Source organism: Pleurodeles waltl, chromosome 1_2 (assembly GCF_031143425.1).
Source record: "Pleurodeles waltl isolate 20211129_DDA chromosome 1_2, aPleWal1.hap1.20221129, whole genome shotgun sequence".
Taxonomy (NCBI): Eukaryota; Metazoa; Chordata; class Amphibia; order Caudata; family Salamandridae; genus Pleurodeles; species Pleurodeles waltl.
In genome coordinates, this window is record NC_090437.1 from 26,438,626 (window position 1) to 27,592,058 (window position 1,153,433).

A 1,153,433-nucleotide genomic window follows, 5' to 3' on the forward strand; every position below is an offset into this window, starting at 1 on the left:
CTTTTTGACGCACAACTGCGCCAACGCAGTTGTGCGTCAAAAATTTTACCGCCGGCTAAAGCCATTCCAACGCGCCATGTGGGCGGCTTATTTATGGAATGATGTTAGCCGGCGCTGCGGACTAGTGTGCGTCAAAAAAAATGACTCACACCAGGCAGCGCCGGTGTATGGGAAAATGGGGGTTGTGCGTCAAAAAATGGGGCAAGTCAGGTCTGAGGCAAAATTCAGGCCTCAAACCGGATTTGCGCCATTTTTTTTGACGCCCAACCTCCATTGACATGACTCCTGTCTTAGCAAAGACAGGAGTCATGCCCCCTTGCCCAATGGCCATGCCCAGGGGACTTATGTCCCCTGGGCATGGTCATTGGGCATAGTGGCATGTAGGGGGGCCCAAATCTGGCCCCCCTATGACACTTAAAAAAAACGAAAAAAATACTTACCCCAACTTACCTTAACTTTCCTGGGATGGGTCCCTCCATCCTTGGGTGTCCTCCGGGGGTGGGCAAGGGTGGCAGGGGGTGTCCCTGGGGGCAGGGGAGGGCACCTCTGGGCTCCTTCCGAGCCCACAGGTCCCTTAACGCTTGCCCTGACCCAGGCGTTAAAAAACGGCGCCCATCAGGCTGTGCGCTGTTTTTTAAGGCCCACCCCCTCCTGTGCGTCAAAATGACGTCAGAGTATAAATATGGGGCACAGGCCTTAAAGTCATTTTTTGGAAGGGAACGCCTACCTTGCATATAATTAACGCAAGGCTGGTTCCCACTTCCAAAAAATGACGCACATGGTGGAATTTTGACGCCCGCGGGGTCGGACGTCAAAGTATAAATATGGGGCAGGGTTTGCGCCGATTGTGCGTCAACAGTTTTGGCGCACATTCGGCGCAAACAGAGTATAAATATGCCCCTAAATGTTTTGAGTTTTACCAGTTTTACCAGTTTGATTCAATCAAGATGGCTTCAGGGGTGCCACACTCTTGTCTTTAGTAGGACTGCTAGCGCTCTATTTGTTATTTAGAACACTCTGGGAGGCTGCAGTAGAACTCATGGGAATCATCTGACATGTTGCTCCGTTGGAAGTCGAACAGGAAGATATTTTAGAAATCTCTTAAAACCTGTCCTAATATTTTTTTCTACAGCACTAACCATTATTTCTATGACAAAATGAACCCCTGATTTTGGGCCACATGTATAAAGCTCTTTTAACGGTCGCAAACAGCCCATCTGGTAAAAGGATTTTTTCTATGTACCATGCCTATTTTGCAAGTCTGCAACCTGTTACCGACTTGCTATTAGGAGGGGGCATTTCAAGGGCATCCCTACCTACTAGCAACTCGCAGGCCCATGTATGGTTGTTTTGTCACCATGAATACAGTCGCAAAACAATTGCAGTTATCATTAATTTCAAATTGGTGGTAACCCATTCGCAAATAATAAGGAGTCCCCAAGGGACCCCTTCCCCTTTGTGAATGGGGGGCACCAATTTCTTTTCAGAGTAGGACCACTGCCTACTCTGAGAAAATTAAACTGAAGTGTTTTATTTTTATTTTTGAAATGTATACTGTTTTCCTTCAAGGAAAACGGGCTGCATTTAAAAAAAATGATTTTTTTTCAAAAGCAGTCACAGATATTGTGGTCTGCTGACCACAGCAGACCACCATCCTTGTGAGTATGGCCAGTTCCAAATGGGCCCCAAATTGTGACCTGCCTCATGAATATTAATGAGGCAGCTCTCTTGGGACCCAGTTGGGAATTGCAAACAGTGTTAAACATACTGTTGTACATAGCAGTTTGTGATTAATCTAAAAGCGAATCCGAAACAATTTGCTATTAGGAAATCAAAAACCTTAAGCTACATATAGCTGGCCATGTGTTCCTTTCTAAATTAAATTTTTTAAGTTTTACTATTTTGATTCAATCAAGATGGCTTCACGTGTGCCACACTTTTGTCACAAGTAAAGGCTGTTAGTATTCTCATTGCTCTTTAAAGACTCTGGGAGGCTGCAGTAGAACACAGAATAATCAAGTGAAAGGCTGCTCATGTTGGACGTTCATGTTTTACTGAGAATGTCAGACTTCATTCTCATATGGCTAAGAAAGATAGTGTGAATTTACAGAAAATATGCTCTCGTTTTCATCTCTGGAGCACCTTCCATAACCTCTATGAGAAAATCATGAGAAAAGAGTTCTCTCTCAAACATGATTCATGACATCCCAGCAGGGTACAATCACCTTAGAACACACCACAATTCCTAAAATGAGTATGGCGCCATCAACAAATTATTTATATTATAACTAAAATTTGTTAGCACTCTTTGTATGTTCTTTTCTGTGACCGTCAAAACCTGCCATTCACTACAATGCATTTCAATGGGGTGATATCATGTATTTTGGTCCCAAGATGGCAGCCATCACTTTCTGGTTGAAGTGCCAATCAGATCTCACCATGAGATCTGTGCCTAGGCTCCACCCAGATATAAACATTTATTTTCCCTTTAATATTTCAAAAACTACTGAATGAATAAAACCAAATAACAAAAAGTACAATCTATGGAACTCTAGCTTTCTGCCAAATTTGATGTAATTCCACCAGTGGTTTGGGCTGTGGTTGTGTTCAAATCTGCTATGGGAAATGCACTTTTTTTGCCCCCCCCCTTTTTTTTTGGCCCCCGCTTGATAGATCACCCCAAAACTTTCCATGCATAACAAGTATCACGGGCACACTTTTTTGGAAAATTTTGTGACGATTCATCAAACGACGTCAATGATCAAAAATGCTTTTTCTATGGAAACAAGATCCTATTCATAGCTACCTACTGGTGACTGACAATAGGTAACATATATATATATATATAATGCTGGGTAGTTTCCAAGTTTAGGTGGAGAGCCGCTCCTGTTTAGAGCACCTTACAGCACCAGCGACACTCTGAATCTGCTCACCTCAAATATCTGGTTTCTAACAAAGATTTTTAAGCATAGGATTAGCACAGTGCCACCCAAGCTGAGCTACAAAGGGACAAAGTAATTTGCCATTTGTACACCAACATCTTTGAGTATCGAATTAGCACACTGCCATCCACGCCGAGATCTAAGTGACAAAAGCCTTTTACCACTCTAGTCACAGTAGTATGGCTTTGGATTACAATAGTCCATCCAAGCCAACCTGGAGTTAATAAAAGCAATCCCTGACACATGTTTCACAATCATTATAGGCCTTCAGAGAGGTTTAGCTTTGCCCAGACACTGGGGAGCACCCAGTAGAAGTCAAAACAATACCCTTTCAGGCTTAGAATGCCGCATAAATTCTTCTTCAATAATCACCTTTGGAGATCCTGAACAACTTGAGAACTGTCTGGGACAATGCATTCGAAGTATTGGGATGCTTACTTTCAATGGTTTAAAAGATGTATGAAAATAGATTTTAGATAGAAGCATGCACATAGAAGCAGTGCAGTGCATGGAGCCTTAAATATCTATACGTTTAACCATGTTCCTGGTGAAGCAGTTTGAGAAACAAGCAAGTTGCAACGATTGTTTTGATCATCAAGTCCCATTTGTTGTCTGTTCTTGTGGTAAAGGAGTACATCTGAACTGGGGCATTGGCAGTTTTTTACTTAATTTGATATCCCTTCTCTATAGCTGAAAGTACCCAGTGGTCTGAAATTTTCTGTGACCATTGAGAACAATTTTTTTGAGTCTTCCTCCCACTGCCATGTAGTCATTTCTACTGGTCTAAAGATTGAGAGGCTGTATTCTGGGTTTTCCTCTGAACAACCCCCCTCGACCATGGCCCCAGCTAGGAAAGGGACATCTAGCCTTTGTTGGGCTCTGTAGAATCTTTTTCTATATACAAGGGGGCATATTTATCATGGCTTTGCGCTGCCCTTGCAAAGGGGTGCAAGAGTGATGCAAAACCTAAGTCAGATTTATTAAGTCACACAAGGCCACCTTGATAAACCTGGAATAATGCAAGACAGTGCAAATTGCAGCCTTGCGTTACTCTGCCCTAGGGAGGCGTTCCATGGGTGGAGCGTGGGTGTTCCCACATATCCACACATTGATTTCGGTGCATTCCCAGATTAACCAACACTGATAAACCTGGGATGCATCAAAATGCTACGCTTTCCCTGGGAAGATGCAACGAGGATAAATATTTCTCCACGTTTCCTCTTTCTAAGTGTGCTGCATTCTGCAGAAAGTAGAAAGTGCCTATGAGGATAGGTTTTCTGTGCAGGAAGGTGCACCTTCCTGCACATAAACAATCCTGCCTGCCATGGTGCAAGGGTGCCTGCGTTGTCATAAGGCAGGACATTGGGTGCCAGCACAAGGAAAGGCCAGGACTGTGTGCAACATGGTAAATATGATGGATTCTTCGACGCAGCGCAGTAAGGTGGCCTTCGGCACTGCATGAAATATTGATACTTCTTACTCAAGATTTTTTGTCAGGAATGAACTTGAATGTTTTAAGTATCTTTTTCTTTTTCACAGATTTTTGTACCATGTTGTTCAATTCATCCCCAAAGAAATTTGAACCTGGCAAAGTCAGGCATATTTTGAACTAAAGACCTCTGGGTGACAACTTCACTCCCTGGTCTCATCCAAAAAAGTATTCTCCCTTGAATAGCAGCTCCTGCCACTGTAGCCGCAGACTACAATGATAAAAACGTAACTCTCGGTAAGAATTGGACTATAAGCTCCATGATTGCCAAGACCGGAACATAGTCTAGCTCCACTTATAAATAGCCATATAGTCCGATAGTCCTTGAGAAGAGCTTGCGTTGCACATGATGTGTATGTGTTGACTTGTAGAGAAAAATGGAATGCAACATGCCCTCTCTTTACTGCACCCTTGACTTTTCTATCTATGATTTCAGGTAGAGTAGCATTCTCTGGAGCCAGAGAGGGAGACGATGCCATGGAAGATTTTATAGCATTGATATGAGGCACTTGAGAAAAGATCACACCAAAACTCTCAATAGGATACTTCTTTGCCATAACGAGGTATAGCAGCTTTATCTATATGTTTCCAATCTTTGTTGATTAGGGATTTAATAACATCATGCAGGGCAAGGAATCAGATGTAGGAGCAATATACTGTGTATAAAATTCATCATCTTTCTGTGGAGCTTGTTCAAAGCTCAATGGGTCCTTTATATGTGAGAAACGTATGTGGGGACTATATACATACAGTATTTGTACAGACTGCTGCCTGTCACCTGAACCAGCTCTTGCCATTTTTGCATGAGGTCGATTCAGGGCAGTGTCCACTTGTTTAATGAGCTCCTGCAGGTCACCCCTGGGCATTTGGACAACTTCCTCCTCTTCAGAAGGATCCATATACTTGTGTTTCATCAATGCTTTGAGTTGCTCCATATTTACACACACCAGCTGTGTCCAAGAGGTGTTTTCCTCTTTCTATGAGTGCTGCAGAATATAGCACATATAGAAAAAGGAAACAAATGGGGAGAAATTAAGATTAAGATATTTCTCCCCTTTGCATCATTCTTACGCCACCCCTGAGGTGGCGTAGAAATTTGATGCATTCCCAGACTTGTAAATCTGAGAATGCGCCAGATTCCTTAGGTTCCATGGGTGTTGCATGGGAACACCCCAAGCAACACCCATGGAATGCCCCTTTCACACAGTGTTATGCATGAAAGGGGGCCATTTTTGCAAAGCCATGAAAAGCCATGCAAGGTGGCTTTGCGTGGCCTTGTACATATGGGCTGGCACACTGCTCCACCGGAGCGTAAAATAAATTATGCTTCTGTGGCACATGTGCCACTAGGGCTTTGTAAATGAGGACCTCTGTATCTTCTCAAAGCAAGTTGAGTCCCCCAGCTGTGAGCAATAGAGAACTGCACTCGACCAACGTCAAAGCGCCTCTCCGCTCCTAGCATGAAAGGTGCTCCCCGTCCCAGTTTTGCACAACAGCAGGGAGCACGTTGGGATGTGGTGCTTGGATAGGAAAACTGCCTGCACAGCATGACAGCATTAAAATAGATAAACAGACACATATCTGACAAGAAATAAAACAGGAGGAAGAGAGGGGAAAGGGAGGTATCATTCTATTGTAAAGTGAGAGAAGTACGAAGAGGACTAACCTTCTTCTATGTTATCTTGTAATATGGCTAATGAGTGAGACACATCTCCTCAACGTAGGGAGGACTGGGATGAGAAGGACAGGTGATGGGTAAGGGAGGGATGTCACTACTTGAATATAAGGGTATTTCTATCTAGTGTATTAGGCAGAGACTTTCAGCGCCACAGCTTTTCATAAAGAGCCTTTTATCCACTAAGCTTACCACACCATGTACAGTGCTATGTACCTGTTACTAAATCAATAAACTTTTTCCTCTAAGAAAACAGATTTGAAGTTTTAGTCGAAACTGCGAGTTATTAATTTGTCTGGTCATTATTTTTCAAGGTAAGATATTTATCAGTGCCATTCACCATCTTCAACACAAGAGTTTCTTGATTTTCAGACTCTTTTAAGGCTTTTTCTCTTAATGGTAATTGCCACCTTTTGCTTGTCACAAATTCTAACTTATTTCCAAATGCCAGCATTTTCAGACTGGTCCTGAGCACTCCGGAATTAAAAATCTTTTATGTGGCTTCGATTAAGCTGTTCATGAAGTAGCCTTGATTTGCATTTATAAAGCCAATAGAAACAGCCATTTCATAGGAGAATATTTCAAAAGTTTTGCATTGTTCACAGATTTGTGGATATTTTTCAGATATTTTAAATCGGTGTTTTAGTGTCACCATAAATCTTTGAATGATTTGAAAACAAAGTATATAATACCATTTTCATCTGGTATGAATATTTTGAGACGTTCCATTTCGGCGAATGTGAAATAAAATGAAATGATGTGATAGAAGCATTTAAAATAATGCCATTGTCCAAACATTCAGGCCTCTCATCAGAACAGGCAGATGCAAAAAATAGAATCACAGTGAATTTGGTGGTAACAATCTTAGTGAAAGACAGCTTAGCTGCAGTGTTCAAGTTAATTGAACTCTTGTGTAAAGGCCATTAAGCGAACAGTATGAACAACAAGCATTTCCAATGCAACCGGTCTCGTGTCTGCTTGAGCTAGAGCAATTAGCATTGTAAACTCCTAACCGGACTTTTCTTGCCACATAAATTGAAAATGAAAATAAAACAGTTCCACATAACTAACTGGCCTTTTCTTGCCATATAAACTGAAAAGTAAAAGTTTCACATAAGCAAGCTGACAGCCCCCATGAGTGCAAAACAGACACACAAAGGGAAATAAAAGTTCAAACGTAGTGAAACCTATCGGCAAAAGTGCAATTATCCGTGTAACCGGCAAAAGTGCAATTACCTACTTAACTGGCAAAAGTGCAACTAACTATGTCAAGTGTGTTTGATAGGCATACATGCATTTGTTAATGTGTGGGAGTCTGCTTCCTTTAACAATGAACATCTACAGAATGTTATGTATTTGGCTGATGATTTTCTATAAAAATCGCTGTTTCTAAGTCTATGTGTAAAGCGAATCATATCAATCCTACACATTACATATTTTAGCCCAATGGGCAGCACCCATGCTTTGTTTACATTAAAAAGAAACATCGGGCATCAGGTGTGCTCTGCCGCTAAACTGGCGTCCCAGTATTGTTGGCATATTAACTATTGACACCTGTTTTAGCATTCCTCATATGCTTTTCAGACCATTTGAGCCCCTTCATGGTAATAAAGCACTATAAGACCGATTCATGAAGCTCTTTCCGCATATATACTTAAATAGTCACTTTTGCATTTCACAAGCCATGGTTTTACGCTCGAGGAAAAGATTTAGAAACTGTGAAATTGTTTGCAGTTACACATTTTTAGATTCTCAAAATCACAGGCTCCAGGACTGCAACTCTAAAAACACGTTGCAAGTCAGAAAAATGTTTTCGATTCGTACAATAACTGTTGTGTCTCCTATCGCAGAGTGGAGGGGGCGTCAAAGGCATGCTGTCTTATTTTTGGTAATCACAACAAATGAATTAATTAGTTGAAACTACAATTGCGGTTGTAAACCATGGAAAGTTACTGACTCCCAAGCCGGACAGTGGCGTAACCCAGATTGAAAGATTCCCCTCCTCCTGTTTAATGGTATCTGAAAATGGGCCCGCTCCTCCTTTGGGAATCAAGTCTTGGTTCTCAGGGGAAGCAGGAAGTAGCCTAGAGGACCACCGCCTGCTCCTCCTCATTTCTTTCTCAAATAGGAAGCTTCTATTTGTAAAGCAGCAGCACCTGGCCATAGATTGCTTTTATGAATAAACATGCCAAAGACATGGCAATGATCTTGGCAAGCTGCATTTTTATTTTGTTAATAAACATATTCAATTTTCAATACAAATATATAACAACTCTATATAAAAAGACTGATCCTGCAGCCCAGGCACACTAGCCCTGGCTTTGAAATGCACTCTTTCTCAGGTGTCTCTGTACATGTCATTAGGGTAAACTGGCATCACTTAGAATGTAAGAAAGTCAATGGCGGAAGTGGGCTGACCCACTGCACCATACTGTATGATGTGGTGAGTAGAAGCCAAATCTAAATGACATCATAACAGACCGATGGTTGGAGGGGGGCTGACCGAAAGCCCCTGTGTGTACATGTATATGTGTATGTTTTTATTAGGATGTTTTGGAAAACATGAAACTGGTGAGAAAGCTGTCTCTGGGCTAGGACTAAAAATGTTTCCACTTTAGAAATGCAAATCCAGAGACAGTGGTCTTTTGCCCCAGTCAGATCACCATCTCTGCATCCTCAGTCAATCATAGAGGGTTAGAAATTGCAACATGCTTAATTAATATTCATTGGACAGGTTGTACATAGCAGATAGGCTTCATTGCAAATTGCACAATTATTTGCAAACCGATCAGTGTGCAAATTGCACATACTGGTTTGCGAATGGTCTTCAAACATCAGGTCATTAGTCACAGGTAATATTAATCCAGTATAGTGTGAAATTACCTTGTGGGAGATCTTCACTCAGGAGTTTGGAGTAGTGCTCTAGAGCTGGGAAGGTTTGCGCACAAACACAAACACGTGAGTTTGTGCAATTCACAAACGTTTTCTCAGCCCCTTCCCACCCAGAAAATTCTCAATGAGAAAGGGACAATAAATCCCTTTCAAGATTGGGAGTGGGCAGTGAACACTTTAGACCTTTGTGAGGGTGTGGGGACTTCATGATAGGAAAACATATTTTCTTCCTGGAGAAATATAAAGAAAACAGGCATTTGCAATGCAATGAATCTCACGTTTGCTTGACTTAGAGCTATTAGTGTTGTAAATTCCTATGTGGACTTTTCTTGCCATATAACCTGAAAATGAAAAGTAAAACAGTTGACATAAGCGAGCCGATTCAATGCGCCATGACCGACATGAACGTGAGCATGAAGGCGAAACTCAAAAGGATAAATAAGTTTGCTCATAGTCAAACGTTTCGGCAAACATGCAATTATCCATATAACAGGGTCGATGACCAAGGCAGTAACAAAACTGCTCTAAGGAGGGACAAACGTAAAGCACTTGCCAATGGTAACAAAGGATTTTTGAAAGGCAAGCCCATGAATGAGTGATAGCGATGGGCTTGCAGTGGGCGTGGTTAAAAGCCCAAAGATAGATTACAATAGGCCAAAGCGCTTGTGTGCTCGACCTAAAAAGAAAGGTGCAATTACACTAATGCAGGCACGTTTTCATGAGTGCTAATTGACACGAGGTACAATGATCCCTGTGAAACTGCCTTCATAGTTCAATGGAGTAGGGAATTCACAAAGGTTTGCCTGTAACCAGTTTCAAGGAGTACTCCTGGGATCCTTTGTGAATTCTAAAACTTTAAATCCACAATTGAAAAATTGGACCCTATGTCTGCTTGTATATAGGAAGGTAGATGTGTGACTTTTTAGAATGTCAATCTCGTTGAGAGCAACAGAATTCGGTACGAAACAGTTAGGAGTTATTATGTTCAAAATGCCTGGCAGCAGACAGAGGGTGCATTTCAACTGCATGGTTCCAAGTTGGAATGAGGAGCAGGAAAACCCACATTGATGATGAAGGAGACATCCATTGAGTGTGCACTTCTTTTCTGAATTTTAAGAGTGAAGGTGAAAGCTTCCTTAGTGGATTGTCCATCAATGCAATCTGGCCATTTCCTGATGGTCTGGTGTTAATGTTTATTGCAGTATTAACAAGCATTGACAAATTCAATCTCTAAAGATCAAACTATTGGCTTCGAAAAATCTATTTGCACTGGCATTAACTATTGCCAAAATGGCTGCCAGTGAGTCACAACCCATGCACATGCATGTGGATGCATAGGTTTCTGTCTTGGAATGGGTTTTTAGTAGTTCAGTTGAAACATTTTTATTCGAGTGTCAGGGTACACTCATGGAAGTGCATATAAAACACAAACAATCACACAAAAATAACAGCTATAATAATATATTAATAATATAAACATTTTATAAAAGTTAAAAAGGCATTGAATTGCTACAATGTACAGCTAATTTTAGAAATGATCCCATCCTCAATCTTACCTCCTCATCATTTAACAATTGTAAGAAACTTTGGGTTACTCTGCAGTCAGTAAATTTGTGTTTTTTAGGAAAAGACATTGAAAATTAAATTGTTTAGTAAAAACTGAATAGCATTTCGAAAAAGATAAAACGCAAGATAGACTGGTCAGAGACGCTGCAACACTGACAAACACAGACATTAGAGTTACTGTATTGTCCTGAAGGAAAACGAAGGAGTTATCTAAGCATGCCAGCTCTGAATCTAAATAATAGAACCCTCGCATAATGGTCTTGTAATTTGATCAAATAGGAGCCTAGCGTTGTAGGTTTAAAGCAGCAAATTACTTCACTGCAGGTGTATTGAACTCTTAAGCTTCCACTGATTTATCTTTTTCTTTTTAGTGACAAACGTTTAACTAGTATTTTCCTTCTTTGTGGACATTGAAGGGATCGTCAAAAAGAGAAGTTTCCATATCCTAGCAAAGTTTTGTTTGCCATATATGAGCCACACGACTTTCAGCCCCCAGTTACCTGACAGACGATCTTTAATTATCTGACAGTTTAACCTTGCATGAAGAAATTAAAGCTAAATTGATAACTACAGAGATATTTGAACAAACAGCATGATTTTCTAAGTAAGGGAGCCCAAGATCCTCATTTTAAATAGAGTGCCATGAGTAGGGAGAAACAGAGAAGAGCCATCTACAAAAAGATTTTTCCTGCCTCAATGCCGGGCAATTGGCATAGCCCCACACCACTGCATCATATACTGCCATGGGTATGTACTGACATTTATAGATTTCAAGAAGTGGTAAAATAGATTGTCCCCTAATGACTGTGATAAATTAAAAAGGGCACTATGGGGGTCATTCTGACCTTGGCGGTCCATGACCGCCATGGCGGAGTGCGGCGGAAGCACCGCCAACAGGCTGGCGGTGCTTCCTGGGCGATTCTGACCGCGGCGGTAAAGCCACGGTCGGAAAAGGGGAGCCGGCGGTTTCCCGCCAGTTTCCCGCTGGCCCAGGGAACCCGCCATGGCGGCGCTGCTTGCAGCACCGCCATGGGGATTCCAAGCGCCTTCCCGCCAGCCTGTTTCTGGCGGTGTCCACTGCCAGAACCAGGATGGCGGGAACGGGTGCCGTGGGGCCCCTGGGGGCCCCTGCACTGCCCATGCCACTGGCATGGGCAGTGCAGGGGCCCCCTAACAGGGCCCCACAAAGATTTTTACTGTCTGTTGTGCAGACAGTGAAAATCGCGACGGGTGCCACTGCACCCGTCGCACCCCTTCAACTCCGCCGGCTCCATTCCGAGCCGGCTTCATTGTTGAAGGGGCTGTCCCGCTGGGCCGTCCGGCGGTCTTCTGGCGGTCGCCCGCCGGCCCAGCGGGAAAGCTGGAATGGCCGCCGCAGTCTTTTGACCGCGGAGAGGTCTTTCGGCGGGAACCGCTTGACGGGCGGCGACCGCCGACCGCCGCGGTCAGAATGACCGCCTATGTTACTGAACGTTTTGTTACAATAAGAAATATTAGTAGCCTAGGTCTCCGAAGAATAGCCTGAGGCAAGTGAAATTGGTGACCCTTTTCAATGTGTTATTACTTATGTTGAGAGAACGCGCACTCAGATATTGAGGGTTGTAGGCCCTGGTGTGGGATCTTGTAAATTTAGTAACTAAGGGCTGCATTTGGAGTTTGGCGGTCCCACTGTGGGAGTGTTAACCTCATGGGGAGGACTCCACCGCCATGGCGGTGGCACGAGTCCCACCCTATTATAATGTTCTCACCGGTCTGACCGGCGGGAACATTGTAATAGAGTGTTCCCGACGGTAAAACTGGCAGGAACAGTGCTACGAGATAGCTCTCGGCTCCCTGCTGTCTTGCAGCACAGAAGGTGATGACCAGCACCCTCAGAATGCACACTGTTTACAAAGCAGTGAACATTCTGATGGTGCTGGGCAGGGTGGCCCCTCTACTGCCCGTGCTTTGGGCATGGGCAGAGCACGGGCCTCCCTGTGGCCCCAGAACAACCTCACCACCAGCCTTTCTATGGTGGTCCCACCATCATGGAACGGCTGGCGGTAAGTGGCGTTGTAATCAGCCAAGCAGTACTGAGTTCAGTGCCGCCTTGGCTGAGTACAACTCTGACCACCGTCATGCCATCATGAACCATGTTCCCAGGAGGGAGGCTGTCCCCTGGGCGGTCCGCCCACCAAGGTTGTAATTGAGTGGTCAGACCCCTGTCCTCAGACCGCCACACTCATAATGAGATTCTAAGTCTAGCTCAGTGAGGAATTGTGTAAAGGCAGTGACTGAACATCACAGTGCCTTTGGGGTGCAGGCGAAAAGGACCACATCATCTGCATACAAAGGGCAGGGGTGGGAATCATATTAATCATGGGTACATCTAAGCAGGAATTGTTTAAATGAAAGTCTATTATTATTATTTCAAATACGTAAGAAGAATATGAAGATGCAGCCTTGGCACAACCCCTGTTGTGAATGGAGCATGTCAGATAACCCCACAAGGACCAAAACCTACCCAGGCAGAGAGGTGTTTGTGAAGAACAAATATGAAATGTACCAGTACTATATGAAATGTACCAGTACTGCTTCTAGTCTCAGTTCAAGCAAAAATAGCCACAATTTAGTTTGGTTAACATTGTCAAAGGCAGAAGATAAATCCATAAAGGCTAGAAATAATTGGTAGTGCTTAGCTATGCTGCATTTAGCCATAAGATGGAAATGTAAGCACTGCTCCCTTGTACCCAGCTGCTTCCGGAAGCCATGTTGACAGTGATTTCAGATGTTGTTGTCCATGCCCTACTGTCACGTTCTATTATAATTTGCTCTTCCTTCAATTTCAACTGAGGAATCAATAAGTGAGATGGGGCTATCACAGTGGTTCTGAACCTGTGGTATGGGGACCCCTGGGAGTCCCCGAAGCCTCCCCAGGGGGTCCGCAACTGCTTAGAAAATTAAATAATATTAACATATTAAGATACTGTATATAAATAATGTGTCTAAATGTACAAGTGAACATTTTAAAACCACCTGTAAATGTCAAGGAATTTGAAATTGGAGGCTAAAAAATCAAATTAGTATCTTCAAATCTATTTGTGGGAGCAGTGCAGGTGCATCAAACAGAATACAGTATGGATGATGCCACTTGCTTCAATTGAATTTAGAAAACTCCAACCTTCCTATTAAACTTTTTTAATTTTTTTTATTTTTCATTTTGGTCCAAAATGAAGTAAACTGTGTTATCATGTGTTTATGTATTTGAAGAATGTTTCTTCTATTTTTTGTGTATTGTTTTGCAGTTCAAATCATCAACAATGTTTAAACCGTGGACCCCGGCTTCCAGTAATAATAAAGTGGAGGGTTCCCCGGATTCCAGTAATGGTTCAGTGAGGGTCCCCAGGTTCCAGTAATGATAAAGTGGGATTTCACAGAAGTTAAATGTTTGGGAACCACTGGCCTATAACATCTAGGAACTGTTCTATTTTGTTTTAGAAATTCAGGAAAATTTTAAGTGTTTTTTAGTTTTGTGTCATAGATAGGCCAACCAATTTTTTACAATTTAGAAAACAGCCTTTATATAGTAGATCCTTACATGGTTTCATACATGGAACTGAACAGAGTGAACTGTAAAAATAAGAAAATTGGAAAGCTACGAGGAGTCAGGCTTGAGGTCGGCAGCTTTGCTTTCACTTGAAGAAACATTGGACATCTTATTTGGTCAAGCTCAATAGCATTGTTGAAGAGCCTTTGGCCTTGCCTTGAGTGCTCTTGTTTAATTGTTTGGTAACTTAATATAAACCATTACTTTACAGGAAGGTGCTATGTTACATTTATATTGGACCAAACCTCTCAAGGAGAAAGTATTAAAAACATGCATAAGTTTAATTTTGATACTGGGGTTTGCTCCTTCATCTGGATGTTGCCTGTGCAAAATTGACAATGTTGCAGCCAGACATCTGATGCCAAGCTGGGAGGCTTGTGGTTACTCTCTTTCTATGAATCAGGGACAGTTACCACCCGTATCCTATACAGCCTTAATTCTTTGTTATCTGGTGTTGAACCCCTGTGATTGTTAGTGAGTTGGTGCTTTGGGGTCTGGCTCAACCCTTATCTAGGCTCCAGGAGTCCATCAAATGGACATGTGAGATAAGCAGCAGAATGGGGGTCGCTTTGGTTCCGCATTAAGGAAGGACTGTGAATTAATGAGCAAGTAGCAGAAGTGTGAAGTAGAATCAATGACCAAGGAATTCATTTGAAGGAATAAGTGAAATAGCATTTCTAAAGTCCACAGCTACCCAAATGTGGTCAAGTGCTAAAACCCAATAGTAACCAAAGAAGTCCACTGTAGAAGAAAGGTAGTTATTGTGGGAAAATCCATATCTTCAGCTGTTTCCAAAATGAAAGATGATTGTTATTTCATCTAAGAGCAAGTCAAAGTGTGTTACAAAGAGATAACCTAATACAGGAGAATGATCTGGCACCTTGTCTGGTGAACTTTATTTTAAGTAAAACTGCTAGGCATTTATTAGTAGAACCTAGGCATCTCCTGAGAATATACTTTTGAATTTTACCACTGAGATAACTTGAACCTGAATTAATAAGCTTGAGGGGTGAACCATAGCGTCTTGATCCATATTCTTTCCTTTACTGGATGCCATTTAAGTGCTTTCAAGTGAGTAGATAAATCTTGTCCAACCTAGGATAATTCTTGCAGCTGCATTTTGAAAAATCTGGAGGCTATGCAAAAGATACTGAAATGGAGAGACGCCGAGATGAAAGCCTCTGCTGTATTCCAATCTGGAAACAATTATAGCCTTCCTCAACGTAACAGGCAGCAAAAACTATTTTTGTAACATTTGCAGAATACAAAACAGATGGAGACTACTTTGTAAGCTGTCTACTGAGAGATAGCTAACTGTGGAAAAATATCCTCAGGTTTCTGATGAAAGCTACTGGTGTTGAAGGTTCACTCAACTCTTCAGGCCATCAGACTGGGGACCAAGCTGGTGTCTCCTTGCTGAACAGCAAAACCTTATTTTATTCCACAGTTAAGTTTGAGATAGTTTCACTGCATCCAGTCAGCTAATTCGATCATACAGGCAATTAACTTATTCCTGAACCCATCAGCGTTCTGGAAAATCAAATTCATAATTTGGGTGCCATCTACACAGGACATCAAACTCAGCACATGAGCTCTAACCATCTTTGCCAATGGTGCCATATAGATATTTTAAATAGGGTAGGACTGAGTGATGAGCCTTGCAGCACCCCACAGCAGCTGGCAAACGTGGGGATTCAAAAGGAGTGCATGCTACACATTGAGTTGTGCATTTCAAGCAAAGATTGAAACCAGTGAGGCAGTGACCGTCATGCCAGATTCCTAAAGTCTGTACAACATTATAGAGTGAAAGACCGTATCAAAGAGTGCAGAGAGGTCCAACAACACCATGGTGACCATCCTATTCTGATCTAGGATCCCTCTGAGCTTGTAGGTTACTGCCAGTAAGGTCGATTCAGTGCTATGATGAACTCTGAAGGGTAACTGTGTGGCGTCAAGCAAGTGATTATCTTCCAAATATTTAGTGATCTAAGTATTAACTTGTTTCTCCATTATTTGCCTGGCAATGGCAATAATGAGATAAGAGGATAATTTTCTAGCTGAAAATGATCCTAGTTTGGCCTACTTAAAACGTTTAATCCAGCTTTTTTCAAATTCGAAGGAGCAGTCCCCTCAGAAAGAGAAATGTTGCTTTTCTTTCAGCATCTAATATGAAATAAGCTGGTGGGCAGGAATCCGAGGGACAACCGGTTTGCATTTCTGTGAGACCCTTCCCAACTTGTGATCTGGTTAACAGCACAAATTCACTTGAAGACATAATTCGAGAGTTACCTGCATAATGGCCCTGGAGCTCAACCATTGAAGGAGGTCATAACTTTTTGTTTATAGCTAGTTGCTGCTACCATGTTCCTGGACATCTTCCACCTCCCATGTAGGGAGGCTGCAAAAAATGGCGCAGTGAAATCTACAAGATTTCACTGCACCATTTTTTCCATCATTTTTAATGCCTGCTCAGGGCAGGTGTTAAAGTGACGGGCCCATAATAACGTATGGACTACCCTAGTGCTTTGCTGTACTATTGCCATAATTTATGGCTCTAATGTAGCAAAGAGTCACAATAGCGTCATAAATTATGATGCTATTGTGGAAACTATCGCCATGGTGTCCCGTATTATACATACGGCACAACCATGGTGTCGTTAGGTGGGGAAGGGCAAGAAAAGTGACACATCGGGACTGATGTGCTACTTTCTTGTAGATCTGACCCACGATGTGAAAGAAAGAGGTATGAGGTGGGATCATGGCTCAGCAGTCTTGGTATTCGGCCTAGTCCACTTTCTGCAGCTGTCGCGGATGGCGCCTAAGAAAAACTTCAGTCTCTGCACTTATGATTTTTTTGTGCAAATTAAACCGTGAGTGTTTTTTTTAAAGCCAGATAGACTCCAGTATTTTAGTAGAACTTTCAAAACAGTGACTACTGTCAGTTTTAGAATTCTAAAAATGGATATAACAGGAATTGCAAATGCACACTTCAGAAATGAAGGGAACTGCTGCAGACAAAAGCCACCAATAATTATTTTTTTTAAGAAGTCCATATAACACACCACCAGAAAACATCACTGCTGATTAGTGTTGTGTATCGTTGAAAAAACCTGCGCCATCCACCTATATTTACCCTCACAAGTACTACATGGGAGCGCCTGCCCTCTCGATACCTTCTACTACACCCAGCCTCGAGGCTACATTTGAGGCTAGCTATGAAGACACTTCTGGCTATTGAAAGGTCTAAAGGAGGGAGAGCAGAACAAGCTCACGGCCTTGCACATGGTATATGCTTAGGGGTTCATGGAGAAGGTGAAGGTAAAGTATGAGACTGTAAAATGGCCAAATAGGGATGATGCAACGCAGCATCAGTCCGGACCTTGTCCATTTCCTGTTTGACACTGCTGTGCCCTATCTAAAGCAGTGGTTTACACCTTACTATCCCACATGTCCACAAAGTTCTACAGGGGCACAGCGTTTGACCTTTTTTATCCTTGCCTTCTCCCCTTGTCAATCTTTTTCGTCTTTCTTGTCCTCCACCTTGTGTTTTTATCTCTCTTGCTGTAGGTCATAGCCTGAGAATGACAAGTAAGACTCGGTCTCCGAAAAAAAGGGGTCACTGTGGGCCCACCTACACTCACTGCCTCAGATTGCATATTTATTGATATTATGTTTTTGTTACGTAGCCCGTGACAGAGATATGGACAGTACATATAGAGCATGGCAAGGACACGACACAAGGAAATTTACACAGAAGCAGTATTAGAGAGCGATAGAATATCAGGCCCTTCATTAGAGGCAATCAAGTGATAGATGCCCAGGAATGATCAGTAAAACCCACTGGAGTGGGCTACAGTGCTATTTTAGACCACTTGGATATTGGAAGCTCCATTGACGACAATGGAATGGTGCAGCTTGTGCTCCATGCTAGTCGTTGTATCACCCCTTTTTTAGAATATTCCACCCTCAGTGGGTAGAATATTCCACCCTCAGTGGGTAGAATGTTCAAGTACCTTTATTATTATGACTATTCCAGACATTAGAGGCCCTCGCCGTATTGCTTCTCCTAGGGCTTTGTACCACTAAGATTGTCCTTGGCCATATGCTGAGCTGTATTACATACTTACAGTTAAACCTGAAATGTTACAATTGCTCTTTAATCAATGTATTCACTTTGTAATATTGGCGCACTGCTAACGTTAAAATTGATGCTTGAAATTATAAAAGAATACTGCATTAATATTTGTATTATTGTGCTTGGATTTGTTAATCTCCTCATGTCCTTACTCCGTACCCTGTGATTTAATTACCAGAAATCGCACGGTTCGTATTTTATGATAGTGAATCATGAGTCTATTAACACTACTTGGTACACGAAGCACAGTAAAGTAGACGAGGGTTCAATAAAAAAGTTTATTAAATGTATTAAATAAATAAAAGCAGCCACAGCAGTCTTGAAAGACTAGAGAAAAATATTAATTTTCAACTTGGCATCCCAAATGCTGGGATCTAAGCAAATACGTTGTAGGTTATGAGAAACAAGTTGCACCAAAATATATTTTAGCATTTGTGTTCTATATTCATTCTCTACATTTTATTAGACCTCATTCATGTTCTCTTATCAATAATGTTTCAGAAGCAAAAGCTCAGATAGAAGCATAGATTACATCCATACTGAGGTAAACTTACTCTGACATTTTCACCACCTGGCTGATTCAAAGACTCTTGCTCAGACATTTGAAACCATATATTTTTAATACAAGTCAGTCATTGTTAATGTTGGTAGGAAAGTGATAACGATGTTGCATGATTGTCCTTGCACCGGTGCAAAATGCCTGGATTATTACTGATAATCTTCATTACTCTGATTCTTCCTTACTCGCCTCATTACATACTAATTTGAGTAGTGTGCCAGCATTATTGACACTTGCTCACCCAGTTGAAAAGCATTCTTCACTTTCCATAGTCCAAAAGGTGTTTTCTCCTATTATACCCTAATAGCACTTCCTCACTTTCTGTTTTGTAACAATCCCTCCATCACAGGCTGATGAGGAAGTAGGGAGAGAGGAAAGGTTGTTATTGGGATGAGTAAGGAAGATTCGAAGTAATGAAGATTACAAAGAGTAATAGAGGCATTACCTCATTATTACGGTACTCAAAGTCTCCTGTTACTTATCAGTTTCTTGATTTCTTCTCATAAAAGGCAGAAAAAACAAGTTAAAAACGCTAAAGGTATTTATTTAATGAAAAAATGACAAACCCCACTCAGCACTGAATTAGAACTACAGGAGGGTATATAATAACAGTCTGTTAATAGTTCTTCCCATTTTGTGCTGCTTCTAGCAGTCAGTTAAATGCCTCTCCTTTTTCAATCACCCCTTAGACATTGCTATATTGACTTATCAATCCACTATTTCTATGCTTGTTTTAGTAGTAGAATAAAGCTTTAATTTCCTTATAGTCCTGTTTAATGTTTAATTATATCTAATCTTCTCAGAAACACACTTGTATTTCTTCATTCACCTCAAGCATTTGGCTGGCTTTCTACTGATGCAACACCTTGTCTCCTCAGAGAACACATTTGCATTGCAGAGGTTGACTCGCTCGAGGATTTGCTCACTTCGTACCCATGGGCATAGTTACAAGCCCCTTCTGCTGCTGGTGCATCATTTTTTGACTCTCCAGCTGCGCAGAGTTCAGACGCATATCTACAACTTTGTGTGGTTTTCATGGCCTCATAGATATGGTGTAAGGCAACGCAGCACAAGTCACTGCATTGCCTTACACTGGGTTGGGCGGGGTGTTCCATGGGCATTGCAGTGTGTTTCCAACGTGACACCCATGGGTTGTGATGCATTCCCAGATTTACAAGGCTCTGTAAACCTGGGAATGAGTCAAAAGCATACGCGTCCCCAGAGGAGGCCTAACAGGGAGAATAATATCCATTTATTCTAGTTTTTTCCTCTTTTCTGCAGTACACATAGAAAGAGGAAAATGCCTCCATGGCTTATTTTTGTGCAGGAAGGTGTCCTTTCCTTCACAAAAACAACCCTGCATGCAACGCACGCACCCTTGCATTATGGTGCAAGGGTGCCTGCGTAGGTGCTACGCAGCCAAAAGGGCACCAGCACAGGGGAAGCGGACAGCAATGTGCCATATGTTGTAAATATGGTGCATTTCCGCACTTTTCCTGTGTCACTTCATTGTAAATATGCCCCCTTATTTCTTGAGTGCAAATATAATCAAGGCATCGCGTTTTGTCTCTAGTTGTACCTCACATTACAGTTTCATTTTGCAGATGCCAACGTGGTCAGAGCATTACTTTAATCTTCAGAGTGAGACACAGTGCAAATAGAAGGCAGACCTTTGGTGACACCACCTCTCTCCTTTAATTACCAACTCAACCCTGATTTAGAAGACAGTTCCTTGGGAGTTGTTTGTACTATTATCAAAGAACTTTATTTATAATGCAAATACTCCTGTGAATTAACCACAGTGTATACAATATTTAATAATGAGTGCCCACATGCAGAGTATAGAAACAGTGGATAAAGATATGAACATGGATATCTCAGGAGAGTTTTTAAAGGGGAATTTAAGAAACATTATTAATGACTAGGTACAGGATGCTGTACATTTTTTAATGAGAAGAATTGTAAAAAAAAGAATGGGAAAAATGTAAGAGAAATTGTGTAGGCCCAGACTCGGCATGATGATGATAGCTGACTTTCCTCTCATATTTATAAGGCTAATACCAATAATAATGAGGAGAATGAGGACAGTTGTTCACTTTCCCATCAGGGTCGGCTTTAGTGTTGATGGCATCAGTGCATTAATCTCTGTTGACTCTACCCACCCCAATTACCTCAGTAGATGCCCCCTCATCTCTCAATAGACCCACTTTCATTTTAATTCTTTTACCACACTACACATTCCAGGGTATGGTGTCAGAGTGATTTATATCACACGCACATGTTGTACAGGAAAAAATGACTCTTGCATGTGTATAAATCAATGTATATGAATTAGTACATAAGACAATGAGGGCTACAAAGTGTAGGAGTCGCCTATTATCCATACTAGTAAGCATTGCATGTCAACAGTGGTAGATTTGGCTAGGCAGCTTAATTCAGGGCCAGTGCGGGGGGAAACGCAGGGGTGCACCGTATTCCTCTAAATATGGTGCACCTCTGCGTTTCTAAAGTGGCTCAGCACGGCACTGCTATTTTTGGTCCAGCACCACGCTGCGCCACTTTAACATAAATCTGGGCCTAAGTTCTAAACCTAGCACTGTGCATGCAGCTCTTTGATGCCGACTCATAGCTCACTGTACTATATTAGAAGGATTGGAACTTATGAACCGCAATTAACAAAAGGATACCTGTGACAAAATAAATAACCCACTGAACTATCTACATAAAATATAAATCTGTGATCTGCATGTTACACTTTGTGCTTTGCAGCAGGTACATTAACCCTCTGTGCTAGTTTATAACGAGTCAAAACAATGACTAGACAAAACACAGATCTCTCCAGCAAGAATGTCAATCACCAGGGTTATCTTGACATTAATATTATACCCTGAAAATTGCTGAGCACAATAAATTATTCTGCACAAAGGATCTCTGCAATAGGTTCCTTTATCTCAGTAGGATATTGTAAAATGCAGTGCTCTCCCCTCAAACTTTGCACCCGCTGTGGCAGCACCGACTGCACTGAGCTAAAGCTGCCACTGATACCCACTAATTATCTGCAGACACAACCATTCAAAAAAGCTTGCAAAATGAAATATCTTGATCCTGCAGGACCGCCTGGTACATTAATTTCTAACTCTATCGGGATAAAAAATGGAGGTGCCCCACAATATCGGCTGTCAGCCTGATACCTGACCCTCTAGAGGTAGATGTCCCAGCCACTGAAAGACATCAGGTCATAATTTCACATGATTTTTCTGATAATAACTCATGTTTATTTATTTCTTCCCAAGCTTCAGGTTCTGAAAGGTACGATTTGACTGTTCTCAATTGGTTTGGCACAGACAGGCAAAAAATCAAATGCTTATCCAAATTCATGAATGAAAAATCTGATTTTCAGTCTTTCTCTGATATTTTACATGCTCTTGTGGATCCTTTATTCTATCCCACCTTATTATTCCATTCAAATTCAACAGAATTGACCACTCTTCCAAATGTGGCTGACTGTATATTAGTGCAAACTAGACCACCACTAGAAAAACTAGTCAGAAGCAAATTAAGATCCGTGTGCCGTTTTCCAGTTCTAACTGACCCAATCCTGGGAAGTCTAGCTATTGACCCCAAGCTTTTATCATTCTTAATCAAATACAGAAAAGCCCTCAAAATCGAATTAGAGCACATGGTTATCTTGTCAGGACAAGCTACTAGATACAATAGGTCCACTGACCCAAACATTGAGATGACTGAACAGGCTAAAGAAGGCAAAGGATGTTTTGATCCCACTGCTCTTTCTAATTGCATTCAAAGAATCATTTGCCTCAATGGAAATGCAAATTTTCTATCTCATTTGAGAGGTGCAAAAGCTTGTTACTGAAAATAAATCCCAACCTAACAGAATTACCCACTCTCTGAACCAGGTCCTTCTGCCCAATGACTCCTATTCCAGCATCACTCTATAAAGGAAACTTCAAAATATGTGGCTAACAATACAATTAGTGTCATATTTCCTCAGACTCTTGGGTTCTTCATACTGTCAGATGTTTTCAAATGAAATTTTCCAGTCCATTGATTCAAACATTATTTCCAAAGTATTTTCATCTCTTTGAAACAGATTTGCCATAGATAATCAAGAAGTCCAAGAGCTATCAACGGAAGTGCCAATATAGAGAACTTTACTAGATTCCCACAATTTTTTAAGCAGCATCTTATAGGTAAAGGAAAAACAAGAAACTGCAAGCCACCATAGTCTTCGTCATTCCAATTCTTTCATATTGTATCATCATTCCAAGATAGAGATATTTCATCACCTCAAGGATTGCATTCCACCAGGGGACTTGTTGGTATGCCTAGACCTCAATGACTATTACCTTTCAGTTCCTACTCATCTTCTTCATAGGAAGATTCTGTATTTTCATATGGAGACATATGGTACATCAGTTACCACACTTCCAATCTGTCTTTCTTTGGCTCTTGTTTGTTTCACCATCCTTCTACAATCCATAATGTGTTATCCAGAAAAAACAAAAGTGTGATTACTTAGACAATATTTTAATAATGACTCAAGTCAGGTTAACCGTTCTATCACATCTCCGAGTCCGGCCTAACACTGCTCTGCTGGAGAATCATAGAATTGTAATAGGCGCAAACATCTATTTTAGACCCAGTTCCATCAATAGAATATCTGGGTTTCATAGTGAATTCTTCTTCCTATACTCTTCTAGTACCCTCCATGACCCCTTCACTACCAAGTCAGAGATGAAAATTATGACATCTCAGAAAGGTCTCAGTTACTATAATCTAATTGTTTTGGATTTAGAGTAATCTGTCACGGGTCAAAACATTTCAGGGCTTGGAATAGGGGACCAATTTTTAAATTCTGCCTCAGATATTCTACTAGAGTCAATAGCAAGTTTGTCCTGATAGGGACTCATTTCGACCAGTTCTCGACTGGCAGCACCTCGTCTATGAAAGTGTGTTCTATGCACATCAATTGTTTAGACATTCTGGCAGGCTCCTTTACATTTCAGGTATTCACAAAAAATGATGTCCACTGTTCATTAATACTTCAAATGGACAGCCTAACTGCAGTCTATAAATCAATCACCTAACATACACTTTTTAAAAAAATGTAGCCTCTCTGACCAAACATGACAGGGAATATTGCCCTCTTTACCATATTTCAGTAAAGGAAGAATGCACTCTCGTTCATCTCAACAAGGTCCCAAAGTGAAATTTCCACCATTTAAAATATTACAGCAGATGAAAAGTTCATCCTCCATTCAGCCAACACATTCACTCTCTTTGGAGACCTTTTTAATAGACCTATTTGTGTTAAGGTCTACAACCAACTACCTCCATTTTATCTGGGGTTGTGGAAGGTGGCGACATACTATGGAGGAAGGGTAGTAATGACATATATGTTTCTAACTATAGAAGAGCTCCTCAGGAAAAGTCCAAACTAAGACCTGCATTGGAAAAAGAGGTTCTAATAACCCTTCAAGCAGTAAAGTGTGTTATTGAGTTTATAAGGCACTTTTTCAAAGGCAGCCACTTCATACATATCCTCTAACCAAGTCTGTAAGCTTGATATCTTCTGAGTTGTCCAAAAGGGCAGGAATTCTACCTTAGCCATACCATTAGCCTTCGAGAGTCATCTGTTTTCCAGCTGAGTGAGGCCCAGTAGGGGCAGGATGTCATGTAAGAGTGCTATCCTAGCCTTCAAGGGAACCACTATTGGTAGGTCTTATGTCATGAGATTCCAAATTAGCCACCAGTAAGTACCCAGCGAGGGATACTCCCACAGAATGTGCACTATGTTGCTGTTCTGTTTATCAGACCACCAACACTTTTAAAATGATGCATAGCCTTGCTTGAAACATCTTCACCGGTGACCTGTTCCACAGTTGTGAGATCTTGAAAAAACTATGTTGAATCACAAATATATAATTGGCAACTTGTTGATGAACACTCTATTATCTGCAGACTACTTCATAGAATGAGGATGTGCACTCCTCTTGTGCCCTAGTTCTTCTTTTTGTGGAATGTTGCTGTTGTTTTATTTTTTTGTGAACAACAGCCTTATTATCACACATTATTGTTAAAATATCTCTCAGCTAAGCTTTTGATAATATCATGTTTAATTTCTTTTAAAGTAGTATCAGATGTTGGAACTTTTGATCTAGCAGCTAGGCGCATTCCCCCAATGGGATTTTCTTTTCCATTAATTGAAGACCAAAATTATTAAATTCAAGTTTGCAGTAACCTTCCTTTCTGCAACATCCAAAGCTTTTTGTGTTGTTGTTTGTTTGCAAGAATATGAGGTCATCACATCTTCTAACAGATCATTCTAAAGTTCTAAAGCCCTTCAAAAACCTTTATGCCTGTGACTACTCCTCAACTTTAGCTAGAAGGTTCAAGGGGCTTATATTAAATGCTGGAGCTGATGTACCCTTCTGTAGGGCTCATTACTCCCAGCATGCCATGTCTTCCAAGGCCTTCCAGCCTGAGCTAAACTGAAACACAGGAGATTTTTCGATTGGTCTTTGTCTTCTACAGTTAAATACTTTTCAGTATGGCATGCATCTTTTTCAGTTGTCAATACATTAATAATTGCAGCCTTTAGTCTTGACATAAAATGTGGATTTTCTGAGATTCAAAAATGGTAAGACATAGAAGTGTTTTTTATCCTACTGCAATATTGTTATAACAATGTGTATTTCTAAAATGTTATGGCATATGTTTTTCTTCCTACTGTTAATTATCTATATTTTGTTATTTACAGTGATGGTATCATTGCTGTTATCACTGTTGTAACTGTTGAGATTATTATTATTATTATTATTATTATCACTATTATTTTCTCTGATTTTTCTGGTCGCCAAGCCTACAGTACCTCACAATAAATCATAGTTCTTTAGAAAACACGGATTGGATTGTTTTTTTGCTTTTGTTAGTTGTGTTCTTAAAATAAGTTTTTTCTGATTTTGACCAAGCTAACTGACCTTTGTATCAAGAAAGAAGAAGGACTATTAGCAGACTACCAATATATACCCTCTTAATAGAACACTGATGTCTTGTTGTTCTAACTCAGAATCTGCTGGACGTTTTAGTTTTTTCATTTAATATATGTTCATTGTTTTATATTCACTTATGTTTTCTGTCTGCAGTGACAAGCAAGAAAGTGACACATATTTCTCACCTACTTTTCTTAATAAAATTTGAATCTTCCTTCATTAAATTTTAGAAACAACACTTTTTAGACTACAAACCTTTATGCTGTTCCACGTAAGTAGACATAGTTATGTTAACCAGCAAACTGAGAATTATCTGGGTCCATTTAAAGAAACCTTCCGGTTCAATACTGTGACAGTGATTGGTTTGTTCAACCAGACCAAAGATCTTTGTAAGAGGTGTAACATTATCTATCAGCTCATCATTCCATGCTGACAAAACCCTTGCTATTTCTTTTTGGGGTCTCTTTCATACTTTTGAAATGCAGCAAATGATCTTAATCTATGGTAGGGATCAAGGAAACATTATCAAGAAAAGTGCAATTTTATTTTATTGTGCACAGTTTTGTTCAATGGTCCACAAATCCTACTACAGACATTCTTCAAAACATAGCTTATCAGTGATCATGCAGAAGAATTTGGGTGTTCTAGTAATAGCAGATCATATAAGGGATCACCCCAACCACCTTACCTTATATGAGTCCCTTATTCATACTAAGCTTGTTCAGATTAGAGAACGATGCTAGTTGTTTCTCTTCGGACTACACAAGTTGTGTGTCTATGCCAAAGAAAGGAGCCACACACAGTTTGAATTTTTCTTAACCTAGTAATACTTTCCTCTGCATGAAAGGCATTATAAGAGGAAGAGACTATGGGCCTGATTACAACTTTGGGGGAGGGGGTTAATCCATCCCAAATGTGACAGATATCCCGCCCGCCTTATTACGAGTCCATTATATCCTATGGAACTTGTAATACGGTGGGCGGATATCCGTCATATTTGCAAGAAAGCCACTTGGAATTAGGCTGATTTTTTGTTGGGAGTAGCTGTAATAGTTGGGCTCAGGCTCATCTGTAAACTAGGGAAACTGGCTAACCCCAGATATTGCTGAAAAATATTATATGGGGGAATACACCATGATATGGCCTGCAGGAATGTCACCACTTTTCATAACCAGAATGCCCTGCAAACGCCCAACTTACATTTTTTTAAAAAAGTGAATTTCCTCATATTCTGTGACAGAACGTTCCAGAAATTCTGGAGAACAGCAAATGTCCTACCTCTCAGTGTTTCCACACTTCTACTGATAAAACGAGTAACTCACATGCGCCAACAATAATTGCAGAAGAACAGGTCAAAATTGGGACTGTCTGAAGTCAATGTAACACCAATATGGTTAAATGATGGGCCTACTCCTTTGACATAGAATAACCATAGATATTTCTTATTCTTTTTAATTTAAAAACGTTTTATATAGAGAAAACATGACCCCTGGGGGTATCAGAGAGCTTTACACAGGATCATGAGAAGAAGCATGTAGCTTAAAAAACAAAGTAATCGCCAACGTCACATGATACATGATGTAATAATGCTAAATCAAGAGATCAGAAACACAGAGAAAAGTTTAGCAATAGACATGGGTGTAGATAACGTGTCAGGTGGGTCCGGGGACAGGAGCTCCTGTGTTCTAGGGCAGAAATTTGTTAATCAAGAGCATTTTAACTTCCTTTTTGAATGATGCCGTTGAGGGGTTCAGTCTGATTACAGGGGGCGGGGAGTTCCAAATTCTGGGGACAATGCCCGAGAGGGCTCAGTTTTAAGGGCTTCATTTACAGGGCCTGTGAGCACCATTTCTTTTTGTTCTACACTGTTCCAGATTCACAAACTGACACATTGGGCCCAATGTGCGAGTCTGTAAATCCTTATGTCACATTGTGCCAGGTGCAATGTATGCATGGTGCGCATTCCCATGGGAAAAGCAACGCAGAACTGAGGCGGTAAAATTTACAACATTTCACTGTGTCATTCTGTGACATCACTGTGTCAGAATTTTGCCACCTGCTCAGAGCGGGCGTAAAATTGACACAGGGCTTTTCTGTTTGGGGACCTCCTCGCATTGCTGGAGTAGCGTCTTTTTTTGACACTATTCCAGCAATGCATACGTTTTGTGCCAACAGATGCTTCAGAATTTCTGATGCATCTGTGAAAACGTGTGCCATGGAGCTCTGTATTGTAAATACAGGGCATCCATGGTGTCGTTAGGTGTTTGTAGGGCAATGCAAGAATTCTGAAGCATCAGGGCCAATGAGTTAGATTCTTGTAAATCAGGCCCTAAGTTTTCTTTTTATGGAATTTCTGTGGTCTGAAAGGCAAGGAGCTGGAGGATCTGAAGCCACCAGATAGCTCTAGTTGTTGTGCGAGGTATATAGTGGTGATGAAGTGTACAGCTTTGTGAGTCAGACAGTTTAGAGATTTCAGATTGGGAGTAATGTTTTTTTTTAAATCCTGTGATGAGCCTTGCAACAGAGTTAAGAGAAGCCCTTAGTGGAATGATCATGGGTCTCGGTAGGCTGCAGAAGGGTTGCACTTCAATAGGCCAACTTGAAAATGACTAGGGATTGCGCAGCAGACTTGAAGTCATTGAGCGGGACCAAGGGTTTTATTTTCCTTAGGAAGTTTATATGGAAGTTTGCTCTTTTGGTGGCAGCACTGATGTGCTTCTATATGTTCAAGTTCTTGTCTAGCGTTTTTCCTAGTGATCTCATGGAATCTATAATGTGTGTTTCACAGTTAAGAACTGTTAGTTGCTTCATTCATTTTTCAATACCTGGTGACTGTTTGTGACCGGCAATTAGGAGGAATTCCATTTTAAGTGTGTTTAATTTGAGGTGGCTGTAGGTGGTTGTAGGTCAGCCAGTTTTGAGTTTTTTAGGGTAATGTTGAGGTGCTTGATGTCCTCGGGGGAGGAGACGTTCAGGGAGAGTTGGGTGTCATCTGCATATATGTGATAGTGGATGTTGGATAATTCAGAATTTCCATAAGTAAGTTGAACAGAGTGGGTGAGAGCATGGGCCTCTGTGGTGCCCCTAAGGAGACCAGTGTGAAATTGAACAGGGACAAATTAACCTCAAATCTTTGAGTTCTGTTGTGGAGAAACAAGGCAAACCAATTTAAAACAGGCCCTGAAAGGCCCATCCTATGCTCCAATATATCAAGGAGGCTGTCATGTTTAACTGTATCTAAAGCTGATGATAGGTCGAGGAGGTTTGGAAGGCAAGATTTGTTTTGATCCAACATTTTTAACAAGTCATCCACAATGTGCGTAAGACACTAATGGGAGACAGGTCTAACAGTCGGAATTATTCTATGTGGTTACATAGTTGGATGTAGATACGTTTTTCCAGGAGCTTCTCCAGAGTCGGAATGTTGGTGATTGGGCGGAAGTTGTTTAAGTCCACAGGGTCAGCAGTTGATTTCTTCTGAATAGGGGTAACCTGCCCAGACTTTAGGCAGTCAGAGATAGAGCCTTGAAGGAGTGAAACATTAGCTATCTTGGTCCAGAGTGAAAGTCAAGAGGATTTGATCTTAATGGCAGAGGGTCACTGAAGTGGTTAGAGGGTTTCAGTGCTGCAAGAAATCTGAGAATGTCACTTTCATCAAAGGATTTGAGTACATTCCATGAAGCCTTGTTTTCGGGTGTGTGCACAGGGAGGCATGGGAGTATAGAGCATAAAGATCTGGGGAGGAGGGAGGCTGGTAAGAGGCATGATCGGAAGGTGCTCAAATGCAGTCCACAAATGATATTTAGGGGCATATTTATACTCCGTTTGCGCCGAATTTGCGTCGTTTTTTTCGACGCAAATTCGACGCAAAACTAACTCCATATTTATACTTTGGCGTTAGACGTGTCTAGCGCCAAAGTTCCTGGAATTAGCATCATTTTTTTGCGTGAACACCTTCCTTGCGTTAATGATATGCAAGGTAGGCGTTCCCGTCTTAAAAAATGACTTTCGATGCTATTGCGTCGGATTTATACTCCCGGGCAAAAATGACGCCCGGGAGTGGGCGGGTCTAAAAAACCCGCATTTGCGCCGGATTTTAGCGCCTGGGTCAGGGTAGGCGTTAAGGGACCTGTGGGCTCAGAATGAGCCCAGAGGTGCCCTCCCCTGCCCCCAGGGGCACCCCCTGCCACCCTTGCACACCCAAGGATGGAGGGACCCACCCCAGGGACATTATCTGGTAAGTATTTTTTTATATTTTTTTTGTGGCATAGGGGGGCCTGATTTGTGCCCCCCTACATGCCACTATGCCCAATGACCATGCCCAGGGGACATAAGTCCCCTGGGCATGTCCATTGGGCAAGGGGGCATGACTCCTGTCTTTGCTAAGACAGGAGTCATTTCAATGGGGGATGGGCGTCGTTAAAAAATGGCGCAAATGGGGTTAAGACGTTTTTTTTGCCTCAGCCTGACTTGCCCCATTTTTAGACGCCCAAACGCCATTTTTCCCTACGCCGGCGCTGCCTGGTGTACGTGTTTTTTTTTCACGCACACCAGGCAGCGCCGGTCGGCTAACGCCGGCTAACGCCATTCAATAAATACGGCGCCCGCATGGCGCTTCAGAATGGCGTTAGCCGGCGCTAATTTTTTGGGCGCAAAACTGCGTTAGCGCAGTTTTGCGTCAAAAAGTATAAATATGGCCCTTAGTCTTTTTGTGGAAGAAGGTGGCAAAATCCCTGCAGTTTGTCTAAATAGTATATCCAGCTGGGAAAGAGTTTGGTTAGTTATTAGAATTAGGTTTGTTGAGTAAAACAATATTTTTGGTTGTTTCTTAGCTTGGTCAAGCTGCCACATGTAAGCTCTGTATTATGAGATAGTAATGTTTTCAAGTATTTTCTAGATACAGTTCCATTTATCAAATTCTGCACCAAGGCTCAGCACCATTAAGAAAGGGAGAAGGGGCATGAGGTAAAGCTCTATTTTGAACAACAAGATGATTGCAATGCATGAAAAGTCTTAGGGCTAAAGGTATTTTTAGTCATGTTTTCTAGAAACCAAAGGGTGCACCATTCATTCTAGTGAAGCCTGATTGGGTCCTGGTTTATGGATCATCCCTTCATCCCTTTGGGCCAGACATGACTTCTTAAGTCTGTTTGTCTTATTGAGAAGATGGGAAATTATGTTGCATTCATTTAATTCGGAAAGGAAGAACCCTGAAACCAAATGGCTAAGGCCAGAAAATACCATCTTTCTTAAAGTGACATTTTCGAAATTGCAATTTAAAATCAAGCTTCACCATAAGAAAGGATTTTATATTGTGATTCCAGAGACACCACACTTGCAGAAATGATCTCTTCCATTCAGAAATTACACTTATAAAATGAAATGAGGCTACTCCAATGTTATCCCATGGGAGAGACAGACCTTGCTGCAAAACAAACTGAAGAGTTTTTCACTACCTGGACATGTAAAGCTTAAAAGTACGTCATAGTTTTTAGATACATTGCACCTGTCCTCTGGGCTATCTTAGGCGTGGCTTATTTGGATTAAAAAGAAAGGTTTAGGCCTGGCAAAACGTTTATATGTGCCAGGTCATAATGGCAGTTACAAACTGCACACACAGGCTCTGAAATGGGAAACCTGAGACATGTTTAAAGTGCAACTTGAGTAGGTGGCACAACCAGTGGTGCAGACCCACTAGCAGCACTCAATTTACAGACCCTGGGCACATGTAGCACACTTTACTAGGGACTTATAAGTAAATTAAATATGGCAATTGGGATAACCCAATATTACAATATTTAGAGGAGAAAGCACAAGCACTTTAGTATTGGTTAGTAGTGCATACAGAGTCCTAATACCAGCACAAATTAGGTCAGGGAAATGGAGGACGACAACATTTTGGGGAACGACCACCCTAGGGCTGAAAGGCCTAACACAAAGAGACACTCCTTTTATTAGCTTGATCATCAGATGTCTCATCAAAGCCATATAATAAACATTAAATTCCAGCAGCATCCAATCCTTTTATTTTAAATTGAGTTTCAGAAATCAAAGTGCCCACAAGGGCTTCCTATAATTCCAGATAAAATGTGAAATTGTTTAATGTAATTGTTTAAAACATTAATGTAGAACATGTAAGAGGATTGGTAACCAGTATTTTTGTAATATTGCATAACTCCATCATTGAGAAAAACAAAGTATTCCTTAGTTTCACTACCATGACACATTGCCTCAAAAGAGGATGATGATGAGCACAAAGTATCTGGCTGACATAAACTTTGTAAAATCTCCTGTGGTGGACTGCCTTTTATACTCTGCCAGGTATATTTGTTGTGATCTGCTTTTTACCTACAATCTGCCTCTTATGTATGAGCTGGTAACCAGAAATAGGACCAAAAACAATGGCTCCCTAAACAGTAAGTCAAGAACTATAGCCTGACATAAATTGACTCAATCTGTATATGCTGTTATCTTTATCTCATTATTATTAATACTAACTGAAGAGGTATCGACATGTTTCTTGATTCAAGCAATATGCAGTTTAGGGCCAGCTTTAATGGACAATGACGGTGCACGGCGCTGCACCAAATTTGAGAGCGACTTGCACCGTCATTTTCAAAATGCAGGGATGTGCCGTATTTACTAGAATACAGTGCACCCCTGTGTTTCCCCTTGCGCTGGTGCTAAATTTGTTGCAGTGCGCCAACACAGCCACCCTTGCTGCATTGAGGTGGAGATTGTTTTTGTGCAGAAAGGAACACCTTCCTGCACAAAAACAATCTTAAATGGTGATTTACTCTTCTATGTGAAAGAGCAAAAAACGAGGAGAAATGAAAGCATTTCTCCTCATTGTGCCACTCTAACGCCACCCCTAGGGTAGTGTTAGATTTTGGTGCTGCCTCAGGTTTATGAAAACTCGTAAATCTGAGGCAGCGTCAAAATGCATTGAGTGTTGCTATGGCATGCCCACAGCATCACCCATTGCATGCCCCTTCCATGCACAGAGCTGCTTGTGAAGGGGTCTTATTTACAAGGTGGTGTTAAGCCACAAAAAGTGGCTTAACGCCACCCTGTAAATACAGAGCAGGGCATAGCGTGACCGATCATCATGAAAAGTGAAGCTCCGGTGGCGCTTGCGGCTATTAAATATGCCCCTTAAAGTGTCCCTTGGATGTCTTAGCAAATTCCACACTGGATGGTATTTTGTGTACAATGAGTGCCCATGGAGAATAATGGGTGACTGGATTTACATAAAGTGATTGTGTCAGGTGCAGCAAAGACCAAGGCATGCTGAGTTTAGTGCCCATTGAAATGTCTAAGATGCCCCATCAAAGCATTTTACTGCATCTATCAATATCATAGTGCAATCAAGGGTAGTACCCACAGCAGGAATTAAAAGAACCGCCATCTCAAACTGGAACAAATGTAAGCTGCAAGCTAAACAGCAGTCAGAGCATAAAATCTGAAAGCCAAGTGTCTGGGTGTATTTTGGAATTGACATTTAACAAGGGCATGAGCCGATAGGATGCACAAGACATACAGACATCGTTTTTGAATGGCAGTGTAGCAAATCTGCTTTTTCTGCATAGTCTCCCTGGATTGTTTTCCTTTTTTAACTCTATTATTGCTGGCTTTTGAGCTTTATGTACTTTACCACATTGTAGATCCATTGTAAATGGTACCATAAATAGGCCATTGGCACGAAAAGGTGAATGTCATATGTGGGATGCATTGTGTATTTACACCAGCCACATATATGAGAAAAATACGTTTCTACTAGGATCACCACTGTGCTACGCTGCAGGTTAAATGCACTACACATGGCAGGGAGAACTGCCTTTGCAATATTGAAAAAGAAAGTCTATTTTTATACATTCATAAGTTACCCCAAAAGTCTGGATGTAATTTCTACCCCATTATCTGTGAGCATTTAACTTGGAATTACCTTCTCGAGCAAACACTTCTGAAAGAAAACTGATCACAGATTTAGTAGGGATCTCAATCACTACAGCTACTTCAAGCCATCTAGACAACATATCCATGGCTACTAATATATGCTGATTGAATAAACAAATGGGACCAACCAGATCCAAAGCTATCTCCTCCCAGACCTCTCTGGGAGTATCACTTCACACCATTGGAGATCTAACTTTCAAAGTTTTGTCACACAGACAACACTCACCACAATCTCTCATGACTAGCTCAATCATGATATTCATGGCAGGCCACCAGTACCTGCTCCTAAGTCTTTCTTTAGTTTTGGTTATACCTTGATGCCCAAGAAGAGATAATTGTACCAGTTGTTGTCTCACTCGCCTAAGTGGAATCAGTCTTGTCCCTCTCACAACAATACCATCCATAATCGATCACTCATTCTCAAATTTAGCAAAGTTTTAAACTTCTCATCTTTTAGCCATTTTTTATCATTGTCCTTAATAAATTGTGCTATTGCACTCATCTTATCATTTTCTTGTTTTTCAATCAATTTACCACAATCTTGCATCACCTCACATACCTTCACATTGTCCTTCATCGACCAGGTCTGTGACTCATTTTCAGACTTTCCTGTATCTACTGTCAACCTGGACAAACAGTCTGCCACTTTGTTCTGTATTCCTGAAATATACTTGACTTGAAATTAAAAAGCTTGTAAACCAACCAACTATTTACAAATGTGAGATGAAATGTTGTCCAGCCCTTTTTTCTTGAATATTTATTGAAAAGGTTTGTGGTCAATGTGTATACAAAACTTAATGGCCCACAGAAATTCTTTAAACTTTTTGATGGCCCAAAATACTGGTAATGCTTCTTTTTCTATTGTTTAATGTCTTCGGTGCCCCTCAATGCCCTGTACGCAAAAGCTACAGTCACTTCACTTCCATCCTGGTCTTGTTTTATGACTGCCTCCAAACCTTACTCACTAGCATCAGTAACAATCACACAGGGACTACCTGGCATAAAGCCACCCAAACTTTGGGCAGATAAGAGAGCATCCTTAATGTCTACAAATTCCTCTTTAAGTTGTTCTGTCCAAACAAAATGAGCATTTTTGTTAAGCAGTGCTTTTTTTGCCTGAGTGTGACTGACAAAATTTTAAACAAATTTTGAATAATATTCTGCCATTCCTAAAAAGGACTGCACTTCCTTTTTACTATCAGATGGCAGTTTCACCAGTGTTCTAATCAACTCCTCTGTGGGTTTCACCCCTTTCTCATTCAATACATGACCAAGATAGATTCTGAGAGGCAAAAATGACATAAGTTAATTTTAAGTGTCATACCCTTATCTTGACATTTTTTTAAAACATCTCTACTCTTTTCTAAGTGTTCTTCAAAAGGATTACTGTATATCCAAACATCATCCTAAAAACACTTTACTTGTTTTAGACCTTTAGACCTTTGCTAGTAGCAATTGATTTACAGGCCCTGGGCACTTCTAGTGCACTTTACTAAGGACTTACTAGTAAATCAAATATGCCAATCATGGACAGCCAATTACATACACATTTCGTATAGGAGCACTTGCACTTTAGCACTGGTTAGCAGTGGTAAAGTGCCCAGAGTAACAAAAACAGCAAAAACAGAGTCCAGCACACATCAACAACCTGGGAAACAGAGGCAAAATGTTAAGGGAGACCACGCCAAGGATGAAAAGTCTAACGACATGCACTTTACGTCATTCACAATTTGTTAATATGAAATTTTCTTGTTCACATTCTGTGCAAACTGGCTAATGAATCCATTCTATTATTTCTTCAGGCCTGACTTCATCCTGTGAAACTCAATGCTGAACAGGCCTGAAAAGCATATGCAAAAGGTTGGATGACCTTTACTAAATTAACCCTGACATACAGTTTGTAATGCAAGGCTTGCTTCAAGGAGACAGCTCACGCAACAAACATTGCTTCATTCACCCAGCAACAGACGACATCTGAATGTCCACATAGGTCTGAGGAAAGATTGTGAAGAAAATGGTTTGGTGACTCTGGGGCTGTCCCAACCGTCTGAGAAATGTGCAGGTCACTCGTGTGATCATCTTGTATCACGTTGCCATCATGAAATGTTGTTCTACTGTGATTGGATAGATGCCTAATATATGTATAACACCATGCATCACCTGATCAACATCACATCATGTACTTGATGAAGAAATTACCTCTCTGTTGTTCTGATTGGATGATTTATTTTCACATTTTTGTGGTCTTCATGCATAAAAGATTGTTTTGAAGTTCCGCAATTTGGACTGCTTGGACTTGGCCTCTCCAGCCATCAGTTCCCGTGCACGTATTAAATTGTCTTTCTTTATACCTTAAGACTGGCTGGTCTCTGGTTTTGTTCCTGCTCTGAAGGAGGCTTCAAACACCTTTCTAACTTGAACTTGAGGATCCATACTGGGGTCTAAAAGGTTTCCAAGATGTTTTTGATGTGGCCAACTAAGAATTGAATCACCTTTGACTGGAACATAACCTTTTCCACATAATACCCTCTCAGATCTATAGGTTTGCCGCCATAACTGTACGGTCTTACATCACGTTCATGGAGATTAACTTTCCCTTCAAATTTCTCCACAAAATCTTTAGCAAAGACTAGCATATGTTTTTCACCTATATCCATTATCACGTGTACATCTGTACCATTAATGCCAAACACATCAGGGGATTGATCACACTTTACACTGTACATGCACTTTACATCATTCACAATTTGTAATACAACATTTTCTTGTTCACATTCAATCTCGTGAACTTCTTCTTTAGCAGACACAAACTTACAGCATTTGGCAAAATTTCCCTTTTCACCACAGGAGTTTCTTTCTTCATTATTATTCCCAAAATTACACATATTTTGTAACTTCCTCAAAGCAGTTACAGAATCCTCCACTGACTCACCCTCCTCTTGTTTCCTTTTCCCAAAATAATAGCATTGCAATATAATGGAAACCTTAGGAAGATAATGCATGTTCAGTTTCTTAATTGCAGTTTCAATTTCATTCATCATGTCTCCATCTTCTTCAACATTCAAATCAGGTAAGTTTTCATAATTTTTTTGTCGTCCCTCCACGCCTAAACAATGCACCAGCAATGGATGTTTCTTTTTCTGAAGACATGTTTGGCCCACACATATAATTCATTAACACTCTTTTCCATTTTGACCACAGCAGGGGTGGATCACCTGGTAAAGAAAGAAAAAACAGAGGAGGTACCAAAAGATATAAAATGAAGACTATAAATTAGTCTAAATATTAAGTGATGAACTCTGGCACACAAACTAGTGCCCGATCTCCTCCTGTAACGAAAATGAAGTTAAGACCAACAAAAAATAAAAAATAAACATAGTAAAGATTTATAGTTGTACTGATAAACTAGAGTAGTCTTTTTTCAGTCTCAGTGTTTCAAAGTTGTCTGTAGTCCGTCTTCACTGTTAGCTGAAAAAGGAAGAATAGTAGGTGAAGTTTAAGAGCATCTGGTTGAATTTCCTTTTGATATCCTGTTATCAGCAGAAGGGGATTCTATAGCATGACCGGAGGCTTGGATTATACTGCTTCTTCATCATTTATTGCCTTCTGCATGGCGAGGTCAAGCTTGGGATTCCCCCCCATTGCCCTCTTACAAGAGTTCCTTCATAAACTGTTCTGTACTCCGGCGACCATGAGCGAGCAACAGACGTGAGAAGATGCAGTTTTCCTTAACGAACAGGAGGATTTACTCCTCGCTGAGGATACTGTTCAGGCCCTGGACGCTTAAGTTGCGCAATCTTTGAACCGGGCCCTGGCAGTTGCACTTCAGCCTATAGCCAGGCAGCTTAAGCCCTATGCCTTGACTGCTCCCCCCTATGGTAACCCCATGCCCATTGCCTCCAATAGTCAGGAGAAGGCCCCCCCCCCAACCAGGACCTGAATTGCTCCACGCAGTGTACATGGCCCGGCTCTCCCAATGTCAGTCACCCTGCGACCACCAATATTCGGTGCAACCATCCACCAGCACCCTGGCCCTTTCCTACCTCTCCCCAGACGATGCTTCTGATGACTCCTCATCCCAGTCAGATTCCGACAGTGAGTCAATTCCCCACATGCGACGCATACACTCTTTTGACAGACAGTACGGCCCAGCTCCCTCTGAAGTTTCAGGCCCTTCGTCTGCCCTCAGTTTTAATCCTGATGACATCATTCACCCCAGGTTATCAGACTGGGTTACCCTCCCTGCAGTGATGGATTATGCCCATGCCCGCTTAAGGAAAGCCCTAGACAAGAACGTCCAGAGTCGCCTCCGGTCCGAATGTCCACGTCCTGACATCCCCGATAAAGTGGCTATGACACCAGAGCTGGACCCAAATTTAGCTAGATTCCTAAGGCACTCCATAAAGGACCCCAAAAAAGGCATTGATAGGTCCTGGAAGTCCTACCAGGACAAAGTCCTGGATCTCTCTGGTCTATTATGTAAGATCTTGGACTTAGCGGTGGCAGCAAAAGAGTGCAGCTCGCAGATAGACCCTGACACTCTGGCCGGATGGGCGCAGCTTGCGGTCTGCCTATTGGGCAATGCCAACTTCACTATCTCCATAAAACGGAGGAAATCCATCCTACTTTGAATAGATCCGAAGTTAGCAGATCTCGCAAGCGTGGAACCGGGACCCCTTGCTGATGGCCTCTTATTCAGCAACAAATTTGTAAAAGATTTGGGCAAGTTTATCCATACATTTACTGCGCTGGATAAGGCCCAGACCTTGATGAACAAGGTCTTTCGGAATTGAGTTTTTGCCAGGGCGGGCAGACTTCGAGGGCGCCTGTCCAGCCGTGCTGCCTCCAATAGCCCTCAGTCCTCCTACAACACGACAGGCAAGGGATTCTCAGCTTCCCAGGACACCTTTTACCCGGCCAGAGCCTGAGCAGGCCGTGCCCGCTTCATCAGAGGTGGCTTCAAGGACAACTACAGCTCCAGCTCCACCACTCAAGGTAAGCTTGATTTCTTCTGCTCAGGTAACACTAGAGGGGAGGACCAGGTTTTTTCTAAACAACTGGTTGACACTAACATCAGAGCAATGGGTTCTAGAGATGGTTGCAGGTTTCCACCTAGAATTCTTTGGGGTACATCAACAGAGGTCCTTGCCACCTCCTGTCCATTATTCTCAACTAGATGTCACTTTTATTCGGCAATAGGTCCAACAGTTGTTCCTCAAAGACCCAATTGCTCAGTGTCAGCCGGATCTTTCAGGCTACTGCAGCAATACAGTAAACAAGAGAGGTGGAGGGTCATGCCTCGTGATCAATTGGAAGGAGTTCAATACCTGGGTTCTATATGGACACTTCAAGGTGGAAGGGATCCATCTGCTCAGGGACATTCTCAGGGAGGGGGACTGATTGGTACGCCTCGATCTGAAAGATGCTTATCTCACAATCCCAATATTTCCCCCTCACAGGAAATATCTGCAGTTCCAGTGGGACAACCAATGCTTCCACTTCAAAGTTCTCCCGTTTGGCCTTTCTTCTGCTCCATGGTGTTTCACCAAAATTATGCGTCCCATAGCGGAGAGTCTTCGAGCCAAAGTGGCCTGGATGATCGTCTATCTCGACAATATGCTGCTGATGGTACAAGATGCTCATCTCCTCATGCAACATTTAAATTGGATCATTCACTTGCTTCAAGAACTGGGATTCCTGATCAATGTGAAGAAATCCGCTCTGACGCCATCTTGTCAGATGGAATTTCTAGGTTTCCAGATCAACTCTATTTGTTCCCTCCTATCTCTTCCAGCCCAGAAGTTACAATCAATCCGGAAGGAGATCAGGTCCACTCTCAATAAAGACAAGATATCCCTAAGAGTTCTAGCCAGGATAGTGGGGCTTTTGGCATCTTCTATACAACCCATACTTCCAGCACCCCTACATTACAGGGCGCTACAGCGGCTCAAAATTCATCATCTTCAAAAGGGTCTTTCGTACACGGGACTCATCACTCTCACTCCAGAGACCTGGTGCGAGCTTTAATGGTGGCTCGACCAAATGGCAGCATGGAACGGGAGGGCAATCTTTGGTACGTGCCCAGATATCATGGTGGAATCCGACGCCAACAAGTGGGGTTGAGGTGCAAGATGCGAGTCACAGTTACACATAAATTGCTTGGAGCTCTTGGCAGGTTCTTTTGCCATAGAAACTCTGGCCCCTCGCTCCAATTGTTGTGTTCTGCTGTGCATGGATAGCGTCTCAACAGTACGATATGTCAACAAGCTATGCGGGACGAGGTCTCGGGTCCTAGCAGAGATAGCAAAGGCGTTTTGGCACTATTGTCCTCAGAACCAGATCTCAGTAACAGCAGAGTACCTGCCTGGTCAGTTCAATGCGGTGGCGGACTGGAACTCCAGATTCCTCAGGGATTCCAGTGAGTAAAAAACTCCATCCCATGGTCTTTCGAACCCTCCAAAGCAGGTGGGTACAATGTCACATAGACCTCTTTGCATCCCACCTCTCCCACCAGCTGCAACGGTTCTATTCGTGGAGACCAGATCCCCTTGCAATGCCCACAGATGCCTTTCTCCAACAGGGGACAGGGACACTCCTGTATGCCTTTCCCCCCTTTGTGATGATACCCATGGAGGCATCTCAGTTGATCAAGCAGAAAGCATAATTGATTCTGATCACTCCTTTTTGACGAGCTCAGCTTTGGTTTCCGGTTCTTCTGGAAATGTTTAGGGATTGTCCAGTCCAAATTCCCCCAATCCTGGAATTATTGTTGGATCCAGCGGGGCAGACACACCCTCTTTTGATCCAAGACAAATTACATCTCATGGCTTGGTGAATTTCAGGCAACGTTGGCGCCTGCCAGGCCTTTCGGAACAATCTACTTCTTTCTTATCAGCGTCTTGGTCAGACTACTCCCATAGACGTTATGCCTCGGCATGGCGCCAATGGGTGGTTGTTACTGTAGTCAATTTTTTGGCAGAACTAACACCAGAAGGACTACGTTTCTGCACAGTAAATGATTATAGATCCACTACCTTAGCGGGTCATGTATTCCTAGAGGGGAAGCCAGTAGGGGAGCAGTCATGAAAGGTATTCGTTTGGCTAACCTTCCTCAACTGAAGTACACGCACCTGTGGGATGTAAATATCATCCTCAATTTTTTGTGATACTGGCATTGTAATGCGGATTTATCCAGAAAACAGTTATTAGCTAAATTGACAATCTTATTTTGTTTGGTATCATGCAGACAAGTGTCTGATGTGAGAGCTTTAGATATTTCAGGTTGTGTGCTCCCAAATGGAGTAATTTTTCGATTTCCAGGAGAACGAAGACTGGTTCAAGGCAAGTAACCTAGCTATCCAGATGATTCGAAACTCTGTGGGGTAGTGTTTAAAAGAGTATGAGGACCGTATTAGGGAGTTTCGTCAATCTCCTGGGGCCCAATTGTTAATTGCACTTCAGAAACCCTTTCATCCAGTATCCTCTGTGACCTTAGCCGGCCGGGTGAGATGGATTCTTCCTGAGGCAGGAACAGATACTTCTGTCTTTGCAGTCCACTCGGTGAGGGGTGCCATGGCATCAAAACCTTTTTCTCTCAGCTCTCAGTTACAGGAGATAATGAGGGCTGCAGACTGGTCATCCGATTCTACCTTCAAGACGTTTAATCATAAACCAGTTTTGGATGTAGCGTCGGTTGTTTTCCAACAGCTTTAACAAGCAGAATCCGAGCTTCGGGTCCTGCTATAGAATGAAAAAGTTTCAAGCATACGCAATAAGAACTTTCAATTCTTTTAAGGACATGGAGGCTAGGATTATCCCACCCAATGGATATACCTTACCTCCCAATTATGTTATATCAGCTTAGTGTTCAGTATTTTGTTCATGTGATTCAATGCAATTTTGATATCATGGTCTTGTAACTCTCACTTTATTTGCTGCAACGTACATTTTTTTTCTAAGATTGCATGGTGTATTGCATGTATTCACACAAAATACAACTGTGTATTATGTACACACTTTGGGTCAGATGTATCAAAGGGTTTTACCCATGCTGTGTCTATGGGAAAATGTGTTTGTACATACAGCCCTTTGTTCTTCTATTCCAGCATCCGACCAGAAGCCTTTGTGATGCAATTAATGAAGAATGCCTCTTGTTTCCACTATGTCGCTCTGATGTTTTGAGGAATCAGCCTGATTCGTCGTTGGATCCAGTGCCAAGTTTTTCATTAAGACTGTTTGTTTATCACTTTGAGACTTTATTCTTCACTACAAAGAAAGAGGAGGAAGTATGGCAGTTAGAGCAGATATGTGGCAGTATGGATGTCCATTGGTAGTTAGGATTGTCGTCAGGTTTATGGGAGTTGTAGTTTTTTGTAAAAGTTAAATTTGATTGGCTGCTGTGATTTGCAAATTAATAAACAGCAAAGAAGGAGAAGCCAATCAAATACAACTTTTAATGACGGTCTACTGGTGCACACTGCACAGCCATATATACAAGGCCATGTAAAGCCACTATGCGTTGTGTTTCACGGCCTTGTAGCTATTGAGTGAGGCAACGCAGTGAAAGTCGATAGGGAAGCATACCATGGGAATTATGTTGGGTGTTCCCACGTAACACCCATGGCATTTGACGTATTCACAAATTTACAACAATGCTGTAAACCTGTGAATGTGTCAAAAGCCTACGCCTCTCCAGGGGAGGAGTAAGGGAGGCGCAACAAGGAGAAATAACATTATTTTTTCTTGTTTTTAATCCTTTCTATGTGTGCTGTGTTCTGCAGCACTCATAGTAAGAGGGAATCACCTCCATTTATTGTTTTGGCGAAGGAAGGTGTCCCTTCCTGCACAACAACAATCATCTCTACAATGCTGACACCCTTGCACAGTGGTGCAAGAGCGTCTGCAGTGCCAGATGGCAGCCAATTGTGTGGCAGTGCTGTGCAAGAGAACAGGTATGAGCTATATCTTATAGATATGGCACAGTCCTGCCCTTTTTGATTGACACAGGGCAGCGCTGCAAGAAGGCTTGTGGCGCTGCCCTGCACCAAAACATTGTAAATGAGGCCCTTAGTCTCCCACACTCTGCCACTCTGCTATCTAAAACATGCAGTCCAATTACCATAGTAGGAACCACATAACAAAGCATAATCGCTACACAATGAAAAATCATTATAAACTACAGCTCACTCATTGGCTCTGGGTGTCACATGCTTTTTGACAACCAATGAACAGTGAGTTCATGCACCACAAGCCTCCTTTAAAATCTTCAGTGGTTACATCTAAACACAAATTATGGGTACCAAATTTTCCTATACAAAAACCCTTTTTTTAAAACTAAGCCTTAGCACCCCCAATACCTGTTGGGCCATCACCAAACTACCATCCATGTGCCCAAACACCACGTCTTGCCCTATGCCTCGCATTGTGTTCCATGTTGTCCATGCCTGCACTGCCCATGTCATATTCCCTGTCCTTGCTTGCACATAAACCTTGCAACCCTTTTTGATTCCTCTTGCTCCACAAAAAGTCTTTGCCCTCATCCCTGTGCCTTTCCATTGCCCTTCTCCAAAACACTGTGATCCCACCAACTCCGACACTCTGAATGCCCCAAAGAACATCAGTATAAATACCACCCTAAACAGGCAGAATTCCCTAGAGGATGTGCATGCAGCTCTCACCTCCCCCACCACACACTCTAGTATGTCCACTGTAAACTGTGTTTCCTCCAAATTTCACGCTCTCTCCCGCCTTCTGGATCATCCTTTCAATATCCTCTTTATCAGCTTTCCTTTCACCAGCTCATATTCCCAAAAGCATTTCCCATAAAAAGCTACACCTGCAATATTACCTGCAATTGCGACTGGGTAATTTTTCTTTTCAATTAACCCTATCAAATAGGTCACTACTCTGCATGCTCTGCATGCCCTTGTGTCCCCTTCCTCTCTTATATAAACTCTGTCCAGGCAGACTAATAGCATGTCCTCATAGAATCATCCAAGTACTGTTCAATCAGCACTTTTGCTTTTATCTAGTGTACCACATATCGGGGGTACCTCCATTGCTCTTTGCTCCAACTATATGTCCAAACCACAGCCCATCCTCCAGTGTGTTCAAGACAGAGCATCATCCCCTTCATTATTCGCCCCTGGAATATGCTTAGCCCTGAACATTATATTCCAGCGGCAACACAACTGCAGAAATGATCGTAATAAGTTCAACATGCACTGGTCTCTCGTGTCCTGACTGTTCATGACAAGTACAATGCCTGAATGTCACTTTTCTGTCTTTCAGGGTATGTCCCCATAAACACAAGGTGACTGCTACTTCAAAAATTTAAAGAATGCTATCTATTACTATGACGCTGCCCATTCCTTCAAGCACCACTTACCTTACCAGTTCAAACCAAACTCCCCTTTACTGGAAGCATGTAAAAGATCTCTGTCATTCACTTGATAGGGTTGTTTCCTTGCCAAAACATCACCTTGTAGTAAGTAGCCAAAAATGACTGCCATACCTCTAAGTCTTTCTTTGCCCTGGTCATTAACCTTATGTGGTGGTAGGGTTCTGACAGTTTACGCAAAGCAAACACGAACTATATTCTGAATTCTCTTCTGGGGATATTACCTTGCCTGCAAAATTGAGATGCCACAGTAATTGTTGGATAAAGGCACCTCACACTTGCTTTTGGTCACGGCTGTGCTCAGCATGCTTTGCTACATTCTCACTTTGTTTGGGGACAGGTGGCACTCCATTCTCACTGAGTCTAACTCACTTCCTGAAAACGTCAAGCATGTTGCAGGTCTTCAATTTTTTCTTCCACTAAGATAATTCCCAAATGTTCTCACACTTTTTCAAATATTTTCAACAGTCTAGCACATTCACCTTCCCTTCCACTCACTCCTACCATCAAGACGTCATTGGGGTAGTGCAGTAAATGCCAGGATGCACCGCTACTCAAACTGCCCTCTCCACAAATCTGCCAAATCTCTGAAAGGCCACACAGGCTTCTGCACAGCCCATTGGCATAGTATAAATCCTTTCTTCAAATTAAAGACCAAGTAGTGCCATGTCCTGGGGTGGACCAGCAATAATTAAGCTGCTGATTGTATGCCTGCTCTGCCAAATTCTCCCCAGTTCCACACTTCCTCACCATTTGCACTATCTATGCTCATGTATATCATTGGACCAGGCCCTTTTGGCAGGTTCATCCCCTGACTTTTTGCCTCCTTCCTCCTATTTTTTCTGACCTCTTGCTGTTGGCTCTAGGACTCTGAGCACTTTATCACTGCTGATCAGTGCTAAAGTGCAGGTGCTCTCTCTTCTAAAGGTGGTATGATTTGCTTATACCTAATTGGCATATTTCATTTGCCTGTAAGTTCCATGTACAGTGGTATCTCTATATCCAGGGCCTGTAAATTAAATGCCACTAGTGGGCCTGCAGTGCTGCATGTGCCAACCACTGAAGTAGCTTTTCAAACCTCTCTCAGGCCTGCTAGCGCAGGGCCTGCATGTTCAGTTTTCTTCCATGGGGACCTGGCATGTAAATTTACTTGCCAGGCCCAGAACTCCCCTTTTGCTACATGTAAGGCACCCCTAAAGTCGACCCTATCTAGCCCTATGGGCAGGGTGCTTTGTACGTAGAAGGCAGGACATGTGCCTGGTTGTGTGGCCTGTCCTGGTAATGACAGACTATTTGGTTTCTCACTGCTGTGAGTGCTGCCTTCTCATAGGATTGCATTGGAAATGCCATGCCTTATGTCTAGGGGTTATTGTCTGATTTATGAGGGGTTTCGTAGGCATGTTTGGTATGGTTCTAATGGTAGTAAGAAATGCTGCTTATTGGTGTAAGTGGATTGTGTATTACTGTTACAGGAATGCCATTTCTAGAAAGTGAGCATTTCTCTGTGCTTATGACTCTGGTATTTTGCAGCTTGACTCCAATCCACGTCTGGGCAGAGTGACAGTTGGGCTTTGTGCATACTTTCAGACAACCTATACACATGGAGGGTGGAGGTGTCACAGAGGTGCATCTGCAAACTGAACTTTCTTCCTGGGCTGAGAGAAGGGAGAGGCAGGGCATACCTGCATTTGTAAAGGCTGTGTCCTGGCCTCACACAAAAGGGTTGTTTACCCCCAACTGATGTTTGGAGCCTGTGCTGGAGGAGAGAGGGGGCAGTTCCAGAACCAGTTGTAACACTGTTGTGAGACACTGCTAAAACTGAATATAAGTACAGGAGAATTTTCCCCACAATTGAGTGACATTTTGGAACTGGACTCAATGCTGCTGGAGGGACTCACCAGGAATCCGCATGGACTGCTGCTGTTGTGCTGACCTGTGACCTTCTTGGTCATGTGGAGGAACTGCCAACTGCCTGAATTCACCTTGCGCTGGCCTGCTGCTGGGCCCTGCCGCCCTGTGCTCCTTTTAGTTACTGGTATCCCCAGGAGCTGGGGGCTATGGCCCCTGACCCCTGCCATCATCAGGTAGAGCACCTAGAAAGTGCTTCTGTTCATGCCCTAGCGCTGAGAGCACTCTGTTTAATACTATTCCAGAGCTTGAGAGCGCTTTCCTGCTGCCAGAACCACAGCAGCGACCTAGCCTTATTAAAGGGTCCTCTGAAGCATGTTGTTCATGGGCAGGATTCACCAGTGCGACCGGGGCTGTTTTCTGTGAAGCGTGAGTGACGTGCAGTCTCTGAGACCCAGATTCGGTTTCGATTCTCTGGGTTTGATTGGAGAAACGGAGCGAACGCACTCCTATTGTGCCTAGGGGCGAAGCGGGCTCTGGGAAGCGCCCCAGGGCACAAGCCAGCACCTGCTTTGGTGCTGATTCTCTGTAGCGGCCCGGGCAGGCTCGGTGGTGGTGAGGAAGGAAGCCTCATCGGACGCTCCCCCTGCCACGAAAGCCCTTGTTTATGTGCAGGACGGGCAGGGGGAAGGAAGCCTCATCAGAGGCTCCCCTAGGCCCCAACGGAGCTCTGATTGCCCTCCGTAGAGATCGCGAATGGGGCGAAAGCCTCACCGGAGGCGAGGCCCCCGCACCCTGCAGGTCTCCATTGGGGCCCCTGTTGTATGTGTTGTGCGCTTTGCCCCACCCCCTCTGGAGGGCCAGTTGCAGCCCGGGAGGGACCCCCCTGAGATCACAGGCCCCAAGGAGGGGCCTGTTATGAAAACAGAGGGGGTGCGTGCCACCTTCCTCCTCCCCCAATCATCGGAGTGGCCCCCCCAGGATGAGCACACAGAGCACCAGGGGCCCCTTTTTGTACATCGTGGCACTGGAGGTGTCTCCCCCATAGAAGGACAGGTACTTTATGGTCTTTTTCAGGTGGATACATTCCTGAAGGTTGACCATATAAATTTCGAATGTTCCTTCTCTGGGCATGCTGGGAATACTATGCTTACTTGGTTCTTTTATGATATGCTACGTATATGTGCTGATGTTTCTTTTATGGGCATGACATGCTGATATGTTTTCTTGAATTGCCATATGTTTTTATAATGTTCCTGATGTGGTAATTTATGATATTTCTATGACAAGTGAATTTATCTTGTAATGTGATTCCTGACTACTGCTTATGTTGCAGAATAATAAGTAACCTGTGTGTTTCAGCAGAGTAACAGTATTATGTAACGCTCTGACAACTGCTTGTGTAGCAGGATATTATTGACATATTGGCGGTCACCGCCGCCCGCCAGGCGGGAACCGCCATTTGGCCGCTATGCGGCCAAAAGACCGCTGCCGGCATTCCAACCTTCCCGCTGGGCCGGCGGGCGCTAACTATGTTAGCGCCCGCCGGCCCAGCGGGAAGGAGGCCTGCAACACAGAAGCCGGCTCCGAATGGAGCCGGCGGTGTTGCGGCCGTGCGACGGGTGCAGTTGCACCCGTCGCGCTTTTCACTGTCTGCTAGGCCGACAGTGAAAAGCCGGCCGGGGCCCTGTTCGGGGCATGGTCAGTGCAGGGGCCCCAGGGGCCCCAAGACACCCGTTACCGCCAGCCTCTTCGTGGCTTCCTGGCTTGCAGCGCTGCCATGGCGGATTCGCCCAGCCGGGGCAAAAACGGCGGGAAACTGCCGGCCCCGGTTTTCTGACCGCGGCTTTAACGGCGCGGTCAGAATGGGCTATGAAGCACCGCCAGCCTGTTGGCGGTGCTTCCGTCATCCGCGACCCTGGCGGTCATAGACCGCCAGGGTCAGGATGACCCCCATTGTGTTTGTTCTAATAATTGCGTTGTGTACAATACAGTATATTGTCATATAACTTTGTGTTTTGTTTCCTTAGTGGTGGGGATAGTGCGTCACATGTGTTGCGAGTGTTGTGCAAACGTTTTACACATTCCCTACGGGATAGGCCTGATTGCTTGTGCTAAGCTACCAAGGGGGAGAGCAGCGGTTATCTTGAACGTGTAACTCATTTGCCCTGACTAGAGTGGGTGGGTTCTGCCTGGCTTAGGTGCATACCCTAGCCAACCAGAAACCCTATTTCTAACATACACCATGAGCATTCACTTTGGTTGATGCGGTCATTGACTGATAGCTCTTGTGGCCATTATAAATGGTGAGTGAGCCATACTCACCCTTTGCCTTATTAGCTACCAGGCCTATTGGTAAAATTATCAAACCTACTACTAAAGGGGTTGGTGAGTGGACCAGCGGTCCTTCCCTTTCAATTTCATTTGTTATTTTGTCAAGGACCACTTGATCCAATTCCAGACATGATTTTATATTGTTTGCCCACCTATCAATCAATCAATCAATCAAATTATTTGTTGAGCGCGCTACTCACCTGGAAGGGTCTCAAGGCACTGGGGGGTACTACTGCTCAAAGAGCCAGGTCTTTAGGTGCCTCCTGAAGGTCAGGAGGTCTTGGGTCTTAAGTAGGTTGGCGGGGAGGGAGTTCCAGATTTTGGCTGCTAGGAGAGAGAAGGATCTGCCGCCGGTTGTGGTACAGTGAATGCGAGGGACTGTTGCAAGGGCGAGGTTGGCGGAGCGGAGCTGGCGTGTCGGGATGTGGAAGTTGAGGTAGGCCAGTCCGGGGTCGTGGAGAGCTTTGTGAGCGTGGATTAGGATTTTGAAGACGATCCTTTTGTCGATGGGTAGCCAGTGGAGGTCCTTGAGGTGGGCAGAGATGTGTTTGTGGAGAGGGAGATTGAGGATGAGACGTGTTGTGGCGTTCTGGATGCGCTGGAGTTTTTTCTGGAACTTGCCCGTTGTTCCCTCGTAGAGGGTGTTGCCATAGTCCAGTCTGCTGCTAACGAGGGCGTGTGTGACCGTTCTTCTGGTTTCTATGGGAATCCACCTGAAGGTCTTGCAGAGCATTCGAAGGGTTTTGAAGTATGAGGAAGAGATGGCGTTGATTTGCTGGGTCATGGAGAGTGAAGAGTCTAGTATGAAGCCGAGGTTGCGTACGTGGGTGGTGGGTGTTGGGGGAGACCCCAGGGTGGCTGGCCACCAGGAGTCGGCCCATGCTTTCTTGTTGGGGCCGAAGATGATGATCTTGTTTTTTTCTGAGTTCAGCTTGAAGTGGCTTGCTGTCATCCATTTGGCAATAGTGAGGAGTCCAGTGTAGAGGTTGTTCTTGGTGGTTGCGGGGTTCCTTGTGAGGGAGAGGATGAGCTGGGTGTCGTCAGCATTGGAAATTATATTGAGGCCGTGGGATCGGACGATGTTGGTGAGCAGAGCCATATAGATATTGAAGAGGGTGAGGCTGAGTGAGGATCCCTGGGGGACTCTGCAGATGGTTTTGGTGGCCTTTGACCGGAATGGGGGGAGGCAAACTCTTTGTGTTCTCTCAGAGAGGAAGGAGGTGAGCCAGTCCAGGGCTCTGTGGCGAATTCCGGCGTCGAAGAGGCATGTGCAGAGGGTTTGGTGACATACGGTGTTGAAGGCTGCAGAGACCGAGGAGGATGAGGGCATTGGTTTCACTTAGCTATTCTCAGACCATTGTATGGTATTCTGAATCCCTCATTGAAGTCCTGATCCAAGTAATCTGACACTTTAGGGTCTTATAAAGCATCAGTAACCAATGTAGTGCGCCACTCTTAATTGACATAATTACTTTTCCTGCCATTCCCCTTCTCTGCCCTTTGCTGCATCCCTCTGCCATGCAAGATCAGGTGTCTGGTGCTACACTTCTGACATTTGTGAATAATTTTACACAGAGACCTATAACAGGCTCCTTTGTTATAGTTCCAGTATGTGCAAATCGTTCCTGGACTGCCCAGGATGTCTCATCCTGAGACATGGGGAAAGCCCTGGGGTGGGACATTTTGGAAAATGCTGGAGGGGGAGTAGCAGTCTGCTTTCTGTGTGCAGTGTGGGAGGTGTCTTATGGTTGTCATCAATTACGAGTATGGAACATTTTCCAATTTCCTCCATGTTTTGTCAGGTTCAGGCTCCTCCTCGACCGAGAGTCCTTGACATACCTCAACCATGCCATGCCTGAAATCGTTTCTGTCTGTCCTAGTCACATTCATGTACTTCCACAACCCCACACTCACCTCTGGCCTCTTTTCATATTTAATGCTAGTGTATATGGTGAATGCAGTGGTCAACATATCAATGTTTGTTTGAACTCACAGGCACTTTGCCAGCTGTAGCTCGCCCGCCTTGGACCCCTCTGTATGTAGCCACTTTAACAAGTCTATATACTCGTTTGCCCATATTTTCTCTTTTGTACTCACTTAAAGGCAGCTACCTGAATGATTCTCTACTACCAGGTGTGGTAACTTCTACCTATCTCCATCCTTTGTCTTTCCCTTGTTGTCATTATCTTTCTCTTCCCCTCCTTGCATTGCCTGATTCTCACCATCTCTTTCTGTTCCTTAATTGGTCCCTGTCTCCAGTACCTCAATATCCTTTATGCACTTACCTCTGCCTCCTCCATTTTGGTTTCTTTTTTGACCTTCTGTGGCCCTGCTCTGGACTCCGTCATCCTTCCTGTCTATGCTTCCACCTTCTCTTTCAGGTAGTCTTCCAGGACTCAACTAAGGCTCTCTGGAATCCGGATGAGCCCGCTGGTCCTTGTGAGTGATCCCTTATGATCTCTCTCCCTTTCTTCCTATTTTAAAACTCTAGCCAGTGTCCTCACTCCCTCCCACCACCCATCCTCATATTCACTTTTCACGTAGGGGTGGGTGAAGCGCTGGCAGACCTCGCAGAGGTTTGCCCACTCTGCATTATTCTTGGAGTGCAGAGTTCCTGCACAACTCCGCAACCATCACATAGTGAAAAAAAATTCTCACACATGGTTTGCCAGCATTTAGTTGGCAAGTGCATTTGAGAATCTGCGTCCCATAGTGCAATTTTCAGTGTTAGAACACCGCCTTGCGAATGGGTGTGCGCAGGAGGTCTCAACCATTCACGCTGAGAAAGCTGCCACTCCAGTAGAAAAGCTACTCCAGTGGCAGAAAGAAGCAGCACCTTCTGGTGTGCTGCATGGTGCCATTCACACTGATTTAACAGCACAGAAGAATCTCAGTCTGCTAAAAATCAGCACAGGCAGTGCAACATGCCCATTTTATGCCCTCTTAAGGAACGCCGGGGAATCTCGTTGAGTTTTTATGTAACTCCACGGAATTCCATTGAGTGAAACTCCTCGAGTTTCACCCTTATTTTCAAGGAGTCTACCTGTCTCTTTTGTGGGTGAGCTCTCCAGATGCGTTTCCAACAACTCCATTGACTTCCCTCTGCATTACCCCTTGCCATCTGCTATTTCGCACTCACTGCTGTTCTGACCTGTCATTGTGGGCTGCTCCCCACGCTTCTCTCATGGGCTTGCATCCTTCTCGTTCTGTCTGCAGCACCTACAACGTGGAAGATAGGAGAAGGCCGAGGCAAGGAATGAGGTCTAATTTTCTGCCCCTCCTCCATCTGTCTGCCTCCACGAAGCCGTGCTAGTTGCGGTCAGATTTTCGAGTGTGCCGGCATAAAAGCCACACCCAGGAACCCATTGGGCCTGCAACTGTATTTATACACATACGTAATTTGAATCCTCAATGCCCTTACCTCTACTGACTTTCTCCTAGTCCGGTAACGCTGCTGACTAGTCCTGCTACCCTTGGAGGGTTTTCCTTGTTGTCTTTGTCACCTGCTCCTGTGATGTTGCCTGGCACTGGTGTCTTAGCTGTTTGAGAAGGTTGTTTTGGTTCTCCACACACCTGTGAGGGCAAGAAACCAAGGAACAAAAGCATTTACCAAGTGCTGACTGATCTTTTAATTTAGTAAGACGCACGCATACAAATAATTTGGGATATTACTCTCTGTCCTGCATTTGAATCCCACAACCTTTACGGATGTACACATTTTGCATTCTGCAATAGGTGACATGCATTCAGCAAAATAAGAAAAGACTGTTAAAGCATATTTTGTCCTACTGAATATCGAAATTAAGAGTTAAAGTTTAATATTGCTGAATACTTTTGCTTGGAGCTATTTTTCTTTTTTCGAGGGACATCAGATGAATGAAGTAATTCTGGTCCTATGTCGCTCCCTTAAAGATCCCTTTATGTACACACTGAGGTATTATTGAGCTTTATTGGGGGGTCGCAGAATAAGAATATTGAGTATTTGTTTAGTATTCTGTATTAGTTTCTTTCTTAGGATTACATTGCAATTATTGGGTTCCTGCTACTAAAACACAAGAGGGGAAGTGGGAGGTTTTAAGTAAGAAACACAAGCTATCAGTCATTAAACTGTTCAGAGGTATTCATGCATTAGAGGTGAAGGCCTTAGACATCTGTTAGACTTTTACGTTTTCAGACAAATGACGAAACTAGAACACTGAAGGAACCTCTAGGGTCATGAAATGAAGCAGTTACCTTGAAGGGATAGTAGAAGGCCAACTTTGTCTTTCCTCCACTTCCACTTTTCACGTAGAAGTTTTTTCCCAATTCTCTGGTGGTTGCAGGGCTCTAGGGCGTCTGGAGTTAGCATATTATTACTCCCATAAGATCTGCGCAGCCGGTTTTAGCATTGGTTGTGCTCAGACATTACAGCCTCCTCCTATTCACCAGCTGCACTGTGCCGGTCACTGGTGGTCTTTATGCTAAAGGAACTTGCTCTGGATATTCAGGACTGGAATCCTCGACTTTCGGGCTGGAAGGGGACTTTCAACAACCTGGGCCTGTAGCTTGCCATTAAGTGTACTCCTGCCGCTCTCCGCAACAGCTGTGGCTCTCAGGTAAACCTCTTGGAGGAGGCTACTGTCTCTCCTCGTCAGAGTGTGTCATGCTGTTCCCCACCCCCTCTTTAAGGGGCCAAAGTGGAGCTTACTCCTCGCACTCATTCTCCTTCCCTACTGCTTCTCGCCAGTCATCACTCTGGTGCAACCTCCCCCTTCCCCATATCTTCGTTCTCCCTATCAGAGGAGGCCTCTCACCTGGTCGAGTGGGTGGAGTAGTTCTACCCAGCTTAAGAAGGGGAGACCCCCCTCACTTGGGCTTTGTGATCATGTCTTCACTCTCCTGAGAGCCCCTGGCACCCTCACCTTTCTAGCAGGCCCTGCACGGTGGGCCTGCACTGCTCCTGGCGCTCGTCAACAGTGGAGGATTGAGGAATCCTAATAAGACCACCACAACAATTCTGCCTCTTCTAGGAAGTATGGTACATGTCATTGATGTCATGGTAGCCCTCAGGGTACTGTCTGACCACCTGCTCCCTTTTGGGGGATTGGGCACATCATCCCTCTCAGCTTTTCCAACCTCACCAGTGTGAGAGAGGTCTCAATCTCCTGCTGGAAGGTCTCCATTGTGCACATGGTGTCACTGGAGCTGCACCTCACACATCCATCCTCCTTCGTTTACTCGTAGTAGCTGATCTGACCTGAGAGTTTTACGTGATGACGCATCACGGCACCCATGCTCTCTCCCTCCCAAATCTCTCAAGGTGGAGAGGGTGGTACTCTTTCGCGCGCCCAGAGCTCAGCTGGTGCTCACCGCTACTAATGGGCAATTGCATTGCCACAAGAAAAAATAAGTAGAAAAATGAGTGTATGGTTTTTAAATTTCCTGATTCAAAACGTGGCATTGCGTGCCATCTTGAAGTTCACAATGACTTTTGAATTGTTAGCCTGCCATTGAGGTGATTGCTAAATGGCTGAGACTCCCTTCTTTTGTGAGTATCACTACATGGCTGCTACTGTCCATCCTTAATGATGTGTCGGTGCAAGGAAGTAGCCTGTAAAATAAAAATACCCCCACTTTGAACTAGGTCCAGAGTGGCACTGATTAAGGCTGAGTATGGAGGTGAGCAAGCCAGGCACTCATTCAGCTTAGCCCCTCTGAAAACAATACGGCTCAATAGTCAATCAGGTTCCTTATCTCATTCGTCCATCCTTCTCTTCATCCATCCACCCTTTTCTCCTTTCATCTAAACATTGTTCTCTACATCCATGCTTCTTTTCTCAGTCCATCTAAGGGCCTGATTAAAGAAAAGTGGTGCTGCACCCAGTGCAGTACCGCTTTTCTTGCGCCCCATAAAGCCCCCCCCTAACGCCATCATGTGTGCACCGTATCTAAGATAAGGCACTCCAAGGTGGTAGTTCGGGAACTAGCATCAGTATTTTTGATGCTAGTTAGGAGCTTTGATGGATTAGCGTCAAAATGCTTTACGCTACTCCTGAAAAGCCCATTGAGGCCCATTGTAAACAATGGTGTGCCTCCTATTAATGCATGCTCTGAGCAGGAGTTAAAAGTGCAGAAAAAAATGACGCAAAGAAATCTCTTAGATTTGTTTGGGCCAGTTGTTCGACCCCCCTAACGGTGGAACACCTCCTTTGCATACATTATGCCTGCTGCAAGCATAAAGTAGTGCAAAGATTTACAAAGTGGTGCAATGCACGCATTGCACCACTTTGTAAATTTGTTGGGATGATTTTTGCCTCATTGGGCCACATTAGCATAAAAAAATGACGCTAATGTGGCGCAAGGAGGCGCTAGGGGCTCTTAAGTCTGCCCCTAAGTCTTTCTTAACTTTGGCACTCATTTTTAGATTTTCTTCTGTTTTCTGGTATGTCCAGGACTTAACAAGTTCCACAGTAAATTGTGATTTGACGTGCAGATATGCACTACTGTTTGGAGGATTTGAACATATGAAATACTACTTTCTATAATTTACAGTTGGGGGTGACTATGAGGATGGGGTCTGAGAAGCGATTCTGGTCGTCTTCTTCCATGATTTTGATGCGAGGTACGGGAGATGTCTGTTAATTTCATCATATCAATTGAATCCAATACTATGTGGATATGAAAGGGATCTACAAGCTGTGCGTTTATTGCATACAATGCTTTTTTCTTTGTTTTTTAAACGCATAATGGACTTATTGAGGCAAATTTGTACATTTTTTTAGCACCGCATTTGCGTCATTTTTGGATGCAAAAGCGGCGCTAACTTACGAAATACAATTGTATTTTGTAAGTTTGCGTGGCTTTTGCATCAAAAAGCGGCGCAAATGCGGAGCTAAAAAAGTATAAATATGGGCCTAAGTTTCAAACTGAGACCTTCGACCAGTGGTCCATGCAAGGATTTGACATAGATGTGAGGATTCCCTATGAACATATGGACTGCACTGGTTAAGTATGTTTGGTAAAAGTGACCTGGTATGTCTCCGATGATTTTGTGTCTAATTATTTTACTTTGGTACTGGCAGCTTTTGACTAACTGTCCTTGACATATAACGTTGAGGCTTGCTACTGTAACAAATCTATGGACTAAAATCTATCTATTGAATCCCAGGCCAAGTACTTTGGTTTACGATGGGCATGGGGCGTTAAGGATTGGAGAGGTCATCAAATATGATCAAGTGAGGATGGACGAGGCAAGTGAGGATGGATGAGGAGATTATACTGTGTGTTGTAGCTCTTCATAGAAACAAAACAGGTTGGTGGATGTTTTGATTTCTAAAAAGATGCAGAGAAATTAGGGATGATTTGGCCTTTATTTGCTACTGTAAAGAGATATCTCTGGATAGAGATTGGGTGATGAATTAGTTTAAAGATATAGATATGGGAAGATGCGACTATTCATAAGATCATCCTCTGTTTCTTTTTTGCCTCCCAAAATGTCCCCTTCCCCATTTTTATGGACTACCAGGGGTGAGTATTTTTTGACATAGGCGTAACTGTTGGATAGGTTTGGCTTACATTTGATATGAATTTCTGGAGAGAGCATCCTGAAATTTGAAGATCTGTCTCTGTGTTTGGGGAGTAGGGTTTCATGGTGGTGTTTCTCCTCTTGGATTTTCATCAATGATTGTGTTTGATTATAGACTTTTTCTGTTTGTGTAGATGTTTGACTATGGCAGATTTGCAATTAATTCAATCCTGCCATTGACAAGGGACACGTTCTTCAAGTATTCCTCTTTGTTACCAGTGCACAGTACTATTCTGCAGAGATTATATTACTATGTTTCAATGTTGGAATCTTCTCTCTTCTGGAGTTCTTTGATATTAATCTTTTAATGATTGTTTTTGCGGTTTGGTGTAATGACACAGGAGTGGTGGCTGTGCTGTTGACTGGCACTGCACGGACATGTATATTTTTTATTCACAGTTTTAATCTATTTTCTATCACGGTTGCAGTTGTTATATCACTTTGAAGTGTTGGTATATTTCATAGGTTTTAATATTTTATATTTTGTATATATGTGGGAATGCCATTCCCATACCATTTGTTTTTAATTTCACAATGGTGAGCACTGTTTGGTGATGGGTAGCACACATGGATTAGGACATATATGAATGCTATTGACTGACTTGTGAATTGTGTTTCTCTTTATTTTATGTTATCATCATGGCATATACCAGCCTTGAGAAAGTCCAGTTTTGGATGAAACACGTGTCAGCTTGGTCATCTGTATTCGTCATGACAATAAAAGACACTGCACCTACCGTTTCTGTTATGTTTTAGATTACATTTTAAAGGAAGAAAAAATAAGGACTTTTGCATGTTGCCAGCTGGCAAAAAGGTTAGCTTGGCCATAACATGATACATTCTAACATGGACACGAGTGCTCTGATATGATTATGTTCAATTGGATTGATGCCATATCTGTTGTACTACCCTGCCTATTGACATTGTGGCTTTGGATGTATAATATCGTTTGAGCACCGATACTCGATCAAGAAAGAATGTATTACACATGAGGGGATGTGCAACAGTAATACCACAATTGCCTAGACTTGTGTATAGTTTCTATGTAGTCAGCCAGCCTGTCAGTCCATCCATCTATTCTTTAACCCATCAACCCATCTCTCCATCTATCTGTCCCACAACTCATCCCATTCCCTCTATTCATCCAACATCTACCCATCCATTGCATAAACTCAGCCCATCCATTCATCCACCTGCCTAATCCGACCATCCATTGTAGGAAAGTACCATCTTGACTGGCATGTTACCCCCATTTTTACTGTATGTATGTTTGTTTTGCCTGTGTCACTGAGATCCTGCTAGCCAGGACCCCAGTGCTCATAAAGTATGCCCTGTATGTGTTTCCTGTGTGGTGCCTAACTGTATCACTGACGCTCTGCTAATCAGAACCTCAGTGTTTATGCTCTCTCTGCTTTTAAAATTGTCACTGCAGGCTAGTGACTAATGTTACCAATTCTCATTGGCACACTGGAACACCCTTATAAATCCCTAGTATATGGTACCTAGGTACCCAGGGTATTGGGGTTCCAGGAGATCCCTATGGGCTGCAGCATTTCTTTTGCCACCCATAGGGAGCTCAGACAATTCTTACACATGACTGCCACTGCAGCCTGAGTGCAATAACGTCCATGTTTTTTCACAGCCGTTTTACACTGCACTTAAGTAACTTATAAGTCACCTATATGTCTAACCCTCACTTGGTGAAGATTAAGTGCAAAGTTACTTAGTGTGTGGGCACCCTGGCACTAGCCAAGGTGCCCCCACATTGTTCAGGGCAAATTCCCCAGACTTTGTGAGTACGGGGACACCATTACATGCGTGCACTACATATAGGTCAACACCTATATGTAGCGTCACAATAGTAACTCCGAACATGGCCATGAAACATGTCTAAGATCATGGAATTGTCCCCCCAATACCATTCTGGTGTATTGGGGGGACAATTCCATGCATCCCTGGGTCTCCAGCCTAGAGCCCGGGTACCACCAAGCTAACTTTCTGGGGTTTTCTGCCCCCCTGGGGCCTGGGCAGCCCAGTCGCAGGAAGGCAGAACAAAGGATTTCCTCTGAGAGAGGGTGTTACACCCTCTCCCTTTGGAAAGAGGTATGAAGGGCCTGGGAGGAATAGCCTCTCCTGGCCTCTGGAAATGCTTTGAAGGACACAGATGGTGCCCTCCATGCATAAGCCAGTCTACACCAGTTCAGGGATCCCCCCAGCCCTGCTCTGGCACAAAAACTGGACAAAGGAAAGGGGAGTGACCACTCCCCTGACCAGCCCCTCCTAAGGGAGGTGCCCAGAGCTCCTCCAGTGTGTCCCAGACCTCTGCCATCTTGCATGCAGAGGTGTGAGGGCACAATGGACAGCTCTGAGTGGCCAGTGCCAGCAGGTGACGTCAGAGACCCCTCCTGATAGGTGCTTACCTTTCTCTGTAGCCAATCTTCCCTTGAGGGCTATTTAGGGTCTCTCCTATGGGTATCTCACCAGATAACGAATGCAAGAGCTCACCAGAGTTCCTCTGCACTTCCCTCTTCGACTTCTGCCAAGGATCGACCGCAGACTGCTCCAGGACGCCTGAAAAACCACAACAAAGTAGCAAGAAGACTACCAGCAACATTTAAGCGCCTCATCCTGCCGGATTTCTTGACTGTTTCCTGGTGGTGAATGCTCTGAGGGCTGTCTGCCTTCACCCTGCACTGGGAGCCAAGAAGAAATCTCCAGTGGGTCGACGGAATCTTCCCCCTGCCAACGCAGGCACCAAACTTCTGCATCACCGGTCCTCTGGGTCCCCTCTCATCCTGACGAGCGTGGTCCCTGGAACACAGGAGCTGGGTCCAAGTGTCTTCCACAGTCCAGTGGCCCTTCTGTCCAAATTTGGTGGAGTTAAGTCCTTGCCTCCCCACGCCAGACAGTAATCCTGTGTACTGCGTGAACTGCAGCTGCTCGGGATTCTGTGCACTCTTGCAAGACTTCCTTCGTGCACAGCCTAGCTCAGGTCCCCAGCACTCCTTCCTGCATTGCCCAACTCGCTGAGTTGGACTCCGACTTCGTGGGACTCCCTTTTGTTGTGCTGAGTTGACTGCCATCCTCAGATCTTCTAAGCACTTGTTCAGGTGCTTCTGCATGGGTTCTCTGTGTTGCTGAGCACCCCCTCTGTCTCCTCCTCCGAGGGGCGATGTCTCGGTCCTTCCTGGGCCCTGGCACGCCCAAAATCCTCAACCGCGACTCTTGCAGCTAGCAAGGCTTGTTTGCAGTCTTTCTGTGTGGAAACTACCCTGCATCCTCCAGAACGCCGTGGGACATCTTCTGACCAAAGGAGAAGTTCCTGGCACCTTCCGTTGTTGCAGAATCTTTGGCTTCTTCCACCCGGAGGCAGCCCTTTTGCACCTACATCCGGGGCTCCTGCCCCCCCTGGACACTTGCATGACTTTTGGACTTGGTCCCCTTCCTTTACAGGTCCTGAGGTCCAGGAATCCGTCTTCAGTGCTTTGCAGTCAGTTGTTGTCCTTGCAGATTCCCCTTTCTCGACTTTACTGTCTTTCTTGGGTAGTAGGGTAACTTTACTCCTACTTTTCAGGGTCTTGGGATGGGGGATCTTGGACACCCTTAGTGTTTTCTAACACTCCCAGCAACCCTCTACACACTACACTAGGCCTTGGGTCCATTCGTGGTTCGCATTCCACTTTTGGAGTATATGGTTTGTGTTGCCCTTAGGCCTATTTCTCCCTATTGCATTTTATTGTGTTCTACAGTGTTTGCACTACTTTTCTAACTGTTTACTTAACTGATTTGGTTTGTGTCTGTATATTTTGTGTATATTACTTACCCCCTAAGGGAGTATATCCTCTGAGATACTTTTGGCATATTGTCACTAAAATAAAGTACCTCTATGTTTAGTAACTCTGAGTATTGTGTTTTCATGTGATATAGTGCTAAGTGGTATAAGTGGTATAGTAGGAGCTTTGCATGTCTCCTAGTTCAGCCTAAGCTGCTCTGCTATAGCTACCTCTATCAGCCTAAGCTGCTAGAACACCTCTAATCTACTAATAAGGGATAACTGGACCTGGCACAAGGTGTAAGTACCACAAGGTACCCACTATAAGCCAGGCCAGCCTCCTACACCCATCCATCCCTTTCATGCTCCTTTGTGTCATTTGTCTCAAAATCCCCACGTCTACATCACAGTATTTTATTGCTGTTGCACTGGAGACCACTATCTCCGATCAATGTCAAAGGAGCCAGAAACAAAATTTTAAAGGTTTTGGGGCAGATGTACGTCCATTTCATTTTGCGAGTCTCTAATTGCGATTCACTGCGAATTGCAATTAGAGACTCGCAAAAATGAAATGTGCAAATGTGTCTCAGACACAATTAGCGATTCCCAATGGGGGTCGCAAATCACCTACTTTATTAATATTTATGAGGTAGGTCGCAATTTGCCATCCCATTGGGAATGGCAGCACTCAGAGGATGGTGGCCTGCAGGGCTCAGAAGACCACCATGTCTGTTTCATCTTTTCAATAAAGCATTTTTTTTTTAATGCAGCCCGTTTTCCTTAAAGGATGCATTAAAAAAAAACAAAAGTGAAAAGTTTTCCTTTCATTTTTACAGAGTAGGCAGTAGTCTGTAGGAGCAATGCCTGCTCTGAAAAAATATTTTCGCATTCATTCACAAAGGGGAAGAGGTACCGTGGGGACCCCTTCCCATATGCGAATGGGATAACACCAATTTGGAATTGGAGTTAACCCCTTGGGTGCGGGCGTCGGCCACCGGCCGACGCCGCACTACCTCCCTGGTGCGGGTCACGACCAGTGGCCGACACCAGGGAGGGGGTTAATAAATCCTCGGGGGCGTCGCACCCGAGGATTTAATTTTATTTTTTTTATAACCCAGGGAGACACGGAAGCTTCCATGACTCCCCCCCCCCCACCTGCCCCCGCGCTGACGTAACAAAGTTGATTTCCCCATCGGAGCAGGAAGCAGCCTTGCGGCCGCTTCCTGCTCCAATGGGGAAAACGGCCTTCCCCACGTTTAGGAAGGCCTCGTAAGAAAGGGGAGAGTCTCCCCTTTCTTACGAGGCCTTCTGAAACTGTTTCCTGGCCCCCGATCGCAGCTGGGGGCCAGGAAACAGTTTCAGAAGGCCTCGTAAGAAAGGGGAGAGTCTCCCCTTTCTTGCGAGAACTTCTGAAAGTGTTTCCTAGCCCCCGATCGCAGCTGTGCTGCGATCCGGGGCCAGGAAACACGACTAGACACCAGGGATTTCACTTGGGGGGGTCGGCCCCAGGGGCATATTTTTTTTTTTTTAAAGGTAGGTGCCCCCTGGGGAGGGGGGGGGGGGGGTGCGACCGCCCCCCCACCCCCCACCCCCCAGGGGAAACTTTTTTTTTTTTTTAAATAAAAATAAAAATAAATGGACAGGGGGTTGCCCGGGGCAGGGCGACCCCCTGTCGGGGCAATATTTTTTTTAGATGTTGTAGGATTTCCCTGGGGGCCATTTTGGCCCCCAAGGAAACCATACAACAACTAAAAAAAATAGATCTAAATATATATATATATATATATATATATATATATATAGATAGATATATCTATGTAGATATATCTATGTACATGGATATATCTATAGATATATCTATGTAGATAGATATATACATAGAGATAGATCTATATATATATCAATCAATCAATCAAAGAGATTTATAAAGCGCGCTACTCACCCGTGAGGGTCTCAAGGCGCTGGGGGAGGGACGGGGGGAAAAAGGGGCTAGGAGGATCACTGTTCGAAAAGCCAGGTTTTGAGGCCCTTCCTGAAAAGAAGTAGGTTTTGGGTCTTGCGAAGGTGGGTTGGGAGGGCGTTCCAGGTTTTGGGTGCAAGGTAGGAGAAGGATCTGCCCCCGGTGGTGGTGTGTTTGATGCGGTGGACAGAGGCGAGAGAGAGGTCAGCTGAGCGGAGGTTTCGTGTGGGGGTGTGGAAGGTGACTCTCGTTGAGGTATGCAGGTCCTGTGTTGTGGAGTGATTTGTGTGCGAGGATGAGGATCTTGAAGGTGATCCTTTTGTCAATGGGGAGCCAGTGGAGGGATTTGAGGTGTGGACAGATGTGTTCGTGTCTGGGGAGGTCGAGGATGAGTCGTGCTGCTGAGTTCTGGATGCGCTGTAGTTTGCGCTTGAGTTTTAGAGTGGTGTCGGCGTAGAGGGCGCTTCCGTAATCAAGTCTGCTGCTGATGAGTGCGTGAGTGACAGTTTTTCTGGTCTCTGTGGGGATCCATTTGAATGTTTTTTTCAGTATACAGAGTGTGTTGAAGCATGAGGAGGTGAGAGCGTTGATTTGTTGGGTCATAAAGAGGGAGGAGTCTAGGATGATGCTGAGGTTGCGTGCTTGGTTGGCGGGGGTGGGTGCAGGGCCTAGCGTGGTGGGCCACCATGAGGGGTCCCAGGTGTTTTTGTGTGGGCCAAAGAGGATTATTTTGGTTTTGCTTCATTTGAGTTTCAGCTGGTTGGCTGTCATATATATATATCACTTTTGTCAATATGTGTGTGGTTTCCCTGGGGGGAAAAGGGTCAGACTTGTCTAGTGGCAGTTTTAGTGCCATAAAGAAGCGCAGGTTTATATGCCTACTGCAAAGAGCAAATCTGTATTTTATGTAAATAGCTGAGTACATTAGTAAAGTCAGCCATTACCTGCGCTATAATACCAATGAAATGTATGTGCGGGGTGGAGGGTGGCTATGGAGAGATGAAGGGCACTTTTGCTGGGTGGTAATGACGGAATCCGAGGAGGAGGGAGTGGGAGCACCAATAATGATTGTTGGACTGGGCGCAGGAGGTGCTAAAGACTGACGAATGGTATGTGACAAGGTGTTTTTTGAGTGTCTTGAAAGAACGTGCTGATTGAGGGAAGAAGCGCAGGTAAGGTGGCCTCTACTGTTGCACGTATCTCACACACACCATCGATTTTGTGACTGTCTTCGTAGGCTAGTGTTTTAGAGCAACAGTTTAGCCAATAGCAGAGATGGCATCTTGATGGATGACTGCTGCCGGCACTCGAGTTATAGAGGACAGCTCTGACATAGGATCAGAGACTGAGACATCAGATACTGAGACAGCATCTGAGGGATAGGACAATGGCGCAGATTCTGGGAGTGATTTTTCAGTCGGAGGAGTCCCATTCGATAACTCCTCTTCCAGTACATTATGAGGGAGGTGATGAGGACAGTCCTGCTGTCCCTTCGCAAGCTGTTTGTGCAACTGGGTAATAGTGGGTTAGCCCAACCCAGAGAGCAGGTGAATGCGGCGGCAAGCAGAGAGAGAGAGAGTGCTCTCTTGGGAGCTCCCCAATTTAGTTCAGCCCCAAATTCCACCACCCAAATCGTATTGTGGAGACATCAAAATTATCTATGGCAAAACAAACTGGTTTTGTAGGGCAGGCACCTGTGTTTTTGGTCCTGGGTTCGGCGGCCATGTAGAGAAACACACTAAACCCAAACATTTCTGGAAACTAGACATTCGGGGGAGTCCACAGAGGTGTGACTTTTGTGGATTCCCGAAAGTTTTCTTACCCAGAATACCCTGCAAAGCTGAAATGTTGAATAAAAACTCTATTTTTCTCGCATTTCTGTCACACACCCTACAGGAATATGCTGGGATCCACAAAATTCCTACCACCCAGTGACTCCTCACCTGTCCTGATAAAAACACTACCCCACTTGAGTGCCTACACTTAGTGCCTGCGTCAGGAATGGATCACCCCAGGGTCAACAGCTGCCTCATGTAACGACCAACATTGACCTTTGTGTGATCTATTCCTGTCGCGGGCACCAGGCCTACCCACACAAGTGAGGTATCATTTTTATTGGGAGACTTGGGGGAACGCTGGGTGGAAGGAAATTTGTGGCTCCTCTCAGATTCCAGAACTTTCTGTCACCGAAATGTGAGGAAAATGTGTTTTTTTAGCCACAGTTTGAGGTTTGCAAAGGATTCTGGGTAACAGAACCTGGTCAGAGCCCCACAAGTCACCCCATCTTGGATTCCCCTAGGTCTCTAGTTTTCAAAAATGCAAAGGTTTGGTTGGTTTCCCTATGTGCCGGCTGAGCTAGAGGCCAAAATCTACAGGTAGGCACTTTGCAAAAAACAGCTCTGTTTTCTGTCAAAAAATGGGATGTGTCCACGTTGTGTTTTGGGGCATTTCCTGTCGCGGGCGCTAGGCCTACCCACACAAGTGAGGTATCATTTTTACCGGGAGTTGGGGGAACGCTGGGTGGAAGGAAATTTGTGGCTCCTCTCAGATTCCAGAACTTTCTGTCACCGAAATGTGAGGAAAACGTGTTATTTTAGCCATGTTTTGAGGTTTGCAAAGGATTCTGGGTAACAGAACCTGGTCAGAGCCCCGCAAGTCACCCCATCTTGGATTCCCCTAGGTCTCTAGTTTTCAAAAATGCACAGGTTTGGTAGGTTTCCCTAGGTGTCGGCTGAGCTAGAGGCCAAAATCTACAGGTAGGCACTTTGCAAAAAACAGCTCTGTTTTCTGTCAAAAAATGGGATGTGTCCACGTTGTGTTTTGGGGCATTTTCTGTCGTGGGCGCTAGGCCTACCCACACAAGTGAGGTATCATTTTTATCGGGAGACTTGGGGGAACGCTGGGTGGAAGGAAATTTGTGGCTCCTCTCAGATTCCAGAACATTCTGTCACCGAAATGTGATGAAAACGTGTTTTTTTAACGACGTTTTGAGGTTTGCAAAGGATTCTGGGTAACAGAACCTGGTCAGAGCCCCACAAGTCACCCCATCTTGGATTCCCCTAGGTCTTTAGTTTTCAAAAATGCACAGGTTTGGTAGGTTTCCCTATGTGCCAGCTGAGCTAGAGGCCAAAATCTACAGGTAGGCACTTTGCAAAAAACAGCTCTGTATTCTGTCAAAAAATGTGATGTGTCCACGTTGTGTTTTGGGGCATTTCCTGTCGTGGGCGCTAGGCCTACCCACACAAGTGAGGTATCATTTTTATCGGGAGACTTGGCGGAACGCTGGGTGGAAGGAAATTTGTGGCTCCTCTCAGATTCTAGAACTTTCTGTCACCGAAATGAGAGGAAAACGTGTTTTTTTAGCCAAATTTTGAGGTTTGCAAAGGATTCTGGGTAACAGAACCTGGTCAGAGCCCCACAAGTCACCTCATCTTGGATTCCCCTAGGTCTCTAGTTTTCAAAAATGCACAGGGTTGGTAGGTTTCCCTAGGTGCCGGCTGAGCTAGAGGCCAAAATCCACAGCTAGGCACTTTGCAAAAAACAACTCTGTTTTCTGTCAAAAAAATGGGATGTGTCCACGTTGCGTTTTGGGGCATTTCCTGTCGCGGGCGCTGAGTCTACCCACACAAGTGAGGTATCATTTTTATCGGGAGACTTGGGGGAACATAGAATAGCAAAACAAGTGTTATTGCCCCTTATCTTTCTCTACATTTTTTCCTTCCAAATATAAGAGAGTGTGCAAAAAAGACGTCTATTTGAGAAATGCCCTACAATTCACATGCTAGTATGGGCACCCCGGAATTCAGAGATGTGCAAATAACCACTGCTCCTCAAAACCTTATCTTGAGCCCATTTTGGAAATGCAAAGGTTTTCTTGATACCTATTTTTCACTCTTCATATTTCAGCAAATGAATTGCTGTATACCCAGTATAGAATGAAAAACAACTGCAGGGTGCAGCTCATTTATTGGCTCTGGGTACCTAGGGTTCTTGATGAACCTACAAGCCCTTTATATCCCCGCAACCAGAAGAGTCCAGCAGACAAAACGGTATATTGCTTTCAGAAATCTGACATTGCAGGAAAAAGTTACAGAGTAAAACATAAAGAAAAATGACTGTTGTTTTCAGCTCAATTGCAATATTTTTTTTATTCCAGCTGTTATTTTCTGTAGGAAAACCTAGTAGGATCTACACAAATGACCCCTTGCTGAATTTAGAATTTTGTCTAGTTTTCAGAAATGTTTAGCTTTCCGGGATCCAGCATTGGTTTCACACCCATTCCTGTCACTAACTGGAAGGAGGCTGAAAGCACCAAAAATAGTAAAAATGGGGTATGTCCCAGTAAAATGCCAAATTTGTGTTGAAAAATGTGGTTTTATGATTCAAGTCTGCCCGTTCCTGAAAGGTGGGAAGATGGTGATTTCAGCACCAGAAACCCTTTGTTGATGGCATTTTTAGGGAAAAAACCAGAAGCCTTCTTCAGCAGCCCTTTCTTCCCATTTTTTTTGAAAAAACTAAATTTTCACTGTATTTTGGCAAATTTCTTGGTCTCCTCCAGGGGAAACCACAAACTCTGGGTACCATTAGAATCCCTAGGATGTTGGGAAAAAAGTACGCAAATTTGTCGTGGATAGCTTATGTGCACAAAAAGTTATAAAGGCCTAAGCGCAAACTACCCCAAATAGCCAAAAAAGGGCTCAGCACTGGGGGAGGAAACGGCCCAGCAGCTAAGGGGTTAACTGCGATTGTTTTGCGACCGCATTCATGGTCACAAAAAATCATAAATACCACTGCGACTCGCAATTAGGAAGAGACACCCTCAGGATGCCCCTTCCTATTTGCGAGTTGCAATCCCTATTTTGCGAGACAGTAATTGCGTACCGACTCTCAAAATCAGGATGGTACATCTCACCTGACCTTTTTGCGGTTACAAAAGGCAATTTTCACATTTTGGAATCCCAAAAAGGTGGTGTACACTGGGCCTTTTATGCTGTACACAATGCCCATAGGCAGCCACCCTCCCCAAAAGCTGCTTAAGTGGGGTATTCATGACATCTCTGGTTCTCTGTTTGACTAATGGCTGCAGGGAGACCAAAACCCTGAAGATCATTATGGACACTTTGTACTGTCCTGGACTTTTTTTGATAACCTAAAAAAGCCTGGATGTTTTCGTTTTAATTGACATCTATTAAACTAATTAGACTAACTCACCTGAAATAGTGACTTGTAGGTGAAAAGTTCAAGACTGGAGCTGTTGTCCACTATGACTTGGACTGAGGTGGTCACCATAAATGGCTCTAACATTGTGTTGTCTGCAGAGACAGGTCTGTTGGTTGAGGGGAATGAACAGGACATTGTCTTGCCCGGGGCAGGAAATTAACTTCAATTCACCAAAATTAATTGATGGAAAAGGTTGTGCTTTATTTGAGAAAATCTAACAGTTTGTATCTTACACTACAAAAACATGCACTGTACACAACTAAAATAATCAAAATACATTAAATCACAAATGAAAGACATACATCCGTACTAAGCTTTCAAATACATTTTAGGGCCTGATTACGAGGCTGGCGATTAAAGGACCGCCAGACTCATGGTGACAGTCCGACTGCCACAACTGTGGCGGTCCGACCATCACATTGCTACTGCCGTCCCCACCAGGAACATGGTTCCTGACGTGGTGACGGCGGCCGAATTTGTAACCAACCAGGGTGGTGCTAAACTCAGCTCCACCTGGCTGATTACAACTCATCTTTTTGCCAGCCTTTCCATGGTGGGTACCCCGCCCTGGGAAAGCTGGTAGAAAGCCTGTGCCAGGGGCCACAGGGGGCCCCTGCACTACCCAGGTGGCCCCCTGCCAAGCACCATCAGAATGATTGGCGGACAGTGAGCATTTTGATGGTGCAGTCGTGCTACGGTATTTGCATCTGCTCCCTTAAAGGAGCCGTGTCCAATATCATAGCACTGTTCCTGCCGGTCAGCCCAGCGGGAACATTGTAATATGCTTGGGTGGGACATTACCGGTATGACAGTGGCATTCTCCCCATGGCATTGGCGGTCCGCTTTTAAGACTGCCAAAGTCGTAATGAGGCCCTTAGATACTAGTTGTTGGCTGCTCCTCCTTTGACACTTTAAAGCGAGAGCACACCAGCCACGCAAGACAAAATTACAAGAATCGTACATTACATAATTAGCCCCAAAAGTCCCATTATTCAAAGCAAAAACTTGGCCTGGAAAAGCACATCACGCATGTACCAGAGAAACTAACCTAGCATATGTCTTGCTTGTTGCATAAGAAGTATAATTTCTGTATTCAAGAAATAAGTTGCATTTTAATGTACAGTAGTTTAAATATTAACATTTTGTTGTGCCAGAAATACAGTTCTACACCTTCTAGTTACCACGAAATACTACACATGATATTTGTTTATTCCGGTTTTCAATTTGGTCTGAAAGAACAATGTGGCTGCCATTTTAAGCCTGGATTATGTATAACGAACACAGTGGTATGGGTTGACCAGTGTCTGTGTACTACTTCTGAACTCAGCACGATGCAGCCGAGGAATGCTTGCAAAAGTCAACAGAGTGGAAGAAACATTTGATCATGTAAAAAGACCACTGTTAGAAGCCAGCTCTGGTGATTTTTTTAATGCAGTTAAAGCAACCAATGTTCCTGTAAGTGTGATTCGGGCGATCTGCCAGTTTTAAAACCTGTCAGCCTGTAAAAAATGTGGTCGTTTTTATTCCAGAAAATGTTTCCTTTTACGTGCCTCCTGGCAGTAAATGTAAAGTTATTTTGTTCGCAACAATGAGATGACGGGAGTCCTGTTCCACGCCAGAACTCCAAGCTTCCTCCATAGTAGGATTCTTTCGGAGGTAGTGAAAGTTGAGGCAGGAAATGAAACAACCACGAGAGTATTTTGAGTTGAATAGAGGTATGAAACAGCAGGGTGTTTATTTAAATGTATACTGGGTGCAGCATAACACGAATTACATGTAATACTAGTCCTTCCCTATTTATATTTGGAAAAAAACAAAATAAAAAAACAATATTGCACATCCTGACTGCGGTAGCGTTATAAATGCATCACAGGGACTGAACCAAGCACCAAATTTTGAAGGCGTTCCTTGAAATAAAAACGCAGTTGCTTGTTTCAATAGCAAAGGTAATTTTTTAAAATGAAGAATACAGTGTAAGTTTGTGGCATAAACGTTGTTTACCGAATTGAACAGTTTTCTCTAAACTTTCACTCAGAAAATATTCTCAGGACTGAAATGCAGAACATCCTTTGATATTTCCTTACATTTTTTCAGGACATCGAGCTCGAAATATGATACACATTTGACTAGTGTGAAAGGCCTTTAGTAGAACAGGATTGCTAATTATAACATGACATTAACATAATCTGGAAATTCAATTTATCAACTTTTCAACACCACCCTTTGAAAACTCCCCCCGTCTTTCATTTTCATTTCATTCCCCCAGTTTTGCCTCCTTTCACCCAGCCTCCACTTCCAATCACCCACACATCCCCCTTCTCTTTTCATCCCCTGCCTGATTCAGACATCCCCCATGCTGTCATTCTTCACCTCCTTCTTCTTCCCCCTTGGAAGGGTGGCCAGTCCCTCATGTGACTCTCCACCCTCCCCCTTCTACTGCCCACACCTCGTAACCTGCCCTAAAACTGGCATACACCCCTCCACCCACTTACTCTGCCCAAATACCCCTTTTTAAATTAACCGTCCCATTTCATTTTTTCCTTGTAGGGTGGGTGGGCGGCCAACTTCCATACAGCATGACAGGCTGGTGCGGAAGAGGCTGATCCTTCCCCTAACTCCCTATTATATAGCCCCACCCCTAACACCCTCCCCAGCTTATCCCCCCACTAATCCCTGTCCTACCTGTCCTCTTCCAGTCCTGAATACTCCTGTGGAGAGACTAGGCTGCATCTGCTCTCCACGGGGCCCTTAATTGTCAACGCAACTGCTCAAGATAGTGATCACTTGTGCATGGCGTGGATGTTGTGTTCCTTAGTGCAAAAACTAATTACGAGCAGACAGACACTAGGGAAGTGTGCCTGTTGTTTTGAGACAGGGGAGAAAGTGATTCTGTGGGTCTTTTATTGAGCCATCATGTTCTCCTTATTAACTGGAAGTCAAAGTCTTATCAATAGATTCTACCACTGTGGGCCTCACCATGAGGGGTACAGGCCTCATAATGATTGCGAGATCCACTATAACTCAGCAGATTGTTTTTTTATCACTCTGTGACTTTGCCTGTTAAAAGCGATTGAATCAAGCATTTTCAATGCAATCGGTCTCGCATTTGCTCCACTTAGAGCTATTGACGTTTTCAATTCCTAACTGGACTTTGCTTGCCAAATAAATTGAAAATGAAAAGTAAAACATTAGTTCACAAAAACGAACTGATTCAAAGCGCCATAGCCACCATGAGCTCAAAGGAGAGTCACAAAAGGAAAAAGAAGTTCGTCCACAGTCAAACATATCAGCAATCGTGCAATTATCCATGTCACAGGGTTGGTCTGCAAGGTGAAAACAAAACCTCCCCATGAAGGGACAAAGGTAAAGCATTTACCAATGATTACAAATGATTTTTAAAAGGCAAGCCCACAAACGAGTGAAAGTGATAGGCGTGAGGTGGCTGTGGTTAAGAGCCCACAATACTTACAGGTCAAAGCGCTTGAGCGCTCAACCTAAAAATGGAGAAAGACTTCAGCAACAAGGGTATAGGGGACAGAAAAGGACAGACAGAGAAAGGAGCAGAGAGAAATGCACAGAGACACAAAAAGAATAGGCTAATTATAAGGAGAGAGGAAAAGAGCAACAAAAGAGACATGCTGGGAAAACAGGTGAGGTGCAGCAGAGAAAAAAAAGTAACTGTTTAAGAAGGGTAAAGGGTGGAGAAAAGCTGTAGGGGTGATCCAGACAGGAAAGGTTTGGTAAAAAAGCAGTGGTTAATTTGTAAATAAATATATGCCGGTGCCCAAAGCCCTCCTCTTAAACACGTGGCTGCTGCATTTAAATGTGCGAGCACAGAATACTGAGGCAGCCTAATCCTGAAGCCATCTTGGGCCTCTTTAATCCATTTAAAGCCACTCCCTGCCCCTTCAGCTCACTCTGGCAGCCTTCTGCTTTCTACCTTTGTGACACTTTTCCGTTTTTCTCTTCCTCCATCTTTCCCATGTGTCTTTTGCTCGCAGCAAATGCTTGAGCTAAGAGAATAAGCGCCAGCCCTCAAAAATAAGAGCCGGTGCTCAGCACCGGAAACAATAAGCACAAATTAAGCACTGGAGAAAAGGATGGGGAACTATTGGTATTGGTTATTCAGTATGAGAAAGGAAAATGAAAGAACCGTGGGAGGCGAGTGAGAGTGGTGTGGAGGCTAAAAAAACAGAGTTGGTTCAGTTTAGGGTCTCCAAAGCAGGTAGTCCATCTACCCAGGGTCTAAGAATCTAAGAGCATGTTACAGGTCTCTGCTTGATACATAACATCCATAACTTTTCCACAATGTAAGTACAGTGAGAGAGCCTATCACATACAGTGTATGAGTGTCTGCCCACATGTTATAAACAGTGCAATCTCTCCTGTCTGCTACACTATGCAGAAGGTAAAAACATCAGTCTCCTATAGATGCCAATCAAACGCACCCAGCACAGTGAACTATCTTCTACTAGTGTGCCTGTCTGACTATGCCCATGGTGCAACCTGTGCACTGCCTCCTTCATTCCATTATATCTGCAGATAACAGCTCTGTGCACACAGTGCAGTGTCTTCTCACTGTGTGTCTGTCTGACTAAGCCCATGGTGTAACCTGTGCACTGCCTCCTTCGGTCCATTTTACCTGCCAATTTCAATAATAACATCCGCCCATGTGCCTGTCCACACTAAGCAATATGGTGCAAGCTGTGCAGCCTATGCTGCTTTTCATTGCGCCTGTCCACCTTAAGGACATGGTGCAAACAATGCAGTGCCTCGTCGTTTCTGCGTGTCTGCCTGACCTAAGCACACGATACAAGCAGGGAAGAGCTTGTGGTCAGTGGTTTTACCCTTTTGTGTTTTCTCAGTGTTTACAGTCTTTGTCTGCCTACACTAAGCACCATACTATAGTCCAGCGTCCCTGCCTGTGATGTGGCATCCCGCACTAAACACACTGTACAAACAGGCAGCATTTCCACTTGTGCTTTCTTGCATCACTAAGCATGAGACAGACAGAGCACTATTTACAACCTGCTTGACTACACTAAGCACATGAAACATATGCAGTGTTTACAGTTTTAGCTGGCCAATCAAATGTGAATAACTTAATGACACATAACAAACACACATTGTTTTCAGTCTGGCAACTCTAAAAGGCACACAGAAGGAAAAATGAAAAGTAAAACAGTTGACATAAGCGAGCTGATTTAAAGCGCCATTGCCGCCATGAGCATGTTCATGAAGGAGACACACAAAAGGAAAAAGAAGTTTGCTCACAGTCAAACATATCGGCAAATGTGCAATTATCCATGTAACAGGGTCAGTCCTAAAAGCGGTAACAAAACCGCCCCATGGAGGAAGAAACATAAAGCATTTACTAACGATAACAAAGGATGTTTGAAAGGCAAGCCCATTAACGAGTGATATTGATGGGAGTGAGGTGGGCATGGTTAAAAGCCCACCTTCATACCAAGGCGTCAGAAAAGCAGGGCTTGCGCGCTGCTGTGCTCAACCTAATAAAGGAGTGAAACTCTAGGGGGAAATTGCTGCAGCAATTGGATACAGTCTTCCTGTTTACCAGTGAAATTTCACATTTCTGAGAATCACCAATGGCCTTGGCATCGCTAATTGTGGGTTAGGAACATACCAAGGCTGTACCATGCATTCAAAATGAGGCCTTCTGTGGTAGTTTCAATAGCATAGGCACTGACTGGCACTTTATGTAGGTTTAAGTGGAAAAGTGCTAAACTGGTCTGCTAGTTCTAAAAAATTATGTCAATTTTGTGGAATTCCCCTTGGGAATTGCAAATTATTGAGATCAAAAGGCTGAGGTATTTTGAAGTGGAGTAGATTGGAGTAGGGCAGATTGGCTTTCTATTTGTTGGCTGTTTGAAATGGCCTTTCTGCAGGGTCACCCCCAAACCTTTTGCCTTCCTCCTTCGCTTTTCCTGACCTCATTTTGCTGGCTTCACGACTCAGTGCTAAAGTGCATATGCTCTCTCCCGTAAAACATGGTGACATTGGCTCATACCCAATTGCCTTATTTAATATATTTATAGGTTCCTAGTAAAGTGCACTACATGTGCCCAGGGCCTGTACATTAAATACTACTAGTGGGCTTGCAGCACTGGTTGAGCTCCCCCCATAAGTAACCCCTAAACCACGTCTCAGGCCTGCCATTTCAGGGCCTGTGTGTGCAGTTTCACTGCCACTTCGACTTGGCATTTAAAAGCAATTGCCAAGCCTTAAACTCCCCTTTTTCTACATATAAGTCACCCCTAAGGTAGGCCTTAGGTAGCCTATAGGACAGGGTACTTTGTAGGTAAAAGGCAGGACATGAACATGTGTGTTCTATGTGGCCCGGTAGTGTAAAGCTCCTAAATTCGTTTTACACTGCTGTGAGGCCTGTTCATTTCACAGGATAGCATTAGGGCTAACCTCATATACTGTTTGAGTGGTAGGTTCTGATCTGAAAGGAGTAGCCAGGTCATATTTAGTATGACCAGAATGGTAATAGGAAATCCTGCTTATTGGTGAAGTTGGATTTAATATTACTATTTTAGAAATGCCACCTTTAGAAAGTGAGCATCTCTCTGCACTTAAATCCTTCTGTGCCTTACAATCCACATCTGGCTGGGTTTGTTAACAGCTCCCTTGTGCATTTCACTCAGACAACCCAAAACACAGGATGCTCGGTCACACCTGCACACATGTGCATACTGATGGGTGTTCCTGGGCTGGGAGGGTTGAGGGCCTGACACTTACATGTCAAAGGACAGTGGCCTGCCCTCACACAATGGACTGCCAAACCCCCTACTGGGACCCTGGCAGACAGGATTTAACTGAAAGGGGACCTTGTGCACTTCTAAGCCACTCTTTGAAGTCTCCCCCACTTCAAAGGCACATTTGGGTATTTAAACAGGGCCTCTGACCCTACTAACTTAGACTCTTCTACAGACACTTCTGGACCTGAACCTGTAATCTGTCAAGAGGAACTGCCTGCCTGCCCAAAGGACTCATCTGGACTGCTTTGTTGTGAAGGACTGCTGCGCTGCTGTTGCCCTGCTGCCCTGCTGCACTGCTGCCCTCTGACTCTGTAGAGAAGGGCTTGGATTGAGCTTGCCTCCTGTTTTCTGAAGTCTCAGGGCCAAAAAGGCTTCATTTCTGCAAATAACTCAATGTGTGGCGAAATTTCGATGCACAACCTGCCAGAATCGAGGCACAGCCTGCATCACAGTGAGGAAATCACAACACGCCGAACTGGAATGATGCAGCCCGGCTCCATGAGTGGAGATCGGCACAGCACCAACGTTGCGACCGGAACCTCGATGCACGCCCCACTGGATCGATGCAGTGCACAGCTGGAATGAAGCAGCCCAGCTTCCTGCAAAGAGGAATCGACACAGCGCCTGCCGTGCGACAGAAATTTCCCCGCATCACCCACTGGATCGACACAGCTCCTGGGGCATCCAAATACCCTGCAACCTAAAAAGGATCCAAGTCCGTGTGCCGGAAATTGACGCAAGGCCCTTACTGCGTGGAAAATATCGACGCATTGTCTGTTTGCGCCTGGAGAAACCGACGCACACCTCCCAGTTTTTCACACATCTCCTCATCTGCAGTCCCTTGCAGATAATTTAGATGCAAACCAGGAAGTTTGTGCTTGCAAGAGACACTTGTTGCTTTTAAGAACTTAAGACCTTTTTTTAAATCATTTTCTAAAGTGATATTTCAACCTGTGTGGTGTATTTCGTGGTGTATTTACTGTGTTATAGCATGATTTATTGCACAAATACTTTACACATTGCCTTCTAAGGTAAGCCTGACTGCTCAGTGGCAACCTACCAGAGGGTGGGCACAGGATTATTTGGATTATTTGGATTGTGTGTGACTTACCCTGACTAGAGTGAGGGTCCTTGCTTGGACAGGGGGTAACCTGACTGCCAACCAAAGACCCCATTTCTACCACTGGCTTTATTGGCTTAGGCTGTTCAGCTTGAGTTCTTCCCTTCTGTTTCTTCCACAAACTTGCATTTGTAAAAAGACCTTTAAATATTGTTCTTGTGTTGTCACATTTGCTGTGTATTCACAGTCAGAGGTCAAATGTCAGGATCTGTCTTCAGAGGGAGCTTGAGGTTTACTTTTCCTTCGCTATGTTCAAAGTGAGAGAATTTGTGTGAAAAACTTGCTGAGTACCCATGTGAGAAGAGAGGCTGTAGGATTTATTTTCTGGCACACAAACAAAAAATATGATCGAAAACACATCTAAAACACTAGGTAATGAAATTTGCACACATTATCGTTTGTGCATAATAAAATCATATTTCAGTGCAAATGTAATGGTCATTTCAGTTGAAAAAGTGTTGTCTGTAATGGCACTGCACAACCACATCATGCGTTCTCCACACTACAAAATTCCACTGCATTTTATGCCCATCCAATCTATGCTCTTCCACTCCATTCTATGACACTCTACTCTATGACACTCCACTCCACTCTACAACATGCCACTCTATTGTATGACACTCAATCCATGACACAACATGGTACTTCACAACCTCTACACCACCCACTCCACACCACTTACTCCACTTCAGTCTACCTCACTTCACTGCAATCTGTCCCATCCCACTCCACTCCCACTCTTGGATTCTGTCATCCGGCTAACACCCTGTTACATTCTCTTTCCCAACACCCAGCAATTGCAGCAGGATATCAAACAAGAATTATATGTCATTGCAGGGTTCCCACATGTGCTGGGTACCATGGACTGCACACATGTGCAACTCATTCCCCCTGCTGAAACTTTCAATCTCTACCGTAACAGGAAACACACACACGCCATCAATGCCCAGGCCATTGTTGACCATCATGGTTTGATCACTAATATGCTATCAAAGTACCCTGGTAGTGTGCATGATGCATACATATCCCAGCACTCGATCATCAATTAATGATTCCAGGATGGACAATATGAGAATGGCCTACTTGTAGGTATGCAAACAGCAAGTACCTAACAGACACATTAACAAATAGAAATGGGAGGGCACAATACACAGCTCACTGTCTGCCTACACAGATAGGGACTTCAGAGTGAGTGATGTTCCACATACAAGCACCATGCTTCATGTTACATATGCAATGCAAATCATCCTGCCATACATGTGAATGCACTGCAAGCCAGTTTTGTAGAGATTGCACGATGTAAAGGCACACAGCAATGCATGGCAGGCAAAATATCTGGCTAACATCCCTGTGTGAAAGGGAGGTGTACAATGTCCACAAGGGGGGGGTGTTCCCATGCAACACGTGGTCCATCAGCCATGTCATGACTCCCACATCAAGAACTAGGTGCAAAGTAACAAACCATGGCTCATGAGCAGGTGACGTTCCACTGTACAAATGTGTAACAATCATCAAAATAACTCCCATGTCACATGTGTGATAGGTAATGCTACACACATTCATCACTCACCATGCTTCTGAGGTAGCCGTCTTTGCTGGAAGGTGTACCTGCACATACAAATACAATTCTGCAAGCATTGAGGAACCCCTACAGCCCCTCATACAAGTGTGAATGTGTACTTGCTAGGCAACGTGTGTGCACTTTTAGTTGGAAGGAATTATAAAGTACAGGAGGCACAAAATGTTGTGTACCAATTCCCCTTCGTAGACAAGTTGTACAGTGCAGGAGTTGTGTAGCTGGACTGCAGAGGACCACTCCGAAGTCTTCGGGATCCCTGTGCTGTTTACACAAATTAGGCTCAATGCTGTCACACAGGTACGCAATGTTCCCCTAGTGTGACATACAACCATGGATCGGGGAATGACAGTTGTGACACCATGTAATTCAGTTGGTATGTGTGAGTGCATACTGTGTGGACGGCATTATGCCAACTGCCCTGGACAATACTGTATACTCACTTGCCTGTGCCAATGTAATGTAGGTTAACACTAACATCTGGGGCTGACCATGGACCCATGCATGTGTCTGTGTCAGTCATATCTGTTATGTTAAGAACTACCTAGGGAGGATCTACAAAAAAAATCATATTCACATTCTGTCTCTCCACACTTGTAATGTGAACACGTAACATTGAGTGGACTAAAGCGATGGGAAATAGCCACCACCAAATTCTGCAGCAGAAATATGACAGTCAGGATTTTGAATTGTATGATGTATCTGCACATGCACTGCATTTGACATCACATAAATTGATTGAACAGGCCTTTGTAAACCTCACGACATCATGTGATCATTACAGGGACAAGTGCATGACAACAGCACTCCACTTAACACAAATGGGCAATACGTTAGCCAATGCAGTCACCCTAAACACTGACACTGTCTCTTTTTTACATTTCAGAAGACCAAGGATATGGGAAACAGTAGTGTGTAATGACCCCATATGCAAACCCACAGACGGAGCCAGAGAAGGCATTCAATAAGGCCCACATCTGGACACACAATGTTGTGGTACAGACCGTTGGCCTGCTGAAGGCCCGATTCCACTGCCTGGACGTTTCTGGGGTTAGAGTGTTATATGGAACAATCATGTTGTACTGCAAACACACATATCAGCCAAATATGTGTTGGTAAAAAAATTAAAACAGGCAGATCTGAGTTCTACATGATGCATTAGGCCCAAACTTGACGCTAATGTAGGAAAATAGTAGTCATAAACTGAGACAATAGATCAGTGTGAGGGATGTGACTACTCAATGGCCAAATGACTCTACTGGTGACAACTCATCACATTCACGGCATTTGCACTAACATGTATGACAAATCGTGAGTGTATCACAAAGGACAGTACACTTGTATGTGTAGCACAGTGTCAGTCAAATCAGTAATCATATTGCATGTATGCCAAACAATGTAATAGCACATCTCATACTGTTGGCAAAGTGTATGAGTCAATCAGGATACAGAACAATTTGTATATGGCTGTTGAGTGCTAGAAATGGGGTCTCTAGTTGGCAGTGGTTTGCACCCTGTCCAAGTAGGGACCCTCAATCTAATCAACCTAATCATGGTAAGGGAGTCACATAGCTAAGATATCCCCTGCTCACCCCCCTTGGTAGCTTGGCAGGCTTATCTCAGAGGCAATGTGTAAAGTATTTGTACACACACACAGTAGCACAGTGAAAACACCTCGGCGTCCTGGGCCTTTGATTGACACCATGCTCTTTTAGCACGTAATCTTATAAGAGATAAATACATGGAAATGCAATCTATAGGTACTGCATACGGCCCAGTTGGGGTGAGAAACCACTCTGTTGTTTATATTGGTATAGCTTCTACATCTTTGAAGGGGCAATGGAAGTGGAAATGAGGAAAAATGTAGCTCCCCTTCAGCTAAAATGTTGCAATGGGTGAACCATTGATCACAAGATTCTCATTCAGACATTTTCATAATTTATTTTATGATTTTGCTTTGCGTAGAGATGTCAGCTAAGAACATAAGACAGTTTAAGGTTTTTCACCATCTCTAAATGTGCTCCTCTCCAATGGTTGTTTCAACAGAAGATAGAACACAGAATCTGGTTTCTCAAGAACTCAGTGTGAAGGTATGACGTGATATTAATGAGAAACATCGCTATACAAATCTCTGTTAACATAACATAGTTGTAGAAGCTAAGGGTGATGAGGGCGGGGGCGGCTCCTCCGCAATGGCGGAGGAGCATCGCCCCACTGGCTAAGAGCCAGCAGCAGAAAAATTAAACGATACTTGAATATCGATTTATTTTTCTGCTGCCAGCACAGCCAGCATGTGAAGGGGTGGCGGGCTGGGCCATGGGAGGTGGGATGAGGAATTGTGTTCACTAAGGGCCTGATTTATACTTTGTTTTGCACCGCATTAGCATCATTTTTTGACGCAAAGTGGCACAAACTTACAAAATACAATTGTATTTTGTACGTTTGCACCGCTTTTGCGTCAGAAAATGACCCTTATGAGGCGCAAAAAAAGTATAAATCAGGGCCTACATGTGCCTGTGTGTCTGGACGGCCTAAGATGGACGTCCAAACACACATGGGTACTTAGGTTTCTCCAGCCCGGCTGTGTACACAGCAGACTGGAGAAACTGCAAGGCCCCAGGGTTGTGTCTGAGCAGCAGTCTGAGCCGTACACACCAATCCTAATGCTGCTTTCATGCTAGCTTCAGCATGAAAGCAGCACCAGTATTGCTGGGGAGCTTGTTCTGGTGTCCCAGCGAATGCTGGGACACCAAAACAGGCAGGAAGACGAGCGAGGCGACAAGAGAGGACAGTGGCGGCAACAAGCGGTAGGTCTTTTTTTTTTTTAGATGTATCCCTCCCCCTCCCCTTGATATTTGCGGCAGCCGCCACTGGATAAGAAAGATGTTCATGTGATGGGAAAACTGCTCCTCAACGGTGGGATTTCTAAGCCACATATCTGTTAGGACAGTGAATCTCCCAAAACATTTGAATGTTTTGTTAATGTGGTCACACTCACTCGTCCCAGTAGGACGACCGAGCTCACTCATGGAGAAAAGGCACCTATGCTAATCAAAAGGTGAAAACAAACTTCTCATTTACAAAGAAATCCAAAATATTTCACACCACAGAAAGTGCACAAAATATTGAAAAACTTTTTTTACGATGTGGTAAGCATTCCCATAAACTGCATTGTGTGACATAAATACTGAAACGGGACCTCAGCAAATGTAGCACGCATAAACATACAACATAACAAAAATTATCAAGATGACAATATTTTTCCCGCATCCTGCTTACATTGCTAAGGCCCTTGTTAAGAGTGGACATTTCAGCCAACGTAATGATTAGGAAGCAATTGCATATTTGAGGGTTGGTCGGAGACTGGTAGGCCCAGTGAAAGAATTTGATTGCACTATTTAAAGTGATATATTGCCCCACACATTAACAAGCACATTATTTTTGGGAGTAATCTTGCTTCACCTGCTAAAGCCGCTCCTCCAGCAAGCCTTCTCTTGTCCTAAAACTGATGCTGGACATTGCTGAAAACACAAAAATAATTGGCCTAAGTGATACGTACAAAAAAGATACTGTGGAAGAATAAATTGCATTTAATGTGTGACATAACAAAAAGTATTTAGGCCCATATTTATACTTTTTGACGCTAAACTGCGCTAACGCAGTTTAGCGTCAAAAAGTTTTGCGCCGGCTAACGCCATTCTGAAGCGCCATGCGGGCGCCGTATTTATTGAATGGCGTTAGCCGGCGCAAGCAGACCGGCGCTGCCTGGTGTGCGCGAGAAAAACCACGTACACCAGACAGCGCCGGCGTAGGGGGAAAATGGCGCATGGGCGTCTTAAAATGGGGCAAGTCAGGTTACGTCGAAAAAATCATCGTAACCCGACTTGCGCCATTTATTTTCGACGCCCATCCCCCATCAACATGACTCCTATCATTGTAAAGATAGGAGTCATGCCCCCTTGCCCAATGGCCATGCCCAGGGGACTTCTGTCCCCTGGGCATGGTCATTGGGCATAGTGGCATGTAGGGGGGCACAAATCAGGCCCCCCTATGCCACAAAAAATTATTTAAAAAAAATAAAAAAATACTTACCTGAACTTACCTGAATGTCCCTGGGGTGGGTCCCTCCAGCCTTGGGTGTCCTCCTGGGGTGGGCAAGGGTGGCAGGGGGGGTCCCTGGGGGCAGGGGAGGGCACTCTGGGCTCATTTTGAGCCCACTTGCCCCTTAACGCCATGCCTGACCCAGGCGTTAAAAAGCGGCGCAAATGCGCCATTTTTAGCCACGCCCACTCCCGGGCGTCTCTTTTGCCCGGGAGTATAAATACCACGTAAAGGCCTGGGAGTCATTTTTTAGACGGGAACGCCTCCCTTGCATATCATTAACGCAAGGAAGGGGTTCACGCTAAAAAATGACGCACATTCCGGGAACTTTGGCGCTATTCGCCTCTAACGCCATAGTATAAATATGGCGTTAGTTGGCGTTAGTTTAGCGTCGAATTTGCGTCGAAAAAAACGACGCAAATTCGGCGCAAACGGGGTATAAATACGGCCCTTAGAGCCCTTGACCTGTCACAAAATGCCTATGTACCCGGAGAGAAACATTCACTCGCGTAGTTAAACTGCATAGGCAGTGTATTCAGAACGCCTCATCTCAAAATATAAAAAGTGGCGTTCTTCAAATATGTGACAACAAAAGTACAAAAAATGAACAACTACCAATATTTTTAGTGTAATTCCTTAGTTTTAAAGGGATGGTCTCCAGGGCATCTCCGACTGTTTCTTAGGTCTCTATCTTTGCGTCTTCATTTTAAGCTGGATAAGGACCATTGTGCCTCCTTCAAACATTATGTAATGATATTTCTTTTGGATTGGCTCGGCCATATACATCTTTTCAAATGCCACATAGTATTAGTTTTATTATGCCGTTAATCAAGAGATACAATCTGAACACATGTCAAGCTGTGTGGGAGCTGCAAAAAGATTTGCAGAATTAGTTTACTTCTTTTAAAGTTTGTAACTTTTTATTTTTGTTTTTCCTGTTTCCAACTAAAAGGAATTCATGAGTACATTCGTGATGTCATGTACTGTGATGAATCGCATTAAGGTAGGCTACTTTTTAGTTTGTTTTTATTATGTTGATTGTACATCTCAGTTGATATCATTAACAACGTATATAAACTAACTACCTCAAACTAATCAGGAAAACGTACTATATTTAATTTAATGATAGGAAACAAGCGTGGATATTAGCACATTTGTAAGTTGTAACCTATGTGTAGGTACCTTAAAACAAAATGAATTAATCAGTATGTTTAGGAGTAATGTAGGACTGAACGCTTTGCAGCAAAACCAGAATTGGATGGGTAGAATCCTTGTAAGTTCCTTCCTGCCCCTTGTTTGGAGTGTCTGCTGCACATTGTTCATGTTATTTCTCCATCTGGTGACCCACACAACAGTCGTGTGCTATGCAGGCTTTTTCCAGGGGTATTACTGTTCTGTGGTGTAATAGCCATATCTTTGAGTCATTAAGATTAACTGAAAAGAGCAAAATTAATTTTAGGCCTGGTCCTCCAGAAAGCAAGTTGGCAAAATGGCAGAGTGCCAAAGCATTATGCATGTCTGTGCAGCTGAACTAGAGGGGTGCTTTTCCTATCACTGTAGTTTATGAATACACAATATCCGGACAGGGCCAATGTGTTGCTTTGTGGACCATGTTGTGATTTGTTATTGTTGTGTTTATAGAATGCTAATCAGGTGCTCTGGTGTATAAGGCTAGGCCCGGAGGATTACTCAAAAGCCAGGTTTTCAGCTTCTTGTAAAAGTCAAGAAGAGAGGAGGAGGCTCTGATGTGTTTCAGGAGGTTGTTCCTAGCTTTTGTGGGCAGGTATGAGAAGACGAGGCCCTGTGCTCTGTTTTTTGTATGTGTGTAGTGTGTGCTAGTGAGAGAACAGCAGAGCAGAGGGGTCAGAAAAGTTGGTGGAAGTGAATGCAGCTGTTCAGTGAGGCACGCCATGCAGTTTACAACATTTATTTTTTATGGACCAATAAAAACTGAGTCAGGAGTCAGTCAGGGGCCAGTGGACTTCACTCTCCTCAGATGTGTACTTGGAGAAAGGCACAACCAATTAATAGCAGAAAACATTGAGTATCAATGAAGGCAAAACTACAGAGAGAGTGAAAAGGAATCTTCACAAAATAACAGAGTACACTAGGTCAGACCTGCTGCAAAAGGAACACCAGTTATAGTGCTTGTGAAATGAGATAGGCACTAAATAATCCAACTGACATTGCAAGTGGTTTCATGGCAGGGATCCAGTGCTGGGTGTCCCAGCAGTGTACGTGGAAGTGGATCAATGATTAAGGAACTGTATTCAAAATGGAATTTGCAATGTCAGAAGAAACAGAGGATGACAATTTGACAAACTACTGCTCGTGTCCACCCTACTGGGCTGGCTGTTTTTGTTGTAGCTTCTGTCAGGCCTTCTGGCTGTTTTGTACATTTGTGCTTGATCCCATCCTGCTTACACCTGATGAGGCTAGATCCAGTGGTGAAAGGATGCTTCCAGAGAACATACATTATTCCACACTGTAGGTGCACTATTTCCATTGGAACAACATTTGACACCTGGGATATCACCATATTTCCACCACTACCCATACGACAAGGAAGGCCAGATTTAAAAGAAGTAGCGCAGTGCGGCTGCTGCATAAAAATTGTCAGCACTGAGTTGCATCACTTCTATAACTCAGGGATGCACCCTATTTACTATAATACGGCGCACCCTTGTGTTTCCCCCTGCGCCGTTGCTGAAGTTACTGCAGAGCGCCAATGCAGCCACCCTTGTGCCATAGTGTAAGGATAGCTTCATTGAGGGGGAGATTCTTTTTGTGCAGGAAGAGATACCTTCCTGCACAAAAACAATTTTCTATGGCAATTTTCCCTATGTGTGCAACAGAATGCAGCACACATAGAAAGAGCAAAAACGTGGAAAAATTAAAGCATTTCTCCTAGTTGAGCCATGGTAATGCCACCCCTAGGGTGGCATTAGATTTTGGTGCTGCCTCAGATTTACAATCTCTTGTAAATTTGGGGCAGCGTCAAAATGCAGTTTTGTGTTTATGTGGAACGCCCACAACAACACCCTTTGCATGCCCCTTCCAAGCAAAGTGCTGAGTGTGAAGAAGTCATATTTACAAGGTGGCTTTAAGCTACAAAAAACTGGCTTAATGCCACCTTGTAAATACGGTGCACTGCCCAGTGCCACTGGAGCATCACAGAAAAGTGACACTCCAGCAACGCTAGGGTCTTGTAAATCTGGCCCAAAGTCTCATGCTTTTATACAGGCCACCTGGTGTCAAGTATAAAATATCTTCAATAAGAATAAGCACAGCGATAACCAGGCTTGTGAATAAAGGCCCATATTTATACTTTTCGACGCTAAACTGCGCTAACGCAGTTTAGCGTCAAAAAGTTTTGCGCCGTCTAACGCCATTCTGAAGCGCCAAGCGGGCGCCGTATTTATGGAATGGCGTTAGACGGCGCAATCAGACCGGCGCTGCCTGGTTTGCGTGGGAAAAAACCACGTAGACCAGACAGCGCCGGCGTAGGGGGAAAATGGCGCATGGGCGTCTTAAAATGGGGCAAGTCAGGTTACGTCGAAAAAATCGTCTTAACCCGACTTGCGCCATTTTTTAACGACGCCCATCCCCCATCAACATGACTCCTATCATTGTAAAGATAGGAGTCATGCCCCCTTGCCCAATGGCCATGCCCAGGGGACTTCTGTCCCCTGGGCATGGTCATTGGGCATAGTGGCATGTAGGGGGGCACAAATAAGGCCCCCCTATGCCACCAAAAAAAAATATAAAAAATAAAAAATTATACTTACCTGAACTTACCTGAATGTCCCTGGGGTGGGTCCCTCCATCCTTGGGGGTCCTCCTGGGGTGGGCAAGGGTGGCAGGGGGGGTCCCTGGGGGCATGGGAGGGCACCTGTGGGCTCATTTTGAGCCCACAGGCCCCTTAACGCCTGCCCTGAGCAGGCGTTAAAAAGTGGCGCAAATGCGCCGTTTTTAGCCACGCCAACTCCCGGGCGTCTCTTTTGCCCGGGAGTATAAATACCACGTAAAGTCCTGGGAGTCATTTTTTAGACGGGAACGCCTCCCTTGCATATCATTAACGCAAGGAAGGGGTTCACGCTAAAAAATGACGCACATTCCGGGAACTTTGGCGCTATTCGCCTCTAACGCCATAGTATAAATATGGCGTTAGTTGGCGTTAGTTTTGCGTCGAAATTGCGTCAAAAAAAACGACGCAATTTCGGCGCAAACGGAGTATAAATATGGCCCAAAGTGTGCAGTGACCTTACAACAGGGCAAATCTTTGGTTAATAACGAGGCTGATATAGCTCCTTATGTCAGACAAGCACAGGCCTGCTTATTACCGGGGAAGCCAATTCTGACAACATTAAGCGTAATTTCTTAATGGGCATTAGTGGAAACTAGTCAAAATTATAATAGTTGTTTATGCAGGTAAGTAGCACAGAAATGGTTATGTCACATTTAGAACTTATGTAAACCACTTCTTGGAAACTCCCATGCTCCATTCTTTGTAGGAAACTGATGCTCTCAGTAGATGCATAGTCTCTACTATGGCCACTATGGCCACAGACACAGGCTTATTCATGAAATACGTCTTTTGTCTGTAGGAAAGAGATGCTCTCGGTAGGATCATACTCTCTACTATGGCAACTATGGCCACAGACACTGACACAGAAGACTTTTTGGTGAAATATGTCTTTGTCTCTAGGAAACTTATGCTCTCAGTAGATGCATAGTCTTTACTATGGCCACAGACACGGGCCTATTCATATTGCCTCAAAAAAGCAATATGTTTATCATCAACAGGGTGGTAACTCGTGTTATCATTCATAGATTTCATCACTTAGCCAATAAACCAGAGAAATGACTTACAGCAGAAAGCGTAAAACTTTTTCCAATTTAGAACAAAACAAAATTGAAGTTTAACTCTTGCTTTCAAACTCCCTTAAATATTATTTTTGTACGTGAATGAAATTCTTTGCGGGCTTCCTTCACTAACAACATAACAGTTTTGAAAAAAGCCTTTTCTTCCAATTGTGGACAAGATTTCAGTAGTCACAATCGCTATACGATTATGTACCACCAGCCCAAAGCTTTGGATCCAAGGCTTATCCGGGCGAGGAGGCAACGTAGGGCCAGGTGATCAAAGCTATTTAGCGATCACAAACAGTTCAATTCACAGAATCGGCTAAAAAGCTGTCTGGCATGTTATAAATGCAAAATTGTGATTAAGGGCTACATGTACGAAAGAATTGTTTTGCGACTCACAAATTGCGAGTCAGAGCGACTCGCAATTTGTGAGTCGCAAAACCTTATGTTGAACAGTATCAATGTTTGCGATTCGCAAGGGGGTTGCAAATGCCCTTCCTCATGAATATTCATGAGGTAGGTCGCAATTTGTGACCCCGTTGGGAATGGCCGCCCTCACAGGGATGGTGGCCTGTTGGAGACAGCAGACCACCATGTCTGTGACGGCTTTTAAATAAAGCAGTTTTTTTTAAAATGCACCCGTTTTCCTTAAAGGAAAACGAGATGCATTTAAAAAACAAAACATTTAGGGCTGTATTTATACTTTTTTAGCGCCGCATTTGCGTTGTTTTTTGACGCAAAAACGGCGCAAACTTGCAAAATACCATTGTATTTTGTAGGTTTGCGCCGTTTTGCGTCAAATGGCGGCGCAAATGCGGCGCTAAAAAAAGTATAAATACGGGCCTTAACGTTTTCGTTTCATTTTTTCAGAGCAGGCAGTGGTCCGTAGGACTACTACCTGCTCTGAAAAAAATGTTTTTACTGCCATTCACAAAGGGGACCCCTTCCCGTTTGCGAATAGGTTAACACCAGTGTGACACTGGTGCTAACTGCAATTGTTTTGCGACCGCATTTGCGGTCACAAAGCAATCTTACATGGGATTGCGGCTCGCAATTAGGAAGGGAACACCCCTTTTCGTGATTCGGTAAATAGTTTACTGAATCACAAAAATGTGTTTCAACATACGAAAGTGCATTTTGCATGTCGCAAACGGCCTGAGCAAAATGGTACGTACATGTAACCCTTAGTAACCTGTTACCGAATCGTAATTTGGCCTTGCGATTCTGTATGAGGAAGTGGCATACGGTTGCAAAACATTTGCAGGTTACCACCAACTTTAAGAAGACCCCTTCTCCTTTGCGAATGTCTGTAAAAGCAACGGACAACTGCAGGCTCCTAAAAAACAAAAGGAAAACTTTTCATTTTCTTTTTTTAAACACATCCTGTTTTTGTTTAAGGAAAACGGGTTGCATTAAAAAAAAGATTGCTTTATTTAAAAGCAATCACAGACATGGTGATCTGCTGACCCCAGCAGGCCACCATCCCTGTGATGTTTTGCGATTTCCAGTGGGTCACAAAGCAAGACCTGCTACATGAATATTAATGAGGTAGGTATATTTGCAACCCACTCAGCATCGCAAATGTAACTTAGTAGAGTTTTGAACATTTGGAATTGCGATTTACTAATTGTGATTCACATTGAATTGCAATTAGGAGATCGCAATTCCAAACCTACGATCATCGATCATCTGGCCCCTAGATCGCTATCATAAAAGAATGCCACATTGCTCCAACACAAAGCATTGTTTCTTGGAATATAGACACAAAGGGCCATATTTATACTTTTTGACGCAAAACTGCGCTAACGCAGTTTTGCGTCAAACAAATTAGCACCGGCTAACGCCATTCTGAAGCGGCATGCGGGCGCCGTATTTATTCAATGACGTTAGCCGGCGTTAGCCGCTGGCGCTGCCTGGTGTGCGTGAAAAAAAACGACGTACACCAGGCAGCGCCGGCGTAGGGGGATATGGAGCTTGGGCGCCAAAAAGTGGAGCAAGTCAGGCTGAGGCAAATTTTTCGCCTCAACCCGATTTGCGCCATTTTTTTCGACTCCCAACCCCCATTGAAATGACTCCTGTCTTAGCAAAGACAGGAGTCATGCCCCCTTGCCCAATGGCCATGCCCAGGGGACTTATATCCCCTGGGCATGGTCATTGGGCATAGTGGCATTTAGGGGGGCACAAATCAGGCCCCCCTATGCCACAAAAAAAATTAAAAAAAATACTTACCTGAACTTACCTTAATGTCCCTGGGATGGGTCCCTCCAGCCTTGGGTGTCCTCCTGGGGTGGGCAAGGGTGGCAGGGGGTGTCCCTGGGGGCTTGGGAGGGCACCTCTGGGCTCCTTCCGAGCCCACAGATCCCTTAACGCCTGCCCTGACCAGGTGCTAAAAAATGGCGCAAAAGTGGCCGTACGTCATTTTTTGGGACCCGCCCACTCCCGGGCGTGAATTTTGCCCGGGAGTGTAAATACGGCGCACATGCCTTGGAGTAAATTTTTTAGACGGGAACGCCTACCTTGCATATCATTAACTCAAAGTAGGTGTCCACGCTAAAAAATGATGCAAACTCCATGGACTTTGGCACTAGACGCGTCTAACGCCAAAGTATAAATATGGAGTTAGTTTTGCGTCGGAATTGCGTCAAAAAAAATGACGCAATTCCAGCGCAAACAGAGTATAAATATGCCCCAAAATGTCATGTTGCTTAAGTGTGGCAAAGTTCTTTGCATCAATCCTGCCAGATCCCCGGTCATGAGCAAGGACAAACATTTACAAATTAACATTTCTTTCTACAGATAGCATTTGAAAAAATGTGTAAAATAGTTTTGTGTCTTTGAGCAGATGACTGTTGTTCAAATGTATTTTCTTCACCAACGATCGACTCCTCGAGAAAATAATTTAGAGGTGGGAACAATTTCTGAAAGAAGGTGCTTTGTGTGGACTTACTAAGCTGTAAGCTTCAAGCAACAGCAGCACTACTTCGCTTGCATGCCACAAAAACCCACTACTCTAACTGTATCTAGTATTTCTCAGGTTTAGGGAGAGTCAACGCTGACCTAAGAGTGAACCTTAATTAAAATGACTTGTGCAAAGGAAAAGGAGTAAGTGATAGCACCGCACATCAGCTTCGGCCGTCAACTTCGGCCGTTGGACTTCACAAAAATTAGCTGCAGTCAATTTAAGAGAACAACTGTGAAAGAAGGACCATCTAAAATTTTAGAGCCAGCTCGGTGTTGGTAAAAATATTAATCAGAATAGATCATTTTATTTGAGGTATCTGCAACTTTGGCACAAGGCTAAGAAAGAATAAAACCATTACAACTGTTTTTGCCGTTTCAAGTACCAGGCATAACTTGTACATGTGCTGGAGGTAGCTATAGCAGCTTACAGTCGTGGCCCGATTTGCTCAAAAGGAGAGTGCTTTCAGTGCGGTCCCGCGCCGTTCCTCCATCCTCGAGTGCAAGCACAGGCTCCCAGCCTGCCCTACGGCCAATCCTGATGCTGCACAATTCAGTGTCAGGATTGGCTGGGAGCACCCAGCCAGGGCGCTCCCAAGCAGACTGGGAGCATGTGCAGGTTCTCTCCAGCCCAGCAACTGTGTTGGCGGGCTGGAGAGAGCCTACCGCGCATGTGTCTTTGGCCGGCCTGTGCCGGCCGGCCAAAAATAGATGCGCTGTGAGGGGGAATGTTGAGCACTCCCCCTCACAGCTCCAAACCCCAGATGCCCCGCCCTTTTCACAACGGGGGGGATAATAAACATAGTTTATTATCCCCTATGTTTATTATCACCTCATGGTGAAAGTTTTGCAGCTTCTGGTGCTGGCATAGGGGAGGGGGGGGTCACACTCCTCTGCCCTAACGGAGGAGCTGCCTCTGGTAGCTTATGAAATTTCACACAAAAATACAAGAATGCCACCAAATGTGGCTGCCTGGTGCCTCATGTGATATTGTCGCCAATCGAACAGGCATTTTCTACTCAAGATAGCCTCCTGCAAGCAAAACATGATGGAAAGGTGCACAATGTGAAATACTGCGAATTTTACTAACATTTTAAGAGGCTTAATAACCTTATGATAACAGAGATGGAGTGTCCTCAGCCCTTTCAGAGGACAAAAGATTGGTAAATGACTAATATGTTGACATTTGGCTCCAGGATGCTAAGATTTTAAGTAATCTACATCTAAGACGTTTTGTTACTCAGTAAATGAAATGCTTATGTACCATTTATTTCTCTGACAATGCCCACTGACACTGTGCTATGATTAGGTCAAGCATGCAAGCGCTCTGATGTGTAGTAATCTATCTGTGGGCTTTTAACTTTACCCATTCCCACTGCATGCCCATCACTATAATTTGTTCATGGGCTTGCCTTTTAAAAATCCTTTGTTATCATTGGTAAATGCATTATGTTTGGCCCTCCTTGGGCAGTTTGACCCTGTGACATGGATAATTGCATGATTGCCAATACATTTGACTGCGAGCGTGCTTCTTTTTCCTTTTGAATCTCTCTTTCATGCTCACGCTCATAGCAGCCATGGTGCTTTGAATTGACTTGCATATGTCAATTGTTTTACTTTTCAATTTCAATTTATGTGACAAGAAAAGTCCAGTGAGGAATTTACAACGCCAATAGCGCTAACTCAAGCAAACGTGAGACCCATTGCATTGCAAATGCTTGCTCCCATTGCGAGAAGGACATCTGATTGTAAATTCTGTCAATAGTAAATCCATTGTTACATTCATGCAATTGTTTCATGTAGGTGGCAAACATGGAATCCGCACGTTAAACTTGTTCAATCTTCTAGAAAGCATAAAATTCCCATACTTGAGTCTCAACCATTTAGAGAAGGGTCCTGTGATGCTATGTTTGTCAGTGTAGTAAGTTAACAAAAGCTGCAGAGGAGGGTGTTGAAGGGTAAACCTCACACTTCCATTAAAGGATTTTATTTTTTTTAATTGAGTGCATAGGTATGTTTTTCAATTATGTGCATTAGTTAACATGCCCTCCCCAGTCAATTCACTTACAACATCTTTGCCAGAGTAAATTAATTAAAATGTTCACGAATACAGAAAAATCCACTGATGAAATCCTTCAAACTGAATGAAACTACCTGGAAAGTGATATTAAATATATTCTGCAATCAAAATGCACATTTGTAATAACTACGACTTATTACTCTAGCATTTTGTTAGATAATTTTGGTACTATAGATTCCATGCTTCACGGGAACCATCTGTTCGCTATATTAGTTCAACCGCTTAAATGATTTTGACACTATAAGAAAGACATGTTGCTCAAGCACAGTAAACTAAAAGTATAATCTCCATTATGCAAACTTTGAACACAAACCAGCAAAGACTAGTGTCCATTTTTTTGCCGCCCACTGCACCCGCTACCGCCACTGTGTGTGTGCTGTATTTAACGTACGGCACACCATGGCACAAGTTAGGGACAATAGCTGCATAATTTTTTATGCTGTTGTACTTTGCAGGATTAGCACCCAAAATATTGGCGCTAATCCAGCCACGTACATAGACGCCCATTATAAATAACAGTGTGCCTCCTTTTAACGCCTACTCTGTGCAGGCATTAAAAATTCTGCTAAAAATGATGCAGTGGAATCTCATAGATTCCACTGCACCAGTTTTGCAGGCCCCCTAAAGGGGGAATATCCCCCTTACATAAATTATACCTGGCACAGGCTAATGTGGTGCAAGGGTTTATAAAGTGGCGCAATGCACCCACTGCGCCACTTTGTAAATATGGTGACGTGTTTTTGCCACACTATCGCCACATTAGTGTCAAAAATAATGACTCTAATTTGGCAATAGTTGGTGCTAGGCCCTCTAAATTTGGGCCTAGCTATGAGTACCAGACAATCATTGCACATTTCAACAGAATTATCAAAATCATACTGAAATGTGTTCAATTATATGCAATAGAACTCAGTATGGAAAATGTTGAAGGTTTTTTTCCATATCAAATAGATTAAGTTAGTTTCCAGGGCTTGATGCTTTTGGCAAATTCACTATTGTGCAGTTATATTTAATAAACCAGTGACCCTTTAGAAACGAATGTTGAATCCACTTTAGTACTTGGCATTTTGTTACTTGCATACTGCAGTTAATTTTCATAAGGTAAAAAGCCAATGTATTTAGTTAAACATTGCAATAAGTGATCTATTTACTAACTTTGCACATGTAGCATACTCTCTCCTCAGATACCGAGTAGTTGCACCTCATGTGGTGGGAATGTCTAATTTGTCCAGAGTATTACCTGGACAATATGAGATTATTGCTATTGCCTGTCCAGACTGCTCAGTCTACACAATATCAGAGTAAACAGTACCTTCACCTACGACAGCTCTTGTGGTTGTATCCCCCGCCCCTTATTGACCCTCAGCCCCTGGCCCAATCCTCAGCTCACCAAATTCCATGTATGGTGGTTGGGAAGCAGTAGACCTACAGATAATGAGGTGGCATGTTTTACATAGCTGCCACCACCTCAGTGCTGGTTATGCAGCATCTTCTACCCCATCCCCTGCTGCCCTCAGAAACATGGATCTGTATTCCAGGCGTGTGTCTCATACGCAGGTCCACATGTCCACGTTGACTATTACCCAGCCAGCACTGCCAGTATTGGCTGCCTCTTCCAGCACTGTAAGGCATTCCCACAGGAAAGCCTGGCTATGCCCATGAAGCCAATTAGCAGTAGCCCTACCAATTGGAGGATCTTCAACTGCTAAGATGCCTCGGATGCTCCTAAAATACTGATCGAGTGCAACTACTGGCCTAGCAACCAGTAGGCAGTAAAGTCTCCCACGAGCATTCTTGAATTTTGCTAAGGGTCAATATCTTCGTATCAAATGTTCAATTTTTCACTTCCTTTTCAATCTACACTTCTCACTAAATTTGACATGGCCAGATGCAAAATGCCCTACTTTCTATTTCAAAATGATCTTCCATTCATGTTTTAAGGTGGCACATGAGCGCTGACGCTGCCTGCTTTTCAGTACTAGGACCCTATCTTAAATTCAACTTGACACAGACTCTAGTTGGCCCAGATTTACTATGATTTTGTGTTGGGATTGTGTCACTTTCGTGGTACGTTCCCAATGCAAAATCATTTTTGCCATTTACTAAGCCAGGCAAAGCCACTTAATGTGGCTTTGCCTGGCTTAGTAAATACAAAGTAATGCAAGGTAGCACATAGTTGTGGCTTGTGCTACTTTGAGTTGGGTAGGCGTTACATAGGTGGCACATGGGCGTTCCCATTTATCCACATATGTATTTTGATGGAAACCTAGCTTTACGAAGACTTGTATACCTGGGTTTATACTGAAATGGTGCGCCTACTCGACAGAGCAGTAATGAGGAGAAATATCTTTATTTAGCCTCGTTGCTTCCTCTTTTCATGTGTTTTGTATTGTATTCTGCAGCACACATAGATAGAGGAATATGCCTCAAAAGATAGTTTTTATGCACAAAAACAATTCTGCCCATAAGACAGGCATTCTTGCCTTTTCTCACTCTTTACTCTTCTCAAAAGACTTTACCAGACATGAAGGGCCATATTTATACTCCGTTTGCGCCGAAATTGCGTCGTTTTTTTTGACGCAATTTCGACGCAAAACTAACGCCAACTAACGCCATATTTATACTATGGCGTTAGAGGCGAATAGCGCCAAAGTTCCCGGAATGTGCGTCATTTTTTAGCGTGAACCCCTTCCTTGCGTTAATGATATGCAAGGGAGGCGTTCCCGTCTAAAAAATGACTCCCAGGCCTTTACGTGGTATTTATACTCCCGGGCAAAAGAGACGCCCGGGAGTTGGCGTGGCAAAAAACGGCGCATTTGCGCCACTTTTTAACGCCTGCTCAGGGCAGGCGTTAAGGGGCCTGTGGGCTCAAAATGAGCCCACAGGTGCCCTCCCATGCCCCCAGGGACCCCCCCTGCCACCCTTGCCCACCCCAGGAGGACCCCCAAGGATGGAGGGACCCACCCCAGGGACATTCAGGTAAGTTCAGGTAAGTATAATTTTTTATTTTTTATATTTTTTTTTGGTGGCATAGGGGGGCCTTATTTGTGCCCCCCTACATGCCACTATGCCCAATGACCATGCCCAGGGGACAGAAGTCCCCTGGGCATGGCCATTGGGCAAGGGGGCATGACTCCTATCTTTACAATGATAGGAGTCATGTTGATGGGGGATGGGCGTCGTTAAAAAATGGCGCAAGTCGGGTTAAGACGATTTTTTCGACGTAACCTGACTTGCCCCATTTTAAGACGCCCATGCGCCATTTTCCCCCTACGCCGGCGCTGTCTGGTCTACGTGGTTTTTTCCCACGCAAACCAGGCAGCGCCGGTCTGATTGCGCCGTCTAACGCCATTCCATAAATACGGCGCCCGCATGGCGCTTCAGAATGGCGTTAGACGGCGCAAAACTTTTTGACGCTAAACTGCGTTGGCGCAGTTTAGCGTCAAAAAGTATAAATATGGGCCGAAGAGTTTCCATCAGAGCAACACACACTATTATTTTTTCAGTTATAACAATCTATACAATGAAAGCCTGCCAACCCTGAAAAGAATTTCACATTGTGAGAGGAGAGCAAGATCTTGTACCCTATAGTGCCTGATTAGCCCAAGTTATGGGGGGCTTCAGAGGGGCCAGTGTCATGGGAGGAAGATGTGGCGTTGTGCTGAGCACTGCCTAAGTGCCACTTATTACTCCCACTAACAGTAAGCCTGTTATCAGTTATGGCCTTACAATGCTCCCTGTGGACACCAGCTGAACAACACCCCAACAAAGGAGCTCGATACCCAGTCTCTGCAGGGGTTTTCAACTGATCTTTTGTTTCTCCGTATGACATCGGGTCTTCACTGGGTTACTGCTTGAAGGGAACTGATATAGTGTGACAAATGCTACCACTGCGTGCCTTGGCTGATCTGCCTATGTTCGATCTGCACACCTTTTCCAATACAGATGGCCTAAAAGCAGCTCTGAGGCTAACACTATGTAGTTTTTAGCACGTTACAGAAACTCCAAACAAGAGAAGAATTACAATAAATAATTGAGGTCATGTTGCAATTCATGGTCTGTGAGCAAGCAAAGAAAATATGATGCACATATGGAATCCACACTTTTTGTAGAAACCTGCACCTATTCATTTAGGGAAAAATTATTAAATTGAATAGAAGAATACTAAGAAATCAATTGAAAATATAAATGCTTTGATTTGTTCAGGTATTCAGTGGTGAGAATACAAAAAGATTAGAGCTGCAAATAATAAGTGCCTTTTACCCTTGAAGGCAACATATTTTTCCTGAAAGTGCACTAAGGGATTTTGTGGCTCGGACCAATATCACTGTTAGGATTAGATGTTTTGTTCATCTGTGCTGTGCAATTTAACCACCAGGGCAACAAAAAGCAAACAAAAAAACACCAGGCAGCATTTCCACTGTGCTAATCCGAGAGGGTGTCACATGCATTTGGCAAAAGTAGTTTTATTTTCAATTACATTTTTTCTTTTGATTTTTCCCCTCAAACTGGGCACCCCTTTTAGCTTGCCCTCCTCATGCCACCAAGTTCAAAGGAAAAAAAATGTAAATGAAAAAAATGAAAAAAGGATTGGAGTATCGATTATATGATTTACTATAGTACGAGCTGCGGATAGCTACACATTGCAGTTCATGCTTACTGCTGACCAGTACATTAATTTTAGCCTATTATTATTTAACAGATGGATTCAAAGGAGAAAATGTAACAATTTCAGTTGTTGTTATGGCACAGGCGCCGAATAATAGTAGCACTAACACGGATTGACCCTTAGACCGATTAAGAATGCGATTCCAGTAGGGGGAGGTAAGCGTCCTGGAAAAGCAACCGTGGTTTGTGTTGCGGTAGATTTTTCCAAGCCTCAATTAAATTGGAAGAAATTCCACCCACAACCGCATTTTGAGACAGCACTTGCCTAAGATAAGGAGACAGAATTTTAATGATTGTGTGATCCTTTTTGTGGTCACATGTTGAATATATTTTAATCTGAAACCACTGGGTTTTGCATCCGTTCTAATCCATACGGATTTGTGTTCGAGAGGAGTTGGACTACAGTGTTGGTAATGTAGAGGATGTCTTTCAGTGTATAGTACCATTGATCAAACGTTTTGTGTGGTGGTTTTTGTGAAGAAGTGGAAGGAGTATTAGGAAATCCTATAGTTGGAATCATGCTGCTTTCACTGCCTCTGGCATGTTATTTCGTGATTGGAAATGACTCCCAGATTATGTATTGTTTCCACCAGCTCAGAAAGGGACTCGAAAGATGGATACCTGGAGTTCCATGGAAAAGGCTGGTAAGTTAACTAGAAGTTTTCTTGACTTACTTTCATTATGGCAAAACCAATTTCTTTCTATTCGGGTTCTGGCCTCGGTATTCTGTAATTTCCCACTCATATTTCTAAATGTAGAGAAGTTGTAGTGCGATTGAGTGTTGTCTGGATGCCACAGACATTCTGGACAAAGATCTGCATTCATCTTGACCGAGTTGCCATATACATGAGAGCAAGATGAGGTAGTGGATTTTGGAGCCAAACCGAGTTCTAAACTCTCAAAATCAAATTGCCTATATTGAAGATATCCAAGGAAGTGTGTGCCCTCAACACTTGTGTCTTATTCCAAACGTTCAAGAAGATGGTCTATAAATTGCTTGCCAGACAGAGAAGTTAGGTAAGATTCAAAATCCCAAAGAAAATAGAGTAAAAATTTGTAATTTATATAGTGCTGTCACCATATTGCATTACATGGGGTATTTCATATACAATTATTATTAACCATTTAAAAGGGTACTCATATTATTAATCTCAGAGGAATAAATGGCTGAGTGAAACTTGGCAGGATTTTAAACAGTAACCTGCAGCTCTCACACAGATCTCAAACGTGAGAGCTCGATTCGCTGAGCTATTCTGTCTCGTACACGTTACATCTGGCCAGGTGGAAAGGTTCAATCCAGTCACATAAAGCAGAGACAGAGAAATGTCCTTTTATTGAAAAAGTTCTTTAGTTTCTTGTCACGTGTTTAAAATCTCTTTGTATGTTGTTAGGGCCGAACAACAACAAAAATACAAGCCAAAGGGGTAGCACAAAACCTGTACCTGGGTGTGTAGTAAACTGTACATTATTTACATATCAATGAGTTACAGCATATGCATCGATTTTCACAAAAGAGCAAACTAATAGCAACCGTATAACACAAAAAATAAATATATTGTATTTGCAATTGACCAAGCAACGATTTTTTTTACACTAGTCTCTAGTATTCTGTACTGTGTAACAGCACTTTTAATTTACAAAACAAGTTATCAACAAATGATCTAATCATATTGCTCTTTAATACACTGTTGTAGACAGACAGGACTTCAAGAAGACGTCAGTAAACTGCAGCTTTTGCAAGCCGGAAGTAGCTCCAAAACTCTTTTCCATTTCAAGTAAGTCCCTGGAAGCTTCGAAGTATTAACATGTGCTGCTGTAATTCGGTATATCAAGGTGCTATATACATTTAATGTACAGACAAAAGTGTGGTGGGAACTCTCACTGCAGAAGCATCAGAAAACGGGCAACAGCAAGGAGGGCCTGTCCGTTTTCATCTTCCATGCATAATACATTTACTTCATGAAAATGAACACACATAAATGAAGAACAGGATGGTTCTCTTAGAAAACACTGATTAGAAATATAGTGGCTGAGGCTAGGTAGGTCCGTTTGTCGTGGTAACTCTGTTTTCCATATTCATCTCCCCAGTCCCCACCCTCCCTCCGCCCCTCCCCTGAAATACAAATCTCAGGGTTGTTTAACAAAGTGCAGGTTTGCTTGCTTCAGGAAGTGGCGCTTGGCAATGGTTACAATGGCACCATCCCATTCACCAGCTGGACCCTCATCTCTTGAATGCTGCTCAAAATTTTCTTCTGGTGCCCAACGAGGGTCACGCCGAACCGTCTTAAATCCCTGTGAAGCAGAAGAAGTTAAAGATGGCTTCCATTAATCTACAGTGCGCATTAATTAGTACTGAATGTACCCCACAACGTTATCACATATGCAGAAGTAGCTGTGGGGGCATGCGTTCAGACAAACAAATTACACAGATGTTAATTGATTTTTGACCGTTTGTAAGGGCACTTAAATTAAGTGAACATTACAAATTTAATAAAGTTAAAATATGCAGGCTGTTATTTGTAAATTTTTGCGCTGTCATTCTTGCACTATATAACACTATGCAAACTATAGCATCAATTTACTTACCATTGTAAAGACCGGGATCCACGACACTAAATTGCGTTGCTTTGCAGGAGCACCTGAGCAATCTTTTGTAAATGTGGGATACAGTGAAGAATGGCTATTTTGCTTAAGGACAGGGAGCTGTGTTTGAGGAAAAGCAAAAGACGTTGGGGGGGGCAATGGTGTAACAAAGGTTCCGCAGTGCGGGGGCCAGATCTCCAGGGGCCCACTGCAGCACAGTACTCTGGCCTGAGAGCTCCTGCGTGATTCCAGGGTGGGGTGCAGGGCTCTGTGTACTGTGCGGGGGGGGGGCAAGTTTCGTTACGCCACTGGGTGGGGAGTGTGGTTTTAATTTGTTCCCTAGCATCTTTGTGCTTGCTTTGGCCTCCTGTGTGTAAATCTGACTCCTTCATTGTTTTTTAGATTAACAGAACTGTGCACAATGCCATTCTAGCAGACTCGCAATTGTGTCTTCAGTGTGTGAACGACCGAAGCTGTTCACTGGGATAAGTGTTTTAAAGCAAATGCTCAGCTACAAAAATATTTAGACTTGATTTTTTTTTTTATTTGTCAGAATGAATGTATTTTTTTTATATTGTCCGTTGAAAATTAGATGCTATTATTCCAGTTAAAAATTGATTTTCAGAGGCCTGGCAGCTCACAACCATTTTTTATCCTGTGCTTGCTTCTCTTCTATGATGTTCTCCGTCTCGCAATCATGGATGATTGGTTTCTCTCTCATATATATTTTCTTCTCATTCGAAGGACTTAGGTCCAGGTTTAAGTATTAAAAAAGTTACATTGTCTATTGTTGTAGCACACAACAGAAGCTTGGAACTCATGGCAACAAGAACAAACCATTTTAAGTGCAGCTTACATTAATTTGGTAAAATCGACTCTCCACAATGTGTGATGTCAAATCTCTGCAGAGGAGAGAAGGCAGTTGCCTACTAAACTGAAATTTTGACTAGCTTGTACGTTTTGACGCCATAGAGCAAGCTCACAACTGATTTAGGTCTGGAAGTGGGTTTAAAGGGCCTAAGCAGTCGGAATTTTTAAATCGTCAATTTGCCCCTATGCTGAACAAACTTATCCCAAAACAAATCCTCTGGAAGCATAGTTCGTCCATGGCCTAAAATGTTTCAAGGATTCATTGACAAGTTGCAATGTTTTAGCAAGGGAGTTAAACACATTGTTACGTTTTTTAATACATATTGATTTTGCAATATACACTGCTCTCCGTATATACAAATAGTTTGATCATAATTTTATTTTTAGGCCCACAACCTATACTTTATTGGAAGTGCTGACTGTCACAAAGTCCGTCTTCTAAGGCGATTGTCTGCCGAGTAAAGATATTTGAAAGAACAGGCCACCTGTCAGATTTGTAAAAAAAAATTATTGCAGGGAGAGACTTGCACACATGCTGGTGAATTATCATAATATTTTGGATTGATTGTGGGGTGCGTTAACCGGTATTTTAGGACTGGCGACGTGGAAGATTCACCTCGGATGCATTTTTAGAGCTACTTGGGATTGCCTCATCGAAAGGACAGCTTCGTTTTTCCATTGACAACTGTTGTTTCATCAAGTGAAGTTATTATTTTTTCAACACTTAATTGAAAAATGGAAACCATCTTTGGAATCTAGAAAATATTTCATCTTTGTCAATTATTAGATGCAAAACTGTGACATGCAGCACTCCCGGTTCGATGATCCAAGGTGCATTTTCCGTCAAAAAGAACCTACCTCTTACTTCGTCCACGTTTTTTTGGATTCTGTTAATGTCATTTGTTCATGAAGTGTCCATTTTGTTTTTATTTGCCTTCTGCTCTTGGAGTACATAAGGCCTCAGGGCTTCAGGACTTGGAAAGTGTTCTTTTGTTGCCAGTTTAGAGTGTGTGAAGTGACTAAGGTTGGTCCATTGTCCCTGATGCCTACCTGCCAACCCCACAGATAATGTCAATGAAGACCCTTGTCATGGTGGAAAGAACACCTCTCTAAGATGACAACATGCTTTCTTCCCTGCACTCCTTAGTAAAGGTTACTTTCTGCACGTTATCTTTCTACCATTTTGTTAGCACTGAAATACGAGGTAATTACACTACACATTTAACATTGCTACCAGACCATCCACTGACACTTTTAGTTAATGTTGTTGGTAATATTGTCAACCACCACTAAATACCAAACTCTCTCCTTCTCCACTATTGAAAACCATGCTTTGCCTCTTAGTTTTGAGTATTCTCAAGATTGCATTCTGAAAGACCTGGGATGTCTGTTTGAGTGTCAGGATTTGTTAGAGCCTTTTCATGTGGATCCATGGTACTTGTATGTATTTGAAACCACTGTACATTGTAGAGTGCTCACACCATCTGCATGGGGCAATTCCCAAATGTTGATGCAAAGAACCATTTAGGGAATGTTCTTTCCGACCTACTTACTCTCCTGGAATAGCCTCTAAGTTTATGGAATGTTCTATTGTAGTAAATTAAGCATAAGGAGATGGTATAGTGAGTGTTTCCAGGGGAATGGCAACTGTAAATGCTAGAAAGTAGTAACTTTGTCAACATCATTAATATATATATATTTTTCTTGTATTCCCACCCTATGTGCATCTGTAACCTAATCCTAAAAATGCAGTAATGTTCTACAGCCAAGGTGGGAAAATTTCACCAACTCCTCTACATTTTCAGGAGGTGCCTGATCAGTCACCTTCACAAAAAGACACTAGTCTCTTTTAAAAGCTATCAAACTGAATTACGCAAATTCACATTTTACTAATCTGTCAATTTACATGATTATGTTTAGGAGTGAAGGACTATGCCTGAAAACCTAAGATAGAAGTCGAATTTCAACAAAAAGAATAGCCTTTGGGATTTTGTGAATGGAATGGAGGAAAATGAAGAATATATACGCAAATCATAGACAGGAATACAATCTGCACAGATTTCCCCCTTTTTAGTTATTTTTTACTACTACACCAGAACAGAAGAAGAGTATCTCAAATGTGAATGTTTGGAAAGCTAATCTGGGTAAGCCGCAATTCTGCGTCATGTGACACACCTCATTTAAAAGATACTTTAAGGGTATGTAGAATGTATGTATTTTTAGGAGCAGAACATTATAGTATGTTTCCACTAAGTCTTATTTTGCGTTTGTTAAAATAAACGAGGACATATTTACACCAGCGATATTAGAACCTCGTCATATATCTTTGTTCTTAACTGGGATTTTGTTGCCTATGTACACAAGTAATCCATTGAAGCCACAATTGATAGAAGGGTTAAAAATGATCATTTTGAACACATGGCAGGAGGGTGGTTTATGGCAGCAAATTAGGGTTACTTAAAGGCAGTTAAACTCTGCAATTTACTAAAGTGGCCAATAAGTGGGGCCAGTGCAAAGGTTAAGCATCATTTAATTTAGCATTCATTCATCTGCATTTATCTTAACAAAGTTGTACAAAATAACCCACAAATACAATCAAGCATCGATTTATAATCAAAGTGTCAAACACCACACACAGAAACGTGGGAATGAGAGTAGAAAAGGGGCAAATGAAGATAAAAAAGACTAACTTAAACAGAGTCGGGAAGATAAAAAGGAGAACATGTTGTGACAAGATGGTCTGGGATGACTAACTGGAGATGCAAATGCATAAGTTGAATGTACTGTGGTGAACTGTTTTTTCCTGAGCATGACTATCTATGTAACCATATTTTCAGTGACACAGGTACAGGTTTGAAAAATACCGGTATGATCTCGTTAAACAATATGCAGCAATGAGTGAACTGCACTAAAACAGGAAAAGCTAAAAATGGAAACCATTCACATTGTGAGACCTGAGGAATTAGAACATGTATTACTGCTGTTACTGTTGTTTCAACCTTGAAAAGACACAAAACAGAGTGAAGCGTGCCTGCTGAGAGTAAATGTTTTGAAGAACTATAAAAATATAAATAGTGAACCTGAACTATAATTAGCAGTGGCTACATGCAGAAAACATTTAGTTGGTGATGCTTGAACATTCTAGTCAGGAGGCCATCAGGTATCTGTAGCACGCTATTCTCAACTATACATTTCTTGATGCTTTTATTACACATATGATAATGACTGCACAAGAAGATTGAATAACATTTCATTAAAACATCAAAAATGTAATTTGTTAAAATGAGAGCTAATCTCTGGAGCTGTTTCTTTTGTCACTTTGTCGTATAATGTGCAACCGTTTACTTTTCAAGCGCATAAAGGAGCTGTGCTTTGGGATTTTAAAGAAATAACATAAAACCTCTAGGGACATTCACTTAATGCCATGTTTCTACCAACTTAGAAATATAAAAAATTAACAATGTGTAGAGGTAACACATAAGGCGAAACAACAAAATGAGCCACAAAAGAGAAAAAAAGTTAGTAAACTGACTAGCGTGGAAAGTAAAAATGAAATACATGGGCAAATGCCTAGAATCCTACATTTGAACAGGTGTAAAATCCTCTCCCATTGTCAGTGGAAAAATAAGAGCTGGATTGGGTGAAATCAGTTTAGGGTAGGTAGGTTCTGTGAACAGACGACTATTCACATGAAGAAGGAATTGCCATAGAGTAAACACATCAATCTAAAGGAAACTGATGGCAGCAGGAAGTCTGAGGCCCATATATATAATTTTTTAGCACCACATTTGCGCTGCTTTTTGACGCAAAAATGACGCAAACATGCAAAATATTTATACTTTTTTAGCGCCGTATTTGCGCCGCTTTTTGACGCAAAAGCAGCGCAAACTTACAAAATACAATTATATTTTGCAAGTTTGAGCTGCTTTTGCGTCAAAAAGCGGTGCAAATGCGGTGCTAAAAAAGTATAAATATTGGCCTGAATGTCTAAGTCGCTGACTTCTCTATGATACCTTGACGTGTGCATGGCAGCCACAAATAAATCTGGGTCTCAACCTTTGGACATAGAACTCCTTCATAAGTCCTTAGTGGCCCTGTTGGAAAATGATCACATCTCATGGCACCTACAACATATGAATGTAATGTTTTTTAAATTTAATGTGAAGGTTTCGGTGCAGATAAAATCTGGTTTTGCTTGCATATAGGAGACTTACCTCCCAAATCTGCAGCACCTACAGGTCAGATTTTAAGAATGGCATGCAACTTTGTAGCTTATAACGCGAACAAGCCGACCAAAGGCTTGTGCATACTAGAAATAAAAGCAGAATTTCAAAGGAACAAAGGAATGTGCACAACTGATTCACCTTAAGCAACTTGCAGATGAACTGATGCTATCCAACCAAGTTGGAAAGGATACTTACTCCAAGGTCACCTGAGTCACTGCATCCATTGAGCCGTATCCATTTTCCAGAAACGTTTCTGTATACCTTCCCATTTTAATGGCCTCCAACCAATCACCAACTGATCTGTACGGACTGATTCCTAGGGGATTATGTTCCCCTAATAAATTGGATACTCTGAAAGAAAAAACACAAAAGACAATAGTGACGCCAGCGGTTCATGACCGAGCTAGGATACATAATTTGCCACCTCTGAGCCATGCACTTAACACTACAAACAAGGGGGCTTCATCTTGCTCAGATCTCCCTTTCCAGTAAACATGTGTATGGCTTTAAATGTTAATAGCACAGAACCATCCATTTATTAAAATATAAGTCACAATTTATTTACTAATGGAAAAAGGGTCATCTTGAAGCTGCTATTTGTCCACGTCAAGGTGTTGTGTTGAGAGCTTAACCACGAAGGTAAATTACTACTCAAAACATTTTTGCATATTTGTTCAGAGAAAATATGCGAAACAAAAGCAAAAGGAATTGTTGGTTCACAAATGTGATGGTCTACAAACCCTGGCCGAATTGCGCAGTACTTGCACAAATCTCCTCTAGCAGGAGTCTGATCTGAAAAGGCATTTTCTGGGCTGTTGTCAAGGTTAGGTGTACCTGTAAGCTGCTCATACAGACCCACAATGCACTATATACCCAGGTCCAATATACCTCACCAGTCTGATTTTACCACTCACCACCCAAAGGACTCTTTGTACTTCATTGCGGAATTGTAATGTTCGTATTCAATTTGCCCATTGAGGGAGGCAGAATATTTACTGTGCATGGTGCCTTTCTCTGAAAGGTATTACTTAAGTTATAGATAGTCAAAACTTCATCATCTTCTGGGAAGACATGGAGGCGTGGTGGATCTGTAAAATGTTTGCTTACAAGACCTTCAATTCCTCTTTGTAGTGAATGAATTCTCCCATATGTCCTCAAGCCTCTTCCACACTTATTGATGAGGGAGCTCTAAGAGTAGCCTGCAAATGCTCAAAAAATGGTCTGCAAGAACCCTCTGCTTATTTCCTTTAGAGTGATTTCTTAGCTGACAATGATCTCAGAATTTTTGGAGAAAGACTAGATCAAAAGACTAGGCAGAACCAATTTCTTCATCCCATGCAGGATTTTTAAGCTAATATTCATTTTGTAATTGTAATTTATTTCATTGCGGCATGTCTATTGCTAATAACATTGAAAAGAAAAATCAACCAACCACATGCTATTTTTGTTTTATTAATCCAATTGATAGAGTAAAAAAGAATATAAATTTACATGATATCTCATTTTGAAAGCCAGCCTCATAAAACTGTATATCTAAAAGTGTTTTTTAAGTTAAGATGTCTTTTACAGCAAATGTCCTGACATAAAGTTCCTTGGTTTTAAAGGAAAAGGAAACTAGCTCTGATAATCAAATTTAGTGTATATGTCCAAAGATACACGCACCTTTAGGCAGTACCACTAAATGCATTATTTTTTTACTGCACTGAAATATGTAAAATGTGATTCTATTACTGAATATTGACCCCCAGAATAATGCGCTACAAGAATACTGAGAACAAAATATCAAAAGATATATGCATAAAGGGAAGTATCGATTTATTATTCCTAACTCCACATCTACGTGCCTTGAAAATATATGCACCGCATAGATATATATATGTGGCGTTAGCTACAGAAAATTTAGACTGACCTGTCAATATTTTTTTTCAATATGTTGTCCTCGATATTGTGTCCCATCGATATTCTTGGGCGATAGTCAGGGTGCACATTGTAAAATTTACAAACATATGTTGCATAATGTGGTCGGGGTCTGTCGTTTCTTCACTCCGCAGGAGAGCGATGCGTCGATCCGGTCAGCACTCTCGGGTCCGGGCTTGCCTTGCGTTGTTTTTCCACGCACAGCAGTACTTGAGTCGGAAATACAGCCGCACGATGATCCGAAAACCCCACAGCACGGGTTGTGATCTCCCAGCCTCCATCAGCGATGCTGCGATTCGTTTCTCCTGCCCCGTGCGTCGATTCCTCGGTCGCGTTTCCTGCGAGTGTCATTTCTCAGCTGCGGAGCAGGTGGCGCGTCGTTTCTTCAGCCTCAGACCGGAGTTGCGTCGATCTTTTCCCCGCACAGCGCTCTGTGCGTGGATTTCCTTGTCTTTAGGCTGCCAGCTTCTCCTTTCAGGGTCCCAGGAACTGGATGGGCACCACAGAGCAGAGTAGGAGTCTCTCCAGAGACTCCAGGTGCTGGCAGAGAGAAGTCTTTGCTGTCCCTGAGACTTCAAACAACAGGAGGCAAGCTCTAAATCTAGCCCTTGGAGATTTCTTCTCAAGATGGAAGGCACACAAAGTCCAGTCTTTGCCTTCTTACTCTGGCAGAAGCAGAAACTGCAGGATAGCTCCACAAAGCACAGTCACAGGCAGGGCAGCTCTTCTTCCTCAGCTCTTCAGCTCTTCTCCAGGCAGAGGTTCCTCTTGTTTCCAGAAGGGTTTCTGAAGTCTGTGGTTTTGGGTGCTCTTCGTATACCCAATTTCTCCTTTGAAGTAGGCCTACTTCAAAGTAAAGTCTCTTTTGAATGTGAAGTCCTGCCTTGCCCAGGCCATGTCCCAGACACTCACCAGGGGGTTGGAGACTGCACTGTGTGAGGGCAGGCACATCCCTTTCAGGTGTGAGTGACCACTCCTCCCCTACTTCCTAGCACAGATGGCTCATCAGCATATGCAGGCTACACCCCAGCTCCCTTTGTGTCACTGTCTAGTGTGAGGTGCAACCAAGCCAATTGTCAAACTGACCCAGACAGGGAATCCACAAACAGGCAGAGTCACCGAAATGGTATAAGCACCTAAAAGTGGCATTTTCAAACACACAATCTTAAAATCAACTTTACTCAAAGATGTATTTTTAAATTGTGAGCTCAGAGACCTCAAACTCCACATGTCCCTCCGCTCCCAAAGGGAATCTACATTTTAATCAGATTTAAAGGTAGCCCCCATGTTAGCCTATGAGAGGGACAGGTCTTGCAACAGTGAAAAAACGAATTTAGCAATATTTCACTGTCAGGACATATAAAACACATTACTATATGTGCTACCTTAACCTTACACTGCACCCTGCCCTTGGGGCTACCTAGGGCCTACCTTAGGGGTGCCTTACATGTAGGAAAAGGGAAGGTTTAGGCCTGGCAAGTGGGTACACAGTTAAAACTGCACACACAGACACTGCAGTGGCAGGTCTGAGAGATGCTTACAGAGCTACTTATGTGGGTGGCACAACCAGTGCTGCAGGCCCACTAGTAGCATATGATTTACAGGCCGTGGCACCTCTAGTGCACCTTACTAGGGATTACTAGTAAATCAAATATGCCAATCATAGACAAACCAACCATACAATTTACATAGAGAGCATATGCACTTTAGCACTGGTTAGCAGTGGTAAAGTGCTCAGAGCTCAAAAGCCAACAGCAACAGGTCAGAAAAAAACAGGAGGCAGGAGGCAAAAAGATGGGGGTGACCCTGCATAAGCAAAAAAAAATCCAACAGCCAATTTGAGCAGTACCAATTGAACCTGGAATAGACCTTGCTGGTCGCTTCTGTTGGAGTGAGTCCTGGCCCCTAAGTGCTGTCCATGAGGTGCTGGAAGACTTAAAAGTGATCCAAAGGGACTGGTTGAGAAATCGTGAAATATTGGGACTTAAAGTTTTGGACATCGAAGATCCCCAGAGCTGTCCATGGGACCTTGAGGCAAAGGTGTCTGATTTCAATGCACCTTCCTCAGATACACCGTACAGCGTCAGGCTTGCCGGCTGGAGGATTTTGAGCTCTACTAAAAAAGACTATGGGGGTCATTCTGACCCTGGCGGTCATGGACCGCCAGGGCCGGGGACGGAGGAAGCACCGCCAACAGGCTGGCGGTGCTTCAGGGGCATTCTGACCGCGGCGGTACAGCTGCGGTCAGAAACGGAAAACCGGCGGTGTCCCGCCGGTTTCCCGCTGCCCTAGGGAATCCTCCATGGCGGCGCTGCAGGCAACGCTGCCATGGGGATTCCGACCCCCTTACCGCCAGCCTGGTTCTGCCGGTTTTGACCGCCAGAACCTGGCTGGCGGTAACGGGTGTCGTGGGGCCCCTGGGGGCCCCTGCAGTGCCCATGCCAATGGCATGGGCACAGCAGGGGCCCCCTAATAGGGCCCCACCAAGATTTTCAGTGTCTGCCAAGCAGACACTGAAAATCGCGACGGGTGCAACTGCACCCGTCGCACCCCTTCCACTCCGCCGGCTCCATTCGGAGCCGGCATCCTCATGGAAGGGGGTTTCCCGCTGGGCTGGCGGGCGGCCTTCTGGCGGTCTCCCGCCAGCCCAGCGGGAAACTCAGAATTACTGCGGCGGTCTTTTGACCGCGCAGCGGTATTCTGACGGCGGGACTTTGGCGGGCGGCCTCCGCCGCCCGCCAAAGTCAGAATGACCCCCTATGTCTGAAGGTAACCCATGACGTGTAACTGACCCATACTCAATCACAGTGAGCCTGAAATCATGCATAGGTCTTGGTGTACTGATTAGACAAACTATCGTAGGTAATTAGTGCTTTTTGACGCTATTTTGAAATACAATTTAAAAAACTCATATTTTCCTGTTTCCCTTATTGAACGTTTGTTGCTTTGGTGTTATTTTGTTAATTAAAGTTTGCTCTACCTTTCTAATTCTGTTTGGGATTCGAATTCTTTGGTGCTTTTATTTTATTACTGTTTTTGAACTGCCTAACACATTGCCCCAAGGTAAGCCATTCTGCTGGGTGTCATTGTTACCAAGGGGTTGAGCTAAGATTAAATTAGTAACTTTGGAATTCATCATGATAAGTTAGTGTCATTATTCCTTGAAGTCGGCAACCATACACCCCAAATAATAATCTACTTTCTTACACATATTATTGAGGCATTGATGGTGTCTGGAAATTGAAACCCTTAAAAAGGCGAGAAACTTTTCACTCCACTACTACATATACATAAACAACTTTATATCTATAGTCTGAGGATCATTACCATCAAACTATAAACACATTATCTTTTACAACCATTTCTTGATCACCACTGTCCTTTGTTCTTACTTTTAGTCTACCTGTTTCTTCACTATGGCGTAAAGAGAAAAAATTGAAACAATGAATCAGGAATCTAGGCTGCACACAAGTTACTGTCTCCTCATCAACCTTCCCTTTTGTTAGTCGCCACCTTCCTTCTATCACTTATCTGATTCTAAGAGCAAACTACAGAGGGCTTCTGAAACCAAGTGCCTTGGTATCACTTTCAAGCCATGGCAAATCAAATAATGGAGAAGACAGCCACTGTACACCCCATAAAGACAGACAGCATGCTGCGGAAGAAAAGTGAGGAATTGTAAGAAATATGCAGCAGGATTCATGGCCTTAGATTCAGTAGGAAGTTAACTCTTGAGGTGTTTTCTTTTCATTAGGTTAGTCCTTTCACTGTGAAACTGAAGCTAATTGCCAAAATGACAACATAAGTATGATGTCAAAGACAATAAAGTCTTAAACAAGAGGGCTACCTATTAGAAATAGTTTTTTAGTAGGCTAGGGTAGGCACCTCAGTCTGGCAAAAACCACCACTCTAGTCAGAGCGAGTCAGTTACACCCCAAAGATAACCTGTGCTCACCCCTGTTAGCCTGGCACAGAGCAGTCAGGCTTATCCTCAGAGGTCATGTGTAAAGCATTTGCACAACACACCAGTGACACAGTAAATACACCACAAAATGGACTCCACACAGAGCTAGATAAAAATAAGTCGAAGATTGTAAATATAGTTCATGGGCCAAGAACAATGTAGGTCTCAGGGAGGAGCACCAGCACTGGAAGTTCCCTAAAACGGAGATGGGGCTGCCACCCACGTCCTCTAGCCAAGCGGTGCGACGTCCCTACACAGTACCTTCTCCCCACCATCACAGCCCGAGACAGGGCCTCAGCTGCAGTCCCAGTTAACAGCGCATGGCCCACGCCAACTCCACCGGCCCCCCTCAGCACGCAGAAGGAGTAGGGTTACGCTGGGAGCTGGAGTCCTCACGGTGCAGCAGCGTTTTACTGGGAGATGCACTCCGGTCTGGATGATAGGGTTCCTTACAGGAGGGTTCTCCAAGTGCGGCAGTCACTTCGCTTGGAGCAGCGCTCTGGGCAGCATAACAGGGCCCCCCTTGAGGGGGGTTCTTAAAATGCTGCAGTGCCACAGTCCCGCGACAAAGACTGCATCAGTATTCCGTCTGCTTGCACTGCAGGATGCGCTCACCAAGGCGAAAAGTACAATGTGTTCCCACCCGCACTATTCACAGGAGGCTCAGGTACCAAAATAAAGCACTCCCCAGGGTTAAGGCTTCATGACTAGGGAAAGCAAATAAACAGTAGAAATGCTATGCTGGCCCCTGGGAGAACACTTGGGGGGCATACAGGACTAAAAAGGCAGGCTTGCATACAACACAATGTTCAGGTGGCAGTTCCACCTTGCAGGATCACAGTATCCTGGAAGTCCAGAGTCAGGGAACAGATTGGCAGCAGGGCAATATGCAGAAAATCAATCCAGATGATTTGCCACCCAGCAGACACCAGGCAGCAGGGCAGCAAAAGAAGCGCAGTCCAGCTAAGTGCTTTGTGCGGTCCAGAAGTCCCTCTGGCAGAGGTTCAGTCCCAGTTCCAAAAGTGCTGCAAAAATCAGGGGGCTACAGCCCCTCTACTTATATTCCAAATGCCCAGGTTCTAGAAGGTGGGAGAAGGTTCCGGCCAGCTCTGACCAGTTCCAGGAGTGCCCCTTCTGCTTTGCCCTGGCTCCAGACTTCAGTATGGGGTAAAGGAGCCCTTTGTGTGAGTGCAGGACATAGCCTATTCAGGTGTAATGTGCGCTCGCTTCTCTCTCTCCCAGCCCGGGAAGACTATCAGAATGCAGATGCCTCTTCTCTCACACCCAGCCCGTCCTGTGTGAAGGCTGTCTGGAAAGTATGCACTAAGTGGAGCTGTCACTCTGCCCCAGATGTGGATTAGAGTAAGGCTTCAAAGCACTAAGCACAGGGAAATGCCCACTTTCTAAAAGTGGCATTTCTAATCAAGTCATATCAAATCCACCTACACCAGTAAGCAGGATTTTTACTACTATTTCAAGCATATCAAACATGCCCACGCCACTGCTTATGGATCAGAAATTACCACTTAGACATATAGAACGGAATTCCTAATGCAGGCCTATGAGAGGAGCAGCATTCACAGTAGTGAGAAACTAAACATGCTGTTTGTCACTACTAGGACGTATAACACCTAAAAGTATATGTCCTACCTTTTACATATGCAGCACCCTGCCACTAGGGCTATCTAGGGCGTACCGTAGGGGTGACGTAGGTGTTGCGAAAAAGGGAGTTTAGGCCTTTACAAGTAGTTTGACTTGCCATGGTGGTGTGGCAGGCTGGCACGCAGGGCCTTCAGTGGCAGACCTGAGACATGTTTAAAGGGCTACTTCTGTGGATGATGCAATCTGTGCTGCAGGCCCAAAAGTAGCATTTAATTAACAGGCCCTGGGTATATGGTATGTCTCCTTCCAAGGGACTTACAGGTAAATTAAATGAGCCACACAGGTGTAAGCCAATCATACCACGTTTTAGGGGAGAGAGCTCATGCACGTTTGCACTGATTAGCAGTGGTAAAGTACCCAGAGTCATAAACCCAACAAACAGAGGGTTAGAGAAATAGGAGGAGAAAGGCAAAAAGTTTGGGGATAACCCTGCAGAAAGGGCCTTTTTCAACAGTACAACTGTGAGTAAGCAGGCAAACCTATTTTAATGGGTTTCTGTGTGATTTCAGACATTCAATTAAAAACATGCTTGAGTTTAGTAAGAAGTCATGCCTTTGAATCTTAGATTATTCTCACTGACAATATTTTTCATCTGCATGTTGCATCATATACACATTACCATTCAGTCCTGAAAATCAAGGCTACCAATGCAAATTTATGTCAATTTGTATAACTATTTAGATTAATAAAATGCAAATGTGCTCTTGATTATCTCTGTTGAACTCTGCATGTGATATGTATTTACATTTTTGTAAACCTTTCCCTGTTGAGTCTCTCAAAATATCACAGATTTACATGAAGCAATATGCTGCTATGATATGGTCTTTCACAAAACAGTAACAGAAACACTCTTGTATCCAAGCATTAAAAGGGATTCTCACCTTTTGCTTGACCACGGTTTACTGTCCAGGATAGATTTTAGTTTAACAGAAACGGAAAAGCGCATCAACTTTGGACGTTTTGAGGAGTTTTATTCAGCAACTGGCGTCACACCACTACATCTGATGCCCATACTCTACTGCATTAGGGACGTGCAGACGTGCAGTATACATTGCAACCGAGGGCACATTTGGCACCAAATAATCTCACTCACTCTTCTAGTTTGGGCAATTTCCACAGTCAAAGCTGTCGCTTTCCAGGACAGAAACTATAAGGCCCTCACTTTGAGTTCTGTGGTAATCTCATGTGCTAAACTCAAATCATGCGCCAGGTAGAGTTTGCACCTTAGTCATGCTCAAGCTCACATAGCTGGTGATTTTTTGCTGCAAACATTTTGCTAAGTAAAACCTTTCAAATTCTATGTGGAGAGAAACACTACAATCAGAGTTTTGCAGCTCAATAAGGGAAACATGGCCGCATTATCACATTATTCACCAATCCATCTTGCATAACTTGTAATGACGTGACATCACCACACCCATGAAAGACCAAATTCCAAGGTATAGGTAATTCTCTGAACGACACTACGGCAGAATGTTGTTGGAGCTCTTCAAATGAATGCCCCAGACACAGGCATACATGCCGCCTCCGAATGCCCCATTAGTTCGAGATACTATTGTAAGAACAAGGCACTTTCCCAACAGGATACTTTAATCCCTTTAAATCCTTGTTTTTTTTTTGAAGCCATAAGCACTGGGCATTGAGTTTGCATTAATATCTAAGGCAAATTCAATGTCTACAGCAGAAATGCTACTTGCAGCTGGCTGTAGCATACCATTGTGAACACGTTACATAGTAACTGCTTTGATGTAAAGTAATTTATCAACATTTTGGAATAGGGGGCATTACTTCACATACACAGGAGTAGCCACAGAGTGCATCTAGTGTCTGATCAATGCTTTCGCGGGGGGGCACCAATTCAATGTCCCCACACAAGCCTCCAGAGTGCATACATGCAGGAACATACAGTGTGTGAAATCAGCAACAAACTAAACACTAATAAACATGCTTGGAAAGAGGTTCCAACCCTCAGTCAGTTATGTTCATAGACCACTTTTGGGATGGTTATTCTCCTTCTTGACAAAGGATGTCTACCCCACCCCGAGTAACCTAAACTGAAGTGAATCTGGTATGCTGACTTTATTTTTTCCTCATTACACACAAAGGGCCAGATGTAGGTAGAAATGGTTTTGCGACTAGCAATTTGCGAGTCGCAAAGCCATATGCAGAATGGTTCCCTGACACCATCTGCGAATTGCAAGGGGGTTGCAAAAACCCACCTCATTAATATTAATGAGGTGGGTCGCAATTTGCGACCCCCTTGCGATTCCCTGCACTAACAGGGATGGGGGCCTGCTGGAGACAGCAGACCAGCATGTCTGTGACTGCTTTTTTAATAAAGCAGTTTGTTTTTTTTTTTTTGTATTGCAGCCCGTTTTCCTTAAAGGAAAACGAGTTGCAATACACTCGGGAAAATGAAACCATTTGGTTTAATTTTTTCAGAGTAGGCAGTGGTCCATTGAACCACTGCCTGCTCTGAAAAAATATTTTTGACGTCATTCACAAAGGGGAAGGGGTCCTATGGGACCCCTTCCCTTTTGCGAATGAGTTAGCACCCACTTCACATGGATGCTAACTGCGAATTGCTTTGCGATCGCGTTCCCGGTCTCAACGCAATTCTGCATCGCGGTGCGAATCGCAAATAAGAACGGGAACACCCCTTCCTATTTGCGAGTCGCATTTCCATTTTGCGAGTCGGTACCGACTCGCGAAATGGGAATGTGCATCGCGATGCGCGTTTTGCATGACGCAAACTGCGAATTTTGCAGTTTGTGCCATGCAAAACGCGTTGTACATCTGGTTCAAAATCCTGTGTGTGCCCCAAAGATCTCTATGAGGTCCAGATCCTGGGTGTGGGTCAAAGGTCATGTAGGGACATTACAGACATACCCTGGACTGGACACAAGACTATCACTTGTGTTCATGGCTACATACGGTGAGTGATGATGACAGCATATCATGGTTTTAGTGATGAGCAGCTGAACAGGACTTTGTACTTGTTCACGTATAGAACAAGATGCCTACTGGCCCATTCAAGTAACTTTTCACTCACATGTCATGATCAAACAGTGCACTGATATCCTTTTGTGAATGTTGAATGCATGTGCACAGAGGGTATATGATAGCAGGACTCCATATTGTTTGTGAGTGTGTTTGCAGTTATCAGTGAGATTCATTTTGGATTGCTCCTGGTCTGACATGCAACAAAATAGAGGTTGTAAAACAGCCCCCAGTCAGTGGAAGTGTACAATGGGCATTCCTGAAAAGGAGGGTTTCACTATAGAGACAGAAGTGTTAGGGAAATGAGACATGACTCAGTTTAGACATTTTATGTGACCTTTCTAGCATGGGTTTGCTGATTGATCATTAGAGACAGCTGGTAATGAAAGACAAGTCCTTTTGGAGAGTCTAGACCCTTTTCCCCTTTGAGTGGGCCATCCCATCAGGTTGACAAGAGCCAGGCATACAGCTTCACACTTATTACACTTAGGCTTGGGGAGTCCTTTTTGGAGTCAGACTGCCACCATCTGCTGTCACCTTGCACAAACAACATGTCTGTGCTGCAGATGAAAATGAGTCATTAAAAGAAAATATGCCAAATGGTTTCTCAATTCAGATAGTGGAGCCACATCCCCAGTCTGAAAATACCATAAAATAGCAGGTCCCAAACGACCCATTATTGTTCCATGCCTAGCTGCCTCGCTACTGAAGCTGAAGAGCTGCTCTGTTTCATGCATGGAATTGATGAGAGTCAGTCTCCTGAAAGTGAGGTGACATTATTTGGTTTCTGCAAGTATTCCTGTAATAAGCTGTGGGTCTCCCAGTGACTGTGGGAGCTGTTTGCTGGCTTAGAATGGAGAGCAGAGAGTCTTGTTCTTCAGGAGCCTGCCTACCAATGTGAGAGCACACAGCTGTCGAGATTAGAGTGAGGAGCAGCCCAGAGGCCACAAAGGAAACATGAGAGAGTGCGGATAAGATACTTGAAGTTCCCAGTGTCCCCTGGCCTCCTTTCCCAACTGCTGAGTCAAGGGTGACGGAGGTGAGGCTGTGTACAACTTGCTCGTGTCAATTTAAGAAGTAAAGTCTTTTTGATTCAGAGACCACCACAGAAATAGACGCAGCCCTCCTGTGCTGATTCCTCCTTTGTTGCACCCCAGTGATTACACCAGTGCTGAGATCAAAATAAGAAGATCCTTCCACTCCGATCACTGAAGCAGACTGCTGGAGATGTCATTGTGCAGTTGTTGCTGTACCAGCTGACTGGTTGCAACCATCCGGAAGTGGGTTACTGGAACAAATTCAAGTGAACGTGACAGCTTACTGCGTGCTCTGTCCAATAACACACCTGCACTTGGTAAACCTGAGTGTGCATCACATGAGTTAATTCCTTATACCTGAAAGACACTGCCTGTCAACTTTTGGCTAATAGAGTTTGAAGGGCCAGTTTACTGAAAATTGATATCCACACACAAGAATGACCTACGGGTTAAAACATGGAAGGACGTAGCTCTGCTGCAACATGATGCACCTGAGCTTTATTTGTGATTACTTCCATGTTTTTCTCTGTAGAGAACCTTGTAGTGCACTCTGTAGCTTTGTTTCATCTGTGTGTGCCATATTAAGTCCTGTTTCCATTAAAATGCTTATCGTTTTCTAGAAAGACAAGGATTCAGCTAGAAAATACATGATTGCACCTATTGTGTGAATGTTTGATTTATGAGTGTCTTGCCACTCATAGTGCATTCCTGCCAGATCTTGGACTGCTCACTACTCTGAGAGTCTATGTGGAAAGGGTGTATCTGGCCCAGTTTGCCGAACTATAGTGGAATAGTCTCCTGAACAAAAGTGGCAACAACCCTCAATCACGACGAACAGGGCCCAGTAGCATCTGTCTGCCCAGTGCTTCCTGCCATGTACCCTGAGAAAGGTCTCACATCAATTACAGCCCGAACCACGTGGTGGCTCTATGATGAAAAATGACTGAGAAAAATATCAGCTACAGAAATATTGGCACAAAAAGAGAGGACACGAGTATCAAGTTTACATGCTTTATATTTAAAGCCACAAATACTCAAAACAACAAAAATAGAAGACCACATTATCCTAATGAAATAGCTAGGTGCATTGAATTTCAGCTAATATGTATTCTATAACCTTTAATATTAATTTTAAAAATAAAATGATATTTTCAAAAAATATACATATAACATATGTATATATATATATATATATATATATATATATATATATATATATATGTACAACTTACAAAATAAAACTTTCAAACAATCTAAAAAATAAACATAGTAAAAATAAATATAAAATGATTTAAACATAAAGATGAGATAGTCAAAAATAAAACATAACATACAAGAGTAATAAAAAACTATTATTAAAAATAATAATACTACAAAATACAATAAGAAGGGAAAATGTGTTGATTCCAGTTAACCCGCTTCAAGTGAATGTAGTGAGTCAGTTTGACCGTCTCCAGAACGATCTGGGGGGAGGAAAATTAAATACATGTCTACAAAAAAACTGTGTACTTCCCTCAGGCATGCTCCCCAGGATTGGATATAGTATGAGCCCTATGCCCATTCACCACTAAAAGGAGCCCCAAGGTCCACACTGTCTCGCGTGCTTTCCCAATGTCCCATAAGGCCAGTTCATCCTTGATTACAATAAAATTCTTTGTTTTCTCCTGACTGAAATGTGGAACTTCAAAAGGTTATGGGACACAGGAAATCTACACCCTAGACAGATAACCTCAGCATCTTTACAGTTAAATTTTGAAGATGTGCTGCAAAAACACTGGGATCTAGGATTTGGACTGTTCTCCTTTTCCCTGATTAAATACCCAGATTAGAATCTTTGAAACACTGCATTTGTTTAGACAACGAAATAAAATGTCTTCTCGTAGTTGGAGTAGTTGGAACAAACCTGCCTTAAGATGGAAGGCTATCTAGGCATTTATGGTAGAGTCTGGGAAAAACAGGGGCACCAAGGTCTGAGCTGTTACAGTATCTCTCAAGTGGCAATAAGTGGGTACAATGGGCCCAAATGTTTTTTCCACATTTTGTATATTTATTTAGTGTAGCAGTGTATATGTGGAGCAGTTTAACATATTTAACAAATATGTCTTGGATTAAACCAAGCAACTGTAATTCACATCAATTAACCAATCACAAAGCAGAAGAAAAATGTATTCATATGGATTTGTGTTAATCTGATTGTGGAAGTCTATAATTCCTTTGAACAGATTGCTGAGGGTGGGGGTTGTGCCTACTAGTCAGGTTCTTCCTTCTTCAGTCTCTTGTAGTATTTGGTCATTGATTAAACCGTGTGCACATAGTCGGGTCTGTTTTTGCTCCAAGGCTCTGGGTTATTCATGTTGCCTCTTTGTTGCCCCAATAGATTTTAGAGGTATTCATTGACACACTTAGCGCATATAAATGAACTGAACCAACACCTCCGAATTGAACAAAGATAAGCAGGGGGTCAAGCTCGAGTGCATATTGGCATGGGTCTGCATGGTATAAAACATGACGGCGGCTGTCAAGTATGTCCGTGCCCTTTCCCATAGATTGCAAAATGTGTGAAGGCCTCAAAGACCACTCAATGTCAACTCTACCGCAAAAGAACATCGCCTCCTATTAAAAGGCTCAAACCTCTTTCTGTTAAATATGATCTAGGATCCCCACTTAGCCGAACACAACATCCCACCAAGCATGCAAATCTGCAAAACATTACATGAAAGATCCTATTTTGCGGGGTATTTTATGTTTCCTTTTAATTTAAAATGTTTTAAATTAAAAAATGAAAACAAAGTTCAAAGCCTATGGCTCACTGTGAGCAATCACATAGTAAGAGAAGTGACTGCCAGAAAGAATGCGCTCGTAGGTTACATGGCCATGATCTGCCCCTGTGTCCTAGTTGTAAGTACCATTCAGACACCAAGGGCCAATCAGACTGCAAGGATTTCACTTTCAAGTTTTTAAAAAGTGCTCCAGACATTTTTGAGGGGAATTCCTGAAGATTTATTGGGGCAGATATTGGAAGATAGAATTGAGTGGCCTGGCAACAATGGCACCGCCTTCTGAAATGAAAAGACTTGGCCTGGCGCAGAAGACCGAGATGTCATGTTTGCCAACTTTTTGATCATCATTTCACCTGAAAGGTTTAAAAATGAATTTCATTTGAATTTTTAAAATGCTCACCATCATTCGTGCATACTAAGAAGAGCCAAGAATGCGACGTTACACAATGCTTTTGGGAGATATGATAAGGGTATAATTTTAAGGATTAGTTAGAGACACCCTCTAGAATCGCCATCTGCATCAATTTCTGCCTTCAAATTATGCAATGCCTGCTGATAGACGAGAAGACTGTAACTGCTAGATGCCAACCTCTCGGGTGCAATCAGCTCCATGGGATCAACCAGACAGCTGTCACTCAGGAAACACGTTTGCCTCGCACTGCCCTGACAGCCCTTGGAATCAACAAATCCCATTAAAATGCTAATAAAATGGCCGTCAGATTGGGCAAACGGTTTATTGAATCATCTCATTTTTTCTCGGCATATTCTCGTGTTGTAGAGGGCCCGAGGATTGGCGGGACGGACAGTGCGCATTAGCAAACTGAAATTGCCTGTTTGCTCTGTACAACAATGAGGAGCGGTGCACGAGGCTTGCCTCGCGCTCAGTTGTATTTGCCTGCAATGACATTTAGGCTAATTGTTAACACTATCTGTGCACCGGTATTGATTTAGGAAGCTAATGACGCCTGTAGAGGGGATGGAGATTCACGCCGACTGTGTGCTAGAAATGCCATCTACCTCAGTAAACATGAGTGGGCTTTTAGCCCTGGCATAACCTTTTCCAGGCGCGCCAGCTTCTTCCTAGAGCGAGGCGTAAGTGCTGTCATGTAACAGTTGGTGCGATTTCCTTCCCGCTAGGAAAACTCTGCTCTGTAGACGGGCTATTTATTTTCAGAGCTCAATAACGCTTCTCTAACATTTCAAGTATGCTTCTCTCACCTCCTGTGGCCTCATGATTTTTTTTTTTACTCAATATTGCAAAAGTAGCGTTTCTGGTGCATGAACACAGAAAAAGAAAAAATTCTTGAGAATGACTGGATCCGCCCATCTACACGAATCGCAATGTAAAGCACATGTTCTCATTTGGAATTTCATGCTATGTTAATATTTGATTTAACGTATAATGTGAACGTGAACAAAGCTTTATTCCTTACATAAATCTCTGGTCACAGAAAAACTCGTAGTATGACCCTACCATGCAAAGGACACGTATGATTGACGCTAATTCCACATATTCCCTACCACCTGCACATGCCTCGATACACAAAGTATACTACACAAATTCTCAAGTACCTACCAACTCTTCAATGTATGAAAATACAATGCACCTTAGGGTGCAGATCATATATAATATATTGATGATATATGTGAAATAATATATATATATATATATATATATACATAGAAAAAAACAAAGGTGACAGGGAGGTTATAGTTTGTTTTTGAATTTACTCATACAAAACCATAGAAATTCAGCAGTTATAGTTAGAGTTCTTTCAAGTAACTAAAACTTGTGCCCTAAGGTAACTATAACTCGTGCACTCCTGTGCACAGTTGTCTCATCAATAACTTTTTCTAAATGTTGCGGAGTATGAAAGATGGCATAGAATATGTCATCAATGATATAATAATTGGTGGAATAATTAGCTGTGCATGGCGGATGTGCAACTTATAGTTATTACCTTAGGGCACGAATTTTAGTTACTTGAAAGAACTCTAATTATAACTTCTGAATTTCTATGGTTTTGTACGAGTAAATGCAGAACCTAACTATAACGTCCCTGTAACCTTTGTTTTTTTTTTCAATTAATTTCTATGTTTTTTTTAACGTGTAGTAATTTTAATTTTTATACGTGAATCCAACCTGGCCTATGGCCTGGCTCTGAGGCCAACACCCAATAAGCACCCAACCCTATGTTGTGCATGGCCCTTTGCGCATGCATGGTGGAAGTTAGCCACGGCCTCTGTGGATGTGAAAATAGGTGTGAGAGCCTGTATCTGGGGGTAAGAGTGCCTGTCAGAGTGTCTGTCTGGTTGTGAGAGTGCGTACATCAGTGTTTTAGTGGGTGCACAGGTCTGTGGGTGAGGGTGCCTCAGGGTGTCATTTGGTGCGTGAGTGGGTGTAGGATGGTCTGAATGGGTGTGTGAGTGACTGTGTAACTGTCTGAGTGGGTCTGAGTGGGTGCATGAGGGTCTGACTGCAGCTGTGAGTGAGTGCATTAGAGTCTGAGTAGGACAGTGAGTGGCTATGTGAGTTTTTGAGAGGGTCTGTGAGTGGGTGTGTGAGTGTCTGGCTGTCTGAGTGAGTCTGTGAGTGGGTGTGTGAGTGTCTAGGTGTCTGAGTGGGTCTGTGAGTGGGTGCGTAAGAGTCTGAATGGATGTGTGAGTGGGAGAATGGATTGAAAGAGAGACAGAGAGAAAGAAAGAAAGAAAAAGAGAGAAAGATAGAGTTTTTTTTAGGCTTTGATGTCTCATATAATATATATATATTTTTTAAATTAAATAAATGGAAATGAGTCCCGGTGGACTTGAACCCCCATAGCTCAGTGTGAGTCTGCGACCTTCACACTGAGCTATGAGGATTTCCTTAAAAAAAAAAAAAGAATTGTAGCCCATTAGGGTCTTTCATATTATTTCTTTAAAATAAAAATAAAAAAAAATAATCAAAAGCCCTTTATGGGCTATCTGTGGGGGTGGGTTTTATAATGCGTCCGGGACCTGGCCCACCAGGGGGCCTATTAAAAAAAACAAGCACGGGAGTCTGCGCTTGGTTTTTAAAATAAATGTTTCGTCACAAATTCACGAATCTCGCAAACTTGCAGCAAAACAATAATTTTAAAACATTTTTTTTTGCTTTGGGGCCCCCTCTGGGACCCTCCCCACCAGTACTAAGGGGTGAGGGCTTCCCTACCATGGCCACTTTAATTTTCTTTTTTCTTTTTTGGGGGGCTCAGCTTCCTGGTTTGAAGTATTGGCAGCCAATCAGAGCTGTGCATTTCCCTGCATGAGCTCATCTTTGGGAATACTTCACGGCCAGAAATATACAAATTTGAATTTTCCTAAATTTCTCAAAAACTACTGAACGGATTTACTCCAATTAGGCAAAAGGGTAATCTGCATACCAACAGCTAGCTTTCTGCCAAATTGGTGTAATTCTGTCCAGTGGTTTGGCCTGTAGTTGTATCTAAAGAATCCTACGAAAATTAACATGGGAAATGCAATGTCTTTTGAGCCCCCTTTTTCTCTGCCCCCACTTGACACATCACTCTGAAACTTTTCATGCGCAACAAGAATCACCGCAATTATTTTTTGGGAAAATTCTGTGAAGATTCGTTAAACAGTGTTGTTAATATAGGCAGGTCAAAAAAAGCTTTTCTTATGGAAACATAGCCCTAAATATTTATTTTATTTTATTTTATTTAATGCGTTTTTATATAGCGCGGACTTTACCCGAAGGTGTCAGAGCGCTTCACAATAGGCAAAGTAAAGATACAAGAGGAGAGGAATTACAAGTGAGCCTGTTACAAACACAAACGTTACATTACATGAGGCAATACGAAAGGAGAAAGTGACGTGTGCAGGTTACAAATATCACTGCCTGTACAGTAGGTAATGTATATACATGGTGATGAGTTCAAGAATTCCTTCCCCCCCTCAGAATCTTCTTCAAGCTTCACCTCTTACCACACCCAACAGTATTCTAACACTACACCACACTAAACAGAACAACTGATCCATATCCTGGGTCTGTAAGAAAATTGCAATGATGTGGCACCCTCTGGACCGCCTACAATATGAAAAAAAGACATTGAAACAAGCTCAGGTGGCAGCACCCAGAATGGGAGCATTGAGGCATGGTTCGGTCATGCAGACCATTCTGCTATAAAAGCAGCCCCCTAGCCTGCAGCATGCCAGGGAGATGCCAGAATAGCAGATATGCCAATCTATCCTGGTCACAGAGAGGTTTAGGTATAGGCAAAAGGGTGAGCTGCACATGGCCCCATCTTCCAAGAGCTCCATGGTAATATTACTGGGACAATCAGAAGGCTCTCTACATCTCAATATGTGGCTCTACAGCTAACTAGGTATCTCTACCTAACCCTACCTGAAAACTCAACACATTTCATTCTACCCCTCTTTCATTACCTTGCAATCCTTTGTATCTCTTGCTACCTGACTTTTTACCCCTCTTTTCCTCACTATCTACTTACCTGTATACTTCCTTCTAACTTACTATGAGCTGCCTGTGTTTATCTTTCCTCTCCCTTCTTGCTGCTTCATTTTTCCCAAGTTCATCTCTCTCCCTACATCTATATTTTATTTTATCTTGTTTCTATGTACCTCACTAATCATAAACTCTGTCTTTCTGTTCACACCCCTTCACTATTTACCAGTCTTTCTATCACTGTCATCTCTCTCTGCCACACTCTACCACTTTATCTCTGTCTGACATTAATTTCAGTCTTTTGTTTCTCTTCTTACTTCAACTTACCTTTTCCATCTCAACTCTCTCTCTTTACTCCGTCTCTCTTCCTATTGCAACATCTCTATAAACCTAATCCATCTTTATCCCTACTAATCCCCCTCACCTTTATATAGCTCACCTCTCTTTGAGTACGCTTTCTTCAACCACAGCTCACTTTATATTCCACATGACTTCATCTCTCTCTCTCCCACTCTCTGTACTTCCTCTACATCTGCACATATCTACTGCCTGTCTCTATCCCACTTCTCTCTACTTAACCCCCATCTCTGCACCTCACTGCTCTGCTTCTCTCTCACCTTCATGTATCTCTCCCCATGTGCTCCACCTCTTTCTCAACCTCACCTCTCTTTACAGCAACCCTCTAGCTCTCTCTCCATCTTTACATACCTCACCTCTTTCTACCTCTTTCGCAACCATCTTTGATTGCCTCACTACTCTTTCCTCAACATCACTCACTAAGTCATTTCTCTCTCTTCATCCTTGTGACGACCTCATTTCTGTTTACCCCATATAGTTAATTCTTTCCTTTTGCCTAATCTCCCAAATCACCTCATCTTTTATTTGCTACCTTACTTCTCAACATTTTTACTTCTGTTCCCAGTACTTCAGCTCTTTCACCACCTGATGCTTTTATCACAACCTTCCTTTCCCTGAAAATTCCTCTTTATCTTCACCTTGCATGACCTGCTATTGGTCTTGTGTTGTATCTCACCTCTCCGTACCTCCTTTTCTATTTCAACTCATCCTCAATCACTTCATTCTTGTTCTACCTGTCTTTCTTTGTACATCTCTCTGTCACCTTTCTGTATTTACCTTTCTGTACCTCATCACTCTTTCTCTCTCCCCTACCGAGTCTTTCAACCACTGTTTCAACCTCATCATCCTTTCCTTACCTGACCTGTCTCTCTACTTGACTTCTTTTCTATTTATGCTTCATCTCTCTTTGTACTCTGCACCTGCTATGTCATCCCTGCCTCTCTTGTTACTTCCCTAACTCACCTCTCTAGCTGTCTAATCTATCTCTCGCTAAGCCATTTCACGTGCTATCTCACCTTTCCCTCAACTCCAACACCATAACTCTAGGTGTACACCACCTCTATTCCTCTCTCTACATTTCCTCCTCCCTACCTCTAGCCCTTTATACCTTTGTACACGCTCTAAAACATTGTCTGTCATTCCAGTTCTTTTCTTAAAGCCATTACTTCCTCTTTCTATCACTCTGTACCTTTTTTGGTTTAATCCATTTTTCTCTCTTCACCTCAAGTCACTCTTCCTACCTCACCTATCACTCTACCTCATCTCCATCATTATCAGGTTTCAGCTGATGGATATGTGATAATCTTGGGATAAGTGCTTTCACTTTCACTGTTGCAGTGAGAATATCTGTTGTGGAGGGAGAATTATTCATGATTATGAATGCCCAGCAATTATATCTACAATTTCAGGTGCCATGTCCATATGTCTTATGTTAATATTATGCACCCCCCACTGCATATCCAGCAAGCCACCCTTACTGTATCTTTGCGTATTAGCTGGGTCAGGCTTTTTAGCTAAACAACAAAAAATCTAGATCCGGGCTCACAAAGAAATGGCTTTATCAATGGTTGTTAGAGATTTCTGTTGGCACTGTTTGGCTAACCAACACCTAGAAGCTTAAGAATTTGTATGTTTTGATGTGCCCTGTTTCTCAAGTGTAACATGTAATTCAGTAGTCACCACGAGGGCCTGAATTAGCTCCAAACGTGCAGTAGACTCAGTAGTTGTTTAAAAAGGGGCCTCCAAAATATGCCTTCTGCAGACACCCGAAATGCAGTAGGTAGCCCTGCCTGGTCTTTGTAAGATCATGGATCCCAAAGAAGACTTGTGATACCCAAGGTATTTTATTCATTATAACATATGATATCCTGCCCACCTTGCTTCCTCCTGGATCAAAAACATACGGTGGTGTGTTATGGATTTGAATTAGTGCATAGAACACTGATACTGGATGAACTAAGATATGGAAAACTGTGCTACAGGTCTAGAACATGATAACACTGTCAAATTGAGCCTTTTATGTAGGTTTTGTATTCTTCCACCCTTTATTACATACATTAAATGCTTACATGTTTTATAACGCTCTGCCTGAGAGAAAATCTTGCTTCTACGCACCATACTTACAGAAGTTACCTTAACTAGCAGTAGTTTACTGAGCGCCTGACAGACAAATGGCTGAATGTAACCAAAAGGTATCACCACATGTTACTTGCAGGTTTAGAAAGATAATCATGCTGCTGTTGCTGCCTTAAGCTTCAGTCTTCTTGTACCAAATATTCAAAGTCCAGTACAGGGTGGTTCAGTTTCAGAGAACAGACTAGCTCGGAAAAGAGTTTTCGAAGCAGTGAAAATGTGGAGCGTTCCGGCAGCGTTTCAAGGGCAGAACATATGTACAAAAGGATGCAGTGATGGATATTTCTGTTGCAGAGTAGAAAGGCTAGGGTCCAGATTTAAGAGGGCCTAGCGTCACTTTAGCACCGCCTTAGCATCATTTACTTCACGCTAAGGCGGCGCTAATGTGGCGGTAAGGTGGTCTTTTCCCCGTGCCATATTTGCAGAATGGCGCAATGCATGCATTGCGTCACTTTGTAACCCTTTGCACTACATTATGCCTGTGCCAGGCATGATGTATGCAAAGAGGGAATTCCCTCATTAGGGGGGCTGAAAAAATGGCACAAAGAAATCTAAGAGATTTTTTGCGTCATTTTTTCCCCGCACTTTTAACGCCTGCTCAGAGCAGGCATTAAAAGGAGGCACACCATTGTTTACAATGGGTCTTAACAGGCTTTGCAGGATCAGCGTCAACAGTTTTTATGCTGATCCTGCACTGCTCCGAACTAGCATCAAAAATTATGACGTTAGTTCCTTAACTACCACCATGGTGCGCCGTATCTTACGGGGGGCGCAAGAAAAGTGGCGCTGCACCCAGTGCAGCGCCAAGTTTCTTAAATCTGGCCCTAAATGTGCCTGCAGACTATTTCACCTGCTGCATCCTCGCAGGCTGCCTTCTTTGAAGAAAAGTGCATGATATGCAGAGGACATATTTCTTGATTCACCCTTTCGCTTCTCAGTTTCTAGGTCCAATGGCGCTAAACCAGGTACTAAGGAGTAATGGCTTGATATTTTTGACTATGCAGCCTACAATACAAAATGTACAACCTAATAATAAAAATCGAGTTGTACACCATAAAAATTAATCTTTTGTGCACTGGAAGATTTAATTGTCTAAGTTTAAAGACAGCCTTGACTTTTACTGCTCTCTGCTTCGCATGGTTTTGGTACCCGGCCAAGAGAACATTTTAACAGAAATGGCAGACTTGTTTAGAAACTGACAGCGGCATTATGGAATAGAGAGCTATTTTTGAACAATGCTGACAAGATGACAACTAGATGAACACATTGTGGTGTTGATTCCAGATTCTTCTGAAAAGAAAGTACCGGAAACTAAACAAATACATCATTACTCGAAATATGTCATTGCCTCCGGGACTAAGGGACAGAAGGCTTTAAGGCTCAAATTCTGTGCCGTGCTTGAGGACGCTAAGTTTGTGCACAGTTTGTTGACACACGAGTTCATCATATGTTTAAAGCACAATGCTCAACGCGACCTGCTTAATTGTGTCACCGCATAGTGACCATAATTGCCCAGAGACTTAGGACCGACTACAAAAGTTTGATTCAGATAAAACGACACAACGAAAATATTAAGAATTAAGCCCAAAACTGAACTAGTATTAGAATGTAGCATTACAGCCTGTTGCCTGCAGAGGGCTATGCCAGGGGATAGTGGAATTATGCGGCAGGGGAGGACCAAATTACGTGGCAGAGCTGACTACACAATGGGGCAAGACAAGGGAAATGATGGGGTATAATGCGGCATATTGTGTGATAACGATTTCAACATTTTTATTCATGTTAGCACTACCTGGGCAAAGATTTCACTTCATTACTACCAACTCGACATCCAAATACAGCAATAACCAAAGAAAGGTCAACAATCAACTTTTGCAAAGGGCGCTGACCTGTGCATTTTTAGAAACTTGTGGTCCATTTGAGCTAGAAACGATTTTTTTTTATTCTTAAGATAATGCAACAGATTGTGTATTAAGTGGCAAATGCAGCAAATACATAATTATGCAGAAAGCCGGGAAGTTCCACTGGCCCTAGCCATCCTGCTTTTTGAAGGCAGTGCATCTGAGTTTATGAGCGAGAGGGCCTTTGTCAACCGGTGGCCGGAAGCAGAGGGGTTCTAATGCTGTTAGGGCATTCATTGCATTGGAGGTAGAAAGGTTTAAGTTAAATGGGTGGAAAGAGAAACACAAACAGAGGTTCTATATCAGCAATATAGCCCGCCGCCACCTACTATTCTGGTGGTCACTGAAGGATCTCTAACTGAATGATAGACCCAAGCTGCTTGTGAAGGTCTGAAGTGAAGGAGAGGGCACTTAACAACTGATCGAGCATGAGGCAGAAGGGTTATCATTCATTTATAACATTCCGGGCACAGGGAGTAGAATGTTCTAAATTAAACAGAGAAACAGAAAGACAAACTTTCTAATTCACGAAGGTCCACAGCAGCCATTATTGGCTCTCTGCCACTCGGCTGTCTTTATTGGAATTCCCACCCTTCCATCAATGGATGCAATTTCAGTGAACAGACTGTGAATAAAATAGACATAACATCTCTGTGTTACAGCCATCTGGAATGCATCTGGCTAATGCCTCCATGACAAAAAATGTTAATGGATCATATGGCTTCATGACTATGGCGGGAGATGTTGCCACAACGCAGGCCAATTTTTTTTAGATGTAAAATAAGTAGGGAGCACAAAATGGCCGGAAGTTCATACTACCTGGTAGTAGTAAAGCTGAGTGGGAGAGTAATCTGCCTTCGAATAAGAAAAACAGGTGCACAGCAGCCTCAGATTAAATGGAGAAACAGTAAATCATAACCAAAAATGGAAACAAAGAGTTATTTTACACATTTTTTGTTCAGTTTCCATTCTTTTCGGCTCCTACAAACATGCCGGAAAAATGCAACCCAAAGAATGCTAAGTATAAATTATCACAAGAATAATAGGATATACATTCTAGATATTTATGCAATGAAAAAAAGCATTTAATTTCTTATGAAGAAACCGAATATGTGGTGGAACGGCTATTTCAACATATACTAAGACTACAGTACTGAAGTGCATAAGATGTGCACTTAAATCCTTCCACAATATCTAAAAGTATGGCACTTTGCAAGTCATATGAACAGTGACATTTCAAAAGGTCAGTGATCAATGAGCTGCACTAAAATGCCTGCTAACTGAACGAAAAACACCAGCACGTAATTTTTGCAGACTGACTGGTAAAAATTCAAAAACATAAAATAAGACTCCGTAGAAAAGAACACCATTTAAGCCCTCATTAAAGTTGGGTTGGCAATCATAATTGGGGCACAAAAGAGAGTTTGCTCCCGAACTGTGATGAAAAGTTGTGCAAATATTGCACACTTATTCACTCCACACATTTTGCCAGGTAGACCCTGGCTGCATTTGTTCTGGGAAATACTGCAACCTTTGCGTTCCCCGGCTTCTTACAGGGGTCAATATGTCCTCATGCCAAGTTATTGCCCCATTCCCACTGTTAAAACTCAGTAAAAGGAGGTACCTCATAAATTTCGCACCCTCCAGGATCAGTGTCTTCCTAGTGTGGTATTAACCTCCCAAAAAACATGGCCCCCACAACAAACTGACATTACTTTTCAACCAGCTGGATATATTTTCTACATATTCTCAGAAAACATGTGGCTAAATTGAAAATTTGGTTGCACTCACTGAATAGCTTATCACGTATGTCAGAGCCATCTGTGCAAGGCAGATTTGAGAATGTGTTTTGTGAAACACTGAAGCAGTGCTGGGTGAACAAACACTAACTAAACAGCCCAGATGTGGAGGATCACAGCATCAATCATAATTAAACGTGGTGTGAGAAATTGTTTCACGAGGAGAGAGGTACCTGTTCGATGAATTAACCAATATCTTCAAGCTGCTGGGGTTCCTGATGAGCTTGTCCAGCATGCTAACAATTTCCTCGAACTTGGGCCTGCTGTTTCTGTCTTTCTGCCAGCAATCCAACATGAGCTGGTAAAGAGCAGCGGGGCAGTCCATGGGACTTGGCAAGCGGTACCCTTCCTCAACAGCTTTAATCACCTAATGGAGACAAAGTAGAGGAAATAGCTTATACCACAAACATGTAGGGTGGATGAGAACCCCGAGCTATTAATAAGTAAAGTGTTTTAAACTTCAACTCAGTTCAATATTCAGACAGATCCTTTTGCCATACTAATGATGGAGTGAGAAAAGACAATGATAATTGCTTCTAAAACAAGATTATGAAGCAAGCTTTACATTTAGACACTTGCACACCAACACACACACATCCACACACACACACTTTATTTGTCTTTATGAATTCAAAATAATTCAAATCAATTTAATTCAGTATGGTTATATCGAGGGACTCTGGAATTATGTGATTCTTCAGCCCTGGCATTTTCGCCATAATTAGGAATTTGTCACATTTGAGACATCACACTGTCTACTGCATAATTTATGGATTTTATAAAAAATAAAATAGTTTCTAGCTCAAATGTATCAAACGTTACTAAAAAATGCAGTGACAGGTGTTGCAGTACAGTGGAAGACCTTTCACAAAAGTTGACTTGTCACCTTTCAAATGCCTATTGCTGTATTTATGTGTCAAACCATCTCTAAGGAGGTGAAACCGCTATCTAAACAGTATTAACACGTGTAACAAAATACAAAATAATGCAGTAATACTGTCAAAAATGTACACCACATAATTTGTGTTTCTTGTCACATAATTTAGTCGTGTGTGCTGCATAATTTGGCTCCCCTTTGTAGCCTTATTCCAGAATCCCTGCTTGTATGTTTACAAGTGTTTGCAAATCTCTTGGTAGTTTTGGGTACAGCAGTTGTTTTAATTGAGAATTTTGGTGTTTTGATGGTGTAACATGTTGATAAGTATTCCACTGCCTTGTTTATCCACTATGGATCGTATCCCAACAAAATGTGGATATTGTTCTTACCTGCAAATGAGTGAATGAACTTGTAACCGCATCTCCATCCGAAAGTATAAAGGCACTGAGACTGCAAGTTACAACTCACCTTTCTTTCCTATTATTTGTTGACTTTAAGCTTGCCTTTGACCATGTTTTGCACTGTGAGGCCTATTAGCCAGGTGTGCGTTATAGAAATACCAGATACATACATATATGCATACATCAGCGGTGTTAGTGGGCTTCCGACACATAATAAAACTTGCATAGTTTGAAAACAGGTCTGATAGCTATGCTCTGAATACACGCAGTTCCCAAGAGCAACCCAAGATAAAACAGGTTTTTGCTACCCAGTCTGGGGAGGATCACTGCTCCCTCTGCAGGAGCCTGGAAATTATGTTGCACAAATGAGTTCTGAGTTCCTTCATATTTTTAAGTTGTGAGAACACCGCCTCACAAACACCTACCGCTGATGACGCAGAAATGAAGGTTTTACATTTATTAGCGCATAAACGTAGTGCCGCAATAATCAAGTGTGACTTTAACCGAACTAATAAAGATTGTACGGGGACAAATGTGCCCTCAGAGTAGTTCGCCAACATTTATAAGCGTGGTTTATATAACGTGATGTATTAGAATTGTACTAATCTGACATAACCGCAAACGTGTGCCATGATTTGCTTGTTTGAAATGTTTTAACTTAGCATAACTTTAGTGGAGGCTTCGGCCTAGTTGCCTTGTCTCACGGTTTAGATGCTCGTGTTTTTCTAATGTGCTAATAAAACGTGTATTCCTGCTTGAAGCTGTACTTTTCCAGTGAGATCGGTTCACATGCTTATCTTTAAGGTTTCGTGCCAGCCTGGCATCTTCTTCTTTGCTCCAAGGTCAATCTGCAGGTGCAGACAATGGAAGCTCTGAAAGTGAGTTAATTGGTAAAATATGTTGCAACTTACGTTCCCGACTCCAAGGATAATGTATGCCTAGGTAGAAGCTTGTAAATTGTTGTTTTTGATTGGACAATTTGAAGCCAACCTATGAACCCTCCAATGGAAGACCCTACTGGATTTGAACTGTTGTTTATTTAAACCTGGTGCACAAGAAGAAAGCGGCCATTACCCACTGCACCCATGGAGGACATTATTGCCATTTTAGCCATCAGCCATTAGCCATTACCCGCCATTTGCAGGACATTGCAGCCATTATGGCCCATCTTGCCGACCTCGTCATTTTGCCATCTTCTACGATGCCAATTGATGTTCGACGCCATTTTGAATGAGACTTTGATGCTTTCTCTAATCGAGAGAAAGAGACTTTAAGTAATTCTCGCCCTAGAGACTTTAACTTTGATCTGCCCCTTTGCATAAAGTAGTAGTTTTGTCCTTTTATCTTGCCGCTGTGAGGCAATTGCCCCGTCCACCCTGCCCCCTTTGCCCCGTCCCATGCTGATCGAAATCGGTACCTGTGAGACGAAGACTTCCTTGAATGCTGATTGAATTTGGTAAATATGAAAGGAAAATGTACAATTGCATTGTGTTTCTTTTTAGGTAACCAACTGCTGATTTTTGATAAGAGCCCTAGTTAGGAGTTTTCCAAATCTATGTTGCTAAATTGTTTTTGCATGAAGTCCCACATGCAGATGATAATTTGAGGTTAGATGAGGATTCATTTGTTGCACGATGCAATTTGAGACCTTGTTGTGCTGACTAATGTATGCAATTAGCTCATTACAGATTATAGTTTTAGTGGTTTGCGTTGCTATTATCGAATGCATTGTTATTCAAATGCTGCATAGATTGCATCTTTTTCGCCGTTATGGACAGCTATTAATGTGCATTTACATATATCATTTGGTGTTGAGACACATTTATATCGTGCTAGCTTTGTTAATATAGGGAAATAAATTCATTAACTTTGAATGAACTGGTGTGGTTATTCATGGCCGAAAGGTCATGGTTCGCCGAAATGCTTTCTGGATTAATTGTGAAGTGTTATGTTGATCAGGGCATTGCTTATGTTCGTTATTGATTATTGATTTGATTAAAATTGACTAATCTCGGGTGAAGAGAGCCCCACTTGGTCAAAAGATTCATCGACCCAAGAGCATCCAAATACAGGTAATTTATTAGTACGGAACGCTCTATCAGTAGATGGTAGCAGAGGACGGTTTTGCCCTTTGGGACCCCACTCGAGAGGTAATGGTTACGACTTTTGGGACCCCGCTCGAGAGGTGACGGTTTCGCCCTTTGAGACCCCACTCGAGAGGTATATGGTGTTGAATTAGATTTTTCTTGGGTAAAACAGATTGAGAGAATGATGATGCCCTAAGTCCCCCGCGACTTTCCCGGGATCTCGGAGCTTGCGAATGGAGAGAATGGAGGTGTGAAATCGGCGTTGGCGGTACTAGTGACGGTATGAGTGAAGTCAGGGTTTTGCGCTTGCACAGCTTATTGCCGCAGATTGTTTGAAAAGGTTGCGAGGATTTTAGAGAATAGCGGAGGTGCGACTCCGAGTGTGAGAGTTTGGAAGTCGTCGAACTTCATGTGCATGTGGCGCTTTGTGCAGAAAAAGGTCCACGTGGTTGTTGTTGTTGAGACGGGCCCTGCGAGGTCAAGAGACTCCGGAGTATGTTGAAAAGTGTATGAGACACTTGTTTTATGTTGTGGTCTGGTCGGTTTAATAGGTTGACCGGGCGTGGTCAACGAGTCGGTACGTGTGTTAAGGGAGTGAAAGAAAACTTCGACTTCGGGCTTTGACAAATTCTAAGTGCACTAGAATAGATCATTGACAAGTTGAGAGCAGAATCTGCGGGTCAGGATTTGCTTGCGAAAGTGGGGACCGAGAAAGATGGAATAACTGCAGAGGCTAGTGAAAAATCCCTAAGGTCCTGAAGCGATTGTGTTACCCTTCCTGTAGTAAACCGACAGATCTGTTTTATTATTATTTGGTTGCTCGCGATACATGCCAGAAGTTGTTACGAGAGGAGCGGAGTGAAGGAGGACAAGCCGCGAGGCTTTGTCAGCCGCAGTGTGTGTGAGTGTGATGTCACTAGGAGCCGCGCTGGGATAGGTTGGTTGCAAAGAAGGGCCGCGCACGGATTGGACGCAGTCCGTGGGGCTCGATTGGAAGGGGAAAGGCAAGCGAAGAGTATTCCGGGAATTAAAGTCACTTATTGATTACAAACTTTGTGAAATAAAAGACGAGAAAATGAAATTTTTTAAAGCATTAAAGAGTGCGATGAAGGGGGAGTCTTACATTAAAGCGAGCGTAGGAGAGGAGACGCCACCCGAAGGTACACCAGCTTACATTGTAATGGAGGAAAAGGGGGTAGCTCCGTGCCTTTGGCTAAAGCAATGGCACAAGCTGACAGAGAGACATGGGAGTGTAGCGTTCCCGATCCAAGGGACGTTCAATATAAGGATCCTAGAGAATTTGAGATTCGCGATGTACGACATGAAGGTACCTCCAAGGCCAGCACAGTTTGAGGCTCTAGCGATTTGGGAACTAATGGCTAGACAGCAACAGCAAAAGAAGTTCGAGGCCAAGATAAGGAAGGTAGAAAAGACACTAGCGGACGCTAGGTGGGATAATGCACAGAAGGTGTGGAGGTCAGATATATTGCAGGGGATAAAAATGTTTCCCGCAATTGCTAAGGAAGAAGAGGCGACAGGCAAGAAAGCTACCTGTAAGACAACCAGGAGGTGTTCCAAAGATAGAGAGGACGAGGAAAAGTTAAGGAGAGAAGAGGAGTTAGAGGATGAGGAGTTAATCATGCAATTGCTGAACGACCGTCCACCACCTTATGCAGAGAGTGGACAAGGTCCAAGTACCAGTTCTGCCCCTCCGGCACCGGTACAGAATAATGAAACTCCGAGTTCAGAAACGCCATCGGGATCTAAGGACCCGAGTTTACTGTTCACCCCGCAGATACCGCAGGTTAGGAGAATATATCCAGATGTGCCTATATTGAAAACAGCAGAAAATTATCAGCCGCAGGTCCCAAGGTACTACAGCAGTGACAACAGTACGGGAATGATTCTAGATCCAACCGTAATGGGAGTACAGAATGGTCGCAACCCAACATTGGCACAAGCTGAATCAACCCAGTTTTTGATGCCTCAAAAGCAGATGCAGGGGGGGACCGCACATGCTCAGATGACGGGGAGTCAGACGGGCATGCCGGCAATGATGACCCATAGTGTGGGAATGAACATGCCTCAGAACATGGGGAATGGACAGAACCCAGATGCGATATCCCTACCCATTACTGTAGGTCCACCGGTACCTTTGTACATTCAGCCTAACTCAGGTATGAGCGGTCAAGGATCAATGGTGCAGAGTGGGACGGAAAGGAGGTGCATACAAAACACTCCAGAGGCAACTCCGATAGCGGCTCTGCCAACTGGATCTGGGTCCTTGATGGAGTTTAGTCCCATATGTGCTCAGTCAACAGTGGTGAGGTCGAGTCCCCCACTGATGATACCGCTATCATCGAACACTGAAAAGTTGCCGCAACCATCAATGGCAGTCGATGTGAATGCTACACTGATGGGGTTGAATGCGCAACAGCTGACACAGTGGTTCAACAGTCTGAATTCCACACAAAGCTCAGCCAGTGGGAAGGGAGAAGACTATCTGAATAAGGTCAGGTTGAACATGGAAGCAGAAGAATTGGTGGAAGGGACTATGGGTTTGAATAGGTTAGAGTCCTACTCAGAAGAAGAGCTGAGGTAGCTATGTCCTAGGATTACGAGAGAAGTGAACAAGGTACATAGAAGGTTGCAAGAAATAGCTGACAAAAACGGGGTTGAGATAGACAAGACAAAACACTTGAGCAGGAGCTATAGATTGGATTTCGGGACCACAGACTTTGAACACATGAGGTCAGCAGGCATGAAAACGCACCTTAGAGAATTGCTGCAGAGTGCACAAGTGTGGAGGTGCTTAGACAAATGGGAAAGCAGATGGGCAAAGAAAAAGGAAAAGAGGAAAAACAGTGTCCCAGAGCACAACGAGAAAAGACCGCAGAGTAGTGATGCAATAACCATGTTACCAATGAGGGAGAAGGCAGGGGGAAAATTAATACATGTACCGTGGCACAGAAGCGACATTCAGTCTTTTACGGATGATTTTCCCAAACTGAGAGAGAAACCGATTGAATGGTATCAACAGACTGATAGGTTTGTGAAGCTTGCAAAATGTCTTTGGGAAGACCTGAACACCCTCTTTGAGATTGTGGTTCCGGCAGATTTGTGGGAGGATTGCAAAAGGGCTGTAGGTTGGCCGACAAGTGAACCAGAGAGAGACAGGGATACGGGTGCACCATCACCTATGGTAATGAGCTTGTACTATAAGGTGATTGAGCATTTGAAGACGAAGGTTGCCGCGAAAAATGTGGATTGGCAGAAGATTGATCGAACTGCCCAAGAGGCTAAAGAGTCGATTCATAGTTACTATGAGAGGTTGTTAAAGGCGTTCAAGAACTACAGTGGCACGGAAACAATAGAGGCGAAGGACATGCTTCATTTTGTGTTTAGATTTGTGGAAGGGCTGAGACCAGAGATAAGTCAGATGATAAAGACGCATTTGATTTGTTGGCAGTCGAAACCTATTGATGAGGTGTTGAATTATGCGAAATACTGTAGCGACGAAATTGAAGTGAAACAGAAAAGGTTGAAAGAGAAAGTGATGGTGATGCAACTTAAAGCAGCTCAGACAGGTCTGCAAGGGTTAAGCAAAACACAAACGCTGTGGGATAGCGTTCCAACAGCAGATACCGCAGCCGCAGGGAAATATGGTGTTTCAGCCACAGGCGAGAGGCAGAGGCAGAGGAGGCTTTGGGAGTAATGGTCCGGATTTGAACACTGTTGCAATTCCGAATGGTGTGCAGGCAATGAAAAGGGTGATGCCGTGTCACGTGTGCGGAATCGTCGGTCATTGGAAACGCGAGTGCCCGATGGTGTTGCAGGAAGGTGCAGGTGTTGGTCAGCAAAACAATGATGTCAATGCATTCCAGACAATGAGGGGACCGAAAATGAGAGGTCCAAACCCAAATTTTCAGACCATAAATCAGCTGCAGGGATTACAGCCCATGCAGCCGCAGCAGATGCAGACGCCCCGTATGCAGATGACGCAAATGCAGCCAATGCAACAGCAGTTTCCCATGGTACCTAATCAGCAAATGCAAATACCTTGGCACCAGTGAGTCAGCAGCAAGTGATGGTTCCTCCACAGGTCTCGGGTCAGGTGATGAATACAAATGGCACCGTACAACAGTTCCCATTACACAGTGAGAGTGGAATAAACAATGTATGGGAGAGTGAAAGTTCAGATGAGGAGGAAAATTGTGTGCTTGCAGCATCCTTGGAAGTTGATCAAAAGGGTCCATATGTGGAGGGAAGAGTTATGGGTCATAGTGTTTCATTCTTGGTTGACACAGGAGCCACACGTTCAACTGTTAGGAGCATTGAAGTACCAAATTTGCCACTCTCAGGGAGAACAGTTCAAGTAGTGGGAGTAGCAAACAGGCACCTGACGAACCCAATCACAGATCCAGTACCAGTCAGAATTGGTAACTATCAAGGGTCACATAAATTTGTGGTATGTGACTCAAGCCTGATAGCACTGTTAGGGAGAGACCTATTGTGCAAATTGGGATGTTCTATTATGTGTTCGAACGATGGAATTAGAATTCAGACGAGCAGTGATGGGGAAGAAGAGGACAGTGTAGAAGGGGATGAGATGGAAACTGTCGATGAAGAATATCCTCTGATTAACCTTTTTCCGATGATAACTGAAGAAGATATTCCAGCTGAATTACGGGAAACAGTCGGAAAGGAAGTGTGGGATATGACAGGAAAAGAGGTGGGATTGGTGAAAGGAGTGGAACCAGTGAAAGTGACCGTAAAACCCAATGTAACCTTTCCCCAGACCCCACAATACCACATGGCACAAGACACCCTCATGAAAGTCGCCCAACTCATTGACGAGTTTGTAAAACAGGGAGTACTGAAAGAAGTGTTAAGCAGTCCATGTAATTCACCAATCATGGGACTAATAAAGCCGAGTGGAAAGGTCCGAATCGTGCAGGATTTGAGGAAAATAAATGACATCATAATTAAATGCTGCCCTGTAGTACCGAATCCAGCTGTGATAATGTTTCAAGTCCCTTGCGATGCCGAGTGGTTCTCAGTCATTGACTTGTCACAAGCATTCTTTTCGGTGCCTCTTCATGAGGACAGCCAATTTCTCTTTTGTTTCAAATTCTTAGACAGAGTTTACAGTTGGTGTCGAATTCCTCAAGGGTTTTCGGAGTCACCGTCAATTTTCAATCAGATTCTAAAGAAAGACTTGGAAGCGTTAGAATTGCCATTCGAGTCAACCCTAGTACAGTACATCGATGACTTACTGATTGCATCTAAGACAGAAAGTGGCTGCACAGCCGACACCATTGCTCTACTGAACCATTTGGGAAGGAATGGACACAAGGTGTCTCCTTCAAAGTTGCAGTTCTGTCAGAAGAAAGTAAAATACTTGGGTCATCAAATAGAGAAAGGGTCACGGAGAATAATGAAGGAAAGAATAACAAGTGTACTTCAAATGAGTCCACCAAAGACGAGGAGGGAGGTGAGGAAGTTTTTGGGGATGGTGAGCTACTGTCGCCAGTGGATTCCCAACTTTTCAACTCTAGCAAAGCCTTTACTGAAACTGACCCAGAAGGATGCCTTGGATGAAATTGAGCTGAAAGGAGATGAGATGGATGCTTTTATTGAATTGAAAGAATGCATGTGCAGGGCTCCAGCTTTAGGTATGCCTAATTACACAAAGCCTTTCACATTGTTTTGTCATGAACGTGATGCATGTTCTTTGTCTGTCTTGACCCAAGCCCAAGGTGGCATAAACAGACCAGTAGCGTATTTTTTCAGCTACTTTGGATCCGGTCGCAGCAGCACTTCCAGGGTGTTTGCGCGCCGTAGCAGCAGTTGGTATCAGCCTCACTCAGAGTGAAGGAATAGTGATGGGACACCCATTAACAGTCATGGTCCCTCACTCAGTTGAGATACTTTTGACCCGCTCCCGAATGCAACATATGACTGGAGCAAGACTCACAAGGTATGAAACAATAATTCTGGGCTCACCGAATGTGCAGCTGAAAAGGTGCACTACGTTGAATCCAGCAACCTTGCTTCCCGGTGAAAATGCTGAAATTGAGAACGCTGAAGACGTCGAGCACGACTGCCTTCAGGTGACGGAATTTTGCACAAAACCCTGACCTGATATTAGGGATACTAAGCTTGATGAAAATGACCATATTATTTTTGTTGATGGTTCATGTCTAAGAGATGGGATGGGAATTTTGAAAGCAGGATATGCTGTATGTACTGTAACAGGTGTCTTGGAAGCATCCTGGCTTCGAGGAGTCTATTCCGCACAAGTAGCAGAGCTTGTAGCCCTTACCAGAGCATGCCAACTGTCTACATTGATGAAGGTTACCATTTACACTGACAGTCAGTACGGGTTTGGAATTGTGCACGACTTTGGGCAACTATGGTCACAGAGAGGTTTCCTGACCTCTTCAGGGTCCCCAGTGAAAAACGGGGAGAGAATAAGGGAATTGTTACACGCCATTCAGATGCCAGCCGAAATTGCAGTGGTAAAGTGTAGTGCTCATACAAAAGGACAGGACTATGTTTCTCTGGGAAATGCATATGCGGATCAAGTCGCAAGATTTTGTGCCTTGAACTGTATATTGCTCAGGGATGAATGGAATTTGATAAGTGAACCAGAACTCGAACCAGCTGAAGCATTTGCCTTGAAGGTCGTGGATACAATGGATGAACTAAAAGCATTACAGAATAGCGTCAGGGAGGATGAAAGAGTTTCCTGGATTAAGTCACAATGCACAAGGAGACCAGATGAGTTATGGGTTTCAAATGAGGGAAAATTTGTTTTACCAAATAGTCTCTTATCGCAGCTAGCGCGGTTCTATCATGGGCAGGCTCACCTAGGGAGAGATGCCATGATAAGATTGTTCAAAACTGATTGGTTTAACCCCAGATTCCGTCAAGTTGCAGAAGCAGTTTGCCATCGTTGTGTCATTTGTCAGCAGATGAACCCAGGAAAGGGAACGGTTGTGAACGTGAGCCACATTGGTAGGGCGGGTGGCCCGTTCAGCAGAATGCAGATGGACTTTATTGTCCTGTGCATGGAGGTCTGAAGTATGTGTTGGTGATTGTGTGCATTTTTAGTCACTGGATTGAAGCATACCCCACACGTAGAAATGACAGCCTTACAGTTGCAAAACTATTGTTGAGGGAGTTGATACCACGTTTCGGATTCCCGATCTCTTTAGAATCAGATAGAGGAAGTCACTTCAATAACGAGGTGATAAAGTTACTTTGCGCAGCGCTGAACATTGAGCAAAAACTGCATTGTAGCTATCGCCCTGAAGCCTCAGGACTGGTGGAACAGATGAATGGTACACTGAAATCAAGAATGGCGAAAATATGTGCATCGACAAATTTGAAATGGCCTGACGCATTGCCTTTGGTGTTAATGTCAATGAGAAACACCCCTGACAGAAAGACTGGATTGTCCCCGCACGAAATTCTCATGGGCAGGGCCATGAGACTTCCTGCAGTTCCCGCAAACGCGCTTTTGAACAGATGATATGGTGTTAGACTACTGCAAAGGTCTGGCTGACGTGGTTCGCTCTTTCTCTCACCAGGTGGAAGCAACCACCTTGTCACCGATCCAAGGTCCAGGACACACACTGAAAGCAGGTGACTGGGTCGTGATAAAGAAGCACGTGAGGAAGTCGTGTCTGGAACCCCGTTGGAAAGGCCCTTTCCAAGTGATCCTGACGACCACTACCGCTGTGAAGTGTGCGGGAGTTCCCAACTGGATTCACGCCAGTCACACAAAGAAGGTGTTGTGTCCCACAGATGAGGAAGTTGAAGCGCTGAAACTGCCAGTACCTGATAACAAAGTGCCGAGCGCTGAGACAGAGCAAAACAGAACTAGAAGCGAACAGGCAGAAATAAAAGAGAGAGAAATATTCTCTGAGGACGAAACAACCGATTCACTTGGGGAAGACCAAGGAGAAACCTCAGACAGCGACGAAGCAGCTGAAGGTGACAAAGAGCCTGAAGCAGCTGAGGGTAACAAAGAGCCTGAAGCAGCTGAAGGTAACAAAGAGCCTGAAGCAGCTGAAGGTAACAAAGAGCCTGAAGCAGCTGAAGGTAACAAAGAGCCTGAAGAGAGTAACGGTGACAAAGGGCTCGAAAGAGGTGAAGAAGCAGGAGAGCCTGATCAGAGGAGGGCTTTCCCAGAAGCAGACGGTACAGAAAAAGAAAAAGAGAACCTGATTGACTCCCCAGAAGGAGGGGACAAGGCAGAACAGAACGAAACTGTTCAAACTTCCTCAGAAGAGATCGCAGGTCCATCAAGTGGACACAGTGCAAAGAGAAGACCAAGTATATCACCAGTAAAACTAAGAACTAGAGAAACGTTGAACGACAGTGAAGGGCCAAGAGTGAAAGAGAAAAGAAAGGAAGTGTCTGTCGTGGTACCAACATCAAGTGAAGAAAATGACTTGGCCAAAGAGCAAAGTACCAGTGAGGCAGAATCGAAGAGAGATGCAAAATTGAAAAGGAAAAGGATACCAAACAGGAGATATTCTGGTCCAGAATGGGCATATGTAGTCAATGACGATTGGACCGAAGAATTTGTATCTCTTAGCCTCGAGAACGAAGAAGAAGAGATACCAATAGAAAAGAAAAGTTTTATGGACACTATTGATTGAAAGGGTGATAAATGACATTGCTTGCTATAATCTAACGTGATACAACCAGCTGAGACATTGCTAAACCGGATGAGACATTTGCTAACTTGATAAGACTTTGATAACCTGATTGACTCTTAAACCCGATTTGAGACAACGTTGCTAACTGATAAAAGACTGAGTTATTGCCGAATTGAGACAAATGCTGCTAACCGATAAGTGACTGGGCTCCTGAAGAAAACTGTGTGAACATTGCGCTCGTTCAGCTTTGTAACTAATTGCTAAATAGTTTCTTTATAGGTGCTTCTAGCTCTCTGATTCTATACAGATCATGACTAAGTACGCTACACAAAACAGTAGAGTGAAATATTGTAAATATGCGTGTATAGGCTTGATAACTGCATGTGTACTAATAATAATGGCAATAGTGCTTGCAACGCGTGGTAAGGGTGAGAATGAGAAAATTGATGCTTCTACTTCTGCTCCTGTTACTGTCACTGAACTAACCGCATTGAAAAGACTAGAATTAGATGAGAGACACTTGCATGATAAGAAGGAACTTTCGTATAATGTTTTCTATCGCCTACTAACAGAATATGTTGAGACTATGGATGCGAAAGATTGTTATGTGTGTACACAGATACCGACATCGGTAACGGAAGGGGTGACTTATCACCACATACCTCTTACATATGGGATTACATGTAGTTTAGTAACTTCTAGATTTTATGGTCAAACTAACATACAGTATTTTTTATTCAAATTATGATGTTACCTTTGCATATGTTCCTATAATAAAGCAACTAAGCCAGATTGCTAAAGATTGGGATGCTAAAATAATGAGGGAATTTTTCGAGCCAATGCAACCTTTTGAAACAGCTCACGCTCATAGGGAAAACTTTACCTGCTCGCTCTCTGCAGTAGAAATAAGCTTTTTAGATCACACAGATGATAGAAGGGCACAAATGAATGAGAAATTAGAAAAAGAGCTAAGTAAGAGGACTTCAGTAGATAATTATGCTTTTGCCGCAATAAAAACAGAAGGAAAAATAGCTTTAGACGCTTGGCATGTAGGGAAATTTTTTATATATCGTGGTGAATCTTATTATGATAACATTTTCGTGGGAGCGAGTGAATGTAAACATACGTTTATCTTTAAGGCCAAATGGACATTCATGCTGAACGGACTTGACCCTGTCATACCTGGTGTATATTACATTTGTGGGCATAATGCCTATTATCGTCTTCCAAAGGGATGGTGGGGGAGATGTTATTTGGGTATAGTGTTCCCAAAGGTTTATCAACTGGATGACCTATCGGTGATTCCAAAGACGTCTGGATCTCATCGTATCCAGAAAAGAGAGACCGCAGCTGCTGTGGTAGGAGATATATTTGGAGCCATGATCCCTTCATTGGGAGTTGTGTTGAATTCCATCAAAATAAGAAAGTTGTCTACTATAGTGGATAACATGTTGACAAAGTTTTCAGGTGCTATAATCCTGATGGATGCTGAACTTGCAGCAGAAAGAGCTATGACTCTTCAAAACAGGCTTGCCCTAGACATTCTTTTAGCAAAGGATGGCGGCGTTTGCAAAATGCTTGGTGCGCGTCACTGTTGCACGTATATACCAGACAACAGTGTGAAGATTAAAACAATGCTTGCAAATCTAACAAAAGAGAGTGCAGACTTGAAGGAATTGAAAGAACCAGGAGTTTGGGAGAAGGTTGGAAAGGGAGTTGCTTCAGTGGGAAATTGGCTTGGTGGCATTTGGAATGGAATATTACTAAAAATAATACAGGGAATACTAATAGTACTAATTTGCATCTTTGGGATTTGGGGAATAAAGAAGGGAATACTAATGATCATGGCAAGAATTAAGAGAAGGAAGGAAGAGAAAATGATGAAAAGAATGGCAGAAGAATACAAGGCAAGAACAAGGGGAACTAAAAGGCAAAGAGAACTGACAGAATTTTAATGGAATAACATTTGTGGGAATAGTTTTGTGTGATGACAAATAGTCATCAGAGGAGGGATTGATGACGCAGAAATGAAGGTTTTACATTTATTAGCGCATAAACGTAGTGCCGCAATAATCAAGTGTGACTTTAACCGAACTAATAAAGATTGTACGGGGACAAATGTGCCCTCAGAGTAGTTCGCCAACATTTATAAGCATGCTTTATATAACGTGATGTATTAGAATTGTACTAATCTGACATAACCGCAAACGTGTGCCATGATTTGCTTGTTTGAAATGTTTTAACTTAGCATAACTTTAGTGGAGGCTTCGGCCTAGTTGCCTTGTCTCACGGTTTAGATGCTCGTGTTTTTCTAATGTGCTAATAAAACGTGTATTCCTGCTTGAAGCTGTACTTTTCCAGTGAGATCGGTTCACATGCTTATCTTTAAGGTTTCGTGCCAGCCTGGCATCTTCTTCTTTGCTCCAAGGTCAATCTGCAGGTGCAGACAATGGAAGCTCTGAAAGTGAGTTAATTGGTAAAATATGTTGCAACTTACGTTCCCGACTCCAAGGATAATGTATGCCTAGGTAGAAGCTTGTAAATTGTTGTTTTTGATTGGACAATTTGAAGCCAACCTATGAACCCTCCAATGGAAGACCCTACTGGATTTGAACTGTTGTTTATTTAAACCTGGTGCACAAGAAGAAAGCGGCCATTACCCACTGCACCCATGGAGGACATTATTGCCATTTTAGCCATCAGCCATTAGCCATTACCCGCCATTTGCAGGACATTGCAGCCATTATGGCCCATCTTTCCGACCTCGTCATTTTGCCATCTTCTACGATGCCAATTGATGTTCGACGCCATTTTGAATGAGACTTTGATGCTTTCTCTAATCGAGAGAAAGAGACTTTAAGTAATTCTCGCCCTAGAGACTTTAACTTTGATCTGCCCCTTTGCATAAAGTAGTAGTTTTGTCCTTTTATCTTGCCGCTGTGAGGCAATTGCCCCGTCCACCCTGCCCCCTTTGCCCCGTCCCATGCTGATCGAAATCGGTACCTGTGAGACGAAGACTTCCTTGAATGCTGATTGAATTTGGTAAATATGAAAGGAAAATGTACAATTGCATTGTGTTTCTTTTTAGGTAACCAACTGCTGATTTTTGATAAGAGCCCTAGTTAGGAGTTTTCCAAATCTGTGTTGCTAAATTGTTTTTGCATGAAGTCCCACATACAGATGCTAATTTGAGGTTAGATGAGGATTCATTTGTTGCACGATGCAATTTGAGACCTTGTTGTGCTGACTAATGTATGCAATTAGCTCATTACAGATTATAGTTTTAGTGGTTTGCGTTGCTATTATCGAATGCATTGTTATTCAAATGCTGCATAGATTGCATCTTTTTCGCCGTTATGGACAGCTATTAATGTGCATTTACATATATCATTTGGTGTTGAGACACATTTATATTGTGCTAGCTTTGTTAATATAGGGAAATAAATTCATTAACTTTGAATGAACTGGTGTGGTTATTCATGGCCGAAAGGTCATGGTTCGCCGAAATGCTTTCTGGATTAATTGTGAAGTGTTATGTTGATCAGGGCATTGCTTATGTTCGTTATTGATTATTGATTTGATTAAAATTGACTAATCTCGGGTGAAGAGAGCCCCACTTGGTCAAAAGATTCATCGACCCAAGAGCGTCCAAATACAGGTTTTTTATTAGTACGGAACGCTCTATCACCGCTTTGGGGACCTGAAGTCCCCAAAGCAGTAGTTCATCCATCTTCATTCTTATGACAGGGTATGCTTTTTTATGACGTCCAGATCACCGCATTGCTGACAGATCCTGTCTTACATTCCAGGTCTATCTGTGCTGCTCTTCTCTTGCCTCGGATCTGTGATCACTGATACAGTAGTTTGTCATTAGTTGCCTGTGTTCTTGGACCCTTCAATGTGGGCATATTTTCTGCGAGGGGATAGTCCTTCATTTATTAGGACATGACTACTCATTTTTTGTGGTGTCTGCATTTGAATTTTCCACTAGAGTATCTTAGTTTAGCTTTATCCGATAATGTATTCTTCTTGGATCACATTCTCTCTTTCCCTCTCGCTCTGACTCTCTTTCTATTCTTATTTTTCCAACCACACTATTCTAAACCTTAAAGCATAAGGCAAACTTGGGTCCATTGTCACACAAGTCATGGAAAAATAAGGGTGGATGGGGGAAATTACAGAAAAGGATACTTCTACATGAATGTTTAAACAATATGGGCAGTGTTGCATCCAAGTACTATGGGCACACGCCTGCCACCTTCATCCCTGCCTGCTGTCATGCTTCTGTGATGACAAGAGGGAGTGATACACAGATGGTCAGTCTGCCACTGTGCAGTTCGTCAGACAGAACATCAATATGACTTAAGCATCCACCAGAATTGTGTTGTATCTCTCTTAATGATCCATGGATAGAGTTTATTATGTATTTTATGTTTTCCCTGCTACTGCATGAGCATGTGTAACATTTCCATGACCTAATGTGAGGCAGTGTTAAGATTTTCATCACAGTTCAACACATCACCGGACATCAGTGTTTTTCTTAAGTTAAACACTCATCTGCTAGTTTCTTGACTGTAGGGACTTTGATATAGAACTGGTTTGAGTCAGACCATGGTGACCTTCAGTGGACTCAAGGCCAATAGACTGGGTTTGACTAAGGTGCATTCAGATACTAGATGCAGAACTCGAACATCAACCTAGCTGGATCCATTTAATTGCGTTATTTGTTTATGTTTATTGAGTTCTCCAGGTATCATTCACTCATTATTCACAATAATACAATTTGTTAACTTCTAAAGCAAGAATGAAACGAAACCTTTAACTAGTGGTCACAGTATAACAAAGATGCACTGGAAGAGTAAACAGGAGTTTATCAGTGGGAAAAGGGAGATGCTCAGAGGTGGAGGAGGAGTGGAACCAAGTACAGTTTAAATATGTCTAAGCTAATCTGGAGCACAAAAGAAACAATTAGCATCAAATAGAGTACCAGACACAGTAGTAAAACAAGTTGTATGCTTCATAGGAAAGCAGAAAAACAAGTGGATTTCTAAAAAGGGTTACGTAAAACTAATTAACTGTAAAAGTAGCATGTGGAACTCAGTTCCTGCTAGTTCCCACTGACTTTGGCATCTGCGTTTAAAACAGTATGGTCTGTATACTGTAGTTTTCAGGAGTACACATAGTGCAATATAATTTGGCTGCTTTTTGGCTTGTAAAATCTAATCCAAATACATAAGTTGCCATTGTGATTTACAGCATCCACTGCCAATGGCAAAGTCTGTTCTTTGATAGAAAATGGAGATTTTGGTAGAGGTTGATGAGCATTCAGTGGTCAGTGCTAGCCTAGAACAGGTAACTATAATTTTGAAGCGTGAAGAAGTGAGTGATGAACTACTTCAGGATTGCATGGCGTGGGGGCTTGGATAGGAGTTAAGATCTGTTTGTCTCCAGACTGTGCCTTATAATGTGCAGAAGTACATTGTGGGCCCTGTGCCCTTGATGCAAATAGTTTTGTAAGCATTTATAATAATCTCACGATCTAACTTGAAAAATAACTTTTAAGAGCACAACACTGTGGGTTGTTAGTACAAGCAACACTTCCCTGGGTGCAAACAGGATATGAGTGTTTATAAGGTATGGTTGACTTTTTTTTGTTTTTTTGTCTAGGCTTTGTAAACTGTTTGTTATTTATGTGAATGTGTTGGTTCTAAAAAAATTATTTGCTTTTTGTATTGATAACACGTATGAACTACTTGCAGGTATATGGGATATACTTTTTTTACAGTAAGTGTCAGTATGAATAAAGCGTTTGTATTTTTTAAAGTTTAAGTTCAATATTCAAGAATTTATTGGTCTGATCTTGCTTGTTTTAGGTGTATTAAGATGGCACTGGTCTATATAAAAGGTTACTGTTACCTAGCATAGCATCACCCGCTGTCTACTATGCTACCATCATTCGGAGCATCTTTTGCAGCTCATTGGGATTCATCCTCTGATCTGGTTTGTGCCACACTTCCTTACACACTGCCAGCTCAGTCTGAAAGAATAGAAATCAATGACAATGAAGTTACCCCTGGACTGTGCAAAGACATTGCTTTCCCATTGATTGTACAACCTTTTTTCAGACCTGATTTTTGCCATACTTAATACTTTCACTTTTATACAAAAAATAGGTCTCTTCCACAAATGGTCATTCAAATTTAGCCAATGTCAGTAAAACATTTAAGCCATTAATACATAAAGATCTTTTGGCATCTTAGGTGATGTCAATATGTAGGAGATAATTATACCATTATTGCAAATGGTTCTGTTAGAACAACCTACTATATGCACTGTGCATTATGTGTCATACCAGCTCCTGCTATCACAGGATCGGTCGCATAGTCCTATCTGAGAAATAGAATACAATGCCACTCGAAGTACATCGGCAAATTTTTGAGGAGGTGTTCTCATGCAGGGCATCTGCCCTGCAAATGAAGACATAACCAGTATTAAAGCTACATGTCCTTCCACGGTGGTGGATTTACTCTTTCACAAAGCACACTCTATACATATGTACTGATGCAGTAAAATTCACTTCAGTGTGTCACATGAAACAGTCTCGACTGCATTTAACAATGTATGGGGGTAAATTGTTGCCTAATGTAAGCCCTATTCGGACCAATTAACAAACTAATTTTATTTTATGGTTGAAAATGATTCGAATTAAGCCTGTCAAGAATTTAAAGAATGTTTACTGACAGGCGTAAATGGCTCCACTACTGTGTAATTCTTTGCCTGTGCATGGAGTTAGGGAGAAGTAGACCACACACAAAGGGTGGGGAGTGGACAGGTTAAGGCATGGTTTCCTTTGAAAGGTTGGGAAACACCACAAACTAGAGAGGTTTAGAGCATTCGCAAACTTCGATCACACCCTTTCCCACTTTGAATTCAATCAGAGTTTTACTGCATCAAACGGCTGGTGTAACCATGTTTCAAGATGGGAAAGGGGTGGTTCTACACCAGTGGGAGTCTAGGAAATGGGCTTCCTAGTGGCGAAAAATTTCTTGTCCATTCGGAAAAAAAAAGAATAGAAAAAATGTGAATAGGCTCAATGTGGAATTGTACACAGCACCCAAGTATGAACTGTGGAATTAAGAACCTAGGGAATATGTCACATGACATTTCCAAAAGTGTGCCAGAAGAACTGTGACAGGCACAGGATTCCAAGTGGGAAACTAGAAATGATTAAGACTTTCCAAAAGTCATACATTAACACGTGTTCAGTAGTGCCTAGAAGTGTCAGAGCAGGTTCAGACTGGGACAAAAAATAGACCGGCACAGAAATGTAAAAGTGGTCTCCAGTGATGAATCACAAAGCTAAAAAAAGTGGCCCACATTTGCAAATTGGGCAGTTTTGAGCTTATAAAAAACACTATTCATAGGTGTTTTAAAAGGAAGGGGAATCACATACATTTATGATTGCTGCAGGCGACATTTGTGGTAATACCAGGGAAACGAACAGTGAAAACAACAGACCATAAAGGAGGGCCACAAGTAGCCAAAAACCCAGCCTACACAATGACATGTCAGACCAGCCCTTCTGGCCCTGCTAGATTGCCCTTTAGGCCAGTCATACACTGATTGAAAAACTTTGATAGTCAAGAAAAATAATGGTATTTGCGGCTCCACTTGCTCCAGAGTCTTAAGATGGTTTCAGCACCAGAGTTATTGTGAAATATAGGAGCGACAGAGGGGACCTTGCTGACGCTTAAGTAAGAACACTACTGCTGAAAACTCAGAAGGGACACAACACTTGAATGCCTACACGTTTCGAATATCATCTGTGGTCTAGGCCAAGGCATTAGGGCTGCCTGGTGTGCCGGTACACGCTGAGCGGTTGCTTACCTTATGCAGCAAGAATGTAGGTTTCTGCCAAGAATAAAAAAAAGGCTGCCTGTCTACTCAATCTGATTCGTCACGCCGACCACTGAAGCTTTAGATTTACAGTAAAACAGAATATGTGGTGAAAACTACACAGTTGTTTTCTGGACACAAATGTAAATCACTTTAAAATTGTCACTAAATGCAGTCTACTGGCCTGCTTGAAATATAAAATAGGTGGTTGAAACACTTCAAGTGGGAAGGCTAGGTGTGGAAGTGCCAATATGCACCACGATTTCAATGGCAACATTTTGCACTTAAATAACCTTTTTTACCATAAGAATTCTAATAGGCTGTAGAGTAGTGGTTCTTAACCTTTTGACTACTATGGACTCCCACTTCACAATTACAGGAACTTGGGGACCCGCACAAATGTTTATTGACATCCGGGGACCCCTCACTGAGTAAATGCTGGAAGCTCGGGACACCTAACTATGCATTTATGATAATATGAACTACAAACAATACCTAAAGAATACAGAAAAAATATTTAGTCAAACAAATATACAAATTATGGATTCAATTCACAAACAAATATAAAAAGGCATGCTTTAAGTTTAACTAGATGGTTGGAGCTTTTCTAAATTCAGTTGAGACCACTCATTGTTGATTCTGTATTCTGTTTGATGCACTTGCACTGATCCCATGAATCAATCTGAGGATACTAAGTTAATTTTTAGTCTCCAATTTAAAATGTATTCACATTTACAGAATGTTTACATTTTCAATAGTACATTTTGTTTCTTTGTTTATATACTCTTTATTAATCTGTTAATATTAGTCTGAGTAGGCTTCTTGGGCCCTCAGAGGATCTCAAGACAACAGGTTGGGAACCACTCATGTAGAGGGTTAAAGACATCGAAACCAGTCTGTAGTTGCTTGCGTTTCCTTTTGGAGGGGTCACCCGGCAGTTAAGGATGGACTATTCCCATCAGCAGCAGTACAAATGTGTCTTGTGCAAGAAGAATGTGGTTTTGTTAAGAGTGTGCAAAGAGAGAAAGCTGTAAATACAGTATCTGGGGTGCACTCAGATGGTTTTGTTACTTGTTGTTTACTTTGGTTTTCTTCAGCACCTTTCAGAGAGCAGTAAGAAGGCACAGCGTGAGTGCTGCTCCACAAACCATACCTTTATACTTTAGAAAGAATTTAAAATAACAATTATAAATCGTAGAAAATACCAAGGAACAAGCTCTTTAGGACCTATTCTCAGAATTTTGATCTTCGCCTCAATCAACGGTGGACAGAGGTCCACCCCATGCTTCTGTCCTTGCCCAGAACACGTGCCAATGGAAACTCCCTAACCAGGCACCCACCATGCTCTTGAACAGTCATAAGGGGCTCAGTTGTGAGGCTGACCACTCTAATATATTCAGGGGTCCTTCAAGAAGTCAGGGACTTCAACATCGTGGTTAAACCATTCACTGAGGATTGTGTTTTGCATTGCACCAACAGGATAGTATAAGCGCTGCAGAAGCCAGAATTTCTTGCTTGCTATATTGCTTGTCTACCAAACGGGAATTATCTTTGCACAATGCTCAGAGGATTCCCAATATAAATCACTCTATGTGCACAATTAAGTCACTACAGGATGGATGGAAGAGGACATGGATTTGGTGTTAGACTAAGACCAATAATCATTGTCAAACCAGCTAACTACATATTTTTGCAGAAACATATTAAACATACTCAAAGCTATTTCAGAGAATACAGGAAAATAAAAGGAACTGTTCTGAAACAACTAAAGAGAAACTAATGCACCTTTCTGTGGGGTTTGATATGGGGTTTATAGAACCCATCAGGGAAATGGAAGAAGGAAAGTTCTTATCTTCTAAGAAATTAGGAGAATGTTTCGAAGCATAATGATAATCGATTTACCTCTGATAGAGCATCATTTGGCTGTGCCATTATGCTTTGTCGGAAGAAGGGTAATGAAGCATCTAATCTCATATATATCTCAAGTAAATTATGTTCACGTAAATGTGGCACATTAAAAGACCACAACCATCATGGTCCTTTTACGAGTAAAGATACAAGATGTTATATGCAAACCGCCTTTATGATATGTCAACCAAATGCATTTATATTTTAGCACTGTAAAGAATGATATATTTTATAGTCGCTCTTCATTTATTGTGTGTAAGAGACCCACATTTGTAGGTGTATAACTAAGTCATACATTTCTTCTTCGCAGTTTGGACTGGAGTTAAGGCCTACACGCTTCCAGTGTTTAATTTCCACATGAAGCTTGTTTTCATTGTATGTTATTTTCTTTCCTCTGCGGGTGATAGATAAGGAAGCATGAGCTGGGTTGCCAAGGACGGAAATTGGTAGCAAGGAGCCATAAGAACCAACTCCCCTTCTAAATTCCTGAGCGTAGATCTAATCCAAGGTCAAGCAGGTGTGTTCAAAAGAGGATAAAGTTAATTGGACATAATTCACAATGGTGTCTTGTTAGTGGAATGAGATGTCAGCTACTGGAAGGTTCTGGAGTCGATTAAAGTGTTGTGTAGTTATACAGTGCTTCAGATTCCCTCAGCCCCTTGACCAGAGAAGACCCTTAGGGAAAGATAGATCTTCTTTCTTTATTGGGTTAATTGGCATTATGCTATTCACATCGCTCAATAGGACTTCTACTGAAGTTTCCTGTGATGCTGATGCTTTCCTCTGTATTCCTCTTTAGATTATTAGAATAGTTCTGAATTTAGATTCAGTTGTTGGGAAGAAAAATTTGAGTCTGAATTCAAAGCACCATATGCTTTTTCTTCGGCATTGTCGCCATTGAATTATCTGTCTTTTGTATGTTATTGAAATTTAAAATTGTGTGATGTTTTAATTCTTCTTTGGTAATCATATACATATATACAATGTTTTTGAGACTCATTTATGTAAGTTTGGCTTTGTATCTATAATGAATCCCTTTCTTTAATGTGCAACCTAATTTGTTGCACTGTCATTAACATGTTGTGAGTGAAGGTGTTTCTCCTAGCCCCTCGGGACTCCTACAAAGATTCATCAACCTAGAAGGAGAAGGAAAGGACAACACTGGATCACCTCCTTTGAAATCTGACAGACTTAAACAGAATATCACATCAATTCCCGTATGCAGCAAATGAAATGCCTAAGTGAAAAAATCCAGGTCTGCAATATTTCTGTGGATATGTTGTGGCATCCTTGGAACTACCAAGGCACTAATAAGACAGCCTTATAGAATAACGCATGCACAGCGACAGCAAAACATGAGAATTCATCAACACCCTTAGAGGTCAGGGCTTATTTCGTGAAGTGAAATTTGTCTAAAATATTGTAGGGTCACACAAAGAGGTCTCATCTTTTTGAGAAATTCAGCACTATAAACCTGTGCCATACGTTTGAGGGAACATGCATGCATGTCAGTGGTTCACAGGACACCTCAGTGACACAAACCATGTGATTACGCTGGAAGCTTGACAACGTCCACCATCAATGGTTCCACAAGCAAAGCTGGCCAAATGTATGCAATGTCTTAGGAAATGTCTAATTGTGGTATTTCTCTGTGGCCAGATGATGGAATCACATCCAAGATTCACCTAGATCCTTAATTGTCTGTGGCGCAACAGACATCGTTCGTTCAAACCAGAGAATTTTAAGGACCTTCTGTAAATGTGTGGCAGTGCTTGCCATTCCACAGTTGTACGCATAGTTTATTCAGTTCAATATCAAACTATGAGTGAAACAACATTCTAACTATTGTGTCATTACTTTCCACAACAGTGTTATCCTGGGCTTGGGTGGGGTATCTCTCTCCCATCATCCACAATCCTTCTGCCTTTATTTCTTAAGAGGATCTTCCCCTGTAATGTCTTCTCTCCTACCTTCCTATTCTCCAGATTCTCCAAACTCTCTCTATTACTAAAATCAAATCACTTTTGGCATCCGCTCATTTGAGTACATCTTGCTCTATTTCCCATAAATCCCACTTACATCTGCAGTTTAGTATGAACAACACATTGTGTGCTTCTCCTGCCAGATCAGCAAATATTTTCTCTTTTTTTTTTCCACATGTTAAACCTTTATCCAGGTAAAGTGATCAATGCTGTGTCAGGCAATATGTTTCCATAGGTGACATGTTGATTGTTCAGTTTGCTCTACATGCTGAGAACAAGGAATGACACCATGTGAAATCACAGAACTGTCCCGCTCTAAGGGCCTTGTGATGAGTACCCTTCTAAGGGCCTTGTGATGTGTACCAGAGTAGCCCCCAGGTGAAACAAGTAGGACTCTAAGGGTTCCCTACCATATGAGGAATTACTTGGGGAACTGATAATTCTGGGTCCAGTTCCACCAGAAATTCCTCATTTTGCCCTAGAGATTGACCTTGTGATTTTGAGTACTTTAAGCCAAATTCTGTAGGATGAAACAAAAGGGACCTACAGTGTTTATTTATTTATGCATTTTTATATAGCACAAACATTACCTACATGTTTGAGAGCCCTTTACAGTACAGTGGTCATATGATGGTACATGGATAGTTATAGAGGGCTCAAGAATATCAAACAAATGTTAGATAAAAACTAGAATTACAGTGGTAAAGCATGATAAGAGCAGGGAAACATGTTACACATTCGGTATATATAGCAGTGAAAACTTTGTAAGTACCTGATGAAGTGGAGGTGGTGTAGCTCTGTGCCAGGAGTGAGACCAGAATGCGAGTTAACATGCTCTCAGCAGAAAGAATAAGCTGCAATGACTTAGCTAAAATATGGTTAAAGGGAGAGGGCTTTCAGTTTTGTTTTGAAGGTTGCCAGTGAGGTGGTAGCAAAGGTCTGGCGTAGTGAGAGCCAGATTCTGATAGGAGATAGAAGGGTTGTGCCAGGAGTTGTTACTTTTTAAATGTCAGGGGTTATAAAAGCAATGCTCTGCTGTTTCGCAATAGTCTAGAACCTCCTGAAAGCTGGAGTTTGTCCACCATAATGATGAGTGAATCAGTGGAGGGCCTATGGGTGTTATAAGCAGTCTTGTATACAGCCCTAGGTTCAATGGGCAACCAGCAGAGAAACACTAGCATCGATGTGATGTGGTCACTCCTTTTGGCCTTGTAGGCAAAGCATACTTCCAAGTGTTGAACCAATCAGAGGGGGTGAGATGGGTTTTGGGGAAAACCAGTCAAGAGAGTGACAAAAATTGATTCCGGAGGGAACCATGTATGAACAAGAGATTTCAGATCAGGTTCTGGAAGGTGGAGGTGGATTCTCCAGAGAAGACACAGTTGATAGAACACATTGTTAGCCACGATGCTGCTTTCAGTCTGCAATTAAGCTTCTTTTCTAGGATAACTCCTCTAGGATAACTCCTCTGGATTTGGAACTGTCTACAACAGTGGGTTCACTAAGGACGTTGAGCATATCTATCCAGGATTGTAATGAAAAGTTTTAATTATGAAGGAGAGATGAAAAGGAATTCAGTTTTGGAAGGATTCAATTTAAGGTGTTGAAAAGTCATTATTTTTTAACAGATTTTAGGTTAATGGAGAGGTGAGAGATGTTTGGAGAGGAAAGCTTTAGGTACAGTTGTGTGTCATCAACATATCAATGAAAGAACATCCCTGATTCCTTAAGGATGGACTCCAAGTGGCTAAATGTACAGGTTGAATAGAGTTGGGCACAAATAGACAATTGGGGGACCCCTTGCTCAAACGCAACGTTGTTGAGAGACAGTCGTCAATTTTAATCCTCTGTGAGCTATCCCAGAGAAATGATTTGAACCATTCAAGGTCCAGGACATCAAGGCCTATTCGACATTTGAGCATGTCTAGGAGTGTGTGGTGGTTAACAGTGTCAAAAACTGAAAACAGGTCAAGAAAAATCAAGAGGCAGGAGTTCCTTAGGTCTAGGATACAAAGTCCATCATCAGCCGCTTGTGGTAAAGCTGTTTCTGTGCTGTAGCCCTGATTGAAACCGGATTGATATTCATCTAGGTGGTTGTTATCTTTGAGTTGGTGGGTAAACTGCTCTGCTACACTCCTTGCAATGATTTTTGCAAGGAAAGGGGGGTGGTGACCAGGCAATAGTTGCTGAGGTCATTAGTGTTCATTAGTGTCTTTGGAGCGTTTTTTGATGAGAGGGGTGATTTTTACAGTTTTGAGGCATTCAGGAAAGGTTGCTTGGCTGAGGGAGAGATTTACCAAGTTTATCCAGGGAGGGGCATGTGCGTATAAAGGTCTTTGGCAATGTTACCTGGGATTGGGTTCACAAAGTTGTATGTGCATTTGGTTTCCAAGATGACTTTGAGTGAGTCTTCCTCCGTAATGATGTTAAAAAGTGGGAGGAGGGTGGACGTCTTGACATGGAAGAAAGTTTACTTAGGAGAACTGTAGAAACCCTTCATTGGGATGGGCCCTATAATTCCACTTAACAGCTCAATCAGAATTAAGAGGTCACTCTTAATGATGGCCTACATGTCTGGTTGGGTTTACATTGAAGTGCTCTTTTGCTTCAATATTGTTGAAATTGTTCTTAAATATTGAAGGGTCCAATGAAACACTTAAGCTGAATGCTAGGTATTGTCGGCAGCCTGTGTGACCTTTACCATGTAGCATGGATTTGTGTCATTCTGGGGGTTTTTACCACAGTTATGGGAGCAGAGATCCTAAATGCATACAGGAGTGAGAAGCTGGTGAAGCACATCATAACAAATTAATGGCCAGATGTAGCAAAGGGTTTTACCCATTCTGTGTCTATGGGAAAATGTGTTCGTACATATGGCCCTAAATCACTTAATGTTGTTTACTTACTGAAGAAGAAAGCATCTCATGGTTGAGATCAGGTACGTTTTTGAAATGCATCGACAGAATCATTTTGCCCTGGTTGGGATGTTCATAAAGAACACTTTCCACAGAAGGGAGTATTTGTATTCAAGATTTAAACCCTGTTCTCGTGACAGCAGAATGTTTTCATAATTATATGGAGGTGCTCTTGGGGATGAAGTTTCAGGCAATGTCTGGGTAGAATTCTATGTTTTGGATTAGTTCTAGGTGGGAAAATGAAGGCTGTTAATTGGGAACTTCATTTTATCAAGCAGGGTCTTGAGCCATTGTTGATGAAAAATTGCTGGATATTGTGGATACAAAGAAAGGAAACAAAAAATGATTTTAGGGGATGCAATAAGTAGGGTTAAACGGATGAAACTGTTTCCAAGTTCTGTGATATTTATTGTGCTTCACAGTTTCATGTTACTGATCATTATCGGACCAGTCTTGTCATTTAAGTATTGTTTAACTTTATGTGAAGTGCCCCATTACCTCGCAGTCTAGGTGGATTGTATAATGACACTAAATAAGTAAATTAAATAAAAAGCCAGTTTTAAGTGAAAAGGGCATAACTTATATGGAAATATTAATGACAGCTATTTGCAAAATACAAAGAACGAGAGTGTAACTTGTAGCCTGTGAGCTAGGGAGGACAGAAGCATTATAGACTTAAGCATTCACTTGCATTACATATCCACCAGTCAGTCTCAGTTTCAGTCTCAGACTCTCTCTCTCTCTCTCTCTCCACAAAGACACTTTTAAGGTGAGATAAACTGTGGTTGACAAATTATATGTTGCAAAATATGGCGCTGCTGCATTGCTCACAAGACACAAGAAAAATGGGACAAAATCAGAACAAGAAAATGGCTAAGGGGAAAAAGGTGCAGGTCTAATGGAAGGTGAAGAAGTATTAGAGTAGGAGTAGAGCATTTATGGTGTCGATGGGGGTAGAGGTACTGCTGTGTAGTGTATGGTAGATGTAGGTTTAAAGTTACTATGGTTCAGAGACAATGCTAGTGTATAGATGGGTATATGTACCAGGTTTTCGTTTGGAAAAGAGGTACTTTTATATTGGGGATGGAGGAACTAGGATATTAGTAGACATACTAGTGTATTGGTAGGTGGGTAGGTACTTGGGTGTGGGTATGGGTGGTAGGGCATATGTACAGGTACTAGGATATAGGCAGTAATGGAGGCATTATGGTATGGGCAGAGGAACTATGGTACAGGCAGGAGAAGAGGTCCTACTGTATAGTAAGTAAAAGTACAAAAAAAAGTAACAAAGATGTATAAAGGGAGGCACAGATAATGGGAAAGAGGGGACGATTGTGTGGTGGATTCGACATAAAACAACAAGAGAGTTGAGAGAAAGAAAGAAGAATGATGGCAAGGGGAGCAAAAAAAAGGAAATCTTTGGAAATAAGGACTTGGCATCCTGGGGGTGGCATGTGAGGAAAAATGTCTGTGCAGACAGTTTCTCCAGAATGGATTTACTTAGGTATGTTTTTCTCCACACTCACAAATAACTGGACTAACGTCCAAAGGACAGTTGTGGCACTTTAGAACCGCAATGCTGTTAGCCTGATAAGTCATTCAGAAAAGAACTGCACCTGGTGAATGAGGGGATAGAAAATCATTGCTCTTGCATTACAAATTCATGAAAATACCTCAGAATTTGTATTTGTGTTAGGGATCAGAAGATGCTGGAGACATTGAAGGACTGATCAACAAGCACAAGAAATAATTGTGATCAGCATGCACAAGAAATAATGCATGCTTACTAGTTTTAAGCAAATTATAAACCTCTAAGGGAAGGCCGTATCTGAAACTCATAAGGCAGTCGGCAGACATCTTCATTTTACAATATTCCATGCTCCAATACATTCTGAGATGCATTAAATGCATTTGTGTATGCTGAACAACGGAGCTGGGTCGTCAAGCCTAACATAAGAAAAGTTTGAAAAAAATATAACCCTTCTTTGAGTGCCTACAGTGATACAACATGTAAGTGTTTACTCTGATCAATATTATTATCCTTCAGGCCAACCTTTGTTGAATATATGAAAACTACAAAAAAGTCACAAGCTGCAGGAAAATGAAAGTGTTTTCTGCAGTGCTTTTTATCCTCAATTAATTTTCTTACTGAGAATCTAGCCTAGATTTGGTCTTTGCCTCTTGAATGCACAGAAGGTCTGTCAACCTTTATCTTTTAGAAAATACTTACATCTTGATTGGTCATCTCCCAGTAGGGCCGCTCGCCGTAAGACATCACCTCCCACATTACTATTCCATAGCTCCATACGTCGCTGGCTGACGTGAACTTGCGGAACGCAATTGCTTCAGGCGCTGTCCATCGGATGGGAATCTTTCCTCCCTGGAAGACATGAAAAAAATCTCTAAAAGTGTCTAGGGATGCTTCCTCTTTTGAAAGAGTTTAGATTTTCAAGTAAGTGGGTTTGACAGCATGTGCCCTGTTTCCACACATGCCAACACATAAGCACTCAAACAGTTACTAATCGGCTGCCTGAAGGTTTCTCTTCTAAATGCAGTCAGGAAACTAGAGCAGAAGGAGCCTCAACACCTCAGTTATCCTTCTCTTGTTGATGAAGGCACTGGTTAAGTAATCAATCAGACAGTCTCTTCTGGATGCTGACGGCAAACACAGGGAAACAAATACATGCAGAGAGCATGCTCGTGCCCATAGGCCTGGCGCAGCCGAACAGTCTTGAACATTCCAAAAGCATACTTTCTCTTGGACCTAGCCTAGCTGGGCACAATTTCATATGTATGGAGACAAAGATTTTATTTTATTTTATATCTTATAAGAAAGTAAATACAACAAAATCATCTGGCTTGTTTTTCCATCTACTTATACTTTCTATCCTAAGTCTCACGTTGGGTGATAGAATATCACAACATTCTGGTTTCCATTAATCATTAATTTACCCTTTCCATGTTTGCTATAATTTCAGTTTAAAATCAATTGGCATTTAGTTTGTTCACATCCCAACTAAAACTAATAAATATCTTGCTGTGACTAAAACAGTTTCACCTAAAGAATTTAGTCAATCTTTGGGGAAATGAAAATCCAGACTTTATAGTATGACAAACAGAAACGGAGTTACTATTCTGTAACTGCATTTTCCAGGGTTGCTCCCAATTATAGATTCACAAGCTTTAATGCAAATAGAGGACACTTGTTATAGTGCCTTGTCTTAAAATGCTTTGACAGCCCTGCAGTCACAGGACTGCAGAACTGGAATCAATATCTTATATCAGATTTTCAACAACCTGCTTCAAGCCCCTCCCCTAGGAAGCTATCCCTGTAGGTAAACTCTTGGAAAGTGAGACACATTTTTCTTAACATCAAATCAGATTGTTTCCAAATTGTAAAAAATGAACGCCTATTTACGACTTTGGCAGTCAGAATGATCTGACTGCCTAAGCCATGGGGAGGAGGCTGACGTCATACCAGCGGCCTACCGACCGGTTGTATTCCGATGCTTCCACAGGGCTGACTGGCAGAAACATCATATTACAACATTTCTGCCAGTCACACCAGTGGAAAAAGTGTCCTAGCATTGGCCTCGAGGCCATTGCAATGGCAAAACAGCACCCTTCTAATGCGCACTTTCTGGAGAGAGGGTGCATTCCGAGGGTGCTGGCAGGGGGGGCCTGCACTGCCTATGACATGGAAAGTGCTGGGGTTGCCCTTGGCCCCCAGCACTGACTTTCCACCAGCCGTTTCATGGCAGGGATCCCGCCATGAAAAGGCTGGCAGAAAGAGGACTCATGATCAGCACGGCGGCGCTGAACCCAGCGCCGCCGTGGTTGACCACAACGCCGACTGCTGTCACCCCGCCTGGATCCATCATCCTGGCAGTGGTCCCCTGGCCATCTGATTGCCAGGGTTGTAATCTGGCAGTTGGACCGCCAGGAGTGTGGCGGGCCGACTGCCACTGCAGGTTAGGCGAAACAGCACCATCGGAATGCGCACTCTCTGCAAACAGGGTGCATTCCGAGGGTGCTGGCAGGGAGGTGCCTGCACTGCCGATTCCAATGGCATCGGCAGTGCAGGGGCCTCCCTTGGACCCCAGCACTGGCTTTCCACCAGCCTTTTCATGGCAGGGACCCCGCCATGAAAAGGCTGGCTGAAAGAGGACTCATGATCAGCACGGAGGTGCTGAACTCAGCGCCACCCCGGTTGACCACAACTCCGACTGCTGTCACCCCACCTGGATCCATACGATTGCCAGGGTTGTGATCTGGTAGTTGGACCACCAGGAGTGTGGTGGGCCGACAGCCACCGCAGGTTAGGCGGTCCTCGGATTGCCAAACGTGCAATTTTGCCCTAACTTCTGCATTCCTATCTCACCAAATGCACATCATGACTTTCATGTTGATTAGATGTCATAAATGGTACATATCTACCATGTCGCCTCACAGTCTTCCCTTTCAACGAATAAAAATGATTATAGCTTTGAGTATTTCTATTTATGTTCAACCTATCATATTAATTTCACTGATCTTACATTCAACTAAATGAAAACGCGTACAGTGGTAAATGGACATATATTTAGGGAAAGACAATATTCAATGAACCAACCTAAACAGTTTGATAATACAAGTGAAGGCACAGTGCAAGTTAACAATGACAGAATGATAATTGCAAAAGGATCAGGAAATGGATACTCCAGCTATAGGAATACTGATTTGTAGCAGAGAAGCATTCAAGATTTGACCATCTGGCAGAATACCTGTCAGGAAGGTTTGGCTACCATCTTAGCCAAACCAATGGGCACACAACTTGGTACAGGATCAGATTCAGAAGGGCTAGAGCTAGTCTTCAGCCAATTAAAGCCAGCACTGACAGAGGAGGCAGCACTTTACAAAGTGAACAATGGAACAGCATCTAAAATCCAGAAGAAGACTGTAACAACTGTTCTTTGAATTAAGAGTCTCGCTAGTGGCTGAATGTAACCTGAAAGCATGTGATGAAATGGAAGAAACCGAAAGGAATCTGTTTTCTACCTTACAACAATTGCAGCAGTTTTAATGGGTCATTTCCTTCAGAAGAATATGTGCAGAAGTAAGTTTAGCAAATGGTCCTGTCTTGATGTATGATATCATGCTAAAAGGAAAGAGGGCACTGATCTCAGATTCGATAACACTGAAGTGATAAAAGGCCAGATGTGCTGAGCTTCATTTTTGAGATTTCCGAATTGCGAATCTTTGTGATTCACAATTAGGAAATCACAAACAGCTATGTACTACATTGTGTTTTACACTGTTTGCGATTCCCACTGGTTCGCAATTGACCTACCTCATTAATATTCATGAGGTAGGTTGCATAATGCGACCCACTGGGAATCATTAAAAACATAGGGATGGTGGCCTGCTGGGGACAGCAGACCACCATGTCTGTGTTTGCTTTTAAATAAAGCAGCATTTTAAAGGAAAATGGGATGTGTTTCAAAAACAAAAATGAAATATTTCAGTTTCATTTTTTAAGAGTAGGCAGTGGTCTGTGGGACAACTGCCTTCCCTGAAAAAACATTTTTGCGTTTATGTATACGCAAAGGGGAAGAGGGCCCTTAGGGACCCCTACTCGTTTGCGAATGGGTTACCACCAGATTGAATATGGTGGTAAAAAGCTAAAGTTTTGAGACTGAAATTTAGTCATCAAACATTCATACATACAACTGTAACTCGCTAATAGGAAGAGACTCCCTGACACTCCCCTTCCTAAAAACAAATCGCTAACTGTTTTGTGCTTCGGTAATAGGATACCGAATCACAAAATAGGGTTTAGTACAATTCTGTGAATCAGGCCATTTGAGACCTGAAAAAAAAGATTAATACATCTGTCCCAAAATATCTAAATTATACTACAGATTTTAATCCATTGATACAGTAATCAATCCTTATTCTTAAAATAACAAAGGTGATCTTTGCGACTGTGTGCATATTTTTCAGGGAGGATGATGTAGTGTGCTTTGTGTAAACTGATAGGTGGGAAGTTAAAGTTGCTTGGATTCTTTGAATAGACTTCACCACAAAGCAGGAAATGTATTTTTAGGAGGTCCTTGATATGGCATTTTGTTGTGACTTGTACAGTGTGCATCCATACTTCTCAGACTGGTGCATTGCCAACGAGGTACACTGTTAGCTAAACATTAGACATTAATTTTTGTTTGTCTTCGTATGATACATGAGTGAGTCACGGAGGATGACTTGTACTTCATGCATGCATTTGAAAGCTTCGGCCATGTGAAGGGAAACAACGGTTATTTTGATTTTCAGTCAGCAGGATTCTTACATCTCAATTTTAGAAACGACATACAACGTTAGACAACTCATGCAAAAAATATAAAATACACATAAACCAAGTATCTTACATTCCTGGAGAGAGTTGGCACATCTATCTGTAAAGAGAATAGGTAAATTGAACACCTAGCAAATTTGAACAACACGTTTAAGGATGTAGTAATTGAATGTTTGCCTATTTGGAGGTTATTCTTGTGTTAAATCCCGCCTGTGGTTTATATGGTCAATGGCTGCCCTGTCTCTTACTAACCCTCGCCACAAGAAAGTGTGTCGTAGGCAGGACATTCCGAGAGCGTCAAATAACCTTTCCTTTACTTATCAATCTGAAATACAACTCACTCTGGTCGTATAAGCTGCTTCAGGGTCATCTTCCAGCACTCTTGACAGCCCGAAGTCCGACACCTTGCACACCAGGTTGCTGTTGATCAGGATATTCCGGGCAGCCAGGTCTCGGTGGACGTAACCCATGTCGGAAAGGTACTTCATGCCAGACGCGATTCCACGCAGCATCCCTACCAGCTGGATTACCGTAAACTGACCATCATTTTTCTGAGGAAAATAATGAACAATTTACTTAAATCTCAGTCAGTTTCGTAGAACTTGAAAAGTTCATTTTGGATCAAACAACAATGAACAGTTTTATAAACACATTTTTAGCTTCCTTTGGATACTATGAGCTCTGACATCTATTGGACGGGTATTTAACACAGCCTTCCTATCACCTTCATAAGAAGAAACATCATATTATCTTTGACTTTGAAAAAAGACACACAGATTGTTAGCAACGTTCTTCCATAATCCATGTGAATTTAAATTACACAAAAAGGTAACTTTGGAGAAGGTATGGAGGCAAGTATTGGTCTTTACATTGTGTGAATCTCACTGTGGGGAAATGGTGTGCTGCAGATTATAGTAAGTGAGCGATTAGGGCCACTAATATCCAGTATTGGAGGAGCAAATTGTGCTGGGAAGTTAGATAATTACATGGCAAGAAACGGTAAATAATTAAGCAGAATATGGCACATTTTATGACAGTAATACTTCACTATTTTGTAATTTTTACAATGTTAATATAATCTGGGCAGAGGTTGCACCACATTAGTATCAATTTAATACATAAGTGTGACAATCACTTAAAGACAGGTAACGTCTCACTATGTGGCAAAGGGTCTGCAACTGTGCAGCAACATGTTTGACATCATTTCAGTAACTTTTAATCAGTTTGAGCTAGAACCATTTTTTTGTTTTTAGATTTTGTATTATCTGTAAATTATGCAGATGATGTGTCAAGTGTGGCAAATCCTCAATTATGCAGAAAAAGCCACAGCACAGCATAATTCCAGTGGCCCCACAAAAAATACACAGTAATACAATTTAAAAACACGCTTTCAATTAGAGTTTCACATGGAATCCTAATTAAACTAGCATTGGCAAAGCCAAATGTCTGACTTTGGATGCCAGTCTGTTGGCTTTACATTAAAGTGTTCAAAAAGTGTTGAATGGAATGCTTGAATAAATCTCAGCCACTGGTAACTACTCCGGGCTGGATCCCAGTCCATTGTTTTGCCATGCTTTTTGCTAATCTTTACTGTTGGGAGGGCTGCTAGATACTCTTCAGTCTAACAAAATGGGTAAGAGCAAAAAAATGTTTAGTCACACATTGCCAATGTAGCCCCTGGCATATAAAGGAACGATTTTGTGAGTGGATGTGATCATTGTGAAAGGGCAGAGTGCTATCAGTCACAGTGAAATTATCCAATGGCTGAAGTGGGCTGACCAAATGACCTATGTATATGGTGCAGTGGGCGGAAACAATGTGAATGACACAATAACAGGGCAACAGAGGAACAGAGCTGATTGAAGGCTCAATTAAGCATATAACACATACACTTTTAGTAAAGTCAACAGGTCACAACTAATGACAAGCCTAAAAATAAAATGCTAAGCTGAGAGCACACATATTTGAAACAATGAAGTTGGTGTGCTTTGGCATACATTATTCGCAGCAGAGGTTAGGAATTGCAAAAGCACAATACCTTCAAAAACGTATCCAGAGACCCATTCTCCATGTATTCTGTCACAATCATTACTGGTTTACCTAAAAAAAGAACGAAGCTTTGATTAAGTTGTTATTTCACAAAAGGAAAGAAAGGATACTGTTTCATTCTGCTTCTTCGTGCTCATCTGATTTGTTGGTTAAATTACACTTAAATGCACCACACGCCTCCCTGTATGTGATTCACTAGGTGCACATATAAGAAGGACACAGGTAAGTACACAATTGGCCTCAAAACCAATCCATCCTAGCTGTACATAGCAACTCTGCACAGGATTTGCCAACACTGGGGGCATCAGTAATTCGGGGGCTAGAACTGAGTTAATGAGTATTAAATTTGGGACCCTAAGGATCCAATGAGCAATGAGGAATTACCTGGGGAATTAGTATCACTCACCACTGCCCTGGTCATTCCTCAATCCTTCCCAAAATTTTATCCAGAAACTCAACGTATTTTTAACAGGCATCATCTCCAGTAGAAAGACCCTAGACCAGCAAATGTAAGTTGTTTCTCCTGATTTTAAAAGGGGCCTGTGATGACACCTTTTTCATAATGAACTGTTTTACTTTAATATCAATATTAACATACACATTGAAATGTATTACTTTGTATTATTCAAGCTTGCGTAAACCATAATCTATTTAGGCATCATTTTAAGATGGCTAATGTTTTATGCCATTTCTTCCTTGTGATCTACATCTCTGAACCAGCAATTTCAAACAAAGTATACGCTATTTTCTGTACTTATGAGAATTTTTACTGTTTTGCAATCTTTGTAGCATGCATTAAGGAGCACCTATGGAGAACAACTTAGACCAAATGTATCTCGTTATGTTGCATATCACTATTAGTCTGAAAGGCTTTTGGCGTGAGTTCATTGTTTCTCAGCTTGATGAACTAATGAATTTGCTGTCTGTTTGCACGTTAACCTTGTTGATTCTCTTCATGGGAATCATGTAGGTGTATCGAAATGCTAGAAAATGAGTGATTTAAGCTAATGCAATTTAGACACAGATTTAAATACCCCTTCTCACTGGCTTGCAGGAACTTCTTTGCCTGCAAAATTCACCTTTTCCATTTCCTCTGAGCACATGGCTGCTATTGCCTTTCAGGGGTTTTCTGACAGAATTGTTTTTATCCTGACGCATTCCTAATGTATCCCCGATTGTCCCCTAGCTTAGCAGTGTAGGGTTCTGTCTTTATGGGAGAATTTAATTGCTCAGTTATATTCAAGACAACTTTATGACAGTTTGTATTTGCTCATTTGAGTTTGAACATGGTCGAATATATTGAGCAATGCATTCATGTATTGGATATTGAATTACAGTTAATGCTCATGATTTGAGTTGTAGTTTTGCAAATATTTTAATAAACCTTTATGGTTTTTAACGTAAACACAAACTGTCTTCCTTGTAGGGCCAAATTTGCTTCACATTATAGAAATGTATCACATTTGATGTCTGACTCAGTCAAAACTAGAAATGAATCAAAGGGTGCTTATTGAACCAGAAATGTGCTCAAGAATTTTCATGGACAAAGTGCCCTATCACCAGTAAGTCATGTTATCAGTCCATTAAGAATTACACTAGACTTCATAATGGGACTGAGTATATAGGTCAAAGCAAATAAAGTTTGAAAACCATCCCTGTCATTCTGGGCTATAATAAATTCTGATGTGTAGTACAAACATTGAGTACAGCACACACTATCACAGAAACGTTGTACTAGTCCATAAACAGTGTGAATTCACTTTTACCAGGTTTGCTGCAATTGTACTATGGAGTTAAGCAAACAGATTTTCCTGCATCACATATCTTTGAAAGATGTTTGGAATGTGTACAATAGTAATACATGGTGTAGATAACACAGTGAACCCATATTTAACACATTTATTGCTAATAGGTTTTACTACATCCATATCAATGAACGCACCTTTTAAAAATGGAAACAACCAGGCTACTTATATGGTTATAAAGGAGACATTCCAATTTGGCTTAAACACAGAACCCTTACTACAGATTTGGCATGGTGCAAATACCATTTACAAACCAGCAACATTGCTCAAAATGATTTGCAGTTTTGGTTTGCACCAGCATAGAGTTTCTGTCATATGACCCTGTGTAATATAAAGAATGTCTACACCATATGCATATTATAGCCATGGGTATTGGAGTTATGGGTATAGTAAGACCAATTTATCTGACAAGATTGCCTCATTTGTACGTCAAGCAAAGGCAAAAATTATAAGAGATTGAGCAGTACATTTCCTTGCAGTTATATTTTTCTAATTTGTCATCTGTACACCGATTATCATTGTCTGTGCAAAGGTATAGTTTAACATCTGAATACAACAATCAACAAATTATATGTGCATACCAAACCTTTGCAAAGGGCCTACCACTGTACAGCATCACTTGTGGAACTTTACCTTTCTTTGTAACTTTTCATTAGTTTGAGCTACACACATTTGGTCAGCACCTTATCAATTGGGGTTCTTGATCTATCAAGAGTCATCAGTAGCTTCACTAGTAGATGGGGCAAGTCTGGTAGTTTTAAACTAAAAAGGGGTATTTGACAGGGATACCCCCACCCCTCTTCTCGTTGTCTAAATAGAGCTCCTTGCAGCTTCTTTTTGACAGTGCCTGGACTCAGCAGAACCTTGCATTGGTGTTGATCAACATACCATCAGGTATGGCCCTTTAGATGGCTGTCTGCATCTATCCTCTATCTGGCTATCATTATTACTAACTCACTAACCACATGATTTTAGGAGTACAGGTTGAAATGCTTAAAAAGTATATGCTCCTGTTGGCATGAATGGGAATAGTTGTAGATGTAGTTTGAGGAGTGTGGATTATTTTTCATTATTACATTTTGACCCAGAGTAATAAAGTGAGAGGCAGAAAAGGAGAAAACAAAGGAGGAAAAGAAAGATAGGAAAGAGCAATAGAGAGGGCACAGTTTAAAAACAATGTACCTGAATAAGGTAAAGAGACAAGAAGTGGGGGGTAGTGGACACAATTTCTCCAAAAGGGACCCAAACTTGAATTGTTTAACCCAGCATTTTGCTAACCAGCTTGGAAACAAGGTTTATGCGTTGTGGTTCTTAATGGATAATGACTTTAGAGCAGGGTGCAACTGTGCAGGAAGAATACCAGTAGATTGCTCTATGGAACACCTGGTTATGGACGATGATATCAATGTGCATTTCCAAAGATGTTATAGAAAGATGAGTAGTTAGAAAGACGCAGCTTAATCATGTGTCTTCTCACTGTAACATAAGTGCTCATGAGTGATCACATGGTTGGAGTCTTGTTCAAAAATGTGCATGCAGTTCATCTTCACTTTTCTGGGAAGCCAGGTATGCCGCTATGTTCTATTTCACCCATGTCCCTTCTAAGGCTACCGGATGTTAAGCTTATCAGACCAGGACGAGCCATAAAGCCCATAATTCTTGCTCAGTCCAGGTTTTATTAGGGTGTATCTTTACCCTGATAACAGCAGCCTTCTCCCCAATTCTATCTCAAAATAACCATCTTAAGTGAACACTTTCCTTAGGTTACTCTTATAAACAGGCCATGAACATAAAAACACAAAACTTATTTTGGGATTAGAGCACCCTCTAAAATGGTAAGGATGTACTGGTATGTGCAGAGTCAGAGAAGGAGTGAAAAAGGACACTACTAAGTAATTGGAAATTAATTTCTTAGTCTTACTTCTGTTCCCAATATGTATTCATGAGAATATACCCAAAGAGAAAAAATAAAAATATAAGACACAACAAAATAATGCCACATCAGTGACTTTATTTCAAATTAGAAAATTTGATCAGGAAAATGTTGATGGGACATCCTTCAAAACCACATTAGTGGTCAGTAGAATGGATTCTACAAAACGCCTACAGACCTATAAACGACATAAGGTTTGAGAGTCAAAGAATCACTGAGACCCTCTAAAAATATAAACTCAAAATAAAACTAACTGCATTTCAATTTTAAAAAAAACGTTTGAACAGTACCACTAGACAATATGCAGGAGTATAAAAAAATAGGAGCTTTGGATCAAAAGTAAATGTGAAATGGCCTACCCATTTTTTTGCACAACTAACTTCTCGAAGTAGGGCCTGTGGTGTCTCCCAGTGTGCGTTCATACTCTGATGCAGATTTTTCATTACTTCACGCTGCACAGCAAGGCATCTTGCTGTGGTGCATGACAAGTAAATGACTGGTTGCAGGTAGGATTGTTTTTGGTGCAGGAAGGGGCACCTTTCTGCACAGACAAAATCCTCTGGACATTTTCCCCTTTTTAAGTGTGTTGCAGAAGAGATAGTTCTCCTTGTTGCACCTTCCCTGGGAAGGCATATCATTCTGACTCATTCCGAGGTTTCCAGTTTTGGTAAATCTGGAAATACTGTAAAATCCATTGGTGGATGCATGGAAACACCTATGTTCCACCCATGGAACATTGCCCCGGGGTAGAGCAATGCAAGGCAACGATTTGCACTGCCTTGCGTTACTCCAGATTTATCAAGCCACTCAGGACCATGCAAGGTTGCCTTTCATGGCTTGATAAATCTGACTTAGGTTTTGAGTTGTCTTTGTGTGGCACAAAGGTGATATAGATGCCCCTTTATGTGGCAGAAGAATGGCTGTCTCCTGAAAAGAGCTGGAAAGCTATCCTTCACCAAGTCCTGAACCATGGTGTGTAGAGAGAAATGGCTTGAGAAGGAATGGATATGAGGAGTGCAGCAGCCCAAATACCCTAGTGAGAGTGCTAAAGCACTTCCTCTCAAGTACAGCAAGAACTTTTCCAAACCCTTGGTGGAGCCAAGAGCCTGTCTCTGTTGCAACAGCCTATACTAATCCCATCAAGCCACAGCCAATGAGATGCACCAGGTTTATTATTGACCAGGATCCACCCAAAATGAGAACACATGAATTTTAACAGCTAGGCTGTTTCTAATCTGTGTCAGTAATTATAAGTAGTGGGCATGGCGACGGATTTTTGGGGAGCAGGACTTATTTTTCTTAATCAGACTTTGACGCACAGCAAGTAAAAGGCAGAAAAGTGACTAAGAATAAAGAAGAGAAACATAGGAAAACAGTGTCAAAGGGAGAAAACAGGGGCAGAACAGAAATCTACAGGGTTGAGATAAAATACAGGAACTGTATGCTGGTGGAAGAAAGACCCATAGCTAGAATGAAGACACAGCATATTTGGGCCCAAATTTACCTATAAAAACAAACCTGGAAATGCATTAAAGTGCTATTTCTTCACAGTGGTGGTGCCCCTTCCCGCACAAAAATAACCTTACTTGCAACACAGGCACCCTTTAACCATGGTGCAGGGATGCTTGCGTTGGCTCTTGGCAGCCACTAGTTCCTATTGCAAAGTTAGAGAGAGAGAAGGAATGTGCCATATCTTAGTAGAGATTGTGCATTCCTGCCCTCTCCATTCAACGCAGTGCATTAAGTTGTCTTTTTAAATTGTGCTGGGTCAAATGCAATGGTGAAGGAGTGTCGCTCCACTGGCTGAGCCAGCAGCTGAAAAATACAACAATATTTTACTATTGTTTTATTTTTCAGCTGCTGGCTCAGCCAGCATGTGCAGGGAGGGGCAGGGCTGGGCCATGGGAGGGGGGAGGAGGAGTAGAGAGAGAGGGCACTAAGTGCACATGTCAGTTTGTCCGGCTGTCTTAGGTTGTCCAAACTGACATGCGCACTTAGGTTTCTCCAACCCGGCTGTGTGGTACAGCCAGGTTGGAGAAACAGCACAGAGTACTATTCACTATCTGAGTGGCAGACCAAGCCACCAATTCTGATGCTCCTCTCATGCTAGATATAGCATTGGACCAGGGTCAGGGTTGCGTGGGGAGCCTGTGCTGGTGTCCTAGGGACTTCTGGCACATCAACACCATTGACAGAAGAGAAGCGAGGCAGTGGAAGCAGCAAAGGTAAGTTTTTTAAAATTATTTTATTGCCATTCCATTCCCCTCCAACCCCTGTCCCCTGCCCGCCCCTCCCCCTGAGATTTGCAGTGGCCACTGCTGGTCAAATATTAATAAGTCTGCCCCTTGTTTTTCATCAACCCTGGCATTCAGCAGAGTTTATGGAAGGCTTCTCAGACAAACTATGCACTGCACCTACAATTCCCAACACAGGCTTGGCCAGAATGTCGACATAAGTGTGCGTCTCCCAAGCGGGAACAAAATATCAATATATGTTCATGCTCAGGCTTCGTTTCTTTAGAGGAACTCACAGTTTGAAATCTCTTGAGAAATTATTTTAGGTAGGCATTGGAGTGCCGTTCTCTGTGTGATTTCACGCCTGATGAATTAAGCATTCAGAAGAGATGAGGAAATTATGATCACTGGAAAGAGTGTCATTTCTTTGCAAGTTTCCTAAGGACAAAAATCTTCAGCAGGAAGTTGTAAGTAAACTTGAAAAGTACCAGGTTTTCTTTGAATGTTTTTAATGGAGTTGGCTCTATTCAATTCATGTTTTAGTGCATCACACAAAAACTCAGTTCTTCACTCATTCACTAACTCATTCGCTCGTTAAGAGGCTCACATGTTCAATCGCTCATATTCATCTTGATGTGTAACTGTGTAAAGTGAAAATATTTTCTGTACTCTGTCTGACCTGTATTGAAACCTACATTTCGAAACCTTTCTGACACTAAAGCACTGGAGAATTAAAAAACAAATCCTTTTGGCATACATAAGAGATTTACATAAAGAAAAAATGCACTCAGTATGAATAAAAATAACAAATACTGAATTCATCGAAGAGATATTAGATTCTCCCTTTCAAGCATCTCCAACAAAAAGTAAAAACATCTTCCTAAGCCCATCAACATAACGTTTCCCTGGCAGATAAATCACGCAAAGGTATTGCTTTCTGCTGTTGACAAGAATAATAATGTTCTTTAAATCCAATCTGATTACTTTTTATGCCCGAGTCATTTTAAAAGCAATTAAATATAGTTTTCCTTCCCCTTTTTATACCTCGTTTCTCTGCAGTCTGCAGCGATGACATAACTAAAATTAATGGGACTTACTTTTGCATTTGTAATTGCAGTGAAACCTCCCAGGAGCATGGATCAATTTCTGTTTGCTCACAAGAGGTACAGAAAAATTGAAAATAAAAACTGCCAATCATTTTGGAGAGGATACCGCCTGCGCATGTAAAGTAGAAAGAATAGCTAGGAGAGAGCAGTAGGGATACAACAAGATGAAAATCGAAATGTAAAATGCCCGGTCCCGCTTGTCAAAATTGGTTGCTTTAGGGTCACACATAGTAGATGTTAAAAAGGTGACAGAGACCTCCAAAAGCCCTGTTTCTGTTTACTACCACCAGATCTGACCTACATGACTCCATATCTGCTTACTTTGAAAAAATCTTGAACATCTACCACTCACTGCTCTTACATTGACAATTTCAGGTGGAGATGTCAACTGTGATAGTGCTATACCTACTCTTTTGCAATTATAAAGTGATTTGTAGGATCAGGTTAGGCTTCCCTACCAACTCTTGAGGTGCGCACATTTGCCACACATCATGTGACACAAAAGCACCATAGCTTCTTTCCTTCTGTAAAGCCTTGTTTGGAATGCCGTTTGTCCCAGTTTTAGAAAGAAAGAAAGTAATAGTTGTCCCTCTCTTAAATAAACCTACAGTTGATCTTTCACTTCTGATCAATAACTGACTAATTTCGTCTCACCCTTTCCCTTATAAGATTCTGGGAAGAGAAGTTAACATTTAACTCTCCTTTAATTTAGAGTGTAATATTATTCTTGATGCTTCTCAGGTGGAGTTTCTTCCCTTATATGGAGCTGGAGTAGCTCATCTACCAGTACCACACGGCTCCTCATTAAGAGCCTGATTTAGATCTTAGTGTATGGAATACTCCATCACAAGCGTGATGGATATCCTGTCCGCCGTATTATGATCCCCATAGGATATAATGGGAAGGTAATATGGCAGGAGGCATAGCCATCACTTTTGTGACAGAGTATTCCCTTCTCCCAAGATCTAAATCAGGCCCTAAGTCTCACACTCTTCAACATTTTCCTTATGCCATTAGCCTATTGAATTTTCTGTTTTGGATTTTCTCTGATGTCTTATGTAGAAAACACACAGTTTGTTGTCTCATTGCGGACAGGTCGTTTGCCTTTGTGAATAAATTCTGTTTAATGGCATTGGCATTTTGGATGAAAAGTCACTCTCTTAAATTGAATGAAAAGACCGAACTTTTGTTTTTTTAAGATTGGCCTCACAACCTAGCTTCCCTCGGGGTGCCCACCTGAACTGGGCATTGCCCCGATACTAAATGAACTGACTAAAAATCTAGGGACAGTTATGGATGTGTAACTTTCATTCACAAAACTCATTTCGTCTTGTAGCTACTTTTTCCGGATGCTACTGCAAATATTTCTGTTTCCTTTGGACTCCTGCTGCATAGTAGTGTGAGCTCTCATTCTGTCTCGCATTGACTACTGTAATGTCTTATACTTGGCACTCATTAAAAATCTATATAACAACTACAACTAATCTAAAACCTTGAGGCAAGGGAATTGCTCGGTCTGCCACCACAAAAGCTCCATTTTGTCTCATGTTAAGGATCTACACTGCTTGCCCATGCAGCAACACTTCTCTTTAAAACGCTGCATTAGTCATAGGGCATTTCACAAACAAGGCCCTTCATTCATTTAATCAAGAGTCCACTGTCACTTCCCTTACAGGAAACTACGTTCTGGCGAAGTGCTATTACCTTGAAATCGATAAGGGGAGAGCTGTCTCCTACGTGTGACTTAAGCTGTGGAACGACCTGCCTTTTCGTCTTCAGTCAGAAACGGCCTTGAAAACCTGCCCTTTCTGTTAAATATGATTCTACCAAAACGCTCGGCACCAAGACACCCTGGTTTGGTTACCATTCAGCCTTTATGAGTATTTGTCATCTTCACCAGTATCATCATCATCATAGACAGTATAGATTGGCTGTAATATGGTGTTAATTATTGCCAATATTAGAAAATAAAACTTCCATATTATTCATCCATGTCTTCTATTTAAACCTGTGTGGCACCTAACTATTGGTGACACTTCCAGATGAGACTTGCAGTGGTACCTACAACCGTGGATTGAGTAACCGCGCACTTGGGAGGCACAGGGGATTGGAGGATCGTGAAAGGAGGTAATGTTAAATATATCTATGTTATTGATTACTGAAAAAGATGTTCAAAGTTTTTCGTGACCATGCCACTAGCAATACAGGGAAAAAACATAAAGACCGCAATTACTTAAAATATGGCCACATTCAGTAATATACATCAACTTTACAAGCATCACTACAGAATGTGTTGATAAGAACTTGGCAACTGCTATCTGGCACTTACTTTTAGTGACAACGCCCTCCAGGTGAATGATGTTGGGATGATCGAACTGTCCCATGATGCTGGCTTCCCCAAGAAACTCTCTACGTTGTTTTTCCGTATAGCCAACTTTGAGAGTTTTAATGGCTACTGGGCACTCTCGTTTCCCGGGCAGTTTGGAACGCCCACTGCAAACTTCTCCAAACTCACCTAGAGGCAAGTAAAGTAAAGCTTTTGCATAAATAAAATCATGAACTATTCATAGTTGTTATGACTTGAGGATTTAGCAGTGAGGAACATTTCTGAATCCTCACAATTCATCAAGCCATTAAGCACTTTTGCTTTAAATATAGTCTCCTTGTAAAGGCATTACTTTGACAAGAGATTATGTTGAGTTTTCTTTTACAAAGACAGTTTTGGGTTCTCTTTTTTAAGTTAATAGAGTTGGACTGGGAGCTAAAAACATAAATTGAAAAAAATGCAATACAAACCCATATTGTTTCCGCATTGTGACTCAATCCCACCTTCCTGGGAGTTTGGGACCATCGCCCTGAAAGAGTTCTCTTTAAAGAACTGATATAAACAATTTGCTCTACAGCTCCGTTATTCACATCGTTTAAAATGAAATTGCAGGCCCTAATGGCAAGTCTAAAAAGAACATTAAGAAATGTTCCAAAACTTTAGGGTCTAGTCCAGTGCATAGGAGCATTATTTCACTTCAGCAGCAAGTGTGCCTGTAAAAGAATGGTGTGTGTTATTCCCTCAGACGTCTCTCAGAGGTGAAAGGGTTGTCTATTCATCAAGCCCTTACAACAGCCTGCTGTTTGCCAGCCTACTGGCAGGGATGGCCAGTCGTATCTTGACTGGCAGCTGAGATGCTAAACAGAACCCAATGCGAATGTTTGCAAGAGGCATTCTCAACTGAGGAATTCTTTAAGCTATGCAAACTGTCCAAGACTGCAAATCCTCGTTCAATCGTGAGAAGATGCTGAAATCACAGATCAGTTCTGAAGATATTCAAAAATAAAGACCCTGTTTCCATTCCTAGAAATATCTAATGGTGTGTAGCTGACATTAAACGTTTAGTTTGTAATCAGAGAGAAACTGTTAGATCTGCACCATCTGTTCACTGATGAATACAATCCTGTAGGCCAGACAAAGGTTCCTGATTTCAAGTTTGGCAGATGGATTACTCCGTCACAAACCTGATGGATAACCTATCTGCCTTACTTCAGGTGCCACCAAACACAATGTCACAGAATACAACACACTTGTAATAAGGTGGACAGAATATCTGCTACTTTTGTGACAGAGTAACCCTTCCATCAAACTTGAAGGCCCTGATTTAGAGTTTGGGAGATAGGTTACTCAGTCACAAACGTGACGAATAGCCAGGATGCTATATTACAAGTGCTTTATATCCAATGGCATTTGTAATATTATAGACACGATATCCGTCATGTTTGTGACTGAGTAACCAGTCTGCTGAACTCTAAATCTGGCACAAAATTAATAATAGACAAACACACAAATGGTAGGCCTACGACTTGTCTTCTGCGGGGTTTGTGCCCGCAGCCCCTAAAGATTCTGTCTGTTTGAGAAATGTCAATGCTATTTGAAGTCCTAAGACTATTCTCTTCTAAATCAAGCCCTATCTCTTTTAACATTAAAACATGTATAACTGATAAAGATACTTGCAAAAGTTGCAATATTCAAGCGCAGTATACCAACATACCAGCTCCAATAACTCGCTCAATCGATATACATGATGCATCTATTTCCTTGGCAAATTCATGGACAGCTTGATTAGGGTCCTCATATGTATGCGGGTCAATATACGTCTTAACTCCAGGCAGTTTTACTGTAAAAATATATGAAGTAAATGTCACATGTTCAATTAAACAGACATACTTATTAAACTTGCTGACGTTACTAGTCTACTATTCTTAATAATTTACTTAAGGACTTTAATGAATTAGCATTAGAGAAACATTGGACGGATGAACAGATGTAAAAGTGGACATGCAAAAAGAACAGTTGAGTGGACGGATGATTCATAAATGGGCTAATGAATGGATGGAGCAATTGATCAAGGGATGACGGATGGATGGATGGAGGTATTCATATATGGACAATTAAGCAGGTGGGTGCATAGATGAATGGATGGGCTGCATTTATTCAATGGATGTGTAGATGCTTGGATAAATATAAGGGGTGGGGTGAGTTATGGGATGATAGATTGACAGATGGATGGGTTAGAGTATTGATGGGTGGATGGTTGGATGGGTGGGTGGATGGATAGAGAATGGATAGAGGGATGGATGGATGAATAGGGTAGGTTTAGGATGTGTGGGCAGAAAAATGGATGGATGATTTGGGTGGTTTGGGGGTGGGTGCACCAACTAATTAATGGCTAGGTAGATAAGTAAATGAAGTATAGGTAGGTGGGCGGATGCATGGAAGGATGGATGTACGGATAGATGGTTGGACAGACAAATATAAGCGTGTCCAGGGTGGCACAGAGGTAAGAAGAAATAGACAGCTGGATGTACCTAGCAGGAAGCCATATTTACAATAGAATGCATTTTATTTTTCTAGTGCTGCACATTAAAATAATGAACTTTGTCGCATTGTACTAAGACTATTTGGAAAATGTGAATAGAGAGGATGCTCATACACCTTTGAATCAGTAACTTGCTCAAACATTTCATATATTTTCATAGATTTTACATGGGCAGTTTTTAAATATATATTTCGCTTATAAAAATCGATAGCTCAGTCTCGGAAAAATAAAGAGCACACACGGTCCGAACATGAACATTTTACTGACCTTTTGGCAGATCTAATCTAAATATCTAAGCAATTTTAAGTTTTGCAGAGCCTGTCCTTCTAATGGGGTATGGCTAGAACAGGTCACGCTGTGTTACATGAATAAGAACGCCTACACTGAAAACACATGATGAATGTGCTTTTGGCTGCACAGTTGAGAGCTGTAAAAGCTTCTTAATAGGCTGCCATGCATGCATCCATGTGCCTTTTCGTTCACAGTCCTTCCTCACTGTGTATCTGTGACACATTGACACTACATCTGGAGGATGTCCTAGACAAGCGTTGGCAAAGCCAATAGGCCTCGCCTATGCAAGAGCTATTGGCTTTGCCAATGTGTTTTAGCCATGTTGTACACCAGCATGGCTGCTGTTAGCATGGCTAAAAGTTAGTGGTGTAGATGAGAGTAGCGTGGAGTGTTATAGAGTGGAGCGGGGAAGTGTGGGGTAGAGTGATTGTAGAGGGAGGTGGCAGAGACTGTCTTGTATTGGATTGGCATAGTGTGATGTTGCGTAGGGTTTCATACCCTGGAGTGGCATAGAGTGTAGTGGACTGGTGTACAGTGCATTGGCATAGAATGTTGAAAAATATAGTGGAGTAGAGTGCAATGGCATTGAATTCAGAAGTGTACAATACAACATTGTAGAATGCAGTGGTGTAGATTAGAGTGGTGCATAGTAGAGTGTAGTAGTGTAGAGTGCAGTGGTGCACAGTGGAGTGGTGCAGAGTGCAGGGGTACACAGTGGAGTGATGCAGAGTGAAGTGGCACAGGGATCAGTGATGCAGAATACAGTTGTGCAGAGTAGAGAAGAACAGAATGGTGTAGAGTGTGGTGGCGTAGAGTGGTGTAGAATGGCGCAAAGTGGAGTGGTGTAGAGTTGAGTGATGCAGATCACAGTTGCACAAAGTAGGGTCAAGTGGCATAAAGTGAAGTGGAGTGGAGTGCAGAGTAGAGTCTAGTGGCATAGAGTGTGGTGCCATAGAGTGCGGAGGCATAGAGTGGATTAGTGCAGATTAGAGTGACATAGAGTTCAGTGGGGGAGAGTGCAATGTTGCAGAGAAAAGTGTCAGAGTGCAGTGGAGTAGAATGGTATAGAATGGCACAGAGAGCAGTGGTGCAGAGTATAATGATGCAGAGTAGAGTGCAGTGGTGTAGAGGGCACTGGCACAGAGTGCAGTGGTTATGAGTAGAGTGGCATAGAGTGCAGTGAATAGAGTAGATTTTTTTTAGAGTAGAGCGATGTGGCATAGAGAGGAGGGGTGCAGGATAGAGTGTAGTTCCGTAGAGTGGCGTAGAGTAAAGTGGTGTAGAGGGTAGTGGCGTAGAGTATAGTGGTACAGAGTAAATTACAGTGACATACAGTGAATTGGCATAGAGTGCAGGGGCGTAGAGTTGTGTTACAGTGTAAAGTGCATTAGATAGCATGTATTGTCACAGAGTGCAGTGATATAGACTTCAGTGTTGCAGAATGTAGTAAAGTACCATGTAGAGTGCATTGGCAAAGAGTGCAGAGGTGTAGATTAGAGTGGCAAAGAGTGCACTGGCATAGAGTAGAGTGGTACGGGTTAGAGTAGAGAGGCGTAGCATGAAGTGGCATAGAGTGCAGGGGCACAGAGTGGAATGGTGCTGAGTGCAATGGCATGGAGTGGTATGAAGTGGAATGGTGCAGAGTAGAGGGCAATGGTGTGGAGTGGTGCAGAGAAGAGTGGAGTGGCGTAGAGTGGAGTATTCATAATGTGGTAGCATACTGCCATTAAAGACAACACATTTTCTATTTAAATGACCATTACATTTCAAAAGACATACAGTTTTAACTAATAAAACTATACAGTTCAAAGACATAAAAGAGTGGAAGTTGCATCACGTAGTGTAATGATTTGTTTTGATCATATTAAAGTGTTTGTTTCCAGCACATTACAGAAATACTAAAAAAATGTGCTTCATTTGTGTACCTAATTCCTAGGTATTCTGAAATACACAGTCCATTAAAATGTTACCATGTTCTGGAAAAATCTCCTTTCTACCCCCAGTAGCCAGCAAGATTGATGCAACATAAAAGGATAATGGACGGAGTGCTGAACCTTTTCAAACACTCACCCCCAGTCACAGATCTGTATTTAATCCATTGTTATTTTGCTCACCATGCCACCCCAGTTTGGACCTAGCCATACGCAAATCAGTCTTGACCCGGTTCCCCATGGGAACAGTCCAGCCTGAACTGCCAGGCCAGGTCCTCCCTGGACTGGAAACAAGAGTCCTGGGCCCAGTTTCCAGGTATCACCTCTCATCAGCCAGGCCAGCTTGAATCCAGTGGCACAGTGAGCAAGGGACCCACTTAGGGCAATTTTAGCAACACAAAAGGATAATGGACGGAGTGCTGAAAGTCAGAGAAAGAGAAGTAAAGAAGCACCCTTGGAAGACAGCAGCTGACATTTGACCTCAGTTTCTGAATGCTCATAAAATGTGACAAGAACAGAACAAGATTTACAGACTTGTGTGCAGAAAGGGAGCACTGAGAAGGATACTGAAAATAAGGTATGGGCGAGGGAAGCCAGCAAATGAAAAGCAAGAAAATGTGAGTTACAAACCACAAAGCCAGTGGCAAGCAGCGAGCAGAATGCATTCTTAGGTCAACTTTGAGAATGTCCCCAAAATGTCTTTAGCAAACTAGACAGCTGCAATGCCTGTTAAGTTGCGACCTAAAAACGCAACTTTTTTGAGGCTCTAAACATCCCGATCACAAGAGTCACTACAACACTCCTGCCTGATTTATCAATTTGTGAGTAGAGGGCCCGACTTTCAAAAACTTTATATGCCAAAGTCTGACCTACAAATGTAAAAGGTCATAACTCATGGATGTTTATCCAACAAAAGATGGACAAAGGATGACAAGGCTAGAATACACATGTGGAGAAGTCATCTATATTAAAGAATTCCCTGACAGTATGCAGAACACTTGTATTTGTCAGTGACACCAAGATGTGTGTAAGTAGGTACCACAATAACAGTAACAGGGATGAGGTCAGATAAGTGCAGTGTACATTTGACAAGAATTCACAAACATTTGTAATAAACTAAGCACAAGTAGTACAGAATGTGATAGAAAGGAGACAATTATTTCTCTTTTTTGCAACAGAAGGGTAGCAAAAAAAGTTCATACATGAAAAAAAATTACCCCCTACTAAAAAACATAAAATGTGTTTTAATTTTCTTTTAATTTCACTATTCCCATAACCTTAAGCATGTACATTTATGTACATTTTGTGCAAGGTGGATGCTCCACACATGATATTGGGGAACTAGACGTATGCCAGGTAAGGTATATAAAAAGACACTCACAAATGCCTGGAAGCTTTTTATACTGGGTGTCCGGGCTTAAATCTATAGAAAACGTAGGCGTCTAAGATTCATCCTTTGATTTGCATCTATTTTACTACCTGAAAGTTACACTCTAATAACTTACACATTACATGAGTGATTACTAGAGGAAGTTACAAGCACTGGGCTTTTTGGGTAAATTTAACTTGAAACAGTTTAATTTGTTCTTCCTTGGTTTCTTTTAGTTTAGCCAGATGTGGAGGAGTACCAAAAATGGGAAAGTTAGAAATCAATGAGTGTGGAAACTTTATTATGCGAGTACTGAGTCTTGGGGAAACATGTGACAGCTGGGGACAGTATAATTCAATGCAGAAATGTATTGTTACTTTGAAATACATGAGAACTTAAGAATGGCAGCCTGTAATATACAGAAAGAACTGACAAGCCATATTTGTCAAGTGCATATATCTGTGCTTCTATAGGAACTGGGTAGAATCCAAAAAAGTCACCTCAGCGAGTAACACTGAAGGAATCACCTGATGGATTCCTCACTTGGGAATCCTTTTTTAGATGGTTTTGGACGTGAAGTAGGCTTAGAAAGTCCATTTCCTTCAGCGGTTGAGAAAGTCTTTTTACCAATTTATTTTATGCAACCTTTATCTAAAAGACCACTGTGCTAACCAGTACATCTGAAGTTTGTCTAAAAAAAAAGTTAGATGTTTTGAAAGAGTGAGTACTTGGAACTATGAAAATATTTTTGAGTGTTTCTAAGTGTTTGTGTTTTGCTATAAGTCATCACCTCATGTTGCTCTAGAAGTGCTTGCTTTTCTCAAGTCATCTTAAGCATAATAAAAACGATTTTATACCCCACACCGTGGCAGATTAAAACAAAAAAATGCACAAAATGGCTGACAGGATAACAAAGAAAAAACATTGAGTGAATGCCAACAACAAATCAACCAGGCCATTTTGCACACAGAATGCCTTTAAGGTTATAGTTATTGCTCAGGAGCTGCAGTCAATGTTTTTCTGAACTGGAAATTAACTTTTCAAACCATTATGTATGGCTCTTACTGTGGCCGTTGTGGAAGTGCATCTTTTCTTCCTCTGGGTCTTGCTTCGCTTTGCTGTACCCACAGCGCCTGGAACAAAATTTGAGGCATTAGTCATTAAGCAGATCTAATTTTGTGATTCATCCAAAAAGCTGTGGGGAGAAGATATGCCTCATAAAACTAAGGAGAAAATCACTGGCTTCACAGAACACTTTGAGGGGCATCAGATTGTCAATAAGTAGAGCAAGTGGCCAACATCCACCCTGGCCATAATGGAAAATTCATGTGTGTTATATACATGGAGCCAAAACTAAGCATATCAGATGTAGTCTCAAAAGCACTCACAACAAATAATCATTAGTTCTTCTGGAGTGCAGCTCTACTGGGACATATACACATTTCATGCACTGTGGCTGTTGTTCACTAACCACTTGCATCATCAAAGGTTGCAGTAACCCATGAATCTAATTGTTCAAAAGTATGTTGTTAAATAATTTACAAATGTGATTTATTTGGGTTTGAAGGACAATGTTAAAGGGGCCATCTAGTGCATGTTGCAATAGGTCTCAATCCTCACAATGATGTCATCAGAAAATGAACATTCTGGGAGGCCTACAGATGGGGATTGTTACCAATCTCAGATATAGAGATTTCTTTCCTCTACAATGGATTTGACTCTACACTATTCTACCATGTAATATTTGGTGGACCACTCTGATAAAAACTAATTTCATTTGGGAATCCAGAGACATCACAGTAAATCTTGGAAGAATCAGCTGCAGAAACATTATCTTATGTTGATCTTTATCTGTTGAAAAGTCCTTTTTGTTGTGCATGCAGTAATATGGAATCATCTCACCTCCTTTTTCATAAAAATAATGGATCAGGGCAGTAGAAACAGGAATAATACATGTTGCTCAGATCATAGGGTTAAGAAGAAAGAATTCAAACCCTATAAACGTTCTAACTCTCTGCTATGCCCCCTAACCGAATTCTACCAAACTTGTAACACACCCTACTTGACCATCAGCAGTCAGTTGTCGTTTTGGCCTGTGACCATCTCTTATCTTTTTTTACTGCTTCGACTTAACTTTTGACTTTGATTTAAATCCTTCATTTGATTTGCTTGATTTATACACTTCTGGGAACTCTTACAAACTTCTAAGAAACCACCTCCATTCTTTTTTCATCTATGTACACTGCTTATTGCCATGTTTAGATATTGTATGTCAGCACAGTTATTTTTTAAAAACAACCCTTAGATTTTTGCTTAATAAAAATAGTAGTTACTTACTGGACCATCCCAAATGTATTTTGAGAAAACGCTATATGATTCTAATATAAAACAATAAAGTATGTGAGAGCTATGTGTACTCATATGTATAATAGATTTGCATTAATTCACTCCATAGTGAAACAAATGTAAAAAAAAAAAAAAAAAAAGTACAAGTTAATAAATATAAACATCAATAAATATGTGTTATTTATGAGCTGCTAAGTAACCATTGAATTAGTTTTCCCTTTGCAGTCAAGGGTATCAAAAGGAAAAACCTTATGAACGACATATTAAAATAATGCTTTAAACTTCATTCTTTACACAATGCACATCACTCGCCATATGGTCACCTTTTCCAAAGGCACATTTTATTGAACTTACAAAGATGAGAGGCTGTGCAAGCCTACTGAGATTCTGGTAGTGTGACTTTCAAGTAGCATAACGATGCTGCTACCAGCAGGTGCTTATCATGGCAATCAACTCAAAATGTACTTCGTAGAAACGTTAGGCAATTGTTGTCTAAGCTAATAATTGAGAAACGATTTTTCTAACTTCTGAAGTATTTACTCATTTACAGCACCATGGATGTGTGCTTTGAAGCAGCATTTGGGTGGCAGTCATTGGAAAACCAGCATGGTTTATTTGCTATTTGTGGTAGACCTTGTTTAATGATAGGTCTGCTTACAACACTGGACCTTGACATGCAACACTGAGGACGAGACAAAGTTTAGTGGGAGCATCTGTTCAACTTATCACTTGACTCCACAATTGTCGCGCTTAGTGTGGAAGATTGTATCAATTGTAGACTTTCTGGTATAAAGAGTCCAAAAACCATGATGTTATGTTTTGCTGAGAATCAGCCATTCTGACAATATGACCTGGAATACAATTTCTCACTGATGTACTGAAGTTTTTCTGAGTACAATTAATATTTATCATTTGTTCGAGGAAACAGAAACCTAACTCAGGAATGGATTTCATTGAAACAGGGGAGAAAACAGTTACGATAACAGGGCCAAAATCGCATCAAGAAAGCTGTCTCTGTCTAACTCTGGATGATTTATGAGGAGTGAAACTCGGTTTACAATTAAATTGTCTTCATTTTTCTATTACATAGTTTTCTCTCACTCATCTAAATTCCCATCCATACAACTTTTAAGCAATTTAAAATACACCACTGTTACAGGATACTTCACGTTCCCACCATCTTTGGGATATCTGTATACCATCAACAGATGATGGGTAGGACATAAGAAAACTGCAAGAAACAAAGTTATAAACTGTTGAAAAATGTAATCTGGAAATGCACAATGCGCAAACCAGTGCATACAGTGGTTCATCGAAATATCCATCAATTGTGGAATTCAAGATCAGTCCTTCGTATCATTCTACTGTCCAGTGTAAAACTTATAAAAAAGGCAACCTGGCTCTCAATAGAATTCACCTGAATATTGAGACTACAGAAAGACTGCCACACTGTCATGGTATCAGCATTTGTATAGTGATTTCTACCACTGGTATGCCATGGTTACGCTATTTGAATCTGGGTGTACTGTTCTGGAGTTGTCATTCTCAGCTGTGTGTGGTTCTTAGGATTAGTAGTGATTTGTGAAGCGTATAGTTTAGTAAGGGTTCATACTAGTCACTGTAGAAGTAATTGAGATTGATCATCTGTTGTGTGCTATGCGTATGTGTGGGTTCACCAAGAACTTTGACATTTTTAATTGAGCTAAATGGTCAGGTGCCCACAGCCGACCTACTCAGACTGTTTTCTACATCACCAACATGCCCAGAAACACTAATACAATTTAGAATAATTGACTAGGAACGGGCATGGATGCATCTACCATAAAGAGAACAAGATAAAAACCCTATAACATAGGCCCATATTTGAAGCTAGACTATGTAGTAGCCAATAAACATATTGTCAGAACAGTAGACAGAAAAGATGATGACTACGTATCCAGTTATTCCAAGGGCTACTATACCTTTACAGAAAACTCGCAACAAAATAGGCTCATAATGGGAAAACAGTGGACGTAGGGCTAGAATTACACCATTGTTCTGGATACTACACCACTTTATTAAAAGGCTGTCAACGTATATTGGCCACTGTTGTACAGTAAATAACAATTTCCTTGTGCAATGTATTCAATTGAGGGTCACTTAGATACAGTATAGATTCTTCACTTCCACAAAGCGACAAATTGTGGCATTTGTCAATTAACTGTTTTGGCCAGCCAAGGTATATGAAGATCATGCAGTAGCAGCCAGGGCCCTAGCTCTGATAACCCCCATTTTGCCCAAAAACTTTGCAACTGCACAAGCGTAAATCACATTGGAATCTAATCTTAGACTTCTCAAAGCAACTGGACGATTTTAACCAAATAGCCTGCAGATTGCTTAAACCCAAGTCTGGCATATGCTGGCATAACCAGTGCGTGGAAACAGGGCGTGACCAATTGTTTCGGGCAGGATATTACATGTAGGGCACAATGTGTTGTTGCTGGGAGCCCAGATGATGGTAAACATTTTAAGGGGCAATGTGCCAACTCTGGATTGAAGATGCAATTTCCTATCTCAGGGTGCCACAATACCATTCCAGTAGGATGTTAGGGGGCTGGTGCACTTAAAACCAAAGAAATATCCAATCAGGTATAACTTGTTATTGTGCACTTGATGGTTTGGTACTTTTAGGCTAACTTTATCTGAACTGGTGTAGCGTGCAGGGAATGTTGTTGAGTTGACAGCACTTTGCTAACTTTATTGCTGTTGTGGCCATGAGAGTGGCAGGTGGTCTATGTGATTTGTGGCTTAATTTCAAGATGTTTCTGTAACAAATATAATTATATTTTATAGTTTTCAAGCGAGCAAAGCTGTGATAACAGCAAAAAGCATCTGCCTCCCAAAGCGCCAAAAAACATAATTTACCTATTCAAAACAAACATACTTCTCTGTCTCAATATTCCATCAACGCCAGCCCTGCTCCTTAATGTTATCTTTGCTCTTTGATTCGCTTGTGAAGAATTGAAAAAAGTCGCAGATCTTCCGCTATATGCAAATAAAATGTTAAAAAAGCCTTATAAACAGTGATCAAAGTGTACCTCTGTGCAATGCAGTTCACGTTTTATTACCTGGGGTGGGTTTCAAAAGAGCAATGCAAAGGAGTTATTTTTTACTGTGGGCATCTGGGGAGCGCCACATTACATCGAGCAGCATGTCCCATTAGCATATTAAATTAAGTTCCCAAACCCACCAAAGCGCGCCAAAAGCGCGCCGCTAAGAGAGGACGTCGAGCAAAACTCTGTGCACGTGACTGACAAAGCATGGCGGACGGCTGTTCATTAAACACTATCGACTGTAGCCCCTCTAGCTGCAATAATTTAGCCAACCAGATCTGACGCAATCTATATGTGCCAATCTAGGCATGAATTATGTGATTTTACCATTTTGGATACATACATTTTTACCTAAATAAGAAAAAGCTTTCTGAAAGGAGCTGAGATGTGTATGGGATGCACCGTGGATAGCAACTAACTGTACAGTGTTTGCTAAAAGCAAAATACAATCCTTTTCTATTTTCCTTTTTAAAGAGTCACATATGTTATTGCTTTCATAACTTAAACTCCTTGCCCTTCAGTTTTACAATGTTTAAAATATGGGCAGAAAATTATACTGCAGTTCATCTGTTTGGGTGTGTACCTTTGTAGGTTTTGTCCCAATGGCAACTCTCAGCGACCCTTTGAGGTGTATTTCAATGTCCTTATCGCTGCGGAAGAGTCCTTCGGCACGCTGTCATACGTCGTTGCTGGGGAAAATGAAGTTGCCATGCAAAACAAAACGAACGTTTTCCCAGAACTGCTAGGTAAGCAAGAAACACTTACTAGCAAGGGGAGGAAATAATATGCCAAAAACGAATCCATCTAACAGAAGGGAAGCTGTCATTAAAGCCAGAAGTTTGCCCACTGCCGGTAATTACTGACCACGCCTTTTGTCACTGCCCATAAAGTACGTATACCACATACGTGGGTGATTTTATTGAACAAAATACAGTCGTATAAAGCCCTCATTTCAGAGGGAGCCGTGAAATATGGACAGTATGTTCCTGAGGTGAAGGTAGGCAAGAGTGCCAGGTAGTTGCAGTGCTGGAAGGGCAGGGTGCCACCAATAAGACACGGGGACAGAATGCCAGATAAGCGATTATTTTCAGCGGCGTGAGGGACAGATGTAAAAAATGTGTGGATTTCGTAAACAAGGTCAGAGTGACAGGTGTGCATTTTATTTGCCACGCTTCTCTATTAAATTGACTGGCTCGCCTATTTTTTTTCCCCAGTCCATATGCAAAGTCCCTTTTTATTTTAAGTTTCAGTGATCTGGGTTTCCGTTTGAATGATTTCTTCTTACACTCAAACTAGTGACATTATTCACCCCAATACCCAACATACAAAAAGCTCAGGTGTGGAGAGAGAGACCCCTGTGAACAATAAAGCTATAAAAGAATGTCCAGACTGTATTTCTAGTGTCCCACTGGCACGAAGTTTTGTAACCCCTTGGTATGTGTGCTGCAAAAAGTAGGGAGCAAACAAAAATGCTTCAAAGATGCTACATAAAATGACAGTGTGTGCTGCACAATGTCCTTTTTATAGTGGAAAATATTTCAGTCAATTACACAATATACTAGGCGGTCTCTTATGCCTCAGGGATATAAATATAGAGAAGTTGTTGGAGGAAGTCCCGCAGAGGTCTTTACGCGGGTTCAGCAAAGGAAACTTTTTTTGCGCGGAGAAGCAGAATAACCCGAGAACATTCTTTTTTACATAAATGACGAGTATTGTCTTATAAACAATCAGACACACAAAAAGGTAAGTAGACATAGGTCCTGACTATTTTTTACCTTATGTAGATTTCTATGGATCTAAGAAATGAGAAAGAATGCATACAATGATAAATAGATTTTTTCTAAAATAGGTCTATAATTTCTGTTAGGAAAGTGGTTCAATGTACTATATATATATATATATATATATATATATATATATATATATATATATATATATATATATACACACACACATATATATATATATATAGATAGAGATATATATATATATATATATATATAAACACACACATACATATATATATGTATATATATATAGATAGATATAGATATATATCTATATATACACATATAGATAAATATACATATATGTGTGTGTGTGTATATATATATATATATATATATATATATATATATATATATACACATATATACATACATATGGAAATGTCACTTACCCAGTTTACATCTTTTGGTGGCATGAGACGCTGCAGATTCACATGCTGTGCACATCCCGCCATCTAGTGTTGGGCTCGGAGTGTTACAAGTTGTTTTTCTTCGAAGAAGTCTTTTCGAGTCACGAGATCGAGGGACTCCTCCCCTTTCGGCTCCATTGCGCATGGGCGTCGAATCCATCTTAGATTGTTTTCCCCGCAGAGGGTGAGGTAGGAGTTGTGTATATAGTAATAGTGCCCATGCAATGGAGTAAGTATGTATGTACATAATGTGACTAAAAGTGATATATTTACAAATGTACAAGTTTAATTTTTTGTCAACTTCTAACGGCTACAGGCTCCCGGGGAGGTGGGAGGGCGCATGTGAATCTGCAGCGTCTCATGCCACGAACAGATGTACACTGGGTAAGTGACATTTTCCGTTCAATGGCATGTGTAGCTGCAGATACAAATGCTGTGCATAGACTAGTAAGCAGCTATCTCCCCAAAAGCGGTGGATTAGCCTGTAGGGGTTGAAGTTGTTTGAAATAATGTTCTTACAGGGAGTGCAGAATTATTAGGCAAATGAGTATGTTGACCACATCATCCTCTTTATGCATGTTGTCTTACTCCAAGCTGTATAGGCTCGAAAGCCTACTACCAATTAAGCATATTAGGTGATGTGCATCTCTGTAATGAGAAGGGGTGTGGTCTAATGACATCACCACCCTATATCAGGTGTGCATAATTATTAGGCAACTTCCTTTCCTTTGGCAAAATGGGTCAAAAGAAGGACTTGACAGGCTCAGAAAAGTCAAAAATAGTGAGATATCTTGCAGAGGGATGCAGCACTCTTAAAATTGCAAAGCTTCTGAAGCGTGATCATCGAACAATCAAGCGTTTCATTCAAAATAGTCAACAGGGTCGCAAGAAGCGTGTGGAAAAACCAAGGCGCAAAATAACTGCCCATGAACTGAGAAAAGTCAAGCGTGCAGCTGCCACGATGCCACTTGCCACCAGTTTGGCCATATTTCAGAGCTGCAACATCACTGGAGTGCCCAAAAGCACAAGGTGTGCAATACTCAGAGACATGGCCAAGGTAAGAAAGGCTGAAAGACGACCACCACTGAACAAGACACACAAGCTGAAACATCAAGACTGGGCCAAGAAATATCTCAAGACTGATTTTCTAAGGTTTTATGGACTGATGAAATGAGAGTGAGTCTTGATGGGCCAGATGGATGGGCCCGTGGCTTGATTGGTAAAGGGCAGAGAGCTCCAGTCCGACTCAGACGCCAGCAAGGTGGAGGTGGAGTACTGGTTTGGGCTGGTATCATCAAAGATGAGCTTGTGGGGCCTTTTCGGGTTGAGGATGGAGTCAAGCTCAACTCCCAGTCCTACTGCCAGTTCCTGGTAGACACCTTCATCAAGCAGTGGTACAGGAAGAAGTCTGCATCCTTCAAGAAAAACATGATTTTCATGCAGGACAATGCTCCATCACACGCGTCCAAGTACTCCACAGCGTGGCTGGCAAGAAAGGGTATAAAAGAAGGAAATCTAATGACATGGCCTCCTTGTTCACCTGATCTGAACCCCATTGAGAACCTGTGGTCCATCATCAAATGTGAGATTTACAAGGAGGGAAAACAGTACACCTCTCTGAACAGTGTCTGGGAGGCTGTGGTTGCTGCTGCACGCAATGTTAATGGTGAACAGATCAAAACACTGACAGAATCCATGGATGGCAGGCTTTTGAGTGTCCTTGCAAAGAAAGGTGGCTATATTGGTCCCTGATTTGTTTTTGTTTTGTTTTTGAATGTCAGACATGTATATTTGTGAATGTTGAGATGTTATATTGGTTTCACTGGTAATAATTAATAATTGAAATGGGTATATATTTGTTTTTTGTTAAGTTGCCTAATAATTATGCACAGTAATAGTCACCTGCACACACAGATATCCCCCTAACATAGCTAAAACTAAAAACAAACTAAAAACTACTTCCAAAAATATTCAGCTTTGATATTAATGAGTTTTTTGGGTTCATTGAGAACATGGTTGTTGTTCAATAATAAAATTAATCCTCAAAAATACAACTTGCCTAATAATTCTGCACTCCCTGTAATACTGCTTGTCCTACTGTGGCTTGTTGTGTTGTTAACACATCCACGCAGTAATGCTTGGTAAATGTATGAGGCGTAGACCATGTGGCTGCCTTACAGATTTCAGTCATTGGTATGTTTCCTAGAAAAGCCATGGTGGCACCTTTCTTTCTAGTGGAGTGTGCCTTTGGTGTAATAGGCAGTTCTCTTTTTGCTTTTATATAACAGGTTTGAATACATTTAACTATCCATCTGGCAATTCCTTGTTTGGATATTGGATTCCCTGTATGAGGTTTTTGGAAAGCAACAAACAATTGTTTTGTTTTGCGAATTTGTTTGGTTCTATCAATGTAGTACATTAGTGCCGTTTTGATGTCTAATGTATGTAATGCTCTTTCAGCTACAGAATCTGGTTCTGGAAAGAACACTGGGAGTTCCACTGTTTGATTTAAGTGGAACAACGAAATGACTTTAGGCAAGAATTTTGGATTTGTGCGTATAACAACTTTATGTTTGTGTATTTGTATAAAGGGTTCTTATATGGTTAATGCCTGTATTTCACTTACTCTTCTGAGAGATGTGATAGCTATTAGAAAGGCTACTTTCCGTGTTAAGTACTGTATTTCACATGAGTGCATGGGTTCAAATGGTGGACCCATGAGTCGTGTTAATACGATGTTGAGGTTCCACGAAGGAACTGGTGGTGTTCTTGGTGGGATAATCCTTTTCAGACCCTCCATAAATGCTTTTATGACTGGGATTCTGAATAATGAAGTTGAGTGCGTAATTTGCAGATAAGCCGAAATTGCAGTCAGATGTATTTTAATGGATGAAAAAGCTGACTTGGACTTTTGTAAGTGTAGTAGGTAGCTTACGATGTTTTTAGCAGATGCGTGTAATGGTTGAAATTGATTATTATGGCAGTAATGAACAAATCTTTTCCACTTATTTGCGTAGCAATGTCTGGTGGTTGGTTTCCTAGCTTGTTTTATGACCTCCATGCATTCTTGTGTAAGGTCTAGGTGTCCGAATTCTAAGATTTCAGGAGCCAAATTGCTAGATTGAGCGATGCTGGATTCGGGTGTCTGATCTGCTGTTTGTGTTGAGTTAACAGATCTGGTCTGTTTGGCAGTTTGATATGAGGCACTACTGACAGGTCTAGTAGTGTTGTGTACCAAGGTTGTCGTGCCCAAGTTGGTGCTATCAGTATGAGTTTGAGTTTGTTTTGACTCAATTTGTTTACTAGATACGGAAGGAGTGGGAGAGGGGGAAAAGCGTATGCAAATATCCCTGACCAACTCATCCATAACGCATTGCCTTGAGAGTGAGCCTGTGGGTACCTGGATGCGAAGTTTTGGCATTTTGAGTTTTCTTTTGTTGCAAATAGGTCTATTTGCGGTGTTCCCCATCTTTGGAAGTACGTTTTTAGTATTTGGGGATGAATTTCCCATTCGTGGATCTGTTGGTGATCCCGAGAGAGATAGTCGGCTTACTGATTTTGAATTCCTGGTATGAGCTGCGCTATTAGGCGAATGTGGTTGTGAATCGCCCAATGTCATATCTTTTGAGCTAAGAGACACAATTGTGTTGAGTGTGTCCCTCCCTGTTTGTTCAGATAATACATTGTTGTCATGTTGTCTGTTTTGACAAGAATGTGTTTGTGGGTTATTAGAGGTTGAAATGCTTTCAACGCTAGAAATACTGCTAGTAGTTCTAAGTGATTTATATGAAGCTGTTTCTGCCGAGTGTCCCATTGTCCTTGTATGCTGTGTTGGTTGAGGTGTGCTCCCCACCCTACCATGGAAGCATCCGTTGTGATTACGTATTGAGGCACTGGGTCTTGGAAAGGCCGCCCTTTGTTTAAATTTATAGTATTCTACCATTGAAGCGAGGTGTATGTTAGGCGGTCTATCAACACCAGATCTTGAAGTTGACCCTGTGCTTGTGACCATTATCAGGCTCTGCTGTAAGGGCCGCATGTGTAATCTTGCGTTTGGGACAATGGCTATGCATGAGGACATCATGCCTAGTAGTTTCATTAAAAATTTTACCTGGAACCTTTGGTTTGGGTGCATGGTCTGTATTACGTTTTGGAATGCTTGTACCCTTTGTGGACTTGGAGTGGCAATCCCTTTTTTTGTGTTGATTGTTGCTCCTAAGTACTGTTGTATTTGACACGGCTGTAGGTGTGATTTGTTGTAGTTGAGTGAGAACCCTAGCTTGTGAAGGGTTTCTATAAAGTACTTTGTGTGTTGTGAACACCGTTCTTGCATATTGGTTTTGATTAACTAATCGTCTAGATACGGGAACACATGTATTTGCTGTCTTCTGATATGGGCTACCACCACGGCAAGGCATTTTGTAAAAACTCTTGGCGCTGTTGTTATTCCGAACGGCAACACTTTGAACTGGTAATGTACTCCTTGGATTACAAACCTTAAGTACTTTCTGTGGGAAGGATGTATGGGTATATGGAAATACGCATCCTTGAGGTCTAGTGTTGTCATGTAGTCTTGTTGTTTGAGCAATGGGATCACGTCTTGCAGTGTCACCATATGAAAGTGATCTGATTTGATGTAAATGTTTAATGTTCTGAGATCCAGGATGGGTCTTAGAGTTTTGTCTTTTTTGGGTATGAGAAAGTACAGGGAGTAAACACTTGTTCCTTTCTGATGAATTGGTACTAGTTCTATTGCGTCTTTTTGCAACAACGCTTGGACCTCCAGTTGTAATAGATCCATGTGTTGTTTGGACATGTTGTGTGTTTTTGGTGGGACATTTGGAGGGAATTGTAGGAACTCTATGCAATAACCATGTTGGATAATGTCTAGGACCCACGTGTCTGTTGTTATTTCCTCCCAGTTTTGGTAAAAATGTGTTAGTCTCCCCCCCACTGGTGTTATGTGATGGGGATTTGTGACACTGGAGTCACTGTTTATTTTGCGGTGTCTTGGGACTTTGGAACTTCCCTCTAGTTTTAGGGAACTGTCCCCCTCTGTATTGTCCCCGAAAATTTCCCGTCTGATACTGGCTCTGGTATGAGGGCCTTGTTTGTGAGGTTGAGGGTTCTGTGCGCTGTCCTCGAAACCCCCCTCTAAACTGTGTTTTGCGAAATGTGCCTCTGCTCTGTGGGGAGTAGAGTGCGCCCATGGCCTTGGCCGTATCTGTGTCCTTTTTAAGTTTCTCAGTAGCAGTGTCCACTTCCGGCCCAAACAACTGCTGTCCGTTAAAAGGCATATTCAGCACCGCCTGTTGAATTTCTGGCTTGAATCCTGAGGTGCGTAGCCATGCGTGTCTCCATATGGTGACCGCTGTATTTACAGTTCTTGCCGCTGTGTCTGCTGCGTCCATTGCCGACCGTATCTGGTTATTAGAGATACTCTGGCCTTCTTCCACCACTTGTTGCGCACGCTTTTGGAACTCTTTGGGTAAATGCTCGATGAAGTGTTGCATTTCGTCCCAATGAGCTCTATCGTATCTTGATAGCAAGGCCTGTGAATTGGCAATGCGCCATTGGTTGGCTGCCTGTGCCGCAACTCTTTTCCCCGCTGCGTCGAACTTGCGACTTTCCTTGTCGGGTGGTGGTGCATCCCCCGATGTGTGTGAGTTCGCCCTTTTGCGAGCTGCACCTACTACCACTGAGTCCGGTGTTAATTGCTGCGTGATGTACACAGGGTCTGTCGGTGGTGGTTTGTACTTTTTTTCCACCCTCGGAGTGATGGCCCTGCCTTTCACAGGCTCTTGAAAGACTTGTTTGGAGTGTTTCAACATTCCCGGTAACATAGGGAGACTCTGGTACTGACTATGTGTGGACGACAGAGATTTAAACAAAAAGTCATCTTCAATTGGTTCTGCGTGCAGGGTGACATTGTGAAATGTGGCTGCTCTGGACACCACCTGTGTGTAAGCAGTACTGTCCTCAGGTGGTGATGGCCTCGCTGGGTAGCAGTCGGGACTGTTATCTGATACGGGCGCATCAAAAAGATCCCATGCGTCAGGGTCATCTTGGCTCATCCCTGTATGCGTTGGGGACTGCATCATTTGTGGAGTGGCCATTGGTGATGGTTGAGGTGAGCGATGTGGTGATGGTGGCAGAGTTACTTGTCTTGCCACCTTTGCTTGTGGCTGTTTGTCTTTCTCTTGGAAAGCAAGTTTCCTTTTCATTCGGATTGGAGGGAGAGTTCTTATTCTCCCTGTTTCTTTTTGAATGTGGAGCCTTCTTTGCGTGTAATCTGGCTACCCAGCTTCTAACTCTTGGCCAAATTTGTGTCCTTGCAATTGTGAGGACAGTCCCTGCTCCTCAGTGTAGGAACTTGGTTTCGGCTCCGAAGCCGGATGTTTCGGTATCGAAACTTTTTCAACCGTCTTTTTCAGCTCCGAAGACACTTTTTTGGCTTTCGGTGTTCCGATTTCTCGGTGCCGATCTTTTTCGGTGCTGGTTTCTCGATGTCGAGATTGCTCTGACCCGGTGTCTCAGGGTCGAGCCTGTTCTGTGCCGGTATCTCGACTGGAGTCGGAAGACTTCGACACGTGCGTGCCCTTTTTCGGAGCCGATGGCCGGTCACCTAATTTTCGGGTTAAGCCATGGCCTGCTGGCGGTGGCGTCCCCTGGGCTTTTATGTATTTTCCGTGAGTTTTGGCCAGGGGTGTTCTACTCACAGTTTTCGGCGTCTGTTCGGTTTCGGCCTCGTCCAAGTCCGAATCCGCGATGGAGAAGGTTTCCTCTTCTTCCAAGTGTTGGTGTCCTGCCGGCGCCAATGCCATTTGAAGTCTTCTTGCTCTCCGGTCTCTTAGCGTTTTCCTCGACCAAAACGCTCGACAGGCCTCGCAGGTATCCTCTTTGTGTTCGGGAGACAAACACAAATTACAGACCAGATGCTGATCTGTGTAAGGATACTTGTTGTGGCATTCGGGGCAGAAGCGGAATGGGGTCCGTTCCATTAGCTTTGAAGACGCACGAGGTCGGGCCGACCAGGCCCCGCCGGGTAATCGAAACCCCGAAGGGCCACCGGAGCTCTTCAAAATTCGGTGTTGATCTGTTTTAACTAACCCGATCCCGAACGCAAACAATACCGTTGAATTTTCCGAGATGAACATGTCCGAACCCGATGGCAGAAAGAAAACAATCTAAGATGGAGTCGACGCCCAGGCGCAATGGAGCCGAAAGGGGAGGAGTCCCTCGATCTCGTGACTCGAAAAGACTTCTTCGAAGAAAAACAACTTGTAACACTCCGAGCCCAACACTAGATGGCGGGATGTGCACAGCCTGTGTATCTGCAGCTACACATGCCATTGAACATATATATATACTATATATATCAGATCAGCATGAATGGCAGTAGCTAAATTACGGTTTTAGACTTTTCTGTAATAATGGCAAATAATTTTGTCACTTTCTAGCTCAGGGTGGGTGTATAGCACAGTACTAATCCTATGCCTAAAAACGTTGCTACAAAAGCAGAAAATTCAGATGAGCAGATTTAGACTATCGCTGGTGTTGTAGGATGCTGTATATAGTACCTGCTGTCCACCTAAAGTTGGGGACTACTCAGAGTTCCTTGCTTCCTTTTTTGCATAATTTATGAGGCACTATAAGTTTGAAAGTGTATTGTTTTGACTTGTACAAGATGCTTCCTTATGTCTGGACAAAGCTATACCTCTCCGAAGAGCCCATAACAGTAACAAAACATGTGTCAGTGGTGCTGTTATTCCTTATGGGTTGGCTTGGATGGTATTTTACCAATCCAAAGCTGTACTTCTGTGCCTGGAGTGGTAAAAGGCTTTTGTAATTTTTCAGCTCAGCATGGATGGCACTAGTGAATCCTGTGCTTGTAGACTTTGCTGTAAAAACAGCAAAATATATTGTCACTTTCCAGCTTGGCATGGATGCCTCTTCACTAATCCTATGCCTAACATATTTTCTAGTAGAACAGAAATTTGAGATGATGAGATTTAGAGTGTTACTGGTGTTGTAAGGTGCTCTTTATAGGAGCTACTCTCCACCTAAACTTGAAAACTACCCAGAGATTTTTGCTTCCTTTTTTTGCATACTTTAGACAACACTCTAAGGCCCATATTTATACTTTATTAGTGCCGCATTTGCGTCATTTTTTGATGCAAAAGTGGCGCAAACTTACAAAATACAACTGTATTTTGTAAGTTTGCACCGCTTTTGCGGCAAAAAGCGGCGCAAATGCTGTGCTAAAAATGTATAAATATGGGCCTAAGTCTGAAAGAGTATTGTTTTGAGATATATAAATATATATATTTTCTTCTAAAAACGTTTTCTGCCCTAATCTCAATGTTGGTATACCTTGGAGTTTGGACACCTGGATATGCTGAAGATATAACATGCAAAAAGCCCAAAGTAGTACTTGGGAGATGAGAAGAAAATGTACAATGTGCATTGGTAGCAGCTAACCAAACTGAATGTTGGCATATTGTGAATTCAAATATGCTTAACTAACAATCTCTAAGGGTGTTATTGCTGCTGAGGACACAAAGACTTGGCAGCTGCAACTTGTAAATTGATTCTGGGAGGAGGAGATTTGCCTGGTTATGGAGATTTTGGGGGACAAAGCTGAAATAATGCTTTGTATACATTTGCATCATAATGCAACAATGTAATTCTCTCCATAATAAAGAGCTCCGTAGAGGAGCTAAATCACACTTAGCACATTTTGGTGCATGGTCTGACTGAGATTTTGGTGACAGGGATGATGGAAATAGAATTGATTCTTTAATACGTCTGTGTCTGAGCCACAGCTTCGAGTTTGGTAATCCGGGATAAAATGAGGGGCTTTCACTGGTCATCGCTATTCATTTATTATATCCCTTATCGCTAGTCTCGGCTGCCTCTGAAGTGCAAATGTTAAAATGACACTAATGTGGCTCAGATATTCCGTAACAGTTATTGTGTTGAAGTAATGATCCTGAAGGCTTAATTGACAGATAAGGACACTTAATCCAAAGGCCTGACAGCCACACAATCATAGGCAGTCTCATTATTCCCGAACACGTGTCTCTTCTGCCCAGCCGCAGAAGAACAAAACAGATCTTGAAAGATAAATTCAGAAAACACTATTTTGAAAAAAACAAATCATGTCCATGTGATAGCAGATCTAACCATAGGGAAATTGGAAACATCCTGAAGTGAACATTATTTTCCACAAAAATCCTATGGTGAGCCTTAGAGGGCTCTGGGCATATATTCAGCTACTTGTCTCATACCGTAGGCTTTTGTGGTTGGAAATGATACTGACATGTGGAAGTGGGGTGGGTAAATGTGCAGCTTAGGTTTGCACATATCTGTATGCTAACACACAGGTGGTGTAGGTAAGGCTCATCAAAAGTCAGTGACTTGAAGTGGTTCCTTTTTGTGATATAAGTGACATAAGCTGATGACCTTACTTCAGTTCCATTTGTCTGGTGTGCGCTGTAATCCATCATCACAGTTAGCAACTGGTGCCATTCTGTAAACACTCTTAGACAGCAGCCATTGTAGGATTGTGTTTATCATCTGAACACCCATTTGAAAACATGTGCAGCAGTGCTGAGAGTTGTTGTTTTATAGCTTGTCGCAGCTGATGTTGTCATACAGGATTTTAGATCCCTGTGATCTCTTTTTCACACTTCCAGTACACCAAATCCATGCTCTACAGATGGAACCACAGTACATTTAAGCAGTTAATCCCGAATTTCCTGAATTGTAATTTTTTATGCACTACTCTGTGATATTCTGTTTCAGTGTACACTGAAAGATCCCTGTGTATATCAAGTTTTGCTGCCCATCATTGGAGGACCATTGTGCCTCACTTCTGGGAGTAGCTCACACATTTACAGGGAAAAGGCACACAGGTACAGCACGGTGCATGCTTGTAGAACCAACTTGTGATGCTATAAACTGAGTTTCAGTAGCTTTCCTCTCATCAGTTTCATTGTTAGTGTATCAAGGAGTCAGCCTCTCTTTCTAATGAAAGAAATCAGTCCACAAAGCATCAATCCACCATGCACTACTCTGGCTTCTGTGTGTCATAATGAATCCCTTTCGAAATATTATAATGTTTTTAAACAGCATTTTGGGTTATTGTCAAAAAAGACTATTGAACCTGACTCATGCATAGACTCATAGTCATCAGTGGCAAAATAATCTATGCAAAAACATCGTCTAACATAAATATTGTGTCCTAAATATAATTTAAAAAATATATCGTCACACTGGGCGTAGATTTTCTATTATTTACTCCAAAGGTACAATATTGTTGTAAATGATACCAAGACATAAATATTTGTGTCAGAGAATGTTCTGACAACAGTATTTTGGTTCCACACCCTGGCCATCAACTTAGTTCTAACAAAGCAAATGCTGATTACCCAATCCAGATTCAACGAGGCGAGAAAAAGAGCTAAACATATGATGGGCTCACAACTTTAGAACTCCTTGGGCCCAGACAGGCGGAATCAACTAATTCCACCAGTCTTCCAAAGAATACTCACAACATGCCTTCAGAGGAGGCTTTTACAACACAGTTTGACATCACTGGATCACCCTTTCATGAGGGGGGTAAGTCACATATAAGCAGATTCAGGGTCAAACGTTGCCTTTTGCCATAAGAAGTTCAACCTGCATGGACTACCATAACCATTCAAGAGGGGTCCAGGCTGATATGTGGGCATATTCAGCCCCCTCTGCACCCTTAGGACTAAGGAAAAGACCGGAGTTATTGCCAACATCTGCATTCCCACAGTTCTAGTTCCCCATTTGAGGGATTTAAAGATGGTCAGATTTCTGGGTTCCTTCAGAGGAATGCAAAGCCTGAAAGTGACAAACTAGTGCTTTATAAAACAAACAAGCAACCAAAAACTAAACAATAAATACATGTATGGTTGCAAAATTACACCAGTGTGTATAGTTGCACTTATCTCTGTCACACAAAATGCCAGTTATAACAAAGTATGGCACTTCTAAAATGCATTTAGAGAACGTTCCTGATGCTCATTGATGATGGAAGCACAGAACTTCATGTGCATAAATTATTTGTCATTGGTTTAGACGCATTAGGCGTCTGATGATTTAAGCACTATCTCTCAGAAAGAGGTATGTTGTGTGCCTAGAGTTCCTGAAATAAGCTCGCTATGTATTGCTCATGGTGAGAAAATAATCCACGGTGATTTATTTCATGTTATCATCCCAAATCCTGAGCTGCAGGTTATTATTATGAGACATGAGACATAGAGTTATTCACCAGGAAAAAAAAATCAATGATCAAGAAAGACAGCATTGAACGCACAAAGCGGTGACAACGCTATAAAAAATATCACCACATTGTGGTTACATTTTATTGTGCCCTGAAAAACCAAGAGTATGAATACTTAATATTTTAAAATGCAATATGCTTTACCTTAAATTTGTAATTGTTTTGTTATTAATGGTAAACAATTAGGTGTCAGAGAGTGTTATGCTGCTCATTCAATCACCTATATGTTAATACAGCATAACCGTGCTCATCCTCTTGCCTTTAGCGTAAGTGTCATAGAAATGCCCTTGTTAGCTCTGAATATAAAGACAGGGTTTTTTTGCACCAAATTTCAGCTTATATATGCTAAATAACCTTTGTGATTCTAAATTCTCATTTCTGATTCACAGAACAGATAGAGTGGACTTTTTCTGCAGCACATAGAATTTGCAAGTATGGAGGGTTTGCCAGTATTGAGGAATTTCTACAAATGCAAGTACCTTTCCGGTGTGTTTGTAGGCATTTCTGGGTGAGTTAGCCTGTAATGACGGAGAACACCCTCAGGTATACTTCAACAAATTCCAGGTAGCTTCCCACTTCAGAAACGTATGCTAATATAATAAGGGTGGGTCCTGGGTGGTTATGGGGGAACACGCCCAATTTTTCAGAAGGGCGCTGCTGAAAGGTTTAGCAACACCGAAAAATATTCTAATTGTAGAGGAACAAAAAACAAATATAATTTGCTAATCCATATTTACTCTGCATTGCTACCTGTGAAATAGTATACCTACTTACAAGTCTGAATGTAGAAAAGGTTATGTATTTAAGTACAACGGTGGTAGTTTTCAGGATTACTCCTCGGATTCTTTGTTAAGTCCATACAAGTTTGATTTGTTTTCGAAATGTAGGTCAAGGATACAGAAGCAAAGTTCTGACTTTCTCCTCAATCTTGTGTGACTCATACCTTATGTTTTGAAGGGATATTTTAGGTAATTAATTCTGAAAGTGCTTCCTACTGAGCTTCCGATGACTGATGTTAGGTCTTCATAACAACACAGTTGTCTGCAAGACCTATTCTTGGCAATATTTTGAAGCATACAGAAAGAGGACCAGTTCATTCTCATCTCACAGGCCTGGTTTTTAGGGTATTATTCCTCCTCCTGTGGAGAGCTAGAATTCCAATGAACAAAGGATTATTTACATCACAAAAATATTCTGAATCCTCACACATTACATTTTTTATATCATAGGTGCACTGTTTACATAAAACTATCTTCTTACTGAAGTGGATTTTTAAAAATATTTTAGGCAGGACACAAAATACTGCCCAGGACTTGTGGCTTTACCGATGCTATTTCTTTTTTTTATTGTTTTAACAACGAGTTGTGTTCTTCATGGACTCACTTGCATAGACAGCTACTACTTTTCTGGGAAAGCTGAGATCAACTACCCATGAGAATGCACCAGACCATCATCAATGCACGCCCCCGGTGTTACTCCACCCTAGAAATGATAACGCCACCAGAATGCCACTCCTTAAAGTCAGCAGGAGTTCAGAAATGCATTATTACATCAATAGAACTGCGAGGCTTTTCACAATTGCAAATTTGTCGGTTAACATAAGTTTACGACCAGGTTTGTCTCAGTTAGGTCGGCCAGGAATTCACAAAGTGATTCCTGTCCGATGTAAGCTCTATTACGCGTGAAGGTCTCTGCCATAAGTACGGAGTTCCCCGTACCATCAAACTCACCCAAGAGGTGGGACTGTGGGTGTTCCTTGGCGTTCTAAGATGTGGTTAACTTTGGAAGCTTACAAAGGCTCACAAACAGGAAATTGTCACTTCTCTTTTCAGCCTGGACTGGGTACTATTCGGACAAAAGTGTAAATTCCCTTTACAGGTTGGAAAAGGGAATAGATCTCCCCAAAATCTGTAGAAGAAGGGGTTTCTCTACAGTAGACATTATTTTCCTTGTGGGGGAAAAAGAAACTCAGGGGAATTCATTCACCACCCGAAGCCACTGAAAACTCCATATAGCGGGAAAGCATTTCTAACAGGGAACTCGTGATATCTCAAGGATCCACATGGAACCTGTGCCAGTTGCGGTTTTGCTTGCAGATTCCTAAACGAGTTTGTGAATTATAAAGTATGAAATCTACACCCGAATGTAAATGTAAATATCACAGTGCAGATTTCCTACATTTTTGGGAACACGCTACTCAGTGTTTTACAGACATTATGCTAGATAACAGTGAAAAACACATCAATAAATAGAAAAAATAACTATTCAGCATGGATGAGCTCTTTCGAGATAGAAAACCCGAATGCTGTGGCCCTTTAACTGTGAATGCACAAATTTGATATTTTGTTCCTGGGTAGGCTGATGTGTAAGATTTTAATCAATCTTCCCTCTGCCCCGAGAAGCGGGAGCTAGAAAAAGAGCGGAGCTAGTGTCTAATCTGCTGATTCGAAAAAGTAATAAAGTTTACCAGTCCTGAGGGGGTTGGTTGTCCAAGCTCCGAACCAATGAAATACTCATCATTAGGCCAGCGATGGCTTGTGGCTAAATGTAGACTGCTTTCCTCTGCAGCCAGGCACAGCCGGGAGAGTGTAGCAATGAATTTCACACAAAACACGACAGAAACCGGAGAAAAACCTATATTTTCTTTTCTCATAAAAGTGACTTCTTATTTTCCTTCGCTCTTTTCCCTCAACGGTAAATGAAAAATGTAGGCATTCATTTTGCTGGTGCCTCAATCCACTCCCTCTCCCACCACCGCCCCCACATCCATGATTTGGCTGCTCCAGACATGTCAGTAAGGCCACCCTGACAATAAACCCACGAATATATAAAATTATAATTCACACTTTTTTCTCAGATTCGAAGCTCTGATTGCATAAAATGCAGGGAGCTATATTGGATCCAAGCAATGTTTTCCCCATTTTTTGGCCTCATTTACAAGTGGCCTGCTCCACAGTGTATTATTTTTTGTGAAGCACTGGAGGTACAGGCTGCAGGGCCATATCTACAAGGCCACTCAAAGGCACTTTGCGTGGCTTTTCATGGCCTTGTAGATATGGAGTAATGCAATGCAGCGTTGTTGCTGCATTGCCTTACTTTGTGTCAGGGAGGTGTTCCATGGGTGTTGCAGTGGGTGTTCACATGCAACACCAAAGGATTTTGAAGCAGTCCCAGATTTACAAGGTTTTGTGGCAGTGGGAATGTGTCAAAAGCTTATGCATCCATAGGGTAGCATAAGGGTGGGGCAACACGGAGAAATAACCTTATGTCCTGTTTTTCCTTCTTTCTATGTGTGCTGCATTTTGCAGCACACATGGAAAGAGGAAAACAACTCTTGTGACTGTTTTTGTGCTGGAAGGTGTCCCTTACTACAAAAAGACAATCATCCATGTAATGCGGGCACCCTTGCACCATGACTCAAGGGTGCCTGCATTAGCTCACGGTAGCAGTTTGTGTGCCAGCGCATGGGTCAAGGACAGGAATGTTTTGCATCTTGTAGATACACCACATACGTGCCCTTTTTTTTCACGCAGGGCAGCACAGTGAGAAGGCTTGTGGTGCTGCTTTGTGCCAAAATTTTGTAAATGAGACCCTTTGTGTCTTTTTCAACATATGTCTTTTTGACACAAACAACTGTCTAGATCATGTTTACTGAATCTAATATCACTGACATACAAGTCTGTTTACACCAGGTTGGGTTGTTATTCTCATAAAGACATAACACATGTAGGCAAAGAAAATAAAATAAGAATTAAAAAAGTATTACACAAGCCTTCGAAAAATGAAAGACGCAATATACATTTCAGCAGAAAATTATGAAATCAAAAGCAGATCCACTCAGGAGAACTGAAAGAGGCAGCACCCAAGCAATTTAAGACACTTTCCTTTTTCTTTGAGATGCAGGTAAACAATGTTATGGTGATAGCCAGCTGTCCTCTTGGTGTTAATTTGAGGGATGTGTTTTCACCGCAGGCATCCAGACATGCATGCAAAGCTTAGAATAGCCGCAGCTGGGCAATATATTTTCAAGTATGTGTTAACAAGCATTGGCAAAGCCTCTAGGTCTTACTTTTAAAAAGTATGAGTTAGCAAGCATTGGCAACGCCTGTTAGTCTAACTTTTTAAGGCAGCAGTGGCAAAGCCAAAACATCTGGATTTTTGTTATGGGAATGGCCTTGTAATAATTAGGAGACTTTGTGATAGTTGCTTCCAGCTGTCCTAGAAAGGAAATACCACAATAAAGGAAGCTCTTGGACTACAAGAAAATGTAGGAGTAAAATCACTCTGTTGAACACAGCCAGGCTCCTCCACTAGGACGAAGGAGCGTCGCCCCCTGCCAGCAGCAGAAGCTGAAAACCTTTCATAACAAAGAGATAATGAACTATGTTTACTATCCCTTCATTGTGAAAGGGGTGGGGAATCTCGGATAACAAGCACTGAGGAGAGTGGACTGTGCACTCCCCTTAGTGCGCATGTGTGTTTGGCCGGCCATCTCGGGGCGGCCAAACATACCTGCTCAGTAAGCTCTCTCCAGCCCGGAAACACTGTTGCTGGGCTGGAGAGAGCTGGCACAGGCTCTCAGTCTGCCCGGGAGCACCCTGGCTGGGCGATCCCAGCCAATCCTTATGCTGCTCTGAGCAGCGTCAGGATTGGCCACAGAGCAGGCTGGGAGCCTGTGCCTGCACTGCAAGACAGAGGAGCGGCATGGCAAGGAGCGAGGTAAGTTTATTCTCCCCCTCGCACGCCGCCTTGGCCTCTGTAACCCCAGCGAGCCGCTACTGGTTGAACAGCAAACGAACGAACAAGGATGATTAGTGAATTGCCTTAGCCTGCCATAGTGACAAATACAACACCCTTCCCAAACAATAAAGTAATAATGCAGCAATTAAAATGTCATCATATCCGTAAAGTAGATACATCAAAGAACACATATTGACCCTGAATTCCAAGCTATGCTTCATATGGCATCAGCAGTTCAACAAAAGGACAACTTTAATGACACAATGCAACCAACCATGAAATGCCAACCAAGGGAATGGCAAACCAGTGACTAAACGGGGCTTCGTCAAAGTCCACTCTCTCTGTGTTACTTCTTATGTGGGCTGTTTTACTACAGTAATGGTACCCTGAGAGGGTAAAGCTTGCTGTAATGGGACTTAAAAGTGCAGGTGCACAAAAAAATATAATTTTTCAAAGCCTTGCCATGGACAGCCTTTCTTGCTTTAACCTATTACCCACATGATTTAGGTAATAAGATATTGAAGAGGAATTACCCTTGTGATGCATTCCCTATCTGCAGCAGACATTTCAGGACTGCATCAGGGGAAATAAGTCTTGCTACTTCATGTACAGTTTCCCTAATTAGTTAATGTAATGACTGCAAGGAATAATACTAAGGCTCTAATCATAGTCCGGTTAATTATGTTTTTCCAAATTTACTTTCATGCAAGTCAACCTGCTAAATTTGACAGAGCTGAAGGACCTAGATATCGACTGGAGGCCAAGCACCAGGGATTGCAACTTCCATCGCGAGCCTTATTTTACACCAGTAATGGAAAAACAATTTCAATTACAAGAACAATTAATTGAAGATTTCAGTGCCCTCTCACTCACTAAAAGAGGCCAGTTTTAAGAGCTAAAGAAATAACGTTGGTTTTGATTATTCGGCTCCAGGAAGATAAATTGGCTTGTCTGTGGTCACAAAGTAAGCTAAATAGGAAAATGAAACCGAAACATAAGAGCCACTGACTTCTGACCCCGAGACAGAGGACAAGACCTCCATATAACATGTAATACATTTTCAAAAGTAGAGATAGCTGGGATAAATACAGAGGGGTATTTACATTCTTACAGCCATCTCCACTGAATAGTGGTTTATAGTGGACTCTACTTTTAGGTCTGGCCTTTAAGCATCTTTAGCACCCATGAGCTGCCTCGCATATATTTATATATATTTACACAAAACACTCATAAATTAAAACATGCATTTATTTATACATCAAAGAGGGCATTTGCTTGAGCCCCCTTCTTTGAGTGCCATGTTTACTTGTCATTCACATTTTGCTTCTGCTCACCATATCAGATAAGCTTCAGACAAACGTTCAGTCTACTTCAGCCATTTTGAACTGAGTGACACATTTTTCCTGTTTACGTGTGAACATCTGTTTAAAAAGAAGTGCACTTCAGTGCCACGGTTGATGGGCCAGTACTTTACTTTGTGTAATTTTTTTCTTTTCAGATCTATACGCTTTTTGTTTTTCGAGTCATCCTTGTGTGTTCATACTGTGTTTTTTAGCTTACAGTAATCCAAAGCTAAATGTTCTTTTACAGTACTCCAATAAGAATCAAACTTTCCGATGATGAAAGTTAAAATTAAAAAAGGTTTCTATCCCTGCTCAAATACAACTGTCTGTTGAGAAGCACCAGTTTTGTTCTACTAAAATTATATGTGATTGTTATTTTTTTTAATTTATCATTTTTGAGAGTTAAACTTGTAATGTATCAGGTCCTGATTTAGATCTTGGCGATATTGGCATCAATCCGCCACAACACCAAACCCAAAAACACCATAAAGTTGATGGTATTCTGCCCGCAGTATTTAGGTGTATTGCGGCTGAGCCACAGATTGTCACGATGGAGAGCTCTTCCTAGCTGTCAAGCTAGCAGGTTCACACTGACAATGCAGGTGGTGTACTGGCGGCTGTTTGCTGACGGAGTGAGCCCATCGGGGAACCCAGTGGACAGAGTACAATGGCAATGATAATGGAATAGAGGTAAGCCACACTGTACTGTAGCCATATCTGTCCCCCTGCACTACACACTCCACAACACAACGCACCACATATACACAATAACCCATTGCCATTCCAACACCACACAACTCGTACATGCCAAAAACATACATTGCCATACATCCATGATACAACACACACATACTTTATTGACACTGCACCAGCACACGACACAAACCACAACAATTGATACAACTACACACTGAGCTACATAAAACACACTCACACATGCACAACTACACACATCACAGCAACAACCACCACACAACAACACTCACCTGAATGTGACACACAGCACCATACACCCCCCCAAACATACACATCAACATCAAACGAACATGCACGTGGCACACATACAGACACAACCACATCACCCACTCCCGCTCCCTCCACCTTGACCAGCCATTCCAATCTCACATACACATACACACACACGTACTGACTCACATACACAACTGGGCTCACAATATCACAGGTACAGATTCACTTGCAATGTGCACACACAGATATGGTGACAAGTTAGATGCCACTGTTATTGTGATGCCAGTTTTCATTTGGCAATATATACTGAAACCACAATAACAATTATGTGTAAGTGTGATATGTGTCCTGTACCAGTGTGTCCCCATCAATCTCTGACACAAATGTGTTCCCAAAATATGCATGTCAGAGGTATATAAAAAAAATGTCTGTGGCATGTATATTTCTGCAGAGGTCCTAAGCTCATGTGCAGTGCCCACAGTTCATGTACACAGTACATGTAGTAGCCCTACAATCGAGTCCAGTGATAGCAGGGTCATGTGTCCTCTGTGGTGCAGTGACAGCAGCAATGGCAGGTGATGTCCAGTCGGGTCCAGTCCGAAATGTAAGCGGAAACGTGGAAAAAGCTAATTTCTGATGACCTAAACACTGTTTCTGGATGGTTTATCTGCTAATCACTTTCCTACTACTTTTATCACGCAATAAATCCTTTGGATGAAGCCAAAAAGACAAATCCTGGCTTTGGGACACCAAACAGCTTAAGCTTAATATTGTGGTGGTATTTGCGTCTAACAACCGGCTGCCTATTTATTAGTCCTCATGATAACTCTAACATCTACACTTACAAACAGACCTAATGAATATGTGTCGAAATATTTAGATGACCTAGCTCCACTTAACAACAAAGTGGAAAGACTCAAAACCTCTGCTCCTTGGTTCACCAAAGACCTCTTGGAGGAAAGGAAATATTTTGGGGCACTCAAAAGCAAATTGTGGCAATCACCTTCTTCTTCCATCCTAGATCTCCTCCATATTGAGAGAAGACTGTATAAAAAACATTTTCAGTACCAAAGGTTTCCATTTATCAATTCTACCAGTAATCGCCCAAAACATTTATTCCAAGTTGTCAGGATGGCAAACAATTTGGCTTCCTTCCTTAGCTCTGACTATTCTGCTGCTAAATCTGAAGAGCTTTCTACATTCTTTGACCATAAAGTTCTATCTATGGAACAATTGTTGTCCCTTCTTCCAGAATCCAGGAACAACAGACCTCTGAACTGTAAAACCAAGGCAAACAGAATCCTCTTTGGTCAGGTCTCCATACGCGACCACCTGAAAACCACTGCTAAGGTTAAACACAATTGTTTTGAAAATTAACAGATTTTTTAAGAATATAGTTACATTGTAAAAAGCAGAGGACTCTTTTCTTGCAGAGGTGTGCTCACTGTGGAGCTAGCAAAAAGAATAATCAGTTTGCTTCTGTTCCTTTCCCATTTTCTACCACCATATTGATGCAAATGCAACGGAAGCCCTGCAAAAATGTTAATTTCAAGGGAGTATTTTTGCACTTGGTTTACCAAAATGGTGAGGTCTAAGTGACACTATGATGGTGTGTTGAAAATATTTTTTAAAGACTCTGTTTTACATCTTTACTTCAAAAACTTCATAGCCCTCTCCCATCCATATAAAGACCAAGTTTTTTAAAAAAATGCTAGATGCAAAATTATCAGCAGCAATAGCTAGATCTTTCTGCTTACCTAATAGAATATGGTAACACTATGATGGTAACACTATGAAAGTAGACACATGAAGTTTGGTTCAGATAGCTCAGTTAAGGTGAGGAGCTATGAAAAGTATTGTGGTTGTCATACAGTAATAAACACTGATAAATGCTCTGTGACACATGCCAAACAGCTGAACCAGAGATCAGCTGTAAGCATCATGAGGAATAAGAATCAGTGAGTGAGTGACTGGATGATATACGAAGAGGATTGTTAGGAAGAAATGTTGCTTGTCACTTAGGGCCTCATTTACAAGGCCCTAGCGGCACACTGCGCACCAGAGCATAATTTTTTTACGCTTCGGTGGCACAGTATGCCAGCCCATATTTACAAGGCCACGCAAAGCCACGCAAAGCCACCCTTCGTGGCTTTTTAAGGCCTTGCAAATATAGCCCCCTTTTATGTTTAACTCTGTGTGAAAAGGGGGTTACATGGGTGTTGCTGTGAGAGTTCCCACGCAACAACCCATGGACCCCGATGGAATCTGATGCATTTACAAAGCTGGGAATGCATCCGATTCCTATGCCACCTCAGAGGTATCATTAAAGTGGCACAGTGTGGAGAAATAACATTATTTCTCCCTGTTTTAAATCTTTCCATGTGCGTTGCATTCTGCAGCACACATAGAAAAAGGAAATGGCCATCAATGATTGTTTATGTGCAGGAAGGTGTCCCTTCCTTCACATAAACAATCATCCCTACAACGCAGGCACCCTTACACCATAGTGCAAGGGTGCCTGCGTTGGCACTAGGCAGCATTTTGTGCGCCAGCACTGAGGAAAGTACATGAATGTGTCATATTTCTGTAAATACGATGCATCCCTGCTCTTTCAAAATGACACAACATGGCACAGCAAGCTGGCTTGCAATGCCAGGCTGCGTCATTTCTTCGTAAATGAGCCCCCTAGAATGTAAAGTTCATAGTTTTCACTAATGTGTACATAAAAACAGAGAGAGAGAAAATTATCTGTTCTCTGTCTAAAGTTTTTTTTTTTTTTTTTTTAAACGAAAATAGCATATATTAGGACTTCATTTTAAGTCTCTCTTTAAGTTTTCAGACAGGGCTACCAGGCAACAGCAGTGTCTATTGACAGCATACAGAGGTAATTACAAAAGTGTGCAATTTCTTAATGAAGCCTAAATTCCTGCAGATCTAAACATGTAGTAATAGTACAAATTCAATGTTGTAGGTTGTGTAAGGATACACAGTCCACAAAACCACCAAAACAACACATTGTACATTTGTCAATGAAATAAAAGGGGAAAAATACTAGCTGCAACTTATTTGTTCACCTAATATAAATAAATATGAATAAAATAAGGAAAAATAAGTTCGGAAAATAGAAATGTAAATGTAAAAAAACAAATAAAATCCATAAAAACGGGTGCCCTAACTATAAGCTTCACCTCAACCTGTACTCAGGTGCGGCTTTTGCTCCCTCCCGGCTGTTTCTGCTGGCGCTGATGTTCATACTTTTGCCGGCCCAGCCACAGTGGTGCGGTCAGAAGGCCCTGCATTGAAGACGGGGTCAGACGCAGGATGGAGACAGCGTGCCTTCCGAACGCGACCCACTTGGAGAGGGGAAACATCTGGAATTGCAATAATCCGATTGCCATTTTTCATAGTGACTGCCTGACATTGTCCTGAGAATATATCATTTTCTTGAGCAGGTACCAAATGGTAAATCCGTCTGTGAAGCTCACAGAAAATAAGAACCAGCCTGCAGAATGTGACTTGTGTCTAAATTATGGTAAATATTGCATCCAAAACCGTAATGGAGTTCCTGCCTTGACCCTTTCGAACAGCTAACAATAAATTGGCCCATGCCATCCATTAAGGGAGAACGCAACGAAACATAACTAAATATTTATGCATATTTAGCTATCAAGGCATATAACGTTTCTGAACGGAAATGTAGCAACATTTTGGTGATGTCTAAAGAAAACAAGCATTTGCAGTGCAATTGGTCTCACATTTGTTCGAGCTAGAGCTATTAGCGTTGTAAATTCCTAACAGTACTTTTCTAGCCACATAAATTGAAAATTAAAAGTAAAACAGTTGACATAAGCAAGCCAATTCAAAGAGACGTGGCAGCCATGAGCATGAGCACAAAAGCGGGACAAAAAAGGAAAAAGAAGTTTGCTTGCAAACACATAGGCAAACGTACAATTATCCCTGTAACAGGGTCGATGGCTAACGCAGTAACAGAACTGCCCCAAGAAGAGACAAACGTAAAGCATTTACCAATGATAACAAAGGATTTTTGAAAGGCAATCCCATCAATGAGTGATGCTAATGGGCATGCAGTGGGCGTTGTTAAAAGCCCACAGAGAGATTACAACATGTCAGAGCGCTTGCGCGCGCAATCTAAAAAGAATATAGTAACATATGCGAAGCAACATAACCTACACAATTAAAACAAAAGGGGGTACAGCAAAACAAATCACTTAGAACAGAGCACAATACAATAGCCACTGTACAACACTACACCTGGAGCTGCATTAATGCATCACAAAAACACACTAGCACAAAAAAAAATACAGAACACATCATCACCAAACAAAATTTCACATAAGAAATTTGCACAAACATTCCTGTCACACATGACCACCTCAAAAGCCTAATTTCATATAATGTGGTATGGTAAAAGGTGTTTTCACAAAGCAATGCCTTAACTTCAACCAAGGACATGAAACAGAGCCAGTTAAAAATGCCTTGTGATCCGGCCCCTCAAGCTTTAACTGTGGCACCATGCTCAAATTAAATTTCCAAGGCCCGTACATATTCATTACTACTAGGGACATGTACTTGTGGAAGATATGTACTATGGTATGACTACTAAGGTAATGGAATGTCAACATGACACATTCCACCCTTATGTTTTTGCTGACTTCATTTTTGCTGGCTTTAGGGCTCTGCGCACATTACCACTGCTAACCAGTGCTAAGATGCTTGTGCTCTCTTTTTAAACAGGGTACAGTTGGCTTAGACCCAATTGGCACATTTAATTTACTTTTGTAAGTCCCTAGCAAAGTGATACTGCATGTACCCAGACCCTGTAAATAAAATGCTACCACTGGGCCTGCAACACTGATTGTGCCCGACACTTAAGTAGACCTTTAAACATGTCTCATTCCTGCCATTGCAGCTTGTGTGAGCAGTTTTAAACTGCAATTTCATCCTGGCAAAATAAACCTTTTTGCCAGGCCTAGTCACTCCTTTTACTACACATAAGTCACTCCTAAGGTTGGTCCTAAGCAGCCCGTAGTGCAGGGTGTGGTGTATTTAAAAAGTTGGACATGTACTTTTAACTTTTACCTGTCCTGGTAGTGAACAATTCTTGAATTAGTTTTCCACTACTGCAAGGCCTATCTCTCCCACAAGATAACATTGGGTTTCCTTATTACATTTAATGAATGATAACTTCCAGTTGGGAACTAGTAAAATGTCGAGTTTGCTGTCTAAATAATTACAGTTTTAAAACTTCTTTAATAGTAAACTCAAACTTAAGTCACAATTCGGAAATGCCACTTCAAAGAGGTTCTCATTTTCTTGCCTGCACCATTTGGTGCCTGCAGCCTGTATACTGGTCACATGACTAGGTGCAGCTGGCAGTTGGTCTTTGAGTACTGCTCTCAGACAACGAGACAAAGGAGGAATATGTGTTGGCAAGATAGGCCACATCTGACTGGATGTGAGGGAAAAGCTGTCTCCTACAACACTTGCACATTACATAGGCTCTGCATGAGCACACTCACAAAGAGTTTGACACTAGTCCTTTGTGACCCCGACAAGCTGGGACCAAGCAGGGAGGCACAACATTCCAAGCACCTTTGTGAGTGCAAGCCTCTAGAAACTTCTCTGACTTCAAGGTGGGCACAAGGTATAAATTATGGACCCTCAGACCCACCAGACCTCTGGAGCTGTGAAGGACTCAATAGGACTGCTGTGCTGATCTGCGAGAAGGACTGCTACTCTGTTGTCCTGCTGCCAGAGTGAGAACGGTTAGCCCTGCATCTTGAACCCAGGACCACCAGTGTGACTCCAAGGGCTTGTTGGCTGGCCTCCTGACCAGAGCCTGAGGGACAGAAAAGGCCCCAACCAACTTGAGCCCAGCATCTGGACTCTCCCTACTGTGAGCCCTACCCCCCAATTGGTGCCAGCTCAGTCCTGGACCCTTGAAAGTGAGTCTGAAGGTGCCCTGCCAATCCAGCTGTGGATCTGTGAGCAAAACTGATGCAGCGGGACACATGTCCTCGCAGCCGCACTGAAACCATCGCTGAGCAACACATCCCCAATACAGGACTGTGTATCACTGCCCACAGTTTTCCCTGACCTGCAGCTGTGTGGCGCATCCTTGATGCAGGCTTTTGCATAGCAAGCCCCTCATTGACAGCATCCTCGGTGATAACACAAGACTTCTCACATTGGTCTTGCAGCTTCCTTGGTACCACTTGTGCAGGATGCATCCTCAATGCAGGTCTTTACATCACAACCTCTTCATCAACAGCATCTTCAATGATGACATAGGACTCCACATCACACCACCACATCTTCCCTGAAACAACCGCTGGGTGACTCATCCTCAATGTGGGATCACACAGCATTCTGCAATCAGGATTTAAGGAACTTTGTTCAGAATGCTCAACTTGGTCCCTGTATCCAGCCCATGCATCATTGCGGTCAGCCTGAGGTTGTGACTTTGTCCCGATCTCGAGCGATCAGATAAACACAGTTGGCACTTTGAGCTTGTAGGCACCATTTTCACTTAAATCTTTAAAATTGCCTATCTACGGTTCTACTGACTGAATTTGTAGTTTTGGATTCAATTTATTAGATTTTACTCTATTTTTCTAAATTGGTGTGGGCTTTTTGGTATTATGTTTTCATTTTACTACTGTTTGAAGTGCCACATAAATACCTTACACATTGCCTCTAAGTTAAGCCTTACTGTTTTTGTGCCAAGATACCAGAGGTTTAAGCACAGGCTAATTAAAGATTTGCCTGTGTTTCACTCTGACAAAGATTGAGATTGCTGCTTAAGTAAGGTTTCTCCTCTGTTAACCAGTAACTCGATTTCCTACAGTAATAATACTAGTATATGATCTGATATAACCCTAGCCAATCACCCATCCTACCCCAGCAGACTTTTCCCACATACTGTGTGCCACAACAGAATAACCAATTACAAAATAAGTTTGCTCTACTTAAATTCTCTGTCTATGTAAACTCACTTTAAATAAATATTTTGAAAATCCGGTGTGGCTCGGGTTCCCCATGGCCAATATTTGACACCTTTGCCTCAATGGGGCATTCCAAATGAACAGGAAGAGTTCAGCTGAGCAAGCAAGGCAGGCAAGCACTGTGAGGGTCTCTTACCACAACATACATATTATCATTCAGGACAATGCCTACAACCTAACCAAAGCCAGAAATGGCTTTAACATAATGCATACACAAAATGTTATATTTTATGAGCAATAGTGTGGATATTGGGCAGTACAATTAACGTAACAGATTGACCATGAGGAATACAATTTCTTAGAAGACACCCGAGGAAGGTCGTATGCATCCCACACTTTTATGGGATTTTTGCCCCCTTTAGCAGTCCCTATGCACTTTTGAATTACATCTTGACATCACTGACTCACAGGCTCAAGTACTGCATGTTGGTGAAGAAGAGAGATACTTTTGAGAAGATCGTATATAGGTTCGGGAAGTCAGGCATGATTTAAGGACGTCATCCAGAGTCGTTTTCTGCACTGTATTTTTAAAATTTTCCGAGGAGCACAGAAGTCCATCACTTGCATGCTCTTTTTCAAGACTCTGAACACAAACAAAGTATTTTCCTAGAATTCAATAAATTTCTAATTACATTCCCAAATTAACAAAAGATGTGAGAAAGTCTGATCCATAGCCCTATCAACTCTGGCAACTCTGTTAGCTAAAGTCCTCAGTACGTCAGCAAAGAGGTTCATCCTCAGACCTCTTCATAACTCCCAAAATGGTTTTTGTTCCTGGGCGTTCCTCCATGGATATTCATCGTTAATTTTTTGCATATTTATAGGAAGGTTGGATTAAAATATTCCGCACCTAGGTCCCACAATTGTAAACTGGCTGAAAACACCTATGTTGTGTGTGTGCGATTCTTGTTGGATATACTTCAAATACATTGCGGCAATAGGCAAGGAACGTCCATATATATATGCTTACATACCAGCCAGCGAAGCCAAACATATAACCGTACCTGTCGCTACTGGCTAAACAAGGAACGGGGTAGTTCGCGCCTCAAATGCTTCTTGTCCCTTGTCTATGCAGGGGACTTTTCAGTAAAAACTATAATTGCAAAAAAGAAGTTAACAATTAGCTAAGTCAGACATAATTTTACAATATTGTAGGCCACCTAAAACAAATGGCTGGTCACAAGCCAGCACAAATACTGCGTGCTGGCTTGTGGGCTTGCTGGCACTCTTGATTACAATGGCAGGCATAAAGGATTTAACTTATATCACTATTTTTAGGAGGCCCCTTGAGTAACAATAGAGGCTGCTCTGAAGAAATGTTCCGGATATCAATGTTGCAGTTGCAGTGAATTTTGTTTCACCTTTGCCAATAAGCAGTTACGTTAAAAGAATGTTTACAGTACAATGACTAAGATGGCGAAGAAATTGCCTTGAGATGAGAGTAATAAGGGCAGCAAAGCGTTTTCCTGTGAGCATTTTACCAACTTTGAACAAATTAATTTCAGGTCTGCATCCTTCTTTTAGGGTTTCCTCCATGTTTTTTCAGTTCTGATTTGCTCTGGTGTCTCAGGTGGCTCTTGCGGTTTATTGCCTTGCATGTATAGAGTTTTACTGCTGTCCCATTGTCACAAAATCTACATGTGAATCCTATTTTCTTAATTGCGCTCCCTGCTGGTCAGAGTTTCACCTAGTTAGATGCAGACCCTAATGAGGCGCAGGTGTTCCGTGTGTTTACCCTCCCCGACTGTATATACTCTTCAGTCTTCGGCAGTGGTGCTGGAACCATTTTCAGAGTGGGTGCTGCCATCAGTGTTACATCATTAATGTTATAGGTTTTGTAGAAAATTCAAGCCTCATACTAAGAAAAGGTGTATGAAATGATGAGCCACGCCGATTCAGGAGGAGAATGGCAAGCAAGTGGTATATTTGTATTGTGATCATATTGTTTGGGGCTAGTGTTGTGTCCGATTGGTAATATGGGGTTTTTAAACTTTGTATGTGTCATGAAGTGGGTGTCTTTTGTTTATTTCAACTGATTGATATTGGTTTTAATTTGTAATGGATTTTAATATCTGTACAATAAATTATTTTCTGTTTCTTCATTTAAAAAAAAGAAGTGGTATAAAGCTGGTGGTGCTTGTCGGAGCATCCCATCACACAGTAGCACACACACAGTAATTTACAGTCATCATAGTTTCCACTGAAATTGCCACTAAATTTGCACAGGAATGCAGTTTTACTGGTAAACTGTACTTCCCACCAATGATCATGTGAGGAAATTGGGTTTTACGAATATTCATCATCTGTGCATCCCTAACTAAAGCAACTTGAATTGTTTTAATTATATTAACATCTACATTTCCATCAAACATCATAATTACATAAACGTGCTTCATTTGTGCTTTCCCAACTGCAGACATATTTTTTATAATTTGTACAGTTCATTTACAAGTATTTAAATTGTGTTGTGTGTTAGAATTTACATCTTAGAGCCTTTTCTTTCACATTCCAGCTGCAGCACCCCAACTCCTCCACCCCCCCGCTTTCCAAGACCCATACTTCCAGTGCCCATGGTCTTCAGTGTGCATGTGAAAGCATTTCATACATATGTACTGACTCTCAGGTATTTTCCCTCTCCATATTTGCCAAAAGTACAAACAGGGCTTTAGTGGGGTTGGTCCCTCTAGGTCACAGACCTGCTGGTAATTCATTACAGGGCGTTATTAGGCTCTGTATTCGTATAATTAACTTTACAGATAAGTACACTGATTGATTTCTAAACAATGACTGTAAAAACCATTAAGGTAACTATACATCAGGGATGTAGTTTCTTTTTCATGTTTTACTTCATCTTATATTCTTTATAAGTGTTTTTTTCTATAGGTTTTTTTCAGGCAGAATATTATTCTTGTATCGTGGGTACGGTGAACTTAGCCATTTTTACACATCTTTGTGTGTTCTGGTTGTGGTGTGTGTGTGTGTATAAAAGCCATGATTAGGAGCTCCAGAAATGAGGTTGTACCAGCTTATCAAAGTGCCCGCCAGCAAGACACAAAGGTGTTCAGAATACATAGTCATCTAATCTTTGGCCTTTCTGCAGATCTCAGAGAGAAATATCCACATGTGCTAGTTGTGATTCTTGTGAAAGTGTTAGAAGGAGGTACACAACTGTCAACATATTAACAGGAAAATAGTGTGAGAAAATGCAATGCTTAAAGGTGAATGGATGTGCAGTGTGTGTGGGAGGAGGTGTTGAAGGGAAGGAGTTGCCAGGAAGAACATGCAGGATAGTGAATAGAGGGCGATGAAGAGGAAAGAGATAAAGAAAGAGATAGGTAGATTAAGGATTTCAGGAAGATGCGTGAAAAAAGGGTGTACGTGTCTAACAGAGAGGCAATAGAGCAAAGTGGTGTGAAGGGAAGAACAGAAGTGGTTAAGACATCTGAAGAATACTACCCCTTCTACTGATCTTAGTAATGTTTCATTCATAGACTCATGTTTTCTGAATGAAAACACTTTCAATTCTAATTATACACAACAAAATCATTGGTATTCTCATGTATCTGATACTGCTAACAAGACCTGGCAAAAGGTTTTAGGTGCATGTCCAGTATTGTGGATATACCTGAATGCATTAGCAGAAACATCACAGCAAGTCATCAAAATACTGTTGGCACACTTTGGGAAGCACAGGATTTTAGTTTACATATGTTAAGGAACACTCTAAATTGCATATGTCATGTGTCTTGAAAAGGGATAGTAGTTATGCTTCTTAGGCCACGTCCCTTTCAGAGATCCTTGTGTTAAAATCCCACTTAAAGACCTGGGTAGGGCACTGCTCACAAACACTTTGCCTAAATATTTGAGGACTGGAATTAGAGTAGTACTTCATTATCTCCTAGTCCATTTAGCAAAATCCCCTATAACTTGTCACTGAAGCATAGAAATATAGACACTCCACAGGCTCTCCATTTATCATCATAGATCCATGTATATTTTTTAACGAATCTTTAACTCTCACCTTCAACTGCACTTTAAACCCTCACTCATTCTCTGCAGTATCATTGATTGCTAAAGATTGCAATTGCTGTCTTTACATTGCTGATTTTAACCTATCCCATTATTGATCTCTCACAAGGATGACTATAGATTTAGCTAGTTTTAATTGTTGATTATCTGTTGTGCGTCACTATTTACGAACAGAGGTAAAACCGGTTGTTAGCACAGGTGAACTGGGCCCAGGCCTAGAGTTCAGTCCTTCAAAGGACCTGATGGCGCTGCCCGCATGCAGATCAAGACAGCATCCACCCAGGCAGGGAAGGCTTCAGTAGGAAGCGGAAGACCCACTATAATTCCAAATGCTAATTGCTTTCTAAAAATGAAAAACTTTCATTTTTGGTGACATGTTAGCAAATGTGAAATTACTGCATTACTGTTCAAGTACAATATAAAGTTCTATGGTTTCTCTTTGCATTCTAATAATTGCAGTTTTGTTTCTCTTCACCCTAAATGCAGGACTACAAGTACCAGGGTGCAAAGGAAATAGATAAGTGTCAAGGTATTGAAGTTAATGGCTTGCCCTTTTTAGGTCGAGCATGCAATCTCTCTGATCTGTTGTGATATATCTGTGGGCTTTTAATCCCACCCACCGCACGCCCATCACTATGACTCGGTCACAGGCTTGCCTTTCAAAAATCCTTTGTTATCACTGGTAAATCCTTTATGTTTGTCCCTCCTTGGGGCAGTTTTGTTACTGCCTTGACCATCGAACTTGTTACATGGATAATTGCATGTTTGCCAAAACTTCAAGCAAACATTTTTTTTTCTGTTGTGCCTCTCCTTCGCTCTCATGCTCATGGGGGCCTTGGTGCTTTGAATCGGCTTGCTTATGTCAACTGTTTTACTTTTCATTTTCATTTTATGTGGCAAGAATTCTAGTTAGGAATTTACAATGCTAATAACTCCAACTCAAGCAAACGCAAGTCCCATTGCATTGCAAATGCTTGTTATAAGTTATAGGAGAAAGATAGGACAAAATGTGAGTGAGAAGGGGCACCAAATTGGGTACAGCCGAGGGTATGGTCTGTGCGAAGGCCGGCCCTGAAAAGAGATGTGCAAATTTGCATAATTTTTTCATGCAATTCCACAAAATTAGGTGTTAAGTTTGAAATATGTTTTGCCGGTGTCTTGTGTGATATATTTTAAGAGCGTTTGCACCATGTGTTGAAAGAAAGTCTCGTGAGATACTGGCAGGTGATTGGTTTGAGCAGAAAATATCCGTTGGCAAGATATTTTTTGTGTGAATGAGTCTGTTGCTGGTATGCGGCTATAATTCTTTTGTGAGCATGCTTGTTTAAAAAGTGTTATGCAGAGTCGCTTAATTTGACATCTAAAGCAATTTTGTAAACTTCGGCAACACCTATTTCAGGAATTTAGAGAATGTTGCTGGAAAAATTAAAATTTCAACCGGTCTAACTTATGAACATGCTGCAGCCTTCGGCTTTAATTATTTTAAATTTATTTTAAAAAAAAAAAAGTACCATGAACACCTCATCAGGCGCAAACATTGACTCATATCCGTTCCTGAGACATCATCAGTTTAGATGGCTCAAAAGGTGTATTTTGTGACTTCTGCTACCCCTACAATTTTGGTGAATTTATACCACAACTGATTTCAAGAATATATGAAATTCTCTCTAAAAAGCATTCTATTCCCTTTGCTTACCTGTCTTTATTCTGAGCGCGTTTTATTGAGTATGTCAGACTGTTATAATATCACAAGCTATAATGTGCAGAGACAAGCCACAAGTTAGATCTGTACTCCTCCATGCTGGTTTACTACAGTTTATGATACTATATATCAAATCATATAAACTCATTTGAACAGAAGCACTTTGAAACTGCGAGTACATTTGTTCACACTATGATAACACAGAAAGGAGCCGCGCCGCCCTGCGCCTCAAATAATCAAAAGCAGCAGCACGTGGCAAGTGCTAAATGGAAATGAAACAAGCGGGCAAGACATCCTAATACTTTCTAACAGAGAACATGCAGATCATGACATGGCGCTGATTTAATTGTCCCGCAGCATGACTGCAACACCGCGATTAATCCTGAAATCCCAACCAGGAGGACGCAGCATGATCCAAGCCTTTCTGTGCCTGACTTTTCAATCCTCTACGCAACACCGTGTCTTTGTTGTTTTATTCAAGCCTTGGCTGGATCTAAATCGAGTTGGCCCCCAGAAGAATGTGTCTGCCTGGGAAATTAGACTTCTGTTATTACCCGGCGCTGGGCCTACCACTTATGTCCTCCAGTGTTGAAGCAAGGGTGCTAATGCCGGGGCAGCTCCTCTGTTAGGGCAGAGGAGCGTCCCCCCCATCCCTCCTGCCAGCAGCAGAAGCTGCAAAACCTTTGAAGGTTATCCCTTCATTGTGAAAAGGGCGGGGCCATGGGGGTGATGAGCAGTGAGGGTAGAGCATTGTGCATTCCCCTCAGTGTGCATGTATGTTTGGACAGCTGTCTCGGGCCGGCCAAACACACTTGCGCAGTAGGCTCTCTCAGGCTGGAGAGAGCCTGCACAGGCTCCTAGGATGCCTGGGAGCGCCCTGGCTGAGTGCTTCCAGTCAATCCTGACGCTGCTCTGAGCAGTGTCACGATTGGCCGCAAGGCAGGCTAGAAGCCTGTGCCTGCAGCGAGACAGAGGAGTGGCGCGGCGAGGAGTGAGGTAAGTTTTTATTCATTTTTAGACCTGCTCCCACCCTCATATCCCCCTCAACCTGGGGCTGCCCCTACTCTGCTCCTTATGAGCGAAGTAAGCTGCGACTGGTTAATGCCCTAATGAAACCAGAAAATGCCCCTTCTGCCTCCTGGCTGGAAGCACTGCACTGGCTCCACGTGTCAGCTGTGGCAACTCCGTGAGCCATTGCTTCCACTGCAGGAAGCAGTTGGCACTCACGTCCACAGATTCAAATTTTGGTGTCCCCACTCAAACGTTCATCCTTCCAAGGTCGATAAAATGAGTGATGTTGAGTAGGAAGATACGTCTATCATCCAGCACCAAGATGCCCTTTAGAGTGACCCAGTGCTTTACAAATCGTCATGATAATGACAGCTAAACCTGGTGTCTCTGATCCCTGCAAGTTGTAAAGTCGAAATAAAGTTGGGAGCAACAAGGGCGACTCCTGCAACACAAAGTCCATTTCACACTGAAGATCTAGTAACAGATTTCTATGTTCCTAACTGCCCTTGTGACTAAAGCTTCTGCACGTGTAGTAGTTTACTGATCACAGAGATACAAAGTAGCATTATTTTTCACTTGTGAAGTAAGAAAGATCTACTGAAAACAAACAGCCTTGTTCGATTCAGTGACTTGTGCCACATCAAACTTCAGATTACTTGGTTAAACTATCCTCATTACCTCAACCTCTCAATAGATAAATAAATAAATCAATTAATAATGAATCCCCCTCTTGTAGGTTCTTTTTCATCCTGCTGTCTCCGTTGTCACTATTTTCCTATCTTTCTTTTTCTATTGTTTCCCTTTGTGCTGTTCTCCTCCTTGCCCTGGGGCAAACTCTGATGAGGAAAAATAGGCTGCTGTCTCCAAAAATGATTGCCGGTGCCGCAAGACCTGAAAACATGGATACAAATTAAGCACTGTTGTGACTGTCAAAACAAAGGTCTCTAAAACCATGTGGTCCATTTTCTCACTCCGAAAGCAAAAAGAGGCAGCAAATCAGCACAATTTTCAAAAGGTAGCTCAGGTGGCCTTTCCTCTACAGCACCTGTACACAGTGGGGCCCCCATCTGGCGCTGTACAATAATGCTCACTCACCATCAGTGCTATAGGCAACAAAACTCCAGAGTGCAAAATATGTAACAATCACACCTGACTATGAATATACCAAAGGCCGCTGAAATTATGCGATTTTTCAGGTTTTGAATTTTTCTGTAAAATTATGGATTTGTGTCATTTGCCACATAATTGATCATCTGCTTCATAATCGGCAGACTGCATGAACAGGACAATCACTTCTTACCTGATCTGATCTCCCCTTATACTTCTCCCAGGTCTCTTGAATCCGTCTCTTTATCATGGCCTTGTAGCCCACTGATGAGGGCTATACAAGTTGTTAAAGGCCCTGAACCCGAGTTATCGGCCCAGGCCTCAGGAGAGGCCCTATAACGAGGGAGAGGGCCTTTTGAACTGGTATAGCTTAGGGCAGAAAGGCTATGGGACTATTAGAGCATTCCACCTACTATGGGTAGAATGTTCTACATATAAAAAATGGAGAAAGAGAAAGACGAGCATTGGAATGTTGGAACTCCGGGCTTATACCAGTCATTATAAGCGCAGAGATACTCCATTGTCTTCACTGGAGCTCTGAACTTTCAAATGTTCTAATCAGGATTAAAAGTGCCATGTGCTGAAAGATGCCACACTAGGGCTCAAAAATCCCAGCAAACATCATGAACAAACAAGCCCTCCAGAATGCATATTGTTGAGAATTGTTATTATTGGATTACTGAGGAAAGAGAACTGTTCTCCATCTCTACACTTGATCTCCTTTTAATTATCTAATTTAATAAAGCCCGCTATGGAGGGAAAGCCTTAAGGGTTCACAGCCCCAAACCAAGGAATGCTCTCTCTCTCTCATCAGTTGCATCATAATTCTGATTAATGCTGTTTCAGGGACACCTATAAAAGATACTTTTGCTGTTGCTCTCCAGGGTCAGATGGCCTGGAGGAAATCAGGCAGGGCCGATGGGCTGGTCTCACAGATCAATGCGCAGGCCTGGTATTTGGTTGTTTGTGGGCCCGTTTTATAGTCTGCTGTGCCGGTTTCACTGTTAATTTCACTGATATTACCACAAACAATGCCTTGCAGCAAACTGAAACCAAGCAGTCTTCCAGACTTTGCAAAATACTTACACAGTGTGCCTTTACAAATTCAAAACTGCCCCAATTTGCAAACATGGGCCACTTTTTTAGTTATCTAATTCACTAATACTGGGCACTTTTATTTTGGTGTCTTGGCCGATTTTCTGTCTCAGTCCACAATTTTGCTCTCCATCCGTGTGGGCCTATTTTAAGTGTTGCCTGTGAGCGTGTGGTTGTCCTAGTGCAAAGAGGCTTTTGGATGGTAACACTGGCTATACAAATATGGAAATATTTTTTTTTAAATGATATGATTGTAATGGTATATATATTCAAGTGCCTAATGATGAGCTCTCTCCCAGCTCTTTCTAGCCAGCAGAAAATTGTAAAAGTGTTGCTTTAGATTCTGTAAGTTGACTTCATATATAATAAATAAGGTTATGTCTCGGCATGCAGTCTGCCTCCATGTTTATCTCTAACTTTTTGTATGTGAGGTGGTGATTCGAGTTTTCTAAAATTGAAAACATATTTTGAAGCTCTGGTTGCAAATAAGATTGGTCTGTGAACCAAAATTGCTAAGGAGCATTTTGATTTGACACACAGTGTATGCAAATGCATGGGAAAATGTTCAGTGTGTATTTATTTCTTGTGGTCGCGTTGCTTGGTTTTTAATTTAGGTTGACAATCTCAGTTTTTGAAGTGTCAGGGTGGTTTTGTGTGATACGTATTTTCTTCTAATGCATACTCTAAATTACAAGATCATGGAATTGGGTTTGTTGCTGTGTTCTGGAAACCATTAAACACAGGGAAAGTGCTCAACTTGAGATTGATCTCTTCTTAACAACGCAGAACACACTATACCCTTGTAGCCTCTGCCGAGTGCTTTAGCGGTTCTTAAAGTCCCTGTGGCTCGGGCCTCAGGTTCAGGGCCTTTAACAACTGGCATAGCCCGGCAATTACAACATTCCACTGACTAAGGGTAGAATGTTCTGAATTAAAACTGGAGAAACCCAAATACAAATATTGGAATGTTGGCACTCCGAGCTTATTCCATCCATTTTGCATCCAGAGCTACCTCATTGCCTTCAATGGAGCTCTCAACATTCCATTTTTCTAATAAGGGGTACATTGTTGTTGCAGAAACTTGACTGAATTTTTTTTTGTTTTCTTATGTATGTCAGGTCATACTTTAAAAACAGAAATCACACTTTTGATTGTATACGTATTTGGTACATTGCTGTCATTAGCTGACTCCATGGCTTGCAAGCAATTCGACTTGTCAGAGAAAACTTGCAAAGACACGTTTTATGTCTGCGTATTCTCATTATTATAACGTCAGCTAGTTTTTACAAAATGTCTGCTGCCTTAGATTCTGCTGGTTTGAAGTATTTTAGCGACCTCAGAAGAATTAAAAACGGAGATGTCCCAAAAGCAATTCAAACCTCTGATCTGGCTTCATAAGTACATGTAAGTGGCCCCTTCAGAGGGTGTATCCTACTTTTTAACTGTTAAGGTTGTTAAAGTCAGGAATTATTATCCTCTCAAGGTGCTTGCTAACCTCACATTCAGGAAGCACCAACCCTTTAGACATTCTATAATAGGTGAATATCAATGACATGTTCATTGGAGGCCTAGACATGCATGGAAGTACAATGCTGATCTGTCACCTTACCTTCCGCTGAGCAGAAAACCCACGACAACAGCTAGCAGGATAACTCCCACGGTGACGGACACGGCAATTATCGGGATCTGGCTCTGATCACGTGATGCAGCGACTGCTGAGAAGAAATACAGAGTTGACTTGCACATTCCCTCTCTCTATAAATAGCTCAAACTTTGCCAAAGTATCTGTAAGAGTTAGAAACAGTGGGTCAGATTAACCCATTTGATAACCAAAAGGAAATCTGGATTACTCCTGAAAATTCAGAAGTAAGCCACAACTAAATTGGAAGTCAATTACACTTACTTATAGAAACACATTTGTGCATCGACCCAGATTGAATGGTATTTTGAGTTCTACTTTTCAAAACGCTTCTAAGTTCATAACAAAACAGCAGTTAGTGCGCCATTAAAGCAGAAAGCAGAAGTGTCCAATTTAGGACCGCATTTAGGCCAGAATTTCAAGATAAGGATTGAGTATAGAAATTAGTCCAGTTTATATTTTTTGTGTGTAAATATATCTTACCGGAGCATATTCAAAATCTTGCATGGGTCTGGCCAGTGTGGACTTTTGTTGGGCATTCACCAAATGTGCCTTTGCATTCAGGGTTTCAATTTTATATTTAAAATCTGTCAGAACTGTGATGCTGGGTGCAATGCAAACGTTACCCCTCCCAATTCTTCACAGATTGCTTCATGCAAAGTTTCACATTTGATATCACAAGTGACAATATGGAAGACTGCTTAGACTTGTCCTCAAGATCATGACACCATAATATAGTTGATCAAATAGGAATAATTTAGTACATGTGCAAATGTGTGTGCTGTTTGGTGTCAACGATATTAGTTACAGTGTTTTTTAATCTTCATATAGTGTGTCATTTGTGTCACTTATCAGTGTTAGCACATTAATAGCATTCTCTCAATATCCTTGTTTAAAAAATCGGAATTTCATTATTTTCTGTATATGTGCCTATCAATCAGTCTTTCGTCTTGAATAAAGGAGAGTTCGGAAACTCAAACCTCACAGGAATTATTATCCCTCCACTTTCAACGGCTGCATTCCATGTTTTAACTAGCATTATCTCTGGGGGTCAACATTTTGATCATATCACCCCTGTTCTTATCACACTCCAGTGGCTACAGACAAAGTTAAGTGCATCTGAAACAAGCTTTGGCAAAGCCAGTAGGTCTTGCCTATGCAAAAGCTATTGGCATTGCCAATTTGTTGTAGCTATGTTGTACACCAGTGTGGCTGCTGTTTACATATGAGCATCTAATGATGCAAGAGCATCACCACCTCTAACCCTTCAATGCACAATGCTTTTATTGTAGCAGTCAGTATTCTGCTGAGATCTCAAATTGCTTCTTTGTTTTTAAAGAGGTGAAAAGTAGGGCTGGAAGAAACACCGATTTCGCCTTTTTTACAATGTACCCTGTATCCATACACATAAGGCAGTACATGAAATGCTTTTGTGTGGCAGGTAGCATGCTACAGCATACATTTTGAATCATAAGTGAAATCTCGTTGTCATGTTGCTATAAGATCGTTTCTGAGTGAACTCATGGGAACATGCACCCTTTTGAGCACAACATTTACTAAGACACATTTCTTCCCTTTATTGTGTTCTGCGTGATCGAGGCTTATGCCAGCACTAAACATATCAGCCAATTTGTTAAAAGGATATAATATTTCATCAAAAGAAACATGGTGTGGAGCAAAAGTTGCGAACCAATCAGAGGGAGTTTTGTTGAGAGACTAGTTTGTAATGTTCCACTCAGATGTGGAAATGCTGCCAGAATCCAGTACTCTCCTTTTCAAAATGGAGCGGCTCAGAGTCATTCAATAACTAATAGCCATACAATGACTGATATAAAGAAACTACTACATGGCACATTGCTGAAGTAAAAATGTAATTCACAAAGTTTTTTTTTTCCGTGACTCACTTTTGTAGTCCTGGATTACACCTGATTTCCAGAAGTAAATATGAAGTAAACCATGAGCACACCTGGCTTGATTTTGTAATTAATGACAAATTAGGAGTATTACAAGAGTAAGTCAAACATATTCATAGCAAAACCTTACTGAATTGGGCCCTTTTGATTTATGCTTACTGAAGCATGTTCACCTTTAGTTATCAATCAATATCTGCAGTGATTTTCGGTTGTGTGATCTTCAGCAACATCATGGATGCTTTCCATCGGTGAGAGGTTGTGATGGATGGATGAACATGCATTTTGACAGGCAGGCAGATGGATGGTCCGAAAGGATGGATGGAGGAACAGAAATGATTTTGGTTGATAGAAATGTTCACTTTAGCTACTGATTTGGCATTATGTAATCAGTATTGTGAAACTGGTGAAATTAATTCCCGGGTAGTACTTTGTGCACATCTCTTAGCAATGCAGGCTTATTGTGGAATTTAGGTGTTTAGATAGATTCTCCCCACTGCTGGCCCATAAGATTAAGACCTTGTTGGCTGGAACAACTTCTGGCTCCCCAGATTACCCCTGTCCTCCTAGGGTCATGCAGCTGGCCCTGGACCTTATGACCAAGGCTTTAGAGAAGATCTTTGCAGAGACCCTAGAGACTGAGGTGTACCCACAGGGCTGGAAGAAGGCAGTGGTCATCCAAGTGAAGGAGTAGCCAGATGGGGATCCCAACAATTTGAAAAATCTTCACCCCATTTCTTTGCTGCTGAACCATGCTAAGATTCTAGAGAAGCACATCAATAAGGAACTGTCTGAATATCTTTATGATTTTGATCTCCTGGACACACCACAGAATAGGTTCCGGAAGTGCATAGTACTGAATCAGCACTCATTTCTACCACAGATTTTATTCGAAAGCAGGTTGATCAGGGTGAGGTGGGCATATTGGTCCTGTTAGACTTGTCATCAGTATTCAACACCAATTCTCCATCCATGCTGGTGCGGAGACTGTGGTAGGCTAGACTGAAAGACGTGGCCCTTAAACTGCTGGAGACATTTTTAGTTGACAGTCCTTTACAGTTAGCTGAGAGATTTCAAAGCAGCACACTTTCAGGTTCCGTGTGTGGTCCCACAATGGCCATCTCTAAGACCCACCCTATTCAATTTGTATGTTGCCCCTGGGGCGAAATTGGTGCCGTCCTTTGGTTTCCAGGTTTCATCCTATGCGGATAATACCCAAATTATGATGTCCTTCCCGTATGACTGGAAAGGGGTAGCAGACAGGTTTAGGATGTGTATTGGAGAGGTTAGCAGATGGATGAGGGAGAGCTCATTGAAAATGAATGGGGAGAAAACGGTGACTATGCAGCTCAGTGTGGACAGCTCTATTTGGAACAAACGCTGGTGGCCAGACTACTGTGGTATGCTTCCTGTCCCTGTTAGGATGGCAAAAAACCTGGGTATGATGTTTGAGAACACCTTCTCTTTTGACTCCCAGATAAGCAGAACAGTGAGTTTGTGTTTCTGGATGATTGGAATTTTGAAGAAAATATTGTTTTTCTTCCCAAAGAGCTCAGGGTGGCAGTGGTCATTGCTCTTATCACCTCATGTTTAGATTACTGCAACACCATGCATCCTAATTTGAATCAACTTTCATTAAATAAGCTTTAAATCATCCAGAATATGGTGGCCAACCTGGGACTTACCAGACATTTCCTGGCTAGGGATGTCTTGAGATCCCTGCATTGGCTGTCTGTAAAGAAGCAGGTTCTCTTTAAAACACTTTGAGGCTGATTTAAGAGCCCCTAGCGCCTCCTTGCGCCACATTAGTGTCCGTTTTTTTTATGATAATGTGGCCCAAAGAGGCCAAAAGCACTGTGTCAAATTTACAAAGTGGCCCAATGCGCCCATTGGCCCACTTTGTAACCCTTTGTGCTACATTATGCCTGTGCCAGGCACACTGTATGTAAAGGGGGGCGTTCCTCCGTTAGGTGGGCCAATGAAATGGTGCAAAAAAATCTTAGAGATTTCGGGCCAGATGTAGGAAAGGGTTTTTCCCATTCTGTGTCAATGGGAAAATGTGTTCGTACATATGGCCCTTCTTTGCTTAATTTTTTTTAGGGCAGTTTTAATGCGTGCTTGGAACAGGCGTTAAAAGGAGGCACATCATTGTTTACACTGGGGTTTGCAGGATTAACGTCAACATTTTTATGCTAATCCTGCAAAGCTCCGAACTAGCGTCGGAAATTCTGAAGCTGTTTCCCTAACTACCGCCATGGTGCGCCGTATCTTAGATACGGTGCACACATAGTGGCGTTAGGGGGGATGCAAAATGGCACAAGAAAAGTGGCGCTGCCCTGGGTGCAGCGACACTTTCCTTAAATCAGGCCCTTTGTTTGAAGCATAAAGCTCCATATGCGCCCGGGTCACAATATCTTAAGATGGCCCTGAACTGGTACTCACCCACGAGGACTTTGAGATCAGCTGGACAATTTAAGGTGATGGTGCCATGATGTAGGAAAGCAAGATGGGGTGAACGTGCCTTCACGGTAGCGGCAGCAAGGTTATGGAACTCCCTTCCTGTTTATATTAGGTGTCTGAGTATGCACCTGCCTTTTCGCAAACAAGTTAAAACGTGGCTCTTTATGAAATAGTCTCTGCCAGGGGCTTATCTTTTTTTTGTTGACTGATTTTGGTACAGACGGTGAGTTTGCTTATTTGCAGTGCTTTGATGCCTTTCAGGTCTAATACGCTCTATAACTACCAAATACAAATGCATAATAATACAAATTTAAGTTCCACAGGTTTCTGTGTTGGTGCAGGTGCGCCTGCAAAAGCCAGTGCAAGTATAGCTAGGGCCCAGCGTACTGGTTTCCGGAACATGGTGGATGCGTAGGGCCAGAATAGAAAAATACTGTTAGGTGATGCCTTTGGCACGTGTACCATGCATCACACTGCTGCAACAATCTTGAGAGGACAATGATAGCAAAGACAGTCGCTAAATGTTTACAGGCCTCTAAAATGAGATTTTTATATTAGGGCCAAAACTGCTTTGATTACAAAATGGTAGGGGTATGACAGGCTTTCATAAATTCACCAAACGGCAAATTAGACTGCCATTAAAAAGATCAATAATGTTAGCAACATTTTTTTGGTCACAAAAGGCATGGCAATGTGATTGAATAGGCTGATTGTACAACATTTGGCCAAAGTCCTGTAGCCAAGTGTTTTTATTTATTCCACTAAAGCAGATTAAGTTCAGAAACCATAAAAACTGAGCCATTGACAAAGCCAATTGGTCTGGGTTGGCTGCCAGCCCTTTGACTTTGCCAATGTTAGTTTTGTTTTGCCAAGGTTTTTATAAAGCATTTTATGTGGGAGCTGCCAAGTCCTCCTCAATATATAAACAGACTTGAAAATAGCAAAAATGGCTTTCTGTTCCAAAAAGCACACATTGCCATAGTCGTCCCTGGCAATGAAGAGGACTACTTTGTGTGGATGTGCTCCTTGTGGATAGCATTATTGCCGCCACACACTAACATTAGCCAATAGCTGAAGTGGCCTAATACAAATGCAGATTGTAAAACAAAAAACTCCAAAAGAGACCTCGAGTTCATGTGAAATACTTCAATGTTTTTCTCAGCCTCTAAATTCGAATTGAAATCTCTGAATGGCCACTTTATTTTGATGATGATTTTTAAAACGGTGAGTGTAAAAATCTGGATACTGATGCTTTGTTGTCTGCATGTATGAGGACTGGGCAGAAAATTCTCCCTACCTGAGAGCCTCAATTTCTGAACATATTTCAATAAATGGATCATGCTGGACCTGAGCTCTCTTGCAGTCGGCTGACTGCTCCGTTGTTGGATATTCCCTTTGTTCCTGAAGAACACTGTGTTCAATTTCGTATCATCCTCGCAGAGAATCGCAGTAATGATAGCCTTAAATTGGCCCACATCAACATGGCGCTGGAGTGGATTGTGCGGTGGCTTTGAATGCTTTCTTGTCGTGGAAACCAATGCAAATGTCCTGGAGAGGCTTCATTTGGTCACCCCTTGGCCAGTCGGCTCGGGATGAAATCAAAGGTGGCAATTGCGATAATGACGGGGAATCATTTGGAGACCTTTGAAGGTAATTGGAGGACAGCAAGAGCGTGAATTCCATACTGAGCTCATCCACTCGAAAATTAACGAAGAGTGCATTACTGAGAACGATACCTCTGTGGGACATCAGACATGCTTGGAAACAAATGCACTGTAAATAGCACAACAATAATGCATCCCTCTCAGTTTAGAAATAAATTAGCTTATTAGCTGCCTGGTGATAAAGAGGGTGGGTTGTAGCAAAACTGAGCAGATAACACCAGAAAATAAACAATATCAGAAGGAGGAGGGGTGTGGGCACAGGTTGCCATAGACCATGTCAGCAGCTCTACAGCTCCTGATGAACTCACATTGCTCGAATAGTTTGGGAAGGTCATTCACTCTAACTGAAAAGGAAAGAATCTGTGCTCCCCAGTCAAACGGAATCCGTGGGGCACACTTATTACAAAAGTTGGAAACTCCGCTTCAACATAGGTGAAAATCTGTGACTTGCCACCTTAAAAACTGTGGATATTGGACTTCATACATGCAGACAACAAAGCATCTGCATCCAGATTTTTATACCCACCGTTTGAAATATCATCATCAAAATAAAGTGGCCATTCAGAGATTTCGATTCGAATTTAGTGGCTGAGAAAAAAAAATTAAGTATTTCACCTGAACTCGAGATTTCTTTTGGAGTTTTTTCTTATAAAATATGTATTGTTTTACAATCTGTATTCGTATGTGCTCTGTTTCAGTATCCAAACCCCAAGTTCTGAAAATGCGTAGCTATGGATAAGGCATAGGTGGCATGTATGCTTAACTGTGAAATATTGTATATTAATTTCCATATTCTTGTCTTTGTATCCTGCTGGCAACTCCCCCTGATTTCAAAGTAACAGGAGGTGATTGTGCAGAAATGGTGACAATAGTCTCAGTAAATTGTGCATTTACTTTTTAACTTGTATTTACGCAGTAGTGTAAACAAGAGGCAAGTGAAGTTGGCCATGTGGCCGTTCTGCAGCTCTCGCAACTAGAAAAGACATGTTTTTGGAAAGCCATAGAAAGTGCACGTGGTCTAATATAATTTGAGTTGTCCCCTCAGGAAGAGAATTTACACTCACCGCAGGTGCTGCAGGGGCCTGTGTTACGCCGCTGGTTACATGCATATTTCATAAACCTTCAAGGGAGATACAATATAGTTGGAAAAGCAGACCTTAGTCCTTGCATGGACCAAGTTCTTAATCTGTACAATGATAACTGCTGGACTCCATTTTTTTCCGGAGGAGGTGGTGCAAGCCATTCAGGCAGGCTTTCCTACACCTACAGTGGCACTGCTGCCTGGAAACGCCTAAAACCTCTGTCAGCTGCCCACCTGTCAGATACACAGTCACCCCGCCTGGCTGGCAAGCCGCACGCACACCATCTCGAAGGTATGCAAGACTCCTTGTTTTATTTCCATTGTTTATAGAAATAGAAGGACTACCAATACACTAAAAAAATGAAGACTCAATATATTGGCTGTGCTATTTCCAATGGCTCAAGGTGGAAACAGAACGAGGGATCTTCTGCCTCCGAGCGCTCTGTGTCTTACAGCAGTTCAAATCAGAATCAGGACTGTGCATGAAGTGGCAAAGAGGCCTGGTCTTGATAAATAAGTGATGGTGGTGCCTACAGGGGGCACCACTGCTACAAATAAAGCCCTGCCTGTATCATATGATTTATGAAGTTGATGCTTGATCACCTGTGTCTCTCCCAGATCCTTATGAATACCCTCTGGTAAAAAGTACTACGAGGCACTGATCTTGTAAAATGTGATGGTGCCTTGGGGGAGTGTACATTGGCATTATGTGCTGGGCCAAGGTGACCAGAGGTAGAAAACATTCACGATTCAAGAAAAAACATTTGAAGCTGCATATGCTTGCAATATTACCTTACATTGAATGTTTTATTCATAATTTCTAGATGTAATCAACACCATGGATTTGCAAAGCAGATTCCAACTGCCCGATGAGTAGAAGGATAGGGAAAACATGGTGGATATCAACCGCAAGAAGACTAATATCACATTTGGGGAGGCAATGCTGAATGTGCCTCTTGCAGGTGAAGAATATGAGAATGGAATTACCATAAACTTGCAATAAATGTCACAACAGCATTAAGTCATTCATAAGAGAAGCAGATAAATAACTAAACATGGATCAAGATGCCATTGCCTGAGGAGGGGCCTAGTTTGATTCTAGACCCTCCCTCACTCAACCAAGCAAATGACTTACTCAAGTGCGGGTTTCACGTGGGTCATCTATAACAAACAATTCTTTAAAAACAACAGCATGACTACCAAAACATCACTAATATTCTTTTGTTATCTTTTAAATGTACTAGAACTGATCACAGTCCTACATTAAAAAACAGCACACAATAGTATTTTGCTAATAGTATGAGCTGGTTAAGGAGGAGATGACATTCATTTTTAGGCCTGGTCAAATTTTAATTACGCTGGAGTAATTGGAGTAATTTTGGTAATTTCAAGTAACAGAACTTATGTGAAATTGCAGAGACCATTGTACATTGCATAATTTTGGGGGGAAATTTTAACACAACATGTACCGTTTGGCTACTTTTTGAATGCAAGTTGTGTTTTTCAGGTAGTTTTTTTTCACTTGAGGGAAAGGTTCGGTATTTTCTCAGCATGGAACTGCAAATTTGAGCATAAAAAGAAGTGTTTTGAATATGAGCAGCAGTTCCTTTATCGTGGGTGGTCAACAAACATTTCAGATAGATTTTTTACCCAGGTAGACTATTCGGATAATTGTTTAGCTCCGGACTAAAAATCCAAATGTGAGCAGTAGTGTTCTGAATGTGGAGCAACCAGAAATCAACTCAAGATTACATTTTTTAGTTCAATTGTTCCCTGAACAAACCGTTCAGATAACGTTTTCACTGCAAGATGCATTCCACATAACTATGTGTAATTTCGCAGAATTTTGCAGACATTTTGCATGATCACTATACAAGGAATTATGTGAGTCACGCCCACCGTATAAACATTTTTTTGGCACAACACTCAGGTCCAGGCTTCCATTTCCATTCTACCCATAAACAAACATTAAAAAAAAAACAGCACAGGTCCCACAACCACTGGAGGGACGTATTGTTCTTTATGTAATACCTGGAAATGATTTACACAGGATTCCAAGTGAAAGACTCCGCCTACCACCACCGGGCAGGATCTGTTAGTAAATCAGAGTGCCCTCCCATGACTCAGATACAAATGTGCCACTAGCAACTGCTGATGTTCAAGTGGCCTTAAATAGTTGGTTGTGATGGGACAGGCACAGCTCCTGAATAGACCAGCTGTTTGCTTGGTATTTAAGCGCGTGGTGTACAGTAGGCATGGAGCATCTCGCTGAGACTTGCTGGCTGTGAGAAGGAAGAGGTGCAGTCCTACTATCCATGGAAGGCCACAGAGATGTCCTCAGCATTGAGGCCACAACATGCCTACCCTTCGTCTAGGACACATTCTTGCATTTGCGTCCAATGCCTGCAGATTGAAAATTAAGGCATGTGGGGAAGTTAAACTCGTTGTTTAACACCTCTTCCTAAAAATGGGTAGAAAGTGAAATTTTGCGTAATCTGTTCAGTCTTCTTTAGGAGCTATTTACCACATATTAAGGCAGATTTAATTCGTTCTAGTACAGGCTACATCACAGGAGCATCATATGGTGCTCGGATATTGTACTTGCCAGTGCTTGAAGTCGAAAATTAAAAGTGCGGGTACCTTATATCTGAATTCCTACTTGCTTCTCAGAAGAGTCGGAACTCTCCAATTAAAAGCAGTGCACCTCTTCTGAGAAAGGCAGGTACCCTCCCTTTCAAAATAAAGAAGTGCAGGTACTCACTAACTGACTGTGCTGGAATTTGCATTTTACAAGCATCACAGTCTTATAATGAAACACGTGCTTCTTGGTTTTAGAAATGTGAAGCATCATACACGCATTTCATGTTTTTCAGACTGTTACAATGCAATAGAGAAAGAGTTTTCTTTTATCTATGTTATACATATTTTCCATACCATGTTTAAGTGAGCACGCTAACCCACTTCGACTAGAACAAAGGGGCTCACGACTCGGGAAAGAGGGACATAAACTATCCCGTTTAAACTCTGTGTCCGTACCCCTGCATGTGTGTACCGGAGCTCCGAGAGTGCATATTGCTCAGACGCACATATGCACTTGTTCGTAAACTGAAGACTGAGTCGGCACGCACACGGGCCTTTCAACTGAGCCAGACAGAAACATGCGCGGCTCAAGCCAACATGGCTACCCCTCCCTCCATCGGATATTAATAGTGTGTTCTTTTTGAATTGGCCGTCCTCTCGAAAATGATTTCTGAACTGTCGATGCGGTAATGGTAATAACATGCGAAAGACCCCCTTGAGGTAACCAGGTGATCTGCTGGGCTTTTCCGAGACAGTGAGCTACGAGCTTTTCCTTCAGCATATGTCTTCGTTCCTCGTGATTTATCTCTCCGGCGTTCTGCAGGAAATCCCAGGACTGGAGGCAGCTCTGCGTGGAGGGCAACATCAAACAACGTGCTTCTCCCAGTGAACAGGCTCTAATTCTTACTCTAAACTTGAAGAAACACGTCTTCTGGCCAAAGTACAACTGTGAAACGGTTGAACATTCGCACTTTACACCCCACTACTTGCTGAATGAGGCAGTTTATAAAGGAATGGAAAGTGTGCCTCCTGCGTGAATACAGGTGGTCGAGCCATCAATTTCACAGGGAGAGCAGAACACGGACCAGTTAAGGGTCGACTCTGGCGCTAAGAACCCGTGCACGAGCGGAGTCCTGAAAACAGTTGGCAGAGAATCATGTTAGGGTGACTTCAGAATTCAAGGGAGTGTATTTCTATAGCACACTGAAGCGTTTCACCCCAGTACATAGATTATTTGAAAAGTATTTATTAAAATTGGGAGGTTTTTTAACATGACCTGAGAAACATTCCTGGTCCTACCCCATGACAATGTTACTGATTTATGAGGCACCGCAGATGTATACAGTATATGAGGGATACATATTTTTTTTTTATAGCTGGAGAAGCTTTTAAATCAGACACGAGGCAGAGTTTCTGTACAGCACACAACATGATCTCAAGTATATGAAGGTGCTCTTGTATGTGACCGTGACAAAAAAAGATGCTTGGGGAACTAAAGTACTTATCTAGTATCACACAATTTGGTCAAGCGGGGGACGCTGGGATTAATCCCAAAATGTCCAGTTTTAAACTGTGCATTCCAGACACTAGGCTGGTATCTTTTTCTGCCATCAAAAGTTAATACTTCCTGGTACCTCTTTCTGCCATCAAAAGTTTAGTCTTGGATGAAGAGATTAGAGTTTGGGTGACAGGCAGAATCCACATTTTATTTTGGCCAGTTATATATAGTGCGAACCTTGTCGAAGGGCATGCAAGTGCTTCACAATAGACACAGATGACTTTCATGTTTTATTTTTCAGCACAGGGCGATTTATCAGGATTCATAAGAAGCAGGACCAGGACCAGGACCAGATTCAAACTCTGGTCTCGATGATACATGGTTCACAACTGTAATCACCAGGCCACAACCCCAGCTGTGAAAGACTGCCTTGTTTTGGGCTCGAATTTTACAGAGAAACTCGAGCTAAGCCAGCGCCAGGCAATTGGCTCATGCATGGCTTGGGCTTTCAGTGGCGCGCCCACCTCTATGCATGGCAAGTTAAGGAATGTCTTAGTCGTATCTTCACTGCTGCAAGAACACAGCACAAATATTTCCGCCTTTTATGTTAGATGGAAATCAAAAGAGGCTTTTCTCAAAATGAATTTGGTCACGTAAAGTTCATTTTGAGGGCACCGAATGAAAGCTGCTGATTGAGTGTGAGGGGATGCAGTCAGCAGTAATTAGAAGTTTTAGACTTTTCTGTCACTTGGAGGATATTGCACACATCAATATACTTTGCTCCAGGCCAAATTTGCTCTGTCATCAGTGAAAACACTGGGCATAGATAGCAATTCATTGATATGTCAATGGAAGCGGAAGTGACATAACGCACCTTTAACCTCCAGTGGCGTCACAAGATTGGTCTTGTCCCAGACAGCCCTTCAATAGTCTGCTATTTACAGTGTAGTAGTTCAAAATAGCTCATATTACTCTGCTTGCTTTCTGCTCCTGGCGCTGTCTTTATGACCCATTCACAAAGCATTTTTGAGATTATTAGGCACATATTTATACTTTTTGGCGCATAACTGCACTAACACAGATTTGCACCAAACTGTTTTGCACCGCCTTGCACCATTCTTGAGCGCCAGCTGGGCACCATATTCATTGAATGGTGCAAGCCGGAGCAAAGGGTAGGTTAACGTAAAAAAAAAATGATGTTAGCCGGGTGGGGGTGGAGGTATGGGAGAAGAGGGGTTTGCACCAAAAAATGACGTTAAGCAGGTTAGAGTAAAACAAAATGACTCTAACTAGCCTAGCATCATTTTCTGACGCAAAACCATACATACCACATTACTCCTGTCTTAAAAAAGGAGTCATGCCCACCACCCCAATGGCCTGCACAGGGGACCAGGGTCCCCGGTGCATGGCCACTGCACCCAGTGCCATGTCAGGGGGCCCATTTCCGGGCCCCCAATGGCACTTGAAAAAAAAAAGAAAAAACGTATCTGTACTTACCTATACTTGCTTGGGATGGGGTCCTCCATCCTCGGCTGTCCCTCTGGTGTGGTTGGGGGTGTCCCTGGGGCCTGGAGAGGGCACCTGTGGGCTTATTCCATGGTGTTCCACCATGGAAATAGGCCCACAGGTCCCCTAAAGCCTGCCCTGACCCAGGCATTAAATAATGGTGCAAAGCAAGCTTTGCACCATTATTTGACCCCTCCTCCCCCGTGCATGATTTTAGCACAGAGGGATAACTATGGCGCTAAGGCCATAGAGTCATTTTTTGTATGGGAACACCTACCTTGCATCTCATTGACACAAGGTAGGTTTCCACGCCCCAAAAATGACTTTAACTCCATAGCTTTAGTGCTAGACGGGACTAGAGCCAAAGTATAAATATGGAGTTCGTTTTGCAACAAATTTGCATCAAAAAGTGATGCAAATTTGGCACAAAACAAGTATAAATATGCCCCTTAGTGCTTTATACCATACTTGGGTGTGACTTACTCACACCCCCTAAGTAAGCAGCACGTTGTTAATATGAAGTGCCTTACAAGAGGCATCTTGTATTGTTTTTCTAAACTGCTCCAGTGTGATCATAATGACTATTCACTTTCCCAATGCTTATTATAATTAAGGAGCCCATACATATTTTCATTGGTAGGTTGGATCAAGTAACATTGTGGCTCATTGGTATTTTATTGTCTGAGCAAGACAGCAAACACCCTTATACTAGTGGTTACATAATTACTTTGACTCACAGTTCGTACCTGTTTGATTCATTACAACTTAATGATTCAATCGCAAAACTTGAGTAAAAAACAAGCATTGTCAAAACTAAACAGTATGGTATGTATTACTCAGATGCAGAGTTATTAGCTTTGCTAATGGTTCTTTGCCTTAGCATCACTTATAGTTTATTATTAATTTAACATTTAAAAATGACCAATGGCCATCGTAGAATGGCAAATTGATAAAAACGTGTATTAAGAAAATTAAAAAGGTCCTCCAGTGCATCTGAATGTATTCGTATGAATGCAAACAGATGTCCAGAAATATTGGATTGCTTGCAGTTTTACTTTATGACAAGACCATACCAAGTGGCCTGCCCATCCATCTTGGAATAAGAACAATAAAAAAAAACATTCCATGATGGCGACTTGTGTATGCATGCGTACTGGTGCTGATGCACCAGAAGCTATATTTATTTTTTTGTACTTAATTATTAATTTACCTTTTAAGATGGCAGGCACCATTTTGAAATAGTATATTAAGTAATAAAGTATATTTGAGATGCAGCATAAATATATAGAAGAGAGTGGCCCGGTGATGGCAGTGAGGGATTCCTGGCCTTCTCAAAAATAATTGAAAAAAAAGAGCAGGGACAGGGGGCGGGGAAAAGAAGGTGGGAAAGCATTGGACAAGTGGGGATAGAATGGAGGAAGAGAAAGATAGCTGGGGTGAGGAGGGGGAAAGACAAAAAGAGCTAGAAAATTGATGTGCTGCCATGCAGTGCTAAAAGTGAAATGTAATGGGAACTTGAGAAATAAAGCAATCATTTCTTCACATCAGCAATGGAATGATACTACTCACCCACTCAGAAATAATGGTAAACCAGAAGAACTACAATTTGAAGGAGACAAATGGATTGAGAAGACCTTATCATCATCTGGAAGGTAATCCATGTAATATACCAGACAAGACACTGATTTATTTGTCAGTGTGTTAAAAAATCTATATGGTTATGATTGCTGGAACATCTGAACGGGCTCAACCTTCCTTTACAGTGCTATCAGGAAAATAGAACCCGTCCATCTGTACCATAATTCTGAATTTGGTACTAAATGATGAAACATGCCATGAACAATTTGTGGGTGGGAGATCACAAAAAAACCCTAGAGGGGTGTTTTTGCAGGGCAACCACAGCCATGTAGGTTTTTTTTATCATACTGCCCCAAAATCAGTGGGTCTTATCCAACATGATACCTCTATAAAAGAAAAGCTATTGAATAAGGAACAAAGAACTGAGATAGACAAGAACGCCGTCCAATAATGTGTAAGGGGATAACAAAAGCCTAACTTTAAGTATGGAATACAATGCTCCCTGTGGCAAGCAGCTGGTGCCACCTATAGCGAGACTACAAAGACTACGTGCACCTGTATGCATATATTTACACTTGGAAGATGTAAAGAAATGGCTCCCTGTTGCAGTTACCCCCCACTTTTTGCCTGATACTGATGCTGACTTGACTGAGAAGTGTGCTGGGACCCTGCTAACCAGGCCCCAGCACCAGTGTTCCTTCACCTAAAATGTACCATTGTATCCACAATTGGCACACCCTGGCATTCAGATAAGTCCCTTGTAACTGGTACTTCTAGTACCAAGGGCCCTGATGCCAAGAAAGGTCTCTAAGGGCTGCAGCATGTCTTATGCCACCCTAGAGACCCCTCACTCAGCACAGACACACTGCTTACAAGCCTGTGTGTGCTAGTGAGAACAAAATGAGTAAGTCGACATGGCACTCCCCTCAGGGTGCCATGCCAGCCTCTCACTGCCTATGCAGTATAGGTAAGACACCCCTCTAGCAGGCCTTACAGCCCTAAGGCAGGGTGCACTATACCATAGGTGAGGGTACCAGTGCATGAGCACTGTGCCCCTACAGTGTCTACACAAAACCTTAGACATTGTAAGTGCAGGGTAGCCATAAGAGTATATGGTCTGGGAGTCTGTTTTACACGAACTCCACAGCACCATAATGGCTACACTGAAAACTGGGAAGTTTGGTATCAAACTTCTCAGCACAATAAATGCACACTGATGCCAGTGTACATTTTATTGTAAAATACACCACAGAGGGCACCTTAGAGGTGCCCCCTGAAACTTAACCAACTATCTGTGTAGGCTGACTGGTTCCAGCAGCCTGCCACACTAGAGACATGTTGCTGGCCCCATGGGGAGAGTGCCTTTGTCACTCTGAGGCCAGTAACAAAGCCTGCACTGGGTGGAGATGCTAACACCTCCCCCAGGCAGGAGCTGTGACACCTGGCGGTGAGCCTCAAAGGCTCACCCCTTTGTCACAGCCCAGCAGGGCACTCCAGCTTAGTGGAGTTGCCCGCCCCCTCCGGCCACGGCCCCCACTTTTGGCGGCAAGGCTGGAGGGAACAAAGAAAGCAACAAGGAGGAGTCACTGGCCAGTCAGGACAGCCCCTAGGGTGTCCTGAGCTGAAGTGACTCCAACTTTTAGAAATCCTCCATCTTGCAGATGGAGGATTCCCCCAATAGGGTTAGGATTGTGATCCCCTCCCCTTGGGAGGAGGCACAAAGAGGGTGTACCCACCCTCAGGGCTAGTAGCCATTGGCTACTAACCCCCCAGACCTAAACACACCCTTAAATTTAGTATTTAAGGGCTACCCTGAACCCTAGAAAATTAGATTCCTGCAACTACAAGAAGAAGGACTGCCTAGCTGAAAACCCCTGCAGCGGAAGACCAGAAGACGACAACTGCCTTGGCTCCAGAAACTCACCGGCCTGTCTCCTGCCTTCCAAAGATCCTGCTCCAGCGACGCCTTCCAAAGGGACCAGCGACCTCGACATCCTCTGAGGACTGCCCCTGCTTCGAAAAGACAAGAAACTCCCGAGGACAGCGGACCTGCTCCAAGAAAAGCTGCAACTTTGTTTCCAGCAGCTTTAAAGAACCCTGCAAGCTCCCCGCAAGAAGCGTGAGACTTGCAACACTGCACCCGGCGACCCCGACTCGGCTGGTGGCGATCCAACACCTCAGGAGGGACCCCAGGACTACTCTGATACTGTGAGTACCAAAACCTGTCCCCCCTGAGCCCCCACAGCGCCGCCTGCAGAGGGAATCCCGAGGCTTCCCCTGACCGCGACTCTTTGAACCTAAAGTCCCGACGCCTGGGAGAGACCCTGCACCCGCAGCCCCCAGGACCTGAAGGACCGGACTTTCACTGGAGAAGTGACCCCCAGGAGTCCCTCTCCCTTGCCCAAGTGGAGGTTTCCCCGAGGAATCCCCCCCTTGCCTGCCTGCAGCGCTGAAGAGATCCCGAGATCTCTCATAGACTAACATTGAAAACCCGACGCTTGTTTCTACACTGCACCCGGCCGCCCCCGCGCCGCTGAGGGTGAAATTTCTGCGTGGACTTGTGTCCCCCCCGGTGCCCTACAAAACCCCCCTGGTCTGCCCTCCGAAGACGCGGGTACTTACCTGCAAGCAGACCGGAACCGGGGCACCCCCTTCTCTCCATTCTAGCCTATGTGTTTTGGGCGCCACTTTGAACTCTGCACCTGACCGGCCCTGAGCTGCTGGGGTGGTGACTTTGGGGTTGCTCTGAACCCCCAACGGTGGGCTACCTTGGACCAAGAACTGAACCCTGTAAGTGTCTTACTTACCTGGTAAAACTAACAAAAAACTTACCTCCCCAGGAACTGTGAAAATTGCACTGTGTCCACTTTTAAAACAGCTATTTGTCAATAACTTGTAAAGTATACATGCAATTTTTATGATTTGAAGTTCCTAAAGTACTTACCTGCAATACCTTTCGAATGAGATATTACATGTAGAATTTGAACCTGTGGTTCTTAAAATAAACTAAGAAAAGATATTTTTCTATAACAAAACCTATTGGCTGGATTTGTCTCTGAGTGTGTGTACCTCATTTATTGTCTATGTGTATGTACAACAAATGCTTAACACTACTCCTTGGATAAGCCTACTGCTCGACCACACTACCACAAAATAGAGCATTAGTATTATCTATTTTTACCACTATTTTACCTCTAAGGGGAACCCTTGGACTCTGTGCATACTATTCCTTACTTTGAAATAGCACATACAGAGCCAACTTCCTACATTGGTGGATCAGCGGTGGGGTACAAGACTTTGCATTTGCTGGACTACTCAGCCAATACCTGATCACACGACAAATTCCAAAATTGTCATTAGAAATTCATTTTTGCAATTTGAAAGTTTTCTAAATTCTTAAAAGTCCTGCTAGGGCCTTGTGTGTTAAGTCCCTGTTTAGCATTGTCTTTTTAGAGTTTAAAAGTTTGTTAAAAGTTTGAATTAGATTCTAGAAACAGTTTTAGATTCTTAAAAAAAGTATTCCAACTCTTAGCAGAATAATGTCTGATACAGAGATGCAGGTGGTGGAACTCGACACCACACCTTACCTCCATCTTAAGATGAGGGAGCTAAGGTCTCTCTGTAATATCAAAAAAATAACCATTGGCTCCAGACCTACCAAAATTCAGCTCCAGGAGCTGTTGGCAGAGTTTGAAAAAGCCAACCCCTCTGAGGATGACTTCACAGAGGAAGAAATTAGTGACTTGGAGGGCAATTCCCCCCTTCCAGTCCTAAATAGGGAGACCAGGGCCTCTCAAGCCCTGTCTCCAAAAATGATAGTCAGAAATGTTGCTTCCCTCACAGGAGGGTCCAGCATTTCTGAAATCACTGAGGATGCTCTCAGTGAAGATGACCCCCTGTTAGCCAGGATGGTCAAAAGATTGGCTTTGGAAAAGCAGCTCCTAGCCATAGAAAGGGAAAGAAAAGAGATGGGCCTAGGTCCCATTGATGGTGGCAGCAACTTAAATAGGGTCAGAGATTCTCCTGACATCCTAAAAATCCCCAAAGGGATTGTAACAAAATATGAAGATGGTGATGACATCACCAAATGGTTCACAGCTTTTGAGAGGGCTTGTGTAACCAGAAAAGTGAACAGATCTCACTGGGGTGCTCTCCTTTGGGAAATGTTCACTGGAAAGTGTAGGGATAGACTCCTCACACTCTCTGGAAAAGATGCAGAATCTTATGACCTCATGAAGGGTACCCTGATTGAGGGCTTTGGATTCTCCACTGAGGAGTATAGAATTAGATTCAGGGGGGCTCAAAAATCCTCGAGCCAGACCTGGGTTGATTTTGTAGACTACTCAGTAAAAACACTGGATGGTTGGTTAACTGGAAATGAAGTGTGTGACTATGTTGGGCTTTATAATTTGTTTATGAAAGAACACATTTTAAGTAACTGCTTCAATGAAAAGTTGCATCAGTATCTGGTAGACCTAGGTCCAATTTCTCCCCAAGAATTGGGAAAGAAGGCAGACCACTGGGTCAAGACTAGGGTAACCAAAACTTCCACTGGGGGTGACCAAAAGAAAGGGGTTACAAAAACTCCCCAGGAGAAAGTGGGTGACACTAGAAACAAAGAAAAAGAGTCCTCTGTAGGCCCCCAAAAACCAGAACAGGTGGGTGGGCCCCAAGACACAACCCAAAACAAAGGTGGGTACCAGGGTAAGAACTGGGATGCCACTAAGGCATGGTGCCACAACTGTAAACAGTCTGGGCACCACACCAAGGACACTTCTTGTCCCAAAAACAAACCCCAGAACAAAATTCCAGGGGTAACCAGTGTAGCCATGGGAGATGACTCCTCAGATGAGGAGGTCTTCCTAGCCTTCAACTGGAAACAGGGCCCAACAGGTGAGTTGGAGATTCCAGAGGGAAGTAGACACTTCCACCACCTACTGGTGAATGGAATCCCAACCACTGCCCTGAGAGACACTTGTGCCAGTCACACTATTGTGCATGACAGGCTGGTGCTCTCAAACCAGTACATCCCAGGTGAGACTGCCAGGGTAAGAGTTAGCCTAGACAGGGTCACTAAGAGGCCTGTGGCTTTAGTGCCCATAGAAGTGGGTGGCACTCTTAGCTGGAGAAGGGTAGTAGTCAGTACAGACCTCCCCCTTGATTGTCTCCTTGGAAATGACTACCCAGAGGTTAGTCAGAGCCCAAGAGAGAACCTGGTCCAGTGCCAGTCCTCTCCCAAGGATTCTGGAAGTCCTGCCTCTGCAGTAAATGCAAGCAGGCCCCAGAAGAAGAAGAAAAGAAAACAGAGTAGGAAGGGTGGACAACCTTTAGCCAAGGTTACAGCAAGCCAAGGAGATTCTGCTCCAGTAGGGGAGAACTCCAAAAATGGCCCTGATAAAGTCCAACCTGACCCACAAGAAGTCCTGGCTAGTCAGGCAACTGTTAAACCTGAGTGGGTGGCTCCTCAGCTAACAGAAGAAAGAGTGGAAGAAGGGTGTTTACTACAAGATGTGGTAACCCCCCACTCCAATACAGCAGACAGGCAACCTGAACCCAAAGAAGCCTGTAACTTAGCCCCTTCCCTTTTAGGTGAAGAGCTAAAGGTGTGGTTCTGGGCACTGACAGCTGTCAGTGGCCTCTGCTGGGTGTTAGCCTTTATGGCTGCACTATCCTTAGCATGGTGGTCTGACCCCATGCCAAATGGCAAGTTAGGCCCCCTGACCCTATTGGTCATGGTGGGGTTACTCCAGCTCTGGGTAACCTCTCTGGGTAAGCTAGGGGTGACCCTGGCCAAGATAAGGTTAGCAGAGGTGGACACCTCTAAGACCAAAATAGAAAGAATGGGTGGAGACATTGAAGAGGCAGACAAGAGGCAATTCAGACTAGGTCCTATCACTGTGGAAGTGGGTCAGTTCCCCAAAGGGAATGACCTGAACAGAAGGATGTAAGGCAGAGTAGGCCCTGCAACTAACCAGCCTATTTCTCCTACTCTTCCTCGCCTGACAGACTAGGAAGACTCTCCCAGCTTGGGCTGAGTCTCCTGGCCTGTAGGCTGGGGGGGGCTTGTGTAAAGAAATGGCTCCCTGTTGCAGTTACCCCCCACTTTTTGCCTGATACTGATGCTGACTTGACTGAGAAGTGTGCTGGGACCCTGCTAACCAGGCCCCAGCACCAGTGTTCCTTCACCTAAAATGTACCATTGTATCCACAATTGGCACACCCTGGCATTCAGATAAGTCCCTTGTAACTGGTACTTCTAGTACCAAGGGCCCTGATGCCAAGAAAGGTCTCTAAGGGCTGCAGCATGTCTTATGCCACCCTAGAGACCCCTCACTCAGCACAGACACACTGCTTACAAGCCTGTGTGTGCTAGTGAGAACAAAATGAGTAAGTCGACATGGCACTCCCCTCAGGGTGCCATGCCAGCCTCTCACTGCCTATGCAGTATAGGTAAGACACCCCTCTAGCAGGCCTTACAGCCCTAAGGCAGGGTGCACTATACCATAGGTGAGGGTACCAGTGCATGAGCACTGTGCCCCTACAGTGTCTACACAAAACCTTAGACATTGTAAGTGCAGGGTAGCCATAAGAGTATATGGTCTGGGAGTCTGTTTTACACGAACTCCACAGCACCATAATGGCTACACTGAAAACTGGGAAGTTTGGTATCAAACTTCTCAGCACAATAAATGCACACTGATGCCAGTGTACATTTTATTGTAAAATACACCACAGAGGGCACCTTAGAGGTGCCCCCTGAAACTTAACCAACTATCTGTGTAGGCTGACTGGTTCCAGCAGCCTGCCACACTAGAGACATGTTGCTGGCCCCATGGGGAGAGTGCCTTTGTCACTCTGAGGCCAGTAACAAAGCCTGCACTGGGTGGAGATGCTAACACCTCCCCCAGGCAGGAGCTGTGACACCTGGCGGTGAGCCTCAAAGGCTCACCCCTTTGTCACAGCCCAGCAGGGCACTCCAGCTTAGTGGAGTTGCCCGCCCCCTCCGGCCACGGCCCCCACTTTTGGCGGCAAGGCTGGAGGGAACAAAGAAAGCAACAAGGAGGAGTCACTGGCCAGTCAGGACAGCCCCTAGGGTGTCCTGAGCTGAAGTGACTCCAACTTTTAGAAATCCTCCATCTTGCAGATGGAGGATTCCCCCAATAGGGTTAGGATTGTGATCCCCTCCCCTTGGGAGGAGGCACAAAGAGGGTGTACCCACCCTCAGGGCTAGTAGCCATTGGCTACTAACCCCCCAGACCTAAACACGCCCTTAAATTTAGTATTTAAGGGCTACCCTGAACCCTAGAAAATTAGATTCCTGCAACTACAAGAAGAAGGACTGCCTAGCTGAAAACCCCTGCAGCGGAAGACCAGAAGACGACAACTGCCTTGGCTCCAGAAACTCACCGGCCTGTCTCCTGCCTTCCAAAGATCCTGCTCCAGCGACGCCTTCCAAAGGGACCAGCGACCTCGACATCCTCTGAGGACTGCCCCTGCTTCGAAAAGACAAGAAACTCCCGAGGACAGCGGACCTGCTCCAAGAAAAGCTGCAACTTTGTTTCCAGCAGCTTTAAAGAACCCTGCAAGCTCCCCGCAAGAAGCGTGAGACTTGCAACACTGCACCCGGCGACCCCGACTCGGCTGGTGGCGATCCAACACCTCAGGAGGGACCCCAGGACTACTCTGATACTGTGAGTACCAAAACCTGTCCCCCCTGAGCCCCCACAGCGCCGCCTGCAGAGGGAATCCCGAGGCTTCCCCTGACCGCGACTCTTTGAACCTAAAGTCCCGACGCCTGGGAGAGACCCTGCACCCGCAGCCCCCAGGACCTGAAGGACCGGACTTTCACTGGAGAAGTGACCCCCAGGAGTCCCTCTCCCTTGCCCAAGTGGAGGTTTCCCCGAGGAATCCCCCCCTTGCCTGCCTGCAGCGCTGAAGAGATCCCGAGATCTCTCATAGACTAACATTGAAAACCCGACGCTTGTTTCTACACTGCACCCGGCCGCCCCCGCGCCGCTGAGGGTGAAATTTCTGCGTGGACTTGTGTCCCCCCCGGTGCCCTACAAAACCCCCCTGGTCTGCCCTCCGAAGACGCGGGTACTTACCTGCAAGCAGACCGGAACCGGGGCACCCCCTTCTCTCCATTCTAGCCTATGTGTTTTGGGCGCCACTTTGAACTCTGCACCTGACCGGCCCTGAGCTGCTGGGGTGGTGACTTTGGGGTTGCTCTGAACCCCCAACGGTGGGCTACCTTGGACCAAGAACTGAACCCTGTAAGTGTCTTACTTACCTGGTAAAACTAACAAAAAACTTACCTCCCCAGGAACTGTGAAAATTGCACTGTGTCCACTTTTAAAACAGCTATTTGTCAATAACTTGTAAAGTATACATGCAATTTTTATGATTTGAAGTTCCTAAAGTACTTACCTGCAATACCTTTCGAATGAGATATTACATGTAGAATTTGAACCTGTGGTTCTTAAAATAAACTAAGAAAAGATATTTTTCTATAACAAAACCTATTGGCTGGATTTGTCTCTGAGTGTGTGTACCTCATTTATTGTCTATGTGTATGTACAACAAATGCTTAACACTACTCCTTGGATAAGCCTACTGCTCGACCACACTACCACAAAATAGAGCATTAGTATTATCTATTTTTACCACTATTTTACCTCTAAGGGGAACCCTTGGACTCTGTGCATACTATTCCTTACTTTGAAATAGCACATACAGAGCCAACTTCCTACAGAAGACATTTATGACTTTTTAAAACCTCTAAAAGAGTGATGGTAGGAGTCCCTACAGTTGCAGAATCCCAGGTGTACCAAAATGTTCACCCTTTTCTTCAAACTGAAATGCAACATATTTACCTTTCTACATGCAGAAATGTGACACCAAAGTGTGGTTTTACTTTAAATATTTTTTTCTTATTTCTGCATTGCACTAATAAGTTATTTTTTAAGAAACCATATCTCTAACACCTTCATTCGGGGGATGTTGCCTTCTCATTCCCACCATGAAAATGCAATTACTCCTGCCCTCGAGAGGAGTACATTTGCAAACATTTTCCAAATGGGACTCTACTTGCAACATATTGATATTTACTAGCGGTGGTTCCTCCGTGGGAACGAAGGAGCATCGCCGCCCCACACTGCTGTGCAGTTGGGCGACAATTACTATTTTAATTTTTATGCTCTCTGCCAGCAAATAGAGTGCGAGGGCATGGCAGGGCCAGTGCATCACTGCTGCCAATGGCTGGCAGCAGAGATGAGTGGCTACTTCAGCTTGAAGTGCGCATGTAGGTTTGGTTGGCTACCTTGCTACGGCCAAACCGACATGCGCAATTCAAACCTCTCCAACCCGGCTGCCTTGGACTGCTGGGTTGGAGAGCAGGCACAGGCATACAGTGCCTTTTGGAGCAAGAATCCAGCCTGCTCCAGCTAATCAAGATGCTTTTTTCATGCTGCTCAACAGCATGAAAAAAGCATCTTGATTGGATGAGGGAGTTGGCTCTAGCTTCGCGTTCAGAATACGTGCTGCTGAAGAATAGGGACGTGCTGCAGAACATTGAGTAAGGTAAAGTGTTTTTTTTATACTTATATTGGGGTGTATGTTATGTGTGTAGTTATATGTGTGTGTTTTGAGCCCCTCCAATTTAATTTGCTACCAGCCTTCACCTCTATTTACTGTCTTACAAGTGAGTCAAGTGTTTATAAGCTTTTTAGGGTGCCCTCACTCACTCACCCAGATGTGCTTTAAAAGTCATTTTGGAGCACAGTTTTTCACACATAAATGTACACATGCAGGAGGAATTTCCATTTGATCGAATCTAATTTTTAAGGAGAATATCCCATAATTTAACATTCAGAGAGGTTAGATTGGGGCCTTGTCGATTTAAATGCAGGTATACGTTCATTAGCTTCAGAAATACGGTCCTAATTGAAAATATACAGCACAAGTGTAGATATGTTCCTACAATGAATGGGGAAATCCGGAGTTCATTAATTGTAATCCATTTTCTTTACAACATTGTACAATGTAATGGAAGCCAAGTAATAAACCTGCCATCTGATTTATTCATTTAAAATGTTATGTCGATTTCTTAATTGGTTAGATTAATTGCACTCTGCACCTCATGCAGTGCTCATGATTATTTAAGAGTTGCCTCCTGTACATCCCGGTGTATTAATTCGCCCCTTAGGAAAGAGCATTCCAAAGGCACAAATGGTGGCAGGGGCTGCCGGTAACCATGCTATAAATCATATTTAAAATTAGATTTGTGAATTAAATTATACTCATTTTCAAGATTTTACTTTCAGAGTTGTTTGTAATATGCGGTGCCTTCTTTAATTTTACACCAATTGTTTCATGAAAATAGCCCACATGGAGCCAGCCAAAGCATTGGTCTTCTTCACTAGAGCCTCCAAAAAAAGAGGTGGTTAGTGAGATGGACATAAAAGGCAGCAAACTGGTTTGGGCAGAAAATGTCTCCCAGTAAGACATTTTTTGCTTGTACCAGTCTCCCCTGAGCAAAAATGTGACTCAAAGTTGCATAATGTGAAATTTTGTAAATGTATTTTCGTAACATGAAATTCTCAGACTTTGCTGGCATAATTGACATTTCACACAGTCCTATTCCTGAGGCAACCGAAGGCCTGGTTTAGAGTTTGGCGAATGGGATACTCCATTACGAATGTGAAGGATATACTGTCCACTGTATTACAAGTGCATTATATCCTATTGCACTTATAAGACGGTGGACAGGATATCCGTCAAGCTTGCGGTGGAGTATCCAATACGCCAAAGTGTAAGTCAGCTCTTTAGTATTTTGGAGTGGCATCACTTGGCTGGATGCTTTTTCTGATTTCGTACGTGCACTTTAAAGGGCACCGAATGTCAGTGTGCTCATGAGTAGAGCCCATTTTGTGTTGTGGATCCTTCATATTGAAGAACATTTGAACGAATGGTTTCTTATATTGAATAGATATGGAGTCATTTTTGCCCACTGCCTTTGTAACTAAAAAGTGCAAAATGCTACAAATATGTCAGTATAGTTTGTAAAAAAACGTTTAAGGCTTAGCTTATTTTCCTGTAACCTAGTTATCTGAGTTTTGTAAAGCTCTAAGTAAGTAATCACCTGAATGTTGCTAAACATTTTGTGAACTTTAAAAGCGACTGTAGTGGTTGGCTAGCGAGACTCAAGTGTTCTAACTGCAGACACAGAATGGTATTTTGTTATGGTATTTGTTTCCTTACTACCTTGTATTTTTTAATGCTTCCTGGCTATTGCCCCTGCACATGTATGTCATAACATGTTTCTTCATGCCATAAACGCAGCACTGGTGCATGTAGAAGAGCAGTGTTGTTTGCACCCCTGATCTTCATGTATCTCTTTGGTGGCTCAGCCGCCAATCACATGCTGCCTGAGGACTAAAATAAAACACAAAGCAATGCTCCAGCCACAATCTTGCCAGGTGCCTGCCTGCTTCCTTAGGGCCACACCTTCCAACCACAGCCTTTATTATTTCAGCTGTCTAGTTATTTCCCAAGAGGTTCACTATCACAATCACCTCCATCCTCCCTCCCACTTTTTGAGAGACACACATCACCACACCAGTCATACTGATCTACTTGGAAGATTTGCTAGAAGCAGGGACATGGCCTTGTCTCCTTTGTCCTCCTTTTTACTTCTGAAATTCCCTGGGAGGAAGGGTTTGATAATGTTGGGCGTGTTTCTTATTTAAAGTTGTGCTGAAGATAACTTTAGCTCTGCAGACAATTGCTTGTCATTAAATTGTTTAAAAAATACAAAAGGAAGAAGTGTAGAGATGGAGTTGACTTTGGGTCAGCTACCTTCAGCAATTAGCTTTCATGTGTTTTTATGGTTTGCCATTGTTTGGGTTAGATGTCCATCAAAACCAAGGCATTTTGTGCAATGGCTGTATTGTGTCATTATCTTTACTTTACGGTGCTAGTCATGAGCATTAAAGTAGTTCCTTATAGTGCATTTTTCTCCAGTCTGATGTGTAAAAAATAAATAAAAAAAATGATTGATGGAATGCTTGATTAATTTCAGCCATTTATAATTATTCCGGGTTGTATCCCAGTCCATTGTTATTGTATACACCATGCCACCTGATGCCTTAGCCTCACGCATCAAATCAAGCTCCAACAACTGAAAAGAACTCTTCAAAATTGTCAAAGGATTTTCCAATCCCTCAGCTGCAACAAACAACATCACCCCTCATAGGATCTCTTCAACAACCTTGCAAACGTCTTCTACAACAAGATGCCAACATCTACAGAAACCTCAAATCCCAGCCCAAGGTCACTGACTTCTTCGAGCAACACAACAAACCCACTACCACCACAGACATCCAACTAACTGAATCGAGCCAGCTCACCCAACAGGACACAGCCTCCATCATGAATTCGATCCACTTAGGGGCTCCAACTGACCCATGCCCTGACCACATCTTCAACCTATGCGAAGCCAGAATCTGCCACATATTCACCATCTTGTTCAACACCTGAATTGCCATGGCCTCCTTCAACAAGGATTGGAAACACCAAGAAGTCAATGCCCTACCAAAGAAACCATCAGCAGATTTTAGCGAACTCAACAACGACCCACCTATTTCCCTGCTCCTGATCCCGGCTAAAGTATTAGAAAAAGTCAACAACCGACAACTTTCCACACATCTGGAATGGAACCTCCTACTCAACTCCTCCCAATCCAGATTCTGCAGCAACCACAGAACCAAGGCAGCCCTCATCACAACTACCAATAACATCCAAGCCCTACTCGACCAAGGATAGACTGCAGTTCTGATCCTCCGAGAACTCTCTGCAGCCTTCAAAATCATCTCCCACCACACACTCATCACAAGGCTGCACAACGTAGGCATCCAAGGAGCTGCCCTCAAATGGATCGTCTATTTCCTCACACGAAGAATGCAAAAAGTCCACCTTCCCCCCTTCACCTCCGAACCCAAGGAAATTATCTGTGGTGTACCGCAAGGATCCTCACTCAACCGCATTCTCTTGAACACTTAAATGATACCTCCGGCCAGCATCACCAAAACCCATAGAATCAACATCATATCCTATTCTGATGACACACAACTCACCCTCTCTGTTCCTGAAGACAACACTAAGATGAACTTCCACAACTGCATGACAGATGTCACCAACTAAATGAGGACACCTGCCTGAAGCTTGACATGGACAAGACAGAGATACTGATTTTATGGAAACAAAAGCTCCACAGGGGACACATTCTGGTGGCCCTCAGAACTCGGATCTACTCCTACCACCACTGACCATGCTAGGAACCTAGATATCATTCTGGACAACAAGCTAACCATGATGACTCAGGTCAAATCTGTCTCCTCCTCCTGCTTTTTCATCCTCTGCATGTTTTGTAAGATATTCAAAAGCTACCCCAAAGCTGCAGTCGCACCATCACCCAGGCCTTCAACTCCAATCGACTGGACTATGGCAACGCTCTCTATGCAGGGATCACAGCTCACCTCCTTTGACATCTATGGATCATGCTGAAGGCTGTAGCCAGGCTCATCCTAGATCTCCCTAGATGAACCCACATCACCCCCTACCTCATGGATCTCCACTGACTCTCTGTACAGAAAAGATGCCAGTTCAAGCTCCTGACCCACGCATACAAGGCCCTACACAACTGCAGACCAACCTACTTGAACCACTGCCGGAGCTTCCATCAGCCCACCAGACATCTCCATTCCACATCCCTTCCTCTAACTCTCACTCCCTACATTCAACATAGCAGGTGTAGAGATGACTCCTTCTCCTACCTAGCAGTAAAGACGTGGAACGAGCTACCGTCTCATCTACAGACCACCTCATCACTTCCAGAGTATCGAAAGTCCATGAAGACCTGGCTATTTGGCTATTTAATTGGACCCTACCAGCGCCTGGATACCCTCATGGGTGACAAGTAGCGCTCTACAAACCTACTGATTAATTGATTGTCCTCGGTTTGGACCCAGCCATATACAAAATTCTTCTCCAATCTGGCATTCTTCACCATGTCAGAGTTACTGATGTGGGCTGTCATGCTCCCTCTGTTGGTCTTCTGTTCCTCACTCCTCTTCATGGACCGCTCTACAATAGTTGGTCACTATCATGTTACTCTTTTTGCTCCTTCTTTCTCCCCCTGGGCTACTCTCCACTATCAGCCTGTGCCTGACAGAACCTGTCATGATCACCCTTCTGCTCCTTTCTCTGCCCAAAGAGACACCCATCACCATCGGTGAACATTCAGTTAGATCTATCATTCTGTCCCTGTGGCTCCTTTCTATCTCTGGCTAGTGTGGTAAACAGTCTTGATTTTTTCAAATCTGTCCTGCATTCATGAATTGTGTCCCATATCCTGCATTGAGCTAATGCAGAATACTAAATGTCCCATGTTTTTGGTCCAGGATTCTACCAACCCCTAAGAGCACGTCCAAGTAACTGATTGTGATCAGCCTGGGGCTCAGACTAGGATGAGGTCACATCATCATAAAAGTGCAGAGGATTCTCTTTACTTTAAAGATGGCATATATCTGAAGAAAGTCAAATAAGCCTGCCTACTGCTGCCCATTACCTGGAAAAGTGCCATTAGTGTGAGCTTTGCCTCACTAACCTGCAGGAGACTGGTGCCTCCTAGCCTACTCCGATGCCACCCACTTTCCACACACATTTGACAGGTTTTGCTTCATACAGACCCTATAGAGCTGCTGCACTGTTCCCGCTTCTTGTAGCTGACTGTCAATGTCTGACATGTCTATGTGTCTCCAAAGGTCCCTTTACATCTTGTCACTTATATTCATCTACAATCCACCAGCAGCCCCTCTATGTAAAGCACCCTGTAGTGTTCGGCAAGGTGGTCAAGCATCATAGCCTTGGCAAGTATGCATACATGCACATTAAAATAGCAGAGAAAGGGAAATGCCTTGCTGGCATTTTGAAAAAATAATTTTTTTTGGCATTTTTCTCTCGTACCGCATGTCATACTGAAAGTAGTCGCCTTGTCAAACCACTTCTAAATTGGATGACTTTAAAGAAAATACTTCAGTGTTGAACCCAGTCATGAACTGATATCGAGGGCACCTGATACTTGTGTTATTAGGTTGCTACAAGTGGTGAGCAGGTGAAGGTTGTTGCCCCCTGTTCTGTAATGTGTGTTGACTCTCATAAACATCCTACTTTCTGGGGGAGGGACCAAGGTGCCTGCCTGAGCGGGCGCACCCTCTTGTCACTCCTACCACATAAATCTCACAGACCCTCCCTCAGTCCCTGCTTGGCCACATATGCAGTGCACAGGAGTAGGGGGAAGTGGGTACCCCCCATCAACACTCGCTTGGTGGACTTTGAGTAGCTCCGGGCTGCAGGCAGTGATTGGTGGCTGCGGATTGCACGATAAATCACAGCTGAGGGGATCGACGCCGGCGGCTCTCTCCCTGCACCCTGTCAGTGCCCAGCCCTGACTGAGCATTGGTGAGCTGAAGGGGCGTGGCTGCTGGGACACCCTTGGACATGGGCAGTGCAACAGGAGAGCAGTGGCTGAGCCATGCTGTGCTCAAAAGAGGACCAGGGCCCATCAGACATTAGTGGCATGAAACCGGTCCTCGGCAGTGTGTGAGCAGATCATGAGGGCCACATTCTAGGAGCGACGCGGCAGCTGGTAGAAATGCAGAGTCCTGAGATGGCCCAATGGTATGTGGCCAGGGTCACAACTTGATTTTGGCCCCTGTGCTGGGAGAGCCACTGCAGGGGGTGACCTGTCCTACCAGCCTGGGGGCAAACCTATTATTGAGCCCTTTTTTTGCAGGGCTCTAATTAGGGCCACAATCAATGGGGACACTAATAGCACGTTCTGTGGCCCACAGGGGCATGAATACTACTCTGGATGCACCCCAGGCCAAAGGGCGGTTTGGGGGCCATCTCAAAATAACGACACACAATAAAGAAAGGGATTGCGAAGATGGTACAGAGTGAGATGCCCAATGAAGGGCCCCCAACTAGGGACACAAATCCGCCCTCAACACTGTAACTGAAACAACTAATCCTGTGAGGCAACAGGGCAATTATGAAAAAGATTGATGGGGTGGCAATTAATGTGGCATTGCTGTGTCAAGACATGGACAAAATGAGGGACAGAGTGAAGGAGTTGGGCACCAGAGCAGATGATACCATGGGGAGACTGGGAGCACACTCCCACCAGTTGGTGGGCCAGGAGCGGTGAATACAGTGGCAGGAAGATTAATAGGCAGACTGGAATACAGGTCAAGATGCAATAATGTCCACATGTTGGGTTTACTGAAAGGGACAGAACCCTGCCCAATGGAACAATTTTTGGAGAACTGGTTGCCCTCCATCTTGCTGCACTTGGAGGGATCGGAAGGAGTACAAGTTGACAGAGCCCACAGGACACTGGGCAGTAAGTCAGCTCCAGGAGCACAGCTGCGGATGATTGTGGCCAAAATGTTGTGATATAAGACCAAACTGAAAACGTTGAGAGTTGCCCAACAGACTGGGTCAATTGAGTACAATGGAAATAAAAGCTCTTCCTATCCTGATTAAGGTCCTCTAGGTCTCTGATAGATGGCAGGGGGGCTTTGAACCTAGTGGAGTGCTGGAGAACCCAATATGGTCAGACATGTGGGTACACTTTCTACTTGCCGCCACATGCCACGTTTTCTAGGATAAATTTTGCATTTACCCACCCAGAGCAGGTGGAGGACTCTGGGGCGGTCCAATATTTGGTCCACACATTATCTGATCATGCACCGCTGCTGATGGAACTGCTGAGATGTGCATTTGTTGCATCGCTACCACAGTGTCGCCTTCAAACCCAAGCACTATATGATCAAGTGTTTAGAAAATACATTTGAGAGGCAATCAGGGAGTACGGCTGGAACAAGTTGGTAAGCATTCAAGGTGACCATATGGGTCAAATGTATGAGCAGGATCATTGGGGTTGGGAAGTACTTGGAAAGCACGATAGCTGGATTGAAAAAACATATGTCAGAAATAGATAGCCAGGCTCAGCATACAGCTGACACGTGAGAACCAAGAGAGCACTCCCTACAGGAGGAACTGGATGAGGAAAGGGAAACACCTGGAAAACATGACTATAGGACTTACACTGATTGATGCGTGAGCACTGGGATAAAGATAGGCACCTATTAGCAGAACTTGTAAGTAAGGAGGTGGCAGTAACATAGTTGTGCACCTCAAAGATGCGGAGAAGGTCCTCGCAGTTTAGGGTGACATCCTATAACAGTTTGTGGAGTTCTACTTTGTGCTCTATTCAACCGACGGACGGGCAGATGAGGCAGGTATCGCAGATCTGATGGAGGAGGAGGATCTACCCAGGGTTGATGAGAACATGCGCACCATATTGAACGCTTAATTGATGAGGTGGTTATTAAGTGAGCGATCAAAAATATGGGCATGGGAAAGGCAACCAGATATTATGGGTTCCCAATAGAATTTACCAAACATATGTGGAACTTCTAGGTACGCTCTTGCTAGCCATGTACCAGTAAGAGATGGAGATGGGGATCTTCCCAGCCTCGCTGCCGGGAGCTTGTATAATGGTACTGCCTAAGCCGGGGAGGGATCCCTTAGATTGTAAATCGTATAGGCTGCTATTTATGATTAACGTTGATGCCAAGATCCTGGGAAAGATTCTGGATGGCCGCTTAGTGAAAGAGGTGGAAGCAATTGTACACATAGATCAGGCTGGATTTGTGAGAGGCCATACAACCTCCTCCAATATCCAGAAGGCATTACTTATAGTACAGCAGGCCACAGAGGAAGGTGAACAAAGAGCACGTTCTAGCTTGGATGTCCTCAAGGTGTTTGACACAGTAGACTGGACATTCATGAGACACACACTGCAGCACTATGGTGTGAGATTGTACTTCCTGAGATGGGTGGATCTCCTGGACACCAGCAGCAGGACAAGAGTGAAAGTTGGCAGCAGATTATTGGATAGTTGGGCAATGGAGAGAGGAATGAGACAGTGTGCCCCCGTCTCAACGGATATTCGGTCTGATAATGGAACTGCTGGTGCATGTGACAGCCCTCGACATGGGGACGATGGCATACTGGTGGGCGGCAGGGCCGGGATCATCTCTTTATAAGCAGATATTTCAATGACCATTAGAAATCCATGTGCCGCATGGTCAGGTTTCTGGCTGAATGTTGACAAATCAGTTCTAAACCCTATCAATGTAGACCTTGTGCACAAAGAAGACCTTCCCAATATATAGGTTCAGATGACGCCAGTTAAGTCCTTGGGCATATATTTGAGCTCCAACACCACATAATGTTTTGGTTACAATTAGGGGTGGGCAGAACTTGTAGAGTTTTACTTGCCGTAATTCTGTGGAGTAGCATAAAAACTGTGAGATTTTGTTGAGTTCCGCTCACCCCTGAAGAAGGGCTAATGTTAGCTGTATTTTTGCCCTTTAGCTTCCATGCAATATATAAGCTGCATCGTTCATGGGTTCATACGGATTAATGTCTCTGGTAAAGTAAGTAGATTCAAAATTAAATTGCGCTGTGAGCACTAACAGCGAGTGCATTTATAAAATTGTACATCTACTATATAAATACACATCAAATAATGAATATTTGATCAAACACAAGCATAGAGACAAACACTGTTATGTTTCCACAGAGCAATATTACTAAAAGCAAATGCCAAATTCTCTGTAATAATATGGTTCCTCGCACAAACTTAGATCAAAATGATTCGACCTGCGAATTCAAGATCGAGGAGGAGATGGTGCGCCCTGACTGGGATCCCAACTGCAGCCAGCACACCTCCACGTGCCCTGACTCATGGGGCAATGCATTAAAGCCACGGCTATTAAGTGGTATGAAGCCCAGCAACAAGTACCAAGCAGCACAAGAGAAATAAATAAATCCCTTCTGATTGCACACTGAGGATTACTCTGTGTCAGAGTTCTGCTTAATTATCAAGGATGGAAGAAAGCACTGCAGCATAGGATCATGCTGTTGGATCATCCTTGCATTTCATTGGATAGCATAAAAAGCTTGGAAAGTTTTACTACCAGTCATCTTTCACTTTGTTTATCAACTAAGCCTTGGCCAACCACTTAAGAACACGAACAGCTGTCAGATTTAGAGCAACTCGTATTACCCGAAACAAAACATAAAATGTCAAGGTTTACAATACATGTCATGGTTTAACTGAGTGATATAGTTCAATACAAGAATACTAATATTAATGTTACTGAAACAAGAAGGATGAAAGGTTGTGCCATATCTGAGAACACAAGTCCATGACACGTGACCTATCGAGTTTATAAATGACTGTAGCAGGAGCTGAATGTACGGAACTATCCCACCAGCTCAGAGGTCACATATAATGGTAGATGGAGCTATCAAACTTCACTCTGTAGCTTAATGGCTCCCTCTTCTGCTAAGACTCAGCAGATGCTCAGGAACACCAAGAGGTTACAGCCATACACATACATGCATGCTGTTCCTTACCTGCTGGGCTGCTGTGTACTTGCCTGGTGAAGGGAGGGTCACATTTGTGTCTTTCTTCTCTCTATTCCTGCAGACTGCTGATAGCTGGTGCGCTGGTCTCACTTTTCATGTGTGTGTGCAAACTAAGAGGGGCGCCATCCTGCAATCCTGGGCATATCACTTTATAATCTCCCCATGCCTAAATATGCAAAGCATTTTCCGAGTGTCTCTAAAGAATGGCCCATCCCTAAAAGGATGACCCAGACTTTCCTGAAGAAACCATGGTCCTGCCTTTCCCGAAGAGACCGTCCCACTGCTCAGAACTGGTCGTCTGACCCAGAAGTGATACCTCAGTTGCATGTTGATCAGTTTTCTTTGGTCTAGTGTGCATTGGAGAGCTGACAGTTCACTGAAAAATAAGGTGTCATGTTACTGCTAGGAGTGGGCGTCCGTAAACTCTGCCAGAAGGTGCTTGGTGGATTTTTTGCTGAATTCCAAGCAGAGTTTACCGCCCACCCCTAATTACATAGTGGGTGTGTGCCTGACTGTGGTAGGGTGTGCAGATGGTTAAGGCTCCCATGTCACTGATGGTGCGCATAACCATAAGTAAAAGATCATGCTACCCAGGGCCCTGCTTGTGTTGCAACATATGACGATGCACATACCAGATAAATGCTTCTGCAGTTTGGATGGCCTGCTCAGATTGCTTACTGGGGATCTGGGAGGGCCAGGATAAGTCTTGATGTTCTGAAGCTTCCGTGGGATGGTGGAGAATGTTTGCACCCACTGTTAGGGTGTATTACCAGGCAACCTAGCCTCAGAATGTAATTATCTGGTTCAAGAAGGGGGTGCGGACCCGGTGGTTCACATACTGAGATGAATATCTAGTCCAGTGAAGCTACTGGCACTCCCGAGGTCTCCCGCAAGAAAAGGTCTGTATTACCATTGCAATTACAGATGGTTTTAGAAGTTTGAAATCGAGCATCCAGGAAGGAAGGGTTGTGTATATATAACCGTCACAATTGGTTCCTTGGAACACAGGGATTTGCCCTGCAGTGCTGACCTTCTTGAAGCATAGGGGCAGAGCGATATTCCTCAATATTTGGGAGACTTATATGAGGTTGACAGATTGATTGGGTATTTAGCCTTCTGTGACAGAAGGGATGTAGCCAGTAGCTGCTTTCACGCATATGCTGGGCTGGCGGCAGCACTGCAGGATGCTTGGCCAGGATTTCCACAGGAGTCAGCAACGTAAATACTGAATACGATGCTCCCTGACATGTATGGGAGCGGCAAGTTAATTTAATGGCTATACAGGTTATTGGTCCCACATACTGTTGGTTGTGAGGCTACTCTAAAACCTAATGGCAAAAGAAAATAGGAGGGGAACTGGGGGAGCGTGAATTGGGGAACATCCTTAGCAGCTGTAGACAGGTCATCAGTAATGCGAGGTTGAAACTGATCCATTATAAATGTGTACATAGAACCTATGTGACACCGCAGTGGTTACACAAAATGGATCTGTCCAATACAGATACTTGTCCCATATGCAAGGTAGCAGTGGGTAAATAAATGCACATGGGGTGGTCCTGTCAGGGGGTACAAGATTTCTGGGGAGAAGTGGTCTCCACACTAGGTGACCTGAATGGAATGGTGTTCCAGCCGAGGGTGCAATTATGTCTATTGGGCTCAATACCCTGCTCGAAACACAATAACACTCTGAGTAAGGTGATGGAGCTAGGAGTGTGTTGGCTAAAAAAGTTATTACATTGAAATAGATAACTAGTACAATGCCAACCAAAGGGTGATGGACTAGTCCATAGGCAACCCACACACTGGGTACGAGCCAAACGTGGCAAAAACTAAGCATCATGCCTGGCTCATGGTAATGTGGTGGCTACAAAGTACTACACACTGTAGGTGCTATTCATCACCACAGATTTATAAGAGGGCAATGCTCTTGTAGATGAGCCTACTGCATAGCTGACTTAAAAGCCCGAGCATCTTTTTGTTTCTCAAACGTCCTCCACACAGGATGTTAGATGGTGTCAGGATCATTTGGTCCTGCATGCTGGCCTAGAACTTTGTGTGACTTACACAAATTGTTCTCCTTCCTTTATACAGCATTAACATTAAGGTAAAAAAGTGGCAACCCAATACACCGTTCTTTCTACCTCACTACACATACTATGAACATTTTCTGAGGAGCTTAGCAAAGAAACAAAAGTTGTCCTCAAGGAAGTGCGAAGCAAATTAATCGTATGTCAAATATCTCATGTTGCATTGCATGGGCTGTTTCAAGAATCCTCACCCACATATAAGCTTAGAAGATCGGGCCTTGTGGATAGAGCTGCTGGCTGTGGAGCTGTGGAACCAGGTTAGAAATCTGGCCGTGGCTCAACGCCCTGTGATTGTGGGCAAACATACTTAATCTCTCTGTGTCCAAAAATGGGTAACATAGTCTGGTGCTCATTTAGAGTGTCCTATTGCCCTTGGGCTAGGTTTGCTTTACAAGAAAACTAAAAAACATCATTAGAGGTGCATGATATTCTACCATTAAATAGTTGGAGCATGCTATTGTTGCTGTTGCTCTCTGAAATGAAAACAAAGTACTCCGAGTCTTTGTACTTAACATCAGTAAATGACAAGTGCATTCAGTTTTCGGTGAATGTTATGTGACCGTAGTACCTGCTGAAGCAAATTTTAGGGTGGAGTACTGAGCCCACAGTTTTGTGTGCCACCCATCATCTCACTTCATTTTTCCTGTTGTTTATTGAGATGTCGCAGATTCTATGTCAAAACATCGAGCTCACCATAATTCCAACTCCCAACATATAATTAAAATTAATGTTGATTTAATATTATGGCCTTGATATATCTATAGGCCAATAGTTTGACCACAGTAATATGGTACAACATCATGACTCAAACTACATCCTCACTGGTACAGTAAAAATACTCCAAGTGTAACTTTATCTTAAGATATGCGGGCCCCCAGATCACAGTATTGTCAGTGGTGTTATATGACAGGTGAATTATGGTGGACTTTTCGCTTTAAAAGTTCCCCACTAACTGCCGCATGAGAAAGAACGGACGATTCTCTACAGAGGTCAAATAAATTCTGATAGTGTACAAGTAAGAACCACGTCGTATGGCAGCTAGCCTGCCAAAGGCGCCTAGTCTCTGGGGAACTGATGTAAGCACAGAAGCCTCAAAGAGACTGCCGTGAACTGTATGCAGCTGCAGTAAAACAACCAGTAATTTAAGTAACAGCAAATCAATAGGAGCATGCAAGCCATAAGCAGAATTCCAAAATGGTGAGCGCTCGCGAATGTCTCCACTCTAACCAAAACACCCGGATGTTTCCACTGCTGCTGGACGAAGTGAAGTGACAAGGAGGGGCGGATGTGTTAACCTGTCAACCTTGTGACAGGTGCAAGGCTTCTTAGCTCGAGGGATCCGGCTTGGGAGGCAGAGCGCGGGAGTCCGACGGACAGGGAGCCCTGAAAGGGTATCGATCCGCTGCTAACCGTTACAAGGACATGAGCTGACAGTAATTAAAATCACTTACACACTGGGCTCGTTTCGAACTCAAAACGCCGGCTGAAGCTGCCGTAGCCTGCCGCTGTGCGAGCCCGGATTTGGAAAACATACACCGAAGCTGGTTTCAGCCCATCGGCCGTCATCTCGGTCTCTCTGGACTTGATAATCGTGTAGCTGGTTTCGTGGTCCTTGTGCCCCAGAGAGATAGAAAAGAAAAATAAAGACAAGTTATTGAGATGTACATAACTGTGAAGTTGAAAAGTTGCATTATTTCAACAGAAGCATTTAAGGCTCTTAATACAGAATTTCTAATTTTTTATTCTGCTAATGAATATAAATTGCTATTAACATGCAATTCTCATGATACGTTTAGTAAGAAACTGTGAGAGTAAAGTATACAGCAGTAGAGGAATGTAAAATCTAAACCACCCATTTTCTTTTGGTATTAGCTGGTTAGCTGTTTTGCAAGAGATATATGTGTGTATACTTATGTATTACTTACTGGTGATAGCCAGTAGGTAGTTAAAGTTAGGATCTACTTTTCTCACAGACAAAGCATTTTTTGTTTTGCTAATAACTTTGGCGCAGTCTGATGAATCTTCAATTTTCTAAACTTGTATACCTGTTACTTCAACTGCTGCCTGGAAAGTTTTGGGGTGTTTCGTCAAGCGGGGGCTGAGAAAAAGGGGGGGGGGGGGGTCCCAAAACCCTTTTTCCCCAATCTCTGTCTGGGGAATTTTACAGTTCTTAGACACAACTACAGTCCGATCAGCTGAACAGAACTACAACAAATTTTGCAGAAAGGCAGATTTTGGTCTAGAAAGAGCCTTTTTTGTAATTTGGTGATAATCTGTTCAGTAGTGTCAGAGTTATTGTAGGAAACAAAAAATATAGATATCTTGAGATGTAGATTATTTGAGGATCCGTAGATACCCTGCGAAAAGCAAAGCTGTGATTGACTGGGAGCAATCTGAAAGGAAAGTTGTGGACAACATTTTGTTTCTTGCCTGGGGCTTGAGGAGAAAACACAAATAAAAACACACATGAGGGGTCAGGAAAGAGGTATCCTGACCCTATAGGACACATGAAGGAGTCTCTAAGGGACCCTCTTATGGTCACAAATTTGCCTGTTATAATTTTGGCCGAGCCAGAGATACACTGCGGGGGACACTGCGACCCCCAGTGTAAATCTGCAATGGATTCAAAGCCCAATGGAAAAAAGCCTCACCCACTCACACACTATGCCCTTTCTGCGCACGGGGGTGAAAGCCGTACGTAGCGTAGGGTTGAATGTATGGCAGGGTTGGCCGCAGGGCCTGGTGGTTGTATTAATGTATGGTAATTATATTTTCCTTTACATTAAAAAAACATAAAAATACACTGAAAACAACAACGGTTCAGGGACATTATAGTTAGGTTGACATTTTACCTACACAAAACCCTAGAAATTCAGCAGTTGCAGTTATACTTATAGCTATACTTTTCTGAAGAAACTATAACTCGTGCTGTTAAGTAACTTTAGGCCAAGAGTTATAGTTTCTTAACATAAGTATAACAACAACTATGGGTTTGTGTGGGTAAAACGTCAACCTAACTATAATGACCCTGTAACATTAGTTTTTTTTCAGTGAATAGTGAGTGGCCTGAGAAATGACATAGAGTCTCATCAACAGGATTTAAAACAGTAAATTATTGCTTCGCTAAAATGCATGAATCCTATATTGCAATGGATATCAGATTGAGATTGCATGCTTTTCTTGAATCCATGGCTTAGTTCAGCAACAAAACATAAAAGTTATCCGAAAGAACTTCTGCTGTTAGTCATATCCCACAAGCAGTCGACCAACCACAGCCAATATAGCACTGGGTATACACAAGACACTTCATACAATACAATCCACAAAGAACCATAAATAAATGTTTAAAAAAGAAATATGTAAATTCCAATACTGTGTCAGACTAGACATCCAGGGCACATTGTATGGTAGACTTAATTAAGAACTTGGCACACACATACAGACCAGTTGGAGGTGAAGCATATAGTAACACACATGGTAAGGATGAGCCCATCAAAATCCACACACTTTGTGGGAAATTTAAAAACAATTCCCATTCAATCCTTCCTGAAAATTCTACCACTATATCTACTAATAACTATGTCCTCCTATTACCCCATCACATTAGAGATAACTGGAATTAAGTGCTGTGCAACACGCCTGCAAACAGCTATAACCCAACAGTTTGTGCAATAATGGCCCAATGACTGTAATGCATAATGCAACAATCTTCAAAAATTAGATGTCCCCATCCAAATGAGAACAATGGCAACTCAGGAGGGTCACATGCCATGACGCTGTGCACATACAGGAGTCAACATCTGACCTCAAGAATAAGGAACTTTATCACCTGTTTACTGAGACACAATGGTAGTAAACACAGATATATGATGGAATACCAAATGACATTAGCATGAATGGCTTTATAACACAAGCATTGTAATGAAAATGCCTTTACAATGAAAGACTTTTACAACAATATTTTTTACAGTGAATATGCCTTTAAAACAAACCTTTACAATGAAATGAAAGTATTTAACAGGTAAGTATAAACCTATATATAATTCTATATTATATATATATATATATATATATATATATATATATATATATATATATATATATATAATAATAATAATAATAATGGGTTTATTTTTCCTTATAAAATGCTTACATTTTGTTGTGGAAAAGCATCCGTTTTATTTATTTATTTATTTATATATAAATAAATATATATATATATAGATAGAAAGATAAATAAATATAGATATATATTTATCTCTCTCTCTCTCTCGCTCTATATATATATATATATATATATATATATACATATATTCAACAAAATAAATACATATTTATATAAATACGCATGTATATACATATATATGTTGAGAGACACATCTTCTAACCAATAACCCCGGAACCCTAAAATACTTTTCCCACCCCAGAATTCCCTTACTACCCACAAAAACCCATAACCACCCTAAAACCTAAAAAAACCCTTACCACTCAAAAAACCATACCCACCCCAAACCCTAAAAAGTCTATTACCATCCAAAAACTAAACCCACCCTAAAATCTAAAACTCCCTATATCACTCAAAAACTATACCCACCCAAAACTCTAAAAATCCCTTTATCACCCACAAACCTATACCCACCCTAAACTCTAGAAATTCCCTTACCACCCAAAAACCCATAACCACCCTAAAACCTAAAAGTTCCCTTATCACCCAGAAACTCCTACCCACCCTAAACCCTAAAACTTCCCTTAGTACACAAAAACCCATACCCACTCTAATCCCTACAATTTCCCTTACCACCCAAAAACCCATATCCAACCTATTGCCTAAAAATAATATAAACATATATCTATATATATTTATATACATATATGTGTATATATGTATATATATTGTAAAACATTATGCACACATATATATATATATATATATATATATATATATATATATATATATATATATATATACATACACATAGATATATTTAAAAGCTGTCTACCTACCTGCAATATGCTTACATTTCCCTTGATTTTTGTTGTAAATGCATAATCGTTGTAAAAAATGTTGTTCTAAAAGCCTTTGGCTTCTCATTCTTTAACCTTCATGATAAAGACTGTTTCCCAACACACACACACACACACACACCCCAAAACAGGAAAATCACTAGCTGCTATTCAACAACCACCCCAGGATGCACCATTGATACCGGAGAGTTGGCAGAAGTACTCAGATGAAAACACCACCAGCGACTGAAGACTTCCAGCACTGACAGTGAAGCCAAGAGCTGCTCCACACATCCCAAGACCTAACTCTATGAATGTTGCCTCCCAGTGCTGCACAAAATACTAAGTTATTGCTTTCTACCATAGAAGCCTCAGCAGAGCAACAGAATAGGTGATCTTAATTACCATCAACGGCGCCAGATCCACAGACATTGCCCACCACACAAGTGCATCCACAAAGGTCAGGACAGATGGGAGCTAGCAAGATGCTGACTTCAACAAATTTGAAACTTTCAAGTCCTTTTGTTTGAGACGTGTCAATAAGTTGCGTTGGTTCACCTCTACACTAGACCCAGTAGCTTTTACTGTAAACAGCCTTTTTGCAGGAATTGAGCGGACACTACAGCTTATTTTACATATAATTCTCATTCTTTTGCTGTCTATTAAACTTTACTGTTTGCCTTTTCTTGCTTAGAGTTGTGTACATTACTTGTATTGATGTTCTGTACCCGTTTTTATGTGTATTTGTTAGTGTTGCTTTTGACTGATTATGTTTGACTACTCATGTTCTTGCAGGAAGACTACATTTAGATTTTGTTAAGCCAGACAGAAAACGCGTTTATTGTCAAAAAGACAGATTTTTTTATTGTACCTCGGGCAACAAACATATCTTTCTTGTATTTTTACTGCAAGGAATAATTATCAGAGACTTTAACCTTCTTTTAAATAAGTCCACGAGGCCATTTTTTAGTGGTGTCATAAAATACCATTCAAAAAGAAAAGAGTTGTTTTCTTGCCCACTGCGTTATATCCTCAGTAACTACGCCTTATGTAAAATTTAGCTCACAAAAAGAGCACAAGTTGTATTTTATAGAAGGTCTGTAGACAGCTGTTTGTGCTTTTGTAAAATACGAATATGTTCTCCTTATAAATTTATACATTTTCAGTTTGCATAAAACAGGGCATTCTTGCTCATCCTAATAAAGTATTTATTGGACAAACATAAAAGAGCTAATAACATGTGCCATCAAATGTTCCCTGCATTTGATCTCTTTTTTTTTGCTTTTACAGCAGTCAGCGAGGGAAACACTTGGAGAACATTCAAATTAAAATAAAGTTGAAAACTATAGGACAGCAATCTAAAACAACATTAGAAGCTAAAAATAACAGATGAGGGAGTCATGGCCTTGATATTTTCTCAGCAGCATCTTATTTATATCAGGGCCTATTTCCTTTCCCCGGAGCTACTATCCAGAAAACAAGATTTACCATACACTTAAAGAAAATTTCCACTCACATAGCCTATACACTGAACAAGTTATAAGCTGGGCACAGCTAAATTACCAATGGAGACGGGGCGATGGGTCAGTGAGATAAACATTGTTGAATTCTTCTATTAGTTGCAGGTTGTAAGCTAAAATAATTTGCAAGGCCTACTCAACGATATAGCTTTACCAGGTAGGAAGTACAATCAAGTTGGGCACTAGTAATCCCACTATGTACAGCACTGAGATGGCAGAAGTGTGTTATCAAGCACTATAGAAAATACATTATTATGACAAGCTTTTTTTTATTTTTACATCAAGCCTACCAGAGAGGATGACTGATTGCGAAAGACCAGTTGTCAGCTTACTACAAACTTTAATTGAGTATAAAGTCTGCCCACTGCTTACCATTGACTTTATTGTAATTCTCAATTGTTTGCTTCTTGTCCAAATGTTTGGCTTGTCCATCATGTGTGTATGCCTCCCCTTGCATGTAGCTTCTTTTTATGAGTGCTTCCCTTGCTCATTTCTAGGTAACTACTTTTTTCTTTTCTCTTAATTAGTCTATAACAGTGAATGTGTTTGAATTGTCTTCCTAATGTGCTTCCAAACCATTCTCCACGTTGTTCTCTCTCGCCAGGGTGCTTCTATCCTACTTCCACACTCCATTTTGCTCTTGCTCACTTATGTGCTTCTCCCGCATCCTCCATTTTTGTCTCCCATTCATGCTGTTTTTAAACATTTTTTATAGTTAAAAACACTTTAACATTACTTCTTTTTAAAATTATTAACCAATCCATTTCAGATCAGTAAATAAGAAAAGAGGCACTTGCATCATTTTGAAAGTGTGCATGCATGTGTTAGACCTGGTATCATTAGGGTGGTCTGATGTCAGACTTTTTGCCATTTTACCTCCAGTTTTTTTGCTGTATCTTCTTAGTGGCCTTAGGACTTTGAGTACTTTAACACTGCTAACCAGTGCTGAAGTGCATGTGCTTCTCCCCTAAACATGGTAACACTGGTGTATCCACAATTGGCATATTTAATCTACCTGTAAGTCCCTTGTAAAGTGGTATACCACATACCCAGGGCCTGTAAATTAAATGCTACTATTTGGCTTGCAGCACTGATTGTGCCACCCACTTAAGTAACTCTGTAAATATGTCTCAGGCCTGCCACTGCAGAGCTTATGTGTACAGTCTCACTGCCACCCGACTTGGCATCTAAAACCTCTTACCAAACCCACAAATACCCTCTTCTTACATATAAGTCACTCCTAAGGTAGGTCCCAGGTAGCCCAAAGGAGAGGGTGGCATTTAAGCAAACGGCAGGATATGTACCTTTAAGTTTTTCATGTCCTAGTAATGAAAAACTCTGAAAGTAATTTTTCATTACTGTGAGGCCTGACCCTCTCATAGGTCAGCATTGGGAATTCCTTATAATATCTTTAAGCTGTCATTTCTGGTCTGAGAGGAGTAGCTGCACCACGTTTTGTACCATTAGAATGGTAATAATACATCTTCTTTACTGGTAAAGTCAGATTTATTATTACTATATTAGAAATGCCACTTTTAGAAAGTGGACATTACTCTACACGTTCTGCCCCGTGTGCCTATCACCTATCTCCAAGGCACGTCTGGCTGGGGTTAGGTGACAGGTACATTTGTGCATTCCCTTCAGGCACCCACAACACAGGATACTCAGCTACATCTGCATTCACTGCATACCGATGGGTCTTCCTGGGGAGGAGGTTTGGAAGGACTCACACTTACATGTCAAAGGGTAGTGACCAGAGCCCACACAAAGGGGCTGATTACCCTCACTGATAGTCTGGAGCCAAGGCTGACCTGTAAGGGGGACCTGTGCACTTCACAGAAATCCTTTGCAGTCCTCTCTCACATCAAATACACTTTTTAGTACAAGTACTGGGCCTCTTGACCCACTAAGACAGTATACTACTGGACTAAGAAGAAACTCTGCTGGAGTCTGCAGAGTTACTCAAGGACTTGCTAGCTTGCACCTGCTCATCACTTGCTTGTTGGGACAGCAAAGACCTTGTAAGTGGCTTGGTGGCATCCTCCCCCATCGCATTAAGCCATCAGCATTCTGCCTTGTGAGAACGTTCTGGGTGAATGTGGGTGCTGCTAACTCTAAGCATTATAAATTCTTCCCTGGAGCCTTTTCCTGCTATTTCAACACCCCATTATCAACAAGTGCAACTCCATTGACTGGCATGAAGCACTGAGTACCTCTCTAGCCACAGCTGTCGTCTTTCAATGCCGCACCACAAACACCCCCTTAAGCACCCCCCCCCATTACTGCACCGATCTTGGAGGACTTGACTCTGCTTTCCCAATTCAGCCTAGGGTTTGGGGACCAACACCATGTTCCGGGGCCAGAGAACACCACTGACAGCATCAGCCAACATGGAGAGCCTCGGAGTCATCTCGTCATCTGCATCCAAAGGCCCTGCCTTGCCGCTTCACCTGGCCTATGCTTGTGGACCTGAGCGGGCCTAGGGGATTGTGTGATGTCCCTCACAGCACGAGGTAATTCTATGCTGCTTGCACCCCAGAATAGGACCAGAGTAGTCCCAATAGTGTTTTATGGCACTTCCGGCAGTCGCAAGGTACGGACTTACCGACATTTGCAAAAAACGCTCTAAAACAAGCCCCGCACATTTTGAGACACTGCTTAACCCATTTATCTCGGTACAACTACCCTTTAAATACTGAGTGGACTCAGCACTGAGTTGTATTTCGTGCCTTGGACTAATAATATTCTGACAAAATGTATTTTAACACCTAACTCCTAAACTATTTATTGGTTCTTTTCGTTTTGGTCTTATATTTTATACATAAAGAGTCACTATTTTTCTAACCTTGTGTGGAGCCTTTTTGCGGTGTTTTACTGTGTTGCTGTGAGTGTGTTGTACAAATACCTTCCACATTGCCTCTGATGATAAGCCTGCCTGCTCTGCGCCAAGCTACCAGAGGGTGAGCACAGGTTACCATTAAAGTGTAACTTTTTTAACCTGACTAGAGTGGTGGGTTCCTGCCTGGCTTAGGTGTATACCCTGGCCAACCGGAAACCCATTTTTAACACATGGACACAATGTTCTCTTGCGTAATGATGCATGTGAACACATACAAAATAACACAACTACTAGCAGCTGCATCACCACACCTTTTTTTCCTCCTCTTTGTCCTACTCTACAATGTACAGCATGAACAAACTCAAGACCTATTGGCTTTGTCAATGCTTGATTATCTTGAGGACAAATCTCTTTACATCTTTCTGACTTTTAAGCCTTTTCAGTAGTTCACATCAGTCATAAATAAAGCACTATTGCAATGTTTTTTCTAAATAAGCAGGAAGAACTTTTCAGGACGATTTATAGTTTGCTGACAGAATTTACCACTCGAAGTTTAATGGATGCATCTACATAATAACTGGGATGTGGTGTTTGTGTGGTGCAAAGTTACCCAAAAGGCAATAGAACGCTTTACAGAGTCTAATGCAAAGATGGAGTCATTGAGTGATTCGGGGAGTAGGAGGGTACTGAGAAAGTTGGTTGTTAATGCTAAACAATGAAGTAGTCTTTAAAGAAGTGTGTATCTTCAGCTCCTTTCTAAATTAAAGACGGAGTAGTGCAATCCGGATGGATTTGGGGATGTTGTTCCATTTTATGGTTGCAATGATGAAGATGGTCTGTTGCCTCGTTTTTTTCCTTTTCACACTTCTTCATCTCCAGCCTGATGGTGCCCAGGCTGTGATTGTCTCAAAAGCGACTGAAGGCGGTGAGCTTTTCAGTCATATAGGTGAGAGTGCTAGCCATGATGGCTTTGTAGATGATGCAGCTAATTCTGAAGATGATGCAAGCCAGCAGAGAAAGCCAGTGGAGTTCCTTCAGGGTGAGGTCTTATTAAAGTTCTTGATGAGGAGTGATCCAGCTTGTAGGGTGGTTTTATGGGGGGTCATTGTGGAGTCTGGAATGACATGGAGAAGGGTGTAGCCACCATCTGGATGCAAGAACATGAGGGACAGAACAGAAGTTCTAACGTTGCTTCCTCTGAGGTATGTTTTCACTTTCTTTAGTAGACAGAACTAGTATACTTCCGTGGCAATCTTTAACAGATTTGATCCTACCGGACCTGGTGTTTATTTTACCACCATTTGCAGAAACGTTAACATAGATGATCAATGGCAGAGATGATGATGTTTCCATTTGTAGTAATTGTCTTCAAATAGGGTTATCATTATTTGTTCCTCTGCAGTACTCTGAAGTCGACGGAAGCTGATGTAAAACTTCAAAATAAGAGTTACCATCATAGTTCCATTTTTCCCTTTCCCCTGCACCCTTTCCTATTAGCCTGCCAGCACTTTCCCTCACTTTTCCATCCTTCCCTTTCCTGTTCCCTCAGAACTCTTTGAAGCAGCCAAAAGGTGGCTTCACTGCTGTAGAAGCAACCGAAATGGCATGCCAAGATGTAATTGCTTTGGTGGGACTTTGTTCCACACCATACACCTAAACAACATACATGGGAAGCCAACTCACAAGCTAACTCGTGCTTTTATTCTCAAAAGGGACAGAGAAAACAGTTATTGCTAATGGGAGTTTCATTGGATCATCCAAGAAAGCCTTTCCACTTTCACTACTTGGGAAATACTATGCGTGTGATGCTAAAGACAACTGAATAAGGAACATATTGCCATTGCTACAGCCCTGCAGCACTAAAAGGAGTCCCGGTGCCTTCTGAACAAGGCTTTGTGGATTCCACTGTAGCGCATAGGTTGATTTGGCATGTGATCATATGTTATCAATAGTGTATTTGGGACTCTTCTGCCCTCTGGGCAGTGTGTGATTGTTATTGAGTCGTGGGTGCGCACTTGTACTGTTTGCTGGGTAATGGCTATACCAAATCAGTTATGTATCTTCTAGTTCAGTAGTTCAGTAGGAGTGCCCATTTCTCCTCACATGGCTATGTGTGTAGGTCCGCTGGTAGCAGCAAGTGCTGGGTGGTTTTTTATGGCCAGCTACTTACATATTTGGATAATGTGATAAGGATGCTAGGCATTCTTCCCAATATGTACTGCTGAAGGCTGTTGTTGGGTGTATTCTGCTGTTGTGAGCAGGATGATAGACAATGATATGGGATATTTGAGCAGCACTGAATGTATGAAAGGCTTCTGTCTAGAAAGCTGAATTTGTTTTCAACATTATACTCAGAGCCATTTGAAAATTCTGACAGAAGCTACTGTGACTTTTCAAGCTTCCAGCTAGCTTATGTTCTTGAATTTTCGTCACTCAGTCAAATCTTGTCACATTCAGCTTCCACTTCTCAATATTCTAGTCTTTCAAAATATAAAAAGGGTTTTGCATCAGGCTTCAAAGATTTTTGTAATTATCCAGTTACTTCATGAACGTCTTTGTCAATGATCTTGCTCATGTTATCCTTGTGATATTCTTTGTATTAAGTAAAGACTGTCAGTTAATTGTAAATCCCTGGTCTTGTTTAGGTTTATATCTCTATCACTCAAGTGTAACCTTGTGCAGACCTGTACCACAAGGAAGAACGTGATCTGAAACCTTTGTAAGATTTTAAGGAAAAGGATCGGGTCAGAAGTCCTCCCTAACTCCTGCCCACTGTTTCCTCCAACCGTGCTCTGAAGTGTGACACCAGCTTTTCAAATGTAATTCCCCACCCACAAGGTATGTATGTATAGGTATTTATATAGCGCAACCTGGCTGGGAAGTAATGGAGGGCTGTAAATGATGAGGGGTGTTGCAAGATGATACAAGATTGTGTACATCACGCGGAGATCTAAATCTTGCGATAACCCAACTGCATTGCATTTCATATACTTACATTTTTACAGGCTCTAGTAGATAAAGTGATTTGCCCAGAGTTATACACTTTTCAGTCAAGTGCAGTGATGAGACAATGAATACAGAAGTGCTCGCTGGCTATACCTCAGCGTTGAGTGCAGCAACGAGCTATCATACATTCATTGATTTCCTGTTCCTAAATCCACATCTAAATACCTTGAAGATATATAAATATATATTGTCAAGGTACATATATGTGGAATTATACATAGTATATTTTTGTTCTCTATATTCTTGACACAATATTTTGTCTGCACAATACTTTTGCTCTGATATTTTATCTAAACGCCATGGAGGCAGTGCTCAATGAAGTAAACTGTTTTCTTTTGGGGCGCTATCGTTTAAGAAGAGTGCCTCCTGATTTAACAAACCTGTGCCTGATTACTGATATAAACAACTTTCTTTTGGCGTACTAAGAATGTAACACATTTGTGCATGGCTAAAGATGTAAACAGCTTTCCTTTGAAGTTCTCTCTTTTCAGAAGACTCCATTTTAATGTGACATATGTGCATGATTACTGACATAAACATCTTTCTTTTGGCGTACTAAGAATGCCTTTCAATTTAACATATTTGTGAAGGATAACAAATGTACTAGCTTTCTTTTTGGCTAATCTCTTTTCAGAGGAATGTCTTTTAATTTAAAATATTTGATTTTGTTTTTACTTTTTGAAGTGAACATGTGCGTGTTTAGTTTGCATGCATGCTTTCCAGAAATTTCCACTTAGCTGTTTAACCACGGATGGCATGTCCTCAACACTACCTCTCATTTCCTAGTGGTGGAAGAAATTGAAATCTCTGGTGGACTGATACTCTACATTCTCTCTACCTGGGGCAGTAGCAAAATCCCTTTTTGCTACTTCCCCATGGTTTCCACCAGTAGACTGATGATGATTTCTGCAGCATCCCAGCATGCTGACATCAACAGTGTCGGCTGGAGCCAGCCTCTACAGGAAGGTGGGTGAGTAAGATAAGAGCAGAAGCAGGCTCAGGCAATATAGCACTGCTATCTGAGCACTTAACTAGATGGGAAAGACAACTTTGGACAGGGGAGTCTCTCCTTTTCATACTTTGTCTCTCTGGAAGGATTCCCGCCAAGGGAAAAAACTTCAACACAGTGATCTCCCAAGAGTCCTTCAGGGATGGAACAGTGTACAAATACAAAGGTGACCTTTCCCGATGCCTTCAGGCTTTACCCTTCTCTGAAGGACAATCGAGGTTTATTACTCAAATGGACTCGCTTTCAAGTAAGTAAAAAGGCTAAAAGTGGCAGGAAAAAGCCCTTCATTAGTAACCCTTTTCTGATTGTTGACTAGTTGGAGGAGAAGACCACCAGGCCCCAGGGTGGAGTATACCACCTAGATGGACTGACTACACCCAATTAGTAGCCTCCAACATCCTTTCACTGTCCTTGGGGTGTAGGTGTAGACATACAAATCAGGAAAAGTGAATAAGATGTTAGTTCCTCTGTTACAGAGCTCATCTCACCCATTACACCAGAAACGAACAGTCTTTTACCCTTTCTGAGGGTCAGATCAGGAGTAGGAATGTCCCATGGCACCAGGTATGCCACAATAGGGGAGAAAGGGTGCCACGTCACATGGCCCATCTTTCTCCTATCTAACACCCAACAACTACCCCCTTTGGAGGCACATCTGGAGGGAATAAACGTCATGTTCCCAACGAGGGAAGGGGCTAGCCCAAATAACATAGGACATTTGATTGGGGCATCATCCCATACCAGGTATGATGCCCCAAACGTCCTAGGCACAACCACCCTTTCCCAGTACTTGAGGGACAGAATAGAACTGTTCCCTCAGATTTGCCCCTCCCCACTGGGGTGATGAAAGTGCACATGTTTTTTCCTCCTTTTAGCACTAAGAAGGATTAAAAAGTGTGTGGTCCGGGCATCCAGGAGATGGAAGGGGCACAACTGTAAAGTGAAGAGTCCCCGCTCTTTAATGGTGCCCCTGCAAACAAACTCCTCCTCAGTGTCTGTGGAAGCACCATGATCACAAAGCAGAAACCTTTTCTGGAGAGGCACTGAAAATGAATTCTTTTCTGGATTTGTGATTCTGGTGCAGTCCCCGAGTAGGAATTATTTAGAAAGGGATACTGTTGGATTCGGTAGTTCATCCTTTCCAATATTATGCTTCTGTCTGTCTCAAGGACGGGGTGCTACCTTTCCAAGAACATCTGTTTTGATAAAGAAAGGTAGCAGAAATCCTTACTGCTTAATAGAAATTGCCCGATTTAAGGGAGGTAGAGCAAAGGGATAACGTCTCCAACTGAACCCAGAAGGGAGCGGAAAGGCTGTGACTGTGAGTTGGGGTGGAGTACACACTGTGGAATTGGAGCTGCATCCACTATGACAATTCTTAGTGAAGATGTTCTGCTCAGGGTTCTTGAACCTGTTGCAATAGAGTGAAGGAGTTTTAGGGGAAATTTGCTGCTGGAAATGGGAAAGCCTCCCATGCCTATCCTATCCATCTTGTTTGCCAAAGGTGCCATGTTTTTGGTCCTTTACTTTGGCATTAAAAGGCAGTGAAAGATTCCTCTCAGCTATGTGCTTTACTTTACTCATCCCTTTATGGCCGTGCTTGCAGTGCGTAACACAGGGCCCTGCACCCCATACATTGCAGGGGGCCCTGACTCCTGAACTTGGGAAGAGCATCAGCCACCTCTCATTTTCACTCTGAAATTCTGCTTTGTGGGGGAGGAGTCAGCCACAAACATTGCAGGTGGGTCCTCTCAGGTTTTGTTGTACGCTAAACCAGGTCAAGTGGATAATCTGTCAAGCTGTCCACCATGTGGTAGGGGAAATGATGGTTTTGATTAAGCAACAATAAAAACTATTCTTTCATTCATAATAATTGAAAAATGAAGTGGGCAGTCAGGTCACATAACACAAGCTCTCTCTCTTTGTCGGGCATCGACTCACCATTTACAATTCATGTTTCTTGCACAAATTACCAGTGTTTTATCTCTTAAACTGCACCACTCAGGTGGATTTTATGGACCACTCGGGTGGATTTTATGGGTCAGAGGGTACCTCTCACTGGACTCTTCTCACCATCTGAATTGTAGCTGCCAATGGGAACCAGACTAGGGATGTTTACTTTCCAATCTCCCACTTTTAGAGGGGCTGATATGTCCAATGAATTCCAGTTATCAATAAAATAACAGAAATGGAGTGGGGAACTCAGCATCATAGCACAATATGTGCCTCACTCTCAACCCTATCCACATCTGTATTTCAGCTCCTCTAGGCAGTTGTTAAGGACTCTACTTGTTGATATTTAAGAGTCCTCACTAATTCCTATTAAATGAGTTCTTCATGCAGTGGCTTAACTTAACCCCAACTAAAGGCGGTTAGAGGACATCACTCCTCCTGCACTGGCTCTCTCTTCCACAAAAATCAACAGCAAAGTTCGCTCCAGAACTACATGTGGACCCTATAAAAGGCCCCAAAATACTATTTAAAACAGAGTGGTATGCCAGCAGGTTTTGTTTCTCTGCTCAGTTAACACCCAGGGAAGCCCACCAAATCCATATATGTGCACTGACAAGAGAAGAGGCAAAACCAAAGTAGGTGTGACTGGCATGGATCATGCATGCCAGCCATACTCCTGATGTCCTGCAAACATCAGATATTGGAAAAAGCATAATTTCCTCCCATTTAATTGGCTATTGTCAGGCCAGTTTTCCAAAGTCCAAGGGACTTAGCAGCAGCTGGGCAAACGTTGCGACAAGTATTGCTGTTGTTCTAGAAACCACAGAGGCCAGGTAGTATTGTGAGTAGACTGAAGTGCCAACTAATAATGCTTTGGCTTTGACTTTCAGGTCGTAATGACATAAACTAACAAGATTTACTCTTCGATGGCAGTGTTCTGTGGAATGCCTTAGTTCAACTAGTACATAAATAAACACTCACAATAAACATACAACCAAGCAATATTATACATTTTGTTTAAATAGGAATCTATTTACAATAAAGAAACAGGATTAGTAACTTTAGTAAGCCTTGTGGCTCTATCATGGTTACTCTCTCAGTATGCCTGTGTCTCTCATGACTTTCGACCTTTAAACAAGGATGAATGTGCAAAGGGTCAAATTAATTCTGCAGTCAGCGTGCAGCTTTTGAATATTCTGGGTACCATCACAGAGTTAGGTACTCTACTCAGTTCTGTAGGTGGAACATGCTCACTACCCTTGCACCTTATGAGGCAGAATGCAGGACTGTCCTACCAGGGGACTGCCACTGACCCTGAAGTGGTCTGTATTTTCAGGAGCGGCTTGTGGCAAGCATAATGGGCAGGGCAGCGCACAGGGAAGGGGGCGGGGAGGTGGTTAAAAAAATAAAATAAATAATAACACAAAAGACCACTTACCTTAGCAGCTCAGCCCCTCGTCTCCTCGCTGCAGGCAAAGGCTCCCAGCCTGCCCTGTGGACAATCCTGATGCTGCTCAAATCAACTGTGTTGCTGTGCTGGAGAGAGCCTACTGCGCATGTGTGTTTGGCTGGCACAGTTTTTTATAATTTTTTGGTGAAAGGTTTGCAGCTGCCGCTGCTGGCGGGGAAAGGGGTGATGCTCCACCACCCTAATGGAGGAGCCGCCCCTGTCTATTTTCTTCCTTGAATGGTTGAGTAATAGAGGATGTGTTTCTGAAGAGTGGAGGTCTAAACTATGGTAGCAGCAGTATTTGAGGCAAACATGCTCTCACTCCAGGTGTCAGTACATAGAGTAGATGTGCAAGAAGGAAATTGGAGGCACATATGCTCTCACACCAGTGGCTGGAATGCTCACAGAGATCACTAGTGCAGTGATGAGTACAGAGCACATAGGCCCTTATGATGGGGGTTGATGTTGCTCATAAACATTCACGGAGCAGTCATGAGTGCCAAGGCACACAGACCATCATAATAAGGGTTTCTGTTGATCACAGATGCACACAGGATGTCACACAGGGTTGATATCAATTACAGAAGAATCACAGATCAGACAGTTGAGGGTGCCGCTCTTTCAGCCTCTGTCCTTCGGAACAGTATCACTGGACTCAGCCAGCTCTGGCCTAAAGACAGCCATATTTTATAAGCAGCAAGTAATTTATTTCCTGTACTTCCTTAGCATTGCAGACTTCTCATCATTCCTGGAGTATATTCTGCCCATCTCCGGGTAACATTCTGCCTCATATTCCAGCTTTCCTCTTCACAGCTTTGTAGAGCTCTTCTAAGTTTAAAGAGAACACTGGATCAGCAGCTTGTATTAAGTACAATAGCACTTGAGTCCCACCCTGAACTTGAACCTAAATGTTTGTAGGAGTAGGAAGCTAATCAGCTAAAAGTGCATTTGTTGCAGGGAGTGCCACAGTTCCCAGGCAATTAGCTATCTAGGGAACTGTTGCTATCAGGTTTTGGACAGGGATGCAGAGCTACTGATGGAATAAGCCTTGGCTTCTCCAGCAGAACATGGCACAAGATGTGGAAGGTGAGTGGCTACCCCATCTCTTTGTCTATGAAGGACAACTGTTGCCCATGCCTTACATTGTTTGTTCTTAATGTTTCTTTCTTCAGGCCACAAACTGGCCTGCTCTAGATGGCTTACTCCAGACTAGGGAAGCTGAACAAAACAGTTTTTTTTCTGCTCTGCTGTGGAGGTGATTTTGATTTAAGCACAAACACAACTTTATAGTGGTTTTCAGCAGGGAGAGAGGAACATAAATGTGCATCACGTGGAGAGGGTACGGAATAGGAGGCAGTGGCTTTGACTATCAGTAAACCTACTGAGTAGCCTGCAATGTTAGGCCTTCATAAAGACACAGAAACACACGGGACCCCAATCACAGTCACCTACCTCTTGTATAACTAAAGACTACTCATGCACACCACATACAATCAATAGGAATCAGCTGTCATACCAATTCATGCTGCACATATTTACACAGAAATACCCCAGTAGGCAGTCTCCCTTCAGGCAATGTAAATAGGCCTACATCGCACTACTGTTACTCAGCTGCCACCAGCCATTAACATCTTATGACTTGGTCACTGAGACAGTGGGCATGCATGATAAATGGAGTACCACTTTTGAGAGAACCTTTGGTTTTCTTTGGTTTACTCACAGTAAACTGATGCAGCCCTGCACAGCCCCTTCATTGATCCACATCCACATGAGGCCTATATTAGTAGAAGCCCCAGGTGTCTGAATAGGTGGACCAAACAACAGTTCCTAAAACTTTTGCATTTTTTCACTACAAACCCACACAGATGCTATGAACACTAATCTAACAGCACAGACAGCAGTGATAGGCAAGCACATACAGCAGTCTTTTTTTACACTGTGAAGATGAATAGCTTGGCCTGCAAGTTAAATAATGCCCATTTTTTGCTTTTAAATATAAATTGATTACAATGTAATAAAGGAGATTGTGCCTCTTTTCACAACTATTGTGAGCATATGCTTGAGGTATTCATTGTTGCACATTTGAAGCAGACTATATATATATATACATATATATATATAAAGCAAAAAAGTCGTTAGTCTATGGTAGCCACCTTCTGGCTCATTTGTTGTTGTTGTAGCCTCAAAATGAGCAAGAGGAAGGACCCTGAGCAGAGTCCCAACGAGGGCATCGCTGACTTTCTGACTGAATGCCTCATTATGGGTTGACTGTGAACTAGTACTTAATGGCTATTGAGGAAGGACACACCAGCCGTGAACAAGACTCTTCGGAGTTGAAATGGCGTTGGTGTTTGTTGACGTGGATTGAATACTGTTTTTGTTTTGGAGAAACAGGGTGCAGTGGTTTCTTTTTTTGGATTTATAATGTGAGGAGGATTGGTCTACCTCCTACCACTAGCACCAGCAGTCTGAGTGCACCGTGTCAGATTTATGACCTTTTGTTTAAATATATGTTACATTTTATATTATATATATATATATGTATGTATATTTTCACCTGTTACAGTTAGTTATCTCAAGCAACTATAATTCGTGCCATACGGTCCCCCCGTTCCTATCCACCTTCGCCATTCCATAGGGTGTTTTTTCTTATAATTGTGTAGCACTGGGGCAATTTTACTGCAGGGACACAGTAAAATTGCATGAGATGTGAATGTGCAGTAAAACCACCCTAGTACTGTGCAACTCCTAATTGGAGGCTTAGTGAACTAAAGCATTTTGGGTCTGACAAATAAGCTAAAACAGACAGCATGTTGCTAATGTACTTTCAGGGAGGAAGGAAGCGCGCAAATCAATTTGTATTCACATCGCAACTTGTCTGTTGTCTATGCTATAAACAGCCCACGGTTACACAAGCGGAGCTGATAAACCATCAAATATGAATAATTATCTCAAAAGACGGACGTTTCAGGCTCCTTTTTTAATATCTGAACTTCTTTCTGCAGGCTTTTTTACTAAGCTGTTGAGCTTGTAAACCCGTGGCACACAATTTATAAAACTAATGAAAAGTTCAGGCTTTTGTTTTCTCTGTGATATTGTCTCATCCTTCTTTTTCAGCCTCTAAATGGCATACCTTTAGTTTTGTCTTAAGGTTTGAGCCCCCGGGAACCCAATTCAGCAATTGCTGTTTAGTCTATACATTGTTTTTAACCACGGCACATGCTGCCATTTGCAGTTTTTTGAAATACAGTATATCTCAATCTAAAAATGAATCCTCAATTGGATAATTCAAAATTCGTCAGCTATTTTTCAGTGATACAGTGATAAGGTTACTGCAAATGGTGATTATGATATTACAGTGAATTTAACATTAAATGGGGAACTCTATACTTAATTCTGGAGGGCAAGGGGCTTGGTCGGAGAAAGGACCTCTGCTATTTTGAGGGATCTCAGCCTTAGATTGCACTGGGGAGCCAGGAAGTGAAATCTTCATGACAGTTATCTCCCTAAAAAATAAGGCAGACACCTTGATGCACTAAAAACAGCCTACTTGTGGTGGACAAGCTGTTGCCAATGACTGTACACTGGGGAACTGACTCAGCTAGCAGACGCATAATCAACGGTTCTCCCACCTCTAGAGGGGTGGGGGGACAATGAAATTGGCAGGGCAGGAAGCACACAAAACTATAACGGAGCAACAAAATGGTATTGCGCATCATTAATCATTCCATAGTGTAAAGTTAGAACCAGCTTTCTGCTGGTGTTGACCTCCAAGGATATTCAACCAATTTAAGTGGTATTACTGCATTTTTTAATGTAGCAGTTGCACATGACTTTGACATGCAAACATTGCTACGTATGTAGAACTTGACTTTTGCATATCTGATACATTTTTTCCATTTTACAACTTTCAGTAGATCCAACACCTGTTGGTACAGATATTTGTTACTGTTTTTAATTTCTGCATGCACTTTAAAAGAAAGAATGGACTACATTGTCTCATGCGTTAAAGAGAGCATGTTGATGATCTGGCTCACTCATGAGAGGCAACAGGAGATTAGCTGGTAAATTTAGGGAATTCTGTCCCTCAGGGTTCTGTTCCATTAAAGAATAAAGAAAAAGTGTCATAGGCCTCAAGGCTTCTGATGAGAGAGGAACTCCCTTTACAGACCACCTTGGCATGGGGTGCCAAGGATATTACACATCATTGGAGGGTTGCATCTCAGCACTACAAACAGCAGGCCAGGTGTGGTGCATGGTGTCTGCCCCTGAATCAACACCAGGAAACAACCGCCAAAGAGACAACAAGACCATCTCACTGCACACTGGGGGTAAGTCAACTTCCATGATGTATACAAGGATAAATGCAGATGTTTATAATGCAAAGGGGCACCCATCTCCCTAACAGCTGTCCCTACCCAATGTGTAACAGAGTGATGTGCATAATAACACACTGGGAGCTTTCATCATACTTTGTGACTAGCACATTATAATTAGGGCTCTCGTTTTCATGGCTTTTTTAAAATATATTTCTGCCTGTGTTTTCCATATTTTTTGTTCCTCATACCTGTTTGTATCCCTTCTGTGAAAAATAAAGTTGGAACTGGTTATTTTCACATTTATTTAACCGGTAGTAGTGCAGTCACACGTGAACAGCTGTAAGGTTTTAGTCATATGTGCAGTTTTCCATAGTCCAACTCACTCATATGGGAATATTAACATTGTACCAAAACATAAGTGAACATCTGTAGCTATTTAAGCAAATGTTCTACATTTAATGACACCCCGTCCTTCCAGTCTGAACAGATTTTGAGGTGATGGTCATGATCAATAGTGCAAAGAGTCACTCCAAAAAAATCTATTTTCAATTACTTTCCTTTTAAAAAACAAATAGAAACAGGAAAACACATTGATTTTCTTATTTATATGTAAAAACTCCATAAAAACGTAAAGCTGGGAGCCCTGATTATTACTCACAGCATAATTTTACACAGCACTGAGAATGTCAGTATATGTCTTAGACTACATAAACCAATGCTGAACTCCCAAAGAGTCCGAATATTTTCATCTGCTCAACGATTGCCCTTAGTTTGTTGCAAATTACATCTGCATGAGGAATGCCGTCGGTAACATTTTATTCTTTGATCAACAAAAATGATATCTCCAAGCAGCCCTCCCATCTCAACAAATGTAAAGTCCGTCTTGGTCGGTTTAATTTGGCAGATCTAAAGTACACTCTCCTTGAGTAAGAACACAATCTTACAATCTTCTCCATAAGCTCTCTGTGTAATAGTTTGAACAAATTCCTCTATTTGAGCAAGTTAAATAATAATGTTCATTCTTTCAAATAACTCTGGTATCTCTTAGCTTTGCTATATTAGCAGAATATTTTCACACTAATAAAATATCAAGAGGATTGAAAGTTTTAATGAAATTAATGATAGCAAAAGAGAGCCTTGAATCAGGCATGAAACAGAATCAGATAATGAATAAATATTAGTCTGATTTAATTTGACAGGTAGAATTGTTGAGATTGGATTGTGCTTGAGGAGAGAGTTATTCTAGATCCTTGCTTTGAGTGAGCCAAGGATGCTCTTGAGTACCATAGAGTGGAATACAAAATAAATGAAAATACCAACATAATAAAAACAAGCATAAATAAAAAGGGACTATTAAAATGTTCACTGAAGTAATAGCAGATCTAATAGATAAAACCGAGACATCTCTATGTAAAGTTATAAGTAAAACAGTTATACTTACTATAACACGTAAGCAAAATTCATGACATGTAGGATATGGCTTATGTTGTAATGTTAACCAAAGACTGCATACAACAATGTAAGCAGAATACTTTAAGTAAACGTGGAGCTGAATCTTGAGGAGGAGGTATCCCCATGAATACCATCTCCAAATTGGCAAAAGCCAATTTTAGGCATTCCCTTGCTGGGATTCCTGGTACTGGGTTTGAAAGAAAAGGTGGCTTTAGGGTCACGCAGAGGTGACAATACCCATGTGCTTCTCCGCAGGGAAGAGGTAGTCTCTATTGTTGATGCTGATACAGAAGGGTCCAGGCAGAAACTCAGGCGACTCACTCAGCCCCCGGCAGGGAATATTGTGGTCTACTAGGAGTTTAGGGATGGCCAGTCTCACCACCACCCCACTGCCATTCTGGCTTCCCCCAGCCGTATTACAATCCATCTACATGCACTGTCCCCATATTCTAAAAGTGCAGGAGTTTGACATGTTGCGTGGAGGCGGCAGTGTGAATTCTAACCTTCAGTGGGCAGTAATGTAACATCTGCCTATAAAGAGTGGGGGGGCAATCTACCTACATCTGTCTTCTGCCATCCTTTCTTAAAGTGCCGACACAGACAGTGTTCTGAACCACATCTGGCTTCCCAACCACAAAGACTATCAGACGGGCTTCACGCCACCATAAATACGATCACCTCAATTGAAGATCACCCACTAAATGTGTACAGTTAGCAGCTGCACAGTTCTCACTTGAACTGCACATATGTTAATAATGTATGGATAATGTAACAACAACTATGTACATAATAATGTACTAGACACATGATCATTTGTGTACAAATAAATAACTAAAAAAGGAACAGGTTACCTTCTGTGGCGGTAGTGCGCACTTGGTAGAGTACGTTTAAAATGCAGTCCATAGCCGTATTCAACACAAGACTTCAAATGTTCAAAGTTGTGGGCCTTGAAGTGTTCACTAAAGTTGTGCCATTTTTTGGAGGCAGTGGTTTCATTTTGTTACATTTGATGTTGTCTTGTTCCTCCCAGGAAATTTAAAGTAAACGGTAAGCTTCTTGCATGCAATACGTTTAACGTGGAGCACGACGTTTAAAGTGGAGCTGCACAACAAAGCCCTGATTAATGTGATTTTCACAAAAGTTTACTTTTTGCGTTGCCTCAACTCAGTTATCCGTAGGGTAACCACCTAGGGCCAGATGTAGCAAAGGATTTGCGCGTCGCAAACTGCGAAAATCGCCGTTTGCGAGGCGCAAATGCCTTTTTGCCATGCAGAAATGCATATTGCGAGTCGGGACCGACTCGCAATATGCATTTCAGAATCGCAAATAGGAAGGGGTGTTCCCTTCCTATTAGCGATTCGGAGTGGTATGCAATACCATTTGCAACCGCATATGCGGTCGCAAATGGTGTCGCAGTTACCATCCACTTCAAGTGGATGGTAACCCACTCGCAAATTGGAAGGGGTCACCATGGGACCCCTTCCACTTTGTGAATGGACCCAAAACATTTTTTTCAGGGCAGGTAGTGGTCCAAGGGACCACTGCCTGCCCTGAAAAAATACCGAAACTAAAGGTTTCGGTTTTTTTTTTAAGTGCAGCTCGTTTTCCTTAAAGGAAAACGGGCTACACTTAAAAAAAAAAACTGCTTTATTGAGAAAGCAGTCACGAACATGGAGGTCTGCTGACGACAGCAGGCCTCCATGTTTGCGGATGCCTAGACTCGCTATGGGGCCGCAATTTGCGACCCACCTCATTAATATTAATGAGGTGGGTCATTGCGACCCCATAGCGACTCGCAGACGGTGTCTGAGACACCATACTGCATACCAATTTGCGAGTTGCAAATTGCGAGTCGCATGGACTCGCAATTTGCAACTCGCAAATTTTCTTTTTGCTACATCTGGCCCCTAGTTCCATATTGGCTGGGCACAACGTTTTTAGTCCTGTGCTATTATTTTGCAGATCATTGAATTTTGGGAGTTGTAGTGTTGGAATTAATTTAAATAAAGATGGGTAAAAAGAAACCCAGGACAGGAAATTTGGTGCTTAGATGAGAAAGGAGCGAAGTGAAACCCTAGGTATGCGTCAAATTCTAGGTTACACAGAAGTCATTCCGTATTCTATATCTCAGATGCTGCTGTGAATTTATAACCCTTTATGAATCTCTACTTTTCACTGGGGTGAAATGGTGCAACACCAGCTGGCCTGCTCGAACCAGCACCAAATGATCAATACCAATCTGCTCAAAGCATCTCAAACTGAAATGTGTGCCTTGACCAACCCTGTTCCTTAGTGTTGGAAATATGCTTACAGCTGCATAGTTATTTTTGGAAATCTAAAGCAGGCGGCATGAAAAAGCCTACAGGAACACTTCTGAAGCCCTTGCCAGCTAAAGCATTATACACTGGAATCTCTTTATAGCTGTGTCATTTTTTTCTGTTTCGTGTTCATTCGTTTTGTTCCATGTAAGCCAAGCCAAAACAAAATCTTTGAAGTATTAAAAATGGCAGAGAAGCGGGAATTTTATCAGAGTTCACACTGGTAAAATTCCCACTTCTGTGCCACTGCTCTTAGAAGAAAAAGGAGTCTGATTTTTCTAGGAGTTCACATCTGTTTTTGCTGAAGCAGCAATCAATTAATAGTGAATATCAAATTTAATAAATCCCCATCCCCGACATTTCGAAAATGCGAAGTCCTGACAAAAGACAGTAAACACACAATCAAAAACAGTCATACCTTCTCAAAATATTTGATCTCATACTCCAGAATGATACCATTAGGGCGGTCGGGTTCTTGCCATGACAGAGAAATGCTGTTTTTGGCTATCTTGCCTTTCTTCACTAGGCTGATCGGGGATGGTGCTGGAAAAAAGACACAGTGTTCCTTAATAAATCAGTCAATTAGTGAAATTTATCTCTTTTATGCATAGTTCACAAATTTTGAATTCACAGTTTATTTCTATTCAAGACACTCACTGCCCTGCCTCGATCTCCGCCATTCTTGCATTTAATTTTACACTCCTTAGTATTCCCTGCTATCACACTATCGCTATGTGATTTCCTCTAGTGTCGAACAAAGAATGCCGCCTAAGTCCTTTATTTTGTTGCATAGGCATGGTGACTGTAGAAGGCCTGGGAGTTAAACTGATCTCCAACACAAAATAAAGCTGATTACTCAAGCAAGGTTCTATAACTATCGGAAGCTGCCTTTATTTTCATGAAAACTTAGAGCCGATTAAAGAGGCCCTAGCACCACCTTAGCACAGCCATAGCATAATTTCTTTGATGCTAATGCGGCGCTAAGGTGGCTTTTTCCCAACGCCATATTTACAAAGTGGAACAATGCATGCATTGCAGCACTTTGTAAACCCTTGCACCACATCATGCCTGCACCAGGCACAATGTATGCAAGGGGGGTGTTCCCCCGTTAAGGGGGGGGCTGAAAAAAATGCGCAAGGAAATCTAATAGATTTCCTTGCGCCATTTCTTTCTGCACTTTTAACACCTGATCAGAGCAGGCGTTAAAAGGGAGCATGCAATTGAATACAATGGGCCCCTATGTACTCTGCAGGCGTAGCACCAATATTTTGGTGCTACTCCTGCAAAGTACATCAAGAGCGTCAGGAATTCTGTTGCTATTGCCACCTAACCCGTGCCAAGGTGTGCCGCATTTTAAATATGGCAAACACATGGTGGCAGTAGGGGGGTCCTAAGGGGCGCAAGGAAAGTGGTGCTGCAATGAGTGCAGCTCTGCTTTTCTTAAAGTAACCCCTTATACCTATTTGTGTCTGGAATTCTTAGTAAAATCATGCAGAGGTGACACCGCTGTGCCAATTAAATTCAATATCCGACAAGGTAAAGAGGAATGTAGCTCAGCTTGAATACTTCAAAACCATATTCATAAAATAATTATTTAGCACTAAGACTTCGTCCGCCCTCAACAAACTCAAAGAGGTCTTCAGAAACATGCAAAGCTCTTTTAAGATCGCTTTCAACAAAGGACCCCAAACCATAAAATGTATACTACCACCTGCTCAATCTCTTCATATGCAAAATCAATTAAATGGAATTGATCATAGCAGCCAACGAAGGCACCTCAGCTTCAGGGACTGAGTTCACATTGTCATCATTTAACTCAAGTTACTGAAACTCTCCTCCCCCCTGCCCTCTCCATGCCTCCTTCGATGCTATTCCCAACCTCCCTGCCAAGAAGCCTGATCAAGCACTTATTCTTTTTAGGATTTATCCATATAACTTTTAAGTAACGCATCATCTCCCTCTCCTAAACAAAATGTTTATTTCCCCTGCCTCAATGGGACGCTATCAGCACGCTTTAACCTCTCTTGATTACGTAACCTTCTACAAAAATGTGGCAGTAGGCGAACTTCTTTGAGGACTACAACATCCCAAGCCTTTGTCAGTTTTATTGCTCTCTGAGACACAGCCATTAAAAGCACACCTTGTAAACAATTGGGAGTACACTCTAGCTTATGCCATCTGCCTAAGACTCCTCAGCATTGCTGCAAAGGATGCCGTGATTCATGGAACACTGTAGGCAAAAGCACACACAGCTATCTCTCAGTCTCTTCACTTCACATATAGGTATAAGCGCAGCTCCACATCCAAAGGGACATGCCTTCATTGGTACAAGGGGATTGACACCTCTGCAGCTGCAAACCTACAGAGACATATGATCAGCCTTAGGCAATCACATATGAAACCAAAACACTACCAAATAATCCACACTGCCTTTCTAGGCCATCCCAACCATATACATCTACCACTTTGAAACCTGAGCATCCTATATGCTAAGACACTGCAACATCTGACACTATAAGGGCAAAACGTTGGTCATAAACCATTAAATCGAAACACCTCACATACAGGATATATTACTGTGCAAAAGTCTGGAGCACAAGACAAATAATCACATTAAAGATAGTTCAAAATTAGATTTGTAAGTCACAGATTTCTTTACAATTTTCCTTTTTGATTTATAAATCAGCAATATAAAATAATATAAAACAGTGTCCATCTCGAAATTCCAGGTTGTAATTACACTATCAACATAATGTCCAAGCAGCTGCAAGACATTCAGATTTCAAACGTTCCAAGATGTTCTGTACACAATTACCACGATGTACAAACAGCCAACGTGTGTTTCGTCTTGTAAAAAAAGACTTCTTCAGGGCTTCAAGAACATGTAAAATCAGGTCAGTCTTCGGTAATCATCAAGCAAAGATCAGAGCCAACTATACTTTGAAAAGGAAGTCGCCTTAATGAGTCCGATGAGAGTCAATGTCCCATGCACCAAGGCAGTAGAGAATATATAAAATGTATGTAATAGATCATATTAGCCAAGCCAATAGGGCTGAGAACGAGAACCCCCTAATTAGTGTAATGTATGGTGCTAGGCCTTTTTATGCTAAAAGGAATCGCTCTTTGGAGTTTTTCTCATCCAGTCCCTCGGTGAGATGGCACTCCTCTAGGTTGTTAGCTCTTAAACCCTTTTGTGAAGGGAAAATTGTCAAGAAATCTATGACTTACAAATCTAATTTTGAACTATCATTAACTATTAGGTAGTCATTCTCATTGGCCCTGGAATTTTGCATCAGGCACAAAAAGATTGTGGTTCCCAAATCCACATTTAAAAGTTGTGCAAAATTACAACTCTTTTCAAGGGTACATTGCACTGGGAAACAATATGGTGAAATATGCATTCGAAATCTAGCTGGAAAGACGGCAAATCTGCTGTCATGGTAGTGCAGACTGTTATTATGCAGATAATCAGATCCAAGCTGGAAAGTTTGAAATGGGGAGGTAAAACCCCACTAGAGATATGCCACACAACACATCATTGATGTCTCAGCGTCTGTTTTATTCCACCAAAATACCTCACCACTCGTAAAGCTAGTTCCCCTTCCCTAGCAATTAGAGAAATTTGCCAGTGGAACCCACCCAAGCAATGTTGTAGTGCTCAAGCTTGCACCCTATGCACCCTATGGGGGCTGGTCTGACAAAATTTGCCAGGGCTGCTTTGGGTTTCCAGTCCAACCCTGCTGAAAGAGGATGGACAAAGAAAAACAATGCTGGAATGGGGAGCCTCAAAGCACATTTTATGTATGTTGTTGGCAGTAGCTAGTACAATCCAGCCCTAAAACCATGTAGCTCTGGCAATGCAGGGAAGAGGGGAGGCTTGGGATTTTTGCCTGTTATATTTCTAAAGAATACTGTGAGTATAGGCAGGAAGAAAGCACAGCAGATCTCCTCTCACCTACTTCAGTTACCAGATGGTGACAGGCCGCAGGGAGATGATCGGCCAGTCACAGATTTATGGCATCTAGTCCCAGCTGCTCTTAACCCTGCACTTCCTTCAGCAAACATCGGTTTCCTAGCGTCATAGGACGCTGGGGCAAAAACTATAAAACCTTGACTGACCAAGGCAGTCCCCAGCCACTCGAAGCCATATGCTAAGAGCTCTTTTCCAGTCCAAATCTTAATCATCCACCTTTATTGCAGACTGTAAAGTGCTTTGAATTGTTTGCCTGGAATTCAGCGTCAGGTTTCCACACGAGGTATATATGATGAAACGAATGCACTTCTGTAACATGCACTTTTATAGCACTGTGTGACATACTTTTGGCCCTTTTATGTGCTCGAAATAGCAAGTGTTACCGCTGATGAAAACACATATCAAGAAACTGTTCAAGACGTTGCTAACATCGGAAGGATCAAATAATCTGCCATTCCCCCATTTTCTAGTAGTTCAACGTTGGTCTTCATAACAAAAAAAGACGTGAGTTCGCTTTGACTTTTTTAGTTGAGCATAACACATACTAAATTTAAGAAATGTATCCTGTTTTCAGAATCTTGCAGTTTTTAAAAGAAATAAGGTTGAGTCATGTGTTTGAACCAAACCCCGGTAATGCTATGTGCTACAAACAGTTCTGTCCAATGCAACGTGAGTTGCTGCAGAGAGACATATTAGTTGAAAGCAGTGCTTACTTTTTGCTTGTTGTTTCCAGTGCGGAGCAACAGCACTTATTTCTGAGGGGCGACGCTTAGTTTTCTGCCTCAAGCATTTAATGCGAGCAAAAGACACGTGGGAAAGACAGAGGAAGAGTAAAACGAAAAAGCGTCAGTAAGGGGAAAACCAGAAAGTTGACAGAGTGAGCTGAAGGGGCAGGGAGTGGCTGTAAATGGACTGAAGAGGCCCGAGGTGGTTTCAAGATTACGCTGCCTCACTATTATGTGCTCCCACTTTTAATTACAGCAGCCGCATGTTTAAGAGGAGAGCTTTGAGCACCGGCACCTTTTTATTTACAAATTAAGCACTGGTTGAAAGTCATGTTTTGTCCTTTGGTGGAGGACATGGATAAACGGGAGAAGGGGCCAGGCCACTTGAGGACAGTAAAGGAGAGCAGGGCAAAGAGGGAACAGTGCTTAAATTTGAGCTGGTAGTTTCCGGTCCTCAGCACTGGCACTTGAGTATCAACACTGGCATTTATGACAGTCTGCCACATGGTGGCGCCGTTTGTCTTATTTAGAATGAGTTTAATAATAGTTGTTAACTAACTCAATATAGATTAAAATGACTAATCCCTACCACCTAAACTATTCCTTTTGCTTTAGGGTCCTGGAATAGTCTGAATTGTCACACCTGTAGGAGTGTGATGGAGAGTAGCTGTGTTGGTACTGTCACTGGCATTGCTGGCAGGGGCAAAATGTGTTGGAAGCTACAGATGCTTCCTGAGGAGGGACCTTGCATTTTTTTTTTTTGACAAATTAAGCACTGGGAGGGCTTTAATTAAAGTAAAGGGGATCCGGGAGGATGACAACTTTTACAGAGGCATGAATAATAGGAGGACCAAAAGAGGTATTTGGTTCTGGCTAGTTGTGGACAATGAAGGCAGTGGGGTTTGTGGATGGTGTTAAACAATGACAGAAAGTGCATTGTGGTTGGTGTTGGCAGAAGGTTGACTTGGAAAGGTAATTAAGGTGAAGAGGAATGTGTTGTGCTTAGGGAGGGTAACTGTATATTTCAAACATGCACAATATGCATATTTTTGACAAGAATTACTAATTTTAATCAAGTTTCTCATGGACTGACAGCTGCATAAAAAGGTGTGCAAGGTATGCCATTGCGTACACAAAGCATGCATAATATCAGCTCAATGTATTACCCTAACACTTTCTGAAGTCCTGCGCTCAATGTTGCTGAGTAGTGCATGCAGCTGAATTACACATCCAGGTTCACACTATCTATGAAACATTGTCTGCTTGAACAAAATCTTCTGCAATGAGAAGATTATGCGTTCACCATAGGCCTAAAGGAATTAGATATTAGGTATGATATACTTAGCCATATAAATGGGCATTTGACAAGAATAAACTCACCTACAAAAAATGGTACATGTCTGACTGAGTTGTTAAAGTGAAGGCAGTGGTTAGAGGCATGCTATTGAGACGTGGTTTTCTGTAAAAGAGGTAGGTCCACTCTGTGCCTCTGTAAGTAGGCCACTACCTTTCTCACCTTTCTGGTATCATGTAATCCTCTAACGTTCCATGTGACCATTCTCAAGATGTCCTAACCCTTGCCAGTGTCTTGTTCTGAAGTGGAGTTTGTCATTAGCTACATAATGTGTAAATCATGGTGCCTGCCTTATTGTGTGTGTGAGTCTGCAATTGCTTTACTAGGACAACCATCTTAACTGAAAACTCTGTGAATCCCCTCCCTCCCACCCACAACAGGCATTTACCTCAACTCGTCTGTCCACAATTACACATCCCGCCCCCCACCCGCCAATTAAACAAAAGTAACACCCCCTTGGTTCAATAAGTGTTCCACTCGCTAGGGTGGATGTTCGGCTGAGCTTTATCGTCCATGTGGTGCCAGCCACCTATCTTACTGTGATGCCAATATCTAGTTACTGTGTGTTATACATCGTAAGTCCCCCCTCTGTACCTTTTATGTCTTACTACGCTTTACCACTGCCTAAAGTTAGTGCACCATTAAAACACTCCAAGTCCTACCGTTATTTGTCCTGGTTGCTTTGTTATCAGCCCCATGCCCTCCTCATCCAGCATACGCAGGCACTTTCTTCCTCCTGCCACCTGCAGTCTCAAATATTCTAGTCACAGCCATCTAATGGGGGGGTGTCTACAATTTCTCATTCCCCCCTCGGGCCACCAGTTGCTTCATGAATTTGGTAAGGAGAATATGATCTGTGAAGAGGAGCAGCTTACCCTCCACCATCACCCGGAGCTTGGCCCGGTACAACATGCGGTATTCCAGTCATAGCTCTCGTAGCTGTCGCTTCCCTGGGATATATTGTCATCTTGCCTCTTGCACTTGTTGTGTAAAGTCTGGATAAAGCAAAATCGTAATCTTTTCATGTTGAAGGGTTTTGAGCTCTCTGGCTCGTCGCAATGCAGCACCACAGTCTCTGTAATTCAATCATTTGGCTATTTTAGGTCTTGGTGGGGCACCCGTGGGCAGCCGGGCCGCCAGCAAATGATGAACTCTATCGACCATAAATAGACTGGAAAACATCACAACCCAGCAGATGAACGTGCAGGCATTCTATGTAGCCTTCCATGCTGTCAATGTTAGTGGATTCCGCTACACCCACAATGTGGAGATTATTCCTGTGGGATCTAGCTTCTAAACCATCTACTTTTGTCTGTAGAGCCATCAGTGCTTTATTCATCTTGGCCCGACTAGTGGACATAGTTAACTGGCCGTCCTCTACGTCAGAAATGCGTCTCTCAGACTGGCCTCTCTGTCATCCTGTCCATTCTGAAGGAGAGAGAGTCAATCTTACTATCTATTTGGGCCAGACTTTGCCGCATTACGGCTAGTATCTGCCTCAGCTCCAGTTCTCCCCCCTGAGGCACTCTCTTTCAGGCACATCCGCCGCTGCTCGCTCCGCAGCAGTTTTCTGTGGTTTTCGCTGGTCAAAGTTCAATTTAGGCTGATTTTTATCAGTTTTGCCCATGGTTTACACTTTGGCTGATTCATAGGATGCACTCTCCCAACAGGCGCCACAGAAGGATGCCACTATTGCAGTGATGTATAATGGGATGGGCGTCTCGGGCCCCTATGTCTCTGCATTGATGAGGAGCAACTTTAGCCTTTGCTCAGTGGTATCTGTACCCTTAACAACTCCCACAAGAGCGGCCACAGCAGCTCATCACAGGGGGCAGGTGTCAGATTGCACTGCTCACCATCATGCCTGCACCTTCGTCGGCCCTCCGCAATCCGCCTTCAACACCTTTTCTGCCTCCATGAGGCGCTCTTCCACACAACAAAGCTCCAACGCCAATCTCACCATGCGCCCGCTTCTGCCGGGCCCCACACAGCCAATATTGGGCCACAGAAGCTCTCTAAGACCTCACAGCAAGGAGCGTGTAGAGTCGCGCCTGTCAGGGCCTCCGCTTGTCAGCTGGGGGACACCATGCCATCCCCACCTTGTCTTAAGCCGCGCAGGCCACCTCGAATGCTCCTTCAGCCTTGCTGCCTCACGTCTCTCCTGTGCCGATCCTCTGTCTTTGGCCCGACCTCACTTCCTCCCGTGTCAGGCCGAGCTATTTTGGGAGTCCCGTGGGCCACAGCACCCCACCTACCCAACTCTCCGCCCACATCCGGCCTCACCACAGGCCATGTAGTCCACCTCCAGGATCACCACTGCTCCACTGCCTCATTCCTCAACCCTCGCCCAACCTACGTCACTGGACCATCCTCGCCTCTGCCCGTGTCAGGCCGAGCATAGCGTATGGGATCTTGGGCAAGCTCTCTGCAGTCTCGCGGTGAGGAGCCCCACCGGACCGGGCCTCCCTCTGCACCGCATCAGCCTCCGATCCGTCCCAGACTCACTCCAGGCTGCGTGAGCCGCCACCAGGTCTGCGATGCGGTGTCGACTCCTCCGGCCTCCGTAGTCTCAAGAGCGCTTCAGGAATGCCAGTTTGCTGGTTTTGCAAGTCCCTGCATGGAGTGCAGCGGTATATGCGATAGGGGTCATATGTTCTGCAGCCACAGGATTTCATGGCGGATTGAAGTGGCCAGCAGAGCTCTGCTAACACGCGGCCATCTTGCAGCCAGGCAAGCTCCGCCCTCATTGAGATGTGGTGGTGATACTGATGGTGTGACTGCTGGGCCAACAGGAACACTCACTTCGGTCTGGTAAAAAGAACAATGATTGGCAGAGCCAATTGGTCTCACATTTAGGATCTACTGGATCTGAAACTGGTTCTAGCCATGGTGCACATCATCTATGATGCTGCGTTGCTTGGTTTATAAATAGGATGAGTGCACCAAGCATGCACATGCCTATAAAATGACGTAATCACTTTTTGCAAACAAAAACTGGTAACAGAGGTAGGTGATGGTAAAGAACACACAAATGGGAAACAACACAGAAGGTGGAAACTCCAGGCAGTAGGGAAGCAACAGGAGGGCAGGGGAGAGCAACAGAGAGGGCACGCAGAAGAAACTTGAAGGTGTGCAGGTGGAAGAACCACGGTGTGCATGGGTGGGAGAAGCAATATGAAGAACACAGGGAGGGAAGGGAATGGAAACAGAGCAATGTGGAATGGAGGAGAAAGTGAATCAACAAGAGATAGCACAACATAGAGTTAAAGCATATGGGAAAGCTGCTTAAAGGGTGAAGCTGTATAAAAGTGAACATTTACTTAAGAGCAGCTCAAAGGACAGAGTTGTGGAAAATAACGTTTTTATAATGTTATAAAAACAAATGTGCTGCAAAGAGTGGGGAAATACAAAGAATGGGGAAATACATGCACTCTCATAGAGTGATTTTAGAAAAAGGAAAAAGGATCCTGAAAAGCAGACACTTGCGGAAGGATAAAAGGAGGCAGTCAGAGAGATGGCAAATGGGCTATGCTCCACACAAGGGACAAAGACTAAATAGACAGACTAAAACCAGTATAACCATTGAACAGACAGCAGGAAAATAAGAGTGGCAAAAGAAAAAGACAATGAAAAGCAATGGGTGGCATTGCTTTCCAGGTCACCTATCACCACGTCTCCATTACGTCTTTTGCAATGAGACAGCTGTCCGGAAGGGTTTGACCTAAAAAGGGGACAGGATTAATTTGGCAAACATGCATGTGTTGGTTCAGTGACGAATGGGATACATCCTTTGAAACTGACCATGCTGAAGAAACCAAACCACAATGAGCAATGTATGCAGTGTTCCATGAGAGATGACACACGGTAAGGTGGACTGTGCCACTAAATAAAAAGTGGATACCCTTAGAGTAATTGTACTATAACTGATGTCTTAAATTCGAGGTGTAATTGTGTGTATCAAATGAGCTGAAATCAATGTCATTACCTCAGAAAATATTTGAATGGCCCTTGAATAGATGGCTTTCCCTATTATCCATCAGTACAGAAAGTTACATCACTGCATTTCCCATCACCCATCTGCACATGACATGCCATCACTGCATTTCCCATTACGCCTTAAGCATAGGAAGTAACATCACTGGTCTCCCATCAAAACCGTCCTTAACAGAAGAGGTCAAGAAAGAGGGCTCAGTTTCCCATCGTCCATCTTCATATCTCTCCCTGCGCTCTTTTACCGTGCAAGGACCTACTTTATAGCATCTGCAGTGCAGACACACAGCAGAATTGACAGCTGGAGTGCCAAAGGCAAGTCTGTTTGCGCCCGTTTGTGCCTGAACATCACTAGGCACAAGGAACCCTAGTCCTCCTGTTACCCCCGCTACCCTGCCACACTACTTCACACTCTCAAGCCGGCCATACCACATCACACAACATTGAGGGAGCATTCACATGCATATCCTGCATAGTTCTCATGTAGTCTCCCACGCTCTGCAACCACCACACCCAGATGAACAGCACCCCTTTGCTCACACTCACACAGACCAACCACATAACACGCCACATTCACATGCATGTTCCTCAACAACTGCTTACTCACCAAACACACCACTGAACTACGGGACCTGCTCCACAAACACATTCTAGACATGCTATTCTTCATGGAAACATGGCTAAACCCAACATCTGAATCCTCGGCTTCGCCTAGCACATTACTAAACCCACACCTCCAGACACCTATTGGACCCGATTTTCTCCTCAATGAACATCACAGTCGCCAAGCCAGCACTGTGAATTTTGCAGATTACACTCTTGTCAGTATCAGCATTCTACTCCACACCACCACAGACCTAACACCACCAGATCTGTCCACCACAGCTAGAAAAGCATCACAGAAGAGGACTGGGCTTCCACCCTCTCCAGGCATCGGCCCGCGCACACCAGCAGCTTGTCAAAAGCCATCAAGAACATCAGCAACTGGATCACTATATGTGCTGACACCCTGGCTCCCCTCCAGCATATCCCAATGGCAAGAGCATGAGCACAGGCCAGCTGGTAGACAGAGAACTCAGGCTGACGAAATGACACTGCAATCAACTGGAGTGCAAATGGAGAAGAAGTCAAGACACCACTGATAAAGGCATCCTCCACTCCTCCCTAACACGCGACCACCAGCAGATACACCACCAAGTGCACAGCCCTCACAGACTTTATTGACGCTGGCACAAACAGCAGCAAGTAATCAATGCCATTATAAAATTTTCACTGCACCTTCTGATGCCTCTAACAACATCACCCCCTCACAAGACCTTTGCATCAAGTCCTGGGAATTCTTCTGTACAAAAATCACCTACAATACGTCAACTTTCACCCTCAACTGGACTCTCTCACTGCTGCAACTGAAATTCCCATTATGACCAAAGAACAGATCCTGACCTTGTAGCCCACCATCAAAACCATTGAAACCTCAGGCACAGTGAAGACCATCCATTCAGGATCACCACCTGACCCTTGCCCTCACTACGACTTCAAGAAAGGACTCCCATCGACCTGCAAAGCACTAACACCAATCGTCATCACCTCCATTGATTAAGCAACATTCTTGGACACATAGAAACACGCTCCAGTCATACCCCAGGCTCACCCAGCCAAATGCTCCAAATTCAGACCCATTTCCCTCCTATCATATCTGACCAAGGTCTCAGAGAAACTAATCAACCAATCCCTCACCAACCACCTCAGCCACCACCAGCCCCTTGATGGCACGCTGTCTGGATTCAGGTAAACAATACAGAAACATCACTCACACACAGACATCATCCATGTGATCCTTGACAGAGTAAACACAGCAGTCCTCATTCTCCTGGACCTCTCTGCAGCATTTGACACCCCATCATCTTCAGGTGCCTGCACAAAAATGGCATCCAAAGATCCGCTCTCTGCCAGACCTTCTCCTTTTTAATGGCTAGAACACAAGGTGTCAGCTTGGCACCTTGCACCCTGAAGCCTGCAAACTCATCTGTGGAGTGCCACAGGGTACACTGCCTAGCCCCACTCTTTTTAATGCATGCATTACCCCTCTGACCAGTGTCATCTGCACATACAACATCAACATCCTTCCCTATGCCAACGGCACACAACTCATACTCTCCCTCTCAGAAAAGACCCCCAACACAAGTAACAGGTTCACTGACACTATTACCAAAGTTGCTAGTGGATCAAAGGCAACTATCTCAAGCTCAACATCAATAAGACAGAATTAATGATTTATAGCAAGAACATCTCAACATGGTACTCAACTGAAGATTGGTCGAACTCAGAATTACACTCTCACCCAGTACCCATGGCAGATGTTCACAATCATCATTGACAGCAAATTGAACATGACCCACAAGTTCTTCTTCCACATGCTGAAGATGCTGAGGAAAATCTTCAATGACCCTCAAGCCACACCAGAAAGTCTGTCACTCACCCCAGTCACCAGCAACTTGGACTACTGGAACACCCTCTATGCTGGGATCACAAAGCAACTCCCCGCAAGACTTCAAACCATTCAGAACTCAGCAGCCAAACATCCTCAAACTCCCACACAAAACTCACATCTCACTACGCCTCAGGTAGCTCAACTGGCTACAGATACACAAGCACACTGATTTAAAACTCCTTACAAATTCAATCAGGGTGCTAAGCAATTGAGTCCCCACCTACCAGAGGAGTCATCACTTCTTCCACCATCCCAAAAAACTCTGACCTGCAGGACTCCTACTCACACACATCTTGTCTGCATGCAGAACCAGATTGGGAGAATGGAAGTTCTTTTACATCACTCCTAAAGCATGGAACGATTTCTCACTCCAGATCAGAGCCTCCTCCTCCCTGCTTGAAACCCGCAAGAAGTTGACGGTCTGGCTTTTCAATTAGCCACCCTATCCTAGGCAGGAGTAGGCACACACACCTGCTGAGGTAAGGATACCCTCGGTGTGATGGTGTGCTCTACAAATGCACAAAACATAACTATTATGCAGCCCTCATGTTAGAGTTGCTGTGGACTCTCCCAGGAGGTTCTAACTCTCTTGACCCAAGCATATGTCATGAAGATCACTGTAGGACTGACTCACACCATGGGGCAAAGAGCCCACTGATAAAGCAGAATTACTAACGTCTGCAACCCTGCAAGAGGCCCAACATCCATGCCAGGGGGTTAAATGGCTCATGTACAGCATGGTAGTACAAGTGTAAATACACAGCAACACACAAGACTCAACGGTTGTGATTTTTACACACAATACAAACATCATTTACTTTTACCATCAATCTTTGCCTATCTCCATCCTACTCGCATTCTTTTGAAAAAAACTTCTATCTGTCCAAAAAACCCTCAAAAATACCCTCTAAGTCCACTGATCAAGTCACATGTGGCACACAATTTACAGCCACTACACTACATAAAGCCAATAGTTATATACAACCAACACACTCACAGAATCTACACAATTTCTCCATCCTTTCATCAGAATGTGCTCTCGTTCAAGCTTCACTAGTTCTTAAGATAACAGGGAATGCAAGCAGAAGGGACCCGCCTAATAAATTTGCATTAGCCTTGTCCGCCCTGCTTCCCTTCCAAACCACACACACACATTACTTGCTGCTTTTAGACTAGGATTACTTTCCCAGACCTCAGAAAAGAATGCCTTTTAGTCAAAAACTGAGAAGCTAATCTCGAGTAGGAATGTACAAACTAGATCCTGACACTGGTACACAGGTCACGAAACAAAGGAACTGACACTTGACACAGACTCGACCCCTGATGCCAGGACACACATATTCTCACAAATGCACCCCACGGAGAGATGCTTCATTAGAAAACAACAGAGCCACACCTTACATGTGGAGTAGCACCCACCATCCATGTAGAGGGAAGGGAAAGGCCTAGGCCTGACAATAAAGCTCAAACGCGGAGGAGGTCCTTTTAAGTGCTTGCATTCCTTCAATGGACTTAAATCTAATGTTACACTCATAAAATAGGTACAAATAAATGAATGACATCTGCTCTAACATACAGTCAAGTGGTAATCAATGTGCAAGGTATTCTTTTCAATTGCTCCAACAACAGCTTGAAGCCACAGAGGCCCAGGACCTGCCAACCTGAGAATTATTTCCACAGCGTGATGCTCTGCTGATTGGTGACAGCATGAGAAGAGACTTTGGAGGCGTTCGGGTTCTGAAAATGGTAATGGGTTCTGTGAACGTGGGCGGCTGTTTGGAGCAATTTCAGAGCCTGGGCACTTGAGCCACATCTACCCTCCCAAACACACAAACAAAGCTTCCGGAGTTCGTGTCCGAAACCAGGAGAGGTTGAAAAACATGGCTTGTGCTCTAAGAGACCCCACCCTAGCACATACGAGCTGAAAACAGGGTTTCAGGTTGCCCTCAGAATTCACTGTGTGGTGACGTCTCTTCACCAGGGGGCTGTGTGACCTGTGGAGATAGACACAGGGTAAAACCCGGCAGCACCTCGCGAGTTGCTAGATCTGTATTTTCTGTGGTGGTGGAATGTGTGTTTAAGAGATGTGCTGTCTCTGTGCAGACCGCCCATGCAGCCTTAGTAGCCAGGTTCACAAAAGTATTGGTGAGGCCCTGATCACATGACAAAATTAAAGAATTGTAAGAACTGAAGGTGGGGTGGGAGTGAAGTAGGCTTATCCACGAGTGAAAAGCATACAATTGTATCTGTTTTTATGTCTGGATAGCCATGTTTATTTCATTGTCATATCTCTGCCCTTACTTCCTCTGTACACACACTGCCTTCCATGCTCATACACAGCACCTCCCTCTCTCTGCCTTCTCTGCTCCTTCGGAGCACACACCGCCCCCTTTCTCCCCCCCCCCCCCCCCCCCCCCCCTCAACACACACTATCTTCTCTGCTTCCTGCTGGCATGGCCACAAAGTTTGCGCATCTTCAAAATTTCTGTGAGAAGGTATGAGCGCATAACTGAAGCAGTCAATCATCCACATTCAGTCACAAAAATGAACTACAAATGCAAAGACAAAATAACAATTGCATTTGACAATTTCAAAGTGATTGAGTCTAAACAGTTGTCTGTGTTGTAGCCAGTGCTTGGAATGGAAAATTATAGCCGCATGTACCCTATTCCAGGGCACCTGTTTGCTACTGAGAAGTGCTGGTACTCTCCAATTAAAAGTATTACACCTCTGCTGAGACCTGCTGGGACTCTCCATCTTAAAACAAAGAAGGGCAGGTACTCAATACCTGACAGCTCCAGCCCATTTAATGCACTGTTAGCAGCGTCTTTTAAAGTTTTAATTAAATACCAAGGCACGGTAACCACTTAATGTGCTTTAAAAAAAGACATGTTGCACAGACTCCATCTTCAAGCTACACAGTGGTAGCACTGTGTTTATAAAAAGCAATCACTGACAGACCGACTCATCTGCACAATAGGGAGTTGCCTCACAGTGAATCCGAGTGCTAATAGGCTGACACTTACACTGCTATAAAGCAGTGGGGGCTGACAAAAAACCTCACTGCGTATCACAGTGACAGTCCCATGGTGTGATGTCACATGGCACCCACACTCGTGCTGTGGTCATGGCAGCAGCTGAAGGCAAGGAGACAATAAAAGGTCTGTGCACTTTCAAGTGGCTCATCTTCAACTCTTGTTTGACATGCTGATGCACATGCTGCATGTGAGATCTGGCAGTGTTGCATCTTCAAGAGTGGAGCCCCTTGGTTGCACACCATTTTTTCAATGTGAGCTAAGAGTGGGGCATTGAAAAGGGTGGGGTATCATGCTCGAAAGTGCCTTAGAGTCACATGTGCCCCTGCTGCACCCCAAACATAAATCTTGCTGAGGCTGTTGCTAATGTCCTGGGTTGTTTTCTCGCCCCTTAATGGACCGGCAATCAAAGTCTCTGAAATGAGCTGGAAATCCACTTTTTACTGTGGTTTTCAGCTTGTTTTCCATGACACTGTGTAGGCTCCGCACAGTGTGAAGGGAGTTAGCAGGTCTGCAATTGAAATAATACTGAGGCCAGAACCCTTGTACCCCCGCAGAAGTTGGCAGTCGTGCAGGCAGGAACATCTTTTTTCTCTGAAAATGCACATGTGACACACGAATACACATTTGGGGGTGCACATCCACATGTGATTAGGGGAAAACGTCAATCACACATTTTGTAAATGTTTTAATTAAACCAGCATAAATGTGAAATTATCCTTGTGGTAGTTATTATATATTTGTTAGGACTCTAGTCCAAAATGGGATGGATAAAATACTAATATTTATACCATTGGGATGCTGGGTTTCACATAACTAATTCATTGAAGAATCAGACAAAGAATTTCAAAGTTCACTTCTCACTGTACACCATTCGTGAAACGCTTTGATTTTGTGGTTTACCATTGGTCCACAGCTGCAATGACAGCAATTGCTGCTGTCGCTGAACTCCCAGAGTGGAAATCTGTTCTATAAATGTCAGAGATACATTCACAAAATATACAAAAGTACATCATTTTTTCTAAACTACCACTAAATTAGTAATCAACTGGCTGAAATGAGAAACACTGACTGGGTAATCGTGCATAGTTTATGTCCCTCCATCATTATAATAGTAAATTGTTCCACAACACTTTATATGCCATAACTTGGCAAATTCTAAGCACATTATTTGGTACACAAGTCAACAAACACCATAGGATGAAATGTTGGGTTTGTCCGACAGCGATTTTAAATCAGCATCTACACATCACACCAGATATCAGCGGCAATCACTTCACTAAAAGGGCCCGCTTCAAACAGTTCAGGAGTTGAATGTTTCAATAAGAGAAAGGGTTATTCTCACAAAATGTTAATGTCAGCCTTCAATAACTAAAATACTTTCCCCCAGAGGTATTTTTCTTTTTGATTAGCTAATTAAAGTAGTGTGATACATGTGCTTTCAGGAAATTTTGAAATCAAATATTATGTTGCTTGGGAAATGAAAGGACCATGGATCAGAAGTTCATTTTTGGCAACTGGAAGCTGAGCGGGTTTAGTCCATCTGTTTGTTTCTCGCAAAATGCCTTTCTTGGCAGACGTTTGGCCCAATTCACAGTTTTCTTGAGTATTATATTACATAAGCAAATCCTGGCGAAAGCTTAGTTGCCTCTACAAGGACATTGTATGCATCTACCTTACACCATAAATAACCACAAGAGGGCGACAACCCGCAGTAAATAGCATTGAAAAGACTGTCAGCAGGGGAACGATGAACACCTGAACAGCGAAATCTAATTTTGCCGAGGTTCTGAATTGTTTTCCTTGTACCGTGGTGAGAGTAAGTCACACGCAACTTAAGTGAACAGTAAGACACAGCAGCAAATAGGAAATGCATAGTGTATAGTTCCGTTGAAGGGATTCCATGCCAACTGGACAAGGATGTTCCCAAAGTCGGATCAGTGGACGAAACACACAGTATGCACAGCTGAAGAGTTCCTCTCATACTTCGGGTTGTGACTCTCAAAAAGGCCTAGGTTTAGACCCTAGCCTGCCTTTGCCTTGTTCTCTTGTGCTCTCAAATACTTCCACGTGTGCACTGAACGTGCCTCAGAATGGCTCCAGGGATTCCTGTCAGAGAACGTTAAATATGGCCCCGGCGGCGGCCTCTCTATTCTCACCTCAGGATAATGAACGAGGCGCTTATGCCTCTGTAATCACGACCTGCCTCAACTTTAACTTATGGCATACTTTATGTTGTACCGCGAACATAATTATAGACATACTGTAGAACAGAACTATAAATTTAATTAAGCCATCTACTGCAATTGCGTTGTGAAGAGCAAGCTGTGAAAAACAAGAAATCAAGTACTCAGAGAGGTTGTGAGGAGCAGCCCCAGAGGTGATACTTTTGTCCAAAAGCGCTGTAATTAAAGCAGGCCTAAGAATAGAATGTATGCGGAAAATATTTTATGGCTATTGTAAATGCTCCAGGTTTTTTTTCCTTGCACACTGTAAGGGTTTCCACTGTGACGCGCATGCGTGCGAGCCATGCAATTACTTGTACAGAGTTAAGTATGCAATGTATCTCAGTACATGCTCGATAAATTATTTTTTTAAAGTATCAGTCGTACACAGTATCATCTGTGTTTTAATGAAAAGGATGTGGGTGAAGAAGTGGAGCTATGCACTCTCGAATGTATGAGAAGGGCATAATTCACCAAGATAAAATATTTCAAGTATAAACACTACTTGTTTTGTTTAAAAATGTATATATCTAACATTTTTCTTAGGAAGTAGTCACTGGCGGAGCTGCCGAATAACCAGGCGGCCTAGTTTTGTTTCCACCTAATATCTCTTTTCTTCCATGACCCTACACTACTGGGGCTCTTTTTTGATCTGTCCTTAGTCACAATCTTTTGCTTTAAAATAAAAAATTAAAAAGTATTAATACACTTCTTTAAAGGAGCTTTCAGCCAGGTATCTTTGTCCATTGGTCTGTTGGTGTGTCATTCACATTTTGATTCTGCCCACTACAACATGAGACAAGGGATCAGCCCACTTCAGCCACTGGGTAACTTCACTGTGAGTGACTGCATTTTACCCTTTCACAGGGTGCACATTGGCACACAAAGTAGCAAAGCAAATCAGTCTACCTATCTGTTCAAGCCTCTCTGCCTATCTATGCAAGCCTGTGTCTGTCTGTGCAAGCCTCTGTATGTCTATCTGTGCAAGTATATCTGTCTGCCAATGCAAACGTCTGTCGGTCTGTCTGTGCAAGCCTTTCAGTCTGAGACTCTCTGTGTGTGCAAACCTCTGTCTGTCTGAGCAGCTTGTCTGCCTGTGCAAGACTCTGGGGGTTATTCTAACTTTGGAGGAGTGTTAATCCGTCCCAAAAGTGACGGTAAAGTGACGGATATACCACCAGCCGTATTACGAGTTCCATAGGATATAATGGACTCGTAATACGGCTGGTGGTAAATCCGTCACTTTTCCGTCACTTTTGGGACGGATTAACACCTCCTCCAAAGTTAGAATAACCCCCTCTGTCTGCCTGCCATAAAAACTGCAAAAGAAAGATTGCAAAACACACAAAAAAACTGATCATTACCCCACCAGCATACTCGCATCTCACTAACAGAGACCCCTGGTGATCAGGCCTAGGAGCATGCATAGATCGCAGGCTAAGTCAAGTCTACAGCTTGCACTAGTTATGTTTTTTTATGGTAATAAATGAATTAGCAACAACAGAACTCCAACCCCACAGAGTGTGATATTCATTAATTCATAAATAATCTTCTTAAAGACAAACAAGGGCCAGGTGGGTAAAGGCTTCTGCAGAGTGAATAAGATAATATCATTGGAGGGTGAACTTCTTCAAGCAAAATTGAAATATGCAAAATAAAATTCAGTGACCAGTTACTATTTATGTACTTGTGTTAACTATTTTAACCCCTTGGGCGCAGATGACCTAACGGTTATTTTCTCAGCTGCACCACTCGGGTGCCAAGGACGTAACCATTACATCCTGGACCTTGCCAATTGGGGAAGCATTAGGGCTCCCCCCATGGGCCTCCCGCCCCCCCAGGCAGGGATGGAAGGGGAATCGCTTCCCCTTCCACCCCGAACCGCTAGAGTGACGTCTGATGACGTCAGCACACGAACGCGCTGACCTCATGAGAGGTCGCCTACATCGCAGATCGGAAGAGAAATGTTTGCATTTCTCTTCTGATTGGGGTGGGGGAGATCGGAGAGGCGTGAAAGGAAGGGAAAGGCTTTTCCTTTCCTTTCATGTCTCTCTGAGCATTTCTGCAGCACGAAGAAACACCCACTAGACACCAGGGAGTTTTTGTTTTTTGTACTTGGCTTGAGGGGAGCGGCCCATTGGGCAAGGGTCGCTCCCCAAGGGGGGTCTTTTTTTATAGGCCATTTCTGTCCCCCTTGTGGGGAGATCAGCCCATATTAATTAGGTCCATCTGCCCCCAAAGGGGGAAGAAACCTCTAGATGCCAGAGATTGTTTAAACATTTTTTTACAGGTGGGGAACGTCCCCTTAGGCAAGGGTTGCTCCCCTGGGGGCAAATTCATTTAAGGCCATTTCTGACCCCTTTGGGGGCAGATCGGCCTCCTTTTATTAGGCCGATCTGCCTCCAAGGGGGGCAGAAACCACTAGGCACCAGGGATTTTCTCCTTTTTTATTTTATACAAATGGGGAGTGTGAGAAAGTAGCCTCTTTCTAGCCTTGTTACCCCCACTTTTGGCCTGTTTGTGAGTGTCAGGGTGTTTTCACTGTCTCACTGGGATCCTGCTAGCCAGGGCCCAGTGCTCATAGTGAGAACCATATGTTTTCAGTATGTTTGTTATGTGTCACTGGGACCCTGCTAGTCAGGACCCCAGTGCTCATACGTTTGTGGCCTATATGTATGTGTTCCCTGTGTGGTGCCTAACTGTCTCACTGAGGCTCTGCTAACCAGAACCTCAGTGGTTATGCTCTCTCATTTCATTCAAATTGTCACTAAAAGGCTAGTGACCAATTTTACCAATTTACATTGGCTTACTGGAACACCCTTATAATTCCCTAGTATATGGTACTGAGGTACCCAGGGTATTGGGGTTCCAGGAGATCCCTATGGGCTGCAGCATTTCTTTTGCCACCCATAGGGAGCTCTGACAATTCTTACACAGGCCTGCCACTGCAGCCTGAGTGAAATAACGTCCACGTTATTTCACAGCCATTTTACACTGCACTTAAGTAACTTATAAGTCACCTATATGTCTAACCTTTACCTGGCAAAGGTTAGGTGCAAAGTTACTTAGTGTGAGGGCACCCTGGCACTAGCCAAGGTGCCCCCACATTGTTCAGGGCAAATTCCCTGACTTTGTGAGTGCTGGAGACACCATTACACGCGTGCACTACATATAGGTCATTACCTATATGTAGCTTCACAATGGTAACTCCGAATATGGCCATGTAACATGTCTATGATCATGGAATTGCCCCCTCTATGCCATCCTGGCATAGTTGGCACAATCCCATGATCCCAGTGGTCTGTAGCACAGACCCTGGTACTGCCAAACTGCCCTTCCTGGGGTTTCACTGCAGCTGCTGCTGCTGCCAACCCCTCAGACAGGCATCTGCCCTCCTGGGGTCCAGCCAGGCCTGGCCCAGGATGGCAGAACAAAGGACTTCCTCTGAGAGAGGGTGTTACACCCTCTCCCTTTGGAAAATGGTGTGAAGGCAGGGGAGGAGTAGCCTCCCCCAGCCTCTGGAAATGCTTTGTTGGGCACAGATGTGCCCAATTCTGCATAAGCCAGTCTACACTGGTTCAGGGGACCCCTTAGCCCTGCTCTGGCGCGAAACTGGACAAAGGAAAGGGGAGTGACCACTCCCCTGACCTGTACCTCCCCTGGGAGGTGCCCAGAGCTCCTCCAGTGTGCTCCAGACCTCTGCCATCTTGGAAACAGAGGTGCTGCTGGCACACTGGATTGCTCTGAGTGGCCAGTGCCACCAGGTGACGTCAGAGACTCCTTCTGATAGGCTCCTTCAGGTGTTAGTAGCCTATCCTCTCTCCTAAGTAGCCAAACCCTCTTTTCTGGCTATTTAGGGTCTCTGTCTCTGGGGAAACTTTAGATAACGAATGCAAGAGCTCAGCCGAGTTCCTCTGCATCTCTCTCTTCACCTTCTACCAAGGAATCGACTGCTGACCGCGCTGGAAGCCTGCAAAACTGCAACAAAGTAGCTAAGACGACTACTGCAACTCTGTAACGCTGATCCTGCCGCCTTCTCGACTGTTTTCCTGGTGGTGCATGCTGTGGGGGTAGTCTGCCTCCTCTCTGCACTAGAAGCTCCGAAGAAATCTCCCGTGGGTCGACGGAATCTTCCCCCTGCAACCGCAGGCACCAAAAAGCTGCATTACCGGTCCCTTGGGTCTCCTCTCAGCACGACGAGCGAGGTCCCTCGAATCCAGCAACTCTGTCCAAGTGGCCCCCACAGTCCAGTGACTCTTCAGTCCAAGTTTGGTGGAGGTAAGTCCTTGCCTCACCTCGCTAGACTGCATTGCTGGGAACCGCGACTTTTGCAGCTACTCCGGCCCCTGTGCACTTCCGGCGGAAATCCTTTGTGCACAGCCAAGCCTGGGTCCACGGCACTCTAACCTGCATTGCACGACTTTCTAAGTTGGTCTCCGGCGACGTGGGACTCCTTTGTGTAACTTCGGGTGAGCACCATTTCACGCATCCTTGTAGTGCCTGTTTCTGGCACTTCTCCGGGTGCTACCTGCTGCTGAGAGGACTCCTTGTCTTGCTCGACGTCCCCTCTACCTCCTGGTCCAATTTGCGACCTCCTGGTCCCTCCTGGCCCACAGCAGCATCCAAAAAAAAACGCTAACCATACGATTTGCAGCTAGCAAGGCTTGTTGGCGTTCTTTCGGCGGGAAAATACTTCTGCACAACTCTCCTCGGCGAGAGGGATCCGTCCACCAAAGGGGAAGTCTCTAGCCCTTTTCATTCCTGCAGAAACCTCAGCTTCTTCTGTCCAGTAGAAGCTTCTTTGCATCCACAGCTGGCATTTCCTGGGCATATGCCCATCTCCGACTTGCTTGTGACTTTTGGACTTGGTCCCCTTGTTCCACAGGTACCCTAGATTGGAAATCCACAGTTGTTGCATTGTTGGTTTGTGTCTTTCCTGCATTATTCCTCTAACACAACTTCTTTGTCCTTAGGGGAACTTTAGTGCACTTTGCACTCACTTTTCAGGGTCTTGGGGAGGGTTATTTTTCTAACTCTCACTATTTTCTAATAGTCCCAGCGACCCTCTACAAGGTCACATAGGTTTGGGGTCCATTCGTGGTTCGCATTCCACTTTTGGAGTATATGGTTTGTGTTGCCCCTATCCCTATGTTTCCCCATTGCATCCTATTGTAACTATACATTGTTTGCACTGTTTTATAAGACTATACTGCATATTTTTGCTATTGTGTATATATATCTTGTGTATATTTCCTATCCTCTCACTGAGGGTACATTCTAAGATACTTTGGCATATTGTCATAAAAAAAAAGTACCTTTATTTTTAGTATAACTGTGTATTGTGTTTTCTTATGATATTGTGCAAGTGACACTTGTGGTACTGTAGTAGCTTCACACGTCTCCTAGTTCAGCCTAAGCTGCTCTGCTAAACTACCATTATCTATCAGCCTAAGCTGCTAGACACCCTATACACTAATAAGGGATAACTGGGCCTGGTGCAAGGTGCAAGTACCCCTTGGTACTCACTACAAGCCAGTCCAGCCTCCTACAGGGAGCGACCCCTTAGGAAAGGGTCGCTCCCTTGGGGGGCAATTTTATTTCAGGCTATTTCTGCCCACCTTGGGGGCATATCAGCCTATTTTTATTAGGCCAATCTGCCCTCAAGGGGGGCAGAAACCACTAGACACTAGGGATTTTATTTTATTTTTAACAGATTACAAGCGACCACTTAGGCAAAGATCGCTCCCCGGGGGGGGGGGGAATTTATTTTAGGCGAGGGCAGAAACCACTTAGGCACCAGGGATTGGTTTGTGTGTGTGTTATGTTTGGGGGGGAAACCCCTTGGGCAAGGGTTGCTCCCCATGTGGGAACATTGCTGTTGGCCATTTCTGCCCCACTTGGGAGCAGATCAGCCTATTTTTGTAAGGCCCATCTGCCCCCAAGGGGGCAGAAAGCCCACTAGACACCAGGAGGTGGGGGTATGGCCATACTCCCACCCCAAATAAATGGGGACAAAGTTGTTCTGCCCACCAGTGGGCAGATGGGGCAATTACCCCTGATCCACTCCTGGGGGGGGGGAAGGGGGGCAGAAAGCCTACTAGATGCCAGGGAATTAAAAAAAAAAAATAGCACGGTGGTGGCTCACCCCAACTGAAGGGGGTACCAGTCTTTCAGCTCTTGCCCCTGCACACTAAAAGATCTTAGCCCAATGACAAGCAAGAGGATATTTAATTATTTTAGATTTTGGTTTTACATTTGGGTCATGAGAGCTTGACTAACTCTCAAAATTGTCCCACTTGTAATGGTAAGGGATGCAGTTTTTGGACTTTGGGACACTGCCATGTAGAAAAATCTACAAGACCTAGACACATCTGAAAGCTAAACATCTGTGTGAGTCCAGGGTGGTGTGCTTCACATGAACCTGCACCATTTCTTACCCACAATGCCCTGCAAACCTCCAACTTTGCTTGAAATCACACATTTTCTCCACATTTTTGTGATGGAAACTTCTGGAATCTGCAGGAATCCAGAAAATTCCTACCACCCAGCAGTGTCGCATCCATACCAATACAAATTCTGCCCCACCTGTCAGCCTAAAAACTTTTTTTTCAAACTGCCCTTTCGGACCGACTTTCATTCCCCCTCAACTTCTGCATGTTTTTGGCTCTTCCCTGTCACAGGCACTTGGCCCACCTACACAAGTGAGGTATCATTTTTATTGGGAGACTGAGAGGAACATTGGGTGGTAGGTAATTTTTGCTGGTGCGATGATCCCACACAGAAATGTGGGAAAATATGATTTTTAGGGTAAATTTGAGGTTTGCTGGGGATTCTAGGTAAGAAAACATAGGGGGATTCACGCAAGTCACACCTCCCTGGATTCCCTCTGGTGTCTAGTTTTCAGAAATGTCTGGGTTTGGTAGGTTTCCCTAGATGCCTGCTGAGCCCAGGACCAAAAACGCAGGTGCCCCCCACCCAGAAAAAACAGGTAGTTTTGTAATTGATCATTTGGATGTGTCCACGTAGTATTTTGGGGCATTTCCTGTCACGGGCACTAGGCCTACCCATACAAGTGAAGTACCATGTTTATCAGGAGATGTGGGGGAATGCTGGGTAGAAGGAACTTTGTGGCTCCCCTCAGGTTGTAGACTTTTTCTGCACCAAAATGTGAAGAAAAGGTGTTTTTTTGTCAAATTGTGAGGTTTGCTAAGGATTCTGGGTAACAGAACCTGGTGAGAGTGCACAAGGTATCCATTCTTGGGTTCCCCTAGGTGTCTAGTTTTAAAAAATGCACAAGTTTGCTAGGTTTACTTAGGTGCCGGCTGAGCTAGAGACCAAAATCCACAGCGAGGGACTTTCCAAAAAACATGTCAGTTTTCAATGTAAATATTTGATGTGTTCATGTTGCATTTACTGTTTCGCGCACTAGGCCTACCCACACAAGTGAGGTACCATTTTTATAGGGAGATTTGGGGAACACAGAATAGAAGAACAAGTGTTATTGCCCCTTGACTTGCTCTGTATTTTTTCCTTCCAAATGTAAAAATGTAAGACATGAGTAAAAAAGAAGTCTATTTGAGAAATGCCTTGTAATTCATATGCTAGTATGGGGACCCCAGAATTCAGAGATGTCAAATACCCACAGCTTCTCAACACCTTATCTAGTGCCCATTTTGGAAGGACAAAGGTTTCCTTGATACCTATTTTTTACTCTTTATATTTCACCAAATGAATTGCTGTATACCCGCTATACAATGAAAACCCATTGCAAGGTGCAACTCATTTATTGGCTCTGGGTACCTAGGGTTCTTGATGAACCTACAAGCCCTATATATCCCCGCAACCCGAAGAGTTCAGCAGACGTAATGGTATATTGCTTTAAAAAATCTTCCATAGCTGGAAAAAGTTATAGAAGAAAACATGGACAGAAATGTCTCTTTTTTTCACCTCAATTTCAATTTTTTTTTATTTTAGTTGTTACTTTTGGTAGGAAAACCTTGAAGGAACTTCACAAATGACCCATTGCTGAATTCAGCATTTTATACATTTCTAAGAAATGTTTAGCTATCCAGGACCCAGCATTGGTTTCACACTCATTTCTGTCACTTACAGAAAGGAGGCTGAAATCACAAAATATAGTAAAAATGTGGTATGTCCTGCCCCAGTAAAATGGCAAAATTGTGTTGAAAAATGTGGTTTTCTGATTCAAGGCTGCTTGTTCCCGAAAGCTGGGAAGATGGTAATTTTAGCACCTCAAGCCCTTTGTTGATGCCAATTTCAGGTGGGAAAACACATGCTTTCTTCTGCAGCACTTTTTTCCAAAATGTTTTTTTTTAAACTAAATTTTAACTATATTTTGGCTAATTTCTTCCAGGGGAACCCAAAAACTCTGGGTGCCTCTAGAATCCCTAGGATATTGGGGAAACCATGACGCAAATTGTGGATAGCTTATGTGGACAAAAAGGTATGAGGGCCTAAGCATGAATTACCCCACATAGCCAAAAAAAGGTTTGGCACCTGTGGGGGGGAAAGGCCTGGCAGCAAAGGGCTTAAATAGGCAGATTCACAAAATGCTGTACAAAACTGAAAGTGGCACAGAGGAATCACAATAGGCAGTCAACTAAACTTCTTAACCTACATTGCAGTTCACAGTAATGGCGTTAACACATTTTCCAGAAAGGTAGAGTGCATGAATTCGATTGATTTGTCCTAAACAATATAAAATAAACAAATGAGATACACAGAGAAATAAACCCACTCCAAGTGAATTTTTATTTAAAAATATATATTTTTGTTAACACATTTTGAACAGGTCCAACCGAAATATGGAATAGTGAAGACACAATAACAGGAAATCATGAAAAGGGAATGAAGCAGATGGAATCGTAGTGTTAACTTCTAAATTAGACCTAAATAAAGCATAGACATTGGTCTAAGGTTATGGTCGCCTCAGATCAGAGTTTTAACGTGCCTCACAGTATGCAATAACTGCCCACAGCTAACAACTCAGAAGGCCCACAGCAACAGTCTTGGAATGTGGTTGATTCTACTGCACAATCTTTGGCAGAATTTTCAGTCATTAGTCCCATTTTATAGTATCTGAAGTCCAAGTTATAATAACTTCTTTTTTAAAGCACTTTATAACGCACTTCTTTTGTTTGAAAGTCCTGTAAATAATAAGGATTAATGTTACCTAATTCCATTTATCCGATTCAATGTATTCATTTTTTTGATTTTCGAAGATGGAAAGATGTGTGTACCTTCTTGAAATTCAGACTAGAGGCCTGCAGAGCACAGGAAAATGCCAGCAGTAAGTGCTTAACTCACTGGGCTATTTGCTTGGCGTTTTTTCTTTTTTCTTTTCATAGTCTTTTTCCCTAAGTTTATTTTGGGAAAGGAAAGGACGACACATCAATGAAACTTTTTGGCAGCCTAAAGCTGAGGAGGCGCAGTCGATCTGTTTGACACTCACAATGTGCCTTCCTGGGCAGACTTTATGCCCAATTCACAATGATTTATTGTGTCTCTTACTCTGCAAATCCAGGAGTAAGCAGGCCTGGTGCAGGGGCACATCAGGCAGGTGCCTTCTAGTACCAACATAAATAGCCACAAGAGAGGGTAAATTGCAACAAATAGCCTTGAAAATACTTTGTTGGTAGGGGAAAGATGGGCAGATGAACATCTGAGTAGTAAAATGCAGTTCTACACTGAGTCCTGGAGTAAGTCACACATGAGAAGGTTGCATATTGGACATCTGAAGCGATTCCATTTAAACTGAGCAAGGGTATTTTAAAAAGCCAGGACCGTGGAACAAACACACAGCACAACAGGTGGAAAATAGTTCCAACTCATACTTTGGATATGAGCACAAGATAGACCAAAATCAGGATAATTTAAAAAAAAATGATCAACACTTTTTTTTTTAAAACAAAAGAGCTGAACTGCGATGCTTAGAAAATGTTGTGAAAAACTACAGCATCATGTTTTGATTGTGAAGCAGGTTAGGAAAACAAAACACCAGCACTTTAAATTCCAGAAACATGTTTTCAGTTTGAAATAAATTTCTCATACTGTGCATCCAGATCCACTGAAGTCTGATCTCTCTATAGAACCAACTCCTACCATCTCTTATACAAGATGGTTACTCAGTCCTACAGATGATCTGCTCTGAGCAACCTCTTGTAACTAACATATATTCTTAATCAAAGAATTCCTCTAATTTCATCGCTAACTAAAGGGTGTTGTACATTTCCTCTCTGCTTTTTCCCACTGGGAAAGGCAAAACGATCTCCTGATTTTCAGAAAAGGTTTAATTACTTCCGTGTTCCTTGACACAGTTACTCTGGACCAGTTGCAGACAACTCATATCCTAAATGACCCAAAGGGGCCATAGATTATGGACGTCACCCTGAAGAGGACAAGGAAAACTGGTTATTGGAATTTCTTTTTAATATTATTGCTATTTTGTAATATCTTGAATTGGATAGGTCTGTCTTAAGATGGAATGCTTGATAACTTCTGTCACTAAAGTATTAATGGCTATAAATTGGTGACATACTTTCACTTTCTATTTAATAATTTGCCTATGCATATATATTGATATCAACCAAAAATAAACACATTTTAAAATAAACTCTTGATTGCAAATATGCGTCCTGTCAGGAGTCAGCACTCTCCTGATTGTATCATTCACCCTTCCAACTCAAGTAACAACAATAGCTGACTACGCCAACAAGAGAATATCTTCCATGGAGTGATTTGTATGTAAACAGAAAAAAAAAATCCCTTATTTGCCTTCCCGAAGTTTAGAGCCTTGGAAATGGTGAAGGAAGGTAAGTTATATCCGATTGCTTCTTCAGTGACCAAAGGTCCCACTGAAGACAAATGTGGAATTTCCATCTCCTGGTTCCATTTGAGTCCCACACTATATTCATGGTAGGACATGACCCATATCCCTTTGAATGGTATCACTTTTAGCATTTGATAAGAGATGTCGGATTTGTCCCGTCTTCAATCTGCTCTGGCCTGCCCTCAGAGTTTAAACAGATTTGCTGTCTCTGATCCCACCCGCCCGCATGTATATAGAATATCAGTGGTGATTTTCTTTGAAAATTGAGTGGGAAACAACCTCACACTTCAGTGCGTGAACCCTGAACCCATGGGGAGAAATATAATTTCATTAAGTAGGGGTAAATAAAGATTGTGATACTGGAGGCGATGCTGATGTTTATTCACGCTACAGTTGGAAAGTGGCATTTCTCATGATAATTCCCACATCTCATCATCTATCTGCATCCCCCTCTTCAATACATAGCCCATTGAAGTTTACAGATTTTCACAGTTAAGAACACATTTTACTTCATTAGCGACAAGCATAGGATTAGAGCAATAATAACAAATGCTTTTTATGGCTCTACATAAAATCCTTCCTCCACTCAATATCACTCATTCTATCAAGAATGGAAGGAAGAAGTGCTCAATTAGCCCTGATGGATCCAACCATCTGACCTACAGGGTACAAACATTCACCTCAGTCAGGCACATGAAAAAGTGAGCCAAGTTTGTGGCCCTCAGTCTAAGAAATGGCTTATTTGAAGGTAAACAGATTTTGAAAGCGAAAAAGTGAGATATTCTGCAAACACAGATGAAGGACTTCAATTTTGCATCAACTAAGCAGTACTAATCAACTTAGTCAACTGCGCTTACCAACACGGCAAATACAAACAACGAAACACGAAGGTGAATTAAGTGTAATTTTTGCACAGTATCTGTGTTGGCTGAATTACTTTCTGGAAGGGGCTGCCATCTAATTCTGCACTGCAACACATGAAAACCTGTCACTTTGAGCCCCTACTATCCATTTTTCACCTCAGCTTCTCTTGTGTTCAGTCGACCCTCTTTGAAAAGTGGAACATGCGCTAAATTTAATGAAATGTTATGGGACGAACAGTAACCAACCAGGATTGTCATGGCAATTCTGGGAAATCTGGTCACCCCGCTGATTTACATATTTCAGACAGAAGGTTGATTCACAAACGGTATTGATTAAAAGTCAGATATCTATTCCGGTGTGATTACTCCTACATTTGGTGCTGATTCACGAGTTTTCACTCATTCGTATTGGCTTGTAGGATTAATCAAGTAAGGCTACATCTGCTGTAGATGTACTCAAACAAAATGTACACCATTAGGGAAAGTTTGATAGCGTAAATATAAAACAAAGAAAACCTTTTTTCTTCCATGGAGAAAATATTTCCCCTTTTGAGAAAACACTTTCCCTACACCCTGTAAAACATGGGAATATTCGATCCCAATTCCCGCATTGGAAAGGCTCTTACTCCTGCATTTGAAATGAATACATTTGATTGTGCTGTTGGGAGCAGACTCTTCCTCCAATGTATGTAAATGCACACATTATAGTGTGTGTTCACCTCTTTTGCAGCGTGTCCCACCGTGGAATGTACAACGTCCCATATCCAAATCGGCTACTATCCTGTCAGAATTACCAGCTTAGAAAGTACTACTAACGAACATAGATGTCCTCTATTCCTGACAATGGGAATCTGGTCTAGGATTTTACCTTTATATTGTGCTGTTTTGTAACCCGAAGTAAAACTCGGGTACACAAAAAATGTGTATCCAGCCGTCTCCATTTTCTCACTTTTTTACTCGGCCTAGCACGACACATTTGAATGTTATTGAAGACTTTCTGGACCTTCGATGTTATCCACATAACAATAACATGGCTCTAACGGGAGTAATTGTTAAACATTTTAAGAAACGTTATTGCACCTTCGCTAAAACGCTATATCAAGGAAAGCGCACCTTCGATTGTGACTATGTTCTCAGATACTGAATGATCTCCGAATGGTCTGACATGGGCTGAGAAAAATGACCCTCATAAAACGCGAACCCAATTATGAGACTCAGCAAAGTGTGAAAAACCTACCCCTTCAGTCAGCTATTTCTTCCCTTGACATTAATTCCACTGCTCTCCTCTATGTCCTTTTTGTGTCATTGAACAGGAACTAGAATTCACAACTGTATCTCCAAGAGACTGTTTAATATTTTCCTAACTGACATTTCAAATAGGTAAAGAAGGAGAAGACCAGCTGCCAGTGCTATTTCGTCGAAGGAAGTGTATGGTCGGGAAGTCTAAACGGGATACAAACTTTGTGCCCATTTTTACAGCAATGCTGTTATAGAACGCGTGCTCTAAATGCCAGATACTTCCGGGTCATACGATTCCAGGAAGCTGCACTAAATGCCAGACACTTCAGAGTCATACCTTTACAAGAGATATGGTCTTAATGCCAGACTTTCCGTGTCAAACTACTAATAAGTATACTTTAATGTCAGAAACATCCAGGCCATACTCATTACCGAAGTACACTCGACCTCCGAGACATTCCAGGCGCTAAGTAAATTCTAAGCGCCTGAGATTTCCAGGCCATACTATTAGAGGAAGTGTGCTCTTAATGCAGGACACCTCCATGTCATACTATTACAGGAGATATGCTCTAAATGCCAGAGATTCCCTTTTTAAAAGGATTAAATTCACACTTTACACAAGTGCATCATTGTCATGCTAGCGTTTATTGGATAATTCCTTTAAGTATGCAAAAAGAAATTTGTCAGCTCTTTCTGAGTACATGCCTCACAAGATCTATGGGGAGGTGGTGGACATCTTGAAGTACACATATATGTATGTTAGGATTGTCCGGCAGTTAAGAGACAAGTTTTAAGAGAGCAAGCACCAGTGGACGAGGGATTGTTAGTCAGCAGTGCCTTTTACTGTTTAGGCTATATTTTAATATGTGATTTTTTTAACGCTTGTGTGAAATAAGTTGTCACCAGGGTATGCAATATCTCCTACCCTTTTTCCACAAAATTTCATGAACATTATGCAAAATTAAACACATGGTTCCATCTGAGGACATACCTCGCATACAAATGTCACATGAGAAACCAGTCGACAAATATTTAAAGTAAAAAATATCTTGCAGCAAGACATTTTCTCCTTTTCTGGTCTCCAGCAAGTAAATAATAATGCATAAAGAAAATCTTTGGAAATGCTTCAAATTTTGTGCAACTTTCTATTCTCAAATTTCAGAAGCATATTTCAAAGTCTTCCCATGCTTTTATTGTCTTACTCACCAGTGCTCTTTTTCTGTACTCTTACAAGGGCAATACATTTTAAATTATTCGAATTCCTAAAGGAGAATTAGTTTATGTGTACTCACTTACTCACTCACTCATTCACTGAGCATCAGTAATTCCAAGTCTGAGACAGCAGCACAAAAATTTACTTTTTTCAGTTGAAGCCCAATGCAAACAAAGAGAGGCACGAAAGAAACAACCTAGTAGGAAGTTATCTCAGGATCTTTTGTGGAAAGTGTCCCAGACCTAAGTAATACATGATTTTACATTCCTATGAGGCCTGCTTGGAGTCTATTTAGTCCTTTATAAAAAAAAAAAAAAAAAAAAATCCCTTCTTTGGTGCTAAGTTATATTTTATTGAAGACCATGACCAGTCGAACTGCTGGAAGTTCTCCAGTTGCAAATAATGTGGATAATTTTCCTGCATCTCACCATTAAGAATACAGCTTGGTGCACAAAAGCGACCAGCACACTATGATTTTGTCGTTATCCCATACAGTATCCTTGTAACTGGTCAAGCTACTAACATATAAAGAGAGACACCTACTATGCCACACTATACCAACACTTTAGAAAAGACATTACAGATTTCTAGGGCTGATTGCTTCCTAATCTTAAAATAATATTTCAGTGGGATAAGTACCATATATCAACGCCATTTCCAATGCAATGGCTGCTGCAGCACCAATACCCCTACATGGAAGGGGGCAGAGATTGTGCCCGTATTTAAAAAGGGAAGCCCCAGTGACCCACCCAACTTCCACCCACTCAGCCTTCTGGATAATCTCCAAAAAGGTTTTTGCAAGCAAATTTTGGATCAGCTAGTGGAGTGGACTGAGAAAAAGAGTAGCATAATCTCAAACCTCCAAGCAGGATTCAGACCTTAAACTAGCTCCATCAAATAAATATCCAGATTTATGCAGACAAAGTGCAAGACTGTGGACCTTGGAGGCGGAGATCTATTTGTGGCGTTTGAAGATTTCCATGCAGCCTTGGACCTGGTTCCAAGAGGGAAGCTGTGGACTACCCTCCAGGAGAAGGGGGATCTCAATAGAATTACCAAGCATCATGGTACATTTACACAAAGGGAATTTTACTAGGATCCGCTATGGCACTAAGGGTGAGTTAACGGACCCGGTTACTGCTAATAAGGGGGTCCAACAGAGTTGTGTCCCAGCACCTACACTCTTTCTCCTGTAAATTAACTATTATATAGGTTATTTAACCAATTGTGTTAATGAGTCACCTTCATCAGCTGGGCAAAATCTTTCTGGCATGTTCAGTGCTGATGATACGTTTCTACTATCTAAAACATCTAGCTTCAGAAGTTAGTGAATAGTTTTCGTCCTTGTTGCGAAGACTTTGGTTTGGAAGTTAATGGTGTGAAAACCAAGCTGATGGTGTACACTAAAAAGAGGAGGCTGAATGGCGTAGACACATTGAACAATGAGAGACTAGAAAGGGTTACTGAATTGGACTATCCAGGTGTTAAGTTGGTGGAGTAAAGATCTTGGTTCCCTCAAATGACCAAAAGTCCACATGCTATAAGCCATAGAGGAGGGGCTGGTTTCAAGTCAGTCCTGTGGATGACTTTTATAAAATGCTGGTAAGGGGGGCACCCCTATACAGGACAGAACTTTAAAGGACAGTGCAATGTGAATGCTCTTGGTGTAAAGGAGAACAATTTCCTCACAGCCATCACAGGGGTGGGGAAGGAGACCCCCTTGTTGCCCCTTACATTAGACCTTGAAATCCATCCTGTAGCTGAGCTTGCTACCTTATGACTGCTGTTATATTGGGTCCGTATATGGTCCACTACTGAATTGCAAAGTTATAGGTCTGGTCTCAATAATGTTATGTGGTGCAAGCAAGCAGTGCAGAAGACTGAGTAGTTAAGGAATCTCAGGAGACTCTGAGTTGAGTTAGGACTAGCAGAATTCTGGGACAATCCAGTTTCATCCTGGTAAATTTTGCTCCAATGGTCAAGCAGAAATACTGGGAGAGGGGAACCTCTCAGATCGAACAGGCTAGCTGTAGAGGAACACTGACTAGAAGTTTTTTAATGCATAAAGCTGAACCTAAGGCCGAGGAGTTTTTGGATTACATCAGACCAACACGTGCCCCTACCCTGTTCCTGCAGTTTAAGTATGTCACTCTCCCTACTGCTGACTTCACTGCACTATGGGCTTTCTCTGTAGATGGTGCCAAAAGCTGTAAATTTTGTGCCACTGTTGACGAAAAAGATGAACACCTACTTTGCTTTTGCCCAAATACACCATTCCCAGATGTAGGTGGATTGCTTCCTTATGTAGGAGCTTGAGAATCACAGATTGAGTTAATGACCTAAGGATCTGTAAGAGCAAATCCTCCTCAGTGGAAGTGTTTGCAGTCTCTAAATTCCTCTTCACAGGTTTGGCCACCAGACAACAAAAATTACTGAAACCGCAAAAAAGCAGGCCAAGAGTTCCTGAGCACTACTGTAAAACATGTACCTTTAAGCCTTATTAAAATATCTGATTGTATACATATGGATAAACTAAACCTTTTAATTTATTAGCCATGTGTTATTTTTTAAAGTTTTTTAATATGTATTTAAATGTTGAAGTGAATGGGGCTATGTTTTTATTGCTGTATGGCAATGGAATATTTTATTTCGATTTGTCAATAAACTTTGAACTTTGAAAGTGGAAATAAAAGTTGAAGATTCATGAGTGTTTTTTCCCAAACTAGAAAAACTGCATCTGCCAAATCGTTCTGTCATTGACAGAGAAAAGCCCCCTGCTTAGTGCTCTTTCTTGGCCTCACACTCCCTGGGTGAGTCAAGACCTGGGACAGGTCTTGGACAGGGGAAGAAGACAAAGAGCAGTGAACACAGGACAGACTGCCTAAACAAAAATACCAATTTTTAGGCTCAGGAGGACATCCAGCGATATGCATCCCCATAGCTATGTGTCTGGATTGCAGGGGCATGCTGACATCAGTCCTGCCAACATCAGTGGTGCCACCAAGTTTCAAACTATACTGGCTCCATTCACAAGGTTATCACATGGTGATCCCATGGTGAGCTGGAAATGACTGCAAAAGTGAGCTTGTAGTTCATGCATGGAAGCTCTATGATGCTGATATCCATCAGGGCTTTGCAACGTCCCTGTTATCTAGGATGCTACAGTAGCTTTGAAAGGCCATTATAATGCTTTGGTTTTGGGGAGAGGATAAGAGTTTTCCTCAAGGTGAGCTGGGCTCCAAGTACCACCCACTTTCCTTGGTGCTGTCCTCTAAAAAAAACTTCCACAACTGCTAGAAAGGCACTGATTGGGTCAAAGCACTGCTCTGTCTCCAGAACCTGCTCATCCAAGGTTCATCCTCTTCTCTCACATAGTATTTTTTTTAAGTTGACAAGTGTACCACCCTTCCACGTCCGCCCGTCTCCCCCGCATACAAGTCCTGGTTTGAATTAGGACCTGAGTGAAAATCACGTTTGCTTAAACATTTGCACTTAGGCAAATGCTCATCATAAATGTGCGTGACATTTTTTATGAATCAGGCTCTTGCTGACATTTACAGAGCACCATCATTTAAGGGTCCATTTGTAGGTGTAATTAAAATATTTACTTCTTCAGCATAAATATAAGACTAATGAAGAGGCTACCAATTATATATCACCACATTTAGCTGACACCTATGAATACACAGATGTACATATTGGAAATTCTGCTGAAATCGACACATGCTTAGTAGACATAGAGGAGGGGTTTTCAAACCGGGGGCGGGACCCCTAGTGTGGCACCAGGCTCTGTTTAATAATTCGGATTTGTTTTAAGCTGAAATAAATGAGCAGCAGTATACCGCTCTGTAATGGCCCATGACTAAGATGTTTTCTCATTTATATCCAAGCTGAAGTATGTGTCAAAAGGGAAGGGACTCCAAATAATCTACAAAACCCCCACCCTCACTTCTAGTAATCATGCTCTGAATACTTTTACATGTAAGTAAGGTCTTTCTGGGATCGAGTATTTGACTTCATGTTTAAAACAGCAACAAAACTTAACTGCAATGTTGAAATCCCTGTAACATATATAAACATTGCCAATTTAATAGATTAATTATGAAACATTGTGAGGGGGCACAGCATCATAACGTTTGAAGACCACTGACATAGAGGGACATGTGCATGTGGACCTCCTGTATTTGATGATTTATGCTACTTCATGTACAAGACTCAAGGCAGTATACAAACCCTGATAAAGCTCATGAGTGTGTCTGCCACAGAGCAAAACATATGCAGGGCAAACTGTAGGACTCTGCTGGCAGAGCCCAAGTGTGCACACAAGCGGATATAGAAAGACTATTGCAACAGCTATATGAATACAATAAAAGTACAGAACATTAGCATGTTTACATGGTGTAGGAAAATATATTGAAACACATGGATCTTATTTTAGGAATGCTAAAGCCCCTCACTTTTGGGGACTGTGTAGGAAGGCTATTGCTAATAGGCTTCTCAGAGTTCTGTAAAAACGTGTTTTAACATCTTCCAGTTGTAGCTATGGTTGAACGCTGGACCAACCCTAATCCGCACTTTGGTCGTAGGATCCACAGAAAAAAAGCAAAGGTGTGTCACTAAGTACCTCAAATCTACTCCTGTCTCATGATATATATCAAATGCGGTATTATACTATGTCTACACAACTAACACGAAGAAGGCGATACACTATTTATGTTTTTTTTAAAACACGTCGAATGATACATTATCTGATCGTTTGGGACTATTAACGTATCTTTCACCTGATTAGCAGCGCGCCGGTATTTAGGTTGGTAATACCACAACCAGTATACACTGATACCACACGGGGTGGTATTTACCATGCGCAGGCTTACTCCGAAGAAATGGACGATAATTTACTCTCCGACCCATGCTCCTATAATGGTTCGAGTCTTATTCAGCAGCTCCTTTGAAAGAAACACGTCCCGCGTGCCTTTGGTTTCCCCGTCGGAAGAGACACAATCCGCCCTCCATTCATGGCGAACACAACTGCAACCATGCGATACGGATCGGATATATAAAGAGAAAAAAGATTAGGAAATGAGCAGCAAAACTCCCAGAGCCTACGACAATGGTTGTAACTGTAGCCCTCTTTTTAACGGTCTTTAATAGACGTGTTAAACTGTAACCGTGAGATAAAGAGCAATTAAGTGCACTCAATTGACCCCCGTGGAACCGCCATGATAGAGTCTGTGCATCTCGGACACATCTGCGTTAGAATGGTCTGCCCCGAAAGAGGGGAGGTAGAAGTATTTTAGCGTCTGCTTTGCCGCACAACCCGTAATTCGATCACCGCAGCCAGACAAAGCCGACAATCACTCCATCTTAAAAGCCTGCAACTAGACACTGTGCTATGTGGTCACAAAGAGATGGGAAAGAGCATTAAAACCTGACTCCAAAGGTCATCGTCTGCGCAATGCTATTATCCTTTTATTACACAACTAAAAATCTTTTTTTTTATTAATATGATGGTGCATTTTTTGAATGAGCATCGTGCAGCAAACCAATACCTACATTGTTTTTTTTATTTCATAAAGCCTTTTGTGTCCTCTTTGGACGGTTATTTCTTTGTATCTATCCTATGTTATTAAGCACCTCTGCTACTGCTGGAGGTGTTGAGGGCGGGTGAGCCGACAGCAAAAGATGGCAAGGAGAGGTGCTTGGTGGTTATTGCACGAAAGACTCCGTGCCACTGGTGGTACGATGATCCAGCCCTGGGCATTCATTTAAAAAAACGTAACTGGTATCCGGTACAACAGGGGCAAGGAAGTCGGGTCAGAAACCATGTAGCTGTGAGAAGGTGGGGCCACACACATTTTAAAGTAGTACGAGTGTGTGTGTGCCCGTGTGTGTGTACCTGCGTGTGTAGGTGTCTGTCTGTGTGCCCGTGTGTGTGCCCATGTGTGTTGGTGTCTGTCTGTGTGTGCCAGCGTGTGTCTGTGTGTGCCCGTGTGTGTGCGCCTGTGTGTGCCAGTGTGTGTGTGTGTGTGCCTGTGTGTGTGTGCCCGTGTGTGCCTGTGTGCTCGTGTGTGTGCCCGTGTGTGCCTGTGTGTATGTGTGTCAGTGGTAGCCGAGGATTTTTCAAACTAGAGATGAGGAAATAGCCAGAAATCAAGCAAAACAGCCATGCAGGGAAGCCTGCCTTGGAGTACGTACAGGGTATTATCCCCTAGTATATGTATATTTTTAATGCAACTCCACCGTTAATTTTGCAGCACAATATTCAGCAAGTTTGGCTAAAACATCATAGGTTGCATAGATAGTGATATGAGACGCTTTTGAAATATTCCGATACTTCATGCACTGCTAAGGAGTCTGATATTTTCCTACAGTGCCTGGAGTCATCCTATGGAAAAAGGAGCAAAAACGTGACTCTTACAGCACAGATTTTCCTGGGAACTGATTAAAATCAAGCATCGGAAATACCAATAGGTCTGGCTTTAAATGAATGTTTTATTGTAATGTGAAGCGTTACAAGCACATAGCATTGGAATAGGTATGTATTTGTGTAGAAGCAAATCATTGTAGAATAATATTGATGCAGGTTAAATTATGAAGTGACCAGCGCCTGTCAAGCCAGACCAAAAATTCACCCACTTTAATGACTGCCTTCCTCCTATCTGTGATGCTGCCAGAGACAACCCGCATAAATATTTTAGTCATCTAAGACATTATAATCGCATTCTAATGTCAAGGGTGTGGCACTGAAATTTCAAGATTAGAAAGCTTGATAAATAAACAAAATGTCCACAGCTCTGTGGAGGGCAAGTACTTTTTTTGCGGAGGCACACAACTTGTGTCCAGTCATACGATGTACCCCTGACTCCCTTCATGTGGACGGAGCCCAAACCCCTCTCAAATGATGCTCACATAATTGTCTGGCGATAGCAGCGAAGTCGAGCCAGACAATACTAAGTATGCAATCATATACGCCTCATTTTTTCTTACTCTTTTATTTCCTTTCCTGCTTACTTTGCCCTCTTTTCTTTCTCAGGAGGTCTTCGGTGTCAGGGCTGGATATTGGGCTTCGCCTCACACCTAACAAGCAGCAAAGCACAGCGGTAGCACAGTTTGCCTCAAAAGACCCTTGAAAGGTTTTGGTGGTCTGCTGAAGCTAGCTTAGTGAGTGTGACCGGAGACCACAGTCACCATGATGCAGTGGGCTGTTGTAAGAAAGGTCAGCGCTGGGCTCCGGTTTCATGGCATCATCTAATAACCGTAAACAACATCAATCATGTATGTGAGAAAGTGAACTGCACGCGATGAGGAAAAGGTGCTTTTCCTATTTTCAAAGAAGCAAATCCCACTGGCCTCTGAAACAAGAGTGAAGACGTGTCCTTGAAAGACAAAGTAGTACATGCTTCCATAACGTAAACACTTGACTCGCATACTGTATCCCTTTCTTTAATATATAGGCTTGTATTAGGTAAACTGATTTTGTGTCTGTCAGTTATGTGTTCTCTATTCCCTTTAACACCCTTTTAGTAGTCTGACATGGACCAGGCCACATAAACTGATTTGTGGCTGCGGTATTCGCGTTTGTTGATGGCAAACTGTTCATTTAAAACACAGAGGAGCCGAAAAGTAAAACGAACAATAGGGGTGCCTTCCACTCCAAAAATGCAACACAACATAAACCATTCTTTCATGCACCCTACTGTAATAGACACTAAGCCAGTGCCAAAGCCAATTTCAGTTTACTGCAAAGCTACTGACCAATCAATCTTTAGTTAAAAAGGTGCAATTTCTCCAATTAAAATTCAGAAAACAGTAGGTGTGATACAAAGGACAGAGAGATGCCTCACGTTAGCAAATCCAACCGGAAGGTCTGCTCATCCTTGGAGTACTCGCAGGTACTTATATCATTTACATCTATGAGGAGATTGACAGATAGATATTTTTCCACTGAAGAAATTGCACTTTAAGTTATGGTTTGGAATGATTATGACACCTTAACATATGTTTAAGAAACTCTGACATTCACTGAAAAGGCAAGAGCTAAAATTAAGTTATGGTTACAAAACAAAACCTAAAAATATTTTCATTTACCAGTTATGATTTGCTTCTCAATCCCGAATTCACACAACAGTTCCATTCTGTAGAATGGGCCCCTATGTACTCTGCAGGAGTAGCGCCAATATTATGGCGCTACTCCTGCAAAGTACATCAATAGTGTCACATTGAATGATGCTATTGCTCCCTACCGTGCCCCATGGTGTGCCGTATTTTAAAAACGGCGCACACATGGTGGAGGTGTGGGTGTGCTATGGGGCGCAGGGAAAGTGGCGCTGCACTTTAAATCTGCCCCTATATTTTAGCAAGAAATGATACAGAATGAAAAGCATATAGATCCTTTTTAAAAGAGAAATCGGCCTCTTTTTTCTGTGGAAGGATACTCCAATTTCAACCAATGAAACCTCTCCATTCATAAAAGATTTTAGGACTGTGGTTACATACACGAGGCATGTGGACTCAAGCCAGGAATTCCTGTATTTGCTGTTTGCACTTAAATGGGAGGGACTTCCTGTTGGGGTGTGCGTGTGCCACATATGGGTCTGCAAATGTTCACAAAGGGGTTGAAACAGCGAAACAGGTGCTGACCGGGGGATCCTGCACTGGGTTTGCAGACTAATAACATTTTTGGACCCTTGATTAACACCCTTTTAGAAGTCTGCAATCTGGTAAAGAGTCGGTAGATTGCAAAATGGGGTCTAATGAGAGTTTAAAAATGACACTGTTTGCACAGTCTGTACCAGGTCTGCAGAACTCTGTAAGCTGCCAAAGGGGATCAGCATTTATTTAGGTTTGCGGTCTCGGAGTAGAGTTTGCAAACTGTGCAACACAAACCGAGCTAAAAAAAAAAGTGTTAATCTTGTGGGTCCTTTAGTTGTTCCCCTGTCTATTCCCTGGATCTCCTTGTGTGCCCAGCCTGTCTATAGGGCATTTTGGGTTATTTTCTCCGGTTATGGAGCCAGTCAGTGGCGTAACATAGGCCCCCGCAGCCCACTCGGTAGGGGGGGGGGGGCAAGCTCCAGGGGGACCCGCAGCACAGCACCCTGGCCTGAGAACTTCTGATTGAGTCTGTAGGGCGGCCCTTCCATGTACCGTGCAGGAGGGCCCCTCAAGATTTGTTACACCACTGAAGATAGTGCTCCACATCCTATAAATGCATCTGTAGAAAGTAACCTTCTCTTGTGAAAAGCCAATCGCAGCCTTCAGATCAACAACCTAGAAAAGATTTTGGCTTCAAAATGGGCTGAAAAAAAGAAGCTCCTTCATAAATCAGGTTCAATTATTTTTTTTAATTATAATTTTTAATTCGGGTCTGACAAGTCAATGTTATATTACCTTCATTGTACGAGCTTGTATGTATATGAGTGTTTGTCTTTTATTCTACACACCAGTGCATGTTTATTCATATTGTACACAGCTCAGACAGACTCGTGGGCTTAGTTCATGCCCATTAGACATCATAATGAATTAAAAAATTATATGGAGGATTCTAGTTGCTACTTTTTGCTTATGAAGGCTTGGGGGAAATAGGTGGTTTGAGTTACTATTTTTAATCTCTGCACCCTGCTGCAAGAGGTACTTTTCAGCTCATTCCAGAATTTCAAGGAATCATTTTGCACCCTCAGTGGTGGGTCCAGTGTGCTCAAGCTCTCTGGAACTTATGCGTTTTTTTCCACTCCACAGAAAAACTCATATAAAACAGATAATTGTGAAATTCTGGAATTTAGATTGTAAAACAAAAAATCTAAATTTCAAAACAATTGTGCTGTCTGCTTTTTCCTCTATGCTTTTCTTGAACCTTTCAATCATGCTTCAGTGGCGTATACGCTAAACACACAGTATGTGCATGTCACAAAACATGCTCTTGTCAGCTATCAAAAATGTCAAACACTCATTTTTTTCTGCTGATACACTGTGAAGTTATGAGCTGTAAAGTATTCTGCCACTTTTCAGGCAAGAAGTAGTGAAGTGAAATATATATAAACAAAAAATTACAGATTAGGGGGCATATTTATACTCCGTTTGCGCCGGATTTGCGTCGTTTTTTTTTACGCAACTTCGACGCAAAACTAACTCCATATTTATACTCTGGCGTTAGACGCGTCTAGCGCCAAAGTCCACGGAGTTTGCGTCACTTTTTAGCGTGGACACCTACTTTGCGTTAATGATATGCAAGGTAGGCGTTCCCGTCTAAAAAATTGACTCCGAGGCATGTGCGCCGTATTTACACTCCCGGGCAAAAATCACGCCCGGGAGTGGGCGGGTCAAAAAAAATGACGTCCAGCCGCTTTTGCGTCGTTTTTTAGCGCCTGGTCAGGGCAGGCGTTAAGGGACCTGTGGGCTCGGAAGGAGCCCAGAGGTGCCCTCCCATGCCCCCAGGGACCCCCCCTGTCACCCTTGCCCACCCCAGGAGGACGCCTAAGGATGGAGGGACCCATCCCAGGGAACATAAGGTAAGTTCAGGTAAGTAATTTTTTTATTTTTTTTTGTGGCATAGGGGGCCCTGATTTGTGCCCCCCTACATGCCACTATGCCCAATGGCCATGCCCAGGGGACTGGGGGCAAGACTCCTGTCTTTGCTAAGACAGGAGTCATTTCAATGGGGGTTGGGAGTCGAAAAAAATGGCGCAAATCGGGTTGAGGCGATAATTTTGCCTCAGCCTGACTTGCCCCATTTTTTGGCGCCCAAGCTCCATATTCCCCTACGCCGGCGCTGCCTGGTGTAAGTCATTTTTTTTCACGCACACCAGGCAGCGCCGCCGGCTAACGCCGGCTAACGTCATTGTATAAATACGGCGCCCGCATGGTGCTTCAGAATGGCGTTAGTCGGCGTTAACTTTTTCGACGCACAACTGCGTTGGCGCAGTTGTGCGTCGAAAAGTATAAATATGGCCCTAAGTGATCGATTCACAATCATTCTGTGCAATCTGTTCGAGTGCAAACAGAAAACAAAGTGCAATTAGTGAATTTACTTATTCACAAAAGGAATCTGGGCATGACTTACCTAGAAGAGGGAAGGGTGGTGATCAATCTGAACTCTTTGCAGCTTTGCTTCTGGGTCGGGAAAGTGTATGGCTGGCCAGGATTATTCCACATCACTCATTCACAAAGGGATGTGTGAATATCAGGTCCCCTTTCCCTGAAGAAATCCTGACCTGCAACAGGAATCGTAGAAGGGAACGACCCAGGTGCCTGTGCAATATGGCCTTGTGCATCAAAGCTCATGCTAAGGATGAGCGTAGTGTGAAGGATTTAATTTCTTCCCCTATTCTGGGGGGAACCCTAATGTTCTGATGTGAGCAAGCCCTTTACAATCTATCCATGTGCTTTATTGGAGTCAACAAATGCCAAACCAGAAAGTGCATGGTTGAGTACACCTAGGAAGTACAGTGCTGCACTTCTGTTACCGACCAGTGAACTAGTACGTCATTGTGATGAAAATGCACTTGTGTGTTTGCAAGAAGTAAAATATACTTCATAGCTGTGTTTTTACTTGGTAGAAAATGGGTTTCTGGTTGGCAGAGATGTGCACCCTTTCTAATCAGGAACCACAATCCTAGTCAAAGTAAGTCACAAACACACCCTAGGTTAACCTGTGCTCTCCCTCTGGTAGCTTGGCACAGAGCAGTAAGTGTTAATTTAAGGGGCAATGTGTACAGTATTTGGGCAACAGTTCAAACAGTAAAACAGTGAAAATACTACACCAAAATATCACACCTGGTTAAAAAAATAGAGCTTAATTTAAAAAACAAGACCAAAACTAAAAAAATCCATAAGCAGAAGTCAAGATATGAATTTTTAAAGAATAAATGTAAAATAGAGATTAGAAGCAATATGCATTTACATGGATACTGCGTCTCGCTGGAACAGGACAAAACTCAAAAATTAAGGCTGACTGCGATGGAGAGCAGATTGGATACAGGGACCCACCTGGGCCCAGTGAAACAAAATGCCTTGATCCGGGATGCATCGTTGTCAACGAAGATGCGAGGTACAGCCAAAACAATGTGTCTGTGTCAAGCCACGCAGTGGACGGGATGTTTTGATTTGCTTCACACAACTGTGGTGATGTGACAGCAGCAAGTGCAACTCACTGGTTCTGAATGCAAAGTGAGGCTGCTGCTGTCGCGGTAAGTGATGCATTGAGTCCAAAGACAACAAGCTGGTTCTGAAGGCGATGTGCCTGGTCCACTCCATGCAATGAAGATGAGGTGCTGGTTCCGACTCACGCAAAGATGTGCCAGTTCCAATGAGGATGCGTGGGTTCTGGTTGAAGCAGTACTTTATACCCACTTCCAAAGGTCCAAGACTGGGCTGACTCACTTGGCAGGGCAACATTTGCAGCAAGCAAAGTTTAGGTGCTGTAGCAGGGTGAGTTGAAGTCTTTTGTGTCCCTGAGACTTCATAAAACAGGAGACCAGCCAGCTGACCCTTGTAGTCACGCTGGGTCCTGGGTTGTAGAGAAGGAGGTCCAGTCCTCCTTACTCCTGAGCAAGAGAATAGCAGGTAGCTGGTCAGCAAAGCAAAGAAGGAGTCCAGAAGAGTAGCAGCTCAGCAGAATGGCAGTGTTTGTAGCAGCACAGCAGTCCTTGCTCCTGACAGAGTATCTATAGGTCCAAAAGTTTACTGAGTTGGTGGTGTCAGGCTCCCAGTACTTATACCCAGTTGTGCCTTTGAATTAGGAGGGACTTCAAAGAAAGTTCTCTGAAGTGCATAGAGAACCTCCCTTCCTGTCCTGGCTCCAGGCTCACTTTAGAGGAGTATGTAGCCCTTTGTGTGGGGACAGGACACTGCCAATTCAGGTGTGTCAGCCCCTCCCTCCCAATCTGCTCAGGAAGGCCCATCAGTCACACCTAAGCTCTCTTTGTGTGCTGCCTGTCTAGGGGGAATGCACAAGCCCAGCTGTCACCCCTCTCCAGACATGTATTTGAGACAGGCAGCAGACACCAAAGAACTAGAGTAAGAAAATGCCAATTTTCGAAAAGTGGCACTTTCATGACTGCAATTTAAAATCTGACTTCACCATAAATTGTGATTTTACACTATGAGTCAGGAGACACCAAATTTGACAAATGTATCTGTTCTAGATTGTGGATTACACTGATAGCATGTAATAAGGTGATCCCCGTGCTATCCTATGGGAGAGATAAGCCTTGCTGTAGTTAAAAATGACTTTGGGAGTTTTTCACCACCAAGACATGTAAAACTTAAACGTACATGTCCTGCGTTTTAAATATATTGCACCCTGCCCTCGGGGTTTTCCAGGGCCTACCTCATAGGTGACTTGTATACATAAAAAGGAAGGTTTGGGCCTTGCTAAAGGGTTATTTTGTCAGTTCAGCATGGTAGTGTAAAAGTGCATACCCAGGCTCTGCAATGGCAGGCCTAAAACATAGTTAGGGGGTACTCAAGTGGGTAACTCGATCAGTGCTGCAAGCCCACTAGTAGCATTCCATTTGCAGGCCCTTGGCATATGGAGTATGTAGGAGGCTGGTCTGGTTTGTAGTGGTACCAAGGGGTACTTACACTCTGCACCAGGTCCAGTTATCCCTTATTAGTGTAGAAGAGGTGTCTAGCAGCTAAGGCTGATAGAAAAGGGTAGCTTAGCAGAGAAGCTTAGGCTGAACTAGGAGACGTGTGAAGCTCCTACTATACCACTGGTGTCATATGCACAATATCATTAGAAAACACAATACACAGATATACTAAAAATAAAGGTACTTTATTTTTATGACAATATGCCAAAAGTATCTCAGTGAGTACCCTCAGTATGAGGATAGCAAATATACACAAGATATATGTACACAATACCAAAAGTATGCAGTAATAGCAATAGAAAGCAATGCAAGCAATGTACAGTTACAATAGATTGCAATGAGAGCACATAGGTATAGGGGCAACACAAACCATATACTCCAAAAGTGGAATGCAAATAACGTATGGACCCCAAACCTATGTGAGCTTGTAGAGGGTCGCTGGGACTGTAAGAAAACAGTGAGGGTTAGAAAAATAGCCCACCCCAAGACCCTGAAAAGTGGGTGCAAAGTGCACCTAAGTTCCCCAGAGAGCACAGAAGTCGTGATAGGGGAATTCTGCAAGGAAGACCAACACCAGCAATGCAACAACGATGGATTTCCAGACGAGAGAACCTGTGGAACAAGGGGACCAAGTCCAAGAGTCACACTCAAGTCGTGAGTGGGCAGATGCCCAAGAAATGCCAGCTGAGGGTGCAAAGAAGCTGCCACCGGATGGTAGAAGCTGTGGATTCTGCAAGAACGAAGAGGACTAGGAACTTCCACTTTGAAGGATGGATGTCCCACGTCGTGAAGAAGCTTGCAGAGGTGTTTCCGTGCAGAAACACCGCAAACAAGCCTTGCTAGCTGCAAGGGTCGCGGTTAGGGTTTTTGGATGCTGCTGTGGCTCAGGAGGGACCAGGATGTCGCCAATTGCGTGAGGAGACAGAGGGGGCGCCCAGCAAAACAAGGAGCCCCCTCAGAAGCAAGCAGCTCCCGCAGAAGTGCCAGAACAGGCATTACGAAGAAGAGTGAACCGGAGCTCACCCAAAGTCACAAAGGAAGGTCCCACGACAACTCAGGAGGTTGTGCACTGCAGGTTAGAGTGTCGGGGACCCAGGCTTGGCTGTGCACAAAGGAAATCCTGGAAGAGTGCACAGGAGCCGGAGCAGCTGCAAATCATGCGGTACCCAGCAATGCAGTCTGGCGTGGGGAGGCAAGGACTTACCTCCACCAAACTTGGACTGAAGAGTCACTGGACTGTGAGAGTCACTTGGACAGAGTTGCTGAGTTCCAGGGACCACGCTCGTCGTGCTGAGAGGGGACCCAGAGGACCAGTGATGCAGTCTTTTGGTGCCTGCGGTTGCAGGGGGAAGTTCCATCGACCCACGGGAGATTTCTTCGGAGCTTCTGGTGCAGAGAGGAGGCAGACTACCCCCACAGCATGCACCACCAGGAAAGCAGTCGAGAAGGCGGCTGGATCAGCAATACAAGGTTGCAGTAGTCGTCTTTGCTACTTTGTTGCGGTTTTGCAGGCGTCCAAAGCAGTCAGCGGTCGATTCCTTGGCAGTAGGTGAAGAGAGAGATGCAGAGGAACTCTGATGAGCTCTTGCATTCGTTATCTAAAGAATTTCCCAAAGCAGAGACCCTAAATAGCCAGAAAAGGAGGTCTGGCTACTTAGGAAGGAGGATAGGCTAGCAACACAGGTAAGAGCCTATCAGAAGGAGTCTCTGATGTCACCTGCTGGCCCTGGCCACTCAGAGCAGTCCAGTGTGCCAGCATCACCTCTGTTTCCAAGATGGCAGAGTTCTGGAGCACACTGGAGGAGCTCTGGGCACCTCCCAGGGGAGGTGCAGGTCAGGGGAGTGGTCACTCCCCTTTCCTTTGTCCAGTTTCACGCCAGAGCAGGGCTGGGGGATCCCTGAACCGGTGTAGACTGGCTTATGCAGAGATGGGCACCATCTGTGCCCATCAAAGCATTTCCAGAGGCTGGGGGAGGCTACTCCTCCCCAGTCCTGACACCTTTTTCCAAAGGGAGAGGGTGTAACACCCTCTCTCTGAGGAAGTCCTTTGTTCTGCCTTCCTGGGCCAAGCCTGGCTGTAACCCAGGAGGGCAGAAACCTGTCTGAGGGGTTGGTAGCAGCAGCAGCTGCAGTGAAACCCCAGGAAAGGTAGTTTGGCAGTGCCCGGGTCTGTGCTAGAGACTCGGGGGATCATGGAATTGTCTCCCCAATGCCAGAATGGCATTGGGGTGACAATTCCATGATCTTAGACATGTTACATGGCCATGTTTGGAGTTACCATTGTGACGCTATACATATGTAGTGACATATGTATAGTGCACGCGTGTAATGGTGTCCCCGCACTCACAAATTCCGGGGAATTTGCCCTGAACAATGTGGGGGCATCTTGGCTAGTGCCAGGGTGCCCACACACTAAGTAACTTAGCACCCAAGGTGACTTATAAGTTACTTAAGTGCAGTGGTAAATGGCTGTGAAATAACGTGGACATTATTTCACTCAGGCTGCAATGGCAGGCCTGTGTAAGAATTGTCAGAGCTCCCTATGGGTGGCAAAAGAAATGCTGCAGCCCATAGGGATCTCCTGGAACCTCAATACCCTGGGTACCTTAGTACCATATACTAGGGAATTATAAGGGTGTTCCAGTATGCCAAAGTAAATTGGTGAAATTGGTCACAAGCCTGTTAGTGACAATTTGGAAAGAAATGAGAGAGCATAACCACTGAGGTTCTGGTTAGGAGAGCCTCAGTGAGACAGTTATGCATCACACAGGGAACACATACATATAGGTCACAAACTTATGAGCACTGGGGTACTGGCTAGCAGGGTCCCAGTGACACATAACAAACATACTGAAAACATAGGGTTTTCACTATGAGCACTGGGCCCTGGCTAGCAGGATCCCAGTGAGACAGTGAAAACACCCTGACATACACTCACAAACAGGCCAAAAGTGGGGGTAACAAGACTAGAAAGAGGCTACTTTCTCACAGAGTACACTTTACTAGGGATGTTTAAGTGAATTCAATATGCCAATTGGGGTTAAGCCAATGTTACTATGATTTAGGGGAGCGAGCATATGCACTTTAGCACTGGTTAGCAGTGGTAAAGTGCACAGAGTCATAATGCCTGCAAAAATGAAATCAGAAAAGTAAAGGAGGTAGGATAAAAGTTGGGGGAAGACCACCCAAGGGCTGTCAAGAGTAACATTACTTATTTGTGAATTGGGTCACTAGGGTGAAATACTAGGGATTTACTATGAAAGAGATGGAGTAGAGCAGATGATTTTGCAGTCTCTGGAATATTCTCGAAAGAAGGGCAGGACAACATATGCTGGCCATGGTTGAGAAGTGCTTTAGTTTCTCAATGCTAGTGCTTCATCATGCAGTAGATATTTTCTGTTAATAATACACAGATTGCAACGGAAAAGTCCAAAATTGTTTTTCCTTTCATTGACAATTTAATATTTGCAATGCACTGCACAAGTGGAAAATTATTCTTTAAAACAAGTATTTTCACAGGAACAGAGAGAAATAGAGTTTCTGAAGCAAAGGTAATTCATTTGGAGTCAAGACAGCAAATCCAATCTGTTTAACAATGTACTATTTTATTGTGAAAGCGTAATGTCATAAAATAAATAACTGAATAATAACAAATAAATATTACAAACAAGAAACAACTAGCATTTAATACATAGAAGTAAATATGTGTGGTACCGCACAGAAACCTATACTTTTGAGAGAATTATGGTCTATGCGTTTTAAAATTTTCACAAATTCCTCTTTGTTGTACAAAGAGCATGAATGCTGTGCATTTCTTAATCCTGGAAGTTTGACTACTCTGAAAAGCCCCGCAGGCTCTTCTTAGCTACCCTCACGAGTTCTGTTTGTAAACACGCTGTTCTGCTAGTTTTACAGTTTGAACATATTGGCATTTTCGCCTCACTTGTTCGCCAGACGCTGATTGGCAAATTGAATTTGAGGTGAAGTAAATTGAAACCAGGGATATGGGGGCACTAAAAATTGGCTACCTTAGTGGTAACCTGGAATAAATAAACCGAAAAACAGTTTGCCAATAAAACTGCCCAATAAAAGTCACTTCAGAAAGCAGATTACCTATTCCTCAGGTATGAATGCATGCAGCGACCTAGCAAGGGTGTTTCGAGCCTTTATGAAAGTATTGAAAATGAGTGACGCTGCTCCCCATTTTTATAGTAAAAAATACAATGATAATTGGGATGCAATAGGCTGCTTGCACCTTCAAGTATTGGTGCCACTGCGCTTTCATCAGTAATAAAAGCTGTGGACAATGATATTGTCCTCGTCATACAGTCAATTGTGTGTCTACTGGTGAAGACAGACGAGAACAAGGATCAGAACAGAAGACACATTGGCACTTGCCAAGATTCCAAGCAGGCCAGCATTATGTGTGCAGACTGGTAGTGTGACGGCCTGGGTGGTGATGACACCTACGGGTGCTCAGAAAGCTGCTGCAGATAACTGTCCATTAATCACTTCACTACAGAAACATGGTCAGCATTGTGGCCCGTGTCTCCTCTTAGGCACAGTTGGGTTACGTCTAGCTCTACGAATAATATAGTTAATACAATTCTATGAACATTAACTTGGATTGAGTCAATATTCTATACATTAAGATAACCAGCACATTTTTGTGTAGAGTACTGCTGATGATATGAACAAGCAGTTTGAAGCTGTGATTAGCTATGAAATATTGTGTTCCTTTACCTGAGAGTGAAACTGACTGTCTGGAACTAGTGTGATTGGCTACAGGGCCAAGAAACGTTCCCTAATCTAGGGTCACTTTGAGAGGGCACCGTTGAGCATAATCTCTACCAGGCCCTTTTAGTGTCAATTGTGAGTATGGTCGTACACCACTCATTTATTTATTTTTTTAACATATTTTATTGCAGTTTCAGGCATCCATTTAACATGTGGTCATAGTACAGTACAACATATAACAGTCTTGTGATCCAGTGCATGGGTTCTACCCAATCCATACAATCCTGATTCCTTGGATAGCTGAGACCCCAATAATTCCCCCAACATCCCTCCCTTTATCCACCCCAACTTCCCCTCCCCCCCTTGGTGAGCCCTTTGATATATTGCTATAACTCCAGTGAACTCGGTGCGTCGGGGTTGGGTACAACGTTTGTTGTACACCACTCATGACGCATATTATCCTAATTAGCTGACTAGTGGAACAGATTACAACATATTGCAAATGGTGTTCTAATACCTGGTCATCTGGCAGAACGGCATGGTATTGAATATTGACAAAATCTTGCAGCATAAGGCACAACATGTGCGTTCCTATGCCAAATGATTCCTCATATGCAAAGGGAAATCTGTATGTTGAACTTCAATAAATACAACGATTCATTGATTGTGAAGAATAATCATATACCTTTACAGATGGAATTATTGACCACCTATTTTACTAATAGAAAAAGCTTGGATACACAGTTTAAGAAAAAATCAATCCAGCAATAAGTCCTATTTTACAATATGGAATATAATCAAATATATCAGAGAGCTCATACGCCAATGATTAAGCAAGAAGGTACACGTTTCTCACAATTATATAATACAGACTATTCAGTTATATGTAATTTGGATTAAAGAACAAAGGCAACCATAGTACAGTAGACTTCTTGGTCTAAAATCCACTAGTCCATGAAATTAGTACCTATGTGTTCATGAAGATGAACATAGTGGGGCTCTCCGGTTCACAAGTGAAATAATGTCTCTGGGAAAATTCATTCATGTTGGTACTGTTTATATAGTGTGACTCAAAGGAGTAAACAACTGAACTGCATTTTGAAAACAGTTGTATGTTCTGGCACTTATTCATGACAAAAAGACCAAGAGCGGAACGAGAACTTGTTTTAAAAAGTTGTCCTTGCTGCTTCTTCAGAGATCTACTTTGTTAAGATCAAAAACTTAACTTGAGACACACTTTCAGATAATTGCAGAAAATAGTTTAGTTTTTTAGCATGTATAATTTTATATTCTAAGAATGTGGGGTTGTGTTTACCTGCTGCTTGAACTAAGAACAAATGAAAAAAAGAAATAAAATTGGAACCCATTTTCTTAGAGATTAAAGCAACTTTCACCATTAAAAGTAGTTCTAAACTGTCTGATTTTAGCCTGATAAAAGCTAAACTCTTACATTTTGTAAAATAAAAGGAGTCCTTCACTTTATCTGGGACGTCATTCACTAGTTTAAGCTATCCAAAGGGGCCATTAAAGGGTAAACAGTTCATGTTTTGTGTTGCAGTATGTATACATTGTGTGTATTGTTTCCTATCACTAATAAATGAATTTAACAGATACGTAGTTAAAGCATGTCAGGGAAATTATTAAAAGAAAAAAACAGCTTCACAGCAGCCATTGTTTTGCACTCTCTGATGGCACAGGGTGTGCTGAATGGAAATGAAATGTGAAGATCCTTTATTGGTTGGCAGGGGCCAGTGGATACCACTCTCTGACCAGGACCTGGGAGATCAGATCCTCAATAAGCCTAGTGGGAACTGGGAGGTCTGAGGAAATTGGATGGAGGGGGCATGGTCGCGTCAACTGAGAAGGGGACAACGGTCTAATTAGGCCTCACGTCTCCCAGAATAAATAACCTGATTCCAATAAATAATGTGATAAATAAGATTGTATATCAGAATATGGAGGTCAGAAACATTGATCTGCCCTAATATCGACTCCGCAGTAGCACTACCACTACGCCAGAGCCAATAAAAAAGGCCACTTGGCTGAATGCTGGCCTTTGCACCTGCAATCCACAGTTTCATGTCCTGAAAGGTTAATTCACACTTTCATCCTCCTCATATTGATACAACGAGGATCCTGAAATAAGGCGAGAGCATTATCCAGACCCCAGAGTAAAATTCAATTTTTGGTGCGTGCAATATAAAGAACAGTTATAATTTCACCAGCGAAAAACACATCGTATTGAAAAGCATTGGGCAAGGCACTTATGGTTTTCAAAAGGTATTTGTCATGTTTAGTTTTTTTTGTAGATGTATTAAAATATAATGTATGCATTACAACTCTTGTGAAACTAATATATAAATGCATGTCAATGATGTCACGAATGACTTCTAGCTCAGTGTCTGATGTTGGGCAGGAAGAAGACAAATGATTTGCTAAAATGTTACAACTATAAAATATATACTTTTCTGCATGATTTAATTAGTTCTTAAAGACTATCGCAATTCATACCCAGAATCTGAGAGGAAATCAGCTTCTTAATTATGGATTAGAGAACCTTTATTATATTGGACATTATCTTGTAACTAGCAATGCCACGTATCTGGTAAGCAAATAATCCATGCAATAAAAAACTACCAGAGCTGTGAATCCGAGCTCTTATTGTTGTTAGGTGGATTAAAAGATGCTATCAGATGAAATTAGTTAACTGGCACTTTGTTTCCAGGGACTTTGCTACTGTCAGTTTAGGGCATCCACCGTGGCTTTAAAAATAAAATTTAAAATTATTTGTTCGTTTTGTCTCTCAGAAAGTGAAGCGAACAATAAATTAGAGACTGCTGAATCTTCTATTTTTCTATTTTGTTTAGAACCAGTTGTTATGTTACTACTATGCACCGATTTTCAATGGATTAGTGAAAAAGATTCCCCACCATTGCACACCCTTTTATCCATTGCTTAAATGGTGCAATCACAATATTTTTGTCTAGTATGGTGCACCTAGAAACTCATGGATCTTTTAGTCTACTATTATTCCTCAAACACCCCTCCTCTTGATGGGTGCATGGCTGCACATATGTTAAAATCATTTCAGTATTTGTCAAAAATTAGTTGAACAAATATTTTTATACGATGCATGCGTGCATTACATTTACACTCAGGTTTTCTGTCAATGCTTCTCATATTAATTCGTCAAATGTTCAAAATGTTTTCATGCGTGTCTCCATCGCGAAGAATAATTTGAAAATTGTTGTTTCGCTCAGAGTTCATTGAATATATCTGCCAGGTAGAGGCCCAAATGCACAAAACATAGAAATAGCGATTCCTAATTAGCAAATGTCAGGGACTCGAAAATTATGAATTGTTATTTCTCCTATACAGCCACACGCTATTTACAAATAACTTTGTATTCGCAAAATACTGAAACATTACTAAGAATTGGTATGATTTCCAAATAGAGAATGTTTAACAGCCAGTGAACCATGACCTCACAAACAAGAAATGCACGATCACACATTCTATATATGCCAGGAGAGCAGAGAGTGGGAGGCCTTTTTGATATCTTACCCCGTCCTATATATTTCAAAGCCATCCACCCCAAAACACAACCCCAAAATAAAATAAAAACAGGATGCCAAGGGATCCTCTGGTGGTAGAAGGAGGGAACGTAAGTTCAGCGCTAAAGAGCTGAAAATACTTGCAAAGGAATGTGTGAAACACAATGATAAATTCTGTGGGATGTCTTCCCTGACTGTGCGTGAGTTGTGCAAGAGAACAAAATCTGTCTCAGTGTTCAATTAAGAGCTGGGGAGACGCATTGTACTACAGAAGAAATCCACAAAAGATGGTAAGATCTCGGCTACCGAAAGAAAAAGAAAGTAGCTAGTCATCTGAGGGAGGCATATGTCACAGGATGAGACCCCTTGCACAACCACCACCTGCCCCCTGTAGAGTGGATAGAATCAAAGTTTAGCCTGAAGCAACACTTGGAGTTCCAGACACCACACCACCATCAACTACAAGAGATCAGTGAGCAGCAAAACTGATAACTTATGTTAAGGCAGGCATCTAAATCATTGGATCTGTAATTGTGTTTTGTGAGTGTTAGCAAATACAGGCAGAGGGGACAGCCACTTGTATTCCACGTTTGCAATATTTTTAAAAGTGCATTCTAAGAACTGTAGTCACAGGGATATTAAGATCTTACATCTAGCTAAGCACACACATTCTTACATTTGCATTATCAGACACACCTGCAGTTTTATTGTTTTTGTTGATGTATTTTATTTTATTGTTGAGTTGTTTTGATTTTCAAAACAATGACTTCATATTCATTAAATAATAAACACATTACAATAGAAACACATTTGCCTTAACATTTGGTTAAGACATATGTGTTTTTCTATTGTAACACATTAATTAGAGAGGCAGAAGAACATGCAGCATGGACAACAATGGATCAGCCACCAGTCAGGCCTAGGTAGTAACACCGCATGCAGCCACACCTATTCCTGCTGAGTAAGGGGTCCCAGCACCAGGCAATTTCCATAGCTTAGAGTCATCCATGTTGATTACAACATAAAACACTGAAATGCCTAAACAAACCATTACTGGGCATTATGAAAGCTATAAAAGATCGATATCAGGAACTGTCTCATACAATAAATGAAGGGAACAGATCCTTTTGTGACAAACTAGAAATTATGATAGAGGCAGTAAGCAATCTTTGCTGTGTAATTCAGGAAAAAGCAACTATTCAGAGATGGAGGCAACATATGTACCTTTCCCCCCTCATTTCATTTGGTGGGTCTGTCAACCACCTATACATAATATTGAGATATTATCAAGCCATTCACCCAAACTACAAGTGGACATGGGTCATTATAGTGAACATATTGCTCAGGGCCTGTTAAAGGTTGGCTAACACCCCTGGAGATATGCAGACAATACAAATTGGGAAAGGTTGGGCAAAGACTAGCAAGAAACAGAAAGCAAAAAGACTCCAAGTCTCAGCAGTATTTCTGTCCACAAAGCAGTAAGTGGACAGGAGAGTGGGAACCCCATCACATGTGACGATCAGTCACAAGCTGCTGCTGGACCAACACCTGAATGGGCCACTGTAGGCCAATGGAAGAGAAAACACTGATTCACTTTAAAGTATTACATTAGTTTGTTATAATTTTTTTTTATTTACATTGTGCATCTTCTCTTCAAAGTATTAGTGGAAACATGTCAGGACTATCATACATACAGTTTATATTTTTGAGACAATCCTGAAGATAAAATAATTGTTTTAAAACCAGTTTCACTGAGTAGTTAACTTAATATAGCAATGTCAAACACTTAGGTTAAAAATGACTGGTATTTTGGTGTGATGTGCCCCTTCTTCTGCAACCTTTGTTTGGAAAAGAAAGGAGTTATTTGCCATCATCTGAATCAGCGTATTGAAGGCTAATCCTTCTCATGTCACAGAATGGTGCAACATAACATTGGGTGCTCTCCTAGTGCTCGAAAATCACGACGGGGATGCCAATTCTCACTCAAGCTCACCAACCTACCATTGGGAAGCCTTGCATAAGGAAAACTCAGCCCCGTGATGGTTGGTGGAATTTGGCCAGAACTGCACATTACAAGCATAAAGCCAACATTCTGCCAACTCCGCTTGTGGAACGGAATTTATCGCCCATTCCTAGCTATTATCTTGAATGATGTGGCAGGGCTGTAGTGCAGTGCACACCACACTACTGTTAGGTACTCAAACCTAATATTGACTCAATAATATTGTCCTACCAGATTATCATGGACAAAATATTGAGGAACAAAATATTGATAAGTTAAGTATGTATAGTATGCATAGACTTTCTTGGCATAACTAACTCCATATATATGGACCAAGATGTATATGCATTCAACATAAATACTTGTGGAGTTAAGAACAGGTAATTTATGCTTAACTATATGTACTTACCTTCTCAATATTTTGTTCCTCAATATTTTGGTCATGACATTTTTGTAGATGATATTTTGACATACAATCTACTTTTTTGGTGACATCAGAATCTTTTCTTCAAAGCGCAAAGGCACATTCAACTACAGGATGGGCTCTCTTGTCAGCATTGCTACATCTGGGCTGGCAATCATGTATGGAGTTAGTATCCATGACCAACAAAAATGTAAGATTTATATGTAATACATATATTTAAGGACATGAGTGTGTTTTTTTGATTTACCAAGTAAAAACCATCAGCACAGTCTTCTTTTGCTAAACATTTGTAAATTCCACTTTGCCTGAGCTTGTAGGAGTTGTGGGCATTTCAAAGAAAACATGCAATAATGTCTGTGACCAGACACCCTGCATCACAATCTACTTGAATGTTGAGAGAGTGCTGATTTTTCTGCTATAAAAAAATATTCATTTGTGGCTGGTGAACATATCAGTATAGGTGTTTCATAAATATACAGTATCACGGAGGGGTATCATGCAACTGTTGAGTATTCTAATGTTGTAATCTGTAAATTCATGAAGTGTTCGCAAATGCTATGTGATTGTTAATTTTAGCCACCACTGGATCTACAACATTTTAAAAAGATATAGGAAAGGCACAATTGAAATCTCCACCAGCTGTATCAATAGAACCCTTATAACTACCAGAGATTAGGACGTGCAGTGAGTACATTACCTGAAAAAGTATTGGCATGGGTGTAGCTTGTCAATCAGCTCCAAAAGTACCACATTACTGAATATAGATCTATTAAACATTGTCTCCTCTCTCTGGTCAGTGTAATCTTAACCCCAAAACAATCCTTTCTTGTCTCCTTCTCTTCCTTGGGTGTGCAGACAGTATCCCCATGGTCCTCACCATTGCATACAAAAGAGCCATTGTGGAAGAAGCTGTTGCGTTCTAGTGACACTTATAGTGGTGGCACCTAATTACCACTGCTTCAACTTGGTAGTAAACTGAATATGCAGAAAATCCCTTTTTACAAACATTTCATAATTGTGAATTCTGCACTACATCTACATAATTATTTCTTATTTGGAAATTGCAAATAAGGAATAGCTTTTCAAAATAGGAAAGTTAACAATTTAAGTTTGTTCGGTTCTTTAAAAATTCTGTACAAATGGACCTTTGTACATGGCAAATGGCCATTTTGTTGGTTACTATCCATTTCACAAATTGCAAAATTGTCATATATCTGAACCATAATCTGTCCTTTGCATTCCTTTCCAAGGAAAATCCAGATATTATGCCAAAATACCAAACAAGCTGCATTATCTCCAACATATAGTTGGATCTGTTTAAATCTTCTAGTCAATCCAAGTAGTAGAAAGAGTTTTGTCTCTGGACAACTTTTTCCGAAGCACCACCTAATTTTTTTAAAGTATGAATTTCCAGCAACTTACCTGTTTCAATGTAAGGCTTATGCTTATATTATTTGAACAATATTAATTTGCTCAATGGGAAATTTATTTTTTTATATTTATTTTCACAATCATTTATTTTTTAAATAAAAAAGAATTAGTTTTTCTTCAAAATGGCTGCACTCTCACAAAATGCAGTCTTGTTAGAGGTCTTTAAACCCACCTTGCTTTTCTGTATAATGTGTAGATACTAATTCTCGGAAACAATGCTAATAATTTGCCATAAGCAAACAAATGGGCTGAAAGACAAATGGATGATGAGAGAAAGGTGACTACATTGAACACACAGAGATTCAGATAGAGTCAGAAAATCTGACACACATTGAGTACTAATGTATTTTCTCCTAGCAATGAGTTGGATTGGCAGTTGGTAAAGAGATCTGTAAGTAAGTGTGTGATCTTAGATTCCAACCATGGCAAATACGACTCAGTTGTTCATCCTTTTTGTAGGTAAGGAAATGAGTATAATTGAGAAAAACTATTTTAGTACTTAAGAATATTCAATTGATGGTGTATGCTTTCCAAGTAGTCCAATATTTTGTTATTGATGTACTCAAGAGACACAGAAGAAGGATATGTGAACTGTGTTGCATCTTATTTGAAGATGAGGACTGTTAGATTGTGCTTTTGTATTCTTGCTGACTATAGCTGATAACTAAGCAGAGCCAAGTAGTGTAACCACCTCACTCCAGATTATTATGGACACTGCCTTTATTTCTGAAAATGTAATCTATATATCATTAATTTCAGGTGCTTTAGTCAGCTAGTTCAATGAAAGCAAAATTACACTACACCACTACAACACCCAGAATGCATTAGGTTACCTATAATAGAACATAACTAGAAACAGCATCTATAATGACCTGGAGGGAGGTGGTCACCATAGAGCTGAGAAAAGTCTAAGTATCCTCGACATCTAAGTTTGTGTTTTAATCTGGCACTCAAATCTGTTTAGTACAACTTTGAATTTAAATAGGTGTCTACATGGTGGTCCAGAATATAATTTTTTTAAAGGTTTGCATAAATCTTACTTGGCAAATATTCTACACATACGTTTTTCTTGTTTTGTTGATGGTCAGCCATTAACATGAAAGTGTCTGCAGATCCTCTATGTCATGGAGGAATAATTTTATTTCTTGTTTGTTTTTAGTGACCTGCTTCGTAAAGTGGAATACCAGATATGGCATCTTTACACTAAGCAGTAAGTAAAACATTGGCACAAAATGCATTGATTTCTGTTGTCTGTATGTTTGGCCTGTAATTTGACTCCCATTTGACCCACATAATTGTACTGAATAGCATAAGTTTAACAAGATGATAAAATCAAAGTATTTGTTTGTACTGAAAACTATTTAAGTGAATGTAGACTCGTATGATGGCAATGTTCCTGTAATATTATGATAAGAGTTCATAAATGAATTTCTGAAACTCAATAAGGTAAATTACAGTGTTTTGATAAATCAATGTATCTACTAACTCTTCAATAGCTTTTTTGCATTAGAATTTGGATGGGCAGTATACATATTTTTATTGACACCCTATTTTACCATTTTAGCTAAATATCCACATCTGTTTGGGCCCAGTGTGTTAGGACTAGTTGCAGCACTACCAGTCAGTTCAAATACATTTGACACTATGCCCATGTTTGAAGTTGATGCTTCAAATGCACTTTGATGCTCTTGGTATGAGCATAAGTGTCACACTCTGTAATGAAATACACGTGGCATTTTTCAGTTGTGAGCTTTATTAAACCACTGGAACATTGAGAGTGCCATTGAAGACAGTGGAGTGGATCAGGACCAATAATGGCGTAACAGAACTTCTGTCGCCAACATTCCAAAGTTTGTCTTTCACTTTCTCCCTTATTTATTTAGAACATTCTACCTCCCAGTAGGTGAATTGTTACATATGGGATAAAGTAGCCGCTGCAATACATTTTAAAGGTGTTCCATGACCATTTGTAGGAATGAGGCCTGCATGTACCAAAGGGGGGTTCTTTATTTCTTATAACAATGGCCTCTCTAGACGCCCACGGGCAATTGCGTGCTTTATAAATTTATTAACTTAACATAACTATCACCTTTCCCGCAAACTACCTAAATCCTTGGTGCGTTGCTCTTTCATATGAAAGAGATAGCGTGTTTGCAAACATGAATAATAAAAATGGAATCTGTAGTGCAAATTTAGATACATCCAAAAAGCTCTTAGATATTTTTTCAAAAAGATATTAGAAGCAGTTTAATGTAAGTTTTTCTTTTTTTAAATAGATGCAGTAGAAACATGCAGAGTCTAACAGATGCTTTAATTAAGCTCTGTGACCTAACCTGCCTTTCTCCTCAGCTCTTTGCTCTTGCAGCAGGGATTGTAAATTTAGAACTCAACTGTAATAGGTTTTTACAATAGAGTTCTGATGTCATTTCTTTATAATCGTGGAATAGGTCTGTCACAAGTCGTTGATTATAAAGAAATTAGAGACAGATTTTTATACAAGGATTGCAGAATCCCATAGATTATTAAAGTCTTACAGCCCTTTTGCCTCTGGCTGTACCGGTTTGTAAAGGGCCTTTCCCTTTTAAGAGGCCAACACCACACAACCCTGAACAGCAGGATGCATTGCTATAAAACATTACCCTGAAGGCAGCTCAGCAGCTTGGGTGCCTACTTCAGTTAAATAAGCTGGTTGTCTTTCTCTATCGCTGTCTCCAGTCTTGAGAGTTGTTCTTTGTATGCATACCTTACAGTATTTATTCACTCTGTTTGTCTATTTTTTATTTCTCTACCTCATAACTGTACAAACTGGCATATGGAATAAATTCTGAAACCTGTGTCCCTCCAAATATAAGATTAATTATGGTATTGGCAGGATTTACTGAATGAAAGTGTATGTTACTAATATTACATAATATATGGAAGGAATTCTTAAAACTGGTTTGGATGCTATAAAGTTTACAGCACCCAAATAACATTGGTTCGGCAGGTGGCACTATGGCACTATTGCTAACATTGCTTCACCAGACTCTTTGGAAATGTAGTAATATCTAGGATATTGAAAATATTACACATCTATATTATGGGAACATTATTGAAGGGTGCTAAAAGGTTTTCTTAGGATGTTTAATGAAAATGTTTTTCCTTCAGTTGATAACTTTTATCAAGTATTCTGAAGACTGCAATGGAGGTATGAAGATCAGGGATACAGAGTAAGCCTGGTCAACATTTTAATTTTCCAGGCAAACTCAATTTATTTTCAGAATTTAGCAGTAAGCAATTTTGTGTAATTATGCATGAGGGAGATACAGTCACACAAAAATAGTCTCATGGCTGATATTTTCTGCTTGCACCATTCTCCTGCCAGTATCTCATAGGTCTGTAATATATGATGTGCATGCTCTCACGAAAAAAATAGGGTGAAATATCTGCAAACCACTGTTTGCTTAAAAAGTGTATTTTCACAAATCTTTACTCAAAGCCATGAAATTTCACACACTCCTAAATTACTGAGCTGAGAGTGCTCAACTCCCCAACGTCAGATAATACAGATTTTTGCTAGCAGAATCCTGTCAGGAGCAACATCTACATATTTACAAGTCTTTCCTTAAATGCTTTAGTTAAGTCATTTTTGGTATCAAATCAGACCTTTTTGTTCATTTGATTCCCTCCCTTCTGCCTTCTTGATTGTAACCCCTTTCTTTATGACATTCACTTAAATAATAGATTATGTAATAATTCTAGACTTCCCTGTTCTCAGCGTTTATTTCTTGTGGCATGCAGTGGTGTTTTATCAGTGTTTTCCAAACATTTTGAAATCAGCACTTATCAGTGTTTTTTAGCTGCCTAACCCTTGAAATAGACAAAATCGATGTTTTACAGTGTATGTTGTTTTTTTGCAGTGAATGTGATAAAGCACATAATTAATTTAAAGGCGATGTACTGCAGGGTGTGCAGTCTCTTCCCACTGGTAGTATGTCCAATGCACGTAGGTGAGGCTGTTTTAAGCTTTGAAAGTCTGTGTATTGCACTCTCACTTACATTCCATTATCCTCTCTCATGTCTCACACTCACTGTGTCACAACCCTTCCTGGTTTGCAGGACTGTTAATGTATTCAGAAAGTAAAAGTGCTATATTCAAATATTTTTTTTTTTAAACAAACTCCTCCACACATTTGAGTCTCAGTTACCAACTCCTTACTGATTATGTTTTAAATTGTAGTGGCTATCAACAGTGCCTATGGTACAGAAACTTGTTCAGCTTTTAAAAGTTTGAATTACATTGATTAATTTGTAGCCCTGCATTCTAAGACACCTGAAAAGTGATGCTTTAAGCATGCTTGCCATTGCTTTTCCTCACTCTTTACTTGAAAACATTAAGGTGGTGTTGCTGTTATGTGGGTATTCATATCTTCCAAGCAAATGACAAATGTCTCACTTGAAGTCAGTCCTGACCTTTTAATAGACATCATGCTGTAACCTGGGACTTCAAATTTGGATGTTAGCTTTGTAACTAATGACTTAAGGACCTCAGCAGTGCTGTTGAGTAAAAGGCCAAGATTAGCTGAAGGTATCAGGCATAACTATGGGACACCCTGCAGCTATGAATTTTGTTGATATGTGAAAAGTTTTTTGTCATGTTGTCACCATTGTCCATGCGCATTGTGACAGCATTCTTTTTAAAGGTATGTGTCATTACAATGTGCATTGACTATCTAAAGTCTAGAGTATTTGGCAGTTGACCTGCTATCAATAGTGACTGGAGATAGGGGGCTGATGTATCAAATGATTTTACCAATTCTGTGTCTGTGGGTAAATGTGTTAGTATATATTGACCAAGATTCTTACAAGCAAGTCATTTTACTAATCAGTGAGAGAATCAAAAACTGTCAGAAGATTAAATATGATTTTAATATTCACAGGTTCTCTATAGTGTATACAACAATTAGAACAGACAAAAAGCAAGATTATAAACCCTGAACCTCCAAATAAAGCACACAAAACTGGATTAAGCAAAATGAAGAAGAAACAAAATTTTAGTGACATCTCTAAACAATAAATCTCAAGCAGAATAATCTTAAAGCAGTCTTTTTTTGCTGCTACCTTGATAAAGTTACATTGTGTTGGCCGCTTCAGGAAGGAATAGAACTTACTCATTCTCTTATCATTCCTTTCTGTGAGTGGCATTTTAATGGCATTTTAATTTGTGGTTGTGGAGGTTTGTAACAGTTAATATATGTTTACACTAATGAGAGCTATTTCCTTTTATCTGGGTTTTATAACTTACTATAGGGTTAACCTTAAAATGTGATAGCCTAAACAATTCTAAGTAATATTCCCCAAAGATCTTCTCTGTAAACCCACATGTAGCAATGTCATTTGAATTTTGAATTGACAAATAAAAAAATATGAATATGTTGTAGCATATTTTAACAACTGAGAAGAAGAGTCATTGTTAAAGGAAGTAACTGATGAGCCTGTCATTAATTAGCTATATGAACGAATTTGAGATGCTATATATGAAGACAACAGTTAACATTAAATTTAACAGGGGTAACATTAGAGTGTAAATGTTATATGATTTTATTGAGTTTGAAATTTGACATGAAGTCTATGATATATGCTTAACTTATTTGCTATCATTTGAAAGGTTTACTTTAGCCAAAACAAATTTAATAAAAACATAATTCCCAGTGTGACCTGTGTTTAGGCAAATCATGCCTAGATTTTAACACAATGAGTGCTGGATCAGCCTCCAACATGTTTGCTAAATAATTCTCAGCCATCATTGGTGAAAAGAGGTGCTGGAATCTGGTTCCAGACCCCAATCATGTGGGTCTACAAAACAAGGAACATTTATTCTGCCTTTAGACAGGGAAGCCACAAACACATTACATATCCTGGCAACCGTTCCTGACAGATTCTGCTAGAGTGTGGGAGATGGTTACAACATGTGTGCATTTCTAAACAATGTCTGATAAAGGCGTTGATATAGTTATTGTGGGCTAGTGGGCAGCAACAAACTTCAACATACAGTATCCTTTAATCCTGTGAGACCCATGTTAATTACACATATTTCAAGCACCTGGCTGATGATTTCCATGGGTTGGACCTGAAATAAGAAGTATAGAATGTCTTGATATCAGAGCAAAAATATTGGAAACCAAAATATTGAAAGGTGACAGCATGTAGGGAAGTATAAATTTACTAGTCCTAACTCCACATCTACATATCTCGAAGATACATATAAGTCTATAAATCCAATCCAATTTCTTAACTTGATAATAATAAGCGCAAGTACCCTAGATGTTCCTCAGGAGACAACTGCAACTTGCAACACCAAAACGCTCCACCAAAGTAGTGAATTATCTGTATTAGGAGCAATTACTAACCGTCACACTTCTATACACAGGTAACCTAAAGGAATAAGCATGGCCTGTTTATCCTGGTATTAATATTATTTGTAATGGTATATGGATTGCTAAATGCTTTTCTTCTACACACTTTTAAAAATAGACTAACAACACCACCAATTGGTGAGCTGTCATAACTGCCAGTGTTAAAAAATAAGTGCTGGTGCAGAGTACTGCCGAACACCGGCACAAAGTAAGCACTGTATATATCATCAAGGAGCATACAGGTGGAGTAAGTTATAGAAAATATGTGCATACGTGTTAATATTTTTTTCTTTGATATTTTGGCTATGATATCTGGGATAGCATATTCCGTGCCATTAATTATACAGATACTGCAAGGCACTGAGGTATTCCATGAGGTGTTCCATAACCATATAGAGGATCAAGGCTGAAGATCAAGTTCCTTTATAATATTGTTGTCAGAATATCATTCAACATAAATACTGTAACCTTAATATCATCTACAAAACTACCCCCCAGTGTAGTTTATAATAAAAAAATCTATAACCAATGGGAGTAATATTTTTTGCAATTGATATTAACAAGACAATATTCTGACACACAGCCTTTTTTATACATCTCAAATCTCTGTCTAGCAGGGAATAGAAACTGTAGCAATGTGTCCAGGAATCTACTCACTTGAAAATGAAGGAGCTGTGAGGAAACACTGAGAGCTAGTGAAAGCTAGCCAATTTGAACATTCTTTATGAGGTGCCCTTAGATCGAATATTCCTCTGATTAAATACCCTCATAATTGATAGTGCACACTGACGCACTTCATTATCAAGCTAAAGCTATTACTCCATTTGTGACTTTTTTAGGCTGCAAATATAACAGACTTATCATCAAGTGGAATATAAGCACTATTTTCATTTGTATCACGTAAAAATCAATGCTGTGTTTATTTTCCAAATTCACAATGATGGATTAGAAAAGTCAGAAATGTAGGGCCTGATGTACTATTCGCATTCACATACCAGGGATGTGCAATTTGCATATCAATTCATTTATGAATGGAAATGCGCTCTGTAGTAACAGATCGCATTGCAAATTGTATGTTCAAAGGAAGCCACAAAATGACCTACCTAATGAATATTACCTAGGGAGGTTGCAGTTTGCAACACTCTATGATTGACTACAAACACCAGGATGTTGGTCTCCAAGGAACAGTAGACCCTCATCTTTGTGATTGCATTTCCAAATGGGAATTTATTTTAAAAGCTATCTCTGCTCATTATTGTAACCATGCAGCATTTAATAAACAAATACAGTTTCCAATTTGGGAAAGCATCAGGGAGGATAGGCAGTCGCTTACTGGACCACTGTCTGGTCCCCTGACCCTGGTGACCTCTTCCTAAATGTTACATGGCACAATTCATAAAGAGGAAGAAGGGGACCTTACCCTTTGCAAATCAATTACCAGATCCTTTCAGGTGTCCATAAATGATCAATGGTTTGTGATCGCATTTGTTGTTGTAAACCATCAATGCATACCATTGCTTCTTGCAGTTAGGAGGGGACGCCCCTTTTACACCCCCTCCTATTTAGGATTTAGAATTGATTGCAAAATGAGTTTAGTACAATGCACGTTATATTTTGTGATTTTCTGAGTCAGAGTGTTTATAAATTAAAAAATGTTTACTAAACTGGGCCGCTACTACAGTAGGTTTTTCATACTTTTGGGTTACGTTTCCAATTTTGCTGAGATTCTCAAGGAGTGCCAGGAGAACTGCTGAAAATCTACCACGGTTGTAGAACTTAAATGGTAATTTCTTGCCACAAAAAACATTCAAAGATGAAAACATGGATGAGATAATGGAGCAGAAATCACAGATATATGCACAGGTACATATATAATATTTTTCTCCAAAGAGAAAATATTTTTAATTTGTGGAGAAATCTGAATCCCAATATCCTCTCTTTGGGAGCGGGGGTCCTTTCCTTTCAATCCCTGGGAAAACACTCCTGTTTCCTTTGAAAGTAAATTAGTTATTTTCCCAAGAAAGAGATTATTTAAAAATATTTGTGTATATCTCCACACATGCTTTGTGAATTTAGATTTAATTTTGCAGCTCCCCTACTGCCCTCTTGAAAATATGTGTTCTTACCCTACACCTGTATTTAAATGCCTGGAAAAATCTGTGTTGGAAAGTGGTTTATTGGTAGGTGCAGGTCAATACCTACAGCTAGTAATAATACAACAATCACAAATAAGGTCCAGTCAAAGTCTCAATAAACTAATCCTTGTTAGCTTGGCTGACAAGTAGTCAGGCTTGACATAGGCGACAGGTATGTAAAGATTTTAATATCAACAATACAGTAAATTAGTAAGACATAACACACAATAACAACCCTTTACTAACTTATAAAAATAGTGAATATTTTCATCTTTGAAATGACAAAAAATCCAATGTAGAGAATTGGAGATATTAATTTTAAAAGATTAAATGTAAAAGTGTGCCTTCTAGTCCTAAAAAGTGAAAAGTGCTAACCGTGGCCATCTGGTTGCACCTGACCGGGACAAAGTCAAAGTTTAAGGCTGACTGCGATGGAGAACGGGTCATCTACGATGAGTGGTAGGGTTCAGTCAAAATTTTACCTACGCACTTAGTCACATTTTTGGTTCTTTTCCTCTTCACGTTGAGCGAGTCTCCTCTGCAGGCTCGGGTGCAGTTCGACAAAGGTGACTTTCTTCAGCACAAGGCTTTGGTGATTGCTGGAGGTCTTCGTTCTCCTTGTTAATGGAGAAGAGCTTCAGCAGGGCAAACTTGAATTTCAGGCTGGGTGGTGGCTCGATGTTGCCGGCTTGACTCTTGACGATGGGTTGGTCAACTTATGGAGCTTTTTACCAAAAATTCTCCAAATTATTCCAAACTTTTGGACCTTCTTCCTGAAGCAATTCCTATAATGCACCTTGTCAAATTCTTAGACGTCCACTGAACGCTGTTCTTGGTAGAGTTGATGCAGGGGACTTCTTGAAGCTCTTTTATACCTGTTGCTTTCACTGAGTTCACTCCTTAAATTTTAAAGCAAGGTAAAGTCTTCTTTTGTGAAGCCCAGAGGGTGCAATAGGTGCAGTCCAAATAAGTTCAGTTCTCTTGTGGTGCAGACCAGGGGTTCAGAAGGGCAGTCCTCCTTCCCTTGATGCTTTCAGGCAGGGATCTGAGTTGCTGGGCAGCTCTCACATATGTATCCAGGTTTCTGGGCGGGGCAAGCAGGAGGGCACCCCTGACCATGTGGTACAGGATGCCACTCTCTGTAATGACAACTCCCTCAGAAATGTGGTATATTTTTGTCCCAGAAAGCATTGTTTCACAAACATCCAAAAAGGAAAAACTCTCTCCTGGAGGTTCAAGTCTGGCTAACCCAACCCACAGGTGTGGCTACCTTTTCCCTACGCTCCCCTTCCAGCATCTCTCTTAATCTAGTTACAGAGGCTCCCATCTGGTTGGGTTGCAGGAAGTGTGGGTGGGGCCTGGGTCCTGCCCTGTCCTTCTCCTTTTGAGACAAGTTTGGCTACCCTGCCCCCTTCCTGTCCTGGAGTCTGCAGCAGAAGATCTCCTTCCACCAGATGGTCCCTTTGTTTCGCCCCAGACCACTTCACACCTCATCAGAACAGCTTGGCTCCGCCTGTCAAAGGCTGACCAATCAGAAGAGGCTGCTCCAGGGCTGATCTTAGGTAACTTTAGGAAAGCAGTTCTAAAACTGCTTTCCTGCAATAGTTATAATAAATCTAACCTTTGCACGTTGTTGGATTTATTGTAACTATTATTGTGACATTTTGAATCACTGTTTTAGCTCATTCCTGTCAAAGGTTAGACTTTATTAAAGTTTAATGAAGGCTTCCCATGTTAACCTATAGAGCTAGCAGTGCTACAATGGGGAAAACGAAATTGGTGGTTTTCCCTCACCATGGCAGATGAAAACCTATTTTATAATGTCCCTGCTCATTATTACAATGCGCCATACACTTGAGACACCCAGAATACGCCTTAAGAGTGACATACAAAGTTTAAGACTTTGGAAGTACTTGTAATTCAAAAGTCAAATTTGGTCACAATTTTATATTAAACGCAGCCTGCAAGGCTGGCTGTTAAAATGACAGCAGGCAATACAGCAGTGCTCAATTATGTACATTAAAGACACTGGGCCTCTAAACTTACGTGACCTACCATCTACTAGGGACTTACATGTAGGTTGTCAGAACCAATTGTAATTATGCCTAATTACCATATACCTTTTCAAAAGAGCACTGGTCCAAGGCCTGGTTAGCAGAGCCCACTGCAGAATCAGAGTCAGAAAACACTAGTATCAGTAAAAAATGGGAGCAAAAAGTGGAGGGAGGGGGCCTTGCAAAAAGCCCTGTTTTCTCACAATCTGCCTTTGTCCCGGACCTTCCATTGTTGCTGCATCTGCGTACCTAAATACTTCTTAAAGTGCTATATATTCCAGTCCAGGCAGTATGGAATTCTTCAGCCCAGCTAACATTTGGCCACTGAGGTAAACAAAAATATTTGTGGATTTGGCTCTTCATGATTATCATTCACATACTATCTAAAGAGGCACTGGAAATAATATTTGATTTTTAATGTGCTTATTCAGAACAAGGCTATTAGAAGGTTCTGCTCCAACTTCTTACTATGAAAAACAATAGGCCACTTCTTTTTGATTGGATATTCAGGTAAAGGAAATACATTTCATAAAACTCTGTGAATGGGCCTGGGAGAAATCTTTTTGATTGGCAACACGTTTTCATATTTTATCACTGAGGGAGACTGTTTTGAGCAGAAAGTGATTTTCTTCTTAAGCTACATATCATGCTGGTATTTAACATTACCTTTTAAATTAAGGTATGCCTCACTTGCAAATTTCACCCAAGATCAAGAATAGTGAATTTTGCTAATTTTTTTTTAGAAATTACGATTTGGCACCCCCTTATAAATGCAACTAGTGACTTCTAAAACATATATCTGTCCCAACCGAGGCAACAGGGCAGGTGTGTCCAACACCATTTAGGAAGGTTCGGTTCATACCAGATTTACAGCTATTCATATAAACTAGATTTGCATACAATGAATACAAACAATACAAACAATTTACTTCAGCAGTGGTTCTGCTGAAACTGACTTGACTTCTATGACACCCTCCTATGCATTGCTGCAGAATGAAATTCATCTGTTCAACTGACATTGGGCATATTTTGTGGCTGTGGGACAAATCTAAGAAAAACTGTTTGCTAAATACTGGCCACAAATTGTGACCAGTAACTGACCTGTGCGCAGTAATAGATTGGTTCACAAAGTTTCGAATCATAGTAGGTTGCAATCCCACTTAGCTCATCAAAATTCATGAGGTAGGGCACAATTGTGACTCATTTTGATTGTTGGCCATGAAGGGGACAGATGCTTTAAATATTTTCTTTTATGCAGCCATTTTTCTTTTTAAAACTTTGAGGGTAGACAGTAATGCCTAGGACCACTGGCTATGCTCCAACAAACCTTTTTTTTAACATTTACAAATTGGAAGGGGTCCCAAATAGACTCCTTATCTTTTGCAAGTGGCTTACCACCCATGTTGGAAGTCAGTAACATTTGAATGTTTTATTACTGGATTCAGTCCCAAAACCTTGATACAACCCATAAGAAATCAGCATTTGGGAGGGATGCTTTAAACACATTTTTTGACATAGAGATTCATTACATCCTCCTAAACCCATTTTGTGACTCGTGACCTGTTTCCGAATTGCAAAATGGGTTAGTACATTCTAAAAAGCCATTTAGCAGCTACAAATCCAAATCCTATGATTTAGCAAATCTCAGGGTTTGCAACCACTTAAAGGCTTTGCACCCCTGGCCCTATCTTCCTTTACATCGGCTACTTTTCAAGGTTGCCGCCGGTTCAAGCTTTCCATGTACATCCAGGGAACAAGGCTAGCTGGATGACGCTGTATAAGGTTCCCCCACTAATTGTGGAGAGAGGATGGTGTCCCATCTAGCAAAGAGGCTGAGGAGTGCTCGGTGGTGTCCCTTTCATTGTTAACTAAACACTTGAGGTGTCACCTTGCTTCCAATAGTGTCATTGCACACACTTGCAATGTGCCCCGCACCAAGCAACCTAGTTTTTCTTGAAAAGGGGATGGGGGAGTTTATGAGGTGGGAATTGCCCAACGTGACCATTTCATCCCATCACGAAGCAGGAAAGTGTCCCTTTTATGCTCACCAAACACACCAGCAGGAACAGAGGTATGAACACAAAACAAATACACCAAGCACTTTACATTTACTCAGCGAAAGGTATCATTTTTAATGTAACCACGAAGCATTCTTTGATGCAGTTCTAAGTCTGCTTAGTAACACCTATACGTGTGGAAACCATACAGATGATTTACAAAAAGGAAATCTAATATAAAACGTTCCTTTTTATTAAACACGTGTCACAATATCTGTGTAAAGCGCTCATACAGTAACAAGGCCTCTTTAGAGCTCACAAATAACATAGCATGATCAAAATACTAATTGCAGTCACTTCTTAATGCTACCATAAATAATTCCCTTTAATTTCATGTGCTCGCTTTAATATCAATTTGATAGGTTAAGGCTATAAACGTCAAAGTATTCTCTACATTTCTTAATTTTTGCATGCTAGGTACTATGTTTCTTCATAGCTTCACAATAAACAAATGTTTTCATATTCTTATATTTGCACACGTTTGTGTACTGCCAAAAACATTCACTCTTTTGCATTTATGGACAAACAGAGGGCCGAGTGATTCATGTATGCATGTATACGATGTATACATAAATTTACGTGTGTGCATGTTGTGTAACCGACGTTGTATCTCAACACTGATTGTAACATTGGTCACCCCCTTAAAGTGAAGGATATGATAGGGCTGTAACATCTCTTCCTAAAAACGCCACTTCATATTTTATCATTGTTCACTGATCCTGAACATTACCTATGCTAATTAGTCCTCCGAAGATTTTTTCGGACAATTTCATAATATAAATATAGCTGGCACACTTTCACATAGCTTCTAATAATAATTGTGTATAGCATCATCTTAGCCTATACTTTAGCAGATAAATGACTGAAGTACAGGTGAAAGAAGTATGAAATGTGCTCAAGATCACATAATTGTATCAAGTGTGTAAGTTAACATGGCAACTTCTTTTCAAAGCGAATAACTTGATACATATAATTCTATAAAAACTGGGCAATGCTCACCAATATTAATAGGGAGGAAAGTGCTTAGAGGAGGGACTTTAGTTGTGCACCGATCAAACAATCTAGCTTGCAGTGTTCCTTCAAAAACTCTGACACCCCTTGTTTTAGAAGAAGGTCCATGTGTGGTCATGCTCTTGCACCAGTAACGCGCATTTGGATGCAAATAAAAAATTGAGCTCGAATCAGGCTAGCAACGTCTGTGAAAATATTGCACAGGCGCCAGTTAACGCCTGGTGACATTTGTGTGAGGAAAAACTGCAACAATGCGAGTTTTGCAGCCCGGAAAAGGTAAAAAAAAAAAAAAAAATCAGGCAGTGATTACTGTTTTCCCACTTCCGACCTGTGGATCTGTTGAGCTGCAATCATAACACACGGGAAAAAAGAACCTCAAACAACTCAACAAATCTAAGATCAGCTTATGTGTATTACTTCAAGCAGTCGAAGAATCTAAGCAGCGTGTTTCTCCTTTAACCTCTTTAAAGGAATGCCTTTTGAGGGGAACCAGGGAGTGTGCAACACCTCTACGTGGTACATAATCAGTGCACCTCTGGGCAGCCTCCTATATTCTGTGAGTGCATTTGTAACATGGTGTGTGTGCAGTAGCAAATTGTTTCCTCATTTACAAGAGACGACATTCCCATGCAAATTAGGGAACACCCCCTTGTGATGGCGCAATCCATAATAGAGAACCCAATGGGCAATCATCTGCAGCCCCTACTATACTGCCAACGTGCCCCGGGGTCACAACAATTAGACATAAATAAGCATTACCGTGACGGGGTCCTCGCCGAAGGCAAACGAGGGGCAGAGGGACAAAAATGAGAGGAAACATCTTTCTGCTCAGACATTCCATTCCATTCTGTTCTTTCTTTCTCTCTGTTTAATTTAGAACATCCACCCCTGTGGGTGAAATGTTCCAATAACGTCATAGCCATCCGCACGAGCGCTGTAGCGGTTGTTACCTGCCCTGTCCCTCGCCTTAGTGCCCGGTAACTCGCGTTTAGGGGTTTAATGACCAGTGTAACCCTCAGCAGTGGGCTATGATGCTTGAAATCTGAACTCCACAGTTTTGTGCGGGCACTTGGCCCACCCCAGACAAGTCTGCTTAACAGTTTTGAAGGGGACATGGCAGCGTGCTTACATTTTAACCCAGTATCCTTCAGAACAAAACATTAAATGTACCTTTTTTATCTGTGATAAGTAAAAGAAGCAGAGGAAACTCAGCTCCCCGCCCTCTTCCTTCCACTGCCTAAAATCCTCCAGAGGGAGGCACAGTGCCCGCCTCTCAGCTGGCAATATATCCAAACATTAATAAACACAAGAAGCGCATGGCCCTGTTTTTAAGGCTGTGTGGGAAATGGCCTTCTGTGCCAAGCCTGCCAGTCTACATGAAACAGTAATCAATGTTGTTGATGAATTTCTCGACCCTGGAGCCAACTTCCTAAACACAGAAAGCGCGGCATGAATATTTCATGCCGGGGATGATAGATAGCGCCTTTTTGTTCGGGGCAGAGGGGGATTTCCTGAAGCGATAGCGTGGCTGCATTTGGGGGGCAGAGATTGCAAATAGGTACCGTTGGCAGCGGTTTCCTCTGCCAGCTCTCCTTTCAGGTTGATGTGTGCAGCTATCAGGCATGTAGAGTGCAGCCAAGAAGGCGCATTTTGGACAATTAAAGTGAACTGAAGAGAAGTGCAGTCTGCATTTTCTTTCTTCCAAATTACGAAGGGCCATAGATCATAATTAACGAACAGTAGCAATTATTACTTCATGTTTCTTTTGCTACCCCTGTGCCATTACACAGGCTTAACGTGCCTACAGTAGTGTATTAAGTGATATTATATCCAGGGCTTCTGGAATTATGCAGCAAGAGAGGGCCACATTATGTGACAGGATTGAGTAAATTATGCGGCAAGAAAAGGCAAATTGTGCGGCATAATGCGACGCATTCTGCAGTAGTATTATGTCATAATGTAATAAATTTTAGGGTTGAGCTTGCATCGCATGCGTTTCACTTGCGAGGCGCTTTAGGAGTTAGAAAAGGGCTCGGAGCCCCGTCCATGTCACGTCAGTGTTTTTCATTGGTTTGTGGGCTTGCCTGTTAAAATCTGCTTGCTTTCATTAGCGGAAGGCACGCATACGTCATGCCTTTTCCAGTGGTTAGCCCTCATTGAGCGCAGCGACCAAGTACTGAAAACATGTAAGGATCACTGTTTCCCGTCAGGTTTGTGGACTACTTTTTATCTTTTGTTCGCAGCGCGACCTCGCTTGGCAGAAGTCGAGAGCTTTGCATAACATCGACCCTGTTACTTAGTTAATTGCACTTTTGCCGATTGGTTTCACTACGAGTGAACTGTAGCAGCGCGATTGCGCTGTTTTTTTCCATTTAATGTGGCAAGAACAATCCTGTTGGGAGTTTACACCTGCTAATAGCTGTAACTCGGAGAAATGCGAGACCCTATTGCATTGCAAAAGCTTGTTAAACTTAGTAACACTTTGTGGGCATTTGCACCTCTTTAGCACCAGTTTAACACCCAAATATATCTATATGCAATAGAAAGGTGACCTGCCCAACTTTGAAAAGGGACTTTCACTGCACGACAAACCCTGTTGCTGTCTTTTTAGTAACTTTTGAACCATTTGAGCTAGAAGCAAAAAACATATATTTTTAAAAAAATCTGCAGATTATGCGGCAGATGATGTATTATGTGGCAAAAGCCACAAATCTATAACTATGCAAAATTCACCGCAGCCGCACAATCACATGATTCCAGTGGTCCTGATTATATCCCGTTCAACACTGTTGCGAAACTTAGAATAACAAACAATTATTTTAAAACCTACAACGATTCAAATATATGAATTATAAATCCCATGCAGTTTTTTACTATGGATGCATACCTTACAGGGTTGTTTTGTCAGGACTGTACTTTGAGGTCTGAAGGCTATGCTACACTCTCTGCAACAAAAGCATTAACCCTTATCTTACATAATATATACATTTATTACCTCATTTTACATGTCATTTCTTGCAGCAGACACATTAAGCCCTGAGTCATTTTATGATCTTTTAAACCTATGACCAGAGACTATACATACTTCTTGCTTGCCAGTGCGTTGGACCACCTGGGTGTGTTTTATGCACCACTTCCAAATACCAAATCAATATTAGCCGTATCAATGTTTTGCAGCAGAAATCTGGTGTAGAAGTGCTTTCTATTGGCCTATGGGAAAAACACTAAGGGCCAGATGTAGAAAGCGTTTTGCATGGTGCAAACAGCGAATTTCGCTGTTTGCGGCATGCAAAACGCACATCGCGATGCTCATTCCCATTTTGCGAGTCGGTAACCTGGTTACCGACTCGCAAAATGGGAATGCGACTCGCAAATAGGAAGGGGTGTTCCCCTTCCTATTTGTGATTCGCATTGCGATGTAGAATTGCTTTGTGACCGTGAACGCGGTCGCAAAGCAATTCGCAGTTAGCACCCATTTCAAATGGATGCTAACCCATTCTCAAAAGGGAAGGGGTCCCCATGGGACACTTCCCCCTTTGTGAATGGCTCTGAAAAAATGAAACAAAAACGTTTCATTTTTTCGAGTGTATTACAACTCGTTTTCCTTTAAGGAAAACAGGCTGAAATAAAAAAAACTGCTTTATTAAAAAAGCAGTCACAGACATGGTGGTCTGCTGTCTCCAGCAGGCCACCATCCCTGTGAGTGCTGCGAATCGCAAGGGGGTCGCAAGTTGCGACCCACCTCATTAATATTACCATCCTGAAACCGATTTTGCGACTTGCGAATTGCGAGTCACTCAGACTCGCAATTTGCAAGTCGCAAAATTGGATTTTCCTACATCTGGCCCTAAGTGCCCGTTCCTGTCAGGAATGTCTGTGGGGGACTATATGCTAAATGGTTGGTGCAGTGACTTACCAGCGAACATCATCCTCCAACCCCAAGCCGTACTTTTGGTTCAAAGACAGTACCCAATGTCTCCTGAAGGATAAACTTCAGCCCTAGTTACTTGTTTTTGCGTGGAATAGCAAACAAAGGTAACAAATAATACATAAAATCAATCGATGAATTACACAAAATAAATTACAAGTGGCGTGTGATTCATTTGACAACAATAACTAATGGAATTCAGGGTCAACAACAGGTGCACTATCCCACTTTCAAACTTAGGTCACCAACAGATAGTAATAGCAGTGGTAGCTACCGCCAATCAAGGGTGGTGAGCGGGAGGTGTGTGTGTGTGTTGGAGGGAGGTTTCAGGTGGGGATATATATATATTTTTTAAACGTACCTGCCACTGTTGCTCCGTGCCACTGCTGCTCCCAGAGCTGCTGCCAGTCGCTCCCTCTCTTCCTGGCAGTCACCATAGGCTCCCAACTCAGATGCTGCTCACGTGCAGAAGCAAACATGAGGGCCACTCTGAGATTGACCTGAACGGGCTGCTTTGATGCTCACTCAGCCACAGGAAGCTTGTGCCATTTCTTCAACCCAGCTGTGTAACACAGCCAGGTTGGAAAAATGGATGTGTGCATGTTGGTTTGGCTGGACTAAAACAGCCAGCCAAACTGACATGCGCACTTTACAGTACCCACCACTCCTCCCTATGGCCCAGCTCCGCCGTGCCCTACATTCCAAGCTGTCAGAGAGACAGTAACAAATATATAATAGTAACATTGTTTTATTATCCTTTTATTTGTCACTGCCTGCCTGACTGACCAGGGGGGTGATGCTCCCCTGCTATTAGCGAGGAGCCAACCCGAGAAATAGCCCCAGAAGTGATCCTGTACCCGTCTGGGAATCATCCAACTTTTTTGCCCTCCTTGTAATAGGGCTTCCTTGAGGAGGGGCTTGTAAGTCCTTAAAGTTCATACTTATGGTGGTAAATTCTACTTGGGGTTCAGTGGTACACGAGGGAGTAACCAAGCAGCTACCCTAGCACAGGTGTCTGAAGGTAAATAACTCGTACGCCTCTCGATTGAATAGGCTCAACTGGACCTGGGTGCTGATGACATGGCACATGAACCTCAAAGTCTCAAACTATGAGCTTTTTGCCTAGTCTGAACCCCGGGAATCAAACCGTGCCCATGCATGAATGAAGACGCGTGCGGTGCTGAGATGTGCTGAGACGTTCTGAGACACCATACTTACACAGCAATCTGTGCTAAAGAGAGCAGCACAAAACCACATTCTTGACATTATCTTTCCCTCTCATCTTCAATGCATATTCAAGGCAGGCACCCAGCCTGATTAACTTACATAAAGACATCAACCTTTCACGCACCCACCCACACACTAGACTACAATTCTGAGCTCAAACCTCATCACAGACCTGAATACTTAGAATACAGCAGGACCTTTTTATGCCTCACTGTTAAATAGGCAGGCCTAATTATGCTGCTACGGCTTGGATAAAAATGGCAAAATGCAAATTATCATCTCACGGGCTTCAGAAAAGAAGAATTTGCTGCTCTATTTTAAGCAAATTGTAAGCAGGATGGTAAATCTAGTGTCTGGCTCTGGCCTTTTTATAAAAACAAATACACACCACTGTGGGCTCTCAGAATGTATCAACACACGCCTCATACCTTGCTTCTTTTTCTCGATTGCTGCTTAATGCATGCTTTTCTTGTGCATTTTTAGGAGTTGAACGACTAATGCAATCTTCCGAATTAAACCTGAGTCTAGAAAGGAAGCAGGAGAGTGTTTTTGATGGTTTTCACAAGAATCCCTTTTTGTGCCCACATTACCAACGTCAAGGAAAAATGATAAACTGGACCTGTCCCGTAGCAACGTGGTGTCAGCCTTTCAGTGAACATTGCGTGAGTGGCCAGTTTCAGGAGAGGGATAATTCACCACATGAAAAATACATTTTTTCGAGACATAACACATAAGCTTTATCAAACTTGAAATTCAACAAATGTTTCACAAATGATATACTAGTGAGCCGAGTGCTCAATCATCGACGGTACAAGAACATTTTATGTCTCGAAAACAAAATATTTTTCATCATCCATCAGCTGATACATTTTGAGTCATTTGTACACAACCTAGGTGTAAATTGAGCAAGTTGGGCTTTTCGTTTTGAAATATTACTTAATGATGGATCCATCCGCACATGCTATACAAGGACACATGCCCACTGGTTATATACTAACCTCTGGCTCAAGGCACCCAAATGGCTTCCATCAAGGGGTGCAAGTTAAAGGCACTATAAAGAGAATGAGATAATCCTCTAACCTTACTGTCCCTGGTGGTTTAGACTCCATTGCTCAAACATGGCTGCTATCCCAGAATTGTCTAATGGTCCAACAGAGAGGGTTCAAGCCAGGAGTGAAGAGGCTGAAAAAAGATCCGATCCCACTTTGGGCCCAGAGAGGATCACCTCTTTCTGCCACTTTGTCCAGACTCTGGTACAGAACCAAGAGAAAGGAAAAGAGTGGTACCCCGGAGCCCAATAGCCAATGTTCGGCCGAAAAGACAAGAGGAAAGGGGGAACATCAAGAGCAGCCCCATATAAGCTAAGTGGTCTAAGTGTGTTAAAAAAGGTATGGGAACTATGATCCAGTGCGCAGAGAGGTGAGTGAGTGTAGGCGCAGAGTCAGAGGCGTGATAAAAGAAACCGAAACTTTCTGTAACTTCCTTCGATCTTCCACCTTCTGGTAACTACATAAAATAAGGCACAGCTTAAATGAAAAATACATGCAACAATTTAATCAGTGGAAAATACTCTACTGTACTTTATGAACCCTCTATTAGTTAATGCACTGCAGAGGTCTGTGTCTGCAACCAGAGACCCATCCAAATACTTCCCGGGGCTTATTATTAAAATCAGATCTTTCCTTATGTGGATACTTTAGTATTAACCTAATAACAACACACGGAACTTCAATAACAACATTAACCAATTAGGCTCCAACCACAACATAGAGAATCTCATAAATATTCAATAAAATACACATAGAAAACTAGAAACATTTACTCATGTGATGTGTCACTAATTATACTAGATACATCAATAAAACCATTTAATCCAAAACATAAAACAACTATATACAATCAAGATACCAAAAAATGTTATTGTGTCAATGCAGCATTTCGTTGGCTTCTTGACCTGTACCCCACCTTCTTCTCGACCAGTAACTAGTTGAAACTGAGAGAGGACATAAAATATATCTCCTGAAGAATTGGTATTCACAAATATCTAAAGATATATGGTTGAGCAGGCACAGTTGTTCTTATTATTACTATTTTGTAAAAACCATGTACTAAAACACAACTACCTACAGAATATTGACAAAATAGTTATAAAAAGAATAACATTAGTGTTAAGTTTGTTGTGAGGCAAAAAAACTGATCTGATTTGCACCATCTTGGAGTCAGAACGGGCTTTCGGTGTGAATTTGAATGTCACTCATAATATTTCCTCGTAGAATCAGACACATACATAGACAGTGGGCTGAAGTGTTCTCCCCAGGACAAAACTGAGCTGTCTTATGACAGGACACGCTTCCTGTCGCTAATCAATATGTCAGTGGTCCTTTGCATAAGAGAATGCTCTGCTTAAAGGCAGGGCCTTAGAGAGATATGCATGTGATTGCTGTAAATGTACACTACATGGTTGTTGATGGTATGAGCTGCCTGAGGTTTTTCTATTTTTGAATACAATGCATGACTCTCAGCCATGACAGAGTGTGTATGCTGAGGCTGAAATTGGAGGCAGTGCACCTTCCCAAAGCCCCGACTGAGAAGGAACACAGTCTCACCCAGATCACTTGGAATGTGTGGGATTTTTAATTACAGTTAATTATGGCTTAGAGCTTTAGGGACCTGAGATGCAGGATAAAGGAGAGAGCAGCGAAGTATAGACCTGTGTGCATTAAGACATAGTTTCCAAATGGAGTATGTGTGCTTTACTTGGCACTGGTGGGCAGAGGTGTCACGCTTTAGCTCTTTGACCAGAATGTTAAGTTGTAAAGCTATTCTTTCTGGTACCAACATGTGCCCATTTAGTTACCCAGCACTGAACTGGGCTTTCTTTCTTTCTTTCTTTCTTTCTTTCTTTCTTTCTTTCTTTCTTTCTTTCTTTCTTTCTTTCTTTCTTTCTTTCTTTCTTTCTTTCCCCAGCATACTCTGCTCATCCTTTGCCCAGTGACCCGTCTACTCCCCTGTTCCTTTTCAGTTCAGCCCCCATGTCATTTTTCAAACCTCCCAGCTTCTTCACCTGCCCCTGCATACCCTCTTGTCTGTTTTCCCCCATTGCTACTTGTCCATGCCCCTTAGTTTTATCCACATGTCTTTGGTCTCTCCACATACATCTCCATGTTTCCTGTGTCTCCTCTATCTCTGATTAATCTCTTCTGTCTACAGTCAGACTTCTGTCTCTCCTTCGCTTATTATTTTTTGCCTCAGTCCCCTTTTCAATTCTGCCAATCAATCAATCAATCAATAATTTATAAAGCGCGCTATGTACCCGTTAGGGTTTCGAGGCGCTGGGGGGGGGGGGTGGTGCTGCTATCGTTCGAAGAGCCATGTCTTGAGGAGTCTCCTGAAGGTGAGGAGGTCCTGGGTCTGGCGTAGTGAGGTCGGGAGTGCGTTCCAGGTCTTGGCGGTGAGGTAGGAGAAGGATCTGCCGCCAGAGGTCTTGCGCTGGATTCGGGGGACGATGGCGAGGGCAAGGTTGGCAGAGCGTACTTGACGTGAGGGAACGTAGAAGTTGAGTCTGGTGTTCAGGTAGGCGGGTCCGGTGTCGTGTAGAGCCTTGTGTGCATGGGTGAGGAGTTTAAAGGTGATCCTCTTGTCCACGGGGAGCCAGTGGAGGTCCCTCAGGGGAGGGGAGATGTGACATCGGCGGGGTATGTCGAGGATCAGGCGGGCGGATGCGTTCTGGATGCGTTGGAGTCGTTTGATGTCTTTTGTTGGGATGCCTGTGTAGAGTGCGTTGCCGTAGTCGAGTCTGCTACTGACGAGGGCTTGGGTTACCGTCTTTCTGGTTCCTGTTGGAATCCACTTGAAGATCCTGCGGAGCATACGGAGGGTGTTAAAACAGGAGGATGAGACTGCGTTGACCTGTTTGGACATGGTGAGGGCGGAGTCGAGGATGAAGCCAAGATTTCGTGCGTGGTTGGCTGGGGTGGGTGGAGGGCCTAGGGCGGTGGGCCACCACGAGTCGTTCCAGGCCGATGGGGTGCGCCCGAGGATGAGGACTTCCATCTTGTCGGAGTTAAGTTTTAGGCGGCTGTTGCTCATCCATTCGGCGATGGATTTCAGTCCCTCGTGAAGGTTGGCTTTGGCGGTGAGAGGATCATTGGTCAGGGAGAGGACGAGCTGGGTGTCGTCGGCGTAGGAGATGATGCTGAGGTTGTGCTGGCGGGCCAGTTGTGCGAGGGGGGCCATGTAGACGTTGAATAGCGTTGGGCTTAGTGAGGAGCCTTGGGGGACGCCACAGACGAGGTTGGTGGCTTTGGAGTGGAAAGGTGAGAGTCGGACCCTCTGGGTTCTGCCGGAGAGAAAGGAGGAGATCCAGTTGAGGGCTTTGTCTTGGATGCCGGCTTCGTGTAGACGGGTTAGTAGGGTGCGGTGGCAGACTGTATCGAAGGCGGCTGATAGGTCTAAGAGGATCAGGGCTGAGGTTTCGCCGTTGTCCATTTGTAGTCTGATGTCATCTGTGGTGGCGAGGAGTGCAGTCTCTGTGCTGTGGTTTCGTCTGAACCCGGATTGGGAGGGGTATAGGATGGAGTTGTCTTCTAGGTAGTGGGCGAGCTGTGTGTTGACGATCTTCTCGATGACTTTCGCTGGAAAAAGGAGGAGGGAGATTGGTCGGAAGTTTTTGAGATCGTTGAGGTCAGCCTTAGGTTTCTTGAGGAGAGGTTGGATTTCTGCGTGCTTCCAGCTGTCCGGGAAGGTAGCGGTGTTGAAGGAAAGGTTGATGATCTTGCGGAGTATGGGGGCAATGGTGACGTCGGCTTTGTTGAAAACGTGATGTGGGCAGGGGTCAGAGGGAGATCCTGAGTGGATGGAGTTCATGGCTTTTAGGGTTTCGGCGTCGTCTACTTGGGTCCAGGTGGTGATGTGGTCGGCGTGGGAGGAGTTGTTGGGGGTGGGGTCTGGCGGAGGTGAGGTGTTGAAGCTGTCGTGGATGGCTGCGATTTTCTGGTAGAAGAAGGTGGACAGTACTTATATCAACCCAGCAAGGGTCTTATCGGCCCCATATAGCACTCTCCATCCACATCAGTCCTTGCTCAGCACCCTTCTTTGCAACTGATGGCACTATTCAGGCTAATTTGTTTGTCTTGGACCCTATCTATCTTTCCTCACCCACTGTGATTGCTAAGGAGAACATCTACCAGACTTCACACCCTTACCACTGCAATCTGTTGTCCCACAGCACACTGGGGGCCATATTTATTAAGGTTTTGTGTCGCCTTGTGCCACTTAAGGGGGTGCAAGGGCAATACAAAACCTACGTGAGATCTATCAAGCCATGCAAGGCCACCTGGCATGTCTGTGCAAGGCTTGATAAATCTGCAGTAACACAAGGTAGTGCAAATGGCTGTTCTTGTGTTACTCTGCCCTAGGGAGGTGTTCCATGGGTGGAGCGGGTGTTTCCACGCATCCATCAAAGGATTTTGGCGCATTCCCTGAATTACCATCAGTGGTCGACCTGGTAATGCGTCAAAACGCTAGGCCTTCCCAAGTGAGGCACACAGAAGAGAAATATCTTTATTTATCCTTTTTTCTCTTTCCCTGTGTGCCACATTCTGCAACACATATAGAAAGAGGAAAATGCCTCTCAGGATTGTTTCTGTGCAGGATGGTGCCCTTTCCGGCACACAAACAATCCTGCATGCAAAGCAGGCAACCTTGCACCATGACATAAGGATGCCTTCGTTGATGCTGGGCAGCACACAGTGTGCCAGGGCTTAATGGGGACAGGAATACACCATAAAATGTTAAATACACTGCATTCCTGCCCTTTTCCTTTCACGCAGCCCATCAAGGTAGCTAGCTGTGTTGCGCAGCATGAAAAAATTATAAATATGAGTTAGTGTCTTTAATGAATCCTCCCGCATGTCATTCCCATCTGTACCCTAACCCTTCTTAGTCTCCTAGCCTCTCTGTCTCTCCTCTACCTCTCTATCTATGCTGAGCCACCCTGTCTCCTAAGCAAACACTGCATCTCTGGGGCTGACCTTGCCTCCTCCTATCATCTGCCTCTGTCTCTCATCAACCATCTCTGCACAGTGTGACGCATAGCAAAGTTTATGATTCTGCTAGTCTTATTTCACACTTCTAATCAAAAACCTATAAAGGCTTCTTTTAGATCCCTCCACTAAATAGTGGTTAATGCCCTCAATGGCATAAGGTATACCATGAGTGTTACTGTCAAATTTAGAGGATTACTGAAAAAGAGGGAAACTCTGTTGGTTCTGCTTTCTGATGGAGTATGTTGCCGAAATGACACTGACTACCCAATTTTTGGAGATGTATCAGTAATGAACATATAGTAACAGTCTATGTACCCACACTATTTAGTCAAGTTTAAAACATTAACGGCCTATTGTCAAGGCCACTGGAATTATGCAGCAAGGGAGGATCAAATTATACAGAAAGAAAGTGCAAACTATGCAGCATAATGTGGCACATTATCTTGTAATTTGTCCACATGTTAAAACTGTCTAGACACCTTATTAGTGCTAGTTTAACACAAATACAGCTATAGCTCACTGAAAAAAAAATAGGCAACCTTTGCAAAGTGTCGTCAGCTGCACACCACCATGTGTTACTGCATTTTTAGAGACTTTTGGTCCTTTTGACCGAGAAGGATTTTTTGTTGCTAACATCTGCAAACTATGCAGCAGATGATTGATTATGTGGCAAGTGCGTCAAATCCATAACTTTGCAAAAAATGCCATGGCTGCTGAATCACATAATTGCAGTGCCCTTGCCTGTGGTTACGTTCATTGACATACAAAAACAACACCTCTCTCACCCTTTACATACTGGAGAGCAACTGTTAATGTCTATCTAAATAACATTAAACCATATTATACATCTCAGTACAATATTTTAACCATCCCATCTGCTTAAACGCATCTGAACACGTTTCTCGGATACTTAATGATGTGGTTCCTTTGCAAAGAATGACCTTCCCAGTCAAATATCCTATGCATGTCAATGTATTATACCTTATGGCGTGATACATAGTGCTTAATGTGTGCCTGTGGCTGCTCGAGCCAGCACACATTTATGGGCACATGACGTGTTTTTCATCATCACACTCTGTCCCAGAGCAAGAGGGAGAATTCAGATGTCGAGAAAGAAGGCACAAGCGAAAGAAAGGAAAAACGTGGTGACGGGGAAAGTAGAGATGAAAATGAACCTGCAAGACTGAGAAAAAGAGACAGAAGATGTGGGGGGTGGTGGTATAGAGATGCAAGAAAAAGCAAGAAAAATTAGAATTGGGCAACCGCGGCATTTGGCAGCACCAGCGGTGGCCTCCTATGAAAATATATGTCCCCTGCAGTTATTTAATTTAATATCATTTAATTTAAGAAATTAGCTCTGTTGATACTTAAGCTGTAAAGGTCGATGGGCCCATCTTCTATCCGTGAAATGACGAAGTGTAGATGGTTTGTTTTATTAAGCCCAGGATCATGAGTTCAGAGGTTGTTTGTTATTACTGTGAAGTCCCTCAGAATGGATTTCGTCCGTGTTCAGGAGAGTCGATTCGCAAAAGATCCAAGCTTTCTTAGCCCTTTTCCGAATCGAAGTCCGCTGTTATTTGCAGCCATCGTCCAAAAATCATGTTGTCAAAACGCAAGAAAGACATGCTGGAAATGTCAAATAAAATTTACATCCTTGCCGAATGCCAGCTAGATTTTCACAACTCACTTATGTGCGCATTTGAAGCTGCGATCCCCTTTGAATCCAAAAGTGGCATCTGAGCGCCTTTAGCTGCGGAGGCAAGGTAGGTTGCAGAACAGCTCTATTACTGTGCAGCGCCTTCAGCGACAGAGGCACCATGTCGTCTCTTTGTGCCAAAGATACACTGGAAGCACTTTCATCCTCTGCTACACATTATTTATGAGGCAGAAAACCAGCACCGATTTCCTCTTCCAACAGTCTCTGTTCGTGGACGACACCGGCCTCCTCAGAGAGATGAGGGCGACACTTAACTCCACTAATGATGCAAAACTGCTGTTAAAGGTCCCTGCACACCTCCTGGCCCGTCTTCCGTATCCCTTTCTACATTGTTATCAACTCTTCTCTCCTATTGTCACAGCAACCCCGGTTTACGCTTGATTTAACGTACTCATCATACGTGGAAGTCAGACATTCAGTCCAGTAGACCTTTATGTTAAAATCCCACTCTTGTAAACGCTCTTCATTAGCAAATGTCTGACAGTCAAAAGCCCTGACAACTCCCTGGACCACCCAAAGGGTGTATTCCGGAAGAGAGACATCGTAGCTGGTGGGGTAGCTCAGTGAGTCCACAACTTGCTGCTGACAGAGTGCAGCCTACAAGGCAAAGGTCAATGTCCTAGGAGAACGGAAGCAGCTTTTCGTCCTTCTGATGCTGACAACCGAATACTTTTTAACCCTGTAATAGTACTAATAAATTCAGCACGAAGAAACTGCAAAACTGTGGTAATAAGTTACTGTTATCTGTATTTCCCTTTCTTTCAGTTCTCAAATTGTTGTTGGAGTATTTCCTTATCTTCCAACCCCTTCCAGCTTTACTATGCATTTTCTGAAGTTTCTTGTGAAGAGCTCTAATGCCTTTTGGTGCACTATATACAAATGTTAAATACATTTTATTAAACACAGTTGAGAGCAGACACCCGGTCAGTCAAGATCTGTTGCAGTGTCTTTACATTGTAACCAAAAATTGGTCTGTAATCTTCATGCAACATGTAATTTTTTCTTAATTTCAAAGACCGAGATGAATAATAACTGTATAATAATATCATAGTTCCAGTCCGCTAGCACCTATTTGTTTCTCTTCTATTTCTATGACTAGTAACATGTATTGTTGATGTATTATTATCCGTGGAGAAAGAGGGTGGTAAGGTGGCATTGATAATGCTTTTCAAGCTGAACTGCAGACCTAGTTCAATTTTACATCCTTAAAAAGATTTTATTTCACGTGGTCAAAATTACTAACACAACACCACATCCACAATATTTACTACCACTATATCGTGAAGGTAGGTATATAGGGAAGTGTAACTTTCTTGTCTTGGGACAACCTCTAATCAAGTTCACAATGTTAGAGTAGTATGTTTTGTGGATACAATACTTCTGTAGTTTGATATTTCAAGCATGAGATAATCCCCTCTCCAGTGTGCAAAAGCCTCTGGAGGCAATGGAGGCTGGTGAAAAGTGTGGAAGCTCTTTCTTTTAAACTAGAACCATGAACATTTAGACCAAAATCAATTTTTTTTTCCAGAGAACAGACATAAGCTACTCCTCTGGATTTTGTAAATGTGGTGAGGGGTGGTGCAGCTTCTATGTGTTGCATGGTAAAGCTTGTTCAACTTTTTTCCTGTCTGCCAACATTGGGCTATCATCTAGTAGGAAAATGTCTGAATATAAACATCCTGGTTAGACTCTGCCCGATGCCTTTGACCCTCTTTTCCACCCCCTCTCCTGCCCCACATACAAATGAACAGATTAAGACCAGCAAAATGCTGGTAAAAACAGGGCAATTTCTACTTTGATTCTACAGGCACCATCATTTCAGTCTACGCTCTCACTGCTCATATCTGCTGGACACTGCATAATGGTCAGTAACTATGGTTACTGCCTGGTTGTAACATTCAAATCAATACAAACCAGTACCTTATATGTTCCAAAGGTCACTGAGTGACAGGCAATAAATTGAGTGGATCATGAGGGGCGTCCAATACCATAAATAAAGAAAATAAATTCGAAGAAACTATATATATAATGTTATAGTTATATTTTGAGGCACCGCAGAAAGGAGTGATGTCTAACCTACTGTTAAAACCCCTGGATTGTCTCTCATTAGCTTGAAGGTTAAAATCCTGCAGCATGTCTGTTTATTTACTAGTGTTTTGACTGTTAAACACTTGTTAAACATGGATTATTTGCATCTTTTTGCCATCAAAATCTTTGGGTTGAATGTCATAAGTATGTCTGGAAACTGCATAGCAAAGAGTCTCCTGCGGCCTAGTTGTTAAGGTCTCAGGCCCTCACCCTGATGGATGAAGGTTTCAGTCTAGGTGTGTCAGCAGTCAGATACCTGTTTTAATTACTTTTCAAATGCAAATATTTAAGATATATACCTCACTCTTTTCACTTGACAAATACATTTTTCTTATCAATTTGTCCTAAAATATTTCATTTTAAGTTTCTAAGTATATCTTTCATCAAAGTCTTGAAAAATTATCTGGGTGGTTAAAGGGGATTTGCCAGAAGGCCTGGCTGCAGGCCAGGCCCTGCGGACAACCTCTACCATGCACGGCCAAAGGGCGAGCATGGTGCGGGGTTGGGAGGTTACAGGGAGTTGGCCGCATGGCCTGGCTTGCGGCCTGGCCCTGCGGCCAACCTCCATGGTGGTGTGGTTATAGGGGGTTGGTTGCATGGCTTGGCCTGTGGTACTCCCTGGGGCCAACCCCCACTGTGCACAGCCATAGGCTGTGCCCAGAAATGTTTGGATTGATGTATAATAATTATTTTACATTAAAAAAACATAGACATTCACTGAAAACACAAAGTTTACAGGGACGTTATAGCTAGGAAATAACATTTTAAAAAACCCATAGAAATTCACTTTTAGAAGCAAAGGTTACAGGGACATTATAGTTAGGTTCTGATTCAGCAGTTATAGGTAGAGTTTTTTCAAGTAACTATAACTCACAGAACTGCTGATCCCCAGGTGGATAGGTGGTGATACAGCGGCATGAAATGTGCATAAAGTTTGAGCCTTTATTTCCTAAAAACTACCACTCCCCCATTAAATAATGGTGAGTACCAGAGGGTGGGGTCCCCTGGGCCGAAATCAGCCAGGGGTGGGGGCTACATTGCTCCTCTCCTGGACACTGGCCATTTACCCATTGGGGTAGCACTTAGTAACTAATCAGTAGAAAGTCCTTCTGTTGGGTAGACATTTTGTGCAAAATTATGGGCTCTTGTTGGATACACAGATGCAGTTCCTTTGTGGCTGAGTCACTCACGCAGCTACAGACACACCCACACAGACACTAACACACCCACTCAAATGCATTCAGAATCTCACTCAGACACTGATGAACCCATTCACAGACCTACTCAGTGACTCATGCACTCAAACACTGTGCCACTCAGACACTCACACACCCACTCTTAGACCTACTTAGACACTCATGTACTCACTCACTGGCCGACTCAGGCTCACACACCCACTTACTGACCCACTATGAGATTCATGCACTCACTCACAGACCCACTCAGAACCTCATGCACTCACTCACAGACACACTGAGAGGCTCAAGTACCCACTGACAGGCCAACTCGAATACTCACACACTTACTCACAGATCCACTTAGACACTCATGCACCCACTCAAAGACTTACTTAGAGACTGATGCACCAACTCACAGACCTGCTCAGACACTCACACACCCACTGACAGACCCACTTAGACACCAACAAACCCACTCACAGACCTACTCAGACACTTATTCACTCACTCACTCACTCACTCACTATCAATGGTTAGAGGTTACAGTTAGGAAATAACATTAAAAAAAAACCTAGAAATTCACTTAAAAAACCAAAGGTTACAGGAACGTTCTAGCTAGGCTGCCTGGTGATTTGCTCTACGTTGGGGACCCAGACAGGTTTCCCTCCACCATGGGAGCCGGGTGTGCTCCCCCCTTCCTTTGGGGCATATCTGTGAATAGGCGCATTAAGCTCCTGGAACTGCTGCCGGGATGTGGAGGAATCCTCATCGGAGGCCTGACCCTGCCATTTCTTTCGCACCAAAGCATTACTGCATGCCCTGCAGTAAAGGTGCAGGTGCACCACACCTATGTGTCCAGTAGGACCAAAGTGGTGATTGGTGTTCTACAGGGATTATGAGAAATCTATGTGTCTTCTTTCCCTCTGTGTTCTCACTACCATTCATGACCTGGTGTTGCAATATTTGTTGTACTTGTCTTGTTGGGGAGATGTGCATATTTTCAAGCTCTACTGGGGAGTGGAAGGGTGGGTTTTATGATGTGCAATATGGAAATGTTTCTTTTCAGTTGCACTCATAATGATGGTATAACAATTGCCTGTTTGGTGAGGTAATTGCTGATTTATGTTGTTTTGCCACGCACGTTTGCCAATGCATGACCAGATCATCTCAGGGCATGTCAAACCTTACCCAACTCTTCCCATACAGGTCATACAACAACCAATCACTTCCGGAAGCAAAACTGTAATTGCTTCTGACTGTTTGATGGTTAGGAGGCCACACTTGTGACAGTTGTTTGCTACACAGATGTCAGATAAAATAACATGTGGGCATTGTGTAGGTGATCTTCTAATTTAATTTGTTTAGCCATTCCTTCTTTTATCACAAATCTGACCCCTTTTATAACAGCCAACTCAATAAAGTACTGCAGAACAATAAAAGCAGTACATGTATGGATCTGGAGATGTAAAAATACGAAAGAGGTAAAAAATAATGCTTTGGTCTGTTGCCGTGTGTAAGGAAATGCCTCCTTGGCATGGTTGCCCCCTGACTTTTTGCCTTTGCTGATGCTATGTTTACAATTGAAAGTGCGCTGAGGCCTGCTAACCAGGCCCCAGCACCAGTGTTCTTTCCCTAACCTGTACTTTTGTATCCACAATTGGCAGACCCTGGCATCCAGATAAGTCCCTTGTAACTGGTACTTCTAGTACCAAGGGCCCTGATGCCAAGGAAGGTCTCTAAGGGCTGCAGCATGTCTTATGCCACCCTGGAGACCTCTCACTCAGCACAGACACACTGCTTGCCAGCTTGTGTGTGCTAGTGAGGACAAAACGAGTAAGTCGACATGACACTCCCCTCAGGGTGCCATGCCAGCCTCTCACTGCCTATGCAGTATAGGTAAGACACCCCTCTAGCAGGCCTTACAGCCCTAAGGCAGGGTGCACTATACCATAGGTGAGGGTACCAGTGCATGAGCATGGTACCCCTACAGTGTCTAAACAAAACCTTAGACATTGTAAGTACAGGGTAGCCATAAGAGTATATGGTCTGGGAGTCTGTCAAACACGAACTCCACAGCACCATAATGGCTACACTGAAAACTGGGAAGTTTGGTATCAAACTTCTCAGCACAATAAATGCACACTGATGCCAGTGTACATTTTATTGTAAAATACACCACAGAGGGCACCTTAGAGGTGCCCCCTGAAACTTAACCGACTATCTGTGTAGGCTGACTAGTTTTAGCAGCCTGCCACAAACCGAGACATGTTGCTGGCCCCATGGGGAGAGTGCCTTTGTCACTCTGAGGCCAGTAACAAAGCCTGCACTGGGTGGAGATGCTAACACCTCTCCCAGGCAGGAATTGTCACACCTGGCGGTGAGCCTCAAAGGCTCACCTCCTTTGTGCCAACCCAGCAGGACACTCCAGCTAGTGGAGTTGCCCGCCCCCTCCGGCCAGGCCCCACTTTTGGCGGCAAGGCCGGAGAAAATAATGAGAATAACAAGGAGGAGTCACTGGCCAGTCAGGACAGCCCCTAAGGTGTCCTGAGCTGAGGTGACTCTAACTTTTAGAAATCCTCCATCTTGCAGATGGAGGATTCCCCCAATAGGGTTAGGATTGTGACCCCCTCCCCTTGGGAGGAGGCACAAAGAGGGTGTACCCACCCTCAGGGCTAGTAGCCATTGGCTACTAACCCCCCAGACCTAAACACGCCCTTAAATTTAGTATTTAAGGGCTACCCTGAACCCTAGAAAATTAGATTCCTGCAACTACAAGAAGAAGGACTGCCCAGCTGAAAACCCCTGCAGCGGAAGACCAGAAGACGACAACTGCCTTGGCTCCAGAAACTCACCGGCCTGTCTCCTGCCTTCCAAAGATCCTGCTCCAGCGACGCCTTCCAAAGGGACCAGCGACCTCGACATCCTCTGAGGACTGCCCCTGCTTCGAAAAGACAAGAAACTCCCGAGGACAGCGGACCTGCTCCAAGAAAAGCTGCAACTTTGTTTCCAGCAGCTTTAAAGAACCCTGCAAGCTCCCCGCAAGAAGCGTGAGACTTGCAACACTGCACCCGGCGACCCCGACTCGGCTGGTGGCGATCCAACACCTCAGGAGGGACCCCAGGACTACTCTGATACTGTGAGTACCAAAACCTGTCCCCCCTGAGCCCCCACAGCGCCGCCTGCAGAGGGAATCCCGAGGCTTCCCCTGACCGCGACTCTTTGAACCTAAAGTCCCGACGCCTGGGAGAGACCCTGCACCCGCAGCCCCCAGGACCTGAAGGACCGGACTTTCACTGGAGGAGTGACCCCCAGGAGTCCCTCTCCCTTGCCCAAGTGGAGGTTTCCCCGAGGAATCCCCCCCTTGCCTGCCTGCAGCGCTGAAGAGATCCCGAGATCTCTCATAGACTAACATTGCGAACCCGACGCTTGTTTCTACACTGCACCCGGCCGCCCCCGCGCCGCTGAGGGTGAAATTTCTGTGTGGACTTGTGTCCCCCCCGGTGCCCTACAAAACCCCCCTGGTCTGCCCTCCGAAGACGCGGGTACTTACCTGCAAGCAGACCGGAACCGGGGCACCCCCTTCTCTCCATTCTAGCCTATGTGTTTTGGGCACCACTTTGAACTCTGCACCTGACCGGCCCTGAGCTGCTGGTGTGGTGACTTTGGGGTTGCTCTGAACCCCCAACGGTGGGCTACCTTGGACCAAGAACTGAACCCTGTAAGTGTCTTACTTACCTGGTAAAACTAACCAAAACTTACCTCCCCTAGGAACTGTGAAAATTGCACTAAGTGTCCACTTCCCAAACAGTTATTTGTCAATAACTTGAAAAGTATACATGCAATTTTGATGATTTGAAGTTCCTAAAGTACTTACCTGCAATACCTTTCGAATGAGATATTACATGTAGAATTTGAACCTGTGGTTCTTAAAATAAACTAAGAAAAGATATTTTTCTATACAAAAACCTATTGGCTGGATTTGTCTCTGAGTGTGTGTACCTCATTTATTGTCTATGTGTATGTACAACAAATGCTTAACACTACTCCTTGGATAAGCCTACTGCTCGACCACACTACCACAAAATAGAGCATTAGTATTATCTATTTTTACCACTATTTTTACCTCTAAGGGGAACCCTTGGACTCTGTGCATGCTATTCCTTACTTTGAAATAGCACATACAGAGCCAACTTCCTACATTGGTGGATCAGCGGTGGGGTACAAGACTTTGCATTTGCTGGACTACTCAGCCAATACCTGATCACACGACAAATTCCAAAATTGTCATTAGAAATTGATTTTTGCAATTTGAAAAGTTTTCTAAATTCTTAAAAGTCCTGCTAGGGCCTTGTGTTAGATCCTGTTTAGCATTTCTTTTAGAGTTTAAAAAGTTGTAAAAGTTTGAATTAGATTCTAGAACCAGTTGTAGATTCTTAAAAAGTATTCCAACTTTTAGAAGCATAATGTCTAGCACAGATGTGAATGTGGTGGAACTCGACACCACACCTTACCTCCATCTACAGATGAGAGAGCTAAGGTCACTCTGTAAACTAAAGAAAATAACAATGGGCCCCAAACCTACCAAAATACAGCTCCAGGAGCTTTTGGCAGAGTTTGAAAAGGCCAACCCCTCTGAGGGTGGCAACTCAGAGGAAGAGGATAGTGACTTGGAGGACAATTCCCCCCTACCAGTCCTATCTAGGGAGAACAGGGTCCCTCAAACCCTGACTCCTAAAATAATAGTCAGAGATGCTGGTTCCCTCACAGGAGAGACCAACACCTCTGAAATCACTGAGGATAGCCCCAGTGAAGAGGACATCCAGTTAGCCAGGATGGCCAAAAGATTGGCTTTGGAAAGACAGATCCTAGCCATAGAGAGGGAAAGACAAGAGATGGGCCTAGGACCCATCAATGGTGGCAGCAACATAAATAGGGTCAGAGATTCTCCTGACATGTTGAAAATCCCCAAAGGGATTGTAACTAAATATGAAGATGGTGATGACATCACCAAATGGTTCACAGCTTTTGAGAGGGCTTGTGTAACCAGAAAAGTGAACAGATCTCACTGGGGTGCTCTCCTTTGGGAAATGTTCACAGGAAAGTGTAGGGATAGACTCCTCACACTCTCTGGACAAGATGCAGAATCTTATGACCTCATGAAGGGTACCCTGATTGAGGGCTTTGGATTCTCCACTGAGGAGTACAGGATTAGGTTCAGGGGGGCTCAAAAATCCTCGAGCCAGACCTGGGTTGACTTTGTTGACTACTCAGTGAAAACACTAGATGGTTGGATTAAAGGCAGTGGTGTAAGTAATTATGATGGGCTGTACAATTTATTTGTGAAAGAACACCTGTTAAGTAATTGTTTCAATGATAAACTGCATCAGCATCTGGTAGACCTAGGACCAATTTCTCCCCAAGAATTGGGAAAGAAGGCGGACCATTGGGTCAAGACAAGGGTGTCCAAGACTTCAACAGGGGGTGACCAAAAGAAAGGGGTCACAAAGACTCCCCAGGGGAAGGGTGATGAGACAACCAAAACTAAAAATAGTCAAGAGTCTTCTACAGGCCCCCAAAAACCTGCACAGGAGGGTGGGCCCAGAGCCTCTTCACAAAACAATGGGTACAAGGGTAAAAACTTTGATCCCAAAAAGGCCTGGTGTCATAGCTGTAAACAGCATGGACACCAAACTGGAGACAAGGCCTGTCCCAAGAAAGGTTCCACTCCAAACTCCCATCCAGGTAACACTGGTATGGCTAGTCTCCAAGTGGGATCAACAGTGTGCCCAGAGCAAATCAGGGTCCACACTGAAGCTACTCTAGTTTCTGAGGGTGGGGTGGATTTAGCCACACTAGCTGTCTGGCCGCCTAACATGCAAAAATACAGACAGCAACTCTTAATTAATGGGACTAGAATAGAGGGCCTGAGGGATACAGGTGCCAGTGTCACCATGGTGACAGAGAAACTGGTTTCCCCTGGCCAATACCTGACTGGAAAAACTTACACAGTCACCAACGCTGACAATCAGAGAAAAGTACATCCCATGGCAATGGTTACTTTAGAATGGGGAGGGGTCAATGGCCTGAAACAGGTGGTGGTCTCCTCAAATATCCCAGTGGACTGTCTGCTTGGAAATGACCTGGAGTCCTCAGCATGGGCTGAGGTAGAACTAAAAACCCATGCAGCAATGCTGGGTATCCCTGAACTGGTGTGTGTGAAAACAAGAGCACAGTGCAAGGCACAGGGTGAACAAGTAGAGCTGGAGTCTGGAAGAATGGCCCAGCCTACCAAGAGAACAGGAAAGTCAGTTGGGAAACCAACTGCAACACAGCAAAAGAAAGGGAACATCTCTTCTCAGGAAGAAGTTCTGCCCTCTGAGGGAACTGAGCCTTTGGAGCTTGAACCTTATCAGGTTGAGCTCTTAGGCCCAGGGGGACCCTCAAGGGAGGAGCTGTGTAAGGGACAAGAAACCTGTCCCTCTCTTGAAGGCCTTAGGCAGCAAGCTGCTGAAGAGTCCAAAGGCAAGAAAAATGGAACGCATAGGGTCTATTGGGAAGATGGACTCCTGTACACTGAGGCCAGAGACCCCAAACCTGGTGCCACTAGGAGAGTGGTAGTGCCTCAGCTGTTCAGGAAGTTCATCCTAACATTGGCCCATGACATTCCCCTTGCTGGACATTTGGGACAAACCAAGACGTGGGAGAGGTTAGTCAACCACTTCTACTGGCCCAATATGTCCAACATGGTTAAGGAGTTTTGCCTCTCCTGCCCCACCTGTCAAGCCAGTGGTAAGACAGGTGGGCATCCAAAGGCCCCCCTCATTCCACTTCCAGTGGTGGGGGTTCCCTTTGAAAGAGTGGGTGTGGACATAGTTGGTCCCCTGGAACCTCCCACAGCCTCAGGAAATATGTATATCCTGGTAGTAGTGGATCATGCTACCAGGTATCCTGAAGCTATCCCCCTTAGGTCGACTACTGCCCCTGCAGTAGCCAAGGCCCTCATTGGTATCTTTACCAGAGTGGGTTTCCCTAAGGAGGTGGTGTCTGACAGAGGTACCAACTTCATGTCAGCATACCTAAAGCACATGTGGAATGAGTGTGGAGTGACTTATAAATTCACTACACCATACCATCCACAAACTAATGGCTTGGTTGAGAGATTCAACAAGACATTAAAAGGCATGATCATGGGGCTCCCAGAAAAGCTCAAAAGGAGATGGGATGTCCTCTTGCCATGTCTGCTTTTCGCCTACAGAGAGGTGCCACAGAAGGGAGTAGGATTCTCACCCTTTGAACTTCTGTTTGGTCATCCTGTAAGGGGACCACTTGCCCTTGTTAAAGAAGGCTGGGAGAGACCTCTCCATGAGCCTAAACAGGACATAGTGGACTATGTACTTGGCCTTCGCTCTAGAATGGCAGAGTACATGGAAAAGGCAACCAAAAACCTTGAGGCCAGCCAACAGCTCCAGAAGTTTTGGTATGACCAAAAGGCTGCACGGGTTGAGTTCCAACCAGGGCAGAAAGTCTGGGTTCTGGAGCCTGTGGCTCCCAGGGCACTCCAGGACAAATGGAGTGGCCCTTACCCAGTACTAGAGAGGAAGAGTCAGGTCACCTACTTGGTGGACCTGGGCACAAGCAGGAGCCCCAAGAGGGTGATCCATGTGAACCGCCTTAAGCTCTTCCATGACAGGGCTGATGTGAATCTGTTGATGGTAACAGATGAGGATCAGGAAGCAGAGAGTGAACCTCTCCCTGATCTTCTGTCATCAGACCCAAAAGATGGGACAGTAGATGGAGTGATCTACTCAGACACCCTCTCTGGCCAACAGCAAGCTGATTGTAGGAGAGTCCTACAACAGTTTCCTGAACTCTTCTCCTTAACCCCTGGTCAGACACACCTGTGTACCCATGATGTGGACACAGGAGACAGCATGCCTGTCAAGAACAAAATCTTTAGACAGTCGGACCATGTTAAGGAAAGCATCAAGGTGGAAGTCCACAAGATGCTGGAATTGGGAGTAATTGAGCGCTCTGACAGCCCCTGGGCTAGCCCAGTGGTCTTAGTCCCCAAACCTCACACCAAAGATGGAAAGAAAGAGATGAGGTTTTGTGTGGACTACAGAGGGCTCAATTCTGTCACCAAGACAGATGCCCATCCAATTCCAAGAGCTGATGAGCTCATTGATAAATTAGGTGCTGCCAAATTTCTAAGTACCTTTGACTTGACAGCAGGGTACTGGCAAATAAAAATGGCACCTGGAGCAAAAGAAAAGACAGCATTCTCCACACCTGATGGGCATTATCAGTTTACTGTTATGCCCTTTGGTTTAAAGAATGCCCCTGCCACCTTCCAAAGGTTGGTGAATCAAGTCCTTGCTGGCTTGGAGTCCTTTAGCACAGCTTATCTTGATGATATTGCTGTCTTTAGCTCCACCTGGCAGGATCACCTGGTCCACCTGAGGAAGGTTTTGAAGGCTCTGCAATCTGCAGGCCTCTCTATCAAGGCATTCAAATGCCAGATAGGGCAGGGAACTGTGGTTTACTTGGGACACCTTGTAGGTGGAGGCCAAGTTCAGCCACCCCAACCCAAGATCCAGACTATTCTGGACTGGGTAGCTCCAAAAACCCAGACTCAAGTCAGGGCATTCCTTGGCTTGACTGGGTATTACAGGAGGTTTGTGAAGGGATATGGATCCATTGTGACAGCCCTCACTGAACTCACCTCCAAGAAAATGCCCAAGAAAGTAAACTGGACTGTGGAATGCCAACAGGCCTTTGACACCCTGAAACAGGCAATGTGCTCAGCACCAGTTCTAAAAGCTCCAGATTATTCTAAGCAGTTCATTGTGCAGACTGATGCCTCTGAACATGGGATAGGGGCAGTTTTGTCCCAAACAAATGATGATGGCCTTGACCAGCCTGTTGCTTTCATTAGCAGGAGGTTACTCCCCAGGGAGCAGCGTTGGAGTGCCATTGAGAGGGAGGCCTTTGCTGTGGTTTGGTCCCTGAAGAAGCTGAGACCATACCTCTTTGGGACTCACTTCCTAGTTCAAACTGACCACAGACCTCTCAAATGGCTGATGCAAATGAAAGGTGAAAATCCTAAACTGTTGAGGTGGTCCATCTCCCTACAGGGAATGGACTTTATAGTGGAACACAGACCTGGGACTGCCCATGCCAATGCAGATGGCCTTTCCAGGTTCTTCCACTTAGAAAATGAAGACTCTCTTGGGAAAGGTTAGTCTCATCCTCTTTCGTTTGGGGGGGGGTTGTGTAAGGAAATGCCTCCTTGGCATGGTTGCCCCCTGACTTTTTGCCTTTGCTGATGCTATGTTTACAATTGAAAGTGCGCTGAGGCCTGCTAACCAGGCCCCAGCACCAGTGTTCTTTCCCTAACCTGTACTTTTGTATCCACAATTGGCAGACCCTGGCATCCAGATAAGTCCCTTGTAACTGGTACTTCTAGTACCAAGGGCCCTGATGCCAAGGAAGGTCTCTAAGGGCTGCAGCATGTCTTATGCCACCCTGGAGACCTCTCACTCAGCACAGACACACTGCTTGCCAGCTTGTGTGTGCTAGTGAGGACAAAACGAGTAAGTCGACATGACACTCCCCTCAGGGTGCCATGCCAGCCTCTCACTGCCTATGCAGTATAGGTAAGACACCCCTCTAGCAGGCCTTACAGCCCTAAGGCAGGGTGCACTATACCATAGGTGAGGGTACCAGTGCATGAGCATGGTACCCCTACAGTGTCTAAACAAAACCTTAGACATTGTAAGTACAGGGTAGCCATAAGAGTATATGGTCTGGGAGTCTGTCAAACACGAACTCCACAGCACCATAATGGCTACACTGAAAACTGGGAAGTTTGGTATCAAACTTCTCAGCACAATAAATGCACACTGATGCCAGTGTACATTTTATTGTAAAATACACCACAGAGGGCACCTTAGAGGTGCCCCCTGAAACTTAACCGACTATCTGTGTAGGCTGACTAGTTTTAGCAGCCTGCCACAAACCGAGACATGTTGCTGGCCCCATGGGGAGAGTGCCTTTGTCACTCTGAGGCCAGTAACAAAGCCTGCACTGGGTGGAGATGCTAACACCTCTCCCAGGCAGGAATTGTCACACCTGGCGGTGAGCCTCAAAGGCTCACCTCCTTTGTGCCAACCCAGCAGGACACTCCAGCTAGTGGAGTTGCCCGCCCCCTCCGGCCAGGCCCCACTTTTGGCGGCAAGGCCGGAGAAAATAATGAGAATAACAAGGAGGAGTCACTGGCCAGTCAGGACAGCCCCTAAGGTGTCCTGAGCTGAGGTGACTCTAACTTTTAGAAATCCTCCATCTTGCAGATGGAGGATTCCCCCAATAGGGTTAGGATTGTGACCCCCTCCCCTTGGGAGGAGGCACAAAGAGGGTGTACCCACCCTCAGGGCTAGTAGCCATTGGCTACTAACCCCCCAGACCTAAACACGCCCTTAAATTTAGTATTTAAGGGCTACCCTGAACCCTAGAAAATTAGATTCCTGCAACTACAAGAAAAAGGACTGCCCAGCTGAAAACCCCTGCAGCGGAAGACCAGAAGACGACAACTGCCTTGGCTCCAGAAACTCACCGGCCTGTCTCCTGCCTTCCAAAGATCCTGCTCCAGCGACGCCTTCCAAAGGGACCAGCGACCTCGACATCCTCTGAGGACTGCCCCTGCTTCGAAAAGACAAGAAACTCCCGAGGACAGCGGACCTGCTCCAAGAAAAGCTGCAACTTTGTTTCCAGCAGCTTTAAAGAACCCTGCAAGCTCCCCGCAAGAAGCGTGAGACTTGCAACACTGCACCCGGCGACCCCGACTCGGCTGGTGGCGATCCAACACCTCAGGAGGGACCCCAGGACTACTCTGATACTGTGAGTACCAAAACCTGTCCCCCCTGAGCCCCCACAGCGCCGCCTGCAGAGGGAATCCCGAGGCTTCCCCTGACCGCGACTCTTTGAACCTAAAGTCCCGACGCCTGGGAGAGACCCTGCACCCGCAGCCCCCAGGACCTGAAGGACCGGACTTTCACTGGAGGAGTGACCCCCAGGAGTCCCTCTCCCTTGCCCAAGTGGAGGTTTCCCCGAGGAATCCCCCCCTTGCCTGCCTGCAGCGCTGAAGAGATCCCGAGATCTCTCATAGACTAACATTGCGAACCCGACGCTTGTTTCTACACTGCACCCGGCCGCCCCCGCGCCGCTGAGGGTGAAATTTCTGTGTGGACTTGTGTCCCCCCCGGTGCCCTACAAAACCCCCCTGGTCTGCCCTCCGAAGACGCGGGTACTTACCTGCAAGCAGACCGGAACCGGGGCACCCCCTTCTCTCCATTCTAGCCTATGTGTTTTGGGCACCACTTTGAACTCTGCACCTGACCGGCCCTGAGCTGCTGGTGTGGTGACTTTGGGGTTGCTCTGAACCCCCAACGGTGGGCTACCTTGGACCAAGAACTGAACCCTGTAAGTGTCTTACTTACCTGGTAAAACTAACCAAAACTTACCTCCCCTAGGAACTGTGAAAATTGCACTAAGTGTCCACTTCCCAAACAGTTATTTGTCAATAACTTGAAAAGTATACATGCAATTTTGATGATTTGAAGTTCCTAAAGTACTTACCTGCAATACCTTTCGAATGAGATATTACATGTAGAATTTGAACCTGTGGTTCTTAAAATAAACTAAGAAAAGATATTTTTCTATACAAAAACCTATTGGCTGGATTTGTCTCTGAGTGTGTGTACCTCATTTATTATCTATGTGTATGTACAACAAATGCTTAACACTACTCCTTGGATAAGCCTACTGCTCGACCACACTACCACAAAATAGAGCATTAGTATTATCTATTTTTACCACTATTTTTACCTCTAAGGGGAACCCTTGGACTCTGTGCATGCTATTCCTTACTTTGAAATAGCACATACAGAGCCAACTTCCTACACCGTGTGACTTCAAACCAGGCTGGTATGAAGAGTTGGTGTTCTCTATAAGTCGACTCTCTTTTGAAAATCCCTGCCTTTCCACTTTTAGATATTTTCTTAAGAAGTCAAAGTTTTGTTCTTGGGTTTTCTTTTTTTATAAACAATGTTTTTTTTCTTTTAAAAAAGGAAGGGGGAAGGGAAAACAGGTGAGAAAAGAAAGCTCAAAACAGTTGCACAGGTAAGTACGATGAGGTCCAACTGCAAACTACATTGACATTAAACTAATCCAGGTGACAGACTTAAATCCATTTCCTAACATAACAATACGAGCTGCAACCACCCTGATGGCCTACAGCAGCAGACCTAGCCACACTCCCCATATCTTTTCATGTTTCCGGGGGCAACCCCTAGATTCATACACCAGTTTTTCTTGTTTTGCGCACCAGTCCACTGCCTGTCTCGATTTTCTGAGGGACGGGCCCCCCAATAGATAAGTTACAGGCAGCAGCAATGTCTTTCTTTGCAACCAGCAGGGCCCTACCCACAAAGGCGCGGCTCGCTTGTGAGCCCCCCATTTCTTCCATCACACCCAATAATAATAGTTTGGTGGACATCTGCTGCTTCCGCCCCGGAACCGTGTTCAGTTTGCGTATTACTGTACCCCAGTATATCTGCAATATCGGACAGGACCACACCATATGAAAAAATCAGCCGGTTCCCCTGCACATCGTGGACACTGACCCGTGGGGCAAAGCCCCGCCCGGCGCAACCTGTTAGGTGTTAGATATGCCCTATGTAGATAGTAAAATTGCACCACAAGAAGCCTCGCCGACAACAACAGCACCCTGGGCGCCATCAATTCCTCACTCCATTCAGTTTCCTCAAACCCCCCCACCCATGACTCCCACTTATTACAAGTCAAGTCCAAACTTCCCGGGGCATTGTTAACTAACATTTTATAAATCTGGGAAACGCACTTCCCTCCCAGTCATTCTTGTGTTTTTATGTCTAGATTGCTCTAAATAGTTTTAGGTCATTGTTGTTAGTAGAAAAAGAACAGAAGAAAAAAGGAAAGCAATAAAATTTGCCTACGCATGTGATACTTGTTTAGACTGTAACTGAAAAGGCTAGCAAATAGTGAGCGGTGATGATTTACCCTGGGATCCAGTGGCATTTAGAGTGATGGTGAGGCAAATATTGGAGGCTCCAATTACGAATATGGGGCACAGCTCTGATATCTATGGAAATTTCAGTTTGTGCAGGGACAAGATCAGACTTTTGAGCTCTACAGAGTGTGGAGTAATTACCAAGTGTAATAAATATTGCACTCCGCAATTTTCCCCAGGTCAATTTCAAAAAGTAAAATCTAAAATTTAACAAGGAAAAATGCCTTGCATTTACAACATATACACATTTTGTTGCATTAAACACCAAATTCTACATGTTTTCCCATTTTCGAGTGAAAATTCAAAATAAGCAGTATTTGTCTGACCAGGTACATAACTCACACTGCATTGATGATATTCATTGGATTTTTTTAAACAGCTCAGTCTTATCCCGGATGCTCACAATGGGGATTTTAGCAGAAGCCTAGGTACCATTGGTGCAACAGGTACAATGCCACCAGAGCCCAGGGTGCTGATGGGCCCATTATACAATCGCAATGCTGTACTTTACTACCCCAACAGCAGTCTAAGAGGGCCTGCATTGGGGGCAATCAGGGCCGGCTTTAGGGAGGTGAGAGTGGTGCAGCCATACCGGGTGCTGACCTGGACTGGGGGCGCTAACCTCAGGGGGGGCGCTGTGTTTAGCAATAACTCAGGAAACTTGTGACTTAAAAGCAACTGCTGAAAAGTTCCTTGTGCGTCCAGCCTTTAGGAAGCAATTAAAATGTCAAGGTACCTCTTGTGATTAATGTTCCTGCTGGGAGAGAGATGGGAGTATGTCTAGCGGCAGCTTTGACTCGCCATAAAGTAGTTTAGAGGGTTAATATTCCTGATGCAAAGAAGAGAATTATATTTTAGATGGCTAGCTGAGTGGATTAGTAAAGCCAGCCTTTACAAGCACTTTAAAACAAATGAATGTATATGAAAGGAGGCTATGGAGAGATGAGGGGCACATTTGCCAGGTGGTTGTGAGGGAATCTGAGGAGGTGGTCTTGTGGTGGAGGGGGCACCAAAAAAGACGGTCGCACAGGGCGCCACTAACCTGTTTTAGACTACAATTGACCCAAATGAGATTAAACAGGAGGTTACAGTTACTCTGTTAAACCAGCAAGAATGTGCATTCATTTTTAATTCAGTATGAAACATAAAAAAACAAATTCCACGTAAAATGTGTGCATTACATTTTATGGTATTTTAAATTTGTAGTAAATTTTTTTGTTATCAAAACCACTCGAACAATGACAAAGGAATGTGAATGTAATGCAGCGTATGTTTGCCTCGATATATCACATAGTATTACATGTAAAAATCAAAAGCTGCTGGTACATAGTACGATATACTCTATTCATAGTTCTGCAACACTTTTGGGACACTCCGAGGAACCTTAATGAAAGGTATTATTGCATTTTAGCCTTCGAGACAATTGGAACGATTTCAATGGGTACACATTTACCTTAGTACTAAAATAGGCCCCAAAGCATTATTCCCATCCCAAGGAACCGCAACCTCAGCGAGTCAGACATGGTTTGAAATAACCTTGGAGCGGCTGAGCAAAAACGAATCTCCCACCATCCTAATTTGTTGTGATATTAAAAAAACCTCTGACCAGGTTTTCTGAATTTATTGCTGAGTTTCTCCTATGGGCCAGCTTAATAACTTTATATGTGGGGGTCAGAGAGGTCTTGTCGCCAATAAACCTGCACAATTTTTACTTTTCTCAACGACAAGCCAATAATAACTACACTGGAAAGGAGTCAAGGAACACGATTTTAGAAAATGGAATCTAAAACATTATCACAAAATATAAATCCCATTGTAGCATTTTGGCAAGCACAGGCTTGCATATTATCTGTATGTTCACATGAAGACAGCAATTGACAACAGTGTTTTTTTAGTCAAGTACCAAAATTGAGTACATTTTATGTTCCTATGTTGCAGGAGAACACGTTGCTTAAATAATAACATAAATGATTGGTCTGCATCAGGGACAGAATCCCTAAAATGTATGCAACAAAATAGTCGCCCCCATCATTACCTCTCGAACTGTCAGCATTTGACAGAGGAAAAGGTGGCACAAGAAAACTACTATTTGGGGAAATCAGGTGTTAGCTTCACTCCAGAATGAAGGTGAGGTAGTAATGTCAACAGAAACACTGAACTGAAAACCACCACATCACCCAGCATATTGGTATAACCCCATTACAAGGCATATGTTGTGCCTTGAATGTCAAAAATATTGCCACAACTACATCGAACTAACCAGTGCATCGCAAGGTAAGTCTATGTAGGCAGGTATCGAAGTAGGAATAGTAATGATGTACCTAACTTGAATATAAATTGGTTGGAGATGCAGCGGATGTGATATTATTATAGGTCAATGTTATTAACCATGATGTAGATTCATACAACCCTCAGACATACTCAAAGACACTCAATCACTTTGATGAACTTCCCTCAAACAAAATGTGGGACATTGTGCAATGCCAGTAGCTAAGTGCTCCAGAACCCACAAAGGGGCAGTGTGTACTGTGCATATGCGACAATACAATAATCTGTCTCACATTCAAATAATGTTGTTTTTTCCACAATTTTACATCCTCAGGTTGCATGTTATCTCAAAAAACCTCCTTCCACTACATTCCTAAATCTCTGCATGAAAAATTGCCCTTGACTTAAAGCAATTGTTTTACTCTCCTTCATTTCTTTTGAAGAAGAGTCTCCTTATGTTCCATCCTCTGCATTCTTCCTCACCCTGAGTACTGTCTTCTTTAGGTCGCATGACTGTCTGCCTTGTTGTCTATGTTTGTGTTTCTGCAAATTGCTCAAGCCTTATTTCATAGGTCACAACGTCTCCTTTGAAACCATCTCCCTGCAACCTAACAATATTTAATCTCCTCTAGTTTATTGATTATTCAAAGAACCATCGGCATGAATGCACATACACCTGACTAATGATCACACTTGATTCCTGCTAACCTAATCTAACACAAACAATTGAGTAACTGCATAGAGACCTTTCCCTAAAGCACAAGGCTAATCCCAGTAACTAACAATAACCAATAGTCAGTGGTTTAACCACGTTCATTGAGTTGGTAGTAGAGTGCTACTTGCCACAAATTGCTTTAATGCTTTGGCAGGGGTTTAGGTGCTGCACATGCAGTTTCAATACAACACTGAAACCTCCCATAATCAGCTTACCTGCCACATCATATCAACAAAGGGGACAGTCATCCACAGAACACATTTGCAGCATTATAGGAATTAAAGTTTTAACGTGATCATGTGCATAGGTATTTATGTACAGCACACAGTTCATTGAATAGGTGAGGTATCCTATGTGCCACATACCATGTAGAATGTGTTAGTGTGTGGAATGTATGGTCATAGTGTAGAATGTTCCTATGCTTGGTTCCACCTGTTTCTGATGGAAGGGTTATCATTAGCCACAGCATTAGCTACTAGTGGGGTCACTGAGTATGTGAACCATTTAAGTAGCTTGTATCTGTAGCAAACCTGCTTACTATGGTGTATTTCAATCCATGACGAGGCCTTATTTTGTTAATATAACAGTAGAGAGAAGTGAATAAAATGATTAATACACAAGCAACAAAAAACTACAATTAAAGAAAAGGAAAAATAGTTGGACTTGGTTAAACACCACCAGCTACTGATCATGTTGCCACCTAGTAGGTTTGTAGAAGCAGTCTGTGTCCAACTTGGGTAAAGATATTAAGTCTTTAGGTTTCTGTGTGTTTGCTGTGTATACCAAGTCTAGATATTCTGAAGACTGTAGTGTGTAATGCTTCTGTAATGGAATGCTTGCTTTGCTGACCTAGGGAGATTCCACGTTCTATGACGTGAGTCTCCTGGAGTCAGTTGAGCTGGGCATATTCCCTGAACGGACCTGTTCTTATGTTATGTACTTACAATAAAGGTTGCTCCTTGTTTCACCTTCAACGCTCAGCTGATTACTAGAATTTGGCGACGAGGGAGCCGGCTTCTTCGAACCTTCGTTTGTTTTTGTTGTTCCAGTCCGGATCGTCTTTTTGTGTTTTTTTTTCACCGTGTAGTGCTGCCTGACTGCGACTGCCTCCGTGGAACATTCCGTAGGTGTATTTTTCCTGTTCAGTTCTTATATTTTTTTTGGTTCTTAAGCCTACGGCATTTTATTTTAATTTCTTAACACCGACCGTTGGTGTCAGGCGCTTACTAGGCGCGAGTTCAGCACGAGCGTCTGTTATCAACAGACGCTGCTCGTGCATTTCCATGTACTGACGCCGCTTCAGCTGTTCGTCTCCTTGGCAACCAACACGCTAAGGAGATCGACGCAGTGTTTACTAGCGTCTCCCTGGTGACGGAGACGCTAGCCTTTCAATTAAAAAAAAAAAAAGAAGAAGAAGAGGGATACGCGGAGCACGGTTACAGATTCCACATACTTTTTAGTAAGCATTTTGGGCCATGGGTAATTCTCCACCCATTAAGTGGCAAGAGTGGAAGGACTATTTTCTAAATTATTTAGAAGCTATCGACGTGGATAACAAGATGTCTGCAGAACAGAAAAAGAGAATTCTATTGCATTCTTTGGGTCCTATGGGCCTGAAAACATATAGTAAAATGTCTAAAAATCCTGTAAGTGGCGACATTTGTGTTTTTAATGCTGCGATGCTCGATCTCGACAAGTATTTTGCTCCAAAAGTCTGTATGGGAATCGTTCGTTATAAGTTTTTCCAAAGGAAACAAGAAAAAAATGAACAGGTGGATGATTATGTTGCAGACTTAAAGAAATTGGCCCTAGACTGTAAATTTGGGACAATTCATGATGAGCTTATTAGAGATCAAATCGTCATGCACTGCAGCAATCAATCTATTCAAGAAAGACTTTGGATAAATGGCGATTCTCCTCTGGAAGAAATTTTAGCCATAGTAAGGAAAGCAGAGATCTCTGAAAGATGCTTATCTGAATTAAAATCTACTGGAAAAAATGAGGATGGCGTTTATAATGTGACCAATCGGAAACCTGGAAAAACCTTACAGAGTGGGGAAACTGAAAGAAGGTGTTACAGATGTGATAACAAAGATCACTTAGCTCACTCCAAGTCATGTCCAGCGTTAAAAGTTAAGTGCAACAAATGTGGAGTGGTAGGCCATTTTGCAAAAGTCTGTAAATCTAAAAAGAAAATTGTCAAGTATTTATATGAAGGTGGAAACATTGTAAAATGTGACACAGTGGAAACGGATCCCAGAGGGATGGATGAGGATAAGAATTTCATCCTTAATATAATGGAGGTTAACACTAAGGAAAAACCCATATGTGACATGGAAATTGGTGGATTACCTGTTACAATGTATGCGGATTCCGGTTCTCCATTCACAATCGTGAATGAAGATGTGTGGAACAAATCTTTCGTGGAGAAAATTGGCAAGCAGCTTTCCCCACCTGACATTCAGCCGGAAAGGTATACAGGAGAAAAGATAAACTTGTTAGGTTTTAGATGGTTGGTATTCTCATTCAAGAATAGGAGTGCATGAGGTAAATTATATGTGGCAAAAAAAGGACCGTCTGTTCTAGGTTGGAAAGATCAAGGACAGTTACAGATGATTCTGAATCCAAATGGCAAAGACAAAGTTTTAATGGTGAACGACGAAGACTACTCTTTGAACTCCTTGATGGAAACCAAATTTTCAAAAGTATTTAATAAGTGCTTGGCGAAACTTACCGGTTTCGAACATAGAATCATACTAAAGAGAGAAGCTGTACCAAAAATTCATAAAGTCAGAACTGTACCAATTGTGATCAGAGAAGAAGTTTCCAAGGAGTTGGACAAATTAATGTCAATGGATGTGATCGAACCCATTGAGAGTTCAGAATGGATTTCGCCTGTAGTTATAGCTCGGCGTAGTAATGGAAAAATCCGTTTATGTGTGGACTTAAGGTATTAAAATAATAATATTCTGATTGATCGTTTTCCTCTACCCAAAATCACGGAAATGGTTTCTAGTCTGGAGGGTGCTAGTTGGTTTTCCACTATCGACTTGTCTTCTTCATATCATCAGATTTCCTTATCTGGGGACTCCAAAAGACTAACAACCTTCATCACACCCTTTGGATGCTTCCAGTACAAGAGGATGCCCTTCGGTCTTGCGTCTGCAGCAGCTGTTTTTCAACGCCTTATGCACAAACTTTTTGGGAAAATCAAAGGGGTTATGTGTTTCCAAGACGACATTTTAATTTTTGGAAAGGATAAGGGTATACATGATGAGCGGTTGGAACATGTGCTGGATGTGTTGGGTAATAAGGGGTTGACTGTTGAGTTGAGTAAGTGTAAATTTGCAAAGAGGAGTGTGGAATATTTGGGACATGAGATAAGTGGTGAGGGTGTTAGACCTAAAGCCTCTTTGGTGAATGCTATAATTGGGGTGTCTCCTCCTGTGTCTAAGGACGAAGTAAGATCTTTTTTGGGCATGGCGGAGTTTTGTGCCAAATTTATTCTGAACTTTGCCAGTAAGGTCTACAATTTAAGATCTTTGCTCAAGAAGAACTCTTCATTCATGTGGAATGATGCATGCAACCATGAGTTTGAGTGTGTAAAAAGGGAATTAAGCATGTTTAGGAAGTTTTGACCCTAAGTTGGATACTTTTGTTACCACGGATGCAAGTAATAAAGGCTTAGGTGCTGTGCTGTCTCAAAAAGATTGTAATGGTAAGGAAAGGATTATACTTTTTGCTTCCAGATCGTTGTCTCCTCCAGAAGTGAAATACTCAGTTATAGAGAAGGAGGCCTTGGCTTGTGCTTGGGCTTTGGAGCACTTCCGTGCATTCGTGTGGGGAAAAGACATAACCATTTGCTGTGACCACAAACCTTTGATTAAACTGCTTACAAGTGAAGGAAGTGTACTGGCTTCAGCTAGAATTTCAAGGTTGTCTATGCGTCTAAAGGATTATATTCATCGCATCGTGTATGTACCTGGCAAGAGTAATGTAATGGCTGATTGCCTTTCTAGATTACCTAATTTGTTGGAGAGGTGTGTTGATGACCCATGGTATGAATGGAATGTGGCTCTTATACATGATTCTGGTAATCCAGCACTTAACGAAGATAGTTGGAGGAAGGAAATGGAGGTGGACACCAATTTACAGTTGATTTTCAAATATGTGTTAGAGGGATGGCCTAAGAAGGATCTGTTACCTGAACAATGCAGAAGTTTTTGGGAGGTCAGAAATGAACTCACTGTTGTAAACAATGTTCTTTGGAGAGGTGATAGAATAATTCCTCCATCAGGTTTAAGAGAAGTAGTCTTAGATTTGTGTCATGAGGGACATTTTGGCATTGTTATAACTAAGTCGGTGGTTAAAGAGTTGTTTTGGTGGCCTGGAGTTGACAAGTCGGTGGAAAGATTTGTCAGAAGTTGTCATGTATGTTCCTCTGCTGACAAGAGTTTGTGTAACCTTAGACCACCTATGCAGCAAGCGTTTGTTCCCAGGCAACCATGGGAATATGTCGCCATCGATCTCTTAGGTCCAGTTGGTAGCTCTCAAGAGTTTGTAATAGTCCTTATTGATTTGTTCTCCAAATGGCCAGAAATTGGTATTTTAGAAAAAGCAGATACGGTAAGCGTACTGGAGTTTTTGGATAAGATTTTCCTCACAGAAGGCATTCCTTCTAAGTTGCTAAGTGATAACGGTGTGCAGTTTATGTCTGATGCTGCAAAGAAGTATTTTTGGAGGGTGGGAATTGAACATAAAACCACATCTTTGTATAATCCCAGTGGAAATGGCACTGTGGAAAGGTTCAATAGAGTCATTAAAGGAATAATTCAGAGTGCAATGAATGTGGGAGAGGATTGGCACATTGCCATTTTTAAAGCGGTGTGGGCGTATAGGATTACTGAGAATGTGACTACTGGTCTCAGCCCATTCGTTATTATGAGGGGAAGGAGTCCGAGAGGCAAACTTAACCCTGCTTGGTTGATTGAGAAAGGTATCCAACATTGGTCAGTGGAGAGTGTAAGGGATTGTTTGGACAGGTCTCTTGAGAAATCAAAGTCTTATTATGACAACCTCCATCATGTCAAGCCTGTGGAAATCAATGTTGGTGATTGGGTTAGAGTAAAAAAAACTTATAAAGTTAAGAAGGGAGAAAGTCCGAGAGGCAAACTTAACCCTGCTTGGTTGATTGAGACAGGTATCCAACATTGGTCAGTGGAGAGTGTAAGGGATTGTTTGGACAGGTCTCTTGAGAAATCAAAGTCTTATTATGACAAGCTCCATCATGTCAAGCCTGTGGAAATCAATGTTGGTGATTGGGTTAGAGTAAAAAAAACTTATAAAGTTAAGAAGGGAGAAAGCCAGTACTTTGAGCCTGAACGTGTTATGGAAGTTTTGCACAATGCCGTTAAACTAAGTGATGGTAAGGTGTGGAATCTTAAGCGCATTGTTTTACTTAGAAATATACAGGGACCTGGGTGGAATGAAGTCCACATCAACAGTAAGAGAGATGAGAAGGGAAGGCCTGTATGGGCTGAATGGTTGGAAGATGAGGTTACGTGTCATAATGCCGCCCCGTCTCCACAGATTCTTCAGGATAGTGTTTTGTGTGAGGAGGTGGGTGTGAGTGACTCGACTGCAGGGTCAGAGAATGTGAATGTGTCTGAGTGCGCACTTCAGTGTGACTCTGTAGAAAGGAAAAGGAAAGTGATGCCTCCTGGTTGGTTGAAGGATTACGTGTTAGGATACTTAGCTGACGTCTCTGATTTTCATGTTTAATTATTTTTCTCTTTTATTTTATATTTTATTTTCCTTGTTTTTTTCTTTCGCATTTTATTCTCTTGTTATTGGAAAAGAAGGGGGATGTGTAGTGTGTAATGCTTCAGTAATGGAATGCTTGCTTTGCTGACCTAGGGAGATTCCACGTTCTATGACGTGAGTCTCCTGGAGTCAGTTGAGCTGGGCATATTCCCTGAACGGACCTGTTCTTATGTTATGTACTTACAATAAAGGTTGCTCCTTGTTTCACCTTCAACGCTCAGCTGATTACTACAAAGACCCAAAGCCTATGCCTGAAGAGGAAAAGTTCTCTTGGCCAGTGAGGACAGAAACCTGTGTCCTCCACCGAGGTTGTTCTGATTCTATCTCTCTGCTTCATTTCTTTTGGGATTGTTAATGTGTAAAAAAATTTCTTGTGATCTCAGCATCTTGTGATGATTCCCTTTATGAAACACCTCATAATTATTAGATACATAAGCTACAAACACCCTATATTTATATAAACTAAAAAGGGTCTGGTGTGAATGTCTTATTATTTAGCTGCTGACTAGTTCCTGTCTACGAAGACCTTTTTGTTCTTTCCACTGAAAATGTATTTTTAGGGACCTTCATCACCGGTCTGTGTAACAGCCAGATATTAATATCAAGGCTCGTCATTTAAAAGATATTTGAAGCTGTGCAGGGACATCTTAAGGAATTTGGGGACCCTGGGCCAAACGTATTTTGTGGGCCCCTGCTCAGAACAGCTTTAAATGTATGATTCAGTTTCAGCTCTTTCATACCTTCTTTGGCCAAGTCACTGACACCACGCAGGCACGTCCAAATTCTATATGTGTTACATCTAATATTCAGGAATAGTAATGTCCTTTTAATATTGTAACACAGCACTAACTAATGTCACTGCAAATAACCTTTGTGACACCCTCAAATTTTTCATATGTGAGGTCACCTGTTTTGAACTAAAAGAAACTTTTTATGGATGTTGCACGAAACATAAACACAACATTTCTCTGCAAAATGTCTGTAATAGACTCCCACACATCACCCACATTAAAAATAAATTCAAGGAAAATTGTATTTTGGACAGCCTGTTTAAGAATTATTCAAGTTCATCAGGGCAAGATTCTCTGCAGAAGAAAGCAGGCTCTATTAGGGGCTCTCTGAAAGGCTGGGGGTCCTGGGCCGCAGCCCACTCTGCCTGTGCATTAAAACGTCTCTGAAACTATGCAATGCAAACTTCAATGGGGCGTCGCTGCGGTTGAGGAGGAACAATCGTCTGAGTTTGCCACTGGCCACAGTGTCTTCAGTTTAATTTTGCTGGTATGTTTGATTCTTTATGGTTTGTTTCAAAACTTGAATTATATTAAGATTAATAAAACAAATAGGCACTTTGTCATGTGTTTATAGTTTTAAAACGAGACTAAATATCTTAAAATTAGTGACAACTTTTGGAAGAGTATGTTGAGATTGCACATAAGCCTTTCAGCTCCACAGCATGTTTTTTTCAAATTAAATCTGACACATTTCTGCTCTTCTAATTGTTTGGTGAGGACAAATAACAAACTCAGAGATTGAAGCAATTGCCAACTAGGGACTTATAAATAAAACGATGAAATATTCATTGGATTCATAATTCATCCAGTAGCAGACATCTAGCCATCTGCTCAGGGATACACTCCCTCTGAGGATTAGTCTGTGCAACAAATTAGCCCAGGCGTTTTCTGACCACTGCAGTTGACCACATGTGATGTTTCATTTGACCTTCAGCACTCCAAAGTGTTATTCCACCGGCTATGAAGATATCTCTTTAGTTGACACAATGCACTTTTGTAGCCTCACTGCTCTTAAAGTATACAAGCTTCTTTCATGATTTTTAAAAAACGTTTTGCAGTTTTATCTAGCATGAACATTGCTCCAGAGCATTACAGAGCTTTATATGAGCAACATTTTAAACCATGGGGCGATTAAGAGATTTGTTCAGGATCACAGGATTTTGAACCGAGCCTGGTACTCGAAACTGGTTCCCCAGTTCCAAAATCAGAAGCTCTGATATTAGGAACATGTAAACTGTGGAACAGAGGAACTAAAAGCTGGTCAGCAGGACCCAAATAACAGATGCTAAGAAAAGACCCGCTAAAGTCCAACACACACATGATATACCAAGGTTGTTAAGGGACTTCACATGAGGAACGGGTTTAATTGTATTTTCCCAGTGTTAAGTGTCAGTGTTTTTTATGATACTTCACATAACATGGACATGCTTTAGACCTGGGTGTCCAAAGGAGGACCAGGTCCACACCAGATGTTGAGGATATGTGTACATAACATACACATGCACACAATTAATCTAAATAGATCCCATTTGCATAATTAGTGGTTATAACATAAATCTGTTATGGACTGGCTCTCCTGAACCTACCTTGGACACATTCTCTAGACTAACTGAACTGAGGTTATGTGTGTTTCTAAACTGCACTATCACCCATAAGGCTAACCTGGTTACAGATTGAATTCTTGGAATCAGAAGATTCATGTGGCCTTCCAAAAAGTATACAGAGAAAACGATGAATGCAAAAAAACATTCCGAGTACTGCATGCAAATCAAAAATGTCAAAGTGAGTAACATGCAGCCAGTATCTAAAGTTGTCAATTTTTGGTATGTTTGGACATGCATTCGGACTTGATTGGTATGAAGGACAGGTCATGACTGGTATACGAGGACAGGTCATGATTCATGAGAAGACAGGTTTACAATCCTACCAAGCACAGTTAGACAGGCTATGTAAGTACTGTGGATGGGCGGAGTACTCTGGACAATATTCTGCTTTCTTAATGTATTCAATGGTGCCAGTTTAAGTTTGAGAAGATACACTTCTAACAGAAATTTTGGGAAAATGACACCAAATTCCTTGTAGTGTATACCTCACATTTATGTTATTTGAGGTATGAGCAATGGCACTGGCTTAAAGATATAGGCCCATATGTATAGGAAAATGACGGCACGCTATCCTGTGTCAAAATTGGCAGCACTGCGCTCTGTCATTTTCACAACGCAGGCATGACCTGTATTAAATTGATTACGGTGCACTCCTGTGTTGCCCCCTCTGCTGCCGCTAAATTTAGCTGCTAGCGCCAACTCAGGCATCCTTGCACCATTGTGCAAGGATGTCTGTGTTGAGGGGTGTGATTGTTTATGTGCAGGTAGGTGTCTCTTCCTGTACATAAACAATCACTAATGATGATTTGACACTTCTGTGTGTGCTGCATTATGCAGCACACACAGAAGTGCCAAAGAGTAATTTTCAAATGATTGTTTATGCGCAGGAAGGGACACCTTCCCGCACATAAACAATTATGTCTGGCATTTTGTTCTTTCTATGCGTGCTGCAGAATGCAGCACACATAGGAAAAGCAAACAAAAGAGGAGAAATAAAAGTATTCCTCTTCGTTGCACCTTGCTAATGCCACCCTGGAGTGGTGTTAGATTTTGGCGCTGCCTCAGGTTTCTGAAAACTCGTAAATTTGAGGCAGAGGCGAAATGCAATGGGTGTTGCGGTAGCACGCCCACAGCAACAGCTATTGCACGCTCCCTCTACTCAAAGGGCTGCCTGTGAAGGGGTCGTATATACCAGAGGGCGTTAAGCCACAAAAAGTGGCTTAGCGCCACCTTGTAAATATGGTGCAGGACATAGCACCACAGGAGCACCACAAAATGTGACACTCCGGTGGCGCTAGGGGCTCATAAATATGCCCCAAAATGTCTTCTGCAAAACGTTTTCTGCTCAAACTAGTCTCCTGTGATTTATCATATAATTGCACTAGTCCTCCACTGCAAAACAGTGCATGAAATTTTAGACTTGCTTAATTTCTGAAATGATGCATATTCCTCACATCACAAAATTCACACATTATAGCAAGGTAAATTTTGCACAGCCCCAGTGGATCGTGTATCAACATTCTATAGGTTTACAATTATCCCAGGTAAATGTAGAGAGGCTTCTGTAGGCCTGATTTAGAGTTTGTCGATCGTCGCCTGCCCAGCTGTGGTATCTGTATTTTCAGAGAAACCATGGGTACCATGGTGGCTTTGAAGGTACCAAAAGTAAGATGGACAACCACAATCGGTTTTGACATTCATCAGCTAAACTATTTGTTTTTCAAAATCAAACACTTCCAAAGTGCAAGCTTATTTTTTTAGAAACAAGTAACAAATGACCCACACAACCTGGGAGCTTCTTCCCTCTGTGTGGGGTTAATTATTTCAATTTTCTGTTTTTCACCACCAGATTTTCCGTGGCAGTGATGGACTGAAAAAAGAACATTTCAGCAGCCACCCTAAATGAAGCGGGTGGTATGATACCCTTAGTGTGACGGCCAGCACTCAGGCCACTAGAGTAAGCATTTGGTCAACAGACCCAAAGGGGCAGCGCTGACAATAAGCTGATGGCCCTACCGACTTACAATAGGGTGGGTGGACAAAGGGTTTGGTGGACATGTGACAGAAGACTCTGTCCACTAATCTTTAAATTAGGCCCTAAGTCTTGTAGATAGGAGAAGTGCCCTGAACATGCATTTACCTTCCACTGGTTCACAAAACTGCCAGGTAAAGATACAGTAGCTACCTATATCCTGTGAATAGATGGAGTGCACCTTCTGTTCTACTGCTTTAAAACAATCTATATATAATACAGGGTGTCAGTTGTTACATACCTGGAACTAGTAAGTGAAGCTTTTATTAGGCTAGCGGCAGTGCCTAATTCATTAGAAAATGAGTCCAAAGGCCCAAAGTTAGCAAAGGAGCCTGATGCTGGCATTGCTGAATCATTTTGTTGCCAAATACCAAGGCTGCCTAATTGTGGTTCCACCTCACGGATCTTTCCTCCACCATCCTCTATTTCGGGTCTCTTTTTCTCATTCTTGATTTCTTCTTCTTTCTCCCCTTTCTTCTTTTCTATCTCTTGATCTGGCCCAAAGTCTGATAATGAAAAATATTTTTTTTGCTCTGAAACATATGTTACAGTGCCCTGAACCTTCAACGTCCGACACAAATGATGTAGGGGACCCAATGTTGAATTCATCACAAATACAGGAATTGATGAGGCAAGTGAATGGAACTGCTATAGATATTCAGTTGGTATGGATAGCACTTCCCAAGGATATTGTGGGAAGTATCACTGGGAGAAGGTGACGTCTTCAGGAGCTTAAAACATGGGAACAGTGAGCTCAAAATCAGAATATCAAACTATTTATCGGGCCTGGGAGTGTTAAGAAAAGCACTGAAAGGAATAACTTGATAGTGCTTCAATTTGTAAGATAAACACATTTATTAAATGGAGAAGGTTATTTTCTTTAAACGTGGCTAAATCGCTCAAGCCATAAGTATGAAAGACCCTAAAAAATGTTACTCAAATATATTATGTGATGAGAGAATTCAAGAAGTAGGTATAACAACAGTCGTACTATTTAAACACGGAGTATGTGGTATGTTCAGGTTGGTTGTCACTATATCAAAGTCAACAATATTGAACCTCAAAAATCACCATATTTACTAAACCTTCAAACTAATGTTATATTTACTATTCTTAATGTCAGGTTACTTACATTGACATCCTAGTTAGTGTCAATGTAGTGCATGCAATATTTTTGTCATATGGTATATCACATGCAATAGAGTGCAATAGAGTAACCCACACAGTAGGTGTACTTGATTAAAACTTATTAATGCTGAATTGTATGTTAACACTAGAGTGATAACGCATAAACTCAAAACGAGAAAAAAATAATTCAAATAGTGCACCTAAAGACTTACTGGAGCTATTTAAGATGTCTCAGAAAAACATCTAGATTCAAATAAACACGGCCAAATATGCCATCGGATAGTTTTCTAAATTATTACCGTGTTTCAGCTATAAAGGTGCTTCACTAAACGTATTAAACCCATCCTATTTGATTTTCAAAAGCCCATAGGTAGCTGTAACAATTTTGTGCCAATTTGGTAAATATTCTTAGCCTTATAAACCAACATGACATTTAAGAATCATTGCTGACTTGCTCGTAGAGATGTTTGAACTACAGAAAAAGAGTGTTAGTCGACAAAAAGATTCACAATATAAAAAATAACACGTAATCTAATGCCGCAAACGCAACATGGACAAAGAATTCTACTTGGCAAATGTCAGATGCCTGGATTTTCAATTTTTTTAATGCTACTGATTTATGTTGGAAACCACGTGAATTTGGGAGGGCATCTCATTATTACTTAAAATAATTTCAATAAAGTCATATTAAATGAAAATTTTAACATGTCATTTATTACTACCCTCAGTGATTTTTTATAATCAACAGTAATTCCTTCAAATTCAGAGTCCGTCAAATTTGGGGTCACTTGATTTTCGTGAGTATGACTGAAAAATTGCAACCACAGGGGAATGAGTCTGCTTGTACATAGCAGTGTATAGCCTGTTCTCATAAATCACCTATTTCTAGTCTGATGCAGTACCACGTGGTTACACTCTCTCTGGATAAATATAGCAAGAGGGCTATGTTTTACTTTTCAGCTATTAGTCCCTTTATCAATACAGTTAAAATTATTTCTGCTGTAAAGCAAGAGAGAGTCCTTAGATTATGGGGATCATTTTGAGTTTGGCGGATGGAAAAGGCCGTCCTCCAAACTCCTGGGGTCAGGTTGCCACCAATGCAGCCACCTTCTTGTGGGCCCCATTACGAGTTCTCTGCTGGGTCGGTGGCCCAGCGGGGAACAGCCTACAACATTGACCCCTGTTCATAATTGAGTCGGCAGCAATGTTGCGGTGCGTAGGGTGCACCAGCATCCATCGGGCAGTTCACTGTCTAACTGCACAACGGGGCTGGACATGGGGGCCCCCCAAACTGCCTATGCGAATGTCATGGGCAGTGCAGGGGTCCACCTGGGGCCTCCTGCACCCTGTCTCCACCAGCCTTTACATGGCGGTGCTACCACCATGTAAAAGTTGTCTTAATGTGGGGTGTAATCCACAGGGCGGCGCTGAATGCAGCGCTGCCCTGGCAGATTAGGACCACCAGCACCGCCCTCCTGTGGGGGAAAACTGGCGGGACTCGCGGCCCGACCATGGCACAACCACCACAGTTGTAATGTGGTGGTCAGACCTCCCCAAAGTGTTCGGACCACTGCTTTGGCAGCGGTCAGATGGCCACAGCAACCCTGGCGGTCTGAAGACCACCAGGGTTGTAATGAGCCCCTATGTTTATACTCTATAGTCATAACAGAGATGCCACCAGTATATTGGAGATGATAGTGCACTATTTACATTAGGACTGCATAGGTGTAGATTTATTAGAGGAACTATCTTGCTTAATGCCAAGGTAAGTATTTCTATTATGTTTATGTAATCATAAGCATAATAGAAAGACTATCTTTGGTAGTGCAAGTGATGGTCCTCCTATTATGCTTCAAAGATTGATATAGGAAGCAGGGTCGGCGGTGAAAACTATGTACAGTCTTGTGAACAGTGTGATCCCTCCACTTTCAGGGAATTTTAATGTGAAAAGCTGTATTGTGGTGGGGTCTGGCCTTCCACGCAAAACAATAAAAGAAACGACCTAGCGAATCTTGGAAAATGATATCAATGTCAGTCTTTGAACCCCCACATTCACCCAGAGAATTTAATTGTATTTCAGAAGAGCACAGCACATTTACACCTTATACTTGTGTCACAAAATTATCCCTTGGCTTTATTAGACCACAAAATCCAGATTTAGCACTGGATCATTCCAGATGTGGAACTGTCCTTTACCTTCTTTCCCCTAGACATAAAGTCTAATGAGAAACAATTTCAATAAGAGAGACAAGAAGCTAGCACAGTGAAGCATGCACATAACCTTTACTCACTGCAACCAATGGAAATGTTTTTGTGGTAGAAAACGTCATCAAAACACAGGAACCCCAATTTGTGTGTTGTTGATAGTCCTTGGAACTGACTGCCTTTTGAATACAGGAAAATGCTACCAGTGCCAATAGGACATTCTCTCCTGGCATTATGGCATCATGCTGCTGGCAGTCAGACCTTCATTTTTACCATTCTCTAACAAAATGAGATGGGCTGCTGAATGGTGGAGGATGAGTGCATGTCTTTCTCTCTGTAAATGGCAGATGGTAGTGAAGGCTGATGCTTTCCTGTTTACTAATTAGGAACTATTTTCATTTTACATGTCATGTACTTCATTAAAGCACTATAAATTAGATGTTTTTGATCATAGAAAACATTTTCCTTAGTTTAAGGTTTCCCTTTATTCTAAGCCATTACATGGGGCTATATTTGTAACCAGTGCTTAATTTGTGAATGAAAGAGTGATGGTTCCCAAAGCACTGGTTAGAAGCCAGTTACCACTGAAAATAAACATCGGCATGCCAAATACCATGGCTAGTATTCTTTTCACAACTACACACTCACTTCCTCTTTATCTGATTCTTGTAGGGTCCTTCTTTCTCCCTTTGTGAAGATTGTCGCTGTTTATTTTTCTGATCTATGTATTTTTGCCTTTCTTGCACTCATAATATCTGGTGCAGGAAAGTAAGTCCTGGTCCCCAAAAAATAAGTGCTGGTGGCCCCCACCAGCAACCACCGGCTCAAATTAAGCACTGTTTGGAAACTCAATGATCCATCTCACAGATAAGTCACAGTGTTTGATTTTTTTTTTTTTGCTCAGCACGCCAAATATAAATATGAAAACAGTGGTCGAAGTGCATAAAGAATAGCTTGGTAACTGTGGTCCTGGGTATGATGAGGGTGTGGTCAGCGAGTGTACGGAAGGGGTCAAAGTAGTGGTTAAAAAGTACAACCTACAGGTAAATACATACAAAATACAATGCACTCACTTTAAATAAAAAAATAAATGAACGTAAATTTATATGTGGGAAATGCATTTTTCTGGTAGGACAGCTCGGTTGGTGAATAGGATCACTTCAGATGTCAGTGGGTGTAAGAGGATGGTCACAGATTTGAATCCTGATCGGTGCACTGCAGAAATAGTGGGGTGTATTAATGCCAAGAGGTGAAAGCCTGTGACAGCAAGCATTGTGAATAAGTCATTAGTTTAAAGAATATTACACACAATGTAACTAAGCTGTCCCAAGATGTGCAAAACAGTTTTGTTTAAATATTTACAGTGCTTTCAAAAGTAATTTTTTAGTAATAACCTGAACGTACCTGGTGTAAACCTTATTTATATGTTTCAATTAAACGAACTAATTCCAGAGTCTATTGATTAAAGCCTATATTGGTTCCCAAGAGCCGTTTAGATTTGCCATTAACCAATTGCCCACATTTATATTTTTTCAGGAAGCAGACGTCCTGGTGAGGAGGCTTGTTTCTTTTTCAACCGCTACTTTTTTCTCACAACAGAGGAATCCCTTCTTCTCTCCTTTCAACCTGCCACATCCCAACCTTTCAGAAGCTGTTGTTTTTTAAACAAAAAGTTTAGGAACTGTTTTGATTAAATTAATAAAGCTTGGGAACATCGTTCCCCAATTCCCCTGCCCTCTTAGATCTCTGTATGAAACCCTCCACCCTAGGAATTCCATTTCAATGGACATACCATACTGTACATGGTTGATACCCAAGGTCTCATCGCTTTTGTGAAACAAAATTGCTGGTATATGTTTAATACCCATTAGAGAGCTATCCATGTCATGAAAAGCATGACCACAATTCATACCAATTGGTACTGAGCTGTAGAGCTCAGCAAAGAACCCAAGAACAGATTGGACATGAAACTGATCCACCCCGTCAGCTCCCAGAGGCGGCCCCCCTCCACGGCTGTTAGAGACACGCTGGCGGGGCCGCACGGGGAAGCTCAGAGGCAATGTCTGCACTGGGCGCCGCCTGTGGATAAACGAAAGATTTATTTCTGCTTCCAGCACTGTCAATCTGGCGTCTTTCACGTACACTAAATTCACAATTAACATATTAAATTAAGCATTTACAACTTGGACCATCCCGGCAGCTGATGTAATTCAGCAGTCATTCAGTCAGAGTAATTCAATGAATTTCCCAAGGTGCTTTTTAATTCTGCAGAAACATTTACCACATCAGTTTCATTCCCTTAAGAAACAAGTCTGCTATAAAATTCAGACAATGACCTTGTTAGAACTTAATATCTAATCAATGCTGTTTACATAACGGACTGTACATACTGCAGCTGCAGTCTGTTATGCAGAGCCTGTGCGCTGAAACAGCATCCCTTCTCCACACCACAATTTGTGCTGTGCATGGTGAAACTGCTATAGGTTTGCTGTTTACAACTCTTGTTTACCATCCTAAACAAAATGTTTGGCAAGTGGCATCACTCTTTCTGTACCCTGCTTCTGTGGGATCTGAAGGCAATGCATGTGGAAGAACCCTCGGCTGTTGCCTTACTTGGCCAAAGCTTCCACTAAGGTGGCCGTCATAAGCATTATCTCAATACAATGTTTGGATTATACAAAATGGTACAAATTCAGATTCAGAATGGGTTGCAATCACACCTAAGCCATTAATATTCATGAGATAGGTTGCAAAATGAGATTCACCCTGATTGGAACTATCACCGGAATGGCGGTCACTGGAATCAGCAGATCACCATGCCTGTGCTTCCTTTTAAATAAAGCAAACTTAAAAAAAAAAAAAATGCAGCCTGTTGTCCTTAAAAAGAACTGGACTGTGATTAGAAAATGTTTTCTTTTTTTTAAAGTTTGTTTAAAGGTGTGAAGAGGGCCACCAGACCACTGTCTACTCTTCAGGAAAGGATTTTTTTATATTCACAAAGTGGAAGGGTTTCCTAGCGGGGGTCCTTCTCTTTTGCAAGTGCTTTACTGTTTCCTTGGAGATGTCTGCATATTTTCATTGATTAATACATTGACTGATCCATGACAAGTCGAGTGAATACCAGACCAGAAGCGGAGGTGTAACATCTAATGGTGCAGCAGGTGCAGTGACACTAGGGTTTAGAGACCTAAGGGCCATTCTTGCACTAGGACCCATGACCCACAGACTACGCTACTGACCAGAACCAATATTACTAAATGCACAATACTTGTCTATATGTTATTCCTCTAACAGCTGTTGTATGTAACATCTACAATTTTGAGTGATCTTAGAAAAGGCACATACTCTCTACTGAAGGTAGCAATGCCTGGGAGGCAGATGGAGTAACGAAAATAAGTGAACATAAAAATAGATCATGGTCCTGATTCACACAGGTAAACTTACATTTTTGTGTACTCTTGTGACTGCAGAGACTCCGCATTCCCAGCTGAGAACTGTGCACATAAAAAGATGAGGCATGCCTATCTTTTTTGTGCTGAGTTCTCCAGTCCAACTGTGGGAGTCTCTGCAGTCTTAAAGTTACTATTAAATTGGTTGGTAATACGGAAAAGACCAAACTTACACAAAAGTGTAAGTTTACGTTTGTGAATGGGACCCAAAGTATTTAGCATCCCAGAGAAGACTTCTAGTCTTATGTCTAAATCACGGGAGTAAAGACAGTGCATCTGTATGCCATGAAAGACAGGGGAGCAAACTTTCTTCATATAGTGAAATAAAATAAAGCAATGGATTTCTGCAATTAACTTTCTGTACCTACAAGCACAGCTTGATAAATATATAAGTAAATTAGTTGTCAAACTCTAGCGCACAATATTTGTCGATTCACTACACATCAGTCAATTTCTCCAGGGCTGAAGCCACGAGTATATTTTTTGGGGGGGGCATAACCCCCATTAAGGATAAGGAATTGTTCAATGGAGATGGAGTAGGTTCAGTATGGTAGCTTTTGAAAAAGTACTAACAGTGATATTTTGAAGGTTGCAATTAGTTTTATTTTGAGGGGAAAGTGAGTAACAAATGATTTAATTTAAAGCTTGTTAGTCAAGACTGAACACAGTTCAAAGATAACCGTAGTTGAGCGGTATTAGATCTGTTAGAAATGGGGTCTTTGGTTGGCATTCAGGTTACCCCCTGCCCAAGCAAGGACCCTCACGTTAGACAATATTGGATATTTTCAGGTCAAAATGATCACAGATGCAATAAGTAAATGTAGAGATATCACTGAAAAGTGATATAAAGTATCAAGTCTTTTTAAAGCAGACAAAGTCTCTTTCAAGCACAAAGTACCTGGTTTGTGTGAAAAATCTCCAAAAAGGGCAGCAGAGGAGGAGAAGCGTGGAAACAAAGGGGTGTGCGTTGATTTCTCGGGCCGCACACGGCAATGCGTCGTTTAGTTTCCATGCAGGGATGTCTGTGTGTCGATTTCCAGTGCTCAGTCGTGGATCCTCTTCGGGTTGCGGGGTTTTCAGACGCTCCAGGGTCTGTGTGTGGAATCCTAGGCTGACGGAGTGAAGTCACAAGCGCTGCCTCGATCCGGTGGGCGTTGCGTGGAATTTTCTCCCGCATGGCAGGCGCTGCATCAATTTCCCCTCTGGAAGTCGGGCTGCGTCATCTCAGGTCGGTTGTGCGTAGATCCGGTGGGCCATGTGTCGAAGTTCTGGTCGCAACGTAGGTGCCACGTCGATCTTCTCCTTGCGAAGTCACGCTGCGTCGGTCCGGTTTGGCGTGCAGTGAATTTCTCACCGTGGGGCAGGCTGTGTGTCGGTGTTAGCAAGCTGTGCATCTAATTTTCGCCACACAAGGAGTCCAGTTGCAAGAGAGAAGTCTTTTTGATCCTGAGACTTCAGGGAACAGGAGGCAAACTCTATCCAAGCCCTTGGAGAGCACTTCTTCACCACAGCCAGAGAGCAGCAAGGCAGCAGGCCAACAGCAAGGCAGCAGTCCTTCACAGAAAGCAGTCAGGTGAGTCCTTTGGGCAGCCAGGAAGTTCGTCTTGGCAGGGTGCAGGTTCTGGTTCCAGTTATCTTCTCCAGGAAGTGTCTGTGAGGTAGAGTGTCTACCCCAAGAAGTATCTGAAGTCTGTGGGTTTGGGTGCTCTTCTTATACCCATTTTGGCCTTTAAAGTAGGCTTACTTCAAAGTAAAGTCTCACTTGATTGTGAAATCCTGCCTTGCCCAGGCAAGGCCTCAGACACACACCAGGGAGTTGGAGTCTGAATTGTGTGAGGGCAGGCACAGCCCTTTCATGTGCAAGTGACCACTCCCCCATCCCTCCTAGCACAGATGGCACATTGTAATATGCAGGCTACACCCCAGCCCCCTTTGTGTCACTGTCTGGAGAGAGGTGTAAACAACCCAACTGTCAAACTAACCTAGACAGAGAATCCACAAACAGGCATAGTCACAAAATGGTTCAAGCAAGAAAATGCTTACATTCTAAAAGTGGAATTTTCAAACACACAATCTCAAAACCAACTTTACTAAAAGATGTATTTTTAAATTGTGAGTTCAGAGGTCCCACATTCCACCAGCCTATCTGCTCCCAAAGGGAATTTATGCTTTAATCATGTTTAAAGGCAGCCCCCAGGTTAACCTATGAGAGATAGGCCTTGGAACAGTGAAAACCGAATTTGGCAGTTTTTGACTGTCAGGACATATAAAACACAATAGTATATGTCCTACCTTAACCATATACTGCACCCTGCCCATTGGGCTACCTTAGGGGTGTCTTATATGTAGGAAAAGGGAAGGGTTAGGCCTGGCAAGTGGTGACATTTGCCAAATCGAATTTACAGTTTAAATGTCACACACAGACACTGCAGTGGCAGGTCTGAGACATGATTACAATGCTACTTATGTGGGTGGCACAATCAGTGCTGCAGGCCCACTAGTAGCATTTGATTTACAGGCCCTGGGAACCTCTAGTGCACTTTACTAGGGACTTACTAGTAAATCAAATATGATAATCATGGATAAACCAATTAACAGCACAATTTACACAGAGATCATATGCCCTTTAGCACTGGTTAGCAGTGGTAAAGTGCTCGGAGTTCAAAAGCCAACAAAAACAGGTCAGGAAAAATAGGTGAGGACTTTACTTTCCAAAGTTGTGCACTCCCACATTTTGGGCAGTAATATTATTTAAAATATGATTACATTTACAGACAACTATACAAGAGGTTTGGGTGCTCTTCTTCAATTGACTTTTGTAATAAGTTGTAGCATTTGAAAACTCACAAAGCACATAAGATTTGGTAACATTAGCTAAATGGCATACAAATTAAATACAAACTTACTTGCAATTTGGTGATATCCCCCCTAACCTAATAATTGTTTGGAAAAATTAAGGGCAGTGACACATTTATAAGTGCAATCAGCCAGTAACATTAATGAAAACTGGATAGAATTAAAAGACAAGTTTATAGGACAAGAGTTACTACATTAAGGAATTCAAGAGTAAAATATATGTTGTAAAACAATTTTAGCCATAACCATCAGTGTACACTTGGTATGGTTCAATATCAATTCTGTTGATGACCTAACCATAATAGACAAAAATGTTTGGAATTGATACACATTAGTGCCTGCCCCTAACTGTGGGTTCCAGTGTAAGTGACAGAACCTGATAAATAGGTCTGTAAAAATCCCAAACTGACCAAACATTCAAAGTCCTGAACCAACTTTTCAATTCCATGCCAGTACCCTTTAGCAACGGCTATGATTATTCAGAAGAAATGTGACACCAATAAACAATTAATAAAATGGCATTCAATATATATATATATTTGGAAATGCAATAATCAGATCAGATTTTCGAAGAATGAGAATGCGCATATTTTGCTGTCATATGCAAGCTTTTATTTTTAGAAAAAAAAACCATAAAGTTATCAGTACAAAAATAATAATTGACATCCTTAAATACCACATATTTCACTTACAGTTAACATGTGTGTTTCGGTGTGACTTTCATCGAGCATGTTCAAGTAATAATACAACAAATAAATATATTGCACCTAACCTGTCCATTTATCACTATCTCATGCACAGGATAGTAATAATATGTCAGGGCCCGTGTTATATGATTGTCATGCCATGTGTGCTCATAATATGGCAAAAATTACCTTCACTATACTAGGGCCAGCTCTATACTAGAAAAGGGTGCCATCATGCCATAGAAGCTCTCATTAAGGACGCCAGTATGATAGGGCCAGCATAATAAAATGGGTAAGCATAATGATACCATGGATTCCCAAAATATGCCAAGAACCACCACCTATATTGTTGAGTTACCATTATAACAAGAGTGGAAAACCATTAGGTCATGAAGGGGTGGACAAATTACACAAACGTCTTCATGCATGTACACATATGTAAGCACAGATGCACACACATGCACTTTTTCACATACACAAGCACACACGCCAGCAGCATTCAACCTTTGTTATATACTCACTCTGCCACCATATCCCCCTGTAACTGCCATCTGGATACATTCCTCCACTTGTCTCACACTACCTGGCATGCCCTATGTCACAGTTATACTACAACTGACAGCTCATTGCCTGTAATTCAGCCTACTGCCACATGGCTTGAGTCACATAATTTCTGTTTTTTATAGGCTCTGCCTTGTCGGTCCCACTAATGTAGCACGAGCCCTGTCATTGACTTTGGAGTGCTGAGGAGAGAAGTGTGACATGTTTTCCAGAGTCTTATCTTTTACAGACCATTAGTGCCTTGATGTTCCAAAGAAAACTAATGGTTCAAGTGTGTCATTTCAAATTTGGACCACCATCCCATCCGATGTGCAGTTATTTTCAGTGTCACTCCGAGGACATGGACCTGCACAGAAGAGACCGTTCTGCACAATTTCATACATTTGGAGTGATAGGAGAAAAATAAAGCAAGGACAATATAAAAACAAATATTCACTGTGATACAGAAGGAGGCCCTGGTATCTTAACCCATCAGTAATGAAAACCAGGATGGGGCAGATAGAAACATTTAATAGAACCACATGTTTATTTTTAAAGCCCTTGATCACTGCCTGTGGTGTGCTGTATTGGCAATGATGGCAACTATGTATTATTACTCATCTCAATGGTGCTCCTTTTATCAACATTAGAAAGATAAATGGTTGGGTGGACCTTGAAATTTGAGTTTGTGAGTCAATGATTAAACATAAGTTCCTCTTGTGGATGTATCAGAGTAATGGGTTACCAGTCTGGCAAGCCCTTTTAGGGATGAACAAAGTTGAAAGACTTAGCAAGCATGGTAATAATACCTTACTTTTCCCATAGCTTCTAGTATCACAATTGTTTAATGCCTAATGATTGTAAATGACAGACATTATTACTATTCACATTAATGGTACTCAATCCATTCATCTAAGGAAGATAAAAGGCTGAGTTGGCTCAGCTAGGGATTCAAACTCATGAAAGATCATAGCAGACTCTCATTGGTTCTAGAAATACCTCTTTACATAAAATGTGGGAAAGTCTGAAGATTGCCTGCCTAAGGGCATTATCTGCTGAAATATAAAATAACTAACTACTACAATGTGACACAAACACTGTCCCTATTGACCAATGACCTAATGTTACTCTATACCTGCTTATTTGCATCTATCTCCCCTTCATTTGCTTCTCCCTATGATTCTCTCTCGTTGATGCCTAGCCTTCCTTCCCTTAAGTTCTGCAGCTCTCAAGCAGGTTTCAAGGTCTGGGTCACATCTTGTCCCATTAATTTGACTTACCTAGTTCCAATGTGCTTCTCACCAATTAGTTATAAAAATCAACTGCCCAGATTTACAGGTCAAAGAGACAGAGACTCTTATAATGCCATTCTAAGGCATGGAGGCTAAAACAGAGAAAAGCACAGAGGACACATCTCTGTCAGGTGACATTAAATGGACCCCACATTAAGAAGCATTTATCAGGTTTGCCTGACTTGCCTGATTTTGAGACACCCTCAGCTGATGATTCTTGTTAAATGGAGTTCCACCATGAAAAAGTGTTAATAAAAAAGAGTTAATAAATGGAGCTAAATGGTACATTTTCTAGCATTTTCCTTTCAAACTATGGTCGTTAGTGCTCCACAGCGGCATGGTGTGTACGGTAAGCAAAGCAAATGACAGTCCTACAAGTCCATGCTGATGCAGACCATGCACTACCCAAAATACATTTAACATAATCCATTATGCATGTCCCAATCAGGGAAATGATAACTCAAGAGAAACACTGAATTCAGTGTGAATCCCATGGGTTTTTAACTACTATCAAGCAATGTCTTATTCACTTTACTGCAATTCAAGAAGACATTATGGCTCGTGTTATTGCTTGCCCATAACAAAGCACTCAGTGGCTGGGAAGAGGTGGTGTTTGAGGAGCTTCTCTTTCGCATTACCTAGTCATGATTCAACCTCCTACCTCTTCCTCTACCATTGCACACTTTCTATCTCTTTATCTCATTGATGCAGATTCTTTGGCATTGCTGTCGTCTCCTTTTGCACTGTCATCTTATATTTATCTTCCGGCTTCAATCTCTCAAATCTCTCTTTCTCTTTCTTGATCTGGGTTAAGGTTCAATTCTGATGATGAATATTGTGCACCACCCTCCGAAAATGAGCATTAGTGCTACCAGAGTAAATAGTCAGTCCTGTATGACACATACAAACAATGCAATAATGGCTAGTTTGCAATGTTTATTAGCAGGTTAAATCAAAGGATGATTCAAGAGGTGCATTGGGTGAAGGATAATACTGATCATAACTGAACACAAACATAGAAGGAGTGGGAAACCTGTCAGACACTACTTCATAAGAATTTATTCTCACTCACCTCAGCTGATTGTGAGGAGCAGTTAATAGGTCATTTCACTCCTTATAAGGTGGCCCTTGATCTGATCCAGATATTTTGGTGACTGGTGTCCATTCAGCTTCAATCGAGGATGCACTTATTCAGCTGCAAGCAAGGCAGTCATGTTTTGGGAGTGGACATACCCTTGCCGTGAGGTCATGGTCAAGATTTGTGAGTTGCTTGACTGCAGATCCATGTGTATCTCTTGTTGTGCTGGTGGTCTTGACAGCTCACAGGCAGAGTAGGAAGGCTTTTGGTTGTCACTGGTATACTTGACTCTCTGCAGAAATGGAGCAGAGCACACAGGCTCTGCTCAGGGATGATGGCAGCTGTCAGCAACAGGGCCCAGATCACCCTGGTGACACTGGCTGGGTTGGCCTCTTTAGTATTCCTTGATGATATAGACTGCATAGTAAGAGTCAAGCATGAGCATGTTCGCACACACCCTTGCCTTGGCACTCAGTCTCAGCCTGTTCTTTGTTAGTCTTTTTCTAACTAAAAGTTATCAGCTCTGCAGGCAGGCCCCCGACTTAAATGGCACGCATAACATCATGCCTTGACAAGATAACAATGCAGCCTCCATCAGATGCAGGAATGGTGGTGCTGGGCACTAGAGGCAGGCCTGGTAAATATTCTTAAACAACCCCTACACTGCAGATGTAAGTGAGCTCTGCAAATTAACCATAGAGTTTCCAGTGCACTAGGAAAGTCACCTCCAAGTAATGGTGGCTAGTGATGGAATATAAATATTGACTCTGAATTGGATGGAGTGAACATAGGGAACAGGCCCAAAGTCCTGTAGAGCTTATGAGGATATTCCACCCACCCCTCGTTTTCAGAAAACATAAACAAATAGAGTTTTTGTATACCACTGTTCTTATGTAAATGTGGATCAAAGCTAGACTCCCACAATATCAATTTCAGGGTGACAGCAATTGGTGTGGCTGACCCACCTTAGTTGTGTTCGGGGACTACTCTACCCAAAAACGTGGGACACAGTGATACAGGTTTTAGCACAATTTTTCTTTTGTCTAAAATGGCATACATAATACTGCCAGTTTAAGAAATTGACTTTCACATGGCCAACCATTGTCTTAGCATCGTTCTTTACTTCTGCATTTTTACTTTCTGACTACTCCTCCTCGTCACATTTTATGACTCAAAATACCCTTTCAGGGTGTAAAGTAGAAAAATTAAAAATGCATAAATTTCTCGATCCAGAAAGAGTAGAATTGCAGACAGCTATAGTGATTATCAAACAAATAATGTTTTGATATTCATTTGTGTAACTGTCAATTTTTTCCCAGACATGTTTTTCAATTTATGAAACTACATAATTATTGTTACTTAATACAATCGTATAATTAACTTTAGAATTATAAATTCAATTCTGAAAATCACCAGGTGAATGCTTTCATAAACCAAATACAAATTATGTTCTGAAATACAAGCTTTTCATTATTATTAAACTGTACCACATTCACTACTGCCACACATGGGAAGATTCTTCTGCCTTCTGTCCATGTATCACCACTGCAGCCATAGACACACACAATATTCTAAAAATTACCAACACTAATTCATGGCCAATGGTATACACGTGGGGAGCAGTGTCAGTGAGCCTATAACCCTCTCATACATTTGCAACCTTTACTGGGGATATCTTCTTTTGACAGTAAAAAGCTTGTTTTTGCTAACAGCTATGTACTGCAATTTTGCCATCTCTAAATCTATACAGACCAGATGGCATGGTTGCCAAATAAACTGGGACTCAGTTTATCAACCTCAGGAGGATGGAACGCTGAGGTGGCATACCAAGATTGCAGTTTATGACTTGGAGGGCTCACAAATATATTAGGACTAGTGTATAACTCAATGAGCTATCTTTCCAGCATTACCACATGTAATGAAACTGCGGCCCAGATTTATGAAAAGCTGCGTTGCAACTAGTGCAGCACCATTTTTCTTGTGCCTCTTAGCGCTCCCTAACGCCACAATGTGTGCGTCATATTTAAAATACGGCACACTATGGCGATAGTCAGAGGAACTAGCGTCGTAATTTTTACGCTAGTCTGGCGCTTTGCAGGACTAGTGTCAAAAATGTTTAGCTAATCTTGCAAAGCACACAGAGGACAATTGAACACAATGGAAGCCTCTTTTTAATGCCTGCACTCAGCAGGCGTTAAAATTGCCAATAAAAATGGCACAAAGGAATCTCGTAGATTTCTTTGAGCCATTTTTACGGCCTCCCCTAGAGCTGGAACGCCCACCTAACATACATTATGCCTGTCGCAGGCACAATGTGGCGAAAGCTGTTACAAAGTTGTGCAATGCCAGAATTGTGTCACGCTGTAAATATGGTGCAGCGTTTTGCCCTTACAACGCCACATTAGCATAACAAAATGACTCAAATGTGGTGCTGTAATGGCGCTAGGCCACCACAAATCTGGGCCTGCATGTCTGATGCATGTTAACACTATTTTATAGATTGCTTTAATTGTGGGATTTTTCAGACCGTTAGCATTCTCTAGTTTCATGTCAGAAATTATGTAAGTGAAGTTACTTTAAAAAAAGCATTATGGGGAAAAGCAAATTGAGCTTCCTTTAAACAAACTTCAGCTACATACCATTTCTGTCATGAAAAGTAAAAATGTAAAAGCTTTCAAAATGTCTAGTGGTGATATACACAAAGAACACAGTTTGATTACAAATGGGGAAATGCTGGCAAATCAGAGCTCAGCAAAACACTGAGGCCCATATTTATACTTTTTGACGCAAACAAGGGCCGGTGCTGGTTTGCGTCAAAACATTTACCACCGGCTAACGCCATTCCTACGCGCCATTTAAGGATTGACGTTAGCCAGCGCTGCGGGCTGGTCAGAGTAAAAAAAAAATTACTCTAACCAGGCAGCGCCGGCGTAGGGAAAAATGGGGGTTGTGCGTCAAAATATGGTGCAAGTCAGGTTAGCGTCAAAAATCATGGCTCTGACCGGACTTGCGACATTTTTTGATGCACAACCCCCATTGAAATGACTCCTGTCTTAGCAAAGACAGACGTCATGCCCCCTTGCCCAATGGCCATGCCCAGGGACTTCTGTTCCCTGGGCATGGCCATTGTGCACAGTGGCATGTAGGGGGGCCCAAGTTAGGCCTCCCCATGCCACTTAAAAAAAAATAACAAAATTGTACTTACCGCTGCATACCTCTACTTACCTGGGATGGGTCCCCCCATCCATGGGTGTCCTCCCGGGGTGAGCGAGGGTGGCAGGGGGTGTCCCTGGGGGCAGGGAAGGGCACCTCTAGCCTGCTTCCATGGTCAGAGACCATGGAAGTGAGCCCACAGGCCCCTTAACACCTGCCCTCACCCAGGCGTTAAAAAACAGTGCACACCAGGCTGTGCGCCATTTTTTAAGGCCCACCCCCTCCTGTGCGTCAAAATGACGCGGGAGTATAAATAGGCCTTAAAGTCATTTTTTGGACGGGAACTCGTACCTTGCATGTCATTAACACAAGGCGGTTTCCCGCATCCAGAAAATGACGCACACAGAGGAATTTTGACATTTGCGGGGTCAGGCGTCATAGCATAAATAAGGTGTTAGGTTTGTGCTGAATTTGCGTCAAAAGTTTTGACGCAATTTCGGCACAAACAGAGTATAAATATGCCCCTGAGTTCTTCACGCAGCATCAACCGATGCAGAGCAGAGAAAAAATACCCATTAACAAGCACTGATTTTTGGGCTGTTTAAATATAGAAAACTGTTCGTGTTCAGGGACCATTCACCTCTACCCTCTGCAAGGCCGCTCTACCTCACTAAATTAACACAAAATGTAAACTAACTCACTGCATCACTTGTTGCTGCAGTTTGAGGAAATCTCTGCTGGGCCCACCAATATGCATAGCTCACGATCAAGGCAGGTGCAGCACACGGTGCCTTACAAAGCGTCTCTGTGTCCTAGCAAGCAGCTCTCCTCTTCGGTGTGGGTGGCCTTGTTCTGCTTGGTGAACAGCGTGCTTTCACGGGGCAGGCACTTGTTTAGATGACCAGGCTCGGACTGCTTACAGTACGCATGCTAGACATGCGCAGTTAAAGTCCCGGAGAAATGAGAAACAAATATGCATTTGAAATGTTGCAGCATCCAGCTATTGGTAAAAATTGAATGCAGCTGCAACATTTTAGTTGCTTGTATAAAATACCTTGTAGGTGAGGAGGGTTGAAACTGGAGTGCATTCCAGGCCAAGGATTTACTGGATCAAAAAGTGAGCAGCCCAGGCCTGTTATTAAGCAACAGGAAGGCTATCATTTTAGGGAGGGCACACTGAAATAAAGAGGGTACCATCCTGAGTTTCTCGTTGCACGTTCTTTTATTTTTCACCTTACTTTGTCTCTCCATAATCTTTTAATTTCTCTTTATTGGTCTCATTTAGTATCTCTGCTTGTCTGTTTCTCTAACATTGTGTGGTTTAGTTATAATATCTTATGTGCCGGTATACCTATTGAAAATTACATTTATCATCAGTTTTCGATCTTTCTACACACCAATATAGCTTTCAATTCATAAGCATGTCAGGATATCCATTACCCTATTTATTCTTCTACCTAGCTGTCAATCACACCAGTCCACGCCTCAAACTCCACATGATTCTCTCCATCCATCACTTAGTCACATCAGTCTGGTCATTAATCTAGCTATCACTCTGTCAGTCAATCTATCTATCTATCTATCTATCTATCTATCTATCTATCTATCTATCTATCTATCTATCTATCTATCTATCTATCTATCTATCTATCTATCTATCTATCTATCTATCTATCTATCTATCACTATGTCACAATCATCTGTAGCTATAGCCATTAAAATGTGCATTCATCAATCTAGCCATTTGTTTATCCACCATTAGGTGCACTAAATCCATCAATCCTCCCATCATGTTGTTTTGAAAGTAATGTGGTATCCTAGGATGGGGCAGGTAGTAATGTTCTGATGAAATGAGTGGAGGTGATGATCCAAAACCTCACAGAATTCTCATTTTGAACCTATGCCGAAAAGCCTTGTGGGAACCTTGACACAAATGGTATTGAGGCAGATAAGAGCAGTGAGTATGGCTTGGCACTCACCAATACTTAGCTCTTATGTCACACGTGGGAAAATGCCTAACCTACCCACTTCTCTTTTTTTTTTTTTGCAAAAAGAAACTCTGATGGTTCTCACTATCTTCAGGGCCTGTGTGCTCCTGAGAAGTGCAGGTATTCTCCCATTAAATGTGTTGCAGAAGTGCAGGTACTCTTCTGTTCAAATTAAAGAAGTGTGGTTACTCAGTAGATAGTATTTGTTCATTTAAAGCACTGGAATATGAGATACAGATGTGGCTGACGTCCCCTCCACCACATTGTAAGTGTATTATAGTCAATGGTATACAGACCGGACTGCAGCAGCATTTTAATGGAATACCATGCCCACCAAACTCTAAATGTGGCATTTAGTGATACCCTTCCAGATTTGTATATCTAAATGTGATCCACTACAATCTCTTTTGATGATAAGAAGAACATTGCTACATCCATAATTTTTTTATTTGTTACTGTTTTTACAACATTAAGATACGGACATTACCATTGATGAAGCGGAAAATGAAGGTTTTGATTTATTAACGCATGAACGTAGTGCTGACATAATCATGTGTGACATTAACCGAACTAATAAAGATTGTACGGGGACAAAATGTGCCCTCAGAGTAGTTTGCCATCATTTATACGCGTGCTTTATATAACGTGGTGAATTAGAATTGCACTAATCCGACATAATCATAAACGTGTGCTACGATTTGCTTATTTGAAATGCCTTAGCTTAGCATTACTTTAGCGGAGGCTTTGGCCTAGTTGCCTGGTCTCACGATTTAGATGTTCGTATTTTTTTTTACACTGTGCTAATAAACGTGTATTTTAGCTTGAAGCTGTACTTTTCCACAGAAACTGTTCACGTGCTTATCTTAAAGTTAGTGCCAGCCTGGCATATTTTCTCTTTAATTCAAGGTCGACTTGCAGGTGCGGACAATGGAGGCTCTGAGAGTAAGCTAATCGAGAAACAATGTTGCAACTTGCGTACCCATCTCCAAGGATAATGTATGCTTAAGCAAAAGCTTGAGAACTGTCGTTTTTGATTGGTCAATTTGAAGCTAACCTATGAACTCACCAATGGAGACCCTACTGGACTTGAACTGTTGTCTATAAAACCCAGGTGCACGAGAGGAAAGCTCTCTCTATCTTCGGACATCCCGTCATTTTGACTTCGTAGCTAATATGACCCATTTTGCTGCGACGCCATTTTGAGAGACTTTGATGCTTTCTCTAATCGAGAGAAAGAGACCTTAATGATTCTTGCCCTAGAGACTTTAACTTTGATTTGCCCCTTTGCATGAAGTAGTAATCTTATCTTGCCGCCGTGAGGCAATTGCCCCATTCACCTTTGCCCTTTTCGTCCCGGCCCTATGCTGATCGAGAAACGATACCTGTGAGACGAAGAATTCATTGATTGCTGATCGGAATTGGTAATTATGAAAGGAAATTGTAAAATTGCATTGTGTTTCTTTTAGGTAACCAACTGCTGATTTTGATAAGGACCTAGCTAGGAGTTTTCTAAATTGATGTTGCTAAATTGTTTTTGCATGAAGTCCCACATGCTGATGCCAATTTGAGGTTAGATGAGGATTCCATATGCCGCACGATGCAATTTGAGATCTTGTTATGCTGACTAAATGTACGCAATTAGCCCGTTGCAGATTATCGTATTAGTGCTTTGCATTGCCATTATCGAATGCCTTGTGATTCAGATGCTACATAGATTACACTTGTTTCGACGATATGGACAGCTATTAATGTTCATTTATGTTTATCATTTGGTGTTGAGACACATCTATATCGTGCTAGCTTTGTTAATATAGGGAAATAAATTCACTAACTTTGCAATAAACTGGTGTGGTTATTCCTGACTGAAAGGTCAGGGTTCGCCGAAATGTATTCTGGATTAATTGTTAAGTGTTATGTTGTTCAAGGTGTTGCTTATGTTCGTTATTGATTATCGATTTGATGAGATTGACCGATTAAGAGTACAGAGAGTTCCCACTTAGTCAAAAGATTCATCGACCTAAAGAGCATCCGAACGCAGGTAAATTGTTACCACGTTCCGCTCTATCAGTAGATGGTAGCAGAGGACGGTTACGTCTTTTGGGACCCTGTACCATTAGAGTACATGGTGTTGGATTAACGGTTACGCATTTTGAGGCCTCATTCGAGAAGTTGAATTAGATTTTCTTGGATGAAAATAATTGACAAGATGATGATGGGCTAGATCCACCGCGACTTTCCCGGGATCTCGGAGCTTGCGAATGGAGAGAACGGAGATGTGGAAACAGCGTCGGCGGTACTAGTGATGGTATGAGTGAAGTTAGGGTTTTGCGCTTGCACAGCTTATTGCCGCAGAGTGTGTGAAAAGGTTGTGAGGATTTTTTCTTTAAGGATAGCGGAGGCGCGACTCCGAGTGTAGAAGTAGAGAAGTCGTCGAACTTCATAGAAATAGCGGAGGTGCGGCTCCGAGTGTGAGAGTAGGGAAGTCGTCGAACTTCATGTGCGTCTGGCGCTTTGTGCATAAAAAGGTCCACGTGGTTGTTGTTGTTGAGACGGGCCCTGCGAGGTCAAGAGACTCCGGAGTATGTTGATCCATGTTGTGGTCTGGGCGGTTTAGTAGGTTGATCGGGCGTGGTCAACGAGTGGGTACGTGTGTTAGGGAGTGATAGGAACTTCGACTTCGGGCTTTGACAAGATTCTAAGTGCACTAGAACAGATCATTGACAAGTTGAGAGTAGGTCTGCGGGTCAGATTTGCTTGCGAATGTGGGGACTGAGAAAGACCGAATAGCGGCCGAGGCTGGTGAAAGAGATCGAATAGTGGCCGAGGTTAGTGAAAAGTCCCTAAGGTCCTGAAGCAATTATGTTACCCTTCCTGTAGTAAACCGACAGATCTGTTTTAGTTTTTGGTAGCTCGCGATACATGCAAAAAGTTGTTACGGGAGGAACTGAGTGAAGGAGGATTAGCCGCGAGGCTTTGTCAGCCGCAGTGTGTGTGAGTGTGACGTCACTAAGAGCCGCGCTGGGATAGGTTGGTTGGAGAGAAGGGTCGCGCACGGATTGGACGCAGTCCGTGGGACTCGATTGGAAGGGGAAAGGCAGGTGAAGAGTATTCCGGGAATTAAAGTCACCTATTGATTACAAATCTTGTGGAATAACAGTGATCTATTGATTATAAAATTTGTGAATTAAAAGACGAGAAAATGAAATTCCTTAAAGCATTCAGGAGCGCGATGAAGGGAGAGTCTTACATCAAAGCGAGCGTAGGAGAGGAGACGCCGCCCGAGGGCACACCAGCTTACATTGTAATGGAGGAAAAAGGGGTAGCTCCGTGTCTTTGGCTAAAGCAATGGCAAAAGTGGACAGAGAAACATGGTAGCGTAGCATTCCCGATACATGGGACATTCAATATAAGAGTCCTAGAGAATTTGAGATTCACGATGTATGACATGAAGGTACCTCCAAGGCCAGCACAGTTTGAGGCTCTAGCAATCTGGGAACTCATGGCTAGACAGCAACAGAAGAACAAGTTTGAAACAAGGATGAGGAAGGTAGAAAAGACACTAGCGGATGCTAGGTGGGATAATGCGCAGAAGGTGTGGAGGTCAGATGTATTGCAGGGAATAAAATTGTTCCCAGCAATCACTAAGGATGAAGAGGAGACAGGTAAGAAAGCTACCTGTAAGACAGACAGGAAATGTTCCAAGGATAGAGAGGACGAGGAAAAGCTGAGAAGAGAAGAGGAGTTAGAGGATGAGGAGTTGATAATGCAATTGCTGAACGACCGTCCACCACCCTATGCGGAGAATGGACAAGGTCCAAGTACTAGTTCTGCCCCTCCGGCATCGGTACAGAACAGTGAAACGCAGAATCCAGGAGCACCATCGGGATCTAAGGATCCGAGTTTACTGCTCACCCCACAGATACCGCAGGTTAGGAGAATGTATCCAGATGTGCCTGTGTTGAAACCAGCAGAAAATTATCAGCCGCAGATGCCAGGGTACTACAGCAGTGATAACAGTGGAGGAATGATTCTAGATCCGACCGTAAGGGGCGTACAGAATGGTTACAACCCAACAATGGCACAAGCTGAATCAACTCAGTTTATGATGCCTCAAAAGCAGATGCAGGGAGGAAACGCTCATGCTCAAATGACGGGGAGTCAGATGGGCATGTCGGCAATGATGGCCCATAATATGGGGATGAACATGCCTCAGAATATGGGAAATGGACAGAATCCAGATGCAATATCACTGCCCATTACCGTAGGTCCAGTGGTACCTTTGTATAGTCAGCCTAGCTTAGGTATGAGCAGTCAGGGACCAATGCTGCAGAATGGGACAGAAAGAAGGTGCATAGAAAACACTCCAGGGATAACTCCGATAGCGACTCAGCCAACTGGGTCTGGGTCCCTGATGGAGTTTAGTCCCATATGTGCTCAGTCTACACTGGTGAGGTCGAGCCCCCCACTGATAATACCATTAACATCGAACACTGAAAAGTTGCCGCAACCATCAATGGCAGTCGATGTGAATGCTACACTGATGGGGGTAAATGCGCAACAGCTGACACAGTGGTTCAACAGTCTAAATTCCACACAAAGTTCAGACAGTGGGAAAGGAGACGATTACTTGAGCAGGATGAGGCTGAACATGGAAGCACAAGAATTGGTGGAAGGAAATATGGGTGTGAACAGGTTGGAGTCCTACACGGAAGAGGAGTTGAGGTATCTATGTCCAAAGATCACGAGAGAAGTAAACAAGGTACATAAAAGTTTGCAGGAAGTAGCAGACAGGAACGGGATTGACATAGGCAAGACGAAACACTTGAGCAGGAGCTATAGGTTGGATTTTGGGACCACAGATTTTGAACACATGAGATCAGCAGGCATGAAGGCACACCTTAGAGAATTGTTGCAGAGTGCCCAAGTGTGGAGGTGCTTAGACAAGTGGGAAAGCAGATGGGTAAAGAGGAAGGATAAGAGGAGGGACAGTGCCACAGAGCACAATGAGAAAGGACCGCAGAGTAGTGATACAGTAACTATGTTACCAATGAGGGAGACAGCAGGGGGAAAATTAGTACATGTACCATGGCACAGGAGCGATATTCAGTCTTTTACGAATGATTTTCCCAAACTGAGGGAGAAGCCGATCGAATGGTATCAACAGACTGATAGGTTTGTGAAGCTTGCCAAATGTCTCTGGGAAGACCTGAACACTTTATTCGAGATTGTGGTTCCGGCAGATTTGTGGGAGGATTGCAAAAGAGCTGTAGGTTGGCCGACAAGTGAACCAGAGAGAGACAGAGAGACGGGTGCACCATCACCTATGGTGATGTGTCTGTACTATAAGGTGATTGAGCATTTGAAGACGAAAGTTGCCGCGAAAAATGTGGATTGGCAGAAAATTGATAGAACTGCCCAAGAGGCTAAGGAATCGATTCATAGTTACTATGAGAGGTTGTTGAAGGCGTTCAAGAATTACAGTGGCACGGAAGCAATCGAGGCGAAAGATATGCTTCATTTTGTGTTCAGATTTGTGGAAGGGCTGAGACCAGAGATAAGTCAGATGATAAAATCGCATTTGATCTGCTGGCAGTCGAAACCGATTGATGAAGTCTTGACTTATGCGAAATACTGTAGCGACGAAATTGAGGTGAAACAGAAAAAGCTGAAAGAGAAGGTGATGATGATGCAGCTTAAGGCGGCTCAGACAGGCTTGCAAGGTCTGCAAGGACTGCAAGGGTTGCCAGGGATGCAAGGGTTTCAACAACAGGTACCGCAACCACAGCCGCAGTTGCAGGGAAACATGGCGTTTCAGCAACAGCAGCCGCAGTTGCAAGGAAACATGGCGTTTCAGCCACAGGGCAGAGGCAGAGGCAGAGGAGGTTTTGTGAATAATGGTCCGGATTTGAACACTGTTGTGACAGGTGTGCAGGCAATGAAGAAGGTGATGCCGTGTCACCTGTGCGGAAACGTAGGTCATTGGAAACGCGAGTGCCCGATGGTAGTGCAGGAAGGTGCAGGTGCAGGTGTAGGTGTTGGTCAGCAAAACAATGATGTCAATGCATTTCAGACAATGAGAGGACCGAAAATGAGAGGTCCAAACCCAAATTTTCAGACCATAAATCAACTGCAGGGATTACAACCTATGCAGCCGCAGCAGATGCAGATGCCCCGTGTGCAGATGACGCAAATGCAGCCGATGCAACAGCAGTTACCTATGGTACCTAATCAGCAAATGCAAATACCTTTGGCACCAATGAGTCAGCAGCAAATGATGGTTCCTCCACAGGTAACGGGTCAGGTAATGAGCACAAACGGCACAGTACAACAGTTCCCATTACACAGTGAGAGTGGAATAAACAATGTATGGGAGAGTGAAAGCTCAGAAGAGGAAGGAGATTGTGTGCTTGCGGCATCTCTAGAAGTTGATCAAAGGGGTCCGTACGTAGAAGGAAGAGTAATGGGTCATCGTGTCTCATTCTTGGTTGACACGGGAGCCACACGTTCAACTGTTAAGAGCAGTGAAGTACCAAATTTGCCACTCTCAGGGAGGACAGTTCAAGTGGTGGGAGTAGCAAACAGGCATCTGACGAACCCAATAACAGATCCGATACCAGTCAACATTGGTAACTATCAAGGGGTACATCAGTTTGTGGTATGTGACTCAAGCCCGATAGCACTGTTAGGAAGAGACCTATTGTGTAAATTGGGTTGCTCGATCATGTGTTCAAACGAAGGAATAACAATAGAGACGAGCAATGATGGGGAAGACGAGGACAGTGTAGAGGGGGATGAGATAGAAACAGTCGACGAAGAGTATCCTCTGATTTGTCTTTTACCAATGATAACTGAAGAAGATATCCCAGCAGAATTACGGGAGACAGTCGGAAAGGAAGTGTGGGACATGACAGGGAAAGAGGTGGGATTGATGAAAGGAGTGGAACCAGTAAAAGTGATGGTAAAGCCCAATGCGATCTTTCCCCAGACCCCACAATACCACATGCCACAAGATACCCTCATGAAAGTTGCCCAAATTATTGACGAATTCGTAAAGCAGGGAGTACTGAAAGAAGTATTAAGCAGCCCATGTAATTCACCGATAAAGGGACTAATGAAGCCAAGTGGGAAAGTCCGACTTGTACAGGATTTGAGAAAAATAAATGACATCATAATCAAGTGCTGCCCTGTCGTACCGAATCCAGCTGTGATAATGTTTCAGATCCCTTGCGAAGCTGAGTGGTTCTCAGTCATCGATTTGTCACAAGCATTCTTTTCTGTGCCTCTTCATGAGGACAGCCAATTCCTCTTTTGTTTCAAATTCCTAGACAGAGTATACAGTTGGTGTCGAATTCCTCAAGGGTTCTCTGAGTCACCGTCGATATTCAATCAAGTCCTAAAGAAAGATTTGGAAGAGTTAGAATTGCCATTCGAGTCAACCCTAGTACAGTACATTGATGACTTACTGGTTGCATCAAAGACAGAAAGTGGCTGCACAGCCGATACCATTGCTCTGTTGAACCATTTGGGAGGGAATGGACACAAGGTGTCTCCTTCCAAACTGCAGTTCTGTCAGAAGAAAGTGAAATACTTGGGTCACCAGATAGAAAAAGGGTCACGGAGAATAATGAAGGAAAGAATTACAAGTGTACTTCAAATGAGTCCACCAAAGACAAGGAAGGAGGTGAGAACGTTTTTGGGAATGGTGGGATACTGTCGCCAGTGGATTCCCAACTTCTCGTCTCTAGCGAAGCCTTTGTTGAAATTGACCCAAAAGGATGCCTTGGATCAGATCGAACTGAAAGGGGATGAGATGGATGCTTTTGTTGAATTAAAGGAATGCATGTGCAGGGCTCCAGCTTTAGGCATGCCTGATTACACGAAGCCTTTCACATTGTTTTGTCATGAACGTGATGCATGTTCTTTGTCTGTCTTGACTCAAGCCCATGGTGGCGTAAACAGACCAGTAGCGTATTTTTCAGCTACTTTGGATCCGGTTGCAGCAGCACTCCCAGGGTGTTTGCGCGCCGTAGCAGCAGTTGGTATCAGCCTCACTCAGAGTGAAGGAATAGTGATGGGACACCCAGTAACAGTCATGGTCCCTCACTCAGTCGAGATACTTTTGACCTGCTCCCGAACGCAGCACATGACTGGAGCAAGACTCACAAGGTATGAAACGACTATTCTGGGCTCACCGAATGTGCAGCTGAAAAGGTGCACCACGTTGAATCCAGCTACCTTGCTTCCTGGAGAAAATGCTGAAATTGAGAACGCTGAAGACGTCGAGCATGACTGCCTTCAGGTGACTGAATTTTGCACAAAACCCCGACCGGACATCAAGGATACAAAACTTGATGAAAATGACCAAATTCTTTTTGTTGATGGTTCATGTCTAAGAGATGGGGTGGGAATTTTGAAAGCAGGATATGCTGTGTGTACTGTAACAGGGGTCTTGGAAGCAGGATGGCTCCAAGGAGTATATTCTGCACAAGTAGCAGAACTTGTAGCCCTTACTAGAGCATGTCAATTGTCTGCATTGATGAAAGTCACCATTTACACTGATAGCCAATACGGGTTTGGGATTGTGCATGACTTTGGACAATTATGGTCACAGAGAGGTTTCCTGACTTCTTCAGGATCCCCAGTGAAAAATGGGGAGAGAATAAGGGAGTTGTTACATGCCATTCAAGTGCCAGCTGAAGTTGCAGTGGTAAAGTACAGTGCTCACACGAAAGGACAGGACTATGTGTCTCTGGGAAATGCATATGCAGATCAAGTCGCAAGATTTTGCGCTTAGAACTGTATATTGCTAAGGGATGATTGGAATACAATAAGTGAACCAGAACTCGAACCAGCTGAAGCATTTGCTTTGAAGGTCGTAGATACAATAGAAGAACTAAAAGCACTACAGAATAATGTCAGGGAGGATGAAAGAGATTCCTGGATTAAATCACAATGTATAAAGAGACAAGACGAGCTATGGGTTTCACATGAGGGAAAATTTGTTCTGCCAAATGGTCTCTTATCACAGCTTGCGCGGTTCTATCATGGGCAAGCTCACCTAGGGAGAGATGCCATGATAAGATTGTTCAAAACTGATTGGTTTAACCCCAGATTTCGTCAAGCTGCAGAAGCAGTTTGCCATCGATGTGTCACTTGCCAGCAGATGAACCCAGGAAAGGGGACGGTTGTGAACGCGAGTCACATTGGTAGGGCAAGCGGTCCTTTTAGCCGTATGCAGATGGACTTCATTGAGATGCCTGTGCATGGAGGCTTAAGATATGTGTTGGTGATTGTGTGCATTTTTAGTCATTGGATTGAGGCATACCCCACACGTAGAAACGATAGCCTTACAGTTGCCAAGCTGTTATTGAGGGAGTTAATACCACGTTTCGGATTCCCGATCTCTTTAGAATCAGATAGGGGAAGTCACTTCAATAACGAGGTGATGAAGTTACTTTGCGAAGCACTGAACATTGAGCAAAAGCTGCACTGTAGCTATCGCCCTGAGGCATCAGGACTGGTGGAGCAGATGAATGGTACGCTGAAATCGAGAATGGCAAAAATATGTGCATCAACAAATTTGAAATGGCCTGACGCATTGCCCTTAGTGCTAATGTCAATGAGAAACACTCCGGATAGAAAAACTGGATTGTCTCCGCACGAAATTCTCATGGGCAGGGCTATGAGACTTCCTGCAGTTCCCGCAAACATGCTCTTGAATATTACAGATGATATGGTGTTAGACTACTGCAAAGGTCTGGCTGACGTGGTTCGCTCTTTCTCTCACCAGGTGGAAGCGACCACCTTGCCACCGATCCAAGTTCCAGGACACGCACTGAAAGCAGGTGACTGGGTCGTGATAAAGAAGCACGTGAGGAAGTCGTGTCTGGAACCCCGTTGGAAAGGCCCTTTCCAAGTGATCCTGACGACAACTACCGCTGTGAAGTGCGCGGGGGTTCCCAACTGGATTCACGCCAGTCATACAAAGAAGGTGTTGTGTCCCACAGATGAGGAAGTTGAAGCGCTGAAACTACCAGTGCCTGATAAAACGGTGCCGAGTGTTGAGACAGAACAAAAGCGAACTGAAAGCGAACAAGCAACAGCAGGAGAAAAAGAGATATTATTGGAGAACGAAGAGTCCGACTCACTTGGGGAAGACCAAGGAGAAAGTTCAGACAGCGACGACGAAGCTGCAGGTGACAAAGAGCCTGAAGCAGCTGAGGGTAGCAAAAACCCTGAAGCAGCTGAAGGTGACAAGGAACCTGAAGCAGCTGAAAGTGATACAGAGCCTGAAGAAAGTAACGGTGACGAAGGGCTCGAAGAGAGTGAGAAGGCAGGAGAGCCTGAGCAGAAGGGGGCTTTCCCAGAAACAGACGATACAGAAAAAGAAAAGGAAAACGTGACTGATTCCCCTGAAGGTGGGGACAAAGAAGAGCAGAACGAAAAAGCTCAAACCTCTACAGAAAAGATCGCAGGTCCATCAAATGGACACGGTGCAAAAAGAAGACTAAGTATCTCACCGATAAAAGAAAAGGGTAAAGAAGGTTTGAACGAAGGAGGAAGGCCGAAAGTGAAAGAGAAAAGAAAGGAAGAGACTGTCGTGGAACAATCGTCAAGTGAAGAAAAGGACTTGGCGAAGGAGGAGAGTGCCAGCGAAGCAGAATCAAAGAGAGAAGCAAAATTGAAAAGGAAAAGGATACCAAACAAGAGGTATTCCGGTCCTGAATGGGCATATGCGGTAAATGATGATTGGACTGATGAGTTTGTATCTCTAAGCATCGAGAACGAAGAAGAAGAAGAGATACCAATAGAAAAGAAAAGTTTCATAGACTCTGTTGATTGAAACGGTAGTAAATGGTATTGCTTGCTGCAATCTAACGTGAGACAAACAACCAGCTGAGACATTACTAAACAGAATTGAGACAAATGCTGCTAACCGATAAGTGACTGGCCTTTTGAAGAAGACGGTGTGAACATTGTGCTCGTTCAGCTTTGTAACTGAATTGCTAAGTAGTTTCATTTATAAGTGCTTCTAGCTCTCTGATTCTATACAGATCATGCCTGGGTACGCTATGCAGAATAATAGGAAGAAATATTGTAAATACGTGTGTATAGGCTTGGTACTAACATGTGTACTAATAATAATGGCAATTGTGTTTGGAATGCATGGAAAGGGTGAGAATGAGACTATTGCTGCTTCTACTATTGTTCCTGTTACTGCCACTGAACTAACACCTTTGAAAAGACTAGCAATGGATGAGAGGCTCTTGCATGATAAGAAAGAGCTTTCGTATAACGTTTTCTATCGCTTATTAACAGAGTATGTTGAGACTATGGATGCGAAAGATTGTTATGTGTGTACCCAGATACCAACATCAGTAAAGGAAGGGGTGACTTATCACCACATGCCTCTTACATATGGGATTACATGTAGTATAGTAATGTCTAGGTTTTATGGTCAAGCTAACATACAGTATTTTTTCTCAAATTATGATGTTACCTTTGCTTATGTTCCTATAATAGCGCAGCTAAGCGAGACTGCAAAATATTGGGATTACAAAATTATGAGGGACTTTTTCGAGCCAATGCAACCTTTTGAAACGGCTCATGCTCATAGGGAGAACCTTACTTGCTCCGTCTCTGCAGTAGAAATAAGCTTTTTAGATCGCACAGATGATAGAAGGGCTCAAATGAAGGCGAAATTAGAAAAAGAACTACATAAGAGGACTTCAGTAGATAACTATGACTTTGCTGCTATAAAGACACAAGGGAAAATTGCTTTAGATGCTTGGCATGTAGGGAAGTTTTGTATATATCGAGGTGAATCTTACTATGATAATATTTTTGTAGGAGCGAGTGAATGCAAACATACGTTTATCTTTAAGGCCAAATGGACATTCATGATGGACGGACTTGACCCTGTCATTCCAGGGGTGTATTACATTTGTGGGCATAATGCCTATTATCGTCTTCCAAAGGGATGGTGGGGAAGATGTTATTTGGGTATAGTGTTTCCAAAGGTTTATCAACTGGATGACATATCGATGATTGAAAAGACACCTGGATCCCATCGTATCCAGAAAAGAGAGACCGCAGCTGCTGTGGTAGGTGATATATTTGGAGCCATGATTCCTTCACTAGGAGTTGTGCTGAATTCCATCAAAATAAGAAAGTTGTCTACTATAGTGGATAACATGCTGACAAAGTTTTCAGGTGCTATAATCCTGATGGATGCTGAACTTGCAGCGGAAAGAGCTATGACTCTTCAAAATAGGCTTGCTTTAGACATTCTTTTAGCAAAGGATGGAGGCGTTTGCAAAATGATTGGTGCACGTCACTGCTGCACCTATATACCTGATAATAGTGTGAAGATTAAAACTATGCTTGCTAATCTAACCAAAGAAAGTACAGATTTGAAAGAACTGAAAGAACCAGGAGTGTGGGAGAAGGTTGGAAAGGGACTTGCTTCAGTGGGACATTGGATTGGGGGAATTTGGAATGGAATATTATTGAAAATAATAGAAGGGATATTAATAGTGATAATTTGTGTATTTGGAATTTGGGGAATAAAAAGGGGAATAATAATGATTATGGAGAAAATTAAAAGAAGAAAGGAGGAGAAAATAATGAAAAGAATGGCAGAAGAATACAAAGCGCAAACTAGGGGAACTAAAAGGAAAAGGGAGCTGACAGAATTTTAATGGGATAAAATTTGTGGGCTAAATTTGTGTGATGACAAGTAGTCATCAGAGGAGGGATTGATGAAGCGGAAAATGAAGGTTTTGATTTATTAACGCATGAACGTAGTGCTGACATAATCATGTGTGACATTAACCGAACTAATAAAGATTGTACGGGGACAAAATGTGCCCTCAGAGTAGTTTGCCATCATTTATACGCGTGCTTTATATAACGTGGTGAATTAGAATTGCACTAATCCGACATAATCATAAACGTGTGCTACGATTTGCTTATTTGAAATGCCTTAGCTTAGCATTACTTTAGCGGAGGCTTTGGCCTAGTTGCCTGGTCTCACGGTTTAGATGTTCGTATTTTTTTTTTCACTGTGCTAATAAACGTGTATTTTAGCTTGAAGCTGTACTTTTCCACAGAAACTGTTCACGTGCTTATCTTAAAGTTAGTGCCAGCCTGGCATATTTTCTCTTTAATTCAAGGTCGACTTGCAGGTGCGGACAATGGAGGCTCTGAGAGTAAGCTAATCGAGAAACAATGTTGCAACTTGCGTACCCATCTCCAAGGATAATGTATGCTTAAGCAAAAGCTTGAGAACTGTCGTTTTTGATTGGTCAATTTGAAGCTAACCTATGAACTCACCAATGGAGACCCTACTGGACTTGAACTGTTGTCTATAAAACCCAGGTGCACGAGAGGAAAGCTCTCTCTATCTTCGGACATCCCGTCATTTTGACTTCGTAGCTAATATGACCCATTTTGCTGCGACGCCATTTTGAGAGACTTTGATGCTTTCTCTAATCGAGAGAAAGAGACCTTAATGATTCTTGCCCTAGAGACTTTAACTTTGATTTGCCCCTTTGCATGAAGTAGTAATCTTATCTTGCCGCCGTGAGGCAATTGCCCCGTTCACCTTTGCCCTTTTCGTCCCGGCCCTATGCTGATCGAGAAACGATACCTGTGAGACGAAGAATTCATTGATTGCTGATCGGAATTGGTAATTATGAAAGGAAATTGTAAAATTGCATTGTGTTTCTTTTAGGTAACCAACTGCTGATTTTGATAAGGACCTAGCTAGGAGTTTTCTAAATTGATGTTGCTAAATTGTTTTTGCATGAAGTCCCACATGCTGATGCCAATTTGAGGTTAGATGAGGATTCCATATGCCGCACGATGCAATTTGAGATCTTGTTATGCTGACTAAATGTACGCAATTAGCCCATTGCAGATTATCGTATTAGTGCTTTGCATTGCCATTATCGAATGCCTTGTGATTCAGATGCTACATAGATTACACTTGTTTCGACGATATGGACAGCTATTAATGTTCATTTATGTTTATCATTTGGTGTTGAGACACATCATATCGTGCTAGCTTTGTTAATATAGGGAAATAAATTCACTAACTTTGCAATAAACTGGTGTGGTTATTCCTGACTGAAAGGTCAGGGTTCGCCGAAATGTATTCTGGATTAATTGTTAAGTGTTATGTTGTTCAAGGTGTTGCTTATGTTCGTTATTGATTATCGATTTGATGAGATTGACCGATTAAGAGTACAGAGAGTTCCCACTTAGTCAAAAGATTCATCGACCTAAAGAGCATCCGAACGCAGGTAAATTGTTACCACGTTCCGCTCTATCACCATCAATAGTTTCATCCCAAGATGCTTTATAACATTTTTCAGCTAACGACCATCTTTCAGAAATGTAGAAAAGCAGATCATTGAAAAGCATATATTGAAAGTTCAACTTACCAGCCTGATTGGTGGTCACATTTAGAGACACAAACTGCCTTCCCCCAGGGCTTAGTTCTGACACTCCATTTTCTGCCTCAATCTCAAAAGTGTAGTTTGTGTGGGCCAACAAATCAACCACCATCACAGAGGTGTTTTTCAAGTTGCTTTGCAGCGGCAGATACCGTACGTGACTGCCACACTCCTCGCACTGCCTTAAGTGAGCAGTGCACATTTTGCACACAATGTTGTAAGCCACGTCTTTCCTTCCACCGGTGTCAGCTGGGGGGATCCATTCCAGAAAGACACTGGTCTCATTAATATTGGAGATGGCATTCCGAGGAGCTGATGGGGGCCCTAGTTTACAGAGAGAAGTATATTTTTTAATTGTGCTATGATACAACAAATCACCACTCTCCCTCACTTCAAACAAAACACAAGTGCTAGGATCATAAAAGATACAATCATCCAACTCACAAGAACAAGAACCACTGTCGTGAAAACACCCTGCTGCCACAAATCTCAGGATACTCATTAATTAACAAAGTTACACAAATGAAATGATTGTCTAAATAACTTAAAATACATGAAAAAAGGTTCATGTATTTTGGGAAATTCAGCAGTTATAGTTCTTTCAAGTAACTTTTAACTTCTGCCCTAAGGTAACTATAACTCACACCCTCGCCATGCACTGCTAATTAACACAGATATTACAGCAGTCATGACAACCTCTATAACAACCTTCAAACTACAAATGATACATTAGCAGTCACATTTTTTCAGAAAAGCTGTGTATAGTAGGGCGCAAGATATAGTTACCTTAAGGCATGAGCTAGAGTTACATGAAAGAACTCTAAGTATAACTGCTGAATTTCTATTGTTTTGTACAAGTAAATTCAGAAGCAAACTGTAACGTCCCTGTAACCTTTGTTTTTTAGATAGATAGATAGATAGATCACTAAAATCATTTAAAAAATAATAATTAGGTTTCAGGGTGGGTAAGTTTCATGGGCAACAGAGGGTTCTTATTGTTAAGTATGAAAAGGGTAAAGGTTAGTTTTTATTAGATCTAAGGGATGGGTAAGAGTAGAGGGTGGTAAGTAATTTTAAGGTCTGAGGGGAGGATAGGAGCAGAAGAAGTAAGGAATTTTTAAGTTTAAGGGATATTTAAGAGTAAAATGTATAAATGTTTTTAAGATTCAGGGATAAATTGGGAAAAACATACTAAGGGGGTTTTCGGAGAATGAAATGGTAGGGCTAACAGGTTTACTTGATTGTAGGTTCTGTAGGTTCAAGGGAAGGGTTGTAATAGATTTTAGAGTTCAGGGGTGGGTAGGGTAAGCGGTAGTGGAGGGCTTTAAGTATTTAAGGGAGTGGTAGGAGTTAAGGCTGATAAGAGTTTTTTAGGGTTTAGGAATGGACCGGGTAAAAGGGGGTAGTAAAGGTTTTTTAAGCGGAAGGAATATGCGGGGGTGCTGGTTACTAAGGGGATTTTAATAGGTGACGAAAGGCTCACCACCCATGCCGGGTCAGGGCAGATGGACACCGCTCCATCAATAATCGAAAAGCATTCTGCCAACCAGAAAGAAGAGCTCGCAATCTAGGGTGATATCATGAGACAAGTTTATTCATTGTGACACATTTTGGCACTACAGTAGTTGAGAAGAGCACTGTAGAGCTGAAACACATCATTATGAATAAATGCATCTGAAGACAGCATCTTAAAGTGCAGTCTTTTCTTCCTGGTTGTAAGTGTGCTTCTGTGATATTTATATATATGTGTGTGTGTGTGTGGGTGGGTGGATTTGTGTGTGTGTGTGCGTATGTGTGTGAATATACACATATGTTATATATATACACACACACACATATACATTTTTCAACCATTAAACGTTTGAAAAATAAACACACGTGTGTATATACAAACATTTTTTTTGTGTAGCAGAGTATAACGTGGTAAAACAATGAATTGTAAAGGTACAACACATTGTAAAAACAGCGTTGTAAAATACCTTATGGTAATAGGATGGGTGGTAAAGTCTGATATTCATAGTATGACTACATGGCATACGTTGAAATTAAAAGGACGTCAAACTCTCACCCACAACATGTGGGCAGCTTTACCAATGGGTTGACTTATGTGGGAAATGGATTTCTAATTGATTTTTTTGTGATACAGAAAAGGAAGCCTTCTTAATCGAAATATCAGAAGAGGGTGTTTCAGTGAAAGGACTGAAAAATATCGCTTACTCTTCTGAATCAACCTTTTATTTTTCTGGGATCTTTAAAAGGAGCACTACATCTGCTTCCGAAAACTTTTTGTTACCAACTTTGCAGAGCACCTAGTCACTTCAAAATGGCAGCCCTGTGCTTCACATTGGTACGTTCATTTTTATTTTTAGTGGGGATTCAAACCATGATTAATGGGAACTCCCAAGTGCCTAAGAGGTCTCGGGTAAGGTTTTAATTTTTTACTGTTCCAAGCAAACGTTTGAATGTTTCTCGATTCCCCAAACTATAAACATAAATTTCGATGTAACCTATTCTCTGTTTTTGAAATCTAAAGCTGACACACCCACTGTAGGTGTATCTGCCATCCATTATTTTGTCTTTATAGCTGAGAGTAAACATCCTTGATTCGAGAACATTCCGGTATTCATTCAAGGCATAGATAACTCCCTTTTCAAAATCCTTTCCAGCCTTTGAATTTTTTTTTTCTGGAGCCCATTAAAATATCAACAATTTGCTATAACAGAGAATTGCAAACGTGGAGGATGGAAGACAGGAAATGTTAATAACTGGGCTTGGTTCCAAATGGGCATACTCTGAGGCCAAGAGTTAGACCTGCAGATGAATCCCATCCTGGCATATATAAAATAATGTATTATTTGCTTATTACTATTGACGTTTCTGTGACATCATGGCCTTCCAGCTGGAACTGAAAAGCTAGTGACTGGAGTGCTCGACCCCTTTCCAAGAAGTGAACCTATTCATACTTTGTAAGATTTTGAGAAAGTCAGCTCTTAACTTCCATTGAATTGCTTTTAACTGAAAAGTAATACGTTAAAGTACCTAGGTCAGTATTACCGACCTGCACATATAGAGACTCCTGCATGTCAGCTATTAACATAACGTCAAGGTAAGCATGCACAGGGAATCATAGCTTTACTATTCGTGTCTCTGCTTCTATTTATCTTGACTACTTGTTGGTAACCAGTATTGTAGCCTCGACGTAACTGCAGATGGACACCAAAAACTCGATATTTTGACAGAATGTAGAATATGGCAGATATTCGGTTGCATGAACTGCCCCAGTACTTACTTGTACAAGCCATCGAAGGCGGATCGGACTCCCTCCTAAAATAGTTCTCTTCGCAGAGGCAGGAGACAGATCCTTCCTCGTGAGTGTAACTGTGAGGTGGGCATTTGCTGCAGGTCGGGCTTTGAGCTGAGGCCTTGAAGAATCCAGGTTTGCAGACTGTGAAAAGACAATTAGAAAACCGGTTTAGCACTTCAGTTCTAATCTAGCAGCTACCAAAGCAATGCAACAATCAGCACATTGTACATTTCTTAAGCCTTACTTTTGAAATATTTTGCAATATGTTGGAATCAACAATATCAGCTAATATCAGCTAATTTCTTAAGGAAGAGCAGAAACCATTGCTTACAGAGTTCCATGAAAGAAATACAATTTATGAAAACAGGTTTGGGATCAAATATATTCTAAAAAAACAAGAAATATTACATTCTGCACATGGATGAAGGGACGATGGAAATCGCGGAAAGTAAGACCCAAAATACCATAATATCCAGGAAATGGAAGCATCTATGTTGGAACTGTGCAAAAAATAGGATATATACATGTTTCAAAAATTTCCAATAATAAGTAGGGAACTATATTAAACTAAGATATCCTGGAGGTCATGCCAAGGTTTGCTAACTGAGTGATCATACATATTGCTTGAAACGCTTTTAGAAGAGTATATAACTCCTTGAATTGCAGATTAGAGGTGACACTGCACATGCTGGAGTCTACTGCATACAGCAATGCCATTCATATCATACAGATAGACTGGATTTCAAAAGTTCAGGCCCTGATTATAAGTTAAGTGTAAGTCAATGTAGAGATTCCCAGCATCCATAAGTACCATTTCAAGTTAGTATCCTAGCATGGAATTTCACCTATTATGAGACGCTTCGGAATGGGGTCCATCTTTGCACACACAGAAGTACCACCTTCTCTGAGTACGTGGTAAACAGGAGCAGTGGCTCCCTGAGGGGTGGGCTGGAGGGAGGGGGGCTGGAATGGTAGTGAATAGAAAGGGAAGAACAGTTTTGGCATGGGGAGCAGGGTCTGACTCTTAATCAGTCCTTTAATGCATCTGGAGAGGGCATCAAACGATGGCCTGGAAAGTAGGATTTCACTATTATGTTCCGAGTTCATAATCTGCGTGTGTGAGTGCACTTGTGTGCATGCATGATGGGTGTGTGTGTAGATAACTATATATCAAATATTGTGAATTATGCATTTCATCATCACAGAGTCCCAGAGTACTCTGCATAGTTTGCCATTGGCAGGCCTACTAGGACTATGCAGCATGGGGGAACAAATAGGTGGCGAGTTTATCTAAGCTATACAGCAAGAGGGCAGATTTGTGTCGTACATTCACTGGCAACATCATTTATTCTCATTCATTTGAGTTAGAACAGATTTTATTTTGAAATCTGCAATTCATGCCAAATATGATGAAACCATCAATGTGCAGTAAGAGCTGTAGCCACAGAGCTGCATTATTACACTGGCCCTCACCATCGTTTACTATTTTATTAAGAATTTATTCATGAAAGATAAACACAACACACACATTCTAATTCCAACGAGTGCAGATTGATACCTGTACTTTGAATAAAACAGCTTTTCCAAGTTAACTATCCCAAATAAACATGTGATATAAAGACACATAGTGGGTAACATGAGTAATCTGGTCCTACATTGCCATCTCAGAGTTCTGGTTACATTTACAAACAATTCCACCTTCAAGCTTGTTTATGATTTTACGTGAATCCTTAAAAGCAACATACGACCATATTACACAGTTACTCGATATAATTATATGTAATATGTTTATATTCATATTTTATGACTTTCTGTGAAAGCGAGGATCCTAGATAGGAATTAGACATTGAAATACAAAACAATATTAATAAGGTGGAATATCTACGAAGTTATTATGAGTCTCCTTCTTCCAGCGCCATTCTCATTCCTGCTTCATTTCCTTCTCTCCTTCAGTTGCTCGTCTTGAACATGACCTATTAACTGTTTAGAGCCTTGGCCCTTGGGTAGCAACTGACCTTTATCTCTGTGCAAATATATGAAATAAATACCAAGAAACGTTGTCCAGGGAACAAAAGCGAAGTACAACAGTAAATATCACACTGAAAGAATGGAACTGAATCAATTGTGATGGCTTCATCAATTGAAATGCCAACAGGAACAAATAATAAATAATTCAAAAATCGAAAACGGTCACAATACAAACAGTACGGGATGATATTTTAAATCAGTGTGATAATATGACCAGCATAATCCTCGCTGCACGGTGGTAAGTAGTTAACCTTCTACGATGCAGTAATAATACGTCACATAAAGGGCACTGGGGGTGTCATAGGCTTTAAAGAATAAAGAATATAGATGCATAAGGCAAAATTATGGAGAAAAATAGCACTGCCTGCTTACGCCCTCATCATCACAAAGTAGCTGGCCATCTGTGAAAAGATTGAGAGCTACTGGTCGTATCCCACAAACAGATAAGTCTTATCTATATTTAAGTTGGTAACTGATGCTAGCGCCCACAGTCAGTGATAAATTACGCAGTACTGGAAGTTAGCACCATAATGCACATAACATGTGCCTTTCAGGGTGTGCTATGTAAATTTAGTAAATAATATTTTTTGCAAGAAATTAAAAGAGTCCTGGCAACTTTTACTGCTCATATATGCAAATATCCTAGATAAATACATTTTTATGTGAGATGGCTCAAGCTGCTGATAAATTTATTTGCTGCAGGAAATAAATTGGATTTGTGATGTGGCCCTATGTTTTCGGTAGGATTACTCTCGGAAACAGCAGTGTCAGGCCTTTCCCCTGGCTGCTAGTGCATGTACCCTACCCTCCAAACTCTAAATAATGCCCTAAATTTTATTCTGGTGATCCCCCTGGTAGGGCATACTGGGCACAGAAGCATGACATCATGTCTTCCACATGCAAACATCCTCCCCCTTCCCTACTTTGGCCCAACTCAGCCATTTAAAAACAAACATCACCACACCCATCCACTTCACAAATGCAGCAATACAACCTCATTCACATCAGCTCCCTCACACCCCAGATCACCCATGCTCATGAATGCTCACTCAGTGCTCTAATATTTGTGGTCTCCTATTTCACCACACTCTAGAAACCTTCATTATTCCTAAATTCTGGGTTAGGCCTAAATCCACGTCCACCTCCGATGACTGTGTCTAAGACTGTTTTCAGACTATCCACCAACACTGTCTAAACAAAACTGGAAGCGACCATACCATGGTAAACCCAACCACACACTCAAAATTTTGAACACCTCATCTTCTCAATCACTCACTCATTTTATGATTCCATTTAATGTTCTGCCTCTCCCAGGCTAGGAGATACACTTTCCTGTTGACTTCTCCAACCTCATCCTATCAACATCCATCCGGGCCTAAATTGGTGAAATTCATGACCCTGACTTACCCCTCACCCCATCAATTTACCAAGAGAATCCCTACTGGAAAGCTCCTCACTCAACCTCACGACCCATGCAGCCATTATGCATTCCGAACTTCATTTTCTCTGCTATGCACACCCCTTTTTACATAAAATCTTTCCTATTTGACTGGAGTGAGACCTTGCCTTAACCTGCCGAGGTTTGTGTAATGCACCTCAACAACCTTCAAAATTCTACCTTCTAGACCCCTCACTGAACCTTGTCTAATATATCCAAAAGCCAACAATGTTGACATGCTCCGCTACTATATTAAGTCCACCCCATGCCTTTGCTGTCTCCCAGTGCATGTCTGTTAAGCAAGATGTTTGAGCCATAAAGCCAGCACTCCAATCAACACAAAGGGCATCTGCAATACAAGAGCCTCATAAAAACAAGAGAGGCACGGTGCACCACACATTCCTCCCAAGACCACCTGCCTCTCAAAACTCTGTGGTCTCTGTGGCATTAAGATCATACTCTTACACTGAGAATACCTCAGATGGTACTAGTGAAAGAAAAGCATTGTTGAAGGCAGTAAAACACTGCGCACATTCAGTCTCAACCCCTGGCATCTAAAATTAAATTCAAAAGGTTATCCACAACCAATTATAAGATCTCTATCATATGCTACAGCATTAACATCGCAACTCCCAGAGCAACACACAGAGTATCTCTCAATGTTGTATCCTCAAAGAGGCACCTTCCAACTGCTCTCAGGGGCTCATCTCATTTTCTATACAATGGGCCAGAAAACATGAGGTTATTGTATATGCCATTACCAATTAAACAGGGAATGTAGGGCCTGATTTAGATCTTGGTGGAGGGCTTAATCCGTCACAATGATGGCAGATATCCCATCTGCCGAAATCTAAATACCATTGTTTTCTATGGTATTTAGATTTTGGCGAATGGGATATCCATCACCATTGCGACGGAGTAACCCCTCTGCCGAGATCCAAATCAAGCCCTGAGATAAGTTAATCTCAGTCTTCCTAAAACAAGAAAAAAATAATGCCATATTCAACGGGAGGTTATTTTCCTGCACAATAGCTACATTTTCGGATATTAACCTTCTGATGTTTAGAAAAATCGACTATGCGTTAGACTTCATAAAAAACTGAAAGGGTTCCTGTTCCCCATTCATTAATGATATGGGGGGTTATTACAACTTTGGAGGAGGTGTTAATCCGTCCCAAAAGTGACGGTAAAGTGACGGATATACCACCAGCCGTATTACGAGTTCCATAGGATATAATGGACTCGTAATATGGCTGGTGGTATATCCGTCACTTTACCGTCACTTTTGGGACGGATTAACACCTCCTCCAAAGTTGTAATAACCCCCATGATGTATTTCTTTTTCTTCTGCAGTCATCAGACTTCTACCAACAAGGAAACACTTGCTCCATCTCCTCCTCTGGAGAAAGCATCTGGTGGAGGGGAGAAACCTAGCTCGGTAGTCATTGGTGCTGAGAATCCTAACACGCTGTTTTGTCAGAGCTGTTCACACTAAAAAAGACAGTTTGACTGGAAGAAAAGAAAGGCATGGGGGAAATGACACCCTGATGCATGTAAGCACCTTACTTGTCATTAATAATTATTAGCGACTTGGTAATGTGCACTGTCACTCCGAGATCCATCATCAGAAATGCTGTAATATGGTTTGCACCAATCATTGGCGGGTAACCAGTGAAGCACAACCCCAGCCCTACGTCAAATTTTAGCTATTCAGCCACTGCCATTGCCACGCTTTTAGGAGTAAAGAAAAGCCATAGCTCTTTGATGGGCACAGATTTTCACTAATTCAGGACAACGTGGTGCAATTCATTGGTTAAAATACGTAGCCAGAGATGAGTGATGACATTTTACTCACACCCTCATAGTCATGTTTATTGGTCCCTGGTGGTTCATGACTAGTTGAAGGTGCAGCAGTCTGTCAGTGCGAGTTCAAAGATGATTTCATACGCGTCTGTAGCAACAGTGCCTCTTTGCCAGATAAAATGGAGAGAGTGGTGGTCATGGTTCATGCACCCGCAGCCGGAACGTACCATTCTGTTGCTATTTTAATAGGAAAGGCAACAGCCACCTGAACTAACATCTAATCAAGCGGTTTAGTTTTGGTGTCTAATTCATTTCCTTTGAGGTGACCTCAGCAAGGCAAATTTTCAGTAGATGATTAAATACTGGTTTGACATTTTCAGGTGGCTGCTTGGGATTCCACTGACAGGTGCTTTACATTAACTGTTGTCCTCAAAGTGATGCCCCATTAAGTGCAAGAGATTGCAAAACTGATTTTAAAATTATGCCAAATTTCACAAAAGTAAATTTCACGGTATCCTGCATGAAAATTCAATGCAAGGGCATGCTTTGTGTTCAAAGTTCACATGAGCTTTAAAAAAGGGAATTGGTTTAAGAGAAAACTTGTCCAGTGAGACATTTCCATGTTCATCTCAGTTTTCCACTACATAAAATTATATAAATTGTGTGGGATTTCATAGCTTCGAAATTCACAAACTATAGGCAAAAAAACTGTTTTTTAACTGCATGAGTCAATTTACAGATTTTTTTTTGTTTTTAATGAAGGCAGTGCGCTAAATGATATGTGCAGACTGTATGTACAGAAGGGTTTTTGTATGCTAGTTTTAATCTTTACAATGTGTGTGCAAACACGAAAGGAGACAGACTGCTGTTCATGACCTTGGGCTGTTGCTTTATTGAGATTTTCATTTTCAGCCTCACTATATTAACCCCCAAGGTCTTAAGGAGCATAAGGAGGGCTCATTTCAGGCCAAACAGTGATGTGCATTTGAAGAACATTATGAGTCTCGTTCTGCCTCCTCAGACCCCATCAAAAAGCCTCTTAATAATGCAGCACGCGCCGCATGCAGCAGCTTTCCAATATGCCTTAGAAATTAAACTAGTAACACCCAGGGTTACGGAAGACAGCCTTGAGTCACGGCGAGGAGACTTCCCACAGGAGAGTGCGGACTCTGACAGGCGCCCTGGGCCAGACACGCCCGCTGCACAGTACATTTCCTCTAGCGGTCATGTATATGTATGACGGCCCTGACAGGATTCAGCAGCGAGCTTCGCCTCACAGCTTGAACTCTTTTGTTGTGTTCAGCACAAAGGCCGGGGATCCTAAACCAAATGACGAGCGTCCTTCAAGCACGGCTCGAACTCCTGTCCACGCTGCCATTCAAGCGAGTTGTGCTAAGAGTGTCATTTCACACAAAATGTCTGCCACAATGCTAGGCCGAACAATCTTCTGTGACCTGTCAGAAAAAAGGGCGGCGTGAGAGAAATAATTAAGATGCTTTCAACCTCACCGGGCAAAAGCCCATCTCATTCAAGTTTGATTTAAAAGTGAATTACGGAACGTTAATAATAAGGATTACTTTAGAATTTGCATCACTATGATGCACACTGAGCAATGACAAATGGGCATGTGAGACTCATGGGATTTCAGTCTCTTACAAGTTAGGTGAAAAGAATGTCTAATTTTTAAATTCTCGCAAACATTGGCAAACCTTTGAAAAACGCAGAACCAAAGATTATGAAACTCGCCCGTGCAGCTATTGTCAGTTCCTGTTTCAAATGCATTTATTTTATTTTCAGTGTTTTATAAAGTGGTCACGTTGTACCTTTTAGTCACTTGCTGGTGCTTTGAGCAGTCAAGATAAACAGACGGGCATACAAACTGACTAGTGGACATTTTGGGTCTGACTCACAAACGTTGCTTCGTGAAGTCGGAAACATGCCCTGCTAGGCTTAAGGATACGTTTGGAGTATATTTCCAATTTTTATGGAATTCTCAAAGAGTAATCCTAGGAATCTTCAGATGTCACAGATTCCCAGGACTGTGTATCCGTTTATACGTTATGGGCCTGTTTCATAAAGACAACCTTATACTTTTGTGTAAATTTACCATTGCTTGCTTTTCACAAAGGTCCTTTATTAGTAGTATTTTTACGATTACGGAGTCTCCATCCATAAAAAAATAGGACAGTCCTATCTTCTTTATGTTCAGAGACTCGCAGTTCATAAAGACACTACTCCTAAGATAACTTTGTGAATGTTAAACAATCTTAACTGACAGATAAGTGCAAATTTACCTTTGTGAGTCAGGTCCTTTGAATGCACAAGTTTACATTTCTGCATATGGAAATGAATCCCAAAAACGGGCTGACTTTCCAGTGGAGAGATCCGTTAACCTACAGCCCAATAATGTAATGAATAATGTGAAAGTGACAGGAGGAAATGTATTAACTTGGCAGCTACCTGGAAAAATTCAGAGAATACCGACAAAGATGTGAGTTTGTGGGTGTTCATCAACATACAAAGTGGGCACAATCTGACACACCTACAAACTGTCACTACAAGCAGACTTCATCACATAGAAGTTTCGTATTAGAGCTGTACGTTAGACCAAAGTAAAATGCTAAAATGAATTCCCGATTTTGTGAATGGAATTTTACCTACCTATGCCTTTGTGAACAGGGCTCACCTAGGGGACCTCCCTCCATAGGGGATGAGATACCAGAGGCACAGGGATTTGGAGGAAATCACAGGAAATGAGGAGAAGGGACAAAGTGACAAGTGATATCTACATGGAAACAGGGGGAGCCAGGCACTCACCTGGAGGCATTGTTAGAAGGGGATGAGTTCAAAGTGGAAAACAGAAATAGAAGGACAAGCACAGAATCTAGAAGATATAAAAGAGGTGTAAAGGTGATTATTGTTTGTGGAGGTTTCGGTGTAGAGAGCAATGCAATAGCCATACAGATGGGGTAAGCACTTACAAAGAGGGCAGAAGCATGTGCGGAGCAAGGGGGTAGGGAGAGGTAATGTGAGATGGGGCACAAGAGGGACAGGACTATTCAACGAGCACAGAGGCTACTATATAGCAGGAAGACAAAAATACGTCAAGGGTGAGAGAAGGTCACCTTTTGTACACAGTGCAACCTGAAAGTATGCCTTCTGACCAAACTTTATCACTGAGGCCCTTTTATGATGTATCACACTTCCTCGCCTTATCTTTTAAATGTTGACAACTGCTCACCTTGTTGAAACTTGTTGAAAACAGATTTGTGTTCCAGGCACTTGTGGACTCTGCTGGAAACACCCGGTTCTGTTCCTGCCTGCACTCAGTCACAGTGGCAAGGCGTCCATTAATATCCTGGTTTACAGGGGAGATGAAACTCAATGCATCCTCTCAGCTCCTTAGTACTTCCTTGGGCGCCTTAGTACTTCCCAACATATTAACTCTTAACCTTCTATTGAATGCAGTGCTTTCAACTGTATCCTAAAAATGTTTGGTGGCGCTTACTGATTTATTATTGAATACTTGTCTTCCTTGGGAGGTTTTCTTTAAACTACTCCGATGCACAGTGAAGTAAAAGGTTTCAATTAAATTCAATTGAAGTCTATGATTCACCATTACACAAAAAGGATTTTGATACAACACCCTCTCCATCACACAATGATAAGATTCAGAAACCATGGCCCTCATTCTGACCTTGGCGGGCGGCGGAGGCCGCCAGCCAAAGTCCCGCCGTCAGGTTACCGTTCCGCGGTCGAAAGACCGCGGCGGTAATTCTGACATTCCCGCTGGGCTGGCGGGCGGCCGCCTTCAGGCCGCCCGCCAGCCCAGCGGGAAAGAGGCTTCCACGATGAAGCCGGCTCGGAATCGAGCCGGCGGAGTGGAAGCTGTGCGACGGGTGCAGTTGCACCCGTCGCGTATTTCACTGTCTGCGCAGCAGACAGTGAAATACATTTAGGGGCCCTCATACGGGGGCCCCTGCAGTGCCCATGCCAGTGGCATGGGCACTGCAGGGGCCCCCAGGGGCCCCGTGACCCCCCCTACCGCCATCCGGTTCCCGGCGGGCGGACCGCCGGGAACTGGATGGCGGTAGGGGGGGTCGGAATCCCCTCGGCGGCGCAGCTAGCTGCGCCACCTTGGAGGATTCCAATGGGCGGCGGTACACTGGCGGGAGACCGCCAGTGTTGCCGGTCCGACCGCGGCTTTACCGCCGCGGTCGGAATGCCCATTGGAGCACCGCCGGCCTGTCGGCGGTGCTCCCGCGGTCCTCCAACCCGGCGGTCATGGACCGCCAGGGTTGGAATGACCACCCATATCTGTGATGTCAAATGTAGATTTAGTAAGGCCAGATCCATTACAGAAGTTTGCTTTATCCATGTAAGAGAGATTCATTTGAATGAAGGTAAACTGTGCTCAAACACAAGGTCACTGATTATTCTGGATATCTCGCATGTAGCTGGTCCTCATAAATCTACAACGAAGGCCACTTCTCTGGCTTTATCAAAGGCACTTACTGACTGTTTTGTGGTTGTACTTATTCCTTTTCAACTAGCATCTGCAGAGCACAGGATGGATTTCCTGTCAGGTGGGCATCTTTACTTTGGATCTATCATCAAATCTTGAAGAACAGCATCATATCCCACATTACAATCCAGTAGAGCTTTCCATGATTCCACCTCACCAGGGACTCACATCCTTTATTGTACTGGAATCCAGTGATTGACTTCAAACCAATGTCAAAACAAAAGCCAGTACAATGCACTACTGTACATTTCCAAGTGTTACAGAGGATGACAGACTTCCATTACCAACTAGCCGTGCTATTTCCACCGAGATTGCAGAGAATACAGAATGCACAGGTGGCAGTACTATCTTTCACCAGCATTTGTGTATACTGACTGATGCAAATTATCATTTTTTCCACATGATAATTGAGTGGTGTACAGTTACTATGACATTAATGCAATCTATGTAATCTTGAAAAGTATTCCAGCAATAGTGCAATTAGTAGGATTTTGCTCCTGAGTTTCAGTGCTTATCCGTGGCAATGCCACTTTCCTGGAGAATGAAAAGAGGGACTTCAAAAATATATTCTGAGCTTCAAGTTCCGTTTACACAGTGACAGAACTCATGACTAAATGTAACACTGAGGGCTCCAGTACGAGTTGGATGGAGGAGCTGCTGAGGTGGGAGGGGGTGTTACAGGATCCTGGCGATTCTGAATGCCATGCACTTGAAATTACCAGGTTCTGGAAAACCAGGCCCATTTTTACCTGATGCAAAAATGCAGTTGGTAAAAATCACTGGGCCAGATAACAAAGGCTCATGCCATGCTATCCCAGCAGCCCTGGAGCTTTGCTTGCCTGCAACGCGCTCACCTCATTCCAGGGAACAAGACCTAAAAAAAAGAAGTGGGAGGACTACCCAAGTTAGGAAGTACGCCAGTGACATCATGGCGCATGACACTGCATGTGGCATCACAGGAAGTGGTGTCACAACCCTTTAACTCACAGGAAGGGACATCACGAGAAGTGGCATTAGATCTTAAGACCTCACACATATGTTTAGCGGGTCTATCATGAGCACATTTGAGCACTCTGCAATATTTAACAAATTAGATTTTGCATCAGGTTATGCCAAAAAAGTGACAGATGCCCGACACAAAATCTGGGCTCATCTTATACATTTATTTTTTAAAACCTTGCCACAAAAAATTAGCAACAAGGAGAAACATGGCGGTAACAGTTCAGCTTCATTGGTTGCAAAGTCTGCATTTTAAAATACCTTGTGGGGTTAAGGCACCTTCTGCAGCAATCTTTGCGTGCCAACTAAATCTCATTGAATAATAATAATGATAAGATAACTCTGGAAGTCACCATATTTACTGAAGAGATCTGTGTTTTGTCTAGTCCTAGTTTTGAATCAAAGTAACATAGAGTGTTAATATGTCTCCTGCAGAGCACATTGAATAACAATCAGAGGACAGATTTTCATTGTATGTAAATGGGTGAGTGGTTTACAGTTTTAACACAGAAATCCTTTTGTTACTTTCAGTTCATACATTTTTAATTCTTCTAATATAGCACAGTAAGCTATGAAGGACATGTGGCTCCTACATCTTGTAACACTAACTTTCTTATGTAGCACACCCTATATATTGATTTACACAAATATGATTTAATGTCAATGTATAATGTATATCTATAATGTAAAGCACAGTGACACCTTGCATTGAGATGAGTAGTGCTACAGTGCTATAAAAGAAAAAAAATAGAGGCATTTAAATTGTTATTTGTGTAAATACTGGGACATACTAACACACCTGAAATTCTTACAGAGCATGCATATCACTTATATACATGGACTGAACAAGGTCAAAAGTGTGTCTCTTTTAAATAACTATGAAGTGATAAGCTGTGTGCCTTTGTTCCCCCTCCATTGCATTTAGATGTGAGGCTCTCAGTAGCTACGAGCCAGGATACTCCAACAAAAGGAGGCCTAATTCCCCTCTACTTCAACCTTTGTTAAGGGCCCAGATGCTATTTGATAGCCCCCTCCCCACCTGCACATTGCTACTCTGAATAAAAGCAAATAATGAGTAGGCCTTGCTGAATGTGTCCCGATGTCTTAAAATTACACCGGAACAAGTTTAGCATATCTTTACGGGGCCCAGCCTCTTGGCATGGTAGACTGCGTCCATACTGTGAAAAGAATGGGTAGATGCTGTCTACCCACTTGTACCTTCAACTTGTGCTCTGTCCCCTTCACAACAATCCACTTTGGCCCCTATGACTAACATATCCCACTTGTTCAGAGCATGTGGTACATGTGAGAGGAACATTTCCAAGGCTCAGAGAAAACCTGCAGAAAAGGACCCAAAATTTCAGATGTATCAGTTTCTTCTGAATTCTGAAGGTCTTACCTCATAAGGGTGGGATCTGGGAGGCAAGAAATAAAAGCCATAATAATAAATTCCATTCTCTCTATATCTCTGGATCCTTAACTGAAAATGAGGGCCGCAGAATGTTACTAGCCCCCTCCACAATGGACCAGCCTCCTGTGGTCTGATATCTTATGTCAACGGATGTACTTTTTGGTAGGTCAAGCTTATGATTTCTTTTATTCTTTAGTATAATTCTTCTGTGGATTTAAAGCCACCCTCTGCTTTTCATTTGTTTGTTTCATTGTTCTTATAACTCCTTGCTTGCTAGTGGGCAGTCCTTCCTCTTTGTCCCTCCTTCTTCTCTTTCATTCCTCTCACAAAGTAGAGCCTAAGTGTAGGATATTTATGCACTGGTTCTTTATCTCTTAGTTCCAGGGACTATTTATTTTCTGCTTGTGTTACACTGTGGGTGCTCCAGGCTGTAGTTGCTTGAATTTTATTGCAACATTCATCCCTCTCACCTCCTCCTCCCAAGCCGGAAAAGACCAACTGTTGTGCTCTGATCGGAACTGTTGTGACAGGAATGCTCTGCAGCTCAATGAGTGCAGGTGCACTCTCTTGTCAAAGAGAGGATTTTGTTAGCTTATGATTAAAGAAGGCTCTACTTTCAAATGTTTCTCTGTTCCTCCACCCATCCCCATGCTCTCATAATTATTAGCTCTGAAAATTGTTGCCCAGTGCACCTAGATATAGCCTTCAAGTGCATTGTGAGTGCTTTGGATTTTGTGTATCTGGGAAGCTTGTGAATGTATAGGTAACTGGTGTTTCGTGTTTAATACCCAAACACATGAATTTCCATTTCTCACTGCGTTGTATATTGTTTCCTAGATATGTATTCATGCCGCTGCATTCATACGACTGCTACACCTGACTTGTGAAATGCTGCTGATCTACTTAAATGGTCTGATACTGGTGGGCCTCAGAGGCTCTGTACAAAGAATTAAATAAAGTGGTTATTAAAAGTTCTTTGCCCTGTCCATCAGGAGAGGATGTCCGCTAATGGGAGGGAGAGCCCTCGCCCTTCCTCCCAGACCCCTTCTCACTTCTAAGATAGAATATTAGACACCTCTGATCACAGATTATTCTACTCTAATGAATGTTCACTGTTGAGGGACACAGCAGGGTGGGTGATGGGTGAGAACCAGGGTACAGTGACATGATGAAGAACAGCACAGAAGAGTGGCACAGGGCTACAGTGTACTCCAATTAAAAACAGCTGCATTAATCAGGCTTGTAATAAACAATAAACCTTCACTAGGAATGCTGAGCAGTGGCAGTCGGCGCTATTTATATTTAACTTGATAGACTCTCATTCTGGACTGCCTGTTGTCTTGTTTTGTGCCAGGGAAGCACTTACCTCATACTGTTGATGGCCTCCGTGAAACACCACAGACTTTCAAGTAGTTTCAGAGTTCTCCTCTAGAGTGCTGGTGGGCCCGGAGCTCACCTGCACTCTCCCTTTGGAGCAGAAGCCAGTTCTCCCCTTGTACACGATTTCAGCCCCATGTAGGGCATTTTCACAAACTACTCCAGCACTGATACTTGTTATACTGATATTGATATACTCAATTCAAAAACTCATATTTACACTCCACAAAATAAATTCAACTTTGTGACATGCACATAATTTGACACCATATTACACTACTCCACACCATACAATATTTTTCCAACCCACACCATGCTGCATTATACCACTCCAAAGCATGCCACATATTTCCACACAACACCACACAATTCCACACAACACAATTCCACGCCACACAATTCTACACCACACAACATAATTACATACCACATAATATATCTCAATGACTGTTAAATCAACTCTACATAATTACACTCTACTCAATACCATATAAATCCACTCTATGCCACATAACAACATTCTACTAAAATACACTCCACACCATGCCACATAATTCCAATCAGCATAATTTCACTCAACTCCACACAGTTCTATGCTACAGAGCTCAACTCCACAGATGTCCATTCCACACCACATAATTCCACACCAAACCACATAATTAAACTCAACAACACAGCTCCACAACACCTCCTTACATCCATTCCATATCAAAGAAATCCACATCATGCTGCAACACTCAACCGCACACCACATAACTCAACACCACAACATGCAACTTCACAACACACAAGACCGTTACACATATTTACACTCCATGACTCACAATCCCAGTCCACATAATTCCACTACACTCAATACCATACAATTACTATCCACATAGTTCCACAGCACGCCATGGCACATAATTCCACTACTCAACTCCACTCCACATTACACAGTTCCACACCACAGAATTCCAGAACAAACTATTCCAATCCAACCCACATAATTCCACTCCACACCACATACATCCACTCCACAACATATGGCTAAAAGAGATTGTCATTTAGAACGCCAATATCTCTCGTTTTGCCAAGACCTAGCAGCTTTCTAAAACAGAAAAAAAAATCTTAAAAGCAAGACCTATTGTCTTTGCCAATGCTTGTTGGGCCTTTCCTGGCTCATCTGGCTGCCTTAATTGATGCGCTCTGCAGCAGCTGACAACGTTGCGAAATGGCTGCGAGCGCATTGATCTTTACCCACTTTATGCTTCTCAAAGGCATCAACAAATTTTACTAACAGGCTCAGAAAGGAGGGCAGAGAGGAAATGAAAGTGAATGCGCCGAATATGTCACACGCGCAGGAAAAATGAAGAATGTACAAAATGTAATTAGTCTTCAAAGGGGTTCTGAATTAATCTCATTAGGTGTCATCAAATAGGAGAGCACACCATAATGGACGAAGAGCTGCGCGTGAGTCTGCTTCGTGTAAAGAAGCTAGCTGGGGACACTGTACACCCGCGCGCCTGCCTCCCGGATAGAGCCCATTTGCTGATGTCTTTATAGTGCGTGTGCGGCTGTGCGCGTATGGAGTCTGCGACCCGTCACAGTTTCCCATGGCAATAATAACAACATTAGTGGTTTACCGAACGCTTTCCACCCACACACGATTCGAAAGCACTTAGTCCCGCATGTGCAGGGCGTATAGAATGAACAGGCCGCAGCTGCCTGAAAACAGTTTACTTCATAAAGATGGGTTCAGGGGAATGGGGGGGCGAAGGGAGAGGGGGACATACGGTGTAACTGTGTGTGCACTTTGTATTAGTTGCCTACCCATAAGTCCCCAAAATTGAGCGCCTGAATCCACCACAATTAAACATTGGCACAAATAACTGCTTAGGCCTGAACTTTAGTTTAATTTGCTCATGAAATTATAGAATTGTGCTGAAGGTCGGAAGCCATTCGCGTTCTTGTCTAACAACAAAGCGCCTCGAGGAGTGGGCTGGAAGGGATGAGCTGCAGCCAGAAATCACAGTGAGATGGGAAGGTAATCGAGAGGTGGTGGCGGAGAGGGATAGGGGGAGCTAGGAGACCCGTCTCACTTTAACCTCTGCCATTAAACTAGGCCACCTCCGTGTTCATACAATGCAATCAGTGGTGGCTGTTATGTCTACCTTAAACCTGCAAATTATACTTTGTTGTATTGACGCTCTGCAAAAACATATGGTACTTTAGGTGGAAAAGTATTCTTGGAATCTTGGGCTGCTATTTGTATTCAAGGACTATGACCTCTAGCAAAAGGAGAAGGTAATACAGACTCTCTGATTGCTCCTGGACAGAATGTAAGTAATGAAAACAATAAATCAATACGTGGCTATTGTGGAAACATAAAAACTTACAAACGATACCACTTTTGTTTTTTGAGCTGCAATAACATGCCATTAAGTAATATGGATGTTGGCATCACCTCTTACTGGTCATGTCCAGGTAGTTAATAACTGATGCTAGGAATGTGGAGGGTGGTTATGCATGTTTAGAGGCATGTGGAGGCTGATAATACATGCGTAAGGCAAGTAAAGACTGATAAACCATGCTGCCTGAGACGTGGGGGCTGATAATAAATGTTGAACGGCATGCATGGGCTGGATATATGGGTTGCTGGACAAGAGGAGACTTTCCATACTAGTTAACAGGGTTGTAGAAATGCGTGATACATGTTTCTGAGCATGGGGAGGTTTGCCTTCTCTGTTGATAGGCCCACTTGGTGTAACATACTACACTTTGACATGTTAAAGAAAGTTCCTCATTGGTGACCTATTGACTATCTTTTCTATATAATTCAAATTTATTTCTATAATGGCTGCTGTACATCACATTGCCTCTCAACACTCTCCGCTAAGGACATCTAACTGTTTATTACATATTTTTTATTTCCTCGTATTTTTACACTGGTGATTTTATATCCCTTTTCCTACATTGCTATGTATATATGTGCTGTGCTCTCCTCATGTGCACATATAATGTTTTGTTATGGCCAATTTCGCTTCTTAAAGATACACCTGCCCTGTACCTAACCTGAACCCATTATTCTAAAGTGTTCTGTCTCCCTCAGGGCTTCTCAGCACTATATCAAAACTGACACAGATATGAAAATATAACTATTTAGATCTTCATTGTCCTTATCCTAGTTGTTGATGGCATGTAGGCATGGTAATACCTCTTTCTTTTGGAGTCTGGCACTACCAGCTGCTTGGCAACTATATGTTAATTATATGTGTTGGTAAATTACATTGCTTTCAAATGAGCACATGTAATTTGACAAAATTGGCTTTGTCTTTAAAATCACATTAGGTTTTAATAGATTTTACTTGCCAGGGTGTTTTAAAATGCACAATTTCTAATAGTTTTCTGAAAATATCCTTGATTTAGAATTCAAAACACTGTGAAATTAGTTTTTTTAAACTCCGTATTTTTATTCTCTGTGTTACTGGTTGTAAGTTTCAAAAAGCATAATTTTAAACCAGTTTTATGAAAATAGTGGCAGATCGACAAAAGCTACTGATCCAATGCCCTTCAAAATGCCAAGCGTGGCATTGCTTATAAGAACAATTGGTTCAGCGAACACTTCAAACTCCTATGAAGAAGTCCTTCAATCTTTATCATATGTTACCAGAGTTACCAGTCAAAAGTGCTTATAAATGCATCATTTGGCACTACCCTTTCCAAGAATTCTTTGTGAAGAACACCAAGATCTCTCTGCAAGGTGTTTTTAACAAATTTTGTGTTTTTGGCAGATTTATAGGACTAACGCACTTTCGTTGACTTTCAAATCTGCCGACCACTACATTTAAGAACAACAAATTATGTATTGTGGAAACTACTGTCATTACAGTCAAGATCTTGAAGACTTCTATTTTTTCAACATCTTGATGTTATTAAAATTATATATATATATATATATATATACATATGTACAGGGAGTGCAGAATTATTAGGCAAATGAGTATTTTGACCACATCATCCTCTTCATGCATGTTGTCTTACTCCAAGCTGTATAGGCTCGAAAGCCTACTACCAATTAAGCATATTAGGTGATGTGCATCTCTGTAATGAGAAGGGGTGTGGTCTAATGACATCAACACCCTATATCAGGTGTGCATAATTATTAGGCAACTTCCTTTCCTTTGGCAAAATGGGTCAAAAGAAGGACTTGACAGGCTCAGAAAAGTCAGAAATAGAGAGATATCTTGCAGAGGGATGCAGCACTCTTAAAATTGCAAAGCTTCTGAAGCGTGATCATCAAACAATCAAGCGTTTCATTCAAAATAGTCAACAGGGTCGCAAGAAGCGTGTGGAAAAACCAAGGCGCAAAATAACTGCCCATGAACTGAGAAAAGTCAAGCGTGCAGCTGCCACAATGCCACTTGCCACCAGTTTGGCCATATTTCAGAGCTGCAACATCACTGGAGTGCCCAAAAGCACAAGGTGTGCAATACTCAGAGACATGGCCAAGGTAAGAAAGGCTGAAAGACGACCACCACTGAACAAGACACACAAGCTGAAACGTCAAGACTGGGCCAAGAAATATCTCAAGACTGATTTTTCTAAGGTTTTATGGACTGTTGAAATGAGAGTGAGTCTTGATGGGCCAGATGGATGGGCCCGTGGCTGGATTGGTAAAGAGCAGAGAGCTCCAGTCCGACTCAGACGCCAGCAAGGTGGAGGTGGAGTACTGGTTTGGGCTGGTATCATCAAAGATGAGCTTGTGGGGCCTTTTCGGGTTGAGGATGAAGTCAAGCTCAACTCCCAGTCCTACTGCCAGTTCCTGGAAGACACCTTCTTCAAGCAGTGGTACAGGAAGAAGTCTGCATCCTTCAAGAAAAACATGATTTTCATGCAGGACAATGCTCCATCACACGCGTCCAAGTACTCCACAGCGTGGCTGGCAAGAAAGGGTATAAAAGAAGGAAATCTAATGACATGGCCTCCTTGTACACCTGATCTGAACCCCATTGAGAACCTGTGGTCCATCATCAAATGTGAGATTTACAAGGAGGGAAAACAGTACACCTCTCTGAACAGTGTCTGGGAGGCTGTGGTTGCTGCTGCACGCAATGTTGATGGTGAACAGATCAAAACACTGACAGAATCCATGGATGGCAGGCTTTTGAGTGTCCTTGCAAAGAAAGGTGGCTATATTGGTCACTGATTTGTTTTTGTTTTGTTTTTGAATGTCAGAAATGTATATTTGTGAATGTTGAGATGTTATATTGGTTTCACTGGTAATAATAAATAATTGAAATTGGTATATATTTGTTTTTTGTTAAGTTGCCTAATAATTATGCACAGTATTAGTCACCTGCACACACAGATATCCCCCTAACATAGCTAAAACTAAAAACAAACTAAAAACTACTTCCAAAAATATTCAGCTTTGATATTTATGAGTTTTTTGGGTTCATTGAGAACATGGTTGTTGTTCAATAATAAAATGAATCCTCAAAAATACAACTTGCCTAATAATTCTGCACTCCCTGTATACCATACATGTGGGGCTTTCACTCATATCTAGTCCTCCACTGGTCTATTTTTGTGTCATTATCGCTTTTCTTCTGCTCACTACGGTATGGTGCCCACGTGAGCCATTGGCTAACTTCACTGTGGGTGACAGCATTTTACTCTTCCACTAGGAGCGCATCCACACACAAAATAACTCCTTTCAGGGCCACGGATGTGCGTTTTCAGAGACAAAAAATAATTTTGCCTTTCGCCAATGTTTTATTTATTTATTTATATTTGTAACTAGTGAGGGTCCAGCAGGTTGTTAAACAATAACGTTTTTCAAAAAGCAAGACAAAACAAAACACTTACAAATCCAAAAGCTCTGCAGCCAGTTCCACGCCTAATGGCCTCCTCAATTCTCTTTTATCAGTGCAGTAAGGCTGGGCAGTTATTAGGGGTCAATTATGCCCTCTAATAAACAACAAACAATGTTTTTGGTGGCAGCAAAAAAACCTTTGTGAGCACCCCTGAGCTAGTGCAATATTAGAGTCCACATATAGCATATAACCAGCAGAAAACTGAGAAACTGTGTCACCACACTATGTATCACAATACATTCTAGCCTGAATAATACAATACAACTCTGGAGACACAACTGCAAATGGGAAATGATAACTTACAGAGCTTCAAGAAGGCAAGACAGATCATGATCTATATCAAAAATGTTGTGAAAGGAAGAGTAATACAATGGAGGTGCTGCACATATTTCAGAGGAGGTGAGGATCTAGTTCAATGTGTTGTGTGGAGAACAGGTGTCATAGAACTTGCCTCTCATTAGGGCATAGAGTATCACATTCAGCACCTTAGGACCCTCACGGGTGAGTAGTGCGCTTTACAAATTCCTGATTGATTGATTCAGTTCAGGAAAACAAATTGTTAAACAATGGGGGACGAGGGGCCTCAGTCATGGTATGAACTGCAGCTGGGCTCCCTTAGAGTCAAACCCATCTGTTACCTAATGCGTAAATATGTTTATTTGATGAATCCTGGGCTTATCCTAGGTAGTTTTCCACAAACATCTAGGTCTTTCTCAGAAAATATTGCATGTTGTATAAATTGCAAATCTAAAGTAAAGTAACAGTCAAGAAATATCTTGATAGAATTTCAAAGCCAATTTAGTTAAGAAAAATAATAAGTAATATTTATATCACTCTAAAACAATTAAAAGAGTGTATAGCGATCAGAAGTTATTAAAATATATAAAACCGTCACATAGAAAAAAACAGCAGGCAAAATCCAATAAGAGGTTTCTCCACAATGTAAAAAAAAAAAAAATTATACCGTTGCAGAAAGGCAACGACTTCTGACAGTGCTGAATTACAGAATTCAACGTTAGGGAAATGGCAAACAAGAAAAAAAAAATTACAAAACATTCTCATGATTACACTGCCTGGAATCCTGCGATGGGAAATGTTTGTAAATTCTTCACCCTGTCATAATTCTTCACACCTGTGAGGCAGTGGCGGCTGCCACTCAATGGGTTAATGGGCGGGATGGGGGAAGGAGAATGGGGATGTTTAAAAAATGATTAAAAAATGTTTTAAAAAGGCTAACCTTCGGGGGAGACACATTCGTCTCCCCACCGTCGTAGTCCTCTTCCTCTTCCTGGCTGCTCACAGGCTCCCAGCCAATCACGACGCTGCTATCACCAGCATGACAGTGTGATTGGTCTGAGCAGCCTGCTTTGCCCCTCAGACTGGGAGTGGGAGCCTGGTCATGTTCTCCACTCGGCTGTGCAAAACAGCCAGGTAGAGAATATGCAAAGTGCGCATGACTGTTTGGCTGGCCCAACATGGCCAGCCAAGCAGACATGCGCTCTTTGCGCAGCAAAAACCCTCCTTCAGCCCACTCCTGCCCCTTACTCCCAGGAAAAATAAAATTATAATAACATCGCTTTATTATTATTTTATTTTTCGTTTCCCCACAATCCAATGGGACAATGCTCCTCCACCTTAGCGGAGGAGTCGCCCCTGCTGTGAGGCAGTCAACCTGCAGTAAACTTGCGAGTGCCCCTAATCCATGACAGAGGAACAGTTTATATTGAGAACATGATTTGCTCTGAGTATTATTTCCATTAAAATGTGATAAAAGCCTCTGTCAAGTTTTTGACTGTGGTGTGACACAAAATGAAGTGCCCCTGAGGTTTTCCAAATCACACACACATTCATTGGCCTTGAGCTGAATAGCCCCCTTCCACACCTTGCTGTAAGGGCTTTAGAACCATATGTTACGTCCCTGGTTTCTGACATTTGCCCTGCATCATACCAAAGCTTTCCATTGTTAAAGTTTGCGTGGGTACTTGTGTAATGCAACGCAATTTAGCGCTGAACACACATTTAAAATGGCGGGTCAACTGACGCTATTTTTTGCATCGTGCAGGTTCACAGGCGTAACTTTAGAAAATATGGGTTTAAAACTTTATAATATTAAAGGATATAGAACAATTTGAATGATTCCACACCATTTTCTGAAGAAGGACTGTGGTCGCTAACATGCTGAGGCCACGGCCTTCCTTTTTCATGAACTAATTACACAAACTCAGAGAACAACGCCTAATAATACAGTAACATCACTAGCTGCACAAGAATAAAGCACATAATTGCAAAATATGGAATGCCACTGCAACAAAGTGTGCCTTAGGCTACTTGTTCTTATTTAATCGAAATTTGGAAGCAAGCACACTCTTCAAGTGTGATGAAATGACAATAGTTTGTAAAAGTCTTCCTCTATTTTTTCAAATATTCGACACATCTAGCATTAACACCATTATTTGTTCTAGTTACCAGGCGAGACTGCCAACTTTCAAGACTTTAAAAACTGCCTTACAAAATGAGGGAATGGAAAAAGCAAATTTCAAAGAGTGGTGATCAAAGGCATAGTCACAGGGTTAATTGATGAAATCAGCAGTGATGGAAGCTGATGGTAAGCTCATTTGTCAAGAGCAATGGATCTATAAACGGACCCGGCATCGCACTGATTTTGACTAGAAGTGATCTATGCAACACATGCCGAAGCGATTTATGGCACATTAAGACTTGGCTGCGAAACCTTATTGAGGTTATGGTAATCAGTGAAGCAAGCAGCGACGACCCAGCTTTTTAAAATGCTTGCCGTGCTTTAAAATATTAATCACCACATCTCTGCGTCTGTGCAGGAATTTCTCAAATAAAGGTCATGCAAACAGGGTTTCCTCAGGCTCCTGTACTCCCCTGTCGTCTGTAGGATGTTGCCCATTCCATAAGTGTGTGGACATTTGGGATGGTCCAGACGTCTTTGCGCCTCATTGACTTTTTGCTCTGGAGTGGTAAGTTTCATCACCAGTGGGAATGGCAGATTGAAAACAATCTTTGTCCTCTCAGGAATATTTGTGAAAGCCACTGTGTGCAACAAAGGGCTGGAAGTGCACACTAGAAACCACAGCAGCACATCAAGGACTGGTGAGATGTGATCACAGTGAGCAGGCGTATCTTATAACACCACCAGCTGCATCAGCAACAGTGAATATAAGCCTTGTCGCAGACCATAGATGGAGATATCTTCATAGTACCTTGCTGATGTAGCGATCAGTCAACTGCCGCACCAAAAATGATGAGGGGACAAGCTGCAGACATGGCATGGAGATGAGCTCACTTTCCATTGCTAATGTAGAGAGCGGCCTCATTTTACAACACCTCCAGATGCATCAACAATATTAAATATAAGCCTAGATGCAGTACATTGATAGAGATGTGCTACACACAACATTGTCCTTTCTAGTGGTAGTGAGCAGTCACATCCTACAATATTTTTTAGCTATTCAGGGATGGTGATGATTGCCCAAAATACAGAGTCCCTTCTTGCTGTTGCGAAAAACCACGTCTTACAAGCCACACGGCTGCATCCACGACAATGAAAATAGGTCAGGATGGAGACTGTGAATGGAGATGTTCTCTGAACCTCTTGTTGATGTAGCTAGAAAACCCACCTAGCACATTAGCAGCTGTTGCACTCATAATGATGGTCAGGCAAGACACAGACATGTCATAGGGATGCCCTCGTTGTCCTGTGTTGCTGTATTGACCTACCTCATTCAACAACACCACCAGTTGCATCATCAGTAGTGAATATAAGACTAGATTCAGACTGTTGATGGAGACGTGCTCCACATAGTCCATTGTAGCTGTAACAAGCAGCTGCATCCTACAATAGCATTAGCTGCTGCGTGGCTGATAGTGATTGACCACAGTGTAGACAGTTGATGCAGATGCACTCATAATCTGTTCTTGCTGCTGCCAGCAGCCGCATCCTACAAACCATCCAGCTGCACCAGCGATAATGATAATGGGCCAAGCTGGAAGTAGCAGATGGAGATTTGCAGACAGTCCCTTGTTGCTATAGGGGGCAGCCACATTCCACAGCATCTTCAAGATAAATCAGCAGATGCGCCAAGATGAAGATCATTGACAGATTCACATTCATTGTGCCTTGTTGCTTTAGCAAGCAGCCACATTTTACAGCACTTCTGCCTTCTGCAGCTACGTTAGCGAGAATGTAGACAATCCAAAATACAGACCACAGACGGAGTGCTCATTGTCCCTAGTTGCTGAAACAAGCACATTCTACAACATCTCTAGAAGCTGCACATTGCTTAGTCAAGATGCAGTCAGATTATGAGGATGTGCTCATGTTCCATGATTGCAAGTTGTACAGAACAGGGTGGGGTATCTACCACAACCAGTAAATAGCATTCCTCTGACATGAAATATTTACCTGTTGGGGGAATACCTCTTACTTTAAGTTTTCAGACTGGAAATAAGCAAAACACGCAGGCCCAGATTTATACTTTTTGCCACAAACCTGCATTAGAGCAGGTTTGCGTCAAAAAGTATAGCGCCAGCAAGCGCCATTCCAGGACACCAGCTGGGCGCCATATTTAAGGAATGGCGCAAGCCGACGCTAAGGCCCAGTTAGCGTCAAAATAAATGACACTAACCGGGTAGGGGAGGCGTAGGGCAAACTGAAGGTTGTGCGGGAAAGAATGGTGCTAGTTAGGTTAGAGTAAAAAAAATGACTGTAACCTGATTAGCGTCATTCTTTTGACACACAACCCCCATGGACATGACTCCTGTCTTAGTAAAGACAGGAGTCATGCCTCCCAGCCCAAAGGCCATGCCCAGGGGACTTATGTCCTCTGGGCATGGCCACTGGGCACGGTGCCATGTAGGAGGGGCCCAAGTTAGACCCAACTATGGCGCTTTAAAACAAAATCAAAACTCTTACCTGGACTTACCTGGGATGGGTTCCCCCATCCTTAGGTGTCCTCCAGGTGTGGGTGAGGATGGGTGGGGGTGTCCCTGGGTGCAGGGAAGGGCACCTGTTGGCTGATGGAAAATGGCCCACAGGTCCCCTAACGCCTGCCCATACCCAAGCGTTAAATAATGGCGCTAAGCAGGCTTAGCGCCATTATTTAAGGCACTCCTCCTGACGTGCGTGATTTTTGCACAGGAGGATAAATAAGGCACAAGGGCCTTAGAGTCATTTTGTGCCCGGGAACGCCTTCCTTGCATCTCATTGATGCAAGGTAGTTTTCCGCAGGGAAAAAATTACACTAACTCCAATATTTTGATGCTAGATGGGTCTAGCGTCAAAATATAAATATGGGGTTAAGTTGGCGCCGGATTTGCGTAAAAAAATGACGCAAATCCGGTGCAAACAGTGTACAAATATGGGCCGCATATTTAAGACAATGAATTCTTATAAATTTGCGTTGGCACAGTGTGAACAAACTTTTTAATAAAAATGGAACACACAGAATTTGTAACACTGATAGTCAGCACAGGGCTTATCTTCCTAAATGCAGCATACAGCACAGCACTTCCCAATATCCTGTTAGTCAGTGTCCAAGCATGTTTTATTTTTATAAACTAATGGATAAAAATAGATTCTTCTCTCGAGGGATGAAACCTCCCGGAGCATGTTCTCCCCAGCTGACAGTCCTACATTGGCGGCATGGAGCTGGCTTTGTTCAAAATGTTACAAGCTTTTCACATTCTTTTCGTTTTCAGTGTGCTGACATCACCGGGCCGAGCTTCCACAAACCTGCAGCAATTCAAGGGCAGACATGGGTCTATTTTGATGGGTTTATATCAGTGGAAACATGAGGGGCTTGCATTAAGGCAGCCATTTTGCAAATGTAAGAATCTAAGCAAAGGACATTGTGCAGACCCGTTGCCACTGTTACTGCAGGTAACACGAAGACGTAGAAATAGCTATGGAAAATGAGAGGAACGCAGCAGTGCTTAATTTGTAAAGTTCATAAGCACAGGCACCCAACGTTTTCCATAGGAACCTGTCGCAGGTACGGCTGCATGCTAGAATTGCTGAATAACAAGGCTGTCTTGTTTCAACCTCATGTCTCTTTCTTCCACAACCCTACTACGTGTCTGTCTCTTTGTCTCACTCTTGCTGGTTCTTTTTCATATCAGTTTTTTCTTTGTCACTGCTTTCCTATTTTTCCTTTTCTCCTCCTTCCTCTTACTTCCATTCTCTCTCTTGATTTGGGTCATTAACTACATAATAAACAAGCAGTGGCAAATCCAAAAGGTTTCGCCGATGCCAAATCTGTTGGTTTTGTCAATGGTTTTTTACATGCTGTGCAGCGCAAGCAAATTTGGAGTGCAAACTGCTGTGTGACATGGTGTAAAGTTAAAAAAAAATAATAATAATTGAACAGCACTATGATGTGGACAGCATTGATCGCTACATAGCATATTTGTTTTTTTACTTTAAGTCATGTTGCACAGCAGCTGGAGGAGGGCTGGGGAGGGGACGCTAGGGGGAGGGTGGCAAACATGTAAAAAACACAGAGTGAGGGTCCAGCAACATGAGTGAGGGGGTTAGGAAAGACATTGGAGAGCAGAAACAGGTCAAAGGTGCGGGGTTTGGGTAAAATCACTAGTAGCAGGAGTAGAGCAGGGAGGAAGGTGTCACTATGGGTAGCGGAAGGATGACACTATGCAGAGCAGGAAGGAGAGCAGTAAGGAGGATGACATCATAGGCAGCGGGAGAAGGGAAAGGGTGAAGAAGAGGGAGTGCAGATGAATGCATTCGCTAAGAGTGTATGCCAAAAACTAAAAAAGCACGAGTCTGTGATCAGTGGAAGGACACTGGCCACAGGAAGCTGTGCTTGGTCAATCCAAGAAGACCAGGAGAAAGCTGAAAGCAAGGAGGAGAAGCTGACCAATAGGAAGCAAGGAAACAAGAGTGGTGTATGAGCTAACCAATGGTAAGTAAAGGTAAGCAATGGGTTGGCTCTAAGTCCTTTTAAGATTTTTTCTATACAAGAGATTTCACAAGCAGAGTGCAGGCTCTGTGCAGGCGAAACCTAAAAATATGTCCCAATACCCAAAAATGGGCGCTGGTGCCCACCGCCTGCAACCAAAAAGTAAGGGCAGTCTATGGCACTGGGACTTTCACGAGAAGAAGATGACTCATGTAAAGAACCAAAAATGCATGTATTGAGTCTGCTCCTCTTTAGCCTGAGATTTAGCCAAGATCTCAGAAAAGAAATGTAAAGGTATTTTTCTCATTTGTATGCACATGAGCCCTTCATATTTACAACTGTTTGACAGTAGTGTCTTGTCTGTACCTTTGAAGTACATTTTTGGTGAATTAACCAATGCTAGGACACAAAAGGCAAACCAGATACGGACATCAGGAACTAGGGTAAAATATACCAGTGGTAGAGAAACTGGTGGCCCTATTACAGAAAATACCCAGAGGGTAAATGGTTATTTGAATTTGATTCTTGTGTCGCTTTGGCACTTTGGTATGATAGAAGGGACTGCAAATGCTTGTGTAGCCACTTCCATATTATGTATCACACCAGCACACATTTTGCTCTGATGCAATCATAAGGGGGCACTCCCTCATTTCAATGGGGCTAAGGCCCATGCGAATGAGGGAATAACTTGCATTTGCACCTACACCATATTACAGATACCGGTGCAATGACAAAGAAGCCATAAGGAGGAGCACTGATTTGTACCCTCACATAAAGGTATTGCACAATTAGTGCATCTCAAGGCTTCATATGAGGGAGTCATGGTGGTCCTAGGGATCCTGCAGACATCCCCTGAAGGTGTGTGCATTAACGTACTGCACCTGCTTGCTGGAGAACCCTGATCCTCTTCCAAAGTGAGGTTGGTTTGTCTCCAGTAAAAACTGAGTTGACTTTCAAACCGTGGCTCTGTCTTTTACTATGATGGTCGATACAAGAATGTCACATGATGGTGCAGTAGAAGGTAAAGGAGAAGTATGAGGCACTGGGGAAGGGAAATACATATAATCCACCTCTTTTCAGGAAAAAACAGTGGTGGTGATGATGGTGTTGGTGGGGATAGGACAAGACAACCCAGCACATTCCCCTCACCAAAACGTTAAATAACCTAAATGTTGATGAAAAAACCTAATACACTTTACTTCACATCTTCCTGGATTGAGACTTCTGCATAGACCATACACACAATGTTCAAGCAATACATTTTCTATCTCTCTCTCCCTCTAACGTACTTCAGACCAGTTGCGACTCGCTGCGCTTTAAAGGGGGGGGGGTATTTAATTAAAAAATATATAAAAAATAAAGAAAATCTTATCTCCTCCTTTGCCACCGCTCCTCTGTCCCTCTTTGCTCCAGGCTGCAGGTACAGCCTCCCAGCCTGCCCTGCGGCCAATCCTGACGATGCTGAGAGCAGTGTCAGGATTGGCTGGGAGCTGTCCCAGGCTGACTTGGCGCCTGTACAGGCTCTCTCCAGACTGTCACTGTATTGCCGGGCTGGAGACAGCCTACTGTGCATGTATGTTTGGGTGGCCCGAGACGGTCTGCCAAACATACATGCGCACTGAGGGGAGTGCTTGGTGCACTCACCTCAGTGGTCGTCACCCCAAAGGCCCACCCCTTTACAAGAAAACAATAATAAAACAGTTTATTATTGTTTTCATGTAAAGGTTTTGCAGCTGTTGCTGCTAGAGGGGGCGGCGCTCTTCTGCCCTAATGCAGGAGCCGCCCTGCTTCAAACATCCTACGATGAGGCTACAATCACAGAGGGCTTAGCACCACATTAGAGGCCTCATTATGAACACCCTTTCCTTCCATAGGGCCCATAACAGCAGAAACCAGCCCCATTGAAATTTTGAGACCACAGGACCACTGTGGGAAGTTTTGTTTCACCCGCTTAAAGCAGAGGAAACCTTACAGTAATATTCCGGGGCAAATCAAGTACTTACTGAGAGGACTGGACCTAGGTTTACAGATTTCCTCAAGTAATTCCTCATTTATGAGGGGATATCCTGGTCCTGCTTATAATCGCCCAGTAGCTCTACCCCCAGACTTAATGATAACCTATATATTTTCAGATTCGTGGGGGTGGTGTTACTGGGAGGATTGCCAGGGCTTCATAGTGGGACTTCACATGCTTGAAAATATTGCCTTTTAGTGTGTGTTCATCCCCAGCTTCTACCTTCTCAATTCTAAGACAATTAGCAGGAGGTCAGTTTCCTAAATGGAACAAGCCAACACTGAACCAACAGAGAAACAAATGATCGGTACATCAAATGGTGAATTCAGAAAAGTGGTACAACCCATATTTTCAATATTTACTCTGTACCAAGGCGTGGTAAATAAGTTTGTAAAGTGCAAAAACAGTCTTTCGAAGTAAATGATAATTATAACATAGTTATATTCAGATTTTCTCTCCGCAAGTTCAGAACTATTAGTCTTATCAAGGGTAGTGAGATGCTCAAAACCATTAAAAGGCATAAACGCTGTTGTCGAATCTTTACTACCATAAGCAGGGAAAAGACCCAAAATGCTCCGGCCACACCCACCACCTCATCCAAAGATGCAAGAGACACTTTTCAAATGTTCATTCTTTTGCATTAGTCATATCTTTGTAGCGCTGAAATGCTTCACAAAGTGGAGAATGTCGTCATGATGCACAGAAATAAGACCATATTTTTTTCTAATAAAACCTTTTCTGTAGTTTTAAGACCGTATTTTTTAAAAACACATTGTTTGCTATAGTTTGGCAACACGTTTACACTATAAATACATGTTTTAGTATTATCTAATGTAATATAATGTAATCTAACATTTAATATCGTATCAGTTTAAAAGTTGATAAATTGGTTTGGCCCCGAAAAGATTCTGCAGCTGACGCACTGACCCAGCATGCACACCTTACTGGATTGGTGGCAGAATACTGTTCCCATAATATCATCTGACATTAATATTGCGTGCTAAATATCGTCCACAAAGATATCATCCCATTGCAAAAAACAATTGATAATCTACCGACTATAGACAATATTTTTGTAAATGATAGTTAAGACACAATATGTACCTTAGGTTTTATTTCTGTAGAAAAAAATCTGACACATGACCAGAACAGGATACTTCAGGGTTCTTTGTGTATGTTTTATTTTAAAAACTGCACAGGGGACATTTTTCAGAACTTTTTTTGTTGGTCATTTCACAGAAGATGATGGAAATTGTCCTTCATCAATTGGCTGCTTTGTTATTGGGCTTGGTACCTGATCCATGTTTTCCTCTATGAATTCTCTGAGGTATCCTCCCATTGTATTCTTGTTGATCTTACTGGTCTACAACCTCTGCTGGCACTCTTAAGTTTCTTTAATTCTTCACTGGTTGTTAGGCAATGGATGCTCTGGGACTAGGTTTCTATCACTTCACCTTCTTGCGGATCAATTTTTTTTTACTTTTCTCTCTTGGTGTGACATAGAGACTTTCTAGCAAGTCCTCGAGGTTTGGTGAACATGTTGGTTTAGTCTGTAGCATGATGTATTTTTTTGGGAAAGTCAGTGTTATTTACTTAAGATGTCTTACCAGAATGATGGATGGCTGTGTCATGTGATGGGATGAGACTAGTGAATGGCAGAGACGTAGCTGAGATTGTCCTATAGTACTGAGATATGATTCTGGCGCAAACCATTGATTGTTGATCTTTTAACTGGAGCACTAGAGCACTGATCAGAGTTAATGGTTCTGTTGCAGCAATAAGACAGCACAAGACCCTGAATTCTTCTTTCACTCTCAAGCTTCAGCTGAGCATCTTTACTGGATATGACTACTTATAGATTATAGTAGATTAAAAAGGCACAACTGTGATTCCTAACATCGAATTTCACCAATTTTGTCCTTTGAGAAGCACACCTAAATCACACCTATAGGTGCCAACAGGGAACTCTTGAAGGACTTCATTACATGTTCCATATTAAACCTGATGGGGCTAACTACTTGCCCACCCCAAAAGGATTTTACAATAAGTGGTAACTTCATAGTCCTGTAGCATAACACTAAATTATGGAGCTCCCCTGCAGAATGTGAGGAGGGGCCCCAGAGTCTCCCATATCTCACAGACATTCATTGACCGCAGACTCAAGGGTTTGGAGGCCCCCGAAGGGAAGCACTCTCCCTTATGTTGAAGGAGTCGCAGGGGCCTGAGTTACACCCCAGTGTTATTCTGGTGCTTTTGACCCAGGTACTTTGGACGTTATAAGTAAACCCTGGGGGCAAATAATGAATAACCTGGGGAATTGGTTGCTGTATTCGTGTTACAACCAGCAGTTCCTGTTTTCTTAAAGAAGCCTTGCTGTTCAACTTGCAACAGGGGTAATTTCAGCTCCAATAGAATTACCAACACCGATGGTACTGTTAACCACAGGAAACAGCAAATATTGAGCCATTTTCCAACCCACTTGTAATGAGATACTAGTTGTCTTTCTGCTTTCTACTAAACAAATAAGTACTGGATGGAATACTTGAATTAACCTAAGCCACTGCATGCCAGTGTTTTGTACACCATGGGGGTCATTCTGACCCTGGCGGTAATTACCGCCATGGCGGAGGTCGGCGGTAGCACCGCCAACAGGCTGGCGGTGCACCGCTGGGCATTCTGACCGCGGCGGTTCAGCCGCGGCCAGAAACGGAAAGTCGGCGGTGTCCCGCCGACTTTCCGCTGCCCTTGAGAATCCTCCATGGCGGCGGAGCGCGCTCCGCCGCCATGGGGATTCAGACACCCCCTACCGCCGGGAACAGGATGGCGGTAGGGGGTGCCGCGGGGCCCCTGGGGCCCCTGCAGTGCCCATGCCAATGGCATGGGCACTGCAGGGGCCCCCGTAAGAGGGCCCCAAAAAGAATTTCAGTGTCTGCCTAGCAGACACTGAAATTCGCGACGGGTGCAACTGCACCCGTCGCACCTTCCCACACCGCCGGCTCAATTCTGAGCCGGCGTCCTCGTGGGAAGGGTGTTTCCCGCTGGGCTGGCGGGCGGACTTTCGGCGTTCGCCCGCCAGCCCAGTGGGAAAGCCAGAATGACCGTCGCGGTCTTTTGACCGCGGAGCGGTCTTTCGGCGGGAACCGCGTGGCGGGCGGCGACCGCCGTCCGCCGCGGTCAGAATCACCCCCCATGTCTCCTCAGTTTGGACCTGGCTGTATGCAAATCACTTTTGACCCTGCTCCAATGGGAACAGCCCAGCCCGAACTGCAAGGCCAGGTACTTGATGAACTTGACCACAAGCAACCTAGGACTGGTTTCACCCTTGTTATGGGCTCATCTGCTGGGTATAGCTTAGCTGCAGTGACATAGGGGGTGATTCTAGGTCCGGCGGGCGGCGGAGGCCGCCCGCCAGACTTCCCCCACCAAAATACCGCTCTGCGGTCGAAAGACCGCTGAGGGTATTTTGGGATTTGCCCTGGGCTGGCGGGCGGCCGCCAAAAGGCCGCCCGCCAGCCCAGGGCAAATCAACCTTCCCACGAGGAGTGGGAAGGTGCGACGGGTGCAGTGGCACCCGTCGCGTATTTCAGTGTCTGCAAAGCAGACACTGAAATACTTTGTGGGGCCCTCTTACGGGGGCCCCTGCAGTGCCCATGCCATCGGCCCCCCCTACCGCCATCGCCATGGGGAGACCCGCCAGGAACAGGATGGCGGTAGGGGGTGTCAGAATCCCCATGGCGGCGGAGAGTGCTCCGCCGCCATGGAGGATTCTGCAGGGCAGCGGGAAACCGGCGGGAGACTGACGGTTTCCCGCACCTGACCGCGGCCGAACCGCCGCGGTCAGAATGCCCTGCGGGGCACCGCCGGTCTGTCGGCGGTGCTCCCGCCGACCCTGGCCCCGGCGGTCTCTGACCGCCGGGGTCAGAATGACCCCCATAGTGTGCACAGGACCTACATCTGGCTACACTGTTTCCACACAGGGGGGCACACAAAAGTATACAAAAAATTATAGATGGAATGCTTGGATTACTCTCACCAACTAATAATAATTCTGGGCCTCATCCCAGTCCATCACTGTTTAGCATACCATGTCACCTAAGTCTTAATCCAGCCAAATGTAAATCAGTCTTGACCCTGTTCCAATGGGAATAGTGCAGCCCAAACTGCCAGACCATGTCTTCCCTATATGGGAACACAAGCCACCCAGGACCAGTTTTGACCTTGTTATGGGCTCGTCAGCGGGACATAGTTTGGCTCCAGTGACAGAGTGTGCACAGGACCCACATCTGGACATAGTCTTGACCCTGTAATCATTGTTCAGACCCACTGATAGGTTCCACCACAGAAGCAAAACAGCGAAAGAAAATCCTACATTACCGCAAACACGAAGCATGAAGTGGAACTAAATGCAGAGAGGGGCTCGGGTAGTGCTTCAGGTCACAGAGTTTCCTCCCATGCTCGGACTCAGGAACTGGGCACCTTATTTATTATCAGATCGCAACTTGCAGAATGTCCCGGGTAATGGGAATACAGTACAAGAACAAGAATATTTATGTTTCGTTATTCCTCGGTAAACTTCTTTAATATTAATTTGACTGAACTGAACAAGCAATGGTATTTCGGGCTTTATTTGAGAAAGCGAATAAGACATGTTGATTAAAAACAAATGTGTTGAGATCACCATGTCTAATAAACAAAGCAACGTGAAACAGATGCCTCACTAGATTTTATCCACAAACAAAAAAATAAAACTAAACAGGAAAGACCAGCAATCGCATCAATTCATTTAGAAAGACTGACAATGACTTAGAAACTGACCCGGAACTTCCATTCAACTTCCCTTAACCTCACTGATCGCTGTAATAATGGTGGAAAACATAAATAACAAGTCCCTGCTCAGACTCCACTCACCGGATCATTTCAAGCAGCATTCAGTTCCGGATGCAAACTGTGCACCGAGTAAATGCTGATACTGTGCGGCAAGGTTTTTGCGGGTAAGCTCATTGCTCATCATTCACAGTTTCAGCGAGCACAATGGAGAAAAACTCACTAATATTTACCTTTTGTCCCTTCCAACATATGCAAACAGGAAAGCTGTTTTAGCGACTTGAACTATTTGCACCAGATTTACCAGGCAAAAATTCGAGCAAGTAAAATTTGGTAGAGTGTGCAAGTAGTGCCCGAGTTAGAATCCCAGTCCCGGCACAAACATGACTTTGCAATGAATCAATATTTATAGCTGTACGAGGATGAGGGCTAATATGAGCTAGGGATATTTTGAAGAGAACATCTATGCCTGTGCTGTCCTCTGGGAGCTTACTGAGGATGGGTCCTAGCTTAGTCATTTCACTTTTTGATGTGGCTTTATTCATGTATTTGAAGTGTAGTCCTGCATGACATGGACATATTAACTAATTTAGTCAAGCACTCCTCGTGAGTTCCAATCTATATGTCAATGATATCCTTAAGTTCGACTGATGTCAAATGTGGCTACCACATTAAAGCCAACATGGAGAATGCTGGTACTTCCTGTCACCCTTTCTTCTGTTGCATCATTTCCCGAGGTGGCAATGCTGGGTGGATTGCACGTGCCTCTCAGCGTTTTCTGACAGATCTTTGTGAACTTGACCAAACAGTGAACATCCAACACCAATTCTCTTCCACTGTGAGAACCAAGCTGTCCCTGAAATTCAGTCCTATACCTTGGCTTTTGACCCAGAACAGCACTTTGCTGACTTCTGACTAGGTTTGCACTACACATATACCACATACATACAAACATGCACCCAGATAGCAAGCGAGTCGTGTCACACGTTGTTGGTGGAGAGGTGGAAGTGGACAAGCCCTCGAATTGATTTACAAGGCCATATTCGTGGCCTTGATAACACCAACATTAAATTTAGTAGAGGCAAGTTGGTCCACATTTGGAACAAATGCACTTTCAGTGGCATATTGTTGGGTAACCAGGGAAGACAGAGTACTTTATTCAGGACTTAGACAAAAGTATGCAGACAGTTTTCAGTTTGGTATAACTCGGGTAGCGGGGGGTGATGGGGGTGGTTAAAGAAATACTGCACTAGTGGTGCAAAAGCATGTTATTGGAGGGTCCAGATTTTGTAGGTTGCCACTGTGATCTTGGCAGTGCAAAACTGAGGACGTGATTTAGAATTTGGCAGATGGAATGTTTCATCACAAACCTGATGGATGTCCTGTCTGCTGTTTCATTAGCGCAATATGTCCTATAGCAAATGTAATACAGCAGACGGGATATCTGTCATGTTTATCACAGAACATCTCTTTCTCCAAACACTAAACCAGTCCCTGAGTCTTCCATTGTCTTTGGTTAGGAGGAACGTTACCTTTGCCCATGACTCTGTGATAGTTGGTAGAGAATGCATATGACGGCTGGGCGAGTCACTGACAGATTTCCCACTTTCCTAAAGTATGTGTGACTAACTGGAGTTCATGTGCCCTTTCATGCACGTTTAACATACTCTGCCAGCATTGAGTAAATACATCAGTGTTTGTCACGTGCAACCCTACTTTCTGTATTCTAGACATGGTGCGCCGGAAATCAATCAGTTGCGAAAGAATCATGGGAACGTGACAAGCTGCCTAGAACCAGATGCTTGAGATTGCCCTGCTGCAGAAGAGGTGAACCCTGTGATCAGGACTGCCAAGAGAAACTGGCCTCGTGCCTGCGAGAAGTGAATGTCTCGCGAGTTATGCAGTGGTTCGGGAAATTGCAGTCAAGTGCGGTCACAGTATCTGACATTTGGAATGGCTGTTTTTGGTGATGGCTGCCATGTGTTGCTGCTTTACCCGGTCGACATTCTAAAAAAGAATACCCTTTTAGTAGTTCTTTATGGGAATACCGTTGTCATTCTTTGTTTTCATCCTTTTTACAACAGCACAAACAGCAAACCCTATTGTTAAGCATTTATTACCTAGTTCTAAGACGTAATGCAGCACTTTAGAGAGATAAATAGGTTGTCGCAGGAACAGCTCAAACACAAGACGACGTCCACAGAACTGTATTTTGTGTGGAGAGATCTGATTGAAATCACATTTCTTAATAGAAGATGCGATGGGTAAAGAGGACAGTACCTGGAAAGCACAAGACATTACAAGACACTGTATATTCTCCCTTAAATAAACAAAGGTTATAAACAAGTTTAGCTTTTAAGGAGGATTGGCTGCAGGGAACACCAGGATGGCTCTTCCTTGCAATATAAGTCGTTTCAGCCACTAAAATAGCTCAGCAGTTGAAGGTGTAGCGGGGGACTGCGTGCAGCCCTCAAGGTGCAGGTTTGAATTTAGGGTGGGACGAGTCGATTATTCTTCCTACCAAGGCTAATGAGATGGTTAAGGGGTGCGAAATTCACATAATTACATGAACGTTTGGTAAAATTATGTGAGATTATGCATTCACACTTCAATTTTTGGTGCGAGAACGCATTTAAACAAGAGCACCGCAAAAAAACAGGTGCTTGTGTTCTGTTGTTGCTAAGCTTTTGCGGCATATTTTTACTGTGAATTACCGCTGTTCCGCCATTTTCTCTATATTTTTACTGCATACGCCACATAATTTCTCAAAATAGCATAATGGTATTATTTCAGGAACTTCTCGTCAGAAGCATAATGCAGAATTACATTGTCATAATTTAAATTTCCCCCACGCCTAGATATGCTGCTATGACCTTCATTACATGTGGCCCATCAGATTTGTGAGTTCAGAGGAAACAGCAGATATGTTACAGCCTCAAGGAGGCGTAGCCTCCAGATGGCATACCAGGAAAAACACATGGAAATTGGCAAGGGAAGTCTGATTTCCGAGAGGTATGCCTCAGAAACTCATAGTCACCATTATTTCACCTCTCCAAAATCGCTGAACCCTCAGTAGCAGTAAATCTGGTGGGAATTGAAAGGGGTTATGATGATTTTTACCAGAGGCTCGTATCATAATAAGAGCCTATGATGGATCATTTTAAAATATGACATAAGAAATCAGAGAAATTTGTAAATGTATTTCTTTACCATTTTTTGTTATTGTTGTTGATATTCTTCTTATTATTATTTTAATTATTATTATTACTATAACTGTTATTACTATCATCATCAACATCATAATCATTCGAACGTATAGCAATTACTGGTAGGAAAGTCTTGCCTTCATTCTTTTATTCTAGCTAATTAGGCATGGACTCAAAATATTCAACGTGCATATTCTTTTTTTAGGTCAATATCATATCTTGTACATTTAAGCCTCGTGGATTCTACAGTCACACCGTCATTAAAACAATATTGAATAAGTAAGCACTGACTCCATACAGCTATTAACGCTTAATCATTAACTATAAACAAATAATAAAAGCACAATTTCGATCACATTAATTATTATCACAGCAACTGTCATTACTCTGTTCACTAGCAATTTCTCTGATCCCAGCACCTGATAATTCTTGGCTTCTATTATTTATATATTAGTTATTTGATGTGATTTGATTTTAAATTGTATTTCATTAATGTGTGACCGATCCATTTCCTGTCCTTATCACCATGTCCAGTGTATAGACCCTGCGATCTCTCTTAAGTGTATTAAAATGCTGCTGTGCCTCTTGATTGGTTTCTGCTAATACCTCATCAGATTTCATGTTAAAATATTGAGGTTTTCATGTCTTAACTTTGCATCTATGCATCTTCATTGTATACATGTCATCAAGGTATATGTCATGAAGTTAATACATCAATACTTAGTAATGTATACCGACCTTCAGAATAAAAATGCATTAATATATATATATGTATTCACAGAACAAAACAAAAGTTAAAGCAACGCTGTAGTTAGGTATTGAACAAATATAACAAATAATGTTTAAAAAACAAAAAATACTAACATTCACATGGTATACAGGGAGTGCAGAATTATTAGGCAAGTTGTATTTTTGAGGATTAATTTTATTATTGAACAACAACCATGTTCTCAATGAACCCAAAAAACTCATTAATATCAACGCTGAATATTTTTGGTAGTAGTTTTTAGTTTGTTTTTAGTTTTAGCTATGTTAGGGGGATATCTGTGTGTGCAGGTGACTATTACTGTGCATAATTATTAGGCAACTTAACAAAAAAATATATATACCCATTTCAATTATTTATTATTACCAGTGAAACCAATATAACATCTCAACATTCACAAATATACATTTCTGACATTCAAAAACAAAACAAAAACAAATCAGTGACCAATATAGCCACCTTTCTTTGCAAGGACACTCAAAAGCCTGCCACCCATGGATTCTGTCAGTGTTTTGATCTGTTCACCATCAACATTGCGTGCAGCAGCAACCACAGCCTCCCAGACACTGTTCAGAGAGGTGTAATGTTTTCCCTCCTTGTAAATCTCACATTTGATGATGGACCACAGGTCCTCAATGGGGTTCAGATCAGGTGAACAAGGAGGCCATGTCATTAGATTTCCTTCTTTTATACCCTTTCTTGCCAGCCACGCTGTGGAGTACTTGGACGCGTGTGATGGAGCATTGTCCTGCATGAAAATCATGTTTTTCTTGAAGGATGAAGACTTCTTCCTGTACCACTGCTTGAAGAAGGTGTCTTCCAGGAACTGGCAGTAGGACTGGGAGTTGAGCTTGACTCCATCCTCAACCCGAAAAGGCCCCACAAGCTCATCTTTGATGATACCAGCCCAAACCAGTACTCCACCTCCACTTTGCTGGCGTCTGAGTCGGACTGGAGCTCTCTGCCCTTTACCAATCCAGCCACGGGCCCATCCATCTGGCCCATCAAGACTCACTCTCATTTCATCAGTCCATAAAACCTTAGAAAAATCAGTCTTGAGATATTTCTTGGCCCAGTCTTGACGTTTCAGCTTGTGTGTCTTGTTCAGTGGTGGTCGTCTTTCAGCCTTTCTTACCTTGGCCATGTCTCTGAGTATTGCACACCTTGTGCTTTTGGGCACTCCAGTGATGTTGCAGCTCTGAAATATGGCCAAACTGGTGGCAAGTGGCATCGTGGCAGCTGCACGCTTGACTTTTCTCAGTTCATGGGCAGTTATTTTGCGCCTTGGTTTTTCCACACGCTTCTTGCGACCCTGTTGACTATTTTGAATGAAACGCTTGATTGTTCGATGATCACGCTTCAGAAGCTTTGCAATTTTAAGAGTGCTGCATCCCTCTGCAAGATATCTCACTATTTTTGACTTTTCTGAGCCTGTCAAGTCCTTCTTTTGACCCATTTTGCCAAAGGAAAGGAAGTTGCCTAATAATTATGCACACCTGATATAGGGTGTTGATGTCATTAGACCACACCCCTTCTCATTACAGAGATGCACATCACCTAATATGCTTAATTGGTAGTAGGCTTTCGAGCCTATACAGCTTGGAGTAAGACAACATGCATAAAGAGGATGATGTGGTCAAAATACTCATTTGCCTAATAATTCTGCACTCCCTGTAGTTTTACTGAGGTACCTGTAACTTGCACCCCCACATGCAGTGGTTATGACCTCACATATTACACCACTAATGACAAGTTAAATGACGTAATTGATAACATCAATGAATCCAATGAAATTCACCAAGTATGGCTACCCTGCTTTTTAGTACATGCCATAACTGGCTGTAAGCTAGAACCTGCAACCAGACCACCACAGGTCAATCCCTGCTGCAACCGGCTGTCTGTCAAGCGCAATGGCCGTTGGTTGATAGGCCTGCAGCACCCAACCCTCTCTGTGTGCACCAACCCTCGCCAGGCCCTGAACCTAACATGCCACGGTCATCCAACCGCTCCTGCATGTTGCCTCTGTCCTTGCACAGTAGCCGTTGACTGCAGGGTATGACCTGAAGCCTAGACCTGTGTCCACCCAGTGGCAGGTGGCCATTCCTCACTGAGCATGGCAATGCAGAGCAGGAGTTGACTTTTCCCGGCCCTGAGCCCAATCTCCCATGAAGCGGGGGCATGGTTGTATTCGTTTTTCATAGGAAGGATTGACCCCGTTTGGTCTGTGTGTGAATAATTCTGTATGAATCCAGCATTTATTTCACATCTGCAGTATAAAGCCAACCTGACATCCATTGGAGCAGGGCTGCTCAATCATAGGATTCATAGGATTTTTGTAGTAATCACAAATATAAGCACGTTCCTATTTAACTGAAGTATTTATTGCAGACAAGGATCAGCGTGACTCCCTCTTGCCAGCTCCTCATAACTGTCGTCCACGAGACCTCAACTCCCATGACAACAGAACACAGGAGCTGCCAAGAGCTCACTCACCCGCTAGACAAGTCATACCAATAACTCACATTACAACATATCCTACCCTTTTCATTACACAAAATAATATGAATAAGTAAATAGTTCACATTAGTATTTCCACTGGTCAATATGCAATTGTTTCCTTGAGACTCTACAGCGTTTCCTCTACTTCACATAATCACTCAAATATGCAGGTGCTTTCTTAAGCCTTTGTGGTCTCACCTTCATTACATTTTCCTTTTTTTCAATACTTTCTTTATCTCTTTCTCTATGTTCTAAATTATCACAATCACAATGACTTGCAAAAGCAGGCATATCACCTCTTTGTCTGGTGCTCAGTGAAGTACTGCTTAGCATACGACTTTCAGCATTTGCACCTAAAAGATTTCCCCCAGGCTCTTTGAACATAAACCCACTGCACTCATCACTTCTTACATTTTCTGTAATATTGTTTTCCTTGGAAACAACCTTAGCCACTCTCCTGAAGTTCCATCTTTCTCCCTAATTCAATAGAACATACCACCGATGGACCTCTTTGACCTGGAAAGGTCCTCTGAATTTATTAAGCCCTCTCACAATCCATCCTGATTTTACTCTTACCCATTCACCAGGTCTAATTTTGTTCTTTCCTCTTCCACCACCAGTAGAGACAGAATTCCCATTTTTCTCTTTTACCCTACATGCTGCAACATCGGCATCAACAAGTTCTCTCAACCAAAACGGACTTAATATAGAATTTTGTCTTCTGCCCCTCATCATAAAAAAAAGGTGAAGTACCCATGGCACTATTGACTGTGGTGCGATATGCCCACACCACATCTGCAACCATATCTTCCACACTCACACCACTAGCCAATGCTTGTTATATAGCACCCTTAACAACTCTGTTGGCTCTTTCCACCATTCCATTCGCCTGAGTATTATAAAGTGCAGTCCTTGAATGTTTCACACCACAAGATGAGAGAAACTCCTTCATTTCATATGAGGTGAGTTGAGTGCCATTGTCTGTCACCAAACACACAGGAAATCCTTCTTTCTTCTTCCTTAAATATTTCAGACAAAACTCTCACCATAGATGATGTGGTTATTTCTGACATACATTTTACTATTAGCCACTACAAATGAACATCAATCAACACTAATACAATTGTTAACAGGTGTTTAACTCCATGTATAGGACCAATGAAGTCCCTGTGAGAAAGTAGCCTCTTTCTAGCCTTGTTACCCCCACTTTTGGCCTGTTTGTGAGTGTATGTCAGGGTGTTTTCACTGTCTCACTGGGATCCTGCTAGCCAGGGCCCAGTGCTCATAGTGAAAACCCTATGTTTTCAGTATGTTTGTTATGTGTCACTGGGACCCTGCTAGTCAGGACCCCAGTGCTCATAAGTTGTGACCTATAGGTATGTGTTCCCTGTGTGATGCCTAACTGTCTCACTGAGGGTCTGCTATCCAGAACCTCAGTGGTTATGCTCTCTCATTTCTTTAAAATTGTCACTAACAGGCTAGTGACCAATTTTACCAATTTACATTGGCTTACTGGAACACCCTTATAATTCCCTAGTATATGGTACTGAGGTACCCAGGGTATTGGGGTTCCAGGAGATCCCTATGGGCTGCAGCATTTCTTTTGCCACCCACAGGGAGCTCTGACAATTCTTACACAGGCCTGCCACTGCAGCCTGAGTGAAATAACGTCCACGTTATTTCACAGCCATTTTACACTGCACTTAAGTAACTTATAAGTCACCTATATGTCTAACCTTTACCTGGTAAAGGTTGGGTGCTAAGTTACTTAGTGTGTGGGCACCCTGGCACTAGCCAAGGTGCCCCCACATTGTTCAGGGCCAATTCCCCAGACTTTGTGAGTGCGGGGACACCATTACACGCGTGCACTACATATAGGTCACTACCTATATGTAGCTCCACAATGGTAACTCCGAATATTGCCATGTAATATGTCTATGATCATGGAATTGCCCCCTCTATACCATCCTGGCATAGTTGGCACAATCCCATGATCCCAGTGGCCTGTAGCACAGACCCTGGTACTGCCAAACTGCCTTTCCCGGGGTTTCACTGCAGCTGCTGCCAATCCCTCAGACAGGCATCTGCCCTCCTGGGGTCCAGCCAGGCCTGGCCCAGGATGGCAGAACAAAGAACTTCCTCTGAGAGAGGGTGTTACACCCTCTCCCTTTGGAAAATGGTGTGAAGGCAGGGGAGGAGTAGCCTCCCCCAGCCTCTGGAAATGCTTTCATGGGCACTTTTGGTACCCATTTCTGCATAAGCCAGTCTACACCGGTTCAGGGACCCCTTAGCCCTGCTCTGGCGCGAAACTGGACAAAGGAAAGGGGAGTGACCACTCCCCTGACCTGTACCTCCCCTGGGAGGTGCCCAGAGCTCCTCCAGTGTGCTCCAGACCTCTGCCATCTTGGAAACAGAGGTGCTGCTGGCACACTGGACTGCTCTGAGTGGCCAGTGCCACCAGGTGACGTCAGAGACTCCTCCTGATAGGCTCCTTCAGGTGTTGCTAGCCTATTCTCTCTCCTAGATAGCCAAACCCTCCTTTCTGGCTATTTAGGGTCTCTGTCTCTTGGGATTCCTTAGATAATGAATGCAAGAGCTCATCCGAGTTCCTCTGCATCTCTCTCTTCACCTTCTGCCAAGGAATCGACTGCTGACCGCGCTGGAAGCCTGCAAAACTGCAACATAGTAGCAAAGACGACTACTGCATCTCTGTAACGCTGATCCTGCCGCCTTCTCGACTGTTTTCCTGGTGGCGCATGCTGTGGGGTTAGTCTGCCTCCTCTCTGCACTAGAAGCTCCAAAGAAATCTCCCGTGGGTCGACGGAATCTTCCCCCTGCAACCGCAGGCACCAAAAAGCTGCATTACCGGTCCCTTGGGTCTCCTCTCAGCACAACGAGCGAGGTCCCTCAAATCCAGCAACTCTGTCCAAGTGACTCCCACAGTCCAGTGACTCTTCAGTCCAAGTTTGGTGGAGGTAAGTCCTTGCCTCCCCACGCCAGACTGCATTACTGGGAACCGCGACTTTTGCAGCTACTCCGGCCTCTGTGCACTTTCAGCGGAAATCCTTTGTGCACAGTCCAGCCTGGGTCCACGGCACTCTAACCTGCATTGCACGACCTCCTAAGTTGTTCTCCGGCGACGTGGGACTTCTTTGTGCGACTTCGGGTGAGCACTGTTTCACACATCCTCGTAGTGCCTGTTTCTGGCACTTCTCCGGGTGCTACCTGCTTCTGAGAGGGCTTGTTGTCTTGCTCGACGTCCCCTCTCTCTTCTGACGCAATTTGCGACATCCTGGTCCTTCCTGGGCCACAGCAGCATCCAAAAACGCTTACCGCACGATTGGCAGCTAGCAAGGCTTGTTGGCGGTCTTTCGGCGGGAAAACACTTCTGCACGACTCTCCACGGCGTGAGGGATCCGTCCTCCAAAGGGGAAGTCTCTAGCCCTTGTCATTCCTGCAGAAACCTTAGCTTCTTCTGTCCAGTAGAAGCTTCTTTGCACCCACAGCTGGCATTTCCTGGGCATCTGCCCATCTCCGACTTGCTTGTGACTTTTGGACTTGGTCCCCTTGTTCCACAGGTACCCTCAACTGGAAATCCATCGTTGTTGCATTGCTGGTTTGTGTCTTTCCTGCAGTATTCCCCTATCACGACTTCTTTGTCCTTTGGGGAACTTTTGTGCACTTTGCACTCACTTTTCAGGGTCTTGGGGTGGGCTATTTTTCTAACCCTTACTATTTTCTAATAGTCCCAGCGACCCTCTACAAGGTCACATAGGTTTGGGGTCCATTTGTGGTTCGCATTCCACTTTTGGAGTATATGGTTTGTGTTGCCCCTATCCCTATGTGTCCCCATTGCATCCTATTGTAACTATACATTGTTTGCACTGTTTTCTAAGACTATTACTGCATATTTTGGTATTGTGTATATATATCTTGTGTATATTTCCTATCCTCTCACTGAGGGTACACTCTGAGATACTTTGGCATATAGTCATAAAAATAAAGTACCTTTATTTTTAGTATAACTGTGTATTGTGTTTTCTTATGATATTGTGCATATGACACTAAGTGGTACTGTAGGAGCTTCACTCGTCTCCTAGTTCAGCCTAAGCTGCTCTGCTAAGCTACCATTATCTATCAGCCTATGCTGCTAGACACCCTATACACTAATAAGGGATAACTGGGCCTGGTGCAAGGTGCAAGTACCCCTAGGTACTCACTACAAGCCAGTCCAGCCTCCTACAGTCCCCACACACAGTATGCCATATTTGTCCTGGATCCTTTATGTGACCCATTATAGATTGCTTGCCTACTTTCAGTCTCTTTTCACTATGTGCACACACGTTGCATCTCTCCACCCAGTGTACCACATCTTCATCCATACCTGGCCACCAGAAATTCTCTCTGAGTCTCCTCTTAGTCAATGTTTGCCCTAAGTGTCCCTCATGAGCAATATTGAAAATGTTTTTCCTCACTCCTAAAGAAGGTACAAATTTATCACCTTGTACCACAATACTATCTCCCACACAAGATAGTTCATCCAATACATTACCATATGTCCATAAGATTTTTGGCTGAGTGCTCTCTCTTCGTCTACCAGTCATTATCATCCTAATTAATTCTCTCATCACATCATCACAAAACATGGCCTGGCTCCACTCTTCTTTACTTATTGCTCCAGATGACCATTGCACCACATCACCAACACTTGCAACCACATCCTCACAATCTTTAATATTTGCAGACCCATCATCCACCAATTTCCAATCCTGCGATAGTCGTGAGAGACAGTCAGCTTGCACGTTTCTCCTTCCTGGTATATATTCCACTGTATAGTTGTACTCTTGAGACCTCGCTGCAAGCTTAGCTAGCCTGGATGAACTTTTCCCAGCTTCTCCCAGAGACAACATCTTTACTAGAGGTTTGTGATCAGTCCATAACTTGAACTTGTTTCCCCATATATACATTCTGAAATGTTCCATGCTCCATGTCACTGCCAAAGCCTCTTTCTCTATCACAGAATAATTGTGTTCAGTTGGTGTCAGAGAACGTGACGCAAATGCAACTGTTCTTTCTTTCGATCCATGGCATCTACTGCAATAATTGATTTCTTTTTTTTCATCAAAGGGTACTAGGATGCCAGCTTCACATATTTCTTTCTTGATCGACTCAAAACACTGTTCCTGTGCTGCACCCCACTCAAAGCTCACTCCTTTTCTCAATAAGTTTTTAATTGCTTCTGTTTTTGATGCAAATCTTTTTACAAATTTGGAATGATATTCCACCAATACCAAAAACGATTTCAACTGGTCTTTATTTTCAGGATTTGGTGCCAATTTGATAGTTTTCAACAAGTCTCTTTTTGGTTTCACCCCATCTTGTGACAATGTATGACCTAGATATTCTACTTCCCTAGCCAGAAATATACACTTTCTTTTCTCAGAGTTAAACCCGACTTCTAAATGTTATCTAGAACCAGCTTCAGCGTCAAATTGTGATTCTCTACTGTGTCTCCAAAAATGAATATATTGTCTTGAAAATATATGACATTCCAAATTCCTTTAAGTAAATCGCTCATTACCCTTTGAAAGACACTTGCAGCTGAACACAAACCAAATGGCATCCATATAATTTGAAACGTGCCTTCCATTGTGATGAATGTAGTCAAAGCTTTTGATTCGGGATGTAATTTTACCTGGTGGTAGGCATTCTTTAAGTCAAGTTTTTAAAAAAACTTTCCCCCTTTCAGCATTTCAGGAAAATTGTCCAATACTACATTCTGGTTTAAACTCCTCAAGTCAACACAAAATCTGAGTCTGCCATCAGCTTTTCTAGTTATCACAACTGGAGATACCCAATTTGATGCCTCCACTGATTCAATGACCCCACTATTTAACATTTAATCTATCAGTGTTTTGACTTGCTCTCTGGCTAATATCGGTACTCTCCCAACTTTATGCTGCACTGGAATCACACCATCTTTTACTTTAATCTTGTGAAAGTAGCCTTTCAACTGACACATTCCTTCACGGAAGACATCCTTTGCATCTCTGAGAATCTCTTGCAAGGTTACTTCACCCACAACTAATATTTGCGTGTCTGCTCGTGGTTTCACAAGTGTTATCATCTCCCTCTTCCTCCGAGAGTGTCACTATGCTCCTTTTACCTGAATTACAGCACATCCTAGCAAAGTGTCCTTTTAATCCATGCTTTCTACACTCCTTCCCTATTGCAAAACAAAAGTTTGCTTCAGACGTGTGGTTATAGCTTCCACACCTGGCGCATTTCTTGTTCTCCACTTCTTTTGCTGATTTATTATTGAAGTGCTGAGCTTAGATCGCAAAGGTATCCCGTCGCTTGCCTATAGCTGCTACTTTATCTTTTGTTTGTTTCTTTTCCATTGCTTTCATGCATTACTCAGACTCTTCTATAACTTTTGCTAATTCAATAACGTCCTTCAACGTAGGATTTTTTCCTACCCATAACCTCTCCTGCATTTTTCGGCTCCTACATTGAACAATTAATTGATCTCATATCATTCCATCTTCCATCTGCCCAAACTGGCATTTAACGGCCAATTCTCTCAGTCTTGAAATAACATTGGCACTACTGATTAAGTGCAAAGTCAGTTAGTATTTCTTCTAAATGTATTTCATGAGGCAGTGCTTCCTCACTTTCACCAGGCAAGGGACTTTCCTCTAATATTCAAATTAGCTCCTCCTTGATCCGACCTTAGTAACCAGCATTTTCTGTGCTGACCGATGAACGTGTAGCATCTACTCCCAAAGTAAGTGAATGTCCTTGAGTTGCTGCACTATCATTTCATTTTGTTTGGGATGTGATGCGTTATAATTATTAAAAGTTACGCTCTTCATTGTTATGCTCGTTTAAGACGCTCCGTTGTGACTGTCAAAGTCACGTATAATTTGGTTTACTGAAACTCATAAAATCTGTTCAGACCTGAAGGATTTCCTTAAAGAGATGCCATCAAATCTATACAGACAAACAATACTGATGTCTTCAAAGAGGGTCCATTTACGTCTGTAAACATGCGCGGCTCCGTCTAGCTGAGGCCTTGCCACAAAACACCAGGAACCGGCAACTCGTCGCCTTAAATTGTAGTAATGGCGAATATAAGCAAGTTCTTAATTAGCTGAAGAATTTATTGCAGACAAGGACCAGCGTGACTGCCTCTCACCAGCTCCTCGTAACTGTCGTCCACGGGACCTCCACTTCCATGACAACAGAACGTAGGAGCTGCCAAGAGAGTCTCTAACGCGCTAGAAAAGACATACCAATAACTCACATTACAACAATTTCCTAATACCCCCTCATCAATTTCTGGTTGCAGTTTGTCTATCAGTATTTTATGTTTGCCTGCTCCCCAAATTAGCCCTGTAAGTAATGCATTCTAGTCGTTAAGAAAAGGTCTGGTGAACCTTATTGATATGTTTGCCTGCTCCCCAAATTAGCCTTGTAAGTAATGCATTCTAGTCGTTAAGAAAAGGCCTGGTGAACCTTTTTGATATAATGTAGCATGCTTGGTAATAGAACACCTTTGTAGAGAACTACATTGTCACATTGTCACATGTGATACCTTCTTTCAGGAGACAGCAAGCATTTTACTTGGGGTCAGTGTTCTGCTATGGTTCTGAGATATTACAGCTGCTGATGCTCTGTACACTTGGATCCTGAGATATTTAAATGTGTGCTTTTTTGTGCTAATACACTCACATCTTTTCTGTTTAGATCGATTTTCTCACGTTCAGTGAGCAGGAGCAGAAAAGATTTAGGGAGAGATTTACAAGGCCCTAGCGCCACCTTGCGCCACAATAGTGTAATTTTGTAATGCTAATGTGGCTCAACGAGGCAAAAATTGCTATGCCACATTTACAAAGTGGTGCAATGCATTCACTTTGCAACCCCTTGCACCATATTATGCCTGCACCAGGCATAATGTATCCAAGGGTCCGTCCCAGCATTAGGAGGCCCGCAAAACTGGTGCAATTAAATCTACAAGATTTCATTGTACCATTTTTTAAGTCAAAGCAGGCATTAAAAGGATGCACCCATTGAAATCAATGGGCCTCCTTGCACTTTGCTGCACTAGCATCAACATTCTTGACACTGGTGAAACAAACCACCACAATAGCTTCAAAAATGTTGACGCTATTGGCCTAACATGCACCATGGTGCACCTTATTGTACATACGGTGCACCCATGGTGTTGTGGAGAGTCACACGAAATCTGGCGCATCGTTACTGATGCATCAGATTCTTGTAAAACTGGGCCTTAGTTTTATTGACTATAAGCCCACAGGTATTTCCAAAGTTTTCCAGTACTCGTAGAACCAATGGTCTCCACATCTTCACAAAATGCATATCAAAATGTATGTTACCTATGTAAAATGAGACAGTATGTGTGTAATCATTTATGGTTATACCAATATAGTTTAATCTATGGTTATTTCAAGACAGGTTAATTTTCTGTAAATCTTTGCTATTGGTAAACCTGCTCCACTAGATTTTCATAGGCACACAGAATGATGATGTGAGTTGGTTCAATTACTTTATTTATAAAACACCTTAACTTCCCAGATTTTTAGGATTTTAGTATCCCTTCCAATGTTCTTATTAACTGTCCCAATTAGTTCTTCTTGATCAGCTTCCAAGATACACCACCTTTCCTTTTTGACTTGTTAGGAAAACAAGTTTTTCCTATGCAGGGCCGGCTTTAGGGCTACATGTGCGCTGTAGCTGCACCGGGTGCTGACCTGGATTGGAGGGTCCTGACGTCAAGGGGGCCCTGTGTTTAGCAATGACTTTATAAACTTGCGATTTAAAAGCACCTGTTGAAAACTTCCTTGTGCGTCCAGCCTTTAGGAAGCAATTAAAACATCAACGTACCTCTTGTGATTAATATTCCTGCTAGAGAGGTGGGAGTTTTGTCTAGTGGCAGCTTTGACTTGCCATAAAGTAGCATATAGAGTTAATATGTCTGCTGTAAAGAACAAAACTATATTTTATGTGGATAGCTGAGTGGATTAGTAGAGCCAGCCTTTACAAGCGCTTTATTTCAAATTAATGTATTTGAAAGGGGAACTATGGAGAGATGAGGGGCACATTTTCCGGGTGGTAGTTAGGAAATCCGAGGAGGTGGTCATGGGGTGGGGATGCCAAAAAAGACTATTGCACAGGGCGCCACCAGCGCTAAAGCCGGCCCTGTTCCTATGGATATCCTTTGGTTGCTTCTACCACCTAGTAGATGTGGCTATTAGTGAAATTAGCAAGGGAAGCAGTAAAAGCTTTAGTAACGATCACACCACCACCAACAACGTTTTCTGCTTGCACAACCTAACTACCGCCTCCTTCCTAGCAAATCAGTCTCCCTCCTCCTGACTTCAACGTGTCATAAAGAGGTAGCCTGAAGCAGGCTGGCAGCATCTGTTCTGGTCGTCTCCATGTTGCTCAGATTTGGAGCTGTCAGCGCTTGATTTATGAAGGCTGGGTTCTGAAACTATTAGGTGGCATTACTTCTGCTCGGCCTAAATGCAACTGCATCTCAAAATAGAACACAGGGGTGGACTCTGTGAAAGTGAGCGGACTTCAGGTTTTTTTGGAACAGGCATTTCACCACCACATCTGCATTTCTTTTTAAAACGATGGAAGAAAGATGTTATGTTCTTAACTTTGATAAACGAACGACTTTGTCAAATGTGTGAAATTGTATATATTTTGCAAAAATGCTGAAGGAAAAAGATAAAATTAATATGTCTGGTTAATTTATAACGTTAGCATGTAGAATGTGACAAAGACAAGATGGGCTGAATGGTAAAGCTCTGCGTAAAACAAAGGGAAGGCAAATAATGACAAGGGTTCTGAAGCTCAAACGTGTAATGAGGCAATTCTTTCATAATTAAGATTTGCCCATGCCCCTTACGGCACCGAACCTCCTGTCTGTTACTCTTTTCCTATTGGCCCTACGAGTGACCCAGTAAATGGAGCGCATTTTCACCAGCCCTGGTGTTATCGATACCAGTAAAGTTGGGTGTGGATAAAATCTGGTCAGTTACTACTTGTACCCTCAGGAGCCACTAAGAAATGAGGCACAAACAGGAGAATTGGGAACTCTGGCTTCGACTCCCCAGTAATTCCTCATTTCCTCATACTTTTCCATGGAGATCTCGGCCGTTTTCAGCTGAAATCTCTGGGGGAGTAAAGCAATCCTCTGTGTTCCTGAGGATTGCATATTTCCGGTGAGGCCAGTACGCTATTTATGGAAGCCTGTAGTGTACCGTCTCACGGCTTTACATACTTTAAATATTGCAGTGACGTTCGTGCACCTATGGATAAGCTACTCCAATCTACCTCCAGGGCAGAGAGAGACCTCTATTCGGAAAGGTACTTCAACTATTACCTCAATGTTGACTAAGCTCTGACGTTTACGTGTATGTGATTAAAGAGTGAAGAGGGATCTTACAAATGGATAATTCACAAGCTGCAAACCAGCAGAAGACACAATACATGTACTATGGGCCGACATGAATGTTCATTGCATGTGAGTAATTTCACATCCACAATATGCTGGTTTTCTAATAACAATCACCTGCAGCTGTAGAAGGTGAGTCATAAAATGCACGCGAAAAAATGTCAGAAACAGAAGATAAATGCAAAGCGCTAATAGTCCAACCAATTACGTAGTGCAAACCCTCCAGTACTGCAGTGTTCAACAATCTTAGTAGTAGGCGTACCTTCTCAAATTACCTTCAACATGGCCCTATCTTCACAAACCTCATGTGGATGCCAAACTGGGGATTCAACCAAATGTGTGATAGTGTGAAAACAAACATTGAAGTCTCTCAAAAAAGATGGCAAAGTTATAGTCTAAAATCGAAAAAAATATATAACATTAAAAAAAATATATAGATAAGCTGCTGTGATGGATGCACAAGCCCAGAATCGCCTGCCTCTTTCCACCATAACAGACTTTTACTAACAGCGAGAGAATTATGGTGAAACATGCAACTTGACTTCATCAATTTGTGAAACAGTTAAAAGTCCTGTATCTCTTCTCCAAACACAGGTTTTTTTTTTCTCCGTTTTCTACAGTTTTTCTTCTGAATATTCTTGAGATTAAGGAGAGATATCTTTTGCAGTCAAATCATTTTAAATGCCTTTTCGGAAGAAACATTGTAATGATGGAGATAGTCGTATGTGGAAATTCCACTTCAATTGAGGATGAAACTTCAAAAATTGCAGAATATAATCACTCAAATTATGAGGCTCCTTGTAGATTATTTGCATGATCAGCCATGGGCGAAAGCATTTTTGTGTGCTAATATTGATACACAATACACTATAATTATTTTTTGTTTAATCTGTAGAACCATTTGGCTCCTTTAGCAGATAGTTCATGGGATTGACAAGGTAACTGACACTTTTCGCACTACGTGCACTCCAACAGGCATTGGAATGACAGACATTCTTAATGGAAGTATCAAAATTTCAAACCAGGTCTCGCCGAATGTTGAGTGAACCGCAAGACTCTAACCATTCCAAGGGCTGTTTCTAGGTCACATTAATTCACATATTCCTATTTAATTAGATTAGACTTTTAATATAGTTTGATTACTTCTCAATAAGTGACTGGCAACTACAGACAATAACTTTCTCATCTCTGTTTTCAAAACTACTACAACCTGTATACTACACTCTGAAAGACTCAAAGTTGACTTGCTTGTCTCATAGCCCAAGACCAAACACATCACTGCCATCTTGGGCCACCCATACTGCCCATAGCAGCTACGTATGCATTCCTAAGTTTAACCTTGCAACCAAGGGCAAGTGGCAGTCTTTTGGAACAATATAATGGTGCTCCTTCAGATGTATTCTAGTCGAGCTGCAGATAAACATCTGCTCAAGGTCCATCTGTATCAAGGTAAACCAAGATCTCCAGAGCCTAGTGACCCTCTTAGGTATCAGTGATTCACATAAATGTACTTAGTAAGTCACAACGACCAACAACTTTGAATGTGTATGCATGAACTGAATGACGTCAGTGAAAGAGTAGAGCATGAAGAGAAAATAAAAGTACTTTTTAAAAATTAGGTTTTATTTGCATGGCCACTTAAATCAACCAAATCAACGTAACAGAACCAAAATCTCGACTTGAAACACCAAAGTCTCCCTTACATTTATTGTACACCTACTGCAAGTGGTTTATGCTTCACATTTATACCATTCCCCCTAACCTTGAAATAGCCTTATCCCCAGCCTTTCCCACCCATATAGACATCTACCCAGTTCCCACCCAGTCATAATCCAGCTTTTCAAGAAAGTGGCATTATAGACTCTGGCTCTCCCTCAAGTAGTGTAGGACCGAGCTCAAGGCTTAACTCTGGCAAAACTCTGGCCAACGAGATGGTGATGTGGCAATCAACCATCACCAGTGGCAAGGAACCATATGCCTCTTATATCAGAACCAAAAGACTGGTGGACAGAAAAATAAATACACAAGAATGGGGTAAACAACAACAAGGTCCCTCCACTACCCACTTTTGAGTTCCCTAAATATTCCAAACTACATGCAGAAGGATCTGAGTATGAATAGTTATTTCTGAAATACAGCCCCCTTGGGATGCTACAGGAAATTGCTTGAAATATCAGGCTGTTCTTTGATGACTTAGCCTAAATGCCTGGTCCGGCAGTGATCTGTGCTGCACAGGCAGGCCGCCAAGGCTTGTATATCTGCCACATGTCTAACTCATCTGACAAAAATGACCGGAACAATTTAAGATCATGCAAATGGATGTTGTTGACATTTGCTGAAGAGCCTCAGTGGGAGCCCTGCCAGGACAGCGCTGTAGTTTTGCGTTGCCTGCTCCTTGACATGCTCTTTATCGCTCTGCCCGGTGCACTGAGGTGCAGGAATTTGGCTCACTGTGCCGCCCCTCAGTGGCTGTCAGTCTGGACTAACAGTTAATCCTTCACATATTGTGGATGGGGAACAAAACCAACATTCTTGATCAGAAGCTACAGTGATGTAGCACAGCATAAAACAAAAAGATGTCACGAACAGCAAACCAACGTTTAAGAATTCGTTATGTCAAAAACTATTTCGACTTAATAAATCTCACTCAGAAACTGTGTTATTTTACGTAAAGACATAAAATCTAAAGACAAAAACAAGGGCGGCACATAACAAAAAATCTAATATCCCAATAAGCCCGACTGATGAGAGGAGGCTGTTTCACTTCATGTGTAAAATAAGCAAGCAGCTTTGCCAGACAGCCCCAGCCGAGTACTTGACCCTAGAATATTCTTTCATATGTTTGCTGGGAGCCAAGTTCACAAATCTGCGAAAACACATACTACAAAAACACAAACTTCTGTTTGCTTTTTTAATTGTTATCAACTTCGGGTGTTACATTCAAAATTGAAAAGAACGCAGAAGGAAAATTTGTGGTGCTTGAAATCTTTTCTTCTAAGTCAAAATTTTGGAGCAAGGCCATATTCTGTTACCAGAACAGTTGTTTCTCCAAATACAAAAATCTGTTGCATAAAGTTAAAATGCTGGGTCAGACATGATACAAGTACCTGTCCTATAGGAGGCCCGGATACAGGGCCAGCTTTAAGCCAGTGAGAGCGGTGCGGTCGTGCTGGGTGGTGACCTGGATTGGGGGGTGCTGACATCGGCGGGGGGGCGCTGTGTTTAGCAATGACTTACGAAACTTGCCATTTAAAAACACCTGCTGAAAAGTTCCTTGTGCATCCAGCCTTCAGGAAAGAATTAAAATGTCAAGGTATCTCTTGTGATTAATGTTCCTGCTAGGGAGTGAAATGGGAGTTGTGTCTAGTGGCAGCTTTGACTCGCCATAAAGTAGTGTAGATGGTTAATATGCCTGCTGCAAAGAATAGAACTATATTTTATGTGGATAGCTGAGTGTATTAGTAAAGCCAGCATTTACAAGCGATTTAAAACAAATGAATGTATGTGAAAGGGATTCTCAAAAAAGCCCCTTTTCTGAGAATCCAATAAACTTGTCAAAGATGATTATACATATTTTACATTTGTTTACACCCACAGCATTTGTCTGTGCTAGTCACTAGTGTGACTACTGCTTCCACCCAGGGAACATCTTGCACCGTATTTCTAATGACCCGTATAGATGTAGTTTGATCAAGTGGTTGATAGTTTATGGTATCTCACCAATTGATGAAAACTAGAGAGGAAAACACTTTTTTGTATTTTATAAGACTACAGATATGTTGTCATGTGCGTAGGGGCACAATGCAAATGTTATCTGGGAAAACTACATTCATCCCTCTTATCTGCACCATCCCCGCTCTGGTCAAAATAGTATCAATGAATCTCATGCTAAAACATGTGTATACTTCAGCAGCATACAGGCAATACTCTCTGTTACTCTGACTGACATCTGAAACAGTCTAGCACTTTTGAAGTAAGGTACACCACTCCCTTTCAATGCTACGTTGTATTTTAAAGTATGAAAAACGCTTTCCCCATTTCGTGAAAAAAAACATCCCGATGGGCATGTAAACACCACATGTGACCATATATCCAAGATCAATGAACATCTTTGAGAGGTACCCATCTGTCACCGCCTCCATGATTCGTGTCCATTTCCTATTTGCTGCATTTGTTGATACCAGACTTTGAGCCTGTCTCTGAATTCAATTGCAGTGTTCCAATGAAAAGGACATTCTAGTCCCAAATCGGGATTGAGAGATGTGTACAACTTTTGCATCTGTCAGTCTTTTCCCTGTACAGATTTTACCAGATACAGCCTGGCAAAATGTGTTCATGGAAAATGGTTCCAAAGTTTGCAGCTCAGTAAGGTACCTTCTTCCCAAATTTTGGGCCACTCAGAATAAATGCACTTGTTGCCTAAACTACTGACTCCCTAGTTGTCTTGTTGAATGAACCCTGAAAAGTATCCCTTTATTGATTATTCGAGTTCAGGGTGACGTCATGTTGACTACTTCCAATGCTCTTGCTAGTATAATCTGGTAGTTATAGTAGTAAACGTCTGCATATAATTTATTATCCCAAAATTCAATCCACTGATAAATTTAGGAAATGTTTGAGTTCTTTGGCATGGCTTTTTTTTTTAGTAGTTTAAAAGTTTTACTCTATCTCTCAAATATATCAGAATATGTAGAATTGAAGGCATATTTATGAAAAAAAAAAACAGTGTGAGATCATTACTAATCACGGTAGTCTATCATCATTTTTGGATTTCAAGGTATTTCAGCTTTCGTATGTCTACACTAGATGGAAACTATTTTCAAGCCAGCTAACTTTCTAAACAAATGCTTGGCAACTGAAGATTTTTGGCTGAGATGGGAAAACGATATGTCCTCATGCACTGATCATGCGTGTTTGACTTAGGTGACTCTTCTTTCGTTAAAACACTTTGATATTTTCCTTGAAAATAAAAAAGCGAGGGACTTTAGGACACAAATTGCATACACACATTTACTACTTGTGCATTTCTTATAAAAACTGTTATAAGGCCCAGCTAGTTAAACACCTGCTGCTTACATCTGATGTGACCCGCAGGTCGGGAGTTTGAAACTTAAAAGGGCCAACTGAGGTGGTTTTCTTGCCAAGATGTGAGGTTTGCATTATTCATACCTAGAACACGCGCATAAATATTCATATAAATTTATTTTGTGACTCATGTACACCTTATCCATCCTTACAACAATTTGTTATAGGGTAACTCCATCTTTCATGAGGAATACACTGAATGATTTGGCCCCTGTGTTCCTACCTGGAATGTTTACTTTTGTTTTTCTCACTCTAGCTTTTAAATTGATTGATGCAAGCGTCTAAAGCTCCATTACTCTTAGGACATGTCATTCGTAACACCCTCATAGGCTGATAAGTACCCTAAGCTAGACATGATGGAGATGGCGGTCCCTTGAGTCAGACACAAATGCTTGCTGCAGCCGCCTGCAGTACCATGAGCGTTCTTATAGGTCCCGCAGGCTTTCACCTCGGCCTCTCTAACTCGGGAGAGCAGATAATTATGAAAGACCAGATGCTTCTTTTGTTGAAAGTAGGTCCCATCACAAGTATTCTTTACTTTATTTTTAAAATAAACATGTCAAATCCTAGAAAAAGCGTGGCTTTGGCACATAAATGTGCATGTTCCCTTTTGTAAGTGTAATGATTTTTGCTTGTTTTCCATAGCCTAAATAATTAACCCATTGCTGAGTTATGATGGTGATAATTATTTGGAGGCTCTCATTACATCTCCTGAATGTTTTTCAAGAAGTCACCCTAATATTCATATTGAGTACTACTAACGTTTATTTAAAAACTACTCGTATGCCCCAAAAGGAATAACTCTTTAGATGTTTCCTAAAACGTGCAAGGCATGATCCACCAATGTGATGTGAATTAAGAGCAAGGAAAGAATAAACATATGGGCAGAGACCTTATAAGGCATTGCAAAAGTGGGCTCCTACCCAGTGCTCTCACCTTCCCAGGAATCCCCTGTGAAGGAGAACTTTCTCACTATTTATTTCTCCACCTCATCCTCTAATGTATTATTCAACATTATTTGGAATCATTGTGCTTGAATTAGCAGAAAATAGGTAACAAAATGCTAAATCTTTCCGGCCAGGGACCCTAAAGAATGTCTTGCCCAGGGCCCCCAAAATGTTTGAGATGACACTGCATTTGGAAGAGAGCTGGGCATGACAACGGCAGCAGTGATGTGGGGACAAGGATGATGGGGGCTAAGCAAAGAAGCAGTCAACTAGGTATGACATAAACAGGGAAGGGCAAGGCTGAGTCAAGGATGCTGTGGAGTGAGATGACAAGGACGATAACAGCAATAAATGTGGATGGGCTGAAAATAACCAAGCATCGGAGGAGGAATATTGGAGCAAGGGGTTGAATGGAGTTGGAGAGAATATGAGGGGTGAAGGAGAGGAGCAGAACGACAGGTAGCAAGTTTGAGTGAGGACACATGGAGCATGAATGAACAGAGGAGACAAGTAGGGAACCCGAGAGGCACTGGGAGCAAGGACTGTTTGAAGTCCTGTATCACCAAACCCAAGTTGGTACAGTAACAGGACAAAGAGGCCTTCCATAAAATGTTATTTGCTTCAAGGACACTTCATCCAAACAACTGTGCACCATCAGCAATAGATGAGAGCCTATAGCTGAAGGGGGCTGCCCTAAATCCCACTCTGCACTACTTCTCACATGTAAACTGTTTAAAGTATTTTTAACATGAGGTCTCTCAAAAAGCTAACTCTTTAGCAAGACATCACAATGAAACATGACTACAAACAACCCAAACAGAAGGGACACATAGCTACATCGATACTGAGCAAGTCCATCGTTTTGGCTTTTCTATAATGAAAAGGGTTTCTCACGCATCCTTAATGGACCCAGAACAAGAACAGTCTGACAGCAGCACAGGGGATATGTGCAGCACAGACAGCAACACCAGTGCAAGCTTTCATTACTCACACGTAAAACAGGCCATTCATGGGCAGCAGCAGGGCACATTTCCTCACCGATCAGGTAAAAATGCGCTGCAGTGCAAGCTTCCAGCACACACAAAGGACAGACACGGTGGGCACGTAAGCAGGGCATTCTTCCTACACCAAGAATAGCTACAGCAAAAGTGGAGTAGCTGCTGCCTGTGCTACAGCTGATCTTTGATGCGCATGTGAGAGAGGAAAAGAGAGAAGCTTGCACTTCTGATTTTCAGGGTGTGCCTGTTTTTGTACATCTATATTTGCATTTGTGTGATAATCTGTCGATAGCCATGAATCATCTATGGACAACCATAGTTTGGTAGTGAGTACCACAAAAGTGCAGAACTGTATATGTATGGAAGGAAACTTTCACTGTTTCGGTGTGGCAGCTAATGGAAGGTAGTGGTAAGGCAACAAAGGCTGTCACCTTTCCAAAGGAATGACAACAGCAAAGGAGCGTACCTAGTGACAAGTACATCCCCATTGTTCCATGGTTGTATTAACATTTCCACGACGTTGCTGTGGCCCGCGAATGCTGGGCCCTCAAGAAGTTAAATTCCTTCCTCTTTTCTCCTGGGCAGAATGGTCACACTACGTGTTTTCTGGCCATTCCTATTTTGATCTCAGTGTTAGCAGGAGCCCCGATGCCTGGCTTTATTACTAGCCTCTGTGTCCAAAGCATGCATATTTCTCTCGTGTGAGAAAGCAGGGTAGCCAACAGTGCTCAGGTAGTGCCTCACACTGGCCCTGGGGAAAGGCAATAGGAATTTAAAATGACAGATAAAGGATACTGCCAGACCGCATTCGGGGTGGACCACTGGGCAGACACACGCTACTGGGCCACAACCATAGCGGCTGGAGTAATTTGCCACTGGTGTCTTGGTGTACATCCTACAATTGAATTGCAGACTGGCCCAAATACACCCTTTCCACAGTTTACTGTCAGGGTAGTAAGGGTGAGCAGTCAACAGCTTCTCAGGGAAGTAGTGGCAGGAGCAGAAACAAAAAAGTTAACAGTCACAATGGAGACAATAAATAATTGTCCAGCAAAGTAAAAGACGTGTATTATTAACATAGTAATATGGTATACTACACAATTATATAGGGCTACAAGTGCATGATTAAACAGTCTCACCCACAGGCTTTAAACAAAGCACCACACCATCCACACCACCTTTCACCGGGCTCTACGGTGCCCTCCAATATCTGCATTGCCCACTCCTCAAGACAAGTTTAGACACAATTAGGCACAAGTAGGATGGCTGCTTTCCTGGCACCAGTACATACTCTTCACATTTTAGTGCTTTCGTCTAATGTCCTACCTTTTTTTCTGCATGCAATATGTGCATACAGCCAGATAAGCTCTCAGACAACCCCACTCTTCCCCTAAACTAAAATGCATGTTACTGGCTCCTACATATCTGCTTCTGCAGTTTTTGCATTGTGTGCATTGATGCTTGACTTGTTGTGTCCCTCTTTCTAACTTCATACTGCATGCTTAGTTTGTTTGGCAAGTGACTCAGAAACTTGGATTTTCGTATTGTTCAGTCTCAGTTGTTGTCATTGCTGTTGTTCACAAAAAGGATGGCCTGTGGGGGTGTGCCTCCGTTGATGGCATGCATTGAGGTGTGCTGGTGGCATGTTACATTTGAAGCTTTGGGTATGTGTAGTCATCTACTACACTGATGCATGTTGCCTCAGAACGTCCATGCTTTTCAAGCGACCACTTTTTCCCTTGTCCATTTTAGTGAACTTTTTTATAAATGTTTTTGTGGCTGCACATGATGAACAGATCCACATACGCTGCGTGTGTTTTATTTTGAGGTATGAAGTGTGCATCTCATATCCCCATTGTAAAGAAGTCATGGTACTTGAAGGTGACCAAGCATCCTAAATTTTCCAGGACAGTTGCAGTTTTTCACCATCTGTCCCAGCAAATTTCAGTAAATGTACCACATGTCCCAATCTATAGAGAGTCAACTGATGAATCTCAATTCTCATGTATCCCAATTAGATTTTTTTTGTTGTAAATTCTATGAGAAAGCAATCAAGTTAACTAAGATGAGGCTGGAAGTCAAAGTTACATGTAAGAACCATCAGTACCTCGTTGCCTGTGCTTCCTACCAATGCGATGCTGTCAATTAAGTCAATTAGTGTTCCTCGGTTGATGTAACATTGTAGTCCTACTTCTATGTTTGTGGAACACCCAGGTTTGTGCTTTTTAAAAAATACGTTCCCGCTGTCATACGGATTCAAGTCACCCCACAAATTGCAGCCAAGAATCTGTGAAAGGTGAGTGAATGACCCTGCGATGCCCTTATTTGTTTTTTTTTTTTTTATATGCGCTTCACAGAGGCTTCGGTTTTCCCTTCAACTAAAATGAATCCTAAAGGGAGATAGTCAAGGCTTTCACTCATTACGTCGAGCCTTTAATGTTGAATCCTTCAGTTCCTTCAGGGGAAATGAATACTTTGGAATAATTAGCAATTTACATATATACTTGTCAAAAGAGATACATCGCAAGTTGAAAACCCTGCGCTGGCCTAGTTCCCATTTGTTGGCTACTTTTTTTTCAGGAAGCAGCTCCATGTTGTGTAATCGGAATTCTGGTCACATCCTGGTCCTGCTAATAAAAGGGGCTTGGAGCAGAGAGCAAAAGGCACGCACTAATCCGCGCTCTTAAATCTCTCTTGTGGGCACTGTGGTTGATTTACAGAGAGCCCTGGCACTGTCAGTGTGAATTAATACACCACTGTCCCGACAGTTTCAAGTCACCCGGTAGCCCAGGAGCCTTGCAATTTCAATTAACCTCCCGTCCACTGTGCCAAGTGAGGAATGGTAATTTGGATCATACACCCGTGATATGCTCATTAAACCTTGAGCCGTAACGACCCAAAAAGTAATTCTAGAGTATTTTATATATCTAAGAGCCCATTTTTACACGTTGAATAAGTCATGATGCGCTCATTGGGAGCTCGCTGTCCGAATGAAACATATGTTAATGAAGGAATATTGCTTATGACCACCTTGAGGAAGACGCTACTGCTCCTTTAGCGCCACCCACACTATATCGAGAGGAATCAAGTAGGGCAACGTTGTGAGGCAAAAGCCATCAAGTTTCTTTGATAGTTGTGCCTGCTCCGGAAAGTGCTATCTGAAAAGCTCCATCTGCTGTCGCAGAAGTGAGCAGAGTGCAGTCAGACCAAACACAAGTTAATGCCAATGTGTGAAACATTCCGCTTCAGGCCTCTCCAGTGCTTAATTTGTAAAATAACTACGTGCAAGAGGCCCCTGCAGCTTGCATCACACATTGCCCCACCAGCACTGCCAATGACAGTATTGGCACAACTATTAAACATCCAGGGACGGCTCCTCCATTAGGGCAGAGGGGTGTCTCAACACTCGCCCTCAGAGAGCATGTGTGTTTGGCCGGCCGTCTCTGTCCAGCCAAATACACATGCGTAGTAGGCTCTCTCCAGCCAGCAACACAGTTGCCGGGCTGGAGAGAGCCTGCACAGGCTCCCAGTCTGTCTGGGAGCACCCTGGCTGGACGCTCCCAGCCAATCCTGACGTTGCTCTCAGCAGCTTTCAGCAGCGTCAGGATTAGCCTCAGGGCAGGCTGGGAGCCTGTGCCTACAGAGACAGATGAGCAGAGCAGCGCGTGCGGTTAAGGTAAGTGGTTTTAAAAAAAATGTTTTTTTTAATTTTAATTTCCCCGTGCTCCTGCCCACCCCTTCTGCTTGCCGCGAGCCGCTCCTGTAACCATCACACTCCTACAAGTGTGAGAGTTCAGATCATTCCAGGTCCTCAAACCAATGGGAGTGTCTTTAGTGGCAACCATTAGTAGTTTCTGAAGTATATATAATTAATAAACCACTGCTGTCGTGCTTAGCTCGAAATTAGAAAAATATCTCCATCATGTGGCAGACTGTCATAAGTTCCGGTGAGGACAATTTAGCGCTTGTGCTGAGCACAGAAAACCCCGGGCTCAAATGAACTCAAACTGAGGTCCTACGTGTTGCACTTTGGGCAATTTGGCTTGGTAAGTAGCACAAACAAGGTTCAAACTAGAATTCTTCAAACTGGGAGGTCTGCCCCCTGTGGGGCACAGTTTATTTCTATGAGGCTGTTGATTCCACAAAAAAGAAATTAGGGGATCTTTCCTTTTTCACCATTTCAGTGAACAACCACAACTGCCTAAAGCAATAATAAATGAGAAGATGTGGCATTACGGCCATAGCTGCAAGCTGGGGAACCAGTATCAAATCTAGGCTTCTGCTCAACATGCTGTGGTTCTGGGTATATTACTTAATTTCACTGTGCTTAAAAGAAAACAAAATATTCAATGTATCTAGTTTCCATTAAAGGGTTCTAATGCCCTTAGGCAAACCTTATGATATATAAAACTGCAAAAAGAAATAACCTACACAATGTCTATGCCACAGTCATTGTGTGGGTTGCACATTTTTAACGCTGTTTTCCTAAGCATTAGTGCTTGTGACGTATTGCACTCCCACAGCAGAATCAGTGCTAGGAACTGAATAGAGGTGTGTCCCAACCACTTTAGCGGAACCTTACAAAGACGTCCATTATGAATAAAATAAAAGAAAAGAAAGAAAAGAAAAGTGAAAAACGAAGAAGTTGCATTTTGAATAATAATGGTGAAAATCCATTTAATATTGGAAATAACTATATTTTTGTTTTCCCAGCATTATAAAGTTAGAGTTGGTGTTAGGGTTAGCAATCGAAATGATATACATAAGAGTTTTTTGAAGCATTACTTGGTTGAGGTTTGTGGTAAGATTTGTGTTTGTTTTGTTTTTTATGCCATGATTATGCTTATACTTATGATTTCGGCTTGGAGTAATTCAGGTATGGTTCGGATTAGCTGCAAAAGCTGCCAAGATATAAAGACCTAGCTTTCTGTAATCAAATAGTTTTAGAAACCAGAGTTCTGAAGAAAAAAGGCCTCATAAAATCATTTAAGCTGTAACCACAAATGTCATCGTGTATTCGTAATTATGTATCCATCTGATGATGAATTGCACTGTATTGATCTAGAGGTTTTATAGCTAATATTAGTTCCAATAATGTATTTATTATTCATTGTTACACCTACCTATAACTGAATTTGAATATGCAATTCATTGTAGTATTATTTATCTATAGTATTAGTCTTTGGAAATGTTGCATTTTTTGGCTTGCATGTATTTCCTTTATAATGCTGAAATAAATAATTTAGTTCTACTAGGGCTATTAAAATGAAGTTGTGGGAAAATTAAACAATTTGTGATAAAATTAAAAGGCGAAAAAGGCGGGTTTAATTTGGACAGCAAATCAGTTTGTAAAAAAATAAATATTTTTGGACAAACTACATATATATTCGCCAAAAATAAATTATTTCACATATGTCTAGCCCTGAACACGAGCACAAGATGTTTTTCAATAATCACACCTACTATACGGAACACTCCATAGTGGAAAAACAGGTGCATTCTCATTATAGTGCTTAGAGCAACATTTCCATTATGTCATTATAAAGGTCAGACACTGACAACCATCTAACTCTTTCAGCTGTATCTTTTAGATGCCAGTAAAAGGCGGGTCGCGCAGTCCACGCAGACCTCAGAAACTGGGGAAAACAGAGAAGATGAAGAGATGTCAGTTGCTCTAGTTTTGAATAATCCTAATCATAATCTAGTTCTGGCTTTGTCACGTTTCCAAAACTACCATTTTCCAAATAACACGTAATGTTCCTCACCTGCCAAAGCTGAACTTTGGAAGCAAGGATGCTCTGCTGTAGCACTGAGGTAACAAAAGCCTTTAGCCTGATGCTAGTATTCTTTACAAAACAATCTTGTTTCAGAAGATTGTGTTAGCGTCATACATGCACCATCGTCAATTCAGACAAAATCATTTTTAGCTATGCTGCAGGAGCAAGAACAACATACACACATTTAAACTCTCACCCAATATGAGAAAGGGGGCATTGTTGTACGGGTGCGTTATCCGCATCCCTGCTCTGAATCTACTTCGTGGTAGAATTTCACAGAAAATACAAATATATCACCCCAATAATATAATAATCATGCTTGGGAAGTAATCTGGATCGCTTTAAAGGGTGAGTTGACAAAACAAAATCTAAATTTCCAAGGATGCCCAGCAGGGAAGTAAATGTGCCCCTTGCTGTTTAATCTGCTCATTAATGACACTCTGATTTACTCGTGTGTGCCCCCATGTTCCAAGCAGAACTTTGTTTAAATTCATTCGGTTCAGTGATCCAGCCTAAAACGGTATTTCAGTCCAATTTAAACTGATTGAAAAACCCGCTGTCAGAGCGCTGACCTTTGAGGCAACACACAATGACCAAAAGTGATCTGCTTTGGCCTGGAAAGGTCAGCCTGATCTAATGGCAACAAAGTGATGTGAACTGCAGTCAGACTGTGGTACAAAAACCAGATCCACTAATCTTCCCTCCAACCTGCACGTGGAAGATTATTGCAAAGGTTAGAAAAATGCACATAGTCCACTGGTGTGTAATGTGTAGTTTGCATAAAAGGACCTCCACGTGTCCACATATAAGGCTGCATGTAAGCGCATAATTTTCTGTTTAGCATGCAGATAGGTGTGTGGCTTGTTTGGAGTATTCTCCGGCATCCAGCTGACAAGACGGTTGGAGGACAGTTGATGTCAGCAATCCATACGTATAAAGAAAGGAAGAGGGGTTGTTAGGTCCGTTATACTACCTTTCAATTCATAAAGCAATATCAAATAAGCCTGAAGTGCCGGATAAGTATTTATAATAACAGCTGTAAGTGGTCAACCAATGGGTTTTGAAGACTATAGAACTGAATGAGCCTGTAATTACAAGGCGTTCCTTATTAGGATGCAGGGTTCCACCTCCACTTAGGTGGCATGCTTCATCATTGGGACCTGATCCTTTTCGGGTGGGGACTGACACCAATTCATCACAAACACTTAGCATACAGTTTGCCAGCGTCAAACTTTGTGGTACACATCTCCTCCACTGCTGTGTAAGTTTGCCACAACACTCGGGTGACGTTACTGGATAAAGGACATGCTTCCCAATGTGGACAACATAGCTTGCAAAATGAGGGTTTAAAAGGGTAGAGTATATGCCAATAGCACCTGCTTTGATCTAACACATTCTCTCATAATATAGAGAATCATTTGAGGAGCCACACACCTCAAAATGCAGAGAAAGTTATGCCATTTGCCCAAAAACAGTAATACCCTTTAACCGTTATGCTTGTAAAGTAAGCCGGATTTTCCGAGCAAAAGTCCACGATACTCTAGAAAACAAAGTCATATTTTATACACTCGCTATTTACCTATGTCAGTGTCACTGGAATCCTGCAGCAAGGGAGTACCTAATCATGTGGTAGGGTTTACTAAATTATATGGCAAGAAAAAGCAATTTATGCGCTATAATGAGGCACATTTTGTGATGCTATTCCTTCACAATTTTGTCATGTTCAAATTGTCTGGGTAAAGTTAGTAACAGTTTAAAATCCAACTACAGTAATAAACAACCAAAGGATGACCTGTCAACTTTTGCATTGGGCCTTCCACTGCATGGCAGCATGGGTTGCTGCGGTTTCAGTAACTTTTGATCTGTTTGAACTAGAAACATATTTTTTGTTAAAATCTGTAGATTATGCAGTTGATGACGGATTATTTGGCCAATGCACCAGTACACAATTATGCTGAAAAATCAGCAGCGGTGGAGTTGCATTGTTTCAGTAGCCCTGCCCATGATTTACTAAAGTAAAGGGCATGACATGGAGGAGCCGAAGTGCATGACACGTACATAAAGTGCACAGCGCATGTAGACACACACATACAAACTTAGATGGTCTGTAATATGGGTTCAACCAGGGTTTGTCAGAGTCGTAAGGACATGAAATGCATATTTTAACCACTCTCCAACTGGTAACGTTTTGAGCTTTCACAAACACCATTAACACACTTGCTACAATTATCTGAGAACGTATCTGTCACCACAATTAATCTGCTCACAGCAGTGAACTGCACCAGTAAGCCCAGGTTTTTGAAGGAACACGCATGTCATGTACTATAAAAAAAAAAATATTCATCTCGTATAGAAAAAAAAGTTACAAATTCAACAATTATCCATTGAATTCATATTTTGGGAATTTTATACATCAAGCGCATTTAGGGACAAGAAATGGAAGTAAGTCACGACTGAACAATAATTCCATATATATAGTTGACCAGAGCATCCTGCTAGGAAGCGTTAGCATGGACAACACGCATGGGTTGGTTTGCCTAACTTCTGTCTAGCAAGATATCTATATAGTCCCTGATTGATCGGTCATGTGATTTCTGTACTTTGCATGTCAACATGAAACGCGGCGTCTTAGTTTGTTTCTTTAAAGAAAGCATGTTTTTCTACGTCAAACAGGATACATAGAGGAGGTAGAGAACAGAAGTTAAACTACCAAAGCAAGGTTCGAGCTTCCTACATGGTTGATCCTTGATAAATCACTTCACTGTACTGTACCTACTTGAGAACATCTGGATATTATTCATTTCTCAGGTTGATATGAATCAGTTCACAATATGATATGCAATCTGTGACACCATCTTTGTGGTTTGATAGGAGGCAGTGCTGTTCCACAAATTATACGATTGTCCCTTATACAGTACACATCTCACTCTGTCTCATTTATAGGGTTAGTCATAGAAATGGTATCAGGTGATTAAGGTGTTTCTCGTAAATCATTTAAAATGTATTTTTAGGGGTCACTTAAATAAACACCACTCACTGCAGTGATACATTCTAGTGTAATTAACTGGAGCACTAAAAAGCGGAAAAAATAGACCAATTTTTCATGTTAAAGAAACTTGTGATTATTTTAAATGCGCATTTGCTGCATTATTAACGCGACAGGATTTTCGATTTCTGGGTTTTGGCTTGGTTCTTTGGACTAAGTAAGACAGACCTGGGGAAGGCTACCCCTATCAATTTGCAAGCTTGCCCACCTATATTGTTAAGACATCTTAAGCTGCATGGGAATGTACTTGAATAGGGAAGTACTTGAGTAGGCCTACCCCAAGCGTAGGCATGTTACCTATCTCTTTCTATATAACTATTGCCTACTATATATTTAGAATATCCCAATACTGAAAATATATTAATAAAGTAGATTCACTAGGTGGTTAACAAGAGTCTTGTGTCCTGCCATCTGGCCCCCCCTGAGCTGATGAGCAATTGAGCGGGGGTTCATCCAGCCTGATAGCCAAGTCGTGAAACCTTCTCATGACCTGCCTTCGCACAGCAGGCTTTCACTGCACGGAACCTGGATTAATCAGTCCAGATTCATCAGCAAGTGCCATCGTTTGTTTCCCCTCTAGTTATGATAGATTTCTAACTGTGACATTGTACCCAAAACACTGCATGCCCTGAAAAGCCCAGACGACGTGATTAAGCTGGTCTTTGCTATAAGAGAGACACCTTTCCCAGCTAAAGAGCTGACCTCCTCATGCTACTTCAAAGGCAATGAGCACTGAGTACAATGAGTACAACCTGGGCACCATTCTAAATGCACGCATTCAGATAAGTGTGGTATACCTTATTTTCAGAATAGGTTTAGCTAATTAGCATATTGCATCTTTCATACTCTCAAAGCTTAAAAGTTAGAAGGTGTAGTTTCGCAGCAACTGTGGACAAAGGTAGAACGCTGGCAAAGGAGTGGTCCAGAGAACAGTATGATCCATTGGTGATTGTGCTGAGGAAGCCATATACCAAGTGATGGATCTAGCACGAATTGTGTGAATCTTTCAAACAAGCATGGTATGGGCCAGTTGCACACCTAATGACGCTTACATAGCACACTAACACACACACACATATTTCAAAGACAAGTCGCACAGGCTAAGCTGGAGCATGCAGAACACAGAAGACTCTACAGGGTTGCTTTCTCGCTATCACCTGCATTAAATATTGCCCACAAAGCAGTTTTTTCTAAGGGTACTTACTATACATGTATGATGTTTTAAAGCCAGATCCTTTATACCTGATGGTCATTAACACTTTCTGTACATACCATAGCAACATGTCAATGCTTTCTGATCCACTGCTTTACCTCCTCATAAGCCCTTTTAATAAGCTTATTTACTCCTATAGTATACGCAGCTAACTATATCCAATCTATGCACTTCTAGCCTTAATAGACTACTCTAGTTTATATTTATTAAACTTAGGGGCATATTTATAAACCCTTAGCTCCACTGGAGCATCACTTTTTGTGGCGCTCTGGTGGCACTATGCATTGCACCGCATTTACAAGGCGGCGTTAAGCCACTTTTTGTGGCTTAGTGTCATCTTGTAAAATGGCCCCCTTCACATGCAGCACTTTGCAAGGATTGGGCGCGCAATGGGTGTTGCTGTGGGTATTCCACAGCAACACCCATTGCATTTTGACACTGCCCAGATTTACAAAAAAATCATAAATCTATGGAAGTGCCAAAATCTAACGCCACCCCAGGGGTGGCATTAGCAAGGCGCAATGAGGAGAAATGCTTTCATTTCTCCTCGTTTTTTGCTCTTTCTATGTCTGATGCATTTTGCAGCAGATATAGAAAGAGCAAATCACCATTGAAGATTGTTACCTTCCTGCACAAAAACAATCTACACTGCAACGCAGCCATCCTTGCACCATAGCACAAGGGTGGCTGTTTTGGCGCTAGGCAGTTAACTTAGCGCCGGTGCAGGGGATAACACAGGTGTGTGCCGTATTTTTGTAACTACGGCACATCTCTGCATTTCAGAACTGATGACGCAGCGTGGCGCTGCCAATTTAGGCACAGCGCCGCTCTGCACCAGTTCTTTGTTAATATGCCCCTTACTATTGTTGCCTATGCTCTTTCTAAGCTTTCCCAAGCCTGCACGTTCGAGACACAATAAAATAAAAATACTTTCCTAAGATGACAATAGCCAACACAATATTAGACCCATGTTTTAAGCTCCAAAATCTGCAATACGTAGCCGGTATATGACCTCTTCTTTCACGTATTTTGTGCTATAGACTAAGCAAATGCAACCCTCAGATTTAAGCGGCAGGGCCACCTTATGTGACGCTTGAGGGAAGATCTTTCTGGGACGATAGCTGCTTCACCAGAAGGAAGTTGTGCTCCAGCGGTCTGCCTTGCTCTTGGCTGACGAGGGCAGTAAAATCACACCAGTGGCGCATGGTTCACGAGGAAACCTGTAATGGAAGGAAGAAGTTCACCAGTCTCTGCTATAAATGACCTCTTTGCCCGCAGTTTCTGCTGTTATGTCGGACAAGTAAATGTGCAATAGCAAAAGATAGGAGGCTCCTTAGAACTGCGTAAAACCTTGTCCTATTTTTGTGTGTTTTTTTGACATTGTATTCTTTCTCCATTTCACAATACATTTTTCCTTCTCCAAGCCAAAGAAAATGCTTCGAAATTCGATATGTCTGATTCGAAAACCACGTATGACTCTTGTAAAAGGATACTATTAAATAAAATCTTTAAAAAGGTACAATAAAATGAAATAAATATTATACCAGTTTTGAAATCCCCCTAGTCAGTGAATGTTTGTTCGAAAATGGCGTACAGCAAAATGATAATCCCCCCTGGCAGAATGTCATCAGGGGCCTCTAAGCCTCCAATATCTCACGAATATTCATAGGCCTTGGTATGCATGGGACTCCCCTGAAGGTTTGGGAGCCCTAGAAAGGTCGGGGCCCCTCTGCACTGGTGGGTCTGCAGTGACCTGAGTTGTTGCCCTGGTGGAAGCATTAATATACAGATCACATGCTCAACCTTGTATTTTTTTTAATATCCCAACATTTTCTCAACTAGAGTGCATCGCGGGTATTGCGGTTCAAAAAATTCAACCTCTTATATTTACATTTATGTGGAAAACTACAAGAGTTGAACTCTGGGGGCGTCAAACAGTATGCCAATATGATTAAGCCCTGTCAAATGTTTTATACCTATCTCTCACCACAAATATAGCTAAACTATCACCCTCATTCTGAATATCACAGAACTCTAAAATTGTGCACAAATGATGTTTGCACCTCATTGGGAATCACGGGACTTGCGCACATTATGCTTGGTTCTGGGTTTTTGCCAGTGCAATTTCCACCAACTAAAATAGTATGCGGCCAAAATAGTGTGTGATGGGGGAATACAGCCCTATGTCGCCATACACTTTAATACTAGCCCTAAAGACCGTTATTGCATGTTATTCATTATTACAAGGAGAGAAATCAGAATTGGGTGCAAAATCCAACCTAATACCATGTGGTACTGATACAACACTGAGGTGTTTTGGGGTCCAATTTTATCCGCACACTCTAAAAGAGTTGATTTTAATGGCGCACATACAGATCTGTCAGCTGCACGCTTCTCATGGCCATCTAATAAATATTAATATATTTGCTGTGATGTGAATAGCAATGCAATAGTCTTCCATTTGCCGTTGAACGGTGGGGATGCACCTGCTCCACACAGCCCTAGGCAGACAATTGCCCTGTTCTAACCTCTTCTGAAATAAACACGGCAAGCAATTTATCACTGTCATCTGCCTTCATTCACTTTCCCTGCAGAATGACAACCATCAGAAGTCGCTTGTTATTGGCCTGTTGCTGGGTGGCAAGGCAATCACAGGCTATAACAAGGTCTGGAAGAGGGGAACAAAAACGTTCTGTGTGCCGTGAAATGGATATATTCCCTCATGTAGGTGGAAATGAGAGCTGATAGACTCCTTCTGTGGTCAACAGGGCCTGCCCTTCTGGAAGTGTTTTAACAGCTAAGCTAAGATCACCCGCATTGCAGCTGAAGGCTTCTTTTATTTGAAATTACTGTTACTGTTTGTGGCCCAGAACGTAAAGCTAACGGTGCAGGCAGATATTGCGCCATTCCCACAGCGTGGGCACGATCCCACTAAAGCCCATGAGCAGCACTTTCCTGCTAACACACTAAAAAGATTGTATTTGTCACATGAATTTGCTACAGGCCCACATTTGAGAATGCCTGCTTTGGAAAGCAAGTGGCCCAATGAGTAGGAGAGGAATCTTTAGTTACCAATTACGTAAAAAGGAGAAAACAAAAATACTCAATATGAAAAAAAGTTATTTAGAGAATCCAACTAAAGAATTACATTTGTAGGCACTAACCTAGAGATTAAAAATCAAATAGAATAAGTTGAGGTCTACTTCATCTGAACGTGTGATTGAAAACTATTTAACCTGTGGTTATCCATGGTTGATTAATGCCTTTTATGATAAAGATATATGTTGCATGCTAAAGTTAGACCCAAATATGACCTGGTTGTTTTTTTTTTCACTCAGAAAGGAGATGCAGAATTAAATGTATCTATTGATAGTGTAATAGGATTTCCCACTCTTTTCTGCCTCATTTGAACTGTCTAGGACTTACCAGGCCAAGCACTGTAGTCCAGAAGTGAGGCACATTCCATTATGTTTGTTACAAACGAGAAATATACTCCGCAAGCATGGACTGAATAGGGATCTGGAGAGGAGAAAGGCAGAAGTGCCTAGAGTACTAGAAGTGGCAGAATCCTTCCTTGGTTCAGCGGTGGTAGGATGCACTAAGGAAGGATCTAGGGGCCATATGTAAGAACACATTTTCCCATAGGCACAGAATGGGTAAAACCCTTTGCTACATCTGGCCCTAGGTGATGCTCGGGGCTTTAGCTCTACGCACTGAGATTAATCAGAGGGCACCTGAAGGATGAAGACCGGTTGTAATCCCACATCACCTGCAAAATCAAAGGATACAGCCGATGGAAGAGTCATCAGTACAGCTTTCTCTTGCTGCTTCCCTGAGGTTGGGTCGTTGTTTCTGTACAAGCACTGGCAGGACAGTAGCTCCGGTGGGGACAGGAGAGAAGTTGGTGATATGGTCTGGGTGAAGCCCCAGGTGTGAGAAACAGCCTCAGTAGAAAGGGATACATAAAGTGCTAGTTCCCTTTAATATCCAATTGTGATACAGGTGATGAGGAAGGAAACCTACTGCACCCAGAACGCAAAAACATATGAGGCAGAGCTCCTCTTGTATAAAATACCGAAGCACAAATGCACACTCTCTGCTACAGGTAGAAAGAATTGGGGAGCAGCACACAAATATGGTGATAACCCGCACAGAGTGTCAATACAAGAGATCGCTGTATTATTTGACCCTACCAAGATATTTTTGACCCATTTTAAGATGATGACTTCAATTTCCTTGGACAGAATCCAAAAGAGAGGCAAATTCCAGAATTCCTTATCTGCTTAGCTTCATTCTGTCATACCATCAACAGCTAGATCCACTGGAGATCAAGCACAGTCCTGTTGAAAACCCATCTAATAATGCAAAACAAATCCTGAAAAGGAACACATCAAACAACAAAATACTAAGACCATTCCTTTCCCTTCCAGCAAAATACCATGAACGTTGCTTTAGCTCCAACAATCAGAGAGTAGCTTTTGTGGGGAGGTGCATTTGTAGTCTTCATTCTTGACTTATTAGTTAGGTCATAGAGCCCTGATTTTGTCTGTTGTCTGTGTTGGATTTTCTCGCCATCCTGATTTCAGTAAGAGGTTGTAACTTGTTCAGTTTCTGGACTAGGAACTTAAATATGGATAGCGGCTAGCCTCCCAAAGGGTTTAAATGTAGTACTTTTTGGATTTCACAAACTTTGGCAGTAGATTCTAGGAAAGTTGAGCCAATCTCAGGGTTCCAGGCACACTACTGGCAAACACTAAGCCAGGGTAAAATTTATATTAAGATAGTGTAATTTGGGTAATTTCAGTAGTTTCGCTACACACTTGATACATGAAGTTCCTGAGATTATGCATTTACGTCAGTTCACATCATTAGGTGGCATTTGAATGAAACATGTACTGAGAACATGTTGTTTGCGTTAAAAATGTACAGTGAATGCATGGGAACAACATAAGACGTGTTGCTGTTGTTCATGGTGCTTTGGTTTGGACTATCTTTTAGAACCAAATGATAGATTAGCATTTTGCAAATTTGTATGATATTTTAGGGAACTTTAGAAAAATGCCAGGAATTATGCAAAAGCAAAATAGGCAGATTTCAGACACCCATTTTAAACACCCAAAAGGCGATGGGAGAAATGCTTTCAAATAGCCTAACCACTGGCAGTTGTTTGGGTAGAATTCTAATCAAGTTTGTTTGTCCACTGTGCCACTTTAGACAGAGGCCCACCTAATGCAGATCAGTACTGACCCTGTTCTTCTTGGGAACAGTTCATTGTGAACCTGGATCATCTCACCCCTTCACCTTGGGGCTCACTTCTTTTTAAGTTTAAAAATTTGAGATTCACAACCCATGAATCTCAATGACTAAGCTGTGCAACTGCCAACAATTAGATATTAGAAGATGGTTGCCGTAGTACAATACATTTGTGCCCACATACTACCTGCCACTTCATTAGCTAAGGTAACTTAATGATGATAACGCCAGTGGTGAAATGTGTCCGTATCAATAACCACAGTAGGGAGATTAACTTATTTCAGTTGTTTACCAAATGAATCAAACATATAGATATATAGATAATAGATAATGCCTTGAGACCTCCCGGGTGATAAGTTGCGATCTATAAATGCCGATTGATTGATAAAGTGCACAGTCACCAAACAGCCTATTGGTGCTGAGTGACACGCAGCTTGGGATTAGTAAATCAAACAATATTTGTTTGAACAATCAAATTTTAAGTTTCTTTTTAAGCCTCAAGAAGCTCTGGGTGAAAGCATGGGGTGTGGGAGTTTCATAGCTGGACAGTCTGCAACATGAATTCCCTGCGCATGAAGCAATGGAGGCGGTGGATAGGAAGAAGCTGTCAGATGACATGCTTACTGGCAAAGACCAATATTCTATTCTTCAAAATAATCTGGCACTTACAAAGTACAGCAGATCACCTGGAACGGGGCACACATGTAACTACAGAAGCACGAGGAGTGGCCATTGATGATGCATGAAATCCCATTGAAGTACATCTTGGGATGCCGGCTGGAGCTACAAACTAGAAATGAGAGTACTGCTGTAGAAAGGAGGGGACAGCTAGGCACGTGACTAGAGGCAGCAAGAATGTTATTCATTTTAAACAAGACCATAAGTGAAACCATAAAGGCAGCAATGGAAAGAACGGGTGGTAAGGCAATCGACATAGGCACATTACTTTTCTTGGATATTAGTAGTAGTTTGAAGAACTGAACATATGTGGGAGTTTGAAAAGATTGGAGCAGATGGGTTAGGCCTAACAGAAGATCTGAGTAAAAGATGTCACAATAGGTCGACAAATATGAGCAGACTTCATCAGTCAAAACAACATTTTGGAATAACTAATGGTTATTCTTAGTGATGTAGAACCAGGTAAAGAGAGACTCCTCTTTCTCTACACTGAATGTCTCCCTTAGGCTCATCAAATTTGTTCCACTGAATCACAATCTGCAAACAGTGCCAATTTGCCTTTAACTTTTTTGGATGGCAACTGACTTGACCACTGCACATGAAACAGGAACAGGAAAAATGGCAACCTCGGCTCAGAAGGGGAGGTCAGAATATACTTTTCAATTCTAGGATACTCTCTAAGTGCTAAAAGCAAACGATCTTCAAGCATGTAAATGGTGACTTAGAAGATGAAGTTCTCTCCAGATGTGAAAATATTTATTCAGGAGTAAACAACGCGACCTCCGGCAGATCCCACACCAACTGTCATAACTCAGGTCAGGTTGTAGAACCCGAATGACATCAAAGACAGAGCCTTGCCACACTTCATGCAAACGAACAGTGACCAAATCATAATATAGACAGTGACAAATACAGAGACTTAACATTTGTGAAAGCTTTAGAGTACTGCCAATGGCTAAGCAGGCCATAATGGCTCATGGAGAGTCAGAGAGGTGGGCAGACAAGGAGGCTGCATGAAGCTGTGGATGCATGCAGAATGTGAATATTAGCAAACTAGACAAATAAATGAAAACGGCTGACTCACAGCCCCTCAATGTATGTATATATGGAGGTATTGTATGATGATTTTTTTAAACATGATTTGAGTGAGACATTCAAGGCTATTTCTAGGTCACATCAAAAAATGTGATTTTTATTACCTTTATTCTGACCAAGAATGCACACTAATTGTGCATGTCACATCAGTGCAGTTTCTCTGTGGATCTTCTCACTGAGCAGGGCCACTGGAATTATGAGGTTTTGTAGCTGCAGCCTTTTCAGCATAATTACGGATTTGTCATATATGCCACACAATCCAACATCTCCTTCATAATCTTCAGAGTTCAACAAAAAAAGGATCATAAATTACTAAAACTGGTGCAAAGTGTTGCTGCGCCGTGTGCTGCCCTTTGCAAAGGTTAACAGCTCATATTTCTGTTACTTATCCCTATATTTGTGTGTTAAACTGGTATTCTTATGGTGGATCCTATGCCCAGACTGTACTAAAACTTGTAAAATTGATATAAGACTGAAGTAATACTTTCACAAAATATGCTGCATTACAGTCCATTTTTTTGCTGCATAAAAGTCATCACTGCCTCTTAATTCAGTCCTTCCCTGCTACATAAATCAAGTGGCCCTGTCTACGTGTCAACACAAACACATGTGCATGCCTATTCACAGATTACATTGAAGTGCATTTCTTTAACTTGTTGGATCTTTACGAGGCATGTAGAATAACACTCCAATTTAAAAGCAATCATTTTGTATGCCACTGTCACAATGCTATGTCACCCTCATTATCACTGCCCGATTTTCTTTGGGTCTAGGGTGGAGAAGAATCAACAAGGGATTGCCCCATAACATTTGGGTTTCCGAACGAGTATTAAACTAATGTTATGTTAGGCACTCAACAGGCGCGCATGCACCGCATCAGAGGCGAATAGCCTGCAGAGGCCCAGGAACCTGACTATTTCAATGCCTTTGGCATCTGTTTCTTCTGCTGCTGCCTACAAGAAAAATCATCTCATGTAAAAGGCAAGATTAGATTGTTACAGAGTTACAGTGTGCACCACCGGCATGTTTGGCACCGTTTAACAATTGAATTTATTTGCACACAGAAATTCACAAAGGAACGTGCTTGCAAGGGCACACACATGTAAACCTACGATAGAAACTGTCAATGTACATGATCCAGGAGTGTGTCACACAATATTTGTTCCCATCACTCACTTCAACAGAGAACACCTGATAGCACATATTGAAATGCAAGGTGAACTGGAAACAGCTGCACAAAGTGGGTTTCCAGCTCATGAGTGAATGTTTTGCATAGGTGGCATCCTTCTGGGATTTTAGATCCTCCAAGGACATCCACCTTTGTAAGTGTTTTGTAGTGGGGCTACAGTGTCTGCTCATTGAGAGGCAGGGTCAAAGCCCTGCCCACTTGTCTTGGTCCCTAACCCTCTGAGGCCCTTGATGGCGGGTTCAAAGCCCTTTTCAGGCTCCTCCCACTCTCACAGGGTAAAATTATTTTTAAGGTTGGCCAGTCTGTAGAAGTCTGTGTTTGAAAAAGGTTTATGGATGTTTTACCCAGCCACATTTGATCATTATTAAAAAACTTCAACTGCTTTGGTGGCTGCCCACAGATTGTTTGGAGTTGTTTAACCAGTGGCGGTCGGTAATTTTAGGAGGGAGTGGGGCGGGCAGGAAGCACACTCACACTCATTCATTCACACACACGCACGCACATCCATTCCCAACTCTCAACAAAATTCAAACATACACCCACCAAACATTCATTTAAAAAAAAAAAAAAAACACACACACACACACACAGAGGCACACTGCTGCTTTCCCACACTGGCTTTCCTTAGGTCAGCCAGGGAGGGAAGGCAGCAGTCCTAACTTAACTACAGAGTGGGATGGTGGTCAGTGAGACTTCTGACCCCACCCCACTCTGTGATAAGGTGTCACTCATTGACACTCGCCCTGGGCGCTTCAGGTCTTAACCCTGAAGCACCCAGGTTGGAGTCAATGGGTGACGCTTCCCCTGGTCACCGAGGGGGAGGGCCTCGAGGCACCTTTTGCTGAGCTGAGGAGGTAACACCCATAGGAACTGTGACCTCTCAGCCCAGCAAAGTTCAGCTCAGGCAGCCAGGAGTCTGCGCAAATCACGCATTTCTCACCCCTGGCTGTCTGATTCAAACATGAAGAGTGTCGGTCAGGCTGACCTTTGCCCAGCCTGACAGGCACTCTTCATGAGGGGCAAAAGGTGGGGGGGGGCATGCTCCCTCCAGCCTAAAGGACGGGCCATGGCTTTTTTTTAACCATTACTAATTGATACACTTTTGAAAACCCTTAGCACTTTTCATGTCTTTTTTGTCTTTACCCAATAGTGCACCTTAAAGAGAGGTTAAATATTCTGGTCTCAAACACAGAACAGCTGCAGCACTTGACTTTGTTGAATAGTGGCATAATTCGAATACCTATGAAACATCCCTGTGCATCGAGATCATTTATTTACACAAGCGACTTCATTTATTTTGTCATGTGTGAGCCACAGTTGCTTTATTTTTCGAGACAAAAGGCATGAACTTCACTTGTGTTTCAATCAAGCTGAAGCAAATCCAGCGGAGGGCGGCTCGCTGGCCTGTGTCTACCGATGTCTTTTTTCCCTGTTGATCATCGGTGCCAGATCCGTGAACATTTTCCGCTGATTTCAAGAGCTTGGCCACAGTACAATTTCCACACTTATGGACGGCAAAATTGTTAGAGCGATGTCTTTCCACACGATTGCCCTGTTATTAGCGCTTAGCTCGACATGCCACCTTAGTAACAGGATTTAAATGCCACTTTCAGCACTTCCCGGGATAACCTTGGCCATGAAATCGGAAAATCAGATCATTTTCTGCTCTGTTTTCCTCTCTCACAGTGGGCGAGATTAGATGTTGCCGCGCTCGAGAGGTGCGCCTTATTAGAATTCAAGAAAGATCCGGCGCCATGACCTTCTTAAGGAGTTGGAGGCAAGCAACGCGAGAGGCACTAGGCCAGGAAATGCAGGCCGATGTTCCATCGCGTAGCGACTGATCTACTGCGTGGTGGAAAATGAGCTGGTTAATCAGAATAGGGCGTTCAGCAAATACCTGGAAGGTATCTTTTGGGGGGGACTAGAAGGTAGGCCAATGCAGAATTTTGATTGCACCTGCGAAATTTGACAAAAGTGCACACGTTTAGAATTGAGCAAATTTGCATAACGTAATTTTCCTTTATTTTTTGTCACTGAAAGACATTTTCTGATCCAACCAGTCTCATTTTTTTCATGTGGTATAACCCCATGTCAAAATTTCACACGAGGTAATACCAACCAGATTTGAGCTGTGCTTTAAAGATTAAGGCATGCCAATAACACTGGCATGTCTCTACTGTGCATCTCCACAGATATCCCAAATACATTGAAACGTCCCGTTGAATATCCTCTTAAAAGATATTAGTAACAACGTTTCACACAGGCTGCACCACAATCCACCTCCTCGCAGACAGGCACCAAGAGGGTTTGTCTCAGATTTTACACACAGGCATCGGTTGAAGTGCATTAAAAGCAGTATGGGAATGTGATGCTTCATGCAGTGGGATCAAAGGTGGGGCTGCAAAAAATAAAATATTCTGTAATCTTTTTTGCTCTTTTACCGCTAGGTAGCAACATATAGCATAACATGCAGCTTAAATAAAAAATAAATAAATAAAGTTGCAACTCATTGGGGAATGCGCTACAGTTCATTATGAAACTTCTATTGGTTAATGCACTGCAGAAGTCTGTGTGTAACCAGAGAGCCACTGAATTAAATGCTTGTTTGGTGCAGTGGAGAAAAGTGACGTGTACTGTGACAGAAAGCACTGTGAGTATGTAAGTCATTATATTAAACTTGCTTTACTGATCCTTTAACACCTCCAGATGTAGTAGGCGTGATATAAATACAATCACAATTAAAAGCACACACTTTGCAGCCCAGTTGTTAACTCTCTGCACTACCAATCAAAAAGAATAAATCTTTGTCATCACAAACCTTCCAGTGTTTAGGTCAATTAAAGCCAGTACAGGCTTCCAAGCACACTTTACATTTGCAGATTAGGTCACAGCAAACATCTGCATTTCTTTCAGGCAAGCAGGCACCCTGGCAGGAAGTTGTATTTAGCTGTTTGCCCAGCTTTGGTTTCACCGCACAGGAAACCAATTGAATGACACTTCCACTGAGGCCAGCAGTGGTTTCTCCTCTGGGAGGGAGAGCGCTGCCACCCCACCCGCTGCAAGCCACGATAAACATGAAGAATAAAATGGCAATTAAATAATTTCATTGCCATTTTATCTTTCAGGTAGCGCCGGCAGCTGACAGCTTGCCCCGGAGCAATAAGGGGCATGTCCTCTTTTTACAGAGGACTAAAGCAGTGCTGGTCAGACACTGCAAAGTGTACATGTGAGTTTGGCTGGGAGACTTGCGCTGGCCAAACTCACATGCGCACTTTGAAGGTCTCCACTGCTGTGGATAGCTGAATGGAGACCAAGCACAGGCCTAAAAGACCTGAAAGAGCATCTGACCATCCCACTCCATCCAATCCTGGAGCTGCTCATGCTGGTTGCCAGCATGAGAGCAGCACCAGGATTGTTAAGGGAAGTTTCAGCTTCCACTCATGCCAGTCAGAGATTACGAGGGACACGGAGAATGATGCAGCCCGGGTAAGTACACTCATTTTATTTTAAATTTTACTATAATGCATACTTGTGTTTTTATTGCACATGCTTTTGTAGTGTTTTCACTTTTTTGTTGATGCAGTTGGTCACTTTGCTTGTCACACCACTTTGATATATTACCAGCCGCTGCTGATTGAGGCATTTTTTCTCTTGGAATTAACCGTCCCGGGACGGTTGTCTTTTTGTATAAGCTAGGGTAATGTTGTTTCATAAATCATAAAAGTATGGGCATGATGTGCTTCTCCGATTCCATCCACTTCGACCACTGCACACAGGTGAAGTAAATTAAACTGAAGTGAGGTGAAATAAAGTGAAGTGCAAAGACGTAAAGTGAAGTGATCACAAAGAATAATCTAAGAACTTGGTTATCACTAGAGACTGTTCAGTTGCCTCTCAGGAAGTTGAAAGTGAAAACGGGTAGATAGCGTTTACTTTCAGCCCTAACAGGAGCAAACAGCAGCAAAGAAAGCAGGTAGCAAATTTTCTGATAAAGTGTAATGACATCATGAGTAGCATCTATGCACATCAAGAATAGCACCTATGCAGCAAAAGACAGACAATAAAACTAAGCTGACAACCAACCTAGCGCTCAGACTGAGAAAAGGAATATTTGTATTTATTTATTTTCTGAAAAAAACAGGGTTTCTGTTTTCCTCATTTTCTTTTCCTCATCCCTAGTGGAATGCCATTTCAAGTTTTTGCCAAAATGTGAAAGACTCAATTGCCAAGTTAAGCATTTAATTTAAACTGAATTGAGCAGAAATCATAGGATTTGGGAGAGGCAGTAAAACATATTTTGGAAGCCTCTGTACCAAACAAATCTTGAGCTTTTGTACATATTTCCTGCTAACTCAATCCTGCATGATGCCAAACAATACTATTTTATTAGTTAAATGTTCACAAAGTCAGACAAAACAACTGAAATGTGTCTCATGCAGGATCCCAAAAATCTTCAAGAAGATACGGGGCAGAAAAACAAATTTAAAGTTAGAGGTAGGCAGATAGGGAGAGATGTTTAGAATGAGAAATAGAAAAGACAGAGGTTAAATAGAGAAAGCAAATTTCCTCAGGACCACCCCGCCCCCTTTGAAGATGGGGGCCCCAGGACAATTGCCACTTTGTCCACAACTTAAAATGTTTCTGTGACATCCCATCTATCATCACAAACCAGAATGAAATTAGCCCAACCTGCTTCTTTCTGCTGCACATGGATGCCGCTGACACCCAGCATGAGTGTATATTTTGTTGCATGTAGCCTAGGGTACATGATTAAAAAAAGCAGAATATTCTTCCATATTTACTGAAACATTTTATTTGGGACCATGGGCCAGATGTAGCAAAGTGTTTGCGCCTCGCAAACGGCGAAAATCGCCGTTTGCGAGGCGCAAAAGCCACTTTGCTATTCAGAAATGCATTTTGCGAGTCGGCTCCGACTCGCAAAATGCATTTCCGACTCGCAAATAGGAAGGGGTGTTCCCTTCCTATTTGCAACTCGCAGTGGGATGCAATTCCATTTGCGACCGCGTATGCGGTCGCAAATGGAGTCGCAGTTACCATCCACTTCAAGTGGATGGTAACCCACTCGCAAATTGGAAGGCGTCCCCATGGGACCCCTTCCAGTTTGTGAATGGACCCAAAAATATTTTTTCAGGGCAGGGAGTGGTCCAAGGGACCACTCCCTGCCCTGAAAAAATACCGAAACTAATGGTTTCGTTTTTTTTTTAAGTGCAGCTTATTTTCCTTTAAGGAAAACGGGCTACACTTAAAAAAAAAAAACTGCTTTATTTAAAAAACAGTCACGAACATGGAGGTCTGCTGACGTCAGCAGGCCTCCATGTTAGCGAGTGCCTATACTCGCAATGGGGCCGCAATTTGCGACCCACCTCATGAATATTGATGAGGTGGGTCATTGCGACCCCATTGCGAGTCGCAGTCGGTGTCTGAGACACCGTACAGCATAGCAATTTGCGACTTGCAAATTGCGAGTCGCAGGGACTCGCAATTTGCAAGTCGCAAATTGCCAAGTTGCTACATCTGGCCCCATATCCTTGTTGGATCAGTGGAAGAGAACAAGAAGGACCCCAGACTGACTACCATGAACCCTCCACAGGGCATTATGAAAACAATTGCAAACATACTACTCCATGTTGAAAAATGATAAAAGGTCAAGGAAATCCAGCAACCACAAGATTCCCTTCATTAAGTAAGCTGTTTGTCTACATGATGCCTTCTCTGTCCCATCTCAGGTTTGGACCATAGGTTGACTGACACCAGGACAGTGTAAGTACTCAACTGGTGGACAACCACTCTGTCCAACACTTTACTCAGCGTGGGGTGCCCTGTTACGCACACAATGCTTCCTGAGGAGCCTAGGGCTAGGTTACATAACATTCAATCAGAGGCCAATCACTGCTTTTTCAAAAGGGAAAGCATTGCCCTCCCTTAAATGATTGCTGTGATCATTAAAATGAAGGTTCCTCTGAATTGTCTTAATACCTACCCTGTAACATCATCTGCTTACCAATTCATATGCTTTACACTTCAAAAATGTGGTAGCGCAGCCGAACCTAACCTCTGGGTTGTGAAACTGTGTAAATGATACATTGGGAGCTGTGGTTAAAGATGGTGCTGGGCTGGTGTCTACATCCAAAGCTGATATGTCGATGCATTAGATAACAAAATAAAGAACATAACACATTATAAAGTGGCAAGTTTTAAGTTAAGTTCACTTCAACATGAACAAAGTTAATTTTGATATTATCAAACTAATAAGAAGACAGCAGATATTTTTACGCTATGTAAACTTAATAACTAACAACAGATGCTATAAAATAAATAAGAAAGGCACAGCAAAGTTATGTTCTAAGTTAGTGGAAATATAAGAAAATATAAGCTAATTATCTGAAAATGGCAAAACATATCACAGTAAAGTTTAAAAAAATGTGCCACTACATTATTCCACTGATTCCCACAATTTCCTGGAACACACCAAAGAATACATGATACTATGTGTACTTTACTTACTAAACTCAATGAGTATTTTGTTTAGCTTGATGAACAAAGCAAGTACTCAGAGACAACTCTCAACATAGGAATGGGCTAAAAAAATAAAACAAGGTACCTAGGGTCATATGTATCATTATTCCAAATTGTGATTACCTAATTGTGATTCTGTGCGAATCACAATTAGGTAATCACTATTTGAATGTATGAAACTCTAGAAGTTTCATTTAGCATTTCCTAATGGGTCACAAGTTGACCTACCTCATTAAAATTAAAGAGGGAGTTTGCAAATTGCGACCCGTTGAGAAACACAAAAATCACAGGTGTGGTGGCCTGCTGGGCTCAGCAGACCACCTTGTCTGTGATTGCCTTTAAAAAAAGCTATCTTTTTTTAAAATGCAGCCTGTTTTCCTTAAAGGAAAACTGGACGCATTTAAAAAAGAAAAAGAAAAAGTTTTCTTTTCATTTTTTAGGAATGGTCCACTGCCTGCCCTTAAAAAAGTTTTTCCATACTATTCATAAAGGGGAAGGGGTCCCTTTGGGACCCTGTCCCATTTGTAAAGGGGTTACCACCTACTTGAAGTAGGTGATAAAATGCGAATGTTTTGTGACCGCATTTCAGTCATAAAACATTCCTACATACCTCTGCGATTCGGCATTAGGAAGGGACGCCCTTGACACACCCCTTCCTAATACCGAATTGGTATGTATGCACAATTCCAAATTGCGATCCAGAAACATATTACTGAATTGCAAATTGGAATTCATACATACCAAAATGCATGTTTGGGGTGGCAAATTGGCCCATTATAGATCACAAAAATGCATGATACATATAGCCCATGTGCCTTAAACCTTCTGGAAGTAAATTTGCAAATGTTTTCAGAAGAGGCATGTCACTAGCCACAAATGCATAACTTTGTTCTTGATAACGTTTTTTGGCAGATAAGAGTTTCCTGGAGTGCCCACAAACCTACCCTAAACTGCATTCATGATTCTTATTCGTGAGGGTAAAATTCCATCCTTTACGAACTGAGATTTTGCCCTTGCAAGATCATATGTTTGCGTATCTAAGTTGACTTTAGGTGCATGAATAGTTTTTAGAATTGGGACGTCAATTTTTAGTTTAGGAAGAACTAGTCTCAAAATCATAAAACAGAGTGCAGTACTGCACCAGCTACTTACTACGGTAAATATCAAAACCCTTAATGAAATATTCTCAAACAGAAATGTGGAGTCTCCAAACACCTCAAAATAACATTTGATAGCCATTCTCTGCTTAACTCTGCTTTTAACATCCTCCTAAAAACTTTTTTTTAATGAAATACCTGGCCTTCCATTCAGTGGCGGCCGGCAGCTTTAGGAGGGAGGGTGGAGGGCGGGAAACACACACACACACATGCACGCACACACGCACATCCATTAACAACACTCATAATATTCAAACATGCATGCACGCACCATTCATTTTAAAAGCTCAAACACTCATTCTTTCAAATATGCACGCACACACACACATCCATTAACAACACTCATAACATTCAAACATGCAAGCACCAAACTTTTTATTTTAAGTGATCACACACACACTTACCTTCAGGCTCGGCGGTCTCAGGAGGGTTGGGACTGCTGCCTTCCCGGTCAGCCAGTGAGGGAAGGCAGCAGTCTCAGCCTCGTCCCACAGTGGGATGGGGTCAGTGAGACTGCAGACCCCACCTCACTCTGTGACAAAGTGTCACTGATTGACACTCTCCCTGGGCGCTTCAGGGCTTAAACATGAAGCACCCAGGACAAAGTCAATGGGTGACGCTTTCCTCGTCACCCAGGGGAGGGCCTCGAGGCACCTTTGCTGAGCCGAGGAGGTCACACACATAGGAGCTGTGACCTCCTCAGCCCAGCAAAGTTCAGCTCAGGCAACCAGGAGTCTGCGCAAATCGCGCTTGTCTCCTCCTGGCTGCCTGACCTGAACATGAAGAATGTCTGTCAGGCTGACCTTTGTTCAGCCTGACAGACACTCTTCATGAGGGGCAAAAGGTGGGGAGCGTGGCCCGCCGCCCTAAAGATCGGGCCGCGCCTGTTTCCATTGTACATGTAGGAATTACTTGAGATTAAATATTCCTGGCAAACAATGTGTCTCCTTTGCCTGTAGGCCCTCAGCACCAAGTGACACCGGGCAACAGGTGCCTTTTCAAGTGCCCTAGGCACCACAGACGAAATTACATACATATTTCAGAGTCTAAAATCAGGTCTGTTTCCAATAACAATATTACATTTAGAGCCTTGAGGACTGTTCCCTGCCATAGACACTCACACCACAACTATTATTAAGTACTCCGATGAACAAGGGAAAATGTATGGCACTGTAAGAAATCATGCCTGCCCTAAAAAGTCGTCCCTGAACTATAACCTTGGCAACATGTACCACCCAGCTGTCAGTTTGTCAAATGGGTCAAAACAGTTGAGAACCTTGGTTATCAATTGGCTATAGAAACACCCTGTTTAAGTTGTTTGCCCTGACCCTTCATGGTTTATGTCAGGCCACTTTAAAAACCTAACCATATGACACATTAGAGCAAACATTATGGCATTCCTTGACAAGAGAATCTTTACTATTCTGTGTCTGCTAGAGTTTTAACGTGGTAGGTTGTTTTTCCAGTAGCATTTTACCAGGTTTCAGGTCCAAGATTTCCTGCTAAAGGCACATCCTACATACAAGCGTAAACAATGGAGACAAGCTTGAGAAACCAGTTGGAGTCGAGAAATGAGCTTTGGGGAAAATGTACCTAGTTGTGAAAGGATCATTTGGTCATAACCATCTATTTAGGGTGGGTAAGATCAGCTTCTGTAAGTGGCAAAAAAGAATGATTATCATCAGTCTTGGTGGTGATGCATGCTGGGATTTTAGTGCAAATCATGACACGTGCTCCCAGTAAGTTCTGAAAAAGAAGTTTCAAGTGGAAACTGGGCTTTTTTCTCATGGTAACTTTTGACACTTCTTCAAAGCCATTACAGTGACCCGCCTAAAAGGGATGATTATGACAAACTGGCAATGGCCAGGAATAGCACCACAATGTGCTACTTATGCTGCTCTATTAACCTTCAATATAAGTGACGTTTTTACGATTAGGTGCATTTCCTAGCAGAGCTCATTTCTCAATTCCAGCCGGTTTCTCAAGCTTGTCTCTGCTGCTTACCTCTGTGGGATTTGACTTAAGCGGAAAATCTTTGACATGAAGCCTGATCAAATGCTACCGGTAAAATCAGAAAGCAGCTTTTTAAAGATCCTGTGCTCCATACTCAATCCTTCCAGAAGGCTGCTCGCTTCCCAGTTTCTCTCAAATTATTCTGAGGGCACTTTCAGAGGTGGCGTGATTGCAGCATGTGACAGCTGACATTAATTGATTAATTAGCCTGCAGTTTTAGATGTGGGCGCTGTGTCAAACTAATGCAATAAACCAGCAAGTACTAAAACGGATTACACCGTGAAAAAAAAGAATCCCTATTTCCTCTTGATTCTTCTATTCCAGAACTTGAGAGAAGGGAAAACCATAATTTGCACTTAAATCTCACCATGCATCAACATCAAGGTCTGTATCACCAAAACAGTTATCTGTCTGTGGTAATGATTGCATAATGTAAACACTTTAGTGTCTGCAGTAATTGAATTTTCATCTGTTGACGGTACTTCAATTTGTCAGCAGTAAGATGTTCTGTGCTTGACGTTAGCACCATAGCACCATTTTGCACCATATAATGCATCTTATATAGCTGAATGTGGTATGTAAAAAAATGCCACTTTGCACAACCAATTACTGCTGGCGTCTTTTCCCACTGACAAATTCAACTACCATACTTGCAGCACTGCTCTGTAATACGTAATGAGGACAATTCCAACAATAAACTCAAATGCTGCTGTCACAAAACTATTTATGAGACACAGCCCCAAAACTCTGTGGGTTTTCTGTATTTGTGCATATTAATTCACTTCTCTTTTGAACTATACTACAGCCTTAAAGGCACACTCCAGCGTTAAAGGCCTGAGCCGAAGACGGGGGCCTTTAACAAGGGAGCAGTACTTTAATGCCTGTATAGCCCAACTATGAAGGGCTATAAACCTTTTAGAATATTCTGCCACTAGAGGGCAGACTGTTCTGATAAATAAAACAAAGGCCTCAGGGAGCCCGAGGGGATTGAAATCCCCTTGAGCTCCGTGAGGCCTTTGTTCACAGCTATAGCTGTGAACAAAAACATTGAAATGTTGCAGCTCCCCGCTTCTACCAGCCATTACAAGCCCGGAGCACTCCATTGTTTTCAATGGAGCTCCCAACATTCCAATATTCAAAATGTCTTTAATTGCGTGCCCGTGATTAACTGTTTATTGAGCTGCTATTTGAGTGCTGAAATTGACCAAATAATAGCTACACAAAAAAACAGCATTGCACGCTCTAATAAGACATATGCAATTTTGTCAAACCTCAAAAACGGCAACCTGTTTAAAGTGTAATTATCATATACTTGGTCGATAAATTAAAACAACAGGAGTAGAGACAGATTTAATTACGTTTAATGCAACAGAATGCAGCAACCAAAGTTCTCTCAAAGGGCAGGTGCTGTTTTTCTTTCCTTCTGCAGAGGCATACTATAGGCACCCATGCACCATGCACACACCCTAGCACCTTTATACAAGTGTATTTGCATGATATATAGCATAGGTTTTGCACTGGAAGGGTACCCTTCCAGTTCAAAATACTATTCATGCACATTCTTTAAAGCTTTTTAAAATTGCCATGTGGACTGTACATTGCAGTGCACATGCAAAATTGGAAATGCTCAAAGACAAGAAAACTTTTCTGTAGTGTTAAGCCTGCCTCGACGAGGCCTACATTTCTGGTGCAAAGTCCTGAATCCCTTTTTCAGTAAATATGACTTAGTATCAAAATCCATGGGTGGTAGTGTGGGAACACGGATGTATCCATCATGGGACACCTGCTTGAGCAATGTAGTGCATAATTAGTGCGAAGTGGCAGATAGCGCCTCATTTAGGACTACTTTCAAACACACAAAATAGTTTTGGTCTGGAAAGTAAATCCAAATTCTACAGCTTGCCTGATCAGAGCCTGATCTGTTGTGTGCATTCTGTTTTTGTGCATTTTTGCTTTCCAAATGAACACGGATTTTAGTTTGGCATGGCCTGTGTTTCTGTCTCATGGAATCATCAATATTAGCACAACCATGTGTGATGTCCTACCGTTCCTCTCTGGGAACTTTAGCTCATCTGTACCAGTGCACCTATCTGTTGTGTTTTATGTCGGAGTTATTCAGCTAGGCTATCAAACTGTTCACAAACGTGACGAAATTGTCCATTATTATGTTTTTTTTTCCACTGCCTGCTGACATTGTGCATTCGCTATAATTCCATTTCTTTTGCCCTGTGCTCAGCGGCACTGTTATTGCTAGGTAAACGCTGTTCGTGCATCAAACTACAAAAGAAATAGTGTTCATTGAAATACATTATTCCGGTCTCTTGAGGAATGTTTTTACTTCTGCACAGAGCTCATAAAATGTGCTGCAAATGTGAATTTCTTAAGAGGGTTAAAAAACTCATTTGACTGGTAGGGACCGCTCCTTTCACAGGAAAGAATATTTGTCCACCGAGCGGCTTGGCCACATCACTCTTCAGACTCTCCAAATGTTTTGTAAACCATGCTTCCGAAACATCATGGTGGAGCCAATTAGCTCTCGGTCCTTGCCACCAGACAAGAACAGACAAACAACCATTTGCAAAGTTGTAGACTCATTTATCATTAGTCAAGGCAAGTGTGTCTGCCAAGTTTCAGCACGGGAGAGCCTTTTTTCGGAAGAGTTAGCAGAAGTGTAAATTAGGATTTTCAACGGGGAAAGGTTAAGGACCTTATACTGCGGCATCTTTGTTGGACAACAACTCCAGATGCTTCCAAAGCAGTGATGCTGAACATACACAAACACAAAGGCTGGCATTCAATGGAGAAGCAGCGTCGGCAAATGCCACGCCAAAGGGCTCGCTTGAGCTTGAGCAAGGTAAAGCAATGCCTGCTTTCAGCCTAGAAACAATGAGCCATAGGTCTGTCGCTTAAAGCGAAAAACATGCCCTCCTTTCGCGTCCAAGACAATCTGAAATGTCTCTTATCTTAATGAATCTCATCAGCAAAGTCCAATCAATCCCAGCACATCAAGTAATGCCTTCCTTGCACATCTGTAGCCAAATTGTATACACCTCCGAATTTTTTTTTTAAGTAAGATATGAAGAAAACTGCATGGCATCACTCACATGTGCAATGGTAATATGAAAAGACGGGTGTGTTCATATTCATCAGATCATCAGTAAACCACGTATTAAAACCTGAAAACGTGTACATGGATGTACACCAGAATACAGACCTTCCACTCCTACTACTACCTGAGTGTCAGAAACCCTTTCAAAGGGCCACAGGGCATACAGAGCCTACTAACCCAACTGTGGTGGTTGAGGCCTTTCACTCAGGCCGAACCTACTATGGATCCTGAGCAACTAGGCCAAGTACCTCTCCTGCACTTGAATGTGGATGGGCAGTCAAAGGGTCCCTCGAGGGGAGTGTAGATACAGGTTAGTGAACACGACTCAAAGTGCATCAAACGCCAATCCCATAGCACCTCGTTGCGGTAACCCCATATGACAGAGGAGGGCACTGTTGAAGCGACAGTGTGACAAGCATGCCAAAGACTTGTGACCACCTTAGCTGCGACTCCGTATGCCAGAAGGGGCTGCTATGGTGTGAGCGGTTGCACTGGAGGTGTCTGCGCTATGTATACTTAAGTACACCTGCAACCCTTATGCCAGGAGGGGCTGCCAGTGTTAACTTTGTCAAGAATTCGGTCCATTGCCTGGGAAAAGATAGAGACTGTGACCAGCGGGGGGAGCCCGCAAATAGAGATCTGCCCCGGACCGACCCACGGGGACTGTGGAGGATGCTGAGGAAAATGTTGCATCACCGATGCTCTCTGGTCATGAGCGCAAAGATCAAACCCATAACAACCCTCTCCCTTGTCTGGGGAAGACTGCCTTACTGTTTTTTGCATCCTCGGAGCATCTCAATTTACTGGGAAAAGCTATCAGTACCTCTTTGGAGAGGGCCTCTTCCTGCTGCAGAATGTACCATGAGCAGCCTGACTTCTCAAAGCAGAAACAGAACTTGTGAATGCCAGTGTGCAGAGCACTGTAGAACACTTCTGTGCTGCAGGAGTGGTTAAGACTTGAATTGGCCCTATTTGGCCACAAGGGATTCGCTGCTGAAGGTGCTCTAATGCTATAAACACTTTTGACAAATTGCAAGTCGTATCCGAGGATACAGCCACCAGTGAATGGAGGATAACTCCAAGTATTTGACTGAGCACTGATTATTGACATTGCTGAGTGCACGTTGAGTTATGAGCCCCTCAAATTAATTTAAAAAAATACATCCGTCTGATTGTCCGAGGGGCTTCATATCCCTTGGGCCCATCTTGCCTCCGATATAGTAAGGCACTTGCAGGAGCAGAGTCCTATTTTTGGCTGGCCGCAGCATGGTAGAAAGTGTTGCTGTAGCCATTACGTGACTCCAGGGACACATGTCCTGAATATAGTTTTTTAAAAATATAAATGGGCAGGGTAGGGATATCTTGCAACCCCCCAGCGCCCCATGCTACAAATGTAAAAAATCTGCATTTTTACTGCTATCTCCTGTGGGATTGTGCCAAAGAATAAAAAAAAGAATCATGCTTCTATTTTTAAATATATGATGGGGTGTAAGTGGGGTCTCCTCCCCCTGGCTGTTTTTGGTCCCAAAGCCCCATAGCCCGGGGGACAATTTCAAAATAAAGGAGAGGGAGCATGCAGCACTCCCTTCATGAGCGTACAAAGGCTCCAGCACCCAAAGCCCCTGTGGCATGCAAAGGATCTGGGAGGGCGGCTGTGTGCCCCTCTCCCTTTTTTTTTACCGATTGGCCCTAGGGGATGGGAGTCTGTATGCGTGTGGCCAGGACCTGTGAGACCCCCAGCACGCTGCTCATGCCTAAAGGCCATGCATGGCGTGGGGCTGGCTCCCCTCGGGGTTGGCCTGGCTGGAAGCAAAACCCTGTGGCCAACCCCACGATGTGCATGGCTGAAGGCCGATCATGCCATGGAGTTGCTTGCCTGCCTGCCTGTTTGCCTGTGAGGGGTTGGCCTCAAAGCATGGCTGCAGGCCAGGTCCTGTAGCCAACCCCCTGTCACCTATGGCCAAAGGATATGAGTGGTGGTGGTTTGGCTTTACATGTGGTAATAAAATATTACTTTACATTTAAAACAAACTAGAAATTCACTGGAAAAAACAAAGGTTAAAGTGACATTATAGTTAGGTGAAAATGTAATTGCCAAAACATTTTAAAACAAAAAATAACACTGAAATTCACCAGACGGCATGTGGGCTTGGCTTTATAAAATGGATTATTTTAAATGCAAACTACTTAATGGAATGGGAAAATGATTTCAAATAACCATAAATATATCCAGACATTCCTGCTACATTGTCAAAGTCTACATATGAATTATATGACACAAATGGAAAATATTTTCTTAACAGCTTTAACTGGGGAATAAGGAATCTTCCACAAAAAAAGAACAAGGGGCAAAACAGGCCATCCAACTGCATCTTGCTCTGTTTTTTTCCTCACTGCAATTCTCGGCTATTACTGAAAGGAAGGCACAACCCTTCAACAATGTTCATATGTTCCATTTACTAATTAGTGCTGCAGCGAGTGTGTAAGTGACTGTCTTTTGAAATGGTATGGATGCAGGTTTTAAGCAACACAAGCTGACTCTCGCACCTTCTGGTGAACATTCACCTCAACCATGTCTCTAGTGTAGAATGATGGGGTCTCCCCAGTCTTCCTTAGGATCAGTTACTCCCTGACATAAGGAGGTGGACTCAGAACACCACAAAATCACAATGTTTTTTTTTTCTCACTAAGCGCAACACCACAAGTATATACCACAAACCCATACGTTGGCCCAGGTGTACCCATCTTAATTTATGTAATCTTATACCAGGTGCAATTGTGTGCCGGCATGCTCTGGTTGGGTTTACGCAGGCCACAAAAATCCATCTGCTACAATTATCCCAATACAACTCGAAGAATGTATGTTACTTACCCTCTAATGAAATAACAGTTGATTAAAGATCCTCGTCAGCATAACGACCACCACGTACAACTCTACACATGCAGAATTCGCAGTGCTTCACACCTCAGATATCTCAAACTATATCTAAAGATATTTATCAAGGTAGCACTTTCTTGAATTGCTTAGGTTTCTCTCCGTTTCCCAGAAGTGAGGACCTTTAACCTCCAATTGTTAAAGGAGGAAATACTACCAACATCAAAGATTAGGCCATGCAATAGGCATCAAACCCAAATTCAGCATTTAAAGACCCATATCTACCACTGTGTAGTATCAAGTGCAACTTCCTTTTAGTTCAGTTTTATAATGTATTTCGTTAGTTAAACCAGGAGTCAGTTTCGAGCAGGAATAGGAGAGTGGGTATTGCAATAAAAGAAGAGTTTATGGGCAAAAGGTACTTTGTAGACCCCACTTCTTAGTTTTTCCCATCACATGTACATAGTGGATAGCATCGGAAGTGCTGCCCACATAGGCAGTTCAGACTGAACTGTTCCCATGGGGAACAGGGCCAAAGACTGATTTGCGTAGGGCTGGGTCTAAAATGGAATGGCATGGCAAGCAAAAAACACTGATGGATTAAACCCAGATCTGTGTCTGGGAGTGAATGTTTGGTTTGTTCTGCATTCAGTCCATCATCTGTTTGCATTTGTCGCCCCAAGTGGGAAGGGTATGCCAAGATGTGGCTCCCGTGCTTGCGATGCCAACAGATTCAAAGTGGCCTGACTTACAAACGGTGATACTCTGAAACTGGTCCAAGGATGCTAGTTTCTGGTTCAGGGAAGTCCTGGCCTGGCAGTTCGGGCTGGACTGTTCCCCCGGGTAATAGGGTCAAGACTGATTTTCATATGGCTGGGTCTAAGCTGGAATGGCATGACAAGCAAAAAAACTGATGGATTAAACCCAGATTTATGAGTGGGGGTGAATGTTTGATTTGTTCTGCATTCTGTCCATCATCTGCTGTTTTTGCACTTGTTGCCCCAAGTGGGAAGGGTATGCCCAGACGTGGGTTCTATGTTTGCTGTGCCACTAGGTTATAGCTAGCCTGGCTGATGAAAGGTGATACTCCGAAACTGGCCTCAGGATGCTTGTTTCTATTTCAGGGAGGACTTAGCCTGGCAGTTTAGGCTGGACTGTTCTCATGGAGAACAGGGTCAAGACTGATTTGCATATATCTGGGTTTAAACTGGAATGGCAAGACAAGCAAAAAAAACTGATGGATTAAACCCAGATCTGTGACTGGGGGAGAATGTTTGATTTGTTCTGCATTCCGTCCATCATCTGTTGTTTCTGCATTTGTCACCCAAAGTGGGAAGGGTATGCCCAGACGTGGTTCCGTGCTTGCTATACCACCAGATTCAACCTAGTTTGGCTGATGAAAGGTGATACCCTGAAACCGGTCTGAGGATACTGGTTTCCGGTCCAGAGAGGAACTGGACTGGCAGTTTGTGCTGGACTGTTCCCATTGGGAACAGGGTCGAGACTGATTTGCATATGGCTGTGTCCAAACTGGAATGGCGTGGCAAGCAAAACAACTGATGGATTAAACCCAGAGCTGCAACTGGGGGGTGAATGTTTGATTTGTTGTGCATTCCGTTCATCACCTGTTGTTTTTGCATTTGTTGCCCTAAGTGGGAAGGGCATGCCCAGCCGTGGGTCCCGTGCTTGCTATGCCACCAGATTCAAGCTAGCCTGGGTGATGAAAGGTGATACCCTGAAACCTGTCCTAGGATGCTTGTTTCTGGTTCAGGGAGGACCTGGCCTAGCAGTTCAGGCTGGACTGTTCCCATGGGGAACAGGGTCAAGACTGATTTGCATATGGCTGGGTCCAAACTGGAATGGCGTGGCGAGCAAAAAAACTGATGGATTAAGCCAAGATCTGTAACTGGGGGGGGGGAATGTTTGATTTGTTCTGCATTCCGTTCATCACCTGTTGTTTTTGCATTTGTTGCCCCAAGTGGGAAGGGTATGCCCAGATGTGGGTCCTGTGCTTGCTATGCCACCAGATTCAAGCTAGCCTGGCTGATGAAGGGTGATACCCTGAAACCAGTCTTATGATGCCTGTTTCTGGTTCAGGGAGGACCTGGCCTGGCAGTTTGGGCTGGACTGTTCCCATGGGGAACAGGGTTAAGACAGATTTGCATATGGCTGGGTCCAAACTGGAATGGCATGGCAAGCAAAAAAAAATGATGGATTAAACCCAGATCTGTGACTGGGGGTAAATATTTGATTTGTTCTGCATTCTGTCCATCATCTGTTGTTTTTGCATTTGTTGCCCCAAGTGGGAAGGGTATGCCCAGACATGAGTCCTGCATTTGCTATGCCACCAGATTTAAGCTAGCTTGGCTGATGAAGGGTGATATTCTGAAACCAGCCCCAGGATGCTTGTTTTAGGTTCAGGGAGGACCTAGTCTGGAAGATCGGGCTGGACTGTTCCCATGGGGAACAGGGTCAAGGCTGATTTGTATGTGGCTGGGTCGAAACTGGAATGGCATGGCAAGCAAAAAACTGATGGATTAAACCCAGATTTGTGACTGGGGGTGAATGTTTGATTTGTTCTGCATTCCATCCATCATCTGTTGTTTTTGCCCACATAGGTTCAGGCAGATCTCATACCAACAGGCTGCAAATTACTACCTGAGCCTGAATAATACTTTAGTCATGATATTGTGCTTCATATGGGTTTCCAGTTTTCAAGCACTAACAATTTTATGGTGTTGATAAATAAAACAAAGCTAGTTTGACCATAATTTGAGACCATCACAGGCTTCTTATGCTAAAGTTCCTGATCTCTCTACTTCACCATCATTACAATGAAAATAGATTTACAAGGATGTGAGGTGGACAGGGAAATGTGAAAATACATCCCTCAAAATCAACATTTTGGCATTCTACCTATAGAAAACACTGCAGAATGCAACTGGCCTTAACTAAAATAATATATACTTCACATTTTCTAAGTTTTGCACTTTGGCTTTTCCTCATAAAAATGTATGTGTTTGTTTATCTCCCAAATTAGATTGCGCTTTCTCATATTGCTTGTATAGCTTTAGTTATCTGCGAACAGCGAAGGAATGACACTGAAATCTTATAAGAATGCATCCCACCTGTCTGGGATGTAAGGATATTAGAAAAAAATATTTGAAAAACTGAGGTTTCATAAACAGGATATTAGAAGAGACATAAGCCAGGCTTCTATCTTGTTCAAACCCGATTTGGCATGACAAATTACAGTGACAACCTTCAAGCGACCTTTAATTCCACATTTTGAAAGCTGTTGCGAAAACGACAGGGATTTTCTCCCTTAGACCATTGCTACTGTGTTCTGTTTTGATGCTGGGTACAGTTATTTAAATTACGTCTTCGGGAGCAATGAAAGTGACGTCATGCCCCCTTTGGCCACTTATGACATTAGTGGGTTAGCACGTTGTCCTGTCGTTCGTGGTTTAACATGCTTCTGTTTGTTTCAAATGGACTAGGGGGAGTGCAAGGAATGCAACCCACAGAAAGTAAATATGGCTCGGGATGGTCTGTTCATGACCTTTAGCAAAGAACCGGGGTAGCAAGGTCGGGCCTTGGGAACTAAAGGCCAAGTTAAGAAGAGCAGCACCAACTCCTGGAACGAAGGAAAGGCACATTCCACAAAATATGATACATATTTTGGGTGGAATTGTGAATGAAGACCAGAAAGTCTTTTAATGAATCAGAAGGGACAGATTATATAAACTGGACCAAGGTGGCACAATTTTGTGCGAATACAAGACACATTTGCACGCGCCATGAACAGACATTTGTACCAAATAAAAAGTACAAAATGATTTTCTTAACACTGGTCACTTATGCAAATGCTGCCCATGCTGATGTGTCTTTAAATTACTTGACTCTAGTTTGTGCAGGTGGCTGCAGGTAATAGGTATTGATGCTCATTTTCAAGGACCCGGGTCTAACTTTCCTTGTTAGACTATGAACCAGAGAGAGAAATAAAGCAGCGACAAGAGCAGTAAGCAGTGATAAAAAGATAGCCTGTAGAGTGAAATAAATAAACAAGAAGTGTAGGGAGGTGGAAGAAAGATTGATGAGGTAGTGTTTGGCAGTGCCAGCGGTGAGCTCCTTATGAAAACTTTTGGGGGGTGATCCTGTGTTGTTTTTAATTTTTAATTTTTTTTTTTATAACAAATTAAGCGCTACCTAATACCTTATCTAAGGTGTGGAATAGTTTTTTTGGGAAAGATGGAGAAAAGGGACTGCATTTCAATCATTCTCACTGGAATGCCGTAGCATTTTGGACAACTTCCACAACATTAGTGCCTCACAGTTCCTCATGTATTCATTCAACAACACTACTGGATACTGAATCCCAGAATTGAACAAACGTGAAAAGCATCCGTGTGTCTTCCCGGGCCTCATTTTCAGATGTGAGGTCTTGAACACGTGAGATCATTGTTCTGATTCCTGGAAACAGAGAAAGGCAAGACAGTGGATACGGCGCATCTCTGATTTCAAAATGTGCGTAATAATTTTAAACTAACTACGGCTTACTGTCCACCAAGTATTGGTGAAAATGCAAACATAGAACATGCTCACTTACAAAAATAAAGAAGTGACTTTGTGTGTGGCACTCAGGCGCCCATAGCTCTCACGTTACTCGTGTGAGGCATCTGTCTGACTCGTTAACAACATTGCCAATCACATTACTCATCACATGTTCCCTTATATAGGACAAAGTCACCCAATATCCTGATAAAGTCAAAGCAAACGTATTAAACTTAGGCCGATATTTATACCTTTTTAGCGCCGCATTTGCGTCGTTTTTTGACGCAAAAGCGGTGCAAACTTACGAACTACAATTGTATTTTGTAAGTTTGCGCCGCTTTTGCGTTAAAAAGCGGCGCAAATGCGGCGCTAAAAAAGTATAAATATGGGCCTTAGTACGTCTGGGTTTCAGCTCTAAGCTAGCTGCCTTTTTGGCTGCCATCTTGAGGGATGAAGCTCTCAAACACAGACCAACAAAAGAAACTACAGGAAACCACTGTGTACAAGTTCAAATTGCTGAATCAAAAGGCAGTTTTAATATGGCAGGCAACTGAAGGGTCCCTTCCTGTCAGTTAATTAAATTTTACAAATGGCTGAACTTCTGCGACTGGCAGGCTAAGGGAATCTCTGAGCTGGAGCAACCACTGTCCACGCGAAAAGAACATTTTAGCAAGCAGCAGGAAGCGATTCTTAGGAAACGGATTCTTAAACGCAATTTATCACCAAAACAAATTCAGTCCATCACTTAAAATTCTCTCTGCATAACAGATGAATTTTAGCAAAGGAGATCTTCGGACCATCATCTGATGCTTCTATGCATAAGACACTAGTACGGAATATCTTGTATAGACAGGTGTGGCCTTTTCCTGCTTCTTTCTCAAAGCACTTGAGACTTGGTGAGCATAAGAGCAAATTTACTGATATTTACATTTTTGACTTGTTATGACTTTTCGAAAAAACTGCTAACAATTCATCTTCAGGTTTCAGCAAAATATATGTCAATGTATCAATATTTAATCAAGGGACCTGACTACGCTTGAATACTGATGCATGGTCCAAATGCCTCTTCATTGAATATTGATGGCTGACATATATTTTGCTGAAAAGTTGAAGATAAAGCAAACCAATGGAAGTTATACACTTTATCTTAATAGTGAATTTGAAATAAGCGTTTTTATCACCTGCCTTACTCCAGGATTAGCAGGACAGGAGATGTTTAAATTAGGTGGAAGAGGCCTGGACAAGGGAATGGCGTTAACCGTTTTCTCCTGATTACTACTGGTAGGATGGCTCAGCGAGCTACACGTTTGCATCTGACAAATGCATTGATCTGGAGTTTAGGAGTTTGAATCATAGAAATGAAGGCCATGCCTTCCATTTTTCTGAGGTGACTACTTTCTTAATGAACTAACACCACTTTGGCTAAGAAACCAGTCTTTCAATACAGGCGTTAACAAAGTCAATGGGTTTGACTTTTGTATTGTGCATATACAAATGCACATTTGCTTTCTCCGTGCAATATGGAGTCACTGAGTCATATCTTACAGTGCCCACACAACATGTTTATGCTTGTAACTTCCCACACAAACAGAGGTTATGGATTTGGAAATGAACATTTAACTCTTAAGATACTTTACAATGGTCAGCGAAAAAACAAAATTTCCTGTTGTTGTGAAGAGGATGAGGAAGGTTGATAAAAGCAGTGAGTGCATTTCCGGTGCAGCACTAGTCATTCCAAACAAAGGAGCACACCTACTCCAACGGTTCGCTGTCCTGGCCATTTAGAACCAGTGTTCATCCCAGTGGCGTAACATTAGCTCTCTGCGCCTCCCTGCGCTGTGAGGAGGAGGGGACACCCTCAGCACAGTACACTGTGCACGGGCACTTGTCCGGCCTGTGATCTCCTGACTGGGTGGGAGGGGGGGAGGGTCCATTAAGTTTGCAGGGGGGTACCTTCAAGTTTTGTTAGGCCACTCGTTCATCCCAAATTATTTCAATATGAATAAAGGAAACACTGCTTTTCCGCATTACATGCTCCCCCACTTCCATTGCATACTTAAAATCCGTACTCCCAAAACTGCTATGTGTGTTTCTGAGCGTCGACAGTTTGTTTCGAATACAGATGCTTTCTTCCTGCCATCAGGCCTCAGATCTGATCTTAGAAGGACATATATGCCTTGTGTAGGTACAGTCCCTGTTATGTCGTAGACATTAGCCTCATAGTATACACACACATTTTTTATGTGTGTGTGTGTGTATGTTCTATAAGACTAATGTCTACGACATAAAAGAGTTTTGGTTGCCATGGTTTTTAGAGGGGCCTCTCATTTAAACATCTCAGTCAATGCCCAAGAACCAATTAACATTTAAAACAATTTCCGCCTAATGCAGTGAAGCAAAACGAATAACAGGAGGACTTAGATTTGAAGGGAAATATTTTTAAGTATGACTTAGAGGAATTTTGGTTGTTTTTTAACGTGCAAGCTACCCGAGTCTTGTAAATACCACGATAACTGGAACATGTAGTCCCAAAGATTTCTGCATAAGCATTTTCACTTTAAAAGACAGATTTGAATAACCCTTTAAAGTTCTTTTCAGAAAAAAACATCTTCAAACATCCGCTATGTTTCAAAGTCGCGAGTGAAACAGTTCTGTGCTGTCAATCTTGCGAGTAAAAGGTTCATGCATTTCCAGGACTAACTACCGTTCATGAAGGAATGTGGCCAGTTGTAATGGAAAGGGGACAGAAGAGCATAAATACAGGCGGGCACCACCCCTCAGTTTTTCAAATGCTGTTAAGTGAACAGTGAGGCTGCGGTGCTTGCTCAGCAAAAAGACATTCACAAAGGTGTACATATGTAGTAGGAGTGAAGGAACAGCTGACTGTAGAAGGGAATCCTTTTTAGGTGAGATTTATGTCGACACAATTGGCTTCTTACACATTTGGAGAGACATTATCAATATCTTTATTTTGTACTTTCGTGCGGTCACCACATCTTAATTCCAAATAAGTCAGTTTATTAAATCTAAGCATTTTTTTTATTGATATGGCGGGGCCAACCACCCTTAAATATAAAGATGCACATTGATATGATAATCACAATAATTTGTTTACAAGAGGGCCCATGTTGCATCATAGGCTATGCTTAAAGACCAAGCAGCATTCATAATAGACCTGGTGCTCCCACCTCCCACAAAATCTGAGCTGTACTGCTCCAGAGACTTTGGAATACAGGGTGGCAGTGTCATTGGCATTATCGATGTTTATATTATGGTTTAGGAACCGAGCATGTGCCCGACGGTGTCTTGCCACTAGGTCTGGAGACAAAGAAAGGAGCTTACACCTAGAAAAGTCAAGTTTTGAATACTTTCCGATGTGATTCAACGTTCCGCCCCATTGCCTTTTCCTCTTGGAAGAGAAAAATGAAAACAAGGCAATGAGGCAGCCGCTGTGGTCACTTTCTGCTGGAGACCTTCGCTGTTTCACACAACTCCATTTATAAGGGGGAAACTTCAGAGGGACATAAAGATATTGTCTTTACATTGATCCAGTAGAATGACATGCATTATGTTGGATATGCCCAAGTATGAGTACAGCACAATAATAGGAATATGTGCATTGCTTTAGGCAAGGTTTGCAATTGGCGTACCTGGACGACAAGTACATGATCCAAGATAAGAAGCTATATCTGTGCTGAGACGCTGTCATGTTCTCCACAAGATCTGATTTACAGGTAGAAGGGATCATTACACAATATGATCTACAGATCCCTTTGTGGAGAGCAACAGGAAACAGTAAATCATAGAGTTACTTGTGCCAACTGATTTGGTAAGAAACCTTATAGTCTGAGGAAATCAGAACCCTCTGAAGGAAGAAAACGGCTAATTTTATATTTAAGGGCAATTTAGTGAAATTAAATATTGATGGATTAGTGGATATTTCTTAGCTGATGATATTGTGTCATTTATTGGAGGGGAACAATGATGTAATTGTATAGAACTGCAAGGAACTTCAGGACCACTATAATTAATCAAATGTAGATTTCTCGATGCACAATATTTCTAGGAGTTGATTAGTGGGCATAGTAATGTATTATCCCAAAGAAGCTTTATTTAATAAATAAATAAATAAACAAACAAGCACTGGGAGGGTGCATTCTGCTGTCGGAAAAATTATGGTCTTAACAAGGCACGTTTGGGCATTAATAATAACAAATGGAGGTTGACTCTCACGAGACCTTGCTATCTCTGGTCTTGATTTACCATTTCCTTGCGCCACAGATAAAAAAGAAACAAGGCACAGTACTATTCATAAAACGTTATCAGCCAAACAGGAAGGGTGGCACACAACATCCCTGAACCCAGACTCATGGATACGGATCGAGAGCCCATCGTCTTCTTTCCACGAAGAATGGCTTCCCCCCGGGCGCAGGGAGACATCCCTCAACAAGGTGAAAAGATCAAAAATAAAATAAAAGCCCAATATTGAAACCACACAGGAAATGAATGTAGCACCCAGCACAGAGCACCAGCCATATAGACTGCACATGTGCTTCTTGCAGTTGCGCTACAATATATGTCGACGTGTTTTACTTTTTTATGATGTTTCACTTGTTTACTGCATTCCTGTTTAATCACTAAGGCCCGTATTTATACTTTTTTTGCGCCGCATTTGCGTCGTTTTTTGACGCAAAAACGGCGCAAACTTGCAGTTTGCGCCGTTTTGCGTCAAAAAGCGGCGCAAATGCGGCGCTAAAAAAAGTATAAATACGGGCCTAAGAATCACAGAATGTTCTACTAGTGAGCACGGCAGCGTAGGGCACATGGCATCCCGGGCAGCCCTTTTTTCCATGTACCTCTCTTCACCTAAATGCAATGGTTGATCTAATGTACATTCACTACTGATGACCTCAGGGTGTTGACCTCTTGTTCTACCCTTCACCTTTCAACATCTTCTATTTGCTATTTGGGTCTCGTTGAAGGTTAAAGAGAGGCTACAGGAAATAAAGCACCCGTACCATGCTTACTTTATTTTCCAGCTGGTTTCTTCATAAACACAGAGACCTTGGGCCCTATTACACATAGGGCGCACTTTCTCCGTTTGCGCCATGGCGCATTTTAAAACAGGTGCGCTGGGTGCAAACAGAGAAAATGACCCTATTACATAGAATGCGCTGCCTGCAAGTAAGAAAGAGAGCAGCTTTGAAGCAGCCGCTCTGTGTTTCACTGTGCAGCCTGCAACCCACCTGCACTTTCAGGGGGATTAGATATCACCTTGCATAGGACCTCCTTTCACCCCTCCAGAGGGCTGCCATCAGGGGGCAAAATGAAGTGCGCCACCTGACAGCTTCTCTGCCTCTGTGCCTGCGTCTATAATATGGCATGGGAGCGGAGGCAAAAAGATTTCCTCATTTGCATGAGGCCATGCCTCCATGCAAATGAGAGAACACCCTCGGGTGATAGCTCTGGCACTATATGTGCGCAAGCGCTAGCTGTATTCCAGAAATGGCAGCACAAGCATCTGCAGCCCTTTTTGTAACACCAAAGTGCCCAGGGAGTGCGCAAAGAGGTGCACATGCCCGTTGCACCACTGGGGCACTTTGTACAATTCAGCACCAGGTTTATCAGGGGTTTTGCCAGGATTTCACAGGCTACATTGCAGCTCTTGTACCTTTCTACCACTAATTGACAATAATTGTTTTTCAATTCGTCTGAAAGTGCGCATATAGAAGCCATTGACTAGGTTGCTAGTCCTTTGGGGCACGTAGGGCCAATACCCTTAGCTGAGTCCTACCTACCCACGTACATCCATTCCAATGTCATATATTCCGTTTCTAAATGCAAGAAACAGAAAATTGGTTACCATAAAGGTTGTAACTCAGGTCCCTGCAGCACCTATCGCTCAGTGGGTCCCCAAGCCGTCATGCAGCACCAACTGAGCCAAAACAAATTAATATCTCTGAGATATGGGAGACCCGGGGGCCATGTCATTAAATGTTACGCCCCTGGTTACCATCCACAGACATCACATCACAATGTCAAGAAGCATGCAGTATTTCAAAGGTACAATGTGATGAAGCTAATAAGCTACTTACATCTACCACTGCAACCAATTTAGGCCATACTAGCAATCATCAGAGAACTACACTTAAAGATATAGCAAAAAACAATAGTAAAGAAAAATCAGATCTTTTATCCTTGCCAGAAATCTATTTTCATCTTCTCATGGGCTGCAAGGGAGTCATCAAGCACCTACTTGAGAGACAGCAGGGTCATTTTTGCACAGAAATAAACCCTTATTAAAGTACAACTTAGGTTCTGCAAGTGTATAACCGCTAACTGGCAGAGTTTGTGACGTCATCATGTAGTGATGATTTTATTTTCCTGAAACTATTCCAACTGCAACAAAGATGTGCTCTGGTTGATATCCATCTCAATAACTGAGGATTAAATTTGGAGTCGTAGGAAATAATCGCAAAGTTGATTCAAAAATCGTGGAAAGCAGTGTTAACTTTTTTTCACATCCAAGGCTGGAGCTTTCATAAGTGTGCTTAGTTTGCAAAATAAAAGTGCCAGGGCCCTTGTCAAGAGACTTCTGCAGCTTGCATCACCCATTCCCCCTGCCAACACTGGCACTGACAGCACCAACACAACTACTAACCATCACACTCCTACATGTGTGACAATTCAGACTTTTCCAGGCCTCCCAAAGCTGCACAAATGGCTTGGGAGGCAGTTTCTAGCAATTTTTGTTGAATTATTAAACAACTGTTGTTGTATTCATCTAAAAATTAGAAAAATAGTGCACCATATGGTGGACTGCCATAAGTGCGGGTGTTGACAGTTAAGTGCTAGCACCAAGCACTGGAAACCACCGTCTCAAATTGAGCACAGACTTTTTGTCTGGAGTGCTGAAACTACTCACACCGGTCCTCTCCACATTCAAGTAGCAAAACATATTATGTTGTAAATTCTTGTACGATTAAGTAATGTCTTGCAAAACTTCAGTCTAAGCTTCATAACCTTTGAAGATGTAGCAGTTATATATATAGGAAATAGTAAAATTTCCCCAATTCCAGCACATAATCTGAATTTATTTATTTACTTGCGGAAAAGTGCTCACTGCCATTCACAACTAAAAGAAGCGTATGGTCATGTTATTTCTGTACTAATGAGTTGCACATTATTTTAAATGCAATAAATTACATAATAAGCTCTAAATATAATTGCGATGCAATCAGCAAACAATAGCACAATTACAGAGTCATTAGGTAGTTATTTGGCTCATGCATTGAAGAGCGATATCAATAATTTCGAAAGAAATGCTTATCTCAGGTATTCAGGGCTCTCCTCAACAGGCAGCGTGCCCACATTATTTCTCTACAGGGCAAGCAAACAAAATTTAGGAATATTAAAAAGCAGTGGATTACATTAGGCCTAATTGAGCAACAGAAATAAAGGAGCCAATTTGTTATGTATATTCTCCCAGCGGGATGATATGGAGAAAACGAGTGGATGATTCAGAAAGCTAAGTATTTAATGCCAAAATGAGCAAGATGTAGGGTACTTTTTATTTACTTTCTCATTACTGGTATCATTAGCATTATAATTTATTCATGCTGTAGGCATTTTGGGAATTGGTAACAGACGCTGGGTGGTACAAGGGCATGGCTCAGGGTTAGAAATCCTTTCAGCTTTAAGTAATTAGTTGAAATGTGTGCAAAGTTTGTGGTGGCCGCAATCCAAGGGTTTCAAACAGCTGCCACTTGCAAGTAAAAAGTGAATCAATTGTTTGACTTGAGATACATGTGGGCAGGTGACCACTTCACTTGAAGATCTCTTCGGACTGGAAACAGTTGCTTGAAGTCTTGGTAGAGCGGGCGGCAATGGAATGAGCATGGGATATCTCACTTGGTTGAGATGCTATGTCTAGGGACTTGAGGTGGCACATATTCGCTGCACATTTTCCATTGAGCTGAAACTTCCATCTTTTACTGGATTTGCTTCTACATGTGGTGGAGTAGTGCAGACATCAGTGCTATTAAGCTGCAACATTTTATGAGAAGCTACTATTTTCAAATAATCTCATATGGACATGGACGTAAAGTTACCAGTCTGTGGGCACAGTACAAATCCATTTGTAAACCCTGAAAGAGCACCTCATGAAGATGTCTTCATAGACTCAGGGAATGGATATGCAGTCTTTCAATATGACATTCTCTGTCCATTAGCTATGTCAGTCTCGTACCAGCACTCTATTCAAAATCCGCTACTGTGGGCTTTTATCCTGCTAGGAGCATGAAAGTAAGACATCTCTGAGGCCACATTTTTGGCTTGTACTTTATTTCCAAGTATCACTGCGGCCATAATTCCTGTTTGCAAGTTAACACTCAAGTCCTGTGCCGTCCACAGCAGAGTGTGTTTCCAGCATCTCTTGGGAACATTCATCTACCTAACCTACCACCTATATTACAATTGATGTTAAGCTTTCTATCAAAGGCTTACATTTAAGGATGCTCCACACATTTAGGACTGACTATGAGCAGGGCCACTGGAATTACGCAGCAGGGGAGAACCAAATTATGCAGCAGGGTTATCTAAATTATGAGACAAGAACAGGCAAATTATGCCTGATGTGGCACATTTTGAGGTAGTAATACTACTTCATTATTTTGCCATTTTGCACACATTAACATTATTTGGGCAAATGTGTCACCTATGTAACACCCAAATACATACAAAAGCAACTGAAAGAAGACCAGTCAACCTTTGTGAAGGGTCTTCCACTGTGCGAAACACGTGTCGTGCTTTTAGTAATTGTTGATCTGTTTCAGCTAGAAACCATTTTTTGGGGTATAACCTGCATATTGAGCAGGGGATAATATTTTAAGGTCCTGTCTCAAACATACCAGAGCAGCTAGAAAATCATGGGAGTATGCATTGTATGTCTTGTATACTAGGCACAGAACTGTACTATTAGCATGTATACTGCCACATCACTGATTTAGATCAACAAGGGGACCGGTTCTTCATCTAAACATATGCCTTTGGCCAAGAGATAAACTAAAGCAACGTCACACAGGAACTCCAACAAAATTATCTTCCTATGAATAATGACACTGTTCAAACTTTGAATATCTTTATTTAGAATCATGAAAACCACATAAAACATTAGATAGAACAGTGACACACATCCACCACAGTTCAATTATTTCACAAAGTTGGCTATCGCTAAACTCACCACAGAAATTACAATACTAAGCAAAAATAACAGGTTCAACTGAACATACATTAAACACAGAGCAGAGGCACCATACAGTTGGATCTCACTAAGCTCACAAAAATTCCCCAGTCATCAGAAACAGAATATGACTCCACGGCAAAACATAACACAATAAACGTCCACCTACCATCGTGCAGTTAGTCACATTATAGGAATACCGTGGATACTGACAACATACTTTTAATTACCTCATACACAAATTCAAACCAGGAAAAGGTATATACCAGTTTTCCTAAATAGCATGTACCAAAATTGGTCAAGTGCTCCAGCTAAAACAGCACTAAGCACTATAAAGCACAAACAACTAAACATGCAAAGAAAAATAGCATATTACCCACAGGAACACTATTAATTATTTGGTCAAATGTCTTAGACCATATTGGCCTCTTTATCAAGACTCACAGGACGCATGCTTTTACATATTCAATGAAGGGTTAACTCTAGGTTCTGTCAATCACGGCTACATGATCGACTTGTTCCCCACCATTGGTTTTTGATAATGCTCTATGATGAAACCTGTCAGCCTCTCTTAATTGTGCCATACTACAAGGTGCTCTGAGTCCACCGCGAGATGGACATTCGTGTTTGACAAAACTCGCAAATAGAAAATAGCAATAGAATAAATGAATACTCAGACAACCAGAAATAAGACTCCACTTTGTGATGGAATCATCAAGAGCCGCGCATGAAGATGCCCGAACTTTAACAACACTTCAAGGCCTTCAATGACAGATTGAGGTGTACAGATCTCTGTGACATAACATAAAATCACATAACACAAAATGCCAATGTGAAACACATGCTTTATTGACACAGATGTGGCATGGACACTATTTCAGTCTATGATCCTAGAGTCTTGGCAGTTAATGTTGAACAACTATCGGCCTTAATCGCAGCTGATCTAGACTCTTTGAATTGGGTTTTACAATCATTTCCAAGAAGGGCATGGCGAGGCCGACGTCTCAAGTCTGCTTAAGTGATTATGGGAAGCCATTCAAAGTACATAGAGCGAGTTGTAAAAACTTAAATGTTTTCCATTTTCCAGAACTAAACCAATGCTATTTCCTGGAATAACCGTCAATCCACACTCCCTGAAGATCAAAATAATGTATTTTTTACCTTGCGAATTGTGCTTGCACAAGAGTAAAACAAACTTTTTTTTTAATCAAGAGCACAGCAAAAGAAAGTCGCAGAAAACTGTTTGCGAAGGCAGCAATCAAAATGATAATAAAGAGAAGCTGATTGGGGCTTCCATGGAGAATGCTCAGCTATTTTCGAGTAATTTTCCTAACCGACTTGAGTGAAATCCCGAGAGACAGCGCAGCAGCACTCCAATTTGATTCACAGCAGTGGGGCAGGGTGTTTGTGACCCCGCTGCATAAAAGTGTCTGCAAACATCTGCCAGTTAGCAATGCCAGCCCGTGTCAGACCTCGCAGCATTGTCCTCGCTTCTCCGCTGCTGGCGGATCATTTTAACTCGACGGTTGGAATGAGAATGACAGGAGACTAATTATAATGTGTGATATTTTCGACTGCATTCTAAGACCATTTCACACAAATTAATCCTTTAACAAGCAGCGTGCCCCTACTTGGATAAGGAAAAAAATATTTGGTGATGTGCGTACATCACAGACCTGTTGTTCATTTTGGCGGGAAATAACTCCATTTCACGCACATCAGATCAACTTATGCGTTAAGTGGATGACCACACCGCAGTTTTAAAATGCAAATTATTAGTGAGTTATAGAAGATGCGCTCATCTTTTTTGATGATGGATTCAACGTTTTGTTTTTGGACAGGATGACTTCTACTTTACGAATTAGACAGCATACTCTGTTTATGTAAATAATTAAATGGTTTATTGCAATTGACTAGAACTGAATAGAGTACCATCATACACAACACCAACTGGTTCATCAACACCTGCGCAATCCTACAGGGCCATATATGAATTCACTGGGGGAAATGGAAAAGGAGGTTTGGAAAGGAGGTTTTCCCTATTAATTTATTTTTTGCTTATACTAGTTTACAAAATTATTTTCTTACTGATTCCTAATTTTCTTTGAAGAAAAACCTGAATAAAACATATGAAGGTGTCTCATGAAATTATAAATGTTAAATCCATTGAAAAGAGCATACAATTATCAAAGGAACTCATAAACGTCTTTCCAAAACAAGAAAAAAACGTATAATCTTTGTAAACCCACATAGATTATCAACCACAAATAACATACAAGTTACTGACTGTTTTCTAGGCCACTAAAGGGGACTCTCAAATCAAAAGCAGGGAGATTGCTCCAAGTTCTTCGGGGGTCTGAAAGCAGGTTCTCTCTATGTTTATATGCGTTGACCGGACCTTGACAAATGTGTGACTGCAGGACAGCACTCCCACCAGGCGTGCATGGTTCCTGAACCACCTGATAACTGGGTATTTCTAAACGTGAAGTATTCATCTAGCTCAGGTGGGAGCAATAGGCCTCACATTCTTTGCATGGAGTGCATGCGAAGATAGGCAGGGACAGATTGACAGCCCAGACGAAAGCTCCAGACATGTAGGGTCTCTATGCGAGGGACAAACCATGTAGGCATGAGATAGGCATTTAGGGGCATTACTTCACAAAAAAACAGACTATTTGGTTTTAAGTATACCCCTGGTCCACTTGAATAAAGAGGTTATACCATTGGGTATACCAGGAGGTATTTACCAAATCCTTTTCTGGATCCCTGCTTTTATCCAGTAAAATACTTTATATAAGAACTTTCTATTAGGGTTGAGTCCGCCCTAGTGGTATCATCCTATCAGGTTGCAGATAGGCGCCAATGATGAAGCATGTCACTGTCAGTGGGTGAGGCGTCCGCTCCAATTCTTTTTGGACACTGGAGGTAGATCCTAACAGTGGTTTCTTATTTTTTGCCTCTTTCTTCCTCTCATCAAGCCCAGTTACTCTTGTGTTTATCGGTTATATGTGGGAGAATGTAACTAGGGGCTAATATCTCTCACTTTCTTGGTGTGACATTAAGATTGCTCCAAGTATCATCAATACTTCTTAAAGAAAATTGCCACAGACAGTTAACATATTTGCCTGTCTTCCATGGTCAAATTGTTGCACAAGTTTGTTTGGTTTAATCACGTGTTGCTTTAGCACCCTCTTAAATCCAATTCTATTAACTTATTAAGTTGACATGAACAACAATTCTAGTCCAAAATTATCAATCCATTGATTTTTGTTTGTGGAAGATGTTAATTCAAGCTAATGCCTTCATACCTCGCAGTGCAATGGATTTACAAAATCTCAAAATGCCTTTGTCAGCATTCTCTCAATGCTATTTAGCTTGTACATTCAGATGGTTCACAACATAACATCATATGTTAATAATGAGTTGATTTTCACTAAATATATTTGCTTAAGTGCATGTCCCAAAATCCACCATGTGGAAAGTATACATGATAGAATTTGCCTGGATCTTTATGTCACCAGGTGAAATTTCCACTGGAGGCAATTGTTTATTAATAAACAGAGGTGGTGACAGGAATGAACTATTTGAAGGTGATTGGAATCAAGTCATTTGTCTTTATTTTACTGTATCCCTCCAACTTATTATTGATATTCTTTATATTTTCAAGGTAATCAGTGCCCCTCATTTGACACCAAGTTATCAGTACCCCACTGGGAACCTACGTAATCCACATTTGGTGGAAGATTATTGATCAGCCAAACTACATCATCCAATCAGGTATATAAATGATTGCGCTGCCTGAATGCACTCCTGTTCAGCCTCATGGCTGGGTTGAACCATCTGAGGAGTCCCTACATCTTTGGGATTTTAGTCTGCGTCCCAGTGAAAAGTTGGTAAAGATTACAATAGAAACACATAACTTCCAAGTGATTTTAACTTTGCCCGTAAGCGGTTTCTATAATTGGCATCAAAAACAGATTTAAAAACCACAAAGGTGGAATAAAGAGGTGGGGTCAGCACTATCTTATTGTACGGAATAGCACATTTAGACAAAAATGTCAATTTGAGATAGAAGAAACAATGTCTTCTCATCAGGCCACTTAAAAAAATACAGGTACTCTGTTTGTACCAAACCTTCACTCCAAAATGACTATATGCTTAAGAGCTACCAAGTACTTGTATCCCTTTGGTCACCTTTTTAAAAATCCCACAGCAAACTAGGGAACCCCTTAACATAACCATACTACATACCAAAATGAGTATCAGAGTCATCACGTGTGGTGTTTCAACAGGGATGTACTAGACCTTCCATCTGACCCCAGAGAACAATAGTTTTTTTTCAATTTAAGAACTATTTACACATCACTTATTTCCCAGAAGAAAGTAATTATTTCTAATTGCTTATCTCCATACTACATAAATTTGAGCAGGGTTGGTGCAAATACTCATGTAAATGATACTGCTTGCCTAGGTGATATTAATATGAGTAACTATGACTGTTCTTCCAGCTATCCACTACAAGAAAATGTCATTTTGTAAGTTTTTTTTGTATAACAGTGATTTTAGTATTACCGCTGATATTCACGTTTTTTTTTATATAAATATATTATTAGCTAAGAGTATGTTTTCGTTCAATTGTACTTAAATTTCTGTCAGGTTGGCTTCTTCTAACATGTTTCCCTGCTTTCCTGCATTTCAATCGAGTCTCCACTTCAAAACAAGCATAGTATTTATGCCACTTTATATTTATTTGCGGATTTTGTGATTTACCAATGGCTCATCTAGATGACTTTGTAAGTATACCATATCTTCAAAGCTTTTCAGTACTATTTCACCATAACAATCATAAGACAGAAGATAACTCTGCAGTCCTTTAATTTCTTCTGAATTAATTATCCTACCCACTTAATTTAAATTATGGACCAATGTTATTGATCCAACTCTAACTTTCTTACTTACTTCAAAATTACCTGAGGTTAAATTATCCCCAAAACGGATAATGAGTGAAATTATCATTATTCATTCAATAAGATATAATTTAGCTATCTGTTTTAATCAATTTCCAATTTCCATTAATAAATGCACAATATGATAAACAAGAAGTTAACAGTGATACAAGGGAACCTCTGCCCAGTGCATCAGCAAAGATACCAACTTTCATGATCAAATCATTAGAATCTACAAAAGAGGAAGTTCTGCTAGACCGCTAGAGCTTATAGTAAGACTCATAAATATTATATTTGAAATATTTCAAACATCATTGTATTCTCCAGCAGCTGAGTTACGCATTTAACGCTTCAACAACCTTGCATTGAAGTCACCACTAAATATTATTACATATCCAAGTGCTTCACAAGCCCATTTCTTCTCTTTTGTCTCCACTAATGGGTGAAAAGGACACAGAGATAAATTCGAGTTTATGAACTAGCTTAAAGTGTTTGTAAGTTTTTAAATAAGATGTGTACTGCTAGTAAATTAATGCTAATGTGGCAATATTCTCTGCGTTGTTTGATTTCAAATGGGAGATTCAATCAGATTATAGAGGAAAAATTGCCATCTTCTTCAATCCATAATCTGTGAAAATTGAACTTCCAAGGGCAATGCTGCCATGCCCCCCATCACACGACAACAAAAGATTAAGGCTTTTAAGCAACTTCTTCTCATGGCTGGAAGCGCTCTGGTGTCCTGAGGAGGTAGGGTGATTGGTATGTATAGTTATGGGCAAATCAACAACTCAAAGGGAGACCAATGAGTGTCACCGATAATTTATCGTGAGCCTACCACCTTATCATTGTTGCTTCATTGGGTAAGGTCATATGGCATTACCATTACCACCTGTAGCAAGCTGGGCTTTCAAAGTTACCACCTCAAGTAAATCTGAATTGCAGACAAGGAAGCCCCATTATGACCACCCCCTCCCCCAGCACGTAATTAGGGTTGATCATTGAGAAAGAAGGTTAAATACCGCCCGTTTTAATGAACCCCTGTTTCAACAGGAGAAATGCAAGCCCCATTTGTCGCCCTAAAATCATCATGGATATTTACCCAGACACAAGAACTGGAATCTTTAATTTTCAAAAGGCTGGTTCTAAACATTAATGTTATTCAGTACCACAGACTTTAGAGAGTATTTACTCTGCCTGCAACTGCCAGGGGTGGTCACAAAAAATAACTCTTCAGATTTTGCGCATAAATGTTTGACTTTTATTGTTGTTGCATGGAAAGAGGACTGATCCTCTGTCACTTCACCTCCTACGCTCACCTTCCAAAGCTTGGTTAGGGCGAGTCCTCATTCAGGATAAAAAAACACTTAAATGGGCATTTGACTGAAGATGACCGAGTTAGAAAGTCTCACCGTTTAGAGCGCTGCCCAAACATAAATCACACATCATAGAAAGGGACAGAGATCTGCGAAAAATAGGTTATATTAAGTAAAACGTTTATATTTAAATCCTTGGTGGATTTAAAATTGAAATGCATCCAAGGTGAAAGAATTTTCCTGGTGCAACATTGAACCTGCGTTTTAAATAAAAACTCTAAAACTATAAATCACATAAATAAGAACATTAATGTCCTCTTACGAATATTGGCTTGAATTGTTATTCCAGCTCCGTGTAATTTTTAAAATATTAATTTAGATAAGTAGAATGCTGCAGAAATATTTAACACCCAGTAGTGACAAGAATTAATAAGGAAAAATAACGTATGTTTCTAATTTTTAAACCAGTACCAATACTAAGTGAGCGAAAATGTAGCTTACATTTCTTTTCAGCAAAGGAAAGAAATTGTTCTGGCTTTCCAACCTGGAAGGGCGGAATGGAAATATCTAACGAATAGGGGCCGCATGAACCAAATCACCAACTTTTCCCAGCCCTGCCCAGGAAAAAAACAAATTCTTCTGGGTCTTTGGGCACTGAGCACATGGGAAGGGGGAAGTTTTGCGAGAATGATGTTACCATCCATCACAATGATGACACCAAAGAGCTCGTCATTAAAGATAGACTTTTTAGTGGGCATAGAACTAAAACATCAAAATCTGTCTCTCAGAGTGTCTCTCCCACTCTAAGTTCTAAAGTTAAATCTGTTTTCAATATCAGTCCCAACGTTAAGGAATTGCAAATGTTGAATTCGGTTTTCATTCTCAAGAGATGTCCCCATGCTTCAAATCCATTGTGACCTTGTTGATTTAATTATTTCAGGTCTCTTTAAATCATCCTAGTTCGGTTCAAAGATAGTGAATTGCTACAGCCGAGACATTTTAACCACACACCCTTCAATAAGTTAGATTTACTATAAAGTTTAAATCATCTTTTGAATGGTATTCCTAAGATTAAAAAAAAACACATTTTAAACAATCCATATACTGAGAAGCTACAAGAACACAACCACTTACTAGACTGAAGACAACTAGATTCCCAGACATGTTTACTAACCAGAAAAGTTACGACAACCTTTTTTTGTGGGTGCACCCTGGATCTGCAGTACCCTACAGACTGAACTGCACTAAAATCCTTGCTATTCCCATGCGAACTCCAGACCTCACTCTACGCCAGTGCTTAATTTGTAAATAAAAAGGTGCCAGTGTCTAAAGCCCTCCTCTTAAACACGCGGCTGCTGCAATTAAATTTGTGAACATAGAATACTGAGGCGGCCTAACCCTGAAGCCTTCTTGGGCCTCTTCAATTCATATAAAGCCACTCCCTCCCCCTTCTGCTCACTCTTGCAGCTTTCTAATTTCTCCTTTGTGACGCTTTTTCGTTTTTCCCTTTCTCCGTCTTTCCCATATGTGTCTTTTGCTCGCAGCAAATGCTTGAGGCAGAAGTATAAGCCCCGGCCCTCAAAAATAAGTGCCAGTGCTCAGCACCGGAAACAACAAGCACAAATTAAGCACTGCGCTACATCCTTCATCTTAACAGACAAATTCCCAGTTAGAAACAGCATGTAGTACATGTGTCTTTAACTGTCTGCACACATAATCTCAGCTACATTAATTGCTTTGGCTCCAACCAGAGGAGTATACTTTCTCATATCATGCTATTTTTGTATCATTCTGTCACCTATGGCGTGGTTACATTACAATGTAGGAGGGACTATCTTACGTCTCAAAAGTACAGTCAATCGTTACTCATTTAATTATTTCCCTAACATACATTTCACAGGGAAAGCAATCATTTATGGATCTGGTATTAGCTACAACCTTTTCATTTTGACAAATGATACTTCTATATCCATATCTAGATAAATAGATTGATAGATTGATAGATAGACAGACAGAGAGATAGATAGACAGATAGATTTAGACAGCCCTCACCATTCAGTGGCCTATTGTTGTGGTATCCACATTCATTCTGCTTCTGTCCACTACAAAATACTGCATGGGGCAAAGGGCAGCCCACTTCAGCCATTGACCTACCTCAATATGGGTGAAATCATTCCATTCTTCCAGAAGGAGCACATCCACACACAACATTAGCTTCCATAAGGTCATTATCAAAGTGTGCTTTTTCATACCAAAATATATTTTTGTTCCTATGATTTATTTTATTTTGGCAGGGGCTATGCAAACAACCCCAGCAATAAAATGGTACAAAAGCAATGGCAAAACAAAGAGAGCATGTTTTAAGTCCAATGGCTGGCAGCCCAAACCAGTTCAAATGGCTTTGCCAATGTCTTTTTGTAGATTTTACTGCAATGATTTTCTCAAAAATATGTTTGACTGGACCCAAGTACGAGCATAAATCACCCTGGCTACCATGATTACCACTGCAATTATTAAGACTATTTTTAACAACATTACTGCCATTAGCATTATCACCACCACCAATTACCAACACAACATCATTTGTACATGGCAGCATATGCATGCTTTTCTAATTGAAAGTCAGACGGATTTGCATGTCTTATGTGCCATGCTACTGAAATTGCCAGCACATGTTCGGCCAATTGACATTTGGGTCTATTTTGACCAAACAAGTATTTTGTAGGGAGAGTCCATGTAGGGCTATGCATTTCAAGATGTTTTAGAATGAAAATCATCTTCAGGTAGATTAGTCACAAGTCAAGGAGAGTCTAGTTGATGGTTGGGAGCCTAGCACTGGCCTTTAAAAGCCACTCCATTCCAGATTTTGTGGAGAACTGTTGACTACGTAAATCTGATGTCAGTACAGCTATCACTTGGCTGCATCCAGACCACATTTTCATAGCGTCTTTGTAGCATAAATGTATCTACATCTTGCTCGAACTCATTTAGATAGTGTTGATATTTAAAATGTGGCCTAAATCAGACCCTCTTAATGTTAATGATTAATTTTTTAATTAATTTCAGGTTTATGTATCTGCTGCTGACGTCCTGAAAATCTGGCCTGTATTTGGCTCTTCGGGATTAGGACACAGTCAATACAACACAGTCATTATTACACATGGTCGTTACCACTGATTAATTACCATGCATATGCCTTTACCATGCATGCCTTTACCACACATGTCTTTACCATAAATATACCTTTACCACGCATGCCTTTACAACGAAGTTCGTCGTAAAGGTATGAATTGTAAAGGCATATGTGTGGTAAAAGTCTTAAAGGTAAGTACAGATAAGTATTAGGTGTTTTAAGTGTCTATATATCTATCTATCTATCTATCTATCTATCTATCTATCTATCTATCTATCTATAACAGGTTTTTAGTGTGGGTACTGGTTTTTGGGTGGTAAGGGCATTTTTAGGGTTTAGGTTGGGTAAAGGTTTTTGGGTGGTATGGGCATTTTTAGGTTTTAGGGTGGTTATGGGTATTTTGGTGGTAAGGGCATTTTAGGTTTTACAGTGGGTATGGGTTTTTAGGTGGTAAGGGAATTTTTAGGGTTTAGGGTGGATATGGGTTTTGGGGTAGTAAAGGTTTTAGGGTGGGTATGGGTTTTTGGCCAGCAAGGGGTTTTTAGGTTTTAGAGTAGGCATGGGTTTTTGGGTGGCAAGGGCATTTTTAGGTTTTAGAGTGGGTATGGGATTTTGGGTGATAAGGGTTTTTATGATGGGTATGGGACTTAGGCTGGTAAGGGTTTTTTAGGTTTTAGGGTGGGTATGAGTTTTTGGGTGGTAAGGGGTTTTTAGGTTTTAGGGTAAGTATAGGTTTTTAGGTGCTAGGGGCATTTTTAGGTTTTAATGTCGGTATGGGTTTTTGGGAAGTGAGGACATGTTTAGGTTTTAGTGTGGGTATGGTTTTTTGGGTGGTAAGGACATTTCTAGTTTTAGGGTGGGTATGGGTTTTTGAGTGGTAAGGACTTTTTAGGTTTTAGGATGGGTATGGGTTTTGGGTGGTAAGGGTGTTTTTATGTTTTAGTGTGGGTATCGCTTTTTGGGTGGTAAGGGTTTTTTTAAGGGTTAGGGTGGGTATGATTTGTTGGGTGGAAAGGGCATTTTTAGGTTTTAGGGTGAGTATCGCTTTTTGGGTGGTAAGCAATTTTTAGGTTTTAGGGTGGGTATGGGTTTTTGGTGGTAAGGACGTGTTAGGCTTTAGGATGGGTATGGGTTTTTGGATGGTAAGTGTTTTTTAAGTTTGACAGTGGGTATGGGTTTTGGATGGTAAGGGTATTTTTAGAATTTAGGGTGGGTATGGGTTTTAGGGTGGTAAGGGGTGTTTACGGTGGGTATTTGTTTTAGGGTGGGTAGGGTTTTTGGATGCTAAGGTTATAATATATATATATAATAACCTTGGTATATATTAAATATATATATATATATATATATGTATTTTTATTTATTTATATATATATGTATATATAAATATATTTAAATATATACACACACATATATGTGTGTGTGGGTGTATATATATAAATATATGTATTTATATATATGGGATATACTTACCACTTTACTTCTTACCACGCATATGCCTTCAGCAACTATGCCTTTACAACGACATTTTCGTGGTAAATGCATGCTTGGTAAAGCAAATGCGTGTAAAAATTGTTGTTGTAAATAAATGAGTGGTAATGACCATGTGTTGTAGTAACCGCGCTGTAGAGGCATGAGTGGTAAATGAATTCATGGTTCCGTCATATATCCTTCTGGAATAACTGTGGGCACCCTTGAATTATAAATGTTTTCCATTTAGATTCCCTACATGAACATTACTTCAAGTGACTATCATTAGATTTGACAGACAAATATTTGGACACCCGTGCTATTCCTGGCTAGGATGTTCACCTCTGTGGAGTGCTTTCCGTTTGTAACTTGTGTTTCTTATTTCTCTGTCACTTGAATTTTCTTTTTCCAGGAAGATCAGTGCATTTGGAATGTTTAGGTTTTGGTTAACATTCACTAATGGACTACTAACTAAACAACTATCATTTCCTAAGTACAGAAATGTTTGAAGCATCTCCTGCAATGTCAACCTTGGCAAATGCTGTCAATATGTAGTCCTTTCCACAAATGAATAAAATATTTCTGTTCAAGTGTCATTCACATTTTGCTTCCTGCACCAAATCACACAGCACAGGGAAATGGGTCAGCCGATTACCAGTGTTTAATTTGTAAATAAAAAGGTGCAGGTGCTCAAAGCTCTCCTCTGAAACACGCGGTTGCTGCAATTAAATGTGTAAACACGGAATACTGAGGCAGAGTAACCTTGAAGACATCTCGAGCTTCTTTAATCTAGTTACAGACACACCCTACCCTATCCCTCCAGCTCACTCTCGAGGCTTTCTGCTTTCTAACTTTGTGACGTTTTTTCACTTTTCTCTTCCTCCGTCTTTCACATATGTGTATTTTGCTACAAGAGCTCGCAGCGAATGCTTGAGGCAGAAGAATAAGCCCCGGCCCGCACAAATAAGTGCCGATGCTCAGCACCAAAAACAACAAGCACAAATTAAGCACTGCCCATTACAGCCATTGGCTCTTGACTATGAGAGACAAAATGTTTCCTCGTTCACATGCTCATCAACCTAAAATGTAGTCTGCCTTAGTGCCAATAACAAGGCTAATATTTGATTTCATTTTTGCTTTTGTTGCATATTTCTTTTTCTTTAAATTATGTTTCTGATGGGTCATTATTTTTTGCAAACATATGCACGCCAACTTTAGACAGTGATATCTTTACTTTCTTTTTACTTTTACTTATTTGATGCATGCATGTAAGCAAAATAGAAAAAATGTCATGCTTTCGAAGGGCAGGCCTATAGGCGCTGGCAATGTTTGTTATATTTACCAGGCCTCAAAACGTAGGTGATCCATTTTTAAGCATAAGTTATGCTTATGAACCTCTTGTGACAGCCGATCTGATATAGGTGAAAACTTACAGAAACACACTGTATAAAGCTCGGAAACGTGCTTTGTGTTTCTGCAGCAGACATCTGTCCTCTTAAAACAGATGTAGTCAATGTCTGACTCTGTTTTGAATGCCGCTAACAATACCATTCAGCCACCATTCTTTGTTATGGGCACTAAAACGAACAAAGTTCAGTAAAACAAAAAAATATTTAATGTACTTCATCTTTTCTATTTTACTGTATTCTGTAGAGTAGAATACTTGACAGCATTTAAAAATATTTAGTAGCTCATCCTCATTTCATCTACTGCACACCTGAAATAATTGACCAAAAGTAGAGTGAAACATTAAAACACAAAAATAAAGCAGTAACGCCCTAAAACAAAAACTCTGTATCATCGGTGCCGTAATTACAACAAGTAGGTAAACTGCTGGAGACTAGGCCATGTGCTTATCTATCAGTCGATGTATTTGTAAGTGAAATACGATTTTAGCATCTTCCCTACAACTAGTGAGACAAACATGCCTAGGTCTACTAGTAACGTTTGTGTAATTAGAGTGCTGCAGTGTTATTAGCGCCTTCTTACCTCAAACGTAAACAAGACCGATGAGTTAAAATACTCATAACGAGCTTAATGTGGAATTTCACAACATTTGTGTGAAGAAAAATGATAGGAACGGGTGTACTGGTAACAGGGAGGGCATCAGATTCTCCTTAATAAAAAGGAATTTCGCGATTTGCTGCTGCTGGCTCGATGTAGTGATACAGCAGTGAGTGAAAGTATAAATATAAAGATTGATTGAACGCCGTCTCCTCCCATACTATAGAAAATGGGACATGAAAACGAAGCTCTTCGAGTTCAGGGAAACCAAAAAAGAACAAAACCTGAAACTTCGATGCAATCACTTTTACGCAGAACAAAACATTGGAAAGGGTTTGTGATGAGATTGCAGAAATGTTTATGTTTGCCACACATGCCAACATTTTAGAGTAGGAAAAGGGTAGATTGAAAATATCGGGGATTGTATTTTCTCCACTGACGTTTTATGAATCAGAAGCAGTTTTTATGTGGGGGACAGCTATAATAATGCCACTGTTGGCTTAAACAACGGGGGGCTCCTACCTGACCCGGGTCTGGAGACGTATGGTTTGCTGCATCCAAAATGTTTCCAAACCTCTGTTGCTAACCTTTCTTCTCTGTGCCTCACCACTAGTTAAATCCAATACTGACTTTGCACCGCTAACTCCCTCTTCCAGCGCTTCTTTTCACTGTCACAAAACCGCTGCTTGGAATATACACAGCAATGCTCTGAAGAAATACGTTTTACCATTCCCCGTGAAACTTCCACTCCACGACTTCTGGCAAATGTCTGAATCTGGGGAGAAGGTTCGAGATTCATAGTTTAAAGGGCAAAACGGGGGTTCTGACTTGAACTGCTACATTCTTTAATGATCCTGGCTAAAGTCGTACAATAGCTTTGTGTTGTGTAGAGCAGCAAGGAACCGAAGATGAAGTTTAAGAAAGATTCCCTTCTTCCAGCTGGCTGGGATACAGTGGTCCCCTCGGGGTCCAATCTAGTTCTCTCCTGCCCACATCACTCGACCAGGAAAGGTTCCTCCATACTGTAGAGTCTGTTGCTGTGTTCTCAAGCTTTCTTCTGCTACCATCACTGTGCAACAATAGCAGCCATAGAGTGAGCTCAAAATAAGAACAAAACAAATAACGAAAGTCAGACAATCCGTCCGCTAAGGAGCTTCATAATTGTAATACTGCCTCAACAATTGAAATGTTGTAAATTATACTAATGTTTCTTACTGACGTTTTCTGTTATTGTTTTTAGTTTGTCACTTCAAATTGTTTTTGCAACTTTCAGGACCATACAATGAATGTTGCATTTCAGAAAAAAATTATGCAAACACTGCCCAGATTACATTCTGAGTAAATGAAATCTGTGCAATCCTAACAACACCAACAACAAAAGATTACAAGATGTAGATTTTGGGAAAAAATGATAGAAACAATTCACTGTGCAGTACAGTTTGGTTTGTGTTGGGCACCGATGAGAATTGACAACAGGATCTCTCACCCCATCTTGCTCAGAGTCACCATTTTCTTGTATCCTTTCTTTTTTTGGCATTTGTCTTACTAAGCTTCAGAAGGAAGAACATCAGCTGTGGCTTCTCCTTCTTAGCACTTCAATCATGAGTGCATAAGGACAGGTTCAGTGATTTCGTTTGTAAGCTGCAGGCACGGGAAAGGATCCGCTCTTCACTTGTGTTTATAGAGGGGAGTGAACCTTTTGGCATCTTGTATCTCACACACACAGTACTTACTTGCAAGCTGAGGTAAAAAAAAACATCCAGTGGCACGTCAGATGTTAAGGTGCCCATCAGAAAGTTCTTGTGAACCACAGTTATTAAGCTGCAGAACTGAAGTCATATGTGATCAGTGATATCATGGATGATGTCACTGCTGCCTGGGACTAATGTCATTGGTAATGTAAGCGGCATAAGTGCTAACGTATATAATTCTCCGTAATGCTCAGAGACAGGCTGAATGTGATAAGTAGGCATATCCCACGCGGAAGCTCTGAATATGGGATTGGTCCTTTAATCAGCTATACTGAATTGCAATATTTAAAGGAGAGACTGGTGACAAGTGACCGCTGGCATGTCTCACGCAGCCTCTCAGATTGCTCGGTCTGACGTGCTATGGCCTTTGGTTTGCCAATCATTAAATTACATAAATGGGTTTGTGACCCATTGCATCTCAGACAATTTGTACTGTATAACTGTATGCTTGATACTCCTTGCCTTATAAAGAAGCTGTACTGACACGTGACTAGCACTGCCCAGGATCACTGGCCTTCCAAACACACTGACTTACTGTAGGCACCAGCCTGAGGAGGTATGTAGGAAATTATGCCATTCTTGTTTTGTGAAGCTTCGTGAAAAAAAATATTCTTGAAAATGCGTTTATAGAGATAAATGTGGTGTGCCAATGTCTTAGTTGATTTATTCATGTAAATCATACGTCGTCTGATAAAATTAAAGCGAGACACTAGCAACAGACTTATTCGAACAGAAAATGTCCCTTGCTGAGACTTTTTCTACACAAACTGTTCTCCCATTGGTGACATTTTTGCATAATTGATTAACTTAAAATGTTGAGACATTCTGGGAATTGTGTGAATTCTGCAAGTGTCATTTAAACTTTTCCCGGGATTTTTTCTGACATGTAATTAACTCTATCCGATATCTGAGAGTGTTTCGAGTACTAAGCTGACATATGATTAACTGGACCCCAGTACTGCTGTCTTTTCAGAGGCACTACACTGGCAGGAGGTCAGGTCTAATTCAAACACTAGGACTTGTTCAGAGACACCAGCTGCGAAGGGGACTACACCTGCCCCATTTATACAAGCATTTCATAGGTGAAACTGACATAGGACTGACTTTGTCCTTCCTGGCTGCTTCTGATATATGTAACTTGGAGACGATCTAGCATGTAATAACGTTTGCCTGACCTACTGGCATTTGAGATGCACTGATCTGATTCAACTGACTGCACGAAACCCTTAGAGTGCTTTTGAAAGTAGTGCAACATAACTACAGTTAGTGTTTCTTACTCCCATCCACCTCATTCCCCCACACATTCCAAGCATAGCTATCCAGTGAAGGGACTAAATATTCTAAAGGTGTGCTAGCAGATTGTTCATGTTGATCAAAGATGTACTCAGACAAATATATTTCAACAACCAACCAAAAAGGTGTATACTGTTTTAGAAACAGCTTGATTTTCAATGGCAATTGATTGATGCTCTTATTAATTCCATTTAGATATGATTGGCCAACTCAGCACACCACCCTCAATTCACTGACCTTCACTCTCTATTTACAGGTAATTAAGCTGTATCATCTAAAAATATTTAAATAATAAAATGTTAAAGTTACACAATCTCAAAATTATTGACATTCACTACCTAACGCAATCAACAAAAAACAACTTAACCCCCCCGACCATCTATATCAGTGCCTTTTACTTGGGATAACCTCAGCATCCTTCTACAAATGTTTTCCAGTTAATAGCAAGGGTATTATAATTACAGTACTTCTGTGCTTTTTACCAGGGGTGACCAGAGCATCCATCTGTACAAGTTTTTCCAGTTAATATCTAGGGTAATATAGAGAGATGTTGTGATATTGTACAGTTGATTTTATACGTAGGCTGCCATTCATAAAGCTATTTTCAGCTGAAGATACCTCTTTTTTGACTGCTAGGAATTCACAAAAGCAGTCCTGGCAGGTGTGAATCTATTTACTACTACGTAGTTCCTCGCCACAAGTGTAGAGAAGTAGGCAACATGAAATGTTATGCAAGCGGAGGGGAAGGGATTTTTCATTGGGGCAAGATGTTCTCCATTGAGAAAAAAAGAGTGCAACTGCACAATGGGCAACACCTGTGAGTAATTCTCTGGGAGTCTGGGGAAAGTGAGACTTGGGCCCGTAATTATACTTTTATAGCCCCGCATTTGTGTTATTTGTTTTACGCAAAAGCGGCGCAAACTTACAAAATATAATTGTATTTTGTAAGTTTGTGCCGTTTTTGCGTAAAAAAATGACACAAATGCAGCGCTAAAAAAGTATAAATACAAGCCTTGGTATTCCCAGATCACAGTGTCCAGTGCAACTTTCCAGGCATTCTTCAGAAAATATTTGTGAATTGAGAAAAACATAAGAATATCTTTCAGGCCGACATTGACATCTCTACCTGTACTTTAAGGATTTTTTTGTGGCTAGGGATGATAAATTTAAATATTTAATAAGAGACCTACATACATTGACAGTCTCAAAAACTGATGTAATGAACTCCATCCTTGTTTTCAATGACAAAGCCAACTTGGCAAATAAGTGTCAACAGTCAAGTCCTAAAGGACTGGAAAAACCCAAAGGACTCCCATTTAAACTCAACCCATCTAATTTTTAACAAAGCTTAAAAGTGGTTACAGAAATCCACAACGTATTCCTTGTTTCCTGCTACCCAGCCCCGAAATGGGACTTAGTGAACACAAAACAAACACAATTTAAGGGCATATATTATCCACTGACGTCTGGAGTCCCTCTGTCATGTCCGTCCAAGAATATGGCTATGTTTTGCAAACAAAATGGTCCCTTCCTTTGAGAGGTCTCCTCTGAAGCAACATACATTTCAGTTTCCTACTGAAATGTAATTAAACTTCTTCTAATTAGTTTTAAAATAGTTCTAAAGGGAGTTTCCTGAAACAAAATGTAAACATTAGAATACTTTAATTTATTCATAGTCCTATCGCTTTTGAAGTACTTTTACTCAATTAATGTGGCAATAAATAATTTTAATTTCCATATTCTACTTCTTGTTTCTGAGCTAATTAACCGGTGCCTTCAGTTAAGATAATAAACTTTACTTGCCTTCAAGACTTTGAAAATCAAAACAAACCATATAACTGCATTCAGTTAACCACTTCATCTCCCTTCAATACAGCCCGGTTTACGGGAAAGTGCCCTGTGATGGGTCAAATTCACAAACTGAGCGTGTTTTAAAAATATAAATGGAGGGGAAAGATTGGATTTTTCAGTCCATTGACTCATAGTAGAACTGTGTCTACAATTGTGGCACTAACTGCACGAGTGGACAGTGTAGTTTGAGAAGATGATTTCTGATGACAATTTGCAATATTTAGTAGTTATTTTGGGGAGAAATTAGTTTAGCATTGATTTTGTATGACATTTCTTTGATTTTTAAATAAAATCACTATAAAATGTAATTAACATATTTAATGGGAATATTAAATCCCACTCACGTGCAGAAAACAGCAAATATGGCCATAATATTTTATTTTAATAAAATGCACTAAATCATCAAATTACACTTGTAACAGGATTTGATTTTTGTTTGTGTTTTTAGGGTTACTAAAAAGTACTAAATCAGTTATTCATTTATATTTTGAAACTTATTTCAATTGTCTGTACTTTTTCGTATAAAGGAAGAATGCAAGCAAAACATCGAGTCATCAAAAGGTTTCAGAGTTGCAGATATATTTCTGATTATGACCTTGTTTCGAACACAGCCAGCTTCTAGTTTAGCGTTTCAGTTATTCACTTTAACAAAACATGTTGTATGATCTCCACAACACTCTATTAATCAGTCAGGAATCTTTTACACGCGTATTTCAAAGAACTGAAGGCCCCACCAGAGCTTCTGGCAAGGTGCACCCTGAACAATGGGGCTTCTAAGAAATGTGTACGGTTTAGGTTACCTTCTTGTGCGGGGTTACTCAGCACATTCATCCTTTGCCTTTAGTTTGTGGTCCTAATGGAGGTTATAAATATAGGATAGGTTATTATTTTTTGTATTATTTTTGCAAAGTCAGAAATGGGTATAGTTTCCAAAACAATGACCGTGATGATATAAGGTAGGATCCCTTGCTGGATCAGTCAAAATCTGCAGCTATGCAGAGCTTCAACTGGTTGAAGAGAATCAACCAAGAAAGAGAGACAGAAGTTAACAGAGTAGAAAATTCCAATAGAATTACATTTATTTTCACATTTCTTAACTTGATAGAAATCTAATATTGAATTAATTGGTAATTTTATATACTAAATTTCTTTATACACATTCAGGGCAAATTTAATATTGTTATTTTCTGTGCCTTATGAAGAATAATGGTTAATAAATATGAAATTGATCCATGGACCAAAGGAAGAGGAAAGACAGTGAAAACCAGGCCTAGTATTATGCAGTTCTTTCTTTGCATAACAATACAAGTGAAATTGGAGCAGCGTCTAACAAAAGTGCCTCAAGACAAAGATCCATCAATTCTGAATTTGACACCAGCGAGACTATACCTTTGAGGGGAGAGCAGACTTGTAATGCTTTATTGTGAAGTGCGTGGGTGGCAGCTCCACAACACATCTCCCTGAGTCAGACTAAGAAAGAAAAAGGAAGCACTGTCTTCAAAATGAACAATTGACGATTGGTTCATTACTCTCTATAAAATTCACATAATAGGTCTGTGAGCAAATGTTGGAACTGGGGTTTTTATTAGATGGGGTTTTAAGAAAAATGGATCCAAAAAAAGTTTCAAATGTGATAACAAATTGCATCTTACCATATAGAGGTTCATTCGGAATCCTTCAGGAATTGTGATGAAATAAAAATGGCCATGGTGAAATACTCTTTGCATACATTGCAGTTTTTCACCTGATCAGTGTACCAGCTATTTCCAGGTCAGTATGGTGAATAAAGTGTGTTTGTAAGTTCACTGCATGGTAAAGCAAAATGTTGCACCAAGATAATTACCCCATGCAATGTCTGGGGGAGTTGTGCAGGGATAGCCCCTGGGTCTGTGTGCATGTTTCGAGTGACTCCAAATCTGGACTCAGATCCAAACAGCATTTACCTTCATCTCCATACCTATGACTGTCTTTGAGTGATGGGCAAAGTATTTTTCTCCTTTTCAAGATTTGTTCTTACATCGAGGGTCATCTCCTTGAAGCTGCAACAAATCCCAAAGGCCTTTCTGAACGTTATTCTTCCACTTGGAAGGATATGTAAAGCACATGTGTAAAAAACAGAATTCAGAAACATTATTCCTTGAGCATTTTCTATTCATTCAATTTGGTTAGCAAAAACTGTAATCTTTCATGTTCCAATTGTTTCCCAAAGAATAAAAGGACAACCATGTCCAGCTTTCAAGACTGTTTATACTTTTATTACAATGCAGAAAGATGTGATTTTTCAGCAATAGTTGTGGGGGAAATTTGCCAACCATGAACCTTAGCATGAAAAGAGGAGCAACAGGAAAAGAGGTGCAACTACCACTAAGTCACTGATCCCTTTCCTTTCGGGAAGACAGTGGTTACCACATATGTGGGAGGAAGAAGTCTCAACACTGCAGGTAATTGCTCCAGAATGAACAATAACAAAGAAGTCAGTGCTTGTATATCGAGAGAGTGCCCATTTACCCCACCACCTCTTTACCTTTTTCTCACTTAAAAAATAAAATGTGTCCATTAGGTGTTGCTTGGGTGTAGTTTTAGGTTCATTGGTTTCTGCGGTTGGAACCACAAGCCATGTATATTTGGCTTACTACTGGAAAAGGAGGGACCAGGAGTTGGCGAATGGCCCGTAGCTCGCTCTGCAAGTGTGAGTGTTTCAGAGGGGGGTAACTGGTTCTTCAAGCAGTGCCCTGTGGTAGTAGACCTGCTGTTCATGCTCATAGTACATAAAATAAAGTGCCCACACAACCAAGAAAGAGTTATCCAATATTGATATGCAAATTTGTATATGTTAAAATAATTACAGTCAATATTTGCTTCCAAATCTTGACGTCTTTTTTCTTCTCTAAACAGTTGGCTAGCCATTTCTTGAATCTTATAAGGCTGCATATACAATAACATCTCAAATGGAAACTGGAGCTGATTACCCCTCATGTTAATCAAGAAAGCGGTCTCTCATTCTTTCTTTTACTCGCTATTTTTTGCTTTCTTACTGTTTCTCTCTATCTATCATTCCCTTTCACTCGTCCAGTGTCTCTCTGGCTCTCTCATTCAATTTCTCACCCTACTCATGTCTTAATCACTCTTTTTCTCTCGTTATTTGGTTGAGCATGCAAGCGCTTTTCAACCTGATGTAAGTATTCTGTGGGCTTTTAGCCATGCCCATCTCACGCCCATCACTTTTACTCATTTGTGAACATGCCTTTAAAAAATTCCTTGAGGTCATTGGTAAATGCTTTATGTTTGTCCTGCCTTGGGGCTGTTCTGTTACCACCTTGCAGACAGACCCTGTTACATGGATTATTGCACAATTACCGATATACTTCAGCATGGATGAACAATTTTTTTCTTTTGTTTCTCCGCTTCGTGCTCCAAGGCGGCCATGGCGCTCACAGTGCGAGCTCCATTGGTGGTATTGAAGCGCTGGTCACATTTTTCACACTGTTACCTAATCAGAGTCATTTCTTTTGACACTCCCCTTCATGTTCCATAGCTTTCACAAAAACACTTGTAATTGATAAATGTTTTACGTAAAAAACCCAGAAATCCTCAAAGTGGCTTCCCCAACACAGCGGGAGAGCTGATACTACAATATTCACTGCACTAGGGAAACTCACCCCATATTGCTTTGCAGGCCATTACTTTTACAAAACATTGTTGCTAATAACTCAGCCTGTGGTGGTCCAAGGACAGTGGAAGCACCATCAAAACATTCACCACAATGTCCTTTTCTGTCTACATCATCGCTGAGTCCTCACACTAGGTTAGTGGGGACCCAAAGAATAATAACCACTCCCACCACTCAGAGTCTTCTTAAGCGCTCTCATGATTGTAACTTTTGCAGGCAGTAGTTTGAGTTTTGAAGGCCTTGTTTATAATTTAATTGTGGTATGCCTGCTAGCCCTAAAAATGTTTAATGCTCCATGCCCTCTAAGGGCTAAATATATAGTTACAGCACATTATTTTCTGACAATTTATTTTTATGTGGTTATGCCCTCTAGTAGCTAACAATATGGTTAAGTGACCATGTTTCTCACAAATACTATTTCCATTATGTTGTCCTCTAGGGGCTGTTCTCAGCATTACAATCAAATGCCAAAGGTGTATTTCTGATAAAAGGTTTTTATTGGGTTTACTTGATAATTGTATATGTTTTATTAATCTCTTCTTGTTGCAATTAAGACTATGATTCAGGCCAACTTAACATCATTATTACACTATGACTGTTTGAACACTCTTGATATGTTTGGGTGACACTTCTAATTTATTTCTCTCATTACTCCTCCGTGGCTGTCTTGTGTCTTTTTGGGAATTGTGTTAGCCAGCCAGCAACTCTGATGGTGGTGTGGTAAAAGTGGTATTCTATTGGAATTAGCATGACAGAGTTAAATTAGGATGCTAAATGGCAACATTTTCATTTTTAGATGCTGATAGAGGAAGAAGGTAAATGGAAGTGCTTTAGTTATATGCAGGGCCACTAGAATTATGTGACAGGAAAAAACTAAATTATGAAGCAAGATTGAACAATTTATGTAACAAGAAAGGTCCAGTTATGGATTTACAATACCAATAGCTCTAGCTCATGCAAATGTGGGACATATTGCATTGCAAATGCTTGTTTTATTTGCTCCCTATTTATCTCTCTTTCTGACTTCCATCTGCACACTCAGAACTCCTTCTATCACTTCCTCGCTGCAGTAGCCCTATGAAAAAATCTGAAACAGAGAACCCATGCGGCAATATCTATAAACTCACCTTTTATAAAACCCCCACTCTATTCACTTCATATTTTAGTCTAGGAGGACCCTCATGGATCTTCATATTTTTTCATTAGAATTCTACAGTGTTCGTTAATTGATTCATCAATATTTAATGTTTCAGCACATCCAGCCTGTGATAGAAAGCGCTTGTTTTTCCTCTTCTGGGTGATTTATCAGAAAGTTAACAGCCTCAATGTCTCAGAAAATGATGAAACTTGAATATATTAAAGTAGACGCCCAGCAGCAAAATGCATTCTGCAGCCACAGAGCTTCCATGTGCAGACACTTTGTGTTTGTATTGGGTTCAACTATTGCAAATACTGCAGTGCCATAGCAGCTGGTCAGCTGATCAGGCTCCTGGATACAGTAGGGGTGACAAGCAAATTTACACTTATGACCGGACAATACTTCACAGCCAATCACATTTACTAACTAGTAGAAAACAAAGTGTGTACTGACTGGCCAGAACAAGAATGATATTTTCACCAAATTAAAATTAAGGCCCGAATTTAAGAACAGTGGCACTGCATCCAGTGCAGAGCCACTTTTCCTGTGCCCCTTAGCGCCCCACTACTGCCACCATGTGTGCCCTGTATTAAATATACGGCGCACCATGGCATACGGTAAGAGCAATAGATTCAAAATTTGTGATGCTATTGATGTACTTTGCAGGATTGGTGCCAACATTTTGGTGCTAATCCTGCAGAGTACAGAGGGGCCCATTGAAAACAATGGTATGCCCCTTTTAATGCCTGATCTGTGCAGACGTTGAAAATTGCAGCTAAACATGGTGCAGTGGAACCTCTTAGATTCCACTGTGCCATTCTTGCTGTCCCCCTAATGGTGGAACACCTCCTTTCCATACATTATGCCTGGAGCAGGCATAATGTGACACAAGGGGTTACAAAGTGGTGCCAGGTATGCATTGTGCCACCTTGTAAACATGGCATGGTGAATTTGGCTTCATAGGGCCACATTAGTTTCTCACTGTTATAGTGAATAACACTTCACCATGAAAACAAGAACCTAAATGCTGAAGTACGACCGGTCCATTAATTTTAACTGAACCAGCCAAACTTCGGCCACGAACCAACTTCTAAAGAGCTGGCAAACACACATACAATGAGATGCAAAGAAAAGGAAAGACCACCACAATTATAGCCATGCACAAACATTCCCGCCCAACCTGCACTCCCGGGCCTGGTCTGTGCAGTATCTCAGCATGTAGCCTGTGTAAAAGCAATTCCTTCATGCGAGAACCTTAAGAAGTCTTTGCTTCCCCCTTGGAGGGAAATGAATGTCTAGCCACATTGCTAGAGGATACAAAAAAAAAAAATAGCACTGCGCTGAAAACAGTTGCCCACTTTATGTCTGCAAAAATGTATCCAAACTAAGAGAGATTTCTAATAGCGCAGTTATTATTTGTGTGCATGCTGCTACCAATAGCTATTTAAAGCCTGGGGGTATCAATTAGTCATGCGTGGCTCGAGCAAGAGAGCAGCGATCTCTCCATTAAGGGACAAGACGTGCAGTATCACAGAACGAGAGATTACCTGTGGCCATAGGCTGTGATGAGATATGTGGGCTGCAGCAGGAGATGTTGCTCCTTAGACTCGTCGGCGCAGTGATGCAAACTTGCTAGACCAGAAATATGATAATGTGAACATTTCCCCTGGAGGGATGCAGTCCTCCTTTCAGAGAAAAATAGTTGCAGAAAGATTATGAGGAAGGAAAGTGACAAACAGGACCACATCTCCAGTGTCAATGCTCTGGAAGCATGGGTGCAGCCTTGCCTTCTGGCCCCAGGAGCTCTGTGGCCCCGTTAGTCTTATGAGGCGTTTGTGAAATTAGCATCATTTGCTGTTGCGTAGTTACAAAACATGCCACAAAAATGATGTGAAATTACCTGAAATGCAAAACTACCACTTAGCAGTATAGTTAAGCTCATAATGCATGTGTGTGCCCATTTTGAACATGAGAACGCATTTCGTGCTAAAATAAAAACACAAAATACACTAGTGCTATGAACAATAGTTGCTCGCCTTTTGTTCTGTGCATTGTTCCCATTCTAAAATGTTACCACTCTGTAATTAAGTAATGTGCAAGGTTGTCAATTTGGATGATATGTTGGTGGAGAAACTCACTAAATTGTGTAAGTATACACGAGGGTAATGGAAATCTCACCTGGGCCTCCATGGTATCTAGAAACTGCCTCAGTCACTATCATGTATTAAGTGACCACGCAAATCGATTAATTTCATTGCACACAATACGCCACCTAAACATTCCAACAATGCGAGGCTGACTTGCCAAACGTTTCCCCAAGCTTCAACATTCTACATTTTGTCCAAAGCCAGAAAGGGGATCCTTATTTTAAAAAGGGGTTTGTCCTCACATAGAATTTTAAGACCATTTTAACTCTGTGTTTTCTGATTTAAACGCTGTCTGAAGACAGGGAAATCAAGTATGAATCAGGTCCATGTTTCCTGGTTACTAAAGTCCTAAAACTGCCCTCCTTGACTTAAGATAGTTTTACAATTACATGCGTGAGTTACAAGGAGGTTTTCCAGACTGAAGCCAGTCTACGGACAGTATTTAGTAGTGCTTAATTTGTGAAAGAACAATGGCCCTCATTATGACCCTGGCGGTGTTGCACCGCCAGGGCCAATGGGGGCGGGAGCACCGCCGACAGGCCGGCGGTGCTCCCTTGGGCATTCTGACCGCGGCGCTTTGGCCGCGGTCAGAAATGGAAAACCGGCGGTCTCCCGCCGGTTTTCCGTTGCCCATTTGATTCCCCCATGGCGGCGCAGCTCGCTGCGCCGCCATGGGGGATTCTGACACCCCCTACCGCCATCCTGTTCCTGGCGGTTCGCCCGCCAGGAACAGGATGGCGGTAGGGGGTGTTGCGGGGCCCCTGGGGGCCCCTGCAGTGCCCATGCCAATGGCATGGGCACTGCAGGGGCCCCCGTAAGAGGGCCCCGCTAGTATTTCACTGTCTGCATAGCAGACAGTGAAATACGCGACGGGTGCAGTAGCACCCGTCGCACCTTCCCACTCCGCCGGCTCGATTACGAGCCGGCTTCATGGTGGGAAGGTCGTTTTCCCCTGGGCTGGCGGGCGGCCTTTCGGCGGCCGCCCGTCAGCCCAGGGGAAAAGTCAAAATACCCGCCGCGGTCTTGCGACCGCGGTACGGTATTTTGACGGCGGGACTTTGGCGGGCGGCCTCCGCCGCCCGCCAAGGTCCGAATGAGGGCCAATGTCTGGTTCCAAAGACTCTGTTCAGAAGCCTGCTGCTAGCACTGTCAAATGTCAGCACACTGAAACCAAGGCTACTTTGGTTTGAATCCACCTCATTCCTCTTTAATCTACTACCCGACACTCCTTGCCCCTTTATCTCACTTGTGCTGATCCTGCTCTCTTCCTCTGTGACGAATTTTCCGTCTTTCTCTTCTTTCTTCTTACCCCTGTGCTTGTTTTTCTCTCTCTTGCTCTCAGTAAATGTTTAGTGAGGAAAAAATAAGGGCTGCTCACAAAAAATGAGTGATGGTGGGCCGCACCAGCAACCATCAGCTCAAACTAAGAATGGTCTTAAACCAGAAATTAGGGCCTGATTCAAAAAGAGTTTTGCCCTGACATAATATAGTCTCAAAAGTGTTTTAAGCCAGAAAAAAAGTTTTAATATTGGTTTTGCCAGTGTAAAACCCTTGATTAATCAGGCCCACTTACCTGTCTAAATCTGCCTTTTAACTGCCTTACATCTGAAAAACATAAATTGGGCCCAAATTCTGACCTGTTAAGGCAAGGAAGTTGTTTAGTAAAGCAGGCTCTGATTTCCAAGACAATCACCTTCTTTGGGATGTTTACAATCACTGTCAAGAGGTGGCAAAACTATTAGGGTTGATTCTGAGGAGAACCTCAACTTAGACCCTCATTATGAGTATCTTTCCACCCAGAACGGTAACCTCTGATGAAATTTCGCCAGTTTTTGTTCTTAATGGCCTCCAGGTCTGGCAATCCTGAGTCTGCAATCTTCAAGGCCCTGGTTTCCCAGGTGCAGGCTTGGATTTGGTGATACTGTTGTAAGGGCAGAGGTGATGGCAGAAGCACACCCTGGCCCTTTCCCGATCCATGCAGTACAATGGGAGCAGCGTGTCGTGCACCCCTATGCAGACCCGAGCCCAAAGCCTGGGTATTTTTTGAAAAGCACTTCGCTTCCAGTCTCCTGTCAAATTTGAACTGCGCAATTAAATATGTTGCAATTAATATATGGTATTGCAGCAGTGGAAGATGACCCTGCTCTGTCCCTGAATATATTTAACATCTAAATTCAATGCTTAGTCGAAATTCATTGGAAATCATTGTGATTGAATCACCATTGTGAAAAACACAAGGGATATCTAGAACTAGAGGAAGGATAGTTTATTTGAACTGATGGATGTAAAGTAGGTGATTTTGCCTGTTTAAGAGAGATTAATCGCAACAGTCATGTAGCAAGATTGCAATGGCCTCTGATGCTGTCTCGGAAAATGGGAGTAGAATATCACAGCTAGAAATGAGGTGCAGTGTGTCCCTCAAAAACATGAACCCATGTGTCATTCAGCCTCCTGTGCTAGTAAGAGCGTCTCTTATGACAGCTAAAATCAACCATATCTTCTCCGGTGGGATCCTACCTTGTTCCATCACCACTATAATGAGTCTTACTCTTCAGTATCCGGTCATTCAATGGCGTGAAGTCTGGCATGGTGCAGCTGTAGGGTCATATTTGTTGGGAAGCTTTATGTTCCTCTACCTAGAGATTAGTACTGGTCACCTTACTGTTCAGTGTGTGCAGCAGTGAAAAGCTACAATCCATATTTACTCATGTATCTATCCAACCTCTTGTTGAAATGAAACTTTTCGAACTAAAAATGATGGTGTGTGCAGGACATTCAATCACATGGTTTGTGCACTATGTTGTGATGCTGCTTAGTGTGTTTTCCACAGCTCACTATGGCTAGCCTCCATGAGCTACTTTCAAAGCTGTTACATCCCTGTTGAGATTATGCAATTCCAAATATAGTCACGAGATTCTAGTAAGCTTCCATTTACAGTAAAACTGAAAATGTGAGATTCACGCTTTTGGAAACCCCTCCTAATCACGTTCAGCCTCAGGTGTATTTAATGTAAATCTGTCAGAACTGGCTCCATTCCAGATTTTCAGAATAAAACTGGCTAAGTAAATTCATTCTGCACAGATTCATTGTACACAAATCTATCTTGTGTGGCCATCCTAAAACTCAAGACCAAACAAAAAAGTGACAGAAGAAATGATTGAATTAATATTAGTGACTGTCAATCGCTTACTGCCACATTCAGTACATCATTTGTTGACCACTGTAGACAATTCATAAGTAATTCAGCCTGGATCCTGCTTCAGTGGGATAATTTAAGACTGGATTGCTAGGCCAGGTTACCTCTAGTTAAGAACATAAGCAACCCCAGTCTGGTTATGGCGTCCTTTAGTCTTACAAGTGAGGTACAGATTAAATCTTGTGCACATGGTCCTCACCTGGGGGCAACCATGACACTGACGGCACCAACTGCAAACAAACAGCAAAGCGGTGGAAGTACTACTTGAAACAAACTCAGCCAATGGAAATCACTTGTGTCACATTTGAGTTCATCATTTTGTGCCCTCTGACAGAGAGCAGCTGTTGGACTTTTGCTTTTGCAGGGTCATCCCCAGACTTTTTTGCCTCCTGCCTCCTATTTTTTCCTGACATGTTGCTGTTGGCTTTTGAACTCTGAGCACTTTCCCACTGCTAACCAGTGCTAAAGTGCATATGCTCTCCTGTTTAAATTGTATGTAAGTGGTTTATCCATGATTGACATATTTGAATTACTAGTAGGTCCCTAGTAAGGTGCACTAGAGGTGCCAGGGCCTGTAAATCAAATGCTACTAGTGGGCCTGCAGCACTGGTTGTGCCACCCACATAAGTAGCTCTGTAATCATGTCTCAGACCTGCCACTGCAGTGTCTGTGTGTGTATTTTTACACTGTAAAGTCGACTTGGCAAGTGTACCCACTTGCCAGGCCTAAACCTTCCCTTTACTTGCATGTAAGGCACCCCTAAGGTAGGCCCTAGGTAGCCCCAAGGGCAGGGTGCAGTGTATCGATAAGGTAGGACATATAGTAGTGTGGTTTATATGTCCTGACAGTGAAATACTGCCAATTTCGTTTTCACTGTTGCAAGATCTGTCTCTCTCTCATAGGATAATATGGGGGCTACCTTTAAATATGATTAAAGTGTAGATTCCCCTAGAGAAGAGATGGACAGGTGGAGTTTGGGATCCCTGAACTCACAATTTAAAAATGCATCTTTTGGTAAAATTGATTTTGAGATTGCGAGTTTGGAAATGCCACTTTTAGAAAGTGAGCATTTTCTTGCTTAAACCATTCTGTGACTCTGCCTTGTTTGTGGATTCCCTGTCTGGGTCAGTTTGACAGTTGGGTTGTTTTTCACCTCACACCAGACAGTGACACAAAGGGAGCTGGGGTGTGATCTGCATTTCCTGATTAGCCATCTCTGCTAGGAGGGAGGGGTGGAGTGGTCACTCTCATCTGAAAGGACTGTGCCTGCCTCTGACAATGCTGTCTCCAACCCCCTGGTGTGTGTCTGAGGCCTTGCCTGGGCAAGGCAGGATTTCACAAGAAGGTGTGAGTCCCCTTTGAAGGAAGGTGACTTCAAAGACTAAAATGGGTATAAGAAGGGCACCCAAACTTACAAACTTTAGAAACACTTCTGGAATCAAGGGGAACCTCTGCCTGGAGAAGAGCTGATCGCTGAGGAACAAGTGCTGCCCTGCCTGTGACTGTGCTTTGTGGAGCTTTCCTGCAGTGCTGCTTCTGCCAGAGTAAGAGGGCAAAGACTGGACTTTGTGTGCCTTCCATCTTGAAGAAGAAATCTCCAAGGGCTTGATGTAGAGCTTGCCTCCTGTTATTGAAGTCTCAGGGATAGCAAAGACTTCTTCCTGCCAGCACCTGGAGTCTCTGGAGAGACCCCTACTCTGCTCTGTGGTGCCCTTCCAGTTCCTGGGACCCTGAAAGGAGAGGCTGGCAGCCTAAGGACAAAAATACACGCACCGAGCGCCGTGCGGAGAAAAGATCGACGCAAATCCGATCGCGGCTGAGAAAACGACGCGACGCCGGCTCCGCAGCTGAGAAACGACGCCGCAGGAAACGCGACCGGAGAATCGACGCCCGGAGCAGGAGAAACGACGCGCAGCATCGCTGACGAAGGCTGAGAGATCGCAACCTGCGCCGCGGGACTTTCGGACCGTCGCGTGGCTGGCTGTTTCGACGCGCATCGCCGTGCCGAGTTGTTTTCGACGCATATAACCGTGCAGGGTTATTTTCGACGCGCACAGCCCGTGCGGGGTTATTTTTGACGCAAACCAGGTACATTTACACGCTAGCAGCGCTAGTGTGTTGTTACAACTACCTAAAGACTCTTTTTATTTTAAACCTTTAAAAAATCATAACTTGACTTGTGTATGTTGGATTTTTGTCGTTTTGGTCTTGTTTTGTCTAGATAAATATTTCCTATTTTTCTAAACTGGTGTTGTGTCATTTTGTAGTGTTTTCATTAAGTTACTGTGTGTGTTGGTACAAATACTTTGCGCCCAGCACTCTGAGGTTAAGCCTACTGCTCTGCCAAGCTACCAAGGGGGTAAGCAGGGGTTAGCTGAGGGTGATTCTCTTTTATCCTAACTAGAGTGAGGGTCCTTGCTTGAACAGGGGGTAACCTGACTGTCAACCAAAGACCCCATTTCTAACATTGGTGACCAGCGGTCGGGATTGGACTTGTATTTGTACTTGACATACAGTGATTAAGTGTACACTACTGTTTTGATCTCAGACCACTACGTGACCACATACTACTTGTCTTGTGATTCTGCTTTTTGTTCTCTGATGTCCTCCTGGAAGTATTGATAATATTTTTGGACTTTGTTTTTTGGTTGTGAAGCCTTTGCAGAAATGGAAGTCAATTTCTGGCACCTATCTATGTATAAAAAGTGGCAGCTTAAAGCATTCTGCATGGAAAGGGGATTGGCTGTGAACAAGGAATCCAGAAGGGAGGATCTTGAGTCAGCCCTGTTTCAGGATGAATTGAAACGTTGTCAGGCAACACCACCAAATGAGTCTGAGGAGGATAGCTACTCTGAGGAGGAGGATTACTCCAAAGAGGAGGGCAGTGGCCCTGAGGAGGGAACAGAAAGAGATGATAGGCTCCTAGCTCGAATCCGGAGTCTGGAAGAGTTTAAGAGGGCCGAGGAGAAGAGAGCCTTAGCCCTGGCAGAAAGGAGGAGGGACTTAGAGATTAAAAAAATGATTTATGCTTACGAGCTTAAATTGAAAGAGCTGGAAGTCATGAGGGCTGAGTCCAGCTGGAATGGTGGCAGCAACAATTGTATATCCAGTGATGCTGCAGAAGTACACATGCCCAGAGAGGTGGTGCCCTACTTGAAGGAGGGAGTTAACACACGCCAGGAGGTTCAGGGGTATGAGGTAGCTCCAGTGATGCACAGGGTCTCTGAGGTAGATTGGGGAACTGGCATGGGGAGTCATATTCCTACTGGTGGGAGGGACACTCTACTGACTCTAGTTGAGAGTGACAGGGAGAGGGGTTCCCCCCAGGTAGAAGTCCTGGTTATGGAGTGTGAAAACATCCCAGAAGAGTGTGGGTTGAGTGTCAGGGACAGTCAGGTACTGTCTCACCAGTCTCAGGAGGGTGATGTGGGGTGCTTTGTCAAAGCAGAGTCACTGGATGGTTGGGTGAAGGGTACTTTGGTTAATTCATGTGAGGGACTGAGTGATGTAATTGCTGGAGAGCATATGTCTAGTCCTTATTTTCCAGAGCTATGCCAACACCAGGTGGAGTGTGAGTTCTCTGACCCCAGGGAGCTTACAATGGAGGCAGACTTCTGGGTGAGTACCAGAGAGTCTGAAGAGGCATTTGGGGGTGCTCCTGAGAGGAGTGGTCTAGGTAGTTCCCAACCAGGTGAGGTAGGGAAGGATTGTAGTGTCCCAGGTAGGTCCCAGTGTAGTGGGATGGGTGAGGGACCCCATGTCCAGTCTCAGAGGAGAGGGAATGGGGATGGGTTGAGGCCCAAGGTGCCCGAGATCCGGTCCCAGGTCCTGGAGGGTTCCCTGCGGGAACCCCAGGAGGGGAGCCTAGCCTGTACCATAGGGCCATCTGTTGAGGGAGACCCCACAGTGTCAGGAGAACTTGGGGGGGCGGCTGTAGCCAGCGTCCCACCAGTTCTGGTGTCTGGCAGTACCACTCCTAGTGAGGGGTTGCAGAAGTCCAGACAGAGGGTTGAGAGGGGGTTGCGGACCCCAGTGGAGAACCTGGAGGGTCAGGGGTCAGCTCTGAGTGCAGAGCCCCCCAGGAATGACCTTGGTGAGACCATTTCTGGGCTGGGGGGAATCCAGACTCTGTCAGATGGGCAGAGGTCAGGAGACCTGCGCCAGCCAGACTCTTGTATGGCCCTTGGGGAAAGTGTTTCCCTTGTGGGGGGTAGGTGTGCCCCCCAGGAAGTCCTGGTGCGCCAGGCAATGGTTCAACCGCAGGGTGGTGACTCTGGGTTGAATGATCAGGTTCAGGGGGTAAACTCTGACCTGATGGGGGGTAAATGTGCTCCCAAGGAAGTCCTGGTGTGCCAGGCAGTGGTTCAACCGCAGGGTGGTGACCCTGGGTTGGATGACCAGGTTCAGAGGGTCAACTCTGACCTGGTAGGGGGTAGGTATGCCCCCCAGGAAGTCCTGGGTTGCCAGGCAGTGATCCAGTCTGTGGGTACAGACCCTGGATTGGGAGGCCAGGTTAAGGGTGTCCCCCCTGACCTGGAGGAAGGGGCTACTGCTAACAGTACCCCTACCATGTTGTCTTCTGGGGGGGCCGCTCCTAGTTGGGTGGTTCAGGACCCCAGAAGAGAGGGCAGGGGGAGGGAAGCCTCACCCCTGGCCCTGGTCCAACCTGAAGGTACAGACCCCAGGTTGGAGGATCAGTTGCAGGTTAACATCCCTGCACTGATGGAAGAATTGTGCAGGACTGCTTCTACAAGCACCCTGACAGTTTTGGACTCTGGGGGTGCCGCTTCTGCAGGGAGGGTACAGAGCCCCAGAGGGGAGGACCAGGGTCAGGTTGTCATCCCTGACCTGGTGGAAGAGAGAGTGGTCAAAGGGTGCCAGGCACCTGGGGCTACCCCCCCCACTCTCCACAGTCACAGTGGTTAGAGAGGCCTGAGGTCGGGCTCTCATCCCTGACAGTTGTCTGGGGCCACTGTGGCTTGCTGTCCTGGTGGACAGAGTTGCCCCTGGGGGGGGGAGGACGAGAGTCACACCCCGGGGGTGGAGTGGGCAACACCACTGTGTTGGCCCTGGTGGTACTATCTGCCCATTGCAATACATCTGTGAGCAAAGTAAAGTTAGGTGTTGCACAGATGGTGTCTGTAGATGTGGAGAAGGGTTCCCCATGGGTTAGCTTAGTGGGCCCTGAGAGTATGGACAGAGGGATCCAACTGGAGTCAGGAAGGCGTAGAACTGGAACATGCCCCTGCTGTTGTGGGCCTGGGTCCCTGTTCTATCGCCCCAATCAGGGAAGTACATCAAGGTATTGATTGTTTTCCCCTGGCTTTAGGCTGGTAGGGGGTCGTGTTGGACTTTTGCTTTTGCAGGGTCATCCCCAGACTTTTTTGCCTCCTGCCTCCTATTTTTTCCTGACATGTTGCTGTTGGCTTTTGAACTCTGAGCACTTTCCCACTGCTAACCAGTGCTAAAGTGCATATGCTCTCCTGTTTAAATTGTATGTAAGTGGTTTATCCATGATTGACATATTTGAATTACTAGTAGGTCCCTAGTAAGGTGCACTAGAGGTGCCAGGGCCTGTAAATCAAATGCTACTAGTGGGCCTGCAGCACTGGTTGTGCCACCCACATAAGTAGCTCTGTAATCATGTCTCAGACCTGCCACTGCAGTGTCTGTGTGTGTATTTTTACACTGTAAAGTCGACTTGGCAAGTGTACCCACTTGCCAGGCCTAAACCTTCCCTTTACTTGCATGTAAGGCACCCCTAAGGTAGGCCCTAGGTAGCCCCAAGGGCAGGGTGCAGTGTATGGATAAGGTAGGACATATAGTAGTGTGGTTTATATGTCCTGACAGTGAAATACTGCCAATTTCGTTTTCACTGTTGCAAGATCTGTCTCTCTCTCATAGGATAATATGGGGGCTACCTTTAAATATGATTAAAGTGTAGATTCCCCTAGAGAAGAGATGGACAGGTGGAGTTTGGGATCCCTGAACTCACAATTTAAAAATGCATCTTTTGGTAAAATTGATTTTGAGATTGCGAGTTTGGAAATGCCACTTTTAGAAAGTGAGCATTTTCTTGCTTAAACCATTCTGTGACTCTGCCTTGTTTGTGGATTCCCTGTCTGGGTCAGTTTGACAGTTGGGTTGTTTTTCACCTCACACCAGACAGTGACACAAAGGGAGCTGGGGTGTGATCTGCATTTCCTGATTAGCCATCTCTGCTAGGAGGGAGGGGTGGAGTGGTCACTCTCATCTGAAAGGACTGTGCCTGCCTCTGACAATGCTGTCTCCAACCCCCTGGTGTGTGTCTGAGGCCTTGCCTGGGCAAGGCAGGATTTCACAAGAAGGTGTGAGTCCCCTTTGAAGGAAGGTGACTTCAAAGACTAAAATGGGTATAAGAAGGGCACCCAAACTTACAAACTTTAGAAACACTTCTGGAATCAAGGGGAACCTCTGCCTGGAGAAGAGCTGATCGCTGAGGAACAAGTGCTGCCCTGCCTGTGACTGTGCTTTGTGGAGCTTTCCTGCAGTGCTGCTTCTGCCAGAGTAAGAGGGCAAAGACTGGACTTTGTGTGCCTTCCATCTTGAAGAAGAAATCTCCAAGGGCTTGATGTAGAGCTTGCCTCCTGTTATTGAAGTCTCAGGGATAGCAAAGACTTCTTCCTGCCAGCACCTGGAGTCTCTGGAGAGACCCCTACTCTGCTCTGTGGTGCCCTTCCAGTTCCTGGGACCCTGAAAGGAGAGGCTGGCAGCCTAAGGACAAAAATACACGCACCGAGCGCCGTGCGGAGAAAAGATCGACGCGAATCCGATCGCGGCTGAGAAAACGACGCGACGCCGGCTCCGCAGCTGAGAAACGACGCCGCAGGAAACGCGACCGGAGAATCGACGCCCGGAGCAGGAGAAACGACGCGCAGCATCGCTGACGAAGGCTGAGAGATCGCAACCTGCGCCGCGGGACTTTCGGACCGTCGCGTGGCTGGCTGTTTCGACGCGCATCGCCGTGCCGAGTTGTTTTCGACGCATATAACCGTGCAGGGTTATTTTCGACGCGCACAGCCCGTGCGGGGTTATTTTTGACGCAAACCAGGTACATTTACACGCTAGCAGCGCTAGTGTGTTGTTACAACTACCTAAAGACTCTTTTTATTTTAAACCTTTAAAAAATCATAACTTGACTTGTGTATGTTGGATTTTTGTCGTTTTGGTCTTGTTTTGTCTAGATAAATATTTCCTATTTTTCTAAACTGGTGTTGTGTCATTTTGTAGTGTTTTCATTAAGTTACTGTGTGTGTTGGTACAAATACTTTGCGCCCAGCACTCTGAGGTTAAGCCTACTGCTCTGCCAAGCTACCAAGGGGGTAAGCAGGGGTTAGCTGAGGGTGATTCTCTTTTATCCTAACTAGAGTGAGGGTCCTTGCTTGAACAGGGGGTAACCTGACTGTCAACCAAAGACCCCATTTCTAACAGCAGCCATAAGCAAATCATATTTGGTCCGGTTCCAATAATAATAGTCCAACTCAAAATAGACACAGCCACCTCTAGAATGGAATACACACAATCACAGACACTTTTCGGCCTACTTAGACCTTAACAGTGAGGTACAGCTTGATTTCCGTGTCACAATGAGCACAGGACCCACATCTGCACACCCCTTGCAACAAAGTGATAGTAGGACTGCTTGAACTCCACCCATCACCTTTTTGTTTTCGTGAATGTGTAGAACTATGTATATATCCAGACATGCAACTTTTGCTCACTGTATAGGAATCGAGCTGAACGGACAAGGCCCAAACAAGTTGGTGCTGGTCAGAGACTGCTTGTTTTTTAGGTTACAGGGGACCTGGCATGGCAGTTTGAGTGAGGCTGTTCCTACTTGAGCATGCCTAAAACTGATATGCACAAGGGTGAATCTGACCTGAAGTGGTGCAGTGTGTGAAAAACTGTAAACTTAAAAAGTGCCTGGAGTGAGTAATTGCCTGAGCGGGGTTTAATCTAAACATTCCACCATCACCTTCTTACATCACACTGAAATTCTGGCCTGGATCTGGCCCTCCTGGATCTACCATGGGCAGTGCGGTTTCAGTCAGCGCTTCTCAAAGTTACTGGCAAAAGCCAGTCGTGGCCAAAGTCCAAAAGGTCACAAATAACACTTTCACATAAATCAGGAGCATTTATAACATGCTTCTATAACTTCAACAGATAAGGGGAAGAAGATTGCAATGGACAACATATGCCTGGCTTGGTGTAAGAGAACTAAATATGAATCAATGTAGACCTTGTTTACTGAGCAGGTGTCATCAGCCTATTTCCCATTTTATCTAGAGCCCCACAGACAGCTAACATAGCAATTCCATAGGTGCGTGAATGGTAGGGCTATTGGAATTATGCACAAATTGAGGACCAAATAATGCAAAAGGACTGACTGGACTCAAGGGCAATAAAAGGTGAACTGTCTTTTATTTATAAAATTGCAGCTGGGTAACAGTGAATAACGGGACTGTTTTTCACCAAGGAGTTCTGAGTGATACTAGGTACACAACAGGAGTGAAGTTCGAGTTATCTATGGTGTCATTTACCAACCTAAGGTGAAATAACTTTCCTATTATTTACTTTCTACCCATCTTTAGTGTTATGTCATGAGTGTCACCCAAAATCATCTACCCCTGTTATCAACAACTATGTGATGGCAGAGAAGTAATGGGGGAGCCATACATACCACGGCCTCCCATTTCCCAAGATAAAGCAATGTCATGCCTCCAGTCCCCCACCAGACTATCACTACTTTTAACCCTCCTCGTTACCAAATTTAAAAAAACCTACCCCACGCTACTTACACCCACCATCCTCTACAAATGTCCCCGTGTCCCAAATACAAAAACGCAACTGGCCTCCGTAACCAGCAGCACAAATTCAGCAGTGCAACTGGCACCAGCCAGTACCTCCAGTCTCCACCGTTTACTCATGCAGTGATACTTTGCACTCAAAGGGCCCTGATTAACCTATTACCAGAACATATTCCCTTAAAAAAGGAGGGTGTTCAAGCCATCAATCTTGGTGCTAATTCTATTGGTGCTATAATGCGCTGGTTTGAAAACCACCTCCCTCACTACAGTGAGGAGCCCAAAAGGCAGCAAGAGAGCATTATCACTTCACTGAATTCTTCTTGGTCTAATTGCCCCCGCAGCACGCAACTCTTAATGTACCTCTCATCACACTTAGTCCCTCGGGTCATTTTTGCAATTATACTGACGTCTTTCGAGATTCTGACTCCCTTGAAGACTACTTTTCTCAGTGCAATAGCTTGCATTGTATGTAATGAAATTCCACTGAGCCTTCTGGGATGGTATACATCTCCTAGTGAGAGCTCAGAATTCCGCAAAACAGATTCAATTTCATGAAAAAATATTTTTAAAGGTATCCGTGGCCGAAGATGATCTACAAAATTCACATTTCGCTAGAAATCCTAACCCAAAAGTCGAGTCGATTTTGTGCATGCTAATATTAAAAAATAAAGAGAACTGCTGCACTGAAACACAAGTTGACTGCAGCTGTTTGATCAATTTGAGTTTGTCTAAGGATAGGGACAATTGGGCAATCCTTGTAACAAGTACAGCTTGTTGACTTTGAGACCTCTGAAACCAGGCACGACTGTGAAGGCAACGACTGCCATGACCATTTTTTCTAGGCTTTGACTCTCATGAGATAGCACTCTCCAGCAGAACATGGTTTGTTGGCCCATTAGAGCAAGACACCCAGGGAAAAGAATTGTCTTTGTACCAGTTTTGAATCCTGATGGGTCCTTTCATCCTTCAAAAGCAATAAAAAAGGACAATTGGAAACAATAGACATCCATTTTCTGTCAAGAGGCCGACTGAGGTGAATGTGCACTTCACAAATACACTTGTTATGTTACTAGACTGTCAGAAAATAATTATATGTTGGTAGAACTGTAGCTCTGAAAAAGCATGTAGGCCTTTAATTCAAAATAAAGGTTCACACTGTGGCAAAAAGCGTTGTTGTGAGCTACATAGTTACATTCAGTACAGTAGCGTGGACAATCTAGCTTTCCAAGAATTTAATGGTGACACAGTGGTCATTAACCCTATTTATGAATGAAAGGCTAGCTCTAACAGAAACATTGAGTAGATGCTTGTCCAAGAAGGTTGTGGGAGTCTTACTGTCTTTTGTTGGATGTCTATCTGCGTGTTCAGTCTCCTCGGCAGCCAGGTTTGTTTCCGGTGTACATAGTCTCTCTCTCGATAGCGGATGAGCAGGCAGGTTGCAACTAGATTATCGCTTGTTAGAGAAAGTGCCTGCGCCCTTCTGGAATTACTGTGATAGTGGTCCTGCACAGAAGGAAGGCTTTTTGCTCCTTATTGCCTTATTGCAAAAGATTGGTGCGGTGCTGGGGTGACCACCACTCGCCAGGTCATTACAGTCACCATTTACAGTGCTGTATTTCTGTGTGATGGCCTAATGCATTCTGGATGTTGCCATCTAGGTTTGCACCCATTGAACTAATTACACTAACACAGCAGAAATAATTGACTTGTAGTTGAAAACTCCAGGAAGGAAACAGTGTTGGCAGTCACTTGAAGGGATGTCATCACTATACATGATGCAGGCACAAGGTGTGAGACATTGGGCCTGATTCTAACTTTGGAGGACGGTGTTAAACCGTCCCAAAAGTGGCGGATATACCACCTACCGTATTACGAGTCCATTATATCCTATGGAACTCGTAATACGGTAGGTGGTATATCCGCCACTTCTGGGACGGTTTAACACCGTCCTCCAAAGTTAGAATCAGGCCCATTGTCTTTTATAGTCAGCAGAGGGCATTTGCCCAACCTTGCATGAGTTGTAACAGTGTACCCATGTCGAGTTCAGCACAGAAACAGCATACTAGTCTTAGATGTATGAAATGGCACATTGACAGGCAACAGTTGATTTTGTCTCATACCTAGCGGTGATGACAGCAATGGTCTAGGCAACAGTCTACTATGGGAAGGGCAGAGCAGTGATGGGGGTCTATGCCCTTGGCAGAACTCCACTCTTCATGCCTGGCTCTTTCACCTGGTTAACGGGCCCTCACTACTAGGCGGCTACATCTTTTTTATCTCCAGTTAACAGTGATGCAAGCATTCACTACATTCCTTTGTCACATGTCTTACTAATGGGGCATGCAGATTTCATACACATGGTGTGGGGGTACCCAGGGCTCCGGGTTTATTGGGACACAGACTTTCGGAGACTCCGAGAAGTGATAGACATGCATACAGATAACACGGAGCGGCACTGCCTTCTCCACCTGGTGGCGACTTTGGAGGGCAGCAGGGTGTATTACGGGTTTGCATTTTTGGGGCTGATATTAGCCAACAGGTGTATCACCATCAGATGGATGTCACAAAGAGTAGAGAAGGGATATGGAAGAATGGGCACTAGCAAAGCAACGCCAGACATGGGAGGTTAGGACAGATCACAAGATGGATGAGGATTGCTTGGAATGGGCAGGCATGTTGCAGGAACTGCTAGCCCCAGCTGAAGGCAGTGAGGAGGATGGGGACATGCAGGCCCAACAATATGCAGAGGTACCATAACGAGTGGTGATGGATGATGAGTGATGATTGCTGGCGTTGGGAAGAGGGGAGGTGCGAAGAGACTGTACATGCACATGTGTCTGACAAGTGTTCTGTTTATATTCGAATGAATGTGCCTCTGTCTGAGTTTTCTTTCTAGGTTTGTAACCTTATTGCATTGTTATTGCATATTGTCAATGAAGAAATATATAGAAAAAAATATTCTCAAAGTCAAGTTTCCATCTTGCTGACAAGCATCACCTGAGAAAGTCTATCAAACACTCATGTAAATATTTTTAAGATTCAGTCCTCTTGGGACAGAGCTCACCACAGGGGGTGGGGATGGTCACTCAACACGTATCCTTTGTTCAGTTGTTCCTACGCTTGAGCACAGTGTTCCTTTTAGGCTAACTCACTCAAATTCCTATGAACTACTGTGTAAGTGAAAAGGATCATTCCCTCTTCCATTGAGACATTTGTGAAGACATGCACCAACCTGTTTGCATAGGTCTAGACAGAGAGGAGAAGAGAGAGCAGCATGGAGATACTAAGGGGAAAAGGGTAGATAGTTATTCCAATACCTCTTCTTCCTTTTATGGCAACCAGCCTTCTTGGGCCTGTACGTATACTGGGGACCTCAGCCTCAGGTACTCCAAAACTTTATGTACACCTCAATCTGAGAGTTTCTGGCTGTGCCAGGCTACATGCAATCCTCCTAACCAGAGGTGCAAGAACAAAGACCTACACCACACTTCTCTACTATCATCCGCCAGCAAATATTAGTCATATTATGGTCTATGAATCAGGGTAGCTGTCACCAGTGCTGAAAGGAGTACCATTTGTGGGCACTATAAATCCAGCTGAGTTGAGTACTCCGCTGGTGAGCAACCCAATTAAAAAAATCATGTACCCCACATACTAGGGAGCACACCTGGTACATAAAAAATGATGAAATGAGGAGAAGGGTGGGTCAGTGTGGCTGGGTCAAGGATTTCCAATTCAACAATCGAGTAAGACACTGTTATATTGTATTGCCTGATTATGTCAGAGAAATGCCAAGAGGTTTCTTCTGGTTTGTGAATTGACAATGCTTTCTATTTTCACACAACACAGGCCCAGGAGTGAAACAAAATATGCGGGTACACTTCCAAGTGCAGAAAGCCAAAAATAGCGCACACAAACAGTGAATATAGGAATTCACTAGTACAGTAAACAAAATTGTTTTCATTTTAACAGTTCAAAAGATTAGAATTATCCAGACTCCGCTGTCTCCGGGCAGTATCCGTAAATTAACAAGCTCATTAGTTCACGTATAATATGAACTGGAAGTGGTTAGGAAGTGTTTTTCTTTCCTTGACATTGAGGACACCTTCCCTGTAGACAACATAATGCTTTGCCTAGCACATTGAGTTTCTCCACGCAATACCTACTTCGTTAACCCCTTTAAAGCAAGAAATGTACAGTAGAACATTGTTATGCGTAATTGCAGCAGTGTCATTACATTGTAATCATAGAAACAAAGCTTGCAAAATGCTTCTACATGGATACGAGTAACAATGTCTATGTGCCCTGAATCCCTCCATCACAGGCGCCATGTGCATCAGGTGGTACTTCAAAGGGTTGCAGACCTTAACATTTACAACGGTGTCACCACAACAGCCCTGGTCCAAAATTAAGGTAAGTCCAAACTTGGAAGTGGTGTCATCAAAGCCAAACATTGTATTTTTAGAAATTCTAGTACCACCCGGATGGCCAGCTCTTGAGTAAGGCAAGTACTGCACAGTTCCCTTATGGTGCCATCACAAATAGCCACAATGAGGGTGCTAGTCTGGAGGGAATGGGGTGGCTACTGTGCCAATAAAAACTTAATAGAGGTCATGCACTGTGGAGAAATAGGTTAATTAATAAGCAAATATACATTGAAACCCCTCTTGCCATTTAGAATTGAGCACTTCCAACATTAGACAGAATCCTTTGGGTTCTCTGTGTCCACAGGGCATGGAAAGGTGGATAGCCATTTTCAATTATGGCTATCTCAATCTGGGCACCCATCCCCTTCATTGGGTTGTGCACTTTGCACACATCTCTAGTGTTACTATATTAAAGCTAAGAATGCATAACTTTGGGTGTGCGATTATGCAAAGGTGTAAACAACTATAAACATTGTGCTTTAATGTTACTTATGTCAATTAGAACATTGGAATGCCGGGGGCTCCATTGAAAACAATGGAGTGCTGCGGGCTTTTACTGGCCGGTAAAAGCCCGCAGCGCCAACATTCCAATGTTCGCTTTGTTCACAGCAACAGCTGTGAACAAAGCCTCATGGAGCCCGAGGGGATTTTAATCCGCTCGGGCTCCGTGAATTTTTTTTTTTTAATAGAACATTCTTCCCTGTGTGGCAGAATGTTCTAATAGCCTTAGAACCCGCCGTAGCGGGCTCTACCGGCTATTAAAGGCCCTTTCCCTTGTTAAATGCCCTCGCCTTCGGCTCGGGCATTTAACGCGGGGAGCGGGCCTTTAATAGCCGGTAGAGCCCGCTACGGCGGGTTCTAAGGCTATAGTGGTGCATCAAACTCATATTATTAAAGGGCACTCACACACAGAAAGGTAATTCTATATTTGTGTTTTAATAAAGCCTTTAATTGGTTGAAATGTAGCACGTGTATACATTTATATTCATGCATCTGAATTATGGTATTATAAATGAAAGAAGTATAACCACAGTATTTCTTAATTATGCCTCATCTAGGAAGTAAAATTCATGTATAACTATCTATCTAGAAAGTGCATTGAATCGTTTACCAAGTTAGTTCAACTGAAGGCCTGAAATTTTTTTCTCCTATGCTTAACCTTCAACGTGGATTTTTGATTATGTTGTATTATTCTTTATTTGCAGGTGCATCTGCACAAGTCTACAGTTAATGAAAGGCATGTTGTGTATTTGAAATAGTGGGGTATGGGAGGATATGTTTGCAAAGACAAGGAGCACTAACGATCTGAAGAAGAAATAACTACCCTGTATGCACCAGGATCTGGGCGATACCTGAGGACATCCTGATGTTTGTTTCGTGGAAGGAAAGTCTGATGGGAGTTGTCAATTCCACCTGCACACGGAAGATGGAAAACTACTGGTGTTGATTACGTGGATTCTCGAAGGTTCTACGAGGTCTAAGTTTATATTCATATAGTAGGCAGCAGCAGACCCTTTTACCTTTCGTCTAGAATGGATTCCCCTGAGACTTAGAGCGATATAGACCGCTTTATTCTTAACGTGGTTGAGTGGCTTTATGCTACGCACACTTCTCTATGAGAATATCTACTGAAGTTTCTGTTATTCTAATACTTTCGGATTATTTTCATGTTCCTCTATTTCCTGAGAGATAATAAAAATTTCCCCTATAGCTGAGTTAGAACATTTAAATTAAATTATTTTCAAATGATTAGACAAGAGGACCGGGACTTGTATACTAACCATCAGATTCTCTTTCTCATCTGTTGTATGGCTGCAACCAAGATTCTTGAATGCCTTATGCTTGTAAAATGTAATCTGATTTGAAGCTTTACTTCACTTTTGGTGATTCTGTATTTGAATAGCATGCTCTTGAGACTCATTTACATACGCTTTGCCTTGAATTTGTAATAAACCCTTGAATTTTAATATCTGACTGAGAGATTTAATGTGTAACCACATAGGCTACACTGTTAATTGACTAAAAGTGTTGACTTTGACTCCCTTTACCCCTCGGAACTCCTAAAAAGGTATGTTAAAAGAAGGGGAATCAGAATATGGGCTTTCTCAAAGATTAGCAGCTTTTCCAGTGCCAGCATTGCTTTATACAGTCCAAGCCTGTCAGAAAGTATTTACTTTTCTCTCATGTTGAAGTTGGTTCTCCATAGGTGAGCAAGCCAATCAAAGGTCAGGCCTGGGGAAATGACAAAGCAAAACAGTGCCAGGTAAAGTGCACCAGTGTTAGACTTTTCATTCTTGGTGTGGTCTCCCTTTACTTTTTGCCTCTGTTCCCCAGGTTGTTGATGTGTGCTTGACTCTGATTCTACTGTTTTTGTTGCTCTGGGCACTTTACCACTGCTAACCAGTGCTAAAGTGCAAGTGCTCCTTTACAAAATGTGTATGTAATTGGCTTATCCATGACTGGCATATTTGAATTATTAGTAAGTCCCTAGTACAGTGCACTAGAGGTGCCCAAGGCCTATAAATCAAATGCTACTAGTGGGCCTGCTGCATTGGTTGTGCCACCAACATAAGTAGCTCTGTAATCATGTCTCAGACCTGCCACTGCAGTGTCTGTGTGTGCAGTTTTAACTGTAAATTTGGCTTCGCAAGTGTACACCCCTAAGGTAGGCACTAGGTAGCCCCCAGGGCAGGATGTAGTGTATGGTTAAGGTAGGACATATAGTAATGTGGTTTCTATGTCCTGGCAGTGAATTATTGCTAAATTCGTGTTTCACTGTTGCAAGGCCTGTCCCTCTCATAGGTTAACATGGGGGCTACCTTTAAATCTGATTAAAGTGTAGATTCCCTTTGGGAGCAGATGGACATGTGGAGTTTGGGGTCTCTGAGCTCACAATTTAAAAATACATCTTTTAGTAAAGTTGATTTTAAGATTGTGTATTTGAAAATGCCACTTTTAGAAAGTGGGCATTTTCTTGTTTATATCATTTCTGTGACTCTGCCTGTTTGTGGATTCCCTGTCTGGGTCAGTTTGACAGTTGGGCTGGTTGCACCTCACACTAGACAGTGACACAAAGGGAGCTGGGGTGCAGCCTGCACATCCTGATGAGCCATCTGTGCTAGGAGGGCGGGGAGGAGTGGTCACTCACACCTGAAAGGGCTGTGCCTGCCCTCACACAATGCAGTCTCCAACCCCCTGGTGAGTGTCTGGGGCCTGGCTTGGGAAAGGCAGGTTTTCACATTCAAAAGAGACTTTACTTTGAAGTAGGCCTACTTCAAAGGAGAAATTGGGTATAAGAAGGGCACCCGAAACCACAGACTTTAGATCACTTCTGGACATCAAGAGGAACCTTTGTCTGGGGAGGAGCTGAAGAGCTGAGGAGAGGTGCTGCCCTGCCTGTGACTGTGCTTTGTGGAGATATCCTGCAGTTGCTGCTTCTGCCAGAGTAAAAGGGCAAAGACTGGACTTTGTGTGCCTTCCATCTTGTGAAGAAATCTCCAAGGGCTTGATGTAGAGCTTGCCTCCTGTTGACGTCTCAGGGGCAGCAAAGACTTCTCTCTGCCAGCACCTGGAGTCTCTGGAGAAACTCCTACTCCGCCTGTGGTTCCCATCCAGTTCGTGGGACCCTGAAAGGAGAAGCTGGCAGCATAAAGACAAGGAAATCCACACACAGAGAGCCGTGCGGGGAAAAGATTGACACGCCTCTGATCTGCGGCTGAAGAAACGACACGCCGCCAGCTCCGCAGCTGAGAAACGATGCTCGCAGGAAAACGCGACCAAAGAATCGACGCACGGAGCAGGAGAAACAACACACAGCATCGCTGATGGAGGCTGGGAGATCACAACCCGCTATGCGGGGTTTTCGGATCATCGTGCGACTGGATTTCCGACTCATGTACCACCGTGCGTGGAAAAACAACGCAAGGCCTGCCCGGACCCGAGAGTGCTGACTGGATCGACGCATCGCTCTCCTGTGGAGAAAAGAAATGACGCGCCCGACCCGATGAAAGGAGAAACTACGCACGGTCCCGCTCATGAGTGGAATCAACGCCTCACAAGCCCTTTTTGATGCACACTCGCCCGTGCAGGGTTATTTTTTACGCGCACCAGGTACATTTTCACGCTAGCAGCGCTAGTGTGTGTTTAAAACTACTTAAAGACTCTTTTTGCATTTTTATTGATAACTTGACTTGTGTATTGTGTATTTTTGTCATTTTGGTCTTGTTTTGTTTAGATAAATATTTCCTATTTTTCTAAACTGGTGTTGTGTCATTTTGTAGTTTTTTTCATTAAGTTATTGTGTGTGTTGGTACAAATACTTTACACCTAGCACTCTGAAGTTAAGCTTACTGCTCTGCCAAGCTACCAAGGGGGTAAGCAGGGGTTAGCTGGGGGTGATTCTCTTTTACCCTGACTAAAATGAGGGTCCTTGCTTGATCAGGGGGTAACCTGACTGTCAACCAAAGACCCCATTTCTAACACCCAGACACTACACTTTCCATTGTAGTGCAGTTTTGGTTAGAAACGGTTACTTTAAAAAATGCACTTAATGCACTCAGTGCACCATATAACCTAATGTAGTAAACTAAAACACGATGTTAAAGAATTAACTTTTGGCTCTCAGGGCCAAGCCAGACCTTTGCCTCTACTGTGACCCAGACCGCTCTTTGCATTTACTGGCTAGCCCACCTCTAGACAACTCTCACAGTCACAGAACAAAAGACATAAAAATGTACACAGAAGGAATGCAAGCTCATCTTCAATAATTGGCTTAAGTTATTGTTATTTAACACAAGCATTCAAATTCATTACATTGATATATGCCTTCCATGAGGAACATCTGAATCTAGTAACACCTGTTAAGAAGACTTTGAAGAAAAAAAATATGGGTATTTCATTTCCCTATTAAAGTGTATTGTGCTGTAGGACGTCTTCAGAGAGATAGAGTAAAACATAATTTTACTTGGCCTGGGTGACATTGTTATTGCACCAGGCTCAAATCCTTAGCTACTTTATAAGTGTAATGTGCAAAACGTTTGCCATTTCATTTACCTTGCAACTTTTGTGTGATTTTTTTGAACAGGAGACTGCTTAGAGTAGAAAATCTCTCGCTGAGGGACACTTTCTCTTCAAAAGAGACTGCTCTTGGAATTAGGGCCCAATGTAGAACCTTCTTTTTAGCAACTCACAATTTGCGATCTGTTTGCAAATAGCAAATTGCAGGTCACAAAACAAACACTGTTTGCAATTCCCAAATGAGTTGCAAGGGACTTGCCTCATTAATATTCATGAGGCAGGTCACAATTTGTGACCCATTTTGGGAATAGCTGCACTCACAGGGATGGTGGCCTGCCGGGGTCAGCATGACACCATGGGCCACATGTAGGAAACTCCGAGATTGTGACTCGGAAATTGCAAGTCTCTCTGACTCGCAATTTCCGAGTCGCAATCCCGGATGCAGAACGGTGTCTCAGACACCGTCTGCGACTCGCCATGGGGACCCCTTCCCTTTTGCGAATGAGTTACCACCAGTGTGACACTGGTGGTAACTGCGAGTTGCTTTGCGACCGCATTCGCGGTCACAAAGCAATTCTGAATTGCGATGCGAGTCGCAAATAGGAAGGGAACACCCCTTCTTATTTGCGAGTCGCATTCCCAAATTGCGAGTCGGTACCGACTCGCAATTTGGGAATGAGCATCGCGTTAGGCAGCTTGCATGGCGCAAACTGCGATTTTTGCAGTTTGCACCATGCAAACGACTACCTACATCTGGCCCCATGTCTGTGACTGCTTTTTCAATAAAGCAGTTTTTTAAAAAATGCATCCCGTTTTCCTCAAAGGAAAACAGGATGCATTTAAAAAAGAAAAATGAAAAGTTGTCTTTTTATTTTTTCAGAGTAGGCAGTCGTCCCACGGCCTCTGAAAAAAATATTTTTTGCATGCCTTCACAAATTGGAAGGGGTCCCGTGGTGACCTCTTTCCGTTTGCGAATATGTTAACACCAATTTGAAAGTGGTGTTAACTGTGATTGTTTTGCGACCGTATTCACAGTCACAAAACAATAATTTTGCAATCACAAAATAGGGATGGTCCACCGTGCCTGGCCATTTTATGGTTGTCTTTTGTGACTGCAAAAAGCATTGTACATTGAACCCTTAGCTTTCTGCTGGAACCTGACGACTTTACTATACGATGTATAAAGAAAAGTTAGCCTACATACTGGAAAAATATATTTTGACTATTTCGCTCAATTTTGAGAAAGGTATACATTTTTCACAAAACAATTCACAAATGTCACACATTATTAATTAGGAGTAGACGCATGTGTGTTTACATCAGCATATCAGTTCACAGTTTATTACACAGATGGTGATGTAAGCTCAGTGGATGACTGCCTCTGCTGGTTATTTCCGTATGCGGTTTGCAGTCCACCTCATCGAATCCGGCTCAAGGTGAGGGCAGCAAGCTTTCTAAGGTGCCCACAAATTCCAAGGGGAGTACTAAGGCAACGGAGGTGCAGCTGTTATCCTTTTCCATTCTTACTGTATAGAGTCTTGCAGTTTGTTTTTTTATCTCCCTCATCAATTCCTGTCGTCTCCCCAAGCTCTAAAGCACACTTCCGAAAGATCAGGAAAAATGTTAAGAAGTAAAAAAAAAAGAAATGACATCAAAAGAAAAAAAATCTGCCAAGCATTATCCTCAAAACCATCTATTTTAGACGAGTCCCACGCCGCGGCATGCGACATGCAGCTGAAAAATCAAGGCCACGAGCAGGCGCTGGCTTCCGACCAAGGAGGATTACACAACTCCTCTGAGGGAAACTTTCTAGCCTCTGGGGAAGGAATTATTGCGTGGGCTGCGATGAAAAAAAGGCAGAGCCTGCTTCTGGCTGATTCATAAAGTTGTACTGTGGTGACAGGTTGAAGTATGCTAATTACCCTTTTTGGAGGCTGAGGAAAGATGGCGTTTGCGGCCCAGCAGGAGCACTGACATGCAGCCCTGCCTATGCTGAATGTCTGAGACCTTCTGCATAAACAGCTAATGGCTGCCGAGAGCTTCCCAGACTCTACGTACGGGCACCCCTCTGTTTTCTTTCAGAAAGTGACAGAAGAGAAATATTTGCATCGAAAAGTACAGGCAGCAAACCCTTAATGATGGTAAAAGTAAGTGGAATTCGCTTACCTATCCTCAAAGGCAGGAGGATGTTTCAGTTACCCACTACGAGGTGAGGTTGATGTTGCGGGGTCCTGTGCTCCTCAGGCTGGAGCAGGAGACAACACCTTCCAACTTCCTTCCAAACATTTGTTGGCCAGTTGTATGTTTAACTCCTGATATCACATTTACCCCAAACAGTATTTGTGTGCTGCGAAATGTATGGAAATATATACTCTCGTACCGTTTTTGTTTAGCAGCAGGCAGTCACTATCATTGATGCAAAATAATTATTCAAATTCTGCTGGATGGTAATCATGGTGGAGCACTAATCTTGGTGGTCTGTAAATTACAGCTGACAGCAATTGTATGTAATCAAAAAATCTAACTTACAACCGATATTTCCACACCAAACTGAATGTTAGCTCATTATACTGACACTTACAGGGTCGGATTGGCCCACGAGGCATTCAGCCATTGCCTGATGGGCTGGTCTGATAGATGAAAATGCAGGCCATTTTTTAGCAGTTTGTGGGCCAGTTTTAAGGCCAGGTAGGCTGTTTTTTATTATTGATTTTCCTGATATTACCACAAACATTGTCTACAGCAAACACACATGAATACATTTTCCCATGCCTTGATAAATACCTATATAGCATGCCTTTTGAAAATTTATTGATTTGCAAATGTGGGCCACGTTTTAGGTAGCAGCACTATCAGACAGCGCAGCTGTTTGGTTTGCTAAAGACATCTTGGGGACATCAGGAAGCTGACCTTTGTTTGCCATTGGCTCTATGGTTTGTAACTCACATTTTTCTGCTTTCCATTTGCTGACTTTATTTGTTTTAGGCTGTTCTGTTTGAGTTTGTACATTCCCAAGACCAAACCATATTGACAGTATGCTTCCGAGTGCTTCCTTTCTGTAAACAGGCCTGTAAATCTTGTTCTAATCTTGTCACATTTGCTGTGCATTCCATGACTGAGGTCAAATGTCAGGCGCTGTCTTCTGAGAGCACTTGTTTACTTGTCTTTCTCTGCCTCCAAAGTGAGAGAATTTATGTGACAATCTTGCTGGATACAGGGGCAGTAGGAAAGATTTTTTTCTAGCACATGACAACATTTAAAGGAACTATGTATTTCAGAATATATCAGAATTAGGAACACAAATGAATTGCATTTTTGTTATTTCTCAGGTGTGTTGGCAACAAATACTTTAATATGATCAAAACAAATCACTACACTAGGTGATCAAATTTCAACACATTTTCGTCTGTGCACTGTATAGTGTTATTAGTAAAACTGAATGTCTGTGCAAATGTATTGGTCATTTCAATTGAAAATGTGTTGCCTGTAATGGCAGTGTGCTACCACACCATGAATACTCCACTCTACTCTGCACCAATCCACACCACCGCACTCTACTCTGTACCACTCCATTTTACACCGCTCAATGCCACTGCTCTCTGCACCACTCTACTCTGTCACTGCACTCTAAGCCACTTCAAGCTGTGACTCTCTACTCTACCCTGTACCACTCTATTCTATGCACTCTTTGCCAATATACTGTACACTGCTACACTCTTTGCCACTGCACTCTACACCGCTCCAGTCTAGGCCACACTAATCTACTCTGCACAACTCCATTCTATGCCACTCTGCAACACTGCACTCTATGCCACTGCACTATATGTCAATACACTAGATGCCAAAGCACTTTACTCTGTAACACTTAACTCTACACCCCTGCACTCTACGCCAATCCACTGTATTCCACTCTAATCTACTCTGCACCACTACACTATGCACCATCTTACTCTATGCCATTACACTCTATGCTTCTCCAGGCACCTGCACTCTACACTGCACCACCCCACTCCAGGCCACTGCATCCTACGCCACTCTACTCTTAACCACTACACTCTATGCCAATGCACTCTATGCCACTTTACTCTGCACCACTGCCCTCTGCATCACTCAACTCTATGCCACTCCACTGTGCACCACTCTATGCCACTCAACTCAACATCACTTTATTCTACACCACTGCACTCTATGCCACACTACTCTACTCTATTCTGTGCCACTCTACTCTGCACTACACTCTACGCCACTCCACTCTACACTACTCCACTCTGCACCATTGCACTCAACTATGCACCATTATATTTACACCACTGCATTCTACGGGCAGCACTGTAGGCCACTGAATTAAATGCGACTGCACTCTACGCCACTATACTCTGCAACACTCTACACCAATGCACTCCACACGGGTCCACTCTACTTTATGCCACTCCAGTGTATGCCACTCTACGCAACTCCATAGTATGCCACTCTAATACACAACACTCTCTTCCTCTCCACTCTACAACACTCTACTCTACTCTTTACCATTCCACTGTGCGCCACTCCATTCCACTCTCCTCTATGCCACTAACTTTTAGCCATGCTGGACAGCAGAAACACTGGTGTAAAACGTGGCTAAAACACATTGACAAAGCCAATAGCTCTTGCATAGGCAAGACCTACTGGCTTTGCCAATGCTTGTTTAGCTATCTCGTTCGCTGATTTGGGTCACTTTTGTTTTGGTGCCCAAACCTATTTTCTGTCCCAGACAAACCCTGAAAACTTACAGTTACTTATTGGCGACATGCAATGTTACAAATGAATTGTGAACAGTAATCAAGCGTTGCTTTCTGATGCTGTGACTTGAAGGACTGCCAATAAAAACGTAATCAAGGAAAACACAAAGTGACACATTTCTCAAAAAGACACTGGAGACGTTACTATTGAGGCTTTTTATATAAAATACATAAATAAAACATACTCGTGCAAGAATCCTTTCAGATGAAAAAACTCAATTAATTTGGGATTTGCTGTGAGTTATAACCTTTGACATTTTTTCACTAGTAAGAAAATATGTAAGCCGTTCTTATAAGAACACAGGATGTGCAGAACAAATAGAAGTATTAAATAAGTATAGCTTGCATTCCTTTTTTGCCTATTGAGTAGCAGACCATCACCTCTAAAACGACCAACTGCGTGATGTTTTCTGCTTGGGAACTTCCATTACTAGTCTAGCCATAAGGGGTGGAAATATAGAAAGCATGCATTGGCAAAGTCAATTAGTCTGGTGCGATTGTAATTTCTTTATTTTTATCACCAAAAATAAAAAACGATTTTCTTTGTGGTTCTCTTAAAGCAAGGTAGATTTGTTTGACTCCTCGGATGTGGGCTCAAGGTATTACACAGTTTGGGACCCTTTTATCTGATTGTTTGAGCCATGTATGTCATGTCGCTGAATCTCACCTAAGTGTTTCTGTCTTAGTCACTGAGAGGCAATGCTGCACTTTTAGAGCTAAGTTAGGATGGTAAACTATCTGAATATTCAAGCGCAATCTGACACTTTAATTTGACTTTTCTGTATATTCTTACACCACACTATTCTCAGGATCGATATTTATTAAAGAAATCACTTGATCCCACTAAGACCGCTGTACCTGTAACTTTTTAAAGAAGATAACAGTGGAGAAAAAAGGGATATGGGGTACTAGTAAGTGGAATGGACAGACTCTTGAGGTGTTCAGTGCTAGGAGGTCCAAAGCAAGTGAGCCTGTGCTTCCTCTTCAGAAATGTAAATGCTGTAATATTTGGCAGATAGATATTGCTAATAATTCAAAGACATCAAGCATGAGCCTGAAAAATGTTAATATGGAGCTGTTGTAAGGATGCTTGATTATTAAAAGTGAAACAAGCTTCGTCTGAAAAAAAAAGCTCAGCAGAATAAAAATGGGATGAAGCAGATGAATAATGCATGTCGCCTTTGGTACTAATTAGCCTTGTACTCTGGTATGATATTACGGAACAATGAGGCTAATTTGAATATGACCCAGGTTTCTTCCTTGTGGCATTTGGAAATGATATACTGTAGCGAGGAAATCTGACTTGGTTAGGAAAAAATGGCTGGCACTGAAAGGAAGTGGCACACAAGAAAACAAAAAGAGAACATCAATTGCCTCTAGATTCTGGAACATTCTCTTCTTTCTTTTTCAGAAACATTGACAGTGGAAATGTGACAAGACCGAAAACAATGGAAGGCGAAAGTCACACTTCAATCAATCAATATTTGTACAGCATGGCTACTCACCCCTGAGGGTCTCAAGGCGCTGTTCACAGTGCATTACTTCACCACACAATATGCAGTGCACACAGTGAACAAAATGTGAACTGGAAACTCCTATGCAGAGTAGGTGTACTTCTCACTTAGGAAGGATCTACATAGCTGAGATCCACTAGTTAGCCCTTTTTTATTTTGTAACCACTCCTCCAGGCCTTGGGACGTTGTATTAGAAGCATTTGTGTTTTTCTGCAAACTAGGAGTGACTGAGACACTCAATCAGTTTTGGGACTCTCCACAGCCCCCCCTGTCCTAAGGTTCTTCTGTGGCCACCCAGACACTAAGAGGCTGAACAACGCTCCTTCTAGTGGAGAAGTGTGGCTCAATGGTGGCTCAATGGTTAGAGTGGCAGACCCTAAAGCAAAGATCTGGCTCAAGACCAGGGTTCAAGTCCTGCTTCGGCAGGTCTTGGGCTCAATTCCCCTTGACCAGATAATTCTCGCCTCAGTGCCTAATCTAGTTCATGGGTGCAACTCTGGGCAATAGCTTGCTTAATCTCCACAATGGCCCCAACAGCGCTTGGATGCCTGGCTTCACCCTGGGGGTGCTCAGGAGTGGGTGCCTCACAGGAAAAAGCCAGGAGGGGTTCCATAGTGGTATGAGTACAGCGCCTTGAGACCCTAACGGGTGAGTAGTGCACTATACAAGTGCTAATTTACATTTTCTTCAGGCCACACTCCTGAAAAGCCCCTAGTCATCACTCACTTGTTGAAAACTTTTTAAAAATAGGCGGATCACAACATATGCAATGTAGATTCTGGCAGGTGAGGATACCCTATAGGAAAATAGTGCCACAATTTGGTACCCACTTGGCCATTGGTTTTCATATGATACTACCAAACAGAGCATCAACTGCTGCCAATCATGATGATGATTTTTCCAATATAGAATATATATCATTTTTCTAACAGGAATAGAACCAAAGCAGTAAACATATTCTGTATGACCAGTTCACTCAGACTCAATCACTAGGTAACAAGAGCTACATTTGAACTTCAGACCTTTGTAGCATACTTCTGAGCAAGTGACTAACCACACATCCGCGTGCAGGCCTAAGCATTGCAGGGATCACATGCAGTGCCTCTGCAGCCACTTTGGAGTGTCCTACACATTGCTGTTGCCTCGTGAGCTAATAGAGCACATTTTTTTTTACATCATTTTCTTGATGTTGTAGTAAGCAGGGTGCACAGTGCATTAGAAATAGTAAATTATTTCTTGAGCAAGAAGGAGTCACTTTCAAAAGCTACAGAAGTCCTAAATGTTGATACATTTTCTGTAAGAAGCATGCTTTGTTAGGAATGCTTGTATGGCACTTCCGAGTTTGGATTCGGGCTGCGGATTGACTCTGAGTTGGACTGAGGCAGTGGTTGTGCTGGGTTTCTGCTGGGATCAGCAAACCCTTTGTTTAAATTAACACTCTTCGCCTTCCCACGAACCACAAGGCTGGAGAAAATAGCCTCCTGAGACCTCTTGGTTCCATATTATCAATGTGCTCCTCTTCAACTGCTCTTCACCATCTTTTCTGAGGGGAGAGTGCGGTGACGTGGAAGAGCAGGGCACAAGTACAAGTCCTAGCAATTATAATAATAAATTAAATAATTATATTTTTATGGGGCAATCAAGGGATTTGTCCTTAATATCTGTTTATAGTTGCCAGCAATCCATCCTTCGTAGGACAACCTGCCTTTCATGCCTACATGTGGCAAATATGTAAATATTACATATCTTTTTAAATATCTAATAAGAACTTTCTGCATTGTGTCGTAGGGCACCTTTTCCCATTTTCACCCACTGACCCCAGTACCCTCACACCTAATACAGGAAACCTATTTTATTATTACTATGTTATACTGAAGTCGTTTTTGACTTGGAACCTGCAGATCTGGGCTCTAACTCTCGTTTCAGCACGTGGCCAGAAGATATATCTTCCTCTGGCTCAAATTTTAAGTATGTGTGGTATAAATATTTACAATAAAGAAAGTAACTGCACAGTATGCTGTTCAGTAATTCCCCACTACTATGTTGCAGTGGTGAAGCAAGAGTGCCATTGGGCCTAGTGCAAGGAAGGAAATTGACCCACTTACTTTTGTTTCAGTAGCAAAAGCATAAGAATCAGTGTTCAGTTTTCCCCTCAGGCCTCTGGGCCCTGGTGCCACTGTACCGTCTGCACTGCTAATACCTACTCCCCTACTATGCCGTCATCTTCCACCTCCCCTTTCCTCTCGATGTTTTGTAGTTAGCTTGCTAAACGACTTAATGCACTGTTCTGTATGCAGGACCTTTGGACTTGGGATCATACTAATAAAAAAAAAATACTAATGATCTTGAGGTTTTATACAAACATACACACCCAGACACACAAGCTTACACATACATTTAGAAACAGTCTTGCGCAGCATGTGCATGATACCACGCAGAGCCGGCTTTTGGGCGGTACGACCACACTGGGCGCTGACCTCAGGGGATGCTGTGTTTAGCAATAACCTCCGAAACGTGTGATTTAAAAGCACCTGCTGAAAAGTAAGTTCTTTGTGCGTTAAGCCTTCAAGAAACAAAATGTCAAGATACCTCTTGTGATTAATGTCCTGCTAGAGAGAGATGGGTGTTTTGCCTAGTGGCAGCATTGACTCAACATAAAGTAGCATAGAGGGTTAATATGCCTGCTGCAAAAATCAGAACTATGGCACATATTTAAGAAAAGTGGCACTGCAGAGAGTGCAGAGCCACTTTTCTTGCACCCTTTAGCACCCCCTAAAGCCACCATGTTTGTGTCATATTCGAAATACGGCGCTCCATGGCGGTAGTTAGGGGACAAGCATCAGATATTTTACCGTAGTCCGCTGCTTTGCAGGATTAGCATCAAAAAGGTTTATGCTAATCTTGCAAAGCACCCAGAGGCCCATTGTAACCAACAGAAGTCTCCTTTTAATGCCTGCTCTGAGCAGGTGTTAAAAATGCCGGAAAGAAATGATGCAAAGAAATCTGACAGATTTCTTTGCATCATTTTTTGGCCCCACTAATGAGGGGATGGCCCCTTTGCATACTTGGGGCCTGGCACAGGCATAATGTAGCGCAAAGGGTTACAAAGTGGCGCAATGCATGCATTGCGCCTCTTTGTAAATATGGCAAAGCCTTTTCTGCCTTCTAACACCACATTAGTGTAAAAATATGACACTGATGTGGCATTAGAATGGCACTAGGGCAGTGCTTAATTTGTGCTTGTAGTGTCCGGTGCGGCACTTATATTTGAGGGTTGGCACTTATTTTTCTGCCTCAAGCATTTACTGCGAGAAAAAGACACATATGGGAAAGATGGAGAGAAAAATGAAAAAGCGTCACAATGGGAAAAGGAGGGCTTTGGGCATGGCCACCTTTTTATTTACAAATTAAGCACTGCCCTATGGGGCATATTTGAAAATCATGGCACTGCATACAGTGCTGCACCACTTTTCTTGCACCACTTTTCTTGCATCTCCTAGCGCCCCTCCTAACGCCACGATGTGTGCTTCATATTTAAAATACGGTGCACCATAGAGGTAGTTAGGGGACTATCGTCAGAACTGTTTATGCTAGTCCGGCGCTTTGCAGGATTAGCATAAAAAATGTTGACGCTAATCTTGCAAAGCACACAGAGGCCCATTGTAATCAATGGAAGACTCCTTTTAATGCCTGCTCTGAGCAGGCGTTTAAAGTGCCGGAAAAAAAATGACGCAGAGAAATCTGTCAGATGCTGCATTTCCCCCCACCCCCTAATGGGGATGCCCCTTTGCATACATTATACCAGGGGCAGGCACAGTGTAGCGCAAAGGGTTACTCTTTGTAAATGTGGCACAGCATTTTTGGCCTTCTAACGCCACATTAGCTTAAATAAATTACACTAATGTAGCATTAGAATGGCACTAGGGGTTCTTAAATATGCCCATATGGGGTATATTTGGAAAAGTGGCTCTGCACACAGTGCTGCATCACTTTTCTTGCGCCCCGTAGAGCTCCCCTTTGCGCCATTTGTTTTGGCCCACCCCCTAATGGGGGAATGCCACCTTTGCAGACATTATGCCTGGCGCAGGCATAATGTAGCGCAAAGGGATTCAAAGTGGCGCAATGCATGCATTGTGCCACTTTATAAACATGGCACAGCGTTTTAGGCCCTCAAATGCCACATTAGCATTAAAAAAATGATGCTAATGTGGCGTTAGAATGGAGTTAGGGGTTCTTAAGTATTACTCTATATTTTATGTGGCTAGCTGAGTGGATTAGTAAAGCCAGCCTTTACAATTGCTTTAAAACACATGAATGTATGTGAAAGGGGAGCGATGGAGAGATGAGGGGCCCATTTGCCCGGTGGTAGTGAGTGAAACCGAGGTGGTCATGGGATGGGGGGCGAGACAATAAACTGTCGCACAGGGTGCAACCAGTCCTAAAGCCGGCTCTGATGCCACAACACTATCTTGCAGCCATTAGATATTGTGTTCTGCAGGTGACACATACAAACATATCACTGCAGCAGACACAGAGCCTCCTGAGCTTCCTCACTGGGTCTAGAGGAGGCTGTCTGCCCAACAGTTTCCATGGCGGATGCTGAATTCTGAAATGAATTACTAGCTCCCCCCACACACGGGCCACGTGATCTTTCTGGTTGGGCGTACCTGGGTGATTGGCTGGTAATCAGATGCTCACACCCCCAGTATCAGTGACTAACATACACTGTTTACGATTCACTTTCTTGGCTCATTAGGAGTGTCGGACTCTACTAATAGTCACTGGGCTCCTTTACATCGCCTTATAATTTCATGGCAATTGAAAGGTCGCTGGGTCCTATATTATCTACCATCTCTGCAGACATCAAAAGAAAAGCTATTATGTTGGCTTCATGGACTGTCAGGCAATAAAACGGGTTTATTGCGTGTACAAGAAAAAAATAATGTTCAGTTGCAAATGGAATATACAACATAAAACAGAGACGTTTAAGCTGGTCCTTTAACATAAATACAAAAAGTTAGTTTGGTTACTTGAGTCTGCTTGCCTTCATCCATAAATTAAGAAACGTTGACATCAATTTTTCTCATATTAGATTGATTCCCTAGTCTTTCAGATGGTTGCTCATTCTTGTTTCACTCTCTAGTAAACAGCTGTCACATGTGTAGGCCTTCCTGGCCATACAATTAACAGTGATATGTGCACCATCCCATAACTGATCAGGGAGATCTCAGACTTGGCTGCCCAGGAGGGTTAAATTCACAACTAGAGGTGGCATGCCAGCAAATTGAAAGAGAGAGAGGCCAGAGCCGAGCCAGAGATCTGGTTTGGCTCTAGGAGCACGAGCCAAGTCATCAAAAGTTTCAGGACGTATGTAAATCAGTCAACAAAAGTTGTGAGAAAATGTCTGAAAAACTCGTTAAAATAAAAAGTGATTTTTATCAACATTTCTGAGTTTCTAGATTAAGTACATATGATTATGTGACTAAGTTGTGTGAGATTTATTGAAACATTCTGGAAAACCACCAAGGCCTGAAGTCTTTGTCACAAGTTTACCAACGCATATCAGCTTGTTATATTTGCCTTTTATGTATACATTATTAAACCGAAGAAAGATTATCTTATATTAAACACATACAACTGGGGTATTCCTACAGTGCAGATCCTGAATTGAATTACTTCAATGTGCTCTCAAATTCGGTGGCTAAGGAAAATGATAGTGAAGTAAAGCTATTTGCCTTGCGTCACACAATGTGGTCAGGAAGAGAAGCTGTGATTTCAGCCTAGGTTTTTTCTTGCATATTGTGCACTTTACCCACTGTAGGAGTGGCCCCTTCTCTCTTCTATTTAACATCAAAGGCCAATGTTAGTATTCAATTACTTCATGAATTGGTAGAGTTCAATATATGCACTTGCTTCACCTTAAATCAGAATGACAGTACACATACATACCTATAAGTGACATAGACAAACGGCTTAAAACTGTTATTTTTTGTTGGGAATGTTTCCACAGAAACTGGAGCTCAAACACAGTGATAAAGCATGTCTAACTGGAGCCATTCTGCTCATTACATGGACCTTCTAGAAGAGCTGTGTGGGGGCTCCAAGACATCTTGGTTTTGCTTATTTTTTAGTTGTGGTTATGGAGGTGTTAAGTCTCCCTTAGAATTGTTCTATTTGTCAAGTCAGGTGAATAAGTAATAAAAATACAATATCTTGCCTTACCTTACACCAAACTTTAGACTTGAAAACCAAGTACCAGTGTCATGGAGTCTGTCCCAATTCAAAGGAATTTTAGACAACTGATATACTGAAAAAAACACCCGGGGTTTAGTTCTGTATATATAATGATATAAGTATAAATTCACAGACGTGTTATTGATATGTCTGAAGATCTATAGATATTCATAGATATAAAGTTAAGTACAAGGGAAGGCAGGCAGTGGGGCAGGCAATGCTATTTTTATATCTGGGTTTTGACAGCGTAGCTGCCAAACATCCCCACTGCCAACAATATAGATACAGTGGGCTTTGGCTCCACCCTTTTCAACCATTGTTTTTCTTCGACCTACCTCTTTCAGCCAATGGCTTGACATTTTGTTAGTCCGGTCTTGGCTCAGTCCAGTGGAGTATTCATCTGTCACTTAATGCTAGTAGTTGTTTAGGTGTTTCCTCTCACTTCTACTTGAGTGTTTGCACCACACTTTGTGGGGGACTACACCTATAGCTATCTCGGGTTCTGCTGGCTCCCTCTTGTGTGTCTCACTCTAATGTGTCAACAGTGCATGCACTGGCACATTAAATCCACACCTATCGGCTTTGCCATGGCTTGCTATATTAATGTTAATCCTGGCTGTCCTGCTGTGACAAAGAATGGTTTTGGGAACGGCTCAAGATACAACACATAAATGACCGGAATTAAATAATTAACTGAATAAAAAAAAAACGAAATAAAAAAATAATTCTTGGTGCCCGCAGAAAGGGCATACTGCTCCTCAAGGAGTCACATGAAAAGTGCAACAAGCCTTCAAACAGACACGTTTTGCCACTGTGCTCTCTAGTTTCTGTGTACATATTCCAATCAGAAAAGCACACTTTTAAATGTTATGACCCCTATGATCTGATAACTTGTTACCGGAGGTGGCCACAAACTGCAAACGTTTGCATGAGAATGAAGGGATCCGAAAAATTGATTTTGAGATTCTAGAACAGCCATGGGTGTCCACCGTAGGCCGTAGAAGGCCTGAACCATGCTAGATTATCAAGCTATCCAGCAAAGAAAACGTCTCATTCAATCAAACAAATGGAAATAATCTGGTCTTCTGTGGTCATCCTGAAAATCAAGCACCTAGTCAAAGCTTGCTGCTCTCTCTCCCTCTAATGTAGCTATAGTATGCTACAATTTGTACATACTTCTGCTATTGCAGCCTGGGCTCCATGCAATAGAAATACGTATCGGAACCGTACGAATTGATACTGAAGTTTCTATCAAACGATGAGATCAGAAGCATTATATTCACCATATTCGAAGAGCAAATCTAATATTTTTTGTGGTTCAGTGCAAATTTCAATTATGTATCCATTCACCAATTCATCAATTCAAATTTCATTTCTCCATTGGTTGGTCAGTACAGATGTGTGTGAAAAACTGCTCTGTACCACTGCAAATTCATGCATTAGCAGACATGCCAAACTATATGGTGCTGTTGTGTGACACACAGTTTCATGTCTCATCACGCGTGACCGGGTGAAGAGGTACATCAACTAGAAAACTTTACATAGGTTTCCCGCTCTGGTGTGAATGATTTGCGCACACAGCACTATTTAAAACCTCCCTATGGTAAGTGCTACAGTTAATTCTTGCCGTTGTGGGTGGGTCAGGTGGTGGCTGTCTAGGCAGAGCAAAGAATCTAAAGCCCCACTCGACATGTCCCTGCTCCCTTATCAAGGCTATGCCTCCTTTTTCATATGATCATACAGTACACATTATCTTAAGATTGGCATGTCTCTAATCAGGTTCCAAGGGTTGTCGCATGCTCTCACAGATATAACAAGAGACAAAATGCATGATGTTTCCTATGAGGAAGCTGCCCCATCATCCTCAATACAGTTTACACAGATCCGTGTAGGAAATTAGGAGGATGCCGCCAGATCCCGGATCCAGCACCTTTTGTTAAACTGGATGCAAGATCCAAGCGCTAAATTTGTCAGGTGCTGGGACACATTCAGCAGAGCTTGATTGTTGTCTGCTTTTTGCTTCGAGTAGCAACCTGTAGGCAATCAGGTGCTTTCTTATTTTGGCTTACAGCTGGGCCTAAAACAAAGGAGCCATTAGCCCTTCTTTTGTTCAAATATAATCCTGTCTAGGAGCAATCTGCAGCCTAACACTTATATGCAATTACAGAGGGTGAAACAAAGGCACACAGCTTGCTATCACTTCGCAAATACTTTAGAGAAGTTAGGATTTGAAGGGAAGTTCTTGACTTTGTTGCATTCCTGGATGTAAGGGATATGAACACACTGCAAGAATGTTAGATATATGTCTGTATGAGTAGCTATACTAAAAACAGCATATAATTATGTATTTACTTTTTCTAAAGTGCTGTTCATCACTGAAGTTGCTCAAGTGTTTTAAATCACACAAACCCATTATACAGAGACAATGGAAGAGCGCCCCCCCCAAAATGGGGGGAGCGCGGCCCCTTAGTACTCAGGGCCGCTGTGGCCCAAACCTCGCGCACTAGTTGTGCGTCGGGCTGGCCGTAGGCACTTCGCCCTCACACCTCGGGAGGCGTGGGGGCGGAAGTAATACCTTGGGGGCACGCAAGGGCTGCGTCACTTCCAGGCCCGGCCACTGCACACTGGAGAGGGGGCTTTTTAAGTGCTCCCCCCAAAAAGGCTCTGTCTTTTGTTGCTGAGGTCGGAGCACCGGGACAAGCGTGTCACCGGACTGCACTAGCGGATAACAGTACAGTGCATTAGGCAGCGCGTCAAAACTAGGTTAGTTTCCTTTTCACACACCAGTATCGTAGCCCATGAGGTCTAACTGAGGCGCGATTAGTGCTTATTGAGAACTTTACCGTATGTCACTAGGGGTCATTTTCTCTAACAAGGGCTTTTTCTGGGCCCCTTTACTTTCATTACCTCTGCTGTTTATCTAGCTAAGGGGGAATTTGACTTACGCTGATTGCCAGCCTATTTGGTATTGTTTGCTAGTGTTTGACCAGGTACGCTTCCCCCAGGTACCCAGGCCCTTGTTCCCTCGTACCCTAAATTCATTGCGTGCTACCCTGCAGATCTTAGTTACTGCTAGGCCTTCCTGACCTAGCTGGGTGACGCCGGGTTTTCTATCCACGCAACGTCGGCCTGGTCTGGGCCAGGAACGCTCATCATTTGAGGGTAAGTGAGGTCATTGAGGGGAGGGGTTGTAATAGTGGTAAGAACGCTGTATAATTGTTTTTTATTATTATTTTGCGCATAAGGATAGAAAATAAATTTAAATTTGGGACTCTAGTAGTATTGTGTTGTGTATTATCTTTGTGCATTCAGAAATCATACATTATCCTATATTGTGGCAATCTTGATTGCAATTTAAGGATCATGGCTTGCTACCACAGTAAGGTTAGTAAGAGGAAGGGCAGGGATCCGGAGTTGCCACAGCTGTTGAAATTAGTATTGGCCAAATTAGGCAATGGGGATTCGGACAGCGGGAACTCAGCATCCGACAGGGAAAACAATTGTGCAGAGAGTGACCGCCCTAGGTGTTCACATGTGCCCCCTCGTGCAGCATTCCCCCCTATGAAGCCCAGAAGTAAGAGGCTGGTTCCAAACACACAGCAGCCAGCTGCCACCTCAACATCAACCGCCCTTCCTGCACAGTCCCCTATGGCAGATACATTAGCGGTATCTTTATGCACCACTCCAGAGGTCCCCCAAGTGGAGCAAAGAGCAGTACCTACACCAGAGTTATGGGTCTTGGCAATCCTAACAGGCATTCGGCAGACACTGCCAACCTTAACTGTACCCCCTGCAATACCAGTAGTCGAGACCGCAGCACCAGTCCAGAACGCAGCACCAATTGTCCCTCCCCTGGCATTGCAAGGGCAGGGCAGTTCCACTGCCCAGGTACCTACGCAGGATGCGGCCACGCAAGCACTGCTGGCAGTGGCGCAACTGTTGCCTAAACCTTGATGCTCCATCTACCCCCGTTCGACCTACTGCTCCATGGGCCACAAATGATACTCTAAAGAATTCAGTGGCAGATCTCAAACACCAGGTTGAGGCATTTACAGCAGCGCACAGTGCTAAAACAGCGCCTTCTGGGACTGCAGGTCCGAGTGTCATTCCATCACTGGGCATGCAGTCTCTTACCCCCAACAGCATAGACAAACGTAAGATCACTGAGAACAGCAATAATACATCTGGGGGTAGTACTGTGGCAGCGGGAGCCGGGCAAGACACTCTATTATCCTGGCCAGGTAAGCTCACTGCGCATGCTGGGCCAGAGGTAAAAGAAACTATTTGGAAAGGAGATTTTGTTGATATTTTTTCCCTCATTAGAGCTAAAAGAAGGGAGATTGAAGTGAAAGACAAGGATGGGAAGGCATCATCATCTAGTGATAAAAAATCCAGAGTGGAAGAGAACATAACAAATTGGTTGTTTGGGTTCAATGTTTATGTGTCCGTCATGCTGGAGGAGAAGCCTGACTTATCAATATCAATGATTTTCTATGCTAATAAGATTTTGAGAGCGCACCATATGTATGGGGGTAATGCTTGGATGGAATATGATAGAGACTTCAGGTGGACTGAGACAGAGGACCCAGAAATAGGTTGGGACCAAACCGAAGTGAATGTATGGCTAGAAAAGTATGTTCTCGTCCAGCAGGGTCTTGCAAATTGGGACATACCTGCTCCTTCTGCGGTCATCCTTCCCACCCAGAGTTCAAGTGCATTAGGAAATCCAAGAAAAAGGTTAAGGAGGGGAGTTAGCCCTCTAGCTGACTCAACTTTGCTATTGCCCACACAGATTAACGCTTTTCTCCCATGGTTACAGTCCTATCCTAACAAAGACTCTGCAGACCTCATATTTAATGACTTCTCCTTTGGTTTCAGGATCCCTGTCTTACAAGTCCCTCCTATTCAGTATTGCAAAAATTTACTATCAGCCGTGAGAAATCCTGGGGTGGTTGCAAAGAAGGTAGAGAAGGAAATGTTGTTAGGCAGGTTAGCAGGCCGCTTTTCCTCTCCTCCAGCCAAAATGTTTGTCTGTTCTCCTTTGGGGTGGTTCCAAAAAAAGAGACTGGCCAGTTCAGGTTGATACATAACCTCTCAGCTCCTCGGGGGTCTTCTGTGAATGAAGCAATTGACCCACAACTATGCTCAGTCTGATATGCAACTGTAGACCAGGCTCTGGTGAAGTTGCGCGACTTAGGTCATGGGGCACTTCTGGCAAAGACTGACATTGAATCGGATTTCCGGCTCCTTCCAGTACACCCGGATGATTACCATTTATTAGGATTTCAATTTGATGGGTCTTATTTCTATGATAAATGCATGCCAATGGGTTGCAGTGTGTCCTGCAGTTATTTAAAACAGTTTAGCTCCTTGTTGCAATAGATCTTCATCAAGCACACAGGACACAAAGAAGTGATACACTACTTGGATGATTTCTTGGTACTGGGTCCTCCGGGGTCTGCTAGGTGCCTATGGGCCCTACAGGCTTTGACTTCTATGTTTGAAGAATTCAGTGTTCCACTAGCCCCGGACAAAACTGAGGGCCGCAACACCTTGCATTACATTTCTGGGGATTGAGATAGATTCAGTAGCGGATGGGTGTTGTCTACCCTCTGAGAAATTGCTGGCTTTTAAGAATTCCATTAGCTCAGTACCGGCACAAAAGAAGGTCACTCTACATCAACTGCAAGTTCTGGTAGGTCAACTGAATTTTGCCTTATGGATTATCCCCATGGCTCACCCCTTTGCCAGGTCTATCGCTAGCGGAATGGCGGGTTTGACTGAGAAGCATCATCACACCAGACTGTCGCTGGAAGTTAGAGAGGATTGAAAAATCTGGGCTTCCTTTTTACAGGATTTTAATGGGGCAGTCATTTGGCCTCCTCGTCCAATTCCTAGTCCTACTCTGGGACTGTTCACCGATGCGCCTGGCAGTGTAGGTTTTGGAGCCATTCTGGGCAACAACTGGTGCAGAAGGGACTGGTCAGTTGAGTGGTTGGAGAATGGGATTACGAGGAATGTAGCATTTTTGGAGCTGTTACCCATTGTGGTTACTGTTACCATCTGGACCCTTACCTTCAAAGATAGATCAGTAATATTTTGGTCTGATAACATGGCGGTGATGGAGGCCATTAATAGACAAAAGGCAACCTGCAGGATGGTGCTCCGTCTACTGAAACACCTGGTTTTAATCTGTTTGAAACTGAATATTACCTTACGTGCACAACATGTCACTGGGGTTCATAACAAAGCAGCTGATGCTCTATCTCGGTTATGATGCAGGATTTTCTGAGGTTTCATCCACAGGTGGCAGAGAAGATGACGGAGTTTCCAGCATATCTGTGGAAAATTGGAGCCCTGCCCTCCCCTCTTTAGTAGCAGCATTACTAGCAACCCGCACACGAGGAGCATATGAAAAATACTTCCAACAAGACAGATATTTTCTGAATTAATCAAAAATTACAGAGTCGTTTATGAGACAGGCCATTTGTGTTTTTTCAAGTCATTTGAAGGGAATGGGCAAACCAGTTTCCTGCGTAAAGGCCCACCTGTCCCCTATTCGTTTCTTTGTGAATCTACAGAATCAGGAATCCCATCTGAACGCTTTTGACATTAAGAGGGCAGTGGCTGGTTGGGCTTGCCTAGATTGCGCAAAAAGGACACTAGGCCCCCCATAACTGCTCTCTTATTGTGGGGGCTCTTGGACAGTCTTCTCAATGTTTGCCCCACGACTTTTGAGGCAGCGTTATTTGCTGCAGCATTTACTACAGCCTTTTATTGAGCTTTTCATGTTAGCGAATTAGTGGGATCTTCCAAGGGTGACCACACAGGAGGCCTACAGTGGGCCAACGTGCGAATCATCCTGGGGTTGGTGACAATTCAATTACACAGGTCCAAGACAGATCAATTAAGAAAAGGGTCACACATTGAACTTAGAGCAGCGCCGAGGTCTCCGTTATGCCCGGTGGGTTGCTTGGGCTCATACTTGACAGCCTGCCCACCCTCTAGGTCATCTGCCCTTTTTCTACACACAAACGGAGAATGCTTATCACAGTACCAATTTTTGGCAGTATTGAAGGTGGCCCTTGGGGCTGCAGGGGTCGACCCTCAGGGGTACTCCTCCCATTCTTTCAGGATTGGGGTGGGAACCTTAGCAGCCGGTGCAGGGATGTCAGTAGCAGACATACAGTCCATCGGGAGATGGTCATCTAATTGTTATAAGCGCTACATTAGACCTGAATTACAATGTTGAGTGTTCCCCCACTCATGCTTTGTGAATGTTGTGTTGGTTACTCATGCAATTTTCTTTTGTTTCAGTTCAATGCTGTTTCACGTGGTTTGGGTACTAGGGCATTCTTTTGTCTGGCCGGCGGCCTACAGTTTGCAACTGCTCCATAAGTCTAAGCCGGCGGCGATTCAGGATGTGGCTTTTCGTTGGTGGGGGGGTTGGTGGACTTGGAATCAAGCAGCTCCAGCAACTAGTGGAAATGGCACGAAGGTGCGAGGGACTTCAGTTCCCGGATCTCATTGTTATTCATATTGGTGGAAATGACTTGGTACGAATGGACGCAAAGCACTCAGGGAAACTATTTTCACAGAAATCTCCAGGTTATGCAAAGAGTTCCCGAATGCTGCCATCACATGGTCGCATATGGTACCTCGCCGCAACTGGGGTCCAAACATTAAATCAAGGACAATCAATGTGTCTGTTTGTAGGCTTAATGCGGAAATGTCAAGACTGTGTCTGGTCCTGGCCGCTTATGGAACATTCCACACAAACTTCTAAAAGGACCAGACATGTTCCACAGATATATGGTACATTTATCTGACGCAGGAACAGATCAATTTATTGCAGACATTTGGTTCTTCTTTCGCAGCTTGTTTGGGGGTGGGGAGGGCGAAGGACCTTTGGGCCCCTGGTCACCCTCCTGCGGGAGAGGAAGTACTAAAGTCACCATAACCAACAGAGGGGTCCCCAAGGCTGGGGTCCCTGGATAACACCAGAGGTAGGATCCTGAAGTCTTGAACCAACCTGCGGATGTGCACACCAGCTTTGGGGGTAGGGAGCCCAGATCGCTGGGGTGGCCATGGGGCTCCTGCTCCTGGCCGCCTCGTTACACCCCCTTGGCAGATTGGTGTTTGGGGAGGGGGCGGAACCCAGAGCAGGAGGACAAGGAACGGTGAAGTTGGGGGAGCCCCCCCCAAGGGATACAGGTGAAGTACGGTTAACCTTTGTGGTCCAAAGGAGGTTCAGGACAGGAAGGGATCCTGTCACATTGATTTATGGTTGATAAATAATCTATTATTGAAATGATTTCTATAAATATGTTTTGAATATTGTTTTGCAGGTGAATTATCACTGTTTGTGTTTTATGAGATAATTGGTAAAATATATAAATACAATTCCTTCCAACAAATAAGTTTTGTCGGTCTGCGTGTGGCAGGTGTTGGGGTGAGGGCTCTCTGGTGGCCTCCGGGTTCTATAAATTATACAAGTGTGTAAATCACTTTACAGATAATGTTACACAAGACACTGAAAGCTACATATTCTGGAAGTCGCATATTGACTATTCTGGAGGCATTATATTTTAAGAGTGCATGATGGAGAGAAACATATAGTCAGGTTTTAAAACTTAATGCAGTGGTTGGGATTGGCTGTACTAATAATTTTTTGTTACTAATGCCTGAAGGAATCCTTTTTAGCAACTCTAGAAAAACAAGAGATTGAGAAAAAAACAATACTTCGGTTCTAAACACATGACTTGCAGTTTACATGCAGTTCCTTGACACTGGTCCATAGTTCACTGTTCCATGTTAGAAGGATTGCGCTTCCAAAATGCAAAAGTTAAATGGATCTCCATGTCTAAAGCAGTAACCCACTTCCCTATCTACTTAAAATACAAGTCTGTGTTATGCATGTTACACATGTGTGTTCCAAGCACAATAATCCTACAGTCTATAGTATGAATCCAAACTGTGACTGGACAAACATAGATCTCTTCAGGAAGTGCGTTAAGCAACAATGTTATCTTACGGTTATTATTATCCCACAAAATTTGTTTGGGCGAACTAAGATCTCTGCAGCAGGTGCTTTAACCCCATAAAACATTTTAAAATGTGACCAATTAAGTAAGCCATAACAGATGTACTGCCATATTTATTTGCTTTTGGCAATTTCTTTGGGGCACTATTTAAAAAAATATCTATGTCAAGTGCCAGAGTTCACTATTTAAGGCTCTGCCCCTCGTGACCCTGCCCTTTTCTGCTGAAACAGGAATTTATTGGTTACCGGAGTATATTATTTTCATTTCCAGCATTGTACTTGCTCTTTAAACATGATTGTAGTGTCCTGCTGGACATGTTCTAGTGTTTCCACCAGCCACTCTGCTGGGGGTTTGGCTTCTACACTCACCCCACACCCATCCATCACAGGTGTAACCAGTCAGGTGACCCTACTAATAAAAAGGGCTGTGTGCACATGCCCTGGGCCAGTTGCAGGAACCTTAACTATGTGTCTGTGTCACTTTCTTCAGTAGAATGAGGGTCTAGGGCCCCCAACACAATGATAACTTGGATTAGTAGTAAATTGGTTGTCACACAAGATTATTTTTTACACACATGCGCAATTCGCATCCTAACCTCTTGAGTTTTACCCCTCGCAACACTAGAGTGAATACGGTGTGATTGGCCAACGGGCGGCAAGTGCATCTGCGTAGTTCCAGCTCAGGCAGAAACCACTGCTATGGCCTGAACCTCTTCCACATGAACAATCAATGGAGCCTTTGAAGCATAAGCTACTCGGTGCCCCTGTGAGACCGTGTGTGGGCCCACACTGCGCAGCCCTCAGATATGTCTCTGTTGGTATTACTGCTGTCTAACTTCCCTGTCGCCGGCTTTGTCAGGGGAAGCCGCCGCTGCCACAATACGAACTAAAGTTCGAACTGTTGTGACACTTCATTTGTCTGGGTGGCAGCGCGCCTGAAAGCATGAGTGCCCCCGTTTGCAGGCAAAAGTATGTCAGACAATCAAGGCCGGTTAAGCAAACGAGTGTTGACGTATTAAATCATGCTTGAACTCTGAGAGCAAAATAAATGTAAGAGCCATTCTGAAAAGTCTGAAAAATAAATAAATAATTTAGGTCGGTCTGGTAGAGCAGTGGTGGTGGGGGGAGCTTTTAAGTGATACATTCTTAGAGACCGAGGAAGGTGAAAGTAAAGCTTCAGATACTGCACAACGTGTTAGCCTATGTGGGACTGGTTTTTCTGGTGGTCTGTCAGTACCAAATGGACCTGCATGAAGGGACCAGTGCAAGGACTATTATTTGCTCTGTCATAACAAGTGTAAAAAAAACAATAAGATAGTCAAATACTGATTTTAGCTTGATAGTATATGTAACGGGAAAATGTAAGAGTGTTGTATGCAGCAGGCCTGTAAAACTGGGAGAAATAAACAGACGTCACAGTCAACATAGGCCTCGCATTTCTTCTTACTGTAGTTGGGGCTCCTTTCATGGCGATGCAGTCACTTTACTGCATGTCAGAAAGAGACTGCTTGTGATAACAGGTGTTTCGAGGACATGGAACTACTTTGCTCATGACCCAGTAAAATACTATTTTGTGAGGACTTGCATGACCCAATACAATGAGAGTCTAGCACGGACTGTGGGCCAGATGTAGGAAAATCCAATTTTGCGACTTGCAAATTGCGAGTCTGACCGACTCGCAATTTGCAAGTCGCAAAATTGGATGCAGAATGGTGTCTCAGACACCTTCTGCGACTTGCTATGGGGTCGCAAAGACCCACCTCATCAATATTCATGAGGTGGGTCGCATTTTGCGACCCCATAGCGAGTCCCTGCACTCACAGGGATGGTGGCCTGCTGTAGTCAGCAGACCTCCATGTCTGTGACTGCTTTATAAATAAAGCATTTTTTTTTTCATTTTGCAGCCCGTTTTCCATAAAGGAAAACGAGTTGCAAAATGAAAAGTAAACCGAAACCATTTGGTTTCGTTTTTTTCAGAGTAGGCAGTGGTCCTGCTCTGAAAAAATATTTTTTTCGACATTCACAAAGGGGAAGGGGTCCCGTGGGGACCCCTTACCTTTTGCGAATGAGTTACCACCAGTGTGACACTGGTGGTAACTGCGAGTTGGTTTGCGACCGCATTCGCAAAGCAACTCTGAATTGCGATGCGGTCACAAATAGGAAGGGAACACCCCTTCCTATTTGCGAGTCGCATTCCCAAATTGCGAGTCGGTACTGACTCGCAATTTGGGAACGAGCATCGCGTTCGGCCGTTTGCATGCCGCAAACTGCGATTTTTGCAGTTTGCGACATGCAAACGGCTTACTACTTCTGGCCCTGTATTCAGAAGATGTTTGCTACACGCATCTAGAATATTTTATGCGATAAACTGCACAGATCTGGGGTAGACATTGTCAGTAAAAAACATCTACTCACAAGTGCCACACATCCTCTAATGAAGTTGCTTGAACACTCAGAGGGGGTTTAGGCGTATGGTTTACATCACGGCTAGTACTCATAAAGGGCAGTCCAGACCCGGAATCTATATTAGAAGAAAGAGGTGCGTAACTAATTTTTATCTAGCTGTTCTTTTATTTCCTTCTATCTCATCAGCACAAGGTCACGAGTATCAGTCATTTCTATAAATGTATGCAAATATATGCAAATCGCTGATGTCCTTCATGTCTTGAGATGCTTCACTACAAAGAGAGTTGTGTCATGCTATCCTGACGTCTGAAAAAATGTGCTGCTCGCAATCAACATCCTTAGAAATATGTTAATTATGTGTTCCAAAGATACAGGGTAATACATTAAATAAATAATGCCACAACACATTATTAAATTCATTGAGCCGGAGATACTACTTCATCTAATTTTCCCTATATTCTCCATCTACATAAAGTGTTGGCACTTGACTCAGTATTTCACGGTATTGGCTTAATAGACACCAATGCTGCAGTGGGGATAGCATATTATTACCATTCCACCACCAGCCCTCATTATAAAATACTCAATTTTGAGGTTAAAGTCAGTCGCGGCTGATGCAGCGGTGAAGGAGGGGGGGCGTGCAAGGGGCAAGAGGGGGTATTAACAGGGGGAGGGAGGGGGGAATTAAATAACAATTTATTTTTAAAAACTTACCTGTGCCGCCGCCTTCCGAACCTGCGATTGGCTGGTGCATCTTCTCAAGACAATATTCCAGTTTTGTTCCTATACCACTCATGAAAATGTGACACTCATTGTCCACCTCATGACCACCTCACATAGTTGAGGCTTCCGTGCAGATTTTGTTTGATGTCTTTTCTTCAAGTGGCATGCTCACAGTGCACATGGAGGCTTGTCTACTACCTTGTGGAATAGGTGGTGAGCCTCCTTGATCTGCATCTCTAAACACCCCTAAGGGAAATATGACTCCTAAATTAGATTATCTCTATATTTCCTTAATCCCCCACCAGCATCTCCAGATGTCAAGTTTGGAATTAAGAACATCCTTTTCTAACGTCTCTTCAAATGGGCCTATGTGAGTGTACCTAGTAGACCTGGCATCCTTAGGGTGGTCTTACCCCTGTCTATTTTGCCTTTACCTCCTGTTTTGTTGCTGTATCCTTTTCTTGGCCTTAGGACTCTAAGCACTTTACCACTGCTCAACAGTGCTAAAGTGCATGTGCCTCTCCCCTAAACAAGGTAACATTGGTGTATCCTCAATTGGCCAATTCAATTTACATGTAAGTCCCCTGTGCAGTGGTGTACCACATGCCCAGAGCCTGCAAGCTGAATGCTACTACTGGGCCTGCACCACTGATTTTGCCACCCACTTAAGTAGCCCTGTAAATCTGTCTCAGGCCTGCCACTGCAGAGCCTATCTGTGCAGTTTCACTGCCACCGTGACTTGGCATTTAAACTTTTGCCAAGCCTTACAACTCCTCTTTTCTTACATACAAGTCACCCCTGTGGTAGGCAGTAGGTAGACCATAGGGCAGGGTGCCCTGTAAGCAAAAGGCAGGACATGTACCTTTAAGTTTTCATGTCCCGGTAACTCTGAAAGTCATTTTTCATTACTGCGAGGCCTGCCCCTCTCATTGGCCAGCACTGGGAATTCCTTATATCTTTAAGCTGTAGTTTCTGATGTGAGGAGTAGCTGCATCAAGTTTATTACCATTGGAATGGTAATATTAAATCCTCTTTACTGGTAAAGTTGGATGTATTATTATTATCTTAGAAATGCCACTTTTGGAAAGTGGACATTTCTCTGCACTCTCTACCCTGTGTGCCTACAGCCTATCTCCAATACACGTCTGGTTTGGGCTGGATGACAGTTCACTTGTGCATTCCCTTCAAACACTCACAACACAGGATACTCAGCTATATCTGCATTCATCTACATACTGATTGGTCTGAGGTGGAGGTTGGGAAGGGCTCCTACTTACATCTTAAAGGGCAGTGACCAGAGCCCACAGAAAGAGGCTGATTACCTCCCACTAGCCGTCTGGAGCCAAGGCTGACCTGAAAGGGAGACCTGTGCCATTTACAAGAATTCTTTGTAGTAATACCCCGCATCAAAGTCACTTTCTGATATAAGTACTGGGCCTCTTAACCCACTAGAGTAGTACCCTAAGAAGAAACTCTGCTGGAGTAAAGGCTACTGTGCCAGGAGGATTGCCACTCAGCTATGACTTACTGCCTCCATGAACTGGTGACTTGCTGTACTGTGCAACTCTGCTGCCTGCTGACCTTTGCCCTGCGAAAAGAACCCAAAAGCAGTTCCAGATTGTCCCCAAGGGCCTTTTGGCTGACTGCCCCTGCGTTGTTCTGAGGCCTCAGGATCGCAAACTACCTCAAGATATGAAGACCTGCGCCTGCACTGCCTGAGTGTCATGGGCTGAGCACCTTAAGAAGTGTGGCAACAGAGGCACCTGTGAGTTCATCACGGTAAAACAACAACATAGCTGTGATGTGGTGAATATTTCTGGGGGCTGAGGAAGACTGCGCGGCTCCACAAAGAGTACCTGGCAGGCGGCACACAACAATGGGTGAGCTGTGCTCTTGTCTGAAGCTCTGAGTGTTGCTCATTCCCCCTGGCCCCACCTGCCGCACAGCAGCATGTCCGGCCAGCAACATGTGCCCCGTGTGAGGTGCCACCGATGTTCCAGTCACTGGCCTGACAGCCTGGTCCCATCCTAAACGCCCAGCAAACTCCTGCCTGACTCCACTTCCCCAGCCTACGACCAGGTAATTTCCTGGCCTGTGGTCCTTGGGACATTTTGGTGACTGGACCCTAGCGATCTCAAGTGAATTACTTGGACCTTCTAGCCATGAAAATCAATATTGCACTTCTCCTAATAGGTCCACCAGCAGGGCCCTGCTAGGTTGGTTAGTAGTGTAACAACTTTGTTTTTTGCAATCACCACTTAAAGGGCATTCCCCGACATTACCGTTAAGGACCTAAAATGAGCCTCGCACACTTGGAGTCTGCTTAGCCCATCGATGCCGGGGTTTGTAGCACTGGCGTAGGTGTACCGGCAGCAGCGGACCCGCAGACTAATGAGAGTTGATTTCTGTAGCCTTGACTCCCCCGATGTGGCCCTACCATGAATCTTTGGAGGGTCTTTGACTTGCACATTTGTGGAAATTTTCCACCAACTAATGGATTAGGTATGCTATAAGGTCCTGATGAATCGCATAAGTTAATTTGACTGTTAGAAAGCGAGAAACATGTTAACCACCTACAGAGAGTGACACAGGGGATCCTGTGTGCTCCGCCTCTTGTATACTATTGTATCCTTCCAAGAGACTCATCAACTATTATTATACCTACCTACACTTATATGGGGGGTGTGGACATTATCCCACGAACTCCCTGTGTTCGGTTTTTAATCTTGTCAGAGGTTGTAGTATGAGAATTGAAAACATTTTAGTGAACACCTCTAGGCATTTTTAATCTCCCATTTACCAATCCATTCCCTCTCTTGACCGGCTTTCTCAACTCTCAAAAGATCTCCGGCAAAGAGCCCCCCTGTGTGGCCCGTCAGGCATGGCAGCGCCGGCCTGACGAGGAGCTGGCCCTATGATGAAGCATGTCACCGGATGGTGAGTGAGGGCCCTTGCTTCGAAACATTTTGGTTCCCAGTTAATGACTGGACCACCCCCCTTTTTTTTAAAGAAACCTACTATATGAGGTGGAACCGTGTGTAATCCTTTTTGTTTTACAGTATTGGGAACCTTACACACGGGACCAGGAGTCATTCTCCGAATTTCCCATTATTCTTTTGCCCCTCTTGTGCTGTTTTTTCGAAGGTCAGAAGTTCTCATTGAAAACCACAGAGGCCCTTATTATGAGTGTGGCAGTCTTAATACCGCCACTTTCGCGGTGGCCGTCGGACTGCCGCAATAGTGGTGGTCCGACCACCACATTATGACAGTGGTGGAGCAACCACGGTCCGAACGCCCACCCGCTAGGTTGCTGCCAGTCGACAGCCTGGCAGACTCGGCGGTCGTAATCCACCAGGGTAGTGCTGCAAGCAGGTTGGATCTGGGAATCAACTTTTCCCTGAGCCAGGAGCCTCAGGCACAGTCCAAACTTTTCTAGCCCAAAATGCAGTAAGTGTAGTCCTTCTAACAATGCACCCTTTCCTTGTGTGGGTCCAAGGGCAGCTGGGCAGTCCTTCTTCGGCCCTCTCTCCAATTTCAACATTATCTGTGGGTCAGAATGCCAGGGGTGCCATATTTATCCCAAGGAAGTTCCCAGAGGGGACAAAACGGTCACCAGCAAATGGGCTACTGGGTTCCCTCCTAACTAGTGATGCAGTTCCTGTGATGTGTGACATCTGACTATCCCAGAGTACAACATTCTTGCCTCTTTCAAGATGACATGACCCTTCCTCAGTCAGTAGGAGTTTGGTAGCTCACCCTAGCTGTGTGGCTACCAGAGGGATATAGGAGCACAGTAAAACCGCCATGAGTGGACATCCTGGGAGAGGAGGTGACACCTCAGTCTGGGACAACTGCTTTTGTTCCTAAGCTGTGGAGTCAGCCACATCTCCCAGGCGGTCAGAAAGCTGTCTGTGTGCCAGGACCTTTGTGAGCCCACTGGGCTAGCTGGAATATAGAGTGGCAACTTTATAAAAGTTGCTAAACTTTAATTTTAGTGTTAACTTTGACCCGGTCATCAGGTGATGTTTAATGCTACAATTTTTTGATACCTTACTTTTAGGTAGACCCATTCAGAAGTTATCCAGGTTTGGGTTCCAACCGGTAACCTGTGTTAGTCAATGGGGCTACTAATTTTATGTAGAGCAAAATGACATTTTGGAAGTGCTACTCTTAACACAAATAAAAATATATGTCTTACTTAACACAATACAGCTCCCTGTCATAGGGCTCTATAGGCCTGACTTAGGGGAGACATGTCTATTGTTAAGGGAAAGAATGGCTTTGTAATTGGTGTGAATGGCAAAGTTGAACTGGTAGTGTAAACACTGTCTGCAGTGGCAGGCCTGGAACCATTTTGTACCTTGTCACACACAAGGTGACACAGCCAATGTTGAAGCCCTGAGTGGACACACTGTCATACATGCCCTGGGTACCACGTACTAGGAACTTATAAGTAGGTCAGTCCTGACCAATTGGCTGAATTCAATTTGACATGCAATTCCGTCAGAACACTGGCACTGAGGTCTGGTTAGCAGGCTTCATTGCACTCTCACCGAGTCGAAAAACCAGCAGCATCAGTCCAAAAATGTGGGGTTGGACATGCCAAAAGAGGCGTTTCCTTACATACCAATTTTAATTTAGAAAGTTTCTGGTGTAACTCTCTTCTCTACAATGAATTGTAAAATGGTATTCTACCTTCCTGACCGAGGTTTACACGAGATTTTTATACTACACTCCTTTCATGTGGATAATTTGTGTAAACACATGAGGTTACCCTGGAATCTGTGCAAAAATGCCTCTCTTTTCGTGTCAGTGCTCCCTTTCCTCTTTTCAGGAGTCCTCTTTTTTGCATTGCCTCGTCTCTAACTCTGCTTGCTATCTTTATTTGAAAAAAAGTGATTTAATCACCAGCACCATGCTTAACGAAGTGCAGATTTGATTATGATATTTATTCAGTTTTATTAAGGACACTCCATGTGATCGTGGAGCTGGTCTTTTTAGCACATATTCTACATTGCGGAAATATCAGAGTTGATGGATGTTGTAAAATGAATGAATAGAGGGAGTTGGTATCATCAGCTGGAGACGGTGGGCACGTGGTCCCCCGTGAAACAAAGGCTACACATACCACCAAGAATGTTAGAATTTACCAAAAAGGCTCTATCTCGCGTGAAAAAAGGATTTCAATCATTCTGTATTTTTAAACATATAAAAATGCATTACTCTGTATACAAAAAAAAAAAAAAAAATGCATACATAGAGCTAATGTAAAATATTAAGTCAATGCCACGCCAATAAAAACATTTACAACTACTGCATTAAAAACGAGGAGGAGAGTCTCAACACATTTCCAAAATGCAATTAAATCTGACCAACCAACCTGTAGATAAAAATAGTAAAATATAAAAGGTCAAAAATCTACAACAGACATGGAAATATAACCCTTAAACATAAGCTTCCAAAAGTTGCATTCTAGCAAATAGATTCCCGATTTAATAATGTTATTAAAACGCAAGCCTCTTTCTTCATTTTTTTCTTTGAAACATACAGTATAAAATTGCCGTTCTCATTTGTTTGATGTGGTGACTTTTCGATACGCTCTGTATTACTATTTTACAACGTTTACCAGCGACTTCAAAATGGACTACAGCATTCTTGAATCGTTTTCTGTCCTTTCCCATGGATGCGCTCTCGGTCAGCCCAACTCCGTTGTGATGTTAACAACACAGTGGTTGTTCTCTCTCTGAAAACAACAATTAAAATGCCAGAGTCTTGGAGTACAAAGAACGCTGTCAAGTGAACGCAATGCCAACATAAACTGGCATTTGCTAGCTTTAAAATGGCGCTCCAGGAGGCACGTGGTCTGCCACCCTCCAATAGTATGATAGTTTACTGGCTACTCTGGAAACAACACCGGGGTTCAATGGATCTAGTGGATACTTTGTAAAAAAAAAAAAAAAGTCGAAGTAATTGTTCACCCAAATCACGCTAGCCAGTAATCATGAAATTATAGCACTGTTGGCGTAGACACAAATAAACACATTACAACAGTAGTTCCCAACCTGTGGTCCGGGGACCCCTGGGGGTCCGCAAAGCCTCTATAGAGTCTGTGACTGCTTGGAAAATTAAATAATATTAACAGATTAGGTCCCAGCAGTCAGTGGAGGAGGACCTTGGATTCTAATAATGATTCGATGGGGGTCCCCAGGTTCCAATAATGATAAAGTGGGGACCCACAGAAGTCAAAAGGTTGGGAATCACTGCATTACAACATATATTCAAAGGGTTACCTCTACCATCCTTGTAAAGAATGAGGAATTTTAATACCAGGCCCCTTAAGCCCCCTCCTGTGAATCCAAAACTGTTAGGTCCAGAATTAAGAGGGCCTAGCGCCATTCAAACAACACATTAGTGCCATTTTTTTACACTAATGAGGCGTTAGATGGGCAAAAACGGATCACCATATTTACAAAGTGGTGGGATGCATGCATTGCAGCACTTTGTAACCCTTTGCAGTCCATTATACCTACGCCAGGCATAATGTATGCAGAGGGGGTGTTCCCCCGTTAAGGGGGGGAAAAAAATGGCACAAAGAAATCTAAGAGATTTCTTTGTGTCATTTCTTCCGGCATTTGTAACGCCTGCTCAGTGCAGGTGTTAAAAGGAAGCTCCCATTGGTTACAGTGGGCCTCTGGGTGCTTTGCAGGATTAGCATCAGAATTTTTTACGCCAATCCTGCAAAGTGCCGAACTAGCATCACGCTATTTCTCTAACTACCGCCATGGTGCGCCGTGTATTAAGCACAGCACAACATGGTGGCATTAGGGGGGCATTAAGGGGTGCAAGAAATGTGGCGCTGCACTAAGTGCAGCGCCACTTTTCATAAATACGCCCTAGTCTATTACAACAAAGTTTACACAGAGTTTCAGGAGAAACTCGTCAATCGACTTCCAAGGCTCCAAAAGCAGGCTGCCAGTACGTGCCAGAACTTGTGATGGAACAACCACATAAATCGACCCTTGAAATTGTTTCATGGCCTCTTACATGATGCTAGGATAAAGTTCAAAGTCCTTTGCACCATCTACGAGAACTACTGGGTCAAAGGTCTAGAATGCTCGAAGAACCTAGGAAACCACTAGAATGCCCAATAAGAGCCTGTACTCTGTGATTGCACAGCGTACGTCTCATCGGAGCCATGACCATGACTGAACACAAGTTAGAGAGTAAACCCAAACAACTTGCGTGTTAGGAATGGCCTGAAAATTGAGTTCTTCCAGTAGCATAGTAAGGATGCCACAGGCCCTGGTGTAAGCAAGGAAAATGATCACTTTGACTGCTGCTGGGGTAGTAAAATACATTAATTGTCAGGGTTTAATGGGCCCTCAGGCCTCTGGGAACCGGTGCAACTGCATCTGCAGCACAAATGGTAGCTATGCCTCTGACCTATTCCGGCTCATTGACAAGGATCTTATGTACAATTGTGCACTAGAAATTAAGAATATTGTATCATCTCATATGTCATTGAAAGTACCCTCACAAAATATGAAACCTAGATGGGTTTGATTTAAGCTCAGTAATGTAGATTGGCTCCATAACACTTTTGATAACACTGACCACACATTGAGGTCTGGCAGCATGAGATTCCACTCACAAAGATGAGAGAAATAGGGTCCCAATTTATTTTTTTCCAAGGGGTCGTGAGTCCCACTACTGCAGGGCTAAGATCTAGAGCGAGAGTGCACATTAAGACTGTATCATGAGAAAGATGTACAATTAATATTTCTCTTCAGCCATAAATGAGAAAAAGAGATAATGCTCAGTGATCTAGATGATTATTTCTGGGTGTCTGTCACTGGAATATAGGATAATGTGAGATAAAAACGATGGTTTCTTGGCCCAAGAGCTTATGCAATTGTGCTGGTGAACTGTAGAGAACGACCGCATTGGAAAGAGGGATAACCAGGTATACAGAAGTCGGCCCTTCACAGTTCAAGAAGGAAGTCTGTCTTTTTTGGATCCTTGTCTTTGGAAAGGGGACATCATTTTTAGTCCATAAAATGTTGCCTTGCTAGTCAGTTTGCTTTTCGTTTGACAGTTACAATCAATGGTAGTGGTGCGAGAGAGATAGTCACAAATTAAAGTTATTTTCGCATTAATGATAACGTACAAGATCTCCTAATTGCCTTTTCGAGCTCTGTCATATTCATTATCGAGTATATGGACACGTGCAACATTCATATCTATCACTCACTGCATAAAATAACTTACAACGGAATGACTTTGATGTCGCCAAGAGCTCATGCATGGCACCTTACCAATGGGAACAGCCTTCTGGGAGAATACCTATGAACCTGTGTTGTACGCTCCAAAAATATTCTAAATCTGAAAGCAACTGCACTGATATGTGCTTGAAAGAGTATTGTTCTTCAGATTGATGGCAGTTTTTATAACCTGATTCTAGTCACTACGATGTCTTGTTTGGAAGAGTCAAACTGACATTGCATTTGTAGACCATTTGTAGGTTAAATAAGGATCACAGCCCTGCACCTAGATTCGCCCTACGCCACTATCCCAATGATGTATTACCAACTCATTGAGTCCTCCAGGAGGCAATGTAGAGGAATTCAAAAACGTCCCACTCAGTTGGAGGTTCCACTCCAAAGGGTTTCTACATTTTCAGATATGAAATTCTGCAACATATTCTCTCATGACAACATCTCCATAATTCAACACAAGTACAGCCTGATTTGACACAAGTGCAGCCAACACGTTTCAGGGACACACTCCTTCCTCAGGGCAATTCCAAGTTAGAAGATTACAAAATCTGTTATCACTGTATTTCTTTTCTTTAAATCAATGTTGCTTCTCCCCCCGTACATGGAATTCTGAGGCAAACAAGAGCACTAAATAATGCGCACCTAGGACCTGATTTACAGTTTGGCAAATGGGATACTCCATTACAAACATGACAGACATCCAGTCCGCCACATTACGATGTCCATAAGATATAATGAACTCGTAATGCAGCAGGCAGGATATCTGTCACATTTGTGACAGAGTAGCCCCATCCTCCAAACTCTAAATCAGGCCCCTACTCTGTATTCTGCCCTTGAAATAATGTTCCTATGAGAGAATATGATGAAGAATTTTCACATCTGAAAATAAAGAAGCCATTTGAAGTGGAACCTACATGTGAAAGGGACTTTTTGGGAGGACTCAATAAACTGATATTGCATGCATCTCTCGTACACTTAAGGAAATCTAGGAAATGTGAGAGACCTTCCCTGGAGCTGCCCCTGCTTTCATACTGTAGCCCTCTTAATTTAACAATTAGCATATTAAACTCTGCAGGGGTGGAGACTTTCCAGACTGACAAATCCAGGATCCAACACATTATTTTAATATTGAAATAGATGTGGTAATTAGTCAGTAATGTATGGTGCAAATTCTCTTGAACATGTTCGAAAGTAGGATCATTAAGGTAAAGGTTATTAAGCAAGTAAACTATAAAGGGCCTAAATATTAAGGGGAACAAGTGTGCATAACATCTGATGACCATATAAGGAAAGGAAAATCTTGTAAGCGCCACGGGCAAATTGAGTACTGGGTAACTACCAGAAGACAATAGTTACAGATAGCAAAATCATGTTTGGAGATTCTGATGTTCTGTTGGTTAAACATAGTCAACTCTTAGGATTTTTATTATTGGTGGAAGGAGCGCAGAACTGTAAGGATAACATGGAAAAAGACAGTGTTGAGAATAAGTATTTTATCAGTGAGCAGAGGAGAGCATGCCACCTACAACCAATCCACAAGTGAGCCAAGTCACCATTGAAGCAAACCTCCCCATCACTGCACCATTGTATTGAAGGGCAAAGCCACACGCTTGCTGCAGAGGCAACATAGAATGGCAAAAGCTTCAGTGCTTCTTCTTTGTGTATGACTTATTTGCCGTTTATGTAGCAAGGACAGTAGTCAGAACTGTCAGGGATTCATGCAGTTTGTGTACTGACAGATTTACAATGATAAGCACACAAAACACTATTTTGAGAAAACAAAAATTACAATGACACACGTTCCATCAAACATTGACCACATTAAAGATACAAAGTAAAGACAGCATCTACATTACAAGAAAGGAACAACATAGGGGGGAAGCATTCTGATCAGATAGAGGGGTAGCTGTGTAGCCCAACGAGTCAATTCTGGCAGTGATGCTGGACTAAGTGGTACTTAAATCTTTATTTAGGACTCATATTCTAGATATGTTTGGGTGCTAGAGAGAATAGAGTTACAGATTTTTGCAGTACTCCTGCTCATAGACTGGGCGAGTATTTGCTGTATTCGAAAGACGGATATTGCCACCAGGGGGACAGTGCTCCACAGTGAGCGCAGATCTATGGAAACTAATTTTTATCAGGTATTTAAGGGTACCAGAGTGAGAAGCTCTGTGTACAATACAACCTCGTTTGAAAAGTCTTCAATGGCAACCACTGAAGTGTGATTAGGACATGGGTGGTGTTGGGCTGGGCATTTGTTTCCTGATAGTAGTCTAGCTGCTGCACCTACAGTCGCTTTCAGGGGTGCAAGGGGAATCGTTGAAATCCGAAACAGTAAGGAGATCCTACACATTTAGAACCAGTACCCTTCTGGAGGGAGGTTGCTGCTAGTTACAAATTCCCATTTTGTTTGAGAACCATTCATTTGTAAGCACAAGCATGCAATGTGCTGCTGAGTTAAAGGTGAAGATAGTACTCCTTTAATGATAGGCAGTTGATAGTTCATCAGTGCTATGGCAGCAAACATGGTACAAAGTGACATATGTAAAATTATCCCAGCCACTTGTGGTTAATTTGCCACTCCTTAATGATATCTTCACGAACATGAAGTCATTATATTGCACTCAGTTGCCAGGAGGCATAAACATTACAGTTGGAAGTTGACAGCATTTGTAGTTATATAATTAAGGAAATAGACAAACAGAAAAACATGTTTCAAATTGTTGGAATTCACTGCTAATGAATTTGGGCAACCTGGGCGTCACAACCAAAGGGTATGCTTTTCTGGGATAGGACTGTGAGAAAAAGAGAGTAAAAGACATGACGAAAGAATAAAGGGCGCGCCGTCAGTTCAGCAACAGTGTATAGTGAAAAGGATGGATGAAGGAGACAGAGTGTATTGGGGTAGTACAGCGTTAGAATTATAAGAGGTTCAAAGAATTGTCGGTATGCATCTGGAAAGGGGCATAGAATTGATGGAAAGAAGGGTCCAAAACTGTGGGAATCTCACAAAGGTAAGTGTTACAAGTGACGGAAGATTACATTTACACCAGCAACCAAACTGTGTGTGAAAAGAAGAATGTCACACAAAAACGTTCAGAAACTCACTTCCGAGCAAGAACAAATATTTTTTCGTACCTGTGAAGCCCCAGCACCTCACAGAGCCCATTGTCTTAGTGGTGACAAGTCTTAATAGGGTAAAAAGATGTGTTGGCGAGTAGTATAATACATTGGAACGATCAAACGCAGGTAATAACTTTATTCATATGCAGGTTTAGCAGTGAGTGGTGGATGTTCAAGGATCAAGGGCCAGATGTAGCAAAGGGTTTTTCCCATTCTGTGTCAATGGGAAAATGTGTTCGTACATATGGCCCCAAGTGTGGAAAAATCAATCGTCTTCTAGCAGAGGTTTGGCAGACAAAATGAGGATTATTTTGCAGATAAGGAGTCACTCATCCTTATTGTTGATATAACCAAACATTAACACCAACAGCCTGTCAGATGTTCGTTTGCAGGCCACCAAAAGAGTCCCTTTTCATATGCAGACTACCAGAACAATCCATGTTCTGACGCTGACCACTAGGACAGTCCCAGAGCTCATGGATTGGATCAAGAAGAAAAATAATTGAGTTGAGAACAAGGGGAGCTGGAAGGAAATTCTTGTGGGCCCAGACAAGGAAAGGCAGTTGCACCATGGACAGGTCAGCAGCAGGTCCTGACAGGGCTGTTATCAGACACCCTACTCATGTAGCCAAGGGCTTGAAGTTGCCTAGAATGGCCAAGAAGCATCATAGAAAGAGGTGCCCCCAGCCGACTCACAGATCCCAGCTGCCAGCCTTGCTGTCAGTGCAAAGCACACTACTAGAGCAGTTCCTTGGAGGTGCAGTCTCTGGCAGTGTGCAGTATGCCCAGACACTTAATCTATCGATTGAAGGGACTGAGCATCAATGATGAGTTGTAAAGCAAAGATGTGAAGCCACAACAGGAATACAGCCACACCAGAGTTTCAGAGCTCAACAACTAGAGTCCATATCGTTCTTGTGTCAGTCACCATCTCCTACCATGACTCACATCTGTCAAAAGAGGGATGGAGAAGGACCTTAGACTAATTCTTTCCAGAAAGAAGAATACCTTCACTGTTGAGACGTGAACAACAGTATCTAAAAAGTAAAAAACAAACGCAGATAGCAATATAACTGGTTGAATGAGTGCCTGCTCTTGGAGGAAAGCCTAGGGATCTGGTAGGCAAACATTATTAGATGCCACTAGCCAAAGGTTTGTCGGTCTGAAAACTCAGTTTCAAAGTGACAGATATCATCCCTCAGCGGGAAGTAAATGGTCTAAGTGTGAAACGGAAACTTTGTGGAGTATCCATTCAAGTCAGGTGACTAAATATGATCTAATGCACACCTCACAGATTGTGGCAAATGGGAAGGGTCCAGAGTCCAGTGTGCCTCCACTGTGGAGAATGGATAGACAACTGGATACACACCATTTGGAAATGCCTGGTCATCTACTGTTAGAAATGGGGTCTCTAGTTGGCAGTGGTTTACACCCTGTACATGTAGTGATCCTCATTCTAGTCAAGGTAAGGGTGTTACACAGGCTCACCCCCTTGGTAGCTTGGCTTGAGCAGTTAGGCGTATCTCAGAGGCAATGTGTAAACTATTTGTACATACACACCCACACACACAGTGATAACACCTCAGAAGTACTCAAACACCAGTTTAGAAAAATACCCCATATTTATCTGAATAAAACAAGACCAAATCGACAAAATTCCAACATACACAAGTCAAGCTATTACATTTAAAACTTTAAGGAAGGTTAGTTCCTAGAAACCAATGGATGCAATTGGTATAGGGCAAAGTACCTTAGATTCATCAAAAATCAAAGACGAGAACAGGCGCAGGGGAAGTGAGGTGCTGGAAAAGCAAGTGATGCGTTGGTTCCTTGCTGCCAGAGGATGTGATGCATCAGTTCCTTACTGTTGCAAGGAGGTGATGTACTGGTTCCTTACTGTCAGGTGAAGTGATGCATCGGTTTCTGGGCACACAGTCTTGGTTTCTTACTGAAATGCGGTGACGATTAATAAAGTGGTACCTAGGGATGATGTGCCGAAAATCCAGACTTGCTGTGTTGGTCTATAGTGGCGAAGCAGGCTCTGCGTCGATTCTGCAGCTGTGGTGCAGGCACTGCATTGATTCTGCAGCAGCCGTGCAGGCGCTGCGTCAGATCTTTACAACAATGCATTGATTTCCTAGCAGCGAAGCAGGCACTACATCGGATCCTTCCAGCAATGTGTCAATTTACAGCGGCGCTGGCCTTAAGATCACAAAGAACTCACTTCCAAGGGCCCAGGATCTGGATTTGGTGCCACTTGGCAAGTCAGGACTCTCAGCAAGAGAGCCCAAGTGTTTTCAGATGAAGTCTTTGATGGCTGTGAGACTTCTTAACAGGAGGCAGGCTCAGTTCAAGCCCTTCGAGAGCCTTGGAAAGTAGAATGTAAAAAGCAATGTCCAGTCTTTTTACTCCCAGAACAGAAGCAGCAAGCAACAGGCCAGCACAACAAAGCAACAGGCAGTCCTCTTACAGCATCCAGCTCCTATTCCTGGCAGAATGCCCTCAGTCCAGAAGTGCTCTAACTATGCTGTGTCAAAGGAACAGTACGTATACCCATTTCTGTCTTTGAAGTAGGCAAACTTCAAAGATTAGTCTTTGTAGTGCAGAAGACCCTACCTTTCTCTACCTTGGCCCCAGACACACTTCAGGGGGTTGGGGACTACTTTATGTGAGGACAGGCACAGTCCTGTTCAGGTGCAAGTGTCAGCTCCTCCCACCATTCTAGCTCAGAAAGACACATCAACCTGGTGATGGGTCATCAGAATATGCAGGGAACACCTCAGCTACCTTTGAGTGACTATCTAGAGTGAATGCACAAACAGCCCAACTGTCATCCTGACCCGGACATGTATTCAGCAGACAAGCAGAGGCATAGAATGGTTAAGCAAGAAAATGCCCACTTTCTAAAAGTAGCATTTTCAAACTCACAGTTCAAAAACCAGCTTCACCAAAAGATGTATTTTCAGAGACCCCAAACTCCACATCTCTATCTGCTCCCAGCTGGAAATTATACTTAAAGGATATTTCAAGACAATCCCCATGTTAACCTAGGGGAGGGATAGGCATTGCAACAGTATAAACTGAGTTTAGCAGTATTTCACTATCAGGACATGTAAAGCACACAGTACAAGTCCTACCTTTTAAATACACTGCACCCTGCCCCAGGGGGTGTCTTGGGCCTACTTTAGAGTTGACTCACATGTAGTAAAAGGGAGGATTTGGGGCTGGCAAGTGGGTGCACTTGGCAGGTTGAAATGGCAGTTTAAAACTACACACACAGACACCACAGTGGCAGGTCTGAGACATGGTTATTAGAGGGCTACTCATTTGGGTGACACAATCAGTGTAGCATTTGATTTACAGGCCCTGGGTGCAAATAGTGCACCTTACTAAGGACCTACTAGTAATTTCAATACACCAATCATGGATAAAACAATCACCAATATTACTTAGACAGGGAGCACTTGCACTTTAGCACAGGTCAGCAGTGGTAAAGTGCCCATAGTCCTAAAGTCAGTAAAAACGAAATGCAGCACACAGTCAAAAACAGGAGGTCAGAGGCAAAAGGTTTGTGGATAACCTGCAAAAAGTGCCATTGCTAACATCCACCAATACTGGACTGAATTTTTTTCACACTATAGGTTTCCTCATGGGGCGAGACCCCTAAATGGCTCTGCAGGGAGTTTTCCCAGGATGGGATGTCCTCCGGTGGCAGCACATTCTGGAAGTGTTTGGGTGCGTACTCTCTAAATGTTACATAGCTAAACACTGTAGATTCAGGACGCCCCCACCTTTTCCAGGAATGGTTGAGAGGGATGGACTATTGCACGATCACTGAAGAGGCAGTCTACAAATTGCGAGGCTGCCCACAAAAACACACCAAGCTATGGGGTCCCCAGATAGACTTTTTTCAGATCTCACAAATGAAGAGATGAACAGTGGAGCTTTGCCTGGGAGCACTACTACCCCAAGGTCACAACAGCGGTTTGGCAGTGGTGGTAGGAGACTGGGGGGGCAGAGGGGTGGGGGTGGGAGGGGGTCATAAAGTCATCAGATTGTCCAAGTACATTGCAAACATAGGAGCATGTTATGTGTATCATTGGCAAATGCTGCACCAGTTAATTGGTTTTGTTTCTGTAAAACAATAAAAACACTTGAAAAAGAACAGAGAACTGAAACTTTATTGGAAAAAAAACAAGTTTCAGAAGCTGCCTTTATAAAATTCTGATGCGTTGTATGCAGATGCAGAGTCAAATTAAAGGACAATCTGATTACGTAACAGCATCCCTATTGTGCATTACGTGCACTCTGCATGAAACAAGCTGTCAAATAAAACTATAGGGAAGCACAGTGACCCCTACATACTTAGGGCCTCATTTGAGAGAAGGTTTTGGCACAGAGAAAACACAGTGACCCCCTACATACATATGGCCTCATTTGAGAGAAGGTTTTGGCACAGGGCAAACACAGTGACCCCCTACATACTTAGGGTCTCATTTGCAAGGTTTTGGCACAGGGCAGCACCACAAGGATTCTTGTGGTGCTGCCTGCATCAGAAGAAAAGGGCAGGAATGCATTCTATCTATGAGATATGGCACATTCCTGTCCTTTCCCCCTGCGCTGGCGCACAATTGGCTGCCATGCACCAACGCAGGCACCCTTGCATCAAGGTGCAAGGGTGCCTGCATTGCAGGGATGATTGTTTTTGTGCAGGAAGTGCCAACTTCCTGAATAAAAACAATCACAAGAGGCGTATTGCTGAAAAATAAAAAACAAGGGGAAATAAAGGTATTTCTCCTTGTTGCGCCTCCCTTACTCCTCCCCTCGGGAGGCATAGGCTTTTGACGCATTCCCAGGTTTACAAAATCTTGTCAATCTGGGAATGCGTCAAAATCAATGGGTTTTGCATGGGAACACCCATTGTAACACCTATGGAACGCCTCTTTGACGCCAAGTAAGGCAATGCAGAGACTTGCGCTGTGTTCGCTTACTTCGTATCTACAAGGTCATGAAAATACATGCAGAGTGGCTTTGCATTGCCTTGTAAATATTGCCAGCAGCCTGCACCACTGATGCATCCCAAAAACTGATGCACCGGGGCGCAAGCCGCTTGTAAATAACCCCCTCAATCTGTAAGGAATGCCATATTGGAACCCACTAGACTTAGACCAAAACACGGGGAGTGATGTTCACGCTTGTATTATCAGCATTTAAGGTAGAGCTTACATCTTTTCTGGCTGCATGTGCTATTCGAGTTTATCCTTTTTTTGCTATTTTTCATTTTATTTTTTCTATTTTCTTAACTCCTTCCTAATGTAGCTTTATCACGGACTTGTGGCCAACTTCTTTAGATTATTATTGCGATAGTCTTGCCTTGTTCCCCACACTTTGTAAAGTACCTCTTTATTCTAAACGATTTATCGTCATTGCCCTGTTGATTAAACACTTTTGGGTGCCATTAGACTTTGGTGATGGAGGGTGCAGCACCCTAATACAAGAGAAGGTGAAGGTGTTCTAGAGGGACCACTGGTGGGTTTTCTGGCAGGAGAGGCCTGAGTTGCATAAGTGTGGTCAGTCACGGTGAACGGGGACGTGCTTTTAGTGGTGTTGTCACTGGACGGTAGTATGTGTGTTTTGATCTATAGGATTAAACAGGTAGTTGAGTATGTGAGGCTCAGTGGGAAATGTTATATGTCCCCGTGCGTATCTTTGGGGGTCCTGACAAGACTGCTAATGTCGAACCGTGCGTTGACTACTTAACATGTTTGTTGAGGAGAATAGCAAAATTGTTCCCATAAAAATAAACCAAGTAGTGTGAAAAGGAGCCAATAAGAGATTGGATTATGTGAATGTATATCCAAACATTGAATATCCGGATGCAAAAAGTGTTTTCGGGAAATTTTCCTCAAGACCTAGTTTGATGTGGAAAGAACGTTTTTAATTATGGATGAGTAGGGGGGCGTGAATGTGGTACAGAGTCGTCCTGAACTCCTCGCTTTAGCAGCTACAGTGGGGATGGGGTTGTTTATGGGCCTCTTCTGTATTCAGACAATAGCTCATAAATAACACTATATAGAAATACAGGAGAGCAAGTGGGAGCAAGAAAACAAAGGATGTGTAAATGGGAAAGGGAAAGAAAGAATTAATATTGAAAGAAGGAAGGGTGAAACAAAGGAAGAAAGGATGGGTGGATGAATGAGTGGTTAGATGAAAGACTGGGTAGATGGATGAGTGGGTGAAAAGATGTGTGTGTAGATAGATTAGTGGACAGGATCAAATATGGCATAGTAAAGAGATGGATGAATGGATGGACAGATGGATGGGTGAATGGATGATGATGAGTGACTGGCTTGGTGGATGAACAGGTGAAAGCATTGAAGAGTGGATGATAAGATGGATAGATAGATAAGTTGGAAGACAGGTGAAAGGATGGAAGAGTAAAGGGATGGGAGGACAGGTGAATGGAGAGGTGAAAGGATGGCAGAATAATGCGATGGATGGATGGATAAATGAATGGTGAGTTGAAAGGGTGACAGAGTAAAGGGATGTATGGAATGGTGGAGGGACAGGTGAAAGAATGGCAGAGAAACATGATGGACAGGTTGATGGAGAGGTTAAAGGATGGAAGAGTAATGCGATGGATGGATGAATGGATGGAAGGATGGATAGATCAATGAATGGTGAGTTGAAAGAATGACAGAGTAAAGGGATGTATGGAATGGTGGAGGGACAGGTGAAAGAAAGGCAGAGAAACAGGATAGACAGGTTGATGGAGAGGTTAAAGGACGGAAGAGTAAATGGAGGGATGGATAGATGAGTGGATGTAAGGTTGCATGAATGGATGGCAGAGTGGATGGATGAGTGAATGGTAGCAGAGTGGATGGATGTATGTATGGACGGAATGGATGAATGAATGGCAGAATGGATAGGTTGATGGCAGAGAGGAGGAATGGATGATGGATGGATGGATGGATGGTAGAATGAGTGGATGAATAGGTGGTGGATGGATGGCAAGGTGGATGGATCCATGGCAGAGAAGCTGGGTAGATGAAATGAGGAACGATTGAGTGATAGATAAAGACATCAATGGATGACAGAATCTAAAGTTGAAATAGTGGATATCAGTGGGCCGATGGAAGAGTGAAAGAATGAATAGATAGATAGACGAGACAAAGGAGTGAGACAAGGGAGCACTTCTAAGGAGTGGTGGCTGACTTGACTCACCTGCTAGGTGCTGTCAGAGAATTTATTTTAAAGTGGGTGGTATTTTAATTGTCTAGCGACGTCCTTGATGTGATATGTATGGGTATGAATGAAAAGGATGCTATGGTGGTTTTAAACATTATAATCATGTTTACATCATGTGACCAATAGTTGACATGTATTTATGTACTGAACATCAAAATCATATGTGTAGTGTAATGAACATTATTATTGATATATTTGTGTGCACTGCTGAATAAAGATAATCAATCACGTTACCTGAGCCTTGCATGTCACTTTATGAGAGAAGGTTCCAAAATACTAAATAAAAAGGTAGACTTGGGTTTTGAATCCTAATTGCTGCCCTGTCCCAAGAACCATATGGACACAGGGGTTCCCATTTTTCAACAAACTTTAACAAAGTGTTTCTTTTTTAAAAATAAAATAACAAAGTGGGAGTTTAGTATTGAACAACAAATAACCAGTAAACCCTACCTCGAGGTAGTTTTTCCCTGGGTTTGGGGTCATTATTTTCCTTTTTCTGTCACATTACAAGTTGGTCAGAAAAAAATGCCATACTGTTGATTCTAAATAGAATGGGTAGTGTAATTCCCTCCCTCCAACCGTGTCTTGCGTTTGGAAGAAGCGTTCTGTTGAGAGAGCATATGGGGGCTCAGTTGGCGGAAATCTGATGGTCGCCCTGTCTCTATATGAGGTGGCCTGACTGAGGGTTTACCGGACATGGAAATTCCATCACATTTGTGAGAGAATACCATGTCCACCAAACTCTAAGTCTGACGTTTGCACTGCACCGAATAAGAGTATGTTTTGGCAGTTTGGGCCTGATTCACAAAGCTTTTTGCTGATTAAGAACGGCTTACCCAAGGAAATTCTGAAATAAATCAGACCTACATGTGAAGTAAAATGCATATACCCAAAGAAACATCTTTATGAAGGTTAACTTTAATTCATATTACTGAACGTGAGCTCTAAACTAGTTTGGCTTAGAGCATGGGTACTCACAAACATTTTCACAGGGGCCAAAAAGTTTGGTCTGTGATGTGCCCGAGGACCGCATCGATGCCAGAGGAATGGCGGCCGAGTGAGAGAACTGGGGGATTGGCTGCTAGGTATGGGTAGGCGAAGTGAAGGATATAAGCCTAGTGACTGATTTGAGCAATATGAAACTAGGAAACCTGAGATTAATCTTGTCTTTCCCAATTTTCTAAATTGTGTGATCCTAGACAATTGCTTACTTTCACTTTCCCTCCTTTTTGTCATTATCACATATGAGGACAGCAAAATTTCAGCATCTGCACTGTAAAATATGCTCCTGTGTTTGATTTAAAAATTATAATATTGTTTATGTACAGTAGACCAGGCCACTCAAAAAGTGCACAGAACATCGGACTTGCCTCTTTAATTCACTATTGGCATATTTGTCAGGGTAGGGTAAGAATTAATGTTTCTGAATTCGTGTTTGAAAGCTATCACTTTTAAATTAATACTTCTCATTGCAATTATATAATAACTTATACTTAGGTTGAAAAGTTCTTCATGTTACTGAATACACTTTTTGAATTTTGAAGCAACTGTTATATTTTTACCCTTTTCCTGCAAGATGTCTTTAAAAATGAACCTGTTTCTTAAGTGAAGCTCAGGACTCTCTAGTTACTTCCTTTCCACCAGTTGACCACGAAATATTTAAGATCTTTTATTTGTAGAGCTGAATCCAGTGAACAGCAGCCCTGTACTCCTGTTGCCCAGGGAGCCGCATGTAAAGGTCAGGGGGTGCTTTGAGTACCCACGGCTTAGAGTGTCACATTTCACGCCGTTGGCAGAGGTTGACCGCTGTCCCTTACATCACTATAGACCACTAGAGGGACTGAGTGATTGAAGCCGAAGCTGGTCCATGTTCACATATCTGTTTAATGGACATAACGCTTGAAAAACTGATAGATTTCTGTACAAGGAGCACATTACACTCCTCTAAAGGCCTCAGCATTCAAGTGCACACACATGCATGCAACTGTAGGTATCCGAGACTATCTCGGTCCTTTCTAAAGGCCTCAAGGCTGTCACCTTTGGGTTGACCGCCAATACTAATAACTTACAGAATCACGCAAATGACAATGTACAGTCTCTATTTTTCCGTTTTTAAAAATAGGTACGGGCAGGGAAACACAGAAGACTGGGAGACATGCATATTCTTAAAAGGATCATGAATTTCGTTGTGTGGTGAGAGTTTACTTGTACAATGTAAAAGTAATTATTAGGGAAAGGTGGCCTTTAGGAATAGAAGACCGTAGACCTTTAGATACCTTTCTACGGGTTTGCCGGGTGGTGACCTACTATCTAGAAATACACTGCTAGTTAAGTTTAAAAAAAAAACTAAACTAACACAAGGAACAAAAAACATTTTCTGTTTGGTCGAAAATGATCCAAAATGCCTCTCTTCGGTCAGCTCCCTCATCAAATCCCTCCTCACAGTACAAAGAAGACACGGACGGTTCATTCTAGTTCAAACTTATTTTCCAGAAACTTCATTAATAAATGCTCTAGTGGAAAATGGCACGTTGCCTCACAGTGGGTGTGAAAACAATATTTTTAAATTATAAGGATTTACGCATGATTAACTTTCAATTAAAGTGAGAGTTCAAAATAGCACCAGCCACTGCAGATTGCTGAAAATGACCTTTCAGTCTCTTCCTTATCTCCATTTAAGTCTTCTAGCTGTTGCCTTTTAAGGAATTTAAAATTGAAGTGCAAATTAGAGAGCGACAATGCACTAACAATTACACGGCAAATTACAGCACGTTCCATCGGTTGATAAACGCCATATGTAATTTATTTAGAAGTCTCTGAAGGGAATACAGCGCATACAAAGAAGCCGTTGACAATGGAGATGTGAAACTGCGAGAAACAGGTAGTCTCGAGGTCGGTACAGATTAATATAAATCTCTACCTGGGTAAATCTTCAAATGTTAAAAACAAAACCTGAAGCAGATTCTCTCAGTAGCAACATGGATCTGAGCAATACGAAGTTAAAGATTTTCAAACTTTAGTAGTTTTCAAAGACCTCACTGTCAGAGCCCTTTTCAGGGGGATAAGGGGCGTGCAGGTGTTATTGGGCTCAACCTTGGGGCTAAATCATTGTCCAGCCAAATACTCACTTTTATAACAAAATAGAAGTATTTGATTGGTATTCCCAATATATTATTGATAACGTCCAGGCACTGCCCCACGAGTAGTCCGAGTCTCAAAAGTCTCTTACAACTCTGATTTAAAGTCAATAGTGTTTCAGTGCACATGCTCAATTTTAGAATCAAGTTCCTCCATGGCCGTCAAGCTCGAATCAAATCGTACCTGGTCCGGCAGCAGTGAAGTGTTCAGAGTCCTGGAGTGAACTTCATCTGCAGGCGCTTTTAGAGGCTACAGTCCAAGACAGGTGATGCAGGCTAAGCACTGGCCAGGTGCAGGCTCTCTACCTTACGGTTGCACTGTTCATCAGCTCCGGCCCTATCAACACAGCAAAGGTATTGATTGCAGCCCTTCCTCACAAACATGGTTGCCACACCACTGCAGCACAATGCTTTGGCCCTTACTGCACAGCAGTCTTTCCCCTTGGTAGCCAGTCCTGGCATATGAGGTTGCTGTACCCCTACTGCACAAGGATTCTAGACTTAAAATACTGTAATCTTTATGATGACAGACCATCCTAGCATACGGGGTCTCTGCACCGCTACAGATCAAGGCTTCAGTCCTTACCATATGGCAGTCTTCACCATGGCTATCTTCATGGTAACCCTCTCCTTGTATACAGGGGTGGTCGACTCAGTTCTGCACATGGTCAGTCACTCGATCTGTGCAGCAGCCATTTCCTCACACCCTGAACAGGTAGCCCACCCAACAGGGCTCCCCATTGGACATCAGTCTTCCTACGCTCTCTTCTTCTTCACATGGCAAACTGGACTTGGCAAGCAGACAGGAGCTGATGCTCCAGGGCAGGTGGTCTTGGATTCCCTCGGGGATGTCCCTCACACAGCAGGCAGGGAGACTAGCAGGCCTTGGCCCCCAGTCCTGGTCACAAGTAGAGGTCTTGCAGAGCTTCCCATCCTCACACAGCCCATCTGACTGTTTGGCAGATGACAATTGTTGGGGTCTCAAGCTCCTCTTCTCATAGTCCATTTCCAGACACCAAATGTGAATTAGGTAGTGAGGCTTCTTTGAAGAGCATATTGCAGTGCTTCCTCTTCCTTTTAAAAAACAGTCTGTCACAGTAGGGATTTCTCTGAAGCTGATAGTCCCACAACACAATCCATGAGAGTAACTACAGTTTACAGCAGAATGCCATCCACAGTGATATGTGCATCAAAAGGTTAGCCTAGGGTACACAGCCCTACTCTTTATGATTCTGTTATCAGCCACATCTCCTTCCTAAGAGGTGCCTAGGCCCCTTTCTTGTAACCTCTTAGTGAATCACAAAACATCCTTTAAAGTATACAGCCCTCCCCACTTTGAGTCCCATCCAGGTTAAGGGAATGCAAAAATACACAAATCTGCCTGGGGGGACCTCTCTGCGCCCACTCTATGTTTCACCATGCAGGCCTAGGTCTCCCAAAATGGAACTCAAAGCACTCCATTGTTGTACCATCCACAGGCACACATACACCCAGTGCATGTATGAAACACATGCACTCCACAGTACTGTATGCTCCATGTACTACACCATTAAGAGGCATGCATCCATTCAGCATGTGCATTTCACATGCACACACTGCCCGGCACTGCATCCTTTATGTATGTACTCTACCATTCACAGATACACATACACCTAGTCCATGCACTTATCCTGCTTATACTGCAGATCTCACATATTGTACCGCTCCCAGATACACATACACCAAGCACATGAAGTTAACCTACAAGCACTGCACACTTTATGTACTGTACCACTCATAGGTCACCTTCACACAGCACATGCACCTATCCTGCACACATTGCACAGCACTACATCCTTCAGGTACTGTATCACCCTCAGGCACATGCACCTCCAGCACATGCATATGCCATTCGCGCACTACTCAGTATTGCTTTGTCCCTGTATGGCACAATCCCTGGGTACACATAGAGCCAACACAGATACACTTCTTCTCTGCTGCACAGCACTTCACACCAACATGATGTAGCCAAGAGTTAGTTAAGCACGCAGAAGCAGAACCTTAAAAAGTGAGTGAGCCTGTAGGCCAAACTCCGATGACATGGGTTAAAATGGATCTGTTCAGTTCTACTGATCATTATACAGTATGCTGACACTTCTGTGCTCGTGCTGCTTAACTCCTGGTGAAGGAAGTAGCCTTCCACCACTATGAGGCTCACGCTTTGGGCGTCCCTGTGTTAGACAGAGCTATGTAATGACACACATGCATAATCCATGTTTGACTATGTCAACAAAAATCAGCATTAGTGATCCAGACACCAGTAATATTTTGAACTCAGGCAGGGGGGCACTTCCAATTCCAAGTAGAGGACTTTTCAGTCTCAACACTTTTCGCTTAATCACAAACCTAATTTCCAGCTGTTTGTCCTCTAAGCCCACCACTGAATAAGCAAATTATATTGCCATGAGGAGAGTATGATGCATGAATTAGCCCAGGCTGCTTGGCACAAAATGCCTAAATTGTATTAGCTTTCATAGAACTGCATTTTAACACCATAATAGAAAATGTAATACTGCAGTGTGTGTTATATTGCTCCAATGCTCCATTTCTTTCACTAGGATCCCCTAGAGTGCTTCTGGAAACCTAAGCAAGAGAGAGAGTCCAAGCATATTATAATTCCTCCAGGCTTACTCATGGGGAGTTGTAGGTTAGACGATGGACTACAAGAATATTGTATTACATGAAAATAGTAGCATAAATATCAACAAGCACAATATCAACAAGGCAAGTATATAAAGGTAAATATAGATGTATTATTCCTAGCTCCATATCTTCGTACCTTGAAGTCACATGTAACGCAGGTACATATATGTGGAATCACATCACCATAAAGCTAGATTTACCTACATATATTTGCACTGTTGATATTTTGGTCATCCTTATTTTTGCTACAATTTTCTGGTATCACAATATTTAATACTTAATATTCTGACAGTAAGGGCCATATTTATACTTTTTGACGCACAACTGCGCCAACGCCGTTGTGCGTCAAAAATTTTAACGCCGGCTAACGACATTCCAAAGCGCCATGCGGGCGCCTTATTTATTGAATGACGTTAGCCGGCGCAGCTGACTGGTGTGCGTAAAAAAAAATGACCCACACCAGGCAGCGCTGGCGTAGGGGACAATGGAGCTTGGGCGTCAAAAAATGGGGCAAGTCAGGTCTGAGGCAAAATATTGGCCTCAACCCGATTTGCGCCATTTTTTTTTACTCCCAACCCCCATTGAAATGACTCCTGTCTTAGCACAGACAGGAGTCATACCCCCTTGCCCAATGGCCATGCCCAGGGGACTTATGTCCCCTGGGCATGGTCATTGGGCATAGTGGCATGTAGGGGGGCACAAATCAGGCCCCCCTATGCCACAAAAAAGAAAAAAAAAAAATACTTACCTGAACTTACCTTAAGTTCCCTGGGATGGGTCCCTCCATCCTTGGGCGTCCTCCTGAGGTGGGCAAGGGTGGCAGGGGGTGTCCCTGGGGGCATGGGAGGGCACCTCTGGGCTCCTTCCGAGCCCACAGGTCCCTTAACGCCTGCCCTGACCAGGCTTTAAAAAATGACGCAAAAGCGGCTGGACGTCATTTTTTCAGGCCCGCCCACTCCTGTGCGTCACTTTTGCATGGGAGTTTAAATAAGGCGCATATGCCTTAGAGTCATTTTTTAGAAGGGAACGCCTACCTTGCATATCATTAACGCAAGGTAGGTGTCCACGCTAAAAAATGACGCAAACTCCAAGATCTTTGGCGCTAGACGGGTCTAACGCCAAAGTATAAATATGGAGTTAGCTTTGCGCCGGATTTGCGTAAAAAAAAACGACGCAAATCCGGCGTAAACAGAGTATAAATATGACCCTTAATGCCTTAAGTCATCGGCCAAAATATTTTTTGCCGAGATCTGCATTACTCAATTGTTTCTTTATGACAAAGGGGAAATTGTTTCCCTAGAGGGCTATCTCCTTACCCACACCATCATACAATAAGAGGGTGTTCCTTTCAATTTCTAAACCTGGAAAAGCTATTATTCTGCCTACATATTGCAGGAATAATTTTACATGCGATTCCAGTGCCGGCATGAATCCATAAAATGTTTGTACCTATTCACACTCTTTTCAGTTTGTCAGTGATCAGCGCATGTTGGTTTAGCAGCTATTTTTCAACCCCTCCCCGTCAATTTTATTACTGTGCGCAAAATGCCTTGCTATCGTACTAGCGGGTGTCTATTAATGTTTCCTGGGGTTGCTACTCTGTTTGCTTCTAAAAGAAATTCACATGGAATATTTAACCAGTGTCTCCAAGAGTTATGCCCCTGACACTTCTAAGTGAACTTCACATGGTGTACATACCCTGTTTGTTTAACTGAGCCCAGGGAATTGTGAACCCCACATGATATATACCCTGGTTGCTTAAAAGCGCCTGCATAGTTTGGCTCTCTGTCACTTCCAGGTGTACTCCATACAGCAGACTCCCTGGTGAACTCCCCCCCCCACATCCTATATACTTTATTCAGGTCTCAACTTTAGGATACAGATCATTCCTAAAATGGTAGGCATGTACCTATTCTCACACTGTCCACAGCACCTCATGCACCTCATGCTTTTGCTAAGTGATATTTGCCTCTTCATGCTTGTACCACGCCTTTCACCCTCACGCAGAACCCCACAGGCCAAGCCACACCCAGCACCCTATCAAACATGCATTCTCAAAGGGCTCAAGGAATCCACTGCAAACCGGAGCACTTCATGGCATCATCAAGGGGATGAACTACTCTATAAATGCTACAATAATACAATAGCTTACTCTAGGAGGTTTAAGTTACACCATTAATTAACGGGAAACATTTTCATCCAATATAAGTAATTAAATAACACCATGTAGGAATCTGAGTTTCTCTGTCTTCTAATGCTTTGGTCACATCAAACCCCAAAGTACAGCGAGACATGAAGGAAGCACAGAACATCCCTCAAATTGTATGGGTCCTTGCACCTCACACACCAATACACTGCTACTTCCTGCCTCAGTCTATACAGAGTTTAAGAAACCCTAACTCTGTAAGTGAAAGACCTGGTGGGCGTTGTAACACTGTAAACAGCTTACACAAACATGCTAGATTGACCCACTTTTAGTTAAGAGAGATCACAGTTGTTGAAAGAAAATAAACGGTCCAAATACATTTTCATTTGATATTGGATATGAACAGTTCTTGATCCTACTTAAAAATTAATACAAATAAACATAGAGAGTCACAGCAAGAGCCAGGCTTCACCATGTTGCTTTAGTAGTCAGCCATTTTCTCCATTTGGGTATTTAGAAAGTATTTTATAATATGCGAGTTTCATGACTAACGTACAAAAAGTAGATTTTCCTGTAGCATAACAATCACAGAAACACGTGTCATAAGTATTTAAATCTTTGCAGTGATTGGGCATTCTCCTGAAAATCAATCCAAGAACATTATGGACTACTGACAGCAATAATGCAGATCTGTGAGGGAGTAGACAGTCGTTTGTGATTCTCACTTGCAAGTCATTGTTAAGAGCCTCAATTAAACTTGGGTGGTAATGGGAAATCCTTACATTCCAAGACTAAGGGCCTGATTACAACTTTGGAGGAAGGTGTTAATCTGTCACAAATGTGACGGATATACCACCAGCCGTATTACGAGTCCATTATATCCTATGGAACCCGTAATACGGCTAGTGGTATATCCGTCACATTTGGGACGGATTAACACCTCCTCCAAAGTTGTAATCAGGCCCTAAGTGCTAAATCCAGAGGAGAACCCAGTGATGACATTTCTTCATTCACACTAGTCAGTTAATTCTTCTTCAAATCGAAGGATTTTCTATTACTGTCCATCTTCTAAATCAGTTTTGAAGATACTAGAAATCAACAAAGCCTCTGAATACTGGGTGATATGAGTCTTTATCATAACCATAAGGCAAATAGGCAGTATAAATAATAAACAGATATTCATAAAATATTTCTAACATTTTTCAAAAAGGAAACAGCAACAGGTATATAAGATGAACGAAATGTGCCTGTTCCTGTGGATGTTAAATATTAAAGTGAATGCAGCAGTTGCTCAAGTAGCACATTTTCTAGATAGGTTGATCACTCTAACTTTGAGTCTTACCTTGACATGTGCCATTTTTCTCTTCATACCCCGGCTGGCACAAGCATTTTCCAATTGGAACTAGCCACTCGCCCTCAGCGCTGCAGTGCATTCTGGGAGGCTCATCCGTTACTGAGTTGTTCACGCATAATCCGGATACTTCCAGAAGCTGCGAAGAGTCAGACCCTGTAATTGTATCTGGAAAAATTGCCAGGTTCCGTACCACGGAGGGGCACTTTTTATAGTACACTCGCACAGACACCAGTGCAATGCAAGCCCCAACATCTTGAAAGGCTAAGTAAAATCCTTTCTTGGTCAGAGGTCCTACATCTCTTACTTCTGTGTTGAGCTTCATGACACGGTCTCCTAAATCGAGCTCAGTGAAACTCTCATCAGCAGCAATAGTATCAATCTTGATGTACTGGTTTTCTCTGATATTCCTCCCGTCTTCATCATCGGATTCAAAATAGTACATGTTAAATGTTTCCTTGCAGGTCCCGAGCCCCCCAGGAAGGCTGTTGCAGTCCCGAAGAGTGAATTTTAGCTCGATGAAGATCCTGGCAGCACCTTCATTTGAGATCCAACTGGTTAAAAGCCAATTGTTCTGGTTGAGGTCCATTACTTTGCACACTTGATAGGTGTGTATTGGGGCATAATTTTCATCCACTTCACCAATTTCCTCCCACTGTGCAGAAAAAGAATACAAAATACAATGTTACTAAAGCTAAAACAGAAACCTCAACCGAGTTTTCTACTTTCTCCCATACCTTCAGTAGACAGCACTCTCTCATAATCCCCACATCATAAACACAATTAGAACATATCTGAAGGAAAATAAACTAATTATTTACACATTTTCCTCAATTTCATAGACTTAACCATCACAACTCCTATTTCAGATATATTATGTGCCTTCAGATTGCATCAAGCATATAGAATGATGTAGAAACTCTACATCACTAAACTTGCTATACCCTTTCGATACCCAACACTTCCTCTCCTGTTAGCATTATATATCCATTTTCCTCTCACCCTCTGTTTTCTGATTATCAATGGTCTCATTAGCCTAGGTTTTAGTTCTCAAAACACCGTTCTGCACTAACCTTCTATGAATGCACCCAGATTGTTCTTTTCTCTTTTAAATGGCAGTTTCCCTGCGGGGGGTTTCTTGTATAACAATACTGATATTGGCGGAGTGTCTTTCTGGAATCCCAGTAAATCTGAGTTAGCCCCGTAAAATGGGGAATAACTGTTCGGAGCCAGATTTTCCACCTGGTACTCTACATGGGGTTTTATGCAGACATTTATCAGCTGATCTTCAGCAGATGAAAAAATTTTCTGAGGGTTGCTCTGTGGGGTATTGGGAGACATGAGCATGGGAGGTGAAGGAGAATATCTTGTCTGGTGGAGAAGAATTTGCTGAGCATGTGCCTTGGCTGGCGTTTGGATGTGGCCAGTGAACGGGACTGGGCTTCAATGCCGCCTTTTCCTAAAGTGATTTTACTAGTTAGAACTTCCAGAAAATAAAATTAGACCTGATGTTTCCAGTCACAACTGGTGGGATCACCAGTCCACTTATTATTGTGCAAAGTGGAATTCCACATGGAAATTCCACTCTGCACAACTTGCAATCGGACCTTAGTGTGTAACATATGCCAGTTGGCACAGGCGCTCTTGGCTGGGTTGAGCAGTGACTAATGGAGGGGCGGCGTGGTTTAACAATTTTGCTTTCCACTTTGCTTGGTGTAGTAGCATATAATTTAAGTTGTCAGAAATCTGTACGCTTGCAGTGTTGCTCCATGAATACATTACTCATGCAGCTCACTCGCTGCAGGACTCTTTCGGTTCTAGTTTGAGGCAGCGAAGTGATTGGAAACAGTTTATTTTGCAGAAGCTAATTCCAGTTTTTTTTCAGTATTTGCACCCCACCCACACAAACACATATACATGCAACTTGACACTTTGGTTAATCACTGGATTTAGGAAGAGCCACTGGGATGATTCACTAAAACCGTCCATATCCCAATGAACAAAACATAGCCACCTATCACAAGTTGAATCAGACTCCAGTATGCACTGGTAACCACTGGATGAATGTGCGTCACAGAAAGGCAGATAGCATTGCATAAAACAATGAGGCATATTTACGAGCCCCTTGTGCCACCTTGTGCCACATTAGCATCATTTTCCTGACGCTAATGTGGCGTTAGGTTGGCAAAAACAACACGCCATATTTACAAAGTGGCGCAATGCACAGATTGTGCCACTTTGTAAACCCTTGTGCTTCATTATGCCTGCCTCAGGCACAATGTATGCAAGGGGGCTTTCCACCATTAGGAGGCCCAGAAAAATGTCCCAGTGGAATCTATGAGACTCCTATGCGCCATTTTTGCCATCATTTCAATGCCTGCCTTAAGCAGGCATTGAAATGATGCTCCCATTGTTTTCAATTGACCTCCTTTCACTTTGCAGGATTAGAGCCAATATTTTTGGCGCTAATCATGCACAGCGCCAAACTAGCATCAACATTTTTCATGCTAGTTCTCTAACGTGCTCCTTGGTGTGACGTATCATAAATACGGCGCACACATGGTGGTGTTAGGGGGGCTCAATGTGGCACAAGAAAAGTGGCGCATCATGTGATGATGCGCCACTGTTCATAAATATGCCCCAATGTCTCTTCCTTTTAGTTACTGTTTTATACAGCCCCCTCTACTTAATTTATTTCTTCTACTCAACCAAAATCATGTGTTACTGTATATAGAACTATGGTTGGGTAACAGTGGATAAAGGGAATGTTTTTACTGCAGAGTTCTAAATAACATTAAACAGACAATGGGAGGGACGTTCTAATTGCCTATGATGTCACTCAGAACATTGAAAAACATCCATTTTATTCACTACTTATCCACCTATAATTTGATGTTATGTATGCCCCCTAAATTATCACCTGCTGCTTTCATCACTTATACAGGAATAGATGACTAATGAGGGAGCCATGCATACCCTGCGGTCCCCTACCCCTCCTAAATATAAAGAAAACACCTGGTCTCTTGCCATCCATCCCCAGCCTTTTCCTGTAAACTCCCCAACCGTCTAATTTGGAAAACAAATACCTGGCCAACAGCCAGCTACCATTAGCACCCTCAACATTTACCCTCTCAAATTGAAACAAAATACCTGGAATCTGCCACCCACCCCAAGTACCCTCTCTACATTTGCCCTCCCTCTCCAAACCAAATGTAAACAAGCATTTGCAATGCAATGGACCTCACATTTGCTCGAGTTAGAGCTACTAGCATTGTAAATGCCTAACAGGATTTTTCTAGCCAATTGAAATGAAAAGTAAAACAGTTGACATAAGCAAGCCGATTCAAAGAGCGCGAAGGAAAGACGCAAAAGGAAGAAGTTTGCTCACAGTCAAACGTATCGGCAATCGTGCAATTATCTTTGTAACAGTTGCAGTCTGCAAGGCGGTAAAAAAAACTACCCAAAGGAGGGACAAATGTAAAGCATTTACCAATGATAACAAAGGATTTTTAAATGGCAGGCCCAGGAATGAGTGAAAGTGATGAGCATGCGGTGGGCTTGGTTAAAAGCCCACAATACTTACAACAGGTCAAAGCGCTTGTGCGCTCGGCCTAAAAAACTAGCAACTTGACACCAATACCCACCCACTTTTGTGCCAATGCTCCCCCTGCCTCACAGAATTTGCTCTTAACTATCACATTGAGAGTGGAGAGAACCGGCATACAGCTCCCAGTGCTCAGTGCAGGATGTTTTTCCCTAAGAGTGTGCCTGTAGAGAACTGCGCTAACAGGAAAATATGGCAGTTTGTGCATGCAGTGTTCAAATTTCCACATTCTCTTGCCTTCCGGAGGTCTGTGGAGAAGGAGGCAACTGAATATAGGTGAGCCTACCAGCTGTCACTCGCTGCCTTGCTTGAGTCTGGGCCAGTGCTTTAAATGGGCCGGTACTCTCCGGTACTGAGTACCAGCACTTTTTTATTTTGAGAGGGAGAGTACCGGCATATCTCAAGAAAAACGTAATACTTTTAATTGCAGAGTACCGGCACTTCTCAGAAACAAGCAGGTACTCTGATAGAGAGTACCTGCGCTTCTATTTTTCCATTTAAAGCACTGGTCTGGGCAAGGCATTGGAATATAGAGGAATCTATTACAGTTCTTGTTTCCTACCCTTGTTATATCATAGCAGTGAATAACTGGATGTCGATCTGGTTATTCACTCAAATGTCTTCCAGTTGAAGCAATACGTAATCAGTGGGCCCAATAAGTGTCAATTTTGTAGCATTTTATTCGGAATTGTATACAAAAATGACACAAATTGAATAAATAGACATTCAGCGCCCCTTTCATTGTCCTTTACATGGGCACACTCTCTTCTCTTCCAAGACCTTGCGGTGTTCAGCAGGCCAGCTGAACACAGCGCTCACTCCTGCTCAATTGGTATTCATCGTACCTTCCACGATCGGCTAAAGCCAAGTGGGAACGGAACATTAGGCTTACAGAGATGTTCGGGGTTGATGCTTTCGACAGCAGTTATCCACCTACCAGTGCAGTTCTGACAGCCATGAATCTCACTTATGGAGCCACCTCTTTCATACCGTTAGTTTCTTATGTTCTATGCGCTGCATTGCACAAAGTGGATCTTTACACCAGCTCAAGTGCCTAGTGACTCATGGGCACCTTACTCAGCTGTGTTCTTGATCACGTTTCGCACACCTTTTCTACATTTTTCATTTTTGTGTGTAACGTTAGCATCCTCATCGCTCGTTGAATTAGGAGAAATCATCATATCTTTTATCACAATAGTAGCGTTTACAATTATGCCAAACTACACCATTCTGCTCATCTAGAAATTGATGACAAACACATTGGTACTGTTTATGTGAGGCAATTGAGCAGTGCAATCATTTTTCCACTTTTCAAAAGTAAGTTCTTGTGCTATGATAAAAGATTTTCAATCCATTTCCTTGGCCAGCTACCGCGAGTTACAAACTTTACATTTGTATTTTATGAATGCTAGCAAAGCACATCGTGTTCATCAACTGGGTGTACAATCAACCTTCTACACGTAATTGACGGGAAACATAATGCAACTTTAAGTAGTTTTAGTATTTAATTTTACTGAGTTAAATGATAATATGAAAGAAGCAGGAATCGGGAATGGCACGGAAATCTCACTTAAGCAGGAAAAAAGCATTTTTTGGGGAAAACACCCCAAATGCGTAACTGTGCTTTACACACACAGATATTTTTGCGAGACTGCTGAAGATCACAGGCTCGCGAACTTGAATCAAAGTTTCCAACTTCTGGGTGGCAATGCACCACCTTAAGCTGATTCGGGCTCCGTTTGAAAATGTCATGTGTGTCAGCCTAGTGGTAGGCCCACTTCTGATGTACTGGGCAGTCAACAAGTTCCCCCATCCTTGGTAAAAATCCAAAGTAAAATAGTATGCTCTTATCATCAACAAAGCATCAACATCGTGCTGAAGACATGTTTCTTTCACAGGCAAATGTTATTGCAATTTAACCCCTACCTGACATACCTCTAAAGGCAGTCTCTCAGATCCTCTTGAGTCTTAACTCTCCAAACTAACTCTTCACACAGTGACTGACTTACCTAACTTAAAGACCGCAGAAAGTCCAAAGCACAGAAACCAGGGTCCTCCAACATATCAGACAGATCCGGCATGTTCCCTCCACATTGTGCCACTCACTAGTGTCTGTTAATCAACTTGACCACATTGAAGGCCCTCTTCATTACATATATAGCACATTGTGGTGAATGCCAGAATACCTCCGGGAAAAGGTATTCAAATACCTCAATTTCGAGCTCTAATATTAAGATGAACCCACTAAGTTCTCCCCATCTGCTTTCAAAAGAAAAAATATTCGGCAGAAAATACTTCTGTCCATAAAGCCGATCAGCGGAATACACCCTCTTGCTCTCAGAGTTGTGCAGTGTAGGACTATTTTACCTTCAGTTAGCCTCTCAAAACACAGCTCTTCACTCCAACTGAAGGAAATTTCGAATAGCAACGTAGTGAATGAAATCGACAAAGCATACACATTTTGAACTAGCAAATGCCATTTAGAATGGATTTTAGTAGAATAATGAGAAGTGGACACTGGGGCAAAGACAGAGGGAAAAACAGCCACACACAGTCAGATAAAACAAATAAATCGCTAGACCAAGATTGAATGACAATCACAGGGCTGTCCTCAAGACCAATAATATTCTTCACATATTCATTAGGTACAAATACTCACTGCCACACTCACTCTGGGATCAAATTATGCTGACACGTAGACTGCTATCCATCAATAAGGCACACAGAAGAACACAAGTATTGATTGGTGGAAAACCAGAAGACCAGACCACCATGAGGACATCGCTGGGATAAGATTCAGCCAACAAACGGCAATCACATGGCCATAGAGAACAGGGCATTGAAAGTGTCAAAAGACAAACACTCAGAAAGGATAATGCTGTTAATATGATGTTGAGAGAACAACACCAAATGGATGGAAAAGAAATATGATGCGATGGTCAAGAAGGCATATGAGTTGAGAAAAGGTTGCCATAAAGAAACTCTCAAAAACCTTTCTTAGCTATAATCTTTAACCATGAAACCATAGTATTCACTCAAACCACCTACAGCTGTTCTATAGAAAGAAAAATGTGCAATAGACTAAGGGCCTCATTCTGACTTTGGCGGGCGGCGGAGGCCGCCCGCCAAAGTACCGCCGTCAGAATACCGCTGCGCGGTCAAAAGACCGCCACGGTAATTCTGAGTTTCCCGCTGGGCTGGCGGGCGACCGCCAGAAGGCCGCCCGCCAGCCCAGCGGGAAACCCCCTTCCACGAGGATGCCGGCTCCGAATGGAGCCGGCGGAGTGGAAAGGGTGCGACGGGTGCAGTTGCACTCGTCGCGATTTTCAGTGTCTGCTATGCAGACACTGAAAATCTTGGTGGGGCCCTGTTAGGGGGCCCCACGACACCCGTTACCGCCAAACAGGTTCTGGCGGTCAAAACCGCCAGAACCAGGCTGGCGGTAAGGGGGTCGGAATCCGCATGGCGGCGCTGCCTGCAGCGCCGCCATGGAGGATTCCTCAGGCCAGGGGAAAACCGGCGGGAAACCAACGGTTTCCCTTTTCTGACCGCGGCTTTACCGCCGCGGTCAGAATTGGCCTGGATGCACCGCCAGCCTGTTGGCGGTGCATCCGCGGTCCCCGGGCCTGGCGGTCCATGACCGCCAGGGTCGTAATGACCCCCTAAGTCACAACACCAAAAATGTACATGGCTTGTTTGCAGAAATGGTGAATTTGTAGAAAAAAGAGAAAAGTAATTGGCAAGTCACAAGGTTCAACCAAAGGCTACAACCTTTTGTTTACAGGTTGCAATTAGACGATCATCAAACAATTGTGACTCCGAATATAATTGGCACATGAAGGTTTTATTATATCTTTACATGCTGTACTACTGTCATTTTTAATATGAACATTTTATTAATAGAAACTATAAAAAAAGACTAAATAGACAACTACAGCACACACATGAGAAACTTCTCTTACCACCCTTCTACATGGCAGCACAATGAATGTAACAGCAAAACATGTATTTGCAACAGCAACAAAATGTATCAGTTTAGATGCATCATTAGTGCCTGTGTCCTAAATGTCTCCTACTCTGACCCCTTACTTTTAATTAGTTCAGTGGGAGAAAGCGTATGCTGGAATGGAAGTATCAAAATGTGATGTAGTCATCATACTCCCAATGAACTTCCATGTTGTGGTGGGCTTTACTACCTAAATGACCACAGAAAAGGAAATTGTAATCCCAATAACCCCATAGAAAACACTGCTTGTAAGGTGATAAATCCACAGTGCTATCAGGCATTAGTATGGCAGAACAGACAGAGGTTTGATTCACTGGAAATTCACCAAATAGTAACTTAGTCTGGCAACATACTCCTAAAAACTGCTAATTCGTGGTTATACAGCAACTCTGAGGCTGATACAATGTACAATATTAATATATGAGATATAGCACATTCTGATACACATTAGAGGGATATTTCAAATCACTAATGCGTTCTGTGACCACATGGAAGAAAGAAGTCAAAAGACAGATTTTATTTGTAAGGCCATGGAGTTAAAGGTGACTTGCAATAGCCTTTAATGCGTGGGAAGGGGTACTTTATTTCTTATAATATATGGTAACACCACCGCCCTTCTGACAAACTGGTTAACTCACTCAAGTCTTGCTCTTTTATATGAGAGAGATATTATCGTGGCAGAAATGAAGAACAAAAGTAGAATATGTAGTGTGAAATTAAACATATCGAAAAGCAGTTAGTAGTTTGTTGCAAAAATGTTAGAATCAGTGTAACTCTACGTCAGATTTAAAGTGATGTAGCTCAGAATGAGTAGTAACATGCAAAGAAGTTCAATCTTTTCTGTAATGAAATGTAGCTTGCAAAACCCAAACCAGTTACCATAAATATTACCTTTCTGCTCATCACTGTTCATTTTAGAAAAGCAAACCATAAGAACTAAAAGTGTGATCATTTTGCATATTTAAACTGCAGCTATAAATATGCTCTGTGACTAGCCTTTCACTTTCACTGCTGGCTCTAGCAGCAGGCTTTACGATGTCACAACTCAAATGTAATATCTATTACAGTTGTGAAAATATGTAATTTCGGTATTACAGGCGACTAAAGACTATTCAACTCAACTGTAACAAGGAAATCAGCTACAAGCTTTTATTTCAGTGGCCGAAAGCGGAATCGGGAATGCTGGCCACTGCAGGGTTTACAGGCTTCCATATAGAATGTACTATACACAAATTAGACTGCAGACAGTGGAACTTGTATTAGTCCTGGACTCTCAAAGCTGTAGGAATGAGGGAATAATTTACATACACAAAATGTAGGTTATATTATGATTCAAACATTTTAGGAGCAAGAGAGGGTTCTGCCACTGCCCATTCCTTTGTACAGTCAGATATTATTTCCCTCGCGATTATCATTGTATCAAGGGATATTACATATGAAAAGGCTGGGCTAAGGGAGCCAGGCATGGCAGAGAGAGATATACTGATAAATAACACATACAAAGGTTGTATATAAAAACTGAGGGTTGCCCAGTGGTTTGGCTCTCGACAAGAATAACAGGAACGAGTATGCCATAAGTGAAAGGAACCAAAGGAGGCAACCCAAATTGATTTACTTTCTATATCCATCACATGAGAGAAGGTGAAAAATCAAATTCATAAGCAAGTGTGACAATTCCAGATGCTGCATCACATATTTCGGACATATTGTTGTTCTACGTTCATATCTGTAGACCAACGGAAATATATAACAAAAAACATGGTGGTCCAAGCATGTAAACTACACCAGTATGTTTAATCCCCACTGGGCAAGTCTGGAGATTTTAAATAAGAGACCGACTTTGCATTGAGACACAAGCTGGACGGTGAAAGGCGTCCATTTTAATTTGAGCTAACAGCAACGCATATGCACATGTTCAATGCTGCCTTTCCCAGGTTACCCACAATCTTGTTTTGCATCTTGACATAGACAATGAATCCTGCAGTTTATGTTTCTTAGAGATGCACATTCGGACCAAATTAAAGGCAGAAGACTGCCACAATACCTGAGAACCCAATTTATAAAGTGTGAAAAACAGGCAATGTCATTGGTCAAACAGGGCTTTGTGACTATGTTTGAACATGCTTAGGGCTTTTAGACCTGCCCTATCCTTGGCAAATAGATGTACACCTTGGAAAGGATTGTAAATAACAAATCTCTATCAAAATGTATGTTCAATTTTTAGGAAAAATGTTTTATCACTTCATTCAGGCTTCCAATAGCATCCTTTTGCACAAAAGGAGAGCTGAATTGCGCAACACATATATTTCCTCAGCAGTTTTTAAATTGTTTTGCATTCAATCAGTAAGATATTGAACTAGGACTTGGATCATAGAGAAGGCACATGAGTATTACATATAAATAGTTCCTACCATGTTAAAGGAAGTAGTAAAAAATTAAAAAGAGCATAACCCAACATAAAATTAACCGTAATGCTAAAAAAAAAAGATTTGAGAGCAAACTATTTTGCCATATTTAAATTCACCGAAGTAAAACCGATTTACCTCCACATAGAAATTGGCACATTATAAAAGTAATACTTACACACACGATGTTGCCAATAAATACTTTTTACAAATTAATCAACATAAAATAGCCACACAGAAACAAAAAACTCAGTGATGTAAAAACACAGTCTAGCTACACTCACTTTATTTCACTTCTCCGGCCACCACATACATTTTTTTCGTTGCTCAAAAGTAGTTAAGTGTTCCGTTTTATTTTTTTCAAAGAAGCAGAGAATGAATAAAATGGTATTTCGTATCCAGCAGATGATCATTTTCATATTATTTGTCAAAAATTTAGGAATGCTTTGAAAAGCTGACACCATGCTGAAAGCAAAAATACGACCTAAAATAATACAGGACTTATTTGCCAAACAACTTGTTCAGCTGAGAAAAACATGACACTTCTCAATGAAAGGAAAGGTATGTTTAATTTATTCTGGTAGGCCTTTGGCTGTCTGTTTGTAGACCAGAATTTGAAGAGAGTTGCAGAAAAATGTCAAAGTGAAACTAGATTAATGGAATATATTAGGAGTCTCTACATGTTGTTCCCTGAAGAAGTAGTGTTTTGTCATTGGAATTATATTCTGAATTGACATAGGTGCCTTGTCTAATTATTTATTCATTTTGACTCTGACCAGATTATGGGCCACATCTGGAAGAGAAATGAAAACGGATCTAGATTGATACACAGAACAAAAGCAAAGGCAGCATCCTGACTGAGAAAGGATTTCAACAGGTTTTTCTACAGTTCTGTTGGATTATAGGTCTTCTTGTCTGTAAAAGTCACAGGAACAATCAGCCATTAGCAGTGGTTAAATTAAACGTGCTTATGACTTTTGCCTTGTGAGCTGCGCCATGACAAAGATCTGTATATTGAATTTACAGAGTACAGAAAGTCGGTGAACGTACAGAGTACAGAACATGGGTCAAAGAGACTATTTGGTGGGGGGAAACAACCATTACAATACGGCTGTTACCACAGATGGGCTTTACCACATATGGGTTACAACGCATGCCCCATTACCACGACTAGCCTTTACCACGCTTACTATTACAACAGATTGTCTTGTAAAGGTGTGCATGGTAAGGGCAATGTGTGGTGAAGGGGGTAAAGGCTATCGGCATTGTTAGGGGAAATGGAGGGATCCTTCTGTTTCCTCTGAATGACCTGCGCCATGCCCCAAAAGAGCTGACTCTTCCCCGTGGAAATTGGAAAATAAAATACCAGAAGAAAAGGTAACCGCCAATAAAGTTTCTACATTACATAAAAGATTTTAAGTTAACTGTAAAATGAGAGCATGATAGGGACCGGCTGTTAAAGGAAACTGAATATGTGGCTGGGGGGTGGCGTACTGTTTTAGGTGGTGGGGGTACTGTCTTAGGGAGGGGGCAGGTTGGGGAATGGTTTCAGGCTTGGGGCCTGGGCAGTGGGGGGGTGGGGTGGTTTTAGAGCTCAGGGTGGGGGGCAGGGGTGTACTGTATTAGGGCTCAGGGAAGAGGACGGGCATTTTTTAGAAGGGCTGGGAGCCAGGGGGATCACGCTGAGGTCTGGTTTTAGGGCTTAAGGCAGGGGTCTCGTCGTTTTTAGAAGGGCCAGGGGGTCATGCGGGGTCTGGTTTTAGGGCTTAGGGCAGGGGTCAGGTAGTTGTTAGAAGGGCTGGGAGCCAGAGGTGGTGTCGCGCTGGGGTTCGGTTTTAGGGCATAGGGTAGGGGTCGGGTAGTTTTTAGAAGGGCTGGGAGCCGTGGGGGGTGTCGTGCTGGGGTCCAGTTTTAGGGCATAGGGCAGGAGTCGGGTAGTTTTTAGAAGAGGGGGTGGTTTTGCGCCAGGTTCTGGATTAAGGGGTTAGGGCAGAGGTTGGGTAGTTTTTAGAAGTGCCGGGTCGAGGGAGCGTTGCACTGGTGTCTGGTTTTAGGGCTTAGGGCAGGGGTTGGGTAGTTTTTAGAAAGGCCGTGGGATGTTCGTGGCGGGGTCAGGAAAAACCTCTACCACGCATATGTCTTTAACGATCACATTTTTACAACATAATTCATTGTAACTGCATGCATGGTAAAGGTTATGCATGGTAATGGTATTCTTGTAACCCACGTGTGGTAACAGCATGCATTGCAACGGAATGCGTTGTCCCGTTATAGAACCATTTGGTGGTGCTGAGGTCATTCAAGGGTTCATTAACCACCCATGTGGAACCAGAACCACTAAGTATGATTATCACATTTCTGTTTTGTTCCTCAGACAAGTCCCTGCCAACAATCCTATTATTAAAGGTCAGTAGTAAGCATAGTAAGAGGTTTAGTGAGTGAACTAAAAATGATACTACTTAAATATGAAGTTAAGAAATGTTCTTGCCATTCAAATTTTCATTCTGTTATCTCACTAACCTGCTTGTGTAACTATTATATTTTTATAATACATTAGAGAATATGGAATTCTGTCTCCTAATACAGTTGAATTGCGACTTCTCTTGCCACTTGTAATCAGACAATAACATAGGTACTTTACTGTAATAACTTAATATAGTTGAGTTAACACAATGAACACTTTCATTCTTATGATCTCTTTTTCTATGATGAATGGTGATTAGCAGACATTAGAGATTTGTGCCAATGTTCAGTTTTGCACACAATTCGTTCTAGGTACAGGAAACAAAGAATCTCTCTCAATGTTACTACTCATTCTGAGCTACAATCCTTTTTAATCAGATTTATATAAAACGAACTCTAATACGTTTTTGCAACAACTCACGAACTGCTGTTTGGTGTTTATTTTGCACTACAAATTATTTCATTCATCATATATGCAACCATACCATCTCTCTCGTAATAAGGAGGAAGACCAGAAAGGATTTCAAACATTTGTGGAAAGAGAAATGCTGTAGGAAGAGAGTTGCTGTGAGAGTGTATTTTAAGGACTAAAAAACCTCTGCTGTACATTACAAGAATATTGCAAGGCACCTTGGCGTTCCATGATGTTATAAAGGAACTCAGCCTTTGGCATTGTTCTTTTTTATTTTAACAGGACTCCTCGGTGACTTGCAGTATCTTTATAATGTATGACATTGGGTGCTTTATCCCATACATAGTAGAACACTGAAATGTTGGAAATCCATTGGAGACAATGAACTATTAGAGTGCCAATAATTGCTGATCTGGGTATTCTACAGCAACATTCTGATCTTTGACTTCCAGTTCTCCCTGATTACTTTAGAGCATTCCATTTTCAGTGAGACAATGCTCTACTAACATTATAGTCTTTCTGCCTCAGGCTCTGCAAGCTGATAGAGGCCTTCTCTTACATAAAGGCAGTTGCCTATGGCTTGGGCCAATAACCTATGACTGCGGATTTAATGGCTGGTATAACAGTGGGCTATCATGCTGCAGTATAGTGCATGGTCTAAAGAGCGTTTTGTAGAAGAAGAAAGAGAAGAACAGCTGGGCTTGGAGCTGCATGACACTGCAGGGATTGTGGTGCTCGTTACCATCTGTATTGTAACCACGTATCTAGTCCACGCTGAACAGAAAATGTAGAGGCAGCTTACCTCCTTAACCATGATGGCAAAGGATATAAGAAAGTCAAAAGCAGTAAGGGGAATTGTTCAGTCTACATCGTACACTATGCATTACTTACACATTTTTCATCCATTTCATCTGTGGAAATTATCCTGTGCATATGGTTCCTAAAAGAGCTGTTTAATTTGTAGAATGTTGCCCCTAATAAGGCAAGACAATCAAAATCATAGGTATTTACCCATAACATCTGTAGTTAGTTACTTCTGAGGTCATATTGTAACAACAGTATTATTAGTGAAAATGTTTGCTATTCGGTTAAAAGTAAATCATTTATTCCTAGTTAAATACAGTGAAATAGCATTTAAACATACTAGTAAAAATATATAGAATATTTCCCTCCAACAAAGCGTATGTAGTAAAAGGCCAGCCAACACACTTGGTCAGGGGAGTAATAAAGGCCCCTGTAGTCCCCGTGGTGCGGGGGGCAAAGCTCCAGAGGGCCCCTCTGCACAGCTCCTTCGTTATGCAACTTCACTCGGTGTCACTCTGTCTATGATGATATCATCTCCCTTCACCTGCTCACCTGGTGAGGACCTGACATCACGTAGAAGAACACATGGTGAGCTTGAAACTCCTGTGTAGAGTGGGTTTCCAATCCGTGTTTGGAGGATCTGATCATTCGATGTCCACTATGGGCCTTTAAATCTCCCCAGTACATCAGTGACAGAGAAACTTTTGATTTTGTTTTATATTTTGTGAGGGAAGGTTGGAGAGGGTAAAAGTGCCTCACGGCAGTGCTTGGCACAATGCCCTGCCCCCTCCACAGTTTGTACCACCTCCTCGCACAGAAAAAAATAACTGTACATTGGTGGGTCTCTAGTAAGGTTTCTAAAAGTCACCTCGGGGCTGTACGTCCTCTCACAGAATGAATCCATGAGACGAGAGCTTAAAGGTCACTGAAAACCAAGGCTTATGTTTTTTACAGTCAGTTTTAAGTAGCGAGTTGGGTACTCTGACGCACTCACAAAATAATTATCCTTATTTTAATTCTTATGTCCATGAATAGCAATCATACTCTAAATAGTTCTTACAAAGTTAGCAAAAATCGTTTCCAATTAATTTACAAGAATCTAAAAAAAGGCATTGGGTTCTGTAAAGAGTACTCATGTGGTAACAAAAGGTTACTACTGTGATCACAAGATATAGCATTTTTACTTCTAATCACAACATTCAATAAGCATTAAGGAATCAGAAACATCTCTCTTTTGGCCTTATATTATATTCATTGCACAAAGAGATAGCCCATTTGAATTGAAGTTATCCACAGTAAAGTGTACAGATCTTCCAATCTATTCCCCTCCTGGTCCCTTTCCAGGAAGCACTACAACACAGACAGAAAAGCACCTTTTGTGGGGACAATGTGAATGGGCGTAGCATAGATGGTCAGGACATAATCAAACCCTGTCTCCTGCAGCAAAATATGTCTGCTAAATGCTTAATTTGGAAAAGAATATGTGCTGGGGCCCAAGGTTTTGCTCAGAAACCCCCAGCCAGTGCTCTTTAATGTCAGTGTGAAGAATAGTGAGGCTGTGTACTCTTGATTCCACTTCACAACTCTTTAAGTTACACCATGACACTCTCTACCCCTTTATCTCCTTCTTGCAGATTCTTGATTGTTCTTTTTGCTTCTGTTTTTTGGTCTTTCTCTTCATCCTTCTCTCAGTGTTGTGTGTCTCTGTCTATTACTCTGGAGAGGAAAAAGTAAGTGATCATCCACAAAAATGAGTGACCCACTGGCATCCACCAGCTGCAACTTTATTGGTTATGCTCCCTAGGCGCGAAGCTTCTTCCCTATATCAGTGGTTCCCAACCTTTTGACTTCTGTGGACCCCCACTTTGTCATTACTGCAGCCCGGGGATCCCCACTGAATCATTATTGGAATCCGGGGACCCCCCCCACTGAGTCATTACTGAAAGCTGGGGACCTAATCTGTTAATATTATTTAATTTTCCAAGCAGTCGCTGACCCCCTGAGGAGGCTTTGCGGACCCCCACGGGTCCTCGGACCACAGGTTGGGAACAACTGCCCTATATCATGAGCCCAACCATGATATAAACATTCATCTAGTATTCCATTTATGGTTGAAGAGAGGGTTTTGTGTAAGCTTGTGTGTGTGTGTGTAAAAAAGAGTATTTGTATGTGTGAGTGTGGGTGAGAGAGTGTGTGCGTACTCTCTCGTTCGTAAGAGGAGATTGAGTGTGTGTGATAGGCAAGTATATAATGTGAAAAATGCATGTATAGTACTCCTGTAGAGGCTATTTCTCTTAAAGCTAAGAGCCATGTGCATGTTTAGATCACAAGGCGCAATAGACTTTCAACAGAGAGCAATTTTATGGCAAACAAAGAAACAGGAACTTTCTTCTGTCGTAAACCAAAGTGAGAATACCAGAACGTACAGTGAAGAGGCCACGTTAGTAACAATTCCGTTGTCTTCGGGTCTACGTCAGTGAAGCCAGGAGATTGCTATGAAAGTTGTGCGCGTGCATTCTCTGAGAAGAAGGAATATTGAACAACATAAAATGGTGCATCACTATGTGCTCACCCTGCACACGAGGCACAAATATTTGCTGTCAGCAATCCTGCGATAACAAAACACAAATTCGCATTATGATGCTGATAAAATGTTTTCCTCTGTACCTTTAAGGGCTTAAAGAAAAGACCACGCATGCATTGCAACTGCAGGGTGCTGAATCATTTATGTAAGACCTATTTCTGTATCAGAGGGGAAAAAAGAAGGACATGTCTACCAGGTTTACAGTGGCAGAAGGCGCGCAGAACAGAATGCAATCAAGTGTGTGCCCAATTCCTGTGACGTGAGAAATCAGAATCCAAGCCACCAGAAAAAAGGAAAATCTGACTGATTTCCGTCTTCCTACCTATTCCCCAAAATAATGTAATCTCTAAATTAATATGGCATTTTGCAATGCATAAAGTGGATTTATAACAGGTTGTGTGAGATATTTTTGTCGTTGTGTAATAGAAATTGGAGACGCGTGTGTGTTGTCTACAGATTAGGTTTGAACCCTATTGAGGTCGGATCCCCTTTTCAGTCTTGTGATGTCATGGACCTGGGTGAAAAGTGCCCCCGTGGTTTAAGTACCACAGGCCTCTTTACCAGGGGCGTAGCTTGGTCCATAAGACAGGGGGGTGTGAGCTCCAGATTTCCTAGTAGTCATGTTGGGATATCTTGCTCAAACACATCACATGAGAAGCAGGAAATGTGGGGGGCTAAGAAGATAATGAAAAGAGAGAGGAGGGCAGATTGTTAGGGACACTTAAAACACATTTTATGTACAGCAAAGTAAGTTTTTAGGTGGGTGTAGCACCTCAAATACCCTCACTGAAGCTAGACCCCCACTCTTTACTAGGGTTTCAGTGTCCAGTAGGGGGCGTTAATTCAGTGTCCCTGGAATTAACAACAGGAGGCGTCCACTTAATGCCAGCAGCCAGGAAGTAACAGGGCTTCTGAGTTGAACCCTGAATATTTCTGAAGAAAACGAGGATTTGCAATCCATAAATACAACCTCACTTGTAAAAGGATTATTAAAAAGTAATACCAGTATGGAAAGTGTCTATTTGTTCATGTCCATATAGTATAGAGGGGACAGCTCACGGCCTGATCTTGAAAAGATCTGAAGGATGCAGTGAAGCAAGAGCTAAACGATAGCCTAACTAATATATATAGACCTGCACAAATGTCAATGCCGCAACATCAACTTACACCATATCGTCAAGATGTGGATTTAGAACAGAAATTCTACTTTTCCTTCTATATACATATCTGTATGATATAGTGGTAGTTGATATTGTGGAGCTGATATTCGTGGAGGTCAAACTTTCTGTTGCTGATATTATGACACAGAACTCCCTTCAGCTCCAAGGTCTGAGTAGCATAGTGACAAGACCACCTTTGTCACTCGCTACAAAAAACGAGGACTGTTTACCTTACATGTCTGGGTGATATCCGACCAACAAGCAGGATAAGGAGTTCTGAGGGTTGTAGCCCTGCATCTGTCACTTTAGCCCAGGCAATAGGAGATTTTAAGAACTGGAACCCATCCAGTGTGTATGCTCAGTCATCAGCTCTCCAATGTTCTCATAGGATTTATCCAAAAATAAATATGAGTATTCTTTTTTTTAGAAGTTATCATCTCTTTTGATTCATTTGTGTTCTTCTTTGCTTGTGACATGCAGTAGGGTGGTACTGTGCGTTTTAGACTGTGATATCGATCTTTGTGACTCATTCACTCATTCACAATTATTTCAAGCTGCTCATTTTCAAGAGAACCCAGTGTATGCCCATTTATTTATGTTCATGTATCTACTATTTAGAGAAGAGTGAGAATGTATCTTGATGCAACAGGATTATAGGACAGGAGCACGACCACCCACAATTTACTTCTCGCAGACTTCGGATGAGATGGGCAATGCTGGACAGCTTCTACATTTAAAGCTATGACAATTGAGCTGTGGCACCTCAGTACAGGTGATTAGCCACCTAAAAAAGGTGACCAAAAGAATAATAAAAAATAACAATTGTTGTAAGGAGTTTATTCCAACTAGAAGTCGTCATACTAGCAGCATTCTACATAGCTTGTCATAAGGCTTAATAAGCAATTGATCAGCACAAATTGTGTACAATATAAAATAATTATCTAGTAAGACTATTTGGAACTGCCTGCAAATGTAACAATTGACGAGTCCTGCTCTGGATGCACATTGAACATGTACTTCAGTTTCTTTAAGGACTATTTTTAGGGGCTGCTGAAAGCAGTACTTAATTTGTCTTAAACTGTATAATCCCAGCTGCTGCGATAGAGGTAACAAGAGGCAACACTGTGCAGGCCTCATGTATGTCTCCCCACAGCACAGTCTAGGTTTCTAAAAAAAAAACAGGGTAGGCCAGCCTGCCGGGACCATCATGGTTTTTCACCTAAAGACCTTTTGTCCAGGTTATTTATGGAAATCTAAGGCCCATATTTATACTTTTTTTTCGCCGCATTTGCGTCATTTTTTGATGCAAAAGCAGCGCAAACTTGCAAAATACAATTGTATTTTGTAAGTTTGCGCCGTTTTTGCATCAAAAAGCGGCGCAAATGTGGCGCTAAAAAAGTATAAATATGGGCCTAAAAGTCTTGTATGCTTCCCTATAATTAAGGACAAAGGATTCATAATAAAAAATGTACGGTAAGGCCTCAAACACCACCGTGGGTGTCATGCTTCATCATCGCCCCACCTCACTCGCCAGGGAATACACTAGTGGTACTGGGCATCCTGTATTAACAGAGAGTACTTATTGCGGTCGTGGAGTATGGGATCTTCCTTAAATGGAGGCAACTCCAGAATAATAATCAAAAAATTTAATTCAGAATTGAAATCCCAAGATGTTGTACTTCAACTTTATTCTTCCGTTCAATTTATTAAATTTCAGTTCATCATAGATATCAAACAGCCACCACTGAGTCTGTACTAGGAGCTGACACACGCTCCATAGTCCTTATAACTGACAATATGGAAGTTTTGAGATTTTGATCTTCTTGATATGAGGAATGAATTTTACATACTAAGTCTACAGATGGATTTGAATCTATTTGCCTTAAAAAGAGGTTTTTTTTCTTTTACCTCAAAACACATGTAGGGTGTTTCTCTTTAGGGAAGATTGTAATTCACAATGCAGTGGAGTGGTTTGCTGCAGAGATTTGTGGCTTTGGATTCTTAAGTCAAGTCCTATACCTCCAAACGTATGAGAGGATGGGATCTACTAGGTCCAAGTGATACAGGGGTAATCAGCACTGGCTGAAACTTTTAATATGGTACACACATTCTGATTGAGTCTCTTGGTGCTAGTAATGTAAGCAGCCTGGCCAAAAAACGCATCTTTTTCCTGTACTTTGTTGGTAAGGTGGGCACTTTCATTCCTGCTGGTACTGAAATTCAAGTAATGCAGACTTAAATTTAGAAGGAACAATAACCAAGTGGAAAGTTTTAATATTGAAACTCTCAGTATAGCTTCATTTCTGCTCTGTTAGCAGGTACGTTAGTATGACGCTATGTTTCCAGAGTGGTAAATAGGTGGTACTACCATAAAAACCTGAACATAAAGCAAGCAGTGTAAAAGCAAATGCACTCTGCAGACCGGAGGCAGTTGAGTGTTTTGCATGCCTCTGAAACGAGGTCTCTTCTGCCCATTAATGATCCGGCCAAGACGTCTGAATTCTGCACTCTACAGAGCTTACTCCACCGGCTCTTGGGAATGCGCTATAAACAGCATAGATATTTTCTAACTGTGACTCCACTGCAGCCCTTTTTACCCCAGCACAATTTTTGTAGATTGGGGTGGGGAGAGGGCTGCAAATAACAGTTCTTTATAACTGCATTAATTTTGAGTTTAGAAGATGCCTCGGCATCAAACACAGCTCCAAAGTTCTTTACTTTATCTGATAATTGCAGATTTAAGTCAAAGATACCCCAAGGCCTCATATAGGGAAGTAAAGATCCACCCTTTTCCTCAAAGATCTCAAATTAAACTGTTATGCTAACTGTAATTACCATTCTTTCAACTCTGAGTATTGTAGAGAGCTCTTCCAGGTTTCTTCCAGGCAGCAAGGCAGGAGAGAACCTAACATACAGTTGGTTGCCATCATCATATGATTGATCAACCACTAGACATTGCTTGAAGATGTAAAAAAGTGGGCGCAGATATATATTAAAAAGGGTGGGTGGTGGGAGCAGTCCTGTGGCACTCCACAGTTTGGTTTTGAGCTTTCAGATAAAAGCAGGGGAGTTTAACCTGTTGTCACCTACCTTCTAAGATTTATGTTAATTGCGCAGCAACATAAAAATCCTTTGGTCCCAATGTTCACCTAGCTGTCCCTACGCTTAGGACATAATTAACAGATGGAATGCAAATTTGTAAATAGGACTATTTTTTAACATATTTAAACATTTTTCAGATTCAATGAAAACATTTCCTCATAAACAAACTGCATTCACTTGGGAAGCAATTCAATAACCATAAATATGGTCTTCGGGAAAGTGAATCTAGAAGGCTCAAAGATAGATTGACGTATTTTGAATTATATTTATATCTGTGTGCGACATTTTCAGAGAAATCCCTAGGGCTCAGCTTATAAGAGCACGTTAGGTATTGTTCTGCTGTCCTTTGATATACATGAAGGGGATCTGCAGGCAATGAAAGAAGAGCATAGACAAATTGTGGGTTCAGAAAAATATCTTTCTGAAAGCAGGCTGCGGTCGAAAATTCAGAAACTTGAATGCTGTAACATCTCATAAAATATTAAAGGCAGGGGCAGTGAGACACTTGATTAAACCGGAAGTAAATGCAAAGCTCTTAAAACTCTTAAAACTGTGTTTCATCTTTGCCAGTGCTAGATTTAGACACTTTAGACACGAGACACCTTTTATTGCTCAAAGAAAGAACAAAACTCGCTTTGTAGGTTTACATTTTGGGCACCTGAAGTGCATGCTGAAATGTTCTATTGAGGGTCTCCTTTGATCATTCAGGGAGGAGGTTTAACATTTCAATCACTTTCCAAAATAACACAGAAAGAAGGTAATACGCAGGCATTCTTATCAGACTGCCAACCTCAGTCACACCACCTGGTTCTTTTCCCTAGAGGTGGTTTAAAAGTATAAGGGTATGTGCAGTTTTTCTTGGCACTTTTTTGCCTATTGCAAGGTAACTCAAGTGAGTAAAAGCATTTGTTACTTCAATTGGCAAGGATGCCCAGAGTGACATTGGTCACACTTCGCCTTGGACTAGATAACAGGGTTTCAGAAGACTCTGGTCCTCTGTACAGAAAGAGGAAGCCGTTCCACTCAGTCGTAGTTCCAACCACAAGGTGGTATGGAATACAATTACATGTAATGAGGCAGTATAAAGTAGAGGGTCCATTGAGTGTAAAAAAACAACTGGGGGGAGCTCTGCTCATCAGTTTCAGTAGATGGGATGTGGCCTATTTCGCCTGGTGGCATACCTTGTTCAAAGTAGCCACCCCTCATTTCTGCTAGATACCAATACCAATTCTGAGTTATATTAACAGACGTAACAGTCAAATGATACCCTGGATTGGACCTGTCATTTCCATACCTAATCCTTAGCGACGTTTGTGGAGTGCAATGTAGAACCTCCTTGAGATCTAGTGGAATATGGGTAGCTTCTAGAGGAATCACCAGCCAACAGACAAATTAAAGTCCTGTCTCAGTGACAAATTTAGCACAAAGGTGCCCAGGTATTTATGATGTGGTGCCAGGGTGACCAGGTACGTGTTTTGGATGCACGTTGTACAGTGGTGTGGACGGTAGGCTGGTGGAATTACTTTTGTTACATATCTTTAAAACTGTTATGCAAGAAAACTGTAATCAAGATACCAATAGTAACTCAGCACCTTCCATTTGTTCATAATATGAAATATTACATTACGAGTTCTTTCTTCAAGGTGCAAAATACCCTTCAAAGACACTAAAGTGAATGCCTCCACACCACTTTACCTATGCTGCGTGAATATGATCGATCACATAAGTATCCCTCCATGCGCAGCTACACGTATAATGCAAATATACTAAATATGTGTGCTGTTTTACAATTCACTGTTCAACAGAACTACATGCATCACGTTATAAATCCACCGTGCTTTGAATTTTAACTTTCAAAACTTTTTAAAGGGTTTGCAATGCTACACGAGGATGTTTATGGACTGTATTTTTTAATCTAATTGAATTTACATTAATTTACCTCGTGATTATTATGTACAGACTGGGGATATCTCGAAAGGTTTTAACAAGCCTAAACAGAGCATTACATAAAACATGCCTTGTTTAATGAGTCCCAGGTTGAGCTCTAACACAACAAATCGCACGCACTTTGTGTCAACTCATATGTGGCTTGAGCTGCTGGACCTGAAGAACTTTACGAAAAAGCAAACATACACAGAGGAAAGTAAAACGACACTGTCAGTCACACATAACATTATCCACATTTATGTTTGTTAAATGTGAAAACTGACTCCAAATTAAGTTGTTTTTCTTTTAATCTCCTACTAAAACTTCATCCAGTTCGAACTTTGGAGAGGAACACGATTCTGCCCTTTGCCCTCCAGTGGTTCCCTGGTGGCAATATACAATACTGTAAATCACAACACACGTGACCATCAATTACATATCCGAGAACCACAGAATGGAGAAAATGAACTTGAAGTGGGAAACCTAAACCAAACGTAAAGAGTTAAACTGTCAGAGCACATGTAAGAAGGAGATTTACACGGCAAACAAATCTTTACCACAAGAGAAGTCATCTTAAAATAAACATGGTTACAAAGGCTTCATAGAAACTGGAAATGTAATCCAAAATAAGATCATATCATTCCAGCAGATGGAAGGAACCCTTTGAAGAGTTTAAAAATAGAACCTCTAGATTGGGAGATGGGTGAGGTTATTTGCAAACAACAGTAGATGTAGCTTTTTGAAAGGAAACACCACCAAATGTGCAGAGGTTGGCATCCTGGCATGGTGGAGTCCTCTATGGGACTAATATGGCTTCCTCTTTCTAAAAGTCAATGATGTCATACACGATGGCATGATGTTATAAATGATGTAATGGATGATACACTCCTGTGTACGGAGGCAAAGAAGACTGAGTACACTACTCCCCAGTATCAACATTGTAAATGATCATTGTAAATTTGAAAGACAACAGGTTTAGCATTATAGTCTTGCATATGTACCCAGACACAGAGCCTGGCGTGCAAGCTGCATTAAGACGGTATCTGTGACAGGCAGGCAGTACGCTGTGTGAAAAATGTCCTTTTTAAAAAAAATCTCCTTCTCTGCCTCTGCTAAATTAGTATTCTTTGCGGCCACGCCTGACCTTCTGTTGTAGTCTGGTGCATGAAAGAGGCATGGATAATGAAAGCAAAGTATTTCTTTCATGCTCTTCAAGCACACAATTCAAAACAAGATTGAGTGCTCTGTATGTGCTTTAAAAGTCAGTCCCACATCGATTAACAAATGTATCAAAAGAGGAGATATTGTTCCAGCTGATATATTGCTGGGCATAGCAGCTCTCACCTTCCGAAACACTTCCAACTTTTTAGTTCCTTCCGAAGAGAGCTTGAGCTCTCACAGTCAGCATAAAGCATGTACAACAGAAGGGGCATTAGTCGAGCACATATGCACATGGCTGAAAGAGAGAGTCGTTGTGGGGTTCTCGTTTACGTTCAATCTGGAGTTACAAACACGATGGCTGACATACTGAATGTTGCAACATTTGGTTATACTTCTGTCTATCATTTACGCAGTATAAATAAAACCTAGATTTTGTTATGTTGCGTGTTAGGCTCTGGTGTCTGTGTCCCTGTGAGCCTAATACCCTTGAACCCCTAGGACTAAACCTGCCTCCCTTCATTTCTTCCTAGTTATAGTGACCCTCAGTAGCATACTACATCCTAAGGTCACTAACTCATCACACTCCACTTCATACTAATCACGCTAACACAGCAGACCCTAGTATGAGTCTCATTTACGAGGAAATGGTGCTGGCGGTGCTGCAAGCAACTTTGCTGCACTGAGCTGTGTAATTTCCAAAAACACATGGCTGTGCCCTATTTACCAGAATACGGTGCATCCCTGTATTTTCCCCTGAGCCGGCACTAAATCAGCTGCCTTGCTCCAACGCAGTCACCCTTGCACCATGGGGCAAGGATACCTGGATTGCGGGGGATTGTTTATGTGCAGGAAGAGAGATCATCGTTAATGGTGATTTGCTCCTTCTATGTGTGCTGCAGGATGCGCAAAAAACAAGGAGAAATAAAAGCATTTTTCCTCGTTGTGCGACTCTAACGCTACCCCTTGGGGAGGGGTTCATTTTTGGTGCTGCTCCAGGTTTACATAAATCTGGAGCAATATCAAAAAGCAATGGGTGTTGTGTCGGTACGCCCACAGCAACACCCATTGCACGCCCCTTTGCAGCAGAAAACTGCATGAGGCAGCCCATATTTACAAGGTTGCGTTAAGCCAGGAAAAGTGGCTTGACACCACATTTTAAACATGGAGCAGGGCACAGCACCACCAGAGCTTTGCAAAAAGTGACATTCTGGTGGTGCAAGGCTCTTGTAAATGAGCCCTTATATTTGAGGGACACAAACACACTGCACTGTGCTGCATCCTAGGGACACCAACACAGCACACTGCCCTACTTCCAAGGGATAGTAACAGAGAGTACTGCACTACATAATAGAGCTGCTACCCTGCCACAGAACTCTGCCACTGGTGGGCACTTTTCCCACCAAACTGCTTTGCATTCTACCACATTACCCTCCCACAATGAACTGTATTCTACTGTGTCAGACCAACATGCTACACTATCTCCTAGGAACTGCTTTCTCATGTTTATTCCTCTGCCACTTCCTGGATTTTTGTGTTATTGTATGCAGTGCACACATGCTTCTTGTGCCTGGTTCGAAGAAATTGTGCAGCTATCCATCAGGGGGCTATTTTACAGCACTGCGTGCTGGACTGGACTGCCGCCCTACACTTGCAATTTGTAGCAAGAATTGGCAATGCCAAGAGGTCTGGCTTTAAAGGAATGGTGTATGGTAATGCATTGCATTAACTGTAAATAGAATGGGAATGGATATGTATTTGTGTGGAAGGAAAGAATTGTGAAATAATATTGGTGTAGGTTAAAAGGTCAGGTGACAGTTGCACTGTGAAGCCAGACCTACACATCAATGACTGCCCTTCTTCCATCTGTGCTGCTGCCAGACAAAAACACAATAAATTATCTAGTTATCTAAGCCACTTTAATAGATTTACATTCTCGTGTGCCTGTCCCTAAAAATTCATGCTCAGACAGCTGGATAAATAAACAAAATGATCACAGCTGTGTGGAAGGCAAGCACTTTTTTGAGGAAGCACACAACTTCTGCTCAATAAAAACAGGTACTCCAGGCTCCCAACATGTGAGCAGAGCTAAAGCTCCTCTATAGTGGGTGCCTACATTATTGTCTGGCAACAGCTGCCCCATCAATCCAGACTGTAAACAGTGAAAGAAGCAGATTGGCTTGAACAGGATCTGGTGTTTGCATGGAACTATTGTGTCTGCACCCATCATTTTGTAGATAGTCATGTTATTGGTGTGTGCAGCATATAGATGACCATGAATACATCTCTAATGAAGGAAAAACAGATTACAGCTTGTCCTGTGATACGTATAACGTTTTTTTTTCGCTGTCACAGCTAACACTCACTTCTCTTTTGAAACTTCTGGAAGATTCCCTCAGGGAAAAACGTCTTCTTTTTAATTTGACTTAATCAGTTACGAGAAACGGCAAGGAGAACACATACGAAGTGCTTTATTCGTTTATTATCTCTTAATCCATTCTCTGGTCAATTAATTTGGTTTCAGTACCGAAACCATGACAGTTATTCATCTGTATTCGTTATTCAAAGGGGCCTACTCAGAGCTATTGCTTTTTATGGGTGAGCTTGGCTCCAGTATGCAAAAAAGTCCTAAAGATCTATGTCCTCGTTGTTACCTTTTATGCGGCCATTGGACCTAAGTTGATGCCCTACCAAAACCACCAGGTTACAGTTGAACTTTTTAAAAAAAATAAAATAAAGAGTTTGCTTTTAACATGATGGTTTTCTCAAGCATTCCATCTGTATGTGTAAAATGGGGAGAAACCTGCAATAAAGCAGTCTCCTCTAGTTCTGTTGTCTTGCCTCACACACTCCGGCAGTAGCAACTGCTGAAAATGTGAACAGATGAATACTTAAAACGACAGTTAAGAGAAGTACTATGAGAGGCGATATAAGTTTAAATGAGTAACTACAATGACCATAATGCAATAGTGACTGCATAATTTAGGTTGTCAAGTAACAGACTTCAGCAATTTTGATGCAACCGATGAAATGCAAGACATATAAACATAATAAACCAGAAGTAGAAGACAGGTTAATAGATGCAAGTGGCACAACAGAAAGTCATTAATTCTAGTTTGTTGGCGTGCGTCCAAAATATTTGTCTTTCAATCAAAAGCTCCAGACAGCTATAGATTGAATGGTAAACATGAAAAAGTAAAGAACACCACTAACTTCCTGGCTCGGTTTGCATTTTGTAGACGCCAGTTGGCAAACAAAGACCCAAACAGCTGCCACTACACTGTAATGAGTCCTGTACCACAATTGTCAACAAGCATACATATCTCTAACACACAACATAACACAGCCCACATAAATTTAACACAGCAAAGTAATGCTATACATTTGGCTAACAGTGTGTTTACAGAAGCCATTCCACCATAGCACACCACACACTGCCATCCAACAAAACACACTGGAAATATCTGATAACAAACATCTAACATGGCCCAGACACACCATACAGTCTGGGATTAAAGTACCCAACAGTAACTTCTCAAAAATGCCATACAAACACACCCACACACAGCTGAATTGCATGTGGTTGAGTCTAATCTGAGGTGGCGTAGTGAGCCAAAAAACGGTGAACTGTGATGTGGCCCCAGCAATTTCCAGTGGTTGAAATTAATTCTAGCATTCCACCCATCATTGTTTGTATTCTTCATAGTATTAATTAAGCCATGGATTGTGCATTGGTAATAAAAGAGGAAAATGAAAATAAGTTCATACCTAATTTTTCCAGTGTTTCCCTGGTGTGACCTGTCTAGAAGGTCCCCATATCGTCGCTAAGAAGACATAATTTCCACTTCACCTAATCTGCAATATAAAATGTGCAAACATTCCAAACCTTCTCTACTATTTATTTATTGTGTCCCAAGGTAGTTGACTAATGATTAATCTAGATCTAGCTACCAACACCCTCACCTTGTACCCAATATCTATACAGTCAGAGAAAGCAAGAGCCACACTTCATCCCTTCACCTTATTGTTGCTAGCCAGCAAGGCTCCCATGGGCTCCTCCTGCATCTTAAACAAGCAAACGTCTCCCCACTTCAAACCATAGTGTAACACCTTCAGTCTGGTATGGTAAGAAAAAGTTGATTGCACTTCCAAATGTTGGCTCTCATTTTGAATCAACAACAGGCTCAGGTGTTATCCAAAATGTTGCGGGACTGAGGTCAGGACAAAAAAACTTTATTCAACCATAAGCTATATCCCTGTGATTCATCATCAACTTCAGGATATTTTCACTGCCTGTGTGGATAGTACATCCACAGTTACTGCCCCTACACTTTGCAACACGTGATGGATGACACTATCAGAATGTACTTCTTTCAGTAAATTACTATCCCTGTGGGGAACAGTCAAAGGAGTAGTGTATGTTCTGATCCCACTGCAGCATATTCATGATGCAGGAACTGCAAACTCCCCCTGGACCAAATTTCCAAAGTTGTCAATTCAGCATCCACACCTTCGTGTGGCTCATATTATGCCGCTGATCCAGTCAGCTTACCCCTTCACCCCAGTTCAACCTCCTGAATTCACCCCACCTCTACATACTGGTTACTACTTTTCAGCGTCCTACCATCTCCATGTTACTCTCCATAAGGATATCGGAGAGGGGCAGAGCACTGGGCCCCCACATGATGAGCCAGTCTCATGCTCAGAATGAATTGCCAGGTCACTAGAATCTCCACCCACCTGAAAGACTGGTTCTGCCATCACGCGAGGGCCCGCGGAAGAGACACAACAGTTTAGCTGCCTCACAGATCCAAGAAAACTGGGACCATCTTTGAAGCTGGCCAGCTCCATCACTCTGCTTTGACTTTTTAAATTATTAGCGACTTAATCTCAATATTCACACAAACGTCTGCCAGCTCCATTCAAGTGTACCTCTGGTGTTCCTTTCACTAAGTTAATTTCAAACTTTTGTGAATTCCCCTGAAGTCCTTGATGTTCATTGTCAGTCTAGTAACTTTCAAACACTGCCCTATTAGCTATCACATTGACTGGCATTAAAATCAAAACAAAACAATTTTCTCCGATAATAGCAGTACATCCTTTCAGCCTCAGTGGAGGCTAAATTACAGGTATGTATCTTTACATCTGCCTTGTTGCCACTCATCCAGCAAAACACGATATGACAGCTTCAAGCTCATCGTAAGACACGGCAGAGAAGCGTTTCTATTACTCCCCTTCCACTAAAGCGCCCTGAGAATTGTACACAAACTCCAGGCAGAAATAAAGTGCCTTTCCTGGATTTTCGCCAGCTTAAAATAAAGCATAAATCAGAACAGAGAAGCGTGGGGATGCAAACACACCAAAGAAGCAAATCAGGAAAAGACCTCATTTCATCAATTCTTGATCGGCAGCATCAATTTAGGTTGAGTTTTGATCTGGTGTGATGTAATTGGCCCGAGAATGTTGTTTCCTCAATACTACGACCCTGAACATTGCCAGTGATTTTGCGGGTTGTTCTGTGCTTCGAAGACAGACGATGAGGGGGAATAATGTTTGCCGCAGCCTTCGCAGCGCCCTGTGATTCTTCATCACATGACGCGCACTCGGAAGCTGCTGCCAGAGAAAAGCTGTTCCTGACACTTTGATCGCTTGCCTGAGCAATACGAGTTGTCAGGGCCATAATCCAAGCAGGATTTCTACCTGGCTGGAGGTTGGAGTAATCTCCACAAAAGAAAGGGCTGGCCCCTTCAGCATGGGTAATCAGAGAAGGGTCTGACCTGTGCCGAGAACAAAGCATAACGGAAGCTTTAATCTCTCCCAAGGCTTAAACAGAAACAATTTTAATCAGCAGTGTTTCAGAACACGCTATTTTTTCACAATCTAGCCTTACCGGTGCAGCCATTTGGGGTTCTTTTGAGAGAATTGCTACTCTGCTATAATTTTATTTTTATATAATGTTATTTTTTTTTTTTTAAATACTAGCTTACTTAAAAATGAGGGTTGATGCTCACAAAAATATGCAACAATATGATATATCTATTTGACTTGTGCGCTTCGTATTCTGTGATTAATCAACTTGTGATTGCCACTTTCAGCACATCAATGCAAATGAATGCAGAAAAATTAAAAAAATATATGATTGGCTAATGTTGTCCTATTCCTGCCTATTGCTTTATGCTCCATCCTTGTCCTTACTTTTAAGTAGCAAAACCATCCAGTGAATCAATCATGGTGAGTAACACAGGATTACGAAAAAAGTTGTGTCAGGGCTACATCTAAATAGCATCCATTTAAGAAGGGGGATCGCTTATCTAATTTTCTCAAGAGCTGTTTCACAGATGGCAGCATATGCTTTATCACCAATGAGACAAACATATCTACGACCATGTCATTCTTTTCTGGAATACATAGCCCACTGCCTCTAAAATGAATTCTTATTGCTCAAGACATTGTCCACCCTTTTTAAGTCAGATGATTTTTATACGAGTATGACTACACAGATGCCCTGTACTGTTTTACTTTCGTATCTGTAGAGAACCTGCAAAACATTTAACCCATGCTCTGCTGAAAAATCATGTGATACATTAAAGCAGAATTCCGGTTACTGTTAAAGCTGATATAATAACAGTGTTCAATGACCTGTCTGTAAGACCTAGCTATAATATTGCAATCGTTATCACCAGGATGGACAAAGATGCTATTTAAATAGAGTTATCTTATTTTGGCCCTTTCAATTTTTTTTTAAGGCTTCTTCGGGAAAGAACGATATCTAAGATGTTAAAGACTATCTTGGTTCCATTTGATACAGGATAGTATACTTTATTAAGGGACACCCTGAAACTGATCTTACTTAAGTTTAATCAAAATTGTATCATAGTACGTACAAAAAAAGGCTTAAAGTGCTGCTAATGTACGCATGTCTTAAATCTCATTCTAGTGGTTACCTATACTAATGATTAGTCCAACTGAAATTTGAAAGGCCAGCTAAATAAATTATCTAACCAGTATCTGCCTTCTATACAGCAAGCAAAGGATTATTTATATTGAAGTGATATTAATTAACTAACATAAGAGATGTGGCAATGTTGCAATCTTTTACCACCGAGTCCAGGTTTGTGATCATGACTTCAGCTCTCTGAGATTCTGAAAAACTTACTTCCACGTGCTCAGATGGAAAATAGGTTCAAATAAAGTGGGTAGAAGTGTATAAGGCCGTAAGAGTAAAAATAGGTGCACTATACAGATGTAAAAACTCAACTGTATGGAGCACCATCTCATATTGTTCCGATTGAATGCTCCATCCTTCACCATCACATCCTCTGTTATTTTTTCAACAAGATCCCACACTATCCTGTTGTACTTTCAGCACTTCACGTTTAGGATACTCCTGGTGCAATGAAAGGGGTCTCTGTAAAATGTTAAACATGCCCTTGTCTGCACAACCCCACATAACAAAATCACTAAATGTAGCAACTGTGTGGGAAATTGTTTTGTTAACACAAATTTACTGCTATAAACACTAAGATAATAAAATGTTCCAGTGGATCTCTGAAACTATTAGGAGAGGTGTGAGAAGAAACAATCCAGGTCATGGTGCACAGTCCAACTTCACATCCACCCAGAATTATAGCAGCCAAAAGGACAAAGGGTAAAGAGTTTTGACAGTGTTGCACAAGAGCCCATAAACTATTCACGGGAATCCTCTGTATCCTGTGTTGGTAATGTGATGTTCTTTCCAAAATACATTCTCTGTAGGTCTACGCTCTACGGCCCCGATTCACAAACCTTTTGCGGTGATTTACCCCTGAAGCTTTTTCCTGGAATTGTGCATTAAGCCAGGAGTACTACAAGAGTAAGTGGCACCAACGCAAAGATAAATGTTTGTGATCAAGGCCCTATGAGCGGAATACTACGCAGCATGCAACTTCTCACTGCTCACAGGGCAACTAGGCTTTGCAGAAAAGCTTGCCCAACCTTGCAATGAGGTCTGGAATTCATGTCAAGAAACTTCACTTACTGAAAGCAAGGACTGAAAAAGGTTCAAGATAGGTGGAGTTAAAGAAGCAGTGGTGACATTTCCCCAAATAGAATGAGTGATCTCTACTGGAACTGGCTTAAAGGACAAACTATGACAGGCGACCAGCACCTGTGATAAAAAAGGGACGAATCTTATGACCATTATAAATAACAAACAGCTGGGGTTCGAGTACTTTTGTACTACAGAAGGGAATACAGATGTTCGAGTGGCCCTCCTATTTACAAGTGCATGGGGGAAATGTGTGCCCAGACAATTTCAAGAGAGCGCTTACTTGCATGAGGCAAATTAAACAGCACGCCCTGTGTAGATCACTTCAATCTGCCAGCCTCACCTTTTGATGACTGTGCACTGCCAAACTGGGTTTTTGGTTACAGGGCTTTGTTATCTGAAATATATTTTTACTATCAGACTGAAGAAAAACGATGTTTTGCTCTGTAGATGTTTGAACATCTTGGCCCGAATTTCCTATTGGGCACACTGTCCCTGTTTGTGCCATGGTATTCCTTAAACTATATGTGCCAGACACAGACAGAGGTGGTCATTCTGACCCTGGCGGTCTTTGACCGCCAGAGCGGAGGACCGCGGGAGCACCGCCGACAGGCCGGCGGTGCTCCAATGGGGATTCCGACCGCGGCGGTAAAGCCGCGGTCGGACCGGCACCACTGGCGGGGTCCCGCCAGTGTACCGCCGCCCCATTGAATCCTCCGCGGCGGCGCAGCTTGCTGCACCGCCGCGGGGATTCCGACCCCCCCTACCGCCATCCAGATCCCGGCGGTCGGACCGCCGGGATCCGGATGGCGGTAGGGGGGGTCGCGGGGCCCCTGGGGGCCCCTGCAGTGCCCATGCCACTGGCATGGGCATTGCAGGGGCCCCCGTAAGAGGGCCCCTACATGTATTTCACTGTCTGCTGCGCAGACAGTGAAATACGCGACGGGTGCAACTGCACCCGTCGCACAGCTTCCACTCCGCCGGCTCGATTCCGAGCCGGCTTCATCGTGGAAGCCTCTTTCCCGCTGGGCTGGCGGGCGGTCTGAAGGCGACCGCCCGCCAGCCCAGCGGGAAAGTCAGAATTACCGCCGCGGTCTTTCGACCGCGGAACGGTAATCTGACGGCAGGACTTTGGCGGGCGGCCTCCGCCGCCCGCCAAGGTCAGAATGAGGGCCAGAGAGTCTGATTACAAATAAATACACTGTCCTGAAAGCAAAAGAGAACTCTGACAATTCACAGATGCAGTGAGGAGATCACATTAGTGAAAGGCAGGGCCGTGATTTGAACCACAGTTAGTATTTCACTTCAGAAGAGGAGCAGGCATAACCCTGCAGAAGGGTGCAGTGTGTTACTGGACCCGCTTACATGGGGATGCCTGTGTTACCTGGAGACCCCCAGCGACCATTCAGACTTCATGCCACCTCTGCGCGGCACACAACTAGCCCATCTCCTAACAATTTGTTTGCCATTGTGTCCACATTCATAACACCGCAAGGGCGCACTGACAAGGGGTTCCCTCATTTGCATGGGGTTATGGTCCCATGCAAAGCAGGAGTTGCCTCCTCGTGATCATGCGCCACACATCTATCTGTATTACAGAAGAGGCTGCACAAGCGGCTGATGACCATCCGATGATAGCACTGTAGCCCCTGGCTGTAAGAAGGGCTCGAACACCCATTGCACCCCGGGGCTTTCTGCGGAGCGGCCCGTAGTCTTTAACATTCAGATCCCGCCACGTATTGGCTCAGTACAGACTTTAAGGGCTACTTCAATTATTGATGAACTGATGATGCCCTAAATAAAGGGGCTTTTCAATTCAAGGGATGGGGCTCAAAAGCAGAGATGAATGCCTCTCCTTTACTCTGAATGTTCTAATGTTCTGCATTCAGCTCCTGTCTCTTGCTCTCTTCGCTAAACACCCTGTCTGTGTCTGCCCCCGGGAGGGTCATAGAATGGGGAACTTGGCTGCGAGGCAGGGGCAACGATCAGGCTAGTGCAGTTAAGGCTCCCCCTTCCACTGTAAACAGAATGGCAATTAACACAGGCGCCCTTCATGGCAGCAAGCTTGACCTCTGCAGTGATTCATTCGATTACACACAGGCACTGCGAGTGGCGATATTGCCTGCCTGTACAGCAATAAATATTTTGATCACAAGATATGAACTGGTAGAAAGCAGTTTTTCGCATCTCTCTACCTCTTTCGAAACAGTTAATTGTCAAATAAATAATCAACAAGCGTTAGCAAAGCAAAGCCATCAGGTTGTGACTTGAAAAGCAAGAGCAAAGCTTATTTTTTACTCTAAGCATTTACCACACAATTGAAAAGAAAGAAAAACAAGCCACTACTAACCTTGTCGCAATTTTTATATAAAAAAAATATATCTAAAAAAATGAACCATGGGTAGTTAGAACAGATATAGAAACTGTTTTCAGTTTTAATGCACATCATCAGAAAATCTAATTCTTATTGGCACGTTGGAGAAGTACTATTAGATTTGAATTACTATAATCTTAAAACATAGTTCAAATGTACAAGAATCACTAAAAATGATATAAAAAAAATAAAGAATTCAATGAAAAAACACTGGATGGCAAAGTAAGTAGTTCTTTATAAGGAGATGTGCACCTGTGATCAGGCTAAATGCTATCACTCAAAGTGCAAAAGAGCCAATGGCTGAGGTGGAGTAACTCACTGCTATATGTTGTGTGTTGTGGAGGGTGGAAGCAATAAGTGAATGACAGCTAAACATAAAAATCTATTTAGACATCTCTGAATTAACACTTCTGGATTCTTCCCGTCTCCTCCTCTATCCCTTCAGTATTCTAATCAATCCAACTAACAGCCTCACATGTCCTCCGCTCAAATTAACTCATACCTCCCTATACTAATACTGTACTCATATTTCCCTATACTAATCCACCACTAATCCTTTTGAGTTCTGGAGTAGCACGCTACTCACTGAAAAGCGATTCAGCGCCTCATCAGGGTTAGTAAGCGCTATATAAATACAATTACAATATATTGTTTATTTATTTATTGGAACAAGAGAAGCATTTTGACAGTTAAAGCTATGCACATTGATCTAACAATACATGATGACACGTTTGGACTAATGATGACTTAGACCCTGATGACTATGCCAAGAGTGCTGAATGAGGACGTTATACTAAACAGTACAAACAACGCATATTTACAAATGTACATATTATTCAATTTATGGGAGCAGGTTGGGTCTGGGGGTTGAGTAGTCTGCAGGAATAGAGTTGGAACATGAGCAAATCAGGGTCGGCAAGATTCACAACTAAAGGGACAACTCAGTGGGCGTGGGCCAGAAGGTGAAGCCACTGAAGTTGAGACTGTGCACGGTGGAAGGGGTTGTGTTTCAGGAGGTGAAGGTTGGCAAATGCTAGCGGATGCATGCACAAAGCACTCGAATGCACTCAAATGCAGAACAATTTCAATCACACACACAGCTCGGAATATGATCCATTGTTTATGGCTATGCCTTCAAACAATAGGGGACGACTACCTGCAATCAGAAAATAAAAAAATAGATTGCAAGCTGTGCTTGCATTTGAATTCTACGGCGAAGAGGGGAGTTAAAAACACGTATGAGGGTCCGAGAACATTTACACTTAAAGCCACAAAGTCCCATTTTGCAAAGTGCTTTTTATCACTGAATCTGGCATTCACACATGGAAAATGACAATCTTGTCCTTTTGCTGCGAATGTGAAAGAAAGTCACAAGTGATCAGCGGAAAGAAGGCACAGCTTGACCAGTGTTGTGCCTCCAACAATAAACCAATCCCAGCATCCTTTAAGGGTCTTTGTGCTTCAAGCCAGGTGGATAAAACTAGCCGCGTGTCAGCCTGTCAAAACAAAATGTCATAGTTGACTATTTTCAGCAGCGGATTACCGCCAGCCGATGAAATGCACTGGACCGTGCACAGAATTCAGTATTTTAGCCCGACTCCCAGGGCTCTAATCTGCGCAAAGCTTTCCACACAGATAATATTACATTCATGGCTTAAATCCTGACAACGGCACCCATAAATCAATCTTAAACCCTACATTAATCATCATTCTGTAATCAGGGACTATTCAGCACAAATTTACATCTCATTTCGGATGGCCAAACAGCCACCTTAGGGCCTGGCAGCTTAGTCTGGTTTAAATGATTACATCCCCCCTCATAAACACCGAGGACCTTCCTGTGCAGGTGCCGTGAGTTGCATTAATGCCCTTCTGAGGAATCGCAGGCTTTGTGCCGTCAACGATGCCGGCTGTCATTCTTGGGGCCACCACTCTGGGTTACTTCACTTTCCTGCAACACCTCTTGTTTGATTTGAACCAGTGGTTGCAGGTGGGACCCATCGGTGCTCATTTTTGGGCACTTACTTCTTTTTCCTTACCAGACTTTGACCAAGAGCAAGAGAGGGAAAAACACAAAAGGAAGAGTTAGAAAAACTGTGTCAAAAAGAGAAAGCCAGGATGAAAAAGAACCTGTGAGAGTGAGATAAAGGGGCAGTGAGAGTCGTTGATGAATGTAAGGGGCATGAGGCGGAATAACAACTTCACAGCCATGGTATTCAGCACCAGACATTCGATAACCCAAGCTGTGAGCTTCTGAGAAAAACTTTGAGCCCCAGCACTTATTGTATTACAAATTAAGCACTGGCTGTAGAAATAAGTCGGTAGGTACAGTGGCACCATGTCCTGTGGATGTGAGTGTGTCCCCACCCCGTACCCTGTTTATAGCTGAATTTCATAGCCAAATGGAGGTTGGGATAGGGATTATCTTTTCTAGCATTATCATCCATGGAATTTTCCTTTACCTTGCTATTGACTGGAGAGATAGAAAGACCAGGGCACATATTTACAGTAATGTGCTTCTGACAAATTAAGCATTGAGGCTTCCAAAATGTTATGAAATGTGTAACTGCTAACCCTATAGAAGCTGTTACGTACACGACAAAAGAACAAAAAGATACCCAGAAACACAGTGACAACCAAAAAGCAATTTGTGAGCAAAGGTTTCCTTGTCACTGGACCCTACAACTCGGTGACATAAATGATGTAAATTACAGCTCATTACAGAAACACAGGCCGAATAGTGCAGCCTCTCAAAGGTAAAATTCTCTGTGGCCAGCATAGAATAAAAACATAATTTAGAAATTTACATTCGTAAGACCTGAAAGCAAACATGATGGCTATCCCATCCGCCGTATTACAAGTGCAATAGGACATGATATATGATTGGTCTCAGTGTTTGACTTATCACTTGGTACCATCTTGTTAAAGAAAGTTTTCAGTTTTAAGATTGGGTGCTTTCTTCATAGTGAGAAGAAGGAAGTTCCAGAGTTTTGGAGTGGCTCTAGACAAAAAGTGTTTGAGAGTTTCTTTTATTGATAGTTTTAGTTTTTTTTTTTTTGCATAATCATTTTTAGGGTCGAGCCTGCGTTGCATGCGCTCGCGCATGCGTTTAGCAGGGAGACTCTTTTGTATTTAGAAAAGGGCTCGGAGCCCTGTCAACTTCACGTCAGTGTTTTTTATTGGTTGGTGGGCTTCCCTTATAAAATCTGCTTGCTTTCATTAGTCGAAGCCACGCATATGTCATGCCTTTTCCGGAGGCTAGCCCTCCTCCAGCGCAGCGACCAAGTACAGAAAACATGCGAGGCTCGCTGTTTTCCATCGGGCTCGTGGACTTTTTTTTCTCTAATTTACGAGCCCGATCTCGCTTGGCAGAAGTCAAGCGCTTTACATACTTGATTTCACTTTTTCGGGTTATGTACATAAATGCACTTTTGCCCGATAGGTGAAAAGTCGGGTTAGGAGTTTACAACGCGATCAGCTCTAACATGAGCAAACGCGAGACGCGATGCATTGTAAATGCTTGTTTATTAATGGGTTTGAGGTATTTGGCATAATCAATTACTGCTTTTGAAGGTCTAGTGTTGAAACTGTAAAGAACTTCGTTACCTTCCAATTAATTTGATACTACAATTCGGAACTTTAATCTCTCAAAGCATTAGGTGAATGTTATAAAAGTCAAGAAGTTGGTGTTAGGACATAAGGCTATCTCGTAACAGCAATTAAGAGATTGTGTCACTCACCTTATTACCCGTTAGGTTAGTAAGTTGATCCTTAGGGGAATCATCAGTTATGAACATCACAAGTGCAATATATTTTTGGCAAAATAGGGTCCCCATTGAGTACGTTGTTGAAAAACAATAATAGTTCTGCTGCTTCAACTTTAAGGTTTCTCAGTCAATTTCAGGATAATGTATACCTGGGTCCATGGGGAGCGTAAGTGCTGAGCACCTCTAATGGGAAAACGAGATGAATCATCACTTGCCACAAACCATCATGCATTAGTCTTGGCTCTTACCCCCACCTCTCGCCACTCCTCCCTCCCTCTATCTCAGAGTACTCCGTGTGCTGGTGAGATGTTCAAAATGATGACACTTGCTTGTCCCTGGACTACTGAAGTAGAAAACTTCTTAAAGGAGATAAGGCCCCTTGATATAAAAATGGAATGACCCCTGTTATCTGAAAAAGGAGTAAAGCAGAAGACGGAGGAAGGGAGTATTTTAGACTGAATTTCATTTTTTAAGCACATCTTGATCATATTTCATTGTCCTTTCAGTTGTGCAGCCTCAAGAGACCGCATCCACTGACTGATATATCTCAGAGAGTCCACGGTCACTTGGTCTCAATACAACATATTCAAAATGGTTTCAGTTGCAACACTGAATGCACTTTGTTTACTTTAACTAAACCTAATACCAAACTAAAGGTTGATGTAATATTTTTAAATATTAAAGTAATCCAGAATCTGCTACGTGACATACAAATGTATTTCTCCACAACAACAAATCTTGGATGTCTTCGTGGGAAGTCGCGTGCCTTCCTTCAGGGCGGTCTTCGAAACTGAATGGGCAGAAGAACCCTCAACTCAACCACACTGAAAGACGCCCACTGCCCTCCAGCCCACTGGGGATGTTCCCTGTGCCCCACATGGCCAGTCCAACTTCCTACAACTGTCCCAAACTGCAAACCAACAGACACACCGCCAAACACAAGGTTATCTTTAAAACGAACTCGATTTACATAATTCAGAATCAGCCTGTATTGTGTATGTTAACATATCATTTGGTCACAGGCTGTTACGTGCGAGAACTGCGCCTTACAATTAGTTGCTCGTAATAGGCGCGCTGCAAAGCAATTGCTACATTACGGCGAAGAAAACCCCGCTGTCTGAACAACGCGCGCAACAGAACCGACAGCTTTATTAAGTCAGCATAAAACTGTAAGTGCTCTGACAACTCTTCCTGCAGCGTAGCACAGAGGCCCTGCTCACAGCAAACTATTAGACAGGGCAGGGTGAAAAATGAAGTCATTAGGAAAACATAAACCAGCGAGTAGGCACACAAACAGAGGTAAGAAACAAATTGCCTTCTCTTACCTGTCAGGTGCAGTGAACTCACGAATTTAAGCAGTATGGGGCCGACTCTGGGAAGCAGTTTTTTCTCCCCACTCCATTAACTGGAAAATAGCTGTGAAATGGTTTTTTTCTGCTTTTTTAAGAGGGCATTCAGAGGGGCAGCCCTGATCTTCGGAGTGAAGGAGGGCCCTTAACCCTCAAGACTTAATTCCCTCGTGGTCAACAGCCTTTGCATACCTGTGACACTGAGGGGCCCACCAATTTTTTTCAAGGCTGCGCCACCATATTATACCACTTAGAATGTGGGGGTCAGGTAGGATTGTTCTGTGCTAGCATTGCCGTGCATGGAAGCTTTGCTTCACCGCTGCTCTTCACGCCACTGCGCCAGACGGGAGAAAAAGGCCACTGCACAAATTCTCAGTGACGCGCTTCTGACAAAACTGAGAAGCAAATGTTAAGAGAAAAACTAGGTAGCATAATAGTACAGCTTTACAAGGCAAGCCCGTCATTTGTGTCACTGCATTACATAATGTTGACTTCATTGCGTTAGAGAAATTGATTTGGGAATGGCAAGCAGGGGTGTAATGAAGGTTCCAGCCCTCTAGGGGGGCCCCATTCAGTCCAAGACCAATGAATATTTGTGAGGTATGGGAGACTTTATGGGGCCCCGTCACACTCTGCAGGGGGGCCCATCATTTTGTGTTACTCAACTGAAGCCAAGGGCTGCAGCTGCTAAAGTCCTGGTGCTGCCATCACTACCCCTGGTTCCTGGTCATGATAGCAGTGGAGTGGAAACGGAAGAAAATGGTGCCCCAGTACCGTTGTTCACAGACTTTGGTGGCCACAGCTTGCACTTCCCATAGTCTCACAGCAGCAACACGGAGGCATCTGAGCAGTTAAAAGTGAGACAAAGGAGCAACTTTGAAATCCAAGGGGGCATAATGTCACCCTTAGTATCTTAAAGAATTAAGGGCCTGATTTAAGAAAAGTTCTGCTGCATCCAATGCAGCGCCACTTTTCCTGCATCCTCTTAGCTCCCCCTAAAGCCATCATGTGTGTTTGGTATTAAAGATATGGTGCACCATGGCGGTAGTTAGGGACCTAGGGCCAGATGTAGGAAACTGTTTGCGACTCGCAAACGGCAAAAATTGCTGTTTGCGAGTCGCAAACCGGAGTTTCCTATGCAGAAATGCATTTTGCGAGCCGGGACCGACTTGCAAAATGCATTTCCGAATCGCAAATAGGAAGGGGTGTTCCCTTCCTATTTGCGATTCGCAGTGGAATGCAATTCCATTTGCGACCGCGTATGCGGTCGCAAATGGAGTCGCAGTTACTATCCACTTGAAGTGGATGGTAACCCACTCGCAAATTGGAAGGGGTCCCCATGGTACCCCTTCCCCTTTGTGAAAGGACCACAAAATATTTTTTCAGGGCAGGTAGTGGTCCAAGGGACCACTACCTGCCCTGAAAAAATTCCGAAACTAAAGGTTTCGGATTTTTTTTTAAGTGCAGCTCGTTTTCCTTTAAGGAAAACGGGCTACACTTAAAAAAAAAAAAACTGCTTTATTGATAAGCAGTCACGAACATGGAGGTCTGCTGACTACAGCAGGCCTCCATGTTAGCGAGTGCCAATAGTCGCTATGGGGCCGCAATTTGCGACCCACCTCATTAATATTAATGAGGTGGGTCTTTGCGACCCCATAGCGACTCGCCGACGGTGTCTGAGACACCCTTCTGCATTACAAATTACGAGTTGCAATTTGCGAGTCGCTCGGACTCGCAAATTGCAACTCACAATTTGCAATATTGCTACATCTGGCCCCTAGTGTCAAAATGTTTTACTCTAATCCTGTAAAGCACATTGAGGCCCATTATAAATAATGGTGTGCCTCCTTTTAATGTCTTCTCTGCGGAGGCGTTAAAAATGCTGCAAAAAACGTCTCAATTAAATCCTTTAGGTTTCTTTGTGCCATTTTTTTCGCCCCCCCTAGTGGCGGAATGGCCCCCCTTATACATACATTATGCCTGACTCAGTCATAATGTGGCGCAAGGTGTTACAAAGTGGCGCAATTCATGCATTGCACAAGTTTGTAAATGTGGCACAGTTATTTTGGCCTTGTAGGGCCGCATTAGCGTGAAAAATGTATGCTATTGTGGTGCAAGAAAGGGATAGGCCCTCTTAAATTTGGGCCTAAGAGTCATAATTTCTACAAGTTTTGCATGACGGCCAATTGAATTTGGACAGCGGGCTCCAGAGGCATCGTTCACTCCCCCCCCACCCTTTTCCACTTTGCAGCTTAAGATGGGATGAGCGTCACTAGATTGTTTTATGCATTATGAAACATTCAAGTTGTTGTTTATGGCTCCTCTGAACTTAATCAGAGACTGGTCTGCAAAAAGATCACTAACAAGACCTCTTGCAATGGAAGGGAGGGCAGGAAGGCTGGAAGGAAGGAAAGATATGAGAAGGATAGAGAGAGGATGGATGGACAAATGCAGAGAAGAATCAATGGAGAGGAGGTAGATGTGTAGCAAAGCTGCTAAGGGCTCTAATGCATGACAGAAAATGCATTCCCTTCCCTATGGGGTACATATTAAAAGATACTTATAATTGGGGTGCACTGACTCCATTGTAGATTCGAGCAACGGTGTGTTTGTGCTGCAGCACTCACTGAATTAGAAATAGCTATGCCAATTCTTACAGGTCTCTGAGACCCTTCTTCTACCTGTCTTTCCTCTCTCTCCCCCATCTCCATTCCTCTCTCCTTTCAATTACTTCCTTTCTTTCATTTCCTCTCTCTCTCTTTTCATTCGTTCTCTTTATTTGCCACCTCTCTTTGTTGTTCTTATATCCTTCTACCCATACACACTTTTTCTTCTCCTCATCGCTATTTACCCACTCCCACAATTTACTCTCATGTACTTCTCTCTCATCCTGCCCTCTCTTCTACCTCCTACCATTTTATCTCCCACCCCCCTTCAATATCATCTTCTCTATGCTCTCCATCCCCTTCTTTCACACCTACATTTTGTTATTTATTATTTCTCTCCCTCTCGCCTCCTTCCTCCTGTTCTCACCCACGTCTTATTTCCCCCTTTGCCTGCTCCATTTAAATCTTTTGGTTGATTTATCTTTTTCCTATCTTCCTTGTCTATATCCGCTTCAACTTTATTTCACTTGTGCTTACCTCCTATTTTATTCTTTCCTTGCTTGTCTTTACGCTTCTGTTTTTACACTCTCCATGCCTGTGCTCCATTTCTCTTTCTCTTCCACCACCCAAGACAGCCATGTGACTGCAAACTGTGCCCTTCAGGGCTTGCAGGTTCATGCATGCCTTGGAGTATCCAAAGAGGTCAATCTACCCTGTGCCTTTAAATCGTACCATTCTTTGCCCAGTTGCATCTCCCTCCACCTCAGACCAAAACTCCAGGGGTGGGTGAAGATTTCCACTCTGCTGTTGGAGTTTGCAGAGTTTTGTCCACTCAAATGCTCCGTCCGGAGCACGAAGTTCAGAAAAACTCCGCAAAGCTACATGGAGCAGAGTTTTTTCTCTCATGTAGCTCACCAACGTTAAGTTGGCGAGCGTAAGCAAGAGAAATCACTGTTAGCGAGCAAGATTTCTGAACCCAGACGGTCATGGCAGGTAACGCCCGCCCGCGTTGAGCAGGCTCACGCTCGTGTTGAGGTACTGCTGCTCAAGAAGAAAATCGACTCAAGTGGCAGAAAGAAGCTAGCGCCCTCTGGCAGGCTGCATGATGCTGTTTGCACTAATTTTACAGTGCAAGATAAACTCCTGGTGCCGAAAATCAGTGCCCACAGCACCACTTACCCAAACTCCGCAGCTGACTGAACTCCCCATAGCATGGCAGAGTGTTTTTGGCACTTCACAGAGTTCCACACAGCAGAACTCCACAAACTCCATCCAGACCTACAAAACTCCTGAAGGGAAAAGCAAACACAGAGACAGGCCTAGGCAGAGGTTCTTGCAAAAAGAGAAAGGCAGGCCAGATCAATTAACTGCCACTAATGAAAGGAACAACTGAGCCCCCCACATTTGTCCTCCAGTATCACTGGACCCCTAATAGCTATGCTCCTTGATGAAAGGATGGATTGAGAAAAGGAGAGAGGCAGAGAACGATGGATGGATGGATGGACAGATGATAGAAGGATGAGAGGATGAATGGACGGAATGATATATCAAGGATAGATATAAAAAAAGTATGAATGAAGACAGATGAATGGATGGAGAGAAAATATAGAGTGATGGATGGAAGGAAAGAAAGAAGGTGAAACTGGTGAATAGGAAAATGGCAAATAAGAACGACGGATGATGGTTAACATTAGAGGTAAGGATGGATACAAAGATGGAGAGAAGAAGGAAAGGGTCGAAAACGCAAAAAACTGGATAGAATTTAAAGTAAAGAAAGGACTTAGGGCCAGATGTAGCAAAGGTTTTTACCCATTCTGTGTCTATGGGAAAAAGTGTTCGTACATATGGCCCTTAGAGAGGTAATACAAAGGACATAGATGATGGAGAAAAGGAAGAAAGGAAATTTAAGAACTTAACAATTCCCTAGAGGACAGCAAACCTCCTAAGCAACTGCAGAAGTTGCTTGCCTCACCCCTCGCTCGGATGCTTTATGGCATCGTCAAAGTCAGGGTAATTTATTTTTTCTGCTCCCTCATTGATGGGCACAATATGTGATAGGGAAAATATATTCTTTACTGTCACAATGTGATCGGAACGTCTCAGAATGATGCAGGATCAATCAGTTCACTATTTATATTTTCCAAGACTGGGGAGGCGCACGTTTGAGGTTGTGCATTTTCTATGTTTCTAAGAGTCATAGCCACTTGTCTGCAAGTATTTGAAAACTGTCCAAATTATAACAATTTGCTCACCCCGGCAGACCACCGGCAGAAAGCAGACAATATCTTTGGTCTTATGTTCTTAACCCAGGCAACCGAAGGAAGCCCTTGAAAGATCATGTGAAACGTTCAAAGTACGACTGATCCTGGTGGGTGTGCTAGAGTCACAAGGGTTGTGTTAGCGGTCAGCCCCCCACTGCATACAACAGGCGCGTGTGGTAATGTGAAGGCAGTAGCGGGTGAGGGAGAGTGTGCGAGCACATGAGTGGACGGTTGGCAGGGCGAGCAGCTGCATCCAACAGTCCTCTGTAATTTCATACTAAATAAAGCATTGCGGTCCGCTGGCACCGCCGTCTCACTTTCTTTCCTGAAGATATTGAAACAATAAGGAACAATGGTGTTGTCACACTTCAATGAGAGGTATGAAATACAACATTAAAAAAAATATATATGGAGAATTAGATCCGTAAGCATAAATTTCTAAGTACAGTTTGCGGTTTCTTAAGTGAAAACTCAACGCAAGGGCACAGCTTGTATTTGAAAGTCACTTAAAATGCCAGTAAGGGACTGGTTGCAGGAAAAAATGTCTCTTGCGGCGCAATCATTACTTAATTTGTGAAAAAGTAAGTGCCAGGGCCCGTCTCAGGAGGCCACCGAGGCTTGCACCACCCATTGCTCCTGAAAGTGGCCAATGACAGTACCAACACAACCAATATTACACTTTTAAAAGTGTGACAGTTAAGACTATTTTAGGCCACCCAATGCTATAAGAATGGTGTGGGCAGCATGTATTGTTCATTTTTTAATGTATGTGGGAATAGTAAACTTTTTTGTTGAGCTCATATCAAAATTGAACAGTCAACGCCACGATGTAGTGGACTGCCATTAGTGCCAGGGCTGAGAATTAAGTGCTGGTTGCAGATACCAGAAACCACCAGCTCAAATTAAGCCATAGGCACACTTTCTACTCACAACGGTTTTTGTCAAGACATTTTCTGTTCAACCCAGACCCTGGAGCAAAAAAAAAAAGAATGTGCAATTACGCATTCATGTAATTCCTACAATTTTGCTTAATATCCATTATGCAAACTTGTACAACAGTAAAAGAAACATCCTGGAAAAGGCTCTAGACTGGGCACCAGTGGTACAACTTTGGTCAACTGAGAAAGCTGGAACACATCACCTTCTCTTACAGTTATCACCAATCCACTACCAATATCTCTCTTGCTAAAGAGACATTCCCCACACACCGCCTTGCAAGCTAGAAAAGACATGTGAAGAGCAAGCAAATAAGTTAAAAATCCAGAGTGGGTGCTAACTCTCTTGCCTCACTTGCTCTGTGCAACAGCTCTAAATCATATTGACTCAAGGCTACATAAAACTCTGTTGAAGCTCAAATGCTGATAGTTGTTAGACAGGAAGGAATGGAACCAGGATTGAATTGTGCCAGTAAACCCTGTATTGCGTGCTAGCTATTAAAATGTGCTCTAAGAACATCAGTCAGAAGATTAATCGAGTGAACCAGTAATACTACCAGTGACAGACCATCACCACAAAAATTAGACAACTTAATTAGTCCAGCATTCCATTGATGGGTGTCAAATCACCCAAAGAACATAGAAACAGCAGAACAATAATAGGAAAAATAATTGTTTTTAGGGCTTGCACTCCAGGTGGACTTGGGATATATCCAGAACTACTTTGAATGTATAAAGACACATTCAGGCCCACTTTGGCTACAACTAGGACTCAGATGGAGACAGCCCGCAGACAGTAGACCAAACTAAGGAGTCAAACAGATTAAGGAATACTAGGATCTATAAAAAGTACATACTTCACTGTGTTTCTTGCATGATAGATATTGTAATTTTCTGAGCTCTGTGTCCTTTTCTTTCCTCTTCTTCAACAATATCAAATGGACAGTAAATACGCTGCTTGTCTGTTTCCATTTTCCACCTTTCATCAATATGTATGCAACATCACCTCCCACACAGGGGTGGCTGCAGAATTTGAACGTTGGGAACTCGCCCCTCCAATTTTCGCCCTAATGTGGATGGATGGTAATTGCTAGGGCAATTGCCAGTTACAATTCCATTAAAACAATGCCAATTCGAAAGTTCAGTCAGTGTACAGTGCCTTGCTGCTTGGCCTTTGTGACAGTAAGGGTGAGAGAGACAGCCAGGTACTCTACAGTGAGTGCAGTTTTGCCTTGGCATTGGTTTAATAGAAATGTCAGGGACACATGCGCACTGTGGCCGCCTTCACAGGCGTTGTTCTTTTTGGACTAACGTATTCTCAAGGCTCTTGAGAGACAACCCCCCTTATGACTCGTGGCAGCATCAATTTTCAAACCAGCCATGAGTGGGAAGAGTATCAGCTCTGTTATCCCTGGGGCTGCTTTTTACTCATCGATTTCTGTCTTACATTACAACTTCCACCCTTTCCCAAGTAGTCACAGTGTGTGGTGGGGTCCGCAAGCACCAGTGACCCCTCCCCACCCTGTGACGAGTCGGGAAAGGCGGGGTTACGGAGCAGCAGCAAGGAGGCTGGCTGTGTGCGAGCAGGTGGGGGCGGAGCAGCCCCTGTGCATGTGACCTGGTGTCAGCCAATGTTGAGATTCACATCTCGCAGCGTCAGGTCACATGCATGCTGAAAACAGAAGGACCATACACGCTTCATGTGTGGCGCCTGTTTCTGTTTTACAGCAGTTTCAGTTATAGGAGCTTTGGACTGGCCTGTAAATGATATATGTGCGACTAGGCCACTAATTTATGCCACATAAGCTTTTCCACATTGACATCATTTGCACTCTCTCCTGTGCCTCAAACTGCACATTGTGTAGGTCAATAAGATGATTACATGCGAAAAACGAGGCTGTTCGGATATTTTCTGTTTATAGTTTGTGTTTTATCTTCTGCATGCTTACATAGTTGCACTACCCGGGGAATTTATACAGTGTATTGTGAGGAGTGGCCATCAGTGGCGTAAAAATACTTGAAGGGGCCCCCCTGCAAAGTATGTGGAGGAGGGGCACTCCCCACCCAGGCAGGCGCTCTCAGGGGCCCATCGCCTGTGCACGGTTACTGTGCTGAGGGGGCCCCCTGGAGATCACCCGCACCAGGGGGCTGCGGGGGCTAGTGCTACACCAGTGGTGGCCATTGTGAACACAGGGCTCTCATAATGAACTCTATTATGACAGTGGTTCATCCGACGTGTGACTGTCATTTAGCTGCCTGAGCCTGGACTTGTGTACCTTTTCCCCTCAGTATAGCAGTGTGTGCAGCTGCACACATAGCTCCATTTAATCAAATGTGTCTCTAGTATAAGCTTTATAATTAAACAAGGAAATTATTGCTCCCTGAGAATTCTCATGATTCCCAGATCCATGTGCAAATCACCCAGACCTGTGTTTTCTCACATTCTGACATTATGTAAAGCATAGACGGGACAACAAGTCCCAGAATGAAGAAAAAAAAACACAGCACTGCTCTGTTCACCTAATGTTTTTTAGATTTCCCCTACAAAGTTCAACAAACAGCACATGCCATATTATTGTCCTGGACTTTACTTTTGAAAATCATTGTTTCAGGTGTGACTAGTAGGACGCTAATTGAACTGAATGTAAAATACAACTTCCGGAATGCACTGATTACTTCAGTTACATCGTAGCAGTTTAAATGAAACATCCATCTGATAACATCGCTCTGCAAACCGAGTATGCTAGATCGCTCAGCACGCAGTCCCAGTTCTGATTGCAATATCTGCGCACTGTAATGAAAGATGTCTGCTAGTAAAGAGAGGTTTGATTCTCCAGTAGGGAGAGATCCTCCAGCATACAATAGCAAGCAGTATCTGAGATATGTGGGTGTATTTTTGACAATATATAGAGCAACATGTGAAGTGATGGGCATCCATTGTTTAATCATTTTTGGTTATTGCTCACTATAAATAAATTCAGCATCCTGGGATGGCTTGCTAAGCCTAAAGGGCCCTGAGGAGGCAGAATATATATCACTATTCATTTCACCATTATGCTCTACACTGCAACAGTTTTGCTTTATTTAAATCAATCCATGAGGCCTAAGCTATGTGAGCGGATGAGAAAGGTGAGAGTTACTACATGAATCTTGCCAATAGGAACTCTGATTTTGGTCAATTTATTACGGAAATTGTGCTGGATAATGTAACATTTAAAACTAGTTTTTTTTTTTCTATCTTGAAAAAATGAATGGTAGTTACATTGTTCAACACCGACCACTTTCAAATTGCACCAGCCGCCACTGCTCCTACATCAAACCAATCATTTACAGACCTTTTGAGCAGTGGGGTACGTTTTAAATATTATTTTTTGTGCAGGCCAATTAAAGCTGTTTTCAACGTGAATTTGGATCAATGTGCAGGTTCTCACTGTCGTTCCTAAATGAAGAAACTTGTTTGAGGGTAATTAATTGAACCCTCGTCATTTAATTTCATAGGACGATAGACACCAGAACCATGTCACAGTCCCATTCATTACTAACTGTTCCTTTTCAAAAGACTGTCCTTTGCAATTGCTTAATTAACAAGCTTTGGCAAAGCCAATAGGTCTCGCATATACAAGAACTGTTGGCTTTGGCAATGTGTTTTGCCACGTTGTACTCTATTGTGGCTGCTGTTAAGCATGGCTAAAAGTTAGTGGCATAGAGTGTCAGAATGGAGTGATGAACTGGAGTGTCGTAGAGTGGATTTGTTGGAGTGTCATAGAGTGGAGTGGAGGAGTAGAGTGTCATAGAATTAAATAGAGGGGAGTAGAGTTCAGTGGTTCAGTGGCAGAGAGTGTCGTAGAGTGGAGTGGAATGGGGTGGAATAGAGTGGAGTGGCTTGGTGTGGGTTGAGGTAGGGGGTGGATTGGACTGGAGTAGAGTAGGGTAGAGTGGATGGGGTAGAGTGGGGTGACGAGTGGGGTGGATTGAAATGGAGTGAGATGGATTGGATTGGGTGGATTCAAGTGGGGTGGATTAGACTGGATTGGGGTGGGTGTTTTGGATTGGGGTGTTTGGGCTGGGGTTGGGTGGTGTGTATTGGAGTGGGGTGGTTTGGAGTTGAGGGCAGTGCATTAGATTGGAGGGGATAGAATAGATTGGACTGGAATGGGGTGGATTGGTTTGGAGTGGGGTGGATTCGATTCTAGGGAATGGTTTGGAGTGGCCTGGAATGGACTGAAGTGGGGAGGACTGGATTGGAGTCGGGTGGATTGGATTGGACTGGAGTGTGGTGGGGGAATTGGAGTGGGGTGGGGTGGAGTGGGCTGGATGGATTGGATTGAAGTGGGGTGGACTGAACTGAGACAAGGGGGAATGGACTGGATTGTGATAGAGTGACGTGGATTGGAGTAGAGTGTGGTGGATTGGAGAGGGTGGGGTGGATTGCATTGGAGTGAACTGGAGTGGGGTGGGGTGGATTGGATTGGAGTGGGGTGATTGAAATGGGGGTGGATTGATTGAGGTGTAGTGGGCTGCAGTGGGATGCATTGAGTCGGGTGATTGGATTGAGTGGGGTGGATTGGATTGAGTGTGGTGGATTAGGGTGGGGTTGGGTGGATTGGATTGAGTGTTGTGGATTGGATTTGGGGTGGAGTGTATTGGAGTGGGTGGTGTGGGTTGGAGGGGTGGAATGTGGTGGACTGGACTGGAGTGGGGTGGACTGGATTGAAGTGGGGCAGTTGGATTTGTGGGGTGGACTGGATTGGTGTGGGGTGGGGTGGATTGACTGGAGAGGCTGGAATGGTTTGGGGTGGGGTAGGTTAAGGAGGTTTGGAGCGGGGTGGATTGGACTGGAGTAGGGTTGATTAATGTGGGCTGGATTGGGCTGGAGTGGGTTGGATTAAAGTAAATTGCATTAGAGTGGAGTGATTTGGGGTAGTGAGAGTGGACTGGATCAGAGTGAGGTGGATTGGGTAGCAGAGGTCTTGATTGGAGTGAGGTGGATTGGAGTGGATGGATTGGCTTAGACTGGAGTAGGGTGGATTGGATTGGAGTGGGGTGAGGTAGATTAAAGTAGGGTGAGTTGGATTGGAGTGGATCGGACTGGAGTGGAATGGATTGGACTAGAGTAGATTGGGGTGGGGTGAATTGGATTGGGGTGAGGAATTTTGGATTGGAATGGAGTAGGTCAGACTGGGCTGGCTTGGGTGGATTGGATTGGTGTAGGATGTAGTGGATTGTAGAGGTTTGGATTGTGGTGGATTGGGTTGAATTGGGATGGAGTGTGGTGGATTCGATTGGGGTGAGGTGGACTGGATTGGATTGGAGTGGGGCAGATTATTATGGATTTTAAGTGGGCTGTTTGGGATTGGAGTGGGGCAGGGTGGAGTGGGGTAAATGGGAGTGGGGAGATTGTTGTGGATTGAAGTAGGGCAGATTGGATTGGGGCAGATTGTTTTGGATTGAAGTGGGGCAGATTGTTTTGAGTTAGAGTGGGGCTGAATTGAGTGAAGCAGGTTGTTATGGATTGGAGTGTGACAGATTGTTTTGGATTACAGTGAGGCAGATTGCAGTGGGTAGACTGGAGTGGCACAGATTGTTCTGGATTGGAGTAGGGCAGACTGGAATGGGGCAGATTATATTAGGGTAGATTGGAGTGGGGCGAATTGGATTGGAGTGGGGTGGATTGGGTTAGTGTGGAATGGACTGATGGGAGTGGGGTGGATTGGAGTGGGGTGAATTGGGATGGAGTGGGGTGGATTGGATTGGGGTGAGGTGAGGTGGGGTGGTTAGGATTGGAGTGGGGCGGATTGTTTTTGATTGGAGAGTGGCAGATTGGAGTAGGTGGATTGGAGTGGAACAGATTGTTTGGATTAGAATGAGGCAGACTGGAGTGGGGCGTATTGTTTTGGTTTGGAGTGGGGCAGTTTGGAGAGGGGTAGATTGGAGTGGGACAGATTGCTTTGGTTTGGAGTGTGGCTGACTGAAGTGGGGTGGACTGGAGTAAGGCACATTGTTTTGGTTTGGAGTGGGGCAAATTGGAGTGGGGCAGATTGGAGTGGAACAGATTATTTTGGATTGGAGAGAGGCAGACTGGAGTCGAGCAGATTTTAGTGGAACAGATTGTTTTGGACTGGAGTGGTGCAGATTGGAGTGGGCCAGATAAGAATGGAGCATATTGCTTTGGATCAAAGTGGTGCAGATTGGAGTGAGGTGGATTGGAGGGAAGCAGATTGTTTTGGATTGGAGTGGGGCAGGTTGTTTTGGATAGCAGCGAGGGAGATTAGAGTGGGGCAGAGTGTTTTGGATTGGAATGCAGCAGATTACAGTGGAGTAGATTAGAGTGGGGCAGATTGTTTTGAATTGGAGTAGGGCAGATTGTTTTGGTTTGGAAAGGGGTGGATTGGAGTGAGGCAGATTAGACTGGGTGGATTGGAATGAGGTGGGTTGAAGTGGACTGGATTGGGGTGAATGGTTTGGATTGGAGTGGAGTGGATTGGTGTGTGGTGAGATGGGGTGGATTGGGGTGTACTGCATGATTATGTGTTAAAGCATAATTTCAGAAAGTGCACATAAAAAAAAAAACATGTAGCTTTACAGTATATAGAACAAGATAATTGTCATATTTTGAGAACAGTGTCCACAAGCAAAAACAAAAGAAAGCATGATTGCAATGTGAGAAAACACGACTTGGCAAAATAAAAGAAAGTTAACTATGAAAAATAAAACTTTGCAATTTTGTTTGTTCTAGTGGGTAAATTTGGGTCAGTCACAAGCCTTCTGTTTGCAGGGCACTAGAAGTTAAAAAGAACAAAATAGTACTTCCATCTCATCGGGAGCAGAGGATGGGTACTGATTACATTGAATCAATCAGTACTCCACACAGAGGAACAGAAATGATGTTTGGACTACAGTGACGAATTAAGAGGCTGTGAAGAAAAATGCCAGACATGCCAACAAATGGTGAGCAACTGACGGGCTCCAAGTCCTTTACTGTATACAACAAAGTCTTACAAACGAGGAGCATGTGCCAGTGCATGCCCTCACAGGCTCAACCCCAAAGTGAAACAAGCATTTGCAATGCAATGGGTCTCGCATTTGCTCGAGTTAGAGTTATTAGCGTAAGCTTCTAACCAGACTTTTCTTACCACATAAATTGAGAATGAAAAGTGAAACAGTTTCACATAAGCGAGCCAATGGTCACCATGAGTGTGAAGGAGACACAAAGAGAAACAGAAGTTCGCTCACAGTCAAACGTATTGGCAAAACTGAAATTATCCATGTAATCAGCAAAAGTGCAACTATCCATGTAACAGGGTCGATGTCATGCAAAGCGCTTGACTACTGTCCAGCGAGATTGCACTGTGTAGGAAATAAAAAGAAAAATTAATCCAGAAGCTATGCGGAAAGCACAGAGCATCGTATGTTTTCAGTAGTTGGCTGGTGCGATCGAGAAGGGCTAAACACTGAAAAAGTCATGACACATGCATTCCTTTCACTAATTAAACCAAGCAAATTTGAAAAGGCAAGCCCCCTAACTAACCAAACCGATGTGTGTGACATGGACATGGTTAAAAGCCCACAGAGAGATTACAGCAGGGGCCAGAGCGCTTGCGCCTTGAGTTTTCAGGAGCCCTAGGCCGGTTCTGCTGAATACCAGGGATGCCAAATACCAGGTCTAGATTCCACCTCTTGCATCTTTCTTCCACAACTCCACACTTCCTTTGTATCTGACTCTTGCAGGTCCTTTTCCTGGCACACATTCCCACTATTTCACTATTTTCCTGTATTTCTTTTTTGCCTTCTAGCTCCCTTTTTTCATTTCTTTTTCTTTTCTCTAGATCAGTTTCTGAAAAAAGTAGTCCTGCTCCCCAAAAAATGAGTGCCGGTGCCCACCGCCTGCACGAATTAAGCACTGCATTAAAGCAAGCTACAGGTTGTTGCGAATCTTCAATTCAGGTGCTATGCTATGGTCAGTTGGTTGCTAAAATAGTGTTTTGCTCCCCATCAAGCAGTGCTTAATTTGTGTAAGTTGTTTCCGGTGCTGAGCACCGGCACTTATTTTTGAGGGCCGGCGCTTAGTCTTCTGCCTCAAGTACGTTTGGGAAAGACGGAGGAAAAGAAAAACGAAAAAGCATCACACTGAGAGAAAGCAGAAAGCTGCAGGTGTGAGCTGAAGGGGCAGGGAGTGGCTTTAAATGGATTGAAGAGTTCCGAGGTGGCTTCAGGATTATGCTGCCTCAGTAGTCCGTATTCACACATTTAATTTCAGCAGCCGCTTGTTTAAGAGGAGGGCTTTGGGCACCAGCACCTTTTTATTTACAAATTAAGCACTGCCATCAAGGCGCTTCGAGTTAGGGGGAAGCGATTTCTTTTTAGGGCGTGTCAGTCCATTCTTCCACTCTGGTATTTCCCGAGGCTACTTTCAGACTCGAATGGGCTTCTGTGACCCACCATGTGGTCCCGTTCTAGTCACCGATTTCTGCAATGTGGGGTCGTGTTCCACCTTTTTGTCAGGATTTATTTCCGTTACTCTGTACCTCATTCAAAGCAAGTACCCCTGCAGGCACCCTAATTGCGCAGTTACCAGAGTCTCTGTTTCATGGAGTGGGTCTGTAGTGGTATATTTACCTTTTTCTATGCAAGAAAAAAGCAGTTTTCAATTTAGCATGTAAATATACCGAAGAGCAATCCGCAGGAGCGGGTATAATTAAAAAGCTTAATCCCAGAGGATTACACTTCTGATTGCGGTTTTAAGTGTGCAGTCAGAAGGATTTGTGACAAAGTAAATGAGCGTGCATTATACGTAATGATGACAGTAGCCATGATCTACAGGCTTATTTTCATCTGCTAATCGGCTAAATTATTTATCACAAGCAGCAGGTTCATTTTTTTTTTTACTGTTCTTCAGGTATCTTCGATTTCGACGTCTGAGCCTGAATTTGCTCTCCCTTTTGACATGTGACGACGCGATATCTAGTCATGCAGCGCAGGGCGTTCAGAATCACGCGCGCAGTGAAGGTGTCGCAGTTCTTGTCATAATTCCAAAGGTGCCCCCACACTCGATCATGCAGCTATGAGTGTGTGCGGTGGAGTGCCAATATTTACTGGCGCGCTTCCGGCAGTTCATTTAGTCAAAGCCTCTGTTTACACGAGAGAACAGAACATTCTTCGTTTGAAGGAAATACACACTGTCACACGGAGCTTTGAGCTGCTTCTGAAGCATGAATCGGAGTCCAAAACTGCAGAAATTAAACTCTGGAAATATGCAGAATTAATGTGAAATACACTCTGGCAGGGAAGTGCTCAATCCTCATGTAAGCGTCTATAAGGCAATAACCTTTACATAAAATATCTACTCAGTGGATGCTTTCATTGGTTCTGTAACTCCACGAACGGTGCAACGTTTTGCAGTTCCTGAAGCAAAATAGCATTTTGCTTGCTGGCGTGCTCCTCATATACTGGTAAAAAAGGAAACTTCTACAGCCGCATTGCTATTTCGCACTAACATTGGAGGGTGCTCTGTGGCTTCATCCCCTTCCTCTCCTGAGGAAGCGCGATCTAGGCTAATCTCCCCTAAGGCACAGTAGTGACGAAAATAAATCACTTTACTTCAGGGAGTAGTGTTTTTTAAAAAAATCAGTGCAAAGGACCTACATGTATCGATTCCATAACGTCTCTCCGAGTAGGTAAAAGTCCAGGCTTTCCTGTATCTGAACCAGTTCTAATTAGATATTTCTAAGGGTGGTCACTCAAACAGGAGTGAAAAGTCCACAATAACTGGGAAGACGTGGCCATGCTAACACATTAGATTTAGTCTGCATCAAACGAGTGCTCACACTGGTTTGCAAATTTGTTAATCAGCAGAGCCAGCTCCTTGGAAGGTAAGCAATGGAAAACAGCGTTTCCCAAACGATGAACTCAATGCCCATTAAATGGCCAATGCCAACTTTTTAGGTCTGGAATCAGTCAATACTTTTTATTTTACTACAAAAAATAGATGTAGCATACTTATATAGTGTTTCCAACCAGCCCTTTTCATCCATTGATCTGTTATATCATTAAAAACGTTCCACTGCCCACTGCAACATGGAGCATGGAGTCATGGGCCAGCTGCTGCAGCCATTTGCTAACTTCAGTGTAGGTGATGGTATTCTGGTCTTTCACAAGGATCACATGCAAACACAAAGGCCCATATTTATACTTTTTAGCGCCACAGTTGCATCATTTTTTTAGCGCAAAAGTGGCACAAACTTACAAAATCCAACTTGCATCTTTGCATAATTGCATCTTTACAAGTGCATCTTTACAAGGGCAGTGTTGGACTTTTTGCCTTACGTAGGGTCATCCCAAGTCTTTTTGCCTCCTTCCTCCTGGTTTTTCTGACCTCACGCTGTTGGCTCTAGGACTCTGAGCACTTTATCACTGCTGACCAGTGCTAAAGTGCAGGTGCTCCCCCATCTAAAGTTGGTATGATTGGCTTATACCTAATTGGCATATTTAATTTACCTATAAGTCCCTTGTACAGTGGTATCTCTATACCCAGGGCCTGTAAATTAAATACTACTATTGAGCCTGCAGCGCTGCTTGCGCCACCCACTGAAGTAGACTTTCAAACCTATCTCAGGCCTGCTTTCACAGGGCCTGTGTGCACAGTTTTCTGCCACAGGGACCTGGCATCTAAACTTCCTTGCCAGACCCAGGACTCCCCTTTTACTACATGTAAGTCACCCCTAAGGTACGCCCTAGCTAGCCTTATGGGCAGGGTGCCATGTATGTAGAAAGGCAGGACATGTGCCATATTGCATGGCCTGTCCTAGTAGTGACAAACAGCCTAACTTGGTGTCTCACTGCTGTGAGTGCTGCCTCCTCATAGGATTGCATTAGAAATGCCCTGCCTTATGTGTACAGGGTATTGTCTGATTTATGAGGGGTAGCTTAGGCGTGGTTGGTATGGTTGTGATGGTGATAATAAATGCTGCTTACTGGTGTGGGTGTATTCTTTATTACCATCACAGAAATGCCACTTCTAGAAAGTGCGCATTTATCTGTGCTTATGACTTTGGTGTTTTCCAGCTTGCCTACAATCCATGTCTGGGCAGACTGACAGTTGGGGCTTTGTGCATACTTCTCAGACAGCCTGTACACAGGGAGGGTGGAGGTGTCACAGAGGTGCATCGGCATACTGAATAGTCTTCCTGGGCTGAGAGAAGGGAGAGGCGAGGCACACCTGCATTTGTAAAGACTGCGCCCTGGCCTCACACAATAGGGTCGTTAACCCCCCACTGATGTTTGGAGCCTGTGCTGAAAGGAGAGAGGGGGCACTCCCAGAACCAGTTGTAACTGGCTAGAACCTCCTCTCCCTACCATTGTAAAACACTGTAAGAACTGACTGTAAGTACAGGGGAATTTTCCCCACAATTTGGAGACTCGTGGAATCATCTTGGAATTGGACACCAAAGGCTGAAAGGACTCACCAGGAACCGCCATGGACTGCCGCTGCTGTGTTGACCTGTGACCTGCCTGGTCACTGTGAAGGACTTGCCACTTGCTGCCTTTCCCTTGTGCTGGCCTGTAGCTGGGCCCTCCACCTGAGGACCTTGTCTTAAGATTCTGCTCCCCAGGGGCAGGGTGCTGTGGCCCCTGCATCCATTTCTTCACGAGGGGTGCTTCTCGGTGGTTGCGGCTGCCATAGCGCTGATTGCAGCACGCTTATGGAGCCTTGGGAGCTCGTAGGCTCCTTGCTGCATTGTGCCCCTTTAAATAAGATCACCGCAGCGGCCCGGGAAGCTGGAAGAACACTCGCGCACTGCATCGGGTGCAGGTGAGTGTCTGCTCGGGCCCCAGGAGGGGTCTGATCTTCTTGTGGCTTCACGGCAGGACCAGGGGAAGGCGCGGGGAGTGCCCCCTTCCCCCTGGCCTCTGCGTTAGGAGCAGGACGCTCCTTTTCTGTTGTTAGGTAAAACGGGCATTATTGTGCCCCCCCCCCCTTGGTGGAAGGGCCAGTGGAGGCCTGGGGGGGACCCCAGAGATCGCGGGTCCCGGGAGGGGCCTGTCATTAAACCGGAGGGGGTGCGTGGTGCCCCCCTCCTGCCCTAAGTTGTTTTTGCTGGCTTTGGCCCCCCTCGTGAGGGCCGATTGAGGCCCTAGGGGGCCCCCAGTAATCACGGTCCCAAGAGGGGCCTGTCTATAAAAGAGAGGAGGTGCATGTCGCCCTCCTCTGACCCCAGAGTATAAGGGAGGCCCCCGTTTTGCGCATAGGAGCGCCGGGGGCCCCATTGTTCGCCTTCTAGGCAAAGTTCTTTCTACAGACTTTTGTTTGATTCATATATTACCTACCTGCGTTTGATGTTTTTACATATGTGTATGCAAATGTTCTTTTTATGGACATGCTTGCTAATATGTTTTTCTAACTTGCCATATGTTTTCTAATGTTCCTACTATGGGCATTTTATGATATTCTTATGACAAGTGCTGTGATGTAATAACGTGTTTTCCTGACTACTGCTTATGTTGCAGAATACTGAGTAACCTGTGTGTTATGTGTGACTACTGCTAGGTTGCAGAGTAACTAATGTGTAACGTTCTGACAACTGCTAAGGTAGCAGGATAGTACTGATATGTGATGTTTGGTCTGATAATTGCCTTGTGTACAATACAGTATATTTTCATATAATCTGGTGTTGTGTTTCCTTTGTGGTGGGGATATTGTGTCACGTGTGTTGTGTGTGTTGTGCAAACGCTTTACACATTGCCTCTGGGTTAAGCCTGACTGTCGTGCCAAGCTACCAAGGGGGTGAGCAGGGGTTATCTTGGACGTGTAACTCCCTTGCCCTGACTAGAGTGGGTAAGTTCTGCCTGGCTGAGGTGCATACCCTAGCCAACCAGAAACCCCATTTCTAACAGGCAGGGAACATTCAAGCCCAAAATTGGATGTAGATATTAAAGGCAAAAATTGTCAGGAAAGACAGATATAGCAGAGGACATGTATTTGGTTCCCAGCATCTTCAGGAGAGTGGCTATGGAAGGAGTAGACTGGTATGTAATTGAGTGAAATCAAAGGTGGGAGAGGCAACTGCTTGTAATTGGTATAGATATATACATTTCTGTCCATGCAAGGTTCCTTAATTGGTCACTATGATTTCACTCATCTCCTTTAAAACAAATTGAAATCATATTTTGGATACAACTGAGACAATAGCTGATGTTCACTGCCTGCCTTGTCCAGAATATGTGTTTGTGGGGAATACCTGTTTCACTTGCAAACATCTTTGTGAGTAAACTGCACAAAGTTCTAAAAAGACAGAATTGGTTGAAATCGCCTTTTCATTACAGGTGAAGGAATCGCCATCTTCCTGCAACCGATTGTGATCCTAAAATGTGTGTCTTGTTCCTTATGGTAAAAACTGTCTTTTAAATGTTGCTAGTGCATACAGAACCATTGAAGTATGTTGGTGGCACTCGTTCATGATCAATCTTTCTTCAGATTTTTATTATCCTGGAAATGGTTAAACAAAGGCTAGAGATAATTTGTTCATCTAGAACCGGACCTCCAAATGGCTCATCTGATCATTTAATCTCCTCATCATAGGAACGGGCAGTTTATGTTTTCTAGTGTGTTTCACTCCATGTCCATTGTAGTTAAGGTTTGGATGCCGAAGGCAAAAATGGATAAAAGAGGTTTCTAGCCGCGGTGCCCTGAAAATGCCAGATGCAATCAGATCAAGCTGACATCATTCAATGAGACCAGAATGCTCCTGCTTCCTCCATTCTTGTTTTCACTCCCTGGAGGACAATGTTCCAGAAAATCTTTACACAGCAATTAGAGCTGGAAACCCAACTATTGAATGCATATGAATGTATGTCAGACTCAAGCGGAAACCCATTGACTTCTCCATCATGAGCCACATTGACATATTGAAGAGTTGTTCACGTCCTACTTCCAAAGAAATAAACTAATTGCAAAAAATGCAAGGGTAGATTGACAACATGGGTTCCTGTAGGCAGTCAGTCTGAAAAACCACCCAACTGTGCTTTCTGAGTTATAACACAAATATACCATCCAGCGCGACTAGGCTAATTCGTTGTATAGCCTTTGCTGGAAGCATGATGCATGTGCATGTGCACAATGATGTAAGTGTTGATGATACACAAACGGTGATTTACCATTGATGTTCATACCATGTTACAGATAGCAGCAACATAATCCTCATTTTCTGATTTCTCTATTCATATAACGTTTTAAAACTTTTTCCAGCCCCACAATATAAAAATTTGTACGCTTAAGAATCCAAATTTAAAGACATGCTAAATTGCATACTAATTATCAAACAAAACTGTAGCCTTCTGGATAATATTGAAATGAGATGTAAAGAACTTTCTGCCTTTAACATAATAGATGACAAGCAGAACAGTAACTTATGATGATAGCTTAATGGTTTGGGTAAACTGAGTACTTCTTGGGTGAGTATTGCCTTTTTAATTTTTTTTTCCTGGAGGTTGTGGGTGGGAGGTAGTTAAAAATAAATATATAGTGTACAAGTGTACATTGTGGTGCCTGGTGGATTTATTACTTTACATTTTTCCTTCTAGATAAATGTCCATTTTCGAGGGAAATGATTTTAGGCTTTGCTCTTGGCTCATCATTTTAGTGCAATTTAATGTTACATGATTTCAGTCCTATAATTTGCTAACCTGTTCAGCATATGTTTGAATGAATAAAATATAACAAACAGTGGTTGTGACTCCTCAGTCCACTGACCAAATAACTCACAAACATAAAGAGGCATCGGACCTGTATCACAGATAGCACTATTACCACCAGCTTTGATTGTCATTTTACTGGCTACTTTTGTCCATCCGAGCGGTTGCTCAAGGGCTTGCTCAAGTATGGACCCCATTAGGTCAGTAAGCAATGTTTTGGGGGGAGGTGTATTCTTCTAGCCAATTGTAGATTTCAGCTAACAGCTCTTTCTGTTCCACAATATCACTCTGTTCAAAAGACATATTGTGCACGGCATCAGGCATAGTGGAATCTGAGGTGGGATGAGCACCTGAGCTGGGCCAATCATACCATAGCAACTGTGTCACTTTGGGGGTTTACAGGGACGGTGGGTTCATGCTGGAAATGTTCTCTCTTTGTTAATGGTGGTTAGGCCTTCATCAAGATTTGTACTATGAAAAACGATACGTTACGTAAATACAAAATAGTGTCTAAAGAAGCAAATCTGGGACAAAACAAAGAAAGTGACTTTTCAAAAATATCTCCACAACAATTGGTTAAAAGGCTTATTAGACCACCTTTCGATCTCCATGCTTCTGACCCTATGTCAGCCGAAATGGGTCCCTTGGCTCATTCTACTGCCTGACAGTTACATTACTGTCAACACTGACTTTCAACCGTGGTGTGTAATGTCCACATAATAACCAATCACAGGAGAAAGAATGTGATTAGGTGAGGAGTGGCTACATATAGTGGGACTGTGCTAGACAGCTTGCAGTCTAGTGAGAATTTCCAGAGCTATAATAATTCTTATTATTATTTGGGGCACAGGGAGATATACTGATTTGCTCAGATTCACACAATATTTTGTCAAGTTCTAAAGCAGAGAAGAAGGGCTAAAGCCGGCCACTCTGCAAGTAGACCATATTTCCACCCTGGCTTTGCGCTGCCTGACCCCACAGTGTCCTCAGAAGTGCTGAGTACTGTAGCATGGGAAAGCAAAGCCAACTATTACATCAGGCCAGTGAAACACAAACTAAGAATACCAACTGAATGTTGTCTCACTTCACATCTCAAAATAAATCATGGCCACTGACATCTTCATTTAAATCTCTATTGTGGGTAGTGTAGAGTATTTTTATTTTAATAAACTATGTGCATCAGCTTGTAAAACGATTAGGCATGCATAACAAATGTAAGTGGCTTTGGGCATTAAATATTAATCAGAAGTTCAAGTAAACTCCAAACAGACAACTGGGACTGTCTGCTCCCATAAGGATATCTAATGCTCAACAATAATGTGCCTAAATGCAGAAATGAGTTTTCACGCCTTGTATTTCTATTCTGAAATTAAACAATACATAATGTGATAGCTACTGCATGTTATTTAGAATACTATTATTTTTTATAGAGAAAACTTTGTATGAGGGCACTATGAGAACCAGATCTCTTTACAGATTTAGGCACAGGGAGATTAAGTCATTTGCCCAGGTGTGTGTCCCCTGAATTTCGAAATAACATATCTATGAGACATAGGGCCATATGTACCAAAGCATTTTCCCATTGACACAGAATGGGTAAAACCCTTTGATACATCTGGCCCATAGTATCGAAAATAAAATATTAAAAGGTAAGTTAGTTTAGATCTTCTGTACCTAACTCAACTCCACATGTATGTACCTAAGCAGTACACATATATTCAAGGTACACAGATATGTTGTTGGGAATAGTAAGTCTATTCTTCACTATGCCGAATTATTTTTAGATATTGTGTCCTTCCATATTCTGTCCTGGATATTAATATACCACAATATTGTTGGTGTTGATATTTAATAGTACAGTCATTTGCCCATAATCATAAATTCGCCTAATTTGCTATATTGCAGCATCAGGCAACTGCACCATCAATATGGCTGGGGTTCCTAGATTAGGGAATTCTTTAATATAGACCACAAATAACATTTTGTGCCGGTTGTTTAAGTCATGAACACTCCCTCATATTCTTTTAAGACACATTCATAGATGAGTACGGTTGGAGGAATCATTGCCATTGTATTGTGTTGGTCCAAATCCACCAGTATTACACATAACTGCCATGTGCAGTGTTGCAGTCACCCACCTGATTAATATTCATGAAGTAGGTCGAGCCTGTTTGACTCTCTCTGCAGAGTTTAGTAGGAAGGTTATAAGACTTCATTGCAAAGCAATTCTTGTTCCTTCTCTGGAGAAAGGCACTATCAAAGATGGAGGACATTAGTTTGAAGATGATCAGGAATAAAGAAAGAGATTGCGGGGAAAAATAGAAAAGATGGGGTCTGTATATGAGTGGTGATTATACGTGTAGTACCCTACATTCTGTCACATTTTAATGTTGCATTTAACAGACTTAGCATATTTATGTCCCTCTTGCCCTTTGCACAGCACATTTTCTGCATTTATCACATATAAAGAAAAATGTATTTAATGTGACTGAGACACAAATATTTATTCCTCACAATTGAGGGTGGTTATTTTTTTAACCTTTGTGCTGACATGAACGCAAGAATTCACCGGCTAAAGCAGATTAAGAACAACATTGAAAATGCAACAAACTTGCACCTACCAGCCTAAAGGGTGACTTAGACCCTTTCGAGCAGCCCACCATGACCTCCACTTCCCTCTCAGGGGCACACCCGCCTGACTTAGAGCCTACACTGGAGTTCCAGCATTAGTGGCTCCTTCAGGCAGCCAGTGGAATACCTAGTGCCATATTCTTTCACCTTGCTCTGTATTTTTGTTTGTTTTACACACACACCCAGAATCCTGTGGGTTGATTGTGAAAAACAATCAATGCCCTAAAACGCAGGAAGTCTTCTCTGAGTACACTGAAGCCTTTGATGTTATTTCTAATTGTTGAACCACCATGTCTCAGACCGCCCCAGATCAAGGGCTTCCAACGGTAGAGCCAGCTGAAGGACTGCCATGGGAACTATGTGCTTGGCCCACCTCTAAATGAGGTGGGTGAACTCCAACTACTGCAATTTACATCAGGGCTTGATTCTAAACAACCCCCCTTAATCTAAAATGGGTGAAATTATAAAACTGGACCTCGGCGGCTAGTATTAATGTGTACCTTTGGAGGCAAGGATTGGACCCATTTGTAATAATCAATACCAATGTCATCAAAGAAAAGTATTATTTGGGAAGGTTCGATAAGGAAGGAATTTAGACTCACCCCTATAAACATGTGGATATCACTAAAGTTACACTTACACATTCCTTCACTGTCCACTGTCACAGCAGCCTTCAGTATGCACTCTCTGCACACTATCTCCTCTTCTCAACAAGGCAGTCTTTTTTATAGCTGTCATCAGTCCAACACATCCCTCCTTTTTTCTACTCCAAAACCTTCTCCTCCCTCCATTCACCATTGTTGTTACATGATGGAGAACTCAGTGGTTCCTAAAACAAACCTTGGACCAGGCAAGCTGTGGTGACATCACTGACAGAAGATGCACACTGAGAGCAATGGGGAAGCTGCTATACCACACCCAAGGAATTGAAGACAATGACATGCACAACAATCTACCTATGAAGTAAGACAAGGATGGCCACCACACAATTAATCTGAGACATGACCCATGAACCCCGTAAGTATATATTGGAGTAAGGTTGCAATACCATGGTGTAGTCCTTAAATTAGAAGAGAACATACACTGATAATGCAAACGAAAGACATGTATAACAAGAATTATTACTTCAGTGGACGATTCTGAGATATAGAGCATGCCTCATAGAACTGGGAACACCATAAACATTCACGTTAAGAACACTCACATACCATGCCGAGAGAATGGAAGCCCTCGGGATTGCCTACCATTGAGACAAAATTACTACCACGCAAACCAATACACCTGGCAGTGCTAAAACAGCATGGCATGTGGAACTTTGCAGTATGAAAACATCATGTGACATAAACCATGTTACACATCTCTTAACAAAACTTGTGCTTCCATTAGAACAATGCACTCACTCGGATTAAAGTGAGAACAGTGCTTTTCATTACAATACAATTAAATTCAATGAGACAAAAATCCATTTGTGCTGAGAGAGCTGTGGTGATACACCTGTATGTAATGAGTACCTAAGATCCTTGCAACATGAAGACATCGTCACTGGTCCAGGCAACAATTATTCAAATTTGGTGCACCATCTTAGAATGGTATAGGGTAAATATTTCCATGTGGTAATGAGGTTTACCCTAACAAATTCCCAAAATGGAATGATATATCTCTTCAGTCAAGAATGGGCAATCATATGAGCAACCGACCCCATAAAAATACCCATAGCCATAATTTTGGACTGTAACATATCAAAAATTACATAAGGCAGTGCATTGAGGAACCACCCCCATCAGTGGCTCTCGTTTGAATTGGGTCATGGCACTTGAAATAAGTGCTTACCCATGAATTTGCCAGTGATGCAACCCCCCAGGGGATTATACAGACATGGGAGTGAGGCTCACAGGAGCCCAGAGCAAGGCCAGCCTTTTGACAATGTTTTCCTACCTGTTTGTTTTAATGGAAATGGGCCAGATCTCCAAGAAATCTCACAGGCTTGACATAATCCATGGAAACCTGCTGGCTCAGAGGGAAGGCTGCCAGAACACTACTCACATGGAGGGTCAACTACAGCACCTCCATTGTACTTGGAAAAGTTATTCCCAACACATCTCCTCAGAAGAGCAACTGAATAAAGGAACCAGGGGACCCCTTACTGCCCATGGCTACAGCAGTATTTCATTTTGTAATGCACAGTCATCCTCTAGCACGTGTACGGGATACCCAAGCTAAACGTCTGAGGCAATGTGGGCTTATGTGTCTTTTCATAAACGCGTGGCCAGGTACAGTCCATGCAATTTTGCCTTTGTAGAACAAGTGGCATTTTCTGCTCATGTGAACAATTTCATACCACTCCTGCTGTAATTATGAAGGGTTTCCAGTTTTTCCTTATTATAAAACTCTCCATGAATGTGGCAGAGGGTTAGTGAGTTCTAGTCTGGGTACTCCCATGGGTACTCCTCTTTTTTGTAGATGTATTCACATTTTACACAGTCCAGGATATTTCAGCCAAATTACGGCAGCATTTTGGTATTGTAATTCCATCAGAAGTAAAAGATTGTGCAATCTCTCCAATTCTACTGATACAAAATATCATTGAAAGTACATATTACTTATTTAGCCAGTAATGGGAAAACTAGTGGCAATTGCCTTTAATCAAATCTAGAGACTTAGGGCCAGATGTAGCAAAGGTTTTTACCCATTCTGTGTCTATGGGAAAAAGTGTTCGTACATATGGCCCTTATTGCCTTAAAAGTATTAAAAAACATTTTGAAATGCCTTTTCATCTGCACTTGTTTGCTGCCATAGTTTAAGTAAGCAATATTGGTATTTATTTATAAGCATTCTTTATTTGGCTAGCTTTGGAAATAGAAATTCTACATGGATGTTGCAACAATTAGAAATATATGGGGAAAAAAGTACAATGGACCAGGATGTAACGTGGAAGGTGGTTATAAAGCTTCTATGATATTCGGGATGGTATTGCATGACTGTTGGTGCAAAGCTCTTTAGCAGATACAAATAATTTTTAGGCAGTATACTATGTCATTATGGCCTTAAACTAAAAAGTCCCTCAGAGCGCAACAAATACACACTACCATTAACAAAAGGAAACATAAGAACAAGTAATTACCACAAGTATCTGCCAAGCAAAATATAAAAGGTCTAGACATAACAGCGGTTCTCCAGAGGTCAAAGAAATGTGCAGCAGCCCAGATTTAAAAATTAAGTACCTCCCATGCAGGAAATGTGGGAAAATACTGTTACTCTTGTAGGAATTCAGCAACAAAGCTTCAGAATGAGGAAAGGACAAGATTTTGCTCAGGACAACTCGTTCCTCATGTACAAATACTGTACGTATCATTGCCCAACCAAGCATCATCTTGCATTTTTTTGCCTTTTTTATACATGTCTTTTCCTTAACTTTATACATTGTTCAACAGAATTCAAAATGTGATCCTTAGTGGCATGTTTATGCTACAGAAAACACCCCACCTTTGTTTTTAGGTCAAGCACACAAGCGCTCTGACCTGTTGTAATCAATCTGTGGGCTTTTAACCACGCCTACCGCATGCCCATCACTATCACTCGTTCATGAGCTTGCCTTTGAAAAATCCTTTGTTATCATTTTATGTATGTCCCTCTTTGGGGCAGTTTTGTTAATGCCTTGGCCCTCGACCCTGTTACATGGATAATTGCACGTTTGCTGATAGGTGTAACTGTGAGCAAATTTATTTTTTCCTTTTACGTCTCTGCTTCACGCGCTTGCTCATGGCGGCCATGGCGCTTTGAATTGGCGTGTTTTTAATTGGGTAAAGTTTCATGCAACAACAAAGCAAGACATAATTGTGTACACAGAAGCATTATGTCAACATAACAAACTTTGGCCTCAATTCAGAAAGGTAAATATACATCTGTATATACACCCACAACAACGCCTTGGAATAACACAACACTATTTTGCTATTCAGCATTTCTGAGTTCAGATTTACACCTAGGGGTAATAGCAGACACCTTTAGGATTACAGTAACTTTAGAATTATAGTTTGTTAAGGTCAATAGTTTGACTCTTTTGTGGGTGTGTATTTATATGAGCATGGCTCTCCATAAACCCCTCCCTAAGTTTCTGAAACCCCTCCGATTTGCTGGTAAGTATTCTTCATTATCCAGAAAGTCCCCCTTGTCCCTCCCACATTTACTTAACAAATGTATACCGATGTATGTGGAGATCTCCGCAATCTCGAAAGAGATCTTTGCATAGAAAACATAGGTAAGACAGAAGCTAAGCTCTCTGGCTGTAGTTCTGTGAATAGCATTTTGTATTATTACGGTAGTACTATTTTATGTACTACAAAATGCAGTTTGTGAATCACATCCTTAATGTCTACAACAAATTGGTGACAGTTGTGATTTTTATAGAGAACATGTTCACGAGGAAGGAATGCCAGCATTGCAAAACACATCAGTTTGTGTCAAATGTTTGTGATAAAGTGCAAGATTTGTTAGAAGGGTACTATCAGTAATTTAATGCCAAGACCTAGCTTTAGAATGCCATTGTTAGAACCTACACATTCCACAATGTACCATTCAGAGAAAGGATAAACCACTACTGACTGTATTATTGAGTTTAGATGGACCTCCTTTATCATATGAGGCTCAAAATCAAGGTTGATAACATAATTCTGACATTTTCGTGCAAACGTTTGTAGATTTGTTTGTAAGACAGTGAGCCCATATGTTTGCATGGGTGTGAGCTTGCAATGAACTGTCTTGCAGTGCATGAACTAACAATCTTCACATTCACTTGCTGTAGAGTGAACAAGTCTTGCAAGGAATCTTTTTCTGGTTCACAAATCCTAGTTGGACAAGTTGAAGGTGTATTCCTGCTCGGTTACTCATACATTTTGAGTTATTTTCAAAATTGTATGAGATTCACATAGAAACCTCAGACACCTTCTGGAAACTTACAACAGTTGTGGTCCTACATGCAAATCCTACATGAGTAAATGACGAGTAAAGGTCTTTTGGGCAAGTAACTTTTTGTCTTCTTCTTGTATCTACTCTCTTTTCCTTTATGGGTTACCTCTTCTTTCACACTATAGAAAGGCACGTTCTCCTCTTTTGCACTGGTATAGTTTTATGATTGTTTGTGGGGAGGGTAACCAGAGTTTTAGCTTTTCATTGGAACCTGTGGGGTCACCCTTCATACTTGAATGTCCCCATTAACACAAATCTACATATGATAAAAATCTACCACACCGATAATGCAAATTATACAATTAAGATTCTACCAGCCCTCAATTTGTGAAACAGGATACAGAATTTTCTCTCACAAAGTATTGTTTTTACAAACCTAATTTAGGGGCATATTTACAAGGAACTGGCACATCAGCTCTGATGCGCCAGTTTCCTTGTGTCGCCCTGCGCCCTCCCTAATGACACTATGGTAGTGCTGTATTTACTATAGTGCGCGCCATGGCACACGTTAGCACAATAGCGTCACAATTTGTTACTCTATTTTGGCGCTTTGATGGGCTAGCGCCCAAAATGTTGATGCTAGTCCAGCAAAGCTCGGGGGCCCACAGCATATAGCACTAGAGTCACTTTAACCCCTGCCCTGAACAGGCGTTACAAAATGACGCTAGAAAGGTGTAGTGAAAACTTGTAAATTTCATTGCGCCATGTTTTTGGGCCTCCCTACTTGCATACATTATACCTGGCGCAGGTATAAGGCAGCGCAGAGGTTTACAAAGTGGTGCAACGCTAGCATTGCACCACTTTGTAAATATGCCGCAGGGTGAAGGCCTGTTTAGCTCCACCATAGCGTAAAACAAATATGCTACAGTAGGCTAAGTGGCACAAGGGGCTTTTCAATATGCTCATTAGTGTGTAAAAATATTTGCCAGTCAGGGACACAGTGAGGAATTCCTGGCCATTGGCTCTTCTGCCTCATAGCCACATTTATGCCATGTCACATCTCCACATGACAATAAACAGCTTTTCCACCATTTTAGAGAGGTCGTGTCCTTGAAAACATTCCCTCTTTCGCCATGCATGCTGCAGGCTTGGAGCCAGGATTTTTCATAAATAACCATCTGCAGAGTGCATCGACCAGGAGTGCAACACAAGGGACCCGAGTGATGAATAAGGATGTCTGAACTCAAAGACCCAGAGGGAAACAATACAGAGAGTAAAATTAACTTCTAATATATTTACAAGCACTCCACAGATATCAGTGCACCTCTGATTCGATTTGGCATGGTAGCAGAGAACGTAAAACATTTTGTTTCATACAGGACGTTAGAGCTGAACATTTACAACCCACTAACAATTCCAAAGCGAACTACATATGTTCCTCGTTCAAACGATATAACGTCAATGAATAAACATTTCGATGCCTCGATGCAAATGGCATTGAACCGAATGCGACTTTATATTCTTCGTCTTTATGTTAACGCGCATTCTGTGTTCTAAAATAACATTTAATTTTTCTCTTCTAATTATTTCTTATTGATTTCTGTACATGAAGAAATAAAAAGGAAACATTAACAGATCACGCAGTCGCAGACTTTGTGCCGCTGTGTTGGTTAAATAAGCCTTTCCTCTTATTTCCTTGGTTTTTCAAGCAAAGGCTATGCATTTTTAGGTACTGTCGAAAGGTGACATGGTACTACCAAGCAATGCTAGTTCAACCTGCGATTGATTTTCCCAATGAAAATAATTATTCTGCAATGCCTGCGCTTGAGGTGCTCACTGAATATTATGAATAACATAAGTAAACAGCCTGTTCTGCACCAAATCTACTATGACGGTCGGGAAGGGGAGGCTGTTGCGGGCTTGACTGTGCGACCCTTCTGCTGAAATTTGAAACAAGCCTGCCCCAACAGGAGGAACTGCTGAAGACTAAGGCAAGGTCTTCACCCCACAGAGGTAGGTCCATGACCACAGGAACTAAAGCACAAGTCTCGTACCCTTTCAGAGACTACTTCCTTCTGGCTATTACCAAATGTATGAAGTATAAGTTTGTAAATGGAAATTCAGTGCTGGGCAAACTTTAACAGATAATGGACGGTGAATTCTGTGAAAAATATAAGTATTGCCTTGCACACATCTACTGTGATGAACTTGGGGAGAACTATTGCAGGCTTGGCAATCAGTGTGCTGCTCTTCTCTTGAAATGTGATTTTTCCCATGTGTCTTTGATGTCTTTTGATAGGATCCCAGTATTCCCTAAAAAAGAACCTTTAACTAACATGTAATACATGTCTATGTCGACTCTACCAATGTCACAGAGTCATATTGCATGGCTCTGCCACCCAGGAGCTTCTGTTTCCACCGGGAAAAAAATACAGACCAATTAAGCCTAATAAGCAAGAGGTAATGGTACGTCATCTACCTTCAGGGCGGATGCACTAAGTGGAAAAGATGTGGAGGGTACACAGATTGTATCTGTCCCATGATGCATTTCTCATGGACCCTCAGTGTTGAGTGTTTTATGTGTTTTTAGAAGCCTACTGGTGGTGATGCTAAATGCTGTGGTTGCTGGGTACCAAGGCTGCCCCATCTTGGTTCCACCTCATGCCTCTTTCTAACACCGCTTATTTTTTGCCCCATTCAAGCACCTTATTTTTGAAGTTTGCTTTTTCTGTGTGTCACAGTTTTCCTTCTATACTCTTCCCCCCTTTTCTGCCTTTTTCTCTTCTGCTCCTGGTCATAGTATGATGATGGAAAACAAGACTCAAAAATTAATGTTGGTGCCCAACACCTGGAAACAATGACACAAATTAACCACTACATATGTGCCACAAGAAGTTGGAGAACCTGGATTTAGGGATCATATATGACAGGACTAGAATGACTATTACTTTAGCTAGGACCTGGGAAAGTTGTGGATCCGTTATTAGTTACCTCATTCAGATGACAGAAGAACTAACCAGATGACCTTCACCTGCCTTCCTCAACTGGTCTATAGGGAAAACATATTGTAAGTGATCAAACAAACTACCCCAAGCTTGGATCAGTGAAGGATCACACATTTTTGGAGGTGAAGTGGAAGTGAGGAATTAGTTAAACTCAAACTTCTGGTGTTGGCCCAAATTTACAGCACACATCGGCCCACCGAGACATCATCAAGAAAGGAGAAGCTACGTAACTACTTGTTTGGAAATGAATCTCTTTTCACTACCATTATGATAACGCTGAATGAGAAGAACCAAGACACGAGCAAAAGTAAAAAAGCCTTAAAGTCTGAAATCCCAGTCACAAAGCATGTGTGAGGCAGTGAACAATCTGCCCACTGCTGTAGCATTTGTTATACCTACCACCTTTCTGTAGTAAAGAGTTTGGTGTCTAGACCATGGGGGTCTCTGGATTCCTGAAGAAGATATCATCCAGAGACCGTGACCGTATGACTTGTTTGGGGAGTTTCCTCTGCAAGTATCTGAGATGTTGTGCGAATATTGTACAATGTGTATATATGCCTTTCCTAATATGGACTTATTCAATGACTAATGCAGATATGCCCTTGTTGGGCCAGAGAGTTCAAAGTTCCCTCTGTGCAACTCCCCCAGCAGTTCCATAGCATAACCTGTACCACGTGCCCGTTGGAAGCTTCCACTGATTTGGCTTCCAGGGATTCGTCTGTTGCAATGAATTGTTCAGCGCATGCGCAAAGGTTCCTGCTCAGAGCATTCAGACCAGTGCTCTCAAATAATGTCATGAACAGATCAAGTCAGTCAGCATCTATTTTGTTTGTTCTAAATACTTTATTAGCATTTTAGGTAAAACAATAAAAACATGCCAACACAAAATGAGGAGACATGGAGAGCTCAAGGAGCACAGCAATAACAAAACAGCAATAATTCTGATAAAGGTTATATCAAGGAATGAATTTACTATCATGTAAGGAGACAAGATCAAAGCTGTTTTAATGTCTTCGTTGCACATCACACAATCACCAATATTTGCTAATGACAGTGTGGACCCACTTCAAGGTTGGTTTACTCAGCTCCAGTTGAGCGATATACAAATACCGGCTCTATAGTTCAGTTTAGACTCATGCATGGACATAATTTAGGGGTCGCCTGGGGTCGCATCAGCAACCCCTGACTTGCCCTTTGCAACCCCTGGCACTGCCTTTGCATCACTAACCTCAGGCAAATTCAGTGCCAGGAAAACAATGACAGCTCGTCCTTATGGACATCAGTTGGGTCTTCACTCTCTTTGTTTTCTGTCAATTTTTATCACACTAATAGTGAATCGCTTATTATTCACCATAAGTGTAATAAAAATGGAGTTCAATTAGCTAGACTATGCCCTTTCCATGGCAGCTGAAGTAAGTAAAAAATGCTTTTAAATGCATGATGTGTGCGTGTTGTGTGCATGCTTGATGGTGAGTGTGTTTATGTGAGAGACAGTGGCATAACAAAGGCAGTGGGGGCCCCAGAACCCACCAGGATGCCCCCTCAGCACATACCTGGACATGAGAGCTTCTGAGTAAGTCTGGAAGGGGCCCCTCCAAGAACTTTGCAGGGGGCCCCCTCAAGTTTTGTTATGCCGCTGATGAGAGGGTGTATGTAAGTGTAAATTTGTGTGTATGTGTAAGCATGTGTGTGAGTAAAAGTGTAGGTCAAAGGGCATGTGATGTCACTTCCGCTACCCTGACATTTCTGTAAATTGACGTCCATACTCACATGGATTGTTCCCACGTGTGTCCATCGCAGGGAAATGTGCAAGATCCTTTCTCCCTCTGCAAATAGTAACCTGCTGCTGACAGCAAGTATTAACCATGGGAAAGTTTGGTAACCATAGCTGACGCAAACCTTTGGTGCTTTCACTTTTCCATCATTATCATAGGGACAGGAGCCCCATTCATGTGTGTAGCACAACCATTCTCAATCCTCAGTATCCTCCCCACAGGGAGCCCCGGTACTCTTGACGACTGAGAAAAAGTACTTAAGGAGTGGCCGCTAAAACTGCTAAGGTGGTCCATTCTGCACAGCACTCGCCTTATGGTTGGTAGATTAGAATGTGCATGAAGTTGTTACACACAGCTGTGACACACTCCCAAACCCACAGTCGGAGAAAGTTGCTGAGTGTTGCATCACAGTGATGTGCTGGTGGTACACCTTAAAACTTCAAGTCTGCACTCTTCAGAACAGGTACTGTCCAGACATGTTGAAAGGGCTGAGTGAATCTTCCAATAGATCTGCCATGTGATATCATTGAATGTTCCACGTACACATAGGGTGACAGTGTAAGTAATAGTAGTAATAGTCAGAAAGGTGATTTAAAGGCAGAGAAGGTGAAGAAACCAGAATAGGAACCACAGGCTGATGTTCTAACGCACCAATGTGGGTTACTTATAGATTCATCCACCTGCACAGCCAAAGCAGTCTGAAGAAAGTAATAGACAAAAGTTCAGAAGACGAATGGGAGTGTTAAATTGGGCTGTAGTTACCCAGCATTTTGTTTTTTAGAATATTATAGGTTGAAGGAGACATTATTTTTGGGGGCTCATCAACGTACAAAAAGTTAAGATGTTGTAAAAAAAAGAAATTGCCGTCTCAAAATGCAATAAGTATAAGAGACATCACCAGTAGATGTTCTAAATACATGTAATGTAGGCAATTCAGCAGAAACTATTTGGAAGAGTTATTGTTAATGCCTAATATTCAGCTTCTATTAAAAGATTCACTCTTAAGTGCCCAGAGTGGACAAAACAAGAATGACCTTGGATGTCTTAGAAGCGGCACTGTGAATGGGCTGTGGCACTCTCTGTGCTGGCAAACCATCAGTACACTGTTTCTCTGGAAAACCGGCACAAGGATTTCCCTTAGCATGTCACCCACTTGCACATGCCTTGTGAGTCCACCCCTAGTGTGCAATGAACTCAATGGTCATAATTCGGAATGACATCCCAACCACTGAGACAAAGTGAGACACAGAGATACAGCCTGCTTTTTTCCACTGGCCATTTTCCAGGAGGCCATTTTTGAAAGGCAGGGACTCGCTGCCCATGCCTCTACCTGTTCCTTCTGATTCCCCATATAGCTACGGCACTGGGAAATAATGAGAGAGAGAGAAAGTAAGAGAGAGAGAGAGAAAGAGAAAGAGAGAAGGAGAGGGAGCGAGAGATATGACAGAGGAGGAAGGGAGTTGTGTTTTTTTTGCATAAACTACCTTTGGTTCCCAGTATCGGTCCGAATGTACAATCAGGGACCTAGCTATCAATAGGGCAGCATGTGCAGTGGCACCGGACCAAGAGGCCCGAGGGGTGCTCCGAACGCCGGTTATTGCTGGGTTTTCCAACTCAAACAGCAGTCATGATGCCCATTTCCCATGCTTGCTCTAGGGCCCTCGCACATTTGCTACGCCCTTGCGTACAATTAACCAGCACATTTTCAAAACTGACACATGCACCAATAGAAGAAACAGTGAGATGCTAATGCGAATACCGTTGGAGCAATGTGCTGGGTATTCAGAGATAATTTTGACCCCCAATATCTACAACACAGATATAAATACCAACACTATCGTCTGCAGTTATTCCTTGATACTAACATTTTTTCTTGAAAATAGTTTGTCAATCTGTAGTCGATCACTTGACGTATACAAATATTGTATTTAGAACGCTAAATTAATCTTGTCCTGAAACAAATGGCCGTGGAGGGGCTTCAGGTTATCAACATGCTGATCTTATGATATTTACATATTAGGGGAAATGCAGGATGACAGCAGTAGCTATTTTCGACGTCGGCATTTGTGCAGTACAAATTGTTGTGGTCTGAGTTGCTGTGCTCATTGCTCCTTGAATGACTGTGGACAGAAATGAACTGAGGTATGTTCAGAGCTCTGTATAAAGGTTTACAAACATTCACTCACTTGCATGTTACTGTTTGCATCTCTACCAAAATTAAACGTTCTAGTCTAATTTAATATCTACATCATGGGCAACTATACCATGACAACATTAATCGTCCTAGGAGAAGAAGGCTCATTTTAATGAATAATCATATAATCTGTGCACTCCATAGTTACAAAAGTAAAGTAGAAGGCCTAGTTTAAAAAAAAAAAAAACATATTTATTTTAAGATATCGCTAAGAGTGACACATTTTAAGTTGTCAACACTTCAAAGGATGACATTACCCTTAAAAAATTACATTAATATGTATCTTTGGTCTACAGTCCCAGTTTTGTAAATCCAGGAGGCTGTAAAATGGCTGTCACGCTAAAGCTAGAGCATTATATTTCTAGGGACAAAGAAATCAAGCGGGAAAACACTTACCCCACTTTTCGGGTGGGCTATCCATTCCAAGTCACCCATGACCGATCGGGAGTCCAATAAATTAACTGCAATGAATAAATAAACTAGTTAGCTTTGTGTGAAAACAGTCACAAAGAAGAACAACGAACCTTTTTTTAATCTTTAATGTTCACGTTTCAAAAAAACTTTTTTGTCTTAATGTCTGGCATTACGAGTGTGCCTGTTTTTGACATTAGTAAATTAATTAAACGGTATAAATGGGCTATTATAATACACATGAATAAGCAAATTACTCGGAGCCAACCTGCGTATAAAGCCTATCGTTAAGTAAACTAGGAAAACATAAGAACAGATTGAGAGAAGAGGAAAGAGAGAAAGAGAGACACATGGTAAAAGAGAAAACATGGTAAAGTGAAATAAAATGGAAGTGTGAGGGAGAGAAAGGGAGAGGGGGAGAAAGACAAATATAATAGGTGTGATTCACTTTTACACTTTTGTGTAATTTTACAATTTTTCTATTCACAAACTCCGATTTAATAGTAAGTTGAAAACTTTGGAGGCTGGCAGTCAGGGCGGAGAATTTCGCACATAATAAATAGGCCCGTCCCATCTTTTTCATGTGTGGAGTCTCTGCAGTCCACTGGTGGCCCTGGCGGCCAGTATCTATAGCCAGCGCTGCTTCTCTATAGTGCCGTAAACGTGCCACTTTATTCCCGCCATGTCCTAGGCTGAGGCCATTTTCAGAAAGCGTTGACAGGACATTCTTCCAATCAGAGAGTTTGTAGACATCTAACTGCTGCAGCTTGCCATGTGGTAAATGACGCCCATTGCAGGTTTTATAAGGAGTGGTAATGTTAGCAGATTAACAGTGAGAAGCCCAATTGCAGCTGAAAGGCGATTTCTGCCATCTCGCCCACTGGGCTCCTTAACCCTCCATTGCCTAAAAGAAAAGAGCAAGAAGTCCACAAACTAACTTTTGTTTTGCATTTCACAACTCTCCACTTTCGCCACAGGACAGAGGATATTGTCATGTATTTTTGTTTTGCTATTTTCGAACAACAGCTTGTTGTAGTGCAGTGCTTGTAGTTTTGGTGCTCCATGCATTGAGATGTAGCGGTTGAATCGTAGGTAAGTGTTATTTGGAGCAGCCCAGCAACAGCCTAAGGAGCTCTGCTGTAGCCAGGCACACAGGTAGGCCCTCTTCTAAAAGCCATGCTCCCACCAGGCGCTGTGCAATCCTAGGCTCGTGCTGCACCTGCTACACATGTTGAGGGCCCCCAGTGCTGCTGTCCTAAACTTACTATTAAATCTGAGTCTGTGAATAGCAAACATATGGTAAACTTACACAAAAGTGTAAGCTTGTCTTTGTGAATCAGACCCAGAGAGAGATAAAGAGATATGGGGAGAGAGAGAAGTGAACAATCACTGTGACTAAAACATTTTTAACACAAAGAAAATAATGATTCACAACTTTAGATTCGAGCATTTCTGAAATTTGATTCTGTTAATTTGAATATGACATACGTAATGTTGTATCTCAACCCCTTTTCAAAATCATGAGCCTTACAAGTTTAAGTCATAAATTAAACACCAGCAGCAACATCTGTAGGAGACGTCTGGCCTATAAACGCGGCTACTGGAATTATGCGCCACAAGGGAGGCAAATTATGTGGCAGGGTTGACTGAATTATATGGCAAGAAAAGGCAAATGATGTGGTGTAATGCAGCACGTTTTGTTAGAATTATCTCATTATTTTTGTTTTTTTATATATCTTAACACTTTCTGGGCAAAGGGTTTGCCTCATTAGTGCCACTGTTGACATTCGAATACAGAAATAAGCAACAGAAAGGTGACCAGTCAATCTTTGCGAAGCACCTTCCACTGCATGATAACACATGTTGCAACATTTTTAGTAATTTGTTGATCCTTTTGAGCTAGAAACAAGATTCTCTGGTGAAAACTGCACATTATGCAAGAGATGGTAGATTATATGATGAAGGCGGCAAACACACAATTATGCCAAAAACATCAAGGCTGCAAAAACTCATAATTCCAGCGGCCCTGCCTATAGGGCTATCACGAAATGCTCAGAGGGCTGGCCTTACAGGTAAGTGTGAGGGCCAGTTTTGTGTCTATTTGTGGGCAGTTTTTAATACACTGGGCTGGTTTTCACTGTGCATTTTCCTGGTAATAAAAACAATTGCCTTCAGCAAGTGCCAACCCATGCAGTCTTCCACACATTGCAAAACCCTTTACTGGGTGTCTTTACAATTTCAAAGCTGCCACAGTTTGCTGGCACGGGTCACTTTTTTAGCTTTCTAATTCACTGACAGGGGCCACTTTTATTTTGGGGCCTGGGCCTGTTTTCCTTCGCATTCCGACCCGAACTTGTGCGTGCACCATATTTAGATACATATTTAGGCGGTGCGAGCGTTGCTGCCACACTGGGTGCTGACCTCAGAGCGGTGCTGAGTTTAGCAATGACAAAACTTGTGATTTAAAAGCACCTGCTGAAAAGTTCCTTGTGTGTTCGGCCTTCAGGCAACAATTAAAATGTCAAGAGACAGCTTGCGAGTAATGTTCCTGCTAGGGAGAGAGATGGGAGTTTTGTCTAACGCCAGGTTTGACTCGCCATAAAGTAGCTTGGAGGGTTAAAGTTCCGGCTGCAAAGAAGAGAACCATATTTTATGTGGATAGCTGAGTGGATTAGTAAAGCCAGCCTTTACAAGCGCTTTAAAACCAAGTAATGGACGTGAGAGAGGTGCTATGGAGATATGAGGGGTGCATTTTCAGGCTGGTAGTGAGTGAATCTGAGGAGGTGGTCATCAGGTGGAGGGCACCAAAAGAGACTGTGCACAGGGTGCCACCATCGCTAAGGCCGACCCTGTTTAGATGCATAGGTTGCAAGCACTAAGATTCCTAATGCATAAGATGCTCATTTCTGACAATTCCATCTGATGCTGCAAATGTTATGTGCAATCCAAAGCAAAGACCTTGGTAAAGTGCTTCAGAGAATTGATTAGAAAGACCACTGGCCACTATTTTGCAAAAATACACAGAACCAATAGCATAAGAGCAGATTTTAAAAGAACCACCCATGCATATCTCTAAGTGGGTTAGCCCTGGCGCTAAAGTCTCTCAATTATAGGGAAGACAAAGAGAGACTGCTTTATCCATGCTGTGGCAAAAAAAGGCAAATTGGGCAACGTTATGTGGCACACTTTGAAGCACTATTACTTCATTATTTTGGCATTTCACACGGTAATACGATAATACAAGTTTATCACCTAAATACAACAAACATCAACTGAAAGGAGGCCTGAGTCTGCGCTGCAAAAAGCCAGCCACTTGCAGCAGCACATGTGGCGGCATTTTAGCAACTTTTGATCCGTTTGGGCTGGAAAGATTTTTTGTTGTTTAAGTCTTCAAATTATTCAGATAAAGCTAGATTAGGTGGCAAGGGCAGCAAATCATAATTATGTGGAAATGGAGCAGCTGCATGGTCGCAGAACTCTATTTGCCCTGATTACTGTGGAAGAAATGGTAGACTTTGCAATGATAGGAAGCACTGCAAATAAAACGTTCAGCAGAACACTGCAGTAAATTGCATTTCCTAGAACAAGGAGTTTGCGTTGTATATTACAGTGAATTCACACGAGGCACTAACTCTGTTAAATAACTTCACAAAAATACGTTTTGGAAAAACAGCAAATGGAATGAAGTTTATTAATTAAGTGATAGTGTTACATCCAATCAAGGCGTGTTTGGTGTTATTATTATTATAACCTCTTCGGCGCACTGAGGACCTCACTCTCTAAAAAAGTATACATCACCGGTTGAATAGCAAATACCATTGCACTGTGAAGTTTTAGGACTGCAAATAATCCTGCAAGCTCTACAAGAAATTTCAGTATTTCCTTTGCTCCTTAAGCCTTCGCATTATCTACAGCAAAGTGAGGAAACTGGGATTATTGAAGAACATAATCTAATTCCCTTTTTTGTATACAGCGATTTGCCACGAAAAGTCTTTCCATCCTTTAAAACCACTGAGAAAATAGGGAAGAGTGGTGCAGTTGTGCTCACTTGATCTACCAATTGCACCTCGATATTTCAGTAAGGATGGAAATGCAAAGATATAGGAAATGTGATGAAACACTTGCGAAGAGCCTCAAAGTTATGACTGTGGGCCTGATTCTAACTTTGGAGGATGGTGTTAAACCGTCCCAAAAGTGGCGGATATACCACCTACCGTATTACGAGTCCATTATATCCTATGGAACTCGTAATACGGTAGGTGGTATATCCGCCACTTTTGGGACGGTTTAACACCGTCCTCCAAAGTTAGAATCAGGCCCTGTGTGTGTGTTTTCTCACCTCATTGCTTGGTTTGCCTTGACAGTGCCAACGACATTACCTGAAGATACCTGCTTCTGTGCATCTTGGAAAGATTAGCAACTCAGGCAGCGCTGCGTGCTTTGTGCATCATCTGTGCATAAGGAGATGGCATCTACACAGGCAAAACTGGCTTGGTGAACGCAGTTTAATGCATGTCACACTTATACATGGAAAACACTTTGTGAAATGAAACCTATTTGAATAAGGTATATAGTCACACAGAATGAATGATATCATATGCAAGGAATATTCAAATGTTTTAAAAGACTCACACAAAGAAACGGAAGATGACAACAACTCAATGACTGAGAGAAAGAATATATTAATTTCTGTTTACATGCATTCTACAACTATGATTCGATGTAAGAATGGAAGCTTTGCCACCAAAAGGTATAAATTCTATGGAAGAGTGTTTGAACTTTGTTTTATAATCACAGTACAACACAACGTTCAAAGTGCTCCACCAGGAGCTAAATTTGACCCAAATACGGGGAACCTCACCCGGCCAGGACACAGAAAGGATTGACAGATTTATAGCTCTTCTCAATTCTGTAGGTGGTGGTACATGGTCGTTCTTAGTTGATGAAGTGATTTGTCTAGTTAATTTCTATAAAAATTAGACACCTCCATGCTAACTAGTTACGCGACCCCCAGCGGTCGGCATCAAACTTCTTAGAGGTACAAGTGGTGTTTCATAAAACACTGTATGAAGCTGCTCCTAAATATCTTAAGACAATTTCCACCTGGTATACCCTCCAGGAGATTACTTAGATCCTCCAATGTCAAGTTGACCAAGGTGTCTAAATTTAGGAGATCCAGTCGGGGAGGTATAAGATTTATGTATTTGGCAGCACATCTGTGGAATAATCTGCCAGATCAGCTGAGAGGCCAATCTCACTATCTGGCGTTCAGAAAGCAGCTTAAAACTTGGCTATCATCCCATCCGGCCAGTGAGGTTTAACTCAGAGTCGGCGAGTTAACTTACCTCCATCTTAATCACATGTCAGTGGTAGTTTTTAGTGCCATGATGCCCTAGAGCATTTGAGCACTTTTTAAAATTATCAATATCAATATCAAATTCTAAAAAACATCACACAGTCACTACCGCAGGTTCCATTCACTACAGTTACCTCAAATAAAAAACAAAACTGCCCGAGGTACATAGATCCAAAACAAAGGTGTTGCGATGGGTGCAGTTAGCAAACATACTAATATGATCTCTCAGCATGTAGGACTTTTTTCTTTGGAATGTGTTCTGCCTGCCACTGAGGATTTAGCCTTGAAGGAGCGTTTGTATATCAAGATATTTGGCAGAAGACTCAGTATTTAATAAAAGTGCCAATCCAGCAAATAAATCAGGGAATAATACATCATCCTTCAAACCACTCAGTCCAGTGTCTGATCAGGAAGTAGTCTACATTAGTCATTAACAAAGAGTGTACAAAGTTGTATGGGATTTCCCCTACAGGTTTGTAAATGTTTTTGTAAATCTCTGCAATCTTTATGAACTTACAAGAGTTTGTTTCCAAAGTCAAAAACACTGTAACTGGGGAAAAGCATTTTCCTAAGAAGACCTTTCAGCCAGATAGACATATTGAAACTCATATCCGGGGCATAGAGGGTGACTGGGACAAACTTTTCTCAACAAAGAAACTCAATTGGACATATAGAGACTCCTACTCTGAGTGCCACAATTGTTATATCATAGTTGCTATACTATAAATAAACCTATACTACATTGCTTATTTGATGCCATTCTGTAACCATTTTAAGCCCAGTATTTCATATGTGAAGTGTTTTGCTGCCCTAGTGGGTTTAGTTTGAGCTAATAAAACAACAAAATCATTAAATTACAAAGAAACCTTGCCTATAACCATAAATGTCAAGTGATTTGCACTTTACTAACTTGCCAATTGTAACACAAGTCTCTGAATAACTGATTACACAATACCTCCAAAGTTTCCTTGACAGCTACCATCGTCTATTCCTAATGGAGTAAGAATTTAGACATGGATATAGTACTGACACAGCCCTCCAAAGTTACTGTGATGACTGACTCATTTTTGAATGAAGGAGCGACAGTGCTCCTGTTAATGCCAAACCTGTCAACAGCCTTCCACATGGAAGAGAATAGCATTTTGTTAAACTGCATGTCCTTCTAACCAACGCTTTACCCTCCATCATCAGCTGACTTATATCCTTCTTACAGGATTGGTCTCAACAATTCGAACTTGGTCCTTTTCTCTCAATAATGACCAACAATCGATGTGGGAGATCCCATTTCACCTGTTTTGTGTAACATCGAACTTTGTCTGCTGTTTAAACTCTTCTGGACTTGTAACTCAATGCTCAATCCTATGTCATTGACAGTGAGCTGTACATCAAGTTATTGGGAAACGCTGATACCACTACCTCAGTAGACCCCTGCTAAATAAGATCAAACAATGAATGACTTCCAATGCTCTCCAACACAACAATTGAAAACTTAAATAATCAACTTTGGTAGATAAAAGCAGAACTACCCCCCCCCCCCCATTCAGCATTCACATAGTATTTGGCACATGATCTATAGCCTGGTGTTAGAGTTAAACACCTAGCCTTCACATTCAATGCAGACATGCCCCAGACCCTACGAATTAACTCAGTTGTCATGGGTTGCTTTCTGCAACTGAAATAAACTCGAATCCCCTCCCACTTCACTCTCTTATAGAGTAGAACTATGGGAGCATCAATAAACAAGTGCATGGACTACTGCAATGTCCTATATGCAGGCATTCTGGTATGTCGGATAGACCAGTCACAGATAGTGTAGAATGCTGCAGTCATGACAGTTACTGGACTTCAAAAGCAAGGTCTGGTGTCGGACAGACAAAAATGACTCCCATGGCACCATGGTTGATGGTTGATGTAGGATAGCCCTAGGTTGTGGAGAGCCTTGCATGCAAGAGTGAGGATTATCAGTTGGCATCTCTTCTGGACGGGGAGCCAGTGGAGGATCCCGAGGTATGGGGTGATATTTGAGTGCTTGGAGAGGTTGAGGATGAGTCTGGCTGTGGTGTTCTGTAGAGTCTGGAATCTTTTAAGCAGCTAGGAGGACAGTCTGCTGTAGAGAGTGTTACCATAATAGAGGCGACTGCAGACCAGGGCATGCACGACTGTCTTTCTGGTGTTGGTAGGCATCCATTTCAAGATTCACCAGAGCATACAGAGAAAGTAGAAGCAGGAGGAGGTGACTGAGTTTACTTGTCAATTCATGGATAGTTGATAGTCGAGGATGATGCTGAGGTTTCATGGGTGGTGGGTTGGATAGTGTGTTGGTCTGAGTTCTACTGGCCACCAGCTGTGGTCCAATATGGAGGTGTTCTTCCTGAAGATCAAGACTTCTGTTTTGTCAGTGTTTATTTTGAGGCAGTGGTTTTTCAACCATGTTACTAGGTTGGTCATGAGGTTCCGGAAGTTGGCTTTGGCGTTGTGGGGTCTTCGGTGAGTGAGAGGATTAGTTGAGTGTCGTCAGCATAGGAAACTACTTTGAGTCCACATGATCTGATGTTTTCTGCAAGGGGAGTGATGTTGAACTGGGTTGGGCTGAGGGAGGATCCTTGGGGTACACTGCATGTGATGTTTTTGGGTGTAGAAGTGAAGGGAAGAAGGTTGATGCTCTGCGTGCAGCCTGAGAGGAAAGAGGTGACCAACTTAAGGGTGTTTGGTTGAATGCCTATGTTGTGGAGTCTATTGAGAGTGTGGTGGAAGACTGTATTGAACGTTGCGGAAAGATCCAGGAGGATCAGAGCTGCCGACTCTCCTTGGTCAAGGAGGGTCCTGATGTCATCTGTGATGGCGATCAGTGCAGTCTCAGTGCTGTGATTGGCCCGGAATCCTGATTGTGAGATGTCGAGAAGGTGATTACATTGGAAGTAGTTGGTGAGCTGTTGATTGATGGCTTTCTCAAGCACTTTGGCCAGGAAGAGGAGTGGGGAGTTTGGTCTGTAGTTTTTGAGGATGCTGGGGTCAGCAGAGGGTTTCTTTAGGAAGGGTCTGACCTCTGCATGCTTCCATTTGTCTGGGAAGGATGCCGTGGAGATGGAGGTGTTGACGTTGTAGTTCTGTGCTAATAAGATTGGCTCTGTGGTTGAAAAGCTAGTGGGGGCAGGGGTTGGTGGGTGCCTTGGAGAGGATGGATTACATGATGGCTGCGGTGGTCTGTGTGGTAATCGGGGATCGGGGGTTATCGTGTGGCTGGTGTTTGCTGCTTGAGAGATGCTGTCTAGGCTGGGGTGAGAGGGTTAGGGGTTGAAATTGTTGTATATGGTGGTGATATTGCTGTGGAAGTAGTCTGAGAGGGTGTCGCTGAGTTCCTGGGATGGGTGGATGGTGGTTTCTGCGGCTATCGGGTTAGAGATTTCTTTCCTGATTCTGAAGAGTTCTTTTGTGTGGTTGTCTACAGTGTTGTTGCAGGCAGTGATTGCTGCTCTTTTTGCTGCCTTGATGTGGTGGTGGTAGTTGTTCAGGGCTGCCTTGGAGGTGGCTCTGTTGGGAGGGTCCTTGTTGATGCGCCATTGTTTCTAGAGTCGGTGGCAGTCGCGTTTGGAGTTTCTGAGTTCTGGAGTATACCATCTCGCTAGCTTGGAGGCGTTGTTGGTTTTAGCTGGTTTTAGTGGGGCACATCTGCCGGCGGATTTGGCGATCCATGTGGTGACGTTTTGGATGGCCGAGATGAGGTCGAGGTATGCTGTGGGCTCGTGTTGTGCGGTGCCTAGGGCCTGTGCCCATTGGGTCTCTGTTACCTTGCCCGGGGTATGGTGTGGGGTGCTCAGGTGTTTGGAGGTGGTGTGCTTGGAATAATTTAAACTCAGGTGCCAGTGGAACTTATGGCTGGTGAAAGATACACTTTCGCTCCATGAATCCGATCTAATCTCTTTTGCTGAAGGTAACAATCTGAGTAAGTAAGATGAGAGCACACAATTGTCAGGCATCTCTGTATGTATAAAAACACAGTGTTTATCTGTGACTAGTAATGTACAACTCATCGTACACATAACAATTCTAATTTTTCCACGTGGGATACTCTATTTCGAAGCACAAATGCCACTTTTTGTACACCTAAGTTTGACTTACTTGAACAAAATCTTTGTGAAATATCCTCATTACATCAATAGTGGCCACAGGACAGTTCAAGTCTCTAAATCTGTGTGGTTGCTGATTAGACAAGTCAGTCTCGACAGCCGTTATCCTTATAGCCATAGGCAAATGGATGTAGCTGAACTCCTGCCCTCTGATCCCCCATCTCCTTAGCCCCCGCTGCCACCCTGGCAAAAGGAGACGAAACCTGACTGTGAGCCTGTCCCTACTACTCCACTTCCCAGTTTCTTATATTACCCTCTCTCTGGTAGTGTGCCAATAGTGTGCTTAGATTTTAGTGGTGCCGAAATGGGCATTATAGCAATCCACACACCCCTTCAATATTAGAAAGCTGTCACTCTGCTGGTACCAGTGAGGCCTTGCTTGTCTGTATGGGCCAGTGGACTTCTGCAGTCCCAATGTTCTACTGCTTGCTGTCAGGCCTAGCCTTTGCCCATGGCTCCTGCAGTTCACACACCGACCGCAGTGATAAACAAGTATGTGTAATGCAATTGGTCTCGTGTTTTCTACAATTAGAGCTATTAGCGTTGTAAATTCCTAACTGGACCTTTCTTGCCACATAAATTGAAAATGAAAAGTAAAACAGTTGACATAAGTGAGCCGACTCAAAGCACAATGGCTGCTTTGAGCATGAACATGAAGGAGAGACACAAAAAGAAAAAGGTTCACTGAACACGGGGGGCGTTTTTCTTATGTTATGTGCAGATTTAGTTAGCAACCCTTGACAGAAAGTAGATTTAACACAGGTGATACCGTGTGTAAATATTACATCTAATTACCCCTCAGTGCCTCACACTCTGGGTTTTCATGCTGGTGAGCACTCTCAATTAAGTCATTCTTAGGCCCTCCATAATGGGAAAATGTCAGCTTAGCTCTATGTTTGTGAAGTATCTAGAGTTTGGTTTTCAAAATCTGATTACCCTGCTTACAGCTCCATCCTTGTCTGTAATGTCTGGACATTTTTACAAAATGTCTGTTATACTGCTGCCAAAAATAGTGTGAAGCACTAGAATATGGAGAGTACCCCAACAATAACAATGCTGGCATTCAGAAGGTGAGTGAGCAATTATAATGTCTGTAAACTGTGGGCCTGATTTAGATCTTGGCGGATGTAATACTCTGTCACAAATGTGACGGATATCCTGTCTGCCATATTACGATCCCCATAGCATAAAATGGGATCATTATTATGGCAGACAGGATATCCGTCACGTTTATGACGGAGTATTTCCCTCCACCAAGATCTAAATCAGACCTTGTGTTTTTATTTTGTCACATTACTTGTGCAATCAAACACAGAGGTCAAATGTCTGGTATTTCTGACAAACTGCTGCTTATTCCTTTAGCATCAAGATTGATGTTTACTTTTCTTGTACCTCAAAGTGACAGGATTTTCTTAAGCAATATTGTTAGGAAAACATGCATTATGAAAGGAAAGGCTGTAGGATGTCATTTTTTTCCTATCACACTAAATTGGAATACCTGTAAATAAACTGTACAAATATTTCAAAATACATCTTCAGTTAGGAAAGCACAATGAAGCACTTTTTTATAAAGAACTGTGAGGGAGACAAAGATGTTACTAGGATAAAAATAATCAAGACATTTTACTTGATCGGATGGGAACATGGCAGATAGCTAGTTCCGCCCTCTTGCAGCCTTCATCGGAAGCTCCATCACTTCTCCTACGCGGCTCCTCGCAGCTTCTCGCGTCCTTGGAGAAGTGTCCAAATGCAATTTAAATGCCCGCACCAGATGGGCACCCCGTGGCCAGGGGATCCCACTGGGCGGGTTGAGGCAGCGCAACTCCTCTTCCTCTCATCTCCACCATGCTGTTTACAGGTAGCCTGGTCCATCCGCCGGAAGAGAGGTGCAGTGGCCAGCACAGGCTCTCCACCAGCATTTCCCCGGCTGAAGCAGGAGCTGGGCAGAGGGTTACCATTAGAGCCTTTTATTATTAAGGATTTCCTCAGGACCAGCCAGGCCTCCCTGGGGGGACAAATGTGTATGACCCCCAGACATTCATCAAGGCCTGGGGCCAGGACACAGCAGCAGGGGCAGAAATTATCCTTCTCCAGGCCTGGATTGGATAAGTTGCGCCCCCTGCCAGCTACATCTAACTCTCTGGTAGACATTGGGCTTAAGAGCAAGAGCACTAATAAAAGTAAGCCCCCCCCCCAATTTACTTTCAATATCTGCATTCTGTGAGGGGGCCCCTTCTCAAAGCAACAAAACCCTAATTGCTGGAAATAATAGAGAAACAGGAGGTACGGCAAAAACTACCATTAAGAAAACTAAAATCACTCCTTCACTCAGGTCCTTTTTTAAGGTACAGGAGCAGATTGATACCCCCACGCAACAGAGTATGTCCACCCCCTTGCAAATATGGATGCTGCTACAGCAGAGGAATCATCTACCCCATTAGACTCACTACAGAGTTCAGTCACTCTGGAGATAAGGCAAATTATGCCAAGGGGGGACTCCACAGTAATACAGGAGGTGGAGGCAGCACCGAACAGTATAACCTACAAGGACTCTTTACTCCAATCTATTTTGCAAGAGATGAGAGATGAGTTGGCTGTATCTGAGTCTGATCAGGTTAAAATCCAAGGAGTCTGCGATAGTCTTGATGCTAAAATTACCAATCTGACGGAGAGATTAGGGGCTATGGAGTCCACCATTGGGGGCTTACAGACTGAGGTGGAGGCTAAAAGGCACGAGCTTCACGCCTTAAAACAAAATGAGAAAGACCTGAGAGATAAAGTAGAATCCTTGGAGAACCACTGCAGACGGAACAACCTTAGGTTCTTGAATATTCCGGAGGGAATGAAAGGAGATAATTTTAAAGGCTTCATTATAGCCTTAATTAAAGAACATATTACCACAGTAGCCACTGTTGATTTGGACTTGGAAATACAGAGGGTCCATTGGGATCCTTTTAGGAGGAATCCTAACAAAGGTAAACCTAGGAAGGTTCTGGTTAACTTTGCCTCTTACTGAGTGAAGGAGCAGATTCTTACAGAGGCTCTTAAAGTATAGGGCTTTAAACATGATGGCTGGTCTTTTTGAGTAAGGTCTGACATGTCTAGGGCAATTCAAGATAGACGATGGGAGCTGGGGAAGCATATGCAGGAGCTTAAAACATTAGGTGCCACTTCACAACTGAGGTTTCCGGCCACCTTAAGGGTAATGTGGAGGAATAAAATGCACAATTTGAGAGATCCTCAAGAAGTTATGGCACTAATTGAACAGATAAGGAAGGAGAGTTTGCGGGCTCTGGAGTAGCGGGGCACAGGGGTAGGATGATCCACCCATTTTGGTTTATAGGAGGGTCCCCAAGGGGAGGTCAAGGGAAGGGTAGTTTGTAGGGTGTCACACAGCAAAATGATTTGGTTAAATGTTCACTGGGTGGGGAGCAGATGGGAGAAAAAGGAAAAAAAGAGTCCTCATACTTTAATATAATTTTTGGGATAGACAGGAGGCAGCTGTCTGCATCAGGACAGGACTACGGAGTCCGATATAATGTTTAATCCTAAGATTCTAACCTGGAATGTGAATGGTCTCAGAGTAAGTGGCAGGAGAAAGAGAATTCTTGAATTTTCAAGACTATCTGACAACCATATTTATCTCCTGCAGGAGACGCATTTAAGATATGAGGAATGGATGAATGTTCTTAAGACACAAGAACAGATTTCTCAGTTTGCCTGTACTCAACAATCTTGTAATGTGAAAGGGGTAGCAATTATTGTGAAAAATGGGGCTCAAGGTCATTTGACAGACGGGAGTGCTGATCCTAGGGGGAGATGTATATTGGTGAATATTAAGCTAGAAGGGGTTGAGTATACTTTGGTCTCCTATTACGGACCCAATGTGGGTGACCCTGGTCCACTTATGGATCTATTTGAGCAATTGTCAGACAGACCCATGAACCAGATAATAATTAGAGGGGACTTCAATGTTTTGCTCAATCCTACACTAGGCAGAACTACCGCTAGACCAACTGTCACAGTTAAAATGAGGAACTGTCTCCACAACATAATCAAGAATGTTGGCCTGGTTGACCCCTGGCAAATCAGAATAGGGCAGACTAAGGAGTTTACTTTCTGGAACAAAAAATATGGCCATGCCTCTGGAATTTATTTTTTTCTGATAGATCTGAAAATTTTGAACAAATTAGCGGATGTTTCCAACCAGCCAGTTCACCTCTCGGATCACCCAGCAGTTCAGTTGGACATAACTCTTACAGGTCCACGCACATATACCAGATAGACACTAGATAGAGCCCTTTTGGGGGAGGATGAGATCATACAATGGTTGAAAAGGGATTATAAGGACTTCTTTTAGATTAATTTAGCTTCGGCATTGATAACCACAGTATGGGAGACATATAAGGCTTTTATTTGTGGGAAATTGATCAGTTATGCAGCTTATAAGACTAAGAGAACTAAAGCTATAATAGAGACCCTGCTAAGGATGCAATGACACAGGCTGATTTATGGCATCGTATTCTGGAAGCGAAAAACTCACTTGAGACCTTCTTGGAATCAATTGTGGGAAGTAAATGGGAAGCTAGTAAACCGGCTCATTTTGAGTATGGAGAATGATGTGGGAGGCTATTAGCTTGGAGAACAAGGTCTGATAATTCTAGAAATATTATTAAAAGTATAGTGATGGATGGGTCGGAAAGGCTGACCTCAGAAGATCATGACATTGAAGGAGCATTTGTTAAATTCTTTTCGGAACTATATAAGTAAGACACTGTGGCTCCGGTGAAGGTGATCGAAAACTGGTTCAGGGAGGACACCCTCCGTAGGTTAGATTCAGACAAGAATCAGGCCCTCAATCAATATATCCAATGCGAAGAGATAGAAAATGTTATTGCTGGTTTGAAAAAAGGGAAGGCCTCATGCCCAGATGGGATCCCAGCCGAATTATATAAACTTCTAAAAAAAGAGCTTGTGCCAGTTTTAACCCAATTGATGAATTTGACATTGATAGAGTCTACCTCGGTCCCGTTCTCATGGAAGGATGCCATTATAACTTTAATATTAAAACCGCAGAAAGATGCTAGGAGATGTGAGTCGTTTAGGCCCATCTCACTGCTTAATATCGATTATAAAATGTTCACACAAGTACTTGCCAGGAGACTAGATAATGTGATTGGTGATCTGGTTTATAACAACCAGAAAGGTTTTATGAAAAATCAGCAATTTGGTTCATGATTTGATCTCTGCAATTGACATTTGCTACCGCCACTAATAAGCCAATCCCCATTTTAACAATTAATGCTGCAAAAGCTTTCGACCAGGTGAGTTGGCGCTTACTGGGTTTCACTTTGGTCCGTGGTGAAACCCGTCTCTTTGAGGAGGAATCACTTGTTCACTTTGTATTGGGCTTATTGGACTCCCAGAAGGTTTGCTAAAATAGGTTTTCAAAAGAGGTGCGATTGCCCAAAGTGTGGTTTAGAGGGTGCAGATGACATACATTTTCGGTGGCGGTGTCCAAGAATAAAAAATGTTTGGAAAATGTGGGTAAGACGATTCTATCCGTTATAAACGGTCAAGCAGAAATTAGTTTACCAATGATTATATTTGGTCTATATGAGGGTTTTGGGGAAAACATACACGATAAATTGACGAAACCATTGGCACATCTTTTTTCTACCTAATATTTGTAGCACAGCGGGAAATATGTTCCAAGTGGATATCCAGTTTTCCCCCACTCATAGTGAGTGGTTTTTGTCGGTGAAGAAAGTTTCTGACCTCAACTGTACTAAAGGCCAGCCCAAATGTCAGAGAATGTGGGATCCTTTTTTGACTTTTTACAGAATCCATTTTCCCGAGTAGATAGGTATGGGATAATTTCTCTCTAGCTGATCATGGTAAGAGTCCATTGATTAATTTGACGCAACAGAGAGGAGGAGAGGAGGTGGATTGGTCCTTTTTTTCCCCCAGTATCTCCTCACTTTATGTTGATGGAGTCAGCGTCTGAGGTTTCCGCTTTCAGGGCTGGGACCTGACAAGGGCTGAGACATGGTAAGACCTTTCCTGTCTTTTGTTGTAAATGAGGGCTCAGGAAAAAAAAAGAAGAAAAAAAGGAAATTTTACTTGGTTATGCTCAAATGATAAATATTTTCTGCTACCCACTTTCCATGCTATCTTTGTGGATTATTCAGTTTTTCGAATAAAACTGTATGTCTTTGAAAATTCACTGGTCATTTCAATGGAAGGTGGTCTGCTTGTAAACTACAGTGCGTTTTCACACCATTTTAGTAACATATTTGCAAAAGGTTGATACAAAATGCACCATTGTCTACATACCTCACCCTTACCACTCTCGTGCTGAAAAGGTGTGGTTCCTTTGCTACACTTGTTCTTTGGGTAGTGCTTGGATTTTTCACAATCCCTATGACTTCATTGATTTAACTTCAATAGCAGCACCCCTACTGTGAAAATCGTTCCACTGCCAAAATATGCTACAAAGTGGCAAAAAACGATATTCATTTTGTGAGAAGAACCAGTGATACCTAGTGTGACAACTCAGACTTCAGGTGTGATCTTTTAATAGCTGTATAATGGGTAACTGGTCGTTAATGTGCACCTGGAATTTCTGGCACCAACTGTAAATTTTTGTTTGCATATGTTCTGTGTAAGCTTTGTAACTTTACTTTCTACATGCAGGCAGCTGTACAGGTTCCCTGACTGTGGTATTCAGTGCCAGTATGTAGAAAAATAAACAGAAAATAAAGCAGAATACAGAAAGTTGAATTTTGCAGATGCGCAGTGTCCCTTGGGAAATCCATCAAGACAGCCCCAAGTATTTGAACTTGTCAGCACCCTGAACAGGTGATGTTTGTGAACCAACGGATTGCAAACATACTGAAGACATTTACCGTGGGAAGGGCATTTTCTGAAGTAAACAATGCCATTCAAAATGAATGCCAGGGAAAAAAGTGTAAAGTGTAGAGAAGAACCAATTTACATATTACGCTATTGAAAATAAATACAATTAACTGCAAGAAGGGAATGTAATAAAGCAATGTAGAGAGAGAAACATGGAGAAAATCACAAGAAAGTTATCCTTTCGTAAGTGTAAAAGAAAAAAAAATGATAGTTTCTTAAAAGCTCAAACTGAGCACAAACAGCAAAAGTAAATAAGCATCGGCAAAGCCAGAATTTATGGCATCGTCGACTTGACGCGATTCTTAATTTATTTTGTATTGCAAACATATGGCACGAAACTAAAAAGAAGAAACAAACAAAATTCACCCCTACACCTGGCGACCATGTGCTACAATAAATCAATTAAATTATAACAAAAACTTTGAATATAGTTTTATCAGAACAGTGATTTGCTTGCCAGTATTCAGGATTTAAAACAGGTTTGGAAACTCTTTTTAGTTTTAATGTACATCACAGGAAGATATGGTTCTTGGTGATTCCAACAAAAATCGGCTATTGGTTGTGAATTACTGTAACTTAACGACATGCTTTAAACACGTACGGATGATTAACATGAAAAAAAAATAGCAAGGGCTATAAAAAGGAAAAAAATACATTTGCAAAGTAAAGTTTTGCCCACTATGCATGGACTTGAAGTGTATGCCCTTTTATGAAGAAGTGCACATGTGATCAGGCAAAATGCATCCCTCACAGAGCGTGCAAGTTAGTCCTGAAGTGGGCTGATTCATTTCCCCCAGCAGTAGGCTGTGGTGGACAGAGGCAAAATGTGACTGACCAATGGATGACAAGGGCTGACCCAAAGCTACTATATATATATATGTAATATTTATGGTTTTTGTAACAACATGGTACTGGTGACACAGTTAAAGCTTTCTCAAGGCCAGACCTAAAAAGTCCAGAGAGCTCTTAAGGCCCAACGTCCAAACCTGACAAAGATATGCTTGGGAATAGTGACAAAATGCCATGTCTGTCTTTCTGTCATGTGGCTCACTAGGTGATTTACACCAAAGACCCCGTCACTGCAACTAAGATTAAAGTCCAAATATACCAGAGACATAAGGTGACAAAATGTATAATGGACATCAGAGGATTAAATGCCAAAATGGTCTCCTGCATACTGTGCACAGTGTTATCCAGCCACGCCTTGGCTTATAAATGACTGTATAGATGTTAAAACAAAACCCAACTTGGAGACACTAATCATGTGAGAAATAAGAAGCAGGACCTAATGCAGAGTAATCATACCAGGACATACGGTATGTATGCATTGGTATTTGTATAGGGTGAGCCTAGGTGAACATGAATGAATGAATTAATGAATTAATGAGATTTATATAGCACAAACAGCTCCCTGGTAAGTGTGTCTCGGCTCTAACTAACAGTCTTGGGTATCCTGACCAATAAACAAGATTAGGAGGTGTAAAAGAAGCATCAACAAATATCGTTAATGAGGTATTACAGGAGGAGATACAAGACTGTGAACGTCAATTGTAATTTTACATCTTTCAATTTGACAACAATACTTTATTTCACATAGGAATAGCTGCATTACGTTCTTGTCCACTGGTATTAAAGTCTTGGAGGACAAGCAATGAGCTTTATGCTACAGGACGTGGCCAAGGGGGGCACTTCTTTCGCACTATCCCACCTCGCCCTAAGTTACAGGGGTACTGGGACGGAATAGGTGAGTTCCTGACTTCTATGACAAAGTGTGAGCTATTACAAGGGGAACTGTTGAGTATTTCGGGCAGTATCAGGCCCACTCGATATGTACAGGCCTAATGTGTTCTGGTCACCTGATGATTACACAAAGGCGTGTTGATAGACGGTATTGCAGTCTGGAGGCTATGTTACTGGTGAAGTGACATACTATCATAGACTGGTGTACACCCGCTGAAAAGTATGTGTATGAAGTTATGAGATGCCCTAAAAATTATGAAAAAATGTCGAGGTTTGGAAATGAAACACTGTGGAGGACTAGAATAGGCAAGGGAATGTAGCAAAAGAAGTCAAATCATATAGTCGTGAGCAGCAACATATCTAGGGGTGGTTGTGGTGTTCGTGGTTAAAGTTAAACATGTGAATTGTTTTGTGTACTGTTTATACAATACTAAAACACAAACTACCTCAAAACATCAAAAAATCCAAACTAAAAACCAATGACAACTCCTAACTTAATCCAAAATGGCAGCAAATTCAAAATAATAACCTCTTCCAAAATACAAATAAAATCTAAAACACTTAACAGTGCAAAAACACTGCAAATAACTAAAAATGTAAACCACCTGCACAAATACCAATAAGTCTTGAAGTCCCAACCAGTTTTTAATAGCTGTTTAATTGCAAAATAAACATAAGTTAAACCCCAAATTCTTCCAAAAATGATGGCCAGTTCCAAAGTGGCATTTTGTTCCAAAACACCGAAAACATAATTTTCGAACATACCACTCTGGTTCCAAAGGATCAACTTATTAAAAATGCAAATCTACGACAAATCACCAGCCACCTATAACGTGTCAAACAATTTTAAACTACCACTCAATTACGGTATACACCAAATAAGAAATATCAGACAGTTCTAAAATATAATTGTCAAATATCTAGCCAGTTCTATAATGCTAACAAACACCAAATTGTCAAACAAATGATTTAAAATGGCAACTCTCTAATTTCTTGCCGGTTACCTAATCTTCTGATAGAGTGTTCCTTGGGAGATAGCAGTGGGAGTCTGTTTTCAACAGACACGGAAGGTCTCACTCACTCACTGAGAAGACTGTGTGTGCTCTGACATTCAAATGTGTGTGTTGCAGTGATCTTGAATGTCTCTGTAGCACTATACCTTATCCGACCAATCACAACACTAACATGCTACACGTGGCTAATGCTCACGTAGACAAAGATCTAGTCTCACACTTCAGGGCGCATCGCTGTGTAGCCCCTTCCATCTTGTATTTCCATCGAAATCAATCTTCTATCCTGCAGCAAGTAACTCCAGACTCATCTATGTGTGCCAGTATTTCTAGTTTTATGTCGTTGCTACCTGGGCTAATGTTTCTGACAGGTTCAGCTAAAGGCTGCTAGTAGTGATTTAGTGTGCAATGCTCCCTATCTCAACACTCATTACATTGTACAACCACACACCCTTTCCTGAACAGAAACACAGTGTTTGTGCTTTTGATCTGAGTACTGTTTCAAGGCTTTGCCTCCTAATCTCAAAATAAAACAGTGTTTTAACCAAAAAGTTTAAAAAAACATCTAACTGAAAAGTGTACAGTGAGCGTTCACAAAGATGGACACACGTATCCCCATACAAAGTATATCATTTTCATTAGAATTACATTATAGGCAGAGATGGCATAATTCCCATACAGTCTTATAAAGAGGGTTCAGAAGGCTGCATTCATGCCACACTCATACATGTGCCAATCTTGCCATGCCAGTCTAACTTGTCCGTTTTAGTCTGTTTCTTTACACTCTCTCTGCCCCCCGAAGCAGTGGGTAATAGCTGATTTTAACTTTCAGTAAACCACGTTACTTTCATGAGCAGCTTGTGTACGTCTGTAGGAATCTCTAAGCCTATTTTCATAATACAACGCCTCCACGCAGGCAGTACCAAGTTCCATGACGACTGGGAAATATAAGTTGCCCTCACAATTTTAGAGTAGTCTCACAATTAGCCAAGAAAATTAGACCTTCTTTGGGGGCGTACAGGGAATGTGGAAGGGGTTCTTCCAACCATCAACATTTTTACAAAAATGGGGCATATTGGTGTATTTTTACTTCAATGTCTGCCTTTGTATCATTGGTACCTTGTTGTAGAATATGCAGCTTGTACAGTTACAATTGATCAGAGACTTTTCCCCTTCAAGAGAGAAAACAGCCTTAGCGATGTGGGCTAAGCCACATGTACTGTTCCCCTGCAAGCGTAATAACACTTGCCTAAACGACGACCCTCCCATTCCCTGCCTTAACCATGCATATGCCTAAACCACGCTTATGTGTTTAAGGCAGAGAACTGTGTGTGGTCTAGCTGTGTGGATGGGCGGAGAAGAACAGAAGAGGAAGAATCGGGAGCAGCAAGTGGGGCTAGGTTTGGGTGGTTTTAGGGCTCAGGGTGGGTGGGGTGGTTGAAGTAGTTTTATTTGAAAGAGGCAGGGTTTTATAGCGCAGGATGCGGGGGTTGGGTAGTTTTAACGGGGAAGAGACAGTTTACAGAGTGGGGTCAGTGCTAGGGCTGAGGGCAGGGGGTTGCGGTAGTTTTATGGCTCTGGGTCAGTTTTAGGGCTCATGGAGGAAGGGTCGGATAGTTTTATGGGAAGGGCGGGTCAGTTTTAGGGCTCTGGGTGGGGGGAAGGGGCAGTTTTAGGGGCTGAGACTGGGTGGATTGCAGGGCTGGGGTATCAGTCATTAGGGGAGGATGGGGTGGCGGGATGTGATTTACTAAGCATATTCCTTTACCAAACATGCTTTTACAACAAAATTCATTGTAAAGGCTTGTGTGGTAAAGACGCTGTCATGGTTCCTACCTCATTGTTTAGGCATGCATGGTTCAGGCATGCATGGTTGCGTTATACAACCCTTGAAGAGAGCTCTAAAAATTGATTTATACAGTTACGTTTTCCCCTAGCTACCCTTTTTTCACCATTTGTCCCTTACACCAAGATGCAGTTTTGGTGAACATGGCACAAGCACCTAGGAACAACATTGGTTCACGTTGAAATAGCACACTAGGAAATCTTCTAACGTTTCTGTCACAACCTTCAGAACCAAACACCAAAAAACGTTTTAGTTAAACAAACCTACTACTTGCTTCCCATCAATTGGGCAATGCTTTGCTGAAATGATCATCCAGGTGGACATGTCCCAGGCTCTTGCAAATCTTTGGACTGACTTGCAATTTTGTAGCAGTGGTTTCCAAGGATATGTTAAGCCAGAGGCTTGTGGTGGGTGATTCTTTTGAAGTCCATGAAACTGAGCCTTTTTAATGGAGGTGAGGGGGATTTTCAGGGCTGGTGACCCCATTAAAATCTATAGGACTCTTTTGCTGTGCTTGAAGGGTGAAAATGTGTCTAAAGTACCCTTGCCCATCCTCCATGTAAACAATGCAGCTTGCCACATCACCCACTGAGTGACATTAGAGGGGACATTGGTTAGTGGTGCTCCACTGCCATAAGAGGAATTCTGTCCCTACACTAATGCTAAAGAGAGGCACCCTCTGGCCCACTGTCCCCTCTATGATGTCACTGCTGGAAAGAGGGCTGGGAACATAAGGTATTTAAAGGACCTCATTTTCAGGTAGAGTTCTTGAGTGACACCTGAAAATACCTTCCAGGCAAACAATGTGTCAGTCTTAAGGTCACTGTGCAGCAGAACTCTGGTTAGGGAGATGTGGTCTATTGGGCAGTAAACCTGAGAGCCAGGTTCCATGCAGTCCAGGCCTGGCTCAAAAGCCTGTAATTCTGGATAAATTACTTAATCTTTCCGTACCCAAAAATGTGTAATGGGAGCTGGTTCGCCTCTAAAGTCTTCTAATGTCCATAGGCCAAGTTCTACTATATTAACTCCAGAAAAGTACAAATGAAATAGCAAAAAATCCTCACAAGAGCTAAGGGTAGCAATACAATGTGCCTTACACGTCGGCAAGCACTTCAGAAAACCTGATAATGCTAGCCATGCTCGCTGAAAAATATACAAACAAAACAATCGCCCTTTACACCTGCTTCGTGGATCTGTCCAAAGACTTCGATTCAGTGGGCCGGAACAAGATCAAACATTAGTTCAAGATGGGGCATTACTCAAATATGCATCAATGCTAATACTGGCCCAACCAAATAATCTAAAGGCACTGATTTGAGAGGAAATTAACATAAACCAGGCGGAATTCCCAAATCACTGGCTAAAGAGAATCGCTCTCGCCATAAAGCATCTGCAGGCAGGGGAGTTATGGCAAAAGTCCTTACCCCATAAAAATTTTAAACAACTTTTAAACAAACAAATCAAGATGCTCTCCTGGAGCATGGACAAAGATAATTTCAGACTTCGATCTCACGCTTGGATGACAATTAACACATACAAGGCTCTAACAGCTCATCCTTATGTGGCAGAAATATTAAAAACTTTCACTAAAAATAAAGGTGCTACATGCCAGACTCGAATTACTACCTGCGTTAATGAACAAACTAAAATGACTTAGACCCACAAACAACAATCAAGGCAGACTTTGCGCATATCATTGGGAAGACTTCATACACATCCTTTGTATTTGACCCGCTCTATTGCCATGGAGAAAGCTGCATCTGAAAAACATTTTTACCACCAATGGTATCTGAACATGCCGGTAGGCTATCCTGTTTAGTCTGAAAGGATTGACTCCACAACACATGGCCTGCTTCGCAAAATTTATTTTAAAAGCAGAACATTCCTTAAAACCTGCCACAAAAAACCATGATGAGAAAACTAGCCTTCAATTGGCATAGAAAACGAACACTGGCAGCCCCAGGCTTATGAGTAATGGCCGCAGTATCAACACCAACAGCACTCTGCCTACTCAACTGAACTTTTATCTTTTTTTCATGAAAAAAAAGGCTTTGTGAAGTTTTGCTCCTAGATTCCCCTCAATAACATCTAATGTAACAGTCAGTAACTCAGTGTTGTCCAGTAAGTAAGACTATACATTTCAAGACGATCAACACCTGAACATGGCTTAACTGGACTAAAAACCACAAGGAAAGCAAGAATGTATTAAGGGCCGTATTTATACTCCGTTTGCGCCGAATTTGCGTCGTTTTTTTCGACGCAATTTCGACGCTAAACTAACGCCAACTAACGCCATATTTATACTATGGCGTTAGAGGCGTATAGCGCCAAAGTTCCCGGAATGTGCGTCATTTTTTAGCGTGAACCCCTTCCTTGCGTTAATGATATGCAAGGGAGGCGTTCCCGTCTAAAAAATGACTCCCAGGCCTTTACGTGGTATTTATACTCCCGGGCAAAAGAGACGCCCGGGAGTGGGCGTGGCTAAAAACGGCGCATTTGCGCCGCTTTTTAACACCTGGGTCAGGCATGGCGTTAAGGGACAAGTGGGCTCAAAATGAGCCCAGAGTGCCCTCCCCTGCCCCCAGGGACCCCCCCTGCCACCCTTGCCCACCCCAGGAGGACACCCAAGGCTGGAGGGACCCACCCCAGGGACATTCAGGTAAGTTCAGGTAAGTATTTTTTTATTTTTTTTTAATAATTTTTTTTGGCATAGGGGGGCCTGATTTGTGCCCCCCTACATGCCACTATGCCCAATGACCATGCCCAGGGGACAGAAGTCCCCTGGGCATGGCCATTGGGCAAGGGGGCATGACTCCTATCTTTACAATGATAGGAGTCATGTTGATGGGGGATGGGCGTCGAAAAAAAATGGCGCAAGTCGGGTTACGACGATTTTTTCGACGTAACCTGACTTGCCCCATTTTAAGACGCCCATACGCCATTTTCCCCCTACGCCGGCGCTGTCTGGTGTACGTGGCTTTTTTCCACGCAAACCAGGCAGCGCCGGTCTGCTTGCGCCGGCTAACGCCATTCCATAAATACGGCGCCCGCATGGCGCTTCAGAATGGCGTTAGACGGCGCAAATTTTTTTGACGCTAAACTGCGTTAGCGCAGTTTAGCGTCAAAAAGTATAAATATGGGCCTAATTGTTTTATGGTTTCTTAACTTCTCCACTTGTTGCAATAATTTTAAGTAATTACGCAATAAAGCATAAACTTTCAAACTTTCAAACACTGGTTCTGAGGGCTGCTGGTAGTAGGCACATCTATCAGAGTGACCACAGTTTTGCCAGATTCTCTCCACGAGAAGCCGTTTCTCTTTGCAGGCCGTCCTCCGCAAATCTGCACCAGGGAGACCCTTTCACACGCACACACACCTCCAGCACGAGAAAACGGATATCCATGACACTAAATCTGCAATAAACAGCAATCAATTCTGGTCCAGCAGCGTACACGAGCTGGGGTCAGACGTAATGTCCGGGGTCACGGGCCCTGCAGCCGCCCTGCAGCCGCCCTGCGCGAAATGATTTCCAGGTTAAACCATACCGTGGGAGGCTCGTGCTTTGAGCCCCTGCGGGCACGGCCTCCTTGTGTTATTTAGACATGTTACAGTGCTGGTGTGTTCTGTGTTTGTGCCCTTGTATCCTGCAGACACGTCTCACACAGACATGTCGATAAAATGCTGCTTCGCTTCCCAGGGCTTCAGTTCAAGGGTTCCTTTCCATCCAGCACTATACTTAAAGTGGTGTTGTCTAGTGGCTAAATGCTGATTATGGGTCCAGGAGACATAAAATCCAACCCTGACTTTCACACTCTGCTGCACTGGTACTCAGGGGTAAATCTTTTATTTCCCACTGTCCCTGTTCAATTACCTATCGATGCTGCTGCTCTTAGGAAGTGACCAATCACGTGTAAGCTTTGTACCACAACTCCAGAGGCTAATAAATTAACATTCATTCTGCCCTTACTGTAAAACATACGTGGTCCCTTTGCAGGAAAAGTGACAGGAGTCTGCGAGAAACGGGCTGTTGAACTCTTCGGCCCGACCCATAAGCTGAATTTTAGTGATTTACTTCCCCACTGAACTTTTACTGCCCTCTCTTTCGGCGATTAGTAGCCGCATTGCACACATCCGTACGGGCTGGACTCTTTACTAAAGACCGCAGGCTTTTCTTCCTTCAGCACTGCAGTGTTGTCAGACATCTTAGAAAAACACGTCAACACACTTGATTCCCCTCTTTACTTGCGTGTGGCCACTGTGCTGCGCACAGCTCGTGTCAACCGGCAGCCATGTCCGCACTAATTGTTTCCAAATATCAGACAAAACGATGATTGATTTCTGTTTACGTTGTAGTCGTGTGTACATTTCGCAGACGGGGCACTCTTTTGGTGCTGGGAGTGGTTTAGAAAAAAAATACACTGACCCCATAGCCTGCTGGGCTAAACCTTCAGAACAAAATTTGAAGTACATCCAATTAGCTTCAGTGATGACATTGTGTAAAATGCACATTTAAAATTCTGGGATAAGTAGAACATGTCCACATTTCTACAGAAAATGGTGTGAATGTATGCAATGCTATTTAAAAATTATGTGTACGGGACAAGGAGAAAAAATCGGCTAAAATGACTGTCAAAAACTCTATTACTGTTTCTTCAATAAATGCAAACAAACTGAAAAAATAATCCAAACAGCACTTGCTTTATGTATGTTTAATACCCCCCAATGTTTAAATAGCAAGATAATTGAAAAGTAGAATATCTGTCCCACTACTGCATATCTGGGTTCAGCTACAATTTCTGAAACCTGTTTTAGCAGGCTTTCTTCTTCCTTATGCCAGCGTATTGGCACCTTTACGGAGGTGAACTTTAGATGTGTGTGTACAACCACAACACAGAAGTGCTTTCCGAGTTCAGTCGCAACCAAAGTCACTAGACTTATAATATTCTGCAGCAACAGCATTTTCCACATAATTATGAATTTATCACGCCTAGCAAACAATCCATCGTTTAATGCAACATTTGAAGATTTCAACAAAAAATGTTTCTAACTCAAATGCAAGAAATAAAATACCACGTGTGATGTGGGCAGAGGCAGATAGATCGTCTACAAAAGTTACTTGGTCACCTTTCAATTGCAGACTCTGTATTCAAGTGTAAAACTGGTATTAATGAGGTGCGACTTTTTCGCAGTCTCCCAGATAATGTTAATATGTGTTAAAATTAGGAAATAGTGAAACAATGCTGTCACGTTATGCCACATAAATTGCTGTTTCTTGTTGCAGAACCTGGTCAACCCTGGTACATAACTTTGACCTCACTTACCACATTAATATCGTGGCCCTAGCTAAGGCGCACTGTGATTGGGTGACTTTAGCGACGTCTTGGAGAGCCCCCCAGCTGAGCTAGTATTAAAATGAATGCCTCAGTCAGTGCCCGCAGTGTTTACAAGTCAGTATTAATACCTGCATGCGCAGCTCTGCTGCCTTGCCAGGTGGCCCCAGCCATCCCTCCTTTCTTTCTGATGCTTCGGCGTGCTATGAGAGTACTTTCCATAATACCACAGGTCTATTATACAGTGCTTTAAATGGGTTGGTACTTTCCGGTACTGAGTACCGGCACTTTTTTTTTATTTTGAGAGAGAGAGTACCTGCACTTCTCAGGAAAAACGTAGTGCTTTTAATTAGAGAGTACCGGCACTTCGCAGAAACTGGCACAGAGTACTGGCACTTAAGTGGGAATCTAAGACACCAGTGCCTTCCGCAGGAACATCTGCACTGCAGCGTTTGCGCCACCCCTGCAGTTTTAAACTTTACTCAGGAGCTGATTGCCTCCTAGTGTTTGCGCGGACGTGTGACCGTCTTGGATGTTGGGCAGCTGCACTCTGCATTATTTCACCGCTGGCATAACGAAACTCAGCCCCCCCCCCTTCAAAGTACATTGAGGGGGCCCCCTTTCCCCTGGACCTAGTCAGGGGGCTTCCGTCCCTGCACAGTGTAAAGTACTGAGGTGGGGCCCTGGAGCTCGCCCTCCTACCCCACACCGCGGGAGCTGTGGAGACATTTGTTACTCCATTGTATTTCACGACGTTTAGAATGTTCCGAGGGGACGGTGAAGAGCTTATTGCAAGGAAAGATGAACATTGCTGTAAGCCGTTAATGCACAATGGCAACAAATCACCCTTTAAAGTGCAATTACCACACCACTCTATTCTTCGAAGAAGTGCCTCAGCACTGAAAAGAAACTAGAAAGTAAATGAACTTCTTGAAAGTGCCACGGTCCGTCAGTAGCTCGCAGTTCACAATAGGCCTCCCACAGCGCTGCTTTGTCGGTCATTGGTGTGGCGCAAGCAGAGCAAGTTTTTCATAGAAATGTTATTTTGTGTGAACTCGACCCGAAGGCATTGGAGCGCTTTACATGAGCACCCTTACATTGCACATTCATTTCTGGAAGACACCGGAAGATCGAGTGATTTGACCAGAATCACAGGATGCTGGGCCGACGCCGAGATTGGAGCCTGCTTCCCCAGCTCCAAGCCCGGCAGTTCTGGCCCTCACACCTCATCATCCCCCCAATGGTTACCGTAAAATAACATGGGTAATGATTACATCACCAATTTTGGTGCTACAATCATTACGAAAAAGGGCAGGAATCCTTAACGTGTATTACACTTGTGAGGGGGCACAGCGCGAATCGTTGTAATAAAATGCAGGAATAATAAACATGGGATTACTTCCCCGAACTACTAAACATTAAAACTGTCTCTTGTACCGCAAAGGGTTTTCATCCCTCAGTCAGAGACGAAATAAAACAAGTCAAGTTGATGTAAATTTTCTGGCCTATTTTTTCCATTTACAGGACGTTGACATCTAATGAATTAGTGAAATTAACGGCCAACAGCAGAGAGTCCCATAACAACCTGGAAAGTGACTGTCCTCCCTGGCCACAGGCATCCCTTAACGTTTTCTCCCAGCAGAGGTCGAGGTGCAGGGCTGGAGAGGTAAAATGTCGGATTATGTCGCAAGTGTCTCGCGGTGTCCTTGTTTTTTGTTGTATTGTGCTATGTTACATCTGTGTAAACTGTAACTGAGCCACACATGACCTCTGACAGCTTAGGTACTAAAACTCAGTCACAACATCGTGTCCTTCTATCCACGTCATACTCCCATACCACAGTAACGTGCGTTCAAAATGGCGACAATAAAGCTTAGAAGACGAGGCCAGCGTCTCACCAAGGGATAGGTGTGCGGCTCCACTCCTGCTGTATTTATTCCTCAAACCGCCTGCAGTTCCTTGGACTCCGGCGCAGTTTTGCTTCGAGCGCATAATTTGGCTTTGTGCACAAGAAATGAGCTCGGCTTAAACACTTTCAGAGGAGGCTTGGGATGCTCTGGTGCAAGTGAAGCTGCGCAAGGAGTCCGTGCTTAGAGAATCAGTGAGATAACTCAGCGGAATAATGCACCTCTTGGAAGGTCACAGGTTATTGTCCCGTGCGTCAACTCAATTTGTCATCGTTCTAGGGTAGGTTAAATGTGTTGCATTCAAGCAGGTAAATGTAGACACCCGCTTCCAGCGACCAAACACCAAAGCATACGCAGAATTAGATGTATAAGTGTAGTAGTTGTTTATCACAGTGCTTCACAAACAGACTTCGCGGCGCTGTAGAAAAACCCAAGCATCGTGGCTCCTCAGCCCAAGGTCACCAGCGGTGTTCGAGGCTCCCCTAAGTAGAAGCTCTGCGTAGCTGCCCCCGGTTTCTGCTCTGTGTAAAGAGGGGCAGGTCAGAGACTTGACCCCACATCTCTGGAAGCCAGGCCCTGGCAGAGTGTGGACCTGGGCGGAGGGCAGATAAGGGATTCCCCTCACACCAGCTCTCATGTCTTAGGGGGCTCACCTCTCTTTATCTCTCATTCGCACAAGGCTGCCCGCGGAGCAGCGGCGGTGGTCTTCTGTGCGCAAACAACGGATACACTGGCGGTCTGAGGACAGGGGGTGAAGTAATGGCAAAGAAAGCCTGGCACGGAAAAGCTGCAGATTGTAGCAATAGTGTAAGTGGTCCAGGTGCTGACTTTGGAATCGGAGATCTGATTTGTGATGATTAATTCTCGGCTTGATCAAACAGTGTGATCCTGGGCAAGTCGCCTTATCTCCCCTGGTCTTGGGTTCCTTGTCTACAAAAAATGAGACAGCTTAGCAAAAGGCTGAGCATTGTACTAAGCTCGATGTAAAACAGACGGACATTTACAGACCAAGTTCCAAATGATGAGTGGTCTGTGTTGAGAAAGGTCAGAACTAACCCTGTCACCAGAAATCAAACCGCACGGACGGTCTGCACGCTTCGGACAGAGGAAGAGGGAGGAAGGTTTGTTCAAAGGAAAGACCACTTACAATAAATATTATCTAGTAGTTTCACATATTGATGATGTTTATAGTCTCTATAAGTATTTGCTGACGTTGTATATATCATGTGCAGTACATACAGACGTGAATACACAGTATGTTCGATGCACTCTCCATAGACCAGCTTTGTACGCAATTATTCTCTGTCATTGCAAGCTCACCGTTTTTTAAAGCGCCATGAAACTCTCTGGGATTTAGTAGCGGTACAGTAAGAACTATAAAACGGAACAGTTAAGAGGCTTCTAAACATGATGATCAGGCAGCTAAACGTGACTTTAGCGCTACAAGCACTACTCGAATAGCTTGCAACATGAGATATAAAAACATCACAGCAACAAAGCGCTGCACACGTGTGTGTGCCATGGGGTGGTTTTCTTCTAGAGGGCATGACTACGGGAGGGCCCAGATCACACGATTACTGATCTATCAGTGTGTTTCCCTGCAGTATACATAGAACCTTATTCGGTGTGTGTTGGCGCTTCTACTGAACATAGGGTGCACCTCCAGCGAGCAGCCTGTCCTGACATGGCGGGATCCACATATACGGGCCTAGCGTTCATACCACCACCCCCATAGGAAGAAGAACATCATTTTCTTTTTGTTTCACTTTCTGTGCCCGTTGTTAAAGTCAATGGGAAAATTCCCACTGTCGGCTCTACAGCCTCGCATTTTAAGCGTTATTCCCAGATCCTGGAAATCATGGGCATGCTCGGTCATACGCACTTTAGTTATGGTACTGTTAATCGGACGAACGCTCTTCCATAATGCGTGAGCGGTGGCCATTGTTTTGAGCTCTGCCAGGATGTACCCTTCCCTATGCCCGGGTGCACAGAAGGCAGAGCTGACAGATCAGACACCTACGGGGGCTCCAGGGCCAGCCCCCACCTCACCTAAGCCTAGTGCTCCGCAGAGGAAAGCCTAGTGTGAGACCCATCCACAGCGACCAGGCAGGAGCCTGTCTGAGAGACAGTGGGGTGAAGGGTGCGCGAGACCACTGAGCACCACAGTGAGCCTGTGGAAGGAGTGGGCGGGGTACTGGAGGGAAAGTTCTAGATGGGCCAAAATAGACTGAGCACCAGAGAGAATGGGTTTCAGCAACCATAGGGTGCTGGCAGTGAGCTGATTACGGGGTTGTCCCTTGGAGAGTTGTGAGGGAGACAATGGTACATACCAGCACGGAGTGATAGTCCGGGACGCATCAGTATACAGAAAAGTGATAGAGGGAATGCTTGAATTTATCTCAGCCACTGATAATCACTCTAACCAATCTCAGTCCTTCACTATTTTGCACACTAGCCATCTCAGTTTGGACACAGGTATATGCTAATCAGTCTTGACCCTGCTCTTTTGGAAACAGTGCACCTTGGCTTTCCAGGTCCTCCCTGAAGCAGAATACAAGCAGCCCAGGACCGGTGGAGAGGGCTCATCCCGGGTAGAACCTAAGTCTGGCCATACCCGCCCCACGTAGGGCGGCTCAGTAATGTACACAAGGAGGGCTGAGGACATGGAGAAAGTAGAGGGGAGGATAAACTTGTGAGGATTGTTGGAATCGTGAGGTGAGCAAACGAATGAGGGGTGAAGAGGGTGTGCGCAGTCCAGGCAGCGGCTACTGGGATGCAGGGAGGCAGCCCAGAGCCCAAGGCATCACCTCAGCAGCGCTCCTCTGCCGACTGACCAACGGGGACCCCGACTGCAAACACAACCTTGAATCTGCGACCCTCCTTCCCCGCCCCCGGCCAGAGCCCGACCCCAGGAGCTGCACGCAGCCGTTGATTTGGCGTCCCCCGAGCTGCGCAACTACGCAAAGGGCAAACAGTTAGGTGGGGATCATTAGTAGAGTCATAAACGGAGGGAGGGGGGAGGAGAGGGACAGCTCGGACCACACAGCTAAACTACACTCCTAAGGACGAGAAGACGACTCTCAGCGGAGAGGCCATGTCTTCTCGGCATCTTTTCGGATCCAAGACCGTGTCCATCCCAGGGCAATCTGCCTGCACTGTCAGGCAACCGGCAACATAAGGCTGGGTAAAAGAGAGAGAGTCTCTTGCAGCCGCCACTGGTGCCAGCTCGCGTGGGCGTCGGACCCCAGCCTGGGCAGAGCGCGGCGGCTCTGGGGTGCGGGTACCTATCCAGACAAGGCGATCAAATATACGTGCCAGTCTGGGAGGAGGGTAAGGGGGAACGCGGTGCTGTCGCAACGCAAACCAACCCCCAGGGGCTCGAACTGCGGGGGTGAAGAGGTTCCGGACGTTTCACAGGGGCACCGACCACCCCGGAACAAAGTCGGAAGGGGGAGCCCAGAATCAGGAGTAAGAGCTCGACCCTGCACATGACCATCTCTTCCCAGGGCAGGTGTCACCGCGAAATCGGTGTTCCACCAGCCACATCTCAGGTACAAGGTGCCGAAAGCAGCCGTAAGAAAAGCACAGAGCATCACTAGAGGCACTCAGCACCTGACACTTCCAACAGCCCCGAGCCCTCTCTGCATGATCTGTGCATCCCGCTGCGCGGGGTGACCTAGGTGTGCACATCTACCCCTCACCTTCCCACTCTCTGCCCCCAGTCTCCTACCTTGACTGCCTTGGCTGGCCTGGGTCCGCAGGGCGCCTCCCACCGCCAGCAGCAGGATCCAGACGGGGGCCGACCGGGAGCTGCCCCCGTGGCCCCGCAACAGCACCCCTCCAGCCGCTCCGAGCATCTCCAGCGGCGGCTACCGGCAGCAGCAGCCGCCGCTCCACGCTCCGACCTCCAGGCACCGGCAGCGCCCCCTCCGCTGGCACCCAGAGCCCTCCGCTTCTCCAGCGAGGGTCTCCTCTCGGGATGTGCGCTGCGCCACACAGACGTCTCCAGCGATGTTCTCCGGTGCTGCGCTCCGGCGGCGGTGGATGCTCCGCTCCCTGGTCCCCCAGCTGCCTCCTGCAGCGGCTTCTGCTCCTCTACCAACAGCCGCTGCCGCCTCCACCCGGCCGCGGCTCCGCTCCCTGCCCCCTGCGCTTCCTGCTCCCTGTCCGACGAGGGACGAAAGTAGCGCGCACCGCACTTTCTCCAAGTCAGAGGCAGCCTCCAGAGGGCGCACGGGGCCAGAGGGCGGAGGGAGCGGAGCTGTCAGGAGGACGCGTGAGAAGATGCACAGGGAAGGCTCTGACAGCTGAGGGTGCGTGCGGTGGGGGCGTGCCGAGGAGAAGCTCCTCACAGGGGCGGGGAGAGCCCTTTCCACCTCTCTGTCTGTGGTGCTCGGAGAAGGGACTGTGTGTGATGGGTTCCAGCAACACAACGAACCACCCCGCCTCCTGCACCCGTGCCCGGGCTCCGGAGTGCAGGGCTGAGAAGAGGCAGCACACAGGCTGGACAGGAACACGTCCACCTGCGCCCCTGGCACCGGTGCCATCCCGCCAGCGAACGCTATTATTGAAAGAGGCGCAGAAATCAACGCATCGCAACGGAAGGCGCGCTGTGCCCGAGAATGAAACAAACACGATTCGGAGGCAGAGGTTGCACCAGCCTGTTTGAAGCGTCCGATACCCGTGAGTGTAAAGATGAAATTCGTTCGCGCTCCCGGGAGAAGATGAAGCTACAAAGCGCCCTTTTAAAGAATTCAGCACGTGGTCCCTACCATCGGCCAAGGATGACCGCGAGTCTCGGGGCGCATAGTAAAACCGTCCGCTTTGTTCCGTTTTTAGACGTCTTGTTATTACTTTCACCAACTTCGACGTTAACATGGGGCTCAGGGCACAACTTCGCAAGAAAGACAGTTTCTCGGTCTATTTTACGTCAACAAGGAGGGCGCCTGGTTTCTAATCAAGTTCGGAGAGCCAGCGTGCTTCAAATGTCCAGAAAAGTTCCCACACTTTCCCTTTCACGGAGAAAAAACCAGTGTGAAATCAGTGCTCTTCCCTCACATGCTGCGGGGACTAGCGCCAAAAGCATTCATAGTCTGCAAGCCGTACGAGTGCTTGAACCATCACCTGCAAGTGAAACAGAGCGCAGGGAATCCCTTCAAACCCACGGGAAGGCGGGGAGGAACATAAACACAAATGAGTAAAGCTTCTTTCTGGGGATAAATACATTCATATTCTAAATATAACTTAAAAAAATAAATATTATTTTGAGATAATCAATTCCTAAATTCAATAGACTTCATCGAAATGTATTTTAATCAAGCCATGAAGGGTACCCTTTAGGCGTTTCCACATTTAGTTGAATTATGAGCACATCGGGCATATTTCACCATATCTCATTATTAAAATATTTATGTACATGTTATGTACATAAGTTCTATCTTATCTGTTTGATCGCAGAACACACCATTTTTCTTATACTTAATATTATAAAGGGAGAGTATTTTGTATGTCTCCAAGCCGTTTCCAATCCTTACATAGAGTATATGAATATACGCAGGGCTTCTGAAATTATGTGGCATTGGTAGACCAAATTATGAGGCAGGATTGACTAAACATTGTAGCAAGAAGATGCCAATTATACGGCAGTATGTGGCACATTCAGTGGTAGTATTGCTTTACAATTTTGTTAATTTGGTGCACATTAATTTTGTCTAGAGCAAACGTTTTACCTGATTGTGTACCACATAAAGACCTCTACATACTAGTCAGCAACTGAAAAGTGACCCATTAACTTTTGCAAAGAGATTTCCAATGTGCAACATGACGCGTGTACTTTTTGTATAACTTTTTATTTGTTTGAACTAGAAACGTTTTTTTGACGAAAGTTGAAAGCTATGCAGCAGGTGAATAATTATGTGACAAGTGTATTAAGTTGATGCTTTTGCAGAAGATACTATCGACTTACATAATTACAGGTGCCCTGAGTATAAGTAAAAATCATGCAATCGTTGAAGAGGGCATTCTACGCATCTCACGGAGACTCCTCTTGACCAGTTAGTTACACAGATCACACTGGATTTAGTGGCATAATTTGCATTTTTGTACATGGGCCTATGCTTTTATAATCCCACTGCTAAATTAAAAATACAAACTAAAACCAATCACTTGTAACATAAATCTTTCTTTGTGCCAGCTACACTGTAAATAATCTGTATTACATTTTCTGAAAGATTAACATAATCACCACTATAATAGCCAAAAGGAAATAAAATGTACACCATTGAGAAACAATAATCACATTCATGTTTCTGCATAAATTAACTACAGTTTTTACGTAACAGATCCATAATCGTTGAAAACCCTCTAAGCCATCAGTTAAATCCAGTGGAAATCAATTGTAATCAGTTAACACAAATTTTCACGAAGACAGTTCTTTGAAACACTCACAGTTCAGTGCCCAAATGTGGGCCGAAAACCCATGTTAAAACATGACAGAGCCCCCAAAAGATGCACTGCATCAACTAGCAACAATGCAACTCAAACTAGAGCAATGCACTTAAAGCAGTGAATAACATGTTTAAACAAGACAAATCATAAAAAAAAAATCCAATCTGAAAAGAAAATGTAAACAACCCTGGTGTGTCAAGCACCAGAAGCAACCACAAACCCAACAGCAAAGAAATGGAGTCAAAACAAAAAATGGCAGCAATTCTTATATGTTGTTAACTTATTTCCACTGACATGTTTGAATAAAAAACACCACTATAAAATCACTAAAGGATCAGTACCAGAAGGACACCATTAAAAACCTAAATGGTTCAACCATTATCCGGTTACACAAGGCTTCTTAGGACTTTGAGCAAGCAAAATGTGATTGCATCTAATTTCGTCCCTGTGGTGGAACTTCGTGGAACTTTATTTCCAAGATACAAGTACAGCTTATTTTTTGTTCCTAAGCAGAATCTCATATATTCTCCTATCACGCACAATATAGACCTAATTCAAACAATGTTTTTGCTTCTACAATGCCAAGAGTCAATTAAGTTTGTGTCACGTGCTGTATAAATATTAAAAACATAAAATTAAATAAAAAAACAAAAACGAATGCTTCTACTGTGTGGTGGCTTCTACCTCACTCTCTAATATACTTGACTGCACCAACATTGCCTCCAGTACCTTCTATACAATGGGATCCCTTAACCGCTCCATTTTTAGCATGTTCTATGGGTGGACACTCATTTTGTGTCAAAGACAAAGATCACCTTTCCATTCTGTTGGGGACAGTCAAAATGTAAATTACGCCTTGCTAAATTTTATTTGGGGAAGCATAAAATTGGTGTAATTTGGGTAAATGTGAATTACAAAATGTAGGCAACATTGCCACATCGCATACATTTGGGGAGAAATTGTAACACAACCTATCATACAGGTAATTTTTGAACTTCAGTTGCATTATAGGTAGATTTTTTTACCCGAGCAGACTTTCAGCTAATTTTTGAGCGTGAAACTACAAATCTGAAAGTGAGCAGCAGTGTTTTGAATGAGAGCAGCAGTACAGTTGATGTAGGTGGCCAGCAAACATTTCAGGTAGATTTTTTCACTTGACTTGACTATATGGGTAATTTTTAAGTGCAAAACGTTTAATCCAGATGACAGCTGCAGTGTTTTCAACCAGAGCAACCGGAAATGAACTCAATTTTTTTTATTTTTATTGAAATATGCAGTTTGCGTTATTCAGTGTAATTTCAAATAATTGTGTGGTAATTTCATGTAATTACGCTACAGCAAATTAAGCACATTTCTCACACCCCTAATTTAAATCCCTCAACTTCATCCAAAGAGGCCATCACTGATAATCTGTTGGTGTTAAGATTGTAATGAATAATGCCGATACAATATTTTACCAAATACTGGTGAATGTAAGCCCCAATTCCAGCATTAAGGTTGCTGCTGGAGTGGACTGCAGGGGTTGCAATTACAGAATAAAATGGAACCTCTTCAACAGATTTATCAAAGAACAGTTTACATCCATCCACGATTTCAGTAACATATAGAAGCGCCAGTCTGAGTTTTCTTAGTTCTGCTTAAACCACCCAGTGGCTCACACAGTTTCAGCCAAGAATCTAAGTTTATCATTTATTCATAAGACATAACTCTTGGTGGTCTGAGCCTGGGCTAAATGTGTGATATGATACCAGAATATTGTAGCCAGAATATCGCCTGACAGAAATATCATGCAGTGCACTTCATTACAAATATATTGCCCATTGGTGTTGTGTTAACAGAAAATCTACATACAATGGACTGATTTTTTTTAAACAACATGTAGAACAAATTATTTCTGATGAAACAATACTTTGTCAACAATATTTAAACATACAGTTGATTGGGCTCATAATTGTACACCAAGTAACCAAATGCTACCCAACATTATACCCAACTGTGCCCCAAATTGAAAGTCTTTTTCAGAAGCTCGGGTTGCTGTCCTTTTGTTCTCTACAACACTCTGGATTCTGGCTTCACTCAGATACTACCAGGTGGGTTGACTTCTTGGGGATTAAGTCCATTGGACCTCATTGAGCCTCCTCCAAGATATATAAAACATGCCACAAACCAAAAACAAAAGAGTCGGATCAAGGCTATTTGGAACAAAGCTTTTCAAACATAGCCTCCTTGCCACACAACCTCAAAACTTAAAACAGATTAAGGGGCCAAGAAGAACCTCACTATGTCTGCATCAAAGACTCTTTGTAGTTTTAGTAAGCAATATGATGGAAGCTACTCTATGAAACTGTTGTTAAAAGCTCACAAGATGAAGCTTGTCCTGATTGATACATAAGGGGTAGTGGTTTGGTTCCCATCAGTTATTAATGGATGCCTTGGATGCACCTACTTTACAATGCTATCTTCACCTCCCTAATTCTACCCGAATAAAGGTGATTAGGTTAGATCTAAATTAGTCCATGCTTGATGCCTCTCGTTAGTTCGGTTGCAGGATATCAGAACACATTGTCTGGTACATGTGAAGCCCAACTCCAAACATTGTTTTGTTAAATATGATTTTCTATAACCTTTTTAGGTCTCAAGTACAGACAGCTGAAAGCTAAAAGTTGTTGAAAAACTTGTTGTAAACAGTACCAACACTTATACTGGGCTTTGGGTCACCCTATTGCTTGTCATTGATTAATTTTCTTGTCCGTCTCATTTGCTTGCTTCTTGTTTGATGGCTTTTCTTTCTCTTCTTGTGTTTGTCTGTCAGTGGAGCATAGTTTCTGCACCATACTTTTGATGACTTGTACACTTCCAGTGCTTACACTCTGAGAATTCCTTTTTTTCATTTTGTTTGAGCACTCCATGGGAGTGCACGTTATGTTTTGCTCTCTTTCCCACTTGGTATTTGCTCTCCATTCAAATCCCTGCCTTCTATTCTCTACTTGTTGCTCTGACCTCTCCAGCAAATCTGTTCTTTCCCACCACTCCCTGTCACTTTCCTATCCAGTCCTGTTCTGTTTTTTTTTAAATTTAATTAATACATACCCCAAACATTGTCCCCGCTTCTCCTGCCACTTGCCAGCACTTACTCTTTCCCACCTTCTCCACTGTTGTTTCACCCTGCGCCTTATTCTTTTAATATTCTTCTTATTCCCTTTCTTATTCTTATTGTTTTCTTTTTTGGTTCAGCAGCTGCAATTTGCTGCTGGGGATCTCGTACTAAAAAAAAGGTATTTTGGCTCACTTTATATTTATATAGTGTTCCAAGATGGGAGTCCACCCTGTTAGAATGGTAAATTAAACCAAAAAGAAAATGGCAGCTGCAACATGCTGTATGTATGGACATGCAAAGTGACACATATGGCTACCGTAGCTTCATAAGTCGCACATGCACGAAGATGCATGTGGGTGAATTAATCATCCCTACTGGCGTTGCCTATACTTGTGTCCATTATTTTTATTCAAGGTGGTTCTTGTATACCTTAGCCGAGTCCTATATCATAGCACGTTTCCTGCCAGACTGACTAGTGAGAACGAATATCACAATGTTCCTGCCGGTTAGCCTGGTGGGAATATTGTAATGCGCTTGCAGGGATGTCACCGCCATGGCAGTGGCTTCCTCCCCGTGATTTTGGCTGTCCCGTGGCGGGACTGCCAAACTCAAAATGAGTAAGTGTTTTTTTTCTTTTCGGTTGCATCTTACTTTAGGGGACCCAGCCAGGAGACAGAGCTCCACAGATAGACCTAAACTGACTTCTTGAAAGCTCAGAACTGCCAAAGAAAAAGCCACTAAGCCACAGAATAGCTACACAACCCCAAAGGAAGAAAAAAAGAAGCTGCAAGAGTCTAAAACGCAACCCATAATTCACTTATGGTAGACCGTTTTTTATTTTCCTGTGGCTGGAATAATAAACTTCGGCTACTATACATTTAAAATGAATTTTGAAGAAATGGAACGTGGTGCAGTTACTATAAACGCATGTAAGTAGCAGAAGCATTATTTAACTGCTGCGCTTCTAACAGCGTGCCAGATAGTGGTAAGATTTCGGTAATCTATTGATTGTCGAAATTCATCTCAATGTTGCTGATTCAACCGGTAGGACACAGTGGTAGTCACTGGAAGGCACCGGGTTGCAGGTCTCTGTCTGCAGCACTATGCTTGACACGGAGTAAGCCCAGGAGCTTTCATTGGCGCAGAGCTTTCCATTATGGCCCGTACTACACAGGCGAGCAAGGCGCGCAATGTTATGTTTGCAAAATAATAGCGTCTTCCTGTAAAACGTCTGAAAAAACGTGGTGGCATAAGTTTTTTTCATAAAAAGATGTCAAGGCAATTTCTGCATCTTTCCCAAGGCGACAGAGCTGATCGGCAGAAGACAGAGTGAGTGAAAAATTATAGTATCAAGTGACCCTATATAGGTTTGATGAGTTAATTGCTTAGATTTATGGATTTTGTTTCTGAGTTCCGACATTTTTGTATTTTAACAATGATTGATTTTATTTTTTTAGCATCTCATGTTAATCAGCGTTGATTATTTTCTCAAGTGTGCAATCTTGTGGAATGGAATATTTCATTTTCTGAAATTGCATACTAAATGGGCCCGTACCATATGTTTACATGTTTATAATGTACTTTTCTTTTATGTTTTGAAAACTTGAATATGGTGGGATGACCTTTTCTCCAAAATGCGCAGACAAATATCTGACTTGAAAATATATCTTGGACAACCTTTAAATGATGAAAACAGTCTAAGGTTTGGGTAATGTTTTAGACATAGTGTGTGTGTTTATGTGTGTGTGTGTGTGAGAGCATCAAATGCTGTCTTGTGTGTTTGACTTCTCGAGCCAGTTAGCACCCAAGTGTTGACACCATGCCACCCCATCCCATTCTATCCCACCCCACATAAACTAGAGAATGTCATTAACTTGTTGAATATTTAAAGAAAAGCAACACGAAAACCGACTCACAAATATACTCTTGCTCTTACAGGCTTTCTTCTGCTCCTCAATAGTTAATCCACAATGTGCACTATTATATTTCATAGCATTACTCACAACGGAATATACAATCCGAAGGAAATGAAAATAGTTCTTCTTCGTTCACAAATAAAACCTTCTCGGAAAAAAAAGGTGTAGGTGCCTTCTGCTATGTAAACTATAAACTGATGAACAGTCGGCAAAGAACTGGAGTGTGAAGACAAACAGCTGGCCTCGTCAACAGTATAAACCCGGAACCCAGGAGACAAAAAGCCTCTCAGAAATCCAGATGCAGAAGGCTCATCCTTAGCTCAGCCCTGCAAGCTTTTCTCATGGGACACTGTGGGCAGTCCATGCCTCGCCAGTTTTAAGTATCTAGAGCTCTATAAATAAGATAGCTGATGTTGAAAAGTAGTGCAGCAACACTTATCATTTGCATTATATTCAGCAGTCACACAACGTGAGGACTTCTCAGTAGAATGTCCGAAGGCCCCCTATTGCTGAGACTTTTTACACTCCAGTGGTGAGTCCTTGTTTGATGTTTGGAACACTTCATGTTTAACCCTTAATAACATTTTCCCACAAAGGGTAACCAGGCCAAATGTGCATCATTTTTACTCATATGAAGGGGTTTCTAAAGCTCCACAGGGGTTGTGGCTATCCTAGAGGGAACCGCGAACATAGCTAAAATATGGAATCGTGTTAAAGTGGGAAAAATGCTGTTCAAGAAATAGTTTTTTTTTTTTAACCTAAAATGGCATTAAGCAAAGGTTTGTTGTGCTAGGATCACCATATTCCCAGCTTTCAGGAACAAGTTGATTTGTAAGAATTACCGCAGTTTTTGCATTTTTGTTAGCTGTAATCCATTTTTCATTTTTTTGGTGCTTTTTAGTGGTTCATATTTTTAGTGGTTTTACTTGTTTTAACCAACTTGTAATTTGTGGTAGAAATGGGAAAAAAAGAAATGTTTTCATTCATAACTTTTTGGCCTGATGTCTAATTTCTAAAAGCAGTATACCTTTACATCCGCCAGGCGCTACTGGTTGAGTCAACATTTAAGGGCATATTTACAAGAATCTGACGCACCGGCATCAGTGCGTCAGATTCCTTGTGACTGCTGTAAATGTCCCAACAATCCCATGTATGCACTGTATTTACAATACAGAGCTCCATGGCGCAAGTTTTCATGGATGTGTCAGAAATTCTGACGCGTCTGTTGGCCCTAAAGTGACGCATTGCTGGAGTTGGTTTGTAAAACTGAAGCAACTCTAGCAAAGTGTCAGAACAAAGAGGTAAGTCCCATTTTAAAAGCCCGGCATCAATTATACCTGGTGCAGGAATAATGTGGCGCAGGTCTCTACAAACTGGCACTGTGGGCCCAATGCATCAGTTTGTAAATATGGAGAATTGTGGAGCACGGATTGCGCCACCGCTGCGTCGAAAAAAATGGAATGGCGCGAGCTCCTTGTAAATATGCCTCTTAGTGTGTTTTGGTCGTTCCAAAAATAAACAATAACAGAGCCAGCAACTGAGCTGTAGCTTGTAATGATTTTAACTGTTTACTTACCATGTAACAATTCATATGGTAAAATCTAATTAAGGAAAAATGTGCATAAAGGAAACCTATGAATTTATGAAACATGCCTTGTTACAGGGTCAGGCTGACCAGTTGGGTATTCTGGCACTGTCAGAAGGGCTTGCCTGATAGGTCAGTCAATAAACCATTTTTTGTGGCTGTTTCTGGGTCAGTTTTATAGTCTGGTGGGTCCGTTTTTGCTATTAAGTTCTCTGATCTTACCACAAACTTTGCATACAACAATCACAAATACATGCAGTCTCCCACACACCAATACAGCATGTCTGGACAAGTAAAAAACTGGTCTGATTTGCAAATGTGGTCCATTTTCTAGCTACCAGATTCTCTAATTGGGGCCACTGTTATTTAGGCGCCCTTGTCTATTTTCTGTCTCAGTCTGACCTTGGTCCTAGACACTGAGTTGAGGAATATTGTTTATTTGTACAACTCTGAATTTGAGGTTACCCATACAATCATGTGATTTAGAGGGCATTTTGCAAAGTATCCTTTTCTTGCACACTGCCTTAAATTTGAAAGCCACAAATGAAGATAAAGCCAATTGATAATAACAAATGCTCAACTATCCACACTGTCCCCACGCTTCTGGGTCTCACTACTAGAAGTTCAGAGGAATACCTAGGAAAATTAGCTAAGTATCAGCAGGGTCAGGTGTTGACTTATGACCAAGTAAATTGTATTAAATGGTATGAAAACAGTATTAGGCAGGTAGCACATTTTCTAAGGATGGAGTTAGTACTAAAAGGAAGCTGAAGAAGAACAATCAGGTTAAGGCAAAGACAGCAAATGATGGTATGACGATAACTGTAGGTAGCTAAAGGCTCAGATTAGGAAAGAGGTGAAGTTTGACTGTGGGATTTATGATTGTCTCCAAAAGTCTAAGAAAGCGTATAAAAAACAAATCAGAGATTGTAAGAGAATACACAGGGAGAGATGTTTGGAAAACCTGTTAAAAGCAATGGAAATTAAAAATGTAAGAAAGTTCTTGAAGCTTGTACAGCTAGGTACAGCCAAGGAGATGGGTACAATGAATTGCGTGGTGGCAGAAGAGGCTTGGGCTAAATATCTAAAAGAATTTCATGAAGGTAGACCAGCACCCAAGAAGACGGGTATAATCCAATGGAGGAGGGTGGATGTTGATCTGAGAGCGCACTTCTCTACGGCCAATATGAAAAACATTATATTGACGATGGTCCTGACTGGAGCAGCGGGCCAGATAATCTCTCAGCTGGTATTGCTCAGACCACACCTGATTGGTGGGTCAAATTCTTTCACCCAGCGTTTTAAGGGATACTTGCTAGGGGTCAATTCCCAGACAATTGCAAAGGGGCTATCATTAGGCCTCTATATAGAAGAGGAGACATGAATGTCCCCAAGAATTACCGGTTAATCACCCTGCTGGATGTGAGTGAAAATCATTTTGCAAAAATTATGCTAGGTAGTCTCAATGAATGGGTGGAGCTAAACCATATTATACCCCTGGAACAAGGGGGCCTTACAGAAGGCTATTTCACAATAGACAACTATTTTAGCTTATGGCCCCTAGCTCAGAAGTCAGTGAAGCAAAGGGGTAGCTTATTTAGTTGCTTCATGCAGCTTTTGATCTGGTGGATCGGAACTGTCTGTGGTAAACCTTGGGGAAACAGGGTATCCTGACAGGACTCCTGGTTTTGATTAAAAAATTACACTAACATAACTGCGCACAGGTAATTACATATACTGAGGGGTCACTATCCCAGAAAATTCCAATTAATAATGGGTTGAGGCAGGGATGTGTGCTAACCTCCTTACTTTTCTCCCTGTTTATAGCAGATTCACTGGTAACCCAAGCTGCAGCAAAAGAAGTCAGTCCTAAAATGAATGGGAATCATGTAGCATAACTCCTGTACGTAAACAATCTTGTGATTATGGATTTAACAGAGATAAATTTACAAAGGAAGCTGGCTGTGTTTATGGAATACTCTGCTAGCAAAAGACTGGTGGTGAGCATGGAAAATACTAAATTCCTGGCCTTTGGTAAAACACTATTATAGCCTTAGAACCCGCCGTAGCGGGCTCAACCGGCTATTAAAGGCCCGCTCCCCGCGTTAAACAAGGGAGAGGGACTTTAATAGCCGGTAGAGCCCGCTACGGCAGGTTCTAAAGCTATTAGAACATTCTGCCACACAGGGCAGAATGTTCCATTAAAAAAAAAAATGTTCACGGAGCCCGCTTTGTTCACAGCTGTTGCTGTGAACAAAGCGAACATTGGAATGTTGGCGCTGCGGGCTTTTACCGGCCAGTAAAAGCCCACAGCACTCCATTGTTTTCAATGGAGCCCCCAGCATTCCAATGTTCTAATAAAGTTTATGTGGCGCTTAGGCCTCAACAAACTGGTTTTGGTAAAAGAATATAAGTATCTGGGTGTATGATTTGAGAGCAATTTAAAGTGGAATATACATATTGAATCTCTTTAAGCAAAAGCCCTTGCCTCGGTAAGTGGACTGAAACAGTTCAACAGAGATTACGGAGAGATGACTTACAGACCTGTATTAAATGCCTATGTTGATATGATTCACACCCAGTTCCAGTAAGGAGTTGAGCTGTTAGATTTAAGTGGCAAATGCTGCTGGAAACGGAGGAAGGGAAATGTTTGAAAAGTTTACTGTCCTGACCAAGGTCTGTAATGATATAGGAAATAAGACTGGAAACAGGTATGACATCATGAAGTTACTTTGCGCAGGGAGCAGTAGTGAAATTCTGGTGATGGCTAGATGCCAGAGAATTGCAAAAGGTTTCATTATGGTGCACAAAGGAAATCATGCATAGCGAATTAAACGGCCAAGGGGTTAAGAAAAGCCTCGAGGCTATAGATAAAGAAGTGAATGTGACACTATGTACTACGAATCTGAATATAGAAGTCTCAAGGAATGACTTTAGACCAATAATAAAATAGATTTCTAGAGATTATGATAGGAAATACCTAAAAAGGAAGCCCTCAGTTCAGTTTTTGCTATTCTCATAGAATAACGAAGAATGGTTCCCTTATGTGGACTTATTACCCAATCGCCGGCTTAGATATGAACTGCTGAGGCTGCGGGCGGGTATAAATCCATGTTTTAGTAGTGATAAGATAGAAACACCAGTGACGGATGCAGAAGGTAAATTCATGTATGGCCTGGGCATTAAATGTGATAATCTGCACATCCTAATGGATTGCCTAAAAGTTTTGCCCCTGTGGAAAGTCATTTTAAAACCATTGTTTTCAAAATATGGTATTTTTAATCAGGTGCGAGCAGTGACGTTTCTTATAGACATGCGATATCTGGATGTTGCTTTTGCCATAGGTAGCCTTTCACCCTGGGGTGTAGTACCACTACTGGCACATATATTAGCAATGATCTTAGATAATATATATTCTATGTGTCTGTTCTTATGAATTTTATGATCAGTGTCTATTTCTTATAAGAATTTTAGGAGGATTATTGCTGGTGTATATTTTAGGATGTTTTACGTTGTATGTTTTATGTTGTTTTAAAGATTGGGCCCTAATTATGACAATGGCGGTATTAGCCGCCTACCTCCCCGGCGACGGCCGCCAAAAGACCATCACCGCGGCTACCATCTGTCTGCCAAATTATGACCATAGCCGAACTTCCGCCACAAGAAGGGCAGAAATCTGTCTGTGGCCATACTGGCGGATGATGGTAAAGTGGCGCTGCTACCACCAGCAGCGCCACGCCAGTAGACCACTGCCAGCTGTATCATGACACATGATACGGCCTGGTGGTGTTCTGCTGGTGGGCGCTGCTGGCGGTAGCAGCGCCCTATCCCGTTTCCTGTCTGAAGACCTCCTGGATGCAGGTAAGTTGGGCTTCCGACAGGGGGAACGGGGTGTTTTGTGTGTGTGTGTGTGTGTGCGTGCGGTTGTGTGCATGAATGTGTGAGTGTGCATGAATGCGACTGTGTGTGTGGTGTGTTGTTTGCGTGGGTGTATGCACGTGTGAGAATGCGTGTACAAATGGAATTGTGAATGCGTGTATACATGTCAGTGTGAATGTGTGTACGGATGTGTGCAAGAATGAATGGATGTGTGCATGAATGAATGCGTGTATGCCAATGTGAATGAGTGCGTGTATGCGTGGAGTGTGTTTGCGAGTGTGCGTGAATGGGGGGATCAGAAAGGGGGAGTGTGGATGGAGGAGGGGTGGGAGGCATCTGGGGAGTGTTTGGGGGTGTGGGTGAGCCTCCTGCCAGTGACAGGGAAGAAATTCCCTGTCACTGGTAGGGCCTACCACCATGGTGTTTGTCACATTGTGAATGCCATGAAAACCATATGGTAGGCAGGGTCAAAATGCCGCTGGTTGTACAATAGCTGCCGCCAGATTGGAGATTGTTATCTCCAGCCCGGCGGCTGCTACCGCCATGGCGGTAGGAACGGTGAATTGGCAGGCTGGCTACAGCCACCCCGCAAATGCCATGATGTGGTGGTATGTACCGCCAGCCTATTGGCGGTACTACCACCACGTTATCACCTACCACCGGGGTCATAATGACCCCCTATTTGTCTAAATTAACATTTATTATTGAATGATCGATTGGTTGATTGAATGAGTTCAGGATATGTCTTGCATGAACTCCACTGTTTTTATCCAGAATGCCCTACAAACCATAAACTTTGGCTAAAATTAGAAATTTTCCTCATATTTCTATGAGGTAATGTTCCTGCATCTGCGGACATCCACAAAGTTCACGCCACTCAGTTTTCCGACATGTGTCCTGATAAAAACAGCACACTACTTGTTTGATTGGGCCTATCGCCCATGACAGTAAAAGCCTCAAAATGTTTTTGTGATATTGGTATCTTAGAGTTTGAGCCTGTGCTCAGCTGCCACCCAGGGAAATCTACCAAGGCCAAACATTTCTGAAACATAGACTCCCAGAGATTCCAGGGTGGTGTGACATGCATGCATCCCACTATATTTTCTTATCCAGAATGCTCTCAAACACACTGCAAAGCTAAAACTTTGCCAAAAATCCATATTTTCTTCACTTATCTGTGAGGAAAAGTTGTGGAATCTGCCAGAATCCACAAGATTCCTTACACCAGCATTTCACTACTTCTGATGAAAAAGGTACCCCACTTGTGTGGTTGGGCCTAACCCACATTACAAGAACATCCTCAAAGTGCAACATGGAGACATTTCAGTTTGCAATCAAAGTCAACCCATTTGGCAATGTGGGTGCTAGAAATTGGATTACTGGTTGAGGGGGTGAAACCCTACTCAAGCAGAACCACACTCTTTGTCAGGGTGAGGCCACAAGCAAACCCCAAGTTTATCTGTGCTCAACTCTCTAGTGGCTTGGCGCAGAGCAATCAGGCTTAACTTAGAGACAATGTAGGTATTCCCCATTGGCAGAGGCACTAGACAAGGCTGCCCTCTCTCTCCCTTATTATTCGCAATAGCTATGGAACCATTGGCAATTAAGCTTCGTAGCTACGCTCATATATGGGGCATCCAAGAATTTAATGCATATCATATTATATCCTTATACGCAGATGATGCCCTGGTATACCTGCGCAATCATACTACCCCCCCTAACAAGGGTAATTCAAATTCTGGATATTTTTGCCCTTGCTTCTGGCCTACACGTGAACTGGACTAAATCATGTATCTTTCCTCTTACATGTATACCTAATGAACAGCAAATGTTACTGCCCCTACACCAATTGCCATGGGCACATCAGACTTTTAAGTATCTAGGTGTTCATCTATATCATTCCATGACGGCCCTAAGAGAGGGCTACCTAGACAGACTGCTACGTTCTGCCCACGGCTCCTTGTCATTTTGGAGCTCACTCCCTCTATCACCTATCGGCCGAATGGCCATAGTCAAAATGTTAATACTACCGAGATTTTTATATTACTTTACTGCGCTCCCGATATCTTTGCCAGGCTCGTTTTTTCATAAACTACATTCTTTACTGACTGATTTATTATGGGGCAAGGACAGAAGTAGGGTAGCGCTAGCCATCACACAATATCCACAAGAAGAAGGCAGGCTCGGCATGCAGAATTTTGAACTATATTACGCAGCAGCCCAGATTCAATGGGTAACCATGTGGCTTAATGAACCATCCACCCCAGAGTGTGCAGCGATAACTGCTTACACAGCACCACAAACGATACTGACATCTTTGATAGTTAGACCCCCCTATCCACTTAATACATCCCCCCCTGTTGGATACGGCCAGACACTGCTGGCGGAGATATGTCCAGGGCAGAACCCCACCTCCCCCTTATTCTCCTTCAATGCCACTGTCTCAAGTGCCGGGCATTCATGCTCTCTCCTCTCATCATAATATACGTGTTACGAAAACACTGAACGCGGGGACCTTTATTCGGGCTCTAAAGCAAGCACCTTTGCAGAATTGGTGACTGCTGGAGTTATGCAACCAGGGGCCTTCTTGACATTCGGTGCCATCACCAAACTCAAACTTAACCTCTGGGGATGCAATCCCAATGAACCCGACGAATCCCCTCTATTTACTTCAATACTTACTATGGGCAACGTGAAGGGCATTATCACTAAACTATATAAAATACTCCTAACAGGAGCCTGCACTGCCTTAACTCAGGTTAAACTCCGCTGGGACTCCATCCTTACTACACCAACCGCCCAGAAAACTTGGGTAGCAGCCCTCACCATGATCAAGTCCGTATCCCACAACACTAGACTGAGATATACTCAATTTAGCTACATCCATCAATCATACCTGTCTCCGGCCCGTATCAATAAAATATACCCAAACTCTAAACCAGAATGCCCTAGATGCGCTACTCCTGCTGCTAACTTCTATCACATGGTCTGGGACTGCCACCCAATAAATACTGGTTGGCATCGCATCACTGAAACCACAGCAGACATAGTAGTTCACACGCTTGCACCCACTCCAGAATCCTGTTTGCTAGGTATACGGCATCAGGGCAAGGGAGATAAACACATTCACAAGTTTATAAATCTCGCATTTGTGATATATAAGCGTTTGATCGTTTACACACTGGAAGGCCCCAAATGCCCCTTTTTACTTCGCCTGGCTTAAAGACTTGTACAGTTCCACACTAGCAGAGGCTCACACATTAAGGCAATTGCAATATAAGGGTCAGATACACGAGGGTGCTGAAAACTGGGATCTCTTTGCAGTAAAAATAGAAACCAGAGACGATATGTACCCTCCCTGAAACGCTAGGCATACGAAACGAGACCTCCTGTTCGACACTCAATATTCATAACAACAGACCCCTCATGCCTCTCACATTATCTCAGCTGACATCACCATATCCAACCAAAACCTAAAAGCAAGCAATAAACGAAGCTCCATCCAGGTGAGAATCTAGGTGACAAGATCGTGTGCTACTAACCCGTTAGCCCTGACCTGACTTTACTACTAATCACATTATACACACGTAAAGTAAAGATACCTCTCTTGCCTTCAAAGCCTAATGTTGCCGATATTATTTATGACGCCACTATATATACCTAATCATAATAATGGATTTGACTATTGTTACAAGTTGCACAATTTTAAGGTGTATGCCAGTACGCTAAAATGAAACCGTATTGTACAAAAATTACAAGTACGTGTGAATGTACATGAAAAGAGAATATGTTTATTCTCTTACTAAAGTAAGTGGAGTGTACTGTTGCTTTTGAGTTACGTTTATTAAACAGATTAAAAAAAATATAAACAAAAAAAAAAAAAAAACTTAGAGACAATGTATAAAGTATTTATGCAGCACTTCAAAAAGTAATAAAGTGAAAACACAATGCAAGAACAATCCCACCTACTTAGAAAAATAAAGAAAGTTTAATACATAAATCGAGATCAAACCAACAAAAATCCAACCACTAGAACCGAGGATATGGAGGTTTAAACATTTCAGTAAAACTAGCGCCAAAAAACACAAAGCACCAACTGTGGATATCTGGTTGCGCTAGACTGAGACAAAATTACAAGTTCAGGCTGACCGTGATGGAGCATGGGCCAACTACTGAGACCCAGTTAGGTCAGCTGAACAAGAGTACCTTAAATCCTGAATGCAGAGCATTGCAATTTTCCACTGTTGAGGATATGTTGCATAACTGATGAGATGTGTTGTTCCCTGCAAAGCTGTGATGTGAGGCCCTGCATCGCTGCAGAGGATCCTATCGACGACGGATTGCAATGCAAAGTCTGGCATTGAAGATGCATTGCTCATCCAAGGTGATGTGTCAGTTCCGAGGAGCCGTGAAGCTGTGGTGCGAGAACCTACACCATGGTCGAGGAAGCCGTCAATAAGAGATCTGCAATGTGAGGGCGTGCATGGGGAGGCATCACGCAGCAGCAGTTACAATTTGGGCTGCAAGGTTGATGCAGAGTCCTTGTGCTGCGAGAACCCTTGCAGCAGAGGCAATGCCTAGGTTCTGCTTGGGGTTGCACCATGCAGCAGAGGAGAACAGTCGGTTCTGTTGGATCCACAAATGGGCTGGAAGAACACCTTAAGGGACACTTCCAAGGGTCTAGGACTGGGGTGGCACCACTTGGCAGGGTAAGACTTGCAGATGGCAGAGTCCAAAAGATGGGTTCAAGGTGGGCAGCAGTTCTTCAGAGCAGCAGTCCAGGATCATGGCAATTCTTTCAGCAGCACAAAAGTCATTCATCCTGGCAGGTCTACAGGTCCAGAAGTGTACTGAAGAGTTGGGAGTCTAAGGTCCAATATTTATACCAGGTACCTCCTTTGAAGTGGGGGAAGCTTCTAAAGAATTCCCTTTGAAGTGCGCAGGTTCCCTGACTCCTCTTCCCTAGCTCCAGTCTAAATACAGGGGGCATGCAGCTCTTTCTGTAGAGGCAGGACACAGCCTTTTTAAGTGTAAGCAGGTCTATGTCCAGCTCCTCCCTCCCACACCGCCAGCTATGGCCCATCCAGGTACACCTAAGTTCTCTATTGTGTGTGGCTGTCTAAGTGGAATACACAAAACCTAACTGTCAACTATACCCAGTAATGTAACCTAGAGACAGGCTGCTGGTGTAGGAAGGTGGCAACTTTCTAAAAGTGGCATGTTCAAAATTGTACTTTAAAATCTAACTTTACCATAAGAGAGGGTTTTATCAATCACAATTCCCAAAACACCAAACATGAACTGATTACCTGTTTCCATTTAGATGTTACAGCTTATTAAATGTAATAAGGTAACTCCAATGTTATTCCATGGAAGAGGTAGACCTCGAGGTAATGAAGATTAATTTAAGTGTTTTTCTCTATCACAACATGTAAAATTAAAAGGTATATGCCAAAGTTTTAAATACAATGTACCCTGCCCTCTGGGCTGTCCAGGGCCTGCCCTAGGCGCTACTTACATGTATTAAAAGAAAGGTTTTGAGCCTGGCAAAAGGTTTATTTTGTCACGTCGACATAGCAGTTTAGAATTGCATATATAGGCTGCAATAGCAGCACTGAGTCATGTTTAAAGGGCTAATTAAGTGGGTTGCATAATAACTGCTGCAGCCAGAATAGCAGCATTCAATTTACACACCCTGGGCACAGGTATTGTCACTTTACTAGGATCACAAGTAAAATAAGTATACCAATGGGTTTAAGCTAATCGTACCATGTTTGAAGGAGACAACACAACCACTTTAGCACTGGTTAGCAGGGGTAAAGTCCTAAAACCCAGAATAACAGGTTTAGAATACAGAAGGGTGAAGGCAAAATGTTTGGGAGAGACCCTTCAGAAAGGGGTTAGCAGCAGCATGTGGGTTCAGGCTTGGTCCCCTCCCAGGGAAGCCTATAAAATCTGATTTTTCTGAAAGGTAAACAGACAAAGAAGCTGTGCCCTCCCAGACATTTTTTTCCTAGGCAACACCATCATCTAGTGTGTGGATCCCTGCCTGGAGAACATGATCCGTGTATTATACACATGCAAAGTGATACATGAAAGGATCCAGTTGAGAGAGGTATCCCTGAAAAGGGGAGCCACTGGTAGTAGTACCACACAGATAGGTGCACAGGGGGTGGAGGTATGCCCACCCAGAACTGATGAAAATGAAAGCAGACAATGGCACGAACATCTTTCACTATTGTTCACTGTGCTGTCAGCTCGCTGTGTGCGCTATGGAGGACAGTAAATAAAAAAAAATCCCTCTAATGCAAACACCAGCAGGGGTCTCTAGAGCACAGCAGATAACAAACCAATGAAGAGTTTGTGAGCAGCAATAAAGAAGTTAAATATCCTGTGCAAGTCTGCTCAAAGCACCTTATAGTAAAAGGTGAGAATAACAATAAATTTTTTTTTGTTGTTATGCGTTTATTTTATTTGAGTTTCAGATCAGATCAGGAATTGCAATTTCTGAGCAGCAATTTGCTAATGTTTTGGTCCAAGTTTGGTGAACACTAACAGTGTTGTTAAGTCAAAAATCTTTATTTTTAATAAAAAAATTGTATTACAGTCATTTAGAAGAAGCTCTGTAGTTCTAAAGCAATCTCAGAAGTCAACAAACTAAATGAAGCAAATAATAGATCTGAGCCAAATGGTGAAACAAGACATCTTTACATTTTTTGCAAGTTGTAGGTGTGAGTTTCACTCAGTTAAATAAAGCACAATAGTTGTAAATCAGTACCAATGAGAGGAGCTAAGATCAATATTGGACAGTGATGTTACTACACTCTTTTTGCAACTATTAGTCTATAACCCAAATGACACTAAAGAACACAATGTAAAAAAGGGCCAGTCTCCACAGTGTGTGAACCATAGTTCCTGGAATGGCAATGCAATGATTTCAAACCTCTCTTTTCAGAACCCTGCATCCCCTTCCGATCCATCTCTGACTGTAACTCTGTCTTCCACCCTTTACAGATCTCCGTTGCCTCTTCGCTGGTTTTGAGCTGTACACATGCTTGTATGCATAGTGGTTAATGTATGCTGGTGTTTGCTGTTGGACTCCACCAACAAGTATTACAGGGAACTGGGACAGTTTCCCACATCCTGCACTGTCCCTGTTCCTGTCTCTGCAGAACAGACAACAGAGTAGTTCCTATTTTCTTCCCAGAGAGCAAAAAGGACAAGAAAGGCAGTCGTTCTTCACCATTTCATTATATTGGCAACCCTAATTCTATTTTTATGAACCTCAATGTAAATGAATGTAGTTGAAAGTTTATTTATTATTGACACGGGTAATTAAAACCATCGCAATTCCAAAGTACATAATGACATAAAACTTTGCCTTCTCATTATGTTAATTGAGACCCGTAAAAACATAAAAGCTTAAAACTAAATCATGGCATGATAAAGAGTTGTGCATAACTAAAATGTTCTCCACTGATTCCGAAACTTGGTCTTAAACTTAACTTTAGGACTTTCTTGCTCCCTTGCGAACACTATAATAATAGATGGGTGAAGCTGAGTGAGCATCTTAAATAGTGCCTAGGGCTGTTTCCTGGTTAGAACAAGGCTTTCGGAGCTTTACTAATCATAAAATGATGTCCCTTGCACACTCGGCTTCAACTTTGTTCACTAATTCTTTCTGGGCCTGTACCATGAATTTGGTCCCTAAACAAGAAAACGGGATTGAGAGTCCGCTTAGTCAGCTAATAATGGCCGGTCTACATGAGCGTAAGTTCGGTTAAAAATGTTTTTCAGATAAAATGTCCTGTGGTTTTGCAAGGATGGGCACACACAAAAAATATGTTCTAAAGGCTCTTTACTGTACCCACACAGTCAACAAGAGTGTGTCAGGTCCTGCTGTTTCCATGAAGGGACCACATCCTTCGATTCCACCAACCCAAAGCGGAAAAGCATGAACCGATGTTTCAGCGACTGGTTGAAGGTTGCTGCTATATATTCCTGAGCCCATAAAGTTTTGTATGATGTTATTATAGTCCAGGCGTGCTGTCTACTTGCCAGTTTTTGTTTGTCAGAATTTAAAGATTTCTTCTTAGTGACAGCGTTTGCCTTTTGATAAAAACTCCTTTTTGTCTGAGTTCAGGTCCCAGGCTTCTAGCAAACCTAGTGCTAAAATGCAATTATTTAAGTGATGACCCCAGGTGCTTTTATCATTATGACGCTGTTGCTCCTCAACTTCCATCCAACATAGGTTGTTTAGTGTACCTGTCTCAGCTGCGCGCATCCTCCAGCATAGTTTAATGAAGGCACATCTACTCTGAAATTCATAGTTTTTCAGACCCAATTCCAAACAAACCTTAGCTGGCGATACTGGTCATGGTATCCGAAAGACTGTTTTGTAAGCCTTCGCCTGGACTCGATTGATAAAATCTGCCTCCTTCCCCAGCATGATTTTGGCGCCATAAGTGATGGTGGGCATTAGCCGCACTGCCATGACAGAAAGCAGGTGAGTGTATGAGGGGCAGCTCAGTTTTTGTTTTAGAACTTTAAAGCCACAGGTCAATGAGAGAGCTTTTGCTTGAGCGACAGCAAGCTGCGGCTTGAAAGACAAGAGATGGTCCATAGTGAATCCCAAGTACTTATATGTGGGTGCAACCTCCACCCGGGATCCATTTATGAACGGCGGACAACCTTAGTCTTACTCAAATTAAATTCTAGGCCTTGTATTGTTATGTAAGTGTAAAATGCATCAATGCTATGCTGTAGCCCAACAGGTGTTTGGCTGAGTAGAACTATGTCGTCTGCGTACTGTAGCCATGCAATTCCTTTCTTGGCCAACACTGGCGGATGGCTGTTTACGGGAGCTAGAGCTTCGGCTAGGTCTGCGAGATATAAGTTGAACAGCGTGGGAGCCAATACACACCCCTGTTTAAGTCCTTTTGCTGTTAATGTTCTGTTGGTGAGGTGGCTGCCCTCTCCGATTTTTACTTGCGCCCAAGTACCTGTGTACAAGTCCATCATTGCGCCAAGAAGGCTGCATGGTAGGCCCAACCTTTCAATTTCTCCCATAAGCGGGTTCTTGGTACACAATCAAAAGCTGTCTTTAGATCAATAAAGTATGCAAGTAACCTTTTTTTCTTAAGCTTGGCTTTGTTTCCCAGCAGAGCCAGGGTTGCCAGGTTGGTGGAAACACCCATACCAGCTCTCAAACCTGTCTGGCATTGTGGAATTAGTTGTCTGTCATGAATCCATTCTGCTAGTTGTTGTAGTAGACAGGATGCATAGAGATTTGCTTCCACATCTATCAATACAATTTACCTATAGTTTGAAGAATTTGCGGGGTTACCTGCTTTGTATATAGGGTGGATAATGCTGCCTTTCCATGCATCTGGAAGACCCGCTGAGCCTCGGAGATCGTTAAAAAGCAACGCCAAATATTGCGCCCAGAATGAAGGGTCTCCTCTAAACAAGGCATTCAGAATACCGTTCTGACCAGCTGCCTGTTCCATTTTTAGTTTCTTGATAAGGTTTATCAGCGTTTCTATGTCAATAGTCATTAATGTGTGCTTTCCTTCGTTTCCGTTTGGAGATGAGTCTGTTTGCATTGCTCCTCTGAAGCCAAAATTAATCTTACTTACGTCGTTGGCTATCTGTGTGGCCTCCACCTTCACATGGTGCTTTGGAAGTGAGAACATTGTCTGTACGTGGGCTTCACATGTGGCTGCATCAATACCTGCATTTGTGTGTTGATGTTTTCCCTTAGTAAGTCCATTTATTAGTTCCCAGAACTTTTTGTTATTTTTCTGTTTGTTGGACATAAGCAGCTTGGTCCACAGATCCTCGTTTTGCCATTCAGCAGTTTTTCTTGTATTTGGCTCTTAGTTCAGAAAGCCTTGTGTCATCAGATTTCCTCTCCCAGTGTACGTCCTTTAGGACTTTTTTTAATTCCCTAGAGACTTGATTTTTCTGATTGCGCAATGTCCTGTTGAACCATGGCTCTTCTTCTGTGCGACTCTTGACTTTATTTTTTAACTCCATGATCAAAATTGGGAGACGTTTTTTGATGGAAAATGTATGTATTAAAGAGTCACACAAGTACATCCAAGCGATCACTCGTTCCCCTTGGGGGTGGACTTCTAGTTCCTGCACTCTTAGCAACTCTTTGAGCTCTTTAGTTGTGCCTGCACTACGGTACACTTCTTCCATTACTTTGTCGAGTCCCGGCCCCTTCCATTTCAGTTTTTTTTGTATCATAAGTCACTGGGGCTGAAATTATGATGTTGGCGGTGGGGAGCCGATTCCATTCATTCTGGATCTTAATAAGTTGTGGAAAGTGATCGCTCTCTGTGCGTTGTTGGATCCTATATGCAGAGACCAGTGGCAATACGATTTTGCTTATTAATGTAAAATCAATATTGGATTTGTTTGTGCCGCTTGAAAAGGTTACTTGTGCGGATGAAGCATCCTCAGGGAGAGACGTCAGGCAACGCAAGCCCGGGGTTTCAAGCTTTGTATACGTGCATATTCTGTTGGGGTATTTTGTGCTGCCTTTTCTCAAATCAAAATTGAAGTCGCCAGACAAAATGAGGATTGCGTCCTTGTTTTGATTCTGCAGCATTTTTAAAATACTGGTCAATGTTCCTTTTTATTTACATAACGTGTAAACTATTTGCTGGGGCTCACCTTGTAGCAGTGTGCGCTGTCGCTTGCCGTGAGGTTTGGGTCTGTAAGAGCCCACCTCCCATGTGGCTACTAGCGGCAGACATATTGTGTGGATTTGAGGTCAGCAGGCTAGTTGCCTGCTGACGCGTGTTGGCGCCGGGGTCTCTGGGGGCCATTAATTATAAATGCTGCAGAGAAAGCGGACGTGCAGCGGACCGTTTAATGTAAGAATTACGATATTTTAACTAGCGCTTGGTTATTTTTTCCCTTTTGGTTTCTCTTAACAATAGATCTTTTGTGTGCTCATAACGATTTTTTAAATTCGTTTTATGATGTGCTTTTAGTGTTTTTAAAAAGGGGAAGGAAGGGGAAGGATTTTTTAGACTTGGCACTGCTCGTTTCTTTTTATTTACATAACGTGTAAACTATTTGCTGGGGCTCACCTTGTAACAGGGTGTGCTGTCGCTTGCCGTGAGGTTTGGGTCTGTAAGAGCCGACCTCCCACGTGGCTACTAGCGGCAGACATACTGTGTGGATTTGAGTACAGCAGGCTAGTTGCCTGCTGACGCGTGTTGGCGCCGGGGTCTCTGGGGGCCATTAATTATAAATGCTGCAGAGAAAGCAGACGCGCCTCTGGCGTGCCAAAGGCGCGCCTAAGGCAAGCCCGTCTGCGCCCGTCTGCGCCCGGAAGGGGCTGGGGGCCGGCCACTATGGACTAAATCAGTCGGCTACATACTCAAATCAGGTTTTACTTTCCTTAAATAAAGCCCCTATTGAGTACGGCTGCAGGCGCTTTGACCCGGCAGGGGATTTGAGTCAGAGCTGTAACCACTGCCATTGGAAACCCTCTACTTATTCAGAAGAGGGTGATAGCTTAGATGCACAGAGTAACGCTAAGCTTCCCAAGCATAGCATGGTATGGGGGCTGATTAATGCCCGTTCTTTGATTAAACATGCTCTTGAAATTAACGAACTGATTAAGTTAGACAATCTGGACTGTCTATTTGTTACAGAGACTTGGGCCTGTGAAGATTCCAACCCAGATTTCCTAATTGCTTCTCCTCCAGGCTACTCCTATGTGAGACATGATTGAATAGGAAAAAGAGGAGGAGGGTTAGCCATTATTTTTAAAAATGAGTTAAGTTGCTCATTAAGGGAACATAAGGGCTGCACCCAGACATGCGAAAGTACTTATTTTAAAATTAAAACTCAGAATAGCCAGGACATAGAAGGCCTGCTTCTGTACAGACCACCAGGCCCCAAGAATGTTTTTTTGGCAGCTTGGCCATCTATGTTGGAACCTCTGCTTTTAGCCAGGAACGCTTTGGTTTTAGGTGACTTCAATCTTCACTTAGATGATCTTGCGGACCCTACTATGGTAGATTTCATGAACTACATGCAGAGCTTGGACTGGCTCTTTGGAGACAGCACACCTTCTCATAGAGCTGGCCATAGGGTAGATGCTATTTTTTCTAGGCCAGGTATGATCTCCAGGAACGATAATCGGGAGGTAAACTGGTCTGATCACTTTCTATTATCATTTACTTTGGCTTGGCCTCTACCTCCAGCTAAACCTTTATTTAATACGGCCTTAAAAAGACCATGGTTTAAAATTAATAAGAGTAATCTTTCTCAGGCCTTGAAAACAGGCTGGGGTAATGCTGAGCCATTAGGTGGCTCTCACTGGAGATTTTTGAATGCGGCTTGAAAAGGTCCATTGATGAGCTTGCTCCTCGGGCTAAATCAAATGCTAACGGTCATCGGGCGCACTCTGCCCCCTGGTTCTCCGAGGAGTTGAAAAATCTCCAAAGAAATTACCGCAGGCAAGAGCGAAAATGGCTTTTGAATAAATCCCTTGCTGATAGAGGAACTCTAAGGGAGTCCCTGAGGAAGTACAAAATAGCCATCAAGCTAGCTAAGACGATATATTTTTCCAATACGATAAGAGGGGCCTTGAGTTCTCCGAGGGAACTGTTTAAGACAGTCCGTTTTTTAACTTCTCCTTCAGTAGCAGTCACCCCATTGGACAATTCCCCGCAATTCTGTCAGTCAGTGGTGGACTTTTTCTACAATAAAATTATCAAATTGTTGAATAATTTTAGTCCCCCACTCCCTGTTTGGGCAGATGATGTGAACCCAGTCTCTTTATGCATGGTTAAACCACTGCATATATTGGATAATTTTCAACCGCTGTACGTAAACATAATTAGAGACTCTCCTATGGCTCTTAAATCAGGGGCACCCACAGATCTCTGTCCACCCCGGGTACTTAAGCTAGCTCCTCAGAGGATGGCCGAGGCTCTAGAACCGGTGTATGCAGATATTCTTCAGGAAGGTATCTTTCCTGAAACTTGGAAGCAGGCCACCGTTATTCCTCTAATTAAAAAAACAGGGAAAGATGTGGCGGACCTTTCCAATCTTTGCCCGATTTCTCTACTCCCGGGGTTGACTAAAATTTTAGAAAAACATCTTAACCAGGAGTTGTCAGTTTTCCTGCAGGATAATGGTGGACTAGATCCCCCACAGCATGGTTTTCAGGGTGCTCATAGTACGGAAACTGCACTCATTTCCACGACATACATGATCCGGAGAAGAGGCGATCTGGGAGAGGGGTCGATCCTGATCTTGTTAGATCTATCAGCAGCGTTTGACACTATCTCTCATTCTATTTTATGTAACCGGCTGGCCCAAGTTGGAGTGAGAGGGAAGGCCTTGCAGCTTCTTAGCTCTTTCTTGATGGACAGAACTACTACAGTAGCATGCGGGGATTATAGGGCCTCTCCCTTCCAACTTCCTTGTGGCATCCCACAGGGATCTTTGCTTAGTCCGACACTTTTCAATCTTTATATGGCACCTTTGGCTAACCTAGTTCGCTCATTTGGGGCCCAGATCGTCTCCTATGCAGATGATACGCAGTTGATTGTGCCCATTTCCCATAATGTGAAAGACACAAAGGAAAACTTCCAATGCTGTATGTTAGCAATCAACAAGTGGATGACTTGCAACTGGCTTAAACTCAATGGGGACAAAACAGTGATTATGTGTTTTGGCTGTAAAGATTCCCCTTGGGATAATAACTGGTGACCGCCTGTTTGTGGGGGTTGCCCGTCGCCTGTGCCAGCTGCAAAAAATTTGGGCATTATGTTCGATGATGTACTGTCTTTTAAGTTACAGATTAATCACTTGGTCAAGGTCTGTTTTTGGACATTAAAAACTCTTAAGAAAATTCTCCATCTTTTGGAGGATGACCTTAGACGTCCGGTCGTTTTGGCACTGGTTACTTCTAGACTGGACTACTGTAACTCATTGTTGCTTAATGCTAAAAAATCTTCCTTAGATAAATTGCAGCTCGTTTAACTTTAAATATTCCCCATTCTATCTCTGCTAAGAGTTGTGTGACATCTCTTCATTGGCTTCCAATTAGGAAGAGAATCATGTTTATAACAAAGCACTTCAGTCGGTGGGATGCGATTATCTGAAATCCATCTTGTTGTTCTATCAACCTCCAAGACACCTGAGATCATCTTCTAAATTTATGATCAAGGTACCACGTTGTAAAAAAGCAAAATGGGGAGATCGGGCTTTTACGGTGGAAGCAGCCAGACTATGGAATGGTATGCCTCTCTCAATGCATCAAATACCGAATCACTTCTTCTTTAGGAGATGTCTTAAAACCTGGCTCTTTGCAAATTAATTTAGTGATATTTTGTGTTCGTTTTTCTTTATTTATGGTCTGTATCGCGCTTCAATGCTTTTGCCGGAATGCGCTCTATAAATAATTTAATGCAATACAATTTAATACAATACAATGATTCCACTGTTTTGGGTTTTGTTAGGGTGTATGTATACGTTAATCAATAGCAAAGTTCTGTTGTCACCTAGTGGCGCCCGGTGTTCCAATTTTATTGGTAGCAGACAGTCGATTCCGAGGTCAATCTGTTTGATCACCCAGTTGATTTTTGTGGAGCAGTACGTTTTGAGGCCCCCCTTGGGGTGTCCATGTTTTTGAGGTTGTTTGGCAGAGACGCTTATCCCAGAAAAACCCAAAATTTGTATCGGCTCCATGCACCATGTTTCCTGCAACATGACGATTTCAAACTGCCAAAGGAAACTCAGAGCCGCCCTGTCGGTGACCAAATTTTTTAAACCGTGAGTGTTCCAGGTGCAAATATGGAGATATTCTGGGTTTTCGTCAGGACCATTTATGATTGTTATTTGTTGGATTTTGCCTTCCCGCCTGTTTGACTGTTGAGGAAGTATCAACGAAGATCTATTGGTGCATTCCAGGATGGAGCATGCTTTGGTGCTTTAAAATAGTTATGTGGTCCCAACTGCTTGGGGAGGTTTCTACTCCCATGGCCCCTTTTAAGATTGAGCCTCCTTTCTTTTGTTGCGGTACCAAAAGGTTAGGGTATCTGGGCGGTTCTAGTTTTTGCAGGACGATGACCCATGCGCTAAACGTGTCTTGATGTACTAGAATTTGATCAATAATGGCAGACATGGCCCAGGATGTCAGCGTTGCCTCTTTGTCTTTATGGTTTGGGTGTGGAGTGAACTCCACAGTCATCAATTCTGTTGTTGAGATGTGGGCCGGGGCAAAATCGCATTTATTAACTTCAATATGGTACCTCTGTTTAGAATGTCAAAAGCCCCGTTCGAATTATAGCAAGGAATGAAAAGTAATTTATTTTCCTCTTAGGCCGCATTGTCCTGCGTTATCTGGTGTCCTGAGATACTTTTTTGTGCCACGCTGTTTGTGCAATCTTCTGACCAAAGATGGTAACCATGATCTAAAATTTGTTTGTTGTTACCTGCAGGTTGGTTAGTTACAGTCATGTTATGTGCGGAGCTTATGCGTTGAGGGTTATGTGCCCAGGGTTTGCCAGTTTCCTGTCTGTCAGTAGACCGCTGAATTGCCTGTTCTGGGCACTGCCTGGTGATGGTTCTGTTTCCATGGAATTCTTTTAAGGCTGACTCTCCGTGCAAAAGGCTGCTACCCTGCTTATTGCTGGAACGGGTGGTTTTCGGAGACTGTTGCTGTGATGTAGATTGATTGACTAAAGCACTTGGTTCACCTGTAAAATTATCCTCGCTGACTGGCCGTTCTGACCTGTTCTGTCTAGATTGGCAGCTCTTGGTTCTTTTTTCAGTGCGTTCTGATTCCTTAGACTGCGTACCATTTAATTTAGCAAATGATTTCCATATACAGTTTTGCTGGATCCCCTTTGTTTTTTTCCGTGCTTTCCTTTTTCGTTTCTTTTCCCGTTTCGTGAGGGATGTCTCCTCCACTATGGAGTTGTTGAAAGTTAAGACCTTCGATCCACCTGTGGGGGGTCCCGTTTCTTGTGTACTAAGCCATGATCTGCCCTCTGTGTTGCTCTGAGGCGTTCCCTGTCCGGATAATTGAATATCCTTGATATTATTGCTTTCCTCATAGGATTTTTTTACGTTTTGTGGGTTTTCTTTATTCGTTAGGTTTTTGGGGATCTTCTCGCCACTACTTCTAAAATGCTCTTCAGTTCTAAGGGTCTGGATTTTTACCTCTTTCAAGATGTCATTTAGGATTTTCAGGGATCTTTGTGAGTTATCGCCTGTGATGGAGCACTGACATGTCACCTGCTGGGTGAATGTGTGGGCTTGAGCCCTCTTTATCAGATCATTCAAGGATTGTAGCTTATTGTCGATGCTCACAATGTGGATGGCAAGGATGTTGAGTAAATCTACTTGAGTGTCTTGCTTGTCTGCTTGAAATTGGATGGCTGCTGAGATCGCATCCATTGTTGCTAACAAGGCCTTCCATGAGTCTCCTGATGTTGATGGTACTACATTTGCTTTAGCCCCCGTTGTGTGGTCTAGGGAGTCTTCAAATTCCTCTAATTGATCTGGTTGCTCCATTGCCATGCCAGCTGAGGATACATGTGTGTCGAATGTTGGTGTAGTTGTTAAATTACAAGGTGAGAGATCTTTTCGTGGTGAGCTTGTACTACAGGTAGATCTCATTTGTGTTTTGTTGTTTGCAGTCTGAGTGCCCTGAGGTGCATCTGAGCAGGTGTCTGAAAGGGCTATCAGTGGAAATTCCTCAATTATGATGCAGTCTGTGTCGTTCTCTGCTTGCAAGGGTTGTTTGGAAAAAGGGGTGGGGATCTCAACCCAATTGTTCCAGTTACTGAGGTTTAAATTAGAAAAAGTGTCGTCTTGGTAACATCTGTGGATGTCTGCGCTGATCGTTAAGCCGGTTTTATTTGGCTGGGGAGTTGGCATGTTGATTTTTCCCGAGTCCGCACGGGTCCTTTCAGTGTCCTGCGCAGTCTTCACGTCGGCTATGCATATTGTCTCGGAGTCATTGGCAGGAGTTATGCCCGTTAGGGCGCTGGAGGAATTCGATTCCTTTTTAGTGAGCAAGAAGTCTGTGATTTGTATCCTGCTTTTTTCCCCTTGCTTGGAGATTTGCAAGGCAGTTTCTTTGTTTGTGCCAGATTTGGGGATACTCTCCTTTCTGTTGATTCATTTTTTTGGCTTGTGCTGGCATTCCCTTGGGGATCCTTGCCTTTGCCTCTTTGCTGACTCCTCTGGGTAGACAGGCAATATCTGAGTGCTTTCGACTGGTGGTTGATTGAAAATTACGTGTGTGCTGATCACGATGGACTGTTCCTGGCTGGTTCAGCGCTGGAAGGGTGGCATGCAGCCAAGTGCTTTGGGTGATTCGTGGTCACTGGCTTGCTGCGAGGAAGAGAGGCAAGTGAAATCAGGCAACTCCAATCTAGCGGGGAAGGCCGGTGAGGAAAGGGACCTTCTGCTCCTCGCGGGCAGCAGTTTGTGGATTTCTTCTCTAGCGTGCCTGTACTTCGTGCCCCCCACAGAAGGGTGCAGCGAGACCGGCGGGTCCCCACAAGCTCCTCTGCGATCCTTCTTGCTTTGTTGTGCCCAGCGGCAGTGTGAACCTCCGGTTCGCGGCATCCTTCTCTTCACTGCCACTTGCTGCTCTGTTTTTTCCCCCTGACGCACTGACGGGGAGACGATTGCCTCCGCGATGGCTCCCTGGTCCTCCGGAGCTCCTGCAGCCCACCGCCGCCATTGCCGCTGCTGCTGCGAGGTTCAGCTTCGCTCTTCCCCTGCCCACACTTCGCTCCTGCGTCCACCTGCCGGGTGCTCACTAGGCCGGGTGGCTCAGCTGTTCCCAGCTGATCCCGGTCCTAGCCCGGTCCTCTTACCGCTTCCCTTGGGCACATGGACTCCTTGGGCTCAGGGTGCTCAGGGTGCTACCAGCCTGCCTGGCCGCTCGACACCGAGCCTCTAACGCCTCCGGTGCCGAAGCTCCCCAAGCTCCGGCACTCCAAGCTCCGGCTGAGCGGGCTGCTGCGGGCTGCTGCGGGCTGCTGCGGGCCTTGAAGCCTCGGCCCACTCCGACCAGGCTCGGACCGCTCAGACGCCAGCTCCTGTCCCTCGGTTTGCCGGGCTGCCGGGCTGCTGAGCTGTCCGCCGGGCCACCGGCCCCTGAAAAAGTCAGAGTCTGAGAAATGCCGGAGAAATGCTGTGTGGACGCTGACCGCCGCCTGCACAGGCAGTGGCGGTGGTGCTCCGATTCCAATTCTGCTTCCGCTTCCGGTTCAGCGATCAGCCCGGACGACGTTCCTCCCCGGTGCCTGTAGCCTCTCTAGTAAACCCCCTGCAGGATAATGATGCTTCGGATCCACCAGTTACAAGCGACGAGAACGCAGCTACATCTACGTGGGCAAGCTCTCTGTAGCTATAGTCAGGTTCCCGTAGATTTTGTACTCCCGTATTGTGCTTCTTCAAGGGATTGTACAGTCCATCCATGTTGCCAGTAGCCCACACCAAATCAGATCTTCAGGTGATGGCGTCAAGAGTAAACAGGCAGCCGAATGGCTAAATGAATTTCTGAGCGTATTCTTTTCTCCAGAAATCCTCTGAGGATGGGGCCAGGAGTGATAGCAGACATGCAAGTGTGACAGTAAATAATAACCAGAAGTCCAGCGAGGTCTAGTAGGAAGTGTACCACATCTTCCGCGTTCCAACCGTGTGCAGTCGGGAATCCACAGATTTACCAATAAAATCCAACAATTGAACACCTGGAAAAAGGCACATAAAACTAAGTAAAATCAAACAACTTCCAAATATCAGGTAAACATTAAGCATAAAAACTAACATTAAAAGCTCCAACCCCTACAAACTACTTAAAAAAAAGGTTAAAATATAGCTAATACAACTATTTTTACCCCAAGAGAAAATACACCACCTGATTCACATTAGGACCCTGTTAGAAATGGGGTCTCTGGTTGGCAGTCAGTTTGTACTCTGTCCAAGCAGGGACCCTCACTCTAGTCAGGGTAAGGGAGTTACACTCCTAAAACAACCCATGCTCAAACCCTTGGAGGCTTGGCACAAGTAGTCAAGCTTATCTCAAAGGCAATGTGTAAAGTATTTGTACCAAAACACTCAGTAGTACAGTGAAAACACTACAAAATAGACACCACACCAGTGTAGAAAAATAGCCAGTATTTATCTAAATCAAACAAGACCAAAATGACAAAAATCCACACACACAAGTCAAAATATTAATTTTACTCCATAGAAAACAATGGAAACGCAGTTGTTATACAAAGTAAGTGCAAGTGTGGCAGTGCATCGTTTCTTATCCGGTCGGGTAGGCGATGCGTCGTTCTTCTCTCCTGCAAGAGACGGATGCGTCGATTTCCAGACGGGGAGCTTCGGATCCAAGCAGGTGGATGATGATTTTGATACCCAGTGGTGATGCGTGTGAAGTCCGGCCACATGGTGATGGAAAAAATGCATTGTGAGGGGTTGCGTCATTTTTACCAACACGATGCAGGTGGTGCGTCAACCTTTTCCTCGCATGGTGTCCTGTTCGTAGATTTTAGCCTTTTTCTACCAGCTTCACCTTTCAAGGGCCCAGGGAGTAGATAGGGCACCACTTGGCAGGGCAGGACTCTCAGCAGAGAGTCCAAGTGCTGGCAGAGGAAGTCTTTGATGGCCCTGAGACTTCAAAACAGGAGGCTAGCCAAGATTCTTCACAAGCAGGAATATACTACAAAGTCCAGTCTTTGTCCTCTTTCAGGCAGAAGCAGCAACTGCAGGCCAACCCAGCAAATCCCAGTCACAGGCAAAGGGGCAGTACTCCTCCTCCAGCTCTTCTCCTTGGCAGAGGTTCCTCTTGGTTCCAGAAGTAATCTGAAAATTGGTGTTTTGGGTCCACTTCTTATACCCCTTTCTCTCTTTGAAGTAGGCAAACTTCAAATGAAAGTCTCTTTTGTTCACAAGATCATCCCTTGCTCAGACCTGGCTCCAGACACACACCAGGGTGTGGGAGACTGCATTATGTGATGGCAGACACAGCCCATTCAGGTGTAAGTGACCACTCCTCCCTCCACTCTAGACCAGACGGCCCATCAGGATATGCAAGCTACACCCCAGCTCCCTTTGTTTTACTGTCTAGTGGAGATTCACAAACAGCCCAACTGTCAGTCTGCCATTGACAGGTAACACACAAGCAGGCAGAGTCACAGAATGGTTTAAGCAAGAAAATACCCACTTTCTAAAAGTGGCATTTTCAAACTGACAATTTAAAAACTAACTTTACCAAATGATGTATTTTTAAATTGTGAGTTCAGAGACCCCAAACTCTAAACCACTATCTGCGCCCAAGGGGAAATCACACTTAAAAAGATATTTAAAGGCATCCCATATGTTAACTTATGAGAGAGATAGGCCTTGCAACAGTGAAAGACAAATGTAACAGTATTTCATTGTTAGGACATGTAAAACACATCAGTACATGTTCCACCTTCAACATACACTGCACCCTGATCATGGGGCTACATGTATAGAAAGGGAAGGTTTGGGCTTGGCAAGTGTGTACACTTGCTAGGTCGAATTGGCAGTTTAAAACTGCACACACAGACACTGCAGTTGCAGATCTGAGCCATGTGTACAGGGCTTCTCATGTGGGTGGCACAACCAGTGCTGCAGGCCCACTAGTATCATTTGATTTACAGGCCCTGGGCACCTCTAGTTCACTTATTTAGTGATTTACTAGTAAATCAAATACGCCAAGCAGGATTAAACCAATCACTGATACAATTTACACAGGGAGCACTTGCACTTTAGCACTGGTCCGCAGTGGTAAAGTGCCTAGAGTAACAAAACCAGCAAAAATAGAGTCCAGCACACAGTCAAAACAGGGGAAGCAGAGGCAAAAAAGACAGGGGTGACTACGCCAAGGATGCCAGGTCTAACAAACCTCTTCAACCAAAAACTGAAAAAAGAACTGCAATTATAATCAGCAACACATTTGTCAGTATAAAATGAAAAATTATTGTCATAATATTTTTTTTATACATTTGAAAAGCAAAATTAAACTTTTTTGCAATTGATTTAACTACATGATTAAACTATTCTCAGACAGAATGGCAGAAACAGCAAGGTATATCACCCCACAGAAAAGCAAACAATTACTCTTGCACATGGACTACACTTACAGCCAAGAACGCACAAGCGCTAACAATGTTAGTTTGAAACGTACAAAATTATACTTTATTGCATGTTATGGTAGGGATATTATAAAAAATGATGTTATTAAGTGAGAGAACACAATCATGTCCCAAATGCCCAAAAAAATTGAAGTAAGGCATGTTCTTCAAGATTTTGAAAGAAGCAAGCAATAGTTCCCAAGATCCCACTATGAAAATTCTAAAATATATAGGGCCTGATTATGAGTTTGGCAGTCCGTGGACTGCCATGGCAGCAGTCCGACCACCATCGGCTTGGCAGTCGGACCACCACATTATGATGCATGAGGTTCCATAGAGGAAAGCCCGCCACTGTCCTGCTGGCATTGCAAGGCAGAGCAGACTGCCGCAGTGTCCAGGCAGGCCAAACAGGCCGACAGACCCTGTGTTGATGTTGCCTACCGCCAACATGATTGTGGCGGTTCAACCACCACATCCCAGCAGGCAGAGAGCATAAAGGAAGCAACTCACCTGCAGGCAGCGTTACACGTCCTGTGCTGCCATGGAACCCATCACACACGTCCTGCCGCTGCTGGTGCTTATAGATGGAGCCCAAAATCCACACTGCCCTGGACGCAACCTACGGTAAGAAAACACGCATACCTGTGTCATGAATCACACCAACAGATCGTTGTGCCGTGTTTCACATGATATGAGCCTTGTGTTACGGGCACCAAGTACACTTGACATTGTACCCTGGGTCGTAGTCATTTACAAAGAATGACACATACACAGCTATTAAACACCCCATTTGGGCAGGTCACTGACACTGCACTGTCACACTCCACAATAACACATGTCTGCTCATCTTTGGGACAGGGACAGTAAAGTGTACAAAACATTGTGCCACACAACAGCAACACCACAGCAACATCACATCTACCAAGTCAACTGACACCCTCACATTGCTCACATGCCATGGACTGTCACCCGATTGAAGACACATATGTATGAAGGAGTCATGGAACACAAATATCCCTCCACTGAAACATCCCTGTAACAGACCCACACATCACCCACATTACAACTCAATGTAAGGTCAATAGGATGCACAATAGTTTGAAAGACAAATATCCAAATCTCACAATGCATCCAATACCTGAAAAATAGAGATGGGGGCCTCGGGAGCACTCTTGGAAGGATGCTGCCCTGGGGCACATTTAATTTTGCACATGCCCTAAAACACCATTTGCACAGGAACTGGTCCATCCTGTATCTCAGGGACAAACAATAGTAGAGACAGATGACAATCTGCATTATGTGTAAGTGCTAGTCAGGAATGCAAATACAACAGCAACAGCATGGGCCATACATCTAGAGGAAGTAGCTGCAAGGTGCACACATCAAAATGGACACATGGTCAATCAAATGCAAAGGAAGGTAGCACAATTGAACACCTTCAATGTGTGGAGAAACAAAACTTTAGCTTCCACACATGAGACAAATGTACAATCCATATCAGGAGGACAAACCGAACACCATACCTGCTGACATTGCCAACACAAGATGAAATGCTTACAATAGCAAACATAACACAATGCAATTAAAACCTCAATTGGATTAACACCCATATCCATACCTTGTACATCTATCCTCGTCTTGGGTGACACCAGCACTGCCCACAATGTCAGATTGTGCAAACAACAGCAAATGGATCACCTATCAGGGTGAAACACACACAAATGTGGGCCTACAGCACATGTTACTCAGGAATATCAAAAAGGTAGAAAAGTAATGGCAGGACAAATGTGCACCCAACAGAAATACAACTTGGGTTTAATAATTAAAAACGTAGGTCAAAGGCCATTGGCCAGTCCATATAAGTCCATGCACAGTACTGTGCCCAACCTTGACTCCAATCACTGGCAAGGTACCTACGTAGGAAGGGCATCAAGTGGGCAGGCAGGAACTTCAGGGATCATCCTTGGGTGGGGCGAGTTCAGATTTGGTATGGGTGAGTTTGGGATTGGGAGGGGGACCTTTTTCCAGAGGGGTGGGCTTCTTATTTGGGGGGAAGAGTATGGGTGCTTACCCAGGGGCAGGTGTGACAGGGGAGGACTTGGATGTGGACGGGATGGGTAGGGATTTGGGTGGAGGCCTGTTGGGTCTGAGAGGGGGTGGAGGGAACAGGGGAAGGGCAATGTCCAAGAGGAAACTCTCCTTGGGAAAACAGGTAGAGTCATCAGAAGGGGTTGGGGATTTGGAGGATGAGGGGGTGGTGGTCGTGTTTGTGGGTGTCGATGCCTTGGGTGTATGTGTATTTGAAGTATGCTTTGGTTTTGGGTGATGTCTGTTGCATGTGTGAGTGTGGGTGTTTGCATGTCCTGGGGGCTGGGAGGTAGAGATGCTGGGTGATGTGAGAGTGGTGGATGTGTGTGTATGTCTGTTGTGGTGGTTTCTGTGGGTACGGTGGATGGTGTGGATTTTTCTGTGTGTGTTGGGGTGGGGTATGTGGGTGTGGTGGATGTGTCTGTGACTGTTTGGGTGGTGTCTAGAGGTATGGTTGATGTGATGAATATGTCTGAGTGTTGTGCTGGTGTCAGGGGTTATGGTGTCTAAGGTGTGTGGGTGAAGTCTTGTCTGGGTGTATGGTGGGTGTGGTAAGTGTGTCACTGGGTGTTGTGGTGGTGTCTGTGGGTATTGTGTTTGTGGTGGTTGGGTTGCTGGGAGTGTCTGTTGAACTGGTGGCTGATGTGGTGTTTGTTGGTGAATGTTGAGTGCCGGTGTGTCTTGTGGTGCTTGTGTTGATGTTTGTTGCTTGTTGTGTTGAGATGGGTGCATGCAGATGAATCTGTGTGCTTGGGACAGGTGGGGGGTAGGGAATTTGGATTGGGAAGAGGGAAGTGTTCGAGGATGATTGTGGGGGGTGGATTGCCGTGTCAGTGAAGAGGACAGAGCCTGAAAAGATCTCTGTTTGCTAGACATGTCACTATGAATGCCTTCCGGGAAAGCATTTGCCTGCTGAAGTTGGCTTGCCAATCCCTGGATGGCATTCACAATGGTAGTCTGCCCCACAGACACACTCCTCAGGAGGTCAATAGTCTCCTCACTCAAGGCAGCAGGGTAACAGGGGCTGGGGCTCAGGTGCCTGGGGCAAAGGAGACGCCCATCCTCTTGGGCTGGCAGGTATGGCTAACTGGGTGGGGAGCAACAGGGAGGGTGGCGATAGAACTGGGGGTGGTGGACAAGGAGGTACAGGAACAGGTCTTGATGTGTCTGCCACCACTAGGGTGTGGCTACCGGAGGTAGAATCTGAAGATGATGAGGTTGATACTCTATCCTCTGTGGCACTCCCGCTCACCCTCCAGGCCACTTGGTCTCTCCGTGGAGGTGGTGTCAGTTTTGGAACTACCATGGCCAGCTGCTTCTGCACTTGGTTTCACCCTGTCTCCTCTGCTTCCCTAGGATGATGCTGCAAATACAAATTAAAAAAGGGTCACTACATGTTCCTGATCACACTTGAACAACAGCTGTGATTAACAAACATTACCATGACATCAAGTAGCCCCAAGCAATAAACTACATCAAAGTGGCTCTTACACATACCATATCGTATGCATGCATTCCACATAAACTGCCAACAGTTGCCCACAGGAAAATCAGGATCTCAGACAGCAAAAACTGCATGGTGAAGTTGTGCAACACAGTACCAATTGAACAAGTAGGAGACCTCATCACCTTCAAAGCTTTGCCTCATGATCATACCTCAGTTGCCTGTTGTCATACAATAGTAGATTAATGCCACGTTAATTACAACAGATTTCACACAAGGTTATGCATACATCTATTTGTCACATACAGAATAACACAACAATAAGGAATGATGCACCAGAATCTTGCCATGTTGCTGACAGCAGTACAGTATCCTGAAGAAGGTGACATGAAAATACTCATGTCACGCTGGAAACATATTAACAATGCACACTTCACCATGTGTACATTGTCCTAATGTGGTCACAGAGGTAGTACTAATGTTGCTCAAATATACTACACATTTGGCATGGAAATGTACACTATAGACAAAATGGGCAAATTGTCAGAGAGATAGTTCTCTAAAATCCACAACACAATGAATCAGCTAGCCCCAGGATAATCCCTTCTACAGTATGGCACCCATGACAATGCCATACTCTGATTGCATCAGTAGAAGCCATTAGTCCTTTGTGTGTTAGAAAGGCCCAGGGATTCACAACTACTTGTAGAAGGCCCTCAACATGTTGCCCAATGGGAAGCTACATCACTGTCTCCATTGTGGTCCTGCAAACTCAGATGTCAGTGGATGAATGGTTGTACCCAACCACTTGTGGTTCCAACATGACTGCAAGTCACTCCATGATGCATGACAACAGTCAGGTAACGAACCTTCCCCATTTCACATGTGAAGAGCACTTTGCCACCTGATGCCACATCAATGGCATGGAAATGCATATTGTGGGTAAAAACTGTAGTCCTACCTGTCATGTTCCTCATTGCTACTGCAGTTGTATATGCCAAATGACATGCAATGACGGGTGAGGGTATGTGTTAGCGAACAACCAATGGTTACACTCTCCTGTCTGTGGCACCAAATACAGGTTGGCATACACATATATGTGAGGAAATACATAAATCTTCCCATGAACACAGATAGACCATGCATGAAACATCAGTGTACACATTTTGTCAAAAGAGAAAGGGACCCATGCTAACATGTCGGAACAAAGAATGTTGGCAACAGTGATGGCACTCAAATCATGTCAATGGACATCCCACACTTACCAACGGAAATGATTTATCTGTAGCTTCACCTAAAGAACAATGTATGTTCTGTCACATGTATGATGGCCACCTTCACATGACAGACAGTAGTGAGGCATCAGCACTCGACACACACTGAAGACAAGTGGCCTCTGGCGGGCAGATGCCAATTTACTCACTTGACCAGACACATGGCTGAGGACAGTGATCCATCACTTCTTTTGATTTGGGCTGTAGCACTTAGGAGTAGTGGTCTGTTGCATAGAATTTAAACCCACTACAACAACAAACACTACTTGATTGATCATTGTATACAGCCATGTGTTGTCCCTTGAGAGCATTTGTTTTGTGGAGTGTACTCGGTTGTGTCCTAGGTCTCTGGCCTAATGCAAGGAACATCAGTATGCACCCAATTCCATTTCCACACAAAAAGTTACTCATCTTGTGTGGCCCATCTCCAATCATCAGTGGGAGATGTTAGAACCTAACACATCAACTTGGCTATGTGACAGGCAGGCATATGCCCTGCACTCACCTCTTTGTGGTTCCTTGTGGCTGCTGTGCTCTTCTCAAATGACCATCAAGGTCCGGGTACTCCACCACCAGAATGCAGGCCATTGGGCGGGTTGTCATGCTCCTAAGTGTGCCCCCCCGGCTGGGAGGACAGCCCCAGCTGGACCTCCCCGATCTTCCGGGCCCTGCGTTTCTTGCGACAGTGGGCGCTCTGCCGGCTATGGACCCCTTGGATCTGCACCTTCCGGGTGATGGCTCTCTTCTTCTGATGGGCGTTTACCTGTATGGATGCAAGTGACAAATCAAAATATTACAAACAAGGTTCTGCACACATGGATGTGTCACACACATGTCAGAATCACCAAGTACAAACTGAGCAATTTGTCAACACACCACAAGTGTAAAGCACACATACCAATCGGTACACGGATATGACTACACACTTTTGGAGTCATCTGTAGACTAACCCACTACCATGCTCATGGCCTATAATGACTAAGCAAGCCTACTGACATCAGGTAGCCCATGTTCCAGCAACATGTAGTGTGATGTGAGTCCCAATAAAACACTACACACCAATGTGACTCCTCAAGGGTAAACTCCTTAGGCCTGACTGGGCAAACACATTTACACTCTGCAAGATTGACTCACTGCTTACCGTCCCTACAGGCCACTACCATAGTGCAGACGTTACCCTTACAGTTGAGTGACAATAGGAGGGCTGGCATGGGTGTTACAGAAAGTGTCTTTCCTGTGCATGTGTGGATATGTGGTCTACCAAATGTAGACTCATGCGGCTTCAGGGTGGGTTTCTGTGGTTATATATATGTACCACAGAACATACCTTTTGAACATATGTTTCTAACCTACAGAAATGGCATCCAACATACAAAGGTATGTATTGTACAATTTCTGCTATGTAACCAAGCTACTAAGTCACATCATGGCCTCCCAGGAATCTATACACTGCCTTCCCTATTGGCTTGTCATTTGTGCAATAAGCCTGTACAGGACAACTATGACTTCTGTGAAGATGACAATAGAGCTGGAGGAGTAAGGGATCTGTCATGAGTCAAAGACACATTGCGACAATGATGCAAAATGCACATATGAACTAGTTCTGGGATTTACTTTAGGACCCTTTCCTAATCTGGTCAATGAACTGAGGCATTCAGGGCAAGTTTTACCACTAAAGCCTCATATTGGCCAACTGACAGGATGTGCAGGTCTACAGGCAGTGGGCACAGTGCAACAGTTGCCTAGCCACAGTGACTCTCTCACAGCCTGGACTATGTCCCATACTGATAGAGACATTTGACAGGCCCTGGTCTCTGCGGGCTGAACATACAGAACCTACATGACACACATTTTCATTACTTACATGCATGACAGTACATCATGTGGCCATGATCAATGTGGCTTGTGTGGTAACCTGAAGGGCACAGTGAGTCATGATATGCCTTCCAGACAACGGTTTGGCAAGTCCAGATGTGGGGTGAAAGATCTGTGGCACAACACACATTGTTTACAAGATCCTCAAATGACTCAGACAAGATGCATACACAGCTCATTCTTGGATACATATACATGTTGTCTAACATTGACAACCATCATAAACAAAGAAATTTCACTGTATGGCAAGAAAGTATCCTTGCCTAGTTGTGCACATCCAACAGAAGGAGGATCTAGGGCCCCTAAAATAAAAACATCACACAACACAATGTGAATTAACACAACATTATGGCCCCCATTACAACCCTGGTGGTCGGTGTTAAGGCCGGCGGTAAAAAAGTTTTATCACGACCACGGCAGAAACCACCAACACAGACAGCCACTTTAACACTCCGACCGCCACGGTGGTAGCAACAAACACTGCGGCGGTAACCGCCAACAGACGGACGGAAGTCAATGTACCGCCCACCCCATCACAACACGCCCATCTGCCAGATTTTCCCGGACGGTACCAATGCCATCAAAAGCACGGTGGAAACAGTACTTGGAAGGGAAACCACTCATCTCTTGACACTCAACGAAGAACCAGGACACCATGGAGCCTGAGCTGCAGGTCCTGCCCATGCTGGTTTACCTCCTCATCTACCAGGAGTACGAACGGCGGCGGCGACAACAACCACGGTGAGTACAGCACCTAGTACACAGGGGAGGAGGGAGGAAAAAGAGAGTGACACACATACGCAACATGCAACACCCCCACCCTCACCCACAACACCATACACACAAACACATGCATCAACATTACATTTACAACCCATAACTCCCTGGAAGAACGCAAGGACAAAAGGAATAGAGTCAAATCAGTGATATTTTAGAAACAGTCAGATATACGTAATAATTTGAAAATCAGTATTTACTAAAATATACAATATGTACATAACGCAGTACATTGTCCACTAAAAATGTCCGTGGGCCACTGGGCCAAAACTCATAGGCCAAGCCCACACTTGACTCCTGCCTCAATACGGAGAGAACACTGCAGGGGCATCAGGTCAAAAACACCCAGGCACCTCAGGGGGATGGGGAAGGGGGGCACCTTAGCCGGAAGATGCTCCTGGAGGGGCTCCATGCCCACAGAGATGTCCTGGGGAGTGCAAGGCCACAGTCTCTCTAGTGGGTGGTTTGGCCACTGCTTAGTCCTGGGGAGTGCAAAGCCACAGTCTCTCTAGTGGCTGGTTTGCCCACTGCTTGGTCCTGGGGAGTGCAAGGCCACAGTCTCCCTCGTGGGTGGTTTGCCCACTGCTTGGTCCTGGGGAGTGCAAGGCCACAGTCTCTCTAGTGGGTGGTTTGCCCACTGCTTGGTCCTGGGGAGTGCAAGGCCGCAGTCTCTCTAGTGTGTGGTTTGCCCACTGCTTGGTCCTGGAGAGTGCAGGGCCGCAGTCTTTCTAGTGGGTGGTTTGCCCACTGCTTGGTCCTGGGGAGTGCAACGCTACAGTCTCTCAAGTGGGTGGTTTACCCACTGCTGGTCCTGGGGAGTGCAAGGCCACAGTCTCTCTAGTGGGTGGTTTGCCCACTGCTTGGTCCTGGGGAGTCTAAGGCCACAGTCTCTCAAGTGGGTGGTTTGCCCACTGCTTGGTCCTGGGGAGTACAAGGCCACAGTCTCTCAAGTGGATGCATATCTCCACTGGTTCTGGAGGGGGCTTTGTGCCCACTGAGCTTCATCCTGCCAAGGATGGGGTGAGTGGATGCATATCTCCAATGGTTCTGGAGGGGGCTTTGCCCCCTTTGTGCTTCATCCTGCCAAGGATGGGGTGAGTGGATGCATATCTCCACTGGTTCTGGAGGGGGCTTGTGCCCAGTGACGCAACACTTGGGGTGTGGCAGTTCACAGTCCCTCACCTGGGTGTCTGAGGCACAAGATTTAAAGGGAACAGGTTGCATGATAGTCCATGGAGGCAGGGCTAGACTCCATCTGGCGGCGGCTACGGCTGCAAACTGGTGGTAGTGCAGGTGCTGGTGGGGGTGCTGCCAGTGGTGGAGGGAGGCTCCAGCCCTTCTTCTGCAGCCTCGGACGGCTGCCCACTGGGGCTCCTGCTGCTGGTAGTGGTGTTACTGTTAGCGGTGCAGGTGTTGGTGCTTGCAGCGGTGCTTGAGGCCGTGCTAGCGGCAGTGCAGGTGGTGGTGCAGGCGGCGGTGCTTGCGGAGGTGCAGGTGGCGGTGCTGGCCGTGGTGCAGGTGCTGCCAGTGGTGGAGGGAGGCTCCAGCCCATTTCCTGCAGCCTCAGACGGCTGCCCACTGGGGCTGCTGACAGTAGTGGTGCTTGCGGCGGTGCAGTGACGGGGCAGGTGGCTGTGCTTGTGGCTGTGCTAGCGGTGGGGCTGCTGGCGATGCTGGCGATGCTGGCCATGGGGCTGCTGGCGATGCTGGCTGCGGAGCATGTGGCGGTGCTGGCGGTTGTGCTGGTAGCCACCAGGTCTTCACCTGCAGCCTTGGATGGCTGAAGTGCCTTGCCTGGTGCTTTGTGACCCTTCCTCACCTTGGCAGATGGTGGTGTGACCTTGGGTCTGGCAGCTGGAGTCTTTGAGGTGGGCTTGCTGGGTGGCTGTGGCTCCTTCCCCTTGCTGGATGCTGTCCCCCTCTTCACCTTGCCAGGTGGTGGAATGCTTTTGGCCTTGGCAGGGGTTGGTGGCACACTGGCTGGGATGACGGGTGCCCCCTTTGAGCCTCTGATAGGTGCAGGAACCATAGCGGACATCGACTTGGTGGCTGAGGTGCTGGGCTGTGTTCTGGCCACCCCGGGCCCAAGGGGAATGATGGGGGGAGGGGTAGAGAAGAGGTCAAAGTTTGCCAGGAAAAGCTTCTTAGGGACACTGGGGTGGGAAGAGGGTGAGGGTTTGGGAGTGGAGGAAGAGGGAGTGGTTGTAGGAGGTGTCTGTCTGCTGAGTTTGGGTGCAGGTGCATGGGCTGGATGCTCTTGTGAAGTGGATGGCTGTTGGGTGGGTGGGTGCTTGTGTTTGTGTACTTTGGGAGGAGGGGTCACAGACACAGTGGGAGAGGACACAGGGGACATGTGCATGGATGTGGGGGTGGTGACTGCCAGTGAGGGGTGTGTTGTGATGGAGGTAGTGGATAAGGATGTAGTACATGCAGGTGTGAGTGGAGACGCTACTGGGAGGGAGGTGGAAGACGAGGAGGAAGGGGACACAGTGGAGGCAGTGGATGTTGGTGTGTCTGCATGTGGATGGTGCTTGTGTGAGTGCCTGTGGGATGAAGTGTGGTGCTTCTGTTTGCCTGAGCCAGTTTTGTGTGTTGATTTGGGTGAATGCTGGTCTGAAGGTATGCTTGGAATAGGCTCGGGTTGAGGGAATTGGGACTGGGTAGAGGAAGTTGGAGGGGGGAGGCTGGAGACAGGGACAATGGCTGCCCTCAGTGCTGAGGCCAGAGCCTGAAATGCTCTCTGTTGGGCCGCCACGCCAGAGTGAATGCCCTCCAGGTATGCATTTGTTTGTTAAAAAACCCTCCCGACACCCTGGATGGCATTCAGAATGGTTGACTGCCCAACAGTGAGGAATCTCAGGAGGTCAATAGCCTCCTCACTGAAGGCAGCAGGGCTGAATGGGGCAGGACCTGAGGTGCCTGGGGTGAAGGAGATGCCCACCCTCCTGGGTGAGCGGGCATGGGAAACACGCTGAGGGGCTGATGGGAGGGTGGTGCTGGTAGGGGGTGGTGGCTGTACCTGTTGTTGGGGTGGGCACAGAGGTGTCCGCCAGGGAGCTTCCATCGCAGGAGGAGTCACTATCTGTGGTCTCCCCTTCTGTCCCCGTTGTGGTGCTCCCCTCGCCCTCCGGCCCACTGGTGCCCGCACCGTCGGTGGACTCGGCTTCCAGGCCCATGTGGGATGCAGCTCCCTCTGTCGCCGGTGCCTCTGCTTCTCCGCCAGATGATGCTAATTCACACAAGGACAGGGTGACAAAACAAAAGGGGGGTGAGAGACAGGGGATACATTTGGTCAATGCCAGCAACACCACTACCGTTGGCGTACACAACACACAAGGAGCAGCCCTGTGCACTAGGCCATGCACTACCAGTTACTAAGAGTCACCAGCCCATGGGGTACAATGCCTAACGCAATTAGCTGCACACCTCAAACCCACAGGACCCTGCCGAGTAGTAGATGCCCACTAACACTATTGGTGTAGGAGTGCTTCAGAGCCTGCCCAACAAGGGATCTACCCTGCCATGTTCGCACTGGCCTAGGGGCACCACAGCCCACATCCCCCACCCATGGAAACCTTAATGCATGCACAGTCATGATTCTGAATCTGTACTCACCCCCTTGTGGCTGCTGTGATACCTTCAAGCACCCATCCAACTCCGGATAGGCCACCGCCAGGATGTGGAACATCAGGGGGGTCGGGGTAGTACGGACACCCCTCCCTCGTCGGGAGACAAGCCCCAGCGCACCAAATACCCTTTTTCTGATGGGCACTGACCTGCATGGAAAAGACAGCAGAAAAGGGAATTAGTTAACCATCCGGACCGTCACACTCATGGCCCACCAGATCCCTCCCATCCCCTGACGCACATACATTGACCACCATACATGCAGCACTCTGGCCAGGAAGCCTCAGCCCCCCCCCCACATGTGGCTTACACACACAGCAATCCATACATTCATGGCCCACGCATCATGCTCACAGTGTACTCACCTGTTTGTCTGGAGGACTGTAGGGTAACGTGTACTTGGGTAGGACCCCATCCACCAGTTTCTCCAACTCCTCCGCAGTGAAGGCAGGGGCCCTTTCCCCAGACACAAGAGCCATTGTTGCTTCCAGACACAGGTCACAGCAGCACTTGCAGTTTAGGTCCTCTCCTGTTGAAGGTCAGGTAGCAAGTAAGTGAATAGATAGAAAATGGCAGTCACGTCCGCCGGCGTACATCACCATTGGCTCCTGGAACCCATAGGGCTCAATGATAACCAATGCGAAGCTGCGCGGCGGTCATCGACCGCCTACCGCAACGGCACACAACGCCAGTGGAATTACCTAATTTCCACTTGTCCCTCCACATAGGTCAGGTAGCTGCCATTTCAGGGGGGCACAGGGCCTGGCACCTAACTGCGTGACAGCAGACATTGGCACAGCAACTGACTCTCAGATTCACATACTGTTTCTGTAAAGGAAAAGATGCATCATTATTGCAATAGATGTTTGGATATGACCCTTTGCTCACCGTTTTCCTCCATAGACTTCAACCGCTGAGGATGAATATGAGATGGCGACATCCTCCGGTGTACAGACCCCTGGTGGACCTTGCAACAATGGAGGACAGACACATTGTCCTAACATACAGACTTGATCGGGCCACAATCCAAGAACTGTGTGCCCAATTGGAGCCAGACCAGATGTCAGCTATCTGCCAGCCCACAGGTATCCCCAATCAAGTGCAGGTCCTGTCAGTGCTCCATTTCCTGGCAAGTGGTTCCTTCCAAACAACAGTGGCCATGGCAACAGGGATGTCTCAGCCCATGTTCTCCAACGTGTTGACTAGAGTGTTGTCAGCCCTGCTGAAACACATGCACAGCTACATTGTATTCCCCAGGTGGAGGATTTGGCCACAGTGAAAGCTGACTTCTATTCCCTGGGACATATCCCCAACATCATTGGTGCCATTGATGGTACACATGTAGCATTTGTCCTCTCCCGGAGAAATGAACAAGTGTTCAGGAACAGAAAAAGCTATCTCTCTATGAATGTGCAGATGGTGTGTTTGGCGGACCAGTACATCTCCCATGTAAATGCTAAGTATCCTGGCTCTGTGCATGTCGCATTTATCTTGAGGAATAGCAGCATCCCATAAGTGATGGGACAACTCCAGAGGCATCGGGTGTGGCTTATAGGTGAGCCTAAGGTCCCTCCCAGTATGAATTGGTGTCTGGGTATGGGGTGGTCCCTAAGGGTTAATGTGTGTCTAACAGGTATCCCTCGATATTTGCAGGTGGCTCTGGTTACCCCAACCTCTCATGGCTACTGACCCCAGTGAGGAATGCTAGGACAAGAGCAGAGGAATGTCTCAATGAGGCACAATGGGCAAACAAGGAGGATAACTGAAAGGACCTTCGGCCTCCTGAAGGCCAGGTTCCGGTGCCTCCATCTGACAGGTGGTGCCCTGTACTACTCACCCAAGAAGGTGTGCCAGATCATCGTTGCATGTTGCATGTTGCACAACCTGGCCTTGAGACACCAGGTGCCTTTTCTGCAGGAGGATGAGCCTGGAGATGGTCTTGTGGCAGCGGTGGAGCCTGTGGACAGTGAGGAAGAGGAGGCAGAGGAAGAAGATGTGGACAACAGAAGTAATATAATACAGCAGTACTTCCAGTGAAACACAGGTAAGATACTGTAACTTCACTTGACATTTCAGTTTTCTGTTGGACATTGTACATGGCAGCCTGATTTCCCTATGTCTATGGCCACTTACTGTACCCTTTGGCATCTCTATTTTCAGATCTCTGTGGCCCTCTCTGGCTCCTGGTATTTTTACTGCTGCCCACTAAAAGTCATTCCAATGTAAATTTATCTGTACTTATGACTTGCAAAGCCTTGATAATGTTGTACTAATGCATATTTGAATCATTTGACAGACTCCAGATTTGTATTTGTTCCAAGGGTGTTTATTTAAGTGCTAATAAGTAGATGGGGATGTGCAATGGGCTGGAGTGATGGTGGAGGAATGTCCAGTTAGAGTCCAGTCTTTTGGTATCACAGGTGCATGGTCCAAGGGGGCATAGGAAGGGGGGCAATGGCAGTTCAAGTTGGACAGGATGACAGAGTGGGACAGAAGAGTGACAATCAGGAGAGTATTATTTCCTGGCAGGGGTCTTGGCAATGTTCTCTGGCTTCTGCCTGGATCGCAGTGACCGTTTTCGGGGTGGTTCTCCTTCTGCAGGGGGTGGGATGCCTGTTGTTCCAATGACGGGACCTCCTGTCCACTAGCACTGGCGGAGGTGGAGGGCTGTTCTTCGGTGTAGCTAGTGTTAGGGCCCCGTTGGTGTGCCACTTCCTCCCTCTTGGTGTTGGCCATGTCAGCCAGCACCCCTGCAATGGTGACCAGGATGGTGTTGATGTGTTTGAGGTCCTCCCTGATCCCCAGGTACTGTCCCTCCTGAAGTTGCTGGGTCTCCTGAAACTTGGCCAGTATCTTGCCCATGGTCTCCTGGGAATGGTGGTATGCTCCCAGGATGTTGGTGAGTGCCTCCTGGAGAGTGGGTTCCCTGGGCCTGTCCTCCTCCTGTCGCACAGCAGTCCTCCCAGCTTCCCTGTTGTCCTGTGCCTCTGTCCCCTGAACCATGTGCCCACTGACCCCAGGTCCCTGATCGTCCTAGGTTTGTTGTGTTGCCTGGGGTCCCTGTAGTGGTGAACACACTGCTGATTGATGTGTCCTGGGCATGGCCATTGGGCAAGGGGGCATGACTCCTGTCTTTGCTAAGGCAGGAGTCATTTCAATGGGGGTTGGGCGTCGAAAGAAATGGCGCAAATCGGGTTGAGGCCAAAATTTTGCCTCAGACCTGACTTGCCCCATTTTTTGACGCCCAATCTCCATTTCCCCCTACGCCGGCGCTGCCTGGTGTGAGTCATTTTTTTTGCGCACACCAGTCCGCAGCGCTGGCTAACGTCATTCAATAAATAAGGCGCCCGCATGGCGCTTTGGAATGGCGTTAGCCGGCGTTAAAATGTTTGACGCACAACTGCGTTGGCGCAGTTGTGCGTCAAAAAGTATAAATATGGGCCAAACAGTTCTTAAACTATAACCACACCTAGCCATTCAAGGTTGTTACTTTTACTTTAATCAAAGCATTTCTAGACATCTCCAACAATCTACACTAAGAGCCAAATTATGAGTCTGGCCGTCCGAGGATCGGTAAACTCGTGGTAGCGGCTGGACAGCTGCATATCTGGCTGTCCAACCACCAGATTATGATCCTGGCTGTTGGACCGCCAGGAGACCGCTGCATCCACAGGGATCAGGGATCCTGATGGGTTGGTGGTAGTCGGAGTCGTGGTCAGCTGCAGGGGTGCTGAGTTTGGCACTGCTGTGCTGATCACAACTCCCCTTTCTGCCACCCTTTCCATGGTGGTTGCACTGCCATGGAAAGGCTGGCAGAACAGGTTGAAAAGGGCTGGGCTGAGGGAGGATCCATGGGGGACTCCACAGGCAAGCTTCTTGGGTTAGAAGGTGTATTGGGGGAGTCTGACTCATGGAGTTCTGTTGGAGAGGAAGGAGGTGATCCATTTCAAAGCAGGCCCTTGAATTCCTGAGTGCTGGAGTCTATAGAGATGAGGGTGCGAAACAGTGTTGAAGGCTGCTGAGCGGTTAAGGATGATGAAAGTGGAGGTTTCGCCTCAATCAATGATGGCTGGATGTCATCTGTTGCTGCCAGGGGGGCGGTTTCCATGCTGTGGTTGCTGTTGAACCCTGACTGGAAGGTGTCCAAGAGATGGTGCTGTTCTAGATGAGAGGAGAGTTGCCTGTTGAACTCTTTCTCCAGGACTTTGGAAGAGAAGGGAAGGAACAAACTGGGTCTGTAGGTGCTGAGTTCTTTTCAGTCTGCCCAGGGTTTCTTCAGGAGAGCTGTGACTTCTGCATATTTCCAGCTATCCAGGAAAATACTGCTAAGAATGAAGGAGTTGATGATGGTGGTGAGGTTGGCGTTAATCAGTGTCCTTACCATGTTGTACATATGGTGAAGACAAAGAGACTCATGATTCCAGCAGTGTCTTCTTTGGCAAGGGGGGTCCAGTTTGTTAGATGGTGGGGCATACCTGGTAGTGGTTACATGTGGATGTCCTCTGCAGTGGGTTAGGGCAAAGGTTAATGTACATTTTGAGTATTGTGTTACAGGAGAAGTCAGAGAGGTTGTCACAGAGATCGTGTGGGTGGGTAATGGAGTTGGTTGTTGCTTTTGGATTGGTGAAATCTCTTGTCAGAGTTGGAGCAGGAGTCTAGTCTTGGAACAAATGCTGCTTTCCTTTCTACTTTGATCTGGGCGTGGATTTGTAGGTGTCTTTGGAGGTGTTATCCCAACTTGTTCTCCATCTGCTTTCTAGTTGTTTGCAGTAGCACTTGAAGTCTCTTAGGTCTTCTGTGTGCAGCATGCTTGGGTGTGCATTCTTGTTTGCCTGTTTTTTTCATGGGAGCAAAAGTACTGTGGCAGTCTGAGATCCAGTTGCTGAGTGTGATTAGGTTGTTCTGAAGGTCGCTGCTGAGGATACGCTAGTTGGATCTGAGGGTATGGGTCCAGTCTGCATCTGCTATTGTTGTTCAGGTTATGCCTGATGTTGATGGCTGACTTTGGTTGGCTGGAGTGGGCACATTGATTTAGATGTGTGTGATGGTGTGGCATGTCCACATGAGCAGGTGAGGTGGCTGAAGGTGATCGTGTTGCTTGCTTTGAAGACAAGGTCGAAGATGTGCCCTGCGATGTGAGACAGGCTTCAGTGGTTGTATTGTGGTCTGGTTGGCCATCAAGATGGAGGTTGAGGACGGCAAGCAGTAAGAAATCAGTGGATCTGATGGCGATGGGAGCGATGAAGTCAGTTACTGATTGTCGTGTGTGGACCTGGAGGTAAGTAAGCGAGGATGCCCAAAATGGTTGTGGTTTGACTGATTTGTAGTCAGACAAGCATGCGTTCCGTGAACACAATGGGTTTGTCCATTGTAGTTATGTTTCAATTTTAGAGAGTTGATGTGAGGTTAAAAGCCTTATTTATCAAATGTTTTAGAAGCTCATCTTTATTAAATCAGTATCAATTTCAATGATAAAAATCATTCAGTTAATGACTGAATAACAATAAATAATACATAATTCATGGTCAATGCATAAAACACATTCCCTAAAAGAAAGAATTCTTATTCTAAGAATAAATATGGTTAAGGGAGTGGAGCAAAAAGGTGTCAGTCAGGATGCTTAAAAAGTTCCAAATCGCAGCATAAAGTTTCAGAGTCAAATATCAGAACCAATCAAAGCAGAACCTCCTATAAAGAGAGGTTCAAGAAAGGCAGTAGAGTCTCAGCATGAGCAGCATATGCTTGTACAATTAAAGTGGTATAAGAGCAAGTGATTCAAACTACTCGAGAAACACACATTATGATAGACAGCATAATCTTAAGCGTTTGCAACATGTTTCTTCTTCATTCTTCTGTCAATCAGTTTTTGATGTCTTCATGGGAACAGGAACACACCATTGTCTTCTTTACCAGAAATACAATGGTCCTCAGACACCAATGTTAAGTGAAACAGTTTTATCAACTACATTGTATAAGCAAGTAAAGCTTCTCACCATTAATTTTTTTAATAGTTTTAATAGGCATGTTTTATTGTATTTTTACAAAACTTGCCATGGACGTCAAACAAACATCAATACAAGTTGTATAACCAGAACAACATCATAACGTCACAATCTGTGATAACTCGTTATGAAATCAGGCATTTGTGTGATGATAATAATCAGGAGTACTATTATTAATAACAGGAGTGTATATGACAGATCAAATATGTACGTAGGTAGGGAGAGTCTGTTACAATTTAGAAGTACTTTATTGTACAACTGCTTACAACTGCAGTGAAGAGAACCAAAAAGCAAGAAATAAATCCTGCACTCTCAAGGTGATGGAGGGAATGTTTTGATGGTTGCAGCCCCAGAGAGGGTGCTGCCGGCGCCCCATAGGCCATCCACATATAGTGGCAGACCAGCAGGCTCTACCCAGACCATGCATGATAGTGCAGGATAGGAGGCAAAGGGGATCTCCACGGAAATCTTGAAGAGACGTGGTCTGCATCCAACAAAGATTTTCTAGAAGTGCATCCCAGGCATCAGAAGTTTGATATTTACAGAGTTCCTTCATCTCCTTCTTATACAACATTGCGCTCTTTGCCTGCACCAACAACACCATGGATAATACGTATACCAAGGCAACCAGCAGGGTTGCCGCCTTCCATTTACAGATGATTAGTCGTTTTTCAAAAATAAGGGCTAGGTCTGCAAATTGTGTCGCCGCTCAGTGTTTTACGACAACTGAGACCCAGTATTCACACCTCCCAGGTATAGTCTACAGTATTGCCCGTACATCATTTTGAGTGCGTAGTGACTTCCCTCCAGATTTCTATCAGTGACGGACAGGCCCAAAGTATGTGTGGAAGTTTCACATTAGGAGCAGACAGTGGGGACAGATAGCATTTGCATGACTGGAATATGAATTGATTGTGATGGGGCTTAAGTAAGTTTTATTCAAAATATAAAATTGCATCAATTTAAAATGGGCATTGTGGGATACTATGGTGGGATACGTCAAGGTGGCCTGCCATTCTTTATCTGTGCAGTTGCGCCCTGGGTCTGCATCTCAATGCACAGGGCATATGGGACATAGCTTTTGTGCTCCTAAAGTGCTAGCCAGCCATCAAGTTAGGTGGCTACCTATGCTCAGTACATGCAGATATTGCATAGTGAAATGTTGTCGGGGCTCCTGTTGCACATTTCCAAGTACTGACCCAGCACTCCAACGAAGGAAGCATGAAAAACGAATTGACCCAGCAGTACTCTATTGATAAGCGGCCATCGTCCCGATACAGATTGCCTATACAGTGCAGTCCTGCCATATAACATGGTTCCAACATCCTAAGGGAGGTTGACTTATGCCCCTGTGAAATGCTAAGTAGTGGCAATGCAAGGGCGTAAGGCTGAGTTAAATTAGTGATAATTATGGCTCCGCTGAAGCAACAATGTGCAACTCAGAGGAGAGGCACACTCAGTAGCGGCACCCTGGCACAAGAATGAAGAAAGGCAAGTAACCACTCCAGGTCCCAGTGAAGAAGAAGTGTCATCATACCCTCCAGATTGCAGAGTGCAAACCTCCGTGCCACCCACTGTAGCTGTGAGGCTAAGAAATATTGTTCGAAGTTAGGCACACAGAGCCCGCCGCAGTCTGGTGGCAGATAAAGTTTGATAAAGTTTGAGGAGCGCCACTCTGCGGCGTGTATTTTGACATATGAGATCACCCAACAGACGTTCCAGAGAATGGAAAGAGGGTCTGTGTATAAATAGGGAGAATGTTGGCAAAAAAGTACAATAATCTTTGCAGTACAGCATTTTTGTTAGGGCCACCATACCCGCCGAAGATAGCGGCAGAGTTTGCCAGAGGAAATCTGTGCCCATAAGGCAGAGACAGCATGTACCAAGTTACCATCCATAAGGTCCTCAGGCCCTTAGATCCGTATGCTCAGATAACAAAATGTGGATGGCTGCAAAGTGAGGCAGACACCATTCACATAGTACATTGGGTCGAAGTGGTAAAGCTAAAGGGAAAGAGGCAGGACTTTCTCCAGTTTACTCTTAGGCATGAAATGGCAGCAAATTTGGTTAACAAGTGTTCAATGGTGAGAGTTATGTTCTGGAAATTGTTAAGGTAAAGTAAAATATCATTTGCATAAAGGGAGACAGAGTACATACTATCTACAAGGGAGGGGGAATCCCCCATTGTTGGCCTTGTCTTTATGCAAGGTGTGCTAAGAACTCCAGTGCTAAAGAAAATAATGGAAGGGCAGCCGGCATCCCTGGCAGGTGCACCTCTGTTGTGGGATCTGATAAATGGCATCTCATTTTAACACTGGCTATAGGATTGGTGTATAATAATTTAACCAGTCAGAGGACTTGGGGTCCCAGTAGCTACAGGGTAGGCGCTTCAAATAAGAAGGGCCATTTCTGAGAGTAAATCTGAAACAAGGAATCCCGAATGTGGGTATGTCTGTAAGGTGTGTGTTGACTCCTGGAAGAAATATGGAGATTTAGAGAGGTATTTCTGACTGGTACAAAAACCATTTTCGTCTGGATGTACTAGTTGTGGGACCAAAGGGACCAACCAGCCTGGCAGAATGTTGGCCAAGACTTTGTAGTAGGAATTTAGCAAAACAAGAGACCTGTAGGATTCCATCTCCAATCCTTCTCTCCTTGGCTTGGGCAGCAAAAGAAGTAAAGCATCACTCAACATAGGCGGCAGAGCCACTGCAATAAGAGCCACATCATATAGGGGGTCATTAAGATTTTGGCGGTCGGTGGTAATGTGGCGGCGGTACCGCCAACAGGCTTGCTGTACATACCGCCACATTATAACATTGGCAGGTTGGCTGAAGCCAACCCGCCAATGTACCACTCTGTCCACCATGGTGGTAGCAGACGCCAGGCTGGAGATAAGAATCTCCGGCCCGGAGGCTGCTATGCCTCAGGCATTTTGACCCTGCTTACAGCCATGGTTTTTGTGACGTTTATAATGCCACGAAAATCATGGCGTTAGGCCTTATCAATGACAGGGAATTCCTTCCCTGTCACTGATAGGAGGCCCCCTCCCCCCAACAAATCCCCTGACGCCCCCCCATACACACTCCCCCCCACACACAAACACTCACACATGTAGACACGCACCACACATACACATTCACTCACACAGACATACACATACATACACGCATGCATCCATTCATTCAAGCACATATCCGCACCACATTCACACAGACACGCAGACACACATTCACATATCCATACTTACACGCATTCTCACACATGCATACACGCACGCAAACCACACTACACATACATTCGCATTCACGAACACACTCACACACTCATGCACACATACCCCACACACACACACACACAACACCCTCCAACCCACTCCCCTGTCGTAAACCTGACATACCTGGATCTAGGGGGTCTTCCAGCAAGGGACATGACGGGGCGCTGCTACCACCAGCAGAACACCGTCAGGCCGTATTATTTTTCATAATGCAGCTGGCAGCGGTCTACTGGTGTGGCGCTGCTGGTGGGAGCAACACCACCTTAATGCCATCCACCAGCATGGCTGCAGCCAAATTTCCGCCCTTCTTGTGGCGGAAATCCGGCTGTGGTCATTATTCGGCAGACGGCTGTTAGGTGCAGCGACGGTCTTTTGGTGGCCGTTACCGCAGCAGTAGGTGTTACTTACCGCCAATGTCATAATGATGCCCATAGTGTTTTAAGAGGCACCAACAATGGAGCATAAACTTTATAAAATTCAGAAGGCAGCCAATGGCCATGCCACATATTGGCTCTTGCACTTCAAAAATGGAAATATTCTCAGTAAGCTCCTCCCTCTGTTATATTTGAAATTCATGGGAGGGTCACACTAGCCAAGCAGTCGTTGATCTCCCCCAGTGGCACCATGTTCACAGAAGCATATAACTGTGTGTGGTGGCGCATCAAGGTGGCATGAATTTTTGTTTTTGCCCCTTGCTTAACCGTATAGACAGTCCAATTCCTTATGTTTCAGCTATTCCATCAGTGATCCCGGCAGGACAACCTCAGCGTGCTTTCTTTAGGTATACGTGGCATAATTAAGATATTGCAGTCAATCCATGTCAGGATACTTCAATTCGATTTCCTCAGAAGCAGAAGATAACTCCTCAGTCCCGACCCGAGCTACTCACAATGAATATTAATCCTTCGTGCTGAGTACCCCGGAGGGGGAAAGGGGAATGGGATGGTAGTGAGACTGCCACAGAGATGATGAACGCCAGTACTCAGTCTGCCTCTTCACATCTAAGATTGGATACAGCACCTGCAAGAGTCACAGTCGCAATTACTAGGGACATACAACATCAGTTTTTCACTTTCTACTCTCAACACTTAATTCTCTTTAATTCTATTATATCTTCACACACCCTGAGTTCTCTGTAGCCTAGCTTGTCTCTATAAATGATAGCTCTTCTTAAAAAAATGCTTTTTACTGATTCTGGAAGAACTTCTCAACCTTTGTTAGAGATTGGTTTTATGTTGCTATATATATATATATATATAGTTGGTGATAATGCGTTCTTCAAATCAGCTGATGTTATTTAATTTCTCCTGTCTTATTGTGACTTCTGTCAATACTTGTATTTGTAAATGCTTGTTTATTAAAGTTCGTTTCTCCTTTCTTACTTCAACATTTGTTGATAACTTGTATTTGTAAATGCATGTTTATTACAGTTAGTTTCTCCTTCCTTACTTTGACATCTGTCGATAACTTGTAGTTGTAAATGCTTGTTTATTTAAGTTTGTTTCTCTTTTAAACTCTATTTTGGTTTTTTACCATTGAATTTGTAAATGCTTATTTGTTAACAGTTTGTTTCTCCTTTAAACTTGGCCTTTGTTTATAACCTTGACATTTGTAGATACTTGCTCTTTTAAAGTTTGTTTTTTCTTTGACTTTAATATCTTAAACAAGAACATTGTAAACATAAGGTTAATTCATACATTAACTCTGTAGCCTTGCCGACTTCCACGGGAATGGTCTACTATCAAACTCTTCGAATAAACCTTGACAATATTTATCAGTTTTCTGTAATATAATCTTCAAATGTAATTTTACCTCACAGGAGTTTCTGTTCTGAAGCGCGCTCTCTCTCCACACAGCTGATTCCTGTCAGACCTCAGTTGAAGTGCAAGGCTTCCAGCTGGAGAGCTCGTAACCTAGCAACCAACCGATTGCAAGACTAGAACTGTAACTAACCTTCAGGACTCACAGCGGCCATCTTGGATCTTCTCTTCTTGATTCTTCCTTTGAAATAAGCGCAAGATTACTCTGCAAACCTTCTTCCAGTTTGGGCTTTGCTGTCTCCACTGAGGATATCTCTTTGCTTTTCTCATGCACTTCTTTGATTTGACTTGGCAAGTTTGTGTGGTCATGACAATCCAGCAGCATTGCATGATCACATCTGGTCTTGTGTAAACAGACCTGGGTGGCACTCGAGGACCATGCCAAGTCCTCGTGTCTGAGCAGGTGTCCCTCCTGTTGGATTATGTCTTTTGTGATATGGCAATGCATTCCCTCTGATGGAGACCTTGAGGGTATTCCATTCTACTAATGGGGAGGAGGCGGTACTGGTGTTTAGACCAAAGTATTCTGTTATACTGTCACTTATAGAAGATCAGAACAGGGGGTCTTCCAACATAGATGCCTACAACTTCCAAGTGGGAATCAGGGGATAGCTAAGCTCTCATTGCAACCACAACTGGAGGAGGTTGTGATCAGAATGTATTTGGCCAAGTTAGTCCACTTGCACAAAGGTCATCATAGGTGCAAACGAATGGATCAATACAGACATGTAGCCCATGCGGATGAAAATAAAACAAGTACTCCCTTGTGTTAGTGTTAAGGTGATGCTACACACCTAGCAATTCCCACTGCTGCAACCATGTGATGAGTATGTGCATTAGAGATAGCTAAAGTTCTGGCAGGAGTGAGAAGGAGCGGTCCAGCTCCACATCCAGAACACTGTTAAAATCACCACCCAACAACCAGGGGATGCCGCTCCACTGCATTAGTGTTGTTGACAGAGCGTTAAGGAATGGAGCCTGTTCCACATTGAGTGCATAAATCGCTTCAAGGAGCACATGCCTTCCATCTAGACAGCCCTCTATAAGGACGTATCATCCCTCCAGGTCTATGGCTGTGTGTGTGGTAATTGAAGGGACCCCCACCTGAATACATATCAACACCCCCCCAGGCATAGGTAGAGAACATTTGCCCTCTCAACCTCGTCTGCAATCTGGATGCTTCCCACTCAGTAATGTGTGATTCTTGCAAATATGCTATGTATGTTTGCCTCCAGCATAAGTAAGAATATACAGCATATCACTGGGAGAGAGTGGGAATACCCGATACATTCCATGTGACAAAGTAAGTGACCGCCATAGCTTATGATCAAAAGTGGTAGGACCCCCGAGAGCCCTGAATAGGGGAAGCTAGTCCCATCTATTAGCATAGCTAGTGGGCGAGAGCAGATCACAACAGCAAAAAAATAAGATACAACATAAAAACAACGAACAAGCAATTGCATTAAAAGCAGGGGTACAACAGGTACCTGCCCAAACCAGCAAAGCCAAAGAACCAGTTGGAAGGGGTGGGTGTAAGAGGTGGACAATAAAGTGAGAGCTTGAACAGTGGCCACATCACATTGATACGATCGGCAGACGGGGGAGCCGGAGTGTTGCGAAGGCTGGCTGAGATAGAACGTTTTGGGAAAGATCAGTTGGACTAAAATGTGGACGGATTTATTTGGCGCTGTTTCAGTAACACGTTTGTGAGTCCCTGTTTCATTTGAGCTGATGAGTGATTTTCTCTGGCTCGATGGAATCCGGGATTATTTTTGAAAAATTTGAACATACGAATTGTCTAATTTGGGTTGAATGATTATTTGGACCCCAAGAAGGTGTAGCCTTGATCCAGTTCATAGTCCTAAGAAGAACCCGGATTTATAGGGTTCGAAACGTGTCTACAGTTCTCAATCAAGGGATTTGGCTGGGGGTTTGACTTTGGAATTCTTTTTAAAGTTATTAAGTACATTTTTCTAATATAGGCCTTTTAAATGTGCAATGATATATGCTGTCCATTCCCTTTGTGTTTTGGAGAGTATTTTTCTGTTGAAAGTTGTTTGTTATTTTTTTTTGTCCCTTTATTTGAATGATTGAACTGGTTTCAATGTGGGTATGGGAAGATGGTCATTTGTTGTCTGGTCAACAGTCCATTTGTCATGTCACTGTTTAATGTTGTTCTTACATATTTGTGTTTGTGAAGTCATTGATAGTACAGTGGTTAAGTTATCTAAATTATTTGTGTGTGGAATCTTGTTGTCATTCGGAAGTGGATGACATGACTTCTTCTTTAAAAAAAAAAAAAAATCCAACAGAGTACAAAAATAAAAAATAGATGTTATCAAGCACAAAAAAAGCTCGGCTGCAACAAAACTTGATGTTGCGTCCTGTAATTAAAAATAGTTCATAATGATGTCAGTGTAGGTGTTCATTTTTCTTATAATTATAATGGCCCAACCTCACTGACTTATAATAGGCTGAACCCCTAGTTGTATTTCACATTACACATGAAGCAGGAATCAGATCCTGGGCAACCAGCTATGTACGGTGATCAAATGACATAGGTGTGGTAGGGTCAGTTTAGTGAGCCAACTTCTTGGATCAAAAGTTATTCACAGGGAGAAGTAATCCCCCATTGACATGAGGGCATGAAAATATTTGGAACAAGGGATGATGTGTGCTAAGGGAGAAGACAAGGGAAGGCTGTGGAGGAAGAGGAGGAAGGAAGCAGGAGCAGGGACAGGGGAAAGGTGAGAAGAAAAGCACATGGATAGTTCAGTTTGTTGAGGCACAGGTAATCCCCCACCCTGGCCACATGAAAAGCAACCTCTCACTCAGCTGTAATGAAAAGGAAATCAATCATAATAATTATGTATACCCAGCCAAGGAACACATTAAAGTATATTGTCCGATCTTTGTGGAGTTGACCTGGGCATCTCATTGGTGTTCGAGGGAAGTATGTCCAATGTGACAAAGCCTTCCTCTCCTGAGGTTTAGGATCCATCTTCATTTCCAGTGAGGTGCGATATGGGGTCCCGAAAATCTGCCGACATCTGTCATGTCCTACGTTGCTACTGGAGAACTTTTTTGAGGTTTGAGGAACTAAGCACACAAGGGAGGTAAATGCCGGACATTGCTCATTCCTCCTGTGTTTCCCCCGTGCAGATGATGGCTGTTGTTGTGGAGCTACACCAGGGCCTGACTCAGCTATTCTAGTATTTTCCTTCCAGGACCATGCTTTCTCTGGGTTAGTGAAGAAAGATGTTGTGCTGTCAACCTGGAAGTGGAGATGGGCCAGGAAGAGGAGTGCATATTGGATACTGTGTTTTTTTAGTTTACACTTTACCTCAAGGAAGGTGTGAAGTTTCTGCTGGACCACCAGTGTGTAGTCTGAAGATATCATCACCTTAGCATTTTTCACAGTTAAATTGTTCTACCTTTTGGGGTGTGGCCAAGATGGCGGCCGGAGCGGACGCTTGAACGAGGAGCTCCGCTCTCGGCCCACTAGAATCCTTCATCGATCCTGACCCCAGCGCCAAAATAATACTAAAGTTGTAAACCGGAGTCTCCCCTGAGTCCTCTCGTAGGATTGCTAGGCTCCGTAACACATGCAACAACTAGAAACGTTCGACGCACGGTCCCATGGGGCCAGAGCCTAGGAGGATATCAATCGGCGCCCCGACCGATAAGACCTCACGAGACTGGGATCGCTGCCCGGCCCTCCGGACGAAAGGGACGGATCTTCGGCAGAGTGCAGATATGTAGATTGGAGCTCCTCGCGGCCACACACTCGTGGCTCGGAGAACCAGAAGAGGTGTCGGCGGGGCGAGGCAGAGCACGTGGCTCAGGACGTGCCGGATCGGACCGTCGCAGAACTCGGAGCGGCGGCCCGAGGTAAGAAGCGCAGTGGAAACGCTTTCCACAAGCTGATCGCGGCTCGATCGGGGCTATGAACGGTGGGGTGGCCTGATCCCCCGCTGGGTGCTCCCCTTTGCATGGCAGCCCGCAGGCCCGGAAATGGCGGAAGTGGCGGAATCAGGGCGAGGCGGTGCCCACGGCACCGAATGAGCTAGGCCCGAGACAAGTAGAATAAAAGTATTTAAGCGGACTTGAGGGGCACTCCCTGCTGCCGTTCACGGCTCGCCTTGGGCAGCGGACACAGGGCGTCTGCCCGAAGCTGAGAGGGGGGCTAACAATTGGAAGGACAGAATCATAGGGCCGGGTGCCCGCGGCGCCGCGGACACCCGAAAACAAATACTATGCCATGGCCCAAGCTCGCAAAATAAGCAATGATAACCCGTTCTAGCAGATAAACAACGTGGGCCCTCTCGCATAGCCTACCACTTAAAAGCTGCCCGCTGGAAGACAGCACCGCTTATCCGCAGCACTCAACGACCCCGTGTGGGCAGGACACGATACCCTCGGATGATCCACAAGCATACTACAGAAGGCATAATGGTCAAGCCAAAACTACCCAAATTGGGACCTAGCTCGGACAGCGGCACCCCACCAGAATCACAAAGGACAACAATATCACAAGTGAATGAGACACTTCGCAAGCACTCGTTACAATTCGAAAAACTGCTGCAAGCAGTCATGGATACCAAGACTTCCCTCGAGAGTAAAATTTACTTTGCAATCTCGGAAATCACCATTCTTCGAGCGGATCACCACAAACTTACAGATAGGGTTGCGGACACAGAAACAGCATTAGAAAATGTCCAACTAGAGGTAACTGTCATGAAAAACAAAATACAGCAACTAGAGGCGTAAATCTCACAGCTACAGCGGAGAACTGAGGAGGCAGAGGGCCGTTCCAGACGCAATAACATCAGATTCTTGGGAATCCCAGAAAGAGCAGAAACATCACAGGCTGAAGTATTCCTGGAGAAATGGCTTAAAGACACAATGAAAATACAAGACTCTACTAAAGCTCCAATTATAGAAAGAGCTCACAGAATCCCAGGCAGACCTCCTCGCCCGGGCGCCCCACCCCGCCCACTGATAGCGAGATTTCTAAATTGTAGAGACAGGGACCTCGTCTTACAGCATTTTAGAACTTCTGGCACGGCCAGCATGGAGAATTGCATTATCACTGCCTACCCAGACTACACGACTGAAGCTCAAAACAAAAGGGCCTCGTTCTTCAATATCAAGCAAGTCTTAAGAGAGAATACAATTACTTATTCACTCATGTTCCCAGCTCGCCTCCGGATAATTTCAGATGAAAAAACACTCATATTTCCAACGCCGTAGGACGCTTGGACCTGGGCACACGCGAAAGGCATAGTCGACCCAACTAAAGAAGACAAGCCAAAGGAAGAATGGATAACCCCATACCCCCATAGAGGGAAAAAAAAGAAAAACAACTTGGCGAGACCAACCAAAACACAAATGGCAGATGATCAGGCGCAAGCCTTAAAAGAGATCAGCACATTAGCACGCTCGCAACTGAGCACTAATAATGAAGCAGAGTGCATCGACAATAGCTCGCAACACAGTGATACCAGCCCCTCCCTTTCTCCGTTGGCAAGGGGGCCGAGCCTCACCCCACGTGCGGCCGATGAAATATGAGAACCACTCTCTGGTATCCCCAAAGGTCTGAAACTAACGACACCTGCCCTAAAACGTCTACGGACATAATACGAGGGAAAGTTCACTTCAAAAGTACACAGGTTGCATGCTGGCCCGGCTCGGCCGCGCGCTGAAGCTGAAATAACAACACCTAATTATAAGGAAACTCACACGCTGGCGCTGGGAATAACCTGTACTAATACGGACCAGGGACGAGAGACTAGCCTCCATCTACGCGCGCCCCCCACTACCTACTCGGTACCTGAATGGAACAGTACCCCTTTGGACTCGATTTAGGCACCGGTTGTGCCAAAACACTTAAAGTTGGGCTTTGCCCAGGATATCCTTTTTATAGGTTTCTGTTGCTTTCCTCTATTCTATTTTTCTTAGTAGGTGCCTACACCAATTTCTCGGGGCCATTAATATCCTACACATGCGGGACGGTAATCGGGCGGGGGGCCAAAGCGTGTGACGATACCATGCAGGGCGATGCAAAGTGGCAACATTACCCCATGAAGCGGACCTTCAGGGCGATAGCCAACATAACGTAAAATGACACATAAGGACACAACATACAACATAATAACATGGAATGTAAAAGGCATGGCCGGTGCAGTTAAACGCAATAGGGTACGGGCACACCTAAAACGCCATCATATACACATTGCTATATTACAGGAAACACCCATCACTCCAGCAGATGCCAAATCATTGGAAAAAAGTTGGGCGGGACAACTATACATAGCAGGCACATCGTCTTTCGCGAGGAGGGTCATGATATGGATAGCGCCTGGGGTGCCATACTCTACAAAGCACAATACAACAGATAAAGAAGGCAGGTATATCCAGTTGATTGGCACACTAGATGGAGAGCCATTAGCGATTACTGGGTTATACACCCCTAACGTTAAGCACAGCGAATTTCTACAAACCACCATATCTCACCTATCAAACACCTTAAACATACCCAATATTTGGGGTGGCGACATGAACTGCGTGCCACAAATAGATATGGATAGATCACAGCCCCCGCTGGTGGCTGCCCCAGTAAGGAAAAACTCACAAACACTGCAAGCCTGGATGTCTGAGCGCTGTTTGATTGACGTGTGGAGATACCTCCACCCATTGGACAGGGAATACTCTTACCACTCACCTGTGCACCTCCTACACACCCGCATAGAACTAATACTCTGCTCACATGAACTGACATACAAATTCACCAAAGCTGAATACTCCGCTAGAGTGATCTCAGATCACAGCCCGCTCATAGTACAAATCAAGTGGTGCAAACCACGCACACGAATCCCAACGTGGCGTTTGCAACCACAACTTTTACTGGACCCCCCCTTCAGGAAAGAGATAGCCACTCAAATTACCACATATTTTGCACTTAATAAAGGAACCTCGAAATCCAGAGCAAATGAATGGGACGCACATAAAGTGGTGGTCAGGGGCATATGCATGTCAATGTCCAAGGGGGTACGACAAATATTGACAAACGATATCCGAATGCACGAGCAAAATGTAAGAACCGCAGAATGTAAATTTGCAGAGGGAGCAATAGACAATGCGGGCCTCACAGCCATGCGCACATTATGGAAGGACGCAGACCACTGACTGAGACAATACGACTATAAATATCATATGGCCCGTAGGCATTCAGAGGGCGACAGACCGGGCAGACTTCTGGCATGGCTCCTGAAAAACGAGAGACATAGTGCTCCTATCGGGGCGATACGGCTAAGCTCGGGAGCAATCGTAAACACCCAGGCTGAAATAAATGACGCCTTCAGAGAATATTATAGCACATTATATAGAGCACACACACCCCCCACACAAGAACAACTGCGTAAGTTCCTTAGCGGAATACAAATAATGCAACTCACACTAATACAGGCTGAAGAACTAGACAGACCAATAGACATCGCGGAAGTGCAACAGGCATTACGTCAGCTGACACACGGTAAAGCACCGGGAAGTGATGGCCTCCCCATAGAATATTATAACACCTTTAAAACGCAAACGCTAGCGCCATACTTTGAAATGCTGGGTGAAGCCCTAGAACGAGGTCAACTACCCGAATCACAACGTGAGGCAATAATAGTGGTGCTGCACAAGCCAGGTTGAGACCCAATGGATGTCCGCTCATAACGTCACCTGTCACTATTAAACACAGATTGCAAACTATTAAGCAAAATACTAGCAAACCGCCTACTGCTGACGACTCTGGTGCACCGCGACCAATCGGGATTCATACCCGGCCGCAACACACACGTCAATATTAGGACCTTACTACGATTAATGGCAAACACCCCTGAAAATTAATACGGACGAGTAGCAGTGTCACTGGACATTGAAAAAGCGTTCGACACACTGGTTTGGCCTTTTCTGCTAGAAACACTTGAACTCATGGGCTTTGGCAAGGCATTCGTTGGGTGGATTAAAACTTTATACTCTGAACCGACAGCTAGAGTTAAAACAGGCAAAACTATATCAGAGAGGTTTAGAGTGGAAAGAGGCACAAGGCAGGGATGCCCACTATCTCCACTGCTGTTTGCTCTCGCCATTGAGCCCCTGGCCGCCCGACTTCGCACATATGCGAATGACTGGGGCATTCCAGATGGCCCACAGCACCATATAGTTTATCTGTATGCAGACGATGCATTAATATTTTTGCGTGACTATGCCACCTCCCTTCCTGGTATACTCGAGCTACTAGATCAATTCGGTACTATATCCGGGCTTAAGGTCAACTGGTCGAAATCCTGTCTATTTCCAATGCGTGCGATTCCAGACTCATGACGCATAGTCCACTCTCCGACTGAGCTGCAATGGTGCTACACTACATTTAAGTACTTGGGCATAAATATTTACCATGACCCCCAGGATCTAAAGGAAGGCAATCTAGGACGTGCTATCAGAGTCCTTCGCGGATCCTTACCCTTTTGGTGCTCGCTTCCACTCTCCCCTCTGGGCAGAGTGGCCATTGCAAAGATGGTGGTTCTACCACGCCTGCTATACTTTTTTTCTGCGCTACCACTGACACTCCTTGCCTCCTTCTTTAAATCCCTATCCAGCATATTATCAGACCTAATTTGGGGTAACAGCCGTCGTAGAGTGGCCCAAAACAAAATACACTACCCACTGGCACAGGGCGGGTTGGGGGTACCACGACTAGAACTATACTATGCATCCGCCCAGCTGCAGTGGGTGCTTAAATGGATACGCGACCCCGCAAACACAGAAGCACAAAGTGTATACAGCGAATTAGGACATACTAACATAATACGCCACCTATCAGATAGGGACGACACATGGCGTACGCAAAATATACTACTGCATAATGTACGACGTATATGGCACAAATATGTGCTGTTTGGTAACAAGACACCACAATACTCCCCCAAGATACCCCTATTAGACATACCCAAAATTGAAATAATAGCTGCAAAACTTGATTTATCAACATGCCAGAAAAAGGCATACAAACAGTGGGCGACTTATTCATCGACGGGCAACTAAGCACATATGAGGCACTAGATACCGCTCACAATCTAGGACGAGGTGACTTCATCACATTCGGAGCAGTGTGACAATTAATACGCGCTACATGGAAATGCGGGAACAAAGAACCTACTGTAGCCCCAATCCTACACGAATTGTTAAACAACCCGCAAAACCTACCGAATATCTCACGAATATATAGAACCCTGACCACACAATTCACACAAGGCCAAGAACAAGCTAAAAGTAGATGGGACCAGACCCTCACTTACACTCTATCACAACACGAGTGGAACCATGCCATAACATCGACACACACAGTATCACGCAACCCCAGGCTAAGATACACACAGTTTAACTACTTACATCAGACATACTTATCACCACACCGACTCGTGCGAATGTTTCCTCAATCAACTCAGAAATGCCCAAGATGCGGCACCATCGAAGCTACTTTCTTTCACATGACATGGGAATGTCCCCTGATCCTGAACGCTTGGTCAACATGATAGCTCAAATAACTGCATGGCTCGAAGTTCCTTTGGCCCTCAGCCCAGCGCTATGTTTACTGGGAATAAGAGAAAGATCTAAAGGCAAAAAGCAAATACACAAATGTATAGACTGAGCGTTAGTCTTGTACAGGCGATTAATAGCTATGCACTGGAAAACTCCCAATGCACCAGGACAGACACTATGGCACACAGAACTATTGCGCTGGGCAAAAGCAGAGACATACACATTGCAATCGCTACAGGAGAGAGGGATCAAAGTGAAGGGCCTTACAACCTGGAACTCCTTTGTCACAACACTTGAAAGCAAGGAAGATGAGCGCCCCCTGATCACAAAAACACAAACACGCAAATGAACAGCAAACAATAGGAGTAACAGTAAAACAGTACACAACCTAAATAACAACACTAAATACACCCCGAACACCCACTAACCGAAAGAAGCCAAATAACACCGCTACAACAATGAAGCCGATCCTCCTGGCTCCCTATTTCTGCCCCTTCCCTTCGCTCTTTACCACTATTACACTTACCTTTTTTTTTCTTCAGTTCCTATTTTTCTTCTTTCATTCAAACGATCTTCGTGAACACTAGCAACAAACTTCAAACTAGCCATTAATGTAAGAAAGCAGACCGCAAAGATGTGACTGTAATATCGGTCCTATGCATAAGCGTATTACTCCAAAGGTACTAATACTGCATATGGAGATTGTTTCTAATTTCTAATTTCGCTATTTAGCTTATACCTGTGTGTAATGTTCAATAAATACAAATAAAAAGATGTTAAAAAAAAAAATTGTTCTACCTTTGGGCTTCATTCAGGATAACATCTCTGTCCTGATAGTGCATAATTTGCACCACCATTGGAGGGCTGGAGCACCAGGAGGAGGCCGCCGTGAATGGACCCTATGGGCTCGTTCCACAGAGATGAAAAGTGACAGTATTTCCACAGGCACAAAGCCACATATTCAACCTCAAGGTATGATTCTGCATCATGGCCCTCCCCCCCTTCAGCGAGACCCACCAATCAGATATTGATTCACCATGATGTATTTCTTTGGATTGGTTTGGCTTTGAGCCAAACACATTTTAATGTATATGTCACATCACTTGCCATATTGGTAAAAAAAAATGGGATTTTGATACATGTTCATACACTCTTGATAGCCAGCTGATCATTTCTATGGGTAGATATGCAGACAGATACCAAGATAAATTTGTCAGACTGCCTCTTGGAAGTGGCCAGCAGGATGACAAAGCATTGCTTAAAACTCAATGCAGAAAAAAATTAGATCCTTTTGTTTTTGGCAGTGCTGAACAAATCTGGGACGATACCTGGTGGCCCCCCATGCTTGGCACTGTGCCAACACCAAAAAAGCAGCAAACAACCAAGGAATTAGCATTGACCAATCTCTATCTATGGAAGACCAGATGATGTCCACATGTGGCAAATGCTTTGGTCTACTAAAAGTGCTTAGGAAACTGTGCAGGTGGATTCCGATTGACTGGTGTTGTATAGTAGTCCAGGCATTGATTCTCAACTGTTTGGATTATGGAAACACTTTGTACATGGGAATGGCGGATTATCTGTTTGCATGTCTTCAGACGATCCATAAAACTGCGGCTAAGCTTATCTGCAATAAAGATAGATATAGCTCTGCTACCTCCTGTCTAAAATGTTTGGACTGGCTGCCGACATGTAAGAGGGCTAAGTTTAAGCTACTTTGTCACACCCATAGGGTGAATCCGGATCTTTGCTACTCAGGCAGAGTGTCAAATTTTATCAACCTATAAGAAAATTAAGATAATCTAACCTGGTCCTAGCCAAAGCAAAAAGGATTAAGATGGCCAGAGCAGGTGGCTATTTCTTTACCTATTTGGCAGCCACTCACTGAAGTTCTCTCCTTATAGCTATATGTTGCCAGGAAAATTACCTTGCATTTAGAAATAAACTGAAAGCATGGTTCTTTCCTAAATAACGCTTCTTCGCACCTTGTCTCCAGTACCCTCCTACTGATGACTCAAGTGGCAGCTTCAGCGCCATGATATCACTCTGGGGATGATTGTTATCTCTTTATAAGTACCATAAATTAATAACATTTAGCTTGCTGTTGGAGTGACCAGCGTTTGTTCAGCTGAGTGCACCCAGTCCATTCATTTATGATGATCATCTCCCAGCTGTGTGAAATCCATGGCAATTGTGTCAATCTTTGATTTTAGGAACACTCAAGATCTTTCTATAGCACCAAGCACCACATCTAGTTTGTCAGTGACTGCCTCCAAATAAGAGGAGTGATTCTTAGGTTAGGTAGCAAGCTGAGAGCCTGGTGACGGAGTCGATGGGTGTGGCCATGTATATGTGGTACCAGGTCTCAGACACACCATTGTAGAAGACAGCTAGGTAGGTTACTCAGAGTTGATAGGGGAGCGATTCAAATATGGGCCTGCTTGCGAGTGTTAGATCAGCAGTGACACCTCACAGCACGAGCAGCCCAGTGTGAGTGTCCAATGGTATATATCGGCAGGTGATCAGAGTCCAAGAGGGCACTATGCCAGATTGAGTGTGCTGGCTATGGATAAGGTTCCAAAGCACAGGATTTCGGTCTGCGTCCCGTGGGTCTCAAGTATTCCCCTATCCCTCAACACCCTGCAGGGTCTAGAGAGATTTCATCCTTGGAACTGATATTCCGTAGAGCCACTCCACTAGTTGTGCGCAGGGAGGTTGGATCATGGGGGGATCTTTAGTACAGAGAGCAGATTGGGATAAATGAGGCAAAGTAGGAAGAGTACAGGAGAGAAAAAACACTCAGTAAGATCTCCATGGGTCAATTGCAGGCTCAATAGGGATTATTCGCTTCATCAACAACCCCTCACAGTGGAGATAATACAGTACTCAGTAGGAATAGTACACCAGGTAATTAGTGTGTAGAAGTTTTGCTTCCGCTTCATAGACCCTAGCAGCAGGCACCTTGCATCTGAATGCTGACTTAGGCAGTGTCCCGGAGAGTCACAGACATGTAACAATAATGCTTTACAATGCAGCCCCAAAATATGCCAGTCATGAGATCGGGCCCCAAGGATGCCCTAATATGTAAGTAGCGGTCCAGTTGAAGCAGAATGCAGTCTCCAGGCCAGTGTAGGGTATAAAGTCTGGGGGGAGTAGGCCCCTTTCTCCATTGGGCCTCCAGATTGCGTTCACAACTCACCTCCAGTCATGGTATCTGCATGAGTGCTGGTCAAGGAGGGGAGACACCCCAGCAAACAAAGACTCACCGGGGCTCTACAAACAGGATCAGCAAGAACATCCAGCTTGAGTGTCTCCACACTCCAAGATCAGGAGCTACAGTCTGAACCCAGCAGTCTAAGGTCCTCCTCCTCTTGCAGGCCCAAAAAGACGGGAGATCTTGGCAACCGATCGGCCCAGAGTGGTAATCCTGGGATGATTGTAAGAGTGGGGAGGGGGTCTAGTGTTAGTCCACAAGTCCTCAACTACAGCAGGAGATGCCACCCAACAGCACAACCCAGCAGTGATGCAGCCCCCTGCATGGGTACACTGCAGTGCAACACCCAGAACAGGTCACTGGTTCCAGTGTCTCACCCCAGGACCAGGTGGTTCACATAAGTTAGTCCAGGTGGCTCCCCAGCAATGCACCTATAGGCAATTATCAACTTGGGGTCCCGATGGTTGCTCGCAACAGAAATTTAAATGGATGATGGGATCACGGTACGGGGCACAATCAGTGTGCGTCCGCCATCCTGGCCTCCTCGGTCACGCCCCCAAGATTCTCAACATCCATCTGTCTAATGAAATTGACTGCTTGTTTGTAAGCTTCTACAATACTTCACCAAAATATAACCAATCTATTCATTTATTCAACAGCGTTCTTTGTGTAAATAGAAACATTTGCATGGTTAAACTTCAACAATTTATTCACTTAATTCAGTTTATGAAACATATGTCTCGGGGAAGGTCAAGAAACATTACATTTCACATTCTTGAACTAGGTCAGTTTATTAGTAAAAGCAGTTTCAGCTATTCAAGTCTAATATGTGTAAATGTGACTGATTAGTTATTTTTATCTTAGGAAATTAAAGCCCCAGTTTCTCTTATGCCGCTTACATGTTAATTTTACACGTTATTAAAGTTAAATGCATTATTTTCTTAATTTTATCTTCTCCTTCAATTCCCCCGTCTGATGGTTATCCTAACCTTCAGAAATTGTCCACTAATGAATTGTCAGATTTTGTTTCCTTCTTCAGTTGAGTCCTTTCCCATTCTTTTTAAACTTTCAGACATTTTAACTCTTTTGTATTCTATGTTGATGTCATCATTCCATTCTAATTCTCTGTTAACCATTTTATTCCTTTCTATGGTTTTTCTTCTTTCAAGATAGCATTTGATACCCTTATGAAAGCTAAATAAGCTTATGAAGCAAACAACAAATACCAACAGGAGCATTAATATTGCTTTAATTTAAAAATCCCTCCTCCTGCTGTTGGAAAACCAGTTGTCAATAATAGAAACTCCTCTACCTAAGCTGTCTAAGAAACTAGTTGGTTCTAAAGATTCTAATTCAGGTCACAGGTCAGAAACATTCTTTGTATATTGTAAAATATTCTTACTCTCATCAGGTAAACAAGTACAGAAATGCTGAGCTTTCAGCATCTTACTGACTCCACATTTCTCTGTGAGCAAATGCCTAACGCTAAGAGATTTTGCAAAACCATGGATCTAATTGCAACTAATTCTTTATTTACAGCTTATAATGGCCCTAGAAGTACTGGTTGACAATTTGCCTACTATGATTGAAAGCTTTCTGATCTTCACGTCATTTTAGATAACTCCCACTGGTGGGATAATTGCTCCAAAGAGTTGTGTCCCATCCTTTAACCCCTCAGGTGCCTTGGATGTGCTGGGCTCGGCCACGGTTGCTGTGTGCCGAGGATGAGCCCAGCTTGTCCTGCACTCGGCCCACAGGAGGAGTGCTAGCATTCCCCCGTGGGCCTCCCATCCACACCTCCCGGCAGAAGATATGATTACTAGGCACCAAGGAATTTTGTTGTTGTTATATTTATGCATAAGAGGAGTGGCCCCTTGGGCAAGGGCCGCTCCCCAGGGGGGCAAAATATTTTTAGGCCTTTTCTGCCCCCCCCCCGGGCAGATCAGCCTATTATAATTAGGCTGATCTGCACCCAGGGAGGGCAGAAACCCCTAGACACCAGGGATATATATTGTTTTGTTTACTTTATTTTTTTATATGTGGGGAGCGACCCGTTAGGCAAGGGTCACTCCCCTGGGGGGGGGGATTTATTGTAGGCCATTTCTTCCCCCCTTGGGGGCAGATCAGCCTATTTTTATTAGGCCAATCTGCCCCCAAGGGGCAGGGATTTTTATTTTTCAGTGTCAATTTCATGCAAGAGGAGCGACCCCTTAGGCAAGGGTGGTTCCCCTAGGGGGCAAATTTATTTTAGGCCATTTCTGCCTCCTAGGGTGCAGAAACCACTAGGCCCGGGGATTTATTTTTGGGCCAATTTCACGCAAGGGGAGCGACCCCTTAGGCAAGTGTTGCTCCACCGGGGGGAGGGGAATTTATTTTAGGCCGTTTCTGCTCCCCTTGGGGGCAGATCTGCCTATTTCTATTACACTTAGGCACCAGGGATTGGTGTGTGTGTATGTGTGTGTTTTGTTTGGGGGGCAGCCCCTTGGGCAAGGGTCACTCCCCATGGGGGCACATAACTATTGGACATATCTCCCCCCCTTGGGGGCAGATCAGCCTATTTGTGGAAGGCCCATCTGCCCCCAAGGGTGGCAGAAAGCCCACCAGAGACCAGGGAAGATTTGTTTTCAAAATAAGTGGGTGGGGTGGGGGTATGCCCATACCCCCACCGAAAATAAATGGGGCCAAAGTTGTTCTACCCACCAGTGGGCAGAAGCGGCAATTACTCCAATCCACACCTTGGGGGGCAGAAAAATAGTGGGGTGGTGGTACCAACCAGTATGGGCCTGGTTTTGCCCCCACCCCAACTGAAGGGGGTAACAGTCTCCGCACAATAAACATCTTATCCCACAGCAAGCAAGAGGACATTTGATTATCTTGGGTTTTGGTTTTACATTTGGGCCATGAGAGCTTGGCTAACACTCAAAATCATCCCACTTGGAATGGTGAGGGCTGCACTTTTTGGACTTTGGGATGCTGCCATTTAGAAAAATCCACAAGACCTGGACACATCTGAAAGCTAAACATCTGGGTGATTCCAGGGTGGTGTGCTTCAAATGCGCCCTGCACCATTTTCTTACCCACAATGCCCTGCAAACCTCCAACTTTGCTGGAAATCACATATTTTTCCCACATTTTTGTGATGGAACCTTTCAGAATCTGCAGAAATCTACAAAATTCCTACCACCCAGCATTGTCTCATCTATACCGATAAAAATGTTGCCCAACTTGACAGCCTAAAAATATTTATTTTGCAAACTGCCCTTTTGGACCCACTTCGGTTCCCACTCAATTTTGACATGTTTTTGGCTCTTCCCTGTCACAGACACTTGGCCCACTGACACAAGTGAGGTATCATTTTTACTGGGAGACTGAAAATTTGTCTCGGTGCGGTGATCCCACTCAGAAATGTGGAAAAAATTTGATTTTTCAGCTAAATTTGAAGTTTGTTGAGGATTCTGGGTAAGAAAACATTGGGGGATCCACCCAAGTCACACCTCCCGGGATTCCCTCGGGTTTCTAGTTTTCAGAAATGTTTGGGTTTGGCAGGTTTCCCTATATGGCTGCTGAGTCATGACCAAAAAGGCAGGTGCCCCCCACAAAAACAGGTAGTTCAGTATTTGATAATTTTGATATGTCCACAGAGTGTTTTTGGACATTTCAGTTCGCAGGCACTAGGCCAACCCACACAAGTGAGATACCATTTGTATTGGGAAAACTTGGGGGAACGCTGGGTGAAAGAAATTAGTGGCTCCTCTCAGATTTCAGAACTTTCTGTCACCGAAATGTGAGGAAAAAATGTTTTTTTGGCCATATTTTGAGGTTTGCAAAGGATTCTGGGTATAAGAACTTGGTGAGAGCCCCACAAGTCATTCCCCTAGGTGTCTAGCTTTAAAAAATGTCCAGGTTTGGTAGATTTCCCTAGGTGCCGGTTAAGCTAGAGGCTAAAATCCACAGCTAGGCACTTTGCAAAAAACAGCTCTCTTTTCTTTGTGATGTGTCCAGGATGTGTTTTGGGGCATTTCCTGTCACGGGCGCTAGGCCTACCCACACAAGTGATGTGTGCAACGTGGGCTGCTGCACCCGCCGCACTGTGGCGTTGACGACGGCTCCATGTGGAGCTGTCGGCAATGTCCTGACCCAGCATTCCGGCCAGGCCGGCTCAGTGGAATGTTGATTATACGGCCGGCGGGGCGTCAAGGGGGCTGGCAGTCGATGTTTAGACCGCCAGCATGAACACAACGGGGAATCCCGCTGTGTTCATAATGACCCCATATGTTTTCATGCATATTCCTTGTTCTCTGGGTGTGCGAAGCAGGAACCCAGTTGGGTATTCCAGCACATTCAACAAATTAATTAGGATCATCTTTTAGGTGCTCCTCACCTTTGCTCCTGATAAAACTCTCCCACGTGCTTCTTGACCAATACCCATTGACTCATTGACTCAGATTTGCAGTGACAGCTTCAACCTGTTGAGAAACAGAACACACCACATCGGCCAGTCCTTTACAGTAATCAAGTATCATGTCATCTGGGATGTTCACAAGTGCTTTTGCAAGTAAAGCAGGCAATCTCACTGCACACCCCATGGGGATTTCTTATTGCGATAGCCCAGTTCTCCTGTCTGAGGTACTTCTATGATCATCAACACCAAAGAAAAAACAATAGACCATGTAAATGATTTGGATGCACAAACATTTGCCGGCCTTGAGTTTATAGTACTGTTAAGCAGTTCAACGATTCCAGATGTCTCTGGTTGGTAACTACAATATAATCTCTGTTCCACTTATATGCACATAATATCCTAAGGATGTCCTTATTAAAATATGTCCCTCGATCTGACTCCAGAGAAACCGGAAATCCGAACCTTGGCATGAGTTCCCCCAACAGCAGTTTAACTAAAGTGAGACTGTCATTTCTCCATGTTGGGTAGGTTTCCATCCATCGAGAAAACATGCACATTATAACCAGGACGTATCCCAGCCCGTTACACATAGGCAGCTTAATAAAATCCATTTGCATCCTGTTGAAGGGGCCACCTGATCTCCCTACAAGGCGTAATGTAACTGGTATTCTTTTCCCTGCAGTCATCTGTTCATAGGTTACACAACAACGGCACAAGCATCCTGAATGTGGGGTCAAATCAATTCTGTCTAAAATAACCTCACCATTGTGTCTCTCCTTCAGTGTGTAGGTCCATGAAATTGTCATGTTATGAGAAACAGTAAACTGTCTGGTAACACTGGTCTCCCTTATGAGGAAACCCAAGTGTTGTTTGCATCTTTCCCACATCCTGCTCTGATCCATCCCTGTTGTTCTTCTTCTGAGAAATCTTCCTGCAACATTTTTAATTCTTCACATGTATCAGCAATGAAAAAGCAGTGTCTTCATCAGATTAATTTGTGTTGGTGCCAATAAATGTGCAGGTCACAAGAGGACAATAATGTGCAACTTCCTCAGAGAATGGATTTCCAATTGTGACGTACCCATTGTCACTTCTGTGAGCTGCACATCTAACAATTGCAACTTTTGTAGGTAACAGTAATGTGTCTAATAATCTGTTTACATGTTCTCTATTCCTATCAGGGGGTGTCAAACAAGGTCATAAAACCCCTCTGTGACCATAACTGACCAAAGTCATGGACCACACCAAAGCCATGTTGGCTATCTGTAAATATAGTCACTCTGAATTGGGCTGTTAAACTGCAAGCCTCTAAACCATGAAGCTTCTAATTTTCTTGAATTGTGCTGTCATCATAAGCTGCTCTGAAAACACCACCATTGATTCTCAGAAATGAGCCATCAACAACGATTACATAATGAGGCTCAATCAACGGTTCTTTTATGTCTGGCTTTGGCTTGGTGCATAAATCTGTGACGTAACTATAACTCACATCTTCGTCATGCACAGTTTTCTCATCATTAATTTTATTGCAAAGGTTACAGTGATATTATCAATGATGTCAAAGAAGATGTCATGAGTGATGTAATATCTGGGGTAATTAGCAGTGCATGGCAAGGATGCGAGTTATAGTTACCTTAGAGCAAGAGTAAGAGTTACTTGAAATAACCCCAAATGTAATAGCTGAATTTATATGGTTTTGTACGTGTAAAATCTGAACCTAACTATAACAGCCCTGTGAATTTCTAAGTTTTTAAAAATTGTATTTCCTAGCCATAATGTCCATGTAACCTTTGTTTTTTTTAGTGAATTTCTAGGGTTTTTAGTGTTAAGCAAAATGTCCACCGGAATGCACAGTGGGGGGATTGTATGCAGGGTCTGGCATGGCATTGTGCTCTTCTCCTCCTTGCCATCTATTTTCCAAGTCCATGTCCCTGCTCTCTCATTACCTCCCTGAGTGGTTGTTGTTCTGCCAGTGCCCTTTCCGCCTGCCTGAACAGTTAGCTTGTTGCCTCATACACCTCCTCCCTACCCTCTGCTGTCCGAGTCTGAGTACCAGCCCCCTCCTCCTGCCCTTCACGTCCTGATGTGCCACCATTGCCCTCCATTTAGCTTGACACCCCAGCCCACTCACCCTGCCCTCAGTTTCCCAATCCTATGCCCTATATCTGCCCTCCTGCTTAGCCTCTGTGCTTAGCTTGCTGCCCCTACCCTCCTTACCTATGCCCTCCGATGTCTCTGGGCATGCCCTGCTCCCTCCTTTTTGCTCACCATGTTCCATGAACCTGCCACTGCTCCTCCTATTTATTCTGAGGCCCCCATAATGAACATGGCGGTCTGAACCGCTATGCCAGTGGTGACGGTAATTGCCGCCAACGACATGGTGGCCCTGACCGCCATATAATGGCAGAACCTCCACAGATTAAACACTGCCACTGCCAGGCTCTCGCAGCAGGCAGCCTGGTGGTGGCGGTGTTTCTGATCCGACTGGGCAGCGTTTCAAGCAGCGCTGCCCGCCGGATAATGAGTCCAATTCCACCAGCCTTTACCTGGAGGTTTACACTGCCAGGGAAAGGCTGGCAGAATGAGTGACTTGGGCCCCCCTGGGGTCCCCTGCACTGCCCATGCACTTGGCATGGGCAGAGCAGGGACCCCCATGCACAGCCCCGTTGCGCTGTTGTGTAGCCATTTTAGTTATACCTCCATGCACGTTATTTTAACACACTAGGCCGCTGTGCACTTTAACCTAGATATTCTATTTGGCTTCGCATTGTTATTTTACAATAACCATTTTTACGGTCTTGTTTTATTTTTCATCCATCTAACTGTTTTGCTTAGCCTAGCACTGTGTTCTCAAACAAGACATTCTTGATCACTTTGTGCTTCATTCAAGGCTACAGTTCGGTACATTGCCGGTGAATGTGGTAGAAGTTTAGTCTCCAACATTCGTAGAAAATACACATCCTTATGTAGGGACATTTTCTCAGAACATTAGCTGTTTTATTATAAAACACTTCCTAGACCCATTATATGTTCAGAGGGAGATTCCAGCCAGGGAACCACAACTGAATGCTGATCGCTGAATGCTTCACTACAGATGCTAATGCAGACTACAGGCCTTTGCTCAGGTATGAGGGTTGATGTCTCCCTGGGGGAACCGGAAAGGCAGAATTAGAGCTTAACATGCTGTGCTCAGATTATGATTTAGATAGGAAATAATCCATCAATCATACTGACAATATGACAGTGTTATTCTTATGCTTCACTCTCCTCATCACCATTTTAATACTGTCATGTTGTGTCTTCCTGGTTATTGCAGCTCACGCTTTGCTGTCTAAGAAGCAGTTTTTTTATTAAACCAATCATTAAAACATATACTGCTTCTGTTTGTCATTTATATATGAGACTGAATTGTAAATGAGGGAACCGGATATGACCTGAGTGACCACAACTTCCCTGAGAAACTTAATATGTCATGCACTCGACTGGCCAATCATCATTGTCCCCTGGTAGAGATGAGGCACTGCTAGTTAGCTGGAGCAAAACCCGGATTTAGAGCGACAGGTGTCACCCACAGTGGGTTAGACTCAGTCTCCCACACCGTGGATGATCTTGCTGCTCAAAATCCAGTAGTCTCATTAGAATAATGAGAGCCTACGTGACATGGCGCTGCCAACGTTTGGTCAGGCTCTAATTTTCGGGTCCTCCGGAGTATCTCAGTCTCATTATATATTATGACACCTCAATACCGTATGCGGAGACGTCCGTGGTGCTGAGGATTTCCACCACAGCTGCGTAGGTGATCCTACTACAGCTGGAGATTGTTCAAGCTTGATCTTTAAAAGGGAAACCCTATTTTGGTGTGCCTTCTCTGAACTCATAGTGTTATTATCATGGCGAATCCACAACAGGTACAAATAGCGGTTAACATGAGACAAGCTCTAACTGCACATTTATTAGCGAATGGCCTAACGGCCCAGAGGGGTCCAGTCCCATTTGTGGTGGACGCCCATGCAGCTTATAGAGCAGAACTTTTTTACTCTTGGTTCACATTTCCAGCAGTTGATGGGAACATGAATATATTTCACCAATATACACCTGCAAATGCACCGGGACAATACAGAGCATATGCATATCTTATCAAGAACATAACAATTGGCTTGATGGCGCCCTACCCCACACAGTATTACCAGTGAGGTTAGGTCCACTAAGTAATGACGGTCCTACCTGGCTTTTATTGGCCACCTATACACCACATCCTGCGGTTGCAAATTTAGCAGTAGCTGAGGTTCGTCATTTATATATTGAATTAATAGCGAAATATAGACAATTAATACAATTTATGATGCACACACTCAATACAAACGCAGCACATGCTGCTCCAGCACATCCACATGCAGCAACTCCAGGTATAAATCCTGTGACAGTATATTCCACTATAGGTAAAGTACCAGCCAAATGAGAGGAGACTCCGTTTTGTTTAGCACAGAAAATTAATACACTGGAGGCAGTATTTCCCCATACGGACCTCAGGATAAACATAGAATACTAACAATGTGCTCGCCTTTTGGGATGGTCCCTACAGTAGAAAACTGTAATACCTGGGGCAAGGTATTAGCAGCGCTCTATACAACTGCACATGGTCCACAGACACTTGCCAGTTTACCAGAAGTGTTGAAACAGATTCGAGATGAATATAGGGCTGCCCCGGCCCTAGATTTGGGAATGCAATTGATGGGCAATTTTGCCACGGTATCCTCAATCATTTAAGTAACCTTAAAAGGGAAGCAGTCGCACTTGCCATGCGCATGCAGCTTCATGACGTTCCACAACAGGATCAGGAACGCGAGCTGCCTAAAATAATAGCTGAGACCTATTTGAGTATTGGTCGAGATAGCTTAGGGGCCACACCATAAAAACCACAATTTCAGGGTAAATCGAACAAAGATACCCCCAAGCAAGCACCTGAGGGTAATAAGAAATGCTGGGATAAAAAGCAACAAACTCCTAAGAAAGAGAAGGGAGAATCTCCGCGTATGGAGACCCCACAGAATAGGTATAATCTCAGAAACAGAGATAACATAAAAACGCCTGATAGATATCAATATACTGATACATTTCAGGACTCATCGGAAAAAAGAAATGAGAGAGGTGGGCGATCAGAGCGAAGAACAGAGTACGTGAAACCAAGACAGGAATCACAACGCTCTTCGGAGGTTTCTGTTAAAAAGGAAGAGAAAACCTCCCAACAACAACAACAATTTAAAAAGAAAAAAGTGGCAGCGGTTGCAGTCCGACATGCCACACAGGAAGAGGGTCCTCTTGAAGAACAAGAATTGGGCTCTAGCATTGCTAGACAGCGAGATCACAATAGTTCGTCGGAATCTTCTAGTGCATCTGGGGGTGAAAGCAACTGGTGACTTTATACAAGTAGGGACTGCGGACATGCGTGTCTCCAAGCCTGACAGGGTGTACAAAGTAACGTTACAGTTAGAAGAAGACATTGAACGCACAATAGACGCAATCTTTTGGGTTCGCGTGGTAAAAGTATATGATGTCTTGTTGGCCGAACAAGATTGGCCACCTGACTTTGTCCGTACCTGCCCATATGGAGAAGAGGTCATTAAGCCTTCCTTCTTGCCCCTTGTTCCAGAGGAACTCTCTGAATCCTATTCCATTGAATGGGCTTTGGCACAAGCACCTGCATTATACAGAAATCATGTAGGATGGGATAAAGAATCCCCCTATCATGTAATTCCAATCAAAAGTGAACCTCAGCCACAACCGCAGTATCCTATAAAACATGAAGCAAAAGCACCAGTGAACCCTGTGTCTTGCCAATGAATAACCCATTATTCCCCGTAGCCAAACCAGACCACTCATATAGCATAGTCTTAGACTACAGACATTTAAACAGTCATACTAGTACCTGTGCTATCCAAAACTCGCATAGCACAGCACTAATGAGCAACATAGTGCGTAAAAAATACAAAACAACACTGGACATTTCCAATGGGTTTTTCTGCCAGAATATAGCGCCTGAGAGTAGAGACTTAACAAGTTTCAGTGCACTAGGCTCCCAGAAAAATTCTGTTGTTTACTCAGGGGTATAAAAACAGCCCAGGACTGTTAACAGCTCGTGTCACTGCTATTTTGCACGAGATTGACCCTGAAGCATTGTCCTATGTAGATGATATCTATCTCATGGATGATGAATTACTACAACATTTAAGATGGGTAGGCCGCATTGTTGTAGGATTTGCTGAATTTGGCTACAAATGTAATTTACAAAAAAAAAAATTGCCTTCCTTAGCGTCCTGTTTTTGGGATATAAGCTGTCAAGTGAAGGGAAGAGCCTAGTGCCACAATTTTTAGAGAAATGCACACAGTTACAACCACTGAATATTATTAAAAAACTCCAATCACTATTAGGTTTCCTAAATTTTGGCAGAACATACATTCCAGATTATGCTACACGCATAAAACCTTTATATGACTTAATACGTCGATTTTTCAAGTAAATTCTGGACAATTGAACATACACGCATTCTTCGAGAATTGCAGACAGATATGCTTTCAGCACAACATTTACATACGAGGGACAACAAAACACATTTGGTCATCAGAGTAATAGCTGGGGCCATCGGTTTCACCTAGTGACAGTTAATGAAGGTGAGACAGTCCTGATTGCATACAAATCGCACTTGTACTCAGCGGCAGAACAACACTTTGCTCCCACTGAGAAAATTCTCACTGCTGTACAGATGGCTGTCATTAAAAAAAGACCTCTTGCCCAAGGAAAACGCATTATTGTTGTTTCTCCAATCCCAGCCCTAGAGGCTGTTACAAGAGCTAGTGTTCCAAACGCAAAAGCATTACATCTACGTTGGATACAATGGGCTACGTTTCTGACAGCCACTGATGTAAACTACATTTTTGACCAAAAGCTACAAACTCAGGAATTTTTGCAATATGAAATAGAATACCCAGTTCCAGCAAATACATTGCCTATTGAACAGCATTGTAGAGTCATGTACACCGATGGCTCAGCACAACCTGCAATTGGAACTAAACATCAATATTCTGCTGCTTGCGCAGTCGTAAGTGGCTACATGGAGGGCGTTACATTTTGTCCTCTACATACCTTTACACAAACCCTAGGGGATTGTACAGCACAACTGGCAGAGCTAAAAGCTCTGCTGATGGCACTGGAAGACACGGATCCTGCACAGCCTACGCTGATTGTTTGTGATTCATATTATTGTGTCCAATCCTTTAATGAATACCTGCATTATTGGCGCCAGAATGGGTTCAGAGATTCCAAAGGCAACACCATTAAACACAGACTACTGTGGGGGAAAGTAGCTGACCTGAAAGAGACGATACCCAATGTCCATGTTGTGCACACACTTGGAAACCAGCGCATTGGAATACATGTTGCTGGAAACACACTGACTGATGAAGCCGCAAAGTTAGCAGTGGCTGTGGCCGCTGTAGCTGCAGTGACTCATTTGAGTTCAAATCCGGACGCAGACATTTGGGCTGCCGTGACAGCTACGGCTGATGGTATGCCCTAGCCTAAAGGATTTCCCAACAAATTTCACTAACGTATGGGAGGCATGCTGAACGCTGAGGTTAAGATACTAGGCGTAGGTGTAGGAGACATCCCCAACAAAGACATAAGATCACAATTGATTAAAGCAGCGCATGAGGGGGTGGCATCTGCCCATGCTGGTGTGGCAGCAACAATTTCGATCTTGCAGGCTCGTTATTGGTGGCCAGGTCTCTACAAAGAGACTAAGCAGTATGTCCTTTGTTGTGACATCTGTCAACAAATCAAAGTTTCCACTGCCAAGCACCCGCCGCAGACACCCCTCTTAATTTCAAACAAACCATTGCAATGTGTGTACCTGGACCACTGTAGTCCCCTAACACCTGATAGTGCATACAAATATGTTTTAGTCGCTGGTGATTCATGCTCCAGATTTGTATGGGTGTGGCCACACCGCTCGCCTGATGCTCGGACTGTTATTAAAGATTTGCGAGTCTTTATCTGTACATATGCAGTTGTGGCTTTCCATTCGGACCAGGGTCTGCTTTCGCCTCAAGGGCATTCAGGTACGACATGGCTTCTTTTGGGGTCCAACTCCAGTACTCGTCTCCATTTCATCCCGAGGAAAATAGTGTCGTGGAGCGAATAAATTGTGATTTAAATCAATCCTTAACAGCCAGAGTCTTAGGTACGGGTTGTAGTTGGCTTAATCACCTGTATGGAGTCCAGAGAGCACTAAATAATCACCTAGAAGGTCCCTGGGGGGTCGTACTTCATATGAGTGCCTGTTCGGAACTCAAATATATGTTCCGGATCTTGATGGTCCTGGCGTGGAGGCAGCAGAAACACCTTTTGACATAAATGAATGTATCACTGTCTTACAGGAATTGCAACAGCTCACTGATGATAATTCTTCTAACAGTGCCGCCTCCACAGGAGTTAAGGATGTGCCTGTAACACCTACCGGCTGGATTCCCAGAGTTGGGGATCTTGTACGTGAGAAAGTGGCTGTGAAGAAGGAATTTGGCCCTTCTTATCGAGCACCAGTCCCTGTACTAGGGATACACGGTACCAGAACTGTTATTCTACCACAGTTGGCGGGTGCCAAAGAAAATTGTTTTGTCTCCATTGACAATGTCAAACTACACCATGTGGCTGATCCTGCACAGCCGACCAGGAGGAACATCCAGTAGTTCCCGAATCCCTCTCACTACTGGCGAAGAAGTTCCTCTACAAGTTGTTTACACCAACACCAACACCTCTCTGAGCTTGGAGAGGGTGGAAGATGATCTTGCATTAATTCCACTAACGTCAACTAATTTAGAAACATTTGACCAAGTCAATTCAACTCCAACACAAACGGATGGTGCTATCTATAGTGTGCCACTGCAGGAAACACCAACTCCACCATTGACAACGGCTCCGCTATTTGCATGAACTGCCTCTGGTTATTTTGCCGACTTTAACGATGATTTCTCAGACTCATCTGCTTCTTCGACAGCTGATTTGTCAAGTACACGTAAGCTAACAAATTGGCTTAAAGAAACTTATTTTATTTTTTCCATGGAACTATCTATGGCTCTCTTTGACTGTCCTAGCCTTTCTACTTTGGATTGGTTTTGTCATTACTTTTTTCTTATTAATACATGGTCATTTTCTTCCTGAAAGATCAACAGTTGAACTGGTGGAGGAGGTTTTGAAACCACATTTTTCATCACATAAAGTCCGAAGAGACTTATCCTTTGTGAACATTTCCGCAGTGCCAATTCCTGATGGGATTGTTTAGGACAAAGTAATGTTTGATATATATGGTCCCACAGAAGTTATTCAACTACCGTATGTGTTCAAATTATCAATTAATGATATAGTGATATCAGGCATTGTCTCTGATGACTGGGATGTGAAAACAGTTGATTCTATGATGACGGAATTGCAATATTATACTGTCTTTGAAATCAAAGATGTTTACCAATTTAAGGAAAATGATGGTGATATGTTTTGTTAGAATTATTATGGGCACCACTTCATACATAGAGCGAGCAGTCCTAAAACTGTTTTTAATTACACGCAGTGAGAACATTGTCCGACTCCACTACAAGGGAGTTCCAAAACATATTCTGAAAAGTTTGCATATTTCTCTGGGCACAATCAAAAGAATGCTGAGTCATATTATTTTAAAGTACCACCTACTAAGGATATACATATGTTATTGACCAATACGAAATTTATATATTCGGAATCCTTTGTTTCTCGGTTAGCGATAGAAGGCTATGAATATTAATTCAAATCAATTGATCTCAAAAGTGTGTGGGGAACAAAAAATTGGCAAATTAAAGGAAAGGAAACATTGTTTAGAGCATGCCTTATTCCTGTACAAATGATCTTTTTAAATGAAACGGTACAAAAGACAAGTTGTTTAGGCTTAGCTAAAATTAGGAAATTAAACATGCCCAGTATACCGGCCCCCACAAAGTTTTATAAATGGCAAAAATATACAAATGTAACTGAAAATGAGCTCGATGAGCGGGTCCAGAATGGTACAGTAAATGCTTCATTGACACATCCTGGAGGGTGGTTATTGTGGCCAATAGATACCAATGCGTGGCATCAATGTTTTATTAACTCCTCGGGGGGTTTTAGGATGAGTAGGCCAGACCCTCTCTATATATCATCAGAACTTGCGGGTTTAATTACAACATATAGGTGGTCATTACAGCTCTGGCGGTCAGTGTTAAAGCGGCGGTAAAACCACCAACAGGCCGGCAGTAAAAAAAATGGAATCACGACTGTGGTGGAAACGCCAACATAGACAGCCACTTTAACACTCCGACCGCCAAGGCGGTACAAACAAACACTACAACAGTAACCGCCAACAGACAGGTGGAAGAAAATGTACCGCCCACATTATTACAAGCCACCAACCCTCCACCTTTTCCGGGGCGGATTCACCGTGAACAAAAAAACAGCGGAAACAGGAATTGGAAGGGAAAACGCTCACCTCTGCACACCGCACGAGGAACCAGGATGCCATGGAACCCGAGTTCAAGATTCTTTCAGCCTTTATCTTCCTGCTCCTCTACCAGGAACAACAAAGACGGCGGCGAAGACCACGGTGAGTACTGCACCTACGACACAGGGGAGATGGAAAAACAGTGACACACACATGCAACACCCCCACCCTCACCCACTACAACACACACACAAGTACATGTTGATACATTACCTTAACAACCCCCCCTGGAAGAATGCAAGGACAAAAGGATATGAGTCGAACGATTGTAATATTTTCAAATATATTAATCAAAAATATATACATATATAAAGATATTCACACTCTGAACTAATATATACACCAAAAATACAAGTCCCAGGTATTCCACCATCATAGTCCGTGGACCACTGGGCCCAAAATGCATGCGCAAGGCCCACACTCAATACCCGAACAAGACGGAGAGAACACTGCTGGGGCATCAGATAGAAATAAAACAGGCACCTCAGGGGGAAGGGAAGGGGGGCCCCTCAACCGGATGAGTGCACAACGCCAGATCCACGAGGGGGCTCCATGCCCATTGATGTATCCTGGGGAGTGCAAAGCCACAGTCTCTCAAGTCTCTCCAGTGGGTGGTTTGCCCACTGCATTATCCTGGGGAGTGCAAAGCCACAGTCTCTCAAGTCTCTCCAGTGGGTGGTTTGCCCACTGCATTATCCTGGGGAGTGCAAAGCCACAGTCTCTCAAGTCTCTACAGTGAGTGGTTTGCCCACTGCTTTATACTGGAGAGTGCAAAGCCACAGTCTCTCAAGTATCTCCAGTGGGTGGGTTGCCCACTGCTGCATCCTGGGGAGTGCCCACTGCTTTATCCTGGGGAGTGCAAAGCCACAGTCTCTCAAGGCTCTCCAGTGGGTGGTTTTCCCACTGCTTTACCCTGGGGAGTGCAAAGCCACAGTCTCTCAAGTGGATAACAGTCTCCACTGGTTCTGGAGGGGGCTTTGTGCCCAGAGTGCTTCATCCTGCCATGGACTGAGGTAGTGGATGTGATACTCCACTGGTTCTGGAGGGGGCTTTGTGCCCAGAGTGCTTCATCCTGCCAAGGACTGAGGTAGTGGATGTGATACTCCACTGGTTCTGGAGTGGGCTTGGTGCCCAGTGTGCTTCATCCTGCCAAGGACTGAGGTAGTGGACGTGATACTCCACTGGTTCTGGAGGGGGCTTTGTGCCCAGAGTGCTTCATCTTGCCAAGGACTGAGGTAGTGGATGCCTTTCTCCACTGGTTCTGGAGGGGGCTTTCTGCCCAGAGTGCTTCATCCTGCCAAGGACTCAGGTATTGGATGTGATACTCCACTGGTTCTGGAGGGGGCTTTGTGCCCAGAGTGCTTCATCCTGCCAAGGACTGAGGTAGTGGATGTGAATCTCCACTGGTTCTGGAGGGGGCTTTGTGCCCAGAGTGCTTCATCCTGCCAAGGACTGAGGTAGTGGATGTGATACCCCACTGGTTCTGGAGGGGGCTTTGTGCCCAGAGTGCTTCATCCTACCAAGGACTGAGGTAGTGGATGCCTTTCTCAACTGGTTCTGGAGGGGGCTTTGTGCCCAGAGTGCTTCATCCTGCCAAGGACTGAGGTAGTGGATGTGAATCTCCACTGGTTCTGGAGGGGGCTTTGTGCCCAGAGTGCTTCATCCTGCTCGTGGCGGCCTCAGTAGCGTCGGAATCTTTGGCGCTCACTGGCCTGCAGTGCTTGTTGCGGCGGTGTCCTTTGCAGTGGTGCTGGTGGCGGCAGTGTCCTTGGCAGCGGTGCTGGTGGCGGCGGTGTCCTTGGCAGCGGTGCTTGTTGCGGTCTTGTCCGCCGTGCAGTTTTCCCTGACTTGCCTGTTTTACTGTGCCCCTTCCCCACCTTGGATGGTGGTGCAGCTGGCTCCACACTCCCAACTGTACCCCTGGAAGCGGCTTTGGTGGAAGATTTTTTTCCTCTCTCCCGCCAGGCACTGGCCAACTTTTTGTGCTTTTGAGGTGGGGGACTATCCGTGCACTGGCTCCTTGGCACACTGGCTGCCCTCCTGCCTGGCACACTCCAGAAGCCGGTTACTACTGGCACCACTGTTCCCGCTGATGTTGTGGCTGAGGTGCTGGGTTGGGACCTGGAGAGGCGGGCCCTAGGAGACTGAACGGGTGGGGGAGGTGAGGGGAAGAGGTCAGGGTTGGAAATGATAGCATTATTCTTATGCTTCACTCTCCTCATCACCATTTTAGTACTGTCATGTTGTGTTGTCCTGGTTATTGCAGCTCACGCTTTGCTGTCTAAGATGCAGTTGTTTTATTAAACCAATCATTAAAACATATACTGCTTTTGTTTGTCATTTATATATGAGACTGAATTATAAATGAGAGAACAGGATGTGACCTGAGTGACCACGACTTCCCTGAGAAGCCTAATATGTCATGCGCTCGGCTGCGCAATCATCACTATCCCCTGGTAGAGATGAGGCACTGATAGTTAGCTGGAGCAAACCCGGATTTAGAGCGACAGGTGTCACCCACAGTGGGTTAGACTCAGTCTCCCACACCGTGGATGATCTTGCTGCTCAAAATCCAGTAGTCTCATTAGAATAATGAGAGCCTACATGACAGCGCATTTCAGTGCCCGATTTACGAGCAGTGAAATGTGTGATGGGTGCTGCTGCACCCACTGCACTGCTACATTGCCCCCGGCTCCATTTGGAACCGGTGTCAGTGTTCAGGCCCTGCTTCCAGCTGGGCTGGCTGACGGAAACACTGATTCCACCCACCGGCCCAGCTGGATGTATATTATGTGGCTGGAGGGAGGTTCTGTGCGATGGCGGTCTTCTGTTGACCGTCAGCCCCGATCTCGGCGGGGAACGTAATGACCCCGTGAGTGTTCTGTTGAGCTGCCACTGCCCCTCTGACCTGCCTAACATGGTCAGATGACTGTCTCCTGTCCCTGACAACTCCACCCAGCCTGTTCATGTTCCATGCCCCTACCCCCTCCCTCCTGTCCTCCATGGTCCATTCTGATGCCACTCCCTTCTGCCCTCTATGCTCTGTTGTGCTGCAACTGCTCCACCTGCCTGCCCTACATGGTCTTTTATGAATCCCCTTCTCTGCACTCTCTTGTCTCAACCATTCTGTCCTCCATGGTCCTTTGTGCATGCTCCTGCCCCTCACCTTGCCTACATAGCCGTTGTGTTGTCACTAACCCTCCCACTTGCCATGCATGGCCTTCTGTGCTGCCACAGCCCATCTCACCTGTCCTGTTTGGTCAGCTTGCTGCACCTGACTCCCTCACCTTGCATCAATTGTCTGTGTGTATGCCATTATAGTCTCACTGTTCACCTCCATGGAGTATTGTGCTTCCAGTGCCCATCCCTCCTGCCCTTCATGGTCAGCTTGCTGCTCCAGGCCTTCCCATCTTGCTCCCTGCCCTCTGTTTTGATTGGGCATGCCCCTATCCCCTGCCTCCTCCTTTTTCTGGTCAGTTGTCATGCCCCTGTCCCCTCCCTCCTACCCTTCATGGTTTGTTATGCTGCAACTATCAATCCTTCCTGTCCAGCATGGTCAGCATGCTACCCTTGCCTCTTTCCTCTCTGCTCTCTGTTGTCCATGTGCATGACCCTGTCCCCTGCCTATTGCTTTCCATGGCTCATTGTGTTGCACTGCCATCCCACTGGCCCTGTGTGGTGTATTGTGCTACTGCAACCCCTGACATCTGCCCTGTAAAGTCAATTTGGTGCCCCTGCCCATCCCCCTCCTGCCCTCTGTTATCCGAGTCCATGAACCTACCCCATTCCTTCCGCTCTCAGTGATCCAATGTACCATACTTGCCAACGTTTTGGAGTTAGTAAGAGGGAGATTTTGAAAAAGAACGGGGGAATTGATTTTTCCTATTGACTTACATTTAAAAAGAGGAGATTTTAGGCAGGGGACACACAAAATAAAGCCCTTTTGGGGCTTAAAAACATCTGGAGTCTCCTGCCTGAATCGGTCTGTTGGCATGTATGGTTTTACTGCCACTGCCTCTTCCTTCTGCCCCCAGTGGTCTATTATTTTGCCAGAGCCTCTCTTGCCTGACCTGCATGGCTGGTTTGTTGCCCCTGCCCCCCTTTCCCCTGTCCTCCATGGTCCCTTGTGCTGTCACTGCCCTTGTCTACTGCCCAGCAAGATCAACTTGTTGCCTCTTCACCCTCTTCCCTGCCCTCAATTATCCGAGTCCATGCCCCTGATATCTCCCTCCCCGCAGAATTCTAATGAACAACTAGATTGCTAACATTCTATATTTATTACACAAGTGTGGCATGCATGACGTTATCTTGATGAATCAAATCTATAATACCTAAAGCATTTCCTTCAGAAATTATAAAAATGAGAGGGTCTTATTACCCTAGAAATTATGGTTAAAGCTCTAAAAAACAAAAATGAGGACATATTTTCTAAGTTCTCAAATAGCTACAAGCACTTTTAAATGATTTGCTATCTTGATTTTTTTTATCCAGTTGATCACATGATCACAGATGTTGCACTTAGGGAAGAGAATTTGGCGGTATGGCCACAGCTACAGACTTTGCAAATGGGAAACATGTTCTTGTGTAATGTAACTGATGCCCATATAAAGCATTCCAATACCTCCGGGTCAGGTCCATGCTATGTAGGACTGCAAACAAAAGCAACACATTAAGGGCCAGATGTAGCAAACAGTTTGCGAGTCGCAAACGGCGAAAATTGTGTGAGTTTGCTATGCAGAAATGCATTTTGCGAGTCGGAACCGACTCGCAAAATGTATTTCCGACTCGCAAATAGGAAGGGGTGTCCCCTTCCTATTTGCGAGTCGCAGTGGTATGCAGTACGCGGTCGCAAATGGAGTCGCAGTTACCATCCACTTAAAGTGGATGGTAACCCACTCGCAAACTGGAAGGGGTCCCCATGGGACCCCTTCCCCTTTGTGAGTGGACCCACAAATATTTTTTCAGAGCAGGCAGTGGTCCAAGGGACCACTACCTGCCCTGAAAAAATCAGAAACTAAAGGTTTCGTTTTTTTTTTCTAAGTGCAGCTCGTTTTCCTTTAAGGAAAACGGGCAACACTTGGAAAAAAAAAACTGCTTTATTTAAAAGCAGTCACGGACATGGAGGTCTGCTGTTCCCAGCAGGCCTCCATCCCCGTGAGTGCCCAGTCACTATGGGGGCGCAAATTGCGACCCACCTCATTAATATTAATGAGGTGGGTCTTTGCGACCCCATAGCGACTCGCAGAAGGTGTCTGAGACACCTTTCTGCATAGCAAATTGCGACTTGCAATTTGCGAGTCGCAGAGACTCGCAAATTGCAAGTCGCAATTTGCTTTGTTCCTACATCTGGCCCTAAGTTTTGCACACTTCTGTCATAGGGCTATACTTGCCCTACATTTGGGTGGTATTTATGCTACATTTGGGCTCTATTTTCTATGTTATGGAGCTCTCTAAGCTCCTCATTTAATGCAAATCGTCAGAGAAAATTATTTCAGTTTTCCAATTTCATGGCTGTCAGATGTGCCACAATTTTGGCAGAAATTCAGAATGAAAATATTTCAGTCTACATGTCTGAATGTTTTATTGAAATAGAAGAGGAAGATATTTGAGAACTCACTTAAAATGTGTCCTAATTTTTCTTTCTACTGCACTAACCATAATTTCTATTACAAAATGAACCCTCTCATTTTGTTCCTTTCTAAATTAAATGTTTTAAGTTTTACCAGTTTGATTTAATCAAAATGGCTTTTAGATGTGCCACACTTCTGTAATAAGTAAGACTGTTAGCACTCGAGTTGTTCATTAGAACACTCTGGGAGGCTGCAGTAGAACACAAAAGAATCAACTGACAGGCTGCTCATGTTGGAAGTACATGCTTTACTGAGAATGTCACAGCCATTCTCAAATGGCTGAGAAAGATAATGTGAATTTACAGAAAAAATGCTCTCATTTTAGTTTCTGGAGCACCTTCCATACCCTCCATGAGAAAAATATGAGAGAACTGTTCTGTCTCAAACCTGATTCATGAAATCCGAGCAGAAGGATTTTTTTCCACAGGGTAAAATCACCTGAGCAACAAATGATTTATATTGCAACTAAAATCTATTATCACCCTTTATATGTACTCTTTTTTGTGACCATCTAAACCTGCCATTCACCACAATGCATTTCAATGGGATGCTATCATGTGTATTGGTCCCAAGATGGCTTCCACCACTTTCTAGTTGAAGTGCTCATAATTAGAGATCTGTGATTACTCTCCACCCAGATATGCAAATTTACATTTTGTTAAATATCTCAAAAATTACTGAATGGCTTTACACTAAATAACAGAAAGCGTGCTTTCTGGGCCAAAAGCTACATCTCTGCTAAATATAGTGTAATTCCGTCCAGCTTTTGAGGCTGAAGTCTTGTTCAAAACCCCTATGGAAATTAAAATGGGAAACAAATAGCCAAGACATAGCGGAGTAAAAAAAAAAAAAAACACTTTTTACTATGGAAATTATAAATATATATATACATATATACCTATATATATATTTATATATATATAAATATACATATATATATATATATATACATTTATATATATTTTATATATATATATATATATTTATATATATTTTATATATATATATATATATATATATATATATATATATATATATATATATATATGAAACCTACTGACAATTATAGTTAGGACCATGTTTCTACAGAAAAAGCCTTTTTTGACTTACCATGTGACGAATCTTCACGAAATTTTCCCAAAAAGTGTGCCAGTGATTCTTGTTGTGCATGGGAGGTTTTGGTGTGATCCGTCAAGCTGGGGCTAAGAAAAATGGTGGGGGATCAAAAACATGTGCTTCCCATGTTAATACCCATAGGATATTTCAACACGACCACAGACCGAACTGCTGGACATAATTACACCAAATTTGACAAAAAGCCAGATTTTGGTCCGAAGATTGTGCATTTGGTCATTTGGTGTAATTCCGTTCAGTAGTTTTTGAGATATTAAAGGGAAAATACATTTGTATGTCTCAGGCCACCGACCCTCCCTGATGACCTCGCGAATAATTAGGACTCGTGCACAGAGTTGCAGAGCTCTGATTGGTTGACAACACTTCAAAATTTGGAAGTGCTGGCAACCAACTTGGGATAGATATTCAGCTGTTAGAGTTATTTCAAGTATCTCTAACTCGTGCCCTAAATTAATTATAACTTGCACCCCTGCCATGCACAGTTTTCTCATCAATAATCTTATTATAAATGTTGCAGTGATAATATCAATGATGACAAAGAAGACGTCATCAATGATGTTATATGTGAGGTAATTAGCTGTGCATGGCAAGGGTGCAATTTCTAATTACCTTAGGGCACGAGTTATAGTCACTTGAATTAACCTTTTCCAAAACAGCTGAATTTCTATTGCTTTGTGTGTGTAAATTCAGAACCTTACTATAACATCCCTATAACCTTTGTTTTTTCAGTGAATTTTGTAACGTTTTTTAAATGCTTATTCCTAACTATAACGTCCCCGAAACCTTTGTTTTTTTGTTATTCATTCAATAAAACGCAATAAAACACCCAATAAAACAATCTTGCATTCGAACTCCCTGTTGACTCAGGCCGAGTGTCAGACCACCCCTTGCTGCTGTCACATCACGCTATTGTACCTTCATCCAACAAAACTCTCCAACACATAGGCCCTCATTACAACTCTGGCGGTTGGTGTTAAAGCAGCGGTAAGACCGCCAACAGGCCGGCGGTAAAAAAAATGGAATCACGACCATGGCGGAAACTGCCAACATAGACAGCCACTTTAACACACCGACCACCACGGAGGTAGAAAACAAACAGCATGGTGGTCACCGCCAACAGACAGGCGGAAGACAAGGTAAAGCCCACACTATTATGAGAGGCCAATCTGCCACCTTTTCCAGGGCAGAACCAACGTGAATAAAAACACGGCGGAAACAGGACTTGGAAGGGAAAACACTCACCTCTACACATTCCACGAGGAACCAGAATGCCATGGAGCCAGAACTCCAGATACTCCCTGCAATAGTATTCCTGCTCCTCTACCAGGAGCACGAACGACGGCGGCGATGACCACAGTGAGTACTGCAACTACAATACAGGGGAGGGGGAAAGGAAAAGAGAGTGACACACACATGCAAAAGGCAACACCCCCACCCTCACCCACAACACCATCCACACAAATACATGCTGCAATATTACATTTCCCCCCCCGCCCCCCGGAAGAACGCAAGGACAAAAGGAAATGAATTGAACGATTGTAATCATGAAAAATCCATTAGTCAAAACTTGAAATACAGTAGAAACAATTATGTCCACCAACTATACAAGTCCGGATAGTGCACCATTCATAGTCCGTGGACCACTCGGCCCAAAATGCGTGGGCGAGGCCCACACTCGATACCAGACTCCAAACGAAGAGAACACTGCTGGGGCATCAGATCGAAATGAAACAGGCACCTCAGGGAGAAGGGAAGGGGGAGCACCTCAGCCGGATGAATGACCATTGATGTATCCTGGGGAGTGCAAAGCCACAGTGTCTCAAGTCTCTCCAGTGGGTGGTTTGCCCACTGCTTTATCCTGGGGAGTGCAAAGCCACAGTCTCTCAAGTCTCTCCAGTGGGTGGTTTGCCCACAGCTTTATCCTGGAGAGTGCAAAGCCACAGTCTCTCAAGTCTCTCCAGTGGGTGGTTTGCCTACTGCTGCATCCTGGGGAGTCCAAAGCCACAGTCTCTCAAGTGGATAACAGTCTCCACTGGTTCTGGAGGGGGCCTGGTGCCCAGAGCGCTTCATCCTGCCAAGGTCTGAGGTAGTGGATGTGATACTCCACTGGTTCTGGAGGGGGCTTTAGTGCCCAGAGTGCTTCATCCGGTCAACGACTGAGGTAGAGGATGCCTTTCTCCACTGGTTCGGGAGAGGGCTTGGTGCCCAGAGTGCTTCATCCTGCCAAGGACTGAGGTAGTGAATGTGATACTCCACTGACGGTGGTGCAACATGCAAGTTGCCCAGGCTCCTGGAATTGACCACCAGCCTCGGACGGCTAACCACTGGGGATGGCGGCCATGCCTGCGGTGGTGCCACTGGCTCAGGATGTCACGGGGCCGCTGGCGGTTCTGGCGGCGGTGTCATTAGCGGCGGTGCTTGCGGCTGCCTCAGTGGCATCGGTGCTGGCGGCGGTGTCATTAGCGGCGGTGCTTGCAGCGGACTCTGTGGCACCGGTGCTGGCGGCGGACTCTGTGGCATTGGTGTTGGCGGTGGTGTCATTAGCGGCGGTGTTTGCGGCGGACTCTGTGGCATCGGTGCTGGCGGCGGGCTCTGTGACACCGGTCCGGGCGGCGGGTTCTGTGGCACTGGTGCTGGTGGCAGGCTCAAGTACTGCAGTGCTGGGGGTGGTCTATGTGGGGGCAGTGCTGGTGGCGGGCTCAGGTAATCCGGTGCTGGTGGTGGGCTCAGGTACTGCGGTGCTGGTGGTGGGCTCAGTGACTGCAGTGCTGGTGGCGGGCTCAGTGATTGCGGTGCTGGTGACGGTGCTGGTGGTGGTCTCGTCCGCCGTGCGGGTTAGCGTCGACATGGACCTTCCCTTGCTCTTCTGGCCCTTCCCCACCTTGGATGGTGGCGCAGCTGTCTTGACACTATCCATTTTTGTTTTGCCTGAGCCCTTGGTGGCAGGTGTTTTCGCCTTCTCCCTCCTGGATGTGGGCAACTCTTTTACTTTTGGAGGATGGGGTGTAGGGAAGAGGTCAACATTAGATAGGAAAAGCTTTTTAGACACACTGGGACGGGTAGATGGAGGGGGTTTGAGAGTGGAGGAAGAGGTAGTGGATGTAGGAGGTGTATGTTTGCTGACTTTGGGTGAAGGTGCATGGGCTGCAGGCTGTTGTGAGGTGGATGGCTGTTGGGTGGGTGTGTGGCCGCATTTGTGTACTTTGGGAGGAGGGCTCTCAGACACACTAGGAGTTGACACAGGGGATGTGTGAATGGTAGTGGTGGTGGTGAGTGCACGTGAGCGGTGTGTGGTGATGGGCGTGCTGGTGACGGAGGTAGTGGCTGATGATGTAGTGCATGCAGGTGTGAGTGGAGACGAGACAGGGAGGGAGGAGGGAGACATGGAGGAGGGGGACACAGTGGAGGCAGTGGATGTTGGTTTGTGTGCATGGGTATAATGCTTGTGTGAGTGCCTGTGGTATGTGTGGTGCTTATGTTTGCCAGAGCCACCCTTGTGTATTGAGGTGTGTGCATGCTGTTCTGATGGTGTGCTTGGGATAGGCTGGGGTACAGGGGACTGAGTCTGGGTGGAGGAGGTTGGAGGGGGGAGGCTGGACATAGGGACAATGACTGCCATCAGTGCTGAGGCCAGAGCCTGAAATGCTCTCTGTTGGACTGCCTGGCCAGAATGAATGCCCTCCAGGTATGCATTTGTTTGCTGCAACTGCCTCTCTACACCCTGGATGGCATTCAGAATGGTAGACTGCCCAACAGTGAGGGATCTCAGGAGGTCAATGGCCTCCTCACAGAGGGCAGCAGGGCTGACTGGGGCAGGGCCTGGGGCGAAGGAGATGCCCACCCTCCTGGGTGAGCGGCCACGGGACACACGCTGAGGGGCTGCTGGGAGGGCGGTGCTGGTAGGGGTGGTGGTGGCTGTACCTATTGATGCGGGGGGCACAGAGGGGCCTGCCACCACAATGGAGCTCCTATCAGAGGAGGAGTTGCTGTTGCCACTTCCTGTCCCTGCCGTGGAGCTCCCCTCGCCCTCCGTCCGACTGGTGGCTTCAGACTCTGTTGTCTCGCCCTCCAGGGTCATGTGGGATGCAGTTCCCTCCTGCTCCGGTGGCTCAGCTCCTCCGCATGATGATGCTAATGCACACAGGAACAGGGAGACCACAAAAAGTGGGGGGGGAAGACATGTTCAGTGCATGCAATACCGCTACCGTCGGCGGACACTACAGACACAGAAGCCCTCTGAACTATGCCATGCACTTAGAGTTCCCTAATTAATCACAGGGACATGGGGTACAAGGCCTATGCACGATTGCTGCACACATGGAAGCCACAGGAGTCTGACTAGGTGCAGTTGGCTCTTACTACTGGTGGTGTTGGGGTGCCACATAGCCTGCCTCACAAAGGGACCTTGCCTACAAAACTCGCCCTGGCCTAGGGGAACCCACAGCCCACCTCCCCCACCCAGACACCTCGTAATGCACGCAAAGTCAGCTGAATGAGACTGTACTCACCCCCTTGTGGCTGCTGTGATGCCCTCAAGCACCCATCCAACTCCGGATATGCCACCACCATGATCCGCAACATCAGGGGGGTCATGGTGCTACGGGCACCCCTCCCACGTTGGGGGGCCATCCCCAGCTAGGCCTCCACTGTCTTCTTGCTCCAGCGGCAAATGTCCTCCCATCTTTTCCGGCAGTGGGTGCTCTGTCTGTGGTGGACCCCAAGGGTCCGGACGTCCTTGGCGATGGCACGCCATATATCCTTCTTCTGGTGGGCGCTGACCTAGAGGAATAGTACAGGGGAAAATGATAGTCTTTAACCGTCCGGACCGTCACAGTCATTGACCCACGTTCCCACCCTTGCCCTGACGCACATACACTCACCGTCCACTCATGCAGGCCTTAGTTCCCCCCCTCTATCTTCCATCAACACCACTCCAAACAGGCATTGCCCATACAGCATGCTCTCAGTGTACTCACCTGTTTGTCTGGAGGACCGTAGAGTAGCGTGTACTGGGGGAGGACCCCATCCACTAACTTCTCCAACTCCTCTGAAGTGAAGGCAGGGGTCCTTTCCCCAGACACATGAGCCATCGTCGCTTCCAGACTGAGGTCACAGCAGCACTTGCAGTGTAGGTCCTCTCCTGTCGAAGGTCAGGTATCAAGTGAGTGAACAGACAGAAAATGGTGGTCACGTCCGCGGCGGTGCGTACCGTCACCACCGGCGTACATCGCCATTGGCTCCTCAGACCCTTAGGGTCCAATGTTAACCAATGCAGGATTGCACCGTGGTCTTCGACCGCCTACCGCGATGGTGTAGAACGCCAGCGCAGTTACCTCATATCCCCTTGTCCCACAATACAGGTCAGGCAGCCGCCATTTCAGGGGGCCACATGGCATTAATTTTAAATGCATCACACCTATCTAGGCCCTGCATACACACAGTGACAGATACATTGCGGATTGACAAATCATTATCACTTACAGACTTGATCGTGCCACAATCCAGGAACTGTGTGCCCAGTTGGAGCCAGACCTGATGTCAGCTATCCGCCATCCCACAGGAATACCCCCTCTAGTGCAGGTCCTGTCAGTACTCCATTTCCTGGCAAGTGGGTCTTTTCAAACAACAGTTGCCATTGCGTCAGGAATGTCCCAGCCAATGTTTTCAAATGTGTTGTCCAGAGTGTTGTCTGCCCTGCTGAAACACATGCGCAGCTACATCGTTTTCCTTCAGGTGGAGGATTTGCCGACAGTGAAAGGTGACTTCTATGCCCTGGGACTTATCCCCAACATCATAGGTGCCATTGATGGGACACATGTGGCCTTGGTACCACCCCGCAGGAATGAACAGTTGTGCAGAAACCGGAAGAGCTACCATTCAATGAATGTGCAGATAGTGTGTTTGGCAGACCAGTACATCTCCCATGTGAACGCCAAATATCCATGCTCAGTGCATGACACTTACATTTTGATGAATAGCAGCATCCCTTATGTGATGGGGCAACTCCAGAGGCACTGTGTGTGGCTAATAGGTGAGGAAAAGGACCTTATACCGTGTGAATGATTGTCTGGGTCTGGGGTTGTCCCTAAGGGTTAGTGTGTGTCTCACAGTTGTCCCTCGACATTTGCAGGTGACTCTGGTTACCCCAACCTGTCATGGCTACTGACCCCAGTGAGAAATCCCAGGACAAGGGCAGAGGACCGCTACAATGAGGCACATGGGCGAACTAGGAGAGTGATAGAAAGGACCTTCGGCCTCCTGAAGGCCAGGTTCCGGTGCCTCCATATGACAGGTGGTTCTCTGTACTTCTCACCAAAGAAGGTGTGCCAGATCATCGTGGCCTGCTGTATGCTGCACAACCTGGCTTTGCGATTACAGGTGCCTTTTCTGCAGGAGGATGGTCCAGAAGGAGGTCTTGTGGCAGCTGTGGAGCCCGTGGACAGTGAAGAAGAGGAGGCAGAAGAAGAGGATATCGATAACAGAAACACCGTTATCCAGCAATACTTCCAGTGAGACACAGGTAAGAAGATGTCACTGCCTCCCACATCTCATACAATTGTTAGACCTATCATATGTCTGTCTCTTTCACCCAGTGTATGGACCCTGACTTGTTACTTTGCCTTTCCATTTCACAGATGTGGGTCCCACTTTGTGACCTCTGCTATATTACCTCATGGACTAGAGCTATGTGACATAGGTATGTTGACAATACAATCGACATTGCTATTTTCCTTAGTTCTAGCAAATACACATTTGTGAAAACACAGACTGACTCCAGATTGTTTTGTGATTCAAGGGTGTTTATTTAAGTGCAAATAAGTGGAGGGGGTTGTAAAATGGTTCAGGGGTGATGGTGGAGGAATGTCCATGGGAGAGTCCAGTCTATTTGTTTCACAGGTGCATTGTCCAAAGGGGCATAGGAAGTGGAGCTGTGGCAGTTTAAGGATGGACAGGGTGACAAAGTGGGACAGAAGGATGACATTCAGGGTGGTCTCATTTCTTGGCGGGGGTCTTGGCATTGTTCTCTGTCTTTGTCCTGGATCTCAGGGACTGTTGGCGGGGTGGTTCTCCATCTGCAGGGGGTGGGGTGCTGGTGTTGTGGTCCTGTGGCGGTGCCTCCTGTCCACTAGCGCCGGCGGAGGTGGAGGGCTGTTCATCATCCAGGCTAGTGTCAGGGGCCCCTTGTTGTGCCACAGTGTTCCTCCTGGTGTTGACAAGGTCCTTCCGCACCCCTAAAATGGTGACCAGGGTGGTGTTGATGGACTTGAGTTCCTCCCTGATCCCCTAATACTGTTCCTCCTGCAGCCGCTGGGTCTCCTGAAACTTAGCCAGTACCGTTGCCATTGTCTCCCGGGAATGATGGTACGCTCCCATGATGTTGGTGAGGGCCTCGTGGAGAATGGGTTCCTTGGGCCTGTCCTCCCCCTGTCGCACAGCAGTCCTCCCAGTTCCCCGGTTTTCCTGTTCCTCTGTCCCCTGAACCGTGTGCCCACTGTCACTGCCCCCAGGCCCCTGATGTTCTAGGGGTGGTGGGTTTGCCTGGGGTCCCTGTAGTGGTGGACACACTGCTGCTTGACGTGTCCTGGGGACAGAGGTGTGGGCCCGCTGGGTGGGTGCTGTGCTGGTGTTTCCTGTGGGTGGAGGCTCTGTGGTGGCATGTGCCAGTGTGTGGGGAACCGACTGTCCCGAGGTCCCAGATGGGCCGGGCTGGTCATCTAGATCCAGTTGGACAGAGCTGCTGTCATCACTGTGGGCCTCTTCTGTGGGTGGAGTGGACATGTCTGGAACCTCCTGTCTGGTGACGTTGGGTAGGGGTCCTGCAGAGGTGTCAAGGTATGATTATTGCATCTGTGTGTGCCATTGTGTGCAATGGGTGGGTGACTCTGTATCCCGGTGCTTACATTGTTGTCTAGGACCTTGTGTGATATTTGGTTTGGGGATCTGTGTGGGTATCTGTAGTGGACATGCTTTGGTGATGGGTGTCAATGTTTGTTGTTGCATGCAGGGCTTGGTATTGTGATGTGTGGGTTGTGATAGTGGGGCATATGTAAGGTATTAGAGTGATGGGGGTGAGGGTGAGGGTGGGGTATGTGATAGCATGCAAGTAGGGTGGGGGATGAAATAGTTAAGATTTGACTTACCAGAGTCCATTCCTCCTTCTACTCCTTCGAGGCCCTCAGGATGTAGTATAGCCAAGACCTGCTCCTCCCATGTTGTCAGTTGTGGGGGAGGAGGCGGGGGCCGCCGCCAGTCCTCTGAACTGCAATCTGGTGCCTTGAGACCACGGAACGCACCTTCACCCGTAGGTCGTTCCACTTCTTCCTGATGTGATCCCGTGTTCTTGGGTGCTGTCCCACTGCGTTGACCCTGTCTACGATTCTGCGCCATAGCTCCATCTTCCTAGCAATGGAGGTGTGCTACACCTGTGATCCGAATAGCTGAGGCTTTACCCAGACGATTTCCTCCACCATGACCCTGAGCTCCTCCTCAGAGAACCTTGGGTGTCTTTGCGGTGCCATGGTGTGGGTGATGTGTGAGGTGGTGTGTGTTGTGATGTGTGAGGGGATGTGTTTGTGTGTGTTGTCTGAGGTGCGTGGATGTTGTGTGAGTGATGGTGTTGTGTGCCTGTGGATGCTAGTGTTGTTTCTGGTGGTGTCTCTCTCTGGCCTTCTTTCTCGATTTTTTTCATAGGGGTTTGTGGGTGATGTGGGTGTGTGTTTCATATTGTATTGGGTGTGTGGAAGTGGTGTGTGTATGTATATCAAGTGTGTGTATTTCGATTTGTCCAATGTGGGTGTGTTTTGTAAATGTGTGTGTTTTTTGAGCGCGGCGGTGTACCGCCAATGGTTTACCGCGGTTGAAAGACAGCTGCGTGGATTCATGGGTCGTGATAGTGTGGGCGTATTCCTGCTGGCGTGACGGTGTCGGTTTTGTTATCGCCAGTTTATCACTGACCTTTGGTGTGGTGGACTTGTGTGGGTGTCTGGATTTTTGCATCTGCTCTTTGCCCTAGGAAGAAGCGGTTTACCACTGCAAGACGTATGTGGGCTGGAGGTGTTTTGGGTGATATTTTAATGCACACAACACTGACAACACAAGATTGTTTGATTGGAGGGCATTGAATGATCTCATGCCCTAATATTAATCGAATATATCTGAAGGAAACATTGTTTTGGTTTACTTCTTTTATGAGTATTGTGTACTAACACATTTTGTATTCAGAACATGTGTGTTATTAAATGCATTATTAAAGATAGGAAACTTTTGTCTTGAGTAACAGAATATTTTTATGACTTCACTGCTGCCCACAAATGGACTGTTTGTCCATTTTTCTGTTGTATACAGTAAGAGGGAAAGTGTTCTTTTTAGACCCAAAAATATTCCTGCTTTTAGCCAAAAAAATTATATTGGTTAGGGCAGGAAGCTCTCCCCAAAATAAAGTTTTACAAGTTGGCAGTCAACACTAGATGTATTGCCTTTGCCAATACCACTTTCTTAATGGTTTCCAAGAAGAACAACCAATCTAAGGAATAATATTCCTCTTTTTTCAATGAAGAGCTGTGCTCTGTTGATATCCATGCTAATTTTTAATCTAGATCTCAAGTTCCTAATAACATATTAAAATTTTATTTTTGTAAAAACACAAATCTTTATAAAACTCTACATTGAAGAAACACATCTTCATCACTCTTTCATGATAATCAGTCTTAGCCTCTGGAATATTGTGCAATGTAACTAATATAAGCATACCAATTTTTCCCAAGGCCTTAATAAGAACAGAACCATATTTGGGTTTCCAGCATTATATGAAACACTAATACATTGACTAACCACTACATCTGAGTCACTACACTCATTAGATAAGTATGTAATGGAATTTACCACAATAGTGATACCTCTATAGTATTTATGCGTCCACAGACCCCTTAAAATAAACCTAATGCTAATACTAGCAGTTACTTCAATCCTGACCTTACCCCTAATCGCAAACCTAAATATAAACCTAAATCTAATCTTAAAATTAAGCTTAAGAATAGCCCTACCTTAACTATTTACCATTGTCCGGGACTTCCTTTATACTGTGGGTAATTTTTGGACCCTTCTATTTCTTATCCTCCTCATTCCTTCAATGATCGAAGCAGTTACATGAAAGATACATTCAAGGTCACACATAGCATTCTTTGTCGGGAGGTGGTCTTCCTCCGGTTTTATTTCTGTTCTTATTTCTTACACAAATAAAGTTCTGCATTCCAATAAAGGTGTAAACTAGCACTCCTCTGTGGCTCAAAGAACGATATTAAAATGAGGTAGTAGAGACAACTACCAACAAGTTTCTTGAAACAATAATGGGTACACACATTTTCTGTGGTTTTAATCTCATTTCTGTGTATGTTCAAGTATGTTACAATCACCTTAGAGGTTTACTATCAGAATCTCAAGAGTTATTTCATGGGTGAACCTTTGCAAAAATCTTGATTTCACCATATTTGCAAAGTTTCTTGGTTTACCTTTGTTTTCACTGGAGCTTGTTTTTTTTTACACTTAGAGATAATGACTTGGTTACCTACCAGTAATCTTCATTGCTCCAAGTCATATCCTTCCTCGTTTCAGTCCCGATTTATGGAGGAATGACTTAATAGTGGACCGAATTCACTATGTTTAATAAAAACTCCAGGCTGGTTCCCCTCCCGATGTGGTTCCGCAGGAGAACTACCTCCTGTGCCTCACATAGGAGGGGCGTAGTCAGGAACTTCCTGAAAATACCAAGACAACAGAGAATTACAATACTGATACAAAAGAAACATTTTTATTGACACAGTTCCTAAGCCCCAGGGAGGGAGAGAGTGGAACTAGGCCTGGGACGAGGAAGAATATGACTTGGAGGAATGAAGATTACCTATGGGTAAACAAGTAATTATCTTCCTCCTTCATCTTCCTTGTCCCAGTCCTAACTGACGGCCCAATTTACAAAAGTAAAGTTAATCCAAAAGTCTAACTTAGACAAAAAGTCCAACTTTTCAACTTTTCCTTATTCACAAAGGTAATCAACTTTCCTAAAAACAGCCATTCTTTCCAGAGAAATATAGAGAGCGCTGTGGCATTCTAAAGTGTGAAAACTAGCCTATGTCTCAGAGGTAGGAGAGGGAGGGGCGGGACAACAACCTGACATAAATGAAAAGAAGAAAAGACTTTGCGAATGAAGCAAGGTTTGGGAAGCAGGATCACTTTGTCCGTAAAGAAACAAATAAAGGGGTTATGAAAAAGAACAGCACCTATCTCTCCCAACCTTCTTCCAGAAGTTATTGTGACAAGAAAAATACATTTAGGGTCAAGAGTTGCACGGAAATGGAAGAGAGTGGCTCGAAAGGGGCTTCTGCAGCATAATATTGACAAGGAAAATCCCACGAAGGAACAGGTATATGAATTACAGGTCTTTTTTAATGAAAGCCTTTTCAGTAATGTGGAAGCAAATAGATCAAACTGAGCCAGAGATGGACCCCTAATTGCCTTAATGGCTGTCCACTGGCTGTGAAGAAGAGATACCCCTAAGCCCAATAAAAATCTATTTCTCAAAAAACAGTAGTACCTTTCCTCCTTCTCAGAGGCCTACGTTTATGCCTTTCACACTAGCTGGAAAAAATCCCAATGCCTCTCATAAATTCTCAGTGCATTACCTCTTCTGTAGTGCTGATCTGGAGTGACTCCATATGTCTCTAATCTCAATCTTTCAAATCTCTCAATGGCTAATGGTTGGAATCACTAGTAACACCTCTACTCTTCCTTTTTTTTATTTTGACTAGAACATTGGTGTTAGAACATTGGTGTTATGAGGGAAGTGAGGAAAGGCAAGTAAGAGACCCCTGAGTCACAGAAAACACACTGCTTCCACTTTCCAAGCCCTCCTGGACGATAAAAGGGAGCTAAACATCAGCAATCAAGCATGCTGAGGAGAAGCAAAGAGATCCAGCCAAGATTACCCAAACCAAAAGAGGCAAAATATCTTTGAGAATCACCATTTTGAACCTTGGGTAAAGCAGAAACGTGTAGACATTTTTTAAGTCTAGAACCAAATGCAACTGCCATAAACATGGCTGGATAAGGAACATGACAAAATAACAACCTTTCCTTCATCTAGAGGTGGCACTGAGACCGCTGCATCTTTTTCCAGCAGATCCTGAATCCCTTTCCTTGGAACTTTGTGCTTCATGCGATTTCACTAAGAGTTCTCCACCAAATTCAGATCCCCAGCATATGACATGTCCTCTCTCCATACAGCTGCGCATGGCTGAATCCTTCCCCTAGTCACTCCAGACAGTCAGGTCTTCGAGGTTGATTGGACAACTGGAGTGGTAGCTGCCTGCAGCTAGGATTTCTCAAAGGCGGGACTGCCCCAGACACAACCCTACTGCAGAAGGGTTGATTTCCTCCTTTCAAAGAAGTAGATTGCCTCAGGAGGAGGTGTGATTGGAGCAAGCAAGTTACTGTCCTCGCTGATCTCTTCACAAGCTCTTCTAGCGGAGCACTAAAGAGCTTAGTTCTGTTGAAGCACAAGTTGATTAATTGGGCTTTCTGAACATTGTTCGCCCTCCAGTATCACATCTAGGTGTGACGTCTTGCCAAGATAGAGGGACCAGCTGAGGATGCTGTTGCCGATAAGGAGTCAAAAGTAATATCGGAGAGGAACCTGTCTTGCTGTTCCATTAACGCCAATCTAGAATTGACATCCAGGGGAGGAGCCAGGCCATTGACATAGATGCCCGCCTAATGCTGAGGCTCTGGAGTGCTGCAAGGCCTCTGAGACAGCAGCTGCCTGCCAATATACCGGTGATGGGGAGATAAACCCTCACAACATATTCAGCTGTTTTCATGGACTGAGGAGGATGACATACAGGCCTGTTCCTGTTTGCCGGCACAAAACACTGCTGTGGGCCCCAGTAATCCTTGTAGCTCAGAGGGGGCTGCTAAGGAAGCACATTAGTGCACTTTGGAGGAGTGAAGGGGAGAAGGGGTAAAGGTTAGTGGTAAGTGAAGCCCCAGCTTTACTTACCACTAACCCTTACCCAGCACTCAGCGTGGCATGGAGTTCTATTGTCCCTCCCTGTTTGGTCCTACAACCAGAGCCTGTATCTTGTATTGATTGGCTGAGAGAAATTGCATCCCTGAGAGATGAGGGCATGCTGGTGATTTACTTTGATGTGTGGATGTGCTCTGTCCCTACTTGTAGCTTGCCAATTTGTCTCCCTCCTATAGATATGGGCACAGCCTCCCTCCTGTCCAGAGCATATTTTGGACCCTGGGAGGAAATGCCTTACTATTTTTTATAACCCTCTCCTAGAGCACAACTAAAGACTTCAGGCTCTATGAAATAGGCTACTAGTGGTGCATGGGGCCTGAGCTGAGTATTTTGGTGGTCAGTGATGTGATGGTGAGGGGACCCCAGGAGATACTGCCCACACCAGCTTTACCATTTTTCACCAGAGGGGACCTAGCCATTGCCCATGTAGCTGTTGACACCTTGAGCTTTGCTCAGCCAGGACTCTCTACTGGGACCTCTGCTGCAACACACACTCATGGCATCTGGGGAGACATCCCACCACCTGCTCTTCACTGAGGTTGTGGCACAAAGCAAACCTGCATGATGGACACTAAAATCACAGACCTCACCATCAACACAAAATCCACCAGGGTGAGATTAGAGCTTTCCAGGTCCAAGTGGATGGCATATATGATTGTTTCATTACACAAGAATCCCAAATGGCCAATTAAGACTCCTGGTACTTGGAACTTCTGCATTTATGGCACAAGGTTGTGATCTGGAAGATAGGAGTTATAGGGGCAATGTCTGTTTCTTTGAGTTCTCTGGCTGGGTGTGTGATGATGTGGGAGGCTTCCTCTGTGACCTTATCCTTTGTATCAAGGGCCAGACGTTTACCCCACCAATAGAGCTGCAGAGAGCATACTTCATATGCACACAAAGGCCTGATACTGGAGATAGAGCCCTATCGATCATTGTATGTTTCCTAAGGCGCTGGTAGGCACTCCAGATCTTAATGCTGCCCACAAATATGGACCCTATGTTTACGTACGATACAAGAGCCACATACCAGCTAACTTCTCCAGGGAGACACATGAGAAATGGAAAACTTTCCTTTCACTCTATTCAGTGTCCAGAAAATGGGATAGAAAAAATACTGTTTTTTTTAGCCTGCACGGATGTGGATCACACTTGATGGCAAATCCAAGAACTTTCTAGAGCCAGGGGATCTTCGAGATTTCCTAGAAACTCTGTTAGATTCTGATATGGACATACAGCTTCTCCTCCACCACTAAGGACCAGCTGAAGATGCAGGCTCAGGATGGAGGGTTCCAATCCCAAAGTGAGAAGGACAGAGTGATAAAGACAGTGTTGAAACTTACACAGGAAAAGTCTTGCTGGCCCCTGAAGGTCAGCCTAGATACAGACCCAGGCAATGACGACAAGTAATGTTAGCTGTGGCCTGCTGCTTGATTTAGAAAATGAGCAGTCTCTATCTCTGTATTTGCATTTTTTCTTTGTACCATGTACTGTTTATAGTGTTATGATGCTGGTCTGATTTGATCTGCTGGGTCTTGATTCCTCTGGTATATGGTCCACCTTTTGACTTAATGTATCACACCCATCCCCATGTGGGATCCCTATCCCATCTTTGTTTAGTGAGCCTCCACTGTGTTGTCACTTATGCTTGTGCTCCAGGACAGTGGGGACCAGAACTTAACCCTGTATGGAGAAGATGCTTTTTGCCAGCCCCCTTAGACCAGGGGTGAGAAGAACTTCACGTTTAGACACGGTTGTTGTCTTGCACCATTCCCCCGCCCCTCCACATCAATTGCCCGTCCGGTTAGTCGCCCTGTCTCTTACACTTTAGCTTGGTTTACTACCTACTGCCAATGCTGCTCGACTCTCGCTGATACAGGTATCAGGTTCTTTCTTCTATTTCTCTGGGACCTCGCAGACTCCTGGGATACCTGCGTCTCTGAGGTTTAGACACACCAATCACAGTTTTTCTCCTTTCATGCCTTAACTCCTTCTACTTCCTCTACTTGTTCCAACACACACTCCCCTTTTACCCTATGGCCCCTCATCCATTCACTGCAACCGCCTATTGACCCCTCCTTTTTACATCTCTCCTCCCTAGCACCCCCTCCCCCACTTGGGGACACTGGCTCCCTCCCAAACCCTGACTGAGTGGGCTTAGCTGCTGTTGGAACATGGATTATTGGTAAGGGTAAGTAAATACCTACGGATCAATAGAAGAGGGACCGGGAGATTACAGGTCCAGTGTACAGCCTCCCAATGTAAACGTTATGAAAATAAGAGTACACTGTTCCTATCTAGAAAGTTTATTAGGGTGAAAAATATTATATATATAGACATTGTTGAATATCAGTCCTGGTATTTTGGAGTAGATTTCCTTTTGGTCCTGAAGAAGCGTCAATGGATCCGGCTGGACCGCTTCGACGCGAAACATGTAGACCTGCTATAGAGTGATATCATATAGTGTTTATCCTCGTTTTTTGAGAGTGGGTGACCATCATTCATCACCCTGACTCTCTACCCTGTTTTTAATCTTGGTCCTCATCACATAAAACTGATTAAATTATGAGTGACAATTGTTGATGATGAACCAATTTTAATTCATTTTATTCACTCCATTTATTTTTGGGTTCTTCGAATTGGGCACCTTATCTAAACAAAATACTTTTGAATGTGCGACTATTTGAGCACTCCGGGTAAGAGCTCCCCCATTGGGTGAGCCCGTTAGGCATTGCAGCACCAGCCTAACGAGGAGCTGTCCCAATGATGAAGCCAGTCATCCATTGTGATGCATGAGGGTTCTTGCTCCTGTATATATATATATATAATATTTTTCACCCTAATAAACTTTCTAGATAGGAACAGTGTACTCTTATTTTCATATAGGTAAATACCTACACCTAGCAATAGACCACTAAGCCCCACTTAGGTCCAGTTAGGTCTCAATAAATTAAATCCAGCTCAACCCTTGGTAGCTTGGCAACAAGGCTTAACTTAGGAGACAAGTATGTAAAACATTTAAAAATCACAAAACAGTAAATGAGTAAAACACAAAACGCAATAAAAATCCAAAACCAGTTCATTAAAAAATAGATTATATTTATATCTTGAAAATGACATCAAAATGATTAAAATCTGATAAGGGGAACCGGAGAAATACATTTTTAATGAATTAATGTTTTCTAGCGAATAGAAGCAACTAGCGCTCAAGGGGTTAAAAAAAGGTCACACTGGAAATGGACACAGTCCAGAGTTCAGGCCACCCATGAGGTAACACTGTCACACTTACTTTCAGAAGTGTTTCTTGATTCAGGAAAGTGGCCCACAGCACCAGCCAAAGGTTCAGAGGCCTACTGGCTTGCCGCTTGGGTTCTGGGACTACAACTCCCTCAATCACAGGCAGGCTACTTTCCCTTTTGATAAGCACTTCCTGGAAATTGTAGCAAAAATCAATCCCAGGGAGCAACATTCCTAAAAAATCCAACATGGCTGAAGGTGATTTTTGGAGGTTATATCTGGCTGAGCCCACCCACTGGTCTGGCTAAAAATCCTAAACACACCCCTCTCCTGCCCTCTCCTAATCTAAGCAAGAGGGCACCTAATTGTCTGGGGTTGCAGGATGTGAGGGAGATGCGGGGCTGCTCTAAATGTCTTTCCCTGCCTTTGAAGACCAGTTTGACCACCCCCTCCACCTTCCTGCTTCCCCCTCTGCTGAGGCAGATCTCCTCCCCTGGCACATTCTTTGTTTTCAGCCCAGGCAACTTCATACCTCATCATTCAGCCTGGCCAGGCTGCCAGAGGCTGGCTAATCAGAGAAGGGCACTACAGAGCTGTGGGAACTTTCAGGTAAAGTTTTAAAACCCTTTACCTGAACTAGTTATATTAAATACAACAATTGTAAGTTGTGGGATTTATTAGAACAATTAATTTGATACCAAACTCAAGGTATCTGACACTTAAATGGACTTTATTAATGAAAATAAAGTCTCCCTATTTTAGCCTGTGGATGCCATTCACTACAGTGAGGGAAACACAAATTTTGCTATTTTACCTCACCAGGGAATATACAACTATTTTTATAAGGCCCCTGCTTATAGTTACATGGCACCCAACCCTAAGGACACATAGGGCACACCTTAGGGGTTACTTATATGTAAAGATAAGGCAGTTTAAGACTTCGGAAGTACTTTTAATTCCAAAGTCTAATTTGCATATAACTTCAGTTTAAAAGCAGCCAGCAATGCAGGCATGCCTTTAAAATTATACTGGGCACCTCAGCAGTGTACCTATGGATGCACTACCTTTGCTGGGGTCCCTACACCTACATGTCCTACCATATACTAGGGACTTATATGTTGGTTGACATAGCCAATTATAATTAGCCTAATTTGCATACTCATTTTACACAGAGCACAGGCTCTGGGACTGGTTAGCAGTACCCAGGGTACCATTAGAGTCAGGAAAACACCAGCAAAAAGTGAAAAATGGGGGCAAAAAGTTAGGACGCCTCTGCAATCAGCCCTGTTTTCTCACAGCTGCCATCCATTGATGGAACTCGTAGCCCTGCTTCCACTGTTACCTAGGACACATGCTTATCCCCACTCTTCTTCTCTGCCACATCAATGCACTCCCCTCTACTTAGTCTACCAGATGACACCTACCACCACCGCCACTCTTCCTCAACTATACACATTGCCTACACATTATGACAACAAAGCATGTGACTGTCCTTTTGTTGAACATACACTACCTAACACTACATTAAGCACAAGAAGTCACTTCTATATCTAAGCTCCAAGAATGCATATATTGTCCTCCTGCAGGAAACCCATCTCATTAGTGAAGAAGCAGAGATACTCAAATGGGACTGAGTGGGTAAGGTCATCCATAGCCAGGGTCAGACTGGCCTATTGGGAATGGGCTGGTCTAACAGATTGGTGTGTGGGCCATTTTTTAGTAGTTTGTGGGCTTGTTGATTTCCTTGACCACAGATATTGGCTTCACCAAGCACAAATGCATGCAGTTTCCCTTACTTTGCAAAATAGCCATACAGCGTGTCTTTGCAAGTTCACAACTGGCATGATTTACAAATATCTGCCACTTTTTAGCTTTCTGCTTCGCAAATGGTGTCCACTTATGTTTTGGTGTTCGGGCATATTTCTTGTCCCAATCTGACCCTGTCCATGGCAGCCGCATACCTCAGCCGGGTGGTGAAAGCACACCCATACCTAGGAAGTCCAGGTTGCCCTTCTACTGCACAAAAGACTCCCTTGCACGGTGCACAAAAAATGAATGGACCCAGAATGTTCTTGCACGCCTTAGAATACATAACACAGTGGTGAGTGTGGGCTCAGTTTATGCCCTGGTGGGGACTAATGTGACATTCTTCCTCCTACTGGACCATATCCTGACAGACCCAGGCACCATGCTCATGTTTCTCAGAAGTGACTGGAATTTAGCCCTTGACACCATACTGGACCGCATAGGGCCAATTGATATGGCCAAAAACGCTTATTGCACAGTCATTCTGTCAAACTCGGGACTCTTAGATACTTGGTGCCTTCTAAACCAGCTGAGAAGGCTTACACTTATGTCTCCCCTGTTCACTGTACCCAATCCAAACTGGATTATTTACTCATCTTCCATTCCCTAACTGCAAAGGTCGAGGATGCCATGATGCCTGAAATGGCACTCTCAGACCACTCCTTGACATGCTTACTGGTCAATCTGTGGCTGGCAACGCCAATCTGTAAGCTCTGGGGCCTCAATGCCTCCTACTACAAAATACCCATGAAGAACGAGCTCCTCCAATTGCATCTTAACACATAACCGGACCATAACACTTGGTCAGTTGTGTCCACTCAGGTTTCATCATCTGTTGTTATTGCATTTGTTGCCCAATGTGGGAAGGGTATGCCCAGACGTGGGACCTGTGCTGCTATGCCACCAGATTCAAGCTAGCTTGGCTGATGAAGGGTGATACCCTGAAACCAGTCCCAGGATGCTTGTTTCTGGTCTAGAGAGGACCTGGCCTGGCATTTCGGACTGGACTGTTCCCATGGGGAACCGGGTCAAGACTGATTTGCATATGGCTGGGTCCAAACTGGAATGGCATGGCAAGCAAATAAATTGATGGATTAAACCCAGATCTGTGACTGGGGGTGAATGTTTGATTTGTTAGGCATTCCGTCCATCATCTGTTGTTTTTGCATTTGTTGCCCCAAGTGGGAAGGGTATGCCTAGACGTGGGTCCCGTGCTTGCTATGCCACCAGATTCAAGTTAGCCTGGCTGATGAAGTGTGATACCCTGAAACTGGTCTCAGGATGCTTTTCTTTGGTCCAGAGAGGACCTGGCCTGGCAGTTCGGGCTGGACTGTTCCCATGGGGAACAGAGTCAAGACTGATTTGTACATGGCTGTGTCCCAACTGGAATGGCATGGCAAGCAAACAACTGATGGATTAAACCCAGATCTGTGACTGGGGGTGAATGTTTGATTTGTTCTGAATTCCGTCCATCATCTGTTGTATTTGCATTTGTTGCCCCAAGTGGGAAGGGTATGCCCAGACGTGGGTCCCTTGCTTGCTATGCCACCAGATTCAAGCTAGCCTGGCTGATAAAGAGTGATACCCTGAAACGGATCCCAGGATGCTTGTTTCTGGTCCAGAGAGGACCTGGCCTGGCAGTTCGGGCTGGAGTGTTCCCATGGGGAACTGGGTCAAGACTGATTTGCATATGGCTGGGTCCAAACTGCAATGGCATGGCAAGCAAAAAAACTGATGGATCTGTGATTGGGGGTGATTGGGGGTGAATGTTTGATTTGTTCTGCATTCCGTCCATCATCTGTTGTTTTTGCACTCAGATTCTGTGGGCAGGGGCAAAGCCACCTAAAGGGACAACTCACACACAATGACATCCTACATAACAAACAAAGAGAGGTACAACAGGTCTTCCTTGAGGCCGCAATTCGGGATCTGACACTACAATACATGGTCCACACCTCCAATGCACTTAGACAACAGCTCAAAAAGGAGCAAATGGAACTCATTGCTCTTTTTTACCTCTAAGGCAGAGAATGTGCTTCACAGACTCCAGTCTGTCACTATGATCATGGTAAGAAGACTGAAAGGTTTCTCGCAGGGCAGCTGAGGCAACAGGAATCAATGATGCCATCCCAGCCATCAGAAACTGGGCTGGTCAAGTTGTCAGACTCCAAGGGGTAACAGACACATTTATTGAGTATTATAGCGACCACTAAACCAGGAGGCAATCACTGATGATGGCCAAAAAGACCGGCTCTTTGGCAACATTTGCCTACCGCAACTTAATGAGAAGGGACAATCACTTCTTACTGACAAGATGGTGAGATTCACAATCTCTAATTCCCATTAACTCAAAGCTTTGGATTTTTACAAATGAATGAAAGCCGATATTATGGACTCCTGTATGCTGCCTACAAGAAGGCTGACCGAGCAAGCAGCCTGGGATCAATTTCTAACAGGGCCATGATGACAGTGCTCCCTAAACCAGGTAAGGACCCAATGTCCTGTGGCAGTTACCAACCCATCTCTCTCTCCAAAGAAGATGTCAAGCTCCTGTCTGGCAAACTCACAGACCACCTTAAGCAGGTTATCCCCACGCTTATCCATTCCATATAAATGGGCTTCATACTGGGATGAAGGTCCCATGATAACCTCCAAACTCTGACTCATGTACTGTGGCTCACCAAGAGCATTCCACAGATAGCACTGGTCTTAGCACTTGACACTGAATGAGGGTCCCTCTTCCTGCCTCTAAGCAAATTCAGACTTGGTGATGAATTTATTACCAAGATCTGGTGGCTATATGACTCCTCCATGGCTCAGGTGAATTACATGGGCTACTTAACAGACCCCTTCCCGTTACAATGCAGGATGCAACAGGGGTGACCCCTTTCACTGTTATTCTTTTTGTTCAAACATGAGCCCTTAGCCACAGTCATATGCCAATCAATGGAAATTGTGGATATGCCCACACTTGGAGGCCCCTCATCCATGCTTCCCTATGCAGACGGCATCTAGTTGACATTTACTGACCTCCCCACTTCTCTCCTAGCCCTTCTGAGGCTCATAACTGAATTTTCTGCAATAGCCTGATATAATGTCAACTGGAACAAGAGCAAAGTCCTGTCCGTATCAAAGACCAAGGCGAAGGTGGCCAAACTGGACTATTGAGCTATCAGTTCTGATGGAAGCCATCCCACCTCAATTGCCTAGAGGTATGCATCAACAGGTGATACTGGATAACCTCAAACAACTCATAGTGCGTGCCAACGCGGACAATGCCAAGTGGTCACACCTCAATCTATGATATGGGAAAGGACACAAGCCATCAAAATTGTGACACTCCCTAGAGTCATGTATGCTGTGTATATGCTTCTTCTCCTCGCCCCTATTTAGCCTCTAAGCTCCGCATGCAGACTTCAAAGGCTTCATGTGGGGTGCCGAAAAACCATGAATAGCAATGTTCAAACTGATTGTTCACAGGAAATGTTGTGGTTTAGGCCTCCCCTCTGTAGAACATCACAGTCTTCTGCTACATATCACACAACTCACCTACAAGCAGCAACAAACACCGGACATGGGTCGCGATCAAAACAAACCTCTCCCATTGTCTTCCTAGACTGAATTTACTTGATAAACATGGAGCACCCTTGATGGGACCCCCAATCCTACGATCTATGCAAAGGTCCAATCCTGGGAGCATGCCTATATCCTTCTCTTAATTAACACTTACAACTATCAAAGGCACACTTTTGGCAGAATGCAGGCATCTGAATAGGAGGACCTATGCTCAACTGAACATTATTGTGATTCACGGGTATCATGCCCCTGTCCCAGGTCATTGCTCATGATACACTCAGATCCTTCGAGGAACTGAGGGCGGAGTTCCACCTAACACCAAATCGAAAGTAGAGGTACCTACAACTCCACCTCTGCCTTTTCAGCAAACTCGTGATGCCGCTGTTGGTAATACTGTCCTCCGCAGAAGCCTCTTACCTCCTCTGCTGGAAACATTTTTAAGGGATAATGCCTGACCTTTACAACATGATGATACAGCATCTGTACTCCATACTCCTGCCAAAGCGATTACGAGACACATGGCAGGATAGACTCCAAACAGATTGTACAGAATATACAGAAGATGACTGGGCAGAGATCTAGGAGTACTTGGCCCTTGGGGTGAGGGAGGCTTAGATGAAATTTTTGTCTCTTCAAGAATACTCAGGATTGATACTGGACCCACGCAAAACAGAATGCGCAGGCTTACTGCATCATTCACGGTGCTGTTGATGCAGGAGACACGTTAAGGAGATCCATTCACATCCCTTCACTGATGCCCCAGTACATGATAACATTTCATGACACTGACCAATCACGAATGCTGACCTCTTTCTATGGTGTTAACCACCCCCAGACTTTGCCTTCTTTGTCACTGGTGCCCCCCCAACATAAACCCACACATTGGGAATGGCTGACTGAAATGCTGAAAATGTCCTCTTATGATAGGCTTGTCTATAAACTGTTAGACAAACTTTAGACCTATCTTCAGATCTGGGCCTCATGTCTGAACGATGCCACCTGACCATGCTTCGTTCCATTCGACTACGATCCCTTTATCATAGTCGATAACACAAAATCTTCCCACTACTGACACTGCATGTGGACATTCAACTGGACATGAGCACTATCACATTGCTTAATATTCGATATAAGGAAACCATGTGCCTGTACTTACATAGGATTGTTTGTAGCATGTGTGGCAGGCATCACAGCTTACAGCTGATCCCTTAAACCCAGAGCCCCTCAACGCAAAGATTCTCTGTTCTGTGCCCACCATTTTTATCTTTCACCTCCCATTTCCCGTGCTACATTCCACTTTCCTTTACCCCCTTTCCTCCTCCCCCATGCCCCAGAGTGTTATCTTTCACCGTATATTGTTGTCAGTCTTGAGCTGAACTGGAGCATCTGAAAACAAAAGATTCTGCCTTACGTGCAAGCAACAGTATTTAATTCAGATATCTGAATATGCTGAATATTCAGCCTCTGAATGGCCAGAATCACATCTGACTCCACAATCCTAGAAGTGTGGAGTGGGAAGGGCCTATAATCTCTCTAGCAGTAAAGGCTGCTTCAGCAGCTTTGTTTACCATCTATTGCAGAATGTCAAAACAGCTGAGGAACCTGCATTAAAAAGGCCACTGGCTCCTCATCAGAAGCAGAAAATGGGCACTGTGTCAATCCTCTTCTTAGTGCACTTCTCCATGATTACTGCTATGTACTTGAAATATACTTCCTGCCTCGTAATGGGTTGCAGGATCATGCACAAGCTTTCGGTACTGCCGCCATCTTGATTTGGGCAGGAAGCAGTCCAAAACATTGTAAAAGTGGAATAAATCCCACAAATTATGGCCGCAGACAAAGAGGCCATGAATTTCACTAGTAACCCTCCGTAACAGAGAGTGTTTACTTCAGCAAAGTCTACCTCCTAATCACCATGCAGAGGAGATAGCATGCCTGCAATAAGATGTGGTCCCATATCATGCGTAAACCAGTGCCGACACTAGAGCAGGCAGCACTACAATTCAAAAGACAATACAAAACACAATACCACCATGATCCTGAGCCAAGCAAATTCCATGTTCATCAGAGACACAATAAAAAACAGGATGGTCCTGGCTTGGTCCCTCCTACTTGAGACATAGGAGGTTGTCTTCCTGTGGAACCATATTAAAAGGTGCACTAGCCAGGGTGACTTCTGTCCACTAAAGAAGCATTTGTCTATAAGAGAGGACTGGGATGATTAGGATGGAGGAGAAAGGCAATTTTCACTGCTTAGCATTTTTCTCCATACATTTACTTTTTGCAGAGCTTGCTAAGAGTGATATTGTTCAACAGGTGATTTTTTTTTTTTTATTGCATCCAATGGAGACCCATTTTGCTAGTGTCAAGTAAGGACACGTGTCACATAAATTGCTTCAGAAATCCTCAGTTTCACCTGCAAAATGAAAAGTGAAAACATCCATCCAAAGTTTCAAAACTTTCCATAGATCTTAGCAAAGTCTTGTAACTTCTTGTATCCATCCCCCAGGTTGGAAATTTGGTGACCTGCTGTGAACGATAGCTTCAGCAGACAATTAAAGTACATGCATTGTGATGGAAGACAATTTTAGATTCTTAAGCCAAGCCTGAACAGCCAAAACAAAAGAGCACGTGGTAAGGAACTAGTCTGAATGTTGCCTTTCAGATGAAATCCCAGCCACCAACGGTTTTGGTAAACTTATATGTCAGTAAGGTATTCTGATTCCAGATAGTTAATGAGAAGGTTGGGGCCCACAATCCCTGTTGTGTGCCTTTGAAAGAGATTGAAAGAAAGAGGAAGCATGAATGAAGCCAAATACAGAATTACTAAACAATAAAACTTGTGTGGCTCAGATAACTTTAATTGAAATCACAATGGGGGTCATTACAACATTGGCGGTAAAAGCCGCTTACCCCCGTGCAGAAGACCGCCAACACACCGCCGCGGCCGCGGAATTCCGCCACGGTCATTATGACCCACGGCTCGGAATCCGCCAAAATTCAGACACCCACACAAATCCGCCACAACAAAGGTCAGTGATAAACTGGCGAAAACAAAACCTCCACTGTCACGCCAACAGAAATACGCCCACACTATCACGACACACGAATCCACGCGGCGGTCTTTCAACCGCGGTATTCCATTGGCGGTACACACCGCCGCGCTCAAAATACACACACCCTTACAAAACACAGCCACATTGGACAATTTGAAATACACACACCTAAGACACATATACACACCACTCCCATACACCCAATACAATATAAAACACACACCCACATCCCCCAAAAACCCCTACGACCAAAAATCACGAACGAAGGCCAGAGAGAGACACCACCATCAACAATACTAGCATCCAAAGGCACACAACACCATCACCCACACAACTTCCACACACCTCACACAACACACCACTACATATCACCACACTTATCACCCCACACACCACCCCACACACCACCCCACACATCACCTACACCACCCCATGGCACGGCAAAGACAGCCCAGGTTCTCGGAGGAGGAGCTCAGGGTCATGGTGGAGGAAATCGTCCGGGTAGAGCCACAGCTATTTGGATCACAGGTGCGAAGAATAGTGGACAGGGTCAACGCAGTGGGACAACACCCAAGAAATCGGGAGGACATCAGGAAAAGGTGGAACGACCTACGGGGGAAGGTGCATTCCGTGGTCTCAAGAAAACACCAGGCGGTTCAGCAGGCTGGCGGTGGACCCCCACCTTGTCACCCACAACTAACAACGTGGGAGGAGCAGGTCTTGGCGATTCTGCATCCTGAGGGCCTCGCAGGAGTTGGTGGAGGAATGGACTCTGGTAAGTCAAATCTTAACTATTACATCCCCCACCCTACCTGCATGCTATCACATACCCCCACCCTCGCCCTCACCCCGATCACTCCAACTCCTCACAAATGTACCAATATCACAAACCACACATCCCAACACCAAGCCCTGCATGCAACAACAAAGCATGGACACCCATCACTAAAGCCCACTGCACATACCCATGCACCCCACTAAACCATCATCACACAAGCTCACACACAGGAATGCCAGCACTGGGGTACACGGTCACCCACCCATTGCACACCATGACACACCCAGATGCAATAATCATGCCTTTCCACCCCTGCAGGACCACTACCCAACATCACCGGACAGGAGGGTCCAGACATGTCCACTCCACCCACAGAAGAGGCCCACAGTGATGGCAGCACCTCTGTCCAACTGGATCTAGATGACCATCCCGGACCATCGTGGGCCTCGGGACAGTCGGTTCCCCTCACACAGGCACAGGCCACCACAGACCTTCCCCCCTCTGGAAACACCAGCACAGCACCCACCCAGCGGGCCCATACCTCCGTCCCCAGGACATGTCAATCAGCGGTATGTCCACCACTACAGGTAACCCAGGATAACCCACCACCCCAACAACAACAGGGACTTGGGGGCAGTGGGCACACTGTCCAGGGGACGGAGGCCCAGGAACACAGGAGAACTGAGAGGGCTGCCGTGCGACAGGGGGCGGACAGGCCAAGGGAACCCACTCTTCACGAGGCCCTCTCCTCCATCATGGGAGCATACCACCACTCCCAGAAGACGATGGCAACGGTACTGGCCAAGTTTCAGGAGACCGAGCGCATGCAGGAGGAACAGTATATGGGCTTCAGGGAGGAACTCAGAACCATCAGCTCCACCCTGGGCACCATCGTAGGGGTGCTGAAGGAAGTACTCAACACCAGGAGGGACACTGTGGCACTACAAGGGGCCCCTGACACTAGCCTGGATGATGAACTGCCCACCACCTCGGCCGGCGCTAGAGGACAGGACGCCCCACCACAGGACCACCACACCAGCACCCCACTCCCTGCAGAGGGAGAACCACCCCGCAAACGGTCCTGAGATCCAGGAACAAGACAGAGCACGATGCCAAGACCCCCGCCAAGAAATGAGACCACCCTGATTGTCATCCCACTGTCCCACTTTGTCACCCTGTCCATAATTAAACTGCCCCAGCTGCACTTCCTATGCTCATATGGGCAATGCACCTGTGAGACTAATAGACTGGACTCTGCCATGGACACTCCTCCGCCATCACCCCTCACCATTTAACTTCCCCCTCCAATATTTTGCATTTAAATAAACACACCTAAAGCACAAAAAGATCTGGAGTCTGTCTGTGATTTCGAAATAATGTATTTGCAATTACAGTGACAAAATGTTCTTGCAATAGTAATGTCAACATACCTATGTCACACAGCTCTAGTCCATGAGGAATCGAAGCAGATGACACATGTTAGGACCCACATCTGTGAAACCGTAAGGGAAAGTGACAACTCAGTGACCATACACTGGGTGAAAACGACAAGACAGGATAGAGGTAGAAGTTTAAAAGTACTTGTAGTAGGCAGGAATGTATTCCCACCTGTGTTTTACTGGAAGTATTGCTGGATGGCTGAGTCCCTGTTGTCAATGTCTTCTTCCTCTGCTTCCTCCTCATCACTGTCCACAGGCTCCACAGCTGCCACAACACCGCCATCTGGACCATCCTCCTGCAGAAAAGGCACCTGTCGTCGCAAAGCCAAGTTGTGAAGCATACAGCAGGCCACGATGATCTGGCACACCTTCTTTGGTGAGTAGAATAGGGATCCACCTGCCATATGCAGGCACCTGAACCTGGCCTTCAGGAGGCCGAAGGTCCGCTCGATCACCCTCCTAGTCTGCCCATGGGCCTCATTATAGTGTTCCTCTGCCCTTGTCCTGGGATTCCTCACAGGGGTCAGTAGCCATGACAGGTTGGGGTACCAAGAGTCACCTGTAAATGGCGAGGGACAACTGTTAGACACACACTAACCTGTAGGGATAACCCCAGACAACTATTCCCACTATCTTGCTTACAATGGCTCACCTAATAGCCACACACAGTGCCTCTGGAGTTGACCCATCACATAAGGGATGCTGCTATTCCGCAGGATGTAGACATCATGCACTGAGCCAGGGAACATGGCATTCACATGGGAGATGGACTGGTCTGCCAAACATACCATCTGTACATTCATGGAATGATAACTCTTCTGGTTTCTGTACACCTGTTCACTTCTGTGGGGGGGGGAACCAAAGCCACATGGGTCCCTTCAATGGCACCTATGATGTTGGGGATATGTCCAAGGGCATAGAAGTCACCTTTCACTGTAGACAAATCCTCCACCTGAGGGAAAACGATGTAGCTCTGCATGTGTTTCAGCAGGGCAGACAACACTCTGGACAATACGTTTGAAAACATAGGCTGGGCCATCCCTGATGCCATGGCCACAGTTGTTTGAAAAGACCCACTTGCAAGGAAATGGAGCACTGATAGCACCTGCACTTGAGGGGGGATTCCTGTGGGATGGCGGATTGCTGACATCAGGTCTGGCTCCAACTGGGTACACAGTTCTTGGATTGTGGCACGGTCAAACCTGTAGGTGATTATCAAATGTCTTTCCTCCATTGTCGACAGGTCCACCAGCGGTCGGTATACCAGAGGATTCCGCCATCTCCTCATATGTCCCAGTGGACGGTGCCTATGAAGGACAACAGTGAGCACAGAGTCAAACAACTCAGAGGTACGTACCCACAGTTTATCCAGAACACCAATCATACACAAAATGCGGCCTGTATGTGTGTTGAGACTATGCCTAGGTATGTGTGACGCAGTTGGAAATTAGGCCATGTGGGCCCCTGAAATGGCGGCTGCCTGACCTCTAAAGTTGGACAATGGGATGTTAGGTAACTGCGCTGGTGCTGTACACCGTCGCGGTAGGCGGTCGGAGACCATGGCGCAATGCTGCATTGGTTAACATTGGACCCTATGGGTCCCAGGAGCCAATGACGATGTACGCCGGCGGTGATGGTACGCACCGGCGCCGACGTGACCGCCATTTTCTATCTGTTTAATCACTCGATACCTGATCTTCGACAGGAGAGGACCTACACTGCAAGTGCTGCTGTGACCTCGGTCTGCAAGATACAATGGCTCGTGCATCTGGGGAAAGGGCCCCTGCCTTCACATCGGAGGAGTTGGAGAAGCTCGTCAATGGGGTCCTCCCCCAGTACACGCTACTCCACGGTGCTCCAGACAAACAGGTAAGTACACAGTGAGCATGTTGTATGGGCTATGCCTGTGTGGAGAGGGCTGGATGTAAGAAGGAAGGGGGCAGAGTTCTGCGTGCATGAAAGACGGTGGGTGCATGTGTCACATGGCAAGGGTAGGGATGGGGGCCACTCACTTTGACGGTGCAGTTGGTAATGACTTCTCTTCTTCCCCTGTACATTTCATGTAGGTCAGCGCCCACCAGAAGAAAGATATTTGGCGTGCCATCGCCAAGTACATCCGGACCCTGGGGGCCTACCACAGACGGAGCACCCACTGGCGGAAAACATGGTAGGACATTCGCTGCTGGAGCAAGAAGACGGCGGAGGCTCAGCTGGGGATGGCCTCCCAACGTGGAAGGGGTGCCCGTCGAACCATGACCCCCCTGATGTTCAGGATCCTGGCGGTGGCCTACCCGGAGTTGGATGGGTGCTTGAGGGCATCACAGCAGACACAAGGGGGTGAGTACACTCTCATTCAGCTGACTTTGCGCGCAGTGGAGTCGTCTGGGTGGGGGAGGAGGGCTGTGGGTTTCCCTAGGCCAGGGCGAGTTCCGTAGGCTAGGCCCCTCCGTAAGGCATGGCACTGTGGCCCCCCACCCCACCTCTGTAGAATGCCAAGTACAGCTATTCATGCCCCTGTGTCATCTATGTGTGTAGATGTCGTCCATAGCCTTGTATGCCATTTCCCAGGAATTGCACTGTAGAGCTCAAGAGCGCGGCATAGTGCAGGGGGCTTCTGTGTCTGTATTGTCCGCCAACGGTAGCGGTAATCCATGCACTTATCATGTCTTTCTTCTGTTTCCCCCCCCTTTTGTGGTCTCCCTGTTCTTGTGTGCATTAGCATCATCAGACGGAGGAGCAGTGGCACCAGAGCACGAGGGAGCTGCATCCCACAAGGCCATGGAGGGCCACACTACGGACTCAGAATTCACCAGTGGGATGGAGGGCGAGGGGAGCTCCACGGCGGGGACAGGAGCTGACACCAGGGTCACGGACTCGTCCTCTGATGGGAGCTCCCTTGTGGTGGCTGCAACATCTGTGCCCCCGCATCTACAGGTACAGCTGCCACCCCCCCTACCAGCACCGCCCTCCCAGCAGCCCCTCAGCCTTTGCCCCGTGCCCACTCACCCAGGAGGGTGGGCATCACCTTCGCCTCAGGCACCTCAGGCCCTGCCCCAGTCACCCCTGCTGCCCTCAGTGAGGAGGCCATTGACCTCCTCAGGTCACTCACTATTGGGCAGTCTACCATTTTGAATGCCATCCAGGGTGTAGAAAGGCAGTTGCAATAAACAAATGCATTCCTGGAGGGCATTCATTCTGGTCAGGTGGCCCTTCACCGAGCCTTTCAAACTCTGGCCTCAGCACTGATGGCAGCCATTGTCCCTGTGTCTAGCCTCCCCCCTCCAACTTCCTCCACCCAGACCCAATCCCCCGTACCTCTGCCTATCCCAAGCACACCATCAGACCAGCCTGCACACACCTCACCACACAAGGGAAGCTCAGGCAAACATAAGCACCACACATCCCACAGGCACTCACACAAGCATCACACACATGCAGACATAGCAACATCCACTGCCTCCACTGTGTCCCCCTCCTCCTCGTCTCCCTCCTCCCTCCCAGTCTTGTCTCCACTCACACCTGCATGCACTACATCAAAAGCCACTACTTCCATCACCAGCACACCCACCACCACACCCCGCTCCCGTGGAGTCACCACCCCCACTACCATTCACACGTCGCCTGTGTCCTCTCCCAGTGTGTCTGTGATGCCACCTCCCAAGATACACAAACGCAGGCACACACCCACCCAACAGCCATGCACCTCAAGACCGCCTTCAGCGGATGCACCTGCATCCAAAGTCACCAAACGTACACCTCCTACTACCACCACCTCTTCCTCCACTCCCAAACCCCCTCCAGCTACCCGTCCCAGTGTGTCCAAAAAACATTTCCTGTCCAGCCTTGACCTTTTTCCCACACCTCCCCCCCCAGTCCATCTCATAGGTCCCGAACTAGCACCTGAGCCACAACATCTCCGGGACCAGTGGTGCCTGTAGTCACAGGTATGTGGAGTGCACCGGCCACCAGGACAGCCAGTGTGGCCCCCCCCTGTGAAGCACCAGAAGTTGGCCAGTGCCTGGCGGGAGAGGGGGAAGACTCCAGCCACCCAAGCCGCTCCCAGGGGTCCCAGTGGGAGTGTGGACTCAGCTGTGACACCTCCCAAGGTGGGGAAGGGCCACAAGAAACCCGGCAAGTCTGGGAAGAGCAGCACGGCGGAGTAGATGGCCATCATCCCCGCTGCCCAGGAGGACCCCGCCAGCCCCATCCCCGCTGCCCAGGAGGGCCCCGCCAGCCCCATCCCCGCTGCCCAGGAGGGCCCCACCAGCCACATCCCCGCTGCCCAGGAGGCCACCACCAGCCCCAGCACAGCTGCCCAGGAGGCCACCGCGAGCCCCAGCCCAGCTGCCCAGGAGGGCCCCGCCAGCCCCATCCCTGCTGCCCAGGAGGGCCCCGCCAGCCCAGCTGCCCAGGAGGGCCCACCAGCCCCAGTCCAGCTGCCCAGGAGGGCCCCGCCAGACCCAGCCCAGCTGCCAAGGAGGGCCCCGCCCAAAAATAGGGGAAACCCTATAACCCTAACCTGCCCAGGGTAAATACAACATAAACAAGGCAAAAAAATGGCAGTTAGGGACAAATTTAGTACTAAGTTGAAATAACAGTCCTTAATTCTGTTACTACTGGATTTATTTCTTTTTCATATTTATTTCCCAAAAGATTTTTTAATATAGCAAAAAGGATCTATGGTAATCTCACATGAAACGTAATACACATCACATAAATAAGTGTAAACCAAAAAATTACTGACCAAAAAATTACTCACAATACATACGAGATAAATTACATATAATATTTTAACAATATAACAAAGAAACCATCTTAAAATGGTGCCCTACGCATTTGAAAAGTGGTCACTATTATGTAACTCCACATGTGATCCACTGTTATTTGCTAAGAAACTGGGCTTTTCGTACACTCGACTATCACTGTGTTCTGTATTTCTTTCACACAAACGTGATATCGTGCATCTCAAATCTTTACAGTATAGTCCATTATTTAGCAAGCCCAATCTACTTGCAATCAAAGAAGTCAACGCGTTTCGGCCTACTGATTTATGGCCTCATCAGGACTGGAGAAGGGCAATCATAGTTCTAGAAAAACAATAAAAAAAAACTATTTCAGGTATACATTCATACATACAATAAATAAACAAATAGATGTGTGTGTTACATGCCAACAGAATATTTGATATTATACAAAGCTTTTTTAAAAAGAACATTAGCTCAATTTTGAAATATTACCTACTTCACAAAACACCAAAAGATAACTTTATATCAAACTTTGATAAACTCCTTCAATTCTTTTACAGTTGTCACAATTAACTTTCCAAATGTATCCTCTATTATTGTTACTATTACAAGCATCTCCTATCTTTACCTTAATTGTAGGAGGAGAATGGAGAAACCCATCCTGTACACCGTCCTTAAAAAATCAAAGCGTTTGCTTGTGTTTATTTCAAGTCGCCATAATGCGGCTTATATCGGCTCCCTAGCAGGGAAACGAAACCTCAGATCAGAATATTTCAAGTCTTTAATCCAGGCTAATGACTCAAAATGGTGGCATAAGCGCCTCGACACGAATATATATAATTAGTTACCGTTTACCGTGTCCGGCGCGTACTGAATATTCCTGCCAAGTCGGCGAGTCTAATTCTGAGCGCGTCTTCCTTGTGGGAATCGTTGCTACGAGACGTCACGCGCTGCAAGCGCGCTGGCGTCTCAAATAGCAAGGCCCACCGCAACTAGAAACAAGTGACAAAGTGGATTGCCGATCAGAATAACGGCCCGCTGCAGTAGCGCCGCGGTCATCTTAAAGTAGGAAAAGCCTGTACTTATGTCATTTAGAAAGTGAGTGTTTGATGCTGCAATTTACAACAACACCCTAATGACGATTTACAGTATTTCATACCAGACTGGCTAGAGATGATATTACTAAATTGAGGCATAAGGCAACTTGCCTCTACCTGACTCATCTGTCGCAATTAAAATCTCTATATTTGGAAAAATGGTCTCCTGCTGTTATTAGTTCGGCCATCTTTAAAGTCCTTGCATATTCTAACCGCTAACCACAGCCCATCTTAGAACAAATCTACTTACTTCTCTAGGTAATATTATAGAGGATATGAATAAAAGAAGAACAATCAACAATATATGCTTTTTCTTCAGGCCTACGTGATCCACCTCTATGTCTATCATTTCAAAAATCACCTACTTTTTTTACTGCTTCTGAACTACTGAGCATATTACAATGTAGTTCTATACGTACAGCCGCCTCTTAAGGGTTTCTTGAAGTGAATATAGAGTCTCACTTTATTAGAGCCCACATTTCATCATCATCATTTAGTCCGGTTCTAGCTGTGTGGAATCTCTCAATAAATCTTGCTTCCATTTTCTGTAATTTCTTTGTCGTTGTTAGTCCATCTGGTTTGGGCTGTATTGCCAATAATACTGTCCACCTTATGTCTTCAGCTGCGTGCCTGCAGTCCTGAAAATGCTCGACTAATGGGGCTCCTTTGACTCCACATTTAATTCTAGATCGATGTTGAAGGATCCTGCTTTTTATTAGTTGTGAAGTCTGTCCAATGTACGCTTTACCACATGGGCACATGATGCAATAAATCAATTTGTTTGTGTTACAATTAGTAAAGTCATTATGTACATGTGTTATACCATTTATTTTAACCTCTTTAGTGTCTTGTGTGTATTGGCATGCTAAACATTTTCCACATCTATAATGCCCTTGGATTGCTGGCAGTTGTAACAGAGTTCTCAGATCTTTCTTTCTTTCAGTTTGTGACTGTACTGCCTTAACCCATTGGTCTTTTAAACTACGTGCCTTCTTGAACGAAAAAAGTGGTTTGTCTGTATTCAACTCGCTGATAATCTTCCAATTACGTTCAATGATGGACCGTATTTTATTTGCCTTAGGGCTGAATGTGATCACACAAGATAAGGGGACACCTTTTATTTTTTCTTTCGGGACCAGTAGTGTTTCTCTCGGAGTAAACCACGCTCTTTTAGCTGCATTTTTGACCAATTTCCTAGGATATCCTCTATCAATAAGTTTCTTAGTCAGTTCCTCTGCATTTTCGAAATAGTCATTTTTTTCTGTACAATTCCTCCTAATTCTTAAAAATTGACCATAAGGTAAATTTTGTTTAGGTGTACGGGGATGTCCGCTTGAAAAATGTAGCAGGGTGTTACGATCTGTAGGTTTTTTATACAGACTGACTGCTAATTTGCCGTTTTTGTTCCATATCCATAAATCAAGAAAATTGATTTTGGCTTTATCTCTGCTCATAGTAAATTTAAAATCAACTGTGCGATGATTAAGCCAGTCATGAAATGCTTCTAGAGTTTCTTCTGTCCCTTGCCACACCATCATAATATCATCAATATACCGGAACCAATGATTAATGTGTTTCCTAAAAGGATTGATTTGTGGATAGACCCATTTTTGTTCAAAGTAGTCCATCACCAAGTTAGCGATCTCTGGGGCGAAACTACATCCCATCGCTACGCCTTTAACTTGGCGGTATAGCTGGTCGTTATATTTGAAAAAGTTGTTTTTCAAACAAAGGGCCTGATTCTAACTTTGGAGGACGGTGTTAAACCGTCCCAAAAGTGGCGGATATACCACCTACCGTATTACGAGTTCCATAGGATATAATGGACTCGTAATACGGTAGGTGGTATATCCGCCACTTTTGGGACGGTTTAACACTGTCCTCCAAAGTTAGAATCAGGCCCAAAGTGTAGCTAACTCCACTAAGAATTCTGTCGGAGGGGTATGGGGTTGAGTATTACTATTCAAAGTCTTTTTAATGATCTCAATTGCCTCATCTTGTGGGATATTAGTGTACAGTGACTCAATATCAAAAGTAACCAAAAGCTGGTTGCTCTCTTCGTATGTTAGATTTTCTAACTTGTTGATGATATCCAATGAGTCTCTTACATACGCCGATGTTTTGGTTACAGCTGGTTTTATAAATACATCAACAAGTTGAGCAAGAGGTTCCAAAATAGAGCCACAAGCTGATACTATTGGTCTACCCGGTGGATGCTCTAAACTTTTGTGGATTTTAGGTAGAATATAAAAACAAGGAACTCTTTCATCTGTCTGGTTTAAGAAATTATATTCTTTTTTGCTTATCCACCCCTGTTCTTTTGCTCTGACTGTAAGTGTTTCAATTTTGTTCTTGACCTGTTTAGGTGTATCATCCTGTATTTCTCGGTAATGGAGTGAATTACTCAATTGCCTCATGACTTTCAGGTTATATTGTTCTTTACCCTAGATCACAATCCCACCTCCTTTATCTGCTGGTTTAATAATGATTTCTTGGTTTTCCGCCAAATCATTGATGGCTTCTTTTTCTATTCTGGAGCAATTGTCATTGAAATAGATTCTTTTAGAGTTGAGTGAATCTAATTCTTTCAACACTAAATTTTCAAATATTTTAATTTCTTCAGGTAAATCATTTCACTCTGGTAGGAAACTGGATCTAGGTCTAAGGCCACTATCCTCGTTACCATCTTGTGTTGGGGATGCGCTAAAAAAAGCTCTCAGTCTGACCTTACGGAGAAATTTCAATATTTCTGTTTTACTTTCCACAGGATCTTGGTTCCTAATAGGAACGAATGATAATCCTTTACTCAACACGTGTTTTTCTATTGGCGTTAGGGGATGTGACGACAGGTTATAAATGGGAATTGAATCTTCTGGTCTCATTATTGTCGTCGGTAAGCCCTCCGTCTGGTTCGGAAAAAGTTGTGATCTTGAAATTGACCTCTGGAGTTGCCTCCCCCTCTCGACCCTCTGCGGCTGCCTCTGCCTAAAAAAGGTTGTGCCGTAGAGTAAGCGCTCTGTGTTTCTGGCTCGGATTCAGAAGATGTATCTGAGAAAGTGATACATTTTTTACGTGATCTTGTTTGAAATTGCAGGTTAAAGTTATTGGGATTATTGTTTTTATAAAAGTCTTCTCTTAAGTAGGGGTAAGTATGTAGAATATCAAAATTCTTTATATCTCGAGCTAATTTAGTTGTCTTTTGGCTAATCGTATTGGTTTTGAAGTCTGCTATAGTTTTATTCACTGAATCCAACAGTTGCTGTGCATTTTGTATAGTGTTATCTGCCGATATCTCTTGTTCAAGGTCGGCTATTTCTTTTACTTCACACTCACTAATCCTTAGAGCTGTTTCAACCGATAAAGCTAACCAATCACGAGAACATTTGGTCCCTACCCCGCTGAATTGTGTCAAATATTTTGGATTACCAGTGAAAATCACCGGAATATTTTTGACTTGTAAGCCTAGTGGAATTGTGTTATTTTTTAGATGTTCGAGTAGTACCTGTGCATGTAATTGGGTTCTTGTATTTTTCTTTTTAAGTTGTTTTAGTCTCTCTACTTTATCAAATTTCGGAGTCTCACTTAATGGAGATTCTCCGCTTAGGAGTGAGGGTAGTTCCAAAAGCTTCGAAATTTGTTCATCAGTATAGCAGACTGTTTGGTGATCTGACATATTATCTACAAGGAACAACTGTATATGCTTTATTAATTTGACTGTGGCACTACTCCTAGTAGACAACCAGTTGCATCCTTTTTAACTAAGTATTGTATTTTATTAACCCTCCAAATCGTGGGGGTAGAGTATTTCTCATATAACTGAATAGTTCCCTCACACCTAACAAGGTGTACAAAGACTCTGCACAAAAATAGGGGAAACCCTATAACCCTAACCTGCCCAGGGTAAATACAACATAAACAAGGCAAAAAAATGGCAGTTAGGGACAAATTTAGTACTAAGTTGAAATAACAGTCCTTAATTCTGTTTCTAGTGGATTTATTTCTTTTTCATATTTATTTCCAAAAAGATTTTTAATATAGCAAAAAGGATCTATGGTAATCTCACATAAAACGTAATACACATCACATAAATAAGTGTAAACCAAAAAATTACTGACCAAAAAATTACTCACAATACATACGAGATAAATTACATATAATATTTTAACAATATAACAAAGAAACCATCTTAAAATGGTGCCCTACGCATTTGAAAAGTGGTCACTATTATGTAACTCCACATGTGATCCACTGTTATTTGCTAAGAAACTGGGCTTTTCGTACACTCGACTATCACTGTGTTGTGTATTTATTTCACACAAACGTGATATCATGCATCTCAAATCTTTACAGTATAGTCCATTATTTAGCAAGCCCAATCTACTTGCAATCAAAGAAGTCAACGCGTTTCGGCCTACTGATTTATGGCCTCCTACTTTAAGATGACCGCGGCGCTACTGCAGCGGGCCGTTATTCTGATCGGCAATCCACTTTGTCACTTGTTCCTAGTTGCGGTGGGCCTTGCTATTTGAGACGCCAGCACGCTTGCAGAGCGTGACGTCTCGTAGCAACGATTCCCACAAGGAATACGCGCTCAGAATTAGACTCGCCGACTTGGCAGGAATATTCAGTACGCGCCGGACATGGTAAACGGTAACTAATTATATATATTCGTGTCGAGGCGCTTATGCCACCATTTTGAGTCATTAGCCTGGATTAAAGACTTGAAATATTCTGATCTGAGGTTTCGTTTCCCTGCTAGGGAGCCGATATAAGACGCATTATGGCGACTTGAAATAAACACAAGCAACCACTTTGATTTTTTAAGGACGGTGTACAGGATGGGTTTCTCCATTCTACTCCTACAATTAAGGTAAAGATAGGAGATGCTTGTAATAGTAACAATAATAGAGGATACATTTGGAAAGTTAATTGTGACAACTGTAAAAGAATTGAAGGAGTTTATCAAAGTTTGATATAAAGTTATCTTTTGGTGTTTTGTGAAGTAGGTAATATTTCAAAATTGAGCTAATATTCTTTTTAAAAAAGCTTTATATAATATCAAATATTCTGTTGGCATGTAACACACACGTCTATTTGTTTATTTATTGTATGTATGAAGGTATACCTGAAATAGTTTTTTTAAATTGTTTTTCTAGAACTATGATTGCCCTTCTCCAGTCCTGATGAGGCCATAAATCAGTAGGCCGAAACGCGTTGACTTCTTTGATTGCAAGTAGATTGGGCTTGCTAAATAATGGACTATACTGTAAAGATTTGAGATGCACGATATCACGTTTGTGTGAAAGAAATACACAACACAGTGATAGTCGAGTGTACGAAAAGACCAGTTTCTTAGCAAATAACAGTGGATCATATGTGGAGTTACATAATAGTGACCACTTTTCAAATGCGTAGGGCACCATTTTAAGATGGTTTCTTTGTTATATTGTTAAAATATTATATGTAATTTATCTCGTATGTATTGTGAGTAATTTTTTGGTCAGTAATTTTTTGGTTTACACTTATTTATGTGATGTGTATTACGTTTTATGTGAGATTACCATAGATCCTTTTTGCTATATCCAGTAGTAACAGAATTAAGGACTGTTATTTCAACTTAGTACTAAATTTGTCCCTAACTGCCATTTTTTTGCCTTGTTTAAGGAGGGCCCCGCCAGCCACAGCCCAGCTGCCCAGGAGGGCCCCGCCAGCCACAGCCCAGCTGGGCCATGAAGGACCGCCAGCCCCAGCCCAGCTGGGCCATGAAGGGCCGCCAGCACAAGACCCGCTGGGCCATGAAGGACCGCCAACTCAAGCACCGCTGGACCATGAAGGACCGCCAAATCAAGCACCGCTGATCAGGGCACCGCCAAATCAAGCACCGCTGAACAGGGCACCGCCAAATCAAGCACCGGTGGGCCATGAAGGACCGCCAACTCAAGCACCGCTGAACAGGGCACCGCCAACTCAAGCACCGCTGAACAGGGCACCGCCAAATCAAGCACCGCTGGGCCATGAAGGACCGCCAACTAAAGCACCGCTGAACATGGCACCGCCAACTCAAGCACCGCTGAACAGGGCACCGCCAAATCAAGCACAGCTGGGCCATGAAGGACTGCCAACTCAAGCACCGCTGAACAAGGCACCGCCAAATCAAGCACCACTGAACAGGGCACCGCCAAATCAAGCACCGCTGAACAGGGCACCGCAAAATCATGCACCTCTGAAAAAGGGCACCGCCAACTGAAGCGCCGCTGGGCCATGAAGGACCGCCAACTCAAGCACCGCTGAACAGGGCACCGCCAAATCAAGCACTGCTGAACAGGGCACCGCCAAATTAAGCACCGCTGAACAGGGCACCGCCAACTCAAGCACCGCTGGGCCATGAAGGACTGCCAACTCAAGCACCGCTGAACAGGGCACTGCCAAATCAAGCACCGCTGAACGGGGCACCGCCAAATCAAGCACCGCTTAACAGGGCACCGCCAACTCAAGCACCGCTTAACAGGGCACCGCCAAATCAAGCATTGCTAGCCCATGAGCGGCAGGGGCACTGACGCAACTGGGACCGTCACGGGGTGAGTGATGCACTCTGGCCACCAGTCCCCCTCCAGAACCAGTGGAGAGATCCATCCACTACCTCTGTCCTTCACAGGATGAAGCACTCTGGGCACCAGTCCCCCTCCAGAACCAGTGGAGACATGCATCCACTAACTCTGTCCTTCACAGGATGAAGCACTCTGGGCACCAGTCCCTCTCCAGAACCAGTGGAGACATGCATCCACTACCTCTGTCCTTCACAGGATGAAGCACTCTGGGCACCAGTCCCCCTCCAGAACCAGTGGAGACTGTTATCCACTTGAGAGACTGTGGCTTTGCACTCCCCAGGATGCAGCAGTGGGCAAACCACCCACTGGAGAGACTTGAGAGACTGTGGCTTTGCACTCCCCAGGATGCAGCAGTGGGCAAACCACCCACAGTAGAGACTTGAGAGACTGTGGCTTTGCACTCCCTAGGATGCAGCATTGGGCAAACCACCCACTGGAGAGACTTGAGAGACTGTGGCTTTGCACTCCCCAGGATAATGCAGTGGGCAAACCACCCACTGGAGAGCCTTGAGAGACTGTGGCTTTGCACTCCCCAGGATAATGCAGTGGGCAAACCACCCACTGGAGAGCCTTGAGAGACTGTGGCTTTGCACTCCCCAGGATAATGCAGTGGGCAAGCCACCCACTGTATAGACTTGAGAGCCTGTGGCTTTGCACTCCCCAGGATACATCAATGGGCATGGAGCCCCCTCGTGGATCTGGGGTTGTGCACTCATCCGGCTGAGGTGCCCCCCCTTCCCTTCCCCCTGAGGTGCCTGTTGTATTTCTATGTGATACCCCTGCAGTGTTCTCTCTGTTTTGATCTGGTATCGAGTGTGGGCCTCGCTCATGCATTTTGGGCCCAGTGGTCCACGGACTATGAATGGTGCATTACCTGGACTACTATTCTTGGTGTATATTTTGTTAATAGTGTATGTATGTATATTTTTGCGTATTGCATTTTAATATATTACAATGGTTACACTCATTTCCTTTTGTCTTTGCATTCCTCCAGGGGGGGTGGGGGATGTAACTATAATGTATAGATATGTATTAGTGTGTGTGTGTTGTAGTGGGTGAGGGTGGGAGTGGGGGTGTTGCGTGTGTGTGTCCCTGTTTTTTGCCTCCCCCCCCCGTGTCGTAGGTGCAGTACTCGCCGTGGTCTTCGCTGCCGGCGTTTGTGCTCCTGGTACAGGAGCGGGAAGATTATCGCAGGTAGGATTTGGAGTTCCGGGTCCATGGTGTCCTCCTTCCTCGTGGAGTGTGTAGAGGTGAGCGTTTCCCCTTCGAAATTCCTGTTTCCGCCATGTTTTTATCCGCGGTGAATCCACCCCGGAAAAGGTTGCGGATTGGCCTGTCATAATAGTGTGGGCGGAACATTGTCCTCCGCCTGTCTGTTGGCGGTGACCGCCGCGCTGTTTGTTTGTACTGCCGTGGCGGTCGGAGTGTCAAAGTTGCTGTCTTTGTTGGCGGTTTCCGCCACGGTCGTAATTCCTAATTTTTTACCGCCGACCTGTTGGCGGTCTTACCACCGCTTTAACACCGTCCGACAGGGTTGTAATGACCACCAATGTCTTCTATGAGCATGATTACTCTACAGTAGCTACGACAAGGTAATACATTGCACACTCATTCTGTGTGAAGTTAACTATATTACAATAAGTCAGGTAAATATGTTCTTTCTTAATTTAGAGTTACTATTTGTTGAAGTAATACTTCACATTGTCTTCAATAAAATGTACTGCTGATTTATGATAACCTCAACAAAGGGCACTTTTTCTAATCTTAGCTATTTCCTTTATTACCTTACATATATATATAGGAAGCTCTCAAAGAACATGGACATTCTACAGTCTCGATTTCAGTAGAATCATATCAAGTGGCCCTTCAAAAGACGGTGGAGGGAAACAGCACAAAGATCACTCAGCAGGATGAACAGGCTGCTACACTCTCATCTAGAGTGGAAGACCTTTAACATAGGTCACATAGATAGGAATAACTTCTGGGTACTAGGGGTTTCAGAAGGCTTAGAAGGGGACGGCACATTGGGTTTTGTGGTTTGCCTGTTTAGAGAAGCATTTACCACTCTGAGTGACTGGGATATGGACTGCATGATTCAGAGAGCTCGACAATTTCCTTTTAAACCACCCAGCAAGTCATCTCAGTATCCATGGGCAATCTTGTTATATATAGGGATCTTTATCCTGCAACAGGAAATATACTGAACTGCTACCCCTAAGCTACTGGTCAAAGCCTGTGGGGTGGAATGTTTTGTCCGCAGCAACTTTTCCCATCAAACGGTTGTGAGGTGATGGCAGCTTTGGGGGAAACTTTTGTTTCATTAATGGAACCAGCAACCCTGTGGATCTACAAGGAGGGACAGACTATGGCCCTCATTCTGACCCTGGCGGTCTTTGACCGCCAGGGCGGAGGACCGCGGGAGCACCGCCGACAAGCCGGCGGTGCTCCAATGGGGATTCCGACCGCGGCGGTAAAGCCGCGGTCGGACCGGCACCACTGGCGGGGTCCCGCCAGTGTACCGCGGCCCCATTGAATCCTCCGCGGCGGCGCAGCTTGCTGCACCGCCGCGGGGATTCTGACCCCCCCTACCGCCATCCAGATCCCGGCGGTCGGACCGCCGAGATCCGGATGGCGGTAGGGGGGGTCGCGGGGCCCCTGGGGGCCCCTGCAGTGCCCATGCCACTGGCATGGGCATTGCAGGGGCCCCCGTAAGAGGGCCCCTACATGTATTTCACTGTCTGCTGCGCAGACAGTGAAATACGCGACGGGTGCAACTGCACCCGTCGCACAGCTTCCACTCCGCCGGCTCGATTCCGAGCCGGCTTCATCGTGGAAGCCTCTTTCCCGCTGGGCTGGCTGGCGGTCTGAAGGAGACCGCCCGCCAGCCCAGCGGGAAAGTCAGAATTACCGCCGCGGTCTTTCGACCGCGGAACGGTAACCTGACGGCGGGACTTTGGCGGGCGGCCTCCGCCGCCCGCCAAGGTCAGAATGAGGGCCTATTTTTGCTATGAGGGCCCAAAAGTTTCAAGAGCTTATGTTGAAATGGCAGCTTATTGGATGAAAGACATTTCTCTCTGTTTGACATGTTTTCCTGCTTTCTACTTAGGTAGCATATTGTATGGTGTCCACTGGGCTATGGGTCAGTTTTGGTTCACTGGGCTGGGACTGGGTCACTGAAGGGTGGAGTTGGGCAGATCTTGGTGTTGGAACAGTAGTTCTGGGGATAAGAAAGGCCCCTTTGTGTTTGTTAAGTTCTTCCAATTTTTTAATTTTGTTTCCACCATATGGTGGGGGCTTGGCTTATGGGGTGCACCGTGTTCACCAGCTCATGTGGCTGGGGTTGGGCTACTGGAGGGTGGAGATGGGAGGATCCTTTATACTACATCCTCTTCCTAGCCGTCTGGGCTTGCCTTTTTTTGAGCAGGGATGGTGTTGAGGGGTTTAGCAGATCACCCAACTTCTTTGTTGTTCAATGGGGCAGTATAGGGCTGTACTACTTTCACTGTAATTTCTTACTTAACATTTGAGCACACCTATGCACATCTGTTATCACTTGGTGGTCACTGTAAAAAAATGTTGTTTTATTTTTTTTTGGCCAGCCCTCGAGGTCCTTTTAGCTGCAATGATTAATAACCATAAAGTGTAGAGGGTAGGGCCCTTACTTGGAATAGGCATAGTTCGGGGGGAGGGTAGGAGAATCTGGGGTTTGTGGAGTGGGTGGGGTTTGGGTCAAGAAAGGGTGAGTGGTTGGGGTTATTTCTTCTCTCACCTGGACCAATTATGTGGATGGGTTGAGGGGGTATGAGGCATCAGAATAAAAAGGAGGTTTTGGCCACAATGGTTGATGTGCAAACGTGTCATGCAGAATGATTTTTTCATTGACTAGTAGGGTATCCTGGATCTTTGTTTGAATATATTAAGGCCTCGCCAGGGGGTGGTCCTGACCAGTAAATTAATAATCTTTCCTGGAATATTAATCGGCTGAAGGCGTCTCATAAACCCAAGCTAATAAAAGAGGAGCTACATTATCTTCATCTGCACCTAGTTGGGCTGCAGGAAACCCGTCTTCACCTTACACAGAATTCTCTATTGGATGACTTGGGATACCAGGTCCTGGTTTTGGCCTGTTTTACATGCCAAAGAGGGATTTTGTAAGGAAATGCCTCCTTGACATGGTTACTCCCTAACTTTTTGCCTTTGTTGATGCTAAGTTTTGATTGAAAGTGTGCTGGGACCCTGCTAATCAGGCACCAGCACCAGTGTTCTTTTCCTGAACTGTACCTTTGTCTCCACAATTGGCACAACCCTGGCACTCAGGTAAGTCCCTTGTAACTGGTACCCCTGGTACCAAGGGCCCTGATGCCAGGGAAGGTCTCTAAGGGCTGCAGCATGTCTTATGCCAACCTGGGGACCCCTCATTCAGCACATGCACACTGCTTCACAACTTGTGTGTGCTGGTGGGGAGAAAAAGACTAAGTAGACATGGCATTCCCCTCAGAGTGCCATGCCAACCTCACACTGCCTGTGGCATAGGTAAGTCACCCCTGTAGCAGGCCTTATAGCCCTAAGGCAAGGTGCACTATACCACAGGTGAGGGCATTTGTGCATGAGCACAATGCCCCCACAGTGTCTAAGCAAAACCTTAGACATTGTAAGTGCAGGGTAACCATAAGAGTATATGGTCTGGGAATTTGTCAAACACGAACTCCGCAGTTCCATAATGGCTACACCGAAGTCTGGGAAGTTTGGTATCAAACTTCTCAGCACAATAAATGCACACTGATGTCAGTGTGCAATTTACCTTAACATTAACCCAGAGGATATCTTAGAGATGCCCCCTGAATACCAATCCGACTCCTAGTGTAGGCTGACCAGTTTCTGCCAGCCTGCCACACACCAGACATGTTGCTGGCCACATGGGGAGAGTGCCTTTGTCACTCTGTGGCCAGGAACAAAGGGCCAGATGTTGGAAGCCTATTGCGCATCGCAAACTGCGAAAAACCCAGTTTGCGACGCGCAAAAGGCCACACGCGATGCACAACCGCAAATTGCGAGTCGGTACCGACTCGCAATTTGAGTCTGCGACTCGCAAATAGGAAGGGGTGGGCCAGATGTAGGAAGCCTATTGCGCGTCGCAAACTGCGAAAAACGCAGTTTGCAACACGCAAAAGGCCAAATGGGATTCACAACCGCAAATTGCGAGTCGGTACCGACTCCCAATTTGAGGCTGCGACTCGCAAGTAGGAAGGGGTGTTCCCTTCCTATTTGCGACCGCATCGCCATGCTGAGTTGCTTTGTGACCGCGAATGCGGTCACAAACCAACTCGCAGTTACCATCCACTTGAAGTGGATGGTAACTCATTCGCAAAAAGGAAGAGGTCCCCATGGGACCCCTTCCCCTTTGTGAATGCCCCCAAAAATATTTTTTCAGAGAAGGCAGTGGTCCTATGGACCACTGCCTACTCTGAAAAAAACGAAACCAAATTATTAAAAAAGGAGTCACAGACATGGTGGTCTGCTGCCAGCAGGCCACCATCCCTGTGAGTGCATGGACTCGCTATGGGGTCGCAAACTGCGACCCACCTCATTAATATTCATGAGGTGGGTCTTTGCGACCCCATAGCGAGTCGCAGAAGGTTTCTGAGACACCTTTCTGCATAACATTTTGCAAGTCGCAAATTGTTTTTTTGCTACATCTGGCCCAAAGCCTGTACTGGGTGGAGGTGCTTCTCAGCTCCCCCTACAGGAACTGTAACACATGGTGGTGAGCCTCAAAGGCTCACCCCTTTTGTTACAGCGCCCCAGGGCATCCCAGCTAGTGGAGGTGCCCGCCCCTCTGGCCACTGCCCCCACTTTTGGCAGCAAGGCTGGAGGAGATAATGAGAAAATCAAGGAGGAGTCACCCACCAGTCAGGACAGCCCCTAAGGTGTCCTGAGCTGAGGTGACCCCCTACCTTTAGAAATCCTCCATCTTGAGTTTGGAGGATTCCCCCAATAGGATTAGGGATGTGTACCCTCCCCACAGGGAGGAGGCACAAAGAGGGTGTAGCCACCCTCAAGGAAAGTAGCCATTGGCTACTGCCCTCCCAGACCTAAACACATCCCTAAATTTAGTATGTAGGGGCACCCCAGATCCCAGGAAATCAGATTCCTGCAACCTGAAGAAAGAAGAAGGACTGCTGACCTACAAGCCTGCAGAGAAGGAGGAAGACGACAACTGCTTTGGCTCCACTCCCACCAGCTTGTCTTCAACTTCGAAAACCTGCAACCAGCGACGCATCCAACAGGGACCAGTGACCTCTGAAGCCTCAGAGGACTGCCCTGGACTAAAGGACCGAGAAACTCCAGTGAACAGCGGCCCTGTTCAAAACCAGCTACTTCTTTGCAACAAAGAAGCAACTTTCCAAGACTGCACGTTTCCCGCCGGAAGCGTGGTGCTTCTCACTCTGCACCCGACGCCCCAAGCTCGAGATTCAGAGAATCAACACCTCAGGGAGGACTCCCCGGTGACTGCAAGCCTGTGAGTAACCAGAGACGACCCCCCTGAGCCCCCAGAGTGACGCCTGCAGAGAGAATCCAGAGGATCCCCCTGACCGCGACTGCCTGTAACAAGGGACACGACTCCTGAAACCAACACTGCACCTGCAGCCCCCAGGACCTGAAGGAACCGAACTTCAGCACAGGAGTGACCCCCAGGTGACCCTCTGCCTAGCCCAGATGGTGGCTGTCCCGAGAAGCCCCCCCTGTGCCTGCCTGCACCGCTGGAGTGATCCCCGGGTCCCTCCCTTGTTTCCTATCTAAAACCCAATGCCTGCTTTGCACACTGCACCTGGCCGCCCCTGTGCAGCTGAGGGTGTGTTTTGTGTGCCTACTTGTGTCCCCCCCAGTGCTCTACAACACCCCCCTGGCCTGCTCCCCGAGGACGCAGGTACTTACCTGCTGGCAGACTGGAACCGGAGCACCCCTGATCTACATAGGCGCCTATGTGTTTTTGGGCACCTCTTTGACCTCTGCACCTGACCGGCCCTGAGATGCTGGTGTGGTAACTTTGGGGTTGCCTTGAACCCCCAACGGTGGGCTGCCTATGCCCCAGGACGGAGACTTGTAAGTATTTTACTTAGCTCCTAATCTTACCTATACTTACCTCCCCCAGGAACTGTTGATTTTTGCAGTGTCCACTTTGAAAATAGCTTATTGCTATTTTTACAAAGACTGTATATGATATTGCTGTTATTCAAAGTTCCTAGAGTATCTAAGTGGAGTACCTTACATTTAAAGTGTTTAATGTAAAGCTTGAACCTCTGATTCTTAAAAATAAACTAAGAAAATATATTTTTCAAAATAAAAACCTGTTGGCCTGGAGTAAGTCTTTGAGTGTGTGTTCCTCATTTATTGCCTGTGTGTGTACCACAAATGCTTCACACTACCCTCTGATAAGCCTACTGCTTGACCACACTACCACAAAAATAGAGCATTAGAATTATCTAATTTTGCCACTATCTTACCTCTAAGGGTAACCCTTGGACTCTGTGCACACTTTTTCTTACTTTGAAATAGTATATATAGAGCCAACTTCCGACAGATTTCCTTATTGGCTCGGGATAAGAATTGGACACTCACAGACCATCATATAAATGTGGGTGGACAATGGCTCATTGCAGTGTTTATTAAGGGCCAACTGTGCTTCATGCTTTGTGTTCCATATGGGGCCAACACTGATGATAGTGGGGTCATTAATAGCCTGCTGTCTGAGCTACATCTATGGCCAGAACCATTGATAATATGCAGTGACTTTAATCTCACTCTCAACCCACGTGTGGACTCCTCTCATAGTGGTCAACTGGATAACTCCCCAAGGACGAGTACCTATAGGTCAAAGAACTTGACTAGAGCTTCCCAGCTTCACGTAATCGAATCTTATGCTTTGGTAGATGTTTGGCGGTATCACCGAATGAGAGAACGGGCATTAACATACTTCCCTGCCTCTTGTTAGACCTTCTCCTGGATAGATATGTTCCTTGCTAGTTATACTCTTGTGTTTTATCTTAATATATATTTGAATCCCAGGGTTATATCAGATCACAATCCCTTGTCACATTTTGTCTGGGTTGAGGGGGTCAGTACTAAACCTCAAATTGCAGCCTTGGTCGTTAGACCAGAAACGTCCCTTGGATGAAGCATACATGCATTCGATGGCCAAGGAAGCCAGGTTTTTTTATGTAATATTTGCTCAAAATCTATTCTTATGGTATGGGACACTTTCAAAGACTTTTGCAGGGGCCATAGTATAAACAATGTTACATTTCAACCGAAGCAGGCTGCATTAGTAGAGACCAATATCCAGATTACTCTCATCCATCTGGATACTCTTATGGCCAGGAGGGCAACCATTCAAGGTTGGTGATCTTTTGCATCCCTGAGGGATCAGTTTGTAATCACTCAATCTTCTTTTAAGGCACCCATGCTTGACAATATTATGAAAGAAGGCTCGGTCCAAACAACTAACCTTTTTTTAAAACAGCAAGGAAATGGGCAGAGTACTGTCTTTTAAAGCTCAGGATAGAACCAACTCATTTGTTATTTCTGACTTTAAGAACCCCTGTGTTGATATAGTGGCCGATCCAGCTCTCATCAGGGAGGAGTTTGATCGTTCTTATCTGAAGCTCTATGATAAGAAAGTAATCCCCGTCTGTGGAGAAAATTGATCAGTTTCTCCAGTTTACGGATGGGAAATTGTCCCCTTCAAAGTGGCTTAAGTTAGAAGGACTGATATTGGCTTCTGAAGTAGAAGGTGCTTTCGGCCAGCTGGCACGAGGTAAGGCCTGTGGTCTTTGCGAGGTTCCTGGATCATGAACAGAGACCAATATCATAATATTTCCCAGAAAGGGGAAGGACCCCTTACCTTGTGGTTCTTTTAAGTCTATGGCCCTCATTACAACATTGGCGGTAAAAGCCGCTTACCGCCATGCAGAAGACCGCCAACACACCGCTGCAGCAGCGGAATCCCGCCACGGCCATTATGACCCTCTGTTCGGAATCTGCCACAATTCAGACCCCCACACAAGTCCGCCACACCAAAGGTCAGTGATAAACTGGCGAAAACAAATCCTCCACCGTCATGCCAACAGAAATACGCCCACACTATCATGACACACGAATCCACGCGGCGGTCTTTCAACCGCGGTATTCCAGTGGCGGTACACACCGCCGCGCTCAAAATACACACACATTTACAAAACACAGCCGCATTGGACAATTCAAAATACACACACCTGATACACATACACACACCACTCCCACACACTCAATACAATATAAAACACACACCCACATCACCCACAAACCCCTACGACCAAAAATCAAGAACGAAGGCGAGAGAGAGACACCAGAAACAACTAACAAGCTTCCACAGGCACACAATACCATCACACACAGAACTTCGACGCACCTCACACAACACACCACTAAATATCACCCCACCTATCACCACACACATCACCCCACACATCACCCACACCACCCCATGGCACGGCAAAGACACCCCAGGTTCTCGGAGGAGGAGCTCAGGGTCATGGTGGAGGAAATCGTCCGGGTAGAGCCACAGCTATTCAGATCACAGGTGCAGCACACCTCCATTGCAAGGAAGATGGAGCTATGGTGAAGAATCGTAGACAGGGTAAACGCAGTGGGACAGCACCCAAGAAATCGGGATGACATCAGGAAGAGGTGGAACGACCTACGGGGGAAGGTGCGTTCAGTGGTCTCCAGACACCACATCGCGGTCCAGCGGACTGGCGGCGGACCCCCACCTCCTCCCCCACAACTAACAACATGGGAGGAGCAGGTCTTGGCGATTCTGCATCCTGAGGGCCTCACAGGAGTAGATGGAGGAATGGACTCTGGTAAGTCAAATCTTAACTATTACATCTCCCACCCTACCTGCATGCCATCACATACCTCCACCCTCACCCTCACCCCATCACTCCTACTCCTCACAAATGTTCCACTATCACAACCCACACATCCCAACACCAAGCCCTGCATGCAACAACAAAGCATGGACACCCATCCCCAATGCATGGCCACTGCACATACCCATGCACCCCCCTAAACCATCATCACACAAGGTCCTACACAGGAATGCAAGCACTGGGGTACACGGACACCCACCCATTGCACACCATGGCACACACAGATGTAATAAACATCCTTTTATACCCCTGCAGGACCTCTACCCAACGTCACCAGACAGGAGGGTCCACACATGTTCACACCACCAACAGAAGAGGCCCACAGTGATGACAGCAGCTCTGTCCAACTGGATCTAGATGACCTGCCCGGCCTATCGGGGACCTCAGGACAGTCGGTTCCCCTGACACAGTCACAGGCCACCACAGAGTTTCCCCCCTCTGGAAACACCAGCACAGCACCCACCCAGCGGGCCCATACCTCTGTGCCCAGGACACGTCAAGCAGCAGTGTGTACACCACTACAGGGAACCCAGGCTAACCCACCACCCCAACAACAACAGGGACCTGGGAGCAGTGGTAGTGGGCACACGGTCCAGGGGACAGAGGCCCAGGAACACAGGGGAACTGGGAGGGCTGCTGTGTGACAGGGGGAGGACAGGCCCAGGAACCCACTCTCCACGAGGCCCTCTCCTCCATCATGGGAGCCTACCACCACTCCCAGGAGACGATGGCAACGATACTGGCCAAGTTTCAGGAGACCGAGCGCCTGCAGGAGGAACCGTATTTGGGCTTCAGGGAGGAACTCAGAACCATCAATTCCACCCTGGGCACCATCGCAGGGGTGCTGAAGGAAGTACTCAACACCAGGAGGGACACTGTGGCACTACAAGGGGCCCCTGACACTAGCATGGACGATGAACTGCCCACAACCTCCGCCGGCGCTAGTGGACAGGAGGCACCGCCACAAGCCCACCACACCAGCACCCCGCCCCCTGCAGAGGGCGAACCACCCCGCAACCGGTCCCTGAGATCCAGGACAAAGACAGAGAACGATGCCAAGACCCCCGCCAAGAAATGAGACCACCCTGAATGTCATCCCTATGTCCCACTTTGTCACCCTGTCCATCCATAAACTGCCCCAGCTCCACTTCCTATGCCCATTTGGGCAATGCACCTGTGAGACTAATAGACTGGACTCTGCCATGGACAGTCCTCCACCATCAACCCTCACCATTTTGCAACCCCCTCCAATATTGAGCACTTAAATAAACACCCTTGAAGCACAAAACAATCTGGAGTCAGTCTGTGATTTCGGAATAGTGTATTAGCAATTACTGTGGCAAAATGCTCTTACAATTGTAATGTCAACATACCTATGTCACACAGCTCTAGTCCATGAGGAATCAAAGCAGATGTCGCACAGTGGGACCCACATCTGTGAAATCGTAAGGGAAAGTGACAACTCAGTGACCATACACTGGGTGAAAACGACAGACAGTGGAGAGGTAGTAGTGTTAAATTACATGTAGTAGGCAGGATTGTATTCTTACCTGTGTCTCACTGGAAATATTGCAGAATCACTGAGTTCCTGCTGTCCATGTCCTCTTCTTCTGCTTCCTCGTCTTCACTGTCCACAGGCTCCACAGCTGCAACAACCCGCCATCTGGTCCATCCTCCGGCAGAAAAGGCACCTGTTGTCGCAAAGCTAAGTTGTGAAGCATACAGCAGGCCATGATGATCTGGCACACCTTCTTTGGTGAGTAGAATAGGGATCCACCTGTCATATGGAGGCACCTGAACCTGGCCTTCAGGAGGCCGAAGGTCCGCTCTATTATCCGCTGTGTTCACCTATGGGACTCATTGTAGCGTTCCTCTGCCCTTTTCCTGGGATTCCTCACTGGGGTCAGTAGCCATGACAGGTTGGGGTAACCAGAGTCACCTGCAAATGGCAAGGGACAACTGTTAGACACACACTAACCTGGAGTGATATCCCCAGACCCAGACAACCATTCCCAATGACTTGCTTCCAGGTGCTCAACTAATAGCCACACACAGAGCCTCTGGGGTTGACCCATCACAAAAGGGATGCTGCTATTCGGCAGGATGTAAGTGTCATGCACTGAGCCAGGGAACTTGGCATTAACATGGGAGATGAAACACACCATCTGCACATTCACGGAATGATAACTCTTCCGGTTTCTGTACACCTGTTCACTCCTGCGTGGAGGGAATAAAGCCACATGTGTCCCATCAATGGCACCTATGATGTTGGGGATATGACCCAGGGCATAGAAGTCTCCTTTCACTGCAGGCAAATCCTCCACCTGAGGGAAAACGATGTAGCTCTGCATGTGTTTCAGCAGGGCGGACAACACTCTGGACAACAAGTGGGAAAACATAGGTTGGGACATCCCTGATGCTATGGCCACTGTTGTTTGAAAAGACCCACTTGCAAGGAAATGGAGTACTGATAGCACCTGCACTTGATTGGGGATTCCTGTGGGATGGCGGATAGCTGACATCAGGTCTGGCTCCAACTGGGCACACAGTTCTTGGATTGTGCACGGTCAAGCCTGTAGGTGATGATCACATGTCTTTCCTCCATTGTCGCCAGGTCCACCAGCGGTCTGTACACCGGAGGATGTCGCCATCTCCTTACATGTCCCAGCGGACTGTGCCTATGAAGGACAACAGCGAGCACAGAGTCAAACAACTCAGAGGTACGTAAACACAGCTTACACCGAACACGATTCATAATCCGATATTTGGCCTGTATGTGTGTTGAGGCTAGGCCTAGGTATGTGTGACCAGTTAAGAATTAAGCCATGTGGGCCCCTGAAATGGCGGCTGCCTGACCTGTAAAGTGGGACAAAGGGATGTGAGGTAACCGCGCTGGCATTGTACACCGTCGCGGTAGGCGGTCGAAGGCCGCGGCGCAATCCTGCATTGGTTAACATTGTACCCTATGGGGCCCAGGAGCCAATGACGATGTACGCCGGCGGTGACGGTACGCACCGCCGTGGACGTGACCGCATTATCTATCTGTTCAATCACTCGATACCTGATCTTCGACAGGAGAGGACCTAAAATTCAAGTGCTGCTGTGACCTCGGTCTGGAAGAGACATTAGCTCGTGCGACTTGGGAAAGGGCCCCTGCCTTCACATCGGAGGAGTTGGAGAAACTTGTGGATGGGGTCCTCCCCCAGTACATGCTACTCTTTGGTCCTCCAGACAAACAGGTAAATAAAACTGGGAGCATGTTGTATGGGCTATGCCTGTGTGAAGTGGGGTGGATGAAAGATGGGTGGTGATTGAGGCGTGCATGAAACGACGGTCAGTGCATGTGCATCATGGCAAGGTTAAGGATGGTGGCCAATGACTGTGACGGTGCAGTTGGTAATAACTTTTTTTTTCCCCTGTACAATTCATGTAGGTCAGCGCCCACCAGAAAAAAGATATTTGGCGTGCCATCGCCAAGGACGTCCGGACCCTGGGGGTCTACCACAGACGGAGCACCCACTGCCAGAAAAGAAGGGAGGACATTCGCCGCTGGAGCAAGAAGACGGCAGAGGCCCAGCTGGGGATGGCCTCCCAATGTGGGAGGGGTGCCCATTGCACCATGACCCCCCTGATGTTCAGGATGCTGGCGGTGGTGTACCCGGAGTTGGATGGGCGCTTGGGGGCATCACAGCAGCCACAAGGGGGTGAGTACACTCTCATTCTGCTGATTCAGCGCGCAGTGGAGGTGTCTGGGTGGGGGAGATAGGCTGTGGGTTCCCCTAGGCCAGGGCGAGTTTAGGAGGCAAGGTCCCCTTGTGCTGGCAGAGTCTGTGGCACCCCACCCCACCAGTGTATAGCGCCAAGTACACCTAGTCAGGCTCCTGTGAAATCGATGTGCGCAGATGTCGTCCATAGCCTTGTAGGCCATGTCCCAGGGATTGAACAGTGGAGGCCATGTGTGTGGCGTAGTGCAGGAGGCTTCTGTGTCTGTCGTGTCCACCAACGGTAGCAGTAATGCATGCACTCAACATGTCTTTCTTCTGTCGGCCCCCCTTTCTTGTGTTCTCCCTGTTCTTGTGTGCATTAGCATCATCAGGCGGAGGAGCAGTGGCAACGGAGCAGTAGGGAGCTGCATCCCACATGGCCCTGGAGGGCGAGACAATGGAGTCGGAGTACACCAGTGGGACGGAGGGCGAGGGGAGCTCCACGGCGGGGACAGGAGCTGACACCAGTGACACGGACTCGTCCTCTGATGGGAGCTCCATTGTGGTGGCAGCAACATCTGTGCCCCCGCATCTACAGGTACAGCTGCCACCCCCCCTACCAGCACCACCCTCCCAGCAGCCCCTCAGCGTTTGCCCCGTGCCCGCTCACCCAGGAGGGTGGGCATCACCTTCGCCCCATGCACCACAGGCCTTGCCCCAGTCACCCCTGCAGCCCTCAGTGAGGAGGCCATTGACCTCCTCAGGTCCCTCACTGTTGGACAGTCTACCATTTTGAATGCCATCCAGGGTGTAGAAAAGCAGTTGCAACAAACCAATGCATTCCTGGAGGGCATTCATTCTGGTCAGGCGGCCCTTCAGCGAGCTTTTCAGACTCGGGCCTCAGCACTGATGGCAGCCATTGTCTCTGTCTCTAGCCTCCCCCCTCCAACTTCCTCCACCCAGATCCAATCCCCTGTACCTCACCCTATCCCAAGCAAACCTTCAGACCAGCATGCACACACGTCAACACACAAGGGAAGCTCTGGCAAACATAAGTACCACACATCCCACAGGCACTCACGCAAGCATCACACACATGCAGGCACACCAACATCCACTGACTCCACTGTGTCCCCCTCCTCCTCGTCTCCCTCCTCCCTCCCAGTCTCGTCTCCACTCACACCTGCATGCACTACATCAAAAGCCACTACTTCCATCAGCAGCACACCCACCACCACACCCGCTCACGTGCAGTCACCACCCCCACTACCATTCACACATCGCATGTGTCCTCTCCCAGTGTGTCTGTGATGCCACCTCCCAAGATACACAAACGCAGGCACACACCCACCCAACAGCCATCCACCTCATGACAGCCTCCAGCGCATGCACCTTCATCCAAAGTCACCATCCCAACACCTCCTACAACCACAACCTCTTCCTCCACTCCCAAACCCCCTCCACCTACCCATCCCAGTGTTTCCCAAAAACTTTTCCTGTCCAACCTTGACCTCTTTCCCACACCTCCCCCACCCCGTCCGCCTCCTAGGGCCCGACTCTCCAGGTCCCAACCTAGCACCTCAGCCACAACATCTCTGGGACCAGTGGTGCCTGTAGTCACCGGAATCTGGAGTGCACCGGCCACCAGGGCAGCCAGTGTGGCACGGAGCCACAGCACGGACAGTCCCCCACCTCTGAAGCATCTAAAGTTGGCCAGTGACCGGCGGGAGAGGGGGAAGACTCCACCCACCAAAGCCGCTCTGGGCACCATGCCCCCCGCAGAACCAGTGGAGAAAGGCATCCACTACCTCAGTCCTTAGCAGGATGAAGCACTCTGGGCACAAAGCCCCCTCCAGAACCAGTGGAGAAAGCAGGATGAAGCACTGTGAGAAAGTAGCCTCTTTCTAGCCTTGTTACCCCCACTTTGGGCCTGTTTGTGAGTGTATGTCAGGGTGTTTTCACTGTCTCACTGGTATCCTGCTTGCCAGGGCCCAGTGCTCATAGTGAAAACCCTATGTTTTCAGTATGTTTGTTATGTGTCACTGGGACCCTGCTAGCCAGGACTCCAGTGCTCATAAGGTTGTGGCCTATATGTAATTGTTCCCTGTGTGATGCCTAACTGTCTCACTGAGGCTCTGCTAACCAGAACCTCAGTGGTTATGCTCTCTCTTTACAAATTGTCACTAACAGGCTAGTGACCAATTTTACCAATTTACATTGGCATACTGGAACACCCTTATAATTCCCTAGTATATGGTACTAAGGTACCCAGGGTATTGGGGTTCCAGGAGATCCCTATGGGCTGCAGCATTTCTTTTGCCACCCATAGGGAGCTCTGACAATTCTTACACAGGCCTGCCACTGCAGCCTGAGTGAAATAACATCCACGTTATTTCACAGCCATTTTTACACTGCACTTAAGTAACTTATAAGTCACCTATATGTCTAGCCTTTACCTGGTAAAGGTTGGGTGCTAAGTTACTTAGTGTGTGGGCACCCTGGCACTAGCCAAGGTGCCCCCACATTGTTCAGGGCCAATCCCCTGGACTTTGTGAGTGCACGGACACCATTACACGCGTGCACTACATACAGGTCACTACCTATATGTAGCTTCACAATGGTAACTCCGAATATGGCCATGTAATATGTCTATGATCATGGAATTGCCCCCTCTATACCATCCTGGCATAGTTGGCACAATCCCATGATCCCAGTGGTCTGTAGCACAGACCCTGGTACTGCCAAACTGCCTTTCCCGGGGTTTCACTGCAGCTGCTGCTGCTGCCAACCCCTCAGACAGGCATCTGCCCTCCTGGGGTCCAGCCAGGCCTGGCCCAGGATGGCAGAACAAAGGATTTCCTCTGAGAGAGGGTGTTACACCCTCTCCCTTTGGAAAATGGTGTGAAGGCAGGGGAGGAGTAGCCTCCCCCAGCCTCTGGAAATGCTTTCATGGGCACATTTGGTGCCCATTTCTGCATAAGCCAGTCTACACCGGTTCAGGGACCCCTTAGCCCTGCTCTGGCGTGAAACTGGACAAAGGAAAGGGGAGTGACCACTCCCCTGACCTGTACCTCCCCTGGGAGGTGCCCAGAGCTCCTCCAGTGTGCTCCAGACCTCTGCCATCTTGGAAACAGAGGTGCTGCTGGCACACTGGACTGCTCTGAGTGGCCAGTGCCATCAGGTGACGTCAGAGACTCCTCCTGATAGGCTCCTTCAGGTGTTGCTAGCCTATCCTCTCTCCTAGGTAGCCAAACCCTCTTTTCTGGCTATTTAGGGTCTCTGTCTCTTGGGATTCCTTAGATAACGAATGCAAGAGCTCATCCGAGTTCCTCTGCATCTCTCTCTTCACCTTCTGCCAAGGAATCGACTGCTGACCGCGCTGGAAGCCTGCAAAACTGCAACATAGTAGCAAAGACGACTACTGCAACTCTGTAACGCTGATCCTGCCGCCTTCTCGACTGTTTTCCTGGTGGTGCATGCTGTGGGGGTAGTCTGCCTCCTCTCTGCACTAGAAGCTCCGAAGAAATCTCCCGTGGGTCGACGGAATCGTCCCCCTGCAACCGCAGGCACCAAAGAACTGCATCACCAGTACCTTGGGTCTCCTCTCAGCACGACGAGCGAGGTCCCTTGAATCCAGCAACTCTGTCCAAGTTACTCCCACAGTCCAGTGACTCTTCAGTCCAAGTCTTTGCCTCCCCACGCCAGACTGCATTGCTGGGAACCGCGACTTTTGCAGCTACTCCGGCCTCTGTGCACTTCCGGCGGAAATCCTTTGTGCACAGTCCAGCCTTGGTCCACGGCACTCTAACCTGCATTGCACGACCTCCTAAGTTGTTCTCCGGCGACGTGGGACTCCTTTGTGCGACTTTGGGTGAGCACCGTTTCACGCATCCTTGTAGTGCCTGTTTCTGGCACTTCTGCAGGTGCTGCCTGCTGCTGAGAGAGCTCCTTGTCTTGCTCTACGCCCCCTCTGTCCCCTGACGCAATTTGCGACATCCTGGTCCCTCCTGGGCCACAGCAGCATCCAAAAACCCTTACTGCATGATTTGCAGCTAGCAAGGCATGTTGGCAGTCTTTCGGCGGGAAAACACTTCTGCACGACTCTCCACGGCGTGAGGGATCCGTCCTCCAAAGGGAAAGTCTCTAGCCTTTTTCGTTCTTGCAGAAACCTACGCTTCTACTGTCCAGTAGCAGCATCTTTGCACCCACAGCTGGCATTTCCTCGGCATCTGCCCATCTCCGACTTGCTTGTGACTTTTGGACTTGGTCCCCTTGTTCCACAGGTACCCTCGACTGGAAATCCATCGTTGTTGCATTGCTGGTTTGTGTCTTTCCTGCAGAATTCCCCTATCACGACTTCTATGTCCTTTGGGGAACTTTAGTGCACTTTGCACTCACTTTTCAGGGTCTTGGGGTGGGCTATTTTTCTAACCCTTACTATTTTCTAATAGTCCCAGCGACCCTCTACAAGGTCACATAGGTTTGGGGTCCATTCGTGGTTCGCATTCCACTTTTGGAGTATATGGTTTGTGTTGTCCCTATCCCTATGTGTCTCCATTGCATCCTATGGTAACTATGCATTGTTTGCACTGTTTTCTAATACTATTACTGCATATTTTGGTATTGTGTACATATATCTTGTGTATATTTGCTATCCTCATACTGAGGGTACTCACTGAGATACTTTTGGCATATTATCATAAAAATAAAGTACCTTTATTTTTAGTATATCTGTGTATTGTGTTTTCTTATGATATTGTGCATATGACACTAAGTGGTACTGTAGGAGCTTCACTCGTCTCCTAGTTCAGCCTAAGCTGCTCTGCTAAGCTACCATTATCTATCAGCCTATGCTGCTAGACACCCTATACACTAATAAGGGATAACTGGGCCTGGTGCAAGGTGCAAGTACCCCTAGGTACCCACTACAAACCAGTCCAGCCTCCTACAAGCACTCTGGGCACCATGCCCCCTCCAGAACCAGTGGAGAAAGACATCCACTACCTCTGTCCTTAGCAGGATGAAGCAGTCTGGGCACCATGCCCACTCCAGAACCAGTGGAGAAAGACATCCACTACCTCAGTCCTTAGCAGGATGAAGCACTCTGGGCACAAATCCCCCTCCAGAACCAGTGGAGACTGTTATCCACTTGAGAGACTGTGGCTTTGCACTCCCCAGGATAAAGCAGTGGGCAACCCACCCACTGAAAAGACTTGTGAGACTGTGGCTTTGCACTCCCCAGGATAAAGCAGTGGGCAACCGACCCACTGAAAAGACTTCTGAGACTGTGGCTTTGCACTTCCCAGGATAAGGCAGTGGGCAACCCACCCACTGAAAAGACTTGTGAAACTGTGGCTTTGCACTCCCCAGGATAAGGCAGTGGGCAACCCACCCACTGTAGAGACTTGTGAGACTGTGGCTTTGCACTCCCCAGGATAAAGCAGTGGGCAACCCACCCACTGTAGAGACTTGAGCGACTGTGGCTTTGCACTCCCCAGGATGGAACAGTGGGCATCCCACCAACTGTAGAGACTTCAGAGACTGTGGCTTTGCACTCCTCAGGATGGAACAGTGGACATGTGGCCCTCTCGTGGATTTGGCGACGTGCACTCAACCGGCTGAGATGCCCCCCCTTTCCCTCCCCCTGAGGTGCCTGTTTTCTTGCTCTATGATGCCCCTGCAGTGTTCTCTCCGTCATGGTCGGGGGTCTTGTGTGGGCCTCACCCATACCGTGTGGGCCCAATGTTCCACGGACTTCATTGGAGCACTACCTGGGCTACTATTCTTGGTGTATATTTTGTTTATAGTGTATATATATATTTCTGCATACTTGATTTTAATATATTACAATGGTTACACTCATTTTCTTAAGTCTTTGCATTCTTCCGGAGGGGTTGGGGGGTGTAACTATAATGTATCATGCTGTATAGTGTGTGTGTTGTCGTTGGTGGGGTTGGGGGTGTTGCGTGTTGCGTGTCCCTGTTTTTCCCTCCCCCTCCCCTGTGTCGTAGGTGCAGTACTCACCGTTGTCTTCACCGCCGGCGTTCGTGCTCCTGGTAGAGGAGCAAGTAGATAAGGGCTGGCAGGATCTGCAGCTCTGGTTCCATGGCGTCCGGATTCCTCGTGGGGTGTGTAGAGGTGAGCGTTTTCCCTTCGAAGTCCTGTTTCCGCTGTGTTTTTGTCCGTGGTGAATCCGCCCCGGAAAAGGTGGCGGATTGGTAGGTTGTGATACTGTGGGCAGTACTTTGTCCTCTGCCTGTCTGTTGGCGGTGACCGCCACGCTGTTTGTTTGTACCGCCGTGGCGGTCTGAGTGTTAAAGTGGCTGTCTTTGTTGGCGGTTTCCGCCACGTCGTAATATCAAACTTTTTACCGCCGGCCTGCTGGCGGTCTTACCGCCGCTTTAACACCGTCCGCCAGGGTTGTAATGATCACCTATATCTTTGATTAATGCCGACTCTAAAATTTCTACTCAAAATTTGGACAACAGGCTTGCAACAGTTATCACAGATCTTTTTGATGAGGATCAACATCGCTTTGTTCCTTGGCGGGATACCAATGCGCATGTCAATACAGTAATCACTGCACTAGAGGCACGGTCTACTCAGAGAAGCCCGGTCGGGGCAATAATGCTGGATGCCAAAAAGTCTTTTAACTGGGTGTTGTGGCCATTTCTCTGTGCCGTTATGACTGCATCAGGGTTTATTCCATGTTTTGTCACTCAGGGCTGACAACTCTATTATCACCTTACGGTCCATTGCGATGTTTAGGCTCACTTATAGACCTAATCCAGTTAGACCGTGGGACCCATCAGGGATTCCCTCTTTCTATTCTGCTCTTTGCGCCTTGAAGTGCTCAAGGGGTATTGTTCCATTGCAGATTCATCAACTCGAGCTGAAAGTGCTCGCCTATGCAGATGGTGTCATTATTATCACTTCCACCGCTGATGATTCATTGGCAGCTATTGAGCAAGTGGCAAATTAATTTGGAGCTCTCTCTAGATAAAAACTTAGGTGGTCATTACAACCCTGGTGGACTGTGTTAAAGCTGCGGTAATACCGTAAACAGGCCGGCGGACAAAAAAAGGGAATTATGACCCTGGCGGAATCCGCCAACAAAGACAGCCACATTAACACACTGTCTGCCACGGCGGTACAGACAAGCAGCGCGGCGGTCACCGCCAACAGACAGGCGGAAGACAATGTACCGCCCATAGTATCACAACTCGCCAATCCGCCACCTTTTCCGGGGCGGGTTCACTGTGGATAAAAACCCCGCGGAAACAGCTTTTGCAATGGGAAAATGCTCACCTCAACACATCCCACGAGGAACAAGGACTCCATGGAGCCGGAACTCCAAATACTCCCTGCCCTTGTGTTTCTGCTCCTCTACGACCAACAGCTACGTAGGCGCCGAAGACAACGGTGAGTACTGCACCTACGACACGGGGGAGGGGGGAGGCAAACGTTATGGGGACACCCACAAAACACCCCCACCCTCGCATATTACAACATACACACCAATGCATTCACAAAAATCACAGTAACAACCCACAATCCCCCCGGAAGAATGAAAACACAAAGCGAAATTCGGTCAAACATTGTAATGTGGCAATATACATGTCATACAAAAATATACAGATATATATTTGAAAATCAGTCATAATTATATACAATACGAGAAGTAGTGCAGATATGTACATAACAATGTCCGTGGGCCAACAGTCCAAAAATGCATGGGCGAGGCCCACAAAGGATACCTGACCACAATCGGAGAGAACACTGCCGGGGCATCAGATAGAAATACTACAGGCACCTCAGGTGGAAGGGAAGGGGGGGGCACCTCAACCGGATGACTGCAAAGCCAGATCCACAACGGGGCTCCATGCCCATTGATGTATCCTGGGGAGTGCAAAGCCACAGTCTCTCAAGTCTATACAGTGGGTGGATTGCACACTGTGCCATCCTGGGGAGTGCAAAGCCACAGTCTCTCGAGTAGATGCAGGTCTCCACTGGTACTGGGGGTGACTGGTGCCCAGACAGGATGAGTCTCCCCGTGAAAGTTCATGTCCTGTCACTGTCCCAGCTGCACATGGGATAAGGATGCCTGATGTGGCTGTCCTTTCATTCCTACCCGGTGCTTGCCCTGTTCAGCGGTGCTTTGACATGGCGGTTCAGGACTGTTCAGCAGTGCTTTGCCATGGCGGTCTTTGCCCTGTTCAGCGGTGCTTTGACATGGCGGTTCAGGACTGTTCAGCGGTGCTTTGCCATGGCGGTCTTTGCCCTGTTCAGCAGTGCTTTGACATGGCGGTTCAGGACTGTTCAGCGGTGCTTTGCCATGGCGGTCTTTGCCCTGTTCAGCGGTTTTTTGACATGGCGGTCTTTGCCCTGTTCAGCGGTGCTTTGACATGGCGGTTCTGGTACGGACATTGGTGTTCGAATGACGTTCCTTACACTGGGCATTGGTGTGTGGCATGACGTTCCATCATTGCCCAGCGGGGCTGTGGCAGCCAGGGCCCTCCAGGGCACTGACTCTGGCGGTGGCCTCCTGACCAGTGACGATACTTGGGCCCTCATGGGCAATGACTCCGGCGGTGGTGGTGGTCTCCTGACCAGTGACAATACTTGTGCCCTCCTGGACTGTGACTCCGGCGGTGGTCTCTGGACCAGTGACGATACTTGTGCCCTCCTGGGCTGTGACTCAGGCGGTGGTCTCTGGACCAGTGACGATACTTGTGCCCTCCTGGGCTGTGACTCCGGCGGTGGTCTCTGGACCAGTGACGATACTTGTGCCCTCCTGGGCTGTGACTCCGGCGGTGGTATCTGGACCAGTGACGATACTTGGGCCCTCTTGGGCTGTGATTCCGGCGGTGGTCTCCTGACCAGTGACGATACTTGGGACCTCCTGGGCAATGACTCCGGTGGTGGTCTCCTGACCAGTGACGATACTTGGGCCCTCCTGGGCAATGACTCCGGCGGTGGTCTCTGGACCAGTGACGACGGTGCTGGCGGTTGTGTCTCGACTGCCGGAAATGATGGCGCACTTCTCCGCCGTGACACTCACAACAGGCTGGACAGACTTCCTCTGGCCCTTCCCCACCTTTGGTGGAGTCACAGCTGACTCTCCAATCCCCTTGGAACCCATGTGAGTTGTTTTCCCACCAGGAGTCTTCACACGGTCCCATCGTCCACTCTCCGATTTCAGAGCCTTGACAGGGGGTGGGCTGCCAGTGCCTTGGCTCCGGGTCATACTGCCTGCCCTGGTGGCCGGTGCACTCCACAAACCTTGAACACGCACCACTGGTATTGGAGGCTTTTTGGCTGAGGTGCTACGACGGGACTGATGAATTGGAGGTGGGCGATGGGGGCAAAAAGGTCAACTTTACAGAGGGACAGTTTCTGACAAACACTGGGATGGGTAGTTGGAGGGGGCCTGGGAGTGGAGGAAGAGGAGGTGGTTGTCAGAGGTGTCACTTTAGCTGTTTTGGGTGCAGGTGCAGGTACTGGAGGCTGTCGTGAGGTGGATGGATGTTGTGTGAATGATTGCCGGCGTTTGTGTACATTGGGAGGGGGCGTCACAGACACACTGGGAGAGGACACAGGGGACGTGTAAATGGCAGTGGAGGTGGTGAGTGCAGGTGAACGGCTTGTGATGCTGGGTGTCCTTGTGCGATTCATGGGGCCTGTAGATGTGGTGCATGCAGGTGTGTGTGTAGACGAGACTGGGAGGGAGGAGGGAGAAGAGGAGGAGGGGGACACAGTGGAGGCAGTGGATGTTGCTGTGTCTGTACGTGGGTGAGGCTTGCATGAGTGCCTGTGGTGTGTGTGGTGCCTATGTTTGCTTGAGCTACTTGTGTGTGTTGACTTGTGTGCATGCTGGTCTGTAGGTGTGCTTGGGATGGGCTGGGGTATAGGAAATTGGGTGTGGGTGGAGGAAGTTGGAGGGGGGAGGCTACACACAGGGACAATGGCTGCCGTCAGTGCTGAGGCCAGAGATTGCAGGGTTCGCTGAAGGGCAGCCTGACCAGAATGAATGCCCTCCAGGAATGCATTACCGTGTTGCAACTCTCGTTCTTCACCCTGCATGGCATTCACAATGGTAGACTGCCCAACAGTGAGTGACCTGAGGAGGTCAATGGCCTCCTCACTGAGGGCAGCAGGGGTGACAGGGGCAGCGGCTGAGGTGCCTGGGGCGAAGGTGATGCCCACCCTCCTGTGTGAGCGGGCACGGGGCGAACGCTGAGGGGCTGCTGGGAGGGCGGTGCTGGTAGGGGAGGTGGCGGCTGTACCTGTAGAAGTGAGGCGCACAGATGGTGCCGCCACCACAAGGGAGCCCCCATCGGCGGATGAGTCCGTGTCGCTGCTTGGTGATCCGGTGGCCGACGGGAAGCTCCCCTCTCCCTCCGTCCCACTGGTGCATTCTGAGTCCGTGGTGTGGCCCTCCATGGCCATGTGGGATGCAGCTCCCTCGTGCTCCGGTGCCACTGTACGTCCGCCTGATGATGCTGATGTACAAAAGGACAGGGAGAGCAGAAAAAGGGGGGGAGACAGAAGAAAGAGAGTTTTAGTGCATGGCATACCGCGACCGTTGGCGTACAAGACAGACACAGCAGCCCCCTGCATTACGCCGTGCTCCTGCCCTCTGCACATGCAATTTCTGGGATATGGCCTACATGGCAATGGTGTACATCTGCGCACATGGATGCCACAGGGACAACTGTACCTCGACTTGGCACTCTGCTGAGGTGGGGTAGAGTGCCACATGGCCTACATTACGGAGGGCCCTTGCCTACCGAACTCGCCCTGGCCTAGGGTCACCCACAGCCCACCTCCCCACCCAGACACCTCACTGCACGCAAAGTCCGCAGAATGAGGTTGTACTCACCCCCTTGTGCCTGCTGTGATGCCCTCAAGCGCCCATCCAACTCCGGGTAGGCCACCGCCAGGATCCGGAACATTAGGGGGGTCATGGTGCAACGGGCACCCCTCCCACGTTGGGAAGCCATCCCCAGCTGAGCCTCCGCCGTCTTCTTGCTGCAGCGGCGAATGTCCTCCCATCTCTTACGGCAGTGGGTGCCCCGTCTCTGGTGGTCCCCCAGGGTCCGGACCTCCTTGGCGATGGCACGCCAAATGTCCCTCTTCTGGTGGGCGCTGACCTACATGACATGCACAAGGAAAGAGGAACAGTCATTACCAACTGCACCGTCGTTGTGAGTGGCCCCCTCCCTACTCTGGCCATGTGGCCCATTCATTCCCATGCATTAATGTTCTGTGAACTCTGCCCCCTTCCCTCTTCCAACCAGCCCTCTCCACCCAGGCCTAGCCCATACAACGTGCTCCCTGTGTACTAACCTTTTGGTCTGGAGGACCGTAGAGTAGCGTGTACTGGGGGAGGACCCCGTCTACCAGTTTCTCCAACTCCTGTGCAGTGAAGGCAGGGGCCCTTTCCCCAGTCGCAGCAGCCATCGTCGCTTCCAGACTGAGGTCACAGCAGCACGTGCAGTGTAGGTCCTCTCCTGTCGAAGGTCAGGTATCTAGTGATTGAACAGATAGAAAATGGCGGTGACGTCCGCGGTGGTGACGTCGGTGGCAGTGCGCATCATCACCGCCGGCGCACCTGTTCATTGGCTCCTGGGACCCATAGGGTCCAATGTTAACCAATGCAGCATTGCGCTGCGGTCTACGACCGCCTACCGCGACGGTGTGCAACCCCAGCGCAGTTACCCCACAATCCCATTGTCCCAGTTTAGAGGTCAGGCAGCCGCCATTTCAGGGGCCCACATGGCTTAATTTACCTCTGCGTCACACATAGCTAGACCTACACTCAACACACATACAGGAAGGGTTTTGTGAGTGGTGTAGTCTTCTGTGTAACTGTGGGTACATACCTGGAGGAATAATGACTGATTCTTCTCTGTTGTCCTTCGTAGGCACAGTCAGCTGGGACATGTGAGAAGATGGCGGAATCCTCCGGTGTACCGACCGCTGGTGGACCTGTTGACAATGGAAGAGAGACATGTCATCGTCACCTACCGGTTTGACTGTTCCACAATCCAGGAACTATGTACCCAGTTGGAGGCAGAGCTGATGTCACGAATCCGCCATCCGACTGGAATCCCCCCTGACGTGCAGGTGCTATCAGTGCTCCATTTCCTTGCAAGTGGGTCTTTTCAGACAACAGTGGCCATGGCATCAGGGATGTCCCAGCCTATGTTTTCCAACGTGTTGTCCAGAGTGTTGTCTGCCCTGCTGAAACACGTAAGGAGATACATCATTTTCCCTGAGGTGGCAGATTTGCCTACAGTGAAAGGTGACTTCTATGCCGTTGGACATATCCCCAATGTCATAGGTGCCATTGATGGGACCCATGTAGCTCTGCCCCCCCCCCACAGGAGTGAACAGGTGTACAGGAACAGGAAGAGTTATCATTCCATGAATGTCCAGATGGTCTGTTTGGCAGACCATTACATCTCGCAGGTAAATGCTATGTTCCCTGGCTCAGTGCATGACGCCTACATCCTGCGGAATAGCAGCATCCCTGATATGATGGGTCAACTCCAGAGGCACCGTGTATGGCTATTGGGGGACTCTGGTTACCCCAAACTTTCCAGGCTATTGACCCCAGTGAGGAATCCAAGGACCAGGGCAGAGGAACGGTACAATGAGGCCCATGGGCGGACTAGGAGGGTGATCGAATGCACCTTCGGCCTCCTGAAGGCCAGGTTCAGGTGCCTCCATATGACAGGTGGATCCCTATTCTACTCACCGAAGAAGGTGTGCGAGATCATCATCGCCTGCTCCATGCTCCATAATTTGGCTTTGCGACGCCAGGTGCCTTTTCTGCAGGAGGATGATCCAGATGACGGTGTTGTAGCAGCTGTGGAGTCTGTGGAGCCTGTGGACAGTGATGAGGAGGAAGCTGAGGAAGAAGACAACGACAACAGGGAATCAGTCATACAGCAGTATTTCCAGTGAGACACAGGTGAGAACATTTTAATGTTTGACATTACATTAACTTTCACACGTCTACCTCTATCCTGTTTCTCGATTTCAATCACTAGTTGGTAACTGAGTTGTACCCTTCCATTACGGTTTCACAGGTGTGGTTACCAACGTGTCATCTGCTTGCATCCTTCAAGGACTTGTGATGTGTGACAAAGGTATGTTAGCCTTACAATGGGAAACCCATTTTGACACTGTCATTGATAATACATATTTACTAAATCACAGACTGACTCCAGATTGTTTTGTGTTTCAAGGGTGTTTATTGCAGTGCTCAGAAATGTGAGGAATTTGTAAAATGAGGATGGGTGATGGCGGAGGAATGTCCATGGCAGAGTCCAGTCTATTAGTCTCACAGGTGCACTGCCCATCTGGGCATAGGAAGTGGAGCTGGGGCAGTTTAAGTATGGACAGGGTAACAAGGGGGTACAGTGGGAGGACAAACAGGGTGGTCTCATTTCCTGGCGGGGGTCTTGCCATCTTGCTCTGTCCTGTTCCTGGATCTCAGGGACCGCTTGCGTGGTGGTTGTCTGTCTGCAGGGGGTGGGGTGCTGGTGTGTTGGTCCTGTGGCGGGGCGTCCTGTCCACTAGCGCCGGCGGAGGTGGTGGGAAGTTCATCGTCCTGGCTAGTGTCAGGGGCCCCTTGGAGTGCCACGGTGTCCCTCATGGTTTTTTGTATGTCCTTCAGCACCCCTACGATGGTGCCCAGGGCGGAGCTGATGGTCCTGAGCTCCTCCCTGAACCCCAAATACTGTTCCTCCTGCAGGCGCAGGGTCTCCTGCAACTTGTCAAGGACCGTCGCCATCGTCTCCTGGGAGTTGTGGTATGCTCCCATGATGGAGGATAGTGCCTCGTGGAGAGTGGGTTCCCTTGGCCTGTCCACCCCCTGTCGCACAGCAGCCCTCCCAGTTCCCCTGTGTTCCTGTGCCTCCGTCCCCTGGACCGTGTGCCCACTACCACTGCCCCCAGGTCCCTGTTGTTGTTGGGGTGGTGGGTTAACCTGGGTTCCCTGTAGTGGTGGACACACTGCTGATTGACCTGTCCTGGGTAGGGAGGTTTGGGCCCGCTGGGTGGGTGCTGTGCTGGTGCTACCAGAGGGTGGAAGGTCAGTGTTGGGCTGTGCCTGTGCAAGGGGAACCAACTGTCCCAAGGCCCACGATGGTCCGGGCTGGTCATCAGGATCCAGTAGGGCAGAGCTGCTCTCGTCACCGTGGGCCTCTTCTGGGGGTGGAGTGATGTTGTCTGGACCCTCTGGTGTGGTGACGGTCCTTCGGGTTCCTGCAGGGGCATAAGAGCATGATTATTGCATGTGTGTGTGTAATGGTGTGCAATGGGTGGGTGTTTGTGTACCCCAGTGCAAGCATTCCTGTGTGTGGGTTTGTGTGATGATGGTGGGGGGGGGTGTTCTGGGTATGTGCAGTGGGCATGCTTTCGTGAGGGGTGCCCATGCTTAGTTGTGTCATGCAGGGCTTGGTGTTGGGATGGCTGGTTTGTGTTATGGGTACATTAGTGAGGATTTGGAGTGATAGGGGACGGTGTGAGGGTGGGGGTGTGTGATAGCATGCAGGTAGGGTGGGGGATATGACAGTTAAGATTTGACTTACCAGTTTCCCATCCTCCACCGACTCCTCCGAGACCCTCAGGATGCATGATGGTCAAGACTTGCTCCTCCCATGTTGTTAGTTGTGGGGGAGGGGGTGGGGTTCCGCCGCCAGTCCGCTGCACCGCGATGTTGTGCCTGGAGACCGTTGAACGCACCTTCCCCCGTAGGTCGTTCCACCTCTTCCTGATGTCCTCCCTATTTCTTGGGTGCTGTCCCACGGCGTTCACCCTGTCCACTATTCTTCGCCATAACTCCATCTTCCTGGCTATTGATGTGTGCTGTACCTGTGAGCCAAATAGCTGTGGCTCTACCCGGATTATTTCCTCCACCATGACCCTGAGCTCCTCCTCGGAGAAGCGGGGGTGTCTTTGGCGTGACATGGGGTGGTGTGCGTGATGTGTGGGGTGGTGTATGTGGTGATGAGTGTGGTGAGTGTAGTGGTGTGTGGTGTTTTGTGCATGGATGTTGTGTGGGTGATGGTGTTGTGTGCCTCTGTGTGATGGGGTTGTCTATTCTGTGCTCTCTCTCTGGCCTTCGTTCGTGATTTTTTGGTAGTAGGGGTTTGTGGGTGATGTGGGTCTGTGTTTTATATAGTATTGGGTGTGTGGGAGTGGTGTGTGTACGTGTATCAGGTGTGTGTATTTCGAATTGTCCAATGTGGCGGTGTTTTGGAGATGTGTGTGTATTTTGAGCGCAGCGGTGTGTACCGCCAATGGAATACCGCGGTTGAAAGACCGCTGCGTGGATTCGTAAGTCGTAATAGCATGGGCGTGTTTCTGTTGGCGTGGAGGTTTTGTTATCGCCAGTTTATCACTGACCTTTGGTGTGGCGGAGTTGTGTGGGTGTCTGAATTTCGGCGGATTCCGAGATGTGTGTCATAATAGCTGTGGCGGAATACCGCCGCCGCGGCGTTGTATTGGCGATCTTCTGCACGGCGGTAAGCGCCTTTTACCGCCAATGTTGTAATGACCCCCTTAGTCTTGATAAAACTCTGGGCCTTCTGTATATGATAGACACTGGGTTAAATCTGCAACGTACCTTCCTGAAAATGAAATATGTAATTGAACACAACTATGACGCACTATGAGAAGAACTCTACAGACATTTAGCAAATGGCATCATTTACATATTAATCTTTCTAGCCTGCTACCTATACCTTTTTCAGTGTATACCCCTGTTGCTACCCAAAGCTCTTTTTTATAAAGGCGGAGACAGCTTGGCAAAGATTCATTTGGGGGTATAAAAAGCTCCAGGCTAATATCAGGATGTTGCAGCGGCATGGAATGGAAGGTGGATTCTCATTACCCGATCTGCATATATATTTCTTAGCCAAATTTAAATCTTGGTGTTTACCATGGGGGCTTGGACATGGATTTCCGGAATATCTCACCTGGGTAAGTGAGATCACCCCACACAGTGGGATCATTGACACAATCTACTTCAAGCGGGCCCAAGACATTGAAGGTGTTTAGCTTTATCTGGGCCTCTCCAAAAAAGAGGATTTTGAGGACTACATCTTTTAATGTATGCTCTTATCTTGAATGCAATCCCAATTTTCCATGCTAAGTGCATGATAGTTTTATTACCTGTTGGCAGTCATCAGGTTTATTCATATTGGGTTTTTTTTTTGAGGGGGATTACTTTCTCTCTTTCGTGATGCTTTGCTAGCAATTCTTGCTCCCTCGCTTAGGTTTCTTCCGCTATCTGTAAATTCACCATTTCATAAATAGTCTTCAGGGGATAGACATCATTTGTTCCGCTAACATTTTCCTTGATTATCTGCAGAGAGGACCCTACCAAAAAAGGTAGTAGCTGGGCCTACAAACTGGTTCTGGTAGCGGAGGCTGAACAAAAGTTGGAAATTTTTCAGATCTTGGCCGAAAAATGGAGCTGGCATCATAGGGTCCATGTGACTCTCAACTAAATGAGGCGCACTAATGTCTTTTCTCATACGGTTTTGAATGTCTCTCAGATAAAAATTAATCAGTTCAATTTCACTAATGATTTCTACTATACTCCTCATCGTCTGTCGGTCATGAATTTGAGGGCAGACTCCAAGGCCCATATTTATACCTTTTTAGCACCGCATTTGCATCATTTTTGGACGCAAAAGCAGCACAAACTTACAAAATTCCATTGTATTTTGTAAGCTTGCACCGATTTTGCGTAAAAAAACAATGCAAGTGCGGTGCTAAAAAAGTGTAAATATGGGCCTAAGGGCCATATTTATACTTTTCGATGCACAACTGCGCCAACGCAGTTGTGCTTAAAAAAATCTAACGCCGGCTAACGCCATTCTGAAGCGCCATGCAGGCGCGTATTTATTCAATGACGTTAGCCGGCGTTAGCCGGCGGCGCTGCCTGGTGTGCGTAAAAAAAAATGACGTACACCAGGCAGCGCCGGCGTAGGGGAATATGGAGCTTGGGTGCCAAAAAATGGGGCAAGTCAGGCTGAGGCAAAATTATCGCCTCAACCCGATTTGCGCCATTTTTTTCGACTCCCAACCCCAATTGAAATGACTCCTGTTTTAGCAAAGACAGGAGTCATGCCCCCTTGCCCAATGGCCATGCCCAGGGGACTTATGTCCCCTGGGCATGGTCATTGGGCATAGTGGCATGTAGGGGGGCACAAATCAGGCCCCCCTATGCCACAAAAAAAAAATACAAAAAAATACTTACCTGAACTTACCTTATGTTCCCTGGGATGGGTCCCTCCATCCTTAGGCATCCTCCTGGGGTGGGCAAGGGTGACAGGGGGTGTCCCTGGGGGCATGGGAGGGCACCTCTGGGCTCCTTCCGAGCCCACAGGTCCCTTAACGCCTGCCCTGACCAGGCGCTAAAAAACGACGCAAAAGTGGCTGGACGTCATTTTTTTTGACCCGCCCACTCCCGGGCGTGATTTTTGCCCGGGAGTGTAAATACGGCGCACATGCCTCGGAGTCAATTTTTTAGACGGGAAAGCCTACCTTGCACATCATTAACGCAAAGTAGGTGTCCACGCTAAAAAGTGATGCAAACTCCATTGACTTTGGCGCTAGACGCGTCTAACGCCAGAGTATAAATATGGAGTTAGTTTTGCGTCGAATTTGCGTAAAAAAAAACAACGCAAATCCGGCGCAAACGGAGTATAAATATGCCCCTAAGTGTTTTTGTTCTCTGGTGAGCAGGTAGACTCCGTTCATATCTTTGCCAGCTGCCCTGCAATCTTTCATTATTGGCTGTTAGACTTCAGTAAATTGAATTTGCTTTGTCCGATCGCCATGAGGTGGGATCCCAAATCAGTAATACTCGGTCACTCACCTCTTATTCAGAGTCATCTAACTGGTATCTATTTTTGTGCTATTGCTCCTGCTCGATTGATTCTGCCTAGACACTGGCTGATGGCACATGCTCCCAACCCGTTGCTCTGGTGGCATGATTTCAACATTATGGGCTATTTTGAATGACGTATTATTGACAACGATGTGCGGAGACACCGTCTTATGTAGATATGGGAGCCATTCAGGGGATTCCTTGCTCATCTAAAGTCTGATCACGACCAATGACTTCCCTTGGCTTTGGCTTCTTTTCCATTTTTTACTTGTTTATTGTATTGTATTGGTGGTACATTCCAGATGATGGGGTTGATTTCCTCTTTTTGCATGGCTTTCTGATGGATATTTATTTCTTCAACGTATTATTGTGCTTTATTTATAACCTCAATAAATAAATAAAAAACTAACTTTGTAGCCCAAGAATGTGTATGAGAGAGGATGGTGTTCCACCAGAGCGATCTGCAGTATTAAAGCATATATTGCTTACCAGAAGCTTCCATCTCTCCGCATGGCTTTGTCAACCTCTCTGTGTGGCCAGCCAACACCAACAATGATGTCATCTCCATTGCACTCTTTCCCACTGTTTCAGTCTTCTGGTGCCATCTCCTCACCTTTGAACAAGCCATGTGGATGAGTATGAATGTGTAGCCTTCAATGGGTTTAGGGTGAATGATAATAGAACAATTGCAATGTCTCTTGCTCCTAACAAAGCCATTATGTGACCTGGGGCTTGGTTGTGGTGTCCTAAAAAAAGGCACAGTCTACATGGTGCTGATGGAGCATTCTCTACGTCCAGTGACCCTGTCGAGGGGGGTGTTCTTATGTGACTTAAACAACTCCCTCCGCACCCCCACCAAACTGAAAAAAATACTGGCCCAGATTTAAGAAGCAGTACCGGCATATTAGCAACATTTCTTTGATGGTAATGTGGCGTTAGGCTTCAAAAATCACAGCACCATATTTACAAAGCGGTGCAATGCATGAATTGCGCTACTTTTTAACCGTTTGCACCACATCATGCATTGCCCTGCATAATGTATGCAAAGGGGGCATTCCCCCGTTAGTATGACTGTAAAATTGGTGCAGTGGATTTTTTGCGGCTACTTTTAACACCTGCTCAGGCCAGGCGTTAAAAGGGGGCTCACCATTGGTTACAATGGGACCTATGTACTGTTCAGGGTTAGCACCAAGATTTTAGCGCTAACCCTAAACAGAACATCAATAGCATCAAACATTTTGACGCTATTGCCCCCTACCCTCCGCCATAGTGTGCCATATTTTAAATACAGCGCACACATGGTGGCAGTAGGGGGGCACTAAGGGGCGCAAGAAAAGTGGCGCTGCACTGGTTGCAGCACTACTTTTCCTAAATCTGCCCCACTTTTTCTTGTGGGGCCCAGAGACTTTGGGGTAGGTTTGTGCACCCAAGGTCTGACCTGGAACAAAAAAAGCACACACACACATAGGAAACTACACAGGCTAGGCATGAACCTCCATTCTGGATTACACTGCAAAGCTAAAAATAACTGGCAAATTTCAGTGTTGAGGTTTTGGTTCCTAACCATAACTTAACCCTTATTATGTTTTGTTTAAAAATACAATGCATAATAAAATGTATAATTTCAGATGCTAAAATCTAGGAGATTCTGATCCGTGGGGTGGTTTATGAGAAGAATCAGGCATGTGTTAGCACGTCTGACCTTCTTAAGTAAACTTAAAAGGGGGCACGAATAGGTCAATGAATCTTTTCACTCGCAATTAAGATGATCCCACCATAATTCCAGTGCATGCAATTCAATAATCAATAACCCATACACAGTATCAATAATCAACAATAATCACAAACATTAATAATCAATAGAGTTAGTAATTGTCACACACCATGACCTTTCAGCCATGAATAACCACACCTTTTAGTAAAGGTTTGAAAATGTATTTCCCTATATTAACAATGATAAAGTCATGTAAATTAATCTAAAAATTCAAATGAAACATATACAGAAACAATATTGGCTGTCCACAGCGGCAGAAGAACCACAATCTAATCCAACCTTGAACTAAGACACATTCTAAGGTTATGGTGCAAATTGATAACAAGGTCAACTGCATCAATGTGATCACATACATTTAGGTTCATCAGAGAAATTCATCAAGTATCATTCCTCATTAACGGACTTTTCATTAGGGAGAATCCTTAACTAACACCAGATTAGCATCGGCATGATGGGCTTCAGGGAAAACAATTTAGTAACACAAATTTGGGAAAACATTTAACTATGGCTCTATCAAAACAGTGCAGTTGGTACCTAGAAATTAAAAGCAAATATGCATAACAGACACATGTATATGAGTTATACCTCTCCTCAATTGGATCAGCAATGCAAGATAGTCTTCATCATCGGGACATCAGTCGATCAGCAAGGCATCAGGATTCAGCACCAAAGTTCAGAAAACGCGAAGTCTATAAGCAATAAAGTTAAGCATGTCTCTTGTCAAGAAGAACAAGAAAATATTGACCTTTTGGGCAGCAAGAAAATGGCCAATGAGCTGTCTTCCCTCAGTGCAGTCTTTTTAAGTTGAATTCACTAAAACTATTTTCCAAATCCATATTGGTCAACGGATCCCACGTTCACACCTTGTCCAATAAAACGAACACTTAAAATCTTTGAATTCTACCATTACTCCAGTCACATGTCGTTGATAAATTGTCCTGCAATGTCCTCATCATCCGACTCGTCAGGTAACAATATTGTTGCAGCTTCTACTCCAGTCTGTGTCTCCATTGTTCTCCTCCTGAGAAAGTCAGTCTTACACACATTACACACATAGGCCCTCATTCTGACCCTGGCGGTCGGTGATAAAGCGGCGGCCAAGCCGCCAACAGGCCGGCGGTCTAAAATATGCAATTCTGACCCTGGCGGGAACCGCCAACACAGCCCGCCAACTTAACACTCCGACCGCCACAGCGGTACAAACAAACAGCGCGGCGGTTCCCGCCAACAGCCCGGCGGCAGACAAAGTACCGCCCACCCTATTACGACCCACCAATCTGCCACCTTTTCCGGGGCGGGAGCACCGCCGATAAGAACACGGCGGAAACAGACTACGAACGGGAAAACGCTCACCTCTACGCACTCCACGCGAGATTCCGGCAGTATGGAGCCAGAGTTACAGGTCATCCCCGCACTCCTATTCCTCCTCATATACCAGGAGCACGCCCGGCGGCGCGGAAGACATCGGTGAGTACTGCACCTACGACACAGGGGAGGGAAAAGATTACCGGCACACACCCACCCACCCACACCCACTACAACACACACATCAATGCATTCCCAGAGATCACTGTCACAACCCACAAACCACCCCCCTCCGAAATAATGCAAAGACCAAAAGAAGAGATCATAAACGGGCAGATATATTGAAATATGTACACCAGTAATCCCAATAAATAAATAAACTATGTACAAAATATATACAGCTACGAAATGTAGTCCAACCACTGTCCGTGGATCACAGGGGTCCTGTGCAAAGGGGCAAGGCCCAGTCCCACGACAAGAACTCCACGGAGAGAACACTGCAGGGGCATCAGAAAGAAAATAGGACAGGCACCTCAGGGGGAAGGGAAGGGGGGGCACCTCAGCCACTTGAGTACACGACGCCAGATCCACGAGGGGACTCCATGACCACTGGGCCATCCTGGGGAGAGCAAAGCCACAGTCCATACAGTCCATACAGTGGGTGGCCTGCCCACTGGGCCATCCTGGGGAGAGCAAAGCCACAGTCCATACAGTCCATACAGTGGGTGGCCTGCCCACTGGGCCATCCTGGGGAGAGCAAAGCCACAGTCCATACAGTCCATACAGTGGGTGGCCTGCCCACTGGGCCATCCTGGGGAGAGCAAAGCCACAGTCCATACAGTCCATACAGTGGGTGGCCTGCCCACTGGGCCATCCTGGGGAGAGCAAAGCCACAGTCCAAACAGTCCATACAGTGGGTGGCCTGCCCACTGGGCCATCCTGGGGAGAGCAAAGCCACAGTCCATACAGTCCATACAGTGGGTGGCCTGCCCACTGGGCCATCCTGGGGAGAGCAAAGCCACAGTCCATACAGTCCATACAGTGGGTGGCCTGCCCACTGGGCCATCCTGGGGAGAGCAAAGCCACAGTCCAAACAGTCCATACAGTGGGTGGCCTGCCCACTGGGCCATCCTGGGGAGAGCAAAGCCACAGTCCATACAGTCCATACAGTGGGTGGCCTGCCCACTGGGCCATCCTGGGGAGAGCAAAGCCACAGTCCATACAGTCCATACAGTGGGTGGCCTGCCCACTGGGCCATCCTGGGGAGAGCAAAGCCACAGTCCAAACAGTCCATACAGTGGGTGGCCTGCCCACTGGGCCATCCTGGGGAGAGCAAAGCCACAGTCCATACAGTCCATACAGTGGGTGGCCTGCCCACTGGGCCATCCTGGGGAGAGCAAAGCCACAGTCCATACAGTCCATACAGTGGGTGGCCTGCCCACTGGGCCATCCTGGGGAGAGCAAAGCCACAGTCCATACAGTCCATAACAGACCCCACTGCCACTGGAGGAGGCAAGTTGGCCAGAGGACATCCTGCAGCCCTGCCCGAGATAGATCCTGCCCTGCCACGTCTGCCAAAGGGCCAGCGGTTCTTGCCTTGAAGGGCCCAGTTCAGCGGTTCTTGAGACGGCGGGGCCCAGTTCAGCGGTTCTTGCCTTGAAGGGCCCAGTTCAGCGGTTCTTGCCTTGAAGGGCCCAGTTCAGCGGTTCTTGAGACGGCGGGGCCCAGTTCAGCGGTTCTTGCCTTGAAGGGTCCAGTTCAGCGGTTCTTGCCTTGAAGGGCCCAGTTCAGCGGTTCTTGAGACGGCGGGGCCCAGTTCAGCGGTTCTTGAGACGGCGGGGCCCAGTTCAGCGGTTCTTGCCTTGAAGGGCCCAGTTCAGCGGTTCTTGAGACGGCGGGGCCCAGTTCAGCGGTTCTTGCCTTGAAGGGCCCAGTTCAGCGGTTCTTGCCTTGAAGGGCCCAGTTCAGCGGTTCTTGAGACGGCGGGGCCCAGTTCAGCGGTTCTTGAGACGGCGGGGCCCAGTTCAGCGGTTCTTGCCTTGAAGGGCCCAGTTCAGCGGTTCTTGCCTTGAAGGGCCCAGTTCAGCGGTTCTTGCCTTGAAGGGCCCAGTTCAGCGGTTCTTGAGACGGCGGGGCCCAGTTCAGCGGTTCTTGAGACGGCGGGGCCCAGTTCAGTGGTTCTTGCCTTGAAGGGCCCAGTTCAGCGGTTCTTGAGACGGCGGACGGTCTATGGCCAACTGCTAAATGCCTGGTGGTGCCCTCCTGGGCAGCGGGGATGGTGCTCCTTCACTGCCCACCTGGGCTGTGGGTGGTGGGGCCCTCCTGGCCAGCTGGGCTGGGTCCTCTCTGGGCAGCGGCTATGGGGCTGGTGGGCTCTCCCGGGGCAGCTGTGCCGGTTCCTCCCGGGGCAGCGGCTATGGGGGTTGTGGGCTCCTCCTGGGCAGCAGGCCTGCTGCCTGACCTCTCCAACTTGCTGCCCTTGCCCTCCTTAGTCGTGGGCCTGTGGCCCTTTCCTCCCTTTGGAGCTGTGGCTGGTGACTGTCTCTGGGTGGTGTCCGTGGGGGATGTAGAAGGCGGGCTCCTGCGGCGCCCCTTCCGCCTTCTGCTCCTCTTCCCAGGGGGTGGGCTGGCTGTCCCCTTGCTGCTGGGCGAAGATCCAGACATGCGGGCTGGCGGGCTCCAATACCCCTGCACCCTTGTCAAGGGGGCTGCAGGGCTGGTGGTGGCTGAGGTGCTCTTCTTACCCCGACGAGAAGGAGGGGGGGGGCTCAGGGTCAGGAAAGAAGTTAGTAGTGGCGAGGAAGAGCTTCTTGGGACAATGGAGAGTGGTAGGTACAGTGGGAATGGGAGTGGAGGGAGAGGATGTGGTTGTAGGTGAGTCACGTTTGCTGTCTTTGGGTGCAGGTGCAGGAGGGATAGGCTGTCGTGAGGTGGATGGCTGTTGGGTGGGTGGGTGGCTGCGTTTGTGTGGTGTGGAAGAGGGGGTGACAGACACAGTGGGAGAGGACACAGGGGACGTGTAAATGGCAGTGGGGGTGGTGACTGCACGTGTGCGGACTGGAGTGGAGGGTGTGCTGGTGATGGAAACACTGGCTGATGGTGAGGTGAATGGAGGTGTGAGTGTAGACGTCACAGGGAGGGAGGAGGGAGACGAGGAGGTGGGGGTCACAGAGGTGGTAGTGACTGTTGGCATGTCTGCATCGGAATGTTGCGTGTGTGAATGTCTGCGTGATCTGTGGTGCTTATGTTTGGATGAGCTTCTCTTGGGTGTTGAGGTGTGTGCAGGCTGGTCTGATGGTGTGGGTGGGACAGGCAGAGGAACAGGAGACTGGGAGGAGGGAGTTAGTAGAGGCAGGCAGGAGACAGGGACAATGGCTGCCGTCAGTGCTGAGGCCAGAGCCTGGAACGATCGCTGATGGGCAGCCTGACCCGAATGAATGCCCTCCAGGTACGCATTGCTGCGATGAACCTCCCTCTCCACCCCCTGGATGGCATTCAAAAGGGTAGTCTGCCCAACAATGAGCGTTCGGAGGAGGTCAATGACCTCCTCACTGAGGGCAGCGGGGGTAACAGGGGCAGGGCCTGAGGTGCCTGGGGCGAAGGAGATGCCCGGCTTCCTGGCAGAGCGGGCACGGGGCGAACGCGGAGGGGCTGCTGGGAGGGCGGAGATGGTGCGCTGGGTGGCGGCTGTACCTGTAATGGCGGGGGGCACGGATGGTGCCACCCCCGCAAGGGAGCCCCCTTCCGAGGACGTGTCCGTGTCGCTGCAGGCTCCAGTCGTCCCCGTCGTGGAGCTCCCCTCGCCCTCCGTCTCACTGGTCCAGTCTGACTCTGTGGCATGGCCCTCCTGGGCCATGTGAGATGCAGCTCCCTCCTGCCCCGATGCCACTTCTCCTCCGCCTGATGATGCTGATGCACACAAGCACAGAAAGACAAACAAAAAGGGGGGGGGAGAGAGAAATAAAGGGATATTGAGTACATGGATCTCCGGTACAGTTAGCGGACATGACAGACACAGATGCCCCCTGCACTAAGTTGCGCACTTGGGGTCCGCTACGCATTCCGTGGAACATGCCCTACACGCCTAGAGTTGACAACTGCACCCATGGATGACACGGCCCAGGGATGGCTGTACTGACAAACTACTGAGGGTGGTGGCTGGGGACACAGGGGCTTACGGGGGTGCCCAGCCTACAGATATCGCCCTGGCCTAGGGGGACCCCCAGCCCTCCTCCCCCACCCAGACACCTCCACTGCGCGACAACAGAGTAGATAATGCTTGTACTCACCCCCTTGTGTCTGCTGTGCTGCCCTCACGCGCCCATCCAAATCAGGGTAGGCCACCGCCAGGATCCGGAACATCAGGGGGCTCAGTTGACGGCAGGCACCCCGCCTACGTTGGGAGGCCATCCCCAGCAGAGACTCGGCGGTCTTCTTGGTCCCGCGGCGGATGTCCTCCCACCTCTTGCGGCAGTGGGTGCCCCGTCGATGGTGGACCCCCAGGGCCCGGACTTCCTTGGCGATGGCACGCCAAATCCCGATCTTCTCATGGGCGCGGACCTATGTGACACGTACAGGGAGGGAGAAATACCACGTTCAAGTTACTCAGCATTTTCCTTTCCAGTGGCCCAACGCCCCCCATCCCCGCCAGGCCCCCCGCCAGGCCCCCCGCCATGCCCAACATGCCTCCCATCCCCGCCAGGCCCCCGCCATGCCCAACATGCCCCCCATCCCCGCCAGGCCCCCCGCCAGGCCCCCCGCCAGCCCCAACATGCTCCCCATCCCCGCCAGGCCCCCCGCCATGCCCAACATGCCCCCCATCCCCGCCAGGCCCCCCGCCAGGCCCCCCGCCAGGCCCCCCGCCATGCCCAACATGCCCCCCATCCCCGCCAGGCCCCCCGCCATGCCCAACATGCCCCCCATCCCCGCCAGGCCCCCCGCCAGGCCCCCCGCCAGCCCCAACATGCTCCCCATCCCCGCCAGGCCCCCCGCCATGCCCAACATGCCCCCCATCCCCGCCAGGCCCCCGCCAGGCCCCCCGCCATGCCCAACATGCCCCCCATCCCCGCCAGGCCCCCCGCCAGGCCCCCCGCCAGCCCCAACATGCCCCCCATCCCCGCCAGGCCCCCCGCCAGGCCCAACATGCCCCCCATCCCCGCCAGGCCCCCCGCCAGCCCCAACATGCCCCCCATCCCCGCCAGGCCCCCCGCCAGGCCCCCAAGCCAGCCAGTGGCCCCAAATCCAGATTGAATTAAACTCACTTGTTGGTCTGGAGGACCGTAGAGTAGCGCATACTGGGGGAGGACCCCATCCACAAGTTTCTCCAACTCCTCTCCAGTGAAGGCAGGGGCCCTTTCCCCAGTCGCAGCAGCCATTGTCCCTTCCGGACCGAGGTTACAGCAACACTTGCAGTATAGGTCCTCTCCTGTGAAAGTTCAAGTCGCAAGTGGATAAGTAGATAGAAAATGGCGGTCACGTCCGCGGCGGTGCGTACCGCGGCGGTGCGTCCCGCCACCACCGGCGCCCTTCGCCATTGGCTCCTGAAACCCATAGGCTTCAATGTTAACCAATGCGGCTTCGCGCCGCGGTCTTCGCCCGCCGCCCGCCGCGGTGTGCCACGCCAGCGCATTGACCTCACATCCCATTGTCACACTTCACAGGTCAGGCAGCCGCCATTTCCAGGGCCCACATGGCTCAATTTCAACTGCGTCACACAGGCCTAGGCCTTGCATAGCCACTCAGACACGCCATTCACTGCATAGAGAATCGTATACTGTGCTAGCTGTGAGTACGTACCTGTGGGTTGCCTGACTGTGTGCTCCATGTTGTCCTTCCTAGGCACCGCCGCTGGGTTGGGCGAGGAGACGGATGAATCCTCCCGTGTACCGACCGCTGGTGGACCTGTCGACAATGGAAGAACGCCACATTATCCTGACCTACCGTCTTAACCGTGCCACTATCCATGAACTGTGTGCCCGGCTGGAGCCCGACCTGATGTCCCCCATCCGCCAACCCACAGGGATTCCCCCTCTGGTGCAGGTCATGTCAGTACTCCATTTCTTGGCAAGTGGGTCATTTCAGACAACCGTGGGAATTGCTTCCGGGATGTCTCAGCCCATGTTTTCAAAGGTGTTATCCAGAGTGTTGTCTGCCCTGATGAAATCCGTGAGGAACTACATCATTTTCCCTGAGGTGGGCGAATTGGCTACAGTGAAGGGTGATTTCTACGCCCTTGGACATATTCCCAACGTAATTGGTGCCATTGATGGGACCCATGTGGCTTTGGTTCCCCCAGGAGACAGGGAGCAGGTGTACAGGAACAGAAAGAGTTACCATTCAATGAACATCCAGGTGGTGTGTTTGGCTGACCAGTACATCTCGCATGTAAATGCCAAATTCCCAGGGTCAGTGCATGACGCCTACATCCTGAGGAATAGCAGCATCCCTTACGTGATGGAACAGCTACAGAGACACCGTGTATGGCTAGTGGGGGACTCTGGGTACCCCAACCTGTCGTGGCTACTGACCCCAGTAAGGAATCCCCGGACCAGGGCAGAGGAACGGTACAATGAGGCCCATGGGCGTACTAGGAGGGTGATCGAACGCACCTTTGGCCTCCTAAAGGCCAGGTTTCGCTGCCTGCATATGACCGGTGGATCCCTAATGTACTCACCTAAGAAGGTGTGTCACATCATCGTGGCCTGCTGCATGCTTCACAACCTGGCTTTGCGACGCCAGGTGCCTTTCCTGCAGGAGGATGGTCCAGATGGTGGTGTTGTGGCAGCTGTGGAACCTGTGGAGAGTGACGAGGAGGAAGACGACGGGGCTGAAACAGACAACAGGGACAGAATCATTGAACAGTACTTCCAATAGGACACAGGTAACATTTCAAAGATAATTTAGTAAATGTTAACTACTCTGCAGCATCTCTGCTGCCTGTCTATTTGCCCCAGTGTATGATGACTGAGTTTTGGCTTTTCCCTCCCTATTTCAGATCTGGGGTCCCCACTACGAGTCCTGTGCTTCGTTTCCCCATGGACTACAGCTTTGTGGCAGCTGTTTGTTGACTTCACCATGTACAAGGACATATTTGCACTGTCATGTCAATTACAATCTATTGAAATCACAGCCAGACTCCTGATATTTTGGTGCAAAATAGGTGTTTATTGAAGTGCTCAAAATGGGATGGGTGGTTTCAAGTGGGTGGGGGCTATGGTGAAGGAATGTCCATGGCAGAGTCCAGAGTAACAGTCACACAGGTGCATTGTCCAGAGGCCTGTGGAGAGATGGAGCATGGGCAGTTCGAGGATGGACAGGGTGACAATGTGGGACAGTGGGATGACATCAGGTGGTATCCATTGCTGGCGGGGGTCTTGACATCCTACTCTGTCTTGCGAGATCTCAGGGCCCTCTTGCGGGGTGGTTCTTCTCCTGCAGGAGGTGGGGGTCTGGTGGGCTGCTGCTGTGCGGGGGCCTCCTGTCCACTAGCGCCGGCGGAGGTGGATGGCTGTTCTTGGTCCAGGCTAGTGGCAGGGGCCCTTGGGTGTTGTTCAGTGTCCGCCCTGCTGTTTACGAGGTCCTGCAGCAGCCCTACCATGGTAACCAGGGTGGTGTTGATGGCTCGGATGTCCTCCCTGTACCCCCGATAGTGTTCCTCCTGCAGCACCTGGATCTCCTGGAACCGGGCCAGTACCGTCGCCATCGTCTCCTGGGAGCGGTTGTATGCTCCCATGATGGTGGTGAGGACCTCGTGGAGAGTGGGTTCCCTGGGCCTCTCCTCCCCCCCCTGTCGCACAGCTGCCCGCCGAGTTGCCCTGTTTCCCTGGGCCTCTGCCCCCTGGCCGGTGTGCCCACTACCACTGCCCCCAGGTCCCTGTTGTTGTTGGGGTGGTGGGTTATCCTGGGTGCCCTGTAGTGGTAGACACACCGCAGATTGACGCGCCCTGGAGACAGAGGCATGGGCCCGCTGGGTGGGAGCTGTGCTGGTGTTCCCAGAGGGGTTAGGGTCTATAGTGGCCTGTGCCTGTGTGAGGGGAACCGACTGTCCAGAGGTCCCCGATGGTCCGGGCTGGTCATCGGTGTCCAGATCAACAGAGCTGCTGTCATCGCTGACGGCCTCTTGGGTGGGGGGTGTGGATAATTCTGGCCCCTCCGCCGCGGTGTGTTGACGGTCGGGTCCTGCAGGGGTATAGAGGTATGGTTATAGTTTCAATGTGTGGCATATGGGTGTATCTGTGGGTTCCCGTGTCCCCAAGTGCTGGCATTCGTGTGTGGGGGCTTTGGTGAGGGTGGCTTGTGGGGGGGATGTGTATATGCATTGGGCATGCTTTGGTGATGGGTGTCCATGCTTAGTGGACGCATGCAGGCCTAGGTTTTGGTATGTGTGGGTTGTGATGGTGAGACATTGGCGGGGAATAGGTGTGCTGGGGGTGGGGGTGAGGATGGTGGTGGGGGTGAGGATGGTGGTGGGGGTGAGGGTGGGGGTGGGGGTGAGGGTGGGGTTCGAGGATGGGGGTGAGGGTTGGGGTCTGATTTGGCATGCAGGTGGGGGGGAAGCAGTATTGAAGCTTCAACTTACCAGTATCCATTCCTCCGCCGACTCCTGCGAGGCCGTCAGGATGCAGGATGTTCAAGACTTCCTCCTCCCATGATGTGAATTGTGGGGGTTGAGGTGGGGGTCCTCCGCCAGTCTTCTGCACGGCGATGTTGTGCCTGGATACCATGGAACGCACCTTCCCCCGTAGGTCGTTCCATCGCTTCCTGATGTCTTCCCGATTTCTGGGGTGCTGTCCCACTGCGTTCACCCTGTCGACAATCCTCTGCCATAGCTCCGTCCTCCGGGCAATGCTGGTGTATTGTATCTGTGTGCCGAACAGCTGGGGCTCTACACGAACGATTTCCTCCACCATAACCCTGAGTTCTTCGTCTGTGAAGCGGGGTTGTCTTTGGGGTGCCATGGGGTGGTGTGTATGATGTGTGGGGTGGAGTATGTGTATTTAAGTGAGTTGAGTGTGGTGGTGTGTGTTGTTTTGTGTGTGGATAGTGTGTGGGTGATGGTGTTGAGTGGCTGTGGCTGTTATGTTTTGGATGCTGGTGTCTCGCTCTTGCCTTCTTTACGAATTTTTAAGCGTAGGGGGTTGTGGGTGATGTGGGTGGGTGTTTTATATTGTATTGTGTGTGTGGGAGTGGTGTGTGTATGTGTATCAGGTGTGTGGGATTCAAATCGTCCAATGTGGGTGAGTTTTGTTCGTTTGTGTGTATTCTGACCGCGCCGGTGTGTCCCGCCAATGGAATACCGCGTTTGAATGACCGCCGCGTGGATTCGTGGGTCGTAATGGCATGGGCGTATTTCTGTTGGCGTGGCGGTGGAGGTTTGGTCACCTCCACCTTTCCGCCGACCGCTGGTCTGGCGGTCTGTTGTGGCGGTCGGATTTTCGGAGGTTTGCCTTCTGCGGGTCAGAATGACCGTGGCGGGTTTCCGCGACCGCGGCGGGATTATGGAGGATTTCTGACCGGCGGTAGGCGCCTTTTACCGCCGAGGTCAGAATGACCACCATAATGTTACATTTAGCAAGAACAGCATCTTCTAGCAGTCGGTTCTCAGGGGAAAATTCTCAGCTATGAGCACATTTAAACAATACAATGAAAAATTACAGTTTAACTCTCTAGGACAGACATTCATTAAATGTTAAAAAATACAGCTTGACATGTGGCCTGGCAACTAGGCCAAGACCTTTGCTAAGTTAAAGCCTACAACTAATAAAGCTAATACATAATACATAACCTTTAATATGACATATTACTACGTTAGTCAAACATATATTCTACATTTCACAGCATTAGACTATTAATAAGTACACTTCTTGAACATTGGTGGCCACTCATCATAATCACATTTTCAAATGCGTGCATTATTTTTCTACGTTATATTTTCTACACAAATCCATCACTCCGAATACATGAACACTCATTAATAATTTTTATTAAAACACCTGCGCTAGCAATCCCTCCTCTGATGACTAAATGTGTCATCACACTAACTACCACCCACAAAATTTTGCGTCCACTAAAATTCTATCAATTCAATCCCTTCATACCTTTGTTCCTTTTTTAATTTTCCCTGTACAACTTTTCGCTTTTCTTTTCTTCCTTCCTCTGATTATTCTTTGACCTTTTCAATTTAATTCTTTTGCATAACTTACACAATCCCCATATTCCAATTAGGCAAACCACAAAAATTAATATCCCCTGCAAGATTTTCAATAGTATCCCATTCCACAAGTTGCTGAGCCAATTTCCCACTGAAGCAAAACCTTCGCCAATCTTTTCCCAAACACCTGGTTCTTTCAATTCTTTCAAATCAGCACTTTCATTAGTCAGATTTGTAATTAAGGGCCAGATGTAGGAAGAAAAAAAATTGCGAGTCGTAAATAGGGACTCCTTCCGAATCGCTATTTCCGACTTGCAAAACGAGATGCATGAAAATATCACAATAACAAATTGCGATTCGGTGTGGAATCGCACCGCAATTTGCGACCTCGCAATTTGCGAAATCGCTATTTGCGAGTTCGCAAATTGCACAAGGGTGTGGTCCTGAGTCGCAAATTGCCACTGCGTCGCAAATTGGACGCAGGTGCAAAAATAATTGTTAAAAACACACTTCCTGGTTCTGAGTGATGGCATCAGAACCAGGAAGTAGCTCCATGGAACAGGGAGGAACCTACCCAACACAAACAGAAGAGTCACACCCAGCTGAGAGGAGTTACTACAACCATGTCAGCTCAGGACAAGGAGACACCCAGTGCTGGCAGGAAAAGGAAACTGAAGTTTTCAGAAAAGGAGCTGGAGGTCCTAACAGAGGAGTGCTGCCTGCACCATGATGTCTTGTTTGGTAGGGCAGCAATAAGTGTCCCTGACACCGAAAAGAAGAAAATCTGGCAGGACATCCTTATCAAGATAAATGCCATTGGAGTCAGCCATTGCACAATAGATGAGGTCCGCAAAAGGTGGTACGACCTCCAGTCCAGGACCATGAAAAGGGTGGCTGAGCGGATGAGGGAGATGCATGGCACTGGAGGAGGACCATCTACAGTACCAGCCCCTAAAGCCATAGAGACCATGGTGGAGACCACTCTGGAGCCGGAGGCTGTAATCGGGACTGGAGACCTTGACAGTTCTGCTCCAGGAACATCCAAAAGTAAGTACAAAAATTCACTTATTTACACCACTGAATGCACCATGCACACAACCACAGTACACATAAGCATGCATCCTCCAAATTTGCTCCATGCCTATATTGCAACCTATAGAACAGTGCATCATGGGCAATGTAGTAAAGTAGTCCAACTTTTGAGAAATATTTATTCTGAGACATCAACCATATGTCAGGGCCTGACAGTGTATCCCCTGTGTCCCACAGGTCTCCCACAAGGACCCACCAACAACCCTCTGTGCAGGGAGTTGAACCAGCCACAAACACAGCAGACGAGGCAGCCACTGTAACTGCTGGGGAGTGCATGACAACACCACCCGTCCAACATGCACCAGAAAACATCGATGAGACTGATCTGGGTCTTGAGGCAGGCAACCTGACACCGGGGCCACTGATGAGTGGGAGTGGGCCACATAGGTCAGCTGGGTCTGTGCGGAGACGGTAACGTCCAATGCAGTCAGCCAGTGAGTAGGATGTCACCAACGAACACTTTTTAGGATTGGAGGCATCCTTACTGCAGAGTCACCGCCTGCAAAACAGACACATGCGGGTGATGAATAGGAACCTGAACAGACTGCAGCAGACACTCTCCCAGAGTTTTGCCAATGTGGACACCAATTTACTGCAATGAACACAAACATGGCAAACCTTGCAAGCTCCATAAACGACTTGGTCAGGGAAATGGGGGCAGATAGGGCACATGCAAGGCGCAGAGAGCGCAACACTGCTGCCCGTTTGGACCGACTGAGTGTATCAATTGGGCGCCTTGCAACTACAACTACCTGCCTGTCAAGGCGCACAGTAGAGCTGCAGGTGGAACTTGCCCATTTTGCTGATGATGTGGCAAGAGGACTAGGGCGCATCAGCCATGCAGTGGACCTGATAGAGACCAGGCAGGCAGCAAGGGGCATTGGCCCTAACCCTCAGAATAGCGAGGAGATCTCCAGCGTCAGCAGTGAATCTGCCTCTGATGCACGGATCCTGCGGAGTACCAGTGCCCGGCAAGGATCAGGGGACCAACCTGGATTGGGCCATGGTGGCCATAGTCGCATGAGGCTGTGAGCTACCAATCTGTGTTTTGACTGAGGCACATGAACTTAATGTATCAGACATTACTTTTTGCTTTTTCGTGCAGTTGAGTTGACAATATTTTCTGCATTATATTCCTGAAATTAAAGGGATAATTTGTGGTACTACACAACTGGGCTATGTGTGTCTTACATTTGTGAGTGTTGTCACAGTTGCCACATACCTGCCAAAGTAGTGGGTTGCAATGTGGTTCCGTCTCTGTCTGCCCTCCATTGTGACGCTTCCATCCCCAGGCTGTCGGTGTGGTAGCTCTTGCTCCTCATCCTCAGAATCTGTGTCGTCGAGGGTGAGATATAGCCCACATCTTGTGGCAATGTTGTGGAGGATGGCACAAGTTGCAACGATCTTGCATCCAGTTTCTGGGGCATACTGGAGTGCCCCTCCACTTTTGTGCAGGCATCGGAAACGTGACTTCAACAAGCCAAACGTCCTCTCAATGACAGCTCTGGTCCGCCGATGTCCTATGTTGTATCGCCTCTCATTCTGATTGCCAGGTGTTAGGTATGGGGTGAGTATCCATGGTCTCAGGGCATATGCACTGTCACCTGTGTGACAAAAGAGCCAAAATTAGCAGCACATCACAGGGTTACGCAGTGACATGTATTTAAGGCATCAGAGTGTATTCAACAGTACCTAATAAATATCCTTCACCAAACTCCTCATGTTCTAGGCGTATCCCACTGTGCCTGAATGTGTATGCATCATGTGTACTCCATGGATATTTATCCACAATGTCAGTAATGACATTATGGGCATCACATACCACCTGGATGTGTAGTGAGTGGGTACATTTCCCATTGCGGAACACATATTCCAGATTTGCTGGTGGGAAAATTAGTATATGTGTCCCGTCCACACACCCGATTACATGGGGGAAGCTGGCAATTCTGTAGAAGTCCAGCTTGGTGCTGTTAATTTCTGCCTTATTCCTGGAAAGGTATATATATCTGAACATGTGTGCAAGTATGGTATCTAGGAAACGTCTGAAGAATCGTGAGAGGGAACTTTGGGATACCCCACCTGCCACTGCAATCACCCCTGATAGCTACCCGAGGCCAAGAGGTGCAGTGAGCAGAGCACTTGCACTTGTGTGGGGATGGAGCAGTATAATGATCTCAAGGATAACTGCGCTGCTCAGTCTGTATTTATCAAAAATCTCATCCTCAGTTTGTTGAAATAGTGTCTGCCTGGTTCGGTATATCCTCTACTGTCTCTGCCTCCTCCTCCTGTGCTGGGCAGCCTGGACTCTCCTCCTCCATGCAATCACATATAGTGCAGCCATTTTGAGAAAGCCAGATGCCTTCTGGGTCTCCTTTTATACTTTGGTTCTGGTTACCACCTGTTCGGAATCAGTTCTAATCTGGGTGTGCAAAACAGGCTTTTTGCGACTTGTCGCAATTTGCGACTGCCTTGTGCATTCGGTTTGCAACTCGCAATTTGGTAATGGGTCGTATCGCTATTTGGAACTCTGAAATCGCATTGGTACATACCATTTCGCTTTTTGCAAGGTCGCAAATAGCGCTGCGACCCATTTGCGACTCGCAAAATTTTCGGACATCTGGCCCTAAGCCTCTAATCTCCTTATTATTATAGATGAACAACAATGCCTAGAATTAATCATTCTACAAACTCCGCCTTCCTTCACTAAAAGAATGTCTAAAGCAAGATGATTCTGAAGAGTCGTAGCTCTTTCAGCAGCTAATTCAGTATCTATCAGGAGTATGGCTCCTGAAAGATTTGTTAGCATGTTATCCACAATACAATAGTAGGCAACTTTTGAATCTTTACTGAATTCAGAACAACTTCCACTGAAGGAATCATTGCTCCAACTATATCTCCCACTATACCAGAAGGAGATTCCCTCCTCTGTCTCATATGATGTAATTCAGTCACATTTGGAAATTTCTTCAAATCTTTCATTTGATACACCTTTCGGAAAACTATCCCCAAGTAACATGTCCCATACCTTTCCCTTGGAAGACGGTAATAAGCATTAAGAGCACAAATATAATAAATTCCGGGAATCAGCAGGTCCTGTCTATTCAACATACACGTCCATTTACTCTGAAACAAAAACACATGATTACATTCACTCGTTCCCACAAATAAAGTGCCAGTGCGTGATTTAGGCCTATATCTACAAAGTTTCCCTATGTATTGCACACCTAAAGTTAATTTCCCTTGCATTTTAATTGCACTATAAGCATAACCATTCCTGTAAGTCCTTCTCTCTAAGCCTTTTTCTAACTTCTCCTTCAATGCCTTCCTCCTGTCATCTGTGTGATCTAAGAAGCTTTTCTGTAAAGGTATAAGCAAGCATGTCAGATTATTCCTGTGTGCATAGGTTGTGCCAAATGTCAATGTAGGTTGAAGAACCCTCTAACTAATGCTATGTCATTATTCTTAGCTACTCTACTCAAATACCATAGGGACAAACAAAAACACAACATCATGATTCGAGTAAAAGTACTGGATGTACTTCTGGTTATAAAATCTTGTTAGTAGCAAACTACGACTTATTCCATATGTGAAAGGCAAACTATAGTACGTAACTCCTTCCTCAAATGATGACGGAGTCTGCGTGCACACATAACAATTCCTCGCATCCATCGTCTGAACATACTCACTCAACAAGCGATAGAAGACATTAGAAGAAAGTTCTCCTTGCGCATTAGTATCCCCATGCAAATACTTCTCATCTAACCTAAACCTCTCCATTGTTGTTAGTACAGTAGTTGTCTCAAAAGCAGAAGTATGGTTGCATTCAAGAACAGACATATCCACAATCAACACCACAAACAATATCCTACACATAATTGCCAAACCAATACTCATATATTTACAGCACTTAGTATTCCTACCCTGCCGGCCAATGTTACTCAGGATCTATAAAGAATCAGAAAGCAGAAGAAAATCTAGAAAAACTGCAGCAAAAATCAAAAACAAACAACTCTTCTTTCAGCAGTTATTTACAGTGTACAGTCCCACTTCCAGGATCCCTTGTAAAAATCCGTAAGCAGCTTGTCAAATTAGGTTTCAAAAGTCAAATCAGGTTATCAATCAATCAGTGTATTTGTAGAGCGCACTACCACCCGTGAGGGTCTCAAGGCGCAGAGGGGGAGAGGGGGTGCTGCTACTGCTCAAATAGCCAGGTTTTGAGATGCTTCCTGAAAGTCAGCAGGTCTTCGGTCTGTCGTAGGGGCAAGGGAAGGGTGTTTCAGGTCTTGGCGGCAAGGTGGGAGAAGGATCTGCCTCTGGTAGTCGCTCTTCGGATGCGGGGGACGGTGGGGACGGCGAGGTCGGCTGAGCGGAGTTGGCGGGACGGGGTGTAGAAAGTGAATTGTCTGTTGAGATAGGCTCGACCGGTGTTGTGGAGCGCCTTGTGTGCGTGGGTGAGGAGCTTGAAGGTTATCCTTTTGTTGATGGGGAGCCAGTGTAGGTCTCTCAGAAGGAGAGTGATGTGGCTGTGGCGGTGGGCATTGAGGATCAGGCGTGCAGAGGCATTTTGGATGCGTTGCAATCGTTTGAGGTGTTTGGCCAGGGCTCCTGCGTAGAGGGCGTTTCCGTAGTCAAGTTTGCTGCTGACACGAGCTTGGGTGTCTGTTCTTCTTATATCTGTGGAGATCCATCTGTAGAGCATGCAGAGGGTTTTTAAGAAATATGAGGAGATGGTGCTGACTTGCTTGATCATGGAGGGTGTTGAGTCAAGGATGATGCCCAGGCTGCGTGCGTGGTTGGTGGGTGTTGGAGCTGCTCCCAGAATGGTCGGCCCCCAGGAGTCATCCCAGGCTGATGGGTTGGCGCTGAGGATGAAGACCTCCGTCTTATCTGAGTTCAACTTCAGTTTTCTGTTCCTCATCCATTCGGCGACGGCCTTCATTCCTTTGTGGAGGTTGGATTTGGCGGTGAGGGGGTCCTTAGTGAGGGAGAGGATCAGTTGGGTGTTGTCGGCGTAGGAGATGATGTTGAGGTTGTGTAGCCGGCGACGCGGGCGAGCGTGGCCATGTAGATGTTGAAAAGTGTAGTGCTGAGGGACGAACCTTGGGGAACGCCGCAGATGATCTTAGAGGCTTTGGAGCAGAAAGGGGTGAGGCATACGCTCTGGGTTCTGCCGGAGAGGAAGGAGGCGGTCCACTCCAGAGCTTTGTCCCGGATCCCTGCGTTGTGGAGGCGTGTGCATAGGATGCGGTGGCAGACGATGTTGAAGGCGGCCGAGAGGACCAGGAGGATGAGGACCGCGGTTTTGCTGTTGTCAAGCAGGGCCCTGATGTCGTCGGTAGGGGCGATGAGGGCGGTTTCGGTACTGTGGTTGCTGCCGAACCCTGACTGGGATCGGTCCAGGATGTTGTTTTCTTCAAGGTAGTGGGTCAGTTGTCTGTTAACGATCTTGATGACCTTAGCTGGGAATGGGAGCAAGGAGATGGGACGGAAGTTCTTGAGGTCTCTCGGGTCCGCCATGGGTTTCTTGAGTAGGGGTTTGATCTCAGCATGCTTCCAGCTCTCGGGGTAGGTCGCAGTCTCAAAGGAGATGTTGATGACTTTGCAGAGGTGGGGTGCGATGGTGGCGCTTGCTTTGTTAAAGATGTGGTGTGGGCAAGGGTCAGACGGAGATCCAGAGTGGATGGTGCCCATGGTTTTGATTGTGTCGTCTTCGTTCACGTTGGCCCAGATGAGCAGGGGGTCGTAGTTGAAGGTGGGTGGAGAGTCTGAGGAGTCGGTGATTGGCTGGGTGGTCTGGCTGTTGAAGCTGTCATGGATGTCTGTGATCTTGTGGTGGAAGAAGGCGGAGAGGGAGTTGCACAGGTCTTGTGAAGGTGGGATGCCGTTTGTGCTGGAGCTGGGGTTGGAGAGTTCATTCACGATGTTGAAGAGCTCCTTGCTGTTGTGTGCGTTGTTGTCCAGGCGGTCTTTGAAGGAGGTTTTCTTGGCAGATCTGATGAGCTGATTGTGATTGCGGATATCGTTCTTGAATGCCGCATGGTTGTCCGGTGTCTGTTCGAGGAGCCGCTTTCTCTCCTGTTTCCGTCAGGTTTGCTAGGAGGCTCGAAGGTCTGAGGTGAACCAGCTGGCTCTCTTGTTGCCACCTCTGAAGGAAGGTTTATTGAGCGGGGCGAGAGTGTTGGCGCCGTCGTCGATCCAGCGCCAGAGGTTGTAGGCTGCGAGGTCAGGATTGATGGGTTCAGTGGGTGGTTTTCGGGCGAGGCTGGTGTTCAGCTGGTCTTGGCTGATTTTGCTCCAGTTGCGGTGGGGGATTTGTTGGGTGCGGTGGTGCGTGGTGGGTTTCTGAAGGTGAAGTGGATGCAGCAGTGGTCGGTCCATGGGAGTTTGGTGGTGTGGCTGAAGGGGACGTGGGGGCTAGCGGAGAAGACTGGGTCCAGCGTGTTGCCAGCGGAGTGTGTTGGGGTAATGACGAGTTGTCTGAGTCCGAGGGTGGCGAGGTTGTCGATTAGGGTGATGGAGTTGGGGTCATTGTTATTCTCCAGGTGAAAGTTCAGGTCGCCGAGGAGGACATAGACGGCGGAGGCTAGGGCGTGCCTGCTGACGAGGTCGGCGATGGAGTCGCTGAACTGAGAGCGTGGTCCGGGGGATCTGTAGATGAGGGTTCCTCTGAGGGTGGTGTTGGGTTTGGTGTGGATCTGGAAGTGCAGGTGTTCGGCGGAGCTGAGGGTGTCGTCGGTACAGGTGGTGACCCTGATGGTTTTCTTGTGGACGATTGCGATTCCGCCTCCGACTCCGTTGGTGCCATCCCTGTGGGTGATCTTGTAGCCATCCGGAATAGCTATGGCAGTGGTTCCCAAACTTTTTTGACCCGCGGCTCCCTTCACCTATATTTGCCATTGCCCGTGGCTCCCCATTATGTTACTTTTATTTTTTTCGGGTGGGCGATGTAAGCCCAGCCTCGGGAGTACTTTAATTATATCAACGAGCATAACATGGATGTTTTGTATGTTTCCTCCTCCCTGCTAGACCACATTTCCTCCAATTCAACCTCTGATTCTTAAACGTCTAAAAAATGTAGCCACATCTCCCCCCTGTGTCACACTTGCTGTCCTCCATGCACGTATTTTCTTCTCTGTTTACAACGTCATTACATTGCCTTGACCACACACACATCTCACACCTCACCTTTGGTGCACACATTCTGCCTTCAATCTGGACACTTTCGCCTCTAAAACTACTTAACAGTACTTGATCATTCACCAGTGCTTAATTTGTGCTTGTTGTTTCCGGTGCTAAGCAAGGAAGAGAAAAACGAAATAGTGTCACAATGGGAGAAAACAGAAAGCTGCAAGAGTGAGCTGAAGGGGCAGGGAGTGGCTTTAAAATCATTGAAGAGGCCTGAGATGGCTTCAGTATTACACTGCCTCAGTATTCCATTTTCACACATTTAATTGGAGCAGCCACATGTTTAAAAGGAGTTCTTTGGGCACCGGCACGTTTTTATTTACAAATTAAGCACTGCCGTTCACACTCCCACTCTGCAGTTTCTTGAGAATTTAGGAGGCACCGCTGCCTTAAATTATTTCAAAGGCTTCAGCTTTTGATAAGTGTGCTTTCCAAGTTCCACTTGGTCTGTACCTCCCATAGCCGTTTTTCTGACATCCCAACGAAAATTGCCTTCCCCTGGCAATATGACTCAGTGAGTAATCTGATTTGGGCATGCAGGTGAGGGAGGACTGTGGTCCTATAATTTATTTTTAGCAATTTACTAGCATTTAGTAAACACAAATGGAGAAAAAAGGAAAGGTGTGCTTAATAATAAGAAAAGGGTGGAAGGTTAATCTTTCACAAAGCAGAAATGCTGCAATTTTCCCCTGGACTTGTCATCAACAAGGAACTAATAATTCTAATAATGGTCTTCTAACCTAAAGAAACAAACTCAACTTCTGTGTGTGTGCTGAATCAAGCTGTTAGCAGTTTTCTCCTGTCCGGAAACTACACAGGGGCCTCGTGCTCGCCCCTGGGAAATATCCATCTGTTTTAAAAACAGGACATTAGTTATTAATAATACTATAATTACTATATTGGCGCTGCTTAGGAAAATTTCCTGCACATTCCTGTGATCTCCGGTCCTGCCGTGCCCTCTCTCTCACCCTAGATTAGAAATCCTAATAATAATAACTGTAATTACCTGATTATTGTAAATTCAACAAGGAACACGTCCGATGTGTGCACTTCAAGAGGATCCCACGGGAGCAATAACATTCCAGTGCTCTCTTCTGAATGTCCGACCGGCTGGCAATGACAAAGTCTTTTATTTAAGAACTAATCACGTTTGGTGAAACCATGCTGCAGAGGGCAAGACCTTGACAGGTGGGGCTTATGTAACTCCCCCACATAAAATGCTAAAGAGTTACTAGGCCGCAAAATACTTTTAACTCGTCATAAACAGGTCATTTATAAACTGCACGCATAAATCTTTTTAAAATGTTCATATCATGTTTCCAAAATGTGCGTGGCGCCCCTGGCAACTTTTAATGGCGCACCAGGGTGCCGCGGTGCACAGTTTGGGAACCACTGGGCTATGGTAATGTCTGGAGCGAGGAGGCATTCATCCAGGTCTCCGTCAGGAAGGCGATGTCCGGGGTGGAGGTGTTGAGCAGGTCCCGGCGTGTTTGCGTGCAGAGCGGGTGTTAAGTAGGATGCATCGGAGGTAGTTGCGGTCAAGCTTGGCAGGAGGTTTGGAGATTTGGAGGCTGCTGAGTCTGCAGTTCCGGCAGGTGAAGGGTCCCTAGGTGTGCTTAGGGGAAGCCAAGAAGCAGGCGTGTGCTTGTCCGGTGTTGAGTGCGCAGAGGGTGCTGGTGGTGTAATGGCGTTGCTGGCCGTGGTGGTCTGGGGGACCAGGGGTCCTGGCGCCGTCTGGACGCGGACGGGCACAGACTGGCTTCGCTTTAGGCGCGCCCGCTGCGTGCATCCGCTGTGCAGTTGAGCAGCGGCTGCCATATAACAGGAGGTGGGAGGGAGGGGCAGTAGGGAGGAGGGAGGGGGCCGCAAATGGGCGAGCGGGGGCCCAAGGACGCAGTGGCGGGAAAAAAGGAATTTGAAGTGGAGGGAGGGTGCGGGGCAGCAGGGACGCAGCAGCAGGGAAAAAGGAATTTGAAGTGGAGGGAGGGGGGCGGGGCAGCAGGGACGCAGCGGTGGGGAGACCAGGGCAGAGAAAAAATAGGGAACCTGGAGCAGCGGCAACACCGCACACGGTGCAGGAGAGCAACCAGCCTGAAGCAGGGTCAAGGGTCAATGTCTCTTCCGGTTACTATTGACAGTCTCTTTCTCAAAAATCCTCTCTCAGATTGTTTCAACAGTTCAGTTCATCAGCTTTCTTCAAGTGCCAAAATAGTGACCTGGAATGTCTCTATCAAAACAAAAAGACAAACATTCTTGCTGCCATTCACTTGTAGTTGCATACTCCCATTCAGGACCTGCGTATCTTCGACATGCTATTCTCTTTCTCTTCAACTTTCGATAGCTATTCAATTCTCTTTCACTTAGATCTTCCCTCCTTGTTGTATTTACTTCTTCCTCGATTGTTGCTTCAAAAACCACTTGCTTTCCTTTTCCTTGTGGCTCCGGCCACTTATCTCCTTTTAGTGGTCCTTTTGTCAGTGTTCTCTTCAGAGTCGAACTTGAAATTTCCTCTTGATCTGCAGTGTTTTCTCTTGACGGACCTGCAACAGGTTCAGGAGGAGTCAGATCACAGTGACTTTCATCCACCTCAACTCCTTTCCCCTCTGGGTCTGGCAATTGCTCTGTTTGTATCCGAAGATCATTTGCTTCTGAGAAAGCACTCCTCTGACTATGCTCTCCTGCTGCCTCAATTGAGATAGGCTCCCCGTCACCCTCCTAGAGGTCTTCTCCTTCGTCTCTCACAAGAGTGACTGAACCATCCTCAACGGGCTCAGATCCGGTCTCAGTTCCTCTTTGTTCTCTTTCCGGCCCTGAGACTTTTTGGGCTGTTGTTCGTACCCTCAACAACTCTTCATCCTCATGATCCAGTGGACATGCCACTTTCTACGTGTGACCGGCATGGATCCGATTCGGAATTCCAATGCACTTGACAGCTGTGGTAGTTGTCAGAACTACCTGAAATGGTCCTTTCCAACAAGGCTCCAAACATGTTTTCCTCACGTGTTTCCTGGCCACAACCCAGTCTTCGGCTCTCAGGTTGTGCACTGTGTCATGGATTGGTGGCAGTGTAGTAACTTCCACCTGCTGAGAGAAAGAGCTAACCAAATCAGACATACCTTTGCAGGAGACCAACACCATATAATCTGTAATGTTGACAAGCGCATTTGCAGGCTCTGCTGGCAACCTCATGGCTCGGCCCATAAAAATCTCATGCGTAACAATCCTGTCTTCCTATCGGGTGTGTTTCTCATTGACATCAAAACTAAAGGTAATGCATCAGGCCATTTCAAATTTGTGGACGCACATATCTTTGCAACTCTTGACTTCAAGGTATCATCCATCTGTTCCACTATTCCTGATGCTTCAGGGCGGTAACTTCAATGCAACTTCTGCTCAATTTTCTATGCTGCACAAGGTAACTTAATTACTTCATTGTTGAAGTGACTTCCTCTATCTGATTCTAAAGAGATCGGAAACCCGAATCGCGGTATCAGCTACCTAAGCAGTAGTTTTGCTACTGTGAGACCATCATTTCTTCATGTAGGGTAAGCTTCAATCCAGTGACTAAAATACAAACAATCATCAACACATATCTCAAACCTCCCCAGAGAGGCATCTCAATAAAATCCTTCTGCATTCTTCTGAATGGAACTCCTGCTCTTCCAATGTGGCTCAAATTAACCACTGCCCCTTTACCCGCATCCAGTTGTTGGCACAACAATGGCAAACTGCTTCAGAAGCCTGTCTAAACCTTTTATTGAACCAATCATGTTTGAACAACTGAATCATGACATCCCTCCCAATACAGGGAGTGCAGAATTATTAGGCAAATGAGTATTTTGACCACATCATCCTCTTCATGCATGTTGTCTTACTCCAAGCTGTATAGGCTCGAAAGCCTACTACCAATTAAGCATATTAGGTGATGTGCATCTCTGTAATGAGAAGGGGTGTGGTCTAATGACATCAACACCCTATATCAGGTGTGCATAATTATTAGGCAACTTCCTTTCCTTTGGCAAAATGGGTCAAAAGAAGGACTTGACAGGCTCAGAAAAGTCAAAAATAGAGAGATATCTTGCAGAGGGATGCAGCACTCTTAAAATTGCAAAGCTTCTGAAGCGTGATCATCGAACAATCAAGCGTTTCATTCAAAATAGTCAACAGGGTCGCAAGAAGCGTGTGGAAAAACCAAGGCGCAAAATAACTGCCCATGAACTGAGAAAAGTCAAGCGTGCAGCTGCCACGATGCCACTTGCCACCAGTTTGGCCATATTTCAGAGCTGCAACATCACTGGAGTGCCCAAAAGCACAAGGTGTGCAATACTCAGAGACACGGCCAAGGTAAGAAAGGCTGAAAGACGACCACCACTGAACAAGACACACAAGCTGAAACGTCAAGACTGGGCCAAGAAATATCTCAAGACTGATTTTTCTAAGGTTTTATGGACTGATGAAATGAGAGTGAGTCTTGATGGGCCAGATGGATGGGCCCGTGGCTGGATTGGTAAAGGGCAGAGAGCTCCAGTCCGACTCAGACGCCAGCAAGGTGGAGGTGGAGTACTTGGTTTGGGCTGGTATCATCAAAGATGAGCTTGTGGGGCCTTTTCGGGTTGAGGATGGAGTCAAGCTCAACTCCCATTCCTACTGCCAGTTCCTGGAAGACACCTTCTTCAAGCAGTGGTACAGGAAGAAGTCTGCATCCTTCAAGAAAAACATGATTTTCATGCAGGACAATGCTCCATCACACGCGTCCAAGTACTCCACAGCGTGGCTGGCAAGAAAGGGTATAAAAGAAGGAAATCTAATGACATGGCCTCCTTGTTCACCTGATCTGAACCCCATTGAGAACCTGTGGTCCATCATCAAATGTGAGATTTACAAGGAGGGAAAACAGTACACCTCTCTGAACAGTGTCTGGGAGGCTGTGGTTGCTGCTGCACGCAATGTTGATGGTGAACAGATCAAAACACTGACAGAATCCATGGATGGCAGGCTTTTGAGTGTCCTTGCAAAGAAAGGTGGCTATATTGGTCACTGATTTGTTTTTGTTTTGTTTTTGAATGTCAGAAATGTATATTTGTGAATGTTGAGATGTTATATTGGTTTCACTGGTAATAATAAATAATTGAAATGGGTATATATTTGTTTTTTGTTAAGTTGCCTAATAATTATGCACAGTAATAGTCACCTGCACACACAGATATCCCCCTAACATAGCTAAAACTAAAAACAAACTAAAAACTACTTCCAAAAATATTCAGCTTTGATATTTATGAGTTTTTTGGGTTCATTGAGAACATGGTTGTTGTTCAATAATAAAATTAATCCTCAAAAATACAACTTGCCTAATAATTCTGCACTCCCTGTATTTGCTTGACCATGGAAATACCTAGCCATTTGAGACAACAGACTGTTTGGCAAAACCAATTGACCCTCTTCTGAAACCTACAATTCATCTTGTCTTTGCACAAATTTCATCTTGCTCCATTATTGTTTTTCCTCCCTGTCAGCATTATTCTGCAACATTTTCAATTCCTTCAAGGTGTCAATTACTTTCAATGCAAAATTTGAACGTGTTTTGTCTTCTTCGGGTAACAGTTCCCACTTATCTTTAAACGATATACAGTTCAATGTGCAAGACCTTGTGACTGGTGAACCAGAAGAGGTCATGAAACCTCTCTGTGACCACAACTGGCCAAAATCATGGACTATTACAAATCCATACTGGCTATCTGTATAGAATGCAACTTTCTGCTGAGCAGAAGCATGGCACTCTCTATTAAGGGTACCAGTTCCACTACTTGGGCAGAATACATTCCTCGAAGCCAAGAAGCTTCCAAAATACCAATAATTGTGCACACAGCATATCCTGCTCTCAGTGTCCCTGCATTGTCTCTCAGACAAGATCATCAACAAGGATAATTTGGTCATTCTTTTCCAATCGGGCATCTCTAATATCAGGTCTTGGCTTTGTGCACAAGTCAGTTACTTCAAGACAATCATGCTCAATATCTTCCAGTTGCTCAATTTCAACATTTTCATTTGGGAGTAAGGTTTCCGGGTTCAGCACCATACATCTTTTCAATTACACATTTGGTGACCCTAGAATACTCATTTCATATCTGGTCAACCTCGCATCAGTCAAATATTGTGTTTTCATCCCTGCAAGTAGAATCTCAGTAGAGTGAGGGATCATTACAGTCAGGGGATATCCCATCACAATGCCTTCACACTGTGTAAGGCTTTGACCATCCGCTGCAACTGTGTGCAAACAACCTGGTAAGGTTGCAGCCACTGGGTCCAAAGTAGCTGAAAAATATGCCACTGGGCGGTTTACACCTTCATGGACTTGTGTCAGGAAAGACAAAGAACATGCATCACACTCATAACAAAACAATGTGAAAGGTTTCATATAGTCAGGCATACCCAAAGCTGGAGCCTTGCACAGACTCACTTTCAATTCAGTGAACGCTTTCATTCCAGACTGGTCTAACATTATAGGATCAGTGACTTCCTTATGAATCAGCTTCTGCAATGGTCTCGAAATGACAGTAGCCTACCATCCCTAAAAACCTCCTGACATCTCTCTGTGTGGTCGGGAATTTATCTGCAATATGGCTGTAATCTTTTCTCTGGATATCTTTCTTGATCCTTTCTCAACCTGGTGACCCAAGTATTTGACAGCTTTCTAAATGTATTGTAATTTAAGCGCAGACACTTTGTGACCATTCTTTCCCAAATGATTCAGTAAGGCAATCGTATCATACTTGCACTCGTCTTTTGTTTTGTACGCAATTTGCAAATCATCAATGTATTGCACCAAGTTCCATTGGAAAGGCAATTCCAACGACTCCAAATTATTTTGCAAGATCTGATTGATTATGGAAGGTGACTCTGAAAAACCTTGAGGAATTCTGCACCAACAATAAACCTGATCCGGAAACTTGAAACAAAAGAGAAATTGGCTAGCCTCATGAAGAGGCACAGAAAAGAAGGCTTGCGACAAATCAATGACAGTGAACCACTCGGCATCACATGGAATCTGAAATATTATCAAGGCTGGACTTGGCACCAGGGGGCAACATTTGACCACAATCTCTTTTATTTTTCTCAAGTCTTGAACAATTCTAACTTTCGCACAGGGCTTTTGCACACCCATTATCAGTGAATTACATGGGCTGCTCAATACTTCCTTCAAAGCTCCTTGCTTTACAAAGTCTGCAATTATCTGCGTGACCTTCATAAGGACATTTTGTGGCAAGTGGTACTACGGAAGTTGAGGGAAAACTGCATTCGGCTTTACAGTAACTTTACCTGGCTCAACTCCCTTTATCAGACCTACTTCTTTTCCTGTCAAATCCCACACTTTCTCCATAACCATTCCCTGCAAATCAGGATGAAGCTCTTTCACTGTGAACATCGGGAAAAATTCAATCAGAGGGTACTCCTCATTTGTAGCTTCCCATTCTAACTCTGGGGCTTGGTCATCTTCATCATCACTATTCGTCTGAATCTCAATTCCATCATTTGAACAAGTAATCAAAAATGTCATTTACACAGCATGTCTCTTTCCATTAAGGATACCGGACTTGAATCGCAGACTATGAATTTGTGCAATCCCTGAAAGTTGCCAATCTTAACCTGAACTGGTTCTGTAATGGGGTTAGTCAAATACTGATTCGCCACTCCAACAATCTGAACTGTTCTACCTGAATAGGGCAAGTTTGGAACTTCTGCACTTCTCACTGTAGAACATGTGGCTCCCGTGTGAACCAAGAATAAAACTCTGTGACCCATAACCTTTCCCTTCACATAAGGACCTCTCTGATCTACTTCTAAGGAAGTTGTAAGCACACATGGCTCCTCTTCCGAACTGTTGCTCATCCAATCATCATTTATTCCATTCTCACTATGTAACGGGAATATGTGCACTGTGTTATTACTTTGGTTAAGCCGCTGACATGTGACCTGCATCATCTGTTGCTGTTCCATTGGGGCTTGGTGTATTTGAATTTGCTGTCTAGGTACCATGGGAACCTGCTGCTGCATTGGCTGCAACTTTGTCATCTGTACACATGGCATTTGCACCTGCTGCATGGGTTGAACATTCTGCACTTGATTCACATTATTTTGAAAATTTGGATTAGGACCTCTCACTCTCGGCCCTCTCGTGTTCTGGAATAAATTGATGTAATTACTTTTCTGAACAACACCTTCCTGCACCATCATCGGACACTCCCGTTTCCAATGTCCAACGGCTCCGCAAACGTGACATGGCAATAATTTCTTCATTCCCTACAGTACCCAAATCTGGACCACCATCCACATTACCTCTGTGACCGCTACTTCTCATCAGGGGCTGAAACATCATGTTTCCCTGCTGCTTCTGCGGTAAATGTTGTGGAAAATTCCCTTGCATTCCTGTTTGAGCAGCTTTAATCTGCATCACCATCGCCTTCTCCTTCAACTTTTTCTGCTTCATTTCAATGTCATCACTACAGTATTTTGCATACTGCAACACCTCATCAATCGGCTTTGCTTGCCAGCAAATCAAATGACTCTTAGTCATCTGGCAAATTTCAGGTCTCAACCCTTCCACAAATCTGAACACAAAATGAATCATGTCTTTCGCCTCAATTGTCTTTGTATCACTGTAATGCTTGAATGCCTGTAACAATCTCTCATAATACGCATGTATTGACTCCTTTGCTTCCTGAGCTGTCCTGTCAATCCTCTGCCAATCAATATTTTTGGGCAAAATTCTCCTTTTCAAAAATGAAATCACCTTATAGTAATATTTCATTACCACGGGAGATGGTGCACCTGTATCCTTGTCTCTCTCTGGTTCGCTTGTTGGCCAATCTACACTCCTCTTACATTCGATCCACAGATCAGCTGGAACCACTATATCTAGTAATGTGTTTACGTCTTCCTACAGGCACTTCACAAGTTTCACAAACCTGTCTGTCTGCTGATACTACTCTACTGGCTTCTCTCTCAATCTTGGATAATCAGTTGTAAATGATAGAATGCCACTTCTGCTCCAAGGATCATAAATAAAATTCCGTCCTGGAATCTCTCTCATTGGTAACATTTTGACAGGATCTTGGCCTCGCTACACATTTGCAGTCAGCTCCACAGAACCCCTTTTCATTTTGTCTCGTTTCATCAACCACCTGCCTTCCCACTTGTCTAATGCTCCTCAAGTCTGGGCACTTCTAAGCAATTCCTTAAGGTGTGCCTTCATTCCAGCAGATCTCATGTGTTCAAAATATTTAGCCTCAAAATCTAATCTGTAACTCCTTTTCAAATGCTTTGTTTTCTCTATTTCTATGCCGTACTTCTCTGCCAGTTCTGCTAGTTTCTGTTGCACATTGATCACTTCCCTTGTAATCTTGGGGCACAAATATCTCAACTCTGCCTCTGTGTGGAATTCAAACCTGTTTATACCCATAGTTCCCTCAATGAGTTCACCTGCTTACATGCTTAGCCTAGCATAATTCAAACACTCTTCTCCCTTAGTAGCACTCTGTTGGGTATTCAGCTTGTCTAACCATTCAGTCAACTGCTGAGCTGTCAAACCTTGCAACAAAACTTTACTGGCTTGGACTGGTGGCACCTGTTGTGCAGCTACTTTCAAGGTCTGCAGTGTCAGCAATTTCAAACTCTGGCTAACGTATGACCCTACCATAGTATCCGGAAGTGCTACAAATGGACTGAGGTCTAACAATGATCTTGATCAGTCAAAAGTCTGTCCCACAGGTGAGACTACCTGAGCATTGTCATTATGTCCTCCCTTCATTATATCCTGGGGCATGGCTCCCTGTTCACCTACAGTAAGTTTTTTCTGTGCAAATAAGGGTATGGCTGGACCAACAGTAATAGGTAGAGATATAGCATCTGGGGTTGGTCTGGCACTTACGCTCTGTGGGAGAGTAACTCCCATATTCTGATTCATCATTGAAGACACATCTGACTGTCTCCTTGTTACTGGAGTGAATCTTGGCATTAACTGCGGCTGCACTTGGGGCAGTAAAAGTGAAGTTGGTTCAGTCTGGACCAACATCATTCTCGGGAAAACCTGTTCTGTGGGCACCATTACATTTGAAGTTGTTTCCATAATGGGCACATCTGACTCATTGTCCCATTAACCTGTGTCGGGGCTGTGGGATCAGCACTGGTGTTCGGACCACTCTCATGTGCTGCATATGGTGGTGGGCGTTTTCTCAATAACTGTAAAATAAACTCATCATCATCCAATTCTTCCTCCACTGTTGAAGACTTTCTAGCCTCCCTACTCTTGGACGGACTTCTGTTAGTCTTTCTAGTAGCTTTCCTTCCTTCCTTATCGTTGGCCTGCGTAATTGACGGAAACAGCTTAATTCTGTGCAAAGTCTCCATCCTCCAAACTCTCTGAGCAATGTCCCATCTAGCCTCAGCTAAAGTCTTTTCTGTATTTCTCTTTCACCTCTCGAATTTCAGTTGCTGTTGCTGTCTGGCTACTAGCTCCCAAATCGCTAATGCCTCAAACTGTGCTGGTCTTGGAAGGGGCTTTGATTCATTGCGCAACATGCTTAAATGCTCTAAAACCCTCAAATTGAACGTCCCATTTGTAGGAAACGCTAAGGGGCATATTTATACTCTCTTTGCGCCGAATGTGCGTCAAAAGTTTTGACGCACATTCGGCGCAAACACTGCCCCATATTTATACTTTGACGTCCGACCCCGCGTGCGTCAAAGTTCCACCATGTGCGTCATTTTTTAGAAGGGGGAACCAGCCTTGCGTTAATTATATGCAAGGTAGGTGTTCCCTTCCAAAAAATGACCATATTTATACTGTGATGTCATTTTGACGCACAGGAGGGGGCAGGCCTTAAAAAACGGTGCCCAGCCTGATGGGCGCCGTTTTTTAATGCCTCGATCAGGGCAGACGTTAAGGGACCTGTGGGCTCAGAAGGAGCCCAGAGGTGCCTCCCATGCCCCCAGGGACACCCCCTGCCACCCTTGCCCACCCCAGGAGGACACCCAAGGATGGAGGGACCCATCCCAGGGAAGGAAAGGTAAGTTCAGGTAAGTATTTTTTTTCGTTTTTTTTTGTGGCATGGGGGGCCGGATTTGTGCCCCCCTACATGCCACTATGCCCAATGACCATGCCCAGGGGACATATGTCCCCTGGGCATGGCCATTGGGCAAGGGGGCATGACTCCTGTCTTTGCTAAGACAGGAGTCATTTCAATGGGGGTTGGGCGTCAAAAAAAATGGCGCAAATCGGGTTGAGACCAAAATTTTGCCTCAGACCTGACTTGCCCCATTTTTTGACGCCAAAGCCCCATTTTCCCCTACACCGGTGCTGCCTGGTGTGAGTCATTTTTTTTGACGCACACCAGTCCGCAGCGCCGGCTAACGTCATTCAATAAATAAGGCGCCCGCATGGCGCTTTGGAATGGCGTTAGCCGGCGTTAAAATTTTTGCCGCACAACTGCGTTGGCGCAGTTGTGCGTCAAAAAGTATAAATATGGGCCTAAGTTCCCATCCTTCTCTGTCACTTTGCACCATTGCTTTAGCCAAAGACATGGCGTGACACCGTTCTCTTCCATTACAATGTAAGCTGGTGCACCTTCTGGTGGTGTAGCCTTGCCTATACTCATTGTAATATGCGTATCTCCCCTTAAAGCACTTTTTAAAGCTTTAAAAATGTCATCTTTCCGCCCTTTTGTTATTCAAAATCAAATCAGGAAGTGACTTTTAATCCCAGAATTCCCTTCACCAACTTTCTTAACCAATTGCCTCTCATGGACGGCTGCCAATCCATGTGCGACCCTTCTCACAAACTGACCTATCCTAGCGCGGCTCCAATGACGTCGCACTTACACGTATTGCAGCCGACAAAGTCTTGCGGCTTGGCCTCCCAAACTTCGATTCACACAAAACAATGCAAAAATTGTGAGCACTAACCAAAAAACAAAAAACAAATCTGCTGGTTTACTACAGGAAAGGTAACACAATTGCTTCAGAAACTTTATGGATTTTTCACAGAGGGCTCTTCCTGCACTCACCGCTACTCCTTCTTTCTCAGTCTCCCAGATTTGCAAGCAAAATTCGGCTCATAAATTTTACTCTCAACTGATCAGTGGGTCTGTCCTGGTGCACATAAGACTCACCAAATCTCAGTAGAAATCTTCTTTCACTCACTTTGATTCACACTCTGACTTGTCGACCACACCCGTTCGACCTACTAAACCAGACAAATTACAACATAAAACCAAGGGGCATATTTATACTCCGTTTGCGCCAAATTTGCGTCGTTTTCTTCGACGCAAATTCGGCGCAAAACTAACGCCATATTTATACTTTGGCGTTAGACGCGTCTAGCGGCAAAGTATGAGTAAAGAGCGTCATTTTTTTGCGTGAACGCCTTCCTTGCGTTAATGAGATGCAAGGTAGGCGTTCCCGTCCAAAAAAATGACTGCGACGCAAATGCGTCGTATTTATACTCCCGGGCAAAAATCACGCCCGGGAGTGGGCGGGCCAAAAAACCCCGCATTTGCGCCTCTTTTTAACGCCTGGGTCAGGGCAGGCGTTAAGGGACCTGTGGGCTCAAAATGAGCCCACAGCTGCCCTCCCATGCCCCCAGGGACCCCCCCTGCCACCCTTGCCCACCCCAGGAGGACACCCAAGGATGGAGGGACCCACCCCAGGGACATTCAGGTAAGTTCAGGTAAGTATACATTTTTTTTTTTTTATATTATTTTTTTGGCCTAGGGGGGCCTGATTTGTGCCCCCCTACATGCCTCAATGCCCAATGACCATGCCCAGGGGACATAAGTCCCCTGGGCATGGCCATTGGGCAAGGGGGCATGACTCCTGTCTTTACTAAGACAGGAGTCATGTAAATGGCGTCTGGGCGTCGTTAAAAATGGCGCAAATCGGGTGGAGGCGATTTTTTTGCGTCAACCTGACTTGCACCATTTTTAAGACGCCCTAACGCCATTTTTCCCTACGCCGGCGCTGCCTGGTGTACGTGGTTTTTTTCCACGCACACCAGGCAGCGCCGGTCTGCTAGCGCCGGCTAACGCCATTCAATAAATACGGCGCCCGCATGGCGCTTCAGAATGGCGTTAGCCGGCGCAAAACTTTTTGACGCTAAACTGCGTTAGCGCAGTTTAGCGGCAAAAAGAATAAATACGGGCCCAAGTGTCTCATACACTTTTCAATATACTCAGGAGTCTTAGGCCACGCAGGTTCCGTACATCAACAACCACGCGGACAATGTTTGAGCCCAAAGTGCCACACACATGTGAAGTTCAACGACTTCCCTACCCTTACTGCGGAGTATGCACACTCCTTCTACAACTTAATTTGGAGTACACAAACTCCCTAAACCCTCACAAGCCTCACAATTCACCTGCGATTTGTGTTAGCTGTGTAAGAGTAAATTACTTTATTCACACTATCACTAGAATGCCGAGAACATCCTCAAACAACCATTAGCAAGATCTGATATTCTGGGAAAGTCATTTCTGGGCCTAAGGGAACATTTTCTCTCCAATTATCGTCATTGAAAAATAAAATCCAAATCTCAGTAATAATGAACTCTGAAAGGACCAAATCATCAATCTACCAGATATGGTGGTACCTCTGTTACTATCTCTGGACATATATGATGGGCTCTTAAGGAGGCATCCCTTCACCTCTGTTACTCTTTCTGAACATCTTATGATAGGCTCTTAAGGAGACTAACCATCCTCTGCTACCATCACTGTTAACGTGTCTCACCTTAATAAGTAAACTTACAAGGGGATGTGAATAGGTTGATGAACCTTTTGACTCACAATTAAGATGGTCCCACCATAATTCCAGCGCATGCAGATCAATAATCAATAACCAATACACAACATCAATAATCAACAATAATCAATAACATTAATAATCAATAGAGGCAGTAATTGTCACACACCACAACCTTTCAGCCATGAATAACCACACCTTTTAATAAAAGTTAGAATATTTATTACACTATATTACCAATGCTAAAGTCATGTAAATTTATCTCAAAATTCAAATGAAATACATACAGAAACCATACTGGCTGTCTAAAGCTGTGGAAGAACCGCAATCTAATCAAAGCTTGAACTACGATTCTAAGGTTATGTGCAAATTAATAACACGGTTGACTGCGTCAATGTGGTCACATACATTTAAGCATTTAAGTTCAGCAGAGCAATTCATCAAGCATCATTCCTCATTAACTGACTTTTCATTAGTGAGAATCCTTAACTAACACCAGATTAGCATCGGCATGTTGGGCTTCATGCGAAACAATTTAGTAACACGAATTTGGGAAAACTAATAACTATGGCTCTATCAAAACAGTGCGGTTGATACCTAGAAAGAAACAGCAAATATGCATAACAGACACATGTATATGAGTTATACCTCTCCTCAATTGGATTGGCAACACAAGATAGTCTTCATCATCAGGACATCAGTCGATCAGCCAGGCATCAGGATTCAGCATCAAAGGGCCATATGTACAAGCACATTTTCCCATAGACATAGAATGGGCAAAACTGCTTGCTACATCTGGCCCAAAGTTCAGAAAATGCAAAGTCTTAAAGCAATAAAGTTAAGCACGTCTCTTATCAAGACGCACAAGAAAATATTGACTCAGTGCAGTCTCGTTAGGTTGAACTCACTAAAACTATTCCCCAAATCCTTATTGGTCAAGGGATACACTTTGTCCAATAAAACTAAAACTCTAAATCTATGAATTCTACCATTACTCCATTCACATGTTGTTGTTTGGTTGTCGTGCAATGTCTTCATCATCCAGCTCGTCAGGTAACAAAATTGTTGCAGCTTCTACTCCAGTCAGTGTCTCCATTGTTCTCCTCATGAGAAAGTCAGTCTTACACACATTACGCACATAATGTTACATTTAGCAAGAACAGCATCTTCTTGCAGTCGGTTCTCATGAGAAAACTTCTCAGCTATAAGCATATTTAAACAATACAATGGAAAATCACTGTTTAACTCTCTAGGACAGCCATTTAATAAAAGTTCAAAAACACAGATTGACATGTGGCCTGGCAACTAGGCCAAGACCTTTGCTAAGTTAAGGCCTACAACTAATAAAGCTAATACATAATGCATAACCTTTAATATGACATATGACTACGTTAATCAAACATAGATTCAACATTTCACAGCATTTGACTATTAATAAGTACTCTTCGTGAACATTGGTGGACACTCATCGTAATCACATTTTCAAATGCGTGCATAATTTTTCTACGTTATTATATTTTCTACACAAATCCATTACTCAGAATACATGAACACTCATTAATATTTTTTATTAAAACACCTGCGCTAGCACATGGACAGGGGATGTTGAAAATAGCTAGGAAAATATCTCACTCATTAATGTTAGCCGTTTATATGAAAACAGAAAAAACTAAAATAGCACACTCATCACTCCTAAAATAACAGCAGTCACACCTGAATTAATAAGATACAGAACAATTAAGCTCATTTTCTGCATCACGCTCCTTTGAGCGTGATGGAAATTCCACACCTCTGGTCTCAGCAGATGTGCAGCAAAGGATGTCTCACGTTTGTTCTGTCTCTTATAGCACATGTTAGCACGGTAGTTATTTGTTAAACACTTCTTGGGCAATGCAATGGAAGAGTATGGAAAGAAATTACAGACAGCTGTTGTCGGAAGCATGTCCATGTCCCAATATGTAATTTTTATGAGCTGTATGAGGATGAAAGTTGTGAATTTACAGATTATAAGCAACCATTTCATTCTTTTTTTGCACAACCATACACATTTCCACAGATAAAAAACACAGAGCCAAGCATGTAGACTGGCTGATAGACTAATTATGTGTATTGTGTCTAAACTTAATATTACTCTTTAACCTTCTTCTACTTTGTAGTAACCTTCAGAAACAGATACTGTGTCAATGTATTTCAAAAGAAAGTTGATGTTGCCCCAGGATGTCATTATTCCTGTTTCATATGATTGTAGAAGAAACAATTATGATGATTAATCACCAAAACAATGCAGCATAAATATTAAACATGTAACTGTAGTTGTAGTACTATATAGTACCATGAGTCATATTGAGAATTATGCCCAAATATCAGGGAGTTTATTTACCATAACCATCATCCAAGAGGAGAGGTGATCTTTCTTAGTAGATACTGACCGCATTAAAATGTTTCTCTCAAGCGCCATACCAGCTGAAGACTTGTTGAAGCAATAAATGTCCCATGACCCTGTCACATATCATTTTTACCATTCCCACAAGATATTTTGTGCGCCATAACTCTCCAGTAAGTGAGAATATCTGTAAAAGCATAACTGGGAGACGAAAAAAATACAATCATTACATAAAGTAAAACAATGGGAAATCCGAGCAACACAAAATTCCACCTGCCTCTAAACCTGACCCTGCTCTGATTCTTAAAAACTCTTACCTTGGGGACAATCAATCTTGCTGCAAGTTCAAACTTTTCTCTGAAATATGGAACTTATGGGCTGGTGTACGAAGGCTTGAGGAATAGCAAACCATTTGCAAAATGGTTTGTGACAATTAAATAGGCCATCATGAGTAGGAAAATGTAGCTTCATTAAAATTGCATATCAAGCCGAATGTTTACTGATTTCTTAATTTGTCACTCTTTTTTGCATTTCTTAAGTTGCAAATCACAGTTACTGAATCACAAATTGATTGAATGTTCTAACCATACCCAATTTGCAAAGGGTAAAAACAGCAAGCTGCTTGTGCAAATTATCATCTACCTGAATAAGGTAGTAACCAGCCCAGGGTATAAAAGCTCTCCCACGAGGCATTGCAATATTTTACAAAGGCAACGAGAAGGATTTGCATTCCAGGAGCCCGGCAGACGAGTAGGAGATGAGGATTTTTGGGCCAAAAGTTACTTTGTTTGAACAACAGATGAGGTATGAAATAGCTACAGGTTAAGTAAGGAGGTGATTTTAACTTTTATTTCTGAGTTACAGTTTGTTTTAAGAAGGTCCACCCAGCGTTGTCTAGTTATATATATATATATATATATATATATATATATATATATATATATATATAGATAGAGAGAGAGAGAGAGAGAGAGCAACTTACATTTCCGCATAAACAAACACATTGTGTTACAAACATAACAGATGACAAAGAACGATATTCAACAACACTTTGCATGACATTATGATGCTTTACGAATACACCCTAACACTGAATCTGGATCGGAAGAACACTTTTCTGGCCTTAAATACAGTGTGGCTTCCCGCACTTCGACCCTGATTTATACTTTTTGGTGCAAAACTACACTAATGCAGTTTTGCACTAAAAAGTTTAGCACCAGCTTACACAATTTCTGTGCACCAGCCGGACACCATATTTATGAAATGGTGAAGCCAGTGCAAAGTGTAGGCTAGCGTGAAAATAAAATGACGTTAGTCGGGTGGGGCTGCCGGTATGGAAGAAGGGGGTTTTGCACTAACCTGCCTATAGTCATTTTCTGATGCAAAATCATCCGTACCATATGACTCCATGACTGCTGTCTTAGAAAAGACAGGAGTCATGACCACCACCCCAATGGCCAGCACAGGGGACCAGGGTCCCCTGGGCATCGCCACTGCACCCAGTCCCATGTAGGGGGGCACATTTTAGGGCCCCCAATGGGACTTTAAAAAAATATATATATACTTACCTACCTGTGATGGGGTCCCCCATCCTCGGCTGTCCCTCTGGTGTGGGTGGGGGTGTCCCTGGGGCTTGGGGAGGGCACCTGTGGGCTTATTCCATGGTGTTCCACCATGGAAACAGGCCCGCAGGTCCTCTAATGCCTGCCCTGACCCAGGCTTTAAATAATGGTGCAAAGCAAGCTTTGCACCATTTTTGACCCCTCCTCCCTCCCGTGCATGATTTTAGCAGGGGGGGGATAAATATGGCACTAAGGCCATAGAGTCATTGCTTCACATGAGTCCCGTGCTTGCTATGCCACCAGATTCAAGCTAGCCTGGCTGACGAAGGGTGATACCCTGAAATCGGTCCCAGGATGCTTGTTTCTGGTTTAGGAAGGACCTGGTCTGGCAATTCGGGCTAGACTGTTCCCATGAGGAACAGGGTTAAGACTGATTTGCATATGGCTGGGTCCAAACTGGAATGGCATGGCAAGCAAAAAAACTGATGTATTAAACCCAGATCTGTGACTGGGGGTGAGTGATTCTTTCTGCATTCCATCCATCATTTGTTGTTTTTGCATTTGTTGCCCCAAGTGGGAAGGGTATGCCCAGATGAGGGTCCTGTGCTTGCTATGCCACCAGACTCAACCTAGCATGGCTGATGAAGGGTGATACCCTGAAACTGGTCCCAGGATGCTTGTTTCTGGTTCCGGGAGGACATGGTCTGGCAGTTTGGACTAGACTGTTCCCACGAGGAACAGGGTCAAGACTGATTTGTATATGGCTGGGTCCAAACTGGAATGGCATGGCAAGCAAAACAAAAACAGATGGATTAAATCCAGATCTGTGACTGGGGAAGACTGTTTGATTTGTTCTGCATTCTGTCCATCATTTGTTGTTTTTGCACATGAAAACTTAAAAAGTATCAAATGAATTGAATATTTTCATATGTGTTATATATTTGTCTAAATAGGAACATCCAGCAACTACAACTGATACCAGCAAGTATTTTGCTCATGTTGAATTTCATATGTTTGCTTTTCCACCTACACCCACACACACTCTATCACCACAGACACACATGCTTATGATTACTCTGATAGGTATTAATGGGGATCTTCTTAGTGCTGATGAAGGACTACTGATCCACAAGGGAAAGAAACATTTTGACTGGATGTTGGCTGGAAGAAACATCATGTTCAACAACCATTCACCTTTTTAAAGTTTTTAATCTTGCAGATTAACTATCAATAAGTTATTGAATAGACAATTTAATTTCACCAGAACACAAATAAATTGATCCAAGATTCCTAAATGTAATGTTCAGCTCTCTCAAACATTTTTGGTGTAAGCCAATTCAGCAAAAAATATTGTGGATGAACGAAGGCCCAATGTTAAAGCTTGCTACATTTGCTCTCCCTTATATATTAGAGTGTTCCTCCATATATTCAATTTTTATGTAGCCATCACATGTTTGCATTTGGGGATGTCAGCACACTGTAACAGTTGCTGTGGGAATGTTGGAGAATCCACTTCCCAGAACAGTGTAGAATTTTTTAGATACTATGCTTGACGTTTGTTATTGTTATACCCCTGCAACATTACAAGCCACAAAGAAGGCTTTTTCTATCACAAATTTCATACACTTCATTGGATGTATAGATGGTACACATATCCTCAGTTCTCCACCTTCAGAATCAGAATATATCTATTGCAATTGAAAATGCTACCACTCTGTAAATGTCCAGGGGGTTTGTAATCCCTCATGCCCCATAACCAATATTGTAGCAGTGTTTTCACAAAACATTCATGATTCCTACATTTCTAAACACTATGGATCTTATAACTGTCTAGCTATAGGAGAGTTTGGAGATGGATGGTGCTTGGTAAGGATACATTTGCAATTCAACCTTTAATTGTTATTGTAAAATTAAGTTACATATTACTTATTGTTATTAAATCCTTTCATATTTGTTTAGGTTGAATGTCATATCCCTTGTGAACTTGGATTCTTATATGTTATTTTCAAGCAACATCAGCTAGAGAGAGGAGATACAATAAAGCAGAACAGCAAACACAGTCATAGAAAGGACATTTGGCTTACTGAGAGGGAGGTTTGATTGCCTTCATAAGTCTGGTGGTGCACTGGAATGTGACGCTGCAGCATATAAAATTATTGCTACATATGAAATGCCATAAAGTATTGTATGCCTTCAGGAATAGTGTCTGGTGATTCTGACAATAAGCATGAGCATCAAAATGTGACTAGCCCTTCACCCTCAGAAAATATACTACCAGACATGCTGCAGGTCAACAGTGCAGACTTTATGCTACTAATAATTATTCTTGAGATAAAATGAAACCCAACATATTATTTGTTGCTGCAAAATGTTTATCTTGTTTCATATTTGAAATCAAAATGTATTTCTTTGCTATAAAGAATAACATAAAATAGTCCATTATCTGTGGCTACATAATGAGACTTTGACGTATTTGGACAACATTGTTTTTAAATTGTTTAAAAAAATGTTTTCTTACAAATATAATTATTAATATTGTAGCTCTAGAGGTAGGTATATAAACTGGATGGGATGTTGAACTGGATTCTCCCTGTTAAGTTACATTTCCAGTTGTTCTACTACAACAAAGCTTGGGTATAGCAGAGACATTACTAATAGTAGATCTTTATTCATTTTCTTGTTGACCAATATTAGATCTATTAGAGACATTAGGTGTTTGTGTTTCTTCAAAGGTATGTGTCATGTGTGCCAGAATTCTGGATGTGACACTGTTCTGACATACCATTTCTGCTTGCATGTTAGAGGTACGTCTGCACATTCTCATTGTTGCAGATGCTAACCTTTCCACTTAAAGACTAATAAACTTAAAGCCTGTAGGCACAAGTCATTGTCTTTGTCTATGCCTGTATGTCGTGGTCTCTGATGTCACATGACATACATTCCTCATTGCCTGAGTAATAGCTGACATACCAGATCAGATTGTGTTGTTGCACTCTGGTTACATTATTAATCCTTCAACTAAGTTCAGAATTTACCCTATGTTATTTTTCTGAACTATTAACATCAATTATTTTAAGGGCATGAAATTGTGAAACACATCTACTAATGTTGACCATGTATGCCTAGAGTCCCTGTCCTGCCTCAGTACAGACTGATGTCTAGATGTAACTGTACCACTTTCTATAGGGTATATATTGTCAATATTAGGTGTATCAATCATACTAGCTTCAGGTTCATTATCAGAAGACAACTTAGGGGGTCATTCTGACACCCGCCGGCGGCGGATGCCGCCGGCCTGGCGGGAACCGCCAGAAGACCGCGGCGGTCATTCTGAGTTTCCCGCTGGGCTGGCGGGCGACCGCCAGAAGGCCGCCTGCCCGCCCAGCGGGAAACCCCCTTCCACGAGGATGCCGGCTCCGAATGGAGCCGGCGGAGTGGAAGGGGTGCGACGGGTGCAGTTGCACCCGTCACGTTTTTCAGTGTCTGCCACGCAGACACTGAAAATCTATGTGGGGCCCTGTTATGGGGCCCCTGCACTGCCCATGCCAGTGGCATGGGCACTGCAGGGGCCCCCAGGGGCCCCACAACACCCGTTCCCGGCAGCCAGGTTCTGGCGGTGAAAACCGCCAGAACCAGGCTGGCGGGAAGGGGGTTGGAATCCCCATGCCGGCGCTGCTTGCAGCGCCGCCGTGGAGGATTCCCTGGGGCAGCGGGAAGCCGGCGGGAATCCGCCGGCTTCCCTTTTCTGACCGTGGCTTTACTGCCGCGGTCAGAATGCCCCTGGAAGCACAGCCAGCCTGTTGGCGGTGCTTCCGTGTTCGTTGGCCCTGGCGGTCCATGACCGCCAGGGTCAGAATGACCCCCTTAGTGTCCATTTCCTCTGTATGGGCATCATCTGTGGTGGGAGACAAAAGTTCTCTGTTTCCATGTTTAGTAATATTCAGATTTTTTATGTCAGACATTTCTTCTACTGTTTCTGTCAGTCTGATCTGTGATGGTAGTTCTGTTTGGCGACGCATGACTTGTGTAAATATATTGTGTTTATATTTTAGCAGTATCGTACTCATACAGCTCCTATTTTTTAATATTGAATTGCATTCTCATTTTAAACTATGGGGGTCATTACAACATTGGCGGTATAAGGCGCTTCCCGCCGTGCAGAAGACCGCCAATACACTGCCGCCGCGGCAGTAGACCGCTACAGCTATTATGACACACATCACGGAATCCGCCGAAATACAGACACCCACACAATACCGCCACACCAATGGTCAGCGATAAACATGCGGAAACAAATCCTCCACCTCCACGCCAACAGAAGCACGAATCCACGCGGCGGTCTTACAACCGCGGTATTCCATTGGCGTTACACACCGCCGCGCTCAAATACACACACAGCTCCAAAACACCGCCACATTGGACAATTCCAAATACACACACCTGATACACATACACACACCACTCCCACACATCCAATACAATATAAAACACACATCCACATCACCCACAAACCCCTACAACCAAAAATTCTGAGAGAAGGCGAGAGAGAGAGCACAGAATAGAGAACCCCATCACACAGAGGCACACAACACCATCACCCAACCCACATCCACGCACAAAACACCACATTCCACTACACTCACCACACTCATCACCACATACACCACCCCACACATCACACACACCACCCCATATCACGCCAAAGACACCCCCTCCGAGGAGGAGCTCAGGGTCATGGTGGAGGAAATCCTCCGGGTAGAGCCACAGCTATTTGGCTCACAAGTACAGCACACATCCATAGCCAGGAAGATGGAGCTATGGCAAAGAATAGTGGACAGGGTCAACGCTGTGGGACAGCACCCAAGAAATAGGGAGGACATCAGGAAGAGGTGGAATGACCTACGGGGGAAGGTGCATTCCACGGTATCCAGGCACAACATCGCGGTACAGCGGACTGGCGGCGGAACCCCACCTCCTCCCCCTCAACTAACAACACGGGAGGAGCAAGTCTTGTCCATCTTGCATCCTGAGGGCCTCGGAGGAGTCGTTGGAGGAACAGACACTGGTAAGTCAAATCTTCACTATCATATCCCCCACCATACCTGCATGCTATCACACCCCCCCACCCTCACACCCTCCCCTATCACCCTAACTCCTCACTAATGTACCCATAACACCAACTACACATGCCAACCCCAAGACCTGCATGACACAACTAAGCATGGATACCCATCACTAAAGCATGCCCACTGCACATACCCAGAACACCCCCCAACCATCAGCACACAAGCCCCCACACAGGAATGCCTGCACTGGGGTTCACGCACACCCAACCATTGCACACCATGAAACAAGCAAATGCAATAATCATGCACTTATACCCCCGCAGGAACCCGAAGGAACGTCACCACACCAGAGGGTCCAGACAACACCACTCCACCCCCAGAAGAGGCCCACAGTGACGACAGCAGCTCTGCCCTACTGGATCTTGATGACCAGCCCGGACCATCGTGGGCCTCAGGACAGTCGGTTCCCCTTGCCCAGCCACAGCCCAACACCGAACTTCCACCCTCTGGTAACACCAGCACAGCACCCACCCAGCGGGCCCAAACCTCCCTACCCAGGACAGGTCAATCAGCGGTGTGTCCACCACTACAGGGCACCCAGGCTAACCCACCACCCCAACAACAACAGGGACCTGGGGGCAGTGGTAGTGGGCACACGGTCCAGGGGACGGAGGCACAGGAACATAGGGGAACTGGGAGGGCTGCTGTGCGACAGAGGGAGGACAGGCCAAGGGAACCTACTCTCCACGAGGCCCTCTCCTCCATCATGGGAGCATACCACCACTCCCAGGAGACGATGGCGACGGTCCTGGACAAGTTGCAGGAGACCCTGCGTCTGCAGGAGGAGCAGTATTTGGGGTTCAGGGAGGAGCTCAGGACCATCGGCTCCGCCCTGGGCACCATCGTAGGGGTGCTGACGGACATTCAAAAGACCTTGAGGGACACCGTGGCACTCCAAGGGGCCCCTGACACTAGCCAGGACGACGAACTGCCCACCACCTCCGCCGGCGCTAGTGGACAGGACACCCCGCCACAGGACCACCACACCAGCATCCCATCCCCTGCGAGCAGACAACCACCACGAAAGCGGGCCCTGAGATCCAGGAACAGGACAGAGCAAGATGGCAAGACACCCGCCAGGAAATAAGACCACCCTGATTGTCCCCCCACTGTCCCACTTTGTTACCCTGTCCAAATCAGAACTGGCCCAGCTCCACTTCCAATGGCCAGATGTGCAATGTACCTGTGAGACTAATAGACTGGACTCTGCCATGGACATTCCTCCACCATCACCCATCCCCATTTCACAACCCCCCTTCATTTTTTAGCACTTAAATAAACACCCTTGAAACACAAATGAGTTACCCATTGGAAGGCTAATATACCAATGTCACACATCACAAGTCCTTCAAGGATGCAAGCAGTTGACACGTAGGTTACCACATTTGTGAAACTGAAATGGAAGGGGACAACTCAGTTAACAAATAGTGAGTGAAATGTCGGTACAGGATAGAGGTAGACGTGTGAAAGTTAATATAATGTGAAACCTGAAAATGTACTCACCTCTGTTTCACTGGAAATATTGCTGTATGACTGACTCCCTGTTGTCGTTTTCTTCTTCCTCAGCTTCATCCTCATCACTGTCCACAGGCTCCACAGCTGCTACAACACCGTCATCTGGATCATCCTCCTGCAGAAAAGGCACCTGGTGTCGCAATGCCAAATTATGGAGCATAGAGCAGGCGATGATGATGTCGCACACCTTCTTCGGTGAGTAGAATAGGGACCCACCTGTCATATGGAGGCACCTGAACCTGGCCTTCAGGAGGCCGATGGTGCGTTCGATAACCCTCCTAGTCCGCCCATTTGCCTCATTGTAGCGTTCCTCTGCCCCGGTCCTGGGATTCCTCACTGGGGTCAGTAGCCAGGAAAGGTTGGGGTAACCAGAGTCCCCCAATAGCCATACACAGTGCCTCTGGAGTTGACCCATCATATCAGGGATGCTGCTATTGCGCAGGATGTAGGCGTCATGCACAGAGCCAGGGAACATTGCATTTACCTGCGAGATGTTCTGGTCTGCCAAACAGACCATCTGGACATTCATCAAATGATAACTCTTCCTGTTCCTGTACACCTGTTCACTCCTGCGGGGGGGACCAGAGCTACATGGGTCCCATCAATGGCACCTATGACGTTGGGGATATGTCCAAGGGCATAGAAGTCACCTTTCACTGTAGGCAAATCCTCCATCTCAGGGAAAATGATGTATCTCCTTACGTGTTTCAGCAGGGCAGACAACACTCTGGACAACACGTTGGAAAACATAGGCTGGGACATCCCTGATGCTATGGCCACTGTTGTCTGAAATGACCCACTTGCAAGGAAATGGAGCACTGACAGCACCTGCACGTCAGACGGGATTCCAGTCGGATGGCGGATTGGTGACATCAGGTCTGGCTCCAACTGGGTACATAGTTCCTGGATTGTGGCACGGTCAAACCGGTAGGTGACGATTAAATGTCTCTCTTCCATTGTCAACAGGTCCACCAGCGGTCGGTACACCGGCGGATTCCGCCATCTTCTCATATGTCCCAGCTGACGGTGCCTAAGAAGGACAACAGCAAAGAAACAGTCACTATTCCTCCAGGTATGTACCCACAGTCACACACAAGACTACACCAGAAAATAAACCCTTCCTGGATGTGTGTTGAGTGTAGGCCTCGGTATGTGTGACGCAGTAGTAAATGAAGCCATGTGGGCCCCTGAAATGGCGGCTGCCTAACCTCTAAACTGGGACAATGGGTTTTTGGGGTAACAGCGCTGGCGTTGCACACCGTCGCGGTAGGCGGTCGTAGACCGCGGCGCAATGCTGCATTGGTTAACATTGGACCCTATGGGTCCCAAGAGCCATTGAACAGGTGCGCCGGCGGTGATGATGCGCACTGCACCGGACGTCACCGCCGCGGACGTCACCGCCATTTTCTATCTGTTCAATCACTAGATACCTGACCTTCGACAGGAGAGGACCTACACTGCTAGTGCTGCTGTGACCTCGGTCTGGAAGCGACGATGGCTGCTGCATCTGGGGAAAGGGCCCCTGCCTTCACTGCACAGGAGTTGGAGAAACTTGTGGATGGGGTCCTCCCCCAGTACACGCTACTCTACGGTCCTCCAGACCAACAGGTTAGTACAGAGGGAGCACGTTGTATGGGCTAGGCCTGGGTGGACAGGGCTGGGTGGAAGAGGAAAGGGGCCAGAGTTCATAGAACATTAATGCATGGGAATGAATGGGCCACATGGCCAGAGTAGGGAGGGGGCCACTCACATTGACGGTGCAGTTGGTAATGACTGTTCCTCTTTCCTTGTGCATGTCATGTAGGACAGCGCCCACCAGAAGAGGGACATTTGGCGTGCCATCGCCAAGGAAGTCCGGACCCTGGTGGCCCACCAGAGACGGGGCACCCACTGCCGTAAGAGATGGGAGGACATTCGCCGCTGTAGCAAGAAGACGGCGGAGGCTCAGCTGGGGATGGCCTCCCAACGTGGGAGGGGTGCCCGTCGCACCATGACCCCCCTGATGTTCCGGATCCTGGCGGTGACCTACCCGGAGTTGGATGGGCGCTTGAGGACATCACAGCAGACACAAGGGGGTGAGTACACTCTCATTCTGAGGACTTTTCGTGCAGTGGAGGGGTCTGGGTGGGGGAGGTGGGCTGTGGGTGTCCCTAGGCCAGGGCGAGTTAGGTAGGCAAGGCCCCTCCGTAATGTAGGCCAAGTGGCACTCTACCCCAGCTCAGAAGAGTGGCAAGTTGAGGTATAGTTGCCCCTGTGGCATCCATGTACGCAGATTTCTACCATTGCCATGTAGGCCATATCCCTGAAATTGCATGTGCAGAGGCCAGGAGCACGGCGTTATGCATGGGGCTGCTGCGTCTGTCTTGTCCGCCAACGGTAGCGGTATGCCATGCACTAAAACTCTCTTTCTTCTGTCTCCCCCACCCTTTTCCTGCTCTCCCTGTCCTTTTGTACATCAGCATCATCAGGCGGAGGTACAGTGGCACCGGAGCATGAGGGAGCTGCATCCCACATGGCCATGGAGGGCCACACCACAGACTCTGAATGCACCAGTGGGACGGAGGGCGAGGGGAGCTTCACGTCGCCCACCGGATCACCAACCAGCGACATGGACTCGTCCGCCGATGGGAGCTCCCCTGAGGTGGCGGCACCATCTGTGCGCCCCACTTCTACAGGTACAGCAGCCACCTCCCCTACCAGCACTGCCCTCCCAGCAGCCCCTCAGCGTTCGCCCCGTGCCCGCTCACCCAGGAGGGTGGGCATCACCTTCACCCCAGGCACCTCAGGCCCCGCCCCAGTCACCCCTGCTGCCCGCAGTGAGGAGGCCATTGACCTCAGGTCCCTCACTGTTGGGCAGTCTACCATTGTGAATGCCATCCAGGGTGTAGAACGAGAGTTGCAACACGGTAATGCATTCCTGCAGGGCATTCATTCTGGTCAGGCTGCCCTTCAGCGAACCCTGCAATCTCTGGCCTCAGCACTGATGGCAGCCATTGTCCCTGTGTCCAGCCTCCCCCCTCCAACTTCCTCCACCCAGACCCTATCCCCTGTACCCCAGCCCATCCCAAGCACACCTACAGACCAGCATGCACAAAAGTCAACACCCAAAAGTAGCTCAAGCAAACATAGGCACCACACACACCACAGGCACTCACACAAGCATCACACCCATACAGATACAGCAACATCCACTGCCTCCACTGTGTCCCCCTCCTCCTCTTCTCCCTCCTCCCTCCCAGTCTCGTCTACACACACACCTGCATGCACCACATCTACAGGCACTAGGGCTCGCACCAGGACACCCAGCACCACAAGCCGCTCACCTGCACTCACCACCTCCACTGCCATTTACACGTCCCCTGTGTCCTCTCCCAGTGTGTCTGCGACGCCCCCTCCCAAAGTACACAAACGCCGGCAATCACTCACCCAACATCCATCCACCTCACGACAGCCTCCATTACCTGCACCTGTACCCAAAACACCTAAAGTGACACCTCCTACAACCATATCCTCTTCCTCCACTCCCAGACCCCCTCCAGCTACCCATCCCAGTGTCCGTCAGAAACTGCCCCTATGTCAAATTGACCTTTTTGCCACCACCCCCCCTCCAATTCATCAGTCCCGTCGTAGCGCCTCAGCCAAAAAGCCTCCAGTACCAGTGGTGCGTGTTCCAGGTTTTTGGAGTGCACCGTCCACCAGGGCAGGCAGTAAGACCCGGAGCCAAGGCACTGGCAGCCCACCCCCTGTAAAGGCTCTGAAATTGGGGAGTGGACGACGGGACCGTGTCAAGACTCCTGGTGGGACAACAAGTGAAATGGGATCCAAGGCGATTGGTGAGTCAGCTGTACCTCCAAAGAAGGTGGGGAAGGTCCAGAGGAAGTCTCCCCAGCCTGTTGTGAGTGTCACGGCGGAGAAGTGCGCCATCATTTCCGGCGGTGCAGACACAACCGCCAGCACCGTCGTCACTGGTCCAGAGACCACCGCCGGAGTCATAGCCAAGGAGGGCCCAAGTATCGTTACTGGTCAGGAGACCACTGCCGGAGTCACAGCCCAGGAGGGCCCAAGTATCGTTACTGGTCAGGAGACCACCGCCGGAGTCACAGCCCAGGAGGGCCCAAGTATCGTTACTGGTCCGGAGACCACCGCCGGAGTCACAGCCCAGGAGGGCCCAAGTATCGTTACTGGTCAGGAGACCACCGCCGGAGTCACAGCCCAGGAGGGCCCAAGTATCGTTACTGGTCAGAAGACCACCGCCGGAGTCACAGCCCAGGAGGGCCCAAGTATCGTTACTGGTCAGGAGACCACCGCCGGAGTCACAGCCCAGGAGGGGCCAGGATGCCACAGCCCCGCTGGCCAATGATGGAACGTCATGCCACACACCAATGTCCAGTGTGGAGATCGTCATGCCACACACCAATGTCCAGTATGGAGATCGTCATGCCACACACCAATGTCAGTATCAGAACCGCCATGGCAAAGCACCGCTGAACAGACCTGAACCGCCATGTCAAAGCACTGCTGAACAGGGCAGAGACCGCCATGGCAAAGCACTGCTGAACAGGGCAAAGACCGCCATGGCAAAGCACCGCTGAACAGGGCAAAGACCTCCATGGCGAAGCACTGCCGAACAGTCCTGAACCACCATGGCAAAGCTCCGCTGAACAGGGCAAAGACCGCCATGGCAAAGCACCGCTGAACAGGGAAGAGACCGCAATGGCAAAGCACCACTGAACAGGGCAAAGTCCGCCATGGCAAAGCACCGCTGAACAGGGCAGAGACCGCCATGGCAAAGCACCGCTGAACAGGGCAAAGACCGCCATGGCAAAGCACCGCTGAACAGGGCAAAGACCGCCATGGCAAAGCACCGCTGAACAGGGCAAAGACCGCCATGGCAAAGCACCGCTGAACAGGGCAGAGACCGCCATGGCAAAGCACCGCTGAACAGGGCAAAGACCGCCATGGCAAAGCACCGCTGAACAGGGCATGCACCGTGTAGGAATGAATGTACCGCCACATTAGGCATCCTTATCCCATGTGCAGCTGGGACAGTGACAGGACAGGAACTTTCACGGGGAGACTCATCCAGTCTGGGCACCAGTCTCCCTCCAGAACCAGTGGAGACCTGCATCTACTTGAGAGACTGTGGCTTTGCACTCCCCAGGATGGCACAGTGGGCAAACCACCCACTGTAGAGACTTGTAAGACTGTGGCTTTGCACTCCCCAGGATACATCAATGGGCATGGAGCCCATTGTGGATCTGGCGTGGTGCTGTAATCCGGCTGAGGTGCCCCCCCTTTCCTTCCTCCTGAGGTGCCTGTAGTGTTTCTATCTGATGCCCCGGCAGTGTTCTCTCGGATTTTGGTCAGGTATCTATTGTGGGCCTCGCCCATGCATTTTTGGACTGTTGGTGCACGGACATTGTTGTGTACATATCTGCACTACTTCTTGTATTGAATATATAATTATGAGTGATTTAGAGATATTTCTCAGAATATTTTTGTATGACATGTATATTGGCACATTACAATGTTTGCCCGAAATTCGCTTTGTCTTTGCATTCTTCTGGGGGGATTGTGGGTTGTTAATGTGATATTTTTGACTGCATTGGTGTGTATGTTGTCTAATGCGAGGGTGGGGGTGTTTGGTGGGTGTCCCTCTGACTTTTGCCTCCTCCCTCCCCCATGTCGTAGATGCAGTACTAACAGGTATCTTCTGCGCCTACGTCGCTGTTGGTCGTAAACGAGCAGAAAGACAAGGGCAGGTAGTATTTGGAGTTCCGGATCCATGGAGTCGTCTTTCCTAGTGGGATGTGTTCAGGTGAGCGTTTTACCATAGCAAAACCTGTTTCTGCTGTGTTTTTATCCACGGTGAATCCGCCCCAGAAAACGTGGCGGATTGGCGGGTTGTAATGGTGTGGGCGGTACATTGTCTTCCGCCTGTCTGTTGGCGGTAACCGCCGCGCTGCTTGTCTGTACCGCCGTGGCGGGCGGTGTGTTAAAGTGGCTGTCTTTGTTGGTGGTTTCCGCCAGGGACATAATTCCCTTTTTTTGTCCGCCGGGCTTTTTACGGTATTACCGCACCTTTTCCACCGTCCGCCAGGGTTGTAATGACCACCTATATTTGTAAACTATTCTATGTCTTATGAATGTTTTTTTATTTGCAAGTATCTACAATTTTCTTTGTTTAATTTAATCTTCACAAAAAAATGATGTCTTACAGTACCCATAATATTCTATTAAAGGCTTTTGATACACCCAACCTGGATTGTGATTGGAATTTTTATATTAACATTTTATAAATACTTATGTCATTTCTATAGTTGAATATTGAATATTATAAGTTAATAATAAATTTCAAATGAAAATACCTGTGGTCTTCCTGCTTTGTGAAGAAGAGTCAATATTAGGAACTCTTGATACTACCTTTAGAGAGGAGAGTTGATTCTGTTAATTGCTGCAAAGGGGAAGTTCTTTCCTGTGAGCTGGGTCCTAAACCTGTGAAAGCTGCCCTCTGTTTTCTAGTGTCTACTTGTTCTTGTGTTTGCAATATAAGGCCGTACTACCTTTTCCTAATCTCTTCCACTCTTTGATGTCACCTCACCAGCATTAATGTTTGTTTGAATTCATCTCCAGATTAGTTTTTTTGGTTAACTCTGAAACTGTAAGGGAGGACATTCCAAATAACCTTACAATTTCTGCTACACAATCCTCCATAAGGATTTTGAACACCTTTTCATTAAATGTTCTTTTTCTCTACCTGCTGATATCCTCCTGTGGCTCCTGTTTGAACATTTTGTTGTTTTTCCTGGATCATTGATGTAAGAATTTGTGTAATTTTTTTACGCAAATTTGGTGCAAAACGAACTCCATATTTATACTTTAGCGCTAGACATGTCTAGCGCCAAAGTTTTGGAGTTAAAGTCATTTTCTGGAGGCGGCAACTCACCTTGTGTCAGGGAGATGCAAGGTAGACATTCCCATGCAAAAAATTACCCTCCAGCCTTAGCACCATATTTATCCCCCCATGCTAAAATTACACACAGGAGGAGGCAGGTGAGCTGCTTTGCACTATCATATAATGCCTTGGTCAGGGCAGGAGTTAGGGGACCTGTGGGCCTATTTCCATGGTGGGGTACCATGGAATAAGCCCACGGGTGCCCTTCCCAGGCCCCAGGGACACCCCCACCCAAACCAGAGGGACAGTGGACATTCCTAATTAGTATGGGGAAACAAACAATGGAGGCGGTGCGGAGACAAGTAAGTCTGGTGCGGATATTTAAATTGAGTGAAGCGAAATCTGGAGTTCCGCGACACCTCCTTTGTCATTTGCATTGCTGTGGATCATGCAGTTTGTGTTAATGGTGCTTTGAGGACTCTATCCCAATGTGCTCGAGCTCCCTCCTGCATTGAGTCAATTCTCTCCAGTAGGGAGTCGTATAGCCGGGACACTATGGCCCTCATTACATCATTGGCGGGCGGCAACCGCCGCCCGCCAAGTTGTAACCGCTGTGCAGCCGCCAATGCAGCCGCACTCCCGCGGTGGCCATTACGACATCCCCGCTGGGCCGACGGGCGGAAACCGAGTTTCTGCCTGCCGGCCGCGCGGAGTTGTCGGCCTCAACATGGGAGCCAGCTCCAAATGGAGCCGGCGGTGGTGCGACAGGTGAAGTTGCACCTGTCGTGCTTTTCACTGTCTGCTATGCATACAGTGAAAAGCTACATGGGGCCCCCAGGTGCCCTGCGACTCCCCTTTCCGCCAGCCTTTTCATGGCAGTTCCTACTGCCATGAAAAGGCTGGCGAGAGGGGGACTCGTAATCCCCTGGGAAGCGCTGGGATTACAACCGCCGGGACCAACGTGGCAGAAAACCGCCGGGACCAACGTGGCGGAAAACCGCTGGGAACAACATGGCGGAAAACCGCCGGTCCCGGAGGTGCAACTGCGGCGCTTTCGCCGCGGACGTAATTCGCAAGATTGCACCGCCAGCCTGTTGGCGGGGCAACCGTCAAAACAGCCCAGGTCTGTGACCGCCAGGGTTGTAATGAGGCCCCATGTGTTTGGGGTCTGTGGTAGACAGTATAGTGTGAAGTATAACTGAGGACGGGGGCTCTATATCTCTACACTGCCAAGTGTTCTGTATGAGCTGTTTCAGCACGCTATAGGTCAAAAATCGCCCCGGGCCCACTGAATAGGTTTCAGTTAGCTCCGAATATGTCAAAAGGTGACCTTCTCTAAATAGGTCACCTATGGTTCGTATCCCTAGGGCCAACTACGGTTCCAGAGTATGTTGTGCGTGTAGTTTCCCAACACCTGATATATCAAGCAGCAGGATCTTAGGAGGGTTGGATCTTTCTTACGGACATAGCCATCCCAACAAGTGCGTGCAACCGCCATAGGATATTTCCATGTGCAGGAGGAGATGTATGGTCTAATGACCATGCAAGGGTAGTAGTTTTGCCCAGTGTGCATTGTACCGTCTGTGATTCTTCACTCAGAGGATTCATGAACCACTTGAGAGGCCACTGCAATTGTGCTGCTGCATAATATAGTTCATAGTTTGGCATGCAAAGGCCACCTTTTATTAAGGGTTGATGTGTCACTGTAAGTGCCACTCGGCGGCGGCCATTGCCCCATATTAGGTTAAGCAACAACACATTCAGAGTGCGAAAAAAAGAAGTATAACAATCTTGGAAGTATTATCATCTTAGCAATGGTCAGTCGCCCCAAAGGTGACAGTGGCAGCGACCCCCAAAAAGGCAGTGATCCTTTAATTGTGCGTGTCGCCCGGGCCAGGTTGCCTTCTAGAAGGTCATCTTTGTGTGATAGATTTGAATGCCAAGATATTTAAATGTAGAGGGGCACCAGTGAAGCCCACAAAGCGGGAGGTCAGGTCGCAAGTTTTACGGGGTAGGAGTCAGTGGGAATAAGCAGGATTTAGACCAATTAACATGTAGTCCAGACAGATTTCCAAAGTGTTCAAGTAAATTTAGTAGCTCAGGTAGGGCCGATGTGCTGTTGCGTAAGTATATCAACGTATCATCGGCGTAAAGAGAGAATACATGTTGTTTGTCACCCTCAGGTATCCCCCACAATAGTGCACATGATCAGAGTTGAGCCGCTAGTGGTTCCATAGCCAGTGCAAATAGTAGGGGTAATAGGGGTCATCCCTGTCTAGTGCCACGACCTATGGGGAAAGTTTGGAGATAACCTGGCCTGTTTTAATGCAGGCCATGGGGTTAGAATATGATATGCTGATCCATTTTAGAAATTCTAGCCCAAAACCCATCTTACGTAGCCCTTCTTTTGGGAAGGGCCATCCTAGAGTATCAAAGTCTTTTTCAATATCCAATGACATGTGCTTTAGCAATATAGTAGTGATAGTCATTAATACGCAGCTGCTTGTCTAGTTCTTGATGACGTGAACCGTGCTTGCAAATGGTATCTAAGGCTATCAGTCCCTGTTCTGCCAAGCGTTCCAACCTATGTAGTTCTGCCTCCATTGTGTTTAGATCTCTCACTAGTACACATCGTACTCCCCCTGTAGCAGAGAGACAGTGTTCTCTCACTACCGCTTCATGGGTATCCTATTCCATAGCACGTGTCACAGCAGACCCCCTATTTGAAGCAAAGTAATTAGAGATGCAGGTGAGCAGCTCCTTGCGGAAAGGGGTGGTCGGTCAGCAAGTCGGCACTCAGTCCCCAGGTAGGCACTGAAGTGCGTAGTGAGCCCCAGCACATGCTAACCCTCAGTGGACAGAGGTCAGACAACGTCTTAGCCAGGTTATCCGCCTTTGAGACCCTGGAGGTCAGCCTTGTAGAGCTTAACATTGGGTCTATGTGAGTGTGTAGCACATGGACTGGGGAGTAGAAAGAGTATTCTCTGTCTTGCGGATGTAATAAGCGCCATACATCTTGAAGCCCATGCTCTGACATCCACTGACGCAACTCACATGCCATTGTCCGGCTGGGAGCACCCGCCAGCGGCTGTCAAGATCTGTCCATATCTGCATCCGATACGCAGTTAAAGTCTCCCCCCAACCCCCTCAGATGCAGTTAGCAGTTGGGTCCCGAAAGAGCACAGATGTGATTGATCATAGAAAATCGCCTTGTTTTGAGTTGGGAGCATATATTCTGACTATGGATATTGAGTGGCTATCTAGTGAACCCTCCAGCAGCACATATCTATCATCTTTATCCACCACTGTATGATCAATCACATAGGGAACCTCCGGAGCCACACACGTCAGTACCCCTTTAGCAAAAGCTGATGTGGATGTGCCACAAACCATTCCTCGCCACTTGGTTTTAATGTTATGGAGGTCTTTGTCGGTATAGCGTTTCTTGCAGAATCGCTATATGGATATTGTGACGCTTTAAGTATGCATGCACCCTTCTACACTTGCCAGGATTGGCCATACCCCTAACATTCCATGCAACTATGTTAAAGCTGTGTGACTGCATGAGTACACATGTCTGTCCAACAATCCTTGGGCTCGAACATAGTAGGCCCAATACTTTATTACCCCTCCAGCCCAATTACTCAACATCGGCGTCGAAGCTCCTGCGGAACAAGAAGAACAACTAGTAACAGAATGCCAAACAGGGCTGTGGCCAACAGGCCCAGATACGCCCAATACCCGTTGGGCACAACAGGTGCTGTCATGGGCAACACTATTCATATGTCCCATACGGAAGTCCACTCAGGGGTACGGGGTTGTGGCTGAGGCCAGGCATCTCATTCCTGTCAGCCCCCATCAATGACAACAGAGTCTACATCCACTCTTTCCCCTTTGCTATCTGCAGGTGTTAATTGTTTCCAGTTTGCCAATTGCAGCATGCAGGTCTCAGTTGAGTAGGCGAGTATGACTGCCAGCTGGGGAGCAGTGTGGCCATCAAGGTCAGGGAGTCAGCAGCCAAGTCCGTTTGAGGCTGGTTGTTTCCATAGCTATTGCAACAGCCAAATGATAGTGTACCATTGTTTATGTGTAGCGCTAGAGGTCGTCTGCTGATCGCGGTGTTATTGCCGGACCCGGCAGAGAAAGAGCCATGGAGCTGCTAGCGTGACCCATTGAGCAGTCAGAGTCCGATCCTCTGTTTTCCAGGAGTGCAGCATAAGAGTTAGAAGAAAGTTGGGTCGCTTCAAGCAATGCCTGTGCTTCCTTGATAGCCGCCTGTGCCCTAGAAGGATGCATTTTACTGCTGGTTTTCCTCTTACGTCGGGGTTGTGATCTCAGCCATGTTTTGTCTGGTGTGTCGTCGCCATGAGGTTCAACAGGCCCTTGGCGTGTACCTATGTCCATGCATCCTCCGGAGTTGGAAAAATGTGGGTCTTCGTCTACTACTCGTTAGCGTGCTGGGAAGATCAATGAGTATGCAATGTTGCGGTCGCATAGGAGCTGCTTGACCTTTATAAACAAAGTCCGTTTGCATTGCACCTCCATGGTATAATCAGGGTAGGCTGTGATGGTGGAATTTTCAAACTTCCAGGGGCCGTGTGTGCGGAAGCGTTGAAGTATTAGGTCGCGATCTCGAAAGTTGAGGACGCAAGCTATCAGTGGTTGGGGCGGAGCCCCTGGCCTGGGTGGCCTCCCTGGAATCCTGTGTGCACGTTCTATTGAGAAGAAAGGAGGTACATCGTTACTCAGAACCATGCTCCTCAACCATTGTTCTATGAATAGTTCAGCTTTAGGTGACTCCGCCCTTTCCGGAAATCCCAAAAAACGAACGTTGTTCCTGCGGGAGGGTCCCTCCACATCTTCAGCCCTGCGTTGCAAGAGTGAAACCTCCACCTTCATCTGCGACACCTGGTTTTGGATGTCTGTAACTCCTGGTTGTACTTCAGCTAGTGATGTCTCATTTGCAGACACTCTTTCGGCCAACTTACGATGCTCCACTCGAAGCAAGTTAACCTCCGGTGCTACAGTGTCTATTTACCTTCCAGAGCCGTTTTTGTGTCGAGCACTGCCTGGAGCAGCTTGTAGATTGCAGCAGAGTGAACCTGCAGGGTCTCATTTAACTGTTGGAGAGTCACCACAGCGTCTTTAGGAGCGGCAGTCGATAGTGGCATACCTCCCTCAGCCAGTAGGGACTGCCATATATTCTTAAGGTTGACCATGGGTGCGGCCGTACAAGCGAATATCTATGCGCCGTATGTCTGCTCCCAGACATAGGGGGTCATTCCAAGTTTGGCGGGCGGCGGTCGCCGCCCACCAAACTTACCCCGTCAAACGACCGCTCCGCGGTCAGAAGACCGCGGGGGCCATTCAGACTTTCCCGCTGGGCCGGCGGGCGCCGCCAAGGGAGCGCCCGCCGGCCCAGCGGGAAAGGCCCTGCAACACAGAAGCCGGCTCCGAATGGAGCCGGCGGTGTTGCAGGGGTGCGACGGGTGCAGTTGCACCCGTCGCGATTTTCACTGTCTGCTATGCAGACAGTGAAAATCATGCTGGGGCCCTGTTAGGGGGCCCCTGCACTGCCCATGCCCACGACGGTAAAAGCCGCCAGAAACAGGCTGGCGGGAAGGGGGTCGGAATCCCAGCGCCGCCATGGAGGATTCTCCCAGCCGGGGGAAATCCGGCGGGAAACCGCCGGACCCGGCTGGCCGACCGCGGCTTTACAGCCGCGTTCGGAATCCCAAATGAAGCACTGCCAGCCTGTTGGCGGTGCTTCCGTGGTCATCCACCCTGGCGGTCGATGACCGCCAGGGTTGGAATGACCCCCATAGTTTAGTTGAGTCAATATTAGTGTGCAAGGATCAATTTTGTTCCTATATCCAGTGGTAGACCGCTTTTTCCCTTGTTTAATGTGATTCTCAATATATGGTTGTGTTCATATAGTATATTTTAGTGCCATAGTACATACAGTATCTCAATTCAGCCACGTTTGGTGGAGCTTCAATAGCATACAGTCTAGTGCATTGGTTGTTGGTGAGACTTGCAGGCAAACTCGTTGCGAGATGGCCCCAGTCATGCAACACGTCCACCCCAGGCCATCTCTTACCTCCTGTTCAGGAATGCCTGGAGCTCCCTGCCTCCTATTCTGACGAGAAGCAGCAGAGTGCATCCCTGGGCACGCCGCGTGTGACACTCTTATTCGTTGTGGTGTAATCCTCTAGAGTGTCGGAAGTGAGGCCTCCCCGCAGCATTAAGAGGAGGCGTAGGAGCACTGGGTAGTGCTCACCTCTGCTTCGGTGTGCCATGGGTGCGGCCTACAGGTGCAGACGCACGCCTTGTACGGCTTCCTCTTTGGAATCTCAGCCCATCTGAGCTGCGCGGTCACCTCCAGACGCAGAGCCCCCACCTAGCTGTCTCCACTTGCGCCTCAGTCTGTCCCGACCTGGTCTTCCAGCTCGCCTCATCCTGCCGGCCGTCGGGTGCTAAGTTGATTATGAGGCTCCGCCCTCGTTCCGTACTCAGCTGTACATGCCGCACGAGTAGCGTAGGCCTCGTGCTGTCGCGCTGCGGTTGCTGCTGCCAGGAGGCAAAAAACGGCGTCACTCAGTGTGGGCACCGTCTTCCGAGGCCCCCAGAGATTCAGTCCCGGCTTTTGTTGGGGTCCGGGTGAAGGAGAATGACAGGATAATTTGGGGCCGAGAGCAGAGCTGATCAGTTAGCGTCTGTTCCGGTCGCAATCTTGGTCATGCCCCCCCTTGCTACTGTATTTGAACACAAATCTGAAAGTTTCAACATGAGGGCTTTAATAAATCATAAGAAGTATTAATATATATTTCATAAAATACCTATATGATTCCAATAACAAAAACTATTCCTAATCCCCTATAATTATCGTTTTTCATTTTGATGAATTATTTTGTAAATCATCCAAATGGAAAATTGAAATCTTAGATAATATGTACCTTTTGTACAGATCACTTTTGATACTGAAAGATACATTGTTTACTTGATGCCTTATCACCTTCACTTACTATTTTTTTTAGCATTGCTTTAAGCAATACATTGTAAAGCCTCTGAAAACAAAACTACTTTTCTATTGTTACGTTTACCACATGGTTTTATCTTTCTAGTTTTAAAGCCTTGACCGACAGTTTTTCAAGCATTTGTCAGCTTTTAATTCTATTTTAACAGAGCATGCATACAATACATGCAATTAATATTTGCTTTTAAAACATAACATTTCTGAAACAGATATATGTACATATTTAGAAATTCTAAATATGTGGTATCTTTTACTTATTGATTTGAAATAATACTATCTCACAAACCGCCGTAATTAACAATAGAACGTCAACATTTTATGTTATCATCACTGCCATGAATGACATTCATGTTCTCTAAAGAAAGGTTTGAGCAATCCATTTCCGTAGTAAACTGACTAAATTTAGCCTGACTCTCTTGCATACTAAGACCCAGATTGCATACGGATGGAATAGGCTGAGATATTTACCTCGTCTAGTATATTCTGATACCTCAGATTATGTATGGTATTTACCAGGTGCGATAAATACCTTCTATTTCGACTTTCCCTCTGAAAATTAAGATTTACATGCTGAATGGTGTCCTTTCGGCACCAAATGCTGCACGTGTCAAAATATACTGCATGTTTTTATCTATATATTTCTGCAGGTTTCATCTACTCAAATTCACAAGCTGAAAGTTGCAGTGGTCATTACCGTGGTACTCAGAATTCTGAGAACTGTGCAAGCGTAACTTTGCGTGGAGATTGAAAATTAACAGTCCAGTCCTTATCATGGATTTAGGGGCATATTTATACTCTGTTTGTGCCGAATTCGTCGCAAACCTAACACCATATTTATACTGTGACGCCCGACCCCCGGCACTGGTTTGCGTCAAACAATTTACCGCCGGCTAACGCCATTCCTACGAGCCATGCGAGGGCCACATTTAAGGATTGACGTTAGCCGGCGCTGCGGGCTGGTCAGAGTAAAAAAAAATGACAAACCAGGCAGCGCCAGCGTGGGGGAAAATGGGAGTTGTGCGTCAAAAAATGGTGCAAGTCAGGTTTGAGTAAAAAATCATGGCTCAAACCGGACTTGTGCCATTTTTTGATACACAACCCTCACTGAAATGACTCCTGTGTTAGCAAAGACAGGACTCATGCCCCCTTGCCCAAAGGCCATGCCCAGGGGACTCTGGTCCCCTGGGCATGGCCTTTGGGCATAGTGGCATGTAGGGGGGCCCAAATTAGGCCCCCCTATGCCACATTAAAAAAAAAAAATTATACTTATCTGAACTTACCTGTACTTACCTGGGATGGGTCCCCCCATCCATGGGTGTCCTCCAGGGGTGGGCAACGGTGGCAGGAGGTGTCCCTGGGGGCAGGGAAGGGCACCACTGGACTGCTTCCATGGTCAGAGACCATGGAAGTGAGCCCACTGGTCCCTTAAAGCCTGGCCTCACCCAGGCGTTAAAAAACGGCGCAAATCAGGCTGTGCACCATTTTTTAAGGCCCGCCCCCGTGCATCAAAATGACGCGGGAATATAAATAAGGCGCACAGGCCATAAAGTCATTTTTTTGTCATTAAAAGTTCACAACGTCTATATTTATTATAATAATACAACCTGCCTTGCATGTCATTTTGCAAGGCAGTTTCCCGCATCCAAATAATGATGCACACGGAGGAATTTTTAATGCACATTTGGCACAAATGGAGTATAAATATGCCCCATAGTGGCTCAATGTCAAACTCCATGGGAAGCTGCGGAGACACTTTTCACCAGGATTAGTAGGCTAACAACATTGTTTCCTCTAGGCTGCGTGCCTCTGGACCACCGTTGTTTCCTCGTAGGTGGCATAAAGATGAAAAACCTGCTCGCACCCTTATTTGAAGTACACCACAGTGCAAGCAATGTTGAACATGTTGCTTACCTGTAAAATGCATTAGCACCTTATTATTAGGAGTGTACAATGTTTTCAATATGACCACGCATTAATGTGAAATCAGGAAATGTCTGCCTGTTACCCAAAGTTTTTTGACCTTGCCTGATTGACAGCAGACATAAATGAAAAAACTCTGGTCACATCCACAATGAACATTTTTGTCTTCTGATATTTTCTTTGGCAGAACATCTTAGAGCAGGAGACCTTCACAACGTGCAGCCCTCTCTATGTCACCAAGAAAAAGGTGTTGGCAGGTGCCAGGGAGAACCACTGACCGTGATGCAGTGGGTATGTAGCAAAAAGACAGAGACCCTCATTATGACATTGGCGGTAAATCCCACTTACAGCTGAGGTGACGGCCGCCAACATACTTCCACGGTGGCGAACATCCGTTTGCCATATTATGACACGCACACACCAATCTGACAGAATACAGCCACAGACACAAATCCGCCATCCCAAAAGGTCAGTGATAAAGTGGCGGTCCCAACACCCATTCTGTTACGCCATCAAAACAATGCCCACCACATTATGGCCCACGAATCACCACGGCGGACATTCAACTGCGGTAAACCATTGGCGATACGTACCGCCATGCTCAGAATGGACGCCCACATACAAAACATCACTACGTTGGCCAATACGAAAAACACACACCTGGCACTCATACACACACCACAACCACCCACAGCACTATAAAGCACACACCCACATTACAAACAACCCTTTACAAACAACAATTACTGCCAGGAGATTGACACGAACAGCACAGAGACAACTAGACACACACACCAAGCATCCCTCGCGCACCCCCATCACATACCCCAGCACATTGTTCAACACACTCTCACCAACACATACCACGCAACACCCATGTCCCCACAAAGGCACCCCTGTTTCACTGATATGGAGTTAAGGGTCATGGTGGAGGAAATAGTCAGGTTAGAGCCACAGCTCTTTGGAGCACAGCAGATATCCATTGTCAGAAAGATGGAGCTATGGCGTAGAATCGTGGACAGGGTGAACGCCGTCGGACAGCACGAAAGAACAAGGGACGACATCAGGAAGAGGTGGAATGACCTACAGGGGAAGGTACATTCCATAGCAGCGGGGCACCAGCTTGCCATACAGAGGACTGGCGGTGGATCCCCACCTCCTCCCACACAGCTCACAGCATGGAAGGAGCAAGTCTTGGCATTACTGCACCCTGAGGGACTCGCTGGAGTAGCTGGAGAACTGGACACTGCTGGTTCAGATCCTGAACTCGCCCCTCACGACCGCAGCACCAACCTGCTGCCTTCTGCCTCTGCCCCACGACCACGCTGCCGTCTGCGTGTTCGAGGCCCTCCTCCACCCGCAGGCATCCTCCTGCGCCTCATCCCTGGTGGCTAGTGGGCTCACTTGACCCGAGTGCCGCTTCCGCCGTCCCGTAAGTTTGTTTTTCAGCTTTTTTCCGCTTTTCTGCGCCTCGCCGCCGGCGCTTTTTGCCCCATTGTGCCCCCCTGATTGCTGTCTCCCCGATCGTATTTAGTGCCAGTATTGTGTCCATATTGTGTTTTTTCCTGCATTTGTGACTGTTTTTGCCCGATTTCTGTGCCTTTCGCCCCTTGTGCGCTCCTCGACCCCAGCCGCTGCTTCCCTGCGGCCCCGCCCCCCTCGCGCCCCCATTTGCCGCTCCCTCCCGCCTCCCGCCTCCCAGCTGCTCCTCCCTCCCCCCTCCCTTCTTAATGGCTGGCGCTGCGCGTCCGCGCAGCGGGCGCGCCGCTGGCGCGCCGGAGGCGCGCCAGAGGCAAGCCCGTCTGCGCCCGTCCGCGCCTGGACCGTGCCCAGCGCCACCCCCCCTGGTCCTCGCGCCTCCCGCGCCCACTTCTCGGCCGAAGAGCTCCGCGCCCTCAACCCCGGGCCCTCCACTGAATGCTTCCGGGCATCCCTGAAGCTCACTAAAGGACCTTTCTCCTGTCGCACCTGCAACTTCTCCTGCACCAGAACGACGAATCCAACTACAAAAACTTTCAACCCCAATCACCTGAACTGCATCCTCATCAACACCCGCTCCGCACGAAAACACGCCATCGAGCTCTGGGACCTGCTCGACACCACTACACCTGACGTGGCCTTCCTGACCGAAACCTGGTGGAACGACTCCTCTGCTCCGGACATCGCCATCGCCATACCGGACGGATACAAAATCACCAGAAGAGACCGGACCAACGGGATCGGCGGCGGAATAGCCATCGTTCACAAAGCCACCCTCAAAATCCACACCCACTCGGACGACACCCTCAAAACAGCCGAACACCTCCATTTCCAGATCCACACGGACCCCAAAACAACCCTCAGAGGAACCCTGATCTACCGCCCTCCAGGACCAAGAGCCCCCTTCAACGACACCATCGCAGACCTCGCAAGCTCCCACGCCCTAGCATCCACTGATTACATCCTCCTGGGAGATCTCAACTACCACCTAGAAAATACTTCCGACGTCAACACTACTTCACTGACCTCCAACCTCCTCAACCTCGGACTCTGCCAACTAGTCAACACTCCCACCCACATCGCCGGACACACCCTGGACCCCCTCTTCACCTCAAGCAACCACATCGCTTTCAGCCACACCTCCGAACTCCACTGGACCGACCACCACTGCGTCCACTTCACCTACAAGAAAATCACAGAACATCACCGCATCCAGCCACCTCCCCACCGCCGCTGGGGCAAAATCACCCAGGACCAACTGGCCAGCACCCTCACCAACAACCCTCCACCCGACGCAACCGACCCGAACACAGCCGCCATCAACCTCCATCAATGGATCCTCGACTGCGCTAACACCCTCGCCCCCCTAAAGAAACACACCGCCATCCAAGGAAAAAAAAAAACAGCCTGGTTCACAGATGACCTTACAACCTCCAAAAGCATCTGCCAGAAGCTCAAAAAGAAATGGATCCAAGATCGCACACCCGACAACCTCGCTACCCTCAAAAACGCCAACCGTGAACACCACCAACGGATCCGCGTCGCCAAGCGCACCCATTTCACCGAACGCATCAACAACAACGCCCACGACTGCAAAGAACTCTTCGGGATCGTGAAGGAACTCTCAAATCCTAAAGCCAACTCCAACGACATCCCGCCCTCCCAGAAACTCTGCGACGACCTCTCCACTTTCTTCCACCAGAAAATCGTTACCATCCACGACAGCTTCAACTCCAGCCCACCGCCAGACCCCACCCCCGGCGTCTCCTCACACGACTGCCGCCTCACCGCCTGGACCCACGTGGACGATGCAGAAACCATAACAACCATGAACACCATCCACTCAGGCTCCCCTACGGACCCCTGCCCTCATCATGTTTTCAACTCGGCAAACGCCACCATCGCCCCCGAACTCCGCAAGATCATCAACCTCTCCTTCTCCTCCGCCACCTTCCCGGACAGCTGGAAACACGCAGAAATCCAACCCCTTCTCAAGAAACCCAAGGCTGACCCCAACGACCTCAAAAACTTCCGACCGATCTCTCTCCTCCCTTTTCCAGCCAAAGTCATCGAGAAGATCGCCAACTCTCAGCTCACCCACTTCCTCGAAGACAACTCAATCCTGGACCCCTCACAATCCGGATTCAGACGAAACCACAGCACTGAGACTGCTCTCCTCGCCGCCACAGATGACATCAGACTTCAAATGGACAAGGGCGAAACCTCAGCCCTCATCCTCCTCGACCTATCCGCCGCCTTTGACACAGTCTGCCACCGCACCCTACTGACCCGCCTCCAGGAAGCTGGGATCCAAGACAAAGCCCTCCACTGGATCTCATCCTTCCTCTCCGACAGAACTCAGAGAGTCCGCCTCTCCCCGTTCCGCTCCAAAGCCTCCAACCTCATCTGCGGCGTCCCCCAAGGATCCTCCCTCAGCCCTACGTTGTTCAACGTCTACATGGCCCCCCTCGCCAAACTGGCCCGCCAACATCATCTCAACATCATCTCCTACGCCGACGACACCCAGCTCGTCCTCTCCCTGACCAATGACCCGCTCACCGCCAAAACCAACCTCCACGAGGGACTTAAATCCATCGCCAACTGGATGAACATCAGCCGCCTGAAGCTCAACTCCGACAAGACGGAAGTCCTCATCCTCGGGCGCACTCCCTCGGCTTGGAACGACTCTTGGTGGCCCTCCGCCCTTGGTCCCCCGCCCACCCCTGCCAACCACGCAAGAAACCTCGGCTTCATCCTGGACTCCGCCCTCACCATGTCCAAACAGGCCAGCGCCGTCTCCTCCTCCTGCTTCAACACCCTTCGTATGCTCCGCAGAATCTTCAAGTGGATTCCAACAGAAACCAGAAAGACGGTGACCCAGGCCCTCGTCAGCAGCAGACTTGACTACGGCAACGCACTCTACACAGGCATCCCTACCAAAGACATCAAACGACTCCAACGGATCCAAAATGCCTCCGCCCGACTGATCCTCGACATACCCCGCCGATGCCACATCTCCCCACACCTGAGGGAACTCCACTGGCTCCCAGTAGACAAGAGGATCACTTTTAAACTCCTTACCCACGCTCACAAGGCGCTTCACAACACCGGACCCTCCTACCTCAACACCAGACTCAACTTCTACACCCCAACACGCCAACTCCGATCCGCCAACCTCGCCCTAGCCATCGTACCCCGAATCCAGCGCAAGACCTCCGGCGGCAGATCCTTCTCTTTCCTCGCCGCCAAAACCTGGAACTCTCTCCCCACTCCGCTACGCCAGACCCAGGACCTCCTCACATTCAGAAGGCTCCTCAAGACCTGGCTCTTCGACCGCTAAACAGCCTCTCCACCCCCCCCCACCTCAGCGCCTCGAAACCCTAACGGGTACATAGCGCGCTTTATAAATACTATGATTGATTGATTGATTGATTAAGTCAACATTTACTACTTATCACCCCACATACCTGCATGCCATCTCACACCCTCACCCTAACTCCCATCACTCCACTCCATCCCACGCACTGCACCTACACATCAGACTAGCCCCAATTCCAAGCCCTGCTTGCCATACCAATGCATGGACAGCCCTCCCAGCCCCGCATGGACACCCATCACCAAAGCATGCACAGCATAGGGAAACTAACAATCACACAATCCATCATCATAAACAAGCAAAAGGTGGCAGGGCAACAGCAACAATAGAGGGGACGCCAGGGATGTACAATATGTCACAGACATGAAGCATAATACATCACTTACATCCCACAGGTGTCCCAGCCAATCTCAGTGGTGAGGAGGTGCCATGACAAACCAGTCCCCCAACAGAAGATGCCCCAAGTGATGACGGAACTCTGGACTTCAGAATATGGACCAACAACCTGGCCCATCAGGGACCACTGGACAGCCGGTCACCCAAGCCCACTCACAGTCCACCACAAAGCCTCCCCCATCAGTATCCAACACCACAGCACCCACCCGGCATTCCCACACCTCTGTCCCCAGGACACGTCAATCAGCAGTGTGCCCAACTGTACAGGGACCCCAGTCCACACATCATATCCAAGACAATCAGGGACCTGGGGTCAGTGGCAGTGGGCACACCATTCAGGGGACAGAGGCACAGGCCAAAATGGACACTGGGAGGACCGCTGTGCGCTAGGTGGAGGACAGGACCAGGGAAACGACTCTCCAGGAGGGACTCTCCGAGATCCTGGGAGCCTACCAACATTCCCAGGGCATGATGGGCCAGATCCTTGACAACATGCAGGAGAACAGGCAGCTGCAGGAGGGACAGTATCAGGGGATCAGGGAGGACTTGCAGGCCATTAACACCACCCTGATCTCCATATCAGGGGTGCTGGTAGACATGGCCAACATCATAAGTGAAGCAACAGCACAGCAGCGGCCCCCTACCAGTAACCAGTCCATTGACTAGCCCTTCACCTTCGCTGCAGCTAGTGGCCAGGAGGCCCCTCCACAGGACCCACAGGCCACCAGTACCCCTTCCCCTGCAGAAGGTGAACCACCCCACAAATGTTCCCTGCAAACCAGACAGAAGCCGGAGACACTTGCCAAGACCACCACCAGCAAATTAGACTCTCCTGATTGCCCCCCTTGTGTCCCACCCTGTCACCTTGTCCACTTGGAACTGCCTTTACACCCCTTCCTATGGCCCCTTGGACACTGCACCTGTTCTACAGACTGGAACAATACCCTGAACCTTCCTCCATCATCACCCCATTCCATTGTACTTTTCCCTCCATTTCACAGCACCTCAGTAAACACCCTTGAACACAACTTGACTTCTAGTATTTTATGTTTTGAAAATGTACATTTATGGAAACAGTCACATCTAGTGCAAATGACCTGAACACTATGAGAGCATAGAAGTAAGGACATATTGCTGTCTGTAGTCAGCACATCGGTACACAGTTGTTACATCACCAACATCTGTAAAATGACAAGCCAAAGGTGACAGTAAGTTGAGATGCAAAGGAAGTTAATGCCATCATGCTACAGCTACACAGAATACACCAATAGTCATAGGAATGGTCAGTTGCACTGTCTCACCTGTGTGTCATTGGAAGTATTGACGGATAAATGATGTTCTGTTGTCCTCATCCTCAGCCTCTTCATCCTCACTGTCCTCATGGTCTACTGCTGCCACAGGGGCATCTCCAGTCTCTTCCTCCTGCAGAAAGGGTACATGACCTCTGAGGGCCAGATTATGCCACATGCAGCATGCCACTACTATCTGGCAGACCTTCCCGGGTGAGTAGCACAGGGATCCACCTGTCAGATGAAAGCACCTGAACATGGCCTGCAGGAGGCCGAAGGTCCTCTCGATGATCCTTCTGGATCGCCCATGTGCCTCATTTTAACGTTCCTCTGCCCCTGTCCTGGCATTCCTCACAGGGGTCAGCAGCCACAATAGATTTGGGTAGCCAGACTCACCTGCAAGTACTGAGGGATAACATTTAGCCTCACACAATGCTATAGGGATGACACCTGAAGGCATACACTAACATACAGTGGGTGAGGACCAAGGCTCACCTATTAGCCACACCCGGTGCCTCTGTAGTTGGGCCATCACAGTTGGGATGCTGCTGTTCCTCAGAACAAAGGCATCATGCACCGATCCAGGATACTTAGCATTGACGTGGGAGATGTACTGGTTTCGCCAAGCACACCAATGATATTGGGGATATGTCCCATTGCATAGAATCCGGCCTTCACAGTGGCCAAATCTTCCACCTGGGGGAAAGAAATGTACCTGCACAAGTGTTTTACCAGGGCAGACAAGACTCTTGCCAACCCGACTGAGAACATTGGCTGTGACATTCCTGCTGCCAAGCCCACTGTCACTTGGAAAGAACCAGTTGCCAGGAAATGGAACACTGATAGCACTTGCACAAGAGAGGGGATCCCAGTGGGATGACGGATAGAAAATATCAGATCTGGCTTCAGTTGGGCACACAGCTCAGTTATTGTAGCCCTGTCCAGTCTATAGGTGAGGATAATGTGCCTGTCCTCCAGTGTAGGCAAGTCCACAAGGGGTCTGTACACGGGGGTATGTCTCCACCTCCTATTCCTACACAGTGGTAGGTATCTAAGGGACACAAGAGTGAGAGGGCTGTCACAATTTGAACAATGGAACCACAACTTCAGTGTACATAGTGCATTTATGTTATGGGACACTGGGAATGGCGAGGTATGTGCTAATATAGTCTGTGACACAGTTAATGTCGATATGACCACTGTCCTCCCCCATGAAATGGCGACCGCCTGTCCTGTATGTAGAGACAGGTGGAAGTGAACTAATTCCGCCGATATTGGGCGTCGTGGTGGAAGGCGGTCTTTCACCGTTGTGCAATTCCTCTTTGGATAATATGGGGCTCTAAGGAGTACAGTGGCCTATGGGGTTCTGCGCCGGCAGTGTACACCCCTGCGGACGTGACCGACATTTTCTATCTGATTACTCACTTGTTTCCTAACCTTCAACAGGAGAACACCTACACTGCGTGAGCTGCTGTGACCTGTGTCTGGAACCTAACATGGCCTTTGTGACCAGGGAAAGGGCCCTTGCCTTCACTTCGGAGGTGTTGGAGCGACTGGTGGATGGGGTCCTACCCCAGTATGGACTGCTGTATGGGCCTCCAGACCAACAGGTGAGCACACTTTAGGGACGATGCATGTGGGAAGGATGCATGGAGATGTGTGTGCAAGCTTTGTATCATAGGAGGGGGAATGTCTTGTGGTGGTGTACATGGTGTGCGCCGGGAGATGTGTGTGCCAATGGTGATAGAAACAGGATTGGTGGGCCATATGTGTGACAGGCTGGATTGTATGGTGAACAGTGTTCTCCCATCTGTATTACCTCCACAGGTCAGTGCCCATCAAAAGAAGAGATTATGGCATGCCATTGCCATGGATGTGCAGACCCTGGGGGTCTATGGCAGGTGGAGCACCCACTGTCGGAAACGGTGGGAGGACCTGAGGCGCTGGGTATGGAAGACCGTGGAGGCCCATCTGGGGGTGGCCTCCCAATGAGGAAGGGGTGCCTGTTGGAACCTGACCCCCCTGATGGCCCTCTTACTGGCGGTGGCCTACCCAGAGCTGGATGGGCACTTGAGGGAATCACAGCAGCCACAAGGGGATGTGTACAGTGGGCATTATTAAAAAATTTGGCAGGTGGTGTGGGATCCGGGTGGTGGATGTGAGTTAGTGAGTGCCCTTAAGGCCAGGCCAGACATTGCAGCGTGAGTCATCTCTAGGGTAATGGGTGTATGGCAAAAGCAGGTAACCTTGCTTGTTAGCATTCCATTTCAGTCAGGGCTTTGTGGGGCCCAGGAGGGGTGCAGTTTGCGGTGTGTGGACTTCATTTTGCCGTGGCATCTAGCCAAATCACTGGCAGTGCAATGCATAGTGCTCAAGCCTGATCCCTGTATGTGACAGTGCTGTGTATGCCAACTGTGGTGTAGGTGCAGTAATTGCCACAGTGTTTCCTTTTTCTGTCTCTCCCCTTTTTTCTTCTGTCATCCTGTCCATGTGTGCATTAGCCTCATCTGCCAGAGGAGCAGGGGCACCGGTGACACAGGGAGCTGCATCCCACAGTAAAACCTGGAGGCAGAGTCCACTGATGTCGAGGGAACCAGTGGGACGGAGGGCGAGGGGAGCACCACGGCGAACACAGGAGGTGACAACATAGACTCAGATACCTCCTCCGATGGAAGCTCCCTGGTGGTGGCATACACCTCTGTGACCACCCCAGATGCACGTACAGCGGCACCCCACCTCCCAGCACCGCCCTCCCAGTAGCCCCTCAGCGAGTTGCCCGTGCCCCCTCACCCTGGAGGGTGGTCATCTCCTTCACCCCAGGCACCTCAGGCCCTGCCCCAGTGAGCCCTGATGCCCTGAGTGAGAAGACTATTGACCTCCTGAGATCCATCTCTGTAGGGCAGTCAACCATTGTGAATGCCATCCAGGGGCTGGCATCCCAGATGCAGCAATGCAATGCATTACTGGAGGACATCCACAGTGGATTGGCGGCCCAACAGAGATCGATACAGGCTCTGGCCTCCTCTCTTATGGCAACCATTGGCCCAGTTTCTACTGTCCCCCCTCCAACTACAACTTCCCAGTCCCAGTCTCCTCAACCCCAACCCATCCCAGGCACACATACAGACGAGCATGCACACAACACAACACCCAAGAGTGGCACAGGCAAACACAGGCACCACACATCATCCCACAAGCACCCACACAAACACCAGACAGTTGCAAACACAACCACATCCACGGCCTCCACTGTCTCCTCCTCCTCCACTTCCCTCACAGTCACGTCCACACTCACACCTGCAAGCACTGCATCAGCATCCACCACTGGCATCACAACACCAAGCAGCACATACACCTCATTAGCAGACACCTCCACAACATCCATGAATGCCTCCCCTGTGTTCTCTCGCATCCTGTCTGCCCCCCCCTTTGAAGGACACAAATGCAAGCACTCACACAGCCAACAGACATCCACCTCACATCCGCATACTGCCCATGCACCTGCACCCAAATCCAGCAGACATACACCTCCTACAACCACTCCCTCAACCTCCACTCCCATACCTCCTCCGGCCTCACCATCCCTAAGAAGTTTTTCCTTGCCCAACTTGACCTCTTCTCTCCCTCTCACCACCCGTACTGCCCGTGAAAGCAGGGTCCCAATGACCCATCCCAGCACCTCAGCCAAACAGTCCACACGGACAGTGGTGGCACAACCTAGTCGTGGAGACAAGTCGGTGAAGGATCCCACTCCACCAGCCAAGAAGGAGAGGGATCCCACACCTCCTGCCATGAAGGTGAAGGAGCCTGCATCTCCTGCTTTGAAGGGGAAGAAGCCCTCGACTCATGTCCGGAAGGCTAAGGAACACGTACAGGCTGCCGTTAAGGGGAAGAAGACCTCAACCCTTGCCAGGAAGGGTAAGGATTCCATGCCTCATGCCATGAAGGGAAGAAGCCCTTGACTCCAGCACAGGCTGTCAGGGTGACACCTTCACCACCACCAGTGGTCACGGGGCCCCCACCCCCAGCTGAGGAAGTGCATCCCTCACCACCAGCAAAGGCTGCACAGGAGGCACCTCCACCTGCCACCACAGTTCAGCCCTTGCCATCAGCAGAGGCTTCCCAGAAGGCACCTCCATCTGCCACCACAGTTCAGCCCTCACCACCAGCAGAGGCTGTCTAGGATGCACCTCATCTGCCACCATAGTTCAGCCCTCACCTCGAGATGACACATTGCAGCCATCAACACCAGAAAAAGCCATGTTGGCCACCCTCCAGGGGCTCCTGTATGAGGGGGACCCCTCCAGAACCAGTATGAAAGTCACCCACCTGAGAGACTGTGGCCTCGCACTCCCCAGGACAGAGACATGGGCATGGAGCACTCTCCAGAATCAGTGGGAAAGACACCCACCTGAGAGACTGTGGCTTTGCACTTCCCAGGACAGAGACATGGGCATGGAGCCCCCTCCAGAGCTAGTGGACTTTTTCACGTATTCAGCTGTGGTGTCCCCCACCCCCCATCCCCTGTCTCCCTGAGGTGCCTTCCCACTTGCAAACTGATGACCCTGCAGAGTTCTATCCAGATGAAGTCAGGATTCAAGTTGGGCCTTGGACTGTGCCCTGTGGCCATGTGGGCCCTTTGTACATTGGACTGGGCAGTGGCCCTTTGTGTACATTTGTACATATCTGTTTCACATACAATTGGATTATTTATTAGCTGTTGATATCAATATATTATCCTTAGTGCATTCTTGTTGTCCTTGCATTATTCTGCCGAGTATCGTGTGCCATTGTTTTTTGTGGTCAGCTGGTCATTTGTATGGTGTGTGTGTGTCGGGTGTGTGTCGTGCGTGTGTGTGTCACTCTTGTTTTCCTTACTCTCTCCTTGTGTGCTAGGCGGTTGTACTCACCGTCATCGTCTTCGTCGGCGTTGGTGTTCCAGGTGGAGCATGACGTAGAAGAGCATTGGAAAAACTTGCAGTTCAGGTTCCAAGGTGGCATTGTTCTTCCCTGTGTCTCCGATGGTGAGTCCTTTCTCTTCTGTGATGCGTTTCTACCAATATTTTTGATGGCGTTGGTACCGCCCTGGAAAACGAGGCAGATTGATGTATCAAAATATGGTGGGTGGTACTTTGTCTTCCGCCTGCCTGTTGGTGGCTACTTCCATGGTAAGTGTTGTTTCCGCACTGGCGGTTGGTGTGGTACATTGGCTGTCTATGGGCGTTATCACTGCCATGGTCATAATTTGGCAGTAATTACCACCAGCCTGTTGGCGGTATTACCGCCACTTCATCCCTCACCGCCAGGGTCATAACGAGGGCCAGAATACCTGGATGGGGCATACCGTTGGGCTGAGCTACGGTGACCTGCAGTGCCTCACTGGAGGGGTTTTGGGCAAGGGGATATCTTGTCATGCGCAAAGTACACAGTAGGGGGGAGCCAACCAGATGGTCATGACCCATAATGCCATGTTGCGGTGGTATGGGCAATGGGATAAGCAAGCAGAGAATCAAGACAGGACATTACACACTTAATGACTGGGCTGGTTCTCAGGATGTGTCCACAATTCCTTGTGGAGGGATGCAGGTAGAAAATGTGTTTTTGGTACAGGGACAGAGTGCTCAGTGCAGGTTACAGGGATAGTCACTTTATGTAAATTGAAGGCCTTTGTTGGGCTGAATGAAACCCTTTTTCAGAGAAAGTATTTATTTAGACTTTAGCCTTATCTGTAACACAGACAAGCCACCTCCTGTTTTCGAAGAATTCAAAGTGAATGGTTTATCCTACTTTGTCATTTTTCTCCATATTTCACCACTGCAGCGCGTCCACCGCTCCATCCCCTTTGGGTCATCTCAGGCCTTGCACCCTTCCCAAAGCATACCTGCCTTTTCCCTAACTTGGAAAAATATTATCCATGCCATAGTTGTTTTAAAAGCCACCAGGGTGACACTCCTTGGATTCTCCCTTCCCTGCACTCCCCCTTCTCGCTCTCTGACACTCTCACATCACAACAACAGCCATCACATACCATCAGTGTTAAACCAATAATTAAACAAAAAATATCCTCTCTAATTAATTACACTGACAGACAATTCACCTTCCCCCCCAAATCACATTAGTGTAATTAATACAGTGGTTTGACTTTCATCCCCAGATTTAACTAATCCCCATTTTGCAGTGGTGAAATCATTTGCCTTAGCCTCAGTGTCTTTCAACAGTGTCACGACAAAGGTCAGAGTGAACAAAAAAGGAACTGTCTCCAAGTTTGATGCCGTTGTTAGCACACACCTTTTGATATATATCAGCTGATGAAGGAGAAAGTTCCACACATAAATCAAAATATCTATATGAGAATCTTTTCACCATTTTGCTAGATTTTGATGATTTTGAGTTCAGCTGTAGAGATAACCTGTGTGCCCATCATATCCAAACTTCAAAGTTCTATTCTGTTAAATCTGAAAAGGCTGTCTGAAATAGTTCAACAATAGATTTCCCTGGATATCCTCCCTCCTAAAATGCCGTCAGTTCCCAAAATACTCGAATTGCTCCTTTGCTGGTGATTCTCATAGTCCTCCAGTTTCCATTGTATATCACTTAGGCACTTTTTGTATTCATCAGTTATTCGAGAGGCCTATGCTGCTGCTATCTCTGGCTCATCTGACCTGGTTTCTAGCTGTTGCAATCTATTTGTCCTTGTCTCACAAATCTTTGAAAACTGATGATTGGACGTTTGAGTCTTTCAACATTTTGGCCCGTATTTATACTCCGTTTGCGCCAAATTTGCGTCGTTTTTTTCGACGCAAATTCGACGCTAAACTAACGGCAACTAACGCCATATTTATACTATGGCGTTAGAGGCGTCTAGCGCCAAAGTTCCCGGAATGTGCGTCATTTTTTAGCGTGAACCCCTTCCTTGCGTTAATGATATGCAAGGGAGGCGTTCCCGTCTTAAAAAATGACTCCCAGGCCTTTACGTGGTATTTATACTCCCGGGCAAAAGAGACGCCCGGGAGTGGGCGTGGCTAAAAACGGCGCATTTGCGCCGCTTTTTAACGCCTGGGTCAGGCATGGCGTTAAGGGACAAGTGGGCTCAAAATGAGCCCAGAGTGCCCTCCCCTGCCCCCAGGGACCCCCCCTGCCACCCTTGCCCACCCCAGGAGGACACCCAAGGACGGAGGGACCCATCCCATGGACATTAAGGTAAGTTCAGGTAAGTATTTTTTTTTAAATTTTTTGTGGCATAGGGGGGCCTGATTTGTGCCCCCCTACATGCCACTATGCCCAATGACCATGCCCAGGGGACAGAAGTCCCCTGGGCATGGCCATTGGGCAAGGGGGCATGACTCCTATCTTTACAATGATAGGAGTCATGTTGATGGGGGATGGGCGTCGAAAAAAAATGGCGCAAGTCGGGTTACGACGATTTTTTCGACGTAACCTGACTTGCCCCATTTTAAGACGCCCATACGCCATTTTCCCCCTACGCCGGCGCTGTCTGGTCTACGTGGTTTTTTCCCACGCAAACCAGGCAGCGCCGGTCTGATTGCGCCGTCTAACGCCATTCCATAAATACGGCGCCCGCATGGCGCTTCAGAATGGCGTTAGACGGCGCAAAATTTTTTGACGCTAAACTGCGTTAGCGCAGTTTAGCGTCAAAAAGTATAAATATGGGCCTTTATTTTTCCAGCTCTTATGATCATGCTTAATTTGTCTTCGGTGGGATGATAATTGTCTGGTATATGAGCTTCCCATACTAACTTTGGGGACCATGTCTGCTTTGATGGAGCAAAAGCTCGGCCTTTTATTTACCTGATTGCAACTAAGAGCGAGGTGTGAAATTTGATGCAGAATGATCCCATTTTAATGTCCGCCCGATCCCTAACTCACCTATCTCCACTTGCTTCCTTTCCTTCAAGTGACCCACCAGAGAAGAAGAATATTTTGTGTTGTTCCTTCCAGTCTGCCAGACACCTTAGCCATGCCTTCCTTTTAGGTGTCCCCCTAACCTTTTAATAGTTGTGGCCCTCATGAAATAATTGGGAGTGACTTTTACACATGTAACATATCTCCAATTATACCAAAAAAGAAACCTAATCTGTGCAGGATGCTATTTTCAATCTAATCGCATCTGCAGTCCACAAACCACTAACAGCTATTCCATATACGAAATGTAACAGAGACGTTGGGTGTGCATCTGTGCCCCCAAAGTACTAGGTTGAGTGGAATAAAAATATTTCATCTTGCAACACTTTCAAAGTATGTTGATGTTCTGCTGTTGCCTTGAAGTAGTTGCCCTCTAAAAACAAAATTTATGTCAAGACAATTATGTACTCAAATGCAAAGGACTGTGGATATGAAAATGTTCTGGTTAGGCTCTATTAGTACTGCTTATTGTTTTAACCTTTCTGTTAAAAAATTACTTTTTGGTTCACTGGGGTATGAGCCCTGGTCAAGCAGCAACCACAATTTTAGTCACAGTAAGTGTAAGACAAACCCTAAGTTAACCTGTGTTCATCCTCTGGTAACATGGCACAGAGCAGTCAGACTTAACGTAGAGTCAATGTGTAAAGTATTTGTGCAACACTTCAAACAGTAACAGTGAAAACACCACACAAAAAGATTCCATGCCCATTTAGAAAAATAGATTTGCATTTAATAAAATATAATAAGACCTAAACGACAAAAAATCCAATAAGTAGAACTTGAGTAATGAATCTTTAAAGAATAAAATGTAAACTAGTGCTCAGAAGCAACAGATGCAAGAAGCACTAACCAGGCAAATCTGATCGTGCCAGACCAGGACAAAGTCAAAAGTCCAGGCTGACCACGATAGAGCATGGGCTGGCTACCAGGACCCAATGAGACCCGCTGAACAAAAGTGCCTTAATCCTGTCTTCATTGACAACGAAGATGCAAGGAGCAGCTGAAGCGCTGTGCTGGTTTCGATTTCCACAGGGGAGGAGATGCATCAATTTTTCCCATGCAATAGATGGGATACGTTGATTTTCTCCACACACCAGTCACAATGCATTAATTCTGAGATGCAGCAAGTCCAAAGGCAATGCGCCGGTTCTGTTACAACTCCGTTGCATATGATTGACATATGCCTTTTGGACATTCATTATTACATTGGTTGAAAATATATCCTTGAATTATACATCAGTTTGATATTGAAAGTTTGTTTGTTTTATAGTCATTCGATAACAATATTTAGGTGATATACAATATATGTACTAGTGAATATATTCAATATTTGTGGCGTTAGTTGAATGTGTTTATAATTGTCTGTGTGTTCTTATTTGTTTCTTTAGTACTTTGGGTATATGCATGTGTGTCCTGTATTGGTTTTGTCCTCTGTGGTTGTTGTTGTCTATTCCGATATCTGTCTTGTTTTAGTCCATTTGGGATTGACATTTAAGTGGGGTTTTGTTCTATTTTTCTGAATATTATTTATATTGTATGTATCTATATATATATATATATATATATATATATGCATTTTTTGTATCAATAAATCATTGAGAGTTAGATATCATGTCTTATTAAGACTTAGCTGTTCTTTTGAATACATAGGCGAGTGATATAGGATTTACTTTTTGCAAAATGCAGGAGAAACAGCGGCTGCAGGAGGGCCAGTACCTGGGGATCAGTGAGGACTTGATGGACATAAACACCACCCTGGTCACCATTTCAGGGGTGCTGGCAGACATGGCCAACACTATGAGGAAGGCAGTGGCACATCACCGGGCCCTTACCACTAGCCAAACCGATGAACAGCCCTCCGCCTCCGCTGCCGCTAGTGGACAGGTGGCCCACCACAGGAACAACAGGACACCAGCACCCCTCCCCCTGCTGAAGGAGAACCACCCCGCAAACAGTCCCTGAAATCCAGGCAGAAGCTAGAGACTATTGCCAGGGCCCCGCCAGGAAATAGGACTCTCCTGATTGTCACCCTTGTGTCCCACCCTGTCACCCTGTCCACCTTGAACTGCCATTGCTCCCCTTTCTATGCCCCCTTGGAAAATGCACCTTTGATCCACATAGACTGGACTCTATTCTGGACTTTCCTCCACCATCAACCATCCCCCATTGCACATCCCCCTCTACTTATTAGCACTTAAATAAACAACCTTTGAAAAAAATACAAGTATGGAGTACGTCAAATGATTTAACTATGTATTTGTTTAACAAGGTATAAACACTGCAATACAACTGTACAATAATGTATAAATAGGAACGACCTGTAGTTGGCTGCAGTCAACACACCAGGATCGATAGTGGGGCACAAATATCTGCAAATAGAGATGCCAAAGGGTACAGTGAGTGGGCGTAGAAGTTAAGAATCAGCCTGCCAATGACAATGTCAAACACAAAACTGTCAATTAAAAGTGAAGTTACACTGTCTTATCTGTGTGCCATTGGAAGTACTGACACATTATTGCACTTCTGTTGTCCTCATCCTCTGCCTCCTCATCCTCACTGTCCACAGGGTCCACTGCTGCCACACACTCATCTCCAGCCTCATCTTCTTGCAGAAAAGGCACCTGGTGACATGAGGCAAGGTTATGCAACATACAGCATGCCACGATGATCAGGCAGACCTTCTTGGGTGAGTAGCACAGGGAACCACCTGTGAGATGGAGGCAACAAAACCTAGCCTTCAGGAGGCTGAATGTCCTCTCTATAATTCTTCTTGTTCGCCCATGTGCCTCATTGTAACATTCCTCTGCCCTTGTCCTGGCATTCCTCACAGGGGTCAGTAGCCATGAGAGGTTGGGGTAACCAGAGTCACCTGCAAATATTGAGGGACAACTGTTAGCCACACTCTAACCCTTAGGGCCCACACCATACCCCAACATCCACTGGCTGCAAACTTTCTTCAAATCATTTTGTCCTTGCATTATTCCTGAGGGTACATGGAAAATATGTTATGTTGCTGCTTCTGGTTGTGTGTATGATGTTGGGGGTGGGTGTGTGTGTGTTGCGTGTGTGTGTCACTCTCTTTTTCCTCCCCCCTCCCCTGTGTGCTAGGCGGAAGTACTCACCGTGGTCGTCTTCACCGGCGTTGGTGTTCATAATGTAGCAGAAGGTAGACGAGCATGGGAAAAATTTGCAAACCGGGCTCCATGGTGTCGTGGTTGTTCCCTGATTCTCCACATGTGAGTCCTTTCACTTCTGAGTTCTGTTTCCACCAGGCTTTTGATGTCATTGGTACCGCCCCGGAAAAGGTGGCAGATAGGCCGGTCATAATAGACTGGGCGGTACATTGTCTTCTGCCTGGCTGTTGGCAGTTACCGCCGTGGTGGTTGTTGTTGATTCCCCCCTGGCGGTCGGTGTGTTAAAGTGGCTGTCTGTCTGAGCGGTTTTCGCTGTGGTCATAATTCCGCTTTATCACCGACCGCCAGGGTTGTAATGAGGGCCTTAGGGCCTGATTTAGATCTTGGTGGTCGCACTAGCAAGGCTCGTCAGCTGTGGACCTGAGAAGACCGCCAGGTCGACGATCTTCTACCTGCTGTATTCAAATGTTACAGCTCTGCAACCAGCTTGACTGGAGATGGATTTCTGATGGAGGGAGATAGTGGTGGGACAGAATGGACTTGGTACAATGGCAGGGGCTGGGGAAGAGAGGAAAATGACACACACATACTGTCCCTTAGTCATAGGTGTACCCCTGCACTACACACTACACAACACACCACATTCACACAATAACCCATTGCCATTCCGACACTACACAACCTGTACATGTCACAAACAAACATTGACATACACCCATAACTCAGCCTACACACCATTGGCACTGCTACCACACACGCGACACAGCAACAAAAACTAATACAACTACACACTCAACTACACAAACACACTCACATACACCCAGAACTATACACATCACTCCAACCTCTGCCATGATCACACTCACCTGAACGAGTCACACAGCAGCACAACATACACAGCTACACCGGTCTCACATTCAAGTTAATCAATCAATCAAGGTTTGTAGAGCACAACTTCTCACCTGGGAGGGTCTCCAGGCACTGGGGGGGTGGGCCTTCATGGTTCAGTTGAAGAGCCAAGTCAGGAGGTCCTACCTGAATTGAGGCAGAGATGGAGCTTGCCTGAGATGCAAGGGCAGGGAATTCCAGATCTCCGCTGCAAGGTAGGAGAAAGATTTTCTTCCAGCCATGGTTTTGCGGATGCTTGGGATGGTGGCCAGGGCCAGCTGGGAAGAGAAGAGGTGTCTGGTGGGTGTGTAGAAGGAGAGGCGGTGGTTGAGGTATGCGGATCTGGCATTGTGGCGGGCTTTGTAGGAGTGAATTAGGAATTTGAAGGTTGACTGGGAGCCAATGTAGGTCTCGCAGGTGGTTGAAGATGTGGCTGCGACGGGGGGTGTCTAGGATGAGTCTGGTGGCAGTGTTCTGGATGTTCTGATGTTTCCTTTGGATCTTCATGGTGGTGCTGGTGTAGACAGCATTGCCGTAGTCGAGGCTGCTGCTGACGAGTGCGTGGGTGACTGTTTTCCTGGATTCGATGGGGATCCATTTGAAGATTTTCTGGAGTAAGTGGAGCGTGTGGAAGGAGGATGATGCAACGGTGTTGACCTGTCGGTTCATCAAGAGTGAAGAGTCCAGGATGATGCCAAGATTTCTTGCGTGTTCCGTGGGTATGGGGAGGGTTCCGAGTGCTCTGGGCCACCAGGAGTCGTCCCACGTGGAGGAGGTGGGGCCCAGGATAAGGACTTCGGTCTTTTCAGAGTTGAGCTTGAGTGAGCTGTCCTTCATCCAGGCAGCGACTGCCTTCATTCCATTGTGGAAGTTGTTCTTGACAGCCTTGGGTTCCTTGGTGAAGAAGAGTATTAGCTGCATGCTTCCAGCGCAAGAGACAATGTTCAGTCTGTGTTCTCTTATGATGGCTGCGAGCGGGGCCATGTAAATGTTGAAGAGGTTGGGGCTCAGGAAGGAGCCCTGCAGCACTCAGCAGCTGAATTCGGTGGGTTCTGACAGATATGGTGGGAGTCTTACTCTTTGAGTTCGGCAGGTGACAAATGAGTGGAACCAAGCTAGGGCTTTGTCGTGGATGGCAGCGTCGTGGAGTCGTGCGCACATTGTGTGGTGGAAGACTGTGTCGAAAGTGGCTGATAGGTCCAGGAGAGTGAGGGGAGTGGTTTCTTCTTGGTCAAGTAGGGTGCGGATCTCATCTGTGGCAGCTAGGAGAGCGGACTCAGTGCTATTGTTGCTTCTGAATCCTGATCATCAAGGGTCCAGGATGTGGTTTGTCTCAATGAATTCAGAGAGTTGCAAGTTAGTGGCCTTCCCGATGACTTGTGTTGGGAAGGGGAGTAGTGAGATTGGCCTGTAGTTCTTGAGGTCCATTGGGTCCACGGATGGTTTCTTCAATAGCAGATTTACTTCTGTGTGTCTTCAGCCTTCAGGGAAGCTGGTGGACCAGATGGAACAGTTAACGGAATGACAGAATTCAGGTGCGATGGAGGTGCTGACTCTGTTGAAGATGTGGTGAAAGAAGGGTTACGAGAATCACCGGAGTGGATGCTCTTCATGATCCTCAGGGTGTCATCTGTGGTTATGGTGGTACATTCATGGAGAGTCTGATGAGTGTGGGGTGGTTGGGTTCGGTGGTTGTGATTGTGGTGGGTGGTTCTTGGGCGGTGAAGCTGTCATAGATGTACTTTATCCTGCGGTGGAAGAAGGTGGTGAGCTGGTCACACAGATCTTGGGAGATGGGATGTCTGCTGCCTCCGAGCTGGGTTTGGCAAATTGCTTGACGACTGTGAAGAGTTATTTTCTGTTGTGTGTGTTGGCGAGGATGCGTTCCTGAATGGCAGTTCCCCTTGTTGATCGGATGAGGTGGTAGTGTGCGGTGACTACAGATTTGAAGGCTGCATGATTCTCTAGGGTCTTGTTGTTCCTCCATCTTTTCTCAAGTCATCTGCAGGTGCGTCTGGTTTCTTGGAAGGCAGGGGAGAACCAGCTGACTTCCTTGGTAAGTTGCTTGCTGGGTGGTTTCTTGAGTGGGGCCAGAGCACTGGCGCAGTTGAAAATACATTGGTGGAGTTTATGCATTGAGGTGTTGGTGTCCGTGAATGTTGGTGTGGAGTTGTTGCTGAGGGTGTCAGTGAGCTGATCACCAGTGACCTTGCTCCAGCTTCTGTGAGGGGGTCGGTGAGCGTGGTGGTATGCAGTGGGTTTGGAGTAGTCAAAGTGGACACAGCAGTGGTCAGTCCATTGTAGCTCAGTGATGTGGCTGATGATGATGATGTTACTTGCGGTGAAAACGGGGTTGAGTGTGTGTCCTGTTGCGTGCGTTGGAGAGGTGACCAGTTGTTTGAGTCAGATGGTGGTGAGGTTCTCTAGGAGGGCTGTGGTGTAGCTGTTGTTGGGGTTGTCCAGGTGAAAGTTGAGATTGATGAGGAGAATGTAGTCCCTAGAGGTGAGTGCTTGGGAGGGCGATGAAGTCAACTTGAAGTTGCTAAATGGTGGGCAGGGTCTGGGAGGTCTGTAGATGAGGGTGCAGCAGAGGGTGGAGTTCGGGTTGGTCTGGACCTCGAAGTGGAGATGTTCCATGTTTGCCGAGTGGTCATCTGAGCTGGTTGTGAGACGGAAGGTACTTTCGTGGACGATAGCAATGCCTCCTTCGGGTCAGGTGGTGGGTCGTTGTTGACAATCTTGTTGCCATCGGTGATGGCAGTGGCAATGTCCTGTGGTGAGATGGGGGTCATCATGTTTCTGTGATGAAAGCAATGTCAAGGGAGATGGAGTTGAGCAGGTCCCAGATTTCTATGGCGTGGTTGCGGAGAGAGCGTATGTTGAGCAGGATGCAGTTGAGTTGGTCGGGTTCGGTTCATGCAAGTCATGGGGTTGGCTGGTAGGTGAGCAGTGGCAGGCAAAGATGCAGCTGCGACAGGTGAAAGGGCCCTGGATGCTAGGTGGCAGGTGAAGGATCATTCAAAGCTGAGGGTGAGGAGGGTCCTGCCGTCCTAGCTGTGAATGGTCCAGGAACCAGGGTCCATGGTGCTGGGCACGGTCCAGGCGCCGATGGGCGCAGTCAGGCTTGCCTTTGGCAGTTGCCATTAAGTAGTGCATGGGGAGGACTGGGCAGCTGGGAGGTGAAAACCGGTGCTGGGGAGGGGTGGGGCTGCAGGGGTAGGCAGCAGTGAGGGCAGGAAGCACAAGGGAAGCGAGGAGGCACAGAAAAGGCACAAAGGACAGAAAATAGAATACCAGAGGAATAAAAATGCAAGAAAAACAATACAAAAGAAATGCAAAGCAAGAGAGAAAGAGCAGAAAGAGAGAAAGCAGAGAAGAGCAGAGACAGACAATATGATCAGGGCCTTGAACACAAGACCTGGGAGTGCAAGGGGCTGCAGCTACCAGACTCAGCTGTGAGGTGAGGGGAGCAATGCACTGACAAGGTGACACACATACAGACACAACCATATCACCCAATCCAGCTTCCTTCCCCTCACCCAGCCAATCACATCACATACACACATACACGCACAGACACACACACACAACTCGCAGCACAACATGACAGGTCCCCTGGCAATGCGCACACATGGACACAGTTGACATTTGTGAATGTACCATCATTGTGGTGCCAGCATTAATTTGCCAATGAATACTGGCACCAAAATTACATTTGTGTATGTGGGCCATATGTGTTGTGTACCGGTGTGTTTCCATCTGTCTCTGACCCACATGTGTCCCCGACATATAAATGTCACAGTGATTTAAAAAAATTACTGTGACATGTGTATGCCTGCAGTAGTTCCAACCTCCCATGCAGTGTCTACCCAACGTATCCTGGCATTGCGGCATCCCTACCTTTGAGTCCGGGGATGGAGGTTTGTGTTTTCCCCATGGGTCAGTAGCATCAGTGATGGGAGGTGTTGACCAGCAGTGTCGTCGTGAGATGGGTGGAATTGGGAAAAAGGGTGAGTTTTCATCTCTTTCCCCCGCAATTCATCAACACAAACAAGAAGATCGGCCCACCACTTTTATCTTGGCTGTACGGCACATCCAAATCTACACGTCGGAAAAGTTGTCTGGGTTCCAGCATCCCCTCTTCCCTCTCCTGCCATCAATGCGGGCAGCATTTCTTGGTGGGGCTGGTGGTTCCAGTCTGGGCTTTCATCTATGGGAACATCGAAAAACGGCGGGCCGACTGCCATGGCGGCGATAGGTTTCCTGTTGAAAAGTTGGCGGCAGGGCCATTAACACCAACATCTAAATCAGGCCCTTAGTCTGCTTACATCCTGAATGTTTTCATGCACACTCATTGAAAACAAAATCTTCCCACATGCAACTCTGAAATCAACCACTCAAAAGTCATAAGTTCCACTTCTCAACATAGCCAACAACACCTTTATCAAATAATCTTTCAGCTGCACTCAAAATATCACTGAGCTGCCAACCGTATAACCATGATGATCTCACTACTATCAAATCTACCATTCCTTGGCAGACAAAAGAAATTTGGTCTCATTTATTTGCAAAAATGAATTTAACATATCTGCCTGCATTACTAACAATTTGGTTCTTATCATGATACTATATTAAGACAGCACAAATCCAGGTTAGAAGACACATGTAGTAACACATGCAGTGGCAGGCCCTGTCTCACAGTCCCAGATATCTGGCATCCTTTGCAATAGCAAACGTCCAATCCTGACCACAATTCTGTCAACACGCATAGGATTAGACAAAACTGTATCACAATGTGTCTTTCTCTCAATGCAAATTGATTTGGATATGTACATCCGGATCCCATTGATGACCGTAACTAGGATCCTGATCATCTGTTCTCTCTTTGCAATATTTGACTAGTACATTCAGCCACTCTGACGATTCCTAGCCCCCATAGCATTGCAATTCATCCACAAGCAGAAAACAACCAACTTTATCCACGATCAACCTCTCATTCAAAAGTCACATTGTCAAGAAAGCTCAGAGAGCTTGGTACTTATGCTCACTTGTGTAAAACTTTACTGTCTTAGCTGAGACTTTGCAAGTTGTTTACAAGCCGATGGTCCTTCTGAGCGCATGGTGCACTTTGTTGCTGTGGCTTGAGCAATAGTGATGGTGGGCCAGGTAGTCAGGGTGGTGCTCTGGGCATTGAAAGTAACGGGTAGGGTGACTACGAGGGTGGAGGGGTCTGGTTGGGGTTTGAAGTTGTAGTAGATGGTAGATCTTGCTGTTGAAGAAGAGAGACAGTTATATGTAGAGGTCTTATGAGAGAATGATGCTGGTAAAGCTTGCTGCCATCGAGGTGAAATCTTTCTCAACAGTGAAGATTTCCTTGGCACTGTTGGTGAAGTTTTCAATGCTCTTGGTGAGGCATGGAACTTTGCAGCTCTGATTGATTTGTTGGTGGTATAGTCTTAGAGCTGATCTGTAGTTGCTCCTGTTGGTCTTGCCCTTGCTTTGTCTCTATCTGCCTTCCAGCTACTTGCAGTGGCAATTGGTGAGTTTGAGCATTTATGTGCACCCGCTTGCCTGTCATCTTGTTGTGGTGGCCTTGTTGGTCTTGTGTGTGACCACAGTGTTTGAACAGGAGGTCACCCAGGCATTGAAGTTAGAGATGGATCTGGGAAGGTCACCATTGAGTTGTTGTGGTTGGTGGTATAAAAGCGCTGAGGTTCGGGATTCTTTGGGGACCTTGTTCCAATGCCATTGTGAGGGTTTGGCAATAACTTTTTTGTGTTGGATGGATGGGTATGTTTGACAGGACAAAGGCGTGGCAAGACCAGGTCATGGGTGTGAGCTTGTCCACTATAATTCTACTGAAGCTGATGAAGATGGAGTCCAAAAGGTGTAAGGCAATATGGGTGGGGCCTTCTATTCACCGGGTAAGTCTGAGGTTTGTCAGGTACTCCAGCAGGTTGTCAGGATTGGGATCAGTTATGTCATATAGGTAGTAGTTAAGGTCACCAAGGTAGAAGAAGGTCCTGGAGTTGAGTATCAGGGGGTGACAAAGTCCCCTTTTGTGCTTCTAAAATTGGCTCCGGGTCTGGGTATTCAGTGGACGAGGATGTCACTCAAGGTGTAGTTGACGGTGATGTAGAATTCGAAAGTCTGATGTTTCATTGTGCCCTAGTGCATTCCAAGGTAGAGAAGCACTGGATGTGCTCTTTGAAAGTGGTGACGAATCCTCCTCCGGGTCTGTTAGTCCTGTCCTATCTAATGACCTTGCACCCAATGGGGAAGGATGTGGCAATGAGGAGCTGATGTGGGAGCCAGCCAAGGTTCTGTTAGAAAGAGAAAATCCAATGTGTGTGGTGCAGCAGGTCCCAGATTCCAGTGGCATGCTTGGTGAGGGAGCAGTTGTTGAAGAGGAGGCAGAATAGGGAGGGGTAATGGCAGAAGGACATGGTGGTCAAGTAAGCATTTGCAACTGTGAGGTGTGTGTTGTATGGGATGCATGCAGTGGTGGCATGTGGTTACAGGAAGATGCAGGAGAAGTGACATGTGGAGCCGGAGAAAGCAGGACAATGGTGCATCCGAGGTTCAGAGGTAAAGAGAGAAGCCAAGGAGCAGTGGTGGAGGGTGGGAGGAGGACCCGGAGTCCTGGCACTGAGCATGGGTATGGTGTGGACAGGCACAAAGGGGCTTACCTTTGGCACTCCATCGGCACACCCGCTGCATGGGTCTGCTGCACATCCATGCTGAGGCCAACATTAAGTAGGAATAAGAGCGGGAGGAGCTTTGGGCAGGGAAGGGGTAACTGATTTGGGAGAAGGGAGCATGGGATAGGAGAGGAGGTGGGAAGGCCGCTGTGTGGGAAAACGGGCACGAAGGAGAGCAAAAATACAGGAAAAAAGAATATGAAGAAGAGGTAAGTGAGCACTTGAGAGTGTGAAACTCAAAAAATTGCTTGCATCATTGATACTGACTTTGCCCATTTTAGGCACTGATGCTTATTGAGAGCCCCCCTTGTTTGTGTTTGTTACATGTCATAGCCTATGTACCTAAAATCTGCTGTAGATGTACGCCTACTCGGTGGACAACTCAGAATTCACACTCATTCAATCACTGGCATCTTTGATAGGAACATCCATATATCCATAGACCATCCATTGATCTACCAATATCATTACCATTTAATCTCTGTCAGGATGGAACCCTAAAAGAAGCCCCTATTTCTATGTACATAGGCTACCGAAGAAGCCACATGACAATGTCCCTCGGTCAGTGTCATCTGTGGCTTCGATCGAATGTGTAAAGAAGAAGAGGATAGATTTCAAGCACTGTGGAAAGCCTTCTCTTTAATGCCTATGGGTCACATTTTTATATACTAAACAACAAAATAGCCTTGAGACTCATGTCTCTAAGCCACGGAGTACTACAAACACACACAAAATATATCTGCAACATTTAGTCAGTGTTCGGGTTGAAAATATTCTGGGCCTTATTTATACTTTTTGGTGCAAAACTGCACTGAGGCAGTTTTGCCCCAAAAAGTTTTGCACCGGCTTGCACCATTTTTTAGCACCAGCTGGGCACCATATTTATGGAATGGTGCAAGTCGGTGCAAAGGGTAGGCTAGCTTAAAAAAAAATGACGTTAGGCAGTTTTGAGTCAAAATAAATGATTCTGAACAGATTAGCATCATTTTTTGACGCTAAGGGGCAGATTTATACTCTGTTTGCACTGAATTAGCGTCATTTTTTTTTAACTCTAATTCAGTGCAAAACTAACTCCATATTTATACTTTGGAGGGGTCTAGCACCAAAGTATAAATATGGAGTTAGTTTTGCACCGAATTAGAGTTAAAAAAAATGACACTAATTCGGTGCAAACAGAGTATAAATATGCCCCTCTGTATTTTATAACAAGTCACAGAAAGATTGTCATGCTTATTGGAGCTCATGGTTAAAGAGACATGTTTTTGCTGATCCAGGTTTTCATAAACTGCTACTGTCTAGAGAATTAACAAGAAGGGTAAAAATGAAAAGTTTGGAAGAACACATTTGGGAGAGCCCAACTTAACAGAAAGCATTCGACTTTATAATTGGAGAGAAAATAGAGGAGAACATGTTTTCTGCTAATGGAAAATGTATGAGATCACGTGATCGCGTACAGCTTCCCGGCTTAAATTGCGCCAGTAACCTTCATTAGGGATTTACAAAATCGCTCTACCGCTGTTTTAATAAATCAGTTGACACTATTATAACACCCCTGCCCTGTGCTGAAAGGTTTGTCTCAGAATTAACAAGAAAGGAAAAAACTCGAGTTATGGCTCACTGTTGCGGTTTACATGTTGGATAGAACATTTGGGAGAAAAGAGCTGCATTTCAGAGCTTGGCCCAGTTGTCTAACAGTCGAGTGCATAAGACGCAGTAGGCGGGCCTATTAAGTCACAGAAACAGTTTATGTCAGCAATGTCCAAAGTTGTTTTTTATTTTAATCCTCCTACACAGATGCTCACTAAATTAGCATGTCAGGGTTTTCATGCCACCATCAGCATCCATCTTGATGATGAAATAACCAAAGTATTGTTGAAATGACAGTTTTGCTGAAAGGGACATTGTTGTTTGCAAAACAATGCGCCTAGCCCTCGGAAGGAACCATGTCATTTTTGCTAAACCAATATCAGCAATGTCTGAAATGCGGACAGTCCTTATGGCAGCAAAGCTCCAAAAATGCTTCCAGATGGGAGCACAGCCATGATTTAAGGCATCCCTTCTAGCACGTGGCACATTTTTGCATGTGTTCAACACAGTCTTTTCTTTAGGATCTGGAATATGGATGATAGAATATCAAGTGGCCACAGTGTCATGACCAAAATAGTAGAAACCAAAATATTGAGAAGCTAAGCCAGTCTGTCTGTCTGTCTGCCTGTCTGTCTGTCTATCTATCTATCCGGTGCAGAAAATCTAGATAAGTTTACCTGCTGATATTTCTGTCCCTGATATTTTGGTCGCAATATTAGATCTTCAATATTTTCAGATCCATGCCAATTTTTAACAGTGCCAAATGTATTGTTCTTTTTGTTATGTCTGAAAGGGGTGCTTCGTGCTGGAAAGCAGCCTGCTTCACTGCCAATGGTACATAGGGAGTTGTGCCAGAGAGTCAGCAGCTATGTCATTGCCAGCAGGACGACCAGTTGGCCATCAGATAGCATGATATTGTAGTATGATGAGGTGATAGAAAAGTCCTTTCCTCCTTGCCAAACCTAATCGTGACCCTTCATGTTCTGGGAACTACAGATCCATCTCCTTGCTTTCTGCCATGGGGAAGGTACTGGAAAACACGTCAACCAAACCTTTTCTCTATCTCTCCTCGATCCCACCCAGACCGGTTTCTACCACAACATAATACAGAAACATTGCTATTAGCAGTACCAGAAGAGCTGAAATCTCTCCTAAACAAAGGAGGTGCTGCAGCTATCATTCTCCTCGACCTGAGCTCGGCATTTGACACAGTGAACTATGAGAAGCTAATGCACCTCCTCTCCCATAAAGAGCGTAAACATGAGACTCGATAGCTCATTATTTATGGAGGCCCAGGCAAAAGAATTAACGGCTTCCTGTTTTGGCAAGATCAGAATCTTACGTAAAATCCTAGACCTTTTACTCATAGAATCCAGGACAACAGTGGTCCAGGCGTTGATCCTTTCCCATCTAGACTACAGAAACTCCTTGTATTCAGACTCACCTAAATATATTATTAAGAAACTCCAAGTAGTAAAGAACGCAGCTGCAAAGATCATCTTCAAGCTACCCAGGCACCCATCTGTAAGAAATGCACTGGTCCCCTTGCACTTGCTTCCAGTTGAGGAGAGGATCCAGTTTAAGGCACTTTACCTGGCACATAGGGTTATATTAACCGTAAAGGACCCTCTTTAATTATAAACATCTTGGTACCTTACACCCCTATTAGCACCTTCAGATCTTTCAAGGCACGTTTCTGAAAGTGCCACAAATCCAAAAGGTCAGAAGGGAAGGCAGATCCTTCTTGCATCTGACCCTGAAGCAGTGGAATTTAATGCTCCAGGATTTGAGGAATGGAATGAATGAGCTAAGGTTAAAAAAATGCTAAAACCTGTTTATGCCTCCATTAACCTGAGTTATGTTCTCCCTCTGCATTTTGCTTGCTCGCTTGGATTCACTCAGACCCGGGAAGCCCTCGGGTAGCTACGCGCTTTATAAATCCTCATTGCATAGCATAGCACTCTTTAAGCATAGTGGGAACTGCCTCAATTCAGGTTGCAGAACTATTCATGACCCGGATCTAGGTTTGAGGCCAGCTCCAGTTAATGATCCTGGCGCAATGCATCAAAACAAAGGTGACATGCAACGGCGCACCTTCCGCTCAATAAACATGTTGGATTAGCAGCTGGCAGGACAACGGCCAAGCTGCCTGCAAATAGTTCATACCTTGCAGAATTAGGAATTTCTTTTGTAATTGTTTCCTTGCTGTAAGCATTTGTTCAAACTAAATAAACCCTCCATTCCGGTAAATAGCCACGTTGAACCAGTCATCTCACCACTACAGCGCAAAGAGATATTCAGCAGGTAACTTCTCAAAACAGCAAAACATGAACGATCATTTGAAAATGTCTTTGACTTCCTCAGGCTCTCGATCTCTGTGATTAAGATAAATCTATGAGTGTTCTCTGGGAATGTCAGTTCTGTAAGTGTTAGTATACTAATCACGGCCATTTATGCAACACGCAATACAAATGTAATTATTTTGTGGTACTTAATAATAAACGGTAATTATTACATAGTGGCACACATTGCAACCATATTAGAATCATGAAAGATTGATTTGAAACAAGTAAGGATTCAAAGATATATGTCTTGCACCTTACACGCAGATGTTGTCAATTCATGTGCTCACTTAATCTACCATAATTGCGATCTGTAGGTTCTAAATAATCACAGCAACAAAAATTTTAACCAATGGTGCTAGGTAACATAGAATGGAAAACAGTGGCCTACATGATACTTGCACTGTTTTTATGAGTATTCAAGCATGGGACCCGAAAATGCACATTGATTTCTCCATGAAGTGTATTAAACAGCTTTACTAACTTTTACACAGTTATAAATCTTTTGGAAGCAGGATTTGCACTTATAATGCTTATGTTTTGACCAACTACAAAATGACTTGCATTGAGGCTGCTATTGTCCATGCCACTATACTAACAGTGACTCTAGCTTCCCCACGACACCGCTACACATAATTTTATCCCCTTTTAGGTCGAGCGTTAGCGTTCAGCCTGCTGTATACTGAAGTATACAATAGAGTGAGTTTCAGCGTTCTGATTTGTTAGTTGCAGTGTCCTTAAAAAATCTTTGCTTGCTAGGAGTCAGTTCTGCCTCTTTGTCCTGCCTTTTTTTACTTTGGGAGCAGCACAAAGTACTGTGTAATTACACTATGTCCTGTTTATCTCTTCTGTAAGGGACTTTTTTTGGCATTTGCCTGTTTCACTTCAGCAGTGTGGGTGCTTGTTCAACCCCCTCCTTCCCACCAGCTCCATCTGTAAACATAAGCCAACAGCAGAGGGGGGCTTTTCCAGGGCCAGCTCACCCTCGCTCTCTTCCTTTTGTTAGTTTCAGTCTGTCTGTCAATAAAAGTCCAGTCATTATTTTACAACGCTATGAGCTCTCACTCATTTAAATCGGTTGTGATTTCAGCAGCAAGGAAGCGCGCCACCGATTTTGGAAAAGATATCGTCCCTTTTGTGGGTCCATTTAATTAAAGGGTATGTGGCACGGTTTGACCGCTCGCTGATACTGCAGTTCCCCTTTAAGAAGGCTGAGCCAGCTGCGCCCTTGAGAAGGGATTAGCGTGGCAGCCAGGCTCTCTACTGGAGTAGCACGTGATTATCCTCCTCCAGTCAGCTGACATCTCCACTTTGTATTATTACTAAGCGTGGCATTCCAGTGCCTTTTGTGTGGTAGGTTGAGGCACGTTTCACTACAACTTCAGAAAATGGCAGCTTTGTAATGTTAATTTCAGCATCCACTTGTTCCATGCCACACAATGGCCATGAACGTTTGTAAGCTTAGGCGTGTTGTGGTCTGTGGGAGGGGAATTGATATAACATTCCAGCTCATTTTTAGAGCATATACAGCTCTGCACCCGCAGTACAAACTGATGTGGTCTTAAGTCTAGATACTGAATGAGTGATGAAAGCAGAAAGTAAATGCGTTCCTGAAAGACAAAAGCTCAAACCAGTGGCTGTTTATCCATCAAACGGTACGCAGAAGAATTGTTTGCTGAAAATCTAAGATGAGGCAACCCAAAAGAAAGTGGAATTAGACTAATACCTCCCTGAAGACCAGCTGAAATTCTTATTCGACAAGAGCAGGTGTGAGGACGTAGTTCTCGAAGTAAAAATGTGTATACTGATCGAAGTAATCATTTTAGGCTGTCAGCAAGGAGGTTTTCAAAATAAATGATGAATTGTCATAGCAAGCACATCATAAAATGAAACCACTACCACGCAAGAACTTTGTGACAGATAGAGAGATTATTTTCACTCACTGGGGCAGACACAGGCAATTTCATGCATGGAAATTACAAGTGACCCACAATGATCCCTGTTATTTCCTCTACCAGGAAATACCATTACCAGGTGTCGTGGTAATGCAGTGGCCATGGAAATAAAGAGAATAACAATATTTGGGGGAATAAAATACAGGAATTGGTGTTTCTGTGCCAATTTTTGTACGTTGTCCCATGTTATTTTACATGGAGATTTTGTGTGAAACACCTCGGTTATTCATCACTTGTAATTATGCTTTGGTAATAGCCTTAGGCATTGGGCTGAGATAGACATTAAAATGAATAGAGCTCAGTGCTGATCCAGAGCTTCTCCCTATGAAAGTAAACTGAAGGCTGAGCTAAAGTCCTCAAAGGATACCTGGTTAGTGCCTCCCACATGGTGCTGTAGCTGTGTGGCCACCGTAAATTCTAGTAGTTGGACCATATATGGCAGATTTGATGAGGGGCAGATGCTCCTCAGTTCATCAGGATTCAAGGATTTTTATTTGGTTAGTAGGGGATTAGCTACTTTTTTTAGGGGCGAGCGCAAATCGCTCCGTCCCGTGTTGTAATATCTCTTTGGGCTTCAAACCACACCCTTGTCATGTCAGTTTCTTTCATTGGTTCATGAGCTTGCCTTTTAAAATCTGCTTGTTTTTATTAGTGAAAGGCATGCATAAGTCATGCCTTTTCCGGTGTTTAGCCCTCCTCGAGCGCAGCGACCAAGTACTGAAAAGTTATGAGGCTCCACGTTTTTCATCCAGTTTCTGGACTACTTTTTCTCTTTTTTCGTGATCTCGCTGGGCAGAAGTCGAGTGCTTTGCATGACATTGACCATGTTACATAGTTACATAGTTAATTGCACTTTTGCCAGTTACGTAGATAATTGCACTTTTGCCGGTTACATGGATAGTTGCACTTTTGCCGATAGGTTTTACTGCTAGTGAACTTTTATTTCCCTTTGTGTGTCTGCTTTGCACTGATGGCAGCCGTCCGCTCGCTTATTTGAAACTTTTACTTTTCAGTTTATATGGCAAGAAAAGTCCATTTAGTTATGTGAAACTGTTTCATTTTTATTTTCAATTTATGTGGTAAGAAAAGCCCGGTTAGGATTTTACAATGCTAATTGCTCTAGCTCAAGCAAACGTGAGACCGGTTGCATTGTAAATGCTTGTTTGTGTGTTGCTGGAGTTAATGTCTTCAGTTTCCAACACTCTTCCATGCACAGCAAAATAGTGGCAGAGTTCCGGTGGTTTCTGCCAAGAGAAAGACCCCTGGCAGTTTCTGAGCAACAGCAAGGTTTACAGTGGCTACTGGGAAGCACCTACAGAAGCCCTGAGAGTGAGAGGGAACATCTAACTCAATGGCTGTTGTTGCCTTTATGGTGGATCACGTATCCCTGCCCATTGGCGTGGGTTTGCTGGCAAAGGGGTACAGTACCTTGGAGGCATACTTTGACAACTTCTGAGTCACAAAGGAGGGTAAAGTCGTGTTTGTAAAGGAGGATTACATTTTTCATAATGAAGATGATATCAAGAAGGGACATGCCCTTCTTAAAAATGAGGGGATTGGCATGAGGCCAGGAACACACAGGCTAAAGGGAGTGGTCTGCAGCAGAGAAACCTAGATTAAAAGAAGAGGTTTTTTATCTCCACAGGAAACTGTTAAGTTTGATTCGAAGGTACACAGTGCAATGCCCAAGTGGTTTATCAGGTGAATGCAACACAAAAATGATAGCTCAATTGATCTGTCACATGTTCTTTGGTGTGCTTTTTCAAAACAAATACTTCAAAACCTACTGCGCAGATTACATTAGAACTACACCAACCAAACAAAAGCATACTTTCTGAGTGAAGTACTTCTTTCATGTCAGTTTGGAGTTAATTTCTTCAGCGGTTTGGACTGTACAGCAAAGTGTTTTGGTTCCAGGTGTGAAACCTTTCTTACAAGGCCAATCAGTAGTCCTACCTCTATTTTGTAAAGTGTACAAGGTGCGTAAAAGCAAAGAAAGGGCACACACATCTGCTAGCAATAGACCAAGTTAAAACACTTGCACTATCATTTATATAATACATCATATATATGTACATGTATGAAGCATATAACATACTTGCTGAAAAATTCTAAATCCAACAAAAATAAACAATAATTCAATATTAGATGAGATCTTCAATAGTGTTGTTAAGTCATGGTTAAGTCCCACTAGAAATGTGAAATTATTCTAATCAATGGTATCACTATTTTCATCAGCCAAATTGGTCTAAGCTCTGACAATACAAGAAGCAAATCCCTGTGGATGGAACTGAAAGGAATGTGGCAGCTTAATAACTAAGGGCCTGATTTAGAGTTCAATAGACATGTCACTTCATCACAAATGTAAGAGATATCCCATCTACCACAATACAAGTGCATTTTATCCAAGGGCACTTGTAATACGGAGGACAGTAAATCTCTCATGTTTGTGATGGAGCAAACCATCCGCTAAACTCTAAATTAGCTCCTAAGTGAGAAAAGTTTTGGCATGCCAATTTCTTGAAGATCTGTGCAGGGAAAAAAAAGTTAATGGGAGGGAAGTTACATTAGGACATTTTGCTCACAGCTACAGCCTGAATGGCTGAATGGATTTGCACTAAATTTGGTTTCATGGGTTTGATGTAAATCCATTTGTGCTGGGCACCGATCTGTCACTGCTCAGAGCCAGAGCAGATTGAACAGGCAAGGCCTTCCACCCAATTCTTGTAGCACCTGTCCAAAGATTATGCTGTGGGTGTTTCCTTCCCACAGCAGTTTGGATGAAGGGTTCATGGTCCAGGTTGCATAGCGAAGGCAGCAGGGATAGCAATGAGCTCAGAAGGGAATGGAAATTAAGTGCATCATAATAAAACCAATAGAATTTAATGAAAAAAAACAGTTAAAACAGGAGTTCTGCTTCTAGTTCAAAAGCGTATAACTACTGAAATTCACCAGTTATGGTTTTCACACACACACAACATAAGGCATAACTGGCACGTACTCCCAGGCTCAATACCTAAATGCATAACATCCCAAACAAAAACTAAAAAGCTATCAAGAGAACAACATGGTGGGCTGCACAAGTTATTCCGTGTATTGTGTTTACTGATAACCATAAATGCTGAATTTCAATGGTTTTAGGTATTTAAAACAGACACATAACTCAATTTTTATCTGTGATTTTTTCAATGAATTACATTTATTTATAAACACAAACATACACACATGCACCTGCGGAAGAGTAACTATACAATAGCAACCAACACTCTATAGTATATGTATCTATTACAGAGTGGGGATTCCCACCGTGACATTATGATTCAGCTGTACTTTCCATTGTAAACGCTATATTTGATTTGCCTATTACTTATCCAGTAAGTGAAACTGGAACATGGCAAGTGAATACAGTACATTATAAAAATCTTGTAAATCCACTGAAAAGTCACACTTAAAGGTGAACATAAAAATGAAAAAATATACCACAAAGGCAAGACAGATATACACTTCTTTATCCCCCCAGAAAACGTATAGCATAGGGGGCAGCAGTGCTAGGCTTCTGTACAACGAACCAGCAGAGCATATGGTTCGCACTGCAATCTTTCTTTATAACAGATAACCACAGAGCATGCTTACTTCACATATTGGGCACAGCACAAACAGTATGACTCCCTATGGAAACATTTCTCAGACATATGCACCATACAGGACATGAGTGCTAGCTCATGGTTGCACTCTGCCCATGCACACACAGAACAGCTACAACACAGGCAGTGGACGCACAAGCATCAAAACAGGTACAATACAAGAAGCAACAATTAACATTCTCTTCATGTGCAGGAACAAGTGCATATATAACAGAATCCATACACTTTTTTTCAACTCAGAAAAAGTTGTTATATGTGTAAATGTTAGCTCTGTCCCTCATGACACTGAAGTCATTAAGACAGTGACAAATTTAAGTTCATAAACCTAAATAAAAGAAAAACGACCCTAGAAACCTGAACTGACACATTTTGGATGTGCAATTTGCCTGTATTTCACAGCTCGACATAGGTGCCTTTTCAATTAAATCACGTTAGAAGGCTAAAGTTGATGTTAAAATGTAATTTATACTCTAAACTAACAGCCAATATAGAAACAAATTTATATTTTTGTTATGTTCTCTGAAAGATTAATTACTTTGAAAATATGTGCAAGTGATAAAATGCAGTTCTCTGTTATAATTAATGTAATGCAATAACAAAGATTTTCCATTTATATTGAAATGTTTTGGATGATGCCCCTTTAGTGTAACCTGAACTGATCCTGGTGACCAATTTGAACATTTCATGTGGATTAATATACTGATGATTAATATACTGTTGAATGATGGAACTTTGCTCAGAGCAGCCCGAGATGCAGAGCAGAAGCAGTCTTGTCTTGATCTGAGACAGATACTCTCCTGATGCTTGCAGATGGCTTGCTGACAAGATGCTTTCCTCATGAAGATTCCCCAAATGCTGCATTCTTTGGAGAGGTATCTTCCTCTCAGGAATTTGCCCAGGCCCTTTCAAATGCCCATCTTAAGTTAAGCTCTTCACTATGCTAATGCTTATTTTTAGTGCACTGTAGAACAAGTTATTTTTATTCTCCAAATTATTTGTGCCCTTTTTGTAATTTGGTATTTTTCCCTTGTGTTTCTCCCCACAAATGTATTTCACCAATTTGGTTATGACAAGGTAATAGTACACTGTAACCTGAGAAGTAGCATTGCACCAGGACGTTGCAGGAGTGATAGGAACCCACCTCCTAATTTACTACCTAAACCTCTAAAAGGTTATCAAAACTCAGGAGTGGTAGGTAAGATTCTGGGAGGAGGGTCTTCCAGGAAGATGTTATCAGCGTGATTCTGGTCAGAAAAGAATAAGAGTTTATCAGTCATATGTCTTGGGGCTAAGGCCTGGTGTACCCTGCCTACCTCCCTAAAACTTATTTATTTGTGTTTCCCTGAGAGTCTGTGAGGTGCATGTACCTGTATGAAACTGGAAGGCCTCTGTATTGGAGCGTGCATTCAGTTGATCTTCACTAGGTGGAGACAAGGGAACTGTGACTTCAAAGGATATCTAAACACAACATGGGAAAAACATTCTTTAGTTGACTGGTCACACTGTATGCTGAAGAGCACGTTTTAAAAACAAGGTTTTTTCTCAAATGTATTTATTGTTCCCGGCGAACCTTAGTAGCACCAAAGTTAACCTTCACTTCTGTAACCGTCTTGAATATTTTTTCTTTGAAGTGTATCCCTAAAAAATGTTCATCACATTACCATTAGTTTTTTTACTATAAGTTTGTAAGCCATCACCAATTGTTTTGTCATGAGTTCTTAATGTTCATCAAAAGCAATACAATCACATAAGAAACACAATCCGACCAATCCTTATCAGAGCAAGTTCTAGTATAACACCATTCTGAAATAGGTGTCCTCCTAAAATAATTGATCAAATGCAATCAAGCTGTATAAAGTCAAGGGCTTGTTCATGCACTTTAATCCAAACATGCGCTTCTGTCTTTTAAAAGACTTCCATCTTGTTTGTGATATTGACGCATCGCACAGCATTGCTGCCTTGTTTTACCATGTAATTCTTTTCCTTTCCTTTTCCCTTCTTTACAGGAACCGTTTTTCATGAGGAGTCAAAGAACTCTGGACTTCGTGGGGACTGGACCACCTCCTCTGATAAGTACCTTCAGAGTTCTATCAATGCTTAAGGCAGGAGGAGAAGAGCTGGAACACTAAGCAGGTTTGCCAGTTTGGGCGGGGGTTTTCTTACAGTTTCCTGCCGCACTGTGATGAGTCATTCACATGGCACATGGCTCAAGGCAGTTGGGCCCTTTCATGATGAGTCATCAGCACGTTGTTTCCTTGTCCATGTGCTATTAGAAGTCAAGTGTTCTCTAAGGTTTTTTGTACAATAAACTCAGAGATAACCAAAGGAAATACATTTTTCAAAGGAAATAAAGCCTTTAGAGATTCTTTTGGCTGAAGGTAATGTGCTGACATTAAACAAGTAACAATTGTTAAATGTACACTGTTAGACTTTTCATCCTTGGCGTGGTCTCCCCTAACTTTTTGCCTTTGTTTCACAGGTTGTTGATGTGTGCTGGACTCTGTTTTTGCTGTTTTTCCACTCTGGGCACTTGACCACTGCTATACAGAGTTAAAGTGCAAGTGCTCCTGTATAAAATGTGTATGTAATTGGCTTTCAATGATTGGCATATTTGATTTACTGATTTGTGGACTAGAGGTGCCCAGAGCCTGTAAATCAAATGCTACTAGTGGACCTGCAGCACTGGTTGTGCCACCCACAATAGTAGCTCTGTAAACATGGCTCAGACCTGCCACTGCAGGCTACTATTGTACCCACTTGCCAGGCCTAAATCTTCCCATTTCTTACATGTAAGACTCCCCTAAGGTAGGCCCTAGGGAGCCGAATGGGCAGGGTGCAGTGTATGGTTAAGGTAGGGCATATACTAATGTGTTTTATATGTCCTGACTTTGGAATACTGCCAAATTCGGTTTTCACTGTTGCAAGGCCTATCTTTCTTATAGGTTAACCTGGAGGCTGCCTTTATATATGATTAAAGCGTAGATTCCTTTAAGGAGCAAATAGACATGTGGAGTTTGGGGTCTCTGAGCTCATAGTTTAAAAATACATCTTTTAGTAAAGTTGGTTTTGAGATTGTGTGTTTGAAAATGCCACTTTTAGAAAGTGGGCATTTTCTTGCTTAAACCATTCTGTGACTCTGTGGATTCACTGTCTGGGTTAGTTTGCCAGTTGGCCTGATTGCACCTCTCTCTAGACAGTGACACAAAGGGAGCTGGGGTGTAGCCTGCATATCTTGATGAGTCATCTGTGCTAGGAGGGAGGCGAGGAGTGGTCACTTACACCTGAAAGGGCTGTGCCTGCCTTGACACAATGCAGTCTCCAACCCCCTGGTGTGTGTCTGGGGCCAGGCCTGGGCAAGGTAGGATTTCACAAACAAGAGAGACTTTCCTCTTCAACTACTTCAACTTCAAATGCCAAAATGGGTATAAGAAGGGCACCCAAAACCACAGACTTTAAATCACTTCTGGACATCAAGAGGAACCTCTGCCTGAAGAAGAACTGAAGAGCTGAGGAGATGTGCTGCCCTGCCTGAGACTGTGCTTTGTGGAGCCATCCTGCAGTTGCTGCTTCTGCATGTGCAAGAGGACAAAGACTGGACTTTGTGTGCCTTCCTGCTTGTGAGGAAATCTCCAAGGGCTTGTCCTGAGCTTGCCTCCTGTTGTTGAAGTCTCAGGGCCATCAAAGACTTCTCCTGCCAGCACCTGGACTCTCTTCTGAGACTCCTGCCCTGCCAATTGGTGCCCTATCCAGTTCCTGGGGCCTTGGAAGGTGAAGCTGGCAGACCAAGACTGAAAATCCACGCACAGACCGCCGTCTGAGGAAAATATCGACTCACCTTCTGAGACACAGTTGAAAAATGCAACTCCTGCTTTGCGGCAGAAATCAATGTTCCACTGACATCGAGGCTGGAAAATCGACGGACGGAGCTGGAGGAACAACGTGCAACACCAGCTGATGGAGGCTGCTAACGTCGCAACCCACATTACAGGGTTTTGCTGATACTGTGCAACAGGATTTTCAACGCAAACCTTGCTGGGTGTGGAAAAACAATGCAACACCTGTCCAGATCCGAGTACTGCCAGGATCGACGCATCGCTCCCCTGCGGAGAGGAAAAGTGACACACACTGACCCGACCGGAGAAGGAGAAACGACGCACAATCTCGCTTGAGGGTGAGAAATCGATGCACCACTTACCTTTTTCAACACACACTCACCAGTGTGTGTTATTTTGACCCTACCCAGGTACTTTTCAACGCTAAGAGTGTTTTGCCTGTTTTCTCAAGGATTTAAGACTCTTTTTGCTTTTTGATGAATAACTTGACTTGTGTATGGTGGATTTTTGTCATTTTGGTCTTGTTTTGTTTAGATAAATATTTTCTATTTTTCTAAACCTATGTTGTGTCATTTTGTAGTGTTTTCATTAAGGTACTATGCGTGCTGGTACAAATACTTTACACTTAGCACTCTGAACGTAAGCCTGTCTGCTCTTGCCATGCTACCAAGGGGGTGAAGCGGGGGCCAGCTGAGGGTGATTCTCCTTTACCCTGACTAGAGTGAGGGTCCTTGCTTGGACAGGGGTAACCTGACTGCCAACCAAAGACCCCATTTCTAACATACACAGTAAACATTTATGTAACAGAGTTTTACCAACAGTTTCGAATCACATGCTGATTGTTCTGTCTTATAAAATAGTACGATACCTGACAGGTTAGCCCTGGGGTTAACCTATGCCCAGCCTTGAATATTGACTTGACTGAATTTTAGTTGACTAAATAATTGTGCAATCTGAGCACCACATGATTTTCGTGTCACAGATATTTCTATTGACTTTCTGTATTATTCTTCTTGAATGTTTACTTTTATTGATGTTATTGAGCCCGAACATATTTTGTCACCTAGGGCAACCCTTGGTGATTATGTATCTCTATAACTTGGTTTTGCACATTGTCTACATGACTTTGAGCTTGTGTCTGTAATAAACCTTTGAACTATATTCCTGACTTTAGTTTTCCTTCCGTGGCCACATTGGTCATGGTGTCTAAAAGTATTGCGGTGGTGTTGAAGTAATTGTTGATGGTTCACTACACACCTTTCTGTGTCACATGGTCAGTTGATGTTGTTGTGCATTTGATTACTGAGAAGGATGAAAAATGTGTCCACAGCTGCATCACTGCAATCTCTGTTCCACATTCATTCATTCTTTATCTCTCTCCCTCCCCCCTCTCTCTTTCTCACATAGAGAGCTCAACAATGTTGCTCTGGCATGTGGCTAGCCTTTACAACCTTTGCAACAGTCACAGTTCCCTGGGCTTTATTTAAGTGGGCTGAGTCCATCTGGGTCTTAGACCCCACAGCAAATAAATATGGATATTGAAACAGTTTTATATATTCATGGCTTTAATTTTACTAGCAAAAACACTCCTGGTTTTCTGAAAAATAAATGTGAAAAATATTAAGAAAATCTGCATCAGCGCTTTAATTCAATTTATAATTCACATTTTACATACTTTTGCATTCCCATGTGTATTAGCTATTTCCAGGAAGTTGTGTTTATTTATTTTGGTGTATTATATTACCCTTGTATAGTGCGTAATTTGAACTGAGTTGCCTCCAGGTGTTCATTAAAGGCTATGAATGAAAGCTCTGGCATGGAGGTTGACAGCAGTGGGAGATTCTCACAGTTAATGTCAGGGAGTCAAAAGGGTGTACAGACTTAATAAACATCAAATCCTAGGACTCTCAGCAGAGCACACAAAGCAATGATCACATACAACAGTTTCAATTGTGATTCTGTGCAAATGTCTGTGAAGGAGGTACACAGTGAGTTGGTGTGTTGTGTGTTGTGGTGATGTAGTGAAGGGAAGGAAGCGCACTTGGAATAGAGTGAAAATTAGTTACTGAAGAGGAAAGAGATGAAGTGTACGATAAGTAGATAGAAGAGATCTAGCGAGAAAAAGAACTTGCATAACTAAGACAGAGTGAACATAACAGCAGACACTCGAAAGACAACTACCTCTTCTATAGCACTATGGAATGTTTAATTTAGTGTCTCACCATTTGAGAATTGGAACATTTTCAATTTTTATTATTCATAACAAAATCATTGCTGGTACTCATTTATCTTAAATAGCCACAACCACTAACAAAGTCAGTAGTCAGAAGATACATATAGAAATAAAATAACAAAAAACTCAAACAGGAGCCAAATTACAGGTCGGGTGGCACACTTTGACAATTACAGACATTTGATTTGTGTTTAAACCACAACCTAATGACTTAGGCCATGCAGCTTATTTATTTATTTATTTTTTTATGCATTTTTATATAGTGCAGACATTACCCAGTTGTGTCTGATTGTTTTACAATAGAATGAGAGAACGTTACATATACTACAATTGCTCATTGTGATAGTTTTGTATTTATAAGTTACACAATCAAAACAAATTAGACAATACAAAGGAATAAAATGGAAAGGGTCAATTTACAGAATTTCATATTTACAAAGTTGGAGCTAAAGGTCATTAAAGATTTTGTGGGTGTCATGGACAGACAAGGGCAAAATATATAATGTGAAGGCATATGGCTAGTGAGTGCTATTGACAAGGCGTGCTATTGAGAAAAATGTGTTTGGAACAGAAGAGTTCCAGGGTCCTTTTTAAAGATCGGAAAAGAAGTGGTTGTGTAAAGATTTGGAAGTGGTGCATATCAAATTCTAGTCACGTTGCCAGAAAATGATTGCACCATGAATTTTTCCCTTTAGAAGGTTGTAAGTTCGAGCAGCAAATTTTCAGCATTTCATAAAGGCCCCAAGCTACCTGATAGTTTGAGTTTGTTGGCTAGGTAGCAAGGGGTGGAAATGTGAATGGCTTTGTGGGTGATACAAGCAGTCTTGAAAATAATCCTGGCTTCTGAAGGAAGCCTTTGAAGAGTTAGCAGCAACGGTGTAATATGGTAGTTTTTTCTGGCATTGTAGAAGAAGCATGCAGTTGAGTGGAGAATAGATAATGAAGGAGATAGGTGGGTGTTGGATAGGCCTGCAAGGAGAGAATTACAATAATCCAACCTGGAGAGAACCAAGGATTCCACAGTAGTTTTCAGGTCTTGCTCAGGAATGGATCGTCGGATCCCCCAGAGAAAGCACAGTTAGAAGCGTGCATTCTTGGCCATGGTGCAGATTTGGGATCAGAAGTTAAGTCACCAGGATGACACCAAGTGATTTAGCACTGTCAACAATGGTAGGTTTGCTGTCAAGAATGTTGAGATTAAGCATCCTTGATTGAACTGGAAGTCGGGCATTAGAGGAGGTGATTAGGAGGAATTTGGTTTTAAAGGAATTCAGTATTAGGTGATGAGACCTCATTCATTTTTGGATCAGGTTGAGGAGGTGGCGAGAAGTGAGATATCAAGAGTGGAGGAAGCCTTGACGTAGAGCTGGGTGTCATCAGCATGGAGGTGATAGAGGATCCCAGCTTCTTTTAAAAGGGCCTCTAGCAGTTCAATGCAGAGATTAATTAGAGTCAGGGCAAGGATAGAGCCTTGAGGGACACCTTGATCCACTGCCTTTGGAGTTGAGAGACAGTTTTCGATTTTAATCATCAGAGATCTCCAGAGAGGTACGATTCAAACCATTTAAGAACTACTCCTATAATTCCCATTCTGTGTTTTAGAGTGTTTAGAAGTGAATGGTAGTTTACAGTATCAAAGGCTGCTGAAAGGTCTACAGGGATCAGGAGGAAGGAGCTACCTGAGCCTAGTACCCGAAGGGCATCATTGATAATCTGGAACAGTGCTGAAGCCTGATCGAAAATCATTTTGAAGGTTGTTCTGAATGATGTGTTTGGTGAGTTGCTCCGCTTCACATCTTTCTGTGATTTTGGCGAGGAGAGGGAGTCTGGTGATAGGGCGGAAGTTGTTTAGGTCATTCACATTCGCTGAGGGTTTCTTTAATAGTGGGGTCACCTGACCAGTTTTGAGGACATCAGGAAAGTATCTTTGGCAGAGAAAGAGATTTGTCTAGAATGGTAGTGTGTGGGTGTAGAAATCTGTTGCAATGTCACTTGGGATAGTGTAAAGTGAGTGGTTTGAAGGTTTAGTTTTCAAGATGTTCTTGAGAAGGGCATCCTCAGTAACACAGTCAAAAGGAGCATTTGGATTTGCAAACCTCATGTGCTGTTGGAAATGAATCATGGACAAGGAAAGATTTAACTTTTGCTTTGAAGAATTGTATACATTCTGCTTTTTTGGATGAGTCATCAAATTTGATGGTTGCAGAAGAGAGGGGTGGTGGTTTTGATAAGGTCAAAATGTTTCTTTGGTCTTGGCAGAGTCAAGGAGGGTTCTGAAGTGATTTGATTTTTTCCTAAAGATCTGTTTGTGATAACGTGAACTTGCATATCAGAGGCAAGCATGATTATTGATAAAGGGAGGCTGTCTCTATTTCTTCTCCAGGATTCTTAGTTCTTTTCTTTTATCATAGAGGGACTTATTGTACTATGGGGCAGTGGGAATGCGCCATTTCAATTTGCTTTGTAATGGAGCTACATTATCAATCAAGACAGATAGGATGTCGAAACAATGCGTAGTCACCTCATTGACATTAGAGTTGGGGCTGATATGGATAGTACCTTCTTAGCGGTGTTGCTGAGAGTTCTGAGGATAATGTTCTTAGTGGTACAAAACCAGGACATTTCTCTTTTTGTTTGGCCCAGGGTTACGATATGCAGGTGATGATGTGAGAAAAGGATGAGGAAATGTTCGACCAGTCTACTAGTACAGGATCAACAACTGTGAGATGGTCATCTTTGGAAATAATAAGGTCAAGAATGGAGCCCCTGTAATGTGTTGGTTTGGAGTTGTGATGTAAAAGATCATTCCAGAAGAGAAATGTGGCCAGCTGGTTAGAAGCTGAGTCTTCCGAGATGCCCCATTGAAGGTTAAAGTCTCCTAGAAAGATCAGATTATCACTTTGTGAAGAAAAGTCACTTGCAAAGTCAATGAATTCCTCAGTGAATGCAGGATTGTCACCTGGTGGGTGTTAAACAATGTTGATCTTGATAGGAGAGTTGTGCTGCACACAAAGTTCTTATGAAAGGCATTCAAATGTAGAACAAGAATTGCTGGGTAGTGTCCTGCATTGAAGAGAGTTACTGAAGATGATGGCAATACCTCATCCGATTCTACCTAGCCTGCCATTCCTGAAAATGGAACAGTTGGGGGGTGCAGGAGATCAAGAATGGTGTGAGAAGTGTCATTGAACCAGTTCTCAGTGAGGATTAAAAGTTCAAGGTTGTAGTTAGTGATTGTGTCAGAGATTTCCAGATTGTGTTTAGGTGCAGATCTGCAGTTGTGCAGCATACAACACAGCTCTGAGATGACTGTTTTGGTGTAAGGGATGTCAGGGCATTTGGTGATGACAGGAATCATGTTTCTAGAGGTTGGTGCCTGAGTTGTAGGTGATTGACATTTGGATCTGGCCAGGGAGATGGTGGGTACGGTGCATTGTTTTGTGTTGTCTAAAGAGGGAACAATGGTGGAGGTATGGATATTATAGCTTCACACTTTTTTCATCCCATTGAAAGCCCTAACCTGCCGATCCTCTGTATTAGAGATGGTAAGTGAGTAGGAGAGGGATGAAAGGGGTGGCAGGTATGCTTCTGACCAAAGACATTTTTTGTGGAAGTGAGTCAGCTGTTATCTCCACATCACTAATGTGACTGATGCAGTCATGGTTTAATAATTGGCACTTTTTTCTCAAGGTCATTTCTGTAGCTCTGCACTGATGCCACTAAGGGCCTCATTTATTAGGATATGGTGCAGTGTGGTGCCACAAGCAATATTGCTGCGCCGGGCTGTGTAATTTCAAAAACACAGGAATGTTCTGTATTTTCAAGAATACGGTGCATCCCTGGATTTACCCGTGCATCAGCGCTAAATCAGCTGCCTAGTGCCAACATAGGCACCCTTGCGCCATGGTGCAAGGATGCTAGCAGTGCAGGGGTGATTGTTTAAGTGGTGGATGGGATACCTTGCCGCACATGAACAATCATTAATGGTGATTTGCTCCTTCTGTATGTGCTGCTTAATGCAGCACACAGAGAAAGAGTATAAAACGAGGAGAAGTAAAGTATTTCTCCTCGTTGTGCTACTCTAATGCCACTCCTGGGGAGGAGTTAGTTTTTGGGCCTGCCTCCGGTTTACAATTTCTCATGAATCTGGGGCTACATCAAAAATCAATGAGTGTTGTGTGGGTACGCCTACAGTAACACCCATTGTAACCCTTGCAACAGAAAACTGCGTGGGGTGTCCCATATTTACAAGACAACGTTAAAACATGAAAAGTGGCTTACCACAGCCTTGAATGATGGAGCAGGGCACAGCACCACCTGTGCGTGGCTAAAAATGATGAGCCGGTGGTGCAAGGGCCTCATAAATTAGGCCCTAAATCCTTTATTCAGAGTACCACAGTAAATGGTGAAATGTGCAGTAAAAAAAATTACCATAACCTTCCACTGCAAGGGTAGGTTTACACACTATCTGCAATTACTTTAAAAAATACCACATGCCATAGCCAAGCGTGTACCCTATCCAGATCACCAAGTGACCTAATGAGAGCATGTAAGGCAAAGGCATTGACAAGCCACTAACCCAGGAAGTCATGTCAACAGCTTTTGGGCATTTCATCAAATGTGATAAATTAGTATGCTTTTTTTTTCCACAAGTATCCTTTCTGTCTGCTGTGGTGGCCAATGGGAACAGCTGTGGTGGAACACATGTAGCGCATTAGATGTGGAATTTCCACATTCTGTATGTGCTGAGTGCTTATTTTGAACCCGTTGTTTCTTGCGGAGCCCACCAGTACTTATTTTTGGGGCCGGCAATTATTTGTCTTCATCTGACATTGACTGAAAGCAAGAAATGAAAATACACAAAGGGGGAAAACAGAGAAAGATAGAAAAAACGTAACTAAGGGAGAAAACACGAACCTATAAGAGTGTGTCTGGTGGTGGCTTAAAGAGGCATGAGGTGAATTTAGGATTAACCAGCCTTGGTACTCTGTGTGGCGACATTTAATAGCAGCAGCAGGGGCTTTCTAGCGGAGCTTTGGGCACCTGCTCTCTGGCTGTACCGCATTACCACTAGCAGGGCAGTACGCTTGAGACCTGATAATGAGTCAGAGGAACAGAATTAAAGCATTCTTTCATGTGTTAAGGTAGTTCCGCCTGACTAGTAATTGTTGAGTTGTCCAGCACACACTTGTACAGGGTGTGGAAGAACCTAACCCGATTTTTTCAGCCTAAACAATCACATAAGACTTTGGCTACAGCAGAATCTGAACCTCATGCTCCATTTTTTCAAACAGGGAACGCTCAGAGCAAGTGGTAAAATAAAGTCGAAAACCTCCATGGACTAGCAAATTATGTGTGATTTTATGGTCAGAAAAAACGCCACACACAGAAATTTCCCATTCCAAGGGGAAAAGCCATAATTGCACATTACTGGGGCCCTTTCACAGAACAGTGTTGGTAAGTTCCATGCAATTTTACCGTGTGGTAAAATCGTCCCAGTACTATCCAGTTTGGAGTCAGGGCCTAAGTTAATGTGCTATAATAATACCACGTCTCCGAATGTAGCAATAGTGTTACCGCGTGAGAGAGTTTTTTTTTCCAGCTCTAAATGTGAGCGATCTAGGCGTACATTCCCTTTAACAATACCTATAACAGACAACTGGTTGCATCTCTTGTTGTGCTATCGTACATTGAATACGAAAGCACAGACACTATAATTTGTTTCATTAAAATGACCTCTTACCTTTTTATTTTTATGAATGCATCGGATGCTGTCTGTTTTAATTTGTGTTCCCTCTGCAACAAACACAGCGAATTCAGGCTGTGACTTGGGTCCTGGCCTCTCGGAATGAAGCGCTGCAGACTTCACTAATTAGGCCGTGAAACCTCATTTTCTCTCCCTTCATAAATGCTCCTTATAGAGAACCAAGAGCTACTTATGGCAGTATTATGACCTCTCTGGTTTAAATGTAATTTGCAGTAAAATGTACAACCTCTAAGGGCACTTTCAGTAGACATTTAAAAACCCATTTTTCCCAAAGGCTCCCAAGGTCTTGTGAACCTTTAGACAATGTGGTGTCCTCGATTTCCAAGAGAGGGGGAAACTTAGAAATGGTCTTTCAAATAGACCCTTTGCTGTGCAGAATGCACGTCGTGTGGATTGCTTTTTAAAATATGTACCTGTCCTATCACCACAAAAGTTTCTTTTTTGATTAATTTCTATGGATAACTCATATTTTATTTCACAACAACACAGGTGTTCATTACGGGTTTGGCAGTCTTTTACGAAGACCGCCATGTAAGTGGGTGCCAGTGATGGCGGTCTGAAGACCTCTATATTACAAGTCACCAACACAACACCGCCAGAAAACAGAAAAAATCTGAAACCGTCGGCTTGATTGACGGCAGGAGAGAGGCGGTTCCACCAGCAGCACCACCACTCCGACAACAGCCCACCCTACAAATTACGACTCACAGATCAGCACTGCAGTATTTGCATGGTGGTAATTCATTGGTGGTCCGGATGACCATGGTAAAAAATGCACCTCCATCAGAACACAGCACCACATTGGACAATACCAATATCCCACACCTGATACACATTCACACACCTAATCATAGCACCATATAACATCCCCCACATATACCCATAATCCTTTGCACCCAGAAAGTCTGACATAGCATGACAATACCACACAGACAGAAGGCACTGCAGCTAGAAATCACAGCCACATCTCCCTTATAACACCATTACCTCATAGGCCCACCTTGTCACGGTTTTCAATGGGCTTACCGTCAAAGTTGAGGAGAGTTGGGGAACGACCCCGGTTCCGGCAGGTTCTGCTCTGGCCGAGGTAGGGGCGACCCCTTCCGGTAGCCACGGTGCTGTTGACAATAGCAAGCCACTACAGTCCGTGCCCTCCAGAAGGAGTCCCAGAGGAAAAACCCCAATAGGGTAAAAAACCTCCAACAGGAACTCCCTGAAACAGAAGGAGGACACCAAGGCGTTAGAGCTGAAGATCCGAGGGTACAGGAAGACTGGAAACGAAGATAGGTCAGGAAATACTGGATTCATAGGAAGAAACCAGCCGGAGCGTGACTATCACCAAAGGAGTGTTGCAATGCAATGAGAAAGAGATTAAAGTCCCCTTATATACCCATAGACAGGAAGTGAAAAAACAGGAAGTAGAAATACCACCATCTTGGATTGGGGAACAGGTCATGTTAAATGATAGGAAATATGTGCCTAGAAAAAGGAAAGCAATGCATGCAGGGAAGAGAGGATGTGAACAGCATGCTGGGAAAGGAGGAAGCATGCATAAAAAGAAATCATGTGCATGCAATCGGCTTTTGCCCTTGTAACCGGTAAGTAGGTGCCAAGAGGGTTTCTGCATGTAAAGGATTATGTAAATGCACCTTAATTATGTTCAGCGCACTAAATGTGCTGTACGCGGCAGGTTCGAGACCCGACTCCGAGTCTCTTCCCCTGCCGCGTCTGCCCTTGATGTGCGAGGCAAAAGAAAGGAGCGCGGCGAGTGCCGCGACCCCTGACCTGCGTCGCGGCTTCTCCCACGATCCGCCTGCAAGCCGCGGCTTCCCCCGCGGCTTGCCTGAGGACCGCGGTATTCAGAGAGTGCCGCGCCGCGGCGGCCCGTGCTTGCGGCCGCGGCGTCACTGTAGGTCCCCTCCCCGAGGCCCCAGGTTTGTGAGGGAAGAGTTGAAAAAAGCGACGGACCACAAGAGGGGCATGAACTGAAGGGGCATCCTCCCAGGAACACTCACTCATAGGATAGCCCTTCCAATGAATAAGATATTGGAGGCGCCCATGGAAAAACCGAGAGTCACAGATTTCCTGGACCTCGTACTCGGGCACATTATCAACCAACAGAGGAGGGGGGCAGGAGAATTGCCTGTGAAAAGGATCAGGAAGGTAAGATTTAAGTTGAGAGACATGGAACACAGGGTGAATTTTCCACATCCGGGGCAGGCGAAGATGCACAGACACAGGGTTAATCTTTTTGAGAATTAGGAAGGGACCATAAAAGCGGGGTTTGAATTTGTTCTGAGTGAGTCGGAGAGGTAGGAATCTAGAGGAGAGCCAGACTTTATCATGGACCTGATATTGAGGAGCCGCACAGCGTCTCCTATCTGCTATCCATTTCATGCGGAACTTAGTGGTCACAAGGTTGGAATGGATAACACGTTGGACACCCCGTAGCTGTCGAACATAGGAGGAAATGGCAGGAAGATTGGAATTATCTCTCAGGGGAGTTGGAAAGGCCTTGGGATGGAAACCGTAGGAGCCATAGAAGGGAGAGACCTTCGAGGCGCTGTGTATGGAAATGTTATAGGAGAATTCTGCAAGCGGTAAATAGGTAGCCCAATTACTCTGTGTAGCATTGCAGAAGGTACGTAAATATTGTTCGAGACCTTGATTGAGTCGTTCCATCTGTCCGTTGGTTTGAGGATGGAACCCAGATGATAAGGCCACTTTGATTCCCAATGTCTTACAGAATTGATTCCAGAATCGAGAGATATATTGAGGATCCCTATCCGATATAATGACCTGAGGTAATCCATGAAGTCGAAAGATTTCTTGTGTAAAGATTTGACCTAATTCTTTTGCCGTTGGTAACTTTCTTAAAGCCGTGAAGTGAGCCATCTTGGTGAAGGAGTCCACGGTTACCATTACTACGTGATTTCCCATTGAAGAGGGTAATGAGCACATGAAATCTGTGGAGATAGTGTGCCATGGACCTGGGGGAACTGGTAGTGGGCGAAGTAATCCTACTGGTTTAGTTCGGGGTGTCTTGGCTTGAGCACATATAGGACAAGATGATACATATTCCTCAGTATCTGTCTTGAGAGTTGGCCACCAAAAGGAGCGAAGCAGAAGTTCTTGGGTAGCTTTCATTCCTCGATGACCTGCGATGGGGGAATCATGGCACATACGTAAGGCTTCACTCTGTACTATTTTAGTGGGTAAGAACAGGGCCTTATCATGATAATAATAGCCTTGATCTACATGCAGTTGCGGACGCAACGTATTCAGCTCTGTCTCTTCTAGACGGGTATATTCGGACTTGACTTGGTCTAAAAAAGTATGTACTACCCCAATGATCTTGTTATTGTCAAATAGGTTCTGTACAGTAGAATCGCTGCACTCAGGGTAACGTTGGGACAAGGCATCCGCCAGGATGTTCTGAGAACTAGGGATGTAAGTGATATAGAAGTCATATTGGCTGAAAAAGAAAGCCCATCGAGCCTGCCGGCTATTCTGACACTGAAAGTTTCTTAAGCACTGTAGATTTCTGTGGTCTGTCCGGGCTTCAAAAGGTTCTTTTGAGCCCATCAGAAAGTGTCTCCATTCTGTGCATGCGGTCTTTAAGGCGAGTAATTCACGTTCTAACACGGAATAGTTCCGCTCTGAATCGGATAAAATGTGTGACAGGTAGAATACGGGATGTTCTAAATCATCATTGTCTTGTTTTTGCAGTAAGGCAGCCCCAATGGCTCTTTCTGAGGCGTCTGCGACAACAATGAATTGTTTGCTGGTGTCTGGGTGTCGTAGAATAGGGGCTTGAATAAAGGCTTTCTTTAAATCCTGAAAGGCTAACTCTGCGTCTTGTGTCCAACAAAAGCCCTTCTTTAGATGATCTTTTTTAAGGGTTTGAGTAATGTAGCTGGTTCTCTGGGCAAAGTCTGCTATGAGTTGTCGATAGAAATTGGCTAATCCCAATAAACACTGAGTCTCCTTGATATAAGAAGGAGATGGCTAATTCAATATGGCTTGCACCTTGTCTGAATCCATGGCGACTCCAGTTTGGTTAATGCAATATCCCAAGTATTTTACTTCCGTCTGATCAAACTCGCACTTTTCAGGTTTGCAGAATAAATGGTGTTGTCGGAGTCTCTCTAAAACTTGGCGAACATGCTTAGAGTGTTCCTCTGGATGAACAGAAAAGATTAAAATGTCGTCGAGATACACCACCACTGTTTGTTGCAAAAGATCGGAAAAGATGGAATCCATGAACCTTTGAAAAATGGAAGGGGCATTGGTGAGTCCGAATGGCATTACTCGATATTCGTAGTGACCAAAGGGTGTTCTAAAAGCGGTCTTCCATTCATCACCCTTTTTAATTCTTAGAAGATGGTAGGCTCCTCTGAGATCCAGCTTGGTGAATTTCTTTGCCCCTCTGACTGCTTCTAGGATGTCCTTAATGAGGGGTAACGGGTACCGATCTTTAATAGTCATCTTGTTTAATCCTCTGAAATCAATACAGGGACGCAAATCTTTAGTCTTCTTAGGCACAAAGAAGAGAGGAGCCCCTGCAGGTGAAGAAGAGGGAGCAATCAACCCGCTCTGTAGGTTCTCATCAAGGTATTCTTTAAGAATCTGCTTCTCAGGTTCTGTGAGAGAGTACATTCGCCCGAAAGGAACCACTGTATCTGGTTCTAAAGGAATGGCGCAATCGTATTCTCTATGGGGTGGCAGTTCAGGTTTTTCTGGCTTCTGGAATACATCGGCATATGCCTGATAATGCCTGGGAACTCCCTGTAGGACGTTAATAGAGCATCCCACCTTAGGGGGTGCTGCTAAGAAACCTTTTGGGGACCAATAATCCCCTGCGAGATAGCAGTGGTGTTGGCAAAAGTGCGAGGATAAAGAAATAGTTCTTGTTTCCCAGTTGATGTAAGGGTTGTGCCGTGTGAGCCATGGAATTCCCAGGATCATGACGTGGTGTGGTGATGAAATTAAATCAAACGAAAGATTTTCTTGGTGTTTCCCAAACTGTAGACAGAAGGTAGGGGTGGTATATTGTACGGGTCCTGAGGCCAAGAGTGATCCATCCACCCTGTGTACTTGTTCTGGTACTTCCTTAGGTATTTGTGCTATCTGTCGTTCTTTGGCCCAGGCTTCATCTAAATAGATGCTACTGGCTCCGCAGTCCAATAAAGCCAAGGTTCTTTCTTCCCGGCCATCAGTTAAATGAAGGATAACTGGTAAAAGAAAAAGAGCAGTTCCTTCCTCCCTGGAAGAACAAATGGAAGGTATTTCATGATATCCCGTCCTCACCCTTCTCACTGAGGACGGGAGTTGGCGTTTCCCACAGGCTTGGTTGGACGAATGGGGCAGGTGCGAATTAGGTGACCAGCTGCACCACAATATAGACAAAGCCCCTTCTTTCGTCTATGTTCTCTTTCACTTGCTGATAAAGGTCCTCGAGCCGCATCAATTTGCATTGGCTCTTCCTCGGTAGTCCCCTTAGGTTCAGGACGGACTTCCTCAGTACGATGAGAGAAGTTGCGATACGTCACTGAGTGAGATGGCAAACGACTCTTCTTTTTCTCCATTCTTCGTTCGTTCAACTGATATTCTATCGTCAGAGTCTGATCCATCAATCCTTTAAGGTTCTCTATTCTAGCAGAGTGCACCAGTTCGTCCTTAATGTCCTCTCTGAGACCTCTGCGGAACAGTGTCACCAAGGTACGTTCCACCCAGGATGTTTCTGCTGCTAATTGTCTGAAACGGGTGATGTATTGTAATACATCTTGATTCCCTTGTTGGATTTCGCAAAGAGCTTCTTCTGCTGAAGCCTCGAGTCCAGGGCGCTCAAACATCTGTTTAAAAGAAGTGACAAAGGTGGAATAATTAGACAGGCAAGGATCATTTCTTGTCACTAAAGGTGTGGCCCAAGCCAATGCTGGCCCCGATAAGGCGCTAATCAAATACCCTACCTTGGTCTTGTCTTGTACAAATTGCGAGGGGCGAAAGGCATCCAGGAATTCTCTTAATTTGTTAGGATCCCCGGAGAAACGAGGTGTAGTGGCAGCTACTGAGGGTACATCAGTGGTCCTGGATGCAAAGGCTTGTCGATAGACGGTATTTTCAGTATGTAGCTGTTGGAGTTCTTGAGCCTGTTGTTGTATCGTCATGAGCAGGGTCTGACTCGTGGGTTCCGTATTTGCCACTGGATTATCCATGGTTCCGGACTGCAACTGGATTTTTGGGCGTTGCAATCTGTCACGGTTTTCAATGGGCTTACCGTCGAAGTTGAGGAGGGCTGAGGAACGACCCCGGTTCCGGCAGGTTCTGCTCTGGCCAAGGTAGGGGCGACCCCTTCCGGTAGCCACGGTGCTGTTGACAATAGCAAGCCACTACAGTCCGTGCCCTCCAGAAGGAGTCCCAGAGGAAAAACCCCAATAGGGTAAAAAACCTCCAACAGGAACTCCCTGGCTTCCCCCGCGGCTTGCCTGAGGACCGCGGTATTCAGAGAGTGCCGCGTCGCGGCGGCCCGTGCTTGCGGCCGCGGCGTGACACACCTAGTACATGTATTTTCTACACTGCAGCAAGTACTACAACTACCACAATGCAACAGTCCCTACCCTTGAATGATTGCAAATTCTACTTCACATTTGAGCACCTGCACATTTAACCATGTCACCCCCCATCACCAACAAGAAATTGGAATGTACATCAGTACATGGCAATGACAGTAAGCAAGAGCCAAACCAAATATAGAGCCAAATTGAACCATTGCAACTTTCAACTGATGCAAAAACAAGCAGTTATCAAGAAACTGCCAACGTCATTACTGCTATGCAATTCCAGGCAATAATGGCAAACAACCATGTGTACCACCAGCACAATACCATCATGTAACACAATACCTCTCATTACCCAGGTATCCCAAGAACTGCCACAATGTAGAGGATGCCAGCGACAGAAATCCCAGCCACTGAAGTAGGTCCAATAGAGGAGGAATACCATAGATGTGTGGATACGGGTGAGTTACCTGGCCGATCAGGCATGACTGGTTAGTCCACCACCACCAGCCTCACCCTGCCCACAACAGAATCCCCCTCCCCTGTGGCATCCATTGCACAGCAGAGCCCACCTTCCCAAACCTGTGTCCCAAGGACAGATCAAACATCAGTGTGCCCCACAGTACAGGGCGATGAGTCAACACTCCAAACCCAAGAAAATGAGGGTGCTGGTGTCGGTGGGAGAGGGCACAGTGCACCAGGGACACAGGCACAGGGGGTGAGGGCCCATGGGATGGCAATCATGGCCCAAGGGATGAGGCAGCAACAGGACAGGACTGTCCAGGAGGCCATCTCCAGGGTCTTGAGAGCTTACTAGCAATCCCAGGACACGATGCGCCACATATTCACCACCTTTCACGACAACCAAAGGCTGCAGAGGGAATACCTCCAGGAGGCCATGGAGCAATGGCAGGCACACAACGGCACCATGGTCTCCAATTTAGGGGTGCTTAAAGAAAATATCACCATCCTGCGGCTGTCCTCCACCCAACAGCAGGCCCCATCCAGTAGTCACACAACACTCATGCCCTCAACATCTGCACCTGCTACTGGAATGGAGGCCCCGCAAGAGGACCCACAGGCCACCAGCACCCCTGCCCCTGCAGCCGAGGAACCCCCATAAAAGAGGTCGACCATCCAGACATCCTGCAGGACCTGAGGCCCAGACCAAACACACTGCCAGGAAGTGATCCCTGTCCTGAACTGTCACCCTTGTGTGCCACTAATATACATTGTAGACTGTCCAATGTCTAATTCCCATCATCCAAAGGCTAATGGATACAGGACCTGTGTAACAAACAGCTAGATCACCCACTCTGATGTTCACAGAAACCATGTCCTTACTCCTCAGAACTGTGATGTGAAACACTCAATATACACCAATGAGCACAAGTAATGGTGTTTGTGTGGTCATTGTTTAAAGTGGCATCTCTGTGAACAAGCAACAGTCAAATACACACATCTGGACCACAAGAATGTCAGAGTGAAAGATTTTGAAGGAATCTCCAGTAAATGTGTAAGCACATCAACTTGGTAGTAACATCCAGTGGCAAGGTTGCCAACAGGTTTTACAGAAAGCAGAGTGTAAACATACATGTGACCTGCAGAGGAAGAAAAACATGGGATAAGGCTCAATGTAGTCAGCCATGTAGGCCATTACAATACATCAACAGCAGTATTCACATACACAGGATAATTGCTGCAGCGGGTATGATACCACATGTGTATAGGGCAGGATTTTCAATAACACGTGTAGTGATGGAATAATTCCTTATACATGATATCCTCTACAGAACACCACCTTGCGTAGTCAGAAACAGGGAGATGGCAGACAGCAACTCACAATACAGCATGATAGGCCTACAGAACATTACAAGTCTGATAAGTGTACCGTACATTTACCCAACTATTCAGACTTAGGACCATCAAACTTGGGTACATCTAGAGGGATTGTTAGACCTGACAGCCTTAGGGTGGTCACCCCTAACTTTTTGCCTGCCTCCCTCCACTTTTGAGACAATGGGCCATATTTATACTTTTTGATGCAAAACTGCGCTAACGCAGTTTTGCGTCAAAAAAATTAGCGCCGGCTAACGCCATTCTGAAGCGCCATGGGGGCGCCGTATTTATTCAATGACGTTAGCCGGCGTTAGCCGCCGGCGCTGCCTGGTGTGCGTGAAAAAAAATGACATACACCAGGCAGTGCCGGCGTAGGGGAATATGGAGCTTGGGCGCCAAAAAATGGGGCAAGTCAGACTGAGGCAAATTTTTCGCCTCAACCCGATTTGCGCCATTTTTTTCGACTCCCAACCCCCATTGAAATGACTCCTGTCTTAGCAAAGACAGGAGTCATGCCCCCTTGCCCAATGGCCATGCCCAGGGGACTTCTGTCCCCTGGGCATGGTCATTGGGCATAGTGGCATGTAGGGGGGCACAAATCAGGCCCCACTATGCCACAAAAAAAAATAATAATTATTACTTACCTGAACTTACCTTATGTTCCCTGGGATGGGTCCCTCCATCCTTGGGTGTCCTCCTGGCGTTGGCAAGGGTGACAGGGGGGGTCCCTGGGGGCATGTGAGGGCACCTCTGGGCTCCTTCTGAGCCCACAGGTCCCTTAACGCCTGCCCTGACCAGGCGCTAAAAAACCAGGCAAAAGCGGCTGGACGTCATTTTATTTTACCCTCCCACTCCCGGGCGTGAGTTTTGCCCGGGAGTGTAAATACGGCGCACATGCCTCGGAGTCAATTTTTTAGACGGGAACGCCTACCTTGCATATCATTAACGCAAAGTAGGTGTCCACGCTAAAAAATGACGCAAACTCCATGGACTTTGGCGCTAGACGCGTCTAACGCCAAAGTATAAATATGGAGTTAGTTTGGCGTCGGAATTGCGTAAAAAAAAACGACGCAATTCCGGCGCAAACAGAGTATAAATATGCCCCAATGTTTTTGCTGGTTTTTAGACTCTGTGCACTTTACCACTGCTAACCAGTGCTAAAGTGCTTATGCTCTCTCCCTTTAAAGATGGTAACATTGGATCACACCCAAATCGGCTATTTAATTTACTTATAAATCCCTAGTAAAGTGCACTATGTGTGCCCAGGGCCTGTAGATTAAAAGCTACAAGTGGGCCTGCAGCACTGATTGTGCCACCCACTTCAGTTACCCCTTAACCTTGTCTCAGGCCTTGTCTGCCTTTGTGGGCAGTTTCACTGCCAATTTGACTTGGCATTTAAAAGTACTTACCAAGCCTAAAACTCCTCTTTTTCTACATATAGGTCACCCCTGAGGTGTGCCCTGGGTATCCCCTAGGGCAGGGTGCTGTGTGTGTAAAAGTCAGGACATGTACCTGTGTAGTTTACATGTCCTGGTAGTGTAAACTCCTAAATTCATTTTTACACTACTGTGAGGCCTGCTCCCTTCATAGGTTACCATTGGGACTGCCCTCATACATTGTTTGGAAGGAATAGGAAGGTCATATTTATGCCCATATTTATACTTTTTGACGCAAGCCAGCGCCGGTTTGCGTCAAAAAAGTTTCAGTCGGCTAATGCCATTCCTATGCGCCACGCGGGCGCCTTATTTAAGGAATGACGTTCGCCGGCGCTGCGGACTGGTCAGAGTAAAAAAAATGACTCAAACCAGGCAGGCGTAGGGGAAAATAGGGGTTGTGCATCAAAAAATGGTGCAAGTCAGGTTTGAGGCAAAAATCATGCCTCAAACCGGACTTGCGCCATTTTATGACGCACAACCCCCATTGAAATGACTCCTGTCTTAATAAAGACAGGAGTCATGCCCCCTTGCCCAATGTCCATGCCCAGGGGACTTCTGTCCCTTGGGCGTGGTCATTGGGCAAAGTGGCATGTTGGGGGGCCCAAATTAGGCCCCCTATGCAACTTTAATTTTTTTTTTTTAAAATGACTTACATCAACTTACCTGTACTTACCTGGGATGGGTCCCCCATCCATGGGTGTCCTCCAGGGGTGGGCGAGGGTGGCAGGGGGTGTCCCTGGGGGCAGGGAAGGGCACCTCTGGACTCCTTCCATGGTCAGCGACCATGGAAGTGAGCCCACAGGTCCCTTAACGCCTGCTCTGACCCAGGCATTCAAAAACGGCACACATCAGGCTGTGCGCCGTTTTTTAAGGCCCGCCCTCTCCTGTGCGCCAAAATGACGCAGGAGTATAAATAAGGCGCACAGGCCTTAAAGTCATTTTTTGGGCGGGAACGCCTACCTTGCATGTCATTAACGCAGGGCAATTTCCCCCATCTAAAAAAATGACTCACACAGAAGAATTTTGACATCCGCGGGCTCGGGCGTCAAAGTTTAAATATGGTGCACGGTTTGCGCCGAATGTACGTCAAAATTTTGGACGTACATTCAGCGCAAACAGAGTATAAATGTGCCCTTTAGTATGGCAGAATGGTAATACAAAATCCTGCTCTGGTGACGGGTGAAGTTGGATTTAATATTACTATTTTAGAAATGCCTCTTTTAGAAAGTGAGCATTTCTCTGCACTTAAATCTTTCTGTGCCTTACAACCCACGTCTGGCTGGGTTTAGTTGACAGCTCATTGTGCACTCACTCAGTCACACCCCAAACACAGGATACTCAGCCTCCCTTGCATACATCTGCATATTCAATGGGTCTTCCTGGGCTGGGAGGGTGGAGGGCCTGCTCTCACACAAAGGACTGCCACACCCCCTACTGGGACCCTGGCAGACAGGATTGAGCTGAAAGGGGAACTGGTGCGCTTCTAAGCCACTCTTTGAAGTCTCCTCCACTTCAAAGGTGCATTTGGGCATAAAAACAGGGCCTCTGCCCTACCACCTCAGACACTTCCTAGAGACGAAACCTGAACCAGAACCTGCACCCTGCCAAGAAGAACTGCCTGGCTGCCTAAAGGACTCATCTGACTGCTTTCTGAAGAGCACTGCTGCCTTGCTGTTGCCCTGCTGTCTTGCTGCTCTCCTGCCTTGCTGCAGAAGTGCTCTCCAAGGGCTTGGATAGAGCTTGCCTCCTGTTCCCTGTAGTTTCAGGACCAAAAAGACTCCTCTCCTGCAGCTGAAATCCCCGTGCAGTGAAAATATGAAGCACCGCCGGCCTAAAACGACGCACAGCCTGCTTGCGGTGAAAATTTCACCGCACGCCGAGTCCGGAACGACGCAGCCTGAGTTTACAAACAGAAGATCGACGCAGCACCAGTGACGCAACTGGAACTTCAACGCACAGCCCTACTGGATCGACGCAAGGCGACTCAGAACGACGCGCCCAACTTCCTGAGAGGAACCAATGCAGCACCTGCGGTGCGGAAGAAACTTCCACCGTAATTGACACAGCAGCTGTGACTTTGCTCCACAAGCCCAGGATTCCACGCATTGTGGCGTCTGAAAACCACACAACCCAAAGAGGATCCAAGTTCACGCACCGAAAATCGATGAAACATCTTCCCTGCGTGGAAAATAAGGACGCAAGTCTGTGTACGAAGGGGCGAAACCGACGCACACTCACCATTTTCCTCCTCTGCGGTCCCTTGCGAGGATTGTTCAACGCAAACCAGGTACTTTGCCCTGCAAGAGGCACTTGTTGTTTCTAGGAGAACTTAAGACACTTTACATTGCTCTTACTGTAATCTTTTAACTCTAAAGACACTTGATATCACTTTCAGTGATATCCCTACATTTACTTATTTCATCTTTAATCGTTTTGACCTGCATTTATTCAGATAAATATTATATATTTTCCTAAACACTGTGTGGTGGATGTTTTTTTTTGTAAACAAATTTTATTGCATTTCTTAACGGCAATAAGTAGGAAATTCAACACTTGTGAGTACATAGCAATAAAAAATTAAAAAACAACTTTTACATACTCATAAGACCAGTGATCTCCAACCTACTCATTCCCACTTATCTAGCATTCTATTGTCATGTTATCTACCCTACTCCCCATCCCTCTACCTCCCCAACTGTACCCTCCCCCAAGTGATGATACTAGTAGTATGCCTAGATTGTCGTTTTGTGTGTAGATGTGATATGAAGGAGTCAGCCCTCTGCTCTTAACGTGTACGTGGTTCTCCGAATAGCCTACACCTAGAATCTCACCTCTGGGTCATCTTGCACTGCAACTATTTGTTGGGACTATTGACAGTTTCAAAATGGCATCTTATCACCCTTCGCTAAGAGGGACTGGTTCAACCCGGCTTTCTTCTTTAAAGGAATCAAGTATTGCATCCCAGCATTGTGCCGCCCCCAGGGGCCGTCTACCCCTTCTCTCCTCACTATGAAGGACAGAGCTCTCACATCCAGCCCATCTAATTAGCTCTCTGGACCATTGGGACAATCTTGGTCCAATCGGCTTTTTCCAGGATATCGCTATTTCCCTCTTGGCCAACACGAAGGCCAGATCCCTGAATCTGTTGGTTATTTTGTACTTAGCCGTGCGTGGAAACCACCCTAGCAAACATTGCCCTATCGTGCAAGGGGCTTCTCTTCCCATTGCTCCAGACACCAGTCTACACACCCCTGCCCAAAATCCCTCCGCAACAGGGCAGTTCCAGAACATATGTCCAAATTCAGCCCTGTCCAACCCGCACCTCGGGCATCCCAATCCCTCCACCCCAAAGTATCTGCTGATCCGTTAAGGAGTGAGATAAGCCCTATGTAGGACATAAAAATTAATCAGCTTAAATCTGGCATTGCGAGTCATTTTAGGGAAACCACCAAGCATACGCTCCCAATCCTCGTCGGATATAGCTGTGCCCAGGTCTACCTCCCAGGACGATTTGAACTGAGACAAAGGTGTGGCCATATCCTCCCGAATTCTGTTGTAAAGGTTAGAAACTGCTCTGAAGGCCCCCGAAGAGGTCACCAAATATGTACAGGTTGTTTGTGTTGCGGGCCCCCCAGTTCCTGTTAACCAATGTTTTCTGATACTAGCCGCCACAGAGCCAAATAATAAAAAGTGTCCCCTCTGTAGATTAAATTGTGACCGCAGTGCTTCAAATGACATCAGTGTTCCCTCCCTAAACAGTGCTCCCACCGACTGTATCCCAGCTTCCACCCAGGACCGGAGGCCGCCCCAGTCTCCACGATGAGGTAAAGCCCTTAAGGACATGAGGGGCAGGTCCGGGGAGTAAGGAGTCCTTACTTTGATTTTACGCAAAAATCTCCTCCAACATCGCGCAAGGACTTTAAACTCAGGGGAGTCATTCTTCCCCATACTCGGGTACCCTAGTAACAGTTCGTATAATCTAGCTTCTGGGGGAGTAAACGCCTTAACCCTCAACCCTGTTGCAGCCCTGCTGGATATCCATTGTGCCAACCATTGAAGTTGCGCTGCCAAGTAATAAGCCTCAAAATCCGGGACTGCTAGGCCACCATCTATTGAACGCCTCTGTAGTTTGGACAGAGCAACTCGCTTTCGACTGTCTCCCCAGATAAATGCTATGACCATGGTCTCCAGTTCTGTAAATATGGCCTTAGGAACCCATACCGGCAGGACTGTGAAATAGTACAGGAGACGAGGCAGTACCACCATCTTAAGGATGGCTACCCTCCCCGCCACAGATAAAGGCAAGGTTTGCCAAAAAGCCATGTTGGATCGGGTAGAACTCAGTGCGCCTCCAATATTGCTGTCGATTATATCCTGTGGGTCGTGAAAAACCTTGACCCCCAAGTATGAGAGGCATCTTGGAACCCACTGGACATTTCCCAATTCTAATGGAGGCGTTACTGTAGCATTCAAAGGAAACAAGCCGGTCTTACCCCAATTCACCCGTAGACCAGAAAGCTCACCAAACTGCGAAAGCAACTGTTGGGCCCGGGGTAGGTCTCTGTGTATATCGTCTAGGAAAATCAATAGATCGTCTGCATACAACGCTATTTGATGTCTCTTGTCCCCTGCCACTATACCAGGTCCCCCTCTTCCCCCCCGCGCCGCCGCCGCCAACGGCTCCATAGCCAGTGCAAACAACAGCAGCGAAAGGGGGCATCCCTGTCTGGTACCCTGTTCAACGACATAGGGGTTGGATATGATCCGTCCCGTACGTACTCTAGCAATGGGTTTAGTATACAGCAGTCTGACCCAGGCAATGTATTCCGGTCCAAATCGAAGATGGGACAACACTGTATAAAGGAATGACCACTCCAAGCTGTCAAAGGCCTTTTCTATATCGACTGCGAGGACTCCGGGGGCTGAGCTGGACGATTTTCGATCATTCATGACTGCTATAAATCTGCGTATGTTATCCGCTGTGCTGCGCCCTGGGATGAACCCCGCCTGATCAGTATGAATAAGTGTTGTCATGTGGGGGAGCAGTCTGGTGGCCAGAACCTTACTGAGGATCTTGTAGTCCAGGTTCAGCATGGATAGAGGTCTGTATGCCCCAGCTTCCGTTGGATTTTTCCCTGTTTTAAGCAAGGGTATTATTACTGCCTCCCTCGCTGTTGCCGGTAAGATTCCCCTATCTCTGGCAGATTGATATAGAATCTCGAGTCTAGGAGCTAACTGATCTATATATGCGGCATAGAATTCGATGGGAAGACCATCTGTACCCGGAGTCTTTCCCCTCGATAGCTCACTAATGGCCTTCCGAATCTCTGGTTGTGTAATGGGGCCCTCAAGTTGTGGTGTAGCATCTGGCGGCAGTGTCTGCAACTGCAGTCCAGATACATAATTATCGATAGAGCTACCGTCTGTACAGAGAGTGCTTTTATATAATCGTTCATAAAAGGCCATCAGGTGAGAGTTAATTTGCTCCTGCCCGTAAAGGGAATTCCCATCCTCCGAGATCATTTCCAGGATGGGCGACGTCTTATGTGTTTGCGATACCACCCAAGCTAACATCCGACCTGCTTTGTCTCTCTCCTCATGTGCCCGTGTAATATAGTTTTGGTAGTCAAAACATCTAAGGCGCTCCTCACAGTCAGCCACCGTTGCTCTAAGCTCTAAGATAGAAGGCTGAAGGAGCGGATTTTCAGGCCTTTTTTTCTCCATCTCCCGCAGTTCACTCTCTGCTTTTTCAGTATCCCTAAGTAAAGACCTTCGGACCCCCACAGCACCCGCAATACAGCGCCCTCGCACTACCACCTTAAAAGCGTCCCATTCAATCAATGGGTTATTTGTCGAAGCCTCATTATCTATAAAGTAATGGACAATATGCTGTCTTAGCTCTTCCTGAAAGGGTTTGTCTTCTAGGGATTCAATCTTCAGCCGCCAGGTGGGGATGCGGGAAGGGGGTGAACCCCAGCCTATCTCCAATAAAAGAGGATTATGATCGGAGATAGTGCGGGACAGGTATTCAACATTATGCACTCGAGGGGAAATGTCTGGCGAGCAGAAAAACACATCTAAACGGACATGGAGCTCGTGCCAAGGGGAGAAGAAGGAATAGTCTCTAGCCCCCGGGTGCAGCTTTCTCCAGACATCCACAAGTCCCCAACTCGCCTGCCAGGAAGAAAATAATCTTGCTACTCTCATCAACGGAGAATCGTGTAACGGGGGGTGGGAGCGATCTCTAGAAGGATCGGCCACACAATTAAAATCGCCCCCCATCACGAGGGGGAACTGCATATAGGCGGCCAAGTGGCCCGATAAGCGAGTGAAGAACTCCCCCTGATCCCCGTTCGGGGCATAGACATTAATCAACGCCAGATCCCTTCCCTCCAATCGCCCTCGGATTGCTACAAAACGACCCTCCGGGTCTATGAGCTTGTCCAAAAGTTGGAATGGGACCCCAGCTCCGATCCATATCAAAGTACCCCTGGCAAATGCAGAATAAGAGGTATAGTATGTCTGGCCTCTCCACCTTTTCTGCAGAGCAAGCCCTTCAGACTGGGTTAAGTGTGTTTCTTGAAGCAGCGCAATCTGAATCCCCCTCCGCTTCAAATGAGAAAATACCTTACATCTTTTAGCCATTGTGTGCATACCCCGTACATTCCATGATAAAAATTTATAATTGCCTAATGACGCCATAGCTGTGTTTCAAGCCCCATCTGTGTCCAATCCCGTGTAGGGCTAGCATTTACCACTAGGAACCCTGTTCTCACTTCACACACCATCAGTAGATCAGTGATAGCTACCCACCATTCATCACTCCCCCTAAACATACCCCAACAATTAACACCCCAACTCCCTCTCCCCAGGACAAAAGTTAAAACAGCTCTCATCCAAACGACTCAAAATCTTAACTAGCTTATTGTAATTGGGGTTACTCCAAGTTCTTCGAAGGAGTGGGCCATCCCTCTGATCCCCACTACCGGATTACAGGGTGTCGTAGTACTTGTGGACCCATTTTCTCGCCCATCTGGTGAGGATAACCTCCACAGCAACAGCCAGTGCTCCCTCCTCACTAAGCACCACGATGTCCGCCACTGGAAACCTTCATTTCTAGGACAACTGCCACAAGAGCAGTTTGGTATGGGATGTCTCAGTGCTGGTATTGGCTGAGAGTCTGGATTGGGATGGGGTCCAGGAGGTTGTTGTGTTCCAGGTATCTGATGAGTTGATGGTTGATTGCCTTCTCAAGAACCTTCACTGGAAAGGGGAGCAGGGAGATGGTTTGGTAGTTTTTTGGTTCAGGTGGGTCGGTGGATGGTTCCTTCTAGAGGGGGGGGAGGGGTGCTCACTTCTGCATATTTCCAGTTCTCCAAGAAGGAGGCAGAGGAAATGGAGGTGTTCAGAACTGTCTTTAGCTTTTTGCTAGTTGTCTTGGTTCTGAGGTTAAAGATTTGATGGAACATATTAGTCTCATCTTGACATTTCTCAATCTTGCTTTTTAAAAGTTAGACTTAAGTTGGTGTTTCATATGGTCTTTTACCTGTGTATTGTGAACAGAAACGTCATCAAACCACAGTTTTTTAATCCAAACTATATTTACCTAGTTGCACAACTGTGTGCAGTAAACTCTAATTGTCCTTAATATGTGTAAACATGGTCCTCTATCAAGTTAGAATTTATATTTGTCAATAGGCAATTTGTGACCTCTCATTATTCAAACATTGTAAGTAACACTTTTTTTAGGCGTTGCAGTTAGACCCCTTATTGCAAAACAGTTAACGGCAGGCAGCAAAGTTAAGAGAAAGATGCACCATGCTATGACCTGTATGGGATTGCAGTATTATCACAATCTGTCTCCATGTTTATATATCCCACTTTACAAAAACAAAATTAGATCTGACTCTAACTCAAAATATTGAATATGAGCTGGGATTAGGATCATGTAGGTTGAGAAGTGCAAAGCTGTTGTCCACTTCCTTCTTCCTTTATAAATTCAGGGAGTGATGTTCAATACTGGTTTGCAGATACTAAGCTTGTGATTCCAAAAATCAAAACAGTCAGCGGTAGTGTACTAACACTGCTTTGCTCATAACCTAACTTTTGTGGCTCAATCCAAATTGCAAAGAGGAGGGGTTGCAATGAGGCATTCCACCCTCTTTGGGATTTGCAATAAAATGTATTAGTGGTTCTTGTGCGCACTTGCAGTCACAAATCATTGACAAGTTATGAACGCCCATGTTGGACTGGCAACTGATACATGATGAAGAAGCTGTTCCTGTGGAATAACTTCCCCTTTAGGAATCTTGTCCATTGGACCACTGCCCGTTCCGTCCCACAATGGCTTCCGACATGGGAAATAATTTACTTTTTATTAGCAGCCTCAGTCCCTTTAAAGAACCCAGGGTTCTTTTTTAAAAAAATCCTCTGAATTGGGCAAGGCAAAGCAGATACAGAAGTGTGCTGTTCCATGAAGGCCTAACAGGCATTTTCAACTATTGCTATCATTCACAAAGGGTCACCATATGTGATGTGCCTAATAAACATGCACTAGGTTGGTAATTTTGTGACTGTCTACAAATTGGCAGTTTAGGATGCAGTCTTGTTTTCATTCCCCTGGACATTGAAGTGGATGAATCCTGCACCCATCTACTACTCACCTAATTAGACTCTGACTCTTATACCCAGGATTAAGCTAACTTGGAACATAAAAATACACAGGTGAAATTTAGACTGGAGGCGTTAGTAAAGGAGGTTTTGAAATCTGTTGCTAGAATTTGTCTGGTGACTGAGTGTGCATGGTAGCATGGATAAAAAGGATGGCAGAGAAGAGGTAGTTCAGTCTGGGAGATCTGGAAGAAAGAGAGGGAGACAGTAGGGCCCATATATATAATCTCTTTGCGTCGAATTAGCGTCATTTCTTTTTTTTACACTAATTCGATGCAAACCTAACTCCATATTTATACTTTGGCACTAGACCCGTCTAGCGCCACAGTTATGGAGTTAGTGTCATTTTTTTACAGTGAAAACCTACCTTGCATCAATGAGATGCAAGGTAGGAGTTCCCGAGCAAAAAATGACTCAAGGGCCCTAGCGCCTTATTTATCCTACCATGCAAAAAATCACGCATGGGAGGAGAAGAACCTTAAATAATGGCGCTAAGCCTGCTTAGTGCCATTATTTGACGCCTGGGTCAGGGCAGGCGTTAGGGGACCTGTGGGATCATTTCCATGGTCGGAGACCATGGAAAAAAGCTCACAGGTGCCCTTCCCTGCCCCCAGGGACACCACCACCCACCCACACCCACACCTGGAGGACACCTAAGGATAGGGGAATGCATCCCAGGTAAATCCAGGTAAGGTTTTAAAACAAAATTCTAAAGTGCCATAGGGGGGCCTAACTTGGACCTCCCCTTCATGGCACTGTACCCAATGGCCATGACGTAAGTCCCCTGGGCATGGCCATTGGGCTGGGGGGCATGACTTGCTAAGACAGGAGTCATATCCATGGGGGCTGTGTGTCAAAACAATTATGCTAATCAGGTTAGAGTCATTTTTTTAACTCTAACCTGACTAGCTGCATTGTTTCCCACACAACTTCCGGTTTTCCCTATGCGTCCCTTACACGGTTAGTGTCAAAAATGTTTACGCTAACCGGGCCTTAGCGCCGGCTAGGGTCATAGCTTAATTATGACACCATGCTGGCGTCCAGGAATGGAGCTGGCTGGCCCTATACTTTTTGACGCAAACCTGCACTAACGCGCTTTTGCGTCAAAAAGTATAAATATGGGCCCAGGTCTCCAAGGAAATGAACCCCTCGGTGACCGACATAAAAAAATTATTCTGTTTGAGATTTCCTCTTTCTTGCTTGTTCAGCTTGGTTTCTCAATTTTTGCTCATTTTATTTATATTTGTGTTTTGTGTTAGCTATGTTGTATTTTGTCCTAGGTTTTGTGTATGTGGCTTTTTTGTTATAAAAAAGTGAAGCATATTTTGTGTCTCATATTTTAATTATGCCATATTTTGTTTAGTAACATTCCATACTGAAATTGAAGAATTGAGCTGTGGATTCCAACGAGGTCACTTTGGACTTGATTTTGTCTACGCAAATAGCCCCAGATGATCCATCTTCATTTTGTAGGCTGCTGTTGTGGGTATGTGTAGGGCTTGTGCTCACATGGTATAATATAAAAACAAAACTGTGGTATGACTCCTTATTTCAGTATGATAATATATTCTTTTATTGACTGTGTTTTTATTCGAGTACTTTTGTTTTCTTCCTTTTTCGTCTCTCTCTCTCTCTCTCGCCTTCCATTTTCTTTTCTTGTTCTTGTAGTCTTTTCTCTGGGACTTTTATGAAGTTCTTGTTGTTCCTTTTTCTCTTTGTAGTTATGTCTCCATTTCCGGACATGATGTTCCCCAGAAGGATGAGCACAAGCGGGAAAAGCAGACAATAGGGGGGGTAGGTAAGTAAAGTTATTCTATTGTCGTGGACTGATCATACCTGGTGGGAGGGGGAGGGAGAAGGGAGAAGTAAGGGCCAGTGGGGTCCGTGCCTAAAGGTGCATAATAGTGGACATTTTCTTATTCTTCTCTTATGTGCCCCAAGTGCTCTGGTGTGTAATGTGGTTGTGAAAGGAAAGGAAAAAAAAACATAATAATAAAGATTGAAATTACTTATATTGCCTCTGTTCTCCACTATAGAGGCATTATTGCTTTTCAGCCCTTTCATGCAAAGGGGAAGGGTTGAAGAGTACTTTGATGCTTTCCCTCTTTTGTTATAGTTCCCCCCCCCCTTTCCATTTCTAAAATATGTACTCAGGTTTTGAAAGTAAGCCCGTCCCTACATTAGCCACGTCCCTCCTGGGACATGGCAGGTGATTTCGGCATCCTTGGGAGTCTGTTCTTCTTCATCTGGGAACTCCGTTTCCCAAGCCCTTTCAGCCTCCCTGGATTCCTTGCCGCACTCCTTTGCCCTTTCGTTGCCTGCTGCCTCCAACGATTCCCCGACCTCCACGCCGTCCTTTGTGGTTCTCCGGTCCTCTCCGTCTTCCCGCGCCGCCTTCTTTGTGGCTCCTCTCGCTCCACCTGGCGCGCCACAATAACCCTCTTCTTCCAGGTTGGCGTGCATGCTGGAATGTGGGTCGCTTCTTGAAGTGCCCCCAGGGCACTCGTCTATCGGCCCCACTCGCGTAGTGGGGCCCGATGTAAAAGCAATCCTGTTACAGCTACCTAGGAAGGCTTTGTTTTCCTCTGTGTCCTTTCAATATACTCCTTCCTAAAGACGTGGACCCACTGTGTATGGAATTTCTACAGAAATGCCAGAGACCACAGAAGGCTAGTTAACCACTAACAATAAATCCACTAGATACCAACTTTGACAGCCTAATATTGTAAATCCATCCAGACAGAGAGCCTTGACCATTACTGAAATAACCACAGTTGAGTGAAAAGAGTTGTTAGAAATGGGGTCTTTGGTTGACAGTCAGGTTACCCTCTCTCTAGTCAGGGTCAGGTTCAAGCAAGGACCCTCACTCTAGTCAGGGTAAAAGAGAATCACCCTCAGCTAACCCCTGCTTGCTCCCTTGGTAGCTTGCCAGAGCAGTAGGCTTAACTTCAGAGTTCTAGGTGTCAAGTATTTGTACCAACACACACAGTAACTTAATGAAAACACTACAAAATGACACAACACCAGCTTAGAAAAATAGGAAATATTTATCTAAACAAAACAACACCAAAATGACAAAAATTCGACATACACAAGTCAGGTTATGTTTTTTTAAACATGAAACTAAAAAATAAAGCTTAGAAACACAAAATGCTTCGATGAGGTGTTAACACGGCGTTGTGACGGAGTTGTTCCCAACAAGCCAACACCAGTGGTGCTGGACACGGAGTCGCATAGACCCCCAAGTACAGTACCTTTGGTGAAGAGTGAAAACAAGTCGATGCGCGAAGTCGGGGATCGTGGCATCTGTGTGAAACGTTGACTTCCACCGAGTCGCAGACTTCAGAGGGGCTGCAGCGGCGTCGGGCCTGCAAAGGTCGTCGCGTTCCAGTGAAGATCACGGAGTCGGTTGCAGGCGGCATCACCGGATTCAGCAGCGGCGTCGGTCCGAAGACATCCGAAGTCGATTTCCTTGGATTCCCACCAGCTTTCCTTTTAAGGGCCCAGGGACTGGACAGGGCACCACTTGTCAGAGCAGGAGTCTCTCCAGAGACTCCAGGTGCTGGCAGAGAGAAGTCTTTGCTGTCCCTGAAACTTCAAACAACAGGAGGCAAGCTCTAAATCATGCCCTTGGAGATTTCTTCACAAGATGGAAGGCACACAAAGTCCAGTCTTTCCCCTCTTACTCTGGTAGAAGCAGCAACTGCAGGATAGCTCTACCAAGTGCAGTCACAGGCAGGGCAGCACTTCTCCTCAGCTCTTCTCCAGGCAGAGGTTCCTCTTGATATCCAGAAGTGATCTAAAGTCTGTGGTTTTGGGTGCCCTTCTTATACCCAATTTCTCCTTTGAAGTAGGCCTACTTCAAAATGAAGTCTCATTTGAGTGTGAAATCCTGCCTTGCCCAGGCCAGGCCCCAGATACTCACCAGGGTGTCGGAGACTGCATTGTGTGAGGACAGGCACAGCCCTTTCAGGTGTAAATGAACACTCCTCCTTTCCCTCCTAGCACAGATGGCTCATCAGGAAATGCAGACTACACCCCAGCTCCTTTTGTGTCACTGTCTAGTGTGAGGTGCAACCAGCCCAACTGTCAAACTGACCCAGACAGGGAATCCACAAACAGGCAGAGTCACAGAAATGGTATAAGCAAGAAAATGCTCACTTTCTAAAAGTGGCATTTTCAAACACACAATCTCAAAATCAACTTTACTAAAAGATGTATTTTTAAATTGTGAGGGCAGAGATATCAAACTCCACATGTCCATCTGCTCCCAAACGGAATCTACACTTTAATCAGATTTAAAGGTAGCCCCAATGTTATCCTATGAGAGGGGCAGGCCTTGCAACAGTGAAAAAATGGATTTAGCAATATTTCACTGTCAGGACTTATAAAACACATTACTATATGTCCTACCTTAACCATACACTGCACCCTGCCCTTGGGGCTACCTAGGGCCTACCTTAGGGGTGCCCTACATGTAAGACAAGGGAAGGTTTGGGCCTGGCAAGTGGGTACACTTGCCAAGTCGAATTTACAGTTAAAATTGCACACAGAGACACTGCAATGGCAGGTCTGAGACATGATTACAGAGCTACTTATGTGGGTGGCACAACTAGTGCTGCAGGCCCTGGCACCTCTAGTGCACTTTACTAGGGACTTACTAGTAAATCAAATATGCCAATCATGGATAAACCAATTACATACAATTTTACACAGAGAGACTATGCACTTTAGCACTGGTTAGCAGTGGTAAAGTGCTCAGAGTTCAAAAGCCAACAGCAACAGGTCAGAAAAAATAGGAGGCAGGAAGCAAACAGATTGGGGATGACCCTGCATAAGCAAAAGGTCCAACAAGAGTACATTGAGTGCAGCCTAGAGCTCGATTACAAATAAGTCTAGGAGCAGCTGAAGCAGTGCAGACACAATGAGAACGTGGTAGGTGATTTGGGGTGTCGGTAGAACTCCTGGCCGTCTTCATAGATCCAGGGAACTCTTGAATACACTCTTCAGTGGTTGAAGAGGACTCTGCCACCAAGGCTAATAAATGATTATGTTCTTGGGAGTATGTCATTGCCTTGTTGAATGTCTAGGAGCTGACAGAGTTAGTCATCCTGTGTTTATGAAGGAGGTCAATGCATCTGCAATGCTGTGGTTTAGCTTTATCTATTTTGTACCTGCTGACCCTCAGTGTGACATGGTTGATAATGGCTATTGTTGATATGTTTATTTCTGTTATTGTAGAAGAAATCAATCAAGAACTTCTTGAAAAAAACTCTGAACTACTGAACGAGGCTTATCAATGGTATAAAAATGGTGAAAGTTGCAATCATCATGTGGGCCATGGCAGCCCACAATCAAGGCTAAACCAATTGTGCTTCATTAAGGGTACCGGATGAAATAAAATCTTGGTTCAAAAGTTCCCACTAGCATGTAGCCACTGTCTGCAGGTGAAGAAAATGACTGGGGTCTGTCCGTCATGCATATTGAAAAAAAAATATTGGGGGGAAATTTGAACCTCGAGACTCACCATTTTATTCCAAATTGAACAACGTGAGTTCTCTCAGTCGGCAATATTTGCAGATTTCAATATTCACTGATAGTAAATTTACCGGAATGCAATCTGTGGAACTGTCCTGCAAAAAAACCTAGCCACAAAATACTTATAGCCGGGGCGTAGGTTGGTCAGTAAGACTGGGGGAATGTGTGAGCTTCCGATTTTCCAACCATCACGATGGCATTTCCTGTTAAAATACATTATACGACAAGCAGGACGCACTGGAAAGGGAGAGGAAGGTGGATTGGTTGGGGTACTAAGTTAGAGAAAACAACAGTTTGTATAATAACCAACGGAGAGAGGGAGAGATTGTGTGTGTGGACAAAAAGAAAAAAGGGAGCACACTGCCTCACACTCAAGCAAAAAGTTAGCCCCAATGCATCATGGTAAATGCAGTCACTTCGTTTTGTGCTGAAAAAGTAATCAAAAGTCTTTCACCTAAGTAGGTGCAGCAAGTGCTGTGTATCTCTGGACACGTGTTTCTAGGTTTAGCCCGTCATCAGCAGAGAGCAGCCAAGTCTGTGGGGTTGCTTGAAATGCCGCCAAAAGTCTTCTCGGGTTTATGTACCACTCACTGGCGCACAGGTGCCTCTCCAGAGCTCGTCAGCTCGTTAGCTCAAGGGAGCAGTCATTGGACAAAAAGAAAAAAGGGAGCACACTGCCTCACACTCAAGCAAAAAGTTAGCCCCAATGCATCATGGTAAATGCAGTCACTTCGTTTTGTGCTGAAAAAGTAATCAAAAGTCTTTCACCTAAGTAGGTGCAGCAAGTGCTGTGTATCTCTGGACACGTGTTTCTAGGTTTAGCCCGTCATCAGCAGAGAGCAGCCAAGTCTGTGGGGTTGCTTGAAATGCCGCCAAAAGTCTTCTCGGGTTTATGTACCACTCACTGGCGCACAGGTGCCTCTCCAGAGCTCGTCAGCTCGTTAGCTCAAGGGAGCAGTCATTGGACAAAAAGAAAAAAGGGAGCACACTGCCTCACACTCAAGCAAAAAGTTAGCCCCAATGCATCATGGTAAATGCAGTCACTTCGTTTTGTGCTGAAAAAGTAATCAAAAGTCTTTCACCTAAGTAGGTGCAGCAAGTGCTGTGTATCTCTGGACACGTGTTTCTAGGTTTAGCCCGTCATCAGCAGAGAGCAGCCAAGTCTGTGGGGTTGCTTGAAATGCCGCCAAAAGTCTTCTCGGGTTTATGTACCACTCACTGGCGCACAGGTGCCTCTCCAGAGCTCTTCAGCTCGTTAGCTCAAGGGAGCAGTCATTGGACAAAAAGAAAAAAGGGAGCACACTGCCTCACACTCAAGCAAAAAGTTAGCCCCAATGCATCATGGTAAATGCAGTCACTTCGTTTTGTGCTGAAAAAGTAATCAAAAGTCTTTCACCTAAGTAGGTGCAGCAAGTGCTGTGTATCTCTGGACACGTGTTTCTAGGTTTAGCCCGTCATCAGCAGAGAGCAGCCAAGTCTGTGGGGTTGCTTGAAATGCCGCCAAAAGTCTTCTCGGGTTTATGTACCACTCACTGGCGCACAGGTGCCTCTCCAGAGCTCGTCAGCTCGTTAGCTCAAGGGAGCAGTCATTGGACAAAAAGAAAAAAGGGAGCACACTGCCTCACACTCAAGCAAAAAGTTAGCCCCAATGCATCATGGTAAATGCAGTCACTTCGTTTTGTGCTGAAAAAGTAATCAAAAGTCTTTCACCTAAGTAGGTGCAGCAAGTGCTGTGTATCTCTGGACACGTGTTTCTAGGTTTAGCCCGTCATCAGCAGAGAGCAGCCAAGTCTGTGGGGTTGCTTGAAATGCCGCCAAAAGTCTTCTCGGGTTTATGTACCACTCACTGGCGCACAGGTGCCTCTCCAGAGCTCGTCAGCTCGTTAGCTCAAGGGAGCAGTCATTGGACAAAAAGAAAAAAGGGAGCACACTGCCTCACACTCAAGCAAAAAGTTAGCCCCAATGCATCATGGTAAATGCAGTCACTTCGTTTTGTGCTGAAAAAGTAATCAAAAGTCTTTCACCTAAGTAGGTGCAGCAAGTGCTGTGTATCTCTGGACACGTGTTTCTAGGTTTAGCCCGTCATCAGCAGAGAGCAGCCAAGTCTGTGGGGTTGCTTGAAATGCCGCCAAAAGTCTTCTCGGGTTTATGTACCACTCACTGGCGCACAGGTGCCTCTCCAGAGCTCGTCAGCTCGTTAGCTCAAGGGAGCAGTCATTGGACAAAAAGAAAAAAGGGAGCACACTGCCTCACACTCAAGCAAAAAGTTAGCCCCAATGCATCATGGTAAATGCAGTCACTTCGTTTTGTGCTGAAAAAGTAATCAAAAGTCTTTCACCTAAGTAGGTGCAGCAAGTGCTGTGTATCTCTGGACACGTGTTTCTAGGTTTAGCCCGTCATCAGCAGAGAGCAGCCAAGTCTGTGGGGTTGCTTGAAATGCCGCCAAAAGTCTTCTCGGGTTTATGTACCACTCACTGGCGCACAGGTGCCTCTCCAGAGCTCGTCAGCTCGTTAGCTCAAGGGAGCAGTCATTGGACAAAAAGAAAAAAGGGAGCACACTGCCTCACACTCAAGCAAAAAGTTAGCCCCAATGCATCATGGTAAATGCAGTCACTTCGTTTTGTGCTGAAAAAGTAATCAAAAGTCTTTCACCTAAGTAGGTGCAGCAAGTGCTGTGTATCTCTGGACACGTGTTTCTAGGTTTAGCCCGTCATCAGCAGAGAGCAGCCAAGTCTGTGGGGTTGCTTGAAATGCCGCCAAAAGTCTTCTCGGGTTTATGTACCACTCACTGGCGCACAGGTGCCTCTCCAGAGCTCGTCAGCTCGTTAGCTCAAGGGAGCAGTCATTGGACAAAAAGAAAAAAGGGAGCACACTGCCTCACACTCAAGCAAAAAGTTAGCCCCAATGCATCATGGTAAATGCAGTCACTTCGTTTTGTGCTGAAAAAGTAATCAAAAGTCTTTCACCTAAGTAGGTGCAGCAAGTGCTGTGTATCTCTGGACACGTGTTTCTAGGTTTAGCCCGTCATCAGCAGAGAGCAGCCAAGTCTGTGGGGTTGCTTGAAATGCCGCCAAAAGTCTTCTCGGGTTTATGTACCACTCACTGGCGCACAGGTGCCTCTCCAGAGCTCGTCAGCTCGTTAGCTCAAGGGAGCAGTCATTGGACAAAAAGAAAAAAGGGAGCACACTGCCTCACACTCAAGCAAAAAGTTAGCCCCAATGCATCATGGCAAATGCAGTCACTTCGTTTTGTGCTGAAAAAGTAATCAAAAGTCTTTCACCTAAGTAGGTGCAGCAAGTGCTGTGTATCTCTGGACACGTGTTTCTAGGTTTAGCCCGTCATCAGCAGAGAGCAGCCAAGTCTGTGGGGTTGCTTGAAATGCCGCCAAAAGTCTTCTCGGGTTTATGTACCACTCACTGGCGCACAGGTGCCTCTCCAGAGCTCGTCAGCTCGTTAGCTCAAGGGAGCAGTCATTGGACAAAAAGAAAAAAGGGAGCACACTGCCTCACACTCAAGCAAAAAGTTAGCCCCAATGCATCATGGTAAATGCAGTCACTTCGTTTTGTGCTGAAAAAGTAATCAAAAGTCTTTCACCTAAGTAGGTGCAGCAAGTGCTGTGTATCTCTGGACACGTGTTTCTAGGTTTAGCCCGTCATCAGCAGAGAGCAGCCAAGTCTGTGGGGTTGCTTGAAATGCCGCCAAAAGTCTTCTCGGGTTTATGTACCACTCACTGGCGCACAGGTGCCTCTCCAGAGCTCGTCAGCTCGTTAGCTCAAGGGAGCAGTCATTGGACAAAAAGAAAAAAGGGAGCACACTGCCTCACACTCAAGCAAAAAGTTAGCCCCAATGCATCATGGTAAATGCAGTCACTTCGTTTTGTGCTGAAAAAGTAATCAAAAGTCTTTCACCTAAGTAGGTGCAGCAAGTGCTGTGTATCTCTGGACACGTGTTTCTAGGTTTAGCCCGTCATCAGCAGAGAGCAGCCAAGTCTGTGGGGTTGCTTGAAATGCCGCCAAAAGTCTTCTCGGGTTTATGTACCACTCACTGGCGCACAGGTGCCTCTCCAGAGCTCGTCAGCTCGTTAGCTCAAGGGAGCAGTCATTGGACAAAAAGAAAAAAGGGAGCACACTGCCTCACACTCAAGCAAAAAGTTAGCCCCAATGCATCATGGTAAATGCAGTCACTTCGTTTTGTGCTGAAAAAGTAATCAAAAGTCTTTCACCTAAGTAGGTGCAGCAAGTGCTGTGTATCTCTGGACACGTGTTTCTAGGTTTAGCCCGTCATCAGCAGAGAGCAGCCAAGTCTGTGGGGTTGCTTGAAATGCCGCCAAAAGTCTTCTCGGGTTTATGTACCACTCACTGGCGCACAGGTGCCTCTCCAGAGCTCGTCAGCTCGTTAGCTCAAGGGAGCAGTCATTGGACAAAAAGAAAAAAGTGAGCACACTGCCTCACACTCAAGCAAAAAGTTAGCCCCAATGCATCATGGTAAATGCAGTCACTTCGTTTTGTGCTGAAAAAGTAATCAAAAGTCTTTCACCTAAGTAGGTGCAGCAAGTGCTGTGTATCTCTGGACACGTGTTTGTACAAATTCCTGGTGAAATTCAACAGACACCTCACCGTACGGACTGAAGAACCTGTACCCAACTACTTATCAGAAAATACAGGGGGTATAACACCCCAAACACCCTCTTGAAGTTACGCCTAACTTGATAAATATATGTTGGCAGTCATTTTTATTTTTTTCACGTGTTTACTTATTTTGTATATGTATTTGTTTTTCTATAGAAGCTTAAATTAAGTGAAATATATTAATGAAGGCATTGCTGTTGGGATGTATTCTAAAGTTATGCAGAGAAAGTATTTACCTAGAGCGGAAAACATCACTAACAACGCGGTCAATGCAATGCTATGCATTGACCACGATATCATTACCACGCATATGCGTTTACTATGCATGTGTTTAGCACGCATGTCTTTACCATGCATATGTGTGGTAACCGAAGATAGGGCAGAACAGGAAGGAGCAGTGACCGGAGGAGAGAGAGAGAAGTAAGTGGAGCTGGGTTGGGGTAGTTTTTAGGACATGGTCGGTGGGTCAGTGTAGTTTTTATGACAGGGTGGGGAAGGTTTTAGGGTTCAGGGGGGGGGGTGAGTTTGGGGACAGGGTAGATTTTAAGACAGGGCAGGTTTTAGGGTTTAGGATGGGTTGGGGGTTGGGGTAGTTTTTAAGACAGGGCAGGGTAGGTTTTAGGACAGGGTAGGGTAGGTTTTAGGGTTTAGGGTGGGGATGAAAGGTTGGGGTAGTTTTTAGAACAGGGCAGGGTAGGTTTTATAACAGGGTAGGGTATCTTTTATGGTTTAGGGTGGGGTCGGGGTTTGTGGTAGTTTTTAGAACAAGAAGGGTAGATTTTAGGGTTTAGGGCAGGGGGTCTGGGTAGTTTTTAGGACAGGGTAGGGTAGTTTTTTAGGACTGGGCATGTTTTAGGGTTTAGGGCAAAGATGGTGGTCCGGGGTAGTTTTTAGGACAGGGTGGGGTAGGTTTTAGGATTCAAGTTTGGGGCAGAGGGTCAGGTAGTTTTTAGGAGAGGGTGGGGTAGTTCTTAGGACAGGGTAGGTCTTAGAGTGTAGGTAGGGGTAGTTTCTAGGACAGGCCAGGGTAGGTTTTAGAACAGGGCAGGGTAGCTTTTAGGGTGGGGGTTTGGGTAATTTTTAGGACAAGCCAGGGTAGGTTTTAGGGTTTAGGGCGGGGTAGTTTTTAGGACAGGTTAGGGTCGTTTTTAGGACAAGGCAGGTTTTAGTGTTTAGGGCGGGGTTGGTGTAGTTTTTAGGACAGGATGGTGTACATTTTAGGGTTCTGGGTGGGGGGTCGGGGTAGTTTTTAGGACAGGACGAGGTATGTTTTAGGACAGGGTAGATTTCAGTCTTTAGGGAATGGGGGTCGGGAAGTTTTTAGGATAGGGTTGGGTAGTTTTCAGGACAGGATAGGCTTTAAGGCTTAGGGTGCGGGATGGGGTAGTATTTAGAACAGGGCCAGGTAGGTTTTAGGACAGTGCAGGATAGCATTTAGGGTGGGCATCGGGGTAGTTTTTAGGACAGGGTGGGGAAGTTTTTAGGTTTCAGAACGGGGGTAGGGTTTGTTTTTGGGACACAGTGGGGTAGTTTTTAGGACAGAGTAGGATTTAGGGTTTTGGGCGGCGACAAGTTTTAAGGACAGGGCAGGGTGGGTTTTAGGGCAGGGCAGGGTAGCTTTTAGGGTATAGGATGGGGTAGGGTCAGAGTAGTTTTTAGGAGAGGGCAGAGAAGGTTTTAGGGTTTAGGGCGTGGGTCAGAGTAGCTTTTAGGGTTTAAGGCGGGTGAGGGGTATTTTTTAGGACAGAGTGGGGTAAGTTTTAGGACAGGGCAGGGTAGCTTTTAGGGTTTGGGGGGTCAGGGTAGTCTGTAGGACAGGGAGAGTAGTTTTTAGGACAGGTAGGTTTTACCGTTTAGGGCTGGGGATCAGGGTAGTTTTTAGGACAGAGCAGGGGAGGTTTTACGACAGGGTAGTGTAGGTTTTAAGGTTTAGGGCAGGGGGTCGGGGTAGTTTTAGGACAGGGTGGGGTAGTTTTTAGGACAGGGTAGATTTTAGGGAAGGGTGAGGGGGTCAGGGTAGTTTTTAGGACAGGGTGGGGTAGGTTTTAGGACAGGTCAGAGTAGGGATGGGGGTTTGGGATCAGGACAGGGGGTGGAAGGGGCAGTTTTAAGGGCTTGGGCGGGTGGAGTATGGTGTCAGGTGTAGGGGGCAGGACGGGGGAGAACTTACCATGCATGTTCTTTTACCAAACATGCTTTTACAATGAAATTTGTTGTGAAGGCATGTGTGGTAAAGCCATGTGTGGTAAGGACGCGGTCGTTGTATAGACTGCGTTGGAAAGGCATGCATGATATACACATGCATTGTTCCAGCATACATCCACCTAAAGCTGTGCCTAAAATGGACACATCCTGAAGATAAAAGTTACTAAACTCCTCACAATTTAGCATTACATGAAAATTGCTTTGTAAAGATGAAATTCTGAAGCTGCACCAAATGTACTTCATGTTGTGTTGGGGGATGGTATCATCCCATGCATACGTTGTTAGCATTGTGCAAAGGATAAATAGCATAGAAAAACACAAAACAGAAGAACATTTGTTAGAAAGCTGTGTGTGATGACATTTTCTGGACAGTGCAAAAAATTGCAATCAGGTAGACTGGAGGAGGAGAGAGCCCAGACAACAAGGACCCCAAACCAGTGAATAAAGGAAGAGAAATGTGTAATTGACAATGAAGGGATAGAAATCCTTTTCAAGGAGGTTTTAAAACACCAAGATAAAAGTTGTGTTTAACTTAAACCACTTCCTGCCAATAAAACAGCCCTTTGGAATGATTTTGAGGGAATAATCAACAGAATTGCACCCAAAATGAGGATTGTGGCGGTATTTAGACATTGCTGGCATGAAATGAAGTGGTGCAAAAAAGGAAAACTTGTGCAAAACCTCAAAGTAGCACTGTCTACAGGTTCTGGACCGGAAAACCAGGAACCACTCACTGCCACTCAAGAGACATTAACAGCTGTAGTTGCCCAGAATCATTGTGCAGACTCCAAGGTAGGACACTGTGGACCTTATCTTCTTAGCTGCTGAGCCCTTTTTCAGCTATTTGGGTCTCTGTAACATTTTGTGCACATAAGGGCCCATATTTATATATTTTTTGCGCCGCATTTGCATCATTTTTTTATGCAAAAGCAGAGAAAACGTACAAAATATAATTGTATATTGTAAGTTTGCACCGCTTTTGCGTCGAAAAATTACGCAAATGCAGTGCTAAAAAAGTATAAATATGGGCCAAGGTATCCACACCAAATGTGTGTCCTTATTTTCCCACATCCTAGAGATTGTATAGGTATCCAGGGTTCCTCTGGAAGCGACAAAGAAAATAGCTAAAATATAGCAACATTTTGAGTTTTTTTGTAAAAATATGAATAAGGTTCTTTTGATAAGTGTCCATATTTTCATAAAAGTGGCACTAACAAACAGTTTGTTGTGCTAAACTCACTATCTGCCGAGCTTTCAGAAAAATGCAGAGCTGAGTCAAAAAACCTAGGGGCTCATTTACAAACCCCTTGCGCCACCCTAGCTTAATTTTTTATTACGCTACGGCTGCACAAAACAGTCCCCCACCCACAGCCATATTTACAAAACTGGTGCAATGTCACCATTCCACCAGTTTATAAATGCTTGCGCACTTTACACCTATGCCAGGTACAATGTATGCAAGGTAGGCGTTCCCCCACAAGGAGGCTAAAAAAAAGGGCACAGTGAAATCTATAAGATTTCACTGTGCCATTCTAGCATAATTTTTTAACACCTGCCCACATCAGGCATTAACCTGAGGCTAGGCTCTTTTCAAATGGGCCTCCCTGAGCTTTCCTGGACTAGGGTCAAAATAGTTGATGCTAGTCCAGCAAAGTGTCACAACTGCATCAAAAATGTTGATGCAGTTGCGCTAACGATCGCCATGGTGAACTGTTTTATAAATACAGCCCTAACATGGTGTGGTTAGGGGGGTGCAGGGTGACACAAGGAAACTGGTGCATCAGAGCTGATACACCATTTCCTTGTAAATGAGGCCCCTAATTTTTAGCCACACTTTTTTTTTCAAAGAGGTAGTCCATTCTTCCTATTTTTTGTGCTTTTAACCTACTTCCAGTTTGTGGTGGAAACCAGTGGAAACTCCATGGGTGATCCAGGAAAACTGTATGGCCCATATTTATACTTTTTTAGCGCCACATTTGCGTAATTTTTTTACGCAAAAGCGGCACAAACTTGCAAAATACGATTGTATTTTGTAAGTTTGCGCCGTTTTTGCATCAAAAAACGGCGCAAATGCGGCGCTAAAAAAGTATAAATATGGGCCTATATGTTTAAACCTTGGACTAAATTAAAAATTCTGCAAGGTTCATATTTGTAGATCCTTCAAGGTTTTCCCAAAGAAAATGTTAAGATAAAGAAATATTGAAAACGATTTGGAAAAAGCAGCCATTTGAGACAATATTTTCATCTGTAACTTTTTGTCATGATGGCCGATTTACAAAAGTAATGCACCATTTTGTTTGTGTTGTGGGGATATATAGGATTTGTAGGTTCTTCAAGAAACTGAGATACCCACAGCCAACAACTGAACTGCACATTACAATGGGTTTTCATTTTGCAGTGAGGATAAACCAAATCATATGGTGAAATATGTAGTGTGAAAAAACAGGACTCAAGATAGCCTATGTATTTCTGAAATGGGCACAAGGTACGGAAATAGGAGCAATGGTTATTTTTCTCATATTTATGTGATAGAAAGTTCTAGAACCTACAGGGATCCACAATCTTCCTTCCACCCAGCGTTCCCAAAAGTCTTCCGATAAAATGGTACCTCTCTTGTGTGGGTAGGCCTAGTGTCCACAACATGAAACAGCCCAAAACGCAACACGGATACTTCACAATTTTCTAAACTGTCCAGTTTTTTGCAAAGTAGATAGCTGTGGATTTTGTGCCCTGGCTGTAACCTTCGTACTTGTATAGCGCACTACTCACCCGTTAGGGTCTCAAGGCGCTGTACACATACTGCTGTGGAACCCCTCCTGGCTTTTCCCTGTGAGGTGCCCATTCGGGCCACTGGGCAAACCTATCAGACCTGTACATTTTTTAAACCTAGATACCTAGGGAATCCACGATGGGGAGACTTGTGTGGCTCTCACCAGGTTGTTTTATGCAGAATACCTTGCAAACCTCTAACTTTGACTAAAAAACAAATATTTGTCCTATATTTGTGATGGAAAGTTCTGGAATCTGCGGAGAGCCACAAACTTCCTTCTGCTAAGCATTTTCCTAAGTCTTCCGATATAAATGGTGCCTCATTGTGTGGGTAGGCCTAGTGCCCGCAACAGGAAACGGCTCAAAATGCAACATGGATACACCCCATTTTTCCACTCAAACTGACCCATTTTTGCAAAGTGGGTAGCTGTGGATTTTGAGCCCTAGCTCAATCTGCACCTATGGGAACCTAGTAAATCAGTATTTTTTTTAAACTAGGCACCTAGGGGAAACCAGGATGTTGTGACTTGAATGCCTCTCGCCAGGTTATTGTACCCAAATCCCTTGCAAATTTCAAACTTTGACTAAAAATAAATTTTCCTCACATTTCTGTGATGTAAAGTTCTCCAGTCTGGAGGGAGCCACAAACTTCTTCCCCCCCAGCCTTCCTCTAAGTCTTCTGATAAAAATAGTACATCACTTGTGTGGGTAGGCCTAGTGTCCGTGACGGGAAACAGCCCAAAACACAACATGGATACATCACATTTTTCCACTCAAAACTGACCCATTTTTTCAACGTGAGTAGCTGTGGATTTTAGGCCCTAGCTCAGCCAGCACCTAGGGAAACTTAGCAAACCTGTCGTTTTTTAAAACTAGACACCCAGGGAAATCTGGGATGGGGTGACTGCATGACTCCCACTGGTTATTTTATGCAGAAAAGAACCTATGCAAACCTCCTCATACTTTGACTAAAAAAAAACACATTTACCTCGTATTTCTGTGTGGAAAAGGTCTGGAATCCGTGGGTAGCCACAAACCTACTACCACTCAGCATTCCCCTAAGTCTTCTGATAAAAGTGGTACCACACTTGCATGGATGGGCCAAGAGACCATGTCACAAAATGCCCAACAGTGCTATGTGGAAAGATCAGCAATAGGGGTAGGCACGGGATTTGGGGCCATGCCTGTCCGCCACCCATTGAAATCTACCAACCGGAGACATTTTTTAAAAGTAGGCAACAAGGGGATTTCCTGAGCAGCTGGCGCCTCAGGGATTGAAAAGAAAAACCTCTGGTGGAAAGCACCAGAGGGGCCTTTCTAACCATCCCCATTGTCGCCCAATGGCACTTGCACTAGGTGGGTGTGTGGGTGTCAGTCATTAGCCGACACCCGCACCCATAGGTTTAAGAATTAGTCAACACAAGGTATGCAATGCAGGAGGAGCATACTACTATCTAAGTCAGAAAATTGAGCATACTAAATGTCAAAAGAAAGTATAGATTTTCTAAAACTAACTCCACATATGTGTACTAATGTGGTATATGTATCTTCGAGGTACATAGATGTGAAGTTAGAAACTGTAAATCCATATGTCCGCATATGCACTTCCTTTTCCATATTTTTTCCTTGATAGTCTGCCCTGGATATTCTTGTATGTTAATATTCGTCATGTTGACATTCAGTAGTACAATCAGAATGCATCCGTGCATAACTGATTGACCATATAGTCACATATGTAAATGTGATTTCGGCTCCATGTATAATTGTACAGTATACCCTCCCACTTGCAGGATCCATTCACTAAATATTTATTATCCATCCCATGCCTTTGATCCATTTGGCACTATAATAGGGTTAATAGTGGGTTATGGAGAAATTACGTGCAACCATGACATATTGGCCATCGTCATGTGACGTATCATGTGACAGAAAAGTGTCAAACAAGTTAATTTCCTGTTCATATCATTCCAAGGTACAAAGAAGCATCGCAGCTGTCTGTAGGGTAACACAGCTATAGAATGTATCAGAAAGGAAGAATCATATTTCAAATCAGCGTTACACACCAGAATAAAGTGAAACAACGGAAAGCATTGAATGTATGTTCCACGTCAATCTCCCATGAAGTGTAATATGAAGCAACTCATGGGCTGCATTTACTGCCAAACGGTAACAAGCATCATGGCCATGGCACTCCGGAGGCTCATGCCTATCGCTTTGAACCTAGACACTTAAAGACACACAAAAAAGTATTACCAACAAAACATGATGTCCATGATATAACAGCACTTCACAGAGTCAGTGTTCCCCGTTCTATGTAGGTGCTGTGACAGCAGTTGATGAAACCATACAAGGCATTGATGTCACACAGTTATTAAAGGCTACCATGCCAAGCAGTGATGACAGCAGTAGAACGATTTTGCTTCAAGACATCACAGAGTCAGCAACATTGGGATGTGTGACAGTCTGCAAGAAGTGCTCCTGTCCCAATGTACACGCTTTTCTTCTTTGTCCCAAAACAAAGATCCAGGGTGTATTTGAGTCAACTAATGAAGACAATGGACTTATCAGTGACAGGATTAGTGCCTGCCAGGGTAATCCATGAAATTTCCAGACAGATAAAAGGCATCACCACATAATTGTCCAGGTTTCAAAAGAGCATGGCACCAGTTCTCATCACGCCAGCTGATGTGCTAGAAGTGGAGCTTGATCTTTCCATAGAGTCTGGTGTAAGGTGTGGCACAAACATGTCCATATTCAGTGACATCATCAACTCAGGAGGGGCAGGCAACAGAAAAAGGACCGCTTACTACATGCTACAGTGTGTGGTGCAGAAGATATACTGACTCCAGGAAAGAAACACAAACTGGTCTCATGCCAGATAATGTGACTGTCATTTTACCCCTCTTAATTTATGCTAGTATTATTATGGACATTTGCAGATATGATAAAAAATGTCAGTTACATTGCTGAATAGTGATAATTGAAGTTATTGTGTCATCTTTCCTGTGGGCCTTAAAAACTCAAAAAGTCCATTCTTTGAGTCTGTGTCATTCTTTGCATACTCACGAAATTGCACATAAATGTCTGGGTATTCAGCAAGAGGTGTACTGCTAGATGCAACCGGGAGTGTAGTGGGTATCATAGATTAGTTATAACAAAGACAGCTTTAAAACAGTAAGTAAATCTACCACCAACAGATCTAGGCAGCAAACGTTTGATTTGAATATGACAAAACAGTGTTTAGTGATGCTAAACTTCCTACCATGTGCTATGCTGAAGGCTTCTACTGCTGGGGTCTTTCGATTTTTAAAGTATCATCAACAATGGTCTAAATGACTCACCCTGGTCACCTGTTAAAGGGGAGCAAGTACAGATTCCACACTTGCCTTTAAGCTGTCATCTACTCACGGGGTTTGATGGACATACGTGTCATACTTACCTACAATTAGAGGCCAATTTCAGAGTGCTGCTTGATGGTAGAGTGCCTTAATTTGCATGACTCGTGTTCTGTCTGACTCTTTTGCACAACATTGCTTAAGCATGTACCTTCATTAAGTAGGTTTTGTACATTTGTGCCTTGAAAGCAGGTGGCACCAAAGTGACTTTTTTGCAGTCAGTGTCACCAAGGGCACATGAAAAGCAGCAATGGAATGGAAGTCTGTCTTCGCTTCTTGCTGATTGGAGCAGAGTATGAGGAACCTATGTGCGAGGGACAGAATTACCTACAACACATGTGGCAGGAATGCACGAACTGTGATTTTTGACATCCCAAATACATGTGCTGTGGAAGGAGCAAAAGGTAACTATAACTCGTGCCCCCGCAAAATGTTTACTGCAAATAACACATTCATATTATCAATTATGTAATCAAAGATGTCATAAGTGATAAAAATGTGTGGGTAATTACCAGTGCATGGCAGGAGCGCGACCATGAGTTATAGTTACCTTAGGGGACGTATTATAGTTAGTTGAGATAACTCTAACTGTAATTGGTGAATTTCTAAGGTGTCGTACGTTTAAAATGTGAGCCTAAATATAGCGTCCCTGTAACCTTTGTTTTTTTCAGTGAATTTCTATGTTATTTCTTAGTTCTGTTACCTAACTATAACATACCTGTAACCTTTGCTTTTTTTCAGTGAATTTCTATGTTTTTTTAACGTATAATTATTTTCATTACTATACGTTAATCCAACCACCGCCGCGCACGTCCTTTGGCCATTCGCAGCAGCAGTTGGCCACAGGACCCGGCGTGTGGCCAGGCCCTGTTGCCTACCACCAATATCCACCTAACTTACGCCATGCACGGCCTTCACCCATGTTGAGTGGAGGTTGCCTCCAAAACCTGGCCTGCAGCCAGAACCTGCGGCCAACCTCCCTAACCACCCAACCCTATTCTGTGCATTGCCATTTGGCCATGAGTGGCAGGTGTTGTCCGCATCCTCTCTGGGTGTAAGAATAGGTGTGAGAGGGCATATCTAGGGGTGAGAGGGGCTGTCAGATTGTCTGTCCAGGAACAAGAGTGAATACATCAGTGTTTTAGTGGGTGGGTCAGTGTGTGCTCGGGTCTGTAAATCGGTGCATAAGGGTGTCAGTGGGTCTGTGAGTGGTTATGTGACAGACTGAGTGGGTGTGTGAGTGTGTGCATAACTGTCCGAGTGTGTCTGTGAGTGGGTGTGAGAGGGTGTGACTGGGGATGTGAGTGAGTGTATGAGGGTCTAAGTGGGTCTGTGATTAGGTGCGTGAGTGTCTGGGTGGATCTGTGAGTGGGTGCATAAGTGTATGAGTGGTTGTGTGAATAGGAGAAATTGACTGAAAGAGAGAGAAAGAGAGCAAGAAGGTGAAGGAGAGAGATAGAGTTTTTTTAGGGTTTGATATCTGATATACTTACAATGACATATTTGTTTACAATTTAAATGTAAAGATATATTTATTATTTAAAAACACTTTTTTGAAGAAGAAGAGTCTAGCTGGACTTGATCCCCCCCACTTCTTTATATGAAGATGTGTGACCTTCACACTGAGCTATGGGTTTACTTATGTTGATAGCTTTGCTTTCTTTAGCCCTTTATGTGCTATCTGGGACCATGTGGGAGCCCTCAAGTGCTCCCCCACGATCCATACATATATATATATATATATTCATTTCTGTTTTTACTTTTAAAAATAAGATGCCCTTTACGGGCTATTTGGGACCATATATATATATATATATATATATATATATATATATATATATATATATATATATATATATGTATTTATATCTATATATAATTTTAAAAAATAAATAAAATGCTGCACCGCGTTCAGGGGACTGAGATGAAAGCTCTGCTGTTTGACAGCAGGACCTGCTTTAAAGGTCCCGCTGTCAAACAGCACAATGTTTACTGCTGCAGCAAAGCCATAGCAAACAGCTATGTCCCAGGGATTGGCACTCCCAGGACATAGCAGGAGCCAGACCTGGGGTGTGGTGGTCCCTAGGGCCATCAGTGGCTCCATGAGGGGGGCTCGCGGCACCCCTCCAACAAGAATAGCCCCGGGGTGGGGGTTCCCAGGGCTTGAAGGTTCATAGGGACCCCCTTTCTTTTTATGAGGATTTGCCCTGATGGGTGGTGGTCCCTGGGGCAGCGAGGGGGAGGGGTGTGGCACTCCACAAAAAAATTCAAGAAATTTGATTTTGCCCTGCGGGGTCGTGGTCCCCTCCAAATAAAGTGTAGCCCTGGGGGTGGTGGCCGCTGCGATGAGAGGGGCACAGGCCCCCTGCATTAATTAAATGGATAGGCCCGGGGAGGTGGTGGTCCCCGGGGCTTATTAAAGCCGAACAAGTGGGGTCCCATGCATCTTCTTCCTCTGTGATGACCCCAGGACCTGGCCCACCCGGGGAGAAATCCAAAAAAGAGCCTGGGAGACAGCATTTTTTTTAACGTGTTTTTTAGCCTTGGCAGGGTCATTCAGGGACCCCAGCACCAGAGCTAAGGTGTCATGGAAACTCTACCCTGGCCCTTTTTCCCTTTTTTTGTCTTTTTTGGGGGTCTCGACTGAAGCCGAGTCGCAAGATGGTTGCTAACACTTCCTTGCTGAAGTGTTGCCAGCCAATCAGATATCAGCACGGGACAGTTGGCTCCGCGGAGGATCCGCATCCCTAAATATCTATATTTTGTGGCCTCAAATTTCTCTGAAACTACTGAACAGATTCCCACCAAATCACAAAATGTGTGATCTGCGTAACAAAATTTAGCTTAGTGCCACATTCAGTGGAAATCCATTCAGTGGTTTGGGCTGTAGGTGTGTCTAAGGGTCCTAAGGAGAAATGAATGGGAAAACACATTTTCGGACCGCCTCCCCTTTATCTCAGCACCCGCTTGACAGATCACCCTGAAACTTTCAAGATAGAAGCTGAACTTAGCAAAATATACATTTTGAAAATTTCAGGAAGATTCATTAAGCGACACAAAAGTTATAGGCAAAACACAAAAAAAAAAATGTTCTTGCTATAGAAATGAGGCCCTACCTATAACTACCTAGTGGCTGCCACCACCAGGTAATATATATATATATATATATATATATATATAGAGAGAGAGAGAGAGAGATAGATAGATAGATACTGTGGTCGTCAGTTGCTAGTTACAGTTAAGACCATGGGGGTTATTCTAACTTTGGAGGAGTGTTAATCCGTCCCAAAAGTGACGGTACAGTGACGGATATACCACCAGCCGTATTACGAGTTCCATAGGATATAATGGACTCGTAATACGGCTGGTGGTAAATCCGTCACTTTTCCGTCACTTTTGGGACGATTAACACCTCCTCCAAAGTTAGAATAACCCCCCATGTTTCCATTTAAAAAGTGTTTTTTGACATACCTATATCTTTGGAGCCATTTGATGAATCTTCACAAAATCATCAAACAAGAACAGTGGCTGTGTATACTTGGTGCCCACTTCTCAAAGTATATGCTAACTGTTTAGCCCAATGCAAATTAATGAGTGCCCACAAATATAGTCCAAGGAGTGCCTCAGTGGTTATACACCCAGCCACAAGTTGTAGGTTCTGTAAACCCAAAGGGTTGACAGTTGCTTATATATCAAAGAACAAACCACGGCACATCGCGACTTCCATATTTTCTGTGTTTATTCTTCCATGATAAGTTATTGGGTGAAAATGTTCATATAAGTTAATGGATATTGAAAATGTCGAAAAACAGCAATAGATGTAATCCACAGCCACAGAGGTAGGTTGATCTAAATCAATTCAATACTTTTTGAAATATTAAAAGATACCTAAATATGGATGTCTAGAGACGGGAAGGGTTTGTGGATAACAATGAGTTTGTGCATGGAAATGCAGAGCTCTGATTGGCTGCCAACACTTCGTCCAGAAAGCGATGGTAGCCATGTTGGGTCTTGGCTTCAGCCGAGTCCCACAAAAAAACTAAAAGGGGGCAGGGTATGCAAACCCTGTTGCATTAGCTCTGGGCAAAAAAGCATTAAAAAAAAATGGTGCCATTAATTCATAGTGGATCCTCAAATTCATGCACACCAAAAAATGAAACCCAAGCACAGACTCCTGCGCTTGCTTTTAAGAAGCCCCTGGGGGGCCAGGTCCCCGGGGGCATTTTGAGGTAAAGGAAGGGGCACACAGGGCCTCCCTCAAAGGGCAGTTTGATGCCCTGTGGACCGCATGACCCCCCCAATTGTGGTGCTAATCCTGCAAACTACACAGGGGCCAATTGAATACAAAGATAGCCCCCATTCTAACACCTGCTCTATGCAGGTATTAAAAATAGCCACTAAAAATGGCACACTGAAATCCCTTACATTCCACTGTGCTATTTTTGTGGTCCTTCTAACAGGGCAACGGCCCCTTACATACATGATGCATAGTGTGGGGGCAAAAGGTACAAGGTGGAGCAATGCATGTAAATATGGCACTGCAAATGGGCCTTGTTGGGCCACAGTAGTGTCATGAAAAATGATGCTAATGTGGTGCAAGAAGGAGCTAGGCCCTCTTAAATCTGGGCCTATCTTTCTTATGCAGCCCTGTGCAACAAAATGAAAAATTGCCACACAAGCTACTATTTGGAGGACATGATAATTGGCCACTAGGAAAACAATATTGGTCAGAATTTTTATAACAATAACAATAATTGTCTTTTCTTCACTTTGACCTTCATATGTAGCAGGATCCTATTAAAAGTAGCAAGGAGTCCCAAATAATAAACTAGACTGCAAATGTGAAGTTTCAGACTTACTACTTGAACTACTGACTTATTTATGGTCACATGCTAATGGAAACCTATAAATACGTACATAGCAAATAGAATACATCTTAATCTACATACACTTTCTTTGCAAGCTCTCTGACACAAAATAAAACTGTGCAGAACTCCACCCTACACGAGCCCACTCAACGCTATTACGCTGTATGCAACTCCACTCTTTTTCAGTTTTGTTAGTCCTGGCATCTTTGGCGTGGTTTCCCCCTGTCTTTTTTTCCTCTGCTTCCTATGTTTTGACTATGTGCTGGACTTTGTTTTTGCTGGTTTTGGTACTCTGGGCACTTTACCACTGCTCACCAGTGGTAATTTGCAAGTGCTCTCGGTGTAAACTGTATGTGCAATTGGCTTTTCCATGATTGGCAAATTTGATTTACTAGTAAGCCCCTAGTAAAGTACAGTAGAGGTTCCCAGGGCTTGTAAACAAAATCCTTCTAGTGGTCCTGCAGCACTGATTGTGCCACCCACATGAGTAGCCCTGTAAACATAACTCAGACATGCGATTGCAGTGTCTGTGTGTGCAGTTTTAAACTGCCAATTCGACTTGGCAAGTGTACCCATCTGACAGGCCAAAACCGTCCCTTTTTAAACATGTAAGGCACCCCTAAGGTAGGCCTTAGGTAGCCCCATGGACAGGGTGCACTGTATGGTAAAGGTGGGACATTTACTGATGTGATTTTCATGCCTTGACAGTAGAATAGGGCCAAATTAGGTTTTCACAATTGCTAGGCTTATCTCTCTCATAGGTTAACATGGGGACTTCTTTTAAGTATCACTTAAGTGCAGTTTCTCATAGCCAGCAGGTAGAGATGTGGAGTTTGTGGTCTCTGAACTCACATTTTAAAACTACATCTTTTGGTAAAGTTGGTTTTTGGATTGTCATTTGAAAATACCCCTTTTAGAAAGTGGGCATTTTCTTGCCTAAGCATTCTGTGCCTTTGCCTGCTTGTGTATTCCACGTCTGGGTCAGATTGACAATTGGGCTGTTGTGAATTCCCTCTAGACAGTGACACAAAGGGAACTGGGGTGTAGCCTGCAGATCCTCATGAGTCTCTTGGGCTACACTTGGGGGGTGGAGGAGGAGCTGGCACATACACCTGAAAGGGCTGTACCTGCCCTCACACAATCCAATCTCCAACCCCCTGGTGTGTGTCTGCAGCCAGGACTGGGCAATGCAGGATCTTGGGAACAAAAGTGACTTTCCTTAGAAGTTTGCCTACTTCAAAGGCAGAAAGGGGTATAAGTAGTGGACCCAAATCCCCAGAACTTTAGGTTACTTCCCTACTCAAGATGAACCTCTGCTAAGGAGAGGAACTGAAGAGCTGTAGGAGGAGTATTTCCCCTTTGCCTGTGACTGTGCTTTGCTGGGTTGGCCTGCAGTTGCTGCTTCTGCCTGAAAGAATACAAAGTCTGGACTTTGTGGTATATTCCTATTTGTGAAGTGTCTCCAAGGGCTTGTACTGAGCTTTCCTCCTATTTTGAAGTCTCAGGCCAACAAGACTTCCTATGCCAGCACCTGGACTCTCTGCTAAGACTCCCACCCTGCCAAATGGTGCCCACTCTAGTTCCTGGGCCCTTGAAAGGTAAAGATAGTGGAAGTAAGGCATAAATCCATGCACAGGAGCCATGCGGGGAAAAATTTGACAACGCACCACCTTCATTGCAGCTCAGAAATGGCCACATCACCTGCGCGGCTGAGAAATCAAACCATTACCTGCTTCATGACTAGAAAAATGATGCAATATCCGCTTTCGGCTGCTAAAATCAACGTAACCCCCATGCACCGTGGTTCCTCAACACCGTGTGGCTGGATTTCGTACGCTTCATCGCTGGGTGTCAAAATCAAACTGAACCTGTCTGGATCCAAGGTGCCCCGTCCGGAAGTCGAGGCATCGCTCTCTTGCAGGAGAGAAAATCAACCTATTGCCTACCCGACCTTAAAAAGAAAATACGCACTGCCTCACTTGCGAGTAAGGAATCAACGCATCTATGACTTTTCCCCCCCACACACTTGCCTGTGTGGGTTCATTTTTGACGCAAAACAGGTACTCTGTGTAACATCAACACATTCATTGTTTTCTATGGAATAAAGCTCTTTTTAATTTAAAAATTCATAACTTTACTTGTGTATGTTGCATTTTTGTCATTTTGGTCTTGTTTAATTTATATACATATTGGCAATTTTTCTAAATTGGTATGGTGTCCATTTTGTAGTGTTTTCACTGTATTACTGTGTGTTTGGTACAAATACTTTACACATTGTCCCTGATATAGGTCTGACTGCTTGTACCAAGCTACCAAGGTGGTGAGCAGGGGTTATCCTAGGTGTGTATCTTCCTTACCCTGACTAGAGTGAGCGTCCCTGCTTGGACAGAGTGAAAACTGACTGCCAACCAGAGACCCCATTTCTAACAAGTGTATGCCACCTCACTCAATGCCCCTCTGCTTTATGTTATTCCAATACATGCTATTCCACTTTACACTGTTCCACTGTCAGCCACTCCACTCTATGTTATTTCACTGTATGCTCCACTCTGTGCTACTCCAGTGTATGCAACTCCACTTTACCAACTTCATTCTACACTGTTATATTGGTCAATACTCCACTGTACACCTCTCCACTGTATGCTACTATACTCTATCCCATTCCAGTGTACGCCATTTCAGTCTACACCACTACACTGTATGCACTGTGCACTGTTCCACTACATGCTATTCAAGTCTACACCACTCTACTGCACCTCCACTCTACTCTATGCTATTGCACTGTATGCCTGTCCATTATACGCTACTCCACTTTATGCCACTCCAGTATACATCACTCCAGTCTATGCCACTTCATTCTATGCTAGTCCATTGGATGCCACTCGACTGTATGCTACTCCACTATATGCAATTTCTTTCTACCCACTCCACTGTACACTACGTCAGTCTACAGCACTCCACTGTATGCCATGCTATTCCACTCTGCACTATTCCATTTTACTCTATTCTATCTATGCCACTCCAATGTTCACCACTCTATGCTATTGCACTATACGCAACTTCAGTCTTTGCCCTTTTTCTATATGGTTTTCATTCTACCCCGCTCCACTGTAGACCACTCCACTGTGTGATATTACACTCTATCCAACCCCACAATACATCATTCTAGTCTAAACCACTAACTGTACGTCACTCTACTGTATGCTACGGCACTAAGTGCTATTACACTTTACACCACTAGACTGTATGCTTCTACAGTATACGCTACTCCATTTGACTCCATTCCACTTTATGCCACTCCACTGTCTGGTACTCCACTCTCCGCCACATCAGTGTACTCTCCTCCTATCTAAATAACTCCATTCCACAAAACTCTACTACACTCTATGCTAATCTACTATACTCTACTCAACTCTATCCCCATACACTCCACAGTCCAAATTTGCACTCAACTCTATGCCTGTGCACTCTATTGTAGAATGCTCAACTCCACTCCATGACAGTTTTAAATTCTGTGTGACACAGCACACCACTCTACTGTATGAGATGCCACTCAAATTTCTAACAGTTTTCTTTACTCTATGCTATACCACTTCAATGTATGTAACCCCACTCTAGTGTAATTCTTTGCACTCAACTTCATTTCATGCCACTCCACAGTACACCACTCAACTCTGTGCTATTCCACTCAATGCCACTCCACTCTTCTACAATCCACTGTACAGTATTCCACTGTATGCTACTCCACTTTACGGAAATCAACTGTACACCACTACGGTGTACTCTACTCCATACTATGCTGCTCCATTGTATGGCACTCTCCTTCACTCTATATAACTCCAATCTTTGAGAGTCTTCCATATTTCACTGCACAACATCCTACTCCACTCTATCCCGGTACACTCCAGTGTCCAACTCTATATTCCACTCTGTGCCCATTCACACCAATGTATAACACTCTATTCCAATATACAACACTTTCCTATAAAACACATCACTACACTTTTCTGTACGAGGACAACTCAAATTTATAACAGTTCACTGCGCCATTTCACTTCACTCCATTGTGACTCCACTCTGCGACACACCAATACACTCTATTGTAATTTATTCCTCACTATGTTACACCATTCCACCTGGCGCTAGTCCACTGTACAAGATGTTATCTATGTTACTATACAACAGTCCACTCTACAGTGCTCCACTGTTTGATGCACTACTGTATTCTATCAAACTCCACTCTACTACACTCTCCTATACTGTATGCCACTTACTGACACTTTACTCCTGCTCATACACTTCCCTTCACTGTACAGTACTGTACTATACTGTATGTCAATGTACAATACTCTACTCCACTCTATTCTAAAACACTGTAGTCCATTAAACAACACTGTACGCAACTTTTTGTATGTCACTGCACCCCACTTACTCTACTCTACTCTGGCACAGCACTTTACTCTAGGCCACTACTAAAATGCATTCCTCTCCTCTCTATTCCATTGCACTCTATAACACTGTATGCCAATCCACCGACCCACACTCAACAACACTTTACTGTAGCCCACTCCACTCTACAAAAATCAAGTAGAATGTAGGCCACTCTACTTTGCTGTAGTCTACATCACTTTCTTATACTGTACAAAACCCCACTACACTCTACTGTACAACACAGTACTCACATTTATGACACATTACTCAACTGTATGCTAGGCCCCTCCACTCTACTGCGCTCCACAATACTATACTCTATGGCACACCACTCCACTCTATGGCACTTTCCTCCACTCTATCCTAACCACTCCAGTTTGCTCCACTTTACTATACGTTACTTTACTACACTTTATCCTCACTCTACGCCACTGCACTACACTCTGCCCCCAGCTGCTCCATTGTTTGAAACTCTACTCCACCGTATGCATCTCCACTCTACAATACTTTACTACACTCTATGCCACCCTACTCCATTCTATCCCATTCACTCTATGCATGTACTACACTGTATGACACTCAACAACTCAACACTCAACCTCTCTCTATAATACACCACTCCACTATTTTGAGACAGCACTTAACTCTATGACACTCTCCTCTCTGTACTCTATGTACTCTATGACACTCCACTTTAAGATACTCCACTCTATAACATTCTACTTCACCTTACTCTACTCCAAAAACCTCTACTCCACCATAGGACAGTCTACAACACTCTACTGTTCGACACTCAATTCCACTGTACAACTTGGTGCTCCATTCTATGATACTTGACTCAGCTACACGAGACATAATGCCACTACACTATATAACACTTTACAACACTGTATTATATGCTACTACAGACTACTATATTCCACTTGATTTTAATCTAAAATACTCCAGTCTATGGCAATAGACTTTATAACACTCTCCTCCACAGTACTATATCACACTCCACTAATAAGGGATAACTGGTCCTGGTGTAAGGTGTAAGTACCCAAGGTACCCATTACAAACCAGGCCAGCCTACTACAACAGGTACTCACCCTCTGATGTGGCACCTTCACTCAAATGGGCAAGACCCTATGTGAAGCAGAGGCCTCTTGTGGCGCAGTCCACAGAGGTCTCACACATGCTGAGCTTTGATCCTCAGAGTAAATGAAGCCTTAAGAGATGTTTGAAATGCTAGTCCATGACATGTGCACATGACAGCATGCACAGACAATCTTTTGACTCTTGGGGACAGCTGTTATTTTCAAACATCATATATGTCTCACTAAGTAGTCTCAGGATGGCATATGCGGACAGTGTGTTAAATGTCCACCAATCAACCTTGACAACAGACTGCAAACAACATGTAGGCCATGACACAGCATGCTGCTCAGGTGAAAAAAGTGTCAACCAGTTGGTCATGCACATGCATACCCTGCCCTCTGTTTTGTACATTGGCCCGGTTGCCCGAATTCAGACCAAGTTGAGGGTCCAGAGGTATGTGAAAGTCATGATTTAATGCAATGTTGTACAAAACACAATAGGCTACTATATTCTTGCACACAACTTGAGGGGAGTACAGCAGTACCCCCAATGTGGTCAAGACATCTGAATCTTGACTTCAGGAGCCGAAAACTGTGTTCAATGATGGCTTGTGTACGTCTGTGTGTCCTAGTGTACCTCTGCTGTGGTTGCACATCTATATGGTGTGAGGTGATGAGGGGAGAGAGCAAATGCAGCATCACTTGAGGAAGGAAATGGAGTGACATTTGAAAAATGACCCTCATGCATCTGTATAGTATATGCTGTATGAAGTGGCACATACTGTGTCTGTTGGGGGCATGAATGTGGCATGAATGTTAGCTTTGCTAATGTTTGTGCACATGTACAGACACGAATACACATCTCAGACTTGTGTGGTGCTTGGTACTTACCCAATAGACACATAGGGGGTTATTCTAACTTTGGAGGAGGTGTTAATCCGTCCCAAAAGTGACGGAAAAGTGACGGATTTACCACCAGCCGTATTACGAGTCCATTATATCCTATGGAACTCGTAATACGGCTGGTGGTATATCCGTCACTTTACCGTCACTTTTGGGACGGATTAACACTCCTCCAAAGTTAGAATAACCCCCATGTTGCCAAATTTGTTCCACTGCCATCTCCTGGGCAAGAGGTGACCTGCGGAATACATAGCTGTCATGGGAATACTACATGCACATCAATGAAGCTACCCCTGGATCACAGACACCCTGCATGTTGATGGAGCGCAAGTGATGTTGGTTGCAGAAGATGTGTGTTTTGTGGCGAGGTAGCTGGAGAGCCACATTAATGTAATCAATTGCACCCAGCACATGTGAGAAGTAGGACATATGAAAGATGTCCCAAGCTACCCTTTGCCTTCTGGTCAGAGTATGGGGCATTCATATGTGGCAAGGGGCTCTCCTATTGATGCAGCTCCATACCTGAAGCAGGCATCGGGACTGGAAGCCTGGAAAATGCCCACAAGGTCACCTGTGATCAGTGATGGCCACCACAAATTCTAAGGGGAGAGGTAGGGGAGGGCCAGGGGGATAAATAAAAAAAGAAATAATAATAATTTAAGAAAGAAATGTACCTTTTTCCCATGGTCACCGCCGCCGCCTGCTGCTGCGTTGCTCCTCTGGTCTTCTTATGGAGTCCCAGCATTCACGGGGACACCAGCACAGGCTCCCCATCAAATCCTGGCACTGCTTACATGCTAGATGTTGCAAATAAGCAGTGTCAGGATTGGTCTAAGGGCTTCGAAGTGGCACTCAGACACAAGCCTGGGGACTGTGCTGTTTCTCCAGCCTTGCTGTGCATCCAGCCAGGCTGGAGAATCCTAAGTGCACATGTGTAATTGGCCAGCCTGAGACAGCCGGCCAAACACACATGTGCACCTAGTGCACTCTCCCTTCCACCACCTCCGACAGCCCAGCCCGCCTCACCCTGAACACACTGCTGACTGAGCCAGCAGATGAAAGATAAAATGATAATTAAATATTGTTTTATCTTTCATCTCCAGGGGGGCGACGCTCCTTCGCCATTGCGAAGGAGCTGCCCTTGCCTGTGACCCTCTGGAATGACTCTGTAGCAAAGAAATGGAGAGCTGCCAGGATATTGACATAGAGTGGGATGGAGTGGGAGCAGCAGGTCACAGAGTCAAGATCCTGCTCCCACTCACAAACCATCTCCCAGATAATATCAGGGGTAAAACAGTACCTGGTCACGATCTTGGCTGGACATACCAAAGAGGTATATTCCTTGTCTGAAGATCCTCTCTACTCTCCTCCTCCTCCTCCTTCTCCTGAAATAATCCTGTCACATAGCAAGGGGCAAACGTACAAACACATTCAATGACATGTTGCAAGCTCTGAAAGGGTTTGTTTGTGTCAGCTTTGCTTTTATGTATGCAGCAAAGCAGGAATTGGGTGTGCGCTGAGGACTTTCAGCTGAGTGTGGGATGGTAGACACTTACACCGGTGTACCATTATGTATTTTTGCCTTATCCCGCCCGAGTGCGAATGATCCGGCCTGAGTGTGAATGTAAAGATACTACTCATAACTTACCTTTGTGAATACCTAAAAGTCGTAAACTTACACTTCTGGTCTAAACTTAGAATAAAAGTGTAAGTTTACCTTTGTGAATCGGGCCCCATATTTTTAACTCCATATCTATATACCTTGAATATATATACTAGAAGATGAAGGATCACAAAAAAAACAAAAAAAAACAACAGCTAGCCAATGCAAAAATCTGGATCCCAAAGGATGCAATGAGTCACAAGAAAATGTAGGGCCATATTTATACTTTTTGACGCAAAACTGCGCTAACGCAGTTTTGCCCCAAAAAAATTAGCGCCGGCTAACGCCATTCTGAAGCGCCATGCGGGCGCCGTATTTATTCAATGACGTTAGCCGGCGTTAGCCGCCGGCGCTGTCTGGTGTGCGTTAAAAAAAACGACGTACACCAGGCAGCGCCGGCGTAGGGGGAAAATGGCGTATGGGCGTCCACAAATGGTGCAAGTCAGGCTGAGGCAAAAAAATCGCCACAACCCGATTTGAGACATTTTTTTACGACGCCCATCCCCCATTGAAATGACTCCTGTCTTAGCAAAGACAGGAGTCATGCCCCCTTGCCCAATGGCCATGCCCAGGGGACTTCTGTCCCCTGGGCATGGTCATTGGGCATAGTGGCATGTAGGGGGGCACAAATCAGGCCCCCCTATGCCACAAAAAAATAATAAAAAAAAATACTTACCTGGACTTACCTTAATGTCCCTGGGGTGGGTCCCTCCATCCTTGGGTGTCCTCCTGGGGTGGGCAAGGGTGGCAGGGGGTGTCCCTGGGGGCAGGGGAGGGCACCTCTGAGCTCATTCTGAGCCCACAGGTCCCTTAACGCCTGCCCTGACCCAGGTGCTAAAATCCGGCGCAAATGCGGGTTTTTTAGACCCGCCCACTCCCGGGCATCATTTTTGCCCGGGAGTATAAATACGACGCATATGCATCGGAGTCATTTTTTAAGACGGGAACGCCTACCTTGCATATCATTAACGCAAGGAAGGTGTTCACGCAAAAAAATGACGCTAACTCCATGAACTTTGGCGCTAGACACGTCTAACGCCAAAGTATAAATATGGAGTTAGTTTTGCGTCGAATTTGCATCGAAAAAAACGACGCAAATTCGGCGTAAACGGAGTATAAATATGCCCCGTAATATCCTAGTAAGAAGTGACTCAAACAGATGATCTCACCAAAGAACAAAAATATATTTCTACTATAACGTTTCAGCTTCCTCCTTCCTCAAGTAGTACAAGATGGTTTGCTCAGTGGCTGCATAACTGACTGCTGGATTTTCAAAAAGCATCATGAGTGAAATTTCCAATTGGAATGTGGAATAAATGCAGTCCTGAGAACTCTTCAGAGATGCAGAAATCAAGTGGTATTGTCAGTGATGTTCAGTCCATCTGGTCTGGATGCAGTGATTTTAAACAGTACATCCAGAAGTTTTCTCTGACATCCAGAAGTTCTTCCTTTAAGACATGTTCCACAGGGAAAATCTTCAAATCTGATAGTAAATGGTCCACACGGTTAAAATGATTGGCTACAGGCTGGTCAGGCTTCTTGTTAATTATTGCTTATTTGGTGTACCTAAATCGTGTACGGAGGTCATTAATTGTTTGGCCTACCTATTCTTTTTTACAGCTTAGGCATTGGCACTGAAACACATAAATAATGCATGTTGAGCAGCATGTAAGATGCTGTCTTATTCCATAGGTCCTTCTTGTAACAGAGCTAGTTACTGATGATGTTTGTAAAATGTATTCACATGTGATGCACCTTTTAGAATCACAGCAATGAACTCCTGCATTTGGACAGCTTGCCTAAGTTCAGCTCTCACAATAAACAATCGTAAATTTGGAGCTCTGCGGTAAGCAATGACTGGTGGTTTTGGAAAAAGCTTTTGCAATTTTTCACAAGTGGATAGTAAGGGAAAAGTTGTTTGTATTATATTTCTGTAGTTGGGAGCTGATGGATGATTGTCAACCACAAATGGGATTCTGTCACTTTTGTTTCTTCTGTTGGTATTCCAAATAAGTTCTTCCCTGGTAACTGCAAAGACTTGTCAGTTTGTTGCAGAATGATGTTCAGACGATAGCCTCACTTTTTCAATAATGCAACAAACTCCTGTGGATGGTCTTTACAAATGTCTTCATTGCTGCATATGCGTCTTATTCTGAGTGCTTGTCTGTAGATGATGCTGAGTTTATTGTGGCATGGGTAACATGAAGTCCAGTTAGATACAAATGAGCATTTGTGGGCTTGTTGTACAGATCAGTTATAATTGTTTGTTCTGTTTAGTATTGCTGCCAGTGAATTTGATGATAGGATGGATACTATTGATAAAAGCTGTAAATTGGTCCTGTGTTCTGCTTCCTGCATTCCATATTATAAATATGTCATCAGTGTATCGTAGCCATACCAGTGGTTTAATGTTAGAACTTACAAGTATAAAGTCCTCCAGTTTGCCCATGAAGATATTTGCATAAGAAGGAGCCATCCAAGTGCCCATGGATGTCCCTTATATCTGCAGATAGTGTTTACCATGGAAGTTAAAATTGCTGGATTTAAGTATAACTCTTGCAAAGTTGGTAAGGACATTGTTGATGTTTTTTTCACAGTTCTTTTATTAAGAGCTTCAGATAATGCCATAAGCCAATCATCATGTGGTATATTGATGTATAATGATGTAACATCAAATGTAGCCAGAAGAATGTCATCATCAAATGTATTGGTTTGGTTTAACTTTTCAATCATCTGAAGAATGTGACTGGTGTCCTTAACAAATGATAGACATTCTTGGACAGTGTACATATATGTGGAATTATACATAATAAAACCTACTTAGCTATAGAAACTTATCTTAACAATATTTTGTTCTTGATATTCTTTACACAATATTTTGTCCCACAATATTTTTGGTTCTGATGTTCTGTGTAAACACTGATCAGGCAGTCTAACCATGTTATTAGTATATTAGAGCAATGCTAGACTGTAAAACATTTGTAGTAAACACTTTATAAACAAGGCTTCATACTTGAAAACCTGACCAATTTATTTGTTTAAACATACTAAAATGTTATTGCAAATGCTGGAGCTCTGTCTCACTAATAATAGTTAGCTTTTCCAGGATACCCTTTTCAGACAATGAAGAAGGACTGAGGTGGCGACTTGTTCTGTATGGTGTCATTTAACATGTCATAAGCAGTATATGATGGTGGTACAGTTTACAGTTATTTGACTAAACTATAACTGTCATATTTCAGTGATTCTTGGGTTTGTTTAATTTCGACATCTAGCTCTAGCATCACTGTAACCTTTGCTTTTTTATTGAATTTCTGGGTTTACAGTCCCAGCACCCAACACTGTATTAGTGCCACCGCCAGCAGTGCACAAAATTTGTCTACCAAATTCTTACTATTTTAATATTATGTAGCTCCTAAGCGACAGAGACAATGGGCAGAGCAAGTAAACTAATATGGATAGGGGATACTGCACGTTTGCAGATGTCTCTCTCTTCAGTTTTACAGGTTTGAATCCATTAAGATGGCATTTTAGGGTGCCACACTTTTTTTCATTAACACAGAATGTTCTCTGCACACATATATAAGTACAGAAGTACACGTTTTAGTACTAATTGTGGGAGGAACAGAGAGAAGTGGCTTGAAAATGCTGAATGTTTACTTTACTAAACAGGAGTGTTAGACCTGACAGCCAGCATTGCGAAAATAACCACATCGCAGAACCAAAATGACGCAACCCGGCTCCCCGAGTGGAGATTGATGCAATGCCAACGTTGCGACCGGAACTTCGAAGCACAACCCACCAGATCGACACATTGGCGAGCCGAAATGACGCAGTCCGACTTCCTGGGAGAGGAATCGACGCAGCGAGAGCCGTGCTGCAGAAATTCCACCGCATCACCCACCAGATCGATGCAACAGCTGTGACTTCACCCCTCATGCCAATGATTTCCACGCATTGTCCCAAGGGTGTCAAAAGACCCCGCAGCGCAAAGAGGATTCAAGCCTGTGCACCGGAATTCGACGCAAAGCCCTTGCCCTGTGGAAAGGAATTGACACATCGTCTGTGTGCACCCAGAAATCCAATGCACACCTACCTTTTTCCATGCATCTCCTCCTCTGCGGTCCTCATGTGTGTAATTGTGACGCAAACCAGGTACTTTGTACTTGCAAGAGACAAATGTTGCTTTTAAGAACTTAAGACTTCTTATCATTGCAAAAGTGATACTTCAACTTGTGATTATCAAATCTTCATTGTTTTGACCTTAATTTAATCAGATAAATATCCTATATTTTTCTAAGCCTGAGTGGTGTCTTTTTGTGGTGTTCTCACTGTGCTATTGCATGATTTATTGCAGAAATACTTCACACATTGCCTTCTAAGTTAAGCCTGACTGCTCAGTGCCAAGCTACCAGAGGGTGGGTACAGGATAATTTGGATTGTGTCTGACTTACCCTTCTTGGACAAGGCTGTACACCTCTGCCAACTAGAGACCCCACTTGTAACAAGGAGGAACTACGGGTAGAAATAGAGAGGGGTTATGGAAGGGTTAGGATGGGTTATGGTGGGATTTTCAAAGGGATGTGAACCCACCATGAAAAAGTAACCCCATTTCTATTCACAAACAGCACTTGTAAAGTTACTGCAGCCATCAATGACCAAAAATATTTGCAAATGAAATCCATCTCAGAGCCTGAGTAAGTCAAGCACCACACATGTCCAACCAATGGTGCTGCAAAACCTCCCACGGAAATAATGGCAAAACGGAGTTAAAAATTAAAACCCATATGAAATAATGTTACAATTAATTAAATTATTTAAAGTGGTTAAAGTGCAACTACATTTAATAAAATGTTGAAAACATCAGAAAATAAAACATAATTTCTATTTTATTTTTACATATTTTGTGGTTGTTTTCAAATATTAGAATTAATACAACATTAGTTCATTGCATTTAGTAATTATTAAACCATGATCAAAAAAATTACTATCAATAATTTAAATTCCAGAAAAATAATTTAAAATGCATTTATCATATTCAAAATACTTAAATGATAAATTTAAATTAAGTTATTTTTGTTGCAACATTTGTATGTTGCTCTATATTTAAAACAAATATATAAAACAAATTGACATTAATAGTGAAAATAGATTATTTTACTACTTTTTTAACTTACTAAACTTTTTTACTTTTTTTACACTTGATTTTAGGGTGATCGCCATCACCATTGTTCAGATTTCTATATGGTAAAATGTAGTGAAAATTGTAAAGGTTTATTAATTTTTAAAAGATTAGTAAAAATGTTATGTTACATGTTTATGTAAGTTAATTGTAGATGTGTATTTTATATGTGCAAAAAAACTAAAAATGCTACAACACTGTAATCTTAATTTTGAATTGATATTTTAGTTATTTCTGAATATATTCAATTACCATATGTGTTTAAAAAATCCAACCTTATGTTTATAATTTTTACATTGTATATTAAAACAACAAAAAGCTATGTATAGAATTCCTTTTAATCATTGCATTATTTTTACATCTAAAAGTTACATTAATGTTAAAAAGGTATTAAAATATGTTATCATCACATGATATTTATTTTAAACTTTATTTAAACTTTTGAACATTAATTTGATTTTTTATTTATATTTAAATGGACAGAATAAATTAATTTGATTTAACATTATTTTCTAGGGTATTCTATTTCAAGTACCTAACTCTATAATTTTCTTTGGCAGCATTTTGCAGTGTCTGTGGTTGATCATGTGTGGTGCTGGACTTACTGTTGCTCCTTTGGCTGTAGTAACTTTACACCCATAATTGTGGCTCCACCCTCTGTTTCTGGGGTTGGAGGCATGTAAGTCTATACTTTTGAGTAGCTTTACACTCATAAATGTGAGCAGCCAAACATAGTCAAGTTATACAAAAATGTAAGAGTAAACTTCCACATGTAAATTTTCTTACACATAAGTTTACTTATGTGAATAATTCCCACAATCTTAATTTGGTACTCGTGCGTCTGCAACTCTGGCTTCCAGAATGAATGTTATTTTACTTTCATTTATTCCTTTATTTACACCTTTTGCCTTATTGTTTATTTAGTTTGATATTCGTTGAATTTTAACTATTCTTTCTCCTGGTAAAGACAACAAACATTTTAAATATGCGTTATAAATGTTGCTTGTTTGATTGTAACTAATAGTTTGTTATGATCTAAATAAAATGTTCGGCGTGTTACAGATGTTTCATGACTCACTCTGTACCACTGCTTCTTAACGGTCCTTGCTTGGATTAAAAGCGATGTACACTATTATATATGAATGCCAAAATATTGATTTTACACATTGTTGATTTTCGCCTTCAATTGCATCTTATTGTCATCTGCCATTGTACAAAAATAGGAGTAATTTATGCATGCTTTTACATACGTTTTTGTTTTTTTGATGAACCTTCATATAGACACCAACAAATTAAAACATGTCCCTGAGACACATGTATGTTTGTTCTTTTAACATTATATCACACTAATTAACAGAATTGATTGGCCAAAAACAACCCTCTTTTTGAATTTATGTTTAGAAACCCAGCTGAAGACAAGGTAAGCCATATTGTCTTGAATGGATCACTTCCATGTGGATTTTCTTGAATGATTTCAGGTATGTGAAATTTAATTTATTTATTATGTTTGGCTTTAAAAAAAAGTCTTCACCACTGCTGATACTAAGGCTTGACATTCATTTGTCACAAGTGTGCTCTGTCCAGTGTTTTTTTTGTCTTTAACTGAGGTTTTAACCAATATAATTTAATCCACATGGGCTTCTTATAGAGTAAATTAAACAATTGGAATTGAAAGTTAAAAAATATTTCTGCATTGTTAGACCTGACAACCTTAGGATGGTCACCCCTAACTTTTTGCCTGCATCCCTTCCTTTTTTTTGACACTGTTTTTGCTGGTTTTTAGACTCTGCGGACTTTATCACTGCCTATCAGTGCTAAAGTGCATATGCTCTCTCCCTTTAAACATGGTAACATTGGATCTTACCCAATTGGACTATTTAATTTACTTATAAGTCCCTAATAGAGTGCACTATGTGTGCCCAGGGCCTGTAGATTGAATGCTACTAGTGGGCCTGCAGCACTGATTGTGCCACCCACTTAAGTAGCCCCTTAACCTTGTCTCAGGCCTGCCATTGCAAGGCCTGTGTGTGCAGTTTCACTGCCAATCGACTTGGAACTTAAAGGTACTTGCCAAGCCTAAAACTCCCCTTTTTCTACACATAAGACACCCCTAAGGTATGCCCAGGGTAACCCATAGGGTGTGTTGGCAAAAGGCAGGACATGTACCTATCTAGTTTATATGTCCTGGTAGTGTAAAACTTCTAAATTAATTTTTACACTGCTGTGAGGCCTGCTCCCTTCATAGGCTAACATTGGGGCTGCCATCATACATTGTTGGAGTGGTAGCTGCTGATCTGAAAGGAGTAGGAAGATCATATTTAGTATGGCCAGAATGGTGATACATAATCCTGCTGACTGGTGAAGTTGGATTTAATATTACTATTTTAGAAATGCCACTTTTAGAAAGTGAGCATTGTTTTGCACTTAATTCTTTCTGTGCCTTAGAATCCACATCTGGCTCGGTTTAGATTACAGCTCCTTGTGCATTCACTCAGACTCACCCCAAACACAGGATACTCAGCTTCACTTACATACATCTGTATTTTGAATGGGTCTCCCTGGGCTGGGAGGGTGGAGGGCCTGCTCTCACACAAAGGACTGCCACACCCCCTACTGGGACCCTGGCATACAGGAATGAACGGAAAGGGGACCTGGTGCACTTCTAAGCCACTCTTTAAAGTCTCCCCCACTTCAAAGGCACATTTGGGTATATAAACAGGGCCTCTGCCCCTACCAACTCAGACACTTCCTGGAGAAGAAACCTGAACCAGAACCTGCATCCTGCCAAGAAGAACTGCCTGGCTGCCCAAAGGACTCACCTGACTGCTTTCTGTGAAGGACTGCTGCCTTACTGTTGCCCTGCTGCCTTGCTGCTCTCTGGCTGTGGTGAAGAAGTGCTCTCCAGGGGCTTGGATAGAGCTTGCCTCCTGTTCCCTGAAGTCTCAGGACCAAAAAGACTTCATCTCTTCAAGAAGGACTCCTTATGCTGTGAAATACGATGCACAGCCTGCCAGAAACGTTGCCCAGCCTGCACTGCGGTGAAAATTTCACCACACGCCAAACCAGAATGACGCAGCCCCACTTTGCAATGAGAAGATCAATGCAGCGCCAGCGTAGCAACCAGAAATTCGACGCACGGCCCCCTGGATTGACTCACAGCTGAGACGGAATGACACAGCCCTACTTCCAGAGAGGAATCGACGCAGCACCTGCCGAGCGCTAGAAAATTCGACATAACGGCCACCAGGTCGACGCAGCTCCTGTGTCTTCGTCCTGCCAGCACAGGAAATCCATGCATCGTCCCTGGGGCGTCTGAAAACCCCGCAACCCAAAGAGGATCCATGACCGAGCACGGGAAATTGGCGCTGTCCCTGCGTAAAAAACAAACAACGTATCGCCGTATGCAGCCAGAGAAATCAACGCAAACCCCTTGGTTTCCACGCTTCTCCTCCTCTGCGGTTCTTTGTGGATTTGTTTCACGTGAACCAGGTACTTTGTGCTTGAAAGAGACTTTGTTTGCTTTTTAAAGACTTAAGACACTTTATACCACTTTTCAGTGATATCCCTACATTTACTTATTGCATCTTTGATTGTTTTGACCTACATTTATCCAGATAAATGTTATATATTTTTCTAAACACTGTGTGGTGTATTTTTGTGGTGCTATATTGTGTTACTGTATGATTTATTGCACAAATACTTTACACATTGCCTTCTAAGTTAAGCCTGACTGCTCAGTGCCCAACTACCAGAGGGTGGTCACAGGATAATTTGGATTGTGTGTGACTTACCCTGACTAGAGTGAGGGTCCTTGCTTGGACAAGCGGTAACCTGACCGCCAACCAAAGACCCCATTTCTATCAAGCATAATCATGATACTGGAATGTCATGTAGTTGTATGTAAACCCAATTAAAAAAACAACTGCAATTTTTGCAAACCAAACAACAATGGGTTGTTTTTTGAAGTTATTCTAAAATGCTGGTGTAAAGGTTAGGCTTTTTCTGCTGTTATTAGAATTGAGTGAATTTTCTTAAATTAAAAGATTGGTCCTGCTGTTAATAAATGTTCTTCAAATTTAGGTAATTGCCAACACTATGTTTTGCCAAATTTATTTTGCTGAACATCAAAACTTTGACTATACAAACCAATCCTATCCTTTTTAAACATGGCCCTGAAATTGTTACAGTGGTACTCTGGTGATTTCCTTCATTTTATATGCATATATTTTTACGGATAACTTTGACCATTTTCTCTTTAACCATTTGGAAAAACTTTAGTTCTTCTTCAGCATAATTGTGCTTATCTTAAATAAAAATAAATCTTTGTATAATTGGACATTATTGGAAAGCTCTTTTTAAGGCTTTCTAGATGAAAACTTGAGGACAATAGTGGGTTATTGTGGTTTTAGTATATAGGATACTTTTCCACATCTTCTTTGGATACATTTCCAACATTAACAAAAACAACTGATGTTGTGTTAATCTAGTTTTAATACTCATTATTGGTTTTAAACATTCACACAAAACAAAAAGTGAAAAAAACACAAGTTCAAGATTGTTGCCACCACTGCTGTTGAATATTTACATAAAGCAATAATGACCACTGCAGCAATTACAATGTAGCTACCTTTATTGGGATTTTAAAAACAATTTCAATTTCTTAGTAGTTATTGACATAGGTACAGCCACAGTCTGATCATTTAACAATGCCTAATGCAGGTCCCCACAAACCTTCACCAACCTTACACATAATAATAAACAAAATTTGTAAAGCGCATGGCTACTTCGACAGGGTTTCCCAGTGCTGCAAGAAATGAAGTGTCAGCAAAGATCTACAAATAGTCAAGTTTTCAACAGTTTACACACTCCAAAAAGGAAGTACAAGCCCAATGTTTTAGTGGAAGAGAATTCCATGGGGTAAGGCTAAGGAAGGCAAAAGACCTACCACCCTTCCTGGCTTGTTTATAGTGAGGTATGGCAGCAAGGAGTTGATTTCCCAGGTAAAGAGTGCATGTCGGAGAACAGAAATGAACCAGCGCCCTAAGGTAAGAGGGACCACAACCATTCAGGGTTTGGTACATATGGCACAATGTTTCATCAACAAAGGGTGCATAAATGAATAGCTACTGAAGAATGCCTAGGTATATGGTAAAGCAAATGCACTCCCACATTTTGTACAATATGAAGTTTTCCAAGAAATTTTATTGGTACACCTAAGTAGAGCATGTTTCCTTAGTCTAACCTAGAGACAGTCAATGATTGGACAATGATTTTCAGAGCTGAGAATGAAAGAAGCCAAATAAGGTTTCTGAGACATTCGAATAACATAAAGGAGCAGGCCGCGATCCTAGATATTTGGAGGTCCATCAAAAGTTTGCAGTTAGACCCAACGCCCACATGTTTAACCACCTAGCAGGGAGTGGTCAGTGACCGAAGATATATTAGCCACCCTTGTGGGCCTCAGAGTCGAGGAGGTTACCAACCACAAGCACCTCTGACCTATTGCCATTCAGTTTAAGATAATTTGATCTTATCCATCCCGCCGCCTCAGTGATGCAGATGCTGAAAATAGATGCACCTGTTTTATCATCCGCAATGAGTAAAACAATGATTTAAGTATCATCAGCATGCAGAAGTAAAGAAGATGGATGGCTCTCAACTAAGTTGGTCAATGGCCGTACATAAATATTAAACAGTGTAGCGCTCAGAAAAAAAAACCAGTGAGGCACGCCTCATTGCAGATGAAATACTGAGGACGTGTGGATCTTGGAAAATGCCTTGAAAGTATTACTCTGAAGAAAGGAAGTACACTAGGATACAGAAGAATCCTGATTACCAATTCCAGCTAGTCTCTGACACATAGCAGGATGGGACACTGTGTCAAAAGGTGCGCTGAGATTCAAAAGAATGACAGCATCAGCACTGCCACTGTTCAGTTGGTCCTAACATGCTACATAGATCCAAGAAGAGTAGTTTTTATGCTAAAGTCAGAGCAGAAGCCTGTCTGGGATGGGTGTAATAAGCTATGATTCTTCGAGTAAGTTAGGAGCTAATATTTAGTGCCTGATTACAAGTTTGGCGGTTGGACCACCAGACCGCCAAGGTGGCAGTCCCAGAAAGGTCACTACTGCAGCGGTGTCCAGACCACTGTATTATGATGTATTCAGGCTGAACCACCATCTGCCAAACCAATTGGCTGCCCATCTGGCTGTCCAATGACCTGCAGTCTTAGTGGTGTAGGTCTTTGCCTCTCCACTGCAAAAAAGAGACCAAATCCCACTGTTTTACTCATCAGTGATAGATAAGGCACCCCTTTTTTCAACATCCCATTCAACACCTTTTACCCACTTCTGTCCATTTATTCCCTATAACACTTGTCTTGTTAAGTAATTCCCTGTCACTCACTTTAAGTTACAACTATGTAATATCCCCCAAATCCCTGTTTTTCTGAAGATGTGCTGAGAGTCATGGTGGATGAAATAATAAGAGTAGAGCAACAATTGTTTGGAACACAAGTCAAACATACTCCGCTCAATAGATAAATGTGGCAGAGGATAGTCAACAGAGTGAATGCTATAGTCTCCACCCTGTGCACAAAGGAAGGCATTAGGAAGAGGTGGAATGACTTGAGGGGGAGGTGCATTTCTTGGCCTCCAGGCAGCATATGGAGTCCCTGAAGACTGGTGGTGGTCCTCCCAGTGCCCCATTACAACTCTTTCCCTGGGAGGAGAAAGGGCTTGACAGGAATACCTGGGGGAGTGGAGTCTGGTAAGTTAAAACACAAAAAACTGTCACAAATCTTCAATGGCCTGATTGCTCACAACTCACCCTTTACCACTGTGTTGTTCATCTGCTTACCCAACATGCAATATCCAGAGATGCAGAGATATAAGCTTGCCAATGTGCATTGTTGTAGAGAACATCACATATATCAATCACATGCCATATGTCGGAATTGGGTCTGTAGGTGTTTATGTATCAAAATATCACCCCAGGACCCATGGTATTTGTCTGAATGTAAATGTATGAGCCAACCTAACTGCAGTGTGGCAACGCATATGTAAGATTAAACATTTGTCAAGTGTTGGAAAATACATACAGTGACGTCTACAGATACCAGGAGGCCCTCACTTGGTAACACAAACCTTCAGGCCTCCCTGCACTTGTACAAATACAAATGCGTGTCATTTCTCAAATGATGTACCCTACCCTGGGAGTTCAGAATTAATGTAGCTTGAGGAGCCAGCAAGTGACATGACTACAACTACCAGGAGGCCCTCTTTCGATAACACGAGCCAACATGCCTTCCTGCACTTGTACAAATATACCTGTGTGTCATCTCTTAAATGATGTACCCTGTCCTGGAAGTTTAGCATGTGTGTAGTGTTGGGAGTCAGCAAGTGACATAACTATAACTACCAGGAAACCCTCTTTCTGTAACACAATCCAACAGGCTATTCTGCATTTGTCTTAATACACCTTTGTGTTATCTCTCAAGTAATGTACCCTCCATGGGAGTTTAGCATTTGTGTAGTGTGGGGAATCAGCGAGTGACATGACTACAGCTACCAGGAGGCCCTCTTTCTGTAACACAAACTAACAGGCCATCCTGTATTTGTCCTAATACTCCTATATGTCATCTTACAAATAATGTACCCTCTCATGGGAGTTTAGCATTTGTGTAGTGTGGGGAGTCAGCAAGTGACATAACTACAACTAGCAGGAGGCCCTCTTTCTTTAACACAAACCAACAGGCTGTCATGAACTTGTCCTAATACACCTGTGCCTCATCTCTCAAATGATGTACCCTCCCCAGGGAGTTTAGCATTTATGTTGCGTGGGGAGTCAGCAGGCAACATGACTACAGCTACCAAGCGGCCCTCTTTCTGTAACACAAGCCAAAAGGCATCCCTGTACTTGCTATTCCCTCCTCTAAGTGCAACTGATCACCACATCTAATGAGCTGCATGAATCCAATAGTTATTTCAAGCTTCATGTATGCCATATCAACAACTTCAATACCATGCTAACATAGCACAATCAGTACATCTACCTCTTTACAGTGTACAAGGTCTCTACTTATAGTCACACAGCACCTTTAGATGTAGATTCTATACTTCAAACAATAACAATGTACTTTATTTCTCAACAGGTCGAGCTGGCACAACACCTGCCCAGACAATGTCCACCAATCAGACTCCCAACAAACCTCTAGATGGAGCACTCATTGATAAAGACACTCCTGGACACCAGGACATGGATGATAGTCCTGGCCCATCTGGGCAGCCTGGTCAGATGACAACCATGAGTCTCACTGTGCCCACAACAACACTTCCCACTCCACTTGCTTCAACATCACAAACAACGTGCCACACAACCTATGTACTTAACACAGTGGCTACCAATTTGTGCTCCCAGTCCTGGATCCTGAGGTGCAAACCAACAATCTTGACACTGAGGATCCAGGACTTAGTTTGAGAGGGCACCCTGTGCCTAGGGTGCTGGCTCATGGGGGTAGGGTCCGTGGGAGGGATGCTGTGGGCTGGAGGAATGAGCCCACTGGAGCCACTCATGACCAGGACACCATCAGCCAAGTCTTTGGGGTCTATCATGAGTCCCAAGGTGTGATAGGACAGGAGCTAACCAAACTCCAGAAAAACAAGCAGCTGCAGATGGACATGATCAACATGTGGAGGCCCATAACACCACCGTGGGCACATTAAGAGGGGTGCAGAGGGATATTCATACAACCCTGAGCAGGGATCCCCCAACATCTACCCCATCCTGTGGGCCAACTACATCAAGCCTAAGTACATCTGTATCAGACACAGGAAGGGAGGCCCTGTCAGAGGACCATCCACCCTCAGGCACCCATGCCTCTGCAACAGCTGAACCCCCTCCCTCGCAAGTAGGGACATCCATGTAAGAATCCAGGAGGTGCGAATGGCAAAACGTACACCACTGTCTATAAGAAACCTCATCCTTAATGTCCTCCTTTTTGTCTCACACATACACTCTGTGGACTGATGCTGAAGCCCATTCCATTTCTGATGGGAGGAGTACTCTGGACTTTGGACTTTAAGTGGTGTGGCATCTACTCTCATGATTTCATTCACCATGACTGACCCCTTCCCTTTTCACTTATGCTACTTTTTGCTACAGGTGTGTTTTCACTCCCAGCAGTATAATAAATTGACCATTCACAAACTCATTGTCTTCTGTCATAAATTTCACATTTAGCAATGTAGATATGTAAGAACAAGTGAACCATACAATGAAAAATAACTACTTGTGGAAGCAGGGATATATTGCATGCACAGCGTCCAGCTCAAGATTACAGTCATTCCACACAAACACAGACAAGTGCCTTCTCAAAGAAGTATTTTTATTACATTGTTCAGTTCACAGGCTGTCAATATATCAGAAACATTGCAATTGTAAATGATGAAATCATACTGGCTAAATGATTAAATTTACGAGTACAGGCCTCAAGACCATGGAAGAAAGGGATATATCAGACATTCTCCTGTAAAATAGGCAAACTTTAAATTGGTTGATAGCCATATCGCCTACTTCACAATAGGAATCCAATATCATATAATGCAAGACTCAGACAGATGGCAGTACAACAGTTTCTGGTCACAGGATCATTACAATCCAGTTCTTCTGCATCTGGTGGTATGACACTCACATATGTCAGTTATGTGTCACAGGAACTTTGACCTAAAATGAAGAAACACATCAACAGCTATATATAGTTCATACAAAAAGAGTGTTTAGCTAATGTGAAACTAACATAAATTAGGCCTAGGACCACATCTTTTCTGACCACAGGATGATACACATGATGCATCAGGGGCACCACATGACAAGGAACAAGTCCAATGGAGTTTTCTAAACCTCCATCCTATTACTGTGCATGCTGTCTTGGCACAGGTATTATATATCTAAAGTCTGTTACCTACATTCCCAGGAACAACCTATGTCTACTTGTACATTGAACAGTATCATATACCTGCCAAAATCACAACTTGGAAATGTCCCAACGAAGATGGCATGGTGAAGGTACCTAAAAAAAATACAAAAACAAAGAGTAGAGTTATGAAACCATACATATGACACAATTCACACAGCAAACATCATATATCACACACAAGAAAAAACAACATCTCCAAAATGTGATTGCGCAAAAGCTTCATCGTCAGACACAATTTGCCAGTATTTGCCAGAGCTACAGCTTCCAAAGTTTGCCAACAAAGATACTCCTCACCTCATCACAAGAAGAGTTGTTTGTGCAGTCAATGTCATGACATCTTATGACATACACTCATGAGAAGAATCTGTTGATGAGATCTTGTCACATGTCAGCTCCTTCCTCCTCACCACTATCAACTTAATTTGGCATTTCCGGATTCTCACTCGGTGGCACCGCAGGCTCCCCCTCCTCTGGGATGTGACCTATGTTCCTTTGTAGGGCAATGTTATGGAGCCCGCAGCATGCCACGATGATCTGACACACCTTCCCCGGTGAGTAGAGCAGAGCTCCCCAGTCTTGCCCAGACAGCGAAATCTGGCCTTCAGGAGCCCAAAAGCCCACTCCACTGGTTGCCGTGTTCTTCAATGGGCCTTATTGAAGCAGACTTCCTCTGGTGTAGTTAGATTCCTCAGAAGTGTTATCAGCCAAGGATGGCTGAGATATGCTGAGTCTCCTGTTTTGTAATGAAACATAAGTGCTGCAATGAGTCACACACTTCCTGGTTGTAGCACCTGTGTAGGAAGTTGGCTCTGTATGCACTATTTCAAAGTAAGGAATAGTATGCACAGAGTCCAAGGGTTCCCCGTAGAGGTAAGATAGTGGCAAAAATAGATAATACTAATGCTCTATTTTGTGGTAGTGTGGTCGAGCAGTAGGCTTATCAAAGGAGTAGTGTTAAGCATTTGTTGTACATACACACAGGCAATAAATGAGGAACACACACTCAGAGACAATTCCAGGCCAATAGGTTTTTGTATAGAAAAATATATTTTCTTAGTTTATTTTAAGAACCACAGGTTCAAATTCTACATGTAATATCTCATTTGAAAGGTATTGCAGGTAAGTATTTTAGGAGCTTTGAATAATCACAATAGCATATATACGTTTTACATAAAACACATGTAGCTATTTTAAAAGTGGACACTGCAATTTTCACAGTTCCTGGGGGAAGTAAGTTAATGGTAGTTCTTGCAGGTAAGTAAACCACCTACGGGGTTCAAATTGGGGTCCAAGGTAGCCCACCGTTGGGGGTTCAGAGCAACCCCAAAGTTACCACACCAGCAGCTCAGGGCCGGTCAGATGCAGAGTTCAAAGTGGTGCCCAAAATGCATAGGCTTCAATGGAGAAGGGGGTGCCCCGGTTCCAGTCTGCCAGCAGGTAAGTACCCGCGTCTTTGGAGGGCAGACCAGGGGGGTTTTGTAGGGCACCGGGGGGGGACACAAGTCAGCACAGAAAGTACACCCTCAGCAGCACGGGGGCGGCCGGGTGCAGTGTGCAAACACGCGTCGGGTTTTCAATAGGTTTCAATGGGAGACCAAGGGGTCTCTTCAGCGATGCAGGCAGGCAGGGGGGGGGGCTCCGCGGGGTAGCCACCACCTAGGCAAGGGAGAGGGCCTCCTGGGGGTCACTCCTGCACTGGAGTTCCGATCCTTCAGGTCCTGGGGGCTGCGGGTGCACGGTCTTTTCCAGGCGTCTGGATTTTAGAGTCAGGCAGTCGCGGTCAGGGGGAGCCTCAGGATTCCCTCTGCAGGCGTCGCTGTGGGGGCTTAAGGGGGACAACTTTGGTTACTCACAGTCTCGGAGTCGCCGGGGGGTCCTCCCTGTAGCGTTGTTTCTCCACCAGTCGAGTCGGGGTCGCCGGGTGCAGTGTTGCAAGTCTTACGCTTCTGGCGCGGATTGCAGGGGTCTTTAAAGCTGCTCCTCTGGAAACAAAGTTGCAGTCTTTGTTGAACAGGGCTGCTGTTCTCGGGAGTTTCTTGGTCCTTTTAGAGGAGGGCAGTCCTCTGAGGATTCAGAGGTCACTGGTCCTGGGAAAAGCGTCGCTGGAGCAGTTTTCTTCGGAAGGGGGGAGACAGGCCGGTAGGGCTGGGGCCAAAGCAGTTGGTGTCTTCGTCTTCTCTGCAGGGTTTTTCAGCTCAGCAGTCCTCTTCTTCTTAGGTTGCAGGAATCTGAGTTCCTAGGTTCAGGGGAGCCCCTAAATACAGAATTTAGGGGTGTGTTTAGGTCAGGAAGGGCAGTAGCCAATGGCTACTAGCCCTGAGGGTGGCTACACCCTCTTTGTGCCTCCTCCCAAGGGGAGGGGGTCACATTCCTATCCCTATTGGGGGGATCCTCCATCTGCAAGATGGAGGATTCCTAAAAGTCAGAGTCACTTCAACTCAGGTTGCCTTAGGGGCTGTCCTGACTGGTCAGTGACTCCTCCTTGTTTTTCTCATTATCTCCTCCGGCCTTGCCGCCAAAAGTGGGGCCGTGGCCGGAGGGGGCGGGCAACTCCACTAGCTGGAATGCCCTGTGGTGCTGGAACAAAGGGGGTGAGCCTTTGAGGCTCACCGCCAGGTGTTACAGCTCCTGCCTGGGGGAGGTGATAGCATCTCCACCCAGTGCAGGCTTTGTTACTAGCCACAGAGTGACAAAGGCACTCTCCCCATGTGGCCAGCAACATGTCTCGAGTGTGGCAGGCTGCTAAAACCAGTCAGCCTACACAGGTAGTTGGTTAAGGTTTCAGGGGGCACCTCTAAGGTGCCCTCTGGGGTGTATTGTGCAATAAAATGTACACTGGCATCAGTGTGCATTTATTGTGCTGAGAAGTTTGATACCAAACTTCCCAGTTTTCAGTGTAGCCATTATGGTGCTGTGGAGTTCGTGTTTGACAGACTCCCAGACCATATACTCTTATGGCTACCCTGCACTTACAATGTCTAAGGTTTGGCTTAGACACTGTAGGGGCACAGTGCTCATGCACTGGTGCCCTCACCCATGGTATAGTGCACCCTGCCTTAGGGCTGTAAGGCCTGCTAGAGGGGTGACTTATCTATACTGCATAGGCAGTGTGAGGTTGGCATGGCACCCTGAGGGGAGTGCCATGTCGACTTACTCGTTTTGTCCTCATCAGCACACACAAGCTGGCAAGCAGTGTGTCTGTGCTGAGTGAGGGGTCCCCAGGGTGGCATAAGATATGCTGCAGCCCTTAGAGACCTTCCCTGGCATCAGGGCCTTTGGTACCAGGGGTACCAGTTACAAGGGACTTACCTGGATGCCAGGGTGTGCCAGGTTAGGGAAAGAACACTGGTGCTGGGGCCTGGTTAGCAGGCCTCAGCACACTTTCAATTTAAAACATAGCATCAGCAAAGGCAAAAAGTTAGGGGGTAACCATGCCAAGGAGGCATTTCCTTACAACCTGGCATTGGACACACAAGATCACGACAGATGTCACTTACCAATAAGCCAGGCCCTCTCTAGTTACAGTGGTGAAATCAGCTGCGGTATGTTGCTGTTCCGCATAATAAAGGAATCATGGACTAAACCTAGGAACTGGGCACAGACATTTGAAATGTACTGATCTCACAAGCAGACAACGTGCACGTTGATCTGGAAGTGCTACCCGTTGCCCTAGACTTGTTCACTGGCATGCATTGGCACAAATGCAATACGGGTGCCATCAATGCCTCCCACTGCATGTGGGAGGCGACCAAATCCATAGAAGTCAATCTTCACATTGGCTAATTTCTCACGTCCGGGGAACTTGATATAGCTGTCATTATTTTTCATCATTGTTGAGAGCACGTCTTTTAAAACACCACTGAACATAGGTTGTGGCATACCACCAGATATTGCCACTGTATATTGAAATGACTCTGTGGCCAGGAAGTGTAATACTGGCATGAGTTTCACAATTGGTGGTATACATGTCAGATTAGTGCTATGAGGCTTGAGATCTGGCTCCAGCTGACGACATAAATCTTGGATTGTTTGCCTATTCAGACAAAACTGCTTTATTATGTCACTTTCTTCCATGGTCTCAAGGTAGACTAAAGGCTGTTTCATCCTCTCTCTCCCACGGTACCTAATAGTGGAATCAAATGATTTGGAGCAATAGTCACTGTGTCCAGACCAACATATCTGATGAGTGACAACAAGGTCACATGACAAAACATTACTAACAGAAAAAACATTACATCCATTACACATCAAAACAGTCTGCTACTCAAGGTCCAGCTATGATCCCGATGGTTGTATAGGCATGTGTTTACAACATATATGTGCACATAACACACCTAACTGCTCCTCTTATATCACATGATATTGTAAAGTATGTTCCGACCCCAAGAAATACTGTCACCACTGGGTTACAGTGCACCGTTTTAATATGGCATCTGTGACCAGCAAAGCACTACACTGATGATTGTTTAAGAGAATCTACACATCAAGGAATGTTGACATATTTTGATTAGTGCACATGTATACAAGTTGTGACGCATTTTACAGCCCGCAAAACTGTAGTTTCAGCTGTCATAATGGCAGATGGCTGACTTAATTCATTGGACATTAGGAACCTCCCTCTGCCGACGGTAGTCAACCATGCGGTGGGCGGGTCCAACCGCAGCGGTCACAGCCATAGGCTAATGTAGTTGACTTTGACGGTTGTGGGCCAATGGCTGTGGTCATAAATGGTGATGGCCTCACACGTGGCATACAATGCCTCGACCATGTCAACTGCTGTGTGCCGCCTATGGGAGCAATAATGCCAGGCTAAGCAGGTTAAGGGGAACATTTCTTCTCTCCAGAGGAGCTGAAGAGGCTAGTGGAAGAGATTCTTCCCCTCTGTGGTCAGCTCTTTGGCTCACCAGAGGAGCAGGTAACTTTCTCATTTGTATATTTGACTCTGTTCAACACCACTCTTTCCTTCCTCACAGCCTGCAATGTGCCTGAGTCCAAATGAGTTATTTGGGTGCCTGTTGTCACAATCCGTGGTCCATACATAGGATGTACAGGTTGTAGAGTGTGGAGCCCTGTATTCTGTGTATTTCAAATGGCCATTGTGTTGTGTGTTATGTGATAAACCCTAGGTCCTCCTTCTTTTGCCTTCATATGTCTATGCAGGTGAACTTTACAGACAGTGATATATGTAATGATCTGATGATAGCACATGACACAGTAAATGTGTTGGTATTACAGCATGAGCTGTGTAAGTGTACTGTTTCACTTAGTTGAGGATGTTGGTAGCAATGTGTAAAGTCCTACCGATAACTCAGCCCAGATCTGGCCTTGGCAAACTATGGTATGACAATAAAGTAAATCTCATGAAGCCCTTTAGAGTGCCACACATCCATGAACTCAGATATAGGATCTCCACAGAATGTACTATCATGCATGGAAGTGATGGAAATGTGATGGTCATATAGGTTCTGTATGCTTAGCCTGCAGACGGCAAGGCCTGTCAGAGCCTTTTCACAATGTGGGACATAGCCCAGGCTGGTGCTCGGTAACTGTGGCCATGCAACTGATGCACCGGGCCCACTCACTGCAGACCTTCAGATCCTTGGATGTGGCCATAATGAGTCTTCACAAGCAAGATTTGTCCTGAATCCTTTTACATTGCCTACATTAGGAATGGGGTTTGAGGTAACCACCTGACCTGGTACTCAATTCCATTGACCCCCATTGTCAATGTGCAATAATGACTTATGACAGACCCCTTTCTTCCACAGGTCTGTTGTCACCTTTCCACTTTGTACAGTGCAGGTGTAGTGCACAAGTGACAAACACACAGTGCAGACACTTGGTTAATTCAGGGGAAATCATGACGTGTGAATCACTAGTTTCGTAACATGCAACCAATCCCATCAAACATACCTTGCTATGTTGGATGTCATCTCTGTTGGAGTACCACATATGGTAACAGGTGTGTCCCGTGATACCAGTAAATACCACACAAACCCACTCAGAAGCGTTATGAGATTCCATTGCGTAGACAACATGTTGACACATGCATAAAAAAGAAGCTTTCAGTGACACCCATGCCAGCCATTTCATTGTCACCTAATGTTTAGGGTGTAGTCGGTTACATAGTAGTTGCCTGTGTGAACTATAGACAGCAAGACATTGTGCCTGGATGTTAAGGTGTCTGTCCAACCTTGCAGAAGTAGTTTACCCTTCAGAAGGTCACAATAGTGTGTTGTGTGTCACTGTGGCTCACATTACAGAACAGGTTGTTTGGGCCCGGGCTACATGACCAGTGGGCTTGCTTAGTCAGTGTAGACCACAACCAGGGTTGTGGATATTCCGCAGGTGACTCCAAAAGTGTGTATTTGTGTCCCTGTAAATATCACCATATGTGCTTTAAACATGTAGTGAGTTGCCAATTTCAAAATGCTTGTGCTAGGTGTTTCTAAGATGTGTATTAGACAACCAGTCAACTAATAAAGCAATTAAAGAGTGAGCTCCTCATTTATCTATTGCATCCATTCAGGTCAATGCTCATCAAAAGCAAGGGATTTGCAGAGCCATCACCTAGAAGATGCAAACCCCGGGAGTCCATAGCTGGCAGAGAGTACGCTGTCGGAAAAGGTGGGAGGACCTAAGATGCTGGGCACAGAAGATCACGTTGGTCCAGCTGGGGCTGTCCTCCCAATGTGGGCGTGGTGCGTGCCAGACCCTGACCCCCCTCATGGCCTACATACTGGTGGTGGCCCAGCTCGAGTTTGATGGGCAATGGAGGGGAGCACACCAGCTAGAAGTGGTGAGTACTGGGCAGATTCCTGCCTGTTAGGTTGCCATGTTGATGTGTTAGAGGTAGCCAACTCCCCATGAATATTGGAGATAGCCATTGTGTAATGCATGAGATGACTTGTTGTTTGTATAGGTACGGTGGTTGGTGCATGCTGATATACCTTGCTTATTGTCTGAGTGACCAGGGACACAACAGAGTACAGTCCATTACCAATATACTCTCTTGGGCAGACACATGGCTGGGTACAGTGGTCAATCATCTCATGTTGTTTCATGTTTTGGGTGTGATTTGTACACAACAGTCCCCTTGTCTTTAGTGTGACAACCCCAATATAAACCAACATGAGGTAATAGATCATTGTACTCAGTCATGTGTCTGCTCAAGTTAGTATATTGGCATTTGTACCCAACAGGCTGCTTATTTTCAGTGTGTCAAGAGTGTTGGTGCCTCACTATTGTCTTTCACGTGATGGTGGAGATCATGCATGTGACATGGCATACATTGTCCTTTGTATGCAGACAGTAAGCAATACTTTACCTTGGTAAGTTGTGAATATACAGTTACATGATTTGGGTGATATCACTGTTGGCAACAGTATTTCTGTTGACATGTTAGCAGGCGTACCTTGTACTTTTGTACTACTATTTGCACTACTGTTTCATACATGTTCTTCCTGTCTTCGTGGGATGATATCTGATTCCATTACATATGTGTGCATGCCAAAATCTATTTGAAAATATTTGTGTATGATGGGTATACAGTTCATGTAATACCACAGACAGGAGTGTGTTGACATAGTTTGTTGGATCACACGTACCCTAAGCCATTACTCCATGTAATTATTCATGAACAATTGCAGATGTAATGACGGACAAGACAGGCAGACCTACAGTACTTACTCACAATGTGCATTTCCATGCCATTGATGTGGAATCATTTGGCTACATGGTTGGTACATGTCAATTGTTGTAGGTTCATTACCTGGCTTATGATATGCATCAGGCGTTAACATGCAGAAATGTTGGAATCATATGTGAGTGTGTACACCCAGTAATATAATGTAATCTGTGTTTGCATGACAACAAGGCACGGTGATGTGCCTTTCCGTTGAGAATCATGTAAAAGGCCCTCTTCAGATGATGGCGAGTCCCTAACCTTCTTCCTGCTACTGTACATCCTACTGGAACATGGCTGGATTACTTACCCAATAATTCCTCATAATGCGTATTGTGTATATACAGTATACATATGCTCATTGCAGGACCTTGTATTGAATCTGTGAGAATGCAGTTGGCATTGCCATATTAAATTATGCCAACAGTTTAGTGAGGGGTGCTACAAGAGCCAAACCACCCAAGGTGGCAAGACCTCTTACTTAATCCATAGGTATTGTAATTGAAGTTGTGTGTGAATCTTAATGATCTGTGTGCAAGTGTTTACAGTTCATGTAGCATGCATGCATGTGGTATAGTAAATGTTGGAGGCACTTTGGCAGACCTTGTGGCTAGGGGCTACTGTACATTTTGGTAATGTTTTGTGATCAAAGTAGTTGTTCAATTGTGTTGAGGCACATGGAATTACCCTATTTGTATTTGTGATTTTAGCATCATCCCAGGTAAGTGGAGGAGACAGGGCTGCCATCAGCGGGAAAGCAGCTGACCATGGTACCCCCGGTTTTAAGACAACAGATACAGAGGGACCCAGTGGCCCAGAGAGTAAGGGGGTGTCATGGAGGAGACCAGCTCCATATCATCATCTTTATAGTTGACTGCCAGTAAATACTCCCTAGTGGTGGCAGAACACTCAGGACCTGCTCCTGTTCCCTCCGTGTTTACCAGCCCCAGTAACATCTCCACCCTCCCTACTGCTCCAGACCCAGTTGGCCTGGCCTGCTCCTCCAAGAGTGTAGCCGTCTCCTTCGTGCCAGGTACCTTATCCCCCTGCTCCTGTCACCCCTGCTGCCCTGAGTGAGGAGGATATTGAACTCCTGAGGAACATCTCTGTGGGTTAGACTGCCATTCTGAATGCCATCCAAACGCAGGGCACCCAGCACCAACAGATTATTGCGTATCTGGTAGGAATTCATAGTGCTATGTCCGCCCTACAGAAATCTTTTCAGGCTCTGTCCCCCTCCCTCACTGCAACCTTCTACCTCCCATAATCCTCCCACACCACCTTCCTCTTCCCCATTCAATTTCCTTATTCCCATACCTGTCCAAAGCACACTCACACATATGCATGCACAAACCTCAACAGCTACAAGCAGCACACATAAACACAAACACCTCAAAATACACAAGCATGCAAGCACTCAAAGGTCACTCACCCCACTCACAACCACCACCACATCCATCATACCCCCAGACACCACCCCAATACCCATAGATCTAGGCCACCACCTACCCCACACTCCCAGACACCACCACAACACAAAGACACACCCACCACACCCACAATACCCCAGACGTCACCCCAATACACACAGACACACCCACCAACCCCACCTTAACCATCACATCCACAGTCCCAGCCTACCAAGAAATACAAATGTCCACACTCACACATGCAACATACATCAACATAACATAAATATCTTTCAGACACACATGCACCAGCAGCACCACCACCAATAACACACAAACCCACAGCAGACACTTCCTCAACCTCCCATCCCCTACCCCCTCCTGTAACCCTGTCCATTTCCCCAAGATGAGGTTCCAGTTTGGCCTTGCCCTTAAACCTGAGAAATTCCCCCGTCCCAAACCATCCCTTAAATGTCCGAGTCCTCCCAGGTGACACCTGCCTACAACCTGGACCCAGCCATACCCCAACCATACCCAAGAAATAAAAAAAGCCCCCTCCCCAACTGAAGCCCACCCCTCCCAAAACCAAGCCCACCCATCCTTAAACTCAACCCTACCCCCCCCCAAGGGTAATCATTGAGATACCTGGACTGCCCTTAAGATGCCCCTTCTTATAGAGGTTCTTGTGGCAATGATTAGAAAGGCATGGTTTGGGGCACAGCAGTGTGCTAAGCACGTTTTCATGGACTGGCCATTGACCTTTACTCCATTTCTGGAGTTTTGTCAATAAAGTTAATTTAGTTGTTGTGCTAAACATTGGTCCTGCTATTACTTTTCTACTTTTTTGATGTCCATGTGTAATGTGTAATGTATGACTACAGCTGTGTTTGTTTAACACTGTTTGATGATCCATCTGATGTAGTGGTGAAGATCTGGCTTTGGATCCAGTGCTGGAGTTATCCAGGACATAGGGAGATGTTGGATGGATGTGTGGGATGCAATCCAATTAGGGTGGCATTGCATTGGGTGTTGTTTCATATGGTAAGTATTTCATCTTGACGTGGCCATTGTCAACATTTATTGGATTTAATTGTTCCTCCTGATGTAGATTGAACATTTGTATCTTGTACAGGTTAGGGGTTTGTTTGTCCACACATGGAGGGTGTTTAAATGTGAGAGTGTCACTTCAATGTGTAGGTGTGAGATTGATGAGGATCTGCTGTTGTGTGACACAATGTTATGAACACATTGAAAGTTTTGTAGTGTGTGGTGGTGCAGTGTTGTGAACTGGCCAAATGGGGTGCCATGATCCTGCGATTGTGACCTATGTTGTGTACGACTGAGAACCGTGGCACAGACAATCTTTTGAACCATGGAGCACAGCCCACATACTAGCTCAATGGTGGCCCATAAAGCTGCTTTGGAGAGTGAGGGAACAGGTAGGTGTTTGGCTTACTGTTGGTTACGTCCATAATGCTGTCAATTTTATGCACCATTGAGCAGCACAAGCAGCAGCAGGGCTTGTAGGATCTGCTTCATGGTTGCACTGGGTGTGTGAGACTACCAAAAGGTGAGTTTTGGCCTTTTATACCCCCATTTCCACCAGATGAAATGTAGTAGTTGGTCAGCCACCGTCACATAAGCAGTGAGCAACATAATGATTAGGACGGTGGTTGCACTAGTGGCCCACCCTCCAATAGCTGCATTTGGGTTTCTCTCCAACACAGCGGTCTGAATTTGCTGGCGGTGACGGCAGCACCACTGTGGTCTTTCGTCTATGTAACCGCATGTATAGTAATATGACAGTCAGACAGTCAAAACTGCACCAGTCGGACCACCGCTGCCAACATGGTGGTCTCTGGACCGCCAAACTTGTAATCAGACCCTTAGTGCTTTTTTCCAAAATCTTGGCATAAATTTGTGGAAGATAAATGAGCTGGAAATTTGTCAACACAGTAGCATAAAGAGTAAAATTTGTAAAATAAAGTGACCACCATAGCATGTATTCAAAACATGAGAATCTTGCCTTCCTTCAATGCTAAGTTTAAAATGTGAAGTAAATGGAGATAACGCACAAGCTTAATCATCCTCATAAACTCAGAAGAAGACCACAGGGAGAGCCAGACTTAAGAGAATCTGACAAAAAATCATGAGTAAGCGACTCTAGTAAACAAAACTCTGTTACAGCATTAGTCTGGGAGCAACCTGGAGATACTCACTACCCCCAAGTTATTAGAAGTGGCCAAAGGAGAATAGATATCAGTGATCTTACCGTGAAGGAACTTGGCTATATCCCTGCAATTTTACTGCCACCGAGATATAGGCAAGGAAGCTTGCACAGGATGAGGATTCAAAACTGATTTAACAATCCCAGAGAGATCCTCAGATGAACTATGCTTGTTTATAATTTTATTAGAGTAGTAACAATAAGAGTAGTAATCTGACATGTTATACAAAAGGCATATTTCTTAGCAGCATCCTCAAGTTTTAGCCTCTTCATCATAAGTCCTTTTCCACACTTATTCTGGTTGCTTAAATTTTTTCTTGACTACATGTTACCATCTCAACCACCATACACCAATCCAAATTGTCACACCGCAGGGCATATTTATGAGCCCCTAGTGCCACCAGAGCATCACTGTTTGTGACGCTCTGGTGGTGCTATGCTGTGCGCCATATTTACAAGGTGGAGTTAAGCCACTTTTTGTGGCTTAATGCCACCTTGTAAATATGACTCCTTCACATGCAGCCCTTTGCGTGAAAGGGGCATGTAATGGGTGTTACTGTGGGTATGCCATAGGAACACCTATTGCATTTAGACGCTGCCTCAGATTTACGAGTTTTCGTAAACCTGAGGCAGCACCAAAATCTAACGCCACCCCAGAGGTGGCATTAGCAAGGTGCAACGAGGAGGAATACTTTTATTCCTTCTCGTTTTTTTGCCTTTTCTATGTATGCTGCATTCTGCAGCATGCAGAGAAAGAGCAAAATGCCAGAAATGATTGTTAATGTGCAGGACGGTGTCACTTCCTACACTTCAACAATAATTTCAAAATGACTCTTTGGCACTTAGAGTGTGCTGTATTATGCAGCACACACAGAAGTGCCAAATCGCCATTAGTGATTGTTTATGTGCAGGAATGGACACCTTCCCACACATAAACAATCAAACCCCTCAATACAGACGTCCTTGCATGGTGGTGCAAGGATGCCTGCATTGGTGCTGGCAGCTAAATTTATTACCAGTGCAGGGGACAACACAGGGGTGCGCCGTATTCAATTAAATACAGCGCGTCCCTGCATTGTGAAAATGACAGAGCAAGGTGCTGCCAATTTTGGCTCAGTGTTGTGCTCCATCATTTTCCTCTAAATATGGGCCCAAGTATCAAAACAATTAGGTGATTGGCTGCCCACCTCTTGAGCTATATCCATTTTTGATATCATGAGGGACAGATTTACAAAGATTTTTTTGTTCAACAATATCTTTGGTTCTCTCATATATCAAGAAGTGCATGATTTGAAGACATAGCTTTTGGGTTATCCATTATAGTGTGTAAGTGTTCTATGACCCCACCTGAAAACTTTCACAGTTAATGGTATTGTCAGATAGCATGGTTGAATGTACCTCCAACCACATTACCTTAGACAGGTTAATGTTATGATGTATTTGAATGCCCTGAACTGCGTCCTTGAATAAAAATACCCTATGGGACTGATTATGATTAGACTGGACAATTTTGTTACCTGTGCGAACCTTTGTTTGCCTAGAGGTCAGCTTTATGAGCTATACAGACTTTATGGAACTTAGTAACTGCCAGGTGTGAAAAAGTCCACACCTTCTGGTAATTTTCAGCTGGTCCAACCCTACAGAATTTAACAAAGGAAAAAGTCACGGGAATTACTGTGACATGTGCCTTTTGGTGCAATGATAACCAAAATCTGTATAATGGTCACTTTTACTGGGGAGAGCTTCGAATATGTGCCAATCATACAGCCTGATAAGTTTTAAACACCAGCATGTTGGATTTTAATTGGGTAAAATAAATTCCACTCACAATCTGCCACTGTATAGGATATTTAATTGAAAACCACCTTTCATGGCCACCTTTTTTCGAGTAGAACACTACATCTTTCTAATCTTCCCCATATCTTATCTTCACATCATTCTCTCATTTGACTTTCACTTGATATTGTGCTCATCTTGGATGTAACTTTGATAGGTTTGTATTTCATGCTGGATTTTTGTGCCTTGTCCTGCAGACTCTTATGAGTGCGTCTCCATAATAGAAAAGTATTACCATCAAGTCATAAGGAAATAGCTATGCTTTGATTCCAATGTGAATTATTTAGGTTTCAATTGATACATAAACATATTCACCAAAATCAGAGCAGTATTGGAATGATTTCATGTTCCATAGAATTTCCAGTGATCTATACATTATATTTATATTTGCAATGAAAGATGCATTATTACAGATTAACATATAATCAGTCATTAAAGATCATTCAGATTAACAATTCCATTCAAATCACTCCCTTTCTAGTGGGGAATAGAAGTATATAAAGTTTAAACCTCTAAAACACATACAATCAGTTGTGGTTCTTGTAAATTTTAATATCATCAATAAGTCAATTGAACAGAAAATATGAAAGATCATAATATCATAAATTAGTGTTCCCCTACTGTTTAAAAATTGAATTGATTCTTAAACAGATTGCAAGTCAAGAATGATCTTAGTCATAGTTATGGTCAGACATTTGGAGGCACCACCATCCCATCTAGAGGACTGGCTGAAACTGCTCACCAGCTCAGATTTTCCAAACAATTATGGCACAGATTATGAGTTTGGCAGTCGTACCACCATCCTGCTACAGAGGCAGTCCCAAGCACTCTGTTGAGTCAGCGGTCTTTTGCCCACCCTATTACGATGCATGCTGCCTGAACTGCTGACCACATTGATGGAGTGTGTCCCACCTGTGAAGCAGCAGACTGCAATGCTGGTATTTGTACTCCGTCACCGTCGGGGCCATGGGTTTCTGCAGAGCAGATTATGAAAACACAGTGGCATCCCCTTGTGGCGGTTCCCTGACAGCAGTCGGATATTGCGGTACGGGCTCAGCAAATCACCATAACAGTGGCCATTGGATGGATACAAATACAACACACTTAGGGCCTTAATAAGAGATTGGCGAGTGGCGGAGGCCGCATGGCAAACTCTTTGGGTTGGAAAACCACCACTCCGACTTTCAGCCTGCTGGTCCTATTATGAGTTTCCCGCAGGCCCAGCGGAAAACTCACCACAACATTGATGCCAGTTCGTAATCGAGCCGGCGGCAATGTTGCGGTGCGTCGGGTGCGACAGCACCCACTACGCTTTTGACTGCCCGTAATTCGGGCAGTGAAAAGCATGATTGGACTGTCAATGGAGGCCCCTGCACTGCCCATGCCAAGTGCATGGGCAGTGCAGGGGCCCCCATACGGCACCCTGTCTCTGGCAGCTTTTACATGGTGGTGGGACTGCCATGAAAAAGCCGGCAGAGAGGGGAGTTGTAATCCCCAGTGAAGCTCTGCTTGCAGCGCTGCCCTGCTGGATTAAGACAGTCGGTACCACATGCTGTCAACTGGTGGCAACCTACCGGTGTTGGTGGTCAGACTGTGGCATCTCCTCCAGGATCATAATGTGTGAGACTGGACCGCAGCTTTGGTGGCGGTCTGACCACCCCCACAAGTTTGGTGGTCCTAGGACTGCCAGACTCATAATGAGCACCCTGATGTCCATTGGCCAAGTGGATACATCTACAAATCACACTATAAAACACCACCCTCCCCCATCCAGACCATGATCCTTTGCAAAAGCACTGCAGCACAGACATTTGGACACAACATGTTGGTGAAAGAATGCAGGCCCTTTTCCCCCATCCCTATTTCCACTCACCACACACCTTGCCAGCACTTTTTGTATCATCTCTTTGTGTATTTTTTGTTGCACTGTCAATTACTTTAATTTGGGGATATGGCACGCCCCAAAAATCCACCATTTTCAGAGGCAAGGTTGGCAGTCATGGTGGATAAAATCATAAGAATAGAGCCACAATTGTCTGGAGCCCAAGTACAGCATACCACTATTAGTTAGAAAAAGGACATGTGGTACAGAATAGTAGACAGGGTGAATGCTGTAGGTACCCCCATGCGAACACAGGTGGACATTAGAAAGAGCTGGGACAACCTGAGGGGGAAGGTGTAATCCCTAGCCTCCAAGCAACATCTGGAGGCCAATAAGACTGATGGTGGACCTCCCAGCAACCCAATCAGGTGGTTTCTATGAAAAGAGAAGGTCTTGCAGATCTTACAACCTGAAGGCTTGAAAGAAATACCTGGGGGAGTAAACTCTGAAAAGTTGCATCTCACTAACTTTCACCAAAATCTCAATGTCCTGTTAGCTCCCAAACCAGCCTTTGCCATTGAGTTGTCTATCTAGTTTCCTAAAATGTAATCCCCAAATTATCAAAGAGGTTGTTTTTGCAGTGTCAATGTGTGTTGTTGCATATAAGATCACATGTATCAATTACCATCACATACAACATGTTGTAATGGTGTCTGTAATTGTAGTTCCACAAACAATCTCATTTCAGGACCGTGATATGTGCCAAAAGGTAACTATGTGGTCCATTGCAATAGTATTTTGTGAACAGGTATTTTACACTAACCCTTTTGTAAGGGTTGGCAAGTAGAGATTGTAAGTACTACACCTACCATGGGGCTTTGTTTTTGCAACTCTAAACATAACAAAATTGTGATTTTGACCATTCTCACTTGTCTGAGATATCACAACTGATGTCTATTTTTCATGTAGTGAGGAATCTTTATACAATGCTCTAATCAGAGACATTTCGGCCTACTTTACTTTATGTTGCCCTGGTCTACTCCACTGAAACAATTGATGGAGTGAGTGACACCATACGAAGTGTGTGGGCCAAATATTTGCAAGGCATGAAGTTAACTCAGCTGTTTAAAAGTTGCAGGTGACCCATTGACTCTGCACTGCTCACATGATGACTTGTGCTAACTATATAACCACGTTGTTAGATTGCCTGTTTAGTACACAGCTAGGCTTTGGAATGGTCAAATACACATGTTAACTGTCCACTTTGTTGGCTTCAATGTTTGGGAGCTGTCATGTTCATCTCTCAATACAAAACACAACACCTCAGGACATCTAAGGAGCTGCTTAATTTAAGGATATGTATTTAACATTTACAAATGTCTTGTGAAGAAGTTTAAATCTCATGCAACACATAACAATAGTACTCTCTACCTAGTTTGTCTTCTCCTAGGTTTCTACTTACTGTGTCACAAAAGATTAGGATGTAGATAACATACTTCCACCAATAACAATGTTCTCTATTTCACAACAGGTCTATCTGGCAGAGCCCCTAGCAAGAGCTTGGACACAGAAGAGACACCCACTCCACCCCAGGACAAAGCCTTCAGGGATGGCAACACTCCTGGTGATCTGGATGAGGATGATGGCGCTGATCCATCTGGTCATCCTGGGCAGACGGCAACAGTGTGTCTCACTGGGCCCACAGCCATACCTCTCACCACAGCTACAACACCTCAGCCAATATCATCCATCACAACCTGTGTACCTAGCACAGTAGTGACCATCTGCTAGATCCTGATGCGACAATCTCCACCCAGTAACAGAGAAGCCAGGAAGAAGTGGGAGTGGACACCCTGGGACAAGGGCACGGGCTCATGCTGGTAGAGGTCATGGGATGGTAACTCTGGGCCAGCTGAGTGAGGCCACTAGAGCCATTCACAACCAGGACACCACTGACCAAGTCTTGGGAGCCTAACATGAGTCCCAAGGCATGTGGGCCAGGTACTTCTGAACTCCAGGAGATGAAGCAGCTGCAGAGGAGATACACCATCAGATGGAGGCCCATAACTCCAAAATGGGCTCCCTAATAGGGGTGCTGATGGACATTCATACACACCTGTGCAGGGCTTTCCCAACACCATTTACCTTTTCCTGTGGCCCACGCACATCAGAGGCATCTACATCTGTGGCAGCCACAGGAAGAGAGGCCCTACCAGAGGATGACAATCCAGCTAACACCCCTGTTCCTGCAGCTGAGGATCCCCCCCGCACTGGCAAGCAGAGACGTACCCCCAAATTCCTAAGAGTTGAGGATGGCAAGACCTCCACCACCAGGAAACCTCAAACCTAATTTCCTGTAGTGTGTGTAACACATTCATTCTGTGGACTATTCCTGGACACATCTACTCTTCTGATGGCAGTAGTACGTTGGACATTGGAATCCAAATAATTTGGCAACTACAACTGAGGCTTCATTCAGCATTACTGACTTCTTCACTTTTCATGTTTCCTGTTTGTTTTTCACAATGTTTCTTTTCTCCCTGTTCACTAAAATAAATTAATTAGTCTGAAACTAATTGCCTGTGGTTGTATATCTCGCATTTAGCAATATATGTATGTCCTTACATTTGTACTTGACAATAGCATAAATATCCACTTGTGTAAGTATGGATATGTTGGGTATGCACAATGTTTAGCTCAGGATCACAATCATCTCTCACCAACATATATATGCACGTGTGGTCTCATATACCATCTTTAGTACATTGCACCAACAATAGCCAGGCATTGTGTCAGAAACATAGCAAATGATACATGACACCAAAATCTGTGCTAGTGGTCACAATTTAATTTGCAGACCTTTAAAATATGGGAGGCATATACATATGACAATTTCAAACTGAATGGGCAAAATAAAAATGGTCTCTGTCATCAGCTGGGGAAATATCACCTAGCCCACAAATAGAATCCCTTATCAATAACAGCAATAGACAAACACATCAAAGTACTAAATTTTCTGATCACAGGATCATTCCAATCCATATTTCTGGTATCTGATGGAACGTCAGCAACATCTATATGTGTTGTGCTACAAGCACTTTGCCCTACAATTATTAGACACATCAACAGCTGCATACACATCACACACAATTAGGATTTAGCCAATCTGAAGGGTTAATAGCATGATTTGGCTCCACAAAATCATTTTGATAGAGCACATGATGGCACACATTTTTTATCTTGATCACCACATGACAAGGAACAAATCCAATGGATTCCTCATAATTTCCATCCTACTCTGGGTATAGGATTTGTACACCCAAATTCTGTGACTGTCATACCCAGGAACAACCCTTGTCCCCATTGTACTTCCAAACATCATCATCTACCCACAACTGTTACAACTCTGAAATGTCCAAATGATGATACAATGGTGAAGGCACTGAAAAAACAATCTAAAAAAAATGTGCTGTCAAACCAAACAGATATGACAATTCAGATAGTCAACTCATGGGGAACACAGTCACTGGCAAAACATCAGAGCAAAACAAAGGAACACAAACATAATAACCATCTGTCATAACCTGTTCAACAAACAACTTCTCCCTGGATTATCCCGAGCTTGCCCTCCCTGATATTTTTCCTTAACACACTTCTCTTATCATCATAACAAGAGTTGTTGTTACATTCCAAGTTATTACATGTTACTAAAATACTTACACTCGTGAGAAAATGTAGTTGGTGCAATCCTGATGCAAGTGAGCTCCTACACAACTATTATCATTTGGAATTCCAGGAACCTCACGCAGTGGCACTTCATGGTCTCGATCCTCTGCGATATAAGGGTTGTACTATTGCAGGGCTAGGTTGTGGAGCATACAGCAGGCCACAGTGATCTGACACACGGGTGAGTAGAGGAAGGCTCCCCCAGTTTTGTCCAGACCTCTAAATCTGGCCTTGAGGAGCCCAAAAGCCTGCTCCACTGGCTGCCTTGACCTTCCATTGGCCACTTAGAAGCAAAATTCTCCTGTTGTTGTTGGATTCCTCAGTGGGGACAACAACCATGACCGGTTGAGATAGGCTGATTCTCTTAGATGGAAGACAGACATAAGCACAACAATAAGTTAGACTTTTCCTATTTACACTACCAGACATTACCCACACAGAGTTAGGACATATCATATTTACCAACAAGCCAGGCTCTCTTTGGTTGTAGTTGTGACATCAGGTAGGTACAGTGCTGTTCCGTGTTACAAAGGAATCATGGACTGATCCAGGGAACCAGGCACAGATGTTTGAAATATACAAGTTGAGCAAGCAGACAACTTAGATGTTGACAGAATGGAAATTCTTCCTGTTACGGTACACTTGTTCCCTGGCTTGCTGTGGTACTAAGGCAATATGGGTGCCATCAATGGCTCCAACTACATGTGGTAGTCAATCTAATCCATAGAACTGAGCCTTCACATTGGCTAAATCGTCATGCTTGGGGAACTGGATGTTGCTGTCCAGGTGTCTCATCATTTCTAAAAGCACATCTTTTAGTACATGACAGAACATTGGTTGTGACATACCACCCCATATTGCCATTATGTATTGAAAGGAACCTGTAGCCAGAAAATGCAATACTGCCATAGCTTTCACAATTGGTGTGATACATGTGGGATTAGTGTTTTGAGGGAGGAAATCAGGCTAAATCTGATGACATAGATTCAGTATGGTTTGCCCATTCAATCAAAACTTACGGATGATATCCCTTTCTTCCATGGTCTGAAGGTCTGAGACTGAGTGGTACACAGGAGGCTGTCATATCCTTCCTCTCCCACAGTACCTATGTGTGAATTGAAAACAGTATATGACAGTTGTTGGCAATGTCCACAGTAAGTAATGTGAAGAGTAAGCCAGAACTCATGTGACAGTACATAACTATTTCATATAAGCAATATACACATATTACTTCAAGGACTTTTTTGTGCCACATCCCACATCAATCATCCTTTGTGGTCTTGATATCTGTCTTGACCAATACTGTGCAAATAATACATCTTGGAGGTATCTTTTTTGACACTTTTTAACATACATTTGAATTTGGACAAAATATCATCCATGGCGGTGTACACTGCACTGTGCTACTCTATCCTATGTGCACTAAAACACTTGCCTGACCTCGCATATTGGACATTGTGCATCTGATGCTGCTGGCTGAAGTTAACCATGCAGTGGGAGTTTGAGTCCACAATGGAGAAGCCATAGGCTAATGTTGGTGATTGTGATGTTAGGGTTCCTCTAATTGTGTCCGTGTACACTGATGACCATGTACGTAGCATACATGTGGGCCGCAGTTTGAAAAAATACCTCACATGCTTCCTGACACTGCTGCTGTCAAGACCTCCTCCATTTTTAGCTGCTGTTTGTCTCCTTTGGGAGCAAGCATGGCAGGCCAAGGAGGTGAGAGAGCCCATGCCTTCTCAGCAGAAGACCTGGAGCTGCTGGCAGATGAGGTCTTTTCCCTGTATGTCCAGTTCCATGACTCACCAGAGGAACAGGTAATACTTACTTCTATCATTTCTATTCCCACAGGCTACAACATGTCTCTGAGTTAAAGTGTTTAGTCTGATTACTGGTGTAAATTATTGTGGTCTCTACATGGTACAATAATGTCAGGGATTGTCCAGCACTATACATAGTGTACTGAACATCACCATTGGGGTCTGTGAGGTGTTCAAAGCCCTGGATTCAATTTGTAGTGGATATAGACATCTATGCATGTAAATATTTCAAGGTACCTATGACATATTTAGTATTCAGATCATACTGACTCTGTAAACACATCTTGCCTTTACAGCATGAGCTGTGAATGTATTCTGGACAAAGCAGTTGAGGATGATGTTAGGTAGGAGTAAATTCCCACATATCACTCAGCCTAGATAAGGGATCACCAAAATGTTGTCTGTGGGGTACCAATAGCTCAAAGGTCCCTTCACAGTGTCACACATCCCTGAGCACACATATTGAATGGCCTTAAGCTGCAATCTTATATGTTGAGCTGTTGGAAATGTGATGTTCAGGTGAGATCAGTATGCTCTGCCTGCATGAAGTAAGGCCTGACAATGAGTTGTGCCCAGTCATAACCATGGGCTAGGCTGTCGCAGAGGATGTGTGGCAATACATTTGATGCCCAGACTATGTTCCCTGTTGATCCGTGGATTCATGGATTTTCACTAAAAGAGTTTCAACAAACAATAGTAGCCCTGATTGCTTTTACATGGAATACATTTGGATTACTGACTGAGGTAACCCCTTTGACCTGATACGTCATTCTATTGACCTACATTGCCAATGTGTCCCATTTCATAATGACAGACCCCTTACACCTTCAGGTCTGTTTCAATTTCCCATTAGTAATGCATGAAAGAACGAATAAATGCATTGTATGATTACTTAAAACCATTACAAGTAAAATTAGTGAATCAAAGCAGCAATTAATTAGGAAATATTTGTTTTACATCCAAACAAACAAGTAATACAATGGTATGTTGATGTCATCCCTGTAACAGTGCCACATATGGCATAAGGTTTTCCCTGTGATGCCAGTACATACTACACCAACTCTTCCTGACGTAGTAAGATATTTTGTTAAATTTTCCACATGTCCACACATCATCAGATAGGAAGCTATCACATTTCACAATGGAAGGGCTGTCATGTGTGTCCAAGTCTTAGGATGTAGTCTGTACTGTGGTTCGAGGCTGTATAGACCATATGCATAAAGTCAATGGGTCTGGCTATAAAGGTGTCTGTACAATAATGCACAAATAATGTACTCTTCTTAAACTCACAATGGTATATAGGCCCTCATTCTGACCCTGGCGGTGTCTCACCGCCAGGGCAGAGGGCAGAGGAAGCACCGCCAACAGGCTGGCGGTGCTTCCGGGGCATTCTGACCGCGGCGGTAAAGCCGCGGTCAGAAAAGGGGAACCGGCGGTTTCCCGCCGGTTTTCCCCTGCCCCAGGGAATCCTCCATGGCGGCGCTGCATGCAGCGCCGCCATGGGGATTCCGACCCCCTTCCCGCCAGCCTGGTTCGGCTGGCGGGAACGGGTGTCGTGGGGCCCCTGGGGGCCCCTGCAGTGCCCATGCCAATGGCATGGGCACTGCAGGGGCCACCTAACAGGGCCCCAACAAGATTTTCAGTGTCTGCATAGCAGACACTGAAAATCGCGACGGGTGCAACTGCACCCGTCGCACCCCAGCAAATCCGCCGGCTCCAGCGGGAAAGTCAAAATGCTCCTTGCGGTCATTTGACCGCGGGGCGGTGTTTGGGCGGTTTCCGCCGGGGTCGAAATGACCCCCATAGTGTGTTATGGTGGACCCCATCACAGAACATATATTCACATGCAACGCCGGTAATAGATTATCGAGTTTCCTGATGCGGGCCGGAGGCTTATCATGGTCTTCAGTTACTGCGTACATCACTCAACATATCATCGCTTTAATATATTAGCGAACATTGGAATTTTGGAACACCTTTGGACACTTCCATGCTTTGGAGCCTTGAAAAAGTCAACCTTGATGAAACACGTGTCAGCTGTTGTTTTTTTTTCCGAACATGAGAACTGTACTTACCATCTGATACTGTGCCCAAGATGTTCTATTGGGCCAGAAGTCTTTTTCATCCAGAGACATTATAGTTGAATAAAGTGAAACTTTTCACACATCTGCGATGTGCCGTGGTTTTCTCTCTTGCCCATCACAGAACATGTTTGATAGGCCAGGGCTACATGATGTTAGTGTGCTGGCGTAGTCGGTGTAAGACATGTCCAGGGATGAGGATAGTCAGCAGATGACTACCTAAGTGTGTATTTATGTCTTTGTAGTGCTCAACATATGAAAGCTACACAAGTTGTGGGCTAACTTTTGATTTATGATTGTGGTAGTTGTAGATAAATTATGTAACAACAAAACAGATATCCAGTTAATTTCAGTGACATACTGTTTTTCCCCTCTTGTATCCATACAGGTCAACACCCATCAGAAGCATTCCAATTGGAAGGCCATCGCCCAAAAGGTGTGGATCCTGGGGGTCTATCATTGGGGCAGAGTCCATTGCAGGAACAGGTGGGAGAACCTGAGGTGTTGGACCTGGAAGATCACAGAGGTCCATCTGGAGAAGTCCTCGCATCATGGATGGGGCATGTGCCATAAGCTGACCCCCCAGTGGCCTGCATACTGGTAGTGGCATATCTGGAGCTTGATGGGCAGTTGAGGGCCCTACAGCAGCTACAATGGGGCGAGTCCTGGCCAGAGTTTTCCATGTTACATTGACAACTTTTATTGCTACAGGTAGCTATTAGTCCAACAACACTGGGGTGTGCCATGTCCTACACACAGGAAGAGTTCTGGATTGTGTAGGTCTGGTAGTAGGTGCATGATGATGTGCTTCACATAATGTCTTTATGACCAGGAAGCCAGCAGAGTCCAGTCCACTACCAATTTGCTGTTTTGAGCAGACACATGGCTGAGTAAAGTCAAAATCGTTTTTGATGTTCTGTGTGAAGGTTGCACCCAACAGGCCACTTGTCTTCATTGTGTCAGGAGTGATACTCCCTCACTACTGTGTCTTGTGTGATGGTTGTCATATTACATGTGCCATAGTCTACAGTGCACTTTTGTTGCAGTGACTGAACAACACTTCCATCTAATAAGTTGGGATTAATCAGTAACATGAGTGTGCAGGCATCACTGGTGGCATCAGCATTACATGTTGCCCAGTGTACCTTTCCCTGTTGTAGTTTCATCTGCAAAACAGTTCGAGATACATTCATTGACTGGTGACATGCAACAGGGAGTGAGATATAGAAATGTAGAGATCATATGTGAGTGTCTGCACTCAGTTTTACAAGGACATTTGTGTTTTCTATTCTAAATGGTGCTCTGATGTGCCATCCCATGAGGACTGAAGTGTATCCACCTCTTCATGTCATAGATATTCACTGACACACAACAAACTTCAAAGGTGTATTGGATTTTAGGAATGCAATCTAAGAATGGTGTTGTCACCAGTACCGAGCAGGATTAGGGATATTAATAGGGCCATATGGACTATTATGATGTGTGCATTTGTAGTAGATATATCCCAATGCTTAGGCCATCATTCTGTCTGGCCTACCTTTCTATGTTACATGTGATATAGAGCGGAGCTACAACAGTACAGCTTTCATTTTACTATCTTGACAATGGACATATAAGGAGGTATCAAGAAAAAACAACATCAGTGTGAATTGAGCTTTTGCATTTGCCATGGTTTCTGCTACTGCACTTCTTGCAGCTACATTGCTGAATGACTTACCTATTATTACATCATGATGTTGTTTCAAGGAACAGAACATTAGCTGAATTCAGGGGCTTGTGTGAACACTATGGAAATGTAATTTTGTTAGCCATTATATCTTGTGACATCAGATCAGTGTGGTATGCTACAATAGTCCTGGCCCCCTGTTAAGGGTGGGCAGAGTGCACAAAGTTGTGCTACAGAGAACTCTGCAAAGCTGCAAAAAAAACTCCACCGCTCTAAGCAGAGATCTGTGAGAGGGCGGAATTCTCTGTGGCGCCCGTTCACAATGCGTTTGATGTCAAATGCAATGCGACATACAGTCTTGTTGAAAATCACGCCACTCACCACTCATTCGCAAGGGCATGGCCACCTAGTTTTTCACTCTGCTTATAGTGCTATGCCTGATTTTACATCCTTTTTTTATCCATTTAATCATTCGACCTCCTAATTAGTCCACCCCCCATTTTTAAATATTTTATTAGCTTCTCTTATATTGAATCTATATTTTTTACTTTTTCAGTTTTTTTCCTGTTTTTTTTGTGACTTTTGTATTTTTGTTTATTTTTCCTATTTGTTTCTGCCTTCGTTCTCTTCTTTTTATCTTATCTCTTCACCCCACGCCACCCAGCATTATGGCAGATCATGCTAGCACCAGCTGCCTACCTTGTGGGCGGTGGCGCCGCCAAACAGTGCAGCCTCACCCCATCTTCAGAGAGAAGGAGGTGGCAGCATTTTGTGCAGCGCCACTTCCCCTCCATGCTGACAGCAGGCGGAATGTCTAGTTCTGGTTGTCCCCTTCAGCAGTGTCGACTGCTGTGGGGGAGGGTGCACTGACTAGTTCGTCAGCACACTGGGAGCCAGCACACTGGGAGTCAGCACACTCAGCAGCAGTTTATGCACCACTGGGTGGACATCATCGACCACAAACAAGATCTGCTCGACCTGCTGGGCATCAAGGTGTCGGGCTTGGTGAGTAATTGTTATTTATTTATTGTTGTGTGTGTTGTTGTTCTCCACAGCAAGTCGCTCCTTTAACTCACCCTGTGACAGGGAGACATGCCATTGGTGTTACGGTGGAAAACTCATCTTGCAATTGTTCTTTTTGCAGGAAGGTATCCCGACCTGAACAAAAGGATCATCCCCTCAACACAGGCACCCTTGAAGAATGGTGCAGGGTACCCTCATTGGATCCTGGCAGCCCATTGTGTGCCAACGCAGGGGAAAAGGAGGACAGGAATGCGCCATGTCTATTTTAGATACAGCACATTCCTGCCCTCTCCTTTTGATGCAGGAAAGCTCTGCAAGAAGGCTTGCGGTGCTGCCCTGCATCAAACATTTGTAAATAATAAGGCTTGTAGTTTAGGAAATCTGGAGTAAGGGTTGGGTGAAGAATTAGGAAAGTAAAGGTAATAGGTCAACTCAAGTTTAATCCATCATACTAAGCAATCTGAGATAGAAAAAGTACATTACTGTATGTGCCCCCACTTGTCAAAAAATATTTTTGGGGAGACTAACTGTACCACTAATCTATCATTTTTATCTTCCTTATTTCTCACCTCAGCACCCAGGGGGAAAAAAGAGGGCAACAGCATCCACAGGTCCGGAAGGAGGGGGTGCCAGTACGTTTAGTGCCACCACCAGGGCAGATGCTGGTGGATCAGTTGGCCCAGTAAATCATCCTGTTAAATTACTTTTATTTCCCTACTTTTATTTTTATTTTTCACTTATCCTCATTTCAAATATTTTTTATTTTTGTTTTACTGTGTCTATCTACGTTTCTGTACTTTTTTCTTTCTATGTAAGCTTCATTAAATTATTGTTATCCCTGCTTTTATCTATTTATTTACATTTCTTCTGTACATGACTTCCTTCTATCTACAGTCTGTATTATCTTTCTTCTGCTTTGTTACTATTTAATAAGATTAGCTTTCCCTTCTCCCCCTATATATACAACGGCAAGATACTAAGGGGGTTATTACAACTTTGGAGGAGGTGTTAATCCGTCCCAAAAGTGACGGTAAAGTGACGGAAATACCACCAGCCGTATTACGAGTTCCATAGGATATAATGGACTAGTAATACGGCTGGTGTTATATCCGTCACTTTTGGGACGGATTAACACCGCCTCCAAAGTTGTAATAATCCCCTTAATACTAAAAGGACAGATTTTTAGAACAGAAATCCTACCGACAAGATTCCATGCCCTAGCCAGCTTTTGTACACGTTTGTGAAGGTTTTCTTTGCTTGCTCATGACCATTGCATTTGCCAATCAAGACCTCATCATATGTCCTCCTAGATTGACCCAAGTATTCCACCCCATTATTGCGCTTCAGTGACTTAGCTGAGCTCTGCCCTTCCATTTTGAAACGTTTGCGGTTGATTTGTCCACCTTACTTTTCTAACAAACAACAACATTCCTATAATGAATGATAGAAGAAGATAGAACTGTAATGCTCTACTGTGGTTGTATTTATTTAGTTGAAACTAAATTGTGTATTGTTTTCCAGCTACACCGACCACCAATGCTGGGGACAGTGGCAGCACCAGAGCAGTGGATGTGGCATCGGTAGGAGAGGGAGAACCGAAGGCAGAAAGGATGGGCGCTGGAAAGTCATATTGCTCTTACTCATTGACAATTAATAATATACTCACTACAAGGGTTTGGCTTGTGAAGAACCTTGTTGATCAGCTACAGTGGGGATTGAATTCTTAATCTTAATGGCCTCTTTTCTCTGCAAATCAGCAAATTCTCATCATAATGATTATATAGAGGCTACAGATATGGCTTAATCAAAAAGCAAAGGATGGACCGCTAAAAGAAAGAATGGATGAAATGTTATATCAGTGAAAGGATGTGCGGGTGAAAGGAAAAGAAAGTTGAGAAGGTAAATGATAGGAGATGCAAGGGTGGGTGAAGATAGATGAAAGGGGTGAAAGGATGCCTCAGTGGGTGAAGGAAGGGTGAATGAGTATGCTTGGGTGAGGAATGGGCGGATAGTAATGAATGATACATGGGTAAATGCCTGACAGATGGGTGAAAATAGGGTGCTTGAAAGGGTTGATACTGGATATGTGAATCTATTGATGGACGGGTGGATAAATATGGATGGCTGAATTGGAATAGTGAAAGACTGGATGAGAGAGTGTAACGTAATCTTAAATCAAATGGTGGATATCAAAGGGTGAATAGAACAGATGAATGTGTAATTGCTTGGATCGAGAAGAAATAAGGGAGCTGTTGTGGAGAGCGATGTATCTGCTGCTCACCTAATTTGCAGAGGCTGAAGGGCTTCAAAAATGAGTATTGGCAGCTGGTAGCCCTATAGGAGGACATGGAGGAGGCTCAGGCAGTGCTCATGGCCGCTGGCCCTACCTCCTCCAGCCAGCTGCCAGCGTTTCCAGCCTCCTAGTGTTGCCGGCAACACCATTGCAGTTGGCAGCCTTCAACCGGTCCCAGTTCCACCACTGAAGCCCCCATCCTCACACCAGGCACCGGAGCGCATATTTCAATGTCACATCCTATAACACCTTGTGCAACTGGACTGCCGAGTAGCACGCATTGAGGCGGCCTAAATGATATCCGAACTCAAGTCGAGTCTGAACTTGGACTCGCCCTCTTCAGACCCTTTTTTACATTTTTTGTTTTGGTGGGAGGGACACTTGTCATGGGTGGAGAGGGTGGGGAAGGAATTGGAATAGGGTTTGATAATTTGACTTTATGCTGGACTTTTCCTTGGACTTGTAGACGAGGCTATTTGTTTGGGGAGAGGGGTGGGCCTGTTGTGTGTGTAAAGGGTGGGTGTTGTATTTTGTAGATCAATAATAGGGATAATTTACTAAATGTATGCCTCAGTCAAATGCCTATTTTGGTGTTTTAGTTTGAACTGCTGTCTTTTAGCGTGGCCTGTTTTTGAAAATCTGCAAAAAAAAGTGTATGTCGTCTACTGATAGGGTTACCCTTGCTCTATTGCCGTCTGCAACTGAACTATATTGATCACTAGTAGATGATAGCCATTGCCTATTTTGCCTAAAAAACCTAGATACAAATAAACAGGTAAGACAGCATCTTCTTTAGTAGGATTTAAATTACTAACTAAACAATGTAACTACTTAAATCCATAGTTCTTTTCTTACCTGAATAGATGAAGCCAGGGAGCTGTCTTCTTCTTACTGTGGGGCTTTTTCCAAGATGCCATCATAACTCTTAAGGGGGTAATAGGTGGTAGTAGTAGCAGGCTAGCAAGCTAACAGAGAAGACACAACTTCACAGAAGGTGCCACCCCAAATACAAGATTAATCAAATGGTTATGCATCACTGTCAACTCAACTGAAAGAAAAGTAAAGCATAGTCAGTAGGTCATCATAACTTTAGGGAGATTGAGGCCTGATTACTATAATAACACTATTTGACACGTAGTAAAGAAGAGTCAGACCTGATATGATAATAAAATCTAGCAATATCAATTTCTTCTGAGCAATGGTGGGGATCTATAAAAACTAGAAGTAGGAAATTAAATCATGGAGTCAGGAGAAGTGGGCTCAGACTTGAGTGGTTGGACCAGGTTAAGTATTTATGGAACACATACACAAGGCATGAATAATGATGATTTGATTGTGCCGATGCGGAATATTGCTCAGGTAGAAGGCAAAAGGGCATACAGTGAGTTGGTGTCGCTTTCACCACACCCACTCCAGCAAGTGTGTGATTCATCTATGGTGTAAAATTAAGTCACACCTCAATAAATCACAAAGCCCGGGGGAAGATGGTTAGGGGCTCAATGAATGGATGGAAGAGGAGATTTGGGGAAAAGTGCGATAAAGACAAACGCTACACAAAAGAAAACACAGCAATATTCATTGGTGCGTCTATCAGCACTCCATCATCAATCAGTGGTAGAAAGCTAGTGGAAACAAAGGTATGACACAGTTCAGTTAAATGCATGCAACAAACTGCCCTTCTGCCCCAGATATGATATGCTAAATGTTATGTCTTCTATTTTTGAAAAATAGAAATAATGGACAATTGTAGATAACTCACACAGTGCTAAAAATGATGATTGTTAAAAGGAAAATGATACTCTATTGCCAAATTGGGCGATGCACGTTTCCATTCTTCTTGGAATGTCAGTCTCGCCTGGGTGCCTGTCTGTAGTCTGCCTCTGAACGTATCTGGTAGGTAAGCTGGAGTCTTGATCTTGCCCCAAGTTTTGTTCATGCAGGAGAGGACTAGGAGAAGGCCAGTTTCAGCTACTGAAAAACAGTAGCTTTATTATAGATTAAAGGAGAAGGACAAAAAGAAGCAAGGAAGCTTCATGAGGAGTCAGAAGTGTACCAAAGCAAGAACATAAGGAGCTTCCTGTTTGAGCCAGCACTGCAGCAAACATATACTCAGCAGCACTTTCCGAATCAATGCACCTCTCTCCAGTTCACAGAGCTGGCCTCAGACACCTTTCACAAACAGAGAGATGAGAGGTCAAGCCTCCTCATATCTGCCCCCCCAGAATGTTATTATTGCTAGGCCTCAGAGCCTTTGCCATCATCCTTGTTTCTTTTTGAAGTTGATAACTTTCTGCTTCTAGCTCTTAAGGTAGTCCTGCACTAAGTGCTTCCATCCTTCACCTCAAGATTCTGAGTAACTCAGTCCTAGTCCCAAACCGAGCAAGGTAAACCTATGAAGTGCACTGCAGTTGAAATGAAGATTAGAACAAATAGAGAAACAGAACTGGAATATTTTGTGCAGATTTGAGTTTGGTAACTTAAGTGGCTGGTCGGTTCTGAGGAACCAGAAAAAAGGAGTGAACCCTGCAGGTACGTTTCACTAAGTTTGAAAGGCCAATCACTTTCAGGAAGAAATCATCACCCATCAACCCCAACCATTGTAAATTCTCTGAAACAAGTTTACAACTTTCTTGAACTCCCTTCCTCAATGTCAGCCACCACATACATCAGTCATCACTCTCAAATTCACACACAATAAATCACCACTCATTGGCATAAAGAGTTACTTTAGTTCCTCTTCCAATTCAGCACAGTGGTTGAACAAAATATCTCCTCTTTTGATGGGAACTGAACACATTGTTGACATTGGCACTGACAGTCTTTTGTTTTGATTAATGATCTTCAGGGGCAGCCCTGCTAGGTGATTTAAAAAAATAGGATAGGCAATGACATGTGGGGAAGGCAGGCATCGTTTCCAATATCCTGATGGGTATGTGGGGGCTTCTTCACTGCAACCGTGTCCAACTCCAATCCAGACTTATAATATGCAACTATAAATTGATGAGGCAGGATAAATCAGACACAAACATAATGTTCCACTTTTTTTAGCAAAGAAAGGTAGACAAAACGAAGTTCAGCGAGAAATAACAAAAATGTTCTATGGTGGCACTGGCAAGCTCAGTCTGGGAAGTAGAGTTTGTCCTCAAACTCTGGTGGTTCACCCAGACGTTAGTCAGCTAACACACTTGATTCTGACCAATCATCCTCTTCCTCCTGTGTTGTTTCGGGAACGGTGTAATCAGGTGGTATAAAATGCTGGTTCATTTTAATCATGGTTAATCTCTTCACGTTTCGAAGCGAGAAACTGAGCCTTCTGATTTATTACAACTGCACCAGCTGCACGGAAATCATGATCAGCTGACACATTGCCTACAGGACAAGCCAGATACTTTATTGCCAGCCTGCAGAGCTCGGGCCATTAGCACATCGTCCCATACCAATACACCAATGGGTTTTGATCCACATACACCTCTTTCAGGTCATCCATATACTCCTGGAACATCCTCTGAATAGTCATTGGTGCTGCCACCTGCTGGACTGCTTTATCCTTCGCCTCTACACTGGACTTAAGACCTGCCAATTGAAACCAAGCCAATGGAGAGGTTGGGTCCAATTCTTTGTTGCTGTTGTCTCCAGTTTTCTTGTTGGTGGGATTGGCAGATGTGAGCAAGACGACCTTCTCTAGAAGTTGAAGCGGCACCCCAGATCTGTGGAGTGGTACTCTAAATTCTAGCTGTTCTCCTGCAAGACACTTCTTGTATTGTGAAACATCCCCTTCAGAAAAAGGAATGAACGCGGAAATATTTTTTTTGTATCAAGTAGGATGGCACAGATGTACTCTTTGGACGAGATGATGTCATTTTGCAGCCTTGCATTACAAGTCAAGCAATAGCTTAGGCTAGTAACCAAGGCATGCACTTCTGCGTTTTCGTTTGCACCCGCCGAAAGAAAACCTTTCAGACACCTTCTCTAGCTGGCTCCTGTAGAAGATGTGATAACAGGATAGCTTGGCTCATTGTAGTGTCCTCCTTGCCAACTTCACACATAGAAACCTCAAAAGAAGGTAGCATCTGTGTGAGGCATTTGACTAGGCAGCATTTGTCCTCATCCATTGTCATAGCTTTCCCAATTGCATCAGCTCCTCTTTAAATGGCATAGTTATTGATCTATTTGTACTGCTCAAACAGACGTTGCAACATATAGTAGATTGAGTTCTAACATGTTGGTACCTCCTGTATGAGGGCTTTAGGTGGTACTTTGTTATCACGCTGAATAATCTGCAACTGTTTCCAGGCTTTAAAAGAGTGGGTGAACTAAGTGCAGATGCGTTTGCAGGTGGTCATAATGTTGTTGACTATGTCTTCTTTTTTAAGACAGTCTTGCATAGCCAGGCTGATGCAGTGCGTCAAACACAGGACCCTGATATAGCCACTGTCTGCCATGGGCTTGACTAAGTTTGTGCCATTGTCTGTGGCAACAAATCCAACTCGAAGACCTCTGGGTCACAGCCATTCAGATACTTTGCTATTAAATTCCTCCAAGGTGTTTCCAGCTGAGTGTGACTTCTCCATTGCAAACATGGCTACTGTTGCATGCTAATGAAAACTCTTTAAAATATCTTTAGGGCCAAGACCTGTAGATAGCTTTTCCTTTACCCCCAGAAAAGAGATCCAATATGCAGTGATGCACATGTAATGAATCACCTGACAACTGGTCTACATGCCTGTCGTCAAGTGGATAGTGTGGGCAACACTTTGCCGCAAAACTTCTCTAACCAATTGCAGCACATTGTGATGCAGCGCTGGAGCAGCAACTCTGGTAAAATAGGTTCGGCTTGTAAGCTTCCATTTCAGGCAGATAGCTGCCACAAACTCTAAGAATCCCACTCCTTCCACAAAAGAAAAAGGGAGAAGGTCCAGCGCTAAAATTTTTGCCAGCTTCCCATTGTATAAACGTGCCATCCGGTGGTTGCAGTTGTAGGACTCCTACTCCATAAAAATGCCTGTAATTGTAGCCTGGATTTTCCTCTTTTGTGGGGCCACTGACTCAGGCGACTTTTCAGATGTATGTGGTGGTAGACTCAATTCACGTTGTGGTGCACATACTGTATGCTGTAGTGTCCCCATCTGACTCTGATCCTTCCTGTGGCAGTGTGAGGTGGGAGATTATAGCGCACTGCTGGGGACAGGACTGCTTTGCCTGAGAATGATGTCACCCTCTTCTTCGTCACCTTCCCCAGTGATTTTACCAGGTGCAGCTCATGTTTCTTGGCTCTCCTCACCTTGACCACGGCAACCACGTTGAGCTGTTTGTTTAAGGTGCAGCTTCCACTGGATTGCATGATGTTTTTTTATATGGGTAGTCTGGCCTCCAGCACCATAATATTACCCAGGCTTCCCTCAATGAATCCTCGCATGACAAATGGAGCATAAGGCAATGTTGTCCGTCTGTTTTCTAATCGTAAAAATGTCCCAAACTAGGGAGGAGTACTGTCTTATTGTGCCACTGCCAATGCCTGAAGAAAAACTGGGAGTAGGTGGTCGTGGGTATATTGAGTGCCTCTCTGCAGTGCATACTTGTACTGAGGTAGGGGTTACTGTAGGTCTCTGCTGGGGCCATACAAATATGGGAGCTGGAAGTGCTGCCTGAACCACATCCCTCAAAGCAGGCTGGATAGTAATGTCGGACTCCTCTGCGTCAGCTTGCACAACAACTGTGTCATTGTCATAATCCTCATATTACCCTTCCATGAATCTAAGGCTTATTGGAACTTTTCTTTTCCCTTGCCTCTCCTGGCAGCTCCGAGATTCTACAAGAATCAACTCCATGTCCCTATCTTCATCATCAGAAGTGGTGCTTAGAGAAGATGGTGGAGTAGTACCCTTCATTTTTCTTGCTGGAGATCTGGGAGCCCTTGATTCTAAAAGAGGAGGTGCTTGCTTGACAGAAAGCTGGACCTCCTGTTCTGCTCCAACTGCAGGAAGATCTAGCTGCGGCTGTAGTTTACTTTGCTCTGTTTCCTGAAACAAATGGATACTAGTTTGCAAAAGGGAGATATTAAATTCAACATCATTGCTCATCGGTGTCACCATGATTGCAGCGGCTCTATCACTGACAAACATGGTCTTGGGCTCGTTTCAGGGTGGGGCTGTTGATGCAGGAGTGCTCCCAGGTTCCTTCCCAGAGGCCGGTGTGGCAGGCACATGTCTTCAGAAAAAGGTATTGGTTGGCACGCCACTGGTGGAAAGCTTCTTCTTCTCCTTGCCCACTTTCTTGGGAGCAACTTTCTTTGGGGTCATCTTAGGCTCTAGAGTGGCAGTGTCACTAAGATGCGCAAGTGAAAGAGTTTGGTGCCTGTTGACAGAAGTAACTGTAAGGCCTTCTGTTTGGCACTGCTGCAGGTGATGTGGGGCCTCTCCTCTTGTACACCGAAAACCAACCAAGCAAGAAAAACATGTAGTTAGTGAAAATGGCATTGTTGCTGCAGGTTGAAAATAGTACAGAGAGATGCAATCCTAGTGTGGTCGGTTACTTATGTAATATACCTAGTATGTAATCAAACATTGTAAAGGCAAACCACACCCCCACACCATAAAATAATTACATATCAAATCAGGCAGCACAACAGATAGATTTACCTCAGTTTGTTTTAGGAGACACCTGCGGTAGTCAGAGAGAGGTGCATGGGTAAATGGGATAATCCTTTAAATAACCTATTGTGGCAAGGTGGTCCAGGGGAAATAGAATAATTACTAACAAAATGAATTATGATATTGAGTTGTCTGCTGTGCTCCATAGCCAGGGTGTCCTGGAGGAAATGGAATTACACCTAAGATCCTAAACGGTGTAGTGCAGCTGTGCGTCTGTGGTAGAAAGATGGATAGAGCAATGGAATGGATCGGATGGATGGATCAAGGCAAATTGCAGATTCAAATAAATATTAAAGTAAAAAAAAAATCTTACAAAATATATAAATAACAATGTAAAAAAAAAACAAAAATTAAAAATGAAAAGGTGAATACATATAAACATTAAAATTAAATATAAAAATTAATATAAAACATAAATTAAAAATAAAATAAAAATGGCATAGAAAATTACATTAAAAAAATGTAAAAAATTAAAATAGAAACTTAATAAACAAATGATCAATAATTAAAAATGTCTGTATGTAATCCTATGTCAAAGACACGCTGGCTGCACAGTGTACACACAAAATGGCTGCCAGCCAGCCACATAGCCAAACAAGATTAACAAGGAGCAAGGAGGAAGCATGGAGAACAAAGAACACATGCAAGCCTATGGAAAGGGACACTTGCTGGATGGACAAAATGGCTGCCAGCCAGCTTAATGGTCAAATAACAACAAGGAGGAAGGAAGCATGGCAAACAAAAAACACATGGAAGCCTATGGCAAGGGACACTGGCTGAATTGAAACAAATGGCTGCCAGCCAGTGACATGGTCACACAACAAGAACAAGGAGCAAGGAGGAAGACTGGAGAACAAAGAACACATGCAAATGTATGGCAAGGGACACTGGCTGGATGGACACAACGGCTGTCAGCCAGCCACATGCTCAAATAATAACAACAAGGAGCAAGAAGGAAGCATGGAGAACAAATAACACATGCTAGCCTATGCCAAGGGACACTGGCTGGATGGTTGAAATGGCTGCCAGCCAGCCAGATGGTCAAACAACAACAACAAAGAGCAAATATAAGAAAGAAGAACACATGTGAGTCTATGGCAAAGGGGCACTGGCTGCATGCACAAAATGGCTGCCAACCACATGGTCAAAGAACAACAAGGATCAAGAAGAACAAAGAAGAACACATTCAAGCCTATGGGGAAGGGGCACTGGCTGCATGTACCAAATTGCTGCTGGCCACATGGTCAAACAACATCCTTCTATCCATCAAATATTATTACCCCACAATATATACAGTTTTTGAAAAAAATGAAATGCAAACAAAAGCCAACATCTTAAATTTCATCCAATGCCATCCCTGCCCTAAAGTAAGTTTTAAAAACATATACCACCAAAACATTTATCTTATGCACTGATGACTGGCGTGGGCCAACTGGGTTAATGGCCCTTTGGAAATCTAGGCCACATACTAAAATAATGTTGCAATTGTTACAAACATGTACAAAAGATACTGAGCTGTGCAACAATTTTCCTTTAACGAGGTGAAAAATAAATGAAATGTAAAATAAATAATAACTAAGCCCATACGTAAACTCCAGACCATCCACAACTATACGTTTTTAAAATCAAACTAAAGTACAAAGAAATGCTAGTGCATGCCCAAGCAAACAAATAACAACACACTTATTCAATTTTTAGAACTTACTTGTGTAATTTCACAACAACAAAGTCCCAAAGATATATCCAGGAGACAAAGATAGTGATCCTTTCACCTTAAAATCCCAGTGAAAACTGACTAGGGGATGGGCAAACACCCCGTGAGGAGCCTGCTGGACAGGACCAGGAAGTTGGAGTCTCTGACACACTTCATTCCTGTTTGGAGAAAAAAAGGCTTCTCAAAAAAAAAAAAAATGCAGGGAATCTAGTCAACAAATATATTTTTGACTAGATTTTGTGGCTCTGGAGTAGAAAATCTACTTCAGAAGTGATTTCGCGCTCATGAGTGGCACGTTTTGGCCACCATTGGGCTGGAAGCAACGCAAGAGATCGCGAAGTCTTGTGTGCACTCGCTTGTGGCCTAGGAGTATTGCATGCATGCCAGAGTGCAGAATTCAGGAACTCCATGCTACTCTGTGTAGCACGAAGTTCCTGAATTTGGAAAACTCCGTCTGCAGAGCGGAGTTCTGCTCCCGGGCGTACTTGATATACTGTTGTCCAGAAATTGTCATTATTGATTTGTGTTTTTGTATCTAGGAGAAGTAATTCAGCTTGGGTAGACATTGCTAATCCATACTGATTTTTTTTCTGGACGATATGTTTAAAAATGGCGGATGTGTTGCAGTGATCATGTAATACTTCAGGAACCATGCGACCTTTATACTTCATTTTGATATCAAAACATAGCTTTAGGGGGGAAATAGTCTTAAAGAGGCAGCAAAGCAGCAGAGCAACTCTCCTGCCATTTTTTAAAATGACAGCTATATAGTGATGTGTTTTAGCCATCATATTGATCATTTGGTTTAATGCTGTTTTTGTTTCAGGTTTTCTGTTGATTCAAATTCATAAACATGAGTAAAGCAGGTGGTAGCAGAGGATCTTTACCTCCTGACAGAATGTTGCTAACTACAAAGTCTGATGACTCCTTCAACAAAGAAAAATGTGCCATATGTCAAACTAACCTGAAAGAAAAGCTATCATCAACTGCGGCTAGACAGAAGGGAGTTCGAGATGCTGCAGAAATACGGCACGACAAAGCTCAGATTGAAATTGATGGGGGAAGAGGATCGAATATTTGATCATTTCAACAACAAGTGCTACATTTTGTATACAATGGAAAAAGCCTGGACAAAATTGTCAGAAAATAGCAGAAACCATTGAATCACAACAAGAATCAGAGTCTCTGAAAATGGCAAACAACCAAACTCAATGCCCATCCATTTAGAATATAGGGCCATATTTATACTTTTCGACGCACAACTGCACCAATGCAGTTGTGCGTCAAAAAATCTAACGCCGGCTAACGCCATTCTGAAGCGCCATGCGGGCGCCGTATTTATTCAATGACGTTAGCCGGCGTTAGCCGGCGGAGCTGCCTGGTGTGCGTGAAAAAAAATGACGTACACCAGGCAGCGCCGGCGTAGAGGAATATGGAGCTTGGGCGCCAAAAAATGGGGCAAGTCAAGCTGAGGCAAAATTTTCGCCTCAACCCGATTTGCGCAATTTTTTTTTACTCCCATCCCCCATTGAAATGACTCCTGTCTTAGCAAAGACAGGAGTCATGCCCCCTTGCCCAATGGCCATGCCCAGGGGACTTCTGTCCCCTGGGCATGGTCATTGGGCATAGTGGCATGTAGGGGGGCACAAATCAGGCCCCCCTATGCCACAAAAAAAAAAAAAAAATTACTTACCTGAACTTACCTTATGTTCCCTGGGATGGGTCCCTCCATCCTTAGGCGTCCTCCTGGGGTGGGCAAGGGTGACAGGGGGGGGTCCCTGGGGGCATGGGAGGGCACCTCTGGGCTCCTTCCGAGCCCACAGGTCCCTTAACGCCTGTCCTGACCAGGCGCTAAAAAACGACGCAAAAGCGGCTGGACGTCATTTTTTTTGACCCGCCCACTCCCGGGCGTGATTTTTGCCCGGGAGTGTAAATACGGCGCACATCTCGGAGTCAATTTTTTAGACGGGAACGCCTACCTTGCATATCATTAACGCAAAGTAGGTGTCCACGCTAAAAAGTGACGCAAACTCCATGGACTTTGGCGCTAGACGCATCTAACGCCAGAGTATAAATATGGAGTTAGTTTTGCGTCGAATGTGCGTAAAAAAAAACGACGCAAATCCGGCGCAAACGGGGTATAAATATGCCCCATAGTTTTCTACCCCTCATCCACCTTCAACAACTGATCAAAAAGCAGAAGATCTTCAATGTGTTATCTGTGGTTTAGCCAGTACAAGGGCCAAAGGGACTGACGAAAGAAAAAGGAAAGAGTAAGAGTGTCAAAGGGCAAATTTTTTTTATCTGCAGCTAGTTTCTTCCAAAATTACGTTTTCAGTCAAGTAGATGATCGAAACAATGCATTAGCAGCAGATTTGTATGACTACCTGAACTACATGCATACATTCAAAAATATGAATGTACAATGAGCTCCCAGCAGCTATGTTACCGCCAGCCTTCAGTTAAGTTTACACTCTTTAAAGAAGCAAATTACGTTTTAAAGCCACTCTTGAGTACACACTTGGTGGGATCAGAGAAATAATGGTGAACATTGATGAGACTTTATTGATTCATAATAATAAATATAAGATTTTTCTGATGAGAATGTACAATGACAGAATTCGTTTTTGTCAGTCTAATAATAAAAAGAGCCACTTATGGTGTACTCAGCTGATTTGACTCCTGAAGTTCTTGTTGCCAAAAAAAACCACAGGATGCAGCAAAATCAGCAGGAACCATTCTATGAAACATCAAGAAAGATTTAGGGGGTCATTACGACATTGGCGGGCGCCATTTGGAGATCCCCGCTGGGCCAGCGGGCGGAAACCTGGTTTCCGCCCGCTGGCCCAGCGGGGATCACGGCCGCAACATAGGAGCCGGCTCCAAATGGAGCCGGCGGTGTTGCGGCCGTGCGACGGGTGCAGTTGCACCCGTCGCGTTTTTCACTGTCTGCACAGCAGACAGTGAAAAGCCGCATGGGGCCCCCAGGGGCCCCACGACTCCCCGTACCGCCAGCCTTTTCCTGGCGGTTCAGACCACCAGAAAAAAGCTGGCGGTCGGGGACTCGCAATCCCCTGGGCAGCGCTGCAAGCAGCGCTGCCCTGGTGGATTACATCCGCCGGGGCCATTGTGGCGGTAAACCGCCGGCCCTGGCGGTGAGACCGCGGCGCTACCGCCGCGGTCATAATACGCCGGGAGGCACCGCCAGCCTGTTGGCGGTGCTCCTGTCGTTTTGGCCCTGCGGTTATAATACCGCCAGGGTCATAATGACCACCTTAGATTTTTGACTTAATGACACATTTTGTGATGCTCAGAGCTCTGAAAATCATGGGAGTCTACAAGAGTGCCTATTGTTGTCTTAACATTTTTTACATCATTATTTAATATCAGCAAAGCAAAACTGCTACAAATTAAACTTCTTGAGTTCAGAACAAAAGCCAACAACCTTGATGATGGCTTTGAAGATATAAGCAAAGAAGTGGGAGACAATCTCATGAATCAACATGCTTATGCTGTGCAAATGTACTGCCTTTTCCAAATTATGGGTGTCATTTCAACCTCGGTGGTCTTTAAGCAAGACCGCTGAGGTACCACTGTGCTGAAGACCGCCAGTGTAGGCGGTTTTCCGCACAGCGTATCATGACTGCTGGCAGCCCTCTGCCCTTTTTCAGACGGAGAGCCGCCAGCAGCCATACTGGCGGTCGGCGGGGAAGTAGAGCCTGCTCCACCTCCACCGCCACGTCATCAGAACACCTCCCACCGAATCACGTCCCATGTTTCGGTGTGGCGGTGTTCTGGTGATGGGGAGCTGGTGGCAGAGCAGCCCCCATGGATCCCGTTTCCTCCCGGAGGATCACCGGACCAGGTAAGGTGATCGTCCGTTAGGGGAGGGGGTTGTGGGGTGTTGTGTGTGTGCATGGGGGTGTGCGTGTGAGTGTGTAGAGGGGGTGTGTGAGTGCGTGTATGCATGCAGAGGGTGTGTTTGGAAAATATGTGCGTGTAGGTCTGTGTGTATGTCTGTGTGTATGTGTGCATGTATGTGTAGTTGTAGTGTAAGTGTACGTGTATGGGTGTGTGTGTGTGTCAATGTGGAGTTGTGGGGAGGAGGGTCCTACCACCTTTGGAGGGTGGTAGGGCGTTCATGGGTTTGGGGGGAGGACTCTTGGGAGGGGGAGATGGATGGGGGAGACCCCTATCAGTGAAAGGGAATGAATTCCCTGGCACTGATAGTGCCTACTGCCATGGATTTTGTGGCGGTACAGAACCACATGAAATACATGGCGGTATGTGGGGTCATGATGCCGCCGGCGGTGTAGTAACAGCTGCCGGGCTGGAGACCGAAGTCTCCAGCCCAGCGGTTTTTACCACCCTGGTGGTCGGAGTGGAGAAGTGGCGGTTTTGCATGGCGGTGACCGCCATGCTTGTAATTCCAATTTTCTTTACCGCTGGCTTGTTTGCGGTATTACCACAACTTCTCCACCGACCGGCAGGGTTGTAATGAGGGCCTATGTCTTATGAATTACATCATGGCAAAAATAAAACGTTGCTACCCTTGATGATTGCCCACCTAATCTATGACAAGTGCAAAAGTAGAGAACTAATCACTTCGATGAATAAGATTGGTGCATCAAGAAGTTATAATGCATAGTACGCAGCAGGAACTAGTTAGCAGCTCATGCTGTAAAATCTTGTGAATCCGACAGCACACCACTTACATGTCAGGAAAGGGTTTACAATTGCTGCTCTTGATAATTTTGATTTTGAAGATAGCTCTTTTTTGTCTGGAACATCCAGCACACATGAGACTGCCATGGTGCTTTTTCAAGACTGTTCCAATGAAGTAATTGCTGGAAAACAAGCTGTATCAGCTGTAGGCATAAACAAATGAAGCTGAAAATTTATAACCCAACTGATTTGCCAACCATGTGCTAAATTACTATAAGCCATCAATAAATCCCAATCTATCACAAAGATTCAAAGTGGATGAGGACATGGATCTTCTTCTACCTGACGCTGCGGTCGAAAAGCTGATTTAATTTATCATATTCTTTATTCGTGAAGACTGAAGGATGAAGAAAGGCCAGTTCGTCTGTGGGCTAGAATTCATACAGGAATTTATATCAGTGGATGTGGCATAGACAATGCACTTATGAAGGCTGAAATATTTGGAAGCAAAACTGTCCAGTCAGTATTGAGCGGAACTCATTATGTTTGTTCATTACAAGGTATGGTCCTTATATCTGAGGCTATAGAAACATTGAGTTGGAATGCTTTATGGAACAAGAAAGACAAATTTGTTTTTGTATATCTTATCTCAGAAGTGAACAAGGCACAGGGTGCATTTCATTCAAAAGAGATAATGCTAAGCCAGGCATTGTTCAACACACTCATTTCAAAATCAGAAACCCTGAAAACCAAAGGCCTCATTTGCGATGCTCGTGGCACATGGAGGTGCATCAAGCGCCTTGCTGCACTGCCCGTGTCACCAGGAAAGGGCAGAAATGCACTGTATCTATAGATACAGTGCATTTCTGTCCTCTCTCCTTGCGCTGGTGTACACATTGCTGCCTAGTGGCAATGTAGGCACCCTTGCACCCTGGTTCAAGGGTGACTGCATTGTGAGGATTATGATTTTTGTGCCAGAAGGGCCACCTTCCTGCACAAAAACAATCACAAGAGGTGCACAGTGCAGCACACATAGAAAGAAGAAAAATGGGGAGGAATAAATATAAAGAATAAAGGTGTTGCATCACTCTTCTACCACCCCTGAGGTGGTGTAGGAATCTGACACATTCTCAGATTTGTAAGTCTGGGATTTCATCAGATTCCTTCGGGGCCCATGGGTAATGTCTGGGAACACTCCAAGCAACACCCATGGAACACCCCTTTCATGCAGTGTTATGCATGTAAGGGGTCCATATTTACAAAGCCATGAAAAGCCATGCAAGGTGGCTTTGTGTGGCCTTGTAAATATAGGCCGGCACATTGTGTCACTGCAGCATTAAAAACTGAGGCTCTGGTGGTGCAGTGTGACACTGGGACCTCGTAAATGGGGCCCCAAGTTTGTAGAGTTTGTCAAAGAATGTAAAGAAAAATAGAACTTTGCAAGTACTCAGGAAATGTTTTATACATGATAGCTCTAGTGAAAGACTTGGTACATGCTGATTGGGAAGGTGATTGGGAGCTGCACCCTCCTAAGAGGAGAACCATCTCCTTTGCTCTAGGTACCTCAGCCCCTGTCCCCCAAGCTGTGCAGAGTGAGGAGAATATTGACATCCTGAGGCCCATCTCTGTGGGTCAGACTGCTCTTCTGAAAGTCATTCATGGGCAAAGCAGCCACCTGCAGCAGATGGCGGCCTACCTGGTAGGCATTCACAGTGCAATGTCTGACAAATAGAGATAATTTCAGGTTCTGGCCTCCTCCTTTAACAAAGCCTCCTACAACCCCAAACTTCTGTCCCTGCCCCCTCCCCATTCCAATACTGTATTCCCACACCTCTCCTAAGCACACACAGACATTTACACACAACCACTCATACAGACTCAAACAGCATATCCACACATGGGCACAAACACAAAAAAGCCAGGCACACATCCAAAACAAACACCCCCACCACCCCCAAAGAAACCGCCTTCACATCCACAACCACCATTGACAACATCACATCCACATACACCACTCACCCATCACATCCCCACACAGCATAGAGGACAGCACACACACACATAGACAAAACATACCCCACCACCACATCCACAGCCAGCACAGACAACAGAAACACCCACATGTACACCCACACACCATCACATCCATTCACACACAACCACACCCACTGTCACCACCACCTTAACATCCACAACACCCACATCCAACACATCCACTGCAGCAGCATCCACAGATCCATCATTCACTTTGTACACAGCTAAGAAACACAAACATACAGAATCAAGTACCCAGCCGACACCACGTATAGAAGACAAACCCATACTTGAAGCACATACACCTGACACACATGCACCTGCACCCAAAACAGACCCATGCACGTCAGTCCCAGTCCCTTCTTCTCCCTCAAAAGCCCCACTCCTTACCATTCCCTATTGAAGATCATTCCTTTTCCCTGGCCATAATCCTTCCCAAACCTGTAACTCCCACTCAAAATAAGGTTCCTACTCCTCCCATATCCCAGACAACCTCTCCCACCTCCAAATCCTCCCTTTTTATCCACCCATCCTCCCTTTCCAGATCCCAAGGCACTTCTGCAAAATGTTTGTCCACACTTCCATTTCCCATCCCCCTTATGAACATAGGTCCACCCCTTCCTCTTCCCAACCCACCACTTCTCATACAAAAAACACACCTCCAAACCCAAACGTCCCCCTCCAAAATTAAAACTTTGTGGCGCCTGCCATGCCCAATGATTGCACCCTTGTGAGGAGGTTACCCTGGCAGTGTATTCTGAGGCAAGTGTGGTCGCCCTGCAGTGTGCTCACAACAGTTTTATTTGGACTGGCCATTAGCCATTAGCCATTTTAGTTTCTAAATATTTTTGTTGAAAGAAAAGATAAAAATCTGTTTGGTTTTTGACACATTAGTCCTTGATTTACTCTTCCCTAGCTATTTTTGGGAACTACCGATTGCATCAGTTAGATTGTGACACAATGTCATAGACACATTATGGCAGGTTAAACTACACATATGTTTATTGTGTACTTTGTTATGTACATGCTCAATTTGAAATGGTATGTGTTGGTGATATTCTTTTATGGACAGGAATTTGCTGAGCACTTGTCCCACCTAATTTCTGTGCTTTGATACATTAGGATGTGGGACTGCAGTAGTGTTATTTGCACTCTGATTGGTGATCAATATGACCAGGTTTGTACATCTAAAGTTTAGGACCAATACATAACTTACACAGGTCATGTGGCACTGTTCCATTGATGTATATGAGGGATGTATCTAAATTTGGCCAGGCAGTGTTGTGGGTTGTATTTCAAATGGTAAAGGTTTCAGCTTGTCTTGTGCAATGTCAACCTCATTTGGCTAGCACTTCACTCTATGATGTATGTTGGCGATGTGATGACTGTGTGCAAGTTAGTTATTTGTTTATCCACAACTGGAGGGTGATTGGCTGACATGGGTTTTTGTCTTCTTTTATGTGACATGTTTCCATTGTTTTCTGTGTGCATTACACCAACTTTAGTTGTATGTGAAGTCTTCAGTTACTGATGTGTTTTTTTTTGTTAAAATATCTTGCACTCACACGTTGCTAAATATGCATGGCACTTTGTGATGCTATTGGGTGTCCCAGATCTATTTAAAGCCAGGCGGCCTGTGTACAGAGACAGGGGCAATGTGGACTGTGGCCAAGGAACCCAGACTTTCACAGGGCCCCCTGACTGAGCCAAATCTGTTTGGAGAGAGTGTTTCCATGAAGACCTTGATAAACTTCTTAGGCAGATAGTTTAGAATTCCATTTTACGAAAAACATTTTTGGTGTGGCTGATATGTGAGAGTCTTTTGCAGTCATTTTACAGAGAAGGGGTGTTTCTGTTTCATACAACATCCATACTTGAAGTTTTTTTCCATCAGTACTGGATTGAGCATGAGAAAAGTTGGAGGGTGTAGCAGTGATTATGTTGTAAAGCTGAGGCAGCACCAAAATCTAACGCCACCCCATGGGTGGCATTAGCAAGGCGCAACAAGGAGTTTTGCAGCACGCATAGAATGAGCAAAATGCCAGACATGATTGTTTATGTGCAGGAAGTGTCCTAACGTTGGCGCTAGGCAGCTCAATTTAGTGCCAGTGCAGGAGACAACATAGGGGTGCGCTATATTCAATTACATATGGCTGATCCTTGCATTGTGAAAATGACCGAGCGTGGTGCTGCCAATTTTAGCGCAGCATTGTGCTCTGTCATTTTCCTTTAAATATGGGCCATAATTTGTAATAGTTTATGTTTAATTATGAGCTGTATTTATTTATTTGAGTTTTTGTCGAGGCAATCAAGTTTTTACTAATGGTGAAGTTAGAATTCTTGACTTTTAAACCAAATTGCAGTTCAGTGGACACACCTCATTTACAATGACAGAAGTGAATAAAAATACAACAGTTTAAATTGATTGTATTCTTCATTTTCTATCAGGTTTTCATTCTCCTGTAGCGCATTAAATATATTTTTATGCATACTCTTTTTGGCATAAACTTAAATGACTTTGGCCCAACTTTAAGAAAAGTGGGTAGCACTGCCCAGGCGCCTCTGACCGCCAGCTTGGCTGCTGCAGGATTTCCACCCAAGTTGAGGTGGCAATCCTGGTGGAAATCTGGCAGTATCTTAATATGGTGGTCAGAGACCACCAGCCCTGGCATTCTACTGTTTCTTGAGGCTTTGGCAGTCTTGCTTTGAGACCGCCTGCATTGCCCTGCCACAAGGACTCCACCAGCCATATTATGACCAATAATATGGCCTGGTGGTGTCCTGCTGGCGGGGCGCTGCCGGCGGTAGCAGCACCCCTTGCCTGCCAGACAACCTCCTTGCCAGACAAGGTAAGTCGGGCGTCCGACAGGGGAGGGGGGTGGGAGGGTGGTGGGTGTTGTGTATTAATGTAGTGTCTGTGTGTGTGTATGAATGTGTATGTGCATGTGTGAATGCATCTGTGAGTGTTGTGGTGTATACATGGTTGTATGCATGTGAGTGAATGTGTGGTTGTATGCATGTGAGCGAATGAGTGTATGGATGAGTGTGAGTGAATTCGTGTATGGATGTGTGTGAGTGAATGCGTCTATGGATGAGTGTGAGTGAATGCGGGTATGGATATGTGTGAGTGAATGCGTGTATGGGAGTGTAAGTGAATGGGTGTATGCGTGGTGCGTGTGGGGGTGTGTGCGCATGTATTTGGGGGTTGGGTGGTGCTGAGACTCTAGGTGGGGGAGGGGTTTGTTTGGTTCTGTCACTCTAGGGGGGTGCTGTGACTCTAGGGAGGGTGGGGGGTGAAGGGGGTTAGGTGATTGCTGGGGGTGAGGTAGAGGCTTCTACCAGTGACAAGGAAGGAATTCCCTGTCACTGGCAGCCCCACTGCCATGGCTTATTTTACCACCGGTGGTCTTGTGTGGACTGGCGGGTCGGAGATGAACATCTCCGGTCCGGCAGTTCATACCACCATGGCAGTATGAGTAGAGATGTGAAGGGCTGGCAGCGGCCAACCCACCACACTCATAATGTGGCGGTATACACTGCCAGCCTGTTTGTAGTGATGCTGCCACATTAACACTGGCAGTCAAAAGACCACGACGGTCCAAATGAGGGCCTCAGTCATGAATGTGAAAAGTACTTTGTAAGAAAAGACTGAAGGACATAAAGTGCAAAGGCTGTGATAAACTGAACCATTTTTCAACGAAAGCAGAGCGGATGAAATAGTAAGTGACTAAAGGTGCGAAGATAAAAGGGCCATTATAACTTTCCAGAAGCAATGTTGGATGCACACTAACAAGGCCAAGCAGCGACATCATTTGAGGCAAATAGACAGTAAACGAAGTTGATCATCATCTAAATCATCGTCAAACAGTTATTCAGTCTCAATAATAAGTGAAAGAGAAGAAAGTGATTGAGCCAGGTCAATGCTTTTCTCAGAACAAACGTGTTGGGCTGGTGACCTGTGAGGAAATAAGTCAATCAAAGAAAAGTCGACATGTCAAAGCAAGGAAATCATACAAACACTGTTCAAAGATTACATTGAAAAATAAATGAATGCTCAATACCTTTCATTAGTGATAGTGGTACATTGATAAATATAATGCCTGAAGAGAAGTACAATGAACTGTCTCTGTTACTGCCGCTTACACCGTCAAAGACCAAAGCGTACACTTAGAATGGATCAAAACTCATGAACAATAAAGGTTTGTTTATAGCGACAGTGTAACATAAGAAGGCAAAAGTGCACACACTGATCTGTGTGCTTCAAAGTACAATAGCAAGTGCCAACTTGCTCAGTTTCAACAAGGCTGCAGATATGGGACTGATTTCACTGAGTTATAACGTGACTGCTCATCACAAAATAGTAAGTCAATTACCTTCATTGTTTCATGGTTTAGGAAAATTAAAGGCTATGAAAGTAAAACTGCATATTAATGGGGATATCCATCCTGTTGCCCAGAGACATATATGAGATGGTTTTCATTTACAAGAAGCTGTTGAAAAAGAAATTGAACTATTACTTAAGCATGACATTATTGAACGTTCCACTGGTCCAATTCTATGTGTTTCTCCCATAGTAGTAGAGCCTAAAAAAGGACCATAAAGGAACTGCATGCATATGCATTGACATGCACCAGTTAAACAAAGCAATTGAACGAGAGTGAGGTGTAGGGCTGCATATTGCTGACATGATCACACAATTGAATGGTGCCGAAATCTTCTCTCAGTGTGAATAAAGGTCATCATCAGTTATAACTAGAAGAAAGCTGCAGATATATTTCAACCTTTGCTACACATGTTGGTTTGTTTAGATACAAGAGACTTTGGGGGTCATTGTTAGCGCCCGCCGGCCCAGCGGGAAGGCGGCCTGCAACACTGAAGCCGGCTCCGAATGGAGCCGGCGGTGTTGCAGGTGTGCGACGGGTGCAGTTGCACCCGTCACGCTTTTCACTGTCTGCTAGGCAGACAGTGAAAAGCAGGCTGGGGCCCTGTTAGGGGGACCCTGCACTGCCCATGCTAGTGGCATGGGCAGTGCAGGGGCCCCCAGGGGCCCCAGGACACCCGTTCCCACCAGCCTCTTCCTGGTGGTGAAAACCACCAGAAACAGGCTGGCGGGAAGGGGGTCAGAATCCCCATGGCGGCACTGCTTGCAGCGCCGCCATGGCGGATTCGCCCAGCCAGGGGAAATCCGGCGGGAAACCGCCGGACCCGGTTTTCTGACCGAGGCTTTACCGCCACGGTTAGAATGGGCCAGGAAGCACCGCCAGCCTGTTGGCGGTGCTTCCGTCATTCGCGGCCCTGGCAGTTTTTACCGCCAGGGTCGGAATGACCCCCTTTGTTTTGGTGTGCCATCGGCTGCAGACCTTTTCCAAGATGTCATATGAAGCATAATACAATCTGTTTTGAATGCATTTAATGATAATGATGACATACTGGGTTTTGGGGCTACACAGAAGGAACACGATAGAGCCCTCACAGAAGTATGTCAATTACTTATTGATGCAGGTTTGACTTTAAATGTAGACAAATGTGAGTTCAGTAAGGCAAAACTGAAATTCTTTGGCCATATCTTTTCTGCTGGAGTCATGATCCTGCAAAAGTTCAAGCCTTGACGAATACTGAACCCCTCAGAAGAAGTTTCAATGGTGTGTTCTTTTCATAGAATAGCCAGCTACTTTTCACAATACATAAATGACTTTGCCATTGTCAGTGCTCCATTACAAGAGTAAACAAAGAGAAATGTCTCCTTTAAATGGTCAGAAGAATGAGTTTGAAGAGAATCAAGCACACCATGGAAAATGCTATGGAAATCATATACTTTAATCCAAAGATCCAAACTGAGATTGTGGTTGATTCTAGCCCCGTGAAAAGGAACTCAAGGCCTGCAACATATACAATTGCCTATGAACCAAAGTCACTCAACATACTCTATACATGTCAGAACTCCCTAAACATACCTGGGAGAGAATAGCCATCGATTTCTTTGATTCACGGGACAATGGACATAATTTAATGGTGATTGTAGAGGAATATTTTGATGAGGTACACTGTTCCGCTAAGTGAAGTCCTCCTCGAACCCAACCAGGGGAGAATGCCCAGGTCATCTGAGCACTCATTTGCATTTGAACTATTCTTGAGAAAGGCGGGGTCGCTACTTTGGGTCGGCACTTTTGAGCACCCCGTGAGAGAGACATGAGCATGCCCCAGGGTTTATCTGATGTTACTTCTTGATTAAAGGGGTGATACAATGTGTGAAAAAAATAGGCGAAATCGTCTCTAGATAAGGCTCTTTATTTCACTCACAGTATACAAAGCGTGGTGTTGTCTCTGTAACAAACATTGAAAAAGGTTGATTGAGTAATATAGTTTCCCTTGGTGGGATCTGTCAGGTATTATTTTTTCATGCGCAATTGGATGATGTACGTAGGCACTAGTTTGATACCTTGGCAGGAACTATCAGTGTTATAAGAGAATTTTCTAATTATGATGCATCTTTCCACACTCTACTTTGTGGTAGTTAGTTGAATGTTGCATTACTCGCTTGGATCTTGACAGGGAACATGCATGTGAGCATCATGGAGCATACTGATGAATATGAAAAGGAGAGGGTGTGCTCCATACTCTGTACCAAAACATTGTAAAAGCACAAGGACATGAGAGGGAACTAATTGAACTTTTTCAGCATTCTGCTATGGCATATGTTTCTAATTTTATCACCCTTTGAGGGCTGATGACACCCTGTTTATGATTTCACTTCTCCCAGCACCACTATGTACTTGGACATTCCCATTAGACTACACACATTTGTTATCCATCAACCACAAACATTTGTTGAGCTACCTAAGGAAATACATTGGTTTAGCCTTTTTGCTCAGTCCATTACAATTGATCCTTGCCATGGAGAATATGGACAGGGGTTGACCTGTTCAACACGACATACACACAGCTTCAGTTGATTGTCATGACTTAAATTATGAACATGTGTTGTGTGATCTGATTTTTTTAGTGTATTTTAAGTTTTGCAGCAGTCCAGCGGCTAGTGCAATTCCAAGGAGTGCTTGCATTACTGTGGGGGTGGGTGAGGGGGCGGTCTGCTCATGCCAGATCACAGCTTCTATGATGGATTCCAGCATGAGCCTTGATGGTCAGAACATCCAATGCAGCACCACTTTTCTTGCTCCCTCCGCACTCCCCTAACGCCACCATGTGTGCACCATATTTAAAATATGGCTCACTGTGGTGGTATTAAAAACAATAGCATCAAACTTTTTGACGCTATGTTTGTGCTTTGGTCCACTAGCGTCAAAAATTCTGATGCTAGTGGAGCAAAGTGCAAGGAGGCTCATTTATTCCAATAGGTGTGTACTTTTAACGCCTGCTTTCAGCAGGAGTTAAAATGATGCCTAAAATGGTTCAATTAGATTTCAGTGTGCCATTTTTGCCAGCCTCCTTGTGCCAGAACACCCTCTTTCAATACATTATGCATGACTCATGCATAATGTGGCACAAAGAGTCACAAAGTGGCGCAATGCATTCATTTTGCCACTTTGGGGGTGATTCTGATTCTGGCGGGCGGCGGAGGCCGCCCGCCAGAATTCCGCCCCCAAAAGACCGCGGCGGGTATTTCAAGTTTTCCCCTGGGCTGGCGGGCGGTTGCTGAAAAACCGCCCGCCAGCCCAGGGGAAAACGACCTTCCCACGAGGATGCCGGCTCGTAATTGAGCCGGCGGAGTGGGAAGGTGCGACGGGTGCATTTGCACCCGTCGCGTATTTCACTGTCTGCCAAGCAGACAGTGAAATACTTGTAGGGGCCCTCTTACGGGGGCCCCTGCCGTGCCCATGCCATTGGCATGGGCACGGCAGGGGCCCCCAGGGGCCCCGCGGCACCCCCTACCGCCATCCTGTTCATGGCGGGTTTCCCGCCATGAACAGGATGGCGGTAGGGGCTGTCAGAATCCTCATGGCGGCGGAGCGCGCTCCGCCGCCATGAAGGATTCCCCCGAGCAGCGGTAAGTCGGCGGGAGCCCGCCGACTTGCCGCTTCTGACCGCGGCTGAACCGCCGCGGTCAGAATGCTCGTGGGAGCACCGCCAGCCTGTTGGCGGTGCTCCCGTGGTCGGTGGCCCTGGCGGCCACCGGCCGCCAGGGTCAGAATGACCCCCTTTGTAATGATGGTATGGAGTTTTTAGCAATCTAATGCCACATTAGCATCAGAAAAATTAAGCTAATGTGGCGTTAGATGTGCAAGGCCATCCTTAAATTTGGGCCAATGTTCACACAGTTCATGCATGTGAACACTGTTTGGTTTTACACACATTATGTTTTGTGTGTAATGTGCTTGTTTACATTTCTGCTTTATTTCTTTGTTCTAGGTCATCCGAATTAAGGAATCATGAGAGTAAGTCATTCTCATATACATACACATTAAGGGGCAGATGTATGAAAAGTGGCGCCACACCTAGTGCAGCAGCTCTTTTTTTGCACCCCTTAGTGCCCCCCTAATGCCACCATATGTACGCTGTATTTAAAATATGGCGTGTCATGGTGGTAGTCAGGGGGACTAGCATCATAATTTTTTACGCTAGTCCGGCGCTTTGCAAGATTAGCATCAAATGTTTTGATGCTAATCCTGCAAACACCCAGAGGCCCATTGAAAAAATATGGGAGCCTCTTTTTAACACCTGCTCTTAACAGGCATTAAAAAATGCTGGTGAAAATGACTCAAAGAAATCTATTAGATTTCTTTGTGTTATTTTTTCAGCGCCTCCTAGCGCTGGAACGTAATGGAATAATGTGGCGCAAGGGGTCACAAAGTGGCACAATGCAAGCATTGCGGCATTCTGTAAATATGGAGCAGCATTTTTGGCTTTCTAACGCCACATTAGCGTAAAAAGATGACACTAATGTGGCATTGGAATGGCCCTAGACCCACATACATCTGGGCCAAAGAACACAACTGCTTTTGTTAGATGAATAAGGACCTAGGGCCCATAATTCTGGTTGGTTTGTGCCCTGTTAGCGCCATTTATTTTATGCTAAAATGGTGCAAACTTAACTCCATATTTATATTTTGACACTAGACTTGTCTACCGTCAAAATATAGGAGTTAGAGTCATGTTGTGGATGCGGCAAACTACTTTGCACTAATTAGATGAAAGGTAGGTGTTACCGTCCACAACATGACGTTAACCCCCTAGTGCCATATTCATACTCCGTTGCAGAAATGACGAGGGTGGGGTAGGAAGACTCAAATAATGGGACTAAGCCTGCTTAGCACGATTATTTAACACCTGGTTCAGATCAGGGGTTAGGGCACCTGTGGACCCATTTCCATGGCTAAACATCATGGAATGGGCCCACAGATGCCCACCCCAAGCCCTAGGAACACTCCCACCCACACCAGAGGGACCCCATAGGATGGGGGGTCCCATCCTGGGTAAGTAGAGGTAATTATTTTTATTTTCTTGGTGGGTGTGCCATTCAGGTCTCCTGACATGGTGCCCCCTGCTTGGCACTGGGACTTATGGCCTTTCCCAGGGGATACTGGTCTCTTGTGCTGGCCATTGGGGTGGTGGTTATGACTTCTGTCTTTACTAAGACAGGAGACATTTTTGGGTGGTAGTGCATCAGAAAATGACACTAGGCTGGTTAGAGGCATATTAATTGCAGCTAACTGCCTAGTGTAATTTCTGACCCACTAGCGCCTTTTTCCCTACCGCCATCCCCCCGGCTACCATCTTTTCTTTATACGCAAGCCATTCCTTAGTGCCAGCGTGCGCCATTCCATAGATATGGTGTCTTGCTGCCGCTATGGACTGGCACTAGCAGGTGCTATGGATTTGGACGCAAAACTGTATTTGCACAGTTTTGCGTCAAAAACCTTGAATATGCTCTTAGGTTTTTTGTTTTGTTTTTGGTCCTGATGAAATGCCACATGATCCGCTCCACCCAGTCATGTTTTGAGAGTGTAGCAACATTATCTCCTTAGTCACTCTCTGTGTTTTTTTAATCTTGGCATAGACCCTGTAGATAACTATCAATTATTTGTCTTAGGGTCTACAGTCAATTTTAGCCTCACACAACTAAAGGTTTAGGAACACCCCTGTAGTCTACATTGGCACTTCTTCGACTAAAAGATCTGAAGATCTGTGAATTTATTTCTCTATATTAACTATGCTAATGTCAGGAAAATAACTCTCAAACATAAATGGTAAGCATATAGAATCAATAATAGCTGATTAGTACGTCTTATATATCTGAGTTTAATCAAAGCAATCAAACAAATTATCTCAAGTATCATAAGACTGAATAATAACACTAGAACTGGCAGCAATGGTAAAGTATACATCAGTGCAAACAATCAAAGAATGTTAATATGAATCATGAGCATGTGAAGATAAATTCCCTCACTAATCACAAATTAGCATTAACATGTTGGACCTCATGTAGAAAGAATTTAGAAACACAAATTTAGAAAAGTCACACTAGCTCGGGTTATTATAAAAAATCATTGTTATTATGCAGCAATTAAACTATAAGTTGCAGCTGGTACCTGCAACGCAAAAGAGACACATATATCAATGCAATTTCATACATTACCCATAGAACAACAACATGCAGTCTACTTCAGCAAGGGTACACCATCAGGTAAGTCTTCAGAGAATCGGGCCTACATTGACAGCTAAACCCACATCGCTAATATGACTCGAACATTAGAATCTCGTTCTCTTCTCTCTCTCTATCTCTCTTACCCAAGGGGTCACCTTCTGGGGCCCATCGGGCATTGCAGTGCCGGCCCAATGCGGAGCAGGTACAATGTTGAAGCATGCCACCCATTGGTGGGGGAGGGCTCTTGCTTCTAACAAATGAGTGCTTAGATGACCTGGACATTCTCCCCTAGTTTGGTTGCAGGAAGACTTCACTTAGCAGAACAGTGTACCTCATCACAATGGACTGTAAGGATAGGGAGACCATACACTGGACTGAGCAATTCTCCCTGCCCCTAGTGATTTAATTGATTGAAGATAAATATTCACATTTCCTTTGGTTGAAGATCTCTCGTCAACTACACATGAGGGAGAAATGGAAAAACTTGATGACATTTCTGTAACATGGGCTTACCAGCCATTGTGAAGTCTGACAATGATCCACCCCTTCAACAACAACAAATAAAAAATAGTTCTGGAGCATTTGAACATAAAGCATCAAAAGATCACACCCTGATGGCCACAAGCCAGTGGACTTGTTAAGCATTTTATGAGTAAGCTAAACAAAGCAGTGCAGGGTGTGAATCTGGAGAAGCTCAGTCTAAAAACAGTACTGAACTCTAATTTACGAGCTTGTCATTCGATACCCCACTGGACCACAGGTGAAAGTCCTGTGATTTTGATGTTCAGGAGAGCAATGGCAACCAAGATATCCCAAAGAACCACAGGAGAGATAGTTATGAAAACCTGATTAGTTCCATGAACTTGGTTCAAAACTGAAAATGAAAGTGTATGCAGACAGGAGGTGGCATGCAAAAGACCTCTTATTAAGAAAAGGAGATTTGTTGATCGTTCAAAAGCTACGGAATAAAAGGATGATGTACCTTTGCTGAATCTTTACATGTAGTGTCTACCAAAGGACACATGGTGATTGTCCATCGACCTGGGATTTTCCTTCCCAGAGACTCTTCTCACTTCAGGCCTGTGTTTCATCGGTCTTCAACTCTAGATGGTGAAAGAAAGACTGATTTTGAAAACCCAATGACTATTTCTGTTTCCCAACCATAATTGGCAATCTCAGACATTGAAGATGACTGTTTACAACTTACAGTAACCAAATCGGGTTTACAGATCAAAGTGTCAAGAAAATTCAATGCAGAGATATTGTTGCACATGTTTTCTATATATGTAGATATTTATGTCTGCCTTATGATTTAAAAAAAAAAAACATATTTTCCATTCAACAGAGGGGGAAATGTTGTGTTGCATGATTTTGAAAGGAACCTTTCAGCTCCCAAAGGACTTCATATCAGTGTGACATAATTGCTAGAATAGAATGTAATGAAAGCTTGGTTTAGAATGTTAGAGTTCACAGGCACATGCAGAGGAATAAAGACATGTGATTTACAGCTCTGTGTGCGCCCTGGTCATTCAGTCGGTACTAGGCTGGGAAAGACGCATGCCATGCTATTTTATGGAGATGTGTCCAGTTTTCTGTAAGTGCAGGTGGAAAATGGCCTACAAGGCCATAATTATGCCTTCACCTATGACGTACATGGGTCAAAGGTGGAGGCATGATGAGGGTTTGAAGAGCTCAGTGGACCACTGATGGGTGGAGAGTAGGGAAAGAGATGGCAGGCAATTTATGAATAGAATGATATGCAAGCAGGCCTACTGGGCATGGTACAGAACTGGGGAGTTTGGCCCCTGTTACTTTGAACTTAAATAAGGTTTCTTGGGAAGAGGCTGAAATAGGCACAAGAGAAGTGCTTTTAAGAGCAATGCAAGCAGAGCATCTTCCGCAGTAGGAATGGGAGACATGTGGTTGGGACCACAATGAGAGACAGGACGGTGTAACGCTCTTCATGCACTAATATTTATACCATGGCCTAAGAGGAAGCCCACAAGTGTAGGGGCCACGAAGCTGAGAAGACACGAATACAAAGATTCCTACTCACAGGGTGGGTAATTCTGATGTGGAGTTCCAGTGGGACAGTCACTCCTCAGAATTTGTGGGTTAATGCGCCATGTTCTTTCCAGAACAGAAGGATATTCATTGTTGCCTTTTGCCTTTTTCTGAAAGTGACCAGAATAAGGTATGTAACCTTATAACTTTCCACAGATACTGCAGCTGTGCAAATCACATTTTTCATGCAGTTTTCGCTACTAGATTACAGATTGTTAATTTGATTGCTGTAGATTTATTCTGCAATCTTATTATGGGCGATAGGCTCTCTATGTAGAATTGTCATTGACCTCGTGCCACTGACACACAGAGTGAGTGAGAGAAGAGGATGTGGACGTAGGGAAGGAGGGTTGTGTCAGAGCAGTGCTGAAATGGAAGCAGTCAGAAGCGTATGAGTATAGAAGTAAAGGTGTTCAAAACTGCAGAGAAGAAGTCTCAATTTAAATAATTATTTAAAAACCTTCATGATCTTTCAAATTGCAAAGCAAGCAAACCCATTTTTAACAAGGAGAAATATTATGCTCTTGCTTCTGACTGCTAGTGAAGAGGTGCATTTGCTCAAAAGCTGTGTCGAGACACCAGTGTGCTGCTGCGTCCCCGCCTCTCAGGACTAATGTCCACCATTGGCCACACTAGCACACACCCATTTCCTCTAGCAGTCTGGGTCACAATTCCCTGCTGCTGGATGCCACACCCGTGGCGAGTGGGACATCCACCTTAAGGGACTTTCCAGCCAGTTTAAGCCACTTATTGACTTTTGCAGTGTCAGGCAAATGCAGGTAACTCTGCCTGCCTTTGCCTGGGGCTAAGTTGCCTGGCTTCATGGACATCGTTATAACTTTATATAATACAAATGTGAAACTAGCATTTACAATCCAATATTACGTGCATTTGCTTGAGTTATAGCTATTACCATTGTAAATTCATAATTAGACATTTCTTGCGACATAAATTAGTCATCCCTCCCTCATAATTTTGTCTTTTCCTGCCATATAATTCCAGTGGCCCTGCATATAACTAAAGCACTTCCATTTACGTGCTTCCTCTATCTGCAGCAAAAAAATAAAAATGTTGCCATTTAGAATGCTAATTTAAATCTGCCATGCTAAATCCAATAGAATACCACCATCAGAGTTGCTGGCTGGCTAACACAATTCCCCCCAAAAAGACACAAGACTGCCACAGAGGAGAAATAAACTTGAAGGGTCATGCAAACATATCAAGAGTGTCCAAACAGTCATTGTGTATTAAGGATGTTAAGTTGGCCTGCATTGTGGTCATAAATGTAATTAGGAGAGATAAATAAAACATACATAATTATAACTTAAACCTTTATCAGAAATTCACCTTTGGCATTAGACTATATTTCTCAAAACAGCCCCTGGAGAGCACCATAACAAAAACATCATTTGTAAGACACATGGTCATGTAACTATATTGTTACCCCCTAGAGAGTATAACCCCATGAAAAAAACATGATACAGTAATTAAGTGTAACCATATAGTCAAACCCTAAAGGTCTTAGGATTAACAGAACTGCTATAACAACACTATAAACAAGTCCTTTAAAACAAAACTTTTTCTAGTTGTAAAACAAAAGTTCTAGCCATGAGAAAGCATAAAAGACATTGAATGGTGGTAGTGGTTATTATTTTGGAGCCCCCACTAACACAGTGTGGTGACCCAGAGTCGATGTAGACAGAAAGAGCACACTGTGGTCAATGTTTTGAAAGTGGTCCCAGTGTCCTAGGACCACCAAAGGCTGAGTTATGAGCACAAATGTTTTGCAAAAGTAATGTCCTGCAAAGCACTATGGGGCAAGGTTCCATGCCACAAATATTTGTTGATGTAACTGTAATGCTCAGAACAGCCCATGTAGGACACCACAATGAAAATAGCATTTGTAATAAACATGGTCACGTAACTATACAATAAGCTCCTAACGAGCATAACCGCACAAAAAGAAAATGACAATAAATAATGCAGAGTAACAATAAATGAGGCCCCTAGAAGACATAGGGGGTCATTACAACCCTGGCGGTCCAAGACCGCCAGGGCTGTTTCGACAGAAGCACCGGCAACAGACTGGCGGTGCTTCGTGGCATATTACGACCGCGGCGGTAGTGCCGCGGTCTCACCGCCGGGGCCGGCGGTTTCCCGCCGTTTTAGCCCCGGCGGTGATAATCCACCAGGGCAGCGCTGCCCTGGGGATTATGACACCCCTACCGCCAGCCTGTTTCTGGCGGTTTGCACCACCAGGAAGAGGCTGGCGGTAAGGGGTGTCCTGGGGCCCTGGGGCTGGCATGGGCAGTGCAGGGGCCCCCTAACAGGGCCCCGGCCAGCTTTTCACTGTCTGAATAGCAGACAGTGAAAAGCGCGACGGGTGCTACTGCACCTGTCGCACGGCCGCAACACCACTGGCTCCATTAGGAGCTGGCTCTTATGTTGCGGCCTCATCCCCGCTGGGCCGGCGGGGATGTCGTAATGGGGGCCGCGGGAGTGCGGCCGCATTGGCGGACGCACAAGGTCGTAATGACCCCCATAGTGTAATACATATTTTTAGGAGTGAAATGCCTATAACAATATTATAAACAAGGCCCTTAAAACACAAACTATTTCCAGACTGCAAAACAAAAGTTCCAACCAAGAGAATATTCACAAAAAACTGAATGGTGGGAGGAGGTTATTGTTTTGGGCTCCCGCTAACATAGTTTGGGGACCCAGAGATGACCTAGAAAGAGTGTGTTGTGCTGAATGTTTTGGCACTGGTCCCATTGACCTAGGACCACCACAGGCAGAGTTATGGGCAACAATGTTGTGAAAAGTAGTGCTTGTAAAGCATTATGGGTTGAGTTTTCCCGAGTGCAGTGAAAATTGTAGTGTATTGTCTCTCCCATTGTGCAGGAGAGCCACTTTTGCTTTGAGGATTTCTGTTTTACATAAAGCATTAACCAATTTCAACTGTTTTAAGGGAAGAATAACAAGAAACTACTCTGATTAGCTAAATGTGAACAATATGACCAGCACTTCAATACCACTGATCGAGTCCACGCTGTTGTGCCTGTTCACGCTTTGAGCACCATATCTGTGACCCAGCACGAAGGGGAGAGACAAAAGAAATAGTTTGCCCACGCTGAAGTATATCAGCAATTGTGGAATAATCCATGTAACAGGGGGAGACTGCAAGGCGTGACAAAAACAGCCTCAAGGCAGGGTAAATGTAAAGCAATTACCAATGACATCTAGTGATTTTTGAAAGGCAAGCCTACAAATGAATGAAAGTGATGGATGTGACATGGGTGTTGATGCCACAATACTTACAACAGGTCAAAGTACTTGCATGCTCAACCTAAAAAGGAGCCCCACAGGGAATGGGAGAGGGGCACATAAATGCTGTGGCAGTAACAAAATCTACAGCAGAGGCCTAGACATGGGAGGAGTCGGAAGGGACCTGATACTGCAAATAGGGAGGAGGGACAGAGGACCACCAACTCACAGATAGAAACTGGAATTTCTGTAATTTGTTGATAGGCGGAGTAGAACTGACCAGGACAGATTTCATAAACTTTGCACCGGTCCCCAGTATCAGATTTACAAAGTTATGCAATGCAAGCATTCCACCACTTTGCAAACCCTTGTGCCACATTATGCTTGCACCAGGCATAATGTGTGCGAATTGGGTGTTCCCCCGTTATGAGGCCCTGAAAAATAGCGCAGTGAAATTTACGAGATTTCACTGCACCATTTTGCCTGACATTTTATCACCTGACCAAGCCAGACATTATAGTGATGCTTCCATTGTTTCCAATGGGCCTCCCATCAAAGAATGTTAATATGAATCATGAGCATGTGAAGATAAATTTTGATGCTAGTCGACCAATGCGCCACAATAGTGTCAAAAATGTTTATGCTATTGTGCTAACGTGTGCAGTGACGCTCCCTATTGTAAATACAGCGCTACCATGGTGACTCTATGAGGGATTCGGTGGTGCAAGAAAAGTGGCACATCATAGCTGATGCGCCACTTTCTTGTAAATATGACCCTCAGTTCATTTATCTTTCATATTTTCAATGTAGACACAACTTTTTTGTTCCATTCTTCCAAGTAAACTGAGAGAAAGGGCAACTTTTACTTTGTGTCTTTTTTGATGTGGTAAAAAACGATTTATGAAAGATTAATTGGATAACATCGGGGCACACGTCTATTGAAAGACGGAGAATACAATGCTGATGACAATCAGAGTACTGCTTTGCGTGTACAGTAAAAAAAAACTGAACTGCCCATATTTACATAGTCACACACTGATTATATCATCAGCTACATTTGAGTTCAAATTGTATTTTAGAGGAATGTTAAGTAAATGGATAGTAAATCCGGAACCTAATTTCTCCTTTCCTTGTTATGTAGGCACAGCAGGAGTGTCAAAAGGAGTAGATTCATGTTTGTGTCTGAACAATATTTATGTAACATGCCCCTAGGATTCAGAATCTACTAGATAATTAAAACGATCTTCAGTATTGATCATGTGCATGCAACTCAGTCAGCTGAGCTGAACTCAACTGCCTCTTGGGTGTCAAGATTATTGCTTTTTTATAGATGACCTAAAATTCACAAATAGCTAGGGATTTGTGGCAATTAAATGCAGTTTATCATAGAACCTTCAATCAATCTGTAATTATGACTGCAGTGCCATGCACAGATGGTTCTCGCAGCCTTTGCACAAATCCACCCTGCAGCTTGCCAAGCAAGCTAAGATTTTGTAAGGATCGTTTTATATACACTGAGTCCAGTATCATACAACTATAAACTGTTCTTATAAAGCACATTTATGGGATTGTTCTGGATGCTGTGCACAAATCAAGAGTAGAAACTGCCATTGGAAATCCTGTTAGAGCATGGGATTGGGTCAGTTTTTACACACGGAGTATGAGGGCCCAATTCACAAGGGTAAACACAGTTTTGTATAAGTTTACATGTTTTTGTATTCATACGTTAATAGTAAGTTTATGGCTACGAACATTCCGCACTCGCGGCGGAGAACTGTGCACACAAACAGCTAGGACAGGCCTATCATTTTATGTGCAGAGTTCTCCGCCCTGAACGCGCAGTTTCCTTAGTCGTAAACGTGTTTTTACCTCGTTGTTTTAAACACCTTAAAAAGTAAACGTACTCAGAAGTGTAAGTTTACATTTCCGAATCAGGCCCTGAAGGTTTCCACTTGGAATCGGATTTGGGATTGGCATGTGAAAACGTAATTTGTGGCCACTTCTGGTGAATTGTGATGCATTAAAGTATTGATTTGCTTGGGGGATTTCCTCCAGGCCCGAAAGAAAGTTATGTGTGCAAAGTTCCCTGACAGAGTCCAATTTGCAGAGAATCCATGATTTAAGATTGCGGCACATAGGGGCCCTACTTGCCCAGTGTTCTGAAGTGGAGTTGCAAAGCAGTTTGTGCTTTTTACGCACCACCCGGTTTGCAACACGTGACATGTAGTTAGTCAAGGGCCAGGTGCTCTTTCAAAAAGAAAAGTTGGCGTTCAGTGAATGACATTGGAGGAGGAACATCCCCACGACCACTGCCTGCTCCCCTAATACCAAACACCAACCTCGCATGGCTGAAGTTGTCTAGCGGGAACAACTCCCACTTTGTGAATGGGATGAATATCTTTCAGGGAGTTAGTATCTGATCAATGGTTTGCAACTGCAATTGAAGTCACAGACTGTCAATACCACTCCATAGCAATTATGTAGTAGGCAGGGGACACACCTTTCACATACCCACCTCCTACCAGATTGCAATGTCACAAAGGTCATTTTTCCATCCACAAAAAGTATGTCTGACTCCCAACGTGTCTTTACTTTTCTTCGCAAAGCTTGTGGTTTTGTGAAGCATAGGCTTTCAAACAAAAAATGGCCCGATATCAGGCCAGGTGTGTGTCATTGTGTGACAATGAACCTGAAAGAGAGAACAAACCCGCAAAAAAGTTACAATGAGCGTGGTTCACATTTACCAGCAGACACTGAGTGAACTGAAACTGATGCTGTCCTGCGTTAAAGTAATCAAATGTAAAACATCCTACAAAGGAAATGCATATTTAACACATTACCCCACCTTCTGCTTTATCGTTAGATTACTTTGTAGTTGTTTTTTCCCCACTAGTGTTTTCCCTTGGATCCCCAATAGATACAGAGACCCCGTTGCAAAGACTTTCCCACCTTGTACTTTGTTGCTTGGGAAACCCTTTTAAGTATTCCTGTAATTAATCTGTTCTCGGGGAGAACGCTCTTGGAAGAACGATGCTATTTCTGCCTTTCAGCAGGATTGTAAGCAGGCTGTCAGCACTAGATGCATTTATGCGCTTGTGAGGGAATAAATATTTACGTGAGGGCTTAGGTGAGCGAAAATAGAACGCGTCAGCAACAGTTTTATTTTCAGCAATTATGCAAATGTCTGTTGCCCGTGTGAGCCGTCTGGTGTTCACAGACATTCTTGAGTTATTTGGGGCTCTTCCACCAAAGCTGAACGCTTTGTGGACGGCCGTCTTTCCGTTTGGGGGAGCACACCTGATTTTACACTTTAAACAAATATTCCAAATTGGGTAGGGGCTTTAGAGGGCGTAAATGAACCATATTTCTTCTAAAACGCATATTTTCTTTATCTCGCAGCTCTCTCTCTTTCTTTCACATAAGCACTATAATTGTAGCTGATTCAAAATTTAAAAAGGCTTTTTACAGGCTGACAACAAAATCTGCCCTATCACGGCTTGTGCTCGAGAGGGGCAACCACTAATCACTGTTTCCGAGCTGTGATGTCGGCAGCTCATGCACTAACTGGGATCTATTCTGAGCTAAATTTGTGCTCTGAATTCACATAAAAACAAGCACATCTGTGGCCTACACCAGCATACACCTTCATTCCCTCTTCATTTTAGGACTTAGGTCCATACTTATCAAGCTTTTGCGTCCCCCTTGCAAGGGGGCGAATGGGCGACGCAAAATCGAAATCACATTTATCAAGCCAAGGCCACCTTGTGTGACCCTGTGTGGCTTGATAAATCTAGAGTACCACAAGGCAGAGCAAATCGCTGCCTTGCTTTACTCTGCTGCCAGGAGGCATTCCGTGGGTGGATCTTGATAATCTCATGGATTCTTACACATTCCCAGATTTACCAACACTGGTAGAACTGGGAATGTGTCAGAATCGTACGCCTCCCAGCCAGAGGTGCAACAAGGAGAAATATCTGTATTTCTCCTCATTGTTTCTTTTCAGTGTGTGGCATTCTGCAACATGCATACAGAGAGAAAAATGCCTTTAAGTATTGTTTTTTTTGTGTAGGAAGGTCCCTTTTCCTGCACAAATTTCCTGCACAAAACCAATCCTGACTGCGGCACAAGCACTCTTGCGACATGATGCGAGGGTGCCTGCATTGGCACTAGTAGACAAAATTGTGTCAGTGCTAAGAAAGGACTGGAATGCACTGTATAATGGTAAATATGATGCATTCCTGCTCTTTCCCTTTCACACAGTGAAAAGCAGTAAAGTAGCTTGCTGAGTCCTGTGAATTTTTGAGAAATATGGGCCTTAATTTTCTGAGATTAGAGCAGCTGTTCTTAACCTTTGGACTTCAGTGGACTCTCACTGAATCATTATTGGAAGGACAGGACCCCAGTCTATGCAATATTTAGGATTTGAACCGCAAAATAACACAGAAACAAGTATACATCCAACAAATGCACACATTTAAAAAAAAATTTATTTGATTCCCCAAACAAAAAAAATTAAAATCAAAAATGTAGTTCTAAGGCGGAGAATGCAGCTTTTCAAATTGTAGTTATATGAGTAAAAGGCAAAGCTCCACAGTAGGTTCTAGCATATCACTTTCTTTTTTTTGCTCTGAGTGAATGCTCGCTTTTTGTCAGTCCAAACCAGTGCTGCTCATCAATACTAGGTTCTGTTTGCAGTAATTGTGATTTTCCCACAAATAAAGATAAGGATACCAACTTAATTTTTGTTTTCCAAATTTAAATTCCTTTACAATTAGAGAGTACTTTAAAACTTTCAATTTCGCTTTTTTTAAAAACATGCTGATCTTATTTACTTTTCTAAATAGTCACGGACATCCTGAATAAGCATCACAGAGCCCCAGGGGTCTTTGACCACTGCTTAAAATCCACTGCCCCCTAGTTTCAAAACAGTCACTCTTTTCCAGGCTTTCCAGGGGCTTTTTTTGGGGGAGGCAGACCTTCTGTGAAGGTGATAGAGCGGTCCGTACTAATAATTTACCTATATTTGGACGCTCTTTAGGCCGATGAATCTTTTGACTAAGTGGAACTCTCCGTACTCTATATCGATCAATTGCATCAAATCAATAATCAATAACGAACATAAGCAATACCCTGATCAACATAACACTTGACAATTAATCCAGAATACATTTCGACGAACCCTGACCTTTCAGTCAGGAATAACCACACCAGTTTATTCAAAGTTAGTGAATTTATTTCCCTATATTAACAAAGCTAGCACAATGTAAATATGTCTCAGCACCAAATGATAAACATAAATGAACATTAATAGCTGTCCATAGCGGCGAAAGAAGTGCAATCTATGCAGCATTTGAATAACAAGGCATTCGATAATAGCAATGCAAATCACTAATACTATGATCTGTAGCGAACTAATTGCATACATTTAGTCAGCATAACAAGGTCTCAAATTGCATCGTGCAACAGAAGGAATCCTCATCTAACCTCAAATTAGCATCGGCATGTGGGACTTCATGCAAAACAATTTAGCAACATTAATTTAGAAAAACTCCTAACTAGGGCTCTTGTCAAAAATCAGCAGTTGGTTACCTAAAAGAAACACAATGCAATTGTACAATTTCCTTTCATATTTACCAATTACGATCAGCATACAAGGAAGTCTTCGTCTCACAGGTACCGTTTCTCGATCGGCATGGGTACCGTTTCGATCAGCATGGGACGGGGCAAAGGGGCAGGGGTGGACGGGGCAATTGCCTCACGGCGGCAAAATAAAACTACTACTTCATGCAAAGGGATCAAAGTTAAAGTCTCTAGGGCAAGAATCATTAAAGTCTCTTTCTCTCGATTAGAGAAAGCATCAAAGTCTCTTTCAAAATGGCGTTGCAGCAAAGTGGGCCATAATAGCTACGAAGTCTGCAAAATGGCGAGTATCGAGCTGGTAATGACTGCTTTCTTCTCGTGCACCTGGTTTAAATAGACAACAGTTCAAATCCAGTAGGGTCTTCCATTGGAGGGTTCATAGGTTAGCTTCAAATTGTCCAATCAAAAACAACAGTTCTCAAGCTTTTACTTAAGCATACATTATCCTTGGAGATGGGTACGCAAGTTGCAACATTTTATACCAATTAGCTCACTTTCAGAGCCTCCATTGTCCGCACCTGCAGATCGACCTTGGAGTAAAGAGAAAAATGCCAAGCTGGCACGAAACCTTAAGATAAGCATGTGAATGATCTCAGTGGAAAAGTACAGCTTCAAGCAAAAATACACGTTTAATAGCACATTGGAAAAATACGAGCATCTAAACCGTGAGACCAGGCAACTAGGCAGAAGCCTCTACTAAAGTTATGCTAAACTAAAGCATTTCAAGCAAGCAAATCGTAGCATACGTTTATGATTATGTCGGATTAGTGCAATTCTAATACACCACGTTATATAAAGCACGCTTATAAATGTTGGCAAACTACCCTAAGGGCACATTTTGTCCCCGTACAATCTTTATTAGTTCGGTTAAAGTCACACATGATTATTTCAACACTACGTTTAAGCGCTAATAAATGTAAAACCTTCATTTCTGCTTCATCAATCCCTCCTCTGATGACTACTTGTCATCACACCAAATCATGCCCGCAAATTTTATTCCATTAAAATTCTGTCAGTTCTCTTTTCCTTTTAATTCCCCTAGTTTTCGCTTTGTATTCTTCTGCCATTCTTTTCATTATTTTCTCTTCCTTTCTTCTTTTAATTCTTTCCATAATCATTATTATTCCCCTTTTTATTCCCCAAATTCCAAATATACAAATCAGTACAATTAATATTCCCTGTATTATTTTTAGCAGTATTCCATTCCAAATTCCACCAATCCAATGTCCCACTGAAGCAAGTCCTTTTCCAACCTTCTCCCACACTCCTGGTTCTTTCAATTCCTTCAAATCTGCACTCTCTTTTGTTAGATTAGCAAGCATAGTTTTAATCTTCACACTATTGTCGGGAATATACGTACAACAGTGTCGTGCACCAAGCATTTTGCAAACGCCGCCATCCTTTGCTAAAAGAAAGTCTAAGGCAAGCCTATTTAGAAGAGTCATAGCTCTTTCCGCTGCAAGTTCAGCATCTATCAGGATTATAGCACCTGAAAACTTTGTCAACATGTTATCCACTATAGTAGACAACTTTCTTATTTTGATGGAATTCAGCACAACTCCCAATGAAGGAATCATGGCTCCAAATATATCTCCTACCACAGCAGCTGCGGTCTCTCTTTTCTGGATACGATGGGATCCAGATGTCTTTTGAATCATCGATTGGTCATCCAGTTGATAAACCTTTGGGAACACTATACCCAAATAACATCTCCCCCACCATCCCTTTGGAAGACGATAATAGGCATTATACCCACAAATGTAATATACACCTGGAATGACAGGGTCAAGTCCGTTCATCATGAATGTCCATTTGGCCTTAAAGATAAACGTATGTTTACACTCACTCGCTCCTACAAAAATGTTGTCATAATAAGATTCACCTCGATATATACAAAATTTCCCTACATGCCAAGCATCTAAAGCTATTCTACCTTGTGTCTTTATTGCGGCAAAATCATAATTATCTACTGAAGTCCTCTTATGTAGCTCTTTTTCTAATTTCGCATTCATTTGTGCTCTTCTATCATCTGTGCGATCTAAAAAGCTTATTTCTACTGCAGAGAGCGAGCAGGTAAGATTTTCCCTATGAGCGTGAGCCGTTTCAAAAGGTAGCATTGGCTCGAAAAATTCCCTCATTATTTTAGCATCCCAATCTTTAGCAATCTGGCTTAGCTGCGCTATTATAGGAACATATGCAAAGGTAACATCATAATTTGAGTAAAAATACTGTATGTTAGTTTGACCATAAAATCTAGACGTTACTATACTACATGTAATCCCGTATGTAAGAGGCATGTGGTGATAAGTCACCCCTTCCTTCACTGATGTCGGTATCTGTGTACACACATAACAATCTTTCGCATCCATAGTCTCAACATATTCTGTTAGCAAGCGATAGAAAACATTATACGAAAGCTCCTTCTTATCATGCAAGAGTCTCTCATCTATTTCTAGTCTTTTCAGTGCGGTTAGTTCGGTGACAGTAACAGGAGCAAAAGTAGAAGCGTCAATTTTCTCATTCTCACCCTTTCCATGCATTGCAAGCACTATTGCCATTATTATTAGTACACATGCAATTATCGAGCCAATACACACATATTTACAATATTTCTTTCTACTGTTTTGCGTCATGATCTGTATAGAATCAGAGAGCTAGAAGCACCTATAAATGAAACTATTTAGCAATTCAGTTACAAAGCTGAACAAGCGCAATGTTCACACAGTTTTCTTCAAGAGGCCAGTCACTTATCGGTTAGCAGCATTTGTCTCAATTCAGCAATAACTCAGTCTTTATCGGTTTAGCAAATGTCTCATCCGGTTTAGCAATGTCTCAGCTTGTTTTATCACTTTTAGATTTTAGCAGGCAATGTCATTTATCACCCTTTCAATCAACACTGTCCATAAAACTTTTCTTTTCTATTGGTATCTCTTCTTCTTCGTTCTCGATGCTTAGAGATACAAACTCGTCAGTCCAATCGTCATTGACTGCATATGCCCATTCTGGACCGGAATATCTCCTGTTTGGTATCCTTTTCCTTTTCAATTTTGCTTCTCTTTTCGATTCTGCCTCGCTGGTACTTTCTTCTTTTGTCAAGTCCTTTTCTTCACTCGGGGATGGTACCACGATAGACACTTCCTTTCTTTTCTCTTTCACTTTTGGCCTTCCTCCGTCGTTCAAACTTTCTTCAGTTCTTTGTTTTACTGGTGATATACTTAGTCTCCTCTTTGCACCATGTCCATTTGATAGACCTGCGACCTTTTCTGTAGAAGCTTGAACTTTTTCGTTCTGTTCTGCCTTGTCCCCTCCTTCTGGGGAATCAATCATGTTCTCTTTTTCTTTTTCTGTATCGTCTGCTTCTGGGAAAGCCCTCCTCTGATCAGGCTCTCCTGCTTTTTCACCTTTTTCGAGCCCTTCGTCGCCGTTACTTTCGTCAGGCTCTGTATCACTTTCAGCTGCTTCAGGTTCCTTGTCACCCTCAGCTGCTTCAGGCTCTTTGCTACCCTCAGCTGCTTCAGGTTCTTTGTCACCTTCAGCTTCTTCGTCGCTGTCTGAACTTTCTCCTTGGTCTTCCCCAAGTGAGTTAGTCTCTTCATCCTCCAATAATATCTCTCTCTCTCCTGTTTCTGCCTGTTCGCTTTCAGTTCGGTTTTGTTCTGTCTCAGCACTCAGCACTGTTTTATCAGGCACTGGCAGTTTTAGCGCTTCAACTTCCTCATCTGTGGGACACAACACCTTCTTTGTGTGACTGGCGTGAATCCAGTTGGGAACCCCCGCACACTTCGCAGCGGTAGTTGTCGTCAGGATCACTTGGAAAGGGCCTTTCCAACGGGGTTCCAGACACGACCTCCTCACGTGCTTCTTTACCACGACCCAGTCACCTGCTTTCAGTGCGTGTCCTGGACCTTGGATCGGTGGTAAGGTGGTTGCTTCCACCTGGTGAGAGAAAGAGCGAACCACGTCAGCCAGACCCTTGCAGTAGTCTAACACCATATCATCTGTAATATTCAAAAGCGCGTTTGCGGGAACTGCAGGAAGTCTCATAGCCCTGCCCATGAGAATTTCGTGCGGAGACAATCCAGTCTTTCTATCAGGGGTGTTCCTCATTGACATTAGCGCCAAGGGCAATGCGTCAGGCCATTTCAAATTTGTTGATGCACATATTTTCGCCATTCTTGATTTCAGTGTACCATTCATCTGCTCCACCAATCCTGATGCTTCAGGGCGATAGCTACAATGCAGTTTTTGCTCAATGTTCAGCGCTTCGCAAAGTAACTTTATCACCTCGTTATTGAAGTGACTTCCCCTATCTGATTCTAAAGAGATCGGGAATCCGAAACGTGGTATCAACTCTCTCAACAATAGCTTTGCAACTGTAAGGCTGTCATTTCTACGTGTGGGGTATGCCTCAATCCAGTGACTAAAAATGCACACAATCACCAACACATACTTTAAACCTCCATGCACAGGCATCTCAATGAAATCTATCTGCATACGACTAAACGGGCCACTTGCTCTACCAATGTGGCTCGCGTTCACAACTGTTCCCTTTCCTGGGTTCATCTGCTGGCAAGTGACACATCGATGGCAAACTGCTTCTGCAGCTTGACGAAATCTGGGGTTAAACCAATCAGTTTTGAACAATCTTATCATGGCATCTCTCCCTAAGTGAGCTTGCCCATGATAGAACCGCGCAAGCTGTGATAAGAGACTGTTTGGCAAAACAAATTTTCCCTCATTTGAAACCCATAACTCGTCTGGTCTCTTTATACACTGTAATTTAATCCAGGAATCTCTTTCATCCTCCCTGACGTTATTCTGTAATGCTTTTAATTCATCTATTGTATCTACGACCTTTAAGGCAAATGCTTCAGCTGGTTCGAGTTCTGGCTCACTTATCGAATTCCATTCATCCCTGAGTAATATACAGTTCAAGGCACAAAATCTCGCAACTTGATCCGCATATGCATTTCCCAGAGAAACATAATCCTGTCCTTTTGTATGAGCACTGCACTTTACCACTGCAACTTCAGCTGGCATTTGAATGGCGTGTAACAATTCCCTTATTCTCTCCCCGTTTTTCACTGGGGATCCTGAAGAAGTCAGGAAACCTCTCTGTGACCATAGTTGCCCAAAGTCGTGCACAATTCCGAACCCGTACTGACTATCAGTGTAAATGGTGACTTTCATCAATGCAGACAGTTGACATGCTCTTGTAAGGGCTACAAGTTCTGCTACTTGTGCAGAATAGACTCCTTGAAGCCAGCCCGCTTCCAAGACACCTGTTACAGTACATACAGCATATCCTGCTTTCAAAATCCCCATCCCATCTCTTAGACATGAACCATCAACGAAAACAATTTGGTCATTTTCATCAAGTTTAGTATCCTTAATGTCAGGTCGAGGTTTTGTGCAAAATTCAGTCACCTGAAGGCAGTCATGCTCGACGTCTTCAGCGTTCTCAATTTCAGCATTTTCACCAGGAAGCAAGGTTGCTGGATTCAACGTAGTGCACCTTTTCAGCTGCACATTCGGTGAGCCCAGAATTATCGTTTCATACCTTGTGAGTCTTGCTCCGGTCATGTGTTGCGTTCGGGAGCGGGTCAAAAGTATCTCAACTGAGTGAGGGACCATGACTGTTACTGGGTGTCCCATCACTATTCCTTCACTCTGAGTGAGGCTGATACCAACTGCTGCTACGGCGCGCAAACACCCTGGGAGTGCTGCTGCGACCGGATCCAAAGTAGCTGAAAAATACGCTACAGGTCTGTTTACGCCACCATGGGCTTGAGTCAAGACAGACAAAGAACATGCATCACGTTCATGACAAAACAATGTGAAAGGCTTTGTGTAGTCAGGCATACCTAAAGCTGGAGCCCTACACATGCATTCCTTTAGTTCAATAAAAGCATCCATCTCATCTCCTTTCAGCTCAATTTGATCCAACGCATCCTTCTGGGTCAGTTTCAGTAAAGGATTCGCTAGAGTTGAGAAGTTGGGAATCCACTGGCGACAGTAGCCCACCATTCCCAAAAACTTCCTCACCTCCCTCCTTGTCTTTGGTGGACTCATTTGAAGTACACTTGTTATTCTTTCCTTCATTATTCTCCGTGACCCTTTCTCTATTTGGTGACCCAAGTATTTCACTTTCTTCTGACAGAACTGCAATTTGGAAGGAGACACCTTGTGTCCATTCCTTCCCAAATGGTTCAACAGAGCAATGGTATCGGCTGTGCAGCCACTTTCTGTCTTTGATGCAACCAGTAAGTCATCAATGTACTGTACTAGGGTTGACTCGAATGGCAATTCTAATGCCTCCAAGTCTTTCTTTAGAATCTGATTGAAGATTGACGGTGACTCAGAAAACCCTTGAGGAATTCGACACCAACTGTATACTCTGTCTAGGAATTTGAAACAAAAGAGGAATTGGCTGTCCTCATGAAGAGGCACAGAAAAGAATGCTTGTGACAAGTCGATGACTGAGAACCATTCGGCATCGCAAGGGACTTGAAACATTATCACAGCTGGATTTGGTACGACGGGGCAACACTTGACTATGATGTCATTTATTTTCCTCAAGTCCTGCACTAGTCGGACCTTTCCACTTGGCTTTATTAGTCCCATTATTGGTGAATTACATGGACTGCTTAACACTTCTTTCAGTACTCCCTGTTTTACAAATTCGTCAATAAGTTGGGCAACTTTCATGAGGGTGTCTTGTGCCATGTGGTATTGTGGGGTCTGGGGAAAGATTGCATTGGGCTTTACAGTCACTTTCACTGGTTCCACTCCTTTCATCAATCCCACCTCTTTCCCTGTCATATCCCACACTTCCTTTCCGACTGTTTCCCGTAATTCGGCTGGAATATCTTCTTCAGTTATCATCGGGAAAAGACAAATCAGAGGATATTCTTCATCGACAGTTTCCATCTCATCCCCCTCTACACTGTCCTCTTCTTCCCCATCACTGCTCATCTGGATTGTTATTCCCTTGTTCGAACACATGATCGAACAACCCAATTTGCACAATAGGTCTCTCCCTAACAGTGCTATCGGGCTTGAGTCACATACCACAAACTGATGCACCCCTTGATAGTTACCGATGCTGACTGGTACCGGATCTGTTATTGGGTTCGTCAGGTGCCTATTTGCTACTCCCACCACTTGAACTGTCCTCCCTGAGAGTGGCAAATTTGGTACTTCACTGCTCTTAACAGTTGAACGTGTGGCTCCTGTGTCAACCAAGAATGAAACACGATGACCCATTACTCTTCCCTCTACGTACGGACCCTTTTGATCAACTTCCAAGGATGCTGCAAGCACACAATCTCCTTCTTCTTCTGAACTTTCACTCTCCCATACATTGTTTATTCCACTCTCACTGTGTAGTGGGAACTGTTGTACTGTGCCATTTGTACTCATTACCTGACCCGAGACCTGTGGAGGAACCATCACTTGCTGCTGACTCATTGGTGCCAAAGGTATTTGCATTTGCTGATTAGGTACCATGGGTAACTGCTGTTGCATTGGCTGCATTTGCGTCATCTGCATACGAGGCATCTGCATCTGCTGCGGCTGCATAGGTTGTAATCCCTGCAACTGATTTACGGTCTGAAAATTTGGGTTTGGACCTCTCATTTTCGGTCCCCTCATTGTCTGAAATGCATTGACATCATTGTTTTGCTGACCAACACCTGCACCTGCACCTGCACCTTCCTGCACCACCATCGGGCACTCGCGTTTCCAATGACCGACAATTCCGCACACGTGACACGGCATCACCTTCTTCATTGCCTGCACACCAGTCACAACAGTGTTCAAATCCGGACCATTATTCACAAAACCTCCTCTGCCTCTGCCTCTGGCCTGTGGCTGAAACATCATATTTCCCTACAACTGCGGCTGCGATTGCGGTGCCTGCTGTTGGAACCCTTACATCCCTTGCAAACCTTGCAGACCTGTCTGGGCTGCTTTAAGTTGCATCATCATCACCTTCTCTTTCAACCTTTTCTGTTTCACTTCAATTTCGTCGCTACAGTATTTCGCATAATTCAACACCTCATCAATAGGTTTCGACTGCCAACAAATCAAATGCGACTTTATCATCTGACTTATTTCTGGTCTCAGCGCTTCCACAAATCTAAATACAAAATGAAGCATGTCCTTCGCCTCTATTGTCTCCGTGCCACTGTAGTTCTTGAACGCCTTCAACAACTTCTCATAGTAACTATGAATCGACTCTTTAGCCTCTTGGGCCGTTCGATCGATCTTCTGCCAATCCACATTTTTCGCGGCAACTTTCGTCTTCAAATGCTCAATCACCTTGTAGTACAAGCTCATCACCATAGGTGATGGTGCACCCGTATCCCTGTCTCTTTCTGGTTCACTTGTCGGCCAACCTACAGCTCTTTTGCAATCCTCCCACAAATCTGCCGGAACCACAATCTCAAAGAGGGTGTTCAGGTCTTCCCAGAGACATTTTGCAAGCTTCACAAACCTATCAGTCTGTTGATACCATTCAACCGGCTTCTCTCTCAGTTTGGGAAAATCATCCGTAAATGACTGAATGTCGCTTCTGTGCCATGGTACATGTATTAATTTTTCCCCTGCTGTCTCCCTCATTGGTAACATGGTTACTGCCTTGCTACTCTGTGGTCTTTTCTCATTGAGCTCTGTAGCACTGTCCCTCCTCTTTTCCTTCCTCTTTACCCATCTGCTTTCCCACTTGTCTAAGCACCTCCACACTTGTGCACTCTGCAGCAATTCTCTAAGGTGCGCCTTCATGCCTGCTGACCTCATGTGTTCAAAATCTGTGGTCCCAAAATCCAACCTATAGCTCCTGCTCAAGTGTTTTGTCTTGTCTATATCAACCCCGTTTTTGTCAGCTACTTCTTGCAAGCTTTTGTGTACCTTGTTCACTTCTTTCGTAATCCTGGGACATAGATACCTCAGCTCTTCTTCCGAATAGGACTCTAACCTATTCACACCCATAGTCCCTTCCACCAATTCCTGTGCTTCCATGTTCAACCTCATCCTATTCATATAATCTTCTCCCTTCCCACTGGCTGAACTTTGTGTGGAATTTAGACTGTTGAACCATTGTGTCAGCTGTTGCGCATTCAACCCCATCAGTGTAGCATTCACATCGACTGCCATTGATGGTTGCGGCAACTTTTCAGTATTCGATGACAGCGGTATCACCAGTGGGGGACTCGACCTCACCAGTGTTGACTGAGCACATATGGAACTAAACTCCATCAAGGATCCGGGTCCAGTTGGCTGAGCCGCTATCGGAGTTATCCCTGGAGTGTTTTCTATGCACCTCCTCTCTGTCCCATTCTGCAGCATTGATCCCTGACCGCTCATACCTAAATTAGGCTGACTGTACAGAGGTACCGGTGGACCTACAGTAATGGGTAGTGATATCGCATCTGGGTTTTGTCCATTTCCCACGTTCTGAGGCACGTTCATTCCCGCACTATGGGTCATCATTGCCGGCATGCCCATTTGACTCCCCGTCATCTGAGCATGTGCATTTCCCCCCTGCATCTGCTTTTGAGGCATCAAAAACTGAGTTGATTCAACTTGTGCCAATGTCGGGTTGTGACCATTCTGTACTCCCCTTACGGTTGGATCTAGAATCATTCCTGCACCGTTGTCACTGCTATAGTATCCTGGAATCTGCGGCTGATAATTTTCTGCTGGTTTCAACATGGGCACATCTGGATATATTCTCCTAACCTGCGGTATCTGCGGGGTGAACAGTAGACTCGGGTCCTTAGATCCCGATGATGCTCCTGAATTCTGACTTTCACTGTTCTGTACCGATGCCGGAGGGGCAGAACTGGTACTTGGACCTTGTCCACTCTCTGCATAAGGTGGTGGACGGTCGTTCAGCAATTGCATGATTAACTCCTCATCCTCTAACTCCTCTTCTCTTCTCAACTTTTCCTCGTCCTCTCTATCCTTGGAACACCTTCTGTTTGTCTTACAGGTAGCTTTCTTACCTGTCTCCTCTTCTTCCTTAGTAATTGCAGGAAACAATTTTATCCCCTGCAGTACATCCGACCTCCACACCTTCTGTGCATTATCCCACCTAGCGTCTGCTAGTGTCTTTTCTACCTTCCTTATCCTGTTCTCGAACTTATTTTGCTGTTGCTGTCTAGCCATCAGTTCCCAAATCGCTAGAGCCTCAAACTGTGCTGGCCTTGGAGGTACCTTCATGTCGTACATCGTGAATCTCAAATTCTCTAGTATCCTTATATTGAATGTCCCATGAATCGGGAACGCTACGCTCCCATGTTTCTCTGTCAGCTTGTGCCATTGCTTTAGCCAAAGGCACGGAGCTACCCCTTTTTCCTCCATTACAATGTAAGCTGGTGTACCTTCGGGCGGCGTCTCCTCTCCTACGCTCGCTTTAATGTAAGACTCCCCCTTCATCGCACTCCTTAATGCTTTAAAAAATTTCATTTTCTCGTCTTTTATTTCACAAAATTTGTAATCAATAGGTGACTTTAATTCCCGGAATACTCTTCGCTTGCCTTTCCCCTTCCAATCGAGCCC

The 1,153,433-nt window shown here is 44.0% G+C and overlaps 1 protein-coding gene across 5 annotated transcripts; it reads right to left on the reverse strand.

Annotated features, from left to right (window-relative positions):
* Positions 1–96,378: 96,378 nt before the first annotated feature.
* Positions 96,379–744,109, reverse strand: EPHA5 (EPH receptor A5). 5 transcript variants are annotated; one of them, XM_069235711.1, is made up of 17 exons: positions 743,137–744,109; positions 711,158–711,222; positions 636,613–637,276; positions 432,794–432,949; positions 429,493–429,828; positions 283,220–283,344; positions 259,383–259,542; positions 221,975–222,080; positions 179,458–179,525; positions 173,974–174,099; positions 172,263–172,448; positions 162,845–162,906; positions 161,148–161,357; positions 156,706–156,855; positions 127,911–128,104; positions 102,939–103,094; positions 96,379–97,356 (listed from the first exon to the last, which is right to left on the reverse strand). In XM_069235711.1, exons 1-17 carry the CDS (start codon positions 743,261–743,263, stop codon positions 97,251–97,253), a joined length of 2,997 nt encoding a protein of 998 aa, XP_069091812.1. In that variant the 5' UTR covers positions 743,264–744,109; the 3' UTR covers positions 96,379–97,250. The 5 variants fall into 5 exon arrangements, with proteins under 5 accessions (XP_069091812.1, XP_069091821.1, XP_069091840.1 ...); XM_069235720.1 differs by having other exon boundaries at positions 221,975–222,077; positions 743,137–743,819; XM_069235739.1 differs by lacking the exon at positions 429,493–429,828 and having other exon boundaries at positions 743,137–743,594.
* Positions 744,110–1,153,433: the final 409,324 nt, after the last annotated feature.

Coding starts and splice junctions, on each gene's coding strand:
- EPHA5 (XM_069235711.1), bottom strand. CDS start 743,263: ATGCTCGGAGCGGCTGGAGGGGTGCTGTTGCGGGGCCACGGGGGCAGC. Junction 222,081..259,382: donor GTTCGAAACGAGCCCAGTGT/GTAAGTGATTTT, acceptor ATTTCTTCTCAG/CAGTCGCTGCATCACGTGAT. Junction 162,907..172,262: donor GGAGGGCGTTGTCACTAAAA/GTAAGTGCCAGA, acceptor TTCTTTTTTTAG/GTAAACCAGTAATGATTGTG.